General features: G+C 39.6%; 6 protein-coding genes, 2 long non-coding RNA genes, 1 other non-coding gene and 2 pseudogenes across 21 annotated transcripts in view; 6 read left to right on the top strand and 5 right to left on the bottom strand.

Annotated features, from left to right (window-relative positions):
- Positions 1-5,816, top strand: part of LOC118499033 — a 16,556-nt gene extending 10,740 nt beyond the window's left edge. The window contains exon 3 of the long non-coding RNA XR_004901531.1: positions 5,694-5,816. This is a non-coding gene — a long non-coding RNA (uncharacterized LOC118499033). The remainder of the gene's footprint in view (positions 1-5,693) is intronic.
- Positions 5,817-64,058: 58,242 nt separating this feature from the next.
- Positions 64,059-82,699, bottom strand: LOC118499032. The gene is made up of 3 exons (XR_004901530.1): positions 82,070-82,699; positions 76,549-76,553; positions 64,059-64,069 (listed from the first exon to the last, which is right to left on the bottom strand). It is a non-coding gene; the product is annotated as an uncharacterized LOC118499032 (long non-coding RNA).
- LLPH (LLP homolog, long-term synaptic facilitation factor) lies at positions 69,560-78,106 on the bottom strand. Of its 3 annotated transcripts, none has more exons than XM_028532516.2 (3): positions 78,003-78,106; positions 76,280-76,491; positions 69,560-70,190 (listed from the first exon to the last, which is right to left on the bottom strand). In XM_028532516.2, the coding sequence occupies exons 2-3, from the start codon at positions 76,482-76,484 to the stop codon at positions 70,012-70,014; spliced, it is 384 nt and encodes a 127-aa protein (XP_028388317.1). In that variant the 5' UTR covers positions 76,485-76,491; positions 78,003-78,106; the 3' UTR covers positions 69,560-70,011. The 3 variants fall into 3 exon arrangements, with proteins under 3 accessions (XP_028388317.1, XP_035874608.1, XP_035874609.1); XM_036018715.1 differs by lacking the exon at positions 78,003-78,106 and adding an exon at positions 77,681-77,771; XM_036018716.1 differs by lacking the exon at positions 78,003-78,106 and adding an exon at positions 76,828-76,851.
- A 1,502-nt stretch (positions 82,700-84,201) lies between the features above and the next one.
- On the bottom strand, positions 84,202-109,615 carry TMBIM4 (transmembrane BAX inhibitor motif containing 4). Its single transcript, XM_028532488.2, has 8 exons — positions 109,424-109,615; positions 97,750-97,858; positions 96,208-96,313; positions 93,053-93,086; positions 90,521-90,638; positions 85,183-85,228; positions 84,437-84,639; positions 84,202-84,394 (listed from the first exon to the last, which is right to left on the bottom strand). The coding sequence occupies exons 1-8, from the start codon at positions 109,518-109,520 to the stop codon at positions 84,391-84,393; spliced, it is 717 nt and encodes a 238-aa protein (XP_028388289.1). The 5' UTR covers positions 109,521-109,615; the 3' UTR covers positions 84,202-84,390.
- Positions 109,616-120,544: 10,929 nt separating this feature from the next.
- Positions 120,545-172,440, top strand: IRAK3 (interleukin 1 receptor associated kinase 3). The gene is made up of 12 exons (XM_028532055.2): positions 120,545-120,917; positions 132,219-132,401; positions 142,141-142,205; positions 142,838-142,892; positions 144,261-144,412; positions 148,368-148,432; positions 153,222-153,336; positions 154,130-154,248; positions 167,176-167,374; positions 167,648-167,710; positions 167,790-167,954; positions 169,711-172,440. Exons 1-12 carry the CDS (start codon positions 120,770-120,772, stop codon positions 170,224-170,226), a joined length of 1,845 nt encoding a protein of 614 aa, XP_028387856.2. The 5' UTR covers positions 120,545-120,769; the 3' UTR covers positions 170,227-172,440.
- Positions 172,441-212,145: 39,705 nt separating this feature from the next.
- On the top strand, positions 212,146-246,761 carry HELB (DNA helicase B). Of its 3 annotated transcripts, XM_036018712.1 has the most exons (13): positions 212,146-212,419; positions 213,808-214,218; positions 215,093-215,262; positions 217,099-217,977; positions 221,029-221,203; positions 222,840-222,981; positions 224,920-225,074; positions 232,415-232,496; positions 232,876-232,935; positions 234,074-234,302; positions 235,314-235,457; positions 240,382-240,876; positions 245,568-246,761. In XM_036018712.1, the coding sequence occupies exons 1-13, from the start codon at positions 212,236-212,238 to the stop codon at positions 245,670-245,672; spliced, it is 3,231 nt and encodes a 1,076-aa protein (XP_035874605.1). In that variant the 5' UTR covers positions 212,146-212,235; the 3' UTR covers positions 245,673-246,761. The 3 variants fall into 3 exon arrangements, with proteins under 3 accessions (XP_035874605.1, XP_035874606.1, XP_035874607.1); XM_036018713.1 differs by lacking the exon at positions 232,876-232,935; XM_036018714.1 differs by lacking the exon at positions 240,382-240,876.
- Positions 229,822-230,644, bottom strand: LOC114513106 (annotated as a pseudogene).
- Positions 246,762-248,462: 1,701 nt separating the features above from the next.
- Positions 248,463-913,128, bottom strand: GRIP1 (glutamate receptor interacting protein 1). 9 transcript variants are annotated; one of them, XM_036018708.1, is made up of 25 exons: positions 912,308-913,128; positions 428,719-428,799; positions 396,411-396,546; positions 393,425-393,570; positions 386,674-386,757; positions 382,195-382,270; positions 379,985-380,130; positions 345,919-346,066; positions 343,859-344,028; positions 336,909-337,064; positions 336,024-336,179; positions 325,850-326,036; positions 325,128-325,273; positions 312,647-312,727; positions 296,446-296,515; positions 295,616-295,761; positions 286,232-286,376; positions 283,365-283,504; positions 283,000-283,194; positions 270,710-270,866; positions 269,746-269,857; positions 269,587-269,631; positions 264,830-265,063; positions 251,884-252,030; positions 248,463-250,008 (listed from the first exon to the last, which is right to left on the bottom strand). In XM_036018708.1, the coding sequence occupies exons 1-25, from the start codon at positions 912,363-912,365 to the stop codon at positions 249,784-249,786; spliced, it is 3,387 nt and encodes a 1,128-aa protein (XP_035874601.1). In that variant the 5' UTR covers positions 912,366-913,128; the 3' UTR covers positions 248,463-249,783. The 9 variants fall into 9 exon arrangements, with proteins under 9 accessions (XP_035874601.1, XP_028387827.1, XP_035874599.1 ...); XM_028532026.2 differs by lacking the exon at positions 912,308-913,128 and adding an exon at positions 639,754-640,657; XM_036018706.1 differs by lacking the exon at positions 912,308-913,128 and adding an exon at positions 639,754-640,657 and having other exon boundaries at positions 336,024-336,176.
- LOC118498755 lies at positions 703,328-706,544 on the top strand (annotated as a pseudogene).
- A 192,131-nt stretch (positions 913,129-1,105,259) lies between the features above and the next one.
- Positions 1,105,260-1,152,908, top strand: CAND1 (cullin associated and neddylation dissociated 1). The gene is made up of 15 exons (XM_028532077.2): positions 1,105,260-1,106,773; positions 1,115,774-1,115,917; positions 1,125,938-1,126,092; positions 1,127,780-1,127,903; positions 1,129,484-1,129,740; positions 1,129,827-1,129,932; positions 1,134,372-1,134,517; positions 1,138,091-1,138,383; positions 1,140,394-1,140,535; positions 1,140,869-1,142,362; positions 1,143,344-1,143,439; positions 1,144,883-1,145,052; positions 1,145,131-1,145,295; positions 1,146,904-1,147,011; positions 1,147,703-1,152,908. The coding sequence occupies exons 1-15, from the start codon at positions 1,106,706-1,106,708 to the stop codon at positions 1,147,925-1,147,927; spliced, it is 3,693 nt and encodes a 1,230-aa protein (XP_028387878.1). The 5' UTR covers positions 1,105,260-1,106,705; the 3' UTR covers positions 1,147,928-1,152,908.
- LOC114514281 lies at positions 1,118,223-1,118,345 on the top strand. The gene has a single exon (XR_003686002.1). It is a non-coding gene; the product is annotated as a small nucleolar RNA SNORA26 (small nucleolar RNA).
- Positions 1,152,909-1,153,433: the final 525 nt, after the last annotated feature.

Raw genomic sequence — 1,153,433 nt, 5'->3', positions numbered from 1 at the left:
CCGAGCTTCCCACTGGTTTTCAGCATGTAGGGATGTTTGTGTGTCATAGTGAAGTGTGTGTGTCTGTAATGTCAACTAGGCATGTACTGAGTAAGAACTACACATCAAGCACTGTGTCCACTTATTGGGAAACAGAAACAAAAATATTCTCTCTCCCCTCAAGAGTTTAAAATCTAGGTAAGAAAACAAAACAACATACTAAGCTCTGGTAAAACCTCGAATTCAAATGTATGTTATTTTTAATTTTGTGGAACCCTGTATTTCTTTAACTTTCTGAATCCTGAAAAAAAAATTTAAAGTACCTAATAATGTCATTATAATTAGTTCTTCACATTTTAAAAATAATTTTTAATCTCCCCATCTATATTCAGGTTTAGAATTTCCTAAAAGGTTTTATTCTTAAACCCCCTTATAAAGCAATTACACGATTAAAATACAAATAAAGACTGCTTGTTTACATTGATCATCTATAAATTTAGGATAAAATGGGAACTTCTATCTGCCAGGTGCTATGCTGTGTGTTGAACATCAGAGGATCAGACACGATTCTGACTCAAGAGTGGCAGAGAGATGCGAGCTGGTGATTGTGGTGCAGCCAGGTGAGTGCTGGCTGGCATACCTACAATATATTGTACGATACACATCCAGTTCCTAGAGACCAGCCATATGACCATGAGGGCGCCTGATGGGGTTGGGGAGGGGACAGGCCCAGGAAAGGAAGGCTGTATGGAGGAAGTCATGTTTGAGCCATCCTCAAAGAACAGAAGGTCCCCATGAGGAAGATAAGGACTTTCCCAACCAAAAAGAGAAGCATGCACAAAGCTTACATGGCACGATTCCAGAGTCTCCCAGGGTTTTTAAGAGAGAACCTCCTGAAAAGGCTAAGAGGCAGAGCAGTGTCTAGAGTCTGCTTCAGCTAATGAAACCTGCTGCCAGCATCTTCTCCCACCAGCCCTCAGTTCCTGAGACACCCTTACCTTCTGCCACCTCCCCTTCTTCCGCTGTCAAATAATAGTTGTGTTGTTCTTGAACTTCTCAAACATGTGAAAAAAGACCTTGAGCTCCACCAGCGAGAGGACCAAATAGACATAAAAGAGCTTCCTTGAGCAATAATATGTAGTCAAAATTCCAGGGCATGGTTGCTTAATTTGTATATTAACCATGGCTCCAATACCTCCTCCTTCTGTTGCTGGCCATCTGGCAATTTCACTCCTGACATTTGTGCACACAAGTGGTTGTGTGATTCCACCCTTTCAGCTGCCATTGCTTCTTGTGGTGATAAAAGTTAAAACACAGGATTGCAGTAGGATTCGGGAATAATCTGCAAACTTTCTGTTTTTGTTTGATCTGTTTTATAGAATAGAAAAACAACATACTTGTTTTATTTTAGGGAAAATTAACATTCCTGTCAAAATGTTCTTTTACAGTGGTTTTGATGAAAGACTGTTCTAGCTAGTCTCCAAAATTGTTTGATCGTTATACTTTTGCTTAATGTCTTAAGTACTAAGAGAAGTACTGAGAGAAAACCCTATAGCAAACATAGGTTTTGACATTATTAACAAGGCAAAATATTGTCTAAAGATAATTATGTGTGTCCAACTACCTATCTTAAGCAAAACTCTTTGAACCTAAGAGACTTATAAATATCTTTGTTTGAAGTTTTGTGGTGAAATAATCATTAGAAGCTTATGTAGATAAGCCTTGATTGATAAGTATCCTACGAAAACATTGTTAAAAGGCTGGGCTTTTGCTAGGTAATGCAAAGTACATTTTTAAAATTCCATATTGGTGAAGGTTGCATAGTTTCACTCTGCAAATCCTTACTGAATTGCTTCATTTGTATAGACACTGTTGTATATAAATGCTTGTCATTTTTAAAAGAAGTAAAGATTATAGTTACCCAAGGAGTATTTACAATGATTATCATAGCAAAGACAAAATTGTAACATTACCTCCTTAAGTACTGAGTAATTACAAAGTACTACACACAATGTTAGATGTTCAATGTGTATATTATCTCATTTAATACTCGTGGTTACCCTTGAAGTCAGTTTATTATCCACCCCACACCCTCCTTTTTAGATGAAGAATCCGAGAGTCAGAAAGAAAAAGACATTTATCCAAGTGTATTAGGGTTAATAAAACACGGAGCCAAGTTTTGAAGTCAGGACCATCTAATTCCAAAGACTTGTCTCTTAACTACTATCTTCTATTTCCCTCTTGTCTTTGGTAATATACTTGCTAATGGACAAGCCAGTTGGAGCAAATGCTTCCTCCTCGCTGGTAATATAGTAACACAGTACCTTACTGCTTATCAAATGTGTCTGTGTATGTCAGAACGTAATCTCTAACAACCTTAGAGGTAGGTGTTATAAACTTCTCTCTTTTAGAACTGAGTTCATTGAGGCTCAAAGAAATTAAAGGACCTACCTAAAATCATACATCTAGTATGAAGCAGAATGAAAACGCAAGCTAAGTCTTCTGGTTTTAAATTCTCTGCTCTTATTACTATGCCATTTTTATTCCAAATAGCTAGAGAAAAAGGTGATGGAAAGTTTGCTCTACACAAACATATAGGCACATGAACTCAATAAATAAGGAGGTGTTACTGTATCTCTTCATGCTAATAAAATGTAATTCAAATTGAAACATGTCAATTTTTACTTGTTTACAAAAACTTAGTAGCAATTAAAACTGTTAACAAGCCTAATGCTTTTATTTTGTCCTTTAATGCTTTTAAGGACAAAAGCATTAAATACTTATTGATCATCATAAAATGTAAGTTTTACTGATTATAAGATATATTTATCTTAGTTTGTCTATTTAATAACCTTTAAAGACTGCAAACTTTTAAAAATGACAAGTAGTAATTTGAAAAACTTTTCATTGTAGAAAAAAGAGGGGAAGCAATCGATAGCTACCTGTTTTAATGTGGAGAAAGGAAATTTTTTCAAAATGAATTGTCAATGAGAACTTGGAAAAGATAAGGAACAAAAAGACCTTTGAATCTTGTTAGTTCCTGAAGTTTAAATTTTTACATCTAAAATGGAAAGGAAAGAATAAAAATTTAGCCCTCTGAAAGATGTTCAAAAAACATCATTCAAGAAGTCAGTGGCAACAATAATTTACATATTGCATGCAGAGCAACAAATTCTGTTTCTGTGTTTTGTATTTGGAGATGAAAACAAGTCAAAAGGAAAAATCCCAAAGAAGGTTCAAATTTATTCTCCAACCTCTGAGCCTAGTTCAAGTTTGCCTGTGTGGTTTTATTGCTTAGTTCACACACACAAATTAGCACTGGCAATCCTAAAAGCCAGCTTTGAAAAAAATCTTTTGCTTCTGGAGTTGATGAAAGAAAACACTCTTTCTCAAAAATGTGATTATTTGGTTCCTCACAAGTTCAAAATGTGTGAAAAGAGAGAGGGGAATTTCTTTAAAGGAACTTTCTTCCACCACATTTTAAGATGTTGATTGTTCGTCAATGGTGGGCAATCAGGGGCTTCTAACAGCAGGGAAACATAATGGCGTCTTTCAAATTAGTCAACAGGGAGCTTAGTGTCAAATTATGTATATAACCAGAATACCTTGGAGCTGCTTTTTGTAGTTACTCTTTTATAGGGAAAAAAAATAATGCAATAATTTACATTTTGAATCATTGGGATTTAACAGTGGCCTTTACTACAGTAAAATCTCATTGAAAAAAATCTTGCTATAACATTCCCTCAAGAATATGTTGTTATAGTTATAGGCAGATAAAATATGATTTGCTTGTAAGGTGAAAGCTACTACTATGCCCTACCATCTGCATTATATATTACTGTGAGACTATATTGAAGTTATAGTGAAGTATGAGAATAATACCAATTGTCTAACCAAAGAAAACATTCACAAATCTAACAGTTTAAAAAAGGATATGAGAAATGTAAGTTATAAAATGTGCATTTTGCTAAAGTCTTACAACACGACAATCAGGAAAAGAGAAGTCCAGAAGTTGAGAGTTCTGTGTTAAGCTCCTACGTGGGCAGTCTCTCTGTCCTGGCAAACCACACAAGTCACTTGTAAAACACCATGGGCATTAGCATTAGAACTTTATCTAATGCCTTCAACACTTCAGAAGCCACTTCCAGTCAAACTAGTTTTTAAAAATACATTCAGTCTTTTTTCTTGGTCAAACCAGAAAAGTTTTTTGAAGTTTCGCACTTGGTAACATGCACGGCATTTGTATGGGTCTGAGTTAAGAATAACCTTAGAAATCATTGGTTTACTCCTGTAAACAGACACCAGCCCTAAACCTGTGTTTTCATTCAAGTGTGCTCATTTCCTTGTATTTTATCTTAGCACCTTTTCATACTTTGTAGAAGAAAATTTTCTTCTTGATATAACGTTCTCAAGAGATAGAACTTCCATTAGATGTGAAGATTTTAAAACCGCTTCCTGAATTGGAAAGTATTATTTACATCTCAAAGAGCATACATTGCAAATGGTTTTTTAAAACTAAAAAGCACCCCCAAACAAGATACACAGTGTATCCACTAAGGATTTTGAATAAATCTAATATTTAAATGATTAAAAAACCACACCGAGTCTTTTTGGCTGAACCTCACATGACCACCTACTCTGGGTAGATGGAATGAAGTTGAGGTATGGGGGTATGACATCTGGCAAGGACTTGTGAATTACAATTTTCTTTTACAACTGAAAACCATATCCTGGTCAGGTCTCAGTGGGGCTTACCGCTGTCAGAGCACACAAGGTTTGTTTTGATCTGTTATGGAGTAACACACATCCCATTCGGTTCACACTAATAACATCCCCATGTCTGGTGTACACCAATCCAGAGCCTACTAATTAAAGGTTGGAATTAACCAAACACAGTTTTACTACAAAACATGTGAAACTTATTAAAACTTAAAAGTAACTGCTGATTCTCAATATAGGCAGAACTGAAGAATGTGGGAGTCTTGTGAGGTTACTTAAGCAAAAATGTTAAAGCACATTCAGGATGCTTTGGTCTGCCTTTTCAGTACACAATGTGTTAACATAATAGAAAACTGTGCTGAGGTTTTAAGATTACAGAAACCAAGAGGTAAAAAGGATTCACCAGGGTTAACTTCTACTCTGAGTTTTTGGTTTAACAAGTAATTCTATATGCAGTTGTTGCCTTAGCACTTTCTCACCAGAAAACTGTTGGTTGATTTGGGAATGAACGAGGGGAGGGGGGCGGTGACGACCATTGGAAGACAGCAGAGAGGGGTAAGTTTCAGCCACTAAGTTACATAATTCAGTATAAGACTACAGCTTTACTTTTTTATTTTTTAGCTATATATCCTATACCTATTTTAAAGTACTGTTTCATAAGTATACAGTTTGCTAAATTTTCACGAACTGTATTTATCCTTGTAACAAGTACCCAGGTCAAGAAAGAAAACATTCTTGGCACTCTCACAGATTTTTCTTTAACTTAGCAGGATAGCTTCACCTACAGTGGGCACCTAGATCTTGCTCTTATCATGACTCAAAAGAATAGCAAATTTGTGAAGCTGGAAAACAACAGAAATGAAAATAGCCATCACCGAGTTCCCTCTGCTTGTGTTTCGACAGAGCTACTGGGTCCCAGCATGGGATGTGTGACAGCAACCACTCAAGCTGCATCCAAGGAAGGCACAAAAGAGGAGAAAAACATTTCAATTAAGAGATCTAAGATGACAGTGGAGTAGGTGGATGTTATGCTCACCTCCTCCCAGGACCAAACTTGAATTACAACTAAAATATAGAGCAATCAACCTGAAGACTAGCTGAAGAGAAGTGTTATAACCACATCAAGACGGATAGGAAGGGCAGAGACGCAGAAAGGGCGGGCCCTGCTTCCATGGGTGGTGACTAAGATACCAGAGGGATATCTCAGCTGCAAAGGTTCCCCCCGAGGAGCTGGGGTCTCAACCCCAACTTGGGCTTCCCAGCCCAAAGCACCAGAGCCAGGAAAATATGCCCACATAACATCTGGCTGTGAAAAATCAGCCAAGATTCTGTCTACCAGGGAGATACAGGAGCCTGCTACAGACAGAAATCCCTCTTAAAGCGCCAACAAACAAAATCTCATTTGTAGCCACTCACCATGGGCTCAGGCAGAGGGAGGGTAGAGCAGACTAGTATTACATAAAGAGAGATTGGGGTTTGTGGCTCTGGAAAGACAGCTGAGGGAACAGTCACCATGAATACCCACTTTTGTACCCCCTTCTTGAGTGGAGCACCCCCCTCCAAATGGCATCAGTCTGAGGGAATGCAATAGACCCAACCTCTGGACTCCTTGCACCCCACCCTGCAAAATTCATGCCCTGTTGAGGAGTCACCTGCCTGGGCCAAGGTGTAGAGGTCTGTGCAGACTCAAGGGGTATCAGTGACTGAGTTATGTGGCTTTGGGGTGGGGACCATTCCTCTCACTTCCCCTTGAACCTGACTGGTGCCTCCTCCTCACAAAAAATTATCTGGTTTCTGGTGACTCCACCCTCTGACACCTAGTGGCTCAACCCTGCTAAGATCTGGGCAGAATCGGGGACAGGCTGAGTTGTCTGGTTCTGTGGGGAGGAAGACACTCCCCATACCTTCTCCCAATCCTGTCTGGCACCTCCCCCTTACAGTAGATCCACTAGCCCCATCCTTCCGACTCCTGGCAGCCCTGCCCTGCTGAGATCAAGCTCCTGGAAGAATCCGGGATAGATTTGAGTTATCTGGCTCTAGGATGGGAGACATTTTTTTCTCACATGCCCAACTGGTATAGAGCCTTCCCTTCACACAGCCAAATCTTGATCTATTTGGGCCTGATAAACTCTTCTTTTTTAAGATTTTATTTATTTATTTTTAGAGAGAGGGGAAGAGAAGGAGAAAGAAAGGAAGAAACATTGATGGGCAAGAGAAACATCAATTGGTTGCCCTTCACACGCCCCCAACTGGGGACCTGACCCACAACTAAGGTGTGTGCCCTGAATCAATCCAGCAACTTTTCTGTTTGCAGGATGACACCCAACCCACTGACCAACCCCAGTCAATGCTGCACATGAAAACCTCTCTGGCCTCAACCATATGATTCCCTGAACTCCCGCCCCATCACAAATATGCAAGTATCTAGTGGCAGCTAGACAATATACCTTGGGACATTTGCTGAGTGGCCTCAGACCCAGCACTGGCACTGAGTTTGAACTTGTATCAATCTAGTTAACACCACTCACCTGGGAATCCAATGACAACCTACTCTATGCAACTCAAGTACTGCAGTGGCTCTTTCAGTGAATGAGCCTGACAGGCAGCAGATGGGCAGAGACCAGTCTTCAGGTGCCTTGGGAATTTTGCTGACCTGACTCCAAGCCCAGTGCTGGTAAAAACTGGCTTTCTGAACAGCTTGGTCCTTCCCATGTACACTCAGGCCCAGCAGAGGCAGCCACAAACTGTGGATCACTTTGTAGCTCCAAACAGGTTGCCCAAGACCAGTCACATGCAGTGTCTAACGTTGGTCTGCACACCAGAGTCCCTCCCAAGAGATGCCAGAACAAACATACCCAATGGCCAGCTTTAGACATCACAGCAGAATCCAATTAGCTTGACAAGCAGCATACCCCAAGAAAGTTCTTGGCAAACACAAGACCCCCATGAGGTGAATTCTGCTTCTGTGATCAGCATCTGCACAGCAGTTTGTATGCTGTGGTCAGGGCTGATCCTTAGAATCAGCCAACCAGAGAGTCAAACCTATGCACAAGTGGGTCAATAGAAATCAAGACTAAATAACACCTGGAGGGCTCACATGACCCATGCAAGGGACATTCCTAGAGCACCCAGGTCAGGTGATCAAAGAGACTGCACCATTGTGTCCCACAGGACACCTAATACGTAAGGCCACTCTACCAAGACTGAGAGTCATAGCAGATTTACCTAATACATAAAAACAAATGCAAAAGGGCAGCTAAAATGTGGAGACAAGGAAACATAGTGCAAAATGAAAGAACAGGTGGAATCTCTAGAAAATGAGCTAAATGAAATGGAGACAAGCAATTTATCAAATATACAGTTCAAAACAAAGGTTATAAGGATGTTTAAAGAACTTAGCACTACAACAGCATGAAACAGCATAAAAAAACACAAAAAAGAAGCAGTCAGAAATGCAGAATACCATATCCTAAATAAATAATGCACTAAAAGGAATAAACAGTAGGTAGGAAGCAAAGGATAGAATCAGTGATTGTTATAGACAGTATAGCAGATAATACCCAATCAGAGCACCAAAAAGAAAAAAAAAGAATTTTAAAAAATGAAGATAGTTTAAAGGACAGTTAGGACAACATGAAGCATAACAACACCCACATTATAGGGGTACTAGTAGGAGAAGAGAGAGAGCAAGGGATTGAGAACTTATTTGAAGAAATAATGACCAAAAATGTCCCTAACTTGGTGAAGGAAAAAGACACACAAGTTCAGAAAGCACAGAGAGTCCCAAACAAGACAAACCCAAAGAGAGCCACACCAAGACACAACACAATTAAAATGGCAAAGGTTAAAGACAAAGAGAAAATCTTAAGAGCTATAAGAGAAAGGTAGTTATTTGCCTACAAGGAAGCTCCCATATGATTGTTAACCAATTTATCAACAGAAACATTTCGGGGCAGAAGGGATTGGCATGAAATATTCAAAGTGATTAAAAGCAAGGACCTACAACCAAGACTACTTTACTCAGCAAAACTAGCATTTAAAATTAAAGGGGATGTAAAGAGATTCCCAGACAAGAAAAAGCTTTAGGGCCTTGGCTGATGTGGTCCAGTGGATTGAACACTGGCCTGTGAACCAAAAGGTCGCCAGTTCAATTCTTAGTCAGGAAATATGCTTGGGTTGCAGGCCAGGTCCAGAGTTGAGAGCATGTGAGAGGCAACTGAAAGATATATCTCTTACACATTGATGTTTCTCTCCCTCTTTTTCTCCTTCCCTTCCTTTCTCTCTGAAAGTAAATAAATAAAATCTTTTTAAAAATCTATTACCTAAAAGAAAAGAAAAAGCAAAAGGAGTTTGTTACCACCTAACCAGTATTACCAGAAATGTTAAAGAATATTAGAAGTAGAAGAAGAAGAAGGAGGAGGAGGAGAAGAGGGAAAAGGAGAAGGAGGGGAAGAGAAGGGGGAAAGGAGGAGGAGGAAGAAGAGGAGAAACAACAGAAGAATACAGTTAAAAGAATAAAATGGCAAGAAATGTGTACCTATCAATAATCACTTTAAATGTAAATGGATTAAATGTTCCAATCAAAAGACATAGGATAGTTGAATGGATAAGAAAACAAGACCTATATATACAGAGCACATTGGAATTATAGGCTACAAGATTTGGATTAAAAGAAGGGTTCTCAGGCTCTCTCACTGGCTTTATCTTCCTCCAGGAGGCCTGGATGATCCTGCTGTATCTGTCTGCATTTCCCAATGGACGGTATGGGAAGGGATGCCAGACACAGCTTAAGATCAGGCTGGCCTGGCAGAGGGTGGCAGGTTTATTCTCTGGGTGTTCTGGAGGGGACGACCTCTGAGGCAGAAGCCTGCCATCCTTCAAAATTGTGTAGCTTTTGTATCTTATGTTGTTCGAGTTTGTAAACTAACCCTATAGAAATAAGATAATTAAAACTAACAGGGGGAAATGATAGAACTCAGGTGTTAGAGTTTTAGCCTTAATTGATAGGTTTAAGTGACTAATGCATGTGGAAAGTTGTTACTCCAAAATTGTGAAGCTCTTGAATAAAGACTCCTTTCCCATATCACTGAAATTTTGCCTCTGGAATTTTGCCTGGAGGGTGGTAGCAGGCAGCAGGACCCCACCTGCTGTCTGTAACAGATCTGTCAGACAGAAAATCCATTAGAAAACAGCAGCCTTGAATAATGCACTAGGTAAGATACATTTAATCGATATCTTCAGAGCATTTCACCCAAGCAGCAGACTATACATTCTTTTCAAGTACACATGGAAAATTTTCTAGGATAGACTACACATTATGATACAAAATAAGTCTCAATAAATTTAAGAAAATTGAAATCATATCAGGCATCTTCTCTGACCTTGTCATACCTTAATGATATGAAATCAATTGCAAGGAAAACACTGAAAAACACACAAAGATAAGAAAGATAAATAACATGTTACTAAACAATGAATGGGTTAACAATGAGATCAAGGCAGAAATCAAAAGATACCTTGAAACAAATGAAAATGAAAACAACTCAAAGTCAACGGGACACAGCAAAAGAACTACAAAGTGGGAAATTCATAGCATTACAGGCCTACCTCAAGAAACAAGAAAAACCATAGATAAACAATCTAACTTTACACTTAAAGGAAATAGAAAAAGAACAAAAAATAAAGCCCAAGGTGAAGAAAGGAAATAATAAAGATTAGAGCAGGAATAAATAAAATAGAGTCTAAAAAAATAATACAAAAGATCAATAAAATCAAAAGATTGTTCTTTGAAAAGACAACAAGATTAACAAACCTTTAACAAGACTAGTCAAGAAAAAAAGAGAAAGGACCCAAATAACTACAATCAGGAATGAAAAAGGAGACTAACTGACACCAAAGAAATACAAAGGATTATAAGAACATGTTACAAACAACTATATGTCAATCAGTTGGGCAATCTGAACAAAATGGATAAATTCCTAGAAACATACAGTCTTCCAAAAATAAATCAGGAAGAATTAGAAAATCTGAATAGATGGTTTACAACTAATGAAATTGAAGCAGTAATTTTAAAACTCCCAACAAACAAAGTCCTAGACTGGATGGCTTCACAGGTGAATTTTACCAAACATTCGAAGAAGAACTAACGTCTATCCTTCTCAAACTATTCAAAACAATTCAAGAGGAGGAAAGACTCCCAAGTTCATTTTACGAGGCCAGCATTATCCTAATTCCAAAACCAGATGAAGACACTACAAAGAAAATTATAAGACGATATCCCTGATGAACATAGATACAAAAATCCTGAACAAAATATTAGCAAACTGAATCCAGCAATACATTAAAAAGTTCATATACCATGATCAAATGGGATTTACTCTGGGAATGCAAGGTTTGTACAATTTCTAGAAATCAGTAAATATAATAGATTAAAACCACATGATTGTATCAATAGTACCAAAAAAAGCATTTGATGAATTGCAGCACCCATCTATGACAAAAAAAACTCAGCAAAATGATAATAAAGGAAACATATCTTAGCATAATAAATGCCATATATGACAAACCCATTGCCAGCATCACACTCAAAGGGCAAAAACTAAAAGTATTTCTTTTAAGATCAGGAAGAACACAGGGATATCTGCTTTCACCTCTCTTATTCAATATAGCACTGGAAGTCCTAGCCAGGTACATGCAAAAAAAAAAAAAAGAAGGAAAAGAAAAAGAAACTAGACCACCTTCTTACACCACACACAAGATTAAATTCAAAATGAATTAAAGACTTAAACGTTAGACTGAAAACCGTGAAGATCCTTGAGGAAAACATAGGCAATAAAACCTCAGGCATTTTTCATAGCAATATTTTTTCTGATATATCTCCTCAAGCAAGGGAAACAAAAAAAAAAGTAAGCAAATGGGACTACACCAAACTAAAAAGTTTTTGCACATCAAAGAAAAGCATCAAAAAAATGAAAGACAACCCACTGAATGGGAGAACATGTTTGCCAATGATATATTTGATAAGGGGTTAATTCCCAAAATGTATGAAGAACTTACAAAACTCACCACCCAAAAAGCAAACAATCTAATTAAAAATGGGCAAGGGACCTGAATAAATACTTCTAGAAGATGTACAGATGGCCAACAGACACATGAAAAGATGCTCAATATCACTAATCATCAGAGAAATGCAAATTAAAACCACAGTGAGGTATCACCTCACATCTGTCAAAATGGCTGTCACCCATAACTCAATAAACAACAAGTATTGGCAAGGACATGGAGAAAGGGGAAGCCCCAGGCACTGTTGGTGAGAATGAGACTGGTGCACCCACTCTGAAAAACAGTATGGAGTTATCTCAAAAAATTAAAAGTGGAAAAGTGGAACTGCTTTATGACCCAGTGATCTCACTTCTAGAAATATACCCAAAGAAGCCCAAAATAGTAATTTGAAAGAATATATGTACCCCTATGTTCACTGCAGCATTATTTACAATAGCCAAGATTTGGAAGCAGCCCAAGTGCCCATCTGTAAATGAGTGGATAAAAAAGCTGTGGTACATTTGCACAATGGAATACTACTTAGCAGTAGGAAAAAAAAAAATTTTACCTTTTGTGACAGCAAGGATTGACCTGAAAAGTATTATGCTAAGTGAAATATGTCAGTCAGATAAAGTACCATATGATTTCACTTATACGTGGAATCTAATGAACAAAATTAACAAACAAAAGAGAAACAGACTCATGGATACAGAGCACAGAAATAACAGCCATCAGAGGGGAAGGAGATTGAGGGGGCTGGGTAAAAACTGAAAAGATTAAGCAAAGAAAGAAAAAAAAAACTTCATACACAGACAACAGTATGGTGATTACCAGAGAGAAAAGAGGTGGAGAGAGATAGAAGAGGATAAAGGGGGGATAAATGGTGATGGAAAGACACTTGACTTGGGGTGGTGAACACACAATAGTGTACAGATGATATATTATAGAATTGTACACCAGGAACCTACATAATTTTATTCACCAATGTGACCCCAGTTAGTTCAATTAAAAATGTTTTTAAATTCTTTTCAAGTTTGCCCTGGCCAGTGTGGCTCAGTTGGTTGGGCTTCATCCCACAAGGGAAATGCTGCCAGTTCTATTCCCAGTGAGGGCACACACCAGGGTGGCCGGTTTGGTCCCCATTTGGGATACATATGAGAAGCAACCAGTCAATGTGTCTCTCACATTGATGTTTCTCCCCCTCTCTTTCTCCCTCCCTTTACCCCTCTAAAAAACTAAATAAATAAAATCTTTTTAAAAAATTAAACTTTCAACTTTTAAAAAAACCTCTTTGCCTGGGAGGTATGCTCAAAACCTATTTACAAGAGTCATGAAAGCACTGTGGTATGGGGACCAAGATCCCAGGATCTGGAATCAGAGATGGCATCCCCACAACTTACTAGAAGGAAGACTCAGTCTAAGTTGTTTAATCCCTCTGAGACTCAAGAGCCCCACTAATAAAATTAAGATGTGCTAATCTCACTGAATTATTGAGTGGATCAATGAGATCCCTTATAGTTCCTTGTGAAAAGTGCTGAACACAAGAAGTAATCAAAGATTATTATATATATTATATATATATTATATAAAAATCAAATCATTATTATCATTATGTCTGAAAAATGGATTCATCCATTGGTGAAACCTCCTGGTTTTCTTCTCTGTCGAACATTAGTGCACCCCTATCATGTGGGTTTTGTGGTGCATCTTTCAGCCTGTTAGGACAGAGTTCAAGGCTAAAGAGTAAGTGACCTCTGTGGTGAAAGAACCCGTGTACTCCATCCCTTCTTCTCTGGACTTACATAAATCTTTAAACAAGTAGTACCTTCTAATATGTATCCTGCACCAGATTTTCAAAATCTGGTGTGCATAAATGTCACCTGGATTTCTGAGGCTCATACTTAAATATTCTTTCAGCAGACCTGGGAGGAGCCCAGGAATCTGCATATTAATCAGTGCCCGGGTGCATCTGACCTACGTGGTCTTTGCACCACCTTTTCAGAAACACAGACCCTCTGAGTCTCAGGACCTAAGAGATCATAAAAAGAGCATCTGTCAACACAGAGGAATATTCACTGACAATTTTCTTTATTTTTATTTTTAGTATCCACTGACAATTTTCTAGGCTGAGCAGATAATATTTACAGTTGACACTTTCCAAATATTAAAGGAATTCTCCAAACATGTGGTTTGCTGGCCTTCATTTCGGTTAGATTGTTTGCATGTCATTAAAAGTCCTAAGCAGGAGTGAGATGCTAATAAATTGGTTGAGTCAAATCAATGCAAAGTAAAATTCATAAAAGCAAAATTAAGATTCCTACAAATATATAAATGTAAATTTTTCTCATTATGGTTTTCTATTTCTTGAGCATTTTCTCTATTTTGGGGGCATTTTTGGTTCCTCTTATTTATTCCTAAAATGGGCGTATAAGCATCAGAGCCCAAGACAACTTTTTAAAAAATTCCATTTGTACATATGCACTTAGAGACATCTATTCATATATCTTGAGGTAAGTAGAATACTTTGTTGAAAAATAATTCTTCCTAACCTTTATGCTCGGTCCTTTTTTCTTGTCATCATCACCTTATTCAGTGCATAGTAAATTATGCCCACTTTCTTAAAAGATATATCCCTCAACTAAGTTCAGTTATAGGTCTTTCATGAAAACAATTTGATATTCTTTTTTTTTAAATTTTACTTATTTATTTTTAGAGAGGGAAGGGAGGAAGATAGAGAGAGAGAGAGAAACATCAATGTGCGGTTGCTGGGGGTCATGGCCTGCAACCCAGGTATGTACCCTGACTGGGAATTGAACCTGCGACACTTTGGTTCACAGCTTGCGCTCAATCCACTGAGCTACGCCAGCCAGGGCACAATTTGATATTCTTAAGTGAGATTGCAGTTCAGATTATAAATTTTCTTCAGTTGCTCTCAATAAACATTTACATAGGACCTGTTATGTTCCCAATTCCATTGGGCTGGGCTGATTGTTTTCACAAGTTGATGGGAGAATACTGACCACATTATGGTGGAACATAATTGGAACAAGGACAAAGCACCAGTACTCGCCACCAAAGAAGAGCTCACAGCACATCTTAGTAGCAGATAGATCATACAGCCCCAATACATTTGAATTTGCATTTATGGAATGGATCATTTTCATTTTCCTTCATAGACACCCCACCTACAAATCCCTGCCCAGAGAGCACAATCATTAGAAACTCTTCCCTTATATAGTTTTAGTCTGCCCAACCCTGTCCCATGGTCAGACATTGTCAAATTTGCCGGCTTTCCTAAGAGGTCCTGAGCCAATCTGTTTCTAAGAAAGCACCTGCCAAGGTGAGAAAAAAAGCTTTGGGGCTAGATAAAAATATGCCAATATCAGTGCTTGTCTTAAGGAGAAGTAGGGTTAATTAAGAGTGATTTTTTAATATTCTCCAAATTTTCCATAATTAAAGTGTTATTTTCATAATTGGAAAAAGCAACTTAGAAAAAGAATAAGTACGTGTTAAATTGGGGTACCCTACCACCAGAAAATAGGGTATAGGGCATTGTAATTGGCACTACTGTCAGACATTCTTAAATTTAAATGCACACTAAGTTCAAAATGTAGTTGCTTTGAAAAAGGACTCTTAATAGAATACACAATTGCTTTCCTCTTGGATATCAAGATTTCAGGCATGAGTAAGACCAAAGATGGGTTAGTTTTCTTTTTGCCCCTCAAATTTTCTAAAATAAGCACAAATAACTTCTATAATTAGAAGCATACCAATAAAAATTCTTATTTGGAAAGAAGACTTTAGACTCATGTAAGCCCACAGGTAATTAGGGTTCACCCAAATCTATCTCTGCACTATAGGAATTTGCCTAAATATTTTGAGTGTGATTGTCAATTTCTTCAAATAACATTCAATGAAATTTATTTGTTTAGTGATTTTCATAATTCAGTATCTTAGAAATATTCTTGATTTTTAAGTCTATCTGGTTTTGGTATAAATTGAATCCAGGAAACTGTACAATTAACAAAATTCCATCTTTTAGGGGTATGGCCTTTTAAGTAAGCAAGCTTCAGATTTACAATGTGGGACTTGTGAAAAGGTCTCATTACCCAGGATTATCATAATCCTGGAAATGACAAACTTAAAAATTTGTAGATTCATTTTAAGACCACAAAGAAGGCTGAAAGAAGGAATCTATATTTATTGTGACCAGGTGTTCCTGGCCACTATCTTTAATAGCTGAGGCCACATTTTTCTATCCCCAGAGCTCTGTTCAGGAAGACATAAAAGGTATGAACATCTAAGAGGGCCTGGTAAACTCTTCACCCTAACTGCTCAAAGTGTACCTCATTCTTGGGGTAGAACTTAGCAGCTTCCAACTAAAGGTGAGAAGTGCTAAGATTTATGAAAACAGATGTTGAAGTCAGTAAACTCAGTCTGTGTCTAAACACATCATCCCATTGGACCAAATAGGAGTATAAGAAATTAAATTCCTTCAAACAAACAAACATGAGAAGGCAAACAAACATGAAAAGACAAATGATAGAATTGGCTAATTCTAGGCTCAGCCTGAGTGGCCTCATCATAAAAATCATTTTATTCTTATGTTTCCTCATTTAATTTTGAAGACAAAATTTTGTTTAATATTGAAAACAAAATTTAAGACATATAATACTTTTAAATAATGCAATCAGAAAAAGGCAAATGATACACACATATATATGGTTTAACATGCAAGGTCCATATTTGTAAGCCTAAAAAGAAATTATATGTTTATAATACAACTAAGGATAATTTTCTTCAATTGAACCATTTCTGAAAAGAAAGCTTTCTTGTTTTATTTGTTAACAACTTTTGTCATGAAGATTGAATTGATCTTTAAAATTAGGGGTTTTTTACTTTAAGCAACAAAGCAATGAATGACCTCTAGTGAAGGGAATATGAGCAGATGGCTCTCCAGCACTGAGACCCAGAGGATACTGGTTGACTTGCATGTTCCTCCAATAACTTGTACAGTCCTTGGGTGTGGGCTAGATAGGCCCTCTCTATGGTTTACTTTGCATAGACTAGGTTGGAATGACAATGGAGAATAGCAGGAATCAGCTGGAGCCAAACAGCTTGAGTTCAAATTCCGGTTCCCCGACTTCCAGCCAAGATGGAGGTGTAGGTAGCTATACTTTGCATCCTCACATAACCAAAAGAAGGACAACAATAAATTTTTAAAAACAAACAAACAAACAGAACTGCCAGGAAATCAAACTGTATGGAAGCCCTACAACCAAGGAGCTAAAGAGGAAATATTCATTCAGACTGGTAGGAGGGAGGGAGACGGGCAGCCAGGGCAGAGAGGATGTGTGGCAAGGTGGTGGCTAAAGGACAGGGTAGATGAGGTGCAGCTGGCAGTCCCACATTTGCATGTGGATAAACTGGGAGGAACAACTGAGGAGCAAGACAGACCACAAAGCCCAGGGTGCCAGTGTGGGGAAATAAGGCCTCAAAACCTCTGGCTGTAAAAACCTGTGGGGGTTGTGGTGGTGGGAGAAACTCCCAGCCTCACAGGAGAGTTCATTAGAGAGACCCACAGGGTCCTAGAACATACAGAAATTGAGACACCTGGTAATCAGCACCAGAAGGGTTCAATTTGCTTGTGGGTAGTGGGAAAAATGACTGAAAACCTGCGAGAGCAGCATTGTTCCCCCTTTAACCCCTTCCCCACATACAGTGCCACAACACAGCGACATGGGTTGTTGTGCCCTGGCCAATAAATACCTAAGGCTCTACCCCTTACAATGTAACAGGTGAACCAAAGCAAAGAAATATGGCCCAAATGAAAGTACAAACCAAAGCTCAAAAAATACAACTAACCAATGAAGAGAGCCAATCTATCAGATGCAGAGTTCAAAACACTGGTAATGAGGATGCTCACAGAAATAGTTGAGTATGGTCACAGAATAGAGGAAAAAGTGAAGGCTATGCAAAGTGAAATAAAGAAAAATATACAGGGAACAAACAGTGAAGGGAAGGAAATTAGGACTTAAACCAATGAGTTGGAACACAAGGAAGAAATAAACATCCAACCAGAAAAGAATGAAGAAACAAGAATTCAAAAAAATGAGGGGAGACTTAGGAATCTCCAGGACAACTTTAAACGTTCCAGCATCCAAATCATAGCGGTGCCAGAAACAAAGAGGAAGAGCAAGAAATTGAAAACTTATTTGAAAAAATAATAAAGGAGAGCTTCCCCAATCTGACAAAGGAAATGGATTCCCAGGAAGTTCAGAGAGTCCCAAAGAAGTTAGACTCAAGGAAGCACATACCAAGGCACATCATCATTAAGTTACCCAAGATTAATGATAAAGAGAAAAATCTCAAAAGCAGCAAGAGAAAAGGAGATAGTTACCTACAAAGGAGTTCCCATAAGACTCTCAGCTGATTTCTCAAAAGAGACCTTGCAGGCAAGAAGGAGCTGGAAAAAAGTATTCAAAGTCATGAAAGGCAAAAACCTACATCCAAGATTACTCTATCCAGCAAAGCAATCATTTAGAATGGAAGGGCAGATAAAGTGCTTCCCAGATAAAGCCAAGTTAAAGGGGTTCATCATCACCAAGCCCTTATTATATAAAATATTAGAGGGATTTACTTAAGAAAAAGAAGAAGACCAAAACTATGAACAATAAAATGACAACAAATTCAAAACTATCAACAACTGAACCTAAAAAAAAAAACTAAGCAAACAACTAGAACAGGAATGGAAGCACAGAAATGGAGATCACATAGATGTTTATCAGTGGGGAGGGGGAGGAGGGAGAATGAAGGAAAAGATATGGGAAATAAGAAGCATAATTGGTAGGTACAAAATAGACAGGGGGAGGTTAAGAATAGTATAGGAAATGGGGAAGCCAAAGAACTTATATGTACAACCCATTGACATGAACTAAGGGGCAGGGAATCCTGGTAGAATGGGGAGTACAGGGCAGAGTGGAATGAAGAGGAGAAAAAAATGGGACAACTGTAATAGCATAATCAATAAAATATACTTAAAAATTAAAATGTTCATTAAAAAAAATTCCAGCTCCCTTATTTACTAGCTTGTGACCTTAGGTGACTTATCTTAGTTCTTTCTGCCTCTGTTTCCCTGCCTGCAGATAATAATACTACTCTATCATAAGTTTGTTATAAAGTATCAATAAAGTTAACCCATACAAAGTTCTTAGAGTAATATCTGTATATAGCAAACAGTTTTAACTGTATTAATAAACACAGTGAATGTACAAAGGAAAGAAATCAAAAAGGAAAAAAGAACGATTGCTAAATAGGATTGTGGAAATAGTTTTAGAAAAATTGGAAATCATATGCAATGCATTCGTAATCATAGTTATGCAGTTTGGGAGGTTTTTTTTCTTGCCTTTTTTTCCCCTCTTATATCTGGGTGAAAGTATCTAGGAACTTGGAGTGGAGATTTCTATATTGTCGCCATAACTTTGCCATAAACAACAACCAATCTCCCATAAGGCTGAGATGGTGTTTTTAAAGAAACAGCAGTAATTTGTGGCACATTTCCACCTATAAAAGTAATAGCCAAAACATGCTCTCAGTTTCACTTAGAACCCATTGTGTTAAGAAGCAAATCTTTTGGGGACTGGATGTCAACCGCATTCCTGTGTAAAAAGTATTTTTTAATCACACTCTGCCAGTGGGAAGTGGTACAGAAGAAGAAAGAGGCAACCTAATGAATGGGAAACACAATGATGAGTCTAATTCATCAAGTTTCTCTACAGATTTCTTAGAGCAGTCAAATGAAGAGGAAGGTAACAGCAAATTATTATCTTTCACTCAGCACTTCTCCCTCTGCCAAGAATTTTTAAAATGTCACAAAAACATAATTCACACGCTTCACAGATTGTGAACAATTTTCTCTGAACCTTGCACTATGTATCCAGCAGCACCCAAACTCAGTGTGATCCAAGCAGGACAGCAAATGCCCTGCTACTCCAATGCCCCAGGGTATGGAGGAGAGGATGACATGCAGCACTTGCCCACAGAGAAGGAAAACCAAATGCTGCTGGGAGTGATGCGCTGTGAACTCTCTGCAGCTCTGCCAAAACTTGGGGAAAGCTGGAAGCCATCACACAGAGTGATTGCAATGAGAAGCTCCCATTGATGGTCATCTTATCAAAGCGATTGGTTGCAAAGAGGAAAAGATACTCTCAAGCCCTGCAGTGCCAATCACTTGCAAGCCATGAAAAGGATTAACTCTTTTCAATCTTTGGATGGCCAGAATTTAATGCAGTTCCTGATGCATGAAAACAATAATTACCACTAACATCGTTGAAAGCTGACTGTATGCCAGGCACTGTGCTAATAACTTGACCACAGATATTATCTCATTTAATCCAAAGAACCTTATTTTACATTTAAGGAAACTGAAGCAAACAGAGATTAAGTATTTCACCCAATGTCACCCATTGGCAATTGTAACTCACATAATCAGTATTCAATATGTGTTTGAATGAAAAAGTGAAGTGAATGCATTTCAAAGTGGGGTATGGTTTTCTAACATACAAACTCACTAAGTATACATATATTACTAGCACTGAAGGGAAAAGACACCAAAAAGAGACTGAATGACTTGAAAATGACTAGGCTCAACATGCTTTATAATAACTGTGTTGTGGGAAAAATCTTTGAGGTAGGTCACTATTGTTAATCTCATGTTTATGTTGTAACCCTGAGATTTAGAACCTTTATGTGGTTTTGGAAAGGTATTTCTGATAGAAGGGGTTACACATAATGATGCTCTCTATGACATGGAAATACTGAGGATCTCCAGTATCAAGAAAATGTATGAGTGTTGTAAGAGGTAGTTTTCCTCCTCCAATTTTAGCAGCTCATGCAAAAAGAAATACCAATAGCCAATACACATGCAAACATATCTTCAACCTCAACAGTAATCAAATTTGAATTGCATTGATTAAAAAAAAGAAAATTACTAGGATTGCTTAACAAATAGGAAGCATTGTTGCATACTGCAGAGAAATATAGTGATAATCACACTCCCTCTTCCTCACCATCTCTTTTTTGGTTGAATTTCCCATGAGTATTAAGCTTAAACTAGCTTTTAAATATTCTGAATAACCATTATCATTACTGTTGGATTGGGAGGTGCAGTTTGAGCTAACAGTCTATTGGTCTCCAAGAAATGGTAGCAACCCCTTTTTTCTTCTATCTAGTAGTAATCCAAGAACTCATTTGTTCATTTATTTATCCTATAAATATTCCCAGAGCATCTATTATATGTCAGGCTCTGGGGACACAGTGGCAAACCAGACACAGTCCTACTGTCAGCATCTTACAGTCTAGCAGGAAAGCTAGTGGTAAACAAGTAATTGCCCAAATAGTTAACAAACTGCAATGATGAGGCATGCTATCAGGCAGAGATACATCATGCAGGAGGGAAGCAGCAATGATACCTGCCGGCCTGGAAAAGTCAAGGAAGAGTTCACTGATATGATGTTTAAGCTGAGACCTGAATAGAAAATATGGAAAGTGAATGGAAGTTGGCTGGGGTGGGGAGATAATAAGTAAAAAATGTTCCAAGCAAAGAAGGACAGCCTGTGAAAGCAGGTACAAAGACCATGAGGTAGGAAGAAACTGGATGTGGTATGGGTATTTGTTCCAATTATTAAAAAATTAACACTTCATTGGTTATTAACAGAGCAATATTTTCAAGAAACTGTCATGTAAATGAAGTGGTAGAAAATAGGATACTACAAGACAGACCAAGAAAAATATTCAAACCCTAAACAATCACGTCATTGACCATAGTGTAAAAAACTGTTAGGAAATATTTGCTCAAGGAGCAACCTTTGGGAAGTTTATAAGTCTACCAAGGTTCTCCTGCCTCTCTGAGGCTCTGAGGCTCTCTTGCTCCACCTCTCACGAGAGAGAGAGAGAGAGAGAGAGAGACCTACACAAGAACCTCTTCCGAACATTCAGGTATCCCAGCAAAACAGGGTGGCAGCTAGCTGGCCCCATTTTCATTTTGTCCCCCGGCCCACTTCTGTCCCTGAAGGCCTCCACCCACCTTTAACTTAGACTTATGCATCTGCCAAAGTAAGCAGAGATGCCTTTAAAAAAAAAAAAGAAGAAGAGGGAAAAGGGGGAAATGAAGAAAGTAAATCCCCTCAGGACGTCTTGCACTTGGGGATTCACACGCAAAACTATCTGAATGCCAACCTGACTCCTGTAGCTTTTCAAAACACACAACAACCGGGTCACTCAGCTTAAGTGGCATAAAAAGCAGACCCACTGACTGATTGCATTCACAGTGTGTGGTCCAGAAAATTAATCCATTTGGAGAACAAAGCCCACACCTCTTCTTTGCAAGTTCATTCGGTTTCCTCACTTATTGTTTCCCCCAGGTAATGCCTGCAACCTAAGTAGGATCAGTAAAGTAAGTAGCTCTTGATAAAGTGCAGGAAACATGGGCAGGGCGGGTGGTGTGGAGGTGGGACAGGAGAGCCTCCATTGTCCCGGGACCCAAGGATACTCTCGAGGTATGGATAGTGTAGTATAGAGCTAAAAGTTACTAAAATTTTACTTATAAATGAATATAAAGCTCAACCACAGATTATTCAGCATTTTTCTAATTTGGAATCCCTAGAGACCACTCTGTCTAAAAGAGTCCCAATGTGGTATGCATATGGGGTGTCTCCCAGCACATGTGGGCTTTTCCACAGTCTCAAACCTTCTTTAAGAGTCCAGACAGGGTTTCAGTCTTTCCCACCTCTACATAGTCACTGACAGTTCATAAGAGGCTTTTAAAAGTAAGTTCTGAATAAATTATGTACTATTTAAGTTTATTCTTAAACAAACTAAAATCTGTTTAGGTTTGTCCTTAGTTCTGTTTTGAGTCTTAAAGCAGTCTCATTGTTCTAAACAAACAAACAAACAAACAAAAATCGTTTTGAATTGAGCAAAATAAACGTTACCTATATATTCTCTCTTCTTTTTCAGATTTCTTCTCTGTCAATAGTTCTTAAGGCAGGAAAAATCAGAACCTCAAGAGCAGTGTTCTCATTTTTTTTTGTCCTCCCATTGTTTCCACAAGACATAAGCTGACCTCCTATGTTGTCCAACTGCAGGGAGCACCAGGTTCTTGCAAACCATATTATGAACAGCACAAGCTGGAAGAACTGTTTCAAAAGTATACCAAGGTTAGGGGCTGCAGAATATTCTAGAACATTAGCCAGATGTACATCAACTTCTACAGGTACACAGCACTTTTCCCAACCACCCTCCAAAATGATTCTTCCTTCTGTCCTAAATGTCCTGTGCAGTGGTGGTGGCACAGAGTTGGGAGGTCAAGAGGACTGTAGAAAGCAGGGCCAAGTGAGAAACAAGTTTCTTAGAAACACATTCAGTCATCCTCCTGAGCCACAAAGAAACCTAAAATCCATTCCTTTTTGTGCATCTTCTTAAAATGAAGTATTTTCAGTGAGTGCTGTATCAGCCACCCTCCCTGTGAACATTACACACAACTCTCAGAGCGTGTGACCACAGTGCAATTCACAGTTGAGCCCTAGAGCTACTCACAGCTCTTGGTGTCCTATTTCCCCTAAGCTTTTTCTCTTTGAAGAGGGACATCTCTGGGCAGAAGCACCAGTTTTACTGATAAAGTTAAATTGACCCTGTTGAAACAGGGCAATTTGAACTAACAGAGAATTCAAATGAAGCAGGATAAGGAAGGGTGCTTGGAAACTAATGGCCCGGCTTGAATGCTCAGTTCCCAGGCTGTGGTCCAGGGAGTATCAAACTTCGAGGACACTCAATATGCTGTGTCTCAATATGCTGGTGAAGGTATACCGGCTCCGCAGTGCGCTGCTCACTGGACAGGGAACCAGAGGGAAACAATTTTCTCCGGAAGTGTTGGGGGATGCACAGATACATTTAATAATAATATTTGATGGGGGTGGAGAAAGAGTTTTTTTCGAGGAGGACTTTCTCCGGCACCACAAAATTAAAGGATTTTCTAACTCGATCTTCTTTTCGTCCTTCCCAGAGGAGGAAATTGTAATGGCCAGCCCTTGAAAAATAATATAGTAAAATCTAACTTTATTCCCCTAATCTCTTAATAATACTGCAGCTGGCCATGATCTATTTAGCATAACAAAAAATTAATGTATTTGTACCAAGCAGATTTGAAATGCTTTAAAATAGTGAAAGCTATTTACTTGATTGATTAAGTTAAAGTGTTTACATAAAAGTGTCGTATTTTGACATCAGTCATACAACACCACATCTGGTACTTTTAATTAAATTGTGTGAAAAAGACTACATTTTATATTCAGTCACAACAATATGGCTAACGGGAAGTACAAACGTATTCGTCATGCCCAGGGCCTGGGATCTGCAGTTAAGGCATGTGGCTGCTAAAATCCCCAGACTTGGAGTTTGCAGAGCTTTCATAGCCTCCAACACATGTTTTGCCTGAACAAAGATGAGGAAACTGGGCTCCACCTCTGTGAGTCAATGGTTATTATTTTTCCTATTTTGATTTAAACCTCTCCAAGCGCCATCAGTGAACTAAAATGTAATGAGAATTAGAATAAAGTTATCTTAAGGAATTGGTGCTCAGAGCCCAGGTAAGGCGTTTTGTTTTTTTAAACTTTATTCCTGCAGATTAGGAAATAAACTCAAGAAACTTTAATGGAGGAACAGGGGAGTGAAGCCCTATTATTCATTCAGAGTAGGAGCTCATTTGTATCTTTGAAGGGTGGAACTCACACATACCTTAAACATGGCCAGCTCCTACCGAGGCTCTTGATTTAAACCACTGGTCTTTTTTTTTCTTCCAAAATTACGATGAAATATTTTAAATATAACAAAGGACAAAATGGCTTGGCCTGTTATGGCATGCTTACTTCACTTTTAATATAGACAAATAATACTTCAAAATCCTCTTTCTGTTTTTTTTTAAGTTAAATTATGTCCACCCCATGTGCAAATTCAATTTACTGACTAAGTACACAACCAAGTCTAGCCTCCCTGGGAACCATCCATTTGCCTAAGAAGGTAGAGGAGACACTGCTATATTTTCTTAAAGAGATTCTTGGCATTTTTTTCCTCCTTCATTTCGACTTAAAGACTACCTTGAGAAATGTTGCCCAGCAGTAAAAGGAAAATGAGTTCAAGCTTCAAAATCAGGAAATTTGGGTAGTAAAAATGTAAGTTATAAAGTCAATGCTGATCGGAAAATAAATTGAGCTCTTTTAAATGGTGGGCTAAGTGTCAGCCCTGAGAAGTAAAGACCATCCAACTTCCTATAGAATTATTCATCCTTCCTCAGGCAAGCGCTGCCTCCAAACAACTCTTAAGCTGAAAAAGGATATGTTGGCCCAAGATGGTAAAGTATTTGAAGACACATATGGGGTATGCACTTATTTACCATGTACGATGTTCAACTCAAAGAAAATAAACGTGAAGGCAGGAACCATGAACAAATAGAGGGCACGGTTTTTCATAATTGCAAGGAAGCTTAGGTAATGCTCTATGCGGTGTTTGATTTAAAATGTTAAAATATTAACAGAAGTTTTCTATAGCAGAGTGTTCCTATCACAGTGAAATGACTCATAAGAATGCTAAATTCAAACCAGATGGGCACAAACATTAACGGAAAAAAATTCAGATTTTTAGGGGTCAGCATGGGTCTTCATAAAAATGAAGACCTTGTCTGAGTTAGTGAAAAATGAACTTTCAGTGATAAAAAAAATAAAACAAGAGAAAATATTAGTGACTTTATTTTAATTATACAAGCCACTGTCAATTAGAAGAACTACCATTTACAAAACTTTACATTGCCATTTTAATTTGAAAAAGATGACTATGGTAATCTTGAGACTTCAGATAAACAGGGACTTCAATGTCTCCTGTGCAGCCCGAGTCAGGGACACACGAGTTCAGCTGTGTGCCACGCAAAGATTCTACAAGGGTCTCTTTGCTTCCCACCGAGAACTTGCCCTCATTGAAGATTTGTGTGGTATAGAAACCTCCAACCGTCGGCCCACGGCATCATGCCAGCCTCTGCTCCTCTTTCAACAGACCACAGAGGAAAATTCTCACTGCTGGGTCAGATACCCAACCAAATCTCCTCTGCTCTCTTGTTAAAAATATGTTCTCTTGCATTTCTTCCTTTTTGGTTTTTTCCTCCAGAACTTTTTACCATTTGCAGATTGTCTACAACATGTGCTGTGTTTAAATGTGTACATACCCTACAAGAAGAAAAATATGTGGGCTCAGAATTAATATTGTTTTTGACTTATAGGGAAATTCCAGTTGTGTTTAACTTGGACTGTGGGATCCAGGAACTTTACAGAGAGGAGAAACGAATGTGTTTTGAGCAAAAAATGTGTATGGGGAGTTCCCTACTGTTTTGTTGCTGGAATCTTGGACAACACGGGGGGAAATGACAAGCACATAATTTAGTCTGGCAACCATACCACTTTGTGCTGTGAGCCTGTCAGTTCTTACTAGCTAAGTAAGGGCTGGCCTGCTTTGGTGCGAGGATGAGAGACCTCCCAGGAACAAGTAGGTACTTCAGGAAATGGTGTTTCTCATTCAGTAGGTGGCCTCTCCTCTTTGGGTCCGTGTGAATCAACACCCCGCGTGGTGTTGGGGGCACTGTGCTGTTTACCTTTTGGATGAAACCTAAAACCACAGACCTAACCATTTGTGGTCACCAGACGTCTTATGGCAGACTTTCTAAGAGCAGTTGTGTTAACTCAGGAATCCTGGCCCCAGTCCAACTAAAGTAATTACATTCTGCCTTCCTAAAATTCCCCCTGCAGTTTCAATTGAATACGATAGTCTCAACCCTCCAACTCACAGCGTTGCTAGGCATGGTGGTTAGCATTCCATGGAGGTGCAGCCTGTAATTCCATGCTGGAAGAAGTGATTCCCTATTCCTCACCAAGGTGTGGTGATGCTTAATTAATTCGTGTTCGTAAAAGCATGTGGAGAACCTCAGTTTAAAAGTGCTCAGAGTTGGAAAAGGGGCAAGAATGTACACATGTTCATTTGCCCATTAAAGCCAGTGGCCAATGTGCTATGTGACTGTTTTAATAGAAATACAAATTCAGGACAAGAAAGGTAGAGTTAGAGCCCCACTGCCCTCTGACCTGGAAATATAACAGTTGGGGTAGTCTGTTCAATTCTGGAGATGCACTTAAAAAAGCCTCAGTTAAAAACAGCATGTCTTCAGAGGCCACCAGAATGATGAAGGGTCTAGAAATGATGTCATATGAGAGACATGCTTAAAGGAACTGGGGGTGTTTAACCAAAAAGTAAAGGAAGGAGGAGAGAAAAGAAGGAAAGGAGGAAACTGAAATTTGAAGAGCAAATATACTTTGTAGCCTCACAGAACAGAACCAGAAACAGTGGTTGGAAGTTCAAGGAGAGAAGAGCACTTCTTCCCAGCTTAACCAAGGAGTAGACTATGGTGCTAAAGACGTGGGGAAGAGGGAGGATTGAAGAAAATGGAGACTGATTTCACAGAACTTCAACAAGTTTGCCAGAGGGATATAAAACAAGATCATTACGTTGAAATCTACATTTTTAAAAAACAGAAATAAGGGAAAGTACCTGTTTTATGGGATAATAATTTGTTTTTCACATGTTAAGTTTGGGAACCTGTGTTGAATCCAGGTAAAGATTCTAGCATGTAATACTGGTCCCCAGGGAAAGAGACACGGTGATGTACCTGCTGCCTCCATTGACGTGGGGGAGGGGACAAGGGACAGAGCACACGGGAAAGAAGAATTCTCAAAAACAGGAGGCAGTCAGCCAGACCCTCTCCTGTGCAGATTGTAGACATGATAAAATGGCATATCACTTGATGATTAGAAGGTCACAGGTTACCTTCAAGAGTAGATTTCAGTAGAAAATTGAATGTGCAACATCTAAGAAAGTAGAAATTGTAGCAAATATAAATATTTGAATCCTAGATTTAGAAAACCTGTCATGAAGCACATGATAAAAACAGAATCAACAAGAGATGGATTTTAAAATGTTGAATAGTAGTGAGTGACTATGGGAAATTATCATAAAGACATTATATGCACCAAAACAAAACAAAAATACAAACAATAAGCACTGACTTATGGTTTTTCTTAGTAGTACACTGCATTTTGGGAGTGCATTGACCAGACAGACATAAAGATTGATCTGGGTGGGGATTTGATTATTAGGAAAACAGGGAGTACAAGTTGGCACAAACAGGGAGTACAAGCGCAACATGAAATTGACTCTCTAGGATGGAATCTAATGAGGCTGGAGGTAAGCCTGGCCACATGATCTGATTAAAGTTGATATAAGAAAGCAGGACTGCCCTGGCCAGTGTGGCCCAGGTGGTTTGAGCATCGTCCCTTAAACTGAGGGGTCACAGATTCAATTCTTGGTCAGGACACATGCCTCGATTGCCAATTTGGTCCCCCATCAGGGCACGTAGGAGGCAACCAATCAATGTTTTTCTCTCTCTGTCACATCAATGCTTCTCTCCCTCTCTCTCTCCAAAATCAATAAGCATATCCTTGGGTAAGGATGGGAAGGAAGGAAGGAAGGAAGGAAGGAAGGAAGGAAGGGAGGAAGGAAGGAAGGAAGGAAGGAAGGAAGTGGGATGGAGGGAGGAAGGGAGGAAGAAAGGAAGAAGAAAGCAGGAGTGGTAGACACATTCCCTAATACCTGCCCAGCCATGGGAGGTGCAAGGGGTGAAGGAGATGCATGTATCTATGTATACATTACGGAATATTCAAAGAGTACAAGTGGGAAACATTTGCATTGATGATGAGGTACAGGTATGATGATCAAATCCAGCCTACACCACTTCCTAGCTATATTATCCAAAGCAATTACTTAACATCTAAGCTTCAGTTTCCTAATCTGTAAAATTGGGGTGGCAACCTACCTCACAGAATTGTTATGAGAATTAAATCAAATAACCCATACACTTGTTCAAAGTAATGATCTAATGAATTTCCCCAGCTTACCATATATTCTTCAACCTACTCTAACTAACATGCAGCCTTTTCTATTCCTTTTCCCCTGTTGTAGGTGATGGCATGCTGTATGACCATTCCCTACCTCCTTTGAGTGGCTTGCTGTGACTACTGTCCTGCTACACCTCTCCTCTACCCTGCCCCCACTACCCTGCCACACACACAACCATGACAGACTGTGTAATATATTTAGGGGTGTAGGTTAGGGGTAATGAGCTCAACCCTACTACACCTTGATGAATTTTCCAGCCCTTTATCTCTCTGTACCTGTATCCCATAGCAGAAGCTCAGATTATTAGCTGAGAGACCCAAATAGAAATTGGGTGTGTATTAGGGGAAAGTGAATCCTCTCTTTAATTGCTGGGCCTGGCTCCAAGATTTCTCTTTCTTCAGTGGAACACCTTAGCTGTGAGTCATTCTGCAGGAACATTTCCTCAGGGTATCTGATGAGGAAAGAACTTGAGTAGCAAGCCCCACAGAGACAGCTGTAGAGTAAGAACAAAGAAGGAGGAAAAAAGTGTCTGGTGGGAGATCCCAGCCCCTCTACTCTGTGATTCCTTAGGCTCAGAAGTTTTCCTTTGCAAACAATGCTGTCTATACATCAGGTGGGTGAGTATTTAGCTCTTTACTGCACTTTGAGGAGACCAGAGTGCATTTTGCCTTAAAATTAGGCCCAACATTTTACCATCTTCACAGACTTTCTAATTCATTTCAACACCAAGATTTAAAAAAATAAAATATTGTTTTTTAATTATATTTTATTGATTATGCTATTACAGTTGTCCCAATTTTCCCCCTTTGCCTCTCTCCACCCAGCGCCCCCACTCCCTCAGGCAATCCCCACACTATTGTTCATGTCCATGGGTTATGTATAGGTTCTTTGGCTACTCCATTTCCTATATTATATTTTACATCCCCGTGGCTATTCTGTAACTACCTATTTGTACTTCTTAATCCCCTCACATCTTCACCAATTTCCCCATATCCTTCTCCCATCTGGCAACCATCAAAATGTTCTCTTCCATGATTCTGTCTCTGTTCTTCTTGTTTGCTTAGTTTGTTTTTTAGATTCAATTGTTGACAGATATGTGTTAATTTCCATTTAATTATTTAAAGTTTTGACCTTTTTCTTAAATAATTCCCTTTAACATTTCATATAATAATGGCTTGGTAATGATAAACCCTTTTAGTTTTGTCTAGAAAGCTCTCTATATGCCCTTCAATTCGAAATAATAGCTTTGCTGGATAGAGCAATCTTGGCTGTAGGTCTCTACTTTTCATGACTTTGAATGTTTCTTACCAATCCCTTCTAGCCTGCAAAGTTCCTTTTTGAGAAGTCAGCTGATGGTATGGGAATTCCACTGTCAGGAACTAACTGCTTTTCTTTTGCTGTTTTTAAGATTCTCTCTTTATCTTTAACCTTTAGTATTTTAATTATAATGTGTCTCAGAGTGGGTGTCTTTGCATCCATCTTGATTGGAACTCTCTGTACTTCCTGGCCTTGCATGTTTATTTCCCTCACCAAATTAAGGGTGTTTTCTTTCATTATTTTTTCAAATAGATTTCCAATTTCTTTCTCCTTCTATTCTCCTTCTGTCATCCCTATTATGCAAATGTTGGATCTCTTGAAGTTGTCCCAAAGGCTGCTTACACTATCCTCATTTTTTTGGATTCCTTTTTCTTCTTTTGTTCTGCTTGGTTGTTTTTTGCTTCCTTATGTTCCACATCATTGGTTTAATTCTCAGCTTTATCCACTCTACTGTTCTTTCACTGTAAATTGTTCTTTATTTTAATCAGAGTATCCTTTGTTTCTTACTGGATTTTTTTTATGCTGCTGAGGTCCTCACTAAGTTCATTAAGCATTGTTATAACCCGTGTTTTGATTTCTGCATCTGACAGATTGCTTATCATCATTTTGTTTAGTTCTGTTATAGGAGTTTTGATGTGTTCTTTCATTTGGGCCATTTTTCTTTGTCTTCTCTTTTTGGTACCCTCCTTGTGTTTGTTTCGATGTATTAAGTAGAGCTGCTATAACTCCCTGTCTTGGTAGTATGACCTAATGTAGTAGGTATCCTGTAGGGTCCAGTGGAACAGCCTCCCCTATCACCCAAGCTGGATACTTGAGGTGTGCCCTTCGTGTGAGCTGAGTACACCCTCCTGAGTACAACTCGTGTAGTTGAGCCTTGGTTATTGTTGGCAGGTCAATGGGACGGATTTACCCAGGCGAGTCAGCTGCAAAGATTGGCTCTAACCATTGACCCCAAACTTCTGCCCTCATGGAGGGTCAGCTGTGCAGGGACAGGGTGGTGGTGGTCCAAAGTACTCCATAGTTGTCCACTGGGTATACAGGCCCTGGAGTTTCCTGGGTGGTGCAGGCCAATGTCAACCCCTGTGTGTGTTTTGCCTGGAGCTGCCCTTCCTGACCTATAAAGCAATCTGAGATGGCTGCTACTTGTGCTGGGCTTGGAGATTCCGAGACAAAGCTAAATCCAGACTGGTTGCTGCTAGTGCCTGGCCTGGGGCCCCTTAGCAAGAAGTATGAGGGATGGGGGCTCACTGAAGCTAGCTGTTACTTGTTTGAGATGATTTAGGAAGTTATGAAGCATGAGCCAAGACCAGCCATTTATATGGAAAAGCAGCTTGGGTGGGCCCAAAGGTTGGGTGAGACAGAGTCTCTGGGGATCCCCAGGGTGTAGCAAACAGAGTTAGCCAAGTTGATAGAGTCTCAGATATGGCACCAGCCTGCCAGTTCTGTGACTCCATAGGGGGGCAGGTTCAGAAAAGTGGCAATTGCCTACCTTTTTGTCTGGGAAAATTCTGTCCCCCAGCTCTCATCTTGATGCCAGACACTTCAGATTCTCCTGGTAAGCCACTGGTGCCTTTCAAGCTGCTACCCTGGTACTAGAGTTCAGAGGGAGTGAGTCTGTGTAGGTGAGTCCTTGTGTGGGTTAAGAGGAACTGCTTGGGACTCTAGAATTTTCTTCCACTGATGTGACCCCAGCTGGTTTTTGTAGCCAGAAGTGGTGAGGACTTATCTTGCTGGCACTGGAACCCTGGCTGGGGTGCCTCATGTGGGGCTTGGACCTCTTACTCCCAAGATAGCCCTCATGAATGTTTATACGTGACACGTGGATGTAAGACCAGCCCATTCTGCATCTCCACCCCTCCTACCAGTGTGGATGGATATGTTTTCTTTAATTCCATAGTTGTCAGACTTCCATTCAACTCAATTTCTGACAGTCCTTAGTGAAGGTTGTTTTGTATTTTAGTTGTAATTTTGATGTGGTTGTGTGAGGAGGTGAGCTGTGTTTACCTGTGCCTCCATCTTGACCAGAAGTCAAAGGTATGTTCAAAAATATTGTTTTAAATTGAACAAAATCGACATGTTTTTTTAACTTTTTTGGCATAAACTGTGACTTGTTCCTTTGGCAACCTACTAACTTTATATGCTAGGAATATGTTTTTGCAGCTCCCCTGTTTCCAGATTTTCGATAATCCAAAGATACCTTCTTACTGAATGTTTTATTAAGAAAAGAGAGGGTGTGCAATATAGAATATGAGTCCTTCAAAGACAGATCAAGAGCAGGAGAAAAAATAACTCAAACTTGTGATGCTCCTTGTACCAGCATTCACACATGACCTCTCAACAAGGTACCTCTTAGAGAGTCACAGGGGAGCTGAAAGGCCTGCTAATACCAATGCCTTCAATTTACAGATGAGTAACATTAAAACTGTAAGAGAAATTTTCTTAACCCCATCATAAGAAATAAATTAGATACAAGACAATTTTTATAGTCCTAAGGGTTGGTTCTTTGAACCTGTTTTGATCTACTAACTAGAGATTCTAATGCAAGAGGTATCAGCACATAAAAATCCATTCTTTCAAGGGAAAAATGGTAATTAAAAGGGAAGACATTAGGATTTATCTGTTGCACACTGTCGTTGGTTCACAGGCCAGCACTCATTCCACTGAGCCACATCAGCCAGGGCTTATTGCACACTGTCTTATCTCAGGTCAGGCTCTTAGCATCCCTGTGAGGATGGCATTATCACCTTGCTATAAGATGAGAAAACCTATTTCCCTAAAGTTACACAACTTATAAAATGTGAAAGTGACTCATATTTGGCTTCCAAGCCCAATGGTCTTTGTTGTTGTTTTTAGTTACAACACATTTTTTTCTGTGTTGATTTTCCATCAATCCTGGGTTTACATGTTAAAATTCCATTTGTAATTCCCTTTTAGAAATAACACACACCTTGAACCATGTGAGGATCTTCACACAGTTTATTCTCAGGTAGCCTTAAGAATTACTTTTAATTCTTTTCATCTCTTTCCATCTTGGTACCAGTAAACCATTCCCTAAAAACAGTGATCCAACAAGCCAGATCCAGAGATGAGAAAAAGGTGGACAGAGGCAAATCCATTCAATCCCACCTTTCCTAGTAGAACACGGCTCTTCCTGCACTTATTGGCCATGTCAAAGATAACTTAGCCCTGCCTGAAAATGAAGGTGCAACAATGTTTTACTCAAAAAATAGCTATATTTATTTTTAATTGAAGCAATGACAAGGAATATTTTCTGAGAGGTGGTACAGATTGTTTTTCATGAAAAGATACATTGCAATGAACTCTGTAATGAATATATCTATTTATTCTTTTAACAAATACTTTTGAGTACTGATTATGGATTTTACACTGTCAAACTTGCAAGTTAGCCTCATAACTGAGATCTTAAATAAATAAAAGTTTAGGAACCCTAACTAGAAATATAATCTTAGCATTAAGATTTCTATCTCATAATACAAATAGTTAGCCTTTTCATAAAAAAGAAAAAAGGGACAAATTCTATTATGGAAGTGACTTGTTGATACTAGTGCAAGAAAGAACAACACAAAACTTCTGAACTTGATAATAATGCTCCAAGCATTTCTTGCTTCCCACACAAATACATATCCGGCCACAAACATAAACACAATCCTCCCACGTCGTCCTGGCACTGCTGAGAAAAGGAGGCATGAAAGAAGAATTTCTTATCTCATAGCCTCTTTGTTTCCCAGCTAACATATGGCAATGGGATCCTTTCTGATTTATTTTATTGAAAGCCCAATACACTACTCTTAAATAATATACACTTTTATAATATAAAATATGGAAAATATTTTCATAATACTCCAAATTTGGTCCTCTAGAAAGAAAGTGGATCTCAATGTTTGTACTCTATTGTAATCACTGTGTTGGATATAAATAACCTCTTTATTAGAAAAAAATCAGAGCGTTTCTGACAGAGAAAGCGAAATTCAGATTATTTAATTAGTTGATCTCATCACACAGATGGTTACTGAAGGACAAAAGTAAAAATCATACACTGATGTTGGAACTGCTACAACTATTCTGAGACACAATTTCACTTTCAGGACTTTAGGTATGCTCATTCAGTGTATAGAGTACACGTACAAGGATGTTTATTGGTGTTAGATAAACTAGAAATGAGAAACTGAGTGTCCTTCAACAGAGGATTGGTTAAATAAATTACAATGCATCCACAAAATGGAAAATCGAAAGTTGTTTGAAAAAGAATGATTTAGGTCAATATGAGCTGGTATGGAATGACCATAACATGTAAGTTCAGTGCTCATTATACAATGTTGCCTATTTCAGTCAGGGTTTGATCAGGAAAACAGAAGCCACTCTGTGTATTCTCAGCTGGAAGGGCTATATTAGAGGGAGGTAGAAGCTAACACAGCTGTTGGCAGGACTGGGAAACAAAAGTCGGGAAGGGCATCAGCGCTGATCTCAGTGTGCAGTACTGTGTTGGTGGTTTTCAGGAGCTCCTCCGGAAGCCTTCCTGATCACCCCGCCTGCATGCACTAAAGCAAATGACTTTCACAAAGCCACTGCCAACTACATCCACCATGTAAAGTGATTAACCATTTGACTTAAATATAGGGTAATTTCAATGAGAACCAAAACTATTAGCAACCTAATAAACCTTGGTTCCAAGAGAGCTTCAAGAGAGAGTTCTGGGAGAGCTCTCTTAGGTTAACAGCTATGCTAAGAATTGCTCCAGGTCATTTTGGGTTAGTTTACAATAAATCAGAATGACAGGCTAAGCCTTAGAAACATCACTTTGGCCCTTGGATGCCGGATACCCTAGTCACAGTGTGACCTTTAAACCACTCTAGAATCTGGTCCCAATATATTATACCTTTCCAAACTTGTGTTTACCTCCTAACCTTGAACCTAGATTTCACCCTTCCTCACTTCCTCCTCCTGTGCTTCCTTCTTCCTAAAAGGAAATGTGATGAATAACACTATATAAATCTCTTAGGTGCAAAAGGCAGAATACTCACTGAAATTAATTTAAGAAAAAGTAAAAACATTTAATTGTCTCATGAAAGTGAAGATTGTTGTATTACCAAACACAGCTGGGTCCAGGAACTCTGATGATACCATTAGGATTTATTCTATCTTTTGACTCTTATTTTCCTTAGTGTTATCTCCATTCTCATGCGACTCTGCCCTCACGGATAGTAAAACAGCTGCCAGTACTTAAGGCATATGGCTCATCTTTTCTATAACCTCAGTAAAAAAGATTTTCTCGTAAAGCCACTTTGACCAACATTCTGAATTTAGGGGTTATAGATCTAATTGGGTTCTGTATTTCCATCCACAGCATTCACTATGACCCAAGTTATACAGTGCTCTGAAGGTTAGGCCTGGGTCACTTGGCCATCCCTGAAGCCCAGAGTGGAGTCCACTCCTTACAGTTTGCATGGAGGAAGAATGGAGGTAGGAAATCAGGATGCTGTTATCAGGAAAAACGAGAACAGATGTTGAATGACTGAAACAAAAACATGTGTCCACTGCAAAGATGGGATTCTTCTTATTCCAGAAGTCAAAATTCTTGTGAGGGATATATGCTCATACATGTGAAGAGATAATTCACAATCTTGTGAAATTCTGCAGTTTTTAATATTTCCCAAAGTATATCTGTGCTATAATTGTTACAAAGAGTTCATTTGACCTCACTGCTATTTGTAGGAATTATTGCTATTTGAAGCTGAATAACTAAAACTCATTTTCTTTGTGTCTGAATCAATAACAAGAAATTGTTTTAATTTGGGGAAAAATACACATAATCCTATGCCTGAAAACTGTTTTCTTTTTCTGTAACTTTATGTCCTTGTTTGTATGCATTCATATATTTTCATAGTTAAAATCCTGGCAGTAGCCCTGGCTGGTGCGGCTCTGTGGATTGAGTACCAGCCTGCAAACCAAAGGGTCACTGGTTCAATTCCCAGTCAGAGAACATGCCTGGATTGCAGGCCAGGTCCCTGGTCGGGGGTGTGCAAGAGGCAACCACACATTGATGTTTCTCTACCTCTTTCTCCTTTCCATCCTTTCTCTAAAAAGAAATAAATAAAATCTTTAAAAAATATTCTGGTGGTAAACAATGTTTTTCATTCAATCATTTTAAAGTTATATAATTATAAACATATTTCTGTATTTTTACAGAAAAAAACTAACAATCTGGTTCAGTGATTGTATGATATTCCATTGAACAAATCTCTTACAGTTCCCTTAACCATTCTATTTGGAGAAAATTGGGGGGCTGCCAAATATTTATTATTATACAATCCACTACAATAAACATGTGTATATATGTAGATATTTTTTTAAAGATTTTCTTTCTTAGGTTACGTTTCCTAAAGCAAAATTACTGGGACACAAAGTTAAAGTACACAATCAGGGTTAAAAACATAGAATTTGAAATCAGATATCCTTGAGTTCAAACCCTAGCTCTATCACCTAGTATGTGACCCGAGACAGGTCACCTAGCCTTTCTGAATTTCTGCTCTCTACCTGTAAAGTGGGGATGAAGATATCTATTGCTATGATTGTTAAGAGGATAATATGGAATAATTAATATATTTAACACAGCATCTGACTCCCAGCAAATATCTCCAATATTATACTTAATATGGAGATTGTTTTCCTATGGTTTTAATAGTATAGTATCATACTGTTTCCTAAAAATTTTACTAATCTGCACAGAAATATACTTAGTTTTAGTACATTTGTAAAAAAATTTTTTTCAAATTTTACAATTTACCAATTTAGAATGGTACTACAAGGCTATTTTAACTGGAAGTTTTCTAATCGCTTAAGTCAATAAAACTTTCCTCCTATGTTTTAAGACCAAGCAGTTCTGAACTCAAAGGACATCATCCTCTCACCTCAATAAGTGAGTCATTTGAAATCAGTGGTTGTTAAAAGTTTTCTAACCTAAAATACCTGAGAGATGCAATGTACTTGGTTAATAACAGTGATATTTTATAGCAGAGTTTTTCTGCCTGAAGACCACATCCCTTGGATATTATACTAGAGTTGGGTGATTTATCTCATTCAATTAAGAATTACATATATGTGTGTATATATATATGTAATTCTTAATATATATTATATATATTTATTATATATAAAATAAATATTTATATATTATATACTAGTATATATTATATATATATATATTTAGTTGTTTTGAAGGTTTAAAATACCAATACTCACAAATGTCATCAGCCTCGTTTTCCTACCTATGAATATGAGATTGCATAGTCTATAAGATTGGGGGATGGAGAAACAGGCTATAGGGATGGGTATATGCAGAGTAGATCCCACTCAAATGGGACCTCAACAATATACTTGCTCTACTTATCATCGATATAGAGGCTTAATTCTACCCCCTACCTGTGTAGCTGCAGTGAAAGCCAGTAAGTGATTAGGTATCAGAGTGATAAAGAGGGTGGTAAAGTGCAGTATGAGGCAAAAGGCTCATTAACTGTTGGAGACAGAATGATTGATTTCCCCATCTTTTTCTTGATCCAGTGAAAGAAATGAGCTACAACCACCCAGGACCATGATGGCTTCAACCTCAAAGAGCCTCTCTTCACATAGAGTCAGTGTTTGGGGCCCAGATCAGACACACGGGAGGATTTAGTACATAAAAACTTCAGTGGAATGAGCAAGAAATTGGAGAAGAGAAGCCCACAGGAAGAGAGATACTGAGGACTTTTCAAGCAGAATATAACAATATAAATTATTAAGGAAAAAATACATAGTATGAGCATCTTCTCTGCTCATCACGATCCCAGAATAAGAAATCAAGCCCTGGCTGGCGTAGCTCAGTGGATTGAGTGCGGGCTGGGAACCAAAGTGTCCCAGGTTCGATTCCCAGCCAGGGTGCATTCCTGGGTTGCAGGCCAGAACCCCCAGCAACCACACATTGATGTTTCTCTCTCTCTCTCTCTCTCTCTCTCTCTCTCTCCCTCCCTTCCCTCTCTAAAAAAATAAATAAATAAAATCTTTAAAAAACCTCATCTTTAAAAAAAAAAAAGAAAGAAATCAATGTTTAGTTTCTAAGTTAATCAGTTGTACTCATAATACTGACTCCCAATACTACCAGTAGTCCTCACTCAAGATGGGGAGTAAGTCATAGTTTCTGTAGCTTGTGCTCACTGAAGATTAAACTGCATTGCCCTTGAGCTAAAGATGGTGGAGTTGAGCTCTTAGGGGAGTTTGAGTTTCCTGAGGCTAGGGGATAGATGCAGGACAAGCGGCCAAGGTAGCATCCCTTTACACAGAAGGGTGGCTATGGGAAGCTGAGTCTGTGAGCAAGGGAGGATGACTGGCAGAAGCATCTGTAAGCCTGGCCAGAGCATCATAGTGAAGATTGTTTGTTGTATCTGTCTCAGAGGGCAGAGACTAATAAAGACAATTGCATAAGGAAACAAACAGTGTGACAGTCAAAGTGACGTGCTCACAGATTGAGGTCTGTGCCCACTTTTTGTCACTACTTAAAACCAAGATTCCTGTCTGACAGCATTAAAAAAGAAGCTTCCTGAGTAACTGAATACAAATTCATGTCCAAACATGTTATGGGCAGAAGTAGAATAAACTTCATCAATAAAAGTAAAGTAGACGTCTGATTAAGGATGGCAATACCCTCTGTTCTCTCCCAAAACCAAACTGAAACAACAATAAAGAAAATAATTGTAAAGTATATACCCACAAGTATAAAGAGGATAAGAGAGAAAATAACAACCTTTTGGAAGCTAGGAAGCTAATGGACAAATGTCAATACATTTAGTAGACTTAAGAGTTAAATTGTAAGCTAACAACTAAGAATGCTGATAAGCAATCTGAATTACATTAGATACCCAGAAAACGTTCAAATATTAGTGGTATAGCATCTCAGGAAGCAGCGATGAGGATGGAGCTAAAAACAGAAGACTCTGTTGGAAATGTGTTTGAAAATAGACTTCACTCCTCACCAGATCCTTCTATCCCACTCCATGCAGTTGGCCAATTGCCCTTCTTCCCCAATCAGAAGATGGGAAGCTCAGTTTCTATAGAAAGTAAGATGAAGGGTCTAGACTAAAAGCAAAGATAACATATTGAAAACATAATAATTAAGTGAGAAATGACATTCTTTATGTTGAGACACCCAGCCTTCTTCTTCCATTGAACTTCCAGAATCCCAATATTCAGGCAGGGGATTGAAAGTCTTCTCTAGATCATGTGATTAGCTCAACATGAAAGTCTTCAATCAAATGGCTCAGCCAGCTAACAGTCCACATACACCAAGCCCCTACCACATATACAAAGTTCTAATCATCTTTTTTTCAAAGTCCGATTATTAAACATGAGCAGATAGTAAAATGACCAGAAATGTGAAGAAATCCTCTGACAAACCAACTAACCAACAAACAAAAAACAATATAGAAAAAACAACTATGTCAAAAATTGTCACTGATAGCCTAAGAATGACAAAGAATTTTCAATGTAAGAATAGGAATCTACTTTTTTAAAAAGAATGTTCATAGTTTTTTAAAAATGTCTTGTATATTAATATGTAATCAGAAATAAAAACTGAATTGAAAGAATTACGTTACATTTTTTAAATTTGTTCAACATTATTAAGATCATATATGTTATTTGCCATGTCTATTTGGATATGGAGTATCTTGAAAATACTTATTAAATGATTACCTAGTCATGGTCATTTTGAGATATTTATTAGCAATAGGAATGGATGCAGAAAAGCATCCACTGCTATTTGCCAATAATGTCCAGTTACCCTCAGTATGTAGGCTTTCAAATAACTTACAGGAACAAGTTCATTGAGTTTCACATTCATTAAAAGCATAGTTTTATATCACCAAATTTGAACCAAATACTAATTTGTCATCATCACTACCTCATAGCATCTGACAGTTAATTGGAACACCCAGTTATGGTATATTATTTTACAGATTCCCTCCCCACCAATGTTGGTCTTGGACATGGGTTTGCTTTTGTCAGAGGAATACAGGCTGAACAGGACATAAGTTCCTAGCTTAGGCCTTCAAAGTTATCACCTGTATCCACTCACCTTTCTGGGAGCTTCTGGCTTCTGCCATGGGGAAAACATGCCCCAGTAAACTGCTACTCTTCCAGTCTGGATGCCTAGAATAAGAAAGGATGAGCAGACCTGAATTCCACTTGCACTCAGGTTAACACATAGACCCTTACAAGAGTTACACACTTATCATTGTAAGCCACTGATGGACTGTGGTTTGTTATTTCACAGCAAAACTAATACACTTACAGATTTATTTAAAAGACGCTTCCATATTCTGTTTGTTTGTTTGTTTTAAAGGCCCCTAAAATTCCACACCAATGAGGAGCTAGAAGAAGGGAAAGAATCAGGCTTCACACTCTTTCTGCAGTGATGCTCATATTAATCATCCTGTGTATTTAGTTTCCATTTTACAGATACCATTTTCTGAAATGAGCACATATTCACACCCACTTCAGAATCCCATTGTTTACAAACCAGAGCACTAGCAATCCTCCAAATTTGGCAGAACTAAGCCATTTCGACCAATCTTCCCATGAAAGAGAAAGAACAGAAGCAAAATAGTTCTTCACAAAATAGTTAAGGTTCCTGGGCCAAAATCCAGATAAAGGCCCTGGAGAGGTAAGCCCAGTGTTCAAAGCAGCTCTGCCCTGAGGACATTTGCTGATGCATCTGAAATAGTTCTGAAACAAAGCTGTACTTTGAATGGACTTCAAAGGATGAAGAGGATAAAAGTAAAAGCCAGGAGTGTGCCAAAGACAAAGACTATGATGAAGTCTCTCTTACTTAATATCAGCATAATGATTCCTGGAAGCAGCCCAGTCTTTGCATGGATTTATAGCTAGCATCTACCTGGATGATTTGGGAAACTTTAAGCCTTGAAAGCAGATTATGATGCCCCCAGATTGGGAGTGTTCCCAGGCTCCTGGTTGAAGCACAATAATACGTTCTACAGGAAAAAAAAAAAAGATATTTAGGACTCAAAGCAATCCTAAATGTGGTGTCCAGCACATAGACAAAAATAACCAAACACACAGAAAGCAAGAACTTCAATTGACAACTGGAAGAAACAACAGCTAACAGACCCATAAACATTTGAGATATTAAAATTATCAGATGAAGACTACAAAAAATTATGCTTACATTTTACAAAGATATATAAGCTAAGCCTAAAAATCGTATTGGGAAACAGGAAACTATAAAAAGTGAAATAGCCAATTTGAAAAAGAATCAAATAGAAGTTCTGCAAATTCACAATACCAATAGTAAAAATATACAAAATCAAGATTTTAGACAAACATAAGGAACTATCTGTATCAGTCACAGGACAGACCCTGGCACTACCCTTCCTCCAAGTTCACATATTTCTTCTTTTTAACATTTTTTATTGTCATTCAAGTACAGTTTTCTGCCCTTTCCCCCCATCCCTCCCCACCACCCCATCCCTCCCCACTTTCTTCCCGTTTCCACCCCCCCCTTGTTATTGTCCATGCATCCTTTATAATTGTTCCTACAAACCTTTCACCCTTTTCCCCTGTAATCCCCTCCCCTCTGGCCACTGTCAGCCTGTTCTCAATTTCAGTGTCTTTGGTTATAAGTTCGCATATTTCTACAGTAATAATTCTTGCAATCAAAATAATTCATTTAATTCTTCTAGCTATTACTGCTAGTGCACAGCCAGGGCCACATGACAGAAATGTGCTATGTTGAGTAGTAGCATTTTACTTTACTTGGAATTCTTACTCCCCACCCCCAACTGAATTATTTCTGTTAATTAGAGTAGAAAGCCAAGTCCATGCCACTGATCTATTCTGTAAGTAGAACCTCCAAACACACAGCTATTTTAAGAAGCAGTTCTAATATATGATGTTGGGCTAAAGTCCCCAGTAATTACTTCTTTCTGTGCAACATTTAATTTCAGAATATAGCAGAAGGGGATCCAGGAGAAAATTTAGAAAGAATAACAATAAAAACACACAAGGTAAATACAATATATCTCTTCTTTTTTTCTCTCTCTCTTTAAAATAGCAATAATCCTTTCCTTCCCCATGTTTTCACTGAGGAAAGAATAAGCTCTGTCTTCAGAGGAGCTTGAAAATCAGCTCTTGCACATTAGCTTTCTCAGTTTGGGGGAAAAAAGAGCTTCTCCCCCTTGAACCAGCATCTAGGGCATAAATAATAAGGAAGAAATTTTTTCATTTAAAAAAATTTAATTGATGAACTGTGTTTAGAGTATAGTAGGCATTCAATACATACTCATTTTCATGAATGATAATATTTCTACATTCATTTATAACATGCTCACATTTAATCTTTGAGGTAGATATCACTGTCAAACAAAAGCTCAGAGAAGTTATGCAACTTGCCAAAAATCACACAGTATGGGTTGGATCATCAACTCAAGACCAGATCTGACACCAAAGCTAGAACCACACAGTGATACTTCATTGTGAAATGAACTTAATAAACTCCCCAACGTCTAAACATCCCTAGTTCCCCAATGAAATGGAGAGCATCAGATTTAGCTTGTTTTTGCCATTTAGAAGCAATTAGGTATATTTTCTCTCTGTGCTCCCTCCCCTTAAAAGTCTTAAACATTCCTGTGGACACTAAAGCAATATTGTTCTCATGATTAACTGTTTGCTGGAATAACGGTCGAGTCCCTTTTCATGTGTTTCAGGCAATTCAACAGTCTTCATATTATTTTTTTATGGTTTGCCATATGAAATATCTGCTTGGAAGACTAAGAATAAAACTGCTTTTTCCACAGACTAGTTTCTGTTTCCATTTGGTAAACTCTAATATTTCTTTCTCCTTATATTTCGAATTCAACTGAAGTCAACATGCCTTTGCTGTTAGCCCCCCTTTTGCTATTTTCATTCCTGTGCACCAAGGCCTCTGAGCTCACGAAAACATGCCTGCCTCAGGGAAGGGCGGTACAAAGACTCCTAAAGCCAGCTACCTTTGAGTCTCTTCCAAATTCCACATGCAAAAGCATTTTCCCCCAGCAAACCAATGCTCCTGGTGACACTTGAGACCTCTGTCACTGCTATCACCATGCTGTGGGCATGGGTGCCTTTGACTAGGCCTTCTCTCCTCCAGTCCTGCCTTCCTTCCTCTCCCTCTCAACTTCCTGAGGGCCTTCCCCAAACCAAATTTCAACCCAAATGATTGAAATTCCCACAGAAACCCAATACCAACTCACCCTCTCTGGACATCCCCGTGATTCCTCCTCCCTTTTGAAACTAGGATACCTCAAAGACAGATGATTTTATTTTCTGTAAAATATAACTGTGTCAAAGCTAAAAATTAAATACACTCTGAATTAAAGATTTAATCAGTGTTTGTGATCAACAAGAGATCAGCTAATCAGCAAATACTTTATAAAGAAGAGGATGGGGAGGGGGACAAGAACAAGAAGAACAAGAAAGGCAGAGAGGCATCCTTGCATGTAGATCTTGCATCTCCAAATGGAATAAAATTACCATAATGTTCATCCCAGGAAGCTAATCTCATACCCCTTCTCACAAGTTCTAGTCACAAGTTCCGTGTGCACTTTGTCTTGAGTCCTGAACGTTCCATGGTTTCTCCTCTTTCGTGTGCCTTTGGAACTTTGGTGTCTCTCACTAATACCCTTCTGATAATTGGCCCCCGACTTTGCTTCTGTTCTAAAGACATCTTGGGCATTTGGCTTCAGTCTTCAACCCTGCCATCTGCCCTGTAGTATTTGTTTGTACTCCACCACATCTTATTTGACTGCTTACCTAGCAAGTAGTACACCAGCAAAGAGATAGTTGGTTTTGTTCACACTTCCACCCAAGGTAATGGCTTGTTTAGTTAAGGGATAGCTTCCTTTCCAAATGCTATCCCTACAACCGAATTCTAAAAATCATATCCTACTCTAACACCTTAAGGTTTGGGGGTGGAGTGGAGTCTGAAATGGGGGTGGGATTCTTATACTAAATTATATCCATATATTTGTTCATCTTGATCAACAATCGTATGTACTTGTGTGCATATCTCCATACAGATGTATTTATTAGAATAAAAACATTTATTTACATTGTTCTTTTAAAAACACACACATGGCGTGTTGTGCTGCATTTCTGCTTCTTATTATATGAATGAGTTTCCTTTACAGGGATACTTAGACCATGAAAAATATTCTCCTGAGCCTCACTGAGCAATAGTGTGACACATAACCACTAAACCTCATATTAAGAAAAAATTATCTTAAATAAGAAATTGAAAACTTTGTCCCTAAATAATACTGTAAAAGTTTATGGTCCATCCTATCAAGGATACTTTCCATAACTTTACGGTTTGATAGTAAAATATATACACACACATACGCATGTTTCTAATAACAAAGCACCAAAGTAAAATAAACCTGCCTGTCCAAATACGGTTGCATTTCAGTCAAAGTTTTGCTTAATATTTTGAGAAGAGCTTTGAGAAGATAAATATTCTCAGCCTGGGATCTGACATCAGATGCTTATGGTGCCATCTACCGGCCATTGTGAAATGAGTCTTGATGGAGAAACCCGGATTGGGAAAGCTGTTTTCAGTACAAAGCAAACTCCCTGTTGCCATATATCCACAGATTCCACGGCGGCCCAATTTTAAGATGTCAGCTGTGTTGATGGGACATCCAAATTGTTGAGCTCCAGTGAAATTATACATCTCATTTTTTAACAAGGATGTTTGTAATAATACAAAGCCTAGGCTACATTCTGCACCAGGAGCCATAGACTAGCACCTAACTGTAGTGAGATGCCTTGCTCTGTCTTAGCATCAGAATGAGAAGGGGAAGCAGACCTGGCCAACAGTGTCTAACACTGTCTCAGGAGCATGGAATGATCCCAGGAGAGTGAAGCTGATGAGACAGGAGGGGAGATGTTGGGTGTTGCTGCTAAAACGATGATCTCTCTGTAAAGATAGCAGTTGGCAGGATTCATGCCACCCCTTCAGAAGTCATGAGCTTACTGAAAGCTGCAGGAGGTGGCTCACCTCACCAGGGACCTTCTGAGCCAGTTCTCTGTTGCGATCCTGTGTTTGAGAGCACGTCTTTCTTCCTCCATCATCTCCACACTGAATGCACGTTCTTTTCATGGCATTTTCTACTTTCATTTGTATTTCAGAAACTAAATTTGTCCTCCCTTTTAAAGTTTTCTGTGTCTCAGGTGGAAGAGACCTTTGTGTGTATTCCATACCTTGCTAACAAGTCCATTTATCATCCTGCCTGGCACGCTGTGGAGCTACTCTGGGTTTGGCACTCCCAAGAGCCTGCCCTATTTCGAATGTAAGCCCACCTCAGCCTCAGCAGGAGGGCTTCAGAGTCATCCCAGCTCTCCGTGAGGGTGGGACTGAGCAGCTGTGGTCCTCTTACACAGGGGTTGTGCACAAATCACAAAGTGTTCTGCAGGTCTCTCTGCGGAGACTACCTGATCAGATCAGACTTCAGATCTCTTTAAAAATCTATGAAAATATTATTTTCAAAAAGTGACATTAAATTCCAAACCTGATGCATATTTTGAAGTTGGAATCCAAGATTCTGAAAAGAGCACAAAGTCCTTCTTGAACCAATATCAATGAAACACTATGACCATCTAAGGTCTCTAAAAGAAATTGTGTGAAAAATTTGGTAGAAAATAAGAATCGAGGACAATGTTTTCACCTCTTCACATAAACACAGGTCTATTTGTATTAAAAATAACAGTATGACTCAGGCAACAGTATGGATGCACTTTGATGATTTTAGCAATCAGTCTCTCCTTCAGAGAAACAAAAAATGGAAACATTGAAAAAATCTAAGTGTTTACAAGAGCATGCAATATAAAGTCCCAGACCACAACAAGAATTTTCAGCAGCAGGTTCTACAAGCATGAGTGATTTTAAAAATAAAAGTTGTACCCAAACATTGTTTTACTTTAAAAAGGCTGGTCTCACTTCAGTTAACAAAGAAAAAGGAAGCTAAGGAGAAAAAAAAATGGTTTTTTCCTGAAAGATCACGCAACCTAAAAGATGCTCTGCTGAAATCCAACTGACACCCGTGTTTCTGTAGGTAAAAGGAGGACTCACTACCCAAAACAAAACAGTAGTTTTTCTGCCTAGTATGTGTGAGCTATGGAAGAAGCCTTTTAAAATAGGGTAAGTCTTCAATAATTTAATGAAAGATGAAGGGATACAAAATAGATTTGTGTGGGACAGGGAAAGAATGTAAGTAAATTCTGACCTCATCAATTTTGCCCATTCAGAGCCTAAATCTAGCTGATAGAATTTGTGTATTTTCAACTTGATATACTAACAGAGGTATAGGTTTTAGTGTGGGTTTTCTGAGGATTAGTCTTTGTTTCAAGTTTTTAAAATAAAACTATCAATTTGTAAGTGCTATTTTTATTATAGCAAGGAGCTCAGATTATCCTAGAGGGGCACTCAGAATGTGGCACCCCCACAAAACATAACTCCTATTGAATCTGAACCTCAGTCTGATTTTCAGGGGCAGAGATGCACAGAGAAGCTAGGATAATGTGTTTTCAGTGCTCAAACTTCTATCTATTCCAAATGTTCATTTCTCTTTTTTGAAATAAATAGACCACCCAACTGAATTTTCTTTAATCAATCCTTCTGTTTTCTCCAGGGATCTGATCGTGTGTAAACAGTGTAGCAAAGGAAAAATAAGGTGTGCTGAATTCTATGAAAGAAGGAAAAAGAAGTGGGTGGGGAAAAGAGGGAGAGAAGACGACATTCAGAGAAAGCAGAGATACAGAAAAGAGTAGGGAGAGGCAGAGAGAAAAGAGAGGATGAGGGGATGAGGGCCAGGGAGTGAAAGGCAGAGAGAAAGGATGCCAGGAAGAGAAGGAAAGAAGAGAGGGAGGGAGTCAGGAGGGAAGAAAACACCAGAAAGGTGAGAAAGGGAAAAGGGTGGGGGGAGCAAGACAGAAAAGATTTTTTAAAAGACAGAAAGGGAGAGAAAAATTACAAGGGTGAGTGAAAGAGCCAAAGAACAGTGGGGGTGTTGATGAGGGCAGATTTCTGGAGAGGCTGAGGAACAGAGATGATAAAATAGCCATTTAGAAACTCAGCAGGTGAAGCTAGAAGGAACAGTATAGAACATCTCCTCCAAGCCTTCAGAGCACAGGCTCAGTTAGAGAGGACTAGTGAGGTTAGTAACTAAAAGAGCCCTGACTTGTGGGGTCAGTGGGTTGGGGGTCACCCGGTCGATTCCCAGTGCACAGGCCAGGTTCCCAGCTGGGGGCGTGCAAGAGGCGACTGATCTGATCAATCATTGATCACGATTGATGTTTCTCTCCTCTCCCTCTCTTCCTCTCTCCCTAAATAAATAAATAAAATCTTTTTTAAAAAAAAAGCTAAACGAAACTCACCCAGCCAGATATCACTGTTGGAAAAAAAGGCATAGGAACAAAACAAACAGGCCCTTCACAGCAGCTTTTCCATGATGAAATGCGTGAGCAGTACCCTGTGCCTTCTCTAAGAAATGGGACCCGCCATAAGATAGTCAGAGGTGGTGGGTAGCCAGGAACCAGGCAAAAACAATAGTGATTCAGCGTCTTCTGATGTCATTTCTCGGCTCGAAGCCAATTCCCAGTGCAGCCGACAGCTCCATAATCAAATAGAAGTATCAAAAACGAAAGAGCAGTAATAACAAAACTCTAATCCCTCTGGTATTTAGAAGGGGATAGAGCTTGCACTCCCGGGTCAGGCTGCCTCCGTGCGAATCCTCACCGAGCCACTGCCTGCTGACCTCACTAAAGCCTTTTCTTTACCTGTTTCCTAGTCTGTAAATTGAGATGACAATAGTATTTACCACCCAATATTGTTGTAAAAATTAAATGAAAGAATCCGTGTAGTGTGATGACTACAGTGCTGGCATACCAGACACAAGAGGCTCTTAGATTCCCTGCTGGACTACTTGAGCTTCTGTACCACCCAGCTGTGTTGAAAGCATTGGACTGACTGTATTTCATTTTTTGTACAGCACTTGATTATGAAATGCCTTTGGCATTTATTATGAATGAATGAGAAGGGATAGTACTAGGCTGGCAATCACAGGGTGAGACTTTCCAATCTCTAGCTACTTTTTGAGAGCCTAAATGTCTCATGTCACCAGTCTTAGCTATGAAGAACAAACTTAATTTGGCATTTGACTTGCTTGACTGCAGACCTACTGCATACTAGTTGTTTTGAAATGAAAACGGAAAATTTAAACTAAAGCAGGACTTACAAATTTACAAACACTAATGCTGATCTGTTGCTTTTACTATCAAAATAGCTTTATGTCTATTTCAGCCGAGGTGCTGATCCCTCATGACCACCTCTGAGTCGTTCACGTCACTTCTGAGTGCTCTTTTATTACAGGAAGTGAAGTAAATCAGTGGGGAAGCTGATTAAAATCCCTGTTAGAGGCAAGTGGATAAAAATGAGATTAGGGAATGTGAGTGCATCTCTAAATCACTGCACTTGACCAAACCAATTACATTTAAGTGTGCTTTTGCCTCAGTCCAGGGGAGGAAGAAGAGGTCCAGTGAAAAGGAGACTCAGACTCAGAAAATGGTTAGCGATAGTCATTGACTGATGACGCGCACGCACGCGTGCACGATTTTCCTCACGTGAAGCGGTAATCTCCCTCTCTGTAAAACTTCTCCAGACGTTCTTAAATCTGCTCTGCGATAGCAATACTTCTTAATTATGGAGTACGTTCTAAGTGCCTGGCACTGGGCTGGGAGTCTTACATATGTAACTTCATTTAATCTTCACAAATCTGTCCCTGCATAGTGTTGCCCTTATACAGATGAGGAAATGGAAGATCAGAGAAAAATAGTTACGTTTTTAAATACTAACCTCTGCTACATGGTTTTATATGTGCTACTTCATCTAATCTTTTTAATGATTCTGTGAGATGGATTTGTGTCCCCATTAAAGGTGAGAATAGTGTGGCTCATAATTATTTATAGTAGCTACCATTTATTGCATACTAATTGTGTACCAGGCACTTGTCATATCTCTTAAATACAGCACATTATCTCCTATAATTCTTACGACCTATAAAATAAATCTTAATTCCACTTTACAAGTAAGTAAATGAGAACATGGCAAGGCACACAACTGGCCCAGTATCAGTCAACTTAGATAAGACAAAGCCAGGATTTTAGCCAAGATTTTGGTGATTTCAACACCTGAGTGCTTCACCCATGCCTTGTAAATAGAGTTACAATAAAAGAAATGATAGATCTAGAAGACATGGATTCAAAACCAATTTGAAGGAGCTCACACTGTCCAAATCTGAAACAATCTGAGCATCAAAATAAATAATGCAGTAATGGATTACAATCCATGTGATAAGAAGGAGTTCACGAGTCCACACTGATATGAATAAATGAAAAAATGAAAGGAAGAGAAAGCTCAACCTTAAAGTAAAAAGCCAGACAATAAATACAGGAAAAAAATAATGGAATTGGAAAGCCACCATAAGGGCCACCACTGCAGTAGTAATTAACTCTCAGAAGGAACATCAGTGGATGCCAATATCAGTGGGCGAATGTGGGGTGAGGAATGAGATTTTATATAGTTTTAAAGTACCTCCCCACAAAATAGTTATTAATAACAATGGGGGAAAAATTTTACAGTAGAGAGATAAGGTGGACACCACAAACTTAACCAAGAGGTCAACATTAGCACCACCAGTAACAAGACAAATAGGCACCACATGTCTCTCAATAAAATGCAATGAAAAGAACACAGCATCCATGATATTTTAGCTAAAAATATGCTCGGGTCTAATCACAAGAAAACATCAGAAAAACACAAATTGAAGGACATCCTACAAAATAGCAGTTGTATGACCTTCAAAAATGTCTGGGTCAGGAAGTGACTGAGGACCTGTTCCAGAATGAAGAGATGAGGCATGTCCTTGAATGAGAGTCTTTGCTATAAAGGGCATTACTGAGGAAATTTGAAAAATTGGAATGGGGTCTCTGGGTAAAAAGTATAGATTTCTTCATACCGTTCTTGCAATGTTTAAGTTTAAAATTTGTCAAATATATTTTTTGAAAGCCAAGCACTTTCTTTCTATGTGACCTTGGGTAAGTCATTAAACTTCCCCGAGTTTGGTTTTTGCTCTGTAAAGGTGGAAAAATAATTCAGTAATTCCACTGGGACAATAAATGAGGTGAGGCATACAAAAACACCTGGCATTTATTAGGTGATGAATAAATACTGGTTTCCTTTTTCTTTTCAACCTGCTTATCTAATACTTTGAACTTGATCTACTGGAGATGGGGGGGAGATGGATAGCATGACTTACACTTGTTTTACAAGGTGACCAAGTAATGAAACATCCCAGGAACTTCAAGCTCAGTGCTCAGTGCTTCAGCTGGCCTTCTAATCTGCTTAGGAATTAACATTCCATGGAGCAATGTTTCCAAAATCAGGGCTCATAGGTGTATTCTGGGAGATTCAGAGAGTTTTCTAGAGCAATTTTTGTCTTTTCATTTAAATTAAAATAAAAGTTAATATACTGTTACCATCATGATTGTATTTAATTGAGAAATATCAATGTCCATGCTTGTAATTGCTTTTGAAATTTCAGTGTCCACACTTATAATTGTGTTTACAATTGTTTGGAAACCAAATAGTCTTACTTTTCTTATCATGGATAATGAGAAAAATAAATGTATTCTATTGTGTAAGTAATTTCTATATTTGCACCAAGTAAAGGCTACTCCTGGCAAGTAGAGAACCTTGAATAAATACAAAAACATGTGCTTTCCTCAAGACACCTTACCTCCACCTGTCAAATTGGCCTACTATAAACAACAAGCAGAATAAATTAGTAAATTATATGTTGTTTGAAGGTCATAAGTGCTATAGAAAAAGAAGAAATTAGAGCAGGTTAAGGGAATCAAGAGTGCTGGATCCTGACTGGAGCAAGGTATCAGGTTCCGTATGAGATAGATTGGCCAGAATCCCATTGAGAAGGTAACAACTGAACAGAGACTAAGTAGAGGAGAGGGACCTGTCTGGAGCAGATGTCTGAGAGAAGCAGATGCATTGAGGAAGAGGATTTGAGAAGGAGAAAGCCAATTCACTAAGGCACAAGTATGCCTGGTATGCTTAAAGAACAGCGAGGAGGCCAGCAAGGCCAGAGCAGATTAAGGGAGGAAGAGAATGCAAGGAGACGTCTGTCAGAAAAGTAAAGGCAGAGAATTGCAGTGTTGTAGGGCACAGTTTGGGCTTTTAGTTTGGGTGAAATGGGGTTTTGAGCAGAAGAGTAACTTGAGGTAAGTTATAGTTCAAAAGGATCACTCTGAAGGGACTGGAAGAGTCCCTTCAGTAACAAAAGTAGAAGCATGGAGACGAGTTAGGAGACTGTCTTAGTGTTCTAGGTGAGACATGACCATGGCTGAGAAGTTGGTGAGGACTGGTAAGAAGCTGATTCTAGTTTGCAGGTTGAACCAACTGGATTTGCCTAGAGATGGGATCACGTAAGGGTGTGCAAGGGAAAGCTCAGTAATGACTCCAAGGTTGTTGGCCTGAATAATCAAAGACAGATTTTCCAATTACTGAAAAGAGAAAGCTAGAGCAGTTTTGAAAGGGACATACTAAGTTTGAGATGTTTATTAGGCATCCAAGAGGACCCATGTGTCTGAAGCTCAGAACTGGCTGGAGATGAAAATGTGGTGTCCTCGGTATTTACACTCTCAGTCTACAGTGTGATGACAAGGGGCTGCAAGCCAATGGAGAATGCACAACCATGAGCCCTGGAATCTTCCATGTTGAATGTTTGGGTAGAGAAGGATCCACACAAAATACTTTATAAGAAATAACCAGTGAAGCAGGCAGAAAACCATGAGTAAACCATCTTGGAAGACAAATCAAGATAAGGCTTTTTGGTCCACTTCTTCACCTGTAACAGGGCTCTACATTCACATTGGGTGCCACATAACTTTGCAGTGTCCCCCGCCCCACACTATGTGTTTGCTTGGGCACGTGACCTAATTTGGTGGGTGTGAATGAAGCAAAGTTTGAAGGTGACTTGTGTAGTTCATTTTGTCTCTCACATTTCTGTCATTTTCCATAAGAACATGTTCTGGGACCTGTTGGTTGAAGGAAAATGAAAGACCTGAACCCAGCCTGTAGCCTAACCAGATCTGCCCTGTCTACCTCACAGACCAGGGAGCAGAAGCAACAAATTTATTGTTACAAGCCACTGAGCTTGTGATACAACATCATTGCAGCAATAGCTGACTATTGTAACCACACAAAAGTCCCAGGAACACTTACACAACCCTAAGAGAAGTCCCTTACCTTGATTTAGATAAATGATGTGACATTTCTTGCACCTACATGATGTGGTGTAAATTCATTCCTGCTAGTATGTGTGCATGTGTGTGCATGTGTGTGTTTTAATATTTCTCAGTTGATGTTCATGGCCAGGCTCAGAAACCACTAGCTTAGATGGCCTCTAAGGTTTCTTCCCAAACTAAAACTTCATGATTCTATACAAGCCAGCTCACGTGATTTATTCATCGTGTCACATGTAGCTGCTCTATTTTGGCAGCAGAGCTTTAAGTAAAGTGGAGGTCACTCTCTCTCCCTATGCGTTAGCATCATTACTTTTGAGGTTCACTGCAACAAGCAAATGCAAGAGGCCCCCACCTTCCCAGAGGCTTATAGCACAGCTTTTTGATTAGGGAAAAGGAGATGAGTGGGAGATGGAGTGGGGCGTGGTGTGAGTTACTGCGTGGTGAGGGAGGAGCAGGAAGACAGTGCAGCTGCAGGCCAGCCCCATGCCCCTGGACTTCCGGATCAAACATCTACTTGCAATAAATAGATCAGGAGGGGGTCTGGAAATAGGGCAAAATTTCATTAACAGCACAAATGTGGAAATAAAAGTACCATGCTGGATTTCTTGGATAACTGTTAATACTTAATAGATTTGCTATTTGAATAGAAAACCTATACTAATTAGATAAAAAATAAAACTATGTGGAATATTTGAAAGTCTCATCATTACAGATGTTCCACTGATAACCCTAGAAATTCCCAGACAGGGCCTGACCTTAAATGTAGGTGGATATTGGAAAAATAACTTCTCGTTGTGTGTGTGTGTGTGTATGTGTGTCTCAACAAGCTCCCTGGAACTTCTGGGGAACAAACAAAGTTAATGGGATATAAATTCCACATTTGGGGGAACTCTGAATGCTTTCAAAGTTCTAATTTATCTTAATAAGGTATCAACATAGAAAGCAGAGAAGTATTCTCATCAGCTCCAAAAGGATTCCTTCTATCCAAAGAGACTGAAGTTTACTGGATTAGAAAGGAATTTCCCTCTTTATCTTCAGAGACTATAGATTCCTTCCTTTGTTATTATTTCCTTCTGTTTTCCTCCTGGAAGGCTGATCTATTCCTTTTTTTTTTCTTACTGATCTGTCTCATCCTACTTCAAAGAAAGAGAGCTGAGGTTTAGACAGACCATAGACTATGTTTTATTGTTTAACCATTATATCCTGGGCTGTGTAGCTCAGCTGGTTAGAGCATTGTCCTACTACCCCAAGGTTATAGGTTCTGTCCTTGGTCAGGGCACATATAAGAAGTAACCAATGAATGTATAAATAAGTGGGACAATAAGTCTCTCTCCCCCTTCCTTTTATTCTCTAAAATCAATCAATAAATAATTTTTTAAAGGAAGGGTTATTTTTGATTTATAAAAGAGGCATAAGGGTCTTATATCTACTGCTAAATTTTCTTTAACATCTTTAGACATGGGCATCTTTCTTTGGTAATCTTTAATTTAAATAGTGTGTGTGTGAAGGCACACATGTTAGAGGTGATAACATATTTTTAAAACACAAGACAACTGTCTTCAAAAGTGTACCTGCTCTTCAGTCATTCTGGGAGGCTATATGCTTATTCCGGTTTTGAGACATCAAGAAGCTTCTAAGGCAGGCTACCCTGGCAGGAATATCGTTATGTGACAATATAACCTCTATTAAGTTCATCAATCTCAGTTAAATATGCGTATCAGTTCAATAAATCAATTTCAGCTAAATAAAATTATGGTACATAACATACAATACAAGGTATTCCCAACCTGCAGCTGTTGAAAAGAATTATTTCAGTCACCTCCAAGATACATTATTAGGTGAAAAAAAAACAACAGTGTGTGTAGTGGGCCATCATTTACATGAGGGGGAGAAAAGAATATGTATGTACACATTTATAAAAGCACAAAGTATTTCTGAAAGTGTGTACACAGTAAACATTAACTGTGGTCACCAATGAGAATGTGGCAGGGTGGGGAGGAGGCGTGGAAGGGCAGAAACCTACTCGTGACTTTATAAATGAATTTGTCATGCATATGCTTTACCTAGTGAAAAAATAAGAAGAAGAAAGACATCTCTCCATCCCATGTTTTTAATTGCCCCCTTGTAGAACACTCTCCTGATGTAAGGTTGGGCTTCAGGGTCAAGACGGTTAAGATCTGAATCCACATGCTAACTGAGAGACTGTCTTTGGATCCCTTAACTTTCCTGAACATTAGTCCTCTTCTTCTATGTAAAGTGGGAGAAACAGTAACGACCTGAAGTGTGTTCCTCGGGAATTAAGGAACACAATGAGTGGAAAGACAGTAGGCATGCAGAAAACCGCAGCCCCGATTTCCTCCCTTGCATGCAAGAGGGACCTACTTTGGTTATGTGATGTCCTTAATAATTTTTAAACAGTTAACTGATTGCAGCTTGTTCTTTTCCACTTCTGTCACCTCCAAAGGTTGTAAACAAACCTTTGAGAAGAAACCTCTCCCTATGCCACGGGGAGCAGAGCTTGGTGCTTCAAAACCACAATCCTGGTTAAGGCTTTGCCATGGGAGGGGGTGAGGGAAAGTGGGTTTAAAGAAAAAAGAGGGAAAGAAAGTTTTACTACTTGTCTTAGGACATGAAATTTCGCCATTAAATTTCTCTCTTTTACATCTTGATGGCTAGTAAATCCCTAGCAGCCTTAGTATAAATGATATTTAAACCTCATCTGCTAACACTTTGCAGGGAATTAGTTTAAGCAATTAAAATCTTTCCCTTCCCTAAACACCACCACCCATAAAACAGAGGACATTGAAAGGGGAGGCCAACCAGTCTCTAGTCCAAATTGCAACTTACTGTGATTTTATAACTCTCTCCTCAAGACCCTTTACTGCCATCTGCTGGAAAAGTATAGGTATCAAGTGTACAGATCCCCCAGGCCTACAAAACAATGGCACCCTGGAATTGTGCAACGCAAAGCTCCCTCAACTGTGAGCAATGTCCCCAAACAAGCTTCCCAGCCTTGCCAAGGACTGGCACTACTCTTGCAGCACAGGCACCACTGACAGGTAGCTGTCACTTTCTGATGTGTGTCCATCTTGCCTGCTTGCCCGCAGGAGCTTTCCTGGCCCATCCATGGTAATGCACTGAATGCCTTTTGCTCCCTTTCCCCTAGAACCACTAGGATGGAATATCTGCACGGCCCCTTCAGACCATTTCGAAGACCCCTTCAGGGGTTTATGACCTCTCCAGGTGAAAAAGTTGTTAAGGAGTGTGAATTCATCTTTCCACCATTGCCTGAGGCAGCCCCATAAATCGTGACGCCGGGGGCGGGGGGGGGGGGGGGGGGGGGTGTGGAATGGAATGCATCATTGCAGGCAAACTCTGTGGTTGGGAAACAGATCCGACTAGATGCCATTGAAACAAGGCAACCGGCTGTTGGAAATGGCTGAGGTCTGGGGTGCTGGGGAGCAGGGAGAGGACGGGGCAGGGGCAGGCGGGGTGGGGGGGGGCGGCTAAGAAGTCCCTAGGGGCTCACACAGCCAGGCAGCTCCTCATCTCAAAGACAGAAATGAGGTTTGGCCTCATTTTTTTTCAGCCCACTGATTGCTTTATTTCAAATTACCCTAACTACTTAGCATGGTAAATTAAGTTGAAACCCCCAAAAGTTTGTAGAGGATGTCATCTAATCTGATTAAAAGGAATATTCCCGTCACAAGTGAGGGAGGAAATGGAAATTACTCTGAGTGCACTGCCATTAAATAATTTGCATAGACTTGCATATGCTATACATCAGAAAAGCATGTGCTGTTCAGATTTAATGAAATAATTTTCCCGTGCTAAAGACTGTTATAGTCTCTGTCCTCTTCTATCTGTCTTTTTCTTCTCCCATCTGTCTCTTTTGGAATGTTAAAATTATTTGATGGGAAGGGTACACAGCTATGCACAAGTTACATGAAATATGCTAATAATCTTCCTGCTGGCAGGGCTGGGAGGTCCTCAAACTGCAACCTTCCCACGTGTCCCCCTCCCTTGTCTGCCTCACATAATTAAAGGCTCCCTTTAACAGCCCTTAAAAGGTTCAACTTGATTCATTTGGGGCTTCCATTGATGGGGGGAGGGTGGTTTTAACCTTTGGCTCTGCTTCCCAAGTGATGTTTTCCTAACCCTAAGGAACAGCATCTAAATCAAAGTGAAAATGAAAGGACAAATCTCCACCGAGCTCATGTCATCCGTATCTGTGGAGTCTGTGACACCACCATTGTGCTCGCACGTGTGCACTAATCGCCCTTGAAAGATTGTTGTGCCTGCTCCGAGTTTCAAGGTTCCAGACCTTTGACAAATGTTGGCTGCTGTGAAAGCCTCACCCCCATTTTTATCAATGGAGACAAGGAAGCCCGGATAGATGAACGTGATGTGTTAGCTGCAGGGGGATGGGGGGGGGGGGGGTGAAATCTATGTATTTTTGTATTCTCTATGGATAGTCACTAGTTTTTGGTAATATTTTAGCAGATCTCATGTTCAGTTGTAATGCAGCCAACAGAGGAATTCTAGTGAATTCCCCAACAAAATTACATTAGGATCAAATGTGATCGTTATAAACACTAACCAGATGTTGGGGATGGACTGGATATAACTCTTTAAGCCCCAAATTACAGCATAATAAATGCAAGCATGGGGATCTGCCAATGCATCTGAACTTCGTGTCGGAAACCAGGTCTGACCTTGATTTAACTCTATAAGGAACTGAGAGTTTCCCCACTTGTACTGTTAGGATGCATCCCCAAATCCCCAAGTGCTATGTTGTCAGGAGTTTTATCACTTACTTGAAGAATGACATTATCAGGTTCTGGAGTAAAGCCAATCTTAATGCAAGCATTTTATTAACACATTTGAAAGGAAACAGAATTGCAGATACAGACTATTGAGGTTATGAAACAAACCTGTGAAATAAAATACAATACAATATTAAGATCACATTTGTCCTTGGTAAATCTCAGGGAGTCGAGATACTAGAATTAGCACTAAGATAGTTTACTACATAAACCGGCAAACTAGCATAGGCCCAGAGCAGAAGACAAGATTCGGCACGGAAAATCTTCAATCTCTGCCACTGAAATTTGTTTTCTATCTGCAGGACTAATATAAACTGGTCATTTGTATTGTAGCTCAAGATCAGTATTGAATGTATCCTAATTAGAATGTCTGTGGTTATAAGGGGAGATGACTATTTCAAACATCCTATTGTCCAGGAAAAGAAAAAAAGGAGGCACTTTGGAAAGCTGGAATCAATAGACTAACCAATTTGTTAGGTAGTAAACTCTAGCGAGCCTACTATCTGCATGACAGTGTGTTGGATGTTGCTGGAAGGAACAGAAAGTAAAAGGAAACATTTAAAGGAGTGCCAAATATGCATCAAATCCTTTAAGAAATGTATGGTTTTTATCTGGATATACCAAAGCATAGACTGGTCTCCCTGGAGAAACGTAAAATAAAGTGCCAAAGACATGAGCTATAAAACCCCCCAAATACTGAAGTTAAATCTCCAAATAAAATAATAGGTGTCACAAGTCAGCATAAGTACAGCATTGAGGGGCTCTGTGTATCTCCCACCACCAACTCTCCAAATGAGAAAAAGCTATTTTTAGCAGTTAAAAAGTACTGGGGGGGAAACCCACAAGAAATCAGCTACCAAAAAAATGTAAAACTTACAAGATGATTATAAATTGTTAACCAAGACTATTTTTAAAATCATACATTTTTTTGCAAAAAGAATAAAAATCTCACTGTCACATTCATATCGTCTGTGAATTCTCCCTCTGCTCTTTGCCCACCGTTTCCCCGGTGTTTTTGTCACTTAACACATGACTTCAAGGCAGGCAAGGGGCACTAACAAAGGGATCCCAAGAAGGGAAGTTCATCTGAGAAGGGAGGACTTGGATCCAGAGCCAGCATTGTGGACCTCAACGTACTCTCTGAACAGCCCAAACCATCTATTGATAGATAAACGAAATGCAATATATCTATACAGTAGAATATTATTCAGCCATTAAAATGAATAAAATTCTAACACACGCTGCGACATGGAGGAACCTTGAAGACATGCTCAGTGAAAGAGGCCAGACACAGAACCAATATTGTCCGATTCCACTGTTGTGAGGGGTGGTTATATAGACAAGTTCACAGAGACAGAAAGTAGAACAGTGGTTGCTGGGGGCTGCAGGGAACAGGGAATGGAGAGTCACTGCTTAGGGGGTACACAGTTCCTGGGTGAAAAAGTTGGAAGTGGACAGCGGTAGGTGATGGCAGCAGAAGATTGTGGATGCACTTAATGCCACTAAACTGTGCCCATAACAATGGTTAAGATGTTAAATTTTATGTTATGTATATTTTACCATAACAAGAAATACCAAAAAGAGAGATTCTTAATATTCTTAGGGGCAAAGCCGGTGGAAGTGGAGACTGGAAGTCCACAGGGGAGAGATTAGGGAGTGTGGTAGAGCGGGTTTACTGAAGGCAGATGTCCTCCCGGGGTCAGTCAGGTAACTGCATAAAACGATAGGGAGGAGGGATTACTGTGAGAGCTTAGAAGTCCTGATCCACCTTAAGGCAATAATACTTCAATCAGAAAGCCAAGCAAACACTGTACAAAGTATCTTCCAGGAGAGGGCACCAATTTTTCACTCCTCACAGCAGCCATCAAAGCAATGTTAACCTACAACAAAATGCTTATTTGGGGGCTTCTACTTGTAAGCCGATCTTACCAGAAACTGAAAGTGGAACTTGCAGACTAAGATAAGAAGATGTGTAACAACAAAACAACCACCCTTTACAGTGAGCTACCGTGAGCTAGGTAGGCACTGAAAGTGTTTTACTTGTGCTTTCTTATTTAATCCTCGAGACCACCTATGAGGTAACAACTTCAGTCATCCTCATGTTATAGGTGCAGAAATGGAGGTGCAGAGAGGTTAAGTCTCTCTCTGGGAGGTAAGTGGAAGAGCCATCTGGTTCCAGTCTAGAATCCCTGCCCTCAAGGCATAAGAAAAGGTAAGCACCAATGATCCCCAAACTGGAAACCTTTCAAACACAGAGGGTTAAAGGGACATATTATTTAAAGCCACAAGAGTGAACCAAGTTGGCAAAGGTAAGCATATACCAAAAGGAGACGATGGGACCAGGAGCTCATCTCGTATCCATATTTCAGCGGAAAGTGAAGGAAGGAAATGTAATGGAGACGGAGGAATTGTCAGAGATGGAAAAAAACATCAAGAGTATTAATAACACCAAGTTAGAGGGAGAGAAGTTTTCAAGAATTTCAGTGACATCGAATGCTACAAAGAAAGGACTGAGACTAGGCTTGTATTGTTGGGTTAGCGTGCAATAATAAACTACCCACAAACCTGGTAGCTTTAGAAAAACAAAGTCTAATTCTTGCTCAACATGCGTGTCCATCCCCGGTTGGTCAGGGATCTTCTCCACACTGATGTTCTTTCTGCAGAATCCTGGCTCACGGAGCAGCCCTGCAGCACTGCCCTTCACTGTGGCAGAGAGGGTGCGAGAGTGGCTGACTAAGGCCTAGCCCTTAAAAGATTTCGTACTTAAGTACACATGTCACTTCATATCACATTGGCCAACATCAGTCATGCGGCCACATCCAAATGAAGGCGTGGGGAAGTGAAATTCTCCCATGAGCCTAAAGGGAATCAAATGTGTGATGAGCAGCGCTGATAACGACCACACTTCAAGTAGTCGCAATAGCAATACACCCCTAATATTTAGACAGTGCTCCGCAGACTAAAAACATTTTTACATATATCATCTCACAGGAGCCCCACAAAGCAAGGTCTGTTTTATTACTTCCATGTTAAAGCTTTGGGAACAGGCTCAAAGAAATTAAGCTACTTGCCCAAGGTCACATACCACTAAGTGGCAGGGTGGGGATTTGAACTCTGGTTTCATGACAGTCCATCCAGGGCTGTTTCCTCAATACCTCCAGGCAGGCAGATGGGGACCGATGCCAGATTGCTGTGGCTGAGCAATCAGCAGGAAGTGAAGAACTGGAAGAGTGTACACTAAGAAGCTTAGATTTGATCTTGCAGCCATGGGAAGTTCCCTAGCTGGAGAGTGACATATCGGAGGGGATGTTGTAAAAGGCTTAATTTACAGCCCTTCAAGTGTGCCCCAGACAGGCATCAAGGCAGCCACACACTCCTGGAAGGATTAATAGTTTCAGCCTTTTGGGAAAGCGGTTTGGCAATATGGATCAAGAGTGTTTTAAAGAAAAGTTCATACTCTTCTGGAATTCTTCTACAAGAATATAACCAGATAAGGATTTACATGTATGGTCATTAATATCACAAGAAAATATTTTAATAGCAAAAATATTGGAAAAAAGCTTAAATGTCCAAAAATGGGCAAATAAGAAAATTTATAGTTTACCCACAAGACAGAATAAGTGGGAACTTATCAAACAACACTTTCAAAGAATTTTCAGAGGCATGGGAAAAATCTTCATGATACAAAACTATGAAAAAAAAGGATCTAAAATGATACAGTGTTAAGACAATCACAAAAATATACATAAGACAATCACGAAAATGTACATACGTGTACATAATCTCTGGTGGTTGAATTGGGAATGATTGCATTTCATTTAAACTTTCCTAGATTTGCTAAATTTTCTACTGAATCCATGTGTTACTTTTATAAAAAAAAAAGTCACAGAAACAAAAAGAAATGGACAACTACACAGGTGAATTAGAGCCAAAAAAAAAAAGAAAAAGCAATCCAGGGAAAGGGGGTTTGTTGTTTTGTTTGAGTTAAAAGATGTCATACCACCTATGAGGCAAAGGGGCACGGCTACCAGTGGAAAAGATCTGGCTATTAACCACAGCAGAAACAGATCTGAAGAAAAGACCACCAGTCATACACAATCATTTCATTTAGCAGCCCTTGTTTTTATAGAAAGAAAAAGAATAGAATGAATCCTGACATTAGGCAGAATGTTACTGTTTGTGTGACTAGTTGTCACTGCATTATGGTTTAGAGAGAGATTTGGTCTGAGAGTAGAGACCTGGACTCCTGGGCTCTGTTATGAACTCCTAATATCTGGCAAAAATTGGGACCTCAATTTCCTCATCTGTTAAAAAACACAGGGTTAAAATAGGTGATCTCTAAAACATGTTTCAGTCTTAAATCCTATACTATTTTTGTCCGTATTAATTTCATGTTAATGAAACCAACCTGTAAGTGTATTTGGGTAAAACATTTTCAGCTAGACCACCCACCAAATCAAACTAAATTGGAATGCTTTCATATGTGCCAGTATTCTAGGTGCCATATTAAATTAAAACAGAGTCCTTTCCTCAGCATCTAACATTTCCAAAAATGGTTCATAGACTTAAAGGGAAAGTTAGCTATGAGACTTTTGAAAAGCTTTACAATGGAATGATTTGGTGGGGGCGGGGGGGGGGGGCGTCCAAGGACTAAAAGAAGCTCAGTTAGAGATGGAAGGTGGGGAACACCTCTAACACACACACACACACACACACACACACACAAGAAAAAGGGTGTCTTTTTCTTTTGGACACAACTGCTTTCAAGCAAGAGATCCAGGGACTGGGCAGTGGGGCTTCCAAATATAAAATGCAACCGAATTTCATTAACTAAGGATGGAAGCATGAAACAGATCCAACTCACCCAAATTTCCAAATAAGAACAAAAGTGTTTATTTATAAGTACAGTAAATATTTAAAGCAGGAGGGAGCCAACTTTTTCTGAAAAGGCCAAACAGTAGATATTTTAGGCTTTGCAGGCCAGAGAAGGGTCTCTTGTCACAACTACTGTGACTTCGTGGCACGAAAGCAGCCATGAACAAGTGGGCATGACTCTCTACCAATAAAACTTTATTTACAAAAACAGATGACCAGCCCCTCTGCCTGCCCCTGTTGTAAAGCATAATTTTTATTCAGGCACCCAGTTAATGTTAGGAGATGGGGGTGAAAAGGAAGAGAAAGGAAAACATAATGAGTAGAAAGACTGAGATAAAAAGGAAGAGCCAAGTAGGGACGTAGAAAAAGAATGCAAGAAGGGAAGTGATTTGAGACCAAGGGAAAAAATTAAAGTAATGCTCACACACAACAATGGGGGAGGGAGAGGGAAATACAGAGGAAGAAAGACAAAGTGATGAAGAGAAACAGCGTAGAAGCAAGAAATCTATTTCTACTCTTGTCCATGAATCACAAAGAAAAATGTGGGTGTGTTTTATAAACAAAATCCACTTACAACTAAATATGGTGAGATTTTTCCCCCTACAAAGTAAATTAAAAATGTTTGACTCACAGTTTTAAGTTTTTATTTAAAAATTTTTAAAGTAATATGCAAGAAAAACAGACTAGAGAAGAAAGACTAAAAGTAAAGGGATGCAAAGAAAAGGGAAATTCACTAGAGTGTCCCAAATGGGGACCAGGGCAGGGCAGTGACAGGCAGGAGGGAAGAAGGTGTCAACCTTCCCTGTCCTTTCAGTCTCTGCCCTCTGGAATTCGAAGTGCCACGTGTGACCTACAACCCTGTGGTCTCACTGGAGATTTCCTGGTCAAAATATTCAGCTGGCACATGCCCAGCAGTAACATGGCCATCCCTGTTCCCCAGCCTTGCAATCCATCCCAAGTCCAAGTGGCCTCAGCCTACCCTTTGCTTCTCCAGAAACTGCACAATGTCAAATTCCTCCCTGGCACTGTGAGCTCAGTGTGTATACCAGTCTTTAATGACAAGGGTGGAAAATTAACCATGGGTCAATTTCCTCATCCATTGGTCACACCTTAGCATTTCCTTTCAATTAAGAATTACACCAAGAGGACCTCTAGACCTATGGGGTCCTCTGCCACTTTAGTTCTAACGACTAAAGTATGCTCTTCAGTTCTGACCTTTTAAACCTTGTAATTTGAGATGTGAGTGTGAGAAAAGAGCATAAAGGATTTATAATCATCAGGCAGAATTAAATTTTAACATCTTAATTATGTGGGAATCTCCCACTCCCCACCCCCTTCCATTTCTTCCTGTTTTTCTTTAATCTTTATTGTATTTTTTCCATTACCATTTAGTCTCCTTACACCCCCCCTCCCTGCAGCAATCACCACACTGTTGTCCACGTCCATGAGTTCTTTTTCATTTTTGCTCAATAGCACTCTCTCTCCTCCAGAGATAATTCAACAGCCTCTTTTCAACCTATACCTGGCTTTAAATAACACTCACATGCAGGAAGTTCTTCTTTACATTTAACCCAAATCCCTTCTGCTACAGTTAAAACCCATTTCCTCAGTGGAGATTTGGAACAGCTGGTTCCCATTCTCTTTATGGCAACTCTTCTTAAAGATTCATAGGCTTAGAAAGGTCGTCCATACCAACTTCACCTATAGCTTCCTTTTCTTAAGTATTTTCCAAGAATATTTTCCTATACAGTTATCAATAACCAATTGCCTAGTCTGTGGAGAGTTGACTCATTGAGCAAATTTCTACAGCTGAAGAAAAACAATAACCCCTATCCAATTACTCAAGGGATTACCTGAGTTATTAAATACCTGTGCTTTTTCTAAAACACTTAGTTGGAAGTTTGGGACAGAACAAAAACTGAAACAAGAGCACAATGCTTGCTTATGTCTGAACAGGGAAGCATGTGGGAATGGCCAATCTTTGGCCAACTGCCTACAGCTCTGCTCAGGCACACCACCTCTCTATGTGAGCACAGTGAGGCATTTTAGAATTTTGACAAATAGCACCCAATGTTCGTCTCTCTCTCAAATTTGTAATTGTCTTCTCCCCATCACATATCTCAAACTGTTTCTTCTCTAAAGCATTAAAAAAAAAAATCCTGGAGCAATACAAAAGATCTTCATCTGACTTTTAGGAGCAAACAACATATGTTCTCAAACATCTGTGCTTTTCCCAAGCTATTTTTTTCCCCATTATTGTCAAGAGAAAAGAAGTTTAGTGGAATGTTTCTCCACAGAGGCACAAGTCTATAATACTCCCTGTTGATTACATATGAGACACAAAATATTAGTTTATTAAAAGCAGCTTCAACCACTGCTGTACAAAGCAGTTCTCCGATGGAATAGATTTATGAAGTAACAGCTGAAAGGTATGCAGATCACAAGATACATGACAAATGTACTTTATTACATGGATCAGAAATACCATATGTACTAGCAGTTACCCAACTAAGACTATTTAAAGGTTTTGCTGATATTGAAAACTATAAAGACACAATGTGAGAATGCGAAAGTGTTTCATAAGATAGTGCAATGACAAGATAAGTCATCGCTTTAGGAAATTAAATACATTCTGCATATTATAAGCTTAGTGTATTATAAAACTATGCCATTCTTTAAATCAAAATGCAGGGGACTTTACCCCATTCATTGTTTAAAGCAGATGTTTATAACGTTTTTCCAAAGTTTAAAGTGGAACTTAGTGGAATGAATACCAGACTTAACATTAACAAATTTAAGAAAGTTTCAAATTTTGTTATTTCCACAAAAAGATACTAAAGTCTGCAATCATGTTGTGCCGAAAGACTATACAGAGAGAGCAAAGCAAGCACAATACATGTCAGATGTGACAACTTCCTGCAAGGCATTTCTTGACTGCAAAGGACCTTAGCAGTTTTCAACCCAACCTCCATGTACAGTAGTCTCCCCTTATCTGAGGTTTCACTTTCTGCAGTTTAGTTACCTGTGGTTAACTGTGGTTTGAAAATATTAAATGGAAAATTCCAGAAATAAACAATTCACGCCATTCTGAGTAGTGTGATGAAACCTGAGCCGTCCAGCCTCCATCCTGCCAGAAACGGGAATCTCCCTTTGTCTTGGGCATCCACACCGTACACACAGTCCAGGAAGATATTTTGAGAGAGGCCACATTCACATAACTTATTACAGTATACACTTGAGCCTTGAACAATGCAGAAGTTAGGGGCACCAACCCCACCTCCCACACAGTAGAAAAACATTGTATAACTTTGACTCTCCAAAACCTTAAGTACAGTTGTTCTTTGGCATCTGAGGGGAATGGTTCCATGAGCCCCCTCCCCCTACAACCCCACAAATCTGCAATGCAGGACTCCTTTATATGGAATGGTGTAGAACAGCACATTCAGTTGGCCCTCCACATCCCTGGATCGCCAACTGCAGATCAAAAACAGTTTCCAATCTGTGGCTGGTTGAATCTGCAAATGCAAAACCCAGGGACAAGGAGGGCTGACTGTGTATTTATTGGAAAAAACCTGCCTGTAAGTGGACTGTCACAGGTTAGACCTGTGTTGTCCAAGGGTCAGCTGTACTGTTACAAAGTTTCTACTTTGTTATTAGTTGTTGTTAATCTCTTACTGTGCTTAGTGTATAAATTAAATTTACCATAGTTTAAGTATGTGCAGGGAAAAGCATAGTATGTATAGGGATCACTGCTATTTGCAGTTTCAGGTACCCACTAGGGATCTTGGACTGTATCCCCTGCAGGTAAGTGGGTATTGCTGTACAATATCTGAATCCATTCTGCTGCCTTCCAACCAGGTGGCTCTCCAGCCGTAGCTGAACAGGGCAGTGCTCCTAAGGCTGCCTGTTCCACCTCCCAACATCTTGATTAAGTTCTTCCTTAAGGTGAATCAGTCTCTGAAGCTTCCCATCACACACATTCATTCGGTCTACACTCCGGAGCAGTCGTGCTCACTAGTGAATGGTTGCATGAATTTGGGCAAGTTTACTTATCTCTTCAAAACTGTTTCCTCATCTGAAAAGAGGGATAATAAGAGTATTGATCCCACAGTACTGTTTTTTTTATTTTTATTTTAATTGTTGTTCAAGTAGTTTTCTGTTTTACTCCCCTCCCAGCCAACCCTCCCAGGCCTCCCCGCCTCCCTCCCCCCATTTCCACTCCCCCCTAGTTTTTGTCCATGTGTCTTTTATACTTGTTCCTGTCCACAGTACTGTTTTAAGGGTTAAATGAAATAACGTAGGTGAAGTGTTTAACACAGCATGCTTTCTCTAAATGTTGGTTATTATTATTAATCTACCAAATGAGTCTTATATGTCATCACATTCTGTTTTTCTCCTGCTCTAAAATAGGTGGAGAAGACCCTTGGCATTCAACTGTGGAAAATTTTGGGTCTTTTGTAGGCAGGCACAAATCTGGCCCCAGCTTTCCTGCTGCATGACGGGGCCCTGAGAACAGCAGGGGGCGCTGACCTGGCGTGAGTACTTAGCAGCTCCCACTCCCCTCCCTCAGTTCCTTGTAAAACTGGTATGCATCTGCTGCAATGGTATTTTTATAGGCTGGCAAATACAGGGGAAGAGAATTCCACTTTATGCCTAACATGATGCCAGGTGGCATCAAAAGTCAGTCACTTAAATAGTAAGCTTAGTCAACAGTCCAAACATCTGCATCTCAGTAGAAGTATTTATAAATTTGGCAATTCCTTGAAGTGTCTTTAGATTTCTCCCATTTATCTTACTTTGTGGCTAACACTTCACTAGTCTAAACCACATACCACTACCCCTTGCCATCATTATCCAGTCCATTTCGGATATTTAAATCAAGTCATCGTTAGCCAGTTTTCTTCTTCTCCAACTCCTAAAAATCATATCCCTGCTAAGACTCAAATTTTGAAAACATCCAAACTCTCTAATAAGTGAATATATTCTGCTACACATTTATGCTAGACAGCATGTGAACTAGTGGGAGAAAAAGGAACCTACATCAATGTGACATTTGAAAACAAAAAAAGAAGGGATCAAAATCATGATCTTATTCTACGTTAGAGTTTCAACTGCAGTTCCAATTTCTTCTCTGATTAGTAGCTTGGGCACTACTAATCTTGGAGTTCACCTTTGGGGTTGGATCAGCCCGTTCGAGGGGAGTGCTGCCTCAGGAACTACAGTCCTGTTTAGGCCCAGAGATTTGAGAAGGGGTCTATAAATCACTTCTCTGCTAAAATGTGCTCTGTATCTGATCCTAAGCTTGCATCATGGATTGAATCAATATAGGCACTCTCTCCTAAAACTACCTTTCTTTCTTAGCAAGTTTGCACCTTCTTTAGAGGCAGGATAGCATTGTAAGATTGTAGACTCTTACAATCAGGAGACTGTCTGTATTTGAGTCCCACTTCTCCCAGTTTTAACTGTATGGACTGTGTGCCTTAGTTTTCCCATGTGTAACAGAGATAATATTAAGTAGCCAACTCATTGGTTGCTGGGTGAGTTAATAACTTTAACTGAACAGTTTAGGATTAAATAACTTACACTAAGGCCTGACATATGAAGCAACTGATAAAATGAAGGCAATTTTAATTATCCTTAAATATTTTAATTTCTTAAAAAACAAACATAAAATGTTACATTCTATCCAGACTGTGACTTAGCCCACTCAGTCTAATTCCAAAAATGATTTGGCGCTTAGCTTGAGCTCCATCTGCTGGTTCTACAGCAATTCCCTGGAAACCATGAGTCAAATAGAAAGATGATTAACTTTCAAAAGAAGAAACTTTTACTCACTTAAAAGATAAAAGGACATTGCCATACTTCTTAATTTATAATCTTTAGGAATAAAGCAGCAACAGTGATCGTACCCCTGCACCCAATTTTGAATGCCCGTCTAAATGCCCTCCTTTGGAGGGGAATCTGGCCAGAAGTACAGCCCACCAACTCGGAGCAAGGCAATTGCCAGAGGCTACAGGACACTTAGAACATATTTCCCACAGTTTTTTGGGAAATAGTTCAGTTTTTTGATAGTGGTGTTCTGATTTTCAATTTTGTTAAATTAAATCCTGACTGGACAAACTTCACAACTGGACACATTTAAATGAACATACCTACATCATTATGAGGCCTTGGATGAAAGCTCAAAGCAACGACCATTGGAGTCCAGTTAGAGGTTTTCCGCAACAGAAAACATGTACATATCCTGGGCAGTGGCCTCTGACCTTAACTAAGGAAAATCCAGTTAAAAAATACTTGACAATGTTGCCAAAATATAAACAAACATTCAGCATGTAACATCGCTGATATAGACAATTCCCAATAGGGAAAAAAAGGTAAATAATTTAGTTAGTATACTTAGGCTTAGTGCCTAAATTAGATAACGTTAGCAACTTGACTTCATAAACATTACTTATTTTTTCCTCACAAACTCCATTTATTGTTCATAACTATACTAAGAGGCAAAAAAAGGCCATGAATGACATTTTCCAACTCACATCCATTTACTTCAAGAAAACTGCTTAAAAATTATCTACTAACTTTTCAGTGAACTAACCAGAGTAAACTGAGAAAAGTCTATTATTTAAAATAATTTTTAACATTTTACTGGCATTAAGTTTTATAGATTCAAAACTCCTAAAAGATTTGAGTCAGGTCCTATTTGTCTGTAAATTGTGTCCCAGCCTAGCAGTTTGGCACAAAATTTGTGTCCTGACGACCTTACTGTAACATCTCACTTTAACCTGGTTTTCCTCTGATGTAAACAGCCGCTTCTGAGCCGTTGCCCGTACGGGCAGACACCTTGTGTGGCTCCTGTGTCCCAGCACCTGGAAAAGTCTCTGGCACACAGCAGGGACTCAGAATAAATATCTGTTGTTCCAATGAATGTAAAGTGACAGTAAATATGATTACAGTGAAATTTCAGAGGAAATGTGAAGTTTAAAATACTTCACCAATATTTCCAATAGTGTAGTCTATTCCACTGAATTCAAACAAAGTTTCCTTAATCCAATACTAAGTAAACACTGTTTGTACATCTTCAAGTATGTAGCATTTTCCAAAATGATGTGACCATGAAATGTATTTTTTTACCAATCTGGGAAAACTGATTTTGAGAAATTTTGCATGTTAGGTTACATAATATAAAGACTGATAAACATCAAACCAGGCCCCAAGGTGTCTAATCTCCTTAAAAGATGGATCATACTAACTTGTGCATGTTAATATTCTATCTAAAGATTTAAAAGAAGAATCTGGTCATTACTACTAGAATACCTTAAGGACAAATGAAAGAAAAGATATTTAAAACCTAAACAAAATACCTTTTATTATAAATTATACAAAATCAAAACTCAAACAAGTACTACTTGTAAGATCCACTGACATTGTATTTTTAAATAACACTATATAGTTTTCTTTAAATCTGGGTTAGTATATCATTTATCTTTACTAATACCAAAAACAGCCACAACTACATTAATACTTGATAGAATTTTAATGTCTGATGGTAATCCTTACATACCAAACGGCATCCAATTAAAATATCTATGTATTTCATTCATCAAAGAAAATATTTTATTTAAGTTTCCAAGACAAATTTAAGGAGTTAAATTTAAGGAGTTATGTTGAGTTTGAACTGAAGAAAAAGGCCAGTTACAATATGGAAATGTAGTTTTCATCTGGTAGAAGTTGAAATCAGTGTATACATTCTAATCAAAGATCCGTCCTTTGTGCCATGTTTCACATTTTTAAAAGTCTACCAGGCCAATCCCTTAGCTGCCTTCGCTGCTTTTGCTTTTCTTTTCCCCTTCCCTTTTTCTCGCTTTGCCTTCAGCCTTTTTCGCTGCCTCTGGTTCATCCATATGGGGTACTGTCCGTGCTGATCTAGAAGACTCTTTTTGTTTCTCTTAATATCAGTCTCCATTTTCATGTCATCTGAATTTTAAAAAAAAAGGGAAAAACTATTAATACTCCTGAATGAAAAAACCACCCTGTAAAAAAGCATATTAATGCAACAAGAATATCAGAAATGAAAGTGGCCTGAAACTACAAAAGAAAAAAATCTCTTATTTGTGTATAGTACTTTGACTACACATTGAAAACCCCTGGCATAACCAAGATTGGAACAACAACAATTTAGAGGCAGAATAACACCCAGAACTGTCAGAAAATTTATCTGAATGGAAGTCGGACAGCCAAGAAGTTGAAGTAGACCCGTTCATCCAGACCGGTAAGAGGGGCGGAGACGAACAGCCGGGTGCAGGGTGCCGCGCACAGAACAAGGAGCATTGGGCGCATAAGGCAACCGGGAGCGCATAAGGCATCTGGGGCATGCAAGATCACAGCAGGTAGACGCTGAGTACACAAGCAGCAGCCAGCAGACCCAGTGAGGCAGCGATTGTGGAGCACGGCAGAGCATGCAACCCAGGATCCCAGGAAAGGGAATGAGGTCCCATGGAGGACGGAGCTACCACCACTGTTCCCTCTCGACCCCGCCCTCACATACAACGTCACAATCTAGCGACTGGGATGCCCGGCCCTGGTGAACACCTAAGGCTCCGCCCCTCACCATAACAGGAGCCACTGGTCCAAAAAAAAAAAAAAAAAGACAGACAGAGAGAGAGAGAGATGGCTCAAACAGAAGCACAAATCAGTGCCCCAGAACTCATCCTTTTGAGCGACTAAGAGATAGCTAACCTATCAGATGCACAGTTCAAAACACTGGTGATCAGGAAGCTCACAGAACTGGTTGATTTTGGTCACAAATTAGATGAACAAATGCAGGTTACCATAAAAGAAGTGAAGGAAAATGCACAGGGAACCAATAGTGATGGAAAGGAAACTGGGACTCAAAACAATACAGTGGACCAGAAGGAAGAAAGAAACAACCAAACAGGAGAGAATGGAGAAATAAGAATTCAAAAAAACGAGGAGAAGCTTAGGAACCTCCAGGACATCTTTAAATGTTCCAACATACGAATTATAGGGGTACCAGAAGGGGAAGAGGTAGAGCAACAGATTGAAAACGTATTTGAACAAATAATAAAGGAGAACTTCCCCATTCTGGCAAAGGAAATAGACTTCCAGGAAGTCCAGGAAGCTCAGAGAGTCCCGAAGGAGTTGAACCCAAGAAGAAACACACCAAAGCACATCATAATTACATTAACCAAGGTAAAAATGAAGGAGAGAATCCTAGAAGCAGCAACAGATAAGGGGACAATAACCTACAAAGGAGTTCTCATCAGACTGTCGGCTGATTTCTCAAAAGAGACCTTGCAGGCAAGAAGGGGCTGGAAAAAAGTATTCCAAGCCATGAAAGGCAAGGACCTATATTCCAGACTACTCTATCCAGCAAAGCTTTCATTTAGAATGGAAGGGCAGATAAAGTGCTTCTCAGATAAGGTCAAGTTAAAGGAGTTCATCATCACCAAACTCTTATTTTATGAAATGTTAAAGGGACTTATCTAAGATTAAAAAAAAAACATGTATAGTAAAAGGACAGCAAACTCACAATTATTAACAACCACGCCTAAAGCAAAAACAAGAAACTATGCAATCAACTAGAACAGGAACAGAACCACAAAAATGGAGACCACATGGAGAGTTAGCAAAGGGGAGTGGGAGGAGGAGAGAGGGGGAAAAGGTGCAGAGAATAACTAGCATAGATTGTAGGTAGGAAATAGACAAGGGGAGGGTAAGAATAGTATGAGAAATGTAGAAGCTGAAGAACTTATAAGTATGACACATGGACATGAACTAAAGGGGGGGGAAGTGGGTGGGAGAGGGTGTACAGGGTGGAGGGGAGTGAAGGGGGGAAATGAGACAACTGTAATAGCATAATCAATAAAATATATTAAAAAAAAAGAAAACCCCTTACGACACATTCAGTGAAAGACACAAACCATGAAAGACACAAAAAGTATTTGTGAGGAAAGAGACACCATATATTTAGCCACTAAGATACCTTCTAAAGAACGCTGTCATGGACGTCCTTCTTTGGAATAATAAAGGTTAAATAGGGACCATTTAAAATGTGTGATTTTTGAGTCACTGCATTAGGGATAAGTACATGGTTCTGAGCAAATGTGAATTACAATTCTTAAGTGAACTCTTGAGCTAAATAAGATAGTTGAGCCAATAAGAAATGTACCCACATTTCTAATGGACAGGTCTTACAAGTAAATGAGCTAATCAGGAATGAATGTCCACTTCTAATGGCGTGAACTTGGAAGAGGTGGAGTAGCAGAAAGTAGAGGCTTTATATGACAGAGATGGATGGAAAATAGAGAAGAACTGGATATATCCTACCACATTTTTCTATCCAGAAAACACAAAGAGATCCAGCTCTCCTAAAGACTCAGCTCTACTAACAATAGACGTGGCAGGAAGCTTAGTACAACCATGCTATGGCACATCCATCACCAATCTTATTTATTGTGAAGGACATGGCCAGAGTGTCCCTCCCTGGGAACTGACCAGGGTACAGAAGTTCTTCCATGACCTTTACCATCTGACATTATATTATTTCATTTATCTGGTTTATTTCTCTCTCCTCCAAAACAATGTAAATTCCACTAGAATGAAAGCCACTTCTCTGATATTCATCACTGCTTCCACAGTACCTGGAATAGTGGCTGGTATATATTAGCCATTCGATAACTCATTATTGAATGATAATTCTGGATGCTATTCTATGTTCTAGGGATATAGTGGTCCAAATATCCTCCTTGCTCTCATGAGGTTTACGATAGTCTGTTAAGGAGAATAACAAAGCAAACTTTGGCCTATGGTATGCAGTTTTTAAAAGAGTGGTTCTGTATCTCTCTGCACCAGAATCAGATTAAGCAGGACATGGTAGACTCTGGGAAGCACATGAAAGACAATGCAGTGTTTTAAGCACAATAATGATAAAATTTGATTTATATTCTAAAAAAGGTCACACTGCTTGATAAGCTGAAATGAATCAGAAGGGAACGAGAACTTAGAAGCAAAAAGGCTATGGTAGTTCAGCCAAGAGATAATGATTAGAGTGAAAGCATAAATGAGAAAAATGGATAGATTTCAGGTGTTTTTTGGAAATACTCAGGATGTGCTAATGGTTTAGATGTCAGAGATAAAGGAAAGAGGGATCAAAGGTAATTACAAGGTTTGTGGCTTAAGAAATTAAGTGGGTAGTTGAAAGAATAGAAGGGAAACATAAATTTGAGGGGAGAGATGAGGAGCCATGTTGAAAACAGGTAGATTACTAAATGTGGAGACCCTCCCAAACTCAGTTCCATCCCATTCAGTTCTTGAAATACTCCAAACAGGAGGGCAGCCAGACTACCCCCAGGCAGGGGATGACAGAAAAGACCTATAGGTTTTGAAAGAGATCTCCCACAACAAAGCTTTCCAGGGCCAATCCAATCATTCTGCAAGTCTAGCAAGTGATAAGCCCTACTTCACACCTGCTACCTCCCCACAAGTTTCCACCCAACAAACATTTCAGTGCATCACTTTTAGATATAAATAAGTACTGATCACCAGACATCGGAGAAAAGCCTCCAATAAGGAAGAGACAAAAATAAAGGAATGGAAGAAAGAAGGAGAACCCAAAAAGAAACATAAACAACACACAGAAAAGATCAAAATTTGTAAAAGAAACTGTAATTAATACCCTCAGTGATATCAGAGAAGGAATAGATCTATAAAGAATCTCAGACTACTAAAACAAAGAAAAAAATTTTAGAAATTAAAAATATGTAAAACCAAGTAACTCTACACAAGAACCAGATAATAAAGTTCAAAAAAATTTCAAAGTATAACAAAGGAAACAGGAGAGAAAATAAAATTAGAGGACAAATCCAAGAGACTTGGGAATGAATGGGCAACTAGTATGCAGAATATATAACTTTGAAACTACATATATATATTATTAAATATTAAACATGTTTTGATTAACCCACCGCAATAAAATCAGTTTAAAACTTGCAAAAAAAATTACAACTCAACAGCAAAATGACAAACGATCCAATTAAAAAAGGGGCAAAGAACTTGAATAGATCTTTCTCCAAATACACAAATGACCAATAAGCAATGAAAAGAAGCTCAACATCATTAGTCACTGGGGGAATGCAAATCAAAACCATGATATATCACTTCACACCTACTGGGATGGGGAAGGGAGGGAGGGAGGGAGGGAGGGAGGAAAGAAAGCCCGCCCATACTGGCTGGTGTGGATCAGTTGGTTGGAGTGTTGTCTCATAACCAAAAGATGTGGGTTCAAATCCCAGTGAGGGTATATGCCTAGGTTGTAGGTTTGTTTCCTAGTCAATACTTCTCTCTCGCATTCATGTATCTCTCCCTTCCTCTCCCTCTAAAAGCAATTTAAAAATTGTCCTCAAGTGAGGAGAAACAATAAACAAAAATTTAAAAAATGGAAAATAACAGTACTGGCAAGAATGTGAAAGAACTGGAACCCTTGTAGATAGCTGGTAGGAATGTGAAATGGTGTGACTGAGGAAAAAACAGTAATCACAGAAGTATCACATGACCCAGCAATTCCACGCATAATTATATATCCCAAAGAACTAAAAACAGATATACAAGCAAAAATTTGTGCAGAAATGTTCATAGTGGCACTATAAAAGAGCCAGAAGGTGGAAGCAACCTAAATGTCCACAAACAAATGAATGGAAAAAATAGAATGTGGTATATACATAAAATGGGCTAAAATTCAGCTTTAAAAAGAAAGTACCGATCCACGGTAGTATATAGATGTACCTCAAAAACATTATATTAAGTGAAAAAAATCAGACACAAAGGGTCACATATCATATAGTACCACTTATATGAAATATCCAGAATAGGTAAATCCAAAGGGACAGAAAGCATATAAGTGTCTGCCAGAGGCTGGGGAAGACAGAAAATAGAGATAGACTGCTTCATGTGTATAAAGTTTCCTTTTAGGATTATGAAAATGTCTTGGAAATAGAAGTGACAGTTGAACAACATCAATGTACTAAATGCTTCTCTCTTTGTCGATGTGACATTCCAGAATATATTTAAGCTGTTGCAAATGACTTAGCAGAAAAGAGATATTGCTAAGTAGGATGCATGAGCACAGCCCAAGAATGGAGAGGATTCAGAACACAGGTGGAGACACTGCCTTTGAGAGAGTATTAATGAAAGAGGGAAAACAGACTACACATTCAAATTCTTATAGACTTGGACAGTGGGAAGGTGAGGGTTTTTCTGTTGATTTTCCTACTTTTCAAAGTTGAAGTAAAAAGCTTTTTGTAATTTTCATTCATGGGGGTGATATGTGAAGAAAAAATAAGAAACCATCACTGTGAAGAATGGGAAAGGAAATTTCTAGGATTGGAAGGTTAAGGAATGCTACTTTTTTCCTTAATTATTAGACACCACATAAATATACTTATAAGACCCTAGGTATTGAGTACTTAATTTATTTTGCTGTCAAAGTGGTGTATTAACCATGTGAAAACCAGCGAGTCTTTCCCTGTATTGAAACTATTATATTCAGCCTCCAACTTTAGACTATGGTTAAAATATAGAGGTCCCTAAAATCTGTCTGTCAAAATCAAATACAAGGAAATGTTGATATTCAGGATAATGATACAAAGGCATAGGACTCTTAGAGAAGGAACTAGTTTTTGCAAGGGGTAAAATGAAGAAAGACCTACTTTTATCCTGCCTAGTCGTTTACAGAGTTGTGTACCTTCGAACAATAGCATCCAGGTTTGTCTACTCCTGAAGCACTGTCTACTTCCGAGACATTTAGGCTACTGTGTAAGCATCAAAGGCCCACTCGGCATATGAAAACATACCTGTTCACACAAACTGGCTATAAAATAGTTTAACACAAAATCTCTAGTAGCACTATAAGCCTTCAAAGAATCATGCGGGCATGTTGGGAGGTTTGTAAGGAAGCATGTGTGGGAATGAATCAAAGGCAAGGAAAAAAAAAGAAAGAAAAAAGTCACAAGAAACAATTTTTTTTAAAAGGAAGCACATAAACTCACCATTTTCATCTTTCACCACACACTGGGTTTTCGCTTCAGAATGTTTGGGCACCACCACAGTTGCTATCTCTTGAACATCTTTCATTAACACATCAGTGTCTACTTTAAGAATACTCTTTAGTCTGCTAAGTTCCTTTGGAGCATTCTTTTTCCTCTTTTCAGCACGCATCTTCCTTTTCCACTTACTCCGTAAGCTTTTAGCCATGTCTTATCTGGTAAGTCAACAAAGATACATATTCAAAAGCAAGTATTTACTATCAAAAAGGGACAAATGCTTGGAAAACCAGATTAAAAGATATCTCCACAAAACACGAACAAACAGAAGGTAAGACTCTTTATTGTTCATAATTTATGATGGCTTAATGTGCGACTTATGTGAGGATCAACATGGCTATACACAGCTGTTAAAGAATTAAGAACACCAGATCAAACTCCCATCAGTCACTAGCTATAAGAGAAGCCAATTCTGAAAGTTTCTGGAGTTTCCATACAAGGTGCAAAAATTTAATTTCCCCCCAAATCCTGATTTCACTCTACAGGACACCAACCTAAGTCATCATTATCCACCACCTCAAGTCAATTTAGCTATTTTAAACTTGACTGTTTCCACTCTTGCTTTCTCTCCATCCCTTATTCCCAGCCCCAAATCCTCCACAAGGTGGTTAGTGTGAGCTTTTAAAAACCTAGAGCACACGATTGCCTTTCTTTAATGACTCCTCACCTCCTATCAATATATTCAAGATCTACTAAGATATTTGAGAGTTGACCCCCACCTTCAACTATCTCACCACATGCTCCATCTCACCCCCAGGAACCAATTACATCGGAAAAAAGTCCAACTGGTGACAATGCTAGGAGAGCAGGGACGTGATGAGGGTTGGGAAGGGATTACAGGGATTAAACAGTTTAGAAGGAAACTTTTGAGTGATTTGTAACTTCATCTTAATTGTGTTGATGGATTTATGGTTGTGAAGTGTGTTAATTACACATCAATAACGCAATTATATATAAATCATTAAGACATGACTGGGAAGGGGTGGGGGGGAGTCCAAACTATGTCCACTTCAGTAACTTTACATTTGTTTCCCTGTGCCTGACAACTGATCTTTTCAAGCCTTGCTCCTTCGATAGGTCAGAAAGGCCTTCTCAGACCCTGTAAATTCCCCTCCTTTTATTCTCCATGCTTTCATTCTCTTCCTTCCTTTTCAACATGTACTACAGTCTGAAATTATTTATTTTCTGTCATCTCCGGTGGACTGTGAAATCCACTAGGTCTTTCGCCTTTAGATCTCCCAATACAGAGCTCTTTGGATATATACAGCAAAGGCTAAATAAAGATTTGTTGAATTAATGACTATTGAAGTAACATTTCTTTTTGGACGCCAGCAATAACAAACTCACTGTCTTCTCGTGTGCAACAACACAAGCCCTGGAAGCGGCGGGATTAGAAGCATTTCGCTAAGCAACCTTCAGGGTAGAAGTTCACCCGAGTGAGAAGACGAAGGGAGAACTTCAGTTCGCAGAGAGCACGGAGAAGCCCAAGGGTAGCCACCAAGGCCATGAGAGACCCTCGCCCTCACGAGAGGCTTGTCTCCCTGGGTCGGGCTCAAGCTTGTCCAGTGATGGACCAGGTTTCTCTACAACACAAGTTTCTACAGACAAGTTTCTCCACGAGAAGCTAGAAGCAGGCGCAAGACCCACGCCCCACTGGACACCAACTCACCTTAAAAATATCACCACCCACAGTCCACACTATCACGACAACCGGAAGTCTCCTCACTTCCGTCTTCCGGCCTGACACTCCTAATCTCTCCTGCCCCCCCCCCCGCGCGCATTGCATGCCGGGAGCCATTAGTCCCAGGAAGCCTAGAGGCGGGGTCTTCTGGAGTTCGGTGGTGAGCACGCTTCCTACCTTTGGAGCGTGTGCAGATTTTGGAGTCTGGCTCTTCCCAAACCGGTCGCTAAATTGAATTTGAAGAATGCGGAAGAGAATCCCAGCGGAGGTTGGGGGCCAGCCCTGCGGGCTTCCCCTTGAGGTTTTAACTCTAGGAGTGACTTTGGCCAGCTGACCCAGCCTGTCAGATAGGGAGCTCAGAGCGGACCTTTAGCGCTCACGTTCACACAAATCTAATGGATTTCCTTAGACCGAGAGGCCGAATTGAGATCGTCTTTATTGCACCCCTTAATTACGTTTTTCCATTTTGGGTGATGGTCTCATGAATCTGTGCGTCTGTCAAAACTTATCGAATTGTACACTTTAAGTATGTGCAATTTATTGTTATGTCAGTTATACTTCAAAGAAGAGATATATATAACCAAAACGAAAAAGCCTTGCCCATCCAAAAGACAAGTTCAAAGGGTAAAATGATCAAACTAATTTGGTTTAACCAATGTTTACCTGGCTAATTAGTAATGTATGCCATACAGTGCTAAACTTAGGATAGCTGTCTTAGGTGATGGTCACATTGGTCACAAACACCACCAGTGCTTTTAATTATTTTACATATGCTCCTAATATGTAACCAGACAGGTCTGTGATGTACTTTTGACTCCAACACTTCCTTGTGATATTGGTAATTAATGTCTCAGAGCCTGGATAATCCTTGTCTCTTGAAAGAACCTAATACAACCTAATTGATCCCTAGGTAGGTGACATGAACTCAGTTCTTCCTAGGGCTTTCTTTTTACATTACAATTCAAAGAACAATACTATTTGTCAGTGATGTTTTTTAGAGACTTACAACATGAAAAAAAAGTAAATGAATCATCTTTCATGATGGCCTAGTAAATTCCTGCCTGGTTGCTAATAGAGTTCTTATTAAGACAATTTGTGGGTACCTTTTTTCTGTAAATCCACGTCCTCTTGGAAACCTTGCATCATATGGAAATTAGTAAATTCAGAATGTACTGAATTTTTCTTGACAGCTGAAAAGAGCTATGTATATAAATGTATAGGTATATAAATGTATATACATATATACATATGTATATAAGAAAGCATTCCAGAGAGACCTACTTTCTTTAAATACATTAAATTCTTATAGAGCAAGTGAGTTTCTATTTTACAAGTTAACCATATATTAGAACTTAGCCACTTCTTCCAAAAATAAATGTTCACACTGCATTTTAAATTTGAGAAAGCTCACTTTTAACTAATCCAAATTGACTGCTCCTTGCTTAATATACCAGGCCAAGGCTTTTGAATAGACATTTGGCACCAGAAAAGAGGAAAAAAGACTTATGATAATGTGTTGGTGCCATAATTCAGCATTTACTAGTGCTTTAAAAAACTGAATCTTAGACTGCATTACTGAAAAAAAACACTTTAACCTAAGTTCCTCAGCAGTTTGTATAAAAGCTGTTCTAACAGAATAAATGGCCTTGGTATATTTAAAAAATCCTTAATTCATTCCCTCTGTCAAACATCTGGGTGTGTACTCTGTGACAGGCACTATGCTGGGTATACAAAGATGAAGGAAACCAAACCACAGTCTTCAGGAAACTTTAACCCCTAATGGAGGGACAAGGCTTAAGGACTAAACTGGACATTGCTTCTTTCTCCCTCGCAGAGCTGAATGGAGCCTGTGGGACTGGAAGCACAGTTGGGTACCTGACAAGAAGTAGGCTGCTTCTCCATTTAAATGGAATACTAACACTATGGACACCAGCCAGTGGGGCCCCTGCAGTCAGGGCTCTTCCATGGAAGCCCTGATCTGCATAATCACTGAATAAAAACCAGGAAGACTTCTGGGGTTCAGAGGGTGACTCCATGTTACCCAGGCCCTAGATGATGGGAACTTCAAGACAAAGCTCTACCAAGGGGTGTCCAATTTTTTGGCTTTTCTGGGCCACAATGGAAGAAGAGTTTTCTTAGGTCACACATTAATTACATTGCAAAACGTAATCACAAAAATATCTCATGTTTTAAATAAATTTACAATTTTGTGTTGGGCACATTCACAGCCATCCTGAGCCACATGCAGCCCCAGGGGCCACAGGTTGGACACTCCTACATGAAAAGAACAAGCAAAAAGAACCTAAATTCCTAGTGACTCCAAAAGGTCCACAGCTGGCTGCTGACAGCACTGATACCCAATGCATCAAGTGGATCAAAGCCAGGCTTGAGGCGAAATGAAGGCAGGTAGACAGGGTTCTTCCCCCATATTCCACTCAGTGAAAACAGTTCTCCAATACTGCTTTTTCCTAGTTTTCTTCCTATCTCTCTGGCTACCATTTTGTACCTTGCATCAGAGTTGCCTATCACTCTAAGTCCCTCTAATTACACTTTTTTTTAGTATGTCTGGAGTCTGCATAGTTTCACCTTCACTTGATGTAAAAAACTGAAGTTGTACACACTCTTTTATCCAGTAGTTCTGCTTACAGGTATGTTTCTTTCCTGGGCAAACTCTCTTATCAGAGCAGAACTGAGTATGATGGTAAAAAAGGAGGAACCATATAAAATTCAATGATAGAAGAATGTATGAATAACTATTGTTCATTTATAAAACATAATACTCTACACCAATGTTTTTTTTCTTTATTAACTTTATTGGTGTGCCACTAGTTAACAAACTTATACAGGTTTCAGGTACACAACTGTGCAACACATCATCTGTACACTGTGTTGTGTGTTCACTACTCCAAGTCTACACCAGGGGTTTCCAAACTTCTTCGTCTTTTGATCTCTTTACACTCTTAGAAATTACAACATTTGTCCCATCAAAAATTAAAATAATTTTTGAAAATTTGTCATTTTAGACAGATTAATTACAAGTTTACATTTTTATTTAAAAAACTGTATTACCAAAAAAAAAACTGTATTACCAAAACCAAAAAAAAAAAAAAATTTACTGAGAACAGTGGCACTGTTTTACATTTTTGAAGTGTCAAATCTGCTTTTGCTTATTTAGTATCTTTACTTCCAATTCAGTACATTCTACCTTTGAACTGAAAAAATTATTAATAATAGCAGCTGACATTAACTAACCTCTTAGTTTATATGCTATAACTATCTCATTTAATTCATGTATCAGCCAGTACAGTAAGTACTATTATACCCTTATAAAGATGATGCAAAAGACCTAAGTATGGAAGGATAAATAACTTGCCAAAGGCTACATCAGTTAATTGCACAGCAATGATTCTAATCTATATGCTCTTGCCCACTATGCTGTGTTGAACTTAAGTACAGCATTAATGCAATTATGTATTTAATGACTAATTAATTGATAATGATAGTCAAATTTACATCTAAAACTTGAAGCTAATTACATACTACTAAATTTTTTCTAAGTTTTTTTAATCCCCACTGGAGGATACGTTTATTGATTTTAGAGATAGAGGAAGGGTGGGGGATGGGGAGAGACAGAAAAGAAAGAAAAGGAGGAAGGAAGGAGGGAAAGGAGGGAGAAAAGAAGGAAGGGCACAGGGAAGGAGACAATGATCAGTTGCCTTTGTACATGCCCCAAGTGGGGACTAAACATGCAACCTTTTGGTGCATGGATGATGCTTCAACCAACTAAGCCACCTCAGCAGGGCTCCATATTGCTCTAATTTATTTCAACTTGACAGCTGAAAAAAAACCATGCTAGTGAGTGTTATGGGCTCCTCCCCCAATTCATATGATGAAGTATATCTTAGTCTATTAGGGCTGCCATAACAAAGTAGTAGAGAGTGGGTAATTTATAGGCAACAGAAATTTATTTCTCACAATCTGGAGGTAGGAAAGATCAAGATCAAGGTGCCGGCAGATCTGATCTCTGGTAAAGGCCCTCTTCCTGGTTCACAGACTACATGTCTTTTCACTGTAACCTCACATGGGAGAAGGGGTAAGAGATCTCTATAGAATCTCTTTTTTTACTAATTCCATTCATGAAAGCTCTACCTTCCTGACCTAATCACATCCCAAAGCTGTACCTCCTGAAACCATCACACTGGGCATTAGCTTTCAACATATGAATTTGTGGGACACAAACATTCAGATCAGACCACTGCAAAGTACTAACCCCTAGTATCTCACAATGTGACTGTACTTGGGAATGGGGTCCTACATAGTTAATTAAGGCAACAGGCAGTCACTGGGGGTCCCTAATCTAATGATGGTGTCCTTCTAAGAAGAAGAAATCTGGACACAGACAAGTACAGTGAGAAGACCATGTGAAGGCACAGGGAGAATATGACTATCTATCTATAAGCCAAGAGAGAGGCCTCAGAGAAACCAGCCCTGCCAACACTTTCATTTTGGACTTCCAGCCTTCAGAACAGAGAAAATAAATTTCTGATTAAGCCACCCAGTCTGTAGAACTTTGTTGGGGCAGCCCTAACAAACTAATACAGTGAGGGAATTTGCCAAAGTTTCACTGGCCCTTAGTTCACTGCTATAATTTTAAAATGAAACCTGTACTTAAGAAAATTAATAATGTCAAATTTGCCCTGGCTGGCGTAGCTCAGTGGATTGAGCGCGGGCTGGGAACCAAAGTGTCCCAGGTTCGATTCCCAGCCAGGGTACATTCCTGGGTTGCAGGCCAGAACCCCCAGCAACCGCACATTGATGTCTCTCTCTCTCTATCTCCCTCCCTTCCCTCTCTAAAAATAAATAAATAAAATCTTTAAAAAAATAATAATAATGTCAAATTTTATGTCAAAATATCTGACTTTCAAGCAGGATTCTAATTTTTAATATACTTTATAATGAAGTGTCATTAACATTTTTATATAACTAAATAACTCTTTTGAATTTATCTTTTATAATATTTCTTTTCTAAATAAGATTAAAATCTCCTTGTAAAAGGAGATTTATAATTTATATTGGTAAGGACACAAGTACTTTAAAATCAAAATCCAATCTACTGTTACTTAAAGGAAAAATTAGATGAAACCATTAGACAAAGATAAATTGATATTTGTAATCTAATCTCATGGAATTTTTTTTTTAAGATTTTATTTACTTATTTTTAGAGAGGGAAGGCAGGGAGAGAGAGAGAGAGAGAGAGAGAGAGAAACATCAATGTGCGGTTGCTGGGGGCCGTGGCCTGCAACCCAGGCATGTGCCCTGACTGGGAATTGAACCTGTGATGCTTTAGTTTGCAGCCTGCGCTCAATCCACTGAGCTACGCCAGCCAGGGCTCATTAAATTATTTTTGAATTTCAGATGAACAATGTATGTATGACAAATTCAGGATTGAAAACAATTTTTAAAGATTTTTGATATCCCTTATACTTGAGATTCTAAATCAAGGATTTAGAAATGAGATACCATAAAGGATAGTAAGATTTATATTACTATTATATAACCTAGTAATTATATATTTAATATTTTATTGTTATATCTTACATATAATTAGTCATATAATAGTAATATAGTTGTAGTTAATGTTATATTACATATTTACATTATATATTATATTACATTATATATTATATTACATTATTTGTATATTACATTAGATTGTTATACAGTAAATCCTCACTTAATGTCATCAATAGGTTCTTGGAAACTGCAACTTTAAGCAAAACAACATATATAACAAAACCAATTTTTACTGTAGGCATATTTCTGGTCACAAAAGCACGCCAAACTTTTAAATAAAGACCCAAAACACTTGTAATATTAAACACTGAAATAAATGTGAGCTATAAATTTAAGAAAGATCAATAAAAACAAGTAATATCATTATTTTCTGACCCACTTCTCTAGTTTACAGTGGTGGGTAGTGGAGCCTACTCAGCAGCTCAAGGTTCAGGAAGCACATACATACTCCCACTCACTCAGACTGGGACAACTGAGATGTGCCAGTTCACCAAATGTGTACATCTTTGGGATGTGGAAGGAAACCAAGGTACCTGGAGAAAGCTTATGCAGACATAGGGAAACATCACACCAACAGTGGCCTTGGCTGGGAATCAATTTTTTTTCTCATCAACATTATAATGAAATGACGTTGAATGAAATGACATTATCCAAGGACCTGCTGTATTATAGTAATACCTCTGAAGTACAGAGCATACAATAAATTAATAAAAGTATTGAATAGTCAATTATGTCTCTAACTTTATCACTGAGTCAGTAATAAAGTATTATTAATGAGTCAGTTTCTGTATCCTATTTTCAGTCACTTCTTATGAATGAATTAGTTTCTACATACTGCTTTCAATCACTTTTTATTAACTGCTTCCAAAAACCGCAAGAGGTGCAGGAATAGATTGATGATATCCAAGTAGAGGCTGATGGAAGCTAATATATACTCTTCAGGTGACAGCCTATGCATCAGTGAGTGTGTGTCATAGATGATGAACCCGCAGAAAAGAAGGGCTCCTACAGCAGCCACCACCAATTCCATTGTCTCACTGTAAAAAAATAACTGTAGGCAAAAGATTAAAATAGTACGTTTGTATTAAAGAACCCTATTAAACACTTAAGTTACTTGCTCTTAAGTTACATATGCTACATATATATTTAATAATGCTGTACAACTTTGAATACAAATGTTAAAAGCAGAGGAAGGCAAAGCAGGTCCACTCTGGCTTCTGTTGGATGAAAGAATGAATGGATGAATCAATGGATAATACGCTATTAAATTACCCACTTGGCTTTGAACAGTAGCATCCCAAATATTAAATATTTTTTTCATAATTGCATGTGCCACTTGGAAGTTAGCAATTACAAATGAGGGCTACTTTCTGTGTAATTTAACTCATTTGTTCATCTTTTTTTTCAATCAATGATGTTAACATAAGACCTTGATTTTTCAAAAGATAATTTTATACTCACTCTATATACAAACATTTCAGATAATTATAACCAAGTGTACTATCATAAGAATATACCTTACATAGCTTTTTGAGATTATTTATATTGAGATGACTAGAATTATATTTTAAGTTACTATTCTAAAACAACTCACCTTCAAGATTCCTGACAAACAAAGAATCCACAAAACAGCAAACAGTCTATAAAAACAAAATATTAATAATTTAGAATATTGTTCCTTATAAAAAATTTTGTAAACCCATTCAATATTTTCTCAAAAAATAAATGCATCCTGATATTTGTCAAAGAATAATTTAAATGTTTGAATTCATAAAGATACAATGAATACTGTAGAATACCCAGAAATTAAAAGAACAACTGTCTATTCAACACTTGTTAAAATGGTATACAAAACTAGTGAAGAGTGTCAATTTTTAAAGGTTTCAAATGAAATGCAAAGAAAATTCTGATTTAAGTAGAAAGAAATTAGAAGTATTTTAACAGAAATCTATAAAACTTCTAGAAAATACATACATGAACAAATAAAAAGTAATTGCATTTTAAACCAAATAACAGATTATTCTGTGAATATGCATATCTATTAAAGTTCCCAAATGTATTCTCTATTTTATTCTAATGTATTATAGAAATTAATTATGTACATAAATTTGCCACTGCTAAAGTTATATGATACCATTTATAGATATATATATATAAATATATACACTAAAAAATAGAAACAAATTTAGAAGTGACACAAAAATAGAATTAGTAGACAATGACATTAAAAATATACTCCATAAGTTCAAGGATATAGAGGAAAGCATCATCATGAGAAAAGTGAAAGAAACACAGTTAAAAAATACAAATTGAACTGAATTTCCATAGACTAAAAAATACAGTATGTTAAATGAGAAATACTCTGACTGGGATTAATAGCAGATTAGACACTGAAAAAGAAAAGATTATTGAACTTCATTACAGCTGCAGAAAGTAACCAAAATAAATCACAGAGGAAAAACAACTAGAAAGAAATGAACAAAGCATCAGTGAACTGTGGAACAACATTAAGACATCTAAGCCCTGGCTGGTTAGCTCAGTGGATTGAGCGCGGGCTGCGAATCAAAGTGTCGCAGGTTCGATTCCCAGCCAGGGCACATGCCAGGGTTACAGGCCATGGCCCCCAGCAACCACACATTGATATCTATCTATCTATCCCTCTCTCTCTCTCCCTCTCCCTTCCCTCTCTAAAAATAAATAAAATCTTAAAAAAAAAAAGAAGTCTAACATATATGTCATTGGAGTCTCAATGGAAAGGAAAAAGGGGAACATAAAACTATTTGAAGAAATAACAGCCAAAAACGTTTCAAAAATTGATGAAAAGTTTAAACTGATATATCCTAGAAGCAAGGGAAAAAAATACCAGGAATATCATAGTCAAATTACTGAAAATATTAATCAAATGACTAAGAAAATTTTAAAGGTAGCTAGGAGATTTAAAAAAAAAAAAAAACATGTACAAAGGAATAAAGATAAGAAAGACAGCAAACTTCCTGTCCAAAAACTACACAAGCCAGAATGCAGGGGAGTGACATCTTTAAAGTACAAAAAATAAATAAATAAAATTAAATAACTTTCAAAAACAAAAGTAAAATAAAGATTTTTTTCAAACATACAAAAGCTGAGACCAGACCAGCACCATAAGATGTATTAAATGGAAATCCCACAGGCATAAGGAAAACATTTGATGGAAATTAGGTCTATACAAAGCAATGGAGAACAGCAATGGTAAATATGTGGATGAACATAAAAGTCATCACCTATTTTTCATATCTTTTTAAAAGATAATTTAATGTTTAAAGCCAAATTATTAACAATGTATTATAAAGTTTATAATATGTAGAACAAAAAGTTATGGTACAAAGGCAGGGGAGAACAGCAATAAGTATACTATACATAAAATGGTATGTTATTTAAAGGTAGACTGTGATAATGTAAACATGTACACTGTAAAACCTAGAGCAGCTTCTATTTAAAAGAGCTATAGCTATTAACTATAAAGTAGACAAATAGAATCAAACAACCCAAAAGAGTAGAAGAGGAAAAAGGGATCAAGGAACAGATAGGACAAACAAAAAGATATACCATGCTAACACAATCAAAAGAAAGCCAGGGTAGCTACATTAACAAAGTAGATTTTAGGGCAAGGATATTACCAGAGATGACCCCTTCATAATGATAAAAGGGTCTTTAAAAGGAAAAACAAACTGACAGTGACCAGCGGGGAGGCAGGAGGTGAAAAATGGGGAAAAAGGAGGGGAAGGGTCAAGTCAAGGAACATGTATAAAGGACCCATGGACAAGGACAAAGCTGGGGAAAGGATTAATGTATGAGGAGGCAGTGGGCAGGGCAGGGGAGAGTAATGGAAGAAAATGGGGACAACTATAATTGAACAATAATAAAACATTTAAAAAAAGAACTGTGGACTTAGTTAAAATTAAACTTGGCTGATGATTTCTTTGCATTGACACTGTGCAGAGGTTATGCCCATGGGAGCCCAGTGTTAGGTTACTTAATAAGCATTAACATCTGTGAAATGCTAAGGCACATATACAAAAAGGACATAACAGTCCTAAATGTTTATGCACCTAAAAAGAGTACGTCAAATAACATGAAGTAAAGTCATAGAACTGATAGGAGAAAATAACCAGTCCACACTTGCAGATGGAGAATTCAGTACCACTTTTACATTGATAGAATAAGTGGGCAGAAAATAAGTAAGCATACAGAAGGCTTGAACAATACTATCAAGCAACTTGACCTATTTGACACTTTTTAGTCATTCAACAGCAAAATATACATCTTCTAGTACACAAAGGATATTAACCCAGATACTGTAAAATGAATCTCAGTAAATGCAAAAGGACTAAAATCACTTAAAATATGTTCTTTAACAACAGAACTAAATAAATTAAATACATGTATTATAATTCAGTGCAGTGAACTGAAGGTATGGTGAGATTCCAGTCCTCAGCTCTCTTGGTGAAATGGCCACAAAACTTGTCAGGATACATCTGGCACACAATAGTTAGAATGAAGTATCTCACCACCTCATAGCATAGATCCTTCAAGATTGAAAGGGAATCAGCACTTGCTTTTTCATACTTAAACCCTGGGGAAACTCCAGAGCTTCTGCACCAAGAAGTATGGGAAGGTGAGATTAAGAACTACAGATCATCTGAGATTTTGCCTTAGAAACTAATGAGTTAGCCTGACACAATTTCATGGAAGCTAATAGGACACATGAGACTCCTAGGTCTGAGATGAAGGACAGTTTATTATGACAATAACAGTAGCTGAAGAACAGGCACCATAGAATGGTGTTGTGGAAGTAAAGAAATTCGAGAGATAGAAGGATAGAAGGCTGAAGAAAGAAAGTGGGACACTGGCATTTAAGATTTCACCAACGGAACAATACCTTGTGATGGCAAGGTCCACAAAGTAGCGATGGCAGGGAAATGAAAACTGCTGCAGTCGAAGAGGTCCAGAGATACTGATGGCAAAGCTGATGGGCCTAACATGTAGCTTGATGCTAAGGTCTTCAAAAAAGAGGGAGGCTTGACCAACAAGGGGATCAATGACAGTAATGAGGAAGGATAAGAAGTGTACCACCAGAAAGGATAAGCCTTAAAGTAATGAATTTCTATTATGCTGAAGGAATGATGAAAAGTGGCACCAGGGAACAGAAGCAGTTTTCAACACTAACTCCCACCACTGAGTTGAAGAAGGAACAGCTAGAGAATAGTTCTCAGAGAGGAATCAAATTTCATCTGAGATAAGGAAGAAGAAAGAATATATTACGAAGAGACCGAAATATAGGGGAGATTATTTCTTGGGTTGGCCAAAAAATTCTACCCAACTTACGGATTCTCTATCTTACAGAAAAATCTGTTTGTTTGTTTGTTTGTTTTTTCTAAGATGGCTCTAGTAATGCTTAATTGTCTTTAACTTCACTAGAACAATTTTGTTAGATTGTACTGTGACAGTTGTCATATCAGCATGCATTTAAAAAAAACATCAAAACTGGTGAATTTTTGTGTAGCCATTTTAATATTGAAGATGGGAGAAATGCAACATTTTTGGCATATTATGCTTTATTATTTCAAGAAAGGTAAAAACACAACTGCAATGCAAAAAAAGATTTATGCAGTGTATGGAAAAGGTGCTGTGACTGATCAAATATGTCAAAACTGGTTTGTGAAGTTTCATGCTGGAGATTTCTTGTTGCACGAAGCTCCATCGTGGTCAGTAGACCAGGTGAAGTTGACAGCAGTCAAATTGAGACATTAATTGAGAACAATCAACATTATACATTGCGGAATATAACTGACATACTCAAACTATCCAAATCAATAAAGTTATTGGTGAAAATGAAAAATGTGTCTTTTATTTTTTATTTTATTTTAATTGTTCAAGTGTTTTTATTTTATTTCAATTATTTTTTATTATTTTATTATTTTTTAAAATGTATCTTTTAATTTACAGAAAAAAAATACGGACTTTTTGGCCAACCCAATACCAGGAAGGAGTTCTAGAGACTATAGTAGAATGGGTGGGGAAGAAGTGGGGCAGTTAGAGACTGGGATAGGAAGAAGCAAAGAGCAAATCTTTCATCATATAGAGCCACAAATATGTATGAAACACCCCCCCAAATAAGAGTAAAAAATACTACCTGCCCCTAAATCAAACTCCATTTTAATGCAACTATATGCATGTTGCACAATTATCAGTGTTGCCTAACCAACTATATTTTATCCCAGCAGAGATTTCTGGTAATCTGGATAACCAGGAAAAAAAGGGAGAGAAAAGAAAGTTTTGCAAGACCATACTTTTGTAAATTTTTAGTGTTGTAACAGGAAAAAGAACAGAAAATGGTTGCCTGATTATGTGCCAACAGGAAGCCAGGGTGAGCTTAAAGAGTATTCATTCTTAACAAGTGAGGGCAACAAAGTACCATTATCGTAATATAAAAAGGATCATTCCATGTATCTATTAGTTTGAAGAAAGATACAGGTTAATCAAATGGATCGAAAGATTTTAAGGTTCATGAAGACACCTCCAAACTCTTGCTTTTACCACAAAGATGTGGATGGTCTTGGTAACATTTATGTTAAAACAAAGACCTAAATAATATAGGTAAGTTCCATACCATTCATAAAATTCATAAAGAACACAAGCCTAGACTCTCTGGAAACCTGATTTTTTGGGGGGGGAAGGCGGGGACAGCATTTACTTCCCTTTCAAGATAGAGGGGAAGGAAATGATTCAAAGCCACTTTTCATGTCCTTGCATATTCTGGGAGAGTAGGGCCAGGTCCTAGAACTCATAGGGATAAACTTTCATTACACTCCACTTTAAAAGAGTATAGCACTTCTCTCAAAACTATCTATAATATTAAAGGTAGCTATCATAGCCATGAATATGTAACTTACCCTGCTCCAAATTTGCTGAAATCTTTCTTAGATTGTAGAGTATACATAGTCAAACCAAGAAATACTGCAGTAGTCAGTACAAAAGCTTGCAGAATAATATACACATCATACAAAGTAACTGTAAAAGTGAAAAATACTGATTAAACATTCATATAAACATAATGTAAAACAGCTTTTTCTAGGACTTAAATGAAATGCTTTTAACTGTGCTACTTGGCAATAAAAACAATTATGAAAAGATTCCTTATTTAGCCTTGAATATTAATTGATACAGTAAAACCACACCCATAATGCAATAGGCTCCAAAGTATTCATTAATACAAAATAAGGAAGTCACATTATTATGAAATTAAAGAAATGACCAGAGATTATATAGCTAGCCAGTTAGGAATTTAGGGATATGGTGGACTGATTCTCACCCAATCCCTGTTACAGCTGCAGTTTATCTGTGGTGATTGTGCATTATGGCTTAGATATCAATAGGGATGATTCTGGGTACTGTGGCTGGCTGGGCATTCCTGGATACAGCAGTTCTAGCAATCACCTGGTTAATTGCACCAAGTTCATCAGCCCAAATCAAAGAAATTGGGCAAGAAAAATATCAGAGCTATTTCGCATCGTGTGCCATTCACCAACCCTGCAGAGAACAGAAACCAACCACCATTTGCCTTATATCCAAATCTGCAGTATCTCAGAGTACATTGTATACCAAATTTCCTTCCATAATTTAGAATGATATTCTGGATTTACTATGGCTAATGCAATGCAACTGGTTAACATTTTGATAAATGATATCAAATGTTAAGTGATTAAATTTATCATTAAATGATAAATTTATGATAAATTATAACCTCTTTAAAGGAAGTTAACTGCTTTGAACCCAAAATCATTTAAGTTATTTTTAATTTGTCAGGGATTAATTATCCAAGTTATTTCTATTCTAAGTGCTACATTATTAGAATTCTTCTATTTATGCCATTACAGGATTAGGAAGGTGAATGCATAAGATAAAACGTGAAATCACTTTTGCTTCTTGTCAGTAATTTCAGTATACAATTATGTGGAAAGATATTATCATAATGAGGAAAATGATGTTCTCAGATTATCCCACCTATGTATTTCTACCCCAGTTCCAATAGCCATGAAATAAATCTCTTTTCTACATCCCTTAGAAATGGTGGGAGTCAGGGAGGGCAGAGCTAGACTTGATAATAACATTAATAATACATAATAGATGATAATACTAACAATAAGTAAATAATAATACTTCCTGTGGTGTGAAATTTCAGTCCTGTTTATTTTAGTAGTTATTATTTTCTTATATTCTGATTCATTTATAAAAAGAGGTGGAATGCATAGATTCAATAAACTGGCACAGAAAGATTTAAAAAGTACTGATAAAATAGATAACTATATTAACCACAAGGATTAGCAATTTACTGATAGTAACAGTTAATGCTGACCCTTTTGATTCTCCAGATTAATCATCTGAGATAATGTTTTAAATTGTTAACAAATCATGAAATATTTCACTTGAGGCATTACATAGGGTACATCGAGTAATTATAGCAGATACTTCCTTTCAAACACATATTTAACACCAAATACAAAACCGAAATTACTAGCTTTTTTGTGTTTTGATAAAATATGAGGATATAATACAAAACATAGTATGATGCAGGCAATTTAAGAGGCTGAGCTGTGATGAAAGTGCATGACTCAAAACATGTTATCAGCTCCTCTAAGATCCCTTTAAATTAGGGAAAAGATTAGCTATGGGTGTCTTATTTTTATAAATGGATAAACATAACTGAATATTGTTTTCCATTCCTATTTTTCTAATTCTTTTGCACTTCCTCTAAGCTCAGCTGAATATGGAAAGTTTAAACATCTAATGTTTGCTTATATTTTAGAAATTCTTCATCCTCTGCCATATTTTTTAAATATAATACTCCATGATGCTCAGATTTAGCACCAAATATCTTTTTACCCAGAATATTTATCTACATTAAAAAGTAAGTGTAGCCCTGGCTGGTATGGCTCAATGGATTGAGTGCTGGCCTGGCCTGCAAACCATAGGGTTGCCAGTTCAATTCCCAGTCAGGGTACACACCTGGGTTGCAGGCCAGGTCCCCAGCAGGGAGTGTGTGAGAGGTAACTACACATTAATGTATCTCTTCCTCTCTTTCTCCCTCCCTTCCCCCCTCTCTAAAAATAAATGCTATAAATATAATCTTTAAGAAATAATTTTTTTAAAGATTTTATTTATTTATTTTTTAGAGAGGGAAGGGAGGGAGAAAGAGAGAGAGAGAGAAACATCAATGTGTGGTTGCTGGGGGTCATGGCCTGCAACCCAGGCTTGTACCCTGACTGGGAACTGAATCTGTGACATTTTAGTTCACAGCCTGCGGTCAATCCACTGAGCTATGCCAGTCAGGGCTAAGAAATAAATTTTAAAAATTAAAAATAAAATAAAGTTCACAAATTTTTTAAAAAGTAAGTATAACATACAGAAGCACAATTATGGCTTACCAGCAAAGGCCACAGTCAGAGCTTCCAACAGTGTCTAAGAAAAAGAAATTGGAATTATATAAATTCATGCAAAATTTATACTATGTCATATACATGGTTCCCATTTCTAGTTCAATGTGATTCCATATACATGATCTCATTTTAGCTTCAGAGCAGTCTTTTGAAGTATATGAAACAGAGAAGTCCACCATAGTGAAAATGAGACCTCAATATATTGAGTGAGAATATTTAGATTCTAATTGTGATCCCATCACTCCTTAAACTCTAGCTAAATTTTTCGTATCTATAAGAGGAAGATTATAGAAATAACACAGAAAATTCTATTTTCTTTGTGTAATATAAATAAAAGTGAAATTGTAAATCACGTGGATGTTTATACAAACTTAAATATCTCACTCAAACTCAGGAATATTAACTATATTGAATCACTAATTCTTAATTTAATATTAAATATATAGATAGCACTCTGGTGTGGCAGATTCTTAAAACTGTCTCCAAATATTCTCTCTTTCTTCCTTAGTAACAAAATTTTTACCTGGACACACAGTTTGCTAAGATTAAACATTACATTTTTCAGTATCCTATATAGCTAAATCTGGCCACAGGACTATATTCTAGCCAACAGCACATGAGTAAAGATGTATACAACTTCTGAAAACAAAGAAGTTGTTTTCCCCTTCCTCTTCTCATTTTTAACACATAACTGGATGGAATATAGATATAGTGGTACACATCTTATAACACATCACCCTAGGAATAGCTGAACCATAGCGGGTACCTGGCCCATGACAGCTCCACTAAACATTCATATTTTTACATGAAAAAAAAAATAAGCCATCTTCTTTAAACCATGTCAGAAGCAGCTGAACTCAGATCCTAAATAAAAGACTTAGGAGTATTTAGCTTTAACCTCTAGATTCTTTTTCCCCTTAATTATATATCTGTATCTTGTTTTATATGCTTACTCTAGTTAGATGTTTTTTAATCAACCATCTGATAGACCTTATCATAAAAGCAAAGCTAGAAGTAACAGCAGTGGCTGTACAATGATACATAGAAGCATTCCCTATAAACCTTTGCTACCTGAAATCAATAAATCATTAGAACCAGAGCAAAAATGGTATTAGAAATTATAATGTGGAGACAGTGATGCCATTGATACATTTTGTTATGTTTGTCGTTGATAGTGTCAAGGAAGTAGTAGCAAAAGATGATAGAAAATATTTTTTTCTGGGCAATATTCTAGATATTTGTGACATGATTTAAGGTAAGAAATCCTACCATACTCAAGTATCAGAAGAAAAAAATATATAAACAAAAGAAAAGGTAAAACTAGGAAAACATACCATCATAAAATAATGCCTCTTTTTAAATGTGCATACACACACATTCATATACACATACACACATACAGCCTCCTAAGGCAAAGTGAGATCCATCTCCTTCCTATTTTGGTGGAACAGGACAAAATAAACTAGTATCGGAGGTCTCTAAGTAATCAGAAATGCATTTTACATACTTCCTTATTTGTTAAGCCACTTTTAGCTAGTTGTAGCTAAATGATCAATAGTTGTAGCAGTAAGTGACCATATCTTGCCTGTAAGCATTTGGCTGATGCTTTTCTAGTGGGTCTTCTCCTTGCTGGGCAAATGCTGGTCCATACTGTTGTCCCACATAGAAATCAATTAAGAGTCTGAAGGCAGACTGCCTATATTTAGAGTTGAAGAGGAACTCTACATGATGCTGTTTCCTTTTGTATTTCCTCTTTCTATCTTAGGACAGCTGACTGGGACAGGAGTTGGCATCTAACCCAGGGGCTGTCAACTCATATTGGCTATGACCTGTGTCATTAATTAGCTGTACCAATCAGATCACTTAGAAATCTAAACTCAGAGAATGATAGCAGAAGCTAAAGCTAAAACGTTCATGAATCACATGAGAGCCCACAATAAACCATGTTAAAACCAAAGACAGCAGAGGGGAAAACTCTGTGTAAGGACAGCTGCACAACAGAGAAGAAATGTAATGGAAGAAGGGAGAGGAGACCACAAACTCTTGCTGTTGAATATCCTACAACAGCATCATTTCTAGAACCTTCATTCTAGTTCCTCTTCTCCTTGAAGCCCTATGGGGTGGGTTGGTGGGTTCCCAAGATCTTACTTATATCCTTAAAATCAACTCCCTACTACTAGTGATAACTTGAGTTAGAGTATTGATACCTGGCAAACAGAAGAGCCTAATATTTAAATAAATAACATTTCTTATAACTGAAATTTCCAAAGTCATGAGCTTTTATTTCATCATATTAACCAAAAACTTATCAGAATTCATAAACTTTCTTTAGTTTAAGGCAGTTTAATCTGATAAATAGCATTTTCAATCTTATTTGACTATAAATATTCTTAACATTAGTTTGGAATGTTTTGATATAAATTTTTAAGTCAGAACCCAAGTCACACTGGATATGAGAATGGGAAAAATAATTTTAAAAATATATAACTGGAGCCTTACCAACTCATTCTGGTCATATTCTAAGACTGAGTTTTTATAAGTAGTAGCTTAGATTTTAATTTTCACAAGTATCTTAACAAACATGACTTAAACTTGAGTTCCCCCAACAATGATTTTGAAAAATGTTAGTAAAGCACATCAACTGAACAAAATGGTCCTTTAAAAGAACAGTGTAATAAGATTAAAGTAATATTGAGGAGTTAGGCATAAAGATTTCAATTTAAGGGCTATGAAATGAAGGCCACAATATAATTTTTTCTCAAGAAAAGCACAGAATATTAGGGGTAGAAAGTATCACAGGGATAATCAACTTTAATATTTTCATTTTACATATGAGAAAACTTAGGTACATGCCCTGTCATATGTCACATAACCAGACAGTGGCAAACATTCTAGATATTTGGCAGTCATGATTCCAATTCATTATTTTTTTGACTACATCATAACACAGAAAAAGCTTTTGAAACTGACAGTTTAAAACATTTTACAGAGTAAGAGACTACAGGAAATTTCCTAAAATATTCAAATTTTTAAAAATCTCATTAATTTGTTCTATGATTATACATACACACATTCAATTAGGTAAATAAATTTAAAATTCAGTAATAAATGTTAAAGGGACAGATAATTGTCAAAGTACTCACAAATCCAAAAAGCAGGTACAGGTTAAGGGGATGTTTATATCTGTTTAAAGTCAATGCAAAAATCAAACCCAAAGATCCAATGGCAAACACCAACATTAAGGCAGGACTGAAAGACAAAATGAAAAGTAGTTTCGAGTTTAAAAAATAGCATAAATAATATTATCAAATTTAATAACATATGTCTATTTTATGTGTTTGTGAAAGTACAAAAAGAGTCTGGAAGGATCCACACCAAACGGTAAGAAAATTATTTTTCCATCTGGGAAATTTGAGGAGCATGAGATGGGGAGGAGCAGCCGGACAAAGAAAAGAGCCCACAATGCAAAGGGAAAAAATTTCCTTTTTACTTCATGAATTTCTATCATATTTGAATAATTTTTGCAACTAGCATATTGCATTTTAACTAAAAGACAAAGAAAAGCTATTAAATAATAAACATATTTTATACCTAACTACTTTTTTAGGGTATTTGCTATATAGCTATAATTTAAATTAAAGAATTTTCCCCAAATCACAAACTAACAATTCAAGACTCCTTCTGTAGGGGCAGGGAGGATAGAAATTGTGTACTCTTAAGAAAATATTTATTTCTTATTTTACCTTTCCTGTAATAAAGAATCTATTTTAGCCTTGAAAATAATCACTTTGGAGGTCAGATCTTAAACAGCTTTGAGATAAATCACATGGAGCTCCTCTGAAAACTCTTCAGTGAAATTATCCTAAGCCGACACTAAGATAAATTAAATACACATTTATTAAATACTTTTATTTTTCAAGCATTTTATTAGGCTTTGGGGACATGGCATATGTCTAATAAAAGCACAAAAAATTAAGTCTTAAAAACTGCACACTGAATACTATTCCAGGAGGTAAGGGTTTAACCCTACAAAACTGTAAGCTAAAAAGTCCAGAAGTAAACACCCTGTTGTAGAATAGCCTGGTACTGGCATAAGAGCAGACACGTAGACCTATGGAACAGAATAGAGAGCCCCCAAATAAACCCAAGTCTCTATGGTCAATTAATATTCGACAAAGGTGGCAGAAGCATAAAATGGAGTAAAAATAGCCTCTTTAACAAATGGTGTTAGGAGAACTGGAGAGCTACACGCAAAAAAAATGAAACTCGATAACCAACTTACACCATACACAAAAATAAACTCAAGGTGGATAAAAGACTTAAATATAAGTCATGATACCATGAAAGTCCTAGAGGAGAACATAAGCAGGAAAATCTCAGATATTCTATGCAACAATATTTTCACTGATATGTCCCCTAGAGCAAGGGACATAAAGGAAAGAATAAACAAATGGGATCTCATCAAAATAAAAAGCTTCTGCACAGCTAAAGAAAACAGCATTAAAATGAAAAGAGAACCAACCACTTGGGAAAACATATTTGCCAAAACAAAACTAATCTTATTTACAAGAGTCAATAATGAACCTTCTTTACGCTCAAACATAAAAAGTTAATAGAAAAAAAGAACTTTGTTTATGCCCTTTTGATCATATGCAGTGGATGAAAGTGATTTAGAATCATCTTACCTCTCATGTACAAATGTCCGTATAGACTCAAAGTATAAAAATAACATAGATGTCATGGTAGTTAAGAGGACTTGCAGAGAAAGGATGGTGTAGACTTTTCTTAGAAAGGCTAAAAAAAAAATTTACACATGATTATTTTCTTAAGCATTTAGCATAAAACAGCAAGATCAAATTTCTTTTCATAAATATTAAATTTTTATATGTATTTTCTTAAATCTTAATCCAAATAATGTAATCTGTAACTAAAACTTAAAGAGAATGCTTCCAAAGAAAGACAATTCTAATGGTAACTATCCTCTAAGAAGCATGAACTTAACAAAATTTATGGGCCAGAACGTAAGCGTTTTCATCAAAATAAAAAGATAGTACTAAACACATATATGTAAACAGCACCATACAATGAAACAAAAGATTAAAAACACAGTATTTTTAAAGAATTCTGTATTGAAACTGAGATGCAGGAGTAGAAAGCATATAGTTACATATAAATTTACAAAATAATTTTTATTTCCAAGCAGTACAAATGTTTCCCTAAAACAAACTTCTCCTTAAAAGGCAAACAATATATAAACTTACTTTCACACACCTATTTTTATTTCTCATTTATAGTACCCTCTGCCTCTAATTTCTATACAATAAGAAATTCTTACTTTCAGAATATTTTATCAATATCCATGAATGACTCCAAGGCCTAATGATTTAAAAATACTTTAATTCAAGTCTTCTGCTATACAGATAATATAAATAATACACTGAACACCCAACTCACCACCAGCTTCAGAAATAAAATATTAACAGTTCCCACCTCCTCTATGTAAGTATACTGATAATAACATATTTCTTCCCCTCATTCTCTTAGCTAACTGCTAATCACCTTCCAAGATTCAACCTGACACATTCCCCCAGTCTAAATTAAATGTTCTTCCTCATGTTCCCAAGGGACCCTAAACATACTTCTAATCATTTTACTTTATAATTGATAAATCCTACTTGTCTTTCACTCCCATTAGACTATTAAGACTACAGTCTACCAGCCCTGGCTGGTGTAGCTCAGTGGATTGAGCACGGGCTGTGAACCAAAGTGTCGCAGGTTCAATTCCCAGTCAGGGCACATGCCTGGGTTGCAGGCCACGGCCCCCAGCAACCACACATTGATGTTTCCCTCTCTCTCTCTTTCTCCCTCCCTTCCCTCTCTAAAAATAAATAAATAAAATCTTTAAAAAAAAAAGACTACAGTCTCCCTAATAATATGGAGAATGTCTTATTCATATTCATGCCACTAGCACTCAGCCAAATAAATTTATATGGAATTAATGAATGGCAAATATTGACAGGGGAAAGAAAAGGAAGAATACAGACCAGGGTGTTAATAATAGTTTTCTTTGGGTAGTATGACTAAGGATGATTTTCATCTTCAGTTCTTTGCTAAGCTGTGTTTTTTATATATCACTAACAAATGTGTATTACTTTTGTAATTAAAAAACATTTTGCAGAAACCTGTGCTTAGCCAAAATAATCCTTATGCAGATATTCCAGACCACAGCTTTTTCTATACTCTTTAAAAATGGGACCTTGCCTTGGCTGCTGTGGCTTAGTAGGTTGGAGCATCATCCTATAAACTGAAAGGTCAGAGGTTCGATTCCTGGTCAGGCAGGGCACATACCTAGGTTGTGAATTCACTCCCCAGGAGGGGCACATAGGGGAAGCAACCTATAGATGTTTATCTTTATCTTTCTCTTTCTCTCTCTCTCTCTCTCTCTCCTCTTCTCTCCTTTCCTTCCTCTCTCTCTGGAATCAATAGGTATATCCTGAGGTGAGGATTAAAAAAAAGTGGGTTGGGGAGACCTTAAATGCCAGGAAAAAGCAACATTTGATACCCATTTTGAATAACTAATATAAAAAGTGGCAAAGGATATGCACACACAGATCACAGAGAAAAATAAGATTCAGTATGAAAAGACGAGCCCAACAGCAATACCTTCTATTTCTATTTTGAGTCCTGATTTCTCTCCTTCTAATATCTCAAACTTAATCCAGCCAAAGCAATAACTTCATTTCTACTTAATTCTGTCCTTCTCCCAGTCTTCTCTTCAGTAACCAGTACCAACATCCATGAAGATGAAAATGTAGGAGTCATCTGATTCCCCTCCCTCTTCCCAACCCATTAACAACTACTACTGCTTCCAGCTGCAGTGTAGAACATGTCCACTTCTTGGTTTCTTCTGCTACCTCTCTAGTCAAAGTCTGTATAATCTTGGACCTAGACTAATGGAGTAGCCTAATTGGTCTCCATGCTTTCACTCTAGCCCCACCTAATTTGTGCTCCACACAGCTGTAAGAGTGATTGATTTTGTAAAATAAACCATATCCTGTGATTCTCTGCTTTGATACTTGTAATGGTTTTCCTTACACTTACAACAAAATTTAGAAGCTTTTATGGGCCCTATAAGGCCAGGTGTGGTATATTGAACCTATCCAACCTCATCTCATACCACTCTTCCTTTTCCTCATATGCGTTACCCACATTAGCCACCTTTCTATTCCCCAAACATGCCAAAGTCTTCCTTCTTCTGGGCCTTTGTCCTTGCTGTTCCTTCTGCCTAGAATGCCCTTATCTTCTTTATATGGAATAGTAGTTTAAAATATGTCCACAATTTTTGACATTTGCTTTAAGTGACTCACTTCTAACAAAAAAAATAAGGCAGAAGTAGCAGTTTATGTTTTATCTAATGGAATGAATCTTAATAAGAAGCACAGGATACCTTCAAAGTTTACTGAATAATTTTATTGGCAAAAAACCACCAAATTATGCCTGTCATAACTGTGGATGCTGGGTATATGGGTATAAATATTGTCTCCTTAATGCCAAACTATTTGAGAGGGCCTTGGCTCGCACATGGAAGAAAAATAAATAATTTGTGGCCAGAGGAAAAACTGTGGTGGTTTAAAGTATGCCTAAAAATTGTTTGACACCACGTTCAAAAGATGAAGCCTAAGTCCCCTCCCATTGAGTGTTGACTGAACTTAGTGACCTGCTTCTAATAAATAAAATAATGGAGATGTGACAGTGTGCATAATTACCATGACAAGGTCATAAAAAGCTCTACAGCTTCCTCATTACTCTTAAGGATCACCTGCTCCTGGGGGAAGCCAGCCACCATGTTGAGGACACTCAAGCAGCCCATGGAGTGGGTCAGGTGGCAAGGAAATGAGCTCTTCCGTCAACAGCCACATTAGATTTCCTGATAGCTGATCCTCCAGCTCACAAGCCTTTAGCCAATTGCAGCCCCAGCCCACATCTTGACCAGAATCTCATGAGAGACCCTGAGCCAGACAGACTAGCCAAATCTGTCACAGATTCCCGATTCTCAGAAGCTGTGTGAGATAGTAACTATTTGTTGTTTTAAGGTTCTACGTTTTGAGGTAATAGTCTATAAAGCAAGAGATAGCTAATACACCTGGCTAGCTCCTTCTCACACAACTGTCACCTCCTTTCTCTGAACATTCTTTAAAAGAGCTGCCACTATAAACCCTGAGGGTCTATTCCATCACTATTTACTTTCTTCAGAGAACTTATCATAGCTAATGTTCTGTTTAATTGCTTACCTATCCCCAATCAAATAATACTGCTGAAGACAGAAATATTATCTGATCACTACTATATCCCTAATATCAGTACAGAGTCCAATAAATTTTTATAAAGGAAGGAAAATGTTCACCTTCACTCACATGGCTAAACAAATGCTAATTAAAACAAGATAGTATTTTTCCGGCCACAAGAGTCAGCAAACTATGCTGACCTATGACTCACTGACCAAATCCAGCCCACCACCTGATTTTGTGAGTAGTTTTATTGGCTACCACCACACTCACTCATTCACGTTTCCCCCTACAGCTGCTTTTGCACTATAATCACAGAGCTGACTAGTTGCAATAGACACCTTATGGCACCATCAAGCTGAAAATATTTACTATTTAGGCCTTTGTAGAAAGTGTTCATCAAATCCTGATCTACCAGATTGCCAAATATTAAAAAGTTTAGATGTAGTCAGTTTAGTTACCATCCTAATGATCAAAGCTCCTGAGTTAATAAAATGCTCTTGCAGAATTTAAATATTCATGAATGAACAAATGTTTATTTCTGGTATTTAGTTCAGGATTGTTATAGTGATATGAGACATACAGAAGTAAATCAAGTATAAGACTAATTTTTTGTTTAAAAATAGTCTACATATGCAGACAAAATAGAAAAAGCATTCATCTAGGGAAGGGGTGTCAAACTCATTTTCACAAGGTGGGGGGGGCATCAGCCTCACAGTTGCCTTCCAAGGGCTGAAGGTAATTTTAGGACAGCATAAATGTAACTACTCCTTAACTGGGGGCAAGGAGCTCTACATGCAGCCCTTTGAAGGCAACCTCAAGGCTGATGTGGCCTCCGGTGAAAATGAGTTTGACAACCCTAATCTAGGGATTATGAAATCTGGTTTCTAGTCCCCCAGCCTCACTGCAAAGAATCATTGTTATTTTAGAGAAGTGTTCTGAAGCTTAGTTTTCTGTAAAGTCCAGGTATACATTATTTCACGGATTGTAATTCTAGGGCAAATGACAATACTTTTACTAGAAAATTTTTGAGCATTCATATCTAAACCCAGCCTTCCAATGGGATTCCACTTCCTTCTTGAAGGTTTCCTAGATTATTCCAGTTCACAAGCTTTTTTTATTTTTATTTATTTATATATTTTTTTGCTTAAGTTACTAGGTTACAACCTTTATGTTAGTTGGGTGGGTCTTCTCTGGGCTGGTTCTACTGGGACTGGATAGTCAAGGATGGCCTCATTGTCTGGAATTTCAGCTCGATGGCTGAAATAGCTTCCCATACTGTCTTTCTTTTCTAGAGTGTTAGCCTGAGATTACTCTCAGTGGGCAGAAAGTTTCCCATAATAGGAGACGGTGAACTCCAAAGTTCAAGTACCTCTTAAGAAGTTCCTTATGTTGCATTTTTTTAAAAGATTTTATTCACCCATTCTTAGAGGGGAAGGGAGGGAGAAGGAGAGGGAGAGAAACATTAGTGTGTGGTTGCCTCTCATGCACCCCTACTGGGGACCCAGCCCACAACCCAGGCATGTGCCCTGACTGGGAATCAAACCATTGATTCCTTGGTTCTCAGGCTGATGCTCAATCTACTGAGCCACACCAGCCAGGGCTTATGTCACATTTATTAATGACTCATTGACCAAAGCAAGTTACATGGCTAAGCCCATATTCCAAGGATGGGGAAAATAGATTTCACTTCCCAATGGAAGAACAAGGTTGCACTTTGAAATGGAATATATATAAGAATAAAAGGGATTATTGCCCTAATTTTGTGAATAATCTACATATACAATCAAAGTTATGCTAGCTTTGAATGTTCAAATAACACTGTAATTTCTCTCCATATTTCAGTGCTCTTAGTTCCTTCCCTAAACTCCATCTGGACTTAGCACTTTAGAATTTAATTAAGTTGCTATCACAGATCAGTTTTGCTACTGTCCTACCTAATACCTTTAGGACAGCAACTGTGACTTCCAAACCTTTTATTTCCTTACTGCCTTTACATGTAGTAAAAAAAAGGGCTGCTTATTAAAAATGTAGTTTACTTATTAAATGTATACTGATAGTACCTTGACTCAACAAGATCACTCTAATGAATGCCTTCTATTCATACACGGATTCCACCTCTACAGAAATTTAATTTCCTGAGATGGCTTCCATTTTTTTTATTCCTGTCCTTCTTTGAAGGGACTCATTCTCTTTCTTTATCACTTCTGGAATTAGGAGAAACTTTCATTCTGCCGCTGGCATCCATGAGATAGCCAGGAGTTCTTATCCACTCCTAGTACTTCCATACTAGTTCTTAATTACTCTAATGTGTCACACTGTCAATGTCAACTTTATGATGGGTTAGAATCTGAGGATGTAATATTGGTTTAAAAAACATAAACTAAAAAACTGAGTTTTAACACCAATCCTCCTACAACTCTTCCAAAAAATTGAAGAGGAGGGAACATTTCTGAATTCATTCTGAGACAGCATTACCCCAATACAAAGGCCAAAGACAGTACAGGAAAACTATAGACCAATGTTCTTGATGAATATTGATGAAAAATTCTCATGAAAATACTAGCAAGCAAAATTCACAGCAGATTAAAAGGATTACACGCCATGGCCCAGTAGGATTTAATCCTGGAATGCAAGGATGGTTCAACATACAGAAACTAATTAACACAATATATCAAATTAACATAATGGTGGGGGGAAAACATATGATCATCTCAATCAATGCAAAACATATTCAATAAACTGAGAATAGAAGGAAACTACCTAAACATAATAAAGGACATACTCAACAGTAAAAAATTGAAAGCTTTTCCTCTAAAATCAGGAACAAGACAAGGATGCCTGCATTTGCCACTTCTATTCAACACAGTACTGTAAATCCTCAAAAGAGCAATTGGGCAAGAAAAAGAAATATAAGGATCTAAACTGGAAAGAAGCCAATCTGAAAAGATTACACATACTGCAAGATTCCAACTACATGGCATTCTGAAAAAGGCAACTATGGAGACAGTAAAAAGATGAGTTGGTTGCCAAGGGTTGGCAGGAAGGAGGGACAAATAGGGACAGCACAGAGGATTTTTAAGATAGTGGAATTATTTGTATGATACTGTAATGGTGGATATATGTTATCATATATTTGTCAAAACCCAGAGAATATTCAATACCAAGTATGAACCCGAACTTAAACTCAGGACTTCATATGATAATGATGTGTCAGTGTAGGTTCATACAGTGTAACAAATATACTACTCTGGTGCAGGCTGTTGATAGTGGGGGAGTCTTTGAGTGTATAGAGGCAGGGGTGTTACAGTGACCCCCTGTGGGTTCCATTACTCTGGGTTCTTTTTGCCTGTTGCCAGTGTGACCAACTCCCAATGCCAGAGTCTTATGAAAAAGAATTATTTATTGAAAAGTTATACAGGTTTGAGTAATGGCAGAATGTTGCCATTAAATCCCAAAGTCCCTTTAAAACATCCACAAACACACACACACACACACACACACACACAGTCCTGCCTCCTCTTGCCAAACTAGACCAGTCAGGGTACCATATCTCAGGAAAAGAAATAGAAATCTGGAGCTTGGCTAGGCTCCCGTTCTTAATCCAAAACTGTATCCTCATGGTGGGCCGGGGAATCCTCCTGCATTCTTTCGAATGGCAGGGCCAAGACCTGGCACTGCTGCTGCATGATCAAGAGGCTTCACCTTCCCCAGCTGCATGATCAAGAGCAAGTGAGAAAGAGAGAGCCTCTCATGGTTCTCCTACTCTCCTTCCCCCATGGTCCAGTGCTCAAGCATGGCTGCAAGAGAGAGTGCATGGCTAAAAGAGAGAGCTCCTTCTTGGCTCCCAAACTGCATGGTTAAGCCCCAGCATGCTACCACGCCTGGGTTTAAATCCCCAGCTTTGATCTCCCTCAGTGACCCCTTGTCTAACTCCCCCCAGACTGTTTTATACTTGCCAGCTGTTGGGAACTGCCCTGACTGGTATTAGGAGCTGAAACCCCCACCTAGGCTAAGGCTAAGGGAATGCCCTTGGAACCGTAAGCCAGCAAGGAGACAAAAGCTTATCTCCCTGGCAGGAATGCTGCTTCTGCTGCTGAACCCCAAAAAGCTTGGTCGGTTAGCCAAAGACGGGTAAGATTCCCCACGAGGGGAACGACCTAAGCCAGGCACGATCACTTTGGGAGGCCCCCCCAAAGAAGGACTTGGGGGGCTGCAGCAAAAGAGGGTGACGGACCCTCGTTCCTCGGCTTTGACATAGCCTGAGTTCTCATCGTCTGGGAGAAAATCTCCTTATTGCCTTAGTTCCCGTGCTAAGCCTGAAACAATGACAGGGTGGTACAGCTCTGTGCTGAAAAGGGCGGATTCCCCATGGTGGTCAGGCCTAAGAAAGAATATGTAAATTACCGTGAAAGCTTCTTTGTTTAGAATGCTCTCAGTTGAATGAGAGGGGTCCAAGGAGGAAGTTAGTTTGTTCCTCAAAGTCTTACAGCTCTTTGACCCCCACTCAATAGACCAGCAAAGTTCCTTGTTTTCTATAGTTCCTTACTTCCCCCTGATGAGTACTGTACTTTACCTGAATTATTATGCAAAATGAGCCCAATAAAAGCAGGTATGGATGGTAAATCAGGGCGCTCCCCACTGGGGGGGGGTGGCCACTTCGTCCCTACTTCCCCACAGAAACTAGTTTGTCTCTGTGCATGTTTTTTCTCACATGGTTTTCAGCGAGCCATCCACAGCATTCCGTGGTCACTGCTGGCCGATGACCCATGCGCAACAGCCAGCACTCTGGTTTCTTCAGCCTTTCTCCGTCTGGGTAAGCATGGCTAGGATTCACGGGCACAGGAAGCCCCTCCGGCTATATGCGTGCATCTTGGGTTAGAGTCATGCCCATCTCCCCTGCTCCAAGCAGGCATTGCTTTTAATATTACTAAAACACTGGCCAAGTTCTCCAGATATGCAAAGTAGCTCTCAAAGGCCCTACTCCACCACTTCCTGCATACCCCAAGTGATAGCTGTGGGGATTTAGGGATTTGGGGGGATCTCTAGCTCAGCACCCCATTACAGGGGTATATAGGAACTCTCTGTACTTTCCACACTTAATTTTGCTGTGAACCTAAAACCACTTTAAAAAGCAAAGTCTATTAAAAACAAAATAGGCAAAGGAATTGAAAAACATTTCTTCAAAGATATACAAATGGCCCATACACGTATATGAGGCCCATACAAGATGTTCAACATCACTAATTATTAGGGAAATGCAAATCAAATCCACAATGAGATATTTCACACCCATTTGGATGGCTACTTGGAAAAAAAAGTGTTGGTGAGGATGTGGAGAAATTGGACTCTTGCACAATGTTGGTGAAAATATAAAATGGTGCAGCCTCTGTAAAACAGTGTGGTTGTTTCTTAAAAAATTAAAAATAGAATTACTATATTATTAAAAAATAGAAAATACATGTCAGTGTCTGTCTCTGGTTCCTGACACAGAGCTCCTGAAACTCCTATAATTTCCTAAGTGACAAAAACACTAGGTGCATCTTTTGTTCTAATATTTGGTTTTCACCCCTATTCCTAAAACGGCTGGTCCCTTGTAATGTCTTGGGTGATAGGAGTGTCTTTGTTCTATTGAGTGGCTCTTGGGTTGGCTTCTGGATGGCTCCTGGACAAGGGCCAGTCACCAAACAACAAGCCATGATTAGAAGTTGGAATTTTCAGCCCAATCCCTCCCCCACCCTTTTTTTTTTTTTTTTTTTTTGAGAAAAGAGGATGAAAATGCACTTAAGGTCAATCATGGCTCCATAAAGAAGTCCCAATACTTTAGGGTTAAGAGAGCTTCTTGGTTGGTGAACACATCCAGCACACGGCAGGATGACACAACTCCATGGGGAGAGAATCTCCTGCTCTTAGGACCATCCCAAGAGACCTTGACCTATGTATTCTTCATCTGGCTGTTCATCTCTATCCTTTGATAAACTGGAAAATAAAAGGGTTTTTCCTGAGTTCTGTGAGCCACTCTAGCAAATTATCAAATCTGACAATGGGGTCATGGAAATCTCCAATATGTGGCCAAGTCAGACAAAAGCAGTGGGTAACCTGGGGACCTACTACTTGTGACTGGCATCTGAAGTGGAGTGGGAGCAGCCTTATGGAACTGAGCCCTTAACCTGTGGGATTTGATACTGTCTCCTGGTAAGTAGTGTCAGAATTGAGTTAAATTGTAGGACACCTAGATAGTGTCACAAAGAATTGCTTGGTATGGGGAGGAAAAAAAAAACCCAAACCTCCACACATTTAATGACCAGAAATGTCCAAAGTGTTCTGTGTGAAAAGTCAAGGAGAGATACAGGAAGAAGAACTGGGATTTTCTGATGGAAAAATAGAATTTTTTACCAAAACATATTTGATTTAGCAACTCCACTTTTGGGTATATATCCAAAACAATTGAAAGCAGGGTCCCAAAAAGATATTTTTATACCTATGTTTATAGCAGTATTATTCACAATGAGGTGGAAGAAACCCAAATGTCCACCAACAAATGAATTTGTTTTATACATAAAAGAGAATATTGTTTAGCCTTAAAAAGAAATTCTGCACCAGGGATGCACCATGAAACATGCCAATTTAAACAAGACAGTCACAAGAAGACAAACACTGTATGATTCCACTTATATGAGGTCTCTAGAATGGTCAAATTCAGAGAAACAAAAGGTAGAAAGGTAGTTCAAGGGCTGGGAAGAGGGGGTAAGTGGGCAATTCTTTGATGAGTGTACAGTTTTGCAAGATGAAAACGTTCTGGAGGTTGGTTGCATAACAATGTGAATATACTTAACACTGTTGAACCTTAGTACCCTTAAAAATGGTTAAGACAGTTAACTTTTAATATTATGTATATTTTACCGCAATTTTAAAAATGTTTAATTTTTTAGAAAACTGGTCCTGGCTGGCGTAGCTCAGTGGATTGAGTGCAGGCTGGGAACCACAGTGTCCCAGATTCGATTCCCAGCCAGGGTACATGCCTGGGTTGCAGGCCATAACCCCCAGCAACCGCACATTGAAGTTTCTCTGTCTCTCTCTATCTCCCTCCCTTCCCTCTCTAAAAATAAATAAATAAATAAAATCTTCAAAAAAAAAAAAAAAAAAAAAAACTGAGCTCACTTGCCAAAATAATTCCAAAATTCAATTTCAAAAACACAGATACTAGAAATCAAGATTCTTAGTGCATCAGAGCTTCATAATTAGCTTTCCAGAACAAACCCCAACTGCTCCAACACGATGCAAATCTGGGGCAGCTCCTGCAATCAACTGGCTGAACTACAGCGGGCAATGAATTCCACTTAAGTGAAACTGAGCATTTTAAATTCAGAATAATCTCTGCCCATTGGATATTGCATGTTAACTTAAAACTAGTATTGTATTTTGACTGACTTAGAAAGCATCCATTTCAAACAACTGCCCCAGTAATACTCAACCGTATGTTGAGTTCTAGGTCCTGCAGAGAGAAAATAGTGAACAAGAATAGATAAGATCCCTCACAGACCTTACGATCCAGCAAAGGAGACAGACAAATAAAAAATTAAAACACGCCCTAACGCACAAACATGCCAGCGGATAACTCGGTGCTGGTGTGCTTCAAAATGATCACACAATAAACTTATTTTCACCGCAAAAATAACCGTAGTTTTAATAACCATCTTTTAATTTAAAGATGCCAAGGTAAGGCCACTGAGGTTTTCCATCTGCCCCCTTCTACACCGAAGACGACGGGATTCAAGTAGTATGGACTCCAGTTTCAATCCCTGAGCACATGGCTAGAAGGCCTCTCTAAGGCCGGCCGTGCCTCTGAGCACCGACAGCGGGAGGCGCTCTTTCCCGGAGCCGGGAGGGGAGGAGGCAGAGGAGGGAAGGGCTTCCCTTCCGAAGCCTAGGAGACCCGCGCTCTCCCTCCGAGACTGGCCGGGGAGGGCGCTGTCCCTTCTGAAAGCGGAAACCCGCCTCCCGAGACTGACTGCGCAGCACCACCGACCAGGGGAGACCGAGGGTGGAAGGACAGAAGGAGGAGGCTACGTACCCATTCGGATGTGTACGCTGGCAGAGGCCACGCAGCTGCCATAGTTGAAGTCGTCCTCTATCGAGGAGCACGGATAGCGGGGGTCAGAGCTGGCCATGTCGGCAGCAGAAGCCCCAGCTACCTCTCGGAGCGAGGAAGGCGACTCAGACCTCAACGGCCGTCGGCCACTTCCGGATGAAGAAACACAGCCCGAACGAGCCAAACGGCTTCTGCGGAGAGAAGCCTTAGCCAATCCACGCTCTCTTGCCTCAGAAACTGGTTAGACAGACGAAACGGCGGCTCAGGTTGGGGTTGGAGAGAAGACACGTCACATTTTCAGCGTCTTCTGAAGTGAAACCTCTCTTAGATTGCCCTCGACGAGCTTTTTTTAAAATCCTCTGGCGTGCAGAGTTGCTAAACGCGTTTGAAGCGAAGTCCTAGCAGTCCCTCCGTTAGACATACGTGGTGTACTCCTTCAATAATCACACTGGGGGTGCATTTTTTAAAAAAATTTTTCAAATGAAAATTTTACTTGGTTTTTTCAAATTTTATTTTTTTTTATTTACAGTTTACACTCATTATCACTTTATATGTTTCAGGTGTACAGTCTAGTGGTTAGGCAATCATCTACTTCATAAAGTGGACCCACTTTATATTTCTAGGACCCACTTGGCACCATACATAGTTATTACAGTATTATTGACTTATACTCCTTATGTTGTATTTTACATCCACGTGACTATTTTGTAACGACCAATCTGAACTTAATTCCTTACACCTTTTCCACTCAGTTCCCCAACTCTCCTCCCTTCTGGAATCATGTCTGTTCTCTGTGTCTATGAGTCTGCTTTATTTTGTTTGTTATTTTGTTCATTAGAGTCCACATATAAGTGGAATCGTATTGTATTTGTCGTTCTCTGACTGACTCATTTCACCTACCTTAATACCCTCTAGGTCCATCCATGCTGTTGTAAATGTAAGATTTCACTCTTTTTTTTTTAAGATTTTATTTATTTATTTTTAGAGAGGGAAGGGAGGGAGAAAGAGAGAGAGAAACATCAATGTGTGGTTGCTGGGGGCTGTGGCCTGCAAGCCAAGCATGTGCCCTGTCTGGGAATCGAACCTGGGATGCTTTGGTTCGCAGCAATCCACTGAGCTATGCCAGCCAGGGCAAGGTTTCATTTTTTTTTTTTTTTTTTTTATGGCTAACATTCCATTGTATATGTAACACCACTTTATCATCTCACCCATTGATGGGCACTTGGGCTGCTTCCATATCTTGTCCATTGTAAATAATGCTGTAATGAACATAAGGGTGCATATAGTCTTTATAATTAGTGTTTTGGGTTTCTTTGGATATATAACCAGAAGCAGAATCACTGGGTCATACAGCAGTTCCATTTTTTAATTTTTTGAGGAACATCCACACTGTCTTCCATAGTGGCCACACAAATTTGCGTTCCTAAAAACAGTGCAATAAGGGTTCCTTTTTCTCAACATCCTCACCAACACTTGTTTATTGATTTAGTGATGATAGCCACTTTGATAGTTGTTAGGTGATATCACATTGTGATTTTAATTTGCATTTCTCTGATGGCAAAGAGTATTTTTCATGTCTATTGGCAATCTATACATCCTCTTTGGAGAAATATCTTATTCACGGGAATGCATTTTTAATTATATTATTTTAACAATAATATTAATCCCTAAATTTAATAAGCATTTCCTATAAATCAGGCTTTTTGAATGAGATAATGCTTAATCCTGGAAGACAAGTAGGTAGATTCTCAAGGGACTAACATCTGCAAAAGAGGAGGAGGGGCAAAGCCCAGTGGCAGTACAGTACAGAAGGCAAAGAATAGGCTGGATAAACAAAGGCCAGATTGCTGTATGCTATACCAAATGTAGAACACATTGGAGAGTGTCCAGACCAAAACCAGGAGAGAGAGTATATTGTATTAATTTAAAACAAATGATAGTAACAAATTCAATGAGTCAATGAATATTTGTGATTTGTTATCATTCCAGTACAAAGATGAGGTGTAGACATACCCAGAATAATGTCACCCCAGGATCCCTGGGAGATTTTTTGGATGAGTTTACCTTTTTTAAAAGATTTTATTTATTTTACTTTTAGAGAGAGGGGAACCGAAGGAGAAAGAGAGGGATAGAAACATCAATGTATGGTTGCCTCTCATGCGCCCCCTACTGGGGACCTGGCCCACAACCTGGGCATGTGCCCTGACTGGGAATTGAACCAGTGACCCTTTGGCTCAAGGCCAGCACTCAATCCACTGAGCCACACCAGCCAGGGCTGATGAGTGTACCTTTGCCCAGTCTCTACTCTAACCTTCATATTCAAAAGACTTAGTAAGTGGAACTCAGAATAGCTGTGGAACTGTTTATTCTGGAACTAAATTCTTAAACTGTATGTTATTGGAAGCTTTTGTCAAAAGAAATAACTCACTTCCATAAAAGTAAGCCCCCAAAACACCTTATATTTTATGAATTTACAGTTTATAAGCATATTACTCATTTTAATATAAAATCACAATAGGATGTATTGTATAAAACAAATTGGAGTTGAACTGGCATCTGATCTTTTTACTGACTAAAAAATGCATTGCATTAGCAAAGTTTGATCCCATACCTCTTACCAATTACAAAAAATAAATTCCGAATAGATGCTGGATTTAAATGTAAAAGACAAAACAATAAAACTTTGAGACGATGGTATAGTACCTTGCACGATGATTGGCATAAAGAAGGCCATGACTCCCCTCCCTACACCCCAACCCTCACAAAGCCCCCAGGGAAATAACAACAACAAAGAGTACTGAGTATTATGGAACCAAGAAAGAAATTATTAATTTGGGGGATACTATATATGGCTCCACAAACTATTTTAGTTTGCTGGGGCTGCCATAACAAATTACTACAAACTGAATGGCCTAAAACAACAGAAATGTCTTCTCTCACAGTTCTGGAGGTCTAAAATCAAGGTGCCCACAGGACTAGCTTCTTCTAGAGGCTAGGGTAATCTCTTGCATGCCTCTTTTGTAGCTTCTAGAGTTGCCAGCAATTCTTAAATTTCCTTAATTTGTGGCTGCATCACTCTAATTTCTGCCTTTATCATCACTAGGCCTTCTTCCTTTTGCGTCTCTGTGTCCAAATTTTCCTTCTTTTTATATGGACACTAGTCATAGGATTAGGACCCACTGTAATCCATTGTGACTTCATCTTAACTTGATTGCATCTGCAAACCCTTAATATCCAATTTAGGTCACAGAGATTAGGACTTAAACACGTATTTGGGGGGTATAGAAGTCTACTGATAACACCAGTGATGACTTTCCACTTTTGTCTTAAATGATGAGTATAGGTTCACTAGACAGAAGATATTCAAAAAATCCAAACATAAGATAACTAGAACAGATAAATCAGAAAAGACCCAGACACATATTCTAAACATTACAGAAGAGTAAGATTTGGTGACTAGCATAATGTCTACCACATTAGGTACTCAGTAAAGTCTTCTGGATATATCAACCAATCAGTCAAAATTACTAAGAGTCCCCTTGGTTTATGTGACCAGGAACAAGGAATTTGATTTTATAGGCAGGGATCAGTTTGGGGAATACTGATTTGAGATGCAAACAAGAAATAGAAATAAAATTATTCAATAAATCCTGAGCTAGGAGTTAAGATGAGAATGTATAGGGCAGGTTAAGGTTGAGGACACAAATAAGAAAGTGGTCCATGTAGAGATAATAGATGAAGAGTGACATCATTTGAGATCTCCAAGATCTGGAATAAAAAGATAAAAGAATTCAGCTTGTGGGTACATAGTTCAAGTCAGAAGAAGAGTCTGCTAAGAAAACACAATAATCAAGAATGTAGAAAGAACACACTAAATATCATCACAGAGGATAAATAAGTAAAATTTCAAGGAAGACTGAGTGATGAGGGACTAATGCTATGGGACTGTCAAGATAATCCCTGAGGAAAGGCTACTTTATCTGAAAAATTACTAATATTTTTAGACTCAAATATGCTGAATATTTTCACATGTAAACTTGTTGAATTTACCAAGATTAAAATCTAGGCTGTAATTTTTCTTTCAAGAGTTCAGAACAATGAAATAAATTCAGTACAAGAAGAATAAGAGGAACCATGACTACTAGGAAAGGCCAGAAAACATGGATAATTAATTACCAAGTGTTTTTAGGATGTCCACCCTGAAACCAGGAGGTATGACATCATTTCTTGAACTTAGGTACAGAGGGTTTCTTATGGTCTAAATGCTTGTGCCCCTCCCCAAATTTGCATGTTGAATCTCTAATCTCAGTTTTGCTGTTTTTGGAGAAGGGGCTTCTGAGGAAGGAGTTAAGGTTAAATGAGGTCATAAGGGTAGGGCCCTGATCAGATAGGATTAGTGCCCTTGTAAGAAGAGACACAGGAGTACATTCTCTTTCCTCTTTCCTTCTCTCTCCCTCTCCCTTCCTCTGTTGTGTACCAACCAAGGAAAGACCATAAGGTGGAGAGCTCTCACTAGAAACTGAACCCTGCTGACACTTTGATTTTGGACTTATAACCTCCAACACTGTGAAAAAATACATTTCTGTTATTGAAGCCACACAGTCTGTGGTGTTTTATGTCAGCCTGAACCAATTAACAAAGGATTTTGGGGGGAGATTTAATTAATAGCAAGGAAAAGAAAGTCAAATCATTGAGAAGGAATATACAAAATTTGTGCTTACAGTATGACATGACAATGAGATTTGCTTTTGTAAGCACTTTTTAAGTATTTTTTCAACAAACATTGCATCCAGAGTTCTTATATTAACAGTTTTGTCATCTGTAAAATGCAGGAATTGGACTAAGTTCTCTGAGCCCTTTCCTCGTCTCAAATTGCAAACAATCTCAGTAAATATTTTACTGCAAGAGAAAAAAATTTGCCATATTCTCAGATTCTTTCACATGTTCGGGGTTCTTCTAGGGGTAAATAAATGTTGGCTTCAAAAAATTAAAAGCTTAGATAATATTGAAATTAGCATGAAAGCCTTGACTTAAAATTATTTGGTTATAAAAATCAGACTTTAAAAGTCAATGATGACTAGGGAAAAGTTATTATAGCAACACATCATGACATGCAAAGGGCCATAAGATATTTTTTAACATTAAAAAATGCCATATTTCCTATTGTTGTTCAATTACAGTTGTCCCCATTTTCCTCCTATAACTCTCCCCACCCTACCCACCCCCACTCCCACATTCAATGCCCCCCTACCATTGTCTTTGTCCATGGGTTCTTTATACATGTTCCTTGATGACCCTTCCTTTTCTTTCCCCCATTATCTCCTCCTCCCTCCCATCTGGTCACTGTCAGTTTGTTCTTTATTTCTATGTCTCTGGTTCTATTTTTCTCATTTGTTTTGTTAATTAGGTTCCACATATAAGTGAAATCATATGGTATCTCTCTTTCACCACCTAGCTTACTTTACTTAACATAATACTCTCCAGGTCCATCTATGCTGTCACAAAGAGTAGGAGCTCCTTCTTTCTTCCTGCTGCATAGTATTCCATTGTGTAAATGTACCACAGCTTTTGACCCATTCATTTACTGATGGGCACTCAGGCTATTTCCAGCACTTAGCTATTATTGTAAATTGCACTGCTATGAACATTGAGGTACATCCATAAAAATGATTTAAAAAGATAATCATCAAATGGGCTCAACCATGAAAGTGTTGGAAGAAACTAGTTTTTATACTTCAGTTTTCTAATCATAGAAATAATGAAATTTAACTTGAAACTTTTCAGAAAACAAGGTAAGAAATAAACCACCAATAATCTTTTCCATTAACCCTAAAAGGATAATTATTAAAATTTTAGTATATATCAGGTTGTGAAATAATAGATTTTTAGAAAAATGTTTTGATGTCTTAAATGGGAAACAGTTGAGTTACAAGACAATGGAATTCTAATTAGTTATAGATATAATTAAGGTTAAATGAGGTCTGGAGTATAAATGTATATAGAGAGAGAGAGAACTGGAGGAATAATTATTGCATGTTATTTTTATGAGGCCATTTTGAGGAAAGTCTAAGAACCATTCAGTTTTCACTTTTTAAAGTTACCAAGTAATGTGCACTACAGATGTTCTCACCCCATTACTGATCTTTACCCTATCCCTGAACCCCAAGGCACCTATGACCCACTATAGAAAGACTCAGGGATAGGCAAGCCTCAGAGATGGGATAGGATGGTGATCTCTGTTTTGAGAATTATGTCCAAACCCAGAAACTCTACATCTCACACATCTGGGTGTCCTTCATCCTTAGGGATGCTGGGTAAATAGCTGGCACCAAGATAGTTGTCTCATATATACTAAGAGCTGTTATCTGACTCACCTGTTTTCAGATTTCTGAGGTTTTGATGCCTGTGCTTGGCTGGGGCTTGGCCACTAGTAATACTGTATATCTGTGCCATTGTCACTGAGCCCTTCAGGGTTTCCTCAGCATCCCCATTTGTTAATATTTGCTGTTCATTACACTCTTCTCTCTGGCTGGGAACTCTTCTTCTAGTAGCCAACACTTGGTGCGGGGCGGGGGGGGGGGGGGGGGGGGTATAGTTGGAGAGGATTCCATGGCAAAAGGTTAGGTTACATAGTAAAATTGAGATTTAAGCACAGCCCTCTCTTTGCCAGAAAGCATGCATGTGGGAGGGTGGCACAGTGCAGGGTCTGGGTCTATATGGATTCTAGTGCAGTCCCAGGTAAACCTAGAACTTCACACTGCTTCTGACCACACTGTCAGAATCATTCTCCACTGACATTATTTCCTTAGGGGTGCAGTTGCCTCTCACTGCAATCCAGTTTCCATGTCCATCTCACATCCCACATATGTAGTTGTATACATCTAGTTTTCAACTCTAGTTTGAACTCTAGTTTTCAACAGTTTCATTTCCTTTCCAGAGGTTTTACAGGCCCTCAACAAATCAGAGTATTTATTACCAAATGTCTGTTTAGTGTATCAGTTAGGATGTAGCTGGCTGAATATAACAGGATTCCTGGCTTAAAAACTGGCTTAATAAGATAATTTATGTCATATAAGCCCACAAGCAGGACAGTCTCCAGGCATAGAACAAATGAGCTGCTTAATGATGTTATCACAAATCTGTTTTTTTCTCCCACTAGACCGTCCCCAGAGCTCATTTCATGCTAACATTGATGATCTTTATATGGTTGCAAAACAGTTCCAGAGGTGGCCGGAACTGCCACATGTTCCTTTGCAGACCCAGAGAAAGACCGAGAGGTCTGAATGAGACTCCATCCCCCCAAAGCCATATATTATTTCCAGTTTCAGTCACACACCAGCCTGAATCTCAGTGCAGAGACTACTGTAATTTTAAAGTTGGAGGTCAGGGTAGACCTCTGTCATGTGGAAAGAGTATACCAGGCAACCTAATAGTATGCACAAAGGCTGTAATGTGGGACTTGACCTGGTGTATTCAAGAACCAGCAAGGAGACAGTGTGGCTAAAGCAAAATGAACAAAGAAACAATATCAGAGGGTAGCAGAGCAGGGGGAGGGGGGAAGAGAGAATTCAGACAGTATAAAGAGTTTGACTTTTATTGTGACTGAAATTAGAAGCCAGTGTTAGCTTTTGAACAGAGGAGAAACATAATCAAATTTGATTTAAAGGGATCTCTCTGAATGCAGTGTTGAGGAAAGCTTGTAGGAAGCAATAGTGAAAGCTGCTTTTAGTTAGGGGACAGCTATAGTAATCAGACAAGATGTAAGATGTAATGATGACTCACACCTGAGGTGGCAGCAGTGGAGGTGGGGAAAAGTGTCAGATTTTAGATAGAGTCTGAATAGAATCAGTAGGATTTGCTGGTGGGATTGAATGTGGGCTCTGAAGGGTGACTATAGTTTTTGGTTTGAGCAACTGGAAGGATGGAGTAATGTAGAGGGGAAAATATGAGTAAAATTAGATTTGGGAAGCATGATTACGAGTTCAAGTTTGGTCATGAGTCTGGAGTTCAACACAGAGGTCTGGGTTAAGCATACACGGCAGTCCTCAGAAGATAAACATCATTTAAAGCCTCAACACTGGTTGAGGTCACCAAGGGAGTGGATGTAAATAGAGAGGAGAACCATGGACTGCAGCGCTACAACCTTACGAGTTAAGGGAGAAGGGGAGGGACCACAAAGAAAGATGAAGAGTGACTAATGAAGTAAGTGAAAATATTTGAGAATGTGAAAGACAAATGAAGAAAGTGTCCAAGAAGGAGGTGATCATCAATTGTGTCAAAAATTACTGATAGGTCAAGTAAGATGAGGACTAAAAACTATTATATTTAGCAATGATGTGGACATCGATGACTCTGAAGAGAGCAATTTCAATGGAGTAAGGTGGGTGGGAGTTCTAATTCAAGTGGGTTTAGTCTACAGCCAAAACCACCCTGAAAGCACTTGATGTCGTCCAATTCGAGTGGGTTTAAGAGAAGAGGAGAAAAATTGGAGATAGCAAGAATATTCAATACTTTACTACAAAAGGGAGCAGAGAAATGGAGTCATTGATAGAAGAAGAAAGTGGTATCAAAGAAGCTTTTCTTTTTCTTTAAGTGAAAAGAAATGACATCATATTTGTATGCTGATGAGATTGATCAGTGAAGAGTGAGAAATTGACCATATGGCAGAGAGTGAGAACTGCTGTCCTTGATGTGTTGGAGCAGGACAGAAGAGACAGAACCTAGTGTGCAAGTGAAGGGATTAGACTTCGATAGGAGCCTGGGTAATTCAACTCTGGAAAAGCCAGGAGATTGTAGGTTGGTAAAAATGCTGCCAGGTAGGTAGGTGTGGTAGTGAGATTCTGTGGAAGTTTTTTTCGTGATGCATCAGTATTCTCAAGAAATATTCTCAAGATCAACAGCAGCAGAGCATGAAGATTAGGGAGATGATGGGAACTGAGAAGAAAAGAGAAAGCATAAAACAGTTTTTGAGGAGACCAGAAGAGTAAATGGACTAAAGGCACATACTGTAACTGCCTGGCATCATATTGACCCACTTAAGAGTCATGGCTTTGATTTTAAACTAAATCCAATTAACAAGGTTCCCCCTCCTTCCCCACCTTCCCCCAGCTACACTTAGGTGCATGGGTGCAAAGCCAAAACTTGGAAGAGTAGATTTAATCAGGATGGTAGATTTGCCAAGAGAGTTCAACAAAGTGACAGAGGAGCAAGAAAATGGAGAGCATATGCAAAGGAGGGATTATAATGATTGAGTGCAGAGTTAGGGATAAGGAGAAAAATGAGGACCTCGAGAGGATGGGACCAGAGTTTCGATTGATATTCTGGTGAGAAGGAAGGGTTGTTGAGTTCAGAGTACTAAAGGGAATGCACTGCAAGGCCAGGTGGTGTGGTCAGAAGGTGGATTCATACAATAGAAAGGATGGATGGGGTCAGTTATTGATATTGACAAGTTCTAGGGGATGGGTGTTCATACGGGTGGCTGAAATAGGGTGTAGGACAAGATCACTGGAGGAGTGGAGTCAAGGAACTCAGTGCAGGATATTGGAAAGGTCATAATCTATTCTACATATATTTTAAATCATCAAGAATTAAGATAGAATTAATACTAAAGTGAATTACAATAACAAGGAGCTATATAGTCTAAAAATGAGGAGACAGAATTGAGGTGGGGGTGCAGAAGATGACAGCAAGAGTGAAGAGTAGCGAGTGATATCATCTGATAATACAATTCAAAATTCAGAGGCAATTCTAGGGAATGGGGGGAGGGTAGCATGGTCTGATACTAACTATCCACAGTGAAAATACAAGAGATTTCACATAACCTATATAGATTTCACGTATGACTAATCTGGCTTTCACCTAAAATTCTTTCTTTTTTGTAACTCAGAAAAATCTGGCAAAGTAGGCCTTACTGATTGCTTCTCTTACTCACAGTGATCTCCTGGCTCCTTTGTGTATCTGAGTGTGGCTCCCCTGTTCTAGCAATTCAAGAGCTACCACATACATAGTGGGATCCTGCCTCCATTGCTCACCTTATTCATGTAGTCCCTTTGAGAGAGATGCATAGAGTTTCTTAAGCATGTACAGATTGTCAACAAAATCTTAGCCATTTAAACAAAGGGATATAGAAACTCTTGCCCAAACGGTATCGCCTTTACTAATTTTCAAAAAATATGTTGTGTAATACTTGAGCTGAGAATAATAACTTGAAAAATTCAGGAAATACTAAATGATAATGTATCATCACTGTTGATTTCTAGGGGGCGCCCTTCCCAAACACTGCAAGTCTGAAAGGTTTCAAGTAGGTGTTGATTTTTTCAGTTAATGGCCCTTGTCCACTCTTACGGTCATTATGGCTGGGATTTTTCTCATCACTTTCAAAGCATCTCCTCTTTTTGTCAGTAGCATTTGTATCATGCCTGCTGAGGGATGTTACAGCATCAGCAGATTTCAAAACAATAGTCAATTTTACTTAAACTCCATGTTGAAAACAAAAGGGAGATACTGTGAAGCCCTTTGAGGAAGGCCAAAATAGTCAAACAATGTTTCATCAGGAAAACCCCGAGAGAGGAGGACAGAGAAAAGCCAAATGCAGTACGGAGAAACGGGCAGCCTCGTGAAGAAAATTACTACAATTTTATTCTACTTTGTTCCCTCTTGTTTTTCTGTTCTTGGCATTTATGTACATCTTTTCCAATAATCAGTTCATATGAACACACTGACCTGTTAAAATTCAGTGAAAGCTGGGAGGAAAATGTGCCAAAGCGTTGAGTGGTTGTTGGTTGCCTTCAGCTGAGTAGGACTACGAGTGATTATTTTCTTCTTTCCATTTTTTTCTGGGACTTCCAAGTGTTCCGCAATGTATCAGTTTTATGATACTTGTATCGACAGGTCTTAGATCCATCCACGCCAGGGGAGAGTCATGCCAGGGCAGTTGACTCTCCATTAGTTCTGCAGTTCTGGTCTTGCTCCAGCTTTCACTGTGTGCTTTGTCTCTTCAGCCACGTCCCAATTGCAAAGGAATAAAAAAAAATAAAATAAAATAAAAAAAAAACAACTTCAAAACTTGACCCAACAATAAGGAATCAGCTGAGGTAGGGAGACCCCAAGGCCCAGCCGGGTGTCCCTGGGGACATCTGTAGGGAGCGGCACTTTGCGTCATGTGGGGCCCGCCCATTCCAGGGCCTGGGCTCGGCGTGTTCTGCTGTCTTGGGCGACGTCGTGGAAGCAAGATTTCCGCGGTTGTGTAACGGCATCTCGCGGGCTTGTAGAGAGGCCTGAGCTCCGCATCCCTTCTCCTCCTGGCCCCTAGTGTCCGGCAGCCCTGCCATGGCCTGGGCGATGGCAGCTGGGAGCTGTGGAGCCCGCGGCGCGCTCTCAGTGCACACGCTTCTGTTCGACCTGCCGCCCACGCTGCTGGGCGAGCTCTGCGCGGTCCTGGACAGCTGCGACGGCGCGCTCGGCTGGCGCGGCCTGGGTGAGTGCGGCCGCGGGGGCAGACGCGGCTGGGGAGGGGCGGCGGGGCCTTCGTGCGCACGCTCTGTCCGACCCGCCGCCTGCAAAGTGCGCCCCCGGCTACTGCAGCCTCCTTGTGGTTCTCACGGGGATGCTGCCTTTTCTTCTTGGATGGGGCACAAACTCCCCGAGACGCTCCGAGGAGCTCCCCCTTCTCTTTAAAAGAAACTTTGGGTGCCGCTGTAAGATGAAATGAGTGGAGACTTGGGAAAAAACAGCTACCAGCGTGAAACCATTTAATGTTAGCAACCATTCTTGCCTTAACTTGGTTCAGAATATTGTAAACTAGAATGTCTATGTGATGCCTTCTTGACATCATTGCTAAATTACCCTAGATTGGGGTTTTCAGTGCACTCTTAAGTGACCACCTGTGAAATGCTAAAGTAAAATGCTGTATGTAATTCATGTGGCTCTCTATTTTCTAAATTATTCATTTACCCAGTTTGATGGAATGAAGATTTATGCTAGAGAATGGCTTTTTTTTTTTAATCTAGAAAGTTGGCTTCAAAACTCCATTTTATGCAGTCATTGGAAAGTTGAGCAACTGCCTGTTGGAAGTGTTGAGTGTGATCGCCAGAAATGATTCAGACAAAGATCTTTGTTGTTTTTTTTTTTAGGCACAGGCATTTTTGGTTGGTTTTGATACTCCATGATGTCGCATTTAATTTCAGTTGAAAATAAACACAATTAATTAGCCTTGAGTCTCTGAAATAGCTGTTTTTCTTACCAAGAATAGCAGAAGGCCTATGAGAGAAAAAAATTGTGTTCTTGTTGATGAATATGGTCACATTTTCTGGAATGTGGCATTGGGCTTCTGATTATATAAAAATTGTTTATATATTAAAAACCCTGTACTTTTAAATTGTGATTCTTAGTTCCTCAGAAAATGTCACTTGAGTATTTGGCTTCTAAAAAGCACAGACATTTCCAACATGCATTTGAGGGATGAGATCCTTTCCCCACCAGATCTTTTGAAAATGGATGATGGCATTGTCAACTTTTGCACCCATTGCTTTCCTAGGGTTATGTACTTTGTGAGAAAAAAATGTTTTCACCCTAATTCACAGGTAAAATGAGGCCAGGTAGGTATTATAAATGAGTGAAACTCATTGGTGAAGACTTTGAAAATGGAAGAGCATGTGTCTCATTTAAAAGGGGGCAGTTAATAATCAGCCTCGGGCCACTGCTGCTTTTCAAGAAGTTCAGCCCAGTGTTTCTGGATCTCTCTTTCTCTCTCTCCATTGAAACCCAGAAATTCATATTTTACGTAGGTTGTCTCATATAACCCTTCCAATTGCCCTATGAGGCAGGTGCCAATATCAATCACCAATGTTTCAATAGGTGAGGAAATTGTGGTACAAATTAGTTAAGTAACTTGCCAAATTGATACAGCTAGGAAGTGGTAGAGCCAGGACTTGAACCATAGTAGGGCCTGTGCCCTTACCCACGGCCACTCTATACTTCCCACTTCCCAACTGTGGCATCCTCGAAGTGACAGTACTACTATGCTCTTTCTGCTACATCGTACAGCCTCCCTAAGGTACAGGCACGTCTGCCATGAAAGAACAAGTCAGTGAGCCATTTCAAACATGCAGCCCCATTTTTCCAGTGGTGGAAATAAATGAAGACCACCAAAATGAGAACAGCAAAGGCTGTTTATTCAAAGCAAGGAAACCAGCCACCATCACTTCATTTGACAGAGACACCAAGGCAGGCAGAGTAGGAAAACTTTATAGTGGAAAAAAGAGAAGACTTCAGGTGTGCCCTGACTGGAGGCTGCTGGCATGAGGAAGCTGTAGATGAGCTATCTAGCAGTGGGGTATCCTATATGACTATTTATGGGGTGCATATTTGGCTTTCTCTATTTGGTCCTAAGTTGGAAGCAGGGGCAAAAATTAGGGAAGCTGTCAGTGATTGATCAAGTCCTAATCATTTGGGCCCAGTTGCTACAGGGGTTATTTGGCTTCCTGGACTAGTGGCTACAGATACCAATTTGACTTCCTAGACTTGTTTCTGGACATGGTTAATTGACTTCCCAGGCTGGATGACACATGTCATGAGTCAAGCATCCATTTTTACATATAGTCTGACAATTGTTCCTTTGTATATTCGTTCTGTCATAGGGGAAGGGTCTAAAATGTCTACCTTGGTTCTCCAGCTACAGTTCATTGTGCGAGGCAGTTATGCCTACTGACAGCCTATACCACATAGCTCTGAAAAGAGGCCTGGAGCACACCAGCTGCTTTATGAATTGTTGGCTTAGTAAGAAGGGAAGACTGGCTCAGTTAGTGGTAGTTGAGTGCAACTGCCTGTGTTAAATACGATGAGTTTCTCTATTGGCCATTAAAAGAGAAAGAGGGGAAGAGGAGCAGGGAAGGAAAACTTGACCTTAGAAGGGGAATAAGATATTGTTGGGGAACTGAATTAAGGAGACAGTTCATTTTATGCCCAAGACAGCTGAGAGCCTGAAAATACAGTGTCCCAAAATTCCACAGAGAAAACAAGTAGAATAGTAACAGGTAAGACTATCTTGAGCTGATAATGACTCTTGATGGTGGTGAATATCAAGCTGTATTTACCGAGGCAGCTCTGACATTGGTAAATTGTATGGCAGCTTATATGATATGCTCAGGGTATACACAATAATACAAATGCCCAAGCTCCACCCCTAGAGCTGTTGATACAATAATAAGTCTGCATAGAGGGTCTGGCATCTTTCCGTTTATCTTGCCAAAACCTATAGGTGAGTCTAATGCTCGGCTTGGTTTGGGAGTCATTGCTTAGGCAAAATTCTCTTCTTTAATAGCATCCTAATGTAACAATTATTTTACCACACTCTTTTATTACTCCCCTCAATTCTTTTTATCTTTAAAAAAATTCTACATATTAATCTTCAAATCATTTATATCAAGTATTATTATTTAAAAGAGTGTAATCACAAGGTAATATATTCTTTGGTTAGACATTGAAACAAAGAACAAACTGACAGTAACCAGAGGGGAGTGAGGATGGGATAATGGGAGAAAGATGGGGTCGTCAAGGAGCTTGTATCTTTATACATGGACCCATGGACAAAGCCAAGGGGGGTAGGATCAAGGGTGGGAGATGGGGATGGGTGGGGAGGGGTGGAGTGGTGGGGAACAATGGAGACAACTGTACTTGAACAACAATAAAAAAAGAAAAATATATATTCTCTGGTTGATGTTGATGATTTTATGGCTATATAATGAAAGTAGAACTCTAATTGTAAAACGTTATTTATCTTATACTACTTTATAGATATGATGACATATATACAGAACCTCTGTTGACAACTCATTTCACTCCATTTGCAGCTGAGTGATATTTGAATTAAATCGTTTGGAGCCCTTCAGTGATACACTGAGAAGGAAACCCTTTTTACAAATACTGGGTTCTATTCAATTTTCTTCCTCCCCAAAATGAGAGAAAATTATCATAGAAATTATTAACACTTTAAAACAAATTAAGTGTAAAATCATATTAAACATGTATTTAACTATTCAATACAGATTTTAAATAGTAATAATAATAATAGCTGCCATCTACTCTTTACTATTTGCCATACATTGTGTGCTAAGCACTTTATATGGATTATCTCACTTATTTATCACAGAAATTCTATGAGGTTGGTACTCTTCCTGTTTCCATTTTATAGACAGGGTAACTGTCAGAAAATTTAAGTAATTTACCTCAAGCCATAGCCTGGTAAATCACAGATTAGGATTCTAACTAGATGATCAGACTCCACAGCCCATGCTCTTAAAAAAAAAAAGTATATACTATGGTGTAAAACAGTTTTAAATTTACAGAAAAATTTAGAAGATAGGCTGGAGAATGGACTCTATATCCTTCCCATATACTTTTCACCCAATTTCCCTTATTATTTGTAACTGATTATTATTCATAACATTTGTTACACTATTGATACATTATTATTAAAAGCCATACTTTATTCAGATTTCCTTCATTTTTGCCAAACATCCCCTCTGTCTTCCAGTACCCCATGCAGGACTCCCCATTACATTTAGTTGTCATGTCCCCTCCAGCTCTTCTTGCTGTGCTGGTTTCTCAGACTTTTCTAGTTTGGGATAACTTGGACAGTTTTGAGGAGTACCTGTCAGTATTGATCTACTATTTTGTACAATAAAATGTCCCATGGCTGAAATTTGTCTGATATTTTTTGATGATTAGAGTGAGGCTATGGACTTTGGGGAGGCAGACCACAGAGGTGAAGTACTGCTTTCATTACATCATATCAGAGGTACGCAGTATCTAGACTTCCCACTGTTGATGTTAACCACGGCTGAGGTCATGTCCATCAGGCTTCTGCACTTTAAATTACTACTCCCCTCTTCCATATTAGACTCTCTGGAAGGAAGTCACTATGTGCAGCCCACACTTAAGGAGGAGAGAGTTATGCTTCCTTTCCCTGAGTGGAGTAGAACCTATGTTCCTTTGACCACCATGTTTTTTCTCCCATCCTAAATGTTCTGTTTAGATCTCATTTCTACTCTAAGTTATGGCCTGCTTTTCTGTTCCCCTTTATGGTAAAATTACTAAAAAGGGCTAGTTACACTCTAGTTCCTCCATTCGCCCCTGAATCTGCTCTAGCCAGACTGCCACCCCCACTGCTCCATTGAAATTCCTCTCCTCCAAGGTCACTGTGGCTAAATCCAATGGTCAGTTCTTCATCTTATTTGACACAGTGAATAATTTCTTCCTCCTTGGGACATGTTCTTTACCTCTAGAACATTACACTCTATTTTCTTCTCTTTTTTACAGGTTCCTCTTTACCTCTCTGAGCTCTTAGAGTGCTCTGGGATCAGTCCAGGGACCTCTTCTATTTATCTACTATACCCACTGTCTCGTCAGTTCCCCTTTTGTACTCATAACTCTCACATTTCTAGCTTGAGTCTCTCTCTTGAACATCAGACCATCCATCTACTTGCCAATTTAACAGACAACTCCAACTTAACAGTTCAGAAATTCTCCCCTCCCCTGACGTTTTTCTCCATACACGTTAATAGGCAATTCCATTCTTCATTTGTTCAAGCCAAAAATATTAATCTTTTGTGACTTCTTGCTGTCTCTTACAAACCACATCCTGTCTCTCAGGAAATTCTGTTGGCTGTACCTTCAGGATCAAGCCAATAATCTGACCACTTCTTGCCACTGCTACCCCAGCCACCCTGGTCCAAACAACCATCGGATCCCACCTGGACAGTTTCAGCAGCCTCCTAACTGGGCTCCCTGCTACTGCCCTTGCCCTCCTCAATCTATTTTCAACTCACAGGAGCCAGTGAGTAAAGTATATGTGTAAAGTATCTTAGGTCATTATCCTATTCAGAACCTTTCAGCAACTTCCCATCTCTCAGTAAACACCAAAGTCCAACATCGCTTTTCTTACTTCCTTTTTTTTTTTTTAATCAACTCTAGCTACATTGGCCTCCTTGAACATGCAAGGAGTATTTTCCCTGTAGGTAACCTAATTGATGCTTACCTGCTCACTTCCTTCATGCTTTTGATTACCTATTGCCTACCCTGACCACTCTTTTACAATTGCCACTGCCGCATACCCCATACCCCTTTCCTGCTTCATTTTTCCCTGCGTCACTTGTCCTTCTCCACATACTTTATCTGTCTGTGTTTATGTGTTTATTATCTATTTAAAAATAAGCTTCATGAAGCCAAGGGATTTTTGTTTGCTTTGTTTTCTGCTTACTCCTCTAGCATCTAAAATTGTACCTGGTGCATAGTAGGCATTAGGTGAATAAATTAATGAGCAGATGTCTGTTAAACATCCAAAATCTTCTGGATATTTTTATTTTTATATATATAGTTTCTAAAAACATTGAAATTAAGAAAAAACCAATGGTAACCAGCCCTGGCTGGCGTAGCTCAGTGGATTGAGCGCGGGCTGGGAACCAAAGTGTCCCAGGTTCAATTCCCAGCCAGGGTACATGCCTGGGTTGCAGGCCATAACCCCCGGCAACCGCACATTGATGTTTCTCTCTCTTTCTCCCTCTCTCTCTCTCTCTCTCTCTCCCTTCCCTCTCTAAAAATAAGTAAATAAAATCTTTAAAAAAAAAAAAAGAAAAGAAAAAACCAATGGTAATCAAAGAAGAGGTGGGAGGGGATAATTGGGGGAAAGGGGGAAGGGTTGTCAAGGAACATAAATAAAGGACACATGGACAAAACAAAAGGGGGGTAGGACCGAGAGTGGAAGGTGGGGATGGTTGGGGTCAGGGAGAGGGCTGGGGGGTCGGGGATGGAGACAATTGTACTTGAAAAAAAAAAGAATTAGCAAGATAAAAAATATATTTAAAAAATAAAATAAATTTTGTTTGTCATCTAAAAAAACCTTCTTGGGCAGAATCTGAGACAAAGCATTGTACCACATCATGGTCTCTGCTTCTGAGGCTTTTCCAACTTAATGAAGGCAACAGATCTACACAGATGCTATACAAAAGTTAACAAGGGAAGATAGTGGGGGTAAAAAATACTGATCATTACCTAGGTATGGATTCTGAGTTCCAGACATTGGTGTTGAGGGTGAACTATTCTTAAATTCTTTCCCAGAGGTAATGTTAGATGCTTACCTGGGTCTAGGATTGAGAGAACAGGAGAGATGGGGGGATACCTGAAAAATCACGCACAGCACTTCCCAGTTACTGTTATGAGTCCTATTCAGGTACTGGGGAAACAAGTACACATAAGCTTAAGTATGGATTAGTATTAATTCTTATAAAATTTCTTAGCTAGTGGGTATTGATGCTATGGTCTGGAAAAAGGAGTTGAATTAACTTACACTTTAAAATTTTTTTTACTCTTTTTGGAATTAAAAATATCTTCAATCTTAAATGTTCTTTTTAAAAAACCAGCCTAATTTTTTGTGTTTTGTAGGAAGAAGGGAGAGAGTCATCTTTTCTTTTTCCCATTGTGTTATCTCAAAACAAACTTTGTGAGACTGCAGTCTTAATTTCCTAGGGGTTTTAGCACGTGGTAAATGCAAATAAAAAAGACCTAAATAGGGGTGTGTTGCGTTATTCTAAAAAACCCCTTCAGACACATATTTGCATATGGGAAGTGATTTCTGCAGCTGAATTCCCCAGCGGTTAGCACTACCTAGATAGTCCTGCCCTCTCCAAATAGAGCCTTTGAGCACCTTAGAGCACTGGGTGATTATTAAGCAACCACCAAGTGATTATTAAGCAACCGGTATCTTCAGATAAACTAATCTCTGAACTTCTCCAGTCAATTTTTTGGCTTAGATTATGCCAAGGTGCCTTTCAAACATAAGATTTGCCTTCCAAATGTGGTTTTAAACAATGTTTCACTACAGCATATTTTTTTTAATTTATCTTTTCATTTAGAATGCTGTTAATTTTAACAATACAATCATAAAGAAGTTTATTCCTTTTTTCCTATTAAAATTATTTATTTATTTTTAGTGCTCAAATTTATTGTATTTTCCCATTACCATTTAGTCCCCTTATATTCTTTATTTGTTTAGTTTTGTGAATAAACAAAGTACTATGTCCTGGGAGGGGACAAATACCAAAGGATAAGAACAAAGTAGGAATATTGAGGAATATAATTAAGGTCAAGAGTTTGCATCCTTTTGCATCAAACTGAAGGTATTGTTTTATAGAATTCAACCTAAATGAATTATACATTTTATAGATGCTAATAGTGCTTTATACAGTAGTGGTATTTATATTCAGAATGTATCATCATTGGACAAAATCTATTAAGGTTGCACGTAAATCAGTAGTTAGAGAAAGAGAAAATACATTTCATTTCTAATCCTGGAAGTAACCCATGCATGCAGAATCCATCTTAACTGAAAAATAGTTCAGTTTCACACCATGAACTATTCTTATTAGAAAAATACCTTTGCCTAATCTAGCTGTCCTTGGACTTAGTGCAAATTCAGAACCCTTTGCCCCTGGTCAGTGTTAGGGAACTAAAAACCCCAGCACTTTTGGCATCTGTTCATTTACTTACCAGCTAAATCTCAAAAATGTGCTTAAGGAAGAGCATTTTACATTAGCAGTTTTTCAGCCAAGTCACAGGATGGGAGAGCACAGACTCATAGCTTGTTGCACTTCTAAAGGGAAAAATCAGAACTTTTTTTTTAAAAAAGGAAAAGCAGGGGATGGAATTAGGTGGGAGATCTGACATCCTTGGGACTTCAAAAGTTAACTCTGTTCTTTACTTCTAGAATATTACACTCTATTTTCTTCTCTTTTTCTTTAGTAGTTATAAATCATTTCTTTGCCCCTGTGAGAAAATGTTTACACCTTTTTATGTGCAAATCTTGTATGTGAGCCTCCTGTTACTGTTGCTACCGGATGAATCTTCCAAAAAGTAAAGCTTCATCTTTGCATCAGAAATCCTAGATTGGCCCATCTACTTTCAGGATAAAGTTTAACTTGTGCTAACACTCAGAGACCCTCTCTGTCATTCAACAAATATGTATTGAACATCTGTGTGCTGAGCACATTCTTACAAAGGTAACTTGGGGACTTCATGAAGTTTGCTCACCTTTTCTTTAACACAGATCCTCTGTTGTAAGCTGCACTGGTCTCTCCTCTGCCCTCTCATGACCTCTTCTTCATTTCTGGAACAATTCCCCATTTGACAGGCCCTTTCCTTACTCAGCCTATTTAAACTTTACCCCAATCCACCCAGCAAAGCAGCTGAGGTCCCATCACCCTCATGCTCCCTCCCTGACTGGTAGCCCACGAGGCCATCTTCTTTCTTCACCCCCATCAAATGATGTGCATGTCTTATCCCAAAGATTCAAAATGTAGAGGGAACTATTTTATCTAAAAAAGAGAGGAAAAGAATCCTGTTAGATGCTATATAAATATTATTGATGTAGATGATGCATTATGCCCAGTACTCTCTAAATATTAGCCAAATTCATTACCAATAGAAAAAGTAGAAACCTAAATTTTCCCTGTACTGAAATTTGATATTTAGCATTACTTTGTTGGGATGTTAATTTTGAGACTAGAAGCATTTTAAAGACTGGGGATGTTGGTTTTAATGTCAGTGCTCATGTAATGAGGAGGCCAAGGAAGGGCAGACTAATTTACTGTATATTTTGGGAGGGATCGCTTCAAAAGGCGTTTACTAATGAGAAGTTTGAGATTGCTCAGTGAGGCCGTGACTTGTCTGGAATTGCACAGCAGGTCAATGGCAGAGCCACCACTAAACCAACATGTCCCTACATATTTTCAGGAGGCCAGCAATGCTGTCTTGACTAGCAGCTTTTCTCCTTAGAAGACAGTATAGTTTATGAGGCTTAGAGCTCATTCTTTTGTATTTTTTCAGACTGAAACTCCAGTGATTATTTTTCTTCCCAGGATGGTGTACCCTGTCCAATAATTCCTTTAAAAAATCAGCCTCTCTTTAGAAATACTCACAGTTTTAAACTTGGCTCAGGCTCTAGAAACCACTCCTCTAGGAAGACTTCCATGATGCCCCCACCTTTAGTTAGGGGCCCCTTTTCTTGCTCCACTCACACTTGGTGCATGCAATTACTACACTGATTTGCAGTATTTCCTCCAAGAAATTTTAGACATAGGTAGTGTTTATGAAAAATGTGCTTTAACCAAATAGATAGATTATGTCATCAAAAAATACATTAGAGTTACCATTTTTTGCTCTAAAGGCCCCCTTCTATTTTTTTAATGATAAACTATTAAAATATATATTAGCATTTGGATAGTCCTTGCCTCTTCATGTGAGACATCAACTCCTCACAGAGATGAAGATTGAATATATTCTTGCTAGAAGTTAAAATATGGAATAAGGGCATACACATTCCAACTTAATGATTCATGCATTTTATTGTAGCTGTTTCTGCTTCTACAGCTTTAAGCATGCTTTTAAATTGAATGTCTCTACTTTATCTTTCGTTGTTTGATATCTACTCACAAAAGCTGCCACTCCCTTTCACTCTTTTCTGGTATAAGATGAGGCTGAAATAACAGAAAATTCAAGATAAAACTTGTGTGTATTAGTCAGGATAAACTAAGTTATGCAGCAGTAACAAACCCCACAAAAATCTCAGTGGTTAACATGACAGAGGTTTACCTTTTGTTCATGGGAAGAGCACTGAAAGTCCAGGACAGCTGACCTCCATGTGGTGATCCAGCATGCCAAGCTGCTTTGGTCTTAAAGCACCCCCATATCAACATGTGCTTCTACCACTGCTGTGGTGGGGATGGGAGCCTGGAGAATTGTACCTTGGCTCTTCAATGTTCTTGGCTGGACTTCTTGGAAAAGTAATTAATAACAGGGCTGGGGCAGGAAAATACGAAATGGGCCTCGAGCATCTTGTAGGCCAGAAAATAAGGAAATATTGCAAAAATGATAGGGCTTCTCAAAAGAACACAGGAGCCAACCTGAATGGATAAAGCTGAAACAATTTTAGCAACAAAATAAATAATGATAGCATTGGATTCTAACCTATAGAATAAAAAATATTTGTGAGTCCACAATGAAGTAAATAAATAAATTAGTTAAACAATGGGGGAGAAGAGACAGCACTTTCTTACAGGAGAATTCCAGTTAAGGAACATAGAAGGAAAAAGGAAAATGAAAAATCACAATTAAGCAAATACCAGAGTAATAATCATGGTAAACAAGATTCACTAATAGATGCAAACATTTATGGGCAAAATCTGAGGAGAAATACAGTATTTCCATAGTCTTGAAGTATTTCTCCCAGCATGGTTATTAATTATAAATGGAAAGATAATTTTATAGTGCAGATTCCTCTTTACCTGAGCGATCTAGATAAACATCACCAGTGGATAAGACATCAACATCATGAACCTCTTGATATTATGATGCACGAAAAAAGACCTACCAGAATTTTCCTGCCCTGAAAGTTGAGGAAAGCCCAAGAAACATCAGAATGGAGGAGATTAAAAAGAAGTAACAACTATTTGCAATGTGGGAAATTGGATAGGATTTTAGAAGAGAAAAGGGTCAGTGGAAAAAATTGGTGAAATTAGAATAAGGTCTGTAGTTTAGTCATCATTCGTTCTAATCATTGGACTGTGGTTATGTAAGATGTTAGTATTAAGGGAAACTGGATGAGGAATTAAACTTAGTTTAAAATAAAAAACTATAAAGAATTGAATAAAACACATAAGGTGCACCGAAACAAGTATTCTAATAACATGAACTATTCTTTGGTTCTTCCTATTGCAATTTCCTGCAGCGGAGCGACTTTCACGCAGCTGGCTGGATGTTCGTCACATTGAAAAATATGTAGACCAAGGTAAAAGTGGAACAAGAGAATTACTTTGGTCCTGGGCACAGAAAAACAAGACCATCGGTGACCTTTTACAGGTTCTTCAGGAGATGGGACATCATCGAGCTATCCATTTAATTGCAAATTATGGTAAACACTGAATTTTATTATATGGCTCTTGGTCCATTTTGTAGAATTGTACTTTGTAAATGTAAATATTGCATTTTATCCAAGACAGTGACGGGTCATGGTATACGTCACTGATTTCTTACCAGTGGCATTTATCTGAAGTGGACCTTACAGCTTCATAGCTTTTTTAGTGACACTTCCTTTTCTTACTACCTAATTTATGCAACACATTCATTTCTACCACTTTATAGTTCAGGGTTTTTTTAAAATTTTGTTTTACTTACAAACTACACTTTTTGAAATGTTTTATTCTTACCAATGCAAATCGACTCTCTCCCCAAAACTCAAAAACTCTTTAAATCATAAACATAATCAGAAATGGAATATTAATACAATATAGATAATCCTGTAATTTGTTTCATCATATGATTAGAAATTAAAAATATAATTGGGTTTCTACCCCCATATTTTAGTGCAATTGATATACCTTCAGAATAACTGGGATTTCTTTTATCTGCCCTGTTCTTTTTATGCCATGGCCTCTAACTCTGCTTTACCTTCTTACTGTCCACTTCACAGTGGCCTAATTTTTCTTTCTGTTTTATCTGTTTCTCATGCTGTGTCATGCTTTACTTTTAGAGTAACCTGATAAGTAAAGCCCATGAAGCTTTCTCTGTCAATAAAATAATCTCCTAATGTCACCTGCTCTGTTTACTCCACTTTAGATTTATTCATTTCAATGAGAGTGATCTTGAGTGATCTTGGGTCTTATAGACTCAGGGCTCTTAAGTTGGAAGCTTTTTTTTTTTAAAGATTTTATTTATTTATTTTTAGGGAAGGGAAGGAGAAAGAGAGAGAGAGAAACATCAATGTGCGGTTGCTGGGGGCCGTGGCCTGCAGCCCAGGCATGTGCCCTGACTGGGAATCGAACCTGCAACACTTTGGTTCGCAGCCCGCACTCAATCCACTGAGCTACGCCAGCCAGGGCAAGTTGGAAGCTTTTGAATCAGTGTCCTTATTATTTGCTTCTTTCATTCAGGAATATTTTTATTTCTGTATATTTGCACACATACTCTTTGATAATATACTCCATGCACTTGAGTCTCTATCATTACTCAAAGAATTTTTGCGCACACAAAGAAGAAATCCTGAGAGATTTGTACCAGAAAACTGTAGCTTTAGACTGACTTTTATTTTGTAGGTTTTCCATGTTGATGGGATATTAGACAGGTCCCAATAGGCTTCCACCATGATATTATCTATGTAACTTGGTTAACCCCTTTTGTCTTTTGCACACCATTTTTCCACTTAATTTCATAAAGCAGAGTGCTTCACTATGAAGCTGACAGATAAATTAAAATGCAGTGAGTCCCTGGGAACTGAAATTCAAAGCTGTATCATTATTTGAGCCTTTTCCAGCCAGTGAAACCACCCACACAACTTGCTGTTCACAGTATAAATTCACACTATTTTGATAGGACACATGGGTATGTTTTATATGTCAGTGATCTGAAATATATTCCATGGTATCTTTCATTGTCTATGTTGTTTATTTATGCAGCAGAGAATGATGTGGACTGTGAGTAGACAACAATTTCATATTCTTGGTTGACTCCTAGTCTGTTGCACATGCAGTATTGATTTTATTTTTTTAATGGGAGATTAGCTGATTGGTGGAAAGACAATTATTTACTGCCCTAGTACCAGAAGATAGGTAAATCTGACATGAAGTATAGGATAACACCTTGCCTGGAGTCCTTTACTGAGGAAAATAGCATTATTTAACTGCAATTTATTGAATAGATGCTTTGAAGCTTGTTAAAAGCAGCAGTGTGATGATTCACTGGAAACATTAAGTGTAGCCTGCTGAACAGATGTCTCCTATGATAACTACTCACCGATTTAGGAATTAAGATAAAAGATTTAGTCTTTCTTTGTCGCTACCATGCACAAAGTTATCAGTTATACAAATAAGTTATTATCCATCTAGATTTCCATTTTTGCCTACCTTTTCTTAAAATTGTTCAGTTTGGTGGAATGGTTTTCATTTTAAAGAAATTTCTTACCTTTTATTTGTCAACTTGCAGAGATCACTTTATAGACTTGGATTTTCTTATGAATCCTTGGCTGAGAAAGGCCTTGTATTTCTTGCTAGTCATCATTCCTGCAATTCAGCTGGCTCGAGGTGGTTTCATCCATAAAAAATTCCCTCAGATGTCAGGACATAACCAAGTCATTCAAGAAACTAAAATCTTTACTTGCTGCCATTATATTTCTAGCATGCATGTTTTTACAGATCGCATTTCACATTTGTATTTCAATGATCAGCAACTGTTTTTTAGTTTTGACATGAAATCCACAGCTTTCTGCTGGCTTCATTTCAAGTTTACCATTTTATACAACAATGAAGTATTTCCTCTCTTTTTATGAGCAACAAAAGAACAATGGCTTTAGTCCCCTTACAACTCTCAAACTTCAAATTTTTTTCCACATAACAAGACCTTATTTAGTATGTTTTTTTTCTTGCCTAATTGCACTGATTAGAATCTCTAGTATATTGCTGAATAGAAGCAGCAAGACCAGACATCCTTTACTTGTTGCTGATCTACAAGGGAAAATATTCAGTCTTTTACAGTTATGTGTGATGTTATCTGTAGGCTTTTCACAGATGTTCTTCATCAAATTAAAGAAATTCTCTTCTATTCCTATGGTTGTTATTATGATAGGTTATTGGATTTTATAGATTTTATTTTTCAATCTATTAATGTATATTTCACTGCTTGGCTTTCACATATTAAGTCAATATTGGATTTCTGGGATGAATCCCACTTTGTTGTGGTATATAATCCTTCTTATGTGTTTCTAAATTTGGTTTGCTAATATTTTTTTGAGAATTTTTACAATTATATATAAAGGATATTGGTCTGTAGTTTTCTTGTAATGTTTTGTCTGGCATTGGTATTAAGAAAATATTGACCTCAGAATGATTTGGGAGTTATTACCTCCTTTTCTATTTTGGAAGAATTTTGTGAAGGACTGATGTTAAATCTTTTCAAATTATTGGTAGAATTCACTTGTGAATTCATCTGTACCTGGACTTTTCTTTGTGGGAAGTCTTAAAATATTAATTCAATCTTTCTTTGTTATGATTCTTATTTCTTCTTGAGTTAGTTTCAGTACTTTGTGTTTTCCTAAAAATCTGTTTCTATCATCTAATAATCTAATTTTTTACATACAGTTCTTTTTTTATTGAATTAATTGGAGTCATACTGGTTAACAAAATATACAGGTTTCCTGTGCACAATTCCACAACACATCATCTGTATACTATATTGTGTATTCGCCACCCCAAGTCAAGCCTCTTTCCATCACCATTTATCCCCCCTAAGCCCTCCTCCATATTCCTCAGTCCTCTGCCTCCTAGGAATCACCACACTGTTGTCCATGTCCATGAGTTTTTTTCTCTCTTTTTTTATTTTTGCTCAGTCTCCCACTCTCTTCCACAGGCCCCTACCTGTACCCACCAACAGCTGTCAGTCTGCTCTCTATCTATGAGTCTGTCTCTTATTTTGCATGTTAGTTCATTTTATTCATTAGATTCCACATGAGTGATTCCACATACGGTATTTGTCTTTCTCTGACTGGCTTATTCCACTTGGCGTAATGCTCTCCAGTTACCTACAGTTGTTCTTATATTCCATTATAATTGTTTTTATTTCGGTAAGGTTGGTAGTCAGGGTTCCTTTTTTGTTTTTGATTTTAGTGATTTTAGTCTTTTCTCTTTCTGGATGAATTAAATAAAGGGTTGCCAATTTTGTGATCTTTTCAAAGAAAATACTTTAGTTTCATTGATTTTCTTTTTTCTATTCTTTATTTCATTAATTCCACTTTAATCTTAATTCTTTCCTTCTGCTTCCTTCAGTTTAATTTACTCTTCCTTTTCTAGCTTCTTAAAGTATAAGTTTTGGTTATTTCAGACATTTCTGCTTTTATTAATGTAGGAATGTACAACTATAAATTTCACTTTAAGCATAGCTTTTACTATATTAAGTTTTGATATGTTTTTATTTTCTTTTTTTAAAGATTGTATATGTTTATTTTTAGAGAGAGGGGAAGGGAGGGAGAAAGAGAAGGAGAGAAACATCCACTGGTTGCCTTGTGTAGGCATCCCCAATTGGGGACCAAACCTACAACTCAGGCATGTGCCCTGACCAGGAATCCAAGCAGCGACCTTTCATTTCTCAGAGCTATGCTCAGCCGACTGAGACATATCAGTAAGGGCTATGTTTTCATTTTCATTCATTTTCAAAGTATCCTTTAATTTCCATGTGTTTTTTTACTTATTTGTTATTTATGAGTTTGTTTACATATATTCATGAATTTGCTAAATTTCCTAAATTTTCTTTTATTACTGATTTCTACTTTAATTTCATTGTCGTCAGAGAATATGCTTTATATGATTTCAACCCCTACAAATTTATTGAGGCTCATTTTATTGCCTAACATATGGTCCATTCTGGAATGTTCAATGTGCACTTGTGAAGTATGTGTATATTCTTCTGTTTGTGGATGCAGTGTTCTATAGATATCTAGTAGGTCTATAATGTTTGGTTTACAGTGTTGTTCAAAGAGATTTGTTAACAATTTATTGTGTTTCATTGTTAGTCTTATAAGGAAATAATTTAAGAAACACTATAACACAATCTAAGAAAAATTTGAAGATGGAATTAAAATTTTCTAAAGTCTGAATGAAAATGTGAGAAGTGACTATAAAATACTGTAGGGTTTTAATCTTTTGTAAGAAGCCACATAAACAGAGAACAGGCTGACAGTGACCAGAGCGGGGAGGAGAGGGAATTTCAGGGGAAGGGGGGAAGGGTTTGCAGGATCAAGTATAAAGGACATATGGACAAAAACAAGGTGGGGTGGAAGCAGGAGGGAGGTGGGGAGAATTCGGGGGGTGGGCTGGGATGGGAATAAAAGGCAGAAAACTGTAATTGAACAATTAAAATAATAATAATAATTTTAAAAAGAAGCCACATAGACTACCTTAGTTCAGCAGAACTGTAATAGAGAGAAGTTATAGTCTAAAATTGGGGAGTGGCAAGGAGAAACAAGGAGCTTCCCAGACAAGAAAAAGCTAAAGGAGTTTAACATCAAACCAGTACCACAACAAATGTTAAAGGGCTTGCTTTAAGAAGAAGAAGGAAAGAGGAAAATAAAACAGAGGAAAACAGTCTAACAATAAAATGGTACTACATATATGTCTATCAATAATCACCTCAAATGTAAATGGCTTAAGTGCTCCAACCAAAGACATAGGGTAGCCAAATGGATAAGAAAACAAGACCTATATATATGCTGCCTCCAAAGAGACCCATCTCAGATCAAAAGATACACATAGACTAAAAGTAAAGGGATGGAAAAAGTCATTTCATGCAAATAGAAAAGAAAAAAAGCTGGGGTAGCAGTTCTTACATTCCCCATTCCCCATTTAAAACTAAGGCACAAAGAAGAACACTACATAATGATAAAGGGAACTATCCAAAAAGAGGCTATAACACTAGTAAACATGTACACACCCAACATAGGAGCATCTAAATATGTAAAGCAAATTATGATGGACATAACATGAAAGACTGACAATTACATTCCTAGTCAAGGGTTTTAACATACCATTGACTTCCATGGATAGATCTTCCAGGCAGAAAACCAACAAGGAGACAGCAGCCTTAAATGTCACAGTAGATCAGAAGAATTTAATTGATATCTTCAGAGGATTTCACCCCAAAACAGCAGAATATACATATGTTTCAAGTACACATGGACCGTTTTCTAGGATAGACCACATGTTAAGACACAACACAAGTCTCAATAAATTTAAGAAGATTGAAATCACATCAAGCATCTTCTTGGACCACAATGCTATGAAACTAAAAATTGATCACAAGAATGCTGAAAAACACATAAAGACATAAAAGCTAAATAACATGTTATTAAACAATGAATGGGTCAACAATGAGATTAAAGAAGAAATCAAAAGATACATTGAAAGAAATGAAAATGAGGACACAACAATCCAAAATCTGTGGGACACAGCGAGAAAACCCTAAGAGGGAAATTCATAGCATTACAGGCCTATCTCAAAAAAAAAAAAAAAAAGAAAGAAAGAAAAAGCTCAAATAAACAATATAATTTCAAACATCAAGGAACTTGAAAAAGAAAAACAAACAAAGCCCAAAGTAAGTATAAGGTAATTGCCCAAAGGCAATAATAAAAAGCAGAGTAGAAATGAATGAAATGGAGCCTAAATAAATAATATAAAAGATCAACAAATCTAAGAGCTGGCTCTTTGAAAAGCTAAACAAGATTGACAGACCTTTACCCAGACTCATCAAGAAAAAAACAGAAAGAATCCAAATAAGTAAAATCAGAAATGAAAGAGGAGAAATAACAACTGACACCAAAGAAATACATAAGATTGTAAGAAAATATTATGAAGAACTATATACCAACAAACTGAAGATCCTGGATGAAATGGATAAATTCCTAGAAACATTCAGTCTTCCAAAACTAAATCAGGAAGAATCAGAGATTCTGAATAGACAGGTTACACCTAGGGAAACTGAAGCAGTAATCAAAAAACTCCAAACAAATGAAAGCCCTGGACTGGATTACTTTACAGGAGAATTTTACCAAACATTCTGAGAAGTAATACCTCTGTTCCTCAAACTATGTCATAAAATTCAAGAGGAGGGAGACTCCCAAGCTTATTTTGTGAGGGAGAGTTATCCTAATTGCAAAACCAGATAAAGACAACAAAGAAAGAAAATTATAAACAAATATCCCTGATGAGCAAAGATGTTAAAATCCTCAACAAAGTATTAGGAAACCAAATACAGCAATACATCAAAAAGATCATGTGCCACAATCAAGTAGAATTTATTCCAGGGATCCAGGTTTGGTACAACATTTACAAATCAGTAAATGTGCTTCATCACATAAAAAAATGAAGGCTAAAAACCACACCATCATATCAATAGATGCAGAAAAAGCATTTGATAAAATCCAGTATCCATTTATGATAAAAACTCAGCAAAGTGGGATTACAGGGAACATACCTAAATATAATAAAGGCCACATATGATGAACCCACTGCCAGCACCATGCTCAATGGATAAAAACTACAAGTTTTCCCCTTAAGATTGGGAACAAGACAGAGAGTTCCACTTTCACCTCTCTTGTGCAACATAGTATTGGAAGTCCTAGCCACAGCAGTCAGACAAGAAGGAGAAATAAAAGGCATCCAAATTTGAAAGGAAGTAGTAAAACTGTCTTTATTTGCAGATGACATGATTCTGTACATTGAAAATGCCAAAGATTCCACTAAGAAACTCCTAGAACTGATCATCGAATTCATCAAATTAGCAAGATACAAAATTAATATCCAGAAGTCAGTTGCATTTTTGTATGCCAATAATGAATTAATAGAAATGGAAATCAAGAAAACAATCCCCTTCACAATAGCTTCAAGAAGAATAAAATTTCTAGGAATAAACTTAACCAAGAATGTATAAGGCCTGTACTCAGAAACTTATAAGACACTGAAGAAAGAAATTGTAGAAGATACAAATAAGTGGAAGTACATACCATGTTCATGGATAAGAAGAATTAACATCATTAAAATATGCATACTACCCAAAGCAATCTATAGATTCAATGTAATTCCTATGAAAATTCCAATGACATATTTCACAGAACTGGAACAAATATTTCAAAAATTCATATGGCTCACAAAGACCCTGCATAGCAACAGCAATCCTGAGAAAGAAGAACATAGTTGAAGGAATCATGCTATGTATTATCAAATTATACTATAAGGCCATAGTATTCAAAAAAGTCTGATACTGGCATAAAAATAGACACATAGATCAATGGAACAGAATCAAGAACCCGAAAATAAACCCACACCTTCATAGTCAATTAATATTTGACAGAGGCAGCAAGCACATGCAATGGGCTAAAGATATTTTATTTAATAAATGGTATTGGGAAAATTGGATAGATATGTACAGAAAAATGAAACTAGACTACCTTCTTACACTACACACAAGAATAAATTCAAAATGTATCAAATGTTACATTAAATGTTAGACCTGAAACCACAAAAATTCTAGAAGAAAACATAGGCAGCAAAATCTCAGACATTTTTAATGGGCATGTCTCCCCACGCAAGGGAAACAAAAGAAAAACAAATGGGACTACATCAAACTAAACAGTTTTGCACAGCAAAGGAAATTGTCAAAACAAAATGAAAAGACAACCCACAGAATGGGAGAAAGGAGTTAATATCCAAAATTTACAAAGCACTTACAAAACTCAATAGCAAAAAAGCAAACAGCCCAATTACAAAATTGGCGAAGCACCTGCATAGACAGTCCTTCAAAGAGGACGTACAGATGGCCAATAGACACATGAAAAGATTCTCAACATCACTAATCATCAAAGAAATACAAGTTAAAGCCACAGTGAGATGCCATCTCATGCTGGTCAGAATGGCTATCATTAATAAATCAACAAACAACAAGTGCTGGCGAGAAGGATGCATAGAAAAGGGAACCTTAGTGCACTGTTGGTGGGAACGCAGACTGGTGCAGCCACTGTGGAAAGCAGTATGGAGATACCTCAAAAAATTGAAATGGAACTGCATTTGACCCAGCAAAACCACTTCTGGGAATATATCCAAAGGAACCTGAAACACTAATTCAAAAGAATATATAAGCAACCCTATCTATGCTCATTACAGCATTATTTACAATAGCCAAGAAATGGAAGCAGCCTAAGTGCCCATCGATACATGAGTGGATAAAACAACTATGGTACATTTACACAATAAAATACTACTTGACCGTGAAGAAGAAGAAAATTTTACCCTTTGCAAGAGTATGGATGGATCTGGTGAACATTATGCTAAGTGAAATAAGCCAGTCAGAGAAAGACAAATACCATATGATTTCACTCATATGTGGAATCTAATGAACAGACTGAACTAATAATCAAAACAGAGACAAATTCATAGATGGAGAGCAGATGACAGCTAGTTGGGGGTGGGGAAGTTAGTGGGTGGAGGCATTGAGCAAAATGAAAGAGGACTCATGGAGATCGATAGCCGTGTGGTTAATTGCTGGTAGGAGGGAAATGTAATGGACAAAATGTAATGTAAAAAATATATAATAAAGATTAAATTTAAAATAAATAAAATAAAATTGGGGATTAGCACTAGATGTTTAGTGTTTAACTCACACACAAACATGCACACACATACATACCTCTAATACCTTATAACACAAGGTAGGATATAAAATAAACTAACCCAGGGAAATATAACCCCATTATTGAAAAAAATTAAAATATATATGCAAAAGATAATGTTCCTTTTTCCTTTCAATTTTTTACTTTATACTATAATATCTTTAATAATGTCTAACAATAGTGTAAGGTAGATATTCATGTTTTAAGTGAACTAAAGTATGTTTGCATAATATTTGATCATTAGAATGCTATTCAGACACAAATTTGTAACTATTCAATGGGAATGAAACTGAGCTTTAGAAATGAATGTTGCTATCAAAGTGTTTATATTCACAGTCTAAATTCGTATGGCCCAAAACCATATGGATCAAAACCAAGAAAGGATCAAAACCAAGTTTATTAGGAACATAATTTCATTGTTTTATCTAGCTCCCCTTATTTCTTTCAGGAGCAACTTTGAATCCCTCAGAACCGAGACATCAGGGAGATGGATTTCCAAACATGTTCTCTAAGGTAGAGTGTGTATACACAGTTAATGGCCCTTGAACTCTGTTGCATATGTAATTGAGCATAGGAATGAAATTATCAAACATAAAATGCTGTACTTGTAGGTACTAATTTAAAAGCAGAAAAGCCTTAGCTCTCTTGCCATCTATTCTTTGCTTATTGGAGGATTCAGAAAATTAGAGATTCATAAATGTTTGAAGAGTTAAGAGCTTTCTGCTTCCAGTGATCTGTTAGAGATGAGACTTAGAACTATTAAGGGTACTGTGAGTTACGCATTTGTCTTAAATCAGCTTTTCATTTTCCTGTTCTAACTGGTGTTTTGCATATTGCTGTTAGCTTTTATTAAAGCAAATTAGCAGTGATCATTTTTATAGCAATAGAAGTCATTTAAAATTAACTGTCACTGACTATGACATTGATACTTGAGTTTCCACAGTTGGCCTGGAAGCCTTAAATATAGATAGGCAATGAATACTACTGAATAAAATAAAATAATTTTGCTTTCTACTCATTTTCCTCTAAGTTAGATTTCACTCTGTTGAACAGTGTAGTCCAGGGGGAGCTTTGGATTTTGCTGAGGTTCTGTTCTACCTACACTTATGAAACTGAATTTCTATAACATGTATTTCTTCTCTTAGGAAACAGCCAATGTCACAGTGGATAATGTTCTTATTCCTGAAGATAATAAAAAAGGTAAAACAAAAACCCCCCAAACACCCCAACTTCTTTCTTTTTCTTTTTAAAGATTTTATTTATTTATTTTTAGAGAGAGGGAAAGGAAGGAAAAAGGAGAGAAACATCAATGTGTGGTTGCCTCTTATCCACCCCCCACCAGGGACCTGGCCTGCAACCTGAGCATGTGCCCTGACTGGGAATCAAACCTGCAACCCTTTGGTTCCCAGGTCAGTGTTTAATCCACTGGGCTACACCAGCCAGGGCCCCAATTTCTTTTAAATCATTCTTTCAATTAAGTCAATTGAGGGGGGAAATATCTAATAAATATGTTAACTGTTCATTAATATGCAGATTCAGAATAAAAATTTTTATAGATATCAAAATATTTGTAATTTTGACTGAGCCAGTTCTGATGGATGGTATATTATTGTGATATTAAAAATCTATTGGCCAATTGAGGTCTCAGGGGAATTTCTTATTTTCTGTTAGTGAAATTTGCTGTTTTCATGTGTTATAGGAAAGCATTTAAAAATTAAATTGGGTTCTATATAGTTTTAGAAATTTTCATAGCAGTTTCAGAGATTTTTAGAGATGTTCATAGAGCAATTCAGAAAGTCACTATGAAAATTCAGTTATTTTGTACATCGACTTTCCTACTTTATTAGCAGAGAGAATAAATTTGTCTTAGCTAGCAATCATTCTGATAAAATTTAATGGCTATCTAAGGCTCCCTTGTCTAAACTTTGCTACTAGAGCTGATGCTTCTTTGGTTCAAAAGAGATTTAGAAAAATTTGGTCCTTTAAGATTTAGCAATAAGGTCTAAATCAAACACTAAATGTGGAAATAGAGCCAAAATTGGGTTCTGAAGGATTTAGCCAGGCTTTTGCCTTTGGATTTGGATTTGATTATCTTTTCAATGTTTCCTCCCCATCTCTACTTTAGCGTCTTCCTAATTTACTCCAAGTAAATTAGGCATTTAGAATATTTGGCTTATGAAATATGTTTCCATCAGTCGTTCTTAGAAAATATTGTTTAGTCATACATATCAAGATTTCCACTAATATAGGTGTGCGTGTATGTGTGTTTACTGGTTTTAGGTTTATAGTTCTAATGACAAAGAAACAGAATCTTGGAAAAGTTCCCCCAACTATGCTTTTTGGCTCATCTTTTAGGAAAGGTGATAGAATCACTGTGCTATTATGGAAATATCTAAAAGGCTATCTGCTCTGAAATGGGGGAGGCAGAGAGCACGTGGTAGGCCTTTCCCGACTGACTCTGGTCTCTGATGTGTTTCTAATGTGGAAATCCTGATTCTTTATAATGGTGGCATTGACTCTTAAAAACAAGAAAAGGTAACTTATCTTCTTCCTACTTTCCTTCCTTAGGAATGTTGCTTAAATCCTCTATCAGCTTTCAAAACATCATAGAAGGAACCAACAACTTCCACAAAGACTTCCTAATTGGAGAAGGGGAGATTTTTGAGGTATACAGAGTGGAGATCCAAAACCAAACCTATGCCATTAAGTTATTTAAACAGGTATGGAAAGAATTAATATCACAGGATATTAATTGTATTTATTTGCTAATACTGTATTTTTAGGACTATAAGACACGCTGGAACATAAGATGCACCTAGGTTTTAGAGGAGGAAAATAGGAAAAAAAAATCTGAAGCAAAAAATGTGGTAAAATATTTAGTAACATAAACAACATAGGCTGCCACCCCCCATACCCCCACACAGTGAGCCAGGTAAGCTACATTTGGACTATGAGACACACACCCTTTTTCCTCCCAAATTTGGGGGGGAGTGCATCTTATAGTCCAAAAAGTATGATATTTCATATTAGAATGTGTCATGTTTTCATCAAGATTGAGAAGATGTGTGTTTGAAAATAAAATTTCATAAATAAAATAAGATATGTGACCTCTGGTGACTGGGAAATGAATGCCTGTCTTGTAGGAATGTGGAAATTAAATCCTTCCCATCCCCAGATATACTGCATGAGAAACTTTTCTGAAAAGTCTTGCAGGGCCTTTGGGACTTTGCTTCAGATGGTCAGATTGTGCCTGACGCCCCAGTGTTCATTCACGTTTGTTTTTTTAGGGTCGGAAGTATCCCTTCTGGGCAGCCTCACAGGCCAAGCCACAGACTGGCATCCTGTGTTACTTTATGAATTCTCTGCCGTCACAGTTCAGGAGTGCAGGAAAGGGAAGGCTTCAAGCAAGAGCAGCAAGGCAATGGTCAGAGCAGGAGATTGGGAGACAGCTGAGTGATGGCAGCCAGTAAAGCAGAAAGGGTGTGGAGGAATCCAACTCAGGAGTCAGGAAGAGATAAGTACACAGCATACACCCGAGAGAGCTGCTTTTCATGTCCTTCACTGGCAGGCAACAATTAATAAACATTTTCTAAATTCCTGTATGGGTTGGGTACTGAGCATGCAGAGATGAATAAGCCATATCCTCAAGTTGCTCACAGCCTTACAGGCAGAAACAGCTGGCAAAAAAAAAAAAAAAAAAAGATTTAATTGCAGTGTGAGAAGTTCTTTAGCAAAGATTTGTCCAAAAGATCCTGGGAACCCATAAAATAACTAGAGAGGGGTGCATCCAGCACCCAGAAGAGAGCCTGGCACGGAGTAACCACTCAATAAACAGTTATGCAGTTAACAAATGGGAAAGTGGATAAAAGGAAGTGAACTTTCAGCTGGATTTTGAAGGGTGAGTAGGATTTTAGCAGGCAGTGAGGGAGGGGAAGCATTTTTGTGGTGAAATAAACAGCAGGTGCAAAGGCCCGGAGGTGCAGGCAGGAAAGCAGACGTCTTACTCATTAATAATAGATCCTCCAGTGGAGTAGAGGTTAGTGTGGGAGTGGAAGGGTACTGGCAGAAGATGATACTGGAAAGACAGGTTAAGTTCATGGATGACTTTTAAGAGGGAGAGTGAAAAGACTGGATTTGTGTTTTTAAAATAGAACTTGGGTTACAGGTTAGAGGATGGGCTGGAAGTGGGCAGGAGCATTGGAGTAAAGTAAAAGGGGCAAGAGCTTAGACTGGAGCTGCAAAGACCTGGTAGAGGGATATTTCAGATGTGTAAGTTAAGAAATGGATAGACCTTAAACCAACTTTCTCAACCCTAACGTTAGAATCACACTGGGAGCTTTGAAAAAGCGAGCCCCTGAGTGTCTGGTTAGGTCAGAGAAATGGCAGTGGTGGCAGGCATCAGTATTTTTAAAAAGCTTCCTGGGTGGTTCATAGGTAGCCCGTGTTGAGAGCCCCTGCTGTGAGGCGGGGCAGAGGCAGTGGGAGTGGTGAGGAGAAGGTATATCTGAGAGGTGATATGAAATGCACCCAAAATACTGATCTGGTAGATAGGGCTGGGGAAAGGAGGGAGAAGGAGGGAGGGCCTCAAGTGAATCCTACTTTGCAGCTGAGATTACAGGGAGTTTAAAAAAAATATTAGCCCAATTTCTCCATTTCCTCAAATTACATGTTGACCACTAATTCTAGACATCTCAAAATTTCTGATAAGATGAATCATCTAATAAAGAAATGAAACCATCTACTGGTAAAACCACTTAACAAAGAGAATGTATTGACTCTGGTGGTGGCCTAACCAAAGCCTGTTTCGTGGGGCCATTGCATCTCTGGCCCATTAGTACATTCTCTTACGGTTTGCCCCAGCCACTTCCCCAAAGGCTCCATCCATGACCTTCCTCTTCCCTCTGCAGCTACCACCAACTCACACTTCCCTTTGTGGGTGTTCTTTCCGGGACTCTGGCTTCAGGATGAGATGTCTTTGCTTCTAGAACTCCTTCCCTTCCTGACCCAGAGACAATTATTTCTCTGATTGCCTCTGCTCCCTCCAGCATGGTTTTGCTGACCCTCCTTATGTGTGGTCACAGCACCACAGCATTATATCGTAGTATTGATTTCCTCATCCTTGTCTCCCAATAGACTAGAAGGTTTTCTTTAAAGGGTTCTTATTTAACTTTGCATCCAGTGCCTCATTACAGGGCCTAATCCATAGTTATTACTGAATAAATGTTTGTTGAACAATGAAATGAATGACAAATGACTTTTTAATGAATTTAGCTGCTGAGCTCTAGGAGTAAGCAGACAGGAGGTGACAAAGGTACCAAGAACTAGAGACTGTGCAGAGTCCTACACACACTCATACAAACACACCCACACACACATTTATCAAAAGATGAGATAATCTAATGAAGCTTGAGCCACAGAGCATTTGAGCCTTTTTTAAAAGGTGGTTCTGTAAAATTGGACATTAACTTTAATAGCCTTTTGTAGAGGGACTGAAGCAGGGGAATGTACTAGATGTGTTAAACAGCTGCCTCCAACACCTGGAGAGCTGACAATTCCGATTAGGCACATCTGGGCAGGGATCCGAAGTCAAGCATTTCTCACCAAATCTGGGTGAAGCTGACATTCCTTGTGCGCACACTACACTTTGCACAGCAAGAATACTAGCCTCACATGAACACAGAAACAAACCCTTTCATTTTTCAGATTAAGAAAATCATGACCCTGACGTTAAGTGACAAAAAGTCACAAATAGTTTTAGAAGTAGGCCTGGGACCCAATCCACTTGGATCACACCACAATGTTTTTTTCATATAAATTCTCATAAAGGTGTCTTTGAATATGATTTGTCAGCCTAGTTTATTGTTTCTGACTTCCTGAATTAACTTGGAAAATAGCTTCCAATGTTACTGGATTTCTCCCTCTTTATTCCTGAGGAGTGAGAGCTCTGAAAACTCTGCCCTGTCTAGCATTTGCAAATGATAGAAACTTACAGCTAATGGGATGGAGGAGCACACTTAATTTAACTCTTTTATGTAAAAGTTAGGAACCTGAGATTCAGACATGCAATGACCTGGGGTGTATGAAGCCGCTGACAACAGTGCCAGGTACAGAGCAGGTGCTCAGCACAATGTCATTGAACTCATTAATTTATTCAATAAATATTTGCCAGGCACAGGGCTAGCTTCTGAAGCATCTTTGAAGAGTTATATTTTTATTTGCTTCATAAATCCATCTTTTCAAAATCAATACAGAGGTGACCCAAGTCACAAATGCCAAACTAGTGAAATCAGTTCTAACCAGAATACAGCAATCACAGACTGCATTCTTTATGAGATCAAGGGGGGGATTTCTAAGTGTCACGAGATTTTCTTTGAATACATATAATATTTTTTTAATTTATGAAAAAGGTGAAAGAATTTGAATATAAAATGTGGCAATGTGATACATTGCATGAAAACTTTTAATTTAATAGCTTGGTTCTTAATCTGTTTGGGGTTAATAGATGTTTGAAAATCTTATTAAATCTAAGAATCCTCTTCTCAGAAAAATGTGCTTTTGCATTTATACCAAAAAGTTCATCTAATTTTAGGAAGACTATAGGACCTAGGCTAAGAATCCTAGAGATAGAGACCCTTTCCTTGATTTTTTTTTCTTGTTTTTCTGTATGATATTTAGGAGAAAAAAATGCAGTGCAAGAAACAATGGAAGAGGTTTTTATCTGAGCTCGAAGTTCTACTACTGTAAGTATATTTTGCCTGGAATTTTTTCCTTTGTGCCTGGTTTTCATCTTTTTCTTCATCTTTGATTCTACAGCACGGAGCTTGGCATGGTTGGCATTTAATAAATGTGGTATTAGAACTTTGGGTAAATATCTGACATTTGTTTTAAGTACATTTCTTAGAATGTACATTTTAAAATAGGCCATTTACATAATTCATTTGAACACTTTAACAAGAAGCTGTCATGAGGAAGTAGGTTAAATCATGTGTGACTAACATGGCTGAGTATAAAATAATTCTTAGAACTTTAGAATTGTATATATTTTACCATTTCCTCCTTCCTTAGAGACATTCCAGTCAAGAAACTGTTTTGTCCATAAAACCGTCCTCAAAGAAGAGTTCTAGACAAAGAAATCAAGTGTTTTGATACACATATTATTTCTGGGAATTTGTTTGTGAGCCTGAGAGTCCTTGGGGACAAACTAAAATTACTTCATTTTTATACATATTCATACATGCAGCTGTGCAGCCTGCCTCATCGAAGGCCCCTAACCCTAAAGAGTTCACTCATCACCCTTCACAAATAGAAAATGTTCTTTTGCAATGTTTTCTAAACCAATATGTGACTGGGGGGAGGGGTATCAATCCTTCTGCTTTTATACCCAGGCCCAGAAATCAAAACATTAAAGGTTAATTCTAAAACCTTAATATATGTCATTTAATCAATGGAAAACTGAAGCCAAAATTACAATAAAGTTTTTATATTTAAGCTTTATTTATTTGCTTATGAATAAGTTGAAACATTTCAAAATTCCAAAAGTGCAAAAGGATGAACAAAAAAACAATTTCTTCCACTATTATCATCCAACCACCCAGCTGATTTTCCCAAAGGCAATCACGTTGTTGATGTCTCGTACACCTTTCTGGAGAGAGTTTCTATGTAAGCATTCATGTGTTTAGTCTTCTATTTTCCCTCTTCTCCCACAAGAGGTCACGTACTTTGTTCATTTTGCTCTTTTTGGTATTCCATTGTGTGCTCTACTGTAATTTAATTAAACATTCCTTTACTGATGGGTTTTTATTTTATCTTTTATTAAAAAATAATGCTGCAACAAGAAAACCTTTACATATGTTATTTCATACCTGTTTGAGTATATCTAAGATAAATTTATATAAATAAAATTGTAGGGTCAATAATTTGGTGATATGTATGACGTATTACCAAATTGTCCTTCACTAGAAGTTACACCAATTTATACTTATACCAGTCATATATAAGAGCGCCTGGTTCCCCATTCTTGCCAACATAGCGTTTATTCTTTTTTTTAAGATTTTACATATTTACTCTTAGAGAGAAGGGAAGGGAGGGAGAAAGAGAGGGAGAGGAACATCAATGTGTGGTTGTCTCTCGTGAGCCCCCAACTGGAGACCTGGCCCACAACCCAGACATGTGCCCTGACTGGGAATCAGACTGGCAACCCTTTGGTTCACAGGCCAGTGCTCAATCCACCGAGCCATACCAGCCAGGGCATAGCATTTATTCTTAACTTTTAATTTTTGCCAGTGTGCTAGGTAGAAATAGTTTCTCAGAGTAGTTTAAGTTTCTTTGTATATTATGAGTGAATCTTTATATATTAAGAGATATGAAATATAACATCTTTTTCTCCATTTTTATTGGACTGTTGTGTACTTTTCTTAATGGTTTATAAGAGCATTTTATATATTAGAGAAAATTACTCCTGTTTTATGTTATGAGATACAAGTAATTTTTTATGTCATGTGTCTTTGCTTATTCTAGTTCTTGCCATGTGGAAATGGTTTTCATGTAGTTGAATTTAATATTTTCAACTATATTTTCCTTTATAAAGTCTGGGTTTTATATCAAAGTTTAAAAGGCCTCCCCCACTGATAGTTTATAAAATAATATTGCCATTTTTTCCAAATACTTTTATGATTTTATTCTTTACATTCATATATCTGATTCATTTGGATTTATTCTGGTAAGGTATTTATGCATTAATTTAAAGAGAATTAACAACTCTATGATGTTGAATATTCCTCATGTGTCATCATTATTATTTATATTGCTAATATTTATTTACCAAGAACTTTACATGTATTAATTCTTTAATCCTATCTGGTAATCACAGGATTACCTATGTGGTAATGAACTTACCTATTAGGTAAGTACTACTATTATCCCTGTTTTACAGATGAAGAAATAAAGATAGGTCCCATTTTTTTTTACAAGATCCAATTTATTTCCTAAATCATCTTCAATCTCCCTGGTCTCAGAGATTTACTTATAAATAAGTCAGATGCAGCTTTCATCTTTCAGAACATAGTATCTGAGATGTTTGGAGTGGGATCAGGAGAGAAGTGCATAAGTAAATAGGCAATTTCGGTAAATTAAGTGATAAGATGAGGAAGTACAGAACACTGAAGAAACAGGAAATGGTACCTTGGAAGGGGGGTGGGGATGAGCCACAGAGTAAGCTTCTTGGAAAAAGTAACATCTAAGCTGAGACCTGAGGATGGATTTTTTTGGTTTTTATTTTTTTAATATCAAGGGAACTGCTTAATTCTTGTGCTTTGAATAGAATTGGAAACATCTTAGAATGTGGCTTCTGATTCTTTTTTTTCCTTCTTCTTCAAGAAAAGGGAAAGAACCTAATAATTTCTGAGGATCTGGGATTTGGCTAAAGGTTTAAACTTTAATTTAATTTTCATAAGAATCTCAGGAAGTAGGGTTTTTACCTACTTCCATAGACTGGCTGGCTTAAACAACCAAAATTTATTTCTCACAGTTCTGGAGTCTGAGATGTCCAAGATCAAGGCAGATTTAATTCCTGTGAGGACTCTCTTCCTGGTTTGCAGATGACTGCCTTCTTGTTTTGTCCTCAAGTGGTGAAGAGAGGGAGCAAACTCTTTGGTGTTTCTCCTCATAAGGGCACTAATTCCATCATGAAGACTCCACCCTCATGACCTCATCTAAGCCTAATTACCTCCCAAAGGCCTCATTATGAAACATCATCACTGTGGGGGTTCTGCTTTCAACATATAGATGGGGTGGGGCACAATTCAAATTGTAGAGACCAGATAGCTTGTTCACATTTACACAGCTGATGAAAAGAAAACCAGAGACTAAAACCCAGGTTTGTTTATTGTTCAAGTCTGTCTGCTCTTCCTCATCATTGTAGCTTGCATCACGTTTTATCTGCAGGGGCACTCAAAAATATTTACTGAATTTATTTCAAAAGGTATCTGACCTGCTGATCTTCAGAACTATATAATCCAAAATCCCACTGACTTAAAACTTTTTAGTGAAAAGATAGGTGAAATGGGTCCAGAGAATTCAAAACAGCAATCATTTCCTATAACATTTCCATGTTCCATGCTTTGGTAACTTCTAAAGTAATCATTTTTCTGGTATATTAGTAATAATTAAAAATAAGCAAATGTTCATTTCTGCTCTGTGAGGGAGAGAGCAGAGCCATGTCTGTGTCTATACAAGGTCTTCTATCAATTGCTTATCAAAAGATTTCTATTTCAGTAAATTATTTTAAACTGCCAGAGAATCAGCCAACTAGTGGCACAGATTGGCTATTTAAGCAACCAAATATACCAACGCAGGTCCTTTTCAGCCCATTGGTTTGCACTTTATAGATATGGTCTGAATCATAATAAGTGCAGTGATCTCATGTCACAGTTTTTCACATATCTAACAATAAAAGTTTCTTTATGTGTGTATGTTTGCACTCACACACACACACACATGCACACCTCTTTTCCTAAGGAAGGAGGAATAGGACTAGAAGGGAGATTAGATGATAGATAGATAGATAGACATTTCCCTATAGATAGATATCTATATATGTGTGTGATTTATACCAAAGTTTTACTATTGAAGAAACAAATAGTAGGTCTTTATAAATAGAACCATTTTTTAAAAAATAGCTTTATTTATTTGAATATCCCCAAGCATGCCTACAACATAGTACATATACACCAATAATTGATGAATCGAGCTGATTTCACGGTATGTGTGAATTTCACATGTTTTGTGTTTCATAGTTGTTACCCGTGTTCCACTGGTTTTCACAGTGACAACACATGAATTCAAGAAATAGAGCCTGTAAGGAAAGGAGCCTGAGGCATGTATCATACATACACTGACACAGAATTCCATGATTCAAAAACCAGTGATATGATTTTGTCCTCTTACTTTACTAGTCACATGGATTTTAGATACCAATGCAATCTTTGTGAAGACTTTGGGTATCTTTTACCTGTGTGACTGATGCCTCATACAGTACCTGCATACTAGCTCTCAACAAATGTGAATGAAAACAAGTCTTCCGTGTTCTTCTATTTTGGTGACTTACATGTATCTACCTGAAGCAATGGAGTGGATAGTTTCAGTTGCATTATCTTTATTTATTTAATAAATAAGTTATATTGGGTTTATGCTGATAAAAATAAGGTAATATGGAATATTGTCATCTATTTGTTGTAAAATTTCCAACACCTCAAATCTTAAGAACTCTTCACATTCTTCAATTTTCTCTCCTATAGTTGGATATTTTCTATGTATTTGCATGGTCACAATTAATCAAAGAGGGGCTGGCATTTGTTAGAACACTTTTGACCAATTTGGAAAGCAAATCTGTGTCATGTATCCAATGAAATCACTTCTCCCTTGGCCAAATTTATGTTCTGCTTTAGATCTATTCCCCACCCCCAAACCGGAGTCTTGTTCATTTCCTATTTGAATAAGCAACTGATGGATTTACATATCTTTTGTTTCAAGATATCAGCATCCAAACATACTGGAGTTGGCTGCATATTTTACAGAGAATGAGAAGTTCTGCTTGGTTTATCCATATATGAGAAACGGATCACTTTTTGAGAGATTGCACTGTGTAGTAAGTCGTTTCCATTACTCTGCTTGCTGCTTTGATTCCCTGAAGCCCCTGGGGAGCTGCTGAAACCTACGGCCAGAGCTGGGATGTCAGAGTGTGTGTTCAGATGAGGGGACAGCCCACGATGGGTCTCCCAAGGAGGCAAAGGACTTCTCCATGAAGTAATTTCTTACTCTTAGAAGCCTGAATAAATACCCGAGTTACTATGTATTGTGCGATATGGTGGCCAAAGAATTTATTGGGTCCTTACTCCTTATTGATTCTGTATCTCAAATGAGTGTACATCAACTACCCTTATTTCTCAGATAATTTTTGTGTAACTACCAAGGCTCCACCCTTCAATACAAAGAATAGACATAAAAACAATACAGACTCCTTAAAGAGAAGGAGGCTGAACCAATGTCATGATTTTTCATGTGATGTTTTTGAAATACAAGTTTAAAAATTGTTTCAAGCAGGTTACGTTTCATTTAAGATGAGAATAAAACCAGATAATTCTCAATTCCCCATACTACTATGCCACAAATATTTTATTTAAGTAACTTTTAAACATAATTACCTTATCGCCCATATTTTGAGTAAGCTAAAATTATCATTATTAGGTATTTTCATTGGTTACAAAGGCCTAGAACCATCATTGGGAGTAGCAGAAATCCTGTCTTGAATTAAAAATACGTTCTGGTAACCACAGCCCACTTCACCCTCAGCCTCTATTTCGACATACTTCTGTGCAATGAATATGCACACAGTTTTTACTCAGAAAGTTCAACTAAACCAACCACTGTTGTCTTTTTAGGGTAACACAGCCCCACTCTCTTGGCACACTCGAATCAGTGTATTAATAGGAACAGCCAGAGCCGTTCAGTACCTGCACAACACTGACCCGTGTTTGGTCATCTGTGGCAGCATATCAAGGTAAAGTGCCCCAGAGCTTCAGGTTTCACCTGAAAGCCCCTCTCATTCTATTGTGAGTCAGACTTCATGCTATTTTCTGTCTATAGTCCCTGGCATGTATGTGTGTATTAAAAATGCTCATCTAGGTATTTGAAATCTTACATTTTTATTAATGAAAACATATTTACCAAATAAAAAGCTACACTTATGCTTCCAAAGGGAGAGTTTATATTATCTTTGAGAATTATTAATGAAAAATATAAGACAGTTTTGTGTATTCTATTAATTATATGGGATAGCAAGCTGTGAACGGAACCTGTATTAATCTCACTTTAAAAAATGAAGTTAAAGGAAGGGTTAAGTGACTTACTTATACGGGGATTCCTAGCAGGATGTAAATGACAACTAAAATTCTTTGTCCTTGAGTCTCCTGTGTCTTGCTGATTCCACTGAGCCGGCTGCCTCGTAGCTGTATGTATTATATGTGACAAGCTGGGCAGCAACTCCTGTCTTCATTTTTGAGACATGAGAAAATTAGAAGCAGTACTTTCCATCTTTCTCCTTCTTCAGTGGACATAGGAATCATTCAGAGAGTAGACAGCCTGAGCAAAACCTCCCTGGTGAATTTTTCTTGTGTGCCCTTCATCTTGAACTTGTCCAAAATAGCTAAATACGCCACTGCTGGACAGCATGGAAGGCTCAATTTAAAAGGCTGCTCCCTCTTCTGAACCATCTCCTAGTACCTTGAACAAAAACTTTTGGCATGCTTTTGAGTTCACAAAAGAAGGATAGATTGCTTACTTCTTTGTTTTACTAGTGAAATGAACTCCACATGAAAAGACTAGATTTTCATTTAGTCCTGGAGGAGTCAGGGTTACCACCGATAGATGTCTGCTCTTGTAGCAATGTGGTAATTCATCAACTGCTAGTGGCCCCATAAATCAGCATAAAGTTGGTGCACCCTCACGGCATCTGAGACACAGACAGTGGAGGTCTCAGAGGTCGGTGGTGTCAACCATTGGGGTTGGTTCCAAAGGGCTGAGGTGGCCATCCCCAACCTAAAACCACCCTCTTTCCACCCAACTCTCACCAGCTCTGCCCAGCAGGTGCTCAAATATGTTTTAAATAAATAAATATAGAGAGAGATATATATAGATATATATCTAGAATTTTGCTGTACATATTCTTCCCTTGGTTTAAACTTAAAATGAACATGAGCTTATTTTCCATCTCATGCAGTAATACGTGAATTTAATTAACTTTCCTTGGCCTAATGTGGCTTTCTCTCCTGAAAGCACAGCTTGATAGGATAGACGGGTGAGAAGAAAGACAGTGTCGAGATTTTGGTATGTGATGGGAGGAGCGGACAGGGAAGGCCACCCTCTGGAGCAAAGGGAACATGGGGGCGGAGGGATACACATCCATGCTCCTTTGGAGCCACGAGGTTTCCCAACGCTGGCGCTGAGTGAGGAGACTTGGACGTGCCCCTCCAGCATCTTACTGCTGGTTTAGGTAAGAGCGCAGACCGTGGACCCCAATTTCTGCTTTCCCATTAATGTTTGGTGCCTTCAGGCAGGTTCCCAGGAAATAGGCTCAGAGGCAGAGATTTGCCTGCAGGAGATTTTTAAGGGTGTGCTCTCAGCAGCAACAAGTGTCAAGGAGGAAAAGAGCAAGGCCGATTGTGATGTTGGAGAAGCTGGGCTGGGAGACTATCATAGAGGCCTTGGCCGATGCCATGGGGACTGCTGAGGTTAGGGTGACCCTTGAAAAATATCCTCAAGTGAAGCAAGGAGCTCAGGTGTTAGTACCCCTTCATCTGATTGGCCCTGCCAGGGGCTGTAACTTGGCCAAGACTGCTCCCTCCTTCCAAAGACAGATGCCAGGTGGGGGCTTAGTTGTCAGCCACCAGCAGCCCCCATTCCCCGTTGGCGAGCGAGTGCCTCCCTGGATTTTGAAGGAGGGACCTGGGCCATCCCACTGCAGCCACCACAGTTATGCAGGAAGGTTTGACTGGATACCGCCCTGCAAAATGTGACCAAATGATTCTTTTTCATCCACTTTCCTTCCCACCTCTTTTCATCTTTCCTGATAGGTCAGTAGAAGATGGCTTTCTGCTTGAAGTGTGATTCTGAGCAAATTGCTTAACTTATCTAAGTCTCAGTTTTTTTCCTCTGCAAAACACTAACAACGATAATGGCTTCTATCTTAGGGTAAAATGACAAAGTATGAATGGTGCCTGGCAAAGAGTACACACTCATCGAATGGAAGCTCCTGTTATAATTGGTCAGGAAGTGGTAGGAACTGCAGTAGAAGAGGCTGAGATGTCATAGCTAATCAGCCCTTTTACTTCTCCCTTTTTTACTCACTGTCTTAACTCATTCAGGACTCTATAACCCAAATACTATTAAGTGGGTGGCTAACAAACAACACACATTTACTTCACACAGTTCTGAAGGCTGGGAAGTCCAAGATCATGATGCTGGCCTGCTCTTTGTCTGTGAGGTCCCACTTTCTGTTCATGGACAGCCAGCCATCTTTTCCCTGTGTCTTCACCTGCTGGAAGGGGCAAGGGATCTCTCTGTGGCCTCTTTATAAGGCACTAATCCCTCCCATGAGGGCTCTACTCTCACAACCTAATCACTTCCCAAAGGCCTACCTCCTAATTCATACGGTGTCTATTTTAAGAAAAATCACTTCTGTGCTGACGTATTGAACACTTAAAACAATTAGACATTTTATTTTCAATTTTATTTATTGATTTGAGAGAAAAAAAGAGACATTAATTTGTTGTTCCACTTATTTAGGCATTCATTGGTTGATTCTTATATGCGCCCTGGCCAGAGATCAAACCCATAACCTTGGCATATCAGGACAACACTCTAACCAACTGAGCTACCCAGCCAGGGCATACATTTATTTCAGTTCACAAATATTTATGGAATATCTGTTGTGTGCAGACCATTGTATTAGATCACAGAGGGGGGAGACAATGATCATAGTCTTGTCCTTGAAGGTTCAACCTGGTGATCAGAGAGATAACACAAACATGATATATAAAGTGCAACACTAACTATACCCAATACATGGTTGGTCTAAGAAGGCTTTTCTTCTAATTAGATAGTTGCAAGCCAAGTCTTTGGGGAGATAGGTCATGGCAGTGGATTAATTGAAAGAATGGAAGAGAATATTCCTGATAGAAGTAGTAATATGTTCAAGGGAACAGAGTGGAGAATTGCCAAGCATACAATGAAAGCAAGACATATTGATTGACTGGAATGGAAAGGGTAAGGCTAGAAAGGGAAAGATAAGATTAGAAAGAGGAGTAAGAAATGCAGTCGGGGATTGGGTAGAGGCTTGAATGCTAACTAGGCTGAGGACCTAGTTTGATAAGCACAGCTCTCTCTCAAGGGACTCTGAGGCTTCTCTGGGGTGTAGGTGGCAACAGAAAGGTTCTGGAATCTCTTAGGTGATAAAACGATTTTAAAGGAGGACATTTATTCCAGGCCAATATCCCAGGTATGTGTTTAGATGTGCTAAACTACAAAATCATCTAAATAATACTGCTAGATGTGTGCCCAATGGGTAACAGGGGTATCGAGTACCGAAAGACATCTGATCAAACGGGAAATTTCATGGAAGAGGCAGGGTTTAAACTGGAAATGCAGCTAGCAATGTGTTTTATTTTCCTAGTTGGTGAAGGGTCTGCCAATTGTTGCCTTTCTGAGTTTTCCAAAGGGTTCAAAGACTCAACATAACTATCTACAGGCTGTGCCCACCCAGGCATGGGTCAGGGTGTGGAGTTCTGGGGCTGTGGGCATTTATTGAGAATCGTGGCTTCACAAGTGCTCATCAGTGCGCTCCTCTCCGTTCCAGAGCACATCAGCCTCTTTCACAGCCGCTGAACTCTTGAACTTTTTGCTGAGCCTGCCAGCAAATATGTGAATTAGTGCCAACTATAGCAGTAGATTTCCACCTTCCTTGGGTGATGGACACACCTGTTCTCTAGAAACTGGAACAAGACCAACTCATTTCATTCAAGGCACTGAGCATCTGTCAGATGGTAATGGCCAAGGGTCTTGGCCAAACTCGAATTGGCTGACCTGGGTACTCTCCTGAACTAAATGAACCGCTCACTTTGCTCTAAATGTGGGCCTCCCTAATTCTTGGTTCCTCTACTCATATGTACAGCCTTGTGCTTTCAGGAAGGTCTGCAATCCCTACTCTTCTGCCTTTGTCACATTAATTTTTAATTCTTTTAAAGGAAAGGCAGCTTCTAGGAGATGTGTCATTTTATTGCACAGCACTGATAATTGACTAAAAATAAAAAAGGACATTTCAAAAAGTGTTAAATAGTGATCTTTGGGTGAGCAAGTCAGGTCCCTGTATTTGTTGGAGTGAGAAATGGGAGCTACTGTTACCTTTATTGTCTTCTCTGCCTCTGGGCCTCAGACTGACGAGTCACAGAAGAGTTTATTGTACATCATTTGACATTATTAAATAATGTTTAAATAGTATGAAATAACATGGAACAATGTGCATAAAGTGAGATTAAGTGAAAAAAAACAAGTTGAAGTAGTATAGAGTACTACAAATTTATTATTAAAAATAGATTAAAAGTAAAACAAGAACATAAATAAGGCTTTATTGAGACACAGCTTTTCACTGAATGGTTTAGTTTTTTAAATTTTTATGTAAGGATGATGTGCTATTCTTATAATAAAAATAATATTCATTAGAAAAATATAATTTGGCACCAGGCCTTTCTATCTCAAACCAAGGAAGCAGAAGAAATATCAGTGGTGAGTCTCTAGTTACTAAATGATGTTCAAAAGTTTCATTTCATTCATTCTCCGTAATTACTTCCATCTACAGAGAAGCTTGGTAATCTTACACCTTTGTGGTTTTTTAAATAGTTTAAGAAATGAACATTGTAAGATCATTATTGAGCAGCCTGGAGCCCGGAGCGTGAGCAGCGCCTGTGTTTAAGCGCAATGACATGGTGTCTGCACTTGTCGCTGGAGGTGACGGGGAAAGAGCACAGGAAATCTGAGTTTATGCCCAGTCCTGCCTTTCACTCTTGGGCCCCAGTTTGCTTCTCACATGTACGTTCAGAGCCATCTGGGATGATCTCAAGTTGGATGTCTTCTTCCTTTCAAATTCTGTGACGCTGCACCTACCTATTTTTGTACTGTGCTCTATTCCCAAATCTAAGGGTTGTGACAGGAGAAGGATGTGATTCTACATTTTTAAAACCCCAGTCAAGCCTTATCCTGATCAGCTTCAGAGTGAGGATGAGGAGTGCAGCTGTGTTGGGGAGGTGCCTCCAGAGACCTGCTCACCCTCGGGCAGGTTAGGTAAAGTCCTGACTTGCCTGTCTCCCAGAAACACCTTCCCAAGAGTCTTTTCTCTCTTCTTCCCCCTTTTCAACAACCAACCCAACAATGACAACCAGTGACGTCATTGCTGTCTCCGTCTCTGGCTAAGTGTACTGCCTTTGAGTCAGGAAGATCTCAGCTTAAATCCTTGCTCTACTACTTTCTAGCAGTGTGACTTTTGGTTTTGTCATCTGGAACTGAGTAGACTCCACTCCTCCCAGATGGTGGGAATGGAGCGAGATAATCTGTATAAAGCACCACCCAGAGTTTAGCAATAAGCTGCAATCTCTCCCAACTAATGGAGACTGCCTCTTTCACCTCTCAACTGACTCACCCAGCCAGCCCTGGACCCAGGCATGGCACGTTGTCAGAGCTCCATTCGGGTACAGATCTGACGATTAAAGCTTTCTTTTTGTATTGAGCTAAAATCTGTGACTTGTTCAGTCACTGTTTGGCACTGGAATTAACTACGTGTACCAAAAAAAAGGGGGGGGGGGAATAGTTCACTTAAATTTTGCTTTGTAATCAATAGTTACTTTTTTTATGAGTAGCTGAACAAAAAGATTTATTTTCAGTTAACTATAGTAAATCCAAAGAGCACTGAACACGGGAAAAGGAAGGCTAAGCCTTAGTCCTGGCTCTGCCATTAAAAAGCTGTTTTGCATAGAATAAGTTATTTCAACCAGGTGGGCCACATTCGCCTCATCTGAAAAAGAGCAACTACATATAGCAGCAATGACAAATCAATTTGATCTCACATGGATTGATTGGCAATGATTTTTCACGTGCGGTATTGAAAGAGAATTTGGGTTGTGTACATTTTGCACTCAATTAGCCATGTCTGCCAAAAATATGGGAGGATGTTTGGCAACATTTGGGCCACGTATTTGCCATATAAAGAATGGTCTAACCTATTCATGGTTTCAAACTCACTTAATTGACAAACCGATTCTATGAACAAATGTTTCCTTGCCATTGCCTGTAGACTCAGCATTATGCTTATGTAAACAAGTGGGAACTTGGAGAAAGGAGGAGCAGCACTAGAATTCAGAGAAGTTGAGTGAAAACTTCACGGAGGAAGTGACTCTTAGGCTGCACAGAGGACTGGATAAAAGTGAGAAAGAAGGATTACTATGCAAGTGAGGGGAACAGTATTAGGAAAGGGGATCCAGTGTATGATGGCAGATGGAAACTGAATTTCTGGTGGTGAGCATGCTACAGTGTATACAGGCATCAAATTATAATGTTGTACACCCGAAACTTATATAATGTTATTTACCATGTTACCTTAATAAAAAAATTAAACTTTTAAAGAAAGAAGGACAGAAAGCCTTTAAACGTCAATGAGAGCAGTCTTCCCTGACTGCATTAGTAAGTGCTGATACCTCAGGGTAGCTCAAGGGCTGCAGACAGAGCGTGGAGCTCAGGGAAAGCCCGAGGACTTCAGATCTGGCCTAAACACCCACCAAATCATTTATCAATCTTGCCAACAACCCTGAGTTTAGGTGTCACTGGTCTTATCTCAATTTGACAGAAGAGAAAGCCCAGACTTCCAGAAATCAGTACCCTGCTTCCGTCACATGCCTGCAGATGGGGAAAGGAGGTGGGGTTCTGTGTTTGTGTGGGGACTCCTGAGAGCACGTTGGCTTCATTCAGCAGAGACAGGGAAATAGGGCAGGAAAGGAGGACATAATTAATATATGCAAATTTGGAAATGTTGACATTGGACTCCTTGTGAAATGGCAGTAGGCAGTGGACTGGGGTGGAGATTTGGCCTGGAGTCTGCATGCAGAATCTTCGCCCTGTTCAAGCAGTGAGCGCAAGTAGCCATCTTAGGGGACTCACTGTCAAGGACACAATTGCAGGACACGAAGGAAGATGCCAAGTCCACATTTCAAAGGTATTTTCAAGAAGTCTGGTGGTTTAGTTAGCCCGACAATGTCTTAGTAATTTGAACTCTTCAAAGAGAATGTTACAAAAACAAAAATTTATTTCCAGATGGTGGAATTTGAGGAGGAAAGGATTTAAAGAAAACAATCTTAAAGAACTGAAGTCTCTGTTCGTGACAAAAAACCCTCACATTTTTATTTGAGAAACTAAGATGTTTTTGAATTACAGGATCACATAAAAGCATCTGAAAGCAGTAAACCTTCTTGCTATTTCCATCCTATCCCTTAGTGAGCTTAATTGTTTTCACATTTATGAGTGATCTTAAATTCAAATGTATTTTATCCTGGGTGTTTTTCACCCCACACATTCATCCCCGCTAGTTTCCAAAGCCAGGAGACAATCTTGGTGAACATTTCTAGTGTCTCCTACAAGAGTACGTACTCTCATCCCTTTGTATCGCCATTTGTCTCCTGCAGGTGAAAGAGCCTTTCATGTATGGGAAGGGCTCCAGGAAAGAGAGGAGGGACGAAGCCGTTTGTTAAAAAATGAAGCTTTAAAAATGGACATTGGTCAGAGATGTATGGCTCTAGTAGGTACATAGAGAATTTCCTCTGTGAGGGGTTAGAAAAGCTGAGTGGTTGGGAGGAAGGGCAGGAAGCCACAGATGGCCCCTTCCTACAACAGGCTGCCCCTTGCCTGAGGGCCCATGCCTCTTTACTCCCAGAGCTGACGGCGTGTGGTGAAACTAGGCTCCAACTCAGGGTTTAGTGAGAACGGCAAAGCCTGCGGGAAATGCCGAATGTGTTTGTTCGACTGACAGTTTAATTAACCAGTCTCCTCCCTTACCCTCTCCCCCCATGAAAATCTATGTTTGTTTTTCAGAAACATTTTAGATATAAACTTTTTTTCCTCAGCCTGTCCTATTTTCCCCTTAGTGCCTGCTCTCTTCTAAGATATCTAAATATGCTCATTCCCCCCCCCCCAAGAGATGCAAAAAGAATGACATATTACATAAGTTAAAATTTCCCCTATTCTGTTTACCATCACTGACTCCAAATGCCAACATTCATTGATTAATACACCTGAATCCATACATGTATGCACACATATGTACAAACTAATAGCTATATATTTTTACTTTTCATGGTCTTAAAATGCCTGGAAATGTTAATTTAGTCAGGTTCTTTCAGAACTTTTCTGGAACTCTTTTGAAACACAGCCACTGCCTTGAAACTAGTTAACCCAAGGGCCCTCAGAGCTCCAGAGTCAACCCCCTTACCTTTGTTATTTCAAGTTGCTGTCCTTGAACTTCTAGTGATGGCCAGCCAAATTCCCTGGGACTCTGAGGTAAGGTGTTATGTGTGGAATGGACAATGGCTAGCCTACATCCTTCAGAGCACATTTCTAGGCCTTCCCTGTATATCAGGCACTCTGCTTACGTTTTCTCACTTAATCTGTGTAACAGCCTTGTGAGTTAAGCTTTGCCAGATCTGTTTATTGACAGGGAAACTGAGACTTAGGGAAGTTGTGCTAGTTTGGTTGGAGATGAAATTTCACCAAGTCCAAGAGAAGTACCCTGTATTGACTGGGCCTTTACACAGAGAGCCGTAAGGTAGCCATTAAAGCAAAACAAGTTTTAGTCCTATCTCTGAGTCCTGCCTGGGTACAATAGGAGAGAGAAAGCTGCATCACCCAAGGAGGGAATAAGGGCCTCAGGCTCATACCATTTTAGACCAGATGCCTGCATTCTGCAGTGCAGGAGTGGGTGCATGCCCTTTCCCAGTAATCTGCAGGTTCCCAGAGAAGCCGGGCCTTGCCTCATCTGGTGAGGGGGATCTTGGTGTTGCAACAGCAGTAACACAGACAGCAGGGTGTCCTGTTGCCTCAGGCTGTCAGTGAGAGGCCTCTACAGTCCTACTCATCTCTGGGGCCAGTTGGGTGGAGTCCGGACTTTTCCTGAGAGTTGCCGGGCACACAGGGACTGGGCTACTGGGCACCAAAAACTCCCCATTAAACCCTATAAAAATAAACATATCTGCAAAAACCAATCATGCACTTCCATGTCAAACATGGTATGTGCACTTAAGTTTAAATCCTGCATCATAGTCTAGGTGTATCATCTTGCTTTATATTTAAGGCCCACAGACTTCAACTAAATTAGGAGACAAATTGGCAAGCAAAGAAAGCAGTTCTTGTAGCCTTTGGGAGATTCAGTTCCCTCAAAAGAATTGTCTTAGGATCCTTACCAAGGGGGAGACTTAATACAATAATATTCCCAGGCAGGATAAGAGGATAAGATCACCACCTTATATAGGATTTTCCCTGTCCAGTTAGTGATCCTACCACTGATCCTTCTGCTAGAAGAATTATCTAGAGAGGTTTCTCTGCTATAGTAAGTAGTCTTGTGGGAAAGACTAGAAGAAATAGGAGGTATGCCCTGGTTGGTGTGGCTCAGCAGATTGGGCACCGACTTGTGAGCCAAAGGGTCACCAGTTCAATTCCCAGTCAGGGCACATGCCTGGGTTTTCAGGCCAGGTGTCTGGTGGTGGGTATGCAAGAGACAACCACACATTGATGTTTCTTTCTCTTTCTCCCTCCCTTCCCCTGCCTGAGAATAAATAAAATCTTAAAAATATATAAAATTGGAAACATTAAAAAAAAGGAAATAGGATGTAGAAACACTAAATTAGGTGTGTGGGCCATTGGATCCTTCTCATCTGTATCTTTGGTAACCACAATAGCTAGCTAGCAAACTGCCCTCTTATTGCATTATATTGTTGCATGACTTTAGCTATCTATGTTGTTTTCATTTTGGTAATCTGTTTTAAGTCCTATAGGATAAACGTATTCAGTTGACCTACATGGTAGCTGAAGGCACTTCATGTTAGAACATTCTATTTAAGGTTGAAACAGGGGGGAGAATTAGGGCAGAATTGATTGTTCACAGGTCTTTGGCAATTCCCACTGTCCTGAAACAGAACATCCTTCTTCCTTGGCTACCATTAACCTTTATTTCGAACAGAGTAAAGCACTGGACTCAAAATTTATGTTATACACTAACGTCGGCTGGTAAACAACTTGCCTTTTCACCAAATGTCATTATTCAAAGTGTGAAAGCAGTACCCTAGAACAATTTCACATTCTTATTGATGGCTTCTCGCAGACCTGAAGTCCTTTGTTGGGTTTTATGGTGTAACACCTTGTGGTCACAGCTCAACTCTTACAGAAATGTGATTCACCAACTGCTGGAAGCTTCCTGCCAGTTTTGCTGAGGGTCAAATAAATAGATTAGATTGTGGTGGTTGTTGTTGTTGTTGTTGTTGTTGTCGTCATCGTTTTTTCTTTTCTGCTTAGAAAAGCCCTATACTTCAGGGAGTCTAAGTGTTCCACAGATTCAAATTTTTGTATCCTCCTGGTTCTTGCATTTTAAGTTGTGATTTTTGTACCTTCTTTAGAGCTGGGGTGGAGGAAGGAGAGGGCCAGATGTTTGGCAATGAAAATCTGGCAGTCCCAGCTTCACTGTCCTCCTCCAGGCTGAAATGAAGTGGGGCAGGGTGCAGAAGAGAGCCAGGCTCTGCCGAGGCTGGAGGGGCAGAGGGTTGGTCCTGGGACCAACCAAATGAGAGTTAATGAACCTCTCTGCCACCTCACCTCCTGGCACACTTGGCAAACTCCTGCATTAAATACCCTGGCAGTCAGAAACGATCAGAGCATCTCCAGAAGCCTTATTCTTGATCTGAACTAGTGAAGTGTACACCTGTGGAAGAAGCAATTATGGATTAAATGTCTGTTCTCACCAAGAGCCAGAGAGAAGGTATGATCTGGTTCTAGTATATTCCTCATCTTCAGAAGCATGTCGGGGTAGGTAATGCTGTTTTCAAGTGAGGAAAACAAAGAATGGTTGAGGAGTGACATGGATGTGTGGGACCCAGGCTGGTCTTAGAAGCTGCCAGGTTTGAAGTAATCTGGGGTGAAAAGACAAGGCAAGGAGAAAAATGAGGACTGTGCTTATGATGCAAGTCTGGTCCCTGACTTTCTCCTCATAAATGCAAGGATCACACAACAGGTCAGGGCTTTGGGGCTCATGCAGAAAGTGGGCTCTTTGGATTTTGAGATTCTGCTAATTTAAGGCATGTCTTTCTGGTCCTGGAAACCCCATCATTTTGTCTGTTGTCAGCTCAGTCCTGGACAAAGTCTGCTTTAGAATTCTTGAGGCCTTAGTTTTACACCCTCTAAATAGAACCAGGACTCTGAATATTCTGAATCATAATAATGCCTGCAGTTCAGGCCTGTGGAGCTAGGGTGCGCCTGTCAGTCTACTTACACAGGGACAGAAAGGACTCCTGGAACTTTTGTAAGGTCCGATACTTGCTCAGGATTAAGAATTTCTTATTTTTACCCTGTACCTATTAGCACTTTTAATAAGAGTGTGTAGTACTCCAAATGTACTATATGGCGATTTGGGTGGGCAGGTCTTTTATTAGTAGCTTTGGCTGCAGGGGACAAGCTCCAAAGAGCCCTAAACAAAGCTGAGAAGTAGGTAACTTTCTCTTATCTCACCCACCTCTTCTTATCTATATCCATCTTCTCTCTTGGGGGCAATAGCTGACCTTCATCTTAGCTACCATTTACTGAGCATTACCATATGCCAGACAGTAGGCTATTTATATGCCCCATATGCCTTCTGTGAGTTCTGTTGTTTTCCTTAGTTCACTTGTGAGGAAAGACCATACTGAGGTTTACAGGGTGAAGTAACCCACCGGCGGTGCCAAAGCCAGGTGCGGGCCAAACGAAATGCGCCTCCCCCTTGGCTTATCTTTCCCATCCCTGCTGTGACAGCCCCTCACCAGTCAGGTAAACTAATGCTTACTCTCAGCCAAGATGTTAAGTGATTATTAGGATTTTTATGCGACTGATGAACAGCTAAAAATCACTCCAAGCACTTTGCCTTTGCCTCTATAGATGGTTATATTTTAAAATAGGACTCAAAGACAAGGCCCTGGCCAGGTAGTACATTTTGTTAGAATGTCGTCCTGACATGCGAATGTTGTGGGTTCAATCCCTGCTCAGGGCACATACAAGAAGCAACCAATGAATGCACAAATAAGTGGAATAGCACATCAGTGTTTCTCTTTCTCTCTTCTTTCCTCTTTCTCTAAAATTAATTTAAAAAAAGACTCAACATGAAAAAAGCCATGGATAATGGGACAATGGAGTAGGGTTATCCCTAAGGCAGGAGCTGCTAAAGATTCCTCACACCATGGTGGGAGAGTGGCTCCAGGCAGAGCATCCCACAGTAGAGCTCCATGCACGTCACAGACCATTGTTATCTGGTTAAAACCCAGGTGACATTCTCATCAGTAAGCAGAGCACAAGGAAATCTGCTTTGGTTCACTTCAGTGTCTCCTGTTGACGAAGCATCAGCCTTATCCACCAGCTCCACATATGTAGCTATAAATTCCTAATGCCCACTGTTCTAGGTGAGGATTTTGTTTTAGGTTTTACATAACACGTGGATTTATACTTTAAGAAAATTGAGCACATGTCCTCAATTTTGTAGAAAATTATGGGTGGTTTTAATTTGTCCATGTTTGTAATTAACTAAAGGTGAGCTTGTCATGTTATGTTTCACCAAAATGTTTTTTAATGTCTTTGCCTTGTTTGTCCTTGCTCATAATTTTAGTGCAAACATACTTTTAGATGATCAGTTTCAACCCAGACTGACGGGCTTTGCCAAGGCTCACTTCCGACCCCACCTGGAGCACCAGAGCTCTGTGACGAGCGTGACCAGCAGCAGCGGCAAACACCTCTGGTACCTGCCAGAGGAGTGTATCAGACAGGGCAAACTCTCCACTAAAACAGATGTCTACAGCTTTGGAATCGTAAGTGCTGGGAAGACTCTAAATTGAGTTGTACCCTTGAAATCCTTGTGGTTTTATTAGCCAGTTGCCACCCTGATAAATTCAATTTTTAAAAAAGGCAATCACTTTCAGATTTATGATTTCCTGTTACTCATTGTCTTATACATTAATTTTGTGTAATCAATCAGCAATAAAAGATAAATGTATTAATTGGAATGAACAATACTCATTGCTAAGGTTAATAGTCGTGACTAATTGTGTATATATATTTAACTTTCTATACATCCTTTGTAGGTAATAATGGAAGTTCTGACAGGTTGTAAAGTGGTGTTAGATGAACCAAAGCATATTCAGCTGGTAAGAATTGTCTTCCTCTTTGTACCTAGGTCTTTTTTCTAATAGACTTCTAAATGAGGTTGTCTTCTTCTCTTCTTAGAGGGACCTCCTTATGGAACTGATGGAAAAGAGAGGACTCGATTCATGCCTCTCACTTCTAGATAAGAAAGTTTCCCCCTGTCCTCGAAATTTTTCTGCCAAGCTCTTCTCTCTGGCAACCCAGTGTGCTGCAACACGGGCAAAACTAAGACCATCAATGGATGAGGTACGTGTACACAGTTTTATTAAAAACTAAGGCTGTAGAGCCATGGAAAATCTAAATGGGAGAAATTGTGTATCTAAGTTAATCCTTTATCAATGAGACAAATCTAGCCCTGAAAGAGAATTCTAATTGAGTACATAGCTTTTCCAGGTCAAAGAGTAGTATCACTTGGTACTGTGGTAGAGGTCGTTACTGGGTGGAACCAGGGACCTGCAAAAATTTTAATGAAGAGACATAGTGAGTACTTTGGAGAGAATATTTTATTTAAACTTTCTTAAGAGATCTGCCCAATAAAAATTTAGTATGTATTTTTCTTTTTGTTTTTTTATGTATTCATATGCCCAATTGATTTAATCATCCACTCATTTAGTATTTGTGTTCAATAAACAATTTATTTAGTGCCTAATTTGCATGTGCCAGTCTTTGTGCTGGGTGCTGGGGATCCAACAGTGATCAAGCTATGGTTGCTGCCCTCAAGCCCGCAGTCCATCAGTAAACGTGGACATAATGGCGGGCGGGAGCACAGCTAGAATACAGTCTAGCAGAGGGAAGTCAAGGAAGCTCCTTCCTGGAGCTGACAGCTGAGCTATGAACTGAAAAGTGGCATGGATTTAGGTAGCCTTTGGATGGAAGGACTTCCCTGGCAGAGAGAACATACACCTGTGGAGGCTGAGAGCGGGTGGATTTCATGTTGCTGAGACCACAGGTAGTTCTGGGTAGTTCATGGAAATGGGATGGTGGTGAAGGCTTATTATAACCACTTCCAGGTGGTAGAGGGACACGAATTCCATTCTAGGAGTTTGAGTTTTACCTGAGTCTATCGTAGCATAACGGAAGGGTTTTAAGCATGGAGTGGATATCGTCAGAATATAAGAAGCCCTGAGCTGGGAGCCAGGAGAACTGTGTTCTAAGCCTGCCACTCCAGGAAGGGCCACGGGGCCTGGAGTCGTGGGCCCAAGAGAAGCTGTGAGGTCTAGAATGGAGGGAACATGGGATTGGGAGCCAGAGATCTGGGGGCAAGCAGCAGCAGGTCTGCTCCTTACTGACTAGTGATACTGATCGATTTCCTTTTTTGAGACTCAGCGCTGTTATATCTATAAAGTGCAAATAATAGTGTTGTTTGTGCAGATTAAGTGGTGTGATGTGTACAAAACACTTTGTAAATTGTAAAGCTCTCTATCTGTATTCTTTTAAATTACATATGTGTGAGAAAGTTTGTTGTATGTTATTTTATATCAGGTCAGTGGTTCTGAATTTGGGCTGCACGTCCAAATAAACTGAGAAGCATTAAAAATACAGATTCCTGGTCTCCCATCTCCGTATTTTTTGAATGGCAGCCTTTAGGGTGGGAGTAAGGGATCTGTATTTTAAGAATGCTCTTCTATGTAAATCTGGCATTCGAGAACTATAGATTGGGTTTGCTGTATCCCAAACCCTTCCAATTCTCCATATGTTAAGGTTGAAGTAAAAAAATGATACAAAATTCACCCAAGGTCACAAAGTAGTGGTGGCAAATCTAGGCCTTGGGTCAAGTCTCTTGATATTCAATTTAATGCAGTTTTTTTATGCTTTACTTCAAGTCACTTAATTTACTTATTAAAATGAAGGATTTAGCTAATCTCTAATACCTTCTCATTCAAAATTCTATAGTAGAACTGATTTCATGAAAAGAAGATCATGTTCCTTAATAGATAGACAGGAAAAAGGTAAAAGGAAAGGTTATTCAACTTAACTGGATGTTTGCTTCTTGGTTAATTAGGTTCTGACTACTCTTGAAAGTACTCAAGCCTGCTTATATTTTGCTGAAGATCCTCCCACATCACTCAAGTCCTTCAGGTGTCCTTCTCCTCTGTTCTTGGACAACGTACCAAGTATTCCAGTGGAAGATGATGAAAGACAGAGTAATCATTCACTGCTTCATGACAAACATTTGAGAGAAAAGAGAATGACTCAGAAAATTCCCTTTGAATGCAGCCAGTCTGAGGTTACGTTTCTGGGCTTCGAGACAAAGGTGGGGAGTAGGAGAAATGAGGACACTTGTGATAGGCCCAGTTCTTCTTGTGAAGGATTTTGGCTTCCAAAGTATGCAGCTCCACCCCAGGACTCAGAGGCCTCTAGTACGAATGTGGACCCTTCTGCAGAAGCTCCAGACCATTCTTATAGGAGCAGGCCTATGGAGATTAGCTGTTCCTCTGAATTCTTCTGGGACGAATGTGAACAGCTCCAGAAGGAATCCATTTTACCAGAAGATAAAGAAGGAGGCAAGTATGACTGAGGCGTGTGAGTACACGTACCATCCTGGAAAGACATTGCCTTCCTGTCAGGTCAAGAGGATGACTGATGGTGATCTTGGTAATAATACAGACCAAAAATCTGGACACTCCCATTGTTTACTTCCCAACTCATAAAACAGAGTGGCTTAAAAATGTGTTTTAGCAGGTAATTGCCTCATGAGTAAATTTAGGCTAAATTAGAGCCATTCAAGATTATTTGAGATCGTGGGCTCCAACTTCAGACCAAGGAAACAACCAAAAGCTACCAAAGAGAGACTGGATTCCAATGTCTTCTTCATCAGTATGAGTCCTGAGGGCCTTCAGTCTGCTAGGTATGTTGAGTTCAGTTGGATTCCAGTGTTTACTTTAGCTTGTGTACAAAGGTTGTAGGAAGTGCCTAATTTGTAAATATTAGTAGATGCCCTTAAAAGAGTTGCCTTTGCATTTACTTTTATTGGCCCCTTATTCTTTTTTCTGTTCATCCCTACCAAGCCTGCTGTCTGAAAATGAGCCAGGTTCACCCTTGGCTATGACATGTTCAATGCAGAGAGGGGTTCTTGCCCAAGATCTGTATTCTGTGTTTAAATTCTTCAGGTGGTTATCTACATATAATATAGTTATTTACTGTCATTGTAGGTCCTTTTTGAAAATATATATATATACTTAGAGACCTACTATATTCTGAGTAGAATGTGTGAAATCCTAATCAAGTAATTTTTATTTCTGAGAAAGTGGCTAGTCACAAAAACTGAGCAGATTTCTGTTATATTCTGTAGCTTCCAACTCTGTGCCTTTACTCCTGCAGTTTCCTGGATCTCTCCCTTTTGAAATCTCACCCAATCCTTCAGGGCCCAGCAGAGCCGCCATCCTTCCGGCAGCCTCCCTAATCTCTCCAGCCAGAAGTACTTTATCAGCATTTTCATAGCTATTATTTGTATTTCTATATCAGTCACTTCCTGAATTATATCAAAGTTGCTTCTGCCATCTTCTCTTTTTGACTAGACCTGTAAACTTCCTGTATTAGTTTTCTGTGGTTGCTGAAACAAATCATCCCAAATTTAGTGGGTTAAAACAACATTAATTATTTTGTGGTTCTGGAAGTCAGAAGTCCTTGGCATTCCTTCTGGAGGCTTTAGGAGGATATTCATTTTCTTACCTCTTCAAGCTTCTAGAGGCCAGCTGCCTTCCTTGGCTCATGGCTTCTTCCTCCATCCTCAAAGCCAGCAATGTAGCATCTTTGAATCTAGATCCCCCTGTTTCTCTCTGACTTCTTCTTTATCACCTCTTTCTCGTACCTTGCCCCCACCCCCGCCTCTCTCTTACCATGATCCCGGTGATTGCATTGGCCCACTCAGAAAACCCAAGAAAATCTCTGTATCCCAAGATCTTTAATTTAATCACATCTGCAAATGTCCCTTTTCTCTTGTAAAGTAATATAGTCACAGTTTTCCGGGAATAGGACATGGACATCTTCAGGGGAGCGTAACTCTATCACATTTCCTGAGTGTCACCTTTGGGCCACCTCCTCGAGGCCTAGCATGTTATCCTGTACACAAGCAAGTGTTTCCTTACAAGTTGAAGTGAAGTGCCTCCATGAACTCACGTAATCAAAAATTCAGCTACAGTAAACATTGCTGAGTAAATTAACGAAGTGAGGATAATGATTGTGTGTATGACGGTGGGCTGGAATACTCCAAGAAAACCATTTCCAGAGGAGTTACAGAATCTCCCTCTTCAGGGTATTCACAATACAAGGTAAGACCTCTAGCTGTCTGTGCATCAGAGGAATAGGTACATGCCACTGGGAGCGGGGGGTGGGGGGCGGTCATCATAGTCCGATTGGAGGCTGCATTCAAGAACAACTAATCAAAGAAAGAAGTCATCAGGAATTAGGGTCTGGTTAGCAGACAAGGTCAGAAACGTGGAACTAAATACAATTCTGGGGGAAAATGACCTCATGGCAGAAAGTGAGGTTCAAAACACAGTAAGCCTTAGTCTGACAGGCCCCCAAAAGCCCCAGGTAAGCAGTTAGGAGAGGCCTCACTCACAGGCAGGTCTGCTGGGGGCCTGGCTGTGGGGTGCTGTCTTCCCCATCTGAGCAGGATGTATGTCTTCACAGTGCTCCCAAATGGCCCCTGTGCTAAGACTAGTAGGGGAAGAGGTTTGGACTTGACTTCACAGGATTTTAATTCTTCTGACCTGTCCTAGTTGGCAACACTTGATTATTCACGTTAATGAAAGGAAACAGTAAAAGCCTTTGGCATTTGGCTTTATATATTACAAACCATTCTGAGGCTGATTTAGCTTGTTTTATAAGTGTTGTCTGGAAGTACCTTCAGTGAGAGGTCAGTAAGGAAGCTCTGATTAACACCAGGCCTGCACCATCACTTGGCATATGTGTGATCTGTTGATTTGAATCTGCTTATTTGACTTAAAGCATTGTTCTTTAAACTTTAATGTGCATCAGAATGAAGTGGAAGGCTTGTTAAAAACCCAGATTGCTGGGCCCACCCAGCTTCTGATGCAGTAGTTCTGGGGTTAGAAATTGGGCTTTGTAACAAGTTCCCAGGTAATGCTGGGGCCACTCTGCGAACCATTGCACTAAAGTGTTCTCAGAGTGTTCCAGGTCAGTAGATGCTACCTTTCCAACTAGGCTGCACGTTTTTTGAAAGAGGCATCATTTCTTTATATTCCTGCAATATGGTTAACCCCTGATCTTTTTTATTAGATCACCTTGCTGGGGGGTGAGGGTAAGTATTTTGGACATTTGAAGGACCAAATCAGATTAGCTGGCGATAAGCTGACTAATGATATGGTAAGCAGATGGCCCCGTGGCTGGAAATTACCAATTTTCTACTGAGTGATCCAGTCCTCCTGACTCGATTTGTCTTCTAGTGGATGCATTAAAAAATGTTGATTATAGTAATTAAGTCTGGCATTCTGTGGTGGGCAGTAAGAGATACCTCACAGCTTCATGATGTGTGGAATAAGAAACCAAGAATGAGCCTCCAAGTAAGTGTTCCCTCTGATCAGCAAACATGAATTAGTCAAGAATCCACTCATCTTCATCCATATAATGCACCACAAGCAATCTTCCAGGCAGGCTCTGTTTAGTTGTTAGAGTTCTTGTAGCATTTCATGATGCCCCAAAATATTTCATTGTTTTTGAAAATAGGTATGAGATTTCTGACACAATCAATATTATTGACTTCTTGAGAATTGTTATAGTGATCCGTGACTCACTGCATAATAGTAGCTTTATACGGTGGTACATTAGCCTGTGTAAAACAACTTTTGTGACCTGACTATGGTGAGTACAGAAGTGAGGGTTATCCTGAGTAGTATTTACTAAGCATCTGCCAGAACCAAGGCACTGTATCGATTACTAGGATACCAAGTAAGGAAGAAAAGGCATGGACTCCAGTAAATAGTTGGGTGACATCTGTTATTTGAACCATCAACCAATGGGACTAAAAGTAAGGGTGAAAAGGAAGGGGGCAGAGATAACTATGCTCTTTTGAGAGGCTGAAGAAGGCCTCTTAGAGAAGCTTGCTGGAAGACAGACGGGAATAAGAGAAACAGAAAAGAATGCCCAAGAAGTGCTCCAAGAAGGCTCTCCAGAGAATTGGGGGCCCACAGCTCTACCAGAGCTATGCACACCCCCACCTCTGGGGTTGGAAGAATGGGGTGAGGACAAGGGGAACTAGGTCCAGAGCTTTGCATGTTTTTTCCTATTTATCCATCACAACTACCAGAAGGTATGAATCCCATTTTATAAGTGAGAAAAATGACTCAGGGAGGTTAAGGAATTTATGTGAGATCCTCCCAGATCTGGAAGAGCCAGGAATTGAACCCACATCTGCCTGACTTCAAAGCCCAATGTTCAGAGGGAGCATTCCTCAACATAATAAAGGCCATATATGAGAGACCTTCAGCCAACATCATATTCAATGGCCAAAAATTAAAATCTTTTCCACTAAGATCAAGAACAAGGCAAGGCTGTCCACTTTCACCACTTCTATTCAATATAGTACTGGAAGTTTTAGCCACAGCAATCAGACAAGAAAAAGAAATAAAAGGCATTCAAATCGGAAAGGAGGAAACAAAACTGTCACTGTTTGCAGATGACATGATAGTATACATAGAAAATCCTATAGACTCTACCAAAAAACTGCTTGACCTAATAAATGAATTTGGCAAAACAGCGGGATACAAAGTCAATATCCAGAAATCAAAGGCATTTCTGTACACCAACAATGAAACAGCAGAAACAGAGATCAAGGAAAAAATCCCATTTGAAATAGCAAAAAGAAAAATAAAATATCTAGGAATAAACCTAACCAAAGAGGTAAAAGACCTGTATTCAGAAAACTATACAACACTGAAGAAAGAAATCAAGGAAGACACAAACAAATGGAAACATATGCTGTGTTCATGGATTGGGAGAATTAATATCATCAAAATGTCCATACTACCCAAAGCAATTTACACATTCAATGCAATACCTATTAAAGTACCAATGGCTTATTTCACAGACATAGAACAAACACTTCAAAAATTTATATGGAATTATAAACAACCCCAAATAGCTGCTGCAATTTTGAGAAAAAAGAGTAAAGTAGGAGGGATCACAATACCCGACACTAAACTATACTACAAGGCCACTGTAATCAAGACAGCCTGGTACTGGCATAAAAACAGGCACATAGACCAATGGAACAGAACAGAGAGCCCAGAAATAAGCCCAAGTCTCTATGGTCAATTAAATATTTGACAAAGGAGGCAGCAACATTAAATGGAATAAAAATAGTCTCTTCAACAAATGGTGTTGGGAGAACTGGACAGCCACGTGCAAAAAAATGAAACTTGAGCACCAACTTACACCATATACAAAAATAAATTCAAGGTGGATAAAAGACTTAAATATAAAACGTGACACCATTAAAGTCCTAGAGGAGAATGTAGGTAGGAAAATCTCAGATATTTCACGAAGAAACTTTTTTACTGATGTGTCTCCTAGAGCAAGGGACATAAAGGAAAGAATAAACAAATGGGATCTCATCAAAATTAAAAGCTTCTGCACAGCTAAAGAAAACAGTATCAAAATTAAAAGAGAACCAACTGTATGGGAAAACATATTTGCCAATGATATCTCAGACAAGAGTTTAATCTCCAAATTATATTAAGAACTTACACGACTGCACTCTAAGAAGACAAGGAATCCAATTAAAAAGTGGGCAAAGGACTTGAACAGACACTTCTCCAAGAAGGACATACAGAAAATCCAAAGACACATGAAATGATGTTCAATATCGCTAGCTATCAGAGAGATGCAAATTAAAACCACAACGAGATACCACTTCACACCAGACAGAAAGGCCATCATAAACAAAGCAACAAACAACAAGTGTTGGAGAGGTTGTAGAGAAAAGGGATTCCTAGTGCACTGCTGGTGGGACTGCAGACTGGTACAACCACTATGGAAAGCAGTATGGAACTTCCTCAGAAAACTAAAAATGGATCTGCCTTTTGACCCAGCAATTCCACTGCTGGGACTCTATCCTAAGAATACTAAAACACCAATTCAAAAGAACATATGCATCCCAATGTTCATAGCAGCACAATTTACAATAGCTAGATGCTGGAAGCAACCAAGATGCCCATCAGTAAATGAATGGATCAAAAAACTATGGTACACTTACACAATGGAATTCTATGCAGCAGAAAGAAAGAAGGAGCTCCTACCCTTTGCAACAGCATGGATGGAGCTGGAAAACATTATGCTATGTTTTCCACACAAGCCAGGCAGTGAAAGACAAATACCATATGATCTCACCTTTAACAGGAACCTAAACAACAAAACAAAGAAACAAGCAAAATATAACCAAAGACACTGAAATAGAGGACAGGCTGACGGTGATCGGAGGGGAGAGAAGAGGGAATTTAAGGGGACAGTGGGAAGGGTTCACAGGAACAAACTTAAAGGACACATGGTCATAAACTAAGGGGAGGGTGGTAATGGGAGGGAAGTGGGGAGGGTGGGAGGGGGGACTGGACTGGGAGTAAAAAGGAGAAAACTGTAGTTGAACAATGATTAAAATTAAAAACAAAGAAACAAACAAAAAAAGCCCAATGTTCTTTTCCTGTGAAAAGGCATGAAAGTGAAAAGTCATTTGCTGATCCCACAAATTTTCAGTAAGCACACAAGCCTTGCCATATCTTCTGCCTTTATCACTGCCCTTCTTGTCTGACGCAGTTCCATGCCAATGCAGTCATTTAATGTAAATAATATGAATTCATCCATCCATTTGTTCATTGAGTAAATATTTACTAACAGCCTCCTTTGCATCAGGCACTGTTCTAGGAGCTGGGGGGATGATGAAGATCAAACCCCACCAAACCCCACCCTGCCCTCATGGATTGTGCACTTGACTGACTGACTGAAGGAATCAGTGGGTGAACAGAAACACTGGGAGGGCTGTCATCACAGTTCTAACATTAACTGGCAGCTCTCCAAGAGCCGCCGTCTCAGAGTGTCATCTGGATGCAGAGCCTGGCTCCTCCTCCAGCTCTCGTGTGGGGATTCCGAGAGGTTTTCTCTTTGTCCTACGGGATAGCTGCTATCCCCCTAGCAGCCATCACTTTGCTATTAGTGCACAAGCAGTCTATGACATGCTCTGTGGCAAATATGACAGATCCTATTCTCCCGCTGACCAGTAATTTTTTTCAGGGCATTTATTTGGCATGGGTGGCATCTTAGCAGGCTTCATCTACGTCATCTGAAACACCTGTGCATACCTCACCTCACTATCGGTCCGAAATGAAATTATGGTTGGCTTCTTCCCTCTCCTCCACAACATCAGTGCTTCCCTGGGGACACAGGTTATTTCCTGTTCATTTTTGTGCCCCCAACAGCCAGTACAGTGCTTGGTGCATAATATGACCCAACAATATTTATAAAGTGAATGAATCAAATAGTCCTATGAAACATCTTCAAAATCATTGGTATCTAGTGTATCAATTCTAACTTCTAATTGTGCCCAAATTTGTCTTCCTGATACCTGTACTATCATCAATCATTTGCTTAAGTAGCTCCAGCTCATCATTCTTGGATAGAAGTTATTAACTGCAAACATTAATATATGAGATATATTTTAAAAGAGGAATTACGCATTGTGTACATTGCTTGCCGGTGTGCTTCACGGTAAGAAGTATTCCCACATCATGTCTAAGCAATGATAAGCCAACATTTTGACAGGTAATAAACCAACATTTGTTGTATATTGTTTTCATCTATCTGTCCCAAATTATAGATATTTGATGGTCTATTGGATTTGACATGCAAGTATTTTCTTGGGAGGCATTTTCATTTTAAAAGATCAACATTACCTACCAAACCTTCACATGTGAGCCTTCTAATTGATGTCATCTGCCTCAATGCAACCTTCGTGGTCATTTATATAAAACAACAATATTTCTATAAGTATTTTCATAGTTTTTCATTTGCTTCTTAATTTTAAAATTTTCTTATAGATCAACATTGAGTGGAATGGGGGTAAGAAGGGAGAAATAGCTTACCTGCAACAGTGGGCAGGTGCACGTGCATATTAAAGCTTTAAGTACCTGTTGAGCTGGTTGCTGTCACCATAGATCAAGGGAAATGATCTCAAAGAACTTGACTCTTATCCTGAGTCACACTGATGCTGGAATGGGTACCAAACTGAACACTCTTTATTCAATTGCAGGAAACATCTGCTCTGAAATTTTTAACTTAAAAATTTAAAATATCTTCTATTTGAAAATTAAAAAACAGCTGATAATATGTGTGTTCGTTATTTTATTAGTGTTAATTTTACCCTGCCAGATTGGCAGATATTGAAGCAGTTGACAAGAATATAGGCAAATAGACATTCTTGTTCACTGTGGGTGGTGTGAAAATTGGCACTTTTCTAAGAGAGCAGCATGTATCAAATTTGGCAATATGTATCAAAAATGTAAATGATACACTTTTACCCAGCAATTTAAGTATTCATCCTAATAAATAAAAATTACATACCTCTGTAAACAAGATGGCAATGATGTACTTTATGATGTTTACATTATTAAAATATTGGAAACAGCCTAAATGTCTTTCAATAAAAGATGGGTTACATAAATTATAGTACAGATATAACATTGACTTGTATGCAACTGTCATGAAAGATTATTTAGATCTTTATTGGTATGGAAATTTGTCCCTGAAATATTATTGAATGAAAAGTCAGATTCCAGAATAGCATATTTAATATGGGCTCATTTGTAACACTGGATACTTGATGATATTATGAGTTTCATTGAGAGAACTTTGCCAAAAGGTTAATGATTTTTTTTCTGGGCTGTGGTATTTGGGTGATCTTTACTTTCTTTAGAATTTTATGTATTTGAAATTATTATAATGAGCATGTATCATTCTTATTATCTGAAAATAATAAAGATTTTTATTTTGGAAAAAATATTTTCTACATGTCTGTATTTGCCTGCCTCTCTGCATAGTTGTGGCTTTGGTAAGAACCGGCAACGAGTAGTAACGCTTCTATCCCACCGCCCTTTGTTCTGTCTGTGCTCGAGCCAGGTGGGCGAGGCTCCCAGAGAGCTGTCTGGCATCCCCTGAGTAACAAGTTTTGAGAGAGCTTATACAAAAGCCATCCAAAAGGCAAATCCAGAAAAATTGCAATGCAAGAATGGACAATGGATTACAATACACAACTGAGACTACTTTGTAATTAAGTATTAGTCAATTTTGGTAAAATCTTTTAAAATGGTCCTTAGTGGCTAAAGTTACAAATCAGTATTACAGCAAGTAACTTACAGTTAAATGTAAAAGCCTTTGGGGAGATAAAATTTTCATCATAAAATATTCATTCCCCAGACTGTGGCCCACCATCCTTTTTAGCCTACATAAAAATTATAACTTGCTGAATTTAGTAGACTCTGGGCGGTAGGTAGTTAGCAGTTGAAAATAAAACTTGCAATAGTGCAGAGAAATTGTGACTAAATGCAGTGGTTTTCTCTAGCAGGCAGAGATGGAGTCGACACGACAGTGCTAAGGGGATTCGCAACGATGCATTAATTACACAGGGAAACAGCAAATCACACTCCAGGGCCAAATACCAATTCTAATTAATTCTGTCTGGAGGGACTGTTCTGTGGACATAACTAAGTTACAGAGGGTGTAAATATGATAAAAACACTTCCCTGGCCAATCCAGCTAACAGGTAAATTAGTGTTGGCTTCTTAACAGCATAATACAGACACAAATTCTGTTCTTTTGGTACCAAATTAAAGTGTTGGCGCCGTTTGTGTTCCTGGAAGGGAAATACCAGGTAATACCAACAGCACCGCCACTGCAAAGATTTCAGCAAATGAGAAGTTAAGAATCTAATAAGTAAAAAGACTGTAAAATAGTTATTCTGACAGCAACTTAAGGTGAGGTATAAATAGCTTCTTAATCTTCTTAATCTCATTATTCACTAAGGATAGTTTCCTGTGGTTCTGGAAGTGTATATGCTAATTATACTGCACTTACGGAACCATTAAACTTGGGCCTTGTGATATTTCTTTTTCTTTTGTGTTTGCAATACAGGGTTTTTTGAAAAGATCTGCAATGACTTCAGCCAAGGGCAAACATTGTTTTTATTTTATACACCCTAGAGAGGAATGTAAGAGTCCAGTATGCTGACAAAGGCAAACATGCGTGATTATGCTAACTCACCGCCCGCAGCTCTAAGGCTATTGCCTGAGACGGGAGGCTGAGCAATCCCCGACATTTCCATCACGCATTTGTCAGTGGTTAGAAGAGGGGGAGATCATTCATGTCATTATGAGTGCCCTGTCTTAACCATTAACATGCATTTCTCTAATAAAAATATTACCTTATGTGAGAAGACAGCCTGACATGTCCTCATCTTTCTCCCTATCTCATATCCTGGCATCATCATTCCTTATTTCAAGCCATTTGAATGAACCAGATGGCATCATCACATCCCAGTTAAAAGATCGCATCAATTCCAAAAGCTTTCACTTCACTACATTTGCACTTTACCTGAGCCACTGTTTCCAAGTCCATACTCTGGACCCTATCACCACCTGAAGTTGTTAACATCAGAAATCATAGCATGATGTCCTGATGAGGGCCCTGGCCCATGAGGTCCGTGTGTTGTGGCTGTAGAAAACAAATTCACATGGACTACAGAAGTCCTGTGGAGAAAAAGGGAAGGCGTGGCCGCTCTCTGAGTGAGAGAGGGCTGCAATCCCTGCCTGAACAGGTTTTTATTGCTTTTCTAGGCACATTACATGATGGTCCTCATTTACTGTGCACAGGTTCGATTTAGGTGGTTACCTTTTACAGAAAACAAAGGAGAGGATGCTGCTAATTACATCACAGAAGAAGGATATTTGCAAATGCAAAGGGAAAAGTGGTTCAATTTGTAACCACCAACACTCCTCCTCGGAAGGTTTAGCATAGATTTTAGGAAGTTACTTTAAAGATATGCAGTAAATGTTTGTTGCCTCAATTCAGGGTGAGGGAGTTTCAGCAAAAGCAAGCCTCAAAGCAGCCTAGGTACAATGCAGGCCTGACTCCCCACAGGAGAACCCATCAATGGGCATGAGTCCTGTGCACCTGACCTCACTCCCCACTGGCCTTTCTGAGTGGGGACTGGGCTACATTTCTTACGCCATGAGGAACAGTTCCCTATACTGTCCCTGACATCTTGTTACATATGATTTCTTCATTTTGTTTCTGGCCAACAATGATCATCTTCTTCCTTCTCCATCCATATTTCTTTTTCAAAGGCTGGGCCATGGGTTCTCTGCATCAGTGGTTGTCCTTATGGAGAAAGAGAACCCCACTAGGTATTTCAAACAGATGGAATTTAATACTGGAAACTGATTACCAAAGGATTGGAAAGGCTGGAAGAGAGGGAAAAAATGAAAATGTGTCCTGGGTGGTGTGGCTCAGTGGACTGAGTGCCAGCCTGCGAACCGAAAGGTCACTGATTCGATTCCCAGTCAGGGCACATACCTGGGTTGTGGGCCAGGTCCTCAGTTGGGGGTGTGCAAGAGGCAGCCGATCAATGTATCTCTCACACATCGATGTTTCTTTCCCTCCTTTTCTCCCTCCCTTCCCCTCTCTCTAAAAATAAATAAATAAATAAATCTTTTTTTAAAATGAAAATTTAGAGATTAATAACTACAGGAAGCCATTCTCACTCTTATGGATGAAGGAGCCAAAAGAGGAAAAGTGTAACTGGGAGCCCATGACCACTGCCCTGCTGAGGCCGCTGAGAACCTGCACTGATGCTTCTGCACGGTGCTGCCAAGGAGGGCAGCAACAATGTGGACTGCACCACCTCTGCAGCCGCATCTGTCACTGCTGAGGCCCAGTGGGAAGCAGAGAAAGATAGAGCTTTTCCAATGCTTCCATGCTCCAGGGTGAGGAGGTGGCTTCCAGGAACATCTAGGAAATGCGGTGTTCTCAGAACTACAAAGTTACAGGAGGGCAAGAAGGGAGCTCACTATGAGCCACAGACAAAACCTACCCTTTGTCTATTCAGCATTTATTCTCACCCTTCAGTCTGTATGGAAACTTCCAGAGACAATAACAATACCACACAAATACCCTTTAAATATTTAAGATGCTTGTCACTCTCCCAAAAGAAAGGCACAAGTTTTCATCCATCATCATTTCCATCTCTAAGTGATCTTAATATTTCTTCTGTCTGAATTTTCTATGAATAAAAGTAATCATCACTAGTATTTCTGACACGATATAGGAGAGAAGAGAGGATAAAATAAATCATTGGTTAATAGACACAGATACAAACAAAGCAAAGGAACTATGTGCAGCTGCTATAGTCTTTGTTTCTGTATTTTCTCACAAGGCTGCAGTTTATACTCACACAGTGCCTCTTCCATTCTTTTTCTGTGTTCCCGCTGTCCTTGGCCAGCATATCAGTCACACAGGATTCCTTCCCTGATAGTGTGCACCAAATCTTCCCTCCCACAGTGTGCGAGTCCTCAGGGGTCCTGCCTTAGTTAGTGTGCTGCAAGTGCCCTGGTGAAACTGCAATAGCACCGCTCACAACTCCCTGGATTGCAACCCGAGACCCTGCTACCTGCAACACACTTCCAGATTTGATCTCCCCTTGATCACGGCAGTCAGTACCCAGAGCTGCATAATAACCTGCTTCTTTCTTCTTGGTTCAGTGGCCTGAAAAGCCAAAAGCGAGTCTTTCGACTTCCAGATCAGTGAAACCATTGTTGTGTCTATGTGAGACCACCTCTCACCTGAGATCTAAGGCCTTTATATCAGCAGAGCTCGAAACTGAAGGGATGGAAAGCCAAAAAAAAAAGGTGTCCTGATCATTGAATATACCATGTCGATTCAAATGTGCTATTCTAAATATAGTAATAAGAATATTAGTTTATTCTGTTATTTAATTTGGGTGTGTTTCTGTTAACTTAGTCTAAGGTTGTGCTAAGTGTAGAGACACGCACGCACATATGTGTGTATATCTGTGTGCACATAGGTGTGTGTGTGATGTGTGTGTATGTCTCAAAGTCATCACTTCACACCAGCTCTTACTGAGCTTATGGAGCAAGCCCTTGAGGCCTTTTTTACATAAACTGCTGATAGCACTTATCTCTTTCATCTTTTCCTGTGTCCACCCTGGTTAATGATAACAAGACTACACCAGCTGAGTCTTAGGAATTGTTGGTGGAAGAGGAAGAAATTCCACACTGGTCTTATTGCTCTAATCTGATATGCTTTCTCTTGTACTTTTCTATGTGGAAATACCTAGTAGTTATTCAAGTGGACTGGTTCTTAGCCTTTGCTACCTGGTAAATTTTTTTTTCCAAAAGGCTTGAAAACATATATAATAACTTTGAAACATTATGAATGTTTCACTTTTATGAATCTATCCTATGGAAATAATCATGGAGGTGCAAAAAATTATAGCAAGAAAGATGTTCATTGATACATTGTTTATAATAGTAAATGGCTGAAAAGAACCTAAATGTGCAACAACCGGAAATCTGTGAAATAAATTATCACTTGGTGTAGTCATTAACATAATATTGTAGAAGAATGTTCTCCCTACCTTGTTCACTGGTAAAAGACAGATTACTAAACACTATATAAAGTGGGATCCTATTCTTCTTGCAAAAAGAAAGTATATAAATACACAATTATATAAAAAGGACTAGAAGCCAATAAAAATGTCTAAAAGAAACTGGGTGTTATGATTATAGTGATGTGCCGCTTTTTGATTTATCTACATTTTCAAACTTTTTGTCAATGAGTACGCATTACTTTAATCTTTTAAATGATTGTCCTTATTAGAATAGTTACAAATTAATTTTTGTAATAATATGTGATGGAATATGAAAATTATATGCAACAATACATCAGTATTTTCATTACATAGCTTTTTGAGTAAGAAAGCTGCTTTCGTCTCTCTACTTGACGTGCTATTAATTTCTTGTAGTGCTATTCCACTGTAGTAGCTCTTTAAACTTATTAACTGCCAGCATTTCTATTTGTATAAATGCAGACAGGGCTTTTGTTGTTGTTCTCGGGGAGAGGCTCTTATAAGATAGAACAGATAATAACCACCAAGCAAATATTCAGGGGACTAAGCTTAATTTGTCAGAGTACTGCAGTGGCGCGATAACAATTACCCCCACTGTGGGAGAGCAGGCGTCCACTGAACCGCAGAGTGTGCGCCCTCTCAATGCGCCCTCTGCAGACGTCGAGCTGGTCACGCGGGAGCCCGCCAGAGGACATGGGTAGGTCAGCGTGAAATCCCTCCCCTGATCAATCAGGAACGCCACGTTTCTGTGGGAAGTGCAGCAGCAGTTGGATAAAGGAATGTTAATGTTCAACTATAATTCAATTAAAATTTAATTTAATTTCTAAATCCAAGGAGTGGAAATCCAGCATAATTAGAAGTAATGACAGTCAAGTCCTCCGGTACGTGTTCTCTCTCACGTTCTCACCCTCACACACTCTCTCCGCTCCAGGGTTGGCCGCTCCCTGCCGACCTCCCACCCAGGCACTGCTGCTCCGCCTGGTGGAACGTTCATTTGCTTGCAGAGAAACTTCTCCTCATTCTTAACCTGCTCAACGATGTCTTCACCCTTCCTGTTGTCTTAATGAAACCTAGCTCTCATCATGAACACCGCCCTTCTCCCTTTACAATTTTGTCCATTGAGTGGTGCTCATTCTAACACGAACCTGACCCCTCTAGCTCCAGGAGGAGGGGGCCTGATTCCTCCAATTCCACTCTGCTGTGCCTGCTCCACTGACCGCCCAGGCCCGGCCTAGCGGGCAGGTGTCCAGAGCAGTCACACCGGGCCCCATGCACGAAAGTGCCCCAGGTTTGGGGTTTAATGCTCTCGAGTTAACCTTGAAACTCAACAACTGTTATAAGCTAAATTGTGCAACCCCATCTATCTGTTGAGCTCCTAATCTGTATTTCAGAATTTGACTGTATTTAATATTTTCCTTTATTTTATTTTAGAGAAAAGAGGAGGGAAAAAGAAACAGAGGGAGAGAAACATGGATGGCTGTCCTCTGCAAGCATCCCAACTTGCAACCCGGGCACGTGCTCTGACCAGGAATGGAGCCAACAACCTCTCGATTTGTGGGACACCGCCCAACCACCTGAGCCACGCCAGCCACAGCTGAATGTGTCTGTATGTAAAAATAGGGTCCTTTAAAGACCTTCTAACTAAGGTGAAACGGTATCATTTGGGTGGGTCCTAATCCAATAGGGTTGGGAAGAAGAGGAGATTCCTAAAGTTATCTAATTCCTTATAGGAAAAGGAGGTTAGGACAGAGACGCCACAGAAAAACAGTGTAAGCACAGAGGGAGAGGACGGCTTTTTACAACTAAAGAGAAAGGCCGAAAGACAAACCAAACCTGAGAAAATCTTCACCTCAGACTTCTAACCTTCAGAACTGTGAAGAAATAAATTTCTGTTGCTTAAGCCACTCAGGTTCTCTGTTATAGCAGCCCCAGCAAATTAACATAACAATTTCACCTAATTTGTGTTTTGAGCGAAATCTGATGGGACAGTGGTGCATACTCTGGGGGTTTGGAACCTTGGTTCACATGGAATCCCACCTTCTACCACCTCCCTACCTTTCCTGGTCAGGTTCTTGGCCTCCTGCTACCCTTCCCATCCCCAAAACTCTAGATCCTGCCCAGCCCACCCCTGCCTGTCTCCTCCCAGGGCAGGGACTGTCTCACGTCAGAGTACCAAGCCCACCTGTGTCTCACCCTTGCCCTCCAGCTCTGTCTGGGTTGAGGGGCCTGGATGCAGGTGCAGGTAGTGTTGAGATGGGGGAACCATCACCTCTGGCATCTTCAGCAAGGGCACTGCAGCCCCATCTCTGGTCGAGGCTAACAGGCCTCAGAGTCTGTTTGGGGGGCTCTGGGCTGGCATGAGTCTATCACCTGCTCTGATCCAGGCACCACATGTGTCCTGGGGGGTATCGTTCCTTGGTAGCTGCCCTTCTGCTCTGGTTTGCTGCAGTGTGCTGTGAGAAGGGAAGATTGATTTCTTCATGCCCAGCAGGGGTGCAGTATATCAGGGGAGCTAGAAATAGAACGCCCAGTGAGCCACACATGAACAAAGCCTCCCACTGGGCATCTGTCAGGGTCTGCACTCACTCTGCAAGTATCCCCATGTCTAAGGGACCGCAGCATGTAATAGTAAATAAAAACACGATGACAGGTTAAGAGAGAGTGGGTGCAGCAAAAAGGAAAGGAATGGCTTTTTCCTTAATATTTTAGTATCTTTAACAGCATTATATTTGAATAAAGGCCCCCACATTTTCTTTTTGCACTGGGCTCCACACAGTATATAGCCAACAGTGCCCAGCCCCCATGTAAAATGTCACCACTTTTAGGGCTCCGCAACCTGCCTGCTCTTCTCTCTCTCCTCATACTCTTGCATACACACCATTTACTCCCTCGGCCAGTCTGTCTCTCTCACCGACCTTCAAACCCAGTCTCCAAGAACAGCTCACTCCTGCGGCCCACCCTCCACCATTATCCAACTGTTCCACCTCTTGCCCTCAGCGAGAATTTAACGCACAAGCTTTGGGGCCAGTCAACCAGCTGGGTGACACTGGCCAAGTGAGTTGCTGTCCTCCCTGGTTGCAAGGTTAAGTAAAAATAATACATAAGATGTGTTTAGCACGGTGCCTGGAACATATGTTTCCCCTTGGATCACTACTTCCCATCCCTCTGGCTCTCACCTTCTTAACTCCCATCGAGCTGGTTCCCAATGCCAAGATCTCCGGACTCTCGATTTCTCTCTACTCTATCATGACAATCCTACTTCCACCCCTGGGCTTCACTTCCTTTCTTTTAAATTTCAGAAATATCCTCAGTATTTTTTCTACCATGTCTGACCTGCAAAATATCTGATCTGCAAAAAATTTTCTAGTTCTCTCCCCTGAAATCTGTTTTTTGTTACATCACAGGTACCGTGATGTCACTTTTATGCTGACTATGGCCTGCACACTGTGGTCTCCTCTTCCATCCACTCATTGGGGCTGCTTAGCTGTCCTGCTGGTCTCAGGTCATCTGTCGCCTGCATACCCAGCCGTAGTCACTAGGTTTCTCTTCAAGACTCCCTTCCCTTTCTACGCTCTGACTCTGAGCCCTTGTGTCGGATTTCTACTTCAGAGGAAGAAAAGCAGATGTTGAGCGTGACTCTTCACTCCCTCTCCTGCTTCTGGACAGACCCACCAATCACCTGTGCTTCCCTCCTGCCCGCTCTTCCTCCATCCGTCCTGTGGGCCTTTCCCCTCTCTGCTCTGGATCCTTTTGCCCTCCTTTACTCCATCAGTCGTCCTCTCCACTTTGTCTTCAAACTCTCATTTCCCATGTCTGCTTCTCCTCGAGATAGAAACCGACTTTTAAAGATTTTATATTTATTTTTAGAGGGGAAGGGAGGGAGAAAAACATTAATGTGTTGTTGCCTCTCACGCGCCCCCTAGTGGGGATCTGACCCACAACCCAGACATGTGCCCTGACTGGGAATCGAATTGACTCTTTGGTTCCCAGGCTGGTGCTCTATCCACTGAGCCAGACCAGGCAGGGCCACAGCCAGGCTCTTTGGTAAAGCAGTTTGTACTGGTTCACACCCTTCTTTCACTTCCCATTTGCTCCTCGGCTCCTTAAATACAGGGTTTGCCCTCCATTCCACTAAAATTTCTCTTTCTCGGAGACGATCAGTGGCCTCCTAATAGCAAACCCTAGTGATCCATGTTCATACTTCACCACACTTGATTTCTCTGCAGCATCTGACATCGCTGAACTCTGCTTTCCATCATGCCCTTGTGCCCACAGCCTAGCACAGTGCCTGGCACACTGCAGACCTTCAGCATTGGACGAGATAAATGAAAAACACTGCAGAAATAAATGCTGCACCGGAATTCCACTAGGGGGCACTTTCTCTACATTTAGGAAGAATTAAGGCAGGCACTTAGGAAATCAATTCTTTATGAAAAATTCAGCTTTGTGTTTAATTTTTAAAGTCATTTGTTGTTTACTTAATGGAAACTGAAATTCTGCCATGTTGTAAAAGCCTTGGAGCACTGTACGGCTGCCAACTCTTTCTGGTTCTCATGGATAATGTCAATATTCAAGTTTGTGTAAAAAACAAAATTGAACATGGCATTTAATTTTGCATGTTATGAATTCAGATCACTGAATTTATGTGAAAATTTCTTTAGTATTTTCCAGTTCATATCCTTAGATAAGGCTACTATTGAATTAGTTCATTACAAATAGGTTTATAGATTATCCCCAAGACCTGTTTTCTAAACCTTTATTTCTTTACCACACTCATTTAACCTTAATTGCAAAATTAATGCTGTAGTCCTACTGATCATCTTGATCTGCCTAATGCCACAGAGATTTTAATAGGGGGAATGAAAAGGGAGAAACTGATTTTACTAGCAATTAATAGCTACTTAAATGCAGTAGAAATACACGTTGCATAGAGACAATGCTTTACTATTTTGATGACTCCCTTCAGTACAATATTCTTGACTGCTACAAAGCAACCACAGTAACAAGATTCTGTTTTTAAGGGACAACGTTGTTCTTAGCAACACTGAAAGCATAATAGCACAGCTAATGGTCAAACACAGGATTATACTCACTGTCAACCTTCTAGGAAACAGAGACATCAACAAATGATAAAATACAATCAGGTAAGTGCATTGACAGACCACACAATAAGAACTGTGGAAGCACAAGGGAGGAATTAAAGGATGATTGCTTGATGGAATGAGCTGCGAGAAATATGTTGTCAGCTTTGGGAAGGTCCATGAAATGTCTTCCCCTCTAATGACTGCACATGGATGCCAGTAATTTCTCCACAGTGTGTCAGGGAGATTCTGTCTATGTTAAATAAACGTGTGTGTGTGTGTGTGTGTGCGCACGTGTGCTCGCACGTGCTCGTGTGTGCAGATTGCTTAGAGCTTTTGATATTAGGGATATAACCACATCACTTTGGACGATCCTCAGCATTCACTGAACTGGAAGAAGGCCTTGCTACATCAGCTTGGCTTTTGCCCACCCCTGAGCCAATTCTGGAGAGCATTTTGGAGTAATTGGGTCTGCACAATCTCTTCTCACCAGCTCAACTCTAAATCCTGAAGAAATGTGTTTATCACCAAACAGAAAGCGATTTCTGACCTCTGCCTGGAGCATTCTATCTGCCCACGGTGGAGTGAACCCTCCTCCCATCCTCTTGGCATTAACAGAAGGGGACGCCAGGTTTGACTCAGTCCTTTCCTCAGAGAAAACCTTCCCTGACCTCGTGGATTAGGTTGAATGCTCTTTAAAAGTTCTCTTTTAGCTGTAAATACTTCCCTTATGGAGCACTTATCACTATTGTGATTTTGCATTGCTTTCCTGGTGTTAAAAGATAAACTGAAGCATATGTAAAATTTAAGAGTTTATTTGAGCAAAAATTGATTGGCATCATGCAGTGCCAAACTGGAAGTGGTTAGGAGAGCTTCACTTACTCAAGCTGGGGAGAGACTTTTATAGAGAAAAAGTGGAAGCAAAGTAAGGAAGTTATTAATTGGCTGTAACTGAAAGGGTAGATAGCTGTTTGTGATTGGTTGTCCTTAGGTTTCAATTTATAACCTTGGGGAATTTATAGGCTTAGATTTGGGTTTGCTTATGGAGACTGCCACAGCATTAGTGTCACCTTACTCTAATGGCCTCCTGGTTTAATTGCTTTAACGCTGGTAATTATTTAATTAATTACTGACTCCCAGGCTTAGTTGAAAGTTCTGGGAGACCTCCCGGTATGTCATCGCTCACCATTACCTAGAGGAATATCTGGCACAAAATAAGCATGCAATAAGTGTTTGTTGAATACATGCATGCATGAATGTTCCAAAGGATGAGTAAATAATTTTGTTAAACTGTAACAGTGATGGGTTCCTCTGGGAAAGAGAATGAATATACGCTAGTTTTTCTCCTTAGGGAGACTTATGGTGGGGAGATAAGCAAACATCGTTTGACTTTGAGTCTTTCTTAGAGAAAAACTCTATCTCTAAAGCTGCTATCAATTCTTTAAAGACAGAACTCCTAGCTTAGAGTTGAGATCCTTTACTTTGGAAACTTTTTGAAATGTCACTAAGTTGCATGAACTGGTGAAGGAGGGCCAGGTATGATACACATGGCAGGAAGTTTCTCCGGGGTCCCAGCCGTCGACATGTTCACCCATTTCTTTGTGCTCATTCAGTCTGTCATTTTTCTCTTTCTGTGGGAACACATCTTAGAACCCTGGACTGCTAGGGCTGCACAGGATTGCACCCATTAGCAACAACCTCATTTTCTATGAGCCACAGAAGTCACACGATTCTCCGGCCTTCTGTGGTCCTCCTGTACAAGTACAATATCTCCAGTCCCTATGCCGTGTAACTGCAGGAACTACAGTCCCCCCAGCTCTCTGTGGGTGTTCCCAGGAGGATGTTCACATGGCCTCTCATCAGCTGCAACCACCCGTGCCCACCTGCTCCTACACTCCTGCTCGCCACCTCTTTGTCTCCCCTGACGTTCCAGCTCTTTTAGAACCACTCCATTTTCATCTGGCCACGTAGCCCCAGCCTTATGAGCACAACACGATTGTCTGTAACATGCTTTATAAAAGGCTGGAAGGAAACAGTGGAATTGCTGTGTGAAATAAGAAACTTTTGACTCAACGGGCAGACTTTACCTCACTCCTACTGGTCTTCCTTGGCCCGGTCAGGTGCTGTGTTGCCAGAAGTGCTCTCGTTTACAAAACGTTTCTTCTCCTCTCTCCCCTATTCTCTGTTCTTTGCACCACAACCCTCTGTCCCCCTCCCCCACCCCTCGGCCCAATTCAGTTATCATCCAAAGAGGGCCTCCAAAGACAATGCCCTTTTCTCATTTTATCTACAACAGTTCCCTTTACTTAAGTTTCCTTCTTCTTCTTCTTGTCAGACTCTGAGTCTTGGTTTTGCATAGCCAAGAGTTTCTCCAAAGCTGTTATCTCTCTGAGATGAACTCACCTGCTCTTTTTAAACAGTAATTTTCCTCACAGGAGTCCAAAAGTCCTAGTGAATTCAAGGGTGCACAGCTTGCCAGTGACAGATTTTAGGCCAGAACCTTTTTTTTTCTGAGGCTTCTCACATCCAATCCAGTGCACTTTCTGTATAAATCTCTTTAATCTTCTGGCCTTGGCGCTCCTTGCAGGCATGGAAAAGTTACGTAGCTCAACACAGTGCTTCATCCACATTCCCTCAACATTCTTGAAGACCCAAGCTCTCAAGCCTTTCCCTCGGGCGCCAGTGACCAACTATGGCCAGTAGAGGGCAGCAGAGGAGCAAAAGCACTGGCCCTGGAGGGGCTGGGACTGAGTGTTCCTATCCAGTAAAAGCCAGAAACATGGAAAACAGAAATATCGTAGAATGCAGGGTTGTCAAATGTAGCAGGTACAAATACAGGACACTCTGGAACACGCTTATATTCAAAGTTATTTGTTGTTTTTCTGAAATCCAAACTAACTAGGCATCCTGAATTTCACCTGGCAACTCAACCAAGTTCTATCACACAGGAACCTGATGCTCAGGAACCTGCCTTGCTCCTTGTCAGAAACCTGTTGGGAGGGATTGGACAGGAGGGTGCATGGTGCTCTTACAAAAATCGAATGGTAACAGTTGAAAGGGGACTGCGACATCTCGGTATGTGGGCAATTCATATCTCCACCAAGGGCCTTCAGCACAGTGGACAGGGCCAGTCCCGCCGAGAAGGTGATGCTGAGCACAGACTCGAAGATGGTGAGGGAGTTACTCACACAGATCCTTGGGCGGGACTACTCCCGACAGAGGGAACAGGCCGTGCAAGGGAATGAAAGGGGGCCTGTGGCGGAGGCAGAATGAGCACAGTGGTGCGCTGCGGTTGGGGGGTGGGAGTGTTGGTGAGGCCGGGAGAAGAGCAGAGCAAGGAGGAACTTGTGAGCTTTTTCTTTCACCATAAATGTGATGTGGAGCCATTTCAGGGTTTCGAACAAAGGAGTAAAACTGTAAGACCTGTTTTATTCCATATTTTAATTTTTAAAGAATGCATTTATTGATTTCAGAAGGAGAGGAAGGGAGAGCCAGAAAAGAGAGAGACAGAGACCCCGATGTGAGAAACATCAGTCAGTTGCCTCCCATATACTCCCCGGGTGGAGAACCTGCGACCTAGGTATGTGCTCTGACCCAGGATGGAACCTGCAACATTTTAGTGTATGGGACTATGCTCCAACCAACTGAACCAGGCCAGGGCCTAAGAACCATTTTTAAAGGATCATTATGGCTGCTATATTGATGAGAGGCCATTGAGAACAAAACTGGAGACAGGAGACCCGATTATGGGGCTATTGCTGTGAGCTAGCACCAAGAGGAAGGCAGAGCTGAGACTGGGGTGGGAGCAGTGGAGATGGGCAGAGGAGAGGAACTCTGGGTATGTTTTGAAAGTGGAGTCAATGGGATTTGCTGATGGATTGGATGTGGGATCTAGGAGACAGGGAGCAGTCAGGGATGAGTCCAAAGAGTTTGGCAAGCAGGGAGAATCGCTGAAGCGGTATTCCCGAGTAGATGAGAGGGAACTGGATCTAGACCATATCTACATGAGGACTACAACTAAGGGGTTCGTATTTTATAAAACCAATGAGAAGGAACATGGTCCAAAGTAAGACAGTGCAATATTAATAATATGTTTGCATTGTGAGGACAATGGATACAAAAGGAGGAAAATGGACGAGGCCAACCAAAAAGAAGTTGTAGGAAGTTAGGCGAGGCAAGTACAGATTAAGGTGTTGGGATGACTTTCAGACTTGAGTAATCAGGGGTCCTAACAAGGGCCCCAGGCATCAGGGGTCTCACTCTTTGAAGTGATTTCTTCAAATATGTGGCCCTCCCTGGTACCTGGGACCAGATGAGACTGGATTGGCCTCCATCTGGATGGGGTACTCCAAGCTGGGACTGGGGCCCCGTGGGCTCAGTCCCCACTTCTCAGTGTTGGGCTGCTCTCCTACCTGCCATCTAAGGAGTGGAGTTGACCAGATGTCCCGACTTGCCCCATGATTCATGCTTATTCAGTCAGTCATCCTGGGCTGTGGCCAAGTCCTGATTCTGGAAGAGTAACATGGAAAGACAATCATGCCCCTGGGCAATGCAGTTTGTTTGTTTTTTTGTTTGTTTGTTTTTAATTTAAGAACCACGTGAGGTGGGGCTGCCAAAATGGCACCGGCATGCCAATTCCAGATGGCTTAAAGAGTTTCCATAGAGAGGGAACCTGCAAAAAAACCCCCATGTGCCCAAGGCCCTACACACCCTAACGATGGCTCTGTATGTGATGGAGCAATGCAGGGGCAAAGAGATACTGTATTTTAAAGGAAAAGGAAGAAGGCACACGACTTGGGGATTATTGGAGGTAATGATATCTGTGTATCATCATCTTAGGTGAACTCCCTAACTATAGAAATGCCTAGCACCCTGTGCTCACCCACTTTGTCTGTAATGATATGATTTAGCAAAGATACCAGGTGGAGCTTTTTGAAGAGCAGTGTGGGAGCTGTAAGGAAGTAGTTTTTTCTCAAAATATAAAGTCATGGTCAAATATTATGGGAAAGGTGTCAGCCAACAATAATCTCTCCAAAACAGAGCCAGCCAGGAAAGAGGTGAAGAGCACTCATCTCTCCCACATGTGCTATTAATCTTGGACCCCTTGAGTACAGAGTTCTTGCAGATCGATCCAGCAGCTACATGAAAAATAAGTAACCCCCACGCAGTCTGAGTTATTTATCACTTATATATGACACCATATTGTGGGTATCTTTTAAAGCCACTCTAACACCTCAAAGACGTCTATGTCTGTTTTACAAATCTCAAGCAAACGAGAGAGGCAATAACTCCAGGGGTTTATTCTGCTGCAGAACGAGTCCCCGCACACGCGGTGTGTCCTGGGTGTGTGCCCAGGACCTGGGGGTGCCAGGCGGTGCCAGCCACCGCAGCAGCAGACCCACAGCGGGCGACTCCCTGGGCTCCAGCCCGGCTCAGCCACGTCCAGCCCCAAGTCGTTTCACCTCCCAGAGCAGTTCCCTCATAAGTAAAATGAACATTTTAATGGTATCTGCTTCGTGAGTCTGCTGTGAAAAGTCAATGAATTCATTCATAAAAAACACTTCATGGTTGACTCACCATAAACACTCCAAAGGAGCCATTATTATTGTTTATATCTAAGGGAAGGAGATAAAAATACACAAATGTTCTATGTCCTGAATGTGAAAATATCTTCTCCGCACTCTCCAAATTCTGTTTACTTCCATAAAAAAAAAAAGGAATTTTCAAGATTTTCTATGCCTTGTGGAATCTGCCATTGGGTAATATGAGTTGTTATAAGCATTTTTTAAAGAAAACTTTTTTTTTTTATTATTCACACCTGGGGACATGCCTATCGATTTTGCAGAGAGTGGAAGGAAAGGAGAGGGAGAGGAAAGACATCAGTCGGTTGCTTCCCTCTGGCGCATATAGTGCAGGCCCCAGCCTGGAATGGAACCTGTAACCTAGGCGTGTGCCTCACCAGGAACCAAAAAGGCATCCTTTCAGTGCACAGAATGCCACTCCAGCCAACTGAGCCACATGACCAGGGTGACTTTTCAGATTCCTTTCTCTGCTGTTCTGCATCTGCTCCCTCGCTCCTCAGTGGAATTCTTTCTGCATTCTGCTTCTCATCTCTCAGTCATCCCTTCTTTTTTTGCTCATTGTCAATTCAACTTCTTCTTTATATCTTCCTTTTGTCCAGTGCTTCATAAGCTAGGTGGCTTTTTCCCCCTCTTGACCAGAAATAGATGTTGTATGTGGAATCTTGCCACAAGCAAAGGGACTTTTCCAACCATCTAGAACCAATCCAGGAAAACACACTTGCTAATCTGAAGGCAGTTTGACTTCTGCTTCAGGATTCATCCTGTGGAATGGGCAAATATATTTCTATTCCACGAAGGTTGCCTTCGTCTATTGCTGATCATGGATTGCACGTGCATCCCACTCTTTACTTGTTCTCCAAGTTGCACTCCTTCTGTTCAATAATTCGTCCCTCTGCCAACACAGCCTACCATCTTATCAACGTCAATTTAGTAATATCCCTGCCTGTTTCCTTCGATCACCATATCTGAAATAATAAATTTCCAATCCAGTCATTCTCTGTCCCCTTAGTTGCTTTTATTTTGGGTCTTAGTTCTTTCTGTCACTTGACATTTGTATTTACTTGCTCTTTGACTGTCTCCTCTTACTGGAAATTTCAGGGAGTTGGTTCATTTTGTTCACTGTCCTCCAGTATCCAGAACAGTAACTGTCCTTAAATATATATTGACTAAAAATGAGTTATAATCTTTTGCTGTTTCTTACTAATACTTTTGTTTGCTAACAAAATGTTTGCTGCTATTTTCCCTTATTGTATCAAATAATATCAATAATTTTCATAAAATGCCTACAAATTAAGACCAATGTGGCTGACCAGGAGTCGATCCCCAGCACCCTCTCCGAGGGCAACAGAGGCGATGTGTTTGGGGTTTGGTGTTGCCTTGGGCATGGCATGTTTGTTAGGAAAGTACCTTATAGAAAACATACTTAAGGAGGCAATATATCAACATATTCTCCTAGAACTTAAAAAGTCAAACATATATATAACAGAAATATAAAGGCATAGATTTAGCCCCACAAATACTTTACCTTGAGGAAAATCTTAGGTGATAATGTGAGCTAGGTACATTGAATTGCAATTGAGGTGATTGGGGCCATTTCTCTGCAATATTTAGAGACAAAGGCTTAACATCAAGATCAACAAATTACATTAACATTTTGACTGAAGCACCCAGATAGCAAAGAAGAGGGCATGAAGTCTTATCTTTTACCTTGAAAGTTCATGTCAAGTTTTTATTCTGTATAATCCTTATTTTTGAAATGTCAAAACAATGTATTAAATATGATGAGTCAACTTAACACTCCAAAGGCCTTTTATCTTGAGTCTGTTTCTCTCTTTCTGGTATTTCACCACTTGCAAGGAGATGTCAGCTCTCTGTGGGCAGGCATTCCACTTCCCGAGTCTGTTGGCGCAGCACAAGCCATCCCAGGGTTCTGCCATTCAGAGCTCCTCTGCACCAGGCCCCCAGTTGTCCAGCCCTTTGTCCCATTGACTCCCAGTCTCCATACTTTGATTAAATTATAGAAACATTTTTGGCAGGGGAAACTGTTGTTTCCTTACATCTCTCACAGAACCCACCAAATACAGCCATCTAGGACAAGATCAGCATTGTCAGGAAGGCTACCCTAGGCTCTGCTGACAAAAACACAACAATGAAAAAACCCTCCACTCTACATTCCTAGTGGATTTACACAACAAAGATTCATTCTGATTTATGCCAGGTCCACATAAGTCTGCAGGGCATGTGTCTGTTACAGGGTGGCCATTGCTGCACCTCACACTCCCACAGTCACCATGGACTAGTCAGCGGTGGGGAGTTGAAAGGTGCACTTAAATGTGTCCCCCTAAGTGACATGTTGCTCTCATTTTATTGGCCATGGCAAGTCACATGGCCATAACTTCAAATGTATGGGAAAATACAGTCCTGTCGTACACCTAGAAGAAGAGGGACCCCAGATAATTTGGACAATAGTACTACCTGTCACACTTATGCCTGTCTGTAGACTGAACGAAATTTAACATATTTTTATTATAATTTCTACTCCACATATACTTGCCAATCTCTTTGGTAATTCTATTATTTAACTCATTTCCTGTTTTAGTTCTACCATTCTCCTTTGGACCCTGTTTTAATAAACAAAAAAGAGAAATTGCTAATTTAAATATTTATCAGGATAAATTGATTTGAAGTGTGTTTCTCATAACTGTAAAACCATCATTATCATAACTCTACCTTAATTGGATCCTTTACCTCATCACATTCATTAAACAGGTCACTAAACCTTATTCCCTTCCTACCCACCCAATAAAATGTACAGATTTTACTAATGATAACTCCACAGTGTGTTACTCACTTTGATACCATCCAGGTGCTCTAAAGCAAATGTATTTTAAATACAACCAGAAAACGCATTAGAAGTAACCTAGGAAAAACTTCCGTGTGAGAAGCAGTACAAATGATGCTAAAATTTTGTTTCATAATTCAGGTCAATTAATTTGTTTAATAAGCATTTCCTGGGAGAGATTGAAATGAGAGCTTAATTTCTGCTGGATGAATAACCACATTTTTAGAAGAAAATGGTTAAGCTTCTGTTTGCAGCCTTTGGTGGCTGCTCACTGACCATACTGTGGCTGCCCGAAGCTAGGGAGTTTGTGGCTCCAGCCCCTCTCTCTCCAGCCTCGTCCGGGCTCACTCCTTGTCCACTTGACTTCAGCTACTGGCCTCTCTGTCGGCTCCCAAACCCCTCTTGTTCGTCCCCACCTTTTCCCCCATGACATTGATGCTTTGGAAAATCCAGGTCAGCTGTCTTGTAGCACATCCATCTACTAGATTAGGTACGGGCAAATTATGGCCTGTTTTGTACAGCCCTGGAGGTAGAAATACTTTCACATTTTTAAAGGGTAGCAAAAAAGAAGAGAAAGAAGGAAGAGGATGAGAATTATGTGAAAACTATATAGACTGCAAAACCTAAAATATTTACTAACTGGTGCTTTATTTAAAAAAGTTTTCTGACCTTCTTTTCTAAATCATTATCTTTCTTCATGATATTATTTACTTTGTGCCCAAGTTCCTTGGATTTTGGGCAAATAAGCCATTGGATCTAGGGCTGTGCTGTCGTGCGGTAGTCAGAGCCCACATGCAGCTGCTGGGCCCTCAAAAAGTGGTCAGTTGTCAATAAGGAGGGCTATGAGGGTAAATGCACACTGGATTTCAAAGGCCCAGGGTGAAAAAAGTATAAAATATTTCATTAATGATTTTTACATTGACTACCATGTTGAAATACTATTTTGCATATATTGAATCAAATTCATCATTAAAATTACCCTGGCTGGCGTAACTCAGTGGGTTGAGTTCGGGCTGCGAACCAAAGTGTCGCAGGTTCGATTCCCAGTCAGGGTACATGCCTGGGTGTTGCGTGGGTCACCGGCCAGCAGTGACCACGGAATGCTGCGGATGACTCACTGAAAACACGCGAGAAAAAGCATGCACAGAGACAGACCAGTTTCTGTGGGGAAGTAGGGATGAAATGGCCATCCCCCCCCTAGTGGGGAGTGTGCTGATTTACCGTCCATACCTGCTTTTATTGGGCTCATTTTGCATAATAATTCAGGTAAAGTACAGTACTCATCAGGGGGAAGTAAGGAACTATAGAAAACAAGGAACTCTGAGGGTCTATTTTGAGTTGGGGTCAAAGAGCTGTAAGACTTTGAGAATCAAACTAACTTCCTCCTCGGATCCCTCTCATTCAACTGAGAGCATTCTAAACAAAGAAGGTTTCACAGTAATTTACATGTTCTTTCTTAGGCCTGATCACCTGGGGAATCCGCCCTTTTCAGCACAGAGCTACACCACCCTGTCATTGTTTCAGGCTTAGGTGGAGCAAGGGAACTAAGGCAACCAAGAGATAAGGAGATTTTCTCCCAGATGATGAGAACTCAGGCTATGTCAAAGCCGAGGAGCGAGGGTCCATCACCTCCTTTTGTTGCAGCCCCCCAAGTCCTTCTTTTGGGGGGCCTCCCAAAGTGATCATGCCTGTCTTAGGTTGTTCCCCCCTTGGGGAATCTTACCCGTCTTTGGCTAACCGACCAAGCTTTTTGGGGTTCAGTTATGAATAAAGCAGCAGAAGCAGCATTCCTGCCAAGGAGATTAGCTTTTGTCTCCTTGCTGGCTTATGGTTCCAAGGGCGTTCCCTTAGCCTTAGCCTAGGTGGGGGTTTCAGCTCCTGATACCAGTCAGGGCAGTTCCCAACACCTGGGTTGCAGGCCATGACCCCCAGCAACCACACATTGATGTTTCTCTCTCTCTCTCTCTATCTCCCTTCCTTCCCTCTCTAAAAATAAATTAATAAAATAAAAATAAATTAATGTCACCTATTTCTTTTTTTCAATATGGCTATATTATAAGGTTTTAAATTATATACATGGTTCACATTATATTTCCATTGGACAATGCCGATCTGGAGCCATGATTACAACCAGGTTAAATATTTCCAGCAAGAATGTTTCGTAGTTGATCTTATGTACATCTGTATTGCATCACAGCACGAGACACCTTAGTTTGTTCCATTTTTAATGATAACTTGTTTGTTATCATTAAACTAAGTTTGATAATTTGTTTAAAGGGTGACTGACAGGTGCATATTTCCATTGTAAATGCATATTTTCCTCTTCACAATTTGTAGCTCATTGTAGTCATGAGACTACCAGTTTCCCACTGATTTTTCACTTAATGCTTTTAGTATCCTTTGGTGATCCTTGCTTGAATCAGTTACTTCACTGGAGATTACGGAATGGTGTTTAATATTTTAAAAAATCTTTGTTGCTTTTTTGTATCACAATGGCCACACCAGATTTTTATTTACTTGGTGCATTACAATCACGTGCAGTCATTATTCGTTTTGACACTCAAATCTCCCTAATCTTGCCTACTGGGAGGCCCACCCGAATCCTATCATCACAACCCCATCAGTTTCTGAGCGCTTCCTTGCCTCCCGGCACAAGAGTCCCCCACCCACCTTGTACTTTCCCTGTCCCAGAGTGGAATGATCAGTTTCTTTCCGTTTAGCCACGTCTTAAGAAACCTCCGTTCCCAAACCGAGACTGTGCTGGCAGACACGATCAGAGTTACTGGGCGGCACCGCCTTCAGCCCTGCCAGGAAACAGAGCTGGAAAATATACTTAAAATGTAAGAAATCACAAACTCATATTTACATTTCTAATTCAAGTTTAATATTGTTGGCATTTTCCTTAACTTCTTTTATTTTAGGTTTATATATTTTTATGTACATTAAAAACCTTCACTTGGCAAAACATGCAGACATTTTATTTGCCTTATCCTACAATATATAATTTCAAAATTACAATAATATTAATCAATTAACATTAACTACAGTGTGTGGTGAAATTTAACATTTCTTTGTAGACCTTTTGTCCTCAGAATATAATCTACTGAGGACCTACAGTCATGTCACCGAACAGACCTGGGGGTGGACGATACACTATTACCGAATGGAACTCCCCTTCTCCCGGGGTTCCCCTGTACTAGGTTTACCTTGTCTACCACCAAGGAATTATACATCTCAATGTCAGAGACTGGTGGACAGGAAAGGAATTATTTATTCAGAAAGTTATACAGACTTAAGAGTAATGACTTAATGTCTTCATTAAGATCCCAATGTCCCTTAAAACACCCATGAACAGACACAGTCCTTCCCTCCCCCCTTTGCCCAGTCAGGGGCACCATATCTCAGGGAGAGAAATAGAAGTCTGGGGCTCAGGCAGCCCCCAGTTCTTCCCAGTAATCCGTGCTCGGCTGGCAGGCCTTCCTCGGTTTCCAGCACCATCAGCTGTGTCCCCAGGATCTCCAGTTCTTAATCCAAACCCGTGTGGCACCTTCTCATGGCCCACCAGTGAGCGTCCTTTCACTCCTTTCCTTCCCACAGCGTCTCTCCTGCATTCTTCCAAACCGCTGAGAGAGAGGTCTGCATCGCTGCTACATCTTGCTTCCCAGCTTCCTAAGCTGCATGACAAAGGGAGCCCCAAGGCTGTGCAGTTCTCCCTCTCTTGCCAAAGCTGTGTAGTCCTTCTTCTTGCAAAAGCCATGTGGTACCCTGGCATGGCTGCCAGGCCTCGGTTTAAATCCCAGCACCAGTCTTCCTCTGCAGCCCTAATTCCAATTCCTCCCACAATAGGCAATGCTTGCCAGCATTCCTGTATTTTCCCAGATTTCTGGGGTGCCCTAGTAAGTATGGGCAGGTGTGGCTCTGTGGCAGGAGTGAATCATCTCCAAGCTCTCACACAGCAGCTGTAACCAGGGGGCTTTGCCTCCCAGTGACATTCTTGGTAGAAGTCACTCACTCCTCCCTGGCTCAAAGCATGGCCACAGCTATTTAACATATCTATGAAACCAGTTAAAGGTTATAGATATGTTAAATGACCATTCTAGAGGTTATCTGCAAAACTGTTACTATGCAAAACAACTCTCAATGGCCCTGCTCCTTGTGTCCCATCCCCCAGCTCAGATTTGTGGGGGTGAGGACATCCTATATTTTCAATATTTCCCAGACACCCTGAGTTCTGGACCCCATTACAAATCCCTCTTTGCCCACCCCCCACCCCCCACCGCTGTACCCTATTATAGCCAGAGTAACTTAAAACATTTATTCAAAGTATTCCACAGTAACTTGAGGCAATTATTTTCCCTGAGAGGTTATGTTATCCATTTGACAGTTTCATTTATTTCTGTTTGTGTTCACTTTTAGGTTTTGCTTTCCGCTCATTTTTGAATGCATGAAACATTTACATGGCTCAGAAGTCAAAACCACTACAAAAAGTTTGACTCAGAGATCTTTTCCCACTCCTGCCTCTTTTATCCTATTTCCACCCGATCTGTAAGTTAACTATTTTTCATTAATTTCTGGTTTATCTTGCCTGTACTTCCATCCCCCAAAAACAAGCATAACATACACATAAATAAAACTATATACATTGTTTATATCTTTCTCTTTCTTATTTAACATCTCAGAAAACACTCCCTATCAAGTTCACAGAGATATTCCTTATTCTTTCTTTTTTGAAGAAATTGCTGAAGAGAACTACAGTGTGTAGATACACTGTAGTTTATCAGCAGGTCTCGTACTGATGCACATTTCTGCTGTTTCCAATCAGTCGCTATGATAAAAATTGCACAATGAATAACCTTTTGTCTATGTTGTTTTGCGCTTCCAGAAATGTAGCTTCAGAAAAGATCCAGGAATCTCATTTTTAGAAACACCCCGAGTGATTTTGATGTTGCTTACTGTGTATGGCAAAACTGGTATCCAGGGACCTAGAACTGTTCACACTTTTTTTAAAATGATGGATTGGGAAAAAAATGAGGAAGCAACTGGTAGAGAAGCAAGGTTCTCATCCCCCTGAATCCCCACCTACACTATCTAGCAGAATGCCATCGACTTATTACACTCCTTGTGAAACCAGAAAAGACACCAGTGTGTGGGCTGCCGGTCACACCCCAAACCCAAAAAGCAGAGACAGGCTGCTTTATGGGCACTTTATTCTGATGGCCGGTGATCTGAGAGGACTGTGGGCTCATACCCTAACAAACCATCTTACATTTTCTTTCCAAGACAGCATTTTTATAACACAGAACATAGTGTGGTGAGGGGTTTTGAAATTCAGGGAAAATTAGATTAAAAACTGCATATTCTCGCCCTGGCTGGCGTAGCTCAGTGGATGGAGTGCGGGCTGCGAACCAAAGTGTTGCAGGTTCGATTCCCAGCCAGGGTACATGCCTTGGTTGCAGGACATAACCCCCAGCAACTGCACATTGATGTTTCTCTCTCTCTCTCTCTATCTCCCTCCCTTCCCTCTCTAAAAATAAATAAATAAAATCTTAAACAACAACAACAACAAAAAACTACATATTCTCACCCTGGGCAGTTAGCAGTTCCCAAGGGTGAGTGGTCGTCCATCTCTCCCTGGGACACAAAGGCCGGGATGCCTCTGCTAGTCCCCAGGCAGTCATCTCTAGCAGTGCCCCAGGAGGTCGGCTGTTTTCCCAGGAGCCAGGGTGGGCCTTATCTGTAGGATCTGAAACAAAAGCTTTAACATATACATTACTTATTGGGCTTATAACTATTTACCTTAACTAAAATTGTCCCACTCTTGAGTCCCCTATCATTCCCACTGCTAGTATTAAACTGTCTAATTTCTATGAGATCAGCTTCATATGGAAGTGTTCACTTTTTTGTTGGGCATGTAACTTAGCATTGGACTGTCCGGTGTGGGGTTTAGGAGTGCACCTCATTGCAGACCCACATGAGGAGGCACACTGCATGCAACAACAAGCTATTATAACAGGGTGCAGCCAAGAGGGGGGCCCCAGGTGGGGATTTGTAATGGGGCCCAGTACTCAGGATGTCCAGGAAATATTAGAAAGACATATAAGATGTCCTTCCCCTTTCCCCCTTCAGGTGTGGGTTGGGGGAAGGGACAAATGGAGCAGAGCCATTGAGAGCTGTTTAGCATAGCAACAGCTTTGCAGATAACCTCTGGCATAGTCATTTAACATATCTATAACCTTTAACTGGTTTCATAGATATGTTAAATAGCTGTGGCCATGCTCAGAGCCAGTGGGGACTCTCTCCACCCTGGGAGGGAAAACCAGGCAGCTTTGCGATAGTGAGGACTCCCATGGCTGTTGTGCAGGGAGAACCACGCAGTTTTGGCACAGTGGAGACTCCCACAGCCATTGTGCTGAGAGGACCATGTGGCTGTGGACATGTAAGAGAATCACACGGCTTTGTCACAGTGGGGACCTCTGTACCTTTAGAAGAGGGAACCACCACCCAGCTTTAGCAGAGATGCTGGTGACACAGCTGATGGTGCCGGGAACTGAGGGAGGCCTACCAGCCGAGACAGATTACCGGGAAGAACCGGGAGCTGCCTGAGCCACGGACTTCTATTTCTTTTCCTGAGATATGGTACCCCAGACTGGGCAAAGGGGGAAGGAAGGACTGTGTGTGTTTGTGGTGTTTTAAGGGACTTTGGGATTTTGATGGAGATATTAGGTCACTACTTTAAGTCTGTATAGCATTAAATAAACATTTCCTTTCCTTTTCACGAATCTCTGGCATTGGGAGACATCTTTCCTATAAGGTGGTGGACGTAATGAAGCTGGGGGGTTCCTTTCGGTAACAGTATATCACCCTTGTACCCCCATTTGTTGTTCTATAACACTATGATTCTGAAGAAAATGACAAGGATAAAAACAATAAATGCCTCTCAGAGACCAGAGATACTAGGCAGCCAGGAGGTTAATTTAGACAAATCAATGCCAAAGAATCCCTCTCTCTGTTTTATATCGGACACCACATCATTTGCTTGCTTTACTTTATGCTCTATGAGCTGTGAACTATCAGTTAGGTTAAAACAGCAGAGTCCTTTAAATTCTTCGTATCCATGGTTATGCCTTAAAAGAAGGTAGTCTATAACTGTATTATTCTCCAATAGTGTTTCTCTGACTTGTCCTAGTTCTTGACTAATGGCACTGATGGCTTGTGAGGTGGCATTCAAAGCTTTTGCCATAACTCAGGCTAATCTGCTTATTTCTACAATCAAACAGGTTACCATGGCTGGCATTACAAATATGGGGAAAGACACATATCCAGCAAGGCTAAAAAGGCATAAATCACTGTTATAATTGGGTGTAAGGGAGAGATCCCATGGAGCCTGGGTCAGGTGGAGCTTCTGAAGCATGAACACTGTGAGTCTTCCCAGACAGCATGGTCCCCCAGAACCATTTGCTGGAACATAGAAATGGACAGTCATCCCGCATATCAGAAACCATCCTGCTGGCCATTTAACATGAGCGTAAGTGTAAGATACGTCAGTGGTGGTGGTGCAATTCATCTCCACACCTGCTGAGAGCACAAGGCAGTCTTCAGTGCAGTGGACAGAAGTTGCACACTCTCTAGCTGGGGCTACATTAGCGACTTTAAGTGAAAACATTTCCCTGTCCTTTATGGTTACCATAAAGGACTGGGAAATTAAAAATATCAAAGTAGGTCCTTTTCTTCTTGATATGCTCAAACACAGTATAATTTCTAAGGCTATCTATCCAAAGGATTACAAACACCTATAAGACATGAAGGGAAAGTTTGTTCGACATAAGTTCCTCCTGCAAGACAAAAGTCAGAAATATTCAGAACATTTCTTGCTAAATATACCCAAATATTTTCATCTTGTTTGAAAGGAACAAGCTGTCCATAACAAGGGGTCAAACAGGGGGTCATGAAGAGAGCATAAGTCATTGTCTTCGAAAGATGACTTTCAGGTCTTCTTGAGGCTCGGTGGTCCATTGTTCCTCTGGTGCTTTCTTTCTTTTGGTGTGATGAATCCAGGGTTTTACTCCTGCCAGCTTCACTGCAGTTGCGGTGGTGGTGAGGAGTATGTCCCAAGGTTCACTCCACTGCTCTTCTAGCTGACTCTCCGGGGATCCTGTCCTCCAGGTCTTGAGCAGCACCTTATCTCCCTGTTCGAACGAATGCAGTGAACCTATAGGGGAGAAGTCTCTAATACAGGTAAAGTCATTAGTTATAACTCAAGTTTCACTTAAATGTTGTACATATTCCTTTACCTTCATTTCTTGATCTACATACATATCTCCCGCTCCAATCATAGCTTGAAATGGCCACCTGTACACAATTTCAAAGGGACTCAACTGAATCCCACTTCAAGGAGCTACCTGTATCCTGAGCAGGACAATAGGCAAAGCTTGATGCTTATGGAGATGAGTTTCTTGACACAGCTTGGCCATATTTTTTTCTTCAAGGTGTGGTTCATCTTCTCTACCTTCCCTGAAGCCTGAGGTCTCCATGCCATGTGGAGTCTCCACTTGATTCCTAAAATTTACTAACCTCCTGTGTAATTTCTGAAACAAAAGCAGGTCTGTTATCACCCTGGATGTTGACAGGGAGGCCAAAGTGAGGGATTATTTCCTTCCGTAAAGCTTTCACTGCCTCTAAGAATTTCTCCATTCTGGTAGGATAAGCTTCTACCCATCCTGAAAAAGGTGTCAAAAAAGACTAACAAATACTTCCACTCTCAGACCCTCAGCATCTGAGTAAAGTCTATTTGTCAGTCCTGAAGTGGACGCTGTCCTTGTTATTACTTTCTTTCTCTCCTTTGATGGGGATCTGTCTTGGGGTTGTTCTTCTGGCACCCAACACATCTAACAATTACTTTTCTTATGGCTTTAGAAATTCCAGGACCTGTGAGCCACAGTTTGACATAGGTGCTTAATGAGTGTCTTCCATAGTGTGTGGCCTCATGCAAATGCTTCATGACTGGCTCTACTAAATGTTCAGGAAAACAGTATAGCTCCTTTCTTATTCTTTTTCCATCCGCTACCAGGACCTTCTTCATCAAAACCCCAAACCTTAGCTTTCTCTAAGTCTGAAGTTGAATACTCAGGTCATCTTAAAGATTGTATTTATTTATTTTAGAGAGGTGGGAAAGGGAGGGAGAAAGAGAGGGAGTGAAACATCAATGTGTGGTTGTCTCTAGCACACCCCATACTGGGGATATGTCCTGCAACCCAGGCATGTGCCCTGACTGGGAATCAAACCGGTGATGTTTTGGTTCTCAGGCCTGCACTCAATCCACTGAGCTACACCAGCCAGGGCCATTATAAACATTCTTTAGCAGCCTCTTTTGCTGCCCATTCAGCCAGATTGCTTCCTCTAGCTACTTCAGTGTCCTCTTTCTGATGCCCTGGGCAGTATATAACTGCCACCTGTAAAGGTACCTGAACAGTCTCTAATAATTTCTAAATTTCTTCTGCATGCTTAAATTTGTTTGTAGGTTAACAGTTCTTTGTCTTCCCAGATGAAACCATGTGCATGCAAAATTGGGAAAGCTTACCTTGAGTCGATACACACATTCACTCTTGTTTCACGCGACAATTCCAGTACCCTTGTCAATGCAATCAGTTCGGCTTTCTGAGCAGAGGTTCCTGGTGGCAAGGCCTTGGCCTCCACTACTCCTTCAAGAGCCACAACTGCATACCCAGCCTTTCTGCTTTCTTTGTCCACATAACTGCTTCCATCTGTATAGAGAGTCCAGTCTGCTTCTTCTAGAGTATGGTCCTGCAAATCAATTCTGCTAGAATACACTTTATCAGTTATCTCAGCGCAGTCATGTATTAGTGCAGCCGAGTCAGGCTCCAGGAGAAGAGAGGCGAGATTTAACTTACAGTTTTGAGGGAGACATTGGGATTGTCAAGGATGGCTTGGTACCTGCCCATTCTTCCAGCAGTGAGCCACATTATTTCCCTTTTGCTCCAGCAGGCTCAACACTTGCTGGGACACATAACTAGCATAGACTGTCCCAAGGAAAACTTTTTCAGCTTCCTGCAAGAGCTCACAGGTGGCTGCCACTCTCAAGCAGGCTGGCCACCTCTGGACAGAGTGATCCAATTTCCTTGACAATTAGGCGATGGGCTGCAAATGTCACTAAGCATTTGGGTGAGGAATCCTAGGGCTCTCACACACATATTATTGAAAGGGCTTCTTCAGTAGGTTTGGAAGCCCCAAGGCCAGTGCTGAAGCCAGGTGCACCTTCAGGGACTCAAAAGCCTGAGTGCACTCCTTTGTCCACTCTAAAGGGCTATATTCCGGTCCCTTCAGAGCCGCATGCAGTGGTTTAGCAATGAGCCCAAAGTTTGGAATCCAAATGCAGCAGTCGCTTGCCATCCCCAGGAATCTCCTTAACTATTTCCTGGTGTTGGGAGGGGTGCTCGGTGGACTTTTGTTTCACTGCCTGCACCATACTCAGACTTTTCTGCTCAGGGACGCCTTTCCCCATTCCCTCAAAGAGGCATCTCTTATAATGCTCCAAGAGAGAAAGGCATCCCCATCAGGGTCCTAGCTGTGAAGCAGGAGACAGGATAAGAAGAACTCTGAGACTGCAATACTGTCAATGGCCAGCATTTATCACCCTGGTTGCCAGGAAACACCCTTTACCAATTAGGTAGAATAAATAGTAAACCGAGGCAGGGAGGAGGAAGGAGACAAGTCTCACATGCTAACTCAGCAGTCCTGAGCCTGGTCTGATAATCTTGCCAGGTGTTCCAACATCACAGGAAACACTATATTAGCAAGAAAGCAGAAAAGTCCTTGAAATTCTATGTAACATTTCCACTATCTGGGAAAGAAAGCCTTGAAACTGTGCTTTCATCCCAAGGCCTGAATGTGGGAGAGGGTCCCCGGTGCCCAAAGAAAGAGACCATAAATAACTTTGGAAATTGCCCCAATTTTAATTAACTGCTTCCTGTCACATATTTGTTTTACAACAAGATGACCAAATGGAGTCTAGAGCAAGATAAGAATTCGAACTGACAGACCCCCCCCCCCATTCATCCCTAAATTTGGGTAATCTCATTTCCCCAGGAAAGCTGGCGCCACATTTCCACATTTACCTGTTAATCAGTATGTAACTTTTTCCCTCCTATCCCACCAACTATATAGGTCCTGAGAACAAATAACTCTCTCTCTCTCTTTCTAGGGGGCTTAGGATGCTCTCGCTCTCTCAGGGGCTCTTGGATCTCGGGCCACAGGGCCTCTGGCCACCCAGCCTCAGGCTGCCCAGGGGCTTGCCACCCTGGTCTCCAGCCTCTCTTGCTTTTCTCACCCTGCTTTACCCTGAAACTTTGCCTTTCACCCCCTACTCTACCCAGTCCTGTTCTCTTCCACGGAAGCAAGCCACTAATAAACTGATTACATACTACTAGATTTACTGATATGTAATTCTTTACATGCGTCAGCAAGAAGACCCAGGTCTCTCCTGTCAACAGTTGGACTTGGTTGGAGGTGTTGTCCTGGGAGGGCCCAGAGCCCCAGCTGGATTTTCTTGGTGTAACATCCAAGCCTCTTCATTTGCCTTATCCAACATCAGCTTTGCCCATCCCCTGTAAGCAATATATTTAATAGGGCTTGTATGTCTGCCCAATTGGGATGATGGGTGGCAAAGACTGATGCAACCAAATCAGTCATTTTAGCAGGATAATCTCTATAAGAACGGTTTAAGCTTTTCCAGTTTTAACAGATCTGATGTAGAAAACAGAGTATGTGCCCAATAATACCCAGCAGGCTGGCCCTCTGGCCCTACTCCCACTGGAAGTCTCTGCAAGGACATTGCCCTGCCCCGGTAGGGGCCCTTTCTCCACCGAATTTGGTTCCCTGACTGGTTCCAGACAGCAATGCCAGTTCAGGCCCACTTTCCCAGTTCCCACAGCCAAGTAGGGCCCCTGGGGCTGTGGGAACTCTGACCAGTTTGCAGTGGTCAGAAAATCCAGATCTTCCTGGTCCTTCTCCTTTGAGCATTTATCTTTCACATGCAAATTTCCCTTTTCAATGAGCCATTAACTTTTTAAAATTTAAATTCTGCAGCTTTATCATATAAACTAAAAAAAAACCCTTCTAGGTAAGGCATTTTGTCCCACTTTCCTGATTTTTGACAAAACAACTCTAGTTACAGTATAATACAGTAATTTAAAGACCCATTCAGTGACCAGCGCTCTCCTGAGTCTAAATTGTACAATACACAAGCTGAACAGTATTACAATAACACCACATTCACTCTAGTTATACATTTATAAGTTGAAGAATTACCCTGAACTCATCCCAATGGGCTGTTTCCCAGAACGGAGGGTTTTCCCCCATTCTGCCAGATGGAGCTCCGAACAGTGGGTGAGCAAACGAAATAAAAAGACATCCTTTTCCAAACAGAGCTCCCTCAAACAAAGGGTACCAAATCAAACGTCATTTTTTTCAAATCAGGCTCTGTAACCCAGAAAGGTACCTTTACCAGATGACCTAAGTCATGACCCGGGATTTTAACCTGAACCAGAAAGCACAATGATTCAGTCAAACGAGAAGTACCGGGAGTGAGCAGGGAGAATCCCCAAGTGAAGTCACTTGGCAGCTGCTTGGGATTCTCGGAACCCAACCCCCCCCCCCCCCCCCCCCCCCCCCCCCCCGGCCTCTCAGACCAGCCAGTCAATGGGACTCCCCACCAAATACCCAGACTTACCGGAGAGTCTCAAAGTCTGTCCCAGAATCGAGTTGCCAAAATATGAAACTGGAAGACACTGGCATTCGGGGTGCCTGTCACTACCAAACCTAATACGCAGAGACAGAGATTGAATCTTTATGGGTGCTTTATTCAGAGGGCCGGCGATCTGAGAAGATGGCAGGTTCATACCCTAACAGACCATCTTACGTTTTCTTTCCAAGCCAAGATTTTTATAACAGGGAATAAACAAGGTTCGATAAGAGATTTTGAAGTTCAGGGAAAATTAGGTAAAAGAGACTGCAGCATTCTTGTTGGGGGCAGTTAACTGGTCGCACGGGCGGGCGGTGGTCATCTGTTTCTCCCTAGAACACAAAGACCTGGATGCCTCCCCTTGTCCCCAGGCAGTAATCTCTAGCAGTGCCCCAGGAGGTCGGCTGTTTTCCCAGGAGCCAGGATGGGCCTTATCTGTAGGATCTGAAACAAAAGCTTTAACATATGCATTACTTATTGGGCTTATAACTATTTACCTTAACTAAAATTTTCCAACTCTTGAGTCCCCTATCACTCATATGAACAGAACCTTAACTTCTGGAGTGCTGTCCCCAAATCATCATGTTGGTAGCAAGGATATCCTATGCATACACACATAAGTGATCCAGATTTAGGCAGTGAACAGCTTCCAGTTTGGATGTAGCTAAGGGGTATCCAATAGTGGCATTTACTTGGTAGTTGTTTGCACAGGTTTGGAGAGCAGACTAGGAGTGTTAGCTGTAAACAAAACTAAGCATTCTCTCACCAAAAAGGATTTATTTGGGAGAAATTAAGGGATTGTTATCCACTGTGTGCATACATGGTGAGCCAGAAGCTGAAGAAGATGGAGAAGAAGCATTAAACCCCGTTTTATGCAGGGGAAGAGCAAGTTAGGGGGAGGGGCTGTTACAACCACAGAGGTCTGTTGTAAATACAGAGGTCTCCCCGTAGGGCTTTAGTGATTGACACACGTTGTGAGGGCTCCTACCACAGGCCTGCCTTGCCCCTCAGTAGCAGGTAGCTGACTGAATAGGTGAAAGATAAATTAGAGGAAGGACTAGAGTGAAAAGGTGCTTAGGATGGAACCCTGGGAAATACCAGTACTTCAGAGGCTAGTGGGGGAGCCCCAGGAAAATATACATAGCCAGAGGCAGGAGGAGACAAATCATAAAAGCCCAGGGACCTAAGTATTACAAGAAGAAAACTGTTATCAGTGTTAAATACTGTTGACAGAGGGGGTAAGACAATAGCTCAAAGGTATCCACTGGTTTTAGCAACAAAGACACCAGTAGTGTGACTTTTGACCCAGCAGATTCAATGTTCTAGTGGAAACAGTAGACACTTTGAGTGTTAGGGAAGGGATTCGACCTCATATAGATGAGATGATTCTTGGATACACTGGTAGTTCGTCAGATGCAGCAGAGCACTTTTCTTCTCAAAGCAACAAATGAGGACATTTGTACCCAAAGGACAAAAAAGAAAAAAAAATTTTAATAGTATTTTCTCATAAATTTTTCTTAAACCTTTGGTGCTGGCTGCTGTTTATATTAGAATCTATCATAAGATGCTTTTGGATTTAGCAAACAGTGTATGCTTAGTTATTTTAGGTGTATTATTGATAGAATAATTTCATCATAAATAGTATCAAAATAGTAATTGTAGTATTATATCTTAGGTGTTCTTCAAAGAGCATTTCAAAAAGTATTCTATCAAGTATGAGAATCATGGCACCAGAATAACTTTCTAAACCACTGTCCTTTCTCTTCTGCTTTGCATCCCCCATCCCCATCTGTACTGTGGGTTAAGAGTGGATGGATTGCCCAGCCTCCTCACCCCACTGTAAGCAGGTAGCAGCTTAAAGAAATTTGGGAGACCAAGGTGTACTCACTGAAAAAAAGATGAAAAAGACTTTGAATGTCCTTTTGGAAGCCCAATTCAGTGGCTTCCAAACCTGCTAAGCATCAAAATAAATAACATGGGAACCCTTAAAAGACAAACCCCTGGGTCCCTGCCCTAGATTCAGATACAATGGGTGGAATGGGGACTAGAGATCTGTATTTTGAATAAGTGCCTTTGAATTGATGATAGAAATTCAGCTCCTTGTGGAAGCGGAGGCCCACAGCAGTCACGACTAGCCAGAAGGGTCTCAGGATTGGAGATTCACTATTTGGTGCTTTGTCTGGTGGCTAGCCGGCCTGAAGGGCACCTGGCATTTTGTTTTGCGGGTTTGGGGGAGGGCTTAGTTTTCCGGGCTCTCTAGGCTCACTGGACGTGGCCTTTCCCCGCAATTCTCTCTCCTTACGAGACGTCGTGGGCTAGCGGTTCAGCAGGTGCGACACCTGCTGCTGCCGGGGGGCTGATTTCCTCCAGACTTCTGGTGGACACTCAAGTTTGGTTACCCCGCTTGGCAGGAGAGCGCCACCTTTCTCTGCCTCGCATACAGCCCGCCCCGCGCTTGGGGGCGGAGCTTCGCTGAAGCCCCGCCCACGCACGAGCTCGCTGGCGTACCCGGAACTCGGCGGTCTTGCAGTCGCGGACCTGATTGGCTGATTGTGGCGCTGTGCCCGGACCGCGTTTCCTGAAGTTGGGGTTGACTTCTAGAGAATTAATAGAGTTATGGCCACTTCGAGTCCGCAACTTCGGGAAATACGCGGACCCCTGCTCCCACCCAAGGCCCTGGTGGAGGAGAGCGATGAGTGTCTGATGGAAGATGTGGAGGACGAAGATCCGGCGTTTGTCGATGCCGAGGAGCTCTGCAGTGGGGGCCTAAAGGCTGGCAGCCTCCCTGGGTGCCTCCGAGGTGAGCAAGCGCCCGGCCCTGGGGGATGTAACGGGAGATAAACAAACTGCTTTCTAGTGTGGCCTGTCCTCAGTGGGGTGCCTCATCGCTGTTAACAGGCTTCCTCTGGGACGGCCTAGCTATTTTGTCCAACTTAGGATAAAATAATATTAATGTAATAGCAGTGACTTGAGCAAATACTGTGTGTTAAGCTTGTGCCGACGTGTGTTACTTCATTTAAGGTTCACAACCCTTTGAAGTAGCTTTATAATAGAGGATGTTTATAACAGTGGGTGTTGCGCCTGTGTTCACACCCGGAATCGGGGCCTGAAGTCAAATATGGGATTATTTTGCAGCTGCTTAGAAAACACACACACCCAAGAAACACCTTCAAGGCATTATTGATTCATTAACCTTGTGTTAATAATATTGATATCCGTGTTTACCTTGTGTAATTTCCTGTGCTGTAAATTATACTCATGACTGCTATTTAAGAATATTTTAATGTATAGACCAGTACTGCCCTGTGGAATTTTCTTTATAATGGTCTTATGTTATATTTGTGCTGTCTAGTACAATAGCCACTAGCTACATGTGGCTGTTGAGATCTTGAAGTGCAGCTAGTGCAACTGAGGACCTGAACTTTAAATAGTCACATGTCAGTGGACAGCATAGGTTTAGACAGACAATTTTCAAGTATCTGTGGAGGGTTTAGTCATTTATCCTAAAAGTATTAGTGACTGGCTGCCACGTTCCAAACAAGGTGTTTGCTGCTGAGATACCCTGGAGACATAGGATGATGAGGTTGCTGCCCTAAGGAGCGTACTGTCTAGTGAATGAAACAGGCATTCTTTAAATAATCACAGAAGTAACTATAATATTACTCAGTGCTTAGAAGAAATAGTAAGGAGTGCTATGAGAGGTTACATTCATGAGATTCAGGGAAGGCTTTCCTGAGGAAGTGACAGTTAAGCCAAGGTCTGTGGTAAACAGGATAAACAGTAAGGAGGAGGACATTTAAGGCAATAAAACGGCTTATGCAAAGGCCCTGTGGTGGGAGGGGCCATGGCATTTTTCTTTGGAAACTGCAAGGTGAGTATTGGCTAAAGTCAGAGTTGCAGAGAAAGGAAGGACTGCTTTTAGAAGTGGAACAGCAGACTTGCCCTGCACCACACTTACCTCTTGGAGTACAAACACTAATGAAGCATGGATGTTTTCTAGAGGGCTTACAGTGTAGTAGAGGGAGACAGATAAATGAGTGAGTGCAATATAGACACTCTAATAGATATTTGTACAGGGCGCTGTGCATGAGTTTGTATGGGGGTGCGGAGAGTTAAAGGGAATAGTGGGTTTGATAAACACTGGGAGAGAGGTTTTAAAACATACTAAATTAACTTTTTTTTTTTAAGTTGTAATTGCTGATGAAAACACTCAAGAGCAGTGTGAAGTGTTTGGACGTTTTCCATTAACGGGTCCTTGGTGGCGAGTGAAGGTGCAAGTGAAGGCTGTGGGATCCCGGAAATACCACGTTCAAGGATTTCCGTCGTACTTTTTACAGTCTGATATGTCACCACCCAATCAAAAAAGTATCTGTTCCCTCTTTCTTAAAGACTGTGAGGTCTCCAGTGACACTAGAAATAAGTTTTTAGCATGGGTAAATAACACATTAGGCTATAAAAACCTCAACTTTGAAAATCTTAGGGAAACAATGAGAATGTTCAAAAAAGAACCTGGGAGGAATGGTCAAAAACAGTCTACACAGATGGAACAGGAAGAGTCCCAACCAGATCATGAGAGGCGCCTTGCTGTGGAAAACACAAGTAGGTGTGATTTTTTATCATCGAGTTTTAGTGTAATTGAGATATTTAATGACTTAATGTGTTTTAAAATATTGCCTCTTTGTCATCTTGGCATAGTATTCTTTTTAAATTGGTTTGATGTAGATGTTTTCATATTGCTTTTGGAGTATATCGATATTCCTGGTTCTTCATCTTTACTGTGAAGAGATTGGATGAGGTGATCTTTAAGCTCCTTCCCATTCCTTTTCAGCTCTAAAACTATGGTTCTCGCTCTAACTTTCGTGTACATAAAATTATCTTGAGGCGTTAAGAAAAAGTTAAATTGTCAGTTATTCTATTTAAGAAGGCAGAAGAGAAAGGCAAGAATATTAATAATCCATTTTGGAAAAGTTTCAGTCCAAAATGATTTAAAATAATTTCTAATATAGTTTGTTATTTGGACATTCACATATATGGAATATTTCAGTTGTTAGTTATTTCAAATAAATCTGGCAGGACATCATCAGATGACTTTAATGATGAGAGGATCATGATTATAGTAAAAAATATTAAAAGATTAATATATACATTATTTTTTGTTTAATTTTGAATTTATCTTTGTATCATTGAATCAAGAATTTTATTGTTATTATTTGCAAGCAAAATGAAGCAAAAGGCTAAGAAGCGGTTACCTAAGCATTTAAAGAACATAAATTTTGGTGTTAAATACATGAAAACCATCTCAGTACAAAAGAAATTGTTGCAATGTCAATTTCCTTGCTGGTTAAAGTAAATTTATTAATTTCTCTTTGATTTGGATTTCTTGAACTGGTTGTACTAAATGAGAAAATCCATCAAACCAATTATCCTCTGAGCATTTGTATGTTTTCATTTGTTCTTCTCTGATACCCTGTAGTTCCATTTATAAGTGTAATGACAGCATTGCAGTTTCCGAAGATAATGGAATTCCTTCCAGTTCTTCTGCCTCGGCACTTTAAACAGCTCGTAAGCTCAGATTCTAAAGATGTGTTGGGAAAGATAGAAGAGATTTTAGGTACGCATCCATGGAAACTTGGATTTAGTAAAGTAAGTAGAACATTTGCTTAACATTTGGTAATCTTATATAAGGCAAGATTTCTCAAACCTGACAATTTTTGCATCTCTTTTAAAGGAAAAAATTTGTACACACCTCTGTGTTGATCTATTTTTCTTTGTGTGTTACAACTAAATATAAATTTGTATGCCTCTAGCTCTTATGCAATAAATTTATAAAGGAAAACAAAATAACAAAATAAGTAACATTCAGATTATTAGTAACTTAGTTATATAATTTAATATGACAAAAAAATTGGTAACTTAATTGCCATTTGCAGCTTGAGCATAGATCTCATTGAAGACACATGTTCTTATGAGTTTGGCAAATTCATTCTGCTCCGCAACTCAGTCCCCCACTTTCCTATTGGAACTTTTGAGAACTGTCCCTGTTCATATGGGATAGCATGACATCATTTGATTTTTTTATTCAGTACAATAATATCATTTACAAACGACTCTACTTCTGTCATTGTAGACCAAGAGTAGTCAAGTGACACTGTGAGCTTCCAATGGTGTTGGAAACTAAGTGTGGCACTTAAACTTGTCATTAAATTTCATATGGCGGTTTTCCAAATGCAAATACAATTTAAAAATTCTAATGTAATTTTTATATCCCCAAAAATGTTTACAGACACTGCTCCCAACCTAGTTTGAGAAATACTAGAATAATAAATTTGTTCCCTACATCAAATGACTGTGATTTCTATATGCCTTGAAAAATAAAATTCTGGAATGTTAGATTATTTACATATATAGTTCTTCAGTCGAGAAGAGAGACAGCAATGAGCATTCTGGGACACAAGTAGGAAAAGGGGGCTTGAAGTTCCACTGTTCACCATCCACAATAAAGGCTGTTACTGAGGTATTATATTAATTTGCTAGGACTACTGTAATTAATACAGACTGGGCAGCTTATATAACAGAAATTTATTTTCTCACAGTTCTGGAGGCTGCAAGTCCCAAATCAAGGCGTCAACAAGGTTGGGTTTTTCAGAGGCCTCTCTCCTTGGCTTTGGAGCCTTCTTGCTGTGTTTTCACATGCTCATCTCTCTGTCTGTGTTGGCTGTGTTCTAATCTTCTCATAAGTCCTATTGGATCAGGGCTCACCCCAGTGACCTCATTTTAACTTAATTGCCCCTTTAAAGACCCTGTCTCCAAATATGGTCACATTGCGAGATACTAGTGGTTAAGATTTCAACATACGAAACTGTGGGGGTACGGGGCAGGGGGGCACACAGTTCAACCCATATAAATATGTGTGGAGGACTCCAAGAAGGATGTCTCCATGAAAAAAAAATGGAGCTGGTGGGTGACTGCTAGCATTTGGGCAGAATTATTGCTCGCATAGAAAACGAAAGAAGCCAAGAAAATGAGGCAGTCACAACACACACAGAATTTAATGTAAAGTTAATATAATTATGGTACATTGTGTTGCTTATCTGAATCCTATTTATACTGATTTAGCCAAAATCAATGAACCCAATGTGCACTGTAACTTTTTCCAAAGATGGGAAGGGGAGAAGCACATGTGGAAGTGACGGTATAAAGGAGAGAAAGCTCTCCTACAGAGAAAGACTTCCCACAGTAGGGAGTTAATATGGAGGGGGGGAGGTAGTAAAAGGTAAAGGGGGATGATAGGGAGACTTGACTTTGGGTGGTAAACACACAATACAATACACAGATATATTTTATAGAATTTAATTGAAATACAAGTACATGTCTTCTAGGGCTTAAAAATCATTAATAACATTGTTTTGACTATAATTTTAATAATACTCATTAACATTTATGGTTTTTAAAAGCCGTTTGATCTTTATTTTCTTAAAGATAACCTACAGAGAACTGAAGCTTCTGCGATGTGAGGCGAGTTGGACAGCGTTTTGTCAGTGCAAGTCTCTTCTCCAGTTGATGACTGATTTAGAGAGGAATGGATTGATAATATATTCTAAACTGAAGCAGATATGTAGAGAGCATGGACACACGTATGTAGAAGAAGCTGACTTGACTTCCCAGTTGTCGAACTGTATGTCTTTTCATGATGTCTGGCAGTCTCTGCAGTTTTTGAAGGATATCGGTGTGGTGACAAATAAGAAGACCTGTATCTTTCCTTATGACCTTTACCGGGCTGAAAGAGACATTGCCTCTTTAATAGGGGACTTGATGATGAGGCCTCCGTGGCGTTTGCACGTTGATGTCAAAAAGGTGCTTGCGTCTGTTTGTACCAAAAGACCTGAGGATTCAAGAAGTGACGATACATTGAATGAAAGTAAACCTGATGAAACAAGATTAGAAACTTTGGAGGACATTCTGAACACACAGGGCAGTGGTGACCATCTCTTGGATAATGGTGAAAGTGAAGATAATGCAGAAATAAGTCAAGGTCAGCTGGACCAGGATCAGGTGGCTGCTCTGGAAATGATCTGCTCCAATGCTGTAACAGTCATAAGTGGGAAAGGTGGTTCTGGGAAGACCACAATTGTTAGCCATCTCTTTAAGCACGTAGAACTCTTGGAAGAAAGCGAAGTAAAAAAAGCTTGTGAGGACTTTGAACAAGACCAGGATGTGCCAGCAGAGTGGATTACCTTCAGCCAGCAAAGTCCACCGAAGTCAGACAAGGCTATCGAAGTTTTACTGACTGCACCTACGGGGAAAGCAGCTGGTTTGCTGAGAGAGAAGACTGGTTTTAGTGCTTACACACTGTGTCAGGTAAAGCCTGTTACGTTTTTTTTCTCAAGAGAAAACATTTGCTTTAAAGACAAGCTTTACTTAACTACTTTATTTTTCATTTCTTCCTGACAGCAGTCAGTAGGTATTTATGGAAAGTCCTCTGGATCCCTGCCTTGTAGTAGCGGATCATTAATGATTGGTGCCTCTCAAAACAACCCATCTGTAAACTGTTGCTGGTTGGCAGTAAGGTAGGAGCTAGTGCCAGGAAGTAAGGCAGTGTACTGCTTCTTTCCTTGAGAAAGTCGTATGAAAAAATAGTCAGCTGAACTCGTGTATGCTCAACGGTGTAGTCATTTTAAATGCCGGCACAAGCTCTGTTCTCATCTGGACTGGTTCCATGCGTGTTGAAATCCACAGACTCTATTTTGAAAAACATTGGAGTTGGGAGGAAAAGGTTTATATTTTGCAAAGTTAAAGCTCCATGAAATTGAGAACTTTGATCATCTGGTTTAGTTTTTCATCTTCACCTACAACAGTGCCTGGCAAATAGTAGTCACATAATACAATTTTCAAATGAATTAATATGCATGAAAAAACAGTTTGGGCTATAATTAAGAGTCCTGAAGTTTTAAACTTGGGCAGTGTGGTAGAGGTTCCTCTAACCCTGACTTCCCTTCTACAGATCAAGGAACTTTATTGTTGGAAGACGTTTGAAGGAAAGAATACGTAGAGGAAAGGCCTTTCCAAAGGCACAGTGTGTATAGAGGTTTTGAAGTGACTGCATTGACTGGAATGAAGTCTGTGTATTGCAAAATAATGGATGTTAAATTTGGTTTAGATAGGAAATTTGAGCTTTAAAGTTTGTAAAGTATTTTGACATCTCATTAAATCCTTGATAAACCAGTGAGGGGTAAATGATGCTACCTCCATTTAACAAAACTGCCCATTGCACTTGAGGGGTGTTACACGATTTGCCCAAGATCTTCACCAGGTGCAGAACTAGCACTTGAATTCAGGTTGCTGACCTCCCAGCTTGTTCTTTCCTTGTATGTTACAGACCTTGAAACTTCACAAAGAACCTTGATTGGTCTTGGCTTACAGGGGAGCCATTTAGGTTACTGAGCAAGGGAGTAAAATGAAAGCAGTTTTAAGGAAGATTACGTAGAATTACAGAGCCACAAGCCACCTCAGAAATTACTTTGCCCATTACCTTAGTTTGTCACATGAGTGAACACAGACCTGTAGCACTTCGGTGCACATCATTGTGGAAGGGTCTTCTGATCAGTTTATAGTTTTTCTCTGTTACCCTTTCACGTCTGATTAGTGGGAAAGATTGAATTAGGAGAGGAAGGGCCAGAGAGGGATCATTACCTAATTTCATCTTATGTTCCAACTCTGATCAACTAGTAGTGTCTAAACATCTGCTGGGGCTGCCAGGAGAACATTTCTGAAGTCACCTTTGGGCTCAGGAGAGAGTAAGGGCAGGGCTGGCACTTGTGCCACTGACGTACCATCCTCAGGCTGGGGCCACCAGACTTAGCACATGAAAATACAAATACTCTTTAAGTATAAATAACTACCAAATATTGCATTGAACATACTTAACTGAAAGCTATGTGTTGTTTATCTGAAATTCAACTTTGGTTGGGTGCCCTATATTTTCTCTGGCAATCCCATCTTGTGTCGGTGTGCAGGGGACACAGCTGTAAGGGAAGTGGAGGAATCTCGTTGCTCACAGATGTGGCCTGTATTGAATTGGTGGCACTAGTGATACAAGGGAAACTGTCAACCAGTCATTTCGAACTAATACAACACATAAAATAAAAGGAAGGAAACAGCAGTGATTCAGATATTCTATTGTGAGACAGGGTTTTTTTTTTTTTTTTTTTCCCCAAGGGAATTGATAGATTTGGGTGGGAAATATGAATGCTTTTACTTAATAGACATCTTAAATCTAGTCACAATAGAAAACTTAAATACATTGGTAGTCACAGGAATGCAGAATATAGCATAGGGAATGTAGGCAATAATACTGCGATAACTATGTGTGGTGCCAGGTGGGTACTTGAAATATTGCGGGGAATCACTTTGTAAAGTATGCAATTGTCTAACCACTGTGCTGTACACCTGAAACTAAGACAAAATAATATTGAATGTAAACTGTAATTGAAAAAAGATATGTTACCATTTAAAAAGTATACAATATATGCATATTTACAATATAGAGAGGTTTCTGAAATGATAGAGACCTAAATATTTAACATGATCTGGCTGTAATTTTACACATTTTAAAAAAATTTCATTTATTTACTTTTTAGAGAGAGAGGAAAGGAAGGAGAGTAAGAGGGAGAGAAACATCAATATGTGGTTGCCTCTTGCATGCCCCCTACTGGGGACCTGGCCCCAGGCGTGTGCCCTGACTGGGATCAGACTGGCGACCCTTTGGTTTGCAGGCGGGCACAGCACTCAATACATTGAGGCACACCAGCCAGGGCCCTCATCTATATTTTTAAAATAGGAAATATTATTACTTCTATAATATATTGTTTTTGAATTATTGATGTTGGTGGTGGGTTTTTTAATGTTGAGAAATTAGGGAGTTTAGACTACTAGAAGAAAAAATAATATTTTCATAGTTAGGATGGGAAGGCAGCACTTTAGTTCCAGGGTGGAGCATTATAGTTGGGAGACAAGGAGGACTGAAGTGGTCAGCCTAGCTGAGAAGGCCAAGGTTTATTTGGGAATGGAAAAAACTAGGAACTTTCTCTGGTCAAAGCAGTAAGGGAAGGGTTGAAATTTTTGCTGTTAAATAGTGATATTTGCAAAGCTTATTAAACACACTATGCAGTCATTAGGAAGCACTTTTTAATATTTGATTTTTTTTTGTTTTTAGATGTTTTTATCTTTCCTGTATATTCCTCTCTAACATTTGTGTTCTCTTTCTTCAGCCCTTCCCCTATGTTACTCTACTTATACTCGCTTCCTCCAATTTAAGAGTCGTTTTAAAATAACATGTTGTCAATGGTTTGCTTGGGGTTTTTTTTGTAAATTTTATAACCTGAACTTAGAAATACAATACTTTACTTGCAGGTCAATTATAGCTTCTATTCATGGAAGAAAAAAACGGACATGAGCAATCCATGGAAATTTTCTTCAGTTAGAGTTCTAGTTGTGGATGAAGGGAGTTTGGTGTCTGTGGGAGTCTTCAAATCCGTTTTAAATTTATTGCTTGAGCACTCCAAACTTTCTAAGCTTATTATTCTAGGTAAGTTAAAATATTGTTGGAATTCTAATTGTTTAGTTCAAAGCATTGTGGTTAAGTGACTGTTTATTCAATTTCACTACTTAATATCCACATTTTACAGGTGGAAAGTCATTTGTCAGAGCCCATGGTAAAACTACACTGAGTTCAGTTTGACCGCTTTCTTCAGCCGTTTGGGTGGTTCTTTGCTCTGGCCAGGACACTGGCAGGCTAGGATGTGAATGAAATAGTGTCGCGAGGGGTCACTGCTGACCACCTAAATGATGACTATGAAAATGGTAAAACTGTCACAGATTCAGAGTAAATCAAGATACAGATTAATTTGGAAACAATAAAATATCTGAATTATAAACCTCTTAAAAGTATTTTTATGATTTTTGAGCTAATAACTCAAATTAGACCTCACTGGTCTCTGAAGTCCTTTTCAATTCTGGTGAGATGCAGTTAGATTCTTTTGGGTATACTATTCTGTAGACTGTCTGATTTAATGAAGAAAAATATAGAATTTCAGTGTGAGAATCAAATTGTATGTAAGTAACTTTTTTAGATATTTGAGGATATTTTATAAATAGTTGATTCTGCCCCGGTTGGTATGGCTCAGTGGATTGAGTGCCAGCCTGCGAACCAAAGGGTCAGTGGTTTGATTCCCACTCAGGGCACATGCCTGGGTTGTAGGTCCAGATCCCCAGTGTGGGGGCGTGTGAGGGGAAACCACAATGGATGTTTCTCTCCCTCTCTTTCTCCCTCCCTTCTCCACTGTCTAAAAATAAAAACAATTTAAAAAATCTTTAAAATAAATAACTAAATAGTTGATTCTGTTACAGGCTTAAGTATTCTCCCATTGTTCACCCAGAAAATAGTTTCTCTTATCCCTATGGTTGGCTTGTTTGTTTAAAGTAAAAAAAAAAAAAAATTAATGGAGCAAATTATTATCATTACATTACTAGAATTTATCTGCTATCAAATGCATTGGGTTTGTTTATTTTGTATTTTATATGTTTATTTTATTTATTTGAGACCATAGATTCTTTCATGTTTGATAAGACATTGAGCAAGACTGAATAAATACCAGCTCTCTAAGGCCTGGGTTTTTTTTTTTACACATTGGCCAAAATATATGTCCTTAAACAGTTTGCCTGTGGTTATAGGTATGAAAAGTTTGATTCAAATTTTACCTTGTTGTGTTATTGCTAATTTTCATATCTTATATTGTTTAATCTGAATAGTACTTGTTTTTCTTTTCTAAAGATTTATTTATTTTTAGAAAGAAGGGAAGGGAGGGAGAAAGAAAGGGAGAGAAACTTCAATATGTGGTTGCCTCTCACACACCCCCTACTGGGGACCTGGCCTGCAACCCAAGCATGTGCCCTGACTGGGAATCAGACTGGTTCTTTGCTTCACAGTCTGGCACTCAGACCATTGAGCCACACCAGCCAGGGCTGAATGGTAGTTTTTGCTACATATTTTTAAAGACAGTGTTCTCAAATCATTTTAAACAAAGATTTTTGGGGCCTTTTTTTTCTCAGAGTAAGTAAGTTTTTATAATTATAGCATGTATCAGTAGGAAGAAATAAAAATAATTCCTAAATTTTAGGACCTCAGTTACCTAAAACCTACTGTATGTTTTTTCCTTTCTCAGGTGATATTAGACAGTTACCCAGCATTGAACCTGGTAACTTGCTGGAAGATCTTTTTGACACTCTTAAGTCAAGAAAGTGTGCTATTGAACTGAAGACAAACCACAGAGCAGAATCTGAGCTAATTGTGGACAATGCTACAAGGTAAAAATATAAAATTTTGTACTTTTTCTCTGTTGTATTAGAAATAAAAGTTTAAAAATACATACTAGTTTTTGAATTAGGGTGATTCAGTGCAGAATATTTACTATGCCCTTTTAGCAAACCTATTCCATCCTTCAGATGTATATACACACACACATTTTGCCCTACAATTAAAAAACAAAGTTAGTATTTTTTATTACTGGTCCAGTAATGCATTTAAGAATAAATATGTTTTCCTGATTTAAAAAGTGTACATGTGAATTAAAGTTGCATCAGGCATAGAGACTAGAATAAGCCCAAGGGGAACAGAGACTTAGAAATGAGTTCAGTGGAGTTCAAAGGAGAATTGAGGAAGAAGATTACCTATAATTTTTGTAAGAGAGCCCAAAGCAAAATAAATGAGTATGACATTTTGCTTCTTGATGAATTTTGGTGGCATCTGTGACACATTAATCTCCTTTAAGTAATAAAGAGCACTTCTTTTCCCTTGGCCTTTGCCCACATCTTCAGAGCGGTCTTCTGTAAGAGATGCGATGGGACCTGAGAGCACTAAGAGACTGTTTTATTCATTGAGCAAAATTTATCTTTGTTTTTGACTCTCTTTTACAAGATGTTTCTGTTGCTTGAACATTTCCTTGGTTGGCTATTGGCAGAAACTAGAACATTAAGACCTGTTTTCTCTGTGTCCTTGTCTACCCTGGATAGGGTGGGGTAGTAGAGGAATAATTGATCGGAATAGGGTAGATGATATAGGTTTATATTAAAACATTAAGAAAAATAATGCAGTTGGATGTATAATATTCTTTTCCTGAAACACTTCCGCTGATTTTGGAGATGTTGGTAGATGTTTGGTCATTTTCAAGTCTAAAAGTCTTAGGAGAATCTAAAGCACTCTTTAATCTAAAGAGTTCTTTCAGCTCAGTTTTATCTGAAATTTAGGAATGCCTTTTAGTAACCTTTTGATACCATTTGGGCTGAGCTGTGCTTCCTTCATCATTTCTTCTTAATCACCATCACCAAATACTCAATGACAGAAGGACCCCAGTGATACCAGGGAAAAGTTCCTTGAGATAGAAATATATTACATGTCCTGGGTCAGAAATAGGAAATTTGTGGTGATTTTCAATTCCCAAGAAATTAAATCTGGGCTATGTCCAGCAGGGACAAACTTCTTTCCTCTCCTTTCCTTCCTTCCCCCTCCACCAGGAAGGGTTGCGGATGCATGGTAGGGTACCACCACTGCCTTTGATAGCCAGGCCGCTGTTTGGTCTCCAGGGAGTCAGCCGTCTTCCAAATAACCAAGGGGAGACTCTATTATGTCAAGGCACTTTCCCCTTACTCTGTTTTCTGATATAATTTGCTAATCTTGGGAAATACAAGAACTAAAGAGGGATGCGGAAGAAATGGAAGCAACGAAAAGATGTGGATATTGGTTCAACTGGGAAAATGAGGTCATATATATGATGTACACAGAAGAGAGGGGAAAGGAAAGAGCAAACATGGATAAGGCTCCAAAGAGTCCAAACTAATTTAAATAGAAAAGGACCTGGCGCCACATGGGCCCAGATTGATGCCTAGTTCCCCTGCTTCCTACCTCTGTGGCCTTGGGCAACCCACCACTGTTGACTGAGTCTCATGTTGCTCACCTATGAAATGAGAATATTACCTACCTTGTATAGTTCTTTTGCCATTCGGAGAAAAGTAGGTCAAGTTCTCACAATGGTGCTTAGTAAATTCCCTGACAGTTTTTTCTAATGTTTTTAATCTTTTAATTCTGTTTTAAAACTCAGTTGCTATTTACATGTATATGGGTAGCCTGTTTGCCCTATTTATCTAATAACTGATATTAATAATTGTAATGACATTATTTCTGATCATATTATGAAGACACATTTTTCGATATTAAGGTTCTTGGTGTATGATTTTATCTTTTTTAAGAATCTCAAACCGCCAATTTCCAAAATTTGATGCAGAGCTGAATATCTCTGATGATCCAACATTCCCTGTCTCAGTACAAGATAAAACATTTATTTTTGTGAGACTCCCAGAAGAGGATGCTAGTTCTCAGTTATCGGAAAATAATCATCAATCTTGTGAGTATAAACTTCTGTATTATATAGGGTTAAGTATTTCAGTTTTGTAATATAGTTATTAAATGACTAGTTACACTTTTATTTGATGATAAAGAGATGTATTGCTAGTAAAAAATTAGGCACTGAAAATAATTTATTAATCACAAGCATTACTCTAGAATTTTGAAAAAATAAGCTCTTGTCACATTCATACTAAGAACTCAATAAATATGCATTGAGTGAAAAAATTAATGCAGATGATTAGTTTAAAATAAAGCGAAGCTCCAGTAATCCAAGTTCATTCAGGGGAAGGCATGACGTAATGAAGTTTTCCTTTCACAGAAGTTGGAAAAAGTAAATACATTTGTTATTCTGAGTATATTTGTGAAACAAAATTAATGGCCGTCAGCTGTTGCCCAGTTGAGCCCTAATATTTCTGCCCTATTTCTTATTAAATGGACAAGCATCGTTTCTGACTAAGGGTGTTAGGGTGACACCATGGCAGGGTTGGGAAAGAGCATGGGATAGGAAGTCTTCGCACTTATGTGTACAATGCAAGTCACATCACTCAGTCATTTGTAGCAGGGGAACCACAGTGGCAGTGCCTCTGGAGCTGTTGTGAGGGTTAAGGGCCTTCATCAGTTTTGAGGAATTATATAAATGTTAGTTTTTGATAAATAATAGATATTAAATCATCTATTGCAAATGAACCTAAATAGATTGAACCTTTTGATCTTTATTATAAAGGTACTTAGCAAGCTTTTAAAAATAGTGTAATGGTTTACTCAGAATGGAATTAGTGAAAATTTGAATGATTGTTATTGAGAATTCATTGCAGTTGCCACAGTTCTTTTTTCTATAATTTTTATTGTTGTGTGGGGGCTCCGCCCACAACCCCCCCCCCCCCTCGCCTCCCTGCCGCCTCCCCCAGCTACCACAGATGCGAATAAGTCTACCAAGACAAGACCTGCTTGGGGAGGAAAGGTGGCTGATCTCTCAAAGGAGAAGGGCCAAGAGCCTTTTCCTCAATGGGCTTTTATTAGGCTCATTTTGCACAGGAATACAGGTAAAGCACTCATTAATCATCAGGCAGTAAGGATCAAACAATAGATAACATATGAAGAACTCTGAGGGCCTATCTTGAATCAGGGTCAGATAGCTAAAGAGCCATAAAACTTTGAGGAACAAACTCACTTCTTGCTTGGCCCCTTATCATTTAATTGAGAGCATTCTAAACAAAGCAGGTTTCACAGGATTTTACATATTCTTAGGCCTGATTGCCCAGAGAAACTGCCCTTTCCAGCACAGGGCTGCACCCATCACTGGCATTGTTTCAGGCTTAAGACGTTGTTTCAGACTTAAGTCAGGTAGGAGAAGTAAGGCAGCCAAGAGGTTAGGAGACTTCTTGCAGACAGAATGAGGACTCAGGCTACGTCAAAGCCAAGGGGTGAGGGTCCATCACCCCCTTTTGCTATAGCCCCCCCAAGTACTTCCCTGGGGCCTCCCCGTGATTGTGCCTGTCTTAGATCATCCCCCCTTGGGGAATCTTACCCATCATTGGCTAACGGATTAAGCATTGGGGGCCAGGCAGGGTGAAGAAAAAGGAGCCAGAGCGGTGCCCCTGCCAGGGAGATAAGCTTATCTCCTTAGTGGCTTCTGGTCTGAAGGTTGCCCACTCAGCCTTAACCATGGGGGGGCGGGTTACAGCTTGGGAAACCAGGCAGGGTAGTTCCCAACATACTGTATCTTATTGATTATGCTGTTACAGTAGTCCCACTTTTTCTCCTTTACTCCCCTCCGCCCAGCAAATCCCTCACACCCCATCCCTCAGGCAATCCCCCTACCATTGTTCATGTCTACAAGTCACATGTATAAGTTCTTTGGCTACTCCATTTCCTATACTGTACTTTATATCCTCATGGCTATTCTGTAACTACCTATTTGTACTTCTTAATCTCCTCACCTCCACCCATTTTCCCTCTCCCCCCTCCCATCTGGAAACTGTCAAACACTCTCTGTACCCATGATTCTGTTTCTGTTATTGTTTGCTTAGTTTGTTTTTTAGAGTCATATGTTGACAGGTGTGTATTTATTGCCATTTTATTGTTCATAGTTTTGATATTTTTCTTAAATTTAAGTCCCTTTAACATTTCATATAATAATGGTTTGGTGATAATGAGCTCCAGTTTTTTTTTTGGTCTGGGAAGCTCTTTATCTGCCCTTTGATTCTAAATGATAGCTTTTGCTGGTTAAAGCGATTTTGACTGTAGGTCCCTGCTTTTTATGACTTTGAATATTTCTTGCCAGTCCCTTCTAGCCTGCAAAGTTTCTTTTGAGAAATCAGCTGACAGTCTTATGGGAACTTCCCCATAGATAACTAACTGCTTCTTTTGCTGCTTTTAAGATTCTCTCTTTATCTTTAACCTTTGGCATTTTAATTATGATGTGTCTTGGACTGGGCCTCTTTGCATCCATATTGTTTGGGACTCTGTTTCCTGGACTTGCAAGTCTATTTCCTTCACCAAATTAGGGAAGTTGTTTTTCATAATTTTTTCAAATAGATTTCCAATTTCTTGCTCCTTCTCTTCTCTTCTGTTATCCCTGTGATGAGAATGTTGGACCTCTTGGAGTTGTCCCAGAGGCTGTTCATACAATTCTCACTTTTTGGATTCTTTTTTCTTGTTCTTCTGATTAGTTGTTTTTTGCTTCTTTGTGTTCCAAATCATTGATTTGATTCTTAGCTTCATCCACTCTACTGTTGTTTCCCTGTAAATTATTCTCTATTTCACTAAATACCTTGAGTAACTTTTTAACCAGTGTTTTGAACTCTGTGTCTGATAGATTGCTTATCTTCATTTTGTTTAGCTCTTTTTCTGGAGTTTTGATCTGTTTTATTTGGGCCACATTTCTTTGTCTCTTCATTTGGCAGCCTCTTTATGCTCGTATCTATGTATTAGGTAGAGCTTCTTTGACTCCCTGCCTTGATAGTGTGGCCTAATGTCTTAGCTGTCCTGTAGAGTCTGGTGGCATAGTCTCCCTTATCACCCAAGCTAGGTACTTGAGGTGTTCCCTTCACAGGGCCTGAATAACCCTCCTCTTATAGTTGAGCTTTGGTTGCTGTTGGCATGTCAATGGGAAGGATTTTCCCAGTCCATTTAGGGGCAAGGATTGGCTGTGGCCACTGACCACCAACTTCCACCCTCTATGGAGGATTAACTGTGCAGGGGCAGGGTGGTGGTACTCCGACATGGTCCCTGGTTGTCCACTGGGTGCATAGGCCCTGGGGTTTCCCGGGTGGTGCAGACCGAAGTTAGCCCCCAACTGTATTTTTCCCCTGGGCCACCCTGCCTGAGCTATAAAACAACCTGAGGTGGCTGCTGCTTGTGCTGGCCTTGGAGATTCCCAGACAAAGCCATGTTGTGAATCTAGGCTGGCTACTGAGAGTGCCAAGCATGGGGTCACTTAGCAAGAGGTATGGGGGTTGGGGACTCACTGAGGCCAGTTGTTGCTAGTTTGAAAGGATTTAGGAAGTTGTAAAGCAAGAGCTAAGGCTATTCATTTTATGGAAAATCTGTTAACAGCTGTAAGCTGGGTGGGACATAGCCTCAGGGAATTACCAGGGCAGGGCAAATAGTGTTAGCCACATTGATGGAGTCTCAGATGTAACACCTGCTTGCCAGCATGGCTCTTCCTGCTTTTCTGCCTGGGAGGAAGCTGTCTCTCAGTTCTCACCTTGATGCCAGAAACTTCATTTCCTCCCTGTACTCCACTGGTGCCCTCCAAGCTGTTACCCTGGTGCTGGAGCTCGGAGTGAATCTGAGTAAGTTCATGTGGAAGTTCTCTAATGCAGGGATATCAGTCCCATTTTCACGAGGGCCACATCAGCCTTGCGGTTGCCTTCAAAGGGCCAAATGTAATTTTGGGACTGTATAAATGTAACTACCCTTCACAGTTAAGCGAGGGCTCGGTGCTGCTGCTGGGTAGAAACAAGGTGCTGGGCCAGATAAAACAAGGTGGAGGGCCGGATTCGGCCTGCAGGCCTTGTGTTTGCCACCAGTGCTCTAATGGAGATGCTTGGGGCTCCAGGTGGTTGAGTTTTTTCCACCAACTCAATCCCCGCTGGGTTGTAGCCAGAAGTTGTAGGGACTTATCTTCCTGGCACTGGAACCCTGGGCACTGGGTCCTGGTGTGGGGCTGGGACTCTTTGCTCCGGAGATGTCCCTCCTGAATTTTTGATCCACTACACATGGATGTGGGACCAGCCTGTTCTGTGTCTCTCCCCCTCCTGCCAGTCTGATCGATGTGGTTTCTTTAATTCCATAACTACAGACTTCCATTCAACCCAATTTTTGTCAGTTCTGAGTGATGGCTGTTTTATGTTTTAGTTGTAATTTTGATGATATTGTGCGAAGAGGCAAACCATGTCTGCCTATGGTGTCATCTTGACTGGAAGTCCTAGTTGCCACAGGTCTTAAAGCTGTATCGTTCCTACTTTGCTTTCACTCTGTGTGTGAAATTTAGTGACATAGAACTTTATCTTTAAGCCTTTCTTCTTTCCGTGTGCCACTAATCTCAGTTCCCTTGGGTCAGCGTTCATTCACATGTTACAATATCCCTTTTTTTTAAAAAACCTTGGTTTTAAACTTTATTCTCAGGCTTCTTTAGCTTAATTAGTTGCAAAGAATGATTGGTGTACAAGTGAAAACTGAAAAGAGCTACAGTGTCCAAGGGGATAGGGCTTAAAAATATTAGAGGTCTATAGTTTATCAGATCCACAAACAAAATTTGAAAAAGCAGCTATAATATAAAATAGCAGCTCCCAGTAACTTCTTCAAGTTTATCTTCTTCAGAAGTTGACTCAATTCAATTTGCTTCATTCTTAGAAGCCTCATCAGAATTCTCCATGAGATCTGGAACTTCATCATCATCATCCTCCCCTGTAGCAAGTGGTGCTTTCCCATCCACAGGTCGTTTGGGTGGGGCTTCAGTATGTCTCCTTAAACTAGTCAGACTGTCCGCAGCAAGCTGATTTAAGACGCTGGGGAGCATTTCTGTCAGCTGTGACAGTGAACGTGTTTGCTGCCAGAGATGCCTGAACCTCTGGGTTGTGCAAGTAGTCACTCTTGTTTTGTGAGTATATTTACCTATTCAATGCCAGAGATATGTGTACCCCTAACTTCTTGAAGAAGATCCAAAGGTTTTTATCATCTGCTGTAAGTGTTCTGTGAACCACTTTCTTCTTTCTATGGGCAGTGCCTCTCCCACCACTGTGCACGTGTGCCTGCAGTCTGGCGAGTTCCTCCTGGTTCATGGTAGTTTCTTTCATCTTGTCGGAGACAGAGCGGGGCTGCGTGGGGGGCGAGGGTTGGTGCCCGGGGTCTTTGGCAGACCAGCTGAGAATAAGCACCCCTTCTCTTTTTAATATGTCATCTTCTATAAATGCCTTCTGGTGTTTTTGATTATCGAAATAATTTATATTCCATAAAAAAGTCAAATGATACAGAAGTGTTTGAAGTAAAAATTAGTATTTCCCTATAATCTTCCTTTTGCCTCTCCCTCAAGACAACCCTATAAAGATCAGATACATACTAAGGGCTTGGTGTTTTCATCAATTGGATTATAGACTGCGTACTGTTCTGTGATTTTTTTACTAAACACATTGTAAATAATGAATAGATATTGTCACAGCTTAGTTAATAGTAGGTACTAGTATAAATGAAGAAAATGAGACTTAGATAGTTAAGTAACTTGGACTCTTTGCCACTGCATTTAGATTTACCTAAAATTTGGTTTGCTTATTTCTGACGCCATTCTTTACATTAATGAAAACGTGCTTTAAAAAATTGTCTCTTTCAGAATGGTAGCAGGGCTTAACTGATGCTGTTTTCCCTTCTTAATTACAAGTTTTACCTGGAAAATTAGTCTCTTCTTTAAGAAAATTGATTGAATAAATTCATTAGAGAGGCATATAGTAGTTTTTCATTAATAATTAATTAAGTTGTTGAGTAAATTATTTTCAGTATTGTGGAGTACAAAGACCCAAGACAGGCTTCACTGCTGGGTTAGCATTTTAGAGATGTTAAAACGTGAGAAAACTGTGTACCTTAGAGTTCGTGAAACCCAGTGTCCACGTTGAGATGCCGTACCTGTTATCAGTGAGATGCAGAGGAGAGAGAGTAAAAAGAGTGAGGAGCAGAAAGCAGGATCCCGTCCATGTGGAAGCAAACACTCTTCTATGGAACCTCTGGGAATGCCTGTTCCTGCCTGGGGGTGAGCTGAGTGTTGGCCATTTTTTAGTGGTAACCCTCCCTTCATCTGAAAAATGCAGCACCCAGCTGGCAGCCAGTTCAGCCTTCCCCAAACAGGGCATCACGAGGCCGGGCTTCTTCATTCTCCTGCGATTCACCTGCTGTGAGGGACAGGCACACAAGTCTGGAATGTTCTCAATTTTTATATCTCTTCCCTTTCCTGAGACATGTTTTCTGTTTTGTAAGATTGCTGAGAAATGAGAGGAAGCTGCTTCTCCGTGCTCTGAGCAAGGGCAAGCTGTGAGTGGATGTCGGCAGTGTTAGGGATCTGAGCTGTGGAAGGGGAGTCCAGCCTCCCTACTCCATTTGGAAAGTTACTTTTGCTTCCAAAAGCCTCAGTGTCACATTCATAACAAGGATGTAGTGGTGGCAGTCAGACTATTTACTAGCTGGTAGGGCACAGTCACTGTGGGAGTGGATGCCCCTGCTGCGCCAGGGCTAACCCTTTAGCTGCTGAATCCTGGGCAGCCCGTGGGTTCTGGGGGAGGCACAGACAAGATTGGAGTGGGAACGGGCCTTGTGGTGTTTGGGGAGTGACTGTCTTCCAGTTATTATATAAGTATCTCAGTATTTACACTGGTGCGCATCCACTAAATAATTCATGCCTCATGTGAGTGTTGCGAAGATGAAACGAAATGAAATAACATAGGCAGAGCAGTTCTCAAATTATAACTCACTACCTCTAGTGTCACCAGAATTTAAAAGAGAAAGAAATCTTGCATTAGTAATTCTGTTATGTATTTTATCCTCTCGTTCATAGTTTAAATTCTGCATTCACAAGCCCTCAGTGAATTTACAGCGACTGCGGTACAAATGAGAAGCTGTCCCATCTGTGGCTGCACTCTGTTGCGGACGGGCTGTCTGGAACCCTTGTCTTCGTCTTCTCTTCTGTCGCTCTGGCTGATGTGGGGGCGCAGCTGATGTTCCCAGGGGGACCTTGTATGAAACGTTTTTCCGTGCCCGTCAGCAGGAATTCTGAACTTGTTTCTCCACAGAAACAGTGTTGTAATTTGATGCTTTTCCATGTTAATTTTTTTTCTCTTGAATTGTCAGATTTATATTCTGCTGTGAGTGCTTTACTCAAAGAAAATGACCTACAGCGTGCAGAGACATCACAATTTATTGCATTTAGAAGGTAAAGCATTTGCAATATTTTAATTTTTTGATCTAGTTTTTAAATCTCATTGCTTATTAATATAGATACTGTTTGAGTAAGAGTCTCTTCTAGTTCATCACCGTTAATTTTCTCTCTTATTTTGAGGTATTTCTTTGTTAGACATGCAGAGGGCAGTTTCTAAACAGGGCTCTTTCTACAAAATAGTGTATAGTATTTGGAAACTCACAGGAAATCGGAATGGAACAAATGTTTATGTTAAGATCAAATTTACAAAATACTTCTTCCTGGAGAAAGTCCTGGAGACCTTGTATAGAATCCAGTGTGTCATAGTTGTTGATAATAGAAATATGCACTGAACAGTCACCGTTGCGTGACCCTTGCATTTTCCATGTTTCAGGCAAGACTGCGACGTCATCAATGTCTGCTGTGGCAGGCACTACACGGGCCACCTGATCAAGTGAGCACGGGCGACCTGAAACTCTGGGGACAGTCCTTCCTGGGTTCACTGTTCTTTGTTTGTTTTGACATTTAGCACTATAGCCACATATTTAAAAATCATTTTTTCTTATTGGTGAATATGATCTAGTCAATTAAATATAGTATATATTCTTAGGAATTGATTTTTGGTAAGAAAAATAAGGAATAAAGCTTTCCTTGTGGTTTCCAGGTTGGCAAACTCCAGCTTCTCTAAGATGAGCATGGGACATTCAGGAGAATTTTTCAAATTACAATATGTGTGTAGTGTTTCCAAGAACCTTAGCAACAAGATGCCTACAGAGAACACCATAGTGAACATCAGTCAGAGAAATATGGGTATAGAAAAGCACTCTGTTTACACATAGGGAAAATTAACTTACATCTATAGCATTTATCAGCACCTACTATGTATTAAGTGCAGAGAACCGAGAGATATGTTAGTTAAGGAAAGACACACACACAAATGTTAGGTAGCCTAACACAGGGTTAAAAAAGCACAAGGTTGGGGCCATGCAATCTGGGTCTCAGTGATTGTGAACTTGGGCAAGTAATTTCGCCTTTCCATGTATGTAAAAGAGAATACTTATACAGAATTTCCTCACAGAGCTGTAGTTAAGGATGAAATGAAATAATATGCCTATGCACTTATTGTAGCAACTGGTATATTGCCAGCATTTTTTCAATTTGCTTCTATTTTAATATAATTATTATAATAGAAATATGTATAAGTGCTGAAAGACCTGAAATAGGGTAGTGATAGGAGTGATTGGAGAGGAGAGGATAAATTTAAAAGGTAGAATCAGTAGATGCTTGAAATCAGTAGATTTTTGGTAATTTTTAGAATGTAGAGGGAAAGAGAGACGTCAGCATATGTGCTAAGACTTCTGACAAACGATTTGGCTAGGCCATGGTTTTGAGTTCGAGGTGGTACAGAGAGTGTAGGGGATTACACCTGTGGGAGCCTGATTCCTTGTGGAATTTTGGAGAACAAAAGTGGAGCAAAGGACGTGTAGAAATTATTTTGAGCATTGGATTGGGTCTCAGTGGAAGTTACTGCTTAAACAAAATGAAATTAAGGTTCTCTAGACTTAATGATTTATTATCATTTTCTAATCCAGAGACCATCAGAAGAGACTTATATTTGGAATTGGTGATAAAATTTGTTGTACCAAGAATGCGTATCTCTCGGATTTACTGCCTGAGAATACCTTCAACAGTCTGCAAAATAATGAACTAGGGGCCAGTGGTGAGGACTTTAATTGGACTTCTCATGATGTTGCTAAAAATAAACACGACTTTGAGAGTGGTATTCGACTCTGCAATGGAGAAGTATTTTTCATAACAAATGTGAGTGATAACAGAGTACCTTTTACCTATTAGAGATAGGTTTCCTTTTTTATAAATTGCCCCAGGCATGATTCAGAATCCAGACATATCAGAGCTGACATTCTTCTTCTATAATATTTGGTTCAGGATTCTTGTATCCATGTGTGGGAGGGGTATCAGTCTGCAGTTCTCCAGTAGTGTCTTGTCTGATTTTGGTGTCAGAGTGATGCTGGCTTCATAAAATGAGTTTCTGGAAAACTTTGTGAAAAAAACGTTTTTAATAAGTTTGAAGTGCTTGACTAACAAGAACAAGAAACAAGTGGCACATGATATTTTACAAAGCATCATTTCCGTGGTAGCTGCGTTCATACAGAAACTGTAGAAGTGGTCACCTTAAATTTGTTCTATTTGTGTAAACACCCTCTTAAATTTGTAAGCTTATTCTTTAAAAGTGGTGGGAAGTAGTTTTTGCAAAGAGTTATATGCAGACTTATGTTGTCAGTACAAGAAATAAAATGTATAGATTTCAAATAAGAAAGGCAACAGTGGATTGTTTTCCAGAGAGTCAAATTTGGTTAAGTTTCAAGGACCAAAAACATCCATTTGTGTTTATTAAAATGTTTGTGCCCATGTATATTCCGTTGGTGCTTAAACATAGATTTTCAGCCTTTTGAAATTCTTAACAATTATAGTGAATATGCAGGCTTATTTTGCACCGTAGTTTTTGGACCATAAGACACACTTAGGTTTTAGAGGAAGATAGGACAAAAAATTTTGAAGCAAAAAAATGTGGTAAAATATTTAATAACATAAATAACATAATATTTCACCAATGTAAATGGAAACAGAACTCAATAGCAGCATTAACAACCATTATTCCTCCCAAATTTGGGGGAGGGGGTGTGTCTTATAGTCCAAAAAATATGTATTTTACTTACGGGGTGCTTCCATTTTATGTTCAGTGCAACTATAGATATCTTCACAGTGTGCATATTTGAAAACATACAGAATAGTCTTTTGTTGTGGTGACAGGATAAAACGGACATAACTGCTGGAAAGAAAAGATATTTGACCATTAATAATATGGCTGGCTTGGAAGTAACTGTGGATTTTGGGAAACTGATGAAACACTGTCGCATAAGACATGCATGGGCAAGAACTATTCACACGTTTCAGGTAAGCCTGGAGATTCATGGAGCTATTCAAATAGCTGGCCCTGCCCTAGAGCACCTTGTATTATTTTGTTCCTAATTTTTATTGCTTTCATTTATTTTTTAATTAGGAAACAAAATGCACCAAAGTACAGAAAATCCTGTAGAGCCATAAACCTTTTACTCTTGTTGGCTTTAGAACCCTCTTTATTCAGGAACTAAGCCACCATAGTTAAAGCCTCATCCCTCGGGCCCCACCCGCCACCTGGGAGAGAAGGGTCAGGACCTCAGGACCGAGTTTGTCTCTTACTTCCGCCTCCTGGGTTGCCGGGCTTGGCACTGTTACTGAGCTTGTCTTTGTTAAAAATTTTGCTATTTTGTTCATCATGGGTCTTTTTGGGTTTAAATTTTGACTTTTAGGACTATTTTATTCAAATATTATTTATCTTGATGGCTGAGTTTTTTGGCATCCTCTTAAATTTTGCATCCTAAGCAAGTGCCTCACTTATTCCGCCCTGGTCCAGTGCCTTCTCACCCTCCTCAGAAGTGGCTTCCGCTCTGCATTTGTCCATCCATACAGAAACGGGATTACCAAGGTTTACATAAATGGTTATTGTGATGCCTGGAGGTTTTTGTGACTTGCTTATTTTTTAATTTAATCAAGTATTATTGGGGTATAATTTGCATACATATTTCAATTATAAAGCTGGATGAGCTTTGAGAAATGTATCCCCTTTTTCCACCCTCGTGAGGCAACCACCTTTTATCTGGGAGTAATTTTAGATTGACAGAAGAGTTGGGAGGATAGCCCGGAGAGTTCCATGTACCCCTCCCCCAGCTTTCCCTCGTGTTCATATCTAACACAATTCTGGCATGTGTCAAAAAAGAAGTTGCTCTGGGTACAGTGCTATTAAGTAAACTATATACTTTATCTGGATTTCAGTAGTTTTTTCACTGTGCCTTTTTGTTCTCGTTGTTTGAGGATCAATCCTGGACTACAGTGCACTTAGTGCAACTTAGCTTTAAGCTCTATTTTAATACTCTTGAATTCTCACAAGTTATTCGTGGCTCTGTTATGTGTCTCACTGTTTTTGAGCTCCCCTCTCTGATGGCGGAATGTTGCTTTAATGATGAAGCGGCATCGACCTCCATTTTCACGCAGAAAAACTTTATAGGTTAGCCTGTGTCCTCTACTAGTAGGTGGACATTAATTAGTGTAGGTTTTTAAATTTTTAAGTGGATGGTGTTGTATTTAACTTACTCCATCTCAGTTCCAAAAAGCATTTGAAACAGCTATAAAACGTGCACAATTTAACACGACTTTTAGAAAGACAAAGATAAATGATATCAAGTGGAAAGTGAAGGTAAGGCTGGCAAAGGGTCCCTGCTGGGAGCGGGCCGGCTGCTGCCGCACGTGCCAGCCTGTGTGCCTGCTGGTGCAGTTAGGCTGCCGGTCAGGCTTTACCTTCCCAGAGTGAGAGAGAAGCAATCGGTTGAGTGTGTATGTATGGATAAAATTACAGCCAGGTGTGAAGATGTGCGATATTTCTGGCTGTGAGATCCTAGAGAAATTTCCCTTGTGGTTTCTATAATTCTGAAAACTTGTATCATTCAGTTCTGGGAAATTGTCTTCAATAATTTCATTAAGATTTATTTCTTGTCCCGAGTTTTCTCTGTTTTGTCTTTCTAGAACCTTTATTATTTTGGACCTCCAGAAGGGATTATCTCTATTTCTTATTTATCTCTTCTGTTTTCTATGATGTTATCATTTTGCTGTATTTTCTGAGAGATTTCCTCAAAATTATAACCTAGTCTTTCATTATAATCCAGGCAAATGAAGAGTGAAGGGGTCTTCCTGATTATGGGTTGAGGTTGGAATAAATAAGTGTTCCTTTTACTAAACCTGGCTCTTATTTCATGGCTGAAATAGGACATTCATCATTATCTTATATCAGCCATAGTTTGTTTCTTCCAATTTTGGTTCAGTTCAGCAAGTATTTATTCAGTCAAACTCTGTTCTGGGTGCTTGGTATGGGTCAGGTCATGAAGCAAAGGTGCCTGCCAGTGTGAGGCTTATGTTTGGTGGGGAAGAGGATAGAGACACGCACAATTGTGAACAAATATGTAAACTACATGTGATGTTAGAAGGTGGTAAATGCTCTGGAAAAGAAGTGGGGGTGGGGTACAGTTGTAATTTTAAATAAGTGGTCAGCATAGACCTCATTGAGAAGGTGTCTTTTGGGCATGGGCTTGAAAGACGTACAGAAGTTAACCATGTGGGTATCTGGGAGAAGTGGGAGAAGAGCATTCTAGGTAGAAGGAAGAGCCAAAGTCAAGGTTCATAGGTGGGGGCCTGTCTGGCATATTTGAACAGGAACAGCAAGGAGGCCGCTGTGGGAGTGACCGGCGATGAGGTCAAAGAAGTAATGTGGGGTAAGGGGGTAGGAGGATAGGGGACCAGGTCACCTCCTGGGGTCTTGTAGGACTACCTGTTATCCAGTACAGTAGTTAAATCTGGCTCACCACATGTTCTGTAAGGGAATTTTATCGGTATGGTCACATTCATTTATGTACTGGCCATGACTGCCTTGCACCACACAGAGGAAGGTGGGTAGTAGCTGTAGAGACCATCTGGCCTGCGAAGCCTAAGCATTTATTCTCTGACCCTTTATAGAAAAAGTTTTTGGAACCTTTCTAAAGCCCATACAGACTTTCAGATTCTAAATCTGTAAAATCATGAAGGGTAGTAATCGTTTGTGTCTATTCACCCAAGTTGTATTTTAGAACAGATTTAGAGTAGTTATGTATGTAATTGATGGTAAATGTGTTGCCCCAACCAGGCGGCTCGGCTGGGTGGAGCGCCATCCTGTGCACCGAAAGGTGTTGTGGGTTTGGTCCCCGGCGGGGGCGCCTACAGGAGGCAACCAGTCAGTGTTTCTCTCTCACACTGATGTTTCTCTCGCTCTCCCTTCCTCTCACTCTAAAATCAATACACATATTTTTGGGTGAGGATGTTAAAAAAAGAAGTAAATATGTAAAATCTGCCTCTTTAAGAAGTTTGATAGTATTAATGATTGAAGGAAGACTTAAAGAAATGGATATATGATTTATAGCAGGTCATTGAGGTGGAGTTAGGAGTCCATGTCCTGCTTTCTGCACACACCTTTGGCATGATGTTTTACTTTTGATCGTCATTCATTCAGTGTGACACCGAATAAAGAGCAGTGAGCAAAGTAGATGTGGTCCTGCCTTCACAGAGCTTACAGTCCATTGAGGAGTACAGTTAGGAAGTTACATTCTGGTCTGATAAAAATTCTGTCATAGGGGAAGTGTAGGCTGCTGGAAAATACGGGGTTGGAGGGCAGGGGCCTAGCCCAGAAGCTGTGTGGGGGCTGTGGCCTGGGGAGCACTGGCAGGACCTTAGGGAGGTTCCCTGTGCTGGACGAGCTGGGCTCATGGGAAGGAAAGGGGAAAGAAGGAGGGAGGGGAGCTGGGCTGAGGCTGGCTCCTGGAGGGCGATGTGAGCCATATGAAGAAGATGGGACTGTGAGAGCCTGGGAGCCATGAAGGGGCTTTAAGCAGAGTTGGATGTGATTGAATTTACACTTTACAAATGTCACTGTAGTTTACCATGAGGACAGTGGATTGTAGCAAGTGTGAATGCAGGGAGACTGATTATGGGGTTTTTGAATTTTTCTCAGTGTTACTTAATCGATAAGTAAAAATTCAGTTAGCTAAATTTAGGTAGACGTGTACCTGTTTTGGAATACACAGTGTAAATACACGAGAAATGGCGCTGTGTATCTGTTAAACGTATTTAGCATTTCTGTAATCAAGCATCGTGTCAGTCAGTTTCTGCGACTCAGCAGTATTGGGAGGCAGTGTTCGTCAGACTTTTACCACCTGAAGAGTTGAATCAAATTCTCTGTGTTTAGGGAGATAGAAGTACTTGCTGTGTATAAGGTTGTTCCTTGTTTTAACGCTGGATCTGTATTTCCTCAATGCCCATCTTGGCATCTGTCCCCCCACAGTTCTTCCTGTGGCAGGTTAATGTGGAAACCTTCGGGGAGATAATGGTTCAAACCACTTCTTATTTACGTTGGCGCAGAAAATACAGCAACCAAGGATACCTAGCAAACTCGAAACTTTTCTCACAAGTTACATGGTGACTTTGGACATTTTTCTTGTCTAGAAAATTCTTGATTTGCTAAATTTAAAAAGCAAAGGTCCATTGTTCTCCTGTGTTTATTTTGATAAAGTAAGGTTCAATAATGGAAAAATACAGAAAAGTACAAGGGAAAAAAATTATCCATAGGCCCTTCATTTTGGAGACAGGCTAGTTATAATATTGATAGAATTGCTTCTATTTTGTGATTTATTTTGTTTTGTCACATATTGATGTTTATTTTGTAGGTACTTTTTTGGATCGGAGTAATTTTACTTTGTGTTACATAGTTGTAATACATACATATACACCCAGTTTTAAAAATCTTGTTATTTTTAAAGCATCTTTGATGTTTGCAAAATAGTATATCAAATATCTATATGTAGATACTTGATCTAAATATATGTAAATATATATATTTATTCTGTCATTGGATATTTAAGGTGTCTCTTTTTGTAATATAACACTGGGATCGTACCTTTACACACAAAGCTCACACAATCATTTTAAGTTATCTTATTACTTGGCACTGCACATAGACTTTAACGTTTATCTTCGGGTTTTACAAGCCAGTTGTGGATCTGTGCGGCCTGAGCTCAGCAGCATAATTAGGAAACATTAGAGCATGAGTTCTCGGATAACCATAAAAATGAACTCCATAAGTACCAGCAGTCCGGCCAGGGAGTGGGTGCGTGGGCGGCCTGGCCTCTTGTCTGCCTCTGTGGATGAGGACGTGGACCTGTTTTCACAGTTTTAATTCTCCCCTTGCCTTCTTCCCTCCCAGGGGTCTGAGGAGCAGACCGTGGTCTACGTGGTCGGGAGGGCGGGCCGCCAGCACTGGCAGCACGTCTACACCGCGGTGACCAGGGGCCGCAGCAGAGTGTACGTCATCGCGGAAGAGTCTCATCTCCGGAACGCAATTTCGAGGAAGAGTGTCCGCAGAAGAACTCGTTTGAAACAGTTTTTGCAAAATGAGCTCTCCATGGGCTGTGCATCTCCAGCAGATTGTGCATCTCCGTCACAGAGCTCCAGAAACAGCAGAGGACCCAGCACACCGCCCTCAGCGTCACCACTCCCGATGGACCCAGCTGACGCTGGGACAAGCGATTTCCCCAGAAGCCAGGCCTCTGCAGTGGATGACCAGATGCTTGCCTTTGCTGGAAGATGGAAATTTTCTTTCCCTGATGAAGCAGATACAGATGAAGATCCATCCAAATCGCGAGGGTTCAAAAGAAGCAGTGCTGTGAATGAAGATGAAAGTCCAAACAAAATTCTTATGGTAGGAGTGACGTTCTTATGGACTCGAGCTTTATTTAAATATTGCTAGCTTCAGTGTGCTTATCTGTACTAAAGTGCTATGTATTTCTATTAGTGTTGCTTTGTGCTGCAGGATGTAAAAACAAGTGTTCTCTCCTGTCTGTCAGGTTTGCTCTCTGCCATGCCCAGCTGGTCTGGTTCTGTCCCTCACCCTGCCCGGGGCTGGCACTCTCGGCAGCCTCAATCAGTGGGCTTGTCAGGGGGGACTTCCTGGTCATCCGGAACCTTCTGTCTGCATGCCTTTCTTATCAGCCTCCCCCCACCCCATTCCGTAGGCCATAATCTCACTTTTATACCAGAACCCCACTGAAGCGGCTGGTTCCAGTCATCTTGTCAACCCGAGAGGCCTTTCCTTAGGTCTTGTTCTTGACATTTCCCCCGACATTCCTAGTAGTTTTAAATGCGACCATTTCAATGTTTCCTTCCTTGATTGCACTGGTACCTTATCTCCCTCCCTCCCACCTCTGTCTCATTTCCCTTCATTCCTTCTTCCCGTCCTCTGACTGGAGACGTCGCCCCGAGGACCGGTTCCTCTTTCCTTTGAGGACTGTTTCCTCGTCTAAGTTTCAGCTGTCACCTTTGCAGAAAGGTGATGCTTTGTTCAACTAACAGTTTTCGGCTGCCTGCTCCATTCAAGGCACTGGCAATTCAGCAGTCAGTGACCGTTCCCACTCTTGCTCTGACGGTCCTCTGTGGAGTGGCCAGAAGGGATGTGTAAGTAACTTTCTGCTTCCCTAAGTGTTCTGGGCAGTAGAGAGGAGGTAACAAACCAGCTCCCCAATCTGCATCTCTGATCCTGGAGATGGACTTTCTGGAACCACGGCCCAATACCTCTTTTTTCTTTTCTTTTTTTCTGATTTCTCCATTTCAGGCAACATTCACCCATTTTGTTTTTTAGACTCAGTTGTTGACAGGTATGTATTTATTGCCAGTTTATTCATCATTTCGATCTTTTAAAATAAGCCCCTGTAATGTTTCATATAATAATGGCTTGGTGATGGTGAACTGCTTTAGTTTTTTCTTGTCTGGGAAGCTTTTTATCTGCCTTTCAATTCTAAATGATAGCTTTGCTGGGTAGAGCAACCTTGGCTGTACCAAGGTTGGTACCCTGCTTTTCATGCAGGCTTTTCATGACTTGGAATATTTCTTGCCAGTCCCTTCCAGCCTGCAAAGTTTCTTTTGAGAAATCAGCTGACAGTCTTATGGGAACTTCCTTGTAGGTAACTAACTGCTTTTCTCTTTATCTTTAACCTTTGGCATTTTAATTATGGTGTGTCTTGGAGTGGGCTTCTTTGCATCCATCTTGTTTGGGACTCTCAGTACTTCCTGGACTTGCATATCTATTTCCTTCACCAAATTAGGGAAGTTTTCTTTCATTCTTTTTTCAAATAGATTTCCAATTTCTTGCTCTTTCTCTTCTGCTTCTGGCTCCCTATGATGTGAATGTTGGACATCTTGAAGCTGTCTCAGAGGCTGCTTACACTATCCTCATTTTTTTTGGATTCTATTTTCTTTCTGTTCTGATTAGTTGGTTTTTACTTCCTTATGTTCCAAATGATTGATTTGACTCTAGGCTTCATCCACTCTACTGTTGTTTCTCTGTAAATTGTTTATTTTAATTAGTGTATCCTTTGTTTTTTTCTGACTGGATCTTTTTTATGCTGTTGAGGTCCTTACTAAGTTCCTTGAGCATTGTGATTTTTGAAAAAACAGGTTGGATTATAAATTATTTCCAAAGGTCCCCCAGAAGCTTAAGAGTCAGTCGCTTTATATGCCGACAGCACCCTTGTTGTGGGGAGCTTCGGCTTCCCAGACTGTGTAGGAAAGATTAGATGGTGCAGGTCACTGGGGCCCGCTGGAGAACGTGCTCACAAAACCTGCCTGTCCCGGGGGTAAGTCCTCAAGGGAGAAACATGTATATTCTGACCCCAAGTGAATGTGAGATGGTTAGAAAGGTCTCTGAGAATGTGCCAACAGTGTGTGAAGTACTAGCACATTAGTGAGCTACAAGCAGAGAATAGTGTGGCTGGAGCACAGCATGCCAGCGGGGGGGCTGGGCCGAGGACACCAGAGGATTCAGGAAGGAGACAGCGGCTCTCCCAGAGACACTGTGCATTCTTTACAGCTGTGGGGAGCACTAGAAACATTTACAGAGCTCTGTGGATTTCAATTTATGAAGGTGACGTTGACAGGACTTTAGTAGATTATGGTTAGGCAGACAGGAGGGGATGAGTTCCCAAAACAAAAAGATTATTTCCATAGCTTATTCAAAATGATTACGCTCTGAACTCAGGTAGCAGCAGTCGGGGTGGAGAAGAGAGGCTAAGGGGTATAGTTGGTGGCACTTAGCCGTCACTCACTTATACAGGTGGGGTCGGACATGAAGGTGATTCCTAGGCTTCTGGCTTGGGCATCCAGGGGGATCCAGGCACCATTAATCAGGTTTTGGGACAAGAGGCTGGGGGGACAGGTTTTGTGGGGAAAGTGCTCAAACTGGACGTAGTGGGGAAGAAGTTTTCTCTTCCTGGAAGTGCTAGGACCACTGCCGCTTCGTTCCTACTCCGTCTCAGCTCTTGGGTGGTGAATTTCTGTCTCAGCAAAGCAATTTCTTTTCCTGAAATTAAATGTATTAACTCTTACAAAGACCATGGGATAAATAAGGCTGTGACTGGGCAGAAAAGTGAGGTACTTCCATAGAAGAGTCTAAAAGTTTCTGGCTTGGCATTTCTCACTGCTAACATGGGGTGGGGGTGAGGTACGCCGTGGTGTCCAGGGAAATCGGCAGCAGCAGCAGCGGCAGCAGCAGCAGCATCTGTCTTCAGGTCTGCGCTCCCCACAGCTGGCGTGCTCTGGCTGAGGCCAATGCTGCCCATCTGTGAGCACAGTGACCGTGGGGGCGTCCGGTGCTGACTGATGTCACGGCATAACAGCAGCAGCACAAGCCAGGTTCTCTAACTGAAGGGGATACGTTTTCTTACCAGGTGTGCCAGAAGTATGTGGCATTTACAAGAATCCCTAGCAATGAGGCCTGGAATTCAAAGCTTCAGGGCTGATCCATTAGGAACTCCTGTGCTTTCATGACTCTAGACTTTCAGGTGCCTTGAGATGTGTCATTTCTAAAAGATTAAATTCAGTGACAAGGGCTGCCCACATTCCTTTTTCTTTTATATTCACACTGCTTCATGAGAGCCTTTTAAAATCAGCTTTTAAGCCCTGGCTGGCGGGGTAGCTCAGTGGATTGAGCATGGGCTGCGAACCAAAGTGTCGTAGGTTCCATTCCCAGTCAGAGCACATGCCTGGGTTGCAGGCCACAGCCTCCAGCAACCGCACATTGATGTTTCTCTCTCTCTCTCTCTCTCTTGCTCCCTCCCTTCCCTCTCTAAAAATAAATAAATAAAATCTTTTTTAAAAGTTGGCTTTTAAACTCTACAGACACTAATGCTGGTCTCGTCCGAAATGGCAGCTTCTGCTTCTCCGTGGGTTAATAGCTTTGGCTTTGGAACATGTTCCAGAAGTAAATGTTAGCCTGGTTTTTTTCTTTCTGTACCCTGCCCCCACCAAGAAAAGAGGGAAAACAAAAATCTCCCTTTAAATAAAAACATGTGTGTAAACATTCTAAAATGTATCACATAAAGCAGCAATTTCCAGAACTTTTTAAGGAAAATGACATTTTAACAGAAAAAAATTAGGAAAGACATAATCACATAATCCCTGAAAAAAGAGAGTCCTTGTATTAATCAGGGTTCTTGAGAACCAATAGGATATGTCTGTCTGTCTGCCCGCCTGTCTGCATCTGTCTGTCTCTCTGGGTTTATTTGAGGGAATTGGCTCTTGTCCTCGTGGAGGCTGGAAGTCTCAAATCGACAGGTGGGTCGGTGGACCCGGGGGAGACTTCCTCCTTCCTGGGCGGAGGTCAGTTGTTTTTTAAGGTCTTCAGCCGATGGGAGGCCCACCTTATGGAGGGCAAACTGCTTTACTGTGCTAGTCTACTGATCTATATTAGAGGTTAATACCATTTAAAGAGTACCTTCCCAGAAGCATCTAGAACTGGAGTTGACAAAATAAATATCTGAGCACCATGGCTTAGCCAAGTGGACACAAAATTAACCATCACAGTCACCTAAGTGGAACAGACTTCGCACTGTGAAAGATGGAGTTGTGCCTGCTCTTCTCCTTTCCCTGTGGTGGTAAAACTTCCCCATGACCTCACCAGTCCATTGACTTTTGCATGGGAATCGCTGACAGTGCCAAGAAGATGCTTGTGGCCCAGCTGCGCTTCGCCTGACCACAGCTGGGCCCACACTCGCTGTGCTGCTCTGCAGGAACCATCTTGAGATTCTTAATTTCTGAACATAGGGCCTTCATTTTAATTTTGTACTGGGTCACCAAATTAATATAGTGGACCCTGTCCACACCTTTGGAAATTCGATTTATATACCCATTCAGCAAATAGTCATGTCCACACTCGAGTCCCACAGCTGGGTGCTGGGGATACACAGAGGGCAGGAGCCGACAGCCAGTCGCTCTGCTCCAGCCTTCCAGGGGCGGGGGAATGGACTAGGTCTTCTGCGGAAGCAGTCAGGGGAAAAGTGCATGGGGTGGCCTGACTACATTTTTACAAAGTTAACCGTATTTTTATTGTTTTCCTAACAGATGGAGGAATCGTCTCCACAAGTGTCTTCCAAACTTCAGAACTTGAGACTAAATAGTTTGACCCCCAGGCAACTTTTCAAACCCACAAGTAATCAAGAAACTTAATTTTCCTTCTGATTATTCCAAATAATTGTCTATTTTTTCCATTCAACGCAAAGTGGACATCATAACTTCAAAGTATCAGGATAAAAGAGGATACCTGTAATGGGAGTTTTATTTTAAGGTGTTTGTATTACAGATGTTTTAAACTCATTCGATCAAAGAAAACCTTGATGATGTCGATGTCTGTCATGAGAACAGGCAGCACTGGACATAAATGAGAGAAAATGGTGTCATATCTGTACTTTATGAAGAGTTTTATTTTTAGGGTAATGCCTTATTAACTTCCGTGATCACTGTGTGACCTTCGCCAAGGGGTGAAGCGTGGCAACGAGGAACTGCAACTGAGTCTCTCACTGGCACCGGTGTCAGGTGTCACGTCTTCTGCGAAGGGATCACCTCCCAAGGCTGCCGTTCGTCCCTCACTACTGCCAGGCTCTACCTCACCTGGGCTGTTCCCGGGAACTCCGGAACTTGAGAAGTAACTGATGTGTAACATTGTCTGAGTTGAGGGTGTATGAAACTCACCTCTCGCATTATGACGACCACTGTAGCATTACCTAACACCTCCATCGTGTCACGTGATTGTCACTGCGGGGGGCGGGGGGGTGGCATGGGGCACATTGCTCTGAAGATGCTCTATTTTGGAAAAGTTTTTTCTCAGAGTGATTTCTATTTTTTTAAAGTTTTATTTATTGTTAAATGGTAGAAGAAATAGTTAAGAGGGAAGATTTACCTGATACTCCAATGTTTTAAAAATTGCATTATGGAGATATAATTCATATACAATTCACCCGTTTGCACAGCTGAGTAGCTTTTAGTATATTCACAGTTGTAATACCAATACCACAATCAATTTTAGAATATTTTTATATGATCACCTAAAGAACTCTTGCCCCTTTCAGCTCTAATACCTTCCTACCCGCTAGCCCTGGGCAACTGGTAATCTACTTTGTCTCTGTAGTATGCCCTTCATTATGATGTCTTTGATTTACCATGGTATGTTCAGATTTCGTCCATGTCATAGCATGTATCTACCAGTGCATCTCTCTTTTTTAAAAAAAATAAAAGATTAAAAACAATCATGTACAAAGAGCTAGTATTGTTTCTTTTATTGGGTAGATGTCTTGGATGATCCGTTCAAGGAAGATCACTCAGTCCACCTTGACGAAGCCCTTTGGGTACTGACAGGAAAACTGGCCACACAGACTGAGGTCGTATTTCCACATCAGACCGTGTGGGTTTGAGCTGATGGGACAAGATCAGGGACCTGGCTGCATTTTTGCAGGTGGCCCCCATAGAGCTGTAGGTGGCCCACCTTGCTTTCAGTGGTTCCTCGAAGCAAAGGGCCTTCATCTATTTTTATTTCCAAATAATGTGCTGTTGTAAGGATATGGCACATGGAATTTATCCATTCGTCAGCCAATGGACATTTGGGTTATTTCCACTTTTTGGCTATTACAGCTGATGCTGCTGTGAGCATCTGTGCATAAGTTTTTGTGTGAACATGTATTTCCATTTCTTTAAGGTATAGATAGACCTAGGAGTGGAAATGCTGGGGCACATTGTAACTCTGTTTAAAGCTTTGAGGACCGGACAGGCTGTTTTCCAAGCAGCTGCACCGTTTTATATTTACGCCAGCAGTGTGTGAGGGTTCCAGTGCCTCGTATTTCTCCAGCACCTGTTGTCATCGACTTGTTGATTACAGCCACACCACACCGTGGGTGTAAAGCGATATTTCGTTGTGGCTTCCATTTGCATTTGCCTACAGTAATGATGTTGGCCATCTTTTCATGTGCTTATCGCCATTTGTTCTTTCTCTTAGGAGAAATGTCTATTCAGGTCTTTTGCCAATTTATAAATTGGGTTATTTTTTCTTTTTATTATTGAGATAGGAGTTCTTCATATATTCTACAAAGAAGTCTTTTATTAGAAACACTATTTGCATTTTTTTTTGCATTTTGTGGATTTCTTTTCACTTTCACAGATTTTTCTGTCATCTGCAAATAGAGAACATTTTACTCCTTTCATATCTGGGTGCTTTTTATTTCATTTTCTTGTCTTACTGCCCTGGCTAGAACTTCTAGTAAACTGTTACATGGATGTGGTGAGAATGGACATCCTAGTGTTGTTCCTGTGAGTTTTCAGGGTCTGCAAGGCAATCTGCAAATGAGTGTTGGGACTGAAGGTGCAGTTCACAGTTTGTGCAAACTTGTTTCCTAGAACATGTGGTGTTCCCTGAGGGCAGATGTGCCACCTAAAATAAATGTGCCATTAGTCTTGAGTGTGTTCCTGTCTGCAGGCTGTTTTAGCACTTGCACAGGTTTCACATCTTGTCCTGGGACTTTCAGTATTGGGGGCAGGGAAACTGACTCCTGGTAAATTTCATACCACCAGTGAGCTGGAATTCAAACCCAGATCTGCTTTCAAATCCTATGCTCTTCCTGCTCTTCCATGCTGCTTTTCAAATTTATAGCAAAACCTCCCCTCCCCCTTAAAAATTATGTAGCAATTAACATTGTGTAGGGCTCAGCCTCTAGAACATGAAAATTCATTCAAAGCTCTGAAAAAGTGCATGTCCTGTTTTTTGGCTTTTTAAAATCACTGTTTATTCCATTTGGTAGAGGATTTTTTTTCCATACAAATATTTGCAACAATTTTGAATCCCCCAAAACCATACATAGACGATAAATACCATGCTATTAAAGTATTAAATTTGTACAAAAATACTTTACAGTTTAATACTTGTTTGTTACAAATAAAAATACATATTTAAGTGACTCATGATCTTTTTTCCTTAACATGATTCTGCTTTATACTTTCTTGCCCTGGCGGTCCTGAAATGTGATTGAAATAATATATTTCTTTGCACACAAAGAAAGGTGAAGGTTTTCCTTAAACAAAGGACACAGTGTTCAAGTGCTTCATCTAAGCGGTTGTTTGAGTTATTGATTGAAATGGAAATGTTTGGAAAATAACTGTTTCAATATGGAGATTCTATAATTGATATACATATCTATTTTTTTATATTCACCAAATAACAGTTATTAGTGTAACTATTCAAAATATCCGGACAGATGAAAACAGTTGCTGACAGACATTAACTGCAACTGTCACAATTTATTGCTTTGAGGGATGGTGATAATTGGCAACGCATTCTGTGGAAAATGTATTTACAATTTCGGTGAGTGGCATGGCTCAGAACTAAACGCAGTCCGATGTCATTTTTAAGTACATGTGCTGTACACCCCTCAGTAGAACCAGTTTTTAAAACATGTCGAGCAAGATGAGTTTGATTCGCCTATCATTAAGATAAACCTTTTAATAGACTTAATTCTTAAATTCTTAGTCCTGAATTTTAAAAATAAGATAACTAACTCTCAGTGTTACTAAACACTCTAATTCATTATCAGAGATTTTCAGCTATTAAAAATGTGTCCCTAAAAAAAAAAAAAGCAACAGGTCACAAGACATATCCTGTTTGATAATTTGTTGCATAGGGAATAGCATACATCTTAGTTAAAATCATTCCTCTACTTGGGCAAAACAGTTACCACCACCTATTAGGATCTCCTGCGTGCATCGTTGCTGAAACATTTTAAGATAATTGTGTCCCTGTACCCCTCCCCTAGCAGCAGCCAGTCCCAGCAGTTACCCAACTAGTTCCTCTAGCAGAGCCAGCTTTATGAAAAGCCTTGTTGGTCAAGTTCTTACATTAATGACTTCATAGTAAGAAACTGATTTCAAAGTGAATTAAGGAAATTATCATAGAGAATATTTTTAAACAGACATTTTTTCAAAAAGTGATAGGAAGATGAACTTGTAAAAAAGTTCCTCCGATGTTCCTCGTGGAGGGGTGGCCTACCTATTTTTCTTTTTCTCTACCATGGGGCTTGGCAGCGAATCATCTGCCAGATACCGTAGTGGTCGCCAAAAAAGTAACCTCTTCTACTTGGAAAGGGAAGTGAACATGAGCCGTGAGAGATTTAAAAGACCCCTGTGCTTGCACTTAATGCCACGTGATCATCTGTGCTTCAAATGTCACAGAAATCTCAAAGGGATTTTTTTTTAGCACCATGTAGATACTGTCTTTTGTCCTGCTTTATAAAAAGCGTTGCTATAAGGTGTTAGTGGGTTCTCGGATCTCCAGATTACTACCGTGGCTGGGCTGTTGGAAAAAAGCACTGTTCTGTTCACTCCATTCTCCTGGTAGAGTCTGTTCTATGGACTTCTGTGAAGCCAGTGGGTTTCTGCTAATAACCAGGTCCAGCTTATTACCAGATTCTGCGATGAGGGGCACGACGAGGCAGCAGTCAAAGTCTCTCGTTCGGACGTGATTGACCTAAAGGGTCGAGAAGAGCCGTTTTGAATTATTGTTCTCGTCATAAAACAATCCCCCAGACCCAGGGTATACAGGTCAGGCATAACACGTGGCCTTGCAGGGATTTAGGCCAGCACCTCTACAGAGAGGTCCAGCCCTGTGCTGACCATGCCATAACGAGCTCACCGGCTTCACAGTCTCTGCTACGAAGTTTTAATGCCCCTGAGTGCAGGGGCCACCCATGGTGAACAGCCTGCCTCGCTCACAGCAGGTGCTCCAAGAGCTGAACGTCAGCTCCAGTTTACAGGTGAGGAACACGAGGTGCAGAGCAGCTGCCAGATTTGCCTTCAAGGAGCAGCTGGTGAGTGGTCAAGCCAAGATGTGATCCCAGGCACCTGGTGGATTCCAAAGCCTCTGCTCTTGACCGTGATGCTGAACTACCCCCATCCGTGGCCCACCCCCTCCTCAGCGTATACATGCACTCACCGGCTGTCGTTTCTCCTCACCACAATCAGAAGTTTTCACAGTCTACATGCTGCTCTCATTCCGTGACTTTCCACTCTCTCCCAGCTGGACCTGACGCTCACGCTGCACAAGTGACCGCACCGTCCAATACAGGACTCGGGTCTTGGGCTATCGTTCTCTTTGGCCTCCGGCATCGGCCGCTCTTAACACCTATCCCTCCTTAAAACTCTCTCTCGTGGCTCCTAGGACACTACTTTGTATTGACCCTGTTATCATGTTAACAGCTTGCTTTCAGTCCTTTCCTGCCTTTACTTCTCCCTGTCCTTTAAATGTTGTTTTTCTTAGACTTTTATCCTTGGTTCTCCTTTCTTTATGACTGTAAGTCCACCATGGGCATGTGACCCAAACCCATGCCTTCAGCACCCCAAATCTTTAGCGCTAGCTCTAACATCTCTCCTGAGCAGCAAAGCCAGGCCGCCTCTCCCAGGGCTTGGCCAGGATGTGCTGAAGGCGCTGAACACTCGGTGTGACGCAGTGCCTTGCCCATTCCTGCCCTGGCTCCTCCCCGTAACCTCCCCTCTCCACCTGCCCCAGGGCCTCACAGCACCACTGTGTTCTTTCCAAATGATACATGATGTCACTCTGCTTAAGAAACAAATATGCCTCCAGAATAAAGTCCAAGAGCTCTGTCATGACATTTAAAGTTCTTCACGGTCTGAGTCCCCTCCACTTTTAAGGTCTCAATTTGCATCTAAGTAGGTATAGCTCTGATATATGGATGAGGAAGACACTCTCAGAGAATTAGTAACTTGTCCATAGTTATTCTTCAATTGTAAAAGCACCCAAGGAAAACAAAAGTGTCCCATACACCTAGGACAAGACTAACCGTTCTACTGCCACGGCAAAAATAACCACCAGAACTGGGTTTAAAACTATCTAGTGGACCAACGAGCACTCGCTGCAGTGAGCGCACCTCAGAGCAACCTCGTGCTGTGAAGGTCAGCTGTCTGGCGACAGACTCGGTCCAGTGGAACACACGTTTAAGACGGTGCCAATGCTTTCCTCCTCCTGCAAAATGTTCTCTTCCTAAGAACTGCACGAGAACTTGCTTTGCTCAGTGAAAATACACCGGACCACGACAGGACTCCATTCAACAAACAGGGTTCAACTCTGTGGTTTCAGACACGGTGTCAGTTACAGAGATACTGAGCATTGTACAACGGCGAAAGGGAGAATCAGGTGCTGGGCCCATCCTCAAGAAGTGTACGATCTGCTGGGGAATATATACAGGGAAACAGGCAATTTCAATGACTGGTAAATTCTACCAAAGGAAAGCTTCTAATCTAGGTTTGAGACAAAGGAGGAAAGGAAGACTTCAGTCAAGGAAGACTTAGAAGAGTTAAATTAATTGAATTCCACCTGCCATCTTACCTGTAAGAGCCTGTCATAGGGCTTTAAGCCACCAAGATCGCCTGGCCCGGCGGGGCGAATGTTTTTGACATACACGCCTTTCTCCAGCAGGCCATCTGCAACGCTGAACCCGAAGTCCTCCATGTCTGAGCTTTTGTACAAGGTCACCTGGAAGGTGAGAAGGGGACATTTAGCTAGGTTGGAGACTCTGGCCTGTGAATCTTCTTGACAATCTTTTCAATCTCATTTCAATAACATAATGGATTTGTAATATATTAGGCAGCTCCCCCAGCCCTGCAGCCCCACCCCCAAACCCAAGAATATCCTTGGAATTTATAAACTGCCACCCAGAGCAGACAAGTAGGAGAAGGAGAAAAGCTGGAGAGTTTTGGTGGGGTGTTTTGTTGTTGTTGCTTTTACACTAGCAGTTCTCAGGCATGTGAAAGTGAGGCTTTCACTAGGGCAAGCTGACTTCTCTGTCTCCCTGGGTATCTCCCCAGTGTCGGGAGCAGCTGGGGCAGCCCCTCGTCTTGATGGGCACCAGAATCAAGGACCCTTCCTTCCTGCCCACCCCTGCCTGGGGCTGCACTGGGTGCAGAACTCGGCATTTCCTCTCCCTTTGAAGTCCATGAAGCGCCTCATTTTATTTGCTGTGGTACCCCAATCGGGACTTCAGTGGCCTTGGTTGGAAAGAACCCAAAGGTGCTCTTGTAACAAACACCTTGCCCTGGGACCTGGCTCCAGCAGCGCCCTCCGTGTGTGTCCAGGGTCGAGCCCAGCAGCTCGCGGCATTCGACTCTCTCAGCTCTGGGCCACAGCTGGTTCTCTCTGTGCCGAAGACCAGCTGCCACCAGTGACAGCACCCCCCCACCAGTCTCACTCCTCCACCTGACCATCTGCACGAGTCAGTCTGAGGTCCACTCATCAAATCATTCATGCTTTCAGCCAGTGTGGGCCAGCTCCCCACCACATTCCACGCTCAGTTCTGGGTGCGGGGAAGCAGCAGTGAGTGAGAGAGGGGAGCCGGCCTTCCAGAGGCAAACACATTAATAATGTGTTATGTTCACCGAGCCCAGTCTGGACACGGCCAGGTGGCATGCTCAGCACTTTGCACTCAGTTTTTAATCCTCATCTGAGGATGTGCTTTTTAATTTTAGAGAGAGGAAAAGGGAGGAAGAGAGAGAGGGAGAAAAACATCGATGTGAGAGAGAAACATTGATCAGTTGCTTCTTGTATGTGCCCTGACTGGGGATGCAGCCCACAACCTAGGCATGTGCCTGGACCAGGAATCAAACCCACGACCTTTCAGTTTACAGATGGCACTCCAACCAACAGAACCACACCAGCCAGGGCACGCCACACTCACTTAGCACTTTAGGGTACCCTCTGCTTTTTCTGAGGTTTGTCAAATGCCCTCCACAAAACCTTACGCATGCTTCAAACAGCAATTGGGGCTTCTTTTTTTTTTAACTCTCTGAGTTTAGAAGTATACAGTTTATTCTATTTCTACACAAATAATACAGACACATTATTGTAAAAGAGTAAAAAGTGTAGAGCTATACAAAGTGCAGAGCAAAATGTGAAGATGAAAACTTTTAGAGCAGGTTTATTCTTTTGCACCTAGTTATTTCACTTCAGGGAGGTATGGAATGTGGAAGGAAATGAAAGCTGGTCAGCTTGTGGATTTTTTATTTCACTGGAGAGACAGACAGACAGACAAGTACATCCCCAGGCTGGCTGGGTCAGCACTGATCACCCCTGAGGCAGCCCTGTGGCTGCTGCCATGCTGGAGGTAGGAAAATGCAGCGTCAGGGGGTTGATAACTTGCCCAAGATCAGAAGGTACAACCGGTATGACTGTGCTTATCTGACCGCCTGTAACCATTACCGCATGTGTCACAGATGCTAAGGTACTCTCCATGTTTTGTATTTCAAAATCTCCAAAATCAGACTATGTTTTATAATCAATGGCATCTCAGAGCCCATGAGATCAGGTGCCAACACATAGCACCCGGCCTGCAAAGCATGGCTCCGACCCGAAGCACCGACAGCGCTCTGTGCAAGGCAGAATCTCAGGCCCTGCCCCAGGCCGACCACACTGGCACCTGCAGATTGCGAGTGATGTGTGTGAACACTGAGGTTTTCTCTGCGCAAAACTTCACAGCCCAGTGCTGCTTTGTGTTCTGGAAAAGGAAGCAAGGAAACTAATGTTTAATGAGATGACATTCTTTGCAGGCTCATTCCATGACTGTGTGTGACCATGTGTACACGCATGTATGCTCGTGAACACGTACTCACACTGGCCCCTACCATGTGCTGGCACTGGTTTAAGGACTAAAGATATAGCAATGAAAAAAAAAAAAAAAAGACAGCAGTGAACAAAACATAGCCTTTATGAGCTTATAGTCCAGTGAAGATATCTAGTTTAATCCTCCTAACAATCCTGCCAGATGAGTAAGAGCCTCAACTTTAAATCAGGTAGTAGACATAAAGTTTTAACCTGAAGTGACCAGATTTATGTGGGAGATCAATTTTACGGCACTCAGTTAAACAGAATAGTAAGCCCCATTTACCACAGAAGGCAGGAGTGTGCCTATGCTCAGGAGCAGTGTAGAAGGTGCAGGCGTCTGAGGGTGCTGCTCAGGTGTGGCGCCCCATCTGGCATGCACCCTCAGACGCCCGAGAGCAGTGGGTCAAACTGTGTAAATGAGACAGTCTTCTTCCCGCCCCCCCACCCCTGCAGGAGTGGAGGAGACGCCTTTCCTGGTAACTTGGGCTCAAGTAAAGCAGGGGAGTATGTGGAAGATGCCCCTTTCTAAATCCCTAATCCAGTGCCTGCAACATCATAGTAGGGTTATTACTTTTGAGTAAATGAAAAGGTTGGTTCTGACATGGGTGAGTTTGGAAGCAGTTAGAACTGGCCACCAGATACTGTGAATGTGAATAAGACTGATTTAATTTTGAAGTTCAAGCCATCTGCCCACCCCTTTCAATCCTTCCTAGGAAGAGCTGGAAATGAGCACGGTGCATCCACACCTTGAGTGGGATGGATGGGGCTACTTCCCATGAAGGTCCAATGGCGACACCTTGTGGTCATAAGAAGTGATAGCTCTTCTGACAATGGAGTCAGGCCTGCCCTGCTGAAGAGGGGAAGCAGCCCCATTTTCCCACGGACAGGGGGAGAGGTGACATGGAAGGTCTTCCAGCTCAAGATGCTGAACTTCTTGCTAACAAGGTCTGTGGGACTTGAGGGAGCAGATTAAAAAGCAAACAGAATGCAGCTGTCTCTACCAAGTTTGTGAAGCAGATCACACAGACAGGGGAATGAAAGCTCAGGGAGGGTTAGAAAGTTGCCCGAGCTAAACAGATCGCAAGAGACAGAGGTGCTTCTGACTGAGACGTCCAGATCTTCCCATGGCACACTCACTGCCTTAATAAGTACTCATTTCAAAGGAGAATTTCCAGGTCCCTTTATAGTTATGATTTTGCCACAGGCCACAGGGCAGGAGGGTTCTGTCCCTCTTTCCCAGCGTGGGCCTGGAGCAACAGGGAGGTTCATTGTTGCTCATTGGCCAACGGATCTCAGGCACCTGCTCCACAGCCAGAGCCCAGGAAGGGCAGAGAGATGCGGGGCACTACATGATGCCGACACTGGTCACTGGTGACACATCAGCCAAAACATTACTGGTGGGCGGTAAGCAGAGCAGGTTAGCAGATGAAGGCCACAGCTGTTGACCAAGAGGCTTCGCTCTCCTGGGCCCCAGACTTGATGTGCGTCTACGGTAAACTCTTCAGAATAAGAGCCTCATAAGTGATTTAAATTTGAAAGTAATCTGTTTCTCTAGGAGATTTCCTGAGGTTAGAAGAGATTGAATTTTAATAGCCAAGTGTATTGTTCTCCTGGAAACAGCTTAGAAACAACACATAAGAAAAACGAAATTATTTTTAAATGACACAAAGATAAGATTCCAGAAATCAATAATTCATAAAACTGGGCAGCACGGCTGGCTGCTCTCAGAGCAGCGATAATAAATTGTGCCATGTAGCTGCCGCCCTCTTGTTCCACTGGAGATTGGTAGCAGTTAGTTCTGATTTATTTTCTGTCCAAAAATAATTCTAAGGATTCTGAGGTTTAGATCATAATTTTTAAAAAATACTTCTTTTGCACAGAGGCATCCCTTACCCAGGCACTCTCCTACACAAGACTGCTTTTGGTCTCCCGGGCGCTCTGTGCAGCGGAATCACTCCCCTCCTGCCACGGGGGGTGCTGACTCTCGAAGTGGATGGACAGGCTTGTCCAGGTAGAATGTATAAACTCTAGAATTCACTACTAAAATTCTAGACCTCATTAGCTGTATTTGTCAAGTCATGATTTTTTTTTTTTCTGGACACATATCTCCTAGCTGGTCAGGCAGCCTTTACCCGTTTCCAACTGCACAGCCAACTAAAGATGAAAACTGTTTCGTGACGGCTGCATTTCCTCTCTGAGAGCCCTTCATGGCTTTCCATGGACAGCCACTGGCATGCCCGCTCACGGCTCCCACAGCTCTGCGGGGTCCACCCCAGCCCATCCCAATCAAGACGTATCTTGTAGGGCTTCTATTCTGTGCAGAGCAAAGGATGCTTCCAGGGAACCTGGACTAGATTGTTCTGTTCTAAAAGGGCCAATGAACATAACACTTGGAATGTAACACTCCAGGCAAGGATACAGTGTTACAAAGTTCAGTTCACTTGAACTCTTTGTCAGCATTGGCAGGAAGGAGAAGGGTTCACCGCGATTCAAGCTGAGCCTTGTTTTATACTTCTGTGCCTGTGTCTGAACAATGTCCTTAAGGTAAACATCAGAAACTTAATGCTTGCATTTTCAGCTTTGACATGTGTGGAATGCTTTCAAAGCAGAGCCAATTTCCTCACCTGGGTGTTAAGGGCAGTTGTATCTGCTACCTTCAGCAAGTCACTTTGAGTGAAAGCCATTGCCAGAAGCAGTCCCTACAGCGCAGGCAGCCTCCCTATGGCTCAGCCTCTTGTCCAATGACCTTAAGGACCAACTGACACCCACTTCTCAGAAATGGCACTGGTTTTCCCATAAGCCACCAGGCACATGGGTTTATTCTTACAGACACTGCTGGGGTAGCCTTCTTTCTTTAACCCTGACAATGCAGTGATGTCAGTTTTGAGAACAATCCTACGCTACCTGTGGGGCTGAAAGGAAAAACGAAGTATGGCCTCCCCAGCTGCGTTCTTCCAGCCAAGAAGCCATGTCCATTTACGCCACTCCAACTCATGACCTGCAAGATGAGCTGGGCCAGAGAAGGCAGCTGCTGCCCTCCAGACTGGGGAGTCTCCTTGGCAGGGGAGAAGAAGAGACAGCTGCTTCATATGCTGCCCCCTGCGGCTCCCTGGCAAGGCCGTGGCACAGGAGCTGGACGCATGGGGCCTGTGCGAGAGAGAATCAGCATGAGTATGAGCACGTCAGGGGCTGACAGGGCCCTTGGAGATCGCGTCCCAACCGAGGGAGCTTCAGGGTTTCTCCATTCATCCAGAGCACCTTCACGGCTATCAGTCCATGTCATACAAAGAGGAAGGAATCTGATCATTCTCCCAGGTCTTCAGGCAATCAAACCAAGCCACAGGCAGCTGATGGACATGTGGTTATTGTCAGCTCGGTCCCTGGCCCCTCCCATTTGCCCTGGCCACCATCAAGTCAGCCACGGCAGTAGCCTCTGATCCAGCAGCTTTGCTCAGGACTGCCTGCCAGTTACTCGCAGCACCTGCCCCTTGGCTTTTGCCTGAGCTCTCCGCCGCCAGGTCTGCCCTGGGCTGGCTCTCCTCCAGCTGCTGGCCCTTCTCGATTCCCTCTGCAAGTTACTGACCTCCATTCCCTGCAGGTATGTGGGTAACAATGTCCTGATCACCATCCCAACGTGTGTGTAGGGGCAGGAGACACTTTCCACCACCACCAGCTGGGTGTCCTACAATTTGGCTTGATTCTGGCCTGATCGACCTGAAGATAGTATCAGACCCCACGGTTCAGGGCTCAGTCTAACAAGACTGCCCCCAACCCCTTTGGACGACAACTGCAGGTCTAGGTTATCACCTAGGCTTCTGACCAACTGGCTTAGGTCAGAGGTTCCAGCAACCCCCTCCTTGCCAGAGCGGCTCACAGAGCTCAGGAAAACACTTTACTTACGAAAATGCCAGTGTAAAACGAAAGGATGTAACTCAGGAACAGCCAGGGGGAACAGATGCGGAGGGCAAGGTCTGGGGAAAGGGCCTGGAGCTTCACGCCCCCGGGGAGGGCCCCTCCCCCCCACATCTCCACGTGTCCACCAACCCGGGAGTTCTCCAGACTCTCCTGTCAGGTTCTGTGGACCACGGAGGCTTCACTGCTTAGGCTGACTTGGCGAATCCTTGGCCATTTGCGATTGGGCTCAACCTCTAAGCCCTCTCTCCTCTCCCTCAGCCTTAGGGGCTGTCCAAAGGTCAGTCCCCTTAACAGCATGACAAAAGACACCATTCTGCTCTCAACACTGAGGAAATTCCAACGGTTTGAGGAGCTCTGTGCCAGCAAGGACAAAGACCAAATAGGTATTTCTTATTATAAGTCACAACATCACCGTGGGCTTCTGTGCTTTAGGGGCCACCTGCACCTCTGGGTGGGAGACCTGCCCTCCATCCACCCTCCTGGCCGGTGGGGATTCAGGGTCCTGCCCACTGCCATTCAGGAAGGACGGCAAGTTACCACTGACCACACGCCGACAGCACAGAGCATGAACAGCCTGATTTCATTTCCTCGTTCCAGGGACGGCCGAGGCCCGACACTGCAAAGATTCTCAAACCAGGGGAGAGCTCTGCACCCCACCCCGGGAAAGAAGGAGACATGGTCGATGTCCCACCACAGCTCTGCTGGACCAGCAATAGGGCAGGACGATGTGGGGGGAAGATGTCCAGCAGGCTTCTCTCCAGGGACCCCACAGTCGGGAGACAGGGCGACCCTCAGGGAGCTTGTACGTGAACATATCTGATCACAACACAGACACAAGAGGGCATGAGAGATGGGCGATCGACCCCCGGGCCAGAGTGAGACTTCAGGGGCGTCAGGAACCTTTCTGAGGAGGAGGGTGGTGGACCCGTGACAAAGAGACGAGACACGTGATCAGGAAGCGAGACACGGCCCCCCAGAACACCGTCTAACGAGCCTGCCTAGGGCTTGTCTGTGTCTAGGGATGGCAACTCTGACTTACCCGTCCTATGGCTCAGAGCGGAGCTCAGACTCAAAGTGATAAGATGCAAATTGACTTCTGGCTGGTCGAAATGCAAACGATTTCTTTCCATTGGAAAAGATAACCTCAAAGGCTTTGATTTTATTTCCCTACTGTCATCAAGAAGCTTTATCATAACTGGGAAATCTTACTGTCATTCTTTCCTTCTTTACCCATGGACTGAAAATATATACATACGTGTGTATATATATATAAAAAAAAAAACCCCAAACTCATTTGCATACAAATTACATTTTTTACATTTTGGAATGTTGTTTTAGCGGCATCATAGATAAGGGGAACTGATGGAAATGATACATATTGAGGACTGCCAGGGCTGGATACCATTAGTCATATGAAACGTACAACCTGAATTCCGACCCTTGTTCTACTATCCTGTGGTCCCTCACCACGTTCAGATGTTCGGCCGCCCTGTTTCACGGGGAGAGAACATGCTGGGCTGACTGATGCGGTGATCAGTAACTAGACACACACGAGACTGTCTTTGTAAATAGGTCCTCACTCTGGTTGACGCCTCCGTCTCTGCAGACTCGGAGGCAGCTGGCCGAGCCTCCTTTTAGTTTGGGATCCCGAGGAGACCTCATGTTCTGGGTTTCTGACAACACACAGCTTTGGCAAGACTCTGACTGACGGTGACTTCCCCAGGGCAAATGGCGTTTGTGGAGTCTGTTCTCCTGATACTGGTCCTGACCCCTCTTCGCTAAGGGGGCAAACGGAGGTTCTGGGAAGTGACAGGGCTAATGACCGTCACGCTGAGACCTAGCCTCGGTCTGCAGGGCAGTGAAGCCTGTGCTCTCTCTCCCTCATCGCTCCTCGCCTGAGAAAGAGAAGCTGGATCTACACTGGTGGGCCGGAGAGTCAGTGTGCCCCCGGAGCTCCTGGAGCCCATCGCAGTGAGACAGCTCCGCATGAGCTGTTTGGAGGAGGCCAGGTGTGCGGCAGCATTTGATCTGGAGTAGCAACTCCGGATATCTGGTGAAGAAAGAGGCGTGTGCCTGGGTAAGATGTGTATTCCCATTTTATATTTCCTCCTAGGGCTGAGCCTGTTCCTGACTCAGGGACAGTATGGGGAAAGAAGCTGCCATTAAACACCCCAAATGGCACCCCTTCCACGGAGTAAACCCCCTCACACCATGGAGAGGAGCAAAGGCCCCTCTCCAGTTACTCACACAACAGCCCTGGCTGCGTCGGGAATGCCAATGGCAGCAAACGCAGCCCCGGGAAATAAACAGGGTTCTGGGCAACTCAAATGCCACCTGAGTCGTAAATGAAAGTAGATGCTGGAAAATTATTTTAAAAATATTTCTGTAAAAAGATAAATAAAAATAGCTGCGCATGAATAAGGCATACAATTTAACTGAAAAATGTGCATAACAGAGCCCAGGAAATGTCAGTGTGGTTTTTTAAAAAAGCCCAAATGCTCTGAATGTGCGGAACTTTCTGCTCTGCGGAATTTATTTCTTTTTTTCCGTAAACTCTGCAAAGAAGCTCATCTCAGAGATAGATGAAGTGGACCCCACAGGACATTTAAGCTTCAGCAGGGAAAGAAGGGCTATCAGTAAACTGTAGCTAAGATCACAGACTATTTGCAAAGAGAAAGAATTTGTGATAAGCTATAGTACAAACCAGAATTCATTTTAAAGATAAAACTCAGAAGTTCCAGGGCCAAAGATGCTACCTCACTTTTTTTAACCTTGTCACCAGGTGTTGCCTATGAAATAGAATAATCACCTCTAGTTAGCAAAACCTGAGGGAATGAGATTCAATCTTTAGGGTGCAAAGGAATCCATCGAAGAGGTTGCTAAAATGCAGGTGGTCAGCCTGAAGTGTCAGAAAATGCTGGCCAGGTTAGTCTGGGTGGGGTTTAGGAACCTGCATTTTAACCAGCACTCCGTGTAATCACGGTCAAGGTCATCAGAGGTTCACACGCCAAACTACCCTCTAAGACTGCAGGCCCCCAGCTTTCGGTTGAGACCCACTAAAAACCCTTGAAATCAGCTTACTGAGATCACATGTCGAAAAGAAACAAACAGAAAACAGGAAATCTCAGTGTACAGTGTTTGGATTCATTCATTCATATATGAGTGTGGGTGTATGCGTGTACTGACATGTGAGCTGAGACGTATTTCATACTCGGACTCAGCCAGGAAAGTCTGACAAGCAGTGTTCTAAGGGAACATGGGTACCACTCCCCTGTGACCTCCTCCTGCCCTGGCCCTCCAACTAGGCACTAAACCATCAGTCAGCTCCAACTTCCTCCCCCATCCATGTGGCCAAAAGGGGGAGGAACGCTTCATTTGTTTGTTCTCAAGGGTCAGGAAGGACAGCCAGCTTTTTGGGTTGATGAATGAATACAGACCCTGGAACCACGTGAAGGAAGGCCTGCCAGGACCTGGTAGAGCCTGAGGTACAACAGATGATGCAAAACAAACAGCAACCACTCAGACTCCGACCTGCGCTTGGGATTCAGACAGCCTAAAGGAAAGGCGGGAATGGTGAGGAGGGCTGGGTGGAAAATGGGGGACAAACAATGGAGAAGACGTTGAAACCCAAGAAACTGAAAGATAAGCCCACACTTTATTCCTTCTGGATAAATATGTTAGTAACCCATCATCAGGAGATGGAGGGGCTGTTGCTTTTGATTTTTCTCTCCAGGAACGGAGATGGATGCTTGCAGGTTCTAGCGGTAGTGAGAGTTCGTGGGAGCTGGCCTGGCCCTGCACAGGTGCGTGGCTTGTTCTCACGGACACAGCTTCCACCAAGTGATTGAGGGCAGCCAGGAGGCAACACCAGAACAGCATGTTCAGAACAGCGTGCTGTTCACCGCATGCAGCCTCTCCACTCCGGACCTGCCAGCCCCTTGGGAATTCACCCACTAGGTTCATTTAGAAAAGCCCACCCAAGGGGCCCAGGGAACCAAAAACCAGCCCTCATTCCATGGGTCATGCTGTGTCCACCACCTTGGGGTGTTCTTCAGCTAGAGGAAGGGGTGTTTTCTAATTCCCTGGCCCCTTCCCCACACCAGCACACAGAAGAGCACCTTTTCCTCATTCTCACAAAGGTTTCGTACAGGCGGGCAGTGCCCTGACGGAAGGGTCACTCAAGTCTACCCAGAAGTCACTGTGCTTGTTCATGGTGTCAGGCCACCGTCCAGAGTTCAAAAGACAACTACAGGCAAAGGTTTTCGGTCTGAGCCTAGTGACTTCTCTGAGGAGCGTTTCTCTGCTCAAGCACTTTGGAACTGAAGAGCGTTTTTAGCAACATGCATGTGGATGGCCCATCAGAGTAACCGAATTCACTCACAAAGAAAAGAAACCTGAGATGTGGGCAATGACCACTCCCAGGGAGTCCCTCTTGCCAGGCCACAACACTCAGCACCGCGTGGACTTACGAGAGTCTTATTTTGCTTGGAATCAGTTCAGAAGGCGAGGCTACGTGGGAACGGCACTGAAGCAAAGGGAAAAAGCAGCATCCCACCAAGTAGGTCCCGTTGGTTCACCCGTGGCTGTGACCTGGAGCCCCCCAAAGCACACACGGGCACACATTCCCAAACGGTCTGCCCCTGCCACTCACTATGCTGCTGAGTGGATGATGCGTTTGGAACAGATTTTAACGGGATTTATTTTCATCCCCAGTACTTTTTAAACCTCAGCCACAATCATTCGCACATCCAGTTCACCATCATTATCTGTGCTAAATGCTTTCGGTGCAGGAGAGGAGGGGAGATGGTTTTTTTTGCATTGCTGGGCTATCAGTAATTTTCCCTGGAAGAGACTGCTTTACTCCAGAAAGAAGAACAACTCTGTTTTAGACTTGCTATTTCCCTGTCCTGCAGACGGGGTTAGTAAGTGTCTGCTAAAGAGGGCTATCGTGACCAGCATAAATCAATACATTATAGCACATAGTAGGCTCTCCATACATGTTGGTGACTTTCCCTTGGGTGCAGAAGGTGGGAGGGTTATTAAGCACGCTGCTGTTTGCCTGGGACAGTGGAATTTTGGAGAAGAGGATGAGACAGTGCTCCTCAATTCCTGAGGGATTAGGGAGGTGCAGCCCTTTTCCTGGCACGACAGGATTAGCACTGACTGTGCAGCTTCTGCAACTGAGGACCCAGGTGAGTCCTTTCAACCTCCTCACGGTGTCTGTCAGCTAGCCTGTTAGGTCCTGTGAGAGGGGGAAGGCTGGTGTCTGCTAGACATTTCAATTCAGGGTAACTGGGTAAACAATCTAATTTCTGGCATGGGGTGAATCTGGGTCACCACCCAAAAATGTCAGAAGTTCCTTTGTTTTTCTGTCAAGTTCTGTAACTCCTCATAATGCACAACGCTCCAATTCAAGGCTCTGGTCTTGTTGGAATATTCTCATTCCCTCAGCATACCACAGTCTTTGACGTCCCTTTGTGCACGGCTCATTTTGTACTTGGCCTGCCTCCCCACTTCCCACCTTCCTGCAGAGCGAACACCTGCTTTTAGGAAACCCTTTCTGAGCCTGTGCAGTGGGCAGGGTCCACCCTCTGTCCTCCAAGGCAGCCTCGTCTCGCCTCTATCATTGTATGTTCTTCCCACTGCTTCCCACACTGGCCCTGTCAGACCATGTGCTCTCTGGGGCTTGCCCCCACTCTTTCAGTGAAGAAATGCACAGTACGTGTGTTAAATGAATGAATGAGTGAATGAGTGGTGAAAGAATGAACCCAGAAATAGAATACCAAGTTCAGAACCCAACTTCCCACACCGTCCTTTCTTTCACCACGTCCTTTGTCAGCTATAAAAGAAATTCTCAGTTTTCATAGGTGGCTAGGGAAAATGAAGTCTTTAGAGAAAAAAAGGAGTAGCTGGCATGTCACCTCCTTTCAATCTGACATTTATTTGCTCTTCTGGGTAAGACAAACAATTGCTAGTGAATAAATTATTAACTACAGAGCGGTCTTGGCTCTCAAGAAAAATGGAGAGACTGTAAGTGTCCTTGTGTATTAACAAAAGTAAAGTGCTGGTTCTACAAAGAATACCAGAGACGCCTTTCTACCGCTGCTGTCCCTGGCCCAGGGTTCCATGAACACAGTCACACGTATATGCTCCATTTAAACTCTGCCAGGAACTCAGACTCATCCCCGCCTGCCACTGTGGGTTTTCCTCCATGAGGTAAAGTAGGGCAACTATCGTGACAGAAATGGAGCATCACCAGGGCTTACCCGGTCCTGACCCAAGACATCTAAACTGTCTTGAAGAGAGCTCCGTGTCCCCTGGCTAACATAACAACCTGCTGGCGCCTGTAATTAAGGATTAAGCCTCCCCATGGTACACCTGAACCCTCTTTTCAGCGAAGCTATGAGTGTATACATTTAGGAAAATCATTTCCTCCCTTCCAGTGAAGTTGGATTGATAGACCAATCGTCAGAGCTCTGTGTGACACTGGAGCCTCAAACTTTTACAAGAATATTTTGGCCACAAACACATTTTTTGGATTAATTCATTGCTTGAAATTCAATTATCTCTGTTTTACAGAATGATGTCCCAAAGGTCCCGTTGGGAGAACACTCGAAGTCTCTGCTATCTACCTTTAAGCTCTGGCTTCCTTCCTTGGCTGAGCCCAAGTCAATGTCACTGTCATGCTTGTGCGTCTGGCGCTCAGGCTACGCACAATGGCTGGTCAACGGGACCCTAAGGAAAGAGAAGAGAGCTTCCTGACCTTGTGCAGCTCCACAGGAGTTGGGGACACGATCTCCTTTATTTCTTGTTTCATTTTTCTCAGGGGGACAGACTTCCTGCCCACCTCGGAGGGCAGGGTATTGCTCCGTGCTGTTTGGCTATAGTGTGGCCGAGAGCTGCTCCGTTCCTGGAAGCTGGCCTGTCGCCCCAGCTGACTGCGAGGTGTTGGGGCCTCATGATTCAAACTCATCGTGCTCCCCGACATGATTGTTGCCTGTGGCATTGACAATTTTCAGAAACAATTAAGCCATGGACAAAGAAAAGGATTGGGTTGCTCAACATTAAGCACATTTCTGCTTCTGCCCAGTCAAAATACAGTCTCTTCAGGGCATAACTGAAGGCTGGAGAATGGATGTACTCATTGAAGTATGAAAGTCTGGAAAAATGCTTTGCAAGTGCCATTTATAATGCACATCTCAAATCCAATTTAAGTGCTTAAGCTGTTGAGTTTATTTAATCAAATACCACCCCTGGCCATTCAGAGGCAAATTGAAAAGCTCTGATGTTTTGCTTACTGTAAACTACAGTTTAAGCATTAACTTTCCATTGAGTCAGCTCTAAAGATGGGGTTCATGAGGCAACCTTCAATCTGCCTTATAGAAAGGAACTAAGAACTTCTCAGTAGAGACCAGGCTGCCTCTACTTGCAATGCTGCCTCCAGTCCCACCTGGAGAAAACGATGGGCTGACATGCAGCTGTTGTTACAAAGGCAAGAGCTTCTACCCAAGCCTCCTTGTCTTTGGTCTTTCCTTTGGCCCATGGCCAGACCAGCCAGGTCTCTGCAGCATTTGGCATAGGTCAGTGTTTCTTAGAAATGGCCTTTGTTTAGTAAGGTCCTGAGAGAGGTAAAAGAATCACCATTTACCATGCTACTTGGATTCAGCCCTTTGCACAAAAGCTGTGAGACCTGGGTTGGCTTTTACTAGTGAATTGGGAAGTTCAGTTTCAAGTATGTTCCTTACATAATATGTAGGGGACATACATATTATGTTTGTACAAGGAACAAAATTACAAGATTAGATTCCCCAAAATGAGGGTCTTAGAAGGGAACAAAAGAACATTTGAAACCAGTGTCAAGTTGGGGATACCCATTTCTCACGGTTAGAGGATGCTGAAATCCCGAAACCATGCCTGCATTCTTCAATATGATGGTCATGTGAAGGTGAACCACCACTGGTGAATCTGCCAGGAATCCTGGGAACAGAAAATGAGTTCCACGTGCTGTGCTACAGCATGGAGCGATGGTTTACAGTGATACTGATGCTAAAGGTACCGGCAACAGAAGTGTAATCTGTTGAGTGCTTGGGATGTAGCCATCCATTTAAGACTCACAACAAATTTATGAAATAAGCACTAAGCATTATTAATAAGCATTATTCCTCCCAATTTACAGGTGAGGAAACTGAGGCACAAAGAGGCTGACTTACCCAAGGTCACACAGGTAGTAAATGAACCAAGGGTACTACCTAAAATTATAGATCAGGAGGAAACACTGTAAAGTGAGTGAATTTTCATCTGTTATCTAAGGTTTTGTAATTCCAGCTTCACCTGGTATACAGCTATAAATATACCACGAACAAGACCTTTGAATGACAGGCAAGTTTCAGTGCACTTGTACACATATCTGTATTTCTGTTGAAAAAAGAAATAAGACAAGTAAACTCATTAAGATCCTAACTAGATCAGTTTTTTAATGATAATTTTGAAAAAGTAAACTGTGAATAATATCTTACTATTCATTGAGCATTATCAACACATGCTAAGCACCATTTATATGTGCGTGTGTAGAATATCATTTAACAATGTTGTGTGGGAGGTATTATAATGATTATATCTCCCCGTTTCAGTTAAGGCAAGGGATGCCCGAGAAAGTCAAACACTCGCCCAAGAGTCTGGGATGGCATCCTGAGCAATCTGGCTCCAGAACCCTCATTGTTTATGGGCAGGCTGTACGCTTCTCAGTCAAGTGTTAGGTCAAAACATATAAAAATGACTTTTTAGCAGGTTCAAACCCTAATATTTAAACCAGTATGAATTATCCATATTTTGGTTTATGTCACATACATTCCCTTTTACAAATGAAATCTTTGAATTACTAGGTGTGCCGGTATCACGGGCACCCTTTTATTTAACAGAGCTTAACGTGCACGTGTCATTTCTCTGCTTAACCTGCAGCTAGGGACAGTACCCAGCGACTGCTCTCCCGCTGTGTGACCATCCGTCTACTGCTTTTTCCTGCTTAGACTAGTTATTTACTTTGTTAACATCTATTTTGTTTTGTATTCACTTTTTCTGGGACTGGCAGGAAAAACACTGGAGGTAAAATACTCAATTGCTACAACCGGGAGACATCAGCTTGCTTTGATAAGGCTTAGTCCCTGCAGAAGGGTCAAAACGGCCCAGGCAGGGTGGTGAAGGAAGCAATGACATACGGTCCGAAGGCCTCCAGTGCCAGTGTGCAACGGGTGGCTGGCTGTCTGGTTTAAAATGAACTTCAGTTGCATTAGTGACCTCTATGGAGGCCTATAAAAATTAAAACACAAATATATAAACCACAATAAAAAGTTAAAAGGTATTTTAAACTATCTAGGATTTGTTTACGGTCTCTCAGTTATCTATTTCCTGGTTTTATTTTACATGATTCATAATTTACAGTTATAATCTCCTTTTTCTAAATTATCAGGGAGATAATTGACATATACAAACAACTTAGAAGAGATATGTTCAAGAGTTCTCTCACTGACACTTAAGCCTTCTTCCTATACTAAACAAAAAATAGTTAATGCAGGGTTCACTAGTCAGACAAGTGGCAAAACATAATAATTCATTTCTATTGAACATTTACTAAGTGCCATATAAACGTTAGCTCATTATAAAACCATTTTAAAGAAAGAGATATATCTGATAAGACATATTAAGTAATTTGTCCAAAGTCTTAGTTAGCATGTTCCTCTTTTGTTAAAACTATACATTCTTCAGTGCTTAAGTTGAAATTATTGCTAACAATAGGGAAAATGACTAGTATAATTTTCATTTTCCCTTCAATTGTAGTCATTTTTATCTTAGTTAATCTTCTACATTTGTTACAATTATAGTACACTTTAACTTTTAATACTGGGTATAATTTCATAGGCAAGAACCTAGCTCAAATATATATATATATATATATATATATATATATATATATATTTTTTTTTTTTTTTTTTTTGCGCAAGGGATCAAAGTTCACTTAAACTAGTAAATGAATGTGTTTTGTGATAAAAGTGTAAATAAGACCCTAATTTACGGTTTGCCAATCATTCTTTCTAGTTGAGGACTTTAATTTCTCTTTGGTTTATACATTCAACCCATCTCCTTTCTGGATTTCTAATTTCAAGGACCACACCTGCCTGAAGCTATGCTACAGACAATTTATATATAGGCTGTTGCAACATTTTCACTGGATAACTCAATTTCTGGATGAAAAACACAACCTTATATTATCTTTTACATCATCTGAATTTTTACCTGATACAAAAGTAGCTATTAGAAGAACAGATGCATGCATCTTCAAAAAAGCATCAAAATGCAAAATGAAAAAGGCATGTGAGCCAAAACACACTTTCAAAAGCAGGTATACGTTCAAAGCTTGTGAATTGAGCTCATTACTCAGTTTGGGCCCCTTGGCTGATCATTCTACACACAGGAAGTGGTAAGAGTTTAAATAGGCCCACTGATGCTTAAGCATTCTACATTTTTTGGAAGTTGGGTTAAAAAGGAATCAATCGCTGCCATTTCAATGTGTTCCAGTTTTATAGGATTATCCATCTCCAGGTCCTTCACCCACGCTCTGAAGCTAAAATTCATGCCAGGTAATACCATGATGTTTATAAATTCAAATCAATATTTTTCTCTATAATTCTCTTTGCAGATTCACAAACGTCAGAGTCACACGAAATATTCACACATGCAATTTTGAAGCAAAATAATATAAAGATGAGTAATCATTTTAGAATTGCAGGAGTTCCACCCAGTTATGCCATTCACATTCCTTATGGTGACTTGGGGACCTCATACGACATCAAAATAAAAATGAAACTTCTGCCACTTTATTTTTTTACAGCTTAGAAAATTTAAAAGAACATAAAAGGAAATAGTCCAGGACTTCCCAGACCAAAGTGTGAATACCGTCAGCAAATTCATGGCTTTGATTAAAGAACTCAGCAGGAGTTCAGCTGTAACACTCTGTCTCACCCAGACTCCTCAAGTTCACACCAAGTTAATACGGAATCAGGGCTTGTGATCAACAGCAAAGTGCTGTGCAACCCTTTGGCTGCTTAACCCACAGACTGGCCTTTTGCACCAGCTGCACTATCATCTATTTCAAAGGGCAAAACAAAATAAAAGAACATTTCCTCTTATGTTCCTCTTCACGATCAAATTAATTTCTATACCAGGTACAAATGAAAACATGCCAAAGAAACCTTTCTAAAGCAACTAAGGGAATGAGATGCGCCACGGCTGGGAGACGTAGCTGGCTCCTTAGCGATTCAGTGGAAAACAGGTACAGTCAGGGTTAGCAGGGAGCGATGGCAGAAGCCACAAGTCAGTCAGCTCGGGGTGGGGGTGGGAGGGTATGTGAAAATGGGGAAAGAAATACTTTTAACTGCATTGTATCAAATCAAATTGCTGTCCGGAAGGCAAAGGGGCAGGGGAGGCAGCTGCACAAGCAAAAATATAAACATAAAGGGTAGCTACCAAGAGATTCATGTTTCTCAAAGACACACGCCTGTCAGCTTTCTCCTGTGGAAAGGGGTTAAAGCTTTTAAATGAACTGGTGTGATAAATGCAAACTCAAAAGGACCAAAAAAAAATGAATGTAGAAACAATGAAAGCAAGGAGCGGGACTGAGGCTACCTCAAGCTCTCTCAGAATCCCTGACTGTCCACAGGTCTCCAGATCTTCCAGCGCCTGGGACCAGAAGTTTTCCTCTTGCTCGGCCTCGGCACTGTCGGGCACCCCTGTGAAACTGTCACCAAAAAGCATAGTTTTAGTTAAGAAGTTGCTAGACATCATGTTTTTCCCTGTGTTCAGAATCTCTTTCCGTCATCTCACACACAAAAGATAAGAGTCAGTTTGGATTTGCCTTTCTTCTAACAGTGGCCTCCAGCTAGGGCCAGCTAAGCATCCTTACACCTAAGGACACTTTGGGAAACGTGAAGTGTGTTGAAGAATGAAAGGAAGGACCGCGGTCTCACTGGCTGCATTTCAGAGTACTCACGGCTGCTGCTGCGTGAGCCGCATGAACGTGGAGTTTGTGTGGGGATATCCTTCAGCTACCACGGCTACAGGGAAAGAGAACTCGGGCTTTTCTCTAGGAGAGAAAAATGTGTTTTCCCCACCCTGTGGTAAACATCAGGATGGATCAATTCAGTCCAATCATTTTTTATGAATTTCCTTAATATATTTTGGTAAGGGACAAAATGCTAAAATATGCCTCTGAGTTAAAAATATGGGAGCCTAGATGGACCTTTTATTTTAATGTTAGTTAATGTAAAACTACCTTTTAAATGAAAAACAAAATGAGGGGGAACGAGTCACAGGTTGAGGACAGTTTTCAAAAGTAGATTTTCCCCACCTGCTGCTGCTACCGTTTTCTCCAGGGGACACCCGGCTCTTGCCCCATTGTGTGGTGGGGCCCAGGCCCCCACCGCAGGCACAAGGTTCAGGCTCCTGTCGCGCAAGAGGCCAGTGTGGATGCCTGTAGCAGCCTCAGGAAGTCAGAGCTAGAAATCTGTGCCACTGGACACAGAGAAGCTCACGTCTGGCCCAGAAGAACTCGGAGCAGCCTGGACAGAGCAACAGTTGATGGGAACCTTACCCGCTGACTGTGGACCGGTCCCAGTCTTCATTACTCAGCCCCACATCTGGGTAAGTCTGGCTTCGAGGCTTAGTGACGGGGGACAAGCTACCTCTCGGCTTGGAACTCCTCCAGTCGTAGGTGTTGAAGTTGTATCCTGAGGCCTGAAAGCCAGTGCCTGAAACAATAAAACGGGCATTTTATTCTGTGTCTGAGAACCTCAAGAGAAGTCTGTTGACTAACTTGCCTTTTTCTGTGGTTTCCGTTAGTTTGTTTGAGGGATTGACTTGAATGGAATTTGGAATCACAAAGGCCATGAAGATAACACTCAAGCCTTATATTCAAAACATTTCTGCACATATTATCCCAATTGATTTTAACAACATCCCAGACGTAAGACCTTTAGACCCCAGCAGGAGGGGCCACGGAGCTGGGCATGTGCTTTATAGGACTCCTGCCCTACCCTGTCTGTGCAAGAAACCTATTGGGCCAGAGGATATACCCAGCAGAGTTATATCCAACCTTTCTTACAGCAAGTTCCAGAAAGTCAGAATCCTGAATTTCCTACCCCAAAAGCCCTGTGTCCACTTCCGAGCAGTGTGAGGGCTTCTTACGCAGGTGGGACCTTCTGACAATGGACTTTGCCACCAGATGTGGGTTCCGGGCCTAAGAAGTGGCCACGGGGCTGCTGGTTGCAGGGGTGTGGACAGAGCCTGGATACTGGGCTGCAGCCACAAGTGTTAGGGATGGGCCTGGGAATTACTTAATGCAATGAGAATGCCATTGTTAGCAAGTAGAGGGTCAGATAACAACAGCAACAAAGACCATAGCAAACACAGAGTGGGCACTTACTCTGCGCCCAGAACTTCATTAAATGCTTTCTTTGAATAGCTCTATGTATTCTTCGTGACTGTCCTTAAAAGTAGGGACTGTTACTACTTGCATTTTACAGGTGAGGATATTAAAGACTCATAGAGCCGTGGTTCAAGTACCTAGGGCTACTTGCATACTTTCTTGGGGGACCCGGTCATAAATTCAGGAGACTTAATTTTCAGATCCTCAAGTTCCACGTGCACGTTTCCCCAAAACAGCCCTGGCTGAGAAGCTGCCAGGATGTGAGGTCTGCCAGTTCTCCCCTTCACCTCCACTTTTACAGCTGTTTTCTGCCTCTTTACAAATGAGTGACATTTCTCATCCAACAGAAGCCTTTGAAGAAGGTTGGCCCCAGGATATAAAGACTCAAAGATGCCAAGTCAAGGGATAAGTTGGGAAAGGCTTGCTCCCGAGGGAAGGTCTCGGAGAAGCAGTGCTGTATTTCTATCAGGTACAGATTCTTGGCCCGGCTTTGACCTTCTCTCCCCCATAGATCTCTCTGCACCTTGGAGTCAGAATTCAGAAGTACTGGGAGGTGGGCACCTTTTGATGGTTATTTGAATTGCAAAACTGAAGACTGACCTCCTCTCTGACAGGGAGTTAAGTCTGATTAGCTTGATGCATGAGACAGCGGGGGATGTTTTGGACAATTAGCTTATATAATGGACATTCTCTGTGAATCTGAGCTAAATCCTTGGCTCTGTATTTTGACAAAGATATATTTAAAGCATATTTACAATAAACTGGAAACTCTAGTCTTTGCAAGTATTTAAATTTCGGGAGAAACACTTTTAGAAGACAACTGTAAATATGTGACAGGGTGTGCAGTTTTTAAAAATTCTTGTGGGGGCCCAGTGAGAGTGCCAGGGCTTGCTGTAGGCCCGGCTCTCCGGCTTGTGCTGCAGCCGCCGTCCCGGCTCCATCTGCCACTTCAGGTTGTGACCCACGGCATGAGTGTGTGTTCACATGTGTGTCCAGGTTGTAATATAACCTGTGTTTCTTCCTGTGTTTCAAAACACTTAGTGTAGCAAATAGGCCGAGGCCCCTGTTCTCACACACAATGAAATGACCGGATCATGGGTCTTTCTCATTCACGTTCCCTCCACTCCTTAGATCCTACAATGCCATCCTCACTGTTGGTTACATACGGCCCAGAGAAACCAGGATGTCCAGAAGATAATGCTCTGATCAAAACGACTTGCTCTCAAGCATGCAGGAGGATGCCTACAGCTGCATCCATGCTCCATGAACCTTTTGTTTTGGGAGACCAAGGCTTCGAAGTCCTTGGTGCAGAGGAAATATGTGCAGTTCAATATCTCAGTTTCTTTCCCAGATAACCACAGGAGTGTGGCCAACCAGTTGGGAAGCAATCTTGTGTGATGAATGTGCAGTTTTCCCTCAGAAGTGGTGAATGGAGGGAACACACAAGTCCCCTCCTGTAGGGGAGTGACGGGGTAACACCATGTCTCTCCTGGCTCCCCTGAAAGGGATCCATTTTCTCCTGAATGGAAACAACCACCCTTAAAACACAGGAAGTCACACTTTTTGTGATGCAAAGGGTTAGGGGAGCCTGCTGTTTGCTTTTCTCAACTGGCTTTATGCCTGCTGAGAGCCAAATGCTAATGGTGTCCTCCTGGGGGGGTGACCTTTTCTGATAAGCATTAACCCACGTGACCATTCAGTTCCCTGGGGAAATTCCAACGTGTTTTAAACTGGGAAGATTAACTTTCTTATTGTCCCTCGAGCTGTTGTTGGTAAGTGGTTCTCGGTGACTTGGGCGGGAGAGCGGGACCAGCTGGAGCAGCTGCGCAGCGTCACCACTGGACAAATGCCACCCTTGGCAGGCTCATCTATCTCTACCAAGACCGCTTTGTCTGAATCAGCATGTTAAATGATTATCGCATTACAACAAAGCAGGACATGAAAAGAGAATAAAATTCAAATATCTTCAGGTCAGGCAGAGCCTCAGAAGACCTGGGTCTGGTTCATGCTATGCTGGCATGGAACTGAAGTAAGGAAAGTCCTAGGTTCAAATCCTAGCATTGCCACTTCCTCACCCTCAAGCCTTGACCAATTCCCCTCCGTACAATGACACACGCCTCATCAGGCTGGTATGGGAATTAAGTAGAAGAATGCACATAAACACTCATGAAAGTGTCTAGAACACAATGAGGTTTAATGAACATAGGTGTCCATTACTTTCACTATTTACTAAGCCATTCAACTTCTCAAGATCTCCATTTCCTTGTTATAAAATAGGAAGGAGGGAAGCCTCAGTGTCATTCAAGTTACGTGCTCAATGGCTTCTTAAGTGGCTGGTACTGTACAAGCGGCTGAAATGCAGACAAACTTGGAACAGCATGGCTCAGTACATGTCTGGGCGTGAGAGAAGGAGAAACAGTCATGGCAAGGAAGAGTTCTAGTAGCACAGAAGCAGTACTGTCCTTTTAGTCTGAACACACGGAAATGGAAGCACAGAGAGACCTGTTTGGCGTGGAAATGTGTGGGCCATGAGAGGCGCCATGGGAAGGTGACATATACGCTTGGAGCTGGGGGATAAGTTGGCTCTTACAGTGGAGGGATTGGGTCAGAGTGTACGCCTGGCCTGGCGGGAGAGGCTGGGAAAGCCCGCTTCCCGCTCTCACGTTGCAGCAGTGTGCTTCTGCTTCGCTCCCACGGAGGGAGCAGCATTCCAGGACTGTTCCGAGGCTCCCCCTTACTGCCTGTACTTACTCCTCCCCACAGAAGGAGATGTGATTTACCTAACTGTCGAGTTTGGAAAAGAGCACTGGGCAGGTACACTTGGCCCCTTCTTGACTTTCTCTGGATCCATTCCCTGCACAGCTGCTGCTCTGTGAGATCAGCAAAACTGGGTCCCCTGCTTGGGCAATCCAAGCTCAAAGTGGGGTGGGAGACCAGGACTGTGCAGTTAGCTGACTGTGGCTCATCAAAACAGCATTGTTTTCTTCATTCTCAGTACTGGGATACCAATGTTGGGGGTGGATATTACTGGTCAGGATAGGACTACTGCTCCTAACCTTTCTTAAAGTTGTATTAACTACATAAAAAGTTCTGGCCAGTGATATCGAAATGGAACTTCTGGAAGCCTCATTGCAACGCTCTTTCCTGCTGCCCAGAATGTAGATACAATAGGTGGAGCCCTGGTAACTACCTTGGACCCTGTGATGGAAGACACAAGCTAAGTACAGTAGAGAATAAATATTTAAGAGCATGGGTCCCTGACAATGCTGGGTGTTATACCAGCTCTGAAACACCTACTTCTTTATAACTTAAGATCCTAGTATTAAGATTTTAAGTTCTATTCAGCTGAACCAAATTCAACTGATGTGCTGGCTTACAGCTTGCTGTGTGGACCTGACACCCCTCATTTAAGTCTCAATGTCTACGTGTGGGCTGGGGGTAGGGACATAACAGCCTTAACTCTGTACAGTCAATCCAGCTTTCCCAGCAGAAACAAACCACACAGAAGTTGTTATTTTAATCCATAGCTGACCCCAATTTCAATTTTTCCACTGTTTTAGAATTGATAAAGGAAGAGGTGAATTAATATATCAGAATGCCTAGAGCTATCAAGGTACCCAAGCTGGCTGAGAGGACAGTGAGGAGCTCAGGGCGTGTGGAGTGGAAGCACTGTGGTGGTGGAGTGTCAGGAGATAAAGTTGGTAAGTAGTCGAAGAGCCCTGTGCTTTAAACTAAGGACCTTTGACTTTATCCTACAATAATAAAGAACCATCAGGAGAGTTTTTCTTAAAGGGAACGGCAAAATTAGACTTTGTGTTCTAAGGATCATCAAAGTAAGGAGATGAGTGAGGAAGTTAATGCTTCAGGCCTAATGGAAGTGTGTAAAAAAAAGGCAGCGGCGATGGGAAGACGTAACCGGCGTTAAGTAAGTAGGAAGTAGGAAGATGCCTGGTGCCGATGACCCTACAGGCCACCTGCCCCTCCACGCTCTGACTGCAGTGGGAGAAAAATAGCCCTGTGTCTTGTGTGAACACCAATATTTGGGTTTTCTTTTACAGGTAGGTGAATTTGACCCCTAATTGAGGCAAGTGGATGATGCTATCATGATTTAAAATAGGTGGAAATTAAATTCTAGTACAGGCATGCTGGTTGCCGTAGGTGAGAAAAAGTTACCAGGCCCTGAGGAATCTCCCTTTACACCAGGAGTTCAACTCAGGAGCTGCAGGAGGAATGGAATAAATGAGGCAGCTTGGGTGTGAGGAAAGTCAGCTGCCAGAAATAGGAACTTTGTTTTTACTGAACTATGGTTTAAGTACATAAAATTCAAATACAAGTATGATACTGGAAACTAGGGTTTAACTTCAAAACTGATAAAGGCAACAAATTGAAAGATGTAGTTTCTAAATTTTTATTTTCTAAGTGATTATTCTTTGTATGTAAAACTAGAAACCTCTTTTTATTTTTTCTTTCCTTCCTTTCCTCTCCTTCCCTTGTTTCCCTTCTCTTTCCTCCCCTCCCCTCCCCTCCCCTCTCCTCTCCTTTCCTTTCTTTCTCCACTAGATGTCTTGTCCTGACACACAATGTTAGGTGTGCTATGCACTAGTTGCATCCCCTCCAAAACTCACATGTTGAAGCTCTCACCCCCCGTTGTGACTATATTTGGAGACGAGGCCTTTAAAGAGGTCAGTAGGTTAGGTGAGGATCTGACTGGTGTCCTTACAAGAACGGCAGACACACAGACCCCGCAGCATAGGGATGTAGACACACAGAGCAGAGGCCATGTGAGGACCCAATGAGAAGAGGCCATCTGCAACCCAAGGAGAGAGGCTTCAGGAGAAACTGAACCTACTGACATCTCTATCTTGAATGTTTAGCCTCTAGAATGGCGAAAAGAATTTCTGTTGTTTAAAGCCACGCAGTCTGTGGTGTCCTGGTATAGCGGCCCAAACACACTGATACCAGGTAGAGGAGTCCATCTAGATTCCTTTCACGGAGAGGAAGGTTACGTTTTATTCATTTGCATAATGGAAAATAGGCCTGCACCTGTGAAGACACTTCCGAAAGCTGATGGAAGCTTGGTAACGATTTTTATTTTTGGGATAACCACTGCTCAGATATTTGTAAAAGTGTGATACTACAATACTACACTATTTGGTTTTCAGTAGCACAACATTATGCAGGTTAATACCCTTCATTTTGCTCTTAATTCACACTCAGCATTAACCTAAAAAAGTGAACTAAACAAAGGTTCATATTCATAAGGTTTGCAATCCAAGAATGGCTTTGGAATTCAACCTCAGCTCTACAAGTTTGGGACTTGCTTTCCTCTGTCATTGCTTCATCTTTGGGTGCCAATTTCAGGCTTGGAAAATGAGTCAGAAAATTCCCTGCAAAATTTGTTTCTTAAAGGCCCAATTTTGTTAAAAGTGAGAAGGATCAAATCACATGTTTGTGTAACTATTTGTAATTGTTCTCGACATGAAACCTGAAGGTGTTTTAATGAGGCTGGCTTGAAAATGGCAGAGTAGTTTTCCCTTCTCTCAGAAATCACCTCAAATCAAAAAGGACGAAAAATTATAAATAGAATGTGAACTCTATCTTTAGCAAAACTAGAATCTCAAATCGTACATACCAGAAAAGCTACCAAATTCTCTGAAAGTCGAACAGGGCTTGGGGGGTTGTGCTAAGAAGCCACGAGGAAATATCCACAGCTAAAGCTTTCAGAAAGGGCCCCATCCTCCACCTCAGGAGCTGCAGGATGAGGCAAGACAACGGAGCTTTGTCTGCATCACTATGGAGTACACGGACTGGTGGGGGGGAAGTGTGGTGAACCCAGTTCCGCACTAGGGTAAAGCCAGAGGTGGGCTGAAAGACGGCACCTGCAGATGTGCCATAGACTGCAGGAAGCACTCTGTTAGCAAGGCAGGCTGGCAGGCACGGTTTCTGCGTTGTTGGCAGTCTGCAATTGCTGGTCTCTGCTGGCTGAGGGAGAAAGCACTCATCACAGATACTGGGGACAGGGTAAGTTTGGCTAGCCTGGAACACAGCTTGGGCTCGTCTATCTCAGAACCTCTTGCAAACTTCCAAATCAGGAGGAAGTCATCCCATGCAAAGATGAGCAACAATTTAAAAGAAACTGGTATACCAAGTTAATATCAGAGAGAGAGAGGGAGAGAAGGGGGGAGAGAGAGAGAAGAGAGAGAGAGAGAGAAGAAGAGAGGGAAGGGACAAAAAGGCTACCATGGAGCAAATGATAGATATAACCAAATATTGATACATTATCTCAAAACTTATAACATACACACTGAAACCGTCATCTCTATAAGAGATCAAGGAGCTCAAGGAAAATCAGGCAAGGCAAGACAACAGAAGGAGATGAAACGTAAGTGTGAAGAGATCAGAAAAGCAAAGGAAAGGGGAATAAAACCTCCGTGTGCGGGGAAAGTACTGCTGAGTGTCTCACTCTGTGCTGCTCCCCATGTGCCCACGCTGTGTTCCCTAACCACAGTAAAGGGCGGCGGGGCTCTCTGCTGGTGTCTGCTATCAGTCATCACTGTCTTTATGAGAACTCTAAGGAAGCATGGAAACAAATGATGCATCCCGTTCAAATCATAAACAGAAACAAATCTAAGAACAAAATAAAGTTAATCTAATTAAAAGAAAAACTTTATTTTGAAAAGCCAGAGTGGAACTAATAAATAAATGCAAGAGTCAGTTCTTTGGGAAAAATACTAAATAAAAATAAACCATTACCAATATAATCACAGGAAAAAAATAAAAACAAATTCACCAAATACAGAACGATGTTGGGGCTATAATTATAGAAACATAGAATATAAAAATAATAAAACAGGATATTATTTAATTGTAGGCAAATACATAAGAAAACTTGAATAAAACAATTTTTTTCCTGAGAGAATACAAATGATAAAAAATGACCTGTAGTCCTGGCTGGTATAGCTCAGTGGACTGAGCACAGGCCTGCAAACCAAAGGGTCACCGGTTGGATTCCCAGTCTAGGACACATGCCTGAGTTGTGGGCCAGGTCCCTCAGTAGGGGGCATGTGAGAGGCAACCACACACGGATGTTTCTCTCCCTCTCTTTCTTCTTCCCTTCCTTCCTCTCTAAAAATAAATAAAATCTTTTTTTAAAAAGATTTTATTTATTTATTTATTTTTAGAGAGGGAAGGGAGGGAGAGAGAGAGAGAGAGAGAGAGAGAGAGAGAGAGAGAGAGAGAGAGGAGAGAGAGAGAAACATCCATGTGCGGTTGCTGGGGGTTCTAGCCTGCAACTCAGGAATGTACCCTGGCTGGGAATCGAACCTGGGACACTTTAATTCCCAGCCCGCGCTCAATCCACTGAGCTATGCCAGCCAGGGCTAAAATAAATAAATCATTTAAAAAATGACCTCCAAAAGGATCCAGCAGTCCTACTTCTGAGTATAGATCCAAAAGAAATAAAATTGGTATTTTGAAGAGATGTATTCACTCCTGTGTCATTGTAGCATTGTAGCATGTAACAATAGCTAAGATAGAGGAAAAACCTAAGTATCAGATGAATGGATAAAAAGTGTAATATATATATATGTGTGTGTGTATATATATATAATATTATACATGAAAATTATTTAGCCATAAATAAGAAGGAAGTCCTGCTATTTGCAAGAACATGAATGAAACTAGAGGACATTATACTAAGTGCAATAAGCCAGAGAGAGAAAGACAAATAATACATGAGCTCACTTATATGTGGGACATAGAAGAAGAGGGAGAAGAAGAAGAAGAAGAAGAACAACAACAACAACAGCAAGAAGAACAAGAAAAAGAACAAGAAGAACAAGAGTGAGAAGGACGATTCATAGGAACAGAGAGGAGAATGTGGGTGCTGGGGGCTGGGGAGTGGGAGAGGCAGAGAGATGTTTGTCTGAGGAGGCAAACTTGCATTTATAAGATGAGTATGTTCTGGGAATCTAATGTACAGAACGACAATTATGGTTAGTAACACTGTTTTGTATACTTGAAATTTGCTAAGAAAGCAGAACTTGAGTGTTCTCACCACACACACGGTGATGGACATGTCAGTCAACTCGATGGTGTTGATCATCTCACATACATATATGTGTGTAGAATCATCACATTGTGCACTTTAAATCTATACAATTGTATTTGTCAATTATACATCAATAAAACTCAAAAAATAAGCTCAAAAGAGAGAAATGTCTAAAGATGATGGGATAAGAAGACAGAAATGTAAATACCTGAGTTGAGAGTCAAGAATTGCAGACATCACGAGACACTCACCGTCTATGAGAAGGGCAGACTTCAGGTACCAACAATTTGTTGAATTTTTTTCCTGTATTGATTGACCTTTGCTAAGCCCAAGGAAAGCATCAGAAGGCTTTCTCAGAGTTAGAAGGAGGAATAAATAAGACAAGGGAGCCCAAAGTATTCGATTTTGATAAGGCAGACGGACACAAATATAGAGAAAGGGGACCGGAAGAAGCCGACTCGGAGGCAGATCAGAAAGAGTCTGTATCCTAGAGCCACAGTCTAGAATTGAGTCATCCCATTGCGAGACTTCTTTGAATACCTTCCTTCTTTCTCTACCAGCTATGATTACCCCATTCTTTTCTCCTTTTCAATGAATGACGGAGGACTACTTTGCACCGGTGGTTAACGGGCCCTTCAGCTGGGTAACCTCTCATGAGAACAAGGACCACACCTCTTCTGTCCACATTCACATGCCCACGGTGTGCTAACCTGACACTGTGCTTGCCATTACTTGTTTGCTGAATGAATGAATGGGCAAGCTGGATATTTTGGACAAGAAGTAGAGAACAATAAGGAACGTGGCAGCAGAGACATCAGTTTCTGGCTCAAGGAGGAATGACAGAGGTGAAACATCCTCTTGAGAATGGGGCAACTGCTTTAGACTGAAAGATGCAGTGAGAACGCGCCGTCTTCCTGGGACACGGTCGAGTCTGCTGAGAGGCTGGAGGGCAGATTGGAGAGACAATCTACATTTCACAACACGATCATTAACATGAAAACATAAAAAAAGTATGGTTCTATGTCTCGCTTCTAAAAAGTTGACTTCACAAGCACATCTGAGGAGATCTGGATTAACCCAATATCCCAAGTAAAAGAAAAAAAAACAACAGACTTTAAGTTCTTGGTAAACAGTAAGCTGAAGATGAGTGACAGATAAGATGTGACCATCAAAATTGAGAGAGGCTGCATTGATAAGTTCTATAATCTCCAGTGATGAAGATGACAGGCTTGAATTGCTCTGGGCTGTCAGACTATTGTGTGACTTCCCTTTCTGAGTACCACACTTTAATAAGTGTAGCATTAAATTTGAGCATAGTCAGAAAAGAAGCCTCCAGGATGATAAGATACTGGAAAGCAGGTTATGTGAGGGACAGTTTGAGGAACCGTGGCCATTTTGCTTAGGGAAGGAACGGAGAAGAGGAATGACAGCTGGCTTTGGGAACCTGAAGGGCTGTCCAGGGGAAGAGGCTTTAGTCTCGTGCCAAATGACCTGAGGGCAGAACTCATGCTGACAGAAGGAGCTACAGGCAGACAGGCTTCTGCCCAATGCCACTGAGGAGTCCAGACAGAGCTGCACTCTCGGAGGAGGGGAGCTGCCTCAGCAGCTGGGGAGCAACCAAAATGGTCATGGGGTGTCCAGCCCAGGCAGTGTGACTGCGTGCCTTGAGGCTGGACACGGCCCGAAGGGCTACACTGACTTTTAAATTCTCTCCCGACACTGAAACCCTGTGACCCACGGGCCTTTTGACTTCTGTGTTCATTGTGAGGATCATTTGAGATTGATTTTGTGTAAGTGCTTTGTAAACACTAAAGTGTTTTACAAATATAAGGTCTTGTTACTGTTTTCTTATCACCTTGAAAGACCTCTGTTCCGTCCAGATTGCTGTTTTCTCTACTTATCTCTAATTTCTCTTCAACTTCATACAGATTTCTGACTTATAAACACCAAATTTAATAGTATTATGACTACTATCCCCTGTCTAGGATTTCAAATGTCCACAATGCTTCATAAATAGTAAATGGTTCTTCACTTTTCCCTAACGAGGCAAAGACCCTCTATCTGGCATGCCAGTCGTGGTTCTGGTTGTCCTGTGGCAGAAAGGGACAGGGTAGCTACGTTGCCACACACCACCTTAGGGGGCAGAACACATACAGTCAATGGCATCCTCACAAAAACCTGTGTAATGAAAAGTATCCACATTAATAAACAGTAAACAAACACACAAATAGATTAACCTCAGAGTCTACACTGATACAGTCAGATTTCTTTATCCAGAGTGACCTCTGGTGGCCCATCAACTCCCAGAACACGAGAGTATCTATTATTTGATGGCATAGCTTACTCGTTACCAAGTATTACAACCTAGAAAAATTAAGTGCTAGATAAATAAAGTTCCAATTCTGTTTTCGGGGTGTTCAAAATATTTTCTCCATCAAACCCTAATATCATCTCTAACCAGTCATGACTTGACAGTTTTGAAATATTTCTTTTCATTTTTCTGCCCCCTTCAGGAGATTTAACAGAGAGTAAACTGGGGAGCTGGAAGACAGCAAACTGGGTGTCAGCTCTCCTAAAAAGCAGTTAACTACTAAGCTACAAAGCAACCCTAAATCCCACACATGTGTTCTCGAAACTGTTTATTTTATTCTCTGGCTGTTAAATCTGGGTCAGAAAGGGGATTTGGGGGCTGAAATTTCTACAAGGCAATAGACAAAGCAGATTAGGAGAAATACAAAGACTCTTTGGATATACTCCTGTCTTGATGCTATGTGTCATTAGGAAGGAGAGATTTTCAAAAGAAACTTTTAGTTTTCCCCCTGTATTCCATCTAACACATTCTGTGTTTATTTCCTGTTAATGAGGTTTAACTTTTAATTCAGGCTATGCTGGTCCACATGAAGGTGATATCTGTGAAATCTATTAAATACTTTTATATATTGTGGTTACAATTCTCTAATAATGAGTATTCTGGGAAACCCCCATAGGGTTTTAAAAGTCAGGAGGAGGCAGGAATAAGGAAATCATTGACTAACCTCTTATGTTTACTGTCAGCATCCCCAATCCATTTTTGCTGGAAAAGGTAAGACAACAGGCCTGTCTTCAGTGGGCCACCTCATCGCATGGTTACCCTCAGATTAACCTGTGCTGGAAGGACCAGCTCTGGAGTGAACACTTGACCCTTGGTAGGTCTAAAAGGGGCCTACTGGTGTCTGATAGATGTTCATGACTTATCAGCACTAGGAAGGGGGAATGCAGAGCCACTACAGTAATGCGTTCTATATGTTACATCCACATGGACACAAGTAAAATATATTATATTCTTTTTGTGGAGCAGAGGGTGGATTTTTGAGGAACCTGAGCTTTGACAACGACAAATCCACTGTTCCTCAGGGTTAGGACACACCTTGATTCCCATAGCTGGCGTCGATCCCAGAGCCGTCCCACGAGTCCACAGCACTGTCCACACTGGGCACGGTGGAGGGGTACGTGTCGGGGAGTTTGCCCGGCTTCTGCGTGGGGGACGGGTCCTCCTCCACATCTCCCAGGTCACTCAAGTGGCTGGGAATGGGGAATTTCTTGGGACTTGATGCTGACTGAGCTTTAAAGACAGGAAAGCAGTTTGAGTATCAGAATAAATCCAAATAAAAAGATATCAAACACTTCCTCGCTAGAGTCATTTTCCTAGAAATACACACATAGACATTTGCACATGCTTTCTGGGATGGAAAGGCACAGGAAATTCTTAATTGGGGCTTTCGACCCACTCACCATCTGTCTGTTTCTTAATTTTCAAGGTGACAGTCTCTCCTGCCATCTGTAACAAATGGATGGCTTCGCTCAGAGGCTTCCCTTTCAGGCTGCTGCTGTTGATGGCTAGGATTCGGTCTCCGATGTGGATTGCGCCAGTTCTGAAACACCAAGCAGGAATAGGAACGGTAGAAATAATCCCTGTGAGATACTGAGTATCAATTCCCAGCCAGACTTTATATATTCATAATGGTAAAGACTTGGCAAGAGTCTCTAGAAGCCACTACTAGCTGTCTCCTGGGCAATGTTACAAGACAACTGCATCTGTTGTGAATTACTTTTTAGTTTCAAATAAAAGTAGAAAAATTGTTTTAATTAGTATTTAAAGTGTGCTTGTGTGCTTGTTACATTCCAAGAAAGCTGAGTCATTTGGTAACTCTCTTAAAAATCCCAAGGAAACTAACAAGGGTGGACGATAAATGTAGTGATGTTTAGCATGGGGCATTTCTTCTTTGTTCAGGCCCAAATGTTGAACAGAATCATTGTCCCAGCTCACCGGAAGTGAAGCTCAGAGAGATGGGGAGTACCCCAGACCCTGGTATAGTAGGGCCCCCTGCTGGTGGTTCCAAGGATTGAAAAAGGCTGATCTCAGGAATCAATGACAGTCATGCACCGCATAACAATGGAAGTATGTTTTGAGAAATGTGTCATTAGGCGATTTCATTGTCTTGCGAACATCATAGACTGCACTTACACAAACTTAGATGGTATAGCCTACCTCACCTAGGCTGTATGGTATAAGAGGAACAAGAAGTGCTCCTAAGCTATAAGCCCGCACAGCATTTTACTGTCCAAAGCAACATGAAATCAAATCAAGCACAAGAGAAGGTGATGCAGTCAAGAGACTCCAGGAACACGTGATGTATGAGGCTGCTGCCAGCATAACACAATGTAGTGTTTTACAGCAAACATTTTTATATAAGTAGAAAGAGTGCACTCTAAAATAACAATAAATAGTATAGTATACTAACTACATAAACCAGTAACATAGTCATCAATTATCAATTATTATGTACTGTGCATAACTATATGTATGTGCTGTACGTTTACATGACTGGCAGCACAGTAGGTGTGTTTACACAGCATCACCACAAACACGTGAGTAATGCATTGTGACACCATGTTTGGACAGCTATGAGTCATCAGGTGATAGGAATTTTTTTATGGGACCACTGTGGTACAGGCGGTGGTCTTGTGTGGCGTGTGACTGTAGTGATGGGTATGAATCCAACTCCACCACCTGCCAGCTGTGGGACCTAGAGACCTTATTTTAACCCCTCTGGGTGTCAGTTTCTTTGTCACTACAATGGCGGGTAATCATCTTACAGGGCAGACCTGAAGATTAAATAAGAAAACATATGTAAAGGGCCTAGTAGGTTATTTGACACATGAAAAAAGAAAATTAATTTATTGATCAATGAACTAATAAACCTTTGGCCTTTTTCCTCCTCTTCCCATCCTCACCCAATTCTGAACTAGCAGACTTGAATTTATAATTCTGGTGTTCAGCATGTCTACCACAGTTTGGAAGCACTGAGTGTGGAAGGAGTAGACTCACAGCAGCTGACGCAGTGATGGTGAAACAAAACAGTCAGAGCTCTTTCTCTGAAGGCTGCAGAGTGGGAGTCCCGTGTGCCAGCCTCCTATGCACTGCTCACTAACTACACGAGATGATGGGGTCAGCCTAGCTCACAGGGCTGCTTGTGACTGGCAGCTGGGGCCGTGGGCAGCTGTGCTAGGCAGCAGAAGCAGCTCTGGATCATGCAGCTTACAAGTGGCTGCTTAATAAGTCCACTAATGCATCAACTCTCAAATAATTTTTTTCCCTGAAAAAAAATCACTTCATTCTCTCACAAAGAATCTTCGGTTTATGAAAGACCTACGTTGGAAGTCATACAACACTTGACCAGGAACTTGCCAAATCAGATAAATATTAACCTTTTCTTGTTTTCTCCCTAACAGAGATCCCTAGGACAGGAGATGCCTGAAGAATACCATATTGTAAGTGTCTCTGTTAATATCACAATATGAAATTCCTACAGGATGACCTTTTCAATTGACCTCAGGGCCCTCATCTGGCAGATGAAGATATTGGATGAGATGACTTCTAAAGTACCTTGCAGCTCCAAAGTTCTGCAATGCTACATCTTTATTTTAAACATGCTTGTTCTCAGGTGTGAGCATGAATGACGTGAGTGCGTTGCTGAGCGAGGTTACTGAAGTACAGATCTGGCCATGATGTGTGGGGTATCCTCCCCACAACACGTGCCAGGGAGATGCAGTTTAATGGGAGGATGGGGTTGTATGCTAACAAAAACAATTTGCCAAAGGGACAGGCAGACATTCCAAACTGCAAGATATTACCAAGATATTACGCTTTGTTTCCTGAAATCTTTGAAGATAAAGGCTGTGTCATTCTCTCCTGAAAACGTGGCAGCTAAGGCCAGTGCGTCAGGGAACAGGCTCAGTAAACGTTTACTGAATTGAAGTGGACAAGCCTGTTAACCTCCCTGAACTTCAGCCTCCTTCTTTCAAAGTGGACACAATATAAATCTACCTCCAGTCAACTGTGGTCAGTTTATACATTTCTAGAGACTAGTATCAATGCTAAGCCCACAGCACCTTTCACCGCCAGTAAGATGTCCCTCAGAGTCACGTTGGAGCGATGGCTGAGAGTTCTTACACTCTAAAGTCACTCTTTTGTGCAGATTTGAAAAAGTCAACAAATAACCGAGCAGGAGAGGAAAGCCCATCTTTATGTGGCTGTGAGTGAGGAAGGAAACCCATCTCAGACACAGGTCACTATAACAGTTCCTTTGATATTTTACCTTTCAGCTAATCCCCCTTTAGTGAGGCTTGAGATGATGATGGGATCAAATGGCTCTTCAGTTCCTGAAATCGTGATGCCGAGGGGCCCCCCATAGCGCTTAAGCTCCACAGTGTAAATAATTGCTCCGGAACTTTCTTGTTCGTCTGCAATAAATGCCAAGGAATCATAATTGTTTTTTTTTTTTGAAAAAACAAAGCAAAAAGACACATATATTCAGACATAAAATAAGAAATTCAGAACATCATTATCAGAGCATTATGTCTCAGGAAATAACTATTTTGGGAAGTAGCGTTTCCTGAATAGGATATTACACGCTAACAGGGAGACAGTGGTCGGCTTACTGCCTAACGACTTAGAGTTTAAATCTGAGAGTGGTCTGCCCAGCTGGCCCTGTAGGCCCTTCGCACAGTGCCCACGCCCAGCATGGTGGGTACCCAGCACTTGGTAAGTGTGCCACCAATACCCGTGGGACGAACACAGGGCCGGGGGGGTGATGTGGGAGGAGAGGGTCGTGCAGTGACGGAGAGGACAGGCCACACAACTCCTACTTTCAGGCCTCACGAGTAAGCTAACTTTCAGCACAGGAAAGTGGGTCTCACTCAGGGTCGGAGCACACTCTACCATACACGTGGTTAGGTGGAACAGAGGGAGGTTGGACTGGAAATCTGGAACCCCTTACATATCATTCCATTGATTGTGTCTTAGAATGTAAATCCTATTGATGAATTCATGGGTATTAAAACAGAGGTGTGAATGATTATCTCTTCTATTCCTGAGATTCAAAGCCATGTAACTTATGTTTCTATAGTACATACCAGGCTGACGTACTATCATAACTTAATCTTCACTAATTTTTTTTATTTATTTAACTTTATTTTTATTGTTGACACTATTACTGGTGTCCCCATTTCCCCCCTTTGCCCACTTGCACCCAGACCCCTCTCCCCCTCTCCTCTGGCCATCACCACACTGTTGTCTGTGTCTGTGGGTTCTTTGGCTAGTCTCTTCATTTTCTTTTTGCTATTTAACACCAGCATGAGGAAGTGTAAGTGTGGTCTGCGTAATGCATCGGTCTGAGAGATGTCATGAGATGCCTTCAATAAGGGTGGGTGTTTTCACTGTGTCCAGATTGCAAATATGAAGTCTCAGGGTCTTATTTGCTAATGGCATGCTGAAGAATTTCAAGCATTTCTTGTTTTATTTCTTGGGCCTGGGAGCTGCAAATGGTTAAGGAGCTTTTTCATTTCTATACCTAAGGATGCAATGAAATGGTCCAGTAGCCACTTTAACGAAAGAGCCAGCGTTTACAATCAGACTGTACCACGGTGAAGCGTGAACACAGTCACATTTCTGCAAGGACCCCCCCCTGCTCATGTATGATATGAGACCCTAAAATAAGGCTGGGAAAAAAGGGCTTGAGTTAACAATTCAAGTATCTGTGTGTGCAGTGAAAAAACACAATGAAAATAAAATGAGAGGTTTATAGTGATGTTGGAAGTGATGTGTCCTCTCCCACCAGCACTCGCGTTACCCCGGCCATGGGTGGGAGTTCTGAAATGTGCCTACCGCCTGCACCTCCTCAGCACTCTACTCACAACAGGCTCTGTATGCACAGAATTAAAGACCACCTGCCACCCACCGCAGTGTTTAGATCAACATCTAGTGTATAGACATCTTCCACATTTGACTCAATTTATTATTGGCAGCGGAGAATCCTCGACATCAGCAGTTTCCAACTGGTGTGCTGCGGCACTCCGGTGTGCAGCAAGAATTTTTAAAACCCACAATACCCGACTCTTCAGTCCGGGGCACTGACCTCTCTTCCTTTAGACTGTCAAATAAATAAGTGACAACAGCCAACACAACAATAGCTGTTTGGTGTGAATGAATCAAAATCATACCTATTTTTTGTTAGATCGGCAAAAGATACAACATTGATTGGTGTGCCACAGAACTTTAGTAATTAGTTTGTGTGTGCCACGAGATGAAAAAGGTTGAAAATGGCTGCTCTGCATCCAGCCCTCAAGGGCTCTGCGTGCGGGTTCACAAGCTCCTCCCAGGTTTCCTCCTCACCCGCTGCCCACAGGCTGGGGACGGTTTGCTAAGGAGCTACTGAGATGGATCGTAAGTCAGCAACGGTTAATGCTAAGTGATGTATGATGCTTCATTGTACCATTTTTCTCTGTTTTTAAGTATTTAAAGTTTTTATAATAACAATGAAAAATTTTAATAAAATGTTATTTTATTAAATAATACTGCATTTAATAAATGTATAACAGTTCATTTAATAAATTTATAATATTATGACAATACATATTTCACTTAATAATATTTAATTTAATAACAACTTTGATTCTTTCAGAAAACTCTATCTGGATGCCTCAGGTAAACAGATATTTGATTAGCGTGGCTTCCTCAGTTTCCTAGATGGCGGTGCTGGCGGCTACCTGCCTGGACACTGTCTCGCCCAGACCCTTTTTGTCCATTTGCACCCAGGCAAGGTGCCAGAGCATCCACCGCCACCTGCTGGAAAGGAGGCCCCTATCTCAGCTCCGCCCAGGTTTTCTGAACAACGGTTTCTTCCAAACTGTTTTTCCTGGCAGGGATCTAGCCTTTGCCCTGTTCCTTCCCATTCATTTTCACCAGTGCTGCCAATGTGTAATTCCTTTTCTTTTCTCCCTAGGATATTTTAAAGGCATAAATCTGAATATGTTACTCTCTTACTTGGTGCTTTTCATTGGTTCCCCAATTCTTTAAGAATAAAATACAACCCCTTTGTTTGCATGAGCGGAGCTGGAGCCTCTATGGATTCCTGAGGGTCACGCCATCTTCCCATTCCCATCCAGTCTTCTAAATTCTTCCTCACTGCAGTTTCTTGAAGAGCACTTTTCTGACATCTTTAACCTTGCACATGTCACTCCTTGTGCACAAATATCTTTCTTGCCCCAGGGAATTTCTACTGTAACTTTAAAACGCGGCTCAGAGGACTTCTCTTTCAGGAAGGTTTCCTGGCTCCTTGACCGGAGCTGGAGGCCTTGGAGCTCCCAGAGCTCCTATGCATTTTCCCAGTGTTTCTCACCTTTTTATTTCAATTCTTGCTCCTGCCCCCAACAAGGAGGAAAATTAAATTAAAATTCTTCCTGACAAGAGGAATATGAAGGAATAAGATTCAATCAGGTAAGGGTGAGCTTTGGAGGGCCACTAATCATTATAATGTAATATTTAAGATTCCTTACTCTCCAAGAACTGACTTTTGTCCCTATCAAGAATGCATGTTCTAGCATGTTCTTTTCACTAGGTGTTTAAATTATCTCTCTACTTGTCTCCTCCATTAGAATAAGATCCCCTTGAAAACAAAGATTATCTTCACACCCCCAGTGCCTGGAACTACACCTGGCACCAAGGACACTTCAGTAGATGCCTGAACAAATGAATGAAGGCGGGGGGATGGGCGGGGGATTGACTGTGGGGGGGGGTCGGGGTAGGGGTAAGCAATGGGGAAAAAGGTGGGACAGCTGTAACTAAACAACAATAAATTAAAAAAAATAAAACTAATACTGTCTTTCCCTTTGACTGTCTGCTAACATTCTCATGGATAGAAATAACTGGAATATTAACTTCCAGTGGATTCTCCAACCTATACTCTACCATGAAACTAAGCCTAAATAAAAGGTTTTACACACACACACACACACACACACACACAAAACAAACCCAAAAAGGATGCATGAATGTTAATGTTAGCATGCAGTCACTGGTTCTGAGACCGGAGAGTAAGGAACTAGGAAAATTCCTGGGCAACTGGAATGGGGAAACTGAGACAAGAAAATTAAACAAGGCCAAACAGTTTGAGCAACTTACAGCTAGCTGGTGAATCACCAGACCTTATCTCCCCTAACCAAGGACACTTGAGGGCAAATGGTTTATACCTCTCCTCCCTAACCAGAGAATGCAGAGCCTACATGGCCATAAACAACAGGCATCAGGGGAAGAGAGGAATGCTAATGCAAACGGAGGAGAGATAACCCCTGAACAACAGTAGTGAGCTTGGGAGGAGGTTACACAGCTCCCCTTTAGGCTCCCTCTCCCCTTAGTCCCAAGGGAAAGGGCGAGTCTGAGCTCCCCTAGGACTTTCCCCCTCCCCAACTCCCACGTTTCTGCTATATAAACTTGCTTCTGAGGGCTCAAGGGGAAGGTGGATGTTGGGGTTTCTACCCACCATCTTCTCAGACTGCTTGCCTCGGGTATTAATAAAAGTGCAATCGCAATCCAATCCCCGTTTCTGCTCTCTGGCTGAGTGTTGACAGGCAGCACAGCAGGAGCTGTGGACTCAACTTGGTGGCCCTCCAGTTTCAGGTCCAAGGGAAGAGCTCTCTGAGAGAGCTCTGTGGTCGTCCTCCCTGCTACGCCAGGGTCTAGTTTCCTTTTCCAAAGTGAGGCAAACCAAACCCAATCTGGCTCATTCAAAGTGTGAGAATGAGACCTGGGATGCCACTGTGGGAACCAGCACACAGAGAATATCCTCCTTTCCCAGGCCCAAGAGTGGCTGAGCCAGCTTCAGGCTGCACTTCCAGCTCCAGCTGCCTTCCAGGGCTTTAGCTCAACTGGCACGCTGAAAGGCTCTGCGGTTTATCAGCAGCGCAATAACTGCCCATGCGGCTCGGGCGATTTTGGAGGTGGAAGCACTCCAAGACACCCTCTCCTTGGGGCTGCTCCAGCTTAGAAAGCAGCAGTTGGAGTGTTTAACCAGAACAGAAACTTTCTGAAAAGGAAAAATGCAGGATCACCAGTAAGATGCAAAGTGAGCCTAACCAGATGGTAATGATATTATAAACAGCTTTTATATTACAACAGAAGGTTTACAACTATTAGTGAAAGACATGAGAGGGGGACAGCCTACTTGTTTGTTCTGCTTAGCTCTAGTTAAGAAAATGAATGGGACCATGGAACAGATGCAAAATGGCAGTGTTAGTTATGGGCAACGTTATTTTCGGGCTTCTTGAGCGCCGCCTGTTTAACAGAATGAGCACTATCTGGCTCGAATCCATAACAGCAGCTGCTTCTACGGCCGAATAGGAGGCTTGGATTTGCAAGAGAGCCTTCGGAATGCATAAATCAAAGTACAGGTCAATCAAAGTTCATTTCAGTGGAAAGAGATGGGATGCATTTCAGAGTACGGCTACATTTCCTGGAGGGGGACAGGCCTGTAGCAACAAACCGCTTGGAACGGCTTCCTTACTGTTGTGTGATCGAAGCAGAATCTTAGAAGTTCCGGTATCTGGGACAGATTTGGAAGCTTCCATTCTCTCTTCCTACAATTCCTCCAAATTCTCTACTGTTTTCACTTCAGGGTTCCTTTTCAGATCTCCAAACTCTCCCTTCTGCATTTACATTGGACCCAGGTGCGATGAAGGCAAAACAATAGATGCTATTTCAAGAGGGTTATTTGATCTTTGGGGGGTTTGGGATTGGGGAATAGCCATTGTTTTGGAGCCTGGGATCCAGGCAGAAACGCTTTGGCTGTACTTAATTTAAGTTTCTGTGGTAATGAAAGATAGAAAATGCAAAGGCTCCTGGAGGCAGCATGGTCTCTGAATATAGGGAGAGGGAAATCCCTACAATCAAGTGTTCCAAAAGATCTGGCCACTGTGAAATACAGCTAAAATTAGCTTTGATAACACCATAATAATGACTGTTGATCATTAGCATTCACTGGGCCTTGTTAGGTGCCACACGTTATTGCTGAACGCTTCAATTCATTACCTCCTTTGATCTGAAAACAGCCAGAGAAAGTAGGCATTAAATGGACATTTATACATGAGAAAGCTGATGCTCGGAGAAGTTAATTTTCCTAAGTTTCCCAGCGTGTCAGTTGTGAAGCCCATCTAGTGCTCTTACTCATCTTCCTCTCCTGCTTCCCCAGCCTCGACTGGAAACAGTTGATTCAGACACTCTCAAATGTCTCATTCAATGCATTAGTAAATGGTTGCGACTGGTGTTCCCCGACCAGCTACTATGGCCTCACTCCCCTGCTGTAAGTCCTCCCCATTGACTTCTGGGATAAGTTCAAGTGTCTTAACATCATTTAGAAGGACCATAATAATCTGGATTCAGCAGTTCTTTACTCTCCTGCTTTGAGTCCTTACACATTGTTGTTGCTTCAGCTACATCTGCTACTAGGACATGCCATACCCTCTGGCCTCCTGCTTGGTTCATACCCTTCCTATAACTAATCCCAGCGATACCTCCCAGACAATTTCAAGACCAAGGTTGTTAGAAGCATTCTTTGAGCTCCCCAGGCATCAATGGCTGCCTCTGCATTCTCTTAGCATTTTGTGCATACCCCTAGAACATCCATTGTGCTGTTAATTATTGATTTTCTTCTGTTTTCCTTATAAAGGTGGTGACTGATTCACAGGCAGGCAGGGACTGTGTCTCTTTTAATTAAGAACAGGCTGTCCTTAGCACAGTCCCTTTCACCTCACAGACACTAAATGAACACTGACCACATGAGTGAATGAAAAAGACTAAACAACATCTAAAAACCATGCTTCCACTGCACTTTCTTTTGGGGATTTCTTTCAAAAGGGAGATAAATCCTCCAGCACCACTCTGGGTTCTGTGCTAGTGAAGAGGCAAAGCCCTGTGGAGAGCCCCATTTTGCATGATTTACCAAGCTAAGTAGATCTCAGCTACCTTCCTTGCAGAGTGAAAAGGCCAAGACAGGGGTAAGGTGCAAGGCAGAGCAATGAAACCAATGACACTGAAAGATACGCTTAGTACGAGTATTATGATTATCATTGTTAGGCACAGGGATCGTGGGGGAAAGGTCTAAAGGGGAAAAAGTGAGCCGAAGGAAAGCGATAACTGAAAGTAGGATCTGTCTGGCTTTTCCCGAGCTCAGTTGTTGCTGAAACTCCTTCCAGCGCGTGTGCTCAGCCTGGCTTTGGACCTGCAGCATCGCCACCCGTGAGCTCCAAACATGTTCACCCCTGGCTTGGCTTTTTCACTCTGCAAGGAAGGCAGCTGAGATCTGTTTAGCCTGGCAAATCATGCAAAATGGGGCTCTCCACAGTGCTTTGCCTCTTCCCTAGCACAGAACCCACAGTGATCCTGGAGGCCTTATCCCACTTTGGAAAGAAACTTCCAAAAGAAAGTGCAATCAAAGCCTGCTTGTACAGAGAGGGATGCAAATGTTGGCAACATAAAGTCAGTTGCTTGGGAAATAACAATGAGTAGAAACCTGTGCATATTTTAAAATGTTGGTTATATGTTTGGACAGAATCATCCTTCCTGGCTGTACAGTTGCATGTAACTATCGATTTGTTTAGACTTTGATTAGGAATCGTGAACACATTGCCTGACATAACCATGAACTCTAGGTCTAGATGGAATCACAGGTGATTCCACAACATGGACAATAACTCATTATTGGTTTGGATGAAATTATAAACAGCGGAAGCTCTCTTAACCAAGCTCCAATTCACCAATTCACTGTATTAACTGTGGCTCTCCATCCTCTGTGAATTACGTTGGGCGATGACAGCGAATGTGCTCGATTCATCGGTTTCTCTCCAGCGCCCCTGTGAACGCCTGCTCTTGCTACCTCTTGAGTTGTAAGCTTAAAAATTTAGAGTTAATTACATTTATTCCCAAGCCTGTTTTGTCCCAGTTTTACTTGTTATTGTAACTATGTAATTTAATGAATCTTACATAACCTATGAAATATGAGTATAGTGTTTCTATGAAAATAAAATCAAATGCTTGGAAAGACTCACTAAGGGGGGTTTATTAAGCAAACATCTACTATTAATTATGCAGAGGAAAAACCCGACAGCATTGGGGAAAATAAAAATCTAGATGGGGTAAGCACTCTGATTGCATTGAATTTTTAAAATTCTCACTATTAAAACAAATAAACAAAATAACTCCTACAAGCAGAAATCATAAACTGTGTATTGTGGCTATGGTTTAGGCAAGTAAGTAAAAAGACTTGTAACTATAATCAGCAGAATATTCTTGTGAAAGGCCTTGGCTTCACCCATAAGACTGGCAACATTTTAAATTAAACATTTATATTATGGATATAAATATACTTCCTATAATTCCCCACATCAGCTGACTCTTTCAATTGATGGCCTTTTTCTAACTAGACCTGGTCTTACCATAATCAGATAAAAGGGCTTCTACTGCAGGGCCCCTCAGAGTGCGGTCCTTGGACCAGAGCAGCATCCATCCTGACAAAGTTTGTTAGAAATGCAGAATCTCACGCCCCATTTGGGGACAGTGCCCAAGAACTGTGTTTTTTTAAAAATAATGTTTAATTTTTAAATTACAGTTGATATACAATATTAGATTAGTTTCAGGTGCACAACATAGCGATCAGACATTGATATAAATTATGAAGCGATCACTCCTACAATTCTAGTGCCCGTCTGGCACCACACAGTTATCACAATATCACTGATGACATTCCCTGTGCCTACTTCACACCCCCAAGGCTGTTTTGTAACTACCAATCTGTATTTTTTAATCCTTCCCCTCTTCCCCAACCCCCACCCTCTTTCCCCTCTGCTAACCACCAAAATGTTCTCTGTATCTATGAGTTTGTTTCTGTTTTGTTTGTTCACTTTTTGTTTGTTTTTTAACAAGCTCTTCAGGGCATTCTGAGGCCCACTATATCCAGAGAAGCACGGCTCCAGTGGATTCCCACATTGCCGGAGGCACTGAAAACGGACACGGCCCTTTTAGACAGAAACGTGCTACAAGGCTGTGCATGGTGAGATTTCCATTTCAATCTGATCCAGCAAACTTACTGCTAGGAATATTTACTAATGAAATACTTCAAAAGAGGAAAAGTTGAAGAAAGATATCTATGCATAAGGACATCCATGATTGTACTATCCATAAAAATAAATAGTTAAAAGTGATCTAACTAAGAAGAGAAGAAGAGTAAATTATAGTCAGTAAATAAAAATGACATATATTAAGGGTTATAAAATTGTAATGTGTTTGTAAAATTAAGTAAAAATGTAACATGCACTATGATTATAATTACATAATATAACTATCAACTTGAAAATGACTTGTTCTGTTGTATTAGGGTGGTACTGGGTGCTAAGTTCATTTTCATCTTTAAAAATTATTTAAATACCAGTTGTAATAATGGTTAGATAACAACACTGTCTTAATTATATCATTTAAAAGCATCATTACTTAACTACTATGGTTTCAATGCACATTTTAAAGACCCTTTTAACTATGTAAAACTCTGCTGCAGTGTCTCTAGCCAGCTGTTGTTTGTAAAACATCAAGATCTAGTATCTTTTGTGACAGATGGGCAGTTAGAGAAATCAGTGTTAACTAAGGAGGCTATGAATACCTGAGTTATCCTCATCTTTGCGGATTTTGAGCTTCACCAGGTCTTCACACTGCTGGAGGATCTGAACCGCATCTTCCATGGAACAATTGTCCAGCCGAATGTTATCTATTGCAAGTAATTTATCCCCAAGTTCCAGGGTTCCGGTTCTGTTAATAAATGCAAAGCAACACATGAGTGGCGATGAGCACTTCACCAGGCCACTGAAGAGGCATTAAGCGTAACGTAGCAGTCTGTAGAGGAAAAGAGGTTCTTCAACTGTTTAAACTGAATTTTATTGACAACTCCCCTTTTTTCCAGTCTTATTTTGGATGGCTGCCATGACATTAAATTTCGGGGCATTAAAAACAGTTTTTTCTTGTGCTGTCTTCTATTAGAACAGGACAACACTGTAAGATTCCTAGGAAGGAAGATAATGTCTCGGGTCTATAGCCAGATCCCTTAAGCTTCTCCACATTGTTGTGCTACTCTTTTGATCCTTGGCAGTCTAGACACTAGGAGAGGGTTGAGGGAGTGAGGAAGGCCAAGGTGGTATGCACTTAGTGGAGGTCTGAGATGTGGTGCCTCTGCCGTTTCCACCTGCACAGGGAAACTCAGTGTGGCTACAGTGGGAAGAAAACCTGTCTGGAGTGGGGTGTTTCCACTAAGAGTTTAATACTCACAGTGGACCACTGCAGGTCTACTGAAGATTTTGCCATCATGAAATGAGAAAAAAATATGCATGCATATGTGTTTGTATGTGCATGTACTGTATGCGCACATGCTGCATGTGGATTGTTTCTGCTTTAATTTAGAAATGCCTTGGGATGCACCAGAAAACCCATTTTGCTTACCTGTGTGCCACACTGCCTTTTTTGATATCTGAGATGACTAGGGGGTCTCCTGGTTTTCTACTGGATGGTGCTATAAAAATGAAGATAGAATAGTCACATCCTTATATCCACGATTCACCTATTACTATACATTTCCTGTTTTATAGCAATTGTTAATGCAAGCATAGTTTGTATGTAAAACAGAGATGATCAACAAGTGAATTATAAATGTGCCCAATACGTCTTCTTGATGTAAAAATACCTTTACATTTTACATTAAATACCTTTTACAATAAGGTAAAAATATTTTAAAGTATTCATAAACTTAAAAACTAAAATCAAGTTATTTTAAATTTGTAATTGCAAAAAGCAACTGGAAAGCTGCCACCCATCAGATTTAAATCTGTTTTAGTCTGTGACTCTTGAGAGAGAGAGAGACGAAGGGTGGATGCTGTAATAAGAGAATGTTAAAAGCCACTGGGGGCTCTTGTTAGGCTCCCTTCTCCCTGCCTTTCTCAGCTCCTTTCAAGTTGGAGAGACACCATCGTTCATGGACATGAGCTGCATTACTCAAGTGTCCTGGGGTAGATGGGTGCATTGATTTAAAGTTGTTTTTTTTTCCCCCAGATGGAAATCTTTTGCTAGATATAGTATAAATCTTTAAACTTTGTTTACAAATTCATACCTAGAATGTTCTAAAATGTTTTGGAATATGACTATTTTATTTGATCGACAGTGGTAAATATTTGGTGTTACTTAATTATATTTTATGCATTTTCATAAAATAATCACATACACATAACTTTTCTTCAGTTTACAGATAAAACTATTATCTGGCACAGTGGTCAGTTTTGAGCTTCATACATTTTCTTAGAAATATTTCCATTTGATGAGAATGAAAACGAATTAGTAACGAGTCTACTTAGAACTAATCTTAAAAATGAACTATAATCCAAGTAAGTACAAAAATATCACCTTAATTTAAGAACTTAGAAAAATCAGCCCTGGCTGGTATAGCTCAGTGGATTGAGCTTGGGCTGCGAACCAAAGTGTCGCAGGTTCGATTCCCAGTCTGGGCACATGCCTGGGTTGCAGGCCACAGCCCCCAGCAACCGCACATTGGTATTTCTCTCTCTCTTTCTCCCTCCCTTCCCTTTCTGAAAATAAATAAATAAAAAATCTTTAAAAAAAACCAAAAAAACAACTTAGAAGTATCATTTAATTTAGGCTGGTACTAAAAATTAACCACACCAACATTTGTAAAAAACAATTTGCTTCCAGGAGGAGATGTTTTGCCAACCTAAGCCTGTAGTGATCATTAAGAGGCCCCTAAAGTAAGATTTTCTTATAAACACTCGGATCACCCCATAATAATCATAGAACCATATCGTAGCTCATAATCCCATCTGAATCCCAGGAAAATGTTTATACACGAGAACAGATGGTTTAATATCTCAACACAACATGGAAAGGAAAAGCAAACACATATACCAATACCTTACCCACTATCTAAATTAGTCCACAGGAAGTGTTAATGGGGCTTCATTCAATTATTATTCTTGGCTTCTAGCAAAGAATGTAAACATTCTATTCACTACAATTAATTCATAATTTATATCTCTACTCAATGATTTGAAATAATTCCTCTGGAGAAATATAAACATCTAGCATTTTTACTCATGTCATATTTTAGCACAGCAAATTGTTCTGGGCATGGGCACAAAAATAAAAACTTTGTTATTATCAACAAGTATGACTTTTCTAGCATCTGCCCATGAATTTACACATTCATATTTACAAAAATGAATATTTTGCCAAATGGAAGTAACCATCACAGAACACTCAATATTTCCCTTGGTTTCAAAAAAACCCTCCATGTTCCACTGAAATGGTCTGAAACAAAACAATAGTAGAGGCAAGAAAATACATTAAACCCAGCTGTGTCTTCTTTGTAACAGGAAAAGAGCATAGTGGCCTCCTGGACAAACTCGCACCAATCTGCAGAAAGGTTTGAAACTTCCTATGGTCTACAGACAAGTGTGGTGGTCATTCTCATGTTTGCTAGATCCTTCTCTTTCTCCTTTAACCAAATCCATACCTGAGGTTTGAAAGGTTCATCCGGGTGGATGCCCACTGGAGTGACAAAGTTGAACCCATAAGTGGGTCCCAGTCTCTGTGAGTTCCTGACAGTGTCACCACCGAGCCTACCAGGCACATTAAATGTGGCAATGCATGTTTGGGGACTTGGTCACGGTTTGTATACCCTGAGAAGACGTCACACACCAGCATGCTTTGCTTGGATTATGGTGCTTAAAAAATTAAATTAGTTGCCAGCATATCAAAACTGCAGGCTTCATATCAATGTATACTTTCTTTAAAAAAAATTGGAGGGACGATACGGATGGTACACTGGTTACCAGGACTTGGCAGCCGGAATGCTTGGGTTTAAAACCCTGGCTCTGCCACTTATTAGCCATGCGTGCCTCAGCATGCAGTCTTCAGGCTCCTCAGTTTCCTTCTCTGCAAAACAGGCGAGGAAGACAATAGTGGTGCTTATCTCATGGAGTTTCTGCTGTAAGGTTGTTTTCACACGTAAAGTGATTGAACCAGTGCGTGTAGAATGCACTATGTAAGTGTTACTGTTATGATTATCCAGCCACCCTGGACTCACTTTCCCACGCCCCCTCGGGATGGAGCCTCCTGTCTCCCTTTTGTTCTCTTTTTAAAATGTTTCTCAAATACAGTTTACATTCAATATTATTTTGTATTAGTTTCAGGTGTACAGCATTAGTTTCAGGTGGTTAGACAATCATATTTTTTACGAACTGTTCCCTTCAATATTTCCAGTACCCACCAGGCACCATACACAGTTATTACAATATTATTGACTGTTTTTCTGATGCTGGACTTTACATTCCTGTGGCTACTTTGTAACTACCAATTTATACTTCTCAATCTCTTCACCTTTTTCACCTGGCCCCCCAACGCACCCCCTCCTCTGGAAACCATCAGTTTGTCACTGTTCTCATCGGAAGGATCTCACTCACGGACTTGTCTCACTCCTGAGGGCTCCTGAGTTTGTATTTGAGTGAGAATACGCTAGCACTCAGTGGTTTGAATTTGATCAGAGTTCTCCACAGAATTATTCCTTTAACACGTAGTTATTGAACATCAACTATGACCTAAGCACTTCTGCTTTGGGCACTGGCTATGAAACCCCAGAAAAGTTGGATAACAAGGAGAGGCTGGGCTAGTTAGGGAAGAAACAGTTTTCTCTCTTCTGAGAAGTGATTTCCACTAGGAAAGCCATACAGACATGCCATGTGGGGAGGAGGTTACAGTAAATGCGGAAAGAGTGTGGCTTAGAAAAGAAGGGCAATAAAAGGTTGTTAAGTTCTGAAAAAGAAAGAAAAAACCATCATAGCCTTTTGAAATCTTGATATAAGTTGGGTCAACATACAGAATTAAAAGGCTGACAAAACAGCAAAATCCCATGTTACAGGATATATATAAAACTCAAAATACAGTCTTTTCCCCACTCATAGTTCATAACATAACTCTAATTCAAACTCTTCACTTGTATCACCAATGTCAGTTGTTTTTATCGTTACTAGAGATGCATGTTTTAAGTCACCTATAAGCTTTTCCAAAGCTCATTGTCATGTCTTTGACAGCTTGTCTGGTATCCCAAATCACAACTACCCATTTGGGTAGCACTGTGTGTTTCTCATGCTGCCCGTAAGCACACATTCTTGATCCTCACAAGGAAACTACTTGCTAATTTTTAAAATTTACTTTTTATTTATATAAAAATTACACATGCATACAATTTAAAGAGTTAAAATTCTAAAAAAGCAGCCCTTATTTTTGCTTATTCAGATGCAATCTTTATATAGTGATACATACCAGATGCTGCTTACATATTGCTCAATAGCATACAACTACTAACACTTTCAGTGTTATTTACTTTCTATTATAAAAAATGAGGAGTTAGTTTTCTTCTACCTCCATACCACCATCATACTCATGTATGTTTCTATTTTTATGAAATATCTTTTTCCCATCCCTTTACTTTCAGTTCGTATATGTCTTTTAATACAAAATGAGTCTCTTGCAGTTAGCAAATGTAAGGGTTTTGTTTTGTTATCTATTCAGGCTCCATTTGTCTATTGATTGAAGCATTTAAAAAACTGCTGATAGATATGAATTTATTGGTATTTTATTATGAATTATTTTTGTCTTTTTTCTTCTTAGAGAAGACTCTTTAACATTTCCTGTAATACTGGTTTGGTGGTGATGAACTCCTTTAGCTTTTTCTTGTCTGAGAGTCGTTCATCTGTCCTTAGATTCTAAATGATTGTTTTGCTGGATAGAGTAATCTTGGTTGTAGGTCCTTGCTTTTCATCACTTTGAGTATTTATTGCCAATCCCTTCTGGCCTGCAAAGTTTCTATTGAGAAATCAGCTGACAGACTCATGGGAGCTCCCTTGTACATAATTAACTGTTTTCTCTTGTTGTTTTTAAGGTTCTCTTTTTGTCTATAACCTTTGGCATTTTAATTATGATGAGTCTGGGCCTCTTTGGGTCCATCTTGTTTGGGATTCTCACCCCCATGATGGGAATGTTGGCATGCCTGAAGTTGTCCCAGAGGCTCCTTTTATTGAACGCTATCCTCGTTTTTTAAATCCTTTTTTCTTTTAGCCATTCTGATTGGGTGATTTCTACTTCCTTATCTTCCAAACCTTTGATTTGATCCTCTGCTTCATCTACTCCATTGTTGACACCCTGTAATGTATTCTTCATTTTAGTTAGTGCATTCTCCATTGCTTTCTAAATTATGGAGCTGCTGTTGAGAAGTCTGATGCCATTCTGATTATTTGATTGTTATTTGTATTCTGATACATTGTATAAAAACTCCCTCTTTCTTTCTGCCACTGGAAGTCTATACATTTGCTTTTTTTGCCTTAGTGTTTTTAAAACTCATGATGATGTGCCTTGGTGTAAGTCTATTTTCATCCATGACTCAAAGCACCCATCAATTTGGAAACTGATGTCCACCAATTCTAAGAAATTTTCTGAAATTATTTGGTGCTTTACTTTCTTCTTTCTTCCTATAATGGCTAGTATTAGGATATTGTGTTATTTGGACTCATCCTGTATAATTCCTACTATTCTAGATTCCTCATTTATTTTTGTTCTAGTTTTTTCCTAAAAACTTCTACAAATTTTTCTCAAATTTATTTTTTCATATTTTATTGAATCTTTCATTTATGCCATATTATTAAGCTGCAAGAGCTCTTTGTTCTCCTCTGTATGTTATTTAGCAAGAGTAATCATTTCCTCCTTCCTGTGGATATAATATCTTAAGTTGCAAATAATGTTAATGACAGTGTTTTCCTTTCTTCTTCCTGCATGTGCTGTTTTTATGGTCTTCTTCTCTATTTTTGGTGATAGTCTTGTATATTAGATTCTTTCTTCAAGTGTCTTTTTTTTTCTGAGCTCTTTGTTCACATTAGAGCATGGCTCTAAAAAGCTGAAACTTGGTGCATCTAAGTGGAGCTTATGGACTTTGGTCTTCACTGTCTAGTTCAGGCCAGGCTGTTTCTTTGGGCCAGATGGCCTCGATTCTTTCTCTTGTTTGGAGGGTATTAAGCCTGGCTGCCTGGGTTCTTTGAGCAGCCTGAATATTCATCACATAAACTTTCACCTACTCTGCTTTCAGAGCAGCCCTGCTATACTCCGTGGTGCCCTCCTAGTCCAGGGACCTTCTATGTCATGCTTCCCAGAGAGTAAAGCTAGGCTTCTGTCAGGAAGGAAAGGACTGCCTAGCTGTGCTAAGTGCGAGAAGGCATCTGAGGGACTAATTCATTCTTAACAGACTTCCAACCAGCCCTCTTGTCTTAGTTCTACCATGACTCTCACTTAGAAGTTCCTGATTTCACCAATTCCTGGGCCTGTTGGGAGTTTAGGATATAAGTCAAGTTCATTGTCAGTTTTCTCTTCTGCTTCTTTAAATTCATCCTTCTCCATCTTCTTTGCCATTTGCAAATTTTGTTGCTGGGTCTATTTTCCTTTTCCTCATCTCTGTATGTTTCTTCTCCCTTTGAAAAGTCTATACTGTAATTTTAAAATGGGGTGTGGGGTGGGCAGCAGAGCTAAATGCATGAGTTCAAGCTATCACCTTTGACTCCTGAAGTTTTAAAATTACTAGTTATCCCTTGCTATCAGAAACTTTTCTTGGGTGAATATGGATTCTTTTCCTTTCATATAGTTGTTGGAAGAGGTAGAAAATGACAGTATCTATCTTTTGCTTTAAAAAGTTTGCATTAGAAGACAGGTGAAATCTTCTGAATTTTGTAGTGAGTTAAATATGAATCAAAATTACTCCAGGAACATTCTATAACATCTAGCCACTCATAGAATATACTCTGTTGGTCAAAGTACTTTGCTCAAAGGGTCTGACAAGTGTCCAAATGTCATTGGACTAAAACACACACACACACACACACACACACACGATCATTCAGTTTTACTTTAATTTCAACCACATATATATTACTTGACAAGTAAGACAAGTTATTTGATTTGAAGTGGAATAGTGAGTAGAGACTTTATAGCAAAGTTGGCAAAAGACTTCAGGGGAAAATGACAGATTTGTTGTGCTTGTCATGAAGACTGCTTAGTGATTTTATGTATTTATAAAAAGCAAGCCTTTGTTCTTGCAAATAATCCAGTCACAACTAAAAAGGAAAGCCAACAAATTAACCTCACTCACAAAATGCTGTCTTATGCTATTCTACCATAGTATCTGGGAAGGTTCATCAATCAGATACAGATGGGGATAAGTGGTAATGAGACAGCAAAGCCAATGTTAAGTCAGACAGATGGGTTTGAATCCCTGTTTAGCCTTTATAGCTCTGGGGTTTTGGGCGGGTTATCCACTTAGCCTTACTTTCCTCTCTGTAAATGGGCATAGATGTCACAGAGCCACTTTGAAGATTAAATGGGAAGATACATAAATTGCTTAGAGCCATGCTTGGAACAAAGTAGACACAAATTCATTTGATAAAACCAAAAAAAGAAAACATCAATATCAGAAGAGCATTACTGACAACTGCACATGGCAACCAGGATTCTCCAGCTTGAAAGTCAGGTGGGCTGCACTCTCTGACTTCTGATAGGGTGAGGGGTCAGAACTTCATGATGCTACTTCCAGTCCCAAACCTCATCCTTTTGCTAGGTTGGTCTACTTTATTAGTTATGATAAATTTCTCCATATTATAGCAAAACATCAATGAAATTAATGCCTGATGCTAATGTGCTATGAATGTCTTATCAAGAACTTAAGAAAATTAGTCTAAAACTGTCACTACATCCCAATTCAGAGGAACTCATTTCTCAGTCAATTAGGTATAAAGAATGAGTCTTGAGCCAAATGTGAAAGGCTCTGATGGTATGTTCAGAGACAAAAGCCTGTTTCTTGCCACTCAGAATTTTCACAAGGTAAAGGAGACAAAAGAGGAGTTGGTATAAGGAAAATGAGAAACATCCATGAACCTTGGCCATACCTTGGTTTCACTAAGAGCACCTGTGTATATTTGAGAAAAGGGTCCCTTGATTTTCTAATTTTAGCAAAGTTACAGTTGGCACTAAATTTGGTGGGGTAGTGCTTTGATTAAATATTTCTTAGGGTTGTGTGTGTAAAGTAAGTAATAATTAGCATAATGGCTATCATTTTTAGGGTTATAGTTATATATAAATATATAGTTATATATTAATTGTATAAGGTATTTTAGGCACTTAACATATACAAACCCTTTTAATATTCTCAACCATGTTACAAAGAAGCAATAAGCACACCATTTTATAGACAAAGAAACTGATTACAGAGAGACTGAGAGAGCCAGGGAGTGGGGTAGTCGGGGTTCTGAGGCCCTGCTCTTATTCATTTTCCAAGGCAATGAATAAGATTTTTAAAATTTAATCTTTAATGTATTTTTCCATTACCATTTAGTCCCTTTATACATCCCTTCCTCTAGCAATAACCACACTGTTGTCCATGTCCATGAGTCCTTTCTCTTTTTTGCTCAATCCCTCCACCCCAACCATGCCCCTGCACTAGCTGTCATCCTGTTCTCCATCTCTGAGTCTGTTCCCATTTTCCTTGTTAGATCAGTTTGTCATTAGATTCCACGTCTGAGTGAAGTCATATAGTATTTGTCTTTCTGGGTTATTTCACTTAGCATAATAATCTCCAGTTCCATTCATACTGTTTCAAAGGGTAAAACTTTCTTCTTTTTTATGGCTGAGTAGTATTCCATTGTATAAATGTCCCATAGTTGTTTTATCCATTCATCTGCTGATGGACACTTGGATTGCTTCTATATCTTGGTGATTGTAAATAACACTGCAATGAACATGGGGGTGCTTATGTTCTTTCCAATTAGTGTTTTGGGTTCCTTTGAAGATATTCCCAGGAGTGAGATCACTGGGTCATAAAGCAGTTCCATTTCAATTTTTTGAGGTACCTCCATACCACTTTCCACAATGGCTGCACCAATCTGTATTCCCACCAACAGTGCAAAAGGGTTCCCCTTTCTCTACATCCTCACCAGCACTAGTTGTTTGTTGATTTATTGGTGATAGCCATTCTGACAGGTGTGAGATGGTATCTCATTGTGGTTTTAATTTACGCTTCTCTGATGATTAGTGATGTTGAGCATCTTTTCATGTCTATTAGCCACCTATCTGTATGTCCTCCTTAGAGAAGTGTCTCTTCAGGTCCTTTGTCCACTTTTAAATTGGGCTCTTGGTAGTTTTGGTATTGAGTTTTGTAAGAACTTTATAAATTTTGGATATTAACTCCTTATCAGATGTATCAGTGAATATGTTATCCCATTCTCTGGGTTATCTTTTTATTTTGCTGATGATTTCCTTCGCCGTGCAAAAACTTTTTAGCTTAATGTAGTTCCATTTGTTACATTTTCTTTTGTTTCCCTTGCCTGGGAAGATATATCCTATAAAATAGTGCTATGAGCAATGTCCACAATTTTGCTTCCTCTGTTTTCTTCTAGGATTTTTATGGTTTCAGGTCTAACATTTAAGTCTTTGATCTATTTTGAATTTATTTGTGTGTGTGGTGTAAGGTGGTCTAGTTTCATTTTTCTGCACATATCTGTTCAATTTTTCCAACACCATTCATTGACAAACTATATTAGCCCACTGTATATGCTTGCTTCTTCTGTCAAATAGTAATTGACAGTAACCAAAGGGGAGGGAGGAGGGGATAATGGAAGGGAGGGGGGAAGGGTTTTCAGAACAACTGTAAAGGACACATGGACAAAACTAAGGGGGGGTGTGGAAGCAAGGGAGGGAGGTGGGTTTGGCTGGGGTGGGGAGGGAGTGGTGGGGGTAAACACAGACAACTGCAGGGGCTAATTGAGCATAATTAAAATATGTTAATTGACTATAAAGTGTGGGTTTATTTCTGGTCTCTCTATTCTGTTCCACTGATCTATGTGTCTATTGTTATGCCAGTACCAGGCTGTCTTGATTACTATGGCCTTACAGTATAGTTTCACATTAGGTAGTGTGATTCCTCTAACTTTGTTCTTCTTTCTCAGGATCGCTGTTGCTATGCAAGACTTTTTGTGGTTCCACATAAACTTTTAGAACATTTGTCCTAGTTCTGTGAAATATGTCATTGGAACCTTGAGAGGAATTGTTTTGAATCTACAGACTGCTTTGGGTAGTATGCACATTTTAATGACGTTAATTCCTCCTATCCATGTGCACAGTATGTGCTTCCAATTATTTGTATCTTCTTCAATTTCTTTCTTAAGTGTCTTATAATTTTCTGAGTACAAGTCTTTTCCATCCTTGGTTAGGTTTATTCTTAGGAATTTTATTTTTTTTGAAGCTATTGTGAATGGGATTGCTTTCTTTATTTCCTTTTCTGTTAGTTCATTATTGACACATAAAAATGCAACTGATTTCTGGATATTAATTTTGCATCCTGCTACTTTGCTGAATTCATCTATCAGTTCAGGTAGTTTCTTGGTGGAATCTTTGGCATTGTCTAAGTACAGTATCATGTCATCTGCAAATAAAGACACTTTTACTTCTTCCTTTCCAATTAGGATGCCTGTTATTTCTTTTCTTTTTGCCTCATTGCTATGGCTAGGACTTCCAGTACTATGGTGAATAAGGTGAAAGCAGATATCCCTGTCTTGTTCCCGATGTTAAGGGAAATGCTTGCAGTTTTTGCCCATTGAGTATGATGCTGGCAATGGGTTTGTCATATATGGCCTTTTTTATGTTTAAGTATGATCCCTGTATTCCCACTTTGCTGAGAGTTTTTATCATAAACGGGTGCTGGATTTTATCAAATGTTTTTTTTCTGCATGTATTGATATGACCAGATGATTTTTATCCTTCACTTTGTTTATGTGGTGAATCACATTTATTGATTTACAAATGCTGTACCAACCTTGCATTCATGGAATAAATCCCACTTGATCATGGTGTATGATCTTTTTGATGAATGGCTGTTTTTGGTTTGCTAATGTTTTGTTGATGTCTTTAGCATCTATGTTTATCAGGGATATTGGCCTGTAATTTTTGTCTGGTTTTTGGAATAAGGATAATGCTGGCTTTGTAAAATGAGTTTGGGAGCCTTCCTTACTCTTGAATTTTATGCAATAGTTTTGAGAAGGAAAGGTGCCAGTTCTTCTTGGAATGTTTAGTAAAATTCACCTGTGAAGTGATCCGGTCCAGGACTTTTGTTTGTTGAGAGGTTTTGATTACCACTCTAATTTCACTAGGTATAATCTGTTTGTTCAGATTCTCTGATTTTTCCTGATTTAGTTTTGGATGATTTTATCTTCTAGGAAGTTCTTCATTTTATCTAGGTTGTCCAGTTTGTTGGCATATAGTTGTTCATAATATTTTCTTACAAATTTTTGGATTTCTTTGGTGTCAGTTGTTATTTCTCCCTTTCATTTCTGATTTTATTTATTGAGTCTTTTCTCTTTTTTTCTGATGAGTCTCTTTAAAGGTTTGTCAGTGTCGTGTATCTTTTCAAAGAACCAGCTCTTGGATTCATTGATCCTTTGTATTATTTCTTTAGACTGTATTTTGTTTATTTCTGCTGTGATCCTATTATTTTCCTTCCATCTAATCACTTTCAGCATTGTTGTTCTTTTTCAAGTACCTTGAAGTGTAGAGTTAGATTATTTATTTGAACTTTTCCTTGTTTTTTCTGAGGATAGGCCTGTAATGCTATGAATTTCCCTGTTAAGATTGCTTCCCCTGTGTCCCGTGGATTTTTGGGATGTTGTGTCCCTCATTTCATGTGTTTCAAGGTATATTCTGATGTCTCCTTATCTTGTTGTTGGACCCATTCATTGTCTAACAACATGTTACTTAACTGTCGTGTCTTGTGTGTTTTCAGTATCCTTCTTCTGACTGATTTCTAGTTTCATAGCATTGTGGTCAGTGAAATGCTTGATAATGATTTCAGACTTCTTAAATTTATTGAGACTTGTTTTGTGTCCCAACATGTACTCTATCCTAGAAAACATTCCATATGTACTTGAAAAGTGGGTATATTCTGCTGTTTTGTGATGAAATGGTCTGAAGAATCAATTGAATCCATTTGCTCTAGTGTGTCATTTAAGGCTGCTGTTTCCTTGTTGATTTTCTGTCTGGGAAGATCTATCCATTGAAGTCAATGGTTTGTTAAAATCTATAAATTAGATTTTAATCTACAACTACAAATGTATTTCTGTTGTTCTCTCCCTTTATGTCTATCAAAATATGCTTTACATATTTGGGTGCTCCTATGTTTGGGTGCATAAATGTTTACTAAGGTGGTATTCTGTTGGATTGTTCTTTTTATCATCATGCAGTGTCCTTCTTTGTCTCTTACTATAGCCTTGGTTTTAAAGTCTATTTTGTCAGACGTAAGTACTGCTACCCCAACTTTATTTTCATTTCTATTTGCATGAAATATTTTTTTCTATCCCTTTATTTTAGTGTGTGTGTATCTTTTGATCTGAGATGGGTCTCTTGGAGGCAGCAATATATATGGGTCTTGTTTTCTTATCCATTCAGCTACCCTATATCTTTTGGTTGGAGCATTTAAGCCATTTACATTTAAGGTGATTGTAGATACTTATACAGTGCATTCTGTTGTTAGACTGTTTTTCTTTGTTTTTCTTCTTTTCTCCTCCTCCTCTTTAAAGTAAGCCTTTTAACATTCATTTAAGTACTGGTTTGCTGTTAACAAACTCCTTCAGCTTTTTCTTGTCTGGGAAGCTCCTTATATATCCGATTTTAAGTGATAGCCTTGCTACGTAATGTAGCCTTGGTTGTAGATCCCTGCTTTTCATCACTTTGAATATTTAACACCACTCTGTGGAGTAATCAAATGACAGTCTAATTGGTGCTCCATTGTAGGTAACTACCTGCTTTTTTCTTGCAGCTTTTAGGATTGTTTTTAAGCTTTGTCCTTTTAATTATGATAGGTCTCAGTCAGGCCTCTTTGGGTCCAACTTGTTTGGGACTCACTGAGCTTCCTGGTTGTGTGTCTTTTTCCTTCACCAGATTAGGGAAGCTTTCAGTCATTATTTCTTCAGAGAGATTCTTGATCCCTTGCTCACTCTCTTCTCCTTCTGGTACTTCCATGATGCAGATGATTTTATGCTTCATGTTGTCCAAAATGTTTCTTAAGCTCTCCTCTCTTTGTAATATTCTTTTTTCTTTTTGCTAATTGCTTTTTTTTTCTATCTAGTCTTCCAAATCACTGATTTGATCCTTGGCTTCATCTAACCTACTGTTTATTTCTTTCAGTGTATTATTTATTTCAGATATTACATTCTTTATATCTGACTGGTCTTTTTTTATGGTTTTCAGGTCTTTTTTTTCATGCTATTAAGTATCCTTATAATAATTACTCTAAAATCTATTTGATAAATTTCTTGCTTCCATTTTATCTAGTTCTTCTAGGGAATTCTCTTGTTCTTTCATTTTGGGAGTGTTCTTTGTTTTCCCATTTTGGCTGCCTCTTTGTATTTCCTGCCTTATCAGTTGGTAAGATGGTCTCGGATGTTAAACCTATCAAGCTGTTATCAGCAGCCTGGCTTAAGCTCCACAGGGTGGAGCACAGTAATTCTTGTGGGTGGGGCTATTGCTTCCCTTCAGGCTGCTGTCAGGTGGAGAGGAGTCTGCCTCAGGAAGATGGTTTCTGCAGGATGGGGAATGTCTCAGCACAGGGATCCTGGCTGCTGTTCCTTTATTCCTCCCCCCATAGCCACCAGCCCCAGACTCTCCTCAAGCCTCTCTAGTCCACGCTGCCCTCCCTCTGCTGGACCCCAGGGTAAATGGCTGCAAATGAAATTTTGTGCATTGGCCCTTTAGGAGGCTCTCTACACCTCCAGCCATCTCTCCCTGGCAGACAGAAACCCTGCTGCTTTTCACAGCTGGATATTATCTGGATTCCTTTCCAACTCTGATGCTGTAGGCTTGGGAGCCCAGCTTGGGGGTTAGACTGCACACTTCTCAGGGGGCACCCCCCCAGCTGCTGAAATATCCCAGCAGAACTTCAGCTACTGCCTGAGGGAACCTAGGCATCCCTCTCATACCTCCTCTGCACTCCCTACCAGTCTTGTTATGGTGAAGTGGTTTCTTCGTCTGTCCTTAGTTTTAGGGTTTCTCTCCAGCTAGTGTTCAGTTGGTTGTTCAGGATGATTTCTCTACAATTTAGTTGTAATTCCAGATTGGTCCTGGGAGGAGGTTAGTGTAACTTTCATGTACTCATCCACCATCGTGGATCATCCAATAAATACAAATTAAATGAGCACCTTGTATGTGACAGGAGCTGTGCTAGGCCCTGGGAGTTCACTATTTCATAACAATGAAAATGGATTCTGGCTTTGTTTTCTTTTAGCAAATTCTGCTTTCTCAACTGGCAAAATATGAGCATTTTCCAGAAGGAGACACAAACTCTGTATGGTGATGATTAGTCATGTAAATGGCGCTATAGCTCTAGAAGGGCTGACAAACAGGTGGGACAAGCTTCTTTTCTCTTTCCTGGAAGAGCATTGCACCTGTCACTTCCACAGGTACTTTAGCTTTTTGCAGGCTAATTCAGGCCGTTCTTGTGGTGGGTGCATTGGGTAGTTTCCATTATTGGTATTTAAAGCAGTTTTAAAAGTAATACTTAGTGCATATATATCACTTTACATAATACGATTTTAAGTAGTTCTTTATGTGAATAAAATATTTTGTAGTACACATAACTATACCTTAAACAAACTGAACACTTAAGCTTCACTTAAATATCAACTTAAGTAATGATATACAACAGGATTAGTTTTCAAATGAATATTTTCTTCTATAGTTAAATTATATTTTAAATACATCAATTTTAAGAATAAAAACACAGAAAGACCCTTTCCCTAATTAAAATTTGAGGGCAAATAACTGGCAAAATGGGTAGCAACAGAAACTTCTGAAGAAGTGTCTCCAGTATGCACACTAGCAGTAAGCATTTCTCAGGCAGGCAGTGTGTTCTCCAGCACGTAGCCCAGGGCCTAGGTGTGGTGGGCACTCACAATGTAGTTATTTAATGAAGACAAAAGGAAGGAAGAATGGAGTGGAAGGAAGGCAGGGCCTCTACATGCAGCCAGGAGGATATGCACTACGCAACTCCAAGAGGTTATCAGTATCACAGCCAATTCTGATGAAATAAATGCATTGAATGGAATAATAGAATAAATCATAGCAGCCTTAAAGTTACATGGAGGTTGCAGAATCTATCTTTAACTCCAAATATTTTTAAAACAGTAAGTTCTAATAAATTCTTTCTTAATTTCAGTAACCACAGCTGTTGAGAGAATAATGGCACACCATCTTTGCTTCATAATGAACAAATTGAGAGGTTAAGTCAATCAACTAAAGGCACCAGTGACTTTTGTAGTACCTAGGATAGGTCTGGTCCTATATGTCTGGACCTAGAATAGGTCCAAAATCTCATTTCTTCTTTCTACTACTGTGTAGAGGCACATCAGACACTTCAGCCCTACTTTCCTCCTGGTAAGTCACCCTGGGGTTTGGGAGGGAGTAACGTATAGGCTCTCCCTCATACATATGGCTTGTTGTTCTTAACATTTATTTTGCATTGTAGTTTCACTGCTTTTAGTGTTGTACTAATGTGTATGATTTACCAGTTATAAATAAAATTTCACTTTCAGTGTTAAATTTATATGGTCAGTACTGAATTGGACAGCCTCCATTTCATACTGCCCAATTGAGATCTCTTAATTTTTGCCATAACTGCTATGCAACAGAGTGTAGTGAGGCGCATTTATGAAGCCTCATCACTCTTTCTTGAAGGGGCCACCCCTTGGTTATACACATTGCTTCCGTGTCTCCTTTGGTCTTTAGGCATTAATCATTTGCTTCATTTTCTGGGGGGTATTTATGAGTAAACTTAGGTTATGGATATTAAAAGCACCAAAACCTCAATTTCCATTCTATACAACTCCACTGGGGCTGAAATTTTCAAAGCTGTTTTACTCAGAGCAGTTCTAAATCTAGAGCCTGAAGAAAGGAGGGAATTAAACGCATTTATATGTTCTGCTTTTCTTTTGCTTTGGTTACCCAGACATGTTGTACCACGGAGGAATTCAGGAAGTTGCCAAAGGAAAGACAGTGTTTTAGTCTTGCAAAATAGATTTTAGATGCATGGTGGCCAGATGGAAAAATGGTTTTAAATGTAAATAAATGTATTTTTGTTAGTTAAATATATTATTGTGAAAACTTAATCCATAGAATATTGAAATGTAGAGAATCTGTCTGCATTTATATGCTCATGTATTATTCATGGAGGGTGGCAAGAGACACGTTTATTGATCACTTACTTATTACCTGCCAAGGAGTATGCTAGTATGTAAATATGTTATTTAATATAACCCTATCTCTTGTAGATATCGCTTCCATATCACAAATGAAGAAACATAAGATGAGAGAACATTTAAGTAACTTACTGCATTCACTGTTTGTAAGTGCTAGAGATGTGATTGGCTTCACATTTTTATATCATTACATAGAAATTTTTCAATGACACTGAAAACATTTGCACACCTGTAAACCATTTTTCAATACAATTTTCTCATGTACCTTAAAATACTACATTTTAAAAGAAATCACTTCTACTTACAACTTATGGTTATTCCAAGTTCCACATTGTGCTTTTTAGGGAGCTTTACATGAAATGTTCCACTACTTGGGATGACAGACTCTGTAATTTCAAAACAAAAAAAGAATGTGTTCATAGAAGATCAGGAAGAATGAAGCCACCCATCAATGACAATGCATCATCTGTAGTTAAAGCTGTAGAACTGAAGTTAAGTGAATGACACCTGTAAAATCCTGTAAACTAAGCTCCTGCTGAAAAATATATGTCCTATCCACAGGCAATTGTGCCTAATTCACGGCATCAGTGCAGTTCCACCACTCCTGAAGTGCCTTAGGGACCATGTGCATCAGATTTACCTGGGATGCAAGTTAAAAATATGGGTTCCTGAGTCACCCCAGATCGACAGAATTGGAATCTCTGAAGATGAAGCCTTGAAGTCTGCCTTTTAAGCATATTCTTCAGGTGATTCTTAGGCATAATAAAGTTTAGGAATCACAGGCCTGATTTCATTATTTTTCCCCCAGCTGTACTTTTTAAGAGTTTGCTTTTAGCAATTTTTTAAATCCTTGTATGAAGGTACTAGGGGGAATAGATTTTAGAAAAGATTTCCATTTGGTGTAATGGTTGTTGATTTGGAAGGAGAGTGGAGGGAGGTGCCTTAATTTGTAATGTAAAGAGTGAAAAGTACATTGAAAGAGCAGAAATGGGAGTGATATTTGAAACATTTTGCAACAAGAATGGTACTGCCCACAACCAGCCAGATTGGATACTGACCACACTTGGGACTGTAGGGGGCCAGAAGGCCCCAAGTGTAACCCTTTAGTTTTTGGGTCATGGGGAGCTACAGAAGGTTCCAGAGGGGAGCAGAAGGAAAGGCGACACTGAAACAGGGGGAAGGTGGGCTTAGATATTGCCCAGCTGGTACAGAAATGAGCTAACACTGTAGCAACACAGACAGAACCAGTATGCAGTGGCTGAATCATAACCTTGGATAGAGCTAAACTGATTTTACCAGGGCCTGACTAATATTTGAGAAAGGAAAGAATTGCTACATATTCTTTGTTTTTCTATTTCCCTTTCTGAGAACATACCCATTGCCTTTTCTCTTTTAAAATTATATTTTATTGATTATGCTATTACAGTTGTCCAGATTTCTCCCCCTTTGCCCCCCTCCACCCAGCATCCCACACTCCCTCAGGCAATACCCCTACTGTTGCTCATGTCATGTCCATGTCCATGTCATGTGTGTAAGTTCTTTGGCTACTCCATTTCCTATACAGTCCTGCATATCCCCATGGCTGTTCTGTAACTATCTATTTGTACTTCTAAATCCCCTCACCTCTTCACCCATTCTCCTCCCCACCAATGTGGCAAACTTCAAAATGTTCTACATAGCCATGATTCTACCTCTGTTCTTCCTGTCTGCTTAGTTTGTTTTTTAGATTGAATTGTTGATAGATAAGTATTTATTTCATACAATAATGGTTTGGTGATGATGAACTCCTTTAGTTTTTCTTGAATGGGAATCTCTTTATCTACCTTTCGATTCTAAATGATAGCTTTGCTGGGTAGAATAATCTTGGCTGTTAAGCCCATGCTTTTCATGACTTGGAATATTCTTGCCAATGCCTTCTAGCCTGCAAAGTTTCTTTGAGAAATCAGCCTACAGTCTTATGGGAACTCCCCTGTAGGTAACTATCTTCTTTCTCTTGCTGCTTTTAAGATTCTTTCTTTATCTTTAATCTTGGCATTTTAATTGTGATGTGTCTTGGAGTGGGCCTCTGTGTCCATCCTGTTTGGGACCCTCTGTGCTTCCTGGACTTGCATGTCTATTTCCTTCACCAAATTAGGTAAGTTTTCTTTCCCTGTTTTTTTCAAATAGATTTCCAATTTCTTGCCCTTTCTCTTCTCCTTCTAGTACCCCTATCATGCAAATGTTGGACCTCTTGAAGTTGTCCTAGAGGCTGCTTATACTATCCTCATTTTTTGGATTCTTTTTTTTCTTGTTGTTCTGATTGTTTTTTGCTTCCTTCTGTTCCAAATCATTTATTTGACCTTAGCTCATCATTCTAACTTGTTGTTCCTTTCCTGTAAATTTGTTCCCTTTATTTCGATTAGTGCATCCTTCATTTCTTACTGGATCTTTTTTATGCTGTGAATGTCCTCACCAAGTTCCTTGAGCACCCTTATAAGCAGCGTTTTGAACTCTGCATCTGATAGACTGCTTATCTCCATTTTCTTTAGTGCTTATTCTGGAGTTTTGATCTGTTCTTTCATTGGGCCATGTTTCTTTGTCTCCTCATTTTATCAGTTTCCCTGTGTTTGTTTCTATGCATTAGGTAGAGCTGCTCTGATTCTGTGTCTTGGTAGTGTGGCCTAACTGAGTAGGCATCTTGTTGGGTCCAGTGGCACAGCCTCCCTTATCACCCAAGCTCAGTACTCCAAGGTGCATCCTTCATTGTGGGCTGAGTACCTCTTCTTGAAGTTGAGTTGTGGCTGCATGTTGGCAGATCAATGGGAGGGATTTACCCAGGCCAGTCAGCTGCAAGGATGGCTGTGACCACTGACTACCAACCTCTGCCCTCGTGGAAGATCAACTATGCAGGGGCAGGGTGTGGTGTTTTAACATGGGCTGTAGCTGTCACTAGGTGTGCTGGCCCTGAGGTTTCCTGGGTGTTGCAGGCCAAGGTCAGCCCCCACCTGTGTTTTGCCAGGGCACCCTGCCTAAGCTATAAAGCAATCTGAAATGGCTGCTACTCATGCTGGGCTTCAAGATTCATTCCCGGCAAAGCCAAGCTGTGAATCTAAGCTGGCTGCTGCTAGTGGCAGGCCTGTGGCTTACTGAGGGCAGCTGTTGCTTGATTTTGATAGGATATAAGAAGTTGCAAAGCATGAGCCAAGACCAGCCATTCATATGGAAAAGCAGCTTGGATAGGCCCATAGTTGGTGGGGCAGAGTCTCTGGGAATCTTCAAGGCATGTCAGTGTTAGCCAGGTTGATAGAGTCTCAGATATGGCACCGCCTTACCACGCTCTGTGGGGGGAGGGTGTTAGCAAAGGGACAATGGCCTCTGCTCGCCTTGATGCCAGACTTCAGTTTCTCCCTGTGTGCCACTGGTGCCTTCCAGCTGCTACTCTGGCGCTGGACCTCAGGGGAATAAGTCTGAGCAGGTGAGTCTATATGTGGGTTCTTTAAGAGAAACTGCTTAGGGTTCCAGAAGTTTCTTCCACTGACTTAATCCTCACTGCTTCTTGAAGCCAGAAATCATGGTGACTTATCTTCCTGACACTGGAACCTTGGGCAAAGGGCCTGTTGTGGGGCTGGGTCACTCTGAGATATCCCTCCCAAAATTTTTTATTCCACCACACATGGGTGTGGGACCAACCAGTTTCCAAGTCTGTGCTCCTACCACCAGTCTGGATGGATGTGGTTTTTAAAATTTTGTAGTTTCCAGACTTCCATTCCACTAGATTCTGATGGTTGAGTCTCAGTTGTTCTGTATTTTAGTTGTAACTTTGATGTGGTTGTGCGAAGAGGTGAGCCATATCTGCCTACGCCACCATCTTGACCAGAAGTCCCCACTATACATTCTTAACTATACTCACTCTTCTTAAGATTCCTTTAACAGTCTGCAAGACCTTCAGGGAGAGATAAGGTTGAAATGGAAATATCCTCTGAAGAGATAACATCTATTCACCCTAAATTGCTAATGACTATAATCATTTCTTGAAGCTTTGGGAAGGGTCGGGAAGGAGCTACAAGAAACAAGGGAAACTTTAGCATAAAGCGGGGTATGTAGGATAAGTGAGCTAAACTGGCTTTTACGGCTTGATTTTTGCTCAAGGCCAGCCCCAAAATCTCCCCAAAGGAATTAACAACAGTGGCTGATGTGAGACCTATTAGGCTCAGTCCTCTGGTCCACTTGTTAATCACATATTTGTTACTTTGAGTCCCTTCAAAGCAGGGTGAAAGTTGGGATGACCTCACAGAAACAGAGTTAGAATACTCTTTTCCTTGTTCTTCCTGGTCTTTTGAACTTTTCATGAGAAATTTGGGCAGGAACCCTTTTATAAGACCTGAATCTGACCTTCCAACTCAGAAGATTCTCATTGACTATTTAATTGGGGGACATGATAAAACTTTGACTTTGCTGGGCCCTCCACCTGTAACGTTATCTATAAAAGATTCCTACATTCCCTAGGCTAGGCTCCACCTCCAGTTTTTACTCTGATGGAGTGAGGGCATCTGTTGCCTTCATCAACTTCCTCCCACTCTTCTGAATTCTCCAGTCTGGCAGGTTTGGTCAGTGAGGGTCATAGACAGTGAGATGACAACTTTGGCTGTGCTACTGTCCTCAGCTAACACTCTGATGTGCAGGAAGGACATTATTTCTTTGTTCGGTGTTTATTTCTTAGAATGTGTACCCTCCTCAATTCCCAATAGGATTTGTGCTAGATAAATTATTTATATCCCCCAGTAGATTTAAAAGGCTGGCTAATTTGATGTATTGGAGTAGAAAGAGAAAATGAGGCAAGTAAAAAAACACAGAGGTATGCTTTTCTTTCTTATTTCGGGTGCTGTGATTATCATAAATATTTATTTCCCAAACTAGTTTCTCAATTCCATGCCTTCCTTCCATCTCTTTCCTGAGACCTCTCCATTCCTTATTCCAGTAATGGAAAGTTAACGGTCACCTTCTGCCCACTTCCAAAAGGACAGTTTAAGATTTTGCAATGAGCATGCACGACTTGGGGCAGAAAGGCATCAGGAAGTGGCCCCATTTTCCCCAATAGCCAGTGTGCACAGAGAGGGGAGAAGAAAAAGTACGATGAGGAGAAGCAGAAGGTCCTCGAGAGAACCTGTATGCAGCTGGGCAGTCTTTAATCTCTGGTCCTAGCACTTCCTGCGGCTCCCTGCTAGAGGGCTGTGAAACACCTTGTGTTTCTAGTAAGGCCTTTTTTCCCATCTAAACTAGCTTGAGTGCATTTCTTTTGCCTTCTTGAAATTGAAAGATCTCTGACGACCATTAATTAAGTAAAGGAAACGGGATGGGGCTAAACAGAAAGGCCCCACACAAGAGTTCACGGGTATAAGTAAAAATACATTATTGATTACTTGGATAAGCATACGAGGTGTTCCTAAGTAAATGCATAAGAAACTACAGAGGAACCAACGGCTTTCCTATTTATGGAGCTCATTCATGTATGTTGTTGTTTTATCTATTTTAAGAAAACATTCTCGTGAAAGGGGAGGGGAGCCCATTGTGGGCTGGTATACGTATCTATGTATCCATGTAAGTAATAACATCTTGCCATAATACTATGCTCATACAAGTGAGGTCCTGAATCCTAATGGCTAGGAAACACTGATATGGAATAGTTTACTATAGCAACATTTTGCTTTTATAAAATTTTTAATACAAGGAACCTTGACCAAGATTACATGGTTAATGACACTGGAGGAGATATTATCACTTCCTGGGAAACAGTAATGGATCACTTTTGACTATATAAGGGTTTGAAATATTCATAATGATGAACAAATATCAACAAATAATCTCTTTGATCAATCTGTGTGTTCATTTTAATCTTAAATGCCAAAATGATTTATTTATATTTGGTATTTTTCCTCTACAATTACTTGGTGGTTAATGGCACATTTAATTCAGGTTTTTTAAGAAATACTTTAAAAAATATATATTTTATTGATTATGCTATTACAGTTGTCCTATTTCCCCCCTTCACGTCCCCTCCACCCTGTATACCCTCTCCCACCCACAAGAAATACCTTTTTTAAAGAGAAAAAATATCCAATATTTGGAGAAACAATAGGTTTAGAATAAGTAAATAGAACATTTATTTTCTTAGACTCCCATGTGATTATTTTGCGCTTCCCTGGTTTTGGTTTATTTTTGTTAATACTTATAATTAAAAATACATTGGGGTAAACAAAGACTTCCTTCCTTCCAGTTGGTCTGCTTTTTTCTGCCGGAGGCATTCATTGTTGGCATAGTAAAATAATCGTAATTCATCAACCTGGACGCCCTTGTGGGATTTGAAAAAAAATAATGATTCTCAGGGGGATGAATGTAATGCTCAGCTCCCACCCACTCAGAGGGATGCACGGGGGCATCAGTCAGGACAGCAAACAGCATTCGACAGGATTTTCTCTGGGATGTCTTTGCAGAACAAAGCTATAGTGTTTCCAACAAATAACTTCAGGTTAAAGTAGAAATGACAAGTATTCACGATATTGTAGATTGGTATTTTAAAAGACAGTATTGAAAAAAGACAATATGTAAAGTGTGCATATGTTATGATTATAGCTTTATAAAATTATATGTATGTTGCAGGAAGTAAAGTAATATAAAAAATTTCATTAATATTACTACAATGTTGTTTGTAGAGTAACACTCATTTAAAGGGATAGACTTAAACAAGAGTGTACTTCACAGTTAAGATTCTTAATCACTCCATATGTCACCTAAAATGTTTGTAAAATAGAGATAGCTCATTTCTAAGACCCAATAGCTTGGGAATCAGTATCTGGGTATAAAATATTTCTGAAGAAGTATTTTGGAAACAGAGGGCTCACATCCAGATGATTAGGAGTGAATACAAGAGGACAGGGCAATCTTGAAATAGCTCGTGTCCAGAGATTTCTTACCAATATTCCAAGTTCTCTAATGGCATCTTGGGGAGTTGAGAAAAATAATAAAGATTTAGAATAGTGAATGGGAAAACCAGTGAGAAAACCAACCAGACTCATGTAAAGGGATTTTCAAGATGGGTGTTGGGCTAATGAGAGTCAGAAGCTCTACTACGCTCAAAGCAGGTGACCCTGTGTGGTCCAGCAGGTTTTGTCAAGAAACCTCAGCTGCCAGAGAATAAGAGCAGAGGACAGCAGATGATTGAATTGAGCCAGAGATTAAGATTGAGATTTCCAGTAGTTTCTAACAGATTCAAGTATTGGTAATGACTAGAGTGTTATACTGAGAACTCTGACGCTGTGTCTGAACTCAGCGGGAGGATACTGGCATCAATCAGTGACAGCTGCCATGAGCAAAGGGAGGAGGCGATAGCATGCAAGCCTCCTATTCTTTTCTGGTCCTCTTCCACGTCCTTTCTGTCCATTAGAAATGGGTCACTTCTGGAATACTCGAGGGCAGGTAGAGATGACCTGAGGTGCCTTTTTCCTGTCCTTTGCAACAATGTGGGCTTAATAGACATAATTTCTATTTTTTAGGAGCTTAAACTTAAGATATTAAAGCATTTAATCAACATATACATAAAATATGTATATATACATTAAGTATGGATTAAACAAAGAACAAATGTAAAGATACACATAAAATAAACATGCCTGAATAGTGCAAGTAAATACTTAGGTACCGCTTATGAAGAAGGTCAAATTGTGCTGGCCTTTCCACTGCTGGAACATACTGAGTAAACGCTGCTCAGTGTGCTATAGCGCACAGGATAGCTACCTCCCGTCAATAGACAATGTCAATAGGGCAAGATTCAGAAAGCTAGCTGTTTCATGCTGGAAACTCTAACATCTCTGTGAAGAGGCAGTGGAATATGTTACGGAAAAGAGGGGTGCAATTCAACAGACTTGGTACTTACTACTGACTTTGCTGTATGACCTTGAGCTCCCCCACCTGAATCCCAGTTCTCCCACTGACAAGTAAATGAAGGTGCTGGATTATGAGTCCTTTTGCCCTTAATGTTCTGTGATTGTAGTGAGGACATTCTGAGGCCGGTGGACAGCCTTCTTTGAAAACTATGGCTGCACTGCCATCTGGCTGATCCTTATAAGGTCCTTCTACTAGATTCTTGCTTGGCCACAGCTAACTAAAAGGCAAGGATACCAAATCTAAGTGGGACCAATTAGATTCTTTCTCTTGGGAATTAGAAATCAGACCTGGCTGCTGCTCTCTGGATACTTTAGCAAAAATAAAACAGTTATGTACCATTAAAATTCAGAGAAAGTTTGTACAGAGACAAATGGAGCAGAAGAGCAGAAATGAGCAGCATCAAAAGACCAGGAGTCACAGAGAAACAGTGGGTATGCAATCAGTTCTTCATGCAAATTGAAATTCCTGATGTGAATCCTTCAGGAGTGCCAACTGAACATCATTCATTTAGTCCTTTATTCATGCATGCACGCATGCGTGCATTCACCAACTACTGGCAGAGAGCTTCTTGTATTCCAAGTACTACTTTGAAGTACATTCATGAACAAAAGGCATAACATCCCTGACATCATACATTTTTCTACTGGAGAAGAGAAGACAATAAACAAATAAATGTACCATATAGCATCAGAGCTTCAGAAGGGTTAAGAAGCATAAATCTGGGCAAGGGGATAGAGAGTGATAGATGGTTAGGGAAGGCTTCTCTGAGCAGGCTACATTTGAGCAAATCCCTGAATGAGGTGAGCAAGCCATTTGGACATATTGGGGAAGCACTGCCCAGGAAGAGGAAACCCCAACTGCAGATGTTCTTTGATGGGGTTGTGTTTGGCATGACAGGAACAGCTAGTTCTTATCCCCTCCTCACTCCAAGTCTTGCCCTCCTGAGAGATTTCACTGTGTGGACAGTCTTTCCATCACGCTGCAATCCCAATTCCCAGACCTCTGGTTGAATAAGATTTGCTTCAGCAACTCACTACCCTTGCTTGACCTTCTCTGAATTTCTAAACTTTAATTCACTACTTTGACCTCAATACCAACTTGCTCTTGCTATACACATTTTTCTTCTTGAAGACTCCCAGTTACTTAAGTGCTCTCTTTCTTTCTAGTCTATCAGGCTGATCCTTTACTAATTTCCATCCTTCTCCAGCCTAGACTTTTGCAAACATAGGCACTGTGTGTAGTGGTGAGAGGGTGGTCTTGGAGCCAGACTGCCTGGGTTAAAATCCCAGCCCTACCTTTAACTACATGGGCCTCCTGTTTCTGGGGATGTAAGGATAGTAGTCTTCTCCATTGTTATTATAGGACTAAGTGAGCTAATGACACATAGTACGTAGAAATGCCATATAGTAAACTGTTGGTAAATATTATCAGGATCATTTTGATGCTATTACCATAATTATTCACCTGCTCTTTCCTGCAACAGTTTGAACCTCTGTAACTTAAATTCTCCTGTTCAACCTTTTCTGGAAATCTCAATCTTTGTCTCAATCTAATCATTGACCATCTCTGCTCTTATTCCTCAGCAGCTGAGGTGTCCTGACAAAACAAACAAACAAAACCCAACTTGACCATGCAGAATAGAGTTTCTGGACTCTGCTGGCCTACCCTCCAGCTTGAAAATACCCTCCACACGAGTCTGGTTGCTTTTCTCCCTGATTTCCCCACTAGCTATGCTCAAACCTTTGCCATTCTTTTCAACTTCCCAACATGCTGACCCTCTAACTCTTGCTTGATAGTTCTTATAGGGACTTCCTAATCACAGCTAAAATATATCTATATTCTTGCATTTTCTCTTCAAATTCATAGGAAGAGGTCTTCTACCTTTCTGTCTTTGACTAGTTATCTACCCATATTCTATATAACTTCCCCTCTCATCCCTTTGGGGACCCAATTTCACCAATATCTTTTTTTCCATTCATTTTAAGCCCAAGCACGTTCAAATCTCTCTAAGCTTAATGAAGCAACAAAACAAATTAACAGTCCTCTGAACTCTGGATCCCCCTTCTATGTGTTGTCCCATTTTCTCTATCTACAGCTCAATTTTTTGACTTTGCCAATGTGCCATGTGACAAACCCGATTCTTGGTTGAGAACCAATGATAAAAAGACAAGGCACTATAAAATGGAGCATTGAGTATGTAACTGAATGCTGTGAAGCTCTAAAAAGAGGAGCCCACAGTGTCCTCCAGTCCCTTCTATCCGCTCACTGCATTTTTTCCTGCCAACCCTCTTCTGAACACCAGTTCCTTGGCAGGCAGCATGCACAGCTCGTCTGTATTCCACCCTTCCCTCGCTCTTTCCTCAGCTCACTACAATCCGACTTCTGTCCTCCAGTCTCTGAAACTACTCTGTAATGTCGGTCTTCCCAATTGCCAAACCCAGTAGACATTTCCTGCCTTATACTATTTGAATTCTTTACAGCACCTTTACACTATAGACCATGACTTTGGCCTTGACACTCTTGTTTGGCTTTCAAAATGCCACCTTTTTTTGGCTCTGCTTCCACTTTTTATATTAGGTCTTCATTGTCTCCTTGCTAGCATCCTTTCCCTTTAAATTTTAGTACTCCTTAGGCAGAATCCTTTCTGCCTGAGACTTTCCCTAGTGGTCTCCTTATTGTAATGACTTTAACAATCCCTGACTTGGTGGACCCTCCTTGGTCCTGCTCTTTAGCCCAGGCCTGATCCTGGCTCCAGGAGGTGCTACCTGCAGTCTCCTAGGCACTTCCTTTGCTTTTCAGTAGTAACGCCCATTCAGTAAGTCTGTTCTTATTTTGCAGCAGTTCTTGCTCTTGTCAATTGACTATGGGGTCCTGGAAGATACTGTTCCTTTTTATTTCCTCTTTCGATGATCCAAATATAGGACAGAGCCTAGCACTTAGTAACTTATGCTCGATAGTTATCTTTTGAATTAAGGAATGAGTGTGCTTGTCCTTTTTCCCTAGCTTTGGTAGTGGACTTACCTGCTCATGTCTAAAAGAGAATTTTTGCTATCCCCAAATTCCTACTCTTCAAGTCTTCCTCTCAGTTTGACATCAGTATTTACTCAGCTGCTGATGCTTATGCCTCAGGAGTTCTCCATGATCTTCCCTTCTCTCATCTCCTTTACCTAATTCACGAGCAGGTTCTGTTAGCCATGGTCTAATTTCCACTGTCTGTCGCCATCTCTAGCACTAATTACCACCTTGTCCAGGCCACCATTATTCCTTACCTGTCCAACTGCCACCACCTCCTCACTGGCTTTCTACTTCTGCTACTCTCCCTTCTCATCTCAGAAGGCTATCTCTAAAAACATGGATCAGGCTATCTCATTCCCCTCCATAAAATGCTCCTTGACTTCATTGCACTTGGAATAGAATCTAAATTCTTTACCAAGGCCCTTCATTACTGAGACCCTTCCAACCTCTCCCACCCCACCTCTACATCCAAATCTGGTTCTCAGCCCCTACTCCCTTATATCCCGTAGCAAGCACTTTCTGCCATTTCTCAAACACACCAAGCTCTTTATTCTGGCTCACATCTTCTACTCTGGCTGTTCCCTCTACCTGGAATGCCCTCCTCCCAGGTTCTCACATGGATGGCAACTTCTCAAGCTTTAAATTTCTGCTCAAATGCCACTCCCTTAGAGAATCATCCTATGAAAATAGCTTCCACACAGTCATTCTCTAACCACCATTCTGCTTTACTTTCTATTATTGTCTTAATTTATATCTATTAATTTTAAAATTGACTTTCTGTACAGCTATAATATAATCTTCATTAAGACAGGGATTTTTTTTTCTCTACTGTCTACTGTTACACCTCTACTGTATGGAAAAGAAATTGGCCCACAGTAATTACTCAGCAAGTATTTGTAGGGAGAATGCACTCTCTGTGTCCAAAGGTATACCTGTACTGACTGGTAAAGGTTATTGGCTCTGTGAGGTACTGTTTCACTGTGTGAAGACAACTTTCTTAAATGGGAACTGGCACCGATCTTTAAAAGGCACACAAATGTTAGCTACTGATGAAGACTCCCATCATGACCAAATTCAGGCTCCTCTGACCCTCTGCTTGACTAGGGCTTGTCCCTGAGTCCGTAGCCTGCTGAGCCATTTTAGCAAGTCTTGCACTAATTCAATTTATCAAGAATACCTCCACCCTTGAATTAAGTTCTTCATCCCTCCTCCGTTTTTATCGAGCTCCTCTTAGTAATTTCCATCCAATAGCTCCTTTACCCTCACCTTGCCTTCTATCTATAAATTCCTGGCTGTCTCTGCTGTTTTCAGAGTTGAATTCAATCTCTTTTCCTATTGCAAGGCTTGATCTCTCTTGCAATAGTCTTGAATTAAGTCTTCCTTCCTTTTAACAAGTGTCCAGTATAATTTCTCTTTAGTACCAGAGACCAAATAGTTACCTACTGGGCTTGTATAAATCCATTTAATCAATTTTCATTGTTACCCTCCAAACCTTATGTTTCTTGCAGTGGGAAGGGTTAAAGAGAGACTTTTCTTATCTGTGTTACTGAAGAATATGGCTCCTCTAGCATATAGGAAAAAGTCAGGAAGAATAAAGGCTACATGATTTTTTTTATCAATTTATAGTAGCTATTACTTATTTATTTTGTCACATTTATTTTCAACCGTTCTTGTGGAGACATTTTAATGAATAATACGACAACAATGCTCACTTCAAAATGACACCCCAAATGTCCTAAACAAAAGCATGTTAGTATATAAAGAATAGCTCCCTTTCTGCCACATAATCCATATAATTCACATGCAGTCCACTCCTGACTCTGCGGCTGCCTTGCGATTATATGATCATACCTGCAACATCAAACTCGATTTCCAGTGTGACCTTGCTCGTGATTGAAGAGTCTCGGAGGAGCTGATTGGCTTCCTCGAAGGTGCTGTCTTCAGTTGGAATTCCATTAATGGCCATCACTCTGTCTCCGATCTGTAGTACCCCACATCTGAATTTAGAACCACATGTTAGAGGCTGTAGATAGGACAAATAATTATCAGCTTGCCAAATCTGCTTTGTTTGATCCTTGCAAAATGCCATAACCATTGCGTCTTGCTTATTCAGCGATGTGGGAATCACGTTAGGTCAACTGCAATGTCTTACACTCTCGCATCTCATAGCTATGCATGTGAACAAGGGGATCTTGAACTATCACAGCAAAGTAATTAATAATTCATGGCATTGTTCTAATCTGATCTGAACCAATATACAGTAATGATGAATGTACATTCCCCCATGGCAGAGAAATTATTAAAGTTTGAATGGAGAGATTTTTTAATAGATTTTTTCCTTTTAATTAATATGGCTTCTAATCCCCAGTGGAAAAAAGTCTGTTAGATAAAGGCATCCACGCTCATTATTCTTCTCAAAACTGATCAAGAACATAAAATTTTATTGTCAGAACAGAGAGTTCATTACGTCTTACATTTCCCGCATTGAGCACTGTCCCATGATTCATTAGCTGCCCAAAGGCAGCCAGCTCAGAAATGCGGAGCAGGAAAAGGTGTTGCGGAAGGTGTCTCACCTCTCTGCTGGGCTGTCGGCTTCAATATAGGATATCAGAGGTGGAGAGGAGAGAGTCTCAGTGGCAAACACGCTGCCCTGCAGCTGGATCCCAAACCCTGTGACAGGGTCTGCTGTCAGCACCACCTCTGTGGTTTCTGTGTGAACCACCTGCCCAGCCAGGCCCACAGTGCTGGAGGCTAAAGACACTAGGGGAACAAACACAGAAAAGAACGACTTCAGGCTGGCGCAAACACCAGGAACACCAGCATTTCTGAAACAGATCATGTCTCTGAAAAACGGCTTACTAGCAGGTTGTATTTTGACCTTTGAGCAGTGTAGCCATAGCTGAACAAGATGCACGAATCTCCCAGTACTGGTCACATTTCAGTCACAATACCAGTGTAGCCTCCTCCCCTTATAGACCTGCATGTCAGGAACAGTGGTGGGAACTGTAGGAAGAGGACAGCCCCAGGGTCAGGGCCAGGGTACCTGGGTTCTGGTCCTGTCTCTGCCACTGAGCAACCAGTGGTAGATGAGTCATTTCTTTCTTATCTAGAAAAAGGGAGGTTAGGCTTACTGGTCTAATGCTTTTTTCCACTTTAGCCATCTGTGTCTAAGCTTTAAGCTTTTTACAAACCATCTATCCTCCAGCTTTGAACACATGATCTAAGTCTGACTCCCAGAGTGGCGGGGAAGTGCTGGTCATCGGCCTTAATCTAGCACTGGGCTGGCATGATGGAGTGGTTTAAATGTGACATTCCTCTTACTCTCAAATTTGGTCTCTTCAGTCCTTGTTTCTTCCCACTGGATCTCCAACCTACTTTGTAATCTCTTATTTCATTTGTCCCTCTGACACACTTCTAAGCCCCCAGGCACACGTCTCTGCCTTGTTCCCATCCCCAGCCCCTGTCATGAGCGGCGGCTCTGCTCCTGGACGCCTTCCTCTCAGTGCTGCCCACTGGGACCTCTGCCTCCTCTGTTCTCTGTGAGCAAGAGCTCTGTCTGCAGGGCTCTCTGCTGGACTGTCACTTCCTCCAGAAAGGGACTTCAGGCCCTTTAATTGAAACCTGATGACACCAGGTACCTCAAAACACTCCCCACCCACAAGTTGTTTTCCTTCGCAATCCTTGTATGGCGCAGAGAGAGAGAAGGGTTTCCAATACTCCTTGCTTCCCACAGGCAGTGCTTTTTTAAAAACCTCGAACTACTCCTATTTAGCTCCATATTCTGTACTCGTTTCTGCTTTGTCTCATCTTCAAACCTGTAGTTTTCTACATTTACAGAGTCACCCCTCCCCCATTTCCTCACTGACTTCAGGACTTGGCTTTTCATCTCTCTCCTCTGATCTATAGCTTTTCCTCGTCCTGACCATCTTTGACACCATGGTCATAATCTTCTAATGGGCTGGATTTATGGTTCTCCAGCTCTCTCAATGCTGGCAGGTGCACCCTGTGCCAGCTCTCTGCCAGCAGAACCTTGTGCTGTATACCCCATCTCCCTTCAAAAAGGGTAGAGCTCCAAGATCTCAATATCTGAATCTTTCTTGATCACGTAACCTTATTAGCCATCTCTTCCAGTCCCTGTGATCTAATTTTCTGCTCTTTATTACTTCCAGTCCCATTTCCTCTCAACTGTCTCCAAGTAGTGGTTTTCAAACAGTATTTTTAGCAAGTTTTCCCCCCTTCAAATGAAAGCGTATAAGGGATGCCTTTATAGTCCAGATACAAAACAGAGCTAGCGCAGTTATAGGAATGAGGACCCCCAGGCTTCCTCCTCCCTCAAGAGGGAATCTGGAGAATGCAGTTGAAGGCCGTTGTCTTTCACCATTGCCTTTTACCAGCATCATTTCCCTTCACACTCCAGCTGGACCCCTAGTGGCCACTTCAGTGATCCATCTGCTAGTATCAGAGATTCTGAAACCTCATGTGATTTTCTATTCTCTGTCCCATTTGGTAATTAATACCCAGGCAACTCCACCACTGTTACCAAGTTGCTTAAAAGTATTAGAGAAAGTCACGACAGATTCTCATCACCATAGGAGGCTCAGAAACCTTCACTTTGTGATGTTTTGGCACCTTATTAGATTCCTAACAGGATGTCTCAAACATTTCTACCCTTCCCAGGATCAAACTTGACTCTACTTCATTTCCTACAAGGCTAAAAAGATACAACCATTTGACAAGAGTTCCATAAACAACACTGTTTCCACTTTGATTTCTCTGTATCAGTGATTTTCACCCTTTTTCATTTCACGGCACACATAAAATAGTTACTAAAATTCTGTGGCACACCAAAAAGTATGTTATGATGATTATTTTTTGTTAATCTGACAAAAAATAGGTATAATTTTGATTCATTCACACCAGGTGGCTATAGTTGTGTTGGTTGTTGTTATTTTTAATTTGACAATCTAAGGGAAAACAGGTCAGTGCCCCTGACTCTAGTCAGGTACTACGTATTTTAAAAGTCCTCGTGGGACACCAGTGTGCCACCGCATGCCACTGGAGAAATGCTGCTCTGTATCATCAATTGTTCTTTTCCCTTCATTTCCCTGCTTCAGGAGGATGTATCATTCTCTCTATTTCCAGGCTCTTAAGTATTTTTGACACCCTGCCTTTCCACTCCTGTGATTTTGTGCCATAAAATCTTTCTTGCCACTTTTTTCAACTTTCCTATTCACTACCCTCACTTTCTGACTTCTCCCTATGATTTGTGCCGATGCTAAATGGCTTCGAGTTTGGCTTCTGCTTTCACCCTTTCCTGAAACTGCTCTCACGGATGGCTTCCTAATTGCTGAAATCAATGGCCTCATCTGCTCTAACCACTCTGCAGCAACTGGCTTTGGGAACTGTCATTTTCTTTCCAAAATTGCCCTTTTGGTTTTGATGAAGATTGGTTCTTTGTTTCTTTTTAGAATTTTTTGAATTTTATACATTTGTTTTTTATTTTTATTAAATCATTTTTATTGTTATTCTATGACAGTTGTCCCAATTTTCCCCCTTTGCCCTCCCCTGCCATTCACACCCCCACCAGTTCTTTCCTTTTCTCTTTTTTTACTGTTGTTCAGGTATAGTGAAACAGTGTGGGTGGAACTGGAGAGCATTATGCTAAGGGAGATACGCCAGGCGGTGAGGGACAAATACCATAGGATCTCACCTATAATTGGAACCCACCCCTTCTTTTTGCTTTCTCTGCACTCCAAACATAGCGTTGTCTGTGGTTCTGTCCTAAGCCTTTTGAACTCTCATTCTTTCCCTTATTCACTTGCAATAAAACATGACCTCTGCCTGTATTTTCTCAAACTTACCTCTCTAGTGATGAACTTCTGACTTTGATAGATGTCAACCACAATGAGGTCACGTGGATTCCTCAAACTCAATATTTTTAGAATGAAGTTAATCACCTTCTCTTTTTCATTGCCACTAATATGTTTATAGTCCTTCAGGCTTGGAATCTGAGTAGTTTTTGACCCACAATTCCCCATTGTTTTCAAACTGAATCAATTTTGTTTACATCTCCTTTTCCTTTCTTACCATCAATGCCTTAATCCAGGCTTCCATTACTTTTTACTTCAATTACCCTGATATACATGTTTCTGGGTTCTCTCATGCCTGATGCTGTCTGCATGTTACTGCCAGATTAACTTTCTTTTCATAACAAGGCCCCAGTTCACCCACTTCTCTGCAGGAGAGCCTCGTCAGTGCTCGTGTAGATGACTAGGCTTTCAACAAGTGCCCTTGCCCCTTGCCTTACACCAACAGCCAACAAATTGCTGCCAAAGTGGCTTTTCTATAAAGGCCATCCCCCAGTTTAGAATCTTTCAGCGTTTCCCTTTTTCTATAGAAAAGCATATTCAAATTATAGTAGAGCACAGAATGCTTCTTGAATTCATTTTTTTCCTGCCCATCTTGCCTCATACTCTTCTAAGCTCCTTTTATGTGCCATTTGTCTTCAGCCCCATTTTCATCCCTCTGCGTCATATAATACATATACTGTGCTCTCTGCCCCCAGAGCCCTTACCCTGTGTTTTCAATGTCCCTTTCCCTGCCTTATCCAGGCAGAATTAGGTATTTACTTTTCTACATTTCCAGATTCTAATACATGGTCCTGTCTTAGCATTTATCAGGTGTATACTTCCCTGCCTATTTCTCAACTTGACCTTCAGTTCTTTAAAGATTGAGACCAGACCTTTTCATCTCTAAAGCCCAGTGTCTCTAACATTCAGTGAATGCTAAATAAATACATAAACAAACAAATAAGGATCACATTTTGTGATACCTGCATTTTCCATTTTGGAACCAACATTTCATGTAGATTCTGCTGAGAAACTGTAAGTCATTCTTTGGGGCCCCAAATTTCCTATGATGTAGATCATTCCAGCACTGCAGCGGATGTGGCAGAGGATGGTGAGGTGGATCATTTGTCTAGAGGGAGTAAGGAAAACTACTTCTAAAGAAGCACCATCGTTGTTCTGTCTCAGCAGGATGAACATCAATGAGATTTATGCAGCCTGCAGTGGGGAGTGAAGGTAGCCTCCAACCCCAAGTTTTCTCCAGGTGGTAGCCTACAATTTCCAATGCTAAATAAATAAATCAATAAGGAATGAATCACATTTTGTGATATCTGCATTTTCCATTGGACTATCATATATTTTAATTGAGGTGACTGGGGTGACATTGGCTAATAAAAGTATGTAGGGTTCAGGGGTACAATTCTATACTACATTGTGTGTATACTGCACTGTGTGCTCACCACCCCACACCAAGTCCCCTTCCAGTCATCGTTTATCCTCCCTTTATCCTCTTCTAGCTCCTCCCACCCCTTTCTCCCTGGTTATCACCACACTGCTGTGTGTCTCCATGAGTTTCATGGGGTTTTTTGCTTAAGCCCTTCACCTTTTTCATTAAGCCCCCCAGCCTCCCTCCCCTCTAATAGCTGTCAGTCTCTCCTCTGTATCTGTGAGACTGTTTCTGTTTGGTTTGTCAGTGTATTTTATTCATTAGACTATCTCATTTTCTAGGGTGCCTTTGTTGAATCAACTATACTTTGATTTCCCTTCAGATCACTCGTTGTTTTTTTTCCTTTAATGGTGGCACAAAATCAATAGAGGATACCATTTCCTGTCAGTAAACATCTGGAAAGTTGCATTTTTTCCAGTCAGTACTCATAGGAAGCAGGAATGTAATATTAGAACATCATCTAATTGGCAGATTACTTCCACTTCTAGGTGAAGCTTCTTTTTTTTTTAGGCTTCATCAAAAATACTTTCGGTGAATCTTTCTGTAGGTTCACATTAATTTTTTTTCCATTTATGATCTCAATTTGGTATAGATTTTTAGACTACTTAATTGAAGTTAAAAACTGTTTTTGAACTTTTAAGTCAGCTGATTATCACCTCCACTAAGAAAGAATAAAAAAGAAATGGTCAATTTAATAATAATGAAGGACATTAGGTTAGATGTAATGAATACCTTTTCAAAGGAGAGACTTGCTATATTTTTTTGAATAGTTAGAGGAGATAAAAAATTTCATTCTGTAGAAGGTTTGAACACAGAAATAAGTACTAATTCACTGTGGGTATCATTACATTAATAAGCACTATCTAGAGGCAAGTTGAGGTGATAGAAATCATTAGGAACTTTAATTTAGAATTAAAAATGTATTAAACATTGGTTTTATAATCATATGAGGTTATAATTTATTTAATAAATATAGGATTATATTAAATCTAGGAATTTACAATTAACTCTGAAAGCCCTCTGATGCATTGGAATCCATTCTTTGAAACAGTAAAGTTTCATTTGAAATTGTGTGTATTGATTATTCACAGGCATTAAAGTCTTAAAAATTATTACCAGATATGAAAAAGATAAATTGTAGATTTAAAGATGATGAGCCAGAGGGAAAAACAACCAATATTACTTGGAAGAGAAAAAGATGAGTTTGATTATGCTGCTTCATTTATGTGGTCAACCAGCAGAAGAAAATAAAAGCGACCTATGAATTATTATGCTATAATTTAAAAGTTTGTATAATGAATTCTCTCCTCAGTAGCAGACGCTCTTACACGGCACTGGCTCTGGCCTGAGACTGCCCATTTCTGCTTGCAGGCAAAGACGGAAATAACTGCACTGCTGACACACCGGGTCTCAGTACCACTAACTGGGATGCCCAGAGTTCACATCTGCCCTGTCCTGCCCTGTCCTGTCCGGTTCACATTTGGAGGGTTCTGTTCACAACCTTTCAGGTTTGCGGCAAATGACCCAGTGTTTTGGTCAATTCTTGTCTTTCCTAGTGTAAGGAAGGGAGAAAAACCAAAGACAGCTTTTTAACTCCTAAAGTTTAAAAATTAGCCAACTGTCTCTTCAATTTAGAAACCTGTGTGGTTTACTGTCAGATATAAAAAGCATTTTAAACATGCAGAGAGCAAAGGACCTCAAAGATTGATTAATAACACAGTGTTTGCCATTATCTGACCCTGTTATTTAAGATAGCTCACCTAGGTGTTCCACATTTAGGATGGCCTGTGTGGACACAACACATTGCATATCCCATGATCCAGTTTAGGAGCGTGGGGGTGGCCAGTAGCTCTTCCACCGTGTGGGGGCTGCTATTGGGGGCGGGTCTCAGGCTATCAACTGCCAGTCTGTACATGGTCACTTATAAAAGCTTACCGTTAGCTGCCTTTGTCTTCCATTTTTTTTTCAAGGATCGGTGGAAGGGATAAAAGTGGTTAGGTTTTTTCATTCTCTTCCTTTCAGCTCTTTGCAATGCTGCCCTCCCTAGTAGTAAGTGACAGTGACAAAAGAGGCAAAGACCATTGTGGGCTTGTGTTCTAACTGTACTCTTCGCTGTAACCCAGGCTGACTAGGAACAGGCAGAGTCTCTGCATGGGCGGGAGGTAGAAAGCCAGGGAACTAGCCAGGGCCGCCTCTCCGTCATGCCACCATCACAGAGGGGTGGTGGGGCTTCTGGAAGAGCCTTGGCCTCCACAGTAGAGAAAGGGGCAGCCCAGGTTGCAGGGGAAAGGTCAGCACCATTCCAGCAGAGGTAACGAGAGGGTACCCTCTGTGACACGGCTCTGCAACCCTCCCAGGCTTTGTGACACTCCTCAAAGCCTAGTGCTGGGCTGACTCATCACTGCTCCTATGAGGCGGACACAGAACTTTCCTGTTTTAATCCTTGGAACATGTTGTCACAAATTTCCTGTACTTCTTCCTCTGGTCAATGGTACAGAAGATTTAATATTTATGTTAGAGATTTTACAATTGTCTGGCCATGTCCTTCCTTTGTCCAAGAGACATATGTGACAATTCTTTTTGTTTTCTAGGTTCTGGCCCCAACTCATCACTGATAGAGCAAAGGGACTTTTTATCCTTTTTGTGACTTTGCTATTGTTCACCATCTGTACAAATAGCATGGTTGCTATAGAAAGAAACATAAGAATGAGAAAGGGGTGGTAAAGGGTAGCACAGAATAAAGGATTAAATAAAACAGTGGAAAAAACAATGGTACAGTGACAGCGGAAATAATACTTTTATTATCAGTTATTTGGAAAAACCCTTACATCTGATGCGGTGATCATTCCAAGCTTAAGGGGGAAAAAAAGAATAGAACTTAATCCTCACTTTTGTGTGTGTGATTTTAGAATACTATCTTCTTTCTTTTTTTAGGTGTTTTTAAAGTTGGAATAAAAATTCATAGCTTTTGCACCTTATTATTTGATTAGAATATAAAACATATGCTCACCTGAGCCATGTTTATAAACATTCTGGTAGGTATAATATGTGCTGCTGTAGTGGCTAATGTCTACAGCAAACACAAATAGCTAGAAATTTCTTCAACCAGCTTTGTGTTTATATATTGACATTGTTGGGGAGTAATGTGCTGAATCAAGAGAGAATTTATGAGTGGGCTATGGACACCAGAGACAGTGTGGCCTCAGCTTTGTTTTCTACTACAGAATTCAAGGTGTGTAAATACCAGCCTGAGAGAGCCAAACATATCACTCATTTGTAGTCTCTCACGTCCTTAGTCAACACAGTAAGTCTTAACTAACACAAATGTTTAGCCATTGAAGCAGAAGTACAAACATTAATGAATTTGTTTTAGTTGCTCTTCCCTGCTGAGGGCTGTTAGCCTGTTTCTATCAGTGAGGAGTGCTGTATGTAAAGCTATTATATGGAAAAATATTCATATACAAATATTCACCACAAACCCTAAGGCACTGTATGGGAGATTCAAGACCTATGTATTTTGCTGTGTAACCATTCTGAAAAATGGTTATACAGCATCCATTTGAGAGGAATGTCAATAGAGTTTCACACATGACAGCTCAGATTCAGGCAGAATAATGGCTAACATTTAAACTATTCAAAAATAGCTAACAATTAAGTAGTGCTTACCATTTACCAGGTGTTGTTCTAGCATATACATAATTATAGTACTAATTTCATAATCTCAACTGTAGAATATATTTCTTGCTTTTCTGGTGGTGAGGATATATATACTCACATAATCTTCACAATTACCCAATGAAATAACTCCTATAATTATCCCCACTTTGTGGCTAAGATAAATAAGTCTTGGAAAGCTTAAGCAACTTGCGCAGGGCCCTATGGCTAGAGACTAACGACGCTGGGACGGGAACACAGGCAGCCTGGTTCCCCGGCCCACGCTTGTGTCCACTTCCCCATACTGCTTTCAACTACGTAGTTTCTTCCGAGAGTAGATATTTTACTCAAGTGTCAGGTAAGAAACATGAGATTCTATAAGCTCTTTCTTCTCATTTTGACTAAACTCAGTCTCCTTTCTATTTTTCCTGATTTCATATTTACTGTCATGGACATGTACTAAAGGTGACAAATCTCATGTATGAAAGGACATGCATGTCAGATCATGAGTGCACCACAGTGGCGGCCCTATCCTTTGCGATGGTTTTCTTTGCACTTCTGTAACATGAAGAGACTGTTGCCCAGGTGGTTGGTGGTTAGTCCCGTACACTGATGGTGGCTCTGGTGGCACTGGCAGAAGACCCGCTTGCCCAGATCAATCAATCCCTGGCAGATAAGCTGAGGGGCCAAAGGTTCAAGCACCCTTCTTACAAAAACATTCTCTCTGCACTACCAGCTTTGAAGTATCTGGGTTTGGCTTTATTTCGGTAGCTTAAAGATGTTCCTCATTTTCTCCTCAAGGTAAGCGCAGCAAGAGAGCCCACCTTCTTTGAGCTCCTTTACAGAGCCACAATCATGGCCACAAGAAGGCACATAATAGGACAAAAAACACACTCTAGACTATGATTAGAACTGGTTGGAAAGATAGGTGTTTTCCTCTAAAACTTAATGTGATGATGAAGGGATTATGATCTTCCTTCACAACAACAAAAAAAATCAGGACTGACTTGTATTTCTTCCCTGTTAAATGCATTCATGTACCCCTTTTCTCTTTGTGTGTACAACCAGCTACCCCGAAACAAGTAGCCAACCACATCTTCCTAGTCTTGCTAGTCTATATGGTGCTTGGCTGTCCCAGAGGATCATATTTCCAAGGATTATATTTGAAATTCCTAGACTTTAAGTTGCTCATTGTAAAGATAAACATCCTTCTAATCTTCCTAAGGCTGTAGTGGACAACAGAAATGCATGTATATGTTAGAGAAGTTATTCTCAATGGGGTAGTTTGAAAAGGCAACTTATTACTTGTTGGAGGGAGAAGGGTCATGAAATATAATTTAATATGAAACTTATAATAACATTAAAAATGCATGAGATTATTATATTTACCAAAAAGGGGACATAGCTTTAAAAAAATTACTTTAGAGTGATAAGAAACTAAGAACAAAGGTCATCTCCAAAACTACCCAGAACATAAGGAAGGAGTTTTAAAGGAAAAATCACACCTTTGGTTATTGTATTAAATCAAAGGAACAAGAAAAAGTTTCAAATACAAAGTCAGAAGCAAAGGTAGCACGAACTAACTAATTCGGTCTGAAATTATATTCCCTATAGTCATTATCCTGGGGGTAACGCATATCATTTTACTGGTCTTTGGCACAGAACCGGGGCTCCTTGGCATCTATCTGCCTGACGGTGTAAGCTCTGTACACTCTTCCCATAGACTTCTGTGTATCAAAGCCTCAAACCTGCCCACATGTTTCCTACAGGCCAGACGACGCCGGCTGCCATTCCACTTACGTGAGCTTTTGAAGTCTTTCTTTTTCAGTCTCCTCCGCATCATGGTTCCACGTGGACTAGTGGAGTAGAGGCTGCGAGGTAAAGTCCCCATGTTCAGGGAGCTCAGGCTGTATGCACTCATGGAGGTAGGAGAGAAGGATGAAGACACCAAAGCTGCTGTAAGAGAGCGAAGACTTGGCACACGGCATTCTTGGGTGAGGGGCGGGTGAGCCTACCACACTTGCCAACCAGTAAGTAACAATCCAGAAAGACACACGTGATGCACAGCCATGGCAAGCCGGTACCCCAACCAGACCGAGACTAGGTCTCAGGAGCCACAGAGGCAGTGCTTCAGAAGCCGAGTCACAAGAGCCCACAGATACCTGAGGAGCAGCGTGACCCTTGTAAACACAGTGGGACACAGAGCTCTGTGAGTGTTGCTTTAGACACATCCTCCCCCAACATTAAGACACACACACACCAACATTAAGACACACACACACAACCCCAAACATTAAAACAAGTTTCTCCACAAACAACACAATGCATCAGATACATAATCTCAGTTTCATAGCTGCTTTCTGACATTAATTTCCAAGTAATTCCACATATACAAAGGAGACCTGCAGACATCGTACGCTATACCATATTCTGAGTTGTCTCCTGACCACATATAAAGCATTCTGAACATTTTTATTCTTTCCTAATGACAGATGCTTTCTGACAGAAAAGAAAAAGACTCAGGAGATGTCAGAAATGATTAAATTGCTATTAGGATAATAAAAAAAAAGGAAAGCATACAACACCCATGAAGCCAAATACAATATGAATCAGATGAGCAAGGAGGGAGAAGAATACTCGTATAATTTAAATGCAAGACCAGGAGGAGAAAGCCTGGAACATTACGAGGGCTGTTTGGAGGAGGCGCTTTCGGGAGTGTCAGGGCAGGCACTCGGCAATGGTCGGGGTGGTGCATGTTATGGTGATGGTAGGTGTGAAGGCTGCAGTGGTTGCTGGCCCAGGAATCCCAGGTGAGTTGCCTGTCGCTCCTCTGAATTTTCACTGCCCACATGAAGTGATGATGGGAAATAAGAAAAACAAACAAAGAACCAAAAAAGAGGAAAAGTAACTGAATTGCACAAATAAAAAGTGTAACAAAAATGAAAGCCTCTTGCTAAAGAAAAAAAATGAAACAAAATGGGTATCTACTGTCTACTGGCTTAGCCCTTTTCTTCGTGGTCAGCAAAACAGATGATTAACATCAGGGTGGAAACTTTCATCTTCCCAAGAATAATGCATGTCTTTCCCAGCCCACTTTTTCCTCTTTTAAAGATGTCTCTTGAATCAATTTCTAATATCCCCCAGTGCTTCACAGCAGAGATTAAAAACATTTTTTAAACTTAAAAGTCAAGCCCATAATGATTTATGGCATATGATTAGTAATTGAAGATTTGCAAATCTTGGCTAGTTAGCAGCACTTGTTTTGAGAGAGAAAAAAGAAGAAACAATAAATCAAATGGACTCATGATTCATGTGGTTTACTGGTCACATCACAATCTATTGCTCTGACATTTTAATTTCACTATGATCCATCACTTGGACTTAATTTTTCTAGACAATAAACCATTCTAATCATCTATCAATATCAGAATCACATCTATATCCTAATAAGAAGATAAAAGTCTCAACCTATTTAGTCTTTTTTAATTTTTGAAAGATGACTACATCTGAAAGCAATAATTAATTCTTAAAATAGTTTACATGTTCTTACATTTCCTGAAGATGCTATAAAATTTTAATAAAGCTTATTTTAAAATTTTGGCATCCTCTTTATTTTAAAAAATGTATATTGTATTTCCATTCTAATTTCAGTATTGCTTAAATTTGATTTTCTATCCATTGTTCTAAAGTATGACCAACATTATGTTTGTTACTACATCTCATATGAATTTTTCATTTAACAATCTTAAAGAATTAAAAATAACATATGAACCTGTATCTCCTTCTACTGTCATGATTCTAATGCTAGATGCCTTATGTGTGAATAATTTAACAGTAGTTAATCATGCAGAAAGGTCAAATACTCTGCAAGTATTTAAATGAGGGTCATTTAGATAAAAGCTCATTTTACCATCTGAGATACCAGCCTCCCCCACCACTGGGAAGGCCTTGTAGAGTGACAGCCTGTGGAACGAAAGCACTGCAGCCTGGACCGGTCACTGAGGGCTGAGGCCGCCTGCGTCTCCACTCTGGTTCCAGCCTTTCCTCTGTTGTAACCTTGGCCAGTGACTCAGCCTCTCTCAGCCTCAGTTTCCTCATATGTCAAACAGGATCCTGAAGACATCTACCTCACAGAACAACTGTGAAAAATTATGTATATGGGTACTTAGCATGGTGCTGGTATACACAAAAACAATTGAGCTGTTAATAATATTGATTCTGCCTACTTTCTATTGACTTCCCCAAAAATGAAGTATCATTTAATGGAAACAGATGTGTCTCTCACTCAACAAATTTCCCACACTGAACACACTTATGTTTAGAGAATACCCCAGAAATGTGCAGCAAGCATAATTTTGCAGCTCCAAACCTTCTGGCCCTCACCTTCTACCCCAATGTTCTTTCCAGTTCAGGGTCCATGTCCTTCACCACTATCCTCATTCCAAGCCAACATCTGCTTCACCTAGACCACTGCCCCACTTTCACACTTGACCCCGAGATTCATCTCCTACATACCTATCTTTGGGTAACTGCCACGCAGCATGATTTTCAACATTCACCGGTTAGATTATGTCACTCCCATTTAATCCACGTTGCTGGGTTACAATCACCACGAGATTCAAATGTGACCCCTGCTTATCTCTCCAGCTTCATGCCCTATGACTCCCCCATCATTGACTATTTCAGCCATGCAGGTCTTATGCTTGTTTCTAACACAAGCCAGCCTCCTTGCTGCCTCAGGGCATTTGCTGTCCTTTCTGTCTCTAATATTCTTGTCCCAGTGGTTTGCATGGCTGACTCCTTCTCATCATTGAGTTCTCAGCTCAGGTGCCAACCCTCAGAGAAGCTGTGGCTGACCTCTGCGGCCAAAGCAGCTGCCCTCTCCCACACTGTTCCGTTACAGTTTTATAGTCTTCACAGCACTTACTACTGTCAGCAAAAGCTTCATTGATTTAATATATTTTCAGTGTTTGAAACTACAGGTCCATGAGAATAACAATCTACTTTGCTGTCTTACTCACTAGATGTATCACAGCAACTTTAACGGTGCCTAGTACACAATGACTGATGAATGAATGGAGTAACTGAATGCATGATGAATAGGAATATCAGCAAGAGCGTCCACGTCTACACTGCAGCAATACCTTCCTTGTGATAAAAAGTGTTGCAAGGGAAGGCTCTAAGGGACTCTTTCCCCCTTCATGCTCTACTCTGTGGTGTACACCAAGAGTTTGCATAGCAACGTGCAGTCACCGCTGGGTGGGGCTGATCAACACCCACAGCCACTCTGTTTTCTCTTTACGGACTACTGTCTGCTTTTCAAGTGAAGCACAGTGAGTGGACTTCAGAATTCTAAACTTAATTTTTGATCCAGTCCTTCATGGAGAGCTTTGAAAATAACTGGGCATTTTGGGGTATGGTCAGGCCCCATTAATAAATCGATAAGGAAGGTCATATTGACCACCTAAGGTGTGCCAAGCTCTGTGCTAGTTACTGCAGGCAGGTTAAATGCAGGCCATGCTCTTTACCTTCACTTTGAAATATCACTGGGGACTAATGCTTCATGCATATGAAATAACTGAGGCAGAAATGATATAAAATAATGTACAAATTGCATGCCACATATAATGAATACAAAAAGTACTCAACCAATAATGCAGGCCGAAGAAGACAGCTACTGCCTGTTTTGAATGTTCACAGAAAATTTATTTTGTTTTATGATGTGTACTTGATAGTCATATATTAGGCAACTATTTCAGGGGTTTAAAAATAAAATCCTACATTTTTGGCATACTATTTCATTTTGCAAACAAGCATTCTCTCATTTAATGATCCCAATAATAACAGAAAACTTTACTGAGTACTTTCTATCCAATGAGGGACCCCCCCCCAAAACTCCCAGAATTATCTTCTGGAGGGTGGGCCCCTTGTAGTACATGCTTCCCCCACTAGGTGAGTATTCTAGGAACTCAGCTGTGTCAGTGTACCAGTTGGTGTTGTGAGACGCTGCTTTTGGCTTCAGCAAGTGTTTTTGAAGACTCAAGACGTTTGCCCATTTCATGGTGGGTCATTTACAAGAACACCTGCCCACAATGCACTGAGTATTTGGCAGTTTTTGACCAAAAATGACATAACCCGCCTCCCCCTACCCCATACCCCACCCTCCTCCATATTCACCGGATTTTGCCTGGAGTGAGTTTTTTTTTGTTTGTTTCTCCTGATGTAAAAAGTCCTCAAAGGGAAATAGTTTGCCAATATGGAAGAGGTGAAACAAAAAACAGCAGCAGCACTAAAAGGCACCGAAAACCACAAGTTCAAAAACTGTTTTGAGTAGTAGAAAAAAAAAATCTTGATAAATATATTGTATCAAATGGCAAGTACTTTGAAGGTGCCTGAAGTTTAAACACGCAAGAATAAACTCAGGGTGTTTTGGGCCCCTCCTGGTATACCAGATACTGGGCTAAGTGCTTTCTCACAGATTATCTCATAGTGTTCTCAATGTAACTACGAGGTAGGCATTATTATAACACCCGTTTCACAAAGAAGAAACTGAGGCATAGAAAGGTTGGAAAACTAGCTTTAGGTCCCAAATGGTGGGGCCATAATTAAACCTTTGGAAGTCTGACTGCACAGTCCCTTCCCCCAGGCACCACATTGCACTTCTTCCTCCTATGGGTGTTCCTCAGTCTTTTGTTACTGATTCATAAAGAGTTAAAATACAATGCTCTTCCCATCATTCTATGTTGACATCATTACTGAAGTCTTAAGAGGTATCTGGCATGAAGTTATTTATTTGCCCCTCTAACGGTGCCATCTTGCCCCGCTGGGACGTCTGAGGGTGCAGGCATGGCCCCTGGCACTCCCAGACGGACATTCCCTTGGTACGGAATGTGTTGAAGATTGTGACTCTCTCTGCTCACGGTTTTCCCCCCAAAGTCTCACTTCCTTCAATTATGATTACGTCTCCCAAAGACCATCACTGGGAACAATTTCTAACCTCACTGCCAGCAAAAGGCACAGTTAATCTCTGATTCTTACTTGATGTGTCCTGTTTCTAAACTTCATGAGAACACTGTGGGGAACGCTTTGTTGCTAAGCAAAATCTGGAACATGTGGTGTCCCCATCCGTCTATGGGATGAGAGACATGCGATCCAGGCATCAGAGGTCTTGAAAAAGTAACTAGAGATTTCTTGTGGAAAAAGTCCACTACATATGAAAACAGAAGTTTGAAAATTATAAGTGCCATATTTTTTTGTATTTTTTTTTCTCTTCACAACTGTGATTTAATTATGTTTAAGAGACAATATTTATTTCCTTTAGGAAGTGCAAGTCTGATTTTAATGTAAAATGCAGAGAGCTGCTTATATGCTAGATAAGGAAGATGGTGAACAATTTTCAGCAGAAGCGCATGATGCAGTCAGAAATTAGAATTACTTAAATTACCAGTTTCCTGAGTAATTGTAAATGATATCACGTTTTTCACAGTGAAGAAAAAAAAATTGTTCTTTGTCTGTATACATTTGACTGTATAAATTTGTTTTATAAAATTGTCTTGGCAGGTAAAAATATTTACTACTTCACAAATTGGAAACTATTTGAATTATTTATGATTTGCACACAGGACAAACAAAAAGGGGAAAAATCAGGTAATTGCTAAGGACAATGAGATTTTTTAAAAGAGCCTGTTAAACATTTCTGATTCACTGACGCCTGAATCTACCAAGCAAAATCTTATGCCAAGAAAACACTACATACTGTGCACTCTTCCACCTACTGTGCTTCAGATCCAATGACGACTGCAGATTAATGTAGAAGAAACTTACAGTTCTAGAGATCTCTCAGCCAGTGTGCAGGCCAGAAAGGCCCATGGGGCCTCCTGACAGGACTGCCCAGCATTCCCTGGACTGCACCCCCCGGAGTGCCTTACAATTGCTATTCAGATGAGGCAGAATTTCTTTTCATAACCTGCCTATGCTGCATCATTTCTCTACTCCAATGTGTAAAATTAAAATCTGATAAAGGTAATGCTGTACTAGAGATTTTCATTAGCTCCAGGGCCATCTAAGCTCCATTTAATTAAAAACCGTTGCATCCAGCTGACTCATTCAGTATGAAAATTATCTGGTCCCTCCTTTTTTTTTTTTCAAACTGTGGAAAGTGCAGTGTGTTCTAGAAGGTGGGAGACAGGTAATACAAATGACCTCATAGGCAAAATTCAGTTCCAGAGAAAATTGTTCTCTTTCTCTAAACATACAGAAATGAGTTCTTCACCTCTAGGGCACCTTGAAGACACTAGTGAGTCTTCAAGGAATTGATTTCAAAGACTAAAAAGGAGGGTACTTGGCTTAAGGAAAAGGATGGTGGAGGAGTTGGAACAAAGACCCCACTTGCTAGTCTTTCTTCATTTGATTTTGGGTTCAAAGTACTTTTTCTCACACCAGGTTTTGTTAAAAGACACCTAGCTGGAGTGGGGCAAAGGTGGGTTTATAATTGTGAGTATATGAAACACAGAGTTTATTTTTATATTATTATTTAATTATTATTATTTTTCATAAGAACAACTGTAAACCTACTTTTGCTCCACCCTGTAAATACTCATCAAATATATCTGTAATCTTCAGGATGGTAACAATGTAGATTCCCTCAGCTAACACTTGCTATTGAATAAATGTAGTCAAATATTATGATTCTGCCCTGGCTAGTGTGGTTCAGTTGACCGAGCACTGGCCTGTGAACCAAAGGGTCTCCAGTTAGATTCCCAGTCAGAGCACATCCTTGAGTTGTGGGCCAGGTCCCTAGCAAGGGGCACACAAGAAGCAATCACACATTGATGTTTTTCTCCCTCTCTTTTTCCCTCCCTTCCCCTCTGTCTAAAAATAAACAAATAAAATCCTTTTAAAAACCCTAAAATACATGTATAAAGGACACATGGACAAAGCCAAAGTGGGGGAGGATTGAGGGTGGGAGGTAGGGATGGCTGGGGTAGGGGTGAGTCGTAGGGGGAAAATGGAGACAACTGTACTTGAACAACAAAAAAAAAGAGAGAGAAAAAACCCTCAGAACCTAAAATATATATTAAAAAAAAGCCCACTATGATCCTCTCAGGAAAGATATTTGGTCAGAAAGGTTGTTCTCCATTCTAAGAAATACACTACTCTGGCAAACAGACAAAATATACAAAAAGTCAACTATTCATATAACTATTCCCCCCCCCAAATATCTGAAGAGTCTGCTATTAATACCCACTCTATAACTATTTTGAAAATGAGAGTTTTACTGTTTGCCTTCATTATCCTTCAAACAGAGTGGAAATTCAATATAACAGGATGCCAAATTACTTCCCTTCTCTCCACACTCAATTTGCACCAAAGGCTTTTTTAAAAATAGCAAATATTACTAGCTTGAAAATTCTTCAAAACATTCTCAAACAATGTTTCTTTCCTCAATTTGGGGTTTTTGAGTAAATGCCATGCAGCGTGGCAAAAAAGATTTGGAGGAGAAAGACCAGTAAACAAAGATAATCTATTGTTTTGAAAAGAAATGAGAGACTCAGTATCTTTCTAACTCTGCTGGAGGAAGCAAGCAATAATCACACCGAGAAGATAAAGAGGTTAACCCAGACAGATCCTCTCACCGTGGTCAGGTCCCTTCAGAGCCAGGCGGGTCTGATGATGGGGAAGGATCTCCAGCTTGACCTGGTCGGTGGTGTTGGCCAGGAACTGGGTGGCTTCCGCCAGCGTGCAGTACTCCATGCTGGTTCCATCGATGGACAGGATGTGGTCCCCCACGTGCAGTGCGCCGCATCTAAGGAAGGGAGACATGCTCAGTGCTCTTCCTCTTGTAGTATGACTTTCATGTCCTTTGTAGTTAAATCTTCACAGTGTCCCTTTACTCAGAGAAAGGAAAGTTGGAGTGTTACAGGAGACACTACCTGTGAGCTATTAAGTACCTGTGAATGGGAATGTAAAACCCTGTAGAAAATACAGAAAAACTCAAGGCAATGTTTTTCTGTTGTCCTTCGAAAACAATTATTTTGGGGTAATGGTGCCAAAAGTTGAGGGGGAGTGAGCAAGAAGAGAAGGAAGGATAGAAAAAATGTTTCCCTTAACTTTTTCTGTGATTTTTTTCTTCCTAGGTTTTTCCATTTATAAATAGGAGTTAGTAAATATTCAGAATGTCAAGATGTGACTTGCAGAGTTGGAATAGGGTTGTTTACAAACTATATTATGTCTGAAGGGGAAATAATCTGGAGGGACTTCAGCTAAGGTTTTCTTAGAATCCTTTCATACAGCTGCCAGAGGACCAGGTCTTTATTGTTGTTTTATTTTGTTATTCTAGAGTTACACTCTTATCAGTACCTAGGTTCTCGAAGACGATGGAAATTAATGCAGGAAGCAGTAAAAACAAGCCTGTGTGGTGAGAGAAGGGGAAAGCTGGGGGTGGGGAGGGCCTGGCTGCCGTTACATCTTGCTGAACTCAAGAGACTGGCTACTGGATGAGTCGAGAAAAGCAAACACAGCAGTCAACATCCCGACGTGCCAGTCAAGTTAACAGTTCCTTGTAGTGGTTACCACTGTGGAGTGGGAGAAAACAGAGGGAGAAAATTAAAGCACCCTGCACCACTGAAGGTCACCCCTGGGTCCATGGCTGTCAGGGTTAAAGGACTGTCAGGAATGTCGGGTAAGACCTCTGTGACGCTGCAGACTGACCACCACAGGGGCTGCTGCAGGTCATCGCTTCGCTGTCAGAGCTCCACCAGGCATGCCTGGGGCATATGGAGAAGGGGGCTGAAGACACGCAGGGTAGACTGGGCATCTGAGGATATCTAAACATCGCCGCAGTGAGAATAGTCTACTGCTGAAGACAAAATTCAAGTCACCCCTTCCATCTAAAAGTAGAATTCCACCTGGATGTACCTGGAGTGCTTCAGCTGTGGGAGGTGCACTTTTTCTTACCAGGAGCTATGAAATAATTTATTAGGTGGTATAAAGTCATCCTTTTTATCCCTCTTCTAACATGTAAGTCTAAAATATTAATTAGGAAAATCAATTCAGGAAAAAGAACTTCCTATTTTTACCATCACAGGAATGAATGATGTTCTCAGGGACCCTTGAAGATTGTGAAACCTTAAGATTGACATACTGTACCAGTTGGTCCTTTCTTTAAAGATTGTATAATTAAAAAAATCATTTCATGTATTTAAGAAAAAAGGAATAAGATTTTATGGTGGCAGGATCTAACTGATAACAATTCAGGACAAGCCGTGGCTTTTCTGTGCAGAGCATAATTAAGTTCTGCTTAGCTCCCCTCTAGGACACAGTAGGAAAATTTGCTCAGTTGCTTGCCTTTTTTCTTTTCCATTTTTAAAGGCCATACCAAATATTTGGATGAGGCAACATTACATCATAGGGTGGCCGATAAGGTAGGCAAATTTTTAAGCCCTAGAACAGTAACTTGTATTTTAGTTGAAACTTGTGTAAGTTGGCAGGAGAGCTGTATTTTACTGATGTGTATGTGTGTGTACCTGTGTGTATGTATGTGTATGTATATGTATTACATGTGTGTATATGTAAACCTATATATGCAAAAGGTTTACCATTGTCAACTGTAAACCTCTTTGCCCACCTCTGTTTATGTGTATGTGTTTTAACCCACATGCAGTTTTGAAAAGTTGGCACCTGCTGCCACACTCACCTGTCTGCAATGCTTGCAGATTTAATTTTGTCTATGACAATGACCTGTTTGTTACAGCACATCGAGGTAGTAAGGGCAACCCCAAGGCTGGCACCAGGTGTTTTGGCAACTTCAACTAGTAATGGCCCGGATGCTGTTGCCACAGAATCTATGAAAGAACAAATTTCAGAAAACAAAATAGAACAAATAAGCAAACAGACACACACCAAAAAATGGAGAATGTTCAGTCTGATACTGGTCTGAAACTTACATTTGCCTCCAAATAACACCCCCACAGCCAGTGGTAACTTCTTAGGGCATCTCTTAGGATACTTGTTCTATCCAGCTTGTATTCAGTAATATTTACACAAGTTTATCTCTTCAATTAAATTTTAAGCTTCACGTCATCATTTGGGATAAGGTCTGTGTATCTTTATGCTCTCTGTTTCATTTGGTACATACAGTGCCTAGTATATACTATGTCACTCAGTAAATATTTTTCAGTAAATTAATTCAATAAACATCTTAGCATGTACTATAAATGGATGGATGGTTGAAAGAAAGGAAGGAAGGTAGGAAGGGAAAGAGAGAAAGAGGGAGGTGGAATGGGTGGAATGGATGGAAGGATGGGTGGATAAATGGATGATGTCTCGAATTAGCCACTTTGTAGGAATGCATACACTAAACTGACTTTGTACATCCATTGGGTCTTTCCTTATGCTAGACCTGATATAAAGTCACTTTCCACATGATTTATTTTTGCTTTTTGGAACACTCTTCATTCCTTTAGTTCCTACTCACTCTTGGGGACTCAGTGTAAACATCAACTCCTCTGGGAAGCCTCTCCTGATCCATGGTTTCGGGAGACGCCCTTCTTTTGTGCACCTACAGCCTGCCATACTCCTGCTGTTGTAGCACACACCTCACTGCCCCATACTAGCCAGTGTGGATTACATGCCTCTGTCCTTCAGCAGACTGTAGGGTTGCTGTAAAGGCAGAGACTACGTCTTGTCAATCACAGCATCCTCAGTTCCTGGGATAATGATGGGTACACAGGAGGCGTGTCATAAATAGTTGTTGAATGAATGTATGAACAAATGAGAAAACTCATGAAATTGTTTAAAGCTCAGAAGAAGCAGGGGTTCTATAGGAAAGAGCCTCAGACACAGAGTTAAAACATCTGCATTTAATTCTTTTCAAAATATTTTGGTCATGATACTTTAGACAAGTTACCAAAGACTTCTAAGTCCACTCACTTACCTATAAAATGATATCGGTTCCTCAGTGTTTATGACAATGAAATCAAAGTGTAGTTAAACATTTTATAATTTGCAAAGTGCTATATAGAATATTATTATTACTGATATATGAGGATCTCAAGCCTTGAGTCATCTCATTTTTTAAGATTGTATATTACTCTGCAATATTTTTCTGATTTTTTACTGCTCTGGCATTTGAGGCTTCATTTACAGAACTTTGTTTTTTCTGCAAGCACATCTTTATCACCAGTGCGCTGCTCAGATCCAGCGAGCTAGGGAACCTGCACTCCAGTTGCCGAAGCCTAGGCAGTACGCACTGACTCGTGAAGCTGCCAGCTCCACGCGGAGAGCCATTTTCAGTTTGAGATGAAAAAGCATTTCTTAAATGAGGTAAAGACAGCATATTCATGCTGGCAACACTCATATTCAGTGCTAAGGATTCTTGTATGTGCTATGTTTCTTAAATGATTGCTAATATTGAAATAATTTAGTCCTAAAAAATAATTTAGCCCTAAAAATGGTTGAGAGACATTACATCAAGGCCTCTGTCTTTTTCTGTCAAACTAGGGCAGTCTCACTACTAATGGCTGGGAGAAACCAAAGGTCTCGGTCTACTAGGAGGACTTTTTGATTCTGCAGTTTCACGGCTATAATTTTCCCATTATATCATTACTAGCTCCCAGAGTTTGTTCTCAAACTAACTCCACAGTGGCTTCTACTCTCTGGTCTTGCTCACCCTGCTGTGTTAATTTTCCTCACCTAGGAGTTTATGCCAAGTGGTTTCTGTGGGTATATGCAACAGTGGTTTGCTCCTCGTCTGCCTGAGTTGGCACTCACTGGAAAGAATTCTGGTCAATCTCTTTAGCATCTGTTTTGGTTATCCTTCCATCATGCAAATGGGTAGTCGATTCTGCCTGCCTCTCAACTCTAATAGTCAAAGTTCTGCGGCTAACCCAATGCACATGACCTGATGTCTCTAGTTCCACCCCAGAGGCTTGCTGGCCTTCTCTTCCTGCTCAACTCGAACCTCACAGGAGCTCTGGCCTATCAGGGTGTTTTCTACATTATCTTCTTAGAGCTTTAGAAAGACTAATTTCCCAAATGACTTCTCATGGACCTATTGAATTTTAATAGATAGGTTTGTGAGGTGACAATCACACATATTCTTTCACCTGGTTTTTTCATGTCTAAAGATAAACTTATGTAAACAGATGAAAGTAATAAAATTTCTGTTATTTGTTAACTTAATCTCATACAAATGACAGAAACTGATAGTTGTTCCCTGGTATCCTATCTTCCCTTCTTTCATCAGTAATAAGGTTCCTAAGTTTTAGCTAACAAACGGTTGCCCAGCTAAGAACAACATTTCCCAGACTCCTTCGTACTGAGGTGCAGCCATGTGATTAAATTCCAGCCAATGGGAAGAGAATGGAAGTGAGATGTGAACCATTCTGGATGTACACTTAAAAAATGGCTGTGCCCTCCTCTGCCTTATTTCCCTCTCCTTGCTGTTACAATGTGTGCCCAGAACTGTGGGCCATCTTCAGCCATGCAGACAAGGGCATGGAGACACAACACAGAGGAAGCATATGCTCCAGAAACCATATCTCCAGAGATTGCTTAATCTCCCCCAAAATACACAAAGCTCTTGTACCTTAAAACCATGAAAAGACATGAATACTCTGGGAAAGGCACTGTCTGGCCCTAGGAGAATCTGCCAGACTGGCTTAACTATAGAGGACTCTAAGCAAACCATGATGACTGACAGCTGAACAGAACCATGGAGTAGAAGGTGCTTACTTAAGTTTTAGCATGAAACAGATGGTACACTCAAATTAGGATAATTCAAGGGGAGTGCATTAAAGGGACTATTTAGAAATGTTATCGGGAAACCACAAGGGATAATGCAATACTCTAGGGCCAGAAGCAACAGGGCACCATATCCCAGAAGACGCAAAAGGCATCATAGGCCAGAAGACGCAAAGTATAGAGCTGTTTGTGGAGCCAGGATTCAGAACCAGGACTGTGTAAACACGACTACCTGACAGGAGCGGGGGCCTTCAGTCAAAGGATGTAGCCAGTCCCAGTGAATCCACAGGGAGGAAGCCAGGGAATAGCATCCTATGTCATGGCCCTCCCTCCTGTGATCTCCTGCCATGGTTCCCAATTAGCTAAACCCAGGAGCCAGAAGGCATGAGAGCCCATCGTGTAGGCCAATCAGTCATGGCACAGGGTACATGAGAAGAGAAGTGAGTGGCCCCGGGGTTATAAAGAAGGATATCCTTATTTGTGTATGTCTCCATTCAACTTCTTTGCACAAAAGTCTGGAGGCTACTTGCTTTAAACAAAGTATGTAATATAAGGAAATAATAAGGAAGAAGAAAAAGTGACTACAACTGCCTTGCCCACAAGAGTTAATAGAGAATTACATAATGACTCTGAGCTATAGGTAAATCCACAGAGAAAATAGATTACAAACAGCCAGGGTTTGGGGACAGAGTGATTGCTTCAGTTTTGGAACTAGACAGAGGTGATGACTGTATAACATTGTGAATGTATGAAATGCTATGTTCATACACTTTACACTTTGAACTGGTTAATTATGTGTTATGTGCATTTTGCTTTAATAAAAAATATGTTGACTCTGAACTTCTAGAAACCAGGACAATAAAGGAAACATGGTTAAATATGCAGTTACCACTGCTGGAAAGGAGGAAGTCTGTCCTTACAATGGAAATACTCTTTGAGCAGAGAGCACTAAAAGATATCTCTCCCCTGAGTTTTACATGAGTAAGTTCTGCTACCTGGTAAATGAGTAATGTCTTTAACACATTTTTATAATAGGGTCCAGAGGTGGTTTCCAATGGCTATCCCTTCATCAAGGTTGACACATAAGATTAAAAAGCAAATCAGTGATGTTGTCTCTATAATGGGACAAGTTCATGCGATGGTCAACTTGATCTAAAGACAGATCCTGGGGTAGACAGACTGGATGTCTGTCTGGGGACCTTTCCTAGATATCAGTAGTTTTCCTCACTTAGGTTTCCAACAGAAGCTGCGTATTAGAGGCTGTGATGAGACCCTGGTATGCTGGCATTTTATATACATGACTGAGACCACATCCAAAAGCTCTGGATATCAGATAAATCCGTGGCAGGATTAATGTACTATCAGGAGGCTGGAGAAGCCTAACTATATTGTTGCAAGATTAGAAGGTCACCCACCTCACACACCCACAGAGCAGGGATTTCTAAGTCTGCAGGCTAAGTCATCATTTCTGCAACAACATGACTTTAAAATATGCCTTTATGGAGTGCTAACAACATACCAGGAATATCAGAAGGTGCTGGGGACTCATAGATGAAAATGTATTATCCCTTCCTTCTAGTAACCCCTTGGGGCTCCTCCTTGCAGAGAAGGTGGGGGAGCAGGTAGACTCCTGGATCTCCCGATAGAAATTTATTCTGTTGAACCTCATGAAATTTCTAGGTATTTTTTTTAACTGCAGGACATCAAATGTTTTCAATTCCCCTCCCTCCCCTGCCCTGATGAAACCTTTAATCTATTGGGGTCAACATACTTATAAAACAATAGTGGGTTATCTAAGCAAATGTGATTTCCAGGTTTCTCAGAAAATTCCTCAAGCATGGCAAAAGATCCACAGAAGGTGGCTGAAGCTCCCTGTCCATAAGGGCTGCCTATAGGATGGCAATTGCTATTACCAAATACCTACAGTGTGACAAGGGAATGGGAGTGACAGTGAGACTTATGGGGATCTGAGTAGACTGAGCACGGTGAACTGGGGTAGCTGGGATGAGTGTATTGGATGAGATAGGATTTGATCTGAAGGTCTCTCAGCTGCCTTTATTTTAATGGGTTCTAGGAAAACAACAGAACTATTTTAATGAGTACTGCTTTCCAGCATTACCCATGTGGCAGTTACTTTCTGCATCACAGAAGGGGATCTAGAAATGTTAATGTTCAATAATCATTAGCCTTTTCTGGCAATTGCTTTCCATTATACATGTTTCCCCACAACAACATCAAGAAGCTCATACTGCCTTGTGGTATTAAGCCTATTTCCCTAGCTGCCACCCAATTTCATCCTCAGAGGGTCTCATGAAAAGTAGGGGTTCAAAAGCCCTGGCTTTATTACAAGATGTCTAATAAGAGGCATATGAAAAGAAAAATCAAGCAGATCGGGTGGATGAATGGGGTACTCTTATTTAAGGCTGTGCAAGAGAAAAAAAATGGAGTGTGCCAAAATGAGAAAAAATAAACGGAAGAAAAATCAGGAAGAAATAATCAAGAGCCCATCCCCTGACAGATGATTAGTTTATCCTGCTGAAGTGAAGCATGGCTGAGAAAAATGAATCACGCAGATATAAATTATTCATGTTTAAAGATACCTTAGTCATTAAGATATTTGCACCACAGCTGAAGCCCTTGCATGCTGTGTTGATTTATAGGCTACATAATTATGTAAGATATGGTGATGATTGTTTGCATGGGAAGCACACTGGATTTTTTATTTTGTTAATCAGTTTTCCCACTCTGAGTGCTGCAGTTCAATCAGAGTACAAGGCTTGATTAGAATTTCCTGGGGGGTGGCAGAAAGACTGTGTGGTCATAGTAGCTTTGCCTGCCTTATATTCCTTCAAATAAAAAGTACCTTTGGGAGGCTTTTCGACTTACCCATTAGTTAAAAGGATTTTTATTAGTGATAGTCTATTCATACAATGCTACTAATAATGTCAACTCTTTTCAGATGAGCTAAACTTTAACAGAAATTTTTGTTAACTTAAAAAAACCTGCCAGTGTATTTTTATCTATTGAAATATACTACTTGGGCAATATTCTGATGTAACAAAAAGTAGACTTTCCATGTTCAAGTGAACTTTATGTTAAATCCTAAGTTTTTCCTGGGGAGTTAAAGAAGACAACTCAAACAGTTACTGTATTATAAGAGGGATCCAAAGCAAGTGAAACACAAATAATCTCAACTCGGCTTTGGCTAAAGTGAAACTGGTGATTAACTTTTATTCTCTGTAGTAGGCTCGCCCTAGTCACTTGATTAACTTTGGAATATCTTCACTCCCTCCACCTCCTATTTTACATGACAGACTTTTTTTGGTAGCCTGCTTGGGTTATAGTGTGTTTGTAAAAATTTATTGAAGTAAAAGAAACATACAGAGAAATACATACATCATAAGTTTGCAGTTGTTAAATTTCCATAAACCGAACACGTCTGTGTAACCACACCCTGACCTAGAAATAAAACATTACCAGCATCAAAGAGTCCCCCCACCGTATGCTCCTTTAAATTGTTCCCCTGTCCCTCAGGTAACCACTATCTTGACCTCTAATGGCACAGGTTAGTACCATTTCACTTTATGCTTTTTTGAAAGTAGATTTAGTTTATACTCTTCTGAATCTGGCTTCTTTTGTTCAATGTTATGCTTGTGAGATTGTGCATAATGTTGGGGCTGGTTTTAGATCATCCACTCTCAGTGCTATCTAATATTCCACTGGGACAATATGTCATAATTTATCTATTTTACCCTTTAGGTATTTTCTGGTTTCTGGCTAATACAAGTCTTGTTGCCGTGAACATTTTAGGTTGTCCTTTTGTGAACACAGGTATGCACTGCTGTGGGAGTCGTGATGGGGAGTGACATTGTCAGGCTGTAGGGGATGAGTGTGTTCAGATTAAATACTGTCAAAGAGTTTCCCAAAGTATGAATTTACCTTCTCCCCAGCAGGAAATGAGAGTTTCAGTTGCTCTACATGTTTGCCACCTCTTTCGGTCTTTCCTGTTGCAGCATTCAGGAGAGTGTGTAGTGGATTCCCACTGTGGTTCCAGTTTGCAATCTTTCATGGAGTAATGGTCATTTGGGTCATTTGGATATCTTCTACTAGGTTACTGGGCCTACTGATTTGTGGGAATTAAAAAACAATTTGATATGCATCCTTTATTGGGCATGTAGTTTGCAAATATATTTTCAAGCCCCTGTGTGCTTTACCATTTCAGATTCTTAATGGTCTCTTTCAAAAAAGAGCTCCTAGTTATTATTTTTTTATGGCTAGTAGTTTATGTGTTCTGTTTAAGAAATCTTGGCGTACTATAAAGCCATGATGATGTTCTCCTATGGTTTTTTCAACAGGCTTTGTTATTTAATTTTCACATTTATATCAGTAGTCTACCTGAGTTGATTTCTATGTCTGGTATGGGGTAAGGTTACAATATATTTTATCAACATGGATATAACTGACCCATCATCATTTTTTGAAAAGAGCATTCTTTTCTCACTCCATTTTATTATCGAGGTCATAAACTGATGACTGTATGTGCCTGGTTCTGTTTCTGGACACTCTCTGTTCTGTTCTATTGGTCGGTCTGTCCATTGTTTTATGACAGCACTACACTATCCTAAGTACTTAGTGTACATTCCCTGGTTTTGTTCTTCAAGACTGCCTTGGCTTTTCTTGGCCCTTTGCAGAGTAATGTTTTACTGTGTATGTAATTAAAAAAAAAAGAGTAGAACCCAGTAACTAAATAAGTGAAGGAGTTTAGGCTCCAACTAAAGGAATAATGATATATGAAATAATTGTGTTAGGATTTACATGGCAGGTTTCAGTACTAAATTTGATAGATGGAAGTAATATTTATATATATTTAAACATGTCTTGTAGAATACTAGTAAAAGTCTCCCAACTTAAATTTCTAGGGCTCTTATTTTGTCCCATGTAGATAAATGATAAAGAGTTTTTAAACTTTCAAAAGAGAAAATGAAATGAAAGTCAGTTCACAAAGTTTCTTAAAGGAGTGTCTGAACTCAGACAGGGTGACTTGAGACACACTTTGTAGACAACCCCATATCCCTCATCACACAAGCTCTGAAAGCATCACCTCCTATTGTCAGCTCTGTGTGAACATTTTTTTTTAAAAGGGCACAATTCTGTCTACCATGAGAAAACTTTCAGAAAGCTCAAACAATTTATGTCCTATTTGCTTTAGAAAGTGTAAACAACAAAATGAATCTGGCATTTAAGTGATATCAATTGGAAATTAGAAATGTTGGCCAGAAAGTGAAAAATCCTTTGCCCTGACTATTCAAAAGATTTGGCATACACACAGGGCTATGCATAATCATCATATTCCATATTATCATCCTCCCAAAAGTCTGATTCCTCCTCCTGACTCTAAAATTAGTCCCTGTCAGGATTTTCTGAGCTGGATAAGGGATCCACACAGAAAACAGAATGAATCTCTACCAGGTTCTGCTGAGGCAGAGAGGCTACTTAAGTAGGAGTAAGTGTCTGCCAGCCTGAAACAGAATTCTTACTGCTCAGGATTCTTCACCTCCCAAGACTGGGAGGAACAGGCAGGAAGAGTTAATGACTCAACAGCGAATGTAGACTCTCTCTGGAATCCTGTGCCAAATTTGGCTTTATGTTTACAGTTAAAAAAAAAGTATCCTAGTTCTCTAGAACCAGCTCTGAAAGATGACAAATAACAACCACATAGACATCCTAAAAACCACTTTACTTGTAAGTTGCCAAAAATATACTTAGAAATTTGTAAGGCATCTACATTTCTGCCTGACTTTGGGTTTTCACACGAGGTAAACACAATATTAAAGAAATGAAACAAAATACTGGGCAAATGTAGATGTCTAAAGATATGGTTAGATTAAAAAAGGAAAAACTATTTGACCACTAAGTATTAAAACTGTCAATGCCTTGTCAACACAGAAGCAAAGGAAGTCTGACCAGAGCAAATACACTAAGATACTCTCCACTTCCCCCCTCCTGGGGCCAATATGACCACTGACCATTGCATAGCCATAATAAGCACACAGCCCAGTGTCTTGAATCCTGTGGGTCCTGAATAAATGCTCATAATATTAGTCATAAAATAAGTAAAATTTATAATTGGAAGTTTTGACATATAGGTGGAAGGGATAGAAAATAAATTGGATGATAGATGTCAAAATCAGGATCTAAAACCATTTTGACAGGTTGGAATGAAGGGAGAATATTTAGAAATCATTATTTCACAGGGTAAGTGATGATATGTTTTACATTTTTACTGTGAGTTACACAACAACCCTCTGGGATGGGCCTGGGCATCTGAATTGCTCTCCACATGATTCCAATGTGCAGTGAGGCTGGGGGCTCCTGCTTTACGCTGTAGGCCTTGGATGTCCAGAAATTGCCTACTATTAGAGGTGTTCAAACAGAGCTTGGTAAAGAATATCCTAGGGGAGTCCAACATTTTGGCATTTCTGGGCCACACTGGAAGAAAAAGAGTTGTCTTGGACCACACATTAAATACACTGTGACAAGTAATCACAACAAAAATGTCATAATGTTTCAAGTAAATTTATGATTTTGTGTTGGGTCACATTCACAGCCATCCTGAGCTGTATATAGCCCATTGGCCACAGGTTGAAACCCCTGAATTTCACTCATGTGTAGAATCTAAAGAACAAACTGAACTAACATGCAAAATAGAGACAGACTCAGAGACGGAGAGCAGATGACAGCTAAGAGGGGGAGGGTGGGGGTGGAGGGAGTGAACAAAAGAGAAAGAGGTCTCATGGACATGGGCAACAGTGTCATGATTGTGGGGGGGGGAAGAGGGGTATAAGGGAATAAAGGGTAATGGGAAAATACAATAAAAATCACTAAAAATAAAATCAATAAACATTAAAAATTCAAAAAAACTAATAAAAGTAAAATATTCGATGGAAAAACATTAAAAAGAATGTCCTCAAGGAATCCCAGCATTGGATAGTGACACAAGTAGATAATGATGAGACTCAATTACTGTGGTCTGTTACCAACTTTGGAGAACACCTGCCTTCAGAAGCGTGTTTTGAACACCCTATTTTCACCTGCTTGGTTAGATAGGTCTTCTATAGGCATTGATTTCTGGACCAGGCTTTAGATAGGGAGGGTATTTGAGAGTGAAAAATAGCACTTTATACCATTAAAGATAAACTACCACCATTAGAAATGAAAACAGCTGAAATACTTCAAGAGACCAAAGCAGAAAATTTCCCTAAACTAGTGTACACAGCAGAAGAAGAGCCAACTAGATCTGTGGGGATCTTGAGAATCTGTGGTGTCCAAGTCCATTTTGCACATTTGTAGAATTAAGAAAGCCGAGCACCTTTGCCAAGGAAAAAAGTGAATGGACCATTCCATTTAGAATCCTTCATTTATAGAACTGTGATTTTGATGATGGTGCTACAGTACCACCCGTGCACTCTGTACAGTGTTAAGAAGTGAATGCAGACCTTACTTTAGGGGTACAGTTAAGGGTCCACTTGTGGTCTTCTGGGCTGTCTAGTTCTCTCTTCTTTTTGGAGACAAGCTAGATTCTAACCCTTCTCATTTGTTACAGAAATCTGGGCTGCAAGTGCTGTGCCCAGGAAACCGCGACGGTGTCTCTGGGTATGGAAAAAGAAAAAATAAAGGTAGAAGGATTCCTGGAAAATTATGCCTCGCTCCCTTAGTTTTACATAATTTGAATCAATAAAAGTGCCTGAATGATTAAACACCAGTAGATAATTAATTCCGTGTCTTACTTTCTTCCTTTTTACTCAGAACTCACTTAGGGTGCTTAATGTTACATATTTGATGCTCTGGGATTTTTTTTCCCTTGCTCAGTACTGCAGTTAGGCCTAAAACAATTATATTTTAAATGATTAAATTTTACTTCTATTTTTAAATACTCCCTGTAAGACTTTTCTTTTTAAAAGAGTCTTCCATTTCAATTTCACACTCTTAAGTATAGAATATACAAAGATATTTTCCATTACCTTTTTTGCTTTCAAAACTTTCACCCACACTTAAAACACTTATCGTGTCATAGATTGACTACAATTGCTCTCAATCTTCTGTGGGTATAGTACTGGATTTGTGAGGTCAATCTGGGTTTAATCCCAGGTTGAACACAGTGTGATGTGTGTGACACTGGGCAATTTATGTGACCTCTTCAGGACAGTCACTGCATCTAGGAAAAATAAGGATAATCATATATATGTCACAGGGTTGCTATTACAATTAGAGTTAATAAAATGCATAAAGTACTTTGCACAGTGCTTGGCAGAAATTAACCACACAAATTGTTAGTTCTCTTCTTCTCTACTGTTTTTTGGGTTGAACTCAGCGTATGTTGATGCTACTCAAATAATTTCCTAGTTAATATGAAAAATTACTTGCTTTACTTGGCCAGAGAAAGTTGGAGGAGACTCAAGTCAAAAAAGTTAAATTATTAAGTTAATGTTTGCCTCTATGTAAGATTCAGTGATATTGTCCTTAAGAAAAAGTTATGAAGAGAGAAAGGAGGGCAGCAAGAGGGGAAGCCAGACAGTGTTCTAGTGCATCATTAGTTAGATTTTCATGTGTCGTTTCACTTACTTAACTTTAAGTGTTGTAAATGATTTCGATATTACTTTCTCTGCAATTTCAAATTATCCACACTGCTATGGATTGAGTTTTATTATCATACCTAGTGAATCCATATATTGGGCAAAATACTCAAAACACATCAATGCATGGAGCCTCTGAACTACACAAATTATGAAAATTAAATTATTTTTTTCAGAGGTAGAATATTTAATATTCCTGCCAAATGATATCTTTGGCTTGACTGACCAAGCTAAATCCTATCTCAGGCCCCTTATATGCCCTCCCGAGGGTGAAAAATCCGCTAGAAAGGCTGCCAAACTTTTGCGGTAATTCTGCTTAGATAGTAACATTCAAGGGAAGCAGATCCTGGAAGGTGAATGCACCACTCAGCACAAAATTGCCCTTCTAGGAACTCAACAGATATGTTCAGTGAAGAAAATCACTTCTAGAAGAGGAACAGATATGTTCAGTGAAGAAAATCACCTCTCAGAAGAGGCTTCAGAGCACTCAAGGATGTCCCACAGGGTGAGACACCTCAATAGAGTCTGTAACAAAACTTCAAAGGAGTCCTAAGAAGCAGGCAACCAACAGTGGTGAACCTAAGTGCATGAGGTGAAAAGACAAGTGGGGTTCTACATGAGTGCTGCTGAAATATTACTTGAGAGCTTCACTCAATTCTTGTAAGTTAATGATAATTACTCCTTCCTACTCTCTAAGGGAGAAAGTGTGTGTAGCTTAGTAGCTACAAACTTAAACATGCCAGCATGAAAAATATCCAGTGGGCCTAGATATCAAGTGTCAATACTCTGCTTGTTTGAACACATGATGTTTATCTGAAACCACATCTAGGAGTAGCTAATCAAATCTTCCTTTTACCTGTGCCTACAAGGCTCAGGCCTCTGTGGAAGGTATGGAGTATAACAGTGTTTGGACAATGAGTATTGATGATGCAATACATTTACATTTCCCATTAGCTGCTATTGCTGAAACTAAAGAGAAGCTGGGGATCCTCAAGTGGACTGCAGAACATGAAGTTTTCAAACAGCCAAGCTATCACAGCAGGGCTCCTTTCAAAAGCCACATTACTATGGACTTATATCATGAAGACTCATACGTGTTGCTTTGTTAAAACAAGGTTCTTCTAACGTAAGATGGCTGGATACAGGGTGACGTGGGCCACTTTACACTATGATCCCAGTACTTCCCAATCTCGAGAGAACTGGAGAGAAATATTTATTGCTTGTATATCTTCTTTAGGGAGTCTAGTCTATTTTTTCAAAGTCTTGATCTCTAGACTAACATTTACTGTTAGAATTTGGAGCTACTGTGTTCCTAAATCACTGGAAATAGAAAATGAGCATTTGAGTAAGAAATGAATAGTGGGAGTGGACCAATGAGTCATGGAAAACCCATCGATGTAGTTCTTTAGGATTCAGGCACCAAGATGCTTTTATTTATAACCTGGAGAAAATGCTTTTTGAAGGGAAGGGAGGGAAGAGAGGAGTGAAGAAAAGGAAAGGGAAAGAGAGGAGAGGGAAGGAAAGAAAGAATGAATAAAAATATCTGAATATGAATACATAATTGGTTACATAAGGCTTTATTATATCTTTTACTACTATTTTTGGAGTTCTTTTGAGAAGAGGAAATATTTACCCTCAATGTAGCAAAAACATAGTGGACACAATGCTTTTAAACTGTCTGCATTTCATTCACTCAACAAATACTTGAGGTACACACAAATATTTTTCCCCTACATCGGACATATGAGGTCTGTCCAGAAGGTATCCAGCCATGTATTGTGAAAAATAGAGACATTTATTGAAGAAGATACAAGAAACATTGTACATAGGATGATGACACCTCAGTCCCCTTCAAAATAGGCATATTGGGACCTCACACAGGTCTCTAAATTGCCATTGGCTGCCCATTGAATTTTCCTGAATCTTATCGATGGCCTGAAATCTCTTCCCCTTCAAAGGTGATTTTAGTTTTGGGAAAAGCCAGAAGTCACTGGGCACCAAATCTGGGCTGTAGGGGCTAAGACACCTCAGTGATTTGATGTTTTGCCAAAAAACTCTGCATGAGACATGATGCATGAGTGGGTGCATTGTGATGATGCTTCCAATCAGCAGTTGCCCACAGCTGCAGACTTCTGAATCATCCAAATAGTTTCTGTGGAGGAATGTTCAAGCTTAATGCAAAATTCAATGCATTCATTTCTCTTGCTCAGTCATTTTTAATTTGATGGCCACACAGTACACATGCTTACTCAACAGCATCTACTACCCCCCACTGACTAGCACAGTGAAGTTGTCACTGTTCACACATATGCATTCCAGTCCACTCTCCTTGGCTGCTGAGTTACATCTACATGGCTGCAAACCATTCTTGTTATGTTAACAATGGACTTTTTCCAGACATACCTCGTATACTATGCACACAGCAGTGAAAAAAACCCCCATAATATCTTTATCCTTATTGTGGATAAGGACATTATGTGTTGGATTCTTAAAGGTGGATGCTTATGGTATCCTTATCCTTACAGTTTAATGAATACAATGAGAAGATTATTTCACCAACAAATTAGCATTATAATTGTGATAATTATTGTGAAAGAAAAGTAAGGACTTCTAGGCAATTAAAACCGAAAGACCTAATTTAGATAGGGTGTTGGGAAGTTTGAGGAAGTGACATTTAGGCTGAGACATTAGAGGATATACACAAAATAGCTGGGTAAGAAGTATGTGTTTGTACATGTGCAAGGGTTAGAGAATCACTTCTGAGAAAGAGGGAAGGGAATTTGCAAAGTCCCTGAGGATAGGAGCCTGGTTTAGGGAATGTACTTAAACAAGAGCCTTGGGGCTCAAAGAGAAGTAAACAACAGAAGCTGAAAAGTTGAAGTTGGGGAGGCCACTCTAGAGACTGAGCATGTAGGGACTCATAAGCATGACACAGAGTTTAATTTTATTCAAAATTTAGTGGATGACATTAAATGAGAGAACACGGTTCACTGTGTGCTATATGAAAGTCTCTTGGCTTCTGTGTGAGCCTGGATGTGAATGGAAATGGGCATAAGAGTGCAAAATAGACCGAGCTGGGAGGTGCCTGCAGTTCCTGGGGAGACAGGTGGTATCTGTGAGATGCAAGGACAAGTGTGTGGAAAGCTAAAATAGAGACAAGCAGGATGACTGGAGAGTGGAGAGTTGGGACCCTGTGTAAGGGGGCCTAGGAAAAATAAAGGATAGCCCAGACTTTTAATTTGAGAACTGCTTGGATGAAGGCACTACAGCCTGAGATGGAGAAGACAGGAAGGATCAGAGTAAGGAGAGAATTTTTGTTCATTTCTAAACATTTAGTTTGAAGAATTATCATGTAAGTGTTACACTAAGATCTCTCTGATGGTTAAACTGCTTTTAAGTAAAGGTTCTGGAATTGAACATAACAGTTTGAATTCTGGCTCTGTTACTCTTTATGTGTGCAAGTTATTTATTTTCTCTGATTCTTCAAATGGGAATACCCAACTCTCTCTCTCTCTTAAGGTAAGACTACAATAAGATAATGTTTATAAAAGGCCTTGAACACAAAAGGTACTTAATAAATGAAAGTTACTATTACTATAAGTTGCTAATAGCAGTATATTATTTTAGAGAAAAGACTGAATTTGATAATGACATTTATAAAATGTCATCCAAGCAAATCATTTAACTTCTTTTTTTATTTTTTAAACAGCCTAATATCTTTCTTTCCTATACTACAAGGTATATAAAAACAGTAACTGATTTCACCATTTTTGATTTAGTCTTGAACCTAGAGGTCCTATTGATTGGTCTTGGAATGAAGATTCTTTTTTTGAGGCAATCCTCATGCGTGACCACTTGTGTGACCACTATAGGAAACAGTATGGAGTATTCTCAAAAAGTTGAAAATGGAACTGCCTTGTGACCAAGCAATTCCACTTCTGGAGTTTTAACCAAAGAAACCGAAAATACTAATTTTAAAGAATACATGCACCCCTATGCTCACTGCAGCACTGTTTACAACAGCCAGGATGTGGAAGCAGCCCAAGTGCCCATCAACAGGCGAGTGGATAAAAAAATGATGGTACATGTATACAACAGAATATTACTCAATGATAAAAAAGAATAAAATCCTATCATTTGGGATAGCGTGAATAGGCCTAGAGGGTATTATGCTGAGTGAAATATGTCAGGCAGAGGAAGACAAGTGTATGATTTCACTTATATGTGGAACCTAAAGAACAAAATAAACAAACTAGAAACAAGGGAGCTAGGTGAAAAAGGTGAAGGGATTAAGACATACTTTTGGTAGTTACAAAATAGTCATGGGGATGTAAAGTACAGCATAGAGAATATAGTCAATAATATTGTAATAACTATGCATGGTGCCAGGTGGACACTGAGAACATTGGAGGAATCACTTTGTAAAGTATATGACTGTCTAACCACTATGCTGTACACCTGAAACCAATACAAAATAATACTGAATGTCAGCTGTGATAAAAAATAAAGAATAATTCTAAAAAGGAAGATTCTTCTCTTTGTACCACAAAAACGAGAAGATTAGGAACATCTACAGATGTGACCCCAGGGGACCTGTGGAAACAATTCCATGAGGAGAGCAGTGCGTTGCAGGAAAGGTCTTTCTTGAGGTCAGTCTCACGTATGTTCACTAAGAAGGAACAAAAACCTCCCTGAAGTATTCAAATGTGAACTCCAAAGTTCTTACATAATATTCTAGAAATGTAACCTTCGACATTAAATGTTAAATGTACAATGACCATGAAGCCTGTAAAATCCTGTGTGTCTTCCAAGAACATGTTTTATTTAGGAAACGGGATTTGGTCACTTTGTTCACTTAAGTTGCAAATGAATTCACTGAGCCTTGTGTGCAATGGCCCGTTGCAGAAGTCATGTGCATTCTTGTATTTAGCAGGAAGTGCCAGAGTCCCATGGTCAGCATAATCCTTTCAGGCTTTCTCAAAAAAAAAAAAAAAAAAAAAAAAAAAAAAAAGGAAGTTTGATTTGACAGTATTTAAATACTTAAATAGATGGTCAAGAACTGATCTTATGATCAACAAAAGTGCTTGTCTGCTATTCCTTTAAAAAATATAAATGAAAGCAATTCTCATATATCTAAGACATGTACCCGACCTCAGAGAAACTTACCATGCCAAGAGAGATTCCCCCTGACAAAGTGCAGTCAGCTTTTCATTTTTCTAAAATACACTAAGATTAAAAGGCTAATTTTCCCCTTAAGGGATATGTTTAATTTTAGAAGCATAATATTCAATCTGAGAAAATTTTAGCTATTTTATTAATTTATTAAATGTCTCAGAACGCCAAGATCCATGCTTCACAGCAGAATGTTGGCCTAATGCTTATGACAGGAATGCTAGGAAATAATCCTTGGGACATTTATTGCTGTTAATGGGACTGCTGGGTTCCTTGTGATTAACAAGGGAAATGACCAACTTTCCTTTTTAGATAGTGGCTTTAGCTGTAACCATTTTAATTCAGGTTGAACTACAGTTAAATATTGTATTTAAAATATTTTTATTTACAGTATTTTACTTTGGAGTTATGTTAATGGAAAAAAAATGATAAAACTTAGGTCTTTTGTGAGAAGTTACTAAATTCAAAGAGTCACAGAGTATTAGAGCTAGAAGCTCCTTTGAGATGATGTTGTCCAGTCCCCTCGTGTCACAAGTGAGGTATGGTGGTAAAAAAGATTTAAAGGATCCTTCTGATTCTATCACAATGGATGTCACTTACAATATAGTCAAATGGGCCTTTAGGGAAAAGGTCAATATTAAATTACGAATACATGTTTCTCCTACTCTGAAACCATACTCATCACCTTAGCACCTAATATAATACTAAAATTCTAGAAGGAATGAGTGTCTGAGTGATATTCTACAGTATTTTTATTTTATTTTTATATTTTATTTTTATTTTATTCCCATAAAATATATATTATTCCCGGCTGGGGTAGGTCAGTGGATTGACCCCGGGCCTCTGAACCAAAGGGTCGCTGGTTTGATTCTCAGTCAGGGCACACGCCTGGGTTGTGGGCCAGGTCCCCAGTAGGGGATGTGCAAGAGGCAACCACACATTGATGTTTCTCTCCCTTTCTTTCTCCCTCCCTTCCCTTCTCTCTAAAAATAAATAAAATCTTAAAAAAACCTTAAAGGTATTTATGTATTTATTGATTATGCTATTACAGTTGTCCCATTTTTTTCTCCTCTTTATTCCCTTCTGCACTGCATCCCATTCCCCACCCCTTAGTTCATGTCTATGGGTTGTACATGCAAGCTCTTTGGCTTCTCCATTTCCCATACTATTCTTAACCTCCCCCTGTCTATTTCATACCTACCATTTATGCTTCTCATTCCCTGTGCCTTTTCCCCCATTCTCCCTCCTCCCTCTCCCCACTGATAACCCTTCATGTGATCTCTTTCTGTGATTCTGTTCCTGTTCTAGTTGTTTGCTTTGTTTGTTTTTTGTTTTTAGGTTCAGTGGTTGATGGTTGTGAGTTTGTTGTCATTTTACTGTTCATATCTTTGATCATTTTCTTTTTCTTAGATAAATCCCTTTAACATTTCATATAATAAGGGCTTGGTGATGATGAACTCTTTAACTTGACCTTATCTGGGAAACACTTGATCTGCCCTTCCATTCTAAATTATAACTTTGCTGGATAGAATAATCTTGGATGTAGGTCCTTGCCTTTCATGACTTTGAATACTTCTTTCCAGCCCCTTCTTGCCTATAAGGTTTCTTTTGAGAAATTAGCTGGTAGTCTAATGGGAATTCCTTTGTAGGTAACTGTCTCCTTTTCTCTTGCTGCTTTTAAGATTCTCTCCTTATCTTTAATCTTGGCTAATGTAATGATGTACCTTGGTGTGTGCTTCCTTAGGTGAAACTTCTTTGGGACTGACTCTCTGAGCTTCTTGAACTTCCTGGAAGTCTATTTCCTTTGCCATATTAGGGAAGTTCTTCTTCATTGTTTTTTCAAGTAAGTTTTCAGTTTCTTACTCTTCCTCTTCTCCTTCTGGCACCCCTATGATCTGGATGTTGGAACATTTAATGTTGTCCCAGAGTTTCCTAAGCCTCTCCTTATTTTTCTGAATACTTGTTTCTTCATTCTGTTCTGGTTGAATGCTTATTTCTTCCTTCTGGTCTAAATAATTGATTTGAGTTCTGGTTTCCTTCCCATCACTGTTGGTTTCCTGTACATTTTCCTTTATTCATTTGTATAGCCTTCACTTTTTCCTCTGTTTTGCAACCATATCAACCATTTCTGTAAGCATCCTGATTACCATTGTTTTTGAATTCTGCATCTGATAGGTTGGCTACCTCTTCATCACTTAGTTCTATTTTTGGAGCTTTGGTCTGTTCTTTCATTTGGGCCATATTTCTTTGCCTTGGTTCACCTGTTACATTGTAAGAGGCAGCGCCTTAGATATTGGCCAGGGCATGACAACCCATGCTGCTGTGTTGTTCTGCTGTATGTAGGGAAGGGTTCAGACAGGGAACAATGCAACTTGCTCAGCTCCTGGCCAGCTTTCAGACACTTCCCCCACTATCCATAAGCAAATTGGGCCTTTCTGGTGCAGATTCCCAGGTGGGTGGGCTCATGCACATTCCAGGACCCCATGGGTCTCTCCAATGAACTCTCCTGTGAGGCTGGGAATTTCTGCCACCAATGCAACCCCCGGTTTTACAGCCAGAGGTTTTGAGGCTTTGTTTTCCTGTGCTGGAACCCTGGGTTGCATGTTCTGTCTCGTTCCTCAGTTGTTCCTCTTGGTTTATCAGCATGCAAATGTGGGACCGCCCAGTCTGCCAGCCGCTGCCTTGCCTGCTCTGGTCCACCAGCTGCTGCATCATCCAGTCCTCCAGCTGCCACTCTGCCATGTTCTCTCCACCCTGGCTGCCCGTCTACACCCTGGCTGCCCATCTTCATCCCTCTACCAGTCTGAATGAATGTTCCTTCTTTAACTTCTTGGTTGTTGTACTTCCATACAGTTCAATTTTATGGCAATTCTGATTATTTCTTGTTTTTAAATTTGCTGTTGTCCTTCTTTAGGTTGTGTGAAGAGCAAAGTGTATCTACTTATGCCTCCATCTCAGCTGGAGGTTCTGTAGTATTTTTTATACTGTTACCTTACTGTTATCTAGGTATTTACAAAATGTTAATATGTAGCTTTTAAAAGGCAAAAGACTTATGTGATCTGAAGAGAAACCAGAGTATAATGGGTACCTCTTACATTAAAATCAGACTATCCAAATTACTTCAGAGACCTAGAAACAAATGGTTAACTTATTAGGGATGAACCTTTAAGTACATGTCTGTCCCCAAGCCCAAGGAGACAATCAGGGTGTACCAGGCAGGCGGAAGCTGTCCTGGAAGGGCTGAGAATGGGACCAACAGTGGATCACAAGAGAGGGACAGAGAAAGTGGGCTGTGCCAATGAGTTAGGTTGAGTATCTCAGCTCTCAATTCTATTTGCCAAAAATTTTCACATTCCTTCCAGAAGCCCTCACATATCTATTTTGGGAAATGGGAGATTAGATAGAGAAGAATGTTGAATAAGGCAACAGGAACTTCCAGTAGGGTCTTTCTTTCTGAAAGACAACACAAACTACTGTCTTGGAGCTGGGCTGGCTGAAACAGAAAGGTTGTGGTCTTAGAGCAAGGATCATAACCCCCAATGCCTGCAGGATACATGCATGATATGGATTTACTGTAAGGGCTTTGTGTCAGGGAAACAATTTGGACTACATGGAGTGAATATTCCAAAGAGGCAGCCTAAGACTCAACTCAAAGCCAATGGTTATATGCAGGAGGGCTGACCCAGTGTTATCAAATTGTTAAGCACAGCTAGATATTTAGATTTTTTTTAAAAATGGAAAGTCCTTGTTTTTAAATGTTAGAAACTAATTCCAACTTTTCAAAACCAATATGCAGATCAAAGAAATACATGGTCCATGCTATGCCCTCCAGTTTGTTGCCTCTCCTTCAAGGGAGTATAAAAAGTATGGATTAACCATAAGCAAAATCCAGTTGTGATAATACCAATAAACATATTTTTTATTGCAAGGGAGTTAATCATCACTTATAAAGACTTACTATATTTTTTGGACTATAAGATGCGCTGCCTCCCTCTCCCCCAAATTTGGGAGGAATGATGGTTGTTAATGCTGTTGTTGAGTTCTGTTTACATTTATGTTGGTGAAATATTATATTATTTATATTATTAAATATTTTACCACATTTTTTGCTTAAAATTTTTTTTTCCTATTTTCCTCCTCTAAAACCTAGGTGCTTCTTATGGCCTGAAAAATATGGTATCACATTTGTATCCATCTCTGATAAAACAATTACTTGAACATTACTTATATATGTTTGCTTAGGATTAATTATAAATCAGGACTATCTATCCCTGTAGCTGGGCAAAGGTGGAATACACCTGGGTATTTCTAAGAAAAGGGTTACATTTTCTCAGTATCCTTGGCTTACATGCTGGCTTATTTCAGGTGAGTAAAAGGAAAGGTATGAAGCTGAGCAGAAAAAGTAATAGTTAAAAGTAGAGTCATGGACTTAGAGGAATTCAGAAAAACACTATAGATAAATTAAGAGGTTTTGTGATTTAAAGATTGAGAATGTCATTCAATGTAATATGGTATCATAAAGTAAATTCATTTAAAAATTTTAAATGGCATTTTTATTGTTTATGCTATTACGGTTAGTCCAATTTTCCTCTTTGCCCACCTCTACCCAGCACCCTCACTTCTTAGGGGATTAATCCCCACACTGTTGTCCATGTCAATGGGTCATGCTTATATGTTCTTTGGCTAATCCCTTCACCTTTTAAACCAATAATATAAACATTGATGTTTTGCTGTATTCTAAACACACCCACTTGATGATGATTAGTCATAAGAACATCTAATCTCTGGGTGAATGCATTGTTCAATCCACAATTATCATCAAGAGCCTCCCATATGTATGTCTGAAGATTCTTGTGTGAGAGGTACAATAGAAATAAGAAAAAAGATTATTCAATTAGTGTCCCAAGGAGTCTAAGGAAATGAGTGATACAACCAAAAGATATATAGATAACCAAGGCAAGGCAAAACATAAACACCCTCAAAAGTTGCCAAGAAAGTGCTGCAGGGGTTCAAAAGAAAGAGAAAATGAGAGATGGAGTGAGCCAAATAAGAACAGGATCAGGAAGAGGTGGATTTGACTTGGATATATATGTAGCATATTTTTGAAAGGAATATTAAATATTGGGCACAACAGTGGGCAAATTCAGGACATTTGGGAGAAAGATTTTAGTTATCTTTCCATCTTTATTATCAGCCACAGTATTGTGTTGGTTACATTTGACATCTATGAAAATGACTAAGATTACTGTTTCTTAGTAAGAAAGCTTATTTATATTATATTCCAATGAGTCTTGTGTTATACAGCCAATAAGAAGTCCATATTAACTGACAGCCATCCATCACTCTTCCCATGGAGGACAGGGGAAAACTATAAAATAAACAATGATTAGGGAATCTTGTAATTTTTAAAATCCAGAGTAAGCCATAAATCAGTACAGATTGGGGACAATCTTCTATACCTGTTGACTGTTATATTGGCCTTAGAACTGATGTTCAAAACACTATCCATGAGATTTAACAGTGTGCTCTTCTTTCCAGCAAAGAGTGAAGTATCTTTAATTTAATATACATTCTCAGTAACATATTTTAGAAATATTTTCAGCAAAAGTTTAAGTAAAATAAGTATTTTGATGAGTTTTAGAAAATAAAGTGATCCAGAACACATCATTTACCAAATATTGTTTCTACCAAGGACTCGATGTTATCACAGATTAAAGTGCCACCTGCCTCTTAACCCAGGGTAATGGGAGAACTGAGGTTCATTTTAGGGAGGTGGACCATGGAAATACTAGTTATGATAGGCACTTTCTATATAGTCTCTAGTCATTCACTTAATGTCCTTATCAATCCTTCAAAAAGGTACTATTATCATCCCTACTATAAAGATTGGGAAGCTGAACCTTAGAGAGGCTACATAACTTGTCCAAGGTCAACAGAGAGCCAAGATTCAAAACCATGTTTGTCTGACTTCAAAAGACAATAAGTTTTTCTGAAGTCATTGTTTTCAGAACTTTTGCCCTTTCAGATGAATTTTATGTGACTTGATTTTCAACACAAGGGCTCTCATACCTAATTATTTAGTAATACATTTCTAAATGTATTTAGAAATAAATACATTTAAATAAAATAAATAAATAAAGGAGGTTTTTTATTTTTCATTTTTTATTTTTTAAGATTAGCTATTTATTTTTAGAGAGGGAATGGAGGGAGAAAGAGAGAAAGAGAGAGAGAAACATCAATGTGCAGTTGCTGGGGGTCATGGCCTGAAACCCAGGCATGTACCCTGACTGGGAATTGAACCTGTGACACTTTGGTTTGCAGCCTGCACTTAATCCACTGAGCTACGCCAGCCAGGGCTAAAGGAGGTTTTTAAAAAACCTATAAACATTTAAAATAATTAGTTATATTTATTGAATACATATTATGTGCCAAACACTACATATACATTATGTTAATATACATAAGAGTTAATGTTAATATATGTTAACTCTCCCTTCTCAGCAACTTGTGTGTGCAGTAGTATATTTGTAACCATTTTATAAAGAAAAAGCTCTGGCCTCCATGACTCCACACTCTGCTTTGGTTCTCCATCTCCATCATTGAATGCCTCTTCTCAATTTATTTCCCAGGTTCCTCTTCACCTTCCTAACTTATCACTATTGGAGGGTCCCAGAGCTCAGCTTTTGGGTCTCTATCTTCTTCCTCCTTCCTCCTCCTCTCCTCCTTCTTCTTCTTCAAGCTTACTCTCCTAAGATGCCTCATGCCTTTAAGGTTCATCTCTGTTCTGATCATGCAAAAATGTACATCTCCTGTCCCAACCCCTTCTTAAATATCAAACTGTCTACTCCACACTTCTATTTGGATGATGGATAGACATCTCAAACATAACATATCCAAAACTGAACTCTTAATTTCCTCCCAAAACTATTCCTCCCACAGTCTTCTTTATCTCAATAAATGTTCCTTAAAATTTTAACACAGTCTAAATTCTACTTTAGTTAATAAAATTAATAGTTTCAACAGTGTTCCTAAATAGACTATCAAATTTGCTAAAATTTATGATCTGATATTTATGAGAAAATATATCTGTGTCTAGGATCAAGATATCAATATCTATGGCTGTACATGCATACACACAAACAAATATAGTAGTTTGTGTACTTTTAATAGTATATAAATAAAATCAATATTTATATCTATGATTGCAGGCATACACTTCCTAAGATATATTGTGTCATTAATTTAATAGTGTGTAAATAAATGAAAGCATTAAAAGTAGAATCAATGCAAGAAGTATGTTCTCCCGCCAAATTAAAAGGTACTCCACATGGTTATTCATCCAGGAAACATACATTAAATTTATAAGAGGATACCACTACACACCCATCAGTATGGTTAGCCTGAGACAGCAGACTGAAAAGAGCAAGTGCTGGTAAGGATGTAAAGCAGGGGAAACTCCTATACACTGCTACTGGGAATATAATGTTTAACTTTTAATTTTTCTCTGAAATGGGCATAGTGAACTACATAGTGAGAAAAGAAGAAGTTGAGAAAGAGAAAGAGAGTAAGCAAGTAATCACAAGAGTGGTGAAAAAAAGAAAAGAGAGAAAAAGGAACTTGAGAGAAATAACAAATCCAAATCAGAGTTTGGTCATTTGCTTAATAAAGTTAACAAGGTTTAAGACAATATAATAAGAGAGACCCAAGATGGCAGAGAAGTAAGTGAAAGCTACACTAACCTCCTCCAAGGACCAATCTGAATTACAACTAAATTGTAGAGAAATTATCTCGAAAAACCAATTGAATACAACCTGGAAAGAAGCCTTACAACCACAAACAGGCAGAAGAAATCACATCACCATAATATGTCTGGTAGGGAGTGTGGAGGAGGTGTGAGAGGACTGGCTGGGCTCCCATGGGCGAGAGCTGAAATTCTGGAGGGATATTTCATTGGCTGGGGGGTTCCCCCTGAGAAGTGTGGGGTTTATCCCCAACCTGGGCACCCCAGTCTACAGCATTAGAGCTGGGAAAGGAACCCAGATAACATCCAACTGTGAGATGCAGTAGGGTTTGTCTGTCAGGGAGAGACAGCTAGAGACACAGAGAGTCTCTTTAATGGCCAATGCACAAAATTTCATTTGTACCACTTACTCTGGGCTCTGACAGTGGGAGGACAGAGTGGTTTAGAAATGAGTGAGGAGAGTTTGGGGCTGGTGGCTCTGCAGAGAGAACTGAAAGAACAGCTACCATGTTTCCTGTGCTGAGTCATTTCCCACACTGCAGAAGCCATTTTTCTCAGGCAGAGACTCTTCTCTAAGTGGCATCAGCCTATATTGCCAGGGTAGCAATAGCCCTGCCTATAGGAATTATTTTACCTGCCCTGTGGAGCTTAAGCCAGGCTGCTGAGTACAGCTTGAGACTCCGTCATTGATTAAGTTGAACAACTAAGGTGGAATGCTGGGAGCTCTGAGATGTTAGCTGACCTTGTCCCAGGCCTGGTGTTGTTAAAAGACAGCTTTGGTGCCCATCCTGGCTCTTTCTGCATGCAAACAGGACTAGCAGAGGGAGCCATGTGCTATGAATTGCTGATAGCTCAAAAAAGAGCTATCAGCTCAGGGCAGCCCAGCCCTTTGCCCAGAGCTAGTCACAAACAGCATCTGACAAAGGACTGCACCAGAGGCTTTGCAGATCTACTTAATACACAAAAATAAATACAATGAAGCAGCCAAGATGGGAAGGCAGAAGTAGGCTCCAAATGAAAGAAGAAATCCAAAAAAAAAAACTGGGTGAAATGGTGGCATGCAATTTATCAGATAGTTTAGAGTAATGATTATAAGGTTAGTCAACAGCATGAAAAAAGACACAGAAACCATAAAAAGAACTAGTCATAAAGAATACAATATCTGAAATAAAAAAACACACTGGAAGGAATAAACAGTAGGTCAGATGAAGCAGAGGATTGAATCAGTGATTTGGAAGACAAGGTAGAGAGAAAAACCCAGGCAGAGCAGGAAAAAGGGAAAAGAATTTTAAAAAATGAGGACAGCTTCAAAAACATTATAGACAATGTGAAGTGTAACAACATCCACATCATGGGAATACCAGAAGGAGAAGAGAGCAAACAAAAGATCAATAACCTATTTGAAGAAATAATGACTGAAAATTTCCCTAATCTGGTGAAGGAAAAAGACATACAAGTCCAGGGAGCTCAGAGAGTACCAAACAGGTTGGACACAAAAAGATCTACACTGAGACACATCATAAGTAAAATGGCAAGGCTTAAAGAAAAGGAGAAAATACTAAAAGCTGCAAGAGAAAAGCAGGTCATTACATACAAGGGAGCGCCGATTAGACTGTCACCTGATTTCTCAAGAGAAACATTTCAAGGCAGAAAAGAATGGTGTGAAATATTCAAAGTGATGAACAGCAAGGACCTGCAACCAAATCTACTTTACCCAGCAAACCCATCATTTAAAATTAAAGGAGAAATAAGGAGTTTCCCAAACAAGAAAAAGCTAAAGAAATTTGTTATCACCAAGCCAGTACTACAAAGAATGTTAAAGAAGGGCTTGCTTTAAGAAGAAGAAAAAGAAAAGAAAAAAGAAAACAGATGAAAACAGTCTAACAATAAAATGGCAGTAAATACATATCTGTCAATAATCACCTTAAGTATAAATGCCTTAAATGTTCCAACCAAAAGAAACAGGATAACTGAATGGATAAGAAAACAAGACCTATATACATGCTGCCTCCAAGAGATACATCTAAGATGGAAAGATACAAATACACTAAAAGAAAAGGGATGGAAAAAGATATTTCATGCAAATGGAAAGGAAAACATCCTGGGGCAGCAATTCTTATATTCAGCAAGGCTATAGTAGGAGACAAAGAAGAATCCTACATAATGATAAAGGGAACAACCCAACAAGAGAATATAACCCTAGTAAACATTTATGCACCCAACATAGGACCACCTAAATATGTAAAGCAAATCTTGATGGGCAGAAAGGGAGAGATCCACAGAAATACAGTCATCATCAGGGATTTTAACAACTCATTCACTTCAATGGATAAGTATTCCAAACAGAAAATCAACAAGGAATCAGCAGACTTAAACAACACACCAGATCAAATGGATTCAATTGATATCTTCAGAGCATTTCACTCCCAAGCAGCAGAATATATATATGTTTCAAGTGCACATGGACCATTAATTAGGATAGACCAGGTATTAGGATACAAAACAAGTCTCAGTAAATTTAGGAAGACTGAAATCATATCAAGCATCTTCTCTGACCACAATGCTATGAAACTAGAAAACAATCACAAGAACACAGAAAAACACACAAAGATATGGAAGGTAAATAATATGTTATTAAATAATGAATGGGTCAACAATGAGATCTAGGATAAAATCAAAAATACCTTGAAGCAAATAAAAATGAGAACACCACATCCAAAATCCGTGAAAAAAAGGAAAGAAATCCTAAGATGAAAATTCAAACAACAAAAAAGCTTAAATAAACAGTTTAACTTTACACTTAAAGGAACCTGAAAAAGAACAACAAAGCCCAAAGTGAATAGAAAGAAGGAGATAATAAATATCACAGCAGAAATATATGACATAGAGTCTAAAAAAATGATACAAAAGATCAATGAATCTAAGAGCTGCTTCTTTGATAAGATAAACAAGATTGACAAACCTTTAACCAGACTCATTAAGATAAAAAGAGGGCCCAAATAAATAAAATCAGAAATGAAAGAGGAGAAATAACAACTGACACCAAAGAAATACAAAGGACTGTAAGAAAATATTTTGAAAAACTATATACCAACAAACTGGACAACCTGGACTAAAGGGATAAATTCCTAGAAACATACAATCTTCCAAAACCAAATCAGGAAAAATCAGAGAATCTGAACAGACATGTTACACCTAGTGAAATTCAAGCAGTAATCAAAAAACTCCCAACAAACAAAAGCCCTGGACCAGAAAGCTTCACAGATGAATTAACCAAACATCCAGGAAGAACTAACACTTCTCTTTCTCAAACTATTTCAAAAAATTCAGAGGAGGGATGTTTGATGCCAAACTCATCTTATGAGGCCAGCATTATCCTAATTCTAAAACCAGATAAAGACACTACAAAGAAAGAAAATTGTAGGCCAATATCCACGACGGACACAGATGTAATATCCTCAACAAAATATTAGCAAACCAAATACAGCAATGCATCAAAAAGATCACACACCATGATCACACACTAAGTGGGATTTATTCCATGAGTAGAAGGTTGGTACAACATTTTCAAATCAATAAATGTGATTCACCACATAAACAAAGCAAAGGATAAAAACCACATGGTCATATCAATACATGCAGAAAAAACATTTGATAAAATCCAGCACCCATTTATGATAAAAACTCTCAGCAAAGTGGGAATACAGGGATCATATCTAAACATAAAAAACGCCATATATGACAAACCCATTGCCAGCATCATATTCAAAAAGCAAAAACCTTAAGTGTTCCCCTTAAGATCAGGAACAAGACAGGGATATCTGCTTTCACCTCTTATTCAACATAGTACTGGAAGTCTTAGCTACAGCAATCAGACAAGGAGAAACAAAAGATATAAATTGGAAAGGATGAAGTAAAACTGTCTTTATTTGTAGATGACATGATACTGTACATAGAGAACACCAAACATCTACCAAGAAACTATTAGAACTGATAAATAAATTCAGCAATGTAGCAGGTACAAAATTGATATCCAGAAATTAGTTGCATTTTTATATGTCAATAATGAACTAAGAGAAAGAGAAATTAAGAAAATAATCTGATTCACAATTGCTTCAAAAAGAATAAAATACCTAGAAATAAACCTAACCGAGGATGTAAAAGACCTATACTCAGAAAGTTATAAGACACTGAAGAAAGAAATTGAAGAAGACATAAATAAGTAGAAGTGCATACTGAGTTCATAGATAGGAAGAATTAACATCATTAAAATGTCCATACTACCCAAAGCAATCTTTAGACTTAATGTAATTCCTATCAAGATCCCAAAGATGTATTCCACAGACCTAGAACAAATGCTTCAAAAATTTATATGGAACCACAGAAGGCCCCACATACCAACAGTGATCCTGAGAGAGAAGAACAAAGTTGGAGGAATCATGGCACTTAATATCAAATTATAACATAAGGCCATAGTAATCAAAACAGCCTGGTACTGACATAAAAATGGACACATAGATCAATGGAACAGACAAGGAGCCCAGAAATAAACCTACACCTTTATAGTCAATTAATATTTGACAGGGGAAGCAAACACATATAATGGGCTAAAGATAGTTTATTCAATAAATGGTGTTGGAAAATTGAATAGCTACATGCAGAATAATGAAACTAGATCACCTTCTTCATACTACACACAAGAATAAATTAAAAGCAGATTAAAGACTTACATGTTAGACCCCAAACCATAAAAATCCTAGAAGAAGACATAGGCAGCAAAATCTTGGACACTGTTTGTAGAAAATTTCTATGGGATATATCTTCCCAGGCAAGGGAAACAAAATAAAAAGTAAACAAAGGTGACTACATCAAACTAAAAAGTTTTGCACAGGAAAGGAAAATATCAGCAAAATAAAAAGGCAGCCCACAGAATGGGAGAATATATCCACCAGCACTTGTGTTAAGGGGTTAATATCCAAAATTTATAAAGAACTTACAAAACTCAATACTAAAAAACAAACAAACAGCCCTATTAAAACTTGGGCAATGGACCTAAACAGACATTTCTCCAAAGAGGACATACAGATGGTCAGTAGACATAAAAAATGATGCTCAGCATCACTAATCATCAGAGAGATGCTAATTAAAACCACAATGAGATCTCATCTCACACCTGTCAGAAATGCTAGCATCAATAAATCAACAAACAAGTGCTGGTGAGGATGTGGAGAAAGGGAACCCTGTTGCACTGTTGGTGGGAATTCAGACTGCTGCAGCCACTGTGGAGAGCAGTATGGAGATACCTCAAAAAGTTAAAAATAGTTCTGCCTTTTGACCCAGTGATCCCACTTCTGGGAATATAACTGAAAAACCCCAAAACACTAATTTGAAAGAACATAAGCACCCCTATGTTCACTGCAGTGTTATTTATAATTGCCAAGACATGGTAGCAGCTCAAGTGTCCATCAGTAAATGAGTGGGTAAAACAACTCTGGGACATTTAAACAATGGAATTCCACTTAGCCACAATAAAAGAAGAAAGTTTTATCCTTTGTGACAGTATGGATGGGTCTGGAGAACATTATGCAAAGTGAAATATGCCAGTCAGAGAAAGACAAATACCATTTGATTTCACTCATATATGGAATCTAATGAACAAACTGAAGTAACAAGCAAAATGGAGACAGAGAGGGCAGAATGACAGCTCAGGGGTTGGGGGGGTGTGGTTAGTGGGTAGAGGGACTGAGCAAAAAGGAACAAGGACTCATGGACATGGACAACGGCGTGTTGATGGAGGAGGGGAACGGGGTATAAGGGGACAAAATAGTAATGGGAAAAAACAATTAAAAAATAAAAGTAAAAAAGAAAAAAGAATACTACAACAAATGTAGTATGTAATAAATAGTTAAAAAATAAATGTATGTCCTTTTGTGGCACTTGGTGCCCTTATGCTAAGACTTTAATTCAAAATTCCTGCCCTGAATGCTGCTGTGAAACTAGATGTGGAGATTAGAATGACTAACCCCAACCAATCTAGTGTCTGGCATATTTAAAAACTTAGTGTATGATTTAAAAAGTCACGAATCAGTGGGTATGAGATAGATTCTTTTTTAACAGATCCAGGTATATTGGTAAGTATTTAGAAAAATATTATTTATATCCTAAGAAAAATCCTAGATCCAAAAATAAAAACCAAAACCAAAAGGAAATAAACTTCAGTATAGCAAAAAGAGCACATAAACTACCAAGAAAAGTTTTTACAAAAAACTAATGTCTTTAATATATAAATAGCTTATGCAAACCAATTTAAAAAAGAACTAAGGACACCTCTAATAGGTAAATGAAGAAAGGACATAAGCAGAGAGCAGAAAACGAAAATGGCTAGTGTTCATGTGACACAGTATTCACTTGCATGAGAAATTTTTTTAAAGTAAATTCAAATATAAATGCAACTTTCATTCAACATCAGAACAGTTAAAAACCCTAACAGTCAATGCTGCCGAGCTCTAGTGACAGAGGTGCACTTAAAACATTGCTGGGACTGTAAACTACAGGATGACGCACAAGTCAGTTCCTGGTAGTGCGTATGTGAAACACAGAGTTTATTCTTGTATTACTATTTATTAATTTTTGTATTATTTTCCATACAAACAACTGCAAACCTACTTTTGCCCCAGCCTGTAGTGTAACCTTTGTGGGGGACAATTTGAAATTATGTTGTCAGATATTTTAAAAAGAAATATACTCTTTGACTTAATGAAATTGGAAATACAGACAAAGATTTGGGTAAAAGGATATTCATTCCAGTTATTTATAATACCAGTCCATTGGGAAATGGTTACATAAATCCAGAATATATTTTGGGGTATGATGGGAAGTAAGAATTTAACTGACTTTTTCTCCTGTGGCTAACTAGTGAACTCGGCATCGTTTACAGCCTAGTTAGTTCAACTTTTGCCCGCTGACGTAAGACCACGCCTCTGTCTCTCTGCCTGCACTGGTCTGTTTCTAGCCATTCCATTCTCTCTTGTTGGTCTCCTCACCCCCCATTAATATTACACACACTTTGTAGCACAATTTTCGAAGTCTTGATGTTGCTCAGAACAAGTTTCTCTGCTTTCACATTGTTTTGAGAACATTTTGCTGTCTCCCCTCCCGCTTTTCCTACTCTAAATACAGTTTAGAAACAGCTTATTAAGATCTCCCACCCTCAATATTTTTTTGAGATTTTGAATACAATTAATTTTTGGATACATTTCAGAGGAGTGACATCTTTCAGATATTAAGACTTCCCATCTAAGAACGTGATAGAAGTCTTCATTTATTTCTGTATTCTTTGTGTGTGGATGTGTATATATATGTATATATATATATAGACATATGTATATGTGTACATATGTATGTAAACACACACATCTTAATGGCTCATACAAGTTTTGTTATATTTATTTCTTACAGGAACCTCCTTATTTTATTTCTATTATAAATGGTATCTTAAAATTTTAACTTTCTGTTTTTGGCTGGTATAGACAAATTCTTTGTATAATAATCTCATTCTAGCAACTTAGAGGAACTGTTAATGTGTTCCCTTCCTGATGGCCTATTTTCCCCTATGTTAGGGGGATATCTGACAACTCTGGAGTCTGACAACTCTGGAGTGTGACAACTGTCAGGCACCATTCCAAATTTGAGTGTGAGTTGGGGAGAAGGCAGACAAGTGGGTCACCTCACCCCCTCCTGACTGACAATAAGAAGACAGGGAGAAATCTCCTCTGAAGTGCTGCCCATCCCCAGGGGCAGCCCTTGTCTCTCTGAGGTCGACTGCGGGCTTTAGAGACTACTATGTTGCTTTCAGTTTGGAAGCTGGTTCTCTCTAAACCTTTGGGTTTTAGCTTACCTGTCACCTCTTCAATGACTACCCTATTTTTGGCACCTGCCAACACTCACCTTGCCTGCCCTCATTCCCTATCACAGAATCCCACCCATGCCCTTCACGGTAGGCAGTGATCACATTTCATGACTATTTGTTTGGTAAAGTCTGGTTTACTGCCTGTTCTCTGCATGAACTGCAAGCTTCATAATGCCTGGGACCAGGTTCGTTATTATGTATTACTGATACTTGCCACTAATCTCAATAAATATTTTTAGACTGAATGAATGAGTTAAATATGTCAAACATCTGTTTCAATTTTTAATGTTAATAATACTTTGAATCAACATTTAAAATATATTTACTTGTGTGATTTTATTTTAGCTTCATCACTGTCTTTTAAAATAGGCATTACAAAAGCACCCGTTTGACAAGTGAGGTAACTAAGACACAGGAAAATAATAACATGGTCCAAATGAATAGAAATCAGTAGAGTTGAAAACAGAAGCCAAATCATCTGAACATCTAAATCAAAAACATGTAACAAATGAAAAAGAGAAAGAAAAGAGGGATGGAGGGAAACCCAGACAAAGGAAGAATGGAGAAAAGTTCATTCATAAATAGGGAATATTGTCCTATTTATTCTGCTAAGAACTGTGTAAGTCTCACACTGTAAGCCCTTTAGGAAACTTTTCACCTCTCGAAGCCATCTCATGCTGACGGGCAGATTAAGAACACTTTCAAGCAACCTTGCTGTACCTGAATCATATAGAGCGGGGAATAAAGGAATCTGTAGTTAGAGAGTACATCTCTTTTTCTGTGCTGCATTGCACAAGCATAAAACTTGTTGGTAAAGTCAGGTCACACAATCAAGTCTGGTAATTGTAAGGAGTACTTACAATATAGATTTAAGTTTCAATTTCAGGTTCCAATTCATTCTCCCATAAATTTTCTACCTTAGTCAACACGTCACAAATCTTTGGCCTCTTAACATTTAAAAGCCGCATGAGACTACCGTCCCAGTTTTATTATAGCTGTGAGAGTAGAAATAAAATTACTTTCTACTGGAATCATTATTGAAAGAAAGAATGATGCATCCAACTTCTGATTTTAATCAAAGATATTACATGTCCATTTCCTTTCTTTGTCCCCAAGTCTGATGATAAAATGGTCATTTCCATCAATTCTGATTATCTGGTTTAATATTATCAAGTTGCAAAAAGAAAAGGAATCCCCTACTATTCCCAGCCTCTGTAGTTAAAGAACAAATATCCCTTATGTTAACAACACTATTTTTGTGCTTTGGAAGGCAGAGATACTTTCCTGACAAAGGGTGGTAATCCACTTATAACTGCTGATCGCTAGGTGAAACACTGACAGAATGAGACCTTCTTATAGAGTGTATTGACAAAAGAACTCTAAATTGCTGAAAAGGACCACTCACCTCTTCCTGAACCCAAACAGAGTAATGATATGGTATTGATGAAATTCTGTCTGCTGCAGGAGGACCTAACAGTTAATTCTCAATACAAAGTGGTTGGTCAGGGATGGAGGGTGGCACGTCCTAAAGCTTAGAGGTCACAAATGCAGGATGCGGACATACCCATCACTGAGACATCGTATTCTATCAGCAGCGTTGCTTCTTGTCCACACTGTTTAAGAATACTCATGGCTTCAGCATGCGTGGTCCCGAGAAGGCGAATTCCATCCACACTGAGCAACCTATCACCGGGTCTGATTGTGCCCTCTCTGAAGGGAGAACAAAGGAACAGTCTCAATTAATTTTGCATAATGGGGCTTAGCATTAACAGTCACTTAGCCAAAGTGGTTCTTTCACACACGTTCTGCCACCCACATCATTTACATTTTCCTTTAAACATCAAATATGACGGTAAGAGAGTAAAGAGGTAACCCTGAACAGAAAATTGCTGCAATATGAAAGTCAGAAATAGGAAAATAACTACATATTAGCAAATATCTAAAGTTACTCACAATTAACTCTTGGGGTGCAAAAGTAATAAAAGTACATTTCTCTCTTTTAGATTTTGGCCTACATGTCTAAAATTGATTTATTAGAGTCCAGGAAAAAGCATTCACCTATTTTCCTAAAGTCAGGTGAGCAGAAAAGCCTGCTGCTTCCATTCAATTTATTACCAGTGAACCCGAGCAGGATAGGGAACACTGGTGAAAAATCCCCTAGTCTGTAAAATTTCCTACTGATTTATAAGGCCATTTGGCGATCATTAAATTGATTCAGTCTCACACTCACTGGAAAAGTCAGGCAAATACGATTCTCCCTGCTGTGACCACAGACACTGAAGGGCCAGGCACTGGGAGAAGATCCCCTGGGGACCTTAATGACACCACCAGGGACTTCCTTCCAGATCATAACCATCCTGCCTCAGGGAGGGACACAGAGCCGAAAAAATCAAATGGCAGGATTATAAATTTAGGACTTGGGAAGAATAAAAATGATCTCTTAAATACCTTTCAGCTAGATAACTATCTAAGTGTTTGACTTTAAATTTTTAATCTTAAATTCTTAGATTTCCTTCAGTCCTACATTAATATGGTACCATAGTTGCTCACAAATTAGTAGCCTGCTTCTGATTTTCTGTCAACTCCAACTCTAAATGTTAATAAGAAATGAAAAGACATGAGAAGAGAAAAAAGGCAGTATTTCCCTGGAAAATTTGACTCTGTGTTATCCTCTGGAAAGGCAAATATGCTTTAGCACAAGTGAGAAAACAGTGTCTTCATATTCTCTTATTTTATATTAAATATTAATTTTTTAAAAATGTGAGTTCACAGTATGAGCTTTGAAGGAAAATAAACCTGAATTTCTACCCTAGTTCTCTGATGTACTAGTTGGCAGGTCGGTCAGCCGTAATGGGCCTCAGTTTTGTCATCTGTAAATGTAGATAAAAATACTTCATTTCATGGGTGGTTGGGAGGATGAAATAAGATAATGTCTGCTAAGCACTTTGCACAGTTTCTGGCACACAGTAAGTGCTCAATAAGTAGTATTTATTATTATTGCCATTTCTGTTGCCTAAGAAAAATTTTAAACATATATCCTGGTTTGAAGCATAGTGCAGTCAGGGATGATCAGTGCATTTTTTTTTACCCTTCCACAAGATCTAATGGTTCCCCCAGCCATGCTGTGTCCCCCCACCACTGTGTGGTCAACTTTTGTTGTGGAAATTAATATAAAGATAAGTAACTCCTGAGGTATTTAAGTTGTGAGTTTACTTGGGACATACCCACTGAGGTTTATAATATTCAAATTATCCAGGAAAAGACAGCTCTAGAGACCAATGACATTCCTTCCATTTTATTAAAAGTTACTTCCATTCAGACATACATCATCAAAAGGTAATCATAATACTGATAAGGATGTTGATCATAGTAAGAATCAGACCACCACTGCTTGTCTTTCCAGGTTAGGAGACTAGCAAATGGAGCTGATGCATTTCAAGTGCCTGCCTTAAAAATGCCAGCTGCCTTTTATTACATCTACAGGATGATAAGTCCCCTGCAAGGTATCACATATCTCCAATCTTCAACAAAACTTGAAAGAGAGCTATCATCCATATTTTACAGTGGTGGAAACGAAGCTCCGAACTCTTAAGTCACTTGCCAAAGACTAGAGTCAAGCCTTTCTTTTGATTCTGCAGCCCAAACTATTGCAGTTTTCACATTCTAACATATCTAGTTAACATCTATCTTATACTAGGAAATTTACAACTCATCGACTTCTATGCCAGAGTCCTTAAGTCTATTTGGATAATGACACAGAAAGATGAATTTTACCTGTCAGCAGGCCCTCCAGGACGAACACATGTTATCACAACGGGACGAGATTTATTTCTATCGTCATGTGCTCCCCCTAGCAAAGAAAAGAAATACAACTTCTTTCACTAAAAAACTTTGCTCACAAAATGCCAGCTGAGAAACTGAAGTACATTTTGCTGATGTGTGGAGGAAAACACACCCATTTTTTTCTTCTGGCACATAATAGCCTCAAAAATCTTCTTCATTTTATATGGAATGTGTTTTTGAACTCATTTCACCTCTCACTAAATATATGTCTGTAACCACAGGTGATATATAAAATACTGAACTACTAGTGTCACAAGAGCACCAACTCATTGTAACAGGTACGAGCCCATCTAGAACAGGCGCGAGCAATAAACAAAGTGCTGGTGGGGGGGATATCTGGCACTAGTTAACCTGAGCTGTAATCCAGGTGAGTAGGTCTACAGCCTGACATATAGGGAGAAGAAACGAAAGTAAAAGGAAAAATCCAAGTCACATAAAAAGAGGGCAAAAAAGAAAGACTGAAGTGGCTCAAATGGTCTCCGTTAAATTGGTATGTTCAAAACTTGGGGCCAAACTTGGCAGATTATGTCAAGCCAATTAGAAGGCCTAGATGGGTATTTTAATTTGGTATAAAAAATTTCTCCTTAAAAATGTTTGAAACTGAGAAGCTTTTAGAAGGTAATTTATTACAGCTCCTCTTTTTTATCTAGGATCCCGTTGTGCCGCTTGTTTAATCTGGCCCCCCACCCCCAGTATCCACGAGAGGCACCCGCTGTTCTGCTGATTAGCTTGGAGGCAGCCCACTGCACAATGGACGGATGCCCAGAAGGTCCTTCCTAACACTCGACTCACATCTATCTTTTTTCAACTTCCATCCACTCATCCTTGTTCTGTTATCAAGAGTCGTAAAATAAAAATGTATACTTTCTTGTACAAGGAATGTTTTCCAAGGGTTGAAAATGTATCCCTTTCCAAGGGTTGATTGTACACCTGTGAAGTCTCATCTTAGGGCTGAATATTTCCAGTGTCCTCACCGCTCTGAATGAGACCTGACTCCCTCACATGTCACTGTCCTGGCTGCCCATGCGGGGGTCTCTAATTTGCCAGCATCTGACTAGCAGGACTGTTACTGTCACGAAGTCGTTCCTGAACGTTTGCCTGGTAGGACAGACTGATATTTCCCAAACCTGCCACAGGTAGGGAGGTCAACTTAAAAAACCAAGCCTAAGAGAAAAATACTATTATGTAACTTCTCATTTGCAAGGAGACCATAAAAAGATAAATCTATTTTCCCCCAAAGGGGTATGGATTTAGAAAAGACAGCAAGAAACCTTTCCATAATTCTGACTTGGAGATCTAAATGTAAATATATAACAGTGAATGATACTAAAGTGTGAGAGAGATAGCTCTAAATTTCATGACATACGATATTTTTATCAGTGTTTAAAATAATCAACCAAATTTCATGGTGTGCCTGGGTTGCAGAAGTTTGGTGATGCAAAGCCAAGTGTAAAACCACTCAGAGTCCAGTGGTATTCTCAATCCTGACTGCACATTAGCATCAACTGCCTGGGATGTTTTTGTAAAAATATCAGTGCCAGGCAGGGCCACAGTGCAAACCATACCTGAATATCAGGCTCCATCTGTTAGATGGGTCCATCTGCCTTCAACTTTATAGTTGAGAATAACTAGATACAGAATAAGTAGATAGTTTTCACTTGTGTCCAAAGTGAAAAGTAACTTACAGCAGAGTGACTTTTCTATTGGCCCAAACCAGCTCCCATAGTGTGGTGGTAAGGGAATTACCTGAAATTTAACTCTCCAAGATTTAGGCCACAACATCATTTTTCATTCTATGGATGCAAGCAAGCTTCTACTGTTTGGTGAGTCAAGGTTTTAGAACCTGTGACGTATCATTGGGAATGTAATTCCATTCAATAGCTAAAGCCAATGTTATTGTTCTAAGACCCATTCTAATTGGTTAAGAAAAAAATTCTCCAGGACTAAATGAATATGCTTCATCTGCAAAATCTTCCCCTCCTCTCTGAATGTCCTGGTAGTCTCCATAGACCACAGTTTAGCTCAGTGTCTATGCTGCTGTAATGCATTATCTGCCATGATAACATGTATCCACACTACTTTTTTACTCTGCAATTCTTTTTGTGATTAACCAATGATTTGTAAGAGATGGATGGTGGACACCTTTTGAGCCAGAAAGACCCTCCAGATAAATCTCAAACTGATCTAAAAATATGAATTCTGTATTTGATTCTTATTGAAAAATTATGCAAAATTCCACAAACTTTTATGTTCAACCAATGTACTGAGGGGGTTATTAAAACCTACAAAAACCTGTTACTCATATACTAAAATTCATTAGTCTTAACAGTTTCAATGTCAGTATAATACTAAGGAGTCTGATGTCCATGTAAATCTAGGCAACATTCAATTATTTATTCATTCATTTATTAAGTACTGAAAATGTGCCAGGTAGATCTCCAGGCTCATATTAAAAGACTCTTACACGCATGCACATACATGGGTATTTGAAAGTCCTGAGAACTGTGGGAAGAACATTTTGTTAACATTATATCATCAGTTGTCTTGAGGTGGTTGTGGATTTCAACTACCTTTTTTTAGTTCTTAATGCTAAATTACTGTTGGTTTAGCTTTTTCATTAACAATTTGATTGGTTATTGATTAACCATACAGCAACTAGTGACAAATATTTGAACCAGCAGTACTTTTACTGCAGCTTTCCAATAATTAGTCCTGTGGGCATGCAATTCAAGTGCCTCTCTTTCACACCTCTATTGCAAAAACAGATCTTTATACCCCACTCTCGGGCTAAAATTACTTGTATACTGACTTTTCAGTATATCCATTTAGTTCTTTTACATGGAAATGTAGAAATGGTGAAGGTAAATTATTAGGGTACATTAGGACCTGGTCAGGAAAGTGTAATAACTTCTGGTCTAAACCACTCAGTGAGTTCCTTGTTGCCCATTTTTCCTACTGCTCACTTGAGCACTTTATCAACTTATGTCTTAAATTCACTGGACTGTAATTTACTGTAGATAGGGGTCCTGTCTTATGACTCTAGAGTACTTGGCACTATGCTGACTGTTGACATATCCTTAATAAATGTTTGACTGATTGATTTGCTAAAGGACTGCTGAAGAATAAAACCTAGCACTTAAAGCTCAGTCATTTAAGGCAAACCTATATGAATGAACGCATCTCTTTTACTCTTTGATGTTTGTATATTTATTAAGATACTTAGTTAATTTTAATTAATGTTTCAATAATTTGGGTAGAATTTTGACTGTCGTGAAACACAATGTATAATAGACAAAAACAAAAAAATCAAGACATGTGAAATCCTAAAAAAAATTTTGTTGCCTTATAGTTCCCTATTGAACCTCACTTTCACACTAGAAATTATAAATTGTCAATATCTGCATAGTCTTTAAGGGATAAAACTGCTAATGAGAAAAAATAGAATATTAAAAGCCAAAATTACAGCTCAGAATTAATGGTTTTACAGACAAGCTGGAGTCCCCTGAAATCTTTATTATTAATGTCATCTCATCTCCATATTAAGATGAGTTGAGCTGATATATATGGGTCCCCAAGGGATTGAATTATCTTCAAACCATTTTTATAAAACTGTAATACCAAAACAATTCAGGAGAATAAAAAGTTGCTTAATCCTAATGTACTAAATCAAATCAAGCCATACTCAACATTATTTTTCCAAAGCACACAATAATCTTTATTGAGATTATGAACTCGGGGATTTATGGCAATAATGACTTTTTAAAAATTTTTGGGTTTATCTTTTTAAAAAAATTTAAAGTATAATATTATGTTAGCATACAATATTATATTAGTTTCAGGTGTACAACATAGTTATTCAACATTTATATATCTGACAAATTGATCACCATAATAGAGTCCAGTAATGGTCTGTTAACATACCAAGTTATTACAATATTATTGACTATATTCCCTATGCTGCACATTCTATCCCTGTGACTTACTGTTCTATAATTAGAAATTTGTCCTTATCCCACTTCTTTTTTGCTCATTCCCCCACTCTCTCCTCTCTGATAACCTTCACCGATCAATGTTTTTGACTCAGTGATATGGAAAAGTATAGAGGGAAGGTAAAAGACGTGGAGAAGTGGGAAATAAGTAGGATGACTGTGGATAGACAAGGTCTACAGACAGTGACTTTTTGCTCTGCACTGACAGACTGAAAATAAAACTAGGTCATTTGCATTCCACTTCTGATTCCCACTCATCACTCATTTTCTTCAAAAAAGAGCGGGTACAAATATTATAAGGTGACTTCATGTGCTGGAAACATCAGAGTCTTTGAGAATGGCTCTCTAGTTCACTTCCAATATTTCACTGATGAATTCTCCAAGAATAACTGATGGTTGATATTTTCTGACCACCACCTACCTCGTATTACAAAACCAAATGTATTGCCTTCTTTATGTAACGTAACCTCCACTGTTCGGAAAATAACACTCGATCCTTGGACAGCTGAATGCAGAAAAGAGAGAGGGAAACACAAGTCTTAAGTCACAATAACATTTCTAAATTTTTTTATGTGGCATAAAATATAGAAGATTCCTGTTGCAAATAATTCTTATTTTTGAGTAATAAGACAGCAGTAACTTATTTTCAAAGAAAATATTAGAAAAAAAAATTGGAATGACATACAAATACCATAAAAGTTATCTGCATAAGTGACTTATATAGGTTCAAGTGGAATCAAAATCACAGGCCTTTCCTTTTTGCTTGTGTAGCCAGGTTCTAGGTAGATGACAAAACTCTGTAGAACAAGAGAGACACTTTTCACATGATAAACAGAATTGTTTTTCCTTTGTGAAAAACAAAAACAATATGATTTTTGTAAAACTTATTGAACAATTAATGTGTTTATTCTTATTTTTGCAGCTAGCAAAGGAAGAAAAAGTATTCTCAAATTGTCTTTAAGAGATGAGGCTGATACAAACAGATTTTCTGCATGATGCCAAGCAATTAAACAAAGATATCAGCATTGGAAACTTAGAGGGCAAGAGAAATCCTAAGTACATTAAAAATATTACTATTGACTAATAAGATAAAGATCTACTTAATTTTACTTGATATCATCATGCTTTTGTTGTCTTTGCCTGCTTATTGCTCTCATTTCACAAAATAAAATTACACCGCCAGATTGCAATCTCTAATTACAGTACACACAGTATGAAGGTATAAGTTGTATAAGGGTATAGTCAGTAAACTAGTCTGTACAACTGTTTTCATGAAATTGGTAAATAATTCTGTATATAGTAAGCTTGCTGAATTAAAACCAAAAAATTTCCACAAATTATTATTTTGAGTAATAAAATTTCCACAAATTATTTTCATGAAGACAGAAAAATTTGTAAGATGTAGAATTTGATGGTCTTAGATCTTTTATTGAATTTGTATAATGATATCAAATTATCTAACCCTATTTTCAGTAAATGCCAATGACACATTTTTACCTTGTTACTAGATCTTGAAGGCTATTTTATATAAAACTATCAACATGAAATATATGGACATGATTGAAGGCATTTTGAAAAAGAACACTTCTTTCCATTTTAGTAATAGGAGGTAATTGTAATTAAGCATTAATGATAACCATGTTTATTAGAAATTCTGAATCCTCAAAGGAACAAACATGAGTATGAAAGTGCACAGCTAAGTACACAGGCCTGCACTCATCCAGCTGGGGCATAAAGTGTAATAAGAACTTGGATCTGCTGAAAAATAACATAAACCTACAGCTGACCAAATGTTTTGGTACACTGCTGATTTAATTAAATGTCATATTCTTGTTCTCAGGGGATTTCAGTTTATTCTAATCAGCCAGGAATAATATATACAATGAGCTGAAACTATTGATAACAGTTTTAAATAAATAAAAAATTGAGTGTTAAGCCAAATGTTTTCTTATTTCTATGATCCAACGAGCCACTTAAAGAAATCAGTGAAGAACATGATCTTTTTGTTCTATTGGTAAGGCAGCAAAGGAAAAGACATGGGGAGAAATAATTAATGAGCATCTACTGTGTGCCAGGAACTCTGCAAAGTAGTTTACAAATATTTTATTTAATCATCAAGTCAACATTCAATTATATACAACCAAATCTAATTCTGGGCCACCTGGCCTTGTTGGCTGAGTGTCTGCTCTGGCAACACAACGTACTGTAATCTTAATTTTTTTGAGCTAAATCTTGCTGACCACGAAATTTTACAATCAAATCTGAAGTCAGTATAAAGACTTTTAGGATTATCTACAGCTTGAGATTGTCCTCACTACTGATGCTCATTATCGACAAAGATAAATGTCAATGTTGACTATATTTTAATACACTTAAATGAAACAGATTTGGTCTCCCTAATTTTTATTTGTATGACTGTCTCTTGGTGACTATGTTTTTATATTCAGAACCAAGATATCCTATATTGCCAAGTGAATTTTACTCACTACGTCATCTGTGTGTATGTGGGCATAAAGATCCAATTAAAGGTATCCCCCAAAATCAAATCTGATACGTGGAAGGGCTAGGTAGAACCAACTTCACCGTGAAGAAATACTGGTCCTTAGAGTGTTTAGTGTACTGGTATCCCTTGTTTCCATATGTGAATATGCATATGTATATGCATATTCTTATTATTTTACTATAGTAGATTAGATTTTCCTAAATGACATACTACTTCCCTGCCTCCTCAACTCCTACCTCAATAGGAGAATAGGAGTTGTGTTCTTTTCCACCTCATTTCATTGGGCTTGCCCATGTGACTTGCTTTGGCCAAAGGGACGTTAAGAGATGTAAACTGTGGTTGGAAGTGTTTTCCCTCTGCCACTGCCACAGGAAAAGCTTTCCCCAGGTAGCAGCTGCCCCTTCAGAGTGAATCCCAGAATGAACCAGGTGGAAGAGATCTGAGACAGTGTCGTCATCATCACCATCATCATGTCTATCTCTCTTAGAATTAGAACTGAGAAGAAAGGCTGTCACAGAGGCATGCTTTAACACATTTACTTGGATTAAAGGAGGACTTCTGACAGAAAGCTAGTCTCATGTAGCTGATGGTCTAACAGTGTGGGCTGCCTCTGCCAATCCCCTGTGGCATTTTCCATAAAAAAACATATTCCATAAAATATATAGCTCCAAGGTTTGAAGAAAAACAGCATTCAAAGATGTATAAAGCAAACATCATGCCAGAAATGACACCCTTTCCAATTATTTAAGCTTATATACCAAGAATTTTAGGTGTTAACTAAAAGAATGGATGAAGATTATGTGATATTTCAAAATTCTTTAGAGATTAATGTGAAGGCACTGCTTTGGACTTTAATATATAAATGTCTCATACTGTTTGCTAATATTCTTTCTCAACAGTCTCAAACCATCACATAATTTTAAAGTTAAAAAGAACTAAAGCTCATATAGATCAACCACTTCATTTTCATAAACAAAGTGAATCTTAAAAAGGTAAGTGGTTTGCCCAAGATCAACATTCCATTTTTCATCTACAGACCGCACGCACGCACATGCACACACATACACCCTTCCTCTACTTTCTTCTAGTCTGTGGGATTGGCTGAGTCTCAGATTGATGTGATTCTCGAAAGAGTTACTAGTCTCAGCCTCAGGAGACCTGTCCTCAGCAGTCAGCTCTCCCCCCAGGCTCTGCTGGCGGCCTGCTCCTACTCTGGCTGCCTGAGCTCGGTGGAGGGGAGGCTTATTAATCCCTTCAACCTTCCTGAATACAAAGATCTTATTAATTTATCCAAACATAATAGAAAATGACAAAGATAATCCTTGGAGAATAGGCCTCCTCCATCTGCTATCTACTCTAAAATTCACACTTTTGTATTTAAAAATATTTTCCCCTTTTCCCATTAGATCTATTGCATGAAGAAGAAAAAGCTATATAATCACCAAGTCATGACAGGTTTTAACCTCTGAATACATCTGCTATCTACCCCCACCCCTGTAACCCTACTAATGCTATGTTTATTCAGGCCATGACCTTTTTTTTGAAAATTGTAATAGCCTTTGGTTTATAGCCTCTGATCTATTTTCCATGGCTTCTTAAAATGGTATGTCTAAAAACTCACATCTGGTAATGCCTGTTCCTTGACTTTAAAGGCCTTTAAAGGCTCTTTATTGCCCACTTGACACCATCCAAGATCCACCCACATGGCTCAGCTTACCTGGCCCCCATTGTTTGGCTCCTGCGTATGTTGTTGGCCTCATCCCTGCTCAGGCCTCTGGGTTTTTGCCTGCAGGCTCCAGCAACTCCACCCTGTAGTTCAACCTGTGCACTGGGCTAGATTCTTACCTCCTTGCTGTAGTCTCTGCCTGGGAAGTTCCTCTTCCCTGGATCTGCATAACCTCTTTCAGATCTTCCCAGAAATCCCCAGCTCTGGATCAGCCCAAATTTGGCCAATCTCCTCTATTGTACTTGCCCCTGGAAAGCTATCCTAAGAGTTCCTTTTAGGAAGATACTATGTTTTATTGCTATTCATATCCCTAGTGGAGTGAAAATGCAAATCAAGGAACATTACTAGCTCTAGATATCTGGCTTCTCTTAACTTCTGGGCAATAGTTTGAGGTAGTGATTTCAAAACAGACTCTTTTGAAGTTCAAGAAAACATGGCACTTTCAGTATAATAATAAAAATGGTAGTAATGGCTAACATACTATGGCTTACCAAGTATATGATAATGATCTAAACACTTTATATGATTATAGCCTTGAATTCTTACAAAAATTCCACATCTATGATATAGATGAGAAACCCAAGGTTCAGAGAATTTAAATAACATGTTTAAGGTCACGAATAGCAAGGGGTGAAACTAACAGTGACCCAGTAGAAGCACTCAATACTGGATTCTACTGCCTACACTTGCTGAAAATGAAAAGTGGCTGAGCAAGGTTTTTGAACACAGATTTCAATTGATTTTGTTATAAAATCACATTAGATTCTCAGTAAGTAGAAGAGCTCATGATTTATGTACATGCACTCCCCTAGTGCTGCCATCTTGTCCCAAAGCTTCCAACACCATCTACATTCTCATGACTCTCAGATTTACATTTCTAGTCCAGAGCTTGCTCCAAAACTGCAAACCAGATCTCCAGCTCCCAACATTTCTTCTTTGCATGCCAAACAGGCACCTCCACTGGAGCATTTCAAACAATGAACTTCGGCTCTCCCCCTCATAAATCAACTCTGCCCACATTCTTAGCCACCCCATTCATGACAACTCCATCCTTCCAGTGGCTCAGGCTCAATACCCAGAGTGGTCCTCAACTCCTCTATTTCTGCACATCCCACAGCACATCTGTCAGAAGGTCCTGTTGGCTCTGCCTTCAAAATAGATCAAGAATGTAATGTCTTTTCGCTGTCTCCACCACCACCTCTCACCGGAATCACTGCAATAGCGCCCCCAACTGGTCTCTCAGCATGTATCCTTGCCACAGCAGTCTATCCTCACACAGCAGCCAGAGGGAGCCTTTCAAAATATAAATCAAATCACATCACTCCTCAGCCCCTATAGCACTCAGAGCAAAATTTAAGGTCCCTCACGTAGTCTACAAAAATACCTCCTCCTTTACCTGTCTGGCCTCCTCTCCTACTTCGCTTCATGCTCACTCGGCTCCAGCCACACTGCCCTTCCTAGTGTTTCTAGAACAACTCCAGATATATTCCTGCTTTTTTATCTTAGCCCTGGCTGTTCCATCTTCTGTAATTCTCTTCCTCCTGAAATCCACACAGCCAGCTTTCTCACCTCCTTCATGCCACTGGTTATGTCACTGTCCCAATGAAGCCATTCCTAACTACCCTATTTAAAATTGCAACCCCCAGCACAACCAACCCATCTCCTTGCTCTTTCTTTTCCTCATGGCATTCATGTGATATAATTAACTTATTTATTGTGGTTTTATTTTGTTTTCTGTCTTCCCCAGTTAGAATGTAAACTCTATTGAAGTACACAGTGGGGGTGAGAACCTAGTAAATGCTCAATAAATCATTGCTAAACAAATAGGCTGTTATTGATTATTAATATTCAATTTGAGCTCCCACCAGTACAGAAAAGAAAAAGCTTTCTCAGGACAGCATCCACGTTAATAGCTTAACAATCGGAGAGGTGGTTCTAGAAGAGCACAGCTTAAATGTAGGACAGCAGTCTCACATAGCACAAGGTGTGCCTCACAATGAAGAAGCAAGCACATGAACTTCGGAGTCAGGGAGCCTGAGTTCACATACTGACTTTGTTGCTAACTAATCTGGGGAAGATATTTAAGCCTCTGTAAAATGAGAATAATAATGATAATAATATCTATCTTGAGTGTTGGCTGATTGGTGTCTTTATTATTCATCAAAAATATTTATAGGGGCAAGCACTGTTCTAAGTGCTTTACAAATACTCATTTAATCCTCACAACAGATCTATGAGCAGGAACTAATATTATGCCCATTTTCCAGATGTGGAAACTGAGATTCAGAAAACTTAAGTAATTTTCTCAAAGGTACATAGGTAGTAAAAGATGGAGCTGAGGTTTGAATGTGGCTATTACACCAAAGCTCTGCTCCACTGTACTAACTGTCCTTGTGCTGAGGAATGAGTGTATCGATGCAAGTCAGGTTCAGTTTAATGTCAAACATTTAGAAAGGTCTCAAAATGTGTTGGCTGCTCTTGTTACATTATAATAATAATAATAATTATTATTATTACTTGACAATAACATGTTCCACATCCATCTTCATGCTTCTGAAATTAACACAACTATAAAGAATCAATATAAAACACTTTAAACATGCTTTTCCTAAACCTAGTCACTAAGTACAAAGCCTGGATGGAACTTAAGCAGAGAACTTACAGAGATGTTTACTGTTTATTAAAATAGCTTCACTGGCAAATACAGTGTTTGCAGATCACCTTAATGGAACATGAGTCCTGTATAATGCCATTGTTCACTATGCCCTTTTCAATTCTTCCTGAGCAGGTTATATTTTTGTCAATTCAAATAAATTTTAAATATTAAGCAACTATGCTTTGCCATTCCTACAATGAGACAATGATGGCAAAAGAAAAGAATGAAAAACAATTATTTTAGGCAAAATCGTGGTGCAGCCGTCTGCCTTGGGTTGTCATACTTACAGACTGGCGGCAGCTCATATTCAACTTCAAGAACCACTCTTTCCCCAACGTTCTTCAGCAAACTGATGATCTCATCATGACGGAATTTGGCCAGGTTGATCCCATTCACGGCTTTGATGTAGTCACCTACATCCAGCTGATCACTCCTGCAAAATAGGAAATGTCATGTCAATGGACCCCTCCTCTCCACAGGCCTGGCAGACTCGATTTTCCGCTTTCCCTTCATGACTGTGCATGCAAGGGCCAGGTGGCAGAAGTCCCTGCCTCCTGGGCTCTGTCTGGCTCCTGATGGTGGGAATACCGCCCTGGTGGATGAGAGAGTCAACAGATCCCTTCTATGCATGCTACTGTTAGCCTTTAGAAGTTCTGTGCTGAGCCCTAAATCAAAAGGTCGGGGGTTTGATTCTCAGTCAGGGCACCCGCCTATGTCGTGGGTTCATCTCTGGTTGGGAAGCATATGAGAGGCAACCAATCAATGTTTCTCTCTTGCATCAATGTTTTTCTCCCTCTCTCCCTACCTTCCCCTCTCTATAAACCTGTCCTTGGGTGAGGAAGAAAAAATAAGTCCTGCTTTGGGTCTGCTGCTGCCACAGATTTCCTCCCCTAATCCTTTGCCTCTTCTATTTTTAAAGGGCACCGTGAAACAAAATACAGAGAATTGTTTTTCATTGCTCTGCCCACAAAGGCTTTGTTCTCTGGGAGGTAGATTATCCAGATCCTGGACCCAGCAGGACTTTTCTCTTTCTTCCCATTCTCTCTCACTTCTGCCACCTGTCTTTCGAACACGTCACAGTTTTCAGTATCTTCACTGGGAATTTGCTAAGAGCATCAGCTTATTTTGCTCTTTATTGTTTACAACATGAGTGGTAAAGAAGGCTATTGGTGAGGAAGAAGTTATAATAAAAATACTGGGTTTCGGTGACATTCTTGTCTCTCCCTTCACCACCATAACAGAACCTTGGGTTCTTTTGGGTCTTTAGTCTAACTTTACTTCTAAGCCAAGAGCAAGCAGCGAGACAAATGACAGTACTTAAAATCTGTGTCACTGATAAGGACCTTCAGTAATATTTTCTCCCCAAATAGAAACACCTAATTCATTTATTTCACACCAGTCCAGCTCCAATCATTCCTTTTTCGCCGAGCCTTCCTAACCCGCCACAGCCTGCAGTACATCCTCTCTCTGTTGCCTTGGGTTTACTGATGCTCGCTGGGTAGCTTAACTGCCTACCGCTCCTCGACTACTCTCACGCTGTCGCTTTTCACTATTCGACAACGCTATTATTACTCCCACACTTTTCATGTTTTTTTATTCCATATTTCCCCTTATAAGTTATAAGCCCCCATTGGGCAGAGATTTTATTTGTAATCACTTTGGTTTACTACCTATAAAATGTCAGTGCCTTAAACAATGAATATTTGATGATTGATAACACTCAATGTAATTGGCCCAGCACTACTTTTAATTACAGCATCAACACAACTGCAAATGGCAGCTCCTCCCTACTCCCACCTGCTTCACAGGCAGAGGCTCTGGAGACACATGGAGCTCAAGCATCACGGAGGGGCCATGACTGCTATAAAAGGAAGGAGGCTGTGGGTGTGGAAAGACGGCTCTTAGAATTGCCTGAAGAAAGGAAGTTAAGAGGCTTGTGTTGACATCAGCTTGTTTTACAAGTACCTCCAATCATGGAGAAATCCTTTGGATTAAGCTTATAAATCAATTGTACAAACTGGTTCACCATAGGTAGTAATCATCATTTCAAATGACACTTTATAAGGCAAGAACTCTAAAGCTTAACTCGTGACCACGTGGGCAAGAGCACTGGGGTCCAGGATTTAAGGTACATAACCTTACTTTTAATGAAACCTGACCCATGTGCCCCCACTTTCTAAGGCGAATTTTGAACCTGTCTGCTAAGCAGGCCCACCCTGCCCAGCATCCAAGACACATTGCCTGTGGTGACAACACGCACAATTTGCAGCTCGTTGGAACAGACACAAAATGAGACCTCTTCGTCTAAGCCTTCTGTCCTTTGGAAAATCACTACTTTGTCTTGATGAAAAGGAAAATCTCACAAGTAGGAGAGTGGAGAAGATGCCAGGAAAGCAAAACTACTACTTAGAGGCTCAGCACTGGGCCTAGTTGGGCCCTCAATGACAGTTCCAGCCATACAGGTTATATGGGTCGTGTGTTCCACATGTGCATGAGCAGTGTCTCTTCCCACTGCAGCCCTTCTGTGTTCAGTGGCACATTTGGGGACTAGAGCCATATAGGTATTTTTTTAAAGCATTTTATTTATTTATTTTTAGAGAGGGAAGGGAAGGAGAAAGAGAGAGAGAGAAACATCAATGTGCGGTTGCTGGGGGCCGTGGCCTGCAACCTAGGCATGTGCCCTGACTGGGAATTGAACCTGTGATGCCTGGTTTGCAGCCCTCGCTCAATCCACTGAGTTACGTGAGCCAGGGCACCATATAGGTGTTTTAAAATTAAAATCTTATGAGGGCCTGGCTGCTCCCAAGATGGACTCCCTGGTGACTTTGGCACAGGCCAGAAAAACCATATTTCTGAAACACACCCCAACGATGCTTCTGGCCAGCAGAGGGCAACTGTCCCTTATTTACCAGTGACCTCTTTTTTGTTGTTGTTTCTTTTTTTTATTTTAATCATTGTTCAAGTACAGTTTTCTCCCTTTCAGTCCAGCCCACCCACCCAACCCTTCCCACTTCCCTCCCATTACCACCCTCCCCCTAGTTTTTGTCCACGTGTCTTTTAAATTTGTTCCTGTAAATCCTTCCTATTCTCCCCTGAAATTCCCTCTTCTCTCCCCTCTGCTCACTGTCAGCCTGCCCTCTATTTCAGTGTCTTTGGTTATATTTTGCTTGTTTCTTTGTTTTGTTGTTTAGGGACCTCTTCTGATGGAGCTTTGATTTCTGGATTAATTGCACTCTGTGACCCCTTTTCCAAACTTCCCCGAGATGTGGTTACCTAGCAGCAATTCCTCCTTGTCGCAGATTAGATACTCTTGGCTTGCCATCCTTGTCAACTCCTCCGGACACCGTCAATCCGAGGGTTGTGCCTTCCTTCTTCATCAGCTCAACGACGGTGGAGCCCTTGAATTCCTCTGTTTAAAAAGAAGAAAAGCATTTGCCTCATGAAATGAGATTAGAAGCACAAGGTGTTGGGGAACTGATGCTTCCCCATGAACTCTTCCTACTTTTTCTTTTATGCGAAAAGATCTGTGACCTCTTTTCATTGCAATTTGCAGAGTATCTCATAAAGATTGCATGCAGATATTCCATTATAGGTTATTAAAATGGGTACCGGTGGGACAGTTCATTCTAATTTCACAATAGATAGTCTGACATGGCTTACATACAAATGATAATACTTGCCCTTTGTTTCCTACCATTCTGAAGCGATTTTTTTCTGGTTTCTCTCCTTGTAACTCCAAAGAGAACAAGGGAGAGCTGTGAAAGCAGGGGCCAGCACATTTAAAAATAATAGTACAGATGCATATAGTATAGCAGTAGGGCCCAAGTTCATGTTACATTTCAGCCGATGAAGAGAGCTTTGTACAGGTTTGAGAAAAATAGTACTGACTCTCTACTCCTCCTCCCAACCCGTCCTTCAGAAAACAAAGTACAATGGCTTCATGTAACGAGTAGCATGACTTCTTACGAAATATGTCACAAAGCAGGTTTGGTCCTCAGAAACCTGGTAATTGCTGCCAAGTCCTCATTCTCTGCACATGAAAAATTTTAAGTCTTACAGATCCCGTGGGGATAATGTCTACACACTAAGAGGGAACCCAAATCCAATCGTTTGATTTCAGGCACAACCAAAGATACGAAGACTTTAAGAACATCCTTCCTTTCAGAAATAAAAATGAGTCATGTCAACATTCATGAGTCCAGAGGCTGGTTATGACAAAAACTGCCTCACAACTCTCTGTGATGTTATTCCCTGCTCTGCACACACACTTTCTGGGTAGGGCTGGGGACAGTGGACACTGTTCCACCTCTTACTAAATCAGGTTGTGATTTTCAGTGGTCATGCACTTCTAGGACATGAAAGACACTATTTGAACTTCAAGAACAGACTTTCTTTTTCAAAGTAAAAAAAACCAAAACAACCAAACAGATTGTTTGCACACCTCTGCTCCTTCCTTAATTACGTATAACATGGTTAATTATTTTAAAAAATCTCTATGAATGCTTATCATAAAGGTTTTTAAGTTGTTGTTGCTGGTATACTATTATATCTGCCAATGAAAAGAAATTGAATTATGCTGGGGAAGGAAATAATCTCTCATCTGGTTGGGTAAGAAGAACAGAGTATCATGGATGGGAAAGGAGGCAGGTGGGGGGCAGGGACAGGTCACTGATTGCCTCAGTGACATACAGGATGTCATTCCAGGCAGGGCTTTTGAGATGGCCAGGTCCTGTGACCTCAGCACCCAGCACACATCTTTTTCATGGTAGTTTTGTGACACTGCATATGTGAGCTGTCATTGCCCTTTAAAGTAGAAGCCAAGGAAGAGTTTATGAGTGTGAATGTTGTCAGCTTCATTCACTACACTTTGTGGGAGAACACATAATGGGTGAAATTCAAGAATCAAAATTCCTGTCAAGTATACAAAGCATAGAGACTTTTATATCATTTACCAGAAGCATTTGTAACAAAGTCCATCGGGTGTGCATTTCACCTGTGTCCCCTTAGAACCAGCAAAATAACCCCCTATACATCCCATAAAAACATACATAGGCCCAACTGATATTTGCAGAGATCAACGTAACAACTCCCCCTATAAATCCTTCTTGGCAGAAGACTAGGTATAAACCACTTAAGAAAATAAAGCTGATAATTAAAGTAATGAAAATACATTAACAGATGATGGCTATTCACAGTACAGAGACATAATGTGCCCCACAATTTTGTCCAACAAAGGAATTCTTTGTATTTTCTTTAAATATGTAGACTGATGCTATATATTAAAACATTTGATTATAGATCTTGGAGAGCTCGAACTTGGAGTTGGAAGCATGGTTTTTAACAGCCCATCTTAAAGGTCAGTCAGAAATGTGCAAAAAGCAACTATGAAATAATAATATCCTTCAAGGGAGAAGTAAGTTTCAATTCATAAGAACTTTATTCCTATTCAGGCTTTCAAAAACATGCTTCTTGCATGGAATGAGAATCACTATATAAGTGCAGTCTTATGGGATGTGGACAACAGAGTTTTCTTCAGAAGGAACCCAGGTCATTCTCAGGTTTCTGGCTGAACCCTAAAAATCTAGAAAAGCTCGATTTCGTTAGTTTAATTTGGTCTCTGTTAAAATATTAATCCAGCTGGGCTTTTTAAACTCGTAATAGTCAACTACTCTCCTATTTAAAAATATTTCAGATCTTTCCCCAAGAGCTAGTTTTAATAACATAAAAGATAGAAAATATTCATGCACCAGTTAATTGAGTTATTTGTGCATTCATTGATTTAAGCATTTATTGAGTGCTGACTGTGAGCTAGACAATCAAACCCAAAGATGAAAGAATTCTGAGATGCTTACAACCTATTCCCAGAGGCAAATGATTCAGAAAGCAGCAGGCCACAGTGTAGGTTGTGGGGAAGGGCCCGGGAGGAGGGGGTCTGGGCAACAATGTACACAGCAGGCTTACTGTTCCAAGAGCACCATTCCTGTCACAATTTTGTCTTCTGTTTAATCTGTCTGTACTTATCGATCAGGATTAGCAAAGCAAAACAGACCAAAGGAGAAATCTAAATCAGGCAAAACTCAAGAGTAAAGATAAAATATTATTGCAGGAAAATGCACTGAATCACATGAATGTTAACTGCCAATAAGCAGCTCTAGTCTCTGGAGGATTGACTAAATCTTTTACAGGGATTTCTGAAGGGGGTAGGAGAAAAGAAGCAGTTTGCAGAGGCAGGAACATGCTTCTGGAGTTGGCTTTTAGTTAACCTGCACTCTCTACTAGATTAATCAGTCATTTTATATTTTTTGTGGTGTTTAATGTTTGCATAATGATTTAATGGCAAAGAGAAATGAAGACAGATGCATTCATTTGCATGAGTTCAATTTCATATCAAGGCCTACTAAACAAAGTTTTGCAGTGAAACAGTGGAATTTGGGCAAGTCAACACGTAGGGGAATTTCTTATTTTGATTTAAATTGCAAATATTGCTTTTTGAATCAAGAGCACCATGCAGCAAAGATTGTGGACTCTCCAAATTAGCAAGCAACACAGAAATCAGCTGATGCCCAACTGGCAAGGAATAAGATGGTTCTGGATTTGACAGTTTCCTCAATCACCATATTTAGTTATCTTAGGAAAATTTTGCAGTCTTACATCTGTATACTCACTCAGTAAAATCAACAAGAAGCTCACTGACAGAAGGGGATGTAGTTGTTTGCTGTTTTTCTCTGAGTGTATAATTCAATACTCTTAATTACTAAACTCCAGAAATTTTAGGAAAAATAACAATAATGTCTGTTGAAAGCAAGAGAATTCTGAGAAAAAATATTGCAAACAAACAAGAAAATTTAATAACATATTAATAGATGGTTACAAAATTAATATGCAAAAACCCATAGACTTTATATAAACAAACAACAGCCAGTTAGAAGTTATAGAAGGAAGAAACTTTTATAATACCCCAAAAGTTAAATCTCTGAGAAAAAAATTAATGAAAAATGTATAAGATTTAGATAAAGAAAACTTTAAAAGAAGTCTAAGGGATATATGATCAGAATAAGTGGAAAGGCAACCATTCCTTCATTCAGTAAAAACTGAGCACTTGCTACAGACACTGCTCTAGGCTTTGGGGACACAGCACTATACCAAACAGAGAAAAAGCCTTTCATCTAAAAACTAATTATTCCAGTGGCTAGCATAACCCAACTCCAACAACAGGACAATTCACCTTAAATTAATCCATATAGTTCACAATATTGATAAAAATATTAATAGGATTTTTGGTGGGCACGAGATATATTTTATATTAGTAAAAAATGGAACATGAACCCTTGCAGACATTCTGGGAACTGTGTTCCCCAAGCCTGGCAGCTTGCTGTTGAGTGTTGCTCTGAAAACACAGGGACAGCCTACGCATGAAGCCTACCTGAATGAGGTAATGGAGTTATGACTAAACTACCAATTGTATCACCCTCAAGAGAGATTATAAAAAGACCCATACATCCCGGAAGTGGGGGCCTGGTGTGGGGAGGCAAAACCTCTGCCCCCAAACACTGGTTAGAGTCTAGAACTTTTTAGCTGTACAAAAAAAAAATAATCATAAAGAAAGAAAAACAGAGAAGTTTCATAGGCATAGTGCACTCAAAACCCATATTAGACCACTTTAGCGTTTTGTAATACTGTTTATACGGAATAAAGGTACGGCATGATAACTGTAGTTTGTTCTGTGAAACTCTCAGTGTGTGGAGATTCTTACCTCATTGCTTATTTTAAAAGTATAATTAGCCTTAGACCAGAAAATGGGAGTTACCTCTAACTTTGAAAGTTCCCTAGAATTCAGCGGCTAAATGAGCAAGGAATTATAAAGTGGACACTTGTAAAAACAGTTGCTGACAGAGGAGAGACAGACAAAAAATGGTCATCATAACGGAGAGCGATAAGGGCTATGACAGAGTCAATAGATGGAGGCCTATCATGTTCCAACCTGGGAGGATCCCTCACAGGCAGGGCGAGTAGTGGGTTCTGGACAGTTCCCTGGAGGAGTCATCACGGAGAGAAGCCTTGAAGACAGCCTTGCTCAGCAAAAGTGGGGGTGGAGGGAGGTGTTAAAGGCCAAGGAACAACACAGGCCATTTACTGCACAGGTTCTACCTAGTGCAAGTCCATTCTTTTTTTTAAAAATTTTTTATTTATCCATTCTCCTTTAGAGAGAGAAGGGAGGGAGAAAGAGAGGGAGAGAACCATCAATGTGTGGCTGCCTCTTGCACACCCCCTGCTGGAGACCTGCCCACAACCCAGGTATGTGCCCTGACTGAGAATCAAACTGGTGACTCTTTTGTTCGCTGACCGGAGCTCAGTCCACTAAGCCACACCAGCCAGGGCTGCAAATCCATTCTTGATATTAGGGGAAAAGCATTCAGTGCTTCATCATTAAATAAGTTAGTGTTTGGGTTTTTGTAGATACTCTTTATCAAATTGAGGAAGTTCCCCTCTATTTCTGTTTTTCTGAAAGTTTTTAAAATCATAAATGAGTTTGAATTTTCTCAAATATTTTTGGCATTGATTGATAAGATCATGTGACTTTTCTTCATTAGTCAGACAATGTAGTGGAGTACACCGATTTTCTAATATTAAACCAATCTTGCATTTCTCAAGTAATCTTCACTTGTTCATGATATATAATTCTTTTTATATATAGCTAAATTCTATTTGCTAATATTTTGTTAAGGATTTTTTTGTGTCTATATTCATGAGGGACATAACTTGCAGCTTTCTTTTTGTACTATCTTTGGTTTTGGTGTCAGGCTAATAATACTAGCTTCATAAAATGAAATGGGAAATACATTTCTTCCTCTTCTATTTCATGGACGAGAGTGTGTAGGATTGGTGTTTATTCTCTTCAAACATTTGGTGTAATTTTTCAATGAAGCCATCTGGGTTTGGACATTTCTTCCTTTTTTAAATGTGCAATTGAGAACATTTCTTTAATAGTTCCACAGCTATTTGATATCTAGTTCATGTTGGATAAGTTGTGGCAGTTTGTGCTCTTCAAGGAATTGGCCCATTTCAACTGGATGAAAATCCTTGCAGGTAAGAGACTGAGTATTGTTGTACCTTTACAGCACCCATGCGACCCTAACACATGGTCAGGATTGAGAGACGCTGACTTAGGGATTGTTGCAGAAGGAAAGACAGGTGGAGAAGAGTCTGGGAAGCAAACCGAGAAGGGCTCAGATTTGAGTTTTAGAAAAGTTTAGCCCGTTATTAGTGTAGAGTAGTGGATTTGGTGATGATGACAAGAAGTTTTGGGGAGAAAGGCATTAGATTTGGGCCGAGGTGAACTTTTAAAAAGGCCACTGTAGTAATATAGTGTATTAACTCAGTTAGGCTAGATTGTGTCAACACATCTGAAAATGAACAATGGCTCAACCACAATGGAAGTGGATTCTGCCCATGTGCAAGTCCAAGGTGGTGTTCCTGAGCAGCAGCCAGCTCTCCTCTACATCGGGATCCAGAGATCTACTCTCTTTTCCATGCATGACTCTGTTGTCGCCCAGAATTCTGGTTTGCAAACTCACCCTAAGGTGCCTCAGGGCTCCATAGTGACCTCACCACACCACCATGGACAATTTGAAATTTCTGAGGGAAATATGGCTGTACTTGGTACTTGGTAACTGTTGGACATAACACCACCAACTAGCTGGAAACAGTTTTTTTTCCAAACCCTATCTTTGCAAAGCTGGATTTTTGGTGGTTGTTGTGATAAGACAAAAAAAAATCCATATCAAAAACAATGTGGAACAGAAAATGAAGTTGTAATATTTAATTTGATTTGAAGGTTTGAGAAGTTGTGTAATGCCCAACAAATACACACATACCGTTACTGCATGTTTTAATTCATATGTATTTTTCAAACAGTTACTGAGTGGGTAGGATATAACTATGCACTATGCTGTTTGGACCTAACTACTAACTGAATGGAACTGCTGACATTTCACTTGGCCTAGAGGTACTGTGCAAAGATTCCTGACACACACTAAGGGCTCCTTGAACTGCGAAAGTTTGGAGACTTCTGCTCAGCACGTCATTCTGTCTGCGTTCAGCTGGTGAGAGGAGAACGAGAGCTCGCTTACACACCACCACTCATCTCCTTCTGCTCCCATACCGAAGGCAGGAACCTGCTGCCTGTCCACACCTAACCGCAAGGGAGGCTAAGAACTGGGCGGTAGACAGATGCTGAAGCAATAGGCTAGAGAGGATTTCTGGGGGACAGGCAGACAACCCACGAGAGACTGAAATCTGCCAGTAGCTATGTGGATGGCATGGACTCCATAGTGCAGGGGTCCCCAGTCTCCAGGCTGTGAACCTGTACCAGTCAGGGCCTGTTAGGATGCATAGCAGGAGGTGAGCTTGAATGTAATGTGCTTGAATCATCCGGAAACCATCTCCCCACTCCAGTTCATGGAGGAAACTGTCTTCCACAAAACTGGTCCCTGGTGCCAAAAAGGCAGGGAACCACTGCCATAGTATATAGGAAGCACTGCCCTGAGTTACAGACCAATCAGTGTGTGTGTGTGGCAGGGGGCAGGGCAAGGGGTGGAGTGGGGAATAGGGTGAGGAGCTATGCAAAACAAGAGGACCTGAAGATGTCTGGCTTGTTTGGGGTATGTTGACATCAGTCACTAAGAAAAGGAATCTGAAAAATGAGAGAAAGTTTGTGTTGCTCAGACTGATTGGAGGGGAGCAGTTACATTACATGTTGTCATATAGAAAGAAACTGAATGAGATTTAGTACCAGGGAAAAAACCTAGTCTTCGTACAGTTTCATCACACCCCAAGCAAAGTGAGGGGTCTATAAGATCCTCACCCCATAGCTATAACAAAAAAAGAGAAAACACATTTAAAATGCCACTACCATGGGCATGTTCAGCAAAATAGGCATTGGTGAAGTTCTTTACTTTTTTTTAATTCTCACCTGAGGATATGTTGATTTTAGACAGAGAGAAAGTAGAGAATGAGAGAGAGAGAGAGAGAGAGAGGGAGAGACGTTGTTTGTTTGCCTCCCTCATGTGTCCTGACTGAGGATGAAACCTGCAACCTAGGTGACTGCCCTGATCGGATATTGCATCCGCAACATTTTGGTGAACAGGATGATGTTTCAACTAACTGATCCACCTGGCCAGGGAGAAGCTCTTGATTTCTTGATGTTTCATTAACTACATAGACTCTTAAAAATCATAAACAGTGAAATAGAAATATTATTGATAAAAACTTGACACAGTAAGCCACAAATGTCAAATGTGAGGGATGGAGATAGTGCTTTGGTCCCTCTGTACCTGCAGTGCCCAGAATGGTGCCCAGCAGAGTCGCAGGTGCTTCCTGGTAACTGCTGAGAAATGAGCCATCATTCTCAACACAGGGAACTGTGACGGGGCAATGGGCATTGACTTGTGGCAAACACAGTTATTGCTGGATGGTGCAGAAGCAAAATGATAAAGCAGCAGAATTTGAACAGGGGCAGACCTATGTCCCTAAGCTTCTTTGGTTGATTATTTTTTACCATTGCCTTAGTAAGTGGGATTGAGGCTCGCATCAGAATACGTTAGCTATGTCTGGGTATTACTTCTGGAGAGAATATAATTGCTCACACTACAATTTAATCTGTATATTGCTGTTAGTTTGGTGCCACTGGAAAGTTTATCCCCCTAAGGAAATGAACAGATGCTTTTTCCAATACTCATTTCAAATTCCTCCTAACATCCTCTGGTTCAGCAAAGCTGCAGGGAACAAGGCTGGGCTCTGGTGATGAATGGCTGCACCTGCAGTCTCCCACGCTAGCAGAGGAAGGTCTTCTGGCACTCTCCACCTTTATGTGGTGACATGAGAGACCTACCAGAATTTTGCTCATCCCCGGGGAATCTGAGCATAAGTCAGACTAGTGGAAGGGATGTATAACATGTAAATATTACCTGGCACCAATGGCCATGTGAAACAAATTATGATCAGTATTTATCTCACACAGTGATAGGGAGGACTAGATTAATATCTGTATGTTTCTTAGAGCACCTTCAGATGAAGAGGATATACAAATATGCAGCATCAAATATAAAAATCTGAGACCCTTGGAAGTATGTGATATATAGAGCAGGATTTTTATTTTTAAATATTTTATTTATGCATTTTTAGGGAGAGGGGAAGGGACAGAGAGAAGGAGAGAAACATCAGTGTGTGGTTGCCTCTCATGTACCTCCTACTGGAGACCTGGCCTGCAACCCAGGCATGTTCCCTGACTGGGAATTGAACTGGTAACCCTTTGGTTAAAGGTCGTGCACTCAATCCACTAAGAAACAGCAGCGAGGCTTATAGAGCAGGATTTTAAAAAGTAGAACAAAGATACAGACTCTTGGTGTAACTGATTCAGATTATCATAGGTCTCTTAAAGCATCAAGAATAAAAATCCCTCCTTTTAAAATATGGTAATACTAGAATTCTTTCAGTTTTCTGCTTCTCAAAAAATGAATGATTTAATTGTCAAAATTATTAAGCTTCCAGTGTCACAATATAGTAACAAATTTTTTAAGTTTTTCTGGGACTTAATTTCCTTATCTCTAAAATAGGCATATAATAGTACCTACCCTGAGAGTATGACAAAAATTAACTGATAAAATTCTTACAAGGAACGTACTGTAGTACTAGTCACATAGTGAATATTCAATGTTATACATTAGCCATGGTATTATTATTATTATTATTATTATTATTTGAATATTGGAAAATTCCAGGTATTCAGCTTGCCAATATTTTATTGTATTTTGATATGTATAGAAGATAAAACAAGTAGCAGTGGTGTTCAATAATTTTTAAAATCATAGTCTCCTTTGAGAAACTAGTGAATCCATGGGCCTTCTCCCTGGGAAAATTTTTACATAAAGCTTCAGGGGAATTCACGGACACCCTGAGGACCTGGAATCAGACTGGATTTGAGCAAACTGAAAATCACAGCACAGCCTCCGCCAGGCTGACATGTATGATGTGTGAGCATGTTGGGTGGGGATCACGGGAGAGTGAACAGTGCCTAAGTCTACCAGTCACGTGTTCCCACATAGTCACCTGAAGTTGAAGGTGACTAAACCATAGTCAGGAAACAGGAACCAACTCACCTTGGAGAAACTTCCCTTCCTGAGCAGGAAGGACAGTGGTGGGCATTTACATCCGAGGCTCCATAAGGACCAGCAGTTACTGGGGATCCAGCCGTCGTACTTGCTTCAAGAGCCCCACGAGGTTTTCCTTTGGGCAAACCCTCCACTTGTAATTTTTTACTTGTAGGTGGTTGTAATCACGTTTTCAGTGTTGTTGATATGATTGAAAACTGGATTCTTCAAGTTAAACTTCAGCAATCGGCACAGCTAACTTTGAGATTACTCTGATTTTCAGTGTTCTCCTTGAGAAATTAACTGCATTCCTATAGCTACCTGTGAACCCTTTTGGTCCAAAAATGTTTTTTGAGCATGTTCACACTCTGTGCTATAGTAAATTGCTGAGCAACTTAATGAGACATTGTTGGGGAGGATTTTTGGGGATGTCTATTTTGATATCGTTTTGGCCAGTATCTTATGTTGACTAACTATTTACACACGAAAAACTAGAGCGGTGGTGCTAGGGTTAGAATGATCAGAGGGTCTGGTCTGGGAGTCTAGATGAGAGAGGGATGAGAGAGAGGTATGTCTTGTCCCTTTGGTGGGTGAGAAGAAAGGAACATTCTAGAAGTGAAGGAAGACCCCCAAGACAGACAGATAGTAGGTGGGATCGCTCTTGCAGCTAGTAAGAGCTAGTCATCAGTGGGTTAGGTGGCTTAGCTTGTGCCCAAGTTAAGGGAGCTAAATATCACTTAGGGACTGTTGCTTCTTCAAAGATAACTGAAAAGACAAAGCCTGGGATCCCATTGGCCTGTAGAGGAAAGTGATGGAGTGACACGGATAGGTAGCCTATCTGGACTGCAGCAAGCAGGCTGAAGGCAGGGAGGGAATAAGGGCCTCCCAGATGGAGGGAGCTAGGCCTTGAGAATGGAGCCTGGAAGCCACTTCTGCACCATGCCCCACTCCTTGGGGCGGTGCAGCCAGATGATACCTTCACCAACCACCCAGGACCATCAGGAGGACATGAGTTTTACTTCCAATTTTCCCAGGTAACCAAGCTTGTACCTTGTGGACGCTCTGCCTGCCATGAGTAAGTCCTGCTCCTGGCTGCTGATGCTCCACCCCTCCCCCTGAGGGGCACTGCCTGAGGGGCCATGTGGGGTTTCTAGGGTCCCTTTACTTAGGTTTTTGGTTGAGTTGCTCTCTGCCAGTGGACCCAGAGCATGGGCAGCTCACTTCATACAGGGACTAGGGCATGGGGGGGCCATAGGGCTAATGGAGTACTATGGGAATCACCCCTGCCCCCCAACCACCCGGGACCCTAGACAGCAGCAGTAGGGCTGTCCCATACCTGAAACTAATATCAACCCAGGGGAACCAAGAAACTTGGTCTCTCTGGATCCTTGCTCACTGCTTGAGACTTGCACTCGGATGGTGCACTGGCTTGCCTTCTCCATGGGCCACATGCCCTTAGCAGTCCCTAGAAGCTGCATGGCCAATGGCAGAACCAGCTCCACATGTAGCCTCCAGAAGAGAGCCTGAAGCCAGACAGCGGCTGGAACGAACTAAGCTACCTGGATGACCACTTAGTAGTGCCTTGGGCTCCAAAGGACAGTACTTTAACATGGGGCAGGAACTCTGGGCCCTGCCTTGTGTTCTGGTCTTGCCGAAGATGGCTGGGTTTTGTCTGGGTTTTGTGGAGGAGACAAGGTTTGAGACAGGGAGTCCCCCATTCTTCCATATCGTTTAGCATCTGAACAGAAACATCTTTCCTTTCCCACCAGCATCTACCTCTAGAGCTTCTTTTGGTGGCAGTGGGCAGCTGATCCACATCTTTCTTTGTCCAGTAACAGGAGGATGAACTTGAACCAGAACTAGACTTCTTAAATAATCAGGGCAAAATGGGATTTATGGCTGTACTTGCTCTGCCTCCTCCTTCCACAGATACCTAAGTACCGAGGAGTCTGGCACGAGCTAGAGAACCTGGCTGAATAGGGAAATTAAAATAAAGAAGTCTCGGATGCCTTTTAAGATTATGCAGCACTTTAAAAGCAGTTAATACTTTTAAAAATATCATATCCATTACTGAATTCAACCTTTAGGACAATCCTGTGAAGAAGATATTACTCCCATTTTGTAGATCAGGAAACTAAGATTGGAGACTTGCTAGGCAGAGCTTTCTGTCTGTTTTAAGTACATGAAATTGCCTCCTCATATAACTGAATGTTATCAATTTTCAGAGTCATCATAGAGTAATTGCTTGACAATGGGCACATAAATGTGTAGATGAAATACTACTGAGAAAAGGGCTGAAAAATGAGTCCAGCCTCAGGCAGACTCCAAGTCTCTAGGGCAACAGTAAATCAGTAAATCTGTCCTCCTGACTTTGTTACAGGTGTCAGGGGCACTTATTTGACTTTCTCTTATTTTATGAGACTTGATTCATTTCTAATAAAGCAACAGATGGAAAAGTAATAGTGCAGTCACTGCAGATAACCAGGAGGCAAGGCGTCAGGGGAGCCCTGTGGACTCTCTCCAGAGAAGCCAGGCAGCCTGCTGTTGTGAGTTTGAGTTCTATCAGAGCCTCACGGAGGCCCTGCTGGCATTCAGAACTGGAGGGGGCTGTGCAGCCCATGCCAGAGACAGCTCCCACAGCCCACTCCCAGCTTCCTCCACCCTGACAGGGGGGTAACCTTCTCTTGTGGCCTCTCTCCTGGTCCAGCTCTTTTCTTCTGCTCCCCGTAAGAAACAAGTTTGTTCTCATCCCCAGGGAAAGGCTCCCTACTAGGGTAAGCAGCAATGGAACTAGCAGGCAAACCAGTCATTATTATTTCCTCTCTGCTCAGTCCTTTGTTTCAGTATCTCAGTCACCATATATCACATCCCCTTACCCAATTATCTTGTAGCCTCACTCTCAGAATGAAATGTATTAGTCCTTTCCATCCAGCCATCCACTCATCCATCCATCCCTTATGCAAAACAAAGCATAAGGGATCTAGTCTGGGGCTAAGAAACAACTGCTTGAAAAGTATTTGTAACTGTTTCATTATGTCCTGGAAAAACCATCCATGTTGCCTTGGGCAAGTCACTAACCCCTCTCTGGGGCTGAATTAACTGGTTAAAAGTATTGTATTTCATTGACTTCAAGATGCCATCGCTTATCACTAAGTTTAAAAAATGTTTTTCCACATTATGCTAAGCGAAACAAGCCAGGCAGTGAAAGACAAATACCATATGATCTCATCTTTAACAGGAACCTAAATAACAAAACAAAGAAACACGCAAAATATAACCAAAGACACTGAAATAGAGGCCAGGCTGACAGTGCCCACAGAAGAGAGTAGAGGGAATTTAAGGGGACAGTGGGAAGGGTTCACTGGAACAAACTTAAAGAACACATGGTCATAAACTAAGGGGAGGGTGGTAATGGGAGGGAAGTGGGGAGGGGTAGGAGGGGGGACTGGATTGGGAGGGAGTAAAAAGGAGAAAACTGTATTTGAACAATGATTAAAACAAAAAAAAATGTTTTTCCTTATAAAATCACTCCAAGTGCATACATGGGAAGGAAAACCTAACCAATGGGTTAAGGAAACCCACATCCTCTTCACATTCAGCTTCTGAACCATGTCACTGATGTCCACGTTCCTCTGGGCGGGGAGCACAGTGGTGAGGCAGGCTTCTTAGGGAACGCTCTGTTGCTGTCTCTTGGCCTTTCTCCCAGGCTGCTGAGACCTGTTTGGCAAGTTTTGATGCTTGTGCCTCTTTGATGTTATGTGAAAGTGTCAACAGAATGTTTTAGACAATAACGCATGCTCCTTCCTCAAGTGGTCCTTCAGTGGTTTATTGTCTGAAACTTCTAGGAGTTCCATGTATCCAATCACATCGCCAGGAATTACAACCAAGTAAGGGCATGCACAGGCAGGAGAAGATGGCATCCCAACCACTGCAGGTCCAAGAAAAAACGTATGATGAATCCTGGTTTCATGGCTGTTAAAATGTGTGTGTGGGGGGGGAATGGGTCTTTGAATAAATGAAATATAGTGTGTCCCTCCAAACTCCACTTTCAGCTGAAGTTCTTAAGGTACACAAGGAAAGGGGAGGCCAAGCGGGAGTAGCTCTAAGTCCCTTGTCCCACCTTCCACTATTCCAGTCTGTTCTCTTTTGTTCCTCTATGTAAGATTTTGTTTGCAAAAAGGTTCTTACTGTAAAAAAAAAACAAAAAAAAAACAAGTGTGAATCCCATGAGATGGCAGACTTGGCCAGTCCCAGCTCTGGCATTTGGTAAGTTTGTAATAATAATGAACAGAAGAAAGTACTGACTCAAATTTCCAGGAATTTCACTACTGTTGGCTTTTTCCAAAGCCTTGAGAGGGATCCTAACAATGTGTTCACAGGGCCACGTGGTTTTTAAAATTTGAAAAATATATTTTTGTGGCTTTAAAGAGCCGCCTCCCCTCAAACTGTGTAAGCTTAGGGTGCCACAAAACCTAGCCCTTCTTTTGATAACACCGCTTTCCCTCTGTGTAGCACTGAACGCGTTGCCGAGCAGCCACATACCTTTTCTCTTTTGATTCCCACAGAAACCTAGGATCTTAAACATGAAAAATCTGAAGCCTTTCCAGGTTACATGACTTGCTTAAAGACACCACAGCAGCCAATTCATTTTGCTACAGCTTGAAATCAGAAGCTCTAACTCTAAGTTCAATCTTTCTACTGTATCATTCCAGTTAACCATGGGTTGCCTTGGCTTGAGAGTTGCTAAAGTGACTCTTATCAAAAAATTTTTCCAAATTCTAATAAAACGTTTTAACACTATTTTCTTTGACTTCTTGAGTATAAGTATGAAACATTACAACAGATCGTGGTTCAAGTGGATTGTGAAAGTCACTTTCATACAATGGGTAAAAGAATATTTACTGATTTGAATTGAGTTATGGATGTGCCAAACCCTTATTTGGGAGGCCACACCAGTTCCAGAAAGTAACAACTTTGTGTTGGAATTCATGAGAAAGATGCCCCGCTGAACATCTAAAGAAAAGGCTTACTCTTTTTTTTGTTTGCTTAATTTTTGTTTAACCCAGTGATATATGGACCCACAGGAACATATTTTTATCATATCTGGAATGTGTGTGTGTGTGTGTGTGTGTGTGTGTGTGTATTTTCTGAAAAAAAAAAATATTACCTCTCTCTTTTCTTTCCATTGCATATTTTCTTTTAACAGATTCATCATGTGGTCTGAATACAATATCCACCCTTGTTGTCAAGCATGAACAGAGCAGCGGACAATTCCTTTTTAAAAGCACAATGCCCTACCAATGCCTTTAAAAAATCCATTACAGAATATCTCACCAAGCCCATGAGAGCATTACAATAATTGCTTCTCTTACCCAGGTGAGAAAAGAACATATCTGTCAACTAAAGAAGTGCAGAAGCAATTAACACCTCAACACTCTACTGGGAAATTGCTCCAATTAAAGAAATAACAGGGATGCTTCATGGTTATTGTATTGCTAATATTTAGTTACTAGCATGGCTGCAGATGCCTCAGTTACTCTCATCTACCCTCCCCAGTGCAGCAAGGCCAGGAGCTGGTCAGGGTGTATTTGTGTATTGGCATGTGTGGCACATGTAGTTCTTCGGTCACATTTTTCAGAAGCTGAAGTACACATAGGGTTAGTATGTGCCCTGATGAAATCAACATGGTAGGTAGGCCCTGGATGGTGTGGCTCAGTGGACTGAGTGCTAGCCTGTGAACCAACCGGTGGCTAGTTTGATTCCCAGTCAGGGCACATGCCTGGGTTGTGGACCAGGTCCCCAGTAGGGAGTGCACAAGAGGCAACCACACATTGACATTTCTCTCTCTCTCTTTCTCCTTCCCTTCTGCCTAAAAATAAATAAATAAAATCTGAAAAAAAAACCATATGCATAGATGAATCAACATGCAAGGCTACGTGTACCTTCCATCAGTAACTACTCATGTATTAAAAGCACAACTGGATTGTTTGCAACCATAATGAAACTGCCTTATCTGTCCTCTTCAAAGGCTGGGCTACTAAACAAAAAGTTTATATTTACCAAGCCTCTGTACAACCAGTGGAGGCACATGACTAAGCTGGGCAGTGAAAAAGATAGATAAAACCCTCGTTCATCAGCAGCAAGATCTAGATCTCTCTAGAAGTCTAATCCATCATCTTTCCCACTTCAGGGAGACACCCAGTAATGTTATATACAGACTTTATTGAGTGCAGGCTGGGTATACCAACATGATTAGAGTTCTGAGAGACACGGAAGCTGAAAATAGGGCCTGGGCTCCTGACAATCTTAGTCAAGTTGAGTGTATTTCTTTTCTTCCTCTCCACTCCCACCCTGCCACCAAAACTTGGTTATAAAAAGGACCAACGTCACTCCTAGATTTCCTGGAGGAAATCATGTAGGAAAGACTAGTGCCCAAGTTTGCACAGATTAAGTCAGGTAAAAATGAAAAAGCGTGCATGAGGAAAAGCAGCCATGAACCTGAAAGATGCTAGAAAAGACTTTCAAGAAGGAAGGCAGCTGGTGCACCTGGGCTGGTGACTAAATTAAATCATAGATGATCTTAAAGGCCATGTGGATCAAGACTTACCTCCATTTAGTTTTTATTATGTGCCTATAGTCATCATCCAGTGCTGTCTGAATACCCCAGTGTGCTCTCAGAAAGCTGCCTGTGTCTTCTTCAGATAGTTTCAGTGAACAGTAACTACATTCATTACACACTTTATGTGTGCTAGGCCTCACTTAGTATGCTGTGTGAGACAGGTTCTAGGTGGTTCATCCTTCTTTCTAACTCTTGATCATAAGCCCTCGTATTGTCCCCTTTTCTTGAGTATGGATGTGACCTGCACTTGCATCTAATCAGCAGAATATGGCAAAGGTGTTGGGATGTGTGTGATCTTGTGAATGTCGTGACACACCTAAGACTGCAGTACCTATCTTGCTGGAGACTTCACCATCTTCATGGGCTTGGAGGGATCAGGCAGCCATGTTGGGGCTGGAGGTGGCCTCTAGCTGACAGCCAGCAAAAGAGTGAAGCCCTGAACTGAATTCTGCCAGCCACCTGAGTGAGCAGGAAAGCAGAGCCTTCCTCAGCCAAGTGTCAGATGAGACTGCCACCCCGGCTGACACCCAGATTGCAGCTTTGTGAGACCCTAAAGGGAGGGCCAGATAGTCATGCCTAGGTTGCTGACCCACAGAAGCTGAGGTAATAAATGTGTGTTGCTTTTAAGCTGCTAAGTTTTGGTAATGTTGTTACACACCAATAGATAACTAATATCCAGTGGTCCATCCTTATCCACAGGGTAAGTTCCAAGATCACCCCAGCAAATGCCTGGACCCTCAGGTAGAACCAAACCCTATATATACTGTTTTTTCCTATACATACATACATACATACATACATGCATACCTTCAATAAAGTTTAATTTATAAATTAGGTGCAGTAAAAGATTAATGATGAAGAATTAAATAAAACAATTATAGCAATATACTGTAATAAAAGTTACATGAATGTAGTCTCTATATATGTACGCCTGTCTCTCTCTCTGTCATCTACCTACCTATGTAATGTCTTTCAAAATATCTCACTCATCTTTCCACTTAAAGGAAGCACCTTGTGGGTCCTTTTTGGCATGTCTGAATTACCAACATCACTACCCTTGCACTTGGGGGCCATTATTAGGTAAAATAAGTGTTACTTGAACACCAACACTGCAATACCATAACAGCTGACCTGCTGACTGAGGTGAATGCTGACTGACCAGTGGGCGGGTAGTGCGCACAGTGCGGATATGCTGGGCAAAGGGATGATGACTCACATGCCGGGCAGGCCTGAGCAGGACAGCATGAGATTGCATCACATTGCTCGGAATGGTGTACAATTTAAAACGTATAAGTTGATTATTTCTGGAATTTTCCACTTGATGTTTTTGGACTGTGGTTGACCACGAGTAACTGAAACTGCAAAAAGCCAAACCATGGATGGGCTGGGGGCTGCTATAGATGCTTTCTACTCACTAACTCATTTAGTCCTCATTACTCTCTCACTCCATACAATGGGAAAATTGATACATGAAGCATGAAATTAAGCGTAAAATTAAGCAACAAGTCTAAGTCCACAGAGAAGTAGGTGGCAGGGCTGGAATTCAAACAGACAGGCTGACTCCAGAGCCTGTGTTCCTATCTGGTAAGGTTTGCTCCCATTCTCCACGTCTTAGACCTTCTTCCAGATCTCACTCCCTATAACTTAGCATTACAGCATGGATCAAAGATCCAAGTGCAGGTGTTAATCAGATGCATTGAATAAATAAGAAAACTGTAACCTGAGCAATAGGGTGTGGACAGGAAATTGGGTGAAGAGGAACACATGCTGCCTAGAGGTATTTGCTGGCCCAGCAACACGTCTGCCTGCAGGCTGCCCTCCGCCCGTGGAATGACGCCAGTTGGTGACTCTGACATAAGTTAGCTCTAGTTGCGCCTCTGAGGTCATGGAGAGCATGCTGACTCCTCTTCCATGCCACTTGAAATACTGAAATCCAGTTATCATGTTTGTTTCAAATCTTCTATTTTCTCCTATTTATATGAATGTCGAGATCCTCGCATTTTTGTTCTTTCTCGTGCAGATGGTCTTGTTGACATGTGTATAAATACTGAAGAGGTTTTGGCTCCGTGTGCTAACAGCCATCAGAGATGTCTCCTTCTCTCTTTCTCTGTCTGTTGGGGTGGGTCTGGGAGGCCCACAAAGATACAGTTCTGATGGTAGCTCTAACCCACTAATGGCCCTCTTGTCATTACAATATTTTTAAATAAATTACCAAGGTATTACACGAACATGTTTTAGTGCAAGATTCAAATGATACATAAGCATATGGAGCAAAGCCACACTCTCCCTCTATTCTCTTCTCAGAGAAAACCACCACTGGTGTTAGTGTCCCACCTTTCATTCTCTGTCGAGACACTAACATTTCATCTAAATTGAATTAAACAATGCAGCGGTACTTTCAGTCTAACAATGTGTCTTGGAAATCTTTTAATGACATGACCTATATGTCTACCTCATACTTTTTTCCAAAGAGTCTTATAATATTTCTTAGAATGGCTGCATCCTAATTTGTTTGAAGAATTCCTCCAATATTATTCTAGAAATACTAGGTTATTACCAATATTTTACTAGCAAGCAGTGCTTCAATGAACATCTCTGTATATACTGACTTGCTGGCACATTTTATTCTCAGTTCTGTCCATTGTCATGGTCAACCATACCCTTCCGCCCACTCATGACTGACTGAAGGGACCCTCACATCCCACTCTCTAACAACAAGGAACCTGAGTTGGGAGAGGACCCTTTCTATTGCCATGGCCGCCCTCCTCCAGAGTCAATGACGTTTGCCTCAGAGACAGTGAGTGATGGTAAAAGTGGTCATCGGGGGCTACTTACATTTTTTTCAAACCATTTCTTTTTGAGGTTGGGGTAATTCTTAAAAATCACATCTTATAAGGAGGCAAATATGGTTACAACTTTGTGCACAGATGTGAGGATTACTGTAGGATATATTCCCAGAAATGTTCAGAAAACTGCATATATTTTTAAACATCTTGACTGATGTTACCAAAGTGTCTTCCAAAAATAGATATTCCTACCAACAATATATGAATGTTATTATTTTTCTGTGTCCTTGATAGCACTTGACCATAATCATCATTTTAAATACTTGCCATTTCATTTTTTGCAAACTCCTAGTATTTTTTCTCTTTATTTCTGGTGCCTGGAGAATAAAAGAGGGGTTGTTGTGATTGTAATTACTACCACCTTCCTCTGTCATTTTAGAAAGAAGAGCTGCTAAAATACGTTTTATTAGAATATGGACAACTTTATCATGTGAGAACTGCAGCCTAACAGGAGGTGTTAGGAGCAACTGAATAAATTTTTCCAAGTTCTCTAGGCCAGGACAAGGAGAACATGAGGAAGAAATCTGCTGTTAGAAGTGGTATAAAGTTACTTTTAGCATGGTGAGATGCTGAGCTATTTGATTCCCATGATGCATCTCCAGTGGCCCCCTAAGGGGACAATATTAAACTAGAAAGGATAGAATTTAACATGAAAGTAAGAAGAAAATTATGCTCAAGGTAGATAAAGTGACATTAAAAGAGTGCCTTAGCTGTTTAAAATGTATTTGAGTTTCTAGAGTCAGATAAATTACCTCCCAGAGAATTAAAAAAATGTACAGATGTGATCATGAAACAAAGATAAAGATGAAAAATATGCCAGAAGGCTGGGAATGAGTGAGCATCTCAATTTCTACAATGAGGGACTTTGGAAATCCTAGCTCTCTGGGACTGATGGCATGTTCTGGCAAAATTTTAAAAAGAATTATTATATCACTGAAGAACAAGGTATGCAAACCAACATTATGTATAAAGATAACATAATGTGGATGTAATATTTCAGTATTTCAGTGGGCTTTCAGGGACATCAGTCATGATCACCTGTGGGCAGAACAGAAAGTCTTCAGGTTCATTAAGGATGCAAATTAGTGTTAATGAGGAAAGATCACAGTTTCTGGTGGGGATGCTGCAGAGCTCTGTCCTTGGTACTGCAATGCTCAAAATTCTTCACACTCTTAGATGCTTATCAAACTTATGGTCAACCTGTTGCTAAGAAATGTAGTAAATATATGTGGTGATCAGGAATTGAGACTATTTCCACCAAGTTGAAAGATGAGTTGAATCATTCCAGAGCTGGGTATGTAGCTGAAAGATTAAGGTAATTCTAAACTCAAAAACAGCTCTGTTGTTGGATAAACGTGGTTTTGTTACTTAAGCCTCTGTGAACCTTAACTTCTTCATCCATAAAACTGGGATAATTAACTATTTATTTTGAATAATAAGACCAATACATGACAGATGCCCAACAATTGTAAGTACCCTCCATCCACTCTTCTCAAATTTTAATAGTTTAATATAATAGAAATAAATGTCCAGACAACTGAATGATGGGCATGGAGATGGCCAGCATTTTACAAAGTGCTACCATTCAACGGAGAAGGCCTAACTCTTAAGAGAAATTCATAGGAACAAGACCTATAAGTTTTAATTGACTAGAAGTTCAATATTAGTAAACATCATTATTTTATGTAAAATATAATCTTATCTGCATTAATTGAGTAGAGCATCCAGGTCAGGGAAGGTAATAGTTTTTTTGTACTCTACTACCTTTTGACGACAGCTGGTGAAAGGGTTCGGTTTTGGCTACCACAGGCTAAGAAGCATGGAAAAACTGCAGAAAGACTATCGGGTTGAGGAAAACATGCCACAGAAAGCAAGGTGGAAGGAAGGAACATGCTTTCCATGGTTAAACAACGGTGACTCAGGGAAGAGATAACAGGTGCACTAAACTACCTGAAAAACTTACTTTGGGGAAGTTCAAAATCATCAGGAGAGCCAATGGGTGGAGGTACAGGGTGGGAAACTTCAGACCATCAGCATTTGGAATACTTTTAATAGGCAGACATATAAAAGATGGGGCTACCTTCTAAGATAGTGTTTCCTGTCTCTGAAAATATTTAAAAATGTTTTTAAATTTATTTTTAGAGTGGGGAGGGAGAAGGAGTGGGAGAGAAACATCAATGTGTGGTTGCCTCTCATGCATCCCCCCTACTGGAGACCTGGCCTGAAACACAGGCATGTGCCCTAACTGGGAATCAAATTGGTGACCCTTTGGTTGACAGGCTGGCAGTCAATCCACTGAGCCACACCAGCCAGGGCCTGTCTCTGAAAATACTGAAGCAAAAGAAGTTAGTGGTGGTTTTTCTACTATATTCAAGGAGAAAAACAGAGAGAAAGGTGTGTGTGCATACATGGGAGTGTGTGGTAAGAATGATGAGTATTAACAAGCTATACTTCTTACTTCCTGGAAGTGTTGTGAAGAAGAAATGAAACAACATTTATGAAAATGCTTAGTCTAATACTAGGAACATAGCATGAAGTGAATGGCAACTAGTATTTCTGTAACTAACTCTAGCTTCTCTCACTCTTGTTTTGTCTATTCAATTACTCTGGTGATCATCACATTCTGGTGTTAAACCCTAGGCTTTGGGTTAATATTGTTCAATGGCTGTTTCCTCTTTTAATATTTCTTTTCATTTTATAGCAAAAGCTCTGAATACTTTTCACCCCCATTCAAATGACCCATTTCTGAACTACAAAGCAACAACTGCTTATCAATATACCGACAAAGTATATAGCACAGAGATTCTCCAAGTCATTTCTTCTGAGAAGCATCTTATTCCAAGCCAGTGTTTGCAAAGTATAGTGCATATAAACATTGGTGCATGTATTTGATGGGGGCATATAAACCTTTAAAAATTTTCAGAGTTAAAAAATTAAATTGACATTAGAAAAATATAATTAGCATATCAAATAACAGGCAATAAAGGTTAGGATAAAACTAAGTAAAATGAAAGAGTGAACCAATTTAAATTTACCTAAAATCATATTAATTATAGTACAGGTGGAAGACAGACATATAGCAAACATTATGAAGATGACATGTGAGTGACTGGAATTTGGGAAGCTCTTCTAAGTCATGCAAGCCCAATGGATATGACAGGAGTATTAATGGGCTCAACTGCTCTCTTCTACAGGAAACTGTGCAAGAGGGTTCTTCACTTTCCCCATGCCCATCAATGCAACTTGCACCCTGACTGATTTTGGAAGGTCACTTCATTAAAAAAAAAGTCTGGATTGAAGGTCTCCTTAACCCACAGAGTGGGAGAATTAATTTTTCTTTAATGCAAAGTAATAGAGGAAAAAGACTTTTTCCTGGTAGCTCTTGAGCACATATCCTTGAGTCTCCTGTAAAATGTTCTTCAGACACTGAGAGGCTGTGGTGGCCATTGTCAGTGTCACTCAGTCTGATTACCATGTGTACGCAGACCATGACATCGACCAAATGTCACCATTCCTGTAACACAGGAGCCTGGAAATATCAAGGCACAGTACCAATTCACTACAAATAATTTTGCCCTAAGTTGTGTGTTGGGAAAATTATTGTTTAAAAATCATTTGCTGCACATGTACCAGTTTATTATATTTCACCCATGTTTACTAAGGTGTGAGAGAAGTTCAAACATAATAGACTGTCATTTCTCCAAACCACTAATGAAAGCTGCAGCACAGAACACACAAATCAAGCAGCTCACACTGCCCAAGGCTATGAAGAACTCACTATGTACAACCAGTCACATAGAAGGTGGACCAGTTCTCGGGGGCAAATCCCTAATGTGTACCTGCCATAATAAGTAATAAGTTCTGCTTTGCATCACTTTATTTAAAGACTTCGGCTATTTTTGCAATTTTTAGCCTTTTTCCATAGCTGAACACTTGAATAAATAATTTTCATCCTGTCAATTTTATTGTTAAATTGTGCTCAAACTTTCTCCTAAGGTATGATAGGACTGCACAGACATTTTCCTGCTCAAACAGAAACAGATGAGACTGGGGGGAAACTGCTGGCCTTTAAAATTCTCTATCTTCTAGCTGACCTATATTTCATTCATTAGTGCTGGGCAGCAGGTGATTTCCTTAGAAATGTCATATTTGATACAGCCTCAAGGCCAACGTGCATGGCATAGGAGTCAGGAAACATAAAGTAACAGACTGCGTTGCATATTTCTGTAGGAAAGTAGACTAGTCATAAGGTAACAGAGTCTTCATGAGAAAAACCTGCCTGCTGACCTTTGCCTGCTCATTCATTCCACAACTGGTGGTTGAATACCTACCATTTGATAAGCACTGTTCTATGCACTGGAGATACGAAAGTAAACAAGACATATAAAGTATCTGTCTTTGGGGAGCTCACATTTTAGTGAAGGAATAGAAAACAATCTGTTTATTTCAGCTAATGATAAATACTATGGGAAACACAAATAAATAAGCAAAATGGGGTGTGGGCAGAATCTCACCCATACCTTCAGTGTTGCCAAGAGCTACAACTTTATGGTCTTAGAAAGGTCTCTCTAAGGAAAATAATATGGTATTGCCAATTTCTTTCCTTTTTTTAAGAATAAACACATAATCTTTATTATATTTTACCATTACTATTTAGGCCCCTTATACCCCATCCCCCAAGCAATCACCACCCTGTTGTCCATGTCCTTTTTTATTTTTGCTCAATCCTGCCACCCCCAACCTCTCTGTCACCTGCGCTACCAACTAGCTGTCATCTGCTCTCCATCTATGAGTGTCTCTGTTTTGCTTGTCACCTTGTTTGTTCGTTAGATTCCACATATGACTGAAATCCAGTGGTATTTGTCTTTCTCTGACTGGCTAATTTTACTTACCATAATGTTCTCCAGGTCCATTCATACTGTTGCAAAGAGTAAAACTTTCTTCTTTTTTATGGCCATCGTGTAAATGTTGCATAGTTGTTTTATCTACTCATCTATTGATGGACACTTGGGCTGCGTCCATATCTTGGCAATTGTAAATAATGCTGCAATGAACACAGTGTTGCTTGTGTTCTTTCGAATTACTGTTTTGGGTTCCTTTGGATATATGCCCAGAAGTGGAATTGCTGGGTGAAAAGCAGACCCACTTTAAAATTTTTTTGAGGTATCTCCATACTGCTTTCTATAGTGGCTGCACCTATCTGCATTTCCACCCACAATGCAAAAGGGTTCCCCTTTCTCCACATCCTCACCAGCACTTATTGTTTGTTGATTTATTGATGACAGCCATCCTGACAGGTGTGAGACGGTATCTCATTGTGGTTTTTATTTGCATTTCTGATGATTAGTGATGCTGACAATCTTTTCATGTGTCTATTGGCCATCTGTCTATCTTCTTTGGAGAAGTGTCTATCCAGGTCCTTTTTCCATTTTTTAATTGGGTTGCCTGAGTTTTTAAGTACTTTATACATTTTGAATATAAACCCCTATCAGATATATCAGCAAATATGTTCTCCCATTCTGTGGCGTGTATTCTATTTTGTTGATGATCTCCTTTGCTATGCAAAACCATTTTAGTTTGATGAAGTTCCATTTGTTTATTTTTTCTTTTGTTTCCCTTGCCTGGGAAGATATATCTGATAAAAAATTGCTATGAGTGATGCCCAAGATTTTGTTGCCTATGTTTTCTTTTTTTAAAAATTTTTTAAATTTATTTTTCAGAGAGGGAAGGGAGGGAGAAAGAGAGAGAGAGAAATATCAATGTGTGGTTTCTGGAGGCCACGGCCTGCAACTCAGGCATGTGGTTCGCAGCCCATGCTCAATCCACTGAGCTATGCCAGCCAGGGCCATGCCTATGTTTTGTTCTATGATTTTTAAGGGTCTTCAGGTCTAACATTTAAGTCTTTGATCCATTTTGAATTTATTCTTATGTATGGTGTAAGATGGTGGTCTAATTTCATTTTTCTGCATGTACCTGTCCAGTTTTCCTAACACCATTCATTGAATAAACTATCTTTAGCCTATTATATGTGCTTGCTTCCTCTAATGAATATTAACTGACCATAAAAGTGTGGGCTTATTTCTGGGCTCTCTATTCTGTTCCATAGGTTTATGTGCCTGTTTTTATGCCAGTACTAGGCTGTTTTGATGCGTATAGCCTTATAGTATAGTTTCACACTAGCTATAGCTAGCATGAGCCCTCCAGTTTTTTTATTCTTTCTCAGGATCACTGCTGTTTTGTGGGACCTTTTGTGGTTCCATATAAATGTTTGAAATACTTGTTCTGTGAAATATGTCATTGGAGTCTTGATAGGAATTGTGTGAAGCTATAGATTGCTTTGGGTAGTATGAACTTTTAATGATGTTAATTCTTCCTACCCATGAACATGGTATGTGCTTCCACTTATTTACACCTTTAATTTATTGCTTCAGAGATTTATACTTTTCTGAGGATAAGTCTTTTACATCCTTCGTTAGGTTTATTCCCAGGTATTTTATTCTTTTTAGAGCAACTGTGAATAGGATTGCTTTCTTCATTTCTCTTTCTGTTAGTTCGTTATTGGCATATAAAAATGCAACTTATTTCTGAATATGTTTTGTATCCTGCTACACTGCTGATTTCATTTATAAGTTTTAGTAGTTTTCTTGGTGGAATCTTCTGGGTTCTCTATGTACACTATTATGTCATGTGCAAATACAGTTTTACTTCATATTTTCCACTTTGGATGCCCTTTATTTCTCCCTCTTGTCAGATTGCTCTAGCTGGGACTTCCAGTACTATGTTGAATTAGAGATGTGAAAGCAGATTTCCCTGTCTTGTTCCCAATCTTAAGTGGAATACTTGTAGTTTTTGCCCATTGAGTATGATGTTGGCAGTGCATTTGTCATATATGGACTTTTTTATGTTTAAGTATGTTCCTTCTATTCCCACCTTGCTGAGAGTTTTTTTTTTTATCATAAATGTGATAGACATTTATGTGTTTATAAATACAAACATGTGATTGCATGTCACAATGTATTTAATGTGTGGCTCAAGAAAACTATTCTTCTTTCAGTGTGGCCCAGAGAGGTCAAAAGATCAGAGATCCCTGGTTTATTCCTTCCAGTTATTATTTATCATAGTTACTGCATTCTTTATTTCTGACTGAAACTTTTTTATAATTTCTATGTATTTTTTCATGCTGTTGATTATCCTTAAAATCATTATTCTAAACTCTCTAACTGATAAGCTGTGTACTTACATTTCACCTAGTTCTCTGGAAAATTCATTCATTCTTTCATTTGGAGTCCATTTCTTTGTCTTTCCATTTTGGCTGCTTCTTTGTATTTTCCACCTTAAATGTTAAACTAATCAACCATCAATCTGATCAGGTGTTAATCTAATCTACCCATAATCAGCTGTCAGGCTTAAGTACCACAGTGTGGGGCAGAGTAACTCCTGCACTGCAGGGCTATTGCTTCCCCTCAGGCTGATGCCACTGAGAGAGGAGTGCTCTTCCTGAGAAAGATGACTCCTGTAGTGTGGGGGATGACTCAGCACAGGGATCTGCTGTTCTAATGGTGGTTGTTCTCTCAGTTCTTTCTCCAGAGCCACCAATCCCAGACTCTCCTCAAGTGTCTCTAGTTCACTCTGCCCTCCCTTTCCCAGCACCCAGAATAAATGGCTCCAAACAAAATTTTGTGTGTTGTCCCTTTAACAGGCTCTCTGCATCTCCAGCCATCTCTCCCTGGCCAATAGAACCCCTGCTGCTTTTTAACAACGGGATGTTATCTGGGTTCTGTCTGGCTCTGGTATTGTAGGCTGGTGAGCCCAGCTTGGGGTTTAGATCCCACATTTCTCAGGGAAAACCCCTGGCCACTGGAGTATCCCTTCAGCACGTAATCTGCCTCCCGTGGGAGCCCAGCCAGCTCTCTCATGCCTCCTCTGTACTCTCTAACAATCATGTCGTGCTGAAGTGTTTCTTCTGTCTGTCCATGGTTGTAAGGTTTCTCTCCAGCTAGTGTTCAGTTCATTATTCAAGATGATTTCTGTACAATTTAGTAGTAATTCAAGATTGGTCCTGGGAGGAGGTTAGTGTAGCTTTCAGTTACTCTTCTGCCATCTTGGATCTCTCCATCTTAAATATTCAGTAATTTTAACACATGTAAACATTAGTGTTTTTGGGTTTTTAAAGCTAACTTTGAGGGCTCCTCTGGGGCACACCCTGGACCTTAGGTCCCTGATGTACTTGCCCTGGCCCACTGGGAGCTTTTAAGGATGTAGGGGCAGCCTGAGTAACAAAGATCCTTGTCCCTTGGTATTTTGCCACATGGGTCATTCCCTCACTTATAGTAGAATTTGATTTGAGAACTTTGGGCACAGCATGGTTTTTTAGAAGAATTTATTTTGAAATAATAGGAAAAATATGAGTTGCAGGAAAACTGTAAAGCACTCCTTCATCCACACATACAGAGACACTTATTTTTTTCTAAATCATTTGAGAGTACATTGCAAATACAATGGCCCTTTACCACTTTTTTCCTAGCTTTATTAAGGTGTAACTGAAAAAAAAAGGTAAGATAATTAAAGTGTACAAAATGATAATTTTCTATAATATGCACTGCACAGCACTACTCTTTGTATGACATTTCACACTTGCTTGATTCAACTGACTTCGGTTTCCTCTCCATGAAACTCACCCATTTTCTTGGAGGGGCTCAATGGTGGAACTAAACAGAGGAAGCAGAACCAGGCCTGAAAATCAGAGTAACTGACCTTTATACACCCAACCAGTGCTACAGCTATAAAATCTTACCGCAAATACCACACTATATACTTGCTCTAATAATGAAAATTTAGATCAATGAACCGTCAAATTGTGTGCCAACAAAGAGAGGCAAATGCTGAAAAGAGAGGGCGGAACCTTCAAAATTCCTGCCCTTTCTCCTGAATTCAAGGTGGTCAGCTTCTCCATGGTGCCAAGGGTGCTGTATTGTTTTCCAGACTTTGATTTTTCAGCAGCTATTGACGATCCTGGATGTATTCGAAACAGCTTGAGTGTATATATCTTGGGCTAGTAAACATTTCATACAATCAGCTTCATATTTTTACCCCCTTCAAATACCCAAATGTGATCAAAAAAGGCTTTATTCATATCAACACTATTCTACAGGACCAAATTGATCTGTATTTTCTTATATATTCTGGAAGGAAAAAAAAATCCCACACATAATTTGTTGTTTCATTCTGGCTACACAATTAAGATATTTTTTTTTCTGGGAAACTAAAGTTTGCAAATGCAATAGATATGTGTGCTTGATATCATCCTGCATTTGTAAATTGCCCAGAATTCTTTGTCAAGACTAGCCTAAGAAAGAAAGCTACCCTACCCGGAAAGGGAAAGCATGGTTTCCCTTGGTTTTTTAACCATGGGAAATAATACACAATACACAAATAATACACAAACTCTAGTCTTTGAGGTCTAGTGTAGCATCCTGTCTTCCCTTCACTAACACTAAATGGACATGATTAACTGCCTCATCTCCAATTGGTTAAAGCCACAAATTATTGCAAACTGTCAAACCAAGAGTCTATACAAATTTCCTCTAACAATTTGGACACACCATTCAAGTGGTCAAACTTTAATACACCAGTAATCTGTCAAATAAAAAAGAATCAAATCAATAGATTCTTTTTAATAAACATAGATGTGTGTTAGTTAAAAATACTTTTGTACTTGAAATTCATCTCTCTGGAAAAAAATGGGTATAAGTGAGATTAAAAATATTTATCCTTAATATTTTTTTACCAAAATGTTATGTCTTTAAATTTAAACTCCAGTATCATAGGAACACACATATTTTTTTACTATCATTATTATTAAAATTTTGCAAAAACATAACATTAAAAATCTTTTTTCTTATACATTTTATGCCATAAAAGACATGATCAAAATGGTGAGTTTCCAAATAACATGAATAATGCATTTACCCTTTATCCAAAGCAAATCTATTTTGTTCTTAAGAGATGTTTAATCCATTCTCTCTCTTTCTTTCTCTCTTTTTTGAGTGGAGCAAAGGAAGGCATTGAGGGATTTACACTTAGAATTGTTATTTAATGTGGGCATATATTTGACTTGTGATTATACAATAATTGTTCTAGTAATTTTGAGTTTAGATGGGGTCATAAATTTTGATATGAATGAAAAGCAAATTATATTTCTGTTAATATTCAAGGTTACCTTTTTGGGACATAATTATTAAAAGGTATTCTTCATTATGCTATGAGAAATGTGGAGCCCATGTTAAGAAATTTTTTCCTACTTATATGTATATAAATATTTACTCCAGAAGTAACAGGTCTACATTTGTAGAACAAGTTTCAAAGAAGAGCCTAAGCTTTCATAAAACGTGGATAGAGAAACTTAAAATCCTTTCACTACCCTATACTCCCCAGCCTCTTCCATCAGAAAAAGTTCTCAATGGTTGAATTTAATCACTATCTTAGGATTACTGAGAGTGAAAGAAAAGACAGAGCTCATTTAAGGTTTCCTTTATAGCTTCCCGGTGTTTGCTTACATCCTAGTCACTGGAGCAGCAATGGCCTGGGGCTGCCTCTGCACTGAGTGGTGCCTTTGAACTGGGAGGATTCCAGGGCTGGGAAATGACAGCAGCTCTCCTTTATGCCTTCTTCCACTTCCTTGGTGTACTTACTTCTCTCTAGACACGTCTTTCCTTGCTACCAGGGCAGTAATAATACCTTTCAGTAAAGTAAGGTTGGGAGGTGAACACAGGGGAAAGGCTCAAAGGCTGTGAACTTGCATTTTAATCTTAAAGCTCCATGTGGTCCATCTTAGTTTATCAGGAGAACACTTTGGGATTTTTCAGCTGAAGTGCCAGCAAATGATAAAGAGCGTGCTTTCCCCCCCGCCTTTCTTCTTTCCATTTTTCCCTTGTGGACTCACTAGGGGTAAAGGTAGACATGGTAGGTGACTGGTTATGTTCCCTCTTTGTTTTAAGTGACTTTCTGGCCAACGATCAGGGAAGACTCTTCCTTTGGTCAGAACCAGAATTGGTACATTTAAGACGACAATAAGGGTTTGGAACTCCAAGTGTCAGAAGTCAGTTAGGAAGCATCCAAGAAGTTCTTTGATTTTTCTCCTTAAAGATAATAGTAAATATTGTAATGATCAGCTATTAACCACTTTGTTTTCTCAGCTCTCTGGCTGGTGAGGTCTTTTTTTCTTGGACTATTATAAATAATGAAGAAGACTCTGAAGAAGTTTGACCCTTCTGGCCACTACCTTATGAGAGATGAACAAAAAGCTCTGTCCATGTTCAAATTCCAGGGAGATAACCCATGAAGCCTACAGAAAAGGACTCATGATTCCAGTGACTTAAAATGTCATAAGGAGGAACAAAAGGGAACATTGTATAATGAAGAATCACTTAAGTATCATGAGCTGAGGATTATGATGAACAACCACTGTATACCTAACATGTAATTTTAAAAACGACTCAGTGCCTTTAAGGAAAAGTCGGGGCCTCAAACATGTGTTACAATTTAGTTTATGACATTGGAGAATGCATGAAAGGAAAACATGATGATCAGTGTACTTTTGTTTTGTATCATATAAAGTAGTAAGGACATTGGGAGTTCTCTTCACTCTTTCCTTCAGAAGAGTACTGAATATCAGCTAATGTAGAGAAGACAAGAAGGAATTGATGGATAACTAGCACTCTTGAACTTCAAACTTTGAATGTTTCCTTAATGCAGAGAAGGAGAAAGCTGAGAACACAGCCCATAGCTGACTTCAACTTTTTCTAAATGTGACCAGCACTAAGACTGATGTTTTATAGGATGGAACTGAAGAAATCTTAGGACTGGGTGATGCCACCTAATTATTAAGTTCAAATTACTTTAGAATCTTAAAAGCTCATTCACAATATGCCTCTTCCTAAGCTATGTACTTTCATAATGAATGTAAGCATTCAGAATAGTAATAAAAATAACCACATGTAGTTCTTATACAAATAAATAATAATCATAAACAGGGCTGCCTAGAACTGGACTTGGCTTGCTCCTTATTCAAGTGAGAAATTTCCCTTTTCACTGACAGATTTGCCAAACCATTCAATTTAATGTTGAGAACACTGCTTTGTTTCTCCTGAATTGCTAAATCTACTGTAGTCTAAAACCCTTTGAGATTTCGCTGTACTCAATTTACTTGTATAGAATATATAAAGACATTATTTTTTATAAATTTCTAAATGCATTACTGCTTTTAACACTCCTTTTAAGTATAGTTGCCTGCATTAGAAGTTTTCCATGCATTACCTAGTTCAGATAAAGTTTAAATAACATTTTTAATTTCATTCCTCCTTTAATTTAAGAAGGTATTCATTCTCAAATTCAAAGCCTTACAATATTGAAGTTTTGGGGAAAAGACCTTTAAAGATATTGCTCGAGAATGTTTTGTTGAAGAAAACAGGTATCACTTAAAGTATTACAAGAATCCTAATCACAGTTCCCTATGGAAACAAAGTTCCAGAATTTTACAAGAGTTGTCCAATGGAAGTAAATCCAGGTTCAAAGAGACAAGAAGAAAGGAGTAATTTTTATTCAGCACATGCATGATTTGCTATAGCAATTTTGAACCCCTTTGTTCTGCCAGTTGTGACTCAGAAAAGAAATAGATGTTTCTGTGAAACTCATCCCCTGAAAACAGAGATGAGAACAAGTAAATGAGTGAGAGCTGATCGAAATTCAAGTCACTTCGTAAAGAATTTGCACACAAGATGAATTCTCACAAGTTTGTAAGCTTTTCCAAAGTCTAGCTTTCATGAATATTGTTTGAACAAGTTGTATGGAATGCAGTCTGTGCCCTATGGAATAGCATACTTTTTATTACCAAGGTGGGATTTTTTAGGATTACCAAATAACAGGGTTCAATAGTAAAACAGCTGAAAAATCCAACAATCTGGTCTAACCTGGGATGCTCTGTCTCCTCACAGCCAATGCTCCATCAGGCGGCTTTGTCTGGCTGGCGGATTTAGTGTAGGGACTCTCATCTGCAAAGGTACAATGAAGGGTTTGGTTAATTTCCATCCAGTTTCTAATGCAGTGAAGATTTTTAGAGGATTGCAGTCCTTCTGCCAGAGAGAGGTGATATGGTATGGTACAGTAGAAAGAGACAGTAGACCTCAGTACTGACCTCAGCTTAGCTGTGGGACAAGTTATTGAAAATGCCCTGAACATTGATTTCTTCTCCTATAAAAGAGGAATATATATATATTTTCAACCTCTTAGGATTGTCAGGATCAAGCCATAGTGCACATAAAGGCAAAAATGGTAAGAAGTATGCAAATATAAAAAGCAAATTATTTGCCTGTGGGCTACTTTCATTGACAAATAAGTATCAGTGAATATCAGAAACAGGAAGGCAGAGAAGGAATAAAATGGCTCAGTGGGCACTAAGAATAATCAGGTAGAAGAACAAAGGAAATGAAAGGAAATGTTATATTTTAGGTAAGCAGATGACAGATTATTAGTATTGCAGGGAAATAAAGAAACAGAGTTAGTGGGTTCTAGAAAGTGTGAACTGGCATCCAGGGCCCAATGGAGGAAACAGGGACATTCAGAGTAAGACCAGAGGAGGGAGGTTAAGAGCAGGGAAGGAATGATGGTTTGGCAAAACAAGAGGTACACTGCAGTGAGCTGATTTGCCTTTTAGAAAGAGATGAGAATAATCTGCAGAACCATAAAAAACAACTGAAAAGACAGAAGCTCAGTATACCTGTGAGAGGTAGGCATGAAGCAAAGTAGGTGACAAGATGTTAGAGATGATGGATTCATCAAATTTGAGTAAAATAATTTTGTTAAATCTAGAAAAGAATTTACTGGCTTGGAACACAGGAGTAATGATCTAGGATGGTGAATGTTAGAGTTAAAGTAGAAAAGAAGAATTCTTCCTAGTCTGCATATGGACATTTGTTTAAAAGAGATGTTTGAGTAAATAAAGATGAGGATGTATGTAGTCTCAGTAGAAATAACATGAAATAATTATCTAGCACATCTAGTCAGGCTACATGACCCAAATGTTACTTCTGGACACTATAAGGTTGCTTTGTTGTTGTTAAAATAGGAAATCATCAAATGATTGAAAAGAACCACATTGTGCTTGGCAAACTACTAAATGTCACAGGGATTTAATTCAGCAACAAGGCTTTGTCCTGTGAAAACATTAATTCTCCCAACTAAGTGGTTTGTGTTTTAAAATTGAGCAACTTGATTTCTCTCTAGGACGTACTTCTGGTTGGAATGATTTATGATTTCTTCATAAAAACTAACAAGGTCTTTCTAAGCAATGACAAGAAGGAAAGATTAACACTGTTGTAAACTGCAATTAACTTTAAAAAATGGAAGTCACACTGTTTTATGTTTATAATCCATTTGTCACACAATTCTTTATATTTTTGCAACCATAAACTGCCAACTCTCAGATACCAATCCAATCAACAGCACCACTTTTGCTTATGCAGCGGTAACCTAGACCTTTGACTGTTTACTTTGCAAATGCAGTTTCGAGTATAATCACAAACAGCAAAACAAAAGTCTCCATTCGCCCCACCATTCTTACCTGAGCATTTGAGTGCTTTCCACAGTGCTGACTTAATAACCAGGCGATGTGCTTTACATACATACAGCATCTACTAAAACACATTTACTATGTGTTAAAATCTGGCTTCTTTATAAAGCCAATTAAAATATATTTTCTTTTATTATCCCCAAACTTTGGGACAGTATATTTATGAGTACAGAGCACTGGGCCAGGGATACAGATCATAACAACCAGTTTTAGCAATAGCATCTTGGAAAGCTAAAGGTTTTCCTCAGTTTTCAACTTGTCAAGAGTCCAGCCAATTAAAATCTTGGTTTGAATACAGTGTTAGATTTCTTAAAAAGCAGTAAGAGATTTTCCCAGGAGATGCTGATTTTTTTTGTACTTGATACTCTATTTTAAGAAACCATTTTAAAGAAATTACACATTTTGTATTACAGAAGTAGTCAACCCTGGTGAAATTCTTTTCTCATTTAAGAGTATACTGTATTTGAAAATAGAGCTGAGACAGTCTAGTTATGCACATCCTGCAGAGGTTGAAACTGAATTGCGGATGGCCACCTGGCCAGTGCCCGTCCTCATTCTCATTGCTCAGTGTCCTCACCAAAATAGGCAGAAGTAGACAATCATCTAGAAGCCAAAAGTTGTATTGGTCAAAGAACCAGACTGCAATAAATTCTATATTATCTAAAAATAGCTTGCCAAAGTCCATCAGGGTGAAAGCAATAATTCCTAATGCGAGTGAGGCAGAATCTTGGCAACATTTATCAGGAGAGTAAAAGGACAGCACAGCAACAGAGCAGCAGGGCATCACTTCACATTTGTTGTAGAGGAACTTTTCCTAAGAATACCTCTTCATTTTAAGTCTGGAAGAGGTGTTATGAGCCTTTTATAAAACGCAACTTATCACACAATGAACACATCAACTCTCATCATGTGATTTACTCAGTGTCAACCCTTGATTCAAACTTTGTTTGAAAATAGAAGTGGAGGGAAGACACTGAATGATTCGGTGGCAGATGGTCCCATAATGGGATGCTAAAGGACAGCAATGCCTGGGGTATATTTTTAATCCCTGAGCATAAAGTCATGGAGAGCTATGGAACCCTCTGTCAGAGTTTCTCATCGGCCTTTAATGGACATTTGTAGACATATCACTAGCATTTCATTATTGTAAGAGATGATCTAGATCACTCTTTCATTTTATAGTTAGAGCCTGAGGCCCAGAGAGATAAATTTATAGGACATACCTAGAGTACATCTAGAGTGCATTTGTTGTATTTTTATTCTCAAACTCTTTCCTCTTTATGAATTTCCTCTTGGATGGACAATGAGATTTGCTAGGTTAACAGGTGCACATTTCTGTATCACACAGGCAAGCGAATGGACCCAGCGCTCCAGTGGAGACCTTGCATAATGCGAGTTAATTCCTATGGAGAAGCCTGCGAAAATGAGCGAGCACAGCCGTGTGTATATATCATATGTGTATATAAAATCCATTCCTCTCTCCTCCGAATATTTGTTTGCCTAAAATGGACTACACTTAAATTGCACTATGGAACCAATTTATACTTGTTATTTCACTTTTTTTACAAACAAAATAATAAAGTACTAATACAATTCACTGTTCCTTAGTAAGGGCCTCAAAATTTCATAGAATTATAAGATCTATGTTAACATTTCTTTATCAGTAAGGCACTAACTAGACCTTCAAGTTCCATCCACTTACATGTGAATTAAAAACTGACCAAATAACAAAGAATCAGTCAGGAAATAATATTTCTAGAACAGTATCAGACACACAGTATGCATTCGGTAAATGTTAGATGAATGAGTTGTATTCAAGTTTTCAAACTAAAGCATTTATTGTAAGTAAGCCACCTGAAGAAAGTTGAACATTTGTTATGAGCTGTCCTCCCCTACCTCTGACTTGTTCCCAAGGTGTATAGCCTATGCCATTCGAAGTAATGACACCATCCAAGAGATACTAAGTATTAACTTACAGCATGTTAAAAATCTGTGGCTCTTTACAAAATGGGTATTAAAATATTTCCTTTAATTTTCACTTAGACTACAGGAGGATTGATTGAACAATCTTTAAAATAATGCCTTCAAGAAAAAGAATTCTGACTTTCATACCACGCTCCCAGCCATGACTTTAATGGTGGGTCAAGGGATCCTTAATGGTATTAGCAAGGGATCCTTATGGGAATTCACTATAGGAGCAAAGCAGACGTTCAGCTGGTGAGCTAGTGCTCACTGAAGTCAATGTTGCAAGTCATCATTATGCCCATCTCGGTACAGAACTGTCAGTCTTTTCTAATGACATCTTAGCAGAGAGATAATCACTGTCACACATGACTGCTACCCACTGTCAAAGGGGCTGCATAGTGGTCATAACCAGGAAGAGCATGGGACCCTTTCCAGTGTTATCCCACGAGGTGAGAGAAAATCCCCTCCATTAAGTGAAAAATCGACACCGTAACAGAGGAACAGAAAAGGCTTAGTCCAGCATATATTTAAAACAGAGTGGAAAGATGGGGTGAGGGGCTCAAACCATCTGCCCCCATCATTCCCTCCATTTTGGCCAATCTCCTCAAGTGCCAAACACAGGAGAGGCAAACACAGACTTTGTTTTGATTACATGTTCCAAGTGAAGCTGGTTTTATAAACTCACAAAGCAAGCAGCAGGCACCTAAGGAGCCATGCTTCATTCTGCATCACAACCAAAGCCCATGTTGGAGCTGAATCACATCTTGTGGGATGGACTCAGGTCCCCTCAGGTCATGACCTAGAGTGGTTGCCTGGCATCAAATGGCTCCCACGTGTAATCAGGCTGGTTCTTGTCTCCCCATCTCCTGCCTCTCCCACTCCCAGGGTCTGGGCTTCCCAAATGAACCGGATATGACTGTGGTTTCAAAAATCTCTAGCTGTGTTCAGGGCTTTGTTGAAGAAAAAAAATTTAATTTCCTTTGGCTGAGACTAATCAGCCTATGCTAAACAATTCCTAGCAACTAATTATGCACAATTGAGGCACCTGCTAAGCCAGCAGATCCCTTAACTTCTTGATGAGGAAAAAAATTTTAAAAAGGCACTTTGTGCAATTAAACATTATGACCATTTCCTAGCAGTGGGGAGACAGGCGGCTCACACAACAGTGTTCATGCACGCCATTACGAACTTGGAAGAAAACTCTGTTTTCGTGAATGAACAAAATGAAATCCATTGTGAAGGCAATAATATGCCCCTTGAAGTCAATTACATTCCATAAATTTTAGTGCCTACTACGTGCAAATTAAGAATCAATTGCATAAAAGATAATAAAACTTTAAGTAGAATGGTGACTGAGGAATCCTTATTACTTCATAGGTTTGAGACAGAAACATGTGCTTCATTAGCGGAGGGGGAAATGACCATGGACTTGGGATGCTGGCAGAGGCGGGGAGTGGGAGGGGAAAGGGAGCATCACTGCAATGAATTTATCTCGAACTTTGCAACCAGAAAAACCAAGAAACAGGCCCTTTTAATTTGCAGCTAATGTGGAGGTTTTGTGTACTGTGGGACCATCATCTTTTCAGTCCTCAGGGCCCGTGAACATTTCATCTCAGCCCAGCACAAACATCTTGCATGCTGGCTGTCTCATGCAGACACTAGATTTCCAGTTTTGTTTGCCACCTTGGTGGTTTGATGGCACACTAAAATTTAAGTTAAGCAAGATTTCCTGAAGGGCAGCTGTCAAACAGTTTTGATAATAGGATTTATACAAGTACGTCTTTCTGTTCTTGTTAAAATAATGTACAGCTCAAAGCATAGTGTCTTGCATAATTTAAAGAAATGCAAACTCAACGATTTGGTCAAAGACTCCACTTCAACCTTAACTAGTTCTTAGTTCCAGGTTAAAAAAACACTGTCTTTCTAGGGTCATACAAAAACTGGACCCCCCAATCTTTCCTTCAGTCACAGGTTTCTGGGTCCTGCATAGTCTCAGCTCTGTTGTGCTGGCACACTGAGGCTATGGCGGATAGCTGCTTACAACTAATCTCACTGACAATGAATTTTCACCTCCTTCCTTAATGGGATGCAGTGGTCCACACAGCTCGTCTCAAACCAGAAGGGAGAATGATCTGAGCTTGAAGGCAGGAGGCAGAGGCAGCCTCCTCTGTGCTGCTCCATTGTGGTCCCTTTCCTGTTAAGAGATGGATTCCTCCGCCCACCCAATGGTCCACCTTGGATCCACTTCCTTCCTGCATTTTGTTATTTGTCTTGCCTTCGCATGGCATTGACATCTCTCCCTGACTCTGCATGGTTTCTTATAGTTTTATAATCTAGACCCAAATGTGCTTTATATTATTAAAGGGGATCAGGTCTTTAGCTTTTGAACATTAAAAAGAAAATCCAAACAGAACACAAATTCATTTTTAAAACACATGTCCAGTGGCTTCTTCACAATGATAGAATGCCCTCAAATTATATTAAACACAATCAGGCAAGCATTTCAGGGATTAAATGCTACAGCTAAAACACTGCCTCTCATCCGTCTTTCTGTTGGAAGAACAGCCAGGTCCAGAGCAACCCATTGCTCTGACAGTCACAGCGATGCCATTTTACGGTTCAGGCAACTTTCAAATGTGGTTCTGTGGCTCAGTATTTTTCCTTCTTTTTCTTTATCTTTGTTCACAAAGTTTGTGTGAGCTGAAACAAATGTCAACTGCTGGCAAGTTAATTTATACAAATCAATGACCAGAGAGTTACTAGTGCTGATAAATTTCTAAATGGAAAAAAAAAGTGTTACCACCACCGTTTGACTCAGTTTCCAATACACAAGCTGAAAGTCTGTTTCTACACCTTGCGTCCCGGCATTACAGAAAGGGAAAAGTGAATAGAGGAGCACTTTGTAACCTTGAGTAGCATGTTGGAGCTAGGAGAACAGACGACTCCCTCAGGGCCATTGATGAGGCTGAGGCCCAAGGACCATGTGTGACTGCCTCTGTGCGCCAAGACCCACTGGGTGACTCCCGACGCCCTCCTTCATGTTGATGGGTGCAGTGGCCTTGGAAACAATGCTCCAAAGGATGTTTCCAAAACGTTGAGGAAAAGTAAGCTTTTTCCAGGAGTCTATTTTAACGAATAATCAAAACAGTAAAACTACAGGTGAGAGTTTGTGATAATGAAGAAAATGGATTTAGCCAGAAGTTATCAGAGTGCAAGGCAGAGGGAAGGAAAAGTAAACCTCAGGTTGAAGACCCTGGCTGTATGTAAGGGATGTAAATTATATGAAGAAATATTAGGGCTTTATTCTAATCTTATAACATGTAGATGTTTCTTTCATTATATACCAGCACCATTGGTTTCCTCTACAAGTAATTCAAATAATTTCTTATAGACCCTTTATTTCCAAATTTGTGTATCATTCAATTAAGTAGTTCAAACAGACGTGTCAACCAGAAGACTTTTTTAAACATCACTGATACCAATAATGCTGTAACAATGATAGCCAACACTCATTGAGCACTCATTGAATGCCAGCATGAGTCTAAGTACTTTAGATGTATAACCTCATTTCTTCTCACAATAACTTAATAAAATTAAAATAACAGGGAAAGATAGGTTCACTTTACAAAAGGAGTCCTGGTTTTAAGGAAGAACTTGCCTTGTTCATCCTAAATAGTAGATTCCAAGGGGACTTTTAAATGAAACTGCTATTATGCTATAATGAAGACTAGAGTGGATGTACTACATGCTCAGCACTGTGCTTAGCACCTCCTGTATAAATTGTCGATACTTACAACAATGTAACTGCACAGGTATAATTATACCACTTGAAATATGAGGACACAGAGGTTTATAAAGATGAAATGATGTTCCTAAATGTTCGGAAGAAGAAAAGTGCAGAAATGAAGCTTTAACTTATGTGTCTTTATAGAGTCTGCTCTTTGCCACAAGGATATACTATTTATCAAAATTTGATTCACATATTTTTTGAAGTGTGTGTGTGGGTGTTGTAGGTGTAGTGTGTCTGGGCTTATCCTGCGTGACTATATGTCACTGATGGCGGGACTTGAGGCTGCACCTGAAGATATCCTGGAATTTCAGGTTAGAAAAGAAAATATTTCTCCCAGTTTATAGATCTCACTTCATTGTCATGATTTCTTGGTTTAATTTATGATATAACATTCGAGGTTTTTCCTGGCACATTAACAAATCATCTGAAAGAATGCCTTTTAGCCAATAAGCCCCAAGCATTATAGGAGATGCAGTCCGGCTGGATTTATCTAACTCCTCCACTCTGTGCCAACCATTCTCTACTGATAGAACATTTATGAACTGGATCCTCCTACACATGGTTTATCATCTTAAAATGAATAAGTAGTGGGGCACTCTCCTTTCTCTTTTAGTATTCCAGGTAACATGTTCATAGCCTGCTGCTTATAATATCTCAAACCTTTCATTAGTGTCATGCTGCTGGAGGGAGAAAATAAATCTCGGACCAGGGGACATCTAGGAATGCAGTGAAGAAAACGGTGGCATGACCTGTGCAGCTGGCAAATGAGACCATCGAGTCTGTCTTTGCTCTGGCTCTGCCTCTCAAGCCCATGTCTTCGAACAGCCAGGCTCCGGAGCAGGGGAGCTGCACCCTCAGTTCTCAGGCTCAGGAGTACCTTCTCGGCAGCTGAGTCACTGGGCACACAGGTGTGGGCTTTTCCCTCGACTTTGGAATTTCACAGGGAGCCTTTGAGACCCAGGTGATTAACAGACCCATTAGCCATTCCTCCCAAGATTGACACCTCTTCCAGCCTTGGCTTATATCAGGACCTATCTCAGAACTCATTTTTTTATAGTTTTGAAAATTCCTAGATTTAACCCAATTTCTAAGTGTGAGCCAGTCTCCTCACATACCATTTTAGGAGCCAAACCTTCTTGCCACGAGGGTGGGAGGTGAGGATCACATGTGGATCCCCTGGGAACAACGTATTTCATACATATGCCTTGGGTTTTCACATATTTTGCTTTATTAATTCATTGCTAGGTCAAGTGATAGCAGATGACTGATTATCAAACAGATGACATGTGTTTTTAGTGCATGATTAAAGTGGGATTTATCATGGCTGTCAGAATCCAGGGAGTCTGTGATTACTGTTATTTAAAGCTGTACACTGGACATTCTCTGGTTTTACGGTGAGAGGCAGTGATTACACGAACAAAACCTTATAAGGGTGTTAGACCAGAAGTGATTTTTTTATGGCAAACACTAGACCCATTTTTAAAGCACTAAAACTTTACTTTATCTGGTGGGCGATGGAGCTGAGTGATAGATAAGAGCCAGCAGGGAGGCCACAGTGGCAACCACATGTCTCCATGGTAGTGCTTCCTCTACCACCTTGTAACTATCAACCTGCTTATCTCCATGGTATGAACTCCCTTGAGAGAAGATTTACTTTCATAGTCATAGACGTTATTATCCCCATTTTCACAGGTGAGAAAACTGAATCCCAGGGAAGTTAAAAATCTGTCTGAGGCTAAGCAGCTAATAAGTGGCAGAGACGTGATGCTAACCCAGGACTCTGACACCAAAGGCCGTTCTTTTCCCAGCATTACTGCCCTGCTTCAGTGAGCAGTTTGCACAACGAAACAGCCAAAGAACCCTCAGTGGGAGGACAGTCTGTTCTCTGCCCATTGTAAAGAAATCTGGGTGTTGCCTAAACCTGTGTCCCACTTTCTATTGTTATGAGGAGGTGGATACAGGACACATGTTTTTTTCAAGGCTATGGACTACCATTTGCTGAGCTTTTAATTGGAAAAATTCACTGATATTAAATGGTCTATTATGAGTCAATTTGCCAGGGGCAAAAGAAAAATTAAAACCCAGGTACCTAGATTTAATAGTTCAAAGATTATCAAATTATCTTCATTTGCTTCTGAGACAAATTATTCAGACATACAACTTCCTTATGAATTACTTGCTTGTCTAACTCTCCTTGGGTTCTGTCTACTTCATCAACTTTACTACTTTGCCCCATAAATCTTGCTTGAACAAAGATTCAGCTCTTATAGTTAATTAGGGTGAACAAGGAAAATGCAGTTCAACTCCACAAAATGTGAATGTTTAATTTTGAATGATTTTGCAGCATTATACTCAATAGGACTCTTCCAATTTTCCAATTAACAAGTTACTGACATTTACAAACACCTAGCATAACAGAAACCTTTTCCTTCTATCGCTGTCTGTTAGTTTCATTACTGAATTTTGGGTTGGCTTTCAGGACACTTCACTCATGAAAGTAATCATGGAACTATTGGATTCTATCAGCAATAATACCTTAGAGGAGTTTCATTTATAATAAATGAAACTTTCTCAGATTCATTCTCAATAGCCATGTAATTTGCCTTAAGGTATTTTAAAATCACATCATCAAAGCTTTAGAAGGGTACTCTTACACATTTAACTCTGAGTTGCAGTATATTTTATAACAGATTTTTATGAAATATAATATTGACAGAACAACAGGCAACTCAGGATTTTTCAATGTAAATATTGTTTAAAATTTCTAGGTAAGTCTATCAATGCCATATGAGACAATCAGAAAGGTATATATCCACAGATACAGGCACACATACATACAATGTCTGACCTGAAAAAGTCCAGTCATTGTTAATATAATGAGAACAGTTTGAGTGACGTCTATGTAACCTGGCAGTCAAGGAGAATGGACTGGAATATGCATGTGTGAACAATGACGACTTCACTGTACTAGACTGTGGGGTTGGTGGACACCTTTGAGTGAGCATATGTTCTGTGTGGCCATTGCATTCAAAATGACTGAGTGAGTAGAGTAACAAATCTGCATCAAATTTTGTGTTAAGTTTGAACATTCCTCCATGGAAACTATTTGGATGATTCAGAAGGCTGCAGCTATGGGCAACTGGTGATCGACACCTTCATCATGACAACATGTCCGTTCATGTATCACATCTCATGAAGACATCTCATGATGTTTTCTGGTGAAACATCAAATCACCCAGGTGACTCAGTCCCTCTACACCCCAGATTTGGTGCCAGGTGACTTCTGGCTTTTCCCAAAACTAAAATCACGTTTAAAAAGGAAGAGATTGCAGACTGCTGATGAGATTCAGGAAAAGATGATGGAGTAGCTGATAGTGATTGGGAGATCTGTGTCAGATCCCAAAATGCCGACTTTGAAGGGAACTGAGGTGTCACTGTCATATGTACAATGTTTTTTTGCATCTTCTATCTTCAATAAATGTCTCTATTTTTCATATTACATGGCTGGATACCTCTGGACAGACCTTGGATATTTCACAGATGTAGTCATCCATATATATGTATCTATTTATGAGCACTTTTAGGAAGAAGTGCACATATGAACAGAAGAACTCAAAGGACTCCTTACCCCTAAGATATCCCTTCTGTCCTTCAGGGCAAAATACAATGGGTGGAAGTTGGGGACCACCAGCTTTATCCTAGTGACTTCTTATTGAGCCCTGCAGTAGAATGACCAAGAGCTCAGGGCTAATGGCAAGACCTATGATGGTACAGAGTTTCTGTAACATTCCAGAAATTTCAATTTTTACAAACTATATGCAAATTCATGCACTATTTATATAGTTTATAGACATTGGAATTCTCCATTTAGGATTGCTACATTCTATCAAAAGATGCTGTAAGAGAAGTTGTAATTTAGCTTGGAGACAGCCTACAAATATGTAATGCAGGTAGAAAAACAGAACGGTTATGGGAGAAATTTGTTCAGCTCAGTGGTCCAAAGTGAACAATTCAGGCACAGCATAGCAGACACTGTTGAGGTGGGCATGACTACCATTTGACAAGTACTGTCTACATATCCACTGCATAAAAAAGTAGCTTAGAAATATTATATGTGTGCATAGATCTACTGAACAATTTGGGTACTGATTTTAAGTGTGGCTTGCCGTCACATTTCCCCACTGTAGTAAAACTGCAGCCTTTATTGACTTCTATTTTGTTTAAGACAAGCTTAACAAAACACTTGATATTTATTGTGGTAGAAAGAGTAAACAACACATAATGGTTATTCTGGGTACAATAAAGCTCAGATATTTGCTTCTTTGACAATTAGGGATGTGTTGCTTGAGATAAGTAGAAGCATTTGTACATTATCTGAAAAATGTCACATTTATGTAAACAGAGACCATAAAACTGAAATATGCAAGTATCACTGGTGCTACTCCTGTCAGCATCTTCCCTCTGTGAAACAATGTCAAGGGCTACTGTCTTTATTCCAATTATGAGAGGTTTTAGCTGAAAACCTATTAGGTCAAAAATTCTGTGTTAAATCAAGTGTAAAGCTTTGCCACCTTTCTTAAATATCTACAAGCTTAATTGAAAAAAAAATGTTTCATTTGGTGAAGAAATACCAGAAAGCCCCAAGCAACTTGCATAATTAGACCATCTTTTTTCATTTCCTTTAATCCTCTTTTTCTTTAGACCCCAGAACTTCCTTTTTGCACTGCATATTTATGTGTAACTGAGATGTAGTATAATGTAAAGGCTGAACTCATTCTAAGAGCCCTCAGAAACATTTGAGGGCTAGCTGTTCAGTGAATGTCTGTCACACTTAAGGACTGGATATATATCCACTAAATTACCTCTTGTCATTTAAACTAAATCCTGTAGGCCTATCACAAATTTTAAAAATATAGAAGAGGCAGACATTGACCACATTTGATGTTTTTTGCAAAGACAAGCCAATTGGATATAAGTGAGAGAAGGCAATTCCTTATTTTTCCTCTTGAACTTCTCTTCTTAGGGTTTTATAGCAACAGAGTGCATGTGCGTACTATCCCTACAGCGTTACACTCATGTAATGACTACCGTTACTCGGGTATATGACTGCAAACTGTTTGAACATAAGGATGTTGTAGAGTTAACGTGGTAATGTGGAAAGCACACAGGCTTTATATTCATAAAATGTTTGAACCCTGGTTTCTCTTTTTTCTTTGGGCAAGTAAAATAAATCCTTTAAGCCTTGATTTTCTCACCTCACAAAAGGGAATAACAATAGCTATTTTTCCCACTTGAGAGAATGAGTTGGGAAAATGCATGTAAAGACCCTGGTAGATACCACATGCTCAACAGTAGTAGCTTCTTCATGCGCTTCTGGCCCAGTATGATTTCATGGGACCCTTGGGCCTTGACACATGTTAACTGATTGTATGTAGTGGAAATAAAAATAATGCAAATGGTGACTTTTAAAAGGCTAGAATTTGTCCTATTAATTTGTTTTTATTATACTGTGAGGGAAACACAGGTCCCAAACAACAGAACAAAACCTGCTGTTTCCACATAATGGAATCAATTAGAGATGAGTTCTGGGAGGGCTAAACACAACTCCTTAAAAATGTAGTTAATCCCAAAATTATACATGAAAACTATTAAGTATAAAACATAGCTTTAAAATGTAATAGAGCAGCCCTGGCTGGTGTAGCTCAGTGGATTGAGCACCAGACTGCTAACCAAAGGGTCACCAGTTTGATTCCCAGTCAGGACACATGCCTGGGTTGCAGGCCAGGACCCCTGCAGGGGGCGCACAAGAGGCAACCACACATTGATGTTTCTCTTTCTCTCCCCCTGCCCCTCTCTCTAAAAGTAAATAAACAAAATCTTTAAAAATATATATAATAGAGCAAATCCTCCCAGAGACAGAACTTAATCCCCTCTACTAGACACATAAGGTGGGCAAATGAATATTTTTTATGGTATTAGGATACTGTTTATTAATTTGCCATTTTTCTAGTGCCCTGGTGGCCCTAGAACTACAGCTCCTTGTAAAGATTTAAACTAGAATGAAGGAGATGATCTGCTCATCTGATGCTTTATATATAACCATCACTAATCACATAAATCTGGCTTTTATTTGATCCGTTAAGTATCTCCAGTGATATCACTTTGTACACAACCCAACTCTGAGATGCATACTCTGTCTACACATAGCACATTTCCTAGATGTTACTGTTAGGTTCAGAATTTTAATGAAATAATGTGAGAAACAACTGATTAACAAGGCAGCCACCCCTTTTAAATAATTTGTGTGCACTATTCTCCTTGTTTCACAAGATAAATGACAACAAAGGAGAGGGTAGGATCATTCCCAAGGTTGGAAACAACTATGAAAAAAGAAGAACTTCTTAATTTCTTTCTATAAGATTTTATTTTCAGAGTGAAATATGGCAAAAGGCGAGTACTCTTTGGCATTATAAATCATCTCCCAGATAGGAAGAGCAATCTGTTGGAAGGCTGCCCGAGGCACACCGATTTGTTCTCTTTTCCTGAATCACTATTAGGGTGCAATTATCCGTACTTTGCCATTTATAATGTGCACTTTATTGCCCAAATTTTTGAGGGGAAAATAAGGATGCACATTATACATGGGCAGTGCCTGAAATACCTTGTATCTGGTCTTGTGTTTTGTGACTATTTGTTACATAAAATTTCTTGTACCAAAATATGTTAAAAATAAATGCTAAAATTCCCTTATAATATGAAAAACAAGTATCTAAATATAAATAAATAAAAATTTAATTAAAAAATTAAAACAAAAGATTTTTTTCTCCAAGTTTGGGCCAAAAACATGGGTGTGCATTGTACAAAGCAAAATACAGTATTTCTCATTGAATTTAGGTTTATTCTGGGCAAGCATTAAAAAATATTCTTCTGCATCCTAGAGTTTAAAACTATAAAAACAACACAAACTTAAAATGTAGTATAAGTAGTCTCCACTCTGGTCAGAAGGTTTTCTAAAAATATGTCTTAAGACACATAAACTTTAAAAAGCTTTCAATAAAATTCAGCACCTTTTTATATAAAAACTTTCTGCAAAGTGGGAATAGAGGGAACATATTTAAACATAATAAAGGCCTGATATGACAAACCCACTGCCAGCATCAAAAACTATAAGCATTCCCCTTAAGATCAGGAATAAGACAGAGATGCCTGCTTTCACCTCTCTTATTCAACATAGTACTGGAAGTCCCAGCCACAGCAATCAGACAAGAAGGAGAAATAAAAGGCATCAAAGAGGGAAATGAAAAAGTAAAACTGTCTTTATTTAGATGTGACATGATACTCTACATAGAGAACCTTAAAGAGTCCACCAAAAAATTACTAGAACTGATAAATGAAATCAACAATGAAGCAGGATACAAAATTAATAACCAGAAATCAGTTGCATTTTTATATGCCAATAATGAACTAACAGAAAGAGAAACTAAGAAAACAATCCCATTTACAAGTACTTCAAAAAGGATAAAATACCTAGGAATAAACCTAACCAAGGATGTAAAAGACCTGTACTCAGAAAATTATAAATCTCTAAGAAATAAATTGAAGAAGATGCAAATAAGTGGAAGCACATACCATGTTCATGGATAGAAAGAATTAACATTTTAACAATGTCCATACTATGGAAAGCAATCTACAGATTCAATGCAATTCCTATCAAGAGTCCAGACATATTTCACAGAAGTAGAACAAATATTTCAAAAATTTATATGGAACCACAAAAAGTCCAGCCTAGCAACAGTGATCCTGAGAAAGAAGAACAGAGTTGGAGGAATCATGCTAACTACTATCAAACTATACTACAAGGTCATCATAAGCCAAAGGGTTGGGTACTGGCATAAAAACACACACACAGATCAATGGAACAGAACAGAGAGTCCAGAAATAAACGCACACCTCTACCATCAACTAACATTTGACAATGGAAGCAAGCACATATAATGGGCTAAAGACAGACTATTGAATAAATGGTGTTGGGAAAACTGGACAGATACATGCAGAAAAATGAAACTAGACCACCTTCTCATATCACACATAAGAATAAATTAAAAATGGATCAAAGGCTTAAATGTTAGACCCCAAACCATAAAAATCCTAGAAGAAAACACAGGCAGCAAAATCTTAGATATTGCCTGCAGAAATTTTTTATCAGATATATCTCCCCAGGCAAAGCAAACAACAACAAAAAAACAAACAAATGGGACTTCATCAAACTAAAAATATTTTGCACAGTGAAGAAAAACATCAACAAAATAAAAGACAACCCACAGAATGGGAGAATATATTCACCGGTACCTGTGATAAGAGGTTAATATTCAAAATTTACAAAGTATTTTAAAAATTGAACTAAAAAAAAAACAGAAAAAACAAAACCTAACAACCCAATTTTAAAAATGGGAAAAGGACTTAAATAGAAATTCCCCTAAACAGGATATACAGATGGCCAATAGACATATGAAAAGGTGTTCATTGTCAATAATCATCAGAGAAGTGCAAATAAAAACCACAGTGAGATACCATCTCAACTGTCAGAATGGCTATCATCAGTAAATCAACGAACAAGTGCTAGCGAGGATGTGGAACCCTTTTGTACTGTTGGTGGGAATGCAGACTGGTGCAGCCACTGTGGCAAGCAGTATGGAGATACCTCAAAAAATTAAACATGGATCTGCCTTTTGACCCAGCAATCTCACTTCTAGGAATGTATCTGAAGGAACCCAAAACACTAATTTAAAATACATAAATACCCCTTAGTTCACTGCAGTGTTAATCACAATTGCCAATATATGGAAGCAGCCCAAGTGTCCATCAATAGATGAGTGGATACAACAACTATGGGACATTTACACAATGGAATTCTACTCAGCTGTAAAAAAGAAGAAAGTTTTATCCTTTGCAACATTCTAGATGGACCTGGAGAACATTATGCTAAGTGAATAAGCCAGTCAGAGAAAGACAAATACCATTTAATTTCACTCATATGTGGAATCTAATGAACAAACTGAACTAATAACAAAACCGAGATATGCTCATAGATGGAGAACAGATGACAGCTACTGTGGCCAGGGGGGAAGTTAGGGGGTGGAGAGATTGAGCAAAAAGGAAAAAGGACTCATGGACATGGACAACAGTGCAGTGATTGCTGCAGGGAGGGCAGTATAAGGGGACTAAATGGTAATGGAAAAAATACAATAAAGATTAAATTAAAAAAAGACACATCAACTAGTATTTTAAAAATTTCCTTTATTTCCTTATTCTAGACATTTTAGCAGCATTGCCAGAGTCAATCTTTCAGCCCCCTTGGCTCTGGATATATCAGATGGTCCTGCTTCCCACCTTACTCACCAACCTCACCTTCTCAGCCTCTGTTGGTGCCACTCTCCCAGCTTCCCCTCCCTCTTTCAGACCTGTAAATACTAACATGACCCTCCTGTTATCTATATCCCCCTCCTTATAGCATTCATCTCCATGCCTTTAAATGCTAATGACTGTCCATATTTATATCTGTAGCCATGACCTCTCCCTCAGCTCTAGACTCAGTGTGTCTATCAGGCATCTCTTCTTGAATATCTTCACATGTCCAAAATAGAATGATTGATTCCTCCATAACTAACTTCAACATCATGGCATCCCCGCTCAACCAGTTATTCAGGCCAAAACCTTTTGAGTTTTCTTGGATCCTCTCTTGCCCTTACATTCTACCTTGAATCAGTAAGCAAGCTCTGCTGGCTCACTCTTAGACTATCTCCAATTCATTTACTTCTCACCACCCTAATCTAAGCCACCATTGTCCTTCTGTACTACTGAAACAACTTCAGAACTTGCCTACCTACTGCCCACATGGCTTCCAAAGTTGTACTTTAAACACCGCCCCCCCCCAAACCACATTACTCTTTGGCTTAAAGTACTCCAGAGGGTCCCAATTATACTTAGAGTAATACCCAGACAGCTGACCATGGTGTCAGGTGTAATTTGGCCCCAACCCAGCTTTCTACCCTTGTCTTGTATCTTTCTCCTCTCTGTTCACTCCCCTCCAGCCACACTGGTTTTCCTTCTGTTCCTTCATCATGCTCTGGTCATGCTCACCTTAGGGCTTCTACTCTTACTATACCTTCTACCTGGAACATTGTTCCACAGGTCTTTCCACAACCAACCTCCTCTTATTATTCTAATCTTGATTACATCATCTCTTCATCTTTGAGAATCCTTTCCCAATTTGGCCCTCTCTTCCCAAGTCACTCTCTATCCATTAATTTACATTATTTCCTTCCCAATACATAAAACTAGGTATCTGAAATATCTACACATTTACTTGCCTAGTATCTGTCTCTCCTACTAGAATATGAACTCTGTAAGAACAGGGGCCAGGCATGTATTATCTATGTGTCTTAGCCCATACTAGGTATTCAATAAGTATTTGTTGCATGAATATCTTAAGTGCATTTCTGAGCAACACATATATGTGAAGATGTATAGACATACCATATAATAAAGGCAAACACAACAACTTAAATCTTTCATAATAACTTAAAATAATGAAGTCATGCTCCTTGTCATGGAGTTCAAGGACTGACAAGTTCCTTAGAAAGCATAGTGCAATCTCTCAGAGAGAGGCAGAGGGCCACTAATAGTTCACAAATTGAGAGAGGCAGAGTCTGGCTTTGTCAGATCCCCACTGCAGCATGAACTTGAGCTCCTCATTATACATTACACACGGGCGACTGTGTGGAACTCATTCACTACACAAAGAAATCTAAATTCAGCACTGACGTACATACCCACTACGCATAGCAAGTAAAAATAGGATCTTGCAGCACAAATCTGATTTATCTTCAGTGAATATGCTAGTGTTCACAATACATAGCAACCTTTTAATTAACAGTATGCTTGCATAAGAATTTAGAATGTTTTCAGGTACCATGAAATGACACATATCTTTTAAAGATATCTTTTAAATGACACATATCTTTTAATGACACATATCTTTTAACTGACACAGTTTTTCTCCACAGATGTTCATCAACATCACTTCCAAATATCTGCATAGTTGCATCTCATTATCTGGTTAAGAGATAATAATGATCTATGTAATGCAGCCCTCTTGAATACCTAGGGGTTTCTGGAGGTTGAGAGAGGCTTAGGCAACTTTAAATTTTTGAGATAACTGGTATTCTTTAGAATAAAGATATATTGAAATGGGATTATCAAAATTATGGAATATTTTAAATATTTACATTGAACAAATCAACTTAATTCCCCAAAGAATGCATATGGCTATAAGATTTTTTAAAAACATTTATTCTTCATGCACAAGAGATTCTTTGACCTACTAGGAAAACACAGATTGTAAAAATGTAAGAGGAGCACCTTCTCCTTGCAACGAGGGCCGTGAATCTCTGGGGCATGTACATGCAAAACAATGATAAATGTCAAAGTTTGGGGCTCTCCATGAAGGTGAGATCTGACCCAAGTGGCCCTCCCAGCACCCAGACAAGCCTTGTGTATCTCATCTGCTTTGCTTTCAACCTTCTCCAACTGCAATTAAGTGATGTGGGGAGAGGATGGTGGGGGATGGGAGAGACATTAGCCTCATAAGGCAGTGGAAGCCAAGCGTATAAAAAGTGAGTGAGCAAAGAGGAAAAAGGACTCATGGACATGGGCAACAATATGGTGATTGCTGGGGTTGGAGGGTATAAAGGGACTAAATGGTAATGGAAAAAATACAATGAAGATTAAATTTAAAACAAAAAACAAAAAATGAGGGAGGGAGAGAACCTTTCTAGTCCTAGAACTTGAAAACCAACAACCAAACAAATTAAAATAACTGATGTAACTCTCTTCATCTCTTACAACCCACTACCTCTTTGACTCTTGGGGTAAAATGAGTAGCTTTGGGATTTACAGTCACTGTGGCCAAATCCCCAATGAGGACAATCTGCACTGGCCATGGCCAAATCCTGACATGCACATTCCAGGCACAGCGTGAAATGAAAGCAAAATACCCATTTACTAGAAGAAATCCCAAAGGCCTTACTGGAGTTACAGGTGTGTGTTCTGAAAGGTCTACAGAGTCCGGAAAGGTAAGGTAACTCATAGGAGAAAGGAAACCAACCACACTTCCTCAAGAGCTAGGGAGCAATGTGAAGCAATAGATGGACATGTGTGTGCATGTGTGTGTGGCAGGGAGGTGGAGAAATGCACAGCCTGAGGTCCCTTTCAGCTTCAGAAAATCAGCTTTCTAGTGGGAATGAGAAATAACTCAGCCTTAATTATCTAGAGACCCCATCTCAGGTATGCCTCTTTTCCCCACATAGCCAAAGGTTGGGGGGGGCGGGGAGAGAAGCTTGTAAATTATGCACTGGCGGTCCCATTCACGTTTTTTTTGTGACATTATTCATCTGGTAAGTTGTAGTTCTTCATTGTTTTACAAGAATGATGCTTAATCAAGGCTAATGATATCAGGCTACTTGAATCACCATAGGAATTAATTCAGCAATATGAATGCTTCGTCACATTCTCTTTTTATTTCTGTCAATATTAATTAGATCACTTCCCCCAAATAATGGAAGTCACAGGGATCACTGGATATCCCATTTTCTACCCCAAGTGGGCATATCCCAAGAGCCTGACAGGCTACAGAAAGACTGGTTTTAAAGATCAGTTTCTAAGATTTGCCTGAATATGGGATATTTACATATATGTACTTGGTTTTAACATACCATAACCAAAACCCAGTAGAAAAAAATGGGCCTATGATATTAAAGGAAATTCACAGTAAGAAAATACAATAACTCTTAAAAGTAAAAAAGATGCTGATAAACTTACTCATAGGAAACATAAATTAAAACTACAAGAAATCTCTTTTTTTTACTTCTCAGATTAGCAAAATCCTACAAGTTGGATAACACACATATTGGAGAGGCTGTGGGGAAGCAGGTGCTGTCATGTGCCATCGGTTGGAATGTAACCTTCAAAAAGGGCAATTTGGCAATACTGGACAGAAACTGCTAGAAAAAGTACAGCACCACCTTCATCTACAGCAACAGACAAAAACTGGGATGTTCGGTAGCTATCACACATCATCTTGGCAAGATAAATAAAGGATCTGTTTATTTTATTTTTTACAGGTTTCTAATATTGGAAAGTTAAAGCTCTTACTACTCTAAAAATTGATGTTCGGGCAGATATGAATGTCGTATTAGAACATTCAGATACAAATGTAAAGGGCATTTTCTCCCATTTCATTGTTGTTGCAGTTATTTGAGGTCTAACCTGGATAACTGAAAATAAAAAAGAACTCAAGGTATCAAGATCAAGGTATAATACAGAATAAGATAAAGTAAAAGGTACATGTTAAATTCCAAGGACACAGTAAATAGAGAATTACTTCAGGAGTCATACATACAGCAAGTAGGACTATAATGTGAATTCCATTTCTGTTTCAAAAGGCAACCAAAAACTTACACAAAGTATTACTAGATGGACATATGATGTTAGATCCCAGGGTCCAAGGGGCACTGTGGAGTAGGATAAGGTGGACATAAATAGAGAGAGCCATTATGGGTGGTTTGCCTTGGTCTCCCTAAATCAACAGTTCACGTAGGGAATTTTTGCTTTATTCCTTGTAGCAGCTTTGACAAAAATGTGCTCTAGGTCCATTTCAAGAAAAACAAATCAGTAAGCTCCTAGCATTTGCCACATATCAGGTAAAAGAAGGAAAAGCAACACAGAAACCCTGATGGTGAAATCAATGAAGACTATAAAATGGCCAGAACATTAAAATTTTTTGTTTTTATATGCCTTGCACAAGAAAACCAAAAAGAAAAAGAAAAAAAAAAACAGATTTAAGGGTAATTATAAAGTAACAACCTCAGAATGGTTGCAAAAAGCAGGTGAATAGACATTGTCCATCTAAGTTGATCCTCTCGTGAAAGAGCAAACACCTGAAGAGAATTCTGCATGTAGGGAGGGTAAAGAAGAGTGAGATTTTAAAAATACTGGTTGACCATTACATGGTTTTGATTGTTAAAGGAGGAGTAAAAGTAGTTGATTTTCGGGAGGTTGAAATTACTGCCTCTTACAAACCTCGAATAGAAACAACTCTTATTTAGAAAGCTCTTTACAATTTTAGTACAACCTTACATCCATTCTTTTATTTGGAGAGCTGATATACCATCTCTGTAATACAGATAGAGACCAATGCTCAGATGCATTCAACTACCTGCTTAAGGTTGCACATGTAGAAAGGACTGAAGCAGAGATTCCAACCTAGTTCATGATTCTGAAGTTCCTGTGCTCCACAGATACTCAAGAATACATGTAAATAATTGTACCTAGCTATCTTTAAAAAATGAGGCATTCAGTTCTCCTCCAGAGAGTCAGGAACTAAAGGTATTGTGAGAGTATGTGCAATGGTGTGCTGAGGGAGCTCTCAAAAAGAGGTCCAGTGTTAGTTATAAAGACACTCTGATGCATTGTTACCATCCAGGACTTTCAATTCCCTGCACCCAAAGAGGCAATAAAATTTTGAGCCATCAATTGAGCAAGGAATTGATTTTCCCTCGATTCAAATTCCTGAGTACTCTACTCTAAAAACCCGGGAAAGCTTTGCTCTCACCTTCTGGACATCCCACTTCAATACGAGACAGATGTTAACAATTAGAGATGCTCAGAGAACAATAAACAATTAAGGAGCTGGCAGGATTGATCTTATACACCAGGTAATAGCTCTCTGAGGATATTGTGCCTTTCTTGAGAGTGAGAGTAAAAATAAGATCTTTATGAAGCTGCAGACCAGTGCTTTTAAAAAAAATCTTGGTCTTCCCTTGATTTGCATCCACCCTCCCCCACTCCCTCCCACCACCGATCAAAAGTTTCTTTTGCTCAAATGGGAAGAGTAGTGTAAGGGGCTTCTTCCTCATGAAAGATTAGGAGTTGGGTTGTAGGAATTCTTTTGAATCTGGAAGCTAGAGAATGAGAGTATTCACTCAGAACATCTCTTCCTGCCCAAGTCTCTCTGATTAGCTCAAATTCACACACCCACAAAATTAGAAAGGCAGAAGCAGATAACAAGTAAATTAAAATTTCAAGACTTTTATATTTAGAAAAGTTTTTGCTTAATTTTAGGAAAGCATTTTATAAATTTCAGAGCATAGTGATTCTTCTGGTAACCTCTGTTCTACTTTTTGTCTGTGAATTTGCCTGTTCTAGGTACCTCAGATGAATGAAATCATACAATATTTGTCCCTTTGTGTCTGGCTTATTTCACTTAGCATAATGTCTTCAAGGTTCATGCATGTTGTAGCATAATATCAGAATTTCATTCCCTTTTGTGACTGAATAATATTTCATTATATGTATATACCACATTTTGTTTCTCCATTTATCTGTCAATGGACAATTGCATGGAATCCATGTTCGGTGACTATCAAAAATGCTGCTATAAACATTGGAGTACAAGCATCATTCCAAGTCCCTATTTTCAATTCTTTTTGTTATTTACCTAGAAGTAGGGTTGTTGGATCATACAGCAAGTCTATGATTAACTATATGAGGAATCCACAAACTTTTTTCCACTGTGACTGTACCATTTGATTTTCCCACTAGTGATGCACAAAGTTTCCAATTTTTCCACATCCTTGACAATATTTGAAACTTGTTGCTTTCCACTGTTTTCTGTTTGTTTTTGTTTTTGAATGATAGTCATCCTAATGGGCATAAGGTGATATTTCACTGTTGTTATAATTTCATTTCCCTACTGATGCTGAGTATCTTTCCTTGTGCTTATAGGCCATTTCTGTAACTTCTTTGGAGAAATGTGTATTCAAGTCCTTTGCTTATTTCTTAACTGGATTATTTTTTATTGTTGTTGTTGTTGTTATGGTTATTGAGTTGTAAGAACTCTTTATATTTTTTGGAATGTATTAATTCCTTGTCAAATATATAATTTGAAAATATTTTCTCTCATTTTGTGGGTTACCTTATTACTCAAGAGTGTCCTCTGATGCACAAAATTTTTTAATTTTTATAAAGTCCAAATTATTTATTTTTTTGATGCTTATACTTTTGATGTCCTATCCAAGACATCACTGTAGTGATTCCATTTGGAGTAACATCTGGTGCCATCATTAAGCAACATTCTTGGGTTACTCTACAAATCACCTGGGCCCCAAATAAATCCCAAGTGAATATAATCTGATAGGCTAATGAGCAAAAGATGCACGGGTGACTTCATATTGGCCTCTCATTGCCCTTAAGTACAAAAATATGTAACAAAATAACTTAAAACTTTAAGTCAAAGTGTAGAATAGGTAGCTCTAGTTATGAGTTAATACCTCTAAAGAGAGAAAAAGTTAGTAAAATTTTAAGGATGAGTATATTAAAAATTTACCATTGGGTAGATTACAAAACCTCTCTTGCATCTGGATAATATATCATTTATTGATTCTCTCTGAATGTATTAAAGAATTAAAGCATGTAAACTAATCATTTATCCTAAGGACCTACTACAGTAAAGAATCAAAATTATTCTCTGCCACAAGCACCAGGCTAACGGTTAATAGCACACACATTCATCTTCATTCCTCTTTCCCTTCTTAATATATCTTAAAAAAAGACAGTGGTTATTATTCAGTATTGCCCATGTGAAATTTCTCATATAATGCAGTAAGTCTTAAAAAGTCATTTGAGAAGTTCATTTTGCTTTCAGGATTCTCATTCATAGTTAAGAATGCTTGTGGGTATATTTCATTTAGCCTGGACAACATTTCCAAATTAACTTGTTCCAGAGACTGTAACATTTGCAGCTAATTTCCAATATAACATTTAGAAATAGCTCAAAGTGAAAACTCACTATTGGCTTTTTTTGCCATGTTTAAAAGCCAAATGCAAATGAAAACCAAGGCAAGACTATATTTTATTTTTAGATCATGTATTTCAGTTCTTTTTCCAGGAAAACGAGTTTGGCTTAGCTGGTAAGCTTGTAATGTCATTCTTTGTACACAGGGCAGGAAGGTCTAGGAGAGGAGAGGACACACGTTAACATCTGCCATGACCCTATACTTAGAAATCTGCCGTTTGAATACAGGCCTCCGTATGACCAGATGGGTGGGTGTGTTCTCTAAGTCGCCTATATTAGCTTCATTTTTTGTTAACCAATATAGCTCAATCTTGTCTTTTAAGTTCTATAAGCTTTTCATTATGGATGGCTTCCACTATGCTTTTTCCAAACTAAACTGGACTCCGTGATTTGGCCCGTGCATCTTACTTGCAAATGGACAGATTTTCACATATATACTTTCCCATATGAATGGATCATCAGTAGGTCTTAGAACATTCTTTTCTGAGTGTTTATCATGTTACAAATTACTACATTAATTTCAAGGGGACTCAATAATAAAATATTTTACAAGTTCAGACTGAAATATAGTCATTTATACTATTAAACAAGAAAAACCATAGTTGGTACTAGTGATTATTAATAAAATTACCCTCTGACAGTATCCATAAAATGAGGAAACTCAAAATGATTAAATTAACCTTGAAACTTGAGCTAATATAGTTTTTCAAGCATTATATTTTAATGGGAAATGTTACTGAGGTAGAAAATTTTTGCAAACATAAATTTTAAATGCAGTTTCCAAAAAGGAGTAATTGTAAGATCACCAGCCCCCATCCCATGATCACCACACTGTTGCCTATGTCCATGAGTCCTTTTTCGTTTTTGCTCAATCCCTCAGCTCCCTAGCATGCCCATCCCCTTAGCTGTTACTTTGCTCTCTATCTATGAGTCTGTCTCTAGTTTGCTTGTTAGTTCAGTTTGTTCATTATATTCCACATATGAGTGAAATCATATTGTATTTGTCTTTCTCTGAGTGGCTTATTAGCATAATGTTCTTCAGGTCCATCCATACTGCTTCAGAGAGTAGAAGTTTCTTCTTTTTTATGGCCGAGTAATATTCCATTGTGTAATTGTCCCATAATTATTTTATCCATTTATGTACTGATGGACACTTGGGCTGCTTCCATATCTTGGCAATTGTAATTAACACTGCAATGAACATAGGGGTGCTTATGTTCTTTCCAATTAGTGTTTTGGGTTCCTTCAGATATATTCCCAGAAGTGGGGTAGATGGGCTGAAAGGCAGATCCATTTTTAATTTTTTTAGGTATTTCCACACCGCTTTGCACAGTAGCTTCACCAGTCTGCATTCCTACTAACAGTGCAGGAGAGTTCCCCTTTCTCCACATCCTTGCCAGCACTTATTGATTTTTTGGTGATAGCCATTCTGACAGGTGTGAGATGGTATCTCATTGTGGTTTTTATTTGCATTTCTCTGATGATTAGTTACATTGAGCATCTTCTCATATGTCTAATTGAGCATCTTTTCATATGTCTATTGGCCATCTGTATGTCCTCTTTGGAGAAATGTCTATTCAGGTTTTCCATTTTTTAATTGGGTTGTTTGCTTTTTGGTGTTGAGTTTTGTGTTGTTTGTTTTGGTGTTGAGTTTTGTAAGTTCTTTATAAATTTTGGATATTAACCCTTTATCAGATGTATCAGCAAATATGTCCTCCCATCCTATGGGTTGTCTTTTTATTTTGTTGATATTTTCCTTTGCTGTGCAAAAACCTTTTAGTTTGACGTAGTCACCTTTGTTTATTTTTTTATTATGTTTCCCTTGCTTGGGGAGATATATCTGATAAAATATTGCTATGAGTGATGTCCGAGATTTTGCTGCCTCTGTTTTCTTGTATAATTTTTATGGTTTCAGGTCTAACATTTAAGTCTTTGATCCACTTTGAATTTATTCTTGTGTGTCGTATAAGAAGGTGGTCTACTTTCATTTTTCAGTAGGTACCTGTCCAACTTTCCCAACACCATTTATTAAATAAACTATCTTTAGCCCATTGTATGTGCTTGCTTCTACTGTCAAATATTAATCGACTATAAAGGTGTGAGTTATTTGGGGCTCTCTATTCTTTTCCAGTGATCTTGAATGTTTTGAATATAAGCAGCAGAAGCTGGGAGTAGCTGGATAGCTTATATTCTGAAAACAACTGCTTACAGTTTGCCCTCATAAATCCACATGGCCCTTATTTCTCCTGGCCTCTCCTTCTGCCAGTGTCTCATATCCTGTCCCTGTCTCCTGCCACGCTGCAGAAGGTGAGAAGGCCTTACTGTCTCAATTAAAAAGAGATATAGTCACCAAATGTGCAGAGTATCCTGATGAGAGCAAGGCCTGCTTCCTTCTACAGGGTGACTCTGCAGGTGGATAAAGGAACGGGCACTGAGATGGGAACCCTGGGACTTGGCACAGATGCCATTTTGCCAGGATTCGTGCTCTTCTGCTTGTCTGACAACCTCTCCCTGGTCCAAGTAATTTATTTGCATGGTCATTAAGTTCCAAATGTTAGTGCACACTGTGCCTTCCCATTTACTACCCACAGGACTTACAGATCAGCTTTGTTCAACCTGCCAGTGGCTGCTGAGCCATTAGCTGGTAGGACAGTGGCTCTGTCCTACAGAGCACCAGGACTGCTGCACTCTTTCCTTTGATGAAGAATACTCAGGTGCTCTTCCTTATCAGTCAAGACAGCTCGACACAGAAGATTCCTCTTACTACTGGCTTTTTATCACATGGTTTCTTTGTGAAAGAGATCAGTGTCCTGACCTTAGGATGCTATGTTTCTGTACTAGGAAGGAGATTGAAACTCTGAAATTCAGCACAATGATTGAGTCTAGCAAATCTTTTATCAGAATACCAGACTCCAACTGGTTTCTCTGACTATTCTCCTTCAATTATCAGAGTGCTATATGTTCAACAAAATGAAAATATCAGTTCATTTGCCCGTTTACTCAGTAACTCAACAGATAACCACAATATTTATTGAAAATTGTCCACGTTGTCGACCACATGCCCTACAAGTGTCACCGTGACTGCAGCAGGGCACACAGTAACAGTCAGAGGGGCACTAATCACATAGGCACTCTGGTGGGCAAGTGATGTTTCTGGACTATTAGCAGCTGTTTTTCCCTTTTCTCAACAGTGCTTAGGTTTAGCTGTGGAAACATCTTTCCTTCATTTGAATACTATTTTAGGTGGGGAGCTATTTGTACTGGTAGATTTGCAGAGGGGATGCTGAGACTTAGTGCTAGCCAATCATAGCACTGTGTCCTCTGGGGCACAGGGAAGTTCAGGGATCACTAGTGCTTAGGGTTGGAGCTGTTGGGAAGGAAGAGCTTCTGCTTCTGATGGTGGAGCTGAGAGGGTGTAAGGCTGCTGAGGGAAGAAGCTGGCCTGTCTGGGAATGAGAAGGGTAGAGGGAGTGAGGGAGGAAGGGAGGGCTGAGGTGGATTCTGAGAGCAGGCTGGAGGACAGAAAGGAGGGACAGAGGGACACACATATATATAGAGACATATGGACTAGATCGATATAGACATATACATATATTGATATATATCTATATAGGCACCATATTTTTCAGACTATAAGATGCACTTCCCCCCAAATTTGGAAGAAAGGGGGGGTGCGTCTTATAGTCCAAATGTAGCTTATCTGCCTCGCTGTGGCTGGGGGGGCCAGTGGAAGGGTGGGGACACAGGTTATTAAACATTTTACCACATTTTTCTGCTTCAAAAACTTTTTCCTTATTTTCCTCCTCTAAAACCTAGGTGCATCTTATGGTCTGGTGCATCTTATAGTCCTAAAAATATGGTATATACATATACTGATATATATAGATATATACCTATATGGATATATACATATATTCTATTACCTTTCTATCTACCTACCTATCTATCTATCTATCTGTCCTCTACCTATATGAGAAATGCTAGTTCCAACCTTTAAGCGTTTACATCTAGTTGTGTGCCAAAGTTCTCAGGGAGATAATGATAATGCTGATAAATTACGAAATGAGTACCATGAGGAGGAAGCCACCTACCTACTCTGCTTGGAGCAGCTAGGTCCACCTGGCACCTGCCTACCAATGTTACCTTTTCAGGGAAAACTTTCTTTCTTTTCCCCCTCACCCCAACCTCAAAAGAATTACAAGCTTCCTATACTATATTCTCAATAGACTGAGAGCTCACAGGTACCAAGAGCATGGCTTGGTCATATGTGTATCTCCCAGTGCTTAGCATTGTGCTTGTCAGATTGGATATATGTTATGCCTCTGATGAAAATCCCTGGAGTGCCTTTATGTACCCAGCCTTGCAGTGAATGCAAGGGGTTCAAACAGCAGCAGAACACTGGTCCTGCCCTTGAGGAATTCACCAGGATAATTCACATGTACAGAGAACCAGACTTAACCTTAAATAAGTTATTCCTTTTCCTATTTTTTCCCTTCTCTCCATGTCCTATTCCCATTTCCTTGGGCCTTGTAGACTAATACTTAACCCCCATCAGAGCTTAGCACAAGTATTACCATTTTCACTTATCAGAGTCTTACCAAGTTAGGTCAGTTTTCTTGTTACAGGTTCTCAAATGGTTTGTATTTCTCCTTCACAGTGCTTCTCCACAAGGGATGATGTTACTCCTCCTTCTCCAGGACATTTGATAAGATCTAAAGACATTTCTCATTGTCACAACTGGGAGGGGCTTTACAGTGGGTAAAGGACAGAGATGCTGCTAAATACTCAGCAACGTAACAGGACAGCTCCACGCAACAGTCCACCTGACCCAAAATGTCAGCAACGCTCAGGCTGAGAAACTCTTATACAAATCAGCACAGCTCAGAACTACTGATCGATTTTTGTCAATATTTGATTAATGTATTTTCCCTCACTAAACTCTAACTTCCAAAAGGGAGAGGGCTAAGTTTGTTTTGCACCATTATATTCCCAAAGACTCACAAATAGCAGGGCCTCAACAATAATTTGTTGAACACTGTCTTTAAAGAAATGTTACATCTGCTCTCTGAAACAAACACAGTATTGAAGTCATTGCTCCTTCTTTCCCGCAAGTGTTAGATTAGCAGGCAAAATTTAATTCTCTGTCCTCCTTTATCATTTCCAGGACACAAAAGTTGTTGTTTGCATGGTTGTGTTTTGGTTTAATTGAGGCGGCTTCATTCATTTTCATTTGAAAAGATAAGTTTTAACACATTAAGAAATTCTGGGCGAGTTGACAAGACCTGTAAACACGTAGCTCTGGCGCAGCAGCAATCCCTCATGTAGAATTGCAAGCCTCGAGGACACAAATAACAGGAAACTTAACATGTGTGATGACTAGCGTGTCACAGAGTTATCACAGGGGCATCATAAAAACATCCCTGAAATAAATGATAGTAGAGGCTCCTATATTTCATATCTGCTACTAATAACAATAAGCTTGGATTCTATTTAGTAGTGTCTTCAATGAGCAATAATTCTAAAGCCTCTAATTATAACCTTGAGTCATAATATTTGCTTTCAAGCTTTACCTCAAGTGTGATTCAAATGTGATGTTTCTATAGAAGTCAATATCCATAAGAGCTGCAATGTAAAAACACTGGGAAAGGATGTGGTTAATTACTAAACTGAATCTAAACCAATGTACTAAAATATACTACTTTATAAAAGTAAAGTAATGAGTTTATAGAGGAGACCACCCTTAAAAACATGTTGCAAATGCATGCTGGACCTATATTCACTAACAGCTGTTTACCTTCTCCAGGAGGTAGTGAATTATTTAAATACACACAGAACCTTCATTTGAAAGCACACTAAAACTATTCATCTTTTGCATTTCCCCACTGAAATTTTGTATGAAAAATGCCTCAAGATTCTAGTTTCAATTGATATAAGCTCGATTTTTCACTAAAAAAAAAAAAAAAAGAAGATTTGCTTCCCTCCTCCCATTCCCCTCTACCCCTGGGAAATCCTTAAGCCTCTGGCTCTCACTGGATAAACACAGGTCAAGTCGTGGCGAACTTTAGGCACATTTTGTGTGTATGTTTGCTAGGGTACTTAATATTAAGTCCTAAAAGTCTGGAATCCTTGTCCTCAAATTCCAACTCATCATCTCCCTGTATTTTTTTCTCAGCTTTCTGCCCTCAAGATGCTTAAACTCTGTGGGGCAGGAAAACGTAGACTATAGGGCTCAATTTGTGCAAAAAAATATTTTTGAGTGAAAAACATCTCATTGAAAGGTGAGAAAAGTAAGACTTAGAGAAGTTAGTTGAAAGCATCTTAAAACAGAAGATATCTTTCAGGGCTTTTAAAAGGGCATATATTCAAGACAATTTTTCTGCCATTATGAGATTGCCAAGTCCCATAAGGGCAGGAACAGAGAGTCTGAGAGTGGTCTATTACACCCTCACGAATCCCAGAGCAGTATTGCTTCTCCCTCTCATTGCACTTACAGTGCAGTAAAAGATGCTCTCTTGTAGATGAAAGTCACTATTGAAGGATAAACGTCAGTTCTTAGGATTTTATTAGAAATGCCTTATCTAGACAAAAAAAAAAAAAAAAAAGCCTGAAAAACATCCCTGCTAAGCCAAGTTTCCACATACATTGGCTGAATTTACTCTGATACTTTGGGAACAGTAGATAAGGAAGGTAAAGCTCCCTATTACAGTAATACTAGTAAGATAATTAGGAAAGCTAGTGTTTCCTTGGGCACAGCCTTCATGGGAAAAAAAATCATTGGAGCTGACACTAGTTGTGATTCATTTTATTCCTTACACAGTAACTTGCACACTATAGGTGCTTAATAACTATTTGTCCCTTGACTTTGTTTACTGCTCACTGTTTTGTCTACTAAAGGTGCTATTCGAATAGAACATGAAAATTTGTTACCAAGAAAAATAAACACTACCTATACCCAATCTTTTTTATCACCATAACAGCAATACTAAAGACATATATAGTGTAGAGTTTTTGTTATTTCACTTCATTTTAGTAAGTATTAGAAAGAGGCAAGATTTTTTCCTCTGTCTTCATATAATGTCATTTACTGTGGCCATCTGACTTTTCATGTAACACAGGGAAAAGCACAAGTGATTCATATCCTTGTCCTTATTACAGGGGCTGGTGACAAACTGCAGCATGGTGCTTCCATGCTCATATCAACCATATGAGCTGGCTGATGCAGGCATTTCTGTCTAAGCAGAAGACTGTCACAAGATGAGTGGTTTTGAAGTAACAGAACTTGAGTAAAAATGGAATGAATATGTATTAACATGGAATATTTGACAAGGAAGAACCAGTTAGTCTTCAGTAGTTTCAACATACATTTTTCTATTTAACTCTTTTTTTAAAATCCTCACCTGAAGAATGATTTCTCCCATTGTTTTTCAGAGAGAGAGTGGGGAAGGGAAGAAGAAAGGGAGAGAGAGAAACACTGATATGAAAGAGAAACATCAACTGGTTGCTTTCTTATACACACCCCAACTGGGAGTCAAAGCTGCCACCTGGGTGTGTGTCCTGACTGGGAATCAAACCTGAGACCCTTCTGTCTACAGGATGATGCTCCAACCAACTGAGCCACACCAGCCAGAGCACTCTATTTAATTCTTGTATAACCTTATGAGGTAGGATTCTTTCTGACAGAAGTTCATGACTAGGGAGTACTGTGAAGAGGCAGTGAGGATACTGAGAGTATCTCTGAACATACCAAGGGCATTCATCTCCTTGGTGACTCTCATTCAGGCCCTTTTCCTTGTGGGACTCAAAACTCTTAGCATACCCAGAGGGGCCCCATTTCTCAGAGGTAAGAAATGTATTACCAAACTGAGGTGACTAATATATCTTGAGACTGGTATCTAATTAGAAATGTGTTGTCCTACATACAAGAATACTCGCTAGAAGCAGAACTATGTGACAAACAAAATATAATCAGAAGGTTGCTGGGTGACTGGGGAATGAAAAGGAGCTATATCTGAAGGGATGGCAACGCTACTGTAATAGGAACTCTTTACAACAATAACAACTCGACAACACCTCCTCTCTGTCTTTGTGTTAGAGGTGATGTAGATGTTGGGCTTGGGATCCTTCAAGACCATTAGCTAAGACTTCCACCCTTCCCTGGATGGTGTCGTGACAGTATTTACTTCTGTGGCCTTCTTTCACTATACTTCCAGTGAGGACCAAATCCTGTTCAGTGAGCACTTTCCTTATGGTCTCATATTAACACGTCTGGTCAGGTTTTAGTTGTCTTGCTTTTTAAGAAGTTGTTTAGTCTCATTTTGAGGAAGTGGTTCTTAACCATTTTTGAATCAAAAACTTATTCAAGTTTTGAAAGGTAAGGATTTCAAAAAGGCACATAAACAAGTACCAAAACACAATATTTCCCCAATTCTAGAAATCCATACTAGAATCCAAGATTTAAGCCCATTCATTGCCTAACACAAATATGAATATTCCTGCTATGATCTATTACATATTCATAAAGTATAACAGAGTCTGAGGGGGACCTAGGGTCCTTATGAACTGATGCCATTTCAATTTTATAACTAAGAAAAGTCAGGCTCAGGGAGAGCAAGTAACTTTCTCAAGGGCCAGTGAGGAGCAGAATAAGGAATCTATTAATCTCAGATATAGCAGATATAAAGAACATCTGTAATTTTTAAGATGCCTCCTTATAAATAAAAATTTTATCCCAAATTGAAAAAAATCAAAAAGAAAGGAGTGAAGAAAGAAGGAACTGGGTGTTTTATGACTTCTGAATATCTAAAGATAGCACAACTTTTTTCTTTCAATCAGTAAAGATGTGGCTTAAGTTACCTTTATCCTCATTTTACCAAAGGGCAGAAATTACCTGAGTTATATAACTTGCTTGAGTTTTGTTAGCTATAAGGAACAGAACTAGAATTTGAACAACAAAGTTGTGTTCCAAAGGCTGTGCATTCACCTATTCTGCTGTGTGACATGTGGCCACAGACTAAGCAATTTCTGGCTTCATCCATCTCTCTTGGCAAGTCTTCAACTGAAGTTGCCAATGGCAGCCAATAATATACTTTAAGTACTCTTGGAAAGAGTTCTGGATCTTCAGACCCAAGGGAGTCAGATTCCAGGATAACCTCAGATAGATGGGAAGAATGAGATTCATATGCTTGCATTCAGTTTTTCAAAAAGATGCAAAAAGAGATGGTTTATATTTAGGTTAAAAAATGGTCTGTCTTTGCATTTCCTTTTGTGTTGTGTTACATTTCATTAAGCAACAAAGGCTTCTCTTCTTCCTCTCCTGGTAATAAATAGTGATTAATCACGATCACCTGTCATGGTTAATTTAGCATTCATTCCATGAAAAGGTTTTCCACCCACTCCAAGGTGAAATTTACATTTTAATGTCCATAGATAAAAAAGTATAGCAGTATGTATTACATTTTTTTCCACTATGAAAACCATTTTCAGGAATTTAGAATGTTAAATAATCATTCTTTTTATGAGACTAGCTCTAAAGATACATATAAATTTTGAAATCTATAGTATTACTTAGCATTTTAGTGCTTTACTTTTTGCAGCCAATCATGGAAGAGTTACTTTTATAGCTTTCTCTGCAGAGTCATCTTAATTATAGGAAAATCCCTTTTCAAATGGCTCTCCATTTACAGTGCTTCAGCTGGAATATAACATTGGTTTTATTGGAAATGATAAAAATTACTCTTCCCAGGATATAGTGTGATGAAACAGAATTGGAAGTGAACTACATTCTTGTAGCTTTAGCAAAATTCAAACTTACATATTATTTCCTTCTAAACAGTTATCCCAAGGAGGTTTAATAAAGCAAAAAACACTTTAGAGTTTCAGAATCCTAGAAAATTTTTCAAGATGAAGGGACTCATACATGTTATTGGACTCAATCCACGCATTTAATCGACAAGTAAGATGAGTTTCACTCAATATACAGAAATAGTGATAGAGCTGGGACTGGAGGCTCTGTGGGCTGCCATCCCATAGACTGGGACTGGTCGTCCCTTCCAGTCACACTCTGCTCCAAAGGTGCTGTTCTTCTTGTGCTTTTCACAAAGCTCACATGGATGGAGGGCTCCCTGGCCCTAACAACAGGACTTTCTTCTAGTCTTTCTGACAGAACTTACAACAACTTGGCAACATGTTTATATTATTTGCCTATTGTGTTTCTCCTCAAAGAATGTTAAGTCTCATGAGGGCCCAAAATTTGTGGCTTCTAACAGTGTCTGGCCCAAGAGAGGCATCATGGAGCAATGTTACTGCCTAAGCTGCTAATAGGACTACAGATGGGGGCGGTCTGGCCTGGTCTAGCAGAGCTGAAGCCGTGCACACTCGCAATCCAGCAGCTGCACCGCACAGCGGACACTGAGAAACTCTATCATGTATGTCACATGAGATAAACACATGGAAGTTGAATGGGACAGCTTTTGTGGAAATAACCAAAATGTATGCTGAGAGGACAATAGAAACAATAAGCAAAAATAGGCAAATAATAAAAAACAAAGGGTGGTATTACATCTGGGGAGATAAAGAAAAATGCTTGAGAAGAGTACATGGGCTTCACATGATCATCAATATTCTGTATTTAAGCTGGACAGTAGGCATGTAGGTGTCATATTATTATTTAAAACCTATATGTGCATTCTGTATATTCTTATTTCACATATGCAGACTATTTACTCACAATTAAATAAATAAAATAAATGACAATCTGCAATGCCCACAGCATGAATAAATAGAATATAAAACTTCAGGTTGCAGGGCATAACTGGGATAGATAACAAAGCAAGCACAATTCTGACATAATAAATTACTTGAACTGCTTCAAAAAGTTGGCTATATAAATCACAATTTTACCAGAAGTGCTGCAAAATCCATGCTGGCTAAAAAATGCACTATGAACAGTAAAAAATCTTTTGTATGCTGTCAAAAAAGACTCCACATCATGTACATTAAGTCCGAAAGCCATTTAGATGTAGACAGTATCATAAAGAGCAACAGGTTTCCATTGGGGCAAGAATGTGGTTGTCTATATGAAAACATTTAGTACATTTTGTATGGCTGGAGGTGGGTGTGATGGTGAGATGTTAGAGTGAGAGCAAAGAGTTAATGAAAGAACGTTGAACCCACTAAGAAATGCCATATTTTACATTTTATTCCTCCAGGGTAGGCAAATTATTCTGGGGCACTGATGATGTGACACATACTGTTTAAGGTGCATTCACATTTATCATTTTATTTAATCTCCAATACATCACTCTTGATAGGTATTACTTTTCTCATTTTATATAGGAAGAGGGAGACTGAGAGAGATCAAATAACCTGTGCAGTATTACAGTGCAGGCAACTGTGGGCATTCAAACCTAGATCCCACTTAGAGCCCAGTACTGTGGCCATTACTCTGTTTCTTTATGACTGCCTTAAAAACAGTTTTCTTTTTTTTTCTGTAAATGACAGAAAAATCATTAACAAGTGAAGACTTAATCATGTAGGCTCGTTGCTTCTTCCCCCAGTTTAAAGGCTTTTCCTATATGTTTGACTGTATTCCTGCTCATATTTATTTCTTAATAAGATGAACCAAGGAAATAAAATATGGAATCAAGTCTGTCCATTTGGGTTCTTGAAAACTTAGATCACCATGTCTAAGATGTGCTTTAGGATTTTTTTTTTCCACTTGTTCTTAGCCCCTATATCCTGTAACATATACAAAGTACATGTGCTATAGAGCTGGCCCACAGTGAGAGCTTTGGATGTCAATTCCTTCATAAGAATGCAGAGGCAATACTCAGAGCTCTGCACCCCGGCATTTACACAACCTCTCTGTGACTTTGTAAGATAGGATAATATCTCATAGTGTGGTTGTCAGGATTAAATGATATAGTGCATATAAAGCATTTAATAGTGCTTGATACATAATAAGAGTCTAACAAGTATTGGGCACATCTATTAGTAGCAATAAACATATGCATATTTCTTATATATAATAACAAATTGTAGGTATTACAATTACAATGAGGTATACTTGGGTGACACGTGGTGCGGTTGGGGGAGGAGACAGACGCACAGGGGTAAGGCATCTCAGCAGAAAGGATTAAAATGACCTAGAAGAGGCTGATCTTGAGCTGGGTTTTGAAGGGTGAGGAGTTAGATGTATGAAGAAGGTGTATGTGTTTGGGTGGTGGGAGGGAATGGGGGAGAAGGGAAGAGGGGAGGAGAAGAAAGAAAGAAAGAAAACTTCAGCAAGCAAGAGGAAATGGCATTAATGAAATCTCCCAGCATGAAATGGCACGATGTAAGGGCAGATTGGTAGGGCAGGTCATAAGCATCAAGGGACCAATTACTGTGCAGTAGTTGGCGTGAAGATCAAATTGAGGTGGGCCCATAAGGGACTGGGTAGCAAGTGGAAAATGACTTCTTCAGGGAGGCAGACTGTGAGGAGATTGTCATTGTTGTGAGTTAGAAAGAACCAAAGAAAAGAATGATAAATGATCCAGCAAAAAAATGTCCACTTGAACTGTGAACAAAGTCTTATTTAATTGTTATACTTTTTAGTATGAAAATCTAAAATTTCAGAGATAAAATTTGTAGAAAACATCTGCATCAAATATCCTTATTGACTTTTCCATTATAAATCACCACACATGAAAATGAGCAAAATCTGTTTTCTTATGAGATTTTGAACATATATGAGATTGTGAACATATATGAGAAACTAGATGAATTTAGTACAAGCATGGATATACCAGCAGAATTAAACTCAAAGTTAAGACAAACTCTAAGGAGATAGAATTCAACATTACTCTTCTTCATATCACCCGAAATACCAATAACCTCTTGATATATAATGAGCCTTTCCACATACCCACAGCTCACACCCCTTTTTGGCTTTCAAAATTAAGTTGAAGGGTCATTGTCTTCGGGAACCTTCTCCAATCTCCAACATGCCTTAGGTACATGTTCTCTCACCCCAGATCTCATATATGCTTCCATCTTAGCACTAATCACATTGTAGTATAATTGTTGGTGTTACACTAATTTGGTGACCAATAAACAAGGTCCTTTAGGCAGGGACCACGGTTACTCAGAATAGATACCATGTTTGACCATCTATACCTAATTCTAAGCATATTACTTAGCACATATATGGCACTAATTAATGAATGCAATTTGTTGGTTAAACATCAGACAAGTACAGATTGAAAAATAAATGTATCCTTAGAGTAACAAGACGACTTTAAAACAGATTCCTTATTTTTCTACCTCAAAACTACAAGTAGATTGTAAGCAAAATGCCCCAGAGATACCCAAGGTAGGACAGATGTCAGACAAAGTCTCACCAAATTGTTGGGAGGAGTGGTATAAGAATTTTTTTTCTTTCTTTGTTCACTGAAACTCTCATTTGGTTTCCAGTTCAGTCCACCTTCAAATCAATAGTTACAATTTCTCATTATTATAAAAGAAGAACAACTCGCTCATCCACAAAATAGGCTGTTAGTGCATGCATTGCTGGATCATTTTCTCCATATATGAGCATAAAAACTAAAAGAGGAATTTAGGGGATTAACGTTTCAAGAAAAACCCATGCAGTTTGCCATAATTTTTCAAGAGAAACATCTCTCTGGTTCTTCCAAAGCCCATTTTCACACCAAGGAAAATCACTTGACTTTCAAGGCAAAAACAGATAAAATATTGCCTGGAAATAGTTTGTATACACTTTTGGGGGCAAAAAGTTCGTTATAACAACAAGAACAGAAGAACATTACCATGAATCAGACAACAACAATAACATAAAGTATGTCAATCCCCCAGTTTCTGCATGACACCTAAGACACGCTGGAGTTGGCTGAGTAGAAGTAGGCCTGGTAGATACAGGCACATTTTATTCACACTTTAGACAAACACAGTTTTATCTGACACACCGAGGTACCAATCCTTTAGGGTAACTTGTCAGTTTGTTCAGTTCACTTAACTATGACAGACCCTGTAATAATCGAGACAGCATCGATGCCTCACTGAATTCACAGAAAAAGACATACACCATCAGGCACAAAGATCTACACAGGTGCCACCACAGCTCTGGAGCAACAGCGAGGGGCTCTGAGAAAACTTCGTAATATATGAGGTGAATCCTACATGCATAACATATGAGGTAAGTCTTATCCATGTAATACCTGAGGTGAGTCCTACCTGTGTAATACCTAAAGTAAGTCTTACCTGTGTAACACTTGAGGTGCTAAGTCTTGTCTGAGTAACAACTGAGGTGAGTCTTATAGGATGAGCCTAAACAAAGTGGTAAAGTAGGGGTTGGATGTAGCCCTCTCAGAAGCTGACCCCAAGACATTATCAGTTGAGAGTTTCATAAAGAACTGAAAAGATTCCCAAGGGTGTTACATTATGGGTAATCTTTCTGCCTCACTTTAGACTTATCAACCCCTGCCATTGTGCACATGATGTTTGTACTGATCTTATGAGAAAGGGAAATATCATCACTCTTTATTCTTAGTAAATAATAAATTATATTGACAATGAAAAAATGTGTGGAAGGGCAATAGTTTCTATACCAACCATATCATCAATAGAAAATAAGAAGAAAAATAATGGCGTCATGGATATATACAAAATGGCCATAGCAGCAATGTTTTACTCATAACTTCATTCATCAACAAAAACTAACTGTGCACCCTCAGTGCCAAATTGCAAGGTGGAATTTTTCTTTCTGTGTAATCTGTGTAATACCTGAGGTGAATCCTACCTGGCTGCAACCCAAGCATGTGCCCTGACTGGGAATGGAACCTCTGACCCTTTACTTCACAGGCTAGCACTCAATCCACTGAGCCACACCAGCCAGGGCCTGAGGAATGCTTTTTAAATATAATGGTGAACAAGACACAGAGCTTAGATGGCCTTATCAATTTAGTAGGAGAGATAAGCCCAGTGAAAACGGTTCTTATAATATAGTGTTAAATGCCATCCTAGGGAAATTATTACAAGATGCTAAGGGAAGACACAATAGGAGCAACTAAACTGCACTTTGTAGGGAGAGGGAGGAGAGTGACATCTAAATTGAGGGCCAGAAAGAAGAGTTTACTGAAGAGAGGGACTGATGGGGAGGAGAGAGGAGTTTAAGGAAACATCTGCATCTCGTGGGCTGGGGCAGCTCAGGAAGACTGGGACACCGAGTGCAGTGAGTGTGGGTGGTGCGGGGCTGTGGACATTAGAAACTGAAGCTGCATTACTAAATAGTAGGAGTCAGATCAGCAATGGCCTTGAGATCAATTTAAGCAGTTTGAACCTATTTCTAGGATAGTGAGGAGCCACTGCTGTACCTGCAACACACAAATGACAAGCAAGTCTGTTTTTTAGGAAGATCCCTTTAGGTCTAGAGTGGAGAACTGTCTGGAAGGGCTCAGGCAGGACCCAGGCAAACAGTTAAGAATCCAATGCAAGTAATCCAAAGGCTAGCATTTGGAAATTCTAAGGAATGCTTTATTTTTTTTAAGAATTTAGTTATTATTTTGAGAGAGAAGGGAAGGGAAGGAGAAAGAGAGGAAGAGAAACATCAGTGTGCAGTTGCCTCTCACATGCTGCAACCCAGACATGTGCCCTGACTGAGAATCGAACCTCTGACCCTTTACTTCACAGGCCAGCACTCAATCCACTGAGCCACACCAGCCAGGGCCTGAGGAATGCTTTTAAAGTCCACTTGGAAATAGGAATGAATGAGAGTAGACAGGAATCCTTCTAGGCCCTTACCTTCTGTTCTAGTCAAGACATTAAATTGATTTTAAAACTAGGATAATTAAAAGACAGTAATAATGGTGCAGAAAATGGTACTGGCAGATAAGTGGAAAAATAAATAAAAAAGCTTAAGTATATATGGATATTTAGGTGGTGATAAAGATGGCAAGTGGAATTATTTTTAAAAATAATTCGGCTTTCACCATGCTTAACAACAAAACTAACTCTAGATAAAGATTTCAATGTACAAAAGCAGGTAAAAACCATGACTAGTTAATTACAAAAGAAGAAAAACAAATGTTCAATAAACATAGGTACCAATTTTTACCCAGAAGATTGGCAAGGATGAAAAAAAATTCATAATATTCGTGGTCACTGAGATTAGAGGGAAATAGGGATTAATCCTTCTCCATTGGTGGAAAAGTATAAAATTGGTATGTCCTTTCTGGAAGACAGTTTAACTATATAAAACCCAACCCTTGAAAATGTGACCCAGAAACTCCATTCTCAGGAATTTATCCTAAGGATATACGAGGGGGGGACCTTGCAAAAAACAATTTATTTATTAAAAAACTGTGTACTTGTTCTTACATGTTTAAACTTCAGTCACCTTCAAAGTACTCTCCATTTGATGTAATACACCTGCTGAGATATTTCTTTTACTGCTCAAAACAGTTTTTGAACTCATTGATTTTGATGCTTCTTAGTGCTTCTGCCATCTTTTGTTTCACTTCACATGGTAAGGGAATCAATGAAGTTACTGAACTGTGGACAGTATAACTCTATTATATATTATGTATATATGTACATAAATATATATGAGGAAAAAAGGAGAAATTTATATAGAACTATTAACAGTCATGTTCTTTGATGTCTAGATTATGGTTGGTTTCTATTTTCTGAAATTTTCTTGCCACGAGTACATATTGCCCTTACAATCATAAGAAAGTAAAAACTCTTATCCCTTTACAAAGAAGTGTCAGGAATAGTGGCAATGGTGGAGTTAATAACTCAAGAGATTGCAGGAAAGAGCAAGTGCCTGTATCACATTCCAAGTCGTTGACAAGTGCTAGCTATACACTCTCTTCTCTGTGGATTCAAGAAAGAAAAAGAAAAAAACTGACATGGAAACCTCTTTCTACTACCAACCCTAGAAAAAAAATGAAAACCCTTGTCAGAAGAACCAGCAGCACTACTGAATGAATTACAATACATTTTGCACTTCAGTGGCATAGATAATATAGACACAAGCCACACTTTCACACTCCATCCCCACATCATGCCTGCCCATTTATCAAAACGTGTCAAATTCTACAGTCAGTACAACTTGGTTTAAAGAAACACGGTTTTCTCTTGTGCATGACATGGCACATTTGCATGAATCCCCACGTCACTTTGGGCTCTTTCACTTATAAAACAATAAAAAGTTGTTGCCAGTATCTAACTTTGCATATCAAATACAATGTGCAATAATATGGTTAATGTTGTTTTCATAATAATCTAAACTCAATAACAATAAATGCCACCTTACTTTTATAAGGTATAGTTTTCTAATATTCTTTTGTATACACTAACATATAATCTTAAAAACACCATGTTTAGTGGAAGAGCAGGCATTATTATTACTATTATTATTCCTGCTTACATAGATGAGAGAAGTCACTATGAGAGGAGTTCCATTTCCCCAAGGGTTTCATGGTCAATTGGCCACAAATTCAGATTCACATTTTTGCTTTCATGATGGTATTTTTTCAGCTTCTAACAATGACACCGTTTTAATGAGAAACTCTGGAGTTGACCAATTTTATTTTTCTGCCATCTATGTAATACAGAATTTAACATTACGAAGCTCATAAAGTTCCTTCTCCTTGCCTTCTTGAGAAAGAAACTAATGCCCACGGAAAGTAGGTGACTCTTCTCAACTGTCATCAGCAGAAGGGGAGCCAGACCTCAGGTTCCCACGTCTGTTCTAGGGTTCACTGTGCGGCAGAGCACCTGAGGACTCTGCAGCCATAAGGATTCACAGAGCATTTCACATACATTTTGTTCTCACCGAAGCCCTGTGAGGTATTATTATTTATTCTCATTTTATAAAAGGCTAATTGTGACTTGGAGAATTGAAGGGACTTGGTAACACTTTCAGTTACAGAGCCCAAGGCTTTTATCCCCGAGGCCAGAGCTCTCCCACCCTGAAATCAAGGCTGGGATGTGTTTTCTGTAGGTTCCTCTCAATTCAAAGGTACCCATTGCTGAAAAAGTTTTGGAAGCTTAATATTATATAACAATCTTATGAAAAAATTCACGAATTATATGACACTTATTTTCCAAAAAATCTTTTAGATCATATTGCTTCTGAAAGCATTAGTAATCTACAGATAATTAGAAATTGAACTCAGAATAATGAAAGCTTACCACTGTTTAGTTTAGCAAGAAATGCAAGAGGGCTCTGATCCAGGTTAACCTTTGTATCATTAATATCAGGAAGCTCACAGCTTAAATGAAAATCATCAATGTAAGCATCTAGGGCTTCAGAGGCAGAGGAATATGGCTTTTCTTTATATTGGATGGAACCATCAGTGTTAAAGGCGATGCTGCTGAGGGCTGGAAGGGACGGTTCAGAAGTGCTAGAGCGATGCCGCTTATCTGACTTTGCCATGCCTTTCACAAAATGGGCTGCACACTCTAAACACACACAAAAAGGCATAAAAGACTTCAGTTAGGTAGGAATAAATAAAAATACAGAATTCTTGCTAATCACTGCATTCTGGGTATTTACTTTTTACAAATAAAATTACTTTTTATCCCCCTTTATGAGCTATATATAGTGAGCTCTCAAGCAATGTGTGTTGACTGACAGTTTCACTGACATGGCCATCAGTGTAAAGTGTACATTAGGCACATATTAGGCAACTAACAACATCAGCCTTGACAGATAAGGCATAAAATAGAAGGATTGCTTTTTTTTTTTTTACTTAAGTTTTTCTCAGTTAAATGAGTAGTTCTGGAATCTAGAGATATTTTTATTTGCTACATTAAAACAGGACAAGCCTCCAGAATCATGTCATAGTTTTTAATTCCTACACCTGTTTTTATCTCACTGATGGGACAGAGAAAGTAGTATGTGAAGACAAGGCAGTAACTGGAACCCTGGCACAAAAGTGATGGCAAAGACAGTCTAGGTAGTAAGATGAGGTTAGTGCTAAAAGGCATTAGAATTTAGTGGGGGATGTTGGGTCCTCTGATCTGCTGCTTTGACCTTGGTGCAAGAAGAATTCAGCACCTTGTCCTGGCTGGTGTGGCTTAGTGGGTTGAGTGCCAGCCTGCAAACCAAAGGGTCACTAGTTCAATTCCTAGTCAGGGCACATGCCTGGGTTGTGGGCCAGGTTCCCAGTAGGGGGCACTCCAGAGGCAATCCCAGATTGATATTTCCCTCTTCCTCTCTCTCTCCCCCTTCCCCTCTCTAAAAATAAAGAAATAAAATCTTTAAAAAAAAAAAGAATTCAGCAACTGTAGACTTCACTGGTCCCATCTTGCATAGACTGCTTACTCTTACTGGTACCACTTGCACAGTAACTATAAAAGGTAGGTAGTACTCGTACTACCTCAGAATACCTCAGATTTTCAAGATGAGAATATGGTGGCTGTTAGAGATTAACTAACTTGTCAAAAGCTACAGAACAGGGAAACAACAGCCAAGGTTGAGCCCCAGTGGTTGGATCCTGAGCTTAAACTTAATCATTTCCACTAGACCACCACACCACTGCCTCATGCACTGGAACCACTGTTTGAACTGTGATCTCTAAATATTGGCCACAGCTAGTGTGCAAGCAATGTCTGCCAGGGTTGAGTGCCTAGGTTCTGCGGCCTCTCATTTCACTGAGAGTATTCATTGGTACGTACAGGAAAAATGCCACTTATTTGATATGAATATATACTTAAGTGCCAAAGAAACAGTACTCACTTTTTCAGGCCTTTGAAATTCAAGTGGATAAGTTTCAGTTTCAGAATGTTACATTATATGACATCATAATACCTAACATTTTTATCTGTGGGATATTTTTTAGAGTCTTCTAGTGTAGTGGAGTTATGCAGAAAGGCCTTTGAGAACTGGAAGAAAATTATGGATCATCTTCCCACAAAAACGTACACTGACAGACACAAATACAATGGTTTCTAGGGTTCTGGAAGTTCATTCATGCCCACCTCCCTGCATCTGAACCCTAGGTTTAGAATTTTTGTGGGAAGAAAGGAAGGGAAAAAGGCTAGCTAGGAAAAGAATGAAATGAAGATCCTCGCTAGAGATGGAACAAACTAACCTGATATCACAAATTCTTGGATCTATGATAATAAAATACCTTTTGACTTTCAAGGCCTAGACCAAAAAACACTTTATCTGTACATCATGAGCATGATCTTCCTCCCCCTCCTCTTCTTTCTCTGGCTAGTCAGTACAAATCTGTCATTATTGCACACAATGGGCTTTAGAATGAGGGAGATGTGGGGTAGTCTCGGTTCTGTCTTTTACTAGCTGTGCATCTCAATCCCTCCCTCATATGCGATTTACTCACTTTTAATTCTATTTAATAATACTGAGCTCATGGGGTGGATGTGTTTGATTTGCTGCTCTTTTGCACCAGGGTGGTCATGCCAGGGCTAGGATACTGAAATACTTTCAAAGCATTTGGAACAAGCTGCTGCCCCTCATGTGCTTCCACCGCCCCCTGAAACACACCAGTGCCTTCTTGCTCCCCTAGCTCTGACCCACTTCACCCAGAAGCCCTGAGACCTCCTCCCAATCCAACAACTTAATGGACTCTGTCTGGCTCTGTCAGGCTCTTTTCCAGGCCATGGTCAATGTCCATTCTGTCTGGTCAGTGTCTGACTTTGCAGATGATTAAATATTTTGAATATGATGCCTGAGAGGATATGATATGCAGTAAGCGTCAATATTTTTCCTTTCCTCATCCTTAGATGCTTTGACTCTCACTACTCATTTTTATTGTGGTTTGACTATGTGAAAGCTGGGTACATGTCTTTTTCCCCTCTATAAGTGCAAACAAAATAAGGAATGGATGGGTATCCCCCTGGTTTTCCAGCCCATTGTAATTGCTCAATAAATGTTTGTTGAATTGAATTTCAGCCAAAATGTTCCTTTCAATATAAAGCATTCCAGTATGACTACTGCAGTCATGCAAATGTTTTGAAAAATCAAATCCTGAGAAACTATGAAACAGGAGGATAGAACAATGTGTATTATTGCCAGGATTTAATGAGAGAAAGACTGAAGTCACAGAAAGCAAGAAGACGATGAGAGAAATCAGTGAGATTATCCTCCATGATGGGATATTTTGGAGGTTCACTTAAGGCAAATCTTTATCAGAAAACTGTTTAATGTGTAGCCATCGCTTAAAGTCTAGTTTTAAGTGGATATTTAGAGGCATCTTCTGTAACACCTAAATGTATGAATACCATTGCAAAGGAAACTTGATAATTAAATATTCCTAAAACAACACAGAGGGGAAAATCAATGTATATGACATGTCGATGATTCTAATAAAACAAAAAATTTTATTTTGTACCTTTTGTTTTATCATATACATAGTAATGTGCAAATTCATTCTCTTGGTTTTCCACCATGTGGACTTATAGGGGCTAGGCAAAGATGGAAATGAACACTTGTGTCATTTAAAAAGCAAGGAGACCGTATGCGATAACTAAGAAAGAAAAAGAATCAATACATTTCCTAATTGTAAATCAAATACAATGCAGATTGTTTGGATATTCCCCTCCGGCAATTTCATGTTTGCAGTTGGTCTCTCTCAATTCTCTTTGACAGTATTTTAAAAAATGAATTCAATCCATAAGATCCTCAGAGTGGATCCATCTATCAGGAAGCAACTGATTCCTCAATAATATAGACAATTACAAGTAGGAGGACCGGAGAAAGTCATCAGCTCTGTCTTCCTCATTACCTTAGGTTAAACCAGACTCAGTCACAGAAGCTGAGTCCCTTAAGCCTGAGCAGGGAGAAAGGTTCTGAGAGTTGCACAAAGTTCAGTTTCCCTCCCTCATTCAATTCAATTAAACACACAAGTATTGAACACCAATGTGCAAGGAACCATGCTAAGCACTGAACAGTGATACAGTGATGAATAAGACATTAATTCCTTTCCAAGGAACTTGTAGTCCAGTAGGAAAAGTGAAAGCAGCATATAAATGAATATAACCCAAGGAAGGACATGTAAATACCATTGAGCAACCCAAGAGTGGCTGGAACGAAGGGAGGAGATAAAGTACTGTACTTCTGTTTGGTAGAACTGGGGAAAGTTGAACTTTAGACACGGTATTTGAACTAAGGCTTACATAAGAGGGAGGTTTTAGACACATGGAAATGGAGAAAAGGGGTATGCTAGGAAGAAGGGACAACATGATCAAAGACACTGAAATAGAAAAACCACATGCATATACAGATAGAGGAATATATCTGATCTGCTTGGGTTATCAGGTAGAGAGAAGAGGCTGAAACACTGTATTCCATACTACATTGGCCAAAGTGGTGAGTTTGGGGGTTAGGTATTGCATTTATTTTACAGAAAAGGAATACTGAGCCTTGGAAAGCTTTTAGATTTGAGAATTAAAGATTCAAAGCTCATATTTTTTTCCACCACACCCCACTGTCTACACTCTGCCATCTTCCCCCGACAGCTGAGTAAAGGAAGCTCAGGGTCTCCTGGCGACTCCTTCTGTATACAGAAGGTTGCTGGCCTCAAATCCAAGTAAGAGTATCCCACCTACTATGTCGCTCCTAGAACTCCAAACCCCAATTAAAATCATTGATAGAAAAATGCTTTTAAAAGGCTACTTGGGTCATCTGGCCAATGGGATACCTTGCTGGCCAAAGTCCATCTATCCCAGCTATATATATATATCTCAGAATGCGTGAGGCAGATGAGGGAGCATCAGGGCAGATTTCTTCCTTAATCTTGAGGGCTCTGTCCAAGAAACGTAGTAAGCAAATAAAGCACATTTTACTAGAGAAATAATATCTTATCTGTTGTCAGTATGACTCAGGAAATTTTGAGCTCTTAAATCGAGATATGAACATGCTATGCTTTGGAGTTTGAATTTTAGTAGAATACAGTCAGTGAGATGCAACATGTGTTTTATCAGTAGCAAGGACCTAGTGGAAAACACTTCACACATTGCCTCAATCACCAGACACTAGGACAAGTAATACGTTCTTTGAAAGAGACCTTACACATAGTGGTCACTATTAACTATTCAGTTTAGACCACAGGCTGATTTTAATTAACAAGAAAGAATTAGAGAAGAAACCAATATTTGAAACACACAGGATGCTACACATCAAAGAGAGTCTCTTCAGATTTGTGTGCTAGTAATTTGGTACATAGCATGCCACGGGCACAAACATACGTAGGTGCTACCTTTGTGTTCTGTAGTTTGGGGTCCATAAATATTTGAGATTAACAGATTGCAGCACTGTATAGTGCTCATCTGCAAATTCAACTGGCATTCCCTACATACTTGAGGATGGAACATGAAATACTTCCCTCAAACTATAACCCCTCATTTATTCAACAATTATTTCTTGTAACTCTCGAAAGGTAATACAGGGCAGAGGTCAGGAGTCTGGCTCTGGTACTACACTGACCAGTTTCAAATCCAGCAGCAGGACGCTGGGCAAACAACTTAACTTTCTTGTCCCCAAACTTCCTCATCTCTAAAATAGGCATGGTAATAAGACCCACCTCGCAGCACTGGTATAAGGATTAAAGGGCATATTATGGGTGACACTTAGAAAATGCCTAATGTAGATGAAAAGTGCTCAGTAAATGTAGTGAGTAGTTGCTACTATTACTGCCTAGTATATGTTATTATTACTGCCTTGTGTGTGTTAGTATTTGTTACCTACACATCCTCTTGTTAGAACATTCATTTTCCATCGGCATGTACACACTTTATGGTATTAGGAAATTCTACAATGCACAAACAGTGTGTAGCAACTCTGGAATATTAAGCATCCAAATAAGAAACATAGAATTTCATTCATTTTATCTATTAATCTCCTTAATTTCATACTCCCTAGATGAAAGGATTATCCTAAAGCCAGATCAATACTTGATTCATTCCACATCCTAGAATCTTCTCTAGAGCCTAGGACAGCCTGAGGCTTGAGGAAAGGCATCAGCAAAATTTAAATTATTTCCGAAATCTTAAGCTTTAAGGCCTATTGTGCTCTGCTCTAGGGAATGTTTCCTCACTATGTCATTTAGATTTTTTCCCCTCCACCATTTTCAATTTCTCTTTATTTCCAAATCAGAATACACACAATTATTGTTTTTTTTGTAATGTGGATGTAAGTGCTTCAGCAAAAATAGCTGCCAAAACACTTTAAAAATTTTTATTCACTTTAACACACCATGACTAATTGGGGGAAAAGAGCAAACAAGCATATTAAGATTATATCTGCAGGCTTGTAACCATTCACTGGCACGCTGGCAACATGTTAAGTAGAATTTGACAATATTGGATAATGAGGAAAAATATTCTTGTGCTTGGTAGAAATCTCTATGGACAGAATTTTAAGGGGAGGGGGAAGAGCGGAGCTTTTATGCATTCTTTCTAAACTAAATAACATCATCCATCACTTCTGAATCCATTGTTTTTATTAAGAAAAAGAAAAACCAAAAACTAGAATCAGAACATGGGACTGCCAGACCCATTTCCTACGCTAATGCATACCATATTTTAAGAGTTTTCTCAACAGAGGTTGTGGCATCTCAAAATTATTGTGAGAAAAATTAAAATATTAGGAAGCAAGAGGGGTTCAGGTAGTATGTTTAAATTCAGTGGAAGAGAAGTATTCCACCTTTTGGGAAAGGTGGAAATTTTTCCTAATGAAAAATCCAATAATGTGCAACAAATTCTTGTTCTGCTAGTCCTATTTGCAAATCTCGCAGTGGCAGCTATGGAGGAAAACTAGAAAATAGAGGAGATAGTGGTTTACCTTTGTGGAGAGAATGTGTGTTTGAAACTTGGCATTCGGGGCAGTTAGTGTTAGGGTGTCAATGAGCAGAGTCAATAACAAGTAGAGCCTCTGCATAGAGGGTGCTGAGCTGATGGGCCACAGACTGCTCTTCCCATGGGCTTCTCCCTTCTGGGAACAAACCTGACTTGACTAATGAGCAGTCTAGCCTTTCCTCTTAGAATCTGATAAAAGATTTCCACTGCAGCCACTCTTGCTTGGGATGATTACTTTGGGGCCCATGTCTGCCTCAGAAATGGCAGAAAGGCAGAGATGAGGATTTTGAAACAGGCTTACAGCTTTTCATTTTTAGTGTGTCTGATCTAAAAAGGAGGAATGCCAGTTGCTTTACTTAAAAGATTCCAGAGGTAAAGAAGGCTATTTTTAAAAAATTTCCAACCCTAAAGTGTTTTAATTTGGTTGTTCTGGGGTAAATTCTATTGTGCTGACAATTACATTGGGGCAGAAAAGTTGTGGCTGGTGAGTGTGTGGGGGCTTTGCCACTCTTGGGGAGAGCTGAATCCTTGGATTCCTTAACTCGGACTCCTAAATCACAGGCATTCAGTATCCAGGTACAATTTTCACTGGGTTTCTAAATTTAAAAGGAATTAAAAAACCAAAGCTCTTTCCACAAGTATTAATATGTAATCAATCTAATTATTACCTTACTATAACTTTAAAAACATCTGTTTTTGGGAAAAACACCAAACAACTAAAAGCAGACAGTTTATAAACTTTAGAGGTCCCTATAAGCTGAACAGCTCACCAATTCCCAGAATATTTAGCAATTTTGTACCAGCCCACCTATCTCCTGAAAATATCACCTAGAGTGTCCTAGTTTGGGAAACAGAATCAGTAAACCACTGAACATCTCTGAATCAGCAGTTCCTCAGCTTATCAATCTGCTGCACTAAAATAGAAGCTTCACCCAGTGTTGCCTCTTTTCAGCTTCTTACAAACCTCAATCTAACATGTCAGCATTTATGTCACTGAGAGGATATTGAACCCAGGAAATTGTTGATCCACACTAGACCTACAGAAAGAAACTATTTGCTGTACGACTTCAGCATAGAAAGTAAGAGCTGGCTGTTTAAAAAGAAAATAGGTTGACAAACCTTTATTAGACTCACCAGAAAAAAAGAGAGAGAGAGAGAGACAGAGAGAGAGACAGAGAGAGAGACAGAGAGTGAGGACTCAAAATCAGAATAAGAGATACTACAACTGCGGCACAGAAATACACAGGGTCATAAGAGACTGCTATGAACAATTATATACCAACAAACAAATTGGACAGCCTAGAACAAATGGGTAAATTCCTAAAATGATACAACCCACTGAGAATGAATCACGAGAAATAGAAAATCTGAACAAGCCAATTACTAGTAAGGAGATAAAATCAATTATCAAAAATCACGTAGCAAACAGAAGTCCAGGACCAGATGCCTTCATTGGTGAATTCTACCAAATATTCAAAAAAAGAATACCAATCCTTCTCAAAATATTCACCAAAAAATGGAAGAGGAGGAAACTATTCCAAGGCCAGCATTACCCTGATACAAAATCTAGATGAGGACACATCCCCCTCCCCCCCCCAAAAAAAAGAAAAGGAAAAAACAACAAAAGACAAGTGCAGACCATGTCCCTGATGAATATAGATGCAAAAATCCTCAACAAAATACTAGCAAACCAAACACAACAATACATTAAAAGTAAAATACATATACCATGATCAAATGGGATTTATTACAGGATGCAAAGCTGGTTCAACATCTACAAATTATACAACACAATACACCACATTAACAATATGAAAGTTAAAAACAATCAAATCATCTCCCTAGATGCAGAAAAAACATTTGACAAAATTCTACATCCACGTATGATAGATACAAACTCCCAACAAAGTGAGTATGGAGGAAACATACCTTAACACAATAAAGGCCATATATGAAAAACCTATACTTACCATAACAACCAGCAGCAAAAAGCTAAAAATGATTGTTCTAAGATCAAAAACAAGAGAAGGATGCCCAGTCTTATCCCTTTTGTACAACATACTGGAAGTCCTAGATGAGTAACTAGGCAAGAAAAAAAAAAGGCATCCGAATTGGACAGGAAGAAGTAAAACTGTCACTATTTACAGATTACATTCTGTTATATATAGAAAACCCTAAAACTCACCAAACTACCACTAGAACTAACAAATGAATGTAGTAATGTTATAAGATACAAAATCAATTTTCAAAAATTATTTCTATACACTAGCAGTGAGCTAACAGGGGGAGAAATATTTTTTTAACTCCACTTACAATTATACCAAAAATAGTAAAATATCTAGGAATAAATTTAGCCAAGAAGGTGAAGTCCTGTATTCTAAAGACTGTAACACATTAAGGAAGGAAATTGGAAAAAAAAAGCCCACAAATAAATGGAAAGATATTCTGTGCTCATGTTTAGAAGTAGTATTTATTTATAATTAAAATGTCCAAACTACCCAAAGCAATATACAGTCAACATGATCCTTAAAATTCCAATGACATTTTTCACAAAAATGGAGCAAACAATCCTAAAATTTGTATGAAACCACGAAAGACCATGAACAGAAACAGCAACAGAACGAAGCCAGGGGAATCATGCTCACTGATTTCAAACTCTAATACAAAGCTATAGTAATTATAAACAATATGGCATTGGCGTAAAAACACATAAATCATTGTGTGGCTATGACAGACTAGAGATCTTAGAAATAAACCTATGTATATGTGGTTAATTAATTTATGACAAAGAAGGCAAGAATATACAATGAGCCAAGAACTGCACTCTCTTCATTAACTGGTGTTAGAAAACTTGGAAAATCACATGCAAAAGAATGAAACTCAACCACTATCTTACACCAAACACAAAAATGAACTCAAAATGAATTAAGACTTGAATGTGGAAAATCAATTATAGGATGGCAACATAGGCAAACATAGCTCTCTTCTTCACACAGCCACATCAAGATTACAACTAAATATAGAACAACCTTCACTCAAGAGCATCAGAAATCAAGTTGAATGAAGTCTGACAACTACAGAATTAAAGAGACCACATCCATCCAGACTGGTGGGAAGCGTGCAGATTTGGAACAGGCTGGTCCCACACCCACGTGTGGTGAATAAAAATTTGGGAGGGATATCTTGGGACCAAGGCGTCCAAGACCCATACAAGGCACTGCAGCCCAGGATTCCACTGCCAGGAAGATAAGTCCTCAAAATTTCAGCTGCAAAAATCAGTGGGGATTGAGTCAGTGGGAGAAACTGCTAGAGCATCGAGTAGTTCCTCTTGAAGAACCCACACATGGACTCAACTACTCAGACTCACTCTCACTGAGCTCCAGCACCAGGGTAGCAGCTTAAAGGCATCAGTGGTATATAGGGAGAAACTGAAGTGTCTGGCATCAAGGCAAGCAGAGGCCATTATCCTTTTGCTAAACCCTCCTTGAATGGAGCTGGCAAGCTGATGCCATATCTGAGACTCCATCAACCTGGCTAACACTGACCTGCCTTGGACATCCCCAGAGAATCTGTCCTACCTAACATACAGGCCAACCCAAGCAACTTTTCCATAAGAATGGCTGGTGTTGGCTCCTAAATCCTATCAAACAAGCAACATCTGAGTTCACAGACCTTGCCAGATTAGATTCACATTTTGGCTTCACTTGGGAATCTCCAAGCCCAGCACAAGTAGTAGCCACCTCAGATTGCTTTCCACTTCAGGCATGGTAGCCCCGGACAAAACACAGTTGGGGCTGACCTTGACCTGTACAACCCAGGAAACTCTAGGGCCAGTCCACCCAGAGGACAGCCACAGACCACATTTGAGCACTGACATCCTGCCCCTGCACAGCTGATCCTCCACAGATGGTGGAGGTTGGTGGTCAGTGGTCATAGCCAATCCTTGCAATTGACTGGCCTGGGAAAATCCATCCCATTGATCTGCCAACAACAACCAAGGCTCAACTACAAGAGAAGGGTCTACTCAGCCCACATGAAGGGTGCACCTCAAGTACCCAACTTGGGTGATAGGGGAGGCTGTGCCACTGGACCCTACAGGACACCTACTATATTAGGGCACACTACTGAGACACAAAGTCAAAGCAGCTTTACCTAATAAATAAAAACAAACACAAGAGGCTGTCAAAATGAGGAGAAAGAAACATGGCCCAAATGAAAGAACAGATCAAAACTCCAGAAAAAGAGCTAAGTTAAATGGAGATAAGCAATCTATCAGAGGCAGAGTTCAAAACACTGGTGATAAGGATGCTCAAGGAACTTAATGAGGACTGCAGCAATATAAAAAAGATTCAGTCAGAAGTAAAGGATACACTAATTGAAATAAAAAACAATTTACAGGGAAACAACAATACAGTAGATGAAGCTGAGAATCAAATCAATGATTTTGAACATAAAGAAGCAAAAATGACCAATCAGAACAACAAGAAGAAAAAAGAATCCAAAAACTTGAGGATAGTATAAGCAGCCTCTGGGACAACTTCAGGAGGTCCAACATTTGCATGATAGGGGTGCCAGAAGGAGAAGAGAAAGAGCAAGAAATTGGAAATCTATTTGAAAAAACAGTGAAAGAAAACTCGCTTAATTTGGTGAAGGAAACAGACATGCAAGTCCAGGAAGCACAGAGAGTCCCAATTATGATGAAGGCAGAGGCCCATGCCAAGACACATCATAATTAAAAGGCCTAAGGTTAAAGACAAAGAGAGACCCTTAAAAGCAGCAAAAGAAAAGAAGTTAGTTAACAGATGGTTGACAGATGGCGGGGTGGGGTGGGGTGGAGATAGAGAATGGGTGAAGAAGTAAGAAGATTAAGAAGACAAATAAGTAGTTACAGAGTAGCCATGGGGATATAAAATACAGGATAGGAAAGGGAGTAGTCAAATAACTTACATGTATGACCCATGGACATGAACAATGGTGAGGGATGGCCTAAGGGAGTAGGAGGCATTGCGTGGGGGGGGGCAAAGGGGGGAAAATCAGGACAACTATAACAGCATAAGCAATAAAATATAATTAAAAGAAAAGACCTGAATGTAAGACCTCAGTCCATAAAACTTCTACAAGAAATCATAGACAGTAAGCTCTTTCATATAGGCCTTGGTGAGTTTTTAATCTGACACCAGGAGTAAAAGCAACAAAAGCAAAAATAAACAAGTTGGATGACATCCAACTAAAAAGCTTCTGCCCACAAGAAAAGCATCAACAAAATAAAAAGCCAACCTACCGAATGGGTGAAAATATTAGCAAATCATACATCCAATAAAGGGTTAATATCAAAAATACATAAAGTACTTATACATTGGATAGCAAAACCCAAAACATTCAATTAAAAAGTGAACAGAAGATGTAAATAGACATTCTCCAAAGAAGACACAGAGATGGCCAACAAGCACATGAAGAGATGCTCAACGTCACTCATTAATCATCAGGGAATGCAAATCAAAGCCACAGCGAGATACAACCTCACATCTCTCAGGACAGCTATCACCAAAAAGACAAGGAACAACCTGTTGGTGAGGATGTGGAGAAAAAGGAACTCTTGTGCACTGTTGATGGGAATGTAAATAGATGCAAATACTATGGAAAATATTATAAAGGTACCTCAAAAAATTAAAAGTATAACCACCAAGTGATATAGCATTTCCACTTTTGGGTATTTATCAAAAAGAAAACAAGCAAGAAAGCACTAACTTGAAAAAATATGTGCACCCTTATGTTCATTGCAGCATTATTTACAATAGCCAAGATACGGAAACAACCTCCATCCTCCAAGTACACAAGTGGATAAATGGATAAAGAAATTTATATATTGTGTGTATATATGCATATATACACACATATGTGTGTGTATGTGTATATATATAACACATATATTATTCAACCATATAAATAAATGAAATACTGCCATTTGTGACAACATAGATGGACCTTGAGGGCATTATGTTAAGTGATCTAAGTTAGAGAAAGACAAAAACCTAATATATGTGGAATCTAAACAAAAAAGAAACAAAAAACCAAGCTCATAGACACAGAGGAAAAATGGGTGGTTACCAGAGGCAGGGGGAGGGAGAAATGGGTGAAGAAGGTCAAAAGGCATAAGTAAATAAATACATACATGTGGTCAGCTCTACCATACATCTCATCTAAGATGACCACCTGCCTGAAATATCATTGTGATGCAGTGCACCGTGGCACAGGCACACACAGACTTCCTCCTGCTCATGCCAAACCTACACCAATGAAAATTAAAAATAAATTGAAGGGAGCATAGCCACACTTAAAAACAAGAGATTAATCTGTGGACTGTAGTAGACTGTTCTGTGTGGCATGGGCCCAGCTCCCACTGGCAGATGCACAGGACCCACGCCCATGGATAGGTTCTCCTGTGGGGAATCAGGTGTGCAACGTACCAAGGCTGCTATGAGTCTTGCTTTTTGCTAAAACTCCCTCACCCTGAATTGAGGACATTTGCTGCAAGGCAACTTCCTAAAAACCATGCTAAACCTTCCAAGGATGAGTGTAACTGGTTCAACTACTTTTGCCTTTTCATTTGAAAATATCCCTCTTCGGTGATGTGATTAGCAGCATTGGTTCCTTTATTTTCTGTAAAAGGTAACCACCTAAAGCGAACCTGTGCATAGTAAATGAGGACCATCATGTAGTGGGCGGAGAAACCCAATAAAGGCCTGTCAAGGTGGAGGCCGAGGCTTTTGCTCCCCTTGAGAGAAAAGCCATGCTGTCCCTTTTCCTTCACCAGACTCGGTAGTCCGTGTGAATGTCTCATTTCATCCATAATGACGCGGACACTGTGGGCTGGTGTCTGCATTAGTGGACCAAACTTTAAACTGAAAAGGTACACTGTTGGGTGCAGTTTGGAATGGCAGACCAGGCTCAGGACTGGACACAGACTCTAGTGATTTGAGGGACACAGGCTCAGAGAGAATGGGACTAAGAGCCCTACACACGCAGAAGTCCATGGATGGAAGGTCACTGCATAAAACAGGGAGCTAGAATGGGTATTCATGCCAGTGAGAAGTTGCTAAAAATGCTGTGATCACTGCTCAGGACTATGGTCTCTGCTTAACTGAGGTACCAGGATGAGTATTGCTACCAGGCACCGGACCTGGGGTTTTAGATTTAAACTACCTAAGACAGAGTCATATGAAGATCTGCTTGTTAACAGTTGATTCCCAGAGGACAGAAGGAGACAACCACAAAAATTCTGAAGAAGGAGAAGTGAGTGATCTTAAGAAAAGAAAAAAGAAATTAAAAAATCAAAACAATTAAGAAAAGCAACAACAAAAACAATGAAACCAAAACTTCCACCTAAGATAAACTTGCAAACAAAAAGCTTAGTATAGTACCAAAGTGAATACAGCTGCCAAAAATATAATGAAAGCAAATATAAGTGAAGTCTTGTAGAGGTGGTGGAACTTAAACCAGACTTGTAGGAAGAAGTTTTGGAAAAGTAAAAAAGGAGGGGCATTTGTGAAAGAGAAACATCTTATGCAAAATCCTGAGAGTTGAAAGTAGAGCAATGCTTGGTTTTTCGAAGGTGCTGGAGGGGTGTGGAGAAGGAAAAGGATAGTGGGAGGGGGAGATGTGCTTTATAAACTGGGGTGGGGCCAAACTGCGGTGATGCCTGAGTGCCAGGAAGAGAAGCTGAATTTGATTTTCGCACAATGCCTGGTAGGCCAGGACAAAGATGTGATGAACGAGATGACAGCACTGCACAGGGCAGAGTGGAGGGGAAGTGGAGGTCCGCAGACATTTTGAGACATAATGACAGTGAGTAAGATGTTAAACGATGATGTCTGCACCATAATGATGTAATAAAAATAGAAAGAGCTGTTTTGAAGGTAGATTTCATAAGTAACAGATTGGGTTAGCCACTGGGGACAAGCAAGAGAGAAAATGTAAATATCTCAAGTCTGGAAGGCTAGTGCCATTAACGCAATGGTGAAAATGAGAGAAGGCATTCCCTTAGAAATAAAGAAAAAATCTAATTTAGTCATGCTGTTTTTCACATTCTTATTTTGTTTTTATTATCTATTTTAAATATTGTACACAGGAAGAAGGAGAAAACACGGGCCGCCTCAGGACCTGTCGTCAAGATTTAACAAATGTTTACATTTTGTCAAAGTTACATCAGATATTTCTAAAGAAATAACGTGCGGCACATACAATTACAGACCAACATCTCTATCTCATTTCCCTCCCGCTTCCCCCAGAGGCAACCATTGTCCTCAAGTGGGTATCGTTGTCCTTGGGCTGTAAAAGCTTTTATACTCTTTCTACAGATGGATGTTCCTGCAATATGTAGTATTGTTTTATGTGCCTGGAAAATTCACATGAAATCATTCTGCATATTTTTGCAAGTTTTTAATTATTTCCTCATTATCATGCCTTGAACATGTATTCATGTTGATACAGGCAGGCCTATTTTATTGATATATCATATTTGAAGGAAATTAGATATACTGAAGGTCAAGTGAGGGATTGGAACGGGACACATTGACTAGAAGCCTGTAAACACACAGGAAATAACTGAACTGTGAGTATGGATTTGTTTTGTAGAAAAGGGTGAGGCACCCACTAGATTCAGTTTTTTTCATGCAGAGACTTTTATTGTTGCCCCATGGCACCAATTGTGATTGTGACTGATACTCAATAAATGCTTGTTGAATGAATAAACAATAAATGGAGGAATACACACCTCCCCCAACCCAGCGTGGGGTATGTAAGGCACAGCTAGGAAGCTGGCAACCACAGGCAAACTTTGAACTAAAAGTGAATTTTGTTAGCCAACACAATATTTTTAAAATAGAACCAACATTTTAAAATTGGAAGATTTCCCATTGAAAGGCTAGATTCCTGGCTTTTATTCTAAACTCCAATTATCCGACAAAACCTGGCCTGCACTGGCTGGTACTTCTGCCTAGCAACAATCACGTGGGTAGCTGCAACCACCTTTCAAGAGCCCACACGTTTTCAGCGTGACCCCTCCACCTCCCATTGCCCTTCCCACACAAAGGCCAATTGTCAGCATGGATTATTGCTTGACTGTTGTTTTTCCTATAGTAGGAAATATTTCATTGTGTCCTGGCCTCTAAGAAAGAAGGGACAAATAGACCTAGAGGGCCCAGTGTGTGATGCATAATTGGAGAGGACATATCCTTTGCAGAAGTGAAAACTGTACCCGTAGGTGTTTAACACGCAAACTGTCCAGGTGAGACGGTCTAGGTCATGGGGAATGGCACTTATTTATTTATTAAATAAATATCAAATGTCTGGCTTCTGAACTATTTCTGTCTTTGGGAGTCACTTCCATGCCTGATCCTCACACTAGCACAGAATGGAGCATCAGAAAAGGTGAGGGGGACAGGCAGGCCCAGTGTTTTTAAGCGGGGTGTCCTGGCGGCCAAAAATGATTCTCTGAGTTTTACTTCAATCCGGTGCTCCAATAAAATAGTCCTTTCAGTTCCTTTACCTCAACAGGATATTTTTTATTAAGAAGAATGGTCTTTGATTACAAAGTCAACGTTTTCCAGCCTTAGAAGAGTGGGGGAGAAACAGGATCTAGCAGCTGCGCCATCCCTCGTCTTGTGTTTATAGGGGTTTGAGCGGGCTTGTTTCAAGTGACAGCAGGTTCCCTTCCACTGTGCTTGAAAGATGTCCCCCACATGTAGCATGTTCCAAATTGCCATAAAAATTAATAAAATCTCCATAAGCGGCTAAGAGAACAACAATACCCAAAGTGTCATAGCCATTTTTTCCCAAATAACAGGAGAGACTCTATTTTAGGTGAATTTATTTTATTTTTAAAAATTGTTTATAGTGGTATTTTAGGTGATTTTAAAGTTAACTCTTAAATATTTGTCAAGGTCATTTGTTCTGAGGATTTAACTTAAATTTTGGTTTGTATAGAAACATGAAAGGCATTTAACATTTTAAGTGAAGAGTTTAGTCTTTTCTTACCATAGGAATGTAATTGCTTCCTGAAAAGCTCCAGGGAGGGCAAATTCTCAGGTTTAAAATATACTTACTAGTGAAATCAATGGTACGTAATTATCTCAATAGTTAACAAACAATATACATGATGAATAATGTTTATTCAATTGATATATTAATGCAAAACACCCCTCCCAGAGAAGTAAAGACAAAAGAAATCAATAATAACAATAGAAATATTGCACAAGATTATTGCTACTGTTAATTAGCTAATTACTTGGAGAACTTAAAGTAGCTGATGCTGGCTATGGATCTGGCTGAGGACTCTGGGCAACCAGGAAAGGTCCCAGTGAACGTGAAGAAATGCCTCGTAAATAAAGTACAGCACTAAATAACTTGTGGTCTTGGTTTCTTGTAACCCCTACCTTTATGGAGCATCTCTGGGGCATGAATGCAAATGGGTATGGTAAGTAATGAACTGAAAATTCCTCATTTAAAAAGCAAGTCCTGAACTCTTCGCCTTGCTTACTCTGCTCCAACAACATTGTCCCCTTGGTCAGCCTTACCTGCCAAGCTCATTCCTACCTCAGCGCCTTTGCACTTGCGGGTCCCTCCTTTGTAGAACATTCTTCCCAAACCGCAGACACTCTCGCTGTGGTTTTTATGTCTTGGGTCAATGTCCTCTCATGAGAGAGGCCATCCTTGACTACCCCATCTCAAATACTGCCATCCCTCTGTGTCTCTGACACATCCTCCTGTAACTTGATGTGTACCACTGAGATTATGCATTTATTCATAGATTTCTGTATTGTCTGACTTGACCAGTAGTCACGCTCCATAGATGCAGAGACAACACTTGTTTTGTTCATACCTGTGTGAACCCTCACCACCCAGAGCTTCATCACACATTTAGTAGGTGCTCAGTAACTGTTATAAATGAATGAATGAATGAATGAAGCTGTTATTGTACATTCCTTTTTGAAAATAACTTGGCTTTATTTCCTTCAAAATAGAATATTTTTTTTTGGTCTGAGTGATTCTGCTATAGCATTTTTTCCCAAAACATGCTTAAAAGCTCCATTTCTGCATGTACGTAGTACAGTACTACACAATCCTTGTGGATGTGAATGTTAATGTTCTATCCATTTTATAGGCTTCTAAAAAAGAACATAAGCACCAGTCTCTGCATGGGTTCTGACTTAACATACACTGTATAGGTACACTGAACTCAGCCTAATAGAACAATTCTTTTTCCTTTCAAATGGTTGCTCATTCTGACAGTGTATCCAGTATGTTCTCTAAACATGGACATTTAAAAGATATATTTCTTGAAGGACCCAGTTTTGCAGCACATACCCACTGGAGGCTCAATAACTGTTACCTCTTGGTGAAATGTTGCCATGCAATTCTCCTGTAAACTCTCTCTAGTGGAAAAGAAAAAGAAGTTCTACCTTGCTTTTGGACCAGAAAAATGGTCTTATGTAGTACAAATATATCTCAAGTTAACACAGTTTCTACAGGTAAAATAAACAAAAGATTGTTTTTCTATTAAAATAATTCTGTTTGCTGTACAAAGATGGCTATCAAAATAAATCAGTGTTCCTGCTTCTCTAGAGAGAAAAACTACAAACTATTGTTTTTATGATTGTCACGTTGGTACCTAAACTGTGTCAGATTCACCAGACTCAGCCCCACTGTTCCATAGCGAGAGGTTGCCCATCTTTGAGGCTAAGGAATCAATATTGTGTCCTCATGAGAAATGCCTTCATTTATCTTCAAATCTTCATTTTGCTATTAAAATGATCTCTAGAATTCATACCCTAAAATAATAGCTAAATATTAAATATTAAAATCAATATGATAACACTTACTACAATGATGTGCCTACATACTCAAGTGAATGGCAGAGTTAATATCAGAATATTCATCAAATTGTTCCTGTGTCAGAGCTAAACATTTAATTCTATTTGAGGCAAGAAGGAAAATGATTTAATTCATGAATTATCCTCATTAATATTTTAACTCAAGCATCTATTCCTCAGCTAATGACCTAGTATCAACTGATTATTATTAATCCAGGGTCTGTTACTGAAACTATACTTACACTGTACAATTACAACATTTCAAATGTTTATATTTTATGGGAGTATAATACAACCTGATATTTATATACAATTTTACAAAGAACTTTCACATCCATTTCTCATAAGCCATTTCAGTCTACTATTTCTTACGGTGACATATACTAGCACATTTCTAATTTTGGGGAAGATGTGTGAAGAGAAGTCTAAATGATTAATTTCATTATTAATTCCATTTTATTTATTTTTATACTTATATAATCTGATTGCCCGATATGTTTTAGGCATTTTACTAGGTGCTGGGGATACTGAAAGGAGTAAGGTATGGGCCACCCATGCCCATTACATTAGTGGTTATTTAGGTATGGGAAAATAAATGTATTTCTGTGGAGCACCCAATAAATTTGTGTGTGTTTGACACATATATATATATGTGAATTATATACATATGTATTACATATATATACTATAGATTATACATAGATATATTATCTGATCTAAGTCACTAGTTATTCTCTGAACACACAAATATTGAAGTTGGAATGGGTGTTATAACTTTTAAGAAAATAAAAATTTAATATGCAGATATATGGTGGCTTTCCTAGGAATATCAGAAATATGCTGAAGTTTTCAGATTTGATTCAAGATTCATGACATTACAGAGATTGAGTTATACTGGAGAGAAAAAATGACTTCTATGCAGTAATCTGAAAGCAGAATTGTCCTTATGTGTAGGAAGCAACCTCTGCAGATGATTTAACTCCCTGTGCTGAGTACCAACTGTCCAGAGAGTTTAAAGTTCTACTTCTGGAGATTTGAGTCTCGAGCAGATTTTGCTCATCTGGAATTCCCAATAAAAAAGATCAACCAAAGTCCTAGAAGTTTATTTCTCAAAGAAGAGATTATTTTCTCCGAAACAAAAAACAAACAAAACCAAACCAGCTCTGAGAGGTCTTGTGGAAATAACACCCTGGTTGGATTCTAGAAAAACCAGGGAGATGAGAAAGGAACCAGAACAAACCATACCGATTGTTATTTTTAATTTGACCTGAGGGCAGCTTTGTCTACAAAATTTAATAGAATCTTTATTAAAATACATCAGAGGGAATTCACTTAAATATTAGACTCGATATAACATACATTTACACTCTGTATTGTCTAAAATTTGGCTGAAATGATGGGAAAGATGGGAAAATTTACTCTTTTTCCCAAATTAATATTTTTTCTGTGCCCTCATTTAGTTTTACTTTAAGCATTACTGAAGTACTTTCTCAGGTCTTTACAATGGCTGCAATCCTATTTATACAATTAACAACCTATTTTTCTTTCCATTTATACCCATAAGATATTTTAAACAAAATGATTAATTCATCCTAAAATAGTCTTTAGCACTTCATATTTCTCCATGTGTCTACGTCAAACAGTGAAACTTCATCCAGGCAAGATTTAGATAAAACAAGAATCTCTTCCCTCCCATAAATAATGCTTGCAACCTTTCTTATGCTGGGTTCAGTGAGAAAACTAAGCCCCAATATTCTAAGCTATCTATACTCCTATGCACATAGGATGACACTAATTGTGCATCATCCTTGGGAGAAGAAAGAAAATAGTCACTCAAACATTTTCAGTGTTCTGTGTTTCAAATGAGGAACCAAAGTGAGAAAGATTCAGATTTACTCGACTCAGAATGACCTTCTGGGGAGGTTTTCCTTCTGCTCATGGTTAATACCTGTTCATCTTCATGGCCCCTTCGTTATTGCACAAGTTCACTGTCAGCTCTGGTCAAGAATCCTGCCTCCTCCCTCCCCAGCCTTCCCTCCAGATTCCCTATTTCCCCAGTCGGCCCTCCAACTAAAAGTCTGTCCAAGTTAAACATAGCATGGAGGAAATCGTGCATAAATGACTGAACTTCAAATCTTTTCAAAATAACACATTTCTTTGGGAGGGAGAGAGTTCTAAGGTATTTCTGAGCACAACTGCTGACAAGAGTTGAGATTCTTGTGCACTGTCACCTCAGGTATACCATCTCTGAGAGGAAGAGTAGAAGCACACATTCCTTCAGGTGACTGGGAGAATTACTTCATGATGCTTTTCCAAGTTATTGGTTACAGACATGTCTCCTCCTAGGACTTGGTTAAAACAAGACTAAAAAAAAATCACCTCTTTTAAGTATTTTTGTCACTTACCTAAATGTTGAAAAAGAACTCAGGAAAAAAGCTCTTCCTTCCCCCCAGAATTATTAAGATTCGGTCCCTTGTGACTGCCTTCTCTGCCAGGTCACTTAACTATAATGACTTTTGGGGGCATAATTCCTTCATGGTGGGCTCTCCTTTGAAACTGTGAAGCTACCTTACATTGCAGAACTATGAGTGATTTTCCCCATAAAAACAAAAAATGGTTAAGCCCAGGTCCCTCAATCTATTATCTTGCATTAAGAAGCCAGTTTTCCACAGTTGATTCCTGTTCTACGTTCTACCCTTGCTTTATCACCCTAGGATGAGGTAAGACTTCCTGTGCTATTCGCTGATCCTTTTGCCCTTGATTCCATAAACAGAGACTATCTATGAGTCAAGCTGTAATCTTGGATTAAAGCCCAAGCTATTAGCTTTTTCAAAGGGTATGCCGTAATACTACTATCAGAATCAGTGTAGATAAGAATATTTGTTTGACAGATCATATTCTACAGTGGTGTAGCATCCCCCTTCTTGTTCATCTTTATCAAGATAACTTGATAATGTTCTGTTCAATTGGAATTATGCCCACAGGTTTTACCAAATTGAAATATATGCCGCCATTTTCTTACTAGGGTATATTGATGATTGCTATAAAGAATTTAGCACAAGATACACTTATGATATATAATGTTTATATTTGACAGATATTCTGACAAATATAATTGACAAATGACAAACCAAACCTCCACCGAGAAGCCTACTTATTCAACTATCAGGAGGGAGGCATAGAAATCTTTATTGCTAGACTCCTCAGGACAGGGTTGCATTAAAAAACTAGACCATGTTTGAAGGCCATCTGCCTCTTTTGTCATCTGGTTGGCCGACTGGTAATAGCTGCCTTTTCAATGTTCTGAATTCAAATCATCTGGTTCATGTTTCATGGCACAGAACATGGTGGTTTCACTGAATTGAGTTGATTTGACAGATTAAAAATGCAGACACCTCAGCCCTTTGGAAGTGTGTGGGGTGGGAGAGGGTGTCTAATCTAGCTGCAGACAAGACAAGCCTGCAGTTTATTTCTGTGTGAAAGTGGGAGAATGTCTAAAAAAGAATTTGTCAGACTTGAGTTTTTGTAACAAGACGAAAACCCTCAACTCTAAAGCCTATGGGTCTAATTTTATAAACAATACCACAGAACACTGCACTTGAGAAAATTCTCAGAAGATTCAACTGCTAATTTTTCATCTTCCAGTACTTGTCAAGAGCGCCTTTAAAACAAGTAGTTATGAAAGCTGCTGTCAAAGAACCTACTAATGACTGGTGCTCTGGCTGCTTGCTATGCTCCTATCTATATATAACATTTCTTTAAATCTGTTTTCTGCAATGCTACTGTTACTTTAAAAGAACTCCCATCATCAAATAGAGAAATTACTGGATTATTTCAAACTAATTCACTTTAATTCCTATTGAACAACTAACGGATTTAATATGCTAATACAGTTTTTGAATCTACAGAAAATAGATTACAGTTTGATGCATTTCCAAGATAATTTAACTTGAATTCATTTTCAATGGAGTAACTATTAATATATAGCATAATTAGTTTTCTATAGAACGAAGGTTGGGAAATGCTCCAGATATCAATATGTCCAAACTCAACTATCTGAATTTCCTGAAGAAATTACTTCCCTGCATTATGATATAATATTTTTAAATTTAAGTATATTTTTTATTATGCTATTGCAGTTCTCATAATTTTTTTCCCATTGCCCTCTCTGCCCAGTACCCACCTTCGCTCCAGTAATCCCTTGCCCCCCTTAGTTCATGTCCATGGGTCGTGCCTATGAATTCCGTTGGCTTCTCCCTTTCCTATACTATTCTTACACACCCCTGTCTATTTTGTTCCTACCAATTATGTCTTTTGATCTATGAAGCATTTCCCCCTACTCTCCCCCTTCCCCCTCCCAGCTGATAACCGTCTAAATGATCTCCATATCTATGATTCAGTTCCTGTTCTGGTTGTTTGCTTAGCTTGTTTTGTTTCTATTTTTTAGATTGATTGTTGACATTGTGAGTTCATTGTCATTTTAATGTTCACAGTTTTGATCTTCTTTTCTTAAATAAGTCCCTTTAACATTTCATGCAATAATGGCTTGGTGATGATGAATTCCTTTAGCTTTACCTTGTCTGGGAAGCTCTGCCCTTCCATTCTAAATGATAGTTCTGCTGGATAGAGGTAATCTGGATTGTAGGTCCTTGCTTTTTATCACTTTGAACACTTCTTGCCAGCAAACTTTCTTTTAAGAAATTCAGCTGATAGTTGTCATGGGAACTCTTTCCTAGGCAACACACTGCTTTTCTCTTGCTGCATGTGAGATTCTCTCTTTATCTTTAACCTTTGGCATGTTAATTATGAGGTGCCTTGGTGTGTTCCTCTTTGGGTCCAACTTGATTGGGACTCTGTGTGCTTCCTAGACTTGCATGTCTATTTCCTTCAACCACATTAGGGACGTTTTCTTTCATTATTTTTTCAATAGATTTCCAATTCCTTGCTCTTTCTTTTCTCTTTCTGGCACCCCTATCATGCAAAATGTTGGACCTCTTAAAGTTGTCCCAGAGGCTGCTTATACTATCCTCAAGTTTTTGGATTCTTTTTTCTTCTTGTTGTTCTGATGGGTCGTTTTTGCTTCTTTATGTTCGAAATCATTGATTTGATTCTCAGCTTCATCCACTCTAACTGTTGTTTTCCCTGTAAATTGTCTTTATTTCAATTAGTGAATCCTTTGTTTCTGATTGGGTCTTTTTTATGCTGTTGAGGGTCCTCGTAAGTTCCTTGAGAATCCCTATAACCAGTGTTAGAACTCTGCACCTGATAGATTGCTTATCTGTATTTTACTTAGTTCTTTTCTGGAGTTTTGATCATTCTTTCATTTGGGATAGTTTTTCTTTGTCTCCTGTTTGGCAGCCTTCCTGTGTTTTGTTTCTATGTATTAGGTAGAGCTGCTTTGACTCTGTGTCTTGTAGTGTGTCCTGTATACAGTAGGTGTCCTGTAGGGTCCAGTGGCACAGCCTCTCCTTATCACCCAAGTTGGGTATTTGAGGTGTACCCCTTCATTGGGCTCAGTACAGCTTCGCTTGTAGTTGAACATTGGTTGCTGTTGGTAGGTCAATGGGAGGGATTTTCCCAGGCCAGTCAGTTGCAAGGATTGGCTGTGACCACTGACCACCAACCTTCACTATCTGTAGAGGATCAGCTGTGCAGGGGCAGGATGTCAGTACTCAAATGTGGTCTGTGGCTGTCCTCTGGGTGGACTGGCCCTAGAAGTTTCCTGGGTTGTACAGGTCAAGGTCAGCCCCACTGTGTTTTGTCCGGGGCTACCATGCCTGAACTGGAAAGCAATCTGAGGTGGCTACTACTTGTGCTGGGCTTGGAGATTCCCAAGTGAAGCCAAAATGTGAAACTAATCTGGCTGCTGCTAGTGACTGGCCTGGAGATCATGGAGCCCAGCAGCTAATTGTTTAACAGGATTTAAGAAGTTGTGAAATTGAGCCAAGAACGACCATTCATATGGATAAGTGGTTTGGGTGGGCCGTAGGTTGGTGGGGCAGTCTCTGGGGATTTCCAAGATGGGTCAAACAGTTAGCAAGGTTGATAGAGTCTCAAATATGGCACCAGACTACCGGTTCTGTGGCTGTAGGAGGTGAGGGCTCAGAAAAGGGACAATGGCCTTAGCTCACCCCAATACCAGATATCCTAGTCTCTCTCCCTTTATACCATTGGTGACCTTCAAGCTGCCACAACCATCACTGGAGCTCAAAGGGAGTTAGTCTAAGTAGGAGAGTCCATGTGTGGGTCTTTAAGAGGAAATGGCTTAGGGATTCAGAAGTTTCTTCCAATGACTTAATTCCTGCTGGTTTTTGCAGCCAGAAGTTGTGGGGACTTATCTACCCAGAACTGGAACCCTGGGCTGGGGGTCCTGATATGGGGCTGGGCCTGCTGGCTGCTGAGATATCTCTCCAGATTTTTATCCACCAACATGGGTAAGAGGCCAGCCTATTCCACATCTGCACCCCTCCTACCAACTGCGATGGATAAGGTTTCTTTAATTCCATAGTTGTCAGACTTCCTTTCAGCTCAATTTCTGAGTGTTCTGAGTGATGGCTGTTCTACATTTCAGTTGTAATTTTGATGTGGTTATGTGAAGACAGGAGTCATGTCTGCCTACACCACCATCTTGACTGGAAGCCCCTATGATATAATATTATATCCTTGCCTTTTTATAGTGAGTAAGAGATATAAAATAACTTTTATTTTACCATAACATAATTATAGCATCTAACACACATTAGATAAACATATCATACATTCCTTCTAGAATTTACTGCCAGTTACAGATTATCTCTCCAGGTTTTTATTTTTTTAAATGGGCATTGAGATTTATAAAGGCAGTAAGAGCTTATTTTTTCCCTCTGACTGCTAGGGGACTCAATCTCAAATGTGCTTTTATATAACAACAAAACATGTTCTGGGATGTGGAGAATTTTTCTTTCTAAATAATGTTTTATGTTTTCTGTACTATATTGGGCATCTTGATGTTTAGCTTTTATCATTACAACCTGGGTTAATAAATTCCTATGCCAATACATGTGGTAAAGTATACAAAGTGTGAAGATTTAATTCAGGTAAGTTATATAGACTATCTACTTCAGTATCTCAGAAGTAGCAGCATGAAATACTAATGTTAATATTACTTCTCTTTTTAATGTTAATAGCACAGAGTGTAAAACATAAAAAGTTTCCTTCCTCCATTGTTTCTTGATCTTCCATTCCTCAACAGGAAAGTTTTTTTTTTTTTTTTTTTTTTTTAACCGTTTCACTGTTTCAGTTGCCAAACCTCTGGATATACCAAAATAAATGTAACCACTCCTTCATTTATCAATTTTAAAAAGTATTTGTCAACATTGTGAAAAAGAATTTCATGTCACTTACATGGTCCTCTCTTCTTCCTCTTCTCTATTTTGCCAGTTACCATTAGTTCTTCCACTCGTTATATTTATGAAATGTAAAATAATGTACTTAAAAGTTTCATTTAAAAAATCCTTTATTGAAATACAACATACACATAGAAAGTGCACAAATCAAAAGTGAACAGCTAGGTAAGTTTTCAAAAAGCAAACACACCTCAGATGAACATAGAGAACAATACCACCATCCCTTAAGTCCTACGCCTGTTTCTACTGTTTTGATTTCTGTCCTCGTACATTGATTTTCAGTGTTTTTAAGCTTTGAAAATGATTTTATTTATTTATTCTTAGATGGAGGGGAAAGAAGGGAGAATGAGATGGAGAGAAACACCCATGTGAGAGAGAAACATCGATCAGCTGCACCTCCACAACCCTCAATTGGGAGCAAGGCCCTCAGGCCAGACGTGCACCCTGAATAAGAACCTGAACTGGTGGCCTGTTACCTTGCAGAATGGCACTCGAACCACTGAGCCATGCTAGTCGAGGCATGTTTTAGACTTTTTAATGAATGAATCATATACTTTTTACATTTACCCTTCTTTCAGTCAACATTATGCTTGTGAGATTTGCCCATTTTATTGCACGTGAGCAGTAGTGTTTTCTTTAAATTAATACAGTGTGGCATTAAATACCATAGTACATTTAATTCATTCTAACTGTTAGGAATATCTGAGTTGTTCCGAGTCTTGTGCTAATAGACACAGTGCTGTGACTGTCAAATATTACAAATTTTTGTTGTGCATAAAAACGAGGAGTGAATTGCTAGGTCATATGTAGATACTACTAACAGTTTTCAGAAGTGGCTTACCAAATTATACTTCCAACATTTGATAATATAATCTTTTTAAGTGTACTCTTCTTCTTTTACGATGCCAAACTTCCCATAGTAGCGTGGATATATTCTACAGAAATTGAGAGATTAGCAGCCCTCCATTTCCTCCATAAACCCCCATGCTTATTGGCTATATAATTATCTTTATATTATAAAAGTTTATAACATTTATATATTTTCTCTAATTATAATTTAACTTTGTGCTTTCTCTGTACAGATGAGCTATAAAAATAAAACTCTAGGAGAGAGAGAAACTTTGATTGGTTGTCGGCCATTCATGCATGACCAGGATTGAACCTGCACCCAGAAAATAATTGCAGAAGAGCCAAGACGGCAGAGAAGTAAGTGAAAGCTACACTAACCTCCTCCCAGGAAGAATCTTAATTACAACTAAATTGTAGAGAAATCATCCTAAATACCCAGTTGAACACAAGCTGGAGAGAAGCCTTATAACCAAGGACAGACAGAGGAAACCACTTCACCACAACATGGCTGGTAGGGAGTGTGGAGGAGGTGCAAGAGGGCTGGCTGGGCTCCCATGGGCAGCAACTGAAGTTCTGGAATGATATTTCAGTGGCCGGGGTCCCCCTAAGAAATACGGTCTAAACCCCAAGCTGGGCACCCCAGCCTAAAACACTAGAGCTTGGAAAGGAACCCAGAAAACATACACCTGTGAAAAGCAGCAGGGTTTCCGTCTATCAGGGACAGATGGGTGGAGATGAAGAGAGCCTCTAAAAGGGCCATGCACAAAATTTAATTTGCAGTGACTTACTCTGGGCTCTGGCAGAAGGAGAGGAGAGTGGACTAGAGATGCTTGAGGAGAGTCTGGGGCTGGTGGCTTTAGGGAGAGAACTGAAGGAATAGCTACCTGGATCCCCGTACTGAGTCATTTCGCATACTGCAGGAAACCATCTTTCTCAGGCAGAGCACTCCTCTCCAAATGGATCAGCCTGAGGGGAAGCAACAGTCCTTCCCGCAGGAATTACTCTGCCCCACTATCTGGAGCTTAAGCCATGTTGCTGATTACAGCTTGATTAGATTAACATCTGATCTTCCTAACAGTTGATTAGTTTAAAAGCTAAGGTGGGAAATACAAAGCAGCAGCCAAAATGGGGGGACAAATAAACGAACCCCAAATTAAAGAGCAAGAGAATTCTCCAGAAGAACTGGATGAAATGGAGGGAAGCCATTTATCACATAAAGAATTTAGAGTAATGACTATAAGGCATTTAACAGCATTAAAAAAGACATAGAAACCCTAAAAAGGGCTAGTCAAAAATAAAAAATGCAATCTGAAATCAATAATACACAGGAAGGAATAAATAGTAGATTAGATGAAGCAGAGGACAGAATCAGTGTTTTGGAAGACAAGGCAGAAAAAAAAAACCACCCAGGCAGAGCAGTCAAAGAGAAAAGAATTTTAAAAAATGTGGATGCTTGAGAAACATTTTGGACAAAATGAAGCATAATGACATTCATATCATGGGAATACCAGAAGGAGAGAGAGCAAGCAAAGGATTGAAAAACCTGTTTGAAGAAATAATGACCAAAAACTTCCCTAATGTAGTGAAGGAAAAAGTCACACAAGCCCAGAAATCTCAAAGAGTCCCCAACAAGTTGGACACAAAGAGGCCTACACTGAGACATATCATGATTAAAAAATGACAAGGGTTAGAGACAAGGAAGAGATACTAAAAACTGCAAGAGAAAATCAGGTAGTTACTTACAAGGGAGCACCAATTAGACTGGCATCTGATTGCTCATCAGAAACATTTCAGGCCAGAAGAGAGTGGTACGAAGTACTGAAGATAATGAAAATCAAAGGACAACAACCAGGCTATTTACCCAGCAAAGCTATCATTTAAAGTCAAAGGAGAAAAAAGAAGCTTCTTAGACAAGAAAAACCTAAAGAAGATTGTTAATACCATGCCAGTACTTGCAACAAATGTTAAATGATTTTCTTAAGAGGAAGAAGAAAAAGAGAAAAAATAACAGAGGAAAACAGTCTAACAAAAAAATGGCACTATATAAGTATCTACCAATAATCCCTTAAAACCAACCTTATGGGAAAATATATTTGCCAAAGTGGAAACCTAATGCATGAAACAACAAGCAGCAAAAAGGAACCAGAAGACATGGAAATAAGAACTGACAAACTGACAGAAACAACTGACAGTGACCAGAGGGATGGGGAGAGGGGGACAACAGGAGGAAGAAGGGGAAAGGGTTGTCAAGGACATGTATAAAGGACCCATGGATAAAGACAATGCGAAGTGGGGTGAGGAAAATTGAATGTGGTGTAGACATAGGTTGGGCAGTGGAGAGTAATGGGGGTAAAGTGGGGACACCTGTAATTGAACAACAATAAAAAATAATCACCTTAAATGTGAACAGCTTAAATGCTCTGACAAAAACACATAGGGTAGATGAATGGATAAGAAAACAAGGCCCATAATAATGCTGCCTCCAAGAAACCCATCTCAGGCCAAAAGATCTAGACAGACTAAAAGTAAAGGGAATGGAAAAAGATATTTCATGCAATAGAAAAGAAAAATAGCTGGGGTAGCAGTACTATACCTGACAAAATAGACTTTAAAATCAAGGCTTTAGTAAGAGACTGAGAAGGACATAAGACAATGACAATGGGAACAATCCAATAAGAGGATATAATCCTACTGACACTTATGCATCCAACATAGGAGCAAACTAAATATGTAAAGCAAGTTCTGATGGACATAAAGGGAGAGATCCACGGAATACAGTCTTCTACTCTCTTCTGCCTAACTCCCAAACCAGCACAAAGTGGGGAGCCCATCTGTGGCTCCATTGCCAGGAAGCGTCACGCCCCTCCACTCTCCCCGCACTCTCTCTGCATGGTAACGTCTGCATTGGTTTGTCCCCTTCCCATCTTTCGGAATTTCTGAAAATCTCTGTTGTCTTGAAATTCGCTCCTCCCATTTTTAGAACTGCCTTTTAAAAAAAATATTCATGATGCCATTTGGCTTGTAACCAAGGAAAAAGTTTTGGATAGTGTGCCCCTAATCTTTATGTAAATTTTAACATTTTGGGGGCACATATTTAAAACAAATAAATGTCATCCACATTAAAATATCATCAGGAATTAATACCCTTGGAAACTGTCTTGATCTGAGACTTTATAAATGAATCTTCACAGCATATGTACCAAATTTACCAACAAACCATTTAGAAAACAAAGGCAAAAAAATAAAATTATTTTTGATACACAGTAGGTCACTTGGAATGGGAAAGACTGAAGCAATTTAATCAGAAACTCTGTGGAGTCCTAGGTTTTCCCTAGATTGAATTTAATTAGGAATTTTGTCATGCAGAATGTAACAAGTTTGTCCTTCAGCCTCCAAGCTCCCGGGCGCTGTGCCTGGCTGCCTGCCAGGGTCTTCCCCCGACTGCTCTGAGCAGGCTTCCAGAGGAGAGGGGAAGGAGGAGGCATGGAACACCCCTCTTGTTAAAATGGGAAATTGGGAATTAGCAGGTGTTAGGGATGCTGAAGCTCCTTGAATATGTCCTAGGGCTTCCTCATGTGATATGAAAACCTGAAAGAATATTTTCAAAAATCGAGAGCTCTGGTAAAAGGAAAGGAGTTACCTGAAATATTCAAAATCCACAGAGAACAATGTGAGAGTGATTAATCCAGGAGATCTTTAGAAATTAAACACTACCCATTCAACATGGCATTTTCTTTGCACCAAAGAAATTCTGTGTTCTTGCTGGTGACATAATAATAAGTAAGGGATGCATACTAAATTCCAGGAATTCATGGTCTTGCAGTTGTATATAGATAGGCAGAGTGTCACCATCTCATTTAGAAAGCATAATGAAAAACATCTGCACAGGTTTTATGACTGAACAGAGCAGAGGTACCTGTTCAGTGGTATGTTTGTGAAAGATTAACAACTGACTTTCAGAGGCTTAGGGGGAAGCCCTGATTTATACAGCATTTGCCAAGTCCCATAGTGTAAATACTCACACCATACCCAATTTCAAGCTATAACATGATGTCACTGAATGTGGAATTGCTAAGAGATGTGCAGAAGCCCACCATTATACAGTATTTCTATAACACTGATACACCAGACCTCAGCAGTATAGATAATCAAGTGGACTAAAGTAATAATTGATAATTAGGAAATAAAGAACTTTGAGTATTACCTTTGTTTTAATATAATTTATTTAATTGTAAGTGTACATACGATAGTGTTTAATAATATATGTGTTTAACAACTGGCTCACAAAACTCTTGAAAATTTAACTCTTGGCTCTTTTATGCCAGTACAAGCTGGCTCCAGCATGCAACTACCCCTAATTGGGAGCTGGAGTGGCAGACTTCCTATAGGATACAAAAGCACTTGGAATCTGTTACCTGAAGTCAGTCTATTCCAGTTAGAATTGAGATGGGGAAGATAATAAAAGAAGGAAGGAGGGAGTAAGGAGAAGAGCTGATGATGCCCAGAGAAACTGTGCATACTATTCAGCCCAAGCAGCACAACTCTATAATCCTGCTCTTTAACTATGCTCTCCTTAATTATTTTTTAAATCCTCATCCAAGGACATTTTTTTCCCTTACTTTTTAGAGAAAGAGAAAGGGAGTGAGAGAAACATGGATGTGACAGAGAAGCATCTATTAGTTGCCTCCCATAGGGCCCGAACTGGGGACTGAATCACAACCTGGGTAGGTGCCCTGACCAGGAATTGAACCTACAGTCTTTTGGTTACCAGATGATGCTCCAACCAGATAAGCTACACCAGCAGAGTCAACCATGCTCTCTTTAAACAAGCACCTTCTGCTTAGGCAGGAGGGAATGGGAGGAGCCCTTAGCTCCTGGAATGTTAAGGACAAAAAATAAAATCACATGAAAATAAAACATCCCATCCCTGTCTTGATATTTCTCCTAGTTTATGCTGATGTGGACAGCCAAGAGGACCAGGGTGGAGAGCAGTAGCTCAGTGGTCCACTAAACAAAATGATCCAACGGAAATTCTAAATTAGCAGTGTGTTCATAATATGGAATTGGGGGACCAAGGTTAGATGGGGCAGTCCTGGCGTTCATGCAATGTGAGTGGCTCACAAGTCCCAAGTGATTGAGTAAGTTGTCATTTTTAAACTCTATCTTAAAAACTCATCAAAATGTGGAAAGTCAAATGTGTTATAACCTGTTTCTGGCTTCTTTTGATTGCAACTAACAGAGAACCTGGCATTAATTAGTTTAGTTGTTGGGGGAAATGACTAGGTACTCTAACTGAAGAAGTCTAGGGGTAGATCCCAGAACCCACTTAAGGCAGCTCTTGTCCACAGGCTCAAGTGGTTCCTTTCTTTTGGTTCCATTTTCATTTTCAGATGGGGTCTGCCTTCGAAGTCACAGGAAGGCTAATCTGCTCAATTTCTCCCTCCCAGCAGTTGAAGAAAATTCCTGGGCTTGTCTCTGGTTGAAACAAGTGCTAAGGTCCAGTGTGGCATCTCTATGAAGCTCCCAAATACATCTGTACAGTAGAATCACTTGGGGAATCTTTCAAAATTCCAAAGCATAGACCACACCTCCAGTCAATTTAGTCATGAGCTCTGGGATTGACACAGGTATTGTTATTGTCTTAAACTCCCAAGATGATTTCAATACAGAGGCAATTTAGAAGCCCATGGATTAGGAGCTCATAAGAATGAGTTTTAGAATCTCCTCCTAGTTTACTAATGAAGTCAAATTGGGTTAATTTCCTTAATGCCTACCTCAAAATCTTTCTTCCTATGCTTCCCCGCCTGTGCGACAGGAGCCTTCCTCTTGCCGGCCCAGGCTGTGTCCCTCTGCAGCCTCCATCCCTAGTGTGTCCTCATCCCTGTGCCCCTCCCCTGCATCACTCTAGGAATCATCCCTCCTCTGGCATGCATCTTCCAGTCACTTCTCTGCTGGCTCCTTCCTCAAGGCCTAAAAAATAATGCTCGGATCTCTCCTATCCCATAATACCCTTCCCTATTCCCTCTGGCCCACTCTCTACCCAGCCAGAGGCTATGACCCAGCTGTAGCCTTGCCTTTGCTGTCCACCTTGGAAGAGTGGGCTGCACTCACGGCCTCTGGGTGTGCCTAAAACCCTTCTAATCTGGGTGTGGACATCACTACCCTGCTGGAGCTGCTCTCTCAAAGGTCAGCAACGACCCACTTACAAAACCGAGTGGCTGTTTCTTTCTCACTCTGTGTCTTACTGAAGGCTACTCTCTCTCCCCTGGTTGAAATACCATCCTTGCTTTCCTTTTTGGAATTAGGGACTCCAAAGCTGCTTCCCTCATTATGTTTCTTTCTGTCACTTTTGTTAGTTTAGGAAAGCCTTTGAGAACATGTGTGGGATGTGCATCCTAAACACAGCTCTCAGGAACTATGTATCAGGGCATATTATAAGGAAAACACACTAAGGCAACCATTTAAAACACAAAAACATTATTTAAGATATTCAAAACTTACACTTTATCAGAGCGAAAATTTGGAAACAAACTAGGTGGATATGGCAACTATGGTAATCCACACAATGGGATACTAGAGAGACGGTACCATTTCCTTTGACAAATATGTGTGACATGCACAAATGGGTATAATTTTAAGAAGATTTAAGGGCAAACACATGTATTGTGTATGTAGTCTAACTTCAACTCTAGTTAGACAGCACATATAGTAAGTTGTAAATCAACTTGTTTCCCCTCTCCTCCTCCATACGGTGCTTTCCATTAGGACTCTGGCAATATAGCTTTAGTGACATTAGGTTTTACCTTTTCTCCTAATTCATCTTTGTTTTAAAATTGCACAGAAACTTTTCTTAGTACAAATTTTAATTATTGTGCTTTGTCATATATTCATCTATTTAATAATGTAATATGAATTAATAATAAGGAGCTTTTCCCCATTTTCTAATAGCCTGAGAAGTTTTGTCTGAATTTAGGTGGTTACCAATGACTAAGAAATATGAAACCATTTTCATTTTATTGCTTTTGTGAAGGCAGGGTCAGAGCTCCTCTTTGCATTTGAAAGCTGAAGTAACATCCTTCAAAAAGCGAAATGTAATAAACGTCTGGGGCAGTTTATGGATATATGTGGCATTGAAACTTTAATAATGCAATTAGAAAATAAGTTTTGCCCAAAATATTTTCTTGTGTAGGTTTAATAAGGCAAAGATTATTAACTTTTAGTTTTAAATATAATTCACAGTTATATGGGCAAGATAATGCCAAGAGACTACATAAAAAAGAGAAAAAGAGAAAGAAGGACCTACACATTGACTGTTACCTTATACCCCTAGAAATTACCAGAATACCATACTTTACTGTCTCTTAAATAGCAAGAAAACTACCAAAAATATATTTTTGCCAGAATAAAGTGACTTTACTAAAATAAAAGAATTCAAATCAAACACAGTAGGAAATTAAAATTAAACTACCTTCTTATAGCTAACATGAGCATAAAACCATATGTCTTCACAAATGATTTTTAAATTATAGATGAGGAACCTGAGATTCAGTGAGGAGGTGCAGTTCCTTTTTTCTGCCACACAGGTAAACGCAGAACAGCTGAGACAGGATCAGACATCTCACTTCCAAGTCAGTTCTATTTCCCCAAAACCATACAGAATGCCAAAGGATTAGTGGTGATTACGTTGTTTGACTTCTCTAATATTCTAGGTGGGCAGGTCTATGGTTCCCATCCCCCTCTCTTACTCTAGAAAAAGTGGTGGCAAAAAATGAAACATTGGGTCTCATTTTCCCAAAGTGCACAGGTTAATACACTAGAATGCCTGTCCTGGATTGGCCTCTCTTTCCTCAGTAATAAACCAGCTTTTCCTTCCTGATCAGCCACTGTCATATCAGAAGCATATGACTTCTTGTTCATAGAAGGGTATATGAGGGACAGCCAAATATTCCATCAGAAAGATGGGTTATTCTTGGAAGAAGGGAAAGTATTTCTAACATGCAATTTCAACCAGAAGATGGGGGAGAAATAAACCTGCAACTATGATGAGTCTGGCCAGTTTTACAAAACAAAAACTTCAGACCACTAGGAGTAACATGGTTCCAGCTACTGTTCAGTGCGTTACCCACCTGAGAACCTGGACTAGGAGCACAGTAAGAAATCCATCTCAGTGACCATCAGCACTTGTGAGAGAACACCAAGACCTGCCTGCCTGGGATCCAGTTACAGAATCTGCCTATTCAAGTGGGGTCTCCCTATTTGTGAGACAAATATGCCCAGTGCCCTAGCAACAGATCAAATTCCAACAAAAGAAGACAATCTTATTCTGTGAAGCAACTTTTAAGGGCCTGGTATTTTTAAAAGCTGCTGTAATGATAAATAAACTAGCTTTGATGGGATGAAATTAAGAGGTAAAGGCAACAAAGAAAGGATATGTTTTCAGGTAAGATTTGAAGAGGGACAGAAAGTTAATGAGGTGGAGAGACAATCAAGCTGTTCAGATGGCAGGATCTGACAGAGGAGGCCAACAGGGTTAGCAGAAGAAATGAGGATGGGGAGACGGGAGAGATCAGGTCCAGCTTAGAGAGAGCATTCTCAACCCAGACGATAATCAATTCTGAACCGTATTGCAGAGTGGATGAGGAGCCATCAGAGCAGAATGCTGGAGGAGCTGTGCGACCAGACACAGACAGATGGCCAAATGCAGAGGGACCTGAACAGAAAGTCTGAGGTTACCAGAAGAAGAGCAATCATGTTCAGAATCATTGAGTTCAATGCCTGACACAAAATTCTTTGGATTAGAAGAATATTGCAGAAGGGGAAGGATAGGAAATACCTTTCCTCTTCCATTAAGACAAAAAAATTCAAATGTAATCTTGACGTTGATTGAGACTACACACAGAAAGTGAATTTCTGAATAGAAAAAATTTTAAACATGAGATGAGCATCAAGGTGTAAAGGGATTCAGAGGACACTTGAACAATCTTTTGAAAGGTTATCAGACACATTGTGAGGTTTTTCTTGTTGGAGAGAATTAAGATTAAGATTGCTGGCTGTCTAAGATGGTCGAGTTTCGGTTCTCTCTGGAGACAAACACTAGATTAATGTCTGACCTTCCCTTTGAAGCATGCCAATTCCATGATCGGGGGAAGTGTAAGGAGCATAGATTGTGAGGAAGAGCATGTGAGTGTGATCAGAACAAAGCCCTTTAAACCTGCTCAGTGCCAGTGGACAAGCAATGGCCCTCAAGGTCCAGGTAGCAGAAAAGAAGGAAGGATGTAAAAATTGGGAGGAGAGATCCAGGAGAAAGAGAGGCAAAGAGAAAGAAGGAACACAGTAGAAAGCTATTGGATTCCTGCCCCCAGGGCTTGCTTAGATACCCCATTGGGACGCAGGTCAACAGGGCTGCCAGTAGGAAGCTGATGGAAGGGGACAGGGAGAGTTAATTCTATTCTAGGCCATATGTGTGTTTGGAAAGAGACAGGAAGGCAAGTAGAAAAATAAAATGATGGCTAGGCCAGTTATAACGAACAATTTTGAAATCCACACTAAGATAAAGACAGAAATTTTTGGACATGAGTTTTGAGCTGTTAGAGAGAAGACAGAAAGATAAAGTGAATGGAGACAAAACCCAAAAGGTTACCAGAGTGTGGTCCCTGTGGAATGTGAGTAAATATTTATTGGCTGATGTTGACTTTGGCAGACAGAATAAAGCTTGTGAAAGGAAAATGCCACTGCCAGTGGGGCATGAAAGTTCTGATCTTTGAACTAAAAACAGCGGCACCTGAGGAAAAAGTAAAGTAATACCTGTAATTGCTGCAGAAAATGATTCTTTGCTAATGAAGAGAAAGTGACCAAAGAGAAAGTGACCAAAGCCTATAAAAACTGAGGGAATATACTCCCTTCTCGAAGAACACATTCACTCTCCAGAGGCCCTGGAGCCCCTCTCCCAGGTAAGCAGCTGTGAAGGTAGGTGCCAAGGAGCCTGGCTTTACTTGCTCAAGAAAAATTCCTTTGTCAGATATGGCTGGAAAGCTGAGAAAATGTTACTTTTGCATTTGGCTCCAAGGATGGTGATCAGCAGACAACCTCGCTCTGGAGGAAGGGAGGAAGAGCAGAGGCAGAGGGCAGCACCTCCTCTCTAGACTTCCATATCAGCAGTAAAAGAATATTTTTGGCAGTCCAGGTCAGTTGGTGGCCCAGAGTTCCTGTCCTAATGGCAGGGACAGGCCTTTTGGGTAAAGGTTATTTTCTGGCTCTTGTTTTACCTTGGTAAAACAAGGTAAGGCAGACATATAGAAACAGTGGCTTGAAAACTTAATAAAAAAGACTCACTTCCCAACTCTGAGAAGTTCACCTAAGATATGTCCTGACATATTACTGGTGGTGATGTTTCCATGTGGGGCAATCAGAGGATTTGTCCATAAAATATAAATTTTACAGATCTTTTATAATTAATTCCCAAATAATAATTTATTTATTAAAATATACTGATTTTGAAATGCTGAATACCCCTGTAAACTGTCCCAGCCCAGGATTCTAGTACTCAGTAGGTATCTGTTAAATGGACAGTGGATGAATAAAAAACCTAAAAAACAAGTAAAATACTAAGAATGTGTGTAGAAAACAGTTTCCCTTTAATTATATCCTTCTTCCTTAAGAAAATTAAAAGGATATTGTAATTGCCATACTGCTTTTTCTGATGGGTGACATCAGCCACAAATAGCAAGGTAGTCTCAGAATCACGAAGCAAATCTTTCCCCACTTCTAAGACCTTGGAAAGTTTCTAGACACAGGGGGTCTCATAAAGAACTTAAAGCATTGACTAAGAGCTCACAGAAAATTCAAGTCCTATCACTTTCAACAATGCCAATCCAATTCATATCAATAGTTACTAAGCACCTACTATGTGCAGGGCACTGGGGCAAATGTCTGGAGGAGGTTTATTAGGTGCAGTCCTCACGAGTACAAAGAAGTATGTGTGTCTGGGGGTGAGGGTGTGGGAAGTGTGTGGGTAAGGAGGATGGGACAGACCTAAGTGCATATCCACACTACCCTCTCCCCAACCCCCCCCCCCAAAAGGGGGCATTTAAGATTGTGATTATTTCACATACATTTTTGGTTTCAGTATTACAGCCTAAGAAAAATAGCACCACAGGTAGGGCTGAGGTGCAGGAACTCATGAATCCATTTTAGAACTACAGGTAGCACTGGTGGGACTTGAGCTTTGTTGGACAGGGGATGGCAAGGTAAGGCGTTCCATTACTCAGGCACATTCCTGGCCCACATTTGAATATCCAGTCAAGCATACAGAGGAGCCAAACTACAGCAAATTGATTCCATATAGAGATTTTAATTTTAGTCATCAACTGGCAGTCTTCAGCCAAATACCAAATAGGAAAGAGCAGATATAAAGATTATGAAAAAAATGAAATACCAACTACAAAGAAGGTATCGATACTTTCCTCATTGATCTATTATGTTTTTAACAGTTATCTTAGTAAACATTTAAATTTCCTTTCACTGCATGAGATCAATGGTTCCATAAGACTCAGAAAATTGGAAAAAGCTTTAAAATATTTTTAAGAACTAAAAATTGCTTGGGTTCATGCTCATTCTAGTATGTAGGATTTATAAAAGAATTTCTAATATGCATGAACAGAAAGAATAGATTGTTTCATGATTATAATGTAAGACAAGGATCAACTTCTCAACATCAAGAAAGTAAATGCTACAATCAGATAAGAACTTTTTAGAATAGGAGAGCTTTCAAAGTCTTAGCCAAAACCATCACATAAATAGTCTTTCAATAGCAATTCATAAACAGAAATTATACATTTGTACCAACTGCAGAGGATAAAGTCAAAACAGTATTTACTACCCAATGCTAACAGCCTACATTTAAAGTAGATTGTTTTTCCTATTTCGCCCCTACAAAATACCTTTTAAGGGACTTGCTTTGGTATCCAAACTACTTGCAAATGCATTCGGTAAGTTGGGCTATAGTATTTATTCTCTTTCCTGTTATTGACTCAAGATCTATTTCTCACTATTTGCTTTGTGTTCATTCTTCTGCCAAATAAAATATTAATTGCATTTTCAGCTGCACTGCTGGTGATCAGAGAACTCTGATATGTCAAGCTAAACTGATAGAAATAGCATCCATTAACATATTTATAGGTTCAGAGCTTCTAGCGCATAATTACACCCATTAATTACTTGACAGTGCTGTATATTACAGGCTAAAAAAAAGGCATTTTCAGCTACACACTTTTACCCAGAGTAAAGTGGTTTTTTTAATAATAAATTCTCTCTAAGGAAAATTCTATCTAAAGGAAATAAGGCAAGAGGGCTCACATATCTATACGTACCTAAGGCAAGCTTTTTAAAGCAACCGTTCACCAACTTTGGAATAGAATGCACACAGAGTAAATGAAATGACATAGAGAGAGTGATTTCCAAGAAAAAAATACTTCAAACATTAGACAGATTTAATGAATATTTTAGAGTTCTAAGACAGGCAATTTCAAACAAGTAATTCTTGATGACAAGACACAGAACAATAATTTTTACTTTCAAATAAACTTCAAATATCACGTAGGACCAAAGCATTTCAAATCACCTACATTTCTGAATGTGCTATTTTAACACATAAAAAAAAAAAAAAAGCCTGAAGCCGTCCTGGGAAGAAGCCCATGAGATGCTGGACATTAACAGAATAAACAAAACGCTGTGGGTCCCCAGCTGCACGGAGTGCGTGTATCATGAAAAGGACAGTGACATACTTGCCACCTCTTGTCCAGTTAATCAGCGAGCAAAATGATGGTTTCCCGTAATAACTTCAGCACCGGACCCAAACACATTTCCTTTTCAGCACTGAATTAAGTCATTAAGAAAAACAACAACAACAAAAACAACAATATACAAGCCGGGTTCATGATTTCAGCATGAACACAACCAGGATGTGAGGATGAAAGCAAAGCCAAGTCTACCTGTACATCTGTATCTACACATATTTCACTGAGTTCTTTGTTGCCTGATAGTAAATTGAGAAGAGAGTCATATTTGAAAGTAAAAACCATTAAACTGTGTTTATAGGCTACCGCAACAGACTCGGTGAGGGAATAAGAAGAAAAGCACGGTACCTTTAGTAAGTCGCCTCAGAATCTGACAACGGCATTTAAAAGAGACAGCTATCATTCTTGCTCACTGCTTTCTGTGGCAAAGTGTACTCAGGGCTCTGCTCTGGTGGCTGCAGCAGCAGCATATGAATTCCTTGCGCACATACCAGGAGAAAGGTAGTCCCAGTGGGGAGTGACAAAGCTTAATTCCTCTTGGCTGATGCAGAGGTCCGCCACATGTCATCTGGCAGAGCTGTGTCATTCACTACTACTACCACCCCTGCCCGCCACCGCCTCCTCCCCCTGCACAATCACAATGGCTTAGAAAGTAAGGCTGTCTCGATAGCAACAAAGCACCAAATTGTAGAAAGCAGGGACAACGCTGGGAGAGGAGCCATTCCATAAATCTAAGACTAAGCACTGAACGATGCATTCAGGTTTAGGCAAAGGGCTATGTATTCCAGCCACCCCCACCTCCTTCTTCTCAGCATCAAGTCCGTCTGTGTGCTTTATGAGTCTCATTTAACTGGAAATGCAAGTGAAATGCTTGCCCTCTTACTTTAGGGAGAAATGTGTGTATCATATACTGTGTTCTTTTAATAACAAAAAAGGAAGGCAAAGGAAGGAGGCAGTTTATTTTGGGGACTCAGTAGAGAATACTATTTTTACCTATACGAAGGGGAAGCCTTATGATAGTGTCAGAGAGGCAGACATCTGTGGTACTTTACAAATCTAGGAGGGTCAAGGCAGTCTCGGTTTAGAGATGAAAGGGAAAGGGCTCAGGCAAGGCAGCTCATGGAGCAGAAGGAGTCCTGGCCCTTTAATCACCCTTTCCGAAAAAGGACTTAGCTGGAAAGCAACACGGTCAAGACTGTTTCTGAAGATGCTGGGAATAACAGCAAACAAGGCCAAGTATTTCTATTTTTAATGTACCTCATTATTCTATTTCCCAAACAACCCTCACCCAAACCATTCTTCTCATTATGCAAATAAAAGTCTTGAGACACAGCAAATGTTTGTGAGTATCTGCTCCAGTGTAGAGCAAATTAACAAACCCTTCACAGTCCATTCACAAACTGACAAGAAGGTGGAGCACATTTCTTCATCTGCCAGCACCTGCCTACTCACTATCCAGTCAGTACTAACATGGGGTATGGGATTTTAGTCAAAACCCAAGAACCTCTCACAAGAGTTTACACAAACATTCAGAAGACCAAGCAGAAAAAAAAATGCAATTGGTCAGGAACTTGAAAAATAATCAGTTAGTCAAAAAAGAAAAGCCATACCACTGTCCAAACTATTTGATAAATATTTCTAGGGCTATATGAATTATTCATACAGTCTTATCCTCTACCTTGAGGCTGTACAAAAACCTTTCAAGCTGGCTTCTAAAATAACTTCCGATATTACAAATTTAGTGATAGATCTTTCTCCTTTTCATTCATAAACTCCACATTAAGTCAAACAATTTCAATCCACTGGTATTGGAATGCATACATGTTCTATTTGGGGGGCAATAGAAAAATAATTTCTGTGTGAAAAATAGCCAAGTGTCATGAGCATCCACTTTAAAGGTTTTTTGAAAGGAACAGGATTCCCTTACCAAGGATGGTCTCGCTGAAGCAGTCAGCCATCACTAATCAATAGAAAAGTAAATTAAACGGATTGTATTGCAGAATCAAATTTTTATAATTGTTCCAATTAGCCTTAATCTGTGTTAAATGTCAATCCATCCCATTTCCATCCCTATGAGGTCATCGCTGGAATATTTCAGTCCTCTTGATACTTTATGCTCTAAAAGAAAATGCACCTTACTGCTAGAGAAGTGGTTTGTTAGATAAAGTAAAATAAACATTTATAGTTTGCTCTTTAAAAGATCTTTTCCTCAATTTAACATCTTTCTTTAAATCCAGGCACTCAGAACATGCAGCTGTCAAATAGCGTTAGTAAAATCTTGCCCGTGAAACATCACCACTCCAGCCCATTATATTAATGTCTATTCAAATAAAACTCAAAATCATGCAGAAATCTCTCGCCCCTATGCTATTATGCCTACTCAGATCTAATTTGCTTCTTCCTTAAAGCTAAAATGATCAAATATTTCCCATTTGACTAGAGCACTCAATTTTTTAAGGATTGTCACCTGGTCCTAAGACTGATTTTCGGAGCTACTGAGATGTCCTATACTTCTGGCAGGAGAAGGAAAACTCAACCCAGAACCCTTTGAAAGCTTCCTGGGGGGTTCAAATTAAGGGATTTTTTTTTTCTCTTTGGATATTGTAGCTGCCAATCCATACATATCCTACCAGCCAGTTCAGGCTCAGCTCCAGGAATCTTATAGATATAGAGCCGTCCCGAAGTCACCCTTGTCCAGGAAGTGGAGGCATCTGCCATGTGTTCCCACTGTCCCCCATTTTTGGCCTCAGAGACTTCCCTGGGAGTGATTCTCAGCTCAGTTCTCACCCTCAGCCCTTCCTCCTCCCTTCCCCTAATTCAACCCTAGCTTCAGATGCTGGCAAAATGCCTTCCAGAAGAGCAAGGCTTTCTATCTCAAAACTTACTAACATGTAGGACAAAGGTCCCAATGGGCCCAGGTAACTGGTAGAACTGGACCACAGTCCCTTAACATAAGCTGCCACTGGGCAGAGGGACCTTCATTTCCCAGCCACCAGATCGCTATAAGCAAGTGTCCTGGGCTCCTATAATCAACCATGTTAAGTATGGTGGCTCAGCCATGTGGGTAACTCAAACCTTACAACATGCTCTTTGAGAGTCGCCAAGTGGAGACTACAGAGACATGAAGCAGTCAAGGTGCTACAAAATATATATCTGATTAAGCTCCAAAGTGACTGATCCGGAGAAAAGCTAGTTCATGGGGTTTATTTTTCTTTTATTTATTTTTTAAACTCAATATATGCATACATGGACTTGCTGGATTCAGGGCTGATTATTCTCTTAAAATGGTAATTTGCATTTTAGGACTTATTTCAAATAATAGTTTTCTGAAGGTATAATACAAATATACTATATTTATATAGAATTTAATGAATTACAAAGCACTTTCACACATAATGTATCATTGGGGACACTCTGCTACAGGTTTTGTTCAGATGAGGACTCTGGTTCTAGAGAAAGCATTTTCCATCCAAGTCACTCAGCTACTGAAAGGTAAAGAACAGGAAAGAACCCAAGGCTTCTCACCCTCAATGAATATTCTTTCTACTCTTTGCTTTTTTTCACTGTGTCCCTTTTCCATCCATAGAAAACACCATCCAGATTACACACACACACACACACACACACAAAATTCGATTAACCATGAACTTCTAAGTGCAGGTACATGCCCTTCTGAAGCACAGCTAATGTGCCCAGAACCATGGTAACCATAAAGAACCAGAAACAGGAGGTATTTGAGACAGGTACTGCCAGATACCAGACTTTTATGCACCAAGTTTTTGTCCCAGTAGTCCATTCTGAACAGACAACTTGTCCATTCTGACCAGTTGGTGTCTCTCTCATGCTTGTTTTAAATACTTTCAATATCACTGTCAGTGACAATATGATACTAACTTCATCACAGGAGAGGGGCTGGGAATGTAGATTAAAAAAAAAAATCCCTTCAGAATGGATCAAGGATTCCAATATATTTGCAAAACTATTCCACAGCACTACTAGTAGGTGGGAACAGCCCTCTTTCAAACACACAGAAATTACCCTATTTTGCTAATTTTTCTCATCTCTTAATTTTCCTCCACCATATTCTTCTATGTAACATCTCCACCCCCCGAATAAACACTGCTGTTTACAGATTCTTCTGGTTCTTCACTAGAAAGAATGATCACAAACCACAAGTTCCCTGCCATATACCTACACCTGGGGAATTTATTTTTAAAAAATTTTAAAAAGTACTGCATTAAATACTCCACGTGCTCCCACTGCCATGTGTTCCCACTGTTCTCCATTAGAACCAATCTGATTAAAGTACCTTCACCCTCATTTCACTTGGTTTAGTAAATCTGTTACGATATACACTTGACATGCCCCATTTGTTTGATTTTTTAAATTTAAATATTACCTTTCTTTTTCTTTGAAAACAATTGATTTTAAATGCTTAACATGTTTAGGTCATTATTTAAACAGCACAAGACATCCTGAATAGTATTAAATGTACCAATTTCCTCCTCATAGTTAGTAACTGTTAGGCACATCCCAAGTTTCTAGTGTATTTTAGAACACAATGTTCATGGAGATCTTAAAATGTGATCAGCACTCCTTTTTGACTCTTTATGGACAATTTCACTGACTTATCTATCCTTAGATTCAAATAATCAGCCAATTAGGTGTCCTTTTCAAAGATGCTGAAAACAACTATGAGCCTCGAACATGCTATAATGCTTGTAGCCCTGACTCCCGCTTAATTCATGGAGTGTGTCAACATCAGGATCGGGCTCCAAACAGAACCTGGCACCACCAAGGTGCAGCTGAGAACTCCTCGGAGAAGCAGGAAGTGCAAGACCTAATCTACTAACAGAAGTTCTCAGGGTGTGGAGATTTGGTGTAATTGTCCAAAACAGGATTTATTAGGCATTTTCTACAAATATTTTATGAGAAAACATTTTTGTAGATGTAATGATGCCCTTTAGGGAGTGTCATTAGGACATACACTTGCAAATCTGGGGTGATTAAAAAGCACTTAGCGGCACTGGGCCTCTGGGGCTCAGGGACTGGAAAGGGTGGGGATGATGCGCACTCCATGCACTACTGGCTTAGCTTAGACCCAGTAGAGGCCTAATGCCCTTCACGGTGCCCAGGGAGGAAGGTTGTCTCCACTTCACACCAGAAGGCCAGGAAAGCTCCCACAAAGGTAAGGACCTTAGGAATTTCTCGGCTAAGAGCATCTGGTGGGGAATGTTAAGGAATGGAATACCCAGAAAATGAGAAATGCAGTGCAAGAAGAAGCCTTCCAGAGAACATCCCCTTAAATTAAGCTCGGGTCAAATCCAACTATTTAATGAGGCATAATGTACAGAAAAGATGTAAAGCCATGGCCAAAAGCCCAGGCTTTACACTCAAATTGATTGACTATGAATCCTGTTTTTACCACTAAAAGGCTGTGTGACCTTGAGCAAGTTTGTTAACATCTCTGTTCATCATTTGTAAAATAGTGAAAATCATTTCCAGGCTTGTTTTAATGATTAAACTGAGTTATTTGTGTAAAATGCCTAAAACAGCAAATTTGCAGACAGTCACTATGTATTTGGTAGGGAGCAAAATCATATAATCTGGCACTGGGAAACAGTGCCACCTCTCAAGGAGGGGGTTGGGATTCACAACGAGAATGATCGTGTTTCCATAAAGTCTCTCCTGACAGCAATGGCAGGAGGTGATCACTCCCCCTCAACTCCTACCCCTGTTCCTGCTCCGATGCTGCTCCTTTCTCCTGCTCCTAAATGATGGGACTTCCCCAGGTCCTGCTACAGCATCCTGGCCTCCTCTGACAGAATTTTGTCTGCTGGCAGGACTCTAGCAATCAATCACCTCTCTGCTGAGACTCCTGAACCTCGATCTCCAACCCAATTTTGCTCTCATTCCAAACCACCTTCTCTGATCCTCGACTCCCATATTTTTGGGCACCCTTCATGACCATCTCAAATTAGCCTTGAACCAAATCTCTTTCAACCCCTCCTTTTATCCCCAACAGGACACTTGTTGCTTCTCTGTGAACTCACTGACATCCTCACCCTCTTCCTCATCAGTTCCTTCCTTTCAAGTCCCCATCTAATGCAAATTAAATGCAATTTAAAACCACAATGAGATACCACTTCACACCTTACAGAATGGCTATCACAAATAAATCAACAAACAACAAGTGCTGGTGAGGATGTGGGGGAATGCAGACTGGGGCAGCCACTGTGGAAAGCAGTATAGAGATGCCTCCATACCGCTTAAAAAATTAAAAATGGGCCCTGGCTGGTGTGGCTCAGTGGATCGAGTTCCGGCCTGCGAACCAAAGGGTCACCAGTTTGATTCCCAGTGAGGGCACATGCCTGGGTTGTGGGACAGGTTTCCAGTGGAGGGCGCACAAGAGACAACCACACATTGATGTTTCTCTCCTTCTCTTTCTCCCTCTCTTCTCTCTAAAAATAAATAAATGAATTTTTAAAAAAAATGTTTAAATGAACCTGCCTTTTGAGAATATATCCAAAGGAACCCAAAATGCTAATCTGAAAGAACAGAACCACCCCTATGTTCATTGCAGCATTATTTATAATTGTCAAGATATGGAAGAAGCCCAAGTGTCCATCAGTAGATGAGTGCATAAAACAACTATGGGCCATTTACACAATGGAATTCTACTTGGCCATAAAAAAGAAAATTTTACCCTTTGCGAGAGCATGGATGGACCTGGAGAACATTACTCTAAGTGAAATAAGCCAGTCAAAGAAAGACAAATACCATGTGATTTCACTCATATGTGGAACCTAATGAACAGACTGCACTAACAAGGACACAGAGACAAACTCATAGATGGAGAGCAGATGACAGCTGGGGGGTAGAGGGGTCAGTAAAAAGAAGAAAAGGATTCATGGACATGGACAACAGGGTAGTGACTGCAGGGGGGAGAGGGCTATCAGGGGATAAAAGGTATGGAAAAATATAATAAAAATAATTAAAAATAAATATATGATAAAATTTTTTTAAAAACCTCTCTACACTCCCATTCTGACCATCAGCATCCTGGTCTGAACCATCATGACCACTGCACACAGGAGTTTTTTCTTACAAACATTTCTTAGTTTGTTTCAATCACTGAGGCTCTGAGCCCCCTGCTGGGTACACCAGCTAACTCATTCCAGAATCGGTGGCCAATACTTTAAAAGAATTTTTTTATCAATATTTGAGTAGTTTCATGGAGGCAGCATTACACTTCAAATTTTAGTGAAGGTCAAAGTTTGTTCTTTTTAGGGCTAAATGAAAAGACACAATACTTTTATATAAATAATATGATGCATTACTAGTCTAACATGCAGCTCCCATTGCGTCAAATACTTGTGACCAAAAATTTGCAGACAAGTACATTATTTGAGGAATTAAGAAAAATGGGCAATCCAATAGGAGAGATTCCATAGTTCCTAACATAAAAAGACTACCTGTGGAAGCACAGGCTAAAGGTGACTCGAAGGAATGTTAATTTTCCACAACCCAGGTTGCATCCCTGGGTCTATGAGCCACTGAGAAGGCAAGAAACGCAACTCACTCAGCAGCCCAGCCATAAGCAGTGGTGGCGTGCACACAGATACCAGCTTAGTCCCGGGGAGGCAACGAGACTTCTAAAGGACGGTTGGATGAAGTGGCTACTTCCAGTGTCCCGTCCATTCCCATCCCACTGCCTTTTTCTGCTTTATTTTTTCCCTAAATCATTCAACACACTATTTTAGTTGTTTATTTTCTGCTCCCCTCACCCCCGGAACATTTTTTTAAGTGAGGACAAAATTGACAAGATTTTTTGTCTAATTTTTTCCACTGCCTAACACTACACCTGGCACATGTTCATATTCTTTGTTGAATAAATGAATTTTGGGGGCTTTCCTTCCAGCAGACTACCTTTATAAGCAATACTGTTTCTAAAGCTCTTTTACAAAAATGAACTTAGCAAATTACTATTTTTAAAAAAGAAGCTCTGCCACTTTAAGAGCAAATTCTTCCAAATAACATGTTTCTCCGCCTGCTTGCGGAGAAGGGAAAGGGAGAGAGAGAGAGATGTGACATGTGCCCTCCTTTCCAGAGCACACCTCAGATTTATTCCTGGTGCTTCTGACAAGATGATTCATAAGGACCCTGTTGTTCTCCAAATAATATGAAGAAACACACAGCCCGGCTAGTTTTTCATTTTTCATGGAAGTCAAAGGCAGCAAGGGCAACAAAGGAAAAGACCAAGTAAAAGATGCAAAAATTAAAAGAAATTCTCTCTTTGACTTGGCTCTGTGAATGGAGAACATAGCAAATACATATTCATCCTGATAATCCCATATACTCATCCTGTTAGCTGCATTCTGATCTAACACACATAATTACAGCATAATCCTGACAAGGATATAATAATGTACGTATCTCTAAAGTACCAGCCAGATGTGTCTGTTTTTAAAAGTTTCTATATCCTGTAACCAACGGCTAAAAAATTGTGTAATCCCGTCTTCAATAGGGCTTTATACTGCAACAATTAACCTCCAACCTGACCTTGTTACTGCTTCAGCTGCTATTCTGACAGCCTTCATTTTTGGATGTAGGAGTTAAACTCTCTGTAGTAAGAATGCACGTGTTAAAAACACGCAAACTACAACAACACAGCCTCCTCAACTCTAAGACACCTTACCTGTTCAAGTATAAGTGAACTGACAATATTTTAAGGTGTTCTATAGACACATAGAAATCTAAAGAATTTAAATAAAATGAGGGAAAAGTCTTGATATAATTGTCATGTCTCATACAATGAAATGGGCAAACTCCACTTCTTCAAGCAATGTGAAAAACACACACAATCAGGTGGCAAGTGCCACCACCCACTAGAATATTTTGATCAAATGTCCCTGAAATGATGGCAGAAAGTACAAAAAATGGAAAACTACATGTGGGAAATGGGGCGGCAGAACTGAAAGATGTCCTAAGGAGATGGAAGCCTCGGGTGAAAGCTCAGAGGCAGTTACGGACAGGCTGGCTGTTTGACCTTGGGTGACAGTTCCCGAGGACCTCCTTTACACCTCTAACCACACCGGGCCCTGAAAGTGCAAGGTGAAAAAGATCCGATCTATTTGTAGGAAAAGTGTATTAGTGGGGGAAGTTCCAACTCAGAACTCTATACATGTAATCCAGAATTCCAACCAACAAACTATGGAGTTGCTCCACACAAAATGCTGTATAATTTCCTAAGCTGGTTATACCTATGCAACACCAAGGCCCCCCTCCCCATTAGTAAGAGACTAATAACACCTTGGTTTTGTTTTGAAGACCCACTCTCTGCCTGTGTGGTGTGGGTGCGGCTGGGGCCCCTTCCAGCTGTCCTTCCTGGGCAGGCATTTGGTTAGGCCAAGTGGGGAACTCCATCCCTTTAGCCACATGTACTGGTCCAGAAAGAGGCAGTCACACAAGCTAGCAAGATGAGATGCAGTACCAGGATTTTTTTCAGAACTTCTGCAAAGTAGAGACTGTTGTTCTACCAGCAATGGTAGGTTATGAGCCTGGACCTGTCACCGTATTACCACTTCGGGAGAAGGTGCCTTTAAACCATGCCAAGACTAAGGAAAAGAGAGTCAAGAGATGGAGAGTGACAGATCTCTGGATATGCTGTTGGAACACCTGATCCATCCTTTCCTGAAGCCATAACACCCTGGACTTGTCAGTTATATTTGTCAGCACGGTCACCATTCCACTAGTCCATTTTGAATTGGGTTTCTGTCACTTGGAATCAGAAGAGTCTTTACTAACATTCTTTCTAAGCTTCATGTTTTTGGTCTGCAAAATAAGGAGGTTGTCTCTCTAAAATCCTTTATATTTCAGCCATTCTACTACAACACAGAATGCACCAATCTTACAGGGCTGCTGTGGTGAACAAGTGAGATAATGAACAGGGAAGCACTCTGTCAATTTTAAAGTGCCCTATGAAGATAATGGGGTTCATGAACATGATGATGTTCAAATATATACATATGTGTATACACATACATATATACATGCATGTATATAAGTATATATGTATATATACACATATATGTCCAAGTATGTGTGTATGTGTGCACAAAAAAAATATTGGGAGGTCCAGAGTCAGCCCCATGAATAATACAGTTCTATAAGTACAGACTCAGAAAACAAGGAGGAGAAAGGTCTCACTCCTTCTGTATTCCTCTCATTTTATCAAATCTCACAGGTTTCTACTAACCATATCCTGCTTTCCTAAGCTCACTACCACACCCCAGAAGGGCCCTTCTCTCTCACTTAAGAAAGAAGTGTCCATTGTTTTTCATTTTTTTCCTATAAAAGTAACATTAAAGGGCTCCTTGGGGATGTTTAGCAAGACAAACACTTTTAATCACTGGACTCTGAAAAATAAACTCAAGGTGTTCCTTTTATTTTCCTCTAATACAGGAAACAAAAATAATGCCTAAAGCGGGAAAGGGCTCTGCAGAGCGAAGGGAGTGCAGAGACAAGTGGAGAAAGAAAAGAACCCAGTGTAGAGGGACGTTCTAAACTGGGTCTCTCTCTCTCATCAGGCATCTTCTTAAGATCCAATGCATGAGCCCTCTGAGATCTGGCAAGAAAAGTGTTGGGTTTGTGCTCTGGCTGTGCACTGGGCTGAGCATATCTACTAGAGGGCAGCAAAGGATTAGAAATGGGAGTACAGGGCTCAGGCTGGTTGGCTGAACTGGCCAGGACACGGAGGCCTGTGGCCTGGAGAAGACCTTGGTCCAGCTTTCCATAACAGGACAGGGAACATGAATTTGCATGGGGCCCCTTAAAGTTCTTACATGGCTTACGACAAAGCCTGTGTTGATAGCAACGCAAGGTCTTTACCTGAGTATCCCGTGGCAGGAGCACAGGGAGAGTCCCCCAAAAACCATGGTGTTGGGGATGGGGGAGCCAAAGTCAAGGAGAGGTGTGGAGGAGGCTGGGAAAGCTGTGTTCTGGCTAGAATTCAGGGGATTCATTAGGTCAATTGGCCATGATGGCTTTGTCATCTTTTCTATCATCACTGTCATTGTCATCATCAATAACACAGCTAGTACTTACATGGAACTGGGTGCAGGTCTAGTCCTCATTGAATCCTCTCAAAAACCTAGGTGGGAGGAACTATCATCATCCCATTTTTCAGTTGAGGGAGTTCCTTCCCCTATTTGTCCACCACATGTTGGAGCAATGCCAGTCAGGCCCCAGGGGCCTGACAGTTTCTGGAGGACATAGGCAGTCTTTTCATTTTGGGGTCTCAGGGCCCAGAACTTGGAGAACACTAGGTTCTTAATAATTTTTCTCTTGAATGGATGAATGAATGAACGAATGAATGAATGGGGCATAAGACAAAAAGACTAGAAGAACCATGTGCTATTTCAAAGTGAATAGTCAGGATATAAGGGGCCAAGGACTAATCACAAAGAGCTGCAGCTCTCAGACGCGGGGGCCCAGGAGCAGCCCCAGGGGCCGAGGCCTGGCAGCTGCCTCCCACTGCAGTGGGTCTTCACTACTTCTGCACCTTTCCTTTTCTAGTCCCTTTCCTGTAATACTAGAGAAGCCAAACAAAAAGACACTTTAGGAAGCATCAGATTAACCAAGGGCTGGGAGTACTGCACAAAGCATTCTGGAATTGGCTGGGGCTTTCAAGTGTGAGGTCACCTGAATGGTCAGGATGCCTCAGGACCGTGTGGAGGACCTTGGCTATGAGAGCTCTAGTGAGCAGGGTCAAGTCCAGAGCCAGCCTCCCAGCTCTGGTCCTCTCTGTGCTCCCCGAGACTTCCTTTTGCCTTCTGCCCCTCCCCAAGCACACATCTTGGATGTCTGATCCCAGTTTCTCAGAACTTTTCTTAGAAAATTTTAGAAACACCTTGGCTTCTGAAAATGCAGCAGAAGCACTTCAAGAGCCAACTGATTCCAAATATACCCAGCCAGTTCAGCCACAGAGAGCTCTTAAAAATATTCTGGGGGACAACCAGAAATAAGCTTCACATTCGAGGGAGATGGGTGAAAGATTTTCCTTCTATAAAGCAAGAAAAAAGTCAACACATTTAATTAAAAATGGGGAAAAGGTTACTTTCAATACTTTACAGGATACTACTAAAATGAACACACTTTCAAAAGGTAGCTGGAACCATCAACTTTTACCTTTCTGTTGTATAGATCTCTAAATGGTATTTAATGGTCAGCTATACATTATCGAGCCTGGAATTCGACAATGTCCTCAGAAGGGCCTTGCTAATTCTTTCATATTTTTGATCACGAGTCCCAGTAGTCAAGAGAGGATTGTCTTCACTAGCATTTTTTAAATTCCAAAGCTACCTTCCTTTAAGCTTCATATCTAATGATTTATCTTCTGGACTGCCATTAAAAACGAGTCCCTGGGAAGAGAGGTCTTCCAACAGATCCTCTGTCTGGACTTGTTTAGGGAGGGATAGTCGATCATAAGGGAGTCACAAGAGGATGAACGCTTTGGCAGAAGCCTAGGGTAACGGCTGTGCACCAGCCATGAAGATCCCCCCACCCCCCACTTACAGAAAGAAGCACACGAGCTGGGTGGGGAGCTGATGGAAATGCACAGCTGCAAAGTAACAGCCAAATCTACTTTTTCTTCCCCCAGTAAGGAGCATCTTCTAAGTAAGAAATTAGAGACCCATTTGATATGTATGATTCATGGCATACAGCAGCTCTGGAGCAAATTCCTGCCCGTCCATTCCTCCCTCCCTCTTTCAGTTTCCCACTATCAATCTCTCAGCAGGGGTTGGATTTCAGCATTGGCACCAAGAGACAGAACTGTAAGCAAGTGCATTCCAGAAACCACAGCAGGCTCCCACGTTGCCATCCCACCCTTGTTCCTCAGACACAGATGCCACGTTGCTGCTGCAGGTTAAGTCAATTCTCAGTCATTACAACTGTAATTTCTCACTTATGTCAGGAGCTTATTTTGTGCAAACCTTTAGGAAGCCTCACTCATTTTGAGAAGGTTCAGATGAAACAGAAATTTGAGCAGAGCACTAAGCTGTCATTTTCCTTTTTGACACAGCTGTCTTATTCTAATGTATCATTTTTTTTTTTTTTTTTTTTGACTTCGACTGCCGTGATGACAGTCGGGGCCAAAGTTGTTGAGAGACAAAATAGAAGGCCATCGATCACCATTATTTGGAAACCTCATCTAGCAAAGGATTTATGATCTGCTCATTTCAGAGGAGAGCAAAAAAACCCAAAGATTGAATAAAGCACCTCTGGTGATGCATGGCGATGAGATGGATTTCACAGAAGACCTGTGGCTGACTGCAGCCCGTCAGAAGTGCCACAGCATGCCAGCATGTCTGGGGCCGCTGAGAGGTGTTTGAAGAGTGGCCAGTGCTCAGGCAAAGGCAATTAGAACAGCACAGCGGTTAACAGTGCAGGCTCTGGAACCGCGAACTACGGTATGAGCTAGGGAAAGTTACTAAATACCTTGATGTCTCCGTTTTCCAAGCTACTCAGAGGATGGTTACAAGGATTAAAAGAGTTAAGATGTATGCCTGGAGGCTCTACAACAGTACCTGAAATACAGTAAATGCTACACAGGTGTTTGCAAAACCAAGTTGTTGAGATGGTTAAGGAGTTACTGTGACTAAAGTATGTAGAATATAGTCCAGGGCAGGTGCCGGAGCGTCAGCCATTATGACCACAAATGTTGTTATGATGACAATGAGAGTGGCCATGCTAGCACCCCCTCACAGGGTCTGTCTGCCCACCCCGAGGGGGCGGGTCTCGAGCTCACTCATCCTGGGCTGACTCACTCATCCTGGGCTGACGTCTGAACCCAGGTCATTACCCTGGCAGCGTCAGACGTGACTTGTAGGTTTGTTCGTTTTGCCTGAGCTATTCAGAAATGTTATGAATTAGTTGTACACATCAAAATTGTCTGCAGCTCACTTAAAATTATGTATCTGTGGCTTCCCTTAAAAAACCCCACAGGTCAGCCCACACTGGGCCAGCTCTCCTGCGTGGCTACTCTCAGGGGAGCCATGCAAAAACTGCCTCTTTTGATATTTGGGGTATACTGCAGCTCACCCTAGCCCCACCAGCTCTACCTCATTCACTCAGTTCTCTGCCTGGCCTTTGTAGGCACATGTTGACCACCCCAGCCTTTAAATTATTCTAGGCCTTTCTGGCTGATTTGCCTTCAGACAGAATGTGTTTTTTATGGCTCTGATCCCATCTGAGACCTGGGAACTCTCCCCAGTAAATGCGCACAAATACCTACATTCACAGCCTATGATAATTCCAGGGGCATTGTGGACCCCTGAAAGCCCACTCATGGAAGAACTCTCAGCATTAAGGGCTTATTCATGAACAAGTAAATTCCAGTAATCCTCAATCTTCCTTAGATTACTATTATATCCACATCGTTGCAAGGGGAGAGCATGATTAAAATAGGTTCTGCAGAGGCTGAACTGAAGGACTATGCTTAGGAAGACTCAGTGCATTGAACTGATGAGAAATTTTATGGTTGATTTGGTTTCAGTCAAATTTGACATCTTTAAAATAAAAATATTACGTGGGCTTGCTGTCTCAGTTCACCTCCTAAACACTCCTCAACTCTAGCCCCTTTCCTCTGCGCCTCACAGACAGGCTCGCTCTGCCAGCCTAGACCGTGCGATGGTGAGCACTAGACACAGGCACCCCACAGACGCAGTGAACAGCGGACGGTTGCCAGAGAGGAGGGCGAAAGAGGCGAAGGAACTGGAGAGTACAGACTGGCAGTTACAAAATAGCCATGGGGGTGTAAAGTGCATAGTCAATAATATTGTAAGAACTATGTATGGTGCCAGGTGGGTACTTGAAATATTGGGTGGAGCACTTTGTAAAGCATACAATTGTCTAACCACTATTCTGTACACCTGAAACTAATACAAAATAATACCAAACATAAACTGTAATTGAAACGTGAAATTTTAAGGTTTTTTTCTTTAAAAAAGTAAAGGGAAAAGAAACAGGTCTCTCTTCCTCAAAATATTTTACTGCCATCTGCTGGGCGAAAAGTGCCACACTCACCACATGTATTCAGTCACCACATCTAAGATGAGAATGACGGCCCCTCCACACAGGGTCCATGCGCAGTGCTGAGCTGCACAGGAGTTCCCAGCCTGATGGAGCTGTCAGCACCCCCGACACAGAGGCACCCTTATGACAGAAGCCTGTTATCTGCACGAGGGAGCGGATGGCAGTGCTTAAAAATTTTGTTGTTTTGAGGGTTTTTTAAAAAAAAATACCTACATCCTTTTTATTTTTATTTATTTTATATTATTTTAATCCTCACCTGAGGGTATTTTTTTCATTGCTTAGAGAGAGAGAGAGACAGAGACAGAGACAGAGAGAGACATCAACGTGATAGAGAAATATTTATTGGTTGTCTTCTTGTAGCAGGGGTCGAACCTGGAACCTATGTATGTTGCCTGACTGGAATCGAACCCACGACCTCTCAGTCTATACAACAATGCTCCGACAAACTGAGTCACACTGGCCACGGCTGTTTTGAATTTGCAAAGAACTTCCAGTTTTGAACTACTTTTAGATTTAATGAGAAGCTTTGAAAAAATAACAGAGTTCCCATATGTCCCTTACCCAGGCTCCTCCAAGAAGTTTTGATTTTGTAGTCACAAAAATCAGGGTTTAAATCAAGACTCTGACAAGGTCTTGGCAAATGGACACAGTGCCATCATACTACAAATTATATGATATTATCATCATCCACTAGCATCAATTTCCTTAACTCTAAATGAAGATAAAAATACTATTAAGGATTATATTAAATTATATGTAAAGTATTTATCACAGTGCTTGACATAGAGTAATTGTTTATATTGGTAGTGATAGTAACTGATTATTTCTGTGGTCTAATGTTTTGCAACTATAGTATGCTGTCACCCCAGTTTTCTAGGTATAAACTCCTAAGTAATCACTGCCAATGAGATGCTTCCATATCCTAAGAGGTAGATACCAATTCCTGGATGACCACACTAGGCATCCCAGTGACCGGGAAATACTCAGAAGCTAAGGGCAGAACCAGCCCCAAGTTGAGGGTATGACTATAATAGGAAAACTTCTACTTTGTCTCTCATCTGATACCTCTGGGTTGCTGCTGTTGTTTTAATTTCATAAAAAAAAGCAACTTTGTAAAAAATAAGGAAAGAGTCCCTTTCCAACTTCCAAATGATCTGTCCCTAGCAAGTCATAAGGACCATCAGGCTCCCAGTGCAGGTGTGTTAGATTTCCAACAAGAGAAATGAGCTGTGTAAAGGACCATGGCTCCTGTAACAGACTCTGACTCCCCGGGGTTATGAAAGGGTCAGGCAATTTGTGAAGAGGAGACTTGCTCTTAGAAGGGCAGACACTTTGCTCAAAGCCCTCCTAGACTGCTGACACAGCATGCAACCCAAGCTTTTTCTTTACAGCATCTGTTTACACAAATTCTGACCAGGTGGCACACCCCCTGCTCTCAGCAACAGTATGCAGGACAGAGAACACCTGTTCTAAAAACGGACTGATTAGCCCAAAGTTGGCACACAGCACGGGCTTGGGGCCACACGTAGGGAGGAGATCCTGCCTTCTGGTCTGCGGTTGGCTCTACTCCTCCTCTTGGCTCTAGTCCACATCCACTGCTAATGGATTGATCTGTGAGCATACATTTGAAAGACTCTGCTAGGGACGTGGGTTATTCTGCCTCCAAACTGCTACTATGTGCTGTAACCAATTTAACAGCAAATGTTTCAAACTCTGCGTAGGGTGATAAAGGTACAAAATGAGCATGATGGTCCTTGCTTTAGGGAGCTTCCTGGGGAGGGGGTTACGAAAGACAGTAGAATGAGATGGAAACATCATTTACTGAATGCCTTTTCTGCAACATAATTTATATACACTGGATCACTTTAAACAAGTAGCCATAATTGAGTGGGACACGTTATATTGGTACCATCAACAGAATGTTGTAGAAGCAAAAAGGATGAAGCAAATTAGTGAGGTGAATGGAAAAGTGAGGGAGCGAGAAACTGTGGGAAAGTTTCACGGGAGAGGTGGCTCTGGAGCTGGATCTTGAAGGGTAGGCAGGAGTTTGTCCACGGGGGAGGGAAGCGGGAGGAGGGAGGAAGAACTAGGTGAAGAGCAAACCAAATTACAACTTAGCTTAATGCATTTTGGGGAAGCTAATAATAAGCCAAGTTACTATTAATTTAAAACTTTGTTTTCTTATGAGGACAACACATCACAACACTTCCCATCTATGGGGCTCTTTACAAATTTTGGATACTTTCATGTCTGAGGAATGGTCCCTTGACCCAGTGGACATAAAGAAATGCAAGTCCACTTAGCGCTCCAAATCTACAGAAAACGGTAACTTTGCATACTCCTTGCCATTTTAAAATTTCTTGTCTGATGAGGAAGATGCCAACCTAAACTAGAATAGTCATCTAAACGTTACTATGGATGGAGTAACAAACAAGACATTCTACAAGTTCTTTATTCCATTAGTCATAAAGGTCAGAGGCCAGAAAGAATGTAAGTTAGAAAAAGGTAGAATAAACCCAAGATGAAAAAGAAAAATAAATAAATTTTATATTTCGATTACAGTTTACATTCAATATAATTTCATATTAGTTTCAGGTGTACAACATAGTGATTAGACAATAATACACTTCACAAAGTGACCCCCTCCCCCGATATTTCCAGTACCCACCTGGCGCCATACATAGTTATCACAGTATTACTGACTGTATTCCGTGTGCTGTACTATATATCCCCATGACTGTTCTGCAACTACCAATCTGTGCTTCTCAGTTCCTTTCCCTTTTTCACCCAGTCCCCCAACACCCTCCCCTCTGGCAACCATCCGTCTGTTCTCTGAGTCTGTAAGTCTTCAATATTATTTGTTCACTTATTTTATTCTTTGATTCCACATATAAGTGAAATCACATAGTATTTGTTTTTTTCCAACTGACATATTTCACTCAGCATAATACCTTCTAGGTCCATCCATGCTGTTGCAAATGGTAAAAATTCATTCTTTTTTTTTTATGGCAGAGTAATATCCCTTTCTATCTATGTATGTTTTATCCATTTGTCTACTGATGGGCACTTGGTTGCTTTCATGCCTTGGCTATTGTAAATGATGCTGTAGTGAACATAAGGGGTACACATATTCTTCAGCATTAGTGTTTTGAAATTTTTCAGAGATACTCCCAAAAGTGGAACTGCTGGGACATAAAGCAGTTCCATTTTTAATTTTGTGAGGATGCTCCATGCTGTGGGAAAAAAATTAAAGAAATAATTGTAGTTATACAAATTCAGATCTAGGTGGGCTGTTAGGCAACCTGCACCTACTAGGACATTGCAGATGCTCAAGAAAATGCTTGAATGGCTGACTGAATAGTGGTTCTACTCCAGTGGTTCGCAAACTGGCTGCTGGAGGGTCTCTGGGTTCCGACAGCCCCGATGTCGTTTCCGTACAACAGTGAAGGTTTCAAGTGCTGTGTAGACGAGCTTAGCCTCGGCCTGGTGTGAACAGGTGCTTTATAAATACTGATAGTGAATAAATGAAGGAAAAAAGCAAATGTATTAATAAATGGAAGATTGGAGTGGTCAGAACTTTATTTATCAAGAAATAAGAGATTAAATTAAAAAGAAGAAGATAAAGACTGAATTTCATTCTCTAGTCACATCTCAAATTTCACCTTTGCCGTATCTTCCCTTCCTTGGATCAAGAGAAGCATAGAAATGACCTTTTCCTCATTTTGGATGGATGTGGGAAGGGTAAATATGTTAATGTGTCCCTTGGAGAGAGCCACTGAAAGTGCTGATTTCATCATTATAAGCTTCTTATGAAAACACAGCTGTCACAATTTTAAGCAAACCACTTTTGAGGATATCTCAAGTATCTCTAACTAGAACAGGGAATTGGCTAGGTGGCAACAGGGAAAGCTGCCAACAAAACAACCCACCTGTCCTCAACCTGAGACTCGCGTGGGGCTTAGTTTTGGGGCAGTCACAAACTTTAGGCTTGACTTTAGGTTGTGCAGCAAAGGGCTGGCAAGTGTGCACCGGCCTCACTGAGCTGCGTAGGGACAGGAAGAAACAAATTCATCTTTCTCTGTCCATTGAGAGCACTGATTTTGAACTAAATTCCAGGAGAAAGGGTATAAAGAAGATGAAAGGCAATGATTTGGAAGGCATTTTAAGCAGGTTATTCTCTTTGTAAGAAGTACTGACCTTATTCAAACTTCATTTCTCATGTCAACACTGCAGACAAATTGCTCTAATCAGCAAATGCAAATCAAGATCCCTTCAGTAAAAGGAAGTGGAGTAGGAATAAAAGCTTATCGATCTATTTATTATTGATCTGGACCATACATCTAGATTTACCTGGATCCTAAAACTAGAATAAAAATCTTCACTGTATAGAATTAAATGGAGAAAATTACATAAAAAGGAATGGTTTCTACAATATTTACAAATACAGATGACTGAAATGCAAAAATGTGTAGTAAGTTAGTACTCATGAGCCTTGAGCTGTTCAGTTACTAACCATTGTTTTTCTCCCATCCAAGGTCAGAAATGAGAGATGTGCAATGGAGTCAGGCAGGGAGAAAGAAGAAAAGCATCTCTTTGTAACTAATACCTGATCTGGAGAACATGTGTGAGAATGCCAAGGGCTGACTAGGATGTCCTGAGTCAGGTGGACTTACACTGTCAATGTCACTAGCAGTGCTGAACAACCACGTCCCCCCTGGGCAGGAGGCCTGTGTCTGCAAAATATAAGGCATGAAGGCCTCAAGGAGAGCTGGCTACCAAACAAAAGAGGGAGGGAGGAGCTGAGGAGAGATCGCTCAATTCTGTTTCCATACTAACTCATCCATCAGCCCACCTCCTGTGAGGGAGCAAGTCAGGGGGAGAGGCATGCAGCAGGGATCCTCCCTCCTCCTGCCCAAGAAGTATTAGAGACATGCACAGAGTATTGTAGTGGCAACAGAAATGAGGACATAAGCCAGCTGTGGTAGGGTATGCGGAACACCAGCAAAAAACTCCTGGAGGGGTTTCAAAGGATAAGGCAAAGGAAGGAAGAGAGAGGAGGGAAAGATGTTCCAGGCAGAGGGAAGAGCATCGGTGAAGACGTGGGTCTGAGGAATGGCGTGGTGTGTGCTGGGACAACAGAGAGTCTGACATTGCTGGAGTTTAAGTTTATTCTGAGAGCGGCAAGGTGCGAGGTTTGCTAGGTAGGTGGGAAACAGCAAGCCTGGCAGAGCCTTGTGCAGCACGGTAAGGGGGTGGGCTTCATCACTGCTTACGGTAGCCTTTGAAGGCTCTTTCTCAGGGTGTGCTGTAACCAGACCTGTGTTTTAGATAGACTGGATGTTGAGGGTGGACTAGATGGGGGAACATCAAGCCTGTTAGGGGAATTCTCGAGTACTTCTAGAGACTTGAACTACGATAATGGTGTCAAGGAACAAAAGGAGAGGATGGACTTAAAAAATATTCTGTAGGGCATACCTGGCAGAAATTAGGAAATGCTGTACTGCTGTCTGAGTCTTCTGGCCTCCAAGCTGTCCTTTTCTAACCCATTCTGAATGCTGTACAGGCTGCCTAAGACCATGCCACGTGCCAGGCTCCATGCTACATGCTTGATCTTCATGTTCACCCTCAGATTAACCTCATGAGCACTAATAAGTCCAGCTTGGCAAAAGAGGAAATTGAGGTTCAGAGAGGTTAAGTCTAAGAAGAACAGAGAGTAGATGATGGAGTTGGAATTTATATCTCGGCAGTCTGACTCCCAAACCTCTGCAATTAACCAAAACAGACTCTCTCTCTCTTTCTGAGAGACACATTCACTACTCTTCTACTGTTATTCCTTGATGTCATCTAGGTACCCAAGTGGTCTCCCTGGTCTCCTCTGCCACACCCCATCCTTTCTCCGTTTTCATAGCTGTCTCTTGGCCATTGCTTACTCTGACACTTTTCCATTGAGTAGCTCCTTGAACTACTCTCTTTAATTATACAACACAAGTTCTTCTGGGAATATAAAATATATGCACAAGGTAAGATATGCAAACAATCTAATTGGGAACACAGTAAAAAGCAAGTTCTCCCACAAAACCTTTCTCCATAAGCAACTGTTGTTATCAATTAATAGAATGCTTCTGCAAAGATATACAAGACATAAATAAGCACAGAGAGGTAACACCCTTCAGGCTGTCCATAGGAAGGTTTCTCCAACTGCTGTCTTCACTGCTCTCTTCCCGTTCTGGGTTCCTCTTATTACCCACAGAGCAGTGCCTCAGAGCTGAGCACACAATTAATTTCAGGTTGTTTCATAAATATTAGCCTTGTCTCCTTGAGGGCAATGGCTGTTACAGACACATCAGAGTGTTAGACAGACAGTAGGTGTTCAATAAATACCTGCTGATTAATTAAACCTCCTTGAATTAACTTCACGCTCACTTAGATGCTGTATTTTACACAAACCTTTTACAGAACTTATTCACGTAGCATTTTTACATAGTTACTTTTGTAATAGCTATCTACTTAATTGGTCATCAATCTCTTTAGAACTATAACTGTACAAGTGGTTGAAAAAAACTATATAAATGCTGACATAGAGTGAATGTAGTCATTGAAAAACAGAAATCTCGAGACACCCAGGTATCATGGAACTGCTCAAGCAACACAAATTCCAACTCCATTTCAAAGAGTCTGGGTAGTAAATAATAGCCAAAAGTAATATAGATCCTCCTGCAGTACCCTGGCAAGGGTATTATTTCTGCCATTTCTACTTATTTACACTAGGCTATACAGTTGGGCTCAACTTGAAATGTTTGCTCTATTATATTCATGATATTCCATTAAAAGGAGACCACCAGGCTCATTTAATTTACTCTTCAAGGGCATGAGTCTCAGACAATCTGGGAGAGAAAGAAAATGCTTCATTTTACTGTGATTCAATGGTGTTTTCATTACAGAATGCTCTAGAATTATACTTTACTCTCCTAATTTGGAATCTCTTCTGCTAAATTCACTTTATTGGTTCTCTTGACATTTTCAATCATGGTTTAAATATCTAGGGTTCTGCTTTTCGGGTAGTAATTTTTGATCCTTATTCTTATGACAGCAAAAGTGCTATAGTAGGGCTCGTGTGTATGGCTTGCTCTGTGCATTTTATAAGCCCAAAGAAAATTGCATTTCAGACAAAGTATATTCTAATTACTAGGAAAAGAGTTACAACAAAGTGGCCATAAGAGGCAGTTAATAAAGACAACCTGAATTAAAAGTCACCATAACAAAGAAAAAAAAAGAGACAAAATGTAATGCACACTAAAGCTTATTCAGAACTTAAACACAGAATGGGCAAAAGAAAAAAGGAAGTTTCTTTCATGTACAAATTAATGACTCATTCCATTTTAGAAGAGGTTTATAGGAAAGGGTAAGTGTCTCTTCTGCAGTGGAGTTGATGGATGTTACACTCACCGCCTCCCAAGACCAAACTGGAATTACAACTAAAATACAGAGCAATCAACATGAATAACCAATTGAAGATTAATTAAAGAGAAACCTTATAACCAAGGATTTACAGAAGAAGCCACAGCAAGACTGGTAGGCAGGATGGAGATGCAGAAAGGGCTGGTGCTGCTTCTATGGGCAGCAGCTAAAGTTCCAGAGAGACATCTCAGCTGCGGGGTGGGAGGAGTTCCCCCTGAGAAGAGTAGGATCTCAAGTGCACACGGAACACTTTCTAAGATAGACCATATGATTACATCAATAGATACTTTTGACAAAATCCAGCACCCATTTATGGTAAAAACTCTCAGCACAGTGAGAACAGAGGGAACATACCTCAATATAATAAAGACCATCTATGACAAACCCACAGCCGACATCATACTCAATGGGCGAAAACAAAAAAGCAGTTCCCCTTAGATCAGGAACAACACAGGGATGTCTTCTTTCACCACTCTTATTCAACATAGTACTGGAAGTCCTAGCCACAGCAATCAGACAAGAAGGAGAAATAAAAAGTATCCACATTGGAAAGGGAGAAGTTGAACTACCATTATTTGCAAATGACATGATATTAATACTATATATATATAGAACCTTAAAGATTCCACCAAAAAAACTACTAGAACTGATAAATGTATTTTATTCAAAAAGTAACAAGATACAAAATAAAGACCCAGAAATCAGTTGCATTTTTATACACTAATAATGAACTATCAAAAAGGGAAACTATGAAAACAATCTCATTTATAATCGCATCAAAATGAAATAAAATATCTAGGAATAAATTCAACCAAGGATGTAAAAGACCTCTTTTGGAAAATTATAAGACACTGAAGAAAGAAATGGAAGAAGATACAAATCAGTGGAAGCATATAACATGTTTATGGGTAGGAAAAATTAACATCATTAAAATGTCCATACTACCCAAAGCAATCTGTAGATTCAATGCAATTCCTACCAAGATATCAATGGTGTATTTCACAGATCTGGAACAAATATTCCAAAAATTTATATAAAACCACAAAAGACACAGAATAGCCACAGCAATCTTGAGAAAGAAGAACAAATTTGGAGGAATCATGCTATCTGATATAAAACAATACTGCAAGGCCATAGTAAACAAAACAGCATGGTACTGGCATAAAAACAGGCACATGGACCAATGGAACAGAACAGAGAGCCCAGAAACAAACCCACACTTTTTATAAATTGATTTTAGAGAGAGAGGAAGAGATAGAAAAAGAGAAAGAAACATCAGTATTAAGAGGGAAACATGGATTGGTTGCCTCCCACATGCACCCCAACCAGGGATCAAACCTACAAGTTAGGTATGTGCCCTGACTGGGAATCGAACCTGTAACCTTTTGGGGTAGGGGACGATGCTCCCAACAACTGAGCCACTCAGCCAGGGCAAACACACTCCTTTATGGTCAATTAATATTTGACAAAGGAGGTAAAACCATACAATGGTGTAAAGATAGTCTATTCAATAAATGATGCTAGGAAAATTGGACATATACATGGAAAAAAAATTACAGTAGACTGACCACATTTTTACACTACACACAAGAATAAACTCAAAATAGATTAAAAACTTAAATATTAAACCCCAAACCATAAAAATCCTAGAAGAAAACATAGGCAGTAAATTCTTGATATTTCTTCCTACCAGTATTTTTTTTCTGATGTACCTCCTTGGGCAAGGAAACAAAAGAAAAAAAATGGGACTACATCAATCTAAAAAGTTTTGCACAGTAAAGGAAACCATCAACAATGAAAAGACAACCCACTGAATGGCAAAACATATTTGCAAATGATACACTTGACAAAGGGTTAATATCCAAAATTTATAAAGAACTTATACAACTCAGCACCAGAAAAACAAGTAATCCAATTAAAAATTGGGCAAAGGACCTAAATAGACACTTTTCCAAAGAGGACACACAGATGGCCAATAAATATAAAAAGATGCTCAATGTCACTAATTATGAGAGAAATGCAAATTAAAACCACAATGAGATATCATTTCACACCTGTCAGAATGGCTATCATCAATAAATCAACAAACAACAAGTGCTGGTGAGGATGTGGAGAAAGGGGAACCCTTCTGTACTGTTGGTGGCAATGCAGATTGGTGCAGCCACTGTAGAAAGCAGTATGGAGTTACTTCAAAAATTACAAATGGAAATGCCTTATGACCCAGGGATTCCATTTCTGGGAACATAGTGGAAAGAAACTCAAAACATTAATTTGAAAGAATATACGCACGCCTATGTTTATTGCAGCACTAATTACAACAGCCAAGATTTAAAAGCAGCCCAAGTTCCTATCAGTAGATGAATGGATACATCCCAATAAACTCAATAAAAAAAAACAGGAAGTAGCAGTACGAATCCAAGGAAAACAAACTACTAACAGTAGCCTTGTGCAAAATTACTTCAGACAATTTTTGTTAACTTCAATCAGTTTTAAATGAACACCATGAAATGAATGAAGTGCAAGTGAGCATGGGCATGCAGACCTCACTCTGGTTGTATATGTATTTATTGTGCTGTAAACTGTGCTGATGAAAGATGAAGGTCCTACCTGGAACCTCTGGGGACTAGACACTCAATTACATGGAGCTGTGACTTGTAGGGTAGGGTAGAAGCTCAGTGGGAGACCTAGCAGCCTGAGGTTGTGGTAGGAATGGAGAGGGAGGAGGAACAGAGAAAGAGAAGTGGGTGAGGTTTCAGGAATTAGCAAAGACGTGGAGCCTTCCTGGAGTGTGAATGCAACTCAGTAAGGCTTCAGCTTCCTGACTCTGTGTGTGTGCACACAAGGAGGGGGAAGTGGAGTTGAGGGGAGGCGTGGATTCTAAGGCCCTGACAAAGAATCTGAACTTTATCCTGAAAGTCGTGACCTTCAGGAAGATTTAAAGCCACAGTAGTGGCATGATCATATTTGTGTTAAGAAGACAACCAGGTGGCCCCAGCATGGAGGATGGATGGGAGAAGGCAAAGGGAGAGAAACCAGATCTGCTAGGCAATAATCCCTGTGGTGGGTGAGAAGGACTTGAGCAAGGGCAAGGCGGAGAGGAAGGAGAGATCCGAGGAATGTTAACAGGACAAGTAACTGAGGGACACGAGGAGAGAGGAACAAGGAAAACCAAGGTCATTCCCGGGTGTCAGGCCTGGGTGGCTGCTGGAGGGTAAAGCCACTCAGAGGATAGAGGATAAACCAGGGGAAGCATTTCAAACAACTCTACACATATGTAAAAGTATGAATATCAACTTAAAGAAAAGCCACAGGCTGGGTGATATTATGCCTATCAGACATTCAAATAAAACACAAGACTATAATAAAATCACGTGGGGGAGAGGGAAAACGAGGAGTTGCTGGTAATAGTTACTTAGTTCCTGTGGGATGATAAAAAAGTTGTCAGCGAACAGTGGTAATGACTACATCACACTGTGAATGAATTTAATGCTGCTGAATTGTAGACTTTAAGAATGGTTAAAATGATACATTACAATAACAGATAAAAATGGATAAAATGATGAATGAACAAAAGTTATTTGAGAAAGGCCTGGGAAGCACACCTCTGAAGCACATGCAGTGTGAGGAACGCAGCAGGTGATGACGGACGTATCAATAGCAAAGAGACAGAGGGTAAAACTAGCTCAGCCCTCCAAAAAAGGCAATTTAGATACGGTGCAAACACCAAAATAAACTCCAGTTCAGTGAAAAGAGCTTCCAAAGCATAAATGCAATGGAAGAACTTATAAAGAAAACGATCAACAAATTTTTGTGTTTAACCAATCTTAAATTAACCCTAAATTAACAGGTAAATCAGAATTGTAAAGAGCTTACGCAATATGAGAAAGGTTAACATTATTCATGAAGAACACACAGGGATCTATGAAAAGTTCACTAGGACCCACAAAGAAAAATGGACAAAAGATGTGAAGAAACATCTGTGCAAAAAAGGGCAAATACGGATATACAATAAATCTATGAAAGACTCTTCAGCATCACAAATAACCACACAGCAGCAAAGCAAAACAATGAGATGCGACTTTCATATATTAAATTAAAAGTCCTCCAGTGCTCAAAAGCCCTCTGAGGACAATTGAGTACCATGTTCTCAGAGAACTCCCTGATGACTTGTGTGTAGTGAGAGCCTTAAAACTGTTCCCATCCTTTGATTCACTAATTGTACTGTAGAGATATACTCTAAGGAAATATTTAGAAATACAGCCAAGATTCTTGAATATTATCATAGTCCTTTTTGTCTACTTTGACTTGCAAACCTCTTTGCCTGTAACATTTTTTTTCCTCATCATTTCTTTAGATAATTCCTTCTTTCCCATCAGGTCTCAGCCAGGTTCAAACACTGACCACATTGCTATCTCTGCCATGCACTGTCACAGCATCCTGCAGTCCCCTTTATGACGGTCACTGTGTCAATACTGGCTGCCCCCCTCTTGTCTACATGTCTCATCTAGGCGGTAAGCTCTGTGAGGTCTCCTTTTCTCTGTTATATGTCCAGCACCTAATAGAGCCCTTAATACAAATTACTTGTTGAATGAATGCATGCAGGAATGACTGATTGCTAAGAAACAAAACTACAACCATTTTTACTTTCTTTTTCCTTTTTTCCTAGGATCTTTACAGATGATCTTATGTGACTTTGCTCTTCGGGATAAGTACAACAAAACCTATTAAAACAACATGCTTTCATACCGTTCGCCTTCTACACTAAAAGTCAATACTCTATAAACTATGAAACACTTACTTTGTAGGATACAACACTAATAAAAACATCCCTTTCAGATGTGTTTTCAATTTTTCTGTAGAAGAAAAATGAAAACAAAGTGAACCACCTTTCCAATTGTGGGCTGGCTCCCTGTACACAAAGCTGTGTCCACTCTTGTAATTGCCCATCTGTCCCCAGTGCCCACATGTTCTTGGAGACGCCCAACATTAAAGCCTTTGTGTCATGGTTTCTATGCTGTACCTGTTGTTCTGAGATCTCCTTACGCGTGACCCTTGGATGGTAAGGTATAAGGAATATGCATTACTATTGCAGATATCTGCACTTACATTGTAAGCAACATGGAGAAAATCTTGCTTACTTGCACTCAGTCTCCTAAAGTCCAGTTAAAAAGAATAAACACAATCTTCCTTCTCCGAGTAGCAGCAATAGGCCTTGTACTTTTGTTGCCTGAGCCAAACACAGTTTTAAAAGGAAAAAGAAAATGGTGTTAACACTTGGGCTGGCCCAGTGAGAGGCACTGGCCCTCTCTGTGTACCTCAAGTAATATTTCTTTTAAAAAGAGGTAGATTTTGTGTGTGTGAAAGTGGGAGAAAAGATGGTGGCATCCTCCTCCTTCCTGCTTATTCCTCCTTTACAAACTTAGAACCTGGTGAAAGTCCCCGTAATACAACTACCTCTAAAGCTCCTTGCAGTGCCCTGTAACACCATGTACTGAAAATCCGTGAAGTTTTGCTAAAACAGCCCTTCATCAGTTTTCACAGGTTCCTAATTACTGCTTGACTACAACATAAAAAAAGAAATTAGTATTTTAATTAAAAGTACATTTGAAATAGTATACTATGCTAGGTTTAAGAAATAAGACAGGTCTATTCTAATTATGTGTAATACTGAATGTTAACTGAGAGTCCATTTTGCCTGGGAGAGGTTATTAACAATTTTTAAAAAGAAACACAGAGAAGCAATGGGTATTTGTATAACAGCCCCCATTCTAAGAATGCTATTAACAACCTCAAAGGGTATAATTGCAGGATCCCTTGTTATTGCCTTGTGAATATTTAAGGTGACATGGTCCGTCAAATCTCTGAAGCCCCCAGCAGCACCGGGATGTGTGTTGGGACACAGAGCACACACAGCACACGCACCCAACAGGGAGAATGCCGTGACAGCGTTCATGATGCTTTTTTACACCAATGCTGAGTAACAGCATTAAACAGAGCTCCCTGAAGAATCAAAGGTGGCAAATTAAAGATAATTAAAAAAAACAAGAAAGGAAAAATATAACCCCTGCCTAAAACTTTGTTTAAATTTTAGGTGTCTGTAATGAAAGAAGTGTCTTTTAAGGTTATTTACTCAAGGCTATGCTGAAGATTTACACCAGCATATGGTCTGTTAGTTTTAAGTTCTATCACGAAGTTTAAAGTTGCAGCGCTTACTTTTTTAGTTCAGACTCAGGTAGACAACGTTAATCTAGTGCTTCTACGTGATGATCAAATAAAGTATTTCTAGAATAGAATAAAAGATAAAATCAACCCCTCAGTGATTCTCTCGGCAAACTTCTCAGTCTTCTTTTTCTTTTCAAAACTAACAATAGCAAGCACAATAGAAACAGCACAATGGGAAGAACAGTAGCCTGGGGTTAGGTACACTGAAGAATACAAAGATGGCAACAGCAGGCACTAGAACGTAGTTATTAGGATTTCATTGTACAATCCTATGGAAGTAGACAGATTTTTGACATTGAATCAGGATGTCCCTACACCTTCCTGAGCACCAGATTCACTAATGAAACTGCTGCATCTGCTTCCCAGTCAATACAGCAAAGTAAGGCGAACTAACCCTCAGGAGCGCTGTGATATAATGATAAGGGATGGGTAGGGAGGAGGGGCCTTTCTCACTGATGAGGTGAGGGGGCAGGTGCTTCCTGGAGCAGCTGCTGGTTACCACACGTGAGCTATGATGGACCCACGACTGGTTTCTATGGAAACTGAAAATAGTATAATTTTGCACCTTAAGATTTTTATAGCAGTTTTAAAAGTTCCTTTGATAATGATAAATCAAAGGTTCAAAGACATGATTTGAGAGTTATATTTTAGGGCTACGATCATTTTACTTCTTTAGAGTATTAAGAGAAATTAGTTTCTATGCAGCTCTCAAACATAAACATGTGTTTTATGCGTTCATGTAATATTCATATCCTTTTTATACTTCATATTAAAAGATAATTAAAACAGTATGTCAGGTAGAAGAACAGAAGAATATAACTCAATATTTATGAAAATGAAAAAATCAAATAAGCTTGGGGTCTGTCCACAATGAAAATACATGAAGTTAGGTTATATTAAGTTTTGATTGAGTACATACTTAAAATTATATGCTTATATATTTTAAAATCCACAAATTCTTTTTCTTTGAATGTCTTAAACTATATTTAGTTGTAGTTGACTCCCATCTACTGGCTAAAAATGATATTTTTTGTGAATCCATTTTTTGTCAAGATTTTGACACAAACACAATTTGTAAAATCTGAAAAATTAATCACATTACTATGTAATGTGATTTTCATAACCAACATACATAAATTAATATAAAGGACAATATACCACTCTGAATTAGTCACATGAAAAATAAGAAAAAAGGCTCCCAGGGCACTGACTACACAGCAAAGAAAAAAATTCAAAACAATAAAAAGCATTTTGAAACAAATTTGAGGGCTCATCCAAGTATCTGGTAATCATATAAATGACAAATAACTTTTTTATTTTTTTTTAATTTTATTTATTTATTTTTAGAGAGGGATGGGAGGGAGATAGAGAGCGAGAGAGAGAAACATCAATGTGCGGTTGCTGGGGGTTATGGCCTGCAACCCAGGCATGTACCCTGGCTGGGAATCGAACCTGGGACACTTTGGTTCCCAGCCTGCACTCAATCCACTGAGCTACGCCAGCCAGGGCGACAAATAACTTTTTTAAATGATTGAGAAACAAAACGTCTCAGGATCCATGAGATCTGTCAGATCTACGAGAAGAAAATGTTTCTGTTCAGTTTTTAAAGCAGTGGCTTGAAAGGTTTTCAAAGCATATTTATAAACACCGTTGAAGACTCAGAAGGAGGAAGGGACACCCATGTACTGTGCGTGAACCCACTTGGGACTCAACCTGATCTCAACAGGGTGGTTCCTGGGCTGACAGAAGTTAATCCCTTATCTGCAGTTCCCAAACAAAGAACAGCCAAAACCAAAAGTTGTTTTTAACCCTTTCGGTGGCAAAACCTGACCTGAGCTAACAAGAGGTTAACTCCACTTCGTGTGAATATCCAGACCTTTCACGGCAGCAGGATTAGTATGTTTGACAGCGGGAGCTGTTCCCGGATAGTGCAGGCAGGCAGCACACACAGCAGGTATCGTAAGGCTCACTGGGTTACCCTCTGAAGGCTGGTATTTTGAAGCGCCTCTGCCTTATGGACTCCTGATAAGGGACTATGAATATGTAGCCAAAGTAAACTGAAAGGAGTAAATGTCCATACACACCCAGAACCAAACATTCAACGGCACAAACACAGGAGAGAGACTGAGTTTAGCAGCAGCATATTTAGTAAAAGGAGATTGGTTAGTTTATAGGGAGCTGCTATTTTTAGAACACCTTTTTGCCCAGACCTTTGCCAGTCATTTCACATAAATTAGCTCCAATGCTGCAATAATTGTACAAAGTAAAAATAACACTCTCATTTTATAGATGAGAAAACTGAGGCTGTGTGTGGCCAAGCCATCCATGCAAAGGTCACACACAGCGACCACACAGCAGACCCAGGGTTTGAGGCCAGCGCTTTCTGACTTTTACTGGAGGACCTTGCTAACTACACTGCTTTCTGAAACAGGATAGGGGAGGGACTGGAATCCAAGTCATGTAGAGAATATCGGAAGGAACTGGGGAAGTGTTGCCAGAAAACAGTATTTGGGCGCACTGGAGTGGGGAATGGGGTAGGATCCAGGGGCACAACAGCTCTCCTTTGTGTCAGACTTTTATGTGGAAAATAATAAACATTTTTGTTTCTAATGGAAACTATGGGGATTCAGATTTCAGCTCAAGATAAGGGGGCATTTGTAATTTTCAGAGACTGTGAGCTTCACAAGGGCAGGTGTGTTGGTCTGTTATTGTTCACTGATGTGCCTAAGTGATTAGTACACAGCCTCTCTAGTAGCAGTTATTCAATAAATTATTTGTGGGACGAACGAATGACAGGAAAAGAGCGATGCGAGTCTGTTATGAGTTGTGGTCCCTCCAAAGCTCCCGACAGCTACCTTGCTTATCTTCCAGACCACGCTGTGTATAACTGCTCACTTGGTGCCCCATCGCCAGGTGAGCTCTGTAAGCCAGGGGTCCTCTTAACCTTTTATCCTCAGCACCTAAGCCAATGCTAACACAGAGAAAATGTTCAATAAATGCCAGCTGAGTTTATGACTATGTAAATAAATAGTAGATAATGGTTACCCAGACTTGCTATATAACAGATTGCAAGACTGCATTTGAATAAAAAAAAATCTTGGCCTAAAACGTGCACATAGCCCCATGTATCTGTGTATAACAGAAGGGCTAGAACCAGAGACCACACTATACTTAGAACTGAGCCCTAAGCTTTTATCCCTTGGTCTAGAAATACTAACGTGTATAATCTGGGGCTCAGAAATGAGAGCATCACCACTTAATGATGATGCTGGTCGTATTACAGAGTACCAATTCTCAACAGCTAGAGCTAGACACGGCTCTCTAAAAAGGAGAGAAAAATCTAGTAAACCCTATACAGATGTGATTCCTCTGGTTATATAATGGTTATAATGTACATGATTGATGTACACAACTTCCTAGGGCTTTTGTATACAATTTTAGTTTAAGGATAGTTTTAGGTTTATAAAAAGTTAATGAAGATAGCACAAAGAGTTCCAATATACTCCACGCCTAATTTTCCCTTTTAAAAATGGGGAAGTTAGTGCGGTACATTTGTCACAATTAATGAACAAATATTTATAACTATTATTAACTAAAGTATGTATTTTGTTCAGATTTCCTTAGTTTATACCTACTGTTAGTTAGCTTATTTTCTTCTGTGTCAGGATCCCATCCAGGATAATGCACTGCATCGAGTTGTCATGGCACCTGAGGCTCCTCATGGCTGATAGTTTCTTGGACTTTCCTTGGTTTTGATGAACTGGAGAGGTTTGAGGAGCACTGGTCAGATATTTTATGAAATGTCCCTTAACTGGGATTTGTCTGGAGTTTTTTCTCCCGATTAGGCTGGGGTTGTGTATTATTGGGAAGGAGAACAAAGAGGTAAAGTGCCCTTCTCAGCATATTGCAACATGACTTGTCCCTGCTGGCCGTCACCTGGCTGAGGGGTGGCTGGCAGGCTTCTCTGCTAGAAAGTTATTCTTTTTTCCATTTTCCATACTGTGATCTTCGGAAGGAAGTCACTATGTGCAGAGCATACTTAAAAAGGGGGGAGCTATGTTTCACCTCTCTAGAGTGCTTTGACAAGTAGAAGAGGGCAGAATTTTGTCTTAGAAAAGAAATAGTTTGATAAGATAAAATTCACTCTACCCTTTGGGAGATTATACACTAGGTGTGGGAACACTTAGAATAGTCTCCAAGTATAATTGGCGCTTTACTCTCTACAACATTTCCAACTGAGAAGTACTCTATGGTTTTCCTTTTTATTGGAAACAAGCTATTCCTTCATTATGCTTTTTCCATCTTTTGTAAATCTGCTTTATCCCTGAAGGAAGTGGATATTTACTTGTTAAAACATATAAATGTGGTACATGGGTGTGATATTTCCAAACCTCATCAATTTGTTTCCAAATCTTTAAATCAACTTGCTCACATATAAACAAAATGTAGAGAAACGAAATGCAACTTGAGAATTTACTGTTGCTATAACCCCCGAGTTAATGACCCAAAATCCAAAGAAGAAACTCAGCCCGCTCTCCTGTCATACCCTTTGCAAGGCCTTATGATTAAAGAGGATCTTAACATAAATAATGCATGGTCAATAACACAGTACACCAAATTGCACTTAAAATATTCATGCAATTCTTAAAAAAAATAAAACTACCAAGTGCAATTCAGGCTGAGGCTTCAGAAGAGATACAATATATGAATGATTCTGAGTATCTCTGAAATGAATTTACCAAACAATCTTCTACAGGTTTCTGTTTTTCTGGATCCCTTTAGCATAGTTTCTGAAAACACTACATAATGTGATGTGTTTGGCTCAGACACGGTAGATCTGTCTTCGAGCAGCCTGTTGTGACTTTATAGAGGATATCTTTTCCTTCATTCTGCAAACACAGAGATATAACTTTCTAGACCGTATAGAAAGAGCTTTGGGCATGGATTTGGAGCTGAAATGAGTCAACTGTTTTTGAGCTTGTTAGGTCTGATTTCTGCTTTAAGGCAAAGTGTTTTCAAAATGTTTGGTTAAAAGTGTAGTTAGCAGGAAAATAACATGAACACAGGATTTTAATAAAGGGTATTCCTAAAAGTTCCCATTTAAAAATGAAAAGCAAACTCCCTTAAAATAGATTCAAAATTGATGCATCCCAGTTGTCATTAATAAATACATGTTCCTGAGAAAAAAAATTTGTAAATACTCATGCCAAAAAGTCTAGAGATTTAAAAAAATTTACGAGCATAATTAAATCAAGAAAGTTTTCTGAGTACTGTAAATCAAAAAATAAAGCACTGACCTTACCACAAATGAACAAAACATTTTGACATCAAAAAAGTTAAATTTTGCTTAAACCTAGAAATAAATCGACAAAACAAAATTCACTGTGCTCTTAAATATCAAAAAGCCTAAACTATGAAAACTGTAACACATATTTATATTCATCATTGAGATTTTTTAGTACAACAATTGAGTTCACACTGATCTAAACCATAGTAAATTTTACGTCTTATAAAATAAATAACTGTAAGTCCAAGGGCATGAATACACAACCAATGGATAACTAAAAATTCACATACCAAACATCTCTTTTGGACTCAGAATTGGCCTGTTTGGTCTGCCACAATCAGTTATACATGACAAAGCATGACTAATAACACTGCTAGTTAACAGCCTGAGTTTGAGGACACCCAAACAGTTGTTTGCCAAGTTGCACAGAACACTCTGAGTCATTGATCCTAAACGGGTAAATCAAATCTGGACCATTAATTGGTATGAGTAGAGAGGATATCAAATGGTTCAGTCCTAGTATCATTTTTAAAAACAAGTATTCATGTAAACTTATCACATCAGTGAAAATTTAACTGAATTCAACTACCCACAAACTCTAGTTTGCTTTTTATGTTAGAGACAATTTTTTTAAGTAATAGGTATTTTTTAAATTAGGGTGCTTTCAAACCTTGAAGTTTAATACAATTCTTTTTTTTTTAAATACTTTTTTAAAAAATATTTTATTTATTTATTTTTAGAGAGGGAAGGGAGGGAGGGAGGGAGGGAGAGAGAGAGAGAGTGAGAGAAAGAGAGAGAGAGAGAGAGAGAGAGAGAGAGAGAGAGAGAGAAACATCAATGTGCGGTTGCTGGGGGTTATGGCCCGCAACCCAGGAATGTACCCTGGCTGGGAATTGAACCTGGGACACTTTGGTTCCCAGCCCGCGCTCAATCCACTGAGCCATGCCAGCCAGGGCACAATTCTTTATATCATTTGCTCAATATGCAATTCAATGTACTGTTTCCAAGCTATCTGATTTCTGACCAGTATTTAGGATTTCATACTTTTGTTAACCTTGGTATGTACCACTTGGAAAACTATTTTACATAATAAAATCAATATGGCACATTTCATTAAAGGAACTGGATATTATTTAAGGATTAAGCCTGCTAATAGTCTTAAGATTCAGTAAGAATTAGAAATATGTCAGAACCTTAATTTTCATTGGGAAGCAAGTTAGGATTCTACACACAGGGTCACTGAAGGATTTGTTGAGGTCAGACACCATGTGGATATCATACAGGTGTTCTTGGGATAGCTTTCAATTATGAACATAAATTTTGAGGGAACTTAAGATGCCAGTGCATCTCACATATACAACTCAATCATATTTTATGACTATTTGGGCATGAACAAATAAAGGCAAATGTAAGTATAGTATACTGATAGATACATGCAATGAGTAATAATAATATGTTTTACAGACATTGAGTTCAAATTAGTGTTCACTCCTTGCTATAATGTGAGCTGGGGTGAATCACTTAACTCCCCAGACACAGTTTCGTCATCTGTAAAACATATGTTTTACAGGTTCTTAGGATTAAATTACATGGTAACAAGCGGGAAAGGCTTGACCCAGTGTTTGGCACCTATTCTGCAGTCCTGGACTTACCACTGTGAGGCGATTACTTTTGCTTGTCTGTCTTCACCTGTAGGTGGGGCGCTCACTGAAGTCAGTCTCCTCTTCTCTATATTCCTAGGACTGTATCTGCAGGTTATTAAATCCTAAAATTGGTGGCTAAGGCATGATGAGTGAACTCCGCAAGTTCAAAAAGTTCAAAGTACTTTCTTAGACCACTTCTCTCCTGTCTTTAAGATTTTGAGGCAGAAAAGGCAGGAAATAAGCCAGCAGCCTTCCACTAAAATAACCTAATACCCTTCCATCAAAAATTTGCTTCCCTAATTTTTGTCTTTATGACAGTCAACTCCTCTACTTTCTTCAAGTAGAATGGGCAGTAATAAACTCATCTACTCAGAGCCAAAGGAGAAAGTACCTAAGAAATTGAGCAGAAATTATCTCCTATGAGTCAACTGTCTAGCATGCGGTCTCGTTCCTCAAAATACGCTCATTGATCACCTACTGTGTGCCAGGTATTGCTACAGTGACAAGTAAAACAATCTCCATTCAGGAAATTTAAAATTTAAGAATGTATGCATTGAGCTAGACTGTAGTGTGCCTAAAAGTTACCTGAGGTACTTGTTAAAAACGTCAATTCTTAGGTTCCCCCTCAGAAGACTAGAACTGAAATTTCCACCTCTTGGTCCCAGGAGTTTGTCCAGCTTGTCTCCCAAAGCCCCCAATTTCAGTGCCATTGTTTATACTGTGCTGCTTGTCTGAAAAAATATCCTCCTCCACTCGCCATCACCCTCCCCACTCATCCTTCTCGATTCTGCTGCAATGCTACCTCCTCTAGCAACTTTTTCTGATCGTCCCATGTGCTCCACAGAGTTAATTCCTTCTTTCTCTGATGCTCTGTTTACCTTGCGCCCATTCCTGTTGATGACAAACTTACCTGCTGTGTGATTTATTGGTTTACATATCAGCTTCCAGAAAATGGGCCTCTTCATCTCTGCAACCAGGTCCCTACCTGGTCAGGACACATTTACGAAATTATAAATGGAAAAATTGTAAAGCTCCCTGATAAAGCTGGGGATGTCCGTAGTCAGAGATAGGCAAGAGTACAAAAAATCCATTTAAATTCATCCAGTTGCCAGCACAGCGACCCAACACCGTCAAAAGCCCCAAACTGCAGGGTTTTGACAAACCATGGAATTGTATGATCATTTAAAAATTCCCTACAGATGTCTTCAGTTGCAATTCGTAAGTTTTAAAGCAATGTAAAAAAAAACTTTACTCTCTAAATCTACCTATCAGACCTGTTTCAGTGTGATTTAGATCTAATAAAGACGTTTTTTGGAAACTAAAACTAGAATCCAATTTATAACTTAAGGATATGGGATCTCCAGGATACGATGCATATTTGAAGTAAACATTTTCTGCTCACACCATACTTCATTGAAAATAATAATTTAACTCCTTGAATGATGTGTGTAAGAGACGGTAAGAATTAAAGAAAAGACAGAAGCACAGAGGATCGGCAAAGAATGTGAACTGGCTCAAGTACCACTCTACTGCCGGCGTGTGTGTGCCCTCCGTGCCTCCACTTCCTGTTCGGTTACTAGGAAAGCTTGTGCCAGTCTATATCTAAAATAAATATATCACATCATCTTAGTTTTTCTGTCATTGTACTAAGTAACCTCTTTCAAGGATATCAGTCTAAAATGTTCACTTTTTTTAGAATTTTGAACTTAAAGATAATTATTAAATAATCACTGTATCTTTCATGCACAATTTACAATGAACGTTACCTTATTTAGTATGCTACAAAAAAAGCTTGCATGCCATTAAGTCTCATTTGATGAGCATTTGTTAATGTGACTCCTTCAAAAGTATTTCCCCTTCTATATGCCTGTGAATGTTGTGCCCAATCTTCCAGGTGGTCAAGCCAAAAAAATGGGGGGTCAGCCTAGCTTCTCCCCTCACCACCTATCCTTCCATCCATTCATACCACCATCCATCCATCTAAATCAATGTCTCATGTCTCCACCGCCTCTCTCCTCTCTCCATGGCCCAGGTATGCTGCTCTGGATCGGAGCATGAAGTCTGCTTTTTCTGCTCCCTTCTCAGGTGGGGCCAATGATCCTTCTAACTTCCCATCTGAAAAGCCTTCCATTATTTTCTACTGCCAAGGGCATAAAAAGCTGTACTCTTCAGCAAGGTACACAGGATCTTTCATGAACTGCTTCCCTGGCCAAATAAAAATCTGGCTGTAACCCCTCTGACAATACTCGCTGCACTACCTGTACTTTCTGAAACTTGACACAGCTTCTCACTCCTCCTCAGACTCTTTCCAAACTACCCTTGTCCCTAGAACCTTCTCTTCCCTCATCGAACTGATACATCCCTATTTTATCCATTAGATCTGAGCATAAGCATAATTCCCTCCCCCACAGCAACCATCTGATCGTAGTTTAACTTCTGTTAGCTTGTTTTTGTGTCTGTCTTCCCTCTAGATGAAAGACACTGTGGGCAGAACACGTCCTTTTCTCTGCGTCGCCCCCGTGTCAAGAGAAGAGCCTCACATGAGGAAGACACACAGTAATGTGGGTTGAATAAATGAATCATTGTCTACTTAGCCCACGCCTTAGACTGGTCCTGCCCAGAGCTGTGCCAGAAACTCGAAAAACATTAAAGTGCATAGTAAGTGGGAACACACGCAGAGTTGTAACAGTCGTCTCTGTCCTTCTCTCCTGTCCTCGCTGCTTCTGCGTGGGAGCTTTGATGACGACACATTAGATCTAGGAGTTTAAGAAGGGAAGAAACCGTGACTCTTGGGAATAACCTAAGAGGGCCTGCCCACACAGGAACACTCAGTCACGCTCTGTCGGTCCCCGGGGACCCCTTTGACCAAAAGCAGCATGGCTCACCTGGCATGAGTATTTCACTCATCCGTCTATGTTTCCTCTCACTAATAATGCTTTTGAATTTTATTTATACCCATCTGTGCTATGGAGGATTTGCTGTAGCTGATATATAAGGTCAGTTTCTTTATCTAAAAAATTATCTAAAAAAGAAATCACCTTTCTTTTTTCCCTGTTATAAAGTTCAAATGTGATCATGTGAAACTACTTTGAGAACTATAAAAACATGAAATAAATCGAATTAATTCTTACCAGATCATGTGAATTCATTTTCTACTTGTTTCTTAATTGAGCTTAGCTGATTTGATGAAGCTGGGTTTTCGATGAGAAGAAAAGAGATTCAGATGTTTGGGTTATTGGTTCCCTGATCTGGTTGTTCACTAGATGCCCAGGCCTGCCTCTGATGTGGGAAGTCTGGGGCCCAGGAGAGAAGCCTGGGAATGTGCACTTCATAAAGCTCCCGGGGGGACTCCAATAATCAGCTAGGTTGAAAATTGCTGTTTTAGGTTTACATCCTTTAAGAAGGTGTTCCTCAAAGTGGAAGCATGCGTTATAAACATACATATCTGGGCCATGGGCATACTGAACTAAAATCTAGACATTAAACATGCCTCCACCACTCTTCTTGACCCTGTAATTATGGGAGCTTAACTGAGAGAGATGCCACAGGGAGGGGCGTTTAAAAAGAGAAAAAAGGGACAGCCTCATAAACCCCACAGCCCCACCTCTAGAGACAGGAACCTCAGGCTTGCCCTGAGTGTCACTGTAACTCAGCCATCCTAATGGTCTCCTCTCCTGACCCTTCTCGCAGCCACACAGCCCAGGCAGGAAACTGACAAGTTGCTGAGAACCTGACCACTGTTTATATAACTCTGTTTTCATGACAGAATATATTCCAAGTTCCAAAAGCCCTCATCAAGAGTGATTTTTAGAAACACAATGTATTCTTTGATCAGGAACTGCCTGTTACCCTCGGGGGGAAAAAAAAGTCCAGTAAGTTACAAAACACACATAGGACAAAAATGTCTTTTTCCTGAATTTTGTAGACAGGGGGCAGCATGCACAAGCCGAAAGCCTAGGCACCAATTTTACAGAAAGTGCTCTTCTTAAGAAATCTTTGTGCAATGGCCCTGGGAAATGACAAAATACTGTTTAGTTATTTACAATGGGCTGGCATTGTGCTCACTGAAAAAAAAAAACAAAAAACAAAACCCATAACATGACCCAGGAAACTGTCTCTTTCTTTGGTTCAGAAAACATACGCATGTGATGTCACCACAAGTGATGACACAAATCGTGCCAGAAAACTCAGTTGTTAAAAATGATAACTGAAGTGTCCCAGGTTCGATACCCAGCCAGGGTACATTCCTGGGTTGCAGGCCAGAACCCCCAGCAACCGCACATTGATATTTCTCTCTCTCTCTCTCTCTCTCCCTCTCTCTCCCCTTCCATCTCTAAAAATAAATAAATGAAATCTTTTTAAAAAATTAGTTTTAAAAAAATGATAACTGAGACCTCGCTGGTGTGGCTCAATGGCTTGGGCGTAATCCTGCAAACCGCGTCAGGGCATGTGACTGGGTTGCAGGCCAGGTCCCCATTTCGGGATATGTGAGAAGCAGCCCAAACATTGATGTCTTTGTCCCTCTCTTTCTCCCTCCCTTCCCTTCTTTCTAAAAATAAATAAATTAAATTTTAAACAATAAAAATAAAAATGGTAACAGATCTTCTTGTGCTGTCATTATGCAAATCCAAGAAATGTACTGCCAAAGTGCTTTATGTTAGTGCAGTTGAAAGACAATTAAAAATTTAATCTTCAGCAGATCATTTAAAAACTGACCCTCTATGGCTGCCAATGCCTTATCATGGTGATGCATATTGAACAGTAATTGTGTTGGTCCCCTTTTATTAGAAAGATATTGCACTTAAATTCAGTGTACCCAACTGCCAAACAAAACTAAAATGGACTTTAAAAGATACTGGTTTTAAATCTTATTTGGTGCTCTAAAGAAGTCTCTTTCCCATTTTTGTGTCTGGGAAACACAGCTACTCTTAGACTAGAGGGTATCAAATCTGTAGTTCTCTCATGTAGGGACAATGGCTAGATGGCACCCTGTTTCCAGGGAAGATGTGCTCCTAAAGATAGGAGCGCTGACCAAATCAGTGCTAGTGCGGTCATTACAACACAGTTTCCATGGTGATCTCATATCATACTTTGGTAACTGCTCTTCAAATCTCCCGATTGGTTTCCAGCTGTAGAGCCTTCCAGCTGCACTACCATCCACACTATAGCTGGTCGGCCCTCCAGGCTGCAGCGAGGGCCTTCATTAACACCCAAAGATTCCACCACCCTAATGTCCTGCTGATTCTAAACTACCACGAGTTTCCAACACTGGAAGAAGAAAATGAGGAAGGTTCTAAGATGGTTGCCAGGGTTTTTTCCAACTTGTTGAGCCTAAGAGCCCACTCAAACTCCCTTATTTTACAGACAAAATAGAAACCAGTGTGGTTAACATTTAGGGTGATTTTTCTAGCAATTTGGGAAAAAATTAAAATAATTGGAATTAAAAGTCACCTAAGCTATTCTTATAAAAGAGAGAATGCTAAACTGTTTTTTTGGGGGGGGGGGGGGGTTGGGGGAACAACAAGTGTCTCCACAATTACATTTGAGAAACAAAAGGGTAAACAAAGAAAAGCAGAGTTCCTTCCTATAGAAATTTTCACTAATTTCTTTTGGAATCTGTGGAAAGGGTGATGGTAAATAAAAATGTTTCCTAAACAATTTTTTCTCTTTTCTCACAGAGCACTCTTGAGATCTAGAAATCCACAGAATAAATTTGGCAGACACTATTATAGACGCATGGAGTGACTATATAATTTATTACCCAATTAAGAAAATTTTGAGAGTGAAAGAAGATGCTATTAATATTTATGCTGAGAGAACAGGCATAAAGAGAGACTGACCTAGATGGGATATATGGTCACCACACAGGGGCATGAAACAACAACAACAACAACAAAACATTTTGAAAGCTACAGATAACAGAAAGGTAGTCATAATTCTGATCCCCAACTTGAAGGTTATAATGTATAAGAATAACTAGCACTATTCTGTGTTGCTCTGGAAAGCAATAACAATAACAATAATAATGACAACAATAATAGGAGGAGGAGGAAGGGGAAATTACAGGAAGGAAGTTATTTATACAGTGTACAAAGGAACTTTCTAGCAATTATATGCATCCAAAAAGGAAATGAATTCTGTTGGGAAGATGTAGCTCCTCCCTCCTTCCCAAGAGGTACTCAAACAGAGGCTAGATGTTACCCTGTGGGAGATGCTCCATGAATTAGGAGTACATGATTTCTAAGAATTGACTGATATTTTTATGATGCTAGGATTTCAGTAATAGGAAATTATTGTCAAGTCCTAAAACATTACTGCAATTCAGTGCAAATAAACATGCTTATTTTAAGGAAGGACTCAAAATGTCTTAAAATCTAACATTTTGCAATCAACTATTTGCCCAAAGGCATATGATGAACATACTACTGAACAAATGAAACATCATCAAACATGGCCTGGTAGCTTAGTTGGTTAGAGCATCATCCTGATACACCAAGGTTGTGGGTTCAATCGCTGGTGAGGGCACAGACCAATGAATACATAAACAAGTGGAACAACAAATCAGTGTTTCTCTCTCTATTTACATAAAATCAGTAATTAAAAAAATTAAACTACATCTCACACTTTGCCATGAGGCTTTGTTCTCAAAGAGACCATTTCATCTATGTAAAAACTAATGCTCTCAAAATTCCCAGGGGCAGTGATGTTAAAATTAAAAGTTGGGAGCCTCAGACTTAGGTACAATTTATAGATGAACCAAAAGTAAAGTGGAAGGAACTTTGTAGGTCATTCTAATTCAGTTTGTTTATATCCGTTTAAGGACACTAGGGACATAAAGCATCTTGACCAGTATCACATGATAAAATCATAATTAGGTATGAATGTGAATAGGACATGCACAAAATATTAAAATTACTTAACCTATTTTCACATAAGAAAATAGAACATATTAACAAATTAAGGTGTTAAGCTATCTAATTTTGTCAAAATAGGTAGTTGAACGTGTGCTTTTTGGAGTAAGTCTCTAAGCCTTCTAGTTCCTAGAAAAGATAATTTAAAGTAAAGGTAAAATAACAGAAATAAGTAATTGTGTCAGCTTTAATGTTCTTCAGTAATGATATATAGTGACATAGGATCAAAATCTCACATTGCGCAGTTGAGAAGGTAAATGGTAGGATGAATGTCAAACAGCTAGAATGGGAAGAAGCAGACTTCTAACCCCAGTCATATCACTTGAGATAAGTATAGTAATATTTTCATTATGTTCACCTGTCCCCTACAATAATTTTTGTCTTGCCAAAGCTATTTTTGATTTTTTATTGTATTGAAGAAGCCCTGTGATCCAATCAACAAAGAAAGCAGAACAGAAAACCCTGCATTCGTAGGATGCATCTGCCCTCAGGCCTTCACTAATCCACATCAGGTCACTAGAGCCACAGGCTCAGAGCTGGGTCCTTGGGAAGCATTCACTAGGTATCTTTTGGAAAACAAATAAACAAAAAAAAAGAACATAATCAGGTGAATTTCTACACATGGGAATCACCCATCAAGTACGAGTTTCTCATCTTCTTTTTGGCTTCAGCATGCAAACAAGGAGCTCGTACATACACCCGGCTTCACCATGGAGCTGTCTGGAGCAACACAGAGCCGCACCACAGCAAGATGTCCGTGTGCAAAGCAATCTGAAGCAACTTCAGCCAAGAAAAGGTAGGTGAAAACAGAATTAGAAATTAGGTGAGACAGCTTCAACACAAAAAATTCAAGCAATTCACACACAGCTACCCATTTGGGGGTCATTTTGCAAACACATCTAATGAAGAAAACACAGTGGTTCAATGAAATGAACATTTCTTTCATTATGTCAAATGGGTTATAGATTAGGCAGTGAAGTTGCAGGGGAGAGATGGGTTAGGAAATAGAAACAAAGGAAAACACAGAAACGGTCCCTTGTAGAAATGGTGGGGCAGGAAAGCATCAAGCCCTCAATCCCTAACACCTTATCACGCCTCCAGTTCCAGATCGGTACACGATTACTTTTAGGAGAGTGGGAGTTCACGCTTGAGCAGTAAGAGACAATGGTTGTACAAGGCTGTGCTAGACTGGAAATAGCTTTTTGGGGGACGACTGTTTTGCTCTCCATAGTGAGAAGTTCCTGACATATCTGAACAGGGTACACGCAGTCCCCACCCCCCCTTGCCAAATAGCTTTGGCAAGACAAAAATAGTTAGTTTTTAGCTAACTGCCTGTGTGATACTTTTCCTGACAGAAGAGCCAGTGGGGTGCCAATGATTCCATAGAAACTGACCATTTGTGTGACCTCTTTTCGGTCAGACCTGAGCAGAGGGGCTTGAGGTGCTGGGCTGCACTGAACACTCTGTGGCCTGCTTTGCATAACTGAGGCAGAGGAGACCTCGCTGCATCCAGCTTTGTATTTGCTAACTGTCCAACATCACACATGTCATTTAAGTATAGAACATCATTTCAGTAAGAAGTCAACGTCTTCAGCTGTCTGACCTTAAAAACTGGTATCTTATGTCAGTCAGAGGGCATCTGATGTCCGAAATGGACTCCAGAAATTATGCTTAACCCCAGGGAGGCACACAGGCTTGGACAGATGTCCGACTGGTATTCTGTCCACTAGGGCCCTTCCTTTACAAGTCATTTCGTGTGTCAATGTCCATGTGTAATGGGCAGGTAAACAGGGCTACTGCCACTCTGGGTTTCCCACATCACCGTTTGCTGCGCCAAGAAAAAAATGGGAGATTTTTTTTTTTAAGATTTTTATTTATTTATTTTTAGGGAGGGAAGGGGGGGAGAGAGAGAGAGAGAGAGAGAGAGAGAAACATCAATGTGCAGTTGCTGGGGGTTATGGCCTGCAACCCAGGAATGTACCCTGGCTGGGAATCGAACCTGGGACACTTTGGTTCCCAGCCCGCGCTCAATCCACTGAGCTATGCCAGCCAGGGCAAAAAATGGGAGATTTCAAAAAACCTTTACCTGCAGAAGTAGAAGGGACATAATCGAAGCAGAGTCCACCAAAGGGCTAACCCCATGTGGGACGTGGTGGCAGGACAGCGACGGGCCCGAGCCCCTGCCTGCAGCTGACTCTTCCCCCTGCTGTACGCCTTCCTCCTCTCCACCTTGTCGCCCCACCAAGGTCCCTCCACTTTACTTTTGGTTCACCTATAAATTGTACCTAAGTCTGAACCCCCAATTTTTAATTTTAACACCACCGCCCCGGGAATGAAAAGCCCAGCAATTAGAGATTCCTTTTACAACAACAGAAGCTTTTTAAGGTACGTTTTTAAAAAACAGGATACATGAATATTACATAATGTAAAGGCAAACTAGCAGAACACATTTAAATCTCATTCAGAGCTAATCTTGGTATTACTTTTATAGCTGTTTCTACTGTATGTGTATATATATATATAAATACACACATTTTGTACTATATATGCCATACAAAATATATATCTTATTGCTTTTAGGAAATGGAATGCTTTTCACTTAGTACATTATAAGATCTTTTAAAATCACTAAATCGAGTGTGTAAAAATTCACAGATTCACAGAATCTTAGAGCTGGAAAAGCTGGAAAAGACCATCTATTCAAACTTTGACCACACTTGTACTATACATTTTACATTGCAACTTAGTACGTGCATTCATGTTTGTCATACAAACATGAAGTAAACAGAGAAGTCACAAAACAGAGAAGTAAAAGTTTCATGTTACACTTACCCTCACTATGTAAAAAGCACTGTGATGATTTCTCTTTTAATTTTATATTTAAAAAGTGACACTGACAACACCAAATGCTTGCAAGAATGTGGAGCAACAAGAAGTCTCATTTATTGCTGATGGGAAAACAAAATGGTACAGCCACTTGGGAAGATAGTTTGGCGGTTTCTTACAAAACTAAACATAGTCTTACCATGCGATCCAGCACTCTGGCTGGATCCAGCACTCCTTGGTGTTTACCCAAAGGAGCTGAGAACTTATGTCCATGTACTCAGATGTTTATAGCAGTTTTATTTGTAGCTGCCAAAATATGGATGCAACTAAGATGTTCTTCAGTAGGTGAGTGGATAAATAAACTGTGGTACATTCACACAGTAGAATATTAATTAGCACTAAAAAGAATTAAGCTGTGAAACCATGAAGAAACATGGAAGAACCTTCAATGCATGTTACTAAGTGAAAGAAGCCAATGGGAAAGGGCTACATACTGTGTGAATCCAACTAGACGGTGTTCTGAACGAGGCAAAGCTGTGGAGACAGTAAAAGGATTGGTGGTTGCTGGGGGTGGGGAGGTGGGATGAAAAGGTGGAGCACAGAGATTTTTAGGGTAGTGAAAATACTTTGTATGATACCATACTGATGGGTACATATCATTGCGTGTTTGTCCAGACCCACAGAATATACAGCAAGAGTGGTGAGCCTTAACGAAGACGATGGATTTTGGATGATTAAGATGTGTTAATGTAGGTTCATCAATTTTAACAAACGTCTGACTCCAGTGGGGGATGTTGACCATGAGGTGATCCTGTATGTGTGGGTGAGGGGAGTATTTGATAAATTTCTGCACCTTCCTGTTAATTTTGCTGTGAATCTAAAACTGCTCTAAAAAATAAATTCTTTTAAAAAGGGCTGGTAGAGATTTTCTGTAGATTTATAACTCACTACAGGGTTGTGAGCCACAGTTTGGAAAAAAAAATCATCTAATTCAACCCCTTCTTTTAAGAGGATGAAAACAGACTCAGAGAAATTATGATTAAGTAGTTCCCTAAGATCACACAGGGACTGAATGGCACTGTCACAAACAAGACCAGACTTCCTTGCTCCTGCCCCACACCGTCTCTGAACCTCCTGGCCGCTCTGAATCACTAGCCATGGAAGGTAGAGAGGTGTGTGTGTGTGTGTGTGTGTGTGTGTGTGTGTGTGTAATGACAAGGGAGCTCACTGTACCCAAAAATATATAGGAAAGTGCTCAACATTTTTCATGAGAAAAAGAAATTAGTATCTCACACTGTTTTATAATTTTCTTGGGCAGCTGGTCCAGTTAATTTTCACAACTGAACAAAGACCAAACCAGCATGTGTGCCAGGAATTAGAATAACTTTAAGCTACAGCACTGTAGACTGTGTGAGATTACCACTCAGTGGTTTGGCAATACATCTTGACTTTTTGAAGTTCAGTTATTTTCTGTATCTGCAAAATGAAAGTGGCTGCCCTTCACATCTAAAAGAATGTAGGACACAACTAAAAAAAAAAGCATCTATATTTCTTGTTGTGCCCACCCCACAGCAGGCTGAGTGATAATCCAGGGATGCTGTGCCTCACGTGGGAACCCCACCACCCCAGCTATCTCAGTCCTGTGGCACCACCACCTCCACCATTTCCACCTGGCGTCCAGGTCAGCACAGCAGGAGAAGAAGAGCTGGAGGGTGGCTGGCTGGCTCTTAAATGCACTGGCCCAGCAGCATCCTAGTAATATCTACTCACAGCTCAAGGTCTAGATATAGTAACTGGCCCTACCCAACTGCAGGAGAGCCAAAAAATGTAGGGGTGCAGAAGCCACAAGAAATAAATCTCTCTCTCACCCCTCAGGGAATGATGCCAAAATTGTTAGAAACTCACTGTAACAAGCTACATCAGTGCATGCCGCTCAGCTTCACCAGTCTAAAACTGTAGTACCCAACATACCATCACGTTTAGCGTTTCTGTTTTTCAAACTATGATCTGAGGGCATGAACAGTACGTTTTTAAAAGTGTAAGCACCTATTTATAATTACCTTGACCTCTAATAACCAATGAAGTGGTCTGTTGTGGAGCTATAATATTTTATGTCCACAGAGGCCCCAAAGTATATTGCAATCATGTGTAGACTCCACTCTGCTGAGCAGGATATTTTTAGCACAGTTCTCAAAGCACCACTGAGCTGAGAGAATTTTAGGCAGTCAAGTTAGCCTCTATATTTTGTCCATTAAGTAAAATCAGCTGGATTCTAAAATGAAGTGACACCAATCATTAGAGTCAAACGCAAATTTCTTCTAGAGACCCAATGTGACATTGACCCTTCAAGACACTGGCTGAGAGCTTTGATCATTAGAATTATTTAAACACATACTGTACATAGTTCAGTTCACTGGCCAACCCATTTACATTGTGATATTAGAAAATGTAAAACCTCTCTTTCTGGAGACTATAAAATAAAGAATTCTCTAATACACAGCTCAAACCTCCCAAATGGTATGGTAGAATGCAGTACGCCGCCTCCACATTTTTCAGTTCCTATGGTAGGATGGTAGATCAGCACCCTTCACAGAACAGATGGAACAGATCTCCCCGCCTCACTGACTATGGCCCACGGATGTGGCGGAAGTGAAAGAACGATCGCTCCCAGGTGAGGCCTTAAGAGACTCAGTGCTCTTGGTCTTCTACTGTCTGCCGGTACTTTATGAACCGGGTGGCTGCTAGTTGCGAACGAAGGACAAATGGAGCAGATCAGAGCCCAGTTTGTATCAGAAGCAAAGCTTCCCAGGCCCAACAGAGAAAAATATAAACTGAGGTTGTTGTAAGCACTGAAATTTTGGGTTTGTCTATTACGCTATGTTAATGGAGAAAAACCTAACTGATACAAATGAAGAAAACATAGAAACAGAATCATTTTCTTTCACTTATTTCCAAAACTACTTCTACAAATTTTCCATTCTTTAAATAGGTAGCCTCTTAAAAGAAGGTAGACAAAGAAGAGAAATGGCATGGAAATTAAGGATATTGTTTTATGAGGAAAAATGTGGATGCTGAAACAGATAATATGGGCATAGAAATCTGCATATTCTTTCTGGGGAGCTGCTGATGTACTCGGAGAAGTATGGACAAATTCTGCATAAAGAAAAGGGTTTTAGCTTGCCTAAGACCATAAACAAGAAAATCTCAAATTTTTTTTAGTAGTACTGTCCTTGATAATGTTAAATCTTGGCTTGGGTTAAGTACGCAAGTTCAGAAAGGCTGATTAATACTCACAGGTGTTGTGACTGTATAGCAGAGACCAGGCACGTCAGAGAAAAACACCACAACACACACCACAACACACACCCTGCCGAGACAAAGACCGGCCTTGAGGGCTGATGTGTTATGGAAGTGACATGGAAGATAATTCAGATTTTAAAGTACTTTATATTCTACATTTTAATAACCTATAAAAATTTCCTTATGTTACTTTTAATTTTTAGGATTGGTTTGGCTATGAACGACAAATAATCCAAATAAATATTGGCTTAAACACAAAAGGATTTCTTCTTTCACAAAAAAAAGTACAGAAACTTTCAGTTCAGGGCCACAGTGGCTCACTGCAATGCCACACAGGCCCAGGGTCTGTTTGTTGCTCCACAGTTCTCGGGACAGAGCTCCCTATTTAAGCTCTGTGATTGTTTCCTGACCTCCGGCCATCACATCCATATTCACAAAGAACAGAGGACAAAATAAAGAAGATCAAGTCCTTTCACTTCACAGACATTCCATGTTACATTTTAGCTTATGTCATATTAGCCAGCACTTGGATTCACATGTGACTTTAAAGGAATGCACCCATGCCCTGGTCAGGTGGCTCAGTGGTTGGAGTGTTGTCCTGTAAACCAAAAGGTTGCAGGTTCATTTCCCAGTCAGAGTGTATGAGGCAGGCAACCCATCAATGTTTTTCTCTCACATTGATCTCTCTCTGTCATATATCCTTGGGTGAGGATTAAAAATATACTTTGTAAAAAAAAAATAAATGCATGCACACAGGTTTTTAAAAAAGGGTTTCTATTATCAAAGAAGGATAGGATAGATTTAGGGGATAAGTAGCCTCTGCTACAATTTTTATTGTGTCAACAATGTAACATACAGATAAGAAACCAGCAGCCCGGCAACAGCCTGCCTGAAACATTATGGCAACCCAAGACAAGAAATATACAGAAATAAAACAACAGCACTGCATTTTGAAATCTAAACAAAACATTAACATTAACTCACAGAATCCCAGCATACATGAAACACAAACATAAAATCATACATTAAAAACGATGACATTTGTAAACTTTCCTTCCTCCTATTCCTTGGTGCTGATTAAAATCTACAACCTGGTTTTCTTTAACATAATCCAAAACATTTTATCAGCGAGATCAAAAAGGGTTGGTGGATTAATTGGATTAAGAAAAAGCTTTCAACATGAGGATTAAATGTAAAACATAGTACTGTGGTTGATAACACTGTATTGTATAATTGAAATTTGCTAAGAGAGCAGAACTTAAATGTTTTCCCTAAAAAATTAAATAATTTTGCGAAGTGATGGGTTTTTTCAATTAACTAGATGGGAAAAAATACTTTCACAATGAATACCTATATAAAATCACCTCAATGCACACTTTAAATACTGTACAATTTTATGTGTCCATTATACCTCAGTTAAGCTGGAAAAAAAGAAAGCTTTGTTTAGACAGAACAGGTTAATCTTGATCACTAATATGAATGGCCTAAATCTGATGAAAAAAGCACATATTATCTTTTGCCGTTTGATATTTAAGTATCCCTGAGGATTTTGTTTAACATGCAGATAAACCAAGTTGGCATTAATCTTTTCCTGCATACAGAATGTTTATTTTGAATGTGCACAATTATTTATGTACAGGGTGGTGCAAAAGTAGGCTTACAGTTGTCAGTATGCAAAACCAGGTTTATTTTTGTATTATTATTTATTAACTCTTGTATTATTTTCCATATGAACAACTATAAACCTACTTTTGCTCCACCCTGTATACTATATGTAGGGTTTTTCCCCAATAAATAGTATGCAGCTTAACTGTAATCATACAATACTGTAAGAGAAATAGTGAGCATATAGGGAATACCTCCTGTGTGCCAGGCACCATGCTATGCACCTGACATTGCTATTTCATTTAATTCCCTTTTCAAAAATAAACCTAAAAGGAGAGACTGTCTTCTAATTTACAGAATAGAAACTCAAAATGGGTAAGTAATCAGCTCATAGTCACATGTTATTACTTTATACAAACTGAAGTCTTCTCTGGCTATGAGACTCAGTCAAGCGTAACTAGTGTTTTATTACAGTATGTATCATAAGGAAAATGGCAAGCAGTTTGGAGAAAGCAAGATAATTAAATATCTACCCTTATCTTTATACTTTCTCTTTGTCTTATCATCATCTTCTAGTTAAATGAATATTCACAGAACTCTGTCCCTTATCCATCACGCATCCAATGACTAGTAGAGTGACTCATATATGATGGCCACTCAATAGTTGCAGAATGATTGACTGAAATGTGAAATCATTACACTTATTAGTAGTTTTATTTTTAATTCTTTTCATATATATTTTATGATATATGTTATATATTTAATATGTTTTAATACACAATACTTATGCCATACTAATAGTTTTTCTTTTACAATAACACTTAAAATTATAAACATTTCCCAACATATTATACAATTCCACCACTCTGAATTTCTATTATAAAATATCATCTATCACCCTGGCTGGCGTAGCTCAGTGGATTGAGCTCAGGCTGCAAACCAAAGTGTCGCAGGTTCGATTCCCAGTCAGGGTACATGCCTGGGTTGCAGGCTATGACCCGCAGCAACCGCACATTGATGTTTCTCTGTCTCTCTGTCTCCCTCTCTTCCCTCTCTAAAAATAAATAAATAAAATCTTTAAAAAATATATCATCTATCATTAATGCCTACTAGTGATGTTTAAATTGTTTAAAGAATTATGTCATAATTAAAGAAAAATACAATGGGGAGTTTCACAACAATGTGAACAGACTTAATATCACTGAACTATATATTTTAAAATGGTTAAATGACAGATTTTGTTACGTATATTTTAAACTGTTTAATAAATAGCTATAACTTTAAAGATCTTAATACTTGAACTATGTATATATAGTTTACTGAAACATTTTGGAAGCAGGAACAGTGACTGGAAAATGCATTATTTACTGCTTGCAATCATATTTACAATGTCTGTGAGTAACATAAAGATCAACTGCATTCTCCTGATTGTACAACAGTTATAATTACCTGTCTAAAAACAGCTCCAATATAAACTATATATGTAAATTGTGCACCCTTTTCCCAAAAATAGGTCACTCAAATAAGACACAAATCATCAACTTACAATATGCTTGTTCTTAACAAGGCGCAGGCCCTAATCGGATGCTGGTCCAAGAATAAGATGCCAGGAGGGTTTCCACATTGAAGAGATCGATCTCAGATGTGGCACTCCCACGCCCACTGTGCAAGGGGAAGGTGCAAGAGCACAGCACTGAGCTGGTGTGCAGAGAGAGTGGCTTCTTACATCATGTTATTAAAAAATTGTATATAACCTCTCTCTTCATGTACTATGAGTTGCCCTACCAAAACTTTAATATTCTCTACTTTTGGGAAGAATAGGCATTCAGGAAACATGGAAAGCATGATTACACCTGTTAAAATTAGCGTCGTTTTGGTCCTTGTTGGTTAAATAACAAAGAGAGATGGTAAGCCCACTCTTCTAGCTCTGGACTCATCAAGTGCCCATGGGGTCTTCTCTCCACGTAACTATTTTTTCTTAGGGAGATCTTATTAGATCTTTTCTCTGTTGGTGGGTTTCATTATCTTAAAGAGAGCCACTAGATTACCAAAGAAGAGCAGAACAGATTCTATAGATTAAATCAAAACAGAATGAAATAGAATGTAAAAAAGAAAGAGGCTGTTGTTATAATTGTCATTTAAAAAAGATTTAAAGTGGGAAATGATGGACTCTTATTAAGCTAGTATTGCAACACATTGGACTTAGCAGAGATTTTAAATTTTTCATGTCACAAAAATGATCTTAGCTATTTGGAGTTTTACATGCCTTAAATTTAGTTTTGGAGATTGTGGGGTGAAGGTGCTGTAACTGCATGAAAGCACTTATGCACTGTGTCAGGTAAGGAAGGTCACCATTGAGTAGCACATTGTCCAGTTAGACCTGTTGGTGGCCATTTACAAAAAACATCTGCCTTATTTAGTCACTGGAATTCACCCCCCCCCCCCAAATGATGGGAACATGACTATTTGTCATCTAAAATATCGTAAGTATGAGCAAACACTGATGAAACATTACTTTGTGCCAGAGCCTGGTAGACAAGAAAACAATTAGGTCACAATTCAAGAAAAATACAATGGGGAGTTTCACAACAATGTGAACAGACTTAATGCCACTGAACTGCATATTTTAAAATGGTTAAAATGGTAGATTTTGTTATGCGTATTTGAGCACAATTAAAAATTTCTTAGGAAATCCTACCTTTGCGATAGCATGGATGGAACTGGAGGCTATTATGCTATAACAATAAGCCAGTTAGTGAAAGACAAATACCACATGACCTCACTTATAACTGGAATCTAATGAACAAAATATACTAACGAGAAAAGTAGAACCAGAAACATGGAAACATGGAATAGACTGACAGCTGTAGAAGGGGAGGAGTGAACAGAGAATGGTGGGAGGAAGGGGAAGGGACTAGTCAAAGAACATGTATGAATGACTCATGGACATGGACAATAGAGAGAGGATTGACCGTGGGCAAGAGGGGTGGGCTGGGTGGAGGAGACAAAAGGCAAAAAAAGAAATTGGGACAATTGTAATAGAACGAACAGTAAAAAATTAAAAATAAAAAAACTTAAAAAGTATACCACAACAGTAAAAAAAAATTCTTGAGAGAATTCCTCATGTCAGAGTACATGGGCTAGTAACAGATATGCAAGGCCTATTCATATTAGTGAAAAAAATATATCAAGGACCTGACTTTAAGTTTGTTAAACATATATGTACTGGACTTTTGGTTTATAAGAAATCTGCTTTAATTCAAAAGATTGAGAAATGCAATGATGAGAATTAAACATTCTTTTTAGCTTGTCCTCAAAGTGTCACACCTCAATGGTCCACTATCAAATAATTGAAAACATTAAAGTAACAGGAAAACAGCATAGGGGAAAAAAAATAAAGTATTCGATGATCCAGAAAAGTCATTAAAAATTTTGCTGGATCTAATTTGTGATGAAGAGTAATTCTGCTATCAGCAGAAAAAATACAGCTTTTTGATTATAAGTATCCTGAATATGTAAGTATTTACTGTAAAAAAACAATACAGGATGCAGAGAGGGCAACCTGCTCTTCATATTTGTTGATATACAGTGGCAGTGTGGCAAAGACTGCTAATTGCCAAACCAATACCCCTTCTCTCCTTCCTTAACACTGATTTTTTGGAGAGATGGAGAGATGTCTGATATTCAGACAATGTACTCAATGATATATTTTCCACGTGACTAAGTTCTAGTCAGTAGGAAGTGAGTAGAAAGTTTAAGGTGGGACTTCTGGGGGAAACTCCTTTGAATAGAGGGATGGCTTACATGGGAGGTCACCCTTTCCCTTAACCTTCCTCCCTGGGACTTGGAAGAGATGGCTGAGACTCTGGCAGCTGTTTGGGGGCCCACAGGCAACAACCACAGGATAAGAATGTCCAAACAGGAAAAACAAAAGCTTCAGGGATCTCAGCAGAGGCTGTGGCATTGTCATATGTGGGCTGCCATCCTCTAAAATTCTCATCACAGGGGAAAAAGAATCAACTAGTTTTTTAAAGCCACTATCTTTGGGTGTTTATAACTAGCAGCTATATATCAGAAATCTCCCTAATTATCAGGTGAAATAGGAGTAAAATGGGTATGATATTGCACTGAAAGAAGAGAGCCCTCTTCAGATTTTAACCAAAATGTCAGTAGGATTTTAACCTCACTGCACAATATGCAAACATTTTATTCCAGGGGAAATTGAAGGAGAAAGAGTAGTTCCTTTTATGACATTTCCGAGTTAAGTGTGCGGCACCATCCCTGCAGGGCACCATTCTGAACTCACAGCTGATTGCTGTCAGCCGGGAGACAGGTGGTTTCCACATAGCCTGTAACCTGCAGAGGCACAACGCTAGCATGCAGCCCACACAGCACAGACAGCAGGAATCAAAGTTGCTTGCTCTGTAAATCTGCAGATCTGAATGGTGCATACACTGGGCCCTCAGAGGTCTAGTATAATAAAATTCCTATTTTAATTACAGCAGCATACTTAAAGTGCTATCATTAAGGCTGTGTCAGCGATTACTTTTTTACAACCTTATTTTCCAGAGAATAATGAAAGTGTGTGGGACTGATACCTTGGCCGGAAAAAAAGCATTCAGTTCTCCATGCACATGCCTTTTCTTGGTTCTGACCAATTAGAAGCACGGCCAGAGCGATGCTTCATGGATATTGTGAAAGAAAACATTCTAAACCAACAGGATTCCAGATGACTTTGCCTTTGATTGTCTGAAATTCAGGTCTGTGAGCCGTCAGGGGTGATCACTGTTATAACGGTTCAGGATGATGCCTGCAGTTTCTATGGGAACAAAGGCTCACGATGATTAGTGCTTACACAGTAAAATCACCTCTCTAGACTGTACCTTACAGAAGGAAACCACAGTCATGATATAGAAGTGTTAACTGTCTTGATACTTAGATCTCTTGTGGAACGATTTATGTCGAACAAAATAGGCAAGAGACTCAAATCAGTGCAAGAAAAACACTACTTCAGAAACGGAACTCTCCAGAGACAGGTGGGATTAAACACCTAAGTTTTGTGAATGGTGGAAAGAGAGTTATAAAAACACAGCAAAGAGAAGCATTAGAAATTCATTATTAAAGTATCACTAGAACTGAGGCTTAAAGAAGAGCGAAATCTTTTTATAAGACTGCTGATATATCAGAGGCTATAAATTAAGTCAAGAATCAATGATAATATTAAGGATAATTAATATAATAACTAACATTTGTTTAGCAGTAATTGAGGACAGGCCTTTTGATAACATTTTACGTGTAGGAACTTGTTGGGAACCACCCTGCCTGGTTTCAGAAGCTGTAACGCCCCCATGGCTAAGGCTGAGTGAGTGACCTTCAGACATTAAGCCACTACGGAGACAAGGCTTATCTTCCTGGCAGGGGCGCCACTTCTGCTCCTTTTATTCCATCCATAACTGGCCCCCAATGCTTGATCAGTTAGTCAATGACAAGTAAGATTTCCCAAGGGGGAAATGATCAAGACAGGCACAATCACGTGGAGGCCCTCAGGGAAGGACTTGGGGGGCCTATGGAGAAAAGGGGTGATGGACTCTCGCCCCTCAACTCTGACAAAGCCTGATTCCTCATTCTGTCTGCAAGAAGTCTCCTAATCTCTTGGCTGCCTTATTACCCTGCCTGACTTAAGCCTGAGACAATGCCTTAAACCTGAAACAATGACAGAAGGTGGTGCAGCCCTGTGCTGGAAAGGGCAGGTTCCCTAGGGCAATCAGGCCTAAGAAAGAATATGTAAAATCCTGTGAAACCTGCTTTGTTTAGAATGCTCTCAATTAAATAAGGGTTCAAGCAAGAAGTGAGTTTGTTCCTCAGAGTTTGACAGCTCTTTAGCTATCTGACCCTGACTCAAAATAGGTCCTCAGAGTTCTTTGTTATCTATTGTTTGATCCTTACTTCCTGACAATGATTAATGAGCTTTACCTGTATTCCTGTGCAAATGAACCCAATAAAAGCCTATTGAGGAAAAAGCTCTTAGCCCTTCTCCTTTGAGAGATCAGCCACCTTTCCTCCCCAAGCAGATCATGTCTTGGTAGACTCATTTTCTTCCGTGGTAGTGATGTGGGGGGTCCCTGGGGGCAGAGTCCCCCACAGGAATTTATGTAGGACTAATGACAATCCTGCAAGGCAGGCACTCTTATTCCTCCCATTTCACAGATGTGAACACTGAAGCAAAGTAGTACTTGTCCTCAGAGTGGTGATGGACAATTAAAGGAGCCTCCTGCATTCTGTTCTTAATACTATTTAAAGGCACATGAATGTCCTGGCTGGTGCACAAATCTATTGAAGAGTAAGCTTTACTACAACAGACTTCAATGGTTTTATGAAAGAAGGCCAAGCAGGTTTTAAGATACTCATGCAGAAATTAAGAGCCATATGTCTATAATGTTGATATAACCATAAGAATTTTCCAAGGCACAGAGAAAACATTAGGATTCTGGACCAAACTAAAGCTACAGAAACCAAGTTACTAAAAGAGACCACAGTGTTAACAATAAAATCTCTCAGGAGCCCAGTGACAGTGGTGACACGGGAGCCTGGCAGGATAACAAGCCAGCATCTGCACATAAATTTCTGACTCACTCCATATTGCCTGTAGCCATTGTAAGACTCCCTTATAACAGAAGGGAAACCCTGATCAAACTTGATAGGAAGATAAGAAGTTTAAGTTGCAGTAATCGTGGGGGGGCAGGGGTGGACATGGAGGTGACAAGAGAGGAGAAAACCTGAGAACAAAGGTGTCAAGAAAGGGAAAGTCAGGTGTCAGGGGAAAACCATCCAGATTTGTCTGAGGAAATGAGCCAAATAAAGGAGGGCTGCCAGAAAAGAGAGGCAATTGATCCACTGATCGTAAGTGGCAGAACTTTCTGATACCCAAGCTGCCATTACTAAGACAAATCTTTTCATAACCCCGTTTTCTTACAATTTCAGCACAAATCCACTCCTCTGGGAACATGTTTCAGCCTTAAACAGTAACTACAGGCTCTCCCCTCCGCTCCCCGCTTACTAGTAAGCTAAGTCAGCCCTTAGGATATGACACAGTTAAATAAGAGGAGGAATCTGGAGACAGACATGCATTGCAGCACCCAGGGAAAGGACGGTGAAGGTGAACATAGAGTCTAAGTATTTGAACTGATACTTATCCGCTGCTAAAAATCCTTGGGGGAGCAAAAGCTATATGAAAAATTTAAAGAGGTTTTGGGAAAGAGATTTGCTAGGTGGATGAACAGGTGTCATAAAGATGCATCAAAATTAGACAACATTCATTATGGCACTTCTGGGAAAGAAGTCTTTGAATTGAATAGACACCAGTGCTTGACTTGGTATTCAGTGGCTTCGCAAGTCTTTCTGTCATTGTTGTTAAAACACTAACACGCAAACATTCACAGAGCTTTGCAGATTGACAATTATTCAACAAGAATTTCTAGGCACAGCTGGGAAGTGGCAAGGAAGGCTAATATTTGAGAAGTTGACCATGATCAGGTGTGCATCTGGGTCAGTGAAATACAGCACAGAGCTGAACAATGGCTAGCCTCCTTCCCTTTGGCACCAGAAGGTTACTAACTCATTACCCCACGGCACAAGGTGCTTGTCTGCTTAGGCTGCAGTTCCCGGTGACGGACTGCCTGTTTCCCCCCAGTACATTCTGCAAATTGTCCTCTATTTCACCTCTAGTGTTCCCAGGATACCCTCTGTCTCTTTTACACACTCTCACTTCATAAAATCACCTCATTACTCCTTATCTCTGTGGTCTTTCTGGCGTAACTCCTATCTCCCCCTTCCTTTCCCTTCAACCTAGTGGAGATTATTTTAAACCCTTTGGAGATTATTTTTAAAAGCTAACCATATTGCCACATCTCTGTGCTTCATCTTGGACCTATTTCTTTATTCCCTTGTCCATCCTTTAACTAATATTTAATCACCCCCCACCCCCCGCCAATGTGCCAGGTGCCATGTTAGGCATTCAGGATGACATAAGAAACAAGGCAGACTGACTTCATGTCCTCATGATGTTCAAATTCTAGTTGAGAAGGCAGAAACTAAGCAGGCAATTATTTCATAACGTTGTGATGATGTGCCACAAACAGGAAGAGCAGAGTGCAGAGACAGCATTTAACAATGGGAGCTGACCAGGTCAAAGCAATCAGGGACAGCATCATTGGGGGAGGGAGGAATAGAAATAAAAAAAGGAAAGGGTGGGAGAAAACCCATTCCTGGGGCCCAGAGCCCCTTGGCTAGAAGGTCTCAATACAGACAGAAGCCCAGAGGTTTGAGGGCTGGAGAGAAGTACGGAGAAGGAGTAGAGCAGGAGAAGAGCTGGTGAGGCAGGTAGGGTGGGAATGTGAAAGCTTTGTTAGTTAAAGATTTGATTTCTTTGTGATAAGAGCAATGTGAAGCCACTGAAGGGCTTCAAGCAGGAAGGAGAGGATGCTTTCTAGGTTTTGGGAAAGATCATTCCTGAGCATGCAAAAGAGGGAGGGATCTCAGGAAGATACAAGGAGGCCAGCTAGGAGGCCACGGTGGTAGTCCAGGGAAGAGGTAATAGGTGCTAGCAGTGGGAATGAATGAAAATGGGTGGAAGGAAGGGAAATTAATTACCGAGAATAAATATGGCTAATAAATGCCCTCAGTATTTCTCTTTTTTCGGTGACATAAAAGTGTTACGCTGGATGGAAGTTTACTTCTCACGTTGCTGCTTCACTCCTGCCAGAAACCCATTCGCCCAACACCTCCGTTACACAGGCAGTGTTCTCTTGTTCTCTATTTTGTTCAGAAGTCCCTCACAACTTCGATCCGTGACTAAGAGAGCCTAAGATATTTGTTTACAGACTGACATATTTAGTAAGTCTGTATTTTTTCCCAGGGACTACAAACACTGGGTTTACAATGTGCTTGGGTCATGATACATTTCTGAGCTCAAAGGGTCATGATATTGAAGTTGTCAAACCAGCACACTGTCTACTGTTAACACCTGCCATTAGGGAGCATTAAGATTAGGGAGCACATAATAATAATCACGATTAACATCTACAAAGTAGATGTTAATCTACTTTGCTACTTAGAAATATGGCAGGTATTCTAGATTGGTTATCTAAACCTCACAGAACTCCTACAAGGTGGGTCCTGTAATTTATCTCCATTTTACAGATGAACAGACTGAGGCTTACAAAAGCAAGTGACTTGCACAAAGGCACAGAGAGGGAATGATGGAGCCAGTAGTGTGACTCTGAAACTAACTGCACAAGGAGAAGCCTTGCCTTCTAAAGGAGGCTTTGGCTCCCAACCCCATATATGAAGGAAAGGTATTACTGAGATTTCGCACATGATGATACCCATATTTGTCAAACTAAGTATTTGGATGATTGTAACTTGACTACTTCTCTGTATGAGTTCTCTTCATGGGCAGAGAATCATTCAACAGTCCCCTACGCAATCCACTGTTTCCACTGTAAACCCAGCCTCATGTTGGGTTCTGGAATGCAGGCAAGCGAAACTTAAGGAAAATATTGGATCAGGTTTACTCTTTAAAGAAAAATCAGCATCAGTCTAATCTTCCTACAAGTCTATTGAAGCTCAGTCCTCAGAACTAGCCTCTACCTGTTACTGGGGTCCCCACATTCTTTATACATGAATTCTAGTAAACAGGTTCCTTCCTGCACCTCTACCCTGGTAGCAAGCCTTGTGTTCCCATCTTTTTTTACTCTCTTATACAAAAATGAGGACTGGCATTTTTACCTAAGCTCTTCTAACAGATGCCCCAGATGTGAATTCAGTAGATCCTCAAATACAGCCAGTGTCAAGAAGTCTGGTGGCTGGGCATGGTCTGGTGGTCAGGTGCTCTAATTAGGGCATGTGTACTGGACCCCTGATGATGACTATGAGTCTATCTGCTGCCATAATCCCTGATTTGTGTTCTGCCCGCCACTCCCATCCCCACCTTCACCCTACAGCGGGGCAGACCTACCCCAGGTCATGGTTCTCTCACTTTGCTCTAGCCATTTGAGTTTCAGTGGGTCACACGCAGCCCTGCCGGTGCCTGTGAGGCACACGTGCTACAAATGGAAGTGTTGGGATTGGTGTAAGGTTCCTGACTTCGGTGAAGTGACGTTAGGATGAGAGTCACCCCACCTTCTCTCCCAGAATCTGAACTGTGGCCAGCAGTGATTTTTGGATTTTGGCCCAGGGCATAGAAGGGTTGAAGCTTGAGGTCTAATGCCAAGAGTGCTTTTAACTCATTAAAGGGGTTGGATAAATCACTTAGCCTTCCATTGATTCATCCCATTAGAAGAACAGATAGCCAAAATACGAGAAAGTAAATGAAGACTATGTTTTCACCATCAAGGCTATAAGACCAGTTAATATTTATTGAGTGTGCCAGACATTGTGCTAAATGCTTTGGATAATTATCTCATTTAATTCTCAGAACAATCCAATAAGTAGTTACATAATTATCTTGATGTTTCATTTGAGAAAATTAGGCTTAGAGTGATGAATAACTTGCCTACGATCAAAAGCAAAGACCCGGGAGTTAGAGCCAGCCCAAAACATCCTCTGGACCAGGGATGGAAGAGTTTATATTTCTTCTCAGCAAAGCCACATGCACCGAAGACATGGATATGGACACATATGTTTAAAATGTATGCAAATTTAAATTTCAAAGTTAGAAATGTAATTAAAGGAAAACTTGTCCAATTTGACCAAGCTGCTGGAATCGATGCGAAAGAAGCTTGGGGGGATGAAGCATGACATCCAGAAAAACAGCTCCCCTCTCTCTAACAGCTGTTCGCAGCTCTCTTTTTCAAAGAAGATGTGACATCTATTCTTCCAGTAGGAATGAAAGAGAATTATTCGGAATCAGTTTATTCTCTTAGGTGTTTTTGGGGCAGTATATCTATCAATAATAAAAATTTGACAAGACTTTTTAACTTAAGAAGTACTTAAAAATCCTTTTATTTCAGAAGCCTGTCTCCAGAGCCTGTCTGTAAGGGTAATTCTCCAATTACATTGTTCATGCTCTTTACACACGTCTACCCTCTCTTTTAAAAATAAAATGTCCAGAACAGATAAAACAACTACACTTAAACATTTAACAAATTCACAGGGAAAATGTGAGGAGGAAGCAAAATCAGCCACACAACAAAGTTAACTGCGGTTAAAATGCCAATGATATAAGGTAGTTATACTAACGTGGTATATGGCTAGACTGGCACTGTCTACAAGAAATGTAATATGAGCCACATATGGAATTTAAAATTTTCTGTAGTCATCTTTAAAATGCAAAAAAATGAGTAAATTTAATTTTAATAATCCAATACATTAAAAGTTATTTCAACATGTCCTCAATCTAAAGATTTTCATATCTTAGTAAGACTTATTAAATTATACACATATACATATATATGCTGAAACTTGGAATCTTGAAATCTCATATGTATTTTTCGCGTATAGTGCATCTCAGTTTGGACTAACCACGTTTCGAGTACTCTGTAGCCACCCGTGACGAGTGGCCACAGTACTGGACGGCCCAGAGCGAGGCTGTCACAAACCCGAACATTCGTCAAGTGTCTAGAACATCCTGGCCTTCCGTCTTCAGAGAGCAGCTAGCTCTTTTCTCATCCTCTTCTTTTCTAGCACTTTTCCCTGTCATTGTTCCCCATCCTCTCTACCAATTCTTCACTAAATTCAGATGAGAAAAAACAATTTTCTGTCAACAGATCACAACACAGAAGAAATTACACACCACTGCACCTATCTTCCTTAGTTTTATAGGGTACCTAGGTTATTTCCCTGCCCTCATGACATTTTATTTTCATATAACTTGCCTCTGATTTGTAAGGGCTGCCACAAGATTACAACAGAAAACCCCATAAAGAGTTTCCTCTATGAGAGGCCTGATCTTTCTTTCTGACATTAACTGTCCTGTTCCATTTGCATTTTTACTGGAAGCTGCCTCAACACATCTTTTCTTTCAGTGAAGTTGGGACATTTGTTACCAATGAACTACTAATAAAATAGTCTCCTTATGAAAAACTGAAGCAGTGGGAGGCAGAGATGGAGAGGCAGAGACAGAGAGAGAACTGAGCCCAAAGTAAAACACCGGCAACAGACGGCACTATTTGCTCACGGGAGTAACCGAGGAGCTGATAAGAAGTTGCGTAAAGGAGGAATGCTGCCCCAAGCCCTGGCATGACCACCAACCCCCTCTGGAAGTAGAATGTATCGTGACAGGAAGATAATTAGGAAGTCAAGAAAAATCACCATGACATTTCCAAGATTATCCCGAAGAAAGGTGAACTGGAAATGAGGTGATAAACGGATGTACGTTGTTTGATCATGTCTGGTGTATCATAACACACACATTTTACCCAGAAAAAATATCAGAAGCATTGCATTGTGAAGTTGCTTCAAGTGAGGGGTGGAACGGGGAATAGGAAACAATACCATTGGTGCAAACGGCTGCTTTTTCCCCAGGTGGTAATATGAGGCTGCAAGCCGAAAAAAGAAAAGGGCAAGTGAAACATGAGGAGGCAATAAAAAATAGAGAATGTCAGTCCAATTTGCTCTATTCTGATAATTAACAATAATAGTTAATTCAAGGCAGCGAGTAACTAGCAAGAGCAGGAGGGAGAACAGTCATATTGAAAGAAGAGCAGTGTACACGTTTCTGTGAACAGAACAGTTAATGTTCCGATGAACCTGTCAACATACCACAGTGCCAGCGCCTTTCTCGGTCAGGCTTTGCAAATAAGTAGGCCAGGAAGAAATGTCAACTCCTCAAGGCAAACCAGCAGCCCTGGAAACCCCACTGTAACGATGACAGCTTACGTGAGAAAGAGAACCGAAATGAGAACGGGTCTGAAGCTAGAATGCAGGCACTGCATTTTCTTCACCTAATGTTTGCCCCTGGGCTTAGAGTAATGCCTGGCACACAGCGGGCCTTCATTAAATATTTGTTGCAAATATTTTTGGGCAATGGCTATAGCTGCAGGTTGCCAGGAGGTATATTTCTATCCCCAAATAGGTTGTGGTATAAATAAAATGTTGAGAACCATTGGGCTAGTAGCACTCTCCCTAAAAGTGGAAGGGCTAAGACTGAGTGGCAATGGGAGCCCTACTACTATCAGAGCTGGTGGAGTGCCCAAAAGGACATTAGTCATGAATCCTAATCAGAGTAGGGGTTTTGAGGAAGACCCCTATCATAAGCCAATGTATGGCTGCTCCAACCAGACCCATGGATCAGGAGCTTGGGACATGGGAAAAGTCAACATATCAGTTGGTACAGAACAGTGGGACAAGTTGAATAAATAAGTAATTGCCATAATGTGTGTGGACGTTTTTTGTAACCAGGCACTTGACCTTTAACAGGACATAGAAGGAGCGTGTCCTGGAGTGTCCTGGATATTGTGCAAGTCCCCGAATAGCAAGGAAAGGAAAGTTAACATTCTGTAGTGAAACCGGACAAAGTTAATGGCAGTAAGATTAGTGTGCCAACAAATTTATTTATCTTCTATTCGAAATTATCAGTTCCCAATGGATTACCACAGGGCCTCAGATATAGAAAGACTGAAATCTTTGTGGGGCCCCATTCTCCTGTTCATTACATATTTAAGTGGAAGGTGGAAAATCCTCATTAACAGTAGCTTTTTTACCTTTCAGTTAAAAATACAGAAACTATAGCTGCATAGACTTCCTTGTTCTTATCTATAATAATAATTATTTGTTTTTCAAAATTGATTTGAGAGAGAGAGAGAGATGGGATGGGAGAGAAGGAGAGAGGGAGGGAGGGAGAGAGACCAGATAGACAGGCATTGATTTTTTTGCTTCACACATTCATGCATTTATCTGTTGATTCCTGTATGTGCCCCAACTGGGGATCAGACCCACAATCCTGGTGCATCAGGTCGAAGCCCCACCTAACTGAACTACTCAGCCAGGGCAACAGTTATTTCTTTCTCAGGTGCCTTCCCATTGCTCCTGGGTCATAATAAAAATAATATCTTCATTCCATGAGCATGATCCCTAGAGATTCACCTACCTCCTATTCTTCCAGGTGGTGGCAGTGGGAAGTTACCAAAGTAAGCAGCACAGTAAATTAATATATGAACAAAGAAATATATAAAATACTACAAAGGAAAGAAAGTAAACATTGCTTAATGTTATTCTTACTTCATGTCTCTCTTTCCCCTTCATTTCTTACCAATGCATTTGACAAGATGATCTTTTATTCCTAAAAAAACAAAAAAGGTCCATCCCTGTAAGAACAGCCTCCCCCTTCTTCACTTCTCCAGTTATTCCATTCTTTCTACAATACACAGTCTACCCCTTTTGAGGGATTGTTGCCTGAGAGACAATAAAAAGCAGAGGTCCCCTTGTTCCTATACAAATTATTTTTTCCTGAGCTTCTGGTTTCTCTTGCTCCTAGCCTGCTTAGGGGATTCTCGCTATCTTATCTGTCTTCCTGGATTTGGGTCCTACTGTGCATTTTGGCCTCTGAGATGTGTCAGAGTGGGGGTCCTGGTTGTGAAGCAGTCTGCTCTGGACTGTTAAACTCATTGCGGATCTTGAGGCCAGCCATCCACTCCCAGGCCCCCAGACACCGGTGTTTCAGTGCAGGCGCCTCACTCTGCGTAGACAACCCAGGATCACCCAGGCTCTGACGTCACAGAAAGGTTATGTTCCCTCATCCTTTGAGTTTCCTACAAGAAATTCCACCAAATTATATTTAAAACAGGTCTATTAGTACTACCAATAACTGCTAAATTCATAGCACTGTATGACTATGTTCTATATCATCAGCCGAAGATTAACAAATTGGGCTTCCAGCTGTAACGAAACCATTTGGTTCTATAAAAGGCAAAAGTAGAAAGCATTGCATTGCTGTGGCCACATGAATGTCAAGGACAAAGTATGTCATGCATTGCCTGACAGCTATAGCAGAAAGGACGGTTCCATCACATGAGGTCCATAGACAGTGAGGAACAGCAAAGGCTTCTATTGCTCCCAGGTGGCAAAGCTGCCAAATTACCTCACAGGATGCCTGACCACAACATATATAAAGTAGTCAGTAAAAAGGACCACAGTTTTACAGAATCAGCATTCAGGAATAGTCAGTAAAACCCAGCAGAAAATATACAAATGACTTGTAGTAATTTATACAGAGAACCAAAAAAGACCTCATTGATTTGGCCAAGATTATAGATAAATCAAAGCTGAGGAAAGGCAATTTATGGGAGTAAATGATAAACTGAGAATCACACAGAGTAAATGATAAGGAAAAGCAGGCTGATCAATAAATATATTCATTCATTCAACATTTATTATGTACCTAGTAGGTCCCACATATTGCGATAGGAGTTATAGAAGTAAAGATGAACAAGATAATGTTTTTGTTTTTGAGAAGCAAAGAGAATGTACTCACATTCTAGTACAAAGACAAATACATAAATAAAACACTGTAATAGATGGTAAGGGCTATAGTAGAATTATGTAAAGCCCTTTACAGAGCAGAGAAAAGTGACTAACTGCATGGAGCAAGTGAAAATAACCTCTGAATCACCTTAACAGGGAGAAAGATTTCACATGCAGGGCGAGGTACAGAGAAGACTGAAAGTCTAGGAAAGGTTGGAAACACCAGAGGAAGAAGGTAAAGGGAATTCACTGACAAGGATTGGTTGGGAAGGAGCAAGGCACAGCCCAGAGGCATCCCAGAAGTCATGAGAGGACAGGGATGTTCAATGGTCACAGTGTAGGCAGTAGGATCAGAAGCAGTGAAGCTGGGCTGATGAGATGCTGGCATCAGCCAACCACACCCAATCAGAGACATGTGGGACTTAGGCTGCTGTAGAACATATGAGGTCTGTCCAGAAGGTACCGAGCCATGTAATATGAAAAATAGAGACATTTATTGAAGAAGATACAAGGACAAGAAACATTGTACCTAGGACAATGACACCTCAGTTCCCTTCAAAGATGGCACCTTGGGTCCTCACACAGGTCTACCAATTGCTATCAATGGCCCCATCGTACTCTCCTGAATCTCATTGACAGTCTGATATGTCTTTCCTTTCAAATGTGATTTTAGATTTGGGAAAAGCCAAGAGTTGCAGAGCATCAAATCTGGGCTGTAGAGGGGCTGAGTCACCTGGGTGATTTGGTGTTTCACCAAAAAACTCTGCACAAGACGGGATGCATGAGTGGGTGCATTGTCATGATGAAGCTGCCAATCATCAGCTGCCCACAGCTATGGCCTTCTGAATCAACCAAAAACTATCTGCAGAGGAATGTTGAAGCTTAACACAAAATTGGATGCAGATGTGTCACTCTACTCGCTCAGTCATTCTGAATGCAACAGTCACACAGTACACAAGCTCACTCAAAGATATCCACTACCCCCACTGACTAGTAGAGTGAAGCTGTCATTGTTCATGCATGTGCATTCCAGTCCACTCCCCTTGGCTGCCAGGTTACATCAATGTTGCCACAAACTATTCTTGTTATATTAACAATGGCTGAACTTTTTCCACAAAGACTTTGTATTGAGAACTTAAAATTCAAGAAGGGTAAATTTATTCACTTGAAGTTACATCTTAAAACTATGAAAATAGAATATTTCACAAAATTAGCATCATATGAAGGACCACCCAGCCATAAGAAAAGACAAATTTTGTTCTTGCAGGATTTGCTGGTTGTCGTGTCTACTGAATTAAAGAAAGAGAGAGAGAAGGAAAAGAAACATCAGAAATCTTGTTGTTTCAAGGAGATAGCCAACCTATATGATGCAGAATTCAAAACACTGGTAATCAGTATGCCCACAGAATTGATTGAGCTTGGTCACGAAATGAAGAAAGAAATGAAGAGCACACAAAGTTAAATAAGACAAAATATACAGAGAACCAACAGTGAAGGGAAGGAAACCAGGACTCAAATCAATGATTTGGAACAAAAGGAAGAAATAAACATCCAACAGGACCAGAATGAAGAAATAAGAATTCAAAAAAATCAGGATAGGCTTAGGAACCTCTGGGACAATTTTAAGCACTCCAACATTCGATCATAGGGGCGCCAAAAGAAGAAGAGGAAGAGCAAGACATTGAAAACTTATTTGAAAAAGTAATGTAGGGAAACTTTCCCAATCTGGTTAAGGAAATAGACTTCCAGGAAGTCCAGGAAGCCCAGAGACTTCCAAAGAAATTGGACCCAAGGAGGAACACACCAAGGCACATCATAATTACATTAGACAAGATGAAAGATAAGGAGAGAGTCTTAAAAGTAGCAAGAGAAAAAGAGACAGTTACCTACAAAGAAGTTCCCATAAGACTGTCAGCTGATTTCTCAAAAGAAACCTTACAGGCAAGAAGGGGCTGGAAAGAAGTATTCAAATTCATGAAAGGCAAGGACCTACATCCAAGATTACTCTATCCAGCAAAGCTATCATTTAGAATAGGAGGGCAGATAAAGTGCTTCTCAGATACGGTCAAGTTCAAGGAGTTCATCATCACCAAGCCCTTATTTTATGAAATGTTAAAGAGATTTACCTAAGAAATAGAAGATCAAAAACTATGAACAAGAAAATGACAACAAACTCTTACCTATCAACTAAACCTAAAAAATAAACAAACAAACAAAAAACAAACTAAGCAAACAACTAGAACAGGAACAGAATCACAGAACTGGAGATCACATGGAGGGTTATCAGTAGGGTGGGGGAGGGGGGAAAAGGTACAGGGAATAAGAAGCATGATTGGTAGGCACAAAATAGACAGGGGAAGGTTAAAAATAGTATAGGAAATAGAGAAGCCAAAGAACTTATATGTACAACTTAGTTCATGAACTAAGGCGGGTGGGGAATGCTGGAGGGTGGAGGGGTACATGGTACATGGCAGTGGGGGGAATAAAGGGGAGAAAGAAACTGGGACAACTGCAATAGCATAATCAATAAAATATACTTAAAAAACAAAAAAAGATACTTCAAAAATACAATATTGCTGCTGAGAGAACTTAGAAGAAAAATGAATCTCTGTAAGAAGAGCTAGAAGAAAATTTAGAAATGGAAGAATATCCAAAAAAGTCATATGGAAGAACATCCATTCAATAACTTTTCATGGACACTGGGTATTTGATAGTCTCACTACTCAAATTGTGGTTCTCAGGCCAGCAGCCTCAGCCTTGGCGGGGAGCTTGTCGGAGATGCAGCATCTTGGGCGCTGCAGCCCACGCTTGTTGAATCAGAATGTGCAGTTTATTACGAGCAGTTTATATAAATCACATGCAGACCCAGGTTTGAGAAGCACTGTTTTAGAGAACTGAGGAAATGGTTCACACTATAAGAGGGCATGGAAACTACTGCTAAGGCACTAAGAAGAAACATGCCTTTCCCACCTCTGGTCCTCAGCGCCCTCCTGTGGTTCTCAGCTGGAAATTCTGCAGCTCTCAGACACTTCCATGGAATTTCCCAAAATACCTACATTAAATATATGCCTGCATCATTGTGACTGAGTTTAATTAGGTACCAAGAGAAAAAGAGTATGATTATCTCATTAAAGTAATAGCTCACACACTAAGGTGTGAAAGGCCGACTGGAATGACATTCTCAGCAATGATTGACATTTTAAGGGTATTTGTTAATGCAAATAAGTTTCTAACTGGTTTTCTATGGGAAAGAGTTATGTTTGAAATGAGAAGGCTTCCAAGTATGTATTGTCCCTGCCTACTGAAGGCTACTGTTGGCAGAACAATAAATTATTAGAATCCACTTATGGGCCAAATAGTGTTATAATAAATTAAAACCATCTTCCTCTGAGTTATGGAAATAATGGTGATGACAGGCTAAGTGGACTTGCTAAGATTAAATTACGCACGATTTTGAAAAAGAGCATGGGTAGATAGAACAGTACATTGGATTTAGGATTAGAAAAGCTGAAAGGACACATTTAGTTGGATGTTGAAAAGAAGTGAGCTGAGAAGGAAATTAACAAATTATATATTCTATACTACAAAAAACTTAAAGATGATCACTAGAAAGCATATAAGGGATAAAAATAAAGTCATACCCAGATTATTTGGCTGCATAAGCTATTTAAAAATCGAAACTAGAACAAAAAGCGGGGGGGGGGGCGGTATAAAGGGAAGGCCCAGGGGCACCTGTGCACAGGAAGAGAATGTTTTTCAGTAAAAGCTTCTAAAATCAGGCAAGTTGTATGTTATCAGCAGGGGTCCAAAGGTTAAATTGTCTATGGTAAACATGAATCAAAAGACGTATTTCTTTCTATGCTTTCTATGCTCAAGAAGAAAAATAAAATAGTTTTAAAAGGAATTTTCTATTTGAACAGCAGTGGATGGAGATTGTGTGGGACAGTAAACACAGCAAGAAAAACTATACAGGTAAAAGTTTGTCTAGATGTAAGCAAAAGCTTTTATACACTGCAAGAGCCAAGTTAATGTTTTTAAGACTAGATCTCCCAGTCTGATAAGCTGGTTTAACTATAACTGCTTTGGTTTTTTTAGGGTTTTCTTCAGGACTTGGGGAAGTGTATTCTCACTCAATAACATTCAATAAATATTTGATCTGTTGTTTAATTTCAAAAAAAGGAAATAGGGTTACAATAATATTTTTAGTATAATAAAATGTAATTCATATTCAATAAAAGTTTTAAAATTATAAAAAAGAGAGGGAGCCCTGGCCTGGTAGCTCAGGTGGGTGGAGTGTCACACCAATACGCCAAGGTTGCAGGTTCGATCCCCTGTACAGGGACATACAAGAATGAACCAATGAGTGTATAAATAAGTAGAACAACAAAAATTGATGTTTCTCTCTCTCTTTCCCTCAAATTAATAAAAATGTTTTAAAAAGAGGAAGGATATATGTAAATATATGTATGTATATATCCATTTCATATGTATATGTATATATATATATGTATGTAATTCCTACATTCTTATTCCACAACTTCACAGCTCTAAACCATCAATATTAACTATTTATGTAAGGACTCTAGATCCAGATTGATGGGGTGAAAATCCTTGCATCACCATTTAAAATTGTACAATCTTCGAAGGCATATTTAACTCTCCGTGGCTCACTTTCCTCGTCTGTAAAATAAAGGTAACAGTAATCCCTGCATCTCACATGCTTCTGTGGCATTTGTTCTTGTCTGTCTGCCTCTTTACTTGACTCTCTTTACTTACCTGGCAGCAGCACCTTCCTTCCCTCCCAGCTGTTCACGGCATATTTCCCAAAGTTCCATCAGTAATCAACCAAAAGTCGTATTGACAACATTGCTTCATGAGTAGCAGCCTTAGGATCCAGAGAGACCTCAGGTTCAATCCCATCTGTACTGTGCAGAAAATCTGTACTGTACAGAATCTCTTCGCTTCACGGTGCCCAGTGACCAGCCCAGAACCCACAAATGGTCTGCTGTGTCTCAGCTGTGTGGACTTCCCTAGTGGTTTTCCCCATCCTGATGCTACTGGGTCTTTTGATATTCTTGTTCTGATTTGATTGCTACTATCATTTAAAAGTAATCTTTACAAAGTATATGGATAAGACCTCCATTGTAGGAAATATTTATATTGTACATAAGTGTATCCAATCCACTTTTGTATGTATAACTCCAGACTTTCCACTATGCATACATGGTGGTTAGATAGACAGATAACTAGAATAAGCCTAGACCAGACACTTAATACACATTTGTTGCATAAATTAATTACTATGCCAACTGTATCAGAGACTGCTAGTTGCCTACCAGTATCCATTCTTCTCATTCTCTCCTTCTTTTATAGAATCACCCAATTTTATCTGGGTATATCCATTACAATATTTTAATTACATGTTTGTCTCCTTCATTACAACACAAGCTACTCAAAAACAAACAAAAAAAACATGTCTTCTTTAATCTCATTGTCTTAATTTCTAACACAGTATCTGGCATCTACTAGGTATGGAGTAAATGATGAACAGCACCATTTATTGGCCCACTTGTTTTTCAGCATTGTCTCATCAGTAGACCTTACAAAAGGAACTCAGTTCTCAATGGTTTTTACTTTGCCATTCACCCCCAGATTACTTGCCTTTTCTCAGTCACATATTAGGCAACGGCTTATCTATGGGAAGACTGATGGGCTATTTCTGTACCTGAGTTCTCTGTAAGCCATTTGTATATTTTCTGCTGTGCTTTACTGACTCTACCTAGATGCCAATTTTATAAAAGTATAATCCTTTTCACTGACTACTATATAGCAGTCAGATTTCCTGTGGAGGTAATTTGGCAATTTTGCCACCTGGGGTAAGTGGGGATGACTTATTTCCCAGCCTCCCCTGCAGCAAATCATGTGACAGATTCGATGTGTGCATCTTCTGGATGTCCCTTTGTCCTTCCGGCTGGCTGGAATACGGAGAATGTGGTGGTGAGACTTCCTGGGTGAAGACAATGCCCCAGGGATGAGAAAGCAGCAGGGCAGAAGGATCCTGGGTCCCTGTCAGCGTGGACTGCTTGTGTCCAGATGGGGATATGAGAGAGAAATTTCTATCTTAATGTCTTAGCTAATATAAAAGCAAATTTTCTCATGGGTATTACCTTTCTCATACTCCTCTCATTTTTCAGGCAGACAACCAAGCATTGGTACAGGTATCCTTTTTGGATTCCATTACCTCCACAAAGCACGCCCTAACACAGACAGTGCATTCAATTTGCATGTCTCTTGTCTATATCCACAGAGAACATGCATGCCTTTTTCCAATCCTGACAGACGATCATATCAGCTTACTTTCTTTTGCCCAGTACTGTCATTCCAGGTGAATTCCACCTGTCAAGCACAAGGATTTGGAGAAAATTCTACAACATTACATAGCACGAATGTAGGAACACGCTTTATTTTCCATATAAAGGGGACCCTTCACACCTTTGTCATCCCACAGAAAAGCATCCTGGGGCAGGGTGCTGCTCTTGCCGCAGTTTAAGACTGCACTCCAGTGGAGAAACAGTGTTCCCCTGCGTGCTTTCATTTTATAAGGCAAGCATGGGAAGCAGCCTCATCAACGCTCAATGCCAGGCAGCCGCCAAGCAGCGCGCCAGCTGTTGACACAAACAATCAGGAAAGTCAAGTGTCTGGGCGCTCAGTCCACCCATCAAGGGAGGAAGCCACAGGGCTTGTGGGGCACTGAGCTTGAGTGTAACCTCAGTGGGTACAACCCACTGGGAGGAGGAGGCAGCCCCTTCTCATACACTTGTCCCAGCTGGCTTATTGTCCTGTCAACCCACAGTCCACCTAGGACCGACATTCCCTTTACAGTTCTGGGGACATAAACTTGCTTTTGAGTAACAACTTTAAACAAGTCTGCTAAATCAGATGACAGTGCCAAAATACCTAGAGATAGTCAAAGGAATGCAATTCTAAAATCAGTCTTGAATGATACAAACTAACAGCCATCGAGTTTTGAAGAATCAGCAGAAGACTGGTGAAAAGGGGGTTAAGTCACCAAACTACAGATACCAGAAAAAATTTAAAATAAATTCTTTAGATGTGACCATTAAAAGAGCATTGGCAATGAACTATAACTCATCTCCTAAAGTAATAGGGGGACTGATTTAAATCAATAAAGACTAAAATATCCTAAGTTTGCTGTAACTTTATTCTCTTTCATCTTCAGATATTTATTATAGTAGTCTGCTCTGGCAGGGGCAGCATTGATTAAAAAATGTTTTAAGTTAAAATAAAGATACTATGTACATGAGAAATGGAGAAAGAATTATAGGTGCAGCTTCAGGAATCCTCTGGCATTCTTGTTACTAGATTTTAATGCAGGGACCACTGGAGTGGTTGCCCCCAACTGTACTGTGTGTTCAGTGATGGAATAATTATATCTCTATCAGCTCTAACTACAATGAAAAGGAGAACTGGAAAATAAAAGACCAAGAAAACCAAAGCACCTACAGGAGTAAGGAGAGTAGGGAAACCAGGAGAGATGTGACTGTTTAGGGGTGCACAAAAGTACAGACAGAAGAACGAACCAGCATACCTGGGAAAACTATTCTTCTTCCGATATTCTGCATTCTGTACCCACCCAAACCCCAACCTGGTCCATACACTTCAGAAATTAAAGGTAGAGCTGTACTGAGGATCTTTTCCTCCATAGGGCAGTGTGCAGCCCATGGAGCAACTACTGAGTGCTGGGTTTGGTTATTAACCAGGTTCAAAAGTCACCTCTTCTGTGATGTCCTCCATCCCTATAGGGTAAGAGCCTCAGGGGGAGGAAGTAACACTTCTTGATATTCTTGACTGGCTCTTAGGCAGCCACTCCACAGATGGAATAATGTTGGACTATAGGTTGAGACTGGTGCTTTCATTAACCCAATGAAAAACAGTTCACAGTTTATTTAGTTAAAATGAATAGATCTGGATTTTGCATCAAATGTACCTCACTTATAAACTTGACAAATTTGCTTCTGAGTTTTACATATAATTTGAAAGAGCTGACAACATGTATCACCAGCTTAAGGTCTACATCATGATCCCATGGTGGGAAATCTGAAGTGACTTAAATAACCCTGCTGCAATTTCAAGTAGAGAGCCATAATGAGTAACTATCAGTAAGGTAAGCATGTCACAAATACAAGGGACCCAATGTCGTAGGCATGGAGAGAACACTAGATTGTCATTCTCACTAGCAGGCCCTCTATTTTTCAACAAGTCACCAGTGAATATTCTTCTTGTACAGAGGAAGTATTTACCCACATTACAAACCATAACAAAGCCTGACATAACCATTTATTATGGTTAGAAGCTTCTATTTAAGAGACAAAGAGACTAAGCTTCTGGACCACGGCAGGGGACCAACAAGGTGAACTGGCGGGAGTTCTCAGTGTTTCTACCAAACATCTGCCCGTCCTTCATCTGAGAGTTCCCTGCGTCTGCCATTTTCAGGGAGGTAAAACTCCCATGTCTATTTTAAATATTTTCTAATTTGAAGCAAAATGACATTTTGTTTTAAATTAAATCGAACATGTTCTGATACAGAATGAAATAGAGTACTCTCAAAAACGTCATAAAGATTTTCAAGGACAGTTGCACTTTTAAAAAAAATATGACATCTTCTCACAAACAATGGGAAGACAAAGAAACAATCCCCAAATGAAAGGAAAGGAGGAAGCCTCAGAAAGAATGCTAAATGAAATAGAGGCAATCTAACTATCAGATATTGAGTTCAAAGCAATGATTGTCAGGAAGCTCAATGAGCTCACAATGAGCTACCAGAAACTACAGGGAAGCTACAATGAACTCAATGAAAACTACATCAGCATAAAAAAGAAAACAGAAACTCTCAACAAGGGCCAAGAGGAAATGAAGAATACAATTTCTGAACTGAAGAACACAGTAGAAGGAATGAAAAGCAGGATCGATGAAGCAGAAGATCGGATCAGCGAGCTAGAGGACAAAGTAGAAGAAAACACCCAGAAAGAGCAAGAAAAGGAAAAGAGGCTCAGAAAGAATGAACAGGGATTAAGAGAAATGCAAGACAATATGAAATATAATAATATCCGTATAATAGAGATACCTGAAGGAGAAGAAGAACAAGGGATAGAAAACCTATTTGAAAAAGTAATGATGGAAAACTTCCCTAATTTGATGAGAGAAAAAGTCACACAAATCCAGGAAACACAGAGAGTCCCAACCAAGAGGAACCCAAAGAGACCCACCTCAAGACACATCATAATTAAAATGGCAAAATTTCAAGACAAAGAGAGAATCTTAAAGGCAGCAAGGGAGAAACAGGAAGTAACATACAAGGGAGCCCCAATAAGGCTAACAGCTGACTTCTCAATGGAAACACCCCAAGCCAGAAGAGAATGGCAAGAAATAATCCAAGTAATGAGAACCAGAGGCCTGCAACCACAACTACTTTACCCAGCAAGGCTCTCAATCAAGATAGAAGGCCAAATAAGAAGCTTCTCAGACAAAAGATGTCTAAAAGAATACACCTCGACCAAACCAGCTCTGCAAGAGATTCTAAAGGGACTGCTTTAAGGAAAGGAAGGAACAGAGAGAGAGAAAGAGGAACACATGTGCATAAAAGACAATGAATAAGTACCTATCAATAATAACCTTAAACGTAAATGGATTAATGCTCCAATCAAAAGACATAGATTAGCTGATTGGATAAGAAAACATGACCCACACATATGCAGCCTACAAGAGACCCACCTCAGGACAAAAGATCTGCACAGGCTGAAAGTGAAGGGCTGGAAACAAATTTTCCAAGCAAATGGACAGGAAAAAAAAGCCGAGGTAGCAATACTCATATCTGACAAAATAGACTTCCAAAAAAGGACCATAAAGAGAGACCCAGAAGGTCATTTCATAATACTCAAGGGAAGAATCCACCAAGAAGACATAAATATTGTAAATATATATGCACCCAACATAGGAGCACCCAAATACATAAAGAAAATCTTAGAGGACTTCAAGAAAGATATGGACAGCAACACAATTATTGTGGGGGCTTTTAACACCCCTCTATCAAAAATGGACAGATCTTCCAAACAAAATATCAACAAAGATATTGTGGCATTGAACAATACCCTACATGAAATGGGCTTTACTGATATATACAGAACGCTCCATCCCAAAGAAGCTAAATACACATTTTTTTCAAATGTACATGGAACATTTTCAAAGATTGACCACATGATAGGACACAAAAAAGCCTCAACAATTTCAAAAAAATTGAAATCATACCAAGCATTTTCTCGGATCACAAGGGACTGAAACTAGAAACCAACCCCAAGGAAAAAAAACCTAAAACACTCAAATTCATGGAGATTAAATAGCATGCTATTAAACAAGGAATGGGTCAAGAATGATATTAGGGAAGAAATCAAAAGGTTTCTGGAAACAAATGAAAACGAACTCACAACAACCCAAAACTTATGGGACACAGCCAAGGCAGTCCTGAGAGGGAAGTTCATAGCGATACAGGCCCACCTAAAAAAGTTATAAACATTTCAAACAAACAACCTAACCTTACGTCTACAAGAACTCGAGGAACAACAAAGACAGTCCAGAGCAAGCAGAAGGAAGGAAATAAACAAGATCAGAGCAGAATTAAATGACATAGAGACTAAAAGCACAATTCTAAAGATCAATGAATCCAAGAGCTGGTTCTTTGAAAAGATAAACAAAATCGACAAGCCTTTAAGCAGACTCATCAGGAAAAAAAGAGAGAAGACCCAAATAAACACAATCAGAAATGAACGAGGAGAGATTACAACAGATACCACAGAAATACAAAGGATTGTAAGAAATTACTACGAAGAACGGTATGCCAAGAAATTTGAAAACCTAGGTGAAATGGACAAATTTCTAGAAAAATATAACCTTCCAAAACTCAATGAAAAAGCAGCAGAAAGCCTGAACAAACCAATAACAGGAAAAGAAATTGAAGCAGTAATCAAAAAACTCCCAACACACAAAAGCCCTGGACCAGATGGTTTCACAGGAGAATTCTACAAAGCATTTAAGGAAGAGCTAATCCCTATCCTTCACAGACTATTTCAAAAAATCCAAAAAGATGGAAGACTCCCAAACTCTTTTTATGAGGCCAACACCATCCTAATTCCAAAACCAGATAAAGACACAACAAAGAAAGAAAACTTCAGGCCAATATCACTGATGAACATTGACGCTAAAATCCTCAACAAGATACTGGCAAACCACATCCAACAGTACATTAAGAAGCTCACACACCATGACCAATTGGAATTCATTCCAGGGATGCAAGGATGGTACAATATTCGCAAATCAGTAAATGTAATACATCACATAAACAAAAGCAAAGACAAAAACCAAATGATCATATCAATAGATGCAGAAAAAGCATTTGATAAGGTACAGCAACCATTCATGATAAAAACTCAGCAAAGTGGGAATAGAGGGAGCATTCCTCAACATAATAAAGGCCATATATGAGAGACCTACAGCCAACATTATACTCAACGGGCAAAAATTAAAATCTTTTCCACTAAGATCAGGAACAAGACAAGGCTGTCCACTTTCACCACTTCTATTCAATATAGTACTGGAAGTTTTAGCCACAGCAATCAGACAAGAAAAAGAAATAAAAGGCATTCAAATCGGAAAGGAGGAAACAAAACTGTCACTGTTTGCAGATGACATGATAGTGCATATAGAAAATCCTATAGACTCCACCAAAAAACTGTTTGACCTAATAAATGAATTTGGCAAAACAGCAGGATACAAAGTCAATATCCAGAAATCAAAGGCATTTCTGTACATCAACAATGAAACAGCAGAAGCAGAAATCAAGAAAAAAATCCCATTTGAAATAGAAAAAAGAAAAATAAAATATTTAGGAATAAACCTAACCAAAGAGGTAAAAGACCTGTATTCAGAAAACTACATAACACTGAGGAGAGAAATCAAGGAAGACACAAACAAATGGAAACATATACCGTGTTCATGGATTGGAAGAATTAATATCATCAAAATGTCCATACTACCCAAAGCAATTTACACATTCAATGCAATACCTATTAAAATACCAATGGCTTATTTCATAGACATAGAACAAACACTTCAACAATTTATATGGAACCATAAACAACCCCCAATAGCTGCTGCAATTTTGAGAAAGAAGAGTAAAGTAGGAGGGATTACAATACCCGACACTAAACTATACTACAAGGCCACTGTAATCAAAACAGCCTGGTACTGGCATAAAAACAGGCACATGGACCAATGGAACAGAACAGAGAGCCCAGAAATAAACCCAAGCCTCTACGGTCAATTAATATTTGACAAAGGAAGCAGCAACATAAAATGGAATAAAAATAGCGTCTTCAAAAAATGGTGTTGGGAGAACTAGACAGCTACATGCAAAAAAATGAAACTCAAGCACCAACTTACACCTTACAAAAATAAATTCAAGGTGGATAAAAGACTTAAATATAAACCGTGACACCATTAAAGTCCTAGAAGAGAATGTAGGTAGGAAAATCTCAGATATTTCATGCAGAAACTTTTTTACTGACATGTCTCCTACAGCAAGGGACATAAAGGAAAGAATAAACAAATGGGACCTCATCAAAATAAAAAGCTTTTGCACAGCTAAAGAAAACAGTATCAAAATAAGAAGAGAACCAACTGTATGGGAAAACATATTTGCCAATGATACCTCAGACAAGGGTTTAATTTCCAAAATATATAAAGAACTTACATGACTCCACTCTAAGAAGACAAGGAATCCAATTAAAAAATGGGCAAAGGACTTGAACAGACACTTCTCCAAGGAGGACATACAGAAAATCCAAAGACACATGAAATGATGTTCAATATTGCTTGCTATCAGAGAGATGCTGATTAAAACCACAATGAGATACCACTTTACACCAGTCAGAATGGCCATCATAAACAAAGCAACAAACAACAAGTGTTGGAGAGGTTGTGGAGAAAAGGGGACCCTAGTGCACTGTTGGTGGGACTGCAGACTTGTACAACAACTATGGAAAGCAGTATGGAACTTCCTCAGAAAACTAAAAATGGATCTGCCTGTTGATCCAGCAATTCCACTGCTGGGACTATATCCTAAGAACACTAAAACACCAATAAAAAAGAACCTTTGCACCCCAATGTTCATAGCAGCACAATTTATGATAGCTAGGTGCTGGAAGCAATCTAGATGCCCATCAGTAAATGAATGGATCAAAAAACAATGGTACATTTACACAGTGGAATTCTATGCAGCAGAAAGAAAGAAGGAGCTCCTACCCTTTGCAACAGCATGGATGGAGCTGGAAAGCATTATGCTAAGTGAAACAAGCCAGGCAGTGAAAGACAAATACCACATGATATCACCTTTAACAGGAACCTAAACAACAAAACAAAGAAACAAGCAAAATATAACCAAAGACACTGAAATAGGGGACAGACTGACAGTGACCAGAGGGGAGAGAAGAGGAAATTTCAGGGGAGAATGGGTAGGGTTTACAGGAACAAATTTGGAGGACACATGGACAAAAACTAGGGGTGGAGGGTAATGGGGGAGAAGAGGGGAGGGGTGGGTGGGTGGGCTGGAATGGGAGTAAGTGGGAGAAAACTGTACTTGAACAATGATTAAACTAAAATTTTAAAAAATATATGACATCTTAAATACCTACAAAACAAAGACTCTTTCTCACTGTTATGTCCCAACTCAAAGCCTTGTACACATAGGCAATTAACATATTTAATTTAATGATACAACACTGATGCCCCTTAGTCACTAGTCAGTACGAACTCACAAATTATCCAGATACAGTACCATGGGATAGTAATGCTACTTTCACATACCTCTTAATTAAAATGAATTTTTGTAAAGTTATTAAACTATCAGCTAATTAATGAAACACTGACCAAATACTTTTGTACCTCAGTCATTTAGAGAAACTATAGGGAAATACATGAAGTATAAATGCAGCCCTTACCTTCAAGAAGATTAAAATCTTATTGAAAAAACAAAGCTTAAATTTTTAAAAATTGCATAATCAAAATAATGCCTCAGGTGTGAATTAACACATATAATATCTATTTCAAAAATAAATTTCAGTTCAGCAAATCAGTTATCTACTTATAATGTAAAAACAACAACAGAGAACTATAACTCTTTAAATTCTTCAGTTACTTTTGACCTTTTATAATTTGGCTGTATTATTTCTAGTATTCTCACTGACCCATCCCTCCCCACCAGACTGTGCATTGAGCCAAAACAGAATAAATACTCCCTCCTCCTCAAACTCATATCGCTGTGGGTGCTTCATGCCCTTCTTTACTGATTATGTAGCTACCCAACTTACCTCTTCTTTTTTTTATACTCCTCACCTGAGGATATGTTTGTATTAATTTTTTAGAGAGAGGGGAAAGAAGAGACAGAAACATTGATTGGTTGCCTGCTGTACAAACCCAGACTGGGGATTGAACCCCCAACCTACGTATGTGCCCTGACTGGGGGTCAAACCCACAAACTTTTGGTGTACTAGACAACACTCCAACCACCTGAGCCACCTGGCTAGGGCCCAATCTTACCTCTTCACTTCAAACAAACAAAGAAACACCTCACTGCACCAAGACTGCTAGTATTTACTAATATCTATGCTTTTCCTCTTTTGCTCGGACATACGCTAAAATACATTTCTGGCTCCCTTGCACTTGGATGTGGCCGAGTGTCTGTGTCTGACAAACAGCATGTGAATGCAAGGGCTGCATGCCACTTCTTAGTCTGGTCCATGACAACTTCCACCTGCAGACCTCTTACTCCAAGGATCTGGAAGAAGGTGAGGTAACAAGTGGGAGGGACCCAAGGACCCCAAATTACTCTGTGGAGCAGAGAGCCACCTTCCACCACTGTTGATCTGCTTTGGGCTGTTAACTTGACGAGAGTGAGAAAAAAAACAAAACCAGACTTCCTCTTGTGTTAAGCTATTGCGCTTTGGGAATTTATCTGACACACTAGCTAGCACTATTTACCTTAATGATTATACCTACTTCTCTTTTAGTCATAGATCAAAGATTCCTCCACAAAGTCTTTTCCATCCCCTCAGGCAGAATTAATCACCCTTTCACTGTCTTCCCAGAGCATTTATTATGTATATTTATAATTTAATGCTGTCTGATTTATCAACTAGCTACTGAGCTCCCTGAGGGTAGATACTGTTCATTCACGTAGGAATCCTTAACCTAGATTGAGGTAGTGATGTTTACTGAAAGTTCTTGAGTGATCCATGGTTTATGAACTTTGTGTTAATTTACTAGAGTACTATAAATGAATTTGATTTAGAACACAAAAGGAAATAATTTTTTTCCAGTGGGTGAAAAAATACTACTGGATCCAGGGATGTATTCAACTTACATTTGAATGCCATGCTTAAACAATAACATTTCTTTGGATAACATAGTTTATTTATTCTTTTATGATGCTTAGCAATGTGAATCATCACATGCAAGTACAATAAATGCATTTCCTCTTCCTGACTCTGAATAGCCCCTGAGGGTTTCAGTGACAACCTGCTGATAGGTAATTGTGATCTGTTGCAACTTTTGGGAATAGTTTTATTGTTCTTTTTGATAAAGGAAAACAGACTGTTGGAGGGATGCCTCTGGTGTACACTCAAGAATAATCTAGCCAGAAATAATTTTAAAGGGTCTGCAGAACAAGTGTTAACATGAAAGTGAAAATATGTGAAGGTTCAATTTATAGTCCATAATATCAAAAATTGAAACAAAACCCGTACATTGCTGGGTTCATAGGTATCATGTGTCTGCTTCTCTCCCCAGGCTGCACTGCCACACTGCAGGGCTTCTTGGGCAGTAGAGCTGGGATGGAGAACCACGCATGCGCACTCATACACATGCTCATACAGAATACAACTGGAGTAAGTCCCTGGTTGAATCAATGAACGAGACAAAGTATTATATCCCCTCACAGCTTCTATTGGCCCTGAGACCTCTTAGCGAGGGCTGGTCCTACCCTGCCCACTCCAGGTAGGGTCTCATCGACTCTAAGAGCACAATTCTTCCTAAGCCACAGTCATTTATTTATTTATCGTCACTCACCCAAGGATATTTTTTATTGATTTCCGAAAGAAACGAAGAGAGAGAGAAACATCGTTGTGAGGGCAAAACATCAATCGTTTGCACATGCCCATCCAGGGATCAAGCCTGCAACTACCAGATAATGCTGCACTGGGCTGAGCCGCCTGACCAGGGCAACTTCTGCCCTTTAAAACTCAGGGCTCAGGCTACTATTCCAGAAGAAGTAAGACTAACATGGGGTTCTCTTGACTCTCAGACCAACACCAGTCTGAGGGAAGCAAGCCCTTTCTCTACACTGCAGTGATGAGGGATGGAGGTCAGGAAGCAGTGGAAGGTGGCAAGCACAGAGGCCCTGAGAAGAACCACATTCCCGCATATGGGGAAGCCCATCTCCCTGAGTCCCTCTGCTTCATTCCAACATCCTTTTATCAACTGGCTGTCATATGAGCTTGGTCTGAGGGCTATAATCAAAAATCCATTTCCCGACACACAGCTATCCTACCATTTACCAAGAAGTAAACAAGTATAATTTTCACATTTTCTAAATGCAACACTATTTACAACATGGAATATCTTCACATCTTCTCAAATGCCACTACATTTAATTTTTTTCTAGGATATACTACGACTTCCCAAACATTGTGTTGACTCTAGTAAAACAAAAGAAAGTTGAGCCAAAATAAAACATAAGGGGAAATGCATCAGGAAATTTTCCTACAGCAAAAAAAAAAAAAAAAAAAGCCCAGAGTAGGAATTGAGAACACAATTGCTACAGTAATGCTTACTGATACTTAGAGCATTGAAAAATGAAGAACTTTAACATTTTTTAGAAATATGAAATATCTTGAAAAATGCGTTCATTGTGCTATGTGATAAGTAACTAGGGTAAGTAACTAGGACTCAAAGGCAAAAAGAGCAAAGAGTATGGGGAGCAATCTTAAAATCATGCAGCCAAGTAATAATGATGCACTGACTTCTGATATGAGACATGCTGACTAACAGCGAGGCTTTTATGTGATTAAAAAAGAAGAAACAAAAACAAAGGTAGAGTCCTGTAGCAATCACTTCATCACCACAAAAAGGGATACCACATTCCCTTGGCCGTGGGTGCTCCTACATGGGTAGCTCAGTTTTCATCACCAGCACCTTGTCCTGGGAGTGTTGAATGTTCCCTTTTGGCTGCCACTAAGTGCTGGATTCACCAGTCACCCACCTGGAGTTTCTGGCTTCTGCTTCTTACAGATGTGGGAGCTGGCATCCCACACAACAGCTGAAGAGGCTCAAAGCCACCCAGAAATGTGGGGGATTAACCTTCCCCAAGGGTCACACTCTGACTTGTGGGAGGTGGGAGGCAGCTGGGTGGGGATGGGTGGATAACAGCCCTCACCTCCCTCCTATCCAGTGTTCTGAGCCCCGGAGCTTTCTCCCAGCAGGTCCAGGAAAGTCCCACATGCCAAGCGGATGGAGCTACCAAGTGGCAGAATGTGTGTCCATTGGTGGCCTTGTGAAGGGGTAACCGGCCCTGGAACTTGCTGCTTTGCACTACTTCACTTCATCCCTTGTCTCCCTCCCCCTCCCCCTTTTTTAAAATTGTAGGAAAAAACATGTGACATAAAATTTACCACCTTAACCACCTTTAGGTGTACAATCCAGCAATGTTAAGTATATCTACATTGTCATGCAATGGATCTCAGGAACTTTTTCATCCTGCAAAACTGAAACTCCACACCTATTTCCCTTCCCCCCAGCCCCTGGCAGTCACCACTCACACTGTTTCTCCCAGTGTGACTGCTTTAGATACCACACCTGTCTTTTTGTGACTCCTTCCCTTCTTCTTCACCTTGCTGACCTGGATTTGTGTACCCTAAATAAAATATTAGCATTTCAATCCTTGCCTCAGGTAAGTCTCTGGAAAACTGAACTAACAAGGAAAATGGGGACAGACTCATAGAGAGAAGGATGACAGCTGGAGAAAGGAAAGGGGTGGAGGGATTGAGCAAAAAGGAAAAAGGACTCATGGATGTGGACACCAGTGTGCGGATCAGGGAGGTGGGGGAGGGGAGCATAAGGGAACTAAATGGTAATGGGGAAAAAGGCAATAAAAATAAATAAAAAGAAGGAAATTCTTTCTAGAACACAATATTCTGAATAACTGAGAGTGAACTTATTGCAGCAGTAAACCTGTCTCTTAAAAAAAGATACTTGATCTGGACATCAGAACTAGCCTAGAAAATTATGCCATATAATACCATTTCATTTCATAAGCACTCTTTTTTTAAGCACCTGATTTTTATCATAATTTTTTATTGTAGATATTAAACCAGCCATAAGAGCTCCGGCAATGGTGGTGATAGGGTGTCAGTGATGGCGACAGTGGTTGGTTTAGCAGTGCGATGGTAGAAGAGACGGTTAACCATTACTGAGCACTATGCCTGGTCCTACGTAATCCCACCTGCAATGAGGTAGGTCCCATCAACACCGTATGGCAGATGAAGAACAGAGATTACCAAAATGAACTGAGAGCTTGTATTTAGCAAGTGGCAGAACTGCGGTGGGAACCAAAGCCTTTCTGCCCCCAGAGCCGGGTCCTTCACCATGTGTGCTACAGATCTGCCGCTCTTTCAGTCCAGTCGTCCGAGTCCTTCCATAGGTCGGAACTTTGCTAATGCTGCAGGCATCTTTTTGTTGTTGCTAAATCCCCAAATCGATTCTATAAAATCAAAAAAGCTCATTGGGGCATAAAACCCTCTCTACTATTTTTCCCCAAACAAATCTAGAACAAAATAAAACTTTCCTATATATTTTATTATAAAATAAAACAGAAAATTTATAGAAATTGTGAAAAATAGTACATACTTACAAAATATAGTTTAGAAAAATAAAAAGGAAGAAGTATCTCTGAAAACAGAGGAGCACTGTGAAATTAATCTGGGACAAGAATGCGCACACAATGAAGATTACGTGCTACCAGAATTTTAAACATCCTTTACCAATCCTTCAGAGTCTGTCTCCAACGTTCCAGGCTCCAAAAAATATCGGCTTATGTCCTCTCCTCAACTAAATGGGACCCCTTCTTTTCTTCGACCACCACCACATGGGGCCTTTCCTGTGATGTGGAACTTCTTTCAATGTTAGTGCCTCATCCTTGTTAGCCAGCATTCTTTTTTTGCTCCCCCAAAGTAGTCTGGGGTCCCTTTGTCTGGTAGCATGACTCCAGCAGGGTGCCTGAGAGGTATAGCACAATTCAGTGAGAGCTTTGAGCGCTGTAGAACCCTCAAAATTTCCACCCAGGGTAGGATGCCCTGATACACGAGTACCGCTTCAGCTGCTTCAGATCAGTCCACACCTTTCAGCTGACTTAGCAAAATGGTCCATTCCTTCTTGCCATTATACTTCATAATGCAATCCCATCACTTCATCCTGTCTTTCCTTTCTAGTTGCCACGCCCCCCCAATTCCTTCCTGCTGGACACCATTGTGACAGACCCCGATTTCCAACTTGCCTTTCCTTCACCCTAAGCAGATAAATGTTTTTCAAAGTACAAGTCATTTTCCTATCCAAAAATGTCCATGAATTCTTCGTTTTGTCTTCCAAATTTAGTACCAGTAGTTTTTCCTGTCACCCAAAGCCACACCTGTCACCATCTCCAGTCAGAGCTGGGCACATGCTCTTCCACTCCGCTTTCTGCTCTGCCTGTGTCTGCATCTCTGCTCACCTTCGCATCTGAAATGAAGCCCCCACAGCCTCACCCCCAAGCCTGTATCAGTCCTTTAGAGTCTGTCCCCAATGCTGTAGGCTCCACAACAGAGCTTTGTGTCCCCTCCTCAACTAAATGGGAGCCCCTCTTTCCTCTGACCCCACCACATGGCGCTTCTCCTATGACACCCAGTTGACTTCCTCATACTACCTCTCCAGTCAGTAGAAAGCCTAAGGACAGGGATGTCATATTTGTCAATTTCCCTTGGAGTCTAGCACACAGCAAGGCTTGGCAAACATGTTTTTTGATAGAAATAGGACTTTGACCTCAGTCTCAAGGGCTTTTGGTGCTTATAAGCTGAATTTTGGAGGAATCCAAGAGCTAGAAGATTCAAACCCCAGCTTCTTCAAGTCTTTGTGTTTAATGAGACAATTAAACAAGGCAGGCAACACAGTCTATCAGAGAAGAGCACAGATTCTGCAGCCAGGCTGCTGGGGTTGAGTGCTGGCTCCACCACATACCGGCTATAATGTGACTTGAACAGGTTATTTTACTTCTCTCTGCCTCTGTTTCCTCATCTGTAAAATAAAAATAATTACACTGCCTACCTTAGAGGGTTATTAAGAAAAATAAATAAGCTAGTATTTGTATAGCACTTAGCTCAGTACCTGGCAAATAATAAATTACTACAATATTAAAACTGAGTCTCCATGTTTTTGCTCTTTCCCAGATAATCACCTTGTATTTTGAGATAATGGTTTCCTGAACTTGGGGAAACTTTCCGGCAATTTGTGTTTACCTAGTATGAGCTTTATTTAACATTAAATGTCAGGGTGTTTTTGTCAACAAGGAGATACTAGAATATAGGCGATTTTCCTGGCCTAGGAAACACCTCCTGCCACACACCTATGTCAACAGTTTCATTTCCCCCGGTCAGAGGGGACTGTGAGGGTGAAGGCCAAGCTCTCGGTCAGAGCTGCTGACAGTGGAGGGTGAGGGCTGGGGCTGGGGGCAGGTTTGCAGTCTTCCTCTCCTAGGTTCGTTTTCCCATCACCTGTTGTTAATACCCTTTCCTTTCCTTTTATTTCCCAGTGTGTGTTGTACACCTTAGAATTTGTACCTGAAATCTGCTTGAGTCTTTCAGCAAATAGATGCAATATTTGGTGCAATATTTGGTTTGCTTTATTCCCCCCACCCCATGAGTCCCCCCACAGTGCTAGACGCTGTGCTGATGCTGGGAAATTGGAGGGAAATGAGACATGGTCCTGCCCTCTAGGCACTCCCATTCATCTGAAGGAGACAGACAGAAAAACACAACTGTAAGGTGGTATGCTGAATGACTTAATAGGAGAACAGACAATCTGTAGTGGCTACACGGATTGATTCTGCCCTGGGGATTGGCTTTATTAAAACATCTAACAAATTAATAAACAATACTGTTCGATTTCATTTCATCATTCCCTGTGTTTAATGTGTTTTTGTCTAAGAGGCTGTTACCAGGGCCTATTGAGCTGAGGTACTGAAGACAGTCACTATCATGTTCTTGAACGTTCTGTTTACAGAAGCCATGCCCACAGAGTTTGTTCTGTTACTGCAAGATGCAAATAAAAGTGATACGTGATACTTAAGAAATTGTAGCTTTAAAATTGGATCATTAGCTCCCTACACTTAAACTAATCCTTGCTGCCTTCCAAAGAGGCCCTGGTGCATCTGCTTCCCTTTGTGCTTCCATCACCAGATTTCTACGTGGGCCCCCGGAACTCCAGAGGCCACTGACTGCAACTGAGGCTCCGGGTGGGCTCTCCAAGTCAGCCACCCCGGGGATCCACTCTTTTCCCCCCCTAAGCTTCCCTCAAATCAGCTATTCATTTGCAGGCTTGAATTCATGTCCCCTCTAGCCTACCTCTGTGCAAGCTATCTGGTCTTTAGAAACAAGCTTCACCTCAGAAATGTGTTCTGACATAAAATTACAAACAACTATCGGTCTCGCCACAGTCAATGATAATTCCCCAGGACTCAGCTTGACAAGGAAAAAAACGAAATGGAAAAAAACTAGACGCTTGCCAGCATGACTGTTAAATGTCAGCTATTTTGGAGTTTATCCCCACATGAGATACTTCTTTTGTACCATGAGGACGATCACTGAAAAAACATGACAACATAATAAAGCCACAGAAGACAAACCCGTCATTACTGCCGCAGGAAATAAAACACAGATTAATGTCACCACAGCACATGTCAGGAGGGATAATGATGATGTATACAAATGAAGCTTCTCATCCTGGACAAAGGGCTTAAGTATCACCTAAAAGTGAGTAATAATTATATACAAATCACCAATGACAATGCTATCTGCTCAGCATCTATTATGTTCTCACATTTTCAAAGAGTTTGTTTTATGTTTTTCTCTGAAAATTCTCTCAAAGTCTTCCCACTTGTATTCAAGTGACACAAATTACAAAGTGGTGCAGCAAGCACTTATACTGCTTAACGCGGCAAACGCAGCCTGCCATGGACAGCTATGGGGCATCACGCTTCCCCATGCTGCTCAGCGTGCCAAGAGGACTGCAGCTGCGGACGAAAAGGCACGAGTGATGTGGGCCATGCAGAGAGGCCACTTGGCTGTCCAAACCAAAACTGCATATAAACAATCATTTGGAAAATAGGTTCCATTTGTGTTCCTGGGCACAGAAAAATGGGGGAAGAGAGTAAAAAAATAAATGGGAAAGAATCGGAGGGCAAAAGCTGACCAATATAAGGAATGCAGTGTCTAGTTTGAGGATTAAAGATGAAAGGAGCTATAATTCCTTTACCTTGGCCCTTGGCTATAGTCATTTCACTAAAATTAGCAGTCTTAATGTGGTAGGTTAGAACATCACAGTACTCATACTAGCCTTTGCAACCTCAAGGTATGCCTTAGGAAAACAATAAATGAGAAAACAATTTTGCTAAGAGTTATTACTTCGTTTATACTGCAATCCTTGGGCAAAATTTAATGGAAGCTTAACTTTTCAGGGTTGTGCTTTATTTCACACCAAGAAGTCCTCTTACACTTGTGAGCAAACGAATACGTTATAATTACTGCAGCCCCATCTAATCTTAGGTAAGTTCTAGAAAGCTTACATTTATTATGTTTATTAAAGCCTATTAACATTTATAGTTATTTAAAAGGATGGGGGGGAGATGGTGTTTTTTTTATCTTTTCTTTGTATTTTTCCCTGTTGGGATAAAGTGTAGCCAGACACAAAGAATATCATTTGCCCTTGAGCAAATCCTGCATCCCTGGTCCAGAGAGCCATTGGTCTATAGAGCCACTACTGTGCTCTCTACCTACGAGAAGGAGACCAGCTTGAATAGACTGAAAAGTGTAACACTAACAATATTGTCAGTAACACTAATACTTACTCAGGGCTTCCTACGTTTCAGACACTCTTCTAAGCAATGCACATGAAGTAGCACATCTAATCCCTACAAAACCTTAGGAGGCGGGCTGTATTATACTGCTTATTGCTTATTTGAAAGATAAGGAATTGAAGTATATATATTTTTTTCTCGTAAAGAAGTTATCCTCTTACAACTTCAACAGAGTACATGACTAGAAAGGAGATGAACTTCCTTATCTTCCTAAATGTACACCGTCCACTGAAGGTACATCTGGTCTTCCTTCTGATGGAACAGGCCCGTGGTCACAGCCTGTTCATCTGATCTGGTAATGGTATTTCATGGATTCAAACCCCTCCCTCCCTCCCTTCCTTCCTTATTAAAGTATAGTTGACATACGATATTGTTTTACCTTCAAATGTACAACATAGCGATTTGAAACTTCTATGCCTTACAGTGTGATCATCCCAAGTTGAAAAAGACCTTGGAGTAATCTGTGGAGTTCTGCAATGTTCAACCCACTGCAGGAACCATCCTTTTTGAATAGATTTCCAGCAATCGTCTGAACGCCTCAAGCCTATCTTGTCAATGCAGAGCTCTGGCTGCTGAAGTTCTCATGCTGATTCACGCTCATGACAAGTCTTTGAAATGGCTCTTTGTTAGTCAACCAAGAACTTCTTCCTTGGCAGTGTTATTCTATGCAAATGAAACAGTCAGGAGTAATACCATAGTTTATTTTCTTTTTTAAAAAAATAGAAATTGGGTAAAATCAGGAGTGTGATACTACAGATTTTAGTAGGTGGCTGTTCCCCATCCGTGGGCTGGGAGCTCTGATCCTCGTTCCCAGTGGTCATACCTCTTGCCTCATGTGGCTTCTCTGTTGCATGTGTGAACATTCCTTCACAATGCCTTAGTGAAAACACACTAGAAACGAATAATATGTGGGTTTTATATTGAGCAGGAAGCTCCTGATAAGTGAAGCTGAGGCAGTTTTTACTTTAATTTTATAAATGGTATGAAAACTCACCCACAGTTAATTTCAGAGAAAGAATTACACATTGGATTTGAGAGAAGAGACAGGCAGAGAAAAGGGGAGGCGGGGGAAGTAGAGGATAAAACTGAGCAAGGAGGAGAAGATGACGGCAGAGTTAGGACATCCCTAGGAAAGGAGTGTATGAGCATCATCCCCTTCAGGACTCAAGACCACCTGACAATATTCTCATGGTACCACTGGCCATCTTCCTGAGCCCCTTCCCATTCCGCTCCAGGACTCACTACACCAAGGCTCTGGTTTTTCCCTTGAACTAGGAAAATGTACTCAGAAAAAACTCCTAAGGCTCACCTACACTGAGTGTAAATGTCTGATGAAATATCCACACCATCAAAATTATATTTTAACCAAATTAAAACCTTGTACTACATGGCCAAAGCTCCACATTGTGAATATAGTATCTCAACCAGCAAGCAGCAGAGACACTTTGGGGGTCAGTGGCAGTGGCCTTCTCCAAGACCAGCCTCAGTTCCCTGGGACTCCCTTTGGACTTTGTATAAAAGATCAACAAGGTTTTTCAGATCTCTGCACAGGCATCTCTTCTGAGAAGGTGGCCACACTCCAGGCAGAGTTGACTACTCACTTCTTTGAATTTTTACTAGCATACGGCACATACCCCTGCATTAAAGCATTTACTGTAATGTACTTTGACTCTGAGTTCACATGTCTGTCCCCTGCACCCGACTGTGAGCTCCTTGGGGGCAGACGCTGTATCCTAGCCACTTTTACATTCTCAGGGCTTGTATCACCCCATCTACAAATCTAATCTTCTTGAACTCTGCTACCAATCTAATCATCTTCCAATTTCAGAGATCCATTGTATAGCTTTTGAATACAAATGCTTTAGTTTGATTTGCTTCAAAAATTCAGTTTAAAACACTTTTATTGTCACAAAGAGGCACTTTTCAATTCCAAATTGCATCTACATTGAAAGTACTTCACATTAACAAGATACCTCTAAAAAAACGCTCCAATCAGAAGAGGCCAATCACCTCTGGGGGACAGAAGTGAGAAGGAATTCTCAGAAGCAGCATCTAAAGATAAGAGACTTAGGAAGAAAAAAAAAGCAGACAAAATTGCTTTCGTTATTTATCTCTTCTATGCTCAGATGTTTAAAGAATTATGTCAACTGAAAGGTGTGCAATAGGATTAAAGGCATTAGAGTTTTCCGATCTATCTAATCAAGCAGTAGATGTGAAGAAGAATGGTGTACACCATAATTTCTGCCTTCCCAGCAGCGGCAGTCTCTATGTTAAAAAAAATCATATATATATATGATTTTATATATATATAAAATCTTTAAGCAGTATAACTGATCCTTGGCAGGATTAATAGGCTACCAGGCATGATTTCTCATGGTAGGCTGAAAAATTGAAACTAACATGAGTGAAAATTATTTAATCATTGAAGCAAAAGACAAGCAAATGAATTGATGCATGAGTCAACTGAGATGAGCAGCCCTGCCAGGATGTCGGCTTGCATCTCCTCAGCTTCAGCCACCAGAGATGTAACACACACGTTCTGGTGCCGTGGTGAGGTAATGTCTTATAACAGCCTTGAGTTTCTCTCCTTTGGAAACATGTTGAGGCCCGATGACACACTGGTGGCGTGCCCTGTTAAAACAACCACAGACTTTGTGGAAGGAGAGTTCAGAATCAACACAATTCCTGTCAGATGTTTGTATCTTGCAAGCTTATAAAAGGAAGAATCAATTTGCTTCAGCAATGAGTAATAACTTCTATGTCCTTGAAGAGGCACTTTGAGAAATGCTAGCGTCACAGAACTATACATCCAGTGACATTGATTAAATGCTCTATTTGCTATATATTTTATCGAAGGTGGAGGTGGGTGGCACACTGATAGTGCCTACTCATTCTTGGAGGAGCCTCACTGAGAAAACTAGGAAAGGCTGTCTTCTATTAGGGAAAGACATTTGCAAACTGCTGGTACTTCCTGATGAACTTCACTTAAATGAATAGTTGATACGACCTCAGTGTAGCAGGCACCCACTTCTCCAAATTACAGTTTTTATTATCACCAATCATTGAAGTCTACAAATGCACACTTGTATATAGCCACATGCAGCTGGGAACGCTGCAGACCTCATTGGTTGGGACCTGCAACCTTGCCAATTGCTTCCATGGTAATAAAGATGAGAATCTGCCAGCACAGGGGATAATGCACCTGAGGGAACTGAGAAAGTTAGTAATGTAGGACTTTGTGTGGCCCAGCGGACTCAGTTTGTGTGGCCCAGAGGACTCAGACCCAGAAGGCTGAGGGAATGAAGGCAGGTACAATATGTTCTCATCTCACTGTCATCTCTGGTTTTCCCCATGGCTTGGAGGAAGTTATTTATCTTTCCCATGCTCAGGTTCTAGTGTAAGGGTATATTATGGAAAAATAAATATGTCAGCTAGATACTGTTGATACATACTCACACTTGGCCTTTTTTATATATTTTTTGACACAATGGTGTTTTATTATTGGTGACTGGGGACAAAGGCAATGCTTGCATTAAAGAGTCTTCACATTTAAGAGTGAGAAAAAAATAAAAAATTCAGGTAACCAGAGTGAGAGGGCCGTGGTTGTAAACTTTACTGCACATTAGCATAGCCTGTGTATCTCTGGACAAATCCCAGTACCCAGCCTACATCCCAGACCAATTTATTCGAATCTCTGGACAACTCCAATGTGTGTCTGTGTCTAAGAACCAATGGTGTGCAACTCTGCAACGGCACCTGGCTTCCCTGAATCCAGAGCTCTTGCCCTTGAGTGTGCCTGAGAACTCCTTAGAGCCTGTGTTAAAACACACATTGCTGGGCCCCACTCCCAGACTTTCTGGCTCACTGGGTCTGAGCTGGCATTGCTGAGAAGTCCCCAGGTGACACTGCTGTCCAGGGACCACACTGTGAGGATCACTGCCTCAATTAAATGTATTCAGCAGCATGAATGATTTGCTGACTAGACACATTCTTTTTCACCTTAGCCTTTCCCCTGCCATCAGAATCCCTGATGTGCCTACTGAAAATACAGATTCTTAGGCCCTACTCCAGATGTGCTAGACCAGACTTATACTGTAGATGAGGCCTCCTAAACTTCACTTTACTACCCGTCCCTTGTGATAACGTTCAATAAAGTATGAGAACCACTTCTTCACTTCCTCTTGCTGTGAAACAGTTCACCCCTAGTGGCCAAAGTGGCTGGGGAATGAAAGGCCACCAGGCCCCAACCTGAGAAGTGGGAACAAGTAAATTCCCTGTGGTGAGGCTTCCTCATTGCAATTTTCTGTGGAGCAGAGGTCAAGGTCACAGGTGCCATTTTCAGGACACGGTATCTAAGAAATCAGCTCCGCCATGGAGAAAAGGCTTTAGTGTACTGAGCACACACTTTTCATTATCTTTCTTATTGCTGTAAATCCTCTGAATGCAAGATTTAAAAAAAAAGCTCTCTTTCTAGCAAGTTCACTATAACAACCAATGGTACTTTTTGTGTAATATCTCATTAAATCTTCCTGGCTGCATCCATTCCTACCTCTGCATCCACTCCTAAGATCACAAAAAAATAACAGAGTATTAGGAAAGGAGGATACTTCCTTTCCCATCCCACCATGTAGACACTCTTAGTTTTAATTAATGAGGAATACGGGTGCTGGATAATAGTTTCATTGTTTATGATGGAAAATGATTCTAGTAATTTAGTTGAAAGAGGGGTGTTGGAGCTATGATGGAACTGTATTCCAAATCTGCCATTCACAAGCTGGTGACCTTGGGGAAAATTATTTATCCCCCAGTGCCTCCATTTCCTTGCCTATAAAATGGAAGTAATAATAATGGCTAACATGTGGGATTGCTGAAATGAACTAAAGCATATAAAGCACTTAGCACAGTGCCCAGCACACAGTAAGTGTTTGATAAATGTGAGCTTTGGTTTTTATTATGACATAGTGCACACTCAGCAAATGCTGAGTAAAGAATGGAATACATGTATAAACAAATGACCAACCAAATAAACAATAGGAAAGGCAGTCCTATAGGTCTGTCACACTTCAAATCCAGACTAAGTTACTGCTCAGGGCATCTAACATTTAAGAGTGCATGGATGAAGAGTTTGATATGGTATGAAGTTCATTAACAGAAGTGCTATGAAATTTATTTTTTATAGTTGGGTCAGGTCCAAGTTTATTCTGTGAAAGTTATGTTTCCCAAAAAGAAGAAGGGAGGGAGGGAGGGAAGAAGGGAGGGGACTTAGGCTTTGCATTCAATGGGGCAAACAGTGAACCCGACTAGAAAGGCAAATAGCCTGCGGGTGGTAATGTCCTGAGGCTGAGCCCTGATCCTGCCCCTGCCCCGGGGGAGCTGAGGCAAGGCAACGGAAGAAAGCCATCAGATGACCAGAGGAAAGAAGGGACTGAGGGCTCTGTGGGCCATAAAGCTCCACAGATGAGCTGGATGGGTCAGGGATCTGCTTTAACTTTATTATGGATTTTCTCCCCTTTATATTTACATACATAACAAGCCATATTCCCTATCTCATGGTACCAGCAGCCCCAACTTAAACTTGATCAGTTTAACCCCTAATAGAAACAGCAGCCGGCCTGTGTTCTCTGGTTTATTATTCAGAGGCACGCTGAGGACTTGACACCACAGACCATTTCATCTGTTGGAATCCTAATCTTCCATTCAATTCAGAAAACACTTATTTAAAGAAAATTCATTTTTAATGATGATACTTTTATTCTCATTATGTCATTTTTCCGACCTGATACGCAAATGTAATACAATGCACCATTAAGTTTCAACTTATTTAAATGTATATGTTGGGCCATGAGCACATAAGATCTTGCACACACAGACACAGCCAGTCCCACCCCAACCGTAGAGTACATTATAAAATAGGCCTGCTCGTCTGTCACTACAGATGTGTGAAGTATATGTTAAAGCTGAATTAAACTTGGGGTTCATTTTAATCTAGAGAGCTTTTGTACATGGCCAATCCCAGGTGAGACTGGCCCCAAAGAACAGGTTAATTCTAAGACTCATGCAAATTTGTTTTGAGGGACACACAACTGGCCTGGCATTTACAGGGGCTACTGTGCACAAAAGCCATCCCATGGCCTGAGAATCGCCTTTTGGTTTGGGGGAAAAGTGAGTCTGTTAAGCCTGAAGCAAACAAGAAAAGTTACTTCACTAGCTCAGGAAAAGCCCAAGTGCTTAGGGTTTGGGCCGCACACAGCCAAGTCATGGAGCTACAACGGAGGCCAGTCCATAGAGGCACACTGCAAGTGCCACACTGAAAGGCAGGGTCTTCAGTTTATTAAAACAGGACCCACACACATAAGTGACACATAAAACGAATAGGAAATTAATACAGCACGGAAGAATTGGGATACAATCAAGAAAGAATACTACAGGGTGATCCCCAAGTAGAGTATAGGGAGCTAAATCCCCGAATAAGCCAAACCCTTTGGAACATGACTGAAAATGACACAAAGGACATTTTATTGATGGGGTTCAAGATCGAAAGCATAAATCCTGGTGGCTCCAAGCTTCCGTCACAGCTGTGTGGTCTGAAGGGCTAATGGGGTATGTCTTTAAGAGAGGAGTGAGAAACCACCAAGGGAGTAATACATTCTAAGAGAAAAGCCTGCTGCCACAAGAAGGATAATGGAGTCAGGTTGGAGCAGAGCCTGATTCTGAGTCATTAGTGTGTGTCACCTCTACCCCGTAGGCTTGTGACAGAGCTCTGGGGACTAGAGATAGAAAACGACTGGTTTTTAAAAGATCTTTCGGCTTTGGAGCATACAGACAAGGTCCATGTAACAAAGCACCATATTCTGCCATGTATAATGCATACCACATTTTTGGCCCAAACTTTTAGGAAAAAAAATCTTTCACTTTATTTTTTTAATCCAATTTTTTATTTATTTATATTTAGAACAAAACTGATTATTTATTGTATTCCAGGATATTATTTTGCATACGTATGCTGTTATTGCTTTGTAGAGTTAAACTTTTAGTGCATAAGCATAAGTAAAAGAATTTAAAAGATTTATGTAGATATGGAATTAGTACTACCCATGCATAATGTGCATCCTTATTTTTCCCTAAAAAATTTGGGCAAAAAGTGCATATTATACATGGCAAAATAGTACAAATGGGAGGGAAAGAGCTTTTCCCATTTTGGTGGCCTCTTGAAGACCACTGGAGGAGACTCAGGTGGGGTCAGCACACTGGCAGCCACAGCTCAAAGCATGAGGACTGGGAGGGGACCCAGAAAGCCACAGGGAGACGAGACTCCCCAACACGTGCAGCTGGGAAAACAGAACTTTGAGACCAAGTGAACAAAGGCTTCCAACAAGAGTTGGAGAGCTGGTACATTGAGATTTAAGAGAAGGAATTCCTGCAATTCCCTTGAGAGAGATATATGTATATATGTATATGTATTAAAAAACAGTATATTTAAGAATAAATTCAGTGCAATATTGTCATGTAGTAGAAAAAGGACAAAACTAGATGCATAGAGTATAGTTCAAAGTCATTGTTTACTCACAACACTGTTGCTTCTATTTTGCCATCCATCGAAATGGAGATTATGATGATCATTAGCTCATCCCAAGTTTGAGGGATGCTCCACAGAAATTATGTTTTCTTATGAAAATACTGGGAAAACTGAAACTCTTGAAGCTGCCATGCCCCACATATCTATGCACCGATTGTATAAAGGCATTGAAACTCAACTAAACCAATACAAAGTGACATGACTGAGTTAAAACTAAGGTAGTGAATAATGACTAAATGAAGATTCATAAAGCACTCTGCTTGCATGAACAATGAGACAAACTCAAATGAGATGGCTGAGAAAGCAGGGACATACTTTCACCAAAACATAAAACATTTGAACTGCAGAGGTATAAAAAGCAGGGAGCCACCGCCCTAACCTTAGAGCATCAGATGCAGAAAACACCTTGGAGGTTTCATTTTACCGCAAACTGAACATTAGTCACCAGTAAGATCTGGATGCTATCAGGGAATGCAACCATATGCTGCGTTATTGGAAATACCGCCCCAGCAGAACAGAGTGGGACTGTTATTTCTCTTTCGCTGGAAGTACATCTGTACCATTGCGATCTCCATGAATTAACTATTTGTAGCACAGTTTAGATACACTCCGGGTTGATGGGCTTTAAAGGGATAATCTGGAATCATAATAACCATGAACAACATTTTTCAGTAGGAGGGAAAGGAGAGTGTTCAAAGTTCCAAAGAGTCAATTTACTAATATACTTTGGAACACAACTCATTCACAAAGCAGGGTGGAGGTGCTTGCTCTCTCTCAGAGATCTGAGAAGACAGAGGTAAATTAACATATTGATTTCCCAGCACTCTGAAGGCCAGAAGCAGCACACACTGGGTCATGTTTCAAATGATGGAACACAAAATTAAATTAAAGGATGCATCTGTGCTCAGCCCTAATTGCCAGCCTAGTGGATGTTTTTAAGGAGCACAGAGAGAGAAAAGAGAGAAACGAGAAGAGGAAGAAGCAAGGGGAGTGCATCAGAGAGCCTGAAAACACAAGCGTAACAGAAGCGGGGAGGAGCCCTCCACTTCTATGCACCGGGTAAAGTTCTCAGTGACTGTTCAGGAAAATCTCAATAATTGAAAATCCTAGCAAGAGCATCTTTGACAATACGAATAGAGGTTTAGGAGCATTCCTCTGACAACATTTCAGGCATGTGAAAATGTTATACTGGTAGGGGAAATTACTATCTAGTCTTACTTTTTAAAATCATTAAACTTTATACATCAATTTTCAGGCTTAAACCTGTTTTAAAATTCCCAGGTTAGCTTTAATGTTTCTAATTAGTCCTAGGGTGTAGTCTATTAAAAAAAACAGATCCCTAGATTTAAAGGTTTAATTCCTCTGTGGCCTCTTCCTGTGGTCAGCGGGCTATAAACCAGCCCATACCAGATACCAACTCTTCCTTTAAGAAATGCACATTGGGAACTTCATATATACAGGGGTGGTCAAAACTGAGTTTACAGTTGTTCACATGGAAAAAGACATGTAGGGCCCTGGCTGGTGTGGCTCAGTGGATTGAGCACCAGCTTGCAAAGCAAAGGGTCATCAATTCAATTCCCAGTCAGGGCATGTGCCTGGGTTGTAAGCCAGGTCCCCACTAGGGGGCACGTGAGAGGGAACCACACATTGATGTTTCTCTCCCTCTCTTTCTCCCTCCCTGCCCCTCTGTCTAAAAATAAATAAATAAAATCTTTGAAGAAAGACTTATTTTAAAAAAAGAAAAAGACATGCAGATTATGACCACTACAATAGCTTTCTTAACATTCTCAACTCTGTGTTTCATGCTCACTACTGTAAAACTACATTTGCCCACCCCATATATAATATACATATATATGATAATTATTTATAAATGTAAGTAATTGCCTCTGCTAGTACAAAATAAAAACAGAGAAAAATAACTGATCTTGTTTTTCTCCAAATCTACTCTGTGGAAAACTGGTATCCTGTGCTATATTGATAGTTATTACTAGGAAATAAATAGTTTTCTGTGGTCAGATGAATTTGGCAAACACTAAGATAAGGAGTTTTCTTTATCCCAGGACTTCTCAGAACCTTTAATAGACTTATGTGCACGGAGGAGGGAGATTCAGTATAGCATTTCCAAAACGGAGCATTTGTTAATGTCTCCGGGGACGCAAGTGTACAGGGAAACCCAGCCTGGGAAATGCTGCTCATCTTCCTGACCCAACCCACACTCCTCTGTCCAAATCCATTTTCAGATCAGATTTTCAAGAGTCTCAAAACGAAGTGATTGCATAGCCATTGGCCTGATGACCTCAGCAGCCAGATGCCCAAGGCCACAGACCAGAAACTGCTGTTCAGCTTCAAGAGGATGAACCAGATGGAAGCAGACAGAGCTACAGGAATTTGGTTGAACTGCACTCACTGTCCCCTGCATAGGTATCCAATTCAGTCCTACTCAGGTTTTGTGTATTTAAAGAGATGCTTACTTTAGGGATGAGAAATAAGATAACAAATTGACTATTTCCATCCTGAACACTGCAGACAGAATACATGTTTGTTCAAAAACATGTAATCCAATAAAGCAGAGTTCCACTGACAGATATTGCTGTCATTTCAATTATTAAATCGATAACATAATTATGTAGCATAATTCAAACAGAATTGCATCATTCATGCGTTCATCATCAAAGGTATGGTGACTGCTCATTGTGCGTTTAGCAGAATTATAGTCTGTGGGGGAGGGCATCAAAAATGAGAGTCAGCCGTGTTCTTGAGAAGAAACAATTAGAGTACAAAGCAGTATTTGTTACAGTGGATGTAAAGTGCGGAGCAGTTTGGCAGCCTGGGGAAGGCAAAAGAGTAGAACGAAATCTACTTTATTATTTGATTTAGAAATGAAGGGGGCATTTTAGAAAATTATGCCAATACAAAAACACTTTTACTTATAGAATTGGCAAGGAAGAAATTATTGATTAACTGTTCTAATAATAGGAAAACAAACACTCTCATGTATTGGGGATGGGAGTCTAAATTTGTACAACCTTTTGAGAGAACAATTTGGCAATATCTAGGAAATTAAAAATAAGCATCCTTACAATTACTCCACTGCTGGGAATTTATTCTGCATGTAAATTCACACACATAAACAAAAACATGTAGATTCAAGGATATATATTGTGTTGTTTAGAATATAAAACAGGTCAGAACAACTTAAGTGTCTCTCTGAATAGGGGACTGGTAATGAGAATGTGACAGAACTCCTTATGCTCAGAGCAAGAGTCCCAGTGGTCACGGTGGCCTGCCCACAAAACTAACACGATCCACCGTCCTCTCCAATCTGACCTCACTCACTCCTATGCTCCCCTCTCGCTTCACTCCAGACACACCGCCTCCTCATGGCTCCTCAGACATGCCAGGCACCTTACAATTACTCCAATGATGAATAAAATAACTCACCTTGGGTTTCTGTGCTGCACTCCCCCTATTTAGAATACCCCACACCCAGACTTAGCCTCTGGCCTCCTTCAAGGCATCAAGCATGTCTCACCATCTCAGTGAGGTCTACCCTGGGCACCCTATGTCAAATGGAAACTCCCATTCCCCTACACAATTTCTCCTTTTTCAAAACAGTATTTATTATCTTCTAACACACTATATAATATACGTACTTTGGTATTTGCTGTCTACCTCTCTCCTGTAAAATGTAAAATCCAAAGGTAGGGGCATCTTCTCAGTTTCATTCACTGATACAATGCAAATACCTAGCAGTGAATGGCACTGACTAGGTTGTTGATAAATATTTATTGGTCTAATTGAACACACACATATACACATGTGGCACACACACACAAAACACACACATGCATGCATACATACAAATGCACACACTTCCATTAAACTAAAGAATGACCTCCAAGATATAGTCTTAAGCAGAAAAAAAAGTACTAAAACACAAAAGGATTACAGTGTGCCACTATTGGTATTTTTAAATTAAGAAAAATATACCTGATGAATAAAATAACTCTGAAAAGTACATAAAAAACTGTGTTTGACCCTGAGGATAAAGACTGAGGAACTGAGGGTTCGAGTGTAGGGAGTCTACTTCACACTGTACACCTTTCCTATACATTATCACTTTCTTTTTCCCTTCATCCCCTCTGTACAACAGAGGACAGAAGCCACCAGCCACTATTAGCTAATGAGGACGTGAAATGTGGCTAGTCCACATCAAAACCTATTGTAAGTGTAAAACACATGCTGGATTTTGAAGAACTGTACAAAACATAGAATGTAAAATAGCTCACTAACAATTTTAATATTGACTGTATAGTGAAATGATACAATTTTAGATATACTGGTTTAATGAAATCTATCATTCAAGTTAGTTTCACCTATTTCTTTTGACTCTTAGAAATGTGGCTATAATAAATAAAAAATAAGACATGTGACTTTTGTTTGTGGCTCATTTTATATTTCTATTGGACAGTGCTGCACTCTGTCCAGAAAACTTGATAGATATCCATATACACATGCACTTATTACCAAGAACAGTAAAGAGACTGAATTAGACAGACAGACTTGGAGTAACAACTGACTTTGCCTTCCCTTAACTTCTCTGAGTCTTAGCTTCCTTTGCTGGTAAAGTGGGGATATGATCAGCTACTGGCAGGAAATCAAATGAGATAAAGGTGCTTGGTACACAAAGGTATAAAAAACAGAGTGCTGGAATTGATTTCCAGAGAAAATAATTCATAAGCCTGCTGTGAAACCATGTGCCCTACTGCCGAGCTATGGAGCAGTATCATTTTTGTACATGCTTATGCAGATTGTATTACCTATGGAAAAGGAGAAGAAAGACACCCAATAAAGAAAGGCAAACATAAGTGAAAAAACATAAGCTGAGGATAAAGGAAGGAATGAAGGGTTACATTTTAAGTGCAGGGTAGGGGCAATATTTCTACATGTAGTTTCATAGTATTCAGTAGGTGCCAAATTGCTCCACAGTGGAAATTTCAGTAGAGACAAGGGAAATAAGAAATGATGGAAGGCTGTGGACTGGTGTACCACTGCAGTCCAAGACATGCAGGCAGGGTCTGAACTGACCCCATGACTAGTGGGCATCGGTTTGGGAACATGAAACAGAGCTCTACTGAAAGTGATTTTGAGAGGAGAGCAGCTGACCACGTGGTTCTGCAGCCACGTCTCCCAAAACAAAGGAATTCATAGAAGAGAAGAAGAAATCAGAACACCTGTTCCATAAGGACAAAGTGCTATGCTTGAAGAAAATGCCTTTGTTATCATATAATGGGTTGGCCAAAAAGTCCATTTAGTTTTTCAGTAAAATAAAACACACATTTTTCATTTTCACCAATAAGTTTATTGATTTGGATATTCTGAGTATGACAGCTATTTCGCACTATAGGCTTCTAGTGGGTAGAGGCCAGGGGTGTTGCTAAACATCTTCCAATGCCTAAGATAGCCCCACGGCAAAGGATTATTTGGCCAAAATGTCAATAGTATCAAGAAACTTCACAAACCACTTTTGAAACATTCGATCAGTCACAGCACCTTCTCCATACACTGCACAAATCTTTTTTTGTATTTCAGTTGCATTTTTACCTTTCTTGAAATCATAAAACACAATAAGCCAAAAATGTAGTATATTTTCTTTCATCTTAAATATTAAAATGGCTGCAGAAAAATTCACCAATTTTGGTAAGATTTTTTTGTAAATGCACACTGTTGTGACAGCTGTCACAATACAATCTAAAAAACTTGTTTCATATAAAATTAAAGACAACTAACCACTATTAGAGCCATCTTACAGAAAAAAAAAACCTAAATGAACTTTTTGGCCAGCCCAATAATTTCAAGGAGAGCGTGTTATCAGATTTAAGGAGCCCAAGAACAGTTGTCTTTCTTACTCCAGGTCACTATGGCAGGTTTTCACATTAAACTGGACTTCACAAAAGGGGAATAATAACCTCTTGAAAATAAAAAGCTTGTGCAATGTACTGTAGCATTTATTTTAGTGGCTGAATTTATTTTAATGGCTTTAGAAATGATTTTAGTTCTGTAGTCAAAGAAACATTAAGAGGTCATTTGGATTTTTCAGTTACACTTTACTGCATTTTATGGAGGAAATTCTCTTAAGTATTTGTGAACTGGTGGAAACAAGAAGCACCCCCCTCTCAAGGCATATTCCTCATGGACCTCACAGGTCTACCTAATCAAAGACTATTAGGAATGAGGAGGCTTTTCAATAGACTGAGGACCATAGAACAAAGCAGCTCAGACATCAGAAAGACAGCATCATACAATGAGGAATCCTGGAGTGCATTCCCTTCCCTCCTTCTCCCCCTCTCTGCCTCCCTCCCTTCTTCCCTCCCTCCCTCCATCCTGCCCTTCCTTCCTTTCCTTCTTTCTTTGTTCTCTCTCTTTCTTTCTCCCTCCCTTCGCCTCCCCCTCTCTTTTTCAACCTACTAACATTTATTAAGCACGTGCTGTGTGCCAGGCACTGGGAATGCAGTGTTTAGTAAGACTGACAGGATTTCTCACATTACAGTGGTTGTCATGGGGGATGCCCAACAAACAAACAAAGAAATAATGTCACCGAATGGTAAGTGCTGTGGTGAAAATAATACAGAACAATGTGGTACAGAATGACTGGGAAGCAACTACAAACTGGAAGGTCAAGTCTGTTTGAAGAATGACATTTAAACAGATATCTGTGTGGCAAGAAGCAGTGGACCATGTGACTACATTCAGAAAGCACATGCCAGGCCAGCTGGAAGGCCCTAGAGCAAACCAATCAAGGAACAGAAAGAAGAGTCGTGTGGCGGGAGCACAGGCAACAAGGAGGAGTGGCAGCTGGAGCAGAAAGGGGCGTGAAATCCTGATGCGCTGACTGCACAAGGTAAGATGTTTGCATTGTATGCGGGATGTCATTGGAGAGTTTTAATCAGCAGTGGCATGGTCTGATTGACATTTTTAAAAGACTACTCTGGGTGAATTCTGGTAAATGGTGGTGACAGTGGCAGCATATTTCTGTATCTTCCCAAATTTCCCCATAAAACAGAGTAACTAGATAGTCAAAACCTTAGGGACAACATTTACACTAAACTAGGAGACAACATAGCTCACAAACTCCAAACTCCAAGTTGGTGTATCAATGTCCATGGAGGAAAAAGCAGAGCGAAGCAAAGAGGTATGTGACAGGTCTGAGAGGAGGGGAACCCCAAACGCCCTCTCACTAGGGAGCGACTGAAACCACCCAATGCAAAAGCCGGTGAGGGCAAGAGGCCGGTGGCAAGGCCCGAATGCCCCTGTGCACTCTTCTGTGTGACCCAACCAGGGCTCCTTTCCACATTCAGGACCCCACACAGAGGAGAAATTACTGGAAGTGGAATCAAAACTGAGCAGGATGAAAACAATAGTGGTGAAGGAAAGAGAAGACCCAGGTGAAAGGGGAAAAACATTTCCCAAAGCTGGGCCCCACCACACCTCCATTCCACATGTTCTTATTACACTGAGACCTCAACACCCCTCCCATCCAGTGATTGGGTTTACGTTCCCGCCCCTTGAATCAGGGCAGACTTTAGTCAATAGAGTGTAGCAAAAGTGACTATGTGACTTTGGACACTAGATCATAACAATGCCATGCACTTGACCCTGCCCTCTGGGGATGCTCCCTTTTGAAACTTAGCTGCCATACTGTGAGGAAGCCCAAACTAGCCCACAGGGAGAGGCCCTGTATAGTACTCTAGTTGACAGCTGAGTTGAGGTCTCGGCCAATGACAAGCTAAAGGCCCAGGAACTATGAAGTAGGCAAGTTATCTCTGCTGTGCTCTATCTGAATCCCTGACCCACAGAATCCAAGAGCATGATGATACGGTCATGTTCACCATTGAAGTCTCAGGTGGTTTGTTACCTAGCAACAGTAACAGAGATACCATAGTTTTAATTAAAAATTTTTAATCTCATGGCAACATTTATAAGGCATGCTTATTTTAAAAGTCTTCTTTATTTTCTTTGTTAATTTAAATATTGTATTGTTTATACTCTAACAGTTGTCCCACTTTTTCTCTTTTTGCCCCCCTCCACCCAGCCTAACCCCCTCCACCAGTCAATCCCCACACTATTGTGCAAGTCCATAGGTCATTCATATATGTTCTTTGATTAGTCCCTTCACCTTCTTTCAACTAGTCCCCACCTCTTCCCTCCCCTCATACAGCCGTCAATCTGTTCCATGTTCCTATGCCTCTGGTTCTATTTTGCTCATTAGTTTATTTTGTTCATTAGATTCTACTTATAGGTGAGATCACATGGTATTTGTCATTCAATGACTGGTTTATTTCACTTAGCATAATAGTTTCCAGTTCCATCCATATTGTTGCAAAAGGTAAGAATTCCTTTTCTTTACTGCTGTGTAGTATTCCATTGTGTAAATGTACCACAGCTTTTTTATCCACTCATCTACTGGTGGGCACTTAGATTGTTTCTAAGTCTTGGTTATTGTAAACAGCACTGCTATGAACATTGGGGTGCATAGATTCTTTTGAATTGGTGTTTCAGGATTCTTAGAATATATTCCCAATAGTAGAAGCACTGGGTCAAAAGGCAGATCCATTTTTAAATTTCTGAGGAAGTTCCATACTGTTTTCCATAGTGGCTGCTCCAGCCTGCATTCCCACCAGCAATGTACTAGGGTTCCCTATTCTTCACATCCTTGCCAGCACTTGTTTATTTATTAATGATGGCCATTTTGGTAAGTATGAAGTAATATCCCATTGTAGTTTTCATTTACACCTTTCTGATGGCTAGTGACATTGAGCATTTTTTTCATATGTTTATGGGCCATCTGTATGTTCTCCTTGAAGAAATGTTTATTCAAGCCTTTTGCCCATTTTTTTTTATTGGATTGTTTGTCTTCCTGGTGTGGAGTCATGTAAGTTCTTTATATATTTTGGAAATTAAATCCTTGTCTGATGTATCGTTGTTTTCAATAAATTATAAAATAAACTCAACTTGTGTAGAAGGGCTCTCCTTTGAAAAGAGTAGCTTAATGGACTGGTGTAGCATAATCAATTTTCCTTTGCTTTGGATAGTAACTCTTGCTAGCAAATACTTCAAATATCATGCCAGAGAGGTTTGTTATTTTTTTCCAAATAAATCAGCCATACTCATTTAGATTTTTTTCTTTCTATCTTGTTTTGAAACTCATTTTGAAATGGTAGAAATGGGGTAAAGTAGGATGACCACATAATTTATCATCTAAGCTAGGATAATTTTCCAAAACAGTTTTATTGAGGTGTAATTCATATACCATAAAATTTGCCTAGATGAAGCATATAATTCAATGTTTTAAAGAATTATAGTCAGAGTTCTGCAACCACCAGTATAATCTAACTCTAAAACAGTTCCATTCCCCCTAACCTAGGAAAATTTGAAAGTGAATTAAATATAAATAATAATTATGCAAAAACAACAAGTGTATGCTTGGTATATTCGAGGTCTGTCCAAGGGAAACCAGACTGCATCATCACTTGAAGCAGGGGGTACAGGTAATGGGAAGAAATCTATAAAACCTAATTCAAAATAATAGCCTGCTTTTTAAATATTGGCTTAAAATAGATAATCAAAAATGGGATTATCATTCTTGGCTGGGGTTGCGGGGAAGGGTGCATAAACTGGTAGAACCATTTTTGAAAATGGGTGCTATCAATGGAAGCTGAACATATGCATGCATGATGCCTAGAAATTTCACTCCAAGTCTAGTAAACGAAATGACTACTTGCTATATGATTTCATTCACATCGATTTAAAAAATGTGCAAAAGCAATCTGTCACCGTACAGATCAGGATAGTGGTTAACCTTAGACAGGAGGTGGTGACTAGAAAGGGGCCTGAGGGAGGTTCGGGGGTGCTGGTCATGTTCTGTTCCTTGATCTCAGTGCTGGCTACATGGGTGTGTTCACATCATAAATATTCAGCAAGTTGTACATTTTTAATCTGTGTACTTTCATACATGAGTGTTAGGCATCACTAAAAAGCTCACTATAAAATAGATAGGATTATGTTTGCTAGAGGAATATTAAGAATCTGGATGGAGACAGGATTTGCAAACCCATTAACAGGAGCTATCTTAAGGAGAGCAATTAAGAGCAGTTAGTGTTCACACAGTAACAACAAGGTGTTCATTTTCTCCTTAACACCTTCCTCTTAACTAGAGGCAATAAAATTCCTAGGGAAATAGAGGTGGTGAAAAACACACAGTCCTTCCCTCACATAAAGGAATGTGTAAGTAAAGACTGGAATAATTAACTACTACTTAGGAATGGTGGAAGCTTTTTAAGAGTTCTTAAATGCTTTTGCTAACAGGCTAGTGTTTAAGAGTCAGAAGTAATACTCAAGATCATTTGGTCAAATTTATTTCACTTCATAGTTAAGGAAACTGAGGTCCAAAGAACTGATAGGATTTGCCCCAAATTCACAGCTAGTTAGTGTAAAGGCTGAGTCCAGAATCCAGGACTCTTGACTCATTAGTTACTTTTCCTATTACCACCAGAAGTCACTCTGTGGCTTACCATGCAAAAATCTCTGTGATAAGAGCATTCCTATTGATCTAATTTAATCTCCACAAAAGACAACAGGTAAAACAATTATCCCCATTTTACAGGGAGAAAACCAGCCATGCTTAGAAAAGTTTCTACACTTTGACAAGGCTAAAATCAATGAAGTAGAGGAGCCAGGATTCCAATTAGCTCTCACTCAAGAGTTTGCGATTTAACCAGAGAACAATACTGGGTTTTGTTTTGTTTTGTTTTGTTTTTAATTAATAGTACATCACTACATTTCTAAGGTGAAGAGTCAGTAAGTATACAGACATGTTATTTCTTGATCTTTGTGTCATGGGGTAAAAAAGTGAGTAATTTATTTCTATGTTATAATCCAGTTCTTCTCACTTAATCACATCTGAGGAAAATAGATCCATTGGGCCAAGGATAACTTCAGTAAGCACTAACATTTTCCCCTTGGCAGCCATCTCTAAGTGAAGTGGATGTGCTTAGCCTTCTAGGAGTTATTCAACACCCAGAGAGATGACCTTGCAATAGTTCCTCTTTTAATGACACACTTTATTTCCTTAAGCAACATTCTTGACAACATACAGTAGATAGTGCTAAAGTACTTATGTATCCATGGGTATTTAAGATAAGGTCCTCCAGGTAGAGTCTAAGTAACTATTCATATCCTGAAGTGCTAAAACACCCTCTTTTGAGTTTAATACAAATATAAGAGAAGTATATTCGGATAAAATATATTTGATCTGGCAAAAGAGAGCTTGCTGTAGGATTTGATTTCCCTCACGTTCTTTCTAAATACCTAATCTGTAGAACTAAGACATCTAAGACACACAGGCTCATTCATTATGTATTGCAAAGTATATTTCCCTCCCATTCATTCATGTTGCGAGACTTGCAAGGTTAATAGAACAGAACCAAAAAAAATGTATTTTCCTTCATATGGTTGTCATAATTTTAAACTTATGATATACAAGTAGAGATAGAGAAAAGAAAGGAAATATTCTTTGGAGAAGGATCATAATTTAAGCCAACACTCCCTCTAATTTATTTTTTACATTGTAAGTAAATAACGATGTAACATAAAAAATAAAGTGTAAGAACTGAGTATAAATGATTATTTTATCCGGTTATACTCCAAAGATCATAAATACATGGCCTACCTTCTTCCATTCCCATAGCAGACACCACCAGCTGATCAGGGCTGGGTACTCCACCTGGTGTGACCTCCCAATCTTTCTTTTTCTGACCTCATAATCTTTGTCAATACTAACATTTATCAGTTATTATATGGAAGGCACTGTACTAACTGCTTTACATGAATTATCTTTTTTCAGAGCCTCACAATATCCCTAGTGAGATTGGTACTATTACTCCCCTTTTAGAGACGTAGACACTGAGAATCAGAGGTTAAGTTACCCATTTGGAAGGTGCCAAAGTAGCATCCAGTGTTGAGTTCATTTCCCTCCAATTTGCATACTCAGAATGATTACACTGTTATGGCCAGCTTCCACCAACTGACTAGGTAGTACATAATGCAGAGGCTATTTGTCATCCTGGTTCTCTATGCATACATTCCTTCTACAGCACTGCTAATAGTAGTCACAGAAAAGATTGAGTTTTGTTTTCTGAAAAAATAAATAAATAAACTTTCCTGAAAGCTACTCAGTGTTTCAGCCTTGTTTTTAAAGGCCACACAAAGCAAAATCTTGGGTTGCACATGGTAGCACTACTATACCTCCAACCTCCTCTCTGCTTTTTTGCTGCCAGGGCTCCTCTTTACTAAGGTAAACATCTTCAGTTCTTTTGGCCAGTCCATATGTGTCTTTCACGCATCTAGTCATTGCTCTCTGGCAGTGCTTCCGTGTGCCCACTCTCCCTGAAGCAAACAGGATGTTTCTAGTGAGGTCTGAGCAGCCCACAGCACAATAGGGCATTCCTACTCAGCATGTTCTGGCTCTTTATTATCACATCTGAAGACTGGTCTCCCAACCAATTTCATAGCTCTGTTGACTCATGCTGACTACTTAATATTCTCCTAAGTCAGCACAGGCCTCAAACTCCAGAGAAGAAAAAGCTGGCTAGGAGAAAGGGAAAGTAGAAGAAAGTTAAGAACTGATGAAAGGAAGAAGGTTGAGGAAATAAAACCATTTCTGACAAGAGAGACTTCGAATTCCCCCATCAAGGTTTCCTCATGTTTAAAGTGAATATGCTCAAAAACAAAATTTAGTAAAGCAATAAGCAATCCAGTCCAAAATGCTCCCTCTTCTACTTGGCCTAAAATCCCATTATTTAAAGATTTATTGGTGTTAATAAGCAAAAACAAACAACAACAAAACAAAACAAAACAATAACTTCATCTGTAATAACATGGGTTATACACCATGTTTGTTTTTAAAGAATAACTTGGTTTGGTGAACTAAGTTTTGGTCTTGAGATGGTAACTTTTTGACCGGGATAAAGTCTGGGGGAAAGTAAAGAAAGCTTGGAGTTTGGGGGTGGGAGGAGGGCTAAAGAACCAAAATTCATTCTGGAGGATAGATATGATGACTATGTTTTGCAAAATAAAAATCAGTACTCATGGGTTAAGAGAAGACCAAGAATTTTGAACTGGCAGAGTGGCCACACACCTGAGACACAAGGAAGGCAAAAGTACTCCTGGTGGGCGGGCCTAGAAAGAACATCCTCACGTGAGCCACACGCTAAAAGCAGGAAGCAGGAGCACTGTGGACGGTTTCTGGAGGCAAGCTGACCTTCGTGGCTGTTCAGCCAAGGACTAACTAAGCTGCAGCTTTCTTCTCCCCCAAGCCCAAGCACAGATGTCACGTATCTCTGAGACACATCTAGTTAGGAGCCCTCAAGGAAGTATTTTGCCAGAACAGTCCTCTGCACGAAATGTCTGGCCTGGCGGGGCTGTCGCTGGAAGGAGAGTGGGAAGAGCCTTGTTTGGCTGGCTCTCCAGGATGTGCTGACTCTCAGGGGTCCTCACTAGGCAGAGAAAGAGCCCATAGTTGCCTTCATGCCAAACAGGGCCCCGCTGACACAGAACCACAGGGTGGAAACTGCACCAAGGTCTGACAAACTCTGGTTTTCCTGTCATCCTCATACACTTTCAATTAATCACAGTGGCAGTCTAATAATTCTAAGGAAGAGCCACAGCTGATCTTTCAGTACTAATCTTTTAGATACCTGAAAGTAGGGAAGGAAAACCTGAAATGACAACGACAGCTTGCTATAAAACTGTGATTACCATTTATTAGGTTTAATTTTACACATCAGTGACCTTGGATACCTAGTATTTGACCTCTAAATGGCCCTGGCTGAGCCCAATTGCTATCTAGCAATACACACACCTGTATTTTCTGTAAGCTGACACATTAATAAGGCTTTGTGTTCAAGCTGTGACTCCAGCTAGATGAACTGGATTCAGTCCTGGGGACATGGGTGATCTACTAAAGATTAAAGTTTACACAAAGAGGGTTAGGAAATGTTTTGCTTCCAATGGATGCATTGGCACTGCGAAACTGTGGATTACCTTTGTTGTTGACTCTAAACAATTATTGTAGCATGAATTCTTTCATTCAGGAGGCTACTTCTCATTCCTGCCTCCAAAACAACATATGTCATCCTAAACATCTTTAGGTCTACCAAAAACATAGTAAACTACATGAATTAGAGCAAATAGGGACCTAAGGGGGACAGATGGGTGCAGCCGGCAACAGTGACTCGCCTGCCCATTAGCTAGTCCCTCTGACTGTGGTAACAGCACCTCATTTTTCTCTCCCTGCTCTAGGTTTGTATGATCTAGACTTCTGGTCCTGTCATTTTTCCCCAGGTTCCAGGTGTGGGTAGGTGACCCAGGACTGGTCAACTGGGGAGTCCCATTCCCCCTGGCCATAGGGATGGCACAAGACAGGTCAACAGAATCCATCCAGAACTATTTAAGAAAAAAAAAAGTTGAATGTTGAAGGGAGAAAAGAACAGAATCAAGGCAACCCTGAGACTTTTTTTTTTAATTAAAAAAATAAATTACTTTTTCTAAAGACAGTTTGAATTGAGTTTCTGTAACTTTTTCCTTAAAAAGTCTGGACAAGGTAGAGAATTTCTCAAGGTAGAGAAATTCCAGCTAACAAAATGAAATTCTGCTGGAATTTCATTTCTTCTGATTTACTGTATTTGAACAATAGCATTTAATTTGGATGTGCTACACAGACTTGAGATGGTCCCAGCGATTCTGGCCTTTTAGTATTCACAATCTGATACGATCTCCTCCTCTTGAGTGTGGGTTAACCCAGTGATTCTCTTTTAATGAACGGAAGGAAGAGTGATGGGTTTTCTGTTCTAAGATGAAGTTACAAAGAGACAGTGGCTTTTGTCTTGCATGCTTTTCTCTCTTTTTCCCTTACTTGCTCTGAAGGAAACCAGCTGCCATGTTTGCACTGCCTAATGGACAGACCCAGATGGAAAAAGAAATGATGTCTCCAACCAATAGCCAGCAAGGACCTGAGACTACAGTTACACTAGTAAGCTTAGAAGGGGATCCTTGCCCTGCCCAGCCCAGCCCAGCCTCGAGAGACTGCAGCCCCAGTCTATATATTGGTCAAAACATTATTAAGACACAGTAAGCTTAAGGACCCAGCTAAACTGCAACAAGATTTCCAACTCACAGAAATTATGGTATAATAAAATGTTTCAGGGTTTTTTAGGATGCCATATTTTGTGGTAATTTGTCATGCAGTGATAAATAACAAATAGAATGAAATTAGCCCCAAATAGATAAACAACAAAATACTCATTCTGCCCTGGCTGGCGTAGCTCAGTGGATTGAGCTCGGGCTGCGAACCAAAGTGTCACAGGTTTGATTCCCAGTCAGAGTACATGCCTGGGTTGCAGGCCATGACCCCCAGCAACCGCACACTGATGTTTCTCTCTCTCTCTTTTTTCTCCCTTCCCTCTCTAAAAATAAATAAATAAAAATCTTAAAAAAAACTCATTCTTTGCCTCTTTGTTATGTTTTCCATGACAACTCTCAATTTATATAAAGCACATTATTTACAGGACTTTACAAACACAGTTTCAATATTTTAAAGTGAATAGCATAATTCTATTATATTGATAAAATACCATATTTAAGTAGAAAGACTCTTTGAGAGACTGACAATTGACGTTTCATTCTACTATAGACTAGTCTATTCAACAAATATACTTCTGCATCTGCTATGTTCCAGGTACAGGAGGATAAATAGGACAGGTTAGAGAGCACGAAGACCATTCACGAAAGAAGAAAAGCCCATAGGATTGGGAAACAGAAGAATCAAGACTAGTGCCCCTACTCACTAACTATGTGACCCTAGACAAGCCATTTAATTTTTCAGTGTTTTGACCCCTTATGCATAAAATGGGAAAGCAACAATAAATATAGCTGATTTATTAACTTATAAGATTACTGGAAAGACCACAGAGGGAAAATGTATATAAAAGCATTTTAAACTTCTAAAATGAAATGAAATAAAACTATAATAAGCCATGTGGTACATACATACAATGGGATAAGCTATACAGCTTATAAAAAAGAAGCTACACAGCTATAAAAAAGAAGGAACTTACCTTTTCATAATTCATAACTAAGTTGTTATTTATTGGGACATGGTATTTCTTTTTCTAGGAACTATTTAAACATGTCCTTACATTTGAAATTTCAAAATTGAAAATCCCAAAGTTTTTCAGTGTTAAACATTCCTTTGAAAACTATGCAACCTGAATTACTTCTCCCCTGAATTTAAACTTCTCATTTTCATTTTAATTTAGTTTCTGTGAGGAAAAAGTTATAATAATTGTTGAAAAAATTGATTAAAATTTACAAAGAACATAAAAATTCTAATAATTGTGGTCAATTAATAACTTTTGCAAAAATGTTTGTCTTACAAAAAAGAAAAAACTTTATTTCTTGTTAAATTCAAACAATGTTAAGAGCTACCATTTAAAATGAATTAAACATTCTCATTATTTCTATTCTCTTTCTCCACTATGCTTCTTCTGATATACTTTATAATTTGATCAGATCAACACTTTGAGGTCACCTAAAATACACTTTCTTTCTCATATTTTAATTAGGCAATTATACTTAAATTCATTATTCTAATCTGAATAATGGTTCCATTAATAAAAATGCAAAGGCAAGAGTAATTGATTCCATTTTAGGGAAAAGAGATCAACAATAAACTGCTTTGGACTGAGCAATCAATGGTTATTGAATTTTAGACTCCAAGCTGATATTTCCAGCTACACAGGTTTTTGAGACTCAAGTTGCCCACTTTGCTTTTAACAAACAAGGTCAAAATCATGAATTGAAATACTAGGACACTCATAGAAAAATTTTATCCCGAAGGCATCATAAACTACCAAGTATCTTTCCAGTAGGCCTAAATGTTAATATACACATTGAAGTTGAAGACAGATGTGTCCCTTAGAATCCACTATTCTAGTTGTCCACAGTTTGATGTGAAATAAAATTAAAATAACCTTTTATTAACCTCTAACTATGGGCTAGCCTAAGTGCAGAGGGAATATACGGAAGAAGTAAACAGCGGATGAAGTAGATAAAATACAACGGAAAAACCTTTGAGAAAGTGTGGTGAGAAGTGATTTGAGGTTCCCAGTTTGGACAAAGAGTTGGAGGACAAAGGCTTTAGGAGCAGGAAAGGAGGTGGGGCGAGCATGTTGGAACAGTGAGGCAGGTACTGGGTTCAGTCTGGGGAGTGCTGGAATCTGAGGTGACTGGGCACCCAGACGACAGTGGGCAACATAGACCTGGAGCTCATTCATCACATTCAAATTACAAAAGAGGAAGGAGAGGTTGCCCAGGAAGAGTTTCCAGACAGAGCAGGCAAAAGGACTAAACTCTGGGGAATTCCAAAGTTAAAGGGGAGCAGAAGGAAGAGGGGATCAGAAAAGGGGAGAAGAACCAGGCAGAATATGGGCCACAAAACCAAGAGAGGAAAAACCCAAAAGACCAAAATGGGACCAACTGTCAAATGCTACAGAAAAACCAACCAAGTTAGGGAAGTTTTAAAAGCAGGGAGCCACATTCAGGATGCCCCTGTGACCTTTGCTGGATCACTTCCAGGGGAGTCACAGGTGAGCACTCCAGAGGGCTGTGAGGCATGACTCCATCAGTCTTCCACAGCGATTTTCAACCTGTGTGCCACACAAATTTTTAAAACATGTGATCCCTGACTGTTTAGTCAGGGACACTGGCCTCTTTTCCCTTATATTGTCAAATTACAAAATGACAACAGCCAACATAATAGCTATCTGGTGTGAATAAATCAAAATTATACCTATTTTTGTCAGATCTGCAAAAAATATTTCTGTGTGTGTGTACCATAGAATTTTAGTAATTTGAGTGTGCCATAAGCTGAATAAGGTTGAAAGTAGCTGGTCCAACATTAACTAGGCAACTTCTTTGTGCTTTGGAGATAGATTTTTTTATTTTGGTAAATAAAAGATAACTGGGGAAGGGGATGTGGGGAAGTAGAGTCAGAAGAACTTAGAAGTTGTCCATGTCTTCAGCTGGGAGTGAGTTTAGGTGGGAGGAGAAGGCTGGGATATCAAAGAAGGCTCAATTTGGGAATAATTGCTGAGGGAAGGGAAAAGAGTAGCTGGAGATAAGGACAAAGACAAATGACTAGTATTGAAAGCCCAGCTGAGGCAGGGACGCATACATTTGTAAGGCAGCCAACCTCCATGGTTGGACAGTCTTTCATCCAGTCCTGTCACAGCCTGAGAGCAGGAGGAAAGGCCACAGAGAGTCTGGGGGCACTAAGGCCAAGCACTGGCAGGCTCGTGAGGCTGGAGTCCAGGGAAGACCATTGAGGGCCTGGTGACCAAGCAGGGAACTTGTGCCAAATAAAAGAGTGAGAAGCCAGTAACATTCTGACAGGTGGAAAGTACTGATAGGGACTCAAGGGCCTGGTGAGTTTAACATTCAGGTTTGAGGAGGAGGGAGAGATTTAAAATATGATTTTATAAGAGTTTTGAGGTGACAAGGATATAAAAATGGGGAGAGAAAAATCTGCTAAAATTGAAAGTTACCAAATGTCTTAACAAAAGCAAGAGAAGTGATTCTACATTTTTTAAAATGATGCACTTTACTCTACCTCTTCTCTATATATCTTAAAATTTATACTTTGTTCTTAATATTACATGATTCCAAGTAATACCAGGGAATTTCTGAGGCTTGCTATTACATTTCAAACTAAGAGATTCCTGTAAGTTAATAAAGTATTGCAATTTTGATTATTTGGGAAACTTTGAAATTTAAGAAGGAAAAACTTTAAAAAGTAAAAAAAAAAAAAAAAACATGCCTTTCAAATGAAAAGAATAAATAGGTAATTGCTTGAGACAATTGCAAAACCCCAAGGAAGACACTTTGACAAAGCCAAACTCAGGCTGGACAACGTGTGACATAATCTGACAGTAAGAGTGCCTTAACCACTGTTGGCAAGAGTAAGAGTAATAGTCACTCTTTAACTTTATATCTCAAAGCAAACAATTTCACTCTATTTGAGAAATATTCCCATAACCAAAGTTGATATGTTAGCATTTAGTTTTGGGGGGTATGATTCATGTGTGATTTATAAATAGAGAATATAAATAAAGAAAACTAGTTCTGCTATCATTTTCCAATGTTTATAAATTCCAGGATTTATGCGAGCCTTTAAGAGAACTCTTTATTTTTATGACAGCTTTATACCCATACTGACATTTTTGTTTCTACAAATGCATTTGTACTGTGTAACTTTTAACAATTTGTGTTTTAGGTATCAAAGACACAGCGTGCATTCATAGTCAGCGATGCAGATGGGCAGATGTGTTGCAGCCCTCCTGCTCTCCCTTCTATGCTGCTGAGGGGTTATGAGCAAGGCTTAGTCGAGGTCCCTGGTCTAGACTAGATTCATTTGCTGCCTTGGTGACAGTAAGTTTTCCTCCAGTCCAAATACACTGTGAATTATACACATCAGTTATGAATTTCAGATTCAGTGGGAAAACACACACACAAAGTTACACCAGAAACTGAGGCAAATGTCATGGTCAAGGCATAATTGCATTCAAAATAATTTCATAAAGAAGACTGAGAAGAAAACTTATCTCATTGTAAAAATGGTTAGTCATAACAGCAATTGCCTTTGGGAACTCTTCTACCGTTAGAGGCATGGAATTATAACCAAGATGACTAAGGAGTTTATCGACCTGTCAAGAAGCTTGAGGTTCCCATCGTGACAGTATCCTTGGACAGCAACATGGGGGAGGATGACACACAGTACTGCAGTTGCAAGATGTGACACACTTGGCCCAGCTGGCACAGCAACAGAGTAAGTGCTTAATAAATATTCAGTAATAAGTTTTAACAGCTCAGATAATTGTATGACATTCGGACAGTTAATTAAGCTCTTTCAGCCCAGTTTTATGGACAATAAGGATAATAGCTGTCTCAGGGAGTTGCAAGAACTAAATGAGATAATTCACATAAAGTGCTTAGCACAGGGCCGGCACGCACTCATCTCAGAAGACCAAGCATTAAGAACTGTGTACCAAGGATGTGTTGAAAAAGAGAAGGCAAGTCTATAAAATATTATAAAACATAAACATTTCCTTTCTCCTTCCATTTTCTTTTCATCTAGAGTCTGTAAAAATCTGTTGAAAGGTTGTGTTTTTTTATGCTACTGGAGTTGTAGGGAAGGAGCATGGTCAGAATTATGGATATTGCAAACTCAAATTGTTTTCTAAACATTTCAGATATTTGAGTGGGATTATAAAGTAATGAGAAAGGTTTCTTCAGGTTCTTGACAGGAATCAGGCTCCACAGATTTTCAAGAAAGAAACATCTATGGATGACCCAGAGTTGGCAAGGCCGTCGGGGCACTGTCCTGGGTGCTGAAATATAAAGCTGAGGAAGTGGCATTTACAGGAAAGACATTCCTACAGATAATCACAAAACAATGGAGTGAGTGAGGTGGCAGCATTCCTGCACAGAGGTGCCCCAGATCTGATGTTTGGGGCTGAGGTAAGAGGGGAGCTTCCCAGGGAAGCAGTCTTTATAGCAAGGGGGAGGGTTTGGGGGGGGAGGGGAAACAAGATGAAAAAATACATCAAGTTCAGCAATTAAATACTATGTCAGTTCCATTCTTAGCTGACTCTGCAATCCTGAGTTAGATATTCTCTCTCTCAAGCCTTAAAAACAATTACTGAGCAAATTACTATGTTGTTATAAAATCATATATAAACTCAGAGGGCTGGACTGGAAGATTCCAATAGTTTTTCTTAGCTTTAAGATCCCTTACATGCCTGATCATCTTCCAAATGATCCTAAAAACACCATTACACAAAAGCTTTGGGATTTTTAAAAATGGAATTGATGCTTGTCCCTACAAATCTTGAGAACTTGGTAGTGGTAGATAAAACCAGCCATAAACAATATTTCTCTGGTGTTGGGAATTCCACGACTCTACTTCCATAATGAAAGACCACTGTAAATCCATAAGGTAGAAATTTATAACCGACTGCTGAGCACCTGTATTTTTCACCCTAAATTTTGATGGCTGCTCCCTTAAAAGTAATCATGATTCTAGTCAGGATGAAATGTACTGAGCAAAGTATTTTCAAAATGTAAGTTCCCATTCATATCATCAAAATGCTTACAGAATTTAGTTTTGCCACATGCCAATCACAATTTACAAAAACACGTGTTAACCCCAACTGTAATCATTTCTACACTCTCCACTGTAGTGATTTGTTGACCTACATCTAATTTTTAGACTCAGCAAGATGCTGTTGTTGGCTTCACATTCTTTACTGGTTACATTTGACATGTGCCTAGTTTTATCTAAAAATTGGGGCTTCACAAATCAAATGTTATTTTCTGCACCTGCAAATTCATGAATCACACATGACCAGCAGCAGAAAAACAACATGAAAACATAAGACCAGCTCAGTAGTAATTAGAAGCCCCTGTTTTCACAAAATGCAGTCCACTGTACTAAAATTAGGCATAATTTTTAAATATGCCTAATACTTAGGCAGCTAAACCTCCTGAAAAGAAATTTGGACAGTTATCAAAAAACAAATATTTTTTAAATCTTACACTACATTTTTTATAAATATAAAAGATTAATCCTCAGAATCATACCTAACAAACAGTAACTAATCTAGAAAACAACTTCACATTCCAACAAGCAATATAAAATTCCCTGGTTATCTATTGCTAGTAAAATAATAAGCATTTCTACATAAAGCACAGCAATGCAGCAGTTGTAACCCAAGAGATCCTGTACAAATTTGATCACTCTCTGGAAAAAATTTCTTTGACATACAATCTTTCTTATACAATGTACTAGCCGTTAAGAGTCTCTACATTACAGTAAAAGTGTAATATATTTGTGTCCTACAAAAAAACAAACAAACAAGAAACTATAAAACAATCATACATTTTAAGATCCTCTGATTACATGGCAAGCACACTTTTAACTAGCCATATTTAAGAACTGTGCTCAATTGAAGTTTCAGAATCCAAGTATAAAAAAGATCATGACACACTTCTACTAATCTAAACGTAGAATGAACTACTACTTCATTCCCCCCCAAACCATTGCCACTTTAAGCAACACTTAACCTGGCAGATGAAGACTACTATATATATGAAGGGCAACCAGAGCCCTCTCTTTTTCAGCAAAGTAAAGGTTTTCTGCAATAACTATTCCTCTTCTTGGCCACAGCCACACTTTACCGATTAGTGAAATTTTGCAAATGCATTTATGGTCAGACCAGGCTTGAAATCTACATTTTCTAGGAGAAATGCATTTGGAATTCCAAACAGCTGATTTTACAAATGGACTTTAAGGAAACAGCCCAGTCAGAAGAAGTCAACACAAATACTGTATTAAAATGAATAACTACATTTCTAACTCCTGAGGGTTTAATGCCCTGGCCTCCTATGCAAATCTTCACACAGTGCCTGTCTCCTCAGTCAGGGTCAGCTCAAACATCTATCTCTTGAAGAAGGATCACCTTAGCCAAAACACCCCTTTCTCCACCTCTGACATTGTGTCCTATTACTTCGATCTGATTTTCTCCATTGCACTTACCACTACTTTTTTATTTTGTTTCCCTGATAGATCTTGGTTGCAGTGGGACAAAAAGCTTCTCCATCTTGTGTACCACTCTATCTCCCACACCTAGAATGATGCCTGACACATGATGGGTGTCATGCTGAATGGATAAAAATGATGGGATGCTTACCGTAAATTGAGTCTTCCTATTCTTCACAGGGTAGGGAATTAAAGAAGAAAATGTGAGCTTTATACTCTATCATATATTTTAAATATTACTAATTATAAAGAATTGGTTTAGCCACACACTCATAATATTTGAAGTCAGTTCCATTTCTAGAACAGAGATCTTAGTACATTAACTGAAGTTCAATTTAATTCCCACACATCCATAGATCCATAGACCTAACTGTTGATATTTAGTTGCAAAGAACTCAGTTCTATATGGTTCAATGCTTCAGAAAAGCACTTTGGCTCTAAGTTTATGATACAGTTAAGGAGAAATTGGGGTAGAATACTAAGCCTTCAAATTTAAAAAAGCATAAAATCAATTCTACTATATATTCTAAAATACCACTGGGAGTATTTCCCTCTGGCATTGTGGTGAATCATTCTGTATTCCACACTTTATTAAGACTTCTTTTTTTCTGAGTTAGTACTTAATAAGTACTTCTTGACTGAGCAAATGCTTAGGGTATTCCACAGTGGAGACAAAAACCTGAGTGCCCATTTGGGAGCTGCTATACATACATATATACATACATACAACAAAAAACAAACAAAACTTTGCACATAGTCATTTGACTGCCTATCCCTCCACCTTAAAAAAAAAAACAATTTAATGATTTTTAAGGTCAGTTTACAGAGCTGTGGTAAAACCATCACCACAGTCAGACTTTTAGAGCCTTTTCACCATCCCATAAAGAAACCTTGTGCTTACTTGCATCAATAGACGGCCTTTGAGTCTAGCTTTTTTCACTTAGCATATTTTTGAGGTTGTTCCATGTTGTAGCATGCACTAGTACCTATTTTTCTAAACTCATTTAGAAGTAGCTTTGTCTCTAGGACACCACAACTGAATGTACAACATGAATAAAAACCCAACTTTTAAATCCTAATACCTATTTGAGTTGCATTTCCCTCTGCATAATCAACCTGCATTTAACTTGCTGTATCATCATTATAAGAAATTAATCAAAGGAACAATCAATTCAGTACTCATTACAGATTCCCTTATTAAGATACTCCCAGAGTTGATTCCTCTATCTGTTGAAATTCTGTTACATCATGGGAATTGCATGTTGTGTCCGTTTTCCTGGTTTGGCTCCAGCACTGGACTGAGTAGGAAATGCCCCTCACCAAGTTCATCTAGTCCCATGATTCATCCCTCAAATCTGTACACGTCTTGCAAGTCTCCTGAGTCCTACACCCTCACCATAATTCCAGCTTCTACCTTGAAAGCTGCCTCCTAACAATTCTCCTTGGACATCTTCTTGGAGACTCAAACTCAGTATGTTGAATATATTCCTTCTGTTCACACCTGTGTTTCCCCACAACTGCCATATCTGCCTTATTATTTATGTTTTCCCCTCTAATCCCTTTTATACACCAATCCCACCCTAATCTTTCTAAAGTACAGCTTTTTTTTTTCTGGTTATACCCCTACTAAAAAAACTACAAGAGTGCTTTGGTGCCTCAACAAAGAATTTAAGCTCCCTTACCTGTCATTCATAACTAGCCAACATGCTTACTCAATACCTTTATGAATAAGGCTTTCTTCTATCAACATTCGCTAAGGGCTCGCTGTGTGTCAAGCACTAAGTGCTGTATTATGACATTTAGTTCACAAAACCCTGGTGAGGTGTTTAGTTACTGACCCAGTTTCACACATGAGGAAACTGAGGCACAGACAAACCCAGGTCACATGTCCTAGACATGTCCAGGTCACATGTCTATTAAAGGAGAGAGCCAGGATTCCAACTCAGGTAACCTCATCCAGGCCCCACTTCCATAACCAGCAATAACACAGTGGCCGCTGAGAGAAATTAATGCCAACTTACAAGAAAGAATGGGTGCTGTTTTTTATCTCATAAATATCTATACAAATGCAGTGTGTGTGTGTGTGTGTGTGTGTGTGTGCATGCACGTGTGTGTGCATGTGCCCATGCTTGCCACACATATCCTTTTGGGGGTCTCACTGTCCTGTACATGTATTTCAAAGCACCTAGTTTTGGGGCACAAGCTGATTGGAAAGAATTGTCTTGTATGTCTCCAAATCCTCTTTCATGCAGCTGTAGATACTAGTGGCAGAACTCTGGGGAGATGTGGGAGAGGAGTTGTGAGGCCCCCTCTAAAACAAGATACAACTATGAAGGCAAAGGGAGGGCAAGAACGTTAAATACACAGCAGTTATGCTAAGAGAAATCTGCTCAAATTTGCCCACTGGCTATCTCCCTCCCCCTGCTGCTTCAGGCTGTGCACTGTCCTGAGAGACAGAGCTCTCTGTCTCAACCTACTATCGATTCCTCTCTCAGGGTCTTTATCATCCTGCACTAGAATATAGGGTCCTAATTTTATGAATAAGAAACTGAAGAAGCATAGAGTTCCAAGTGAGACATCTAAAGTCACATAGTTCCTTAGTCTCAGACAAGAGTGTGGGGATTGACTGAGAGTGGCAGGGGGCAGGCTGAGTGGGGGAGGGCAAAGGAGGGAGGAAATGGGATGACTGTAATAGAATAACAATAAAATATTTTTTATCCAAAAAAAAGCAAATTACATTTTTGGAGGGTAGAAAAATATCTAGTTTCCGTGTCTGGCACTTATTTCTTCTATCAAATGAAAATACCCAATAATCATATTTTCCAGATTAAAAAACAAGTACCCATACTATCAAACTGGAAACTAGCCCACGTGAGTTTCAGTCCCAGTTCTGTTCTTTCCAGCCAGGTGAACTTCAGTGAACTTCAGTGTGGGTGGCCCTGGAGACCTCAAGGATTGGGGCTGTAACTACAAAACTGTGGGTGGTCTCCTATCTTCCCTTTCATCTCTCTCCTGTGCTGACTGGATTTTCTCCCATTCTAGACTTTCTTTTTCCCATTCGGTAGAGGGCACTGAATTGAATTTGCAAATTCTCAGAGGAGCACTCAACTGACCCATCTTGGTTTATGTGTCCATTGCAAGATCAACCACCATAGGCAAGGAAATGGTGTAATAGAATTGTGTTAAGTTTTGATCAATCAATCAGTAATGACCAAAGTGGAGTGGACGCAGGGGTATTTTAAATATGAGATTGCCCTTCCCAAGGAAAAAATTAGAGTTTTGGGGCAGACATATAGATGCTTACCACATCATGCAAACAGAAAGCACTAAGTGTTTTTCGTTAAATAAATGGAGAGTTTGGTAACTTCTTAGAAATAAAAATTTTTCAAGGAAAAAAGAAAAATTATCACATGGATGTGGGCCCAATACAGAGCTCTTCTGGGTTTGTGTAGTTAAAACAAAAATAGCTTGAAGGAATTACTCACCTCCACATACCATATGTTACACTGGTGAAAAAAATAATGTGAATAGAGTGGAAACATGACATCTTATTTCACACCAAATTTAATAGAGTCTATATTTATTTGGGTCTAGATAAAATTTTGAGAATATATTATATTTGTTGAAATATGCAAACAAATGAATATATAGTTTAAACACTTTTAAAGAGACGTAGGTTTGTTCAGTGGCTGGCCTTGTCTGGAAGGGAATTTGTTCATACTGGGAGACTTCAACGCAAGCGGGATACCCATTTCTCAGGGACGCTGCAGAAGAACTTCCTGTACTCAGCATCAGGCCTTCCTGACTGAGCTGGAAGACTCTTCTTAATTCTAGGAATCTCTGATAGAACTACGCCATCCCAAGTCCCCTGAAGGGATAGGCATTGACCGAGTGGCTGTATCCGCAAATCCCAGGGCAAATGGGAAGTGACCCAGAAAAGACTGGTAGCTGGTGTTTTGAGTCACTGGCAAGCACCATCATTACCATCATCGATAAATAAGACATCACATTCATTGGACTTGGAACATTATATTAGAAGTTAGCTTTTCTTCAAGAGTTTAGTTTAAGATAAGATGACCTGCTGCTCTAAAGAATAAAGTCTCCTAGGAGAGAGATTAACAGTTATATTCATACGTAGGTGGATCTAGCCCTTGAATATCAGAAGAGCAATTAGACAACTACAACTAAAAGGTGAGCGTGGAATAAGGATGGAGGTCCAGGCTCCAGCAGGAGGAGGTCTGCCTTCTGTGAGGATCAGTGGGGGCTTGCCTAAATCACTAAACGTGCTTGTATCCGAGTTTAATCACTAAAAATATTAGATTGGATTCCGAGGTCACTTTCAACTTGAATGTTTCTTTAAATTATTCCAAGCAGAAGAAATACAGCTTGAGATAATAACACTGATGGCACAACATACCCCAGAAAAATGGAACATGTTAGCCAATCAATTTTCAACAAAACAGCTATACTACAGGGGGAAAGCAATTCTTAGGAAAGAAAAATAAGCAGTATAGTCATAAAACAAGCAAGTTTTCTCTGCTTGTACATAATTGATATGTCTTCTAATTCATTTGGGGTTTCTTGAGTCAAACTAAGTACAGGTAAGGTATAAACCATCCAATGTCTCTCACATTCAAGACCTGTCAGTTCGATGACCACTGTTTTTAACATAGAAATAAATGGCTTTTATGCTTGTAAGCCTTGGAGGGCGAGGATAACCTATAAAATGTACTGCCCCCTCTTCCTCCATTTCTCGCTTTCCTCTCCCACCCCTCTTCCCGTATCACCACTCCACTCCTGCAACTATGGGCTGAGGAAGGCAACATCCCCTTCTACGGGGTGTGTTCAGCTTTTGCACACCTGGGAGCAGGGATCAGCCACCTTTCCAAAGTCCATGTAAAAGTTCTCACTCTATCCTTTTGGCATCCTTATCAAGAGAGAGGATCCTAATTAGGTGTCAATTCGGGAAGGAAAAGGGATGTGATTATATGAAATGCGAAAAAAAAATCTGTTAAAGGGACTAGTGAGAAGAAATTACTTGAACCAGTTACCCACACCAATTCCAAAAAATTCTCACCACTATACATACCTATTACCAAAAATGTGTTTTGTCCAAGAGGAACAATGCAGGGCATTTTTCAATGAAGTGAAAGAAAGTAAGCAGCCCTCTTAAAATGCAGTTTGAACATCTCAGGCACTTTAGGTGCATGTATTGTTTAACAAAGTAACTTAGCCAATGATTTTTTAAAATTTATTTATTTTTAGAGAGGGAAGGGAGGGAGATAGAGAGAGAGAGAGAAACATCAATATGCGGTTGCTGGGGTTATAGCCTGCAACCCAGGCATGTATCCTGGCTGGGAATTGAACCAGCAACCCTTTGGTTCGCAGCCCGAGCTCAATCCACCGAGCTACACCAGCCAGGGCTGCCAATGATGTTTTTATACAGCTGAACACCTACCTATTAGAACAGGCAAACAGCAAAGAAAAGCAACACATTAATTTGTAAGTACAAATGACCTTTATTCAAAGATCCAAACCATATTCCCTGAAAGGACGACAGGAGAAAAGGTGGGTGGGTCGCTAATGACTGTCCCCAGCAGCTCTCCTGCACAGCTTTCTCTCACCTGGGCGAGGCCTGAAGAAAACTGAGAAGGGCGGTTACCATGGAGGAACTCCATGCTTTATTCAATGCCACCACACATGTGCCCAAGGTGCCAGGGCCATGAGCAAAGTGGCTCACAGACTCCTATTCATTCGAGGTAAATTCCTCCTTCTAAAGGAATTCCATAACCTGACCTGCATGGACCAGCAGTTCTGAATTCAATATGAATATGAACAGTGCTAAGTGAGAGCTTATAAAATATATATTACCTGTTTTATAATTCAAATATTATCAAGTGTGGCTAAATAAATACATCCGGTGAGAGGGTTTGTTTTTTGTATCACAAATTAATCAAAACGTTATCTTCCGGAGCCATTAAAAAGCCATTGCTCTAACACAGCATTTACTGAAAAACAAATAAAAGCACCAAACATAATAAAAGTAAATACTGAGATCCTTTTCTCACTCTTCATTACATTCAAGTTTATGAATCAGTTTTGTAATCAGTACCAGTTTCTTTTTTAACAAAAATACCAAACAAATCATCTATGTGGGAATTTCAGAGTAAATGCTGCTCCTTGACAGATAAGATTAAATAAAAGATGAGGTCTAGAATTTACCAACATGTTCAGAATTTCGTAGGCTTACAAATATTCTCTGAAACTCCTTAATATTCAATGATAGATTGTTATCTCAAAGGAACAGAAATCTTCCTACCCACAATTCCTGCCAGAAATACAATTCCCTCCAGACATCCAGGTGAATTTTTTGGTGGAAATACCAGTTAAAAATTCTTTAGCCAGTATGTTTATCTGAACTGTTTTAGAATAAAACAAAAACTATAAAGATTATGTAGTTCTAGAACTTGAAAAATCTTAAGCAATAATTCCATCTCCTGTCAGATTTTAGTAAATAAAAACACAGAAAAGTTTGGGGATTTGACCAAAACATTTTTCTAGAAGCTCTAATTCTGGAGTTATGAAGGGATAGATAAGTGATGAAAGCAGCTTTTTCAGAATCAAACATAGCCACCCCCTGAACAATGATATATATCATGTCACTATAAAAAAACAGGGAAGATTTAAAAATCAGTCTGCCCTCCTCATCATCACCATCATCATCACTCGAACTCAATTTGATGGAGTTACAGAAAAATTATCTATTTTCAAATTAACCTCTCTTTCAAAGGCTCAGGTTCTCCTGACATGTTAACCAGACTTTTGCAGGTCATGAGATCATAAACTGCGTTGTCTTTAAGATAAAAAAGGATGGTGAAATTCTAAATCAGAACCCACCACAGAAGAGACATTGGTTAGGGATAAAGTTAGATATCAGCGAGCACTTGAGAATGTGTAAAGGAAGAGCATGCTTATTGGAAAATTTTCTGGGAGGGTCTTTCTGGCTTGATCTTTCATTGTTATATGCATAAGTTCTTGTGGTAAGCTGAGTCACTAGATAAACTGACAAGACCGAGCTGTAAGTTTCTCTCAACAAACAATATAGGAAGAGAAATAAGAGCAACAACTCTTCTGGTTTATCAATGGTACCATTAACTAAGATGTGAATGTTATCAGTAAATTCCACCAAGTTTTAGCCTTAATGTAAAACAGTTTTCCTAAGCCATCTAGAGAAATGCAGGACATACACTTTCAAATTATGCCAAAGACTAATTAAAAGAGATACACCGCAGATGTAATTGAATTAAATCATATTACTCATTTGAGAGGACTGGTTTTACAGATCAGTCTCACCTGTTAATACTTTTCTACAGCCGTAAAATATAAGTGGATATGTTCCCTACCCAGTTCAGAGATGCCCAGAAACTGAAACCAAAAGATACACTGAGAGGTCATTATGTCATGTGACATGTCTTCAGAAGCCCTGGCTACTTAACTTTTAATGAAATGTCAAATCCCAAGTGCCTGCATCCACTGTGACACATTCTGTTTACCACACAGCAGTATGAAGTTGGTGACTCAACATGCATCTAACTGCACAAAGCTATATATTACATAATGGGTGCTTTCTAGTAAATCACAAGGCAGCCTGTCAGTTTTGTATCTAAAGCAAATAACCTTTGATGGTTAGCATCTTATTCTTAGCATGGCTGTGACTGATCAGGTAAGTTAAGACACCATTCCCCTTGAGTGACTGCCTTCGATGGATAAAGACTGCTGTGGTAAAGAGAAGGCTGTGGCCTTCTCCCAACTCTGGTGTGAGGGTATTTTATAGCCACCTCCACAAACATCTCTCTCTCCTAAGAGGCACATTTGGCAAACTTATAAAGTATCTCTGTTGTTTGTAAATTCTTACCTAAACTAGTAGGATGCAGGCATTTGAAAGAGGTTTTTTTTCTATGTGTACAAATACATCACAATACAAACTCAAGAAGGTATACATTTGATTCATTATACAGCATCCGGCTGTATAATGCCAATGCCCTCTTTTTTGTAATAAAAGTCTTTTATTACAAAATCATAAGCATGTAATTCTGTAATATAACACAATCATACTCGAGCACACCATCTGACATTTTAGGTGAAATGTTCAAATTGCTGCCCATCTCATGGGAGACAGACATTCAGGTGCCCTACCAACCACCCTCAAGCAAGCCTTACTTCTGCCGGACCCTGCGTATATTGGTTGTAAGAAATTTGTACAATGCGTACAATGTAATTAAAGGTTCCTGTTTCTTTTTTTATCTCCCAGTTTTCAGAATTATGCATGCCAGCTGAAAGCATTTCTTGATGTGACACAAATCTTAAATTCTTGAACATATTATGGAAACTAAATTTAGGAAACATCGACTGTCACTACATTAGAACAGATTATTCATGGAAAAGCATTATAGAACAGAAACATCTCCAAAACTCAGAGATTACTCTGTAAAAGCCACATAGCCATATTATCAAAACAAATGTCAAAGAATTATAAATTTGCATTATTGTGTTGTTGCCACCACATGAATTCTCAACTCTCAGCTGTCATCAATCACAACAGAATTTCTGGCAAGTAGACCAGATTCTCATGGATTTTTATACCACAGAAATGGATTCTAAATTATTTATTAGTCAACACTCAGAGGTTGTAGATGGGATATATTACAACAGACATCAAAAGGCCAGGGAGAATTAGACTTGAAAAACAAGTTTATAAGAATCCTTCTTCAAGAAGATAAAAATAATTCTTAATTTTCTAAGTGTAGGCCATATATAACTATCACCTTTATCCACTTAGGGCACCTCATAAACTCAGTGATCTCTGCATGCAGCTTCTTCTTCTCTGCACCCTCGGGCATTTCTGGGTATTTTAAATTTATTGGGATAAGTCTAAACCTCACCAGGAACTTAAAGGACTGCTAAGTACAAGAAAAACTCTAGTTCTCTGCTATTTATAAGATAATTTACAAAAGTCTTAATACAGATATATTATTTATTCAAGTCCCACTGCTTCTAGTAGACAACAAATAAGAGTTCCCTTAATTTAATAACAAAATTATAAACATGGATCAAAGAAAAGCATGTGAATTTCCTTATACAAACACCTCAGATCCATCACAGAAAACTGATAGGAAGTCTGTATGGAGGGCATTAATCATCACTATCAACTTGAACAGGAACAATTATTTCTTCCAAATGATCTAGCCTTCCCTTTTCTAAGGAAAACACAGTTATTTTTAAAGAACTCCAACAGAACGTAACTTAACCATCTACTACATTGGCTTGAAAGATAATTTTTGAATGGTTCACTAAAAATGATAACATAATCAATTCACTGCACCTAAAATATTAATCATGTATAGACCTGGGCTAGTTACATTGTCTGGATGCTATCTGATGGTTATTCTCGCAACAAATCAAATAATACGTAGCACTTTGGTACTTACAGACTGTTCACCTAGAATACTATCTGGGAAACCTTTTGCACCGAAGATTAAAGCACCACACAAGGTGTATTGTTACCCCGGGCATGCGAGAAGGAACAGGCGGGTGGAAGGAAGTGCTTACTTCGAAAATGCTCTGAAGCGTAATAATAGACATCCTCATAGCCCTCGTGGTAATCCTCTTCTGGACGGTACTTTTTCCCCTTTCTTCTCCTAGATCTCCTTATTTGCTTGACGAAACCCAGGAAGCGGTCCATCTCTCCCTCACCGCGCAGCCGACTCAGCCAGCGGTGGAGTGGAGACAGCCCAGCTGCTCCGGGAGCTGGTGGAGCATGAATGCCTCGCACCGACCCTGCCGCGCTACCCTTCCATCTGCCTCTGTGCTACCATCCACGGTAGCACAAAACCTGACGGTTTTCGCCACGGGAGGGAAAAATAACAGCGATAGGGGTTTGCCTTGACAAGATTTCTTACTTTGCCTGGTCAACTGTCAGATGTGCAATTTAAAAAAGAAAAAAAAAAAAAGGAAAAGAGGGAGAAAGTAAAATGATAAAGACGATGAAAGAGAAAAAAATACAGTGAAGCTTTTGCCTTCAAAGAGCTTTAAAACAAAAGAGAACAAAGTTCAACACGAGATTCAGCTGAGGGGAGTCCCCGCACTAGAATTTCACTATCCGGTATCTCCATCATCAGGGGCGGGGGTGGAGGAGAAGAGAGGGGCGGGGAAACAGGCCAGTCAATGGACCGAACCAAAGCTAGACACAAACCAACTTTCTCTCACCTGCTAATCCCACCCCCTAATCTAACACCCTTTCTAGCAAAGCTCAGGACTTGGGAAACTTCTTGGAAAGCTCCCTTTTGCGATGCGCAGATTGCTTAACCCTTTGTGCACTCTTGCATATCCTCCTAATGAGCAGTAAAGTGGTTTCATCCATGTGCACTGCCTCTTGCTGACAAAAGTGTGCGGTATGTGTTAATTGGAGCAGCAGGGAGAAGGCTCAGCAGCTGCTTTCAAATGACACATGTACCCACTGGGCATTAACGTAGTCCAGTTGCTATTTGATCTAAATATTAAAATGCACTTCACAGAGAGGCTTCTCATAAGCACTGTAACAGCATACCACAATCAGCAATTTTTTTTAAAAAACTGCATGGTTTGGGAGGAAAATACAAATAATCCAACTCTGCTTGCAAATTTAAATGAGTTGTTACATTTTTTTAAAATATGAAAACAAATAGGCTAAGGAGCAAATAAAACTTAGTATTTGCTGAAGATGGAGAGAGATTTTCGAAAAATGCTCACACCCTGTTCAGCCTTTGTCTCCAAAATCACTTATTTTTTAAGCACTGCAATCAGGAACACTTCAGACCTGATGCGGTACTCAGAAGTCGAGACAGGTCAGTGTTCATCATGGATAATATTTTTCTCTCTAGCTTCTTTCTTCAGGTCTTTAAATGAATGGAAAACTTTAAAATCAGGAAAAATTCAGTTTGTTTACAACACAATTAATTAAACATATTACCTACTAAACAAATAATATACTGCAACTTCATGTTCCCAGAAATGTAATTTTTAAAAAAGTTTCTTACTGTGTCAGAGTTGTTCAATGTCTATGTAATATCAAGTTGGTAGGACCGTTCCACAAGGGAGTGAGTGCACTCAGCACTATCTGTTGTTGGATGCACAGGCAATTTGCCTCGCTTCAAGATGTAAACAGCTGAGATGTGTCAAGTTAGATTCAATGTATTCCCACTATCCTCACGAAGCCCCCCACCCTCTTCTTTTTATGCCTACAAGGAAGGTTGTGGAGAGAAACACAAACTTAATTATGGGGACAAATGGATACTATAAAATGTTTTACAAACATCTTTAAACAAAAATTCACTTGTCCTTAGGTACCAAATCTTTTCTTTATTATTCTGAATCCTTCAACTGAATAAATCAGAACAGTTAAAAACAGTGAAATTTGAAGATCTGAATCTAGACCTTGAATAGATCAATAAATGAATGATAATAATACATAACCTTTAAATCTAATTCTCTTAACAACCTTTATAATGAGATGATGCCTCTACAGATGAGGAAAAAAGGTTCAATGAAGTTTTAGTGGTTTGTCCAAGATCACAAAACTAACATTGCCGAAAACTACCTACTACCGGTATTTTTCCATACAAATTACAGATTGTCTTGTCTAAGAATTATTTGCATTTGGTGATTCATTGTTTTCCATGAGTTTGTTATGGAAATGGAGTTTGCAGATAATTGCTGGCTTTCATTTTTAATTGGGCTAACTAAACACATGTCCTGATTTAAGTAATTAATGTGTCAAGTACACATACTCCCAGAGATTACGCAAGCAACAAAATTTACCCAACTACCTCTAAATTATTATAACTCCTAAATTGGTGGAGTCCATGTAACCCATTTTGTAGTTTTAAGCTCTCAGTTTAATCTAAAAGGACTGACATTGTGGAAGATGACGCTTCACAAGAGAGAAGATCCTTTTTTGTATGGACCAACTTAAAACATTCCACCTCAGTTTGCTGACTTTTAATTGCAGTATTCCAAGAGCCTGAGAGTTTCTCAAATAGAGTTAAGCAACCATTTTCAAAAATATTTTAAAAAATGCAAAATAAAAATCATCTACATACCAAATTGTTTTCAGAAATCATGCTTTAAAGCACCTTTCTATTATTTTCCTAGTTTTGAAGACTTTTATTTGGGAAGTCAGAATTTTAATATCTGATTACAAGGAGAAAAAAATATACAAGAGGAAGTTAGATGATGTTAGGGAAGGGTTTAGAGTTCAGCCATGTTCCTGGAGGGTAGAGGAAGTAACAGCCCTCCTAAAACAATCAGCAGATACTGGGGAAGCAGGAATAGGGAATCTGCCCTCTAGAGGAGGTTTACCTGAGTCACAAAGGATAAAAGAATGTGTCGGTGTACCATGTGAGGGCGGGGTGGGAGGGAGCATGCATTACTGTGTCACAATCCAAAAGACAGGAGGCAAGACACTTGCCACTCTGCCTAAAGGGTGGTGCGGGTGGACTGGCTCTTTTAATCCAACTTCCTGGGTCTGCACCTCTGAATCTGCACCTCTGCACCTTTTCCCCATCTTCTATCTTAAATCCTCCATGATCAACGGTGGAGGACCAATCTACACTAAAATCTAAAACAACTTGAGGTTATGCAACAGTTAGCTAACACCCCCACGATAACTGGCAAATGAGTAGAATGAAGTGCAGGTCCCATTCAGTAGGTCTACTACAATTTCTGAGAGAATCACCCTTTCTTTCCGTAGCACAAACACTGGTAAGTGGTGTTATTCATCAGTTATTGCACTCTACAGTCTAAACAAATGGGGTAGTTTAAAAGCTGCAAATGGCAGTTCACAGAACAAGTATCTCCCATAAATGTGCTTTGTTAGGCTCACTTAAGTGTTGCTTTGTTTGTTTGTTTTAAACTGGGCCAACATCTAACAGTCAGGAATTTCACAAATAAATCAGATATTTGATTTTTTCCTTGAAAAATCAAAAGATCTGGCAACTCTGGGCCTAATTCCAATGTGGCAACTATTAATTAAAGCTGGGTGCTGGCTGCCACCCATGAATAAACATGTGCTTTCCACTGGGCCACAGCCCCTTCCACTGGGCCTGATTCTATCATTCAGCTACCACGTGGCCCCTGCAGGCATTTCTGCCTCTGCATCCTGGGCCCGGGTACTGTCCTGACCAGCCAGTTCCAAAACACTAATTTCTTCAAGAGAAATCTCAGCTCCCCTATGTTTTCATGTAAAGAAAGGAGATTATTATGACAAAATGGTTTTAGTTGAGCTAAATGTTCACCAAACTATAAAATTAAATTTCTTAGAAAAAAAATTGTTCACATGAAAAAATTAAAAAATGTGCTTCAATAAAACTAGCAAATATATATTAGCAAATACATTTTTTAGAAAGCTAATTCTTTTCTTTCTGGGAAGTAGGCAATTACCTCAACAGCATTTACATGATTTCTGTACTCTTCTGAATTAAATTCTCCACCCCCCTTGGAGGGAAAGAGGAGTAGACCAGCTATTGAGATTAAATCTTCAACTGCCAACCTTCCCTAGATCACTCAGGAAATTGCACTCTTTTATGTATATTTAGATCGAGTAACAATTATGGTATTTTTTGAATAGCAGTATGAAACATACAGTTTATTACAAAAGAATCCTGAGACATTAATACAATTAGACCCTTTTTAGATACCATTGTGTTTGCACGTGATGCCAGGAACAGTGGCAGACTCCCCGTGACCTCAGGGGACACAGTCTGACACACTGAGGATGGCAGAGCAGAAGGGAAAACACTCTGGTCCCCGGCAACGACGGTGTTCGTCCCCCATTAGACCCAACACCACTTCACTGCAGCGAGTGATTTGTGCTACCCCACTTTACCAGACTACATAAAATCCGTACATCATGTGACCATGCATACATAATTTAAATATAAAATACCTTATAAATAATATATTTAAGTATATGTTTAATAATATATATTTAAGTTAGTAAATCTTAGGACACTACCACGCTAGTAGATGTAGTTGGATCCCTGCACCTACTTCTGAGAAGTAATTTCAACTTTAAGACATAACCAGAAGTCATTCTGTACAACATAGAGAAAATAAAATGGTATTGTTATAGGTAGACAACACAATAAAAATTAGTGTAATTACTTGTATTAAAACTGTGAAGAATATCTCATGTCAAAAGAATGAAAAGAGAAGTCACTAACTAGGAGAAAATGTTTTCAAGAGAAACATCTGATAAATGACTGTTGTATAAAATATACAAAGAACAAAATATAGAAACTCAAAAGAAACTCTTAAAACTTACTAATAGGTAAAACTACCTGATTAAAAATGGATCAAAGGCTTTAATAGACACCTCACCAAAGAAAATAGACAGATGGCAAATAAAAGATACTCCACATCACATGTCATTAGGGAAATGCAAATTAAAGCAATAATGCGATACCAGCACACACCTCCTAGAATTGCCAAGTCCACAATGCTGACAACACCAAGTGCTGATGAAGGTGCGGACAAACAGGGACTCTCCTTCACTGCTAGTGAGAACGCAAAATGGTACTGTAACTTTGGGTGATAGTTGGTTTCTTACAAAACTAAACATATTATTACCATACAATTCATCAATTACACTCCTTGGTATTTATCCAAAGGATCTGAGAACTTATGTCCTCACAAAAATCTGCATTTGGATGTTTATGGCATCTTTACTCCTAACTGCCAAAACTTGGGAGCAACCAAGATACCCTGCAGTAGGTGACTGGATAAACTGTGATGTTTTAGATAATGAGATATTATTCAATGCTAAAGGGCAATGAGCTATCCAGCCCTGAAAAGACATGGAGTAAACTTAAATGCATATTACTGAGTGAAAGAAGGTAAAATGAAAAGGTCACATACAATATGATTCCAACTATGTGACATTCTGGAAAAGGCAAAACTACGGAAGCAGTAAACAGACGAGTGGTTGCCAGGAGTTGGGGAGAGGGAAGCATGATTAGGCAGAGCACATACGGTTTTTAATGCAGTGAAAACACTCTTCACAATACTTTAATAGTGGACACATGTCATGATGCACTTGTCCAAACTCATGTGATGCACAACAGCAAGAATGAACTCTAAACTACAGACTCAGGGTTGAAATGACGTGTCCATGTGGGCTCGTGGTTTGTAGCAAATGTACCACTCTCATGGAGATGTGGGTAATGAGGGAGCCCATGCATCTGTGAGGAGGGACTACATGAGACACTTCTGCCACTTTCCATTTTGCTATGAACATAATGCTCTAAAAAATAAAATCCATTTAAGAAAAAAATACCTTACACCTCTGTACTTAACAGTATTAGCTTCTAGGCTCAAATAATTATAGGTAAGTTTTCACTTACTTCCTCATTTCAGTACTTCTAGCACCCCAGACACCCATCAGCAGAATGCTGATGTCCCTCCTCCCTTTCACTCCCACCTTGCCCAGCATTGGGACAACCAAAATGCTCACACAAATTTGCAACAGGGAGGATATTGGGTTGCTCTGGCTGACAATCACAAAACTAATTTAACCAATCAAATGCTGTCTTACCCCTGGGATTCTTCCTATACGTTGTAATAATTCCCCACCCCTTTGTGCTGTTCCTGCTTAAGATACTTTGAATTGTGAAGACTAATTTTATTATTCAGCTATTTCAACAGTTGCTATAGAAAGACAGGTAATGGTCTAAGAAATCTAAATAGTGTAATTCTAATATTTTATGTTGTTGCTCTTCATGAATTTGTACAAAATTTAAGAGAAATTAAGTTTCAAAACAATTGCTTCAAATTAAAAATAAGCCCTGGATGGTGTGGTTCAGAGGGTTGAGTGCTGGCCTTCGAACCAAAAAGTCGTCAGTTCAATTCCCAGTCCAGGGCACATGCCTGGGTTGGGGGCCTGATTTTCCAGTAGGGGGCATGTGTGAGGCAACCACATGTTGATATTTCTCTCCTCTTTCTCCCTCCTTTCCCCTCTCTAAAAATAAATAAATAAAATCTTTTTTTAAAAGTGTTTCACACCAAGACCAAGACATTCAAATGATTATTCTTCCAGTAACTACACTTAGATTACTGGACAGAAAACACTGTTGGTATACTAAAATGAGGTCATTCTCAAAAAGTAGTCACCAGAGCCCTGTAATCAACAAACAGTCCAATTCTTACATTTATTTAAGTAGTAGAAGCACTACTGTAAAAAATACAGTAAAATAATTTTACTCATGGTAATAATCCAAACAGGGCTCATCACAGCCTGAAATAAAACTTTTTAAAAAAGATTTTATTTATGTATTTTTTATTTTTATTTTTGTTGTTCAAGTACAGTTTTCTGTCTTTTACTCCCAGCCCAGCCCATCCTCCCAGCCCATCCCCCCAGCCCTCCCCACCTTCCTCCCATTTCCATCCCACCCCTAGTTTTTGTCCATGTGTCCTTTATGCTTGTTCCTATAAACCTTTCTCGTTTTCTCCTGAGATTCTCTCCCCTCTCTCCTCTGGTCACTGTCAGCCTGTTCTCTATTATAAGAATGCTTTCAATGTAAAAAAGTAATTTAATAAGGCACACATATCTGTGGGTAAGTAAACACATCTACAAAAAGATAGGTAGTCACTGTTCCTGGCAGATAGTAGATGCTCAATAAATCTTTTTGTTGCATTCACATGAGAACAATGTCAATGTACCTTAGTTAACAAAAGAGAAAAAAGTATAACGACATAAAGATATTTTAAGAATTTTGGATTCACAAAATACTGAGTCAGGAAAGATTTCAGAGATCCTTCTCAGCCTCTCTAGTCCCCTCTTCCCACCAATATTCAAGCCCTGGATTCTCACCAGACCCACACTAGAAATTGTTCAAGGCCCAGTCCTAGAGCTGTCTGTCTCCTTTTGAGGCACCCCCGACTCTACTCTGGGGCGGCAGAGTGGGCTTTTCCTTTGCACTCCAATAGTACCTGGCTTCTGCCTCTTTTAAAGTAATAACTCCTCCCCCCGCCACCCTCCCAGTGCTCCTTGACTCAAAAATCTAGTTAGTTAGTGTATAGCAGCAGTTAGTACTAATTTGAGATATGGACATTGGTATGCACATTTTCATTTAATATGCTATCTTTCTTTTATTTCAGGGAAAATTACAAGTATGCATTTAATTTATTTAAGACTTTAACTCTGCTATTTTTTCTTATAAGGCTATTTTCAATAAATTAACCAACAATAATATAATGACAACAACAATATCAAATTTAAATATTTCTTGCTATCTAAGCAAGTATCTGAGCCAGTATCTAAGAGTTTCATGTAGTTATTTAATCCTCCCAACAATCTTATAATGTTGCTATAATAATTTATCCTCACTTGTAGACAAAGAAAAGAGATACAGGAAAGTTAAACAACTTGCTTGTAGCCACACCACTAAGGTAGCACATTTACTAGTCTTAAATAAAATTCACAGATTATGTAACCCTCACATACATAATTTTTAATTTAAAAAATGTTTCAATCATAGTTGACACACAATAATTATATTAGTTTCAGGTGTACAACTCAGTGATTAGACATCTACATAACTTACGAGGTGCTCACCCCACTAAGTCTAGGGCCCATTTGATACCATACATAGTTATGACAATATATTCACATCTATTATTTAAAATATACCCTATAATAATAAATCAGGAAGTTTAGCATTTATGCCCTTAAATATCATATGTTACCTTTCAAGAGTTATTCTACTTTGACAGAATTTTTAAATGATTAAAACAAATTGCTGTGGTATTTAGATGTCACTGAATACTCAAATGAGTGATCTAATGGTTTTATTTAAAGTTGACAATGTGATAGAAATGATTTCTTCTGCAAATATGTAAGTGATGAAATAAGCCAGTTGGCAAAAGATAAATACCAGATGATCTTACCTATAAGAGGGATCTAATCTATAAAATAATGAACAAAATAGAACCATGGGCAGGGAAACATGGAATAGACTGACAGCGACCAGAGGGGAGGTGGAAGGGGTGTAATGGTAGAAATAGGGGAAAGGACTAGTCAAAGAACATGTGTGAATGACCCATGGTCATGGACAACAAGGTGAGGATTGACTGTGGGAGTGGGGATGGGATGGGCAGAGGAGGGCATGGGGGGTGGCATCTGGGACAACTATAATAGATAACAATAAAAATGATTTTAAAAAAGATAGGATGAAAAACTTTAGTTTTTATTTTCCGATTACAATTTATATTCAATATTATTTTAATTAGTTTCAGGCGTACAGCATAGTGGTTAGATAATCATGTACTTTACAAAGTGGTCCCCTATATTTCAAGTGCCCACCTGACACCAAACATATCTATTAAAATATCATTGAGTATATTTCCTACACTGCACATTATATTATCAGGACTATTTTGTAACTGCCAATTTGTACCTTTTAATCCCTTCACCTTTTTAACCCAGTCCCCCAACCCTCCTCCCCTGCATCTATGAGTCTATTTCTATTTTGTTTGTTCACTTATTTTGTTCTTTAGATTCCATATTTAAGTGAAATCATGTAGTATTTGTCCTTATCTGTCTGACTTATTTCATTTAGCATAATACCTTCTAGGTCCACCCATGTCATTGCAATGATTAAAACTTCATTCTTTTTATGGCCAAGCAATATTCCACTGTATACACGACCACACAGTTTAGTCCACTCATCTTATTGGTGGGCACTGGGGCTGTTTCCATAGCTTGGCTATTGTAAATAATACTGCAATGATCATAGGGATGCATATATTCTTTCCAATTAGTATTTTGGGTTTCTTCAGACATATTACACAGAAGTGGAATTGCTGGGTCATAAGGCAGTTCAACGTCCCCTTTTATGATGAAAAATTTTAGATGTGAAGTTAAAAATCTATGAAGAGAACGTATTTGTTTTTCAAATTCCCTTAGTGCAAAGAAGTTTGAGATCACTGCCTAAGTATAGTGGTGGTTCCTTTTCACCTTTGTATCCTTAGCTGGGAGAGCACGTTACTATAAGCACAATGTCCGATGAGCGGAAAGATGGAATGAAGAGTGAATAATGGATGAATAAATAATTGATAGAGCGATGACTGAAGAGACGAGACTTGCCTAAGATTGCTCCCTGAGAGTGGGGGAGCTTTTATACAGTGGAAGGTCACTGTGCCCTGTCACGCTGGGCTGGCAGGCCATGGAGAAGACAGGGTGAGGCCGCCCCCGATTCCCCCATTATAAAATAGCCCCCACACTTTCCATCATATCATCCTGTCACTTCCCACTGTCAGCAATTATGTTGAGTATGTGCTTTCTTGTATGTTATGTGTTTCTTCTCTTCTAAGACATGAACTCCATGAGAGAGGAGGAACATTCACCCTCATGGGCACTGCCATATCTTTAAGCTGTGAACTGCCTGTAGTGCCTGGCAATACAGACAAACAATAAGCATTTTGAATGAATGAGTGAATGAATGAACAAGTTAATGAATCAGATTTGATGTGAGATAAGGCCATACTGCTCATGCTTCATGGAAACATGCTATTTAAATTATACCAGGACCTTTAAAGTTTCCTTCCTGAAAAGTGTATTAAACACCAAAATCACCCAGCAAGGATATGAAATAGAGCCAACCCTAAAGGTTGCTCAAAGCTGGCATGGATTAAGTACCTAGCATGTCACAGGTGTAAACACATTTGATATAGTCAATAAATGAATCTTGAGCCCTGGCTGGTGTGGCTCGGTGGCTGAGTGCTGGCCTGAGAAGCAAAGGGTCGTCGGTTCGATTCTCAGTCAGGGCACATGCCTGGGCTGCGGGCTAGGTCCCCAGTGGGTGGTGCACGAGAGGCAACCACACACTGATGTTTCTCTCTCTCTCTCTTTTTCTCTCCTTCCCCTCTTTAAAAAATAAAATAAATCAAATGTTTTAAAAAATGAATCTTGAAAACTGCAGACATTCTAAAAGGCCTTTTGAGCTCAAACTCATACATAACTAATATACTCTAAACTTGTAACTAATATAATGCCAAGTAGAAAGATGGCTGAGAATTCTCCCCTCTTTCCTGTTACACACTCACCGCATATTAAATATGGATTGTGCAGTATGTATGTAGGTAGGGTCTACATGAGTGAATAAATGCACAAACAAATGAACCAGCCAAAGGTTCAATAATAAAAGTTAAAAAGAGAGGCATGAACACAAGTTAATCCAAACTGGATAAACAGCTTCAAAAAAATCAACAGCAGACCAGGCAAGTGTGCCTGTGCACGACAGCTACAACTGGGATCTAAGAAAAAGCTCCAAGTGAAAAGGGTCAAGGAGGGAAGATGATTCATATGGCAAAGCACTTAGAGAAAGAAAAAGGAGAGAAATTTAAATTAGATTAGTCATCACAACTCGAAAGTGAGTCTGTAGGAAACTATTTTAAATACCAAGAAAATGTTCCTGTAGCCAAATGAATCAATTAAAAAAAATCTAAGCTGTTGGAAATGCAATGCTTTGGTAAAGTAAATTCACCAACCAAGGAAACATAAATAAACAAATAAATGTGTGCCATTTAAAAATAGATCTTTCTTGTTCTCTAGTAGCCTAGAAGGACAAGTGAGGGAGAGAGAGAGTAATAAAGATAGAGGGAGGAAGGAAGTGTGAATGAATTCTCAGGCAATAGAAACCATTAGGTAATATATTGTTCAGAACCATCAATGTGAAGCTTAAATAGATCCTGTGAATCCTCACAATTACCTAAAAGAACTTCATAATCAGCACTATTTTTTCCCATCACTTGAAAGCATCTAGCTGCCTAAAAATAATGACATCTTGCAGCTATCAGAGGCTTTTTAGACTAAATCTTTCTATGTATGCTATATTCCATATTCAGAAAAAATGTCAATTCAGTACTTTGTACATTTTCAAATCCCTATAGTATTCAGATGGCACACTTAGCATTTCAAATTTGGGGATTATTTTTAAGTTTTAATTATCAATTTTCCTATGCTCATTCCACACTTTGTTATTGGTTGACTATCTTGATTAATTGTATATAGTGGAAAAAATCAAAGAAAATCTTCAAAGACTGAAAGCATAATCTCAGTTATTCAAGCCCTTTGAAGTCTAATACATTTGGAATCTCAGAATGACTGCCTGACATTTCATTTTGCAAGAAGTCTAAACAACCACAATAAATTTACAAATGCAGACATGCCATAGTTAAATTTCATTTCACGCTTAGTAAGCAAACATTATCAAACTATAAGCACTGTCCTCCACTGTCTTTCTAACTCAAAATCTTGTAACCAATGGATGGTCGACCTTGAAATATTTCACAGATGGATGAATTGGCTTAGTTTATTCATTATTTCGCAGATTAGCAAACTTAGGCTGTATGTACTACATAGAGCAGGTGGCTTTATGCTTTATTTAATAAACAACACAAATAATTAGTGATTAGACAGAAGCAAATTAGAGACCCAATTAGGAATTGTTCAGGGGAAAATTCTTCTAAGAGTAATGAGTATTTCTTTCTGCATTCAAATTTCTTTAGAAACGTGCTTCCACTTGCATTTCTTAATGGCAAATTTCTTTAAACAGTTTGCATCAATCTCAGTGAAAGCAGGAAAACCCTTTCATTGAAGAGATCATCGGATTATACAGGGCTTCATGAAACTACATGAGGATTCAGTGCAGCAGAGTGCCAGGTAACCACTGGATTTATCAGGATCTACCTGCCTGTGTTAATATGTAAAGACGCAGCTTTCTTTACTTAAACATGTTTGGTTTTGTAATACTGCCAATTCATTATGTTGTTCTGCATGCATCAGCTACTTAGTAAATGTAATGAAGATACAATCTTAAAATACACAGGAAAAAAACTCATAGCATACTTTATATTCTTGATGCTAAAATCCCACTTAGCATGTGAGAGCCTTCTGTTCAACTTTTATTACTCAGTTTAAAAACTGTTACATGGCATCAACTTTCAAATACAAATGATTAAAAAGACAAATTATTGATGCCAATTTTATATCAGGGAAATTTTTTGACTAATCAAACATTAAAATTGACAGGAACTAAAGACATGTCTTTAAGTTGCCAGACACACTACTGACCAATAGGGAAGTTTAATCGTACAGAACCCAAGATGTGAATTTTAGTCATGATTTGCTTCTACTGCTGGAGGGCAATGCAAGTCAGTTATGTGTCCATGTTGACTTTTTCTGTTATATCATTGGGGCATCATTGAGTAAGTTTCCTTCCATAAGCTATACCCTACCGACTTCAAACTCTCAAAAAGTGATGTCATTCCCTCCGCCGTCTGGGAGCCTGTGGAGGCTGTGAACAAGACTTCTGAAACAATGAATATGTCTGGAAGGCGGTGGTCCAAGGCCACTTTTGCTGGCTGTAAGCGGGATCTCCGAACCAGAGGGAACACATGGCTCTTCTTAAAATTGAAGGTGTTTATGATCAAGATAAAACTGAACTGTATCTGGGCAAGAGATGCGCTTATGTGTACAAAACAGAGAACAACACAGTGACTCCTGGTGGCAAACCAAACAAAACCAGAGTCATCTGGGGAGAGGTGACGTGTGCTCATGGAAACAGTGGCATGGTCCGTGCTCAGTTCCAGAGCAACCTCCCTGCTAAGGCCATTGGACACAGAATCCATGTAATGCTGTACCTCTCAAGGGTTTAAACTTATTGAAAAGTAAATAAGTAGAATGGATTTGTTCTCTCGTGAAAAATAAAAAGAAGTGATGTCATTATTTTAGTGATGTAGTTAAAACTGAACTCCTATTCAAAACCCACCTGTGGACATATCTGAGGACTCTTTTCATAATACGTTATTACAGAAATAAAATTCAATTATTTTTATGCAGTAATGACTGCCAAAACTTAACTTGCAGAATATGTTCATTAACCCTATCATAGCTGCTTTTTACACCACCTTTGAATCACCAGCTTACTTAGCTGTGAGTTCCAGAGCAAAACTGTCCTTTTCACGGTTGTAGGCTGAATGTCGGAGCATATGTTTCCCTGTATTCAACGATTCTTTCAAAAAAGAATTTACTGAATGCTACTATGTGACCAGCTGCACTAAGCTGAGAATTAGTGACACCATACAAAAGCAGACAATGGCCATATCATTTTTTAAAGATAATCAGCAAAACAAACAAATGAGCAAAAAAGAACCAGAAACAAGGAAATAAAGAACAAACTGACAGTGACCAGAGGGGAGGGGGGAAGGGGGTAATGGGAGAAAGAAGGGGAACAGGTTCAAAGGGCCCATGGACAAGGTCAATGGGGTGGGGATTGTCTTTGGGAGTGGGGGTTGGGCAGGGCAGGGGAGAACAATGGCAGGGGATGGGAAGAATGAGGACAACTGTAACTGAACAATAATAAAACAAAATAAAGTAAAAAAAATTAAAAAATAATGATGAATATTTTTTGTTATTCCATTACAGTTGTCCCAATTTTTCCCTTTTTGCCCTCCTCTGCCCATCCTACCTCTCCGGCTCCCACAGTCATTCCCACACCGTTGTCCATGTCCATGGGTCACTCACACATGTTCTGTGACTAGTCCCTTCCTTTCTTTCCACCATTATCCCCTCCCCCTTCCTCAGCACAGCAGATTGACAGTTTATAGAAAAGATTTTTATTTTTTGAAAAAGGAAAAAATCCATAAGAAGGAGCTATCTTGGATATTTATATCCTTGATTTATATGTATATAATAAGTGCTCCATATAAATTATTTTAAAGAGTGAAAGAACTACTAAATTCAATCTTCCACTGGAATCTTACTAACAAAGGAAAAATCAAATCTCATTATAAGACATCACATCGGTGATTCTCATAGAGAAGAGGCTCATAAGAGGGAAGTGTCAGAATCACATGAGGAGGAGTTTTTTTCCAACTCAAAATGACCCTTCAAAACCCAGGTCAGGGATTCCCTCCTCTAGGAAGACTTGTGTTATCCTCACCCTCTCCCGTCTCCTCCAGGGGGTATAGGCTTGGCAGTTACAGCATCCGGAGCCTGCTCTGTGAGTTAGGACCCTGGGTCAGGTGCTTTAACAAGGAAGTTGGGAGAGAGTAGGTGGTACTGACATCCATAAAGTCACCCAAAGATCTGCGTTATACTTCTATCTGAAATGTCATACCCTGACATGCTGTCCTCATGCCCCTAAATGTGACTCACCACTGCCATGGCCAAGTGCCAGCCTGAAGGAAGAGGAAAATAGATTAAGTAAAGTTTCCTTTTAAGTACAGAACCAGTAAATTGCACATATTACTTCTCAAGGCCACTATATGGCCACACCTTACTGCAATCGAGGAAGAAGGGAATATGTGGTTTTTCTAGCTGGACGGCCAGGTGCCTAGCTAGAATGTGAGAGTTTCTATTAATAAAGAAAAAGTATTGGAGGGCAACCAATTTATTTCTCCTCCCTTACTTTATTATAGCATTATTACTCTCTGTTGCAATTGAGACCTATTTGGTCTTCCCTGGGGCTGACCTCGAAGTGTGTTTAGCACAGAGGCAGTGTTCTGTTTATCTGTTCTATTTACCCGCATTTCCCTGGAACCTGGCACAGAGCTTGGCCTCTAGTGGGCACTCAATCCCTGTGTATTGACTGTACTCTGGGCTCTGTCGAAATTTCATTTTCTCTATATAACAACCTAGCGAGGTAGGTGCAGTAATCTCATTTACTGCATATGTGCTGATATTTATAGACTTAAGCTTTAAAGACAATAAATGATAGATTCGGTATTTGAAGCCAATCTTGTATGACTCCTCAAATCCCTTGCTTTTACAACAAACCGTGCTGGTTATGTGAACGACAGAACTTGGGGCTGCTATTTTAAAATACAGCCTCAAAACCTAACATTAGAGATGTGTTAGAATTTTCAGATAATTATAATAACATTAGCAGCCTTATTTTTATCCTAGGCCAATGCATATTTTCTGAATGACAAGAAATAAGAATTCTAATGGTAAAGACTGAACGTTTACAGAATCTTGAAAACACTTAGAATAAAACAAAAACTAGACTCTCAGCCACTTGGGCTCATTAAATACTTGCCCTCCTGATTAGGACTGTCAGCTTTTATAGACTGAACTTGAGAGCTGTGATATTTACAGTAACATTTCATTTTTATTTTACTGCGGTAAATACACTTAAGCACGCAATCTACTCTCAACACACTTTTAAATTTACAATACAATATTGTTAACTAGAGGCACAATATTGTACAGCACATCCTCACAACTTATTTATCTTACATAACTGAAACTTGGTAGTGGGAATGCTAACTGCTGCTGGAAACTGTTAGTTTCCTATGGAAACTAATATGGGGATTCCTCAAAAAGTAAAAAATAAACCCACCATGTGATCCAGCAAGTCTGGGTCTTTATCCAAAAGGAGTGAAATCAGGATCTCAGAGAGATATTAGCACCCCCGTGTTCACTGCAGCACTAGTCACAATAGCCAAGGTTTGGAAACTTTTTAAATGTCCTTAAACATGTGAATGGAAAAAGAAAGGCTGTATGCACATACAATGAAATATTGTTCAGCCTTAAAAAGAAAGACAGTAGTTGAATTTCTTACTTTCTTGTTTGCAATGTGGCATCTGAAACTTCATCAAAACTTTTTTGTACTCTCATTAAAATTGATTGGTCTAGCTTACATTTTAAATAATTTTTTACACATGATTTTGTACTACTGTGCACTGTCCTTTGGGAAATAATTGGTTCATGACTTACGCAGGTCTTCTAAACATTGGTATATTTCATTATTCCAAACAAAAACATCATGTTCATCATTACCACTGATCTTCTAGCTTGTCAAGCGCAAGATGGTGAATACAAATGTCCCAAACTTCAAATTTTAACTTTAAAGCTCAAATTTCATCTTTGGCAGCAACTATGACCTGTTATTATCTTTGAAGTGATAGGTTCACTTCACTCATTTTCAAGAAAATATCTGCCACATGTCCAAGTTTGAGAAACCACAGTTTATTCCATGAGAAAAGTAGCCAGTTTTGTTTCCAATTCAGTCAAACAACTGCTTTCTCCTGAGATGGCACACCGCTTCGGTATGCAACAGGACCGCCATAAGAGTACTTTCCTACTTCATGATATAGATTATTAAAACTATGCTTAATATCTCACTAACAACAGTCTTAAATGAAACCTGATTTTTGCTTTTAATTGCAAGTGTATGGTGGTGAAGAATATAATGGCTATGTGTATATATTTTTGCCATTGTCTTGGTGCTAAATCTCAAAAGAGTAACAGGGTAACAGCCAATAATATGAACCTCTGGGGCCCGTGAACTGCACTTGGAGAACCCTGTGATACGGAATCACTTCCAGGTAAAAAGACATGAGTACCTTGGTTTTCTGTTATTTGCTTCAAGTTCTTAAAAAAGGTTTCTCAAAAATCTTAGTGCAGTTTAAAGCTTTAATAATTTCAGATGTATAAATGCTAACAACTTAATGTCTTTTACATATATTTAGTTTAGAAAGAATGAATTTTTTATGTAAAATTTTTGTCTATGACTGTTTCTAAATGAATTGGTAGAGGAAGGCCTTTGCTTGGCCACCCACCTCAGTCGCCAGGCTTGCCTCCACTAGTTTCTTGTTGTTCTTTCGGTTTTTTGTAGGTAATCTCCAAATGGTTACACATGTATGAAAACCTTGTTCATTCAGTGATTTTAAAGCTAAGACCACAAGTGCAATCCTTTCAGTTAATAAACTCAGCTGGTGAAAATTTTTATGAAATTTAAAAATCAACTAAAACAATACATAACATAAAGTGGTAGTTATATTGAATTGTAATAAGAAACATCAATATTTGAAAACATTAAGGAACCAGTTTTTCAAATCTTACTTTCTATAATAATTATACCAGATTACTCTTAGCTTACTTGCCTCACAGAGACAATATGGTACAAAAATTTTGAATTAAACCATTCACACTCAACAGTTAATAAATATTTATTCAGTAACTACTTTACAACAGGAATTAGGCTGAGGGTTGCAACATAATTAGTAGAGGAAGCTTTTAAATAATAGGCATTGCTATATTGAATCTACTTTTTATAATGCCAGTACAAAGTAATTTCTGAGATTTTTGTTAAAAATGTCAAGCTAAAGTGATAATTTTTAATATTCACTTAATTCAACATAATCCTATTCTAGCATTTATAGTAAAATTATAAACTTGGTGGAGAAAAGTAGTTTAATGTGAACTTTTGTTTGACACTTTTTAAAATTTATCGTAAGATAATGAGTACTACAAAAATGTTGCTAAAGATTTTGTATCTCAACAAAATGATAGAAAGTTATAAGGGAATAAAGGTCAATGATAACTTTTTTTCTTTATTACCATGAGTACACAATTCAGAACCACTATGGCATAAATAATTGTGTTTCTTCCCCTACTTTCTGCTTTCTGACACAAGAAATAAAGAATATTTCTTTAGATTCTATTTGCTAATTTCTTACTTAAGTTGAAAAAACATGAAACAAATGTCAGCCTACAAAAATAAAAACATTAACCTTGTCAATACAACTTAGTGTTATGGTTTAGTTTTTAGTGGTGCTTACTAGTCTCCCTAGGCAAATTAAATCAATAGTAATTAGACATTTCTCTTAGTCTTCAGACTCATTCTTCTGGGTTTTGGTAAAAAAAAAAAAAAATCCACAGAGGTCATCGGCAACACACTTCTTGTGAAGCAGAGTCATGCGTCCCTTTACGAGGGGCACACGTTCTAAGAAATGTGTCACTTGGTGATACTGCCGTCGTGTGAACATCATAGGATGCACTCACACAGACCAGAGGACACGGCCTGCTGCACACAGCTCGATGGGACAGCCTATCAGTCCTAGGCTGCAAACCTGCACAGCATGTCACTGCACTGAATACTGCAGGCAATTGTAACACAGTGGCAAGTATTTGTGTATCTAAACATAGGAAAGAAAGGTACAGTAGAAATATGGTATAAAAGGTTTTTTAAAATGGCACATCTTTTGTTAAGAAAGATTTTAAAGCCCTAGCTGGTGTGGCTCAGTGGACTCAGCACGAGCTGCAAATCAAAGGGTCGCCAGTTCAATTCCCAGAGCACATGCCTGGGTTGCAGGCCAGGTCCCCAGTGGGGACACTTGAGAGACAACCACACATTGATGTTTCTCTCCCTCTCTTTCTCCTTCCCTTCTCCTCTCTCTAAAAATGAATAAATAAAACCTTTTTAAAAAGATTTTAAAAATAGAGCACTATTTTAATATGAATGGAGCTGGCAGGACTGGAAGTTGCTGGGGCTGAGTCACTGAGTGAGTGTGTGGTGGGTGAGTGTGAAGACCTAGGATATTACTATACGTTACTGTATACAAATACCATACACTTAGGCTACACTAAATTTATAAAAAATGTTTTCTTTCTTCAATGACAAATTAACCTTAGCTGACTGTAAATCTTTTACTTTATAAACTTTTTGTTTTTAACTTTTTGACCCTTTTGTAATAGTACTTAGCTTAAAATATGTACAGTTGTATAAAAATATTTTCTTTCTTTATACCTTTAGTCTATAAGTTGTTTTGTATTATAGATTATTTTTTACCTTTAAAAACTATTTTGTTAAAAACTAAGACACAAACACACTCCTCAGCCTAGGCCTGCACAGGGTCAGGGTCACTGATCTCGCCGTCTTCTCCCTGCGCGTCTCCCACAGGAGGGCCTTTAGGGGCCACCATGCACAGGGAGCGGTCATCCCCCACGGCAACAATGCCTTCTGCTGGAACGCCTCCTGAAGGGCCTCCTGAGGCTCATTTTGAGGAGGCAACACACTTTTCAGAAACAGGCTCAAGGTGGTTTGCTTGGTTCAATCCTTTTTTCATCACAGATTTGCTTGTAAACAGATAATGAACAGTCCTCGCCATTAATGAAAACCTTTTGGTTTTGGATTAATATTAACATATCATGTATTTTTTATTTTAATAGTTCTTTTGTATTATTGTTTCCATTACTATTTATGCCCTTATGCCCTCTTCTACCGCCACCCAACTCCCTCCCCACAATCACTGCACCGTCAGTGTCCATAACTGTGTATGCTAATGCACATCTGTGGGCTGGACACTCCTTTTCTATGGCAGGAAATATCCAGACTGCTTAGAACTGACTACGTTTTAATAAGCCTCATGCTTTTCTATGATGTGCTACTGTTGTGTGGAGTGCATGGAAGACAAAAGCCTGGTCTGATGTAAATAAAGTTAAGGTCTCTTCTTAAAAAGGAAAAAGAAAAAAAGAGAAAAGAAAAATGAAATGTTTAGAAGAGCTTGATGAAGTCTGCAAAAGTTCTGCTAACCCTTTCACTGTGAATTTTCTGAGGGTGTTTTTCTTTGCCTGCAGTTTCCTTTTCTCTCGCCTCTTCTTGAACTAGGCCTTTCTATTCCAGTCCCCACAGCTCCTCATCAGTCAGTTTGTCAGGAACCTCGAGCTCCTCAGTGTCATCCTCATCCACACCCAGGTTAAAGCTGCTTGCCGTCTCAACCACAGCCTTGTTGATCTGCAGTCTCTTAGCAAATCCTTTGAAGTCGTGGGGAGCTTCTTGTGTGTTCTCTTCCGGATGCTATCCATACACTCCTTGGTGACAACACTCCAAGCCCAAGCCCGTCTCTGGATGCAGTCACAGACGTTACGTGTGCTCCTTTCCGAATTGCATCAGTGTCTTGCTCAGATGCAGTAAGTCTAGGCAGAGGTCCTCCTCAGGTAGTGGGCCTTAAAAGCTGCTGCAACTCCTTGATCCATTCATTAAATCAAGGAGGTGGTGTTTGGAGGGGGAACACCACTTTGATACTGGAACAAAGATCATCCATGAAAAAAAGGCATCTGGGAGCATTATCAACAGTAAGCAAAATCTTGAAAGGTATGTTATTCTCTTAACATAGCAATTCAGGAGAGCATCTTAAGAGAGGAGCTGGGTCACTCGTGACTTCTTATCACTCCTGATGTACACTGGCACAGTGTGCTCGTTGATATGCTTGACGGCCCCGTGGTTCTCACTGCGCCAGGTCACAAGGGGTTTCAGTTTGTAGCCTGCAACATGGCTCCCAATTAAGATTGTTTTCCTGCTTATAAGAGCCTTGAAACCTGGCATTAATTAACCTCCTTGTGAATAAAAGCCCTTTCAGGTATCCACTTCCAGAATAGGGATACTTTATCCATTACTTAATATTTGCTTTGGCAAGCAGTTTTCCTCCACAACCAGCTTATCTAGAGTTTCCAAAAATTCTTCTGCCTTCACATCAGCACTCAGAAACTTACTACTCCTGTGCACATTATGTAACGAATAACGATGCTTGAACCATTCCAACCACCCAGAGCTAGCAGTGAACTCAGCATCACAGTCAGGCCCAGCCTTTTCTTCCAACATCGCACACATTTTGCTTTGGTTGTGGGCGTCCCGGTGCTGAGAGGGATGGGCTTCTGTGTCGGGTCTGCAATCCGGGTCATTAGGAGTTTCTCCATGTCTGACAAAGGCCCTTCTCAAATTTTTGTTAGTCCTGTCCCCTTCCATAAAACAGACACTTTAACAGCATCCATCACTTTGTTCTTGTTCTTCAAGAAGGCAGCTATGATGGAATGGGACATGCCTAACTGGCACAGTAACCATCACTGATTTTCCAACTTCGCAGTCCTTAGTCACTTTTAATTTCATTTCCAGGTCAGCCACTCGACGGGGCCTCTTACTGGCAGCATTAGGAGTGGAGCAAATAATCAAGAGATGCAGTAAATACGAGATGTCTGAGGCTACTGCTGGTGTAACACAGCATAATGTTTTACACAAAACTTTTTATATATAAGTAGGTAGAGTACATCCTACAGTAAGTATATCAACCAATAGCATAGCCGTTTACTATCATTACCAAGTATTATCTGCTGCACCTAATCCTATGTGCTATACTTGCACAGGTTTGTTTATTCCAGCATGACCACAGACATGAGAGTAGTGTGCATGTGCGCGTGCACGCGCACAGCATCTAAATAAATGTGCCTCCTTTTGTTTTCAAATACTTGGTATTCGGAAAGCATCCTGCTGTTGAAACATGTAGGTGTGCTAGGAAGAAATTAATTAGACTGACTGTAAGTGACTTAACAAATCCCCAAACCCATACTGCAACATACACAGAAGCAGAATGCCTGGTAGAAGGTGGCTTCATCATTCTCTTTTCTTATTTTCACCTATAATTCTTCCTGGCTAACCAAACCATACAGTGTATCAGCATACCTGTGAAAGGCTCTAAAAGTTAGTACACCGTGCCATTTATAAAGTCCAAGCTGGTGATGCAAATCTAGGTCTCTTGCCAAAAACAGACCTGGTTACTGGTTTCAGCAAAGCCTGCTAACTCACTGCATCACCTTGGGCCAATGACTTTCCCTCTCTAGGATAGTTTCCTCATCTGTGAAATTGCACAAGATGATAGCTTATGTGTTTGGCACTTCTAAAACTCTACAACTAAGTGATTAAAAGTCCATGGACATAGAAACATCTTGAATATCAAAATTTCCTAGGAAATTAAGCTAGTGTGGCAAAGAAATTTTTGTTTACAGTTATGTGTTATTTGGTGCATGCTGGTAATGTCTCTCAGGTTGTTGCCTTTGTATTTGTTTGGGGAGATTAAAATTCCTTGAGCATAGAGAGCTCAACATTTCTATATGGTTAATTATCCAATAATGTTTAGTCAAGTGCTTTGCACATTAACATTTTCATGATAAAAATGATTAGTGATCATTTAAACCTTCTATTGCTAAAGTATTGGTTTATAAAAAAATTATACCTCCATTAAGACTCTTTTTCCTTCATCAGTATTTACTACATACTATGGCACCTAACAACCACATGTATCTGTCTCTGCAAAGTATGATTTTGTACTTTAAAAAAACTAGAGAATTTAATATAAGCAAGACTGGAAATGAAGCATTTCCTCATTAAACCGCACCTGTAATTCCAGGGAATCATTTCTCGGTACAAATGCCTTCCTAGACCTGAGAACAGTGGCACTAACTTAAAACACTCGTGAGGTACCAGCTCCAAGAAAATATTTCTGAAAGAATTTTGGGCAGACAGCACAAGCCTCCCTCCCTCCCCAGACCCAAACACTAATGCATATCCATGTGCTTTCACTGCCATGAGTGAACTATACTTCTTATTAGTCGGACAATGTTTAGAAAAGAAAATGCAATGCCAGGCACAACTCGGAAACAGGGAGTTGATGGTTCCCAAGTGTAACCAGTTCTAATTCTGCTAACAGCTCTGTCCCTTCCAGGGGAGTTGCATGGAAATGGGCTCCAGCTGCCATAGAACCTAATGTTTCACTCTTTGTGCAAGTCTGACAAATTTTCAGATGTTAATGACATTAGCAATGCTTTCCATAAGCAACCATGGCAGAGGTGCCCTGAGTATGCCAGGATTCTCTAAAAGGTGGGTGGAACAAAATCCCCAAACACTAGGTGATTCAAGCATATGGCATTTTAACCATCAACCGAAAACTCTGAAACACACACACACACACACACACACACACACACACGGGGTGGGGGTGGTGAGTAAAGAAGCAAGAGTTACTGGTTGAAAGGCACTTTTGGAGAGGCTGTTTTGGAGTTGCTAAAGGTGATGCTAGACAAAGAAAAGAAAGATGAATGCAGACATAGCATGTGCTGTTTAAGTTCCAGCTCAGGTGAGGCCCCTGCACCGGGACTGCCTCCTGTGACTCGACATTCCTTGAATGGCGCTGGGCAGTTTTGCGTTGATTTGACACAGCTCAAAGGACTTCATAGGGCTTTGGCACTGCATTCAGCCTTGGAGGTCTTGACATCCAAACACCACCTTCCCCCCATCAGGCTAAATCCCTCTGCAAAATCTGGATAAGAGGTTGTTCAGTTTCTCCCATTTGTCCAATGATGTCAGAGTAAAATAACTGGGCTCTGTCTACAGGAAGCACAGAGGGGCCCATTATTCAAGGATAACTGGTACCCAGAAAAAGCGACGGAAGGGAAAACCACTTAAAACAGAAGTTAATTTCATAGTATAGAGCAGAAATAAGAAGGCTGGAAAAATGAACCAAAAAATCAAGTATTATTATTTTTAGAGAGGGAATAATTTTTAAAATTACACTAGAAATTTATACAATAAAACAAAATTGTGTGGTAGCAAAATTTAACTTTATGCTGGACTCCATATTGGACTTTCATAGCCCAACCTAAAAAAAAGTTTTTGTTTTTGTAAACATTTTCAAAGGTTTTATTAATTTTCCCAAAGACCTTCCTTAATCTCTTGATACACAAATCACTCACTTTAGAAATGCCTGTATTACCACCAGTCTTGTCTCTTTTTCATCTTCAACTTTTAACTGGTCCAATTGTATCTTTATATTTGAGACATTTGCCCACATCTCCGTATCAGTCTCATGAAACTCTTAATCTTTGGCAACATTTTAAATTTATACTATTCTTCATGGTCAAGAAGACATCAGACATCTATATTTAGGGTATCTCTTAAAAAGGAAGAGAGACTGATTGAAAAGAATTAAAGACAAAGGTAGATAACAAATACATGGAATGTAAGGACACATTTTAAAGAACACATATTTCTCAATTACTACAGCTGAGATAGGTAAGGCACTTCCCTTCTTTATGCCATAGTTTCTCATCTATAAAATGGGCATAATGATAATACTTACATCACCAGCTGCTTGTGAGGATTACTGCAAGTAACTGGCACACAGTAAATGTCAGCTGTTACCCTCTTGCCACTAACAATGTAATGAAATGGCCAGGATGCCCTTTGGATGACTAATAACAAATCTCTTTCTCATCTTTCAAGGAAAAATTATATTTAAAATTGTTAAAAAGCATCTTCTATCTCTGGAATAAAAAATTTTTATTAAGATTAAGGAGCTAAATCATCGAATAATATTCAGAGTTTTTATTATCCCAAAGTACTTGTAGAGAATTAGGCAAATTGAACTAAAAAATTAGCAAAATGTTATTTCATGATAATTGAATCTAAGTCCTCAGGTCTGTTATTACAAGTGCTACCAGAGTTACAGATTTAAATTATCATCTAGCAAAATCTCTGCCCTACAAATATCAGATGAAATTAAAGTCACTAAAAAGAAAAAAATACAAGTTATTAAGTTCTATTCATTAAAAAAATAAAACAGAAATGATTCACCTCCAAAGCTCAAAATTTTAAATAACATTAATCTGAATTAACATTGGGGTGAGAGCCTCCAGTCAAGATGGCAGCATTGGTAAACACAGCTTGTCTCCTTGCACAACCACATCAACATTATAACTGCATTACAGAAACACCATCACTCAAAACCGTCAGAAATTGAGTTTAAAGGAAGGATAAAAATTTGGGAGAGATATCGCAGGAGCGAGAAGTCCCCTAGCCCACACCAGGCTCTCTAGCCCAGGGTTTCAGTGCCAGGAAGATAAGTCCCCAGAACTTCTGGCTGCAAAAACCAGTGGTGAAATAGTTGGTGGAAGAAACTTCTGGAATCCCAAGCATTTCCTCTTCAAGAACCCATACACAACTTAATCAGACTCATTCCCTTTGAGCTCCAGCACCAGGGTAGCAGCTTGAAAGGCACCAGTGCCATACAGGGAACAACTGAAGACTCTGCCTTCAGAGTAAGAGTTTGGGGGGCAGCTTTCTTCCAGACAGAAAGGCAGACAGACAGAGGCCATTGTCCCTTTTCTGAACCCTCCTTCCATAGGACCAGCAGCTGGGTGCCATATCTGAGACTCCATCAACCTGGTTAACACTGTTTGTGCCACCCTGGAGATTCCCTGAGGCTCCATTTCACCCAACTGAGGGGCTCACTCAAACTGTTAACAGTGGCTTTTCCATATAAATGGCTCGTCCTGGCTCATGCTTAACAACTTCCTAAATGCCATCAAACAAGCAACAGCCAGCCTCAGTGAGCCCCCAGACACCCATACCTCTTACTAAGAGGACCCAGACCCAGCACTTGCAATAACCAGCCTAGATTCACAACTTAGCTTCCCCTGGGAATCTCCAAGCCCCACACAAGTAGCAGCCATCTCAGGTTGTTTTACAGATCACTCAGGGTGGCCCTGGGTAGAACATAGGTGGGGGCTGACCTTGGCTCATACCACCCAGGAAACCTCAGAGCCTGTGCACCCAGTGGACAGCTACAGACCACATCAGAGCAACACTACCCTGCCCCCGCACAGCTGGTCCTCCACAGATGGCAGAGGTTGGTGGTCACTGGTCATAGCCAGTTTTTACAGCTGACTGGCCTGGGTAAATCACTCCCATTGATCTGCCAACTGCAACCAAGATTCAACTACAAGAGGAGGGTGTACCCAGATCACACAAAGCACACCTCAAGTACCCAGCTTGTGTGATAGGGGAGGCTGTGCCACTGGACCCTATAGGACACCTACTACATTAGGCCACATTACCAAAATGTGAAGTCAAGGCAGCTATACCTAATACATAGAAACTAACATAGGGAAACTGTCAAAATGAGCAGGCAAATAAACTTGGCCCAAATGAAAGAACAGATCAAAACCCCAGAGAAAGAACTAAACAAAAGGAAGGTAAGTAATTTATCAGAAGCAGAGTTCAAAACACTGGTTATAGGGATGCTCAAGGAACTTAGTAAGGACCTCAACAGCATAAAAGGGATCCAGTCAGAAACAAAGGCTACACTAATTGAAATAAAGAACAATTCACAGGGAAACAACAGTAGAGTGGATGAAGCTGAAAATTAAACCAGTGATTTGGAACATAAGGAAGCAAAAAATAATCATACAGAACAAGAAAAACAAAAAAGAATTAAAAAAACAAGGATAGTGTAAGCAGCCTCTGGGACAAGTTCAAGCATTCCAACATTTGCATCATAGATGTGCCAGAAAGAGAAGAGAAAGAGTAAGAAATTGGAAATCTATTTTACAAAGCAATGAAAGAAAACCTCCCTAATTTGGTGAAGAAAATACATATGCAAGTTCAGGAAGCATAGAGTCCCAAACAAGATGGATGTGCAAAGAGGCGCACTCCAAGACATATCATAATTAAAACCCCAAAGGTTAAAGATAAAGAGAGAATTTTAAATGCAGCAAAAGAAAAGCAGTCAGTTACCTATAGGGGAGTTCCCATAACACTGTCAGCTGATTTCTCAAAAGGAACTTTGCAAGTAGGTATTGGCAAGAAGTATTCAAAGTCATGAAAAGCAGGGACCTACAGCCAAGATTGCCATACCCAGTAATTCTCTTATTTAGAACTGAAAGGCGGACAAAGCATTTCCCCAGCAAGAAAAAACTAAAGGAGTTCATCATCACTAAACCATTAGTAAATGAAATGTTAAAAGGATGTATTTAAGAAAAAGAACATCAAAACTATGAACAATAAAATGGCAATACATACATATCTATCAGCAATTGAATCTAAAAAACATACTAAGCAGACGAGAGGAACAGAGACAGAATCATGGATATGGAGAGTATTAGGATGGTTGCCAGATGGGAGGGGGGTGTGGGGAAATGAGTGAAGAGGTGAGGAGATTAAGAAGTACAAATAGGTAGTTACTGAATAGCCATGGGGATGTAAAGTATAGGAAATGGAGTAGCCAAAGAACTATACACATGATCCCACCATGGACATGAACAATGGTGGGGGGATTGCCTGAGGGAGTGGGGGATGCTGGGAGGAGGAGAGTAAAGGGGGAAAATTGGGACAATGGTAATAGCATAATCAATGAAATATAATAAAGCAATTAAAATTGGGGTGAAGGTGGGAAGAATTCTCAAGTTCTGAATATATCATTAGCTTAACTCTTCATTTAAAAATATTCACTAGGTATATTATGTGTTTTTTTAATGCATAAAGGAGACTATGGGAATATAGGTAGAGGGAAATCAATATACAAACAATAGACATCCTGAATATATTTTATATTTTCCAAAATGAGCACGAGCTTGTTTTAAGCTATACTTATCTATTTCTCTTCCCTGAGGTAAGCTTTTGGATGTAGAGGGAAAAATCCAAATTCATTTAATCACATAATAATATTACATTACATAATAATATTACCTAAACTTTGTAGCTCAAAACAACACCCACTTATTATCCCAGTTTCTGTGGGTTAAGAGTCTTGGCAGTCCTTAGGTGGGTCCTTTGCTCAGGGTCTCACAAGGCTGTTATCAACGTGCCTGAGTTCTCATCTGAAACTCAACTGGGGAAGGACGCGCTTTCAGACTTACGCAGGTGTTTGGAATTAAGTTTCTTGCAATTAATTGCTGGCTGCCAGCTGGAGACTGCCCTCAGTTTATAGAGGCTGCCTGTGGTCCCTCGCTACACAGTGCTCCTCAATGTGGCTTCTTGTCTTGTCAAAACCAGCAGTGAGGGAGGGAGGAAGAGGAAAGGAAGACAGGGAAGGGGAGGGTAGAGAGAGAGACCAGCATGACAGGTACTACAATCTTATGTAACATAAACACATAATTACATACATGTAATCACTATAGCCCATCACTTTGCCATGTTCTGTTGGTTGGAAGCATGTCACAGGTCCTGTCCACACTCAGATGGAAGGGATCACACAAGGGCATGAGGACCAGGAGGCAGGGGACATGCAGGCCACCTCAAAAATTTGTCTGATACACTCCTCTATTTTAATAGTTGCCAGATTTATTTTTAGTAAAAGAAAAGAATGACAACATTGATTTTTAAATCAAAAAAGTCTCCATTTCACTCCCCACCTCCAACCCATTAATTGACTACTAGTTCTTTTTATGTATTACTTTGAAATGATTGTGAGAACTAGATAAATATTTGCCTATGATTCATACTTAAAAACAGATTCCTTTTCATAAAAATATATTTTGCTAAATAGGCCTCGTGCACAATAAGTGTGTCTGGTTCTGGGTTTCTCCGTGGTTGCTTACTGGCTGCAGGCTGCTGAGAAGAAAGTATGGCACTGTGTTTTCATGTGTCTTTCCCTGGGAAACACCTCAGCCAGTACCAGGAAGCAGGGACATCTGTCACACATTGTGCCTCAGGCTCCAAAATGGACCAAATACTAGTCCCAAGATGACATACTTTCCAGCATTGTGGTGAGACAATTATTTCATCTTAGCTTAACAACCATGCATCACCACTCCTTCTACAGGCTATAATAAATCCAAACCAGTCCCTGTGAATTTTAGATGACATGATCACAATTACGGATAATGCCGTATGTGGCAGTACAAGGTTAAAGACATTGCCAAAGGCTATACTAAAAAGAACTAATAGATAGATCTGGTACTTGCAGTTTTGACATTGAGCTCACCGTTCAAAACGTAAGGTCACACCACCCATTTTCTAATGTACTGATGTGCAGTACTTAAATGATCTGATTTGGAGATTACTGGCATTATCAATAACCAATACTTCCCAGCCCCATAGCTTTTACATTTTTCAAAACACATTCATAACTCTTACCTCAGTTTGGATAAGTAAAAATGGAATCAAGCATGATTTACCCCTGCAGCTTTCAAGTCTGACTTTTATTATATGCAGTGAGTTTTATCTCTCTTTTGCAATGAAAATTATATTACGACCTTTTCTTCAAAGCTCCACTCCAACTATTCCTCAGGTGAGAAAGCCTTCCGAGAGAGCCTTCTGCACTGGGCTGGCACATCCGCCCCCCCCTCACACGCCCCCTGCAGGAGAGATCTGTTACTGTGTCTCATTGAGAAACTGGTTGTTTTCAGGTGTGTTTTCTACTTCATTTGCTAGATGGAAACCTCATGAAGGGGAGAAATTTGGAATGTTTCTATTGGTCTTTGGGGTTGCCCCTATAATGCCGCATACAAGTACTCTTGCTCATAGAAACATTCAGAATGGGTATCAATGGTCTGACATTCAGCTGCTGACTGAAGGATCTTCACCATTTCTGAGCATTCCCCCTACTCTTCCTGCGCCCTTGTGGTAGGCTGCAAAAAACAACTGCCTTCTTTTGCCACTGGTTACTAGCACTCATCTTGCAAAGCTATTTGAAGAACTTTATTCATTCTCTAAAGCAATACAGCCCAGTGTATTTTCTGAAGCATGACTTTTAAACTTTAAAAAATTACAGAATTCATTTTTCAGAATCTTACATGGAATTCTCAACATATATAAGACATCAAAGCAATTTTGCTCTGATGGAAGGTGAGGGGGAGTGGCAGGTGGCAGTGGGAGCAGAACTAGCCTGCCTTCCCATCTGCCCTCCACCCCCCGCCCAGGACCCCCCTTCAGCGGCCTCAGGAACCAACGGAAACTCTCTCTTCAAGGCAGTAACTTCGGAATTCCATTCCCAACAACTACAGTCCTTGGGAGCTGGCCACGGAGCCACGTTCAGACATGCACAGGAAGCTGCTGTTTTTCCTCCCCAAGGTGACACTTGGGTCTGTTTCTCTAGGAATAATAATTAATTCATGTTGATTTATTCACATTAGCATTATGTTAATGTTATCGATATTTTCCAGGGCTGTGAGATATCTTTACATTAGCAGTTTCTCTCAAGAATGATGAGAGAAAGAATGAGTTGACTTGGCCACCCCAAGTTTAAAGGTAGGACTAATCAAGCTCCTTTCAAATGTCACATGCTGACCCAACCAGGTTCCCTGGGCACATTTCAAAATTATAGTGGCTAAGAACAATGCTGTGTGTGTGTCCTCACAAACACTTCAAAAGAAGTTTTTCACTCTCCACTTACAGTTTTTAAAAACTGAGACTAGGAAATAGCCACACTGGCCTCTTGCACCCACGTCACTCTATCTCCAAGACATGTGCTCTTTCCAGAAGTCAGTCTGTGGAGAATGTGTTGCCTTTGGGAAGGAGCCGAGTTTCCTCTTTTCTTGACAAGTTACTTAACCTTTCGCAGCCTCAGTTCCCACCTATCATGTAGGCCACAGTGAAAACTAAATGAGTTAACACATGTATGGTGCTTGGCAAAGTCTCTGGAACACAGTAAGGTGTCCAGTACATACTTTCACCATTATTATGATTCATTAATAAATTTGAATTTTAAGTTAGACTTTCCTCAAAATTCTGCACTACTCCTCGGTTTACCCAGAATCATAAAAGGGGAAATTTTAGCTTCTGTCAAAGATCAGGATGACTTGTGAATTGAAACAAGCTACCTCAGAGTCTCTCTTTGTGTACACTTAAGATCTGTACCTTCCTACTGAATTAGTTTCATGCTTAGAAAATATCAAGAGGTTGTTGAGTTCATCTTCAAGCGGTGGCCTGGTCCCTACTGAATTAATCTGCATTGGTTTGAAATACCTCCAGAGAAAGAGATTTTATAGCTTCCTGTGGTAATTGATTCAAATGTCACACTTGGATAGACCTAGGGCCCTGAGCTCGGAGGTTAGTGTTTCATTTCGGGCATGAGATCTGGAATACGTGAAACATAATCTACAATCTTCCTATAGAGACCTGGACTATTTTACAAAGGGGCTTTTTGAACTTTAGCTGACATCCTTCCTTTTACATCAGCGTTTAATCCATTCATCCTCCCATTCTTCCTTGGAACTAATGAATATCTCAATTTAAAAACTGCATTGTTTATGGAAGAAAATCATTCTCCTTTAGAACTGCAGAACTTGGAAAGGAGTGATTTACTGCAAACTGAGCCCAGTTAGCTGAGCAAATTTGAGGCGAGGAAAGCCCAGGGAGTACTTAACTTGTTGTAGTGAAGTATTAAGAAAATCTCTCGACTGGAAATAAGGAGAAACAGATTTCACATCAGGCATCTTCGTTTACTGATTATCTGGCTTTCATACACAGGGTACAGGGACAACTACTCCATTTATTGCACAGGCATGTTGTGACAATCAAGTGAGACCATGTTAAGTAAAGTGCATCAGACACTAAAACAGTGAGTAACAGGTGGTTCCCCGGGCGGAAGACCTCTGCTGCCACCAAAGTTAAAAGTCTGACCTATAAGCCTCACAGCATGACACAGGCACCCCAACTTCTGAGCTTTTTCTACCCCTGCAGGACGGGGACTGCTTTGAGATCTGTTCCTCCCGGTGGCTGAGTGAGTGCCTGGCATGAACAGACATAGAGATGGAACCCACTTGCCCAAGTGAGAGGCAGACTCTGACTGTGGAATTCCCAATTTCATGAAGCCAGTTTTCTCCTTAAAACAGGTCCACTGCTGCGAGGTGCGACCCACTTTCCCTGCTGCTGCCACAGCACTGGGATTCAGGGAGATGCTTGAGTCAGTCTAGAACCGGGCAAAAGCTGTCTATTTGACGGGGTTCCTGGCAACAGCTTCGAGGCAGGGTGTGCACCCCAAGGCAGTCCTTCTGGAATACTCAACTCTTACCACCTTTATTCTGGCACAAGAGTGAAGCTTCTTTTGCTTTCCTTTAGAAGCATCACCATATTGTTAACCTGGGCCCCAAGGGAGACCCACAACATCCCCACTTGTTTCCTGTAGGGATTCAAGGTGTCCCCACATCACTCAGAGATTCTGCCATCTGGTCTCCCTTTGTCCAGGGGAAATGGGCCGTTCCCTTAGGCCACTGGGACCTGGCTTCTCCCATCTCCTCTCTTCTCCTTCTCCTCCCCTCATCACCCTTCTCCCCTAGTTCATGTATAACCTGCAGACCTGAACCCCCACCCGACCTCAAAGCAGACCTACTACCAGCTTTAAACTGTGAATTGTTATTATGATGCTTGTCATCATTGTTACTGCAATTTAAAAATCATCCTGAAGTTGGGCACTGTTTCCAGCTGAGTAAAACAAGTCACAACATTATTTTTCTGTCTCCTATATTTTAAAAAAAGGGTAAGCTCAACAATAAAAAGAAAAGCCTTAGTAAATAATAACGGACAACATTTTAAATGATAGCTCATTTAATCCTCCATACAGACCAATGACTTGGGTGTCACTCTTATTAGCTCCATTTAACAAATGATTATACTGAGGCTTTGAGATGTTATATCACCCCATGTTACACAATTAATAAGCAGCAGAACCAGGGTGCAAACCCTTATACTGCACTGCCTCTGTGAAATAATTAAGCAAGGGCCTTTTTCTCCTCACTGACAGTTTAGTATATGCATGAGAAAACAGTGACTCTGAATTTATACAGATACAAGATAAAGCAAGATAAGGATTTAAAATCCCAAATCAAACATCTTCCTCAGGATCACGGAAAAACTAAGGTTTAGTTAAATAACAATTAGTAATAGTCAAATTAGCAGCCAGTATGTTAGCATTTCTTTCTATTACCTTAAATACACATAAAGTGTTAACCTTAAATATACATTAAAGTATTTGTAGTCTGTGGATGATTTACGTCATTTTAGTAGAAGCACACGATTGGCTGGACTGTGTGTATGGGTAAAATGAGCCCTTTTATATAAGCTTGCTGCTGTTATTGGTAAGGAATGAAGGCTCTAATGAAATGACAAGTATGATAGGATTATTTCACCATCCTGATGTATATGAGATCTCTGCACCCATCTAAGATATAATGAATGACAACACCATGCAAAACTCAACATTTCTAAACACCTGGAAAAGAGCCCAGGCTTGGAAGCCCCAGGACCCCATCTCCTCCCAGAAGATGCCTACCTCCCCCATGCCTCCTCCAGCTTCCAGACTTGCTGGGTCTTTATCCACAGCCCTTTTATATAAGCCTGCTACCAGTTAATGAAAGCTTTCAGGCAGTGACATAGAGGCAATTACATCAGCATGCTCTTCAATCCAGCCTTTAAAATAGGTCATAGCTCTTGGAGTGGAAATGTTATCGGAAGGATCCCCACAAACACCCTCCCCAAAATTGATCTCACTAAATTTAGAAAGAAAATACAGCAAGTATAAGTTTTTCTGCCCATGAATCTCTATTTGTAAACACATGTCTTTTAACTTGCAAACATGAACTAATGAGAACCCCTTCATTGGTACGGTAAGAGACTGGCGTTGATAAAAATGCCTCCATTAATAACATGGATTAACAGTCAGCAGGAGGACTTGGGGTCCTCCTTCCCTTGTGTTCACATTTACAGACTTGAAATAAGCAATATCATTAATAGGCCACATTTGCAGGCTGGCAGCAGGTTGCCCACCAATAGTCTGAGTGACGATTGGTTCATTTGAAGAGGAGGATGTTTATTGATCACAGTTGGGAAACTTGAGCATCAAAGCAGCACACAAGCAGCACACAGCTCTTTCAAAGAAAGAGAGGGTACATTCATGTTGTTTTGCTCTTCAAAGCCCATCTTTCCAATGGGGGTTACAGAGGAGGAAATGCATGCTTTTATCCAAATGATAATTGCTGTCACACAATCGTGTAGGAAATCATTTCCACTCTGCCCTGAATCACCAATTCCACTTATTTCCCTAGATTTCCATCCCTCACGGATTTTCTCTTTCCAACGGTTAGTAATGCCTTTATTCTCTCATTCAAATTAATTTAACACATATTTACTGAGTACCTACTACTGAGCATACCAGGCCAGCAGTAAGTAAAAGATTGTTCCAGTCTTCAAAATCTCACACTAGAATAAGGGAAAGTGAGGCTTAGAGAGGAGTTGCATTAACAAAGTTGTGGAAAACATACAAAGAATAGAGAATCAAGCGATTGATCCTACTTGGATGGGTCAAGGAAGGCATCCCTCACACACAGGGAAAGAGATGTGTGAGCCAATCACTGAAGTGCACTTGGTATACCTTCCGAGAAGAAGAGCATTCCTCCAGGAACAGGCACCAATGCCCAGAGACCTACTGTGATTAGTTCAGTGTGGTAAGTGCACAGACAGAGTGAAACGAGGATGGAGATGTTGGCAAAGGCAAAGTAATGGAAGTGCATATTAAGGAGTTAATATTTGATGTTGCAAGCAATGCACAACCAACCACAAACCGACTTCAGCTTTAGAAAAATCACTCATGTTGCAGTATGCAGAGTGCACTGAAGAAGGGTATTAAGGAGACAGTTAGAAACCTATTACAATAGTCCAGGCACAGGGGGCGAGGGTGTGAACCAAGGCAGTCACAGAGGGATAAAGGAGAAAGGTCAAATGTTTAAGGCTTAGAGGCAGAATAAAGCAGCAAGCATCAGGGATAAGAATCCAGTCTTAAGCTTGGGTTCTTTGAGAAGGGGGATGGAGAATCCAGCAGGAAGACAATCTGAGGGAAGGGCAATGAGTTCATTCTTTTCAGAATAGCAACAGATGAGGAATAAGAAATATTCTTCATTCATTAATCTATTACCAGGTACCATTTATCCTTCCATGTTTTTTTAGTGCACTAATTCTAAAAACTTTTAAAAAAGCAATTCAAGTGTTTCACAGTAAGAGGGCTTAGTGGGCAGTGGGTAAAATCATTAACAGAGAAAGACAGATGAGGTTGGAACACCAGGGTTACACTAATAAGACGGGACTCTGGGAGCCTACAGCAAACACCGGAGATGCAAAACTCTGACCAGGGAGGAATCCTGCCGGAAGCAGAGGTGCCACACACTCATTCATGCATGGGGACAAATCAACATAGACATAATAAAGCCAAAGGATTTGATTAGAACTGTCTGGGATCAGTGGCCAGGTTAAACTAACAGGAGAGGAAAGCACAAGGACAGAACGTCCCCCAGAGAAGGTGGCATGTACTCTGGTTTGAATTGATAAAAATAGGTGAGTGAGTCAGATAATTCTTTCTGCCTTGGTAATGGCGGTGATTGGGCATGTGAGAAAATGGGAGAGGTTAAAAAAAGAAAAGCTCACTGAATGAGGAAGAAAGACAGAAGAGGCATAAGGATAACAGGACTGTCAGAGTAAAATACTGGGGTCATCGATAAGGGCAGCTTCCTATGGATACAGGCCAAGTGTAAACTTAGCAGTGACTAACGCATCTTAAAGGGCAAGTCAGAGTGGGGACAAAATGATTAGCTGCCCGGTCACACATACTACAAGAACTCTAGTGTAGACTTACACATTTTGTAGCAAACAGAAGTGCAGTCAAGACACCAGGTGCTGGCAGCACAATAATGAAACTACTGGTATGAAAGCAAATTAGACCAACTTCAATTTAATTCCCAATCAACTCATACGTGTGGTCAAATATAAAACGGAACAGAGAAAAATGAAAAAACAATTACTGAACAGAAAGAACACTTCCATTCACTGTTGGTAAATAATGGGCAGGTAGAATGATTTAGAGGGCAAAATTGCTGAATCCATGATTCTACGATCCCTAACGACCCTATTAGAGACCGCTGTGGGCAAGTAATAGACACAGGCCCAAGTTGCTCTTTCCTATGTTACCTGTTTATGAGGTCAAGCTAATAGACACCATTCTAGGGATAAGAATTTCAAAAGGATTTAATCTGCAAGTCAGTGCATGCAATATTCATCTGTAAGTTTATTTTAAATATACATTTGCATATACATGCTAATCCTCAGTCTATGCATATATGTATGAGACTATATGAAGATTTACAGTCATATGAGAAACATCTGAAAAATTCAACTCAGTCAACTCAGTCTCAGCAGCTGTGCAGCATGAGATACAACAGAGGGATACATCCGCATAGGGACAAGCTTGGGCTTCAAAGGCCAAAAAAGACCAAAAGAATCCATGGCACAGTGGACTCCCAAAACAGCCTAAGTAGCAGCCTGCTAAGTGACAGCTTTCTTCGAAGAGTGGGTATCCCACCTGGTCAGACTGAGAGGAGGACACAGCGTTCAGGTCAACAGTGTTCATTTCACACCTTCCTCTGTGCAAGGCTCTCTGCCAAGTGTTCTGTGTTCGCAGAGAGCCAAGCCTTGGCCCCGGTACCCATCTCCTCTCTTATCTCGGTATTATCACCACTTAACATTTGACGATGTGTTCAGTACTCTAGCTCGAAAATCTAATCCATAAGGCTGCAAATTCAATACAACTGAATCCAGGACCAAAATGGGAAATGAATGTAGATACTGGTATTTACTGGCTTTGGTTCCGCATTGCCGTGTTGCAGTTTGTGCGTACAATTTCTCTCCCACTCACGCCCATGAATGCCTCCAGCTGCAGCGACCCCAAGCACAAGGATAAAGCAGCCCCTTCGTGTGTAATTAAGAGAAAAAAAATGGGAGCCTACTTGGGAGTTTAAAGTAATAATAGTAATAATAATAGGCTTCTGGTACAGATTGCCAAATAAAGCAAACTTGAGGGGCTTTTAATCTCCATGGCTAAGCAGTGAAGCTTATTTTAATCAAGGACCAATAATGAGCTACACGTTTAAGGTGGTGGCTTTTAACCACTAATGAAAATGGTGAAAACTCAACATTTTCCTAATGTTAATCTGCTAGGGAAATGACTAGAAAACAATGTAAGAGGCAGCTGTAAAGGAAGAATATTTGTCCCAGACAAGAGCAGGGAAGGAACAAGATGATTAGACAATGACAGGAAGGGCCGCACTGTTAATGAGGTGTATGGGAAATTTTTCCTAGCTGATTGGCTGACATTTTTCTTGCCAGCGATGTTATTACTCACCTTGTAAAGTGAAGTCATTTTACAACATTAGGGCACAGTATTAACTCTGCAATACCCAAGCTTTTTCACACTGCTGAAGAATCCATTGTTGAAACTGAAACCTACTGAATTCCTACTATGTGCCAGACTTGACAGACGGGAGTCCCCAGACCTCTAACTGGTCGTCTGGGCTGCCTGAGAGGCATCAGAGGGTAGGAGCTGTAGCAGCCTCTCCAGTGGTGGGCCAACGGTACTACAGTCAAATGTGCACACACAGCCCGATGAGTCTGCTTCACTTTAACTGGCTGGGCTTTCAAATACTTTTCCCCAATGAGCTAAAATATTTTAAAATCCTTCCAAAAGTTAAAAGAGTTGCCAGGTGAAATACATGATGCCCATTTGAATTTGAACTCCATATATTGATATTTTTTAGTGTAAGTATATCCCAAATACCACATGGGATATACTTCAATGAAAGATAAATTATTGCTGTTTTTCTGAAATTCAAGTTTAATGGAGCATCCTGGCAAAACCTGGCATAGCTGAGCTTTGCAAGAAAACCCTCAGGGTGGGGTGGGAGGCAGAAGGAACTGAGACAGAAGATCTGAGTAACTGTACAGTGGATGCTTCCCCTGGGTTCATTCCTTCTTCCTTTCCTCTTTCCTTTTTCTTGCCCCTTGCTAGGCTTTAACGGAATACCAAGAAATTTATGTCCCTCTCCTCAGTGAGCATGCTCCTAATAAAACAAAAACAGCAGGATAATAAAATAAGATGTGCCAGTGACAAAGAGGCGGCTAGGAGCAATCCTCTACAGAAAGAGAGAGTAAAATATGGATCCTTACATAATAAGCAAACAGCCTTTAAAATACTTCTAAAACACAAAGACATGAGATGAAGCAGGTCATCATCACACGGGGCTTTTTCTCTCGTCACATTCCACCACTCATAGATTTAGGCTTACCCTTCAATTCTCTAAATTATTTTCTTTAGGTACCAGCTCAGTGTTATGCCTCTGTAAGTTTGGCTCAAATCTCAAGACTCAACTGAGATTTTCTAATGTATGCCCTTGAAGGTGACCATAGTTAAGGGATATAACAAAGATACCAGCCCGGAGAACCTGGGGAGCCGCGTCAGCAGCCCAAAGGAGCCTTCACTGCTTCTGGGCACATACTGGGGTAAACACCCCCCTTTCCTAAGTGCCAAGCACAAAGCTTCTATTTCCCTATCTGCAAGTCACATTTACAAAGATAAAAGTAGGCAAAATCACTAGAAATACACACACATGTTCAAAATATAGATTTTATTTTTAAAGTATGTATAGGACAAAAGTTTTCTGTAATCTTCCTAGGCCTGATTATTTTTGCCAAAATAAAATCAGCAAAGACTTTGCTTGCCCCTCTGCCACTCCCAGCGTGGAGATTCATTTCAAGTGCACTGATATTGTTCCCCTCATCAACAGTAAATGTAAACATTACTTTTTCTTAAAATACAAGCACAAGCTTATTTTAGAAAAAAATATTTCAATGAACAAATGAATCACCCTCCCCCCCAAATACCCCGAACATCTAGAATATTTGCTGATGGTGTACACCTACATATTTCCAATTAGTTTCATATGCATGCATACGAAACTAATATATGTATGAAACTAATAGGAAACTACTTATATAATCTTACATATAAGATTATATATAAGCAGTTGACATCTTATTATACATATAATTTTCGTATTAGATTTTGTACATGCATATGATTTCATATTAAACAGATGTCCCAGGATTCGACTCATCACTTGTCTGTTCTTGCCAGAGATGTCCCTGGGGCAGGGCTGCCTGTGTTGGCTCCCAGCCCCCTACTCTCCATCGTGTGGCCATAGGCACTCACCATCTTAGTGTCCTCTGGATGTTGTTGAGTCGTCAATGAGTTAGTAATGAGTATATGGTGCCTGACACATTATGAATGCTCAGTGATGTTAGCTATTAGTATTTTTATAATTATGATAATTATTTTGTACATCTTTTGGGGGTAAAAGGCTAGAAAAGTCAGAATAAGCCTATAGGTAAAACTTCAGTAGGACTGATAGAAATTTCTCTGATACTATCAGAAATGAAATTTTGTATAGATTTCCAATATTTGGCACATAATGGATATTCAGTTGATGCTGTTGAATGAATTGATCAATGAATTATTAAATAATGGTTTTTAGCCTAGGGGCACAGGTCACATTTTTATTTCTTTCCATGTGTAAGATGTACCTCTGGAAACTGAAAAAAAAAGAAATATAATAGAAAGTCATCAATTTCTTAGGTCCTTGAGATGAAGGAAAATGTTCAGTCTATAGGACCACTTGATATAATAGGATGAAGGTTGTTAAAGTTGTCAAAATATCACATAAATGTGTATTTGGGAAGAGATTCATGTATCTGATTGAAAAGAGCTTCAAACTAGAATTATCCAAAAAGATATCATTGTAAAACCATTAGAAAATACCAAATAAAAATGAAGAGAAAGAAAACAGCAAAACAGCCTGGTTGAGGGACAAAACTTCACTTCCTAAACCTAAAATGTAAGAAACTACTTCTTAATTAATGACAGAACATTTAAGGACAAAAAAAGATTCCATTTACAATAGCATCAAAAAAAAATAAAATACTTAGAAATAAACTTAAGGAGACAAAGACTTATATACACTAAAAACTAAAAAACATTGCTGAAAGAAATTAAAGACCCAAATAAGTAGAAAGATGCCTACTTTCATGGATTAAAAGACTTAATACTGTTAAGATGTATGTCTACCCAAAACGATCTTCAGATTTAATGTAATTCTTATCAAAACCCCAATGATATTTTGTGCAAAAATAGAAAAACCCATCTTAAAATTCATATGGAATCTCAAAAGACCCCAAATAGCCAAAACAATCTTGAAAAAAAAGAACAAAGTTAGAAGTTTCATATTTTCTGACTTCAAAACTTATTACAAAGCTATAGTAATCAAAACAGTGTGATACTGGCATAAAGACGGGCAAAGAAACTAATAGAATAGAATAGAGAGCCCAGGGGGAAGAATCAGAATACAGAGACCAGAAAAACAAACAAACATGCTCGTGCATGTATGATCACATATATGATCTTTGAACAAGGGCACAAAGACCATTCAATGGAGAAAGAACCATCTTTTCAACAAATGATGCTGGCAAACTTGGATATGCACATGAAAAAGAATGAAGATGGACCCTTACCTGATACCATATACAAAAATTAACTCAAGATGGATCAAAGACCTAAGTAAAATAAGGGCTAAAACTTTCTTAGAAAACATAGAGGAAAATATTCATGGCAATGAGTTTGAGAATGGTTTCTTGAATGTGCCACCCAAAGCACAGGTAACAAAAACAAAAATAAGTGACTTGGACTAATTCAGAATTTAAAATTTCTGTGCAGGAAAGGATACAATCAACAAAATGAAGAGAATTTGTTGCGTGGGTCACCGGCCAGCAGTGACCACGGAACGCTGCGGATGGCTCGCAGAAAAACACGTGAGAAAAAACATGCACAGAGACAGACCAGTTTCTGTGGAGAATTAGGGACGGAATGGCCACCCCCCCAGTGGGGAGCGGGCCGATTTACCGTCCATACCTGCTTTTATTGGGCTCATTTTGCATAATAATTCAGGTAAAGTACAGTACTCATCAGGGGGAAGTAAGGAACCACAGAAAACAAGGAACTCTTCGGGTCTATTTTGAGTCGGGGTCAAAGAGCTGTAAGACTTTGAGGAACAAACTAACTTCCTCCTTGGATCCCTCTCATTCAACTGAGAGCATTCTAAACAAAGAAGGTTTCACAGTAATTTACATATTCTTTCTCAGGCCTGATCACCCGGGGAATCCGCCCTTTTCAGCACAGAGCTGCACCACCCTGTCATTGTTTCAGGCTTAGGTGGAGCAAGGGAACTAAGGCAACCAAGAGATAAGGAGATTTTCTCCCAGACAATGAGAACTCAGGCTACGTCAAAGCCGAGGAGCGAGGGTCCATCACCCCCTTTTGCTGCAGCCCCCCAAGTCCTTCTTTTGGGGGGCCTCCCAAAGTGATCGTGCCTGTCTTAGGTCGTTCCCCCCTTGGGGAATCTTACCCGTCTTTGGCTAACCGACCAAGCTTTTGGGGGTTCAGTTATGAGTAAAGCAGCAGAAGCAGCATTCCTGCCAGGGAGATAAGCTTTTGTCTCCTTGCTGGCTTACGGTTCCAAGGGCGTTCCCTTAGCCTTAGCCTAGGCGGGGGTTTCAGCTTCTGATACCAGTCAGGGCAGTTCCCAACAAGGATTTACAAAATGGGAGAAAATATTAGCAAACCACATACCTGATAAAAGGATAGTATCCAGAATATATATATATATATATATATATATATATATATATATACTCCTATGACTCAACAACAAAAAACAATGTGTTTTAAAAAATGGGCAAAGGGCTTGAATACACATTTCACCAAAAAAAGATATACAAATGCCAATAAGCACTTGAAAAGATAATCAATATCACTAGTTATTAGGAAAATGCTAATCAAAATCACAATAAAATACCACCTCATGCCCAGTAAGTTGACAACTATTTTGAAAAACGTGTTGCTGAGGATGTAAAGAAATTAAAACCTCCATGCACTCTTGGTAGAAGTGTAAAATGATGCAGTCACTATGGAAAACAGTAGGATGGGTCCTCAAAAAATTAAAAATCGAATTACCACATGATCCAGTAATTCTACTTCTGGACATATGCCAAGAGAATTAAAAGAATCTTGAAGAGAGATCTTTAGGTTTATCTTCATAGCAGCATTATTCACAGTAGCCATAAGAGAGAAGCAACCCAAGTGTCCATCGATAGAGCAATGGATAAACAAAATGTGGTATATGCATACAATGGAGTGTTATTCAGCCTTAAGGAAGAAAAAATCCTGACACGTGCTACAACCTGAATAAACGCTGAGGACTTTATGCTAAGTAAAATAAGCCAGTCACAAAAAGATACTCATAAGTTCTATATAATTCTGCTTATATGAGGTACCTAGAGTAGTCAAATTCAGAGACAGAAAGCAGAAGGGTGGTGGCAGGAGCTGGGAAGGGAGAGGACGTTGGGGAGATGTAGTTTATTATTTTGGTTTTGCAAAACAAAAGAGGTTCTGGAGATTGGCTGCACAACAGTGTGAATGTAATGAACGTGACTGAGATGTACGCTTAAGACAGGTTAAGATGGAAAAATTCATGTTATGTATATTTTACCACAATTTAAAAAAAATACACAGTAAGAATGCTTAAGGGCAAATACAGAAATATGCCATGACATATTCTTTGTTATTAATTTTCAGGTGCCGCATTTCTCTTTTTAAATCTCTGCGTAAGTATAAGTCTATCTCCCACACAAAACTGTAATTTCCATGGGATTGTGGGCTGGGTCCTAGGATTTGGGCACACGGCAGACTTACAATAAATTTTTGATAGTTGACAGAAATAACCATTAGCATGCTAATGTTTGGCGAATCTTCTCAAGCCTGAAACATTAATACTCTCTACACTCCAGCTGAGTTGAAGGAGAATCTCTGTCCTGCAGGAACATCTATTCTAAAGGCAGAAAAGCCCAAACAAGAAACACTTGATTTAATTATCTTAACGAAGTGCCAGGGGACTGCTGGCACTTCATAACCTCCCTCCCTTCCTGGCCTGTGAGGGCAGGGTAATTTGATATCTGGGCAGTGCTTACACCTTTGCTCCTACAGCTGCCCACACAAACTGTCTGCTTCCATTAAGCTCGACTATTCCTTGCTGTCTAAGTTTGCAACACACATTTTGCTTCTGGACTTCTGTTCACATTACTTATGTCTCCTGCTTGGTAGTCTCCTGCCTCAATCTTACAGCTCTCAGGACTGCCCCCCTGCCAGAGGTATACCTCACAAAAAGTCTTTGGGGCCTGCCATTTTGGTGATTGCTACCATTCTGTATAATTCTCACTCACTGGGATTTTTTAAAGTCTATTATTCAAATGTCCTTCTTTCTCAACAGGTCGAGTCACCAGCCCCAAAGTGTACAGCTGACTGCCTCCTTGACATTTCCACTTGAATATCTCAGTCAAGTTAACACCAGCATGCTCCAAACTGAACTCGAGACTTCAGGCCATAAGACAGGTCCCTTCCAGTTTTCTCAGTCCTGATGAATGGCCCCCGCTAAACAAGCCAGAAATCTGGGTGTCATCTTCATCACCTATGTTTCCCTCATCCTCAGTACAGACCTCTCAGGGAATTCTGTTGGTGTTATCTCCTAAACACCTCTGCCCTCACCAGCTGCTTGCGGGCGCCACCACCGGCTTAGTTCAGCATTGTCTGAATCGGGAGGTTACTGCCATTGAAAGGAGTTCACTCTACTCACAGGTCCTGAGAGACTGAGGACACCCCTCAGGGGCCACACAGGGACTCTCTGGGGCAGTGGGAAAGGGAGGGACTGTGGGCAGGAGCCTTGACGGTGGTTCCCACAGGAAGGAGTGGGTGAGACCGAGTAAACCAGTTTAGCAGTGGCCAGTTTAATAATTTCCACGGGCTCTGGGGCCCAGGAGGTGATTAGAGCAGGAGAGTAGTGGCCCAGAGCATGAGAGCCCAGTAAAGGAGGTGGCGGTGGTGGGGACTTAATCAGCTGCTTCAGAGGGAAATTGACCAGCTTGTAGCCAAGGCCTCTGACCAGGGTCAAGACAGCATTTAAACGGCTTTATTACAGGCATATCACCCTGGGCTGTTTACTTCAATAGCCTCCTTTTAAAGGTATTCCATAAGTTGCCCTCTTCCATCTCTAACTCCTTCTCCATCCTCCTCTAAAACCCTTCAGAGGTTTTCTAGTTCCTTAGAGTAAGGACAGAATCCTCTAACATGGTTTATGAACCCCGTACTTCCCTGGCACAGCTGTACCCTGCTTCCTCTAACTATAAACACTTGGTTCTTCACCATCATATATATAACTGGTTATTTGCTTCACAGAAAGGTACTTCCTGCCGGGAAGTTGCAAGAACTCTGATGAACCTCTTAAATCAATTCCATTTGTATGATTTATTTTTATTTGACAAATTAAATAACTTTAATTTTAATTAATCAGATACTGCTGTTCATTATACATACTCATCTGCATCATTAATATGAGCACTGAAAGTAAAATGCCTGAATTTTTCCATATAAAGAATAGGTCTCAAACCAACATTGTAAATTTGATTATTGAATCTTGAGATAAATCATGTTCTGTTGAGAAAAATCCGTGTTTCTAGGAACTTTATGAGCTAATATAGCCACAAATACTGCTTTAGAATGTCCCCGACAATTCCATCAGGCTCATAAACATCCTCAAGATCCGACGGCAGCCCGTGAAAAACTCATTTCATGATGAAATTTTTCCCACAGCATTTAAATTGCAGACATAAGATAGGAGAATGTGTTTTAATTTCCTTTTTATTGATGCATTATCATCATTTTAAAGAAAACACTTATTTAACAGGTAGCAAGTGAGTTTATTCGATCCTTGGATTTGTCATAATTCCCCTTACGAACTTGAAATTTCGTATTCATTTTTCTAGGAGGCAGAACCAGCCATGAGCAATGTGATTTGCATCATCTACGACTTTCAGAGGCCATTACACCAACACCATATTAAATCAATATTAATGGGCTTTGTGGAAAGACACATTAAAAGCCTACTTGAAAACAAAATTCTTTTATAATAACCCTAAATTAGTTATTTTATTTCTAAATCTTTAATCATTTCTCCTTCCTTCCTTCCTCTCTCCTTTCATCCATCCTTCTCTCAGTTTCTCTCTCTCTCTCCACTCACCTCCACCCTCCCCTCTCTCCTAATACGAATCTATTCTTTCAGCCCTCTGTCAAATGATGCTTTCCTGTAAGACTAAGTAAAATATCACTCTATTGTATTTGCAGTTGGCAAAGTTTTAACATTGTTTTTGGTTGTTCATTGTTGCCTTAATGCTTTGTAAGAATGGATTTCAAACTTTGTATCTTGGAATCACAGATCTTAATGCCACCAAATCTTAATGGCACCAAAAATAAAACATTTTCTGTGAAATCATGGGGTATTCTTAGGACACACTACCCCTCTCGGTTCCTAGGGCTTCAGGAACACTCCTGCAAGAGTTACTGAATAGAATTAGCAGACAAAGAAAGTCAGAGCATGTTTTCTTAAAATTACAGCTTTCTGATATAAAAAGTAATATGTAGATATATTATTTTCAGATAGGTAGCAGCCAGCCTGTGAGCATATCCGTTCATTCCGTGTCTACCTCCCCCCCTCTCTCTTTCTCCTTCTAAGTATTTTAATGCTCTTTTTAGTAAAGAGGAAAGGAATATATGACCTCTCTCCTACTGATGTCTCTTTTGGGGGGCTTCTTGGCTAGTTAATTTCTCTCTCTGACTTACTGAACATCCCTGAGCCTTTATTAATTCAGCAATTAATAATACAGGTAAAGTATCAAGCATGGTATCTACAAGTGCTTATTGATTGATTTATTTATACTGACCTCATTCCAAAAGCAATTTGAGGTAAATGAATAATAGGTGGTAAATAAATATTAGTTTTCTTCCCTTCCTTCCTGATTTATTTTTTAGTGCTTGCAAAGTTGGTGGCATTACTTTTTTTATTGACACTCTTACAGATGTCCCCATTTCCCCCTTTGACTCCTCCGTCCAGCCCCAGCCCCGCTCCAGCCTTGGCCACATCGTTGTCTGTGTCCACAGGCTATGCATCTGTGCATATATGTTCCTTGGCTAATCTCTTCCAGTCCCCTTCCTGCCTCCCCTCTTGAGATCTGTCAGTCTGTTCCATGTATCCATGCCTTTGGTTTTATTTTGTTCTCAGTTTATTTGCTCATTAGATTCTACACATGAGTGAGATCATAAGGTGTTTGTTTGTCTTTATCTGACTGGCTTATTTTAGTTGGCATACTATTCTCCAGGTCCATCCATACTGCTACAAAGGGTAAGAGTTCCTTCTTCTTCACAGTTGCATAGTATTCCATTATGTAAATGTACCAATCTTTTTTATCCAGTCATCTACTGATGGACACTTGGGCTGTTTCCTGATATTGGTGATTGTAAATAATGCTGCTATGAACAGAGAAGTTCATATATTCTAATTGATGTTTCAGGATTTTTAAGATACATTATCAGAAGTGGAGTCACTGGGCCATACAGCAGTTCTGTTTTTAGTTTTTTGAGGAAACTCCATACTGCCTTCCACAGTAGCTACACCAGTCTGCATTCCCACCAGCAGTGCATAAAGGTTCCCTTTTCTCCACATCCTGCCAGCACTTCTTGTTTGTTGACTTATTGATGATGCCATTTGTCTTCTGACAAATGTAAGAAGATACCTCAAAGTTGGAAGGATTACAATGCTAAATATCAAACTACACTGCAAAGCCACTGTGATCAAAACAGCCTGGTACTGGCACAAGAACAGGCATACAGATCAATAGAACTGAACAGACAGCCCAGAAATCAACCTCCTTCCTCTATTTAAATTACCCTGAGTTTCTTAAAAAGGAACAATAAACTGAAAACCAAGAGGAATTTGAGAGTAGAGGCTATGGAGGTAAAATATTGGTGAGTGATATGGCTGATCCTTTTCAAAAGCTTCCCCACCAGAAAGAACAACACTCCTTCACAAGACTCCAGCCATCTCAGAGTGGAAACGGGAGGCTGCACTTCAGAAACGGGAACATGGGTGAGTGCCTGGCAGGCAGGAGCGTGCCTTCAAGGCTGCAGCTGCCCATCTGAGAGCTCAGCAGCCCAAAGCTAAAACACAGAGTTTTATTATAATTACATTTGAAGTCTACATAGCCTTTGTATGCTGCAAACAGCTAAGCAAATCTCCATCACACGGGCCTCACAGACGGCCAGTAAGATTATACCAGCTGGGCCATTCTAGAAGGGAATACGATGCAGTGAAATCATAACATGAGGCTGAAGTGCACCTACTTCCCCTCTCTGGACTTTGTTTCTCCATGTGTAAAATGGGCTCATTTAAGTTCCCTTTCAGCAATAAAATCCCACAATTCTACCTTTCTGCACAGAGAAACCAGGTAACTCCAGTCTCTGTATTTTAATTTCTTTTTAAGATTTTTCTTTATATTAAACAAGCACAGTGTTAAAAGAGTAAGTATTCTTTTTTTAACCCAAAGTCATTTGCAATTTTTAAGTTGGCTCTATCTTCACAGACATATATTTGTAACACTTTATCAAAAACCAACCTTTCTTAACAGTTCATAACATGAACAATTCAGACCTCATTACGACTGATATTTCTTTTCCTCTTTACATCATCAAGAATTAGAGTTATAGCCTATACATAGAAGGGATAGAATTTCAAAATAAAAAACTCAGTTGCATTTTAGGGGTAAAGTCTTCCATGACCAGAGCCAGTACTTTAGTTGAGAAGGACTGAGTAAAGACTATGAGAAGAGCTGTCTATAAAAACACAGGTTCACCTTTCATATTTGAAAACCTTTTAAAAATCAGAACTCACGTCAGCTGTGCCAGGGTATTATTTTTAAGTAAAGTTGACGCCTTTCCAAAATTGCATGTGATTTGCTGTAAGACAGGAAAGAGGCCAAGATCTGCCCACTTGAAGTTAGCAGCTCTCCCAAGTAGTTAAATTTGAAGTCAAATAAAAAGAAACGCAATTTAGAATGAGACCACAGTAGGAAACAATCTCTTGCTACCTCATGAGTTAAAGCAGGATTTTCAATTACCCCAAACAATAAACAAAAAATGCTGCCTTGGCTGGTGTGACTCAGTAGGCTGGGCATCATCCTGCGAAGTGAAAGGTCACCAGTTTGATTCCTGGTAGGGGCCCAGGCCTGGGTTGCCGGCCAGGTCCCCAGCTGGGGGTATGTGAGAGGCAACCAATTGATGTTTCCCTCACACATCGACGTTTCTCTCCCTCTCTCTCTCCTTCCCTTCCCCACTCTCTGAAAATAAATAAGAAAATCTTTTAAAAAATGTTTTTAATGCTGATATACAAGGATAAACATAACTTAGTATATATGTACTCGTAAGACTATTCTGTCCATTAAAATAAATTCAGATATTTTTTCAAATCAGTATAAATTTGTAAAAATTTTATAAATATATATTTTGAAAAATAAAATGTACTTTCCAAATACCAATCATAGATATCAACTCTAATGATTTTGAAACACTTACTTGGCACATTATTAATGGGAAATCTGGGCTAATTCCCATGTATTTCAACTAATGCCAAAAGATATAAAATGGTTCCATTTTTAATTCAAAGCTTGGAGTCACTGCAAGTAAAAGAATTTTACTGTTAATATTGCAAATCATTAGTGCTATCAGTCTATATGTCTTTGGAGAGTAGACACATTCTAACACAGACCAACCTCCATTTATTGCAAGAGTAAAAGTGAGTAAAACATGCCAAGCTGGCGAAACGCACCTAACCCTCCCAAACAGCTACTCTCCTTATTAAAGTTCCGCCTAATAAACATGAAAAGCATCGACCAACAAGATGCTATTTAGCTTAGAATTCATGTCTACCTCATGGATCAAACAGAGAGGCTTTTTCTCCTAATGGGTGAATTTTCAAGCAACCATGAGAGATGTCTATACATGAATAACAGGAAAAGAAGATTTTAAATCTCTCAGCTGCTGTGAAGCTCATGTACTTTAAGATACTCAAATACTTCTGTAAATATTCCCAAATCTTTCCTAAGTGAGGCAGGTTTTATTTTTTCTTCCTAAAGACTTTATTATTACCTGTCAGCAGAGAGTGACGCATTTGCTATTTGGCTTCATTCCTAGACCAAATGTAAAAGTCGTCCCCAAAATGAATTATAGAGTAACTGGCAGTGCAAACTGTTTGACTGAACTTCATTTTTGAAATTTATCTTTTCTTCCTCCTTACATAAGCAAAAGCTCAAGTATCTGAGGGAACCATTTTAACAATTCTGCTCTTAAGTAATAATTAAAGCCCCCGCTACACAGGAGTTTTATTTCTTTATAAATGTCAGCCCAGTTCTAAAGAATCTGAGCTGCTTCTCAGCAGCTCTAACAGCATATCCAGGAAGACATAAAATTTTGAAATGTCTTTTTGCTATTTATACATTTATAAATCATGGACCAAAGTTAACAGCTAAATCAAGTATATACCTTTTATTGATTCTTAAACCAACAATTAGGGCATGCATTCTAGTAACAGAACTCCTCCCAAATTACATGATGTTGAGGCTGCAGAAAGATTTAAATATCTGAACTTCAATTACCCTTAATTCTTTAAGGATATGAATTTTTTTTGTTTTTGGAGTATCCTCATTTTATTATTTATTTTTTTATTACTGTTCAAGTAGAGCTGTCTCCATTTTCATAAATACAACTGGTTCCTGTTTAAGGAGTCTTTTTTTTTTTTTTACATACAGAAACCTACTTTATTTTTCTAAATAGATACTGAAATTAGTGGGTTATTTTTTTATACAAAAATTACCAAAATATGCCTGGCTCTATTAGGATTAATAAGTAATGATGAACCTTTTCATTCTTTTTGGGTTGACAAGCATAAGGGAAAAATAAGGTGAGGGAGAATCCATGAAGCAAAGATTTATTGACTACTTGCTGTATGCCAGAGAGTGGACCCTGGGAATACAAACACAAAAGGTACAGGTAGTGCCCTTAGTGTGAAATCTTGTGAGGGAACAGATAAACAGATTGAACTAAAATGAAAAATGGCAACGAGATAGCACAGAAGAGAGATGCTCATGCTAGGTGGCGGGGCAGCGGGGAGATGGAAAAGACCTCCTCAGAGGGAAAGGAAGTGCCTGACAGGACGAGCAAAGGCCCAACAGTCACAGGGGAGCTGAGACGTTTAGGGTGACTGGTCCCAACATGGGAAGAAGGGAAGGATGGGAAACAGGGCTAGAAATAAGGTAGCTCATGAAGGGCCTTTAGTGACTCAATAAAGTTTTGGGTTGATCCTGAGAGCACTAGGAGCCACTGAAGGATTTTTAAAAGAAGAATTCAGATAAATATTTTATATTAGTTACTCGAACAGGTGTTGAATGATAGAGGGCTTTATGGGACTAGCATTTATTAAACAGCTATTGTAGCCCTGGCTGGTGTGCCTCAGTGGATTGAGTGCTGGCCTGCGAACCAAAGGGTCGCCAGTTCGATTCCCAGTCAGGGCACATGCCTCGGTTGCAGGCCAGGTTCCTGGTAGGGGTTGCATAGGAGGCAACCACAAATTGATGTTTCTCTCTCTTCTCCCTCCCTTCACCTCTGTCTAAAAATAAATAAATAAAATATTTTAAAAAACAGCTATTACACATCAGTTTCTTATACGACCTTACTGAATCCTCACAATAATCCTATATATTGTCTCCAGTTCACAGCTGAGAAAGGGGACTAGAAGAAAATTAAATGGGTGAGCAAGATCACACAGGTGGTAAGTGGTAAGGCTGGAATTAAAATACTGCCTGGTATATGCAATCCCTCATTTTTTCAACATGTTGCACAACATGCAAAATGCAACATGAACAGTGTATGTGCAACCTGTTTCATGACCATGGATGCTGCTCTGAATTAAAACCTAAGTCACAGTGTTGATGCAACAGGGGGTCTGTGGAATGGGGCTGAGGACAGGAGCACTGCTGTCACGCTACCCAAGAAGGCAGATAATATGGAGAAACCCCAAATGCTTTTGACATGGACTTTATGTCCCATTGCCCTTTGTTAAAAGAAATTATTTATTCTCAAATTACAGAATCAATCTTTGTCGACATTATCACTATGTGAAGTAATGTTAACAGGCGATTCTCTCCCATCTGCTTTTTTTGGTGTGTGTGAGGGCGGGAGTGGGGAGGAAGGCTGAGGTCTGGGGAGAAACCACAGTGGACATCAAATGTCTTACTATGTTACTAAGTCATTAAGCTCAAGTTGGGCCATTGTGGCTCAGTAGATTGGAGCACCATCCCATACCAGGGGTGTCCGACCTGCAGCCCACGGACCACATACAACCCAAGATGGCTGTGAATGTGGTCCAACTCAAAATCAAAAATTTGCTTAAAACATTACGAGATCATTTTGTGATTATGTGGCACAATGTATTTCATGTGTGGCTCAAGACAACTCTTCTTCTTCCAGTGAGGAGCAGAGACTCCAAAAGATCAGATACCCCTGCTGGGTGTACACTAAAATTTTGGGGGCTCCATCCCCAGTTAGGGCACATACCTAGGTTGCAGGTTTGATCCCTGGTCAGGTGCATAAGGGAGGCAACTAATCAATGTTTCTCTCTCACATTAATGTCTCCATCTCTGTCTCTCCATCTCTCTGTCTCTCTGTCTCTCTCTCACCCCCACCTTCTTCTGTCCCTCCCTATCTTTCTCTCTAAAATCAATAAACATATTTTCTTTAAAAAAGAGAGATTACATTGGGCCCTGATCAGGTAGACTCAGTTGGTTAGAGCATGGTCCTGATAAGCCAAGATGGAGTGTTTGATCCCTGGTCAGGGCACATACAAGAATCAACCAATAAATGCATAAATAAGTGGATCAACAAACAGATATCTCTCTCTCTCTCTCTCTCTCTCTCTCTCCTCCCTCCCTGCCCTCCCCCTTCTTCACTCTCTACAAAATCAATAACAAAAAATAAACAAATATATAGTAGGCTTTACCAGCTGCTGCTGTGCACAGGAGTGTTATCAGATGCTGTCAGCCACTTCCAAGCACATCTCCATCTTCTGAAAATGAGGCTACTCTCTAAGCAAGTTGGTTTTAAAAAAACAACCTTAAGAGTGTTATATCTGGAATCAAGCAGAGCAAAAATATATCTTTGCATTGTTTGCTTCTTCCATCCCATGTTGCCACTTCAGGGATTCAACACCCCACTTTATAGGTCAGAAGACACAGGACCATGAAGAGAAATAACAAGAACACTCCCCAAGCTGGTGAATGTCAGACTCCGGGTCTGACGGGTCAAATCTAAGCCTGTTGACTCATGTCACTTAATGCTTTATCTTCAAGCTTCAGAAAGAAAAACTAACAATGTATTTTCGAAGGTCAACGCATTTACAAGTCAACAAGAAGTTAGAAGAGACCCTCATTTCCACATTTTCCTACAAGGATATTGTAGATTATGCCATTCTTTTTTTTTTATTTTAATCATTGTTCAAATACAGTTTTCTCCTTTTTACTCCCAATCCAGTCCCCCCTCCCAACCCTCCGCACTTCCCTCCCATTACCACCCTCCCCTTAGTTTATGACCATGTGTCCTTTAAGTTTGTTCCTGTGAACCCTTCCCACTGTCCGCATAAATTCCCTCTACTCTCTTCTGTGGGCACTGTCAGCCTGGCCTCTATTTCAGTGTCTTTGGTTATATTTTGCTTGTTTCTTTGTTTTGTTATTTAGGTTCCTGTTAAAGGTGAGATCATATGGTATTTGTCTTTCACTGCCTGGCTTGTTTTGCTTAGCATAATGTTTTCCAGCTCCATCCACGCTGTTGCAAAGGGTAGGAGCTCCTTCTTTCTTTCTGCTGCATAGAATTCCATTGTGTAAATGTACCATAATTTTTTGATCCATTCATTTACTGATGGGCACTTGGTTGCTTCCAGCATCTAGCTATTGTAAATTGTGCTGCTATGAACATTGGGATGCATAGGTTCTTTTGAATTGGTGTTTTAGTATTCTTAGGATAGAGTCCCAGCAGTGGAATTGCAGAGTCAAAAGGCAGATCCATTTTTAGTTTTCTGAGGAAGTTCCATACTGCTTTCCATAGTGGTTGTACCAGTCTACAGTCCCACCAGCAGTGCACTAGGGATCCCTTTTCTCCACAACCTCTCCAACACTTGTTTGTTGCTTTGTTTATGATGGCCATTCTGTCTGGTGTGAAGTGGTATCTCATTGTGGTTTTAATTTGCATCTCTCTGATAGCAAGTGATATTCAACATCGTTTCATGTGTCTTTGGATTTTCTGTATGTCCTCCTTGGAGAAGTGCCTGTTCAAGTCCTTTGCCCACTTTTTAATTGGATTCCTTATTTTCTTAGAGTGCAGTCTTGTAAGTTCTTTATATATTTTGGAGATTAAACCCTTTTCTGAGGTATCATTAGCAAATATGTTTTCCCATACAGTTGGTTCTCTTTTAATTTTGATACTGTTTTCTTTAGCTGTGCAGAAGCTTTTAATTTTGATGAGGTCCCATTTGTTTATTCTTCCTTTATGTCCCTTGCTCTAGGGGACAAGTCAGTAAAACAGTTTCTGCATGAAATATCTGAGATTTTCCTACCTACGTTCTCCTCTAGGACTTTAATGGTGTCACGGTTTATATTTAAGTCTTTTTTCCACCTTGAATTTATTTTTGTATATGGTGTAAGTTGGTGCTCAAGTTTCATTTTTTTGCATGTGGCTGTCCAGTTCTCCCAACACCATTTGTTGAAGAGGCTATTTTTACTTCATTTTATGTTGCTGACTCCTTTGTCAAATATTAATTGACCATAGAGACTTGGGCTTATTTCTGGGCTCTCTGTTCTGTTCCATTGGTCTATGTGCCTGTTTTTATGCCAGTACCAGGCAGTTTTGATTCCAGTAGCCTTGTAGTATAGTTTAGTGTCGGGTATTGTGATCCCTCCTACTTTACTCTTCTTTCTCAAAATTGCAGCAGCTATTCAGGGTCGTTTATAATTCCATATAAATATTTGAAGTGTTTGTTCTATGTCTGTGAAATATGCCATTCGTACTTTAATAGGAATTGCATTGAATGTGTAATTGCTTTGGGTAGTATGGACATTTTGATGATATTAATTCTTCTAATCCATGAACATGGTATGTGTTTCCATTTGTTTGTGTCTTCCTTGATTTCTTTCTTCATTGTTGTGTAGTTTTCTGAATATAGGTCTTTTACCTCTTTGGTTAGATTTATTCCTAGATATTTTATTTTTCTTTTTGCTATTTCAAATGGGATTTTTTCCTTGATCTCTGTTTCTGCTGTTTCATTGTTGGTGTACAGAAATGCCTTTGATTTCTGGATATTGACTTTGTATCCCGCTGTTTTGCCAAATTCATTTATTAGGTCAAGCGGTTTTTTGGTAGAGTCTATAGGATTTTCTATGTACACTATCATGTCATCTGCAAACAGTGACAGTTTTGTTTCCTCCTTTCTGATTTGGATGCCTCTTATTTCTTTTTCTTGTCTGATTGCTGTGGCTAAAACTTCCAGTACTATATTGAACAGAAGTGGTGAAAGTGGACAGCCTTGTCTTGTTCCTGATCTTAGTGGAAAAGATTTTAATTTTTGCCCATTGAGTATGATGTTGGCTGTAGGTTTCTCATATATGGCCTTTATTATGTTGAGGAATGCTCCCTCTATTCCCACTTCGCCGAGTGTTTTTATCATGAATGGGTGCTGTACCTTATCAAATGCTTTTTCTGCATCTATTGGTATGTTCATGTGGTTTTTGTCTTTGCTTTTGTTTATGTGATGTATTACATTTACTGACTTGCGAATATTGAACCATCCTTGCATCCTTGGAATGAATCCCACTTGGTCATGGTGTATGATCTTTTTAATGTATTGTTGGATGCAGTTTACCAGTATTTTGGTGACAATTTTAGCGCCAATGTTCATCAGTGATATTGGCCTGAAGTTTTCTTTCTTTGTTGTGTCTTTATTTGGTTTTGGAATTAGGATGATGTTGGCCTCATAAAAAGAGTTTGGGAGATTCCCATCTTTTTGGATTTTTTGGAATAGTCTGTGAAGGATAGGGGTTAGCTCTTCCTTAAATGCTTTGTAGAATTCTCCTGTGAAACCATCTGGTCCAGGGCTTTTGTGTGTTGGGAGTTTTTTGATTACTGCTTCAATTTCTTTTGTTGTTATTGGTCTGTTCAGGCTTTCTGCTTCTTTTTCATTGAGTTTTGGAAGATTATATTTTTCTAGAAATTTGTCCATTTCACTTAGGTTTTCAAATTTCTTGGCATACAGTTCTTTGTAGTAATTTCTTACAATCCTTTGTATTTCTGTGGTATCTGTTGTAATCTCTCCTCTTTCATTTCTGATTGTGTTTATTTGGGTCTTCTCTCTTTTTTTCCTGATGAGTCTGCTTAAAGGCTTGTCAATTTTGTTTATCTTTTCAAAGAACCAGCTCTTGGATTCATTGATCCTTAGAAGTGTGCTTTTAGTCTCTATGTCATTTAATTCTGTTCTGTTCTTGGTTATTTCCTTCCTTCTTCTTGCTCTGGGCTGCCTTTGTTGTTGTTCCTCGAGTTCTTGTAGACGTAGGGTTAGGTTGTTTGTTTGGAATGTTTCTAACTTTTTTAGGTGGGCCTGTATCGCTATGAACTTCCCTCTCAGGACTGCCTTGGCTGTGTCCCATAAGTTTTGGGTTGTTGTGAGTTCGTTTTCATTTGTTTCCAGAAACCTTTTGATTTCTTCCCTAATATCATTCTTGACCCATTCGTTATTTAATAGCATGCTATTTAATCTCCATGATTTTCAGTGTTTTTGGTTTTTTTCCTTCGGGTTGGTTTCTAGCTTCAGTCCCTTGTGGTCTGAGAAAATGCTTGGTATGATTTCAATTTTCTTGAAATTCTTGAGGCTTGTTTTGTGTCCTATCATGTGGTGTATCTTTGAAAATATTCCGTGTACATTTGAAAAGAATGTATATTTAGCTTCTTTTGGATGGAGGGCTCTGTATATATCAGTAAAGTCCATTTCATCAAGGGTATTGTTCAATGCCACAATATCTTTGTTGATATTTTGTTTAGAAGATCTGTCCATTTTTGATAGTGGGGTGTTAAAATCTGCCTCTACAATTGTGTTGCTGTCCATATCTTTCTTGAAGTCCTCTAAGATTTTCTTTATGTATTTCGGTGCTCCTATGTTGGGTGCATACATATTTACAATATTTATGTCTTCTTGATGGATTCTTCCCTTGAGTATTATGAAGTCACCTTCTGGGTCTCTCTTTATGGACCTTTTTTGGAAGTGTATTTTGTCTGATATGAGTATTGCTACCCCGGCTTTTTTTTCTTGTCCATTTGCTTGGAAGATTTGTTTCCAGCCCTTCACTTTCAGCCTGTGTAGATCTTTTATCCTGAGGTGGGTCTCTTGTAGACAGCAGATATATGGGTCATTTTTTCTTATCCATTCAGCTATTCTATGTCTTTTGATTGGAGCATTTATTAATCCATTAACGTTTAAGGTTATTATTGATAGGTACTTATTCATTGTCTTTTATGTACACGTGTTCCTCTCTCCCTCTCTCTCTCTTTTCCCTCCCTTCCTTAAAGCAGTCCTTTTAGAATCTCTTGCAGAGCTGGTTTGGTCGAGGTGTATTCTTTTAGATTTCTTTTATCTGGGAAGCTTCTTATTTGGCTTTCTTGATCGAGAGCCTTGCTGGATATAGTAGCCTTGGTTGCAGCCCTCTGGTTCTCATTACCTGGAGTATTTCTTGCCATTCTCCTCTGGCTTGAAGTGTTTCCATTGAGAAGTCAGCTGTTAGCCTTATTGGGGTTCCCTTGTACGTTACTTCCTTTTTCTCCTTTGCTGCCTTTAAGATTCTCTCTTTGCCTTGAAATTTTGCCATTTTAATTATGATGTGTCTTGAGGTGGGCCTCTTTGGGTTCCTCTTGGTTGGGACTCTCTGTGTTTCCTGGATTTGTGTGACTTTTTCTCTCATCAAATTAGGGAAGTTCTCCTTCATTACTTGTTCAACTAGGTTTTCGATCCTTTGCTCTTCTTCTCCTTCTGGTATCCCTATTATACTAGAGTTTCTATTTCCTTTTTCATGTTTATATAGTTTGCAGTGAGATTGATGTAGTTTCCCTCTAATTTCTGAAAGCTCATTGTGGATATTATTACGTTTCATATTGTCTTGCATTTCTCTTAATCCATCTTCATTCTTTCTGAGCCTCTTTTCCTTTTTTTGCTCTTTCTGGATGTTGTTTTCTACTTTGTCCTCCAGCTGGCTAATACGATCTTCTGCTTCATCGATCCTGCTTTTCATTCCTTCTATTGTGATCTTCAGTTCAGAAATTGTATTCTTCATTTCCTCTTGACCTTTGTTGAGAGTTTCTATTTCCTTTTTCATGTTTATATAGTTTGCAGTGAGATTGATGTAGTTTCCCTGTAATTTCTGAAAGCTCATTGTGAGTTCATTGAACTTCCTGGTAATCATTGTTTTGAACTCACTATCTGATAGTTGAGTTGCCTCTATTTCATTTAGCATTTTTCCTGAGGCTTCCTTGTTTCCCTTCAATTGGGGTTGTTTCTTTGTTTTCTCATTGTTCGTGGGTTTCTTCTTTTTTCTTCTTGTTTGTTAATTTTATCTGTTCTGATTTCCTGTAATTATGGTGTGAACTTCTGTGGTAGAATATTTGTGAGATTCAGTGGTGCAATCTCCTTCATGTATCCTGGTGTTCACAGCTTCCCCCTACTCTTTTTTGTGATCAGTTGGAGGAGTAAGGCAAAATGGTTTAAAACAGCAAGACAGTATACTATGGTATTTACATTAGCAGCCAGTAGGGAAGAGATGGGTTATCCTTTGGCTCCTTATAGTGTTAACCGTGATCCTCCACCCCACTATTCACGTTTTAGAAAGGATGGAAAGAAGGTAAGACTCTTATTGGGGACGAGAGGATTGTTAGTTGGATCTAGAAAGCTGTGAGGCTGTGGGAGGTCAGATTCTAAGGTAGGGGTGGACAAAAGATTAGTATATAGGAGTAGTGTGTAAAAGAATAGAGACAACTCCCACAATAGTATAGTTCAGAAAATTGCAAAGTGGGCTGAGATCAGGTAAGGGTATTGAGAAGTATTTACAATTGTATAGACTAGGTCTTACTAGCAGTAATAGTAAAGTGATAGTCTTGTGGCAGAATCGATGAGGTCTAGATAACAAGAATAAAGAGTATAGAACCTTGAGAGGTGTATTAATGGAACACAGATGAAGGATAGTAACTTAGCAACACCTTGTGACTGAGATACCAGGGGGAACCTATCAAATAAGCAAAGAAGATTATACAGAAAGAAAAAGAATACCAAAATATTATTAAAATAAAAAATGTCAGAAAAGTGAGAAAAAGATAATACAAATTTAGAGTAACTTGCAAGATTAAAAAAAAGGAAAGAAAAGCAGAAGATGTAGTGCAGGAGAGATAAATTTAGAGTGGAAAGAATAATATTAGGATGAATGGAAGAGAAACATAAGGGATTGTGAGATAAAAATAATAAGAATTGAAAAATAAAATGTCACATAAAACACAAGATAAAATCAATCAACCAACAACAGCCACAAAAACAAAACAAAACAAAATAAAAAAAAAAAAAACTTCTTGTTGGTTTCTAACTGGCCAGACCAGTTTTTCTGATCTTGCTGGCTTCAGCTGGCTGAGGGACCTTTGAAATGCTTCTCTCTCTCTCCCAGCCAGATCTCAGCAAGTCTGTCAGGTACCCTGGGCGCTCCTGAGCACACTGGCTCTCTGGATCTCACTTCCACGTTCTTCCAGACTCCGGGGTCCTGCAGGTTTCCAGCTCTATGATCTCAGGAGGCACCCGCGACGTTTTGGGATTCACTGCGCCCTCCCTGGGAATCGTAAAAGGGCGCGTCCCTCCCCCAAACTTTTGAGATTTGGGGTCTAGGATCACCCTAAGCACCTCGCCGCGACCCTTCCGGGTTCACAGCGCACAAGAGTCAGTCTTCCCAATGGTGCACAAGCCGAGCCCTTTCCAGCTCCGTGTTCCCTGCTGAACCGCACCCCGACTGGGTGTTGGCGCCTTTCCCGGCTCCCCCGGTCAAGCTGGCTGGAAATTTCTGAGCCACCACTGCAGGAACGCACCAAGCGCCACGTCCCTCCCGGGATCGCAGCGCGGGATTCAGGCCTCCCTATGGGTCACGAGCCGAGCGAGGCCCAGCTCTGTGCTCTCCACGGATCTGCACTTCCACCGGACTAGGGGTGCGGGCGCTCTGCCAGGCTGCCCCTGGTCCTGCTGGCTAGAGGCCCTTACTTCTTCCAGGTCTGGGCGGGTGTTCATAGTCCCTGGGAGATTTTTTCCCAGTCCAACTGGACAATCTGTTCCTTGTAGCAACACGTTCTCCCCTGGACTTGCTCACCCCCCATATTCGGGGGAGGGAGCAGCGACTCCCCTCTCCCGGGAGCCCTGAGGCAGACCCGGGAGCACCGGGCCTGGGGTCTGCACACCCCTAGACCCCGAGCTGATCCCTGGGCCCCTTTTGTCCTGAAGCAGTATCCTTAACGTCTGGTTTTTTCCGTGATCGCAATAATTTTTGATGTCCTGCTTTCAAAAGTGATTTGGTAACCTAGTCCACTTGCTCTGTTTCTCCACCGATCCGCGAGTTTCCCCCCTCTTCACAGAAGCCAAGAAAAACGCTGCCTAGAGTAAAGCCACCATCTTCCGTCCAAGATTATGCCATTCTAAAATAGCAAAAGAAAAGGTCCTGCCTCTCATTATCCCAACACTACCAACTACATACAAATACATGAGTCAAACAGCATGCTGAAGACATGAACAGAACTATCTAGAATGTGCTAGAGCAGTGTTCCCCAAAGGGGGTTCTGAAGAACACTGGTCTCATAAAACACTCTGTTGTACCAATAAATCTGTGAAACCCTAAATACTTTATTCCTATCATACAGATTCCTAATGCCCTTTGGCATATAAAGGATTTGATAACATAAAGAAACCTGTTTGACTTTCACACAGAGTGTTTCAAAATGATAAAAGTGGAGCAACAGAGGTGGTTGAATCTCAGTGACTGACATACCAGAACATTTTACAAGTATAACACTTCTAAATGGAACTCCATCAGAATACCTAAACCAAGAGTCAAACCAAACCATGGATTTCATGTGATTTCCACTTAATATCAATTGTTACATAAAAATAATAATGATTGCCTACTATGAGCCAGGTGTTCTGCTAGACCAGTGGTGGCAAGGAAGTTGAAACTAGTGTGCAAATCACAATGAATCACAAGTTCATCATGGGTGCAGAGGATGGAGCATCAAAGTCAGTACTATGGGCTGAGGCAACACTGAAGCAGAGGGTGAGAGTGTGAAAGAGCAGGTTCACAGGGCGCTCACTAACTGTCTTGGCTGGAACGCAGGCATTGTGGAGGGAACGCTTCCCACCTTTTCTTTGATCCTATTTTCCAAGGCAACCCTCTTAACAAACATGTGTTTTTTGTCTGAAGTTTTTTTATTTTTTAATTTACTTTTTTTCATATTCAGTATTGTGAAGTTATTCAGTATTGTAGAGAGAGATGTTCTGTTTAATTAAATAATATGCTTAGTAGAAGATTAGTGTATATGCATGAGATAATTTTTAGTTTCATTTTCACAGTGATCCATATGCTCTTAACTAAAACAAAGCTCAACATATTTTACAATGTGGCACTCTTCCCCCTCCTTTGTGATCATTTATTTCATGACCATGAGGAGTTGCATGGCTCTGAGCTTTGCATGTTTAAAAAAGTACAATGAATATGCATCAACGTTACGACAGACTCCAGAACTACTCTTAAAAATATAAGTCACTCAAAATCACTCAAACTGACTAGTTTTTTCTTGGCATCCTTGTCCTTTTGCAGACTGTAGACTACAGTCCTGTAGACTACCTTTCCTATGCATGGATGAAATAATAGCTAATAACTCAACCGTCTTCCTGGGAACCAGTTCATTTTCTTATGGAGAAAGGTGAGGGTGAAATGAAATGGTCAAAAGCACACTTTTAAAAGTGCACTCAGACAATAACCAGAGGCAGTTCACCACAGACTTCTTTCAGAGGAGCTGTCATCTCACCTCCATCCTCTTTACGTTTGGAACAACATCCTCTACACTCCAGCAGTTTTCAACCAGTGTGCCACAAGAATTTTTAAAGCATGCACTGCCTGACTATTTAGTCAGGACACTGACCGCTTTTCTCTTTGACTGTCAAAAAAATGAAAACTGCCAACACAACAATGGCTATACAGACTGAACACCCTGTTTTCACCCATAAATATATGTCATATAACAGAGTTGTACCTTTACTGGTCATTTCACATAATAAGGTTCTGTCTGGTTAATTCTTGGTACCAGAAATCCTTATCTACAAGTACAGGCACTTAATTTTTTAAAAAGTCACTTTGGAGCAAAAGGAGTAGGTCATTACTATTATTTTGTTGTATAAATCAATAAAAATTATGCCTACTTTTTGGTGTGCTGCAGAATTTCAGTCACTAGTTTATGTGTGCCATGAGGTGAAAAGGTTGGAAACCACTGCTCTACTCCAAGTAGAAACAAACTGGAAGCAGTTAAGAATGAAAAATGGGCTCGTGGTATAGAGGCACACATGAGGAAAACACTAATTGAAATGGAGGATAACCTCAGCCCTGACAAGAAGATCTAGTACTTTAGAGTTAATTCACTGTCTTTATTGTTGATGTTGGCTATGGGGAAATTTGGTATATCAGGGCTATTCCTTTAAAGAGTAAGATAGTGCTGCCCTGGCTGGTGTGGCTCAGCGAATTGAGTGCCGGTCTGCAAACCAAAGGGTCGCCAGTTCCATTCCCAGTCAGGGCACATGCATAGGTTGTACTCCAGGTCCCCAGTGGGGGCACTCAAGAGGCAACCACACATTAATGTTTCTGTCCCTTTCTCCCTCCCTTCCTCTCTCTAAAAATAAACAAATAAAATTAAAAAAAGAGTAAGATAGTGCTAATTGACAAATTACACCACACCCTACAAGACTGACCATTTTGACCTAGTTTTCCTATCTATTACGCAGTCCCTGTGAATTTGTGCAGGTATTTCTCCCTAACAATTTCTACTGCCCCTTATACATACCACTTTGTATATTTAGGAATGTGAGCCATATTTGGAATGTGTATTCACCACCAATATCAGGCAAACCAGAAGCAAAACCATTTTTGACTCTAGGATATTAAATGTAAGAAATTGCCTGGAAATAGCAAAATGAAGCTTAAATATTCCATGCCTTTTCTGAAGAATACCGATATTAGCCGTCAAAGACCATGGCCACTTAGTTCCTTTAACATCACTATGTATGATCCACAGTGTCATCCCAAGAAGCAGTAGTTTGATTTTTGCCAACTATGTATGCTTCTGCTGCTAAACCATTATTCAGATTTACTATTCAGTTGGGCTCTCAGGCATGCACAATACATGAATTAATATATGCTAACACACACAAAAAAAAGACTGAATAATTTTTTGAACTGCGCAGCAATCTTCCTACATACAGTGACAAAAAAAATGCAACTTCCTTATCTTACTGGGATATCTAATTCCACTCCCTGTGGGAGACTCATCAAGGAACCTAGATAAAATGACCACTCTCATATAAGTGTAGGTAATTACAGCTATATTAACCCCTGAGAATGATTTTGAACGGATCAGTGTCAATCTGGGCAGTTCCTAAAAATAGTGGCTCTGTGGGTTACTCAACATCCTGGTGAATGCTGACTTTGCAAGGGGCACCTGACTGGATTTGGGGCAGGACACTTGGATTCTTAGTTCTCCTGAGCTCATCATTAATAGAATCCTATTCTGTTACAAACCCCTGTTGCCACCCACTGGCAGTTAGTCCCCACCTCCTCAGGGTGGCAGGTGTCCATTAGGTCCCTGTGCACCCTGATGTCGCAACTCAGAGGACACGGCCAGGTACAAGTGATCACTGCCCTTGTTTGGGAAGTCACTCTTTGTTGGGGGCTGCCCTGCCTGGTCTCAGGAAGCCGTAACCCCCTGCGACTTAGGCTGAGTGAAAGACCTCTGGACCAGGAGCCACTAAGGAGACAAAACTTATTTCCCTGGCATGAACGCTGCCTATTCTGATGCCTGGCTTCCCTTTTGCATGATCGGCAGTCAATGACGGGTGACAATTCTCTAAGAAAGAGAATGGATCTAAGACAGACACAATCACGTGGGAGTGCCCTAAGGGAAGAGATTCGGGGCTGTGGATAAGAAGGGGTGATGGCATCAACCCCTGCCCCCTCGGCTTTGTCAAAGCCTGAGTCCTTTGTGAGAAATCCAAGTCTCCTGGCTGCCTTTGTCTTCTCTGTTAACTCAGGCCTGCGGAAATAGCAGGGGCAGTGCAGCCCAGACCAGAAACACAGACCCTGGGGTAATCAGGCCTGGGACATAGAATATGCAAGATCCTGTGAGATCTGTTTGCTGGAGGATGTTATTAGATTAGAATTTGAAGGCACAGACAGGAAACCAAAACTACCCTTTGAGCCTTGTTAGATAAAACCCCAATCTCTGCCCAGAATCACAGCAGGGGTTCTGTCTGCACCTTTGTAAGTCACCTACTTCTTTTGATCTTTTCTGCCAGAATGAATCCACAAACTAAGTCTGTATTCTCAATAAAAATCTGCTTGGGAATGGAGACAGGGTGCTCTCCCCACCAGAGAGAGTGGCCATTCTGTTTTTACTTCCCCACAGAAACTGCTTGTCTCTGTTTATGTCTTTCTCGTGTTTCCACGAGCCATCTGCAGGGTTGCACACTCACTGCCGGCCGGGGAACACGCGCCAACTCTTAAGTGCTTAACTTACAAACTTTCCAACATTTTAATGTAAGGTACTCAAATCCTTGGTCTGGAAAGCAACCCCATCCTTTGTTACCTGCAACAGGTTAGAAGGACAGGTAACTTTTTGTAACAGCTTGGGCTTCAGAGCCTGATTGAGCTGGTTTAAGCTTTAACCCATCTCTGACCAGCTGGTGAATGACTTCCCACAGTTTCCTCTTCTGGGACGGTATCTTCTATTTCTCGGAGTTAATACAAAGTGAAATGTGAATCTCAGCCCTGTGCCTACCAAACACATGCTTGCACCTAGCACATCCCTGGCTTGGCACCCACATAGCTGAATTGGTAACTTGGCTTTACACCCTTCCATCCCCTGACTATGGACTCCCTGATGGCCAGCACCCTGATGTGGCCATTTCTGCAACTCAAGGCCACAGCACGGTGTTTGACACACAGTAGGCTCTCAACATCTGCTTTACATTAAAGGAAGAGGAGGCACTTAATAGTTAGTGTTTCTCAAACTTTAATGTTTACATTAGTCATCTGAGAATCTTGTTAAAAAGCATATTTTGATTCATTTAGTCTAGGAGGGCCCAAGATACTATATTTCTGACAAGCACCCAGGTAGACCCATGCTTCCGAACTACACTTTGAATCACTGGGTGCTAGTATCCCTTCTTTCTTCCCTTCATCCCTCCCTCCCTCCCTCCCTCCCTTCCTTCCTGGCCACCACAGTAATCCACGAAGTGGGAACAGAGAGCTGTTTGTGGGCAGCTCTCTAAAGAACCACGTCCAATGACACAAACATAGAGCAGGGACACCCAGGATAATATTAGTGTGGAAGTTATATGCTGATATATCTCTACCCTAATAGAACAAGCTATTAAGTGAACTCCAATGCTAATCGTCAGAAAAATAAAGAGCTCTTTAAGGAATGAGAACAGGTTCACTATACTTCTAGAAGGCAAGACTACATAATAATGTGCCTGTGTAAGACACAAATTTGTAAATAACTGACATTTAATACCTTGTATTTCACAAAAGTGTCATATCCTCTACCGTAATGTTAACAGAATGAGTATTTATAATACATGCCAGAAATGCACACAGCTACTCTTGGGAAAAGCAGCTGTCCTCTGGTTACCACACAGTGCCATCTGCTGGACAGCTGCTGATGTGCAGCAGAAAAAAAATACAAGACACCCATTGGGGGAATGAAAGAAAATTTTCGGCAGCATCTCGAAGAGATTTATGCAAACTAAAGCAACTTTCTACAAATCTGCACTGTTTTATTTGGAGAGAATATTGCGCAGCATCTATTCTCTTTTTCTTATAAAAGTAGAACAGCTTTATAAAGATATGTATATTGGTGCAGGGCCAAAGGCTGAACATACATAAATCCCATATGGCCATAATGAAGAAAAAACTGTTCTATAAAAAAATAAAAATAAAACACTTTGATTTTCTGGGCACATCTGGAGTTACCGACTCTTAGTCAATAAAATATCAGTGCACACTTTGCAGCACCCTTCACAAAGAATAGATATAAGAAAGTATAAAATTCAAATCCCTGATCTTGTTCAGTTACGAGCACAGGTTCCTCCTGAACCCTAAGAGTGGTCAAATTCTTTAGCACAAATGGCAAGAAAAGAATAAGGAGAAAAGATGTAAGACTTATATAAGTCTTTTTCACTGACATCTTTCAAGGAAAATGCAACCTGCTCTGTCATACTATAACTTTGACATGATTTTAAATTTTCCTATGTGAATATGCTCTCTGTCTAGTTGCAAGGGCTGATCCATCCATCCTGATCTGTCCAAAACCCTTTAGCAGACTTTCACGTGGCACGAGGACACCGTCATCTCACCTCCTCCTAAGACCAGCCTTGTGTGTATTTCATGCATGGGGTGTGTAAGGGAGGAGATGACTGCTGCTACTTGTATGACCTCTCTGACAGTGCACACGGTGCAGTGTGCAAGTATGTTCATTGAGCTACTGTATTTACAGGGACTGCTGAAGATGCGGACAAAGCAAACCACTGAAACAGGAAAAAGTGACTGCTACAGATTGAACTGCAAAATTATCCCTTGCTGCTTCTTCAAGTCTCTCATCAGTAGTTGGACAGATGGTCGAAATGAATACAGGTGAGGCTGTCAAGACATTCAAACTTTGCAACTGTAGGAGCAGGTTCAGAAGACTGAGTGAATGCCATTGACTTTGTTCCTGGGCAGCCCCACCATGGCCCTACTGCCCCCTCTTGCACTGAAGCACCCCTGCAGGGCTCCATGGCCAAAGAAGACTTGGAGAAGGAGCAGCTGGCAGTGAAAGCAAAGCAGCAGCTTTGCCCCTAGGAGCAGTTGCAGAGTGCCGCTGTGGGGAGAACTTTGTGTATCTCCATGGAAGCTCCTGCGATGTGCATAGTCTGCAGGTCTTCCATCCACGGATGCTGCCCAGAGATCACAACACATAAGATCTTGCACTGAGGCCCATGAGAAGGACAGGGAGCTCTCGTTTGCTGTCCAGTACAGGAAGGACAAGGTGTATGGGATCTGCATGGAGGTGGTCTATGAGAAAGCCAGCCCCAGCAGGAACAGCTTTAGGATCCTCTCCAACTGCAATCACACCTATTGTCCCAAGTGCATTCACAAGTGGAGGAGGGCTCAGCAATTTGAGAGCAAGATCATAAAGTCCTGCCCTGAATGCCAGAGCACATCTAACTTTGTCATGCCAAGTGAGTACTGGGTGGAGGAGAAAACAAAGAAGCAGAAACTCATTCAGAAATACAAGGATGCAAGGAGTAACAATGTTAGTGTTTTGATGAAGGACATGGGAGCTGCCCACTTGGAGGGAACTGTTTTTACAAGCATGTGTGGCCGTAGAGAGGAGCCACAGAGACAGAAGGTGGGAACATCAAGCATGTACCGGGCCCAACGAAGGAACATCTTCTGCAAGCTCATTGAGGAAAGAGAACAGAAACCCCTTTGACCACAATGAAGAAGAGGTTGTCACCTCTGAGCTGGGCGAGAGGTTGCCTTATGTTTTTGGCTGCAGGTGGAGACAATGACATGACAGACTTTGAAGACTAGTGGGACTTGTTTCAGGAGGAGCTGGAAGACTTTCACAACTCGGACCTACAGCAGCGACGCACGGTGTGTGACAGGCCAGCCGAGCCTCAGACAGGGGCTGTCACCAGCGGTGGGGCAGGGCCCTCGGTTCTCTCCAGGACAGGCATGGTCTTTCCAGGCACTGTCTGAATGACTGTTCCTGTCTCCTTGATCCCTCACCTTTCCCCAACGAGCATGCTGTTTTCTCTGGTTAAAAAAGTTACAAAAATAAATCAGTTTAAGTCATTTTTTTCATAACACAAATTTAACTGTCAGACAGTAAATATAGATTTATTGCGTCATCTGTTTTCAACCAGATTCACAGAGTTCAAGGGTACTGTTTATGGACTTGCCCACACTCATTTGAGGACCTTGGGTTCAAAAGTCACACCATTGGCCCTGCTTTGGCATTCAAAAACAGGGGTGACAGGCGAGGGATCTGGCCTGTGGTGAGTCGCCTCCTGCTACAGACTTGAGGTTTCTAGAGACATCCGCACATCTGTGTTTTTGTATCTGTTCCCGCCCTGCAGTCCCCACCCCACATACTTGTTCTGTGGTCGGGTCTCTTAATGTTTAACTGCACACAAGTAATAAACTACTGGGTAACCATTAAAAAAGAAAAAGAGCTGATCACTTACATCTTAGGCCATCTTTGATTTTAAAGAATTAAGTAGATTCTTTAAAATTTGCTTAATTTGATAATGTCCATTTGATAATGGATATATCAAAAATAATGATTAGTTCTATGAAATGCCTACTCTGGGATGTTAGAAAAAAAATATATCTAACCAGGACCTTTTAGGCAATTTTCTATGGAGGACCTCAAAGGGCATTACTCAATGACCCTCAGAATGGCTTTACGGAGGTTTTACTAAGATTCAGAAGTGCAATGTATAAATAAAATTTGGATTAAGAAAGTATCTTATAGGTACTTTAGAGGAACATTAAATGAATTGCCTGAGGTCACAAAACCCTAACAGTGAGGGAAAACAGAACCTGAAACACCCAGACCTGGGTTTAAAACACCCAAGGCACTTCCTCCCGTGGAGAAAATGGTTTTCTTGCTACTCAGAAGTGGAACTGGTTTCCCCTTAATGAGACCAGGAGCACTGAAAGGCCCCTGGAAGTTAACACCAGATATGCCAAGAGGGCTGGGAACACAGTGGGACACAGATTCCTCACCTGGCTGTCTGGTCTCATCCTGCGGAACAGCCTCAGTAGCATGGGAAAGCTGACCTTTCTTCCAACTGCCAAGCCTCACCCCCACCCTCTCCAGGCCTTCAGGCTGTATGGGTAAGAAGCTGGCATCCAGACTGATCTCCATCAACGGTTAAGGTAGCACTGCTCTTCCCTTCCCACATCCGTCAGAATTTCCAATATGTTGCATGTATAGAGCAACAGCAGAGCAGACTTTTCAAACACTTGGCAATGCAATATGGAGTCCCTGTCAGCCATGAGAGTCATGTCAAGTGCTGTGTCAAGACTGAGCTAATGAGGCATAACAGGAATGCTCTCAGGAGGGGCCATGAATGTCCAAAACCATGAGGCTGGACCCTCAGATAAGGAGTCCATCTGGACACCAGTATGTATGAGTGGGACCTCCACCCCTTGCAGGCTCGGAGAACTCAGAGCTTCCATTCCACAAGACTGTGCCGCCACTGCAGGCACCTGGCTTCATTTGAGACCAGCGTCCGCCTTTCCATCTGCAGACACCAGTGACCAGGGCTTCACGCCTGATGCTTGCTCTGCTCGCTTCTATTGGCGGTAAACTCCTCTTGCATTGAGACTCTGCTGGCTCGCTGGGGAGGTCCCCCCTAACAAACCTGGCATTGTGAGAAAACACCAACATGTGTGAGTGCCTCCTTTCGGGGATGCTCCCTTGCTCATGACACTGCACTTTCCATGAAGCTGAACCAGTTTTGTGAGCAAACTCTCAGGTGGCATGATGATGAAAATGAAAATATGAAACATGGTACTAAGACTGAAATATCAACACAAGACAAGCACATAAAAATTGGTTAGGAAAAGGATCCTGACAGCGAGATGGCATCTAGTAAGGCTCAGAAAAAGGAGAATGTTCTTTTGTTATATGTGCTGAAGTCTAAAACCAAAATGTGACTTTACCCACTCGAACTGAAACTAGAGCTGATTGCAACTTTATTTCTTTATTTTTAAATTACTTTATTGTTGTTCAATTATAGTTGTCTGCATTTTCTCCCCACCACTCCCCCCACAACCTCAGCCAAACCCACCTCCCCTGTCTGGCTTCCACCCTCCCCCTTGGTCTTGTCCATGTGTCCTTTATAGTAGTTCCTGAAAACCCTTTTGCCCACTGTCCCCTCCCCCTCCCCTCTGGCTATTGTTAGATTGTTCTTAATTTCAATGTCTCTGGTTATATTTTGTTTGCTTTTTTCTTTTGCTGATTAGGTTCCAGTTAAAGGTGAGATCATATGGTATTTGTCCCTCACCGCCTGGCTTATTTCACTTAGCATAATGCTCTCCAGTTCCATCCATGCTGTTGCAAAGGTTATAAGCTCCTTCTTTCTCTCTGCTGTGTAGAATTCCATTGTGTAAATGTACCATAGTTTTTTGATCCACTCATTTCCTGCTGGGCCCTTAGGTTGCTTCCAGCACTTGGCTATTGTAAATTGTGCTGCTATGAACATCGGGGTGCATAGGTTCTTTTGGGTTGGTGTTCAGGGCTCTTAGGATAGAGTCCCAGCAGTGGAATTGCTGGGTCAAAAGGCAGTTCCATTTTCAGTTTTCTGAGGAAATTCCATACCGTTTTCCACAGTGACTCCACCAGTCTACATTCCCACCAACAGTGCACTAGGGTTCCCTTTTCTCTGCATCCTGTCGAACACTTGTGTGTTGATTTGTTAGAAGCCGCAAAGAATATACTTCCTCCAAACCAGCTCTGCAAGAGATGCTAAAGGATTTGCTTTAAGAACAGGAAGAAAAACAGTGTAAGAAAGAGGAACACAGGTACAAAAAAATGGCAATGAATAAGTACCTATCAATAATAACCTTAAATGTAAATGGATTAAATGCCCCGATCAAAAGACACAGAATAGAGGAATGGGTAAGAAAAAGCAACTTTATTTCTTCTATCCCCTTTTCTAACCAAATTAAAGTCTCTACTGTTCCCTAAAGCACCTCTACATTTTCAAGGACCACTGCAATTGCTCCTGTCCTTCACCCACTCACCCATTCAGGCACTGGACAAATATCTACTAAGCCAACTATGTCTCAAGCACTGTCCCAGGTGTCAAGAATATAGCAGCATACAGAATAACCAAGTCCCTGTTCTGTGAAGTTGCCTTCTGATGGGTGAGTCAGACAGTCAATAAATAAACCAATAAGTATACCGAGGATTAATAACTTACAGGAAGAGAGATAAAGCAAGGTAAGGAGACAGAGTGATGAGGGAACTGTATTTGAGTCATTCGAGACAGCATTTCTGATAAGGTGACAACTGAACCTTATCAGAACAACTGAATAGGTTGGAGGAGGAGGAGAGAAAGTCTGGTTACAGGGAGGAAGCAGCATACTCCAAGCAGAAGGAAAAGCAAAAGTGAGGTGTCTGGCTGGCATGTTCAAGGCAGAGCTAGGAGGCCCACAGATGCACCAGTGAGAAGAGGCTGAGGAGGAAAGGAAAGGAGGCAGAAGATGCAGTGGGAAGCTCACATTAGCAGCGCTCCTCAAGTGCTCTGTGGTAAAGAACACTTAACTGTTTTTTCCAATCCATTGCAGATTAATTACTTTATAAAATACAGTTAAAATGCCACAGCAATATCTACTGCTATAGAAGTTTCTGCATCTATTTCCACAGACCCCTGGCAGTTCTCGGACCAGCAGTGATCCCGGGCTATGGAGGTGGAGTGGGGGAGGTCAAGGTCAGTGCTTTCAATTCTATTCTGAGGGACCTGCATCATCACCTCTAGAAGGTTTTGATCAGAGAGACCTCTGTTCCTTCAGACCAAATGCCCTTCCCCCACCAACACCTGTCAAGGTCTCAATGACACAGACCGTGTTCACCATTCACAGAGAACAGGTTCAGCCAGGAGCATTTCATGTTCACATATCCTGACCTGACCTCGTGGTTTCTCCTCCACCCCCACCAAAGAAAGTGTTGTCAATGAGAATTTTTCTTCTTTTTTGGTACAGTCTTCATGGCATTCATCTACACTATATTAAGATGTTTAGTATGTGCCACAGCTCACCAAAAAGTCTGTAAATTCCTGGATATCAGAGATGGTTTTATAAATCTTGTACTTATTATGTTAACTTGACAGCCAATACATGCTCTTGAATTGAGTTGTAAACTAGATCTATAAAATTCAGTCATCAATAATATGATGTGACTACATAAAACAAACTTTAAAGGCCCGTTTTCAGTACTCTGGAAGAAGTGCTGACATTTTTCAGGCTCCCTGTTACTTTACAGATCAAATCCAGAAAATTATTACTGGTTCAAAACTTTTGTAGTTCTATTCTTCCATCTATGGCATATTTCTTGAAATACATGGCCCACTAGCTAGAACTTGTTACCATTTAGTGGTATATAGATCTCTTTGCTGGTGAAATGTGTTGTAATATGATTTGACCTGTAGAAATGTAGAATCTCAATGCTCCCTTAAAAAGGCAGTGACCAAGAAACAGCATTGTTTGTCTATGTCCCAGACCTACAGTTCATTTTCAAATTAGAAGTAATGGCCTGCTATGTTAAATGAGTGGGAGAAAATTAAACACCTGGATTAGGAGACTCTAAGAGCCCAGCACCAAGTTGAAAATGTAACTTTCAATATTTTAGCCCAAAGAAGCATGACAAGAAGTTTATTGCTCTAAAATCCAATATGGAAAAGTTCACAGTGATTCTAACTTTATTTTTATCAGCAGAAACAGAGTTGGCTCTGCAATCTTGAGTGTTTGTCTTTGAACCAAATCACTGTTTATTGTGATGACATTCCTATTTTTTTCCTCAAAATTACAACTTTCTCCTTTACAAAAGAGGAAAATCTCTTTAGAGTGGGAAAGAAGGCAGTGAAGACTACCTAAATGGAGCAGATTTTTGCTATAACAAAATACTATAGACTGGGTGGCTTCTAAACAATAGAAATTTATTTCTTACAGTTCTGGAGGCTGGGAAGTCCAAGATCAAGGCACAGGCAGATTCGGTGTCTCATAAGAGCCTACCTCTTCGTTTATAGATGGCACCTTTTTCTTGTGTTTTCACATGGCGGAAGAGATGAGGGATCTCACTGGGATCTTATTTATAAAAGCACTAATTCCATTCATGAGGGTTCTACACTCATAACCTGATCACCTCCTAAAGGCCCCACCCTCCTCATACCATCCCCTTAGAGGTTAGGGTTTTAGCGCATGAACACTAAATCTATAGCAGTCAGCAACACGTTTTACTCATCACTACATCATCCATTCATCCAGACACTCATCCACCCCCTCCCCCCGTCACCCACATCACCCACATACCCCCCTCTCTCTTTAAATAAGAACATTATAAATGTTTTCTTTCTCAAAATCACAAGATTTAAAACAGAGCCCCGGGCATATCTTTACATTTATCTTCCTGTATTCCTAGATGATCACCTTTCTTCAGCAACTTTCCTTTTCTGCCTTTTCACCAACCCACTTTTCTTCTTTCCCTAAATTTAATCTTATTATTCTATACACAACTTTCCATTTCTTTTTGTCAACCACATAGCATTTGCTCATGGAGTCTGTGTAAAGCAAGAGAAGAACAAGAACCAAAGCCCTTCCCTGGCCCCTTCCTGGAGCTGTGACTTTAACTGATACCCCAACAGATGTTTCACTTGGTGCCTTTTGTGCCAGCACTTTGCCCAGAGAAAACCTGTGGCAAACCTATGATCATATGAAAAAACCTGTAAGACAAAGAGAAAGACCTGCTCCTAAATGATTTTTTAAAAGTTATTTCACATTGTACATTTTAAAACCCATGACCAAAATTCAACCTTCTAGATAATGGTGTCCCTTGACTGAAATGCTATAGTACCAGGCCAGCTTGAACATTGAGTTAACTTCATTGCTTTCATTACAAATTTAAAAATAGAAAGTGTAAGCATTTGGAGGTTCTCTCTGGGCAGGGTTGGAGTAGGCAAAGGGTAGACAAGGATTGTCTTAGTCCATTCATGGCACTGTCACAAAATGACAAAGGCTAAGTGGCTTGTAAACAGCAGAAATTTACTTCTCACAGTTCTGAAGGCTGGAAGTCCAAGATCGGGATGCCAACACGGGCGGGTCCTGGTGAAGACCCTCTTGTGAGCTGCTGACTGCTGACTTCTCTGTGTCCTCCGATGGTGGGAGGGTGCAGGGAGCACTGTGAAGCCCATTGTTTGAGGGCACTAATCTCATTCATGAGGGTTCCACCCTTCTTGACTTGAGCACCTCCCACAGGCCCTACTTCCTGACATCATCACCTTTGGGGGTGTCAGGATTTCAGTGATTTGGGGGAAGGACACAGTCAGACCATAGCAATGGTAAACTATGGAATTAGTTAAAATTTACACAAAGCATACTTATCAGGACACAAGAAGAAAAACAGAATGAGCAGAGGCAGACGGGATGGGGGGGAATCTGTGTTAGTAAACAGTGAAGCGACAGAAACCACTGCTCAGAGAGAGAAGGAGAGAGGATTCCCTTTAGAAACATTAGCTAAGGGAGGAAGATAAACAGAGGGGCACAGAAATGCTGAGGCATTTTTGGCAAGTATTTTATGTCATCTCAACTAATCTCACAAGTATGATATGTAGATGTTATCCTTTCTGTACGGACAAGAAAGTAGTAGTTCCATGAAGTTAGAAAAGTTACCCAAAGTTACAGCAGGGATTTTAAATCCAGATATATTTGACTCCAAAGCCTATGATTTTTCTACTATGTTACCTTAAGAATAAAAATATCTACAAAATGAAGTTGGTGTTGAGAGAAAAGAGGGCAGTAATCTACTCAAAACATGGTAAAACTAAAGGCTAGAGAAGTTACTTTTTTTATTTGAGTTGCTACCGCAGCACTTATTAGGCAGATCTGAAAGCTGAAGTCATCTTTTGAAACAGAGGTCAAATTAATGTTAAGAATGCATGATGTTCTGGACCTAACTGACAGATTGGACATAAATAAATCACCAGGAGTGGTTGTAATACAATTTAAAAGTCTCCAGGAACTTCAGAATGGAACAGTATGACACTGGGCCAAAATGTACAATTTGTCATTTATAAAGTTATCCTGACTCAAGGAGTCTGGAAGGCTGCCGGCCTGATTCTGATGCAGAACACAGGTTCCGGAGGCGTGGATCAGGAACTTGAACTTGTGTGCATGACTGGCAGGCAAGTTCTACAACTACGACATTTCAAGGCATACCACGGAAACTCTGCACCTCTCATATATCTCTTTCCAGAGTATATTAGAGTTATTTATGTAGGTATCTCACCACCCCTAACTGGGTTTTAAGTTTAGCAAGGGCTATTTCCTACTCGTCCTGTGTTCCCTGAGAGCCTGCCACACTCATCTGTACCCAATACATGCTCAACATCTAGTTGAATCAACCCCTGACCACATCAGTGAGCCCAACTGCTGTGCAGAAAGCCAACTGTGGTTTCTGCTGGGGGAAACACTATCTCAATGATCACTAAAACTCTCTAAGAGACTGGCATCAGTTTGTGGCCAAGAGGAACCTGTGGACATACTTTTCCAACTGAATTGCATGGTGATTGGGAACATGTTTTTCAGGGGAAGAAAACTGGTTCAAAACTATAAACAAGAAGGAAGGATAAATATATAATTTCTCTAACTGAAAGGAGTTAATATCAGAGTCTGTTGCAGCTGACCTTAATTAACATTTTTTCAAATATAAATCATCTGGCTGATGAAACCATAAAGTGTTCCAGATTGCAGATAAGAAGTCAAGCTGATGAGCATAAATGACAAAAAAAAAAAAAAGGCAAACAGTTGAGTGGAATGAAATGTGACAGATGTGCTTCATCGAAGACAACAACAAACTAATGATTAAAATACTAAAGTATCATATAGGATGATGGACTCAGAATGACTAGCAACAATTTAGGAAAGCAATGAACGTCCTAAGTGCAAGCACTTCTACTTTTCTTCCTAGTTAATATGTGACTTATGTATTCCCAGCATTCACTCAGACAAGGGGAAAAGCACAATCACCAAGACGGTTCATAAAATCCCTCCCAGTGCTTCGGAAAGCACATCTAGAATCAGACCAACTGGGTCAAAATGCCAACACTTCTGCTTATTAGCTACAGGGGTGCCTCAGTTTCTTCATCTGTAAAGTTGGGTCAATAATACTAGCTACGTGGTAGGGTTGTTGTAAGGATTTAAAAGAATTAACCTATAAAGTGCTTAACATAGTGCCCAGCACACAGTAAACACTCAGTAAGTGCTAGCATCATCATCGCCATCATCACCACCATCATCACCACCACCGCCATTCATTTATTCTCAAGGTCACATTATGCCAAGAGACAGGAACTGATGAGCATGGAGCCCCAGGCCGAGTGTAAAGTATAAAGACTGCAGAGTTAAGCTGACTTACTTTACCTCTTTTGATATTTCACTTCATCTCCATTTTATTCTGGGTAGGGTTTTGCTAAGAAAAATTGAAATTAAAATTAAATTGACCAATGTCTTGCTAAGGCAAGGGATTTTTCTTGACTTGTATACACTGATACAAAATCAAACACCCTGGCCTGCAGGCAGACCTGAGTATTTCATCAGCTAGCTGTCTCTACTGTTTGCTTTTGGACACTGCCAGAATAATCTCCGGAGCTGTGGCCAGCCAAAAATCTGTTTGTCTTTAATGTATCCCCTCTTGTGCATAATTGTCATGTTGGCAAGCTACCCAGCACCTTTCCAACACCCTATGTTTGGGAAATTTGCAGCCTTACGGATCTTGCTTTATCAGGGCAGCATCCAGAAAACTCAAGACCAAGACTCCTTTGCAACTGGGATACAGGTAGCTGGACTAGACATTGCCCATCGGTCAAGTGTTCCTGAATCTTTGGTTTGTAAACAAGCAACCTGAGGAGACAAGCCTGGGCCAAGTCCATGTCGGTGGCCCTGGTGGCAACAGAGGCATCCAACAACCAGGGGTAGCCAGCCCGGAAGTTTCCGTGGTGTTCATGGGCGACAGCCACAGTTTCAATTTCCTCATCAGGCCAGTTCAGATTCACAATTTGGGATGGTTCCTGTATGTTTAGACTCCTCCCCACAGTCCTGTGAGCTCCCCAATTTCCTTATAATAAAATCCTTTTCTAATTACTCAGCCATAGTGGGTTTATGTTGCTTCCAGCTAAAAATCTGGACTGAAAGAGCTACATCTATTAGTAAAGGGGGTGCAGGCACCAACCAGTGCTGGTAATGCATATATAAAATGAATATGGGCAGGCTCCTGGCTAGTTTGTTTTGCTGCATAAAACAATATGCATTACCAGCACTTGACCGATGGGCCTGGTGTTTAGAAATGGCAGTTGATATAATTAAGTCTACCCTAAATGTGCAAATTCTCCAAATTTCCCATCCATACTACTTCCACAGAGAAGGAAAGACTTCATTCAGGCCTTTGCAGTTGACAATATGCTTTGCCATTAAAATGTCAAGTTTGCCTTATCAATTTTTCTAGTTAACTGTACTATGAAATAATTTACCCCTTAAATAGTGACTTAAAACAACAAAGGTTTTATGATGCTCACAGATACAGGGGTCAGGAATTTGGATAGGGCACAGAAAAGATGTCTTCTTTCTGTTCCAAGATCTGGGCCTCAGGCTTCTTGGCTTCCTCAAAATATGGTAGCCTCGGCATCATTGGACTTGGTACTGTCAGCTCAAACACCTCAATAAACAAGAGGGGAGGGGCACTACCTTTCACACCCATATTGGAGCCCACACAATGTTAGTTGCAGCACACTCTATTGGCCAAACCAGCCAGGAGCCTGACCATATTCAAAACGAGAGTACTTAGACTCTACATCCTGATGCAGAAGTGACAAAGTCACATTGTTAAAGTGTATATGGGATGAGAGGTGTTATTGGATACATCTTTGCCACAGTGATAGGCACAATGGATTTAGAATCCAAATGTTAATTCTGAAGATGCCTAGGATTAACAGTCAGGTATTTAGACAGCTAGGGTACTTTGAGGCTTAACACAGGCATATTTCAGAGATACTGTGGTTGGTTCCAGATCACCAGTATAAAGCAACTTTGACAACACAGCAAGTCATACTCTTACTGATGGAGGGTCTAACCTTCAATTTGTCTTAAAAAAATGCACCTTCTGTGAGGCACAATAAAGAGATGTATGTATGTACCATCATAATACTCTGCATCCAGTAGAGGTCCCAAAAGCATAAGCTAACTTTCTCAACTTTGCTTTCTATTTTTCATCCATCAATACATTATTTGACTATGGAATGCCTATCTAGATGAACAAGGTGACTACTTATACTCCGAATACTAAAATCTCTCAGTAATAGCCCAAATTAATGTGTAATCTTTATCTTCTTCCAGCTTCTTATAAATCCCTGGTGCTATGATTCCCCTGCAAGAGAGTTAAAGATCTCTTGAAAAATCTTGTGTTTGCCTTCAGAGCGATGTCATGAATATAAAATCCTTTTGGAGATAAAAGGATTTTTTATGATGCCCATGTATTTCCTCTAGTTTTATAGATAGAAGATGGTGTTGATAAAGGCAGGATAATTTATATCATGCGCACTGAGCAGATCATTGCAGCTGAGTGTTCCATTGAAAAATGCAATTACATTTCTCTACATTTTAACACGACTGCTGAAAGATGCACTGAAATCTTTCCTGACTCCCTTCTAGGCAAAAGAGGTTCTGCTATGAAGAGTCTCTTAAGATTCTTGAAGGACATTTCTCCTCATCAGTATGTAATCTGCAGGAGATATATGCTGTTTCAAGATACAGGCTCATCCGTTATTCTCTTGGTAAATTCAAGAGCTTTGACTATCTGATTGCAAACGTAAAACCTGAGAGCTATTATTTTTAGGGGACCAATCCTTTCCAGAAGAATATATATCCAGCATCTTTTTTAATGGAATGTGCATTTGTTCCTCAAGGTCAAGGCTTGGGTCTGATCCATTGATGCCCAGTTCAGTACATTTACATAGGAGTTGTTCAAAAATGTCCACTGATGAGAATCTTATGATTATACGTTACTTCCGTGAATCTATAATTCATGTGCCACAATGCTGACTCCTTTATATGTGGCAGAGATTTTAGATTTGAAACTTCTGGTAGTTTACACTCCATTAGATGGTCATTATGTTCACATTCTAAGATGTATCACACTTCATGCATATACACCTTGTCTGTAGGCTACAAAACAAATCCCTTCAGAACTGGTAACAAGATGCATGAGGGTAAATCCATGTCTATCTTACATGTTTCCTTAGCAGTATGTCATACAGAGTAGTTCTCAATAAACACTTATAAAATGATGCAGTCCTTGATTAGATAAATGAAAGAATGATGATACATTTGGGTCTTACGTCGCCTTGTCTTGTTCATTCATTATCTCATAAACGAGTCTCAACCTCAAAATAAAGTTGGTAATATCCACATTGTTACACAATGGGGCCTGAGCATTTTAGGAAATAACTGGCTCATGTTCTGTACTGTCATCACCAGAAAGGATTTCATTTCCACCAGCACCATATGCAAAGATTGCCAGGCATGATTCTTGATTGGACTGAACAATGGGACGTCCTACTCCCGTTAAGCGAACAGGAAGTGACCAGGATGCAGTTTTCCAGCTGCAGAACTTCATTCTCATGCACGCTTCTCTGTGGTTGTGAGGGCTTGCCATGCCTCAGGCTGCTTTATAAACACTGCACATCCACCATAAAAATGAAACCCTGGCATCAGTGCGAGTTACTAATTAAATTCCATGCACATCCAGAATTTTGCTAGTATGTACATTTTAATAATGAGGTTGTCTTAAAGGCTATTGAAAGGTAGTGGAAGTCTTCACTGCTTAACCCAAGCTTGCCACTTATCCCTTCACTTTGCAGTTTTACTAGGATAAACCATCCATCATACTGTGGTGTTTTAACCAGTTACAAATTAAACAGGAAACGTAATAAGAATAGAAAACCAATTTTCCTAGACTACCCTAATCTTGCCAAGCATAAAAATGCACTTAACTGAGAAAACTGCTGAGAGATTCATACAGAATTTGTGTGCTACTAAAGAAATCATTATAACAGCTAATTTCTGGGAATAGACTTTCTGCAAAAGTGGAAGGAGATATCTTTTCCAAAAACGGCATTGCAATAAAATGCAGATATTTATTCTCTACTAATTTAAAAAGGATTGTATTAGTATAACTTCATGTAAAGTCATATATGCAAATCTTCAGTGTGTCAGTGACAAAAAGATTTCAACTGTTAGGTAATTTAAAGTATTAGCTAAAAGGAAAAGTGAGAGCATTTAACTTAAAACAAGGAAATCTGTAAGAGTTAATAATAAGGATCAAACTGGAATGAAAATTAGGCTACCTAGCTGCTTAAAGAAAAAAATTCTAGTTAAGTTAGAAATAAAATCTAAACCAAGTAACTTGAATTTTGTCTTAAACACAATTCTTTGTCACTGTTATTGTCATCATCATTATAATCATCATCGCCGTTGCTGTCACTACCCTTTGCCAAATATGTAACACTATAACAAGCACTTCATGCACATTTTCTAATTTAATCTTCAAAAACAGCTCTGTGACTTACGTTCTATTATTACTTATGGTTTACTGTTAAAGAAACTGAAGCTAAAACAAACAGATTAAGTAGCACAAAATATTTGCCTAAACTTTTAAGTGGTAGGTTCAAATTCCAGGCAATCTGATGCCACATTTCCTCGTAATTATCACTCGTCTAGAGGTGCTTCTGATAAGAGGTCCAAGGGACACAGGAGCTACAGACATAACAAAGCTGTTGAGCAGCTCATGAGCCCCATGAAGCATGACTGGGTATGTGACTAGTTTCAGGTCACTGAAATTTTCCGGTTCTCAAATTCCTAAAGGAGGTGGTAGCCCTAGGCTGGAGATTCACAACTGGGTGGTGCCAACCACTAGGGAGCAATCTAAACATTTACAAGGACATTTATCAGGCCTTTAATGTATACAGTGTCTTAGACTGGATGTGCCAACACACCAAGGACTCACCTGCCCTGGCCATCATCTTCCACCATGCATGGCAAAATCAACTGAACCCTCCATCGTTTACAAACACGCTCCCCATGTTATATATCTGAATATTGTTCTTTGAAATGGGGATGGCCCTGTTATCACTGAGTAAGTAGTTTCATTATTGCCTTGTGCTTGCACTCAATATTCATTTATTCAACAAACTGTAATTCATCCCTCACAGGGATGATTGTGGACCAGTCTTACGGGCATTTGGTGAGCAAGGATAGGTCACACAGGTTATAATGAATGGGATAATCCCACTATGTTCTATGTTCTTCATGATTTTCCAAAGGCTCCACCAGACATTCAGATACCAGAAAAACCCTCTCTATAATTATCTGAACCTACATATTTACCCTTTTTTCACATGTAAATACAAGCATGTTTTGTTTTGTGCGATTTTCATACACACTGATTTGTCCAGCCATGCAGCTACAATATGTGTGTATGTGTGGGGTAATTGTGGATGTGTGGGTGAAACTGTTTCATTTCAAGCATTATCAGTGACAGTTAACCACCTGGGAAAATCAAACCATTGACATAAGGCCATTTACAGTATTTGAGTTGCCAACAACACAACATACCTGTATCTGACAGAATGTGTGGCTGTTCCATTCATGATGATGCTACAAATGGGTAAAAGCATCTTACCACTTCATATGTCTCCAGGAGTCATGCTGGAGTGTTTACATGTAGATGCTGCTTACATGGGCATATGTAATTTATACATATTATAAATATCATTTTATGTATAAATTGTGTACAGTTTTATCTATGTATACATGTATTCACCTCTATTATACATCATTTTCTTTTTCTATTTCATCCAGGGTGTTACATTAATTTTTTTAAATCCCTGGGTGTCAAATGTCATTCATGACATTTATTTGAAGCCACTAAGTTGCTGTTATTAAATATCTGTCAAAGAAAGATGCACTGGTCCTGACAGAATAAAGACATTCTGGGCTAAATATTATCTGAGGTCTTGTTCAGCTTTAAAATTCTACTCCATCCTATTAAATAAAGCCATAATTGGTGATTTTCTCTACAAAAGTGGCTCTAGCCAAAACCAAAAATAAATTACACACTCCCACTGATTTAGCATTACTGCTCATAGAACACACATTTCTGGAAATTCTCTAATTTGCACATTTTTTTATAATGAGAAATGCCTTTCCTAGTCCATGAGGCAGAAAATAGCATTCCGTATACACCTACATATACTCATTCTTTCCTCTTGTCCTACACATAAAGCATACCTGGCAGAGAGTCAGTTGGATTAGAAAATGAAATGAGGCTATGCTTATAAATTAATTTTAAATGAAAAATTATTTTAAAATTGAGTGAAAGGAAGAACAACAGAAACAATGGATGGCAAGTGAGAGAAATGACATGGAATTAAAGTAATTTGATTACTCTGCACTATGGGCCAACAGCAATATTCAGAGAATCGGAATGAAGTGCCATGATTTTAACAAAAGAAGAACTTAAAGTCTCCTCAGTGCTTTGCCATCTAAAGGGGTCCCTCAGTCAAACAATCATTAAGCAAGAGTTCAGAACTCTTGTTAAAGGGATTTGAATGACCTTTCTGAAGTGCCTCCTTACACTCAGATTCAATTAATTAGACAAAGATTTACTGAGCACCCACTGAACAGATGGGCAGAGCACTGTGCTTAGTGCTATGAATTCAATGGAAATTATGAGATTCCTACACTCTGTATTGCTGCAGGACACACATATATAAATAAATCTGAAATAAGGAAGACTATAAAGCAAGCTATAAGAGAGGTACAAAGTTGTAAAACAACCTGAGAGAGGAAAAGATTCATTTCAACTGGAGAAATCTGAGGAGTTTCTTGGAGGAGGTAGGATTTGAACTAAACTTGAAAAAGAAGAAGAAAGGCTTTGATAAGCAGAAATGAATGGAAGAGGGAGGTAGCCCAGATACAGGAAACAGCTTGAGCCAAAGCCCAGAGGAGGATAAGATATAGGGAAACTGGAGTGATGGTATCAGGGTGTGGAAGTAACACTGGACAGGGCCAAAATACACCTGAAATTCAGGTTGAGAAGTTGGGACTATGTACTATACATTCAACAATCATTAGATATTACAGAGCACCTACTATGTATCCAATTCTACTATAGATAGTAAGGCTCTATCAGGAAACAAGGCAGACAAAAATCCATGGAGCTTGCTAATTTAACTGGTGAAATATACAAAAAGATGAATAAGAATATATAGTGTGTCGTAAAGTAAGAAGTATTGTGGAGAAAAATGAAGGGATGAGGAATAAAGGTGTTGCCACTTTAGAATGTCCAGGGAAGGCCTCGCTGAGAAGGTGGCATTTGAACAGCAGCTCACAGAAAGTGAGAATTTAGTATGTAATGGGATTCAAAAGTAGATTGTGACCACTACATACCTATCAGAAGAGCCTAGAATTGGGAAACTGACAACACTCAATGCTAGTGAGGAAGTGGAGCAACAGGAACTCACATATACTGCTGGTGGGAATGCAAAATAGGACAGCCACTTCGGGAGACAGTTTGGTGGTTCTCACAAAACTAAACATATCTTACCACCCATTTCAGCAACTGTGCTCCTTGGTAAGTACCCAAAAGAGTCAAAAACTTATGTCCACATAAAAACCTGCACATGGATGTTTACATAAGTTTTATTCATAATTGCCAAAACTTTGAAGCAACTAAAATGCCCTTCACTAGATGAGTAGAAAAATAAACTGTGATATACTAGATCATGGAATATTATCCTGAACTAAAACAAAATGATCTATTAGGCTATGAAAACACATGGAGCTACCTTAAATGTATATTGCTAAGGAAAGAAGCCAATTATAAAAGGCTACATACTATACAATCCCAAATATATAACTTTTTGGAAAGGGCAAAACTATGAAGAAAATTAAAAAATCAGTGATTACTGGTGGTGGGTGGGGAGAACAGAGATGAATAAGCAGAGCACAGAGGAATTTTAGGACAGTGAAAATACTCTGTATGCTAATGAGTTCAATGTGGGTTTATTCTTGATAGGAAAGAAGGAAGGACAGAAGAGAGGTAGGGACGGGGGAGGGAAGGGGAGGAGGCAGTGGAGTGGAGGGAAAAGAAAAAAGTAAAAGAATATACATTCTGGTGAGTGATGTCGATAATGAGAGAGGACACGCATTTGCAGGAACAGCAGGTATATGGGAAACTCTGCACTTTGTTCTCAGTTTCGCTGTAAACTAAAATTGCTATAAAAGACAAAGTTTTTTTTTTCTTAAAGAAGAAATTGTGCACAATTTACAGGTTCATATTTGTGTTTTTAGATGATAACTCTAGAAACAATATGGATTACTGATTTGAGGGGTGTATTTGCAGGGGTAACCAAAAGTAGGCAGAATAAGAAGCAGCACAATGCACTGCATACCATATAGCGTTCATGATTCCTAGCTACGTAGTCAGTGTATAGAAAGATGCACAGATAAATGAGAAACGCCAAATGTAGATAAGTGGTTATCTTTGAGATGAAAAGAAGGATAGGGAAAAAAGAAGGGAAAAGTGACATAGGAAAGGGTCCCCAGGTGGCTTTTTCTATCTTTGTTGCTGTCCTTCTTAAACTGCTAGTGGTCGCACAGATGTTTGCTATATTAATCTCTATTACTATTTGAATGTCTGAAATAGTACACAAAAATAAAAAAGAAAATTATAAAAGTGAAAGCTAGAAATAATTAAAATAGTTCATTTACTATGTACCAGGCACCTAGTATTACTCTGGAACTACCTCAATTAATCCATTCAACAACCCTGTGAAAGGGGGTACTATTATTATCTTTCATTTATTTAAAAATATGAGACACAGAGGCTAGGTAATTTGGACAAGATCACACAGCTAGCAAACCAAGTCACACAGTTTCCAAACCAAGGCAGCAAAGCTCCAAAGACACTACTTGAAACTGAGGCAGGGAGACAGTTAGAATGAAGAAGTCCAAAAGGCATCTCAGCAAACACAAAATATGGTAAAGAAAGCTAAGCCAGACATCCTCAGCCAGACAGCCTGAGCTCCTGAAATAGTTACTTCACTCTCCACAAGTAGCTGGACTTGAGGTAGGAGACTTGGAGACAGTATATAAAATAACAAAGAGGAAGTCCTGGAGTACAAAGGAGCTAAGGCTGACATCAAAGTAAGTAGCTGACATGACACTTACCAACATCTTGAATTCTGAAAATAGTCTTGTAATGGCACGGTAATACTTAAAACCACAGCCGGGCCTGCACACTTTTATCCTGAACCACCTATAGTCCACCTTAGCATCATTATAATCTGATTGTAATAAATTAGCATTGTGGTTTCCACCCCCTTGAGTGGGCAGCCAGGGAGAACTATGGGTAATCTCATGTGCTATACCAAGAAAAAGTATCTAACTCCTAACAGAAGCACATTAGAAAGTAAACTAAGAATAGGGAGGTAAAAGTCTTATAAAATTATAACCCCTCAGGCAACAGAGGGCTTTTCTCCATTCACAGATCAGCCAGCTCCCATATTCTATGGAGTGTACTGTCCTTAATAAAGCTCGCTTGCTTCACTTTACTCAGTTTGTGTGACTTGTCCAATTGTTTGCGATCACCAAGAACCTGGTTACCTGTGCTCACAAAACCGCTGAAGAAACTGCCCTTCCAAAAATAAATAAATGTCTGAGTTGGAGAAAACTGAACAGTGAAAGAGGGTTGACAAAGATAGCAACAGAGTTAAGAGACACCGTCAAGGGAGACTGGATTGAATGGGTACTAGTTATACAACTCATGCATTATTTCATTTTTTGATTATTGAACTTCCAACACATTTTTTGAAGCTTATATAGCAGGCAATAGTCCAGATGTAGCAAAGTAAGAATAGCTAAGACATTTTATGGAGAATCGGAATATAGTGTGATCAGTGTGACAATAAAGATATGCACGAAGGGGAAGGAAGTCTGTGGGTGACATACCTAAAACCCAGACTTTAAAGCCATGTTCAATTGGTGAAGAGTAAAATCAGTTCAGCAAAGGTGGAGGTATTTGTTGACAGTGGGTGGAGGTGTTTGCAACAAAGCATACTTGAAGAAATGAAAATGGTTAACATGGCAGGGGCGGTGAGTATTGGCAAAAAATGAAGATGCAGCAGTAAGCAAAGCCCAGCTCATAAAGGACAGAGGTAGAATGGTCAGCCATGCAAAAGTACAAAGGAGCTAAGGACAAATGTATGAAGAGCAACTTTAGTGTGCAAGGGAAGAAGAAGATGAGGCCTGAAACCCTCACATTTTCTAGAACTGTAAGTGGTAAGATCTTCTGCTAAGAGAAAGGAAGGTGGGGGAGGAAGCTTTCGAATAGAGGAGATCAAAAATAGCCATGTTAATTAAACTGACAGGAAATTAACCGGGGATTGAAAATAAATGCTTCATGACAAAACTAAGGATGTAGTGATGGTAAAGTGCCTTGACGCTGAGTTCATGGGTCAGTGCACACACATCAGTCAACATTGCAGCTGGGAGATCCCTGTCCATTCTCAGCCATCTGGGAACAGGAGCAGAAAGCGTGCAGAAATACCCAGGAAATAAAGACAATCAGGGTGGGCGTGTGACACATTCTTGGACTAATTTTTAGATTATTTATAAGGTTTCAATGGCTAATAAAAAACATAGACTACGTATATTGCTTCCAACCCAAAGAGTTTATAATATAATTGGCATAGAGCAGCAGCAACAAGAAGAAAATGCCAGCCAAGGGCAAAAAGTTGTGGGAAAACAACAGAATATGTACAACCAATTTGTAGGAGCCAAAGATTAGCCAAAAGAATTTCAAAAGAATGTAGAACTGATTAACTGACTGGCACCATTACATAGGAAAGCCCTTAAAAATTGGACTTTTGTTAATGTTTTTAAGGTTTCCTCCAATAAGTAATGAGGTGAATAGGAAAACTATCTGACCTGTGGCCCAACAACAGAAGTTTTTAAGCAGAATTTTGGTTACTCTCCTGTTGTTTCCCTTTCTTGCAAATAATACGTATCCCAATTAAGTGGGACAAAGGGAATTTTCACTTCTTTTCCCTTCATTTATTAATTCCTGCAGATAGATACTGCTCCAAATGGGTTATATGATGACTGGTACAGAGTTATTTCAAAGAAAAAGGCCCCCATGGGTAGAAAAAGAAGCAGCTTCTGAGTGTAGCAGGTAGCAGGGGAAGGGGCAGCAGTATAGACAATTTCCTTTTTTCTAACACTAATGCCAGAGGTTAGTTTTAAGCATTAATCTATGGCAATGATTTTCAATTTCTTCCATCTTGGAACATGCACAAAGTACTAAAATCTGCAGCACGCCACATTTTTTTGCGGATCTGACCAAAAAGTAGGTATAATTTTGATTCATTCACACTAGATGGCTATTGTTATGTTGGTTGTTGTCATTTTTGTACTCAACAATCTAAGGGAAAAGAGGTCCATGCCCCTGACTTACTAGTCAGGTACTGCATGTTCTAAAAATTCTTGAAGCACACCAGCATGCCACAGCACATGGGTTGACAACCGCTGGTCTGTGGAAATGTGATCTGGGATCACAAGGGAAGTAGAGGGTAAAAGACTGAAGGCATCACTGAAGAAGCTGAAGCTGCTAATTGGCTCTAATGATCTGAATGTAAATTAATAAATCTCTGTGCTAAAAATTACATGAATATATAATTGAGACTTTTATAAGTTAAGAGCTCTCTTTAATCCATTATTCATATTTTTCCTTCGTGGGACCTGGTAGGGATGGAGAAGTTTTTTTTACTACCTTTCCTGCACCATCCATCCATCACATGCATCATTGAGCTTTACAGCTTTTGAAAGCCTTGTTAAAAAAAATCCAAGGATTGCAGAAATGAAATCCACAGACAGTTTTACAAAGGAGGGGAAAAGGATCAAGCACAAAGCTGTGGAAGGCTGAGAGGCTTGAAAATTCCCAGCAAAGTTGTCTACTTAAGAACCCCTGGACCCAACAAGGAGAAAAACTTGAAATCGCAATGTGTGGCTGAGGGCTGTCAGAAATAATAGGCGTATAATGACTCAGCTATAACCGAATGGTCAGACTGCATTTTCTTCCACAAAGACTGGATTCATTGTCAGGATTAACTGTGGTAATTTATATGAAAAGGCCTAACAGAGCGCCTGGTACAGCAGGTACTCAAAAACGTCATCCTTTCATTCATTCATCCAGTCAGTCAGACAAACGACATTTAATTCCTATTATTTTACTTTTTCCTTGACTTTGTCTCTGTATTTTTCTCTTTGCCCTCTTTTCTTTCCCCCTTTTCTCCCTTCTTCCTCCTCTTAAGCTTTCCATCACATGCATAGGCACCATTTAGCTCCTCTGGGGACACAGGGATTGGACCTCATCATTAAACACTCCCCAGAGGCCTAAAACCTGGGGCCTCGTGGCCAGCGCCCCCCTGTGTAAACATACTTTGTCTGCCATCCTGTAAAAGTCCACTCTCATCAACACAGGTGTGAAAGCACCTGAGCCAAGAGTGTGCTAACAGTAAGTTGAAAAGGGACCACGCCTGGAATGGTGGCAGCTAGGCCAGTGGTTTACACAGGTGGAAACATTCAAGACCACCACAGAAAACCCAGATGCAAACAACTGGCTATTTTGTACTTGAGATCTATATAGTTAGAGGGGATAAAATAAGAGGAGTCAGTCGACCTAAACCAAACCCCATTTTAGGCCACTACATAGCTGTGACGCTGAATAATCACACCCAAGTTCTCTGTGCCTCATTTCTTTATCTATAAAACAGTTATTATGAAAATTAAATTATTCAATACACCTAAAGCATTGAGAGCAGTATTAGAAATGTATTAAGGGCCAAATAAAATATTAACTCTATTACCACCACCCTCATCATCATCATCATTTTAAGATATGACCAGAATGAATATTATAATCATTAACATTAAAGATAATAATAGTATTCCGCTTGTTTTATACTTTGCCTTTCGGGTTTAAAAGCCCCTTCCTTGCTCTCTCCTTTTGGCCCCACAGCAGCACTGTGGACCAGGAGGCTTATTTTCTCTTTCTCAGATAAGGAACGTGAGCTGCCTCATATTTGCTCTACCCTGCTATTCTCTGCAGGGCCACAGCCAGAGAGCACCTCCCCTGGATTCTGGTTCCAGAAACACAGGAGACGCACACAGAAGCAAGGTGAGAAGCCAAAACTGGGAGGAAAGTCCTTCCCTCTCATTCCTTGCATGCCCTTAATCAGGAAGTTATGTGTATTCTACACCATCTCTTTTTTTTTTCAGTATGTAGAGCTACTTTTATTTGCACGATCTTATTTTCAAACATTTTTTATTGTTGTTCAAGTACCGTTGTCTCCATTTCCCCCTCTCTTTCATTCATTTCCCTTCTTTTCTTCCCACTGTCAGGACAGTTTCCTCACTGTCCTGAACTTTATCATCTCTCACTTGAGTAACTGAAACCCCCACTTACTGTCCATCCCATCTGCCAGGTCCCTGCCCCTCACAGCCACTCTCCACATAAAACCTGCCGTGGCACTCACTCCTTCGGGGGCTCCCACACCTCCCTCCCCCTGACCAACTCCTCTTAGCGTGGTCCCATTGTGTCTGTGTGTCCTCTCCTCCCCTTGAAAGCTCTGTTCACCTATTCAGTAAATATTGGCTCTTGTCTCCACACTAGATTATAAGTTCCTTGAAAGCACAGACCATATCTTCATTTTCCTAGCACCCATCAAAATATCCAACTCATGGTGAGTGCTCAAAAAAATACGTTGAGTAAACACGCGGAAACTCTACCGTAAAAATAGAGAGGGATGGGGTACAATCCTGACCGTGTTTACACAGTATTGCATCAGTGGACACATTCCTAGAAAATTGCTTCCTTTAAGTAAAAATTTAATCTGATTAGAGACTAGGGACTTTCTAGCCCTAAGGAGAGGATGTTAGAAAGAACCCCATAGTTTTCCTTCACTGTCTCCATGACTGTAAGCTCCAAACCAAGAGGGCCTACAGGCAAGGTAAACACATACCCTGGTCTGCATGGAAAAGCTCTGGTTTATAACTGGCATCCCAGTGTATGCAGTTATATTACATGGTGTCAAAATGGGCAGACTGGATTTGAGTTCTGTTACCTTCAGCTCTGTGACCTTGGTCAACTTCTCTTAATTCCTGGTTCTCCATCTGCAAAATGGTATCTGCTTCACGGGTTATTAAGATTATGAGCTGCAAAGTGGTCTGCACAGTGCCTGGCACATTGTCACAGATACTACTGTCATTACTGAGTCAGAGACAGTGGCCACCCCAAGTGCACCTGCATGTGCACACAGAAGAACTGCAATGGCTAGAAGTTAGCTCTCCAACACATTTTGGCAACAAATTGATCAGAGTTTTAACTCAAACCAGGTGTGAGTGCCTTTTCTGCAACCTTACAAAGGCACTTGTAAGAGCAGAGAAATGGGGAAAAGCAGGGCAAAAGGCTGCATGCCTGACCGATGTATTTTGTTAATAATTTAAGTGAGACCACTCAGTGTTTCTGCTTACAGCAGGGAGCAAAGATCCGCAGGTCCCACTGCTGCATCAGAACTCCTGTCAGCACAAGGGAGCAGCACACTGTTTGAGAAATTGCCTCTCTCCAGCCTCTAATAATTATAGAAAGCATATCATTGAGGACCTATAACTGGCAGAGAAGGCTAAGACTACAAAATGTGATTACTGCTCTCTAGAATTGCCTTATGATAAATGATAGATTTCTGTTAGAGAAATGAGAATCAAAATATAGGAGTAAAGTTAATGTAGCTTAAAATATTACTATTCAGCAGGGTCGGTACGAGGAAGTTATACAAAATAAAAGCTTTGAGAAACAAAAACTGTAAATTGGTTATGAAAAGAGAAGTTACAAATTTCACATAGATAAAGTTAGTTCTGAACACAAGACCTGCCCAGTAACTATCTAATGTACAAAGCAAAAAGTAACTGAATGCAAAACATAATATAAAAGAACAAAAAGTAAAATACTACTTGTATAGGTACTAGAACAGTATTTTGAAGTATCATGTAAAATATGTATCACTCCTGGAAATTCCTTTTACCTTCAAGCCCCCCACTCTTTGAAGCTGAGGCATCATCCATGGCTTAAAGCAGAAGTCAGGGCCAGGCAGTATAAAGAAGCCACTGCCCATCTCAGACTTTACAGTACACTTGTTCTAAAATGGTTCATGAACACTTGCTTTTCCCTTGTAAGAGATGGGCACTTAGAAAGAGGTTGTCTCTGGACTCCAAATACATGCTTTAAATATCAAGACTTGCTTGAAGAACTGGGTATAAAATCCTGTGATGAGCCTGGTGGGTATTGCCCACTGAGATGAAAACCCCAGAAGGGTATACAGGAACTCCTCAGGGAGACTTAGCAGAGGAAAGCAGAAGACACTCATGGTCCCTTTTCCCGTGAAGACTCTCAACCATGCCAACGCCACTCAAGAAGGCTGCAACAGAGTAGAAATGCCAATGGGCAGATTTTGACGGAGGGGACAAGTCATTCCTTCTTTCTTCCGTACCAATTCCCCTTGGACCTGGGAATTCCCATGGGCCTTTCAGAGGGGCAAATGGGGCGGCTATGAGTGTCGGCCACTGTGCTATGCTATTGGGGCAGGTCTGAGACAATGAGAACCTATAGCAAAAGCTTTTGGTAGACCAAAGCCAAGATTTTATGTGGGTGTGGCTGAGTCTCAGGAAGAAAATAGCACCAGGAAAAAAAGTCAAAGTGATAAGTCAGCAGAGAAAGACCTCCAGGTACTGACTGTGCTGAGATCAGGGACGCTTCGGTAGCAGATGCAGCGAGAGCAGGGGCTGTGCCCAAACGACCCAGGAGGATGAGACAGCTCAGAGAAGGCGGGGAGAGCCAGAAGACAGCTGATGAGCCAGCCGCTGCCCCTCCTCCATGGCCTGGAGGGTGAATAGTCCACACCCCACTCTGCTACCCAGATGCCACCTGAGAGCAAAGGAGAAGAACTCCAAAAGACTGAGGCTTTACAAGAAAGACGAGCTAACCTAGAATTGACCTCATAACCTGGAATGAACTAAATCATGAGGAAATGGAGAAATGAAGATAAATGCGACAGAGAAAAATAAAGTTATGGTACATGGCTTTAAATTAAAAACCGTCCAATACATTACATGTCCAATCTGTGGAAAATTAACGTGGTGGCATCTTTGGTACCAAAGTTAATACTGGAAATATCATTTGAGATCTAACACAAAGGAAAATTTAGTTTGCCCTGTCTCCCTAGGAAAACCCTCCATTTAGAGTAAGAAATTACGAGAAAGATCGCAGACAGAACACTGTGGATTGGGGGTGGGAGGCAGTGTAGTTAAAATGTACCGAAGACCTTCTACACCCACAGTAACCAATCCAATCTTCATTCAGTCCTCACCACAGACAGGACATGGGCATGAGCACCCCTATTTTATGAGGGAGCCCAAGGTTCACAAAGGTGAGTGGCCCTGTACAAAAAGTCACACAGCTGGTAGGTGGCAAAATCAGGATTCAAACCCAGCTGCCCCTGACTCCTCAAAGTCCAGGACCTCTTTCTGTTGAAAGCAGAGTCAAACTTAATGATATCAACACCTGAAAACTAAACTAAAGGGGAAAAGGCTGAGGAACAGAATTCTGGTGTGTGCTCTGCAGTATGTGCTAAGAACGTATCTGCCACCAGTTTATATCTCCTAATACCAAAAACTCAATGTTCCAAATCATAATGAAGCTTATATTGGAAATGAGATTATTTTTATTTGCAATGAGAGCTTGTTTGCTACCTTCTTAAAGTGTGTATAAGTGCACCACAAGGTATTATTAATATTTTAGCATGGATTCATTCAAACTGAAGCAAAAATATGCACTTAAATTAATACGCTGAGAGTTAATTTTATAACTGAATATGGGACTTGATACAGAATGATTTTTTAAAGAAAGGGGGTTATCTTTAAATTATATGTAATAGAGACCTTTAAGATAAAAATGCTCATAACAAATAGAATGAAATAAAATAAAAGTGCTCATAACAAATAGTTTAAAACATTTAAAATTGCCTTGGTCTAATAAATTAACAATGATCTATATACTGGATGGCTTCAAGCTTTCAATTTCTGCTTATTTCTCATGTCCAGTTACAACCTTACCCCTGAATCTTCTCCCTCTTCAGTCAGCTGCTCTTTTTTGAAAACAAATCTAAGAGATTTTCCTGCAGAACATACTTTTGTGTTCCCAAGTTTTAAAAAGCTTAATATCTCCCAACGATCTTACAAGAGCGGGCCCTTCAGTTTGGTTCCCGTCTCCAGCACTCATTCATTCCATCTTCCATCCACTCTAGAAAGGCAAAACCACTTTCAGTTTGTGGTAATAATAAGCACAACTAGTAAGGTAATGAAAGTAACAATAACAGTAACATCACGACACGAAGGAAAACAAGCATCTATAGGTCATCACATAGCCAGAAACATCTGATCGTGACAACGTGTTGAAGCAGCTATGGTAGATGCTGTTGTTGCTGTTCATTGCTGCTGTTACCGCTGTTCCATCAGTGTCACAGCACAGAGCACACGCAGTCTCCATAGATGCAGGTCATTCTGCAAGATCACACCCCTGTGTGAGAACTGGAACCGGAAGTTGAGTCTCCCTGTGCTCCTTGCCCTTCCCTCCCTATCTCCCCATATCACTCCTTAGATATTAAATGAATTTCAAATCTTAAATGTTGGAGAATTGAGAAAACAAAGCAATTAATATTGTGGTGTTTAAACCACTTGATCTTACCCACTGTTTTTCTGGCTTTAATTATGTCTGCATAGGAGGGTCAGCTGCTTTGAAGACTTTGCCTTCTGGCGTTGCCTAAGGAATAAAACATTTTTAATATGGGTTGGCATTCCAAATACTAGCGGTACTTGAAAGTAATCAAGACTACCAAGATATAAAAATTTTGGAGAAAGAAGGCTTAGAATGACAGTATTTAGATAATATTTACAGGCATCACCAGGTTTTCATGGGGGATTAGTTCCAGGACCCCCACAGATACCAAAATCCACGACACTCAAGTCCCTCCTAGAAAGTGGTGTCGTATTTGCATGTAACTTACTGTAAACAGTCTCTAGATTACTTTTTTATATAAGTAGACCTTTTTTTAAAGATTTTATTTATTTTTTATTTTTAGACAGGGAAGGGAGGGAGAGAGAGAGAGAGAAATATCAATGTGCGGTTGCTGGGGGTCATGGCCTGCAACTCAGGCATGTACCCTGATTGGGAATTGAACCTGCAACACTTTGGTTCGCAGCCCGCGCTCAATCCACTGAGCTACGCCAGCCAGGGCTATCTCTAGGTTACTTACAATACCTAATACAGTGCAATGCTATGTAAGCAGTTGCTATCCTATACTGTTTAGGGAATGAGGACAAGAAAACACGTCTGTACAAGTTCCGTACAGACGCAACCATGGCTGGCCGAACTAGCAATACACAGCACACATCAGGAACAAGGTAAGGGTTTTTTTCTGAATATTTCTCATCTGTGTTTGGCTGAGTCTGCAGATGCAAACCCTGAGGATAAGGTGTGCCAACTGTACATGTAAACTTGGTTCGTATCTCAACATCCTTATGGGTAAATGGGACAATATGGTACCTACCTCATGGATTTGGGTAAGCGTTACATGAGGCTGTGCCCTAAAGTGCTCAGAATGTCGTCCGGCACACCAGGAGCCCATTAATGTTAGTGGGGCCACCGTGGCCAATGACAAAATAATGAAGCATAGACACCTTCACTAGTCAGTGTTTTTTGTTTTCCTTTTCTGGTGACAAGGGTATTTACATCAGATATTTAGCTGCTATTTAACTAATTTGAAAATTCTATATACAGTGTTATAGACCAAATGTTTGTGTTCCCCCCAAATTCCTATGTTGAAATCCTCACCCCAAATATGATATGGAGCTAGGAGATGGGGCCTTTGGGAGGTGATTAGGTCAGGAAGCTGGAGCATTCACGAACACGATTAGTGTCCTTGTAACAGAGCCTCCGGAGACAGGACACAGTGAGAAGACAGCCATCTGTGAAAAATGGGCACTCACCAAGACACCAAATCAGATGATTGACTTCCCGGCCTCCAGAACTGTTAAGAAATAAATTCCTGTTGTTTCAAACCACTCAAACTATGGTATATTTATTATGGCAGTCCAAATGGACCAGGATATATGTTTTGACAGTGTGTTTGGATGATCATGTTTTATGTATTGCTATTCTAAGCTGCAAATCTCTCCAGGAACTGACCATTAAAATACGATTATGATAATTTTAAACATTTTCTTTATAAACTTTAGAGTTCACTTTACTAAAAGAAACAGAGGGGTGGTTCTCATGTTAAAGTGCTCCTAATCCAAAAAAAATTTTACCAGTAAGAGTGTGTGATGATATTTATTCCCAGATGCCACCCTATGGTAAGAAAAAAAAAGCTACTTTAATTAAATGTAAATTTAATTTAGATAAGGATTGGCCTACATCAGCAGCCCTCTGTCCTCTGCGAGCACCAGAATCATTGGGATTCTGCAGAGCTCTCAACTTAGGCAGTGCCAGGTTCCTACCCCGGAGGACCCCGATTCAACGGGTCAGGGTGAGACCCTAGCACTAAAAAATGCTAGTCTACTCACATCGTAGTATGTGCATTCAGGGCTGAAAGCCACGGTCCCAAATTAGATTTCCTAGTTCCTATCTTGTTAATAGGATTTGTGAGTCTGTGATGTTTTTTTTTTACTGAACACAGTTGTTATTATCAGACTTCAGAAGCCACGTTTAAAGAAATTAAGTGATGTTTTGATCTGAGGAGCAGTAGCCTAAAAAATGTGAAGACTACATTTAAATAAACAATCTGGTCTCATATAAGCACAATGGGATATTAACGAAGAATTAATACCAGAAAGCACAGTTGGTCTACGGAAAAGCGAAGCTCTACGGAACGTGATTTGTCCAGGGGAATAGAGCCGGCAGCAAACTGCAGTACCGAACCTGTTACTTCTGCTCCTGTAAATCTAATTGGTTTTATCACACAAGAGTTCTTCTGTTTTTTAAAGGTTTTATTTATTTACTTTTAGAGAGAGGGGATGGGAGGGGGAAGAGAAGGAGAGAAACATCCATGTGAGAGAGAAACATCAATCAGCTGCTCGCTGCCCATGCCCGGACGGGGGACCAAACCTGCAACCTCGCCATGTGCCCTGACCTGGAATCAAACTGGTGACCTTTCACTTTGCAGAACAACACCCAACCAACCAACTGAGCCACACAGGTCAGGGCAAGAATTCTTTTCTTATTTTTTTTTTTTAGTTTCAAAGATTTTGAAAAACTGACCCAATTATATATGTTGAATATTTTTAAATGTCTATAAAAGTCAGTTAGCTAAACAGACAGTGATATAAGCCCAAGTACATCTTTTGCTTCTGATCAGAATAGATACAGTTAATAAATATAAAAATTTTCTTTGGGTCAGGAACACTTTAATAAAAATTAAATAATACTAATTTTCTTAAGTGTAATTTCATACCATTTATATAATATTTGAAAGCATAATGTGTGACATTTATTAGGTCTGAGCTGTGTTCCTGGGCAGGGAATGAATAAGTGCCACCATGTATTACAATGTGCTAACCCATTATGTTCCACATTGTTAATCTGGGACTGTATTTGTAAAAAGCAACAACAATATAATTGTAGCAACAGTAACTGCCATTTATTGACTGCTTACTGTATACTAGGCATTGTAATAAGTGTTACGCACACTTTAATTTTTTCATAGAAGTGTCACAGATAAACTGAGGCTCAGAGAACTTAAGGGGCATGCAAGCATAGCCATTTGGTGGTGGCAAAATAAGGATTTCAGTCCAGATCTGTTTTGTTTCAAACCTAATGCTCGAGCCACAAATTTATACTGCCTTAAAATAATCACTTTGACCATTCAAAGTTCAATTATTTAAAATATAAAATTAAATTAACATTTTTGGATGAAATTTAAGTATGATTTAGGTTGAAAACTGTTTGAGAAAATACTGATTATGCTGAGGGTTCACTCTGATAAAACCTGAATGGAAGACTGTGAAGATTCTCTGTTAGTCTGAGTAACAGAGAAAGATGACACAGGACTCAGCAGTGATGCACCTGTAAGTCCTATTCTCTGCTCTGTACCTGAGAATGAGCGCCTGGGAATATAAAATTACAAAAACAGGCCTAGAGAACATTTTTTAAAATGCAAATAATTCAGTGATCATGAACTAGAATACAAATGATTTTATTATACATGTTAATGGGTCAATCAGCTTACATCTAAAAAATAAATTATCTGACAAAAGAAACTTTGAGCAGAAGGGCAGAGAGTGTAACGGAGTAGAGGATGTGCTATGTCCAGAAAGAATTACAGGAACTGAAACTCAGGCTGTGGATCTTTTCACCTTGCGGACTACGTGTGGATGCTCAATGACATGATGATGTATTTCTTAGAGACTTAAATAACCTATGGATCGTGGGGGTGGCGAGGGAGAACAAGTAAAGTATTCCTATATTTTAATGTCAATCTTAAAATTATATGGTTGGGTTTCTAGTAGCACTTTCAGGATTGTTATAAGGTGTCTAGAAGTCACACATGCTTAGATTTTAAACAATTGTTTTAATGGAAGGAGCTCAGAATAATCTAAAGCTCTTACATTTCTGCTTAAAGGTTGAGTCTGTTTGGAAGGGAACTGGCAGAAGTCCCACCACTTTTGTGAAATAATACCAATGACGACTGAAAACTCATACAGGGCTTCTCGTAACCTTACTAAGAAATAGGCTGCACTTGTGACTCAGGGCTCCAGAACTGCTCAAAGACTTCATGTAAATTGTGTGTATCAAGGACCTGGCAGGGCTGCCAGCCCCCAAAAAGTGTTCTTATCTGAGTGTCCACCTAGGTGCCAGCATGTGCTTCTGGGAGGATGGGAGGCGGAGGGCCTGGCTGCAGCCAGGAAGCCAAGAGGAAGGGTTTATCTCCCACCAGAAGGGTGTGGGCCAGTGTACCGATGCCCGGAGCACAAGCATGGCAGCCGCATCCTCCACATCATGGGGGAGGGATGCTGGGATGACTGAGCCTCTGCCTGGTACTTCCCCACAGATCACCGACCTCTGTCCTGCTGAGAGAGCATGAGGATATGCACCATAGCCCTGGGCCAGTAGGAAGGAAAATGCTTTGACACTGAGATTCTCCTTCCTTCTCTCGGGTAGGAATGTGTCTTGAGAAAGTGTTGAGAGATAAGGAGACCCCACTGGAAAAAAGGCCAAAGATGAACTCTTCCTCTATGGATGTGGAAAAGGAGTTAGAGGCCTCCTGAGAGGATCCCACCATCTTTCCTGAGAAAGCAGGAGTGAGAAGAACAGAATATATGATAGACCTCCAGTGGGAAGCTGTGAGCAACTCCAGTTCACACTGCATGGGGCAGGTGTTGGTCTCCTTTCTAGAACAGACAGAGGAAATACAGCTCAGACAGCCCAGGACCTGCGAAGGCTCAGGCAACCGTGGCACACAGAAGTGGGAATCCATGCCATCGTGAGGGTGGTGGCCCCCACACTGGCTGTGTGGCTCAAATGGCAGCACAGTGAGAGGCGGAATTCGGAGATGTGGCAGATGTGGTGGATGGGAGTGGCAGGCTGGGGGTCTGGCTCTTCTGAAAGTCGCTCCACTGCAGAGCCCAGAAGGGACAGGCAGGAGCCCCACCATCAAACCCACCCCGGTCACAGGCTCTGTCCTCCCACCTAAAGCGGTCTCCTTGCTTCCCTGCTTCCCCTTCAGCCTTGACTCAACATAACTGCCAGGGAGACCCTTTTTAAACTTTTTTTTTTAGAAATAATTTAAACTCACAAGGAAGTGGCAAAAATAATAAAGACTCTGTGTATTTTCCACCCAGTTCCCCAATAATGCCACATCACGTACCCATAGCATGCTATCAAACAAAGAAAATTGACACTGGCAAGTTACGATGAACTCAACTACAGGTCTTATTAGGATTTCACTACATTTCCCAGGCACTTATTTTTTACTGTATAGTTCTAGGAAATGTTATCACATGTACAGACCTGTGCAACCAGCAGCACGAGGAGGATACAGAACTGCCCCCTCACCACAAAGGATCGCCCTGTGCTGTGCCTTTCCCATCACACGCTCCCCAAACCCACCCCCGGCAACCTTTGATCTGCCCTCCATCACTCTGATTTTGCCATTTTGAGTATGCTATATAAATGGAATTATACAGTATACAACCTTTTGAGATTAGCTTTTTTTGGTCAGCATACTGTCCTTGAGATCTATCAAAGTTGTTACATGCATTTAATAGTTCTGTCTTTTTTATCCTTGAGTAGTAGTATTTCATTGTCTGGATGTACCAGAGTTTGTTCTTCCATTTGCTCTTGGAGCACAGAGGGACATTTGGGTTATTTCCAGTCTTTGGCTTTCAAAAATACAGCTTCTATATACAATAAGGTGCAGGATGTTGTGCAAACATAAGCTCCCATTTCTCTAGGTTAAGTACCCAGGAGTGTGATTGCAGGGTTCTATGGTAAGTGCATGTTGAATTTTATTGGGAACTGCCACACTATTTTCGGGATCATTTTAAAGCTAAGGGCATGTTATATCACTTCCTGTTCAAAACCCTCCAGTGGCCTCTCATCTTACTCCAATAAAAGCCAAAGTGCTCTCAGTCATTTTGACCTTACACAGTTTGTACACACACAGCTCCCATGACCTCTAACCCCATCTCTTATTACTCCATTCCTTGCTCATTCTGCCCTGGCCAGCCTCTCACCGACCAAACCACTGCTAACTCAGGGCCTGGTCACGGACTGCGCACCCCTCAGAAGCACATGTGCCTTGCTTCCTTGTCTTCAACGCCCAGCCTTTAAAATTACAGTACCTCCCTTTCCTGCTTTATTTCATTCAAAAAGGGAATTTGCAAAAAAGTCTTTCCCCAATCTCTTCTGTGAGTACCCACTGGGGCTCATAGAGAAAAACCCTAAAGAGAAGGTGTACTGCCCCAATTTCTGCCACCCCTCAAGGCCTCCACATTCTCTCCTAGTCCACACAGACCCACCTCTGGCATCCCACTCAGCCTACTGCAGCTAAGCCAGTGTCTGCATCTTGTCTGTTTTTGCAGGTACCCGTCTCTCCTTAGATTTTGGGTCAGCTATTGTCCTGCAACCAAGTCTCCAATGAGTTTGAGAAAATACGTAAACTTGCAGTTTGATGTGCTTTTTAACTTTTTCACTGTAAGGAGAATGATGATCTCTCCAGATGTGTACACAACAGGAAGAAGAAAGCCAGGTTCTTCCACGCTCCATGGTGTGTGATGACCATAGTGTTCTGTGATCACCAGCCTGGCCCCATTGCCCTGCCTTTGCCTCCCCAGTTCCTCATAGACCCAAGCTTGCCCTGGTTCCTGAGCTAATCAGGCAAATGGCAAGAGTTAGATCAGAAGACAGAGACTGCCACCCAGGCACAGACCTGGGAATTTAACTGTGCTCTCAATTACCATCATAGTAGATAAGCAGGCTGCATCCGTAAGGCCTCCCCATGGCAATTTTTCCAGCCACTGTGGTAGACAATTTTTTCCACGAGCTTCTGGATATACTAACCAAAAACTTAGGCTTCCTACAGGACTGGACCCTACTGCTGGGCTTACATTTTGTACCTCACTTACCCCTGCCTCGGGATCTTGTCATCCTCTAACCAATGGCTGTGATTCTGCTGTGAGGAACGGGGTCTCCTGATGTGTCTCAGCTGTGCCTGACTTTACCCTCTGGGCTCCACCTGGAGCCCCCAGTGGACCCCATGGGCCTCTGGGACTGTGGGCTGCAGAAGTGCACCCATCCTTTGGACACGTCTTTGGGTTGCTTGGGTGCTCTTTCAGCAGAGCCACTCCTCACAGCCTCACATGGTCTGAATCTACACTCTCCCCTTGTTTCTGCCTGAGCCCTGTGTGTCTCAAGTTCACTGCATACTCTCCTGAGCACCATTTATAAGCCAAAACAAGATATGATTACTGTTCATTGCCTTATGCAAGGATTTGTCCTTAAAAGTCAAGGCGGCTCCAAACCTGCCATTATCTCCCGTGGTTAATGTAAGTGCACTACTGCTTTACTCTCATGTTAATGTTCGTCATCAGAAGGGAGCAAGGGTATACACGTCTTATTGTTCCCTGTGGTTCCTATTCTGTGTCTTAATTATAGTGTTAATATTCCTTTATTCCCAGGTTATCCTGAAGAATAAATATATTTAAAATTCAAACTGGCTATCGCCATTTCTGCAATGTAGCAGGAAAGTCAATATTCTTATCATTGAGAAAAAAATGTTTTCTGTTCTTTTCTGCGTCAGAATGTGAGCAGAGGTAAGGAAGTGGGACAGATAGAGGTGACAAGATGGGAGATGGAAAAGACAAGCACGAAACTCCAAAGTCACTGGCAGTTCTGCTATATTGATAAAGACTAAATGGCCATTATATAATATGTATATCTATATCTATCTATATCACTTCTTCTTTATCCATTCATCTATCAATGGACACCTAGACTGCTTCCAAATCTTGGCTATTATAAATAGTGCTGCAATAAATGTAGGGATGCACACATTTCTTTTGAACTAGTGTTTTAGAGTCCTTCAGATAAATATTCATACATGGGATCACTAGGTCTTATGTTAGTTCTGTTTCTAATTTTTTGAGGACCCCCCATACTGGTTTCTCTAATGGAATATTACTTGGCCATAAAAAATGAAACCTTACCATTTTCAACAATATGGATGGACCTAGAGGGTATTATCCTGAGTAAAATAAGTCAGGCAGAGAAAGACAAATACCATATGACTTCACTCATATGTGGAATCTAAAAAAAAACAAAGAAATAAAACAGGAATAGATTTACAGACAGAAAGAGCAGACAGGTGGCTGTCGGCTGGGAGGGGTATCAGGGGCTGGGCAAACAAAGGGGTATCAGGATTAAGAAGTACAAATTGGTAGTTAAAAAATAGTCACTAGATGTAAAGGACAGTGAAGGGAAAATATAGTCAGTAATATTTTAGTAACTAACTATGCACAGTGTCAGATGGGTACTAGACTCATCAGGGGAAACACTTTGTAAAGTATGATGGTCTAATAACCACTATGCTGTACACCTGAAACTGATATAATGTGGAACATCAACTGAAGTAGGAAAAAAAATTAAAGAATGAATGACTATTTTGTTTAGCAAGGTATTAATGAATTAATTCTTACACAAAAAAAGTCAGGCATGAAACCAAAGAGGGGGTTGTGGCTAGACAACTCTGCATAAAAAGTAAGAAAAACTGAATATGAAGTGTGGAGAGAACTGGAGGGGAGGGGAAATGAGCAAGAGCCCAGAGCCTACTATTGGGGTATCTCGTGAGAAAAATTCTCTGTGACAGAGAGCCATTTAGCAAAAGAAGTGTCTCCACATTCAATCCTAGGCTTTTTGTGTTGTATTGATGTAACTGCTAACTGACCCTCTTACCCCAAACATTTATTAAAGTCTGTTATACCCCAGTAGGCTTTGTATGAGTAATCTGCAGGGAAATCTAGGGGCAAAAAGCCGGGTACAGATCAGATTGGAGCAGAGGGAGGAAAGGAACAAGGAAGATCGAGACTCCAATGAGAACTAAAACTCAATTCCAGGAGTGATGGTGAGAATATTACGTCTCAGGAGTTGGGATGGGGTCTTTGGTGGCCTGGGATTCCACTTGGGACGTAGAAGAGAGAGCTCAAGTCAGTGAATTCCTAAGCTGTCATCTGCAACATGCTTCTGCATGTGAATGCACACCCGTCCTCAAAGGGGTGGTTGTGGTAATGGATGAAGTCCCCGTGACATGAAGAAAGACTCAAAGGGGTTAAAAGACGGTGCAAAGAAGGCTTTGGCAGACTGAAAAATGCATCTTCAAGCTGTTTTTAGAATAAGAGAGTTCCAAGCTAACCAGCCATAATAAATTCTGTATTTTAAGTGTCACGAAACAAGAATTAGGAAGATAGCTTGGCAGTTTCCTGGTTGCAGAATTTCAAAAACACTCCCACAATAAAAGGAACAAATAATTAGAATGTGTCAAGGCAGGTTCCAGCCACCCCTTGAAAGTCCTGCTTCAGCAGCAGTGGGAAGCTGCTCAGACGGACAGGCGGCGGCAGGACGGGCAAGTGCGTGGGCCCAGGAGCTGGGCTGCACGAATCCAAATGCCGGCTCAGCCACTTGCTGCTGCGAGATTCTCAGCATGCCACTTACATTCTCTGTCTCCGTTTTCTTATCTATGAATATGAACAACAGTAAATAGCGCCAAATATACAGTGCCACTAGGAAGGTGACATGAATTAATACATGTAAACCACTTAGATTGGCAGCAGGTACCCAGAAAGCACTTGATACGCATTTGCTCTCTTTACTGTATGAAGGAAACAGCTTACTACTAAAAGCACTCCAAACCTTAATCTGAGAGCCAGGAATCCCATTCTCCCAAGAGAATCACATTCCCTTGGAGCCTTCCACGGAGGTGATGTTCAAGACAGAACAACTTTTAGAGTTTTCACCTCTTTATTAGCATCTGGCAATATAGAAAACTGACACTAATGAACATCTGCACGTGCTTAAATACCATTTAGGTAAGAAGGATACACTCTGTGTTAATGATGAAGACCCTGAGACCGTAGCCAAGGCAAGCAAACAGCAACTTTAGCACACTTGCCTCGAAGGCCAACTTACAAATGAATGGGAAGGAGTCAATGATGGCGGCATCTGAGATCTAACAGAGCAGTATTTCCTCCACATGGAGCTTTTCACAAAGAGCTGGCAAAGCGGTGATGTGAACAGATCCAGTGATGGCAAAACAGGGGACATTAATACTGTGGCCGTGCCATATAGTGTTTAGACCAGGGATTTCTTTGTGTGACTTATAATATCTGAGTCTTCTTGACTTTGTTTTTGAAATGCCTTTCTTATATATTGCTTCATTCCTGGTGTAAGCTTGAATCCAAACACATACACACATCAGTTATGGTTTTATAAAGTCAAGTAATAATAATCCCCTGTCACAAAATGCTAGGATCTATTTTTCTACAAAAGCCAAATCCTTGAAAAACAAAGAAAAATAAGCAACACTGACAAGAATATATTGCCTAACTTTTGTGCTATAAAAATCTCAAACAAATAATAGTTCAGCTGTTAAGGGGAAAAATAATGTTAATTTATCACCTTTATTACCTAAATGCCTTCCAAATACTATGTCCCTAAATCCCCCAAATCCTACAAAGTGGAGGAACTTTAAAGATCATTTTACTGATGTTAGCTACAGCCAGAGCTGAGGCTCAAAGCCAGTTCTGAGCGCAGAGCCAGGGCCTGGCCCACCGCACCGACATCCTGAGACACAGACTGCAGAATCTTTCTCGGTAACTGGTTGTAGTTTGTGACACTGTTTTCCTTTGAAGACGCTCATTCTCAAGGAATGCTTCCTAACACTTAACCTACATCCCTCTCTTCTCCTCTACTTTAAACAATGCCTTTGTTTTATGTCTTCTGTGGGGACAGAGAACATTGGCAGTGACCTCCTTAATAGCAGTGATTTAACAATTATTCTATCACTGCTACTTCTAACTAAATGTATCCCACTCCTCTAATCTTTCATTAAAGGTCCAATTTTCCAACATACTGATAACTAACTGCATTTGCTCTTCTCTGGATTGCTACCAAACTGTTGATGTTACCCTCAAAATTCATATAGAGTGTGGGAAAAATTATTTGTATTACAGCTGTAATACAAATACTACAATGATTAATACACAATAATATACAAATAAACTGTTTTTGCATATCCCTAACTGTAAACCTACTTTGCCCACCCCCACATGTGGCATATATACATTGCTCTAAAAACGAAGAACCTGTGCCAACTAAATCTGGAATAATCCCTCCATTCCTTCACCTGAGAGAGGGAGAGGGGGAGAAAGAGGGAGGGGGGTGGATTTACTCATTTGTAACTTTAATAAAAGCTTTACCTTGTTAGAATATCTACTGTCAACTTACAACCCATTATCTCACAGCTTTCTCTTTATGAGACTCTTCCCTAGTGCAGCTCCTGCCCAGGGTGGTGGGCATAAGCTGCTTATCAACAATTACAATCTGCCTTAAAATCACTCTCTGCCGCAGGCCAGGCCACGTGCTGTGGTGCCCAGAGGGGAAATAGCCAGTGCTGGTGGGGACTGGGTTGCTAAGGAGGAAAATTTATGTAAGGTCTCAATCCTGACAGTGGCTGGGGGAGACAGCAGTGTGGCGTAGTACACATGTGACAGCACCCCCCCTTCCAGCAGGGCCATGGTGCGCACAGAGGGATGGGGCTGTCTTGTTTCTCTCTGTCGTTCCCCCGCACCTCTCTGGGAGCCTGTGCCTGAGTAACTCACTCCACCTTCCCAATTTAGGTCCCTATTGCTTATTCAAGCTTTTATGTTTTCACCGGAACACTCCTTTAATGTGCCCCAGGCTGAATGTGATCTATCTTATTTGACACGAGCAATCCCACAAGAAGTTGTAGGGAGGCATGCAGAAGACCCCAGATCAGTAAGGGCTTAACGGGAGCTCTCTCACTCAGTAGCCCATGGAACACTCACCCAGTGAGGTGCTGCTGGCGGCACAGAATCTACTTCCTAGTAGACATCACTGGAAAGAAACTATGTTCCTGCACCACGTGAGACTCGAGCCCTACCCAATGTGTCTCCTGCTACAGTGTGGATTCCAGGCTTCAATGGCGAACGACTGCCCTGTCCTGCCTACCCCGCCCCACAGCTGCTGCAGTGAGGGCTGCGCTGAAAAGGCTCTGAGCCTCTTTGAAAAACTCTGTGTTCTTAGCGAACAAAGGAACAACAGAAATAGCCGTGAATATATTCTTGGGCAAGACCAGTCTGCATATGTGATTTTCAAGCAGGCATTTCCTGTCTGAAAATGTCCTCTTGAGTGCTAGTAATAAATAGAAAAGGAAGGGATTAGAGTTGGGAGAAGCATGGAGACTGGTGAAGTAGAAATAGACGTTTCTGCATTGCAGTCATGAGAGAGCTACAGAAAACAGCATCAGGTATGATTAGGTTGGTCTGCATAGAGCAGAAACAGAGATATGTGACTTAAACAAGACAGGAGCTCATTTCCCAGATAACGGAAGTATCGATATAGAGAGTATATATGCTGCCACGTCAGCTCCAATATCATCAGGAACTCTGGATCCTATCTTTCTCCATGGCTTTCAGTCCTGAGGCCCAAGGTGGTCATGGAACACCAGACACAGCATTTCAGGCAGAAGGAGGAAGACGGGAAGGGCCCAAAAGGTGTGCCTTTCAGCTGAGCCAGTCTGCTTTACAAGGCCTTCCTGAAAGTCCACCTAACACCTTCAGCTTCATCTCATTGAGATGCTCCACCCAAGGGGAGCTGGGCACATTGCCAGATCAGGTTTGCGGGTGTGAAAGTATGGGTACTGGGTATATATCTAGCAGTTTCTACACTAAAAGCTAAGACCAACAAAACACTTTTGCTCTTCATTCTTAAACCCTGCATGTTTTCTGAAAGCAAGGAGGACATGTGACACCATTTTCCCAACATCTATACCCTCCCGGGGCGGTGGGAGGACACAGGGATGAGAACAGACCAGGATATTTCATTCAGTTGCATGGAAATGTATCACTCACATCATTTAGATTATTTTTAACCTAAAAATGAAAAGAGATCTTGATTATATATAAGTAGAATAATAGAACTTTATCATAATAGAGGGAGCTATTGAAACAGAAATGCAGAGCTTGGTTTTCAAAACAAAAAACAAACATCCATTGGAGGGGGAGTTAGTTCAATAAAAGAAAGAATGAAACCAGTGCCTATCTGCAATTTCACATGACAAGGGAAAAAAGATATAAAGCTCAGTTATTTTAAGCAATAGACCAAAAAAAAAAAGCCAAAGCAGAATGGAGGCTAAGACTTGTCACTCAGAGACAAGGGATGGCTTCGCTCACTGTGAGTATATTTCACTTCTTTGTCCTTATGCTTCTTGAGACTCTGTAGTAAGCAAAACCTCTGAATGAAAAAATAGGGTTATATGGTTTGATGGGATTTTTCTCCTGTGCCAAGGTATGGAATAGCCTCACAGGTAAGATAGGGCTTTTTTTTTTATTTAAGAGATTGCTTTTATGGCAAAGAATAAAGGCATTTGAATTCAGGGCTAGCTCAAAGAAGCAGGCCTGTATGCTGGATTTAATAAACCAGATTTGACCTTTACAATCAGAAACTGAGATTCTTTACCTGGAGTTTTCATCGCCCTGCAGATAACCCCAGACCCACGCCTTATTGCTGACCTGAGGAAAGCCCAGTATCAGACAAGACTAAGGGAGCAACAGGAGGGTGAAGACCTGCTCTTTTTATTTCCTTGCTACCTTACTACTTCAATAACAGACCAAAGTTCCACATACTGTTCCACAACTGCATTGTAATATTTGGGGAGCACAGCCATACACAAAGCCTTCTTGAAGTTGTGGTGCACTCAGTAGAAACAAAAGTAAGTATTTCTTCCTGAGATACCTTGCTGTGCATATGCATATGTAGAGAAAAATGACCTTTGGCGCTAGATACCTTGTTGGCAATCCAAAGTCTGTGCTTCACAGGGCTAGGGGAGCACTGAGAAAGCAATGAACAACTTTCACATGTAGAAGCAGGAAACCAGTTCCTTGCTTCCTTACAATGATGCCGCAGTGATTCAATAATCCACATCAGGTACCTGACAGTAGGTACTCAACAAACGTTAGAACCTCTCCCTCTCTCCCACCACCCTATCCCATCCCATATTAAGCCCAATTTGATCATGTGAATACATTGAGAGGTTAAATAAGGATGTCAATGCAATAGCATAGCCATGGATAAACACTTCTGCTCCTTCACAGTGTGGCATTAGGCACAGATCTCCAAGAAATAGCTACCCTGGGCAATTATTTCGGCAAGAGCTATAGTAAGGTACAGAGATATAAGAATACCAGCTTCAAAGCTCAGGTCACCGAGCAGGCTCCCAGATGTCATTTGGTGGTCTTCATCCCATGCCCAAAAGTCCTTGGCTTTACGTAACAGCTTGTGAAAACTGCCAGTTCTGTCTATGAGCTCGGAGCTGAAGTCACCAGGTAAGGCCACTTTGGAATGCTGCCTAAGAGACGCAGCGGGAGAGTGAGGGTGAACTGGAGCTTTCGGCACCAATGGCCTCATGCAGGGAGCAGTGGCAGTTTCCTGGGAAAATTCATTCAGAAATCATGTAACGTATTTGGACTCAGACACAGAAACAATGTGGTGATTTGAAGAGCTTAGATGTTAAAGTGAAAGATAACAGCCCTAAATGCATATTGTTTTTTGCTGCTTTTGGAATATTTAATAGTAAAGATACATGTCCTGTCTGAATTACTCATTTCTTCAATGCTCAGAATCGAGCACTAGGGAAAACTTCACGTCTATGTGAAAAATTAATTGCTGAACTTTATTTTTCAAACCAGTAGTTCTCATCCATTTATCCTCAAACACTTGTTATTTATACAAATAACTAAGATACTTTTTTAAAGCGAATGCAAGAGTATAGAATTAAATAACAGGCTAAAATCTGAAATGAGACCAAAATACCCCTTAAAAATCTTGCTTGTTAATTCACATTTAATGACTGGGAATATCTTTGCCTAGTACTGTGTACAGAAATCAATAAACAAAAAAGCATAAGAAACATTCAGAGCACTGCGCCATGATCTGTAGTTATCACTTATTATGACTACTCTAGTTCTATTTTAATTATTTACTACAGTACTTTATGGCAGAGTATAAATGTGCTAAAGTACATTTTTTAAGTTAAAAAGCCTATGTACTACAAAGCTCAGGAGCACTTTTCCCCATTAATTATTTTTTATAGCCAGGAAATACACTGCTTTTCAGAAAACTTCCAAAGTTATTTAGTGACAGAATAGAATAAATTATGTTCCACTGTTTACCTACTTCTACAATCTGTAGATTTTAAAGATAAACAATGCTTTGCTTTTTAAAAAAATCTCTGAAGAAAATATATATTATGGGCCTGACTTAATAAAATTCTTGGGTTTAAGTTTTAGGTTTTCAAGCTTTCTTCTTGACAGGGAAGTGGGAAGAAAACCACAGATAACAAGTGATCAAAGAAAGGTTCTAGCAAAGACTAAACTTTCTCTTTAAAGTCTACTTATTGAACTTAAATCAACAGAGACAAGAAGTTTTAAACCTATTGATTGTTCTTCCCCCAAAATCATATGAAGGGAGAGAAGGTGTGTAACAGATGAGAATGAGTTAGGGAGCGATGATCATTAGAGGACACCATGGACGCCTGCCGTTGCCACCCTCAAGGACAGAGTGAACGGACGGCTGCTTTCCCATGGGGCACAAGAGCACAGGCACGAAGGGGAGTTCTTCTCTACTGTTACTCCATCGAGCAAACGGCTCCAATGCTAGAGCCGCTAGACACAGGAGTCCTGTGTTTCTGCACCCGTGGACATGTTGGGACACCGGGTATTTCTTCCCCAAGGAGGCACTGGCTGCTCACAAGTGAGGTGATGATGTCTGCTGTAAGAAAACGCACTTGAGTGGGCATTAATAGCAGGTTAGTACCCTTTAGATAGCAAATCTATTCATCCTGCCTACGGCTGAAAGTAGGTTGCTCCGTAATGTGCCTCCAGCAGTGGACAGTGGAAAGGGGAAACATTTTTCTTCCTGCTATGCAGGCTAGAGGGCACTGTTGTATAATCTTAGTAGATATGTCTTCAACCTTTCAATAACCCAGACTTTTGCACACCAGTTACTGAACAAATACAGGGCAGGGCAAAAGTAGGTTTACAGTTGTGAGTAAGCGAAACAGAGGTTATTCTTGTATTATTATTTATAGTGTTATTTTCCATACGAACAACTGTGAACTACTTTTGCTCCACCCTGCACTGGAAGGGAACTAGTCTGGGGTAAAGAGAAAGAGAAAGTAGAGGAGAGGCTAAAGAGAAAGGAAAGGAGCCAAAAGGTGTTTTGGAAGAAGTATATACTAAACCGCGTTCACACCCACCCTGCATGGCCATTGAGCAGTGTTCATGAGTGATTACTTGGGTGACCAGACGAATGCACTCAGTCGGCACTCAGTGAATCCTATGGGTTTAAATCCTTTGGGTTTAAGCAGGAAAGAAGTAAGAGCAGAATGTGGAGACACAACTGACTACTGACAACAAGACTGGGGATGACAAGAAGCCTTAAATTGAGCGTGTGAGCTGACAATGAAACGTCCCCATTGAAATGTTCTGTAAACAGGCTTTAGATTACAACTGATTTTGCATATGGAACAATTTTCAAATTCCTTATCAGTACTGAACAGGTAAGTAACCTATTTGTCTGAACCATCCTGGGTTTCACATTCTCCACAGCTGTGTGCTCCACATCATCTCTCTCTCAGCAGATGACCTTTTCCCGGACATCGCAGCAAATATTGGAAGGGTATAGTGACTGGTGTTAGAGAAGCCAGTTAAGGTAGAGGTGAGGGAAGTGGCCAAAGCTCATGTCACTAGGGACAAATGCATCACAACATATTAACAGGGCAAAGTAGTAAAACAAAGAAGAACAAGGACAGGAGAAAGGAATCAGTTAAAGAAGATTAAACACATCGATAAGAAGAAAACAAATTTAATGCCACTTTTTAAAAAAGATTTTTATTTATTCACTTTTAGAGAGGGGAATGGAGGGAGAAAGAGAGGGAGAGAAACATCAATATGTGGTTGACTCTCACGTGCCCCCTACTGGGGACCTGGCCCGCAACCCAGGCATGTGACCTGACTAGGAATCGAACCAGCAACCCTTTAGCTCACAGGCCAGCACTCAATTCACTGAGCCATACCAGCCAGGGCAAGAAAAAAAATTTTTAATGAGTCAGTGAACAGTATCAGCAAAACAATAAAAGACAAAAATAGCAAAAACATAGAGGAATGTGCTAAAAAGGAAAGAAGATGTTTAGTGCTGGGCTAAGTTAGCACCTACAAGGTGTCTGAGGCAGTCATAGCTAGCATTGCCTGCTTCCCTTGGGTTGGCTTAAATCTGGGGTTTGATTTTTAGAAGAGAAGTCTGAGGTGGTCAGTGTAGAGGCAAACATCTTACTATATCCACTTCTCTTAGAACTGCAAGAAAGACATTTTCAGGGCTGTAAATTGCTGTAGCTCTCTCCACTAGAGGACCCCTGCAGAGGTGCAGAGCTCTTTCCGAGAGACCTCTCCCACTCACTCTTCTGCAGTCCAGAAACATAATGTGCTCCATAAAAATACCTCCTCTGCCTTGTATTCAATGCATTCTTCTCTCCTTTGCCTCACCAACAACTCTCTGGAAGACAGTTTTCAGTACTAAGTACTGTTTCTTCAAATAACACTGTCTCCTCAACTTGTTTTAAAACAGCATTTACACCATGACAAAGGTCCCAAGGCAGACAGCTAACCTAAACGTCAGATTACAAGGAATCATTTCAACGCTCCTCCTGCTCCACCTGTCTGGGAAAGGGTGCTTCCTTGAAATTCTCTCCTTCTCTGATTTCTATGACCAAGTTTTCCCCAGACTTTTCACTGTTCTCTGGCCAGCCTTGCTTCAGATCTTCAATGGCTTCTGGTGGGCCTATCAGTCTCTGACTGCCCCCCTGCCAGGCTGTGTTCCTCTCTCTTATTCATCTCTTATCGTGTGGCTTTTGATACCGAGTGTCATTAAAATCTACATTTTTAGCCAAGGCCAAGACACTTCCAAGCCATAAACCCTGAAATTATATTTACTACATGATGGAACTTAAAATAAAAACACTGCTGAGCCATTAAAATGTAAGTTTAAGGAAGTGAAACAAAGTTCTTACCATTTCCAAGATTCTGATGCCTTTTTGGGAAAATAATAAACCTCTTTATTTTTCAAAAATTGCATTCTTACTTTGGCTACTATAATTTTGCTGGTGCTCTAATCCTTGTCCCCTGAAGGGTAATCCATTGTTCTGGTCCTGAGGCATCTCTTGATTGTTGGCATATGTTATTTTCACAGTCAATTTTGCATCACCACAACCTTTCCCCCTTCTCTTTGCTCGAACCATCCTCTCTCCCCAAGTAACACAGCAAATGAATGGAACTTGTCGATACACAGTTGATGGAGAACCTCAGTTTGTTTCACTTTTCTACCCATGTTTTCAGGTATTTCTTTGTTCTTACTTCATGTTTTCATCTTCTGTGCAACTGGCAGTTCCTCCTCTCCAAGCTCATTTACTCTCTTCTGTACACCACTCCCCTCTATCAGGTTCCAGTGACACGGCACTCGAATGAAGTTACACTATGACAAGTGCTCCTTGCACTCGCAGATGCTGTTCCTACCTTCTGGACCACTTTTGTCCTCTCTTCACCTGACTAAGCTGGGTTAGAGCTCAGCTTGCTGCCATTCTCTTCAGGGAATCTCCCCTCACCCATTAGATGAAGTGAAGTCCATTTGCTGAATTGTTACCCAAGCCTCCTTACCTCCTCTTTGTAATTCTCAGTGCATTTGTCATGACTTGTTTCATATCCCATAAAATGCATAAGAGCAAAGACCACTTCTGTCTTCTTCAAGGCTATGTTCGAAGTACCTAATGTCTTCCCCATCACTATAAATACATGTCGGATTGAACAGAAGAGACAGAAGTAATAAAATGGCAATCTCCTGTTTTATTTTTCCAGGCCCAGTTCAAGTGTCTTTTTACCCCCAGGCAAAAACATAGTTCGCTCACAGAATTTACACATTTCATTATCATTGTTCAAAAGTCAAGTAGCCAAAATGTCAAGGCCATGAAAGACAAATGAGACTGAGGGCCTGTCCCAGAGGAGATGAAAGACAATGTGAGATCCTGCAGTGGACCCTGGAATGAGAGGGTGACATTAGTGGAAGCAATGGTGAAACACAAAGTGTGTTCTAGGTTCGTTAACAGTACTGTACCAAGATCAGTTTCTTAGTTTTGATAATTGATAGGAAGATGATGTGAGATATTAATATTAGGTAAAAAGTATGTGGAAACCTTTCGTACAATTTTTAAGACTTTTCTCAAAGTCTAAAATATTTAGATTCCTAGACCCTAACAGTGCCCAGCATAGTAGGTGCTCAATAAATACCAAAGGCTTTTACCCTTGCTTGCCCCCACTTTGGTTTTTGCAGTCTATGTTTTCATCCTGCCCTTCCTCCCTCACCTAGCAACAGCTTGGCACCTTCTGGGAGGACTGGTCCCAGAGTGCATGTGCTTGAGAGGCCAGCATCCTGCCTTTTGGTGGCAATGACACTACAGTACATTCAACACATCGTGCTTTCATCAGGACCGAAGACAATAAAGAAGAGTTGTACCAGAGAAAAAATGAAATATAAATAGGGAACCTGGTCTCTGTGTATCTTGATTATAAATTGTCTATATTTCTCTTTGAATTTGAAATTTGTTATTATTTGAATGCCAAGATAGTCTAGATTCCCCATTAAGCATCATTTTCTTTATAATTTTAATATATTTTTATTTTATTTCATACATTAACTAATCACCTTTCCACTAATAGCATCTCATGTCAAATTTTATGAAGAACATCTTTCTCTAAAATGCCTTAAACATATAAAAGGTTATCTTTATCCTAATGCATTGTGACAGAATTGCAAAACAGTATGGCTTTTAAGATAACTTGTAAAGGTTGAAAAATAAGTTTAAAACCTGAGAAATCCTTGTAAAAACATCCCTGAGCATTTCTAAGAGCATTCTAAATTTAGTTCATCACTTTAAATGACTATATAATAGCACATGTAATTAATAAGAGCTATAAGACATTCTAATTAGCTAGAAATTTAAGAAGGGTTTCCTAAAAGGTTGAATCCTTTATAGAAATTTAGGGTCAATGTGTAGTCATTTTCCTCTTGCTCATAAAAACTTTGAATGTAATTATTTCTTATGGAAAACACATGATACTGTATTTCAACCATAACTCAACTGTCATTTGCTCTCATAAACCATGCTCAACTACCAAAATTAAGGTTGTCTTAGCAAAGGAGAAGCCCCTCCTGTTTTTCAGTCTCCTCCACTAGGGCTTTCTGCTTTGCACAGCTACCTACCCGTGCACCTTGGTGGCATCCATCCTCTCTGTATCTAGGCGCTCACACCTTACAAACACAAATATCCACAGATGGCAAGTGTGAAGCTTGTGGCAGAGGCTTCCTACACCAACTGCTTTACAGCACAGCAAGGAACAGTCCACACTCTTGTTCCTGTAGCATAAAATATGGATAACTACAGAGGGCCGGGCAATTTCAACTAGAATTTAAAAAATGAAGATGGAAACATGGAGAGCCCCCAGAGGAACACCCGGATTCTGCCCACCCTGTGAGGTCCCACAAACCCTTCTGCAGGGTCAGTGTGTGTGGAGGTTCGGCGGCACCTGCCGAGTCTGAGGACCATGACGGTGAAATCACCTGCTGAGCGCCCTGCAGAGGTGGCCTAGCTTTCAAACTCTCTTGCTTTTCCATTAAAGAGGTGAACAAAACCAATTTTACATTTTAACAAGCTTTCTATATTTAAAGGTAGGCCTTCCGTACACAAAGAACTAAATATATGATGAAATGCCTAATCAGATATGCACATATCTAAAATACCATCTGTGGTGAGCTGACCAAACACAATAAGACGGTTCCAAGTTATTTCCATAACAGTCTTCCAACCTCCTAAAAATCAATCTAAGACCTTCCATGAACTGACTGATAGCGTCCAAAGGAGCTCATCCTCACACCTTCAGTTTTTCACCTCATGTGAGCAATTCATAGTCAAGCACAGTATTCTGTCCTCTGGCCAGGGCATTTAATCAAAGTTTTCTTTAGTGGTCTCTTAAGGTTAACAAGCACTGGTCAGTCTGCTGACAGGCTTCGCCAATAGCATTCATTCACAGTTTTCACCCTCTCTGTGCCTAAGTGTAAACGAGGAAACAGAGCTGAGGGCCTGCCTCACTTATTTCCATCTTCCAGGTTGGGCCTCCCCTTTCCTTTCTCCTCCTGGGTTCTATAAGACGTAATTTCACATGTGGGTAATGACCATGGGCTTAACAACGCTCCTAGTTAATCCACAGTCAGAGCAAGGAGCCAGAACACAGAGGACACTGATGTTACCACCCAAAATGTGTTGAAACCAAAAGCCCATAGCAAAAATGTTTGAGTACTAAGGAGAATGTCACACAGCCTTTCTGGTTTAAGAGCACATGAAATGGGGTCTAGGGAGGTACGCTGGCATGGGCGTCTCCTACTCAGCATCTGCCTCCCAATCTCAAAAAACATCTTAAGGAGAAAGAAAAGAAGGAGTAAGTTTGAAAATGCAGCACACACAAAAAAACTTGAAATAAATATATTACAAATCAAAGAACTAGAGGTCAAAAATAAAACCAAAGAAGTCTTCTAAGTTCAACTTCATGGATCAGTGATTCTCAAGCAGTGTTTAAACAGGGTTTGAACACCTCTAGAGGTTCTTCAGAGGTGTTCAAACCCCGAAATTCCACTTAATCAGAGAAGCTCTATTTGTATCTCTTTTACATACTAGGCCTCCATGTCAGACTTCAATTTGAAGAACAGATTCTGCAGCTTGAAAAAAACAAGCTTAGAAAGCATTATTTCAAACTACAGACTTTCATGCATTCATCCCTTCTACAAACATTTATTAAACATCTGCTATGTGCCGAGCACTGTGCTAAGGAATGGAGATACAAAAATAAGTAATACATGGTTGCTGCCAACAGGGGCTCTTCCTGGAGACAGAGAGAGACAAATGATGTGAAACTCAGGCTGATCAGGGGCTATGACCGGGGAAGAATGGGGAGCTGTGAGCTACCATAAAACAGATGCTTTAACATCTGGAAACTGGCTTTGAAATTCCACCTAAACATATCCAGTGGTGGGTAATTCTATAAGGAAGCCAATTCTATTTTTAACATTTGTAATTATGAGAAAATTTTCTCTTTAGAGCTGAAATCTATGTTCTTATGGCTTTAATACATCAGCTCTAGTTCTGTCTAAGTCTACACGGACATTAACCTTTACCACAAGATTGCCTTTTAAGACTAGATTTCGGTCATCATTTCTTCCTCTTGCCTTTCTACTCTCTAGGCATACAGCTTTTATTTAAATTAATTATTTTATGGTTTCCTGTAACCAAGTCAAAAAGGGGGAAAATTCTAGGAGAACAGAGGCTTGAAAAAAAATGGCTCCTTCTATGAGAACTTTGTTTTTGGAGGGACAATTCTAAGAGCAATTTTGGTGCTCTCCTGGAATTAAGAAAATAATTATACATCATATAATGTGACTATAGATCTTTAAAACTCATAACCTTCAGAATTAATGGAAATCTAGAGATGGCCAAAAGCATACAGGAACATATACATAAAAATGGTTCACTGATGTTACCTTACAATACATGCTATGTTCAATTGCTGCCCTTTATTAAAATGTGCATTTCAATACACTGTTCAAAACTGAACATTGTGTACTAACAGTCCCCATCAACACCTGCACAGCCATCTCAGATATGCTGCCTGCGATGACTACTTCCCTAATTAGCATACTCTCGAAGTAATCAAGGGAGATCAATCTGTAAAATAAACAAATATTACCTATGTTTGTAGATTTCATGGTCAGTACCTATTTCTCATTAAATTTTACTGTTTCACTTTTTAATTACTTTTAGTTATTGAAAACTTTAGAAAATTATCATGATTAAGTAATATTCTAAAATGTTTTACATATGTAATTTTATAAGGCATTTCAGCATCTTTTAGCTATAATTTCTATACAAAGGAATTTCACTGTATCATGAATCAAAGAGCTCTGAAGGCCAGTGTGAAATCCAACACACATATAACTTTATTTCTGTGAAAACAAATCAGTTAAAATGTTTTTAAGATGAATTTTCTGAACACAGGCTTTGCATAAGAAGTATGTTTCACTAGTATAAAATGTAAATACCACCTGCTTCCAAAGAAATTGAAGTAATGTATAAGCCTTTTTTTTAAGTATGTGTAGATATTACTATGGTGAGTATTGAATTTAACTTTGATCTTCCTGGCAGCCTAGACAAAAAGGAAAACATGAAAGAACACTTAATTATACTTGATGCATCTGATAAGATAAAATATTCAGGGGGGTGTAGGAATAAAAACATTTTTACTTCTAAGTTTCAAACAAAATTTATCAAGAGGTACTAATCAAGGGAATTTAAACAAGGGGCATTTAGTAATGGAATGTCTTCAACAAAAATAGGTTAGTGGAGACTGGAAAATAATCCCCAAAATGTTATGTATTATATAGGTCTTCTCTAAAATTTGAGGGCACAGTTTTAATGCCATTTAATGAGAGTGTTTTTTTAAGATTATTTATTTTTTGAGAGAGGGGAAGGTGGGAAGAGAGAGAGGGAGAGAAACATCAATGTGTGTCCCCTACTGGGGACCTGGCCCACAACCCAGGCATGTGCCGTTACTGGGAATCAAACCAGCAACCCTTTGCTTTGCAAGCCAGCACTCAACCCACTGAGCCACACCAGCTAGAGCTAATGAGGGTGTTTTTATAAAGGATTATCCTGAAGAAAACAGCAAGTATAGCTACCATATTTTGTTGTGTATAATGTGCACCCACATTTTAATGAGCATTATACACAGGATTATTATACCTGTTATTATACCCATGTATGTAATCATTATGTCAATGTACAATGGGCATCCTTATTTTTCCCTAAAAAATTTGGGCAAAAAAGTGTTCATTATACATGGCAAAATATGGTATCTCATGAACTGTGATCACTAATTCATGAGTATAACTGAATAGAACAGAAATTACTGTTATTTTATTTCTTTTTCTCCACTGTTAGTGTTACAGAATATAGATGGTAGTTACCTCAAGTGTAAACTCTAAGGAAAAGGCCTATAGGGCAGATACCTGTGTTCATGCCCAAAAGAGGAACTTAGGGCACCAAATATAAAAGTGCAAAGTTAACATTCTGTTACAGAAGCTGAAAAACTGTTTATAATTCTTGCCTAGGTAAGGGGTCACCTGACCTGCACACAAGTCACCACAGCAGCACCTGGGGCCAAAAGTGGCCTCAAGCTTTGGACTCACTCAAGTTCCTGAAAAAGGTGCTTGTTTGTAACTATAAAATATCATACCAAAGAATACTGTTTCTCCGAATATTCCTTTACCCCAAGACGTCTCAGAGCTTTTAAGGAGCTAGCATGCACTGTGGACCTCCCCAAGTGCAACAGAATAGGCGGTTAGCCTATCTGTCCACGATGCTCTCATTTGACAGAGCATCTTGCAAAACTAATGTCTTAATGGAACACCGTTTGGAAAATATCACCAGATACGCCATAAGCCATACTTTAGAAAACAGATGTCACCACCTCAAAAACAAACAAACAAAAAACAGGCAGTGTTGTTCCAGTAAAATGGTTTTCAAAGGTGTTCCATACAAAATCAACCTTGAATCACCCCCAAGCAACTGAATGAGCCAAGCAGATCTCAAGAAGGCACTGCTTACCACTGTTGGAAAGTATCAACTTAGTAATGATAACTTCATTTACATAAAGCAGCTCCTTGTGACAATACTGTGACAAGAAGACCAGCTGCTTATGAGAGCTAGAGATGGAAGGACAATGTCTTTAGCCTAAAGAGGAATGTTTTTCTATTGAAGTATGAACGTTTTTCTATCCAATAAGAAATCTGAAACCTGTAATAGCAACAGAAACTGAAAGGGTATTTAAATATTATACTGTTTATACCATTTGATATTAAGTTTAGCCTTAAATGGGTAGATAATTCCTTTTCATTCCTGTCATCAAAATAGTACTTAAATACTTGTTTTGAAGAATCATCACCAGCTCAAAAATGGCCTGGGCACACTGGGCTCAAAAAATGATAGCAGCCGATACTCGTTACGCTGGAAGCCATCAAATTCTCATGATCACTCTATGAGGGATGGTGTGTGGACTACAGAAGGAGGCTATTAGAAACAAGGTGATCTATTCTCACTGTGCAAATAGCATATTCTAGGATCATAACTTTTCTACTTTAATCTATGATGTCTATCTCAAAGACTGTGGGAGACAAAAATCAACAATGCTGACCCCAGTAACGATAAGGGACACTCTTCCAGGCTTGCTACCTAACCCTTCGGGGTTTTGTTTGCTTTTTTTTTTTTCTAAACAATATTGGTAAAGGTTATAAATGCTCTTGAACAAGCATTTTCCTTTTGATTTATTCAGGTTGTTGTCTCTTGAACTGTAATTTTTGACCTTTATCTTCTCCACAACACATTTGACAGGTGAGATTTGCATATAAGTATTCACAAACCCAACCTGTTTCTGAGAAAATCAAACCGTGGTGAAGCAGACTGAGAGTGAGAGAATTTGGGCTGTAAGACTTATCAACCTATTTCACCAGTGTATGGGTCAGGAAGCCACAGTTTAAAATATCTCAAAATGCAGTCAATTTATGTGTAAAAAATAAATATAGTTATTTTTATCTCAAATGACTTTAATGTGAGTCTCTTTTCCCAAATGCTAGTCTATAGGTGAAGTTAATTAAGCAAAAGACATACCTTATTGAAGAATAAGCATACGAATACATTACTTTATTGTTTCAAATTATAGCACACAGAATTTACAGATTTTTACATTGTAATGAGTGTGATCATGTTATTGCAAATTTTACTTGCATCATCATCTTTTCTGCTGTTTTGCTAGTAACTGTGATGTAGATAGTATAATTAGCAATTATCAAAATTTGTACTAGCACATCAGCAATTATCTCAGCAACTGGCAATTCCTGGTGTGTTCGTTTCAATTCTAACCCCTTCTCTTCCACCTAAGAAGAGATTTCATAAAGCAACAAGCAGTACTGTGGGGATAAACTAGAGTGTACTTTAGACTATGTAAAAAAGGAAATCATTACAAAATCTTGGAATTTGTTAGGGCATCCAGTACACCACAGAAATGATCAATTGATATATCATTTCATAGTATGTAAGAACTGCATATATTAGAAATTGCCCTTGGGAGATTTTTAATATATGTCCAAATTTTCCCTGATGAGAGGTTTGGCAGGTCAGAGAGTACAGAGATCATGACCCCAAAACCTGGAAACCAAAGAATCTGCAAGAACCGTGGCAGGGGGAAAACAAGAAGACACCGCAGATGGGTTCATCAGAAAGCTGAATTAAAATCAGAGTAGAGCTGGGGAAAAAAAACAAGATTTCCTATTTTATAAGATATAAAACAGGCCTCTGGATGACCCAGTTTTGTGTCTCCCAATTCATCTGATCCTGAGGAAATTCATTTCCTAAACTCCAGGCCCCCTGTGCCAGGCAAACGGCAAAGTTTCACATAACCCGATCAGACCAGAGCCTTGCATGTGACATGCCCATCCTCACATGTTCCAAGTGAAGAGTCTTAACCACTGAAAGGAATACACATCCCCAGCAATTCACAAAGTGAGGGAAATACTGTCATTTTCTCTTTGGCAAAGGCTTACTTATTTGGCAAATGCCTCCTAACTAGAGTAACACCACGAGAGTTAGACTAGCTTCATTGCCAAGGATTCCTGGGGGAGGAGTTCTTGGTAGTGAGAGAGTCTATGGGCTTCGCAGACAAGCCATCTGGAGATGGAAGAGGGGGTTGTCTAGACAAGGAGATGACTAGCTTTAGAAAAGAAGAGGAGTACACTGCGACAAAGGAGAGTGAGGCAGAAAGAGGGTGAGAAGCACTGGGAGTCTGTGTTCTCAGCAGGCACTAGACGTGGGTGGGCATCGGGCAGGATGACGGAACAGAAACTCCTATCCGTCTCCAGCTTCCCGCGCATCCACCAGGCAGGTTCCAGACAGGGCACCGATCTCCCAATGCGAGGCTGCTCCTGCGGGGTTTCCCGCTAATGAGAAAGATACTAAAAGGGCTGAGTAAGGGAGGGGCCGGCATCTTATATGCTGGGTTGGTTTTGAACATGCCAGGTTTCAACAAGCCTGGCTTTTCCTCAGGATTGTTTCCTGCTGCTCACTAAACAAGTCTAACAAGCCAGAAGCGTAGGCAAGACACGGGGTCAGGCACTGACTGGGGATGAGATGAAGAAAAAAACATAGTTCTACCTTCCGGTGGCTCTGCACTATTAACACTCAGTCGAAACTGGAAGCAAAATGAGAGGAAGCCTTCAGAACACTCTTCTCACAGGAGCCCTTGGTGAGAAACTGATCAAGCCAGAAGGCACCAGACAAACTTTGTAGGGGGCCAGGGTAGGTGGGTTAGGGACCTCCTGAGTTTGGTCCGAACGTGATGGTACCTCGGCATGTGCACACACACCCAAAACAGTGCATAGCAGGGCACCCACAAGCCTTAGGCATGTCCACCTCTGCCTGACATACAAAATGATTTTATAAGAAAACCCATGAAAAGGAAAAGAGTAAATAAAATTATTTTTAAATTCAAAATTCAAAAACAAAGTGTCCAACATGATATTTTAGGTTGTGGCTCCTACAAATAATGAGACATCGGTTATCTCTGCCCTCTCAGACTGGAGTCCACAGCAGGGGGTCCTACGGGGCTGAGCCGTTCCCAGCTGGAGAATCCCAGAGCCAGAGAGAAGCAGCCTTGGGTTCCTGCTCCCCTCCGCCCACACACAGTTTACAACCGATCAGGTTTAGGCAGGTAGAGCTCAGCTCCCCTGGGAAGTCTTGGTTTTGTACAGACAACCGTCTCAGCACTTCACCTTCCAGCAACCCCCTTCAGAAGCTGCCAGTGTACCAGAAAGTGCCTTTCATGTTTAAAAAAAATAAACCTTCAAATAAAAAGTATTAGAAGCATTACATATCTTTAAAGAAGCAAAACACACATACTTCAAAATCTTACATTCCAGCAGGTTTCTTAGAGGATAAAAGAATACTTAAATCTTTATTTTTTTCTTTTTGCACAAATGTTAAGGGAACCACCATGAGGAAAAATGACCAAGAAAAATCTAGGAACTGAATATTTTGCTTGGAAAAACATATCTTAATATGAAATAATTGTACCTTCTTATACTATGCCCTTGTGCCTAGGATCAAAAGATATTTACTTTTTCTGGAGGCCTGATATTCTAAAGAAATCACTTACTGGTACTGTGTTAAAATGAACTTTGTTCAATACAAGACAGATGTTATTTAGCACAAGAAATAATATATCTTTATAAAATAAATCAGATTGGACTTTTGTTTGTAAGAGTTCAAAACTGTGTATGTTCAGATAATACAATTAAAGTATGACATTAATTGAAAAACAAAAGGTAAAGACAATTTTCTTTTGTCACATGCCAAATGCAGCACTTCATCTGAATCATTATTTATCTAAGACCTAAAATATGCCAGAGGGGAAATTTACTGCATTCATTTCAACCACTAGACATTTTAAAGAATGTCATGAACCAATTCTTAAACATTATTTCAATTTCCCTTGTTTTCTCAGCATCATTCTTTTTAAATCAGATATTCTAGAAAACATTAAACTGGACCAATTAAGTCATTGTATATAATGTTCCCTCTGGTATTTATAATTTTCAAAATAATTACTCATGTCTCCTTTTATCTCTCTGAATCAAAGCTACTTGGTCAACTGCATTAGTCAGGGTTCGCCAGAGAATCAGAACCAATGGGTTATGGACAGATAAATAGAGAAGTAGACAGGCATCTCTACGTATAGAAAAAGATTTACTATAAGTAACTGGCACACACAATTTTGGAGGCAGACAAGTGTTGAGATCTGCCCCGCGAGTCAACAAGCTGGAGACCAGGAGAGCTGATGGTGTGGTCCCAGGTGGAGCCCAAAAGCCTGAGAACCAGGGCAACCAATACAGGAAGAGCAAGTTTCCATTTACAACCAAGGGCAGGGAAAAACAACAACAACCACAACAAAAGCCAACGTTCCACATGAAGCGCAGTGAGGCCGGGGGAATTCTCTCTTACTTGGGGGAAAGGTCAGCCTTTCTGTCCCCTCAGGTCTTCAACGGGTTTGATGGGGCCCACACACATCTGGGAAGGCAATCTGCTCTACTCCACCAGCTTCGATGTTAATCTCACTCCTGGTGAACACCCTCACAGAACCATCTGCACTGATGTCTGACCAAATATCTGGGCACCCTGTACCCCAGTCAACTCAACTGACACAGAAAATTAATCATCATACCAACCAATGATATTCCCAATTGTACTTTTTACATTTTGCAATTTCTCCTGAGTTCCCCAAATTTCAGAGTTTTAGAAGATTAACATGTTTCTAAAGAACAATTAGTCTGAATTAGTCAGAAAAACTTTATCAATAGCAAAGTTTTCTTCTCAAGTAGAAAAATGGTTCTTCTCATATTTATAAGAGTTTGATATTATCTATGTTAGCTCTCGTAATAAAAGAGTGATATCATCAAGATAAACTCAAAGAAAATGTCAAGCCTAAACTCAAATACCAATCTTCATTTGGCAACTTCTCCCAAAACTCCCTGAATACCATTAATGCTACAAGGTAGAGACATTTTATAAAAATATACAATGAAAAGTAAGAATTCATGAATAAATTAATACAAATGTCACAGAATCTTATTAAAGTTTTCTTTAGAGCCTTGGAATAACCTTAAAATTCATGTGGAAAACTAATTCACAAATACCAAACTTCTATCACAAATGGTTCAGAAGTGGGTGAGGCCAGAGAATCTTCAGCTTCAGGCTCACGGCGAGCTACACCCTTGTCATCACCGTGATTCAGTGGCTGACTTTTTGGCAGTTCAGAAAGCAGTTTAGTTTGGTCCTCCCAGGCTGTAACAGGTCTCATGGAATGGATTCACAATAATCTATTGAAGAAGAAACCTATTTATACCCAAATCATCAACAATTTAAGGGTAAGATTTTGTTTGACCCAGGAACTACACTGGTAGGGAACAGATGTTCTGTATCCTTCCTGGGGTTGGGGGAGGCGAGGTGCTCACCAGAAAGCAAAGCTAGCAACAGGCAGCTGGCCTGGTGAGAACAGAAGAAGGCAGTGATGCACTCCCGAGGGAACTGGAACGGTGTAACCTGATGAACTAACTACCCTCTCTACCTTACAGATACTTTTGTGTAAAGAGCAAGATGACTCATTGATAATCCAAACACCTTCCCTGTGGGTAGCACTGAGAAAAACTGAAAATTCTTTCTCTGCAACTCCCTTTTCTTTTCTAGACTACAGAAGAACTCGTTTGCACTTATTATATCATTCTCCTTTATTTTAGTTTACATAATAGACTGTTGTCTGTTTCCTAATGATGTAATTAATGGGGGCACCTCAATGACACCAGTGAAATAAAGCAAGAATTTGGTATAGGGCTCAATTTTGCCCCCAGACAATTACCTCAATTATCTAATTCCAATGAGAGGGATAAGGAAATGAAGTAAGCCCCCCCCCAAAAAAAATGTGTCACAGTGTATAATGTTGACTCACCTGTCCACCAAAGTAGGATAGAGCAGACACTCGAATAAAGAAAAGGGCTGTAAACGGGATAAGAAAAAAACTGTAGATTTCTTTTTTGTCATACAAACAGAATCACCTTAAGTCAGTTTCTACCTTGGTGAAGCCAAAGTATTTTTAGATGGGAATATTTATTGGTACATTGAGTATAATATATAGTTCACTTAAGAAATGCAGATTAACGAGAAACATTAGAAAAGCAAAGTTTTTCAATAATAGAAATCCAATGGAGATAATATTTTATAGACATATCAAGAAAATTTATATAAATAGGTTGCTTGTTGATACATTTAATTTTGGGAATTATAAACCAACTTAAATCATAAAACCCATCAGGATCATCAGTAATTTGGATGAGGCAAGAAAAAAGTAAACTATTTAAATGTGCCAGATTTTTAAGAGCTTATATTAAACATTAAAACCTCAGTCGTCCTGGCTGGCGTAGCTCAGTGGATTGAGCGCGGGCTGGGAACCAAAGTGTCCCAGGTTCGATTCCCAGCCAGGGTACATTCCTGGGTTGCAGCCATAACCCCCAGCAACCGCACATTGATGTTTCTCTCTCTCTCTCTCTCTCTCTCTCTCTCTCTCTCTCTCTCTCTCTCTCTCTCTCTCTCTCTCTCTCTCTCCCCCTCCCTCCCTTCCCTCTCTAAAAATAAATAAATAAAATCTTAAAAAAAAAAACAAACCTCAGTCGTCCCCCAGTGCTGAGGAATGCTCTCTCCCACCTGCACCAGTGCAGGGTGTCGGCGCTGTGCTCGTCTCCTCCCTTGAGTCTTCACCAGCCCTCTGGCTCGGCGTCACGTTTCGTGGCCCACCTCTGCCATCACTCCTCTGCATCCACCCCTGGTCTCTCTCCCTCAGGAGCATGATCACTTGATTATACCCAAACAGATGCCTTCTCTCCATCTCCCCGAAGCAACAGAAACGTAGCTAGAGAAAACCCCACAACTGCAATGACGAGGCCCACGTTATCTTGAGAGTACTAGGCTAAGTGAAATAAGTCAGATGGAAAAGGGCAAGAACCATATGACTTCACTTTTATGTGGGATATAAAATAGAAAACAATGAATTAACAAGCAAACAAACCCACAGATACAGACAACAGAATGGTGGTTGGGGGTGAGGGGAGCAAGGGGAGGGCAGAGAGGGTCAAGGGGCCAAATATGTGGTGATGGAAGGACCAGACTCCAGGTAGTGAGCACACAATGGAGTATCCAGACGTCATATTATGGAATTGTACGCCTGAAATTTATATACTGTTATTAGCCAACATTACCTCAATAAGTTGAATTTTAAAAGAAAAGAACAAGCTCAAAAGAGCACTTAGCACCACCCAGTGACTTCGAGTCACCAAGAAGAGTTGTCCAGAGTGAGAAGTAGCATCTGGGAAATGTTAGGAGAAACTCAAGGACTAACAAGATCTTTCACTGTCTGGTTCAGAATCACCTCCCTACCATTTATCACTCTCAGTCAATATTCTCAAGATTCCAGGGAAAAAATTACTTACTACTTCATACATACTTTGGTTACTGGTGGGCATGAACATCCCTAATCAGGCCCAGATCCCAAAAGGCCTTCCTTAAAATTTCATAACCTTGGGGAATCTCTGTTCACCTTCTTCCTCATCTTTTCTTTATTTGAGCATTAACTTCTGGACATTCTGATCCTATCACCTGTTTTCACACCTGATCAGGACCCACAAAGACCGCATCTACTGCCCTGCTGAGTCTTTCTCTTGTTTTGAGTGTAACAGTCTCTACCTCCCCAGCACTCCTATCCAGCCACCAAATAATGGGAATGAAACAGTGGGATCCATTCACTTGAAGGGAGACATAGAAGGACCCTCCTGAATACCTTCTGGCAAACTGTAACATGAGGCAAGAGTGCTTCCTGTCACTCCCTGTCCTTTGGGACGGCACAACCCAGCCTCTGAACATAGACATCTAGATGGCAGGAAATTAGTCACACTACTAGGAAATGAGATGCGCTGATGTGACCGTTCAAGGCAGGTGATATGTGAGCCTTTGTTACCAATCACAAGACATCACTTCCCACCCAGAGGGAAATAATACATGAGTTCAGAAGCCTTTCGGCTCAAAGAGCTGTTTACAACAGCAAAGAAAATGCTATGATACCCTCCAACCTGATATGTCATCCTGGGAGACAGATGAAATATCCAAGAAAACTGTTTTCCATAAATCCAAGATGTGTCAACCGCCTAAAGCTCTGTGCAAGATTCCACAGGAAATACTGAGGGAGGGGATTGTTCCTGAATACTGACATATCAATATACAAGAATAAAAACCCCATCTGGATCATTTGAAAGTGTCTGGGCTGCCTTCCAACCAGGCTCCTCAGCAATTCCTGTGCTTTGTTCTTTGTTTAATTCCCAGCTTAGCCTACCTTTCCACGCCCCCCCGCCCCCGGCCCTGTGTGCACTGATTTCTCCTGGTGCTGCAAATGCCTGAGTCCAGTACACCTCCCGCCACACCACTGGCCACAGCCAGTCACTCACTTGTGCCCTCAGGACAGGACATAATACTGAGTCAAACATCAATCAGCAAAGACCAGGACTGAAAACACAAATTGGAAGTAATAATTTCATCTGCATCTGCTTGAAACCATCCAGAAAAATTGGCAGCTGCATCAGGAGGCACTTAAATGCCTGAAGAATGAGTTTTACAGATCTAAAGGTATTTTTTTTCTTGACTCTGAATGTTCCTCTTTTACAGATCCTTATAATATCAGGCCATCTTTAATTTCTTCTCTTTGTCACTATAAAACAGCTACAGAAGCTGTTGTTAATTTCTCTACTTAGGGGCCATCTATCTGAAACGAAAGAGGATTAGAAAAAAATAACCATTGCCCCCAAGAAGAGAAACACAGAAAATTATCAACATGAAACAAATTGTGTTTCTTTCAAAAGTGTTTGTTTTACCTTATATTTTTATAAACGATATAGCTGGTTTATATTGCACTTACAAACCAACTGTTTATAAGAAGAATCAACAACTGTGAAATTCTCTTTGAGAAAGAATGAAGAAAACCAATTAATAAATACACAGAACAATCAGCAGCAAACATGTGTTTAATATATCCAGCTCCCCTGGCTCTAGAACACATCAGTAACCCCAAAACAGTTTACATGGTCCAAGCCTGCCCTGGAGAGTTGGGGTGGGTGGGGGAGAGGCAGCATCCTTCTCTGCCTCTTTTCTCCCCTCTGTGAGATCGTGGCTCCATTGTGTCATCTTAAAGGGGAAAGCAACAGCAGCTATCTACATTCTAAGCTTGTGAGAGAACTTCATAATGTATCCATCTGGTGTCTAATTTTCATCTGAGGTTTCCAAATATTGGGTACACAACAGAAGATTTGGAAACAGAAAAGTGTTGCAGAGACTGCTGTTGTTTTCATCCAGTTCTCTTTTTCTTTAAAAGCGGGTCCCTTTACTGTTGTAGATGGCAATGTGTCTGCGTTAAAAAATAAACAAACAAACCATAATTCTCAAACTCCCTTGTATTTAAGAATATCGACACACTTTGCAAAAGTCAATGATGGGCTTCTGGGAAAATGCTACAAAGGGAGCTGACTCAGGTGACAGCCTTTGCCCTTCCTCCTTTTCTCTGTCTTCCTATCTGGAATGTGGGCATGATGGTAGAACTCCAGCAGTGATTTTGTAAATATGAGGTAACCTTGAAGATGGAAAGCCTGGCCTAAGAAGAACAGAGCAAAATGACAGAAACAGCTGAGCCACTGATGACTGCATAAATATCACAGAAGTCCTCAACTACCCACCTGGCTTAAGATTTCTTTTGCATGAGAGGAAAATGAACCTTTATCTTAAGTTACTAGTAACTGGAGTTTACTGGCTGCTGAAACTAATCTCAATAGATAGTTGTTAAGTTGTTCGACTCCCATTTAAAAAACTTTGTTTTGCAACACCGTACTTTATCTGGCAGACTGAATCCACCACGAAGTCACGGTCCACTGCATCAGCTGATGCCGCAGAAGTGTCTGCACTCTCAGTCGCCATTATCATTTCATCCTAACTGAGCGAGAGTTCTCCCACGTCTCTCCACCTTTCAAACCTTTATCCTCTTTTTAATCCCACTCAACTCTCTGCAGATCTTCCACTTAGGAAAAAAAGAAAAAGAAAGGGTAGAAACCATTAGGTAAGAGCAACATAGCTTCCCTGACCAGATCCACAAATCTCCTGGTGTCTGTGAGCCAGTAGGAATTACAGGCCCAGACTCCAGATTCAGAAAGGTGAGGTGGTATCTCACCCACTTGCTGAGAAATCTCAGGAAGCTCCCGTACCCTCAATTTCAATTCCTCACCTATAAAGCGAAAATAAATGATGTAGCTGCACTTCATGAGCTATCGAAAGGAGCAAATGAGGTACGTATTCAGCATACGTCAACGCAGCACCTGAAACACGGGAAGTGCTGAAACAATGCTCGTCCGTACTGTAATTAAGTCCACACTCTGTCTGTCACAATCACCCCCGTGCAAAGAGCTTGACACTCTGGAGGCACGTAACAAACATTTGCTGAGTGAACTATATATTAAACAAATTCCACTTAAAACCTAGGGGAAATCCCTGAAAAAAAAAAAAAAGATCGGCATCTATGATCAAGCCCACGTTGCAGGTAGAGAGATAGAGATATGTTTGTATAACATCTAGAGTTGCACCATCAGCTGACAGAGATGCTCACATTCTCTGAATTCTTTTTGTCGTCTCTAAGAAAAAATGAAAAACTTGATACAGAAATCTGCTTGGCTAATTTTCACAGTGATCTCGTAGCAGACTGACTGAGAGAACATTGAGTGCTACCACAAAACAAGTGATGCCCAGCTCCTAAGAGAAGCCAGAGAAAAATTAATATAGCAAGATAAAAATTTTTATTGAAAATATAAATGAATTGTATCATTAATGACAAATCATTTTAAACACTATGATGGGATTTACTTTTCTAACAGATTTTGGACATGTGAGAAGATTCATAGGAAAAGGGTTAAGTGAGTAAGTACATAAGACTCTCTAAGATGAGTTTAAGAAACGATGCCAAAAAGAATATTTAAATCACCTTCTATACACAAAGTCAAAGATTTTTTTTAAACTAGGTAAAGATCTATGCATACACATGACACAGGAGGTGAGAGTACCAACAAATCACGTTAGGGCCGGCTCCCAAGGAGCAGGAAAACCAGCCGAATCTTCCATGAGTTCAGGGGAACAACACACTGGACAGTAATAAGTATTCTGAAAGAGGAAAAACACATTTGCAAGTACATATGGCCTATGAGAAGTGTAATATAATATCCCTCTTATATAGAAGAGTGAATGAATACACATTCAGTTTTTAGTCTGAGTCACACAGAGAAGATGCCTGAAGGATATCCTAAAAACCATATTTATTAGAATCAAACCTGTTTAAGAAAATTTCTGAACAGCCCTGGCCAAGTAGGTCAGTTGGTTGGAGTGTTATCCCATACACCAAAAGGCTGCAGGTTCAATCCTGGGCTAGAGCACTGCATATAAGAGGCAACTGATAGATGTTTCTCTCTCACATCATTCTCTCTCTCTCCCTGCTTCCACCACTTCCTCTCTCTCTAAAATCAATAAATATACCCTCAAGTGAGGACTGAAAAATAGAAAGAAAATTGCTGAATGGTAAACAGAAGTATCATGAAAGTATGAATTATAACTTAATGAACTGACTAATTGTATTAGACATTTTAATATAGAAATAATAATAACAGGTTATTCTCTGAGGTGGATCAATAGACACTCATCATGAGTAACTAAAGAGCCTTCTCAAAAGAAAGTTTCCTCCTCAATGTGAGCAAAGTCATTGTCCCAGTATGTACTTTAGAAGGAGCTACCAAAGAGTTATTTTAAATTCTCAGTGTTCTACAGTAAATGTTACCAGTCTCTCTGACAAAACTTCAGTCTTTTACATGTAGTAACATTTTTTCACCACCTAAGAGGATGGTTACTTTATTTTTTTTTCCTTACTCCAAATGGTCCATTAATGAAATGAAGGTCTGTGCAGGACTAGCAAGACCCCCATGGCTCAGAGCATAAAATCAAACTTTAATAAAAATAAGCTGCTGCTCTAATTATCCTTTATTTTCTCACCTGGTCAAAGTACTGCAGTTCACTGAGCAATGTGAGTGTGAGTTCTGCCCCTACCACTTGCCAGCACTGGAGCAGCCAGCCATCGCCTGCTCGTCTGATCTCGTTTCCATCTACAAAATGGGAGGGCAAGATTAGATGGACTCACAGGCCTTTCCAAATATGCCACCAAATTATTCTAAGTGATTTTTGACATTAATTGGCATATCTGGTTGGTAGGTCCTGAGGTTATTTGCTTTCAAAGACTAAGAAGGCAATTTTGTCAGGTGCAAAGTGTATGCCTGTGTGCTCCAAATAAGCAGCCTTCTTTTTGGACATGAAATACTGAATCAAAGCACATTTCACTAGGCTACATTTTTCCATTAGAAATACAGCTCTCCATTAAAATGGCAAAGCACTAATATTATCACAAATCACACCACTAAAAGGAAAGAAAAAATAAATGCATGAAGGCACAGTTGGATATGAACTATTTAAGCTAATCATAATAGTCTCCCAAATCTAATTAGAAAGCTCACCATTCATCTGTTCATTCATTCATCATTTTTTATTGGACGTGTACTACGTGTTAGGTGCTGTGCTAAATATTCTTATCAAGTAAAAATGCTTCTAAGGCACAGATATCACCCCAACTTGTTACACTATGACAAGGTCTCAGAGCTTTTCCAACATCAGAAGTCCTTCATTACATGCTTCCATCTTCCAAGTGAGAAAGAATTAATCTCCTTAAACTTCATACCTTACAGAAGCTTCGAATTACGCAAGCCTGTCACCGAGCTTCTGTTGTACATGCCTCGATCATTCCATTAATCTTTCGGAAGTCATTGATTCTGACTCCAATAAGCATTATCTCAATAAATGTGTGGGGCGTGCTCAGTACGTGTCAGGCAGTGGGTTATGCACTAGAGATGCATGGTCAACAGAGCAGTAGAAAGTCCCTATCCCCACAGAGCTTATCATTGAGCACATATTGATTAACAGTGAATAGGATCAGTAAGACTCATCCAAATGCTCTTGGTCATTCCTGTCACTGTTCTTATCATTTGTTTACATGACTACTCTGTGGGTTTCAGTTCTTGCAACACAGTAGAAACACAGCAAATATTTCCTAAATAAAAATTTTCAGTCCTTCTCTGTGTTCACAAGAAGGGAACTGCTGCTTCACAGAACTCGGCTGCCACCAGTAAAGAACAAATTAAAGCTCATTATTAACACATCTTTAGTCATTTCTGTAGACTCCTGCCTTAAAGGAATGAATGTCACTTAATATTCCTCTTTCCCCTTCCTCCTTCCAAATGGAGCCATGATTTAGCTCAGGTTTTCCCCCTTTCACTGCAGCCCATAGTTCTTAGGGGAAGTAGAGCCTACTCCCAAAGGGTGACTCCAGGTATCCTACTCTACCTTGATGTTAATGGTTCAGGGATGAGCACATGACCTAAGTTAGTTAATCAGACTGAAAGAAAGGAGAACACGTCCTCTCTTCCACTACAATTAGGGACAACTGCTGTAAGGTGACAATTATCTTGTGAAAGCCAGTTTGAGGGGAATAAAAAAGTAACACATAGAAGAGATGGAAAAATGGAGCCTGACCTCTGGCTTCCAGTTTTATATAATAATACCTCTGCTTACTTTTTATGCTGGTTTAAGTGGGGTTTTCTGTCACTTACAGTTACAACTAGCCTGGTATAATCCTCTGGAACTATTGCTTAATCTCCAAATTCAGACAGAAGAAAATGTGCTTTAGAATAGATACATATATTTTTAAATGTAAATTCTGACCAAAAGGATAGCATATCTCCTCTGAGACCCAGTTGGAGAGTGAAGCATTTGTTATTACAGTTTTGAAGTAAAAACAGTATTTACTACAAATAGTTCATAACGTTTCTTTCCCTCTCTAAACATAGTGTTCAATACCCTCCAGAATCTTACAGGTACTTTTGTTTTAAAGTTTTCTTTGATTTGGAAAGAAGTTCTTTTAAATTAAAAACAACATAAACAGTCTAAACTGGATAATTCACTCGCTCATACAGGAAAGAAGGTTAACAATAAATAACCCAGAATAAAGAACTTTTAAAATAATTATGGATCACAGAATCACAGCTGGAAAAACCAGAGAGTAGCTAGATTAATGGTTTTCAAACTTTTCCACTGAAATGCATGAGAAAAGCTTTGATGCGTATGGAAATAGTGCCTAAAGTGTCCCGCCAAACACAAGAAATATCTCTGACATTTGACTTTTTAATCCTAAAAATGCAAGGGAATTTTGTATCTGAAACAGAATATTATTTACATAAGATTTTCCCCAAACTCTTAGTGGAACTGACAGCCCAGAAGTTGCACAGTGCATATACCGTGGCTCGAAATGATCTCACAGGCACACCACTGTGTATCCCCAGGGGCAGATGACATGTTTACCCAAGTTCAAGTGCACAGCTATAGACCATTACCCTCATGTCACAGATCACAGATGTGAAACCAAGAGAGATTTTTTTAATGTGCCCAAAATTATGAAGAGAGTTATCAGGAGATCTGAGAACAGAATCAAATTCATTCTAACTTCCAAGATCAGTATTCTCTCCAAATGCTTTTTTGATCATTGTATGAAAAGAAGAACCCAAATTAAAAGGTCAGCTATAGCTCTAATCAAATTCATGAGTCTGTGGGTCATATCCTGAACATGCTCCACCTGAGTGCCTTTGCACTGGGTGTGTCTTTTCTCTAGACGGCTTCTCTGACTCTCTGCACAGCTAGCTGGCTTCATCCCAGCAGTCCTGTCTCAGCTCAAATGTTATCACATTGCAGAGGAGCCTTCCCTGACCACCCTATGTAAAGTGGTCCATCCCAGGCCCCAGTTACATTCAGCCATATCAGTCTGACTTGGTTCCTTCCTAGGACATAGCACAATAAGAAATTACCTTATGTATTTGTTCCCATGTATATCATCTGGTTTCCTCCATCTTCAATATAAGCTCAACAAAGGAAAAGTCTTTGTCTGTCTCATTCATTGCTTGCCCCCAAATGGGGGTTCACACATAGAAGATGCTTGAAAAGTATTTTTAATAAGTAATTTTATTATTCCTACACTCTCCTACATTCTCCTATCTCTCTATCTTTTTCCAAGCTGTTAGTCTCCTAGAGCACCTTTCCTTCTTCACATCTGCTGCTCAAGTATTACCCAATCTAAGGACAAAGAGTCCTTACATTTTAGAGTAAGAACTCTAAGTCCTTTAGAGTTCCTTACATTTTACATCTTTTAGGAAGCCTCCCCTAGATCTACTTACCAACTTGCTTATGAGAACACTGAGAACACGAAACTTGCCTTCTTCATGCTTGTATTCCCAGATCCTAACCTAAGGCCGACCTTTGATCCCCGCCTTTCACTTCCATCACTTGCTCATTGCCTTCTCATGTCAGTGCACTCCTTCTCTGTGTTCTAACAGACCACTGTAAATGAGTGGATCAAAAAACTGTGGTACATTTACACAATGGAATACTACTCAGCAGAAAGAAAGAAGAACTCCTACCCTTCAGGACAGCATGGATGGAACTGGAGAGCATTATGCTAAGTGAAACAAGCCAGGTAGTAAAAGAAAAATACCATATGAGCTCACCTATAAGTGGAATCTAAACAACAAAACAAACAAACAAACCAGCAAAATATAACCAGAGACATGGAAATAAAGAACAAACTGACAGTGACCAGAGGGGAGGGGAGACTGGGATAATGGAGGAAAGAAGGGGAAGGGTCATCAAGGAACATGTATAAAGGACCCATGGACAAACACAATGGGGGTGGGGAGGAGGACTGAATGTGGGAGGTGGGGGGAGGTAAGGTGGGGGGAGTATAAGGGGGAGAAAATGAGGACAACTGTAATTGAACAATAATAAAAAGTAAAGACCATTGTAAGGTTATCCTACTTGTGACTGTATTTTCCATTATGCTAGTTCTGTTCCTTAAATACTCCAGTACAAATTTTAATGCTGTCATTTCATTCCCTGCCTTACAATCTTTTTCTAATGTCTCTGTCTCTGTTCTCTCTTTCTCTCCCCCCCCCCCCCCCCACACACAGACACACACACTATTTCAGGGCAATATTTCTTTTGGGCTTTATATCCTTTCATTGAGATTCTTCTGCCTCTTTGTACTTGATGTAGGACACCTACATTATTTGAAATAACATACTATTTCCTATAACAACTTATACTCAGAAGTATTCTCTTCCTCTGAACCTCCATTTTTCGACTTCTTTCCCATAGCCTGCATTGTTCTTTTATGAGCCTCAAACTTAAGACATTCCTCTGTTTTCATCTTAGAAGGAAAGAGTTCTACCCAGACTCCTATGTTGACCAAACAGGTGATTCAGAGAACTCTTAGTCCTATTCACTATCTGCCAGGGAGCAGGCCAAATCCCAGATGTAAAGCAAAGGGATGATTAATGTGCGAGTTAATCCTGCCTCCAGGAGTCTAGCCTAACTCAAAGCAGCTCTAACAGACCTATGTGGGATCTTCTCTGAACTCCGTGGAATGATAGAGTTCAGTAGTATAGGAAAAACCAGCATGCACAGGGTAAGACACAATTCATTCCTCTCTCAACCCCTCTATACTATGCTCTGTCCTATTGTTTCTCAATTTATTGCCTTCAAATGGACATTGGAAGTAAAAGGAAAAGAATTAAAAAATGTTCACAGAAAATAAAAGAAAAGAAAAAAAAGCAAGGTCCAAAAACTGAACCGTAAAAAGTGCCACATTTAAGGAAGGGCTAGAGAAAGAACGAGAAAGAAAGAGCAGTCCAATGTTAAGTAATAATCATGTCATGTCACCAAAATGACTTCGGGCAAAGGGAGGGTTGAAATACTGCAAAGTGATGATCATCAGTGCAATGATTTCATCAAGGACAAAGGGTGAATACTGCGTGATTAGGAGGCCCCTGACATCCTTAGAATTTTCAGAAGAATAAAAAAAGAGTATTGCTCTGGAAGGTGATTATGCAATGAGTAGAATGATGAAGAAAAGGAAACTGGGACACACATGTTGAGGAAGACTGACAGTGAAACACAAAGGAGAAATAGGTAGTAGTATTTTAGGAGAGATGTTAAAATCTGCAAATACTATTTAAATCTCAACATAAAAATAATAGGCATAATCTCCTTTCTTGTGTTTGGGAAGACTATCTCAGCTCAGCTTTAAAAGATGGTAAGAGTAAGGTTAAAAAGGATGCACTACATGCATCCTTTTTAAAACAAAAAGGCACAAGTGAGATTCGGGGACAGGAATTAGACCCCAGAAATCTGAGAATATTAGATAAAATACTAACAAGGAAAGGCTCTGTGATTCTACTAACACTACATCCGAAATTTTTTTCCTTAACTCTGCTAAATCACCATGAAATTTCTGGACCTCCCTTTTTTATGTTCTGTTAAATTATTATATGGCCACAATATCAACTACAGGTTATATGCCAAATTCTGAAGACTTCTTACAACTAAATGAAACAGTGACTATGTATGGTTTGATGGCTATATATTATAACACTTACTGAATAAAAAGATGATAGCAAAGAACAGTGAAATTCTTTTGAATGTTGTTAAAAATATGTATATGTTTATAGGTAAGGAAAAGTCATTAATTATTTTCTTTCATATCTTATATTCTGAGAGTATCAAAGATCTAACTATTCTTTTCAACTACAATCCAGCAAGACAAAGTTATTACATAAAGGTTTCCAGCCTCAAGCAAACTCGGTAAAGGTAATGGAACGCAAGAATGAGAAGTGCTATGTACCTCAGTTTTAGTCTATAGCCCCAAAGACAGCCTCACAAGGATTTTATCCATCCAGGAGCACACAGCCACAGACTATCTAGTACTACTTAAGTGTTTTTACTTCATTAGTCATTTAAGAAAGGTGACAAATTGGAAACTCTTCCACTCTAAGAACTAATTCCTGCCCTAGAAAATCAATCATCAGGATCATCCACCAACTGCTTAAATATTTCAAGTTTTATAAAGGGATTCACTCAAACAAGTATTTATTGAGGACTCCTATATAGCAGACTCTGAGGTTTAAGCAAATAGGTCACTTGGACACCAACACTGAATTGAGACTCTTAGTCAAGTAAGCAGAAGGACAAAGACTATGAATACTATAGGAACAATATCCAAGGCATTAGGTTTAACAGGCTAAAGTCAGAGGCAAAAGAGACTCACAGATTATCATCAGTGTACTTTATTGGCAGAGACCTTGGTGTAAGATGGCATTATTCCTACAGCTAGCAAATTCATTTTATTTACAGTCTTTCCTATGTGTGACATCTTTTAGCCTTTAGTCTAATTGTTCTTCTGGATACTGGACTTTCTGGCTGAGCATAAATTTCTAAAGCAAACAAGTTCTAATGATCTGACCTAAACTTTTTCCTAAGTACAGTCAGCACACATGGAGACTGGCACCACTTTTCCAAATCTTATGCCAATAGAAAAGCATGAGTGCGATTGTACCTCTTCCCCAGTAGCTGCACCAGGGCTCGGGATCATCAACATGTTAACTCTCCAGAGAAATCTACAATAAAAGATGAGATCACTTGTGTGTAATTAAACTAAAAATAAATTCTGTCTTCTGTGGAGATGACTGCTGACATTTTCCCCAAACATAACTCTAGTCTTAGGAGAAAATCAGCTTAGCATTCTGTTGATTTTGAAACTCAATTAACATACCACATGCATAAATTTATTACTGAACTTCTCCACAGTTCAAACAGGGTGTACATCTTAGTTTCTGCATATTCGTTTCACGCAACAAACATTCACTGAGGGCCTACTGTGTACCCGCCAGTGCTGTAGGCTCTGAGGACACCATAATGAAGTGAACTGAAATGAAGCGACGCCTCTGCCCCCATGGAACATGTCAGTGGATACATGTGTACATGCGCCACATACATACACAGTGAAGTAATATCCACTCATCAAAGTGAAACAGGCTTCCTTTCTTAAACTTGGAAATACTTACACAGTGTCAGGGACCTAAACAAGTCACTAGGCAACTTTTATTCTGCACAGTCCTAAACGATAGCCCAGGTTTAAATCTCAGCAGATTCACATAATGGCCTGTGGCTTTCCCCACCCCCCGCCCCGCCCGACAGCAGGTTGTTCTCCCTCACATAAGTATCCTTTAGTACAGGTATTCTTTTTCCAGTCTTTACCCCACCAGCCTCCCCGAGCAGCATTACTCATTCTCCCAAACTGAACTGAAAATGTTCTCATGCAGTTTGCCTTCTCATATAAGAGCACCTCGTTTTGAATGGTACTTTCTTGCCCTTCATCTCACCTTTTAAAAGATTTCCAAGATCTACTTAACGCAGCAGGCAGTGTGATCACTTATCTTTTCAGGTCATTTCTTACAACTCACTTCTTAGTCCACAGAACTGATTTTGGTTCGCAGCCATCACAGGCTCCACCTCCCCTGCAGGCTTTGGCTCACACTTCGCACCTCACCTAGAACAGGCCTTCCCCACACTCTTGCCCAGGCAAAACGCTGACTCACCCTTTAATCCTTAGTTCAGACATCATCTTCTCCAAGACACTTTCTCTTACCCTCTGCTCCCTGGGGGTACTTTTAAGTTCTCCTCCTCTGTGCTTGCACAATACATACATAAAAAAGAACCGCAGTAACTGGACTTACCACACTATCTTGTAATCATCGAAGTGGCAGATCTGAAAGAGGAGAGGAAGTCCCCATGTTTGTGGACCACTGTCTCGTACAGTGCTCTCCATATAGCAGGCATTAAAAAACACGTTTGCTGAGTAACTAATTGAATGAATTTTAAAAACATACTTCAATAGATGTCTAACAGTAACTACAACTTGTGAAATTATCAAGGTCTCTAAACCAAAGACTATTTCTTTGACTGCTGGCATCCAATATCTTCCTTATTTTTCAATACAAGATATCTATTAATTTAGCTTTTTGTTTTAACTAGATAGTAAACACAAGCCAATGCTTGTTTAAACTTGAAAAATCCTATGGGGATCATGGAAGTTGATGGAGGAGACATAGTAAGCATCTAAACAAATATCTGTTTTGAGATTTACCCTCAGCCCTGGAGACACCAGAAAGAGCTTCATTAGCAAAGACCTTTCTTCACCTATGAGATAATGAAAGGGGAATTGCCAAAGCCCTCAAGGCAAGGAGTGGGTGACATCAACTTTATCCAGAGCAATTTAAATCTGCAATGGCACATCCTCCAAATGAGGTCTAGATTTTTTTAAAAAAAAGGAGTTCAGCTTGTTTCCATTCACTGTTCTTTTCTACCCTTGGCAGCTACTCCTCTCACAAAGAGATGAACATGCATGCTGATTGTGACTATTCCCTTCACAGTCTGGAATTTTTTTTTTTTTTGCCTCAGTTAGTTGATACTTTCTTATCTCTGAATCAGCTATCTTTTGTAGTAAAGTTCATAAGCTTTATAGTTTTGAGTTTCTGTTGTATAATAAAATATGTATCTGGCTTTTGTCCTGGATTCCTGGGAGCTTCTAAACTCAGAATTGCCCAAGTGATAGGAGTGTGTTTGTTATCTACAGTAGGTCCTGGTACCTGAATTTATGTGAATGAAGTGACTCACGATGGGTCCTTAGGTCGTTTCAGGAGTGGGGGGGGCGGGCACTGGCTATGCTGGAGAGACCAACCATGCGATTCAAGCGGTGGGACTTTGAATCACATGATATCAGCTCAACCTCCAGGGAGGAAAGTGAGGCTAAGGATTGAGTTCAATCATATGGCCTATGATTCAGTAAATCATGTCTATACAACGAAACCCCAATAAAAACTCTGGGCACTGAGGCACTGGTGAAATTCCCAGTAGACGGACAAAAAAGAAATCTGGAAGGCAATGTGTCCTTATTCTAAGGAGAAAATACACAAAAGCTCTGAGTTCAAGGCCCTTCCAGACCTCGGCTTATATGGCGCTTCATCTGGCTGGCTCTGATTTTATACTTTATAATAAAAATGTAGCTATAAGCACAGTGCTTTCCTCAGCTCTGTGGGTTATTCTAGTGAATTATAAAACCTCAGGAGGATGGATAAACCCATGAGTTTATAGCCAGTTGGATAGAAGTGCAGTGCAAACTTGTAGCTGGTATCTATGTAAAGGTGGTCTTGTTGGGGAGTCTACCCTTTAACCTCTCCCTTAACTGCAAGAGGTGGTTAGCATCAGAACGGTATTGCAGTATTACACTGTTCTACCATGGTAACCACACAATTACCATATTTATTCAGCACAAATAAAATGTTAGGCCTTGAGTTAGGGACCTGAGTTCAGGGTCAAACCTACCATTTAAGAGCTCTGTGATCTTGGGCAAACCACATAATTCTTCTGAGCTTTCTCATCAGTAAATCGGAGGGGAGAAAGGGGAACTGGACTCAGTGGCTACCATTTCCCATCTTTATATTGCTCCCACTGGGCCTCAATTTGGAGGGAAGCCAATGATGGCTTTTTCCTCTGGATGATTTTTTTTATAGCAGGGGTGTCAAACTCATTTTCACCGGGGGCCACATCAGCCTCACAGTTGCCTTCAAAGGGCCCAATGTAATTTTAGGACTGTGTAAATGTAACTATTCCTTAACTAGGGGCAAGGAGCTCAGCACTGCCGCCAGGTAGAAACAGGGTGCTGGGCCGGATAAAACAAAGTGGAAGGCTGGATTCGGCCCTCAGGCTTTGTGTTTGCCACCTGTGTACCGGCTTCTTTTATTAGCAATGACTGGCAGATAGGGCTGAGGTTTTTGCACTTGCTGTTCCCTCTATCTGGAACACTACTCCCCCAGATATCTGCGTGGCTACTGCCTAACTTCCTCCAAGGTTTTTCTGCACAAATGCCACTGTTCTGCTAATCCTCGCTGGCCATATTACCTACAATATCAGCCCCATACCCAACAATTCACCATCTCCTTCTCTGCTTTATTTTACTCCATGACATGTATCATTAACTAACATGCTATACATGACAATAGCCTGTTTCTCATCTATTTCCTCGGTAAGCTCTGTGAAAGCAAGGGTCTTTACTGTTTGCTGAATGACAAATAAATAGTATGTGCTTAGTAAGTATTTCACAAATGGATCAATGATTAGCTTTCCTGAGATCTGACAGAGCAGCTTATCAGTTAGGTAATCCACATGTTTGTATCTGAAATAACTATAAAGATGATTCTGCCCACAATTCAAAAGACTAGAAGAAAAAGTATGACGCTAGATAATAAGACAATTCTAGTAATTGTAGTCAGAGTAAGAAATTATGGAGGTTAAGAGATGTGGGGGTGATAAAAAGAATCAAAGAAGAGAGATGATGGTACTGAGGGGAATGGATGAGACAGCACATCGAGAGACAGTAAGACCACAGATCCTGGAATGTTCAAAGACGAAGAGAGGCAAAGCAGTAATGGAAAAACTGTATAGCTGTCAATGATGCTACAATTCTGAAAAGTAAAAAATGACTTTATTAGTCACAGCAAAGATTTTGAAAAACAGGGGGCATGAGACCAAGACTCAGAAATATTGAGAACCTGCCGGGGAACACCAGCTTAGAGCTGCTGTCCAACGCAGCAGCTGCTGGACACAGGAACTATTAAGCTTTTGAAATGTGGCTGCTCTAAATTGAGATGTGTTGTAAAGGTATAAAATAAATGCCATATTTCAAAGATTTAGTACAAATAAAAATGTAACACATATCATTTAAAATGTTCATATTAGTTACAAATTAAAATAATAATTATGGATATATTAGACTAGATAAAATATATAATCAATACTAATTTTATCTCTTTCTTTTTACTGTTTTGATGCGGCTAACTGAACATTTTAAATTATATATGGCTAGCACTATATTTCTATCAGAAATGCTAGCCTAGAAGGTGTATGAAGAATTCTCCAGGTTTAATATCAATCCCTATGAATCTGGAGAAATTAAAGGAGGTATGGTCTCCATCAGAGAAGTTTGCTATGCAAGCAGTGTCTTCAAGGAAAAGCAGAGTTTCAACATCAGGGAAGAAGTGAAATGGTTACTATATCTGGAAACAAAAGGTGTAGTTCAGGTGTCAGAGACAGGTGGGAGACAAATCACAGGAGAGGCAGAGACTCTGAAGTTTATCTGCTCCATGCTGGTCCCAAAGCTGGTGGCATTTCCTTTACTCAGGAGAAACTTCTTTTTGGGAGATGAGTGGATGACAGTATTATAATACTGTCAACCAACAGTATTTATTAAGAATTTCATACAACCTAGGCTGTAGCGACCTAAAAAAGAATGAGTTCCTCCCCACGAATTGTTCTCAGGCTAGTAGAAGGGACAGGGATATAAAAATAGATAAATTCCAATATATGTCCTGGAAAATACAGTAATTATGTGCAAACTGGGCCCTAAGGTCAGAGCAGAAAGTGAGATCTAGACAATTTAAGGCCTGTGTGCTATTTCAATTGAGGCATGGGCTATAGAAACAGTCAACTTAGCACAATTTCAACTCTAGCTACAAAAGGGTCATATATTCTTTTACTTAAAAACATTAAAGCTTTTCTCTGGAAAAAAACCTATTTCCCATAAGACTTTTATAGATATAAAGAGAAAGAGCAACCGTTTACAAACGTACTCCACTCTCCCTCATTTAAACCATATTTCATTCAAAAACTTTAACAACACCAGCTTTTTATCTGCCATATTATTTTTAGATGTCTTTATATAAAACAAAATGTGTCCATTAAGTGCTACCTGCTTTTACTATTTTAAGATGCCAGATGGTTACAAAACAAAACACTATTTCTTTCATTTTCCTGATTTCTTTTAAAAATATAATACCATTTGGTATATTTACTTTCTAAAAGATGTAATTTGAAGCAGCAAAATCTCATTAGTAGAAACAAATCAGTCTGTGTCTGCCCTTTTGCTTCCTTTCTTCATTTCTTCAAAGGCACCACAGTAAAGGAGAAGATGACTGCTGACATCAATGGGGGGGAGCGTGCAGGTGTGTTTGCGGTAAAAACCGAGTCTCTGGGGCTCAGCCTTGTTCAAACAGACCCATGGCAGGACGAGAGGCATTGGGCATCAGTATCAGAGAGACCTAGATCCACATATCACCTTTATAGCTTATTAAACTTAGAACCTTCAGAATGTTCATCAATGCCTCAGAACTTCAATTCTATCACCCAGATAATGGAGCTCACGTGGTGCACACACCCTGCACTGTGAAAGTGAGATGATCATTCTGGCAAATGGCAGGTGCTCAGTGAGTGTTAGTTCTCCAACCCTTTTCCTTTCCTCCCAACCCCACTGCCCCTCCCATCCTGGTCATGGCCACATGCCCCAAACCCCAAATAACAAAATTTACATTACATTAATCAGCACAGCAGGTATTGTTCTGCTAAGGGCACCAGTGCAACAGCAAAGGCAGTCAACCATATCCTGTGTATTAAAATGAAAGAACATGATTTTAGAATTAAAATGTCATTAATTTCTATTAAAAATTAACTACTTGAGGGTTTTCTAGCAAAATTAATCCAAGCTAATTGAAAAGCCCTGAAGAGCAAGGAAACCATCAGGGCCATTGTAGACAATTGATTCAGTTCCTACAAAGTTAAAAAGCAAATTGTAGAGGGTTGTTATGACAATCTTCTCCTTATCAGCATGAATAAGAGCTCAGAAGCTTCATCCAAAATTCAATAGCAGAATAGTATCTTAACAACAGCCCTAAGAGGGTGTGTTTTCATCATAAAAATAACTTGCCTTAAATCCTCTGTGGAAAGAAATAAGATATAAATTTAATTTTTTATTCAGTAAAACTTCCCATTTTTGACATCAAAGTCTCCTCTTTTAATTGAACAAGAATAATTTCCATAGAAAAGTTCCCAAGAAAAACAACAGTGCATTTGATTAAAGTAAACCACAGTGCTGAGTACAGTCTCCAGTGAACCGAGCACTTAATAAAGGTGCAGGAAATGGCAAATGAGCAGTAAAAGCAAGTAGGCCTTAACAACATTTTACAACCACACATTAATTCAAGTAATTTTTTAGAAATCCATTCAAGACAGGTAGATATTTTTATGCCAATGGTGTGGGTGAGGAGGCTCAGAGAGGGTGACTTACCTAAGGCCACACTTCCTAATTGCACTGGAGCCCAAATCAGCTGATTCATTTGTGGGCCTTTAAAATCCTAGTGTTGGAATGCCCACCCCCATGGAGGTTGTTAAGTTTCCCGGCCACAACGGAATCCTATCAGTAACATTCCTGACATGTGGTTATTTGGTCTCTAACAATTCCCATGACTCACTCCTTTTATAAGGTCACTATTGCCATTTCTGAAATGTCTTCTTCACAATGAACCTAAATCTTCTCCTCAGTTATTTTTATCCTCCCATCCTGACTACACAGCATAAATCCAATGCCCCTTCCATAGAAGAGCTGGTCCCAGAAGGCTCTTTGCACTTCAAAGCTAAAAACATTCCTTCCACCAATACGGTTTCACTGTCAGTTGTTGCTATGGGTAACATGAAGGTACCATGTCCAAAAACCTTTGCTCATTTCCACCTTCCCACTTCTTCCCACCTTTTCATTTTTATTTCATATCACCCCTGAGATATTTAAAACAGAATCATAAATAGACTGATAAATAAAAGAATGTTTGGTTAAATGACAACCAGTCACACAACCATGATCTTCCTGAAACACCTGGCACTGCGCAGGGGAGGGTGTTTATAACCTACACGTGTAAGAATCAATAGAGTTATTGGATCTCTTTATCTTTAACATTCAAATACAAAGTTAATCAGTTGTGTGCACAACAAGCATTTATCTGAACACCAATGTCATGCCACATCCTATGCTAGGCTTTGTGTCAATGGCTAGGCACTACCCCATAGAGGGATCAGTAAGACAAAGTGTCTACTCTGAAAAGGAGTAATATTATCAAATACCTTTCATTGAGTATTTACAATGTGCATTTAAGTGCGTCACATGCACTAATTCACTGAATCCTCACAATGACCGTATGTAGGTGTTACTATAATTACTATTTTCGGATGAGAAAACTGAGTCCCAGAGAGGTTGGGAAATTCTTCAGCCTCTCTTTCTTTTCCCATCCTTCTTTTCATTTTTCTCTTTCAATTTTTGTGGTTCTTACTGGCTGCCCAATGTCCTTGCTAATGTTAAGTACTGTGAGGTTTTCTTCATTCACTAATTTACATTAGTATGTACATGAGTACCAGGCTTCTGCCCTTCCTACTTTCTTGACCCACTTCCCTTCCAATGCATAAAAATGACCAAGGTCAGCAGCTGGGCGCCCCAACTCTGACTGGATGCTTGAACTGAACAATGAGATATATTTTAAATAGTCTGAAGAGTATATAATATTTCAGAGCATCTGTTCCTCATCACGCCCAACATCGTTCATTTCATGCAACACCTGTAGTAGGTAAGAAGGGCAGATCAGAATAAGCAGAGCGTGCTATGACATGGAAGACTCCATTTGTAGATGGTGCTTTACTACATGTGCTTTGGGGAAGCGGGGCACAAGTGTAAAAACTCAAGGATTCCTTTGTTGGCAATTTTATCTTCCAGTCTTATGCAGAATCTTTCCATCTTCCTTGTTGGCACATCCAACAGCAGCTAATCTTGGATTCAGCTACGCAATGCCTAGTCTGAAGGACACACAGGGGTTAGCCTAGAGAGGGAGCGGGCAGAGTGCAAGGAGTTGGGGCCTTCATAGCAGGGGCTGAGCATGTGCCAAGGCCCCTAGATGAGGAGGCTTGGGGGATTCCAGGAACAAGTGCTGATTTGGAAGGGAGGGGGAGGGAGCACCGTCAAGGAAGAACTTTCTAATGAGAGTATTATTTGAGTGTCATGAGGAACCACAATACACGTAACAATATAACTGATACTCATACACTAATGTTCCCTATTTAAGTGTTATAAGCATTAAAGACATCTTTATTTAAAAGACAGCGTTACAAAGAGTTTAATGTCATTTATATTTCTCTTTTCTGAAAAATGTCTTCAGTTCATAACAAATGCAAAAGGAAAGAAAGGCAGCAAGCATGTCTCTAATTAAATTTTTAAAAGGGAAGCAGCACTACAGCAAATGCATTTACAGATGATTCGCTTGTGAAATTTCATTTGACAGACATCACAATCCTCTTTCTAGTCTTTGGACCAAAGGACATTTAGATTTTTGGTTTGCGTGTTTTGTTTTTTAAATTAAAATTGGACCATAAAAACACAATGTAACTAAAAATCTACTAAAACTATGGGATAATTTAATTTGATATGTATATTCTTAGTTTTAAGTTCCCTTTGCATCCATTTGAAGCAGGCAGCTGGGCCTTATTTAGTAGTCTTACAGGTTAAGTATTTTTTGTAAAGGTTCACTTCGACCCAGGTAATCTGAAAGAAAAAACTAAGAAATCTACCATCTCCAATCCCTGTCTGATACTCTGAGATGATCAATAATTCCAACTCTCAGGCTTTGCAGGGGTCAATGTTATATTACCATGAATTCTTCCACAAAGAACTTCAGTGGGAGGGGTGATCTGCTATCTTTCTGTCGTTGTGGGCGGAAAGGACCTTGAGAGGCTGCTGTGCTGTGAAACAACATTCAGTCTTTAGCTGAGGCAACTCATTTACCCTTCAGGGTTTTGATCTGCCCATCAAAACTCCATTATGGAGTTAAGGGTTAACCTCCATAATCTCAAAGGCCCTCCCCCCTTTTCTTCCTCCCTCCCCCTCTCATAAGCTGTGAATTGTGGACGACTTGGTTTCCTCCTTTACAGAGTTGGAACGTAACAGATAGCCTGACCCTAAGGCTATTATAAGAAGTCTATCTTTCCACAGCAAAAGGCTATGCCCTTTTAAGTAAATTGACATACAGCTGGAAATTCATGTTGATAAAGTGGAGTGCTGATTCATTTTAGTTAGAGCGCTCACATTTTTGATGCAGTCCTCTGTTGAAACACGGGCCAGTGTATCCATTCTAAGCAACGAAGAAAAAGAAGAGGCGCAACTCTGAGAATAAGTGGGCAGTTACAGAACTCCAAGATGTATGAGAAAGTCCTGTGGCTCCATGAGCTGATGGGGGCGGGGATGGGGAATGGCAGAAGAGGAACAAACACAGAGGGTCAGAAGGGACAGGGAACTGATGTGTCCATTACTGCATGGCCCAGCATGTCACTCAGAAGGCCCACATTGAGCCATTTTTTAAAGATGTTATTTATTTCTTTTTAAGAGAAAGGGGGAAGGAGAAAGAGAAACATCAATGGGTTGCCTCTCCTACACGCTTCATACTGGGACTGGACTCACAACCCAGGCATGTGCTCTGACTGGGAATTGAAATGACCTTTTCCTTTGCAGGATGATGCCCCAACCACCTGAGCCACACCAGCCAGGCCACACTGAGCCACTGTGTATTCTTTCCTCATCAAGAGTTTTAAAGTTAAATTATGCAGGAGATTTTGAATACGGGGTTTGTCCATTCTCTTTCACAAAATAACAAGATTCACCACAAAAACATGTACCAACTGTAATAAAAATGGAACACAAATGTCATCTCAACCACAATCCAAAAACATTTGGCTCAAATATCCGTCAGATGAGTCCATCAAATCAGTGGATTAATTAATCTGTCAATAATCCATCACATTATTCCTTGATTATTCTACGAAATAACCCCATGCCTTCCTCCATATTTTAGCCATCTCTGGAGACTTACATGCCCTGGCTCTCATTTTTCAATTTATGCTGAATTCTTATCCACTGCTTAGCACCCTGAACACCCTTGTTCCTACCCTTCTTCCTGTTCTGCAGTTGTTCACAGCTCTTGTACTTAGCTGAAGAATGAAAGATGGTATGTCAGGGGTAGGGTTACCACTCAGCATTGCCCAGTCAACAACTCAACCTTTTCCTAAAAGACCTCTCTACCTCCTTCCCTCTGAGAACCCTCATGGGGTCATTCCACTTAGGTCGCTCACTATTTACTTGCTCCTCTGTCCCTCTCTACTCCCCACAATGCCCAAGAAAATTCCAGATAATCTATTATTTAGAGCAATTCAAGTCTCTCTAGGCCTGTTTTAGAAACCAAAATCCTTGCCCAGCTTTGAATAATCTGAACCTTTTAAAGAGAGTGAGAGATTACAGTCTTTCCTTAAAAATGACTGGTAATCCTTAGGTAGTAGTTGTGCTTCAAACAATGACATTTTCCATTTAAAATATATTCAAGTATGTACTAAATCAGTGATGTTGAACCTTTATCTTCTCATGGCACACATAAACTAATTACTAAAATTCTTCAGCATACCAAAAAAAAAATATATATATATATATTTTTTGCCAATCTGAAAATAATAGGTAAAGTTTTGATTGATTTACAAAAAAAATAGTAATTACCTACCCTTTTTGCTCCAAAGTGACTTTTTAAAAAGTCAGGTACCTACATTTGTATATAAGAATTTCTGGTACCAAGAATTAACGAATCAAACACAACCTTATTATGCAATGTGGCCAATAAGATGCAACTCTATTATATGACCTATATATTTTTATTCAAGACAGGGCATTCACACCAGAGGACTGCTGTTGTGTTGGCTGTTGTCATTTTCTATTTGGCAATCTAAGAGAAAAGAGGTCAGTGCTCCTGACTTAATAGGTATTGCATGTTTTAAAAATTCTTGCAACACACAGGTTGAAAACCACTGCCCTAAAGGATGAGCATCAATCCTAAACAAGAGTTAGCCCAAATGTATTACATGGCTTCCAAAAGTGGCATCCAGAGTGTATTATTCTTTATATTTTAATAGTTATTCTCAAACATTAGCATGTACCCAATCAACCAGAGGGTTAAGTAAAACACAGATTGCTGGACCCATCTCCAGAGGTTTGGTTTCAGTAGACTTGGAAATTTGCACTTCAAACCCGTTCTGAGCACTGCTATTACTCTGCCCCTTGAAGGGCCACTGCTTTAACAGAAGTCCTCATCCCTTCCACCTGAGAGGGCAGGAAGAGCAGCAGAGCACCTTGACTAACATAATGGCTGGAGCTTTCTGCTGAAGGTGTATGTAGCAAATACTTTCACTTGTCCCCTGTCAGCTCACACACAGTGATGAATCATTCTGTTCCTACAGATTCTATTCTATTTCCTTAAGTTCCATGGAGCAAGAGTTGGTGTGGTCTGCATATTAATCATTCCTCGCAGACCCCATCATCATGGCACTTCTAAGGATACGCTCAGGTCTTACATTATAAATGTGAAATGGTTTAGAAAATGATGCTCATTTTCCATCCCTATCGTTTCCCCTTAATCATCATGATTGTTGCTGATTACTCCCCCAGTGCTGGCGGGGAGAATGTGTAAAGAGTGAGAAGTTTGAAGGAGATAAAAGCAGTTGATATAGTACACGATCTTTCATATGTTTAGCGTTGAGATGTGACAATAATTTTTGTACTCTCTGAGCAAGTGACAGATGGGTGACTTCTGGCAGAGAAACAATTGATGCCGATTTGATGGCCGCCCCCACAGCATCATTGACAAGGCATTGTAAATGAGAACCATAACCAAAATTTTAGCTACTGTTCAGCATCAACTGTTGAGCATCTTCTCACCAGCCAGATTTCTCCCAAGACAGGCTATTTCTGCAGGAATCCTTAAACTGAGCAACCTAATCAACAGCCAAGCATAAGACACAAAACCACATACTTAGTGACAGGCTCTGCAGCTGAAATTAAAGAACCACCTTCACAGTTCAGCATAGAAAGGGAAGATGCTCCTGTACTATCTTTTCCTGCCTCCTCTGCCAAATATTTGGTTATTTTCAGAGCCGTCTCTAAGGGTTCAGGACCTTAATGTTTATAAAAGAATGACCAGTAATACCCCTTTAAAAAGTGGGTTCATCGTAGAGTGTCAGATCACATCAAGCTATGCAAGCCACTCCCACCGTACCGGAGAATGCACGAGAATAAAACTTAGAAGATGTTTCCATTCCCAAGGCCAGGGTTTAAAGGTTTACATTAAAAGACTGACTTATGAAACTGATGCTTCCTGTGAACTGGAACTATTTTATTCTTATAAGTTTCCATTATATATCCTTCTGGGGGCAAGTGGACTTTCAGGGTCTGTCTTTAGATAGTATTTAGTCAATTTCTCACACACTGGGCTTGTTGGGTATCTATTTGGCTCTTTAAGAAAATGATTTGGAGCCCTGGCTGGCATAGCTCAGTGGATTGAGTGCGGGCTGGGAACCAAAGTGTCCCAGGTTCGATTCCCAGCCAGGGTACATTCCTGGGTTGCAGGCCAGAACCCCCAACAACCGCACATTGATCTCTCTCTCTCCCTCCCTTCCCTCTCTAAAAATAAATAAATAAGATCTTAAAAAAAATGATTTGAAGACATTATAATAAGCATCTTATACCATAATTTAAAATTATTATTGATAAGAAGGCTGTTAAAAAGTAGGTATATTAACTTGGTAGCAGCACCTGGTTCCTAGCAAAAAAATCATGAGAGTTTTCTATAAGGGGAAAAAGAAAACTAAACAACCAAGCAGAAACAGTCTTTTGATTGAAGGAAAGAATCATAAAGCCACTCTCCTCCAGTTTTACTCTGAGCAACTAGATTGAAAAATCAAATGAGAGGTCTGCATACAATTAACCCTGATAGTCTACATGACGTGAATGCAAATTTATGGCCAAGAGGGGACTTCACAAACCTAATACACTAATGGTCACAGTGAGCTGATAAGGGATAAATTAAAGATGACTAGAAAACATATTTCTTTTAAAATCTTTTCTAAGAGAATGAGGGCCTCATTAAAGTTACAATGTCTTAACTGTACAAGTTGAACTTATACATCTTATTCTAAAAAGATAACGTGCATTCTAAAGATACATCCCTAAATGGCCACGGCAGACCACCATCCTGGTGTTCAAAGCCTTCCTCACAAGTTGGCTCCACAAGTCCAAGGTCGTGAACTGATAACAGATGTACGACTTTCAACTTCCGTTACATCTTCCTTCTCTCGTGTTTGTCTCTATCCAAAACCTCATCAAAACATATCAAACCTTTCTGACCCTTCTGATTTATGGACTCAAAACCAATTTAATGTCTATATTGCACTACATGATTTTAGATACAAAAATAAAAGAAATTCCAAAACAGCCAATAGTTCTCACAATTAATATTTTAAATACTAGCTGAAAAACAATTTATGCACCTAAAAACAATATTAACACACCTATTTTTAAATGAGATAGTAGTTTCTAGACCCTCAAAAACATTTTCCTTTCTTTAGTCAAAATAATTTTCTTGATTTGCTATGAGGTATATATCCAATCCTAATTAATTTATTACTAATCTTAATATATAAAGCTACAACTTTAAAAAAGATATCTCTAAGTATGAAATCAGTTCATTCTAACCAGTATAGAAAAAAAGAAAGAAAATAGCATAGCATAAAGTAGATGGGAACAGAATAAAAATTAATAAAACATACTGCATGTAGCAACTGAAATACTGATTACTGAAGTTTTAGAGTTTTATTTCAGTTGCCTGTGTGTATGTGCATCCATACTAGACCGTGAGATAAACTGGGTCGTGGCCAAAATATTTGGAAAAATGCTGTTCTAAAATATGCTGACACTTACTTTTATGACATTTACTTTAAAAAGTAATGGCTCTGACCGGTATGGCTCAGTTGGTTGGGCATATCATCCGGCGAAGAAGACGGTCGCTGGTTCAATTCCTGGTCAGGGGCCTATGCTTGGGTTGAAGGTTGGGCCCCCAGTCAAGGGGCTACTGATTGATGTTTCTCACATCTATGTGTGTCTCCCTCTCTTCCTCCCTCCCTCCCCTTTCTCTAAAATAAATAAATAAAATCTGTTCACAAAAGAAAAATGAATATGGATTAGTAGATGATCATTTGTTTCTACATCTTAGAGACTATGTATAATGTGTAGGCTGGCTGTCATGCTCATCCTGCCAGATGAAAGAATTTGCTTCTGAAGAAATTGCTTATAATATGTTGAAGCTAAAGATTGAGCAGCCCAACATCTGGTGCCTGGAATATCAATTTACAAGTATCTGAGTCACTTTGGCTTTCATTCAGCCATGTGACCTGCATTTATCAAGACTAGTTTATACAGATACCATGATAGGCACAGGAAGAGAAATGGTGAACAGGAAAGTCAGTATCCCTATGATCCCTGCTGTCATGAAGCTTAGAGTCTGGTGGATATTAATCAGATGAATACACAAATGCAGTATCATTATAGCTGTAACATGCTACAAAGTATAATAAAGAAGATAATGAGGAATCCTCACCTGGTCAAGAAAATAATAATTATTAATATCATTAATAACCATATATAACATCTTATGCCAATGTAATTTTATGGATATGAACAATATTTAGGTGGTATTAACTTCCTTGAGGAAATGACATCTGAACTGAGATCTTAGGGATGAGAAGTCGTTTACTGCATGAAGCAGTGTGCAGTGAGGGCTGGGGAATGAGAACATCCCAGGCAGAGGACACAGCAGATACAAAGCTCCTGTGGCAGGAGGCAGCCCGCACACTGCCAGGGACAGAAAGAATGACAGTTGTCTCAGCCTGCCCCAGAGATCACATGGGGAAAGCATCTTGTCACATGACCTTACAGGGGTTAGTGGGAGTCAGAACACGCAGGAACATGCAGCCTTGTTAAAGATTTTGATCTTAACAAGGGGGACAGCATATAACCAAATTTCTCTCTTGAAAAGATTACTCTGGCTGCAATGTGGATAAGGTTAAGGGAAGAACAAGAATGGATGTGAGAGAACTGGTCTGGAGATTATTCTAGCCTGTAACAGTAATCCCTAGTGTAGTCCGTGTGAAAGGTTCTTCTGGCTTAGCCTCGAGGGTTTGGCCAGGTGCACTGAAGATAAAAAGAAGCTATTAGGGGGTGAAATAAGCAGATGACTGAGCAGACTTGAAAGAGTAAGTAAGAGAAGTACTTTCAGGATATTTCCTAGGCCTCGTGTTTACAGACCAGTGGTGATGTGGAAGAGGGTTTTCCATGACTGATCTTATCCTCTTGCCCTCAACTATGGTAAGGTAGAATATATATATAGATAGATCTACTTTATATATATCTATATATTTATATATCTATATATCTATAGTATAGATATACTAAGGATACTAAGGATATATATATATATTTATGAATGGCAGATAAACACTTTTTCATTTTAATATAAAGCAATGGGTATATCCTAAACAGGGAAAATATTTGGATAAGCAGGTATGGTATTCAGAAAAAAGGTATGGGCTGAAAATTTTAATTTTAGAATTAACAGAAGATAGTAGGAAATTGACAATAGATGGGATTATTTAGGAAAAAAGATGAAGTGAGAGGAGATGAGGGAGAAGAGGAAGAGCAGAGACAGAAGGAGATGGCAGGGGAGGGAAAGAGAGGGGAGAGGAGGGAAAGGGGAGAAGGAAGCAGCATTGGGACTGACTGAGCCTGAGGAACTACTGGGTACGTGGCTGGGTAGCTCAGAGGAGGAGCACACAGAAAGGTTGAGGAAAACCATGTGCCCAAGTCAAAGGAAGAGACAGTTTCAAGGAGGAAGAAGTGGCAGCTGAGAGATTAAACAAGATGAAGACTGAGAAGTATTATTTAGTTCTTGAACACTGAAGGCATCAAAGAGCCCAGTGGTCAAGAAAGATTATATTATTAAAAGCACCAACTGAGCTTCTATTACACAAGTGCTGAAAATTTTAAAGCTCAATTATGAGTAAAAATCACATACAGTATTATTACCAATGGCCTATTATTGGGACCCAATGAAAAGGTAAACAACATCTCCTTTTATATAGTATAAACAACATTTTTTCATTTTTTCCATGATTGATCATATCTTCTTGCCCTTAACTATGGTAAAGTAGAATTACATATCCATATGAATAGCAGATAAGCATTTACTTTTTCATTTTAATATAAAACATAATGTTTCACCTCCGTAGAGTTCAAGTTTCTCCGACTCAATACATTCAATATCCTTCACAATCACAATTCAATCTGAAAGCACATCTCATTAAAAACATTCTCTGTGTGCTGCTGGATGAATGATTTCATAAATTGCATACAAAATCCAGGCCCTGGAATACTGAACGGAAGAGGATTCTGATGAGTAAACATCTGCCATTTTTAGTTCATTTTTATTGTGCACACTTGCAAGCTTATTCAAGTGTCTGATCAGAGTTACATGAAGACTTTTATAAACATTCTGTAAAGCTTGACCACAGAAATTTAGTCAAGACATAGAAATTTAAATTTCAAAGTTGGCTGAGCATGGCTGCAACCCAAATCAGAAGAGGAAATGTTATACTCCAGTAGATTTTCAGAGCACAGAAATTGTACCACAATTTCAAAAGAAAGCATTAGGCCAGCAACAAATGGAAAGCTACATTTATAGAATGTTTTTAGACTTTAAAAAAACTAAAACAATCATGTATTCATTGATTCATGTTCATATTTATTGTCAACCATTTGTTGAGCACTAAGCCGCAGGTCTGAATGCACAGCATATGTTCCACGTGACAGGGAAATGGCCATCATGCCAAGGCTGTGAAGGAAAAGACTCCAAAAGTAGGTGGGTGTATCTGGCTCAGTCGGGGGGCTGGAGGATGACCATCGTGATGCCAGCAGCTTCCATTCATTTGGCACTTACTACTGCGCCAGGCTCTGAGGGACCACCCCATGGATTGTCTTAGTTGATCCTGGAAGCAATTCTCTGAACTGGGTAGTAATGTCATTATTCCCATTTTAAGATAAGAAAACTTATAATAAAAAACCATTTCTATTTTGTTGGTTTGTTTGTTTTTAGCATAAATCACAATGTTTAGAATGGTTATTCTTAAGACATCAAGAAAATCTAAAATCTGCTCAGCAAAATACTGATAATAGAGGAGGCAGGCTTTTAGAAATGTCATCACTAAGAAACGGTTGTGATCCGGTTACTGCGCTGGCGTTTTCAGGTATCAGTTGTTTCTTGGGAAGACACTCCATTCACCCCAAGGATGACAGATTAAGGATGCAATAGTGTACAGGATTGAAAAGAAGTAAAAAATAAATAGCAAGGCAAGAATAAAAAGATACAAAACTGAGTAACACTGGGTAGTGTTGTATCAGCCACTATATGGCAGACCAGAGAGTGAGAGACACGCACACACATGCATGTGCCATCTACAACCGAGGACCTAGCCTCTCCCTACTCCTGTAGTAAACCTTCACGCTCAAGATCAGGCCTCCTGCTCAGTAGATTACAGTACTTCTTTCTAACCCCCAAATCTGCTTTTAAAAATACTGTCAGCACTGGCTGGTACAGCTCAGTGGACTGAGCATGAGCCTGTGAACCAAAGGGTCACTGGTTCAATTTCCAGTCAGGGCACATGCCTGGGTTTCAGGCCAGGTCCCCAGTAGGGGGCGCACAAGAGGCAACCACACATAAATGTTTGTCTCCCTCTCTTTCTCCCTCCCTTCCTCTCTCTAAAAATAAATAAATAAATAAAAATTAAAAATAAAAATACTGTCAAACCCATCTCATTTGCAGCTGTAACACAATACTTCTCTCTCAGATTTCTCCGCTGATTCTCCTGCACAGAGTTCTCATTTCTCTTACTTAGTTCCAAGGCCTCCTCCTTACACAGAGGCTTTTGCCCATGTCTCCTCTCCTGCTTTATTTACCACCACCTCAGCCTCTGCCTGGCCCACCTAAATCCCCTGTCTCATCTCTTCGCTTCTCCTAATTCCTTCCTCATGGCAGCTCTATTCCGTTTCTTCTGCCAGAACAACTTAGTACTCTTAACTGACACTCTCACCAATAAAAAATTGTTACAGAGTTCAGCAACATTTGGGAAAATAAACTCACTCTAACTTAATGGCATAGAGAAGTGAGTTTCAAACTCTTTTAGCTACATAGTCCTTTTGTCAGTGAAATTTCTCCCAGGATCCAGCCGCTTAGGACTAGGGCCCGAGGGGATGGGTAGATGTCTGGGGCAGCCCAGTGGTCTGGGTGGGACCCCAAAGACCAGCAGCTCTCTGGGTAGCTTCAGGGTGTGGAGGCAGATCATCAACCAATGCCAAAAGCACAGCCTATTACGGAAGGTTTTTGGAAGTCAAATCAAACATTCAGAAAACCTAAAGTAATAGAAAAACACTTAGAAACTCACTTCTATAAAATAATAATCAACCATGAAACAAATATTAAAGTGCCTACAATGTGCTGGACACTAATTTGAGCACTTAGGCTACATCAGTAAAAACCAAGGTCCCCTGCCCTCTAGTCAAAATCTAGCAGGAGGAGACAGACACCTAAGAATGCACATAATACATATACAAATGATACAATTTATTAGAAGGTGATGGGTGTTGTTGGAGGTGGGGAGCAGGAAGGGAATGAAAAGGAGACTGGGAGTTCCAGACAGTGGGACAAGAACAGGGAGGCATGTTGCAACCATAAAGAGGGCAATCAAAAAAGACCCCCTGAGTAAAGTACCATTCAGCAAAGGCCTAAAAGAGGTGAGGAAGTTAGCCAGGAAAATGTTTGAGGGAAGAGGTAGTGATATCTGGCTTTAATTGGTACTTTTTACTGAACCACTTACAGTGGGCCAGGCAAGTCGCTATTAAGTTAGAACAAGTTAATTCACAGAAGAGTTGTGAAGGCAATGGAAAGAACTTCCATATAATGTTCAAGCAGCTTCCCTAATGATAAGGTCTTTAATAACATTTATTAAAACTGAGAACTTAACATTGGTGCAATACTACTCATTAACTAACTTCCTGACTTTATTCAGATTTCAGAGTTTTTCCACTAATGTTCTTTCCCAGTCCAGGATAGAATACTGCATTTAGTCAGCATGCCTGTTTATTTTCCTCTGGTCTGTGACAGTTTCTCAGCCATTCCTCGTTTTTCATGAGGTTGACACTTTGAAGCAAACTGATCAGGTATTTTATAGAATGTCCTTCAAGGTGAATCTTTTTTCCTGTGTTTTTTCTAATGAATAAATGGGGATTATAGATATGGGGGAAGAATGTAAAGTGCCCTTCTCATTTCATCCTATCACTGGTACATGATATTAACAGGACTTAACCACTGGTGATGTTGAACTTGATCACTTCGTTAAGATGGTTGATGTATGCCAGGTTTCTTCATTGTAAAATTCCTATTTTCTCTTCCATATTTTTTAAAGATTTTATATATTTATTTTGAGAGAGATAGGAAAGGAGGGAAAAAGAGACAGAGAGAAACATCGATCTGTTGTCTCTCCTGCCCAACTGGGGACCTGGCCTGCAATCTGGACATGTGCCCTACTCGGGAATTGAACCCACTGAGCCATACCAGGTAGGGCTCTTTTTCCATAATTTTAAAAGGTGAGTCACTATATCCACACTTAAAGAAAACTGAACTATACCTCTTGGAGAGGGACATATAAAACAGTTTGTGTACTTATGTTAAAATCACCACAGTAATTAATAAATCTTTGAGATGAGGAAGACAGTTTGAGGCTATGCACATATCCTATTTCTCCTTCTCCAAGCCTAATCTTGTATATTTCCCGCCCTAGTCTTAGAATCAGCCCTTTCTTCTTTTAACAGAGAACTGTATTCAGAAACTGTCTGGGACCTAGGGATGCTTGCTGCTACTGAAAAGTCACTGCTTCTAGGACCTCTTGGCAATGTGCACACACATATCTCTATTTATTTCTGCATCTACATGTGTATATACTTAAATTAACACTGAAGGTGTGGGGATACACATTCCACCTCCTTGAGAGTGGAGTGCTCCATGAATTATTTAGAATTTTTCTGCATAGGAGATTCGTCTCCTGCTCTCCATTTATTTATATTACTGTACATTCAGGAATCTTTATTTCACACTTGGGATTATAATCCAATACTTCATTTTGTTGCTCCATTTGGACCAGCCCTGGTACTAGCCCTGGCCCTTGGGAGCTCTTTCAGTTGGTTCCTGCCTCCCTTTGATATACCCTGTCATTGTGGGTTTTTTCTTTAACACTCCCTCACTTTCTGGCACCAGGCTCATTTGGTACACTTCCTGACCCAGTCCTAGAATCAGCTATTTCTCCAAGGATTCCTGGTTTCCTTTATCGGACAATGGTATTAGGAACTCAGATCTGGGTGCCGGATGTGCCCTACATTTTTGAGCTAATAATTTATCATAAATATTTTCAATGTGAGTATACAAGTTAAATAACCATATTTTGAGTTATATAATATTCCACTGTGTAGATAAACCATAGCATCATCTACTGATGGATATTTTTACTGTCTCTAAATGTTTTGATATTATAAACAATGCTGGGATAAACTTTCTGTATTAAAATCATTACTCTCATGACTGACTATTTCCTTAGGATAAATTCCTAGAATTATAAATAGTGAGTTTAGGACTTTAAATGCATGTTATGACAAAGCCTTCCTGAGTCCCACCTACAGAAAATGACTGTCCATTGCTCCACACACTCTCCAACATTAGTTACATCATTATTTTTATCATTTCTTATTTAATGGATAAACCTTTTTGTAGTTGTAATTGAGTACTAAGATGAACAATTTTTTAAATATATAATCCTTATTATATTTTTCCTATTACCATTTAGCCCCCTTAAGCCTCTCCCCAGCAATCACCACACTGTTGTCCATGTCCATGAGTCCTTTTTCATTTTTGCTCAGTCCCTCTATCCCCTAACCTCCCCCCACCCACTAACTGTCATCTGTTCCTCATCCATGAGTCTGTCTCTGTTTCGCTTGTTAGTTCAGTTTGTTCATTAGATTCCACATATGAGTGAAATCATATGGTATTTGTCTTTCTGTGACTGGCTTATTTCACTTAGCATAATGTTTTCCAGGTCCATCCAGACTGTTGCAAAGGGTATAATTTTCTTCTTTTTTACAGCCAAGCAGAATTCCATTGTGTAAATGTCCCATAGCTGTTTTATCCACTCATCTACTGATGGACACCTAGGCTGCCTCCGTATCTTGGAGACAGTAAATAATACTGAAATGAACATAGGGGTGCTTATGTTCTTTTGAATTCGAGTTTTGGGTTCCTTCAGATATATTCCAGGAAGTGGGAATACTGGGTCAACAGACAGATCCATTTCTAATTTTTTGAGGTATCTCCATACTACTTTCCACAGTGGCTTCACCAGTCTGCATTCCCACCAACAGTGCAAAAGGTTTCCCCTTTCTCCACAACCTTGTCAGCACTTGTTTGTTGATTTATTGATGATAGCCATTCTGGCAGGTGTGAGATGATAACTCACTGTGGTTTTAATTTGCATTTCTCTGATGATTAGTGATGTTGAGCAGCTTTTCATATGTCTATTGGACATCTGTATGTCTTCTTTGGAGAAGCATCTATTCAGGTCCTTTGACCATTTTTTAATTGGGTTGTTTTTTTTGGTGTTGAGTTTGGTGGTGTTTTGGTGTAAGTATATTATAAACTTTGGATATTCACCCCTTAACAGATGTACTAGCAAATATGTTCTCCCATTCTGTGGGCTGTCTTTTTATTAAGATGAATAATGTTTTAAATATTTATTTGCCATTTAAACCCCCTTAAATTTTTTTGTCTATTCAAGTACTTTGACCACTTTTCTATTGGTAGATGTTTTTTAAAGATTTTATTTACTTATTTTTAGAGACAGGGGAAGGAAGGAAGAAAAAGAGGGAGGGGAATATCGATGTGAGAGAGAAGCATCGATCGGTTGCCTCTCACAGGCCCAGATCAGGAGCTTTAGCAGCAACTCAGGCATGTGTCCTGACTGGGAATCAAACCAACGCTTTTTCACTTTGCAGGACAACACCCAACCAACTGACCCACACCAGTCAGGGCAGTAAACTTTTTATTAATTGATATGTACAGTCCTTGTGCATTAAAGAAATTAACTCTGACTGTTACACACATATTTTACCACCTTCCACCAGTTTATCACTTGTCTTCTGATTTGGTCTATGGCCTAGTCCATTTCTTTTTAAACAATAACTTTCCAAATACCAAATTCTATAAATTTAAACTAATTTATAGATTTTTTTTTTGCCTAAGCAACATTTACACTTTACAATTTTGCTCATGGACTAAAAATGTGTTTACTCTTACATTTTTGCATTATGTGGCAAATCTAAAAAAGAGCTGATGATGTATTATTGATTCTGACACAGTCATGAAAGCACAGATTATGCTACTATTAAAACTTATATTTTATGACAGGCTTGTCAGGTTTAATTTATGACTCATACACATTTCTGGCTCAGTAGCCACAAGTTATCTCCTTTTGAATCTTTATGATATAGTACATTTTCTTGCCAGAGTATTTTTTCAAGCATCTTGATATATTATAATAAAAAAAAATAAAATACACACTAAAAATTGATAAATAGGAAATATCTTTTTAAAAGCAATTTCAAATATATATGTTCATATACATATAAGTCAATCTCCATTTATTTCTCATGCTAGTTTTGTACTTTATAAATATATTTTTTTAATTTTTAGAAAATTATATAACATGAAAATCATGTTGTCACATTTCTCTAATTTTCTTAAAATAAGAAACAAGCACAACACAAAATGGAACTGATGAAACCACCTTCTTTAGAGTAGCAGTGACATTTCAAATGAAGAGAAAAGTGTGTTTGTGTGTGTGTGTGTCCTAGGAATTGCCTAGGATGGTGGGGTTGAGGAAGAGCTGTCTGAGAACATTCTAGTCACATGCAGACATGGTGGTGAGAAGACATATGGCACATTCAGCAAACAGAAGTAACGTAGGCAGGGCCAGACAACATGGGCCATCGAGTCTTGTAAAGGATTTGAGTCCTTAGCCTAAAAGCAGATGGAAGCACATGTCAGTGACTTATTCAAATTTATTGTTTTACAAGATGCCTGAGTAATATAGAGAATGGATGAAAGGGAAGTAAAAATTCCTGAAGACCAGGATTGAGGCATGTCAGTGGTCTGGGCTACCGATGATGGTGGCCTCACTCACTGGCAGGAGCGGGCTGGAAACATGGAGAGAAGGGAATGGGTCTAGGGTAGAGCTGGCATGCAAAATCCACAGCACTTAGCGATTTGATTAAAAGCAGGGAATGAGGGCAATGGGTGGACAGCAGTGCCTAATCACGAGATGGGAAAAAGTAAGAGAGAAGTATGGTAGGAAGGTGAACATGTTTTATTTTGATCTTTGCAATCTCTTAGAAATAACCAAGAAAATACGATGTCACTGGAGCTTAAAAACAAAGTTTGAACTGAGGTTCTATAATGAGCATAACTATCACATAGATTCATAATTGAATCCAAGAGCATAGTGGGGCTACTTAGGGAAAGAGTATAAAGCAGTGGTTCTCAACCAGGGGCAAGGCAGATATTCTGCCCTAGGGGGATTTTTGAAAATGTCTGAAAACATTTTTGGCTGTCACAACTGAAAGCATCTAGGGAAGAGAGACCAGTATTCATACATTCTTATGGCTAAATATCCTACCATGCACAAGACAGACCCCTACAACAAAAACTACCTAGACCAAATGTCAGTAGTGCTAAGGCTGAGAAGACCGTGATGGTCCAGGAACAGAAATTAAGGAAGAACAACCGCAGAACTTGGAGGAATGCCAGGAGTGTCTGGTGCTGGGAACATCAAAAGAAGCAAGTTTTCAAAGAAGACATGGGCAACAAACACTGCCAGATGTTGCTACTGCAGAATGAAGTATTGCATATACTGATTCAGAGCCTAATTAATACAGAAATTGTTTATCACTTCCCCTAAAATACTTCCAAACCTGTGTTATTTTTCAACAGGCCACAACACAGGTATGCATTTTTAGAAAAAAAAATGGAATTTTGCATCACTTCTTATAAATCCCAACTTTGGTCACCTTTCTAAATTTCTCCATTTCTCAGATGTTCACCCCACAGAGGAGGGAGCTGATTTTGTGTAGAAGTGGTAAGAGTCAGGAGGGGAGAGAGAAGCAGGGAGTTTGCGTAGGAGAAAAAACGACAGCCTTTACATGGAAAAGAGCAAAGTCCACTTACAAATACAAAGGACTCCAAATGAACATTCAAAGTTTGTTATTTGGAATTCTGTGTGCATCTTCCCACAGAGACAATGCTGTAAGAAGTAACTAAACTTAAGGAAAAACTACTCAGCTGGCTTTACCTATAATACCTTTTGACACTGCTGGCAGCCCAAGTTGTAGAGGACCCTAGTTTCAGGAGGTTCAGGTGCATTTCAAACAAACAATTCAAGTGCCTTCCCCTCTTTTGGGAACACCCTTGATCCCAATTTTGTCAAAGCTCATCTGTTCCTCAAACACCGAGTACCAATATCACTGTTTGTGTAGTGCCTGCGTCCCCCACTAGGGGCTGAGCTCCATGGAGCCAGCACCATGCCCACTCTATTTACTATTAAACACTAAGAAACTACCATTACTGCCTGGCATTCAAAAAACAAAAATTGATTAATGAATGAATGAATGAATGGTGAGCAAATGAATTAATATATTTCTATTTTTTAAAATAATGCTTGCTGACCCTAACATATTTCAAAAGAGTGAATTATTATGCAGAATTGCCAAATAAACTTTTAAAAATAGGTTGGCAGTATGAAGAATGCTGTTTTGAGGCAGAAGGCCACTCATAATTAGGCCAGTCCTGCCTGAGAGCCACCTGGGGGTCAGCCTGCTTCAAATGGTATGTGCGTGTTTATAGTTATATTTTTATTCCTCCCTTTCAGATATTAAAACATCTATTTCTGCCATAGCTGTGGTGGTGGTGATGCGAATGTACTGCAAATTAACAAACAATTTTTAAATTTAGGGAGAAAACAGTCTGTTTGATAATAAAAGAAAATCTTCAGGAGAGGCAAGTTTTTGAAATGTATGGAAACCTACTAACAGGATTACTGTATTATCGTAAATAATTTTATGCAAAGAAACTTCCACATTGGACTTCAAAAGGGAATGGAATTAAGACAGAAAAAAGTGGGTCAGGTGGAAAAGACTTTTCTGATTAGGAAAAAATAGTCATCAGGGAGCATTTTACAGTGAACTCAAGCATGAGGCCCTTGGAAGGTGCTTTTCTTAGAGCTAAACAGTGCCATTTAGACCAAGGCATAGTAGAGAACGAAAGCATCTTCTCAACAGCAAACAGGCAGGGAGTGGCAAGAACAGGGCAATCCGTAGGAAGACAGGCCATCAAGCTGTCAATTAAAACCACAGCAAAAAAAAAAAATGCAGATGCACTTTAATGAGCCAGTAAATGTGTAGGAGTCTAGGACTTTTAGATGTTAACTGCAAAAGTAGGTTTAGAGTTGTTCACGTGAAAAACACTACAATAATTAATAAATAATAATAATACAAGAATAAACTCTGTTTCACGTACTTACAATTGTAAACCTACTTCTGCCTCACCCTGTAAAAAGGTCTATCTGAAAACAAACAAAAAAAGATAGGAAGACCCTGATTAAATAATATTGAATAAAGTTTAGTCAATAATTTTATTCTAGAGTGTATTTTATTAAACGTTGCCTCAAGTTTAATATCCTTTGGTTTATAATGTATAATTAGTAATTGGTAGGAATACCATGCATTTTAATAACTATCCCCACATACTCATCACAAACATAACATAAAGGAGTGCTCCCTCACACTCAGCAATCCACACCCAGAGTATAAGCACTAATGTTCCAAACTATAAACATAGTGATATAATTTTAAATGATATTGATAAGAGCTAACAATTATTGTGTGCACATGAGGTGCTAGAGGCTTTACATATATTTCATCTACTCGTCACAACAAACCCATGATAGTGGTATCAGAATTGGACCCACATTCTAAATGAAGAAGAATAAGGAATAAAGTAGTTAAGTAACTACCAAGATTCCAGCTCAGGGCTAGAATCTGAAGCACACATTCTTCTAAAAGTTCTATCAAGTAATGCCATACGTAACAACAAGGACATCTGGAAGGCCCACTTAATTTCTCCGTGCATGCTTTGAGTTCTTGTTTCCACTTCACTTTCAAAATGACTTGTTCTTCCATGTCTGTACACTCTTCTGGATTAACCGCATCCGCTACCATGGCTTCCACTTTACCTCGAAGTTGAAGATTCCCAGCTCTTGGTCCAACCCAAGCAGTGCTCCTCTACAGGCACTGTCAGTAGACATTTCGACTCAGATGGCATTCTGCTACTTAAAGCTAGACATGACAAAAACTGAACTCAATGTCTCCAACCCATCCCCCCAATCTACTTTTCTTGCCTCTAGAAATATCAACATTTCTTTCAATATTTAAGCCAGGAATTTGGGAGTGAGCCTGGACTCCTCTCTTCTCCCTCAAATCCTATATCCAGACAAACCACAAGTTCTTTTGATTCCACCTCCTGACTAACTCTCCTATCAGTCTAGTCTTTCTGTCCATATGAACTTCCCCATGAACTTCAGCAGGACCACTACGACAACCTCCTAAATGATATTCCTGCTTGGGACCACATTCCAAACATTTTCCGTAGTGCTACCAAAGTGTCTGGGTTTTTTTTAAAGAACAGATCATGATTTTATTCATTCATTCACTCGGTTATAAATGTGTTAGCCAGGCACCATTCCAGCCAATGAAAATACAACGTTGAATAAAAGGCACAATAGAGCTTCATTCTTGTGGAAAGAGACTGACATTACACAAGGGTGTGTGTGTGTGTGTGTGTGTGTGAGAGAGAGAGAGAGAGAGAGAGAGAGAGAGATAAAAGCTTAATACTCCCTTGTGTACACACACCCTGGACTTCATCCTTATTAAGCTACTTTCAGTTTCCCGAACACGCCATGCTCCCACATCCAGGCCTCTGCACATGACATTTCTTCTAGTTAAAATTCTCTTTCCCCTGCCGTCTTCACCAGGCTAACTCCTACCTACTTTCAGCAGATCTTCCCTGATCCCCCAGGTTCTCATTCTGTTATCCATCATGGGGTTCCCAAAGCAACTTAACCTGACCCTTTATAGACTCTAACTGTAAAAATTACTCACCTGTAGTCCCCTCTAATATAAAAATGCCCAGAGATCAAGAACATGTGCCCTGATGACATGATAGATATTTGTATTACTTTGGTGAGGCTACCTTAACAAAATACCAGAGACTGGGTGGCTTGCACAACAGAAATTCATTTTCTCACAGTTCTGGAAATTAGAAGTTCAAGACCAAGATGTTGGCTGATTTGGCTTCTTCTAAGGCCTCTGTGTTTGGCTTGGAGGTGGGTGTCTTCTTGCTATGACCTTGTACGGTCCTCCCTCTGTGCATGTGCATCCCTGGTGCCCCTTAGCATATTCAAATGACCTCTCCTCGTAAGAACGCAAATCAGATTAATTTAGGGCTAATGGCCTCATTTTAACTGAATCACTTCTTCAAAGGCCTTGCCTCCAAATACAGTGACATTGTGAGGTACTGGGGGTTAGGGCTTCACCATTTGGGGGGATTTAATTCAGCCCATCACAGTGGTCTGTAATCAACTCACAGCCCACCTTGTTTTGTCCACAGCCCCACCGCTCCCCTGCTCCCACAGCACTCTGAAGCAAATGGAAGATACGTCCTTTAGTCAGTAAATATTCTTTCAATGTCTTTGGATAAAGACAATATATTTTGCTCTCTAAGATAAAAGAGATAAGTCTTAGTTCTCTCATTATTTGCTAACATCTTTTCTGGTTTTCAGAAGCAACGATATTGTAACAAAAGATTTCTTTTCTTTCGAAAATATTTCCCTTTATAACAATCATTTACAAAATAAAATTTTAAAATCTTCAGTATGGTAGCCCTTCAGTCTCCACTCTAAATACAGGAAAGGAAGTATGCATGGTTTTAGTTAAACCATCTGCTTACATGACTGACTGACCAAGAACCGTGTGTTGGTGTACCTGTGTGTGTGTCTATAAAATATTATGCCGAAAATGAAGCTAACAGATTTCAAAGTGCATTCTGAGAACCCATGCATGTGATTCCATGCATCACCAGTAAGATCCAAGAAGCTAGGCTATTTTCCCTTTTCATTATGGATGCTCTTTACAGCACCCCACTCCCCTAACAGCTGTCATGGCAACATTCTCCTCCATCAGGACGAGAAAGCGGCAAGGCTCATCTTCTTAATGCAGGAAAGAACTGGGGAGAGGGGAGACTTCCGAATTACAGGCCTCCCCAGAGTTTGGGTGACACCATTGCAAAATGCAGTTTCTGCCAGGCAGCCAGCCTGCTTTCAAAGATGCCATCTCCACTCCGGCTCTTCATACACGGATAAAATAAGGGGCAGATGAAACAGGCGGACTTTATTTTTCATTTGAAACCCTACATATTTTGTCCTTAAACAGAAAATTGTAAAATAACAATGAATACCATAGCACTGAAAAGTATATGGAAGACATAGAATTTTAACAACTAAAAGATAATTTTGTCCTTGCAAATGTTTGTAAGAGAATATAAAAGAATGGTTGTATCCCAAAAATAAACTAAATATCATAAAATATGAAAAGTTTTATTCATCAGAAATTCATGAAACTGGAACAAATGGCCTTGGATAAAAGTTCTACAAATGAAAAATATAGGTATATTCATTGATTTTTTTAAAGTAAAATGTATTTTTAGAACAGTTTTATATTTACCCAAAAATGGCAAAGATACTAAGTTCCTACAACTCCGGAGAGGTTCCCATATTATTAACATCCCATATATGCATTTCTACAATTAATGAACCAATATGGATGTATTATTATTAACTAAAGCCCCTACTTCATTCATGTCTTCTTCATGTTTCCCTAGTAGTGTTTTCTGTTCAGGATTCCATTGAAGATAACACATTCCATTCAGTTCTCATGTCCCCTCAGCTTTCTCTTGGTTCTGACAACTGTCCAGACTTCCCTTGCTTTTAGAGCTACTCATTTTTGTAGAACGTCCTTCAGTTGAGACTCATCTGATGATTGACTAGGGCTGTGGGTTTGGGGGAGGACGACCGTGGAGGTCAGGTACCATTTCCATCACACTGTATCAAGAGCACATAATGTCAGCACCGCTTGTCACTGCAGCTGTCAATCCTGACCATCCAGCTGAGGTGTGTTTGTAACTACTGCAACCACTACGAAGTTACACTTCTTCCTCTTTTCTATACTGTGCTCTTTGGAACAAAATCACTTTGCACACCACTGTTAAGGACTCACTGTTGTGAGTTATGTTCTACCTCCTTGGAGGTGAAGTATCTACATAAATTATTTGCCATTCTGCAGAGGAGACGATCTTTTCCCCGCCACCCTAACATTTATGTATCTTTTGTACAACTGTGCCACAGTTTGTTTAGCCACTTACTGGCTGAAACAGATCTTTTCGCTTCGTTGTTTCTTTTCTAATACATGCATTTAATGCCTTAAAATTTTCCCTCCAAGCACTGCTTTCACTGCATCCCACAATTTTTGATAAACTGTGCTTTCAATTTCATTTCATTCCAAGTATTGTGACATCTTTGATCCACAAGTTATTTAAAAGTGTTGTCTAATCTTCAACACTTTTTTTTGTTTGAGGATTTTCTGAGGATGTGTTTTATAGCCCAGAATGTGATTTATCTTGATAAATGTTCCACACGAGCTCAAGAGAAATGCGCATTCTGCTGTTGTTGGTTGGATGGAATATTCTGTAAGTGACCATTAGATTAAGTTGATTGATAGTGCTATCCAGGTCAACTATATCCTCACTGGCTTTTGATCACTGCCTGCTTGATGTATCAAGTACTGAAAAGGGGGGGGGGGCGTTGAAGTCTGCAACTACAATAGTGGATTACCTATTTCTCTTTGCAGTTCTATCAGGTTTTGCCTCGTGTATTTTGATGTTCTGGTATTAGGTGCATATGCGTTCAGGATTGTTATGTTTTCCTGGTGAAACTGACCTGTGTATCATTCTTGAATGTCCTTCTTTGCCCCTGATAATTTTCCCTGGACTAAAGTATTCTCTCTCTGAAATTAAGGTAGTGACTCCAGCTTTCTTTTGATCACTGTTAACACAGCATATCTTTCTCCATCCTTTTACTTTTAACCTGAGGCTTTATATTCAAAGGGGGTTTCTTGTAGGCAACATAGAGTGGGGTCTATTTTTTAACCTACTCTGATGATGTTCCTCTCCATTGGTTAATTCGTATATTTAGACCATTCTGATTTAAAATGATTATTTATATAGTTGGATTAATATCTGCTCAGTTTATAACTGTTTTCTATTATGTGATTTCCTCTTTGTTTCTTTCTCCCCTCTTATTCTGCCTTCTATTATGTTAATTGAGCATTTCATATGATACTATTTTATCTCTGTGCTGGGCATAACAATTATACTTCTTTAAAAAAATTTAGTGGTTGCCATAGAATTTACAATATGAATTTTAAACTAATCCAAGCCCACCTTCAAGTAGTACTGTGCCACGTCATGTGTAGTGCGTGCACGTTATAAAAGAATATTAATTCCTTCCTCCCATCTCATAGGACACTGCTGTCATTCATTTCGCTTATGCTGTAATCATCTATAATACATTATTACCAATATTAGTCTAAGCAAATATTTTCTTTTAGGTCAATTAATAATAACAAAAAATATTTTATTTTGCCTCACATATTCCTTCTGTGATACACTTCTTTTCACTAAGTAGACCCATGTTTCTGAACCTTTTAATTTTTCTGATGAAGAATTTCTTCTAACATTTCATGCAAAGCCGGTGTGCTGATAATGAATTCCCCCTATTTTGTTTGCCTGAGTAAGTCTTGATTTCTCTTACTTTTTAAGGATAATTTCTCTGGACATACAATTTAAGGTTACTGGGGATACTTTTCCTTTCATTATTTTAAATACTTCACTGCATTTTCATGGTTTCTGATGAGAGGTCCACTGTCATCCTATTCCTGTGCCTCTATTAAGGGTCCCCTCACCCCATCTGTGGCTTCTTTCAAAATCTTCCCTTTATCTTCGGCATTCTGCAGTTTGAATATCATACACCAGGTCTAGAATATTTTGGTCTCTATACTATTTGGTGATCTGTGAGCGTCCCATATCTGGGGTTAGGTGTTTGTCCTTAATTTTGGAAAATTATTAGTAGTTGTTACTTTAAATATGTCTTTTGTTTTATGTTTCTTTTTTTTCCTCCTGATACTTCAATCACACCTACCAGTATATAAGTATGTTTCACCTTCTGAAATTGTGCCACAGTTGTGGACTATTCTTTTTCTATTTTTCCATTCTCTTTTCCCTTTGCATTTCAGATTGGGAGGTTTGTCTCCACTTCTTGTTGAGTTCACTGAGACTAGCCTCAGCCATGTCTTGCCCACTGATGAGCCCATCAGAGATACTCTCCATTTCTATTGCTGTGCTTCTGATTTCTAGCATTTCCTTTTGATTCGTATGTTTTCCAGCTCTTTGCTTACATTTCGTGCTTGTTCTTGCATGGTTGTCTATTTTTACTATTAGAGTCCTTAACATATGAATCATAGGTATTTTTAAGTATATTTTGTTATTAAAATTGTCCCAATTTTCCCCCTTTGCCCACCTCCGCCCAATCCCCCCTCTTACTTCATGTCCATGGACCATGCATATAAGTTCTTTGGCTTCTCCATTTCCTATCCTATTCTTAACCTCCCCATCTATTATGTAGCTACCAATTATGCCTTTTAATTACTGTACCTTTCCCCTCTTCTCCCCTTTCAAATGATCCCCATACATATTATTTTGTTCCTGTTCTGGTTGTTTGCTTAATTTGTTTGTGTGTTTTTTAAAAATTCAGTTGTTGATAGCTGTGAATATGCTGCCTTTTACTATTCATAGTTTTGATCTTCTTTTCCTTAAATAAGTCCCTTTAATATTTCATGTAATAATGGCTTGGTGATGATGAACTCCTTAGCTTTACCTTGTCTGGGAAGCACTTTATCAGTCCTTCAATTCTAAGTGATATCTTTCCTGGATAGAGTGATCTAGGCTATAGGTCTTGTTTTTCATCACTTTGAATACTTCTTGCCTGCAAAGTTTCTTTTGAGAAATCAGCTGATAGTCTTATGGGAACTCCTTTAAGGGTAACTCTCTGCTTTTCTTTTGCTGCTTTTAAGATTCTCTCTTTAACCTTTGGCACTTTGATTATGATGTGTTTTGGTGTGGTCCTCTTTTGATCCAACTTGTTTGGTACTCTCTGTGCTTCCTGGACTTGTATGTCTATTTCTCTCACCAAATTAGGGAAGTTTTCTTTCATTACTTTTTAAATGAGTTTCCATTTCTTGCTCTTCTTTTTCTCCTTCCAGCATCCCTAAAGTAGAATGATGGCACATTTGGAGATGTCCCAGAATCCTCATACATTATCATCATTTTTGTTTTTTGGTTTTTTTTTTTATTCTTGTTTCTTCTTTCTGTTCTGGTTGACTGTTTATTTCTCCCTTATGTTCCAAATCGTTAACTTGAATCTCAGCTTCCTTCCCTTCACAGTTGGTTCCCTGTAGATTTTTCTTTATTTCACTTAGTGTAACCTTCATTTCTTCCTTTATCTTGTTACTATACTCAGTGGGTTCTCTGAGCATCCTGATCACTAGTGTTTGGAACTCTGCAGCTAATAGGCAGGCTATCTCCACTGGGTTTAGTTCTTTTTCGGGAGTTTTGTTCTACTTTTTCATTTAGGCCATATTTCTTTTTCTCCTCAGTTGGGCAGCCTCCCTGTGTTTGTTTCTGTGTATAGGGAGAGCTGTTTTGACTCCCCGTAAAAAAAGGCACCTACAAATTGAGTACCATAGAGCCTTAGGTAATTGCCAGAGTGTGGAAACCCACTTCACCACTTTGTAGCTCTGTGTGGGGCGAGAGCTCAGAGAGTGGACTGTGTCACTGCGTGGATTCTGGGGATTTGTCTGGCACTTGCCTCATTTCCAGTTACTTCACCCATTTCATGTATGTGACGGTTGCCCTTCCAGCTGTTGGCCTGGTGTTGAATCCCACAGTGGGTATATGTTTTAAGACCATGTGGGCCCTTTAAGTGAAGTTTCCTGAAAATCCTGCAGTTTATTCTACTGTCCCAGCCCCCTCTGGTTTTTACAGCCAGAAGTTATGGGGATTTATCTTCCCAGTGCTGGAACCCTGGGCTGCGTGGTCTGGCTTGGGATCCCTCACTCCCAAGGTTCCCTCCCTATTTTCATCCACCACTCGTGAACATGGGACCACCAATTCTTCCTCTACTGCCTCTGCACACCACACCGTGTCTCCTCATTTCCTCCTCATCTCCTCACCTCCTACCCATCTAGATGAATATGGCTTCTTCAAATCCTTAGTTGTCAGACTTCCATACAGTTCAATTTTCTGACAGTTTTGGATGCTGTTTGTTTTGAGATTTAGTTGTAATTCTTTCTGTGCTTTCATGAGGAGGCAAAGTGTGTCTACCTACACCTCCATCTTGACCAGAAATAAATCACAGTTACTTTTAAATCCCCATCTCATCATTCCAAAATGCATGTGATACCTGAGTCTGGTTGTGATGCTTGCTTTGTCCCTTCATACTGTGGTTTTCCTTGCTTATGAGCACGTCTTATAATTTTTTCTTGAAAGTCAATCAGGATCTATCGGATAATAGGAACTTAGTTAAATAGGACTTGAGTGTGAGGTTTTATGTTAACCTGACTAGGAGCTGGGTTGTGCTGAATGTTTGCTGTAGATGTAGGTGCCAGAGCTTCAAATTTCTCTTGTGTCCTTCTTCCATCTCCCCTGTTACCTTTGGGTATAGTCTGCACCCTGCAGCCTCTTCAGGTATAATCTAATGTTATTATAGGGGAGTCTGATGGTGCGGTGATAAGGAAGGGGGAAATGGAAGCATTCTATAATCTTACGATTAAATCTCAAGTCTTTTGGTGGGCTTGTGTTGCTGTGCTGTGACCTTTACCTGTGTTTCTTATGTATTTTTCCCTCCCCCTTAAGTGATACAAAGAAGTTAGAGAGAGCTTGAATCAAAGAAATGTCCTTCCTTCAGGAAGTATAAGACTCTAATAAAAATCACCTCCCCTGGAGAGTTGATCTTTATTATAGAGAATGCTCTGGGAGTGTTTCATAATGCTTTGAGAATTATTTCATAATTCCCTTCCCCTTACCAGAGCCACTGTGAGATCCTGGTGGGCTTCCTAGAGGCAAAAGCCCAGTAAGTTGAGGCCCCTATAAAACTGTTGTGCTCAGGAATCTCTTGCTCTCCAGCTAGACCATATTCAGCCTCCAGCAACTCATCAAAATTTCTACTTAAGTGATCTCACCAGTTTAGGCCCCAACTGCTTCAGCTGCAGGGAAGCACATCTTACCTATGACTGGCTGGATTCACCTGTTTATCCAGATTTCAGGGTGGTGTTTGCCCTGGAACTGATGGTGGGTCCAAGAAAAGTCAATGAATTTCAGTTTCTTCAGCTTTTTGTAAATGTAAGAACAAGAGTGAGGATTTCAAGCTTTTTATATGGTAGAATACCATACATTGTTTCCTCATACTCAGATTTTTAATAATTATTTTCATAGAAAACAGAAATGTTTAGCTGCAAAGTTTTTATTGAGAACATATGAGAAGCTTAGCTTAGTACCAGGTACTTTGGAAAATAAAAATTCATTCATTGGACAAATATTCATTAAACACCTATTATAATGTTAGGCCATGTGCTGTACAGCAGGGGACGGTGATGTAGATGACAGTCATGGTCCCTGCCCTTGTAGAACTTACATTCTAGTGTGGGAGACGGAGAAAGAAAATCCACATGAAAATAGTAACTTCAGCCTTTAGGCAAGTCAGAGTGACCAAACAAAATGTAATAGTCATAGAAAGTATGTATGTTTGAATACATTGTAAATGGCAGTTCAGCAAAGAAAAGGACTGGTGTGAGTTGAAGTATTCTGGGGCTTCAGCAGAAGTTAGAATTAAGGTTGTGCAGAAATGTCACTTTGATAAAGGGCACAGCAACGGCAAAGACCTGGAGGCGGTAATGAGATAATATGTTCCAGTACAGCCAGTACAATACAATAACTTGTTCCAACGCAGCTCAGCTGCAGCGCAGTTTTCAACGCAGTAACACAAAAAAGAACAGCAGAAAAGGTGGCTAAGGCCAGAATCAGCAATCTGTTCAGCAAGAACCATGAGGACCTTGTTATTAAAACATCAGACAGTGAGTGGAATGGGAAAAAACCTCGGTGCTAGGATTCATGAAGACAACTGGCCTCTGACACTAACCAGTCAGGGGCCCTCGGGGGAAAAATCACTTGGCTCTCAGTCTGTGTCTTCACCTTTGGCAAATAAAACACTGAATCACTGAATCCTCTTTCCATTTAAATACTCTACGGCTCTGTGTGGGAATCTGTTGTACATCATTCCCAATAGGTAGATCTAGTCTTTGCATGAGTCCATCGAATGATGGTGAGCTCACCCCTCTTTGAGGCGCCCCGTTCAAAAGAACAGGCGTGGACAGTTAAATTGATAGAATGCTTTTGTTCACAGCAAGCTGAAATCTGCCTTTCCATAATATACTCTGTTTAAAGTTTAAAGCTCTAGAGTAGCTCTGTCCAACAGATCTTTATGCAATGATAAAATATTCTTTCTACACCTATGCTGCTCAATTCAGTAACCAACAGCCACATGTGGCCATCGGGCGCTTGAGATGTGGCTACTCTGAGTGGAAAACTGAGGGGTATTTTATTTTATTTTATTTTACCTTAAATGGCTGCACATGGCTAGTAGTTACAGTGTTGGAACGTCTGGCTCTAAAAAACCCAGAATAAACTTATTGCTACCACGTGACAGCTCCTCACATATGTGTGATAGTTCATTATTGGCATGTCTCCCAAGCTTTTCTTTTTCTATCTTGCTAACCACACTAAGAGGCTCTAACCATTGTTCACATGACACACTTTGTAGCCCCACACTTTTACTGATACATGCTAATTGACTCACACTCAGTTGAGGTCCACAGATGGTTTCCAGAGACTACGAAATACCATTGAATTTACATGTAAATCTGTTGTGTATATATGTGCATATTTGATGGGACAGCTTCCATGGCTGCCTTCAGATTCTCGAAGAAACCTCTGACCCCCAAAGGGGGGCCAGGGTAACAGGGTAAGATAAAGGAAAATGGAACACAATAACTATTAATGTTAGTTTTGAAACATCACGTAACTGTCCAGAGGCTGAGATGAAAGCAGACCTCAGGACCCCCTAGAGCCCAGAATTACCTCTATTTCAATACCACCGATGTATTTTCACACAAAAGTTGCCTCAACGTCTTTCTAAAACACAGCCCCTCATTCTTTTGCTATAAACATGGTAACATGTAATTTTTATAAATTTATATGTCATATAAAACTGTTATTTTTCAGGAGAACTATGGTTGAAAGTATTTTTTAAAAGTATTCTTTAATACAAGAAAAGAAAAATACACTATGTAGCTCATTCAGAGTCCTTGGATACTTATTTTTAAATTTTTTTGACTGACATGACAACTTTTTAAAACAGGAAAATGCACTTCAGAACCCTTTTTGTGGGCTGTTAAAGACATCTGCAATTCCCTTGGTTCGGATCCTGCTGCCTCCATACAGAAGGGTGTCTTCAGAAAAGGTTTTTGAATTCTGAATACATCCATCACACTAAGTCAGAACTTACAGTCTGTCAAGTAATCTAACCTCGATCAGCCTAAATCAAAACATCACAGCTATGCCAGTGCTCATCCTATTTTTAAGGAACTCCAAAAAAGATCTTTCTGTTACCCCTTAAACGGCGATTCATTCCAATGCCATTCATTCAGTAAAAGACCTGGTGTAACATAACACTAAAATAATTTTGTAGATAGCACATTGCCTTTTTCAAGGTTATTTATCAAGTAAAAGTACATCATCTATTCGGACAGCTGTGGCTTCTCTTCCTATCATCCTAATTTAATGTAGGCATTAAAATTGCATAAGACCCTTTGGCATATTGAATATTCAAGTCTACAGTTTTCCTAGATTCCAGGGTTTGAAGGCATTATTTCTTTTTTCTTCTCCATTTCTTTTTCTCTGTTTGTAAAATATTAAACAAGCAATTGCAGTGGCTGCAATATAAAAATTCTAAATAAACAAACCAAAAAAGAATACCCCAACCTGGCATTACCCAATACCTGCAAGGTTACTGTTTAATAACAACTGACTAGAAGAGACAATATGAAAAGTTTCAATCTATCTTTTTTGCAATTAGATCTTTATGCACATATTTTAGAACATCTACTTTTATATTTCCAGTTCTAAAGAAAGAAATCACAGATGTGAACAAAAGTCTCTCTAAATAAATCATCTTGAGTGGCAGAACCTAGACTCAGTCTGACCACAGCAGTCTGCAGTTTGCTCTTAGGAGGGAACTATGCTGTGAACGAATGCCTAAGAACTGCCCCTCCCCACCCCCACACACATGCAAACACACACTCAGATGTCTACTTGACTGTTAAAGACCAAACTCAGAATCAGTCACCACCTACATGTCACCACCTACAACACAGCCTCCCTGTTCCACATCCCCTCGACCCCCATATCAGACCACTAGAATTTCTGCCAACTCATCTCTTTATTCCATCTTTGACCTCTTCTATTCTCAACCCAGCAGACAGAAAGATACTTTAAAAAGTCAGTCAGGTCACGGTATGCCTCAACATGTCCCAAATGCTTCCCGTATCACTCAAAGAAAAAGCTATAACCCTTACATGCCCCACAGAACTGGTCCTCACTCAAGGAACATCACCTGCTCCACGAAGTGATCCATTTAAATCTCAAACCCCACTCCCAACACACACCCATTTCTTACCTCCTTGCCTACTGCCTGCTTTTCCTCACTACTTAAATCTAACGTATCACAGACTTCACTTTTTTATCTTATTTGGTGACTTATTTATCTAGTATCTCCCCCATCTAGAATGTAAGCTTCGTGAAGGCAGGAACTGGAACATCTAGAACGCTGCCTAGCATTCAATAACAAAATAGTTGCTGCATATATTCAACGAAAAGGTTACTATACAGGACAAGGTAAAAAGGTAAAGAAGAAATGACCATAATTTAAACACTGCTTAAATTCAACTCTTCATTTAAATACTGGTATTATTCTCTGATTTTTTTTAAATAGAAATAAGTTTTTGTGTTATAAAGTAATCAAAACGCTCATTTAAAATACCAACGTTTTAGCAGGGTGTCTAGGACAGAGTAAACAGTCAACAAATGGTTGCTATTACTGATTTTTTATTGCACACTTTCCTTGGGATAAATTCTTGGAAGTGCAATTGCTGGTCACAGAGAGAGGCATATACATTAAGTGCCTAATAAAGTTTAATCAGGGCTCCTCATTTGCTGCAGCCTCTTCCAAGACATGTAAAGGGGCCTCAAAATATATTCACATGTCCATGTGCTTTTTGTAAAATAAGACATTTTAACTGCATCTGTTATGACTGCTGTTGCCTTCCACTCCAATTTTCCTTCCACCAGGCTTACCCTCCAACTGAGTGGCTATGGAGCAGCCGTGGGCATTTCTGGAATCCAGGAAAGGTAAATCAAGCAGAGAATTATATTTTAGTTCAGTGTAATGGCATTTATAAATGGACTTTGAGGTCAGTTCCAAAGATAGTTAGTGATAGCTATTCAAAACTGAAATGGCCAGGAAATCCCCATGGCCCATCATTTCAACTCACCCTCCAGGGACCAAAGGTCGTATCACAGTGAGAATGCCTCTCGCCAAACCTGGCACCAGAAGCAAGTGGGTAGTGGGAGAGAAACCAGATTTGGTATTTACAGAGCCAGGAGCTCATGTTTAGAAAATTATTCCAATCATCAGGTGTCTAAAATTGTAAACAAAAATTTCAATTCCATTTTCATTAGTGCCTAGACTAAATGGAAGCACTCTTCTATCAGGATTATATTAAATAATGTAGTGTATTCAATTAGAAACACAACAACCTTGTAACAGTACAGCAACCAGCAAATATGTGTGCATGTGTTAAAAGTCAGTATCCTGTACTGACAGTCAGTACCACTCAGTTGGAGGGTAAGCCTGGTGGAAGGAAAATTGGAGTGGAAGGCAACAGCAGTCATAACAGGTGCAGTTAAAAAGTCAGTATCCTGACTTTTAACACCACAGATTAATTTTGCCTATAACTGAATTTTACATAAACGGGAATCATCCAACATACACCTTTTTCTATGTGGGTCTTTTCTCTCATAATTATGTCTTTTCAGGCAACAATATTAGCCTAAAGACTCAAGGGTGTTGTTTTAATACATCACTACAGAATGCTTTCCTTCAGTAACTATAATTAGTTCCAAAGTTGGGGCTCTTCTTTTATACAGTTTTACATTTTATTCTTTTAATGCAAATATAGAAATTATCTCAACAGGAATTAATACATAGATTCTACCCTAGAGGGTATTAATGATTTTTTTGATAGAATAAAGTACAAATTTACACATACAAAAACGGAACTACCTTTTTATTGAACCATAAAAGTAATAATGAAGCACCATGTGCTAAAATTTTTGCAAGTTTACCTTAAAAGCACTTCTACAGAAATAAATTTTTTTGAGTTATAGATCAAATCAATGCATATATAGCAAAATCACATAATTCTGATTTACCCATTTTTGACTGTGTAATTTGAAATAGCCACTCTCTCCCTCCCCCATCAGCCTGTGCCTTCAGTAATTCCATGAACAGCTCCAGTCTTCCTCAGACTGGCCCTGTGTCTCCCAAGGAGGCCACGCCCACTGCTGTGTGAATGGTAGTGCCGCACTTTGGCACTCCATTCTTTCATCTCTCCCAACCAGCTGTCTTCTATTTTTTCCAAAGCATTAGATGTTACTAGATTAAAGCCCCAAAATACTTCTGTATTTGCCTCAAAAGCTAAGATAAAAAGTAAACAAAAATTACTAAGAATTTAAAAACTCTATTTTAAAAATACTGCATTTCCATCAGATTGTTCACGTTTCTCTTGTGCAATGACATTTTCATTTTCTTTTACTTGATCTGACTTCTAACCAAGTTCATTCTAAAATTACAGGCCACTAAGGCTTTGAAACTTTTATCTGCAGTATTCAGGCTCCATGGGGACAAATGGCAAAGCAATAGACCATGACAGGGCCACAGCTCGGGCCCACAGAAGCCGACCAAGCTCTCTGCCTCGGGCGGCGTGCCTCAACCCTCTGTGCTAGGTCAGTAACTTTACACCATCTGGGCTGCTGCCCCAGGATATATGATTTACTAAACCCACTGTGATCCCATGTGTGACTCTTCCCAAATAATTTAACAGAAAATACACTGCTTCCCTACACATCAATAAATTCTACACATTTTGATCCCCGTGACCCTACTTGAGGATTCACACAATACCCACAAAACTTCTCTTCTATTTAAAAAACAACAACAACAAAAAAAAAAAAAACAAGCAAACACAGAACACCCTGCGATCTTTCAGACACCATTAGATAATTCTAGAATTACTTTTATATGAATTAACACATTTGGGGAAGAAATGTGTTAATTCATGTAAGGTAGAAGGTAGAAATAAACTCAGTGAGTGGACTCATGAGTAAAAGAGACTGGTTAACCTAGGTTATATAACAACAGCCCATATTTTGCAAGTTAGAGCTCTATAGCTCCTGTTTCCATGAACTCATCAAAAATTCTCCCAATGCCTCCTACAGCTCCAAATCTCAGTTTTGGATGTGGGCTAAATTTTAGTTAGGGAATGAATTATGTCTTCCAAAAAGATATGTACCTATACCTGTAAGAGTGAGTGTGTTCTTACTTGGAATGCAACCTTATTGGGAAATTGGCTCTCTGAAGATGCAATCAAATTAAGATGAAGTCATTATGGCAAGCCCTAATCCCATATGAATGGTGTCCTATAAGAGGATAATGCCATGTGATAACAGAGGCAAAGACTGGATTGATGCAGCTGTAAACCAAGGAACACCAGGGATTGTCAGCCAACATAAGAAACTAGAAAAGGGCAAGAAAGGATTCTACCCAGAATCTCAGAGAGAGGGTGGTCCTGTTGTCACCTTGACTGAACTTTTGGCCCCCAGAACTGTTAGAGAACAAACTCAGTTTGTTTTATGCCCCCCCCATTTGTAGTGCCTTGTTGAGGCAGCCCTAGGAATGATACACACCACAATGAGCACATGAAGCAGAAGGCCAGCAAGTCTTCTCTAGTTTTTCTTCCTGTACGGAGCCCCCAGCTGCCAAATCAGAATACTCACAATCCAACAGCATTCACTATACTTGCTCAATTCTCAGTTCTCTGTGATGAGATGAAATACAGAAACAGTTCATCAACTTGCTTCTGAGAAAGTATTTTGTACTTCTGTGTGAAAGTGAGTGAGTGGCATTCTAGAAATACACACTTTGAACAACAACGGCTAATATATACTGAGTGCTTACCATGGCCCAGGCACTCTTCTAAGAATTCATATGCGTTAACTCATTTACTTAGTACCACAACCCTAAGAAACTTAGGGTTTACCCTTATTATATTGCCCTTATTATATGCAGTAAATAAGAAAACTGAGACAAGATATTTACTTGCCCAAGGTCACAGAGGTAGAAAGCAGCTGAACCATCCACCGTTTGACGCCCCAGGCAGCCTGACTCAAGAGTGTCTGTCTGTTCACTAGCAGGCAATAGTGTCTCTACCGCTACATGAAGTTTTGACCATTCAGCTTATCCATGTTACTGTTTCTACTCAATGCCGTTCATCTTCCTCCATTCTTCCTGCCTTGTTCTCCATTACCCATTTTGGGCCTGAGCCAAATTACCACTAGACAATGTAAAGGACCCATGCAGAGCAGAGCTGAGTTCTTTGTGCAAATGTGACATTTCCTGCTTTTCCTAGGGCAGAGAGGTTAAGTATTTTGATTTAAAAGGCCTTCTATTTCCATTGAATTATAGTACACAAGGCTCCTATTTATGTCAACCAAGCATTTAAGCAGAAAGGGTGACAATGTCAGCAAGCCTTCCTTCCATATACTTAATGTGCATAATCTCTAATCAGGAGTTGGCTATGCACTGGAGTGGTTTTCCCAATGATCCACAAATGGAAGTGGTCTCTTCCTCTGTATAAATCCCCTTAACATTTAGTGCTTCTCATGACACTTGTCAGAAACCATCTTCTATTCTAATTATTTGTCTTCACATGTTACTTCCCTTTTTGCATTGTAAATTACAGATGTCAAAACTATATTGTATGTCTGTTTCCCTGCATCAACTACCTTGGTGCTTGCATAAAGCAGGCCCTCAAAATACATTCAATATATTCAATAAATAACTGCATAAGTACATAATGATCATAATATTAAGCAAGTGCCTCTACTCTAATAATATGCTAAATTCTACACAGATTGGTTCTTCAGTCCACTGAAAGCAACATAAAGAAAACTCACCTAAAAAAAATCAGTTCCTATCTGTTACCAAAGTCTAAATTAAATTTAACATGGAAAAGTAGAAAAGAATAACCTTTACCTGTGTGGTAAGGTACTGAGCCACCTTTAACCAAAGATAGGTTAAAAAAATAAACAAAAGCCTGTAATTTTGCAAAGATGCAGGAAGCACATACTTTGCTGCAGGAATTTTAGCAGCGTATTTGCAGAAAGGACTCGACTCTGCCACACACAGGTCCTTCACATTTTCCTGGATGGTGAGGTGGCTTACGCAGAAAGGGGGCAGTTTCTAAACAAGTGTAAAGCCTAGATTTTAGGCTTCCTAACACTCAGACTTAAAATTCATACATCTGGGCTGCATTTTGTTATTTTGGGGGAAACTGCTTTCTTTTACCTTTAGAACTGGATTCTAGTTCTAGCTCCTCTATACAGTAATAAAGAGCTACCATTAAGAATTTACAAAGCACAGTTTTATACTGTACTATTTCTTTATAGGTAATAACCCTGTGCCTTTGTTGAGAAAATAGAGGGTCAAAGATTTAGTTCATTCATTTAATAGGTAGCAGTGCTAGGACTCAAACCCAGTTCTTTCTATCTCCAAACTCTGTGCTCTGTCTCTGTCCTTTGTGGTACTAATGGCTATCTGCCTACTTAATGCCCATTCTCCTTTCTGATTTTGAGTGCGATGGTAATATCCCAATGAAAAAGTATTTCACCTCTAAGATGGCCCTCAATGATTCCCACCTTGTTTCACTTATATAAACCTCTCCCACTGAGTGTGGGTTGGGTCTAGTGGCACTTCTAACAAACAGAATAGAGCAAAAGTGATATGATATCACTTCCACAATTAAGTTAAAAAAAGGCTGGAGCTTCCATCTTGGACCACCCTTTCCCACTCCCTGTTCACTCCGGGGGAAGCCACCTTGCCATGCTGTGACCTGACCAGTGAAGAGATCCAGTGACGAGGAACAGAGAAACTCTGTTCACCTGCCAGGAAGGAACTGAGACAGACCATCTGTCCCACAACCCCTAGGGCCTGGTACCTGCCAACAATCACATGAGTGAGCTTAGAGGTGGTTTCTCTCCCAGTCAAGTCTTCACATGAAGCCACGGCCCCAGAGGACACCTTGATTGTAGCCTTGTGAGAGGCTTTGAGACAGAGGCACCCAGCTAAGCCTCTATCCTGACCCACAGAAACTGAGATAATCAATGTGGTTTCAACTTCTGCGGTAGGATAATTTGTTATGCAACATCAGATAACTAACAGCATTCCTCTGAAGGCGGGGGGCACTACATGACCTACGGGATGTAAGTAGAAGTTCAATGAATGGGCCAACTGGAAAAGCTACTGCATTCAAATAAAAGGGATAAATGCAGCTGCCATGAGCTTTCAGCACTTTTTCTTCCCATTCTTCCTTCTGCAAATGCAGGTATGATGCCTGAGGTTGAGGCCATCACCTCATAACCATGACCACAAAACTTGCATGCCAAGAAAGGCAGACAAAAAAGAGGGGAAGAATCTGAGTCCCTGATGGCACCGTGGAGCTGCCATCCCAACACTGGGCTGCCTTCCTCTTCACAGTTTGTTGCAACAGAAAAAGAAACCTTCTTTGAGTCTTGTTCGAGTTAGGTGCAAATACTAACTAATTTACTGCTTTTCCAGCTTTGGCTGCATGTTCAGTTTTTTCTGTGCAACTGGAGGTTAATAACATCCTCTTTTTTTACCCAGAACAGGTGTGTTGAAGTGCTTTGTTCTCATATATAAATGTAAGACACTACTGCTATTTTATTTTAAGAACTCAACATATTACTAACATTTAATGACAAGACCAGGCATATTACTGACAAATAAATACATATGCATAAATAATTTTAACTCTTAGCAATAATTTTTAAAAAATAATTTACTAATAACTTTTTGAAAACTAAAATAAATTATTTACAGGTAATTATTTTAATAATTACATAGTAAAGTTTTACTTATATACCTCAACAATAAAACCAATATAGAATTTTAAATCTACCTTGTGTTATATATATGGATTTGATGAAGTTCTATGTTTTCAAAATAATTCACAAAAAATCTGAAACACAAGCCCAATAAACAGCAAATTAAACTCAACACCTGCACTTCATTAGCCAGTGTCATCAATGTAACTTACAGGGTACTGGGCAGGGAGTGACTGCACAGTGTGCCCTTGGCTGCTGCTATCACAGACATTTTGAAGGGTGTTACCAGGAAGTATCATGGTGACTATGTTTTTGAACAATGGGGCAGGAAGCACATCTTCCATCAAGGGGGTCTTGAAACCCACCTCCTATCTTTGCAGCACACAGAAGACATTGATTACAGCAAAGAAAACCCAGATGGGGATGGTTAGGTTAGAGATATGTGACCACAGCCAGCAATTTGCAGAACAAATTCAACAGAAGCAAAGTCACACTTAAAAATTCACAGATAAATCAAGCCTCTGGTCTATACTTAGGACTGTATTTCAAGAACATAGGTAAAGAGGAACACAGTTACAATGAAAAGTAGACATCTCTGCAGATGCAAAAGCATAGGGAGGTTCTAGTCTGGACCAAAATTATTTCCATGTCCCTGCTGGTTAAAGGCTCTTAACAGAGCTCTTCACTGAGTAGCCCGTGACTAATATCAAAAACCATTATGTGACATAAACAATTTATCATATATAAGAACATGGAGAAAAGTATGGGACAGTCATAATCAGTTGTGGGTTTAAATGCTCTTAACAAATTCTTGAATTGTCTTCATAAAGCATCAGAATTATAATGATGCTAATAATATCTAACATCTATTGAATATTTACTATATGCTAAGTTTTGTTTACATGTACAAACTCTTTCAATCTCACAACAACTCTAAGTGTATTAGTACCACCCCCAATTTATAGATCAAGAAACTAAGTAATTTGCCCATAAAGTAGGAGGTGATATAGCTGTGGAGATAGCCTTACTCTTAACTACTACAGTAAAAATGCATCCAGATGTCATCTGTTGACTAGAAAAAGGACTCGACCTGGCTATTACAATCAGGCTATTATTCTCTAGTAAGCAGCCCCAGATATAGAAGTTTAATTAACAAGACATTTAAATCTGAGTGTGTCAGCCATGTGTTCTGGTTATCTACTGCTGTGAAAAAAACTATTTCAAACTATCCCAAACTTAATGGTTTAAAACTACAACCATCATTTTATTTTGCCCATAAACTTGCAATCGGGTAGGATGTGTCTTTGCTTCACACAGTGTCAATCAGGGTGGCTGTAAGGCTTGTTGGGGCAAAGAGTGACTCCGTGCTTACAGACTACAACCATCTGAAAACTCAGTCACTCACATAGTTAGTAGCCAGCTGCCAGGTAGAGGGGGTCAGCTCGGGTGGTCAGCAAGCACACCGACCTCACAGCATGTTGAATGGGTTCCAACAGTAAGCATCCCAAAACAGTAAGGCAGAAGTACATGGCATTTTTATGACTTAGCTTCGAAAGTCACATGGTATCACTATTGATTAAGGCAATCAAGCCAGCTAAAGTTTTAAAAAGACGCAGACCCCACCACTCCATGGAAAGTGTGATGATGTGTTATGATAACACAGCTTGCAGCAGGAGATACGTGGTGGCAAATCTAACGTGTCAGAACAAGGCAATTATAGCTTTACAAAAGCTAAGTATAACGGACAGATACAATAAAAAAAATTAAAGTGATGTCAACAACATCCTAATTAAAATTTTTAATTATGAGTTAATTTAAAAATAAAATTTTCACTGCTTAAATTTCCTTCTATTATAGAGCTCTAAGACATTTCAATTTACAACTTAATTGTATGTGATCCAATTTCCACTTCCTGGGGACCAAATCTGAGGTTAAATCACCCTTCCAGTGGGAATAGTTAGGGAAACAAGGACTGATGCTATGAAACGTCAGCATTTTTCGATCGTTGGTTTAACTGGAAAAATAAGAACTGTCATTCAGGCTTTCAAAGATAAAAGTGTCATTTTCAGTAACACCTACTACCTCTGAAACATTTCAACTTGCCAGAACAAAGCACTGGAAATCAGAATCTCAGTTTGCTGTACCCAAGAGGTCATGCCATTTGTAGACCCTTCACTGAGGACACTAGAAAACAACTCGGGCACTGTAATTCACACGCCTCTGGTCAATGATCAGCACTAGTTACTGATTTCATCCTGATTGCAAGGGCTCGGTATTTTTTGTGGCTAAAATTCAGGGCAATAGTTTTAAATGTGCTGTGTATTTTTCTCTTCACCACTACTTTCACCCCTGAGAGATACGGTGCTGCAACCCAAAATCCCTTCCCCCAAATGGCCTAAATCTTATCCATTACTTAACTCAATCAGAGATCTTGTTTCTGTAGCCCCTCTAAGTACACATCTACAACCCATGCAAAGAGGTACACTTGTGTTAGCAAAATTCTTATCCGAAAATGATTTGGAGATGGAAATTCTAAAAAGCTCAGAGACACTGATAAATGGAAAGAGATAATACACAAGTGTTCTCTCTATCTAGGGTCATTTTGGCAAATAAAGGGTTTGGCAAGAGTATTTGACCCTTCTGACTTAACAAAGGGTAAAAGCTTAAAAGGGGTCAGAAGAAGGTGAAATGAATTGCAGCAGAGCTGAACTTCTGGATGTTTCTAGGAAAGAATAAGGATCTAGGAGGCAAGCTATAAAAGTGGGCAGGTGGGGGAAGGGAGAAATATTCTCCATTGTCTCCCCTACCAGGCTAGGTTCTGTGAAAACAAGGGTAGCTGTTGGCTCATTCACTGTAATGCCTCCAGCACCTAGAACAGTACCTGACAGGTAGCAAATATGCAACCAGTGCCTGGTGAATACACGAATGATATTTATAAAGAGTAGTAATCCTCCAGATAAAATACAATAAGTGGGAATCCGTGAGATTACTCTTTTGAGAGCAGACCATGTGGCTTTGGACCTTTGCCCTCTAAACAACCTACTCGTTTCTCTCCCTCCTCACACGTCTCAGCCAGAGCAGGATGCTAACCTTCTCCCTGACCTGGAGACAGTAGGGTGCAGAGTTGTGTCTCCCCATCACAGATGTAAAGGAATATGTGCCAAAATCTACCTACTGAGCACAACAGGTCATCTTTGCAGTCCAACTGCAAGCATCCCCACCTTCTGGAAAGGAACAGTACCAGGAGCCTGGGCCTATTAATAGCACGCCAAGCTGACTTTTTACTTACAGGGTCAAAAGGCCACAGCGCAGTCACCAAAGAGTAGCACTTACACGTCTTCCACTCTCACTGGAGTCCACTGAAAAAGGGGAAAGGAAGAGGCTTTTTTTTTTTCACTTAAAGATTTCTTCTTAGAAAATGTCCTATTTCAGCTCCCCTTTTCTCTGCCCATCTTGACAACCACGGATGCTCTCAGGAATGCCCTGTCATTAGCCTGATGTAAGCACAAGGCTGTGAGATGGGCTTTATTTCTTCTTTATGTTCTCGGTGAATCTGCCTTATTTCCAAGCTTGCCTCAGTCACTAAGTCCAAGTTACTTAACCCCAGGGCTCAGCTCCTTCATTTATAAAACCAGAGATCAGGAGTAAATAAACTTAAGTCTCCTCTAGTCACAAATTCTTGAAATCAATAAGTAATGGAGAAAGGAGTCCAAACAATAATCTTTCTGACAGTGTAAAGAAACAATGGTGCTAGTTAATTCTTTCCTGTAATCCAATCATGCCACTTATTTCTTTGATCAATAATTAACCAGATGTTTCCTGTGTCCTCACTGTATGCAGAGCATTGTGCTCCTTCTCTGGTGTTCCAGAACTTGTATTTAGAACAGTATCTGCTTGAACGTTCACCCGTGTTTTGGGGATTTCAGGTTCTTATTCCAAATTGTGATAAATTATATGATTTGTTCATTTACCAGTTATTCAAGCGGCTTAAAAAGCTAAGGGCACTTGATTAACTCGCAAGAAAGACAGATTGATTTGGCTACTTTGTAACAGAAGATGTTTAGTATTTGATATTTGCTTAATTCTGTGAACTAGAGTAATAGATAGACAAGCTAACCAGTAATCAGAACTTTCATCTACAAATGTGTCCAGATACTGAAAGCCATCATAACTACCATTTGCTGAGCACTGCCCATGGACCAGCGCTCTATATTCTACCTTCAAGACAGCCTTCTAAGAAAGGTATTTAGTCCCACGGAATGCACAACAAAAGAGGTACCAGGTTGTAAAAGACTGTACAGTGACTCACAATTTCTTGACTCAAAAGCTGTGATTCCCAGAGGTCACAAGCAATTTTCTACCAACATTCTAGTTTCCTAAATTTCTGTCCATCAGCTTCATAATTAAAATGCAAACCTATTCAACCAACAGTCTGTTCTTGGTTTATACTCTGAGTAGCCGGTTGCTGCATAGTATGGGAAGATTTTACTGAATGAATGTAGTTTTTGCCTTGTTGACAGTATCAGATTTGAGAGTTGTCACAGTGAAGATCAGTGTGTCCTTGGGAGAGAGCCATGGCCAGAGAAATCATCTTCCCCAAGCAATTAAAGGGGTGTCTGGTCTGTTCGCCTTCAGGGTTCGGACTGAGACCCATCTGTTCCGCCCTTATGCAAATGGCCTGATAGCAAAATTATCTTCAGTTCCTCAAATGAATACATCTAAATAGGTTACTAATCATCATTAAACAGAAAATCTTTATCTCACACTTAGAAACCTTTTTTAAAGGCCTAATAAGGTCAGTTTATACTACAATGTTTCTAAAGTTAAGCTTCAAATTGGCTTTAGAACAACGATAAACACTGTCACTAGACGAGAAAGAAAAATCCCGGAAGACGGTATTTGTTAGTGGGAGCTGGAATCCCTGGCTCCAACACAACCTGGCTGACGGCACCAAAACCTTTCATGGAATTTTAGTTACAACCAGAGAAATAAATACAATCAGCTCTATTGGTTATTGCAATGTGGGAGTCTGGGAAGTAAAGTACAAATGAGTAAAAAGGAGTTACAAATTCCAAGGGAAAATGATAAAACTGCAAATACACAGTTAGATATTGTTTAGTGCAACTTCACAGAATGAAAATAAATGGAAGCATTACTGCTCGTTCTAAGATCATTATATTGTGTCTATTCCAGATTAGCAATATATCAATCTAGAGGGTGGGGCAAAAGTATGTCTACAGTTGTTCATATACAAAATAACATAATAATTATTAAATAATAATACAAGCAGCCCCAGCTGGTGTGGTTCAGTGGACTGAGTGCGGGCCTGCAAGCTGAAAGGCTGCCAGTTTCACCACTTCATTCCCACTCCGGGTACAAGACTGGATTGCAGGCCAGGACCCCAGCTGGGGCGTGTGTGAGGGGCAACTGATTGATGTATCTCTCACACATCCATGTTTCTCTCCTTCTCTCTCCCACCCCCTCTCTCTAAAAATAAATAAATTAAATCTTTTAAAGAAAGAAAGAATAGCTATGTGTTTTGCATACTCACAAATGTACGCCTACTTTTGCACCACACTGTATTTCATTAAAAGACATGGCCCATTTCAAGGATGAAATAAATACTGCCTCAAATTCTAAAAAGTTAGAAACCTAGGAAGATGGGATTTGTCTTGAATACCTGGGGAAAAATTGTTAAAGCTGTAAAAATAATGTATTTAACACTTACTAGGTTCCAGTCGGGGCCAGATTTGAAAACAGAGGTAATCAATAAAACCTACTAGCACGAGGGAACTGCTCTGCTGCTGGAAAGGGCGGGAAGAGAAAGGAAGCTAACAAATGTTGAGAGTTCTGCATACCAAGCATTGTACTAGCAGCTCTGCAGTCAAGAGTTCATTTTACACAACAACCCGGACAATTATGCTCATGTTACATTATTTTCTCAGTATTTTTTTTAATAAAGGGAAGCTTATTTAGAAAGTCACAGAGGGAGAAGAAGTGAGTCATAAAAGAAACGGGCTCAGGTAACCAGTAGCAGAGGCATAAGAAGGGCCCTTCAAGCACAGGAAAAAGAGAAAGGGAAAGGTAACACACCTGGGAGGCGGAGGAAGAGGGGGACAGGAAACTTGCAGGTATTTTCCCAGCATTACTCACATTTTACACAGAGTTCACCAAAGCTCAGGAAAAAAAATGTGTATCTTAACTAAGATCACATTGTAATGTGGCTAAATGGGGACTTGAAACCATTACCCCTGTTCTTTCTACTACTCAAACAAATGTCCAGAACAACACATAGCAGGTGGAAGGCAAGCGTTGCTTAAAAGACAAACTACATTCCTGAATAATCAGCTTTTCACTTATGTGGGCTGTACAAGAAATCTGCCACAGAAAAAAACTGATGAGTAATCATTGGAGATATGGCTTCCATTCGAAATTAGGGAGAAAAAGACATCATCACAACTGAAAGCGGAAGGAAAATAATTCTTCCACAAAGTAAGTGAGGGAAAAAGAAATTATATAAAATAACATCAAGGGTCAAAGCAAAACATGGAATTATTGGTCAAAATGCTTTATTGATTTCCGTAAGTAATTATTATTTCTGAATGAACAAGTAGAGAAAAGCATGAAGACAACTTGGGCACAACCACCTTTTTCAACAATGAGCAACACTCACAAATGCATACTGTGAGGGCCAGACAACTTATTAATAGCAATGTTGACATGCAGCCAGTTAGATATTAATGGTAATATAAAAGCTGTGCAAAAAATTTTTAATTCAACCTAAAAATATGCTCAGTGATAATACGTATACTTGAATCAATATTAATGACGTCAATGAGAACACTGGTGTTCATCAACCTGAACTATTTTTTAACTCTCTAGAAAGTATTCAGCCACCGCCCATCTCAATTTGATTCCAGATTAACGACACTAACGGGAACTCTCTGCCTCAATTGCAGCTGCTTCATGGAAAAGAAAGTGCTTTCGCAGAACCGGAATACATTCAAACACGTCTCAAAATATGACTTAAATAGACAGAAATTTTGTGGTACTTTTAACCATCTTCAAATTTCCAAGCATGTTGTGGGTATGTTTTATTTCACAGGCATAAATTGCACTCAGTTGAATCTTGAATCCCACTCATGACTAAGCACTGTGGTTTGCTAATGCAGATTTTCAGGGACAACTGCAAAAACTTAAAGCATCACTCATGTTGATCAAAATTTGCACATCTCTTTTAAAACTGCATTTATTCTCAGTGTGCTGCACAATTCTTAAAGAAGCAATAATTCTATTGATTGTAAGAATTCAGCAATAGAACATGTATAAGCAGGCTGCATTTGGCAACCACACTCCTCACTGGAAGCTTAATACCTGCACCCTGAACAATCATTTTAAGGTGTCTAAAAATAAAGCCTTGTTTCTGGTGAGCTTTTTGCTATAAGTTCAATTTCAGTCTGTCACTTTAGAGAGGAGGGCAACCAAGCAGGCAGTTGATTTGGAGACCTTTAAATACCAACACGTCCTGATTAAAATGACTTGGTAACTGTATTCAGCAAATGCTTAAGATAAGACATGTGCTATAAGTAACTAACTAGACCTGCCACACATCTATAGAACACTCCACCTAACCACAACAGAACATGCCTTCTTCTCTCGTGCCTACAGAACACTGTCCCGGACAGACCATATGGTAGGCCATAAATAAAGCAAGCCTACAAATGTATTAAAAAGGACTGAAATCATGCAAAGTATGTTTTTCAGCCACAATAAAATAAAGCTAAAAATCAATAACAAAGACATTTAGAAAAATCACAAATATGCGGAAATTTAAAAAACACACTTCTAAATAACCAGTAGGTCAAAAACAAGGGAAACAAGAAAATACATTGAAATAAATTAAAATTAAAATACAACAGGCCCAAACTTACAAGATGCAGCAATATCAGTACTTAGAGGAACATGGATAGCCAACAACATCTACATAAAAAGAAACACCTCTAGTCAAGAACCTGACCTCCCACTATAAGGCCCTGGAAAAAGAAAAGCAAACTATATCTATGGGAAACAGAAGGCAGGAAATAAAGATTAGAGCAAAAATTAATAAAATAAGTAGTAAAAGTAAAATAGAGAAAATCAACAAAATCAAAAGCGGATGTTTAAAAGGATCAACAAAATTTACACACTTTTGCTAGATTGACCAAAGGAAAAAAACCCCTCAGATTACTAAAAATCAGGAATGAAAGGGAGGGCATTACTGCCAACCTTATAAAAAGAAAAGGGATTATAAAGAAATACTATAAAAAACTATATGCCAACAAGATAGATAGGCAATCTAGATGAAATTAATAGATTCTTAGAAATGTACAAACTACCAAAGCTGATTAACAAGAAATAAAGCCAGGTGGTGAAAGACAAATACCATATGATCTCACCTATACATGGAACCTAATCAACCAAACAAACAAGCAGGCAAAATAGAACCAGAGACACTGAAATAAAGAACAAACTGACAGTAACAAGAGGGGAGGAGTGAGCGGGATAACGGGGAAAGAAAGGGAAGAGCCGTCAAGGAATGTGTATAAAGGACCCATGGACAAGACCAAAGGGGGGGGGGGGGTAGGACTGAGGGTGGGAGGTGGGGGAAAAGTGGTGGTGGAAAAATGGAGAAAACTGTACTTGAACAAAAAAGAAAAATAATAATTTGAAAAAAAAATCTGAATAGACCTAAAACAAGCACACAGATTGTATCAGTGATTTTAAAACCTCCCACAAAGAAAAACCCAGGCCCAAATGGCTTCACTAGTGAATTTTATCACACATTTAAAAAAGAGTTAATACCAATTCTTCACAAACTCTTGCCAAAAGTTGAAAAGGAGAGAAGACTTCCTAACACATTTAATCATCACTGTGACACCAAAGCCAGACAAGTTAAAAAATGAAAACTATGGTCCAATATCCCTTATGAATATACAATAGATGCAAAATCCTCAACGGAACATTAGCAAACAGCATCTAGGAACACATGAAAAAGGCCGTATACCATGACCAAGTGAGATTTATCCCAGGAGTGCAAGTTGATACAATATCTAAAAATCAATTAATGTAATACACGATATAATAGAATAAAGGACAAACCCACACGATGAGCTCAATAGATGCAGAAAAGTATGTGATAAAATAAAATACCCTTCATGATAAAAACAGTGAACAAACTAGGAACAGAGAGAAATTTCTCAACGTAATGAAGCACATCTACAAAAACCCCTAGCTAACGACAGACACAGTGGGAAAAGGCAGGATGCTTTCACCCCAGATCAGAAGCAAGACAAGAATCTCGCACTCACGAATTCCGTTCAGGACTCTACTCGAGTTTCTGAGCAGGGCAATTAGGCAAGAAAATGAGATCGATGTCATCCAGACTGGAAAGGAAAAAGTAAACTCTCTCTATTTGTAGATAACATGGTTTCATACACAGAAAACCCTAAGAAATCCACCAAAAAAACTATTAGAACTAATAAGTGAATTCAGCAAGGTGACAGCGCACAAGATAAAACACAAGTTCAACTGCATTTCTATGCATTTGCAATGAATGATCTGAAAATGAAATTAAGAAAACAACTCCATTTAACAATAACATCAAAAAATAAACTACTGAGAAGTATTTTTAATAAAAATCATAAAATTTATACTTCAAAACTAGAGGACACTGTTGAAAAAGTGAAAGAAATCTAAATAAATGGAAAGTCTGTTCGTGAATCAGAAGATTTAATAGTGTTAAGATGGCAATACTCTCAAAATTTATCTCTTACTAATATGTCTAACCAATAATTACTATCAGCCTCCCAAGCATTCTTTAAGAACGCCACCCTTTTGGAGAGACGTCAGTCAGTTACAGACAAGCATCTGAACTCTGTTCTCCCACAAATTCCACAACCGCTTTGCACACACACAGAACTGCTCTGCCGCCTCACCTGCAGCAGTTCAGTAAGGGTTATTTTAAAATTTAGAAGAATGCTTCAACATCAGACAATCAGTCCAAACACTGTTGAAAGAATTTGTTACAACTCTTCTGGCTTATAAATTTTGGACATTCTGGCCGAGACTTTGAGTGTTGCCTAGGCTGGTATATAAGGTTGCCAGACTTAGCAAATACAAACAGTACAAAACCAAGATGCCAGGCTCAATTTTAATTGCAGACAAATAACAAATAATGTGTTAATATTACAATATTCCGTGTAATATCTGAGGTATATTTATAATTTTTTAATAATGCATGGGACATCCTTACACTAACACGTCATTTGTAATGCGTCTGAAATTCAGACGTAACTGGATGTCCTGTATGTTATCTGTCAACCTGGAGGTTAGAAATCAGACCTCCCACATCTCCATCTCCACTTAGCTCTGATGTCACATTGCCTAAACTGCATTTTTGTAGAAATGCTTCCTGGCTAATGCAATCTATCCCTCTCTTACTCTACTTGCTTATCCTAGCTCTGTTCCTGCTGGAGACTTTTGAAATGAGTTCTGATTACCTCTTCGGATTTTGCTCTAGCTCAGCTCTTTGCTTTAAAAGAGCCAAGTCTCCACCAGTGGTTCACAACATAAACTATTCTGAGGCCTCCTGCGCTATCTAAATTCTCTTCCACAGGCTCCAGGAGTGAAATAGAAGGGGAAAAAATAGTAATCAAAATACATCTGCAGTCATGGAATGAGAGAGATGCAGCAGATGCAAGGCAATAAATATTTTCTGTAAGACACTGGTGCTGGAGAACACAATTCAGTACATTCAATCCGTGTCTCCCAGAGGTCGCAAGCTCCCAGACCCAGATGCGCTTTATTTGGCCACACAGTATAGTCGTCTATAGTGTTGTTTTAGAATTTTCAATTCATCGAAACTTAATAATCGGGATACTACCTTAAAACTGTCTGTGGTTTTCTTGAAAAATAAAACTCAGCAAGTCTGGGCCTGCATTCCTATCTGATAAGCAGAGATTGGAGTTGAAGGCCCCCCAGGATCCCAAAGACCCTACCACTCACTATGGTCTCTCACCTGCATCCTGCTACACATACAGATGCCTTGGAGTCTGTGACTCTCTAGTATAAACCCTGCACTTTCACAAGTCCATTCCTTGGTTCCTGCTCCCCATCTGCAGAAGCTTCGTGAGCTAATCAGGCATGTCACACCTAGCAGATCCCTACCTCCCACTGTCCCTACGAGTCATTTGTACAACATCCTACTTGGTCAGAAGATTCGTTCACCCAGATGTAAAATAAAGCTGAATTCCACACAAGATTTGGAGTGTTGCCCATGAGATAAGGACAAAATACCCTGAGGAAAATGTGTACCAACTTATAAATCAAGAGGGAAATGTGAGGTTGAGAAACCTGTAAGTACTGCATACTAAATGAACAGTGTGACAATGCAAAGGCAATGGGACAAGCACAGTGCTTTCACTGTGATTAGAGCAATGATAAATGCAACCATTGCTCTGCAGTCAAAAGAACTGTAGCACAACTATTTTTTTCCTGCTCAAAATATAGTGTCTGTCAATTGTACAGCTGTCAAAAATTGAAGACCACCAGAAGTAAAGCATTTAAATAAGCAAATCTTCATGTTGAAATTTCCTGACCTGAATATTACAGAGAATGTGAGACAGCACCTCCAACAATACCAATAGAATAATTAGTAAACAGTGCATACCAGTAACAGAGCAGACTGGAACACGGATTCCTAGTGCACATGGTACGTTATCTCACATTTGCTTGGCAAACTCCTTAAACGTGCAACTTTGCAAAAGTACTGTTATCCCAGGAGCTTCACTGAAGGCGATACTGCCCTTTTTCACAAATCAATTCATATAACAAAGTAAATGAAATTCTCTAATTGGTTTAAATAAATAATTATTTGTTTAATTATGACAGCCATATATGATTAACTGGGTTTGTGTTCCAGGACATTGTATGTGCATTCATTTTTTTTTCTCATTTTTACAAAGGCACACGATCATCTGTAAGAGAACCCAGACACACCCTTTTCCTGTAAGGTGGTACCAGAATCACAGTTTTCTACTTTTCTTTTCTTTAGTAATTTATTTTACCTTTCCCTTTTTCCCTTCCTTTTCTTTCAAAAAGTCTCTGAATTTAACTTCAGAGACTTTTCTAAAGCAAAACGTCCTTTGTTCCTACCATGGTTAAATCAAAGTTACTGGTGGCCTTTGCCACCACAGAAGGATATCTGAGGGAGAGGAGTCAGTCACCACCCGTGCCTCCACCCTGCCCGTCAGCACCTTGGCTTCTCCCCACCATTCGCTTTCTGCTCTTCCTGGCTGAGTCTGCTAGGCGTTTGGTCCCCCTGCATGCTATGCCCTAGTGTGCATGCAGCCTTGGTCTGCAAAGGCCACCCCTGCTTCCTTTCCCCCTTAAGCAAAGCTGCTCAAATCCTCCATGTGCAACCTCAGGTAAAATTCTCAGTGGCAACACCATTCTCAGTAATGATGTATCATCTCACCCTGCTTCCTCCCTGCCCCAACCTCAACAGTAGCGATCTGCTTAACCCTGTTACATTCTATTCTAAGTGGCAAACCACTGCTAAAGAAAAAAATAAATATGTTGCATTTAGTATATGTTTTATTTACAGTAGTGCTGTTTCAATTAGCTTCCTGAATATATAATTTTCCACTACTAATTCTGTAAATAAAGACTGAAATCTCAAAAATAACAATTCATATCATTTTTCCCTCCTTTCCTCATCTATTTTAGAATGAAAATATCAAGAGAAAGAGATGTTCATTAGTCTCCGGAGGCTGCTATAACAAATTACCACAAACTTGGCAGCCTAAAACAACAGAAATTTATTGTCTCACAGCCTGGAGCTCCAGAAGGTTGGAACCGGGCAGGGCCACATTCCTTCCCTCCAGGGCATCTGGGGGAGAGTCCTCTCTTGCTTCTTCCAGCTCTCAGGGGCCCTGGCATCGTTGGGCTTAGGGCTGCATCACTCTAGCAGCTGCCTCCATCTTCACATCACCTTTCTCTCTGTCTGTGTGGCTTCCCTCTGTGCTCTCTTACATGGACGCCAAACAGGGCTCACCTGGACAATCCAGGGAAGTCAGTCTCCCCATCTCAACATCCTTAATTTCATTACATCAACAAAGGCCATAATTTTATCTGAATAGAGCAACATTTACAAATTACAGGAATTAGGACTTGGTATCTTTGGGTGGCCATTATTTATCTCACTATAAGATGAGTAAAGTACTACATGTAAAATGTCTGAAAAGCACTAGCCAGCCACAGGCTACCTTCCAATTAAAGAGCATAATGCAGATTCTACACTCTTACGAATATAAACAAGCACCAGTTGTAACAGCCACCCTCAGCGTTTAGGAGCTGAAAAAGTTCCAGATACTTAAACTGCAAAATCACCTGGATGGCAAAGTATTGGATTAAATTACGAAAAAATTCAGTGGGCAAAACTATACCTCTCAGAACTTGATGAGGACCCAGTCTGGAAGGCACTCCATGAATAGGATAAAGTTCTATTGTTACAAAACCAACAACCCTGGTTTGAGAGAGGGGAATATAACATGTTGAAATATGATCCACCTATAACACTCCAGTTGGATGGAAATAAAAGAAAAAGAGAGGTAACAAAATATCCTTTTTGGGACACCACACGAAAACCCATGAGTTAAATGTTGAGTACTGCATGACAGCAAAAACTACTACAAGTATATTTCTAAGCTTGAAGGAAAGAAGTAAGAGTGTTATGGAGTTGGGAATGGAATTCATTTTGGAGAAAATATAGGAATATATAGTATATGACTAATTTGGTCAAGCTTTATCTAAGATAGGGCAAAATCAAAACAATTTGAAATGTGTGCATTCCAGAAAGAGAGAGGAATTCAATAAATTATCAAAGGATTAACAGCAATGGAAAAAAAGCTCTCTTCCAGTGAAACCTTGAGAGCATTTCTGAAAGGTCATAAACTAACTTTGTTGCATTAACTTTAAAAGAAGACAATAAAATATCAATTTCTTTTCATCACCGTAGACAGAAAATTTGAAAGTAAGAAGTTTTACTCTTTGTATCAAGGTCTGATCAAAGCAGTCCTATCATAGGTACGAGCTGCAGAGATATCCTTCAGCCCACCTGGAAAGTTTACCTAACAACTTGCTGCTCATTCCCCTTCATAAAATCAAATACGTCAGGAAACACACTCAAACGCTTCATTAAGCGTCCAGCCCTTCTTCTGGATCTGATCTGCATGTGCAGTCTAGAGAGGAGGCAGTCTGGTGATAACATCTTCCAGCTGTCATAGACACAATGTTGACAATTCAAAAATATGATTTGAAAAGTCCTGAAAGAGAATGACAGTCCCGAAACAGAATTCACTACAATAAGATTACCTGACATTGAATGTTTACTATCAGGCACTGTGCTAATAAGCACATAGCTGATTTAAGTTCTCACAAAAATCTTAAGAGGAAGCTACTATTTTCATGGAAATTTTGCAGCAAAGGAAAATGAAGTGAAGATCCCAAGACTGGCAGTAGCTGAGCCAGGACGCAAGCACAGGGAGTCTAAATCCAGAGTGGGGCTCGTGCTTACTGTGTGCCAGGCACTGCCCAAAGGACCTTACACTTAAAGATACTCTTTCCAACCTCCCTGGGAAGAAGGTACTATTGTCAAACCCAGCTAAGAAAACTGCCACACAAGAACATAATGTAACTTACCCATAGTCACACAGTGAGTACATGGTAGACCAGCATGCCAACACAGCAAAGAAAATTCTAAAGGCAGCATACCTGACAAGTATGCCAACAGTCAAGGCCAGTGACTTATGACATACTTAATAAGACTTCCTCTGCACAAGCACAGAAGGGGAACCCAGACATCTAATCTGCCTGTTGAAGGGTGACTACCTGAAACCTCCTTCTCCCTTGACTTCTAAGCACAATACCCCTATGCCAGTTCCCTAGCTTTTCAAAGGAGAGGATTAGGTAGCATTGTCACTTTTAATATATTTTAATGGGAAAAGCAGTGCAAGGTTTCCTAATGGCCTGATGCTCTAAGGGTAAGTATACATAAGGAAAAAACTAGACAGACACATCCCTTAACAAGTCAGAAATAATACAAGCACCAAAAGGAAGTCTAAAATAACTTTCCCACCACTTCCTGTATTCAGTCAGGTAGGTACCAACAACAACAACAACAACAACAACAACAAATAGAAAGAAAGGAAAGCCAATCTGCCATCCTTCATCTGAGGGGACTTTCAGGTGGTGCACCTAAGAGGCTGTTAGCTGGCACACACCTAAAGACAAAAGAGAGCAGACTCCAAAGAGAAAAAAGAGGAAATAATTTGGTCTAAAGCAGAGACAACTACCAAGTAAACCCAAAAAAGGCATGTGTGTGTGTTTGTGTGTGTGTTCTTCTCCTATTTACCCTGAGGAAGTTCATAAAGGCAATCTATTGTTTTGGTTTGTAGAGTCAAGTGTATCCACGAAGAATGTTTGCTCTGGTTCTTATGAATTCAAGCAGGATCAAGTTCGGACAACACTGCTCACATTTTCAGGTTCCTTTCGGTTCTAGAATGGGAAACAGAACCCTGGTAGGGAGAGCCCAGTGGTGATGGGTGGGGAAGGGCAAGAAGTGCCTTAAAATACTAACTAGATGCTATTACAGTTTTCTTTCTGTTGTCACACACACACACACACACACAAATACACAAAAAGTACAAAGGGATACTCTGTACCAGTGTGCAATGCAATTATCTGCCAAATTACAGGGTAATGACATTCATATGGGAGAAGAAAAGGAATCTACTCAGCCTTTACTCAGAAAAGTAATATCCAAAGTATGTGTGAGCAGTAGATACAACCCACCTCCCTGTTTTATAATTTTCAATAATCCATTGTATTTCTTATATGTGCAGAAAGCAATTTAAGGAGTTACCCTTCCCCCGCAAAAAATAGACGAGTGAAGCAAATTAAAAAAAAAAGAGTGAAGGGCAAATATGACATTGCTGTCCAGACTTAGAAATGCAATTGTTTTAATAAATACACAAGGTTTAAAACACAGGTAAGTTCACTCCACATCCCATGTTCCATTTGTTGATTTCACTAATCTCATCTTTCATTTCCAACGACATCCCCACTGACATTCCTGCCACCACAGGAAAATTAGGGTCATGGTAGGAGAGCATTCTTGCCATTAAATCAAAGGTGGAGTTTTCTTGCCCCATCAATGCCTTTGATATCTATACTATAAACTCACGAGAACTTAACTACAGTCAACAATCATTAAGCTTTACAAACCACGGTGTTCTAGCCCTACAACGTGCATCAACATCTCAGAAACAACACTGCCTATATAAGGATGAATTTAACAAAAAAAAATATCCATGGCGTATTCAGCTGAGGAAAATGAGATAGAAACCCACAGAGTTTGTGCAAAAATATCAATTCATGAATAAAACATCTGCACAGCATATTGACTCAGAAGGAATCAATCATAATAAAGGTTTCTATGACATAAGATAATATGCATGTATTTAAACTTTTCTTTTTGACAAATGACAGATCATCATCAAAATCCTTCCACATTCATTGAAAAGATATTGCCAGTCTAAACGCTGACAACATCCACTGCCTCTTTTATGTGTGGTGGAGACACTGCCCCCCATTCACGCTCAGAGTACAGTTTTAAAACAAAACAAAACAAAATAAAATAGTTAAAGTAAATCTGCAGAAATAGGAAACTCTCTGGGGGGGGGAGTGGAATTTGTATAAGCATGTCTCAAGTCCATTCACCATATTGCATATAAAGATTTACCTTAGATTTCCAAAAATAAAGCTATAGAATCAAATTAACAGAAGGCCACTCAATATATTATTTACATTATGCTGACTTTCAAAAAAGAATTTGATTTCATATACAATAAAAGACACATCAAATCAGAGCTGATAAGAGAGCAGTTCTGTGCAGTGGTTATAAGCCCAGACTCTGGAGGTAGGATGGGTTCTGAACTCCATGTGCACTAGCTTTGTGAGCTTGAGCAAGTTATTTCACATCCCTAATCCTCGATTTCCTTGCCTATAAAACTAAAATGCTAATACATAGCTCTTAGAGGATTGTGTCAAACAACATATAAAACAAACATCAAGTGCCATGCTAGCATTGAAATAGTAAGAGCTCAGGAGATCCCAGATGTGTGGTGGAGTAGGTGGAAGGTACATTCAGCTCCTCTCAGGACCAAACTAGAACTATAACTTAATTATAGAAAAAACATCCTGAATAACCAACTGGACACTAGCTGGAGAGAAGCCTGATAAGTAAGGACATATGGAAGAAACCTCTTCACCACAACATGACTGGTAAGAAATGCGGATATACAACAAGGCTGGCTGGGCTCCCATGGGTGGCATCTGAAGTTTCAGAGAAATAGGATATATCAGTGGTGGGAAGGTTCCCCTGAGAAGTGTGGAATATAAACCACAAGCTGGCCTCCCCAGGCTAGAGCACCAAAAGTGAAAAAGGTGCCCACATAAATCTGGCTGTGAAAAGCAGCAGGGTTTCTGACCACCAGGGAGAGATGACTAGAGACACAGAGAGCCTCGTAAAGAACCAACGCACAAAATTCCATTTGCACTCATTTACCCTGGGCTCTGGTAGAGGGAGGTCAAAGCAGACTAGAGCTGCATAAGGAGAGTCTGGGGTTGGTGGCTCTGGGGAGAGAACTGAAGGAAAAGCCACCAGGATCTCTGTGGTGAGTCATTCCCCATACTGCCGGAGCCATCTTTCTCCAGCAGAACTCTCTACTCCAGGAGGCATCAGCTGTGAGGAAGCAAGAGCCCCACCTGTAGGAATCTCTCTTGCTCCACCTTGTGGAGCTTAAGCCTTGTTGAGTGCAGCCAGAGACAGCCTGCAGGCAGAAGTGGATCTCTTTGTTCTTTGAGACTTTAGCTGACCCTCCCTCAGGCAGATGCTGGCAAAAGCCAAACCTGGTGCACATCTTGGTCCTTTCCACATGCACGCAGGCCCAGCAGAGGGAGCCACATGCTATGGATCACTGATAGCTCCAAACAGGTTGCCCAGAGCCAGTCACAGGCAGCATCTGACGTAGGTCTGAACCAAAGTCTTTGCAGATTTACCCAATACACAGAAACAAACACAAAGAGGCAGCCGAAACAGGAAGACAAAGAGACAGACCCCAAATAAAAGAACAAGAGAATTTCCCAGAAGCAGAGGTAAATGAAATGGAGGCAAGCAACCTATCAAATATATAATTCAAAGTAGTGATTATAAGGATGTTCAATAGCATGAAAAAATACATGAAAACCATAAAAAGGGCCAGTCAGAAATAAAGAATGCAATATCTGAAATAAATAGTACACTGGATGGAATAAGCCATAGGTGAGATGAAGCAGAGGACTGAATCAGTGAGCTGAAATACAAGTATGGGGTAAACGGAGGCAGTCTGGCTTCCTCACCCAAGTGTCTGAGTCACTAAGGGAAGCAGTTCCCCATAACCTTGAGACTGGGCCTGATACACTGTTCCCATAACATGAAGTGGGCTCACAGGCATAGTATGAAGCTCTGTTGCATAATATCTGTTGGCAGCCTGCCAGCTTTGCCTGTGTTCTAGTATTTAAGGGGGTAGGGTGTCATGACAGGTGCCACACTAGGGGGCAAGGGCCAGACTGGGTGCCACACAGAGGGGACAGGTGACATGCAGAGACACAGAGACATGGAGGGGGACACACAGCCTGTGGCATGCATGGCTCGTCCACCCTTGTATAAAGGCATGCCAGACACCCCAATGGCTCCATGAATTTTCTTCCATCTTCCCAAATACCAAACACCTGGCCGACCTTGAACAATCACAACCCAACAAGGACAAAAAAAACACCCAATCAGAGAGGCAAAAAAATAAAAGAATTTTTAAAAATGAGGACAGTTTAAGGGACCTTTAGGGCAAATTGAAGTGTAACAACATCTGCATCATAGGGATACTAGGAGGAGACAGACAGCAAGGGATCAAGAACCTATTTGAAGAAATAATGACTGAAAATTTCCCTAACCTGGTGGAGGAAAAAGACACACAAGTCCAGAAAGCACAGAGTCCTGAACAAGATGGACCCAAAGAGGCCCACTCTAAGGCAGGTCATAATTAAAATGGCAAAGCTTAAAAACAAGGAGAGAATTTCAAAAGATGCAACAGGAAATTAGTTACCCACAAAGGAGCTCCCATAAGATAGTCATACAATTTCTCAACAGAAACATTTCAGGCCAGAGGGGATTGGGATGAAATATTCAAAATGATGAAAAGCAAGGACCTACAAATAAGGCTATTTTACCTAGCAAGGCTATCATTTAATATTGAAGGAGAAATAGAGAGCTTCCCAGCCAAGAAAAAGCAAAAGAAGTTTGTTAACACCAAACCAGTATCGCAAGAAATGTTGAAGAGCTTGCTTTAAAAAGAAGAAAAGAAAAAAAAAACAGAGAAAATAGTTAAAAAATTAAATAGCAATAAATATGTACCTATCAATAATAACTTTAAATGTAAATGGTTTAAATGTTCCAACCAAAAGACATAGGGTAGCTGAATGCATAAGAAAACAAGACCCATAAATACGCTGTCTTCAAGATAAAATAAACTATTTTAAAAAAAAAGAAATAGTAAGAGCTCAAGGAACTACAAGGCTGTTATTTTGTAATAGTAAAAAAATATCTATGACTCTCAAAATTGCCAAGATTGTCTTTATTAACCACTAACAAAGAAAAAAATCCATATGCTTTCACTAACAAAAATGTGCATGACATACAGTTATAAAATTGAAGAACCTCACCCCTTCTCTTCTGCAGAAAAAACTCATTTCACTTTGATACAAAAGTGGCCTCTAAGAGAACCTGCAAACATTGGAGAAAAAGTGGTTCAAGAATTAATTTTACATTTGTTTCAAGGACCTAAGCAATTGAGGCAGTAGAGTTTTGTATCATGAAATAAATAGCAATGACTTTGATTCGAAATATTTTAAGAGCAGGAACTACCAGCTGGCTACTTTAATCACAATTTCTATTTTTAAAAACTGCATCCTCTTGTGTCCTCAGACTGAATGAGACATAAATTGTTTCCCCTGAGGATCAAGAAAAAAAAGTAATTTATTTGGTATTGTACATATAATTGCTGAAGATTTTGACAGAAGAGATTACTGAGCTTTCTTTTTGAGAGTAATTAGCCACTGCATTCACCTGCCTTGATTACAATATGGAGGAAGATGCTTATCTTTCAATTGACTTTGACAGAAGGGCATGTGTACAGCTCATCAAAAAGCTAAATAAACTTATTTGGTGCAGTTAATAGTCAAGGCACCTAGAAGACAGAACTGTTTGATATTTTTGAGGATTGGAATTTGATCTACAAAGAATATATTCTTACCCACTATCATCCTCAGAATGGCTTTATATGACATAAATTCTTCAGAAGCATTAACAGCTTATGATTGATGCTGAATTACAGCTGACCCTAAAATGGTTCTGCTTGTGGATTAGAGACTGACCACAGATGGATTGTTCAATGCTGTGGAAGCCCTTCATCGCTCCTGAACATCTTACTGAAATAGACTACAGCTTGTCGATCCTCAAACAGGACAGATTATAGGATTCAGTGAAAGCTGCTGAGAAAGTCGTACATTTTGAACGTGCACCTAGCAAAACAGTAGATCTGTAATCAGAGAAAATCAAAGGCCATCCTTTCCAAAAACAGTTTGGTCTAAAGGTTGAGTCCACATGAAAGAAACTGTAGTTTAGAGACAAATATCAGTTTCATCACTTGGAAAGGATTTTAACTGTTCTCATGATACCTCCAGGTAGTGCAATAGTCACTTCTTTTTTGACTTTCAAATAACATCTCCACATTGGTTTTTCACTAGCAGGACAAGTATGACAAAAGGTATTTCTAGGCAGATGAGCCACTCCTCACAGTACACTTCTTAATGGTCTGGTGTCAACCCAGATCAATTTCTGTGGGTATGCAACAGGACTGTTTCCAAACCCTTATTCTCCAGTGTTCACCGTTGGTTCAGACAGACAGAGAGAGAGAGAGAATGTGTGTGTCAAACTTATGGGGTAGTGTGAAGCTAAGAGTACAGGTAATATAAAAGAAAAAATATTCAAACAGTGACAAACAGATTAGATGAATGAGCCAAAACACAGCAGACTAAGTTTAATTCCCCGTTTCTAAGTTCAAAATACTGACTTCACAAGTATAGGATTTGACTTAATGGAAATTTGTGTCTAAAAAGAAAAGAAAAAGAAGATATAGGTGTTTTAGTTGCTATATTTTTATATTTTATATTATGTTGCATATATATTGCTATATAATATAGCAATATTATATTGCATATATTGCTATATTAATATTGCTATATTAATATAGCAATATATTGCTATATTAATATATTTTATATTATATGTAATTGCTATATTAGTTGCTACATTCCAAGCTATAAATATGAGTCAAAAGTGTTATAACTGCCCCCCACCAAAAAAAAACTAAAAATCTGAAATGACATTAAAAGAGAAAAGTGCCTAAAGCAAGAAAATGCAATAGTTCTTTTCTACAAACTGCTATGACCAGACCAGGAATTAATGAGTTTAGTGCTGGGTGCCACATTCCAGAAAGGCATTGAGAAGCTGGAATGTATGTAGGGAAGGTGACAAGAACGTTAAGGAGTTTAAAAAGTAAGTATGAGAAAGGATGGAAGGAAATTAAGATTTTATTTGGAAGGAAAACCTTTGTAAGAACAGGCCAGTGGCAGTGTGTTCACATCCCCACTGCAGCTGACCCAAGGAGCCACTAACAAGAGCTGAGGGCAGGAATGGGGCAGTCAGAACCACCACCCACTCCACCCCCCCCCCCACACACACACACCACAACTCCTCTGCCTTTGGTCCAGGCCACAGCGGAATTATGGTATGTCCCAGGGACCACCCACTTTTAGGGAAACATCAAAACTATATCCACCAGGATGCCTGACCCTCACTGCTTTCCTTGGCTACCTTCTAAGTACAGGCTTCTGTTCTCCAATGTCACTTAAGTTCTCTGTTGCTGCTAACAAACCACCCCAGAACTTAGGGACTAAAGCTATCTTTCCTGTCTCACAATTGTGCAATCTAGGCTAAGCTTAGCTGGACAGTTCTTCTGTTGACCTTGGTGGTGGTCACTGACGGTCGCATTCAGCTGGCAGACTGGGGGCTGGGCTCAGCTAAGATGACCTGGGTGCGCACGCTCGCTCTCTCTCTCTCTCTCTCTCTCTCTCTCTCTCTCTCTCTCTCTCTCTCTCTCTCTCTCTCTCTATGTAGTGTTAGGGGTTCTCCCTCTTCACATGGCCTCTCCATGCAGTCTCTCCAGCCAGGTAGCCAGAACTCTTTAATGGCTAATAAGGGCTTGTAAGAGACTAAAAGCTTAGTCCTAGAACTGCCACCCCTTCACTATTGGCATGTTCTATTGATTAAAGCAAGTCATAGATTCAGACCAAATTCAAGGGAAGAATACGACACAAAGAGACATGGTTCCCTGGGGTCACTCATGCTACAGGCTACCACAGCTATAGTCTCTCCAGCTGCTGAACTGATGTTCTCTGCTCCACCAGTAACCACTTATTCCCCCCTCCAATGCCCTCAAATGTGGCCTTCGGAACCCCGGAGTTCACCAAATCCCCCATAGGTTCAGCCTCATTTCTGAACAGTGATTTTCACTGTCTTGCCTTCCTCCCTGTCCTTACCTTAACTGATACCTGGCTACCCAAGAGGATTCAGGTCTGCTACGGCTGTCTAGTCTCTGACACCTGTGTACTTCAGGGCCTGCACAGGGAGAGTCTGATCTCCCAAGGCTTCCTCCAGACCACTGTTCTGTTCTGCTAAGGTGCACACTCACTTTCCCGTCTCATTTTTGTATCAATTCTCCTTATTCACTAAAAATGTAAGGACTCTTTTTAGTCTTTTCTTACCACAGATCCTTCTATCATCCTATGCGAGCCTACACACTGGTGTCACAATTCCTCGACCTCTTCACCTTTGGTAACCATCCCCTGAGCACAGTTACCCACTCTGCTGTCACATGTTGGCCCTCATCATCACTAAAACCAAAGCCACTGATCCAAATATCTCCTTCTCCACCCACAGTCTACTCTTCCAGGTTGCTAGCTCATGCCACAGTGTGTGTATAATGTATGTTATATTGCGTGTGTGTGTGTCTCAGAGGCATTTTCAATCCACTGACTCCTTTATCCCTGTCTGTAAGTCCACTCATGCAGTCGTTATCACCCTTAGCCAGTAACTCTCTTTGAGACACCATAAAATGTCTTGTCCTTTGCCCCTCCATCTCATCCTCTGCCTAACCCACACATTTGCTTTTAGGTCCATGAATTCAAGTATCTGAGCTCTCTTGAAAAAAATTACAAAACCAGAGATTAGTTTATAATAAAGTTACAATCATCACCCTCAACCCACTAGCAACCCCTTCTTTCTCTGATTAGCATGCTATCCTTCTCTCAGCAAACAACTATGTCATATATATTACTCCATTTTCTTATTTCCTTCCTGATATCTGCCACCTCCCACTTTTAGCAAGTGACCTTGTTTCATATTTCACAGAAAAAACAGAAGGCACCCATGGCCACAGACCTTCCCTCAACATCTGGTGAGTATATGGGCAAACCTACCTGCAACTGCAATCACTTGTCTGCTCTCCTTCCAGTTACAGTGGAGGAAGTGTCCTTTCTCCTATGAAAGCTCAGGGCCCCCCCACTGAGTAATACCAGAGGCTTCGTCTATTATCCTTTAACTCTGCTGCCTCATCACTTCTCCCACCCTACTCTTTCCTTCCTGTGTCAACCCAAACATCTTAAAGACAAAGAAAACCTCTGTAGATCTCCTTTCCTTCTCTAGCTGCTACCTTCTATGTCCTATTCTTTGCAACCAGTATCTGGGGGGAAAGTCTCTATATCCTCGCTTCCTGCTCATATACCTCCCAACCCACCCTAATCTGGCTCCTGCCCTCACCATTTGGCTGAATCTGTTCTTGCTGTGGTTACTACTGTGCTTCAAGTTCCCAACCCAACAGGCCTCAGTCTTTGCCTTCCATCAGCAGCAGCGCAGGACATACGAAACCAGGCCACCTCCTTAAAACGTTCTCTCCGCTGAGCATAAGGAAACCAATTCTCCCATGTTCCTTCCTACTCTCGTGATTATTCAGCCGAGTCTCGTTTGGCAGCTCCCTCTTGTCCTCCACCCAAACTACAAATGTACCCATCCCCCAGGCAATCTCACCCACCAGCATGGTTTCAAAGAACCATAAATGCCAACGACGTCTGAATTATAACTACCACCTATATCTTTCCTTTAAGCTCCACATTTGCACATCCAACTGTCTTCTTGACATTTCTACTTAGATCTCACTGACATCTCATGCTAAACATCTCCAAAACTCAGATCATGATCATCTCTCACTACCTGTGCCTCTCCTTCAAGGTTCCCTATCTCCTAAAAGGCAACTTCATCCAGTTGCTTAAATAATAGCTGGGAGTCATCCAAGATTCCTTATTCACCTTTACTCACCCGTCAAAGCAACTGGTCTATCAAATACAGTTGAGCCTTGAACAACAGAAATTTGAATCAAGGGGGTCCATTTATATGCAGATTTTTTCAATGACTACAATGAAAAGATTTTTAGAGATCTGTCAGAATTTGAAAACAACTCACCGATGCACAATATTTACAATTATGAATAAGTTTGGTTTGTCATGAATGCATAAAATATATGTAGATGCTAGTCTATTTTTTCATTTACTACCATAAAACATACACAAATTATAAAAAGTTGAAATTTATTAAGACTTACAAACACAGACCATACATGGTGCCATTTGCAGTCAAGAGAAATGTAAACACATGTAAAGATATAGTCTTAAATCGTAACTACATAAAGTCAACTGTAGTAACACATACTGCACTGCCGTAATAATTTCACAGCCACTTCACAGCCACTCACTGCTACTGCAGTGAGCTCAAGTGTTGCAAGCATCCTCTTGAAATGCTACGTAATGCTAATCATCACGTGAGCAGTACATATCTGCAGTTCTCATGTATTTTTTATTGTTTTGTGCAATACTGTAAATCCTGAATGACATCAGGGGACCCATGTCAAGTGCCACCAGTGATGGTGAAAGTGCTCCCAAGAAGCAGAGAAAAGTCATGACATTATAAGAAAAAGCTGAATTGCTTGATACGTCCTGTGAATTGAGAGCTGCAGCTCTGGTTGCCCACCATTTCAGAACAAATGAATCCAGCCCAAGGACCATGGTTAAAAAAAGAAAACAAATTCATGAAGCCATCACTGCAGTTATGCCAACAGGCATGAAAAACTTGCACTTTTTGCAAAATACATTTTTTATCTCATATGGAAAATGCAGCTTTTATGCGGATGCAGGACTGCCATGAGAAAGGCATAGCAATAAACTCTAATATGATTCGAGAAGAAGTGAAGTCATTACATGGCAACTTAAAGCAAAATAAATGTGAAGGATCTAATGCTGAAAAATTAATGCCAGCAAAAGATGGTTTCATAATTTTAAAAGGAGGCTTAGCTTTTAAAAAATTTCCAGATAACAGGAGAAACAGTTCCTCCCAATCAATAGGCAGCAGATGAGTTCCCAAGCACGATTAAGAAAATCACAGAGAAGATATCTGCCTGAATAAGTTTTTACTGCAGACAAAAATAACCTATTTTGGACAAAAAAAATGCCACATCAGACATACATAAGTAAGGCAGAGCAGTGAGCACCTCAATTCAAGGCTGGAAGGGACACACAAACTCCACTGCTTTGTGCAAATGCACTCGGATATATGATCAAAACTGCTCTTATAAAGGTGCCAACCCCCACATCTTGAAGAGAAAAGTGAAACACCAGCTTCCAGTTTTTTGGTTGTACATCAAGGCCTGGACAAGGAGAGCCCTTTTTCTAGATTGGTTCCATCAACACTTTGTCCCTGAAGCCGGGAATTACTGGGCTGCCCAGAAAGTTCTTTTGGTTTTTCTCCATAAGATGGCTCTAGTAATGCTTAATTGTCTTTAACTTCATTAGAAGCAATTTGGTTAGATTGTATTGTGACAGCTGTCATATCAGCATGCATTAAAAAACACTTACCAAAATTGGTAAATTGTTATGTAGCCATTTTAATATTGAAGATGGAAGAAAATAAGCATCATTTCCACATATTATGCTTTATTATTTCAAGAAAAGTAAAAACACAACTGAAACACATAAAAAGAGATTTGTGCAGTGTATGCAGAAGATGCTGTAAATGATTATATGTGTCAAAAGTGGTTTGCTAAGCTTCATGCTGGAGATTTCTCGCTGGAGGATGCTCCACAGTTGGGTAGACCAGTTAAGGTTGACAGTGATCAAATCGAGACATTAACTGAGAAGAATCAACGTTACAGCATGCAGGAGATAATCTGTCCACACCAGATTAACTCAAAATATCCAAATCAATAAACTTATTGGTGGAAATGAAAAATGTGCCTTTTATTTTATGGAAAAAACCATATGGACTTTTTGGCCAACCCAGTACCTTGCCAGTAAAAGACTGCCTTTTAAAGTTCATGTGGACAGTGCCCCTGGTCAGCCAGAACCCCATGAGTTCAACAGCAAAGGCATCAAAAAGGTCTCCTTGCCCCAAACAGAAAGTCCTCAATTCAGCCTCTAGTTCAGGAGTCATCAGGACATTTAAGGTTCATTAGACATGGTACTCTATGAAAAGGATTATAAATGTTATGGAAGAGAACCCCAACAGAGAGAACAATGTGAAAGTCTGGGAGAATCACACCACTGAAGTTGCCAATGTCATTATAGATAAAGCCACAAAAGCCAAATTCCCACTGAAAAAAAACTATGACCAGATGTTGTGCATGACTTCAAAGGATTTACAACAGAGCCAATCAAGGCAATCATGAAAGAGAATCTGAATATGGCATATAGGGAAGGGGGGAGGTGAAGGGTTTTAAGATATGGATCTTAAAGAAATTCAAGAGCTAACAGACACCACACCAGAGGGATTAACAGAAGACAACTTGTTGGAGACCAGTGCTTTCAACCCACGCCAGGCAATAATGAAGCAGGTCTAACAGGAGCAGGGCCAGAAACAAACTGGCATCAGACAGCCTGGGAGAAGAGTTCCCAATATTCAAGATGGCTTTTGACTTCCTTTCAGACATGGACCCTTCTATGATACAGGCACTGAAACTATAGCAAACAAAGGAAGAAGGGTTGGTACTGTATAGAAATATTTTTACAAAAATAAAGAGGCAAGACAGTCACACAAATCATGATGTATTTCTGCAGTTACACCATGTTTCTGCTTCTTCTGCCCCCCTTCCACTTCCTCCACGTCTTCCGCCTCATTACCCTGAGACACCAAGACCAACCCTCCTGTACCTCCTCCTCCTCAGCCTACAGGAAGATGATGAGAGCAAAGCCTTCATCAGGATCCATTTCGACTTAATGAATAGCAAACAATCACCACACCATACAGTTAACAAACTTATCTGTTGTGTATGTGTGTGTCTTTGTGTGAAAATCTAGTAAATGTATGGCAAAAACTCTGTGAGACTTTTTGTATCATTAACATCATCACTGCCTAAGTGTTCATTGTGTAGAACGTCACGTGCAAGGCTTGTATGGAAGAAGATCGCCTGTACTTCCACAGGCATAAGGTGAGTGATATTTAATGTAAAGTTGATAATGTTAGTTTTTTATACTGTATTATACCTTTGCTTTCAGACAATTATATTACTGTACAGCATGCTTCTCTCTCTCTCTCGTAATTGGAGAAAGTATTAGCTGATCATCACAGGTAAGCAGTTTTTTAAAAAATGTAACAATGTTTCCAGTAGTGTACTATGGATATGACTGTAATACTATATGCCATAAAAATGTTATAATGACTCATTCATTAGTATATAGGTTAAGCTATTGTGAAGCAATCGTATCTGTTACACTAGGCTACCACAAAGCAATCCTAGCGCTGCTTTGTTATCAGTTCACATGGGCACCACCAGAAGGCTCGTCTTGTGAACAGATGAGGTGTATTCACAGTATGGACAAACACACTGAAGTACTGTAAATGTATTTCCTTTTCCTTATGACTTTCTTAAAAACATTTCCTTTTACTTTATTTTACAAATACAGTATATAGCCTTAGCGGGCATGGCTCAGTTGGTTAGGCATCATGCTGCAAAGTGAAAGGTCGCTGGCTCAATTCCCAGTCAGGGTGCCTGCCTGGGTTGGGGGTCAGTCCCCAGTCAGGGTACAAATAATTTTTTAAATGCAGTATATAATAAATGTATAACAACATACAACATATGTGTAAATCAACTGTTTATGTTATCCCTGAGTCTCCTGATCAACAGTAGGCTGTTAGTAGTTAAGTTTTGAAGGAGTGAAAAATTATACATGGGTTTTCAACTGTACAAAATTATGCATGGGTTGGCACCCTAACTCATGTTATTCAAAGATCAACTGTAGCCAACTCAATTGCTTCTCTCTGTCTCCAAGTAATTGTTTAGATACACAGATCTACTGAAAACCATCAGTAATATCTCAGTTCCCTTATCGAAAGAACAGTATTTTAAAGGATGCCCTGCCAGATCCTGCCCCTGCCCGCCTCTCTAGCTGAAGCTCAAACCACTTACCTTCCCTCCTCACTCAGCTCCAGCCACCCCGTCCATCTTCTAGTTCTTTAAATATGCCAAGTTCTTTTCCTTCTGTCCCTCTGCCTTATTTACTCCTCACACCTTCAGAATTCTCTCTCCCGCCCCCCCCCCCCACCCTCCCTTTCCCTCTCTCATTCTTCAGGGACCAGCTTACATGTCACTTTCTCAGGGAGACCTTACTTACCGCTCAACCTAAATTTGGTTCTTCCTGTTATCTCCTTCATAGCACCTGGCACTATGGAAATTTGAAATGACATATTCATTGATGTATTCAAGAATTGAATATCAACCTCATCCACCAGGCTAGGGGTCGACAACATTTTTTCTGAAAATAGTCAGAAAATAAATATTCTGGGCTTTACAGGCCACGGGGTCTCTGTGCACCCATCATTTGCCATTGGTCCACAAAAGCAGCCGAAGACAATATGCAAAAAAACGATATGGCTGTGTTCTAATAAAACTTTATTCACAAAAACAGGCAGTGGGCTAGATTTGAACTAAAAGCCCTCATTTGCAGACCCCTGCTGTAGAGTGTCACTTCCAGGGAAGAAGGGACCAGACTGTTTCATGCTCACCACTGTGTCTCTGTTACCCAGTAAGTGCCTGGCATACAGTAGTTGCACAGCAGGCATTGAGTGGACACAACCTGGAAGACTGTCATGATAAAATGTGCTCCATGTAGCTCTCAGATCAATGAGCACAAGTTATAGGGAAGCAGATTTGAGTTCAATGTAAGGAAAAACTTCCTACATGTTCTGCCAACTTTACAGAATTACCATATAGTTTAGCTAAAATAATAGATGTGAAAAATGTTCTCTAAACTACAAACAAAATATACATTGTTATCAGTAGGAACTGATAGTTCTACAGCTGACCAAAAACATAGGTAGGTTACCCCCTGAGGCAGTGGGGTCCCTGAGTTACTTAATGAGAGCCTGAAGACCAGTCCTCCAGTGTGCCAAGGCAGACTTTTGTATTGGTGGGTTAGAAGGTGGACGAGGAGACCTTCAAGATACCTTCCACCTTGAAGTTTCTCCATCACCTGGGACCTTTCCCATTATGAGCAATAATCTACTTACTAAGTCCTTACCTTATAAAAAGAACTTTATGTGCCATGACTTATTTAATCCTTGAATAAGAATTAAGAATTAATTCTTAAAACAACCCTTCAAGTTTAAATGACATTATGCTCATTATGCAGACAGGACACTGAGAGTCAGAGATGCTAAGGTGAAGGGGTAGGTGCAGGGCCAGGAGCCTGACAGACTGTGACTGCGCTCTTCCCTCACATGCCACAACCTCCCCAGCCACACAGCCCCTTCCCAGGATCACACCCAGACCCCCAAATGTAGACATGCAATTCCTAACATGTCCTGATACTTAGGACTGAAAGATTAGCCTCTCAAAAAGCAGCGTGTACCACAATCATTATGGGGCTCTGATGGAATGATGAAGAAATGTGTGTCTTCCATAATCATTTTTAACACAATTTTCCATTGAAATATGCTGAATAAATATAACAGCTTGGTATACACAAAATAATTTATGTCTAAGAAACATTTTCGCCTTTGTGAGAAAACCTATTATTTTTCAATCTATATTTCCTAGGAGGGAAAATAGGTAGCTAAAGTATTAAGTAATATCATAAATTATTACATCACATAATTTGGGTAACATTTGTTGGGGAAAGAAAATACAGCACAGAATAAGTATTGTTTTTTTCTGGTTTTCAAAGAGAGAGTAGATTTTCCGCTTCCATATGCAAATGCTTACACAAAAATGGCAATTTTTAGTTCAGAAGGAGGTCAAAAGCTAATCTGATGTTTAAGTCAGAGCAATGGGATTATAAATGTTCTTAATGATCTTCAAATTGGTCATCTATCTTTTCTACATGTTTAATGACATGTATTACTTGTGTAATAAAATGGTCAAAACAATCTGATTGGGGTATGTGTTTCTTAATATTTTCTCAGTAATTTATTGACCAAATCCTTTTTAATTACTCCATCTATCTACTGCTCAGTTATCTGGCCTCATCTACTAGAACACAACTGAAAATTATGAAGGAAGCAAAAAATGCCTCTGAACAACCCAAAGAGATGTGATAAATCTAATATTCATGCACATTCATCACAGGAGGGCTTTCTGAGACCTTTTTTATTATTTCACAGCAAGTTCTAATAAACCTAGATATTTGGTTGCCGAATCCTTACAGAGCTGGGGAACCAACCACAAACAGATACGTAGTAGACAGCACAATTATCCCCCCAGTGTGTCACAGCCACTCATTCCGGGTGGGACTGAGTCCCACCCCCAGGGATATTCTTTGATAACCATGGTAACATCAGAATCATCCCACATTCTCTGCATAGTCATTGCTGCATCACATCCAAACCAACAAGCACTTAGAATTCCTTGGGCATTGGTTCAGGAGTTTGTCCAGTCAGCGCAAAGCTCCGGATTTCTACTAACAATATGGGTAAAGATGCTCTTCTGATAGCAAACTATGCAAGATGGAAAACCTAAAATTCCTGCGATTATTTTTCACCATGACACAGAGCAGCCCAAGGATAAACCTTACATGTGGAGCCAGGTAAATTAAGTCAGTTCTCTGATCAAGCCACCAAAGAAGCCAACTTACACAGATTTTCAGTTAGTTGAGCCAATATAAAATCCTTGCATTGTTTAATTAAGTTAGTTTGTATTGGATTCTGTATTAGCCATAAAAATCTTGGTTTTCCCTGGAGAGTCATAATTTACAGCTATTGTTCCAGTATAACAATTAACAGAGTTTGCTTTCACTTCCAAAGGTTATTTGGTTTGAATGGCCAAGTATATGGGCACCCAAATCATAACTCATGTGGGTGAAAAGGAGGGTACTGGGCAGTTAGAAAAGGCCAGAGCACTCACAGTGACATGTGAAAACATCTATGAAGGACCCATGGACAAAGACAAAGGGGGCGGGGGAGGACTGAATGCGGGAGGTGGGGGTCAGCAGGCTGTAGGAGAGTAATGGGGAGATAATGGGGACAACGGTAATTGAACAACAATAAAAAAAAAGGAAGAAAAAAGAATGCACAGAAAATATATTTTCAAAGCAGACATAAAATTCAGCAGCAGTCTGGGGTCCTGTGATGTCCAAGCAAACCATCCCATATATACTGATAGCCCTAGAGACTGTCACACTGAAGCAGCATTTTCCCCAAACGCTCTAAAGGTTTTCTTTAAACTATAACTAATGCAACACAAAGAGGGGTTTCTGGCCCATTGTATTTGAGAAAAGCTTCAGTCTACGACTCCCCTTGGAGACTTAAAATACACATGAACACAGTAAAGGCTCTGAGTGATCCTGAAGAAAAAATTAATTTTGTTTACCCAGTATTTACCCAATTTATTTGATCACAGAACATTGTTTTTCTATTAATATGCTGTGGGTAACTCTTCTGCTGACACCAATTTGGGAAAAGCTGTAGTCAGTAATTAATGAGTCGGAGTGATAAAAAAAATCAAATTATATTTAGTGTTTTGATTTACGGTGTTGAGAAGTATTTACTATATTCTAGGAAAGTTTTCTTACAAAATGCCTAACTTTTTTTTTTAGTTTTCAATTACAGTTGTCCCAATTCTACCCCCCCACCCGTTGCTCTCCCCTGCCCCATCCACTCCACCCACCCCCTGCCTCCCATGGTCAGTCCCCAGCCAGGTGTCCTTGTCCTTGGGTCCTTTATGGTGTTTCTTGATCTGACCCTTCTTTCCCCCATTACGGCCATTCCCCACTCCCCTCTGGTCACTGTCAGTTTGCTCTTTATTTCAACGTCTTTGATTCTATTTGGCTTGTTTGTTTGTTTAGCTTCCACTTATAGGTAAGATCATATGATATTTGTTTTTTGCCACCTGGTTTATTTCACTTAACATAATGCTCTCCAGATCCATCCATGCTGTTGCAAAGGTTAGGAGCTCCTTCTTTCTTTCTGCTGCATAGAATTCCATTGTGTAAATGTACCATAGTTTTTTGAGCCACTCATTTACTAACGGGCACTGAGGCTGTTTCCAGCACTTGCCTATTGTAAATAATGCTGTCATGAACTTTGGGGTGCATAGGTTCTTTTGAATTGGTGATTTGGGGTTCTTAGGGTATAATCCCAGCAGTGGAATCACTGGCTCAAAAAGCAGTTCCATTTTTAGTTTTTTGAGGAAATTCCATACTGTTTTCCACAGTGGCTGCACCAGTCTGCATTTCCACCAACAGTGCAGAGGGCTTTCTTTTCTCCACAACCTCTCTAACACCTGTTTGTTGATTTGTTTGTGATGGCCAATCTGATAGGTGTGCAGTGGTATCTAGTTGTGGTTTCAATTTACATCTCTCTAATGGCTAGTGATGTCAAAATGCTCAACATGTTTAAGTGTGAAATAATTAAATAAGTGAAAAAAGTAAAACCTTGCCTCTCTTAGTGATTACTTAAGAATGGTGAATAACAGAATTTCAATTACATAACTAAAGTAGCACCTTCTAAGGCGGATGGTTTTTTGTAAGATACAGGTCCTTACTATCCAGAAGAGAGAAAGGGCTATGAAAAGAAGCACATATGCACATTAGTAATTAAGTCTAAGTAGAGTTCTACACTGACCAAGAAATGTGTAACCTGATATTCTTCAGCACTTTAAGATGCGTATCATTCCAGAGATCAAATCAACCCTAATGACTTTAGAAGGGACTTGAGAAATGTGGATCTGCACTAGATAAATTCTCAGCAAGCTTGGGGGGCTCTTTCATCCTGAAATATAAACACCTGCTCAGGAGAAATGTGCCAGGGTATACTTCACTGTCCCCGAGAGGGGTTCTCTCACTCTGAGCAGAATAAAATAAAAAGCGTCAGAGATGCGCTAAAATAAATCCTGCCTACAGCACACAGACTGGCATCTTCATTACAACATATGCCTGTTGAATTCTTATAATTCAGGAAGTCCTCAGAGCTTTCAAGAACCTCTTTAAAAAGACTTCTGACAGGAACCCCATGCTAGGCTTCTGAAATTGAAGGAGTGAGGAAGGAGAGAGAATGAAGGGCTTGACTAGAGCATCAAACACAAAAGTCTTTCAAGGAAAGAAACAAATAATCCTCCATGGATATTGAGTATAAAGAATCTGGCTTAAGGGCTGCAACCTTATTGTGATGGTGAGAGAACAATTTCCCTTCAATTCCCATAGAAGGAGGGGTACATGCTGCAGGGGGATTCTTAGCAGCTGACAAAGGAAGTTGGCATAAAATAACAAAATGTTGTTGGGGGCAGGTACTTAGAAACAACATCACCCCCACACGAGAGAGGCAACAACAAAGCAGCATTAGGTTAGAGTGTGAGGTGGAGAGGACCCTGATGGTTGAGAACAATGAGTCCTACACACCCAGAATCCCAGTCTGTTCACTTCTGAGGACCTCTCAGGAGGCTCAAGTAAGGATTTAAGGGGGCAGTAACATCTCACTTAAACTTGTAATCATGTAACTCTGGGTTATGAGAGGGAGGAGAAGAGTCTAAGGTCCTTCCTACCTAGATGAATCACAATTTTAATTGCCTATATATTTGTTTAAGATGCACATGATATCTCTTGAAAGAGAAAACATCACTTTGCTTCATAGTTCATGTTTGTGCAAATGTAAGAAATTAGGTAAAAATGGTTCCTTTCTCTAAAGAAGACAGAACAAATTACAAACACTTGAAAAATTGAAGCACTAAACAATTCCAAATATATGATAACTCCAAATTCATATATACACACGCAAGGATAGGTATGTAGGTAGGTACATAGAATGACAGACAGATAACCAAGCATAAGGCAGGAAGCCAAAGTACAGAGGGGTAATCTGAAATACTCACTAGTATCATGACCCTTTGTACTTATTTCAGAAGGATTTTCACATGCATTTAATCTGAGCCTCACACTATCCCCTTGGACGGAGTAGTGTTATTCCATTTTAACAAAACAGAAACAGACTCAATGAAGTTAAATGGTTCGCTTGCATGCTTCACAGTAGATGGGAATGGCCAGGCTAAGACTTGTATCTGATTATTCCTGACCAGCTGTCCCCTTCATCTTGTTTTAAACAGAGTTAAGAATTTGGGGGGAAGGAATTCACGTCTGAACTTCCACTGAAAAAGACAACTGTGGGCCACTCAACTGGAAACAAACAAAGAAATTGGTATAATAATATTGCCTTGTATCTGTGGAGACCCTTTCACATATAATAGTTCAAAGTGATTTGCTTACATCATTTCTTTGGCCTTTAGCACAGGTATACTTTCCCCCATTTTTGAGATGAAGGAATTTAGATACCTAGGTATTGAATCACTTGTTCAGGGTCATGGGAAAGGTTAGTGAAAGGGATAGAAGTACTAGAACTTAGACCCGATGGTGGTTACTCAATTCCATAGGATGATTTTACTGACCTAAGAACATCAGTGTTGCTATTTTTCTGTCTTCCACTCTCGCCTCTTCCATTCACAATGGAGGACTTACTGTATGCACAGCCCCATGCCCAGTGCTCTGGGAAGGCAAGTGAGTAAGACAGTGAATCTTCTTCCTAAGAATTAGTTTAAGAGAGGACTGACAACTATTGGCACTCAAAATATCAGGAAGAATGAAATGTGTTCCATTTTAGATACAAACAAATTCAACAGAAGGGGAAGACCATCCAGGAATAGAAACATCAAGAAGAAGTTTGTGAATGAGCGGTACAGGCCCCAGTCTGCCAGGAACGCCCCCAGTTCATGACGATTGTGCTTGCAGCAGCCTCTCCCTCTCTCAAACTGTCCTGATCTGTATAATAAATTGCAGGATCGGGTTTTCAAGAAGAGAGTGAAGTTATGCTTGGGCTTTAATGACTGGGGTATATTTTAATGACTGAAGATTTGGAAAAAAATTAATAAAAAGAAGGAAACAAGTAGAACAACATTAAAATATTTCAATTTTAAAAATAGGAGGAACAAGAAAGCCAAAGACAGAGGAGGCAGGAGGAGAAAGCTCGGCCACTCTGGTGTGACGGATAAGCCACAGTGTTGGCAGCCATCGGTTTTCCCTCCGTGTCACAGCTGACCCCTGAACAACAAGGATTTGAATTTGAATGAAGCGGGTCTACTTACACATGGAGTTTTTCAATAAATACACACAATACTGTAAATGTATTTTCTCTTATGATTTTCTTAATACCGTTTATTTCCTCTAGTTCACTTTACTGTAAGAATATAGTATATAATACATATACAAAATACGGATGTGTTAATCAACTGTTTGTATTATCCGTAAGGCTTCTGGTCAACAGTAGGCTATCAGCAGCTAAGGTTTCAGAGAGTCAAAAGTTATGCTCGGGTGTACTTTGGTGTACTCCCATACACCAAAAGGTTGTGGGTTCGATCCCATCAGGGCGCATACTCAGGTTGTGGATTCAATTCCCAGTTGCAGCATGTACAGGAGGCAACCAATTGATCTCTCTCTCTCTCTCTCTCTCTCTCTCATCAATAAATAAAACCTCAGGTAAGGATTAAAAAGACAGAGAGAGATGGAATCTCTTTCCTCTGGTCTAGGCTGGCCCCCTACCTGCCTTGACCAGAAAGCACTGGAAGTAATGCGGACCCATCTCCAGTCTAGCCTTTAAGAGGCTGAGCAGCTTCTGCATTTTGCTCTTGAAAAGAGCAACCAAGAAAGCTGAAGGCAGGGGCAGGGACAAGAGCATGTCAAATCAGCCTGAGGCCATTCCAGCCAACCCCACTGAGGTGCCAGTTTACAAATGGAGAAGTGGTTAAGGCCATTCCAGCACCAGCAGACACCACACAGAGCAGAACAACTGCTCCACTTGCCAGGGTTGCAGAGTTCTGAGAGAGATAATAAAATGCCTCTGTGTTAGGCCATTAAATTCTAAGGTGGCTTGCTATAACTGCAATAAATACCTGGAACACTATGTGAGTAGAACACGAGAATTTAAGCTTAGCAGATGTGTGTTTGGTAAGGTGGGTGTTCTCTGTGGTCCTATCCAGCCTGAATCTTAGGAAAGCCTTGCGTCCCTCTGTCTCAGACGTAGGCTTTCTCAGTGGTTCTGCCCCTCCTCCAGTTTGGGCCCAAGACCATTTCCTCCCCGCACCCACGCCTGCACCACTGGGGAGACTTTACCAGGTCACCTGCCCAGCCATCAGTCTTCCTTAGGAGCCCCCAGGGAAGCCTGTGGAGAGAGCCTCCAACGGAGTGCACACTCCTCTCATATCTGCCACCCACATGGGTCCTGTTCTCTCCTGCTATCTCCCTTAGCCTTTAAGGATCCTTCAACAATTTTAGCTGAATTCAGATTATCTGCTTTTATGGCAGGCCTGCCTTCCTCCCTCCCAAGTTGCAACAAATAAGCCAAGGCCTGCATCCAGTCTCTCCTTGCAGGTGTCTGTCTGCCCTTGGATTTTAGGGCAGCCCTGCAACCTCAGGTCTGCGATGGGTTCAAGAAAAGTTTCAATTTGGGCTATTACAATACTTCTGGGATCAGGTTTTTACGTACTAGGCAGAAGCCAGAAGTGCAGAGTTGCTTTTTCAACTGCCACCCAGGAACTCTGGGAGGCCCAGAAGGGCATCTGGGCAGCCCCAGGGTGGTGGTGGGGGGACGTGAATAAGTGGGCCTCCCAACTGTTCGTTACTGTCTCAGTCAGTCAGCTGCATTTTTAAAAACCAAGTTTACCAGAGCTTCAGCAGAAAGGGATGTGACTGAAAACAGCTGGAAATCCACTGACCCACAGCAGGATTTTGGAGGAACCCAGCAGTCAGTCCCTTCCCCAGGCCTCCTCCTCTCCACTGGCTCCCCGAAGCCCGAAGCCCTTACGTGTGGGGCAGCACACTCAAGAGGGCAAGTGGGAAACTCAAATACCTCATGGGGAAGTTGACTTAAATTCACATGAAATGGAACTGATGATAGAAAAAATATCCCCTAAAAACAGGTTTTCATAAGGAGAACAGAGCACAACAACCGAGTATGAAAAAGAAGTAAAAATGGGCTCTGGATTGAGGACAGGGAAATTATTTCAAAAACAAGGGTCCGGGCACAACAAGCAAACTTCCGACTTCACAATCTGCCTGCAGTTGGCACAGAGACAGGCACACACACACACATGCGGGCACACACACACACATCTCCAGGAGAAGCAGGCAGCCCAGGAATCTGCCCCACTGCAATCTTCCCAGTTGCACAGGGCAAGCAGCCTTCATTGGTGCCACAGAGGGCTCTGGGTGATGACAGGATGTAAACACACACACTTTCTCCTCCACCAGCTGGCCTGGGAGCCAGCGACAGACACACCACGGCGGCTCATGCCTCCTCTGGCCCTGATGATCCAGAGCTGTAACATTCAGGGATGACATAAGAAGGAAGGAAGGGAAATATGTTAAAGATGTGCACCATGAAAAATGGCCACTGGAAAGCCACTCAAAGTAAGGGCAGTAGAAAAGAAAAGTGCTTCTCCAGCAAGTGCCTTCAGTTTCTAAGCATCGCATGAATCATCTAGGGAAAAAAATCTTCACAGCTGGAGAGGTAATGTCTAGAAAAAATGCTAATATTACTGAATGTTACTGCTATCATTTCAAGGGAGGGTGACTAGGCCAGCAACAGCATTATCGATTTTCAAATTGGGCCTTGGGAAAAATGTGAAAAAGGAGAATAAATGTAGAATTAAATTCTCTTTTAATAACTGCATATAATTACTAAAATAAAGGCAGGTGCCTCATGATAAATCATATACAAATGAAAGATTAACGTAAAGGCCCTGCAACATTAGCAAGTGCCATTGTTTTCCGCAGAAGACATTTGGATCTTGAAATCGATACCTGAAAAAGGTAAGTATTATGGGAAACAAATGTCAACCTCAACCTCGCTGACAGGCTTCCTTTGATGTTGCTTGAATATGTACATGAATCTCAACTTTGCAACTAAAACATGAACCCTTTTAGCGGTCAGTTCTCTCTTGTGACTACTTTTCTTTCACATTATGTATGAAATGAACAAACAGTACTTGACCACAAAAATACCTGAGAAACTAATAAATGTGGAAGGCAGTTTCCAACCCGAGTACAAAGCATGATATTACACTGTGCTCTTCATAATGGTGGGTGGGGAAAGTTTTGACTTAATAAATCATTAATCTTGCTTCATTTCACAGTATCACTCATGAAACGTTGGACCTTCAATGGCTGTGCTAGTGTAAGCCTGTACATAACATTTAATGTCTAAAAATATTTAAATATCACTAATGCTAAAGGAATGATCAACTTAAACTGTCAGGAAGTGTTAACCTTAGAGCAGATAGTTAACGCCTATTTAAACCACGTTAGTGAGTTAAACGTGGGAAAGTTTATTTTTCTTTCCCTTACAACTTTATTAAACTATAAGTGACATGCAATAAACTACATGTATTTAAAATATACAGTTCAGTTACGTGTTGACTTCTGTATGCATCCAAGAAATCACTGCTACCATCACGATGACAAACAGATCCAGGATCCCCAAGACTTTCCCCCTGATCTTCTGTTAGCCCCTTCCTCCCACCACACCCTGTCTTCCACTCCTCCCCTGTCCTGTCCCTAGACAAACAGTGATCTCTCTGCATTTTTTCAAGTTTTACATAAAGGAGATCTTACAGCATGTGTTCTTTTGGGAGGGTCTGAGGTATCGGGCTTCTTTTACTGAACACAATTGGTTTTAAGGTTCATCCATGATGTAGCACATGTCAATAGTGCATCCCCCTTTTTTTTTGCTTAATAGTGCTTGTTTATGGGTATGCCACAGTTTATTTATCCTTTACCTGGTGATAGACATTTGGGTTGCTTGCAGTCTTGATTTAACAAATAAAGCTGATGTGAACATTCACATACAAGTCTTCAAAAGTACACGTGTTTTTATCTCTCTTGCACAAACACCTGGGAGTGGAATGGCTTGATGGTTGGTAGGTAAAATTTTAACTTTTTAAGAAACTGCCAAACCATTTTCTTCAGTGGTTATACCATTTTACATCCCCATCAGCACTGGATGAGAGTTCCACTTCTTCCACCTCCTTTCCAACACTTGGTATAGTCAATCTTTTTAATTTTAACAATTCTAATAGGTGCATACAGATACTTCATTGTGGGTTTAATTTGCATTTCTTCAGTGACTAGTTAGGTTGAGCAGTTTTTCATGCAATTAATTACCACCCATGTATCTTCGTTGCTTAAATGTCTCTTCAAATCTTTTGCCCATTAAAAAAAAAGGTTCTCTGTTTACTCGTTATTGAGTGTTGAAAGTTCTTTATATATTCTGAATAGAAGATCAGATACAGCCCTTACAAATACTTCTGCCCAGTTTGTGGCTTGTGGCTTCATTTATTAACAATGTTTTTCCTAAAGCAGACATTTTTATTTTTTATAAAGTTTGTTTTTGAATTGTGATTTTGGTAATATATCTAAGAAATTTTTACTTTACCCAAGGTCACAAAGGGTCTCTCTTATGTTTTTGTTACAGAAATATTATTTTAGATTTTACTTTTGGATCTATGACACACTTTGAGACTTTTAAAAAATATGGTATAAGGTGTATATTGAAGTATATATTTTACATTGAATATTCAATTGTTCTAGCACCATTTGTTAAAGACTATCCTTTCTCCACTAAAATGCCTTTACGTCTTCATAGAAAAGAAGCTATCCGTGTATGTGTGGATCTATTTCTGGATTTTTCATTCTGTTCCATTGATTTATTCATCTATCTTGGTACCAATACCACTGCACTGCCTTGATTTCTATAGCTTTATAATTAATGCTTAAATCAGCTAACCACTCATCCAACTTCATTCTTTTTTTTATTTTTTCCAGTTGTTTTGGCTAGTATTCTAAGTCCTTTGCATTTCCATAGGAATTTTAGAATCAATCTGTCAATATTTCTATAAAATATGTCTACTGGAATTTTGATTGAGATTGTACAAAACCTACAGGTCAGTTGGGGAGACATAATCGAAGGCAGAAATCAGAGCTTCCACTCTCATCCTTTCCTCCCCCCTGTCGGCCTCACACCAGTGGTGGACTAAGGACTAGAGGGTGGGTGTCTATGGGGACCCCAGGCTAGTTCCCTCTGTCACCTTTCCTTTCCTTTATCTATGCTTCCCTTTCTGTGATATTTTCTCTCTTCTCCTCCCCTCCTTCTTCTCATGCATATTACAGACTAGTTCCCCTGCTTTCCGTTAACACCAACACCTTCCAGCCAGCGTTGGAAACCAAGGCTTAAGAGCCATTTCTCAACTCTCAGGTCCCTGACACAAGCAAAAAGCCCTCTTGGGAGAGAACACACATTTGGCCATCTTTGGGGCCTATCTGAGCAAGTCATCAAAAATAACAATGTCTTCCTCTCTGTCTATATTTTCCACCCCTCTAGAGAAAGATAAAACACAGACAAAGGATTAAAACCACGAGGGCCCAAAGGAATGTGGATTCCTGTGCATTTCCGAGGAGGATGCTGCCTCAAAGGAGTTCTGGCTGGGGCCACACAGGGGACAGCAAGGGGAAGGACAGACCTGCAGCCACAGAAAAGGGCCACAAAACCACTGGGAAGAAAGGAGAGGGTAGTGAGCAATGAAAGGGAAGTGAAGAAGAAAGGGGGGAACATCCTGGCCGAGGCAGCATATCTGAAATAGGACTTTCCACTACACTGTTCCTAAAGGCCCTTGGCTATTCATAGGACCTCGCTGTAAGTCCAGGGCTGCCTCTGTAATAAAATAACTATTAAAAAAATTATCACCCTGGCTGGTGTGGCTTGGTGGGTTGAGTGCCAGCCTGCAAACCAAAGGGTCACAGATTTGATTCCCAGTCAGGGCACCTGCCTGGGCTGTGGGCAAGGTCCCAAGTAGGGGACTCATGAGAGGCAACCACACATTGATGTTTCTTTCCTCTCTTTCTCCCTATCTTCCCCTTTGTCTAAAGATAAATAAATAAAATATTTTTCAAAAAATTACCATCTTATTTATCTTGTGTTCCAAGTGCAGAGCTTAACTCATAAATTGTAGAGAGGAGAGGTGTTATGACCCAGACCACTACCTGAAATTTTTAAAGTCCCCATATCTCTTAGAACTTACAAAGAATCAGAAATACAAATGGCTACTCTTCTATATTTAATTTTACTTAATTTCTGGTAAAATCAAAGGAAAATGATCAGTATATATGTGTTTTAATCAAAAGATCTTTACAATAATATGGTTGCCATAATCATTCATAGTCAGTGTTTCTCCCACCCACAGTATCCATGAACTTACTCCAATTTGAAGAAGTTATGACTCCCATTTTCTCTGATTTTGTCCCAGGGATACTTCCAAAAGATGTGCTCGAGAACCTATGCCAATTTCTGAAAGAACTCATCTCTACTTGACTATTAGAAAGCACAAAATCCCCTCTCTAAGAATAAGCAAAGGGAACAATCACACAGCCTGTGAAAAAAATTCTTCAAAACACAAAACGCTATTATTCAAAACTAAGAAAATAGGGAATTATAAATTTCATATCCACTGACTTATAATTATTTCCTCTTTTAAGCAAGCTTACACTTTAGCCTTCTCTTACCATATCAGGTACAAGAGATAAATGTACAGTAGAAAGACAATCCTAACACTTTCCAGTGGTCACTACCTTTAGTATCACCTCATAGACTTGAACTTCTAAGGCTAGACTATCATGGGTTTATTTCTCCCAGGGTTTTAATTTGTAATTTCTACACCTGCCACCAGGTGGTACCTTGAGTCACAATGATAAGGGTCAGTCAGCTAGGTTTATACCTCCAGATGTGGATAAATGAAAGAATACATAATGCAGAATACATAAGTATGCACACTCTACTAAAATTAATGAATAAGTAAATAAATAATTTACATTGCAAGCATAAATTATTAAGCAGCTCTTAATTATCATGTATAACAAGTGCTTTCTCAGCACTCTAATCTGAATTTCTCAAAATAGCCATAACTAGCCAGTGCTGTTCTTTTCCCTTGTTGTTGTTGTTATTGTTGCTTTTTTCTTTTTTCTTTCTTCAGCTGGAACAGTGTATAGTCACAGAGCTTCTTCAGCAGCATTAATCTCTCTGGTCTACTTTCCCAATTAGGAGGTTTACTTCCTCCTTGGGCTGTTTCACACTTGTCTAAATCCCTAAACACCACCTCTAATGCAATTTCATTGTCATTGAATTACTTAAGATTATTTATTGAATACCTTAGATACTTTCTGCTAATGGTGCTTTTTGTTAAAAGGACAGTGTCTTTTTTAAAGTTCCTGTTTAAAAATATTAAAAAGTACAAAGAAGAAAATAAAAACCATCCCTAACCTCACCACCCAAAGATATCACCATCAAAAGGTGCTACAAGTTTTTCCCCGTAGTTCTCTTTATTATCCTTTTCCCCGTTTGATTTTTTTCCATCAGATTTCTTTTCTACTTCACTACTTGTGTGATATTTCTCAGGGCCCCATTCCTGTTGACTCCTCTACAAAGGTTTCCTGCATGGGGTTAATAACTATGTCCCTCAAAGGCTTGTTATGAAGATTAAATGAGGTAAAATATGTAGGCCTTTAGGCCTGGCTGGTGTGGCTCAGTGGACTGAACGCTGGTCTGTGAACTAAAGATTTGCTAGTTTGATTCCCAGTCAGGGCATGTGCCTGGGTTGCGGGCCAGGTCCCCAGTGCAGGGCGCCGGAGAAGCAACCACACATTGATATTTCTCTCCCACTCTGTCTCACTCCCTTCCCCTCTCTCTGAAAATAAATAAATAAAATCTTTTTTTAAAATGTAGGCCTTTAGACCAATGCCTGGCCCCTAGTAAGTGCTCACTACATGCCAGCTCTTGTCATTATTTCTATACAGGTTGGATTTCATATTTTTCAACTCTGTGTAATTTTTCCTCTTCTTCCTTTTTCTGATGATCTTCCTAGCTGGCTATAGTTTCACACATGCAACATTCCCTCAAGTGTTGTTGAAAGCAGTGAAACACATTTTCTAAGATCATCTCATATCTCATGATCAATCCGTTACAGAAAACAATTCCTCTGAACCCTTAGGAAAATGCTGATCCCTTTCTTTGGAATAACAGAATCTCTGAATAGAACTCACGAGGGAGTCTTATTTTCCAATAAAATAATCTTTTGAGTTGAACTGCTTTCAGGCAGAATTTGTTGTGGATTCCAAATCTTTCTTAGACATGCATCCCTATCTGGACTGAAGAGAAAATGGTCTAGCATAATGGAAGAGAAGGAGGAGGGCAGTGGTTTATCAGTAATGACAGCCAGCAGCCCATGGGGACAGTAAAGGAAACAGAATGAGCATCTCTGGACCTCCCATGTGGATCCCGTTCCTTGGAAAATGACCCATTTTCCAAAACCTCTGTCTGATGTGGCAGCTACACCAAGAGCAACCTGAAGAGCTTTCCCATCACCAAACCTGGTGCTTTGCTTGTGGTAGTCAACTTTGTAGAAAGCAAAGGTCAAGGGTACCCTAGGTAGCTGTTGAATTACAAATGCTGGAACTACCAATGCATCTATCCCTTCAGTCCACAAATAGTTATTGAGTAATATGTGCCAGCTACTGTGCTGAATGCTAGGGATACAATGTGGCACAGCACCAGATACCATCTGCCCTCTGGCGCTCCAAGTCTAATACAAGAGATAAATACCAAGTAAGTAATCATTAAAATGGCTATGCAATTAGAATCACAGACTGCCGTAACAGCATAGCTCTCCCATGATCCTTCAGGAATTAAGAAGCTGTTCAGGCAGTGGAGCTAGTTCAAGGCCAGTGCAAAGCCCCAAGGCCAATGGTGCCCATGAGGTCTGTATGGCTGCAACAGAGAAGCCATCATGGTCACAGGGCTAGAAGGCAGGAGAGGTTCGTGTTCTGGATGTCTGCCTTGATATAAAAACAGTTAAATCCCCTCAAACAGCCCTAGCTGGTAAAGTTTAGTGGATTGAGCATGGCCTGGAAACCAAAGGGTTGCTGGTTAGATTTCCAGTCAGGGCACATGCCTGGGTTACAGGCCAGGTCCCCAGTAGGGGGCACACAAGAGGCAACCACACACTGATGTTTCTCTCTCTCTCTCTTTCTCCTTTCCTTCCCCTCTGTCTAAAAATAAATAAATAAAATTTTTTAAAAAACCTCAAACATTTAGGCAGAGATCACATGGCAGACCTGCCCCTTAAAGGGACCATGGAAGTTTAGTGAGGAGAAGGAGTCGGAAGAGGGCAAGACAGATGCAGGAAGACACACAGAGTAACTTAAATCTCAATATGCTATGATCACATGTTCACCAGCCAGCCTTCAATCTTCCCTGACTTTCTAACACTGCATCACTCAGGTCACCAGGTCACTGTCTGGCCCGGAAGGGAAGGGCATCTAGGACATCCTTCAATCTGGATCATCTGAGGAAGTACCAACAAAACCCCCATCACCTTCTGCCACAGGGACTGTATTCTTTGCTGTTAATGCTGATTTCCCCTATTTCTGTCTCCCACCATCCATTCCACTAGGAATTTGGGGAGCACTGGGGGCTCTGCTTCCACCAACCTCCAAACCCAGTGGTTTCAAATATTGCCTTCTGAAAACTGAACATTCAAATCAAAGAACCACATCTGAACAGAAACACGTTTAAACAGGTGTATTTTTAGTAACCTCTTCACAAGCATATTATGGATAGTTGTAATTATATCAGCAATTTTCAGCATCCATATAAGTAGAAATTGTTGTGAAAAGATTGCTAAAAAAGGAAACATCTCCCATACCCCTATTATCTACTATAATGCAGAATACAGCTTAGTGTGGCAAACAGGCAATTATGAGTAATTTTAAGAACTTTTTGGTCAACAGTTTCCACTGCTTCGATATTTTTTACTGACAAGATGAAATGTTCTAGCTCCTTCCCTCTCCCTTTTCTCCACACCATGATTTCAGTGTGAGGAGTAATATGTCCCCCAGCAGACAGCAAGGAGCGCTCTGAAGAATCCCCCAGGACCTGTTTACCGCAATTGCAATAAACACACGATTTCACTTTACAGGACCAGTACTTTACCAGTTAACTTTTAAATTAGTCAATAACACCACTTGTGGAAAACACTGGTTAGAGAATTTCTAAATATTTTTACCACTGTCATTTATTGGAGGACCTATGATATAGCCTTAATCCACTGGGAAACATAATGAGATTCATTGGTATTCTCATTTTATTAACATGGAATCTTGAGTTTGCATGTTTACCAGGTTTACATAAAATTTAATCAAGGCCAAAAAATAAACCTTTGGCAAACCTGAAAGCAAAACTGATATATTTTGATTACCACGTCAAAATTCTGGCAACCACATAACATTGCTTTGACTTTTTCCATCTATTTTTAGAATGAAAGTCCCTTTAAAGCAGTAGCTGACATATGCCAGCCATGCCTATTGAAACTTTGACTATATTGCTGGCACCTTCTGGCAACCGTGTTTTTATTTTTCTGTTTTTCTGTACTTTTGTATTTTAAAACATTCCAGTTCTTCCAATGTGAATTGCTTGCATGCTTTTCTTGTTTCCAATAGCAATGATATAGAAAAAAATCAAAATCAGTCTAGAATCTGACTACAAACTCTCCTTGAGACACCAGAGACTAACATTGTTGTAGGGAAGTAAAAGCTGTCGTGAATAACAACACGCACAGGGATGCAAACCGCAAGGCAACCTACAACGCCCCTCCCCCACCGCCCAGCACACACAGAGAAACACCCATCTCTTCATGGGACCCTAGCTCGGGCAATGTGGTACCTACAGAAAAAAACAAAACTAGCCATTTATCATATTTTTTATACTCAAATGGCAAAAAGTTTCCAGTTTGTACTTTTAAAGTATAATTTTCTCTCTTGGATTCATAAATATCTGTTCAGCTATTTCCCATATCCCCTCAATAATAAGTAATAAAATGAGGCAGTTAGGTCTCCATTTTCACCAAACCTTCTGAAAGCAGCAGATAAAATTAAAAATTAAAATTACTCCTAACTATGAAAAAGTGATTGGTGAGTTTATTTATTTAATTTTAACACTCCCCCGTCGATAATTTCTATTCATTTTTTTTAACCAGAAGTAGTCTTTCTTCTTAGCCCAAGATGCATAAGGGTAAGATGGGTTAGACACAGTTCCTTGTTCAGAACGTCAACTCTAAAAACTTTCAGAGCTTTCATAGAAAAGAAATATGGACAACTACAAAAGTTCTAGGATTTAGGAATCTAATTACTAAAACGTTTCCTTCTGCTCTTTTTTTCCCATCAATGGCCTTGCTAGCTCTGTTTTCTTGAGTCCAGAGGTGGGGGTGACAGAGATAGTATCTTAGTTTCTTTATATGCCCCTAATTACCCATCCCACACTAGGTAAAACAATTAATAAATACTTGCCTAATAAAGATCTGTGGAGGGAATGAGTGACCCAAGAGGAAAAATGCCACAACACTAGCATGTGCCTGTTTCCCCCACAGAGTCCCTGGGGCCAGCTGTGATCCCAGACTCGGTTGCCCCTCTGCTCTTTGTTCCCCACCATCCCCCTTCCACCCCTCACTAGAAGGCTGCCCACAGCCTTCCCAGGGGAAACCCGTGTCCTCAACGTTGTTGCAGCTTCACCCTCCACTCTGTCAGCACTGTTCCACACTGGACGTTCCCATTGGAAACCTCCCAACTTTCATGAGGCTCAATTACAGAAAATCTTCTGCTACATCTTTTCTTTCCTTTCCTGACTTCTTTGTCTTCACCCAAACACAGTCACACCGTAAGGACATGGCTAGCCTTCTCACTGGACCTCCAATAAGCTTATTCATTCTCAAAACTTCCACGATAATTTCGTGAAGATGATTCCAAAATCTCTAGTTCTAGTCCTCATTACTCTCAAGGCCTCCACATCTGATTCCCAGGGGCTTCCTTGACCTCTCCACCATCTAGATAATTTACTATCACCTCACATTCAACAAGGCAATCCTGAACTCACGGTCCTGCCATTCTCGCTGAACCAATCCATCTTCTTACCCTCCATTCTAATGAACGGTCCCAGGCACCCACGCTTAAAGCCCCAGGAACATCTCTGATCCCTTCCTCTCCTTCACCTAGTCAAGTGTCTAGTCCTTCACATTTTGCCTCTATTTGCCTCCTTCATCTCTCCTTTTTTTCACCTAACCAATCTACTGTAAATGACCTCTGTTTTCTTTATTTTTGTTTACTAGTCCTTTGTGTGGGGCTTTCATATTTTAGTCTCATTTTCAACTGCTTCCCACTGGGATTCTAAGCCCACTTGACTATTAACCATTCCTCAAACACACTTCATATTTTCCTGCCTCATCGCCTTGAGCCATGCTATTCCCTCTGCTGCGTATGCCCTTCCGCCACCTCCATGGGTTGTTATCCTGCCCAATAGTGGCACATTTTAAGTTGAGTCCTCTCATGAAGCTGTACCTGATTTTCCCAACCAAACATGGTTTATTTCCCCCTTGAAATCCATATTTTGTTGTTGTTGTTTTTCCCACCATCTCTCTTCTGACGTCATAGGCTACCTCACAAGGACAAACTACTTCTCACACCAGCCCCTACCAGCCAGTAGGCTTTTTGAAGGCATGGGTCATATTTTATACCTTTATTTTCCATGCAGAAGCCTTGCATGCAAACCAAACTCAATCTTTGTATTTGTTTGTATGTATGTATTTATTCTTCCCTCAATAAATATTTGTTGAAATAACAAAACCAGTTGCTTTTACATTTATACCCCTAACCACCTACAATTCCTTATTCGTTCCTACAATAATAGTCCTCCTTTAATGTTGCTAAATACTCATGCATTCTAATATTTCAAATAAAATTAATCTAAAAGCAGTTTTACTGCCCAATGTTTTTTCTTTACTTCTCCTTTCTAAAACTTCTATACCAGGGATTCTTAACCTCAGCACTATTGATACTTTGGACCAGATCATTCTTTTCTGGAGAGTGGGAGAAGGGTCTATCCTATCTCAACCAGGACTATCAGATAGAAATGTAATTCAAGTTACAAATGCAAGCTACAAGTGTAATTTTAAATATCTTAGAAGCTACATTTAAAAATAAAAAGAAACAGATTAAATTATCAGTAACATATTTTCTTTAACCCAACATATTCAAAATATTATCATTTCAATAAGTAATCATATAAGAAAGTTATTAATGAAATATTTACTGTTCTTTTTCTTACTAACAGTCTTTGAAATCCAGTGTGTATTTTATATTTATAGCACAAAGTCATTCAGACTATTCACATCCCGTTTACTTCACAGCCATATGTGGCTGTGACTACTGTGTCAGACGGTTCAGATATAGTTTTCCCTAGGGTGAGAAATCACTTTTCAAGAAGAATAAAGAAATCTTTTATTTTCTTCCCCCCCTAGTCATTCATAGCTATAAGCAGATATAGCATGGTTCAAATCAGTCACAAACTAAGTAAATTTCAAAGGAGATTCATGATAGGAGATCTAGGATTTTTTTTAAAGTAGGTATAAAAAAAGATGGAAAAACCAAGAAATGGCTGTATGATTCCATTTCGCTAGCTTGGTGCAACTGATCATTAGGTCGTATAGAGGTGTCCTCCACACTCAAAATCCCCAACACAGAAACAATATCTATATTAACAACATAACATATATCTCTATACCTGAATACACAAGGTGTTCTCACAGTTTGCACAAAAAACCTTAAATATTTGAAATCTCTTTCAAGTTTCCAGTGAGTCATATGTTACAGAGCTGGGAGAGAAACTTACTCCAGATCTCATTCCAACCCCTTTACTCTACAAATAAAGAAGCTAGAGTCAGGAAACTAGAAATAGGACTAGAAATTGGCCTGACATCTTGGAGCTCATGAATGGAAGTCTAAGCCAGAATTCAAGTTCAGAGTTCTGGTTCCAAGCGCTCTTCCCACCCCTTCCTCACTGCGTAATGTTCAGTGAGTAACATCACCTCTTGTACCATTGGTTTCTTCATATCTACAACAGAAACAGTGATATATACTTTGCACATTCTTTGTGAGAATTACTCCCAATAAATTAATATGTATGAAAATACAAAGCACAGTGTTCCTGTGATCCTAAATGTTTGCTGAATCTGAAAAGGATAGACATAATAGAATCAAAAGGTAAGGAGTAACTTGGAGATTTATTTTAATCCATTCTTACCTCTCAGGAGTATTATGCCTAGTCAATTAAGGCTGGTGGAAATTTAAATTGTTATTTAAAAGCTTTCAGGAAATACAGGGTCTGACACAAATAATGCCCCCTTTTAATTACAAAATCTTTTATTACAAAATCATATGCATGTCACTCTGTAATATAACAATGTCACACTCAAGCATACTATATGACATTTTAGGTGAAATATTCAAATTAACATTACAAAACTATACATTATTACACTCATATTATGACCTTACCAGCCACACTCAAGCAGGTGTTACTTCTGCTGGACCCTGTATTATAAGGCTTCTCTCAATGATACATTCCAATAAGGAACAACTCTTATAATCGGTAAGTTTTCCTACATGTCTACATTTTTCAGTCAATGTTTCAAGAACCAGAAAAAAAAGAGTTTAATCATTAGCTTCAATCCACCTGGGCAAACAAAACCTGCCAGAGGACACTGGGCCAGAGGAAGAAGTCCCTACTACTTAAGTGGATTAGGATCACAGCCTGCTTCTGGCACTAAACCTTACCCTGAAGGAAGGACCAGTTTCCATTTCCTAAATATTCCATCATTCCTGGTTTGGCTAATAGGAAGGCTTACTGTGCCAGTTAGATAAAACCAATTTTACCACATTTCTTCTCTCAATAGAAGCACAAACTCAATCACTCATGGGAAATAGAGCTTGCCATTGTTTCCACGAGATAACAGCATGACTCCTTAAGATATCTGAAAAACACTATTAAGTTATCCCTTACAGCTTCTTTACTCAGAAAAATTTTTAAAGATTTTGTTTATTTTTTGAGAGAGGGGAAGGGAAGGAGAAAGAGAGGAAGAGAAATGTCGATGTGTAAGCCCTGGCTGGTGTGGCTCAATGGACTGAGCACCGGACTGCGAAGCAAAGGGTCGCTAGTTCAATTCTGTCAGGGCACATGCCTGGTTGCAGGCCCGGTCCCCAGTAGGGGGCACATGAGAGGCAACCACACACGGATGTTTCTCTCCTTCTCTTTCTCCCTCCCTTCCTCTCTCTCTAAAAATAAATAAATAATTTAAAAAGAAAAAAAAAGAGTGGTTGGCTCTCACACGCCACCCATAGAGGATCTGGCTGAAACCCAGGCATGTGCCTTGACCAGGAATGGAACCAGCCACCCCTTCGATTTGCAGGCCTGCGCTCAATCCACTGAGCCACACCAGCCAAGGCTCTTGCCTCAGAAATTTTAATATTAACTTTCTGGGTTCTATAGAAATGTGTGTACTTTAATAACACCTTGTACCAATATTCTGTTGTATTTTGGTCCAATTTGAATGTAGTTGCAATCGTCCTCTGGGTAATATGAAAGAAAAGTGCTTTTTCTCCCCCTTGTAGTTCTATAAAGCTCTGGTTTCATGCAGGCTCTTTTATCTAAGGACATCCCTTTGAATAGATACTTCCTGCCTAAGCCTTCCCTCAGTAGGGTGTTCATGGAGGAGGGTTTGCACTTTAGAATTCAGGCCCTCGAGTTAGAGAACAAAGTCTGAATCCGCCTGTCCTCCAGGATACAATGAAACAGCCAGCTGTTTGCTTAGACATTTGTCTGAGTAGTGTTTTATTAAGCTATTATTAGTTTTAATGTTGTAATTAGATGTGCAAATGTACCCGGAGGTATGTTTGGATAGGAACATCATACAAATCAGAATCGACAATGATGAACACAGCTGCATTTCTGCCCATGATTAGGCATTTAAATAAGTGCTGGTGGTGTGTTTGCTGGAAAAACGTGATCCCGTGGGTGGAGGGAGAGGTTAGCGTTGACAAGAGGCTGACAAAGGGACATCAAAAATATCACAAAAACAGAGGAGAGCAAATGCACTGGCTTCCGCTTAGAGACTGGAAGCAATCTCCCTAACGGCCCTATCTAAAATAACACACTGCTCTTACCCTGACACCTCAAATGTACACAGGTTTTTGAACTCGTGCCTGTTGTGCCTCCCTTCCCAACAGAAGTTCTAAGAGAGCAGGGATAATGTTACATCCTCAACACTAGAAGAGTACTCAGTCTCTCCACATATTAGATTCTCAAAAAAAAAATGTTCCTGAATAAATAAATGGATAAAAATGAATTGCAACATACACTGAGGAGATGGTGTAAACGACTTCTCTTCATCTACAATTTTCATAAAATCATTTACTATTTACAGCTGGGTGGTATCGAGTTCAGCCTCATCTTTTCACCACTGGACCTGGGTTGGCCCACTGACTTGTCCAAAGGCTTATAATTAATTAGCCTGGACTCGGACAAAACACTTGGTAGCCAAGTTTGCACTTCATTATCCTCTTTTCATCTGTGACCATAACCATCAGCAGAATATATTAGTGTTTTTTCCTACTCATCTCACATTCCACTAAATGAGTACAATCATAACAGAGAATAAAGACGTCAGCACTTCTGTCCCTTCACAGCACTCTCAGTTGTGCCTCGTAATTAAATCTCTTTCATAAACTGCTGGCTTCTAGAATCGTCCCTCATGTAGCTCCAAATTACTAACTCTTCCAACCCAGGGCTTTCCAAGACTTTGTGTACTTATCACTTCAAGTCCCCAAGCCTTGACTTCTTGACAAGGTTTCCAAGAGGTCTACCCACCCACTCCTGTCCCTATACTTCTTCCAAACCTTACAAAAATATGAATCCAAAGATACAAGCACAAGCAATAGGCATTATATTTCTGGAAACATGAAAACCCTGCAGAATCTTTAACAAGTGTGTAAGCCAGTGTGGCTTGAGGGATATGAGTGTATTGTTAAATAATGTACCAATGCTGTAAGAATAAGAACAAAATACTCTTAATACTGATGCTATACCAACATAATGTAATCTTTTTTGGAAATTCAGAAGCCAATTCTTAGAGTGCCTGCAGGACATTATTACAAATATTGATTCTCTCTACGTATTGCTACAGAAATAAAATATAATTACTTAAGTCCTTGGATTCTTAATTAATGGAACTTTACAGCATTTTGACAAAGAGGGCTTATAATATTCTTCTATGAAGCAAAAGCAGACAAAGAAAATTAGTTACATTTCAAACAAAAACAGCTAAATTAAATATCATTTTTTTACCTGTAAAAGACTACATCTAGTTCCTAAATCATTAAAGTATAATTGGATTTTTCATGGGTCGTGACCAGAAAAGTTTACTCAACCTTTTGTTCTCAAGCAAAATGTTAAAGTTATGAATTTTCTCTTATATTATATTTCAGTCTATCACTGGGATATTAACCTAGACTGTAGCATATTTGATCTAGATTGCTAAATATTAGGTCTTCTACAGCTTCACATGTTTTTTCTTTAAATAACTTTTCAACAGAGGAAGATTCAGTATGACTGAAGCGACTTTAAATTATGCACCATCCTGAAATATACTGAAATTGGCAAAAGCTGTTTATCAACTTTAAATATTCAAGCTGATGACAAACATAAACTCATCAATACAATTCCCATTGGCCATCTTGTGTCTATAACCAGTGTCTGACTAATCAATGACTTTTAAAAGCTTCCTGTATTGGTCTTCAAAGCAGAAGGGCTTCCAAGGAGAAACTGAGCAGAGGCACCGAGAGAAGTAGAAGTGAGGACCTGGGGGGAGGGAAGACCCCGAAAGTTTCCTCAAATCTTCCTTGCGACCTAGCTCCGTTCCCACCTTCACACTCCATGAGATGTCTCTGAATCCTTATACTACATCATCTCTCTCTCAAACGTAATTCCAATTGGTGTCTGTGGCTTGGACTAAACATCCTTAACTATTAAATTAAAACAAAATTGTCTCTTTAGAGTTTCACAACACACATTAATATAAAAAGCTTCAGAGAACTCCCTCAGTATTTTTGAAACAACAAACCAGTGGAACATCTTTCTTTCATAACATCTACCCAAAAGACCTTTTTGAAAAACGATGATAGATACATTCATATAAACTTATACAATGTGTTTTCTCAACCAAGGCATCTGAAAATATGGTTGTAAAAGGGAAGGTTTGAGGAAGAAACTCATACAGGTATCAGCCTGTTCTATCTTAGCAAAGGCAGAAATTCTGTATAAATCAAAAGGTCATTTTCCTCCTCAGAATTAATTCAGTTGCCGCAAATACACATTTTGCCTTAGATGATCCACTATGGACATTTTAAAATATGATCAATCAATACTTGAATGCACTCACTATAAATCAACACTACACATGTTCTGAAGTCCCAGTCAAGGCCTTAAAATGCACCACAGCCACAGGACCAAACGCACGCCCCAGCTGCAGTAAACATGGAACAAGAAAAAGCCACAAACCACGTGCACACACATAAGCTCTTAGCACTCATTCCTGAAACAACTTTGAATGAAAAAGAGAGGTCCTGAAAACTTACAGCTATAAACAGCCTTACTGAAAATCACAAGTTAGACAAGACTTACATTTGGGTCAGGTGGAATATTGTATTTTTAATTCTCTGGGAAGTTCCCCAAAAGCATAACTGGTAAATGCACCACTAGCATTCAGTGGCTGCTTCAACACCAGGCTTATTCTCAGACATCTGAACAACATGTTTACATAAAAGCAAACAGGCCTTGGATCTTTTTTACATGCCATGTTCTACCAGACGTGGGCAATAAATAAGTTCTAAATAGTGACTCTTCTGTTATAAGCATATAAAATGACAATAAATTTGTTTCAGGCAGGATAAAAAGCCATCGGGTTAGCTTCAGAGTCAGAAGGAATTTGAGCTTTAACGTTGGAAGTGATTCTGCACAGCTGGGCTCTCTAAATCTATTTAAACTACAGTCAACATGGGTGCTAGTCCAAAGTCAATTAAGGCTGACAGCTCCATTTCCAAAAAACGCGGCAACACTGATTCTGTACCAGTAGGAGGAATGTGGAAGGGTGTCACAGTACTGATCATTGTTTCCTAAAGATACCTGTATGGAGAACCTTAGAAGCATGAAACACTATGGAGAGAGTCACTTCTCGATCACCGAAGGCTTATTACGTTAAGCACTAAAAACATCTTACCAATTTTCCAAGGATCCTTCTAGAATATACTACATCCCTCTAGGCCTTCTAAACTAGAATGCTCAAAACTTGATTCTCAGTGAGCCCTGGGGATCATTATGAATGAACATTACTATATAGTGTCCAATGACCTTTGGTATGAAAGGATGTTTTCATATATGCTACATGGACCCTGGCTGTGGTATATTTTAAGCTTCTGTTTGTTTTATTAAGCTTTTCTCTTCTCTCAGTTTAGCCGACCAGCTATTATTTCTTACTATTTTCAAGCTGTTTGCCCATTGAGAAGCCTCTCTCCCCTCGCCCTTCCAGTTGACAATTTCTCACTACTCTAACCTTAGAAATCAATGCTTCAGGTGAGAGCAAACAAGATAAGTCAAGGCCTAGGTCACAGTCCACGACTTCTGTGGCATCAGTGGGCCTTTTCCACATCCTCTCTGGTTTGCAGGCACATTCCAGGTAACTGCCAGTTAATTAGCACCCATGTAGATTCTACCCCGCACACCACCCCTCCCCAGAAAGTTGTGCTGAGCTCCAGCAGTGTGTGGTCAGTCCCTATTCAGCAAGTTGAAATAATCTTTGACTCAATACAACCTCAGACACAAAATATATCCTTTTAAATGTATATTACATACTCTGCCAATGATGTTTTCAGATGATCTTTCTGAGCCTTGTCCTGAAATCCTTCCCACAGACATAAATCCTATTGTGATCCTATCATGGAAAAGGGTCACAACCTCAGTAAATGATTAAATAATGTACTTACAGAGAGTTCTCCGGAGCTCAACTCAGATGTCCCTTCATGGGACCCCAGGGAGTTCACAGTGCATCTGCCGTTTTCATGTCTAAATAGAAAGGTAGAAAGAGGAACTCTGGCACAACCACTTCCTTCCTCTGTGACCTTCGGCAGGTAACTTGCCCACTCCATCCCTGGATTTGCTCAGTGGTGACAACTGAGCAAAGAAGACTCCCAGTTGACAGAGTTAAAAAGACAACTAAATGAGATATTTGAAAAGAACTTAACACAGGCCCTGGTGCTCAAAATATGCTCAAAAGAGTTTAGTTACTGTGATAGTTCATTTTATGTGTCAATTTGTCTGGGCCACAGCGCCCGGATATTTGGTCAAACATTATTCCAGATGTTTCTATGAACCTGTTTTCTGGCTAAGAAAACATTTAAGTAAACTCTGAGTAAAGTAGATTACCCTGCATAATGTGAGTGGGCCTCATCCAATCAGTTGAAGGCCCGAACAGAACGAAGACTGACTTCCCCCGAGCAAGAGGAAATTCTGCCAGCAGACTGCCTTTGGATAGAATTACAGCTCTTCCCTGAGTTTTAGCCTGCTGGCCTACACCATCATATTTTAGACTCACCAAGCCTCCACAGTCATGTGGAGGCCTCTCTCTCTCTCGCTCTCGCTCTCACTCTCAATCTCCATCTCCCTCCCTCCCTACCCTTCTTCTCTCCCCTTCTCTCTCCATATATACAGAGAACCCTGACCAATACAATTACTATTATAATCACCATCATTACACCATTAAAACAAACCTACTGGTCGTCCTCTAATTTCAAGTGCCAGAGAGACAGGTTAACAACCATAATTTCCTCAAACTTCTCCAAATAAAAAGAGGACTGGATAATTCTCAGCAAAACCAGACATCTCTGTAAATGTCTGGTTTTGCTGAGAATCAGCAAATCTGCAAATTGTCTTTTTTATAAGAAACTTTAAGGAAGAAAAGATATAGCAAAAGAAGACCTGCAATTAGTAAATTAATTGTTTTATTTTCACTGCTATATGTTACACTATCAGGTCTTCAACAACAAATACAATGCATCTTTCAAGCAAACCTGCAGTAATGTTAACAATGTGATTACACATTTATTGCCTACTGAGTTAGTAGGCATATGCTTCGAAGACCTGGGTTTTGCTCATAAAACTATCATAAAATGAAACCCCTTTTTCTATAAAAGGTAATAAATCGGCTTCATGTCTTTGAAGTATGGAATTTTTCACAATCTCTTTTCATGTTTTTCTTTAGCAGAGGGTCAAAAGATATCCCGAAACCTCGTAATTTTATTCTATTACAACTCACAGGATATAAATACCTTTATTTCTCTGCCAAGCATTTTATTTCTTTCCTTGTTCATGTCTCATGGCTGGTGTATCCTAAATTTCCAGTCTCCTACCTAGTGTTTGGCTTTAAATGCCTTCCTTAATCATCAGAAACACAAACTTGGTGAGAGGGCCAGGATGCACATGGTCAGGAGGCCAGGCCTGAGGCCAGGTTACGGGTGAGACCGATTAGGATGGCTCGAGAACTGAAGGGACAGCTCTGATGGGCAGTGGTGTACAATGCCTATGAGCTGTGAGTTAGACTTAAGTCAGGGGCTGCTGGGATAGAGGAAAACAGAAAGGGTCAGACTCTAAGCATGAGTGAGAAGGAAAGGGTCAGTGCCCAGGGGACCTATCTGGACAGGATCAGAATACATCTCTGGGGCAAGTTGCAAGGAAACAGGTAGAGAGAACAGCCTCACATAGAACAAATGGACTTGTCCACAATGACAGCACAGTTTGGAATGACAAAGAATTCCGGGGCAGTGGCATCTGCCTGCTGTCTTGGCTTTAAATGGCTTGGCTAGAGTGGGTAGATAAACACTAGCAGGTGTGAGCTGCTCACTGACAGACAGAGGCCAAGGCTGGCTCTGCAGGGGCCAATGACTGCAGCAGAGAGGGAGGCCAAGGGAGCCCTTGTGCCCTAGCGCGCCGTTGGAACTGACACGGCGTACACTCTTGCTTTGCTTTTCACCCTCTTAAGGGCCATGAATTAAAGTATTCACCTTTATCACACAGACTTATCTTCTGGAGCCTGTTAATAGGAGGAATGATTAAACTCTGGAAAAAGCCTAAAGTCTGCCTTGAGAACTTGGGGAGAATATAAAAATATTCCCACTTTCACTAAAACTAAAACTGTTCAGTCCCCAAAATCTTCTTTTTTTTTTTCAGAGAACAGGAAAGTGATCCCAAGCTCTTAATCAAAAGCAAACTATATCAGCCCCTATTAAAGATACAACTAAAAGTATTGAGGCATAAGTGAGAGGGTTTTTATGCTGTTGATTTCTCAAAGATCAAAGAAGGCTTAACTGAGAGCAAGAGAGAAAAGCAGACACCCAGCTTTTCGTTTATGTAACCCCCATTTTCACAGTTGGGGCGACACCTTCTCACATTCCCACTCCTTCTCCCAACAACCAAAAATCATGATGCTTTCTCCGTACTCAGTACTATTTAAGGCCAGACAGAAACCCGATAATCCAGAAAACAGTTTATTAACTCATTAACATGTTACTGTAAGGCTGAGCAAGTTATTACTTAGTTATGCCTGTGTTGTTTGCATTTACAGAAGATAGGAAACTTGAAGTTAAAAAAAAAAAGGAGAATTTCTAATGTGCAATCTCAAACAGTAAGTAGATAAAGAAGCTATTTGAAGGGGACTCAAAGCCATTTCTCAACTTCTGAATTGAAACAACTTATCTTGGGGCCCACTCCACTCACAGGTTAACACTGACCTGGAGAGAACATTCTGTAATAGAGGGATGAGTTTTAAACTTAAGATATTTACCTATGAATTCTGAATATTCAACTCTAGAAGAACTAGAAAAACACACTAATGCTTAGAGAAAGCTAATGGTGCTTCCAATTTCCCCTAAGAGCTACATCCATCAGTCTCTTCCTAGGGGGACAGGAGGGGTGTGGCACTGGGGCATTTCTTCCACTAGTTAAATATCTTTGTAGAAAGCAACCTAGTTACATTCTGTTAAGGGATTTAATCCAAAGAATGCTTTTCCCTCAGATTACACATGCAAAATTGCTCTGGTTTTGAGAGAACAGGGATTTGTAAATACTAAAGAAATAAGTAAGAAATTAAGCTGCTTGGATTTACCACTTATCAACACGGTATTATTTTCCGGGGAAACCACTCACCCACTTTCTTGCTCACACTCACCTCCTATAGGATATTAACGTGATTAATTTTTTATACAGATTTTTGGAAGTGGCTGTACATTTCCCTTGAAAAAATCTTCGAAATGAAAAAGCTACTGTGAAGATCCAGCACAATCGTTGTCACAACCATAATCACTGTAAAACTCCCGCCGACTCCCAGGATGTGTTATGTATCACAGTCGCTCTTCACCTCCTTCTGCTGTGTTTGCACAGACACCAGCTATTTCTAATTCTCCAGTGACTGTCACAATGTTTCTGTTTCAGAATTGAAACAGGTTCTAATCCAGAGTTTTACTGTTCTATGAAAAAAAAATCGGAAACTTCTACAACAAAATCTGTGCTCTGAAGACATTTTTTAAAAGCTTTTTTGTGTCGTACTCATTCTGAAGGAAACACTGAGTTGACCAGGAGCAGAATAATTCTGAGTACTTACTGTGCAGTAAATTGTATGTATGTTAGTCCATTTAATCCTCATAATAACCAGTTGAGGAAGATGCAGTGATTACCTCTCCATTTTAACCACTGGCAAACTGAGGCACATTAGTAAGACTTGCCGAAGGTCATACGGCTACTAAACAGCAGTCAGGATTGGAATGCAAGCAGTCAGCTCTGCCAATGAAGAACATGAACACAGCAGAGGTGGGATTTAAAATCATGTCATTTATGGGGAAAAAATCAAGATATGTCTGACTACACTGGGAAGAGTGGGCCATTTCATTCTGAGATTTTTTTTCGCCCTGAAACTAATCAGCAAGCAAAATGCTGGTAATTTCGTGTCAGAGGAGAGCAAGACAGGGACAGAGGCAAAAAGAATGGGGAGGGACAGAGATGACAGAGCAACAGAAAGAGATCCTATACATCGACTTTTGCGTGGTTTTAAGGAAGCAGAAAAATCCTCATCACTCTACTGCTTAGAGCCCACATAAATTAAGAGGAAACGCTATACTACTTTTCTGCTGTGTTGCCCTTCCAACCCCAAAGCATGTCTATTACAGGATACAGCTTTCCCGGAAGGGCCATTATGGACACGGTGTCCTTTTATTTTAATTCCCTGAAGGGAAAGGGAGTCACCTGCATACTGTCTGGGTCTAGGAGGGCAGACACTACCCTGGAGTAAAATCTGAGTAAGCCAATGTGGGATCTAATGGAATTCTGGCACACTAAGGAATTCGTCTCCAGTTTCAGCTCCCAGGTGCAGCTAGCTACGTTAAGAAAAAAAAAAAAAAAAAAACAGCAAAATGACGCCTGTAGTGGCAGTGGGGCAATCCAGACCACTCTGTTTGGAGGCTGGGCTTGCACAAACTAAACTCTCAATGGCTGTCCAGGATCACCCAACGCAAATGCTGGTCATGGCATTGGGGCTGTCGGCACTTCGGCCACAGCCAAGGCAGCGAGCAGACCCACATCCATTAGAGGGAGAGGCTGTACTGACTCTGGCCCGGTCTGAATAGATGGACTCCTAGAAGGGGAACAATCACTGAGGTGTCTTCAGTTGACTTCCACTTCCCAACTGAGTTCAGTCAGTCAAAGTCAAAGATGAAAACTTCCCCTCCAGAAAGGCCCAGAAATGAATGTGCTGTATAGTGCAAAGAACAGTAGCTGCAGAGATAGGAGCTCCATCCTCAGCTCTCTCCTCCCCTGCCACCTGACCTTAGGAAAATCAGAGGATTTCTGTGATAGAGGCTCCTGTGAAACAGCAAGTCTGACAGTATCCAATTTTCAAAGGTTCTACCCAACCTTCTTGACACTGTTTTCTGTGCTCTAGTTAGGCTTTTTGCTTACTATTAATTCTAACATGACTGAATTGCATGCTAACTTTCAAAATTTTGAGCCCTCAATTTAAAATCCTATGGAACATTTTATATAGGATATAGTAAATTCTGATACTACCAAAATACAGAATTATCTGACCTATGTTCAACATTTTAAGCTGCTACGGAACACTTTTGTAATTTTAAATTAAATCTTAAATACCTTTATTTTTAATTAAAACCAATTTCCAAACACAAAGTATAAAAACAATTCCAGAACATAAGGGAATCTATCTAAAATGTTTCAAAACACAAACCAATTACACAAAATAAATTTCTATTAAGTATGGAACATAATTAAAATTTACTTAGAATCACAGTAGTGGGATCCTTCACTATAGGAAATAATGCTTGAGTAGAAATTTAAATTCCCTCATCCTACTGTAAAAGGGGAAAAGAGAAAAAATACACCATTATCCTAAATAGCCATTTTCAGAATTTTAATTATATTATTATACTCTTTATGGCATGTAAAATAAGAAGACTAAAGAATTACTAGGCTGTTAAATTTGAATTTACCTAATCAAAATGACATACTGTTAGACTTTTTGATCTGTTAAATATAAGTTTTTATTTGTTCAATACAAAATTACCATTTACTACATAAGTGTTTTAATGAAAGTAGCATCCTAAAAGCTCTTAAACATATCAGTAAAAACTAAAGATGTTTTAGGAGCTCTATAAAATCACAAATTCTGGTAGTTTTATCCATTAAATTCCCATCATTACTTGAACATAAGTTCCTATTTTCCTATTTAAAGAGAATGCTACACACTTGTAATAGATAATGACAACTGAGTTTTATGTTTATTTTTCTAACTTAAAAAAGCAATATATTTTTATTGTAAAAAATTGGAACATAGCAGAAAATATAAAGAAAAAATTCATTTATAATCCAACTGTAAGATAACTGTTAATATTTTCATGCACTTCCTTTCCAGCTTTTTTCTGTTTATTTTTCACACGGCAGAGGTCAACATACACATCATTTAATATTCTTTTTATACCTAACATTTTTAAAAATCAACATTTCCCATGTTATGCAAATCCTCTTTTAAAAATTCATTTGAGGAAGAGATTTTGTTCACTGCTATTTCCTCGGCTCTGAAGCAATGCCTGGTTCAGTGCAGGCAATCAGTGGATATTTGTTGAATAAATTAGTGAGTAAATTATTTATCCTGTCATTTATTACCCCATGACCGTAGTGCTGCATATTTAGGTTGTTTTTAATTTTTCACTGTTATTGGTAATGCCACATATCATGGTATACAACAATTTTTCAGTATTTAGGATTATTTACTTAGTAACACATTCCAGAAGTTAAACTACTGGATCAAGGTTTGTATAAACAATTTTAACCCTTCTAATACCTACCATTGACTTGCTTTCTCCCAAACAGTAGCTTTGCAGTACCTACTTCAGCAATCTTTCTGAAAAAGCCTTTCTGATTTTATAGGTGAGTTATCTCATGATGATTTTACCTGTAAGGCTTCAATTACCAACATTGACTATTTCTCCAAATAGGCACTACACATCCGTATTTCCTATTCTCTGAGTTGTCTAGTCAGAGCATTCATGGACTTCTCACCCGCTTCCTATTCCCTGCAGCAGCGGCACATGCCCTGCGTGTCTGGTCATGCTTCCTCTGTATTCTTCTTTTGGGGAAAAGAGTTGATCCTGTTGTCTCTTTCATATAACATTCAAAATATTTTGTCATTTTCTCAAACACACAGACACAAACACACAGATACACATGTATTTATAAGATTTTTGAAATATTTTTGCTTATAACAATATATATCACAGAAAACTTGAAAGCACAGATAAGCAGAAAATAAAAGTCATGGATAAGCATTATTAATGTTTTTGTATGTATCTTTCCAAATTTTGCTCAATGTTACACTACTTCAAAAAAATTTATGTGGGATCATATGTGCATACTATCTCACAATTTTGTTTTATGTAATTCTATTTCGTAAACAACTTGCCATATCAGCAAATACTCTTCATGATACAGTCAATGTTAACAGAACACCAGGGTAGATAACAGTGTAGAATTTAGAGGCATACACGTATGAGTTCAAATCTCACCTACAAAATCCTAACTATAACAGCTTCTTTAAACCCTTTGCTCATTGATAAAATGAGGATAACAACATTTATTTTAGATGGATTACTGTTTAAATTAAATGAAGTAATATAATTTTTAAGGCAATTTAATAGTGTGGTGATAATAGGTGCTTACTAAGCATTTATCAAATTAATGAAGGACAGATGAAAAAGTTTTTTTGTTTTAATTTGCCTTTCTTTGCTTTCTTTTTGCATATTTGGATTTGTACATCTGTGTGTGAGTGGCTTAGGCTATACCAACTCTTCAGATCTTCTTTCTTTTTCTACTGGGATAATTTTAACCCTTACTGCTTTAAATTCACTCATTCATTCATTCAACAATGACTTATAAAAAGCAACTATGAAGAGGTCGCTGAGAGATGAAGATGGAAGCCTGGAGATGCTTGAGATAGCCCACCTGTGAATGAAGCCAACACAGGAAATACGCGGACCAGAGATGGATCATGCCTGGATCCTGCCATGCCTGAACATTTCGTATGTGGCAGCATCGTGAGTCATACAAGTTCTAGCAAGTACGATGAGTGCCGAGCAAGCACCAAGTGCTGAAACATTTTTTTCTCATCAAAATGCGACAAGTACAGGGTTTGATGAGGTCTGAAGCTGATGAGTACCAAGGTATGGCTGCATTTCATTATCTACTGATCAAGAATTCTTTATCTGCATCAGGGACATGCCCTCCCTGGAACACAGTGGCTCAGAAACCATCTCAATTGCCTGCAGGCTCCCTGGAGCACAAAGGTTGAGTTGCTTGTCTACCTCCTGGAGTCACATGGTCATGTATTCTAGTTTCCAAAACAACAGATTTCCACATGCATTGATCACTTAAACCTATCAACTATAACTAAAGCTAAAATCTTTAACTCTTTCATTTCTCTTTCACAGGCTGAAGCCACAAAAGATGAAAGATGAAAGAGGTCCAAGTAAATTGCTAGCTGGTGCACCCATGGAAGCCGCAGGAGCAGAAATAAGGGAAGCCAGAGGCCAGAGGCGCTGGTACAAACTGTTGGGCTGCATACCCGTCTGGAACTTTTAATGGATTCAGAATATTCATCGCCATTGTATCACCACAACCCCCTTTGAGAGACCCACCTTGCTTGTACAAAAACCATCCCTGTTGGTCCTTTACTCTGGACCTGTGACATTCTGGCCTGTTCTGTTCCAAGTTGTGGCTGAATGTAACATGTACAAGAAGTCATCTCTTTTGCTATCCTAGCTGTGGGGGAAAAAAGACTCATTCTCTTTTCTACAAAAAAAAAAAGAAAGGAAGGAAGGGAGGGAGGAAGGGTGGGAGGGAGGGAGGGAGGGAGGAAAAACTATGTGCTCATTTCCTTATAGATAGTAAACTTTTGTCTTTTAAGTTACAAATGTTCTTCCTAGTTTACTACATGCCTTTTAATTTTGTTTGTGGTAGGTTTAAGGTATAAAAATATTAAATATTCATAGTTTATTCTATTTTCAGTTTTTTGTAACATGCTCAGAAATTCTTTCTCTGCTCTAAGGGGAGTCTTTATGATCTGGAGTGGAAAGAGAATAAAACCCTGTTTAAAAAATAAAATAAAAAACAGTCACCCTGGCCAGGTGGCTCAGTTGCTTGGAGTGTTGTCACGCACACCAAAAAGCTGTAGTTTGATCCCCAATCAGGGCACATACCTAGGTTGTGGATTCAACCCCCAGTTGGGGTGTATATCAAAGCAGCCAGTTGATATTTCTCTCTCACATCAATGTCTCTCTTTCTCCCCTCCCTCCTTCCTCTCTCTCTAAAATCAATTAACATATCTTCAGGTGAGGATTAAAAAACAAAAGTCTTAGGCCAGAAATGAAGAAAAAATAACTGGCTTGATATAGAACCAGCTTTATAAAATGTTCACTTTACACCGTAACTCACTTTTCAAGGGCAGGCTAGCTTATTCACATTTGTGTTTCTGGCAACTAGCACAGCATGTGACATGTAGTAGGTTCCCAATAAATGCTAAATTTGCTGAACAGAGAAAAAAAGAGCAATCAGGAAGGGCAAAGTCAGTAACCAAATATCAGAATTGAGAGGAAAGACTTTTTTTAAAATCCTTGCCCCAGGATACATTTGTTGGTTTTAGAGAGAGAGAAAGGAACATCAATGTGAGAGAGAAACATTGCTTGGTTGCCTCCTGTACACACCCCAACCAAGGGACCGAACTGCAACCTAGGTATGTGTCCTGACTAAGAATCAAACCTACAACCTTTCAGTGCATGGGAGGACCCTCCAACCAACTAAGCCACACCAGCCAGTGTGAGATTTTAATTAGAGTGACATTAGTACAGAGAAAACTTGAGAAAGTTAAAAATCATACACTGTCTACAGCACTGATGCTCTTCAGTGTTTGAAAGGATAACGCCTGCGTTAACATTTTTCCAAGCTCCGATATCTCAACTACTCTATTTAGCAGCATTTCTCCAGGTAAGTTCTGAACTTTATTATCTAACAAGATGCTCCAACAGCAAGTCTGATGAGATCTGTCTGGAAAAGGTCCAGCCATAGTTAATAGAACAAGAATAGTTTGTGAGACATTGATACAACCTCACAGTCAAGGAGAGTAGACTATAATGTGCAAGTATAAACAATGACAATTTCACTATGCTAGTCAGTGGGGGTGGTAGACGCCATAGAGTGAGTATGTGTACTGTGTAACTATCACATTCAAAATGACTTAGTATAGCAATGACTCAGCATCAAATTTTGCATTAACCTAGAACATTCCTCCACAGAAACTATTAGGATGATTCAGAAGGCTGCAGCTATGGGCAACTGGTGACTGGCAGCTCTATCACAACAATGTGCCCACTCATGCATCATGTCTCATGCAGAGTTTTTTGGCAAAACATCCAATCACCCAGGTGACTCAGCCCCCCTATAGCCCAGATTTGGCACCCTGAGACTTCTGGCCTTTCCCAATACTAAAATCACCTTTGAAAGGGAAGAGATTTCAGACCATTGATGAGGTTCAGGAAAATATGACAGGGCAACTGATGGTGATTGGGAGAACTGTGTGAGGTCCCAAGGTGCCTACTTTGAAGGGGACTGAGGCGTCAGTGTCTTATGTATAGTGTTTCTTGTATCTTGTGTCTTCTTCAATAAATGTCTCTATTTGTCATAGTACATGGCTGGATACCTTCTGGACAACCTTGTATGATCAAATAAATGCAACCACTGCATACTGCTTTACCCCTTCTCTTCAAGTCACCCACACACCAGAGGCACAATGAACTTTCATATAAATAAACACTCTGAGAAATTCTTCAAGTTTCAGTTTTCAAAGAAGACAGAGAAAGAAGCTAAGGTTAGCGTTTGTCTGGGGTGCCCAGACAGAAAGGAGGGAACCAGGGAAATGCTGGATCCTTATAAAAAGTAAAATCAGTGTTCTGAGATTTGGGAAGGCACTAGAAAAAGCACACACTTGGGACACAGGAAGGGGCAAATGACTGGAGAAGACACAGACCAGGCAGAAGGCATTCAAGGATGTTGGCAGGACTTAGGATATGTGGTGGTATGACTAAGAAATAAACACCAGCATCCTGGAACCAAGAACCAAGAATAGGAACAGGGACCCCAGCAGACCCTAAAGATAGAGTGGAGGGACTTGGCAATAATGTCTACCCCAAGCACCAAGAGCTGTGCTGGACCACAACAGGTAGTGGGATCCCTGCAGACACCAATCATTTGTTTCCCAGACAGGCCAGTTTTTCAATGTGCATTTACTGTGGCAAGGCCGGTGCACTCTGCAGAGGGATTATTTTAAATTTCGCTTGACAGTCTATCCACCATGGTAGAAGGGTTATGGGTGAAGGCTTGAATTAACTAACACCATGTTCCTGAGCTATTTCAGTGATATGCAGCATCTATTTAGACTGGTACCTGACAGCAGAACCCTTAATTCCACTGTGATTGGGACTGAGTACTAAGGGAAAGGGACCACCAATGCCGACTTCAGTAACAAATGAGGTTCTCCCAGGCAGAGGTTTCCCTGGGAGACTCTGAACTGGGCCACACAATGAGCACAGGGGGCCCAGGAAGTACATCTCACAGTCAGTAGAGTGGGACGCCAGGCAGCTCTAACTGGCTGTAAATATTGCAAAGTCCAGTGGCAGAAGGGGTCTGGGCTGGCAATTAAATCCCCTAAGATCCCAAGTTAGGTTTTCCACAACTTCAAGTTACAGAGCACGCTGCTGTTTTTGCTTTGTTTGGTTTTGTTTTGTATTTTTCTGTAATTGAAGTATTGACGTAATCTAAATCATCACATCTTTGCAAGTTCTGTATACTGAACGATAATAAATTGTTTGGTGTGTGATTATTTGTCTTGGCTTAACATATATTAAAAGCCTCACACTGAACAAAAGTACTCTTCAAATGAAGTCACTGACAGAAGAAGTGGGAAACTCTGATTCAAGAGCTTGATGTCAGGCTGAACCACACACCAGCAACGAAACAAACAGTCGTGGTTTTATAATCAATCCTTTTACCCAGGTAAACATAGTTCCACAATGAGTTTGGAGCCTTTACATATGACACATCAACTTCAATATCTAGGTTATGTGCATAATTATTTTTTCAACCATTTTACCCAGTTGCCACGGTGCTACCAAGTATTTAGTTCAGCATGAAAAATTTGTGAACATCACTCTTACTTCTCATGAAATACAGGGATCTTAAAAACATCCTGGAATCTAGCTTCTAAAGCAATCCTCTGGTAATTGCACCACTCACAAGAACATGAAAACCTAGACTTCCTCTTGTATATGATCTTGCAATTAGCACACTCATCTAGATTTCGCAGTTCTATACACAGCTAGCATCACTGAGGGCCTACCACCAACAGTGACTTTTATGGACACTCTTAAAATTGATTACAGCCCTGAAGAGTAGGTGCCATTATGGTCCATTTACAAAGGAAGAAACTGAGAAGTCAAATAGTTTGTCCAAAGCCATAGGGCCACTTAGTGCAGGAGTTAGTACTCAAATCCAACTCTGACTCCAAAAGCTCAAATCTCTAACTAGCCTGCAGTAAAGTCAAGTTTCCTAAATTGTTTTCCCATGATAATTGAAAGTAAAACTCTAACCACTAAAAATTTTTTCCTCATCTGTTGCACACTGACATGATAAAGAGTCCATGAGGGCCTTCAGTTCGCTCAGGAGTCTTCCTTGGGTTAAACAGCCCACAGGAGGGGTCGGGGCTCACATCAATCAATCAACTAGCGTCTGTTGAATGCCTGAGATTTTGGGCCAGGCATTACAAAAAATTACAATGAAGCAGTAGAACTGATTGTGATTCTGACATTCTAATGTTGGGGGGGTAAGGGGAGAAACCAAGAAAATACCTTGGGAATTTAGAAAGAAATAGAACAGAGATCCTTTAAGATTAAAGAAACACTGAATCACAAGAAATGACAGTTTACATGCAACAGGAGTCTGGGAAAATCAGTTGTTAAAGAGGTGCTTTGGGGGCAAAAACTATTGCATTAAACCAACTGCCTTAATCTAAGTATGATTCATGATTATGCTGAAATTTGAGATTATTCACCATGCAATCAACTGTATCTTAAAAAAAATGATGCAGTTAAGAGTCCGTGTATATATCAGTGCAGCCTTAGAACAAAGATGATGCTATATAATAACATTACAAATGTTTCCCTAAAAAATATATGAGCATTCCCTAATAGGCTTGCCATATACTATGAAGCCCTTTGGTTTCAGTAATAAGCAAAGAAGTTGATTAAGTACTACTTCCTGTGTTTGATATTAAGAAAAAACAAATGGCATAATAAATTATTCAATTAAAGACCATTTTTTATTTCACTCCATTAGAGTACAATGAATTGGCTTAGAAAAATTAGGGCAAAATATACTAATCTTCATTTTACTGGCATGTTATTACACACTGGTAAAACCTATTAAGTTTATATAGAGACAAAAGAAGGCTATTAGAAAGATATTGCCTTCAGTTCTTTTCTAAGAATCGCAAATTTAAAATATAGGGAGAGAGATAAGAAAATATGTATGCAGATTTGTTTGTTTTTTAAAAAAATACCTTGTACTTAGAAAACCTTTTTCAAATGCCACATATAATAAAAATAAAAATTAGTTTTCACTTAAAACAACTGCATGATATAATTCAGTGATATGTCCTGGTACTGGGTGGTAATATACTACTGACTTTTACATAGCTTTTGAATTTAGATAGAGGGCAAAAGGTTAGCTTAACCTTTTCCTAGCATAATTTTTCATAGTACTAACTCATTTTGTCTCATGTATTCATCCATTTAAGAAATATTAAATATCTACATCAAGCCTTGCATCGTGGCTGGCAGGGTGGACACAGAAAAGAAAACTACAACACAGCTACCAACTGACAGAGCAATCATGTCTTAGAATATCAAGAAAAAGATTTTCACTGTAAAACACCCTTTTATCATTTTTATGCTTTAAAACATCAACTATATCATCAACAGCGGGTAATTCCAGCAGAAAACATTTAGAGCTTTAGACGTGAAAGAACATCTTCAAGAGCCAGTCCATAGATCGCCATTGGTAGAAGAGAATGTCCCTGCTCCACTGCCATCTTCCTCTCTTGGAGTAAGAGTAGTCTATTTAGGTTCCCGATTCTTCTTCAACCCCAAAGGACAGACCAAAAATAATATGGTACTAAAATTTTTCCTGGTTCTTATTCCCCTGGCATCAAGATGCTCAAAACTCAAACATAAACTTTGAAGGTAATGGAAAACCTAAATGTGAACATAACTACTCCATCATCTGAAAATCCTTTCTCTGACTCCCTGAGTAACACTGCCTTAGAGCCTCACATCATCAGATGTTTCCTGAGCAGCTACCATGAACGGAATCCTCCTCTGTGTGCTGGCAATAGAGCAATAACAAAGCAGATGAAAATCCCTGCCCTCACAGAGCTTGCACTAACAATAGCCACACACAGTGTACAAACAAATAAGTAAATAGTATACAAATAAGTAAATAAACGTGGAAAAAAATAAAGCAAGAAAGAGGAGAAATGTTAGGGAGGTCGCCATTTCAATTAAGATAGGCAGGGAAGGCCTCACTAGGAAAGCTACATTCACGCAGACCTGAAGAAGGTCAGAGAGGGAGTCGTACCGGCAAAGGAGTAAGTGCAGAGGAAGACCCTGAGACGTGAGCAAACGTGGTGTTCCTACGGCCAGTGTGACGGAAGCAGAGTAAGTTGGGGGTGAGTACCAGGCAATAAGGACAAGTGGGTAACGAGCCTGGTAATGCAGGGCATTATACTTTGGCTTTCACTCTGAGGGAGACAGGAAGCCATGAAACAGTTTGGAGCAGACCTGAGATATTTCTAAAGGAGCACTGTGGCTTTTCTGCAGAAAATAGTTGTGAGAATAGAAGACAAGGGGACAAATGGAAAAACCAGTTAGGAGGGGAATGCAATAATCTAGGTGCAAATAGATGATAGTGGATCGAACTGAGTTGAACGTGGTGGAGGCAGGTAATAATGAGCAGATCCTAGATATATTTTGAAGGTGGATCAATGGGATTTCCTGACATTTTGGATGTAGAGTGTGAGAGACATAAAGGAGTCCAGACAGATACCAAGGGCTTTGACATGAGCACAGGGTAAGATGGACTTGTCATTTACCAAGATGGGGTACACAAGAAAGGAGCAGGTTTGAAGGACAGAATCAGTAGTGTGATTACAGATATGTGAGGTGAGATGCTTGTCTGTTAGACATGCAAATGGAGAGGTTGAAAAGTGAGTTGGGAAGCCTGGAGTTCAGGAGAAGAACTAGGCTGGACATACAAATTTGGGAAGGTCAGTATATTGATGAATCCGGATAAGAGCATGGAAGAAGAGGAAGCACAAAGACCAAACCCTGGCATACCGATATTTAGACAGCAGGGACCTGAGGGGAAAACCACCAAATGAGATGAAGGAGCAGGAGAATACACTATGATGGCTTAGAAGCCAAGTGAATAAAGTTCAACCACAGTAACAAGAATGAAGACAGGATTACATGAGCACAAATTCAAGCGGAAGTTCTCTTCTAATTGCTTCTATTTTGTAAGTGAAATGAGAAGCAGAGGCTTTAGCTGAGGGAGAGAATGGGAGAGGAGGTGTTCGAGATTTGAGGAAGGGCCCTGACAGGTGTGGCTCAGTGGGTTGGGTGCCAACTTCCAAACCAAAAGGTCGCCAGTTTGGTTTCTGATCAGGTCACATGCCTGGGTTGCAGGTCAGGTCCCTGGTTGAGGGCACGTGAGAGGCAATAATTCCCTTGCACAAGGCATCGACATTTTCCTCCCTCCATTTCTCCTTCCCTTCCTTTCCCCTCTCTCTAAAAATAAGTAAAATCTTTTTTTTTAAATATATTTTATTGATTATGCTATTACAGTTGTCCCATTTCCCCCTTCACTCCCCTCCACCCTGTACCCCTCTCCCACCCACATTCCCCCCCTTTAGTCCATGTCCATGTGTCATACTTATGAGTTCTTTAGCTTCTACTTTTCCCATACTATTCTTGCCCTCCCCCGATCTATTTTCAACCTACATTCTATGCTACTTATTCTCTATACCTTTTCCCCCTCTCTCCTCCTCCCACCCCTACTGCTAGCCTCCCATGTGCCCTCTATTTCTGTGGTTCTGTTCCTATTCTAGTTGTTTGCTTAGTTTCTTTTGGTTTTGCTTTAGGTGTGGTTGTTAATAATTGTGAGTTTGCTGTCCTTTTACTATACATGTCTTTTATCTTCTTTTCTTAGATAAGTCCCTTTAGCATTTCATAAAGTAGGGGCTTGGTGATGATGAACTCCTTTAGTTTGACCTTATCTGAAAAGCACTTTATCTTCTCTTCCATTCTAAATGAGAGCTTTGCTGGATAGAGCAATCTAGGATGTAGGTCCTTGTCTTTCATGAGTTGGAATATTTCTTTCCAGCCCCTTCTTGCCTGTAAGGTCTCTTTTGAAAAATCAGCTGACAGTCTGATGGGAACTCCTTTGTAGGTGACTGTCCCCTTGTCTCTTGCTGTTTCTAGGATTCTCTCCTTCGTTTTTACCTTGGCTAAAGTAATTATGATGTGCCTTGGTGTGTTTCTTTTTGGGTCCAACTTCTTTGGGGCTCTCTGCGCTCCTTGGATTTCTTGGAAGACTGTTCCCTTTGCCAGTTTGGGGAAGTTCTCCTTTATTATTTGTTCAAATAACTTTTCTACTTGTTGGTCTTCCCCTTCTGGTACCCCTATAATTCAGATGTTGGAACGTTTAAAGGTGTCCTCGATGGTGTTAAGCTTTTCTTCGATTTTTTGAATTCTTATTTCATCATGCTTTCCTGCTTGGTTGATTCTATCTTCCTTCTGGTCCACTGTGTTGTTTTGAGACTCAGATTCCTTCCTTTCACTATTGGCTCTCCTCCGTATATCTTCCTGCATCCCTTTTATGGTAATCTGCATTTTTTCATGTAATTTGCATCCAAAATCAACCAGTTCCGTGAGCTTCCTGATCACCAGTGTTTTGAACTGTGCATCTGATAGATTGGCTATTTCTTGGTCACTCAAAAGGATGAGTCCTGGGGGACTGATCTGTTCTGCTGGAAACATATCTTCTGTCTTTCCCTGTCTCTCCTATTATTTTATTTATTTATTTATTTTTTCTCCGGTCTGGTTGCTCTTGTTATGGTAGGGGGCGGAGCCTTAGGTGTCCACCAGGGCTGGGCGCCCCAGTCGCTAGATTGTGACGTTATACGTGGGGGCAGGGGAGGGAGCGGGGACAGGAGGGATCAATGGCGACCGTTCCGTACTCCTGGAGCCAGACACTTCCCTGGGCTTCTGGGCCGTGAGCTCTGCCCTGATCCCCAGTCGCTGCCCCACTGATTCCCCCAGCCGCTGCTTGCGTACTCAGGGATCACCACTGCACCGCTGCGCTCTTGCGCCCCAGATGGCTGTCGCACCGATTTTGTGCCAAATTTCCCCCGACCTACGCGCGCCTGTGACCCGCGCCAGCCCGGTGCCCGCTCGCTTGGCTCGTCGTCCCCTACCAGTCTGGATGTACGGGTCTACTTCAACTTCTTGGCTGTCCGACTTCCATTTAGATAAATCCTCTGACAGTTCTGATGTTATGACTGCAAATCATTGTTGTAAATTATTGTTGTTCTGTTCTTGGTTGTGCAAGGAGGTACGGTGCGTCCACCTATTCCTCCATCTTGCCAGAAGTCCGTAAAATCTTTTTTAAAAAAGATTTGAGGGAAGAGGAGAGAGTGGGAAGTATTCATCATCTAAGGGAGAAGTCATTAATGAATTGACCAAGGAAACAGCTGGAAGACCCGGCAGCACTGAAGGCCCATCTGAGATTACTGATCATGTAATTAAAGTGAAACCAGTCAGCTTGACTGAGTGTTTTTCTCCAACCACATGAAAGTACACAGGCACAAACTACAGTGGCAGTGTTGGATTTAACCGGGTGTTCCAAATGAATCCTACAAAATGAGAGAGGGAAGAGGACATTAAGAGTACACCCACTAGACTGATGATAAGATACATGAAGGAATTTAAGTTGTGAAGAAGGGAAATGAGGATGTGAGAGGGGTGTAGAATAGTACAAAAGGGAGCACGGTCTGTGGATTTCAGGTCCTAGTGGGCCTGAAGGATTGCTGGAGTCAGGAGGACAGAGACTGAGTTAGAGAGAGAGAGAGAGTGATTGGACAGCAGGGTGCTTAAAGATGAAACAAGGTGGGCTGCTGTCTCTGTAACAGCAAAGTTCAGCGCAGCAGTTCTCAAACATGCTGGTCTCCAGTGGCTTTACAACATCCTCAAAAATTAGCAAGGACTCCAAAAAACGTTTGGTTATGTCAGTTATATCCAGTAATCTTTATCATATTAAAACTAAGAGAGGAAAAATTTAAATACAAGAATATTCAAGTACACATTCCATTAGCTGCCAGAGTGAAGATGTTCATCACACATCTGGAAAACTACATTGTGCACTCTCAAGTAAATGAGTGTTCAGAAGGCAAATGATGTATTATTATTATTGCTATTATTGTTATTATTGAAATGGTTTTTAATCTAAGAGAATCTCTGAAAAGTTCCTTAGGGACCCACAGAGGCCAGTGGACCTCACTGAGAACTGCTGGTCTGAGTGTGGCCGTGGAAATGAGTAGCTGAGGTACAGTGGTGGATATAACAATTAAAAGAAAGGAGGAGAGAGGACTGAGAAACCGAGAAACTGGGGAGACAATTTATGTGAATAATGAAGTCACTGAGAATTATGACAGAAGTAGTATGGGAACAAGTGGTAGTGAGCCAGGAGTTACAATGGGCATAGACTGAAGTGACTCAGACAAGGAGAGAGGAACAGTGGTTTGTGCAGTGTGATGTCATAAGATTCAGAATTAGAGATTTTTGGAAAGGAGGGAAGAACAGTGTGGAAGTAGCAAAGGAGAACAAAAGGACCTTCTACCCACCCCCAGGGGTACGTGAAAGAGAACTGCCACGACCTGAGAGGGCACAGAGGAAGCAATCCCCTAAGGGTGAATCAAGTTTCTCTTTTTTTTATTTTATTTTAATCATTGTTCAAGTACAGTTTTCTCCCTTTTACTCCCATTCCAGCCCACCCACCCAATCCTCCCCACTTCCCTCCCATTACCACCCTCCCCCTAGTTTTTGTCCATGTGTCCTTTATATTTGTTCCTGTAAACCCTTCCCATTCTCCCCTGAAATTCCCTCTTCTCTCCCCTCTGGTCACTGTCAGTCTGCCCGCTATTTCAGTGTCTTTGGTTATATTTTGCTTGTTTCTTTGTTTTGTTATTTAGGTTCCTGTTAAAGGTGAGATCATATGGTATTTGTCTTTCACTGCCTGGCTTGTTTCGCTTAGCATAATGTTTTCCAGCTCCATCCATGCTGTCACAAAAGGTAGGAGCTCCTTCTTTCTTTCTGCTGCATAGAATTCCATTGTGTAAATGTACCATAGTTTTTTGATCCATTCATTTACTGACGGGCATCTTGGTTGCTTCCAGCATCTAGCTATTGTAAATTGTGCTGCTATGAACATCGGGGTGCAAAGGTTCTTTTGTATTGGTGTTTTAGTGTTCTTAGGATATAGTCCCAGCATTGGAATTGCTGGATCAAAAGGCAGATCCATTTTTAATTTTCTGAGGAAGTTCCATACTGCTTTCCATAGTGGTTGTACCAGTCTGCAGTCCCACCAACAGTGCACTAGGGTCCCCTTTTCTCCACAACCTCTCCAACACTTGTTGTTTGTTGCTTTGTTTATGATGGCCATTCTGACTGGTGTGAAGTGGTATCTCATTGTTTTTTTTTCTTTTTTTATTTTATTTTAATCATTGTTCAAATACAGTTTTCTCCTTTTTACTCCCAATCCAGCCCCCCCACCCCTCCCCACTTCCCTCCCATTACCACGCTCCCCTTAGTTTATGACCATGTGTCCTTTAAGTTTGTTCCCGTGAACCCTTCCCACTGTCCCCTGAAACTCCCTCTACTCTCTTCTGTGGGCACTGTCAGCCTAACCTCTATTTCAGTGTCTTTGGTTATATTTTGCTTGTTTCTTTGTTTTGTTGTTTAGGTTCCTGTTAAAGGTGAGATCATATGGTATTTGTCTTTCACTGCCTGGCTTGTTTCGCTTAGCATAATGTTTTCCAGCTCTATCCACGCTGTTGCAAAGGGTAGGCGCTCCTTCTTTCTTTCTGCTGCATAGAATTCCATTATGTAAATGTACCATAGTTTTTCATTGTGGTTTTAATTTGCATCTCTCTGATAGCTAGCGATATTGAACATTGTTTCATGTGTCTTTGGATCTTCTGTATGTCCTCCTTGGAGAAGTGTCTGTTCAAGTCCTTTGCCCATTTTTTAATTGGGTTGCTTGTCTTCTTAGAGTGGAGTCGTGTAAGTTCTTTATATATTTTGGAGATTAAACCCTTGTCTGAGGTATCATTGGCAAATATGTTTTCCTATACAGTTGGTTCTCTTTTTATTTTGATACTGTTTTCTTTAGCTGAGCAAAAGCTTTTTATTTTGATGAGGTCCCATTTGTTTATTCTTTCCTTTATGTCCCTTGCTCTAGGAGACATGTCAGTAAAAAAGTTTCTGCATGAAATATCTGAGATTTCCCTACCTACATTCTCTTCTAGGACTTTAATGGTGCCACTGTGTATATTTAAGTCTTTTATCCACCTTGAATTTATTTTCAATTAGAGCAAGGAGAAGGGGAAGTTAATGCAGGAGACTGAAGACAGGGTGTCCAAACCAAAACCCAAAATGGCTACAAATGCGGCCCAACACAAAATCGTAAATTTACTTAAACCCTTTTTTTTTTTTGCTCATTCGTTTTCATTAGTGTTTGTGTATTTAATGTGTGGCCCAGAGAAGCCAAACGATTAGACACCAACAATGAGTGCCAGGGAATGCAACAGAATGACAGAGAAGGAACTGCTGTGAAACAAACTATCACAAAACCTTGCTGCCTTTTAAAAACCATTTAATTATGTTAATGGATTCTGTGGCTCAGGAATTCGGACAGGACACAATAATAATGGCTTGTATCTATCTATTCTCTGTTGTCTAGGGCCTCAGCTGTGAAAACTCAATAGTTTTGTGGATAACTCCTACAACTGAGGGCTGAAATCATCTAAAGGCTCATTTACTCACATGTCTGGTATCTGGGCTGGGAAGACTGAAGACAAAGCTGGCCAACCAGAGCACTACACCTGGCCTCTCCAGGTGAATTGGCTTCCTCACATGGTGGCCTCAGGGTAGTCGGAAGCAGGGCAGCCATTTAGTGGCTCAGGAATCTCAACACAACTGTTCCAGCTAATAAGGGGGAAGCTGCATGTCTTTTGTATCCCATGCACAAAATTCACAGAGTATCACTTCCAGCATGCCCAATTGGTTAAAGTCTAGATTCAAATGCAGGCGACACAGATACTCAATGGGAAAACTGTCAAAAAATTTTTTGGATCCATAATGATAAAAGCAGCGCATCACCTTTTGCCCAGAAGGAGCAGTTTCCAGACATTTAAAGATGAAATTTATAGGAACATTATAGAAGCCATTGATTAATCTTCTGTTCCTATCTGTAATGGACCGAATATTGTATCCCCCCAAAATTCATACATTGAAGCCCTCAGAGTGTGGCTATATTTGGAGATGAGGCCTCCAAAAAGCAGGTAAGGTTAAATGAGGTCATAAAGGTGGGGCCCTGATCCCACAGGATTAGAGTCCTTATAAGAAGAGAGAGGAGAGAGCTTTCTCTATCCCCCTACCTCACAAACGCTCCATGGAAAGGCCATGTGAGCTCACGCAGTGCAAAGGCAGCCACTGGCAACCTGAAACGAGACCTCTCACCAGAAGCTGACTGCACTGACTTCTTGACCCAAGATTTCTGGCCTCCAGAACTGTGAAAGATAAATTTCTGTTGTTTAAGCCATCCAGTCTGTGGTATTTTGTTATGCAAACCTGAGCTGAGCTGACAAATACCTCGTCCTCCCTCCTTTATCAGTAGTATAATCAGTAGAGGCTGAGAGGACAGAGTTTTGAGTAAATGCAGTCATTGAATGCAGAGTCCAAATCATACTCTGTATTTTTATGCAATTGATGGTTTAAAAAAAAGAAAGAAAAAGCCAGGGATACACCTCAGTGATAGGGCTTTTTTATATATGTATATGTGTGTGTGTGCGTGCGCACGCACACACACACACACATATATATACACACAAATTAGCATTTAAGATCACTAACAAAGCCAGATGAGGTGCTATCTCAGCAGATGGAGCACTACAGGTGTCTATTCTAGCCTGGCAAATTTTCATTCTACTAACTAAAATTATAGGAGAAATAAAGTGAAATAGTAACAAAGAAACTAAATTTATATTGCCTTGTTCAAGGTTTTCATTTAATGAAAATGTGCTCTGCATTTACTAGAAAATTATACATTTAAAAAGAAACATTTGAATTCATCTGAAAAATCTAATTTTAAATGCCACCATCTTTTAGTGGAGAATCCTGACACTTCTAAAGAGGGCAACATAGAAATCCTGTGACCGAGTTTGACTTCATGAAGATATTAGCACACTTCTCCCAGTCTTTTTCAATGGAATTTCTGAATATCAGTACCAGGAGATATAAATACTTGATGTTAAAAGATATCAAAGAGGAAAACTATTCACAGATTATATGTCAGAAAAATAGGCAAATAAATATCTACTACATTATCATCTGAATGTTTACCTATGTTATTTTCTACTGTTTTGTTGTTGTTTTTTAATGTACTAGCAGGTGAAAACTATATTAACTTTTTCTCAAATGATGAACTGTTGCCTTAAAAAGACATAAACTCTAGTAATTTATGCTGTCAAACTCTGTGTCAAATTGTCATTATGTCTGCTATATTCAACAGTCATGGAACTAGAATAAATGAACACTTCACCAATAAAAAAACAAATTATTAATTTATTAAGGATTTTATTTATTTATTTTTAGAAAGAGGGGAAAGGAGGAAGAAAGGGAGAGAAACATTAATGTGTGGTTGCCTCTCGCACATCCCCTTACTGATGACCTGGTCCACACCCCAGGCATGTGCCTTGATTGGGAATCAAACCAGTGACCCTTTGGTTCACAGGCTGGCACTCAATTCACTGAGCCACACCAGCCAGGGCCAAATTACTCATTGTAATATCAACTCATACACAGAGTCTTTAGTATATCGAGTGTCTAAACGTCTTTATTCAAAATACAAAGTAAACCTTTAAAATACATCAATATCTAATAGATAATGCACACTATAGTTACAGTTATTCTCAGGATTGAACCTGAGAATATGTCAGTTCTCATGTTCACACATCCACTGATAAAATATAAAGGGCATATTTAAAATAAACTATTAAGGGAGAAAGGTTTGTATACAAGATAGAGTTGTGGAAGGTATTGGCTGAAATTACTTGTCAGCTTCAAGCTACATCATCTCAGAGTTATTTGACAGTTCTTCTCAATTTCTTTCTTCCCTGATGTTCAGATCTTAAGGAGAGGTGCCCACCTAACGATGAGAACAGGACTCATCCCTGTATCATTTATTTGCCCTTCTGACCCCTGTCCCTTCCAGTTTAAAGGTTTTAAGTCACATAAGCCACTCCAGATATCTGGTACAACAGAGAACGGGAAAAGGGAAGGAAACAAAAGATCAGATGTAAGTGCCCAAAACCCTACAAGAATTCAGAGCTCCTTGACAAGTGCAAAAGGATGGAAAAAGTAACACCTGTGTAGCTTTAAGAGCATTAGCGAGTATTTTGACCAATAACACTCATCATCTAGCATGACAGTCCCTTCTTTACACAGGCAGCATTCAACACGGCACTGGAGCAATAGAGTGGCGATATCTGCAGAAGGTGCCATCAGACACAATGGGGAGGTCCAGCTACCAAGGTGACAAGACCAAACGGGAACAGTCTCACTTCACTGGAACCAGGGCACAACGCCCAGTCACAACGTGTGCCAAGTCCAGAGCAGTGAACTCAGCGAGGGTCACACAGTGAATAAAATGCCCTTCACCCAGTGCCGTGAGAATAATGAGCTTTCCCCTTCACCCAAATGCCATCTTATGAATGAGAGAAGAGGAAATCCTTGAGAAGTAAGAGAACCAACCAAAGAGTTTTCAAACCAGAGACTAATGTGCTGTTTTTTTGCCTTCTTTTTTATTGAATTTTTTGGGATGACACTGGTTAAATAAAGTTATATAGCTTTCAGGTACACAATTCTATGACATCATCTGTATATCATACTGTGTGTTCACTACCCCATGTCAAGTCTCCTTCCATCACCATCTATCCCCCCTTCACCCTCCTCTACTTCCCCCCTCTTTTCTTCCCTCCTCTACTTCCCCCTCTTTTCCTCTGGAAATCATCTTACTGTTGACCCTGTCTCTGAGGTTTTGTTTGTTTTGTTTTGTTTTTTGCTTAATCTCTTCAGCTTTTTCACTTAGCTCCCAACCCCCTCCGCTCGGACAGCTGTCAGTCTGTTCTCTATGAGTCTGTTCCTATTTTGTCTGTTGGTTTATTTTGTTCATTAGAGCCCACGTATGAGTGAAATCATATGATACTTGTCTTTCTCTGACAGACATTTCACTCAGCATAACGCCTTCCAGGTCCATCATCAGATGTTTTCCATCTTCAGTGGGAATGAGATCTTAAAGGTGAGATGAAAGCAGCTATAGAAAATAAATTATGTACATCTTAAAAGTACTATACATATTTATACAAACATACTCCTATCCTTCTAAACTCTTTTCCCCAACCCCAGCTACATGAACATATTCTAACCCAGAACTGTTCGACGTGTGACCTGGATAAATTCCGGATGTCCAGTCAACATGTCGGCATCACTAAGCACAGACTGCCTTCTCACACAACCACATCAAAATTACAACTAAAATATAGAACAACCATCGCTCAGACCTGTCAGAAATCTAGCTGAATAGAAGTGTAACAACTAAAGAATTAAAGAAACCACATCCATCCAGACTGGTAGGAGGGACAGAGATGCAAAATGAGCTGGTCCCACATCCAGACCATGTGGTAAATAAAAATTCAGGAGGGATATCTCGGGAGCCAGGAGTCCCAGCCCCACACCAGACCTCTAAGCCCAGGGTCCCAGTGCCAGGAAGATAAGCCCCCATAATTTCTGGCTGCAAAAACCAGTGGGGATTGAACTGTGGGAAGAAACTTCTGGAGTCCCAAGCAGTTCCTCTTAAAGAACTCACACACAGACTTAATCAGACTTGCTCGCTCCCTCTGAGCTCCCGTACCGGGGTAGCAGCTCAAAAGGCATCAGTGGCATATATGGAGAAACTGAAGTCCCTGGCATCAAGGCTAGAGCTGGGGAACAGCCTTCTTCAAGATAGAGAGGTGAGCCAGTGTCCCATTTCTGAACCCTCCCTCCACAAAGCCATAGGGCTGACAGGCTGGTCCCATAACTGGGACTCCGTCAACCTAGATAACACTGTTTACCCCACCCTGGAGATCCCCAAAGTCTCATTCCCACCCAACTTACAGGTCCACCCAAGCTGGTTTTCCATATTAATGGCTGGTCTTGGTTCATGCTCCACAACTTACTAAAGCCTATCAAACAAGCAACAGCCAGCTGAGTGAGCCCCCAGATTCCCATACCTCTTGCTAAGGGGCCCCAGACCTGGCACTAGTAAGAACCAGCCTAGATTCACAGCTTGGCTTCCCTTGGGAACCTCCAAGCCCAGCACAAGTAGCAGACATCTCAGATTACATTACAGCTCCAGAAGGTGACCCTGGGTGAAACACAGGTGGGGGCTCACCCTGCCCTGTCCCACCTGGAAAACTTCAGAACCTGTACTCCCAGTGGACAACTACAGACCACATTGGAGCACCACCATGCCCCTGCACAGCTGATCCTCCATGGAGGGCAAATGTTGGTGGTCAGTAGTCATAGCTAGTTCTTGCAGCTGACTGGCCTGGGTAAATCCCTCCCACTGACCTGTCAACAGCAACCAAGGCTCAACTACAAGAGGAGGGAGTACTCAGCCCACATAAAGGGCTTACCTCAAGTACCCAGCTTGGGTGATAGGGGAGGCTGTGCCACTGGACCCTATAGGATACCTACTACATTAGGCCACACTGCCAAGCTCAGGAGATGTAGCAGCTCTACCAAATACATAGAAACAAAACCAGGGAGGCTGCCAAAATGAGGAGACAAAGAAATATGACCCAAATGAAAGAAAAGATCAAAACTCCAGAAAAAGAACTAAACAAAATGGAGAAAAGCAATCTGTCAGATGCATAGCTCAAAACACTAGTTATAAGGATGCTCAAGGAACTTAGTGAGGACCTCAACAGCATAAAAAAGATCCAGTCAAAGCCCTGGCTGGCGTAGCTCAGTGGATTGAGCGTGGGCTGTGAACCAAAGCATCACAGGTTCGATTCCCAGTTAGGGCACATGCCTGGGTTGCAGGCCAGGTCCCTAGTGGGGGCCATGTGAGAGGCAACCACACATTGATTCTCTCTCTCTCTTTCTCCCTTCCTTTCCCTCTCTAAAAATATATAAATAAAACCTTAAAAAAAAGATCCAATCAGGATCAAAAGAAACAAAAGATACACTAATTAAAAAAATAAAGAACAATTTGCAGGGAAACAACAGTAGAATTGATGAAGCTGAGAATCAAATCAATGACTTGGAACATAATGAAACAAAAAAACAAACAAACAAAAATAAAAAATAATCAATCAGAACAATAAGAAGAAAAAAGAATTTAAAAAATGAGGATACTGTAAGCAGCCTCTGGGACAACTTCAAGTGATTCAACATTCATATCATAGGTGTGCCAGAAGGAGAAGAGAAAGAGCAAGAAATTGGAGATCTATTTGAAAAAATAATAAAGAAAATTTCCCTAATTTGGTGAAGGAAATAGACATGCAAGTCCAGGAAGCACAGAGAGTCCCATACAAGATGGATGCAGAGGCCCACTCCAAGACACATCATAATTAAAATGTTAAAGTTAAAAATAAAGATAAAATCTTAAAAGCAACAAGAGAAATTCAGTTAGTTACCTACAGAGGAGTTCCCATAAAACTGTCAAGCTGATTTCTCAAAAGAAACTTTGCAGGCTACAAGGGAATGGCAAGAAATATTCAATGTCATGAAAAGCAGCGACCTACAGCCAAGATTGCTCTACCCAGCAAGGATATCATTTAGAATCGAAGGGCAGATAAAGAGCTTTTCAGACAAGAAAATACTAAAGGAGATCATTATCACCAAGCCATTATTATATGAAATGTTAAAGGGACTTATTTAAGAAAAAGATCAAAGCAGTGAACAAAATGGGAACAAATACATATCTATCAACAATTGAATCTAAAAATCAAATTAAGCAAACAAGAGGAACAGAGACAGAATCATGGTTACAGAGAGCATTTTGATGGTTGCCAGATGAGAGGGGCATGTGGGGGAATGGGTGAAGAGGTGAGGGGATTAAGAAGTACAAATAGGTAGTTACAGAATAGCCATGGGGATGTAAAGTACAGTATAGGAAATGGAGCAGCCAAAGAACCTATGCATGACCCACAGACATGAATGATGGTGGGGGGACTGCCTGGGAGAGGGGGGGTGCTGGGTGAAGGGGGGCAAAAGGGGAAAAATCAGGACAACTGTAATAGCAAAATCCACAAAATATCATTAGAAAAAAATACAGAAGAGACTAAACTGATCAGGTAAACCATTAAAAAATAGAGGAAAGAAATTACCATTTTTTAAAAAATTAAAATAAAATACAGTTTTTTAAAAAGAAATGTGATCTGTGGACAACTCCAGGCAGAACTGTGTTTATGGCCTGTCTGTGGCTGGATGAGTCCTGGAAATGAGGGCAGTGATTAGAAATCCTAGAGCACTTTGACATTGCCCATCATCTAAGTCTGTGAGGAATGAGCTCATCTCACTGAACCGGACATGGACAAGCACAGGGCTGGCCAGACACACATGGGAGTTGCACATGGCACACTCAGTGTGCTTCAGCACTGTATACCAGACTGAGATTTTAAAAAAAAAAGACTCCTCCCCTACCACAAATAGTTCAAAAGTACTAATGTAGATCAGCATGCTTCCTAATACTGCCACCAACTGCAGTGCCATGCTGGGTTTTGTACTTAGGATCACAATGTTGCAAAACAGACCAATGTGAATAGAGGACTTTGCATGTAAATGAGGTGCCCGTGCCCAAAGAGATAACAGGCTGTTAAAACCAAAGTTCCGTAGGAGTTCAACTAAAAAGAAAAAAAAAGACAATATTCCTTTCCATAGGAGCAAGTACCATATTCACACTGCAAGAGGGAATTCAGTTTCCAGCAAACAATATCAAGTTACACGAAATAAATGTTAACTAAAGTTATTGAATTTTTGGTACTTTTGTTTGTATTTCATTTGTAAATTCTGTTTTGGTTTTGTGGTTGGGTGAGAACTATAACCACTAGGAGTTTAGTACTAGTTTTATGTTAGTAAATATTTAAATAGGGTAATAAACTTTAAAGGTCAGCAGTGGGGACCTCCCTTAGAACGATTCCATCCATGATTTCGATTAGAGAAGTAAGGCTATCTTGAGTATTGGGTTGGAGTCAGAAGCCTGGACTGGAGAGAAGCAGGAATGGAGGACAGAGGGTGAAGGCAAGGTCCACTAAGCATCTGAGCTGAATTTTTCCAAGCGCAGCCAAGAAAGAGGCTGCCTTCAGGAACTGTGAGGCTATGTATTGTAATTAGCATCATTTGAGTTATTTTATTATAAACGGAAGCCTACAGGGGAAATGTAACATATTTGAACTTCATTTTGGAAGACTAAGAATTAAGATTTTTTCATGAAAATTTCCAGTTTATGAAATAAGTTATGCAGATAATGCTTCCATCCAGAAAGCACCAACTCATAGACAAAAGTACTTTAAGAATCTGTCTTTCAACAACTTTTTCCCTTTGCAATGTAACCATGCAACAATGATAGCTTTCACCAGCAACATAACCCCAGGGTGTTAGTATACCAAGAATCCTCCTTACTTGACAGATGAGAAAAGGGTGGTTCAGACAAGCAGTTTGTGCCTATACCAAATAATCAGGAACCCGGCTAAGAGAAAACTTTAGTTCTGGTTTTCTTAAGTCCAGTATAAAAAGTATTTTAAATTTTAGTAATAATTTTTAAATACACCAAGTTCTATTACTAGGGAAGGCATTCTATAAAATAATTACTACTTTTCTCTCTTCCAGTTTAAAAAAAAACACTTAAAATTCCTAAGTAGTTTTAGGAGATTAAATGCACAGAATAATAATTATTTTTCCTTTAGGATTACAGACCATATAGATTTTATATAATTGAAACAAAAAACTAATGTATATTAAGCTAGCATCATGGCCCAGGCTGGTCTCCAACCACTTTGGTGGTCCTCTATTTTTACATTTTTCTACCAGATCATGTTTGTATTTTCCCCCTACATAGATTTGGGAGGACAGGGAAAGGAAAGGCAATATGTGGTGGATAGAATACCAGGCTTTGTAACAAGGCACTGGGTCTCCAGACACAACTCCGATTCTAATCACTGCCTAAACCAGAGACCTACACCTCCACATTTCCTACATTCACCTGCTTACCAAGTCGCCTCCTGAGTATCTCTGCAAGGCCTGAAACGGGGCAGCAGCCCCTTACCTAATCCCCACCCTACCTCCTTCCCTCCCTTTTCCCCTTGCTGCCAAGGTGACCTAAGATGCAAATCTGATTTCTTCCTTGGAAGTCCTTCCTTTAATTCCTCGTCACCTGCTGGATACAATGGGAACTCTTCAATCTGGCCTATAAGGTCCTTCCAAAGCTGGCTGGAGGGTCTCATCTTCTTTCACCCACTTTCCCCATTTCATGGGGAAATGCATATTCATATTCAACCGTCAATATGTATGTGCATATTCTATATTTCACCCCCTTAAGGAACAAGTAGTGGCTCCTGGAATATTTGTTTCCACAGAACTTGGGAGCACGCCATGCCCCTTGTCTGAAGTATCTGTCCTCACATCCCAGCTAAACTCCTCCCCTTCCTTCAAATCTTTTAGCACTTCCTCTGTCCCACCTGCTCCCCACCTCCTCCGAGAACTGTCCTCAAAATCTTCCTTCTTCCCACCTGCCCTCGGCACAGTCCACCCCTCTTCCCTGTTCCCTCAGCATTCATCTGCACCAGGGAAGGGAGGCTGTACCTGATCATCTGTCGTATCAAGGACTCTCCTCGAAAATGACAGCCACGATTTCTTCATCTCTAGTATCCATCATGGCAGTTAGCAGCCAATAAATGTTTCCTTAATGCACAAAATGTTGCCTTGGATACATTTCTCTCTACACTGGAGTTTCTTCTTTTTCATGAGAATCACACTAGAATATATCAAAGACCTTGGCCTTTTAAAGTTCTGTGTTTCAGTGTAGCTTTTAATAAAACACTGGCCTTTTTTTTCTACTAAATGAAGTCTTTAAAGAATAAAAATTATTAGAGGGTTGGGTGGGTGGGCTGGAATGGGAGTAAAAGGGAGAAAACTGTACTTGAACAATGATTAAAATAAAAAAAAAGAAAAATTATCATTTCATCATCAGGACACCTTGAGGTGTTGAGTTTACACATCTATGTCAAGATATAAAATTAATGGGCAATTCCCTGCACTATGCAAGTTACAGCCATAAATTCCCCCACACTTGTTAATTTCATTTAATCCTCCCATGAGGAAGATGGTACTTGTCCTCATCTTAAAGAAGAGAGTACAATGGCTCTGCATAGTAAAAAAGAGCTAGAAGTGCTGAAGTGGATTTAAACACACTGCTATTCAACTTCCAATATCCTGTGGTCCACCCCTCTGGTGGGTGTGGCTAAGAAATCTATGTAGGATAGGAGCCACATCGTCACATGCTATTCAACACCTGATTTGGTGCTTAAAGCTTAATCACCGTTGAAATGAAAGGCAGTAAGAAAATCAATTGAGTGCATTTTAATTGGTAGACATATTTAAAGAATGTTAACTTTCCCATAAAACTGACAGCACCGTTTGGCCACTGACATGCCTAAACTTGCAGTTTTCTTGAATAAGGAAAAGTATATTGACACATTTTTATACTAGAAAACCTTTGAATCTAAGAAGAAATCCACTTCAATAAACGATAAAACAAGACATTGACAACCAGGTTTTGCTTAAGCGTTTGAATAGCATTCTCTGTTAGATGTGTTACTTTGTATCACTATTACTTCTGCACTTTGTATTACTAAATTACTATTATAATTTAACTGAAAATAAATTGATCAAATCCTAAATGCCTTCTACCATCAGCCATCACCAGCATTTAATATAACGACTTTAGAAGTCATGATATTCAATTTTCAATATCCTTTACCAATTACCATACACACCACTCTTTCGATCAGGCTGCCGTAGAAGGAAGCAGCATCTCAAGTCCCTTTGGCCACTGGGCCTTCTGAGAGATGGTCAGGCTGAGAGTTCAAATGGATGGCTTTAATTAAATAAGATGTTGGAAAAACAGCAAATGCACAATATAGTAGTTTCCCAGTTTGTTGCACTAAGGAAGAATACCTAATTCTTGTTAATTCTTGCCTTCAAGACAAATACTTTTTGAAAAGAAAGAAAACTGTAATTATGTCAAATCTTTGACGGCAAAACCACTCACTTAAATGAGTTAAGTTTAGTCAAATAATTCTACTTAAAAATATGTTAGTGTTTCAATGCTTATGGTTAGAGTTAATAAAACTATGTAGCAAAGTCAGTTTGTCAAAAGCCCAAAATATACTCTGGAAGCCTCTTCCAAATATATGTAATTTAAAAACTCTTCTAATGAAAAATTTGGTGCAGTTTATTAAAATTTTGTTCAAAAAACCCATAAGATGTTACAATGAGATATAATTAAAAACATCTTAGGAAATTTAGCTTTTTTGAATTATCTCTTCAGAAACTGGAGCCTTAACTCTCAGCTTTGCAACTTTAGTTAAATATTATTCTTTCTCTGATGCTCAGTTTCTTCATCTGTCAGGGTAAATAATAATAAGACCCCCCTTACAGGCAAGGCTGCACCAAACGATGCATGAGAAATATGGAGCACAGTGCCTGACACACAGCAGACTCTCCACGCGCTTGATTTCCACTCTTTTCCCCACGGCACTACCAGGTCAAAACTCAACTTTCAAATTGGACTTTTCATTAAGCAGGTTGTGTGTGGCAGAGTCACTAGATCATCTCACAATGTGGAAAATGAAACAGACCAATGCAATAATAAAGGCACACTGCTTAAGCCCCCTGGATTTTCTCACAGATATTTTATAAAAGCTAATTCTTTATAGCTAAGAGATCCAAATATTCTCACTCAACAAAACAGAAGCAAAATCTCAAACACAGTAATTCCTACAGAAGCCTAAAGAGAATTTCCTGAGTTCACTTGTAATCCTCCAAAACTTATGAGAAGAACAGAAAGGCTGGAGGAAGAGGAGCTACCCAAAATGCCCACACTCTCCCCTGGTGAATATACAGGGTCTGGCACAAGTAACGCCTGCTTGAGTGAGGTTGGCAGGGTAACAATATGGGTATAATAATTTATAGTTTTAATTTGAACGTTTCACCTAAATGTGATATGGTGTGCTTCAGTGTGATATTGTTATGTTACATACTTATGATTTTGTAATAAAAAAGGGGGGCGTTATTTGTGCCGGACTCTGTATACATGTTTGTATGCATACAAGGCAGAAGGAAGGCATTATTAATTACTAAGAAATCTATCCCTTTACATTGAGATATTCCTTAACAACTATATTCCTATTATGTATGATCAGCTAATAAGAAGATTAAACAATAAATTACTTAATTTAATTTGATTGCAAGAGATATGAAACAGAACAGTTTGCAGAATCATTTTACTTCTCCCAAAACATTCACCCAAAAGTGTATTAGGTGGTTTTAAATGAATCAGGTTTATCAGCTCAGGCAGAAAACTGAGGGGAGGACAGAGAAACGTGTCCTGAATTTTACTAGTATGTCGCTGTACATGAGTGAATCTTAACATGTCATTTTTGAAGCGACCGCATTTGCTGCAACCACTACGCACCACAGTCTCCCTGCCCCGCACGGTGCGCAGTAGCCACAGTTGCTCAGGACCATTTTCACAGAGGCCTTTGTGTTGAACCCAAGTTACAAACGCTGTGTAAGTATGACATGAGTTTATACGGACTGGCCAAACCTCTCTGTCTGTGCCAGTATCAGGAAAGTGAGTTTCTGAATCTTTGAGTTGAGATTGGCACTTTTAAAAAAAAGGATAATACTGAGAAATACTTGTTCAAATATGTGGTCTTTAAAGAAGCTAGCAGCCTGTTTTAATTTGCATTAAGTTTCAAAAAGAGATTTAGCTCAATAAAATCTGCATTAAAAAACGTCATGTTAAGAGTGGTCTCCATAATGGGTTTCAGAATATTTCAAAGTACACTGGGTGTACAGAATTCAGAAAGAGCAATGGTTATACGAGTACAATGAACCTTAGAATTTAATGGTAACATATTAGAAATTGACTTTTTGGTCAATGTTATGTCCAGACAAAATTTAAAATATGTCTGTCCCCCAGCCTGACAGCTTAATCTTTATGTTTATATTTAACAAGAACTTGACTCAATACTCTCTGAATCAATTAGATTTGTAAATTCCAAAGAAAAAAGTTAAATACAATCTGATTTCAAATATGAATAGAAAACATTGTTCATTACTTTACAATAAAATTCTTTCAAAAGATAAGCCAGTCTCAAGTAGTGTGCTCTGACACATGCATTAAAAATCAGTTTAAATATCTTTATATATGTATACACATAATTGAAACACAAAGTAGGAGATTTTAAGAAACAAAACACACATTTATGCATTCCCACTGAAGCAGAACCTCAAAAAGAAGCATCATAAACAAAAACAATACCAATTAGAAAAGCACCACATAATACAAGCAAAAAGTAAGAAAGCTTTAAAGTGAAAAAAGACATGGACTAACAAAGGTCCCCTTTTCTCTTCCGTGGGAGAAGACATGGCAGAACACACAGCTTCTGACTCAGATTTTCACCTTCTGGAGAAAATTCAGTCTCACCTCCACCAAACAGATGAGCTGATTGCCTTTCAAAGTTACCATATATTTCTAAAAGGTACATTTTGTCCCAATCCAAAAATCTACTCATTTCAGCACTCCCATTAAACGTGTTGGCAGCACTGCGGTGTTTTCTTTAGCAGACAGATACGTGTAACACCAAGTGCACGGTGACGTTCACTCCATGCTTGACAGAACGCTTGCGTCTAGTGCTCTTACCTTGTTATAAATTGGCACCACTATCTGCAACTTTCAAGATACAGTTAACTAAAGGGACAAGCATTTCTAAGCCTGGGATGCATTTTGAGTGGCTAAACATAAAGTCGCTCACCAGAAAATGTGCTGGAAATGTACACACATTTCTATTAGGGAAGTGGTTTAATAGGGATGAATTCCCTGAGTCATTAAACAGGATATAAGCCAGACAGGTTGTGCCACCTAGAGAAAAACTGGAAACCGTGCATTGGCCCTTCAGTAGTAAGCATTATTTCAAAAGCCCGAAACTTCTGGCATGCTCAATAACCGAGCTGCCCTCCATACCAAATCATGAAGCTGCTGGAGTAAGCTTCCCTGACAACTACGCCTTCAAACACCGGACTGGCCTCCTGCTTTCTTCACCCACCTACCCTGGCAGGACCCTTTAACCTCAGCGCCCACTGTAGCCACAGCCCAGGAGAAGCCAGCGTCCTGAAACCCATCCAAGTCTAAAGCGTTTTCCTGGAAGCCAGGGCAGGAAGGCCGGGGTGGGAGGAGCAGGGAACAACCGTGGTGGACCTTGCCAGCCAGGGTCCCTCCGGATGCTAGCAGAGCCACGGCGCACACCTCGCCAGCCCCTTGGGGCCTGTATTGGAAATTCTGGTGCACTCAGCATGTCATATCCAGGTTACCGAGCTGAACTCCCTGGCCAACCTCGGCACAAACCAAACACCATGAAACGACCTCAACAGCACTAAGCCTTTAAGGTGCAAAAAGGCCTTCAACTTTCCTCTCCTTAAGTCACTCAAAAGCAATGGGCCCAGCACTCTGGTCAAGCACAAAAGATCTACAAGTAACCTAGCACGGAGAGCCGCTTTTTCAAAGAAAATAGACAGTAACTGTGAAAAGCCCGCAGTCCTGCGGTATTAACTTGACAGCCGGGACTACGCTCGGGCATAACTCATCTTCCAGGAGTCACTCCCAGTCCCAGACCCTCAGCTTAGCGTCAGCCTTCCACCTCCCCCTACTCCCTCAGGAGACCTGCGGCAGCGCCCACTTCCCGCCCCCGCGCTCTCCCTCCAACTCCTCCTCCTCCTCCAACCAGAATCTCCAGCAACTTTGGGCTTGGCAGCACCATCGAAGCTCACCCAGCGGCGAGAACACCGCAAAGGCGGCCGCAGGAGGATGAGGAAAGTTTGAAAAGTCACTTAAAGCACTGCAGCCCCCGCCCCCCGCCCCTCAACCCTTACCTCCAGCACCCACCTTGCACACAGCCGCTCCAGGCTCCACGTGTGAGCGGGCCCTGGAGAAGCTGAAGTTCCCCTTCTGTTTTCCCCAGAAATATCTTTCTCTAAGGGCGAAGTTGGCTGCTGCACCACCATCCCTTTTCCCCCCTCTCCCCCCACCGCCCCCCCCCCCAAAAAAAGAAATCTGAGTTCGCACGCCGCTGCCTGGCTTCGCCCGCGGCACCAGTGGGCGCGGCGCCCCTCCCCCGTCGGCCGGCGAACACTTCGGGAGGGAACTGGGGAGAGGGGGGCACCGGGGGCGGCCCCGGCCCGGACCCCGGTCCCCGCCGCCCCCGCGCTGCGCCTCACTCACCTCTCTCCTGCTCTTCCGCCTGCAAGCAGATGGGGATATTCTTCTTCCACCCCGGCATGGTGCCTGCTCTCTGCGCTCGCTCTCAGGCTCGCTCTTTCTCGCTCGCTTGCTCGATTCCTCTCTCCGCGGCTCGCCCGCCTCGCTCACGCCCTCTCCCTCCGGCCGCAGCGCTCTCGGGGCTCTTCAGCGGGGCTGGGGCGCCGAGGCGGCTCCCGGGCACATCGAGGCGGCGCCGCGCGCCCCGCGCTCGCCTCAAACTCGCCGGCGGCCCCGGGTGGCGGCGGCCGGGCCGGGCCGGCCGGGCCGGGCTAAGGGGGCTGCAGCGGCGGCTGCCGCGGTGAGGACGGGAGGCCGGGCCCGGGACCGGGGGCGGGGGGCGCGTGCAGGCCGAGAGCCGGGACTGCGGAGCCCCCGGGAGGTGGGCGCCGGTGGGAGGAGTGGGCTCGCGCCACCGCCTCTTTCCCCTCCTCCTTCTGCTTCTTCCCCTTCCTTGTCTCCCTGCCGCCAGCAGGTGGGACTCGGAGCCGCTGCACAAAGCTCCGCCGGCGGATGGACTGAGGCTGCGGGTTCCCCGACCGCCTCTCGGCGGAGCCTCTCCCGAGACGCGCGCGAAGCGGATCGGGCACGGAGGGGGCGCGCGCGCTCACACCCTCCGCGCCCCGGGCGGCAGGCCTGCGAAGCGCCCGCCAGGTACAGAGCCTGGCACCCAGCCGCGGGTGCGGAACCCACCCCGCGCCCCCACAGCTACCACTCCTCCCTCGCCAAACCCAACTGGCCGCTCCGCCGGCTTAGGCGACGACCTCGAAGGAGTGGAGGGCAGTGTCCTTCCCTCTAGTCCCTCCTCCTCGCCGCTCTCCCCCGCCCTGCCTGTCGCCCCCTCCCCCAAGTCCAGACTTTGCAGCTATGGATTCTCTAAGTTCGCCCCTCAACTAAGGGAAATAGCAACTTTCGGAATGACCAGCAATAGTTCCAGGAATACATTTTTCTGGTGGGGTGGGAAAGGTGTGAGTAGAGAACCTCTTTTGTTTTAAATGAAGCAAGGAGACCTTGACTGAATGAATATTTCATTGCGTCTTAAAGAATAAGAAGGGTTTTATGATCAGGTTTTATGATTAGTTGCTTCCCGTTGTCATAGGCTCATAGAATATCGGTGGAAGAATGGATGGGGCGTGGAGGGGGGGCGGGGGGAACAGCTTAACAGTAGAGCCTGAAAGATTCTGCCCAGACTTGAGGGTACTTGCTTGTGATTTCGAAAGACGACTAGGAGGGGCTCCTGACAGTCTTCCAAATGACACTTGGCAACTGCACGTCCTGCAGACTTATGACAGCCATCGTCCTCAAGGCAGGGGTCCTGGCTAGATAATGCCAATGTGTTCACCTCCTGAGTGTCTGATGTGGACTGAGGAATTTCGGACCCTGAGGCTACAACTACTGGTGTGTAAGTTGTTGGAGACCAACCACTGCACAGTTGTAACTCTCTCTGACCTGCAGTTTATTTTGGCCTCTGAAGGAACTGCAGTTTGCTCTCCCAAAGAGAGGACATTGACTCTTGCCAGACTTCTTGATCTCTTCTCTTGGAGACATAATAATACAGCCAGAGAATTTAATAGCTACAAGAGACAAAATAGAATTTTTTCCTCTGACATTGCATAAGCAATCTTATCAGGCTGGGATGTTTGCTCCTGCTGCTGCCTCTTGACTGGGTGGCTGACCTTCATTACAGAAATGCCCAGATGCCAAAGACAAGGGGCCATCTCTCCTAAGCAATAGAAAGGCCCAGGTCCAGAAGCTTCGAAAGTGAGAGAAATGAAGGGCTAAATGAAGGGCAGAGTCAAACCATCCCAGGGCGTTATCAGTAGAAATCTGGTGTGCACTGTTCAAATCTTTCCAGATTCTTTGAGAAGTAAAATCCAGAAAATCAATATGAACATCACACCTGTGACCCTTAAATGATCCACCCTCTGTCCTAAAATAGACTTGGCCTAATCTCGTTTAAAGATCTAGTCCTGCTATCCTTCATGTGGAGAAAGTAATTTGTCATTGATTCCCCAAAAAGGACAGAGCAAACCCAGCCGTAACCTGCTGGTATATGTATGCTGCAAAGACCCAGGTTTTTAGCATTGGTCACGTTTGTTTTTGTTTTAATAGTATCTTATATAGCATTTTATATGTGTGTGGTTGTTCTAACAAGCATAATTCTAGAAAACCTACACACTAAGGTATGGATTGAACCATACTCTTCTGGTTACATTCAGGGGTGCACTTGTCCTGCCAAGATGAGTGACAAATACCAGTTGATAGGGAATTCCAGCTGACAATTGTTAAAATACATTTTTTGAGAGAGAAAGAGAGAGAGAGAAACATCATTTGGCTGCCTCATATTCATGCCCTGACTGGGGATTAAACCTACAACCGAAGAATGTGCCCTGACTGGAAATTGAACCCGCAATCTTTGGTGCTCCAAACCAAAGTAAGCCAGACTGCAAGGGCACAACTGTTAAAACAATAGTATTTTAACTCAGGTAGACAAAATTCCTACTATGTGTTAGACTCTGAGCTAAAAACCTGGGATCTGAATTACAATTAAATAGTCAAAGATCAAATTAATGCATTCTGTTACGTGTTAGGGTCAGATATGATTTTACAGATTATGCAACTGAGACTGGTAAAGAAACTCTGAAGAATAGATTCCTATCTTCCCCAACCTCAGAGCACTCATTATCTAAACTCTCCTTCAATATCCAACCTTACATCATCTTTATATGTACATCTAAGTCATTGATGAGGCTCTGAGTTTGCTCAGGTGGGAATATGGCTCTTTGCATCCTCGGAGCCAGGGACAGTATGCATTCCGTGATAGCTGATGATGATAGGATTTAACCTCACTTGGGCTACCTCTAGAATATCACCTCAGGGAAATTGGCCCTTAATGAACCCTTTTCTCCACACTGCTATCTATCATTTGCTAATATCAAACCAGAAACAAAAGACATAACTAAATCATTGAAAACTTAGTCATATATTTGTTTATTGTTGAAGTCATCTCATATTCAAAGCATCATATATGAAAATGTATTCCAAGGAAATTGTAATGCTAGGGACCTTTATTGAGGAAGATACCCACCTGCCAGTAGGATAAAAAGAAGGTAATATTATTTTTTTCCTTTACTAAATTTGAAATTCAGTCTCCTTTAAAGGCTTTAACTGCAATTACAGCTGCAGTGTCTGTTTCTAGACATCAGCTCACTTATACAATATTAAGAATTTGTGCTCCTTTTTTTAAAAGATTTTATTTGTTTATTTTTAGAGAGAGGGGAAGGGAGGGAGAAAAAGAAGCAGAGAGACATCAATGTGAGAGAGAAACATCAATTGGTTGCCTCTTGCAGCCAACTAGGGCCTTGGCCTGCAACGCAGACATGTTCCCTGACCTGGAATTGAACCGGTGACCTTTTGCTTTGCAGGACGACACTCAACCAACTGAGCCATGCTGGTCAGAGCTTGTGCTCCTTTTTTGAACATAAATTTTTCTAAGTTATTTGTACTATTTGAATAGCCTTATACTAAGGGTTTACAAAGCTGAAAGTTTAACTTAAATTAATTATTTTACCTTAACCAGCATACACAGTTAGTTGCATAGGCCATAGGACGTAATCCTAAATGTGGCCTTGCTTGATTTCCTTTTCTACTTAAAATTTTTAAAATAAAGTGAAGGAACCCGTTCCCTTCCTGCTAGTGCCTCTGTCATCTGGTAGAAAAATTTTAAAAACAAACAACAAACAAAAACAAACCTTTAAAAACTTTATGTTATCATTTGATCTACTTTTCAAAGTTATGTGGATGCACCCACTTAGAAAATTGAAAGTGTATCTGATAGAAAGAGCAGCCTCCCTTTCAACTCCTTTGTATTCTGACAACTGAGCTTCCAGTCTCCTGCTCACATGGCTTTCATTCTAACAGAGTGTGATGATCACTTCCTGGGACTGAATTTCATGAGTCTGAGGAGTCCCCTAGGAGACATAAAATCCCAGCTGTTATTTTGGATTGGCTCCAGGGCCTAAAAACATCCACAATATTTTTTTTAATCGTGCATTGACTTTTCTGAATACATGTGCTGCATACCTAGCAGCCACCTGAAAGTTTCAATACAGCTACCAAAGCATGCTCTTTTTTCCTGTGGCATGCAATGAACTTGAAAACTCTTTTAACACTTGACATGCACTCCTAGGGGGTACCCACAGATTCCTTTAGATGCTGTTAACTCACTTTTGATGCAGAACCCTGAAGCTTCCTTGGATAGTTTGTCTTCTTGGGGGGGAGGAGGGAAGAGAACAGAAAGCAAACAAAATGAATGAAAATGGCGTTCACTTTAAAATCTTCAGTGAGGAGAATAAACTGGGGAAAGGGGGAACATGAAAGAGAAGAACTCTAACAAGATTCATTCAAGTAAGGCATGTGTGAAAGCAAACTGAAAGTTCATCTAAGAAAAACAGTCAAGTGTACTTTAAAACGGCAGCACAGGGCACAGCAGTTGGAGTCGGGGAGACTGTGGTGGTTCATTTCATGTGTCACCTTGATTGGGGGCGGTGGGAGCTATTTGAGGTGCCCAGATTTTGGTCATACATTATTCAGGAGGGTGTTTTGGATGAGATTAACATTTAAATCACTGGGCCCTGGCTGGCGTAGCTCAGTGGATTGAGCGCGGGCTGCAAACCAAAATGTTGCAGGTTCAATTCCCAGTCAGGGTACATGCCTGGGTTGCAGGCCATGACCCCCAGCAACCGCACATTGATGTTTCTCTCTTTTTCTCCCTCCCTTCTCTCTCTAAAATAAATAAATAAATAAAATCTTTAAAAAAAATCAGTGGACTGAATAAAGCAGATATCCCTCCCTAGTAATGTAGGTGGGCCTATTTCAATCAGCTGAAGGCCAGAATAGAAAAAAAGATCTGACCTTCCCCCAAGAAAGAAAGAATTCCTTCTGCCTAATTGCCTTTGAAGAGGGATGTCGGCCTTTGGCTGGCTTTGAACTGAAACACCACCTCTCCTTAGGTGTTGAGCCTGCTGGCCTAACTGCAACTCTGGGCAATTTCTTTAACCTAACTCTGAGTTCTCCTATGTTTCAAATGTAGTACCTATATGACAATGTCATGGTGAGCACTAGATGAGCTATTATAGGCAAGACAATTAGCACACTACTGACATGTCGTTAATTATAGTTGGGAATAGATATTAATGCATTGGTTAAAAAAGAAGTTATGCAGGACAGTCTTTGGGGATTCATTGGCTAGGCTTCAAACACTCCTTAAAATGGTATGCAAATTTCTGTATGTATGTTTATTATTCCCCTCTACACACACCATACATGCTTTTGGATACAAGAAAGTCTCTAATTTTCATCAAGTTCTCAAAGGGACGCCTAATCCAAAAAAAGGATAAAGGTCCCTGAGAAGAATGAGAAGATTCCATAATATATAATTAACGTCAATTTTACTAAAGAACAGAAAGTGTTAATCCAAAAAGAGATTTACCTTCCTAAATTAACATTAGGATTACTGACATTCAAACTCTCCCTTTGCAGTCAAACTTTTCAAAAAAGTAATCTATTCTGCTGACACCCAAGTTTTCAACACTGATTCACTCCTAAACTAACTGCAATTTCTCTCTGCAAAAGGCATTATCATCATTTCGGGCCCCTGGGGCGAAAATTGGAGGAATATTTGATTCAGTCCCAAATCCCCAACTGGTTACCAAGTTCTTTCAAATCTACTCTTGAAATAATTCTGGTGTCTCTCTCCTTTTTTCCCATGAACATTGCCTTGTTGTTGTTTCCCTTTTAATAAAACCACAAGTTATCTCTCTGCTCTTGCAAGTCTTCCAATAATTCATCATATCTATTTCAACTTGTCTTTAGCCACAACTGCTCCTCACATATGCCTCCCCGCTCCCTCCTTCCTTCTTTCCTTGAAATACCCCAGTACCCTCTGGAAACCCCCTACCTTGTATTATTTCTATTCCCTAAACATATAATATGCTTCTCAACTTATATGTCTTTGCTCATTAGAATTTAAATAGGTTGAGTGCCTAAGGCTAAAAGAAGTCCCCTTACAACTGCTCGAGTCAGAATTTGAGCCCAGGGGTGTTGGGCTTTCGAATTAATCTCTCCACCCCACATTAAACTATCCACTTTTATTTCTACCTAGTGTCACCTTTACCCCACACAAAATTGTTTCTATCTTTCAAGGCCAATTCATATTCTACCTCTTCTTTAGATCTTACCTTCTCTTGTTTTCCCACCCCCCTCGACTACCATATCTTCATGTACATGGTATTTTATTACAGCTTATACATAAGTCTGATCTATCCTACTATACTATGTTTTTATAGGGAAGTATGTGTCAAGCAGGTTCTGAAGTAAAATAGTCTAACTGAAATTCCTGTGTATAATCCTAGGCAATTACTTGCTTTTCTCTGCCTTTGTTTCCTTATCTATAAAACAGAGATGATAACAGTAAGGCCAATCTCATATCTTTGTTGGGTGGATTCAATGAGTTAGTGTGTGTCAAGCACTCAGACCTGTGCCTGGCACGCAGGGAGAATCCATTAGGTTTCACTTGTTACTATCATTATCATAGGGTCAGGAATGTGCCTTATGCTTCTTGGCATTGCCACGGGCATCAAGCATTGCATCTTATAGTGTGTGCCCCATGGAAGCTTGCTGAAAGGATGAATGTTAAAAATAGTTGTTGTTTCCTAAGTAAATCTCCAATGGTCATCAAGACTTGGCCCATAAACATACCAGTGATGGGAATTTTGCTTATTTCAATACCGCGTGACAATATTTCAAAAGAAACCTTGTAGGTCATAATGGAGAACAATGATTTTTTTAATTATGATGATAAACAAGAGCAAAATGACTAATGGAATGGAGGGCTAGACATAAATAAGCATTTCATCAGAAAAATTAAATAGATGGTTCCTACATTCATGACAAAAAGCTTCTAATAATGAATTCAGGTTTTGCCCCTGGAGTATCTAAAAAATTAGAGCAATGAAGTGATTAAGAAAACTGACTTCAGAGGGAAAATTAAGGTAGCTAGCTACATCTAGTATAGATTGGCGAAGCTATCACTAAGAGCTTTCTTAGTTGAAATTCATAGGATCAATAGAAAAGTAAATGCCAGAAAAGGGAAGGAATTCTTTATCATGTTGACAGGTGATAAATAAAAATAAATTAAAGGAAAGGGTAGGTTGGTCAAGAGGCAAGATCTAATTGGTACATACTGTTGGTAATAGTGAAAAACACTGGTTAAAAGGCAGTGTGCCCACTTATGCTACTAGTTAGGGTACAGACTCATACAGTCATTTTGGAAAGCAATGTGGCAATATGTAAGAAATGCAAACTGCATATCATTTCACATATTGTGCTATTTTTAGAACTGTCTCTTAAGAAAATTATCAAAGATTTATGCTCAAAGATGTTTATCACATCTTTATTTATAAAGGCAAAAAATGGAAAGGTCCTAAATGTTCAATAATATTATTTACAAAAATTATTTACAAAAATTGTATTAACTATAATAAAATGCTTAAATGTCATGAACTTAAGAGATAGTAAATTTGCCCTGCCTGGTGTGGCTCAGTGGATTGAGTGCCAGCCTGAGAACTGAAAGGTAGCTGGTTTGATTCCCAGTCAGGGTACATGCCTGGGTTGTGGGCCAGGTCCCTAGTAGGGGGCACTCAAGAGACAACCACACATTGATGTTTCTCTACTTCTCTTTCTCCCTCCCTTCCCCTCTCTCTAAAAATAAAATAAAATAAATAAAATTAAAGATAGTAAATCTAGCCCTGACTGGTGTGGCTCAGTTTGTTGGGCATCATCTTGCAAAGTGAAAGGTCACCAGTTGGATTCCTGGTCAGGGCACTTGCCTGGGTTGCAGGTTCTTTCCCCAGTCAGGGCACACAGGAGAGGCAACCAATCAACCAATCGATGTCTCTCTCCCTCTCTTCCTCCTAATCTTCCCCCCTCTCTAAAAATAAATAAATAAAATCTTTTTTAAAAAGATAGTAAATTCTCATGATATAAAGTTCAGCAAAAAATAGAAAACAGAGAGTTATACATATACTATATTTTATGGGTTCTAAGATACATAGGTTTTCATATTTTTACATACTTAAAATTATAATACTTCTTGTAGTTTCAGTGCCTGTGCACATGTATTAAAACTTGCAGATGGGGGACATCAGCTAAAGTCAAATTCTGGAGACAATAGCAGAATATTTTCAAGGAATACTATATCACCAGTACCCTGGTGGAGAGAGAAGATGATTGTGCAGAAAAACACAAACATCAAAAAGTGAATAACAGAGTGAATCATAAGAGTTGAAGTTGAATATAATAAAAATTTAGGAATACTTAACCAGTTAATTTCACTTATTTTTATTTGTGTAAGCTCAAAATATTTGATAAAAACTGTATCTAAAGGATTTCTTTCCACAAGTCTAAGTATTGTGACCTAGCATTTGCAGTTTTTTTCTCTTGATTCTTTAATAGTACATGAAATTATAGTAGATGTTAATATAGATGATCTATAGATATAGATTAATGAAAAACTATGTACTCATATATATTATGAATCCAATTTTTTTTAGTGGGGGAAGAGATACATCAAAACATGTTTTCTCTAGGTGTTAGCATTATCTGTGAATTTTAACCTGTTTTCATATATTTTTGTATGTTTCAATTTTTCTAAAAAGCAGTATTACATTTTAATAGAGAAATCTTAGTAAATATTGTTTTTAAAAACAATAGTGAAAGCAAGTGGTTGAAGACTTGTGATTTTTTCCAATTACTCTGGAGTTAGCATATCTATGAGGAATTCTGAAGTAAATAGGCTAAGAAATTGAATTTGAGAAGTTTGAGTTTTATTCTTGCATCTGCTAGACTAGTCATTTATAAATAATTTGAGTTTTCTAGAGTGTTTCTATTCCCATATGTAGGAAATATTCAATAATGTTCACTCACCTCCTTCAAAGTAACAGTCAGTGAACATCTGGAATGAAACAAAGTAGATTATATCATAATTGCAGGAAGTCCCAGCAAAGAGCATGAATAAAGCATTTTGTAAAGTCAAAGCTACCTCCCATTTAACTTAACACTAAGTAGCATTTATTTCCACACTAGTTCTGGGGCCTAAACCCACCAATCCATCGAAATCCCCAGGAATATTAACTCAGAGCAGTTTCTGTATAATATACCAAAAGGTTCAAAAAAAAAAAGGTCCCTTAGGGATTTGTAAGCTTATTTATTTTTACAACCTGAAAACTTCAGTCTTAGCATTGATGGTGAAGTGCCTAACACATACGTATTATGCATGTATGAGCATTTCTTTATATTCTCTTTGACTTTTAAAAATCTGCTCAATGAGCCTTTTTATTCCATACTTATTATATGTGATGTTTCATTAAGATCCATGGATAGAGTTACTCCTAATTTATATTTACATTATTTAAGCACTACCAGTGATATTTGCTGCTGATTATGTAAATGGAAAGTAACACAAGATTTATGGCATGATTTTCCTTCTTGCACTTGGTGACTAGGTTGCCTCCTCATTTGTATTTATGCCTTGAATAATAATCAAATCTCTTCCATTTGCCCACCCTTTTGCCTAAGCTTTAAGAAGCTATGTGGCTGGATGTGAAGGTGGAGGAAGAAATAACCGCTCTTGGTTCAGAACGATAATAGTGAGCACCTCCTAGAAACTATGAAGCAGGTCAGCTCCCAAGAAGAATTGCCAACCCACTTCCTGTAAGTGAAGAGGCAGGAGTTTCAGGGCTTGACTCGGAAGTTCTCCCAGCACTACACTTTACAGTCAGTCCCAGGGAGACCAGAAAGGACCTATATTAGGGAAATGCCTATAGAAGATTAACAGGTAGGTAGAGAGATGCCTTCAAAATTTTAATGAACAATAATAGACCAGATGAGCACCAAGAAGTGTGACCATTTATAGCCACCCTGAAAGGCTAGACTGCAAATTGGCCTGTTTCATGGTTGTATGTGAAAGAAAATGCCTCTCCTTGTGAAGGAACTGTGACAAATCCAGTCTTGTGAAAAGAGAAAATCATAAACAAGTTAAAGATGCTTCAAAACAACTTTCCTAAATTCACTAATTTATTAAATGAGTTTTACATTACAACCCAAGTGAAACAAACAAACAAACAAACCAGAAAAAAAAAAATCTAGCAGACCCAAACGAAGTGCCATGGTGGCACGGTCTCAGGATCACAGCAGGTTTTCCAGTGCTCACCACAAATTGAATTTCATCAAGCAAGCAACATCACTGAACTTCCGCAAAGTGTACTGCGTATTCTGCTAATGAAATGGACTAGGAGTGCCTATCTGCCTGTAATTTATTTCTATTTTTAACTCATTTCACGATTCCAATTATTATTGTAGTGTTTTATTCTTCTTAGCCGTATTCAGAGCAGCCTGGAAGGAATTTTACTTTGAGGCTGCCCTCAGCCTTTTCAAATGCTGACCCTTCTCAGCAATCTCTTTTCCATCACTACTGTTTGTTCTTTCTCCCTGGAGCCTTCCTTTTGCCACTTCAAGATGCAGACCTTCTCACCTCCTCTCCACTCTCTCCAAAATGCACCTTCCCCATGGCAATCTTCGCTTTCTATGTGACAGTTATCTAGTCTGATAAACTAATCTGTTAATTTACCATTGCCCACTGTTGTGCACGGGAGAGCGTGTTCAGTTCCCCAGCCTCTTTTCCCTTCCAGGAAGCTTTACTGCTGGCCTTTGAAAACTGTCTTACTTGTAAGAGGTGCTATTAGCTGTGGGAATTTTATTTTATTTTTTCATGTTCAATTTAAATATTTTCTTGTTTATGCTATTACAGCTGTCCCAATTTTTCTCCTTTGCCTCCCTCTACCCACCCCACTCTCCAGTCCCACAGTTAATCTCCACACTGTTGTCCATGTCCCTGGGTCATTCATACATGTTCTTTGACTAGTCCCTTCCCCTTCTTTTAACCAGTGGCCACCTCTCCCCTCCCCTCTTACCGCTGTCAGTCTATTCCATGTTTCTATGTCTCTGGTTCTGTTTTGCTTGGTAGTATATTTTGTTCATTAGATTCCACTTAAAAGTGAGATCATATATTATTTGTCTTTCATCAACTGGCTTATTTCACTTAGTATAATAGTCTCCAGTTCCATCCATGCTGTCACAAAAGGTAAGAATTCCTTCTTACTCTTCTGGTGCATAGTATTCCATTGTGTAAATGTACCATAGTATTTTTATCCACTCATCTACTGATGGGCACTTAGGCTGTTTCCAGCACTTGGCTATTATAAATTGTACTGCTATGGACATAGGGGTGCATAGGCTCTTTTGAAATGGTGTTTCAGGATTCTTAGGATATATGCCCAACAGTGGAATTGCTGAGTCAGAAGGAATAAGATGAGCCCTACAGGGGAAAATGGGACAGCCCTTTTTGTTATCCTTCAAATCACAACACAGAGGAATAGTGTCATGTGGGTAGTAGTTGATGCACTTCACTGTTGTGGATGGTTCTACACCAGTTCCATTCAAAGCTGCTGTGAACTCAGCATTCAGTTAAACCCTAGAAGAATGTCATGTAAAGCAATTTGCATTTTCATGCCTATAACAAAGTTTAAAACATTTGAACTCTCTATTTAATTGGCATATATTTAAACTTTTCTTGCAATGGTAAAAGAAAGGCTTTTGGCTTTAAACTGCTGCTGTGTAGATCCTAAATGTCTGAAAATTCATTAAAATAGCACTTTAATTTTGACAGAGTTGAACTACTGGGAAAATTAATTGATTGTTTCTCACTTGAGCTTTGGAGAAATCATTAAGGTTTTCATGGTTTATGGAAAATTGAGAACTGAAGTACACTGAAATCAATATGTTATCTGATGTACAGAGAAAATGGCACTTCAGATGAAAGAAAGCATAAACAGCTCTTCAGAGCCTTTTCTTTCTTTCTCTTGATTCAACAAGCATATTTATATAGAGCTTCTATATTTACTTGTATTCAAAATCCTTAGTCAGTCATTTCATTGTGATGCGCATTGTGAGGACAGAATAATGAGGTCTGAGAGATGAACTGCTGCATTTTAGAATCTATTTTTTCTGTTAATTTCAAAAATATAAGGGACATGATACAAAATACCAGGATGACAAATCTGGCAGTTAAGTTTTGCATATTTATTGCTGCTTCCAAGTATCTTCAATCTCAGACTGACCCTTTACCTCTTTGGATAGCTAAAATCACTTCCAATTCACCATCCTCCTATACAGTGACATCCACAGCAGCCCATGGAGGGATCAAATATGGTAGCAATATGGTATGTGCTAGCATGAGCCTTATCTCAGAAGCACTGAGTAAAGTAAGCCTATAGCCAGCAGATTGGTTATCTTGGCTGTCATTGGAGGCTTGAAAACTGGAATGGTTGTCTAGTAAGAATTTATCCTAGACCAGGTACTCCAAGATATCTAGCAGGTGCATAACCAAACCAGAAAGTGATCATTAAGTTAGTGTTTGGTACTTGACATGTTCAGTATTCACTTGTCTTTAGTTTCAAACTTTATCCAACTGAGTTAACCCTGGTTTTCTCTGTTGGGAAATTAACAATCTGTAAGGAATACACCATAAATAAACTCTTTGAGTCTTTTTTTTAAATTGTATTCTGTACTTCCTTATTCTGTAGTTTTATTAACAAAGTCTGTGGAAAACTCAAGAAATAAGTGCCTAACCAAAGCAAGGTTGAATACCAATTCATCCCATTGGTTGGCAGCCTGGCGCACAGCCCTCCACTGGTCTTCTTGCTGCCAGCCTGTGAGTGACTAATCTCGGCCTTCGTCTCCCACTGTCAATTCATCCTGTTATATATTCCCATGATAGGCATCTCTGGACGTGTTCTAACAGCTTGTTCAGAGGAAGGCTTTCAGGTGAAATGGAAGACTAGAAATTTTTACTGTTTCAATAGTTCCTCATAAGAATATAATTTATTTAGCTATATCTACAAAACCACAAGCAAGAATTTCTTGTTCATGATTATGAGACACCAAAATGAAAAAAAAAAAAAACCCTCAAAAGATTCACTATAGCATGCATTCTTTTTTAAATTTTTTTTATTTTCACCTGAGGACATTTTTGCATTGCTTTTCTTTTTTTCTTTTAGAGAGAGGAAGTGAGAGAGAGAAACATCAGTGTGAGAGAGAGAGACATAGATGGGTTGCCTCCTTTATGTGCCTAGACCAGGGATCAAACCCACAACCCAGATATGTGTCCTGACCCGAATTCAAAACCACAACCTTTCAGTTATGGGATGATGCTCCAACCAACTGAGCCACACCAGCAGGGCTAGCATGCATTCTTTAAAGGAGCTAAACTGGTAACCAAAGCACAGGCTGGGGTCAGGCGATTTGAGTGTTATTACTGTTTTTCTTTTTTTACCTGATCTGTTCAGTGATCCTAATCACTGGACATAAGCACTAAACCATGTTCTTTTTTGAGCAATGATTCTTTTTTTTTCTACCTCTAGGTTTAATCCTACAGGCCTTGAGACAGCTGTGGAATTATTCTTTCTTCTACTACTGAGATTACATGTTCCACTCCTACAAAGAGAATCTTTGGGTGAAAGCATGGTGTCTGTGAAATCCACATTAAAATATACTGGGTTATGTAACACATTAACTTATTCATGTCCATCATGACATAATAAGAGATGGATTTATTGCAATGTTAACCAAGCTGGGGCCATCTTGGTAGGAAAAAATGACAGCAGACTAGAGAGACAGCAGAAATCAGACATGAAGTTTCTCTTCAGAAGATAGACTTACAATGAAAGGAGAGAAAAGGTCACTAGGCCAGCAATAGGAAGACACTGCCCCACTAGAGAATGGGGAATCAGCTAACACTGAAGGGACCCTCCAGAGACTAACCCCACGGCTCACAATTTTTTTTGTGGCTATTGTTTTCCAACCAGTCCTTTAAACAAAATATCCAAAACCTGCAGCAAAAAGAACAAAATATTACCAGTTACAATATTACATTTCCAAGTTTTTATTTTTCAGCTCTATTTTCAACTTTGGAATTGCATTTAATTCTGATAGCAGTAGCAGTAGACTGCCTGACTTCTAGTCTGATAAAATGATTTGTATTTACTGAGACCCATATCATTCTTTTTTTAAATTGGAAAAACTTAAAGTTGAAAAGTAGAAATTTAAGTACAGAAGGCTCACATCAAATGTGTAAATATGGGAGAAAGAATAACACAGTGGTTATCAGCACAGTATACAACAGAACTGCATGGGAGTCCCAGTTCCATTGCTTACTATCTATGAAAACTTGAGCAACCTAGTAAGCCTCATTTTTCCCACCTGTAAAATGGGAATAATAACAGTAGTTATTTCATGAAATATAAGTACCCCATAAGTTAGCTATTATTATTTTTTTAAGTTAAATATTATTCTACTAGAATTTACCTCGGTGATTTAAAGGTTTTATACTATACAGGCAGCTACCATTGAATATTTTAGACAATCAGTAATCAAGGAACTGTATTATCTACAGGTTAGTCTAGTGCTGACACATGTGCTTTTTGAATATGGAAGAACCCAAACTTTTCCTTTAAGTTACATATGTCATAGTTAGAAAGACAAGACTAATTTATGCATATGTAATCCTCAGTGAACATATGCAGTATTAGCAAATAAAACTGTGGTATTTATTTAAAAGTTGTTTTGGTACAGATGTTATAAAGTCACCTGTAAAATAGTCATGCAACATAGTCCTTAGTCTTGCAAAACCTCAAAACGATTATTGTATATATAATAATAAAATAGAGTAACCGATGGAAATAAAGTCAAAAGTTTCAGTGAAGGATCAGCCCATTCATTTTTGCATTTCCTCATTTTACTTTCCTGATTGCATAGGCTGATCATGTGCCACTTTCACTTCTGCAGTGGGTAACATGCAGGCCTGTCCCTCTGATGCAGCAAAGCCAAACGGAAAGACATGGACTCATTTCCACACCTCGTTTATTACCTAAATCTTCATTGCTGGACAGAGACCCAATAAGCATAGCCCGGTTTGGAGAAGGTGATTCTCCTAGTCAATCAGGATCCAAATGTGCAACCGAACCAAACCTCATGCTCCACCCCTACACGGTAGGCTGCAGAAACACAAGTCCTTTGTCCCTTTTTCTTACATGTCCCTCAAACTAAACATTGGTACATGATGATTCTCAGTATCTATTTAGAAGTGATTATTACTACATGGAAACAACTGCAACCAGCATTGGGAAAAAGGTCTTCTAGACTTTTTCCTCTAGACTCTTACTGGCCTCTCAGAACTACCCTGGATACCATGCTACTCCTGAGGTGAAGAGAGGAAGGAGGTTATAGAACTGAGGTGCCAAAACAGGCTTGCTTTGGTGGAAACATTTTCTTCTTTTCCAAAGTGAAGACTAGAATTGCCTGACTCTGGGAAGTACCACCTAGGAGTTATTTTTTTCATGGTTCAAAAAGTTTGTTTACTGAGTTTTTGTTCTGATAATGATCTGAAAGTCAGTTTTACTTTGGAATGAAGGGCAAGTCTAACTTGAATTTTTTTATTTGAGCTGTGCTACAAAAGGTCAAAAATGACCATAACACTGATCCATGGAGAAACCCAGAGTTATTTCCTGTAAAGTAGCTAACCTTTCTCTAGTTTAAAGTAGCCTTTCAGGATCCCACATGCATGTGCACCTCTTATTCTGTCCACACATTTTCCCTCGCCTCACAACAGAGGGCTCAGAAGTTTGAAACAATCCATAATTCTTCCCCTTCATTTTGCCACACCTTTTTTACTTTGACAAAAAAATGTACCAATCATTCCCAAAAGTAAACTGTTTCTAATGAAAGCTCCCTCCTTTGGGTCCCACAGTGCTGGGAGGTGCAGAGTGGTTACAGAGTCACTCGTGTCTTCAGAAGAACTGTGACTACAATAATAAGACACGTTTTCAAGGCTGGCTGATGAAATTCATCTATTTTGTTGTCACATTTTAATAGGTGTGTCATATCTTATTTATGACATTTCATATCTAAATAAATAATATTATTTAAGATATTGCATATCTGTCACAAAGGGTTCACAACAGCATAGGTGGAACTGGAGAGTATTATGCTAAGTGAAATAAGCCAGATGGTGAAAGACAAATACCATATGATCTCACCTATAAGTGGAACCTAATCAACCAAATGAGCATAAAAGAACCAGAGACATAGAAATAAAGAACAAATTGGCAGTGACCAAAGGGGTGAGGGAGGGGGATAATGGAGTAAAGAAGAGGAAGGGTCAAGTCACCGACTATATACAAAGGACCCATGGTCAAGGACAATGAAGTAGGGATTGTCTTTGGGAGCAGGTGTTGGATGGGCAGGGATGCTCAAGGGCGGGAAAGTGAGGACAACTGTAACTCATTTCATAAAATTCATCCTGAACAACAATAAAAAAATTCATCCTGATAAAAATAATTTCAACAAAATTAAAATGAAAATAAAGAAACTTGGAAATATTTTTTTAAATGGTATTGGTCCTGGTTGATGTGGCTCAATGGATTGAGTGCAGGCCTGTGAACCAAAGGGTCACCAGTTCAACTCCCAGTCAGGGCACATGCCTGGGTTGCAGGTCAGGTCCCCAGTATGGGGACACGTGAGAGGCAACCACACATTGATGTTTCTCTCCCTCTCTTTCTTCCTCCCTCTCCTCTCTCTAAAAATAAATAAATAAAGTCTTTCAAAAATAAATTTTAAAAAGGTATTATACATCTGAATAAGTCATATTTTATTTAGATAGAAAAACTACTTCAAAATTATTGGCTACTAAGGTTTAATATTCCAAGAAATAATTAAAATATATTACGATTTCTGTTAAAAATAAGAACAATGAGGCATTCAGAATTTGTCTCATTACTGTTTAAATAAAACATTCAATATTGTGGCTTAGTCTTGTGACACAATGCAAGGACAGCATTTTGTACATATAAGCTCATGTGTCTGCATAACATAGGTAAAATTATATTTTAAAACTGTCATGGGGAACCCTGGTTAGTGTGACTCAGTGGATTGAGCACGGGCCTTTGAAACAAGGGGTCCCAGGTTCAATTCCCAGTCAGGGCACATGCCTGGGTTTCGGGCCAGGTCCCCAGTAGGGGGCGTGTGAAAGACAGCCACCACTGATGTTTCCCTCTCTCTTTTCTCTTTCCCCTCTCTCTGAAAATATATAGATAAAATCTTTATTTAAAAAAACTGTCATAGGAGAGGAAAGAGCAACTCTAAATTTTGTGGAGGCTGATTACAGAATTCTTCATTTACATTTTCAAAAGAATACCCCGTAATACTTTAGTGGTTATTCTGGCATCATCCAGGAACACACACACACACACACACACACAATTTGAAGAGGTAACAGTGCACTCGAAGGTATTCATCAAAATGATTGTACCAAATACAATCTTTTGAATAATATATATTATGTTTAAATGCTTATTTTCAGATTTATGTATGTTTCTATTGATGTTATCTAGCCTTTCTTTAAAGAACAATAGATTGCATATCTAGGGAGAAATATTGATCAAGAGTGAGCTCTAACTTCATGTGGGAACTTGTCCTAAAATACTAGATGTGAATAATGCAGAGTTACCTTATTGAGAAAGTGAAAATACTTTCAAGAGTAAAGTTACATTTTCCACTATTAAATGTGACTTTTTTGCAGGCAATTTTGGAAAAAGTTTATTAGCAGCTAAAAAAAAATAGGAAAATCAGGCTGAAATTAAGACTATGACCTTTCTATCATGATACTGTCATGACAGCCAGTATCATTTTACAGGAAAATATGCTGTGTCTGGTCAGCTTTCTGTTTCTCAATAGCCTTAATATTATATTTCAAATAAAAGGAAGAATAGAAAAAGGCCAAAAATAAGCATCTTTAAAAAAATAAAATTCATCTGGTTAAGGTCAGAAATTGCAGCTATGTTTATTGAAAAGTAAAATAGGAAGAAAATATAATCTTATCCGATCCACATGTTTGATTTTCTATTTCAGTTCAAAATACTTCTGTATTTATGCTAACTCCTGGTCTCAGTGTTGATCTTTTGCAGGTTGGCCTGACACTACTAATTCTAGAAGGGAAATCAAGAAGACAATCTATAATTTCACAGACTATGATAATACCTCTTGCAAGAAAAATTTACAATGGTTGGGAGTTTTGTTTGTTTTTCTTGTTACTTTTCATTATTAACACTCTTTCATAAAGCTGTTACTTCTTCTGTGCCTAGGAGGCCAAAGAGCTGGGCCCTTTGTTGACTTAGTTCATCTAAATGTCAACTCCTTTTTTAATGGAATAAGAATTGTGTCCTACTGTTTTTGTTTAGGACTACAACAACATGGCCTTTAAGATTCTTTCCTACACTATGATCTCTGATGATTTTATTATACCTTTCCTTAAAATTAATAGTAAAGAGCATTGTCATAATTGTTAGGTAGCATTCACTGTTCTGTTCGCTTACAGCAGAATACGAAAATATTTAGGTGCGCTATGGGTTTCTGTTGGGACAGTACAGATCCTAGGCAACCTCCAAAGAATTTTCTTAGTGCCTGAGACAGAGGAAGCATTGAAAGATTTCTCCTCCAAAGATGATTATTATTTTTCAACCGAAGGCTTTTCTTTCCTCCTGTGCCCTCTTTGTGTCGCCCCCTGTCAATATCCCTAATGTGGGATATTGACATATTCCTCGCTAGAACCACACCAACAACAGAATTGAGCACAACTTAGCTGCTATGAGACATGCAGTTAGCCAATGTGCAGACATAAACCAGGGTGTCGTAATTTAACTTCTTTCTCTGATGCAAACGCTCTCTCTCAGGGTTCCCTGGTAGGTTTGCTGGCCTCCTTCCTCCCTGTGATCTCTGGCTTGCTCAAGCCTGCCTCACTGGCTCCCTGCTCCAGCTCTTTTGTTCCAGGTGAGAAGTGCTCTGACTGCAGTGGTCCCAGTGCTGACGCAGGGGCTCTGCCTTCCCTCCTCAGACTTCCGCTGACCCCTGAGTCGGGGCCCTGGCTTCCAGGGCTTGCAGCCTTGTCCAGTTCTATATAGACCGTTCTGTCCCGCTTCTGCTCATTTAGGGGGTATTGTTGTTGTTAACCACTTTACGAAAACTGCTCACATTTCTGCCAGCTGATCTTTTTATACTTCCAGAATGTCCTGATTTGGATTAGCATATTGCCCTTGCCTTTCCATTGTCTATAATTGCAGATCCATACTGGTAGTCTAAAGAATGTTATCTACATAGAATTATTAACATTCAGTGTAATGAAATACATTAAACATGTTCAGAAGTACATGAATTTACATTGATACTTAAAAATACTAATCATTAGTCATGTTTGGGAACTGGGAATAAAAGCAGGGGCAGAGACAGAATCAAGCATTTATCACGCTTTTCCCATAAGAACCATATCTCACAGTAACCAAAGACTTGATGAGGGCAATTTTGGTTTGTTTGTTTTAATGAACTGCAGCTAATAAATGGAGAAGGGATAATAGATTTTAAATGTCACCATTTTGCAATCCTAATGAAATAAAGAATCTGAACAATGACCATCAATTGCTTCTAACTTAATAAAGAATGCGTCAAGCTGACAATACCAAACTCACCAATCAAGTTTAGCATCACAAAAAGGGAAATAACCACACACTCAGTGCCTCCTTGTACGATGCAAAAGAAAATATACAACACATTTTGAAATATTCTTTTTTAAGATTTTATTTATTTACTTTTAGAGAAAGGGGAAGGGAGAGAGGAAGAGATGGAGAGAAACAGCAATGTGCAGTACAAGGATCAGTTGCCTTTCACACACTCCCAACTGGGGACCTGCCCCGCAACCCAGGCATCCACCCTGACCAGGAATCAAACCGGGGACCTTTCAGTTCATAGGCTCGTACTCAATCCACTGAGCCACACCAGCCAGGGCAAACTATTCTTGAAAATAATTGAATGGGATTCTAATCAAGCCCTCTATATCTGCCAATTTCATAGGAAATACAGGAGATAAAGGGTATCACAGGAAAGCAATTAGTAAAATCCCAAATATGGGAAATTCTACAGGGCTAATTATCCTCTGTCTTCAACAAATTACATAAGAAAGGAAAAGATACATATTATATTTCAGCAAACTATAGGGACATATTAATATGCACCAATCATATTAATATGATTTGAACCAAGCAGTTGTAAACAAACAATCTCTTAGGAAACACTTAGAGAAATCTGAAGACTGGGTATTTGATAGTATTAGGGATTTTTAACTTTCAGGTATGATAATGGTATTGTGGTTATTTTTTAGAAAGAATCCCTACCTTTAAAAGACATAAAATATTCATACATAAACTGATATAAACTTAGATTTGTATAAAAGTAACCCAGGAGATGGAAGATGTAGATGGGATATAAATGAAAGAAGACTGGCCATGAATTGACAATTATGGAAGCTGGTGATAGCTACACGGTAGTTCATTGTACTACTTTGTACACTTTTGCATATGTTTAAAATTTTTCATAATAAAAAAGTTTTAAAAGATTCAGTAGCTAATACATTTCTCTGCAGTTGTAATAGGAACTCAAACGTCAAGAGAAAAGCTTATTCTAGGAATTATAGCCTACCAATAGAATTTATTCTGTGGGAGTGTAGTGATTTTCTCAACCCACTTTCTTCTATCCTTTTCTTCCAAAAAGTTTCGGAAAATATGATACTGTCTGTTACAATGTGGAAGTGAATGACGGGGGGTGGAGAGAAAGGTGTTCGCTAGGAAAGTAGCAGGTTTATCTGTGAGCTTGGGGTAACCCCTGCTTTGTTCTCACCACTGTGGAGAGGAATGTGGTGATTCAAACTGGAGGTGTAAATCTCAGGTGAACGTAAGTCTTCCTAAATGCCCAGCACTGCCCTCCAAGTGTCCCAGGGCCACCTGTGAAATGATCTGGGGAGCCACAGCTGTGTAGCTTGCTGGCAGTTTGTTTCTGGGCCCAGGGTGGGGGTGGGTGGGTAAGCTGCTGTTCAAGGAGAAGGGTTAGAGGAAACTGAGAACAAAGGGGCTGGGAGATTCCTAGGGAAGAATCTCCAGTCCAAATCAGGGAGTTCAGGCCATGGCAAGTCCAATTATAATCCTGACTAAAAATTAAAGGATGAACATAAAGGGTTAAGATGCCACCCCAATGACTTGTCAGTCCTGGCAGGACTGGGGCAGTGGGATCAGAGCCCATCTAGGGGCAGAGGGATTAGAGCCCATCGAGTGTGAAGAGGCTCAGCCTTAAGACTGATTAGAGTGGAGACCAAGAGTCAAGAGCACACACTTTCAAGGGCTGGAGAGATGCAGTGGATTTAGTTGAAAGGCACTGTGGCCCATTGGTTACAAGATCTGCGAGTCTGATGTCACATGTAACCACACTAACTCCAGTTGGTGGACACCATTCAGCTATGGTGGAGGGGAAATTTGAACCCTGGTCTGAGTTCAAAGTCTGTGGTTTTCCCCTTGTACATGCTGCCTCCTAGGTCATTGAACTGACCAGGCATGTGGCAGAGTCTTCTCACAAGCACCTCTGTTCTGTGCACTTGGTATTGCTCCTGTCTGGCATTCCTCCCAATCCCTTGTTAAGTGCCAGTCCTTTGCTTAGGCAACAGCAGACGAGAGCCAATGCTGGCACAAAAGGAAGAAGAAGGAAGACTCAGTGGGAAAGCGTGGGAGGCAAACTCACCTGGGTTGAATGCTGGTCTAGCTCTCCCCAGCTCACTAGCTTCTGGCAAGTTTCTTGTCCTTTAAGGGTGTTTTATCATTTGTAAAATGAGCGGATTATTATCTATCCTGAAGGATTGCTATAAAAATGAAATTTAAATAGAACATAAAAATAAGTTAAAATAACCAGGAACCCTCCTGCCCCTTTTAAAACTGTTTCTGGCCATTTGGGGTCCTGAGATAAATGCAAACAGACTGAGGGATAGCAGAATTCTGCAAAGTTTTATTCTCATGTGGCTTCCCCACACCAAAAAGTCAAGTACTCAACCTGTTTGAAATTGACCACAAAAGAGTTGTTTTTGTAAAAAATTTATGAGTCAAAATATTGCAATACCTTGCCTGGTCTCTTCCCAGGAGTAGCCCATCCCATCACCACAGAAGTCAGGGAGCTGGAAGGGAGTTTCCTGCTGATTTGAGATTACCCAAAGGACATTTTTATTGGTCTGTTCCATGGTTCTCAACGCCCCCAATAGATCAGGCATCAGACTTGCAAATGCAAGTAGCCTAAGTAATATATATCAAAAAGGTTGATTCCTTTGGGCTGGGGCAAAGATGTTATTCTAAAGCAATTAGCTGGAGCACTGTGTCAGGCAAAGTCTAAAATGCTTTTTCAATGAGATCCAAAAATACAGAGGATTAAAGAATAATGTGATGTAAGAGGAGTTTGTTTCTCTCCCACATTATAATCCTTAGGCAAGCAGTCCAGGCTGAGGGGTGGCCCCGCTCTGCGTGGGCTATGGTGTGTGGAAAGAGCAGCAGGTAATGGGGAAAGACAACAGTGGTAAAATCTTGCTTATCTATCAAGGTCTTCATGTTTTTTAATATTATTTCTACATATACATAGCTATCACTTACTAAATATTATCACCTTTTTTCTTTTCCTATCATTCTATATCAAGTATATTGGAGAAGGTCAACTTATTTGCCAATAATTCTATGAAATGTATAAAAAAATAAATTTATAAGTAATGCTTCACTTCACCACTGTTTAAAAAGTAACCTTGGCCTGGCCAGTGTGGCTCAGTTGGTTGGGCATGGTGCCATAAACTGAAAGGTTGAGGCCTTGATTCCTGGTCAGGGCCCAAACCTGAGGTGTGGGTTTGGTCCCCAGTCCTGGTGTGTGCAAGAGGCAACAGATCAATTTTTCTCTCTCACATCGATATTTATCTCCCTCTCTTGCTCCCTCCCTTCCCCTCTCTCTAAAATCAATGAGCATGTCCTTGGGTGAGGAGTTAAAAGAATAGTCTTCCTTTTCACTAGAACAATCTCTCAGATTGTTATTGACTTTGAGTCATGGGTTTTTATGTTTGTCTTTTTAAAGGATCGCCTGGCCAATGTTCAATAGCAAGGAACTTTATTATTGAATTTAATTTTAAATGTCTTACTAGGTTAGCAGCTGACAACTCTAAATTTTGGCTGATTATTTTTTCTTTAAAAATCACTAAGAGTAAGAATGCAGAATTTAAGGAAGAGAGAAAATAGGTGTTCAGCCTAGTTCCCCTTTATCACTTTCTCAGAACTGTCTTTGATCAATAACCATCCTATCAAGAACAAGTCTCGAGATGAATGCTGTAATTTTGTTCATTTCAAACTAAGTTGCTGAAGACATTTCTACTGTATTTGTCATCTCCACTTTATAAATACTTTGGGTTACCAAAAGATCATTATGGAACTTCCCTAACATTAATCTTTTAAAGCCGGTCTCTGACATGAATAATGGAAATTTTTCTTTATCGAGACTCATTGGACTTACTTTAGATCGACTAAACAACTTTTATTACGATTATTTTGCATGGGTTTATACTGTTTTTCTTTAATAGGTGATACATCCTTGTGGAACATATTTTTCCACTGTTTATGTGACCCCCAAATATCCAGATGAATAAAGAAATTTATCAATTATTTGAGCCTTTTGTTTTCTCAGCCCAAAACATTAGGTAGAGACCATCATCAGGAACACTAATTTTGCCCTCATCTGTTACATAGTAGTTTGTGCTTGTAGACACAGCTTTAGTCAAAAGGTGGAATGAAAAGCCAGACTGGATGGATCACGCTCGTTTTCTTGAGTTCTGGGCAATATCCCAAAATTGAAATGAATTGTTCTCAGAGCTGTGGGGAGTGGATATCTGAAATCACTCCTTTATAAGCTGTAGGAAGTGTGGGAGTATGAACCAGTACAATGTCAACTTGAAGGAAATTAAAGGTTTCAAATCCATGAGCTTGACCTTAGAGAAAAGGTTGGTCCCTGAGAAGCCACAGTGGAGGAACCAGCATTACAGTGGACCTATGCAGGGAAGATTTTCTAAAGCACAAAGCCTTAGAGGTCCCCAAACCAGCAGGACTCTGAAATAAAAAAGAAGCAGGACAAATAGATTTTTGTTCCAATGCTACTTGTTATTGGCCTCTTACATTCTCTAAAACCCATTGAGCCAATATAGTGGAGTGGCTTAGCATGTGAGACTTGGAGCCAGACTGTAAGGTCACAGGGCTATTCAGTTACTTACCATTTGTGAACTTGGGGACCTTGAACTCCTTAAGCCTCATCTGTAAAATGGCACCAATAATAGAACCTAACTCTAAGGATTGTGTGAAGAGTCAGTGAGGGAGTGTATGCACACTGGGTACACCGTGAATGTTTAGTCATGGAGCTCCTATTATTGTTACCCCCATGAGCTGCTATGGGGAACATCTGAGACAGGAGATATGAAATTTTGTGATGACTACACATGGCCATGCAAATTCAAGGAATTGTTAGTTTATTTAGTTCTCAACTGGACCTACCTTAGCAGCTCATCAGAGGTCTAGATGAAATCTCAAAGCCTAATGGGAATGAACACTTTTCCTGTATTCTGATAGGTCCCTACAACTTGTGTTTTCAGGAATTTAGAAGACATATTTCTTCTTTGCATGGACCTGGTCAAGTAGAGTCCTAAGGCTGCTGGCAGCCATGCACCTTACCTGAATGATTGCCTGCTATCTCAATAAAGCAAAGGCTCCTCCTTGCCCTTGGAACTGAGAAATGCTGAGAGATATCGGAATAAAAAAGTCACATTCCTTCATTCTTTTTTATCCTACCTTAGACTCCACTCTTGTTACATCTTCTGGCCAGTAGATTAGCTATACTTGGACTTGGTCCATAGGATCACAGCCTCCCTTCTTACATAAGACTGCCTTAGTCAGGAGTTACAAAGAACAGCTTTCTGCCTCTGCAGAGACTGAATTTAGTGTATGGGGAATTGGGACATTCACAGGGGTAAGTTAACTTGAAATGATGTGGTTGCTGCTACTTGAGAAATATTTTTGAAAGAAAAAAATACCTGAATCTTGCTATTTAGGTGTTGCTGTGGGAGATAGAACAGAATGAGAGAAGGGGCTTAAAATTTGTGAAGCTGCTTTGAATTCCTTAATCAGGATTCTGTTATCAGAATCCAAGAGCTTTTGCTACTTGATAGTAGTCCTATCAGAAATGTAACTTTTCCCTAAGGTCTGGTGGTATCATTGACTTAGAGCTCACGAAGAGCACTAGAAATAAGTTTTGTGGATGAAATGGCACCTGAAGTTACATATGATTAGGAAAATACACAGTTTTTTAAAAAATATTCCTGAAACCAAGCTCCAGCTTCAGAGGAAAGAAAGTCAATAAGCAATAAGATTCTGTGATGGAAACTCTGAAAATTTCCCTTTTCTCTTAAAATGGATGACCTTGCATGTTTATGCTATGATTGACATCTTTAACAGTTATTGAGTGACTATTCAGACAACAAAATAAAGTTTACTCTCCATATCCTTGCAAAACACCCATCCTCTTGCAGCCCTTGGGACAATCTCAGCAAAGGGGCATTTTGACCAGCCTAATCCTCAAAAGAAAATCTGAAGCCACCTTCATGGCCTTTCTGGCCACAAGTAAAACACTGTCCTGCAGTACATACCCCTCTTAGCCCATTGACTAAATCACAGCAAAAACTCCTCTTCCTCCAATCTTCCGTCTTGTGTAGGACAGCTCTGCATTCTGCTTCTTTGTTATCCCCACACCCCCAGCACCACGTCATAGGTGAGGATGGGTAGGTGGATAAAACCTACTGATTAAAACATATTTGTACCTGTTTGCAAAGCACTAAGAAAAGTGCATTTGATTATGAATTGCAATTATTCATAGCAAGTAACTAATGAACAATATTTAGTTAATGTTACTGCTCATCCAGGCAGCAGTCAACATTGCCTCATGAATGAGTGACTCAGCATTACCAAAGTGTGAGGTGTTTCCTCTGCAGTCAAATTTGGCCCTCTCTGCAGTAATCAAAACAAAGTGCTCATCAGGAAAGCAAGGCTGGAGAATCATTTGGCAGTGTATCATAATGATTATTATTACTTTGTAATATTTGCTGTGGAAACTACTCATTGTTGACAAAAATCCACTCTCCCATGCTTCTGGACGTGTCTTCATCCCACAATGAGACTGCATTTTCCTGTCTCCTTTGAGAGAAACTGTGGCCATAGGAACTACATTGTCTCTCTCTCTAAAATCAATAAATAAAATTTAAAAAATAAAATGAGGGGAAGTGATGAGTATGACATCCTGCATCATTTGCTTAAAATGGAATTGGTGCTCTGGACCTGTTCTCTCTTACACTTGCTAACGAGCCCAGAACCTGTCTCTGACCAGGCACAGGAGCAGCCGGCTCCCTCTGGGGGGTTGCCCAAGTAACCAAGTGGGAGAAACATGAGCACCTGAATGACGGGGTAGAGCAAAGCCGCCCTGCGCTGCTCACTTCAGGACTGCAGTGTGTGAGGAGACAAGCTCCTTTGTTCTCTACTCCTCAGTATTTTTGGATCTTTTCAAAAAGCATCTTAGACTTTATCCTGGCTCAATAAATTATGCAATATATCCTTTCATGAAGGAAAATACAATAATAGTATATATATAGTTGACCCTTGAACAACATGGTGGGTAGGGGTGCCAGCTTCTTCATGCAGTTGAAAATCCATAGGAAACTTTGGACTCCTCCGAAACTTAATGACTACTGTTGACCAGAAGCCTAAATAATAGCATTAATAGTTAGTCAACACTTATTCTGTATATGTGTTATACACTGTGTTCTTTTAATAAAGTAAGAGAAAAGAAAATGTTTTTAAGAAAAATATAAGGAAAATAAAATACATTTACAGTACTGTACATATTTATTGAAAACAATCTGCGTACAAGTGGACCTGTGTGCTTGAACCACATTGTTCAAGAGTCAACTGTAATTACATTCATTTTCTGTATCTTCATAACAAATCATCGTAAACTTAGTGGCTTAAAGCAAGGGAAATTTTTTATCTCACAGTTCCGTAGGTCACACTCGGGTGGGTTCTCTGCTCAGGGTCTCTCCAGGCTGAGATCAAGGCGTTGGCTGTGGCTGCCATTTCATCTAAGTTCAGGGTCTGCTTCCCAGCTCATGTGCTGTTGGCAGAATGGTTTCCTTACCGTTGTAGACTGAGGACCCTGTTTGCTTGCTGGCTGTAGGTGGGTGATAGCTGCCACCCGTTCCTCGAGGCTGTCTGCAGATCCTTGTCCCGTGGCCCCCAACCGTAGTTCACAGCAAGATTGTTGTTTCTCATTTCAGACCATCAGAAGCATCTCTCTGACTTCTTTCTCAAATGCTTACAATCTGGAGAAAACTCTGCTTTTAAAGGGCTTGCCGAACTAGGTCAGATCTACCCTGATAATCTCCCTTTTTTCATATTAAAAATATAATCACAGGAGCAATATACTATCAAATTCATAAGTTCTGTCCATGCTCAGGGGAGGGATTTATATAGCACTGGTACACCAGGGAGTGGGAATCTTGGGTGGAATTTAAAAATTCTGCTTACCACAATCACCTTTAATATATACATGTAATACAACATACATGTGATATATATGCTCAATATCATAATTATTAATGATAATAGTTATTATGCTTCTATGTGCCAGGGACTTATAAACTATCTTTTGTGCATTTTATCATTTAATTCTCACAACAAGCCTATGAGAGATTATATTATATTCTTCATTTCACAGATTAAAGAAATAACTGGGTTTATAGAGGTTAAGTAATTTGCCCTAAATTATACAGCCAGTAAGTGGCAGAATCAAGATTACACCCAGCTCTATTCCCAGACATCATAGACTTTGGAATTGGACAGACCCATTAGACATGCTCCTGGTACCCTGAAATTCACCTTCACAGCCTTTGTCACAATGCCAAGCAAACAATTTCTATGAAATAAATTAATTGTGTCTGTCTCCCCAGATAGACCAGTAACTTCATCAAGTCAGTTCTATCCATTGGAGTCTACTCAGCCACAAGTTGCAGAAAACCTGACTAACAGTGAGTTAAATTAATAGGGACTTACTTTCTTCATCTAAAGAAAGAGAAGTATAGAGGTAGAGGCTGCTGGGAATGTTTCAGAGGCTCCACAGTATCAGGCTGCCTTTTTGACTCTTTTGGTCTTTACTTCATGGTTCAAGATGGCTTTTGCAGCTCCAGCCCTCATGTCCAAATCAAGACTGGAAGAAAGAAAGTGATGAAGGTAGTTGCATCGGTCTCATTTCAGTGACAAAGCAAACTTTCCATTCTTGAGTTTGCACATACTAGATTGCTTACCACTCCAAGTGGAAATGGGGGTTTGGGAGAGTGAGATTTCACACTGTTCTAAATTGAGGAATAAAGGTGTAGTAAATATTTGGTAAGTAAAATTAGTGTCTGCCATAGGCAGGGACTGTATCTGTCTCATTCATCATTTATTTCCTGCACCCAGTTCAATGATTTGCGCATAGGAAGCCCTGAATCATTGTCGAATGAATGTTCACTAAATAATGCATGAAAAATGCTTAGCACAGTGCTTGGCATACACCAGGTAGTTGATGAACTGAAATCACTGTTGCTAACTACCATGTTTAGAGCCCCCACACGTGCATGTGTGTGCCTCTGTGTATCTGACTGATGCTTTCCAATGCTACGGGCAACGCTACCGCAGAGACACTGCAGATTCAGTTCCAGATCACCATAATAAAGCATGTATCACGATAAAGTAAGTACTAATCTTTTTGTTGGTGTAGGGTCTTGTCTTCTGTTTGTAAAAAAAAAAAAAATACAACACCTGGGAAGTGCAATAATGCGAAGAGCAATAAACTGAGGTATGCCTGTACTTGGGTTGATTCAGGATAAACACCGACAGCTGATGGGTCTGCTGGGTGCATTAGCCACAGAAGGGCCCCAAATGGAGTCTGCTCTGGGGCGAGACAGTGGGAAGTGATCAATCTCCTTTTGGCTCCCCCCCACCCCCTGCCATGTCCTTGCAGGCTGGTGACCGCGAACAGTCTGTAGCGTTTGTTCCCCTGCTGCTGGTGAAGCTCAGTTTACACAGCTAGTGAAAGGATGAATGCTGAAAACTTTCTTTCTTTTCGTAAAGAGGAAAAAAAGAAAAACCTGTCTGGAGATGGTAGGACTTTTCCTGCAGCTGAGATGGAAGAACCTTCCCGACCTCTGTGCCACCACCTTCTTCCTGGCAACATTGCAACAAGCTCACTGGTCTTCGACTTTTCTCCCCGACCCATGGCCAGGCAGCCAGGTAGGTCTAGATTGCCAGGTGAAAGAGACAGGGGTCTGAGAGGCACAGGTCCACTTGTGCATGGGTTTTTTTGAGTAATTAATTCTGTAAATGTATTTTCTCTTCCTTATGATTTTCTTAGTAACATGTTCTTTTCTCTAGATTATTATAAGAATACAATATATAAGACATGTAACATACAAAATTTGTGTGTTAATCACTGCGTTATCAGTAAGGCTCCTGGTCAACAGTAGGCTATTGGTAGTTCAGTTTGGGAGGAGTCAAACGTTATATGTGGATATTTGACTGTGTGGGGGGTCAGTGTCCCTAACCCCCTCACTGTTAGACTGCTGACTGAGCAACAATGCTGGGAATTGCCTATACGCTGTTTCCCTTTCCCCTAAGTCAACACTGCATGACTTCAGTGGTTATATTAGTTCCCTAGGGTTGTTGTAACAAAAGTCCACACACTGGTGGCTTAAACAACAGAATTTAGAATCTCATGATTTTGGAGGCTGAAGGTCCAGCAGGGTTGGTTCCTTCTGAGGGCCGTGGGCAGAGGATCTATTCCAGGTCTCTCCCCAGCTCCTGGCATTTTGCTGGCAATATTTGGTGCTCCTCGGCTTGTCTTCCTTCCTTGGCTTAGAGAAGCATCACCCCAATCTCTGCCTTCATCTTCACATGGTGTTCTCCCTGTGTGCCTCTGTCTCTGAGTTCAAATTTCCCCCTTTTATAAGGACACAGTCATATTGAATTAGACCTCTTCTAATGACCTCACCTTAACTTGATTGTCTGCAGTCTTTATTTCCAAATAAGATCACATTCAGAGGTACAGGGGTTTAGGACCCCAGAATCTTGGGGGGGAAACACAATTCAACCCATAACTATGAGGAACTGGTACATGTATATTTCCCTTTTTCTTTTTTTAATTAAAGATTTTTTTATTTATTTTCACAGAGAGAGGAAAGGAAGGAGAAAGAGAGGGAGAGAAACCTTGATGTATGAGAGAAATATCTACTGGTTGCCTCTTGCAGGTCCCCAGCTTGGGACCTGGCCCACAACCCAGGTGTGCACCCTGACTGGGAATCAAATCAGTGACCTTTTGGTTCACAGGCTGGTGCTCAATACACTGAGCCACACCAGCCAGGGCTGTTCCTTTTTTTTAAGCAAAAGCCAATATTGATACCTGGACTTCCTCAAATGTTAAAATTACTTCCAGGATCTTTGGCAAGAATCAGGACCTATAAAGACAGTGATCCTATGACCTGGATTTTTTTTAAAGATTTTATTCTCTTATTTTTAGAGAGAGGGGAAGGGTGGGAGAAAGACAGGGAGATGAACATCAATGTATGGTTGCCTCTTACATGCCACCTACTGGGGACCTGGCCTGAAACCCAGGCGTGTGCCCTAACTGGGAATCTAACCAGCAATGCTTTGGTTCACAGGCCAGTGCTCCATCTACTGAGCCACACCAGCCAGGGCTTGACCTGTATTTTTAGGACAACACTGATTCCATGTAATATTTTTAAATAAAGGTGATTTATTGATCATGATTATGAGATTTATGTTTTATGCCTTTATAAAATTTCTCAGGTTAGTAAATGGTCAAGTCAGGAAAATTAATGATTATGATTACAGTTACCATTTATGGCATATAACTTCTACCTGCCAGACACTGTATTGGGAGTTTAACCATAATAATACTACAAAGTGGGTGTTAATAGGCTCATGTCATGGTTGTAGAAACTGTGTCTCAGGGTAGTCCGAGGATATCCCTGAAGTCAGGCCCCGCCTGGGAGGGCTGAATCCAGAATACTAATCAATATACAAGTGTGGGCAAAAGTAGGTTTACAGTTCTTTGTATGGAAAAATATACAAGAATGAATAATAAAATGATAAACTGTGTTTTGTATACTCACAAGTATAAACCTACTACTGCAAACCCCTGTTATGTTTGATTCCCAAAACTGTTACAAGCATGCTATCTGTTTTTGTCTTAGAAAATATGGTAGTCATGCATTTGTGGTTCAAATCAGCTGTACAAATTACAATGGCTGAACAGGAAAAAAGTCTCTGAACAAATTAAACTTTTGAACAAAAAGAGAAAAATGTGAGTCAGAATGCTGATATGAACCTTCGTTGACTTACTAATATTAATTTCATCAGATATATTAGGTCTGTCCAGAAAATACCCATCCATGCAATATGAAAAATAGAGACATTTACTGAAGAAGATACAAGATACAAGAAACACTGAAAATCGGACAATGATGTTTTAGTCCCCTTCAAAGTGGTCACCTTGGGACCTCACGCAGTTCTCCCAATCACCATCAGCTGCCCTGTCTCATTTTCCTGAATCTCATCAATAGTTTGAAACCTCAGACCCTTTCAAAGATGATTTTAGCTTTGGGAAAAGTCAAGTCACAGGGCACCAAATCTGGGCTGTAGGGGGCTATGTCACCTGGGTGAAATGATGTTTCCCCAAAAAATCCAGCATGAGACATGATGCATGAGTGGGCACATTGTCGTGATGAAGCTGCCAGTCACCAGTTGCCCATAACTGTAGCCTTCTGAATCATCCTAATAGTTTCCATGGAGGAATGTTCCAGCTTAACACAAAATTTGATGCAGATTCATTGCTCTGCTCTCTCAGTCATTTTGACTGTGATGGCCACACAGTGCACATGCTCACTCAGTGGTGTCTACCACCTCCTCTGACTAGTACAGTGAAGTCGTCATCGTTCATGCATACGCATTCCAGTCCACCCTCCTTGGCTGCCAGGTTACAGTGATGTCTCACAATCAGCTCTTGTTATATGAACAATGGTTGGAGTTTTTCCAGACAGACCTAAGTACAATTACACCAAAAGAGCAGGCAGTGGTATGTTTCAAACATTGTTTAAAAATTTGTGGACTGGTTGTTTTAAATAACTTTTCAAACCATTAAAATATTATTTTTACCCTTTGGGAGTACCTGCAGGTGAAAATTAAGGGGGCAAAAATTCAAGTCTTGCCTACATCACTAACAACATTTCAGGAAGAGACAGGCATTACTGAGAGTTTGATAACAGAGTTTTTAAAAAGTCATTTGTTTCAAATTACTTTTGTGGTCTAGAAAGTATAAATTCCTCATCAAACTATTTAATTGAAGTCTTAATACCCAGGTTAAGTTGCATTAAAGAGTAGATGAAGAATCTTTTTAAATCACTTTGATGTGATAGGATTTTGTGGATAAGAACCTAATTTAAAACAAATGAGCCACCGGCTAGATTTAGGCATTTCTGTCATAAATTTTGGCTCTGAATCTATTTGTGGTAATGGATTTTGCTCTATTGTAGAAATGGTGAATTGTTTTGGACATTGTACCTTTCTCATGTGCAGGCGGTAACTGATGAGGTACTTTTGGAAATTTTGCTAATTACCAGTGTCCTGTGTTTATGATGATAAAGTAAAAGAATTTAGCACAGATGTAAGACCTACTTTATGCCTGTAACTACCCATTTAAAATATTTTTGCCTGAGGAAGTTAGATGCAGAAACATCCCATACTCATTCAGTATATTCATTAAACATCTACTGTGGGCCAGGCACCGTTCTAGGTCAATGAGATGTATCAGTGAACACACATAAAGATCCCTGTCTCATGGAGTTTACTTCTATTAGGGGGAGACAGGCAACAAACAATAAAATAAGAAAAACAGTCAGAAGTATCAGAATAAAAGAATAAGAAGGTGATTGTATCATGAGAAAAAGAAAAAAGACAGCAAGAGGCATTGGGAATGTTGACAGATTATGTCATCATTTTAAATAGCTGGGTCAGGGCAAGCTCATTGAGAAGGTGACACCAAAGTCTCAAACTGGGGAAGCTGGAATCAGGGTTTCCACTAGATGAAGTGGAGCAGGACCCAAAATAGATTGTGCATGTGTATTGGAAATAATGGCCCAGGTCTGGATGCTGTTGCAGAACAAATGCCTGGCAGAGGAGAGTTCTGGAGACAAACTACATTTCTCTTCTCCATCCCTGCCTTACTCTCTCCAACTTAACTTTATACGGTGGTACTTTGGTACTAGTCACTAATTCGTTCCAGAACTTGCGACAAGAGATGAAACCAATGAATACCAAGCAAGTGATGAGTGATGAAGCATTTTCTCTTGCAGTATGGCGTCGTGACTCACAGAATTCTAGCAAGTGTGACGCATCCTGAACAAGTACCTAGTGCTGAAACATTCTTTTCTCATTGAAATGCATTGAGTACTGGATTTGACAAGTCCTGAAGCCATGGAGTGCCGAGGTATGACCGCATTTTAAAGCAAATTTGTGTCAAACATAAATCACTGGCTTTTTCTTAAAGGTGATGGGGACAGGGTGGGGGTAAATGGTAGTGAGATGATTGTATGTTAGAGCAGAAAATTACTCAGAGGTGGCATTCTAGTCAGCTCAAGACTAAATGGGGACATTAAAATTTACCTTGAAAATTCCTCTGGAAAGTGTCCATTGCAAACTAGTAGACATCCCTTATGAACTCAGGATGGCCAGGGCTTGATTTTGTTTTTTTGGAACTGTAATTGATTTCCGTTTCTTGGGTTGAATAACAGATGAAATAATTGACTTGCATTGTAGGATCACATTGAATGTTTGAATACAGGGTTGGGTAAAAAGTAGGTTTACAGTTGTGAGTATGTGAAACATAGAGTTTGCTCTTGTGTTATTATTTACTAATTATTGTATGATTTTCCATATGAACAACTGTAAACCTACTTTCGCCCCACCCTGTATGGTAAGATGCTCACAGGGCTCTGAGATAGACTTAGGTCACAGGAGCAGATTCATGTCTCCTGTCTCTGGGGAAGAAGATCTTTGAGGGGGATGGCAGGGAAATGCTGTTATAACCTCTCTCTTCCTCTCCCAAGCAAGCATAGTTGAATTTGCATACATTATTTAAAATAATCATTTAATGACCCTGTACCTAGCAGGCCTCCAGTCTTGTGTTGATCAGCTGCTTCCATCTCTCTTTCTGCCTCTCTGAGATACTGTCTGGCCCCCACTTGCCTGATTTCTGCTGCTATACAAAGCCACCAAAGTCTGGGTTCCTGTGCCATCTGCCCTTTTTTACTGTTCAGTAGAGTTATCTCTCCAAAGCTATAGAAACACCTGTATATTTTTCTCTTGCTCTCGTTCATTTAGTTCAATAACAATGAGTGAAATAAGTTAAAGAAAAAAGCTTATACAAAATATCACAATTGGCTTCTATACATACTTCGCATACTTCATCTGTCCCCAAATTAGGAGAACTGCTGAGGACAGTAAGAGAATTTAAGACAAGTTCACAATATCATGAAACTTGAAGACCGTTAGTTTAACTTTTAGTAGGGATTATTCTGATTACATATGCATAAACTTCTCCCTGGGAATAAGAAATAAGAAGATTAAGTTGTCTTTTTCTAAGCAACACATTACAAGCTTAACTAAGATTAGCCACATTATGATATACAACTAAGATTATACATTTAAGATTCCAGTTACTTAACTTAAATGTTTCAAAAATTGAAGCAAGCTCCTCAAAATGACCAGACTAAAAGAAAAGGAAAGTGAGGTGGAGGTGGAGGTTTGTGTGTATGTGATAGTTTTGTGTATTGTGATTGTGCTTACTCAATTGAGTACAATACTAAATGTTTCTCTCTCTCTCTTTCTGTCCCTCCCTCCCTCTCCCTCTCTTTCTCCCTTCCTCCCCCACCCTCTGTCTGGTGGGGAGAGATATAAAAGTTATAGGATGCTTCTATATCTTGGTGGTTGTAAATAATGCTGCAATGAACATAGTGGTGCTTATGTTCTTTTGAATTAGTGTTTTGGGTTCCTTTGGATATATTCCCAGAAACGAGGTCACTGGGTCAAAAGGCAGATCCATTTTTAATTTTTTGAGGTATCTCCATACAGCTTTCCACAGTGGCTGCTCCAGTCTGCATTCCCACCAACAATACAAAGGGGTTCCCCTTTCTCCACATCCTCACCGTCACTTGCTTGTTGATTTATCAATGGTAGCCATTCTGACAGATGGAGATGGTATCTCACTGTGATTTTAATTTGCATTTCTCTGATAATTAGTAATGTTGAACATCTTTTCATATGTCTGTTGGCCATCTGTATGCCCTCTTTGGAGAAGTCTATTCAGGTCCCTTGCCCATGTTTTAATTGGTTTGTTGGGTTTTTTGGTGTTAAGTTGTATAAGTTCTTGATAAATGTTGGATACTAACCCTTTATCGGATCTATCGGTAAATAAGGTCTCCCATTCTGTGGGTTGTCTTTTTATTTTGTTAATGTTTTCCTTTGCTGTGAAAAAAAAAAACAGTAGATGAGTGGATAAAACAACTATGGGACATTTTCACTATGGAATACTACTCAGTCATAATAAAGAAGAAAATTTTACCCTTTGCAACAGTATGGATGGACCTGGATAATAGTATGCTAAGTGAAATAAGCCAGTCAGAAAAAAGACAAATACCAAATCATTTCACTCATATGTGGAATCTAATGAACAAACTGAATTAACAAGCAAGAAACAGACTTATAGATGGAGAGCAGGATGACAGCTAAGGTAGGGGGAGGTAGGAGAGGTTAGTGAATGGAGGGATGGAGCAAAAAGGAAAAAGGACTCATGGACATTGACCACAGTGTGGTGATTTTTGGGGGGAAGGAGGTTATAAGGGGACCAAATGGTAGTGGAAGCAGTATAATAGTTTTTTTAAAAGGTTATAGAGGAAGCAATTAAAAATTTAGTTTTTCTCCTGGTAGAGTTTTTAAAGTGAAGAAATTTTCAAAATTCTCAAAGATAATTGTGACTCCTAGGTTTTTATTTTGGCTTCAATGAGAAAGTTTCCTTAGGTAGTATTTCTAAGAAATCAGTGTAGTTAGAAATGGGTAACATGGCTTTTTTTCAAAAAAATAAAAAAATAAGAGACTTAAAATGTACTGCTTCATCCTGGCTGACTGCCAAGTTTCCGGTTTTCAACAACTTTTTTTTTGAAGATTTTATTTATACATTTTTAGAGAGAGAGGAAGGGAGTGAGGAAGAGAGGGAGAGAAACATCAATGTGTGGTTGCCTGTGCCATACTCCCTACTAGGGGACCTGGCCCACAACTGAGGCATGTGCCCCGATTGAACTGGTGACCCTTTGGTTCTCAGGCAGGTGCTCAATCCAGCAGTTCTCAACAACTTTTTAATAGATGGAATAACTCTTACTAATACCTAATTTTACATGTATTTAGGATAAAATAGTTAAGCCAGTCCAATAGATTTAATATCAAGGAATAGTTGCTTAAGTAATTTAAGGACTACCTTTTAAAATAAAAATTTAGGAATGAAATCACTTTCTAGAGAAGTCCTCTCACTTCATAGAGAAGTCCTATGATGATACAACCTGTGAAAATTCCAAACACACTTGCAATGTGGGTGAGAGAGTGGGGCATGACTTTTGAAAGAGAAGCATTCCTGGCTACCCAAATTCTTTAGAATTCACTGCTCAAAATGACCAAAGGGATCTGCTGTCCAGGAGAGTTCTAGAGTGAGACCTAGAGTCTGGGAAGTCACTGCAAGTCTGATACCCCACAGACATGTCTGGAGCATCAGAAGGACAGTTTGCCTGCCAGGGAGTTACTTGCAAAAGGAACCACAGAGCCTGGTGGGAAGGAATTCAACCAAAAAAAGATTGAGGTGTGTGGAGAGCAGGACCAATAAAATGACACTTGGCTGGTCAAGATAGCATAAAGTGTATAAAACAAAGTGGAGTCACTCATGTCAACCAAGATGGCTGCCAGTCAGGCATGACACTTTGGTTCAAGAGGGAAACTACCTAAGTCAGAGTAAACGCATCTGGCAAGAAGACATGCCCAAGGTATCTGTATGTGTGATCAGAACAGCCGTGTCTGCAGAGAGGGACCAGCCACAGGTAGGCTGCTGGGCAAATTCCCCACTTGGCATCAGAGGTGCCAAAACATTTATGAAAAAGACCCAGAAGAGTGGAGTACATCACTTCTGAGGTATAACTGAGACAGGTTCCAGACCACGGTTGAGACAGCCAAGCTCCACACACCAGAGTGCTGCTTGCTCCACGCCACGCTGATCTCCCTTGGCATCTGCTGCTGGAGGCCCTGCCCTTCTGGACTGAGGACTTCGTCTGCCCTGCTGCCCACCTGGCTCTGGATATCCTCCCTTGCAAGACGCTGATGACTCCCCTGCCCACTGCGCTGTCACCTGGACCTGCAGACTGAGACTCTGGGACTTGGGTTCGTTATCCCCCATTGATTCCTATGTGGGTGTGTTTTATTTCTCTTAGATTGTTAAGAGTGTGAGTAGGATATTAATGGATGTTGATATTGTACTTTGAGTGAACCTGCATTCAATAAAAGCTGAGCGACTAGCATAGTCACTGTGTGTGACTCTTGTGTATTCCTTGGTGCTGGGCTGCTCAGCAGGCAACTAGCTGAGCAGTTGCCCGGCTGACTTACAGGAAAAACTGTATCACGAACATATACTCGTGACAAGGTGTGCCAGCTTGGCCCAAGGACAATGGGTCATTATGTGAGGGGAGGGACACTCTGAGGTCAGGAAGGTTCATGTTGTTCAGATTTCTCTTGGGCCCTTGTATGGAGAGGCCAGTCCCCAAATCCGGGAGGAAGAGTATGCAATAAGAAGCCGATCAGCAGCATCATTTTAACACATGGGCTGGGCAGCGTGACTCTGTGACCAGTAACAGAATACAACCCAAGAAGGGGGTGGGGTAAATTCCTCAGTTCAGTCCCAAGGCAGTTGGAATGCCTTGCAACAGTTACAAGCTGGAAATACCATTCAGATCAGCCATCTGGGATCCCTTGGCCGTGTTATACGGGAGAAAGAGCAAGGGCCATAGCCACCTGGTTGCTGGCTATCACTATAACCTGACACCCAACTCAGGGCTACTGGAGCAAAGTGACAAAGGCTCCCTTGTTGTAGCCAGGAGGGTTAAATCCAGGAGCCCATGTAGCAGCACACCCGCTGAGGATTTCCTTAGCTACTGCAGGAGGCCTGAGACCAGGATGGAGCTTCCCAAGATTCATCTGGTTTGACCAAACCAGACAGACGGTCTTTTGTTTAAAATCTCTTGATCCTATTGTCTCACCACCCTCCCCAAAGCTGTGTGACCTGGGGAAATACAGGTTAGGTGTGTAAGTGCCCTTTATTCAAAAAGCCCACTTCTGTCACTGCTTACTCCTCTCCCTCCCCCACCCTGCTCCCAATATGTGCACAGTGCCTTAAAAGTGTTAACACTGAGCATCTATAGCATTCAGTGAAGGTTCTATAAAACTGAGAAACATGGCTTTTACTTTGCAGTTGTTTAACCTACTTTGGGAGTCATCATGGGTTTAAAAAATGAAGCAGAATGAAAGAAGCAGAACAAATGAAGATAAACATTCTGTATAGCTATTGTTAGGATGAAGAACCTGGTGGGTTCATTCAGGAGAGGAATAGTGCTGTTTCGATTTGTGATTGTAAAATCCCAGTTTCTTCTGTGCAATGTTAGTTCAAGCAGTAACACACACACAAGCACACACTCAGAGGGAGTTATCTGAAGTAAAGCAAGGTCGTTGAACAGCACTTCCAGCAATTCCCTGTGGTACAATTTACAGTTCTATTGCCCTCCTCAAGAGATGACAAAGTAAGTAATAGCCATGAAAACTTTAAGTGCCCATATTTGAATCTCTTGGGCACTGTGAGGAGGGAAGCAGGCCCAGAATTCATTCAAAATTCATGCCATAAAAGCCAAGCACCTCCGAAGCGGGAGCTGGAAGCAACCTGACTGTGTGAGTTAGACACCCAGGTAGAAATCCAAGTTCTCTCCTGTGTGGCCATGAGAAAGGTACTTACTTATCTCCTTTCTGAACTTAGGCTCCTCATCTGTAAAATGGGAATAACACACCTTCCAGTGTTGTAAGGATGGAATATATGTATATGAAATCTAGTAAGGCGTCTGGCATACGGAAAGCATTAGGATTGCGATTCTGCTCATGGTAGCAGATGTCTCCTCAACCACAAAACTGGGGAAGGACAGTGTTGTGTGGTGACAGGAAGTGTGAGAATTCAGTGAAACCAGTAGTTCCTGACTGTGTCTAGAAGAATCATTCTGGACTGTGGCTACTTTTCTGTGCCACAACCCTAGACCCTCTGTTGCCTTCTGAATCAAGGGGTAGGTCATTGGCTTCACCTGCAGCTACCCAGCACCAATGTCAAGGTCATGCTCGCTGCACCCTAAGTGCCTAGGGCTGGGAATCCGAAGAATGCTGCTGTGTCTTCAGAATCTTCACTTCTTGGGTGTTGTGACACTGATGTATCTCTGGGGCTGGGAGTAGTTGTCACTGCTTCTTTCTCTTTAATGCCACTGTCAACCAGAGTCACCATCAAGTGCCAACCACTACTGCTAGCTCTGGGCCTGGGGCCTGATTCTGGGAAGGGTTTGGAAGGAACAGGGAGGTGTTTCTCCCCAGTGTTGGGCTGGCCTCTCTTGGTGCTCAGCTGGGGTCTAGCATTGGGACCATGTCTCTTTGATGCTGCTCAGTAGCCCCAGCCCTTTTATTTCTTTGAATGGGAATAGGTGTGTTTCAAGTTAAAATAGAGAGAAATCTGGGATGTCATCATGACCTAACCCTACCTTCCCTGATCTAACCATTTAATGATGCAGTGAAAATTATATTGTTTAATCCAAACAACAACACTAGAACATGGGTAGTATTCCCCCCATTTTATACATGACAAAACTGCAGACCTGACAGATAAACCTTTCCATAGGTAGTTGGAGGCAGAGCCAGAAAACAAACCCAACCTTTCTGGCTCCAAAGCCCCTCAGGTTTGCATAACTCTTAGTGGACAAAGATCTAGTCCTATGAGTTATATCCCCAATATCTCAATAGTAATCCCCATGAGATTCTCAATTATAGTTTGTTAAATAAATGAATGCATAAATGAATATTGAGTGTAAACATGGGGCAATAATCAAACTACTCTGTGATAATAGGGCTATCTCCATTTCAAAGAACAATATTCAGGTATATAACATGGGCAGCGTGTTATTTTATAAATGATGGAGGGTTCAATTAATTTGCAATGCACACTGGAAGATGATGGACAAGTAAGTCATTAGTGTGGTGACACATCCAGTCTAAGACACTATATACGTCAAAGACCTGAGCAAAGACAGGTATGGTTTGTGCAAGTCTGCTTGGACATGAACCAATGAGAACAAACGGGAATAGCAATAGCAGGCAGGCCTGACAAGTGACTTTTTGCAGCTAAGCACATTGATATTAAACAGTGCAAGAGAGTTAATATGTAGAGAAAGAAAATGTTGGAGAGGAAATGAAATAGAATGTGGAGGAAGGGGAAAGGCAGGAAAAGAAGTTCACTGTGAATGGGGCAAAAGAACCTACTGCTGTATAGATCAGGAGGTGGAAAGAGATCCTTTCCAGCAGCTTCTGTTCCTCTGTCTACATTACAAAGAAATGAGAAGTTCCCCTGAGCATTGTGGACACAGCATTCTCTTCTTTTCCCCCCTTTGATAAATTACTTGTTTGTGAAAGATACCTTAACAACAGGTTTAGAAAATAAAAGTGTTTTTCCGCCAACAGAAGACCTGCCATATGAGTTGGATTACCCACCCGAAAAAGCTCAGGAAAAGACACAGAAATCTGAGTAACAAGATAAAAAAGAAAACACCATACTCTCTGTGGTTATTGGCAACTGTATATCTTAAAATTTCACCCTATTGTGTGACACTACAACTCATTTATAGATTCGTTGGCCACCCAGCATTTACTAAATCTTTCTGAGTAACAGGGATAAGGCTGGAGACTGGGGACAATGCCACACTGTCCTGCCTTCAAAGAGCTCACATAATTAGGGGATATAATTATGTATCTTCTTACCAATAAGACATATAAATGGGTATCTGAAAACACTCTGCCTGGGAGATGGGTAGGAGATGGGTAGGAAATGTTTCACAGGGAAGGCTGCCTGTGCACTACACCGTGAAAGATAAGTAATTAAAGAGGGCAGCCACCAGTCCAGGCACCAGGAACTGCGCGAGTGCCGGCTCCGGAGCCCATTCAAACCCTGTAAAGTCTGTAAGGGGCAAGTCCAGACTGTGCAGGGCCTGGAGAGTATACTTGTGGGGATCCTCCTTCATAAAAATAATAAAGATCATGAGTATAAAAATGAAACATTAGAGTGAAGATTTATTTAGAATGAGAAAATAGATGACAACTTATAAATGTAAAAGCTTACAAATATTACTATTTTTACAAAATCCAGAAAAATAAAATAATATGGAATTAATTAGCTGCCTAACATATAACTCCACCATACTTTTCCCCGACATTTGTGGAGCTCACACTCCCTGAGGGCCTCTTCGTATGGCAACAGTTTTACCACATAGTATGTAGGGGATGAAAGGAAGACAATTTCTTAATTTTTCTAGGATGACTGATAAAATTGAATTTTATTATTACCAGTGTAGAAAAAATATATTTCAATTTTACAATTCTTTGTTGTTCGTGTCATGTTAAATTATTAAAAGTATTATCAAATTTAGGGAAATGTAGTCATTTCTTTTATACATGAGCTCAAAGATTTCAGGGTGCTTCAGTTTATTTTTTTGGTAGTGATTAATCCTCAATTCTCTTTGAATTAATGATACTAACACCCTGTTATCGTTAATGTTTTTTCATTCTGGTGGCATAGCATAATTTTTGTTTTAGCTTTTCTGATGTCAGTTATTTTGTGTCAAATAAGAAAGAACAATATTTTCCAACCATATTTACATGCTTCACTTCATTAATCGAATTATTAAACAATATCCATGAGCCCTTTTGTTACTTTTATTCTAAATTATCTCTTCCTATGAATGACTTTTCAGTAGCATAAAAATATCTATAGATTTTATTATTCATCTTTATCACATTTCACATTCAATTGATTTCATCTGAGGTTTTTTTACTTTTCTTTAATAAACTTAAATATAATAAAAGGAAGAACCCTTCATATCCATCCAAATCAGGATTCTGTCATTTTTTTGCTTGTTCTATGGAAATGTTTATGAAATGACTTCAAAATTACAGTTGAATGGTATTTTTTGAGTCTTATAAGCTTAAATAACCTTTTGCATCTTGACTTGTGCCCACATTGCAAGTCTGAAACAGCTTTATAATGGGCAGATCAAAGGTGACATCTAGACTGAAAAATGAAATCCAAATTGTTTGTGGATTTAAATATTCTGTCTAGGAGATAAGCCAGAAAACACATAGTTTTTACCAAATACTAAAGTAATCAACATGCTCAGGAGCTACGGGGCCAGATTTCTCTGCAGCAGGATGGAGGAATGAGCTGCACACGGCACACACTCTGCAAATGTAATGAAGATCAGTGATGAGATCTTTGTTCTTACCTTTTGTAATACCTGTGCTGTCTCAGTGTTTGATTGTGAATGTTGCCTAGTGGCGGGCAACCGAATGGATCCATTTCACTCTGTTATTGGGGTGGCCCAAAAATTTGTTTGTTTGTTTTCCATATGATGGTTCTAGTAGCACTTAATTGCCTTTAACTCATTTGAAACAATTTTGTTAGATTGTACTGTGACAGCTGTCATGTCAGCATGCATTAAAAAAAACTTACCAAATTGATGAATTTTTGTGTAGTCATTTTAATATTGAAGATGGAAGAAAATATGCAGCATTTTTGGCATATTATGCTTTATTATTTCAAGAAAGGTTAAAACACAACTAACACACACACACAAAAATTGTACAGTGTGTGGAGAAGGTGCTATGACTGATTGAATGTGTCAAAAGTGGTGTGCGAAATTTCATGCTGGCGATTCTTTCTGGATGATGCTCCACGGTTGGGTACACCAGTTGAACTTAATAGTGATCAAACTGAGACATTAATTGAGAAGAATCAATGATATACCATGTAGGAGATAGCTTACATACTCAAATATCTAAATCAATAAAGTTATTGGTAAAAATGAAAAATATGTCTTTTATTTTATGGAAAAAACCATATGGACTTTTTGGCCAGCCCAATGAATAGAGTTAACAGATAAATGCTTTTCAGGTGGCCAAATAAAGTTAAATATACATATATGATATTTACCTGACATAATTATATTCCACTATAGTCAAACTAAATATAATTCCCAAGTCTACTTCTCCTCAGCTGGATGCCCACAATGCCTTTGTCCCTTCCAGTGCCACTCAACGCTAGGGGGCATGTGATGGAAGGAAAGCTACAATAAGAAGAGTGTTTTTAACTGATAGTGGTTCAAAATATCTTATTTTTCCTAATTTATGAAAACATAAATATCCTTTTTAATGAAAATCCTTTCTCCTCTCACCCTTCTTTTCTAGACAATTTAGTTCAGGAGTGCTAGTGGTGCTGGTAGTGGCAGTATGAGGTATCAAAGTCCAAATGGGGTGGAGGAAGAGGGCCTCTGTGTGAGGGAGGCCAGGGAAACAGGCAGATGTGGGCTGTCAGAGCCCAAGAGGAATGAAGAGGTTGTCCCTGAGGCCCAATGCAGGACACTGGAGTCCAACAGCACCAAGTAGAAAATCTGAGCTTGGGGTGGGGTAGGTTGGGTGGTGGCAGGAGCAGCCCAGAGAGGAGTATCAGAGCCTGAATCGGGGGAGGAAAAAGCCATTGCATGGCTGGTGTTTGGCACCGGATAGTGGGGGACATCCATGTGGCAGGGATGAGGGAGAAGATTGGTTACATAAAAGGGGAAGTGATCCAATAGGTAAATAAATTGAGGGTTTGGTAGTCAGGTCTCTCACTGTGAGAGAATGGAGTTACAAATATGCTATGGAGACAACAAAATGAACCTTGTGGTGTTGGGTTACTAAAGGAGGTATCAGGAGAACTCATATACAGAAAGGTATGCAAATATAGATGTGAACATATATACGTGTGTGTTCCTTACCTTCTGCATTTAGAACGCTTGGAAACAGCAACAGCCCCAAAGCAGTGAGCACCCTAGTGCCCACATCTTGTTTTGTCAATACTATTCCAGGTTTGGAGTAGGGAAATTACAGTATAAACTTGCAAATATTATTTTAGAAAACAAGAGGTGCTCAAAGAATGATGGGGGCATGTCAAAATTTACAAGAGCCAGCTTGAAGGAACTCACGCTGGCCACATTTGAGCCAATTTGAGATCAAAACAAAATATAATAATAACAGATTATTGCTCATTGATTAAAATAATAATTATGAATTCATACCAATATACATACATAAATTAATAATAAATGGGGAGAAGAAAAAGCTTTTACTGATGGTAGAATACCAATTAAGAAATGTAGAAAGAATGAGGGAATTAGAAAATCATCTTTTGGCAACCATTACAGTAACAATTCAAGTCATTAGTGAACGCTAAGAGGAGTGGGTGAAAGAAGAGGAAGTGTACAATGTTACAGTATCTCCTACAACACACTAATTACAAAGCAGAAAAGAGTAACATTAGACTAGAAACCCAGCTGACACCAACTCAATCATGATCGAAGTTAACATCACCAGTAGAAGGACAAATGGAAACCATGTACTATTTGAGAAGATGCACGAGAAGATGCAACAAGAAGAACAGAGCACTACTTCCGTCACGCTCCTGCCAAAGACGTATGAGCTGGTTCTAGTCATGAGGAAACATCAGATAAACCTGAACAGAGAGGTATTTTACAAAATATCTAGTCTATAATTTTCAAAAGCACCAACGTTATAAAAGTCAAGAAAAGACTAAGAAACTGTTCCAGACTGAAAGAGACCTAAAAATAAATGCAATACATAACCCTAAATTGAATCATTTTGCTCCCAAAAGCACACTATTGAGACAATTGACAAGACTCAAAGTGAGTCTCTGGATGGTAATAATGTTACCTATTTTTGCAATTTTCCTGTCACTTTTAAATTATTAAAAAGTACCTATACATCCACCTGGACATATAGCTATGGTCCTGTCATAAACCCTGGAAGGGGTCCTTAAGCTTTATTAGTTTCATGGTAAGTCTGCTTTTGCCTGCAAGTACATGAAAATGGGATGCATTCCTAGAAATAAAAGCACTAATGAAATCAATAAATATGGGTAGTTATAACATACATTTGGGAAAGTATTTTTCCAGTATTATCCCCTGGCTATTTCTCTTTATTTGTCTTCAAATACCTGGAGTTGACATGTCTCCAACCCAAGCATCTCCCAACTCAAATAATGGATGGTTAATCCTTCTGGTCTGCAGTAGTATTTTTGTCTTTTGTAGTAATATTTATAGCGCTTCTCTAATGTCAAAAGCTTTTCACCAATTCCTAATTATCTGATGATTGCTATTCCCCTTTTCCATTATTTATCTCTTGAAGGTTCCTTGAGCATCCTTGGAACCTGCATTTCATACTGAAGAACTTCACTTATATGTGGCATCTTAAGCAACCGAACTCATAGAAACAGAGAGGAGAATAGTGGCTGCTAGGGGCCAGAGGGTGGAGAAATGAGCTGTTGGGTGAAGGGCAAAGACTTCCCATTGTGAGAGGTATCGGATCTGAGGACTTAATGCACAGCGTGGTGACTGCAGTGAACAACACTGTGTTGTGTGTTTGGGAGTTGCTGAGAGAGTAGGTCTAAAATGTTCTCACCTTAACAGCAATAAAAATATACAGTCAACCCTTAAACAATGGGTTTGAACTGTGTGGGTTCACTGACACATGGATTTTTTTCAATAAATTCTACAAATGTATTTTTACTTCCTTATGATTTTCTTAATAACATTTTCTTTTTGCTAGCTTACTTTAATATAAGAATGCAGTATACATATAATACATATAACATACAAAGTATGGGTTGATTGACTGTTTATGTTACCAGTAAGGCTTCTAATCAACAGTAGGCTATCAGCAGTTAAGTTCTGAGGAGCATCCAAAAGTTTACATGGGTTTTGGCTGTTTAGGGGGTTCAGTGCCCCTAACCTTTGCATTGCTCAAGGGTCAACTCTAGTAGTTATGTCAAGTTACGAATGTGTTAACTAACCTTATTGTGGTAATCATTTCACAATATACCACATTGTACACCTTTAAAAATACTGTATTGGATACTTGAAATTTGAAAAAAAAAAGTAGATTTTAAGTGTTTCATCACACACAAAAATTGCAACTATGTGAGAGATAATGTTAATTAGCTTGAGTATGGTAATCATTTCTCAGTGATTAAAACATCATGGTGTACACCTTAAATTATGTAATTTTCATTTGTCGAGTATACCTCAATAAAGATGGAAAACAACAACAACAAAGATAACCTACATTTTAAGTCCAGGTTGTTGTTTTTCCTTTACTCCATCATGATTAGTTCAAAATATAACCTGTACACTTTTAGTTAGTCACCATTGATCCAAACTGTTTGCCAGATCAGAAAAATAAATGACAGAGAGGCCACAGAAGAACAAACCACAAAAACTGCTGAATTAGATATAACTTGGGGAGGCCCATTAGGATCTCATTGGCTGAAAGTATTTGGCAGCCTTTGAAGCAAGAGGAAAAGTATGTATTAACAGCATAATGCAATATATTAGCAAACAAAAATAGCTAGATGAATCAGTGTTACCTGTGTGGCTGTAAAAAGGTGTGTTCTTGTGTGACTAGTGGGAGGTTGGTTGGGGTCACAGAATTGAGAGGTGTTTCTTTTTTAATTTAAATTATGTTTTTCAATTATAGTTTATTTAAAATTTTTTTATCTTCACCTGAGGACATTTTTTTATTGCTTTTGGTGGGGGTAGGGGCGGAGAGAGAGGAACATTGATGTGAGAGAGAAGCATTGATTGGTTGTCTCCCATACACACCTGGACCAGGGATCACACACGCCTGGACTAGGGATCAAACCTATAACCTTTCAGTTGCAGGATGACACTCCAACCAAGTGACCCACACCAGCCAAGGCTCAGTTACAGTGTATATTCGATATTATTTTGTATGAGTTTCAGGCATACAGTACAATTGTCAGTCATACACCCTACAAAGTGCTCCCCCATTTCTAGTACTGACCTGGCACCATGCATAGTTATTACAGTACTATTGACTCCTACTTGGCAACTATCACTCTGTTCCACAGTATTGAGTTTTTATTGACACACTAAGCTTTTTAATTTTGTTCAATAAACAATAGAGTGGCATTGTAGTTATTTCAGTAAATCAGAATTGTGTTTAAGAAAGAATCTGAAGGAAATTTGGGTAATAGACTGAACATAAGAAGCGTGGATACAGAGGACTGGAAGGAAGCTATTAAAAGAGCCCAGACATCATAAAATTCTGATCTAAAGCAGTGGCAGTGGGAATAGAGATAGAAAGGTTTGTTAAATCTGCTTCAGACAATCATTGGGCTCAGTGTCCTACAGCACATACAAAGTGATAAAAAACAATTAAGGAAGATGCTTGGTTGCTAGCCTGGATGGCTTGGGGGAATGGATAGGGGGAGTAGCAGACACCACTGGTGGCATGCCTATACGACCATCCACCACATAGCAGGGATGCTGGTTGCCTCCCAGTAGATTTTCTTCCTTAGTAACAAAGCCCTGGACAATGTATCAAGCTGAGAGTGACATTTACCAGCCTTCTTTTCAATATGGGAAGAAATCTTGCCTAGGATATTCAGGAAGTCTCTTTAAAAGAGAGAGATTGAACCCTTCCCTCTCATTTCCAGAGCTCTACTGCCTAGAATGGGGATACTGGGTGGACTGTGGAATGGATGCCTCATGGAGAAGAGCTAAAAGCTTGGAGGAAGTCTGGATCCCTCATTACTTCATGGAGATCATGAACTGCCCAGGATTTTCTGTTTCTGGATTGCTTTATACATTTAAGTCAACATTGAGTTGGGTCTTTGTTAATATCAGTCAAACCTAATCCTAACTGATTCGACTACCTGATAGTTCTGATAGAATGCTGATTCTGTTCAGATACCCACACCCTAAATCAAAACATATGGGACAAGAGAGGTGGTCCTTCCACACTGGCCCACCTTTCTGGTTTACAGTAGATAACTTTAAAAGTGCATATGACACAGTTTTGACCAATGGGATGAGAGGAAGAGTCTTCTAGGGGGGGTTTGGGAAAGATTTTCTTTGCTGTTATGAGGACAAACAGGAAAAGAACCATCCCTATTTTCCTCCACTGGATTGCTCTGCCTTGAGAATTGATGCCTGGAACTAGAGCAGCCGTCTCAGGAGAGGCCAGCCTGGAGATAGTAAGCCCATGGGTTCGATGTCATTTAGCCCCTGAGTTAACCAGTCAAAGGACTGACCTATCCTGAAAAGTTTCACTATGCGAAATAATATCATCATTGTGTGGAATAATTTTCTTTATTGTTCCAACCAATTGAGTCTAGGTTTTCTGTTCAAGTTGAAAGCATCCTCACTGATAGCTTATGAACTCAAAAATGGAGAAACAGATTGGAGGGATCCATAGAGAGGATTCTACTTTTTAAATGTTGACTTTAATGATTCATTATGGCCATAGGAAGCTTGAAGTAGAGGTGGAGCAGAACACAGGTACTGGGGATCCTAGGTATACAGGGGGTGGTTGGAGTCATGATTTACAAGAACTCCTCAGAGAGCCTGTGTAAACTGAGGAAACAGTCATGGATGAATGCCTGGAAATTTCATTTAAAGCATGAGCAAAGGAAGAGTCATAGAAAGAGAAGACAAAAGTAAGGAGGGAAATCACCAAAAGGTAGTGGTTTCAGAAAACAAAGAAGGTTAAGTGCTGCAGAGAAGAGACTGTGGGATTTAGTGGTGGGGTGTTCGCTGATACCCTTTGAGATACAACTTGAGTAAAGAAGTGAGGCAGGAGCTAGCTTACAGGGGATGCAGGAGCCTGGAAGACTGGCTACTTTAGTGATTCTCAAGTCCTAGAACAGCTTTGTTTTGATAGAAAAAAAATGATTACCACACAGCTTTTGACTCTGTTCTGAAGTTGGAGCCCAGGAAGCTGCATTTTAAACAAGGACTTGGAAGACTGGTGTGAGTTGTCCACGAACAACAATTTAAGGAGCACTGGGCTATTCTCCCCATGAATTATTCATGACAGAAAGGAGAATGGTAGCAATTTGAGGCCAGGCAGAATTGAAGCAAGGCATTTATGTTGGGGAAGTCTCAAACATTATTGACAGGATACAGGAGAAACAGAGAAATGGAAGATAGAGAGGTGATATCTGGTAGCACGAGGTCCCAAGAAGGATGTGGTTGGTGAAGGATGGTTCTCCAAGACAGAAAAGAAACACATGAGGAGGAATAAAGCTCTCTGCCCCAAACCACTTGCAGGTAGTTTTTCTGTGCTTTTCCACATCTCTTTCTGCTTTCTCTGTCCACCTGGATGTGTTCACTCTGTCCTCTCTTTTTTTGGAAATCCTTAGAATTACCCTTAATGACTGTCCGGTTGTCCCTTCTTTAACAAACAAATGAATTAATGAAATGCCATGATTGGGTACTTTCTGTTAGAGGGTTTTGATTCATAAAAATTATTTTAATCAATTAGATCATTTAAAATGAAATGAGCTACCTCCAGAAGAAGTGAATTTCTCATTTTGGGAGATCACCAGCAGAGGTGGGAAACTGTCTTGACAAATGTTGTAGGCAGAATCGATGCCCAGGATTGATGGCCCAGACAAGCTCACATGCTTATCCAGCTCTGAGATCCTAGGACTCTTGCCACAGAAGAACCTCCATGGGGATGAAAAAAGAGTCAATAGGGAAAACTGGGAAAAAATTGGAAACTAGGGGCAGCATGTGAATACTGGAATACTTTTATTCCTAAAAATAAAAGGTAGGAGGGCAGAATTCAAAGTAGGTTTTACCTTCCTTATGATTTTTGTGTTAAGTTGGCTTAATATTTTCCTAACCTCCAGCTAAGTGCTGGTGCCAATGTTTGATGTAAATTTCAAGTCAAAACTTGAAACTGCCTTAGGCTATGTCTATGCCTCAGTCTTCACATTGAAGAGAATTTTTAGGCCATCAGTGAGACCAATCCTAATGTTTTAAGGTGAGTGAATTTTTGCATTAGGCATGAAAAAAGATAATCAAATACTGCTGGCTTTTAGACTCTCAGCTTTTTATGAGCAGAAATGGGAAGAACTATTATCAACAGCCACTGTGTTTGGGGTGTGGTAGTATTTTTTCCTAAAAAATAAATTTATTTAATGGCTGTTAACAATGCATGTGTTGATTTTTCCATGAGTGAGGTACATTAAGTCAATTACTGCTAAGTAAGAAGCTAAATGCAAATAAGAAAAAAACACAAAAAGAGGTGCTGTGCTCATTGTGAAAGACAAAGTTGAGTACTACTAATTGTATTAATTAATTGGCTTGAATAATGTCTCAAGAAGAGAGGTTGATTAATATCAGTAGTGATGAACTTAAATTATATAACAATCTCTTCAAAGCATCCCATGCATTTCACAGATGTTCTTTTAGACAGGTACCTCCCTCAAGCCTTCAATTCCTAGTTTATCACAGAAAAGCAGGTGTGAGTGGGCAGGTGTCTTGTGATAGTTATGCAGAAAATGGTAAGCAGAACCCAAGATAAGAATCGAGCTCAACCACTGTTCTTTCTAATCCTTCAAATGCAATTTGTGTTTTAAACTCCTTTCAGAAAGGCTCATACTAGTGAAAGAATATCAAACATGTGGCTGCAATAGGAGTGATGGAAATACTAGAAATGACTTCACAGTGCCTGACTGACTGGAGGAAGTGATTTCCTGGTGGCATGGTTTGTTGAAGTAGTCCTGAAAACAGGTGGTTTAATTTCTTACCCTTCATTAATGGTGTGAAGCCCAAGCATATAATGAGCACAGTTGGACTCAATCTGTTTTACGCACCCATGCCTGACATTACAACAAGGGATTTAGATGCTATTATCAGAACATGTTTCAAAGTCTCCAACATACTTGTCTATCTGAATGGATTTCAAACATCCCCAGAATCCTTGCAGGGCCATTGATGAACTTGCCTGGAGCAAATCATTGTACCCTAAAACAACATGTCCAATAAGTTATTTTGTAGATTATAGACTGCTGTGCTGTGGTAGCTGAACAACAAGGTCTGAAATGGATTTAAAGGAGACACACTGGTTATGAAATCAGTGCAGAAAAATATGGCACTAAAACTTTGTTGTTAGGCTAGAATGAAAAGCTTCTAGTGTCTGAAATATTGCTTAAAAATACCTATGGCTCAGCAATGTGAAGGAGAGAAGGATTCCAAAATATGTATCTTTCTAACCTAGAAGAAGACAGTGGTTTTATCACAGTGTAGAATGTATTCAGCACAGAATGAATAATCAATTCTGGTTGGAGAGTGGGACCTGCAGGGGGTGGTAACACACATATAGTAAAAAAATGCAGGTGGGATTTATCCACATAGCAAAATTTTTGCCAATATATCTCCTAGGGCAAAAGAAATAAGGGGAAAATAAACAAATGGGACTATGTCAAATTAAAAAGCTTCAACATGGCTAAAGAAACCATTGTCAAAGTGAAAAAGGAACTGCCTGTATGGGAGAACATATTTGCCAATGATACATCAGACAAGGGTTTGATCTCCAAAATCTGTAAAGAGCTCACAGGACTCAACAACAGGAAGACAAACAATCCAATTGTAAAATGGGCAAAGGACCTGAATAGACATTTCTCCAAGGACGACATACAGATGGCCCATGGACATACAAAAAAAATACTCAACGTCACTAGCCATGAGAGGCATGCAAATTAAAACCAAAATGAGATATCACCTCACACCTGCCAAAATGACTATCATTAATAAATCAATAAACAAGTGCTGGTGAGGAAGTGGAGAAAATTAAACCCTAATCCACTGTTGGTGGAAATGCAGGCTGATGTAGCCACTGTGGAAAGCAGTATGGAATTTCCAAAAAAACTAAAAATGGAACTGCCTTTTGACTCAGCAATTCCACTGCTGGAGATGTTCCCTAAGAATCCTGAAACACCAATTCAAAAGAACCCCAAAGTCATAGCAGCACTATTTACAATAGCCAAGTGCTATAAACAGCCTCAGTGCCCATCAGCACATGAGTGGATCAGAAAACTGTGGTACATTTACACGATGGAATACTACACCACAGAAAGAAACCTCCTGCCTTTTGCAACAGCATGGATAGAATTGGAGAGCATTATATTAAGTGAAATAAGCCAGTTTCTGAAGGACAAATGCCATATGATCTCACCTATAAGAGGAATCTAATGAACAAAATAAACTAATAAGGAACATAGAACCAGGGCATGGAAACACGGAGCAGACTGACAGGGGCCAGGGGGGTGAGTGGAGGGGGATAAGGAGGGGAAAAAAGGAAGGGATTAGTCAAAGAACATGTATGAATGACCCATGGACATGGACAATGGTGTTGGGAATGACTATGACTATGGGAGTGGAGGTGAGGATAAAGGGGGGAAAATTGGGACAACTGTAATAGAATAAACAAGCATAAATTTTAAAAAGCAAAAAAAAATTCAGAGGCAAATATTAAAATCAGTTGTAATTGTAATACCCATGTTTACTTTTTGGTGTATTTTCATCTAGTCACTGTTTTCTGTGGAGATATAGAGACCAGTAGTTGTCACTTTGCCTAAAAGTAAGTGGCTGTGACACTTCTGGCCAAAATGGCCAAGCGTAGGTAAAAATATTTAGCTTCCTTGCACCAAAAGAAGGACAACAAATTTAAAAACATAAAACAACCAGAACTGCCAGAAAAAAATCAAAGTGTATGGAAGTCCAACAACTATTGAAGAAGAAATATTCATCTGGACTGGTAGGAGGGGCAGAGAGGACATAAGACAAGGCAGCAACAGGCAACAGCAGGTGGTAGTAGGAGGACCAAGCAGTCCCATATTTGCATGCAGAATAAGTGGGGAGGGAGACAGACTGCACAACCCAGGGTTCCAGCATGGGGAAGTAAAGCCTCAGCAACTCTGGCTGTAAAAACCTGTGGGGGTTGCAGCAGCAAGAGAAACTGCCAGTCTCACAGGAGTGTTCATTGAAGAGACCCACAGGGTCCTAGTGCATGCACAAAACCACCTACCTGGGAATCAGCACCAGAAGTGCCCAATTTTCTTGTGGGTCATGGGGGAAGTGACTAAAAGCAGGACAAGAGCTGAGAAAGTGGCATTATGCCCTCACTGACCCCTTCCCAGCATAGAGTGAAGTGAGTTGCTCCACTATGGTGAATACCTAAGACTCTTCCCCTTACAACATATCAGGTGTGCCAAGACAAAGAAACATGGCCCGAATGAAAGAACAGATAGAAGCTCCAGAAAAAGAACTAAGCAACAAGGAGATAGCTAACCTATCATATGCATAGGTCAAAACACTGGTAATCAGGATACTCACAGAAATGATTGAGTATGGTCACAAAATAGAGGAAGAAGTGAAGGCTATGCAAAGTGAAATAAAGGAAAATATACAGGGAACCAATAGTGAAGGGAAGGAAACTTGGGATCATATCAATGATTTGGAGCAGAAGGAAGAAATAAACATTTAACCAGAACAGACTAAAGAAACAAGAATATTTAAACAATGGGGAGAGGCTTAGGAACTTCTGGGACAACTTTAAATGTTCCAACATCCAAATCATAGGGGTGCCAGAAGGAAAGAGGAAGAATGAGAAATTGAAAACTTATTTGAAAAAATAATGAAGGAAGCTTCCCCAATCTGGTGAAGGAAATATACTTCCAGGAAGTCCAGGAAGCTCAGAGAGTCACAAAGAAACTGGACTACTCAAGGAAGCACACACCAAGGCACATCATCATTACATTACCCAAGATTAAAGATAACGAGAGAATCTTAAAAGCAGCAAGAGAAAAGGAGACAGTTACCTACAAAGAAGTTCCCATAAGACTATCAACTGATTTCTCAAAAGAAACCTTGCAGGCAAGAAGGGGTTCAAAAGAAGTTTTCAAAGTCATGAAAGGCAAGGACCTACATTCAAGATTACTCTGTGCAGCAAAGCCATCATTTAGAATGGAAGGGCAGAGAAAGTGCTTCCCAGATAAGGTCAAGTTGAAGGAGTTCATCATCACCAAGCTCTTATTGTATGAAATGTTAAAGGGATTTATCTAAGAAAAAGAAGATAAAAAATATAAACAGTAAAATGACAACAAACTCACAGATATCAACAACTGAATGTAAAACAAAAACTAAAACTAAAACAAACTAAGCAAACAACTAGAATGGGAACAGAATCACAGAAATGGAGATCACATGGAGGGTTATCAGCAGGGAGTGAGAGAGGGGAGAATGGCGGAAAAGGTTCAGAGAATAAGTAGCGTAACTGGTAGTTACAAAATATACAGGGGAAGGTTAAGAATAGTATAGGAAATGGTGGAGCCAAAGAACTTACATGCATGATCCATGGACATGCACTAAGGAGGGGGGCGATGCTGGTGGGTGGGGGAGTACAGTGAGGAGGAGGATAAAGGTGAGAAAAAATGGGACAACTGTAATAGCATAATCAATAAAATATACTTAAAAAAGAGTGTGTGACTATAAAAATGACCGTGCACATTGAAACCACACAGTCATTTTACTAATCAATGGGGAAAATTCAATTGTTCTGTGACCTTTTAAGTTTTTGTTGGAATATTAAAGTCTCTTACTGTTGGTTATAAATATGTAGGGAAACAGGAAATAGTAAAAGTAATATTTAACACAAAGTGTTTCATTTCTTTGTAAAATATTAAAAGTATTTTGAAAAAATGAAGGTGGGATTTGAACACAGAAAGTTTGGAAGAAAAGAAGTTTGGACTTCATTTCTTCTGGCAATTTTTCTCTGATCTTTCCTGACTAAATGTGTCTATTAAGTGCTCACATAATATCTTTTATCAAACACATATTACATTTCTTTGCTATTGCTTCTTAAATTGTGTGACTTCCTCATTACATTCAAAGGCTGAGAGGACACCTTCCTCTCCCTAAATACCCAGCAAAGACTCTGGCACATGTAAGTGCTTGATACATACTTGCTCAGTAAATGAGTGGATGAGCATGGGGAAGCCACTGATGGCCTCAGTTGGGAAGGCATGTGATTTAGAAGAGTCAGAGGGTGGTGAAATGTAACACACCTGGACAATACGGTTGGGGAGTCTCCTACCCCCTGACCAGCTCCTGGGCTCACCTGGATTCAACCCACTGCTAATTGTGTTGTCACCTAGGAGAGTGGGATCTGAGGGAGCAGGAGAAAGCTGCAAGACATGCTACTTCCATCCCTTCCACTGCTGGGGACCTTTGTCATTTTCCTACCATTGCTCAGTCTTTGAATCAGAGGAGAAAACTGAGTCAGGGGAGTTTGTGGGATTTTTGTGAGGTCACATACAGGAACAGAGCTGAGACTAGTTCTCGAGTTCCTAAAATCCTATCCAAGAGCTCTTCCTGTCATGCTTTCCTATAGCTCTTCAGAAAGACTCATCTTCTGGCCTTATTTAGGATGGATCTAAGGAGATACTGTAAGCAAGGAGGGGTTATCCAGATATGATATGCTGGGGGTCCATGTAAAGGTAACTGTAGTGTGAATGAAAAGAAAGACACGGCTCCAAGAGATTTTACAAAGAAAGAGTTTGTTTTGACATTAGGTTAGATCTAGTAGAGAGTTTCAGGAGTGAAATGATTGAAAATACTAATTCCTGAGCGTGGTCATAAATATGAGTCAAGAAGACAGTGCTTTCATCCAATAGTCTTACATAGCAATAAAAAATATAGAGGACGCTGTTAACACAGGGCTTAGGGTGGAGACTGCACTGGAAGGGAAAGGAGGACTGGAGAGAAAGGGGAGGTCATGGGGTGAAGAACAAGGGGTCAGTGAAGGTGGTAGAGAATACTATTTGTTGTTGCATAATTAACTCTCTCTTTTTTAGCAATGGCATTCTGAGTTTTAGCTGAGCTACACAACTAAAAATTACATTTCCAGGCTCCCTTATAGAATATGTGGACATGTTTTGAGTAATGAGATTTGTGATAGGCAGCTAGTCAAATGGTCCCCAAGGATTGTCCCTCTTGCATCACCTCCTCTTGAGTATGAGCTGGACCTTCCAATGAATGGAATATAACAAGACTAAGGGGATGCCACTCTCCAGACTAGGTTACAAAGAGATGTTGGGCTGTCCTCTCTGAGTTTTTCACTGTGAGGGAAGCCAGTTGCAATGTTATGATCCACTCTATGGAGAGACGTGTATGTCAAGAAGCTGATGATTCCAGATCCAGCCAGAAAGAACCAGAAGCCAGCCAAGGGTTCTGTGAGTGATCTCAGAAACCTACTGACCACAGGTGAGCCTTCTGATGACTCTGACCCAGCCAATGCTTTGATTTGAAAAAACTTATTACAAATTAATGATAGTCAAAATTTATCATAAATGTTTCATTTTTAAATTTTAGAGTAAAATTTGACCTTAAAATTCTATTTATAATGTTTTCTCCTGTGTAAGATTTAAAATTTTAGGTGATACCTCAATATTTCCCCCAATTGTTTTTTCATTTGTTGTTACATTCAGAAAGAGTCTGCTCTCTGAGTTCAGAGAAGTGTTTCATTCTATTTTTGAACAAATGTAAAACATTTTCTTTTAAGAATTGGATTTAAGTGACTTTCGGCAAGATGGAGGCATAGCTGGATGCACCGTACCTTCATGCACAACCAAGATTAGAACAACAACAATTTAGAGGTAGAATAACACCCAGAACTGATAGAGAATTTATCTGAATGGAAGTCGGACAGCCAAGAAATTGAAGTAGACCGGTTCATCCAGACCGGTAGGAGGGGCAGAGAGGAACAGCCGGGCGCCGGTTGCAGCATGGGTCACTGTGCGGAGAGCAGAGAGTAGTGGGTGCATAAGGCATCCAGGGCACACAAGATCGCAGAGGGTGGACCCTGAGTTTGCAAGCAGCAGCTGGCGGATCCAGTGAGGCAGCGATTGTGGACTAGGGCAGAGAGTGCAACCCAGGATCCCAGAGAAGGGACTGAGGTCCCAGGAGAACGGAGCTACCGCCATTGTTCCCCCCCACCCCCACATACAACGTCACAATCTAGTGACAGGAGTGCCCAGCCCCGGTGAACACCTAAGGCTCCACCCCTCACCGTAACAGGAGCAGCCAGACCAAAACAAATAAAATAAAATAAAATAAAGAGAGAGAGAGAGAGAGAGAGACATGTGTCAAACAGAAGAACAGATCAATGTCCCAGGACTCATCCTTTTGAGTGACCAAGTGATAGCCAATCTATCAGATGCACAGTTCAAAACACTGATGATCAGGAAGCTCACAGAATTGGTTGATTTTGGGTGCAAATTAGACGAAAAAATGCAGGTTACCATAAAAGAGATGAAGGAAGATGCACAGAGAACCAATAGTGATGGGAAAGAAACTGGGACTCAAGTCAATGGAGTGGACCAGAAGGAAGAAAGAAACAACCAAACAGGAAAGAATGGAGAAAAAAGAATTAAAAAAAAAAAATGAGGAGAAGCTTAGGAACCTCCAGGACATCTTTAAACGTTCCAACATCTGAATTATAGGGGTACCAGAAGGGGAAAAGGAAAAGCAACAGATTGAACACATATTTGAACAAATAATAAAGGAGAACTTCCCCAATCTGGAAAATGAAATAGACTTCCAGGAAATCCAGGAAGCTCAGAGAGTCCCAAAGAAGTTGGACCCAAGAAGAAACACACCAAGGCACATCATAATTACATTAGCCAAGGTAAAAACAAAGGAGAGAATCCTAGAAGCAGCAAGAGATAAGGGGACAGTAACCTACAAAGGAGTTCCCATCAGACTGTCAGCTGATTTCTCAAAAGAGACCTTACAGGCAAGAAGGGGCTGGAAAGAAATATTCCAAGTCATGAAAGACAAGGACCTACATCCCAGATTGCTCTATCCAGCAAAGCTCTCATTTAGAATGGAAGGGCAGATAAAGTGCTTCTCAGATAAGGTCAAACTAAAGGAGTTCATCATCACCAAGCCCTTATTTTATGAAATGTTAAAGGGACTTATCTAAGAAAAGAAGATAAAGAAAAAACATGTATAGTAAAAGGACAGCAAACTCACAATTATTAACAACCACACCTAAAGCAAAACCAAAAGAAACTAAGTAAACAACTAGAACAGGAACAGAACCACAGAAATGGAGGGCACATGGAGGGTTAGCAACAAGGGAGTGGGAGGAGGAGAGAAGGGGAAAAGGAACAGAGAATAAGTAGCATAGACTGTAGGTTGAAAATAGGGGGAGGGTAAGAATAGTATGGGAAATGTAGAAGCTAAAGAACTTATAAGTATGACACATGGACATGACTAAAGAAGGGGGATATGGGTGGGAGAGGGTGTACAGGGTGGAGGGGAGTGAAGGGGGAAAATGGGACAACTATAATAGCATAATCATTAAAATATATTAAAAAAAGAGTTGGATTTATATTTTAGCTATATGAGTCTCACATATATTTAAGTATACAACCTGGAGATTAACTCATGCACAATAGCCTAAATGAGAACAATATTGCATTAATTTGTTATGACCTCATAGTACCTTTGACTTTGTATTAGTAGGGTTAGTAAAACATAGTCAGGGTTATTTTGTTGTTTAGAGAGTAGTCGTGTTCACATCTTACATTTGTCTCTGAGAGACAATATGGCACATCCCTGGAAGGATTGCCTGTAAAGCAGCGCTAACTTTGTGTGGTTTAGAGTGATGACAGTGAGTGACAGGCCATTCTCTTCAGCAAACTCTCTTGCTTTATCTATTGGGACTGCCGTGAAAGGAAGTACATAATTTCTGCTCCTCACAAGGATTATGATATTTCTGTTGTCAGGATCTTTTTATTCTTTCAGCTATCATCCTACATGTTCATATATGATATATTTAGCATCATTAGAAACCACAAGGCACCTACTTCTCCCGGGTAGAGTTCTGATCAGCATTGCTGACATGGTAGATACCAGCAAGTGGAGTGTGCTGGGAGCTGAGCCGTGTTGGTGTGACTGGGGAAAACTGATATGATAAGCAATCAAGCTTTCTGAAATTTAATATTTTAATATATCTAAAATTTATTTTGGTGTATGGTACAAAATGGAAATCTAATCTTGTGCTAATAATCTTTTTTTTTCTTTTCTTTTTTTTTATTTTAATCATTGTTCAAGTACACTTTTCTCCCCCCTACTCCCATTCCAGCCCACCCACCCTAATCTTAACAAGTAATGATTTATTTCTTCCATTTCTTGAAATGCTACTTCTTTCATGCATAAATTTATATATTTATGTAAGCACACATATATCTACATATACATATATACACACACATATATGTGGAACCTCAGTTCTTAAACTGAATTCATTCAGGAAGGCTGTTTGAGAAGCGATTTTTTGAAAGCTGAATCACACCTCAGAGACACATGACTGATCAGACAGGCGTTGGCACGAAAGGGCTGTCGAGGTGAGAACCAAAGTTTTGTTTGACAACCTAGACATTTTTTCCATGAACAACTTAGTCAAGAACCGGTTTGAGATGGGAGACAACTGAGAACTGAGGTTTGATTGTATGTCTATTTCTCAAATTTTCATTCCCTTTTCTTCTCTTGGTCAGTTTCTTTAGTCTTGTGCCACTCTCATATTGTTTTCAATATTCTGGTTCTAAAGTATATTTTAATATTAAATACTGGTAATGCAAATCACCTTCCCTGCCAGTAATCAAGTTATTGCTTCTCATCTCCAAATTAACCCTTCGCTGAATGCTCTGGGATAATGGAGCTGGGTCCCTTAAATATTTCCCTTTTCCAGTTGGCATGATAATCTCTGTCAGCAGAGGGCACTAAAGAGACAGTGCAAGAGGAAGGGGCCTTACCGTCTCAGTTTGAAAGAGCTTGCTCAGCAATCTCTGCAGCAGACATGGCCTCTCTAGCAACTAGTCCTGCAGTGCACATTCGTCTGATGTACCCAACAACCAACAGATTCCCCCTTTGGGCAGTTTTGTAAAATGTTTTTAGTGAGACACCTGCCAGTGAACAGCTTTCCTCAGCACTCCAGAATGCAAATTTCCAGCAAGTTCCACTGGTGCAGAACCACAGTTATTTTTGTCATTCAGTAAGCTACAGCTGTGCCTTCAACAAGGTCTAGATCTCAGTTGTTGAGAGAGGCTCTTCCTTAGCTCTGGAATTCATGACTGCTTAGTATATTATCACCACATCCTTTAGCTCTCTTTACTTCCTACTACCTAACCCCTCATTATTCATTCTAATCCCCTTTTATAGTTAATAAGTTTTAATATTGAACATTATCTGAACTAGTGTTTTGTTTCTATCTCCTAATTTTTCTAGATGAGCTTTTAGAATATCTAAAATTCAAGAAAAATCCTTTTAGATTTTCCATTAGAATTAGTTATATTAAGCACATATAATATAGTTATATGGAATTATATTAATCATACATTAATTGTGAATATTACTATATTTTCAATATTGAATGTTTCCTTCTAGAAAAAACTGTTCTCCTTTGTGTTCTTTAGAAACATAATTCATTTTTTTATTTTTGGCCTACAAACTTCTTGTTAATTTCTAGATATTTTGTTGGCTGTCATTGTGAGTGTGATATTTTCCCACTATATTTTCTACCTGGCTCAGAGGTAATGGTTAACTAACTGACCTCCTGCAATTTGGCTCCCAGAAAATTGGCCTTCTGCAGAACTCCATGGAGCTTGGATAAAGCCAGATGTTGAAACAATCAATTCAGGCATAATAGTGAGGTGGTGGATTAAGACATTGGTCATATAAGCTGCAAACACAATGAGTTCTTATCTCTGCTTTAGTTGCTATGATTGCATAACAAATTATCCCAACATTTAGTGACATAAAACAATCATTTATTATACTCACAGATCAGGAATTTAAACAGGATTCAGTGTGTGCAGATTCTCTCTGCTCCTTGATGGCTGGGGCTCAGCTGGAAGATGAGAAGACTGGAAACTGAAACCACCTGACGGCTTGTTAACTCACCTGTCTGGCAGTTGATGTTTGCCATTGGTTGGGGGGCCTCAGCTCCTCTCCACCTTGACCTCTCCATGTGGTCCCTCTATGAAGGCTAGTGTGTGTTTCCTCACAGCATAGTGGCTGGTTTCCTCAGCCTGAGCCTCCCCCAGAGAAGGCACCAGTTGGAAACTGGGTCCTATTGTTGAACTAGCTTTGAAAGTCACATAAAAACACTTCCTCTGTATTCTATTGGTCAGAGAAGTCATAGGTGCACTTGAGTTGCAAGAGAGACTAAATGGACCCTATTGTTGATGGAACATTTATTTTCTATTTTTCAAAATTATTTAGGAGAGGTTTTTAAAAAAATATATTATTGCCCTGGCTGCTGTGACTCAGTGGATTGAGCATCAGCCTGTGAACCAAAATGTTGCTGGTTCAATTCCCAGTAAGGTCACGTGCCTGGGTTGTGGGCCAGGTCCCCAGTTGGGGACGTGAGAGAGGCAACCAGTTGATGTTTCTCTCACACATCGATGTTTCTTTCCTTCTCTTTCTCCCTCCCTCTCCTCTCTCTAAAAATAAATAAACAAAATCTTTAAAAAATTAGTATTGCTATTTCCAAGTAGTCAAGATTTGTTTGAAATTCTGTTATTACAACTTAGTTGTTAAGGAAAAGTATGTTTGTAGACACATATACTATTTTAATATGTTAGTCAGATTGTTTTATGTTTACTGAATTAACAAATTAACTGCCAGATCTCGGTGGTTTTATGCAACAAATGTTTATTCTTTTTTATATTTTATTTTTATTTATTTTTTAAATTTATTTTTAGAGAGAGGTGAAGGAAAGGAGAAAGAGAGGAAGAGAAACATCATGTGTGGTTGCCTCTCACATAGCCCCCACTAGGGACCTGGCCTGCAACCCAGGCATGTGCCCTGACTGGGAATCGAACTGGCGATCCTTTGGTTCCCAGCCCATGCTCAATCCACTGAGCTACACCAGCCAGGCAAATGTTTATTCTTGGTTTATACATGCTGAATGGCAGGTTGGTAGGGAGCCAAGCCCTACAATCGCCCCAGACTGCTGCTTTGGGAGCATTTCCAGACTGCAGTTCAAGGTTGAAGAACCTCAGAAAGGTTTGAGTTGAGGGACAGAGGTAAGGATTTAGGAGATGTCCAGTGGCTAGAGCTCATAAGACAGAGTGACAGAGAGGAGACATCTGCATGGAGATTGACCCCAGAAGTCTTCAGACGGTCCTCCCCTAGTATTCAGCAGAGCACCGATCAGCACACACATCTGGGGCAACTCTGTCAGGCTGAGGAAAAAAACACTCAGAAGGATTGGAGGTAATGGTGCCCCACACCAACACAAGGCTGGAAACAGGCACCAGCCGGACTGGAAAACCTTGTCATTCACGGGGCATCAGTAGAGTACTCAGAATCATTTGTCTCCATAGTGAGAAATAATTAGGCCTAGACAAAACACTGCTCTGGTGTTGTCTAAGAAATCTTAAAAATAAGATCTAAAGCATTAAACTCTTTTCAAGTAATTTAACTGCATCCCAGAACAAAGATAGTGATACAAAAATATCCAGCTCTCAACAAGGTAAAATTCACAATGTCTGGCAACCAATAAATAACTAACAGCCAATGAAAACACAGAACATGTTTCCCATGATGAGGCGAAAATCAATGAATTGAAACTGACCCAGAACTGATGCAGATGTTAGAATTAGCAGACAAGAACATTTAAAAAGTTATTTTAAATGCATTTGGTGAGTTTAAAAAGTGGAGAAGTTATTTTTTAAAAGGCCCAAATAAAACTTTTAGAAATAAAAGCTATAAAGGCTGAGATGAAAAAATATACTGGATGGTACTAATGGTAGATAAGACATGAATAGGAGAGTTCCTGGATATCTGGAAATGTAAATGTTGCCCTGACTTGCACAAAAGGAAGAAAAGGTAAAATCTGCATGATATCCTTGTGATAAAGGAGGTAGGCAGATTCCCATGTGATTACAAGGGTGGCCCCAAATGCTGGTCTCTGGTGGGGTGCTATAGGATTCCGTCTTCCATTTATCCTGTTCAGAGTATGGATTACAAGCTAACATAATGAAATTTCATGAGAACATGCATGCTAATGGAAATAGGTCATCTAAATTTTGTAAATAATTTATGCACAAGATTAGGGATAGACATGTAAACTACAGCATGCTTTAGAAAAATTCGTTTCTTATTCAATTTTGTTTAAGCCTGATATGGTTTATGTAAAGAGATTATGTAAAGAGCAAGAAAAATTATTTTAAAATCTACCCTAGAGCTGCAAATAAACAATTTCACTTTAGAATGGGAAAGGGACTTCAAGATTATTTCATCTAAGCCTTCATTTTGCAGTTGTCATACAGATGTCGAGAGCTAAAGTACCTTTTCCAGCCTGCCAGTGAGTCAGCTGTATAATTTAATCCTGCGTCATCTGTCACTTGTGTTCTCTCTCTCTCTCTATTACAGTTGCTCATGATCCACTCTTTGGGGAAGGGCTGACGTTTCCTCTGCTGAACATAATGGGTCTTTTCAGAGGAAAAGTTCTGTGAATGTCTTAGACTGAAACATGGATTTTCAACTCTGGATTTCCATTTAGATTTAGGATTTCTGTAAGAGACCAAAGTCAACGATTGGCCCAGCCAGTCTGACAGCTGGTGTCCCTCAGTCCCACACTTGTGACACACTTGGCTCTTCCCAAGTAGAAAGAACTCTGTCCTGTGAGCACCATTCCCACCTCGCACAGAAAAGGTGTTCTCCTGTCCAGGCAGACTTTGCAGCTGCCCGCCTCACCTCTCTGGCCTCAGGTTCAATTACTCTGCCATCACTCATCCCGCTGCAATGACTCTGGCACTCGTTCTCTTTCTCCAACACACAGAGCCATCTGGGAAAACCTTTCTTTCCACGTGCTGTTCCCTGTTCTGAAAGCTCTGCCACCAGATCTTGATACAACTGGCCAGAAGGCTCAGTTTAGCTGTGACCTCCCCAGAGAAGCCTTCTTCATGATTCATTCTGAAGTACCTGCTAACATTCTTGGCTGCTTTTCATCCCTTTTTTTCTCTTTTATTTTTTTCATAGCATTTATAACCATTTGAAATTTAATTTTTTCTTCAATATCTTAATGTGTTTATTGTTTGCTTCTTCACACATTCCACTAAAATGGAAGCTTCACCAGAGCAGGGTCCTTGAACAGTCTCATTTGCTGCTGGATACACAGTGTCTAGAACAGTAGCTGGCTAATGGAAGGATCTCAGTAAATATTTGATAAATGAATGAGTGAGGCCCCCACTTAGACTCCCAGTCCCACTTCTAAAATGGGAATCATCTTCACTTGGGTCTCATATTTCTGTGCATACAGGCATAATCAGAGTCAGGCAGAGTGGAGGGATTCCTCTTATTAAATGAGTTACTGTTAAACTAGTATTACTTTTGTATTTGAAATAAAAGCCAGAATTTCAGAGCTTAAAGAACTTCAAGGGTGATGATAGGTAGGTAGGTAGGTAGGTAGGTAGATAGATGACTGAAACTCACAGAGGTAAAGTGACACAAATATTTCCAGGTAAAGTGGAGACATAGTCCAGGTTTCCTGACTCCTAATTGCATGTTTTTTTCTATTGATTTATATTCCCTCTATAAACTCTACGGCTACATATGAAATAAAAAGAGAGAAGGAGTGTGTTTGGAAAGGATGATGGATAGTAAGAGAAAGTTAGGAACAAAACGATTGGTTAGGAATGTTTGTCACAGCTACGGAATCAGGAAGTGGTGATACACACCGCTGCTGTTCTAAAGGAGTTCAGGGGTGGGGAAGCATATCCAGTGGCTCATGATGTCTTAAACCAGGAAACCCTAACAGAACTATTTTGATCATGAAGGGTATAAGTTGCATGCTTTCTTCCCCAGAGGAGAGCCATAAACCTCCAGTAAGCAAAGCTACTCTGCATAAGGAGCTCTGAGAGGTTTTATGATTGTCCCATTATTTAGGTAAATCAAATCAATTTTCTCTGCTCATGGAAGATCTCCTCTTAGGAGAAATGCAATGCAAATGTAAGAAGCCATGATTTCTCACAACTGTCACATAAAATTCTATCTTTTGTATACGTGTCAGAGCTATAAAACTAGAGATAAATGTGGATATAGAACTGCATTCACTCGACATGACTTGTGTAGGGAGAATGATATTAGATACGATAGACATATGTACTCCCTATAATATCACTATGTTATTAACATTGTTTGCAAACATCTAAGACTATGCTCAAGAAGAAATATTCTCATAGCTTGCATTTTTGGTAGGGCTTTCTTAACTTCATAAGTGATTAAACATGGAATCTTTCTGATAAAAGTTTGTAAAGATGCAGGCTGTCTGCATTTCCACTTGTGCTATATTTTTATTAACTCTAGAATACTTTGGCTGTATTCAAAATAGTGCATTTCAATGTATTGTTTCATTGACACATTATTTTGGACAGAAACCAAGGAGGAGAAACTATATTATTTGATACATACTTAGAAATAAAACAGTTTTTTCTCTCATATACCACATGCATAGGTGTGGGTTAAGGAGAGAATTCAACGGGCAAATAGATGTGAAGAGAACTCCTGACTTACCTCTATGTTACCTGTACTGAGAGAAGTGTCTAGCCAAGTTCAAGGACCAAAGCACTTTCCTATGTGGAAAGTCAGGAGCAACGTAAACAATGGTAGACTTGGGATTTTAGGCCTTTATTAGCAATGTGACCCTGAAATAGTGACTTAACGGTTAAGAGTTTTAGTTTCCTCATCTATAAGTTACTGATAATGATATTACCCTGCCTTTTTGAGAGGGTTCTTATGAGGATCAAAGGAGATAATGTCCAGGAAAGTGCCTCATAAACTACAAAGTATTATATAATTGCATTTATGTATGGTGGGAAGACCTGACTGGGTATACAAGGGGCAAGGTTAGAAATTCAGAAATAGGCAGTAGAACTAACAGGAAGCCCTGTTTGTCTAGTTAATTATGTTCTCACCTCCAGGTATGTAAGAAACATATATACTGATATATATGGATATGTGTGTGTGTATACACATACATATCTCCAAATGTGTGTGTGTGTGTGTATTCATCTCTGTTCTTCCAATGCACTAGAAGTAAGGCACCCCAACAACAATGACCACATTCAGGATGATCCAAATTTTGGTTTCTAGTGTCATTTTCCACTAAAATCAACCAGGGTACTTTGAAGAAATGCTGATTTCAGAATGGGGGCAGGGAAAAACCTGTGAGCCTAGTGTTTCTTATGTGAGAAGGCAAGGAAGTACTAAAAAATTATGGGTCACAGCAAAGTGACACAGAGACAGCTTGAAGAGACTTTCACTGGCTAGTTCTGGGGAAATTTAGCATCAAAATAATAGGTGATAACAACGCATAATTAATCATTGAAAAACCATGAGTTTATAGTGATAATAAATAAACTTGGAAGAAGGAAAGAAGTGCTTATAAAGCTCATTATTGAGAAAATTAATAAACTTAGAATATGGACTGTAGACTAAGTAAAATTATTGTGTTCATGTTAAATTTCTAGAATTTGATAATATACTGTGGTTTATATAAGAATATGTTTTCTTAGAGAAACACACTGGAGTGTTGAGGGATAAGAGGGCATGTTGTATATAACATATTCTAATAGTTTATAAGTATAGGTATAAAATTATATATATATACATAAATATATATACATGTATATATATGGGCCTGAATGAAGTTTTTTATTAGATAAACATGGAACAGGAATTTGCTTCCTTGTTTTATCCTATATTAGCTGTCTTAATGTTTTATCTTTCTCTTTCTTTAGCACTCAAAGTACAGAGGGACAGATGAAATGGAAGAATAAGAGGTATAAAGGGGCTATATAGAGGAAATATTTGGTAAACCTTTTATTTAGAGTAAATGCACTGTCCTATGTGGAAGGCATTCATAGAGAAAAGCACGCCTGTAATAAGTGTACAGCTTGATGAATTACCATAGAGTGAACACGGTGTATCGCAGCATCCATAGCAGGAAATAGACCATTACATTGCTAGTCCCAGCACCCCTCTCATGTTCCCTTGTAGTTGCTCCCTCCACCAGAATAATCACTGGACTGACTTCTAAGAGCATAGTTTAGTGCTGTCTGTTATTGAATTTTGTATAAACCACCAGCTTCTTTCTCACCACATTATGTTTGCAAATTTCATGTTGTGTGTATTGTAGGTCATTTATTTTGATTGCTATGTAGCATTTTATTAATGAATAAACCACAAGTTATTCTTTCCTTTTCCAAGATGGATGTCCAAGAGGATGGATATTTGGGTTGTTTCCAGGTTGGGACTATTGTAAAGAGTGTGACTAAGGACATTCCAAGAGATGTGTTTTGGTAAATATGTACATATTTATTTTAGTCATGAAATTTTTATTTTTTAGGAGTGAAATCACTGGATCATAGCATATACATATACATATATACATATTTATATATATTTATTTGTGTGTACATACATATATTCAGTTTTTCAGTTTTTAATTTTTAATAAATGCTGCCAAACAGCTTTCTAAACTGGGCAAACCAATTTACACTCTCCAGTAGTGTATGAAAATTCCAGTTGTTTTATGGCTTTGCCAACACTTGGTATTCCCTGTGTTCATGTAAAAAAAAAAAAGTCCTCACCAAGGATATTTCTATTGATTTTTAGAAAGAGAGGAAGAGAAAGAGAAGGAGAGAGAAACATTATGTGAGATAGAAACATCTATCGGTTGCCTCCGGTACACACACTAACTGGGGATTGAACCTGCAGTCTTTTGGAATACAGGATGATGCTCCAACCAGCTGGGCCACAAGACCAGACCTTGTGTTCATTTTTGCCATTTCAATGGACATATTGGTCTTCTATATCTGCATAACGAGCTGTCACAAACTTAGCAGCTTAAGACAATGCAAATTTATTATATCATAGTTTCTGTGCATTGGGAGTACAGTTTAACTGTGTCCTCTGCTCAGAGTCTTGCAGGTTGCAATCAAGATGTTGGTGTGCTACACTCTCACCTAGAGGCTTGACTGGGACAGAATCCACTTCCAAGCTCCTTCGGGTTGTTGGCAGAATTCATGTTCTCCCCACTGCATGACTGAGAGTCCAAATTTTGTACTGGCTGTTGGCTGCAGGCTGTTCCAGGTCCTGGAGGTTGTCCACAGTTCTTAAATGCCACCTTCAGTTTCTTGCTACATAGATTTCTCTACCTTGGCAGTTTACTTCATCAAGCTCACAACATTATCTCCAGTATGCTTATACAGACTCTGATGTACTATGATGTAATAACAGGAGTGATATCCCACCATCTTTGCCACATTCCATCAGAAATACATCACCATCTCTTGCCTGTAGTAAAGGGGAAGGGGTAACACAAAGTCATAAACTTCAGGATGTAGGAGGTGGAGATCATTGGGGTTTCATTGTACAGGCTCCCACAGTGGGTATGCACTATAACCTCAGTTTATGTTGGGAGACTATTGTTTTCAGAACTAATAGAATAACAAAATAATGTTTACTTAAGAAATTTGTTCAGAAATATTCCCAATTATTATTATTTTTCTCCATCTTCTGAATTAAATTCTCCATCTTTCTTTGCCTTGTATCTTTGCCTTCGCCTAGATACAAGCTCAAAGTATATAGACTTCAGCTTTTGTGTCCTAGATAAAGCCTCGTGTACATGTGGGTTTGCCATTCTACCAGCTCAAGAATCCATGCTATTCCAACAGTAGCACGCTATTGGACACAAAGGACAGAGACCTGAGTCTTAGCTCCAGAGATTTTAGAGACGTTGCTGTAATGCAAGAAATTCTTAGTCAGTTGCCTGGAAACATGACTTGGCCTCTTCTTTCCTGCTTACTTCCTCTCAGAAGCACGAAAGATTACTCTGCACTATTAAGTAGTGGCAATTTCCCCAGAGGAGAGTCGGCATTTCAAGAGTGGATGTTGTGATCTCTGAGTTTTGTTCATCACTTCTCTTAACTTCATGGAGTGGTTGGAACCTTACCCAGGAGGAAGATACTGAGTAACTATTAAAACATCATTCTGGTTAATACGTTTGCTGAATCACATGTTCTATTGGAATCAATAACACTGACCACAAACAAAGAAGTAATCATTACTCTTTCAAAATTAAGAAGTCATAAAGTGATCCAGCTAGATAAGAACTGCATTTTAAAATGTTTCATTCACTTTAGAGAACACTGTCACATATAAAATAATGTAACCAACTGCAATAATATACAACAGAGTAAGAGATTTTGAATGAAATTGTATCAAGGATTGCTCGAGTGAGCTGAAGGACTCAGTACTTTCCTAAATCCAGAAAACACAAATGCTCATCTAACTTAGAGATTTCTTTTACCCCTAATGATCTTTTAATCTTTTGGAAACTTATTAACAGAAATGTATAGAAGGAAATTAACATCATTGGAAATACATCCCCAAAATAGTGATTGCATCTAACACAGAAAATGTTACAGTGATGACTCCACCTGGAGCTGTCTTTGAATCACCTTTGCAATAAGACTAAAGAGCAATCCATGCAGATGTGAATTCCCTGGCAAGGAAGTGGAAAATGCATTCCAAACTATTCAGAACTGTGAAAGAAGCACCTGAAAATTATTTATAATGAATGAAGTTCAACAGTCATAAGGAGTGAACTTGAATTTCTATTGAGTAGGCAAATGTTTAGCCCTTAAATCTGATTTTATAAGTAAAAGTCACAGTAACTATTTATCCATGAAACAAACTGTAGGGATGGCATGAGCCATGATCGAGTTCTATTATATTTATTATAAAATTTAAGTAGCTGATCCATCCTAGATTACACATATTTCTCATTTTACATTTTTTTGCTTTTTTGAGAAAATTTCCTTGAAAATAATTTTTCAGATGCATTTACTCCATTCTTTTGGATATGCCAACAGCTAAAAATTTCTTTTGAAATAACACTCTTAAGCAAGAATGTAGTTGGAGAGCAAACAATTTTGAATTAACTAGAAGAAAGTCATATCTTTGGGGAATAACATGAATACCAAATAACCAAATTTAAATCTCTCTTTTCAAATAATGACAATAATGGGGCAAAGAGGGAAAGAATCGTCAAGGAACATGTACGAAGGACCCACAGACAAAGCCAACCGGGTGGAGAGGACCGAATGTGGGAAGTGGGGGTGGGTGGGGAGGGGGAGAGTAATGGGGGAAAATGGAGACAACTGTAATTGAACAACAATAAAGTAAATAAATAAATAAATTTTGTGCTAAAAATAATAAAATAATGACAATTCTTACTGACCCTGGTATTGTATACTACAAGCTTGGCAGCCATGCTACAGCGTCGGAAAGTGGGGCCTGGGAATTTAAGTCCTCTCGCTTTCTAGTTGAAAGCAACTTAATGTTGCAGACAACTCCATCTGCCAGGATTATATATCTTCAATATATTTTTACATATGTTTATATACTTATTTATACATAGATTTATTATATATTATAATATTACTATATACGGGGTGACATAAGTAGGTTTATGGTTGTTCATATGGAAAATAATACTATAATGAATAAACAACACAAGAATAAACTCTGTTTCACATACATCTGTTTCACAAACTGTAAACCTATTTATGCCCACCCCTGTATTATGTTATTATTTGCTTATGTATTATATATAAATAATATATGTATTTTTATATATTTATAGTTATATATATTCTCATCTAATCCTCTCAAGTATTTTGAAAAATGAATAGTATCTCTATTTGCTGGATTGAGAAACCAGAGCTTGCAAAGTCCCACGTGCACATGACCAGCTGGTGACAAAGCTGTGCATGGTTCTAAAGCACATTGCGTTCTGCCTCTCAGGAAGCCCTTTTTTTTGTTGTGTGTATCAGGTGAGGTTTCTTTGGAGGTAATCTTCCCTCTGACTCTGTGGCTCATTATCTTATTACTAGAAGCCTCCATGATTGACTTAAATGGTTGAGGTAAATTCCAACATGGTTACCAAACTGAATTTAGGGTAAGCCCATGTTCTCAAGGCCCTTGAGGCTGTACTATGCAGAAGACGTTTGCTAACCTGGCTTTGAGAGTGCTCTTCCACTCAGCTCCCATTTCTCTTACCCCTGTTTAAACATGGTGGACACAAAGTAAGGGGTAATAGAAACCATAGACATTGATCTTGGCCCCCAGCTCCTGGCACAGAACTCCCGAAACCTGTGTTATTTCCTAAGTAATAGAAGCACTAGGAGCATCTTTTGCCAATATTCGGTTTGATCCTGGCTGCTGACACAATTGCTCGGAAAGCCTTCTAATTTCCTGGGTAGCAGAAGTGTCTCTTGTTCTAACGAGGCCACTCTGTGTGGGCTCCTGGAGGAGGGCTGGTCACGGGAAACAAGCCATGATTAGAAGCTTGGCATTTTCAGCCTTGTCCCACTCTCCCCAGAAGGAAGAAGAGCTGAAAATGACATTAATGATTGATTAGGCTTTTGTGAGGAAGCTTTCATGAAATTCCCAAAGCATGGGGTTTGGCGAGCTTTCTGGTGGGCAAATACATGCATACCAGGAGGGTGACAAACCCCAAGTCCATGGGGACAGAAGCTCTTGAGCTTGTGTTTCTCCAGAACCTTACTGTAGGTATCTCTTCATTTGGTTGCTCATCTGAATTTTTAAAAAATTATGTCCTTTAATATCTGGTAAATGTGTTTCCCTGAGTTCTGGGAGCTGCTCTAGAAAATGAATTGAACCTGAGGTGGGGATCACTGGAATTTCTGATTTATACCCAGAAGCACAGGCGATAATCTGAGCTACAATGGGCTCCTGAAGTGAGGAGTAAGAGGCAGTCTGGTTGGACGGAGCCCTGAGTTTGTGGGATCTGACGCGGTCTCCAGACAGGCAGTGTTAGAATTCAGTTAAGTTTCAGGACACCCAGTTCATGTGGGAGACTTGCTTTTTTGTTGTGAGGAAAAAAAAACATCCATTTGGTGACAGGAGGTGTCTGCAGTGAAGTGTTCTGTGTGAAAACCAGAAGACACACAGGATAAAAACAGAAGACTTGGTTTTTCTCTACATAGGCGGTGGGAAAGTAGGTTTTCCCTTTACACCAAGTCTGCCACTGACCAACCCTAAGAAGAATGTTATCACTTGGTTCAGCTTCTCCCAACATTTTCTCTTTTCCCTTCCACACTTGAACTAATGTGCAAATTCCAGGTAAGAGAGATTCCTATATTTTAAATTATTTTTTGTCTCTTTGCTTTTACCAGTTTGATTATGATGCACCAACATGTATTTTTGTGGCTTTGGATTCACAGATTCTTGAGTCTGTGGATCAATATATTTTTACCAGTTTCAGAGAGTGCACAGTTATTTCTTCAGATACTGCTACTGCCCCACTCTCTCTCTCCCCTCCTTGTGGGACTCCAAACACGTGAACGTGCGGTCTGCTGGCCTAGCCTCACTACACCTATCTCCTACACTTTCCTTGTCACCTATTTCTTAAAAAATGCTCTTTGTGCTTTATTTTGGATATGTTCTATTGATCTGCCTTTTTGAGTTTACTAACTTTGTCTGTTGTTGTATAAAATATGCTTTAAAAAGAACCCCAAACAGCTTATTGAGATATAACTTACATACCATAAATTCACTCATTTAAACTGAGTTCAGGGATGTAAAGTCCATCACAGGGAACACAGTCAACAGTATTGTGATAACTATGCACGATGCCAGGCGGGTGCTGGGAATATCAGGGAAACACTTTGTAAAGTATATGATTGTCTAACCACTATTCTGTACACCTGAAACTAATACAAAATAATCTTGAATGTAAACTGTAACTGAAAAGTAAAAAAGAATAAAGAGACACAAGGTAGGGAGAGAATGTACAGACATACCTCATTTTATTGTGCACCTCTCTTTATTGTGCTTCACAGGTGTTGTGTTTTTTTGCAAACTGAAGACAAGACCCTCCACTGGCACAAAGATTACGGCTGGCTCTGTTGCCACACTTGCGCCATCACAGTGGTCTGGAACCGAACCTGCAACATCTCTGAGGTACGCCTGTATTTTGAGAAGAGGGTGGAGGGCCAAGCCATGTTCATAAGCATAACTGGAAAGGCTGGGGTGAGTCATGCCCAGTGGCCCATCCCTGCTCCCATGTGCAGAGCCCACATGTTTCTTGTGCCTCTTTAGTCCCTTTACCTTTTGGATCCACCAGGCATACTTCTTTCCAGGCAATGCTTGCTGCGCACTCTAAATCTATTCCTACTTCTGCCTGTCACACCCCCAAAAGATACTTCTTTCCAGCTCCCTCTCTGCTGAGGAGCTTAAAAGGCTAGTAAAACTGATGATTTATTCACATTAATGTATAATACGTTACCCAGCTCTGTGGTGTTTAGAACTCAGTAGGAGATCTCTAGAGATAAAAGAACACAATCTACATTTCCTCAAAGAGAGATTCATGGACTATCTTCATTAGGAGTGCATGTAAAAATGCAATGTCTGGCCCTCATTCTGGACCTACTGAATCAGAACCTTTACTTTCATAAGCTCTCCCAGCTGTTTCTTATGGACCCTAGAGTTTGAAAATAAACCTTTTAATCCGGCAGTATAAATCTCAAATTTCTATTAGTGGGACTTCAAGCCAAGGATGCAAGGCAATTGCAGAGATCTCCAAGGGTCTCAGGTGAGCCTTTCCAACTACACTACAGTGATTTCAGCTTCAAGTAAAACTAACCTAGTTTTACATAAATAAATATTTATATAGTATGCCCACAAAATCCAACTTTATATGAACTCCTGGGTGAGAGATGTGAAAGTAAATGAAGATAGTCACTTTTATTTGAGTGGCAGAAAGAATCTGCAATGCCAGACTTCTATTCTGGGCCAAAATAGATATGGAAAGAAGGTTGGAAATGATTAATTTAAAATGACACAACCTATTTCAAGCCTCAGCGGAGAGCACTGAGGCATTGGCTAGAGGACATCGCACTGACCAGGAGCAGGGCTGGAGCAAGGCTGTTGGCAGCACTGGGCTTCCAAAGATTTGTTTGTGCTGCTCCTTCATGCTGTTCTTAACCTTTTCAGCCTAGAATTCCCTTAGGGGAAATTAAAATGAATCTTAGTATGACAGAAGCACTATCTCCAGGATTGCTGACCAACTTCTAGTTCGTCAGATAGATATATCTAAAACCTGTGTGAGGTGTGTTTGCATGTGATTGGAAGAGCTTTAAAAAGGTAAGATAATGTGTTTAGTAGATTCTTTAGTAAAGACCCTAAACAACTACACTCTTACCAGCTTTTATTATCAGTCCTTCCTGATAGTAGGCCTCTTTGCTTCCTGTTTCCAAGCAAAAGGGCTCTGTAGTTTCTGAACAGACAATTCTGCTGTGCTTGGTGTTGGTAAGCTAGCAGCTGAGAAGTAATAAAAAGTTCCTATTGCTATAACCTTTTTCATAATTTATTTTTTCAAAATCATGGCCTATGTAGCATAAATACTGAAGTGTAAAAAAAGAATGCTTTCAACCTCTTAGGAAAAAAAATAGGACGATATATTTATGACCTCAGAATAGGAAAGAGTTTCAATGCAGCACAAAAAGCCTAACTGATAAAAGAAAAGCCTAATAAATTGGAAGCATCAAAATTTAAAACTTCAGCATAAAAGACACTATAAACAAAGTTAAAGGCAAGTGACAGGCTGAGAGAAGATATTTGTAATACATAAGCAAAGGTTTAGTATCCAGAATATATAAAGACAGCCTATAATTTAATAAGAAAAAAAACAGCCCAACAGAAAATGCACAAGGGCTACTAATGTGCAATTCACAGAAGATAAAATTCAAATGACCAAAGAACATAAAAAAATACTAAGATTCACTATCACTGAGAAAAATGCAATAAAATCCATGAGATACCATTGCTTTCTTTTTTAAATTATTTTTTATTTATTATACTATTACAGTTGTCCCAATTTTCCCCTTTTTGCCCCTCTCCACCCAGTATGCCCCATTCTCTAAGGCCAGCCCTACACCATTGTTTGTGTCCATGGGTCACGCATGTAAGTTCTTTGGCTACTCCATTTCCTATACTGTACTTTACATCTCATGGCTATTCTTTCTTTTTTAAAGATTATTTATTTATTTATTTTTAGAGAGAGGGGAAGGGAAGGAGTAAGAGAGGAAGAGCCTGCAACCCAGGCATGTGCCTTGACTATGAATCAAACTGGCAACCCTTTGGTTCTCAGGCCTGCACTCAATCCACTGAGCTATACCAGCCAGGGCTCATGGCTGTTCTGTAACTACCTATTTGTATTGCTTAATGTCCTCACCTCTTCTTCCATTCCCCCAAACCCCACCCATTTGGCAAACATCAAAACACTCTTTGTATCCATGATTCTGTCTCTGTTCTTCTTGTTTGCTTAGTTTGTTTTTGTAGATTCAATTGTTGACAAGTATGTATTTTTGCCATTTTTTTGTTCATAGATTTCATTTTCTTTCTCTTAAGTAAGTCCCTTTAACATTTCATTTAATAATGGTTTGGTGATGATGAACTCCTATAGTTGTTTATTGTCTGGAAAGCTGCCATCTGCCCTTTGATTCTAAATGATAGTTTTGCTGGGTAGAACAATCTTGGTTGTAGGTTTCTGCTTTTCATGACTTTGAATATTTCTTGCCAATCCCTCTTACCTGCAAAGTTTCTTTTGAAAAATCAGCTGACCGTCTTATGGGGATGCCTTTGTAGGTAACTAATTGCTTTTCTCTTGCTGCATTTAAGATTCTCTCTTTATCTCTAACCTTTGGCATTTTAATTATGATGTATCCTGGAGTGGGCCTCTTTGCATCCATCTTGGTGAGAACTCTGTGTTTCCTGGACTTGCATGTCTATTTCCCTCACCAAATTAGGGAAGTTTCCTTCATTATTTTTTCAAATAGATTTCCAATTTCTTGCTCTTTCTCTTCTCCTTCTGGTACCCCTATGATGTGAATGTTGGATCCCTTGAAGTTGTCCCAGAGGCTGCTTATACTATCCTCATTTTTGTTTATTGTTTTTTCTTCTTGTTATTCTGATTGGTTGGTTTTTGCTTCTTTATGTTCCAAATCATTGATTTGATTCTCAGGTTCATCCACTCTACTGTTGTTCCCCTGTAAATAGTTCCTTATTTTAGTTAGTGTATCCTTCATTTCTGATTGAATCTTTTTTATGCTGTTGAGGTCCTCACTAAGCTCCTTGGGCATCCTTATAACCAGTGTTTTGAGCTATGCATCTGATATGCATTGCCCTATCTTCATTTTATTTAGCTCCTTTTCTGGAGTTTTGATCTGTTCTTCCATTTAGGCCATGTTTCTTTGTGTGCTCATTTTGACAGCCTCCCTGTGTTTGTTTCTATGTATTAGGTAAGGCTGCTATGACTCCCTGCCTTGGTAGCATGGCCTAATGCAGTAAGTGTCCTGTAGAGTCTAGTGGCACAGCTTCCCCTATCATGCAAGTTGGGGACCTGAGGTACATACTCTGCATTGACTGAGTACACCCCCCTCTTGTAGTTGAGCCTTGGTTGCTGTTGGCAGGTCAATGGGAGGGACCTACCCAGGGCCAGCCAGCTGCAAGGACTGGCTGTGACCACTGACCACCAACCTCCTCCCTCTGAAGAGGATTAGTTGTCCAGAGGCAAGGTGATGGTGCTCTGACATGGTCTGTAGCTGCCCACTGGGTGTGCAGGCTCTGGGATTTCCCAGGTTGAAGAAGGCCAAGGTCAGCTCCCACCTATGTTCTACCTGGGGCTACCCTGCATGAACTAAAGCAGCCTGAGATATCTACTGATTGTGCTGGGCTTAGAGATTCCAAGGTGCAGCTAAACTATGAATCTAGGCTGACTGCTTCTAGTGCCATGCCTGGAGACACCTAGCAAGGGGTACCGGGGCTGGGGTCTCAATGAGGCTGGCTGTTGTTAGTTTGATAGAATTTAGTAAGTTGTAAAGCCTGAGCCAAGACCAGCAATTCATATGGAAAAGTCACGGTTAACAGTTTGGGTGGGTCCATACGTTGGGTGGGTTGGAGTCTCAGGGGATCTGAGACTCCCCTGTGTGTTAGCTGATGGAGTCCCAGATATGATACCTTCCTGCTGGTTCTGTGGCTCTGTGAGGGAAGAGCTCAGAAGGGACAATGGCCTCTATCCACCTTTCTGTCTGTGAGAAAGCTGTCCCTCAGCTCTCACCTTGATGCCAGACAGTTCAGTTCCTCCCTGTATGCCACTGGTGCCTTTCAAGCTTTTACCCCAATGCTGGAGCTCAGAGAAAGTGATTCTGATTAAGTCTCATTAAAGTCAGTTCTTTAAAGGCACTACTTGGGACTCCAGAAGATTCTTCCATGGACTCAATCTCCACTGGTTTTTGTAGCCAGAAGTTGTTGGGGCTTATCTTATGGGCACTGGAATCCTGGGCTGGTGGGCCTGGTCTGGGGTAGGGACTCCTTATTCCCTAGACACCCCTCCTGAATTTTTATCCACCACCTGTGGGATGTGGGACCAGCTCATTCTGTGTCTTCACCCCTCCTACCAGTCTGGATGGATGTGGTTTCTTTAATTCTGTAGTTGTCAGACTTCCATTCAACTCAATTTTTGTTGGTTCTGATTGATGGTTGTTCTATATTTTAGTTGTGATTTTGATGTGGTTGTATGAGGAAGCAAGCTGTGTTTCACTAATACAATATCTCATCCATCAAATTAGACAAAAACATCTGAATAGATCAGACGTAGTTCTGTAGTTGCGAACTACAGAAACCAACCACAAGTAGTTTAAGAAGGAAAAGAATGTATTAAATTATACTAGCTAACATTTACTGATTGCTCACCATGTTCCCAGCACAGTTTTAAATGGTTTGTATGTATTTGTTCATTTAATCCTCACAACAACCCTATAAAATAGGTGAAATTATTTCTTATGTTATAGAAGAGGAAGTGTAGACTGAGAGGTTAGTCTGCTATTGGTTACATAGCTAGTTTGTCAAGAAACAATGGCTCTTAACATAAGCAGCCTCTTTCCAGCATTCACCCTTTTTAGAGCTGCATTCTATTGTCTGTTAGAAAACCCACAGACTCTGTGGGAGAACCAGGAGTCATGCCCCAAATCATACTTATTTCAGTGCACCAAAACTCCATGACCCACAGAAATCCTAAATACTGACCAGTTTGTGTCACTAGTACCAGCCCAGAATGTTGCTTCTTGAACCTCTGTTTCTGAGGCCTCTGGAAAAGGAGTGTAGCTGCTGCTAACAGTAGTGGATTCCAAGGAACCCCTGTTTCCTGTGAGGTCACTGGCTTCCCATTCTTGATCCAGTGTGGGTGAGTCTGATTGGCAGTCTCAGGATGGTGGGAAAGAGACTACTGATGTTTATAGAGGTAGGTAGAGACTCAAAATGGGAGATTCTGTAAATATGGGAGGGATGTTCAGGGTTCTGGGTAGGCAAAAAGAATGACAGATGTTCAGTACACTGACAATACCACATACTGAAGATGGACAGCATCAGGAACTTTGGAGTGAAGCTGTAATTGGTACAAGTGACTGTATTTTGGTGTTTGCACCTACCCAGCAATGTATATTTCTGGAGAAATTCCCGCACATGTGCAAAGGAAGGTATGTAAAAGATGTTAAGTGCAACAGTGTCAAGTAGTAAACTAATATAAACAAACTAACTTTCTATTAGTAAATAAGTAAGTTGTGTTATGAAATGAATACTATCACCAATTAAAGACTAGCCTAGATCTATGCTAACCAGCATGTATGGGTCTCAATAACAGGATGGTAGAAAAAGTTTTAGAAATGATAAATACAATGTGAGCGCATTTATGTAAGTTGAAAGCAAATAAAAAGAGCACAGAAATGTAATGGGTATAAAGAAAGACATGGACTAAAGAATATATATCACATTCATAATCAGTGAGTAGAAACTGCCTCTGGGAAGGAAAAGAAAAGATTAGAACTGGCATGGGAGGGGCTGGGGGAAATACAGGAAATTTGAATATCACTTGAATGTTTTATTTTATTTATTAAATTTTGAAGAGCAAAGCAAAAATGTGTTAATATGTTAACAGCATTTATTAATTTGGGGGGATGAGTACCTAAAAGTTGGTTAATTTTTTTCTGTATTTTAATGATTTTGCAAAAAGGTGGGAAATCATGGTTATTTAACTGTATTATTTGAGTTTTGTGGCCCTACTAGGTTAAAACATTTGTTCCAAATTTTAAAAGCCTGTTTAGTAATCTGTTTGGATAAATAAAGGGCACAACTTTATTACTAATATGGCAGCTATATAATTCATTTGATTGGCATTCTATTTTGATAACTATAAAAATTTGTACTTTTTAAGCCTTCTTAATATTAAAGGTCCAGATACAATTTGTAAGGGTATAAACTATATTTAACTCCTTTTTCTTTGTATAATCTGCCAAAAGTGATTTGTCTATTGTTTTCTGGCTAGTGAAGATAGACTCCATTTGATAACAGAGATTCAAACCATTTTTCTTAACATGAAAAAATACTTTTAGTTAATTTTATTTCAATGGCAACAACACCTAGATCAAATGTCACTTCATTGAAGAGTATTTTAAACATCAGAAAGTTAAGTATATTTTCTTCTAAAATATATATTCAGAATATCTTTGAAGCCACAGTGTTAACGACAGATCTTTAGCTTCTTATCACCTCCCTGTGTATTGTATTTTGTTGATCAAATGTTTTGAAGAATTTGAGATTTCAGTAGAACCAACTATCCCTAAATATAGGGAAATTTAGTCAAGTCCTACTAGTTTGGGAACAGACTCTGTGTTATACGTGCAATCCCTTAATGCTCCTCAGGAAAGCTCACATAGATATCAGCTAGATTCAGCTTAAAGATTAAACTGTTAATAGACTTCCAGGACTACAGAGATATGGGCAACGATTTAATCTTCCCAAGAGAGGCTCAGACTACCAAACTACTATTACATCTGATAAAAGGAAGTGATTACAGTTTTCCTGGCTTAAACTTCCTAAAAAGAAGACACAAAATGGTCATATTTAGTACCTACCCAGATTGATGAAGAAATACTTGCATGGAAGATTTAAAATATGTCTTCAAATAATATGAAAGGCTTACAGCAGAAGATGGGGACCAAGTGTTCTCCATTTCTGCTGTTCTGAGCTCTAGATTTAATTGCCTCAACTGATAATTGTAAGAATTTAAGGTAAACATTTTTTTAATCACTAGGAAGATTAGTAATAAGCTAAAACAAAGATTAGAAGCTACTACTCATACTAACTTTTCTAGAAGTTTTATGAAAACAAGATTGCACTCTGACCTGTGTGGCTCAGTTGGTTAGACATCATCCCGCAAATCAAGAGGCTGCTGGTTTGATTCTCGGTCAGGACTCAAGCCTGGGTTGCAGGTTTGGTCCCTCGTTGGGGCACATATCAGAGGCAGCCAATCAATGTTTCCCTTTCACATCACTGTTTCTCTCCTTCTCTCTCCCTTCCCCTCTCTCTAAAATAAATAAATAAAATCTTTAAAAACATAAAACCAAGATTGATAGTTATCAGTTTGAGATGGCATGGACAGCATAAGGGATAATTAAAAATAATCTCAACTTCTGGCCAAGATGGAGGCATAGGTAGATACATTTTGCCTCCTCACAAAACCAAAAGAAGGACAACCACAAATTTAAAAACAAAAAATAACCATAACTGCCAGAAAGTTGAACTGTATGGAAGTCTGACAACCAAGGAATTAAAGAAGAAAGATTCATCCAGAATAGTAGGAGGGGTGGAGATGGGCAGCCATGGTGGAGAGGACATGTGGCAAGGTGGTGGCTGGAGGACCAGATGGGTGAGGCAGTGGCTGGTGGACCAGGTGGTTGCACATTCATGTGCAGATAAACCAGGAGGAACAACTGGAGAGCAAGACAGACCATACAACCCAGCATGGGGCAAATAAAGCCTCAAAACCTCTGGCTGTAAAAACTTGTGGGAATAGTGGCAGTGGGAGAAACTACCAGCCTCACAGGAGAGTGCATTGGAGAGACCCAAGGGTCCACACAAACCTACCCACCTTGGAATTAGCACCAGAAGGGCCCAGTTTGCTTGTGGGTAGTAGGGGAAGTGACTGAAAGCCAGTGGAGAGCCAAGTAAGCAGCATTGTTCCCTCTCAAACCCCTCCACCACATATAGCACCACAATGTATCCACATGGGTTGCCCACCCTGGCAAATACCTAAAGCTCTGCCCCTTACAAGATAACGCCTACACTGAGACAAAAAAGTATGGCCCTAATGAAAGAACAGATGAAAGCTCCACAAATAGAACTAAGCAATGAGGAGATAGCCAACCTATCTGATGCAGAGTTCAAAACACTGGTAATTAGGATGCTCATAAAAATGGTTGAGTATGGTTGCAAAATGAGGAAAAAGTGATGTCTGTGCAAAGTGAAATGAAGAGAAATGTATGGGGAACCAACAGTGAAGGGAAGGAAACTGGAACTCAAATCAACAATTTGGAGCAGAAGGAAGAACTAAGAATTCAACCATAACAGAATGAAGAAACAAGAATTCAAAAAAATGAGGAGGGGCTTAGGAACCCCTGGGACAGCTTTAAATGTTCCAACATCTGAATCATAGGGGTGCCAAAAGGAAAAGAGGAAGAGCAAGAAATTGAAAACTTGTTTGAGAAAGTAATGAAGGAGAACATCCACAATGTGGCAAAGGAAATAGACTTCCAGGAAGCCCAGGAAGCTCAGAGAGTCCCAAAGAAGTTGGACCCAAAGAAATACATACCAAGGCACATCATAATTACATTACCCAAGATTAAAATGAAGGAGAGAATCCTAGAAGCAGCAAGAGGAAAGGAGACAGTTACCTACAAAGGAGTGCCCAGTAGACTATCAGCTGATTTCTCAAAAGAAACCCTGCAGGCATGAAGGGGCTGGAAAGCAGTATTTGAAGTCATGAAAGGCAAGAACCTACATCCAAGATTATTCTATCCAGCAAAGCTATCATTCAGAATAGAAGGGGAGAGAAAGTACTTCCCACATAAGGTCAAGTCAAAGGAGTTCATCATCACCAAGCCCTTATATGAAATGTTAAAAGGACTTATCTAAGAAAAAGAAGAGATCAAAACTATGAACAGTAAAATGACAACAAACTCACAACTATCAACAACTGAACCTAAGAAAAAACAAAAATAAAGTAAGCAAACAACCAGAACAGGAATAGAATCACAGAAATGGAGATCACATGGGGGGGTTATCAATGGGGAAGAGGAGGAGAGAGAATGGGGGAAAAGTTACAGGGAATAGAAAGTATAAATGGTAGGTACAAAATAGACAGGGGGAAGTTAAGAATAGCATAGGAAATGGAGAAGCCAAAGAAGCCATTTCCAATGAAGTATAGGAAATGGGGAATGCTGGTGAGAGCAGGGTGCAGGGTGGAGGGGAATAAAGGGGGGGGGGGGGGGGAATGGGACAAGTGTAACAGCATAATCACTAAAATGTATTTTAAAAATAATCTTTAGTGGCATAAAAATTCACTGGAATGGTAAACAGTGAATATCATTTTGTGATAATGGTGATATCCTCTGGAGGCGAAGAGAAGGCTGAATGGGAGGTTATATAAGAGGCTTCACCTATTTGATAATATTTTGATTAATTTTGGTGATAGGTACATCGTTGTCCTAATAATCTTTCTGAATTTGTTTGCTGGAATATTTTATAATTGTGTTTAAATGAAAGAAGTGTTTTGAAGTCCTAGATCATGCACTATTCTGGATGCCATACTTCAAAATATATTTGAACAAATTAGAAACTATTTAGAAGATAATGACCTAAATAGTAATGAGACTGGAGACCCTGATATAAGGTAGAATGGACTGGGGAGGATTAGCTAGATACAGAGAGGGATGAGAGGAGGTCATTTGTCACAGCAAGGTACATGACAGATTATGAAAATATTTGAGCAATAGTACTCTGCAAAAGGGAATAGATTTGTTGTGTATGACCACAAGGGAGAGATTTAGTAAGAGCTATCCAGAAATAAAATGGCCCATATATCTATACTGGTTCTTCCAAGTTTATCTTGAAGGGCTGCTTAACATGATTGTCATCCAAGGAATATAAGCAAATTTGAAAAACTCTGGAGTTTTCTAATTCAATTAGTGGGTTTAAAAAATGTGGTAAATTGTATAACACTTTCACCTGGTCAGCACCTTCCCTAGTATGGAGCTTGTTGAAGGTGTTCTCCAGGCTAGTCATTCCCTAGTACCGAGGGTCTAGAAATGTGACTTACCCATTGGCATAATGCTAAGTGCCTGAGGACAAATGCCAAGATCTGAAGGAAAATGCTGGTCTAGCATTTTAGATCACAGTAGATCATTAAGAGTGGTTGTCAGATGTTATAGAATCAGAGTCTAGAAAACAAAATTAGTCAAGTTGTTGATTCTAATGGATAACATAAGACCAAGTCTAATATAGCTAAGTCTATTATGGCTAAGTCCAGCCACATAAGACAATGGGCTCTCCTTGCCAGTCTAATGCTTAGTTACACAGCTAATTTGAGCTTGTGTGAAGGGCTCATAGTTAGCAATAATTAGTGTTATGTTGAGTGGGGGAAGTAATACAGAAAAGAAAATGTGTCATTTTTGCCCAGAGCATGCCTTGCCTAAAAGATAGAGCTATAGTATGGAAAAATACTGAGGTTGGAAATGAAGGGAGATGATGTTGCAGGGGCATTTGAGTTTGTGAGCTAGTGCAGTGGTCCCATGACTCACGACAGAGATGGCAGGGAGGGATGTGCTGGGGGTTTCAAATCAAATAAGAGACCAGCAAAATTCCTGATGGACTGCATTATAAAGTTTAAATAGTTCTATGCATTAGATATATTTGGTCTGGTTGTAGTGGTTCACCAACACCCCATGGCTGAAGGAGCATCCCAGTATAGAACTGGATTTCTGCCAGGCACTGCTGCCCAGACACATTATCTTTACTAACTGTGCTATTGTCAAAGGATTTCCTAAGATTGGGTCTTTTATTCTGTCCCCTGACACTCTGGCTTGCAGAGTAAAGTCAGACATGTTTGCCCAGCATGGAATACACATATTAGCATGAAGTGGTCCATTTCAAATGTCATGAACTGAGTGCATCCATGGTTGTCTAGGTGTATCATGCATGTCCTTTAGGAGAAGGTCCAAATGTTTCAAACGTGACTGTGATCCCACTTGTTTCTGCACAGAATTGGCCTAGGCTGGGATTAACTTCTAGAAGAATCATGGATCAGAAACATGAAAACTTAGATTTGCTTCTGAAAGTGGTTTTCCCTAATGATGTCTGAGGTTATCATCCAAGTTAATGAAGAACATAGCTGGGTTTGAGTAGGTAAATTTTTGAGCTGAGATGAATCAGGTTTTCAGTGACTGTGAGGCCACAGTCACATGTAACTAGCAATAAAACCCTTTTCTCCACCTAAAGAATTCCCAAAGTCAAGTCAGGTTAGATCAGTCTATGGCTCTCGAACTTGAGTATGCATCAGATTCATCTGGAGGGCTTGTTAAACATGGATTGCCCACAAGAGCTTCTGATTAAATACGCCTGAAGTGGAGCATGAGAATGTGAATTTCTAACAGGTTTTTAGATGATGATGCTATAGTGTGGAGGATACACTTTGAAAGTCACTGAGATAGGGAAATAAGGAAAAAAACCTGACCCGAAAACCATAGATATCACTGGTAGCCAGGGAAAACCTTAGAATAACCTGGAGTTCTTGATTTTGTTGGGCATTCTTATATTAAAATCACAGTCAGTTTCTCTGACATCATGGGTCATCTAATTTGGACAAAACATGTTGACCCAGCTGTAATACTGTACCAAGAGTTCACTGAAAAGTCATATTTGTAAAAAAAATCTTTCCATCCAGAAATTCAGGGAGTATACCCTTGAAGGCTTATTGGAAGGTGGGATGTTGGGCCAGGTGAACAGTATCACCAAATACATAAACTGGTTGAGATGTTTCTACAAAGATGTCATCACTTATTCTTTGTTCTGTTTTCCCAAAGCTGTAGATTCTATGAAAGTGTTATTTAGTCAAGCCCAGTGTTTTATAGAATTGGTCAGTAGTAGGAATTAGTAAATATTTTTAGTCACTAATAATCCTAAAACACCCCAGTTAGCTTGGGAGAGTTGGCCTAAGGTACTGCCTCCTTAATTAGTGCCTTTGCACTTGCAGAAAACCTTGGTTTTGAGCAATGAGAGTGACTATGTCTGCTTTGCTGGAGCTCAGATACTAGATCTAATGTTCAGTTGCACACTTGCACTAATTATACAGAAGCAGGTCTCTCGCCTCTTAGTTTTTTTGCAAACTTAGATAACTTTTAGATAATGAGGAGGAGGTGAAATGGAGACTTAATCAAGTTATAATTAGTGTTGGTGGTAGAATTTCAAGGTATAGAAAAGGATATAGGGGCATGGGTCTTAAGTCACTTACTAATTAATGCCTTATTTCAGTCATTTATGTATGTGCTAAGTTCTTTTCTAGGAACAGAGAACATAGCAGCAAACAAGCCAAAAGCCCTGTGCTCAAGTGGCTAACATCTTTAAGCAGAAACAGATGAAGATATGGGGGAGTTTTGGTAATGGATAAAGGAACCCATTCATTTTCTTTCTTTCTTTCTTTCTTTCTTTCTTTCTTTCTTTCTTTCTTTCTTTCTTTCTTTCTTTCTTTCTCTCTTTCTTTCTTCTGTATCATGACAGGCTTTCCAACATGCAGCTCAATGGATATGGGATTATGGGGTAAGAATTATTCATTTTCACAAGTGATTTCAGTCAAGTGTGCTTCTTAGTTTCCTGAATAGGAGCATGATCCATGAAGCTACATAATGTCTTTAAATTACTCTGTCTTCAACTAAATGTAAGAGGGGACCACTTTTAAATCCATGAGCACAAAGCCTCCTTTTCTAGAAGGCTTCAGTATGGACATGGGGATTGGGCTGGATTATTGGACAAAACCAGAAAGTGTATGGGAACAGAGGGCAAATCTCATCACAGTCCGGTAGGTATAATGCATAGCTAGTATGAAAGATCAGGGGTCGGCATAAAAATCAAGAGTGGGGAGTAAAGTACTCCATGGAAATTGTAAAGTGGGGGAAAATGACTATAAAGATTTATGGCCAAGAATGAATACAATAGGATATATTCTGGATGAATTCCAGAGGCAAAAGTAGATATTTGAGGCTAGCTTTTATAAGCTTTTAGCGCATTCTTATTTGGGCAGGGAAGATCCTTTTAAGGAAGCCAGAATGAAGCAAATACTCCCTGCTGCATATACTAGGAATAAAAGCAAGCGGAAGTGGAGTAGCAGAAAAGAAAATAGAACTTAATTGATGCACTGAGAAATAGAATGGATGTATATTTACTGAACGATTAATACATGTGCATTAGGGTTCTCCAGAGAGACAGAACCAACAAATTATATATATATAATTTAGATAGATAGATAGATAGATAGATAGATAGATAGATAATTAATTTACTATAAGGAATTCTTTCACATTCCAATGACCAAAGTCTGATATCCATCAGGGAGCATATTCCTACCTCACAAAGGCATTGCAAGTTCTAAAGCAATGAGCAGAGCTGTATAACAATTTTTAGAAGGAGGGAACAATGAGACCATCTACCAGGTCCTCCAGAAACAGGGTATGCTTCAATGTTTCCTTTAGCCCTGGACCAGAAGTGCCACACAGACCTTGAACTTACATTGTGCCCTCATATGGCCTCATCTAGATGTAGGTGGGGCTGAGAAAGGCGGTCTGTGGCTGGGCAACCACTTTAGCACTTGTCAATGACTCTATGTTATGCAAAGGGGAGTAAGAATTTTGGTAGACAGCTGGACATCTCTGGCATAAAAGTCATCTCTTATCCTTAATCTTATGAATTAAAAAACAATTAAGCTGCTAAAAGTTAGTAACTTGACTAGTAATGACTTTAAATCTGTCTGGAGGTATATATAAAAATCATTAAAAATTCTGTCTCTAGAATCATAGAGACTGCATTTGAAGGCTAAATGTTCAGTAAATAATATATTCTTGCCTCCACAATATAGTAAAACTCTTGCTAGACAGGTAAAAATTTACCTCATCATCTGTAGCTTGAAAGTTCCAAAATGCTTTCCTTTATGTCTCTTGCTCTAAGGGACATATTGGTGAAAAACTGCTGTGTGGAATATCTGAGATTTTCCTGCCTATGTTCTTCTCTAGAATTGTAATGGTGTCATGACTTATATTTAAGTCTTTTATCTATCTTGAGTTTATTTTTGTGTATAGTGTAAGCTGGTGGTTGAGTTCCTTTTTTTTTTTTGCATGTAGCTGTCCACATCTCCCAACACCTTTTGTGGAAGATACTATTTTTACTCCATTTTATGTTCCTGTCCCCTTTGTCAAATATCAATTGGCCATACAGACATGGGTTTATTTCTGGGCTCTTTAGTCTGTTCCATTGATCGGTGTGTCTGTTCTTATGCTAGTATTATACTGTTTTGATTACTGTAGCCCTATAATATAGTTTGATATCAGGTATTATGATCCCTCCTACTTTGTTCTTCTTTCTCAAAATGGCTGAGGCTATTCAGGGTCATATATGGTATTTATAGTTCCACATAAATTTTTGTAATGTTTGTTCTATATCTGTAAAATATGTCATTAGTATTTTAATAGAGATTGTGTTGAATCTATAAATTGCTTTGAGCAGTATGGAGATTTTGATGATGTTAATTTTTCCAATCCATGCATACAGTATATGCTTCAAGAAATTAAGGAAAACACAAATACATTGTTTATTTATTCTTATGTACTGGTGCTTTTGTTTCCACTGGACAGACACATAAATACAGGCTAAAGCTTATATTTATATTTTTTCCTGCAAGTCATACTCCAACCAATAGCTTAGGAACACAGTTATGTTCTCCTACGATAGTGATTGTTCAAGTTTCATGGTTTGACATTGTTTTAATTAAGAACTACATACATTTTCTTATTTTACTTTTTTTTTACTTTGTTATGCCTTATATAACCTTGTTTAAGTATGAACCTAAACTTCATACTTATGACTTTTTAATGATGGATATTCTTTCATATATGGTTGTTTAGTAAAAGCTGATGATTCCTCAACTGTTAGAAGAATATTTATTTATTACTCTTTCTCTTTTGCTTGCCCATACGTGAGATGGCTCAGTTTACTGAAGTGATAGAGAAAACACCTACAATGCTATTTTCATAATATAAAGTACTTGAGCACATTCTGTTTTCTTTAAGCAGGAGACTGTGAACTTTTAGGGGTATGTTTTATTGATAGAAAAGAGTGTTCTTTCAATATTTAAATAGAACTCAATTTACTTCAAATTAGGGAAAGGACTAATGAATTCTGATTTTCTAGTTATCACGACTACAGCACATATGAGAGCTAGACTCTGTTCTGACATCTTCCATGGTGTGTGTTTGTTTCCAAATTGAGCCACTGAGAGGTTCAAAGAGCCCCATTCAAAGTGAATATCTGACTTTTAATATGGAATAATTCTACTGATTTTTTCCTGTTGTCAAATCACTTGGTCATTCAAAAAAAAAAAAAACAACAACAACAACTGCATACGCTAAAACTAGGGAAAACCATTTTTGTTTGCTTTATAGTTCTTGTTTGTTTCTTGAACATACATATTACACTGAGTTCATCATTCCTGGAGGGCAGCTGAAGTCCTGACCAAATGTGATTTCACTGCCCAGATAGTTGAAGACAATGATGGATTGGAATTTGAGTGTTTACTTTTGGTTTTTGAGATCCATTTCCCAAACACAATATGGTGAAAATAAAGTTACATACTTTATTTTCCCCAGAAATCACTGAGTATATATTATATAAAATATAGTCCTTGGTTTAAGATCCTCATGTTTCAGGAATTGATTCAGTTGTCTCTTTGTAATAAAATATAAAAATTTCACAAAACAGATCTATGATATGTGAAGCTCACAGGTCTTCTGGTTTGTGGGTGAAAACAAGAAAAACCAATTGCGGTTGCCCTCTAAATACAGCTGTTCCCCAAGATGCTTTGGCTCTGTCTTGTAACACAGAAAACTGAGTTTTAGTTTAGAGAGGACAAAGGTCAAGTCCTTGATACTGATGAATGAAGGTCATGATGGCCCATTATGACAGATGTATGGGGCACTAAGAGATCAGCATCATGGAAAATGTTGTGTCTTAGGAGAGCTTCTAAGAGACAAAAAAGTGAAATTCTTTTAAGTCAATGTAGATGAGATATAATATTTAGGTGCTAGTATGAAGTAACACTTAGTACCTTTGGAAAATCATAGCAATATCAAGTAGAGTTTTCTATTTATTGCAGCATTGTTCACAATAGCTAGGCACAGAAACCACATAAGTGTTGATTGACAGATGAATGGATAAAGAAAATGTAATCTGTATTTATATCTATATCTACACACACATATAATATTATTCAGCCATAAAACAGAAGGAAATCCTGCCATTTGCAACAACATGGGTAGACCTTGAGGGAATTATTCTAAGTAAAATAAGTCAGCCAGAAAAAGACAAATACTGTATAGCATGCCTTATGAGATAGCTCCTATGCTGAATGATCTCATTGTGGCTTAGAAAATCTGGATCCCTTCCCATTTAAAAATTTTTGTTTTCTTTTCCTTTTTTAAAAATGTTTTTTTCTCCTTTAAAAAATTTTTAGCCTGATAAAAATGAAATGTTCTTTTCTTGAGGTCAGGTATTTAAAGGTCATCCAGTTTAAACATATGCATCTGTATTCATTCCATTTATTTTACTTGAGCTCTACTGTGTATCTGAAACTGTGTGAGGTAGTGGAGGGACAGAGATGAAAGAGCAATGGTCCAGCTCTTGAGGAGCTGAAGTCTAAACAAGAAAACAGAGATGATGTCAGTATCTATTCTTGATGCCTAGGAGTAGAAACACTGAACTAGAAATGCCCACAGGGCTGAGAGGCTTAATGATTCCTCCCTGTGGGACAGCACTCTTGCCAAACTCCTAAGGACTTAGACTCTGCTGGGCTGACTTGTTAAATTCCTCATAAGTTGGGTCTTTCCCTTGGAATACATTCTTGGTCATAGCTCTTGACTTCCTCTTTGTTTCTAGCCTCCCCTAGGAAGCTGTCTTTCCCCCTGTTTCTTTTTCATACCTATACCACCTCAAAAATTTTTTTAATTTAAAAATGATTGATAATAGGTGCTTTATTCTAGAAAGTTTGTGGCTTCCCTTTTTATTTCATTGGTCTTCTTCCCTTCACCATGCCTTAGCCCAGAGTTTTGAAAACTAGTCTTTGGAACTTTGGGAGGGTTTGGTATGTTCTGTGGAATCTCAGTTTTTGGCAAGAGCTTTTTTTGCTTGATGGCTTTAATTCACTGCTAAATTTTAAAATTAATATGGTTTATCAAAACAACTACCTTCTAACTGAAGAATGTCTTGCAATCCTAGTGCCTGAGCTTGTGTTTGTATTTATGATTGTGTTTACCTCAAAGGGCATTATGGAATGCTCCCTGAACAAAGGTTTCAAAGTTATAAAGGTATAAGAATGGAGAAAAGCAGTGGGAGAATTGGCTCATTGCACAGACTATGATGTTGTAAATATGAAGAATTAAAAAAGAAGAAAACAACTTATAGCGTAGCACTGGTGTTATGCTTATTACACAAGTACAGGTATGTCATTCACATATTAACTAGAAAAAACTCATTAAGAATCAATATGCTATAAAGAATTTGCTATTTTAATAATTGGATTAAATACTAACACAGAGATTTTTTCTAATTTAATTTTATTTTAATTGTTGTTCAAATACAGTTTTCTGTCTTTTACTCCCATCCCAGCCCACCACCCCCCACCAGCCTAACACAGAGATTTTTTTGAATGCCACAATGTTAAATTTGTCTTAAAGAATTTACAGAACTGGCACTTCATGGATATTGTTCCAGGGCCATTAGTCGCTGGAAAAATTTTGATTCCACAGAAGACTGTTTATCCTAAACTAGGAAACAAATTCATACAGAGAAGAATTATGTATTTTTTTCCTGCACTGGTATTGTTGAAGTCAGAATACAAAAATGGATTATGTATAGAACCTGACTTGAGGTTACATCCTTGCATATTAAAGTCTACATCAGCAATGTAGTTCCAGGAAAACAACATCATGTATTATTTTAAATCTGTGCTATTAATTTGAGTTATAATGATTTTGTTAGTATTGTGTACATTTACTTTTGTTTTTTAGTTGAATAGGAGTTGTGAGCACATATTTCTTTTACATTCATGTAAAATATGTGCATTTAAAAAATAAAATAAGACAACAAGGAGAGGAGTCTCTGTGAACATAGCTTTCCCCTTATAATGAGAATATATCTTATTCAAGCTATGGAAACACTGCATTAAGCAACCAAAGTTCTCAGGAATTCAGAACTTTCAGTCTTTAAATCAGCACAGACTGAGAATGAAGGTCTGATGACGCTGAGGCAAAATAAGGACAATGTGTTAAGATTTGAATCATACTTAGAAATACATTTAAAGGAATGTCCATTAGGTGATGGTCCTACTTTTTCGGAGGATTAAAATGGTCCTGTAAAATGCTGGTGATAACACATGTTGGGCTTACTTAGTGCTTTTACGTCCCAAAGCTGTGAACCCCAGCTTGTCTTGGTTCTCTGCAGCCCACTGGAATCTCTGATCTTCTGTCTCCGGTGCTCTGGCACTTGTTCCACTCAATTCAGAACTTTTGACTTTAGGCGGCTGCCTCAGCCATACAAGAGATTGCAAACCAATCAGCACAAGATGGTAGAGTCCTTCACTGTAATTGGGACCAGCAGTTGGTCAGGTAACAGAAACAAAACAGTTTACAACAAGAATACTTAAGGTATGATATTCCTGTACCATAATTATTCTGTCTCACTTAATACGAATAAATACATGTTAATTAACCAGTATTTTGATGTGGAGCCACAGAATTATGGGTGTATCGCTGCATATATAAGTCACATCCAATTTCAAATTCTTTAAAGTGGAGCAGGAACTTAAAGGCAGTTGCCACCCTGGCTGGTGTGGCTCCATGGATTGAGAGACGGCCTGCAAACTGAAAGGTTGCCAGTTCAATTCCTGGTCAGGGCACATACCTGGGTTGTGGGCTGGGTCCCAGGTTGAGGGCATGTGAGAGGCTTACACATCAATGTTTCTCTCCCTCTCTTTCTACCTCCTTTCCCCTCTCTCTAAAAATAAATAAATAAAATCTTTTAAAAAAGACAAAATTAAATAAACAAACAAACAAAGGCACTTGCTGTCAGCCTGAGTACAGATTCATGTCTAATCCCTTTACACACTTTTTTATAGTTGTGTCACTTAAATTTATTTCAACAGGATTTTTGGGGGGCTTAGCTTTATTAAGTTTCTAAATCTTTCATTCTATTTCATAGAAATAGCTCTTTTTATATCTATACTTTTATTAGTATATTCAATATTTTAAATGCATAATTGCAAAAAATAACAAACCATAATTGTGGCCCTAGCCAGGTGGCTCAGTTGGTTGGAGCATCATCCCATACGGCTGCAGGTCCGACCCCCTGTCAGGAAGAGTACTGGGAGTACCGGAGGCAACCGATCGATGTTTCTCACATCAATGTCTCTGTCTCTCTCTCTCTCTCTCTCTCTCCCTCTGCCCCTTCCTCTCTTTCTAAAATCAATGAACATATCCTTGGGTGAGGAATTTTTACAAACCCATAATTGCTGTAACTAGTACAGTTGGATCAAAGGGCTTTGGGAACCGGCCCAATTGACCTTTGTAAACAAACAAATCAATTGGTGAGCAGGATGAGGCCATAGTGAAGAGTAGAATCATTAAGCATAAGTGTTGTGAGCATCAGTCAGCATGTTTTGCAGAGAAGAGCATCATCTACTTTGGCAACCTGATTAAATGGAAGTCAGTCAAAAAATTCTTCACAATATAATTTGTGTGGAAAAAGATTTAAGTACCAAATGGAAGTCCAAAGGAGAGAGAAACTGACTGCCTATGATTCTAGACCTCTTTAACCCTTGATTAAACAACAAAGGAAACAAAAAATAACTTAAAATTTTTATTTCCACATCTTCACTAATTAAAATATTAGTGAATTATTCCAATACAGATGAGATTAGGTGCATTCAGGGTGGTATGGGCATAGCCTAATTATTCCAATACAAAAGGTTGATCTGGATTTATACTTTTCCTTTAAATTTGGAGGAAAATATATACTATATTTGCTCTTATTTTTTTGCATTATTAGTAATTCGGATGTCAGATGTTGTTTTTAATTATATGATGTCCTGTTTGTGTAGAGTTAGCACTTTCAGCAAAAGAGTTTTCATTCCTGCAGAAAGGGCAGCTTCTGTACTCTAACTACACAGGTTTCACTATGAATGTTTTCTCCTGCTGAGAATGTTTTCTCCAATTACCTCTTTTCCTTTACCCATCCTTGGCACCAATCAAGTCTCTTCACCTTATTGTTCCCTCCTGGCTCCAATCATTGCTGGTCTCCCTCCTTATCAGAACTCTTGAGCACTGTGACATCTAAGGATACCCTATCTTGGATCATTCACTGCCCATTTGATGTGTTTATGTCCTGCGTCTCAAAAGCCTACAGCAAGCTTCTTGGCAGAGGACCAAATCTCTCAAGTCTCTTTTCTGTCCACAGCATCTTTACATCACAGGTACAAATAATTGCTTATTGAGCTGAACTGAAACAACTAACTGGCTACCAGAAAAAACAAGTAGAAGTATATTTAATAAAGTGACCAGATTCTTCTGAGCAATTATTAAATATTTATTCTATAGTAAGCACTTTGAAGGATGGATGGTATAAACCTTCAGTCTTAGTCACAACGAAGTAAACCATTTCCTCAACAGGAGCACAGAGGAGTTAGTCTGTTTTAGGGCAGAGTTACTGAAATAGAAATTTAGATGGTTCATTTATCTGCCTAGGTTAAGTGCTGAAAAAATTTGCATACTACTACTGCATAAACAAATGTAAGGAAGGCTGTGGCATGCTTCCTTTTATTTGGTTAGAGTAATGCCTGACACATAAAACAAGTTTATTATCATCATCTTCTTCATCCCCACCACGACCAAAATGAGAGCATTAGAACATGAGTTGATTGCTTTCACTCAGCAGTGAGAATAGTTGAGCTTAGATTTGGGATTCCCAACAATAAAAGCCTAAATAAATTTTTTTTAATGAAAAATGTTCTTTACAAGTTCTTCCTCCATCTGTTTCACTTGTTTGCTCAAATTAAAAGGATTTTCCTCTAAAACTTTCCTCTGCTTCCTCTTCTTTCAGAGCAATTTTCTCCTAATAGGAACAGAGTATAATGTAGCCTATATATCTTCAATGCAAACTCCAGGACTCGATTGATCCTTCCAATAGAAAAACCTCATTTCTTCTCTCTCTGTGACTCTGTAAAGACTCCCTATTTCTTGAGTCATTTTTAAGATTACTCTCTTTTTAATATTTAGGTATTCTGGCTCAAGGTCACACGGAATGCTAATACACAAGTAAGCCATTTTATGTGCTGTTTTCCTTGGTCCATGTGGCAGTAGTAAAACCAGAATGAGAATTTCATTTCCTATTTCAGGTCAAAGTTATGCGTTTTGTTCCTCTGGGTAGGAGGAGTACTTCAGGGGAAAACACTAGTGTTAGCCTTTGGAGCAAGTGCGCCATTGATCTTGTGATACGGTGACTTGAGGAGACAGATATGTCAATATAGAAGACGTGGATTTCCCTTCCTTTGAGTCCCTCTCATGCTACCACTGTTGAGAAGCCTTGTCTGGTGGGGAGAATTTATTAATGACTTGAGCAATTGGAAGGGGGTACCTACAGGTGAACACAGAGGATGCTCCCCACTGTAACCAGAAATATAATAAACAAGGCTCCCACACACAAGGGAGAAGAGAGGATCATTTGAAGATTAAAGGAGTGGTTTAAAGGCTCGAAACTTCTTCTCCAGACCTCATGGTGCAAACTCACAGGTGCTCAAGCATCTACGGAAGTTGACTTCTGACATACTGCGATTTATAAGAAAAATAAATACTTTGGTCATTCAGATAACCAAAATGTATTTTCAGACATATTTGGTCTTTGGAACACATTTCCTAAAACTCTTGGAATTTCCTGTGATAAAAGTGATTGTTTCTTTTGTCATGTTAATGGGTGACTTTTGGAAAGGCCTTAGGGGGGATAGGAGCTGAAGATTTGAAGATTGAGTTCAACTGCCAACGGCCAGTAATTTAATCAGTCATGCCTATGTAATGAAGCCTCCATAAACCCCCTGAAGGATAGGTTTCAGAGCTTCCTGGTTGGTAACCACATGGTAAATGAAGGGGAGTGATGCACCTGGACAGAGCGTGGAAATGCCTCACTTATGGCCCACACCTTGTCCCGTATACCTCTTCCACCTGGCTGTTCCTAAGTTACATCATTTTATGATAAATTTGTAACCTGGTAGCAAAATATTTCTCTGAGTTCTGTGAGCTGCTCTAGCAAATTAATCAAACCCAAGGAGAAATCCTGGGAACCTCTGATTTTGTAGCTAGTTGGTGAGAAATATAGGTAACAACAGGGACCTGGGACTGGCAGCTGAAGTCCAAAGAGGAGGTTGTAGGACCTTCTAACCTATAGCTGGTTAGTCAGAAACATAGGTAACAACCTGGGCTTTCAACTAGTGTCTGAACTTGGGGTTAGGGCAGAGACAGTAGGACTGAACCCTTAACCTGTGAAATCTGATGCTATCTCTGGGTAGTGTGGACAAAGAAGGGGCCACAAAGGAAACCTGGGACAAGCTCAGGGGAGGCCTGCACGGCAGTGGCAGCCGTACACACTCAAAGACTGGAAGTAACCACACAGGATGTTATGAAATTAAAACTTTCTAACTAAAAGTGAGCCATGGCAGGTAGTCCTGGCCTAGTGTAATCTAGCAAACCGGGGCCTGTCTACCTGTCACCTTGATGTATGACCCAACAATTAGTGTTGAAGGCAACAGTTTTCTATTTACAGGATTCCAACCTTGGGGCAGGGGTGGGGGGTTGGGAGCACTTCTGTTTGGAGTCCTGTTCTTTCATGAGACCCAGTACTTTCCTTGCTCTCCGCCAGGCTATAAGCCAAAACATGCCCAAAAGTTCCTCATATTTTTATTGTTTCTTAAGCCAGCTATGCAAACAGTTCTTTGTTCCCTTTGAAATCTACACTTGTGGGTTTCAGAGTTGTTATTTTTTCACAGCAGCTTTCTTCTTCAGGGTTTGGGATATGTTGTCCTTAGACTTCTTGTAGTAGTTCAGGGAAACGTGTGCCGTATTACCCTGGATCATGGTGGAGTCCAGGAAGGCTCACGTCCCACGAAAGTGGCCTCTCCATATGTCCTCAGATAAGCAGAAGTCAGCATTCCCCAGTCACAGTTCAGCATTCCAGGCATTTCTCACGAACCTGTTCTTGGTTTGGCAGGTTCCTGCACAGCTCCATTAGCTCTTCCAGATCCCCACACAGTTTTATTAGTTTTCATTTTTACACCCTTTTCTTAATCAGCACGGCTGCTTCCCTTACTACCCCAGGCCACATGGTGGAATCCTAACTTCTGGCCAGCATGGCTTCTCCTTACACACCAGCCCTCATTGTGGAGCATTTTATCACAGACGGCATAGCTGCTTGCTGCTTCTTCTTTAGACCTGATGGCTGAGATTCCCCTTCTGCTTTACTACAGACCACATGGCTGCTGCTCCTTTCAGCCCACCCTTATTTTAAATGCTGACCCAGAGCTTCCTATGTGACCTTATATCTGGCCCCTCCTACAATGTGCTATTTTTGCCAGTTCCCCCATATTTTTTTTACCTTCTTTTGGCTGCCATTTTTAGTCAGGGCAAGAGTACCCTGTGACACAGGAGACTCTGCCTCCCTGCCTCTTGTTCAGGTGCTATATAACCTTCCCTGGATATGTCACGAGTCACTATCGTTCTGAAAGTCATGTAGACATTTTACCTGGGGCAGCTATTAATTTGCATTTTGTTTTACAAAGTATTTTAAGCACCGTATTATTTACTTCCCCCATACCCCTACCATGGGTTGTGGGGAATTTCTCCTATATATGGGGGACCCTCACTTTGCACCCTGTTTCACTAGGCTGGTATCTTCCTTAACAAAGGTCAATCTTTATCTTAACTGAGCCTGTCTATTGTCTTTTTGCACCTACAATAAAAGGTCTTTGGAATGTCAGAGTAATCCCCTTTTTTCCAGACCCCTCAGGGCACAATGTCTCACTAGAGCACAAGAACATGGAACTACTCATTGTTATCTTACTGCCCAAATATTATGTGCTGTAAATGTTAATTCTTAACTATCCTGTATCCAGCAATGCAAAAGAAGTATCTGGCTCTTCGTTTTACTCTTTAGCCAGTCTCAGAGATTTCCTGCTTTGCTTTCTCCAGCGTCCCTAATCTACCACCAATAGATGTCATGTAACCTTCCTTATGCCTTCTCCTTTGATTGTAATGTGTAAAATAAACTGCAAAACTGCCATTCTCCAGAGCATTTTCTCAATCCATTGAGATTTTCCTTCCTGACAATTGTCAGTTTGACTCAAACTTATAAAAATTCTCTACAGGTTTGGATGTTTCTTGTGTCAACAGTAGATAGTGTCAGACTTAAGTTGATTTCTTCAACACCCTGCTGGTGTCCCAGAATTGCTTGGTGTTGTGTAGGAAGCCTCACCACACATGCATGCACACACACATGCATGCATGCACACATGCACACACGCACACTGGAATTGGTACCAGAACCTATTTAACTTGGATTAGATACCAAAACTGAGTTAGCGTGCAGAATGTTTTTTAGCTGTGACCTTTTGGGATGCATACTTGTGGCAAGGAGGAAAGGAGGTGGGATTTGGGCAGAAAGAGAAGTTAAGCTGAGATGCAGCCTGAGGACAGCCTTGGCTGATGCCCTGAAAAGCTTGAGATCTGAAAAAGCTGGTTGTAGTGATCTTGTGCTCGGCAAAAATGGGCCAGTCCTTTATACTCCCACCATTATCAGCCATTAGATGTAGGACATCTCACAAAGGTAGGTGAGGCAATTCTCTGCAGCTGGGCAATCCCCGAAACTTCTCTGCCAACAGCACCCTCAGCTGTTGGGGCAACAAGTCCATACCTGGGGGTGCAGCCCATGCCCACCCCAATGGTTAGGAGTTAAATGCTATGTTTTATTCTCCTTAGGACTTCTCTTTTGATTCTCAAATCCTTTTTTTGAAAGTTAAAAAGAAAAATTAAATATTTGTAATCTTTCTTTTTATGCTCATGCCACAACAAAATTTTTTCAAGGTAGTATACATGTCTCTTAAAAAAAAAAAACAGGAAAAAAGGTCTATATAAGGATGTACTTAAAAAGGCAAAAATTGATCAAAGATCGGTATTCAAGATAGGATAGAGAAATGTGCTTTTTTATAGTCAAAATGATTTGACTTAATTTGACTCCAAGTTTTTTTTTCACTTTGTCTACTTGCTGCCTTTCTGTTCCCAAGGCCCTGAGTTGACTTAATTTTCATTCTAAACTATAAAAGAGTCCAGGTTTATATCAGTTTGCCCTGAAATTTATGACAGAGCTGAGAGCAATGGTAAAATTATCCCCATTCTAGATAAAAATCTAATCTCTCCAAACAAGAACTTCAGATCTTCAGTTTAAAAAGTGTTGCCTAACCGCAGTGCCAGACCTGACCTGGTTCGTGAGCAGACTCACTGCAGATTTCAATCCCGGATGTCCTGTTTTGGTAGCAAAAGGAAGAGATCAGCCAGTTGAATTACATTGCATATTTTCTATTCATACTGAATACTTGGGGTCTAATAGCAGATCATAAAAGCCCAACTCAGCTGAAATATGAACCACCATTTGTTATTATCAGTGCTGTGTGTCATCATTACCAGCCTCATATTTCAAGAGGACAGCTGGTACTTGCAAGGTCAATGACAGTTTTATATAAAAACCCCAAAGGAAAGGACCACAGAAATCAAAGATTTGGGACAATCATATGAAGACTGCCATATGCTAACTCATCCATTCCAAAAACTGGGTGTTAATTTTTGGCACCTACAATGGAGAAGTTGGAAGAAATTGAAGAGGATGACTTAGTAAAAGCTATCAACATGAGACAGGACTCCCCAATGTAAGTCAAACATTCCATAAGAAAAGTTGCTAAGGAGAACTACACCCAGATAATTGTCACTGCTGAATGCCCACTCCCTGTTGGTGAATTCATTTCGAGAAAGCTTGATGCTACAGAATGATTTGATTATACAGCAGGATAGTAACGATCTCACAGACTAATGAAAACAAATCAAGATCAGCTCAGGGGTACCAAGGAATAGATGTGAACATGCTGTGTGCTAGGCTTTCAATGACCTTGCTGTTTTTACAGTAATGGGAGAGGGATATTTTCACAGCTTTTTGATTTTCAGAACGGAACAGAAGCAGATTTATGAAATCTATGACTGGTGTGTGTCACCTTTTCTCCAGAGGAATAGTGGAGCTATTATGAGAAATTATCCAAATCCAGGGCAATTCAACCCAGATGATGGCAGCATCTGCCTCAAAGTTCTTGATCCTGCCCAGGGATGAAACAAAATGATGCAGACACCTGATGTTCCCAATTATTTCAGCTTTCCATGCTGCCCATCCTGCATATTGACCTTCATTGTGAAGTCATGAGTTAAAGCTGTTTGGAGAATACTATGGGAGGGTAAGAGTGACTTAGGCTAGGAAAATGGGGACTATTGCCAGGACCTAGGAAAAACACATAGTGAACAAAGCTGTAAGCCCTCAAACTTTCCAGAATATTTTCTTGCCTCTATACTACTTGGTCTCTCCTTTCAGGCTTCATCAGCATTTACGTTCATTCTTTGGACCCACGTCCTTTTTCGTTTTCAAACCATATGCTCTAGTTTGCTAGAAAATTGGAGGGACACACACACACACCAAGTTCTGTTTTGCTGGCAAAAGCAATAGTTTACCAAAACATTGAATCTTCACTCATGTCAGAGAGTCAGCAGTCCCAAACCTGCCTGAGCGTACTCTGGGATGTGGCTACTTTATTACCGAGGTGATGAGTACCATGGTTCCACATCATCACACCCAGGATATGGGAGTTTATGGTGGAAAGTAAGCCAGTTCTCCCAGGTGCAGCAGCAGGCATAATGCCTCCATTACTGTAAGCTCCCCCCACCTCAGCAAAGCCATCCCCAGAGCTCCATATTTTACAGCCTCATTTCAAATTACTTTACAGTGAGCTTGGATGCCCTGCTTCAGCATCTAATGGAATCCCAGCCCCAGCAGGTACACCACACGTCTACAGCAATGGGATAGACACTTATTTGCCAAGTCTCTAAATACTGTAAGTTAAGTTGAATAATCCTTTGTTTTCTTTTTTTAAAAACTTTTTTTAATCCTTTGTTTTGTACAGCCCCCTCTATACATTGCCCTCCACTGCTGACGACAATACCAGAAGTCAGTTCTTACTTGTCTCCTTCCATATAGTCTCAGGGAAAAAATCTAAGATGGGTAATTGGAAATTAAATGTAAATTCAATACAATGTTACCTCTCTAAGACATCCTTGCATTTTAGAAGTAAAAGCTTTGTTTCTTTCTAAGGAGTTACACATAACCACAAGCAGGAGAGTCAAGTGTGTGTCCATATGCACAGGAGAGTGTGTGGAGGGGAAGAGGGAGCAGATGGAATACCTTCTGTTCAGTGTAGCTGTGAACAAACCAACTCCACCTTTGTGCCTAGAATTTCATTTCATCTTTAAGTTTCATTTTGTGACCTTTGACCAGCCTCACTCTCCTAGCAAGCATATCAAAGCTTCTTAGTTGATGATTATCTGTATTCCTTAAAATTTAGCCATAAATATTTTTGTGAGCACCAGCCAGAATGGCATGACAACTGAGATAAATATCAGACTGGTGATAGTATTGATTATACTGCATTCTTTGTTCCTTTGTCTTCTCAATCAGCAGTATCTGCCTGAGTTACAATATTAAAAAAGTACTGTAACAGGGGCCTGCTGACAGAAAATAGTTTATGCAAAACTACTGTCTGCTCCAAAATGTCCCAATCTTCCTGTAAGCAAATTATCCCATAATAAATTCTGTCATATTCTATGGAGCTACCTGCTTTGTGCTTCAGTTTGTAGATATCTTCCTATTACAGTGGTCATTACACCTTTGCCCCACCATCAACACCTTCTCCAAAACTATGTAAATCTTAGGGATGGTACAATTTATCTTAGACTCACCACATCATCTGTGACTGAATGACAATGTATGTGTATGTTTACTGACCACAAATATATGTTCCTCTGTTGTTTCTCTCCTCGGCATTGAGCACTGTGTAACACACTGTATTATTCCACAAGGTATCCAGCCATGTACTATGAAAAATAGAGACATTTATTGAAGAAGATACAGGATACAAGAAACATTGTACATAGGACAATGATGCTTGAGTCCCCTTCAAAGTAGGCCCTTTGGGACCTCACGCAGTTCTCCCAATTGCCATCAGCTGCCCTATTGTATTTTCCTGAATTTCACTGATGGTCTGAAATCTCTTTCCTTTCAAAAGTGATTTTAATTTTGGGAAAAGCCAGAAGTCACAGGACACCAAATTTAGGCTGTAATGGGGTTGAGTCACCTGGGTGATTTGATGTGTTGCCAAAATCCTCTGCATGAGACATGATGCGTGAGTGGGTGCAATGTCGTAAGGAAGCTGCCAATCACCAGTTGCCCATAGCTGCAACCTTCTGAATCATCCTTATATTTTTCATGGAGGAATGTTCAAGCTTAATGCAAAATTTGATGCAGATTCCTTGCTGTACTTGCTCAGACATTTTGAATGTAACGGTCACACAGCACACATGCTCACTCAGTGGTGTCTACCGCCCCCACTGACTAGTACAGTGAGATTGTTGTTGTTCATGCTTGTGTGTTCTAGTCTCCTCTCCTTGGCTGTGAGGTTACATGGATGTCTTGCACACTGTTCTTGTTATGTTAACAATGGCTGGACTTTTTCCAGACAGATCTTGTATATTTTATCTATTTATCTATATTACCTATGCTCCTAATAGAATATATTCCAATAGGCCAGTAGTAGTACATAGTAGAATGAATTATTTATATGAATACCACACTTTTATATATGCTTTTGTTGGTTACATATACATATTTAGTTATATTTTCCTATGCTGTGCTCAACTTTTCATTGTTTCTATGGTAAGCTTGGTGAACAGAACTTCTTAATTTTAATATAGTTGCATTTAATTATTTTGTTTTATGATTATTGCTACTTATATATAGTTAAATAATCTCTTTCCTCTTCCAAAGCTATGAAGATACTTTTCTCTGTTATTCTTTAGTATCATTGTTGCTATTTTTTCCAAATATAGGTCTTTAATTTTGTGTATGATATATATGTTATATGCACAACAACCCTGTAAGCTCTAGGGTTATTTCTAATAATTTATAAGTAAATAGTTTGGTATATCCTTTGTATACAGCATACCTATGAAAAATTAACATTTTGTATTTTACTTCCTGATCTCTTCACCATTTATATAATTTTCTTCTTTACTGATATTGAAGATCTTCATGACAGTTTTGGACAGAAGTAATGATAGTGAGTATCTCTGATGATTTATCCCTACTATGAAAACAGAGCTTTTAATATGTTGCTATTAATTATGATGTGTACAACGTGTATTTTTATAGATTCTCTCAGTAGATCACCAGAGCACTCTTGTCAATTGCTAAGAACTTATCATAAAATGATACCTTTTTTATTTATTAAAACTGTTTCTTCTTCATGGTATGATGGATTATATTTTTATATATTGCTGGACTGGTGTGCATACATTTCCCTGAATGATACTGGTTGATAATTTTTTCTTATATTATCCTTTTAGATTCTGGTATCAAGGTTTTCTTGATATCATAAAATGAGTTGAGAACTGTTTTCTCTCTTTGTATGTTATGTAAGAGTTTACAGAAGATTGGACTACTTCTTTCTGGAACATTTGTGACAACTCACCAATGACGCCATTTGGTCATGACATTTTCTTTGTGGAAAATGTTGGCTATGAATTTCATTTATTTAATATGACTACTTAGGATGTCTATGTCTTTTTCTCTTCAGCTTTATTAAGATATATAATTGAGATATAACATTGTATAAATTTAAGATGTACAATGTGGTGGTTTGATAAATGTATATTGCAAAATGATTACCCCAATGAGGTCAGTTAACACATCCATCACCACACATAATTACTATAGTTTTGAGTGTATAATGAGAACATTTAAGATCTACTTTCTTAGCAGTTTGGAATTGTATATTACAGTATTGTCAACTGCAGTCGCATACATTATATTCTCAGAACTTAATCATCTTATAAGTAGAAGTTTATACCCTTTGACCAACATCTCCCCATTCCCACACCTCCAACCCCCTAGAAACCACTGTTCTATTTTGCTTCTGTACGTTTGACTTGTTTAGATCCCACATGTATGTAAGATTATTGCATATTTTTATTTCTCTGACTTATTTCACTTGGCATAATACCTTCAAATTCCATCACATTGTTATGAATGTGAAATTTTCTTCTTTATATGGCTGAATAATAATATTCCTGTGGGGGGGGGTAATATTTTCTCTATCTATCTATCCATTGATGGACACAAGTTTATTTCCATGTGGTGGCTACTGTGAATAATAGTGCAATGAATGTGGGGATGCAGATATCTCTTCAATGTCCTGTTTTCATTTCCTTTGTATTTATACCCAGAAGAGGGATTTCTGGATCATACAATAGTTTTATGCTTAATTTTTTGAAGAACCTTCATGCTCTTTTTCATAGTGACTGTATGATATGTATTCCCACCAACAGTATATCAGTGCAAGGGTCCCTATTCTCTACATCTTTGTCAATACTTACCTCTTGTCATTTTTGTAATAGCTATTCTAACAGGTGTGAGATGGTATCTTATTGTAGTTTTGACTTGTGTTTTCCTGATGATTAGGGATGTTGAGCACCTTTTCATGTATCTGTTGGCCATGTATCTGTTCGCATGTCTTCTTTGGAAAATTCCCTGTTCAGGTTCTCTGCCCGTTTTTAAAAACTGTATTATTTGTTTTCCTGCTATTGAGTTATATGAGTTTTTGTATCTTTTGGATATTAGCTCCTTATCAAATATATGATTTGCAAATACTTTCTCCCATTCAGCAGGTTGCCTTTTCACTCTGTTGATGGTTTCCTTTGCTGTACAAAAAAAAAAAAAAAAAGCTTCTACTCTTTTGTTTGATTTTGTCCCACTTGTTTATTCTTGCTTTTGTTGCTTGTGCTTTTGGCATCATATCAAAAACACATTGTTGATACCAATGTTAAGGGGCTTTTCCCTATCTTTCTTCTATGAGTTTTGTGACTTTGGGCCTTATGTTTAAATCTTTAGTTCGTGTTGAGTTAGTTTTTGTACGTGGTGTAAGATAGGAGTCCAATTTCATTCTTTTGCATGTGAAAATCCAGTTTTCTCAATACCATTTATTGATGACTTTCCCCATTGAATAATCTTGACTCTCTTGTGAAATGTTAGTTGACCATATGTGTGTGGGTTTATTTATAGGCTCTTTGTCTGTTCCATTGGTCTGTATATCCATTTTTATGTGCATACCATGTTATTTTATTACTATAGACTTATAATATACTTTGAAATCAGAAAATATAAAGTCTCCAGCTTTTTTCTTCTTTCTTAAGGTTTTTTGGTTACTGGAGTCTTTTTGTGGTTCTGTAAGAATTTAAGATTGTTTGTTCTATTTATGTGAAAAATGCTACTGGACTTTTGATAAGGATTGCATTAAATATATAGATGGCTTTGAAGAGTTTGAACATTTTCACAATATTAATTCTTCCAACCCATGAATACAAGATATCTATTTATTTGTGTGTTCTTTAATTTGTTTCATCACTGTCTTATAATTTTCAGTATACAGAGCTTTTGCCTCCTTGGCTATATTTATTCCTAAGTATTTCATTGGTTTTGTTGCTATTATAAACAGGATTATTTTCTTCTTTTCAGATAGGTCATTGTTAATGTATAGAAACACAACTGATTATCTGAGCCTTCTTGGGTAATTTGTATGATATGTTTGTCTTCTTGGTCTGTTTTAGTGATTTTAATTTTTACCTGGTAATTTATCAATTTTGTCATAAATGTATTTACTAAGTCAAATTTATTGTATTTCAAGTGTCTGAGACATCTGTAGTCATGCTTGCCTTTTCACTTTTGATATTTAGTGGCACTTTCTCTTTTAATTTCTTGACCATGGTTTGTAATATAATAATTATTTTGTAAAAATCAATTTTGGCTTTGTTGATTCTCTCTTTTGTATGTTGCAATCTTTTAAATTTATGCTCTTCATTTTATTCTTGCTTTATCCTTTCTTTGGGTTTATTTTGTGTTTTTTTTTTAACTTCATATGTATGCTTAGTTCATTATCAGCATATATTACTTTCTAATATTTTCATGTAAGACTATGAATTTCCCTCATATACTGCTTAGACTACATCTCACAATTTTAAATATATACTATTTCATTATTTAGTTAGAAATATTTTATAATTTCCATTAGGATTTTCTTTCAAATATGGTTGTTTTAGAAACATGTTTTTTTGTTTCCAAACATATGGAGGTGCCCTCTTCTTTGTTTCTAGCTGAACTACAACATGGTTAAAGAATATACACTGTATACCTTCAATCATTTGAAACTGGATGGGTCAGTAATCAATTTCATTATTTTTTTTGTGCCCTAAGAAGGATATATATGTAGCAGATGTTGATGCTGTTTGTGTGTGCCCATGAGGTCAAGTGGGTTAAAAAAAATTATGCTGTTTAAATTATCTATTTCTATGCTAAACTCTGTCTCTTTGTGAATAAATAACTAAAAGAAGTGCACTTGAAAGTTCCTACTATGATCATTTATGTTTTTATTACAGATATATCAATTTTTGACTTATGAATTTAGGCATATCAATTTTTTATATTTGAATTTTGACATACTTTTCATACAAATTTGAGAAAGCAATATTTCTTGTATATTATTATCTTAATCTCTAACAATATTTTGTGTTGAAATCCATTTTTTGTAATATTAATTTGTTAGTCCAGCTTTTTTTTTTTTTTTTTTTGGTGAAGGGAGGAGTGGTAGTATTTATATGGTATATATTTTTTCAATTCTTTTGCTTTTAATCTTTCTGGGTCCTTGTAGTTCACACATATACCTAGTATACTCTTTAGAGTATACAACTGGAATGTTTTCAGGCTATCTTATGCTTTCTTTAGAGCACTTATTGATAAATTTAGTTTTTATTTTATTATATACATAATACTCAAGGGGTCAGTCCGACAAAAGGATATAACCCTAGTAAACATATATGCACCCAATATAGGAACAGCTAAATATATAAAGAAAATCTAGGAGGACTTTTAAAAAGATCAATAGCAATACAGTCATTACAGGAATTTTAACATTCCACTGTTAATAATGGACAGAACTTCCAGACAAAAAATTAATAAGCATATAGCAGCATTAAATGACACACTAGATTAAATGGATTTAATTGATATTTACAGAACATTTCACCCCAAAGAATCAGAATATACAGTCTTTTCAAATGCACACTGAACATTCTCAAAAATAGACCACATGGTTGGATACAAAATATGCCTTAACCAATTCAAGAAAATTGAAGTCATATTAAGCATTTTCTCAGATCACAATGGTTTGAAATTTAAAATCAACCTCAAGAAAAAAACTCAAAAATATTCAAATACATGGAGGCTAAGTAACATTATTAAATAATGAATGGGTTAACAATAAGATCAAGGGCAAAATAAAAAAGCACCTGAAAAAAAATGAAAACACACAACAACCCCAAACCTATTAGGACATAGCAAAAGCAGTTCTGAGAGAGAAGTTCACAGCATTACAAGCCTACCTAAAGAAGATTTAAAAATCTCAAAAAACAAACAAAAAACAATCTAAACTTACCCCTAAAAGAACTAGAAAAAAAAATAACAAATGAACCCTAGAGTGAGTAGAAAGAAGGAAATGATCAAGCTCAGAGCAGAAATAAATGACACAGAGACTGAAAAACAATTCAAAAGATCAATGAATCTAGGAGCTGGTTCTTTGAAAAGATAAACAAAATTGGCAAACTTTTAACCAGACTCAACAAGAGAAAAGAGAGAGGACCCAAATAAATAAAATTAAAAATGGAAGAGAAGTAATACTGGATACCACAGAAATACAAAGAATTGTAAGAAATTACTATGAACAACTATATGCCAAGAAATTGAACAACCTGGGAGAAATGGATAAATTTCTACAGGTATACAATCTTCCAAAACAGGAAGAAGCAGAAAATCTGAATAGATTGATATCAACTAGTGAAATCAAAGCAGTAATCAAAAACTCCCAACATACAATAGCCATGGACCAGGTGGCTTCGCAGGCAAATTTTACCAATCATTCAAAGACGAATTAACACCTATTATTCTTAAACTATTCCAAAAAATTCAAGAAAAGGGAAGATTTCCAAATTCTCTCTATGAAGCTAATAATATCCTAATTCCAAAACCAGGTCAAAACACAACAAAGAAAGAAAATTACAGGACGAACATAGATGCTAAATCTCTTGCTTTCTCTGTTCTGAATTTTGGAAAATTCCTTCTGATATATTTTCTAGTTCACTAACTCTTTCTTCAGCTTTATCTGATCCATTGTTAAAGGCAACTACTATTTTTTTAAGTCTCCTAAATAACTTTTTATGATTATCTGTTTCTTTGTCAATATTTTCAAGTTTATTTTTCATTTCTGTAAATGTAGGAGGCATGGTTGTTTGTTAATCTTTGTGATTTATATTTATATTATGTGTAGCAGTTTGGGATCCAAGTTTTATAGGGATCTGGATAGTTTCTAGGTGCCCATCTGCTTTTTTCTGTGCTATCCAGGCAGTGAAAGCTACAGTTAATTTTCTCCTGCTTCAGCAAATGTCCTCAAGACTAAATGGGACTTTCTCCTTGATTTACCATTATAAGTTATTTCTTATACTTAAATTTTCACCTGATAATTATTTATATCTTTTCCATGAATTTTAGTTGGTGTTTTCGACAAAAGAGCTGGCATGAATAACCTAGTTCTACATATTACCAGAATACATACACCTACAAAACAGGCTTATTGAGGACCTGCAACTTACGGAAAAATAAATGTATGCATGGGTGCTCCTTCAGTGAAGTCTTGGCTATGTTCCGTAACTTTTCAAACACTTTAAGTTTCTAGGAAAATATTATCTATGTATTTAAGATGTAGTCTTTAATTCTTCATTGAAAGCTTGACCTCTTCCCTTCTCCCTTGGTGGCTTAGAGAGGGGAGAGCAGTGTACGGTAGTATATGGTTAGATCCTAAAACATCTTCCCTTTCCTCTTTCAGGCACTAGTTCCTCCAGCATTGATGATACAGAAGAAAGATTGGGCAGAGCCTCCTCACCTAAATGTTAACTGGATCCTGTCTTTGCTCTGGCTCCACCTGGTTTGATCTGATATAGGGACCCTATTGATGTGAAAAGCTCCTCACCAGTAATGAGTGTGATTTTGGGGGGTGTTTTATTGTCTTCAGCTGTACACATTCCATTGATCAAGAGTCTTCTCCAGCATGCAGGTGTGTTTCCTATTGGCCCCTTCTGTATGTATTCCCAGTGCTCTCTCAAAGTTGAATACCTCATTACTTGACCCTTGAAATACACATTTGGGAAGCCTCAAAGCTCTTGACTCATTTGCCTGCGCGCATCTATGTGGAACCAGAAAAATTACCAGCATCTTTCGAACAGCACCTAAAAGATAGGAAGGGGTAGAAACTGGACCACTCTTCTTTACAAGTACACTACACCCAAGCAATGCTGATATGGAGTTTCAAAGCCTCCATTTTCAGAACTCTCCAAAACCAAGTGCACCTCCAAACCTCAACAAACATATAGCAAGCAAACTCTCTTTTCTTCACAGATGGAAAGAATTGCTAAAATCACACTACCATATTCCTAGATTCTCAGTGTCCTAAATGCCTTCCCAAGAACTCCCTTACCATGTTCCACTCCTATAGATAGGATGCATGTATATGAGTCTGTGTGGAGCCAGCATCCAGCTGGAGAATAATATGCCAGTGCCCCACTTTACAATCACCTGTAATATTTAAGGAGTTCCCCTTGCTGGGCTTCAGGGAGGAAAAAACAACCTCAAACCTCCTCATCTCCCTGTGAAAGAGGAAGAAGGATCCTCTTGTCTTTCCTCTTTATCTTACGTGAACTGTGGGTGGAGAGGGAGTGACATTGGGCTTGGTGCTGTGGTGGTACTCACTGGCAAGGCTGAGGGCAGAAGGCTGGCCCCAGAGGCTGGTGGTTAGAGTGTTAAGTAACAATTGCCTTTCATCCTCAAATGGCCTTAGCCTCTGTTGTGGGAGAACAGGAAGAATCTGACTCATTGTCTTAACTATATACATATGTAAAATGTGCATACTCCCAGATGTAAACAGTTGTTCTTCTGTTCTAGAGTGGTGGGCTCTTAAATGACATAAGAAGATTTCTTCACTTTTTTCTTTTTCTTCATCTATATTTTCCAATTTTTCCCCAATGAGCACACATTCATTGTATGGTAAGAATAAGAAATGTTTTCTGCATGCTCTATCTTTATTAATAGATCACTGCAAGACCCCTTTAAAAATATTCATTGAATTATTACCAGTTACATTTTAGTTTACTGGCAATTTGCTTTAGTTATCAGATGTGGAAATAAATTCCTTGCGTTCTGATTCTTTTTTCAAAAAGCACACTTGAACTTCAAACTATGCCACCACATTTTGTTTTGACTCTCAACTCATATTTTAATAAAAGTAATTTTTATTTCAAAGCTGTAAGGGAAGTGAAAAACTGAAAATTCAATTAAATGTTATATTTAATCTCTGACTTAGCATAAAAATACCTCCTTCAAATGAGAGAATGGTGGAAATAATTGTTCTGACAGGAAAAATTAGACATTCTAAGAGAAAATTTAAAATATGCATGTATAAACTTCTGCGATGGCAAGCTCAGCCTTTGCCTCCACCAGGTGGAAAGAAATTCACTGGCATTCAACTAAAGTACCTCTTGATTGGATTCAATAAGTTCTTTGCTCAGCCTGAAAGAAACAGAGAACTTGGAAAAGGTTCTTGACTGGCCTGGTATTTTTCCATTGTTTCTGGCTAGCAATGTACTCTTTTCAATTGTACTTGTTTGCCCCAATGATACATGAAGTTCATTGGGCCAGCACTTTGAGTTTCCAGTTCACCTTGGATATCATTTGAATGCTTTTCATTCTGGCATCATGGCCTAAACAAAGGCAGAGCTTTCAGTTTCATTAAACATGTATTTATTAATCATCTTCTCTGTGCCAAATGCTGCACTAGACACTCTGAGAGACTGGGAGATGACAGAGGCAGCCCTGAGTTGGGCAGCAACAAGAAGATATCCTTGTGTGTCTCACGTTCATTGCTGTCATTTGGACATTCCTTAGAGAATGTCGCTTCTTTTATTGAGGAAGTAACAGTTTAGTGCAAAGGATAAGAATTCCACATACTAAGCAACTAAAAGCAATATACAAAGGAAATAATTCAATAGTGAATAGTTTGATGTAGTTCATTAATAGAGGAGCTCAGTGATGGAAGAATCTGTGAGCAGCACTGATGGAGGGTGATTGCTGTGAACTCAGGAAATCAGATGAGTTTGAAGAGTGAATGGGCACTGGGTAGGCAGAGTCAGGCAAGGACTTCCTGTGTATGGAAAATTACATGAAAAAATATAGAGTCAGGAAATAGTGAGTTCGCAGTCTGATCAGAACAGAGGGGCAGATGAGAGGTAGAAGAGGACAGTTTGCAATCATTCATGATAGATTATGTCATGACGTAAAAATATTTAAAAATATTTTTGTAGGCAATCCACCCCCCTACTTTTGAATCAAAATTGGCCCTGGCTGGTGTGGCTCAGTGGATTGAGCACCGGCCTGTGAACCAAAGGGCTGCCAGTTTGATTCCCAATCAGGGCACATGCCTGGGTTGTGGGCCAGGTCCCCAGTGGGGGGCACTCAAGAGGCAACGACACATTGATGTACCTCTCCCTTTCTTTCTCCTTCCCTTCCCCTCTCTCTAAAAATAAATAAAATCTTTTAAAAAAATTGATGTGCCAAATGTTAATTATTTATACCACAATTAAGTCTTTTAGGAATAGTACAAAGAAGTGATAATGGCACAGTTTTGGATTCTTTATATGTAGTCTCATTTAATTTATGTGACAATTCTGTGAAGAGAAATTGCATTTGTTTACTGGTACAAAAAAAAAAAAAGACAGGAAAAACAGCAATTAAAGCAAGAAAACTGTTTATTTTCTCTTACATTAAAAAACTCCAAAGATAGCCCTGGCTGGTGTGGCTCAGTGGATTGAGTACCGGCCTGTGAACCAAAGGGTCACCAGTTTGATTCCCAGTCAGAGTGTTACAGAGTGCAGCCAAGAGGGGGGGCCCCAAATAGGCATTTGAAATGGGGTCCAGAACTTAAGGTGTCCAGGAGATTTTAAGATGTCTCCATCCCCCACCCCAGGGTGTGGGTTGGGGGAAGGGACAAATGGAGCAGGGCCATTGAGAGCTGTTTTGCATAGCAACAGCCTTGCAGCTAACCTCTGGGTTGGCCATTTAACATATCTATAGCCTTTGGCTGGTTGCATAGATAGGTTAAGTAGCTGTGATCAGCTCTAAGCCAGGGGAATGGAAGTAACTTCCCCACCTAGATGTAAGTGGGGGGGGCGGGTCCCCTGAGTTACAGTGCCTGCGTGGGAGCTCAGAGAGGATTGGCTCCAGGACATGGGGCCACACCTGCCCAGACTCATGATGGCAGCCCAGTAAAGCTGGAAGGATACGAGTTCCGGCATGTGAAGCCGAGTGTGGGAAGAGTCGGAAATGAGGCTGCAGAGGAAGATTGGCTGCGGGGATTTAAAACCCAGATTTGGCGGCCATTTAGGAGGAGAATCATGCTGCTTTAGGAGGAGAGCCATGCACAGCCCTGAGGGAGAGAAGCACGCGGACTTGAGGGAGTGGAGACTCCTGCAGCCCTGAGAGAGGGAGAAGCACACGGACTTGACGGAGTGTCAACTCCTGCAGCCCTGAGAAGAGAACCATGCAGCCTGGCAGAGTGGGGCCCCCACAGCTTTAGAAGGGGGAACCACCACCTGGTTTTAGCAGAGATCCCAGCGACTCAGCCGAGGGTGCCGGGAACCCAGGGAGGTCTCCCAGTTGAGATCGAGTACTAACTGGGAAGAACCAGAGGACTACCTAAGCCATGGACTTCTATTTCCTTTCTTGAGATACGGTACTCTGGACTGGGCAAAGGGGGAAGGAAGGAAGGACTGTGTGTTCATGGGTGTTTTAAGGGACTTTGGGATTTTGGTAAAGACATTAGGTCACTACTTTAAGTTAGTATAGCATTAAATAAACATTTCCTTTCCTTTTCACAAATCTCTGGCATTGAGAAACGTCTTTCCTCTGGCGGCGGACATAACGGACCCAGGGCCTTCTTTCAATAATAGTATATCATCCCAGGCCCCCCTTGTTCTGTTCTGTAACAAGAGCACATGCCTGTGTTGCAGGCCAGGACCCCATTAGGGGGCATGTGAGAGGCAACCACACATTGATGTTTCTCTCCCTTTCTTTCTCCCTTCTTTCTCCTCAATCTAAAAATAAATAAATAAAACATTTGAAAAAAAATTAAAACCCTTAAGAATCTCCAAAGATAGTTCTGGTCTAGTGCCATGACCATCAAAGACCCAGGATTCTTTCACCTCTCTTCATCAGACTTAGTGAATGGCTTCTAGTCTCATGATGGCCTCATGGTTACAAAATGGCCACTATAGTTCCAATCATCACATCCATGTTCCAGATGGGAGGAATAAGAAAGGAAGCTGAAATGCAGAACAGCACAGCTCCTAGCTAAGTTAGTTTGCTTTAAAGAGATTATCAAAAAGCCTCATTCAGTGATTTCTGAACTGTAATCTCATCCCTATCTGTGAGAAATTATTAGAAATATACTATTAACTGATCATATTCTGCCCCTAATAATACAGAATTTCTACTAGTAAAGAAGAGGTGAATAGTGTATATTAGCTAGGCTAGTAGCAGTCTCTGTCAAAGTAATCTTACTGCCATTTGACAGATGAGGAACCCAAACCTCTAAAGTGTTAAATAAACTACCTCAGTCACACAGCCATGTCCCAAGCCCCTCTCTTTCTAGCCTCCATGAGGTGTTTGTGCCTGAAAGTCTAGGCTCAGTTTCCCTAGTACTTGTCTCAGACTTTCTTATGTGCATATTAAACCATTATTCTCCTCTCAGGATTTATCACTTTCTAGCTACAAGGAGATGCTTCAGTATCATTAAGAGGATAGGGAACTTAGACAAACAATTTGTTACATGTATATATTGGGATCACTTCCTGCAGGTGAGGTTTGTGCAGGTGCAGTCTGCGGAAGTCTTGGGAATGAAGCTGCTATACAGATACCATGCCTGCTGCCAAATGTGTTTCATGTTAGCTCTGCGGATCTGGTCTCTTCCCGCATCTCTCCCATTTAACATTTATCTATGTGTCATTTTTATTCAGACATCCACATTTCTGCCTTTTTCAGAACTGACACCCAGTTACTAACTTCATTCTCAAGAAAAATTGTGAGCAAAAACATGTATATGGAAGCATTTGACTCAGCCTCCATCTTCAATCTATGAGTTATTTTTGAACATTGACTCTACAAATCAGGATGCCAGTTCCTACAGGGTTTATTATGAAACATAAGGTACAATCATGCTTGTCCTCAAGCAGTGGACAATCTAGTTGGAGAAATGAAATGCATACACATAAAATGACAGCTAATAGTGCAAGGCAGTCTATAAGTGCAGGGCAAAGAAAGAGAGAGAGAGAGAGAGGGAGATGTTCTAAGCATTAAAAAGAAGGAAAAATCCCTTTTGGCTCAGGAGAGAAAATTGATTTGGTCCCTATGGAATTTACAGAAGTAGAAAGATGAAGGGCATTTAAGAGGCATCTTTAGGTGGGGAAAGGCAAGATCAAAGAGAGTCACAGCAATGGAGACAGTGGATGTGTTCAAGAGACAGGAGTGCGACTTCCGGCAAGATGGAGGAATAGGTGGTCGCACAGTACCTCCTCGTACAACCAAGATTAGAAAACCAATAATTTACAACAATAATTTACTATCAGAATAACACCCAGATCCGGCAGAGGATTTATCTGAATGGAAGTCGGGCAGCCAAGAAGTTGAAGTAGACGCGTTCATCCGGACTGGTAGGAGAAGACCAGCTGGGCGGGCGCGGGGCTGGCTCGTGGCGGTGCGCCAAGGTCGGGGGAAGGTTTGGCACGAAATCGGCGCAAAAGCCATCCGGCGCGTAAGAAGGCAGTGGTGATCCCTGAGTACGCAAGCTGCGGCTGGCAGACCCAGAGGGGCAGCGATTGTGGACCAGGGCAGAACTCGCAGCCCGGAAGCCCAGAGAAGGGACTGAGTCCAGGGGAACGGAACTACCGCCATTGTTTTCTCCCACCCCGCTCCTGCCCCGCCCCCACATATAACGTCACAATCTAGCGACCGGGGTGCCCAGCCCCGGTGAGCACCTAAGGCTCCGCCCCCCACCGTAACAAGAGCAACCAGACCGGAAAAAAAAAAGGAGAGAAAGGGGGAAAAAAAAAAAAAAGCCATGTTTTCAACAGAGCAAATCAGTCCCCCAGGACTCATCCTTTTGAGCGACCAAGAATTAGCCAATCTATCAGATGCGCAGTTCAAAACACTGGTGATCAGAAAGCTCACAGAACTGGTGGATTTTGGACGAAATTTAGATGAAAGAATGCAGATTACCATAAAACAGATGCAGGAAGACACGCGGAGGAGAGCCAATAGTGAAAGGAAGGAATATGAGTCCCAAAACAATACAGTGGACCAGAAGGAAGATAGAATCAACCAAGCAGGAAAGCATGATGAAATAAGAATTCAAAAAATTGAGGAAAAGATTAAGAGCATCCAAGACACCTTTAAACATTCCAATATCCGAATTATAGGGGTACCAGAATGGGAAGGGGAAAAGCAACAGATTGAGCACGTATTTGAACAAATAATAAAGGAGAACTTCCCCAATCTGGCAAAGGGAACGGTCTTCCAAGAAATCCAAGAAGCTCAGAGAGCCCCAAAGAAGTTGGACCCAAGAAGAAACACACCAAGGCACATCATAATTACATTAGCCAAGGTAAAAACGAAGGAGAGAATCCTAGAAGCAGCAAGTGGTAAGGGGGCAGTCACCTACAAAGGAGTTCCCATCAGACTGTCAGCTGATTTCTCCAAAGAGACCTTACAGGCAAGAAGGGGCTGGAAAGAAATATTCCAAGTCATGAAAGACAAGGACCTACATCCCAGATTGCTCTATCCAGCAAAGCTCTCATTTAGAATGGAAGGGAAGATAAAGTGCTTCTCAGATAAGGTCAAGTTAAAGGAGTTCATCATCACCAAGCCCTTATTTTATGAAATGCTAAAGGGACTTATCTAAGAAAAGAAGATAAAGAAAAGACATGTATAGTAAAAGGACAGCAAACTCACAAATATCAACAACCACACCTAAAGCAAAACCAAAAGAAACTAAGTAAACAATTAGAACAGGAACAGAACCACAGAAATGGAGGGCACATGGAGGGTTAGGCAGCAGGAGGGTGGGAGGAGGAGAGAGGGGGAAAAGGTATAGAGAATAAGTAGCATAGAATGTAGGTTGATAATAGATAGGGGGAGGGCAAGAATAGTACGGGAAATGTAGAAACTAAAGAACTCTTAAGTATGACACATGGACATGAACTATAGGGGAAAATGTGGGTGGGAGGGGGTACAGGGTGGAGGGGAGAGAAGGGGGGAAATGGGACAACTGTAATAGCATAATCAATAAAATATATTAAAAAAAAAGAGAGACAGGAGTGCCAGTGTTTGGCTAAAATAGTTGATTAATATGAGAAAGGATGGAGAAGTGGACCTAGAGAACTAGTTTGTGGTCATAATATGGACAGCCTCAAGTTCCAGGCTAAAGGATATAGATTGGAAATGCATTTGTATTTTATCTAAATTGCATATAGGATTTAGAGTAGTATTCAATGAGAGTCCTAATTTAAAAGGACTAATTCCAAGTCTATACAAACTGTGTTCTATACAAACAACTTTTCCCACCCTAGGGTTCCTTTTCTGATCTGAATTTAACTGGGGCAGATGCCATGGCCCCTCTTCCTTGTCCTGCAGCCTGCATTTCATTTGTGTTGCTCCTTTCACCAGCTCTTTTAAAAGAATGAGAGAAAGGGGAACTGATACCAGCTCATTTTATAAATTAGGTTTTACCAGTCTTACTAAAAGTTTTAGGGAAAAAGTCTGAGGGCAGCCTTTTGAATACAGTCTTAGGTTACTAAATGATCTTGCCTAGAGAGACAAAGAAGCAGTGACTATAGGAGCAATGTAGGTAGAGGTTGTCTACGCTTTGGAACTCGGGGAGATGCTGTGGCTCTCCTGTGCCTGACTTCCTGTTATTGGTGTTTGCAAATGAGGTAGCGTGCAAAATAGTAGTGGTAGTTTTCTGTTCTATCAAGTCCCAAGAGGAGAATTAGGTGAGAAAATTCGTAGCAGTTTCTCTTCCAAATAGGCAAAATCCTTTAAGCAATGTAATAACATTATCTTATTTGGAGTTATTGAGGATATTCTGGGGTCACAAGTAATAGACAACCTAATCCAAGTAAGTTTAGGCAGGAAAGGAACTTATTAGTTCACAAAAAGGAAAGGAACTTGTAGTGTGCAGGAATTCCAGTGGACAAAATATTTGGGTACCCCCCACCCCCATTCCCTCCCCACCCTACCCCAGATTTACAGGTTGAAATCCTAGCCTCCAATGTGACAGCATTAGGAGGCAGGGCCTTTGGGAGGTAATTAGGTCAGGAGGGTGGAGCCCTTATCAATGGGATTAGGGCCCTTACAAAAGAGACCCCAGAGAGCTGTTTTTCACTACTGTGAAGATACAATGAGCAACCTGCAACACAGAAGAGGATCCTTACCAGGATCTGAGTGTGCTGCCCCTTTGATCTCAGACTTCCAGCCCCCCGAATGGGATAAATACATTTCTGTTGTGTGTACGCTACTCAGTCCTTGGTACTTTGTTGCAGCAGCCTGAAGTAAGACGGGCACACACAGCTTCAGTGTGGCTGGATCCAGAGACCAAAGTGATGCCATCAGGACACTGTCCATCTCTTCACTCTGTTTTCAACAACATTGTTATTTTTTTATACTCCCTTGCTAGGTAAATGGCCATCAGCAGCTTCAAGGTTCAAGTTCAGTGGAAAAGAATGCAGACTTCCTTTCAACACTTGCAAAGCAAAACCTTCTGGATCCTTTCTCATCAAATCTGATGGGATATTTAATTTTCCAAACCTGAGTCTCGTGCACCTCACTGTGGAGTTAGGTGTTCAGTTGACTACATTCAAAGTGCATAGACAGAGAATGGGAAATAGTCTATCACAGGAAGAAGGCAAATGGATACTGTGGGTGGAACAGAAACTGTCTACAACTACTTCATTCTAAAACGTGTATCTTTTATCGATACATTGCACAATCCCCTCATCCTTTTCAACTTTCCAGTACCATTGCCTTATGACATTTGTAAGAGAATACCTGAATATATATAGCCCAAAATATCCAGTGTGAGAGCCTGGGCTATATATTTATTTTAGACTAATTTTTGAGAGTATGGAGATCTAGTTTTTATGGAGCGAATGTTCCATATCAAAAAATTTACTTTCACTATAATAGTTCATCTTCACAACAGCGTTTGGAAACAGGTGTATTCTGACTTTTTAGATAAAGAATCTTCAGTGCAAAGAGGCTAAGCAACTCTCCCAGTGTCATGTAGCTAACAGAGACCTGGCATTGGTACTAGCAATCAGGTCTTTCTGGCTCAAAAGCCAAAAAGCTTCCACTGTCTTATGCTGCCCCTAACTCTGATTTCATTCCTAGAGACAACTCTCTTTCCACAGTCAAAAAATTATGCTGTGAGTGATCAGTTTTTTTTTTTTTTCTCATTACATTCCAACCCCCTGCCTGCTTGTGAAGATAAAGAGTTTGAGATGTGCCCTGGCTGGTGTGGCTCAGTGGATTCAGTGTCAGCCTGAGAACCAAAAGGTCGCTGGTTTGATTCCCTATCAGAGCACATGCCTGGGTTGTGGGCCAGGTACCCAGTAGGGGGAGCACAAGAGACAACCACACATTGATGTTTCTCTCCCTCTCTGTCTCCCTCCCTTCCCCTCTCTCTAAAAAAATAAATAAATAAAATCTTTTTTAAAAATGAATCTGAGATGTGAGAGCTGAAAGGGACTTTAGTGATGCGCGTGGGTCACCGGCCAGCAGTGACCACGGAACGCTGCAAATGGCTCACTGAAAACACGCGAGAAAAAACACATGCACAGAGACAAGACTAGCTTCTGTGGGGAAGTAGGGACGAAATGGCCACACCCCCTAGTGGGGAGCCATCGATTTACCGTCCATACCTGCTTTTATTGAGCTCATTTTGCATAATAATTCAGGTAAAGTACAGTACTTATCAGGGGGAAGTAAGGAACTATAGAAAACAAGGAATTCTGCTGGTCTATTGAGTTGGGGTCAAAGAGCTATAAGACTTTGAGGAACAAACTAACTTCCTCCTTGGACCCCTCTCATTCAACTGAGAGCATTCTAAACAAAGAAGGTTTCACAGTAATTTACATATTTTTTCTTAGGCCTGATCACCCAGGGAATCCACCCTTTTCAGCAGAGCTACACCACCCTGTCATTGTTTCAGGCTTAGGTGGAGCAAGGGAACTAAGGCAACCAAGAGATAAGGAGATTTTCTCCCAGATGATGAGAACTCAGGCTATGTCAAAGCCGAGGAGTGAGGGTCCATCACCCCCTTTTGCTGCAGCCCCCCAAGTCCTTCTTTTGGGGGGCCTCCCAAAGTGATCGTGCCTGTCTTAGGTCATTCCCCCCGTGGGGAATCTTACCCGTCTTTGGCTAACCAACCAAGCTTTTTGGGGTTCAGTTATGAATGAAGCAGCAGAAGCAGTGCTCCTGCCAGGGAGATAAGCTTTTGTCTCCTTGCTGGCTTACGGTTCCAAGGGTGTTCCCTTAGCCTTAGCCTAGGCGGGGGTTTCAGCTTCTGATACCAGTCAGGGTGGTTCCCAACACTTTAGATATTATTCTAATTCAAAACTAAAAATTCTGCCTCAACAGATGAGGAGAATGAGGCACAGAGGACCATAGGTTGTTTAAGGTCATACCAGCAGACAGCAGCCCTAATTCAGGCATCTGATTTCAGGTTCAAACCCTGGCTCCTCCACTTTCTTTTCTTGCCTGAATATAACCTAAGGAAAGTTATCTTAACCTCTCTGGCTTTAGTTTGGTCCTCTGCAAAATAAGGACCAGAGCATTATGAACTTCACTGATTCCCAAGGACACTTTATTTCACATTGTAAAACCTAACTGTGACTTAAATGGAAAGCAAATCATAGTTTAATTGTATTTACTTTCTTAACAGTACATATATAAAGTAATGGCATGTTTCACAGTCAGTGATGTTGTTGCTTCTATGAAATATGGAAGTACAACTTTTATGGGGTTGTTGCAAAAATGCAATAAAATAATAAAGATATATCATTTACAATAGTGCCTGGCACATAGTAAATGCTGAGTGAATGTTAGCTGGTGTCATGTTGGTGGTGATGGTTATACTGTGTATAAATAAGACCATGTGTATGACTTGGCCCATTCACATATCTTCTTAGGAGATAAAATTATCCCTGGGATTTGTCTTCATTTACAGCTTTGTCTCTTTGGCTTGTGGGAAACATAGTGAATTTCCTTTCTTACTCTTCATTACTGAGCATTGTAGCCTGAAGCTGAACGACAGCTTCCAAATCCATTTGAACTAATTATCCAGATTTGTTTTTTCCTCTGTTCAAATCATGTGGCAAAGTGACAAATTGTCCCTCATATTTGTGTCATATAGATACAAAGTAGAGCTTGTACTCTTCTCTCTTTTTTACAGTCAATTGAGAAAGGTGGTTTTTATGAATAGTTTCACCCAAAATTCTCAGCCTCATCATTTTAGGACACAAAAATGCATCACAGCAGGTAAATTGGCATGAGATATTTTGGAGGTAGAGATTTATCTTTGCTTAGACTAATAACCATGGTTTTCTCTATTAAGAAGGAAGACTGATAGAATTCAGATGTAAGTTTAAATTATCACAATAACAAACTGAGTCAAGTTTTACTGATTTCTGAGACAAGTTTCTGTGTGTTTTTTTTTTAAATTGTATTTCAAGGCACAACTTTGAAAGGCACAATATTTTTAAAAATATATGGCATTAATGAAAAGACATTGTGTTTCTTTTCTCTAGTTTCCAAAATTTCACTGCTTATAGATTGGAGATCAAAATAGGTGAAATCTTAACTGTTGTTGTTATTCAGAATTCACAGTTCTTTGTATTATTCTCCTATTCATCATTTCCTCACTTGTCTTTCAGACTGTCTATAAAATGATGGGTTATTATTTCCACTACTTCAGTTAGTGTTTATGCCAGCAGGGGGAACATTATTTTATTATTTTTTGAGAATAAGAGCTATTTCTTGAACCAAGAAATTGAACTTGCTATTTTAGAGAAATAAATCAAAGATATCCTTCTTATCAGTCTCTACTGATTTCCTCTAGGGAGCCTTCCCCGTTCCCTAAAATAGCCCCTACACGAATGAGAAAGCCTTCCACATCATATACTGTGCAAATCTCTACTTATTGCTATGTGACATGATAGTATGTGTTTCTGACTTCTCTCTAGACAGGGTACTCCTCTGGGACAGCGACCATGGCCATTTCATTGCTGGGTGCACTTAGCCTAGAGCACTAAATAAAAAAGTATGTTAAGTGAAGAAAAGTCTAGCTTGAAATCACTCTGAGAGCTCTGAGAGTATCTGTGTATTTAGTTTTAAAACTGATGTTTTCCATTGGGTGGTAAAGTTCATCACCAAAGTAGATGCTGTTTTCTCAGAGCTGCACCTGCAAAGTTGCCTGCACCACTTTAGGTAATAATCTGCTAGAGACACTTATAGACACATATTTACTTAATATTAAGCTGGGCCAGAAAAGAAACCAATTTCAAATTGCTTCCTCAGCTGGAAGCTCTATGCTAACAATAAAGTTTAATTTCAGCAGCTGTAGTTCTCAAATCAATAGACTGCAAAGAGGGTGGCAGAATTTCAGTTTTTGGTTTTGAATACTAAGCAGGTCAGAAGTTGCATTATTTAAGAATAAATTTACTGGGTTTTAAAAGCAGCTTTTGGAAAATTAGCCATGGGGATTGATATTATTTTCAATAAGAATTTAAATCTCCAGAGTAAAAAAATATAGTGTCCAACCAGAAACTGTCACATTCTTTACATAATGTGAGGGTTTTTTAAATGACTTCAAGAGAAAGATTTGTGGATACATTGAGATATTAAATCACATTAAACCACTGGATATTCTTATGTGACAATGAGTTTAAGGACATTTTCTTAGGTCTCTCAAGTACTTTATTTTAAACACACAAAAAATACTGTAGTAACACCTTCTGGGCACTAGGCTGTGCTGTGCTAATATCTGACCATTTTCCTCTTATAGTAATGTTAGTATTTGCACTAGAGAACATGTGTTGATGACTGGTGACCTTGGCTATATTGGCCTTTAAACATTGACCTTGTTTCCATGAGTGTTGTTTCACTTCATCTTTTAGTAACTAATTATGCTGGTAGTCACTGGGGAACAAGAGTATCACATCACGGATATTTTTATAACCGAGCAGTCCTACTTGGAAAATAAATTTTAAAATATAAATAAATTAATTTGTCCTTAGGAAAAAAAATGAATGGCCTTAAATCTCATGAGGTTCATCAGACAATGTACTTGTACCAAACAGAAGGTTCCAGGTCCCTATCCTGGATGTTTAGAGGTTGAGGATGAGAGAAAGCCACATCTACTAAGATGTTCTAAGGTCATGTTGTACAGGAAGGTATTGAAGTGTTCTGAAGTAGTTGGAAAGAGCTGTCAGCATTTCTAAAGGGATGTTAAAGATCAAGCTGATTAGTATTTAAAACATAAAGATAGGTCCCTGGCTGGTGTGGCTCAGTGGATTGAGCGCCCTTCTGCGAACTGAATGGTAGCCAGTTCGATTCCAGTCAGGACACATGCCTGGGTTGAGGGCAAGCGAAAAGCAACTGATTCTCTCTCACACAACAATGTTGTTGTCCCTCTGTGTCTCCTTCTCTTCCTCTCTCTCTAAAAACCAATAAATAAAATCTTAAAAAAAAATAAAACATAGAGATAGGGATGGAGACAAGGGCCAGAGATGGTGCTGAGTGGGGTCTGGAAACTGGACAGCTCTGCTAATCTTGATCTGCTGGACTTTTCTTCCTGTCAGCTCTTGGAAACATGGATCCATCTCACCCATAGGCTTTGATTCTGTCTGACCTGGGGAATTTTAATGTCGTGGCCTAGATATTTATGCTGTTTTATTGAAGGGGAAATAAAAAATGAACTATACCTACCTTTCCTGTCCACTGTGGGTTTCTGGCCTGAATGAGGCTTCAACAATATGGAGGGTAACTGTGGGGTGAAGTGGAGGTGAGGCTGTAGGCTACCGCATACCCTATCATATTTTCCCACCAGGCATTTTTTCTCCTCAGAGGCAGAGATTGTTATGAGTAGAGCCCAAGACTATAAAAGAAAAGATCTTCCCAACTCAGTTTGTGGAAAACACTGAAGGTGCCCAGTGAAGTACTTATTTTTCTGTCTCATTGAAAGGAACAAAACCACAAGTTTTTCTTTCAATAACTGTGTTTAATTAAACTTCAGGCTGTTAAATATAATGCATACTGACAAATTCTCCATGGAATCTTTGAGAAGAAAAATACAGCTGTTCAATTCATGAATATATTTTGCAGTACCTTAATAGAACATTTTCCTCAAAAAGAATCTTATTCTTTAGATAGCCCAAATGACTCTTTGTATTTTATCTTCTCACCTCTGTTATTTTTGTCCTCATTCTTGACTGAGATTACTTGTTAGCTGCAGTAAGTTTTGTTTCTTGGTTCAAATCAGTTATTCCTGTGATCTGCAGGCTCATATTGAAAATTCACTATTTTATTTCATTCGCCTTTGTGCCAAAGACTGTACTTGCCGAAGGAGGCTTTAAATTCAGTGAGGTTAACAGAATTTTTATTAAGCATATAATGTCTGATTAATCATCTTCTTAACTTAGATGCTTTACAGGTTAAGTTATAATATTGGTTCATGAACTATTCAACAAGATGTTTTCTGATTTAAAGTATAGCTAAAAACTTCCAGTCAAGACAGTGACATAGGCAGGCATGGCTCACCTCTTTGCACACCCACATCAAAATTACAACTAAAATACAGAACAATCATCACTCAGACCCATCGGAAATCTAGTTGAATGGAAGTCTGACAAGTATGGAATTAAAGACACCACATCCATCAGACTGATAGGAGGGGTGCAGATGTAGAATGAGCTGGTCCTTCACCCACGTGTGGTAGATAAAAACCCAACTTACAGGTCCACCAAAGCTGCTTTTCCACATGAATGACTGATCTTGGTTCATACTTCACAACTTCCTAAATCACATCAAACCAGCAAGAGATGGCCTCAGTGAGCCCCAGTCCCAGCACTAGCAGGAGCCACCTTAGATTCACAGCTTGGCTTTGCCTGGGATCTCCAAGCCCAGCAAAAATAGCAGCCATCTTGGATTGCTTTATAGCTCAGGCAGGGTGCCCAGAGCAAACATAGGTGGGGACTGACCTTGGCCTGCACCACTGGGGAAACCCTGGAGCCAGTGCACCCAGGGGACAACTACAGACCATGTTAGAGCACCACCACCCTGCCCCTGCACAGCTAGTCCTCCTCAGAGGGAAAAAGTCAGTGGTCACGACTGGCCTGGGTAAATCCCTCCCATTGATCTGCCAACAGCAACCAAAGCTCAACTACAAGAGAAGGGTGTACTCAGTCCACACGAAGGACACAACTCAAGTACCCAGCATGTATGATAGAGGAGGTTCTGCCAATGGACCCTACAGAACACCTACTACATTAGGCCACACTACCAAGACATGGAGTCAAAGTAGCTCTACCTAATACATAGAAACAAACACAAGGAGGCTGCCAAAACAAGGAGACAAAGAAATATGGACCAAATGAAAGAACAGATCAAAACTTCAGAAAAAGAGCTAAATTAAATGGAAATAAGCAATCTATCAGATGCAGAGTTCAAAACACTAGTTATAAGGATGCTCAAGGAACTTGGGGAAGACCTTCATAGCATAGAAAAGATCCAATCAGAAATGAAGGATACACCACTTGATATAAAAAATAACTTATTGGACAACAACAGTACAGTGGATGAAACTGAGAATCAAATCAATGATATGGAACACAAGGAAGAAAAAACAACCAATCAGAACAACAAGAAGAAAAAACAATCCAAAATGAGGATAGTATAAGCAGCTTCTGGAACCACTTTAAGAGTTCCAACATTCACATCGTAGGGCTGAGAGAAGAAGAAAAGAAAGACAAAAAATTAGAAATCTACTTGAAAAAATAATGAAAGAAAACTTCCCTAATTTGGTGAGGGAAATAGACATGCAAGTTCAGGAAGCACAGAGAGACCCAAACAAGATAGATGTGTAAAGAGGCTCACTCCAAGCCACATCGTAATTAAAACCTCAAAGGTTAAAGATAAAGAGAGAATCTCAAATGGAGCAAGAGAAAAGAAGTTAGTAACCCACAGGGAACTTCCCATAAGAATGTCAGCTGATTTCTCAAAAGAAACTGTGCAGTCTAGAAAAGATTAGCAGTAAATATTCAAAGTCATGATAAGCTGGGATCTAATGATATGCTCTACCCAACAAAGAACCAAAGGGTAGACAAAAAGATTTCCATTCAAGAAAAAACCATAGGAGTTCATCATCACTAAACCACTATTGTATGAAATGTTAAAGGGACTTATTTAAGAAAAAGGAGATTATTCATTCCTCCCCTCCTTGTTGTCATTGTCCACAGGTCCTTTATATATATTCTTTGATGGCCCTCCCCCTTCTTTGCCCTGTAATGTGGGAGGTGGGGGTGGGTAGGTCTGGGGAGACTAATAGTCAGAAAATGGGGACAACTATAATTGAACAATGGTAAAAAATTAAAGAAAATTTAATGTACATAATTTCATACAACTGTTTTTGAAATTCATACTCTTTTTTCAATTCTTTAGATTCCTTTAAAATTCATTTCTAAATGCCAAAATAATACTTTTATCATTTTAATAAACATGTGTTGTAGGCTTGAAAAAAGAAAAAGATCAAAACTATGAATAATAAAATGGCAAAAAATACAAATCTATCAACAGTCGAATCTAAAAACAAATTAAGCAAACAAGAACAGAGACAGATTCATGGATACAAAGAGCATTTTGATGGTAGCCTGATGGGAGGGGGGTGTGGGGAAATGAGAGAAGAGGTGAGGGGACTAAGAAGTACAAACAGGTAGTTACAGAACAGCCATGAGGATGTAAAGTACAGTACAGGAATTGGAGTAGCTGAAGAACTTATATGTATGACCCATGGATATGAACAATGGTGTGGGGTTGCCTGAGGGAGTAGGGGGTGCAGCATAGAGGAAGGGGAAAAGAGGGAAAAAACCAGGACCACTATAGTAGCATAATAAATAAAATATAATTAAAAATAAAAATATAGCTAAAAACAGAGGGAAAAATCAGGTAATACGTTTAATATGAATCTACATGGAGAAATTTTCCCACACTCATTCAATATTTGACTAACATAAAATAGGTCATATTGACAATTAAAAAAGAGATTTTTCAAGAATGTACCAAACGGTTCTGGCCAAGATGGAGGCATAGGTAGAAACCCTTCCCTTCCTCACACAACTAAAAAGAGGATAACAACCAATCTAAAAACAATAAACAACCAGAAATGCCAGAAAATCAAAGTGCATGGAACTCTGACAACCAAGGAATTAAAGAAACAGTCAACCAGACTGGTAGGAGGGAGATGGGCAGAGGGGTGGATGGAGAGAACCTGGGGCAAGGTGGCAGACCACATGGACGGGGCTGGCTGAATGGGAAACTGAGACTCAGAGCTGACTGTGGACTATGGTGGGGGCTGTCAGGTGGGAGAAACTCCCAATCTCACAAGAACGTTTGTTGGAAAGTGTGGCTAGAGCCCAGCAAGCGAGCTGCATTGTTCCCTCTCTGACCCCTCCCCTACAGACAGCGCTGTAACAAAGCAAAGAGAGTTACCCTGCCCTGAGGAATACCTAAGGTCCCGCCCCCTTACAGCTTCACAGGTGTAGGTCTAAGACACCTAAGACAAAGCAATATGGCCCAAATGAGAGAGCAAAACTCCAGAGAAAGAGCTGAGCAATGAGGAGATAGCCAACCTATCTGATGTGGAATTCAACACATTGGTAATCAAGATGCTCACAGAACTGATTGAGTTTGGTTGAAAAATGAAAGAATAAATGAAAGATATCCAAGTGAAACAAAGCAAAATATTCAGGGAACCAACAGTGACAGGAAGGAAACCAGGACTCAAAGCAACAAGTTGGAACAAAAGGAAGAAATAAACATCCAACTGGAATAGAATGAATAAATTTTAAAAATGAAGAGAAGCTTAGGAACCTCTGGAACAACTTGAAAAATCCCAATATCTGAATTATAGGGGTGCTAGAAGGAGAAAAACAAGAGGAAGAAATTGAAGACTTATTTGAACAAATAATGAAGGAAAACTTTCCTAATGTAGTGAAAGAAATAGACTTCCAGGAAGTCCAGGAAGGCCAGAGAATTCCAAAGAAGTTGGACCCAAAAAGGAACACACCAAGGCACATCATCATGAAGTTACCCAAGATTAAAGATAAAGAGAGAATCTTAAAAGCAGCAAGAGAAAAGGAGACAGTTACCTACAAAGGAGTGCCCATAAGGCTATCAACTTATTTCTCAAAAGAAGCCTTATGGGCAAGAAGGGGCTAGAAAGAAGTATTTGAAGTCATGAAAGGCAAGGGCCTACATCCAAGAGTACTCTATCCAGCAAAGCTATTTAGAATGGAAGGGGAGATAAAGTGCTTCTCAGATAAGGTCAAGTTAAAGGAGTTCATCATCACCAAGCCCTTATTATATGAAATGTTAAAGGGACTTATCTAAGAAAAGGAAGATAAAAAATATGAACAGTAAAATGACAACAAACTCACAACTATCAACAAGGATAGTTGTTGAACCTAAAAAAATAAAAGAAAAAAAAAACAACACAAACAAAAACTAAGCAAACAACTGGAAAGGAACAGAATCAGAGAAATGGAGATCCCATGGAGGGTTTTCAGTGGGGAGGGGAAGGGGAAGAATGGTGGGAAAGGTACAGGGAATAAGAAGCATAACTGGTAGGTACAAAATAGACGGGGAGAGGTTAAAAATAGTATAGGAAACAGAGAAGTCAAAGAACTTATATGTACAACCCATGAACATGAACTAAGAGGGGGAATGCTGGAGCATTGGGGGGTGCAGGGTGGAGGAGGGATAAAGGGGGAAAATTGGGAAAACTGTAATAGCATAATCAATAAAATATACTTTAAAAAAAGAATGACTGGACAACATTGGATTGAGTTGAATTCCCCGAGGTTTTGAAGTCTTTCATTTCTCACTTAACCTTCAACTGCTCACTCATCTCATTCTCCATCAAGATTTCATCCTGACCACTTTCTATACCAATCCCCTGTACACCTTGAAAAGGGACATAGCAAAGAAAAAGTGAGAAGAGTGAAAGGATGGAGGAAAATGAAAACGAAAGAGGGAAACTACACTGAAACGGGGTTACTATGTGGTCTTGATTATATTCTGTGTAATTTCCCTTAGCAGCTCTGTTTGGATTATCACCAAAAAAAATATGCTTGGGAAAATATGAAGCATCAAAAAAAATCCCTAACAAGATAACATCTTGCTTTACCAAATTTTTTCTTAGAAAATAAATTTTGTTATTGTTGTTCAGTTGTCTCCATATTCCACCATTACTCTCTTCTGCCCTACCCACCTCCCACCTCTCATATTCATTCCTGCTCCTGCCCCATTGTCTTTGTCCATGGGTCTTTTATATATGTTCCTTGACTTGATCCTTCCCCTTATTTTCCCCATTATCCCCCTCTTCCCTCCCCTCTGGTCACTGTCAGTTTGTTCTTTATTTCAATGTCTCTGGTTATATTTTGCTCACTTCTTGTTTTGTTGATTAGGTTCCATTTATAGGTGAGATCATATGGTACATCTCTTTCACTGCCTGGCTTATTTCACTTAGCATGATGCTCTCCAGTTCCATCCATGTTGTTGTGAAGGGTAGGAGCTCCTTCTTTCTTTCTGCTACATAATATTTCAATCTGTAAATGTACCACGGTTTTTTGATCCACTCATTTACTAATGGGCACTTAGGCTGAATCCAGCACTTGGCTACTGTAAATAACACTGCTATGAACATTGGGGTGCATAAGTTCTTTTGAATTGGTGTTTCAGGATTCTTAGGATATAATCCCAGCAATGGAATTGCCAGGACAAAAGGCAGTTCCCTTTTTAGTCTTTTGAGGGAACTCCATGCTGTTTTCCACAGTGGCTGCACCAGTCTACATTCCCACCAACAGTGCACTAGGGTTCCCTTTTCTCCACATCCTCACCAGTACTTGTTGTTTGTTGATTTGTTTATGATGGCCATTCTGACTGGTGTGAAGTGGTATCTCATTGGTGTTTTAATTTCCATCTCTCTGATAGCTAATGATGCTGAGCATCCTTTCATCTGTCTCTGGACCCTCTGTATGTCCTGCTTGGAGAAGTGTCTGTTCAGGTCCTTTGCCCAATTTTTAGTTGGTTTGTTTGTCTTCCTGGAGTGGAGTGATATGAGTTCTTTATATATTTTGGAGATCAAACCCTTGTCCAAGGTATCATTGGCAAATATATTTTCCTATACAGTTGGTTCCCTTTTATCTCTCCCTTCCTATGGCTGATTAATCCTAGTAGTTTATGTTCAGCTGATGAAGACAAATGGAGAGAGCTCCAGCACTTTTTCAGAAGTCTAAGAATGTGCTATCAAGATTCCTTTGCCTTAAAAAAAAAACCCAAAACCATAAAGCCATGTTTTACTAAGTTCTGATGAAAAAATTGTTCCTTGCCATATTCAGATAGCTGTCATTCAGGGATATTTCAAATGGAACTATTTGTATTAATCACTAGGAAAGGGGATGTCCAAAGGATAAATAAAAGTATTCACTATTCAAAAAATAAAGCTCAAAAAGTAGGCATCAAAGATTCTAGAAATAGATCTTTAAATAGAAAATGTTTATACTTTTGTCAGTTTAAGAGATTAATTTTATTTTTAATCCTACATCACTGACTTAGAAGCAACATGAGGTCACAACAGCAATTGACTCAACCATCTGAGCTTCTTCCTGACCTCTTCATTCTTTTGTTTGATCCTCCCTTCCTTAACTTTCTTTTTTTTAACTTTTTAAAATATATTTTATTGATTATGCTATGACAGTTGTCCCATTTCCCCCCCTCCCTCCCCTCCACCCTGCACACCCTCTCCCACCCATATTCCCCCCTTTAGTTCATGTCAATGTGTCATACTTATAAGTTCTTTAGCTTCTACATTTCCCATACTATTCTTACCCTCCCCCTGTTTATTTTCTACCTACCATCTATGCTAGTTATTCTCTGTACCTTTTCCTTCTCTTTTCTCCTCCCACTTCCCTGTTGCTAACCCTCCATGTGATCTCCATTTCTGTGGTTCTGTTCCTGTTCTAATTATTTGCTTTTGTTTTAGGTGTGGTTGTTAATAATTGTGAGTTTTCTGTCATTTTACTGCACATGTTTTTTATTTTCTTTTACTTAGATAAATCTCTTTAACATTTCATATAATAAGGGCTTGGTGATAATGAACTCCTTGAACTTGACCTTATCTGGGAAGAATTTTATCTGCTCTTCCATTCTAAATGAAAGCTTTGCTGGATAGAGCAACCTTGGATGGAGGTCGTTGCCTTTCATGACTTGGAATACTTCTTTCCAGCCCCTTCTTGCCTGCAAGGTCTCTTTTGAGAAATCAGCTGACAGTCTGATGGGAACTCCTTTGTAGGTAACTGTCTCCTTATCTCTTGCTGCTTCTAGGATTCTCTCCTTCATTTTTATCTTGGGTAATGTAATTATGCTGTGCCTTGGTGTGTTCCTCCTTGGGTCCAACTTATTTGGAACTCTCTGGCCTTCCTGGCCTCCCTGGCCTTCCTGGAAGTCTATTTCCTTTGCCAGACTGGGAAAGTTCTCCTTTATTATTTGTTCAGATAACTTTTCCACTTGTTTCTCCTCCTCTTCTCCTTTTGGTACCCTTATAATTTGGATGTTGGAACATTTAAAGATGTCCTGGAGGTTGCTTAGCCTCTCCATTTTTCTGAATTCTTGTTTCTTCCTTCTTTTCTGTTTGGTTGTTTCTTTCTTCCTTCTGGTCCACTCCATTGATTTGAGTCCCTGTTTCCTTCCCATCACTATTGGTTCCCTGTACATTTTCCTTTATTTCACTTAGTGTACTCTTCATTTTTTCATCTAATTTGTGACCAAATTTAACCAATTCTGTGAGCATCCTGATCACCAGTGCTTTGAACTGTGCATCTGATCGGTTGGCTATCTGTCTCTTAGTTGTATTATTTTGGTAGCTCTGATCTGTTTTTTCATTTGGGTCATTTTTTTTTTTTTTTGTCTTGATGCTCCTGTTATGTAGTGAGGGGTGGAGCCTTAGGTGTTCACCAGGGTGGGGCAACCCAGTTGCTGGGTTGTGACGCTATATGTGGGGGAGGGGTCTGAGAGGGAATAAAGACACTTGCTCTGCTCTCTGCCAGATTTCAGTCACTTCTGCTGCTTCCCCCAAGCAAACTGGGCCCTTCTGGTGCTGGTTCCCAGGTGGATGGGTCTATGTACGTTCTAGGACCCTGTGAGTCTCTCCAACAAACTCTCCTGTGAGGGTGGGAGTCTCTCTAAGTACCTCAACCCCCACAGGTGTTTTCAATCTGTGTTTGAGGCTTTATTTCCCTGAGCTGGGACCCTGGGTTTCTCTGTCTGTCTTTCTCCCCAGTTTCACCTGGTTTATCTGTGCTGAAATGTGGGACCACCCGGTCTGCCAGCTGCCTTGTGCACCATGCCCCTCCACAGTCTGCTGCCTTGCTGGGTCCACTTGCCCACTGTCACCTTGAGCGCCCAGGGTCCACCAGTCACTTGCCTGTGCACCTGGGGTCTGCCAGCTGCTGCCTTGTGTGCCCAGGGTCCGCCAGCCATCGCTTTTTCTTTTTTTGCCGCGGTGCCTCTCCACCCGGCCATCGGACTCCACCCCTCCTATCAGTCTGGATGAATACTTCTACTTTAACTCCTTGGTTGTAGGACTTCCACGCAGTTCAAGTTTTTTGTCAATACTGGTTGTTTTTTTGTTTCTAAATTTTTATTGTCCTTATTTTGTTTGTGCGAGGAGGCACAGTGAGTCAGCCTACACCTCAATCTTGGCTGGAAGTCTTTTCCTTAACTTTTGATTGCCTTATTTGCAGGAGCCTAAAAGGGTAGCATTACATTTCCAACCTTTGAAGTATTTGTGGGAGGCAATCAAAGGATAAATACTCCAAACTTTCACCTAACAAATCCAATGGAATTTATTATATTCTAGCAGACATATACTAATAGCAATAATTACTAATAGCAGTAATCTGCTATGATAAGCAAGGCTTTTAGATCTTGGCTTCAAAGCATTTATAATTAAAAACTATCAGTAAAGCTGCACATGCTGAAGCACATGTCAACAAACAAGGAACAGAATAATATATCTAGAGGTAGAAACCAGAAATAAGCTTCTAAGGAAAGCAATATCTATAGGTCAGAATTTTTTAAAAATTACCTTTACTTCAATTTATTAAATGTGGGGAGAATAAATTATGGACATATAAACATTCTAAGGAATGCTTTTAAGCAAAGACATAAAGTTGCAAATTTTGGTCATCCCAGCTTCTCATTTACTCCCCGTTTTGTGGCATCCCTTAACTCTTGACACTTCAGTCATAAAGTGACTTCTGCTCTCTACCTATTTTCCACCATCCAGATCTAATTTGAATAGCAATTTTCATCCTGTAGTTCACTGTAGTCCTCAAGTTTCCCTTTTCCAAAAGGTATGTGTCCTTAAGTCTCATCTCTTTTGTGAAATGAGACTTTACTCCCTGTTAATAGAACTCTAAACATTTTTAAAATTTTAAGCATCAGCCATGTACATGTTTATGGGAGTGGTATTTGAGAAATAAACATGCCTTCTTGAACCGCTGAGATTATGGAAGTTTTTCTTGAGTAAGAAAGGTAGACTAAGGTCACCCTTTTACATTTTTAAGTCACCTAGTAAGGTCTTTCCTTTTTATTTTACTGGTGTCAGAATAAACTGACAGTGTGATAGTAACAATGATGAAGGTGGAGGTAACAATAATAATTATCCTAACTGCTTTGAGTATCATCAGTTGTATAACTCTGAAGTTCATTTTCTTTCAGAAAAGTATTCACATAAAAATATTTTTTATCTAGGCATGGAGGAAAATATTTAAAGGGAGAAAGATTATTGGAAATCTATTAGGAAGAGCAGATGGGAATCTTGCCAATATATTATTGACAATTTTTCAAATAGGAAAGATGACAAAGGGAAGAAGCAACATAGTAACATATGAATATGATAGGCAGACTTAGGCTTCATTGTGACCATAGGCTAGTCACTTAACCTCTCTAAGGCTCAACGTCCTGACCTGTAAGTGGAAATAATAAATCCTATCCTACAAAAGTGTGGTGGAACTAAGGCTTTGAGCTCAGTAAGTTTTATTTCCCTATTCTTCCCCTGGGAAGGAAAAAAAAAAACACCCAAACCTTAAGCCTGAATACAATATACAAAATGAAATCCACAGTGACCATAGGGGAAAACTGCTGCATGTTATATGTTAATGAGTCCAAAGTCTCACAAAGACTTAGGATATATTGCTATTACAAAGTAGCCACAGCTTTGAAACTTATGATGACACACATGAAATACAAGATGAGAATTCACAGCAATCCCACAAAACTCTTTAGAAATGGAAGCGCTTTCTATCTCTCCATTTCACCTGTCGGAGGATATACTACCAAGCCAAATTTTTCCCTCTTATAAAGTCTTGGTTGAATCCTATATTTAAGCCTTTCTCTAATAATTATACAGAATGTGACTCAGACCATTTTAATTCTTCTGTGTATGCATTCTTATGTAAATTATGCTCACATTATAATTTGTACATTCTCATGCTTTGATCATGTTTTTCCATATATTTGTTATGTCAGTTCCCTGCCAATCCCATGTAAATTTTAAGAAACTTGACAGCCAGGTCATGGCTGTATTAGTTGTTAAATACAATGTGCTTCTTTCAACCCTTATTTATTTGACCAATCACAAGTGTCTCTCTGATGACTTCCTGTTTGAAACACTATTCTTGATTTCTGAGATACTATACAGCTAGATCTGTGTACAGCTAGATCTCTTATCTCAGGTTTTATTTATTGTTTTTATTTTTTTTTAGAGAGAGGGGAAGGGAGAAAAAAAGAGAGGGAGAGAGACATCAATGTGTGGTTGCCTCTCATGCACCCCATACTGGGGACCTGACCCATAACCCAGGCATGTGCCCTGAGTAGGAATCAAAGCAGCAACCCTTTGGTTCTCAGGCCAGCACTCGGTCCACTGAACCACACCAGCCAGGGCTCCTATCTCAAGTTTTACTGTCTCAAATTCCTTCATGTATTCCTTTTTGTGACATTTTAGAATTTGATGTTTCTTCTGGATCTTTCCTTTTAATTTCTTCTCTTTTTATTCTATAGATGCTTCCTATATGATTTCACCTGCTTTAGGGGCTCCAACTGACATTCATACATAGTGATAACTCTCATACCTGGAGCTCTAGTGCATTCTCTCTTGAGATTTCCAGGTACCTATTTTCTAGTTTACTAGACAACTACACTTACATGTCCCACAGGCACTGCAAACTCAGAGTCTCCAAAACATATCATCTTTGTCTCCCCACCCCCATGAATTTTTCCTCCCTTCCTATATTCTCCATCTACATCACTGCCCAAGACAGACACCAAGGAGTCTTTCTTAATTCAGTCTCTCTGTTGTCCCATAATCAAATTGTTACCCATTCAAGCTTCATATGCTTGATGCTTTGAAAATCAATATTCAATACATCAGAGTTTAAAGTAAGGAAGGTTTATTGATTTAAAAGGCTCTAGCTCTAGAAGATGGAGACCTTAGAGGATTCTCAGATACATCTTAAGAGAGCCCAGAATTCAGGGCTCTTTTATGTCAAGGGAAGAAATGAGGAGTGGGGCAAGAGGTGGTTGGGGAGCACAGCCAGCTAGGTGCAGACAGGGATCCAAGGAAGAGTTTAAAATCTCTAAATCTTTCCCTGGCCAGTGTGGCTCACTTGGTTGGAGTGTGGTCCCACAGCCCAAAAAGTCACAGGTTTGATTTCTGATCAGGGCACATATCCATGTTGTGGATTCAGTCTCAGGTCAGTCAGGCAACCAATAGATGTCTCTGTCTTTCTCTGTCTCCCTTCCTCTCTTTAAAGCAATGAAACAAATGTCATCAGGTGAGGATTTTTTAAAAAATATGAATCTCTTCTTTCTCTGGTGGGTCTTTTGACTACAGCTGACTTGAGTCTGGTCTGGAGACTCTGGTATATCTTTGATAAAGTCATTATTTTGTTTATATTTCCTCACCTCTTCTGGAAAGGGTCCTTCTGACAAGGGGCTGTTCTAGCAAAAACTCAAGCCCCAAGCAGAATTCCTCTAATTAACTAGCATATCTATAGCAGGAGCTACTATTCTGTGGGCTAGGGGAGAACACAGGCTAAAATTAAACTAAAGTCAGAGAGAGCAAGTGTTTCACTATTACAGAATTGGATGGCATTTCCTCTGAGTTCCACCTCCTAAGTAGCTCTTGATTTTCTTCACTTCTTTGTGTCATCACTGCTACTTGGTCAATCTCTACCAAATTTTTGCTGAATTACTGATATAATTTTCTATTCTTTCCTGGTCTCTTTACTGTGATGCTGGCTTGTTCAGGACTACCCCATTCTCCATATTAGAGTGAAAATGGTGTTTCCAAATTACAGATCTAATTCAAGACACTCACCTGCTTAAAACCCATAAATGGTCTTCATAATCCTCAAGAGAAAATTCCATTTTCCACCCTGGCTGGTGTGACTCAGTGGATTGAGTGCCAGCCTGTGAACCAAAGGGTCGCCAGTTCAATTCCTAGTCAAGGCACGTGCCTGGGTTGTAGGCCAGGTCACTGGTTGGGGGTGTGTGAGAGGCAACCAGTCAACGTATCTCTCACACATCAGTGTTTCTCTCCCTCTCTTTCTCCCTCTCATCCCATCTCTCTAAAAATAAATAAATTAATTAAAAATTCCATTTTCCTTAGCAAGGCAACAAGCTCTTCCTGACTGCCCCTGTTCCAGTCCAGCCTCATATTGCCAACTTACTTGCTCACCATCCCCATTTGAACTAGTTGAAATTTTCAAAATGTGACATTTGCTCTTGTCTCTGGCCTCTGTGATGTTGTTTCCTTTGCTTAAAGAAACTTTCCTGTCCCCACCCTTAACTAAGTTGCATAGAGTATCATTTAGAATGATGCAGTTGCACTCAACTTCTCCCATTCCAAAGTTGTGCAGTTACCTTGGAAAAGGTGAGTTTTGATAGACAAGGGTTAATAAATTGTTTCCTTATCCTCTAACCATTTTGACTTTGGTAGAAATTATAGAAGGCTATGAACACAAATACCATGTTTTCACCCCCAGCTTTATTGAGGTCATGTGATGATTTGATATACCTAAACTTGGGAAAGGAATGCCCATGCTGAGTTAATTAACACACATACAACTGGCACAGATGGATCTGTATCAAACATGGCCAGGCCGTGGGTCAGAGGTGGGGCTGACTGAAGGAGGGGTCAAAGGAAACACCAGAGGTGATAGGAGCGAAGCCCTGCTGTTAGTGTAGCACATGGGGACAGGTTTCCCCACCCTCAAGCAGGGACTTGGGAAAGGGGGCCCTGCATAGAGTCTGCTTGTGGCTGGCATGGGTGACTGACAGAGGGAAAAGACCTCCTACTCCCTTCTGGAGCATGATAGCAGGGGAGATGCAGACCTGCCAGGCCAGCCCGGGGAAAAGGACAAGATTGGCTGGGGAGCAGGACCCTTCCGGCGTGCATGGAATTTGGGGCCAAGAGATTTAACCGGAGGGAAAGGGGAAACGCAGACCTTCTCCTTCCCCTTGTTTGCACTGTCAGGAGCTGGAGAGCTCCTGGACTGGCAAGCTCTGGCCCCCATGCACAGAGCTTCTGCACAGTTGATTGTAGCAGTGGGCACTGGCCACGCCCCGCTGCACAGGAAGCAACTGTGGGGTGCGGATGGCAGCACCAGACCTGTGCATGCGCACTCCATGGAGGGAGCCTGAAGCTGGATTGCAGTCCACCTAGCAGCCTCCGGCTCTGAATGACAGATAACGATGGAGTGGGATTTCTGGGTATGGTTTTGGGTTTCAGCCTTTCTGGGTTTTCTGTGATTTGTGGAAGAGAGGATCCTGGATGCAGGGAGTCCTCTGTTCCCCTAAATAGTGAAATATTTTAATAAAGACCTTTTTCTTTCCTTATCAACCTTTGTCTTAATGCCTGTGTTTGGTGGCAGGCACCTGAACACCACTTTTGCTAAGTAACACCACATCACATATTTACCCTTTTTTTTCTTTTGGTGAGAACATTTAAATTCTACTCTCTTAGTTAAGTTCTACGCTCTTAGTTAAGTTGTACACTAAATGCTATCAACTATAGTCACCAAGTTATAAATTAAGTGCTCAGACCTATTCCCTTTACAACTGAGTTTATACCTTTTACCAATCTCTTCCTTTCCTCTCCTCCCATCCCCCAGCCCACTTTCTTCTTTGTTTCTATGAATTTGACTTTAAAAAAAAGATTTCATATATGAGGAGGGATGCCAAAACAACAGAATTTATAAAAAATTGTGTATTTATTCCTACGTATTTAAACTTCAGTCACCTTCAAAGTACTCTCCATTTCATGCAATATACCTGTTGAGATATTTTTTCCACTGCTCAAAACAGTTTTTGAACTCAATGATTTTGATGCGTTTTAGTGCTTCTGCCATTTTTTGTTTCACTCTTCCACATCAGCAAAACATTTCTCTTTGAGGACTTCTTTCATCCGAGAAAACAAACAAACAAAAAGTTGGTTGAAGTGAGATCTGGTAAATATGGAGGGTAGAGCATGGGGGTCATGCCGCTTTTGGTCAAAAACTGCTGAACACTCAGTATGGTGTGGGCAGTTGTACTCATAAATCGCCCATCATAAAACAGGTAAATGCATTAAAAGAGTCTTTTAAAAAAATTGGCTGAAGCCGAACACTGTCTGTCACAACAATGTCAGCTGGTACACTGATACAGATGGGTTACTAGAACACTCACACAGTGGGGGAAGCTTGAACTACAAGGGGCCCTCGCCCTCCAGAAGATAATCCCGTTTTTTTAAGTCCCCCCTCATCTAAGTGGAAACATGTAGTATCTGTCTGTCTTTCTTCTCTCTGGTTTATTTCACTTAGTATAATGCCCTCCAGGTTAATCCATGTTTCCCTGGTCTCCAGGAAGGATTCAGGTAGCCCAAATAGATGCTAAATTAGAAGCCTGTCCCTCAGGCAGCAGCTTTCAAAATATGCAGATGAACCCCTCTCAGGGAAAAACTGGGAGATGAGTGATTGTGCCTGCTGCTTCTGAGCCGAACCCTGGAAAGATAACTACAGCAAGTGCTGGCACCAATTGACAGCTACTTCTTTGTTTGTTGCAGTCTGCAGGAATTTTCTTTGCCGCTACTGGCTGGGACCAAGCCTGCTTGTCCTTCTAAATCTGCTCAAAAAAAGATGGTTGTATAACAATGAATTACTTTCCTAATACCTCTGAGTCACCTTAACTTGTCCTCAGTTTTCTTCCTGGATGACCCGGGTCATGAGAAGCAGACAGTGGGCACACCTGAAGCAAGTGACTCTCAACCGTTGTGGCATATTTTATCCTTTCTCCCAACCTGAAGTGGACATGTTCGGGTCTAGAAATAAGTACTTGAATGTACCATCTTTCAATAGAACCAGCGTACTGATTTGGACAAACATTTGGACATAAATTATTTTACGTGACACATAGAGTTCCTCACACATATTGAAATAGGTTCTGTATCTGCGATTATCTCTTTGATATTCCCATTTGGTTTCCAACATAATAAACAAGTGAATATTACTTATTTTGCATCCATGATATCTGAAGTCATATCTGAAGGCCTAAGCAGGACATTAAAAATTGACTTCATTTCCATCAGAATTTTACTTAATGTTTCTTGAAGAAATTTGATTATGAGGCAGTTGTCCACTTGCAGTTTGCAATTGGATTTTCATAGACTCATTCTTTATCACTAAATTCTTCTTCATATGTTATTTAATATTTTTTCCATGAATATTTAGTGCATCTAGTTCTTGGTAGGTGGGTTAAGGACTCAAGGACACATTATGCAAATTACATGTGACATGAAAGTGACCAAGAACATGAACCAGAAACATTAATTACATAAAAATCTGGCTGCCAGAACTGTATATGATGATCCAGATATCATACGATTATTGCAATGTGGAATGAAATCTTTGCCACACTGGTCTCGGACACCATGCTCCTCCTAATGCTGGAGAATTGCACAACACTGTGCCTTCGGCTCATACCAAACTCTCAGTCAACAAGATCTAACAGCCTTTCTTCACAACCAGTTGTTAAATTACTTCTCCCACATTCTGCACTTTTACCATTGATTTTTTAAAACCTACACTTCATAGTTTTTCCCCAATACATTTTGTCTTATCAGTTTTAAGCACTTTTCAGGCCCATTTGTCTTTGATGGCTTCACTAAGAAAACGAATCATCACACATTGATTCAACCCTCCTTCAGAATATTTCACCATAGGACATTCCCATCAGGCTAAATTAGGACATTCGGAACTGATGTTGTACTAAATGCCTTTAACTGCTTTGCAATCAATTCCTAGGAATGGAGTGGTGATGGGGACAAGGGAAGAGTTGGAGGGTAAGAGATAAGAATAAGGTTTTGGAAGATAAGTGGATTCTTTTGACATTGGAATCAAGAAATTCATGATAAAGATGAAAAACACAGCTGTAACTGGCGTAGAGAGTGATTCAGACTTCCGTCCTGGCAGTCTTTTAACTTTGGCAGCAAGAACTGGGCCTGAAAGATTTCCACTGCTTTGAGTTCTGATGTTCCTTTAGTCTTACCAGCAAGAAAAATCATCCTGGAGCAATGAGCATGCTGATTTTGTTAATTCCCTCAAATATGGCCCTGTTTAAATCGCTGCTGATTAAACATTCTTGACATCTTTCCTTTCTTGATGTGCCATGACTCATCAGGTGATCACAGTGGAAAGTAAGAGATAAATCTGTTTCTTTAAAATGTTTACTGGAGGTGAGCAGTGGAAAAACAATAGGAGCTCAAATGATGAATGGCTTTGATAGGTCGAGTATCTGTGACCTGTTGATAATCTTCAAGAAGTGATATATTAGCTGTAAAGAAACATCCCCAGGATCTTAATCAGCCCAAAGATTCGAACTCCTGCAAGCCTGAGCTCCTGCTGTCAAAGAAGCATCTCCCAAGTGGGGTTGACTTCTCTGCTGCTACTGAAGGTCAGTTAGAGATAGTAATATTAGGTTTGATCATGGATTTTCTCTTTGCCTTATCAGAAGTGGCATTCAAATTCACTCATTATTTGATACTCTAGTTCCTAGCAATCTGAACTTTAAGATTATAAAATTACATGCCGTAAAGAAAATAGGTATTGTAGAATGTTAAGTGAAAGTTTATTTATACTATGCTACTTTCACATAACAAAAGTCAGACATTCTGTTCCACTTATGGCAATAACTGGAAGAAGATGGCTGCTACAGCAAATTACTCACTCCAACCTACCTAACAATCCATCAGACTCTGTCAGTTGTGTTAAGGGAGGAACTCATCATATTCAGTGCAATATAATAGAAGGAGTGCTGCTCTGGAAGTTAGGAGATCAGATTTTCTATTCTTGGTTCTGCCCACAAATTGTATGACCTTGGATACGTCATTTCAACTCTCTATTATATTAAGCTTTTTAATTTTTCATCTGTGTAGACATTAGACTAGAGTAATGTCTTGGGTTTTACATTTCATTCCATGACTTCCTGTATCCTAACAAGAATTATCTTTCTGGAATTTTATATGTGTACCTTACTCACAGTAGTCAGGGACATTAGTTTAATTACCATTGGAAAATAATCTGAAGAAAAGATCAGAAAAAAAAATCAGACATTTTTCTTTTTAAAAAAGATCCTCTTTGGGGAGATTAGCTTTATGGACTTTGGGGGTCATTTTAAAAAATGTATTTAGGTAGAATGATACATTGGTCTTATGTGCAGGACGGCTGTCTCAGGGTTGGGAGATGGGAAGGGTTTAAGGGCTATGAGCTTCATTCTAAGGTCTGTCACCGACTCCTCTCTGGGATTCAGGCCAGTCATATTTCTCTGTCTACTCAGACTACTTCTCTGTTTCTGGATAGCTTATTTCTATCTGGGAGTTATTCAGTTATTTAAGCTGGCCTCAAGACATTGAGGCAAACACAAGTAACAATTTGGGAGCACAGTGTCCATGAGAGAATGTCAGAAGAATGTTTACATTTTAAAAGTAAATGAAAACACTATAAATTGCTTCCTTTAGGCTCTGTTGTTGATAATGTAAGTGCCTCATAATTTGGAGAACTCTAGTAGCATCTGTAGGTTGTCAAGACAATAGCTACTGCTACCACCAGCCTAACTGGTAGGATCTGAACATAAGGTAATAACAACTCAAAAGTCTTTCTCCTGGCTATGACATGTGAAATGGCAAGTATTTTCCTCCTCTGGTCTATGTGCTTTTCCTGTTTCTCACTTTTTGCTGCACCAAATGCCATTTCTTGCTGTGTTTCTCTTCTACAGAGCTACACCATTCCACTGGCCAGTTGTCTGGGGTGATGCTCTTTTTCTTCCTCAGCAGATACAGGAAGGGGTATAAACTGCAGGGGAAATAGAATTTTATTATGGAAACTTCTTGCTTGGGGGGAATTGGATGGATTCCCATCTAATGCTCTTTTTCTTGTTAAAGGGAACTTATTTAACTAAAAGGAGATCATAACTATAAACAATAAAATGGCAAAAAATACATATCTATCAACAATTGAATCTAAAAAACAAACTAAGCAAACAAGAATAGAGAGAGAATCATGGATATAGAGAACATTTGATGGTTGCCAGATGGTAGGGGGTATGGGGGAAAGGGTGAAGAAGTGAGGGGGTTAAGTACAAATAGGTAGTTACAGTATAGCCATGGGGATGTAAAGTACAGTACAGGAAATGGAGTAGCCAAAGAACTTATGCACAACCCATGGACATGAACAATGATGTGGAATTGCCTGAGGGAGTAGGGAGTGCTGGGTGGAGGGGGCAAAGAAGGAAACAATGGGATAACTGTAATAGTATAATCAATAAAATATAAGTTTAAAGAAAGAGTAGATAGAAGTGACCTATGGGATTAGTCTCATGTAACTCAATAATAACTGTTAGAGTAACTTATCTAAAATTTAGTCTTCTTATTTTGTGGCAGAGAAAGAAATGTTGATTGTGTGGTTACATAAGTTTAGCATACTTCTATTATCAAGTATCCATTGTTTTATTTTCTCTTTTTAATAAGTCCTGTTGGCTTTCAGGTTAGGATGGCAAATGGAACCAATGCTAAAACTCCCATCTTCAGCTAAAATATACACTGAAATTACAGGTAAATATATTTTATAAATTTAAAAGTGCAAGGCAACACTCAAAAACATGAAGGGGAAATATGTGGTCTAGAAATGAAGATACTACCATAAAAATGGCAAAACAAACAAGGCCAGAAAAATGCAGTTGCTAGTGGCTGAAGCTGTGGGATTGGCAGATCTGAAAGGAGCTCCCAAAGAGGCATGGAGGACACAGGTGCAGTAGCTAATGCCTGGGATTCCTCAGAACCAAAGAAAGACAAAGTCCTCAGACTAATAGATTCCACCCCATGTCAAATGGGGTAAATATACTTTAAAAAAATCACCCCTAAATACATTATAGTATTGTAGAATATTAAGATAAAGAGAAAATCCCACATAATAAGAATCAGATGAACTGTATACTATTTTCAGTAAAAATAGATGCCTAAGAAAGTAGATTGATATCTATAGGGTTTTCCGAGGAAAAATAACTGTGCTGTAATTCTAAAGCTAGTCAAGTTATAATTTATAAGGATATTTTAGAGCTACTCACACTCCTAAAATAAAATCCACTGTTAGAATAATTTTGAAAGTCTATTTCAACTAAATAAATTTACACAATTAGAGGGAGTGGTGATGTGTAAAAATCAAAAGTGAACAAAAATCAGGAAACCATAATGGAAATAAAAATGAATGTTGTTTATAAACAAAAACATGATATTTTTTTGTTTGGTAACAAGACATGTCTAAAATTTTATACAAAAATTACATGGAAATTGGGAAAATGTTTAAAGAAAATTAAAGTGTGGTAAGGTTATTCTTTTCTTCAGGAGGAGGAGAAAAATACTAATTAACTTTGGACTTTGTAAAAAAAAGATATGTATTAGTGTTAAAAATTGCAAGGGTCAACAATAAAAATAAAGAAATAAAAGAAAGAAATAGCATACATAATTTCTAAATGAGTAGAGGAGAAAGGGAAAACAAATCCTTGATTAGCTGAGAAAAACCAGGAAAAGAAAACAAGGAAAAATAAGCAAAGTATAATGGACAAAAACATAAAAGAAATATGGCAGATACAAGAACAAATATATCAGTAATCATAAAATATATGAAGCATCAAACTTATCTTCTAAAAGACACTTTCATACTTCATAAAAATAAATCCTCCTATGTGTTTTTCCCAGAATCACTGCAGAAAAAGAAAAAATGGATAAAATGCTTAAGAGAATATATATTATGATAAATATCAACATAAATAAACTGATATAGCAATATGCAAATCATATTTAGCATGGTGAACAACATGAAAGGGTAAAAGAAAAAAATACTTAATACTAATAAAAGGAAATATTCCCCTCTAAAAACAAAAATGTGTTCCAGAATGTATTCTGCCACCTATCCACACTGTGATCCCAAACTTAATTATGTAATTTAATTTGTTTGATCTTTGGTATTTATGTTTTAACTATATTTTATTGACTATGCTATTATAGTTGCCCCAGGTTTTCCCTGTTTGCCCCCCTCTCCCTGGTAACCCACTTACCCCCAGCAACTCCCCCTTAGTTCATGTCTGTGGGTTATGGGTGTAAGTTCTCTGGCTTCTCCATTTCCTATGCTATTCTTAACTTCCCCCTCTCTGTTTTGTTCCTACCATTTATGCTTCTTAATCTCTGCATCATTTCTTCATTCTCCCCCTTCCTCCTTCCAGCTGATAACCCTCAAAATGATCTCCATATCTATGGTTCTGATCCTGTCCTAGTTGTTTGCATAGTTTTTTGTTTGTTTGTTTTCAGATTCAGTTGTTGAAAGTTGTCAACTCATTTCTATCTATCTATCTATCTATCTATCTATCATCTATCTATCTATGAATCATTTATTTAGAGAAGGTAAGGGAAAGAGAAACAGAGGGAGAGAAACACTGATGTGAAAGAAACGTCAGTGGGTTGCCTCTCGCACACCCCTACCCAGGGACCTGGTCTGCACCTCAGCCCAGGTGGGAATCGAACTAGTGATTTTTCAGTTTGCAGGCTGGCACACAGTCCACTGAGCAACACCAGCCAGGGTGAATTTGTTGCATTTTTAATGTTCATACTGTTGATCTCTTCTTTTTCTTAAGTAAGACCCTTTAACATATCTTACAATAATGGCTTGATGTTGATGAACTCCTTTGGCTTCACCTTGTCTGGGAAGCACTTTATCTGCCCTTCCATTCTAAATGATAGCTTTGTTAGATAGAGTAATCTAGGTTGTAGGTACTTTCTTCTCATGACTTTGAATACTTCTTGCAAGCCCCTTCTTGCCTGCAAAGTTTCTTTTAAAAAATCTGCTGATAGTCTTATGCAAACTCCTTTGTAAGTAATTCTCTGCTTTTCCCTTGCTGCTTTTACGATTCTCTTTCTCTTTAACCTTTGGTGTTTTAACTATGGTATATCTTGGAATGGTCCTCTTTGGGTCCAGATTGTTTGGGACTCTTTGTGCTTCTTGGACTTGTGTGTCTATTTCCTTTGACAAATTAGGGAAGTTTTCTATCATTATTTTTTCAAATAAGTTTTCCATTTCTTGCTGTTCCTCTTTTCCTTCTGGCATCACCATGGTTTGGATGTTGGCACATTTGGAGATGTCCCAGAGGCTCCTTAAGCTTATCCTCATTATTTTGAATTCTTGTTCCTTCCTTTTGTTCTGGTTAAATATTTAATTCTTCCTTGTGTTCCAACTCATTGTTTTGAAAACCAGCTTCCTTCCCTTCTTTGTTGGTTTCCTGTGGATTATTCTTTATTTTACTTAGTGTAACTTCCATTTCTTCTCTTATTATTATTATATTTTTGCCATGCCCAAGGAATTCTCTGAGCATCCTTATGACCAGTGTTTTAAACTGCATCTGGTAGGTTGGCTACCTCCATTTTGCTTAGTTATTTTTCTGGAGTTTTGTTCTATTCTTTAATTTGGGCCATATTTCTTTGATTCCTCAGTTTAGTAGCTGCCCTGTGTTTGTTTCTGTGTATTTGGTAGAGCTGCTTTTACTCTCTGTCTTAGTAGCATGGCCTATGTCGAATAGACATATGTAAATTGTGTGGGGTGGAGCCATAGGTAATTGCCAGGGCAGCACACCTGCTTCACTGCTTTGTGACTGTGTGGGGAGGGCTTGGAGAGGGGAAAATGCCACTGCCTGGGTTCTGGCAGTTCCCTTGGCACTTGCCCAATTTCCAGTCACTTCACCTCCTTCCTGTGTGTGACTGACACCCTTCCAGCTGCAGCCCCAGTGGTGAATCCAGGAATACATGGGTTTGGGTATGTTCTAAGACTGTGCTGGCCCTTTAAGTGGTGAAAATCCAGAAGTTTCTTTCACTACCTCAACCCCCTCTGGTTTTGACAGCCAGAGGTAACAGGGATCTATCTTCCCAGTGCTGGAACCCTGGGCTGTGTGGTCTGGCCTGGGGCTGGGATTGCTCACTTTGAAGCTATCCCTCCCACCCATTCTGCTACCTTTCCACACCACACCACCTTTTCACCCGTCTCTGTGACTCTGCCCCTCCTACTCATCTGGATGTTGTGTCTTCTTTAAATCCTTGGTTGTCAGACTTCCAGACAGCTCAATTTTCTGATGGTTCTGAGTGTTACTCATTTTGAAATCTGGTTGTAATTCTTTCTATGGTTGCACGAGGAGGCGAAGCATGTTTACCTTTGCCTCCATCTTGACTGGAAGTTCTGGCATTTAATTTTTAAATTGCATTTTGAGAATAATAATGTTTAGTTTTAACAATGACAATAAAAAATATATATCTCATTTTTCAATTGGCAATAATCGTGCCTCATATAAACAACATTGGCTATGATAGTGCCACTGCACAAAGCTATATATCTCATTTTTAATACAATGTCCATAGTTTTTAAGGAAATTAAACAGAAAAAGCATTACTTGAGAGACCCTTCACATTTGAAAAACTTTGATCACATTCTCTTCAGAATTTACATTCCTGATTCTTTGTTATCCCATTGAGTTACGTATGTTTTAAATAAATGTTGGGAATGTTTTTCTTGCTTGCATAATTCTGAAATATAAGTATTTAAATAGTATGTCAGTGTGTTTGTCCACAAGTGGCTCTATTTTTATATGTAGACATCTCCTGCCCTTAATTTTGTTTGTCTCTTACCCCCATAGGAAGACATTCGAGTCTTCTTAATGATGAAATATTAAATTTTGTTTATTAATACCTATATATAATTAACAAATTACTTCTAGATATAATTATTTTCTAATTATTATATTTAAAAGTATCAATAACATTCCAGATCATTCTTCCAGAGCTTATCTTTTCCTCTATAATTAGAATACAGGGGAAAATCAAGGTGATACATAATGAGAAATAGCAAAAAACTCAAAATTTAAGACAAATTAAATTATGTACATTACTGAATAATTTTAAAAGCACACAAGATGTAAGAGTAATTATTAATTGAAATGTCCTGTTAACTAATTTTTTTTTGTTATTTGTCTTCTTTGATTGTGATTACATAGGAACCATAGCTGGGACTAAAAAGAAAACAATGAAATATCCCTTGTGGAACACATGTATGATAAGAGCTTAGTGGTTGTTTGGAGTCAGTATATGGTTTTGGATTAAATATTGTTTTACTACTATTATAGCTCTAGGTAAGTTAGTGGATCAGGAGAATAGATTTCCCTTGATTGTATGTCCACCTCTATTAATCAATGCATCCAATTGCCTAAGATTAATTTTGTACAGCAAAAATTTACTTTATAGCTTAACACAAAGCAGAAGAATGCCATTGATTTTCATTCTTCTTGCTATTCCCTAAAAATATTGTTATCCCTTAACTCCTGGCATAAGAATCCACTCCTTTTCACAACAAATATGCTTCCCCAATGCCTATTTCTTGTCAACAGACACAGTTTAATCTTTGAGAGGCAGATGCACACATCTTTTAGCTGAAAACATGGAGAGTGATTTTACACCAAACACATCAAAAGGGAAATTAGGAACAGTTGCAACACTATTGTTCAGCATTGGAAACCTTTTCATAGTACTGGACAAACACTGGCCTTATTCCAGCACCCAAAATTCCTCCTTTGGAGTATAATCTCTTAAGAGATGTTTCATTATTGTCCTTTCTGCTAAGATCAACAATAGGCAGATTGAGTGAAAATGGCCCTTCAAATCCATTTTTAATCTTTTAAACAAGCAAGTTAGTTGTAAATTATTTATCAAGAATATCCTGGTGGGCACTAATATAATCAAATCAACTTTCTGCATTCTTATAACTTAGAGTTGTTAAGCCTTGGAAATACTGCTGTACCTACTGTTTTTTTTTCTTTTACCAATTTTTAGTTTGCTTTTTTAAATTTTATTTATTTATTTTTAGAGAGGGAAGGGAGAGAGAAAGAGAGAGAAACATCAATGTGCGGTTGCTGGGGGCCGTGGCCTGCAACCCAGGCATGTGCCCTGACTGGGAATCGAACCTGCGATGCTTTGGTTCGCAGCCTGCACTCAATCCACTGAGCTATGCCAGCCAGGGCCAGTTAGCTTTTTAAAAATAATTTGACATGCTATCAGAGTACTGAAAAGTGTTTGCTTCTTTATCCAAGTGACATAGTCAAATCATTGGGAAAAATCAAATAGTACCTGGACAAACAAATGTTTAGGATTCATAAAGAAATGCAAAGAGGCAATTGGGTAAGAAAAGGTTAAAGTAAGAAAGAAATTTTTTAAAAGGAAAAGTCTGTCTGTAAAAGTCCAGTCATTGTTAATATAACAAGAATGGTTTGCATGACATTGATGTGACCCAGCAGCCAAAGAGAGTGGACTGGAATGTGCATGTGTGAACAATGATTACTTCACTGTACTAGTCAGTGGGGGCGGTAGATGCCATTGAGTGAGCATGCGTGCTATGTGGACATCTCATTCAAAATGATTTAGTGAGTAGAGCAATGAATCTGCATCAAATTTGCATTAAGCTTGAACATTCCTCCACAGAAACTATTCAGATGATTCAGGGATGATGCAATGAGTGGAGCACAAATAAAAATGTGGCACAAGTGCTTCAAAGACGGTTGAGAACCTGTTGAAAGTGATCCACATTCTGGAAGGCCTACAACAAGCAGAACACCTGAAATGTTGAAAATGTACGAGCTGTAATCAACAAAGATCAGTGACAGTGTGAGAACTAGAAGCTGATCTAGGGATTCCAAAAACTACTGTGTCTGAGATTTTGACTCAAGATCTTGGCACATGTTGTGGCCAAATGCATTCCATGGCTTCTGCTACCAGAGCAGAAGGAACATTGTGCTGCAGTTGCTAGTAACTTGATTCAGATTGCTACCAATGAACCAGATTTCCTCAAAGAGGTTATAATGGGAGACAAATCATTAGTATATGGCTATGATCCTGAAATGAAGGCTAGTTATTCCAAAGGAAGTCATCTGGTTCTCCATACCTGAATAAGGTGTGACAATGTTGCAGCAAGATGAAGACCATGTTAACTGTGTATTTTGATTGGGAAGATGTTGTCCTTCACGACTACTACACCCCTCCAAGCCAAACAATTAATAAGGAGTACTAACTCAATGTTCTTCGGTTGAGAGATACAATATAACAAAAACAGCTGCAGCTATGGGCAACTGGTGATTGGCAGCTTTATCACGACAACAGGCCCACTCATGGATCATATTTCCTGCAGAGTTTTTTGTGAAACAAATTACCCAGGTGACTCAGCCCCCGTATAGCCCAGATTTGTCACCCTACCACTCCTGGCTTTTCCCAAAAATAAAATCACCTTTGAAAGGAAAGAGATTTCAGACCCTGATGAGATTCAGGAAAATATGACGGGGCAGCTGATGGTGACTGAAAGAATGGTGTGAGGTCCCAAGGTGCCTACTTTGAAGAGGGCTGACACATCATTGTCCTATGTACAATGTTTCTTGTATCTTCTACCTTCTTCAATGAATGTCTCTATTTTACATTCTACATGGCTTGAAACTTTCTGGACAGACCTCAGTATTTTTGTGGGGCTAGGTAAGAGGAATGTAGAGTGTATTGTACCAATCTTACCACACAAGTGAATTTGTTGTAAGGAAAAAACAAGCCAACTACAGTTCCTTGATTTGCAACTTTATAAAGTCAGCATGAATTCTCTCTTTTCATTGCTGACCTAAATCTTTAGTCAACCCAAGTACCATCAGCTTTTTTTATGCTGCACAGGCTTATAGACAACATGAAGCCTTATATTTCTCTTATTTCTAATATACAGGCAAATCTGGCTGCTTCATAACCAGAAGGTAACCAGCAGGACAAAATTATAGAATAAACTCAAGCAAAACTGAGGCATGCTTGGAAAAAGACAAGCAGAGAATATTAACAATGAGAGTATTATAATTTGTGTAGTTACTAATATTATGATGCTGTTAACAAATAAGACAATAGACAGACAACAGTATGATGATTACCAGAGAGAAAGGGGGGTTTGAGGAGGTAGAAGAGGGTAAAAGGAGTATTAATGGTGATAGAAGGAAACTTGACTTGGGGTGTAAATACAAAATACAATATACAGATTATGTATTGTAGAATTGTACCTCTGAAATCTATATAATTTATAATCAATGTCACCCCAATAAATTCAATTTTTAAAAAAGATTGCCCTCACTGAATAGCTCAGTTGGTTTGAGCATCGACCAAATATGCCAAGGTTGGGGGTTTGATCCCTAGTTGGAGCACACATAAGAGTCAACCAATGAATGCATAAATAAGTGGAACAATAAATCAATGTTCCTCTCCCTCTCTCTCTCAAAAAATCAATCAATAAACAAAATTTTAAGAGGTGGACATAAATTTAAAGTTTTTGTGTTTTATGAGTTTTAAAAAGTTGCAAAAGTAAACTCTTATTTAACGCCTATTGTAAACCACATTAATTCTCATTAAAATCCAAAGGGTTAAGAGTTAATAATGTCCTCATTAATTGATGAAGAAACCGAAATATAGAAAGATTGAATAGCTTGTCCAAAGTTCCATAGTTAACAAGTAGGGCTGGGGTAGGATTTAAACACAAACTCTGCTTTCAGAACCCATCATTTTAATTACTTGGCATATGGCCTCTTTTCCATTCACTATACCTAATATCACTAAAACTATTATTGTTAAACCTTGGAGTTACCCTTTATCAAAATAACAAAAATGTTTTTACAGTGTCTTGCACAAAATTTACATAAAACACTAAACTATTTGCAACTTTGATGGACATAAATCTGATGACTGTGCTCTTTTTAGAGTATCCATTTTTGCCACGTGTGCTGTCTGCTCAAGCTGGTGTTAACTAATATTACTTTGGGGTGGGGAATATGCCAAAAGTAGAAGATGGAGCATAAATCAATGGAGAATAAGGGAGAATTGTGTGCATTTTGAGTCTAGCAAAGAAAAACAACATTAAACTTAAAATAGTTTAAAAAAGTAAAAAAAAAAAAAACAACTTTAGCACCAATGATGTGCTGCATACTTTCTTACATAAAATTCATTTAAAGCTCCTAATTCCCCTGTGATATAAGTATTATTACCTATTTAAATGAGCAACCTGAAGTGAACCAGCGCAGAGACAAAATTCAAACCCAAGTCTTCTCTTGAGAAACCCTTGCTCTACTATTGCTCTGCTACTCTACGATGATGAAATGAAATGGTAAGGGCCAATTCTCAAGTCAGTCCAAATCCTTGCTTTCCACATAATAATGACTATGAGACACTTCTACAAATTAAAATGACAATGCGATGCTGATAATTAAAAAGAGTGACTATATCAAGTGTTGGCAAAGATGTAGAATTCTCACATATTCACGGTGGGGATAAAAAATGGTACACCCCTACTTATTAGCTGTGTAATCATGAGCAAATTAGTTAACCTCTCTGTAGCTTGATTTATTTGCAAAATGGGAATGATAATGACACGGAAAGAGCTGTTGTGGGGACTAATGAGCTGATACATACAGAGTACATAGAAGAATGTCTGCTGGCATATTTTTAAGGCTGAGTAAATTGTGAAAAAATAATTGTTCTATTTTATTATTAGAAGCCATTTCTACAGCTGTGTCCTTGGAACAAGGCAACTATGTCCAATTTCACTACTTCTATTCAATATTGTATTGGAGGTCTTAGCCAGTGCTATAAAGCAAGATAAAGAAATGTCATTCAGATTGGAGACAAAGAAGTATAATTATTTTTTAAATTATATTTTATTGATTATGGTATTACAGTTGTCCCCATTTCTCCCCTTGGCACCTCTCCCCCTAGTGCCCCTCACAACCTCAGGCAATCTCCCCACCATTGTTTATGTCCATAGGTCATACATATAAGTTGTTTGGCTACTCCATTTCCTATACTGTATTTTACACCCCCATGGCTATTCTGTAACCACTTATTTGTACTTCTTAATCCCCTTACCTCTTCACCCATTTCCCTACACCCCCCTCCCATCTTTCAAACAAAAAAAAAATGCACCTTGGCCTGCACCACCCAGGAAACCCCAGAACCTATGAAACCAGTGGACAGCTACAGACCACATCAGAGCACCACCACCCTGCCCCTGCACAGCTGATTTTCCACAGAGGGCAGAGGTTGGTGGTCAGTGGTCTCAGCCAATCCTTGCAGCTGACTGGTCTGGGTAAATCCCTCTAATTGATCTGCCAACAGCAATCAAGTCTCAAATATAAGAGGAGGAACATCTCAGCTCACACAAGGGTGTAACTCGAATACACAACTTGCATAATACGGGAGGCTGTGCCAATGGGTAGGCACATCCTACAGTAGTAGGATACCTACTACTTTAGACCACACTACCCAGACAGGCAGTCATAGCAGCTCTACCTAATACATGGAAACAAATACAGGAGGCTACCAAAATGAGGAGACAAATAAACATGCCCAAATGAAAGAACAGTACAAAACACAGACAAAGAACTAAACAAAATGAAGATAAGCTATCAGATGCAGAGTTCAAAGTACTGACTATAAGGATGTTCAAAGAACTTAATGAGGACCTCAGCAGCATAAAAATCCAATCAGAAATGAAGGATACACAAATTAAAATACAGAACAATTTACAGGGAAACAACAGTAAAGTGGATGAAACTTAGAACTAAGTCAATGATTTGGAACATAAGGAAACAAACAAACAAATAAAAATCAGAACCACAAGAAGAAAAAAGAATCCAAAAAAAACAAGAATAATCCCTGGCTGGCATGACTCAGTGGATTGAACACCAGACTGTGAACCAAAAGGATTGCTGGTTTGATCCCCAGTCAGGGTACATGACTGGGTTGTGGGCCAGGTCCCCAGCTGGGGGCGCTTGAGAGGAAACCACACATTGATATTTCTCTCCCTCTCTTTCTCCCTCCCTTCCCTTCTCTAAAAATAAATAAATAAAATTTAAAAAAAAACAAGGGTAGTGTAAGCAGCCTTTGGGACAACTTCAGGCATTCCAACATTCCCATCATAGGGATGTGAGAAGAAGAAGAGAAAATGCAAGAAATTGGGAATCTATTTGAAAAAATAATGAAGGAAAATTTTCCTAATTTGGTGAAGGAAATAGATATGCAAGTCCAGGAAGCTCAGAGGGTCTCAAACAAGATGGATGCAAAGAGGCCTATTCTAAGATGCATCATAATTAAAATTCCAAGGGTCAAAGATAAAGAGAGAATTTTAAAAGCAGCAAGACAAAAGAAGTTAGTTATCTACAGGGGAGTTCTATAAGACTGTCAACTGATTTCTCAAAAAAAATTTTGCAGACTAGAAGGGACTGACAAGAAATATTCAAAGTCATGAAGAGAAGGGACCAACAGCCAAGATTGCTCTACCCAGCAAAGCTATCATTTAGAATTGAAGGTCTGATTAAGATCTTCCCAGATGGGAAAACACTGTAGGCGTTCATTATCACCAAACCATTTTTATATGAAATATTAAAGATAACTTGCTGAAGAAAAAGATCAAAACTATGAACAATAAAATGGCAATAAATATATATCTACCCATAATTGAATCTAAAAAAAACAACTAAACAAACAGGAAGATTGGAGTCAGAATCATGGATATGGAGAGCATTTTGATGGTTGCCAGATGGGAGGAAGATGTGGGAGAATGGGTGAAGAGGTGATTGGATTAAGTAGTACAAATAGGTAGTTACAGAACAACCTTGGGGATGTAAATACAGTATAGGAAATGGAGTAGCCAAAGAACTTATATATATGACCCATGAATATGAACAATGGTAGGGAGATTGTCTGAGGGAGTGGGCATTGCTGGGTGGAGAGGGGCAAAGGGGGTAAATGGGGTCAACTATAATAGCATAATCAATAAAATATAATTTAAAAAATAAATAAAGCATTTAGAAAAGTTAAAACAAAATCATCCCTGGAGAAAAAAATTTCATGGACACTTGGCCAGCTTATTGAAAGAATATTAAGGTTTAGCTTAATCTTAAGCTATATAACAAAATAAATTCCGGGAGTAACAGAGTGAAACGTGTATATAATACAACTTTTTTAAAACAGAAGCAAATATAAATATTTATCTGACCCTCTAGATACAGAGGATTTTTAAGTTTGAAATCAATGGAAAAATCGTAAGAACAAAACAGTTAAATATTTTAAAACTGACTATTGTTTCTTAAAAATACTATAAACCATATTTAATATTAAGTAAAATTTTAAAAATCTGCAATATATGGCCAAAAGTTTGACATTTAACATAGGAAGTACTCTTAGAAATAGCTAAGGAAAACACAAGATCCCTTTGCATAAATGTATAAAAGATAGTAATAACTAATGCAAATAAATTTTTTAAATGTGAATTTGTACAAAAGCAAGACACTTTTTGTCCTCCAAATTAGCAAACATTTTTAAAGACTACAGTAATATTAGGGAGATTAGCAAACATTTAAAATATTGTAGTTATATTAGTGAGGTTAAAGTAAATTCTGCAATTTTATGTGCCACAGGTGGTAGAGTAAGTTGTTATGTACTTTGGAAGAATTAAAAACATCTAAATATCTAATGTTAAGGGAATAGTTATATTGATTATGATATAATCACACCGTGGAATATTATATAGTTAAATAAATACTATATTTATATATAATGTATTACAGAGTTGTAATCATTGCACTAATTTCCATGAGGTTTTTTTTTAATTACAGAAGAGTGATGTTGGTCCAAATTATATCACACAATATTGAATGTATGTGATCTTATCTATGGAAATGGAAAATTACAGAGTTAAATTAGTTGAAAAAAGCATGTTCAATATGTTAAAGTAATGATTACCCTGAGTGGTAGTAATCAGGTAAGATTATGGAATTTTTTTCTTTGCTTATATGCCTTTCAAATTCTTCGTTATGGGCAGATAAACAAGAAAATTAATTTAAACTTCTTTAAACTTTACCATATGGATTGAGTTAGATCAGTGATTATCAGCCTAGCACAATACTGTTCCCAGGAACATTTGGCAATGTCTAGAGGAATCTGTAGTTGTCACAACTCAGGGAAAAGGTGCTACAACAGGCATCTTGGTGTAGAAACCATGGATGCTGCCAAACAGCCTACAATACACAGGATTGGCCCTTGTAACAAAGACTTACGTGGCTCAAAACATCAGTGGGGCTGAGGTTTAGAAACCCTGAGTTAAGTGATCCATCTTTATGCTCTCAAAACATCCTACACACACCCCTGTAAAATTCATTATATTGTTGATATTTACTGTTTACAAGTCTCTCTTACCTACAAGACTTTGCATGAATTCAGGGCTTTTAGCTAGGTGATACCTGGCACATAGTTAGGACCTCGCTCTATGTTCACTCATACAACTTATCCAACTACATTTTACTGAGACTATGCTGGATACCAGCCTCCTTGCTAGCTTTAGATTACAGAGATGAACAAGATTATTTAAAAATCCCTATCCTTGTAATGTTCAATTTTAGAGGGGATAGATATTAAATAAGTAGAAATGTAAACAAACAATATCTTAACAGACTGTGATAAATTTTTAATGGAAATAAAACAGGTAAGGAGATAAACAGTAACGGGATAAAGAGCTACTATAGATAGGTTAGCAAGGGAAGTTCTCTCTAAGTAGGTAGGCTTCAAGCTCATAACTGAAGGATGAGAATGAACTAGCTATGCAAAGACCTTGAAGAAGAGTATTCTGAGAAGAAAAAAAGAGCAAGTGCACTTAACAAATGAGTGTTTCATAGATGAATTAATAGTATATGTTAACAATATTTCGACGACAACTTACTTTGCAATCTACATTACAATTTTTTGATAGCTCCCTTTCCCATGTTGTTTCCCACTTAGCAAGAAAGTGAGAACATAAAATTTGAAGTGCATTTTCCTTCTTTAAGAAATTGTGTTATGTATGTCATTTGTACACATAAATTCAGGCAAGCATTCCTTGGCAGTCCTACTAAATTGTATACATGAGTTATGAATGAGTTTGTTTACAAGATCCAAGAATTACACATATCCCCATAGCTAAGAACTTCTCAGGGAGTCTCTGCCAACCCCACAAAATTACAGTCTTATATAAATCCCACAAGGAGGGGAAAGAAATAATCTTTTCATCCCTGTACTTTTTTTCCCCAGCATATAGTAAACAATTGCTGTTAGAGCAGAGAAAAAGAAATTTGATAAAAATAATATTCATACTTTATAGATCTTTTTTCCTGCTCATAAGCTCAGAGAACTATATTCAAAATAAAAATGTAAAGATGATATTGAGAAATTGGATAAATAAAAGAATTCAGAGGCCTGTAAAAGAAAGACATACTAGGTAACACCTGTTTCTCTGCCTGTTGTGATTGGTTACATGTAAATTGTTCAACTGGATGTGGATGTCTGGTGAACTAAGTCTATTCCTGGCAACATACCAGCTTCCCAGAGCAGACTAGAGAGAAGGAGAAACTCTGATCATGATATATGCCCAAATTGTATAGTTTTGGAGAAGAGTTTGAATGAAAATGAAAAGTAAGTAACGGGCTTTCCACCAGATGTTACTCTTTAGTTCTGAATTCAAGATGGAGGCATGTTGATGAGCCATATATTTGCATATTGCCTGTCTAAAGCATGTGTAAAAAATCTGCTCATTAGCTGAACCTATCTATCCATCTTTCTCACTTGAGTGCAGGCTCCTATACAGATAAAATTTCAAGAGCCACCCCCATATCTCAAAAGAAAAATCCTGGTAATTTTTAAAAATGTCTCTCTACTTACCGAACAAAACACTATTAGAACTTGACTTCTTTAGGTGAACGCACTGATCTCTCTTTGCATGAAAATAACCCTAATAAATGAATGTTGGCTTTTCCCTTGAAAGCAGGTTTTTATAATGGAGAGATCTAGAGTATAAAAACACTGAGCATACAAGAATGGTAGGAAGGTAGAGAAAAGACACCAAAGGGTGAGCCTGAATCACCACAGGTAAATTTCCCCTACCTCAAAATTGTCTTTTTAGAAGTTGTTGCCCTGACTTCCAGCAAGATGGGGGAATAGGTGGACGCACCATACCTCCTCGCACAACCAAGATTAGAACAACAATAATTTACAGACAGAATAACACCCAGAACTGACAGAGGATTTATTTGAATGGAAGTCGAACAGCCAAGAAGTTGAAGTAGACCTGTACATCCAGACTGGTAGGAGAAGACGAGCCAGGCAGGCGTGGGGCTGGTGAGGGTCGGCAGCGCGTGGAGGTCGGGGAAAACTTGGCGCGAAATCGGCGCGACAGCTATCAGGGGCACAAGAACGCAGCGGTGATCCCTGAGTACGCAAGCTGTGGCTGGCGGACCCAGCGAGGCAGTGATTGTGGACCAGGGCAGAGCTCACAGCCCAGGATCCCAGAGAAGGGTCTGAGCCCAGGAGAACAGAACTACCACCATTGTTCCCTCCCGTCCCCGCTCCCGCCCCCCCCAACATATAACGTCACAATCTAGCGACTGGGGTGCCCAGCCCCGGTGAACACCTAAGGCTCCGCCCCCCACCGTAACAAGAGTGACCAGACCGGAAAAAAAAAAAGGAGAGACAGGGAAAGATATGTTTCCAACAGAACAGATCAGTCCCCCAAGACTCATCCTTTTGAGCAACCAAGAAATAGCCAATCTATCAGATGCACAGTTCAAAACACTGGTGATCAGAAAGCTCATGGAATTGATTGATTTTGGGTGCAAATTAGATGAAAGGATGCAGGTTACCATAAAAGAGATGCAGGAAGATATACAGAGGAGAGCCAATAGTGAAAGGAAGGAATATGAGTCTCAAAACAATACAGTGGACCAGAAGGAAGATAGAATCAACCAAGCAGGAAAGCATGATGAAATAAGAATTCAAAAAATTGAGGAAAAGATTAAGAGCATCCAGGACACCTTTAAACGTTCCAATATCTGAATTATAGGGGTACCAGAATTGGAAGGGGAAAAACAACAAATTGAGCACATATTTGAACAAATAATAAAGGAGAACTTCCCCAATCTGGCAAAGGGAACGGTCTTCCAAGAAATCCAAGAAGCTCAGAGAGCCCCAAAGAAGTTGGACCCAAGAAGAAACACACCAAGGCACATCATAATTACATTAACCAAGGTAAAAACGAAGGAGAGAATCCTAGAAGCAGCAAGAGATAAGGGGACAGTAACCTACAAGGAGTTCCCATCAGACTGTCAGCTGATTTCTCCAAAGAGACCTTACAGGCAAGAAGGGGCTGGAAAGAAATATTCCAAGTCATGAAAGACAAGGACCTACATCCCAGATTGCTCTATCCAGCAAAGCTCTCATTTAGAATGGAAGGGCAGATAAAGTGCTTTTCAGATAAGGTCAAGTTAAAGGAGTCCATCATCACCAAGCCCTCATTTTATGAAATGCTACAGGGACTTATCTAAGAAAAGAAGATAAAGAAAAGACATGTATAGTAAAAGGACAGCAAACTCACAATTATGAACAACCACACCTAAAGCAAAACCAAAAGAAACTAAGTAAACAACTAGAACAGGAACAGAACCACAGAAATGGAGGGCACATGGAGGGTTAGCAGCAGGGGAGTGGGAGGAGGAGAGAGGGGGAAAAGGTATAGAGAATAAGTAGCATAGAATGTAGGTTGAAAATAGATAGGGGGAGGGCGAGAATAGTACAGGAAATGTAGAAGCTAAAGAACTCATAAGTACGACACATGGACATGAACTAAAGGGGGGGAACGTGAGTGGGAGAGGGGGTACAGGGTGGAGGGGAGAGAAGGGGGGAAATGGGACAACTGTAATAGCATAATCAATAAAATATATTAAAAAAAAAAGAAGTTGTTGCCCTGGTCGGCGTAGCTCAGTGGATTGAGTGCAGGCTGTGAACCAAAGTGTCGCAGGTTTGATTCCCAGTCAGGGTACATGCCTGGGTTGCAGGCCATGACCCCCAGCAACTGCACATTGATGTTTCTCTCTCTATCTCTATCTCCCTCTCTTCCCTCTTAAAAATAAATAAATAAAATCTTAAAAAAAAGAGAAGTTGTCTCTAGGTGTTAGTTTAGGTTCCTAGGTATTTGACGAAGTAGATGTATGAAACAGAATAACTCAGTTTGGAAACAGCAAACTTCTAAATGACAGCTGCTTTAAAAGCAATAAAGTTAGCTCTGGCTGGTGTGGCTCAGTGGATTGAGTGCCAGCCTGCAACCCAAAAGGTCAAAGTCACTGGTTTGACTCCTGGTTAAGGCCCATGTCCGAATTGTGGGGGCAGGTCCCTGGTTGCAGATGTGAGAGAGGCAACTGATTGATGTTTCTCTCACACATCAATGGTTTTTTCCCTTTCTCCCTCCCTTCCCCACTCTCTAAAAATAAATTATTTTTAAAAACAATGAAGTTAACTGACTTTTATAAAATAAGAATATCATACTCAGGTTGCTATGATGGTTCTTCAGAAACATTGAGAACCAGGCTGTTTACAGTTTTCCAATCAGTCATTAAAGAAATACAAATACCAAAATGGCCACAAGTACTCCAGTCATTCCATTTGCATTCTAAGCAGCCAGGTGGGGGAAAGCAATAAGCCAAGGAACATCTCAGAGGTTCAGCACACTACTGTCTACAACTTTATGAGCAGCACTAGTCAAATGTGCTACCTAGGTATCACCAGAGAATGAGAACTGTGTCTTTTAGCCATGTGTGTCTTCAGTGTTCCATTACTGAGTAGGAAAGGGAATTTGGGTGTTGGGGAAGGCAACTAGCAGATGCTGCCACTTCAGAGGATATGAAAATCCTTATGCTATAAAATATTCCTGAATTTCAGATAAAATATAATAAATGTACCCTAAAATTCATTTCCAAGACTTCCATTTCCTGCCAAGATGGAGTAACAGGAACCAGATGTACCCTTCCACCCAAAACAACTCCCCCACAAAAACAAACAAACAAACAAACAAACAAAAACAGGAAAATATATGAACCAATGATTTCATGGCCATTAAGCAGTGAAAGACAGCAAAGCCTGTGAGACAATAGAAATGAGGTAAGCCCTGTGTTTGCCCCATCTTACTACCCTGAATTTACATTCATAGCACCAGGTGGGGAACCTGTGGTAAATCCTAGTGCACATGTTGGGTTGAGGGGTTGAACTGAGAGTCTGAATAGATCAAGACAGCCGGAGATTGCAGACAAGAGAGCTTCACAGAGAGAGAATGCTGACATCTGCAGAATCCCCCTCAAGTATTTAGCCCAGTAGTCACTGGCTCATCGATATGAAGAAACCATCCAAGTTTAGGCATAAAAAACAAACGCATTAGAGAGTACTGCCGGGCATGCACAAAGTGACTGTTCCCATCAGGCAGAATGGAAAAAAACTTAATTCACAGGGTAATACATAATAACCTCAGGAAGTTGCCTCAGTAATTAACAATTCCATTGAGCACTACTCTGAGCCTGTAAAACAAATCATAAAAGGATCAAATTGTTTGTACTTTTCCATCTAAATTCATTGGGTCCCAGGACAAATCTCAAAAATATTTATAGGAATACAAAAAAAATACATCTGACAAGGTAAAATTTCAATATATGGCATCTAGTCAGCTAAGTGAGTTTCATAAGTTTGCAGAGTATAAAATAATATCTGAAAATAAATTATATTTTTAAAAGGATTTTTTTTTAGGGAGAGAGAAGGGCAAAAGAGGGAGAGAAGTGAAGCATTGACATGTGAGAAAAGATCTGCTACCTGGCCCACAATTCAGGGATGTACCCTGACTGGGAAATGAACCAGTGACATTTTGGTTCACAGGCCAGAGCTCAAACCACTGAGCCACACCAGCCAGCGCTGGAAATAAATTCTATTTCCATATATCGGTAATGTATAACCAGAAGTTGAGATAAAAATGCCACTTCAACATAAAAATATAGAGCATGCAGGCATGAATCTGTAAAAAAGGCATGAAAGACTTGTGTACTGAAAACTGTAAACAACTGGTTCACGTGGCGTGAGCTGCATGAATGCCTTGCATCCTCTCCTGGACCTATTGCAGAGCCTTCTCTTGCACTAGATCGCTTAGAAAATGGAAGCCTTCCAAGTCATCCAATAAGTGGGTCAAAGCAATATACTATATTACAGTCTATTCTCCAAATTCCAGAGGCCCATCAAGCAGTGTTTTTTTCTTGTGGTAAGAAGTATGAGGTGTAACAATATATTCTGCATCTTAGAAAGAGATATCCCAGTATTTCCCAGTCCAGATAACTTTACTAAACGGCAAACTCCTGAATCTCAATGGGGCTTGTCTTTCACTTTCTAATACTAGGAAATCATTTAGGGTTCTTGCTACTTCTTACTCACAAGATTCAGTTAGCATGTCGTCATCAATCTGGTGGATCAGTGATATCCATGAAATATCAAGATGACTAGAAGTATGTGGACACATTATGACAGAGAGCAAGAAAGCTGACACAGATCTGGGTCAAGACAGTAAGTTTGTCCTTGCCATGTAAAAGTATACTGCTTTTTCCTTTCTACCGATTGAGATTGAGCAAACACAGTTGTAGAATCAATAATTGGCCCACAAGCTGAAAGGCTGACGGTTCAATTCCCGGTAAGGGCACATGCCTGGGTTTTGAGTCAGGTCCCTGATGCAAGATCAAGCTAGTAGATAATTGTCTCGCATATCAATATTTCTCTCCCTCCCTCCCCCTCTCTCTAAAAATAAATAAATAAAATCTTTTAAAAAATCAATAGTCGGATACTGAATACCATCTGTTCCAATAAAACTACCATACTTGGCATGTCAGCTGCAATTAGGACTACCACCTGTTCATATTTAAGATATTCCAATGTTATCTTCCATTATCCTATGCTTTTTACAGAACCAAGAATTAAACCATGACCTGATGGGGACCACCATCCTTGCATCCTTTCAGTCTGTTATAGTGGCACTAATCTCTGAAGTTCCTCTTGGATGGTATTGCTTCTGGTTTATTCTCTTTGCCAAGGGAGAGTGGCAGTTTCAGGGACTTGCACTTGGCTCTTACTAGCATTACAGTTCTTGCTTCACAAGTCTTTGGTCAAATGTCAAAGTTTGGTTTGTGCCAAGAATATTTTTTTCCTATTACACATTCAGGACCAGGAAAATGACCACAAGATGGATCTGTGGTCTCACTGGGTCCACAGTAAGAGTGATTTGGGTCAGGATTCCATTTATCAATTAGCCTGAATAAACTATACTTTATCACTGGCACTCAAAAAGTCTGAATATTCTCCTTTCTCCAGTGGAAAGTTAGCCTGGAAAAAAATCACAGGACTCTCTGGGGAAGGCTTGGAAAAATACGTACTTGTGATGACATTGCAGGGTACGTCGTCAAGGGTGAACATCCTCTCTTTCAAACGGTTGGCTCTGGGTCTGGGCACTGGCTTAGGTCTGGAAAATCAATGCGAAATTGTAATTTCCTCTTATAACAGCTGACATCAGCACACTACTCACCACCTCTCATTTTTACAAATTGCATTTGTTGTTTTTCTACCCATCAGGTTACACCCTAGCCCACTGTCTATTTTGACCCTAGAAACATTATGATCTAACAGCCATCAGCCTAGATCCCCACCGATCAAGGCATCCTGATTGTCATTCCACTATTTCTGCCCATCACTAGAGTGACCAAAGATTTATTGTCAAAACCAGGGCACTTTCACAAGTGAAATCTGGCACTATTCATAATTATATTGGGATAACAGGCAACAACGGTCCTGGGCAAACTGTCTTACGCTCTTGACCTTGCTCATTATGGTAATTAGATCCATCTTGCCACTGACGAGCCAGTGCTGCCACCTGGCTTCTGCCATTTTTAATTCCTCATCTCCCTCAGTTCCAAGGATCACACTTCAATGCTGCACCTCACACCATCAGCTCCAGCCTATGCGAGACAGCAACCATGAAACTTCTCAAAGATATTGGTGATTCCTTCACAGGTACAATCTGTTGAAGGGAGGCATCCCTTAGGCCCCTCACAGGCTGTTAGGTGGTGGGTCCCCAGGTGTTACACAGTAAACTCACCCTAACACTCACATATCTTTGAGCCTTCTGAACCCTTTCCCAATCTCATGTCAAAGAAATTCTGGCATCTCTGTTTAACTTAACATAGACTATTGCTATATCCAAACTTCAAAAATCATGCCAGCTAACTGAGACGGCTAGGTTCAGGTGTCTTTCCCAAAACATTGAGTCCCAAGTCATAGAAAAAAGCCTCCATATCCCTAAATTACCCCTTACATAACCCTGAATTCCACACTCCTCCCCAGTCCCATGTTCTAAAGATCTGGTCCCCCATATGTTGCTCAGGCACAGGCCTGTATATATGATTCACATTATTCAACCCCCTTGACATGCAAGCTATTTCTTTCTGGGAGCTATTTCTTCATTCAGCCTGTGCTGAAATCTGATCCTAGTTTTCAGCCAGATGGCAATTTTTAAACAGGTAACGGGGTGGTGGTGTGTATGCTAATAGCTGGCACCATTTTATGAGATACCCGCTATAGGTGAGACCACTACACAGTCTCCAGGTACCAGAGCAAGTGGAAGGGTCTGCTTTTGCCAAGTAGAGAGACTAGAAGAATTTGGGCGTTAGGGGACTCTCATGCTCACCTATCTAAATGCCTCAATTCCAGATCCCAGGACCCCGTTCCTTTCTCATCAAGGCCCTGTATTTCACGTAGGAAACCTGTCAAGTTTGCTGTCAGCCTCCTCTGCAACACTGCCACCCTTAAAATGAGATTAGGGCCTGATTTTCATCACAGTCTACCCTGTGGCTGCAGGAGTTGAGCATTTTCTTACAAACTGCTCTAGAAGCTTATCAGTCAAGGTCAGAGTATTTCCTTTCTCTTAGGGCAAGGGTGTCAAACTCACTTTCACCGGGGGGCCACATCAGTCTCATGGTTGCCTTCAAAGGGCCGAATATAATTTTGGGACTGTATAAATGTAACTACTCCTTAACTAGAGGCAAGGAACTCAGCGCTGCCGCCAGGTTGAAACAAGGTGCCTGCTAGATAAAACAAGGTGGAGGGCTGGATTCAGCCCTTGGGTCTTGTGTTTGCCACCTGGACCTTAGGGCACAGTCATAATGGTAAATGGCTGCCATGTATCTGAGGAAAACTTAGAGGGAAATTTCCAGTATATACTGTAGGGTATATAGGGTCCTATCTGCTCTATAAAGGGCCTTGTAGAGCCCTTTCTCAAGCAACCACCCTCCTCTTCAGTCTAAGGGCTTTGTGTTTGTGGACTGACTGAGGTCTGCAGCTGCAGGAGAGGCCTTGACTCACCACTGTAGTGACTCAAGTCAGTATTTTGGATATGGGACAAGATTTTTTTTCATGTTGTAAAGATCAAGTAACATTTTATTAGAATGTCTATACCATTTATGTGGCTGGTGGCCAAACATTTTGATTATCTCGTCACCTGTGATGCTTATGTGTCCCCATTGTCTGTAGGTGGTAACTGCTGCCACTGAGCTCTGCTTTGTTGGGATCCCAGCATCCCCGTGGAAATGGGGGGTGACGCATGGGGACCCATGACAACGGCAGTACTGCACACCACCCTGCCTGACTTGCGGAGCATAAGGACAACTGAGCTTCTCTATGATACTGATGGTTGTCTCAACAATGTGTTGCTTCATGTCCTGGTGACAAAAGGATCCTCTGAGGCATCCAGGGTGAGGCAATGAGAGTGGGTCGGGGGTTAATGTACAGGTGTCTTATGATAAATCCACTCCAATATCCCATCCTCTGAAACCTCTAAATTCCTTCCTATGCATCATGCGGGGGAAGTTCTGCATCTCCTTCTCAATGAGTGCATGTCACCATTGAACCCAAGTTGTATCAAACAATCAAGTTAACTATTAGAGCTGCTTCCAGATGTGCAAGAGAACACATTAAATTCCTAATCTCTGGAAAGAATGACCCTTTCAATTTATTTGACTCAATCCAGTTGTAAAACAGAGACAGTGTATTGTTAAGAATTAAACAAATACTAAAAGACTGAAAAGACTAAATGATAATATTGAGATAACACAGAAATAATAGCATAGATAGAAGCTGCCATTCCAAGAGATGGGCAACAAGAAAGAGGTTGGGTGTATTAAAACTTAGAAGCTTGAAGAGCCTCAGTGTAGCAGGAATGCAGGCCTCTGAGAACAGGTGCGGGCAGATGGTACTTCTGAATGGGGTGATGTTGACAGGCACTTAACACAAAACAGGAAGGTGCTGGCTGGCTACTTCTCCTCTCCAGGCTTTCAGTCTCCCTCTAGTGTTCTTTTTGGGAAAGAACCTAACAGGGAACCAGCTGCTAGGCCAGCTGTTCATCGAGTATCACAAAGCAAAGTATAGAAAGTGGGGTTGAAGCAGAAAAATAACAGTTTAGCAATCAGGAAGGTGCCCCCCAGACTATCTGGGTTGCCCAAGGCCATGAACAGGACCCAGTCTCCTCCATAATCCTTATGCTTATCATTGTTCTCACATCCCGTGGGACATGCGATGCGCTATAGCCACACCACAGGCCAGAGCCTCAGTTGCCCCCCCTACTTCATCCCAGGTACCCCTAGATGAAAGCCTCAGTGATCCTGTTGCTAATACCATCAAGAGTTACTGCCTCCTTCACCTGCCACCAGCAGCAGGGTCCCTATTGGCATCAGACTGGAGAGAAGCACAACTCCAAATCCTGTCCTGAGGCCTCTGCTTTCAAGGGCTATTTCTGGTCCCAGCAGTCTTAGCCTGGCTGCTCTAGAGCATAGAGCCTGAGGCGAATGCTTATATGTTGCTGCTTTACCTGAGAATGCAAGCTCAGGAGTGAAGAAAAGAGGAAAGAAGTTGGTTCGGGGAAGTAGGGTGAACCAACACAAGGCACATCACTGAGTAGACTACCACCTGGTTTCCAGCAAACTCACTGCTGATCTTGCTGGATCCTAAGAGTCTATGCACTACTGTGTTTCAGAACAGTCCGAGGGATGCAAGAAAGAATGAAGGGTGGATCGTTTTTCTGCTGGCTCTAAGCCTTACTCTCTGTGATTTTCTTTAAGATTCCCTTTCCTGCAATTCTGGCGTGAATACATGGGCGCTAAGCCTGTCCCAGGACATCTGTGCAGAATGTGTATATTCTGCAGCTGTTAAAAAATTAGACAGAATTTTATGTACTGTTATGGAAAACCTATAAACTATATTGTTAAATAAAAAGGAAAGTTACAGGTGAGCATTTATAATCTGCAACTTTTATCATCTGTCTCCCCACTCATTAAAAAGTAGGGAAATGAGAATCTGTACTTATATCCTTAGCTAGTATATGCATAAAGAAACTCTGGAATGACACCCGTGAAACTAAGAATGGTACAACAGAACCACGGTAAGAATTGAACACATAGGGACAAGTATGAGAGGTCAGGTTTCCACTATACAGTGTTTTATACTTTTGGGCTTTAGGGCCATGAGAATATATTGCTAAGATTCAATATAAAATGTTGGACTGTGGGGAGCATTAGAGAACATGTAGAAAACAAAAAGTAAGGAAATATTACTTATATTTTCATATATATAAAACTCTGAGGTAGATAAAGATAACAATGATAATAAAAATTAGTAAAGATTAAAAAAAAACCCAGACCTTGTTATTTAAAATGCCTTGTTAAGACATTCACAGCAGACAAATAAATAAAGAATATAAAAATAAATAAGATACAGAATAAAAAGGGGATAAAAATGTAGACACAATAACACAAACAGCTGGATGGAGGCGGGCAAAGGGTGGGGAAATGGGGACATCTGTATAGTGTCTACATTAAAAATGAAGTAAAAAATTCATGTAACAATGATAATATAAACAAGTATATGCTAACAAACTTGAAAACTTAGATGAAGTGGAATTATTCAAAGAAAATAGATACTAAAATTAAGAAGTGAAAATTTGAAGAAAATATTAAGAATTTTAAAAATCAATATCCCACCTCCAAATTATCCCAGGCCTGAATGGCTTTATAGTGAGTTCCACCAAATTTTCATAGAAAGGTTAGTTCCTATTTGATACAAGTTGTTCGAAAAGTGGAAGAAAAGCTGCCCAGGTCATTTTATGAGGCTAATGAATCTTGATTCCAAAAACAGAAGGACAAGTCAAGAAAAGAAAATTAGAACCATTTCTCTTCTAACAAAATACAAGCAAAATCTGACCACTTATTACCTCCTCAACAAGGTGAGCTTCCATCATCTCTCATGTGGACATTTTACAACAGAGTAGCTCATTGCCATCTATTCTCCATGGTGGCGAGTGTGTGTGTGTGTGTGCGCGTGCACGCACATGCGTGTGTTTTAATGTTCAACATTACCCTGTCTTGTCTTGTAGATATCTGCTCAAATATCTCTTGACAAAAGAGGACTTCATCTTTTTCCACATTCCCATCACTCTTTATTCCTCATCATGTTTTATTTTGTTCTACTTTTTACTACCAGGTATATTATATATTGCTTTGTTTATACTTTATTGTCTGTCTCTCCACTCCAGAATTAAATTTTATGAGAGCAGGGACTTTATTATGTTACTACTGTTTTCCCTGCACTTAAAAGAATGGTTGGCACAGAGTAGATACTCAAATATTTGCTGAGGAATAGTATTTACATAAGTATGACTGTGTGAAAAATAATACTGTGTAGAGTTATATATATGTAAACTGTTTATATATATAACCTTAAAGACATGCATGCATACAAATGATAGCCACCAAATGCAGGAAAATGTGGTCAGTACATGGAGCACTGTTTTATTTCTTATGATGGGTAATAGTTACATGGGTATTTATTATATATTTTTTTTACCCTTTTAAGGTACCCAAATAGTCAATATATTAATAATCAAGAATGTAGACTCAAGAGTTGCTTAGAACTGGGTTTGAATTTTGTATCTGCCATTCTGAAGCTTTATGGCTTGACCAGTTGCACTTAATGCCTCTGGGATTCAGTGTCTTTCTCTGTCATGTGATGATAATAATGCCCATTTTATCACTGAATGTATGTAAATGTATTGGCACACAGTCAGTACTAGGTAAGATACTTCCTGTTTCCTACTATTGAGTTCAAATCCAACAGAGAATTCTATTTTAAGCAACAAAATAACAGATCCCTTGGCATGATCCGAGCTTGTATCTTAATGAGCACAGAACAGAAGAAAGAGATATGTTTATGTTTAAATTTTGACTATTCTACTAGTCATGCAACCTTCAGCAAGTTATTTTTTTTCTTTTGTGATCCTGTTATTGATACTTCTCCTGAAAAAAAAAATGGGAATAATTATATACTATTTTATCAACAAATATTGCCAAAACATCTACTATATTCACACACGAGACCATGTCTAACATATAAGCTAGCAATTATTATTGTTGCCCAGAACAGTGCTAAGCACTGAGGAGTAGACATAATGAATACATAGACCCTAATCTTAAGGAACTATTATCTTAGCAGTGGAGATATTCTGACACCTAGGTAAATTATAATGCAATGTGAGAAGTTCAATCCTAGAAACAGTATAGATAAGAGAGTGGTTAAAATATGAGAGAGTTTAGTGAGGTACTCCAAAAACAAAACTCACTGGGCAGCCTCCCTCTCAGTGCCAGAAAGAGCTGTCCAAGGAGGTATTCTAAATGCTTTGTCTTCTCCACCCTTCTTCTTTGTCTCCAGTGGCCTCCACGATGAAGCTTAACATCATACCAGCTGTCAAGGAAGAAATGTTCCAATATCACAAGCACAAGAGTATAGAGTGAATTTGGAGCAGAGAGGCAATAGATTGAAAATGGTATAAACTAATGAGACCACAATTATATTACATGCAAGTAAACTAAATTATCCAATTAAAAGGCCAAGATTTTCAAACAATTACAACTAGGTACTGTTTACATGAAACACATTTAAGAAATCAGGACATGGAGGTTATAAAAACAAAAGTTTATTTTTCTATTACTAGAAATTAAGCAGGTTGTTTCATTATGGTAAAAAGTTGAATTCACAAGAAATTAAATTAAAAATTGTATGCATGTAATAACTTAGCCTCAAAATATATAAAGCGAAAATTGATAGTTGCAAAATAAAATGGACAAATTTACAATCACTGAGAAATTGCAGACAGCATGGATGGAACTAGAGGGCATTCTGCTAAGTGAAATAAGCCAGGTGGTGAAAGAGAAATACTATGTGATCTCACCTATAAGTGGAACCTAATCAACAAAGCAAACAAGCAGGCAAAATACAACCAGAGATATTGAAACAAAGAATAAACTGAGAAACTGCAACATACATTTTTTAGTAACTGATTAAATAAGTAGAAAAAAATTAGTAAAGATACAGGAAATCTGTAAAATTATTGCAGTAGATCAACAGAACCATAAACAGAGCCTACAAAGAGACCTACACATAGATGGACTCTCAATTTATCACAAAGGTAGTACAGTGAGTGCTGCAGTGAGTAGCAGGAGTGCAGTGAGGGACAGATCCTTTAAGAAAACATTGTTGGGACCAAGAAAAGCACATAAAATAAAGAAAAAGATCAACATAGTGGACTAATACTAAGACTATGAACTTCTGTTTAACAAAAGGCATCAATAAGAGATAAATAGACAAGGTACAGACTGGGAGAAGTCATTTGCATAACACTTATATTATATGTACTAACCAAGAGATCTTATCCAGAGCATTAGGAAAAGGCAGACAATGCAATGAAAAATAAGCAGGGGGGACGTCAAAATTTTAAATAGGCATGTTACATAAGAGAAAAATCCAAATAGCCAATAGAGTTTCTGAATCTTACTAGTAATCAGTGAACTGTAACTAGTGAAGTTTAAGCTAGAATGACATTTACATACTCAATGATATAGTTAACATTAAAAGTCTGACAATTCCAAGAGTTGGTAAGTAGTAGTGCAATAGCAACCCACTGCTGATTACAGTGTAAACTGATAAACAGACAATACCTATCAGGAATGAGGATACATATGTCCTATGACCCAGCAATTCTTCTTCTAAGTATACAGAATATAGTGTACAAGTAAGCAGAGATGCAGACTCAGACGTACCAAAAGACATGGACAAAAATTTTCATCATAGCCTTTTGTATGATAGCCACATAGTGAAAACAAACCAAATGTTCACCAGTGATCGAGTGAATTAAAAATGAAAATGTGCCCCTTGTCAGTGTGGCTCAGTTGGTTGGAATATCACTCAGTAACTGAAGGGTTGCACGTTGGATCCAGGACACATACCTGGATTGTGGGTTTGATTCCCAGTCTGGGTGAGCATGGGAGGTAGCCAATAGGTGCTTCTCTCTCACATCGATGTTTCTCTTTCTCTTCTTCTCTCCATTCATCTCTCTCTAAAAACCAATGAAAAAGTGTCCTCAGGCAAGGATAAAAAAATTTGTTAATGAAAGTGTGGTATATCCATTCAATTGAATATTATACAGAAACAAATTGACTGCAACTGACATTTACAATGGAGATAATTTACAAATAATGTGATATGTAGCAGAGGCCAGCTAGAATAGGTTGTACATAGACTGTAAAATCAGGCTAAATCAACTGTAATGTTTAAGGTGCAGACTTATGTAGTGAAAAAAAAAAAAGCCTTGCATATAAAGAAAACTAAAACAGTATTAACCATGAAAGTCAAGCCAGTGGCTACCTTTAGAGGGAGGGTGTGGCTCTGACTGGGTGAAGCAAGTAGCAATTTCTGGAGTAACAGGTACATGCATTCTGTTTCTACATCTGGGTGATAGTTACATGAGTGCTTGCTTTTCAAGAATTCATTTAGCTGCACATATATGTGTTTGCACTTTTCTAAATGTGTGTTATGTTTCACAATAAATGGCTTCAAATACAGAAAAGAAACAAACAAATAATCCTAACATGGGTGAAACATTGTGCTGGATATTTGCTCTTTGTTCTGTCTTATATTTTTAATCCTTACCAGAGGATATGTTTATTGGTTTTAAAGAGAGGAAGGGAGGAGAGAGAGAAAGAGAGACATCTGTGTGAGAGAGAAACATGGATGGGTTGCCTCCCATACGTACCTGACCCAAACCCCAACCTAGGCATGTGCCCTGACTGGATGTGGACCCCACAACCTTTGGTGTACATTCCAACCAACTGAGTCACCTGGCCAAGGCTTGTTCTGTCTTTCAATTCTCTGAGAACAGTATTAGAGTATTATCATGTTCATTTTAAGGGTATGCATTATATTTTAGTATCTTCATCTTTCAAAATCTACTACCATACCTGGCATATGATACCCACTCTGTACGTTCAGTAACCTAGAACTCAGAGAAGTGAAATGATTTTTTTTCCAAGGCAGCATAATTCTCAAAGAGTGGAACCTGCAAACCCCAGTTTTCTGAGTCCAAGCTTCCTCAGACTGCCACATCTGCCTCTCTACATTTCTGCTGTGGCAGACAGAAGCTCTTCCAATTCTGGTCTCTAACTGCACACACAGCTATGTAAAAAAACCTATTTCCAACCATGGGCTGCAAATAGATTGCAAGATTAAAGGCATCTAGAAAATGGGAGAAGAAAAAGTCTTGTCTGTCCATGATAGGATGAAATGGGAATTACATACCTTCAATTGCTTTGTGAAATCGGCATCAGACAAGTCCTTAGCAACCCTTTCTCCAGGCAAGAGGCTCTGTCCTATTACCCTAAGCAAAATATTTGCAAGTATCATTCTGGCAGCAGCAGAGATAATGTCACATTTTTTTATTTTAAAGTACTTGTAATTTCCCCCCCCCCCCCCATAACTCACAGTATGTTTAATGAGTTCATCAGAATGTAGTCAAGAAGCATTAATTTAAAAAATTATTTGAATACAGATATGTAGACTTCAGGCCTAAGTGTCTGGACACATTTACTATTGTAAAGGTAACAAAAACCTGTTTCCTACTGGTTTCTGACAGAAAGTATATAAATGTTTAGGAGAACAAAAAGGTTTCACCCTGTGTACTAACAGTGACAAGCTCAGTAGATTCTCAGCAAGAGAGGCAAGTCCTAGGGACTCTCCTGAGACAGGGAGTTTTTAAACTTCAGGTCACAATTCATTAGTGGTTCCCAACCATTTAGGGAAAAAATGAAATAATCAGAAAACATTGGAGTGCATTGCCTACAGTAAAACTAAGTACTGTTTCAGGAAACCTTTGTTTCACATTATCTGGGTGTGTGGGAATCCATGGTCTTTTTGAGTTCCTGGGCTCAATTCCAACGTGTGTGGGGTGGGGGTGGGAGAAGGGAAGGCGGGGGCTGGGGCTTCCTCACACCACCAAGTAATTCTTAGCACACCAGCTGGATGTCCTACAATTTAACTCAATTCTGACACTGCTACCAGAGAGTGTTAGATCTCACAGGAAAGTCCTACAATCCCCACCCCCTACCACCCAAACCCAACTTTTCAGACACCGTTGTAAGTCCAGGTTATACCACCTGTGCTTCTGCCCAACTGGCTATAGATCAGAGCTTCCCATAGCCATCCATGGGTTTGATTAATTTGCTAGAGCGGTTCACAGAAGTCAAAGACACATTTTAGTTAAGGAATCACAGGTTTATTATAAATGGATATACTCAGGAAGAGCCAGATGAAAGATGTGCACAGGGCAAGGTATGGGGGAAGGACAAGAAAGTTCCATGCCCTCTCCAGGTGTGCCACTCTTCCCAGATCTCCATTCGTTCACCCTTTCCTTTGGGATTTGTTGTGGTGTCATTATGCGGGCATGAATGATGAACTCACAGGCTGTTGGCGATGGATTCAACCTCCAGCCCCCTCCCTTCCTTGGTTGGCAATCAGCTCTCATCCATAGTTGCTTTCCAATAGTCACCTCATTAACATGACAAATGAATCCTTTATTGCTCTCATTACTTGGGGAAACCCTGAGAGTTTAAGGAGCTCTATACCAGAAATGGGGATGAAGACCACATACAGATTTCTTATTATAAATCACAATATAACATATGCATGCTTGTGGGTATATCCCTACAAATTTGCATGTACTGAGTTGTGATATAAAATGTTTTCTTAATGTGTACCATGGTAAAAATATGGCTGAAAACCCATCCTTTAGGTGATAATTTTCTTCTATACTCTATAAGATCATGTTAAAGGCCTATAATTTTTAGTATGTGCTCATTTTTATGATTGATTAAAAAATTCAAATTGAAAAAAAAGAATACTGGTGCGAATGGTATGTCATAACCTATGACTTAATTCATCTGAATCAGTAACTTGATGGTGGGAGAGAAGCCAGTGAACTGGAAGACTCTGTGATGTTGAGCTCAAGCAAAGAGAAATTCTGCAGTTATTTGAATCTGGTCGAAAGGCAATGTGGAGAAGCATAGCTGAGTGCACGATCTGTGCCAAAGCACGCCAGAGACTGATCTTCTAGCTGCTACCAGACTCTAGAACTAGTCAAGTTACAGATGTTGACTGAAACGTCAAATGAGAAAGCAGAAACTTCCTCATTTCTTCACATAAATAAACTTCATCATTTTTCCTTATTTACAACAAGTCTTCTTGTTTTAGTGGTTTCTGGTTATCTTTGTCCCTCATAAGGCAGGAGTTCATTGCTTTTCATATATGGAAGGGATTGTAAGTACCTCAACACAGGCTATTTCTCTTTTTGGCATAATGTTCTTATTTGTGTATTGAATTGTTTGGGGTATGTGAAAAAAGAAACCCTTTAATATTATTAAAACAAATAAACATACAGATCCAGGAGTACCCAGAGGTAAATCTTCCCTAACAGATTATATGGGGGAAAAATGGCAAATTGGATTATTCTCCCATTGCTTCATTGCTCAAGAGCCCCTGACATTTCAGCTTCAGGCTTCTCTGCCAGCCCTTTGTTTTCTTCAAGAAGCTAATGATAAAGGAATTCTGTTATGAATAACCACTCCACAAGCTGTCTATTTTATACATTTAAGTTTTTTTTTATTGTGATTGCTGAAAATAATGATGAAACTATATTCAATTATTACATCTGTGGTAAGAACTTCTTGTCTATTGGCTCAAAGCTATAATACAAGTACAAAAGAATATATATAAGAAGATTTGTGAAATGATTTGTTAGAAATTAGTAGGAATGAAAACATTCTGTTTGGAAACATAAATGGGCTATGGATCTTTGTAATTCCTTAGGAGTCGTGCCAGAACAAGCAATAGCCTGACTGAATCCTGGACAGGTGAAAAAGAGACAGACATAGATTAAAGAGCAGTGAATGCTGAATTTTTTATCTGATTCTAACATAATCAATTACCCTTGATCAGTACAACTTCTTTTTCTCACAAGTCTTCATGGGAATGACATTAATAAAACGTTTTAACTTCTGAAAATAGCTTCCTCCCTTTCTGAACTATGGGGCTGAAAACTGCTAATGAGAAGAGAATAAACCTTTGGAAATGAAATTATGTTTTTCCAAAATACAAACACTATAGTGCTGAAACTGGGTGCACAGCAAGGGGTCCCCAAAGTCACCACAGCCCATGGTTGGGAAATAAGGGAAGGGAGACAGGACTGTACAATGTTTAAGATACTTTGCATTACAATGGCAAGTGGATAGTCCTGTCTTTCCTGAAGGGAAGCTAGTGCTAACACCCCAGGCAAAAGGTGACTCTATGAGCATTCAGTGACTCTTGACATAGCCAGGGGAGGTGAAAGCCCTCCCTGGAAGCCCCTGTATCACAGGAACCCTTGCCCTGATTAAAGATGGCAGCTGAAAGAAGGTAGAAGATACTGGAAACTGGCAAATGTAGCTTATTGTAGGAGGGGCCAGAGATGAGGTCACACGGGAAGCTCCAGGTCATAATTTAAAATAAGGTTGGACAGAGAGAGAGGAGGGGTGGTCCACCATGAGGGCTGAAAGAGGAAGGGGCAGCCATGTCACTCTGTAGTAAAGTGGGCAGTTGTGTGAGAAAGATTCAGCCATTCTGCCTATAGTGAGGGAGGACCTATGTCTGCTTCTCTGAACAGATAGCCATGAGGAAGGAGCCATGAGGTATTTGGCCATGAGGTTAGAGAGAGAAAGCAGCAAGCAGCTATGCAGTTTGTAGTCAGGTTTCCACCATGCAGTCTGGTGTAGTAAGGAAAGAGCTGGAGTAAGAAAGAGGAGACCTGCTGGGAAACCTGCCTGGAGAACATGGTGGCACAGCTGATGGTGCTGTGAATTGCAAGGACCTGCCCAACCAAACACGCATTCATAGAAGAGGCCTGGAATGCTGTGGCTGGAAATGCTGAGACTGTAGACTTTTGCTTCTCTGAAGGTGCATAGAGAAGCCACTCTCTTAGGATGTATGCCTTCCTGGACTTCACCATGATCCAGTGTAACAAGCCATATGTTTTCCTGAATCAGTGCATGCAGGCTGACAACAGCACACCCCAGATCCAGAAGGGGTGAGCTGCTGTAAGAGGATGGAAACTCTCAAACCCACAAGTGTACTTTCCAGAGGGGATGGAGATCTGTTTGTGCAGCCGGCTTAAGAACAGATAGGATATGGGGAACTATTGGGCTTGTTTTTGGCTTATAGCCTGATGAGGAGCAAAGGCAGTGCTGGCTGTCGTGGGAGAGCAGGGCTCTGTGCTGAAGTGGTTCCAGCTCCTGCCAAGGTTGGAATTTTGTAAATAAAAACCTGTTTCCCTTAACACTGGTTGTTAGGTCATGCACCAAGGCTCCAAGTGCACGGGCCCTGCTTTGGTTGGTTATAGTCCCCCTTATCCTTGGTTTCACTGCCTGTGGTTTCAGTTACCTGTGATCAACTCTGGTCTGAAAATATTAAGTGGAAAATTTCAGAAATAAACAATTCATAAGCTGCTCTGAGTAGTGTGATTAAATCTCTCACCTTTCTGCTGTAACCCTCCTGAGACGTGAACCATCCCTACATCCAGTGCATCCATGTTGTAGCTAGCCCCTGCCCAGTAGTCACTTAGTTACCTCCTCAGTTATCAGATGGAATGTTGTGATATCTTGGTGTTTATGTTCAAGTAACTCTATACCACTTTAATAATGGCCCCAAAGCCATTATTAAATGGGGCCATTATTAATGGCCCCAAAGACTAGAAATGCTGGGGATTCAGATATGCCAAAGAAAAGCCATAAAATGCTTCCTCTAAGTGAAAAGGTGTGTATGTATAGGAAAAAGCATAGTATACACATAAGGTTTGGATCTGTCCTTGGTTTCAGGTATCCACTAGGGGTCTTGGAAAGTATTCCCTGAGAATAAGGGTGCTGTATTGCTCATTTCTCTAGGAATCACACTCTCCAGGAAGAGTGTACAGTCCTGTTTGAAGAACTCAGATTAGCACAGCATCATTGTTAAGAGCCTTCTCCAATAGAAGGCTTACTTATGTGCCAGACGCTGGGGAAAATTTTGAATCTGCATATTTCCATTTTGTCTTCATGTAACTGGAAAAGACACCGGTGTTCGGGCTGCCTGTCACTACCAAATCCAATAAGCAATGACAGCGATTGAATCTTTTATGGGCACTTTATTCAGATGGCCAGTGATCCAAGAAGATGGTGGGTTCATACCCTAAGAAACCATCTTCCCCTTTCTTTCAGGGCCAGATCTTTTTATAAGGGGGGTGGGGAAGGACAAACAATGTGGGGCTTTGAGATTCAGCTGCTGCTGCAACAATCCTGTCCTGGGCAGTTAGCTGTCTCCAAGGGGGAGGGGTAGTTGCCTGCTTCTTCCTGGTACAGATGTCTCCAGGTGGTAATGTTGGGAACTGCCCTGCCTGGTATCAGAAGCTGTAACCCCTGCCAAGGCTAAGGCTGAGGGAGTGGCCTTGGACCATAAGCCAGCAAGGAGACAAAAGCTTATCTCCCTGGCAGGAGCACTGCTTCTGCTGCTTCATTCATAACTGAACCCCAAAGCTTGGTCGGTTAGCCAATGATAGGTAAGATTCCCCAAGGGGGGAACAATTTAAGACAGGCATGATCACGTGGGAGGCCCCCAAGAAAGGACTTTGGGGGCTACAGCAAAAGGGGGTGATGTGTTGCGCGTGGGTCACCGGCCAGCAGTGACCACGGAACGCTGCAGATGGCTCGCCGAAAAACACGCGAGAAAAAAAAAAAACATGCACAGAGACAAGCTAGTTTCTGTGGGGAAGTAGGGACGAAATGGCCACCCCCCCTAGTGGGGAGCGCCCCGATTTACAGTCCATACCTGCTTTTATTGGGCTCATTTTGCATAATAATTCAGGTAAAGTACAGTACTCATCGGGGGAAGTAAGGAACCACAGAAAACAAGGAACTCTGCTGGTCTATTGAGTCGGGGTCAAAGAGCTGTAAGACTTTGAGGAACAAACTAACTTCCTCCTTGGACCCCTCTCATTCAACTGAGAGCATTCTAAACAAAGAAGGTTTCACAGTAATTTACATGTTCTTTCTTAGGCCTGATCACCCGGGGAATCCGCCCTTTCAGCACAGAGCTACACCACCCTGTCATTGTTTCAGGCTTAGCACGGGAACTAAGGCAACCAAGAGATAAGGAGATTTTCTCCCAGACGATGAGAACTCAGGCTATGTCAAAGCCGAGAAGCGAGGGTCCATCACCCTCTTTTGCTTCAGCCCCCCCAAGTCCTTCTTTTGGGGGGCCTCCCAAAGTGATTGTGCCTGGCTTAGGTCGTTCCCCCCGTGGGGAATCTTACCCGTCTTTGGCTAACCGACCAAGCTTTTTGGGGTTCAGTTATGAATAAAGCAGCAGAAGCAGCATTCCTGCCAGGGAGATAAGCTTTTGTCTCCTTGCTGGCTTGCGGTTCCAAGGGCGTTCCCTTAGCCTTAGCCGAGGCGGGGTTTCAGCTTCTGACACCAGTCAGGGCGGTTCCCAACAGTGATGGACCCTCGCACCTCAGCTGTGATATAGCCTGAGTCCTCATCATCTGGGAGAAAATCTCCTTATCTCTTGGTTGCCTTAGTTCCCTTGCCCCACCTAAGCCTGAAACAATGACAGGGTGGTGCAGCTCTGTGCTGAAAAGGGCTGGTTCCCTGGGTGATCAGGCCTAAGAAAGAATATGTAAAATCCTGTGAAACCTGCTTTGTTTAGAATGCTCTCAGTTGAATGATAAGGGTCCAAGGAAGAAGTAAGTTTGTTCTTTAAAGTGACCCTGACTCAAAATAGGCCCTCAGACTTCCTTGTTATCTATTGTTTGATCCTTACTTCCTAGCAATGAGTAATGAGCTTTTACCTGAATTCTTATTCAGACGAAACCAATAAAAAGCCTCTCCAGAGGGGGAATAAGGTGCTCCCCATGTGAGGAGTGGCCATGGTGCCCTCCAGGAGAGAGGGTGGCCAAGGAGTGGCCCTTATGTTCCTATTCCCCACAGGACCTGGTAGTCTCTGTGTATGTTTTTTTAGCATATTTTGATGAGCATCCACAGCCGAGATGGATACTGCTGGCCGGTATCCCCTACATGGTAATCTCTAGCCAATGCCCCAGAAGGTCAGCTGCTTTTTCCAGGCGCCAGGATGGGCCTTATCTGTAGTTTCTGAAACGAAAGCTTAACATACACATTACCTGCTAGATTTATGGCTGTTTACCTTAAGCTAAAATTTTCCAAGTCTTGAGTTCCCTATCATCACACATAAAAACCCCCTGTGAACTGGAGGTTATTACTTGTTAAACAATACTACTTCAACTCTGAATGCTGTTTTCTAACTCATGCATTTCTACCCAACTCCAGAGCCTTGTCACTGCCACGTGCTGCAGTGTGACAGCATTTTACTTCTATCTCTTCAGATGCTCTCTGCTACCAACAAACAATTAAGAAACTTCAAGTAACATAACATAATATTTATATCCCAAAACAATGAAATGCCTACATTTAATTATGCATTTGTTGGATGGCCATCTTGTACACTAGCTATTATTTAGAAGCTATATAAATCAATTCAGTATCTTATTACTCAAAACTTTTATTAAGAACCTCATCTTCTAAAAATTTGTCATACTGGTGCCCACTCTTGAAAAAAATATTATCAGGTGCTTTTTTTTCTATGCTTAAGTTTTGCTTATTCATCAAGAAGTAATTTTAGGAGAGACTAGTGTTTGACAACACCCCAATAATGCCATAACCTATATAACAATAACATCACTTGAGTTCACCTTTTAAGGTAGAGATGCTTCTTTCTGAAAAGACTGAAAGCAGTGTCATGACTCACCACCACTGAGGACCCAACACAAGTGGCACTGTGCCTTTATGCCTTCTAGGCTGAATGATAAAAGCCCTTTATCTCTGAGATTGCTTGTACTCAGGCAGTGGACTCCCTGTGTGAAACAAACTTGATAGAATGTGTTGGGAGAAATTGGAAACCAATAAGAAAACTAGTTTTTTTTAATACCTAGGATTTCAAAATGTTTGTGGATGTAAGATGTTTCTCTATGTTATTATACTAAAGAATTGCTACCCTTTCTGATGAAAAGATTATGAGAGTCTCAAAGATCTCAGTGCTAAATTTTCACACACACACACACACAACAACAGAAAACACCATTAGAAAGAGCATTAAATGTTTTATTAGGATAAATGTTTGATTCTCCCAAGACTTTTTTTAAAGGCTGGCCACTCAGAGAAATGTTTAAAGTACTATTAGACTTTATAGACTTTTATAGTAGGATGGTAAGGCATGCTCCTCCCCACCACCCTGCATGCACACACACAATTGACCAGAGTCCTCAATTTAATCAAAATAGTCTGACAGTAACATATGTTCAGAGAATGGGGTAGAGGATAAGAACAGGAGGTCAACTTCAGTATTTTGTGAAAAAAATCCTCAAATGTCAGGTGTTTTATTAAAGATAGTACATAATATTCTCCTATTGCTATGCTTCTAGAGGTTGAAAGTTAGTATAAAGAATGGTGATCATGAGTCCTTACAAAATAATTTATCAGAAAAAAGAGAGATGTAATATCTTTACTATAATGAAATACACTATAACATCCTAAAGTCATTTTTCATACAAGCATTGTTTGAAAGCATTTTTTTTAGATTAACCAAAATTTACTCAGGAAAAAAGCATTTTTCCATTCCCCTAATTGTGAGGATATCTCTTTAACAGGCTATATATTTTTTGCAGGAGGCACAGCGGGAATGGTAAGGGAGGTTGGTGGTGTTGTTTCAGCACCCCCCTCATGTGTTTTTAATTGCATTCCTCTAACATTTAAAAATAATTGCTCCCAACATATGTATATGTATTTATTTACTAATTGTATAGAGACATTATTATTCTAATAAAGTATGCATATAAAACGTATATAAATAGACTTAAAAAATAAAATGTGGAAAAAATGGTTCTCAGACTTTTGGGCTTTATCCCAGCAGGTTGTTTTGCGCGATTGCTGGCGTGCCCACACACCCCCTCCCCCCACTGAGTGCACTGCTGGTGTAAGCAGAACAAGCACAGGCCGGCCTGTCCTTGTGTTCTGACCCACCAGTCCCCTGATTAGCAACTCTCTTATTGAATATGATTTTTAGGAACAAGCTTAAGAAACACTTGAAAAAATATTGCCACATTTATTCAGAAATGCCATTTCTAGAGAGATTGTGAGCAATGGTAAAAAAGAACTTCCCTGGTGTCTAAGCTATTTGTCCTATCGTGATGCATTCTGCTTGGAACAGAATTAAACCCCGTGTGAGAGAAGCCAGTAAGATGGACTTAAAGCTGTACAAGACTTTAATACAAATTTAGTAGAAAGAATTTACTGGATAAAAGTAGGATAATGTGTAGAATCCCTCAATTATTTACTTTAAAAGTCATTTTAGTTATATATAATAGTACGTTTAAAATGTATATACTTTGGGTTATATAAGATCATAACATTTTCACAACATATTCATTTAGATATTTCATAAAATATAAACAACAAAATGGCACATTTACATATAATCATAAAAACATTTATATTAGCTAAATGCTTAAGCAAAATGGTAAGACATAAATACTTTTAAACTTTGGCTATTTTATTTATAAACCAAGAAATAGATTTTTTTCTCCTGATCCTGGCCCAGTTCCACCTTGGTCAGCCCTACCCTTGTTTCAAAATTCCTAATTCCATTTCTTTGTCAAATATTTCGAAACCCAGTCTCACTACAGTCCTAGCTAGTCCCTTCCTTCCAATCCACATGCTGCACGTTGGTGTCACTTTTCATCATCAGTTTGTAAATGGCAGATCTAACAAGAGCTCGGTTCTATCTGAATTCAAGTCCATGCCCCTCTGCCATTCTGCATCTTGTGTGTTGTGATAACTAGACTGGAGTCCCCAAAAGGCTGGCAAGGTATTGCAGCATGTAGTACAAAATGGGAAATCACAAATGTTCTGTGATTTGAATTGATAAATGCAAAACAATTACTTTGAATATGTGTATTCAAATCATATATTAACATATAATTTAATAAGTAATTTCAAAGTCTCTTAAAATTCTTATTGCCCTTTAAATATATTTTTAAGGAAAAGAATATGGAAAGGAATATGGGGAGAAAACCAGTGGACTACAATAATGTACTATTCTAAAGAAAAATACCAAAAAACAAGACAGTAAAATTTAGGTAGAAATATACTGAAAAGGAAATAAATTCATTACTCGAGGTTGATTTTACAATCTACATCTAAAATTTTTGTTCTTCTTCGACTGTTTCTTATTCACAGTAGATGGTTAATGATGTACATTAAAAATATAGAAGGGTTCCACAAAGGAAATTCACTGACACATTGTAGTAGTATCTGCATGCCTTTCTCAAGAATTCTGATGTCAGAATAGCCATTGGAAATCTTGTTTGATGTTTCCCAGGAAAAAACAGTGAAGATTCCTTTCTCCAGATCCTGAGAATGCTAGTGGAGGGGATTGCAGGATACTAGCAGATTCCTGAGAGAGTCAAGAGATCCCTCCTGAGACAGAAGAAAGTCATCATGGAAGATGAGTCTGGCCTTGGGAGTCTATCTAGTCTGGTTAAGAAAAGAACCCTCATGAGAGTGACTGGGTGGGCAGGGGGATGGGGGTAGTTTCCCAATGTCTTCCAGGGAAGCCCTTGGGAAATTGTTCTAAATTTCCTGTGGAGAAGCTTTTAAATCTGAAAAAGTAGGGCTATTCTTTGGGGCCCAAAATAGCTATATTCATCATTCAAAATCAATTCAAGTTTTTCTAAGAAAAATTAAAAAACCAATTCTTTAACAATTTCTTAAAAGTCACAGAGCTCCACAGGTTAGGGAATAAAATCAAAAAAGGAAGTTCTGTCAATAAAATAATGAATAAATCTTATATAGAAGACTACTCTCGAAATATCCCCTGACATATTTTCTTACCTCAACAATTTACCTTTACCCTCTGTAGTCCTTTTGCCAAGAGGAGCCGGTCACATTAGGAGGCACATGGTCTCTGGGAAAAGAAGACAACGAGAGCCTAGAAAGAAAAGGTCATTGCTCTGCCCTGAGTCCCAGATTTGGCTTTTAAGAATTCATAAGAAGACAAGAGTCTGGAAAGACAGCTTTTATGAGAGAATAAAGGATTTCTCTCATCATCATTGAAGTTTGGACTTCATTCTGGAACCAAAGCTTGAAGAGTTTATCTTAAAAAGTGAACATACAGCAGAAACAATGAGAATGCGGTACAGAAAATTCCTGCAACACTGAGGGCTGAAAGCAAGAGAGTGTGGCTTTCTCCACCCCATACCTAGAAGTGAGTTTCACTACCTAGATGTGAGTTTCTTAGGAGGACACATAAACAGAAACACCCAGATATGTCTAGGAGAATGCCAGATCAGAAGGCTGTTATTGACTTCCTCAGATACAGGCTGGAAACATTTCTAATGCCTCTCAGAGAAAAATACCATGGTTAATACAGCGCGTGGACTTTAGGCTAGAGGAGCAGTAGAGTCACAGTCACTGAGTGAGGGGCCTAGATTGGTGGGCCTGAGGGCAGTCTCTCAGGGTCCTGCACAGTTCAGCTTAGTACAGAGAAAGTAATTGAGAGACCCTGGGCCCACATGAGAGGATAGTATGGATAAAGAACGGACAGTGATAACAAAATAGGCCTCATTTTTGGAATAGGGACTTCGGAATAGGAGTCAGGAGAAAGCTCATGGTTATCAGCAATGGGTGCCAGCATGATGACCCAAAGCTGCAGGTAAGACCAACTGAACCTCAGGCAACACTAGCAAAGACACCAGAAATGAGAAGACTAAACTGTACCATAGTGAATGCAATGAGGTTGAACACCAGGGCCCAGAGACCAAGTGGGTTAAGAAATTTCAGTTGATGACAACCATAGACTGTAGAAGACCAGACACTCCTTCCTAATGACATATAGGAAAGTTTCCTGCATGGCCAGAGGCCATTTTGGGAAGCTGGAGAAGACAGAAGAGAGAAAATCCCTGAGGGAATAAACAATTATCCAGAAGATACCATTATAAACCTTGAAAAGACTGAGGTGACATCATTTGCAAGGTAAATTGTTTTCTGTCTCTGCATTAGTTTCCTAGGGATGCTGTAACAAAGCACAATAAATCAAGTGGCTCAAAACAACATTTTCCCATGGTTCTGGAGGCTACAAGTCCGACACCGAGGTGTCAGTAGTACCATGTTCTCTCTGAAGGCTCTGCAGGAAAATCTGTTCTATGCCTTGCTCTTAGCTTCTGGGGTTACCAGTTATCCTTGGAATTCCTTGAGAAGAGTATGCAAATACTGTGTGGCAATGAATTTCCTCTATAGGATTCTTCTGCTTCATTAACCTACTTCTGCTTCATTAATCTACTGTGAATTGGAGAAGAGCAAAAATTTTAGATGTAGAACATAAAATAATCTTATTTTTGTCAAGTAATAAATTTATTTTCTTTTCAGTATTTTCCACCGAAATTGTATTCTATTGTTTTTTGATATTTTTGTTTAGAATGGGACATTATTGTAGTCTACTGGTTTTCTCCCCTTATTCTTTCCCATAAAGAAACAACAAAAATATATTTAAAGAACAATATAAATTTAATGGTCAATGAAATGACATTAAATTCTATGGGTATATATAATTTGAATACAAATATTCAAAGTAACTGTTTTTCATTTGTCAATTCAAATTAGCAATCTTTTTAAGATTTTTAATTTATTTATCTTTAGAGGGGAAGGGAAGGAGAGAGGGAGAGAAATATCAATCTATGGTTGCCTCTTGTGTGTCCCCCACTGGGAACTGGCCCGCACCCAGGCATGTGCCCTGACTGGGAATCGAACCACTATCCTTTGGTTCGCAGGCCTGCACTCAAGCCACTGGGCTACACCAGCCAGGGCCAAATTAGCAGTCTTTTTGATTCCATATTTTGTGCAAGGTGCTAAGCTAGATGTGACAATGCTATGCCAGTCCTTTGGGGACCCCAGTTTACCATTACATTTCATAAGTATTAGACAGTAGTGCTCAATATTTTTTGAGGGGACATAATTTAACCCACAACAGTTCCCAATGAAGACATGGGTTTAAGAGCTAGTTCAGTTCATTTACATGATAATTTTTATCACCATCATTTTTCCCTACCGATTATAGTGTGTACTATACATTCTGACCCCTCTCTGGCAGGGCTGACAAACCGCAGACTACATGTGAATCAAATCCAACCACATTTTTGGTATTGCCAAGACACATGCATCAGCTATAAATGATTTTTTTTTTACATTTTTAAATGGTCTTGAACCAGTCAAAGAAGAATAATATTTTATAATACATTATGAAATATGTTAACCCCCCCAAACAGGTATCCACATATATAGTTCTATCAGAATACAGTCACAATCATTTGTGTGTGTGTTTCTATGGCTGCTTCTGTGCTACGGTGGCAGAGCTGAGTAAATACAAAGGAGACTGCAGGCCCACAAAGCCTGAAATTTTTACCATCTGTCTCTTTACAGAATCAGTTTGCCAATCTCTGATCTATGGTGACGAGGGCAAAAGGGGGAGAAATATAAAATGATGAATATGAATGAATGGATAAATCTTCAGAGAGTTCACCTTTAAAAGACTTGAAAAAATAAGGACAGAAATATGAGGGGAAATCTCATGAAGCAGAAGGAGGAGAAAGAGGAGGAGAAGAAGAAGAAGAAGAAGAAATATTTGGCAAGTAGCAAGGGTTATATAGAAATGATGTCAGCAAGGCTAAAAGCTCAGAAGATTCTGAGGCTTGGGGAAAATTACTAATAACAAGAAGAATAACTTATTTGTGAGTAAGGAGACATGAATGGTAATATGAGGCCACCATTTGGGATGAATGGCACAATGCTGCTGAATAGAAAACATTAATTTGAAATACTTAACTTTCTTTAACATTACTAACTCTTTAACTATATTTCCTTCCATCTTTTCTGTGAAGATTTATCATTATTTGGAATGAACAAAATGAATAGTAATAATAAGAAAGGAAGATCAAGAGAGTAAAATAGTAAAAACATATGTATCTGCCCAGTTGATTGATATCCAGGCCTGGGCGAAAAATAGTATCTCAGGTTACCAAAGGATACCATCACCTCAGTCTGTCAAAAAGCTGTTGACTGTTAATTACTAAATGGCTGCTGATACTCTTCAGAAGTTTGGAGGGAACTGAAAAGGTGCTCGAAATATAGAGTTAGTAAAATAAAGCTTCAAATAAAGAAAGAAAAAGATACTGCAAACCACAGAACTGAGAGCTCGTTGTGACTACAAGTAAGGCTCTGGAATGAACTGTTGAGTCTTTAAGAACTGCGACAGGAAACTTGTGATCAGGTTTACTAAAAAAAATCATGCCAGGTAAACCTCATAATATTTTGATAGGATTATAACATATCTTGATTTTAGAAACTCCTTTGACAGGTTCTCTCATAATAGTCTTTATAGAAGATTTAGAAGAAACGATGTTTGCAGATTAAGAAGTATAATCAGTGCAGTTATGTGGATTTGTAATTGGAGTACTTGATTAATGATACTCTCCAAAGGGCTAATTAATGAATTAAAACCAAGTCATGAAGAATTTTCTAGGGGTATATTACTGTCTTATTCCCTCTCTTTTTTTTTTATACAAATGATTTAGTTAAGAATATTGCTGACACGATGCTTAAATTTACAGAAACTCAGTAACAGTAAGGAGTAGCTAGCATGTCTCACAGTAAAATCAAGATTCAAAAATATCTTCAGACACTGAAGCAAAATTCTGCAAATAGACACCCCCTTGAAAAGAAAAGCAAAACATGACCAACAAAACCAAAACCAACAATGACACAAAAAGATGAAAACAGAACAAAACAAAATGTGGTTCTCAATGCTAGTTGCACAGCTGAATTACCTGGGGAGATTTTTATTTAATTGTTCTGGGTGCAGCCTGAGCATCAATACTTTTTAGAGGCATCCCAGTGGATTCTAAGCTCAGCTGGAGCTGAAAATCACTTGCAGTTCACTAACAATGAACTTAAAGGAGGGGATGATAAGTGGAATAGCCAAGTCCAGTGTAATAATGGAAATGTTTAGAAGATTCTGTGGACCAAAAGATCAATGAAGCAACAGTGAGATATGACAGCTGAAAAAGCTAAAATGATCTTAAATTGTGAATATTGAACAGATAATTAGGAAATGGTAAAAGTAAGTCCCATTTGTCAGGCAATTACTCTTGTATCAGGCATAGTAAAAAGGATTTTTCATGCATTATACAGTTTAATCCTCACATTAAGTCTATGAGATAGATATTATTATCCCAAAATTGTGGTGGAGAACACCGAGACTTAGTAAGGTCAACTAATTTCCCTAAATGGCTTACCTAGGATATAGTGGGGCTAGAGTTTACTGAATTACTCTATGAGTAATGAATTGAAGAGGGCCTAGAGAGACTAATTGTATTGGGACTGTATTAGAAAGGAAAAATGTAAGCGATGTTTTAATAAAGAATTGTGTTGAACATAGATAATGAAGGAAATGCAAAATTCAAGTGTTTTCCCAAGATTTCCATTCTCGGAGACTGGAATATTTGTGGGACCTATGAAAAGAAATGCAATAGGGAAGAGGATTAAGTTTTTGGAGAAAAATAATTTTGGTGTATAATAATAGTAGGTAATATTTTTAAAGTGCCTTGTACTGAGTATTTTATATTCATCTCACTTAAGGCTCATTTAATCTGAGGAATTATTAGTATCATTCTTATTTGAGAGAATTTGCCCAAGAATACAGAATAAGTGGTATACTGGGGGTCTGAACCCAGCTCTCTGTGAGTTAGAGCCTGCACTCAGAATCACCAGGCTACACATGATCACATACTGAGTTTAAGGTGATGGTGCAATATCTAAGCAGAAATGTGCCAGTGCAGTTGGAAATATGGGAGTACAGCACAAGCAAAATAATTTTATTATATGTTCAAGTAATTATTTGTAACTATGCCTACTAACTAATTTTAAGTGGAGCATTAGCACATAAATATTTTTGTGTGTTCTAAATATAATATCACTAGCTCCTAAAAATTATCAAGACTGTAGACATATATGGGAAATATATACTCTCTTTTACACAATTCCTGGTTCCTACTTTCTAGTTACTATCTCTTCCTTTCCATAGTGAGAGTTCTGAGTTATTCTTTTTATGCTTTAAATCAAATCCTCTCTTTTGGGGAAAATCCATGAAAGAAAACTAAAAGTTACTCTGTTTTAAGCCTTGGTTGTACTGTTAAAAGTCATAGTTTGCCCCAATCAGTAAATATTTTCTGCTAAACCAATTCTAGATTATGACACATCTTAATTGTTAATAACTACATCTATTATAATAAAGTGCTCAAATTGTTAGGAATTAATGCAAAATTTTTATTGTATAAACCATAAAATACAAAGAAAGTTTACTTATTTTTTTTCTTAGATTACATAGAAATGTTTGTATTATTTAAGGTTATATAATACAGTACAAACATTTTTATATAATAAGCAATTTTTTTAGAATGTTTTTACTGCTTCACCTATTAGTATAAGTAACAACGATGGACTGATTTCATGGCATGAATATCCATTGCTGAAAGAGTCTCAGCACCATTTTATCAAATTTATTTTCACTAAAATTACTATCTTTCCTGCCTTATTTTACTGTAATTAAAAAAAAAATCACTGATCTGGAAAAAAAAACCCCTGATTCTATGGGCTCAAGTATTTAATTACTCTTCCACGCCTTTTCTCACAAATGAAAACTTGCACCTGGTAGCAAGCAGATACCCTTTTCAGCGATGGGACAAGATATCATCAGGACAGCATCTGTATTTCAAGCAAAATGCAGCATTTGCTGAATGCTGGTACTTTCTTCCTCATCCTTCTGCCAAAACTGATAACCAGCTTTTATACTTATTCAACTTATATGTTTAGTCACCTGAAAATCCTAGACAGTGATCTTATAAATTTATATCAGAAAATTTTATGATTTTTAAATGCCAGGTGATGGTTAATATTTGATATTTTAAAATATTAAATGCCAAATATTTGTCATTTGTCAAAAGCAAGAATGAAATGGTAGATATTCTAAAGGCAATATCTTGTGACATAAATATTGTAATTTTCTCTAATATGCTGCAAATGTGTTTCAACTCTAAAAGAAAAATCCCTTCATAGAATAACAATAAAGTTTGATTTAGAGTGCCACTAAAAATTAACAAGGAGCTTCTAGCAGTTGTTTAGAAGAGAGTAGATCATAGGAAAAACTCTAGCTGCTGCATTGTTTCCAATCATTTGGAAATAAATCTTAAAATTAGTCACATGTAGTATTTACTTCCTTTTGCATCCAAGTTGAATTCAGTATTGACAAATGATCTGTAACAGGAAGCATTTTGTGTCTGTTTATTTGCATGAAAAGCTGTCTACTGAGACACAAATCACAACTGCCCTTTTCCTCCTCTATTAACATATCAGCTTTGACATTCAACAAAGAATTATATTTCAGAAATTAATGACTACTTGAGTAAATACAGTTCTATTTTCTTTATTTTCTTTAACTCGATTTACAACACATGTATGAATTAAGCACAGTCCACATTTACCTGGCAGAAGGCTGTTTTAAAATAAATGTCAAATAAACTTATTTTCTATCAAGTCTACTTCTTCCCTAGAGGGCTAAGGAGCACTCAGACACACTAGGTCATGGAAGTGTGCAGAGGAAAGGCCTCTGAAGGACACCTTAAATAAGTCACAACCTTGACCCTCACAAGAGAATATGTGGGTGTCTGCTAGATACCACCTACAGTCAGGAGAGAAGTATAACAGTAACAACTGAATAAAGAAAACTTGCTTTTAAACTCTGGTTTCTCTTCACATCTTATCAATCTTTTATCTTTTAAGAAGGAAAATTTGCTTCTTTCCCCTTAGCTTCTCTTTTGCCATCCTCCTTAACTGTATGAGATCTAGTACCAGTAGTGGGTATCAGGATGGACACTGGACTAAACTGGATTGGATTTTTAAATCTTCAAAGGGAAAGCTGTGGGGTCTGTCCAACATGTCATTAAGAGTCATGGAAGATATCTGACAAAGTATCTTTGAAAAACAAAACAAAGTAACATTTTATGCTGATATCCCAACAACTTTGTATGATTCAATAAATCAGTGATGTAATGTTTCATTGTTTCCGTTGATTGATATTTATCTCTAAATATTAAACACTTAATTCACCTCAGCTTTACCATATTTAAACATTTTAAAGACAATGTCAGGATTGATTTCTCATTACAAAGATAGAATATAAATATAAATTTATTTTAATTCTATATTTATGGTAAGCAATTTTCTCCATTTTGCCTAAAATACAAAAAATTAATATAAAATTTAAGATTTGGTCAATATGAATGTTCCTCAAGATTAAGGAACATATCTTGCTTATCTTTGCATCCCCAGTATGTAGTACCTGGCACAGTATAGACACAAAGTAAATATCTGTGAATTAAGCTAAAGTATTGGTTGATATTTAAAGAACCGTTCAACAGCTTGAAGGACTATATTTTTTTCTTTGTCTCTCAAATTCCTTGTCTCAGTTTTCCATTATGACCATTGACTAGAAAGAAACCTTTTAGAGGATAGTCTTTTCTAGGCTTATTTCCTTTAGCACTTAAGATTAATTTTGCATTTACAGATCCTAAAAGGAAAGCATTTTCCCACTGTTTAGTAACAAGCTAAATTCAGTGATACACAAATCAAATCTCTAAGTGGTCAAGAAGACAAAATAAAATTAAGTATTATTGAGTGCCTCTTATGAATTTGTACTGGGCAATTTGAAAGAAGCATAAGTGGTTAAGAGTTTGTGACATATGCTCTTAAGGAATTTATATTTACTGGAGGCTAGCTTATAAACACTATGATTGGTTCAAGATTCTTGAAAGGGAGGTGGGGGATGGGAAAGGCATCCCAGGCAGAGAGAAGCATTCCAGCAGAGGTTTGGATTTAAGTTCCGAAGCTACTTGCTTAACCTCTCTGTGCTTCTCATACTTAAAATGTGGGTTAAAAAATGAGTTAATGTAGCTCCTGATCTTTAAATAAGTGCTTATAATGATGATGACGATGAACAGAAACTTGGAGATAGGTTTTTGAGGGACTCAACAATGAAATTGATGGGAGCAATTCCTGTATTAGAATAGTGAAGAAAAGGTCAGAAAGAAAGGGATAGTGACAGATGGAGCTCACTGATGTCCAAAACATTTGGATTTTGTTTGGTAATAGTCACTGAACTTTTAAAATTGGTGAGTAACACTATAAAAATAATGTTTTGGAAAACTGGCTATGTAGAATTGTTTGAATAGGGGCAAGTAAAAGACTGAGGGAATATAATAAAAAGTCAAATTCTATTAGATGCTTACCAAGACCTTTGTAAGCGTGCAAGTAACATTAGCTATAAACATTATTATGTTCCAGACAATATGCTAAGTCCTGTATTTTGCTGTGTATAATGCACACTTTGTTTGCCCAAGTTTTTGAGCGAAAAATAAGGATGTTCATTATATATGGGTAGTACCTGAAAAACCTTGTATTTATGCGTTCATGTTTTGTAATTATATGTTACATAAAATTTCTTGTGCCATAATATGTTTAAAAATAAATGCTAAAATCCCTTTACAATACAAAAACAAGTATCTAAATATAAATAAATAAAAGTTGAATTTAAAAATTAAAACAAAATTTTTTTTCTGGAAGTTTGCGCCAAAAATGTGGGTGCGCGTTATACACCGCAGAATATGGTATTTTATACGCAATGTCTGTTGAGAACTGAATTTTGTTCCCTCCAAATTCATAAGTTGAAGCCCTAACTTCCAATGTGAAAGTATTTGAAGATAGGGCCTTTAAAGTGGTAGTTAAGGTTAAATGAGATTAAAGCGGTGGGGCCGGGCGCGGGGGAGGGCTAATCCAATAGGACTGGTTTCCTTATATGAAGCGAAAGGGATACCAGGGGTGAGAGCACACAGAATAAGGGCTGTGTGAGGACACAATGAGCGGGCTGTCACCTGCAAGCCAAGGCCTTAGGAGAAATCAACTTTGCAGGCATAGTGATCTTTGACTTCCAGCATCCAGAACTGTGAGAAAAATACATGCTGTTGTTGAAGCCACTCCATCAGTGGTATTTTGTTATGGTGGCCCAGGCAGACCAAGCTCATTTGACTCTTATTTTCTAGAGATAGAGAAAGCGGGGAGGGAGGGAGATAGAGGAAGAGAAACAATGATGTGAGAGGGAAACACTGATTGGTTGCCTCTGAGTCGTGTGCACTCCTACCAGGATCAAATCTGCCACCTTTTGGTGTACAGGATGGCGCTCCAAACCATTGAGCAGCTTGGCCAGGGCAGTTCATTTGACTCTTAAAAGAGCCTCATGGGGTGATATTCTGATGGTCATCTGTTTCCCACGAAGAAACTCAGGCTCGGGGAGCTGAACATGAATTGCCTAAGACAGTAAGGCAGTAAACAAGATTTATACTTAAGCTGTCTGACTACAAATATTATAGTTCACTTGGAAACCGATAGGTGAAAGGATTTACAAAGTTTGGATTCAGGCTAAAAGAAAGGGTTATCACCAGATGGCAGACTTTAAGCCTTGGGGTCCACACAATATAAATGACTGGATTATTTGTATGTGATGTGTTTAGTTTATATTAACTATTGGGGAAAAGCTCAGAGCAGAAAGGAATTTATAGTGGCTGAAGGTCTCAGAAAACCTCATGATGGATGATAGGTAAAACGAGGGCAGAGATGTGGTACTACTGGGGAGAAAAATAGTGTTAAAGGAAAAGGATATATGGGGGTACACAACAATAATGAGGGAGATTTTGGGTATGGATTAAGAGGTCAGATCCCAGTCATCTGTTTTAACTGGTATTGCCTATAACGATGCCTTGCTTTTAGAAGACATTGAACAACATTTGATGGCTAAAGGAAAGAAGAGTAAAGTCAAATTTAATACCTGGAAGAAAGTAAAGGTTTATATATATATATATATATATATATATATATATATATATTAGGAGCAGTAATAGATTGAGATTGAATTTTCCTCTTGTCTTGACTGGGATTTCTTTTTTGTTTCAGAAATGCCCGAAGCTAGCTCTAACTATGCAGATAAAAAAAATGGATACTAAACAAAGTAATTTAATATCTAATCGATGATTGCTGTATGTGTATGTCTCTGGACACAATAAAACACACAGCCATTGAATTATCAAGTCCACAAAAACTGACGACAAAGGCTACTTCTTTAGCTATTCTGAATAAAACGAGCAGGCCCTGAATATAATCATCAGTAGTTGGCCCATTAATCTTATCATGGTTCCTTTTTTTTGAGGAACTGGCTCTTCAACGTGAGGAGGGAGTGTGCCCAGCAGAGGAACAGCTGCCTTTAGAGCGAACTCGACCATCACTATCAAGGATCACTGTTAGAAAGTCGCTACTAGGCCTTTTCCAAGAACACCAACTGATCCGCAATGCGCCTGCCCAAACCGCAGCAGCCTAGCTCCGCGGACATCCGATAGAAGCAAAGGCCGAGAAAATCCCTGTGCGCTGCAGAAACCCAGCGCGCGGTGAATCTAAAGCTTCTTTCCACCATAGCTGCCTTGCCAGACTGCAAATCCCAGCATTCCTTCCATCCAAGGGAGCCAATAAAAGTTAGTTCCTTCGGCCAATCACACCCTAATGCACTGTAACCACCCCCAACTGAATTCTGGGATTTGTGGTTTTCACGTGGCAACATTATACCATCGTGGTTAAGGCAATGTAGGCCACGCATCTCCTTCGGAACGAAAGATCCTTTTCGTAAGTCTTCTGTTGGTCACCAGGCTAGCCCCTTAACTAGCAATACTCCCAGTCCTTATACTCCTTAAAAATTGTAAACGATTTCTCTGTCAGACAGAAAAAACCCCCAAATTATTTCTAGGTTAGGTACACTCGCTCCACTTGCTCCCCCATGCTTTAACCGTCGCTTTTAAATCTCGCGAGATTTTTTTTTTTTTGGGTCCTGGTCTCGCCTCCTGAAAGGCGGTACACGTGAAGACGGACACAAGCCTCAGCCAACAAGATTACCCTTTAAGTAGCGTCTCTACAGCGTGCTCGGGAGACCTCCGTGAACTCTGACCTCAGCTTTCCGCGGCGTCCCGCGTACACCGCCGCCTCCCCCGGAGCGAAGGAGGCGGGCTTTGGCCTCTAGCCCTAGGGAGAGAGTGCGGAGGGAGTGGGAGCGAGACGAGCTAGATTGGAAGTGTCTGGCTCCCGGGAGAGGGCCTGCTATACTCCTTGCTTCCTATGAGCTCGTTCTCCGGCGAGCAGCGCCGTCGTTAGGCCGGCCTCGTAGCCTCTGCTTTCCCCGAGCCAGGCCCACGCTTCTCCGGGGAGGGGGCAACCCGTCGAGGCGCCTCGGTAGTCGGCGTCTGCGTCGTGCTGCGACCCTGGAAGCGGCACCGCCGCGAGTGAGAGGAACAGCAGCTGCGGCGGCAGCGGGCAGCAGCATCGGCAGCGCCGGCGGGCGGGATCGAGGCCGTCAACATGGCGAGCGCCTCGTACCACATTTCCAATCTGCTGGAAAAAATGACATCCAGTGACAAGGACTTCAGGTAAGGCCGAAACCCGACCCTAAACCCACCTTGGGTCCCTAATCTGCGGCCCGGGCTTTTACACAGGCCTTGCCCCACCCCTTTGGCCGTAGCCGGTTCCTCCGCTTCCCGAAGTCCCCAGCCCACCACTGTGATTCCAGATCCCGGCAGTCCCCTTTCCTCTCCCACCTCGTAACCCCTTCCCCCGTTCTTTTCTTTAGGTTGTTGGTCGCCGGAGGTCCTAGGCTCCTTCTGCGTCCCCACTGCATTCTCTGCTACCTTTTCTCTCACTCCCCGACACAATTTTCGAGTCCCGGGTAGGGAAAACGGGCGAAATCACCCACCGAAATGGGGAAAGGAGTTGCTGTAGTCTTGGAGATCGCGAGGCCAGGCCTACCCGCCGGCCCGCCGGGGGCGCTAGGCCGCCCTGCTCTCTGGCCGAGTGGCTGCCCACTCGGGGACCTAGCTTTCTCCTCCTTTCCCGTAGTTGTGAGGGGGCCTAGGTGCATTCATCATGAACGATTTGCTTTTTTGGAGCTCTTCTCGGATTAGATTATAAACTTTTTCTTAGGGTTATTTTACTCGTGTAACTGGAAAGAAGGGGGAGGGCAGCCAGGATGGAGGAAACTTGACTCGCACGGTTTTCCCGCCAGCATCTCTGTCCTTTTCCCTTGTCAGGTGAAAACCCAAGTAGGAACTCGGGGTTTCGGTTTTATATTTTTATATCCAAAACTTACTGTCAGAGAGGTGAATTGCTGAACCTTGAACAGAAGAATAAACCAAGCAAATGGATCTTATCGGAAGGAGTTTTTTTCTAGTATGGGGATGGTAATATGAACACTTTTATTCTAGGAGACTTGTATTGTCGGTTCCAAACCCTGGTAACATGCGTATCGAAGAATTGTTTTATTTTCACGGATTATCTTGGTTTCTCTCGCTCTCATTTTTGCACTACGGTTACTTACATTTTTTTTTCTTCTCGCTTGCTGTCCTCGATCTTAGTGGTTGTATTTTTATGTGCGTTTTAAAAAAAAGAACATACAGCCTTCTAGTAAGATTGTGGCTGAAAAGCTTTTTATTTATTTATTTTATGAACAGTACGATTTAACACCTGAGAACTTGTCCATACTTTCTCTACCAGGAAGAAATTGTCTTCGTTCTGTGACTTCAAAGACAAGTGATTTTACCAACGTTGGTATCTGGGAAATTTTTTTACCATTGCATTTGAAACTGGTGGTACTAGGGATTTTAGTGTTATGACTTTCTGGAGGGGACATGTCTGTTTTGGGTATTTTGGTATTTTAGATTTGTGTAGTTCTAGGGCCAAAATTATTGGGGAAAATAAAAGATTTTGGAGTTCTTTTTTGAAAGGATTAGAATGTTATTATATTTGGAGCTTTGCTTGCTCCCAACATAAGCCTTTGAAGTTTAAATAAACATTTGAACAGAACATACATATGACTAACTCTAACTAGTAGAGTGTATGGTGTGATTTTCCCCTCATCCATTTCTGCCAATTTGGCTCATGCTGTAAAAGTACTGAATTTCATTTTGATTGTGATCAATTTCAGTCTAAAGATACCGTATAATAGTACAATTCTGTTCACCTAGACTTGTGCATGGGTAGTATGTTTAGAATAAAGAAATCAAATCTTGTGATAATATGTGATTATTTACTGAAGCTTGGCAAAAATATACACGTGTTTGGGGTTTTTGTTTTTTAAACTATATGAGTATGCAAGAAATAGGGCTCTGATGTTAAGTTGTAGTCAGTGTTGGACTTACTATCAGTTGGGACTGGAATAAATCAAAGCATTGCTTGGAAGATTCTAAAAGTATAATATTGAAATATTTCTAATAGTTGGTGGGTATTACAGAAGATACTTTTGGGTAGAAGGTATGTTTAGGAACAATAGGTGGCTTCCCAGTAAGTTGGCATCATTCAGAATTTTTATTTACTCTATTTTAAAGACTTGTGATATGCTCAAGCCATTCAGTTGACAGACAAGTCTTTGGAACTAAAGCACTGTATGTATTAAATTACTGACATTTAGAGATTAATTAAAATAGTGAGCATTTGAAGTCAAGTATTTTGAAGATTTTTCTGTATATTTTTAGTACAGGTATTTACTTGAATACATGTTTTCTATTTTAAAGTGATGCTTTCTAATTTCTCATTAGAAATGTATTTACTTATATATTTTGATGTAAATACCATTGTTTTTTCTGCTACATGTTTTAAAATACCTAGTGCCAGGAGGATGCTGAGGACAAAGCTAATTAACATAGTGTCGAACATGCAAACCACTCTACCTTATGCTAAGGGAAAAAAATACATTTAAAAGTAAGAAAAAAATGTATTCTCCTGGTAGACGCCAAACAGGAAATCGACTAGTTTCAAGATACGGGTTCTAGTCATGTAGAATTTTTTTGTTGTAAAATATCTGTGAGATCTTGGGCAGGCTGCTTAATTTGGGGTTACATTTTCACTGAAGAGACTTAAACATGGGTGATCACAAAAAGTCCCTTACTGGCCCAAAATTTCAGGTCTCTGGATAACTCCATTGTCCATTAATGCAAAGAAGGTAAAGAAATGGGTGAGTGTTTCAAAGTTTTGAAAAGTCAGCATTTTAAAAGAATTGTTTTATAGGATTTAAACCTTAAAACTCAATTTATTGGAGGGGCGAACGAATGCTTTTTCTTTTGTGTTTAATATTCTATATTCTTTGAAGGTGGGATGTATTCAATATATTAAATTTAGTGCCAGCAGGTAGGTGATTCACTAGGTACCCAGATGAAAACTTCAGTGTGTGTGAATCATGTAAATGCTCCACTTGTGAATAATAACATTGAAGACTCAGTGGGTTGTGGTAACAAAGTTCTGCTTTTACTTTTCATACCTCATCACCAACTGAAGTATTCCAAGGAATCAAGAGCTAAAAAGAAAAAAATCACCATTCTTTTATTTCCCTGTACATAATAGTTAATGGATAGTGTGAACTTAAAACATTTGATCCTATTTATCTTTAAGTGGTTACTACCAATCTCCAGTACAGCTGAGGAAACTGAAATGGTGATGTTAAGTATTGAATACTCGCCTAAAGTCAGTCTGATGGGAGATCTGGGCTTTCCAGATCGCCTCAGAGCATGAACTCTTAACTACCATACTATGCACTTCTCCAGGGTTTTGACTAGGGGACATTAAGAGTAAGAACTTAATTTCAGTTCCTTCGACTTACGGAATATTTTGTGCTGGAAGATGCATTTAATTCCCTAAGAGGGACTACAAAAAGTTGAAGATCTAGTGCTTGCCCTCAGCAATGTCTACATGCTTGTTGAGTGGTTAAGGCACTATTGTAAAAACAGAAGCAACCCATGGCAATACATAGTTGTCTGGTTGAAGTGGCAGAGAAGATGAAAATGAGATTTGTGTCTGTGGAGTATCTGAGCTAGATTCTTTAAATTCTAGGTAGAGAAGCAATGTGAAAACACACTATACAAAATTTCATTGGGGGAGGGGGAGTAGATAATCTTGATTGTGGCTGGGTGTGAGTATTCTGGAAACTCTTTGAGGGTAGGAACCTTGTCTTACTGAACTGAATCCTTCACTCTATTTAGTGCCTTGAACATATGGGATCTCAATGGATGCTTGTTTTAGTTGAATTGGATTTTAGTTCCAGAGTTAAGAAAAAAGCGTCTAAGGATTTGGGAAGTTTCTTCCATAAGCCAGTGTAAAATCTACCAATCTATTTTTTAAAATACCATTTGATACAAACTAAAATAATTCACTGCATTATAGAATTTCCTCATTTGATACTGGTTTGTGTTACCCAACTTAGGTATTTAGGGAGTCATTTTCTCTTGAAAGCTGCTTAAAATGTTAATAAAAATCTCAGTCCTGTTAAATGGAATAATGGGTTTTCAGAGCTGGAAGGGACATTAGAGGTCTTATAGCTGAAAGCACTGTGGGGGCATTTACCACAATGTAACAGTAAATACTAAGTGAAGTTATCTGGTTTGCTTGTGCTTGGAAAAAAACTAGGTTTAATCAAAAGAAGTAGATTTGTAAAGATTAAGAAGGTGACTTTTGGACATTTTAAAGTACTTTGCAGGTTAATGAAAGTAAGTTACTTAGTTTCATTTAAGTGATTTCTCTTGAACTGATGACACTTGATTATCGTCAGTGATTACAGTTCACCACTGAAAAGGAGGAGAAAGGGACCTCATTGAGGAAACTGGAAAGAAGAAAGATAACTAAAAATTACTTTTGTACACATGAACAATATAGTAAGACTGTCCCAAGTTAATTTCATAACTAGAATAAATGAGAAAAAGTGAGATAGCCATGTTTTGTACACAAGATCTTTTAAAGATAATTCATTCACTGGGTGATGTAATTGGCCCATATCATTTAGAAACAAGGGTAAAATTGTGTTTATATATGAGGGGATGGGTGGTGAGAGTTACTCATTGTGCAGGATAGTATATTTATTTCTGCCATGACTTATGCTTCTCTACATTGGATTTACTGAAGGTGAGTAAGTTTTCCCCTTAAGAAATTTCAGTCCTGTAGAATAAGCCAGGTGTGTAAGTTATACACTATGACTGTCTTGTTCATAACTGTGTTTGCAGAGTCTGGCACAGTTCCTAATAGTACCCCAAAATATTTGTTCAACTAATGAATGAGTGGCACTGCCTCTAAGTTATATCCACATGGGACTCCTATAGGATTCTGAGAGTTAACATCTTATGTTCCCCTCTTCTACCTTAAATTAAGCCTTTTTAAATCTTATTTTATCTTGTTACATTACTTCCCAGTTGGAACACCTTGATGGCACCCTTTTACTTACCTTCTCTTCTTTGGTCCCATAAGTATTTCTCAAATTAGTCTCACCATCTTAGACTTTTTAATCCAATCTGTTGGTAACTCTTCCATTAGAATTTTCTTCCTCAGAGTCACCGTTGATCCTTGCCTTCCCCACTAATTCCCATTGACTACATGAGAAACTCGAAACTTCTTAGCTGTTGCCCTCCTAAACTCACTGAAATTACTCTCCCCCGAATCCCTAACAATCTTCATGTAACTAATTTAGTGGGTCTTTGTCTATTTGATATATAAGCAGCTTTCAGTCACTCAGAGAGGGAGGAAGTTTCGTATTTTATGTTGTTAAGTGAACTTGGCTGATACGGTTGTTCTGTGTGGTTGTTTATATCTAGGAAACAATATGCTTTCGTTGTAAACATCAGATCAGTTTGGAATAACATTGTGGTTTAGCTATGGGCCTCAAATCAGTTTCTGGGCTTAAGGGACTGCTGTTTTTTTCTTTCTCAGTATTCACTTTTGGCCAAAGGCAGATGAATTTGGGCCGCAGGACATTAATTCATGATGTTCAGATCTTTACTATTGCTGGTATTTTGTTGTTTAAGGTCAAAGGAGTGGCCATTCAGTGTATTTTGTAGTTGAACATAGCTTATTAACCTTTTCTCCTTTTGTAAGATAAGTGGTTGGACTATCTGATGTCAGAATGGTTGTTCAATAACATTAAGACTGGACAGGATACATACTCATCTCTAACGTCTGAGACCTGTGGTTTTCCTCCTTCGTTGTCCATTTCCTAACTGATCTCTTACCATTGCCGTATCTAATCCATTTCAGAGACCTATTAATTTTACCTTGTAAATCTCTGAGTTGGCTCTCAAAGTTGCCAAGAATATTCAGTTAGCGATGCTGAACCATTAGGGTTAGGTTCCTATGGGCAAGTTACAGAGTTTTCATCAGTTACTCAGTTTGTAAATTTGTCTTATGTGTTTTTCTGTATCAAACCGCCCATCTAATATATGTTTATTCATTAACTTTGAACTGAAGGCCAATAGCACTGTAACTCATACCTGAAAAAATATTATCTGACACATGTATTTTTTTTTGGAAAACACATCACAGTTTTCTTGTACTTAGGAACACTAGACAGCTCATTTGCACTACGCTTAGGGGTCATTTTAAATGGCAAAATTACTACAAAATTGCACACATATATAAAATGTGGCACTAAGTAGACTGAGGAGAGGATACAGTGGTGCCTCTTTATCCGTGGTTTTGCTTTCTGCTCTTTCACTTACCCATAGTCAACTATGGTCCAAAAATGTTTAATGGAAAATTTCAGAAATAAGTAGTTAATAAGTTTTAAATTGAGCACTGTGTTGAACTCTCTCGCCATCCCATTCTGTCCCACCTGGGACATGAATCGTCTCTGTTCAGTATACCCACGCTCCCCTCTTGGTTATCAGGACTTGCCACTGAACTGCTCCTTAGTCTTTTACTCTGAGGTACTATAATCCTTACCAGCACCACCCACACAAAAATAAACAATTAAAAATTCCAAACCAGGTTTCCCAACTCAAACCCTTATTAATCCCTTGAGACCCAAGCTAAGCATCAGTTCTTTGGTGTGATCATTGCCAAATACCCTTGAGTATTGTGTTTACAAATTTGTAAGATTGAAGTTTGTCCATTTACCTATCTGTCTGCCATATAGATGAAAAAGTTAAAAAAAGGGACTGAGTCTGTGTTTATCATCTCAGCCATTACACACCATACCTAAAGAGTAAATGCTCCGGAGATAGTTTGCCAGTTTTTTAAATCTGCCATGGACAGCTTTCAGAAATGTCAATGTCCTTATAAGAAGATTCATAGTGCAATTTCTTTTATATCAAATCAACAGAAGGAGGAAATTCTCAGACTTTTCTGGTGTTTAGGATCATTAAAAAGTAACATTTAATTTAATTTTTTAATGTGTATTGGAATTTTTATATTACTATTTAATCCCCTTAAACCCCTCTCCCCTCATACTATATCAGTCTAGTTTTTCTGGATTGCTAATCTTGCTGGTGCTCATTTTAATTAAAAAAATTTTTTTTAACCCTTAGTTGATTTTTTAAAAAGATTTTATTGATTTATTTTTAGAGAGGGAAGGAAGGGAGGGAGGGAGAGAGAGAGAGGGAGAGAGAGAGGGAGAGAGAGAGAGAGGGAGAGAGAGAGAAAGAAACAGTGTGCAGTTACTGGGGGTCATGGCCTGCAACCCAGGCATGCGCCCTGACTGGGAATCGAACCTGCGACACTTTGGTTCGCAGCCCGCGCTCAATCCACTGAGCTACGCCGGCCAGGGCTCATTAATTGATTTTTGAAAATCAGTAGACTTATTAGAAAATAAGTTCTCTGAGGTCAGGAACCAAAGATTATCTTTTATGTATTCTTTGCCTGTAGGCATATGATCATAATAGGCAGTGAGTGAATGAATGAATCTGTGTGCTAGTACTATAGAATCACGTCAGAACCATAAAACAACAATTTTTTACATTGGGATTATCTGCTTTTTTACTGCAATCCATGTTTTTCTTTACAAGATGATTAGCATTTCAGGGATTCTTAGAGACACTAACTACTATGGTGGTTGAATTTTTCTAAGTAAAATTGTTTAATGTTTTATGTGTAGAAGTGCCTACATTCATGTGCTAACTTAGTTTTATTTTACTTTCCAGAATATTCTGTGGTTTTAATTTACTTTTGTCATGTAAAGTGGGGAGGCCTTCTGATTAGGAGAACTATGTCATTTTTAAAAAGTACATGCTTAATTTACCTTGTATTATCCCAACTTGAACATAAATTTTTCTTTATAAGCAGTTTTACAAAATTTGGTAAGAATTTTGCTTGCATGTAGTTTAAAACTTCTGTGAAATTGGTATTAAATGAACATACTAAACACTGGAATTCTTAACATATGCTTATAAGTAATGAGTTGCTAATTAATAAGGTATTTGCCAAATCCTTGCCACATAGTTTATGGCCTGCATTGCCAGGCTATCTGTATAGCTGTTTATCATTTCAGCCCTAATAGTTGTATTTTAATTGATTTAAAACATGGATGCTGACATTACTGCATGTAACAACTGAATTTTTGCTCAAACTAGACCTGGTTTAAATAAAAGAAAAAGGCATTATTGTTACTTTGCTGTGTATAATGCTCACCCATGTTTTGGGCTCAAACTTTCAGGAAAAAAATCTTTCATTTTAATTTTTAATTCAGTTTTCTATTTACTTATATTTAGAAGCAAACTGATTTGTCATATTCCAGGGTATTGTTTTGCATACAGGTATCATTATTGCTTTTTATATTTTAGAGTTACACTTTTAACATATAAGCATAAATAAAAGAAAAACATTTATGTAGATACAGAATTAGTACTGCCCATGTATAATACACATTCTTACTTTTTCCTCAAAAATTTAGGCAAAAAAATGCACATAATACAGTGTAAAATATGCTAAGTAGTTATTTCAGTTATGTTATTTTGATAGGTAGAAGGTAGCCAGGAATGATGGGAAAATTTTATTTGTCCTTTAAACAGATTTAGGTTTTTATTTCAGTGTGACTATCTAATATTCTGACAAATTACTTTTAAAACAACAAATTGTCTGGTGAGGTATAAAGAAAAAGTCTGCAAGTCTGTTTACCTTATTTTTATCTTCTATTCAAGCTTTTATTTAAAATCAAGGCTAGAGAGTTAATCACTTGGGTTTTTTGTCAGGCTGTTTCAGTATTAAACCTTCCTTTGGCAGTGGTTATTAAGGGGAAGGGTTTGGATGTCACGTGGAACAACTTTCTAGAATCACCTCATTGTCATTTTGAAAAAACCTCTGATACCTAGTGGTGGGAATTTGGATGGAGGTGAGAATTTGTATCTTGGAAATTTCCTAGTAAGTTATGATATGTGACCTCAATCCAACACAGTATTACTTAAGAACGTATTCATAATGTTTGTATTTAAGGGCTTCTTAGGTAAAATTTAAAGAAAAAGTTAAGAGGAGCTTTTCGTCCCCTAAGTGCAGTGATGCAATTAATTAGAGTGAAAGATCAGACACATGTAGGTCCTGTTATTAAATATGAAATCAAGACAAATCTGGGGAAGGTAATTTTGGATAATTATACCTTATTTAAATTATTAACAAATTTTAATTTTTGATAGGTTTATGGCTACAAATGATTTGATGACAGAACTGCAGAAAGACTCCATCAAGTTGGATGATGATAGTGAAAGGAAAGTAGTGAAAATGATTTTGAAATTACTGGAAGATAAAAATGGAGAGGTACAGAATTTAGCTGTCAAATGGTAAGTTATGGTTTTTATTGTTTTTGTTTTTTGTTTTTACTCTTTTTACTATGCCCTCCACCACATTTCTGAAATACTGTAATAATCGGTAAGTTATCTTAGTCTTGTACTGTGTCTTTCTGGAGTAGGTGACTAGTGAAAGTTTAGTGTTTTTACTTGGTACATATATTTCTTTATAGTTGCTATATTGACTAAATGTAGCCTTTTATGTATTTTACTTAAAGAAGTACATATAGGAAACTCCAGAAAGAGTGGTTCTCTCACTTGTTTGACCTAGTTGCATCTATTTAATTTATACTGACCAAATATTGGAAATCCTTAACAATTTATGCAGTAAGTTATTAGTAAGTATAATGTTTAGTTTCATATAAAAATTAAATGATGGAATTTTATGTCAATTTGTATGTCATTTGATGCAATTTAATTAAATAAAGCACTGCCTCATTACTCCTTTATTGGATTTTCTTATAAAGGTTTTACATTTGTTTTGAGCTAAGCCTTTACATACTTGCTGTAAGAGCAGACAAAAATGTGAGAAATCATTGTTCAGTAAAGAATTTCTAGACATGCAGTATAACTTTATTTTATATTGATACATGTTTAACTTGGGACATTTGCAAGCTTAAAATAAACTGGGTCTTTAAAAATGATGAGTTGCAGAATAATACAAATGAGCTTGTAATTTTACTTTGTTATTTTTCATCTTTTAATTATTTTGCCATGTGCTTAATAAACTTTTGTTCAAAATATATGATGAACATTTAGCATATATGAACTTGTCAGCCTTTAAGTACAATGAGAAAAAGTAGTCTTTGTTCCATATTGAGAGTTGAGTAGGTCTTAATCACATGAGTATGAATCTTAACTCATAGGAACCTGAGCTTTTGATCTTTTGATCTTTCATACTTAAAATTAATGGGTTGGGGGAAATGACATGTTCAAGAAAATAAATGCATTTAGATATAAACAAAAGTAATAAATTAGGAGATGAAACTCAAGAGAAAATCCCAGTAGAGAGTTAAAAAGTAGCCTTATCAAGAAATTGGGAAAATTGTCAAAGAACTGATCATCCAAAAGAAACTCAAGTCCAGAAATCTTTCACACGCTCTTTGAAACTTCAATTTATAATTCCAGTACACATAGTTCTCCTAGTACTATTCCAGAATGTGAAGTATGAAAACCTTCCAGTCTTTTATTTAAACTAAGTACTGATAACAAATCCCTACTAAAGATAACACTGTAAAAGAAAATTACAGACCAGTTTCATTTAAAGTTCAAAGTAAAATTAAACAATATGTTAAGTGTAACATGCCATGATCAAGTGGCGTTCATCCCAAGAATATAGGGCAGTTCAATATTATGTACTGTATTAGTACATTTATTTCATCATGTTAATAGGTCAGAGGAAGGAAAAAATTGTCTGGTTAGTTGATGAGGCACTGTAAGATTCCATCTTGATTTTGATTAAACCAAAAACCCCCAACACTTAAGGCTACTTTGGATAATTAGAGGAATGAAGGAAGCACCTTCCAAAGACCAGAATCATATATAACGTGTCACGACGGGAAAGAACAGGTCAGGGATGCTTTATCTCACTACAGAGAATTTATCACTGGTTTGAAGTAAAACATTTAATAATGTGGAATGGATAGTACCTTTTTAACATTAAAGTTCATAACCACAACTCAAATATCAATAAATTACCAGATACCTTCATACAGAAGTCAGGAACAAGGCAAAGATGTGTCTCTGTCCCTGCTACATTTAAGACAAAGGAGAAAAATTAGACATGAAAGAATTGGTAAAGGTACATGGGAAAAATTAATCAGGAAAAAATTTAAACGATAAGAATTCAGTGAGATGACAGGATGTAAAATTTATGAAGAAAAAACAGTAGCTTTCATACAAGCAAATAATAACCAGTTGGGAGATGTAAAAAATGTCCATTTTTTACAGCAATGGGAAGACAAAATGCCTGGGGATAAGTTTAACAAAATGTTAACAGTGGTGACCTTGAGTGAGGGTATTGTAATGATACAAGAGAAACTTATAATTTTAGCTTTTTCAAAACTTATATGAAAGAAAACTTAAAAGTACTCCTAAGGGATAACAAAAATGTACTTAGAACAAATGGAAAGATATCCCATGGTCTTGGATTAGGATATAACTCAGTTTTTCCAGGTTAATTTAATGCTGACCTAATGACACAATTCAGTGATTTTTTTTCCTGCAAGCTTAAGTAATTTTGGTGGGAAGGAGAAGGGGGTGGTAGGGTGTTTCAAAGTATAACAGTTTGCCCTTTCCTGTGCACTTTAAAGGTTGATGCAGTGCCTTAAGAGGCTAGCACAGAAGGGAAGAGTAAGTCTCCATAAAACCCAGAGAAGAGATAGTAAAACCCCTTCTTTGGATGCTGTCTGGAGTCATAGCTGAAAAAAAAGGTATAGCAATTGCTGCAGTTGGGGTGAGAGCAGGGGTGTTGATTAGCTTTACTAGATAGGAAAACATACTCTTTGTGTCTGTAATCAAAACAGTGAGAAAGGGAGGCGTTAATAGACCAGTGAAGTAGAATAGAATGATAAGTACATGATGAAGGTGGCATTACTGGTGAAAAGTTGCACCTTTTTTCCAAAGACTGGATAACCATTTTAAAAAAGATAAAATCGTATTCTTACCTCACATACAGTATCCCTACTTGAGGTCACCATTGTTTTGTTTATCTTAAATTAGTTTTGCTTGTTACACAACTTCATTTAAATGGAGTCATATAGTATGTGCACATTTGTTTCTGGCTTTTTTCACTCTCATAACGTCTGTGAGATTTATCTGTGTTGGGTATATTAGGGTATCATAAGTCTAGTACTCATTAATAGTTCATTGATAATACAGTCTGTTACATACTTGGTTTCTTGCTAAGGTTTGGCTATTGTTAATGAAGATAAAATGAACATTATTGTATGAGTCCTTTTTAATTAGTACGTTTGTCTCTATTTCTTATGGATAAATACTAAGAATGAAATTGCTGTTGTCCATTTAGATTTATTAAGAGACTGACACATTGTTTCCCAAAATATTTGTACCATTTTACATGAAAGTGCCAGTTGCTCCACATTTTCGTCAACACTTGGTTGTGTGTCACTCTTTAATTTTAGCCATTCTAGTAGGTGTGCAGTTGTAGTTTTAATTTATATTTGCCTGATAATTAATGATGTCCAGTGTTAATGATGTCCAGTGTTGTTTTGTGTTACTGGCCATTTGTTTATTTTTGTGGACTCTTCCCAGTTTTTAAACATGAGGTTGTCTTTATTATCAAATTGTAAGTATTTTTCACCCTGGCTGGTGTGGCTCTGGATTGAGTGCCAGCCTGTGAAGCAGAGTTGCTGGTTCAATTCCTAGTTAGGGCACATGCCTGGGCTGCAGGCCAGGTCTCCAGTTGGGGGTTCACAAGAGGCAACCACAGATTGATGTTTCTTTCCCTCTCTTTCTCCCTTCCCTTCTGTCTAAAAATAAATAAAATAACGTCTTTTTAAAAATTGTAAGTATTTTTCATATATTCTGGGTATAAGTCCTTTGACACTTTTATTTTTTGTAAATATTTTCTCCCAGTTTGACGAACTTAAGGTTTTAATATTAGTTTTAAATTTATTTTACGATTAATTTCAACTTTTTTTATTTAAAGATTTTGTTTTTAGAGAGGTGAAGGGAGGCAGAGAGGGAGAGAAACATTAATGTGTGGTTGCCTTTTGCTTACCCCCTACTGGGGACTTGGCCCCGTAGCTCTGGCATGTGCCCTAGACTGGGAATTGAACCAACAACCCTTTGGTTCACAAGCCACACTCAATCCACTGAGCTACACCAGCCAGGGCCATTTTTTCCTTTCTTAATACACCAAAGTGTTGTGTAACTTCTTCCATCTTCAATATTAAAATGGCTGCACAAAAAATATTCAGTTTTGTTGAGTTTTTTTTTTTAATGCACGCTGATATGACAGCTGTCATAGCACAGACTTAAGATCGTTTCAAATGAAGTTAAAGACAACTAAGCACTAGTAGAGCCATCGTATAAGAAACTAAATGTACTTTTTGGCTAACCCAATATTTCTAGGCTCTATTCTGTTCCATTGATCTATTTGTCTATTCTAATGCCAGTATAACACTTTTATTGGTGTAGCTGAGGCTTTTTCAGCCTTGGCCTATTGACTTTTGGGTCAGATAAAATACTTTGTTGTTAGGAATTATCTTGTGCATTCTGTATATTTTAGGATGTTTAGCAGCAATTTGGCCTATAACCCACTATTTGCCATCAGCATTCCTTCTTCCCTCAATAGTGATGACAGCCAAAATTGTCCCTAGTCCTGGCCGGTGTGGCTCTGTCGGTTGGAGCGTCATCCCGTAAACCAAAAGGTCACTGGTCTGATTCCCAGTCAGGGTACATGCCTGGGTTGCAGATTCATTTCCTGGTTGGGGTGTGTACAGGAGGCAATTTATCATTGCTTCTCTCAACTCCCGTCTTCTGCCTTTGTAATAAAAAATAATAATAATAAATGTCTCTAGACATTACCAGATATCTACTGGAGGGTAAAAATGCTCTTGGTTGAGAAAGGCTGGAGTAGATCTATAGAAGTAAGGTAGTACACGTTTCCTAGCTTCATTCTTTCTTTCCCAAGAATATTTTGATTTTTTAGGTTGTGTTTCCATGTAAATTGTAGAACTGATTTGTCCATTTCTATTTTTTTTTTTTTTTATAAATAAGCTTGCTCAAATTTTGATTGAGACTGTGTTGAAGCTGTGGAAATACTTGAAGATAATCACCATCTTAACAAGAATGAGTTTTTTAATGCAGTATCTCATACTTTTTTTGTTGAGTTTTCGGGATTGTGTACCTAAGTAATTGTCATCAGTGAATATCCCCCTCTTTTAATCCTAATTTTGGTAATTGGTGTTTTCTCTTTTTCCCCTTTAATTCCACTAATGAGGGATTTACTAACTTTATTACTCTTATCAAAGAACTGATTTAATGGTTTGTTAATGTTCTCTATTATTTGTTGCTTATTTTGTTGATTTCTTATTATTACTTTCCTTCTACTCACCTTTTCTAAATCTCAACTTTAAAGGCATATTTTTTTCTCTATAATTCTTGAGGAATTTTCATTATCATTCAATTTGAAATGTTTTTATCTTCATTATGATTTTTCTTTGATCCATGGATTATTTAGAAGCAATTTTTAATGTTTGAGGTTATCTAGGTGTTTACTTTTATTTTTACTGGTTCCTAGTTTAATTCCATTATGGACAGAGAACAGTACTCTTTCATATTTCAGGGTGGTTTTGTTTGTTTGGTATTGGCTTGTTTGTTTTGTCTGCTTACTGAGATTTGTTTTATGGTTCACCATATGGTAGGTCTTGGTTACTGTTCTGTGTACACTGGGAAAAAAGTGTACTCTGCAGTAGTTGAGCACAATGTTTTAGAAATGTTAGCTACCCATATTTTTTCGGACCATAAGACTCACTGAGGTTTCAGAGGAAAATAGGAAAAAAATTTGAAGCAAAAAATGTAAAATATTTAATAACATAAATAACATAATATTTCACCAATGTAAATGTAAATAGAACTCAGCAGCAGCATTAACAACCATTATTCCTCCCAAATTGGCGGGGGGGAAGCAGTGGGGGGGGTGTCTTACAGTCTGTCAGTATGTCAGACAAAAGACAGTATGTCAAGGTATTTGATAGTGTTCTTCAGATTTATATCCTTAGTGATTTTTTCTTTTGTTGATATTAAATACCAAAAGGAGTGTTAACATTTCTAGCTATAATTTTCAGTTTATCTATTTTTCCCTTTAATGTCGATTTTGTTCACGTACTTTAAAGTTGTATAACTGGGTATATACACCTTTATAATAATCTTTCTTTCTGTAAAGATTTTATTGATTTTTAGAGAAAGAGGAAGGGAGGGAGAAAGAGAGGGAGAGAAACATCAATCAGTTGCCAGTTCGATGCCCCCAACTCCAACTGAGGACCTGGCCCTCAACCCAGGCCACTGGGAATCGAACTGTGACCTTTTGGTTTGCAGGACAATGCCCAATCCACTGAGCCACACCAGTCAGGGCTGTAATTATGTCTTTCTGATGTTTGACCTTTTTTGTGAGTATAAAATATTGTGAGTAAAAACTTTGTGAGTATCTTTAAATATACCATACCTTGAAATATATTTTTGCTTATGTTAATACAGCCTCTCCAACATTTTTAAGATTAATGTTTGTATAGTATATCTCTTTATATCACTGTAATTTTTTTTTAAGATTTTATTTATCTATTTTAGAGAGGGAAGGGGGGGAGAGAGAGAGAGAGAGAGAGAGAGAGGGAGAGAGAGAGAGAGAGAGAGGGATTGAGAGAGAGAGGGATTGAGAGAGAGAGGGATTGAGAGAGAGAGGGAGAGACATACACGTCAGTGTGCAGTTGCTGGGGGTTATAGCCTGCAACCCAGGCATGTACTCTGGCTGGGAATCGAACCTGCTACACTTTGGTTCGCAGCCTGCACTCAATCCACTGAGCTACACCAGCCAGGGCTCACTTTAATTTTTAATCTGTTTTTATTTTAAATATTTTTATTTTTATTTTATTTATTTATTTTTAGAGATGGGGGAGTGAGGGAGAAAGACAAGGGGGAAAACATCGATGTGAGAGAGAGACAGCTATCAGTTGTCTCTCATACTTGCCCTGACCTAGAACCAAATCTGCAGTATAGGCATGTGCCCAGACCTGGTGTGGAACTGTGACCTTTCAATTTGCAGGACGACACCCAACTACCTGAGCCTCACTGGTCAGGGTTATATGTTATTTGTTTTGTTTTTTTAAGTTTTTATATTTTTATATTTACATTTATTTTTATTTTTATTTACTTTAATTGATTTTAGAGAGCAAGAGGAAGAGAGAGAGAAACATTGATTTGTTTTTCCACTTATGCATTCATTGGTGGTTCTTGTAGCGTCCTGGCAGGGAAACCAACACGCAACCTTGGCGTATCATGATGACACTAACCAACTGAGCTACCTGGCCAGGGCTCTTTTTATTTTTAAATTATGTATCTTATAGGCAGCAGATAGTTTAGTCCTTTGACATTATTGTAAATACTGATATAGTTGGATTAAGTGTGCCATTTTGCTTCTCGTTTTCTTTTTGTAATTGTTGTTCCTAAGGTTTTTTGGTTGTTGGTTCCTTTCCTCTGCTTTCTTTGGGTTAATCAAATATATTATAGCAGGAATTCTGAAACTTTGATTTGGGGATGCCTAGGATATCACATGATCCTGAAAGTGTCAAAACTATTATATGAATAATACTAAGGTTTTATTTTTCCTTTACTCTCCTTTTCTTCTAAGTACACACTATAATTTTCCAGAGGCCACGTGATATGTGTTATAATAGATTGAATTCTGTTGTTTTCTTTTAAACCCAAAAGTTAATTTGTAAAAATGTTAAATATTATTTTTAGAGAATATAGTTATTTTTCTTAAAAATGATACTTATTTTAGCCCTGGCTGGCGTAGCTCAGTGGATTGAGCGCGGGCTGGGAACCAAAGTGTCCCAGGTTCGATTCCCAGCCAGGGTACATTCCTGGGTTGCAGGCCAGAATCCCCAGCAACGGCACATTGATGTTTCTGTTTCTCTCTCTCTCTCTCTCTCTCTCTCTCTCTGTCTCTCTCTCTCTCTGTCTCTCTCCCCCCCCCCCCCCCCGCTCCCTTCCCTCTCTAAAAATAAATAAATAAATAAATCTTTTTAAAAAAATGATACTTATTTTAACATGTAATGGGTTTGTTATTGTTACTTTTAATTTTTAATATGGTAAATATTGACAGATACAGCCCATATAAAGAAAGTTCTTCAGGGTCTTCATTGATTTTGGAAGTTTTCTTTATTTTTTATTGTTGTGCAAGTACAGTTGTCTCCATTTTTCTCCCACCGCTTCCCCCTACCCCAGATCCCACCCATCTTGGTTTTGTCTGTATGTCCTTTATAGATGTTCCTGAAAACTCTTCTCCCTTTTCCCCTCACTATCCCCTCCTACCTCCCCTCTGGTCACTGTCAGTTTGTTCCTAATTTCAATGTCTGTGGTTATATTTTGTTTGCTTGTTTGTTTTGTTGATTGTTTGATTTTGGAAGTTTTAAAAGGGGTTTTGAAACCCAAAATGTTGGGAATCACTATTACAATATTTAATTTTTATTTTCTCTGTTGACTTTTTAGATATATTTGATTATATTATTTTTCAAGTCATTCTAGGCTAGGGGTTATAAATTGCATCTTATATTTGCACAGTCTATTAGAATTTAATGTACCATGTGACATAAATTATATAAACCTTTTAGTAACAATTTTCATTTTCTTTTTCCTTTGTGCTATTGTTTTTTACAATATATATGGATGTGTTTATGTTCATAAATGCAAAATACATAATTTTTAAAATGCAGCCTTTTATATATGTGTGTGTACACACACACACACACACACACACACACACAGATATCTACTGTTTCTGGTGATTTATCTTACTTTCTGTAAATTCAAATTACTATCTGGTCTAATTTTCCTTTAGCCCAGAAAACGTTGGCAATTCTTGTTGTATAGATCTGGTGGTAATATATTCCCAGCTTTTAACTGAAATTGGCTTAATTTATCTTTATTTTTAAAAGGTAATTTTACTGGATATGAAATCTAGGTAGTTTTCCTCTGGTTTTAGTTTCATCATTATCTGGCATTTAAATTGTTGCTTTCTAAAATAATAGTTTTAGAGGTCTTACAGTTGTTATTTGTAGGAGGGTTAGTCCAACAAAGCTATTTTGTCATTAATGGAAGCTAGAACTCTTTAAATTTATTTTTGAATTTCTTTTATTTTCAATCCCAATTTTCATTGTTTCACATTAGGTCTCACTACATATATGCCATGTTTTTGTTGTCACTGCCATTATTTTGGATTGGACTATTCTTGGGTTTCTTTAACCTTTTTGTTTATTTTTCTTCCTTTCTCTTCTTAGTTCCTCAGATTTCTCTCCCTACTACTTCTCTAGTCACTTAGCAGCATTTATTTATTGAGAATATATATGTGAAACATTGATCTAAGCATTTACCAAATTAAACTGTTTTTATTGTCACTTACGCTTGAGAAAACTCATTGGCTTCAAATTTTACCACATCACATTTAAATTTATTGGTCTAACTTTAAAGGTTCTCCATACTGTCCCAGGGGCCTTAGTTTCCTATTATGTTTCTTATCTGCCTTTTGTATCAGTTTTCTCTCCTCATTTCTTTCAATATGCATTCCACTCATTCTAGTCTCTGATCTTTTTATATGACGTGACTTTCTTTTTTAACTATCCCATCAAAACCCAGTACCTAAAAATCTTAGGTAAAACTTCCTGTAAATATTAAGATTGAATTTAAAATTTCTTTAACACAAAAATTGTACAGAGTAGTGAATGTCTTTAATTAACTTCTAAAGTAGTTAGGTGAATTCCTTACCTCAACAACCAGATGGTAAATTTTTTGTGAAAAGGGCTTTCTTTGGTTATTCAATACAGTCCTGAATATAATGGCTTCTCCTCAGTGAGTATTCATGCACTTAGCATTACCTACCGAGTGTTAAGTTTTATGGGAAGGACACAAAGGAATGCCTTTTCCCTTTCCTCAACCAGAGGACCTACATGCAGATCTTTAGCTGTATAAAATCCTAATATGAAAAGCATGTTAATCCAAGACGCTTTGAGAACACAGACTAATACTATCTTAAGTTTCTTTATACTATAATGGAAATCAGTGGGGAAGTAAGTGATTGGAAACCAACTTCAAGAAGCTTATGAATCAAGAATTTCTTTTACACCCTTATTTGAACACTATTTATGATACAGGCATAGTGTGTTTACTTGGTGTTGACAGGTGCTAGGCAGGAATGTTAATGTTCCTATTTGTTTATTTTTCTGTTTTTGTATTTATCTAGGTGTAAAATTTTGTTTTTCTTCTTTATGGTTACAGCCTTGGCCCTTTAGTGAGTAAAGTGAAAGAATACCAAGTAGAGACCATTGTAGATACCCTCTGCACAAACATGCTTTCTGATAAAGAACAACTTCGAGATATTTCAAGTATTGGCCTTAAAACAGTAATTGGAGAACTTCCTCCAGCTTCCAGTGGTAAGTAGGAAAGATAACACTTTTCTTCCTATTTCCCTTTGGAGGGATTTCTCCTCTACTCTTCTTTTTTTCTTTCCTTCACTTCTGGCCAAAGAGGGAGAGAGGCATTTATCCTAAAAGATCTTTGGTAAGCATCCCTTTGAATAACTAAGAAAAAAAAAGTCTGGAGTCTTATTTTTGCTTAAAAATGAATTCAATTTTAAGTGAGTATTTTGATTGAATTTAAGTATCTCATAGGAATACCAATTCTGAAGAATTCTTATGTTGGAGCAAAGTTTAACATTATTGTATGTACTGTGATTATAGAATGGAGTTAACGCCATTCTATACAGTGAGGGAAAAGATAACCAAAATTATGAATTATTTCTCTTAGCACTTTATTCTCAATATTAATTTTGCTTTGCCTTAGATTAGTGATATAAAACTTTCAACACTGTTAAGACAGCTGTGAAATAGTTCTGTTTCCTAATATCTTTAAGGTTGAGTGTGTTATAGCTACTTGGCAATTTTTTTAAAAATTAAAAACAATTTGTCAATTAATTTAGTTTTTGACCTGTGACAGAAATGTTTAGATAATGTTTTAGAATTGGTCTTTAACTGCTATCCTACTGGTTAAAGTTAGCAGGCTAAAAGTTTTTGTCTTATCTGCAAATGGAGTGCAATTATCTCCTTATTTGGTGGAAAGATGTAGATTAGTAGTAATGTAATCTGGGTATGTAGTTTTTACTCATCTACTTAAAAAATATTTATTAGCCATTCATTATGCTAGCTATCATGTTGGATGGTGCATGTATATTATTTCACTTAGTCTAAATATTCCTAGTTTGTGGATGAAGGAACTGAAATTCAGGGAGATTATGTTAATTCTTCCAAAGTTTTTTATTACCTAGTTGGGTGAAGATTCAAATCCATTATCTTTTAATCCAGAACTGATGCTTTTTCTAAAATATCATACCAATGTTACTTTAATCTTAATTTCAATAAAATATTTAACTAACTCTAAGTTATGTTATTTGTAATTATATTAGCTATATTGATATTTTCCTCATTTTTTTCTCTCATTGAAACATTTGTTTTTAGCTGGTTTTTGGTTGTTAACCATTCATATTCCTTTAAAAAAATTTTTTGCTCACTTTTTATTAACACAAATCTACTTTAAATAGTAACCTTCATTTGTGAGTTTTCTGGAGCAACATTTTTATTTGGTAATGAAGTTATGGAAATCTTTGGACTGGATTGGCTTTTATTAGAAGTTATAGTTACGTTTTTTCTTTTTTAAAGAGACCTTTTTAATTGTTGGTTTTTAAGTCACTGAAATTTAAAAGCCTAGGTACTGGTAAAGGGAAGGACTCCCTTGCTTCTTTATAAGAACTTAACAGCTCCTACTGAGGACCTGTTCATAGTTGGTATTCATGCTATGCAAGGAAATAGTCGTCCACTAGAGCCTATCTGAATCAATACTGTTTTCCCTAGGTCATGTACTCCTTCTGCAGTTATGTCTAATTTTTGTCTAATAAGTTATTTTATTGAGAAACAACCCATTTTGAAATACATGTTTTTATGACATGTATCTCTTGAGTCTGTCATAATCAAGTTTACAGTTGTTGAATTACTTGGCATCTTCCATGAATATAAGTGGAATTCAGTATACTTGCCTTGAAATTATTATTGGTTTTTATTCGTGCAGGCTCCGCATTAGCTGCTAATGTATGTAAAAAGATTACTGGACGTCTTACCAGTGCAATAGCAAAGCAGGAAGATGTCTCTGTTCAACTAGAAGCCTTGGATATTATGGCTGATATGTTGAGCAGGTAAACATGCCTATAATTTGTAGTACTTGTAATATAAATATTATGTATGTTTGCTAAAACCCCCTTTTGATAAATATTATAAAACTTGGTCTAAAATTATTCATGTTTAAATTGTGGCTGTTTATAAGTGTGTAGTTAGGAGTGAGGGGAGAAATAAGCTAATTATATTTATCGTGTAATATTGCATAGCAAGCATATAAAACCATATAAAAACCAGTTTTATATGGTTTTGAGAAATAATAAAATTTGTGATTTAAATATTTTAGCAAATTTTTTTTACTTTAGTCTTTCATATTCTTGAATACAATGATCTACTTAGATAAAATGTGCCTGTAGGCATGGCAAATGTTCCAGTTAATATAATGCTGTTTGTAAACTGCAGCAACCATGTTTATAGTGCATGTTTTTGAAGAGGAAGGAACTTGTCTTTTTACATCTGTTACTTTTCTATTTTCCTCTGTAAGTCAGAATTGGAAAGATACAAAGATTTAAACAACTCCTAAAGGAAAACACCTCAGACACCTGTGAATTTCAGCTTGCCCTTGATTTTCATAATCATTATACATTATCATTATTTGTGGCTAATGTACCTCAACTTAAAAATAAATAATCAAGTGTCTTCATATGGTACATAATGGACAGTATATACTTTATTTACTGTAGGACTACAGATTAGAGCACCAATGGCCATAAGACAAAAGGAGAATAAATACTAATGGCGAGTGTGTGTTTTAGGATTTAAAATGGAAGGATCCAAGAAAATTTGTATGGAAAAAGAGTAGCATTTGAATTTAGTTTTGAAGAATGGATATAGCACATGTGTATATGCCCACGTGTAGAATATATCAACAATTTTAATGGAGTTAGGGAAAATTGTATTCTAGTTTTCCAGAATATAGAATGAATAGTAGGAAGTCATTTTTGATAGATTGCAGTCATGTTGAGAAGGGTGAGGGATTTATACAAAATTTGGTAAGTATTGAGAAGTCAGTGAGACTTTTTGCACTCTGTGCCTTAATCATTAGCATTGTTTTAGCACATAGCTATTTGGTTGCTGTTGACTCATTGAATTACACATGTCAAATGAGTTGGAAGAGAGGGTTAGACCAACAGGTTAAGTGAAATTTAGTACATAAATGTGTAGAGGAATGACAATAGGGAGAGGGGGTAGTCAAGAGATGCTGATATTTTAAGTTGTGAACCGTGAAAGAACTGTAATGGAGGAAAAGCTATCTAATAAAGAAAATTTAAAGATCTAGGAAGGGGAAAATGATGAGATCATTGTTGTTCTTTTTAATGTGCTCCCAAGAGTGCTGGTTGGATATCCTATAAATGAGAATATAGGTCAGGATTCTGGAAGGTAATTTAGGGCTACAAATGTCAAAACTGCATTCACTTAGCTCACGTTTTCAGTTGAGTTGGTATGGATAGTAAGAATTTAGTTTTTCTTTCATTCTGATTTTGGATTATGTCATACAGATTTTTACTCTTCAAATACAATGAGTTCAGAGTCCAGACATTTTAATAATGCTCAAACATCCTGAATTTACTTGTCATTTCTTTTTTTATTTTATTTTAAGGCAAGGAGGACTTCTTGTTAATTTCCATCCTTCAATTCTGACCTGTCTACTCCCCCAGTTGACCAGCCCTAGACTTGCAGTAAGGAAAAGAACCATTATTGCTCTTGGCCATCTGGTTATGAGCTGTGGAAATATAGTTTTTGTAGATCTTATTGAACACCTTTTGTCAGAGTTGTCCAAAAATGATTCCATGTCAACAACAAGAACCTACATACAATGTATTGCTGCTATTAGTAGGCAAGCTGGTCATAGAATAGGTAAGAAATGTTTAAATATTTTCAAGTTTTCGTTAATTAAAAAAAGTATTAATGAATGTTTTTAAGAACCAGTATGCTCTTCTTAGGTGAATACCTTGAGAAGATAATTCCTTTGGTGGTAAAATTTTGTAATGTAGATGATGATGAGTTAAGAGAGTACTGCATTCAAGCCTTTGAATCATTTGTGAGAAGGTAAGTTTTTACGATATCTATTTTTAAATAAACATTTTTCTTTTTTAAAGATTTTATTTAATTTTATTTTTAAATATATGTTACTGATTATGCTATTACAGTTGTCCTCCTTTTTCCCCTTTATTCTCTTCTGCCCTGTGCCACCCTTCACCCACATCTCCCAGCCCCACCCCTTTCATGTCTGTAGGTTGTACATATAAGTTCTTTGGCTTCTTTAGCCTCACTCAGTCTATTTTGTACCTACCATTTATACTTCTTATTCCCTGTACTCCCTGCTGCCCCCCCCCCCTTCCCCATTTTCCCCTTTCCCCTCCTGGCTGGTAATCTTCCATGTGATCTCTGTTTCTGTGATTCTGTTCGTTCTAGTTGTTTGCTTAGTTTGTTTTTGTTTGTGATTTTGTTTAGGTTCAGTTGTTGATAGTTGTGAGTTTGTTGTCATTTCACTGTTCATATTTTTGATCATCTTCTTTTTCTTAGATAAATCCCTTTAACATTTCATATATTAAGGACTTGGTGATGATGAACTCCTTTAATTTGACCTTACTGGGAAGCACTTTATCTGCCCTTCCATTGTGAATGATAGCTTTGCTAGACAGAGTAATCTTGGATGTAGGTCCTTGCCTTTCATGACTTGGAATACTTCTTTCCAGCCCCTTCTTGTCTGCAAGGTCTCTTTTGAGAAATCAGCTGAGAGTCTTATGGGAACTCCTTTGTAGGTAACCGTCTCCTTTTTTCTTTCTGCTTTTAGGGTTCTCTCCTTATCTTTAATCTTGGGTAATGTAATTATATTGTGCCTTTGTGTGTGCTTCCTTGGGTCCAACCTCTTTGGGACTCTCTGAGCTTCCTGGACTTCCTAGAAGTCCAGTTTCTTTCCCAGATTGGAGAAGTTCTCTTTCATTATTTTTTCAAATAAGATTTCAATTTCTTGGTCTGCCTCTTGTCCTTCTGGCACCCTTATGATTCTGCTATTGGAACATTTAAAGTTTCCCCAGAGGTTTTTCAGCCTCTCATTTTTTTGAATTCTTGTTTCTTCATTCTGTTTTGGTTGAATGTTTATTTCTTCCATTTGCTCCAAATCATAGATATGAGTCCTGGTTTCGTTCCCTGTATTTTTTTCTTTATTTCACTTTACATAGCCTTCACTTTTTCCTCTATTTTGCAACCATACTCAACCATTTCTGAGAGCATCTGGATTACCGGTATTTGAATTCTGCATCTGATAGGTTGGCTGTCTCTTTATTGTTTAGTTCTATTTTTGGAGCTTTTATCTGTTCTTTCATTTGGGCCGTATTTCTTTGTCTCAGTGGAGCCTTAGGTATTCACCAGGGCAGGGCAACCCACATCACTGCATTGTGGCACTGTCTGTGGAGGAGGGGTCAGAGAAGGAACAAATGCTGCCAGCTTTCAGTCATTTCCCCCACTACTCATAAGCAAATTGGGCCCTTCTGGTGCTGATTCCCCAGTGGGTGGGTTTGCATAAGTTCTAGGACCCTGTGGGTCTTTCCAATGAACTCTCCTGGGAGGCCGGGAGTTTCTCCCACCACCCACAGGTATTTACAGACAGTGAGGCTGTGAGGCTTTATTTCCCCGGGTTGGAACCCTGGTTTGTGCAGTCTGTCTCGCTCCCCAGTTGTTCCCTCAGGGTTTCTCTGCATGCAAATATGGGACTGCCTGATCCTTTGCTGCTGCATTGCTGCTGCATTGCTGCATATCCTCTCCACCCTGGCTGCTTGTTTCAGCCCCTCCTACCAGTCTGAATAAATGTTTCTTTTAACTCCTTGGTTGTCAGACTTCCATACAGTTTGATTTTGTGGCATTTGTGATTTTTGTTTGTTTTTAAATTTGTTCTTCTTTTGGTTGTTCAAGGATGCAAAGTGTATCTACTTATGTCTTCATCTTGGCCAGAAGTCCCCTATTTATTTATTTTTAGAAAGAAGAAGGGAGGGAGAAAGAGAGACAAATAGCAATCTGTGGTTGCGTCTTGTGTGCCCCCTACTGGGGACCTGGCCTGCAGGCTGCTGGCACTCAGCCCTCCTAGCCACACAAGCCAGGGCAAACAATTTTATTAAAAATAGAATAACAATTAAGATCCAGATTAGGTGGGTGGTGAGAAACGAGTTATTTTACTGACAGCCAGGAATCTGGCCAGAAATGTGTAAATGTATAGCAAATTTTGTAACTTGTCAACAATTTTTTTTGAGGTCTGTCATGTCCATTTGCTAGAACAGTGGTTCTTAATCTAATAATAAAATTGGCAAATGTACTATGAGGGGCTTTGTAACAGATTCCCCCTCCCCCCCTTGAGCTACTGTAGTAGTACAGTACAGAGTCTTGAGACTTCACAGGTGGTTATTTACAGAATCCCTTGCCACTCATGGTTTGAAGTAGCTTTATAGTTGAATTGTAAAAATCAGAAATTGTGGGATTCATTTCTTCTTTAATCAAGAAACACGTTATTCCTTTATTTGGGGGGGTGTATATATATGTTTATATATCTATATATTTATACACACACATATATATCTTCTTAACATATAGCTAGAAGGCCAAGCCTAGATGAATGTGCACTGGCATTTTCATGATAATCTGATTCCTAAAGATCAAGTTCATACTTTAGTCTTCCAGTCATAAATTGGAAAGATAACAGCATATAATAGTCTCCTTTATCCATGGTTTCTCTTTCTGAAATTTCAGTTGCCCACTGTCAGCTACTCCAAAAATATTATAAATGGAAAATTCCAGAAATAAGCAGTTCATAAGTTTTATTTTTTATTGTATTTTTTCCATTACCACTTAGTTTCCTTATATCCCCCTCCCCCTTTCAATCATTACTGTTGTCCGTGAGTCCTTTTCCTTTTTTGCTCAGTCCCTCCACCCCTGACCTCCCTGCATCCCTTAGCTGTCATCTGTTGTCCACCTATGAGTCTGTCTCTGTTTTGCTTGTAGTTCAGTTCTTTAGATTCCACATACGAGTGAAATCATATGGTATTTGTCTTTCTATGACTGGCTTAACACTTAGCATAATGTTCTCTGAATCTGTCCATACTGTTGCAAAGGGTAAATTGCACCATTTTGCGTAGCCTAATGAAATCTCACACCATCCTGTGAGAATGTGAAACATCGCTTTGATCAGCGTGTCCCTGCTATATATGCTTCAGACCTTTAGCTGTCTCTGTTATCAGATCCACTGCTGCATGTTACAGTATGTCTTTTACTTAATACAGTCATGTGCTGCTTCATGACAGGGGTATATTAAGATATATTTCTTATTAGGTGATTTTCTTCTTGTGCAAACATAGAGTGCACTTAAACACTCTATGCATTCTTAGCCTACTGCATTCTTAGGCCCTGTGTTATACAGCCTGTTGTCCTATAAGGGAGCAAAAGTCATTTTCCCTCTACCTTTCTGGGTTCTTGGTTGAGACCCGTTGTGTTAAGACAGATTAGCAAGAAAAAAACAAGTTTAATAACATGTATACTTCATGTCTACATGGGAGATGCTCATGAAAACTAACTGGCTCAAATGACTAAAGCCACAGCTTAAAAACCATCTTTAGTTGAAGAGAAAAGACGGGCGGTGGGGAGTCGGTTGTAGGAATTTATAATAAACAAGGGTAAAGTTGTTATACAGATTTGAATCCTCACCTTCATTGATACAAATTTTTAGAGATAAGATCATCCCTCTCTTTCTAGGACAGCCAAGGAGAAACCATTAGAAATAGAGGTTTTTCCTTATAAAATGTAAATGTCTTTTACACAGGGTAACTTATACTTGGTCTTCTAAGATTTCTCATGTCTGCTGTTATATTAACCAGCCTAATGTAATTCTTATGCCAAAGAGACATATTTTGAGGTGACAAATTCTGTTCCCTTACAAGCTCCTAGGCTACAGATCTATTCAGCATGTTACTGTACTGAATACTGTAAGCACCTGTATGACTGTAATGACCCCCAAATGTAAGAGTAGTACAGCTGGCAGTTCTGATATGCCAAAGAGAAGCTATAAAAGTATATGTATACTTAGGCAAAAACAATATATATAGGGTTTGGTACAAACCCAACAGTACCTGGTTGATACTGTCTGCAGTACAAACCACGGAGGTCTGGGAACATAAAACTGATGGATTAAGAGGGACTACTGTATACAAATTTCTCTAGGCTATGCCACGTTACAAACCTTAATATACCATTTATCAAAGATCATTGTGACTTAAGAGATGCTAAAATGTGAAGGTTTTAGTTCATGTTAAAATTGTTTAAATAAGTAATTTGATGGGAGAGAAAGATGTAGGGGCATTGGTGTTGAAAAGGCTGAGAACCACTTTCCTATGCTGTATTAAAGGGGAGGAAAAAATCTGGTAACAAAGCAAAATGTGGCAGGGACTGAGTAAAGGAGAAAAATACAGTTACTCAAGACAGCTTTTGTTTTCTTTCTTCAGATGTCCTAAGGAAGTATATCCTCATGTTTCTACCATTATAAATATTTGTCTTAAATATCTCACCTATGACCCGAATTACAATTATGATGATGAAGATGAAGATGAAAATGCCATGGATGCTGATGGTGGTGATGATGATGACCAAGGTATTTCAAATTAAATAGAAGAAATTTGTTAAATTTTCATGAAAAGACCACTGTTATATAGATGGAGTTAATTCTTACCCCAAATTGTACTAATGATTTAATTATTTATAATAGTGAAAATGGAAACGATCTCAATATTCAACAATAGCAAATTGATTAAATTATGGGGATCCGTGTATTGAACTGATATGCAGTATTTTCTAAACATGTTCTAGAAAAATATTTATTAAAGCATTTAATAAGCTGAGGCAAAAGTGGGTAACAGAAATTACTGTGTCCCAGTTTCCTGTCTTTAAAAAACAAATGACTAAAAAAAAAATAGCCCATTTTATTTGAAGATCTAATTGGCTTTAATTAAAGGATTTATGAATCAGACAGTATCCCATCTAGCAACGGGAAGGTCTCTCTGAGAGTTGTACAAAATGTAGGATTTTTTATGGGGGGGGTAGGGCAAGAGTGTTATTAGAGAAAGAAAGGGTCATATTGGGGCTTGGACATCTTTTTTTTAGGGAAAGGGTTTTATTTATGTAGATTCTTCTTTCTGTGGAGGATGGAGAGAGCCTTATGTAAGAGATTATCTTACTGATGCTTGACCAGGATATTCCTACTAGTTAAGATTATGTTTCTGAGAGAAGTTGAAATTGCAGTTAGATCAGGTATTAAATTTAGGTTTGGTATCATGAGCTCTTAGCCCCAGTGATGCCATTTGGGGCCTGTGGGGTTTGTTTTAACAATTTTTTAAAAATATGCAGAAGAAATCTAATATTTTTCTCATGGCTAGCAATTATAAATGAATTTTATTCCTCATTGTTCTTCATATTTTCTACAAAGCATTTGGTAAGGAGGGAAATGAAGGTTATTTTTATAACTACCTGTAGATAAACATATTCAGAGCAGTGTGGTTGGTTTATGCGTAGTTACTTTAATAAAAAATTCTAAATATTGTTTGAGGCTCCATTGAGCTTTAGATGATTCATAGAGAAGCTAAACATTTCTGAGGCTCTTAAGATTGATGTCATGCTATGATTTACTCTGGAAAGGAGTAGCACTTAAAGGACATAGGGGTTGCCCATATTTTGTTGTTGGCTACTATTAAAAGAATCACAATGGAGATGTTTAAGTGGGTAACTACTAAATATACGAGTTGGTGGATTTCCTCATATTTTTTTATCACATTTTTTAGTTTGATTCTTTGAATGAATTTATATAATGACTTTCCTTTAAAGTCTATAATTTTATTAATCTCTTAAAAACAAAAGAACAACTTAAAAAAACTCCTAAAGCCATGTTATGCTCTAGCCACTACTGCCTAGTTTCTTCCCTTTGCAAAGAATGCTTTCCAGTTCCTTTCTTCCTTGTCTCTCTTGGATCTAGTTTTGCAGTGATGAACAGGATTGTCAGTGACCTCAAATGATTCTTCCTATTACTCTGTCTCAGCAGCATTTCTTTATTTAACATTCATAATACCCCACTCCTGGTTTGTTGTGATTACTCCTTCTCAGTCTCCATACTGGTTCCTCTTCATCACCCTGGCCCCTAAACTTTGGAGAATTCCAGGGCTCAGTCCTTGGACTTTTCTTTTATATGCTTATGTTCTTGTTGATTTCATCTAGTCTTCTGGCTTTAATGTCTGTGCTGAAAATCCAAATTTTATCTTATCCCAGCTCTTTCCTGTGAATTCCAGGTTTATGTATATAGCTATTTAATTGATTTATTACTGCATAGATGTCTAAAATATCTTCTCCTCACGCTCCTATCCTGTTTCACCCTTGCCCAACCTGTTTCTCTAGCCTTTTCTGTCTCAGAATAGCACCTCCATTCTTTTTTTAGTTTCTCAGGCCAAAAAGTTTGGTGTTATACTTCATTACTTTTTCTTACTTTTCTTACCTCGCCCACTTCCCCCACCCTCAGTCTCAGGGCTTCTCCCTTATTTTATATTCTTATCTCTCTTTTCAGCATTTTTATTTTCTTCATTACACTTTCTGGCATTTAGTAGTTATTTTCTACCTAGCGGGATGTAAGCTTCATGCAGGCAGAAATATTTAGTCTCTTTATTGACTGCTATATCTCAGTGCCTGGGATAGTGCTTGACACACAGTAGTCACTCAATAAATATGTTGTATTAATGAAGGGAAATCTTAGCTTCTAATATGAATATCCTTTGGAAAAAGCTGTAGCAATATATTTTCCAGGTTTTGATTGTTGGCTTTTAGTGTACTTACGATGAAAAATCAACTTCAGCTGCTGTATCAGTTACATATTACAGTGTCAGTGATTAGGATGTTTGAATTTTTATAACCGTTTTTAAATAAAGTATATTTCTGCAAAGTTATTCCCATAGCTGAATTGCCATGAGAAAAACTTTATTTATTTGCTTTTAAATAGTCTATTTTGATAGTACCTTGTAATTTTTATTCAAATAGGTATCAGTAAATAAATCAAATGCCTTGGGTTTAGCAGTATTTGGTTGGGTTTTCCTATAATGTGCTAAGAGGAAATGAAGTAATGAGATTGGACAACTTTATTATATGTCCTTGGATTTCCCTAAGGCATAGCTGACTACCTTTCAGTAGCTAATTGGGATCTAAGTCAGTGAAGAGATGATATTTTTTTCCCCCACTGAGGAATCATTTCAGGGCTTAATCCTGTTCTAAGAATAACAATGTTGTTAGATAGTTTTGGACTGCCCTGAGAACTGCTAATATTTTTTGCCATCCTTCTGACTTCCGGTTACTCTCAACTGATTCATCCTGATGCTGTTAGAAGGAAATTTCAGAGATTTCACACACACACAAGTTATCAAGTATACATAAATGGGATGGAATTGTTAACGTTTATGGTTGCAATATTGTTTTAAAGCTTAATAAGAGTTTGGAGAAGATGGTGCTCTGTTACATGGGCAGAGTTTTCTTGTTATAATTGAGACAGTGTAGTTTCTCTAAACTCTACATTAAGATAATATCTTGAAAGGTTACAAATATGCATATTTGTTCCTAAGAGCCCCCTCCCCCTTATTAACAAGTTTAGTGAAGTCTTGTAGTCACAAAGAAAGTTGATGTCAGAATTCTTTCTATCCCCAGAAAATTATTTCTACTGAATATCCTGAGATTGATAGCTGTTCTTTTTATCACATCATCTATCATCACAAACCTGTTTTATGGGTTATCCTGTAAAACTCCCAATTGTTTGTTTGATTTTTCAATAGTGTCAAGTGATTTCTTTGAAATGAACTTTTATTCATATTGTTTAAAAGGCTGGGGGCATTTATGATTTTGTAAGTATTTATGTTCTAAAGAAATTTACTGTGTTAATGATTTTAAAGGGTTAATAAGCAGCTCATTATACTATAAATGAGAAAATGTTTAACAATGTAAAAACACAATTATTTTTCTTCAGAGAGGTTATTGTGTAAATTTATCAAAGTTAACTTCTCTGTTCTAGTTCTTCATAAACTTATCTACTGCTATATATGTTAGTGAAAAGTTAGAAAACTATCTTATTAATAATTTACTTACTGTATTAAAAATAAGCTTTTTCTATGATTAATAGCCCAACATTAAAACTTCTGTTTAGGGAGTGATGATGAATACAGTGATGATGATGACATGAGCTGGAAAGTGAGACGTGCAGCTGCTAAGTGCTTGGATGCTGTGGTTAGCACAAGGCATGAAATGCTTCCAGAATTCTACAAGACCGTCTCCCCTGCACTGATATCCAGATTTAAAGAGCGCGAAGAGAATGTAAAGGCAGATGTTTTCCATGCGTATCTTTCCCTTCTGAAGCAAACTCGTCCTGTGCAAAGTTGGCTGTGTGACCCTGATGCAATGGAACAGGGAGAAACACCTTTGACAATGCTTCAGAGTCAGGTTGGTTTAAAGTATGGTTTTGAAAGTCATGCTAGTAAATATGATCCTTTAAAATGGTATTTTTAATGTGGAAATGTGAATTTCAGAACATCTTTAGAGACACAAAGTTCTGAGATATGTTTGTATAGTAGTTTATGTATGTTCATATACCATACTTGTAAATAGTTTATTTTGATTGAAGTTTTCTTAATTGTACTAAATAATATTAAAATAATTTTATGATTCAGTAAAGTAATTTTTATCTGTGATACTAATGGGGGTCTTGGAACTGTGGAGTCAGACTACTTGCATTTGTAGCTGGCTTCATTTCTAATTTAGTTGTGTGAGCTTAGAGAGATTATTCGTTTATTAAACCTTTTTTCATTTGTAATAAGGGTATACTTAGAACTGTCTGCCCTAGGTAATGGTAGAAGAGATAGATGATCTGTGTAACATTAAATGCAGTGTCTTTTACATAGTAAGTACTTATAAATGGCGTCTCTTATTGTTAATAAAATGCACATTTTCACTTATAGGACATCTTTTCTAAGATTGTAAACATTACATCTATATAGCTCCCATTTGGTACATGCTTGGCATTTTCCTATCGTGTATATAATCCCTATGGCAGCCCAGTGGAATGCATATTTGTCGTTTTATATTTTTTAAAAGAGATTTTATTTATTTTTAGAGAGAGGGGAAGGGAGGAAGAAAAAGGGGGAAACATCAATGTGTGGTTGCCTCTCACACACCCTCTATTGGGAACCTGGCCCACAACCCAGGCATGTGCCCTGACTGGTAATGGAACTGGGAGCCTTTGGTTCGGTTTGCAGGCCTGCGCTCAATACACTTGAGCCGCACTAGCCAGGGCCATATTTGTTGTTTTTTTAAATCGTCACCCAAGGACATGCTCATTGATTTTGGAGGGATTTAGGGGAAAGAAACATCAATTGGTTGGTTGCCTCTTGTACAATCCCTGAATGGGAATTGGACCTGCATCCTAGGCATGTGTCCTGACAGGGAATCAAACCTGTGACCTTTCAGTTTATGGGATGATGCTCCAACGAACTGAACCACACTACCTATGGCTTTTATTTATTTTTTTAATCCCACTTGTCCATTTTTATAGATTACAAAACATGTGAGCCAGATTAAGCAACTAAACCAAGGGAGAGATGTACGTACTATATCTATCTTTTTTTTCAAGTAGGACAGATTTTAAAAAATTTGGTAAACTTAAAGGTGAACATTGAAGATTAATGATAGAAAGAAATAAGGTAAAGTATATGGGTATATAAGCAGTTGAAAAGGTGTACAGAAGTTAGGAAAAATCACAGGAAATTCTGATGATACTGTGATGAATTAGATAGGTGTTTTTTCTGTAGTTCTTAGATCATTGATTGATGTATGTGGCTTTATCTTGGCATTCATAAGATTTATTAGTAATAAATTTTTACTGTAGGTTTTACTAACAGAACATTAGACTAGAAAGTAAAGCATACATTTTTTTAATCATATCCCTGCTGCTTGTAGCTACATTTGAAGTGAGATTATTATAATGGCAAACTAAAAGCAAAAAAGAAGGCTCATTTAGTGGTTTCTTTTTTATAATTTGCCTTTTTTTCCCCCTTTGAGTACTTACCTGTGCTGTGTTCAAAAAACCATTTATAAATTATGCTCGGAAAATTTTAGTTGAAAACTCTTATTTAGTTAGATTTCTAACTAAATAAGACGCTATTTAATCTTGTGCATTTCATAATTAAAAATTAATCAAGGAGACTAATTTGTTGCTTTGCAGAAAGCTAACAGTTTTTCTCTGTTGAGTATTAAACAAATACAGTTAGAAGAGAACGGAATTGATGCAGCAAAGTTTGTATCTAACAATGTTGTTAGCCGTTAGAGGAATTAGAAATTTAACCAAAAAAAAAAAAGATAAATTCTTCCCTTTCTTTTCATCCCCAGTAATTTGTGTTAAGTGTACTGAAGAAATACCAATAGCTGAAACAGCTAATGAGTGTGTGGTAATTACAGGTTCCCAACATTGTTAAAGCTCTGCACAAACAGATGAAAGAAAAAAGTGTGAAGACCCGACAGTGTTGTTTTAACATGTTAACTGAACTGGTAAATGTATTACCTGGGGCCCTAACGCAGCACATTCCTGTTCTTGTACCAGGTATGAAAGAAATAGCAAATCGCTTTTGGAACTTAATATAGCCTTTATTATAAAGACTAGATAAGCTTAAATGTTCCTTCAAGAGGATAATTTGTGACAACTTAACTTATACGTAGAACTAACTTTGTTGTAGAACAAACTTAAAGTTAGAAATTTGAAAGTAAAAAGTTCAATCTTACATAAATATTGGGCTTTCATATAGATTGTGGAATTTCTTCTACTTTAGCGATAATGTGATGAAGTAGAAACTAGTAATATTTTAGGGATTAGTTTTTAATTTTTCCTTTCATAAAACTATGCATAAAATTATTGGATTTTTTATTGGCTTTTTAGGAATCATTTTCTCATTGAATGATAAATCAAGCTCATCAAATTTGAAGATCGATGCTTTGTCGTGTCTGTATGTAATCCTCTGTAACCACTCTCCTCAAGTCTTCCATCCTCATGTTCAGGCTCTGGTCCCTCCAGTGGTGGCTTGTGTTGGAGACCCATTTTACAAGATTACATCTGAAGCACTGCTTGTTACTCAACAGCTTGTCAAAGTAATTCGTCCCTTAGATCAGCCTTCCTCGTTTGATGCAACTCCTTACATCAAAGATTTATTTACCTGTACCATTAAGAGGTTAAAAGCAGCTGATATTGATCAGGAAGTCAAGGAAAGGGCTATTTCCTGTATGGGACAAATTATTTGCAACCTTGGAGACAATTTGGGTTCTGACTTGCCTAATACACTTCAGATTTTTTTGGAGAGACTGAAGAATGAAATTACGCGGTTGACTACAGTGAAAGCGTTGACACTGATTGCTGGGTCACCTTTGAAGATAGATTTGAGGCCTGTCCTGGGCGAAGGGGTACCCATCCTTGCTTCATTTCTCAGGAAAAACCAGAGAGCTTTGAAACTGGGTACTCTTTCTGCTCTAGATATTCTTATTAAAAACTATAGCGACAGCTTGACAGCTGCCATGATTGATGCAGTTCTAGATGAGCTCCCACCTCTTATCAGTGAAAGTGATATGCATGTTTCACAGATGGCTATCAGCTTTCTTACCACACTGGCAAAAGTGTATCCCTCCTCCCTTTCAAAGATAAGTGGATCCATTCTCAATGAACTTATTGGACTTGTGAGATCACCGTTATTGCAGGGGGGTGCTCTTAGTGCCATGCTAGACTTTTTCCAGGCTCTGGTTGTCACTGGAACAAATAATCTAGGGTACATGGATTTGTTACGCATGCTGACCGGTCCAGTTTATTCTCAGAGCACAGCTCTTACTCACAAGCAGTCTTATTATTCCATTGCCAAATGTGTAGCTGCCCTTACTCGAGCGTGCCCTAAAGAAGGACCAGCTGTAGTAGGTCAGTTTATTCAAGATGTCAAGAACTCAAGGTCTACAGATTCTATTCGTCTGTTAGCTCTGCTTTCTCTTGGAGAAGTTGGGCATCATATTGACTTAAGTGGGCAGCTGGAACTAAAATCTGTAATATTAGAAGCCTTCTCGTCTCCTAGTGAAGAAGTCAAATCAGCTGCATCTTATGCATTAGGCAGTATTAGTGTGGGCAACCTTCCTGAATATCTACCATTTGTCTTACAAGAAATAACCAGTCAACCCAAAAGGCAGTATCTTCTGCTTCATTCCTTGAAGGAAATTATTAGCTCTGCATCAGTGGTGGGCCTTAAACCATATGTTGAAAACATCTGGGCTTTACTGCTAAAGCACTGTGAGTGTGCAGAAGAAGGAACCAGAAATGTTGTTGCTGAATGTCTAGGCAAACTCACTCTAATTGATCCAGAAACTCTCCTTCCACGGCTTAAGGGGTACTTGATATCAGGTAAGTACCTGGTTTTCTTATTTTAAAAAATTTTAATTATTAGCAGTTGGTTGCCTTAAAAGATGCCTTATGTGGAATTTAAAACATTTCTTTATCTTGTTACATATAGGACCTGTTGCCTTATGTTATAATACGGAGCTATATTTGAATGACATTTTGTATAAAAGACTAAAGAGAGCATAATTAGATAATGGTTAAATGAATCTATTCTAGTGTTCATTATGTTCTAATGTTACTCTGTTGTCTTAAAATATGGTAAAGACAGTTATCTCTTGAATTACTATATCCTGAGGAGCTTGCTAGTAAAAATTATAATACTAAAATTAATGCATTTAACTAGTTCAAATGAAAGATTCTAGAAGAGTTTTTAGATTAACAAGTGTGAATCCCTTTAGATCAAATAGAAGGTAATAATAGCAACTTATTCTTAGAGTTTACTTTCTTTTTCTAATTAAAAACTAGAAGACACTACAACAATTTATGGATATTAATAATTCCCTTTTGTGAGGGCTAGATCCTCCACTGCTACTCTGTCAGGCCTCCTCCTTCCCAGAAGAAAGTACATCTTTTGAAATCCAGGGTCCAGCACAAATAATGCCCCTTTATTATTACAAAATCATAAGCATGTAATTCTATAACATAACAGTATCACACTCAACCACATTATATAACATTTTAGGTGTTCAAATTAAAACTATATGTTTAAATTAAAACTATAAACTATTCACCCATATTATTACCCTATGAACTAGACTCAAGCAGGCCTTGAGTACTTCTGCTGGATTCAGTGTGGTGAGATTATGTTCATGAGTAAACTTTGCCTGCTCTGTTAACACTCTGATAGCAATACCCCTCGTGGCCAAAGAGGATTTTTACAAATTGAAGACTCTAGTGTTATATGGAGTGGTTTGAAAAATTATAAAGATGTCCATGGATTTTAGTGGACTTACATACCAAAGACTGAAATTTATTTTTAATTAGGCTCATCATATGCCCGAAGCTCAGTGGTTACAGCTGTAAAGTTTACTATTTCTGATCATCCGCAACCTATTGATCCACTACTAAAGAACTGCATAGGTAAGTTCTTTACAAAGATAAACATGCTGGTTATTTAGTGTTAATTGTCACAAAATGAATTATTTCAATAGTGTTAATTGTCACAAAATAAATTATTTCAGTAACTAAAAATATTACCAGGGAACTCAAATACTTTTAACAGTCTGGTAGTGGTTTCATTAGAAAGATTATGCGCAATCTTACATTCTGTCATCCCTTGGTTTTATACTGTTACCAGATAATTTTGGAAATAGCTGAAATTAGTAAATATATTAGGTGTCTTTAGAGTCAACTACACATTTGATAATCATATTTTGGGGATGGCCTAAAGTAATTAATGAATAAAGGGAAAAAATATTTGATATATCTAAATAGTCCTGAAGTTTCTACTTAGATAAATGAATCTTAACTTGAGATTTTCTCAAGGGCCCCAGTTTTCTGTTACTACTTGTAACCCTTCAGTTCCTGAAGGGATCTGTTGAGACTTCCATATGTAAGGCGGGAGCAGCCTGAAATAAAAAAGATGATTACCAAAGAAACTAAGAGGACATACCCTAGAAATGGTAGGGCTCTCTCTGTTGCCGTGAGGATAAGAATTAGCATTTAGGATTGTTTCTCCATAACATCTTTGTGTTGTTTTCACCATTCGTTTTCCTAGAGTTGGGAGTAGTAGCTAAGAGTCCTCAGAATATGGTTTAGTTCAGTATTATTTGTGATTATAAGAACATCTTAGAACCACTTAGGTAGCTTTTTTAAACACTGGAATTCCTAGACCAAGGACTTGGGCACCACTGATCCTAGTCCATGTTACCGTTTGTTCATAATACTTTCTTCTCCACGTTTGTTGGAAAACCAGACTTGTATCTGTTTTCAAGTGCCTAGGTGCTTGCTTTAGCTTTTTGTCCTATGTCAGGTTTCATTTTCCTCCTTTTGCATTCTTACCCTCTTACCAATTCATTAAAGATAATAATAAATACTAGGGCTTTTGGAGCACATTTCTCTTTGTCATCTGATAAATTGTACTTGTTAACAGTATTCCATCTTTATCAAGCAGTGGATCTGTCTTTACCTTGTTTATCTTCTTTTGATCTAGGACAGTCATTCAAATTATTAGTTCCTGTGCCTGCTGGTTCTCTCCCTTCTCTTTGCAACCCACCTTCTTACAAAATATCTGTGAAAGTATTTAGGGTACTTTTTGGACTCTCACTACGTACCCTGTGCATTATAGGTGCTTGAGAGTTAGTTATCAATTAAATACACTCACAATGAGACATGATAGTTTACCTGCTGCTGAAAGAAACTATGTATTTCACTTAGTACTCTATCATGTTCTTCTCTGACCCACACTGAAGACATAGCAATAATACCAACAACAACAAACTATCAATTTAGAAAGAATATAGTGTATGTTTTATTTTAAGCTTCTTACCATAATTGTATGTTGCTCTGCTTATAATTTTTTAGGTGATTTCCTAAAAACATTGGAAGACCCAGATTTGAATGTAAGAAGAGTAGCCTTGGTTACATTCAATTCAGCAGCACATAATAAGCCATCTTTAATAAGGGATCTTCTAGATACTGTTCTTCCACATCTTTACAATGAAACAAAAGTTAGAAAGGAGCTTATAAGAGAGGTAAGCTACTTAGATTACACTTCTTAAGATTATCTTTTACTTTTAAGTATATGCACACTTTCTTTTGTGTTTCAACAGGTAGAGATGGGGCCATTTAAGCATACAGTTGATGACGGCTTGGATATTCGAAAGGCAGCTTTTGAGTGTATGTACACACTTCTAGACAGTTGTCTTGATAGGCTAGATATCTTTGAATTCCTAAATCATGTTGAAGATGGTTTGAAGGACCATTATGATATTAAGGTAAGATGTTTGTCCTTGTTTATAGAATGTTTTAGAAAATTTAGTAGCTACAGAGACTTTTACCTTTGTAATTTACTTTTGTTTATTGAGAAAAAATTGGTTTGCTAGTCATGAACTATAATATGCAAAAGTAATAGTGGTACAATTGTAACATCAGTTACCATACACAGAAAAATCCAGAAACCATTTCCTTGGAAGGAGGTAGTCAAGCCTAAGTGAATGGAAAATTCTAAGAAATTCTGTGCCAGCTTGCTTAGCGTGGAGTCCCTAGATACTTTTCCCTCCAAAGAAGAGTGCAGACTGGTTTTCCCATTCAAAGTATAATCTGTGATCTCTTTGGCTTTTCTTAAAAGTGTATTGCAGTTGCTACCCACGGAGGATTTTCTTAGTTTCCCATCACTGCCTTGGCTAATTCTCTTTGGCTGTTTTTGGGATCAGTCTATGTGATAACCATGTTACTTACCTAAATGAGGGATTTTTGTTTTCTAGTCTGTATACTGGGTTTAACATCAAGTGTTTTGTTAAAGGATGACATGGAAGAACTGTTTTCAGATACCTAAAGCAATCTGTGTAGAAGCAGGTAGGAAAGAAACCATACCACTCTCTAGGTATAGAGCATGAACATTGCTCATAAATGCTCTTTGGTTTTCTGATTTACCCATGTCCATTTTAAATGTGAACTATTAAATGGTGAATTAAAAATAGTAAGTGCATTTTTTTTTTCTTTTCCATCCATGGCCTTTGATCAAACAGGCAAAAGTGGTAGTTGAGCAGTAGTTATTCAGCCAGACTCAGAACTCCACCTTGTTTGTTTCCATGTGTGGTAGTAACTTGGTCCCTCTCAGAATACATTAAGAAGAGCCCCCAGGGTAGTGATAGCATCTTCCTGTTTAATTCTACAGTTTATAGTCCAAGAGGAAAAAGATCATGGATTACCAGGCTTTATATAGATAATCTGAATAACCCGTTTTTTTTCTTTTTAAAGGAAAATTTGCTGAGAAATTTAAAAAAGCTTTTCTCCTGGTTCAGTTATTTTCTTATTTAACGGTTTTCCATTTTGGTGTACATGAGCTTTTTATTTTTATTTTTTTTCTTGTTTAAAGTTATAGATAGGGTGGGGGAGAGGGGGAGCAAGAGTGGGAGAGAAACATCAGTTGCCTCTTACACGTACCCCGACCAGGAACTGAACCCACAACCTAGGCATGTGCCCTGAACGGGAATCCAACCAATGGCTTTTTGCTTTGCAGAAATGATGTCCAACCAACTAAGCTACCTTGCAGGATGTACATGAGCTTTTTAAATTCTAACTCTATGACCCTCGCCTAACAGGTTATGTAAAATTTCCGGGAACGGTAAAGTTCCTCAATTCTAATGTGTGGTTGAGATTGAGAACCGATTTTCTAGTTCTGTACTACATTAGGACCCCATTATAGGTGAGGTCTCTGTAGTATTTGTAACTGAAATTCCTCAGATAAGGTTTGTGACAATTCTTTGAAATAGATTACATTAAAATGAAACTTTGTGGTGCATGCTAGTTGTTTGTTAGAATTTGGAGTTCTCCTTAGAAAATAATGCAATGCCTAAGTTGTCTTTTTTAATTTGTAATAGATGCTAACATTTTTAATGTTGGTGAGACTCTCTACGCTTTGTCCAAGTGCCGTACTGCAGAGGTTGGACCGGCTTGTTGAGCCATTACGTGCCACGTGTACAACTAAGGTAATCATTGATAAACATCAAAGTTAGGCCAGACTTGGTGTATTCAGGGTTCCTAGTTGATTTTAACACTATTTAATGCTATTCTTTCAAGTTTTTATGTATATAAATAACAATATGATATAAATTTTGAAGTACTGATATAGGATAAAGGGAGAAGGGTCCACAAAAAAGGAAATGTGATTTTGGAGAGGAGGAGGTGGGATGTGGTGGTAATAGAAGACTTTATGTGAAAGTGGTGACATTTGAAATGGATGTTAAAAAGTCAGAAATACTTTTAAATTCAGAAGGTGAAACAGGACTTTTCATATAAAAATAATTATATGAATTAAGGCACAGAGATGTCAGTATGTGGTGTGTTTGAAGAAGAATGAGTGCACAGAGGAGCAGTTTCTTGGTGGAAGCTGAAGTAGGACTTGCTAAGCAGGTAAAGCTGAGGTTCTCACTCTTTCAACTATGATGGCTCTGGGTTTTCTGTTTTCCTAATGGGCTTTGAATAAGATATCCCTTAAAGGGAAAGGAGAGAAACTGCTGCTAAAAAGAAGTTCAAAAACAACTGCTCTTCGAATATAATGTGACTTTGGGACCTATGAAAGGGCAGCTTTATTTACCAGAAATTTCTAGGTGCTTAAGTTTTGTTCATATAAAAGCTTGTCTTTTATAGCATATAATACAAATTTACTCAATGTTACAGGTAAAGGCAAACTCAGTAAAGCAGGAGTTTGAAAAGCAAGATGAACTAAAGCGATCTGCCATGAGAGCAGTAGCAGCACTACTAACCATTCCAGAAGCAGAGAAGAGTCCACTGATGAGTGAATTCCAGTCACAGATCAGTTCTAACCCTGAGCTGGCAGCGATCTTTGAAAGTATCCAAAAAGATTCATCATCCACTAACTTGGAGTCAATGGACACTAGTTAGATGTTTGTTCAACACGGGGACCATGACATTGACCATATGATGCACTGAATCGACAGGTTATTACTCATAAGACGTGGAAAGGGAAGTGTCTAAAAGCTTCAAAATGTTCCACTTTGGTTTTCCTTCATGAAGACAGTTTGGCTTTCTTCCACTTTTGTTTTTGTAACATTTGTTTCAGAAATATGTATTTCCATAATCCAGAGGTTGTAAAACCACTAATGTTTTAGTGGTTAGGACAACATTTAAAATGGAAACTAAAAGTTAGGATTTATGGAATATGGAGATAGGGTCCAGGATCATTTGCCCTGTAATGTTTAGGATTAAAATGTTAAAATTTTGTGACCATGAATTTCTTTCTTTTATAAAATTTCTCATTTAAAAATCAAAAATTCTGCAAGACAAAACCATGTTTCTTTCTCTTGTATAACTTTGTTTCAGCAACATACATTGATTTTTAGCTGGCACATAAGATCTCTGTAAGATTTGTTCCATTTCAGAGGATTTAGCAATTTAAAAAAGACAATAAGATATCATTTTTTTAAAGTGCAGGGATCAACATATCCCTGTTGCGCACACTAATTTTGCATGAGCAAGTTTACAAATAATGTATTGTCTGTAAAGCAGCATGTGCAGATTATTCATTATACAAAAGTTAAAATAAGTATTGTATTAGTGCAATTTGCAGATATTTTATTTTTGCACAGAAAACATATTTGAAGTGAGGAGTAAATTTTTGAAACTTTGGTTTTCTTAATACCAGTGTGAATTTGCAGATGTTTTCAGCAAATCAAGTCACAATAACAATTTGCCACTTTTTTTCTATTATAAATTTTCTTACACATTTAAAATTTGAATATTTAAGTACACAGTTTTTCTCAGTTACCCATTTGTGTGTGTGTTGCCACTTAGAAATTATATTCTGAAGGCCAGTTTTTTCTTCATTCCCTTTGGATCTCTACATCCCTTATTGAAGGATACAAATACTGTGTATGCTTTTCAAATTTAGTTTTAGGAAAATTCTGAAGCCGGCTATCATGGGTTTGTTAGCTCATAAATAGTCTTTTCTTTTAGTCAGATTTTTCCCCTTCTCTTGTAGAGCTAATTTACATATTGTACTTGGTAAACAGTGACTACTTTTCCTGATTAAGGGGGCTCTGCTGGGGGAAAGAAGGCTTTGCAGTACCGTATCATATTTAAAATTTTAAATATGTTCTTCAGTGAACTCATTGCACACTGTAGCCTCTTCCTTCAAATTTGTGGTGCTTCTGTAACAGTAAGAACTAACTCTGAAATAAAGACATCTCCTGATGCTGTGCAAACATAGTTTACATGTATTGAAGGAGGCAGTTGTTAAATTTAGTGACCAATTTTAAGCAATCAAACATTTGAAAACTGCACCCTTTATTTTTGAAACTGTGAATTAGAAATACCTTTTCTGCTGTATTACCTGCTTTAACGTCCAAATATGCAGTGATTTGAATTGGTAATATACTGTGGTTATTAGATTAACAGCTTAAATTTGAATATTCAGATGATAATGCATAGAACATCAATACCGTAAGGACTTTGAGTAGTACATTGACGTGGAACATTATATGAAGTTGGTGCCATTTCAGAATGTGGCAGGTGGTAGTCTTGTACCATAATTTGCATAAAATTGTAATAGAAATTTATTTTGAGATGTTAGTATATTATGTACTATACATTACCGTGGTATACATGTTGTGGATATATTTAAATATTCGGTTACATGGTTTCACAATAAATTACAATACCGCAGGCTCTAGGACCAAATAGGAGACTGACATGCATATGTTGTATGAATATCTTAATTATCTAAAGTTAAATGCAAATACTTTTCATGTATTGGATTTTTTTTAACCTTCCAAGATACACTTTTTTTTTAAAGTTTGCAAGATGGCTAATTTTTTTAATATAGCTGAAATTCTGTCTTTTAATACAAAAATAGATTGTTCTTTCTAGTAGTAGATACGGTTTACTACCATGTATAAAATTAGTAACAGAATAATACTCAGATTTGAATGCCAAGTCATACTGGTTAACTCCATACTTCTAGTGCTGATGTCCTAATACTGGTACAGTGGGTGCAGGGTGTGAGGTGCAGTCATCGTCCGCCTCTCACACTGCTTCCTGGTCTTTTAAGATTTATTAACAGGTTGTGGTTAGCATCTCTACATGCATAGTTTCTTCAGGAGATCTGAAAGTTAAGGAAATGGCTGCTGGCTGCTTTTCTTGAAGATGTTTCAATTGTTTAGATCTACCTGATTTCTTTTTAAAGAAAGCTCAATATGGGGCTGCATTTTAAAGTTAGATTATTTTATGAAACTAAGACAGAAAGGAAATTTGGTATGACAAGACCTAAGCTAAATATTTATAAAATCAATAGCACTGAATAAGTTTTAAAATAATGGTCATAAGTTCATTAATGATATCTAAAGCTCCTTAACCATTGGGAATTAGAATTCTTAAAAGGTTGGAGTACGATGATTAAATCAAATGTTGAATATTTATATAATAATTTTTATGTAACCAATTAAAAATTCAGTTAACTGATTAGGAGGCCTTATTGGCTGTAATTAACCACATGACCAAGTATACAGTAATATCTCACAGTTTAAGCAGTTGAACATTTCTGCCCACTTTAAATTTTACGCAAAATTTAAATCGTTAAAATTAACTGCCAATTTCTAGATACAATATGCTTAATAACTGTGTTGATATTAAAGAGCTTTAAAATTCAGCAAATTTTGGGATCTAGCTCTATCTCAAATTGAATTCTAGCTTTTAAACAACTGCCACCCCAGATTCCTATGTTTTTGAAATCTTACTCCTGTGTGGAATGGAAAATGGACAATACAGCATTCATTTTACTGTTTGGAAAAAGGATATTATGGATTTAACTGACTTTTCCAGTTAAATAAAACTCCTTTGTTATCTTTAGTTGCAGAAGTATTTGGTGGCAAGCTGCCATCATCACCAGATAAGACCACTAAGGAATATGTATACTGAAATTACATATTTTCCCTTTGCAATACAGTAACTTGCTTTATTTTCCTATCAATACTAGAGAAATATGGTTTGTGAACACTTATATTGTAATTTAGGACAAGATCCATCAGCATGATTTTACTCTTTGTAACTTCAAAAGTTAGCTTTAAATTCAAAGTGGGATTTGTTTTTTACATCATAAAAACCAACTTGCCCTGGCCAGTTGGTTCGGTTCAGTTGGTTGGAGCATCGTCCCATACACCAAAAGGTTGTGGGTTTGATTCCTGGTCAGGGCACATGCCTAGGGAGCAGGTTCCGCCTCCAGTCAGTGTGCATATGGGAACTAACCGACTGATGTTTCTCTCCCGTCCTCTCTCTAAAAATCAACAAAACATCCCCTCGTGGAGATTAAAATAAAACAAAACAAAACTTCAATGAAGACTAAGAGGAGAGTATCGCAGATAATTTTACTTTGTTAGATCCCATCAAGTGTGTGTCCAGTTTCAGAACAAGTTTTTGTAGAGGGACTCATATTACCCTGACGTCTTTACACCTTTTTATTCTGATCCTAAATGATTATCAGTGGTGATTCTGGCAAATTGTTTCTTTTAGAAAGGTTTTAGGTTTTAGAAAGAAAAGGTTTTATTTTGTGAACTGAAATTCTTTCTGGATTAGGGAGTATTGGAATTGGTGTATTCAGCCATTATCAATAACTAATGGTCTGCACATTGAATGATTTTATTCTAGAATGCTCTTTTCACACATGAGTTTAAAGAATTATACTCTGGAACTGGTAATGTACGATACTATGATATCCTCATGTTTGAATAGCCTGTAATAATCCTATTCCTCTGCAGAGCTGTTTCACTTGTTTCATATACATTTCACTTTTAATACAAATTCACTGCTTCCTTAGGTAAGGGCAACTTAAATATGTGTGGTAGTAGCTAACTGTACTACTGGCATTTTTAAAAGACACAAATGTTTAGCTTGCTTGAAATCGTTAACCATCCATGAACTAAGGCCTTCTAAAAGATCTGGAAATAAACTCTCAGTTCCTTATTCTAGAAGTAAAAATCCATGCTTTCCTCCAGAATATATACTTCAATAGAAAAGCGCATGTTCTTTTTAGATCAGGATTTCTCAACCTTGGAACTGTTGACGTTTTGGACTGTATAATTCTGCATCATGGGGTCCTGCCCTATGCAATGTAGGTATTAGCTTCCCTGGCCCTTACCCACTTAGATAGCACTCATACCATCTCCCCCACTTCAATATTGCCCACTCAGGACAATAAAAATTGTCTCCAGCTATTGCCAAATGTCTCCAGAGGAGGGTGGGGTGGAGCCAGAATGGTCTCAGTTGAGAAGCACTGTTTTAGAGAAAGCTTTTTCTTGCAGCTACAGCCAGCTGAGATTGTATGCATGTAGAAGTTTTCAGACAGTTTTGAGTGTCAGTTCTTCAGCTTTCTAACCAAATTTGAGTACTGCATCTAACCAACCTCTTTTCCACTATTTAGAACTATCGTAATTTAGTGAAAATAGGTTTCTACTCTATATATTATTCCTCTTATTTAAATGGATGGTCCTTATCCTTTAACATGCTGTTTTTTATGGGAGTAAAATGCTTTCTGCATACTCGAGAAATACAAATATAAAGGGGCTCCTACTGTGGAGGGGAGTATGAAGCATTCAAAGTGCTTTCGAATCAAAACACTACATAAAAAGTTGAGGATCAGTAGCCATAAGCAACTAGTGTTACTTGACTTGAATTCTTACAAAGAGTAAATGGATTTTCAAAATTACTCATTTACATTCTCTTCGGAAAAGTTTGTCCAATAATTTCTTGAACTAGTACGGGTAATTTCTTATTTAGCTATAAAGGCATGCCAAAGAGTGATATTTTGTGTAGTTCCTAAACATATATTTGAACTCTTAAGTCATAAGCAACTATTAAAATTAAGCTGACTGTAGCAAAATTTTGCTATTTTCCTAGGGTTGGTTGATGTTTGGAGACAATAAAATGCTCCTTTATGACTCTTGATACCCACACATGGGATTTTAAAGACTGATGGTGAGAGCATGTGGCAGCAAAGCTACCACAAACTGCCTATTTGAAACAGGACCACTGAGTGAATGAGTAGTCCTTAAAGCATCTGAACCATTTCAGTCCCATTTGAGAAGATCAGCATAAGCAAAAAGGTTATTTTCCTTTTACATGGTATTACTGGAATATTAACGGTGCTGATCAGTCAGCAGTTTAAGTTCAGAATGCTGAGCTTGGAAACCTTGAAAATCAGTCTTTAAAATCTACTTTTAAAAGATTTAGAAGTTTGTGTTAGCATCAACTGTACTCTTGAGTGCAATCAGCTATTATCAGGTGGCTGTGTGTGGCTGCTCAAGTGAGGCCCGCTGTGTTCACAGTGCTCTACGTGTTTGCGTTGATGCAAAGTTTATTGTCATGCCTCAGTTCCTGTAAATGGATCATCAAAGGCAAA

The sequence above is a fragment of the Phyllostomus discolor genome, chromosome 2 (assembly GCF_004126475.2).
Source record: "Phyllostomus discolor isolate MPI-MPIP mPhyDis1 chromosome 2, mPhyDis1.pri.v3, whole genome shotgun sequence".
Taxonomy (NCBI): Eukaryota; Metazoa; Chordata; class Mammalia; order Chiroptera; family Phyllostomidae; genus Phyllostomus; species Phyllostomus discolor.
The sequence above is the reverse complement of the archived record's forward strand: the minus strand, read 5'-3'. Positions and strand labels throughout refer to the sequence as shown.

Coding starts and splice junctions, on each gene's coding strand:
- LLPH (XM_028532516.2), bottom strand. CDS start 76,484: ATGGCTAAAAGCTTACGGAGTAAGTGGAAAAGGAAGATGCGTGCTGAA. Junction 70,191..76,279: donor TGTGGTGAAAGATGAAAATG/GTGAGTTTATGT, acceptor TTTAAAATTCAG/ATGACATGAAAATGGAGACT.
- TMBIM4 (XM_028532488.2), bottom strand. CDS start 109,520: ATGGCCAGCTCTGACCCCCGCTATCCGTGCTCCTCGATAGAGGACGAC. Junction 93,087..96,207: donor TGTACCTGCTTTTTGGATTT/GTGAGTACTTTG, acceptor TCTTTTTCTTAG/ACACTGTTGGAAGCTCTGAC. Junction 85,229..90,520: donor TTCAGCAAATTTGGAGCAGG/GTAAGTTACATA, acceptor TTGTTTTTATAG/ACTGTTTGCTGTTTTGTGGA.
- IRAK3 (XM_028532055.2), top strand. CDS start 120,770: ATGGCCTGGGCGATGGCAGCTGGGAGCTGTGGAGCCCGCGGCGCGCTC. Junction 142,893..144,260: donor TCCTGAAGATAATAAAAAAG/GTAAAACAAAAA, acceptor TTCCTTCCTTAG/GAATGTTGCTTAAATCCTCT. Junction 154,249..167,175: donor ATCTGTGGCAGCATATCAAG/GTAAAGTGCCCC, acceptor TCATAATTTTAG/TGCAAACATACTTTTAGATG.
- HELB (XM_036018712.1), top strand. CDS start 212,236: ATGGCCACTTCGAGTCCGCAACTTCGGGAAATACGCGGACCCCTGCTC. Junction 222,982..224,919: donor ATTGTGGACAATGCTACAAG/GTAAAAATATAA, acceptor ATCTTTTTTAAG/AATCTCAAACCGCCAATTTC. Junction 232,497..232,875: donor CAATTTATTGCATTTAGAAG/GTAAAGCATTTG, acceptor TCCATGTTTCAG/GCAAGACTGCGACGTCATCA.
- GRIP1 (XM_028532026.2), bottom strand. CDS start 639,886: ATGGACCGCTTCCTGGGTTTCGTCAAGCAAATAAGGAGATCTAGGAGA. Junction 396,547..428,718: donor GAGGAGACAGAGCATCCCAG/GTTAGACCAGAT, acceptor CTTTTTAAACAG/AGGAATTCAAGGGCTCCACC. Junction 295,762..296,445: donor AAAGGCAGTGTGGCACACAG/GTAAGCAAAATG, acceptor ATTTATTAACAG/AACCGGAACCCTGGAACTTG.
- CAND1 (XM_028532077.2), top strand. CDS start 1,106,706: ATGGCGAGCGCCTCGTACCACATTTCCAATCTGCTGGAAAAAATGACA. Junction 1,106,774..1,115,773: donor TCCAGTGACAAGGACTTCAG/GTAAGGCCGAAA, acceptor AATTTTTGATAG/GTTTATGGCTACAAATGATT. Junction 1,134,518..1,138,090: donor TGGTGATGATGATGACCAAG/GTATTTCAAATT, acceptor ACTTCTGTTTAG/GGAGTGATGATGAATACAGT.